The sequence below is a fragment of the Oryzias latipes genome, chromosome 17, assembly GCF_002234675.1.
Source record: "Oryzias latipes chromosome 17, ASM223467v1".
Lineage (NCBI taxonomy): Eukaryota > Metazoa > Chordata > Actinopteri > Beloniformes > Adrianichthyidae > Oryzias > Oryzias latipes.
The window spans coordinates 19,201,488-20,264,926 of NC_019875.2; the positions used below are offsets into that span (position 1 = coordinate 19,201,488).

The following is a 1,063,439-nucleotide window of genomic DNA, read 5'->3' on the forward strand; positions in this document are numbered from 1 at the left end:
TGTTTCCTTCCCCCAAAGGATGGTGAGGCTGTCAGGAAGGATTGAGAAACATTAAAGATAACAACAACACAACGCTTACTGTTGGCGGTTTTTGTGGCCTACTTCTGTCTCGGTGCTTAATGGTTATGCTGGCTCAGTGCCGGCGCTGCAGAGGCAGCTCTCTTGCTTGGCGTGTGGTGAAGGTGCTACATGAAGCAGCTTCAATCACCAGTGGTCATGCTTAGATTAGTTGTGATAGACTTGCATAATTACCACAGACAGTTTACTCCGTCCCACCATGGATCTCCTCCATGCATGTCACTTTCTTCTATGCTCGTTTTTTAAACTTCCTATTTCTTTTTGTCCATGTGATTCTGACACTCCTGTTTGGAGTTGCATACCTTGGAGGATCAACGGTAAAATAAATGTGATTTGTTTTTTAGCAAGTCATGTTCAATTGAGTAATTTCAAGGTATCAATGCATTTTTTTTGTGTTTGGTTTATTTGATCTGACTTTAAAAAATAAATAAAAATCAACTAGTTACTAGTTACTCCATTTTTAGCATTTCCAAGTACAACTAAGAAAATGAGATGAAAAGGCAAAAATTACCAGTGTCTTGGGTATTCTAGGTTATTCTAGGCAAAATAATTCAAACCATGAATATACCTATATTGCAGAAATGCATATAAATATAAATGTTTGTATAAATGTTTATATACATATATTAATTCCCATTTAACTCCATGGGTTAATCCAAAAAATGTAAAAGGGGTAGATAAACAATTTTTCTTCCTCCCGTTTCTGTCATGATCGGGGCAAGAGTTCAGAGTGACCCAAACGCTGGAACCCGGAAAGAGGCTCGGACTCAACGGTAAGTTTAATCGAGGAACAGAGGTTGACAGGTTTCTTCCTAGGCGAGGAGCGGCGGCTAGCTGGAGGGATCTTGAGGCGTATTTTCCAGAGGGAGGACTGCGACGTCTGTGGACTGCGACCAGGTGAGTATCCAACAGGTTTCTTTCCTGAAGCAGAGCGAGAGGTGCAAAGAGTAACGAGACAGGAGTCAAAAACATGAGCTGACCAGACTATGCACCATAGGAGGAACAACGAACTGGCACCGGCTGATGATCCAGGAGGAGCTTATGAAGGCAGGAGAAGGTGAGGTAAGTGGATCCAGCTGGTTGCGTCCAAAACAGGAAGGAGGGGGGAGGAGGGAGTAGCTGACAGGCCATGACAGTTTCCTTTCATTTCCCCCTGTATTTGATCTTGTGCAAGATCTTTTGTTTTTGTTGATTTGTGGAAGTGAAAAGAAATAAAGAAATGGAAATCAAACTTCGTAAGAAGAAGAAGATAGATATTTTCAAGTAAGATCAATTGTTGGTTTCACCACTAAAATTCAAGTCACATTCAGAAAACTGACTGTTCCCATATAAAAATATATTGCCATAACTGCTGCAAAGCAGTGCTGCACCAGCAACAACTGTCAGCATTTGGCTGATGGACAAGAATGCTCCTTTGGAAAATTATATCCTTGAAGTTTAAGTCTGTGATCCAGTATTTCCTGCTTTTTGGTGGCTTTAGAGAAAACGTCCATGCTTGCAGGGAGATTCACAGTCCTTTGGTCATGTAAAATGAAAGCACATTCCTTCAAGAGATGTTTTTTTTAAACTGGATTTCAGCTCAATGTCTTGGATAATCTTCGTTTGATGTGGTATAGCTTACCTGGACTCTCACAGGGGATCTGAAAACTGGACAACCTGTTGTGTAATGAAGATGATGCTCTATGTTAATTATAATGTTTTCCATCCATACAAACATCCCCTTTTGGACAGGCAGCTCCAGAGCAGAACCCAGAACAGTGGCAGCCTTCTTTATCCGTTTCTTCAGCCTTTCAAGGTAACTTGATCTGATCCTGCCCCAACATGTGACTCCATACGAGATTGCACTCTTCACAACAAATTTATAAAAGATATGGAGCATTTTACTGCAAAAAATAAATGAATGAAGCTTTTTGTCAACATCTCTTTCTGCTTTTTGTCGTCAGCAAAACAAAATGACTGTTGAAATCCCCTGATGTGTCCAGATTGGCACGTATTGCAGTTTACTCATAGTATGAGCCAATGAAAATACAAGGAACAGATGAGATTTGTGGTCGTGTAACGTATTGGGCCAATTTGAAGCTCCATTTCCAGCCCATTAGTTTATGAGCTCATCACTAAACTCTGGCCTTTCCAAAAGGGGCCAAAGAGGCATGACAAACACGCTTAATAGCTGTTGGAACACGCCCATTAAGAAGAACCAATGATTCTGCTGTCTCCTATTATTCCTAAATCCATGACCTCATCTTTGTGCAATGTCAAGTATAAAATAAAATACAACGCACATAAAAATCACCCCCCAGTACAATTTTTTGTTTATAAATTGAGCCACAGAAGGGAAGAATGTTTAGAAGCAACCTTATGCTATGGTCACATGTACAACTGTGACCGTGTGATGGGTAGGCATCGGCAGAATCTTCAAGGTTATGCCGCCTGATTTTTTTTTTAATCAATGGCATGGTCGTTGATGTAGACAGCGGCCAACAGGTGTCAGTCAGTCAGGCACGCCAGTACCCAAAACAAAGGTCCAAGGGATCCAACTACAGCGGGATTCATATGCAGGACCCACAGTGGCTGGGTTCGCCAGATTGAAGTCCAGTCATCACCAGGCACCCTCGTTGAGTGCCTGCCCTGCTACCGTATAATTTCTAACAATCGGACGGTGGCAGTGGTATGGCAGCACGGGGCCAGGGGAGTAGCTGGAGGTTGGCAGTCTGAAAATGGCCAATCATCAGATGATTTTGGAGACCTTGGAGACCCTCCTATACCCCAATTATCGCAGCCTGTCTCTGGACTGCCTGGACATGAAACCTCAAAATATGTCACCCAGTGACCGATGTACATTTTTTACTTTTTCTTAAAAGTAAAAATAATTTATGTTTTTTGAAAGAGGTTCCTATAAGGTCCTTTCAAAATAAAAGACATCCTGTGTCACATAGAAATCATCTCAAGGCAACAAATGTTGTAGATAAAGTAATACTGGCAAGAAAAAAAAAACTGTTTATTTTACCATTTGTGGTTCAGCTTCACTAGAAATTCATAAATGTAACAAACCAAAATTAAATCCCCAAACCAATGACGCCACAGCCAGCAGTTTGCATGGCTGAATGAGATTACTGAAGCACTTTTTATTGAGCAAAGCGTTTGCTTAAATATTATCCAACTTTTTACAAGGGATTTACGTGTGTTTCAATCTTTAAAAGTCAGGACAGTTTGTAGGATCAGAGTCCACTTTGCCAGTCTTGAAGCAAAACTAAGACTTTAAAAGTCAATGGTGTGCCTCAATAATTGCTGGCTGGTGCATTGTGATCGGTTTGCAGACCTGATTATTTGATTGTGAAATAAATCAATAAACATTTTATTCATCCAATTCCTTTTAACCCTTGTGCTATCCTGGCACTTTGACATTGGGAGTGGGGTCATCTAGACCCACTAGACCAGGGGTCGGGAACCTTTTTGGCCAAGAGAGCAATAAAACGCCACATATTTTTAAATGTAATTTAAAAAGAGCCATACAATAATGTAGCGTCCCTTTCCCACACTGAGGCACGGAGACTTAACCTCTTTTAAGGTTCTTTATTCTGGTTACTGTAGACCACAACAAACGCCGTAAAATTAATTCAGCAACTCCTGAATCTCTCCTGTCGACACGAGACGAGAGCGCTTCTCCCAACTTTATATTCCCCTGCTCCCGCTCCAGCCCTCCCATTTCCCTTATTCGGCCCATAGCTGAACCCCATTGGTCCAAACTACCTAACAACAGGCTGAGCGACAGAACTGAGAGCCAATCAGATCTCTGCATGATGCGTTTCATGAACTCCAGAACTTATAACGCGGCCCAACAGCCACCCAGTCCAACTCAGACCGCAACGATATGTTTGAAACTAAATATACAAGTGAATGTGTGCATTTGATGTAATTTCAACACTTTTAAAGTACAATAAGTCTGTGGATTCTTTTTAATAACATTGTTATGCTGTTGCTAATAAATGATGAGTATTTCTCGTGGTAGTTTTGCTGATTGTCTAGTCTGGTTGATACGTGGTGAGTTTCTGCTTCACGCAGGCGTTGAGACTTTAAACATGATCTTATGTCTGACTGTTCTTTAGATGTGAGGCAGACGCTCACATGCAGACATGGAGCCAAACACACACTCACACGCTGCAGTGAGTGACGGGCAGCGGGTTTTACGTATTTACAATCCCTGCGCGGTTCACCTGCTGCCTGTTCCCACAACACCTCAGCCCCACCCTCTGCTTTCTCCCTCACACATCCCGTCCCCGCAACTGCGCGCTCTTTCTCAGAGACGGGAGCGCGCACTTTTAGGCACGGCAATTCACAGGTTTCCAGCTGGTACAAACTCTGTGAAATTATAGATAATAGTAAACTGATGGTGCTGGCGCAGATTTTTCTCTCCAAGCACCGCTACTACTGCGCGCCTCTGGCATCGCATCGCGCCCGAGAAGGACTGGACTAATGATAAAAAAAAGCATAATTAAAGATTTGTCTGCGAGCCACATGTGACCATCAAAAGAGCCATATATGGCTCGCGAGCCATAGGTTCCCGACCCCTGCACTAGACAGTGCGCTGAACTTTTTTCTTCAATGATTTGTGAACCTCACTGGTGTCCATGGATTACATGAAGTCCTCTCCACCTTTATCCACCTTTGTCATGGTAGGGAGAACACGTCAATGTAAGGGTGGGATCATCTAAGATAAAGGGTTAAAAGAATTTCGGAAATCCCACCTCAGCAAATCATTTTCTTCATCAGAACAAGAAATGTCTCACAAATAAATGAAAACAATCTGGAGTGAAAATCTATTGATTTTGTTATTTGTATTACAATCCTATACTGCCTGATGTGAAATGATGTGATGTTAGCTCTCTAGGAAGAGGCCTGTTGCGAACCGTCAAAGCGGTGCAAATCTTGTGAATCTTTCTCTAGTCTTTTTCTTTCACGGCTTTATTCAGACACACTTGGTGTCACTGGGCACAAATCGCAACTATTAATTCGTCCTCCATAATCAATTTTCAAACGGTTCGCAACTTACAGTTCTAAAAAGATCGTCATCTGTTTGTCACTACCAAGTCCAAGTCCCTGATTGGTCAAAGTTCAACTGGTTTAACCTTTAATGCACTTAAATAACTGTGTGTTTTGTACATAGAACCTGAAAACGAAATTTGAAACTTGTGTAGAAGCCTGACACACTCATAAGAGACTTTAAATTGGAATCGGCTTCTTGAACACGTTTCTCTGCCTGGGGTGAACATATAAGGATTACGCATCTGATCAAAAGAGGGAGTCAAGTTAGATTCATAAAGGTCACGAGTTTTGTCTTTCTGAAACGCCCAACACACTGTTTCATAAACACGCATTAAGCCCATGGTGTTCACACTGGACCAGAAACGGACAAGCTGGGACGCTACCCACACTCAACCAAATCTGATTGGTCAAGGTTCAGCATTTTCACAATTTAGCAGTCAGAAGTTCAACTGGTTGAACATGCAGCACGATCAATGTACTCCCGATTTAAAAACTTGCATAGAAATGTGAGAGTTCTGGATGCGGAAGCCCAAAACGAGGGTTTACGTGCGTTTACATTAACTTTTAAACGTGAATCGACAAGGCCAGTATAAAACTTTTACACCAAAGAATACCCTTTTTTTTTCTTTTCACCAGTCTTTGGCTCCTTTTTCTCTCTCCCTGACTATCATTCATCCTCTCTGACTGCTGCGCAGACAAGGTCAGATGTCTTTCACACTTTACCCTTCTATCTATGTGTAGTTTTTGTCACATTTACCTTCAAGACTTGACATTGCTAACTTCGCTTCACACAAACAAATACACATACACACTCTCATCCACTGCAGTTGCATCACTAGTGAATTACCATGCCGTTCAGCGTTATTAAACATGACACTCGGCCCAGATAATGGAGCCTTTCTTCATCTCAATTTGGAAGGCTAATCTCATTGCTTTGATTAGCAGCAGCTTCATTTGCATATCAAGGCCTCCCTTCTTTTAATTCCTCTGTCACAAATCCCTTCTCTAAAGCAGCAGATATAAGGAATCTATCTATATGTATCTCTCTTTAGGATCTCCCCCTCTTCTTTCTTTACTTGCTCCTCTTGTTTCAGACTCCTGTTTTTGTTTCTCACATTTTAGGTCCATCACCAACCATCAGCCATCTCGTTCCTCATTCGCAAGAGGGAGGATGTCTCTCATAAATGAAAGGACGGGCCTGAGCAAAGCATGACTTCATCTACACGTGACCCAACCCAAGGTTGGCCTGGTTACTTATTATCCAGCCTTATTCACACTTTAGAGTCGAGGGATAGGGTTTTTTTTAATGCCAATTCAACTCAACTATTAAAATGTAACCACTGAAGTTACAACACTGACCATAAACCCAATGGATGGTTGTACTTTGCTCACTATTCATGGTAAATTGAGATTAAACATGGCCTTGAGGCCATTAACATGTAGCTGGGGTTGGGAAGTTAGAGTAAAACCAAAAAAGCACGAGGAACAATAGCATGTTCTCTTAAAAGTATGATTACTGCTTGTTTTGTGACAACTCAATGGTCTGAGATAAGATAAGTCAGCTTTCAGAAGGAACATAGCCACACATTTAGAAAAAGTTCGAAATAAAACTGAACTGATTTTCTTAAAATCCATAAATATTTATAAGCTTTCAATACAATTTAACTTGTTGTAGTTAAAAAAAAAGCATAAATGGCAACCTAGGTTTCATAATTTTAACATTAAGGTCAATTAAACCAATGTACTTTGGTGATGTTTGATTGGAAAGTTTGGCTAGTTTCTTCTGGTTTCCCTTTAAGAACTTTTCCATACCTTGAAAAAACTTAGAATCCAAACAGAAAAGAATTAAAACCAGCTTTTTTTCAATATTCTTCTCTCACATGCTAAGATTTCACAAAACAGTTGTCACACAGTGATCTAAAATTAAAACATTTAATTTTAAATTATTAGGTCTGTCCTATTCATGCTCATTTAAAAAAACACATTTTTTTCAATGGTGTCCTTACATGACCCATGTACTTGTAAGATAAAACAGTGTCTGTGCATGGGGCTGGGCTCCTATGCCATTGTTGTGCACTGGTGCCGCCTACTGGTTCTTCAGGGGCTGGTGGGGCGACTAGTTACCTCTGGTCCCATCCCAAACCACTTGGTCAGACACCTGATGGCGGGGGTGGGAGTACACCAGTAGACAGATTCTGAGGTGTTTGGCTGGTTGGAGAACCCACGGAGTCCTTTTTGAAAGATTTTGATTGGTCATACACCTCAGACCTGAGCTCCTGCTGAAGGTTTGGTACACGGAGGAGGGTTTCGTGTCTGTCCCTGGGGAAGTGTCTCCTACATGGCTAGGGGTGGAGCAGTTGGGTCCATGTTTCTGCAATGTGTCATCCGCTGCAGCCTAGCTTGGGAGGCATGGTGCCTCACATTCTGCCCAGCAACTGTCCTTCTTTTGCCATTCCACGATCCATCCTGGTGTTTGGGGAAGGGGTTGGCCTGGAGTTGGGCTATTTGGCAGTGGAACCTCCCCCTTTTGGTTGCTTTATACTTACCATTCCTGTGTGGTGGGAGTACTTGGACAAACTGTCAACCTACAAGGAGTATCCATAGAGTCCCTACTCACCAAATCATCAACACTTTAAACACATGCACAACTTATTCTAACACACACTCATGGCATAAGAAAAATGGTTGTAACCCTTGCATGTTGGCACTGTTGACCTTTTCTTTATACAAAGAAGGAGATCCTTCAGATCTTTGGCCATCTGCGCTGGAAAGCTGTTTGATTCTGGTCCTTGCCTCCTTGTGCAGGCCCCTTTACATTTTTTGTCACTCCCTTGCCAGCTGGAGGCTGGTTGGTCCTGGCATACCATGTAATTTTTTTGCTGTTTAGGGACGGAGGCAGTCCTCACCTCTACCCTGTGCTGGACTTACTGCAGGCCCAACTGGTGTGATTGTGCCCATAAATTATAATTTGCTTATGATAGAGATAATACTAAATCTCAAGCAACTTTTGTTCCATTTTCTGACTTGTATCCCAGATATTTGTTTTTTTATATATTTTTGTCTGCCCCATTTAGCCCCTCCCCTCTCTCTTGCCCAATCAACCCACATCCCCCCACCCATTTTTCTTTAACAGCCCCTTTACCCATCTTCTTCCTTCTTTTTTCAGGTCCAAAACTCAAAATGAATAGACCACATAAATAAATAACTATGACATCAGCTGCTGGACAAGTTAGGATTAAGGTAAAAAGGATAAAACAAAAAACAAACATTTCCATTATATATTTAGTTTACCTTCTGCATGTTCACAATGTGATCCTATTGTTTAAACCTAAATGGAAGTAAATATTCCAATAAAGATTAAATGTTCTCCTCTGCCATTCTTCTCGGGTGGGTCGTTAAAATGTGCAGAGTAAAAGTTCAATAAAATAAAGCTTACATAACTGTGATGGGACTGTGCAAATAAACATTATGACCTTTTCCTGTATAAAAGTTTGTAAAAATGACTGTTGATAAAAATTTACCTGGTTCCATGTGGGTTTTATTTTTAGTCTTATCTTGATTAAACGTGCATGAAGGAAGTTTGAAGAAGAGAAATTGCTCATCAATAACTCACAAAAAAGGAATTTAACTGAGAGACTCTTTGATAAACAAATTTAAACAAAAGTTTTCATTATTTTCTACAGCTTTTAAAATTGTGTATTCAACTCGACATAGGTTTTAAACAGAAAAAAGTAAAGATGCTCCTACTTGCTTGATCGTTTGTGAACTTGAGCACAGTAAAGAAGGACAAGTTTCAAAGTAAAAAAAGGAGGCAGAAATAGTTATTGCCTTTTATAGGATGTTGGCCAATCTAATGCTTTTATGCACCTATTAAATAAATACTGCAACAGCTTTCCCCTTCACACTGTGTCATAAATGAAAGCTCCGGTCTTTTTGTTACCAAAACAATTGTTTACTTCCAACAAGTGTCACTATATTTTCATAAAAAATGTTTTTTTCCATTATTCTGGTTTATTTTGTAGTAAATTAGTTAGTATATAGACATTTTTGTGCCTGCAGTGATGTTAAAAAATATAGTAAATATATTATAATAATAAACTTTTGTTTAAATTTAACAAATAGGCATATGGCATATGGCTTGATGACTTGACGTCTGAATTTATTTTCCTTCCAGTGATGACAAAAATCACCTGTTTCTGCATTTAACAAAAATGCTACATTAATGTAAGTTTAGAGCAGAAGTGGTCTGATGCATATTTGCATAAACAGGCATCAATTGGTTAAGTTTAATAATAATAATTTAAGTAATAATTTAAGGCCTTGAATCAAAACTTTATTTAAATGGAAAGCTGTTTAAAGTATCCTTGCCCATTTTCTGTTCTTTTTATATTATTTTATAATTTAATTTAGCAATAAAAAGCAGCTTGTGATGACTATATAATCCTTTTTTAAATATAATTTCCAGTTCAACAAAAGGTCTTGCCATAAGTTTACAAAACTTGACTTTAATCCTTTTGCACATATTTTTTTAACTACTGTTAACTATCTTTGGATTTGAATATTTTGGTCAAGATAAATTAAAAATCTTCAGATGTATCTCTTTATTTTTCTGTTTTTGCTGGAAACTGAATGCTCTCCTTGATGTTTGGTAAGTTAACCTAAAATATATATCTGAGAGCTGCTTCCTCATTTTTTCCCTTTTCCCGTTAGCTGAAAAATAAAAAATGTATTTAAATAAAATCAATTCAAGCATGTCAGTTCAGGAGAAGGCTGTCTCACACAAATTTTACGTTTTGTAAGATTGTTTGTCCATAGGAAAGTTAGACCAGTGGACAAAAATAAACAAAGAGCTTCTTAAAAAAAAAAAAAAAAGAATTTTATTTTTTAAAATTGATGCTAATTTCTGCCTTAAAGGCAAAGAATTGGAAAAAAGAAATAGGTTGTAAAAATCTGAATCTCAATTGAGCTTTTATTTTGAAATTTGTGTGGATTAAATGCACCAACTTTCTTTTGGACCTTTAAAAAAGAAAAAAGTTACATTTATTTAGATTGACACCCACGTTATTCTTTATTAAATCACTACAGATTAAAGAGAAGGAGAGATGCAAGATGTGTCCTCTCAGACACAGATGAACACTAAAATAACCCTGTTTACAATCCCTTTTTCCACATCAACTTATGAATGAATACCTCAAATGAACATCTTATTACACGCTATTTTCTTTGAAAAGATAAAAAAAACCTTTTTATGCAAATAAATTGTTAAAAAAAAAACAAATCCTTTTATTTGACTGGATCAGCAGCTATAAAATCTGAGGTTAAAACCATAAAATCCATGCGAGGGAGTTCAATGCCCTGGAGGTTAAATGGTAGTTTCACCGCTTTGGAGAAGTCAATGTTTTATTCTCTGCATGTGAACTCCATAAACTCACATTTATGCCATTTATTGCCATCTTCCTCGTAGCCTGTTTTACTCATCATCCTCAGTTGTAATGAGTCTCTTGTGTCATCACATGCAGGTAAAGAGGCGGTCAGAGGTGTGCTGTATATAAACAGATCGCGCTAACTCTGCCGGCACCTTGCTTCCTCCCCTTTCAGCATATTTGCTCTCACTCTTCAAAACCATCAACTTCACCAACATGACCTTTGCTGGACGATGGGAAATCGAATCCCAGGAGGGTTACGACGAGTTCTGCAAGGTGGTTGGTAAGGAAATTTGAGCCTAAAAGATTTATTCCTTAAAGAAAAGATTAGTCTTTTTTTTTTTTTTAGCTCAATATGTCTTATTTTTGTTATCCCATAGGAATTCCCGCTGATGTCATTGAGAAGGGTCGTGACTACAAGGCGGTCACGGAAGTTACCCAGAATGGGGATGAGTTCACCTGGACCCAAGTCTACCCCACTATCAAGGTCACCAACAAGTTCACCATTGGGAAGGAAAGTGAAATGGAAAGCCTGGGAGGAAAGAAATTCAAGGTACGGGGGGAAGAAAAAAAAAAGCGGAAACCTAGTCTTTGAGACAGCTGATTGAATCGATGTTCCTCGCAGGCGACCGTAAACTTGGAAGGGGGGAAGATGACCGTGAACTTCCCCAACTACACGCAGACCAACGAGATCAGTGGAGGCAAGCTCATTGAGGTAAACCTGATGATGGAAAGTTTGAAAGATCTAAGTTACACCTTTATGGAGGATCATGAGAGTCACTTGCGGCTGAGGTTTGAGGTGGCTGCCCTGAATGACCCTCAACTAGCCGTACACTGCCAGAGCAAACCTTTTCAAACCAATAAATCTCCATACCACTAAGTTTTGACACAAAATGACTGTCTAGGAATTTTGTTTTCTTTGGATCAGTAATAATATATATAACACTGAGTGTAATCTTGACGATGTTTTTAACCAGATTATTATCTATAAAGTAAGTTTTTATTTTTTGGGACCATGAATGATTTCCCTTTCCTCTTATAGACCTGCAAAGCTGGCTCTGTGGTGCTGAGGAAGGTCAGCAAGAAGATCTAACCTGCCCTTTGACATCTACTGCAGCAACAGTATGCTCTCAATGAACGGCTCTCAATAAAGCTTCAAGAAAAATGTTCAGACACGTGGAAACTGGTCCTGTTTTATTCTTTAAGACTTGTGCAAAATGTGTTTTATTTACATGAACCCAATGAACCTAGAAAGAAAGAGACTTCAAACATTTTCACATTTCTCTATTAGAAAATTGTCCAATTTCTGTTGCATATCTCTTTGTTTGGGAGTTGGTTTTTCTTTTGGTTTTTTTGTTTTGAGCTTTAAGTTAGGTAAATTTAATCAGAAGCAAAATCCATTAGACCCAGAGAAATCCAAAACTTGCCTCCTTGAGGACCTGCTCAGCTAGAGTCCACTCACTGATGCCATTGCTGGATAAGTATTGGTGTTGTCAGTCAAACTCAAATACCTTGCAGAGACTAAACCCAGGGAAGCTTTGTGAATGCTACAAATTGTTGCCATTCCATTCTCCACTGCAACACCCACAAAAAAAAAAAACCTCACCTTAACCTGACACCAACATGGCAGTTGTGAACTTTATTGGCTAAAATGATTAACAACAATGAATTAGACAGTTTCTTGACCTGTAAAAATGTCCACCAGGTAAAAAAAGAAAGAAACAAAGATATTGACAAAGAGCATGAAAGTTGTATTGGTAGTCTTAAAGTCCCAGTCTGATCATCTCTTGATATATTATCTAAGAATTCCCAATGGTCTTTAATAAAAAGAAAATAAGAAGAAGAATCTGTAGGACATAGTTTCTGCAGAGCGGCAGTAGTTTATTACAAATGTGCCTGGGAGTTGTGGGTGGGACAGTCCGCACAGAGTTTCCTGCTTCCTTACAGCTGATTATAACCCCCCCAACCTGACATTGCCAGTAAAACAAAAACAGCGATCAATATCAGAGCTATCCAGCAGTACAATTTTGAGAAAGAGGCCAGCTCAGACGACGACAATGAAGACGTACATGGATCTAGTCGTCTGTAAGTGAATGCATCAAAATGGAGAGAGCAAGGAAGTTGTGGCCCGCCCAAATATGACCTTTTTTATCTGCATTTTTTGTCTGCTCCTGATTCCCAAGGATTTAAATAAAGCAATTCTCTAAACAAATACAAATTCACTTTTCAAGCATCATTTTCTGTATAAATGTCCTCCATCATCAGATGCTACCATAACATGTTAAAATCACCAAAAACACTATTTTTATTGGAGTGGGTCTTTAAAAAAAAACATTGTGAGATTTAAAAATAAAAAGTTTTTCATCCATTGTTGTGCTTCATCTGTTGAGCCTTTTAAGCCACTGGTCGGCATTGTTACTTTAAGTGGCAATGGTGCAGAGGTACAGTGGTAGGCCTCTGATCAGAAGATTGCAGGTTAGTTACTCACCTTGCCCCCATGTGGCTAAGATGGCAGCGCATATGGACGCAGCTCTTGGATTGTGGTGTTACTTTTGTGTTTCTTGTGCAGTATTTTTATTTTATTTTATTTTATCTTCACCACTTCACCACTCCAAGGCTGCTATAATTTCATTTTATCACCATGTACAATGACAATGAAGGATTCTGATTCTGATTCTGATGTGTCGAAGTGTCCTTGAGCAAGACACTGAACCCCATTTTGCTCCTGGTGGTTATAGGTTGGCGTGAATGCGGGTCTGGGTGAATGGGATGTGAGCGTAAAGCGCTTTGGGCTTTCTAGATGCCATGTACCACAAATTGAGATAGGTAAATAAGGTGACAGAACTTGTTTGACTAAATGCAGTAAATTTCCTTTAATGCAAGACTGAAGCACTTTCCCTGTCACACTGTTTTCCTCATTTGTTTCCTATTGCCGTCTTTTCCCTCATCCTCACTTTCAGCACCCTTCTTCCTTCTTGTTTCCCTCCGTACTGCTCTGCTCCCTTTCTGCTTGTTTATCTTCTTTCTGTATATCCACCATGTATCTCTGTGGCTCCCAGCCAAGCAAACAATCAGTTAATTAACCAGCTCCATCCCTGAACCACTGAAGCAGCTCTCAGAGGAATGCCGTGAAGGCCCTCGTGTCTCTAAATTTACAGCTTCATTAAGTGAACTGGAGTAAGGTAGAAATCTTTTTGGATAAAATCGCCCGACTAGAGCCAGAGTGAGGGTGAGCGCTGGCCTTCACCGCAGAGCTGGTGACTCATTTGCTCCCTAAGAAAACAAAACCTCTGTTTTTTTGCCTCTGAGGTGGCGATTGTTTTGGTGTAATAATGAGCCGTCCTCTCTTGTCGGCACAGATGCAATCAAGATCTCACACTCCTGTGAAATTAGGGTTGGAAGGCAAGAAGCAAGGTGTCAATTGAGCATGTTTGTCTTGCTCGGCGCTGGTGCAATCACTCTGCAATACAACTTTCTTTGTCCTCACAGACAAACAGGCCTAATTGGCTATTTCCAGAGCGGCTGTTTGTGATTGGCTATTCTCCCCCTTTCTCATTGGACTCCATCTCCCCCACCAGTAGAGGGGAGAAAATGGCTTGTTAACATCTCCATATTGTGTTTCTCTTGCTGTTATTGCTGATGTGAAGCATGCAGGACTCTTGGAGCTGAGCCATCATGTCAACAAAGAACAACCTCTTCCTTCTAGACATCCCAAATCAGCTTGGTATTTAGAATAAATGCTTGCACTATACATGTTTTGCCTGTTTTAGTTGCACTGATGCCCATAACAAATTAAAAAAACAATAATATAAAAAAAAATAAAAGAGACAAACGGGTAATAGAGAAATAAATTAAACGTTTTTGTATTAATCTCCTCTTTTATTACAGATATTAAAAAACTTTAAGACTTTAAAAACACGCTCCAATCATCTTTTGATCTATTTTAAAAACAACGTTTTTGTTTTATTTTAGCCAAAATAAAAAAAACTGTGTCATATTCTATGACATCGTTTCTGCAGAGCTGCTGTAGTTCATTAGACATTCACCTTTGAGTTGTAGGCAGGACCATTTGCATGGAGTAAGTCCGCCCACACATCCCGTCATCAGTCTGTTTAAACCTTGTGCTATCTTAGATGACCCCACCCTTACATTGACGTGTTCTCCCTACCATGACAAAGGTGGATAAAGGTGGAAAGATTTCATGTAATCCATGGACACCAGTGAAGATCACAAATCATTGAAGAAAAAAGGTTCAGTGCACTGTGTAGTGGATCTAGATGACCCAACTCCCAATGTTAAAGTGCCTAGAATAGCACAAGGGATGCACGCTCTCCAGCTAGCTCACAGCCCCTTACGACCAATATTGGAGATATCCAGTCATACAGTTTTGAGAAAGAGGCCAGCTCAAACGAGGAAAACGAAGACGTACCGGTACGTGGATCTAGTCCTCTACTAGTGGATGCATCAGAATGGAGCAGATTAGTAAGCCCACTAACTGTAGCACCTACGTCCCAGCTACAACTTTTCATCTGCTCCTGATTTGCAACGATTTAATTACCCAGAAATGCAAATTTAAGATAAATTTTCTTCATTGTTGTCCACCATCATGAGAAAAATGCCACATAAAGATGTTAAAACAATTACCAGTACTTTTTTATAAAATTACTAAGATTGCAGTCTAGTGACATGTTGGGCATCTCTACCATTCATATGAGCTAAATTGCCCTTGAGCAAGGCACCTAAAGCCTAAAGCTGCTCCCCAGGAGCTTTAAATGGTTCTTCTGGTCAAACCCAGAAAAATGTATACCATTTAAATAAAAAAGAGGCTTAAACATATCAAAACATCTTAGATAGCTGCAACAAAAACGACCTGTTTTTCCAAGTTCCAAGGAAAAAAATAAAAAGAAACAGGTGAGTTTAGTTATTTATTCCAAAGTGCATTTATACATGCAGCCTCAAATTTAGTTGCAAAATCACAGAAACAAGCAAATATAATTCTACTGTAAATAAAAGGAAAGCACAAAGCAAAGGTTCCTGATTTTAAAGGAAGATACTTTGAAAAGAAAACCATAAAAAAATGCATTTACAGGTGACCTGTCTGCTCCGTTAGTCTGTCATAGTTTAAACAAGCCCTAAAAAGGTATTTTACTGGTAAAGAGCATTTTTATTTTAGTTTCATCCTCTACCTTTTTTTGGTAGTTGGTCTAATGACTTAATGTTTTGAGACAATGGACCATTGTGTGATTTAGCTGCAATAACTAAAAGGACGAGACAATAAAGAAAAAAAAGTGACTGCAAAAGAAAGAAAGAAAGAAAGTGCTCATTCGGATAATGAAGGGGTGACATACCATTGTGTGATTGGCACCTCAAGCATTAATAACCTGGAATTACCTGAAATAACCATGGTAACACTGGCAATTTGCTTAAATCTCTCCTGTCTTGTTGCAAAGCAGCTGGTTTCTATAGAATGCGGAAAAAACCAAAATGGAACTATGGTATGTGAGCAAACGCGAAACCAAGAACATCTGCGTTTCCTGATTTGGCACTAAATGCAATCTTGTGCAAATACATCTGCGCAGCCCAGTTTGCTGCAGATTAACCATAACAAGTCCTTGAAAGAAAACAAGTGCATTAAAATTAGTGCATTAAAAATGTCAGTTACGGCGCCCCTAACTGGCAGTTTTGGACAGCTAATGGCATGACAGATAAAAATGTATTATGATTGAAGAGGATGAGACGCAGTTACATTTGTGTTTATATGCACAGTTATATGAAAATTTACAAACCCTGGACGCTGCAGTGGAAACACTTCATTTAAATTGTAGCAATTTTAAAGGGACAATAACATGCTTTACTTAAGCCTTTCAAAGTAAACTATGTCTAAGTATATGATCATATTGTCATGGTCTGGGTTTCTTTGTATTGGTTTTTGCTTTCCTTCTTGCTTCTGTCATGTTTGAGGTCTGTTTCCTGTTTTGTTTTGAAAAGTTTACTGTTATGTCATGGTTTCGAGTTTTGCTTCCCTAGTCCCAATCTCTCCTGATCACGTTCACCTGTGTCTTGTCAGTGCTGTTTGTATTTAAGTCTTGTCTCTGCCTTCCTTTTGTGCTGGTCCATACCGGCTCTTCCCTTCTGCCATGTGTTCATGTGTTCATGTGTTCATGTGTTCATGTGTTCATGTGTTCATGTGTTCATGTGTTCATGTGTTCATGTGTTCATGTGTTCATGTGTTCATGTGTTCATGTGTCCATGCTCTGCAGCGCTTTTTGTGAGTTGAATATATCCCTTGCCCTGGAACTGTGTGCCTCCCGTCTCTGCATTTTGGGTCTTTCACGCTCACCGGCCCCCCCTACCTGACAAATATATTACCTTTGGCACACTAAAGAGCTATTTCCTTATGAAATATGAGTTATTATTCGCAGCTTCTTTTTCCTACCCAGAAGTTGGACGACTCAATTTCTGAGGCACCGCCTTTCCCTCGTCGTGGGTGCCGTTCATTTCATGACTTCAACCTAGAGTCGGCCTGAGCAGCGTGTCCGTGTTTTGCCCACGACAACAAACACCGTCTGAACTTTAGCAAAGATGGATGTGCATATTGTGCATGTAAACGGGAAGTGTTTAGACGATCAACGCCAACTCAGTGGAGAAAGTGGGCGTGTGTGTTAGCCTGGGGGTGGTGCTGGCAGCGCAGACTCTTCCTGGAAGGGGCTGTTCTTCACTTTGTGACGTCACCATGTGAGAACCCACTGGTTTTCGTGGATTGAGAGGGGCTGGGGCTCAGAGAGCAGGTTTTTAGAGGAATACTCAGAGATGCGTGAACAGGTCAAAATACTTCATTGAGGTTGTGAGGAATTAACATTATAATACACTTGAATGCTCAAAAAGTTGAATTTGCATGATATAAGCCCTTTGAAAGGCTAAGGTAAGCAAAAACATTTTGGGTAATTACACTTGCTGCCAGCATGAAGTGACAACATTTTGTAATTATGGATGGTGCTGTGAAGTTGTCAATCCCAGCAACAGTCCTGGACAGCAAGGACATATATTTTTTTTGCAATTCTTCTTTCTTACTGGACCTTTGAGCAAAAAATTGACCAAAATCGGACAAAATCTCTTTTGCAGCTCAAAAAATATTTCAGACTCCACTAACGAAACCAAAACACATGTATCTGGAAAATCCAAAAGAACTTCAAATTATTGTGTATACTTTGTGGCCAAATGTGAAATGTGTCTTTTTTGCGATTTTCACTAAATGTCACATACACACCACCAGGTTAAGCCTACAGTTTTTTTTAGCTTTTTAGTTCTTCAAACTCGGTTCATCTGCCTGAAGAGTCGTCAAGTCAGTTTTTGTTTTGTCGTGATTGTAATCATATTCACGTTCGTTTAAAAAATGTTTAAGTTTCTGCCACCACCGGGTCTACTGCACATTGTGTGCCATCTATGCCACCACACCGCCTGGCGATTTCAATCAATAGCCCCCTAATTTATTTAAACGGCGGTAGAGTGGCGAGCTTAGAAAAAGTGGCGTTTTTACGTTGTTTGCACACTTTTTACTAGAATATTGTGAAACGAATCCCTGGCTCAAACTAAACAAAATGATATACATGTGGTACGAACATAATAGGAATGTGGGTGTGGTTAGCAAAAAAAAAATTAAGAGGAAATCCAAAAATTTACTTTTGGAGATTTTTTTAAAAATTACATAAATGGGTCTGTCACGCCCAGGAGACCAAAACAAACATGAAACTATAAGAAACTATAAGAAAGGCTTTCATTTTGAAAGAAAAAACTTTTTTAAATGAATTTTCATGTGCAGCTCTGACCAAGGCTGGAGAGAGAAGGTCCAGAAGCAGCCACTTACCCAGTAAGGGCCGGTCAAAGGGGGGTCCAGATGACCCCACCCTTACATTGACATGTTACTTCTACCATGACAAAGGTGGATAAAGGTGGAGAGGATTTCATGTAATCCATGGACACCAGTGAGGTTCACAAATCATTGAAGAAAAAAGGTTGAGCGCACTGTCTAGTGGGTCTAGATGACCCAACTCCCAACGTTAACATGCCTTGGAGGCATGTTAACGTTGGGAGTGGGGTCCCAATGCTAGCACAAGGGTTAAAAAAAAACAACTTGTACTACATAAAACTGCTTCAAATTAAAGCAAAGTCAGCTGTCACCCGTGCAAGTGTATGAACTCAAAACCCATCTGGGTGAATGCATCAGAGTTTCATTTTGGTCTTCCGGGTTGCCGACATTTTTAAGAGAAACTGAGAAACCTTTTGAGTAATTTTCTTCCCTCTTGGGTGAAAGGGTTAAAAATGACTGACAGAAAATCATTTTTGCCCCTCTCCCAACATGAAGACGTCACACTTTTTTCATAGTTTTAGGGGACTTTCACACAATTTTTTTTAATTCATTTCAACTGAGTTTATAAAACACAAATTCATGATACAAAATTGTACAACTGAAATTTAAGGCCAAATTATTTTTAACAACTGTCCTATAAGTAATCAACAGATTATCCTTAGGAATTTTGATGAGGCCCCCCCCCCCCCTCCCCCCCAATGCCGAGCTTGCAATTTGGAAAGGAATGTTATTTCTGTGAATGGCTGAGAAGAAAGAAACCTCCAGCAGAACTAAATTGATGGACGATCATGTGCTGATCGGTTCATGTTTTAGAGGTTAGAAAGGAAACAAAAGACAGGTTAATAACTGCAACAATGAAAAGCTCTCATGGATGAGAAAAAGAGTAGATGTTAGGTGTCCTCTTAAGTCCATAGAAATATTTCTAAAAGAACGAATAAATCACATATGCTACTGTTTTCCCTCTAGACTCTTAAATTCTTGTTTATCCAAACTCTAAGAACCCACCTTTTCTTTACTTATTTTGTTAAATTTCTAAACACCCCTGAGTAAAATGAGATTGTCAGTCTATGAAGGTCTTCACTGTTCACCCCAGCATCTCTATGCTTCTTTGTTGAAGCTGTGTAACAAACTGAATTCAGGACTGAAGCTGGAAACATGCGAGCAGAGATTAACTGTGCGGAGGAGAGAATATACAAGACTAAAAGGTCTCCAGCTCAGCGTATGATGGAATAATATGAAACTACACGCAGGACTCAATTGCACACTTGTTCCAGCAGCCTTCAGTCACATTGACAGTACCATTCTTTATTCCAGAGGCAACCACCGGCCTCACTCCTATTCCACTGCTATTTGCTGACTGATTAATGACCCAAAAAGCTTTTTCGGATGAAAGGTGACTAAATTATTATGCGTAATAAAATGGAATTAGGTATCCTGAGTGGAATAAATAAAAGACAATTTGAAGTAAGTTATGAAAATGGTTCGGAGGGGGGGGCGAAAATCACTTTGTATTTTTGGTTTTGTGAATTGCACTAAAAACCATCCTTAAAACAACTTGTAAACATAATTTTGCAACTATTTACATTTAAAATTTTTACATTTTAATGTTATTGTTTTTTGGGTTTTTTTTCAATAATCAGCATTGCATGAGTAAAGAAATTCAAACATATAAATGTTATGTCACTGTTGAGTCTATAGTACTTGTGTTTATAATGTGATGTGTTATTTGTTGAAACTTGTTTGTGTTATAACTGTGCAGATGGGGCTGAGCAAGTTGTTGAAAATGTATTATTTTGTTGACTTTTTCTTTTTACTGAAAGTTGTCAAAATGCAGTTGGAGAAATCCTGCATAGTTAGAAAGGGTAAATAATGGAAAGCTGAATTTACATCAAAGGTCTGCAGCATTGAGTCAACTAAACTAAGGTTCCCCTGAAAACACCCCTTGGTTGACAGAGTAGGAACCCTGATCCAGAAAAGGCAGATATGAAGATGGATGTCCCAACGGCCCCTCTTTCTACACGGGTCCCGCAGATCACATTAGAACAGGAGAAAGATTAAGCCCCTTGTAGTAGGTGGAGGCAAGAAACTGGCAAACCTGTACGAGGCACACAGGTGGCCCCCACGAAATAACAAGATTGTAGATCCTTCTGTGAACACAGGTAAACAGCTCAGTGCACTGGTTCTGTAATTTATGCAAAGGTAGCCAAAAAAGTGTCCAAAAATATTTTTTTGTTGGTCTAACTTTGTGAGACTTGGAAGCCTGGTCAATAAATAAATAAATAGCTGCCTTAAATTAATAAATTGTGCCGAAAAAACTGGCGTTTTCTCGCCAAAATTAAGTATTTTGTGCGCACAAAACTTAATGGCCACCTAAAATGTAAAAGCATTTTATTAGCATTTTCTAAACAGAATTAAGTATTTCTTGTGCACAAATCAGTAGTTTAAACTTAAATTCAAACTTCATTTATTTGTATAGCGCCTTTCATTTCAACTGAAACACACAAAGCGCTGTACATAGAAGCAAATGAAATAGCCAGAAAATATGAAAATTAGTTGAAACAAAAAATACAGGACGCACACAACATTGGCACCCCTCCCTCATCAGATTCCAGAGTGGAGGGAGTTTGTTATTAATTCTTACTGCTAATTTGTTCCTACACAGTACTAATTTATGTGTACAAAAAACGTATTTGTGTGCACAACATTTGTGTAGATGCAATGCAGATGCAATGCAATTTGTGCCCACAAAATGCTAATTGGTTTGCAGAAACTGCTTCTTTGCTACAAATTAACACAAAATGAGCACAAAATTCTAATTTGTGCTTACAAAATACTAATTTGACCACACAAAATGCTATCTAGTTTGCACAATATGCTACTGTATGCACACAATCTACAAATTTCTACACACAAAATGCTAATTTAAGTCCACCAAACAATAATTTGTGCACACAAAATGCCTATTTGTGCACAGAAATGACAAATTTGAGCCAAAAACTCAAAGAGCTCCGTATGAGACAACACCTTTAAGATTTTCTCATCTATAGGCTTTAATCATCAAAATGACAAGAACGTATTCCATTTTTTGTAATGATTTTGTACATTAATACAAAATAAGAGTCATTGGTTTTTGGGTATTTCATTTGCCTGGACAGATACATTTGTTTCAATCAAATATTAAGATTAGAGTTCACCAATAAATTTGCTTTTACATGCGTCTGAATATTGTTTTTTGATTAAATTAATATACTCAATTTTCCAGATATTGTATACAACATCCTTATTTGATCAAACTGCACGAAGATGCTTAATAAGAGTCTATGTTTGTGTGTAAAACATGCGGGAAAGAAAGCTTCCACTAGAGTTCATCCCTAGAAAGTTGTTTTTCAAGCCACTGTTGGTGGGAAAACACTGGTGGAACAACTTATTCATAAAAGGAGTGACTGGAATTTTACAAAGTATGAGTAGCTACTTAAAGAGACCCCTGTGTCCACATGCTATTCATATCAACCAGCAAAACGAGCCAGTCATCTATTCATCCATCTCTCCATCCACAAAGGCTGCCTCCTTGTGCCCTGTAGCCCAGGACTGGGCCTCTCGCCAGGGGACAGTAGTCGGCTTTGTTCCCATATCATGCCTCACATTCCCCAGACCTGCCCTGGTTCCCTGACATGCCTGCTCTGTGGGCACGCAGCCCAGCCGGCCTTCCAGCCTGGGACCCAGCTTCTATCCATACAGCTCCACGGTCATCCATTCATCCATTCACACACCAAGCCGCTGACTTCTTGTATCCCCCTCTGACCCAGAACAAGGCCTCTCTCTGGGGGACAGTAGTCTGCTTTGTCCACTTCTACCTCATGCCTTAAATTCCCCAGATCCGCCCCGAGTCCCCCCTCCAGGCACAGGCCACTGGGAGGGGCAAGGGTCTCTGCGGCCTCTTTTTCCTTTTCTCTCTCTGATATGATCACTCCTTCAGCAGCATCCTCACATCTCTTTCTGGCCTTAAGTCTTTTGTAATATCCTTTCTTTTCCAGCCGCTCACAAAACAGACTGTTAAACATCTTGTGCATTTCTCTCACTCCTATAAAGCTACGTACTCACCGGGTATGTGATGAGCGTTCAAGAATGTGCTATTCGGGGATTCTTGAATGCACTTTTGGCATATGGTGTTCACAATGGACTGTTGCTACCTGATACTAGTGCATATAAAAATGAAAGAGGCTTAGTGCAAAATGTCGAAGTGGTGTAAATGTCACCAATCTTGCTCCAGGCTTTTTCTTTTACAGCTCTAGTGTGATATATGAAAGACTTGGTGTCATATTATTCTGCCCCGGCAAAAACCACAATTATTAATTTCCTCTTCATGATCAATTTCCAAACATCCCTGAATGGTTAAAGCTCATCTGTGCATTTTGTACATAGAGCCTGAAAAAGGACTCAAAAACTTACTGACGAGTTTTGAGAGCAGAAGGCCAAAACACGCATATACATGCGTTTACATATACTTTTCAGCGGAAGTGGTTGAGCATGCACAAAACTCGTCATGGCGCTGAGAGCACCACAGCGACTCTGCGACCTGTGTCTTGACGAATTGCAGTTGATGCTGAGAAGAACAAAAAGAAGACATTGTGCTTGCTGCATCGCTCATTGAAGAAGACCAACCCGCACAAGAGGGGCGGAGAAGAAGAAATAGTTGGATGAGGCCGTGGTTGCAGCGCAGAGTGTGGCTCGGACAGTATATGAACAATTTATATACCCCCAGGCTACCGAGCGGCTGGTGGCTATTGATGTGGAAAACCGTCGTCTGGAGACATTTACACTTCCTCCAATCAGAGCTGCTACGGGCCGGCAATCTGACTGCCCGTTTTCATAGTGACGTCAGCCCCGCCTGACTGGGGTCGTCAACGTTTTTTCCAAAAAATCTGGCGGCGGCATAAAATCTTAAAGATTCTGCTGATGCCTTCACATCACACGGTGGCAGTTTTATGTGTGACTGTTGCATAAATATGTCATGGATTCATTTAAGGTCAGTGAATCCAATCAGATCATTCGCAATGAATCAGTATCGTCTATGAAGCGCGTCGGCAAACTATATTTTGTGGAATTTTTGGTAAAATGAATTGTCACACCCCTAAGTCCTTAACATCTATTCCCTCAAAAGTACCAGTTTCATCTATAAGAAATCTCTTTTTTCCCGTCCTCAGATCTCATCAATCAGATTGCCTTTTGTTGTTTTAACTCCCACTCAACCTCACCAAATATTCATCGAGTCTCCTTCCCAAAACCTAATTTTCCAATGACTTTCTGCAACCCAACCACAGCCAATCCACGATCCTCAATATCCACCAGCTCGCTTCTTTTCAGCCGCTGGCTCAACACAATACACAGATCCAGCGCCAGAGGCTGTCTGCACCTACAACCCACTCCTATTCAACATGGAGAAGGGTGAAGGCGTAGGCCATAATTAAAGATGGCGGCCTTGCTGTCGCACAATGGCTCTGCACAGAGTGGGCTTTTATTGCATGTATTTTTCTCCACATGAGAGTGGGCAGTCTACCCTCTGTGAGCATTTAATTGGTTTAACAGCTGGAGAGGCAAAGCAGGAGAGACGAGGAGAAGAGGAAACACAGGCATGGCAGGAAAGTGTGAGTCACCGGGATTTCAAATTTGATGTGTCTGAAGCCGACAAACGTTATCAGCAGAAAATTGACTTTAGATATTTGGTGTCAAAAGGGAAATCTGTAATTTACAGCCTTCTCCCTCCAACTGCACCCATCCGAATTCTGATTGGTGGAGTTCTGTAGGTGTTGGAGCGAAGCAAGCCAGGCGTGGGCTTGTTGGCAGGTAAATTCAACCCTGTGGCATCCATTATTATTTTCAAATGAGATTAAATAGGAAGCTTTTTATTTGATTTTATTTATTTTCTTGATTTTTTTAGAAACATAGTCCACACAATCTTCCACCCACCAGACCTGTCAGTGAGCTGTGTGTGTTTGCGTGTGCGCGGCTCCTTCCATGTGGACGCTGACAAGTGTCTTTGTCTGGCCTTTGCCAATAAATGAAAAGTGGAGCAGAGCCTTGAGGCAAGGTGAGGCCGCCATGTTCCTCTGAAGGTTTCAAATAATGGGGAGCCACAGTTGGGACCAACCCTCAGGGGCAAAGTTAGGGATTGAAAATTATGATAATCCACTGCTGACATTACTGTGCCAATGCTGGAAATTGTAATGTGCCCATTTTTCTAAAAATATGATCACTTTCATATGTCCTTTTTTAAAAAAGCATCATTAATAAAAACACATTTTTTTCTAATTCTCTGACAAATATTTTTAGATATCCACCATTCCAAGATTAATCGTGTTTAAACGCATTATTTAAACCTAAAACCTCTCATTTAGATCTCTTTTGAGGAACCGTTAATAGCCAAAACAAATTCACCTTTCAGATATTTTAAAAGCTTTGAATGTTTTATTTTAAAATGCATTAAATATCGCACAGTTGGTGTATTTTCGAACCTGCTTCTGTTCAATGAGATTATGAAAGGGGAACATGGTGTACATAGAAATTGGAGCTTTCTCTTTAACCATGAAAACTTTTGCTAAACTCAACATAATGTGAGTCTTGGTACACAACACAAGGTATTGTTTTTTTATATCAGACATGACAATAAAAAGACATATGTAATAAATAATCTATATGGTTCAGATTTTCTTATTAAAAGAAATTGGCTGCTCCTACTCATCAATGTTGAAAACCTCGTAGGTGTTTTTATTTTTTTCCAAACATTTTGGGATTGTGTTAATCAACACCTGTATTTTTTTCTTTAATTAGAACATAGAAACCAGCTGCCAATCCTCTCAAGACTCAACAGTTTTGACAAAAGACAAAGAAAATAAAGAACTTTGCCAGAAAAGATTTTACACTTTGAACATGTATATAAATTATCTTAAAGACTTTAGAAACTTAGAATTAGAATTGTACATATTTTAGTTCAACATTTTCTACAAAAGTTAAGTAAAAAAAAGAGCTCATGCAGAGAAAACAATGATTTAATGCTGTCACCCTAGGGCTAAGGCTTTAAGCTTCGTTCACATCGCCCTTGGCACAACGCAAACATCCGACCAATTTCAATGAAAAGTCAATGTAAATGTGTGTGAATGGACGTTTCAGGCTAACGTGTTCAAGCCTCTCGCATTCACGCGTAGCTCCACGTGTTTCCACAATCGTTTTCAGTCTTTACCTACAAAATACCTGCCCAATGTACGTGCAATGAAAGTTAAACCCAGTCAAACTTTGACCAATCAGCGACGTAGTGATGCATGAATGGCGTCCCTCTTAATTCACAGACGTGCCAACTGTTTGTTAATTGATCATTGAGGATTGATAAATTAATATTTGCGGTTCGGGCCTGGTCAGAATTATAAAACACCACATATCGGTATGGAGCTGTGAAAGAAAAAGCCTGGAGAAAGATTCGCAAGATTTGCACCGCTTCAACATTTTTGCACCAAGTCTCTTCTTGCTGTAGGTGAATAGACGAGCTAGTATCGAGTAGTCCAGGTAAACACGTATTCCTGGGTATGGGTGCTGCAGTTTTTTGGTTTGTCCAGTCCCGCTGAGGGTCGTAGACAGCAGCCACCTGCAACTTAAAGGGAGCACAGTTGTGTTTTGCAGTTCCCTTGTGCCTCGTGTGGCCACCTTAAGAGACGTCACGAAAAAGAAACGTACCATCGTCATGCGTGCAGTAAGTGTATCATTAAATACTTTTGAGGAGCATGTAAGTTACATGCACCTATGACACAGGATGATGCTGTCATACGCTGCCCTTACATATGGAGCCTTACTGATTGCACGCAAACGCTGCACTCTGCGCGACATGCTTGCTTCTCACCTACTTCACCCTTACTTACGCTTACTGCTGTAAAAGTGTTCACCAAGACCTATTCATGAATATTTTCACACTACAGTCTCATCGAGCGGCCTATGATCTTGTTTGATTGATTATACAACTCAGAATAAAAAAAGAACCATTAAAAAACCACCAGAAACACTGGGTGCACCTGAATCTCCCTTGGTAGCATTTGTAAATGTTATTATTATGCATCAATCAATGTAGTGATTGATGCAGAAAAATGATGACCACATTTTTATTACATTTTTTTTAAATACTTTTTACATGCCTCATCTGTTCGGTACTTTCATATTCAAAGGTTCAGATGACTACGGTGTCAAACTCACTCGGAGTCTTTAAATCTAAGATGGGGCCTTTTCTAATCTCATTGTTTCTGTCCTCAGGCGTTAACACTCTGCTCCCATCAAACCTCTGAGGAATCGAGCAGGAGACAGACAAAAGGGACGAGCGGCTGAGGAGCCATGCATTCCACTCAAGGGACAAAGAAAATGAACAATTAATTAAAGTTAACATTAGACTGACATTTGTCATAAAGCTGGTCCCTTTGAGATTTCAGACCTTGACAGACTTCACGCACTGTGAAAGTTGCAGCTGTAATTGATAATTCCTGTGAAGGTTTACTTTGACCTACATACAGTATATCACAATATAAAAGTAAAAATAAAAATTCAAAGAAGTGTTCATTTAAATACATTTCTTTTTAAATTGAGGAATGATTTACAGTAGTTATTGAACATTTTTTTATTATTATGACACACATTTCCTTTTTTAAGGGAAAATTTGTACAGATTCTTTCTATTGAATATGGTCATTAGATACAAAATGTAAGTCCAAAAAAAACAAAAACACAATTTAAAAAAATGTAACCAAAAATAAATAAAATAAATCGTAAAACAAAAGCAATTTCCACAAATCAAAACAAAATATTAAAAAATGAAACAAAATAAGAAACTGGAAAAGGTAAGTGCAATGGGACGACACTGATTTGATGATGACGTTTGTTGAAACTTTTCAACAGGGAGTATTTTTGGCATGGCAATATATTCTGACACAAGATTTTTCTGTAATCCTTGTGCTATCCTAGGCACTTTAACGTTGGGAGTTGGGTCATCTAGACCCACTAGACAGTGCTCTGAACCTTTTTTCTTCAATGATTTTTGATCTTCACTGGTGTCCATGGATTACATGAAATCTTTCCACCTTTATCCACCTTTGTCATGATAGGGAGAACACATCTATGTAAGGGTGGGGTCATAGGAAAGCACAAGGGTTAAGCTTCTGCAAAAATTACCAAAGTTTGGGCAAAACATCCTTCTGTTTTCCTTCTTGATAAAAACTCGAACATCCTTATCCAAATAGTGATGTCCCAGAATACCTACCTTTTCTTATTTTGTTTCAATGTTTACCCCTTTTGCTATATTAGATGACCCCACCCTTACATTGATTTGTTCTCCCTACCATGACAAAGGTGGATACAGGTGGAAAGAATTCATGTAATCCATGGACACCAGTGAAGATCACAAATCAATGAAGAAAAAAAGTTCAGCGCACTATCTAATGGGTCTAGATGACCCAACTCCCAACGTTTAAGTGCCTAGGATAGCACAAGGGTTACATAAGATCAGCACTTGATCAGGACTAAAGGAGTTTCTTGGTGTAAAAAAATATCCCTGCAAATGAATCTTCTGAAATAAAACATTTAAAATAAATTAAAATTGACATTTTAAGGGCAGCAAAAGTCATAAAAAATAAAAAATATAATAAAAAAAACAATTATATCATCACACAACAGGTTTTTAACACTATTAACCTAACTTCATAAAGTCAAGTGTCAGTTTAAATTTCCATTAGTGGGTGACTTTATTGAAATGCTGCATGAAAGGGACTAGCAGCTTTCAACTGGGGCTCCACATGATGAAAATTACCTGAAGAAGCGAACAATAAACACTCTTGAAGCTGCACACTCCTGCACTGGCTCTCATGCAAGCAGAGGCATACGCACACAATTTCACTGCTGTCAGGTTTCATTTGCCAGATGACCAAACAGAAAAGATAAATTTCACAGCTCAGATTAGTAAACGATTCTTCGTTTATGGGTCCTCAATTATTTGTCTTTAAATAGCTCTATTATTTTTTGTGGACACATCTGGCTTTGGATAAAAATGACTTTCAGAGAGGACTGTCTGCGAGTCATCACACAGTTTTACTATTCTGAGGAAAAACCCAATCTAAATAAAATAAAAGAGCTAAATCAGCCGTAAAGATGCTCTACAAAAATGTATCTCACTCCCACAAGACAGAAAAAAAAAGAAATTTTCAGTTGTTTTATACCTTAAATAATATTTTATTAGGACTGTTGAAAATGCTTTCTGCAAAGCTGGCCTATTTTATTTTTAGTCAATCACTTCCCAAGTTTACATATATTTATATATGTAAATACTGTTTTTGTTACTGCTGCTGTCACATAAACCAGGGGAAAAAAGGCTGATTTGAATAAAAACAAATCAAATGATAAACCTTTTTTTGTAACAACTCAGAAATGAAGGTCAAATTAAGAAAGAAAAAAAAAGACTTTACAAAGAAAAACATTACTTTTATATCAGGAGGAAAAAGTTTGAAGACCTCCTGAACACCAAGGGACCCACTCTGAAGAGGAATCATGTTCCATGCAAAAGGTAAATTACAACAGACAGAATATTATAAATGCATTCAGCTCCTTCTTTAAAGTCTTTGTCCCATGCCCCCCCCCCCCCCCCCCCCCCCTGAATTTTCGTCACAATCTTGTTTAAAGCCCCATACTATGAAAATTGTGTTTTTGGAGTTTTTTGCATGTTCTTGGGGCATACTCTGATGATGGAGGTCATATGTAAAGAAAAATACGTCTAAAAGTATTTATTGTTTGAAACGAATCAGGAGAAAACGAAAAAAAATTCTGTTGGAAAAGGTTTGTAGTTGCGGTTTGCAACTGCAATCGGCGGACCACAAGCTACCTGCTCTGCTCCATTCTGATGCATCCACTTGTAGATGGTGGATCCATGTACGTCTTCGATTTGCTTGCATCAAAACTATCCGGCTGGATAACTCCAATACCATTTACCATTTTTGTTGCACCGGGGGTTAGAGGGGCTGTAAGCCAGCTGGAGAGAGTGCAAACAGATGGATGGCAGGAAGTGTTGGCAGGCTTATTCCAAATCAACAGTCCCACCCACAACTCAGATGTGAATTTTTGATGATCTGCTGCCACTCTGCAAAAACTATGACCTAGAAAACAACACAGGTTTTTTGATTTAGGCTAAAACAGCATAAACATCATTTAAAAACCACTGGGAACCTTTTTACAATAAATCAAAAGATGATCAGAGGGAGATTTATTTTGCGAGTCACCAGTGACCGTTGCTGACTTCCCAGCAAGACAATCCCCATTCATTACAACATATTTGCAACAAAAAAAAATACTAATGAATCTTTGTCAGGTTTCAGTTGTTACTTCTGTCTCTTTTATCTGATTACATAACTTTGCACCAGCTGCCTTGTTGTGGATGGCCAAAATTGTGGTCAAACTAGAAGGTTTCTAGTACAAATCCCAGCTGGGTTCTTCAGAGTTTGCTGTTCTCCCAGACTTATGCCTGTGTATGGATTTGTCTGGGCGCTCCAGCATCCTCCCACCCTCCAAAGACATTTTTCTTAGGGTATTTGGTGACCAAATTGCCCCCGTGGGCTCACGTGACTGTATGTAGTTACAGACCCTGCAAGGAAATTATTTAACACACAAATGACTGCTTTGGATGAGACAGAGATTGATGATAAATGAAGAATTGCATTGTGGGGGATTTATTGTACACGTCAGCGTTTTATTTTATAATGTAAGTGATTTCAAAATTGCACAAAAAAGGGGACGTGATTAACCACGGTAATTGAGAGATCTACTGTCGCAAAAGCTGTTTCTCTTTTCCTACAAATCAGCTTCAGACATGTTTGGTTTCATCTGAGCAGTAATGGTAATAAAGCCTCTGCTTACAAGAACAAAAGTTTTGAATGACAATGGCTATGTCCAAATTCCATCCCTATTCTCTAACTCCTAAAAAAACTACATAGTGCAGGATTATCTAGTGCCCAGGATTTAATAAGTAATTCGAGCACCATGCTAACTACTTTTCTTTCCCCCTCAGAGCCTGGTTTCAGTGGTTGGGGTGGGGACTTCCAACAAGCACTCTGAGATTGGCAAGAGTGGCTGCAGTGGAAATGCTGACTCAAACCAATCACCACTGACGACGTCTGGGTCCAACATGGCATTGTGCATGTCATGAAAAAATGGAAACCGATTGACTTTATTTGGTTGGGGCTGGAAGTAATCCATTTCAATGGGTGATGTCAAACTTGCTCAGTCCAGTCTCATATACAGTCAATGGTTGGGGCCAATGAGCTCATAGAAATATATGAATGAACAGTTGGATTGGAGACAGAAACATAGAAATGCGGACAAGAGCAGGACCAGATAAGTTTCTGCAGTTTTAAATGTAAGGGTGTATTCCGCCTGAAAAAATCATTTGTTCCGGACCGAGTCCACTTAATTTGTTCCACATCGAGTGCAGAATCTTGCGTTTGGTCTGTATCCAGACTGATAAACAAATCCATGTGACAAAAGATCTTGTCAGTCATTGGCCAGGAGCTACGAGAGTGGGTCAAAACATGTGTTTTTCCGGATATTCCTGCCAAGTTAAAGTACAGTATGTTCAGTCAGTCACAATCTGGAATCGTCCAGTTCAGCTAATCAGCTGTGTATAGGTAGAAAAAAAAAACGGAAAATAACCAAGAAGGTTAACTAAACTTAACCAGGAGATCCAGACTCAGCAAGGGCAGCCATCTGCCTCAACTGTCTGTGTTCAGAGAGAAACAGGCGCCATGACATGACAGAAGCCACATTTAAAATGGTGACAAAAGGAAACAGAGGTTGCCAAGTCCAGCCTTCATGATAGGTTTTTTTCAAATATGAAGTTTAAAGTCTAGCTTTGAAACTATAAAAGATGTCTGCTACCTGAACCAACTGGTGTTCACCTTTCGGACTATCCCTTCACAGTGAAATCGACTTACACTGTTTCACTCAGAGGGTTTGGCGGAGACTTTTATGCTGGGCTGGGGAACCGACACAGGGAGACCCAGACTTGGGCCCCTTTATGGCTACATAGTGAGTCAGTAGCGTGAAGGGTCTTGCCAAGGATCCACACTGGGTGAGGCTCATTGTGCCCCCTGGGAATCGAACCTTCGTGCTCTTTATAGAAAATGCATAGCCATCGAACCCGCATAAAAATTAGACCAGTTGAACTTTGACCAATAGTGACAGTTGGATGACATCCTCTTTTAGTTCACTGAAGCGTAAACTGTTTGAAAATTGATCATGGAGGAGAAATTTCTGCCCAGACTGAATTCTAGTCTTTCATATTTCTGAAAAGAGCTGTGAGCAAAATTTACAAGATTTGCACCGCTTAGATATTTCACACCACGCCTCTTCCAACTGTGAGTACATGTGCTGGTATCAGGTAGCAACAGTCCAGTGTGAACATCGTAGGCTAAAAGCGCGTTTCGAGGATGCCTCTTTAGCACGTCCTTGAAACCTTATCAAATGTATGTAGCATAAACATGGTGTCTATCTAATATTTAAACTCCATGTTTAACTTGAAACCTGAAGGTATTGAATGCAGCTTTAAAGGGAACACAGGTAGAATGCTTTTTGTGGAAGTATAGTGTTCTCACAGTGTCATCACCTGTCATTCAATTCAAACTGGTTAATGGAGGTTTCGCCTTACTGAGGGTGATACCACCTGGATGTGCAGCCTTGTTCTTCTTCCGTTTTCTGGAGTCGTCTCTTCAGTTGACAGCTAGAGACAAAAAAAGACAAATGAGAAAGGTCAAGCATACCATTTTTGAGAAAAGATTACCATGAAGCTGTGCTTAATCCATTACTGAGACTCCACAGATTCTAGACTAAAAATAGACTGGGTTTTGTTATGCAGAGCCAGCTGATGGAATACTGAAAACATTATTTAGAGAAAACCTCAAGAAGGGGACAGTGGGGCTGTGAGCCATTTGTAGGCGTAAACACCTTCTCTTTACTGTATTGTGTACAAGTTAGCCATGCCTGCAAGTGACGGTACAATGAGTTTCATGAGTGGAGCCAAGGACGGTAAGCAATCAACCCCCTGTGGTGCTGTCAGCACGCCTCAGCCCAACTGGTGTGTTTTGAGAAGGCTCCAATCGCGGGATCCCATCTGCATCAAAAATTTTCGTCTTCCTCTGTGATTGTATCGACCTATTGGCGCGGATCACATCACTCCAATCTTCACTGCTTGATATATTAACACAAATTAGGATGTCCCAATCTTGTATGGACAGATTATCTTAGATTTTCATGTTCCCAGTTTTAACCTTTCCATTGAGTTTAAAACTGGCGTTTTCCCAGCAAAGATGCTATATGGGGTAAATGAGGTCCAGAAATGGTCTATAAGTTGGTTCCCAGTCTGGGGCCCACATGGATCCTGAAACACGGCCTCCATATGGACTTAAACTGACATTCTTTTTTGTATATAAGATAAAATGTGTATATTTTTTTGAATGTCTTAAATTACATTAAGTCAATTAGGGATTATATACCAGTAGCAATAAGAAATTTAAATGCAAGGAAAACAAGATAAATGTGTACCCTTAAAAACGCATTCAAAGCGCTCCTATTGGCGTCAATAGTTCATTCGAAATTCGTCTCTGACTTGTGGGCGTGACTGTTGCTGAAGGATAATCTTGCCTTCATTTCCTATAATCCCTTTGTTTACACTCTCTCCCAATAGTTTACAGACCCTCACAACCCCAACCCAAAATTGCTGGTGCAACAAAAATGGTGAGCAAAATCAAAGCTATCCATGTCATTGAAGTGGGTCTTTAACCAATGGTTTGTGGGACAGGTGCTGGGCTGCAGAGGGGGGAAAAAAACCCAACATACTTTTTTTCTGTTTTTTTTTATTCTAAAGAAAGTTTTATTTTGGAAAACTACTGGATTCTCCCCACCACATCTAACTCATTCTTGACACGTCAAGTCTTTTAGTCACGTGTCAAAAATACATCTGCTGCTTTCTTAAAGCGGCTGCACCCCAAGCTAGCAAAGTTAACAAAAAACAAACATAATAGGAAAAGACATTTTCGCAGAGAAGAGTTAATTTAAAAAAAAAACAGAAGAACTTCGACTTCGAAATAAAAGAAAAGCTCCACTTAACAGAAAAAATCAGGAGTCTTTAACTGAAATATGGACTTATTGCAACAGTTGTTCCCACACCCCATTATAATAATAATGCATAATAATCAACAACTGGCTGTCTAATGTTACAAAGATGCTGCTAATGAAGTTACTCTAACAGTGGATTCACATTCATGATTATAAGTAGAAAATATCAGTTTTTGTGATTTTTTTTTTCTTATTTGCATTTATCCATTTCACCTAAAAAGTTGAATGTGTCATGATCGGACTACTAGGGAGACCCAGATGCTGGAACCCGGAAGAAACTCAGGAAGGCGTTGTATTTAACAGGATGTTTTAATTATAGAAGTCAGGGGACGTCGTGGATGCAGGAAACTGCTGTGGCGAGGTGGAGCGCCGAGGACGGCGTTCACAGTCCGTGACGTGGTGGAGCGCCGAGGGCGGCGTGACCGGCTTGAGGCGAGACGTGGACGCTGAGGACAGCGTAATCAGCTTGAGGCGAGGCGTGAACGCTGAGGACAGCGTAACCAGCTTGAGGCAAGGCGAGGACGTCGAGGATGATGTAATCAGCGTGGAGCGAGGAACCAGCGTGACCAATGGAGTGAAGACCTGAAGACGTGAGACAGACGGTAAGTACAAGCTAGGATTACTAAAGCGAGGGTAACTTAACTTGAGGCCAGGCGTGATCACCGGAGTGAGTATAACGGACTGGCGTAGTATGCTGGGATGGATCTCCTTAAGAAGGTCTGCCAGGTGATGAGATGATGCAGGTCAGCTGGTTCCAATGAAGGAGCAGGGAGGGGAGGAGTAGCAGCCGGAGGAACCGTGACAGTACCCCCCCCTCAACGACCGCCCCCAGGCGGTCCCGGACGACGATCAGGGTGGTCCCGAAAGAAATCGTCAATGAGGGTACGGTCCAGAATGAGGGAGCGGGAGATCCATGAGCGCTCCTCCGGACCGTAACCCTCCCAGTCCACCAGAAACTGGAAACCGCGCCCCCGGCGGCGGACGTCCAACACCTTGCTGGCGGTGTAGGCAGGAGCGCCGTCGATGACCCGGGCGGGCGGTGGGGAAGCGGACGGCGGGCACAAAGGACTCTCCTGGACAGGCTTAAGCTGCGAGACATGAAACGTGGGGTGCACCTTAAGCGCCGCCGGGAGCCGCAGCCGCACACAGGAGGGGTTTATGACCCTCTCGACGGGGTAAGGTCCAATGTAGCGTGGAGCCAGTTTACGGGAGGTGGCCTGGAGCGGTATGTCCCGTGAAGACAGCCAAACCCTCTGTCCCGGTTGGTAGGCGGGGCTCTCCACCCTGTGGCGATTAGCGATCCTGCAGTTCCTCTCTCTAGTGCGCAGGAGAGCGGCCCTGGCCTGAGTCCATATACGCTGGGCGCGTCGCAGGTGATGCTGAACCGACGGGACCGCCAAGTCCAGCTCCTGGGAGGGGAACAAGGGTGGAGAGTATCCGAGGGACGCTTCAAACGGGGACATACCGGTAGCAGCAGACGGATGGCTGTTGTGGGCGTACTCGATCCATGCCAGGAATGAAGACCAGTTGGAGGGGTTTTGGGCGGCCACACAACGGAGGGCGGCCTCGAGCTCCTGGTTTGCACGCTCCGCTTGCCCATTTGACTGGGGATGATGACCGGATGTGAGGCTAACCGTGGCACCCAGAGCAGAACAGAAAGCCCGCCAGACCTGGGATATGAACTGGGGCCCGCGGTCGGAGACAATATCACTGGGGATGCCGTGATGCCTGAATACCTCTCGAACCAAGACGTCAGCCATCTCGGTGGCCGTGGGCAGCTTGGGAAGGGGAATGAAATGGGCAGCCTTGGAAAAACGGTCGACAACTGTAAGAATGACGGTGTTATCCTGAGAGGCCGGCAACCCAGTGATGAAGTCCATGGCGAGATGGGACCAGGGCCGCTGCGGAACAGGTAAAGGATGGAGGAGACCAGCAGGCGGCGAGTTGGAAGACTTAGAGCGGGCGCAGACGTCGCAAGCCGCAACGAATTCCCTCACGTCCCGAGCCATAGAAGGCCAGAAAAATCTACGTTGCACGAGCCTCAGGGTTCTATGAATGCCGCCATGGCAAGCAATACGCGACGTGTGCCCCCAAACCAGGACATCCGAGCGGAGGGAGGAGGGGACGTAAAGAGTTCCAGGGGGGGCCGGAGGATGGTCAGGTTCCTCTCCCTGAGCTTGGATGACCCTGCTCTCAATGTCCCATGTCAAATTACCCACAATACATGTGGGGGGAATAATGGGAGAGCTGTCCTGGTCATCCCCTGAACAAAATAAACGTGAGAGGGCGTCTGGTTTAATGTTCCTGCTACCCGGCCGGTAGGTGATAGTGAAATCAAACCTGTCAAAAAAAAGGCACCAACGGGCCTGACGTGAATTAAGGCGTTTAGCTGTACGTAGGTAGGCGAGATTTTTATGATCCGTCCAAACGATGAACGGATGTTCAGCCCCCTCGAGCCAGTGACGCCATTCCTCCAGAGCGAGTTTAATGGCGAGGAGTTCGCGGTTACCGACGTCATAATTTCTCTCCGCCGTAGAAAGCTTCCTAGAGAAGAACGCACATGGTTTCAGTTTCCCCGAGCCAACCTCCCGTTGGGAAAGAATCGCTCCCACACCAGAATCGGAAGCGTCGACCTCGACAACGAACTGTCGGAGAGGATCAGGCTGTGAAAGAATGGGAGCGGAAGTAAAGAGGTGCTTAAGTCTAGTGAATGCGGATTGAGCTTCGGGGGTCCAGAGAAACGGTTTAGTAACGGAGGTGAGTTGAGTCAACGGAGCGGCAATGCTGCTATAGTTCCTTATGAAGCGACGGTAGAAATTTGCGAAGCCGAGGAACCTCTGAAGTTGTTTACGGGAAGTGGGAGGTTCCCAGCTGGTGACGGCCGCGATCTTGGCCGGATCGGGGCGAATGTTACCAGAGTCAATGATGAAACCCAGAAATGAAATGGTGGGTACATGAAACTCGCACTTTTCGGCTTTAACATATAGTCGGTTCTCTAAAAGCCGTGAGAGAACCTGGCGGACATGGTGGGTGTGTTCATCCAGATCGCGTGAATAAATAAGGATGTCGTCAAGGTAAACAAAGACGAAGCGGTTCAAAAAATCACGAAGAACATCGTTAACGAGATTCTGGAAGGTAGCAGGAGCGTTGGTGAGCCCAAAAGGCATCACCAAATACTCGAAATGACCGAGTGGGGTGTTAAAGGCGGTCTTCCACTCGTCCCCCTCCCTCATGCGAACCAAATAATAAGCGTTACGGAGGTCCAACTTGGAAAAGACTCGAGCGTCCTGAACAGAATGTAGAGCAGAGTCAATAAGCGGAAGGGAATATTTATTTTTAACAGTAATTTGATTGAGGTCGCGGTAATCAATGCATGGGCGCAGAGTTCTGTCCTTCTTCTGGACGAAGAAGAACCCCGCACCGACCGGAGAAGATGAGGGGCGAATATGACCAGCCGAGAGGGCTTCCTGGATATATTTTTCCATTGACAGTTTCTCAGGGCCTGATAAATTAAATAGCCTCCTCTTAGGCAGCGTAGCGCCTTTAACTAGTTCGATGGAACAGTCGTACGGCCTGTGGGGAGGAAGGGAACCAGCCCTGGTCTTACTGAAAACAGCCCCAAGATCGTGGTAGCACGGAGGAACCCTAGAAAGATCGATCTCCTCAGGATCTGGATCACAACGAGGAGAAACCGAGGGTATGGCGGAACGAAGACAATTAGCCATGCAGGTAGTGCTCCAGTTGGTAACGTGGAGATTAACCCAATCGAACTGGGGGTTGTGAGCGCGAAGCCAGGGGAACCCTAGAATGATGGGAGACTGGGGGGTCTTGGTAATGTAAAACTGAATGAGTTCGTGATGATTACCAGACGTGATGAGACGAACGGCCTTAGTACGGTGGGTTATGTGAGTGAGGACCTGACCACCCAATCCGGCCGCCCTGACAGGGATATCCAAAGGTTCTGTGGGAATGTTAAGCTCAGAAACAAGACAGTCATCAATGAAACTCTGCTCAGCTCCAGAGTCGATAAGGGCTCTACCTTCAAAAACACTAGAAGAAAAACTTAACTTGACAGGTAAATAAAGAAAAGGTCTCTCGGTAGAGAGAGAAGATTGACCCGCCCGTGGCCTGCCTTCTAACGGGGGGTTCGGGAGTTTAAACGAAGCTTACATTGATGAACGAGGTGACCGGTCTGGCCGCAATAGAAACACGCCCCCTCATCTCTTCGTCTCTGCCGCTCCTCAGGGGTGAGCTTAGAATGTCCAATCTGCATCGGTTCCTCTGTGGAGAGTCCGACAGAATCGTGAGACATAACATGAACATAGTTAGCAGCAGGGAATGGAGGAGAAGCACTGGTAAGGAGTCTCTTGTCTTGACGGGGGCGCTCAGCATGACGTTCACGGAGACGCACGTCGGACCGCAAGGCCGCGGTGACGAGCTCTTCAAAAGAGCTAGCCTCGGGTTGCGAACATAAATGGTCTTTAATCGAGTCATTAAGGGATTGGTAGAACACCCCTTTAAGGGCTATATCCGGCCAACCCGCCTCCACAGCTAGAATCCGAAAGTCTATTAGATGGTCACTCACGGATCTGTGGCGTTGTTTGAGGGCTAGCAGTCGGCGGGTGGCCTCCTCCTCCTTGCGGGGTTGGTCGAAAACCAGCCGGAACTCGCCTAAAAAGCGTTCGAATGGAACTTGAGAGATGGGATTAGCGGTCAGGTAAGCCTGAGCCCATTGAAGCGCTTTACCCCGGAGAGAGTTCACTATAAGGGTGATTTTGCTGTGGTCTGCATGATAGTGCCGAGGTGCCTGCTGGAAGATCAAACGACATTGCAGGAGGAATCCCCCGCAGGCTCCTACGTCACCCAGGAAAGGCTCAGGAAGGAGCCGGATGTTTTCGTGAGCTGCTTTGTCTGCAGCGGGGCCCGGGCTTCCGGTGGCGGAACCCGTGTTGCTGGCTGAGGCGTTAGTAGGTCCTCGGGAGGTTAAATCCGTCAGAGCCAGAGAAATACCGTCCAAGCGACGGAAAAGATCCTGCTGGGCGGCGGCCATCTGGTTGAGGGATTCAGCTTGCCGTCCCAGAGCGATGCCTTGGTGAGTGACGGCCAAGCGGAGTCCCTCCGGGTCAGCTGGGTCTGGGTAATGGCCAGTCCGTTCTGTCATGATCGGACTACTAGGGAGACCCAGATGCTGGAACCCGGAAGAAACTCAGGAAGGCGTTGTATTTAACAGGATGTTTTAATTATAGAAGTCAGGGGACGTCGTGGATGCAGGAAACTGCTGTGGCGAGGTGGAGCGCCGAGGACGGCGTTCACAGTCCGTGACGTGGTGGAGCGCCGAGGGCGGCGTGACCGGCTTGAGGCGAGACGTGGACGCTGAGGACAGCGTAATCGGCTTGAGGCGAGGCGTGAACGCTGAGGACAGCGTAACCAGCTTGAGGCAAGGCGAGGACGTCGAGGATGATGTAATCAGCGTGGAGCGAGGAACCAGCGTGACCAATGGAGTGAAGACCTGAAGACGTGAGACAGACGGTAAGTACAAGCTAGGATTACTAAAGCGAGGGTAACTTAACTTGAGGCCAGGCGTGATCACCGGAGTGAGTATAACGGACTGGCGTAGTATGCTGGGATGGATCTCCTTAAGAAGGTCTGCCAGGTGATGAGATGATGCAGGTCAGCTGGTTCCAATGAAGGAGCAGGGAGGGGAGGAGTAGCAGCCGGAGGAACCGTGACAGAATGAGACTAAAGGGTGCAATATCACATTGTAGTGATTCCTTCCATGAAATTTAGCATAAAAATAAAGTTTAAACCAGGATTTTACAGAGGATTTTAATAAAAGAAAGTTAATCAGAGGCAAATAATAATAATAATAATATGATGTCTACTTCAGCTTCGTACAGGCTGGTACCTGTTCTGAAAAAGGTTGGAGACCACTGCCCTAAACGATTCCTTAAAACTCTCCTTTTGTTTTTTTAGTACTCTGCCCCACAGTCTGATTTCCGTCGTCCTCTCTCAGTGCTTTTCCCACTGAGTACTGAACCTCCACATATATCTGACACCCATAGAGTGAAAAATAAAAAAAAGGAGAGGACGATGAAGAGCAGATGGAGGGTGAGAGGTCACTGAGGAGAGGAGACGAAGAGTGCAGGCAGAGGGGAGCCCTGTTAAAAGAGCACAGACTAGGACTTAAGGAGAGCGAAGACATCGAGAAAAGGAGGCAAGTAGAGGGTGAGAGGAAGACGGTCAGTGGTTGAACAGGAGGATGAGAAAAAAAGGGGAGGAGGGAGAATAATGGAAAGAGGACAAAGATGTGGGGAAAAGGGAGAGGTAGAGGCAGGCAGGAAAGAAGGGATTTGACACAAAAGAGTCTCCAGCTGGGTGAAGGTGGAGATGAAAAAGAGAAGAGACAGACTTGATGAAAAGAAATCAAGCTCTGAATAAAGAGGGAAGGAGAGGGTCTGTTGCCTGGAGCCTGTGTGTGAGTGCGTATTAAAGGGAATGGAGGGTCATAAGTAGCTGCTAAAAGGCTCGCGCCACCTCTGCTGGAGGAAGAGCCCTTCAGAAAAACCATCTCATCAGCTGAAGGTGTGTGGATGCAGACTGTGCACGTGTGTGTGTGTGTGTTGCAGCCCCCTTTAAGTCCAATTGGAAGAGGAAGTGATTTTCTGGGCTTTCGCCAGTAGTATAGACAATTGCACACTTCCCCCCCCCATGACACACACATGCAAACACACTTTGTCTGGCCAGTCCATTGCCTCCTCACACCTCAAACTTTATCATCACCTCCTCTGGCAGAACTGACTCCTCCCACATGGCGGCATTTGCATAAAGTCAAGGAAATCTGATTAGCCTTGGCTGTGAGGAACGATCTGATTCCCAAATTGTTCTTGAATTTGGAGTGATGGGAATGATTTTTGAATTTGGCCACGTATACTCAAATGGTGACGAGTGACTGCATCAAACTAAAGAAAGAATGGAATAACAAAGTGTGAAATATTGTGGAATCAACAACAAAAAACATGCAAAGGCAGCATTGTGTGTTGAATTCACAGGTTTTCAGGGCTTCCAAACAAAAGAAGCCATCAGCAGAAATGTCTGTAACTCTTCAAGATTTCAGAAGAAGGTTTCAGAAACTAACTGGCAAACTGAATCGTTTTATACTTTCATTTTCATCAGCACACATTGTTTTTGTGGGCCAGTTTGATCATCAAAAGTGAAAGACTTCCAGATCAGCCTAATTAGAATAAAAGTTTTGATCATTCAATAAGTACCGTTAATTACGCACCATAGGACGTACCGAAATGTAAGGCACCCAGTCAATGAATTATCTATTTTTGAACCTATACAGGGCACAGAACTCACCAAAGGCTCATTAACCGAGACAAAAGAGTCAAAGAAAAGTCCATCAGTCAGTCAGACTTTATAAACTTCAGGCTAACGTTAGCCATGTTAGAAGCGTGAACAAAGTTAATATACTCAAATTCCTGTAACTCCCAACTTTGTTTGCAGCACATAAAACACAGACTGATACCGCCAAAACAAACGTCTACACTAACTCCAAACCTTGTTAGTAACATGTGAAAAAAAAAACATACCGCTACACGTTAGCCGCATCAATTTAGTTTTTTTATGGAAAAAAACAGCTTTACTCAGTCAGTCAATATTTTTTCTTATCTAGTCTTTCTTATCTAAAAATCTGACTTTTTCAACATTTGAAAAGACAATTATAACTGATCATAAAACAAAATGCCTCTTTTGATCCATATTGGAAACCTGTTTAACCCCTTTTGGGGTCAAAGGGTTGCTGGAGCCTATACCAGCCACTAATGGGTGAGGGTGGGGTAGATCCTGGACAGGATGCCAGTCTGATGCAGCATCACACAACCATGCACTCTCACATGCACACTTAAGGACATTTTAGAATTATGGATTAACCTTTGAAGCATGACTTTGGAGCTGTGGGAGGGAGCTGGAGAGCTGGAGAAAACCTTTGCATGAACGGGGAGAATGTGCAAGCTTTCTCACTTTCTCACCCAACAGTGAGAAGGTCCTGCACCACAGAGCTGCCCCATAAGTAAGTAAGTAAGTAAGTAAGTAAGTTTTATTTATATAGCGCCTTTCACAGATAAAATCACAAAGCGCTGAACAATAAACAATATACAACCCAGTAAAAGCAGAAAAACAATCAAGTAAATATAATGTAAGCAAAACTAAATTGAAGACAAATAAACAGAATAAAAGTAACAATAAAACCAGTCAGCTAAAAGCATTTTTGAATAAAAGTGTCTTCAGTTGACTTTTAAAAGAATCGACGGTGTCGGCCACACGAAGGGACAGAGGGAGGGCATTCCAGAGTCTGGGGGCTATGCGCTGGAATGACCAGTCACCTCTGGTTTTGTACTTGGTCTTAAAAATCTTTAAAGGATTTTGATCGGAGGATCGGAGGGCACGGCTGGAAGCGTAGGGACAGAGCAAGTCTGATAAGTATTTTGGGGTCTGTCCATTTAAAGCTCTATAGGTTAAAACTAGAATTTTAAAATCAATACACCACTTGATTGGGAGCCAGTGCAAGGAGGATAAAATGGGGGTAATGTGTGCCCTTTTGTCTGATCCTGTTAAAAGCCTTGCAGCAGTGTTTTGAACTAACTGAAGACGGTTAAGAACAGATTTATTAAAACAAGTAAAAAGAGAATTACAATAATCTAAACGAGAAGAAATAAAAGCATGGATAACCATCTATAAGACTGAGTTAGATAAGAACACCCGCAATTTTGCTATGTTACGTAAATGATAAAAACAGTTTCTAATTAAAAGGCTGGAATGATGGTCCAAAGACATTGACTGGTCAAACCATACACCAAGATTTCTGATAGAGGGCTGTACAGAGGAGCTCGAAGAACCAAGATGCCGGTAAATTATTGGGATTTTGTTTTCTGGGGCAACCATTAGTGTTTCCGTCTTTTCTGGGTTTAGCTGTAGACTGTTACTTGTGAGCCAAGATTTAACACAAGCAAGGCAATCTAGTAGTTCTGTAAGTTTGTGGAGTTCTGTGTCATTGAAAGAGCAGTACAGCTGAATATCATCGGCATAGAAATGGCATGACACATTTTTAAAGTTATTCAAAAGCTTTCCAAGAGGGCAGATGTACATTAAAAACAAAAGAGGTCCTAAAACAGATCCCTGGGGCACACCATGTAGGAGTGGAGCGGTATCAGAAAGCATGCCATTTATGTAGACAGAGAATGTTCTATTAGTCAGGTAGGAGGTAAACCACTTTAAAACAAACCCAGGAATACCAAACTCATTTTCTAATCTGCACAACAGTATTTTATGATCAACAGTGTCAAATGCAGAGGATAAGTCCAAAAGAACCAAAACTGTATACTTTCCAGAGTCAGCAGCCATCTGTATATCATTTGAAACTTTAAGTAAAGTGGTCTCAGTGGAACGCATCTTTCTAAAACCAGATTGATATTTATCGAAGAGTTCATAGTTGTTTAAAAAAGATGTTAACTGTTCTGCCACTATCTTCTCCAAGACTTTTGAGAGTACAGTAAACCCTTGTTTTTCGCGGGGGTTACGTTCCAAAAAGAACCCGTGATAGGCAAAATCCGTGAAGTAGAAACCTCTATTTTTTTTAACAAGTATCATATAATTAAAAACTCTTGAAAAAAAAAAAACCATTTAACAGGCTCAAGCATTTGTTTCACAAATAAAAGTACTTTAGAAATGTTTTTTCCCCCCACAAACAACTTCTGTACTGTCAAATAATAATTTTAATCGTCAATGTGAACAGAAGGCTTCAAATCGCGGAGGTTAGCCCCGCCCACCGCGACCCGAGAGTAATTGGATTAAACAGGAGAAAATTTAAAATGATTATGAAAAAAATACAAAGTATAGTCGGACTAATAGTGACTCAGGTGTATTTCACTGCTCTTCACTGAACCGCTGCATCCTGACTCCGCTTTGTAGTGTTTTGTTCTTCTGAAGCCCGCGGTGCAGCTGTGTTTGTTCAGGAGAAGAGCATAGTGATTGACAGTTGTTGTCGCTCTTTTTTCTATGGGTTTTAGAGAAACTCAAAATTGCAAGATGATTTGCACGTACGTAATGTAAATTTGTCAAGCTGTTTTACGTACATGAACATATTAAACTGCAGCGTTATTGACGCACAGGTAGAGAAGAAGCGGAGTGACTTTTTAGCTAATCAGAATGCAGAACACAATGCACGATGCAAATCCGTGAAGTAGCGAAACCGTGAAAAGTAAACCGTGTTATAGCGAGGGATTACTGTATAGGTAATTTTGAAATTGGCCTATAATTGGAGGGTTGTGATGGATCCGGGTTGGGCTTTTTTAAGATGAGACTTATCGCTGCCTGTTTAAGGAAGTTTGGGACAGTCCCAGTGGAGAGAGACAGATTAATCATTTTAACAAGAAATGGGGCAATAAGGTCGATAACTTTAAAAAACATAGATGATGGCAATATATCTAGGGGACATGAAGATGGCTTCATCTTTTTTGATACGACCATGATATTATCTATTGAGATGGCAGAAAAGTTAGTCCAGGAGTAGTTTAAAGAGGCTACAATAGTGGTATTCTCATTGGATGATTTTAGGTTTAATTTGAGCACATTCACCTTATTTACAAAATATTGTAAGAATCTGTTGCAATCGTCAGTAGTGTAAACAGGTACAAGTGGAGCTGAGGGTGAAACAATGTTTTGAATGGTATCAAAGACAACTTTGGGATTTCTCTTGTTCATATGTACTAGGTCAGAAAAATACTTAGATCTGGCGAGCTTAATCATATTATTTAATGTCCCAGTCATCTCCTTTAAATGCAGTCTATGTACTTCCAGGTTAGTGGACTTCCACAAGCGTTCTACCTGGCGACATGTTCTTCTGAAAGCAGCAATCTCTTCATTTAACCAGGGATGAGGAGAGTTAGAAGATGTTTTAGTTTTAAGCTTCATGGGTGTCACTATATCCAAAAGAGTCAGGCAATGACCATTAAAATGATTGATAAGAACTTCTACATTGTCAAAATAATTAATAAGATTAAGATGAAACAGTTTTGAAAACTGTTCAACAACATTTTGATTTATAATACGCCTTTGAGATACCACTTTATGGGAGTTATTGGGCACATGACTGGATATGTTAAAATAAACACAAAAATGGTCAGTCGCATGAACATCCACCACATTCAGAGACCGGATATCGAGGCCAATGGAAAAAACAAGATCCAAGGTGTGGCCTTTGTTGTGTGTGGGACTAGAAACATGTTGCTTTAGGCTAAAAGAATCAGTGAGTGTTAAATATTCAGAAGCTACTTTACAAGATGGGTCATCAACATGCAAATTAAAATCACCAAGAATTAAAACTTTTTCAAATTTGATAAGAATAGATAAAAATTCAGAAAATTCATTTAAAAATTCTCTAGCGGAACCAGGGGGGACGTTAGACTAAAATACAATAAAAGAAGTCTAAATTTCCAACCTTAGTCATTTGAAGCTCAAATGAGTTGAAATGATCCGGCTATTGTATATGTATACAATAACATATACAGCAAAAAAGAACACGAACTGCTGCTTGCCATTTTTCTGAATTTTTTGGAGTTGCAAATGAGCAAAGCTTTTCAATTTTCATTTGTGCAGTTCAGCTTCAGGCAGATGATGGTGTCCTGTAGGCTTCACTTTGTGAAGACCTATAAAAATACCTATCCGACTAAAAAACAGCTGAGGTGAGCATTTCAGTGCTTGTCACCCAACCTCACCTTTGGAAAGTGGAACAGCTTTATTCGATATGCTATTGACCTTCCAATATATTTGTGTGTCTGAGTTTATTCACAAGTACAGTTAGACCGAAATGTGGGCTTCATGGGTGGATCAGGGTTTTTAAACCATGATTAGTGCACTTCACTATTTTTTTTAATGGTAAAATATCATCCAAATCTGAGCTGTAATCGTAAATCCTGGGTAATGAATGAAATGATGAGACCATAAATAGTTACAGCTGAAATGATTTCCACTTAAGCACGAATAGAATCATCCTCAGGGGACGGCAGTTAAATAATCTGGGAGGATCTGGAAATGTCTGCATCTCTGCAATAAAAGAACCAAAGCTGAGATTATATAAGTATCTGGACAGGATTTATGGATCCTATTTGAAGTTCAGGGGATGGACCACACCAGACATAAGACCCACATTCAAGAACATGCTAAACATGTGGTCTAAATGCCTTTAGACCATGGTGTTCACACTCCACAAGCAGGAAGGGCCTTCTTCTCCTCTTCCTTTTTCTACTGTTTACCAGCCCTTGTCCATCACCTACAGCTGGAAGAGACTTGTTGCGCTTGTTGAAGCGGTGAAAATCTCACAAGTCTTGCTCCAGGCTTTTTCTTCAACAGCTCTATTCTGATAAATGAAAGAATTTGTTTTATATAATTCCAGCCGAGTATAAAGTGATAAAATTGATGCATTTTCAAATGGCTGGCTCTTCCGTGAATTAAAAGGGACGCCATCAATTTCTCACTGTCAAATCCAAGTCCTTGATTAGTCATAGTTTAACGCAGTTTAACCTTGAATGCGTGTTTTGTACATAGAGCCCAAAAACAGAGAATCTCGTGAAGCTACACCTGAGAGTTTTGAACACAGGTGTCTAAAACAAACATTTATGCACTTTTACAAAAACTTTACAAAAACGCAGTGGTTAGCGCTCTTGCCTCACAGCAAGTCCCGGTTGGGGGACCTGAAACAGAACATCAATGGGGGACCTTTCTGTGTAGAGTTTGCATGTTCTCTCCGTGCATGTGTGGGTTTTCTCCGAGGACTCCGGCTCCCTCCCACCGTCCAAAAACATGCTTCATAGGTTCATTGATTACTCTAAATTGCCCATAAGTGTGAATGTGAGTGTGAATGGGTGTGTGATATGTGACCCTGCGACAGACTGGCGACCTGTCCAGGATGTCCCAACTAAATAGGGAATAGTGGACGGGATAGGCTCTGGCAGCCCTGTGACCCCGAGAGGGGCAAAATGGTTAAGAAGATGAGTGAATGATACAAAAGCTTTTCCTTGGAGGTGGTTACTTGAACGTGCTTTGAGGAGGGCAAAGTGAATGTAGCTCAACAATCTGACTTGACAAAAACTTGATGTCCTCTTGGGATGATCTGGAAATATATTAGTTACCCCTGCTGCTTGCCTGTGCTTTTTGGACTTACAATTAGGCAAAGGTAGGCAATTGCGTGGGGTACCCAACACTTTGAGGCTCTGAGTTAAACACTTTCTAAAATAATTTCCAATCCCATTGTTATTTAACTCTGTCATAGAAAAACCCAAATCACTGATATGTCATAAGATTGTTTATGTGAAAGCGTTTCATCCTCCTCTGTCCCTGTGTCGCAATGGACTATTCCATCAAGAGCAAAGTTAGCAAATAGAGAGAGATGATTCAAATATAGTTTTTATAAAGTGATACTATGAAGCATAGTCATGGAGCGATTGTGAAACAAGGAAAAGGCAAAGAGAAAAAGCACAAGAAGACAAAACAAGAAAAGGAGTACAGAATCAGAGCAACTCAAAAAGAAGATAAACAAAGTCAAGAATGAGAAAAGGAACAGAAAAGGAGAGGAAAGGCAAAGTGTAATGTTGAGAATATTTCTTTGTTTTTTATACCCTTGTGCTATCTTAGATGACCCCACCCTTACATTGACGTGTTCTCCCTACCATGACAAAGGTGGATAAAGGTGGAAAGATTTCATGTAATCCATGGACACCAGTGAAGATCACAAATCATTGAAGAAAAAAGGTTCAGAGCACTGTCTAGTGCAGTGTTTTTCAACTTTTTTTGAGCCACGGCACACTTTAACCTTGACAAAAATCCCGCGGCACACCAGCATCCAAAAAAAAAAAAAAAAAAACAGAAATTCATGGTCTGTATTGATCGACAGCCCCCCCCCCCCCCCCCCCCCCGCAATCTCACGTGTATTTTTGTGATAGTTGTGGCCGGAAAAGCAGGAAGTTGCGGCTGTTTTTTCTAAGAGATGAAAAGAAAGTTAAATTAGAAAAATTTAGAAACTGTTTGTTTGTTGGGGTTTCAAGGCGTTTCGCAAGGACAACTCATTGTGCGCTGGGACACTGGCTCTTTAAGCCAATGCATCATGGGAGATGTAGTGTGAAAAGTGCCGAAAACTTGCAGAAAGACTGGCGTCTCTGAGATTTATTGTATTGTCCACTTGTTTCACGGTCTGACACCGGACTCTGTGGAAAGCTACACCGCTAAAGAAGAGCTTTAGCCGGTATTTTTGTTAGAACTGAGCGACTTTATCAGCAGAATTAAGAACAAGGAAGTGAAGACTTTAAGCACTTCTGATTGGTCAGACTGATGACATGTGATTAAGCCTTCAAGAATGATTGGTGGAGACAGTTAAAGGGACGGGACTTTTCCGCAAACTGTCATAGCTGCAGGTAAATCGCGGTACCGTGATTCTTATCAAAATGTCTTTAATAGAATTAAATAAACACAAAGAAAAAGTAATTTTAAGATCTTTTATATTCCTAACTACTCAGTGTTTTATCAGGGCCTGTTTGGATGAACAAAGAGCTGATATCCTGGAGATGGGACATGTTTTTAGATCAGTGAATGATTAATGAGGGCAATTTCTCCATGGCACACTTGACCATCTCCCACGGCACACTAGTGTGCCGCGGCACATTGGTTGAAAAACACTGGTCTAGTGGGTTTAGATGACCCTACTCCCAATGTTAAAGTGCCTAGGATAGCACAAGGGTTACTGATGCCACTCCATAGTGTACTGTTTTGTTCCATCAGTCAAGTATTTGTTTTTTTTTATGGTAATTGTTTTTAATTTATCTTAATGCACTCATTTGTTCCTACTAAAAAGACAGTGAGCAACAATTTCAATAAGTTCAGTGTTTTTTTCCAGTTAAAAATAACGCATATAAAATACATTTCTTTAACATTTAAATGTGGTTTCAGTTTTTAGATGCTTTTCCAAATATTTACAATCTGATCTTGTCTAAGAGTGTATCAGTGAAGAAGTAAATTATGATGTTAACCTATAGGTGTGGATTTAAAAAATAACAAAAATACATGGAGCCCCCAAAGAGGGCCACCAAAATGCTAAGTCAGCCACTGTACACGTCTCTTAAAAAACTTTGTTTTTAAATACATACACAAATATTAAACATTCATTAATTTCTGTTAAAAATGCATAAAAGCTGATAACTTAACTGAATTTGACTGAAAAAAGCAGCTAAAGATCACAGAAAGTAGCAAAAGGTTCTTTAAAAGACCCAAACAAAACATTTAAAGGCTACTTTTAGCATCTGTTTCTTCACAGGTAAATATGAAGAAACGATGTGTGGCAAAGGACTTTTTCACTGCATACAATCTGGCTCCCGCCTCTTAATTCACAGCCTTTATATCAGTGTGATGTGAAGCAATGGAGAAGGACACAACACCTCTGAAAAATAAATTGAAATGATTACAGTCGTCAGTAGAAAGAGAAACAGAAAAAAGAACGGATGGACAGATAAAAGAGGTGGATGTTTGAGCTCTTTTGTCCCGCCCTGACGAAACACTCCAGCGTAGTGTTTGCTGTAAAGGAAGCATGTTCCTGAACTGTCAGGCTCCTGGTAAGCAAGCCAAGGGAAACAAAAGGAGTGTGTGTCTGTGTCAAGGCCTCACCATTCACTGTCTGTGAAATGCTTCCACTCTGAATGAAAGTTATTTTTTTTTCTTTTTTTTTTCCCAGCAGTTGATCCATTTCTACTCCCTCTGTCTCTTCAGAAGGTTATTTGCAGTGTATGAAAACGAAACAAAAAACACATTTTGCTTGATAAAATGTTAGAAAAGGTGTTGACGTGATTTTATGAGAAGATTGTTGTGAGTTCACAAGTTTTTCTTTCCCAGAAACATGTTTTGTACATTTCCTAATGTAGAATAGGTTGTAGTTGTAGAAATGAATGGTTTCTGGTTTTTAAAATCAAATAAACACTTATGTACCCATTCTTGCTTATTTTTACAGACACACACATATATTGATTGACAAATAGACAGGAGGTCCTTGCTTGAAGCCTCACTGTGATATAAATGGTGTTTTCAACATGTTCTTGTGGCATTTTTCTCATGATGGAGGACGTATATTAAGAAAATTAAGCTTCAAATTACATTGGGGAGTATTTCTTTATTCAAAATGTTGTGAATCAGGAGCAGACAAAAAAATGATGTATTTGTAATGTAGGAAATACGCTGGGTGGGACACAGGCCCCCTGATTCTGATGCATCCACTTGTAGATAAGTGATCCGTTACGTCTTAGTTTTCCTGGTTTGAGCTGGAATCTGGCTGGATAGCTCCAATATATGCTCACCCTTTTTGAAGCACCTATAGTGTTAGGTTTGGGGTGTGAAGGGCTGTAAGTTAGCAGGAGAGAGCGTGTATACAGGCAGGGGATGGGAAGTGGGGCGGGCTTACTCCACACCAACAACCATGTCCGCAACTCAGAGGCTATTTTCAGAATTTATGTACTATTTTTTGAATTTGGCGAAAAACAGACAATCATAATTAAAATACCACTGGGAATACTTTTACAATAGTTTAAAACATGATTGAGAGTGAGGTTTCTTTTTTTTATTGAATCACAACACATAAAAATAGAAAAAAAACATGACCGTATTCACAGTTGCAGTGAAGAATAAATATGTCCGTTGAATATTTCCAGAATGGGATCAGTAAATGTGGACATACTTAGCTGTGCCAACCATCCTCCCGAGGACCAGGAGATAGAGCTTGGTCCAGTTTCATGATGTGACAGGATGATGTCGGTTGTGCAGGTGTGGAAGTTTGCAGGCATTTCACCAGGGCAATGTGAACTGATTATGCTGACAGGTTTAGTTCAAGCTGTCCGCTCTACCCAACTGTACCACAGCTTTTCTTTTGCCACTTTGCACAATCAGTTCTTTCATTTTCACATGGACATTGTCATTATCACATAGTTGCCACACCACAGTTGTGTTGTCATCCATTTTTAGGCTGTAATTTCTGGATTTTGCATTACTTTCAACAAAGGGCTGTGCACACAGCCATGGGAAACGCTAATGGAGAGGATAGTGGTTGTGGTACTTTTACCCACAAAGATCTGCTGTGGATTGTCAGTCAGAAAGTTGTGGACCTTCAGTCAGATGAAGGAGTTTACTTCTTGCTCTTTAATTTTCACGGTGGGGCTGTTGTGTCAAAGACAGATGGCTTCCCCTCCTACTGTATGTGCCATTATAAACACAACACATCTCTATTCCCTCCATCTGTGTGGAAGTTTTGAACTGGTATGTCTAACCATCTATAGCACATCCCCTGAACTCAAGTCATAATGAGAGGAATTTTCCTCTTCAGAATTAGAGGGGAGATGGTACAAAATGGTGATAGAAAAGGGGGAACATTGCGTGAAAAGTAAGGCTAATATCGGGGAATGGAAGAGAGAAAAGAGGACTGCAAAGGCAAGACAGAATGATTGCTTATCGACTTGATGAAAGAAGATGCATCATTAGGTAATTGTAAATCAAAGAAGCTGGTGCGTTAAAAGGACTTTTATCTCCTCCCACTGCTGCATTGGTAATTTATCGCTCTTTCTATCTGTCCATTTCCAACTCTCTTTCACCCTGTCACCCATCAATCTTTTTCCAATTACCTGCTCTGTCTAACCACAAATCCATCATAATCATTTCCATGGTAACAGCTTGCATCCTCCATTGACTTTGGCCTATTGTACAAAAAAATTGCACGTAAAAAAGAACTGCCTTTGGAAGAAAGAAAAAAATGCACAGAGAAAGCTCAGACCTGGATATTGTCTGAGCAGCTGATGTCATATCTATCTGTGTTTCTAAAGAGTCAACCTCAGAGCTTCATTTTAGCCATGGCATCTATTCATTAGACATTTTATGAACCATTATGTCTGGATTGGCTTTATGTCGAGATGATGAAACATCTTCATGGCCCCAGTGATTGTCAATTATTGCTTGAATGAAAGTGCTTAACTGCAAGGGCAATGGAGAACAAATTAAAAATGTGCAATATTTGTTAAGAATAAATAGGAGTCAGGATGACTCAAATGTCTATTATGATAGATTTATGTAAAAGTAATAATTGTTAGCTTAGTTTGAGATATTCCAAGTGGCTCTGATCTATCTATAAAACTACGTTCACACCCCCCTTGGCATTCCCCTTTCAAGCAGCAACTTCCAATGAAAAGTCTATGTCAACGTCTGTACGTACGTGTTTCGGGCTTCTGGGTTTAAAACTCTCACGTTCTTGTTTCTACAAATGTTTTCAGGTTCTACGTTAAAAAAAACGAGTCGCTATTGAACGTACGTAAAAAGTTAAAAAAAGGTTGAACTTCAACCAATCAGGGACTCAGATTTGGTAATGATGTATGGATAGCATCACCTTTAATTCAAAGAAGTGCCAACTGTTTGAAAATTGATCATGGAGGACAAATTATAGTAGCGGCTTGTGCCCGGACGGAATCATTTGACACAAAGTCTTTCGTAAACCAAAATGGAGCTGTGAAAGAAAAAGCCTGGAGAAAGATTTGCAAGATTTTCACCACTTCAGCATTTCAAACCAAGCCTCTTGCAACTGTAGGTGGGGGCATGCATTGGTAAATGGTGGAAAAATAAAAAGGAGAAGAAGCCCCTCCCTGCTGGTCCAGTGTGAACACCATGGTCTAAATGCGCTTCCAAGAACGCACAATCCTGAATGCACATTGCATGCTCATGGCATAAGGTTTCAAATTGAACCGTTTTTATTACAGATTACTTTAATGAATAATATTTTGTCTTAGAAAATATGCTGGGCAATGATTGCATATACAAATTCATGCTTATTTATTTTTTCTTATTAAAAAACATCAAAGAAACTCTACATTTTAGTGTGCATATACATTTAAATCAATATTTAAATCTTCTTTCATCAGATTTGCAACCTGCAAAAACACTCCTGACATGAATGGGATTCAAGAAAAATGTTTATGCCGTTTTTTTTATTATTTTTTTTACTACTTAAAATAAGGAACTTTTGCTTAGAATGTTTAATCAAACACAATTAGGGGTGTAATTTCATTTTTAACTACAATTTGATTTATATCATAATTTGTGATTGCTGATATGATTCCTAGTCGATTTTGGTTCATTTTGAACGATCCGATTTAATCCAATTCACTGACCTAAAATCTTTCCAGGACATCATTCAACCAGTGTGACTCAGAGATAACTGCATGTTTTTGCTAAATTCAAAGTTTTTCCACAAATTGGAATCTGATGATGGCTTGATCGATTTTGCTGCCATTACGTGTGTTGTCCACTGTGATGCACTTGGTTGTTTTAAGGTTATAGTAAAATAAACCTACTACGTCTCAATCAATCCATATGGCATTTTCCAAAATCAATAAAATTGATTTATTTTATTTTGAAACAATGTTATAATGGTATAGGTCGGTAGGATAAACAACTTGCCTCAGACAGATTGATCTGGTTGGATAGGAAAATAAATCGATTCATCGATTGTGTCAACTCATCGTTACACCCCTAAACATAGCAACAAGCCATTTACACATAAGTGACTCTGTGTTTATATTTTAAAAATGTAATGAAAGATGCCAAAATTGATGTGAAATTCATCAACATCAGACCTTAATGGTTCAAATGTCAACTAAAAAACGTACCTTTTTTGGATTGGTTTTCAGTACTCAAAAGTAGGTAGGTGGCATTTTATTTTGTTTTACTTATTTGATTGTATTCTTTTTTGTCGTCTATGTTTTTTTATTGCTTTTTGTAATTTTATGCAGTTTTTTTTTATTGTTTTTTATGTGCCTCATTTTTAAACTTTTTTTCGGCCTTGCTTTATTGTAAAGCTTGTTAGTACCCTGAAGGAGTTGTAAAGTGCTATAAGGTTTCAATTATTCAAATAAATTCTGAATATGAAGTCATTGTTGAGTTTTTAGCATTATAAAAGAACATTCTTAGATTCTGTGCATGTGCTGAAGCTCTGAAATGGAGATACAATTCAAAGTTTTATTCTTGTTCTTTTCTAGTTTATCACCTTTTCTCCTCGTTTTGATGGTTGACTTTTTCTTTTTTTCTTTCTTACTTTTCTTTGTATGGATTTACTCTCCATTCCATGGTTCTAAATTTATAGGTTTGGTCTTTGATGATTAGGTGGTGGTGACAAGTTTTGAACAAATTCAAAAAAACAAGGCTGTCCTGAAGACATTAAAACCATGCATCCTTTTTTACTGGTGCAGCACTAATCATGTATGCCTTTCAAATGTCTAATTTTAAAGAATTATTAAAAGTTGTGTTGTTTTTTTGACAAAAGTGTCAATAATTAACCAGATTTGTTTGATTACTTCTTCATTTATATATTTTTGCAAGAGAAGCTGAGTAATTTTGATTGCAAATATATATAAATGACATCACCTCAAATGTTTGACTCTGACAAATTCACTTTAGCATAATTTTATGTTTTTTTTTTACATTTTATAAATCTTATAGCAGAAAAGCACGCTTTAATTTATACTATCCCAAAAGATTTTATTCTGAGTTTTTTTTTTTCCTTTATTTCTTTTTAATTTTATGGGTTCATTTTCTTTTTGGAACTTTGTTCTGCAGACATCCTTAATAACATTAAGATAATCTAACATGAAGGTGTAGCCTCAGGTATATAAGCAGCAGTCTAAGTATTGTGGAGAGTTAAAGCCTCTGTGTCCTGCTGTGGAAAACAGGCTCAGAAAGGCATGCTGCAATCAAGTGAATGTGTATTTGCTGACCTGAGGTAATTGATATTTATAGCACGCGTAATGGTGAGAATTTAATTAGCAAAACAAAAGCTTTGTTATTCATTCAAAGTTGGGACTGTTTACCCATCCAGGGTAAAATGCATGTTGAGGGGCTTTGATGATTTTTCAAGATGTGCTTTTATTGGTTTATAATATGAGCTAATGATCCACTCATGCATTTTCACAGATTACAGGAAAAGCTGAAGACGAGACGCTGTGTATCTAATCAGTTTGATTTTTTCCCCCCCTAATATGACTTTCCCCTTTGTTTCATCTATGTGCCATTATCTTGCTTTCAGTGGCTGACAGACACGCGTATGTGAAGAGGATGTCTGAAAACAGGAGAGTCGGTGTCGGGAGTCGTGCCTGACGTGATACTGCACCACAGACAAAAGAAGTTTATTCCTGTGCTGGTTGGAGTCAAGGAGAATTCTCAACCTTTCCAGGGTCCTCTGACCTCCTCCTCTTGTTGTCTGCACTCTGCTCTGTTGCTCCCTGCCTGCTAAAGCTGAGTAAAGCCATGAAATCTTAACAGCAAAGAGGCAGGAAGTGAAGATGAGGAAGTTTTAAAATAAAACTCAAGCATGTTTATGCACATTTTACTCTATAACCCAGACATGTGAAATAGTTAAAAATAGTATATAATGAAGGGTAATCCTAAGAATTGAAGAACATTGGATGTAAAGCAGTGATGCAATTGCTGCAGTGATTGAAAATTATTGAAAGTTGGCCTTTCTCTTTGGAATGATAGAAAAAAAAAAGTAAAATAAGTGACTTTAGGATTAATGGAAAAATATTGTAATTGTGTGAAAGTGGAGGACTTCCAGAAAATGCATCAGAATATCATTGATTACATTTGTGAAATACCATCGATTTAAAAAAAATGGTCTACTAAGACATAAATATGGTAATCACTGTTAAAACAAATAGTATGCTTGGATACAAAAGTAAAATAAAAAAGTCTTTATTTATTCTTTTCTTTAATCTTCTCTACTAATTATATTTAAATTGTTTAAGTAATTGCATTTATTTAATTTTACTGTGGTCTGTTGTGTTAAACAAGAAATTTCCGTTTATTGAAAAGACAATAAAGTTTGTCAATTTAAAACAAATAGTGTTAATAAAAAGCCATTTTCATAAAGTTTATTTTTAAAATCCAAGGACGGCACAGAGTACATTGGGCTTTTTGGTGACACAGTTTATGTAAATGCACAAATAATGAAAATTATGCAGTATAAAACTTACTTCCAATTCAGACTTTTACATAAAGAAATGTTCCCTTGCATAGCTACACAATTATTATTATTTTTTATTTATCAACTGATTCGATCATGGACACAGTTTTAAATGGAATACAATGAGTTACAGCTGATGTAAAGTTTACTATTTTCATGAATTGTTCGAAACCGAACTGATGAGTACAACCTTTTTTTTCCCCAAGACTAACTTAATCGTTTTCTTCCTTTTTTATTGCAGCCCAAATTCTAAAAAAAATATGCTTAATGTAACTGTGCTTTCGTGGTTTTATTTTGAAAGTGATTGCCGGAAGTTGTTCTTGACATCCTGTGTGGTTGACGGAGATGCTTAGTGTGTATGTGTGCGTGTAGTGAGAGACTCCCGTGTGTGCGTGTGTGTCGTCGGCTTCCTGCTGTTGCTGCTGTCCGCACACCGTTAGTCTCGTCAGTGTTGAACGGCTCGCCATGGCGGAAGGACACAGAGAACAGCAATCTCATCCTGTCCTAGCCTTACCCCCGGCCAGCAAGCGACCCTGCCTTCGCCCTGCACCCCGAGGTCCCGGACCCGGGCCCGGTCACGGCAGCGGGTTGCCCAGCTCGCGGTATCGTTCCCCGGAGTCCCTTTTGGACTGCGCCGCTAAGGCAGTAGCGGAAAAGTGGGCCTTCGAGAGAGTAGAAGAGCGCTTCGAGCGGATCCCGGAGCCCGTCCAGCGCCGTATTGTCTACTGGTCTTTTCCCCGCAACGAGAAGGAGATATGCATGTACTCGTCGTTTCAGTGCCGAATCGCTGGCGAGGAGGGTCCGTCCGGAACTGCCAGTGGGGCCGGGGGGGCAGGGTCCGGAGCTACGACCGCTGCCGCCGGTGGCGGAGGATCTACCGCTGGTGCAACGGCTGCCGTGGGGGCAGCCGGAGCAGTGGGGACGGGGGACGGACTGCCTTTTCGCCGGGGTATCCGGCTATTAGAAACCGGCTGTGTGGAAAACGTTTTACAAGTCGGTAAGTGGACATTTAGCTCCCTTTAAACGCTTCTTCTTTCTTTTTCTTTTTCGAAACAAAAAAAAAAAAAAAAAAAAAACAATTTCCGAGTTCCTGCTGGTGCTGAACACGCGCGCGTGCACACACACACACACACGCATAAAACACACACACACACACACACACACAGTGGAGATGATTGATGGAAGTTTTTCCTGCTATCACGGAAAGTATGCAAAAATTCTACTTAAGGTGCATTTAAAGCCACACACTGTTATTAATGCTTTTTAGTTTAGTTTGGGGAACTTATTAAACGACGTTTGTGGGCAAATTCGGACTTTCTATCGACCTCTGTAGAAAAGGAAGCGAAGAAGATAAGGCTGTGTTCGCTAGCATAGCCGCCAGCTGCTGTTTAAAATTTAAAGGGCTTTCCTATTGTAGCTCTCCGTCGCTCCGTAGCCTTAATCTACCGCAGACTTCTACATATTGTTGTACGTTAAAGCTATTTGTTTATTCAGGAATACGTTCTTCCCCTCTTAGTAGCACTTCCATTTGCCTTTGGTCAGCGGGGGCTGGCTGGAACCGTAACACCGGACTTGGGGCAGGGGAAGGCGGAGCATAGGAGGGTTGATATCCGCGGATACATAAAAGAACCAATTTACGTGGGGGTGGTGCTTTATCATTATTATTATTATTACTCCTACTTGTAAAACACTTTTTTAAAATTTTCTTCTCAGCTCAGTATAGGTGTAGAATGGTTTAAGAAGAAACAAAGGCGGTTATTGGGTCTGTTATTATGATTAATCCAGCATTAATCCGAGGAGGAGGGGGGGGGGAATCCCCCGCAGTTTTTGTTTATGTACTGCTGCTCCAACTGGACAAAGAGCGCAGTCTTCCACAGCCTGGAAAACGCACGTTGGAACTTACCTATGTGTACACTGAACATCTATATGAAATTGTCGTTTTTAGGTGTTTTTATTTTTTTTGGAGGGGGCTTAGTTTTTCCGTTTGCTATACAAAAGATCTCCCATTTGAAATGATCGATAAGCGTCTCGCGTTTCCAGCGCTGCGGAGAGGTTGCTTTCAAACAAAGGGCCATTCCGCAAAGATTCATCTCCGCTCGCATTTCTGCTGAGTTCCCACCCCCAGCTCTGCAACGAGCACAGACATCAGGGTAACTGGTGGGATGAGACAGTCAAAAAAACAGTCCTTTTTACGGTTACCAGGAGGACTTTTTTTTTCTTTTTCCTTTTTTTCTTTTCTTTCTGGGGCCATATGGTATGAGAGCCACTGGAGCTTGTCCGGGGTTTCATGTTGCTCCAAGGTATCAAGGGGGGAAAGCTTAAAACTGTGCCGGCTGCTGTTCTCCGTGGCTGCTGGATCTAATTGCATCTTATAAGTGCTCATTGATCCCATTCCATAACTAGAGGACAACTGAGACCTAAGAGAATTCAAGCTTTTATTCTGGTAGAGATTTTTTGTCTGTGCAAGTTTTGAGAAGAACCAAGACTCAAGATTCTATTCAGATTTTTTGTTTGGGACAAATTTCAAGACCCACTCAAATGAAAATGGTGTTATTGGTGTTTTCAACATATTCTTGTGGCACTTTTTTAATAATGGAGGACATATAAATGATTCAAAAAAATAGGCCTAAAGTTGTGTTTCTAAGTATTTCTTTATTCAAATTATTTTTAATCATGAGTAAATGAATAAAATGCAGTTGGTAATATATAGTTGGGACTTAGTTGCAACAATCAGCAGACCAGAAGCACCTTGCCCTGCTCCATTCTGATGCATCCAATTGCAGACAAATAAAATCCATGTACGTCTTTTTTTCTCTTTACAAGATGGCAACTGGCTCAAAACTGTACAGCTGGATAGCTTTGATAGTGCTCTCCATTTTTTTTGCACTGGTAATATTAGGTTAGGGCTGTGACAGTAAGCCAGCTAGAAGAGAGTGTAAACAAAGATGTCAGGCAGCAGGGACGGCCTTACACTGCACCAGTAGTCCTGCCTACAACTTGGAAACAAATTTCAGATTATCTACTGCCGCTCTGCAGAAACTGTCCTAGAAAATGACAGATTATTTCTTTCATCTTCCCTAAAAACAGCATAATTAAAAGACCACTGGGAATGCTTTTACAACAGATCAAAATATGATTGGAGTGGGACTGTAAGCAGAATGTCAAAGCAACTAACTTGTAGCTGTTTAGCATTGTTTCTGCTATCAATCCATATTAAAATCAATGTTAAATTAACAACCTTATATCAAACAAACGCCTCAGAAAATTGAAGATCAAATCAAAACACACACCACTAAGTAAACACCTTCAATTTATCTTTCTGAAAAACGGTTCCCACTCTCCCTGAAGGTCAATCCCAGCAAGTGGTCCTAATGTTTTATTTGTTTATTTAATCAGCCAACATTTGTTTGACATCCAGGTAAAGCCTTAGTTAGATGGACCTGTACAGGAGGGTTGTCCCCTATGAGTTATTGGGTTTTTCGGACCCGTGGAAGATTGTAGAAAGAAAAGAACACAACTTAAGGGGAGCACAGGTGTGTCTTGCAGTTCCTTTGTGGCCCAAGCCTGCGTCTCAACTACTTCATCCTTACTTACAGTGTTGTTTAAGTGTTTGCTACAACCTGTCGTCCACAGGATAGCTATAGAAAAATGTGCATGAACATTTCCTCTCCACCAGCTCACCAAGCGGTCTACGACTTTGATATTTCCTGTTGGCCGCTTGCACATCCGATAAAGGTTTGCCCATTTTTCGGCCCTTTTGCCCCAAGACAGCCCATATCTACCCCGTAAGGGCAGTTGTGGAGCATGCAAACTAGTCAATGTAGAAGGCTTTGCTGAGTGATCCTGCTAAAGAACGTTCTTTTATTTGTTTGTTTACCTGGAACTTCAATTTTAGACGATTGGGGGAACCAACCATGCTACACACTCGGGTGTTACACAGTACTCAGTGATTGTATTAAGACTGTTTACACAGAACATTGCATAAGATAGGCCAAATAGAGAAGAGGCCAAACTTGTTTCCAGGGAATTCAACAATCGTGATGCTTTGCATACTCTGTAATGGCAAGTTGCAGTGAAATGGTCAGGAATCAGATTTAGTTGCATGTTTGCACATGTGGAGTTAGTGGCTCGTGGGTTGAAAAGATGGCTGCTGGAAATTGCTGTTAGGAAGCTGTCAGACTCCATGAATTTTGTGGATGTGACTAACCTGGATTGATCATAAAAATGAGATTCACCTATGGATTTCTTTTTATTCTGTACTTCCAGTTAAGGGCATCATGGTCTGATTTGTGTTGGTGTGAAACGGATGATGCATTTCTGTTATGAATCATGAGGAGTACAGTGTGTTTGATTGATTTAACTACACCCACACTTACAGAGAAAAAAAAAGATATTACAGTTCTGATGAGCCCATGAGGTCATGCAGTTTTTGTAGCCTTTGTTCTTTCTTAGAGCTATCATAACCAAATGATTAGCTACTGATTACAGTCATCTTCTGACTTACTTTTTGTCCTGTTTTTTCCTAGCTGACGTGTCTAAACAAATATGTCATTTTGACTTTCCAGTCTTTCCGAAAACACACTGGAGACAGTAAATATCAGTGAAACGCTGTGAGAAACCGTTTAATCAGCTGTATCGAATCCGATATGTAGGATTTTGCAAGATTGGTTGTTTGTGAAATTGAAACTAAGATGCTCTAACTATTTTTGTCAGAGGAATACACACATATGTGTCAGGCATGATAGAATAAGTTGACTGGCATGTTTTTTGGTAATCCTCTCCACCCCCTTCTCATTACGGGTGAAGGACTTTGTGTGTCAGGCTCTTTTAACAGTAATACTGACAGATTGAAAAGACGTGAGTTCATCAACAACTCATGAGCCCATGTGTTCATAATAATCTACTCCTCGCCCCGAGTCATAATTAGAATAATCAAAGCAAAGCATGGTTGTTTTTAGTCACCCCCCACCCTCTTCATACTTGCCTCCCACCACCATTGCGTTGGAAGTACACACATACAAGCTCAGTCAGAAGCCCCCCTTGCCAGAGCCTTTATGAAGTCCTCAGAGAGCAGGAGGAAGGAATAGAACTGGAGGAAGGGCGGGGCTGAGGGGCTTCTTTAGCTTTGAGTCAAGCGTTGGGATTATTGGTTCATGCTTTGTTACCCAGCTGTAGAAAAATCCCCTTTTTCACAGAGAGATCGGTAGGAGGGCACAGGGATGTGGGCTTAAACTGTTTCCTAGATATTGCATAAAGGTACTTTGGGTTGCAGAAGTCAGAATGTTGTAAAACCATTGGCCTGGCAACATTAGACAACAAACTTTTGATCATTGATTGTAGATGAGGTGGTATCACCCTCAGGATGTGGAAACCTGCACTAACCAGCTAGGTCTCATGAATGAAATGGGCAGATACTATGAGAACCATTGATTGTATATGATGCCTGGACTCAGTGAGCCCTCCCCATCACATTCCAAATAGGAAGTACCCACAGGCTCCAAGAAAAAATCCTATAGACGTCTATTGACAAATAAAAAAACATATTTGTCAGAATCACAATTCGTGCCCTACTACACGTTTTTACATGTTTTTGCTAATCCTAATTTTTTTCTGTAGTGCAAATTGTTCAAGTTACATACTGACCAGTCAGATGCCTCTGAAAAAGAACGTTGAACTTTAAAAACCTTGAACAGATTCTCCCTAGCCTGCTTTCAACAAACTCACTCCAAATTTACGAGAGTGGTTGCCATAGAAACGATGACCCTGCCCGATTCGAGCCAATTACTTTTTACTGACATCGTCTGGCTCCTACATGGCTGGGTCTGTACCGCAAAAGCGTGGCAAATGAATTCACGTTGTTTAGTTGGAGCTGGAAGTAAGCCATTTTCTACAGATAACATCACACTCACTCGGTCCAGTTCTCATATACTCATTACTTTGGGTGCAAAAGCTGAAACATTTCGGTATGTCTACACTTTGTCAAGGTGTTTGTCAAGCAATAGCATTTACTATCAATGCTGTTATAAAAAGCATAAGCTACACTCAAAAAAAGTCTATTACAGCAGTATAGAAGGTGGATATTTCTTTAAGATTTATCATTACTTTCTAACTGTTTTACTTTTTTATAGCATTAATTATTTTATTTTTAGATGGCAGACTGTGGGAGTGTCTAGAGCCCCCCCCCCCCCGCCAAACACAAAATCCCCCGGCGGCCGCGTCACAAATGAATACAATTACAACACCACACAGTATTCTTTATGAACAAATAATAATATTAAAAATAAATTTTAATTGTTAGGCGCCTTTTAGGGAACCCAAGGTCGCCGTACATAAAAGTACGAGTGGGTGTGGCGACATGAACAAGATCTGATTGATATAAGGGAGCAAGGTTGTGGATGGATTTAAAAGTCAGGAGAAGTATTTTGTTTGTAATTCAGTGTGTGATCGGTAGCCAATGGAGCTGCTGCAGAACAGGTGTGATGTGTTGGATGGGATAACAGTAACAGCTAACTACTACCTATCTAACCGATGAACTAACTATATAGGTGTTGTAGAATGACTTTGTGTGTCCGCGCACTACATGTGTAGGAGGAAAGAGCGCACACGTGTGTTGGGGGTGCGTGTTGATTCTTCTACAGCAGACCGCTCTCAAGCTGCATGTGAGCCTTCACCTGTGCTCTCTGGTACAGACATCTTCTAAAATAAAATGTTTCCCCCAGAAGCCCTTGAAGTCTGAACACAGGACTAGCAGAAAAAGTCAATTATCAGCAAAGATGAATGTGTTTAATGTGTTTATTATAGTTCCAATCACGCACCATATACAGAACTTAAAAAAAAAAAAAAAAAAAAGAACTTTCACACAACAAAAATAAAAACGTGCCGCGGTGATGCGGTTATCGTCACACCCCTAGGAGTGTCTAGAGGTTGGAAGGGATTGCCAGTATTTTCTCAGATGTCATTTCCAGGCAGGAGGGCTGTGGGGTTCATTGTTGTGGAGAATCTTGCAAGCCTCTGGTATGAATCGGCTTCTTTTCTGGTTTCTCCTGAGTGCGTTGCGATGAAAGGCAGAGGGCTTTGGTAAGCTCGTCCTCACTTGCCTCATCTCTCTTGCTTTTCTTTCTGACTGGAGTCTCAGGACTGGCGCTGCTCATGTGTTGTCTATCCGCCAAGCTCTTTTATATGCCTCCACTACTCTGTGATTTTTTTTCTTTTCTTTTATAGCTCAAATCGGTCAAAGTTGTCTTGGATGTAGATCAGAATGTCTTTGTGTCAAAGTTTTTAGGAACTTTTCTTCCTCCCATCTGTGTACTCTGTGTTTCAAGTGTGAGGCTGTTGCTGCTTGGTGAAGTGTTTGTGGTTTTTGACAAGGGAAGCTGAGAAGAATCGTGACTACATTGAGGTCAGACGTTTGCAGATGATACTCTGGGCATCCCGCTCGCAGTGATTCTACACTTTTGGAATGTTAACTCATGTTCTCCAGGTACCTATGAGAAACCTCCTAGAGGTCAGACGCAGCTTTGCTTCCCCTAAAGACCAGCACAGCTTCTATAATTTATTTATATTTTTCTATCTCTACTCTTTGAGTTTAAAACAATTCTGAGCAAATGTACTTTTTACTCACAAGCAGCATTAGATGCAGTTATTTACGAAGCCCTGGACATGACATTAAAAAAGAAAGTCATGTCCAGGTCTCCATAGTTATTGCTGGATTTTTTTCTTCAGAGACAAACTTAAAAGTGTGTTTAGACCTAAGTTTTATTGTTTAACTTCACTGTTTCTCCTCTCAGCAGCTTCATGCCTCCAAAAAACACTAACCAGGTTACATGTAGCAGCTTCAGATGTTTGTTTCTTTAAACTCAAAGAAGGTGGTCAGTAGGCCTGCACAATATACCGCAAATTTATCGTTTTCGCAATATCAAGCTGTGCAATATGCATATCGCAATAGACAGCGAAAATTGCAATAAATGATTACCTTGAATGTGTTAAAACAATCTTATGGTAACTTTAAAGCATTTAACGAATCAAATAAATCCTTTTATGCATTTGACCAATCGGATGGACCCCTTCACATTGTTGGCCAATCAGATGGAGCCTTTTTATGTTAGATGTTCGCCTCCTATGTTGATGAGGGTCATTTGGAGTATAATTTTTAAACTGTTGCAATGAGATGGGAATGATGTTATTGGTTGTTTTGCTCTTTGTTTATATACCGCAAATTATATTGTTATCGCAATATTAAACACCAATATCGCATATCGCGACTTTTCCTCGTATCGTGAAGCCCTAATGTTCAGGGTTAACTGCCTACATTAAGTGCCTGTCTGTATCCAAACTGAGCATTTGGAAATGAAAGTCAAGAGACTGGAGTGCTGAGTCAGTAGAACAAAAAAATGTTTACCTTTTAGTGAAATAGTTTTAAAAAACAAGGCTGCTTTTTGGCTTTAAAATGGGAGTGTCACGGATGAATTTGGGCATAATTTGGATTTTTTTTGGTGAAACTGGCCTCACAACAACTGTGTATGAGTGTTGCATGCTTTTTCGAAACATGTTGCTTTGCAGCTGTGATTGATGCAGGCATGCACATTTGTAATCATTCCTGAAGGCATTGCAACATTTAACAGCTTCAGGTTTGTGCCAGATGTGGCAACAACATAAAAGCGTCTAACCTGTACAAAATTAAAGAGATTCTTGACACATTACACTCACTCACACTTTGTGAAAACACATTTTTACTGCAGTTAAAGACACACAGCAATGACAATAGTGTGTGTGTGTGTGGGGGTTTAAAAACTTTACGTTTTAATGGCATTTTTCTTATGATGGAAGACCCATGTAAGTAAAATTAAGCTTGAATTTTCATTTCTAAATATTTCTTTATCAAAATCATTGGAAATCAGGAGCATACAAAAAGAAAATGCAGTTTGAATGTATGTTGTATGTGTGTAATGTGGAAAATATGCTGGGTAGGCCACATGCTCCCTGCTGTGCAATGGGGAGGGAAGATAGGCGGGAATGGCTTTATCTCCATGCTAGCGGTCCCGCCCACAACTCAGAGGCATATTTCTAAAGAATAAAATATTAAAATATAATAATAGTTTCGTTTATCTCGTGGTTACCTGCTGAAAATGTTTGCTGCATCTTTAAATGAACCAAAAATATACTTTAAACATCTGCAAACCTCCCAGCTAGCATCAGTGGATTGACTAAAACCTATGAAATAATATGTTTTTTTATATTTCATAGTATACTTTTGGAGAAATGCAACACAATGTTCGAAAGTTGCCTTAAGGTGTGTTTTAATTTTTAATAGTTTTTTCTTTTGTCACCCCATTATGCAAAACTCTTTAAAAGAAGTAATTTATGAAAAAGCTTTTAGTCTTTAAATGCTTATCATCTTCATCATATGAAGAAGTGGACCATTTTGAACTTTCAAGTGCTTTAACCTTCACTGCAGAGGTAATTGAAGCTCCACGCTGAAGCAATGAAGCACCGCTTAAGTGGATTTTGTTCTCGTATATTCAGTCGTTCGTGTATGCTCACAGCATGTTGTGCCTAAATTTGCCCACTTAGTATTCAGCAGACTCATGGTCTGTCTTCAGCCTTTCCCCCCCGATCACAAAACAAGACAGACAATATTTAATCACTGTTGGTAATTTTAGGCCCTCCACACTCATGCAGAAACAACCGGTAAAACAAATTGTCTTTGCGCTCTCAGTTGCTTTTGGAGAGGTCTATGAAAGATGAGGCAATTAGGGAGATGCTCTGTTGCTGCTCTCATCAGAGGAATTGTTGGTGCCCTTCTGTCAATGCCAGAAAAACCAAGAGCAGTTACCGAAAAGACACCAAACGGACAGACGTAAAAACAAAAACCACAGAAAATCAGTTACTGACTATCACACATTACTTTTCAATTTTATTTGTAAAATCCTAAAAAATATATTTCGTTGATTTTTCTTTGTTTTAATTTATATTGTTGATTTTATTCAGTCACCATTTAGATTTTGTTTTGTTTTTTCCTTTGGTTAGAAAGACCGTTCTCCCCTTATGAAAGTATGCTCCTTTGCAGCAAAATTTAGGATCAAAATAATAAAAGTTTTTGCATGAAGACTTCCATCAACATGTTGATGCACTTCATTGACTGTATATTAGAACCGGACTGATTGAGTGTGACGTCACATACAGAAAATGGCTTATTTCCTGCTCCAACGAAATGAGGTCAATTCAGTTTATATTGATATCACCATGTTGGAGTCAGAAATTAAGTAATCAGGAAGCAGACGACAGTCTGAGTTGATCTGAGTAAACGTTTCTACGGCAACCACTCTTGCCAATAAGGTGTGATCCTGTTGGCAGTCTGCTCCCGTACTATTTGAACACACATTTAGGAGAATCTGTCAATCAAAGGTTTTGAGACCACATACTTTTATTGAGGCACCTGATCCAGCACTTTAGAATTGAAATAACTTGTACTACGAAAATAAAATATGAAAAAAGAATAGCAAGAACATGTTAAAAACATAACAGAGCAAGAATGGTTACGTTGACAAATAGGATGACTGGGGAACAGCTGTTTATTTCTCAGAAGAAGACTATGGGTTTTTAGCTGCTTGGAAGCATCGGGGACTTCCTATTTGAAACCACTCAGTCCAGTCCTGATATACAGTCAATTAAAGCCGCAAGCGGCGTTGTATGGCCCGCAGTCGCAACCCGCCTTCCACGCCCAATTCTACCCAACACCGCGGCCCACTCCGCCCTCACCGCCCAAAAAATAAAAGCTAATCAAGGCTGGATTTGCTCATAATGCTAACTATGCTAATGTGACTAAAAGTCCTAGCATAGCGATCAGCATAATCAACTCTCTCAGAAAAACACATTTCCTAAAATGCTAATTATGCTAACTATGCTAGCTATGCTAATGTGGCTAAAAGTGCTAGCATAGCGATCAGCATCATCAACTGACTCAGAAAAACACATTACCTAAAATGCTAATTATGCTAACTATGCTAACTATGCTAATGTGGCTAAAAGTGCTAGCATAGCAATCAGCATCTTCAACTGACTCAGAAAAACACATTACCTAAAATGCTAATTATGCTAACTATGCTAGCTATGCTAACATAGCTAAAAGTGCTAGCATAGCGATCAGCATCATCAACTGACTCAGAAAAACACATTACCTAAAATGCTAATTATGCTAACTATGCTAACTATGCTAATGTGGCTAAAAGTGCTAGCATAGCAATCAGCATCTTCAACTGACTCAGAAAAACACATTACCTAAAATGCTAACTATGCTAATTATGCTAGCTATGCTAACATAGCTAAAAGTGCTAGCATAGCGATCAGCATCATCAACTGACTCAAAAAAACACATTTCCTAAAATGCTAATTATGCTAATTATGCTAACTATGCTAATGTGGCTAAAATTGCTATCATAGCGATCAGCATCATCAACTGACTCAGAAAAACACATTCCTCCATTGGTGAGAGTTATATGTCATAAGTTGCTAAAAAGCCCACTTTTTCCAAAATGGCGGCTTTTCTGTTGATTTTATCTCCATAGCAACCATTTTATGTTTTGGTCCCCTCGGGAGGACGAACAGATTGACGTCAGTTTCGGACAAATCGGTAAAAGTAAACTTTTTGTTGTCCTTAGCAACAGTGGTTTTATGCTAACCACGCCCACATTCCTTATATGTCCATATCCAGTGTTTTTCAATGTATTCTGTTTCAGGCATTAATGCATGCATTCAATTTTCATTGTATTGTATTGAAATGCATGGGAGTTATAACAGTGCGCCACTTTGCTAGCTTGCCACGCGCACGCCGTTCAAAATCTACAACTTCTAATTCCAACATTTTTTCCACAGTAGCTTGCCATTGATGCCCAAAAAGTTTCGAGACAATCGATGAAAATTCCAACGACAAGTTTACGTTTGAATTTGGTGGTAAAGGTGTTTTTAATAGAAAATTCAAGATGGCCGCCTTTTCCCGAGGTCAAAGGTCGATGAAACTCCAGAGGTGATTGTAGACTTACGCTAGGGACATGTGAATCAAATTTCGTGAAAATCGCTCGAAAAAAAGTTCCTTTTTCCATATTGTGTAAAAACGCGAAAAACTCAAAATGGCCGATTTTGGCACAAAATGGCCGCCAAACCGTAGGTTGTGTCGCCATCACGTAATGATTTAAAAACTTTGTTTGGATATACCCGACAAAGTTATCTGGGTTTCGTTAGCCGATTCTTAAAAATAAAATCCGAAAAAATTTTTTTTAGCCGAGTCAGCACTTTTTTTTGCGACGGTTTTTTGTTTACCACGGCCACATTCCTTTATTGATTTTGTCGTATGTGACATCGTTTTGTTCAGTGTGGGCCAGGGTATCGCATATTTCAGTTTCAGGCTATTCCGATAAAATATGTGCGAGCTAGCTAAAATGGCGACGGTTGCGAATTCGGCACGCGCACGCGTTTCAAATTCTACAACTTCTAATTCCAACATTTTGTCCACAGTAGCTTGCCATTGATGCCTGAGAAGTTTCAAAAAGATCGATAAAAATCCCTAGGACGAGTTTTCGTTTGTATACGTTACTAAAGGTGCTTTTTTATCAAAATTCAAGATGGCCGCCCCTTCCCAAGGTCAAAGGTCAACGAAACTTCTTTGGTTATTGTAGAATCAGGGTCTTGGCATGTGTGTGCAATTTTGTGACAATCGCATAAACAAAAGTGTCGTTTTCCCATATTGTCAAAAAACACGAAAATCGCCATTTCTCTGAGTTCGCCACAAAATGGCCGCCAAGCTGTAGGTCGTGTGGCCATCCCATAATGATTTCAAATCTTCTTTGGGATATCTCCAACACGCGTGTTTTGGGTTCGTAACTGTATTCCAAAATATTTTTTTTTGGCCCCATAAGCGATTTTCGGCCCATTCATTTTTTTTACGAGAACGCTCGCCGTGATGTCATCGTCGTGGGGGGGTTGACGTTTTCTTTGCCGAAAATTCATTTTCAATTTATCACAGATGTGTGCCAATTTTGGTGAGTTTTCGGGTATGTGGCGGGGGTCAAATTTGAGCTCAAAGACGCCGTTAGAAACGAGAAGAATAATAATAATTAAAGCCGCAAGCGGCGTTGTATGGCCCGCAGACGCAACCCACCTTCCACGCCCAACTCTACGCACCACCGCTGACCTCACCGCCCTCACAGCCCGCAAATTAAAAGCTAGTCAAGGCTGGATTTGCTAATTATGCTAACAATGCTAACTATGCAAATGTGGCTAAAAGTGCTAGCATTGCGATCAGCATCATCAACTGACTCAGAAAAACACATTCCTCCATTGGTGAGAGTTATATGTCATAAGTTGCTAAAAAGCCCACTTTTTCCAAAATGGCGGCTTTTCTGTTGATTTTATCTCCATAGCAACCATTTTATGTTTTGGTCCCCTCGGGAGGTCGAACAGATTGACGTCAGTTTCGGACAAATCGGTAAAAGTAAACTTTTTGTCATCCTTAGCAACAGTGGTTTTATGCTAACCACGCCCACATTCCTTATATGTCCATATCCAGTGTTTTTCAATGTATTCAGTTTCAGCCATTAATGCATGCATTCAATTTTCACTGTATTGTATTGAAATGCATGGGAGTTATAACAGTGCGCCACTTTGCTAGCTTGCCACGCGCACGCCGTTCAAAATCTACAACTTCTAATTCCAACATTTTTTACACAGTAGCTTGCCATTGATGCCCAAAAAGTTTCGAGACGATCGAAGAAAATTCCAACGACAAGTTTACGTTTGAATCTGGTGGTTAAGGTGTTTTTTATAGTAAATTCAAGATGGCCGCCTTTTCCCGAGGTCAAAGGTCGACGAAACTCCAAAGGTGATTGTAGACTTACGCTAGGGACACGCGAGTCAAATTTTGTGAAAATCGCTCCAAAAAAAGTTCATTTTTCCATATCGTGTAAAAACGCGAAAAACTCAAAATGGCAGATTTTGGCACAAAATGGCCGCCAAACCGTAGGTCGTGTGGCCATCTCGTAATGATTTCAAAACTTTCTTTGGATATACCCGACAAAGTTATCTGGGTTTCGTTAGCCGATTCTTAAAAATAAAATCCGAAAAAATTTTTTTTTGCCGAGTCAGCACTTTTTTTTGCGACGGTTTTTTGTTTACCACGGCCACTTTCCTTTATCGATTTTGTCGTATGTGACATCGTTTTGTTCAGTGTGGGCCACGGTATCGCATATTTCAGTTTCAGGCTATTCCGATTAAATATGTGCGAGCTAACTAAAATGGCGACGGTTGCGAATTCGCCACGCGCACGCGTTTCAAATTCTACAACTTCTAATTCCAACATTTTGTCCACAGTAGCTTGCCATTGATGCCTGAGAAGTTTCAAAAAGATCGATAAAAATCCCTAGGACGAGTTTTCGTTTGTATACGTTACTAAAGGTGCTTTTTTATGAAAATTCAAGATGGCCGCCCCTTCCCAAGGTCAAAGGTCAACGAAACTTCTTTGGTTATTGTAGAATCAGGGTCTTGGCATGTGTGTGCAATTTCGTGACAATCGCATAAACAAAAGTGTCGTTTTCCCTTATTGTCAAAAAACACGAAAATCGCCATTTCTCTGAGTTCGCCACAAAATGGCCGCCAAGCTGTAGGTCGTGTGGCCATCCCATAATGATTTCAAATCTTCTTTGGGATATCTCCAACACGCGTGTTTTGGGTTCGTAACTGTATTCCAAAATATTTTTTTTTGGCCCCATAAGCGATTTTCGGCCCATTCATTTTTTTTACGGGAACGCTCGCCATGATGTCATCAACTTCGGGGGGGTGACGTTCTCTTTGCCGAAAATTCATTTCACATTTATCCTAGGTGTGTGCCAATTTTGGTGAGTTTTCGGGTATGTGGCGGGGGTCAAATTTGAGCTCAAACTGTCCGTTAGAAACCAGAAGAATAATAATAATAATAATAAAAAAACTTTCGAAAAACAATATAGAAGTTTTTGCAGTCAGGTGGCCTATGTATTTCAATGCGGCCTGTCTTTTACTATAGGCTGGGCATGTCTTTTTGGCTTTAAACCCTTCTTTTGAGGGCTTTTTGGGGCTTTTTTGTGTTTTTGTCGTCATTTTTGCGACTACAATTTTAACGTTTGTGCGATGGTGTTGTGCGTGTGTGTGTGTATTTTTGTTGCGTTACACAATTGTCGAGTCGTTTTGTGCTTTGGGCGACTTTTGACCCCATTTTTTGGCGTTTTGACGCGTTTTTTTGACGTTTTGGACCTTTTTGAGTGTTCGACCCTCGTACCAGTTACAATATGGTCCTTGCAGTCTATGACTGCTGCGGGCCATAATAATGAAACGAAGCAGAAACAATATAGAAGTTTTTGCGGTTAGGATTTCCCATGTATTTCAATGCGGCCTGTCTTTTACTATAGGCTGGGCATGTCTTTTTGGCTTTAAACCCGTCTTTTGAGGGCTTTTTTGGGCATTTTTGTGTTTTTGTCGTCATTTTTGCGACTACAATTTTTACGTTTTTGCGTTGGTGTTGTGCGTGTGTGTGTGTATTTTTGTTGCGTTACACAATTGTCGTGTCGTTGTGTGCTTAGGGCGACTTTTGACCCCATTTTTTGGCGTTTTGACGCGTTTTTTTGACGTTTTGGACTTTTTGAGTGTTCGACCCTCGTAGCAGTTACAATATGGTCCTTGCAGTCTATGACTGCTGCGGGCCATAATTAGCAACAGTCTTGTCCAGTGATCATATATAGGTGCTTCTTCTAACTTCCAGTTTGGATCTGTGCGCAGTGAAAAGGTTCAGTGACTGACAGTTCTCTTCAACACAAAAAAAAATTCAAATTCAGAAGATGCTGCTTTTTATCATAATATAATGGAGATGACAAAATAGGCTTGTTTAAGTATTGTTGTGACTTTCAGTGCGTGTTGTTGGGTTTTGGAACAAAAATTGTCATCTTTTAACCACAAATACATTATTCAGCTAAAACCTTCAGCAATGCCTTTTTAGTTTCCAAACTATGATTATGAGAATCACAAACATCTGTTTGCATGTGTTGTTGCAGCAGTGTTCATGCTAAGACAGTGGGCACACGCATGTAGACCTCACACACAGGAAAGCTCCTCGTCAATGAAGGAAGTTGTACTTTCGTCATAAGGTTTATGTCAACATTGACGTTGTGTTGTGGTTTTCTTCTGCATATTTCCTCTCTTCACTTGTTTTTCAAGTTTTTCAAGTTCTGACTGATCATCCCATTTAGAAACAGCACTCTTACCAATAAAAAGAAAAATCAAGAATTTTGCATTTTGACATTAAAAAAAGCTTTTTTTCTTCAGGTTTTTGTAATCAGGTGGGTTTGTTTTTACTTTTTTGCTGCGGTTCCCTGCGTTGTCTCTTCAACTGCTGCTTTGTTTGCAGTAGCTAAATAAAAATGTCTTTTCAATATCAGCGGTGATGTTTGTTTGGCTCTGTCCCTAAACAACAGCTCCATTCCTGCAGTTGTGTAACAGTACAACACGCCTGCATGAAAGAAAAAGCAAACCCAGTTTTGTGTCCTCATAACCCCAATCTCATCTGTTTTCCCCCAAGCTATAGTGATGCCATAGGCGGTGTGCGGGTGTGCACCTATTACTTGACAGTTTTGTCTTGATGCTTTAGAAGCCTGCAGCCAGCTGTGTTTAGTTTTTTTTCTCTTTTCTTTTACACACCTGTCTTTTGTTAGCTTGCTAGCTCCATGTGTCAGAAGAAAAAACAGACTTAAAAGAGAACCTTAGCTCTTCTAACTGGACTGTTTTTATCATTGTTTGACAAAATTCAGGTAAAATTTAAGCAATTGCCAACCATTCCGTCTATGCTGTCATTTGAAATGCAAATCAGACCAAATTCAAACCCTAACACATGACCAGGAACCTCCCGAACTACAAAAGCTATGCTGCCATTTTATAATGTCATTTCACATTTCATTTCCCCATGACACTCTGTGACACATTTCAGCAAAAATAAAGGGCATGCCTGTAGCCAGGGAAAAATCCAGGATGACGTGAATAGAGGAGGACACCAGAAATGAGTCCCATTATTCAAAAAAACACGGATGCTAAAACGACAGGAAGAGAAAAACTGTTTCAACATCCAGATGAAAACAAGTGAATTTTTTTGCTTATCTTCTGTTTATTTAGGGAGTATTCAGACTGGACACATTTGGTTCACTTTAAGTTAACCGGATTCGTTTCCGTTGATAATCCGGAACTACTTTTCAGTCTTAATACACCAAAGCGGACCCGGGTCCAGGTCCAGGAACCGCTCTTGAATCCATCTATGGAAGGGGTTTCAGTTCATTTCCAATCAAACTGAGCTTCGGTTTATTCTGACATTCCTTAGTCTGAATACAATCTGTCCTAGAAGCGGAACAACTGAACCAAAACGGCCTCCGTAGCCAACATGAACAGAGTAGGAATGTAGCAACAGATGAGTCACGGCAAATGTAAAGCAATGATTGTTGTTTTATCAAAGAGGCAAAAGAATCAAACTTCTTACTTGTTAGAACGTTTATTTGAACACAGCTGAAAACACTTTTTAAATGCTTTCCTTTCTCATTACGCAGGACGCGCGGCGCTGCTGTGAAGTCATCCTAAAAGCTAGCTTGTAGTTTCCTTAACAGAATTCTTTTAAAACAATGCCATAACACCACTACGGTGAGACACAGCAGCTCATTGAAACGTGATCGGACGACTTCAGGCTATTTAAAACAATTGATAACGTGACACATATTGCTTCTCATTCTTTGCCCAACAATCTAGCTTATAAGCGCACCTTCATACCGATGTCTCCTCAGCACTGCAGTTGCTAGCGTCCTGTGAGGTAAAGCACACATGGCACGTCTCCCTGCCAGTAATAACCTTGCAGCATGCCTCCGCCGTACCAAAGCAACAAGTTAAAAGTGTTGTTCCCGACGTTAAAAACTGGCAATCAAAATATAAAGTTTTATTAAATCAACTGTCCAGATAAGGATTGTAAAGTGCAGCAAGTTTTGTTTTGAATTTCTTTGAAACAAACACAATTCCTAGTGTTGATGTAAATGGAATGGCTGTAATTTAGACTAAATGTGTTTGTGTGATTATTTAACAAAATGTGGTGTGAGTTCCAGAGAGGAGCTGCATCCTATGTCCTCTTCCCATCTCAACACCACTCACGGCCTTTTCCCAAAAATACTGCCATTACTGTTAAAAGCCCATCGTAACCTGTTGTGTGACGACTATCCATTATGGTTGGATAAGAAAGGTTCTCCAATCATTTGGCTAAAATTGGAAGCAGGAAATGAGTTTTAGTAACCAGACTGAACAAGTTCTATTTGGAATGTGTTCTTTTTTCATGACCCATAGATTTAAATCAGAGTTGTGTCATATTTGTCATGGACTTTGTCAATTTGGTCACTGGAAAAGATTTTCAGCTGTTAAAGGCAAGAGTTGCTCTACCTGGACAGATTGACAATCTTTCAGGGCCACACTTGGTTAAACTACACCAACCCTGGTGTATTTTTATTTTATTTTTTAGCTTAGTGCGTTAGTTTAAAGTATAGACATCTTTAAAACACTTCTGCTCTTATGAATATGTCAAAAATCTTACCAAATCAGAATCATTCAAACTAAATATATGATTTTACATTAAGTATTCCCAATATTGTAAAAAACAAACAAACACCTTTACATATTTAAATATGGCAGTGCAAAAAAGGCTTTGGGGCAACTGTAATTAGCAACATTCACAGTAGATGAGAACTGGACTAAGCCCATGTGACGTCACCCCAAGAAAATGTCTTACTTCCGACTTCAACAAAATGAAGTCGATTCAGTGGCCATTTTTTCATGAGCCTGATGTCGTCAGTAAGCAGAGATTGGTCTGACTCAGGGGACTCTAGAGGGCTTGATGGAAGTACAAACCACAATCAAACGTCAATCAAACATTTCGAAAATGTGACGTGGGGTGCCAGCAGGCACCAAATACATTTACTGAGGCATCTGATTGGTCGGTGTGTAACTTGAATAACTTGCACTACAGACAAAATATCTTGAAAAAAATTGGATTAGCAAGACCGTGTTATAAAAAAAAAGCAGTGCAAGAATGGTTATTCTGACAAATATAATAGTAGCTGTAAATTTCTCTATTGAAGTCTAAGGGAATTTAGCTTCTTGGCACCTGTGGGCACTTCCTGTTTGAAAAGTGAGGGGGGAGGTGCTTTCTCAGTCCAGTTCTTGGATACAATCAATGATGTACAACTCTTAATAATATCCAGTTTGTTTTAAATATCAGCATGTTTCTGTCCAGTGATGGCAGCATTCAATTCATCTGCTTAGAGATGACACACTGGTGACAAAGCTTTCATAAGACACACCTATTTATAATAACAATATGAAATGAATTTAGTCTTCATTCGAAGGCTTGTTTCAGGTTTTCTGTTTGCATTCATGGCTACTTCTGTTAATTGTTTTTTTTAGTTTTTTTTTTTAAAGCTTGGCACTTTGTTATTTGTTGGATGTTTAAGAGAAATGTAACCGAACCCCAACTGTTAACATACTACAGAGCTATCTGGAGATATTGTTCCATGTGTGTGTTCTGTTTTTACTTCTTCAGTCTACCTTTTTACTTCCCTGTTCCATAGTAACCTGTCGGGTCATGTTGCTCTATTGTTCCTCTGTAAAAAAAAAAGCCAGGCTTTAAACTTGTAAAGCAGACTGAAGTGCAATCATATCAGGTTGAAAAGTGGAACTTAAAAAGAAATCATTCCAGTTTTTTTTCTTCTTCTTTTGTTTCGTTGTCTTTTTCTACAATTCCTATCCCCACAGATGCAGATCGGTGGGGAGAAACCTTTTGCTTCTCTTCTCCCCTCCTTCCTTCTAACAACAGCACTCTGTCTGGTTCCTCGAGTGGAAGGCCTGCTATGGCCCATTAGGCCGCCATCTCACCGACAAATGAATGGTGAGATGACTGCAGAGAAAAGCGGAGGAGGAGATAAAAATAAATAAATTAAAGAAGGGGGCCTGGGTAAGAGATGGGATGGGTGAGAAAGGAGGCGCAGAGATGGTTGAAGGGGAAGAGGGAGAAGAGGGTGGTGGGAAGGGGAAAGAAATGGAAGGCAAGGGTGGGGGTGATGGGAGGTGTGAGGCAAGGAAGACATGACAGGAGGGAAGAAGAGGAGAGCTGAAAGGCAAATGTAAAAAGTACATAACCAACCTGTCACCTCTGGCTCTCCCTTCCCCCTACACACACACACACACACACACACACACACACTTCACAGTCACAAAAACCCAAAGGGGAGGGAGGGACCTCATTAGACTCTCAGCAGTCCATCACACACAGGAGAGAGCCTACAGAGCACTGGAAGGGAAGGGAGGGGGTTGCCTGCAGAAAAAAATGGGGGGGGGGCAGAGGAAGAAATGAAATTGAATTGATAGGAGCAGTCAAGTGCACACATGCACCCACCCACACACACACAGACATAAGGGACCAGCTCCCACCACACACTCGGACACACACACACTCCCTCCCTTGTGCAACATGATTAATGTGGTCAACAACCGTGAGGATCAGTCTGGTCGAGACCTCTCAACCTCTTCTATGCATGTGCACGCACGCACACACAAACACACACAAGCTCGCTTCAGTCTTCTCTCACACATCCTCTTCACCCCAGTCGGCTATCTTTAGTCTCCTCACACCCAAACAAAAAAAAAATAAAAAAATCCGACCTCTGTGTGGGTCTACTTGTCGCTGCTCATTTGTTGGAATGATACTACGCCTTCGCATAGTTAGGATTTTAATATTCTACTATTTATTAACATTAACTATTTCTAAGAATACTTTGAACCTGAAACTACGTACATACTGCCCTCGGCAAAACTCATTCAAGCAGCCACTTCCAATGAAAAGTCTATACAAACGCTTGTTTTGGGCTTTCGCGTTCTAAACCCGCGATCACGCAAGTTTTATGACAGTTTTCAGGCTCTACGTACAAAACGAGTGGCCGCTAAATGCATATTACCAACTAAGCTAGGTCAAACTTGAATCAATCAGGGACTCGGAAGCTCAAAGCATAACTGACTTTTTTGGTGAACCCAAACGCAGCAATGAGCCTGATGACGTCCGCGCGTGTTTTTCAAATAGATAACCCAAGACCACATAGTTGTAATCCACCCGCCATTACAAGAACACTATCAGTGAACTGAACAGTTTCCATTTCGTGCCCAATCCCATGGGTTCACACTGGAGAAGGAGGGAGGGGCTTCTTCTTTTTCTACTGTTTACTAGTGGTCGTCGTCTAACACCAACAATTGAAAAAAGGCTTGATGTAAAATGTTGAAGCGGTGCAGATCTCGCAGATCTTGCCCCAGGTTGTTTTTTTTTTCACAGCTCTATTCTGATATATGAAAGACTTGGTGTCATAATTCTGGCTGGGCACAAGCCACAATTATTAACACCTCCTCTATGGTCAATTTTCAAATGGTGTGCAGGGCTCGACATAGCCATTTGTCCACTGGCCCGGTCCTGTTTTTCGAGCAGTGCGGACCACAAGACTTTACTTTTCACTTGTCCGCTCGGGCCACTAAAATATCTAACGGTTTATATATTCTTCACCTTTTTCAATAAAGTAAATTTTGCGAAAACGTGTAGATTTACCTCGTCTTCATAATGTAGTTTTTCTGCTAGTCCTGTGATCAGACTTCAAGGGTTTCTATGGGAAACCTTTGATCACTTCTCCTTCTCTCCCGCCTGCGCGCGCTCGGCTTTCACTGCCGAGCACCACGCGGCACGCGCTCACTACTTTTTTTTTTCAAACTTTATTGAATGTCACAATTCAATACAAAACAATGTTAAACAGCAACAACGAAGGCATAAGCCAGTGGGTTATTATTACATTTGATTATAAATCCGACACCGTCACTGAAGAGAGACTGAAGCATGTCAGAGATGTGGAAGACATGGCAGGAATAGATAGGAATATGTTGGATGGAGTAGTGGGTATAATTAGTAGTATGGACAGCAAGATATTTAATGAATGCATTGAAGATGAAACTGTATCCACTAAGCTTTAAGCTGAATGTCAAAGAATCAAAGGCAACTCCAAATACCTGAATCTCAGACTCAAATGCAGTAGAATGTTAAACTACTTAATTTTGTTTTTCTTTACAACACTGTAAGCAGTAAGTATTTCTAGTTAGCTGAATGATCTCAGTTAGACCTGCACAATATGAGGAAAACTCGCGATATCAGAGATTAAAATTGCGATAACGATATAATTTGCGGTATATAAACAAACAGCAATATAACCAAATAACCATTCCCAGTTTAAAAATTATACTCCAAATGACCCACGTTGACATAGGTTACAAACATCTAACATAACAGGGCTCCATCTGATTGGCCAACAATGTGAAGGCGTCCATCCGATTGGTCAAATGCATTAAGGGATTTATTTGATTCGTTAAATGGTTCAAGCTGCCATTAGATTGTTTTAACACATTTAAGGTTTATGATTTATTGCGATATTTGCCGTTAGAAGCACCATGAAAACTTCTGAACTAGTGTTACCTACTACACTTCAAAACATCTGAAACAGACTAGAGCAGATTTAAGTTTGATATGGTCTATTTTCAGTCATTGAAAAGTGTAGAAATAAGTGATGTCACCAGAATGCACCAAATTGCACCATATTAAAAGTTTCCGGGGGGGCATGCCCCCGGACCCCCCTAAAGTTGCAAGCACCTGCGGAGCGGCGGGTCCCGCTATGCGCGGTGTCGGGCCAGTAACTTTCAGGCAGGGCCAGTAAGTTTCAAAAACTACTGGCCCTGTGGGCCAGTGCAAATTTCTGGGCTATGTCAACCCCTGGTGTGTACTTCTGTGATTTAAAAGGGATGCCATCTACACGTCACTACTAAGTCCCTATAGTTGGTCAAAGTTCGACTTGGTTTACCTTTTAATGCGGGTTCAATGGCTACACGTTTTGTACGTGGAGCCCGAAAACAGACTTAACAATGTGCGTAGCCACACGTGAATGCAAGAGTTTTAAATGAGAAAGCCTGAAACTTGTCAAATACCCGGTGTATATGAATCTTTACAGATTTTGAAGAAAACAATGTACTTTTTAGTGGATTTGGTATCACATTTAAAGAGCTTTTATAAACACTCTTTCTTATGTTCTTGATTTAAATCCCAAAGACTCAAACCACAAGTAAAGAAGACAGATGTAAAGTGTCCATTTAGTTAAACATTGTCCATTTTAAGGCTCCAAATAGTCTCCTGTTTCTTTCCTGCATATCTGTGTGTCCATTCAAACATGGGTATTTATCATTGAATTCAGGTTTTGTAGTAGTTGTCATGGTGTAACTGGATTAGACGTCTTCTCCGCTGCTTTACACCACTGCGCCATTGTTGTGCGTGGGCTTGTGTGTGCTGGGGTCCATCAGAGGAGGCCTGTCTCTAGGGGGGTTTGCTGTCCTAGGTACTCAGGGGGAGGGTGATGTATGTGTGTGTCCTTTGTGTGTGTGGTTAGTTCCTGCTCAGAGCTTCAAAACATTCACATATTACAAGAATTAGATATATCGCTGATCTGAAAGTAATGCAACAATTGCGTTTTTGTTGTCGTCTTTGTCCTTGGTTTGTTTTTGTGGTCTTTTTAAAACAGTATCAGTTTTATTTTGGGATACCATGATCTCTCTCTTTTTTTTGGCTGCTGAAATTTATAGGCGATTTGAACATTCTGTTGTATTTCAATGACAACCTCACAATCAACTTTGTGAGGTTGTCTTAGAAATCTCTGCTCTTCTTGGTTTAAAATGGCTATTTAGGGTCTAACTGTGGCCAAAGAGCTGGATTATTACTTGTAATTTGGCCAAATGTATAGTTTAATAGAATTTCAATAAAGTCTTAACAGCTACAGAGTCAAATGGTTTGCCATGAAAAGATCATGAGTGGTGTGAAAAAGGAAATCACTGAACTTTATGATGACATTACAGAATCTCATTTTAAGGTCAAGGTCATTCCGAGTTAAAAGCTCTTGAAATAAGCATATGACAGCTTAAACCTTTTTTTTTTGCCCCAGCAAGACAAAAAACCTGACATTTGGCTGTGTTTGTACAGCCCACTTTAGACTCGGTCTGCAAGTCAGTGTTCTAAGTGTAACATGCAATTAGGGAGATGAAACAAGCCAGTGTAACAAAAGGATTAAAGTTGTCCCAATCAAAGAAGCAATTAAATGGTGTCTTATCTCATCGTCTTCTAACAACCGAAAGGCCTTTCATGTTCAACTTTTTCCCTCTTTGTCCCCTCTTGAGGCATCTGCAGAATCTCCTGTGACACTTCCGATTGGTGGACAACACAACTGTCTCACCGTCTGATTGGCTGTTGGTTTCACACACTCCAATTTGTGTGTTTGGTCTCCTGCAAATGCAGAGAAATATAGACTGAAACACTGGAAGGAGTATTATAAAGCATAACAGATGTAACTATTATTTATCCTGATTTGACTGACTTTATTTCCTACTAAGAAATACCTTCTTTTTACTCATTGCAAATGTTTATACACAGTCTTATATATTTAGTAACAAGTTATCAATTTGTAATTGAAATATTTCAACTTTTTTTTACAGTAGTTTCCTCTTAGCTGTTACCAAAATTCGTCGTTCATGTTTTGGTTCAGATTAGCGTGAGGTAAAATACGACGGGTGACTGACGGGCAGAGATGCAGCACTGGGGTGTCCGTGTGATTAAGGAGGCTTTGTCAGGACAATTCTTTCTGATTGGAGGTTTGAGAGTCCTGGTGATGTGAGTGAATATCAGTGCTGCCACTTGGCCTTTTCTTGACCTCTTATCCTTTCCTGTTTTCTGTCTTCAGCTGCTTCTGTCTACTAATGCCTGACGGAAGAGGCCAGAGCGAGATGGTCTTTAGCTTTGATTAAATGATGAGAGTTTAAAACGCTGTACCTATTTTTAACAGAGGTTTTATGTAATAGTGTGTTTTCAGATGAACTGACCTGTGATAACTTTGATGTTTGCTATTCTTTTTTTTGTTTCCACCTCTGTGTGGTTATTTTTTAAAACAGTAGGAAAAGGAATGACAGATATTTTGTTATTAGTGTTCATTAACACTTTTCAGGCTTCCTGGTGAACGTATATCCCAAGATTTCACAGCTCGTTCCTTCCTTTATATTGTTCGCAAGAACCTTTTTTAAATATGTTTTTAACTTTTTGAAATGTTTTCTTTTAAACAAGATTAAGTAGTAACTTAGTCAAACAGTTGAATCACAGGAAACGTGAAGACCCACCCCAATGAAAATCGTGTTTATGGTGTAAACCGAGCTCTCAGCTTTGGGTGAGGGGAAGGGGGGCAGGGTTGCTCCGCACCAACGGTCCCACTCACAGCTCAGAAGCCAATTTCTAATGAACTACTACCGCTCTGCAGAAACTATGTCCTACAAAATGACACAGATTTATTGTTAGTTAATGGTTTAAAAAACTATTGGACTGGGTCTCTTAAACAAACTTTTTCTGAACGTTTAAAAATAGAGTTATGTAGATTTTCCCTGAGGAACGCTTAAGATTTGATGTTCTTTTACATCATTTTTAGTCATTTGATCCTTTGTTGGTTATGTAACGATATTTTGTACAACTTTAAAGGTGGTTTGTGACTTATTTTTGTCATCTTCCATCCTGTGTAAAAAAAAAAAAAAAAAAAAAAAAAGGTTCTTGGTTTTTTGAGGTCATGAGACAGATGAAACCTCTTCAAAATTCATGCTTCTTCCCAAACAAGAGTATTTAATGCTATTTATGTGGTATGCACGCAGTTCTGGCATGTGTGCCCCACATCCACACCTCAGTTTGCGTTATTTTGAACATGTGACTCACCCTCACATTTACACAGTAAACCAACAGTATTGACTGCAAACGTACTGCACATTGTATTTGCACCAAATGACCCCAGCATTTACCCCTAAAGGGTTCCCATGCTATTTAATCACTGCTTTTGTTGCAGGGGTCTATAGGCTAGCTTGGCACACCTTTTTAACTCACAAAGGCCATTTCACTGAAACCCAGTGGTTATGGAGGCCTGGGGGCTATGTTGAGTGTCTCTGTAAGAAAACAATATAGGAGCCTCAATCAGTTTATTCCTGCACCTTTTTTTTTTTTTTGGTTTACATGGATCCTTAGGTTATTGTTTGTTTTTCCTTCCAGCAACTTCCTTTGGGCACATTTCCTAAAATGTCTATTTTCAAAGCTTAGTTTCTACCTTGCCTCATCAGTTTAGGAACATAAAAACTGGTACTACAAGCAGTAACAACTCGGATAGTAACAGTGTAGAGAGATAACAAACAGAAAACATAAAGAGAAGAGACATACGATTACTAAAATGTAGTATCTTTTTTATATGTGATTGCAGAATATAACCCAAAATTAAATTTGCCTTTACACCAGTTGTTAACAAGATTTCTTGGCATGTTTTTTGGGCAATTGTTAGCACGTTAGGTTGGTATCTGGATCTTTTGATCTTAAGTCAGGCAGTAGTTTTTACTCTTTTTACGTTTCTTTATGCTCTGTGAACGACTAATCTAGTTCAATAGACAGAAAAGCCAGCAGTGAGCAGAAGGTTGACTAAAACCTTTGACAGAAAAGCCACAAAGCACGGCAATTGTCATTTCCAAATGCTAAGAACAACCATAGAGGGCCTCCCAGGGCCTGCATGACTTTTTCTGGCTCTTAGAGCAAAGCTGTTCCTTTATTCTTAAAGTGAGCTGTGCCCATTTTCCCATGGAAAAATATACCGGTATACAGGAATTTATCTCTTAGAGGATGTCTAATCTTTTGAAATGTGTATGAGCAACCCTTTAGGCATCTAGACTTAAATCCCAGCACTTTTTTAAGTGTGGGAAGTATGATCAACCTGAATTATGATACTTTTATTTTGACTGTTAAAAGTTTAGATGGCATGTATTCAAATTTATTATCCTGGCTAAGAAAACTTTCTGTCAAGTTCTGATGTCTTTAAGTGTAACGTATGTATGAATCAAATAAGTTCTTACAAAAACATTTTAATCTTAAAGAATATCAGCTCACATCTTGAAAAACTATTAAGGCTTTCTGCTCAAGGTGACAAAAAACCCCTGAAATACAAACTCCATCTTGTGTTTCTCCTTGGCTCATCTCTTTGAGCTACTTTGGTTTGTGTGTTTAGTTTTGGGTCAGAGCAGTTACAAACCTACTTTCCTAGCACAGCTGTGCGCAGACAAGTCAGTTGTGCTCCTATAGTTTTAAACCCAACTGAAAAGGCTACAAATTACTGTGTGGTTAACATTTAGCAGCGAAAGAAAGGTTAGAATCAAAGTCAAAGTAAGTTGCAGTAAGAGTGAGAAGTAAAGGTTTTAAACTCAGGAAAAGCAATAAATATAATATGAGCATTTTCCTTCATTGCCTACTAACCTAGAAACTTGTAACGGTAGCCGCGATTACATGCACATAATATCTTGATTGGATCAATGGTCGGATTAAAATCCAACCGTGTACATGGGATCAGAAAAACTTTTTCCGATTAGAACGAACGTTCACATGGTCACACTTTTGGTTGGAATAAATCATTTGGGCATCCGCAGTACTGTTGAAAATACCGGAAGAGGAAATAAGTACTGTAAACAAACAGTGTTGCCATATACATTCATGCAGCAGCTTAGTAATATACGAGATGATCTTTTAAACGTGCTTTTATTAATGTTATGAATATTATGAAGTGCCTTTTCGCTCATCATTTTTTTTTTTAATCAGTGTGGTCAGTGCTTTTTCTGTTGAAGAACGGAGCTGGAAGAAGCCAGGGTTAGGAGAAGGCTAACACGGGCTAACAACATTAGCCTTGTCTAACAACATTAGCCTTGTTTGATGAACACAAAATCCATGCAGGAAACGCCGTAATCTCCATCTTGGCTGCACGTAAATATGTGGGAATAAAATCAGCCTTTATTTAGTCTGGACACGACTGGAAACACAAATCCACGTGATTGTTTGAACAGTTTCTAAGGACTGAGCGACATTTCTGTTTTGAAGAGCTCACCCCAAAGCCGCTGTGTGGGCTGGAAGTCCGAGCTCTGATCGGACACACAATTCTCCTGAGTCCGGCAGCCGCAAACCCAGAGCGGCAGAACGGATCACAGTCCAAAGTCTCCCACACATAACAAAACAACAAAACGCATACGTAACAAGCATCCTCCCTTTCCCTCAAACACAAGTTATAAACCCGGCTGCTCTGCTCAGAGACACAGTTCGCTCGGTCCACCGGCACCCGAGCCCGGACTGCGCAGGGTACAGACGTCACGGGGCGCGAAGCGCTCCTCCCCGGCAGCCCCCTCTTGAGGGGTGTTAGAGAGGGGTGAGGCGAAGAGCCAGCGGGGCGAGGGCGGGGCGGGGCTTCGCACCGGGAGTCCGCATAGCCGGTCGGTCCTGTTTCAGCTCCAAAGCTTTCTCTGGAGCAAAATACCGTCTATGCATGACGTTAAACCAGAGCAGTAGTGACACACGATGGGAAAGAACCGTTTACATGAACAACGATCGGATCAACATTCAGCATAACCCACCTATCTCGATCGGAAAGAAATTTTGATCCGAACGAGTCTGATCGGGGCAGAGTATACGGCGTGTTTACATGACGCATTTTTCTTCCGATCAGGCGTTCTTTCCGATGACTTTTGTCCATGTAAAGGCGGCTTATGTTCGCTGCAACAATGACTGAACACATGGTAACAGGAATGTAAAAGGTGTTGAGTCACAAAATAGTGCGATCAGATTGAAGATTGGATCCATGGTGGGAAATGCACACATCTTATGTTGGGCTCCTCTGTGTCTTGGCGCTCCAATGTTGAGTCATGGCTGTGTGGTCACTTCCTTGTTTATTTCTTTCTTCAACTCAATGTCATTAAACTAAACCAATCTGTTCTTTGTCATAAAAGGTGTGTCGGTGCGTGGGAGGGGCAGTGAAGGCATCAATTGCTACTGTGATTTTTTTTCTTCCTTCCTTCTATTGGCTTCAAAGCAGACAAAGCAGTTTTTAGATCATATTAAAAAGGAAACTGCCTCGAGATACACACACACACACACACACACACACACACACACACACACACACACACACACACACACACACACACACACAATGTATGACTCCAAGTCACCCTGAAGCTTGAAAACTTAGATTTTTCCTTTGTGCCCTATTCCGTGAAACTACAATCTAAAGTATTTCCTTCTAGACTCATGATAATCTTCACCTTCCTATTATGGACATGTAGACAGATGATTTCTCTTTTTTTTGTTTTTTCAGAAACACAACAGAAGATATCTGAGATTTTAACAGGTTTAAGTTTACAATGACAAAGATCCAAACAACATTCTTAAGACACTGAACATTTGCTGTGCCTTTGTGTGGTTTAAAGACAGGAAAGGGTGCTTTTGTTTCAAACAAAAGCATCTTTTTGTTTACATAGGGGCTGGTTAAGGGTTTCATGTTCATAGAGCCAATTCACAACTCAAAGAAATCTTGTCAGTCGTTGCTTTTTTACTGCGTTACCATATCGATGACTGTACCAAAGAATATGTCCTGATCTTTTGATAGCATGGGAACGAAACTGTTTTAAGACTGGTGAAAAAATGAGAAGATGGTTTATGACCAAGTTTTTGTAGTCTTTGTACTATAGAACAAATGATTTTTATTGAAAAGTGAAACGATCTAATCAATGAAAAAAGTATAGAGGATCAGTTTTTACATTAATGATTTCACATGATGTTGATAGCAGTATTCATGCTGTGATTGCACAGCTGCTTTTTATGACCTACCAACTTTCAGTCTAGGCTGTTTGATTCGCACCAGTTTTGGTTCCCTTGGATTGTTTTCCTCTGCACTCTTGTATGAAACATATAGTCATACTTTGGTCTACTGAAATTAGGATCTCAATATCTCAATTCACTTGCAAATGAACCCTGGTGGGATTCAAAACAGTGCAACTACAAAGACACTGTTGCAACAAATTTTACAAATATAAAGAACAAAATCTACAAAAGGTTGGAAATGTCCTCAGTAAATATGGCGTCATAAAACAATAGTGCCTAACAATGTCAGAGGTCACGATGGACTAGCTGTTTTTTTTTTTTTGTATCATTTTCCTGGTTGGCGGTCGTTTTAAATATTTCATGCAAGTGATGAGCTGTTATTACCCAAGATCTTTCCAGTTAAGTTTATCTTCTTTAGTTTTTGTCTGATTTGAAAGTACATTGTATGAATGTAGAATGGAATTTATTTGTGCCCTTTGTTTCCACACAACTGAATTACCTCCACCGGAATACCACAATGGTTCAGAATCACCCAAATTAAAGTAACAACAAAAAAAACAAATTTAGATTACATGTAAGCAAACTATTGATAAGAAAAGTGCAATGAAGTACTTAATGAAGCCCTTTCACTTTTAAGTAGCTGGCTAGTAGTTGTCTGGCTTCAGCACAGAGAGCAATACACTCACTGGACTCCACATAGAGCCATCGCTGGCCCTCTCTACTGTTTCTCCAAGCTCCATTCTTCAATTCATTTCTTATTGGGACAGAGATAACAGGATTAGTGCTCCGAGCATCCAGAAGTCATCAGGGAGAGAAGGGGGCCCTTTAACCCTCGTTCCTTCCACAGACAATGGCTATGTAAGTGTGTGATTGTGTGAGTTTGTTAGTGAGTTTGCTTCTTTATCAGACAAAAGAAGTGCCTGCTCGAATCTTAGTAAAAGCTAGCAAGGAAAAAAAAACACACCATCTTTCTACTTGTCATTTTATGATAAATGTTTTCTGCATATTCTGTCTGTTCAAGCTACCATCAGGGCTTTCAACCTAGACAGTGTAAGGATAACAGTGATTCGGTTTAAATATTACTTTTTAAGGAGGCCATGATGGAACTATCTAAACTACTGTGGTCACTTGAGAAAGAGAGCAGAAAGCCTTGTAGTAATGGGTTAACGTCATTTAAATCAGGTGTTTGTTATAATTCAGAAGAATTTGTAGTGTATTGGAATCAGAAGTAGTTGATTTCCATGAGAATAAAAGATTTCACATCCTTGGGAATTTGGTGCCGTTTGTGGTACAGACATTAAAACACAATAAGTATAGAAGCGTTTATAAAATCAACAGAAACGAGCCACACTGTACAGATGAACAGGAACAGTAAATACATTTTTGACCAAAATGAGGTAGTTATGTAAGTATATACGCACCTCAGTGAATAAGAAACTGTTTAAAAAAGCTGTGGTTAACCTGAATTAATAGTACAACCACAACTGAACATCATACCTCATGCTAACAGCCTGTCATTCAGGTTGCTGATTAGGAGTGCCGTCTTCTCCAAACCAATGCATACAAGTGGAAAAGATCTAAAACAGACTAGAAAACTGGAGCTACACATTTTTCTGTAGCTTAACATAAGAGAATTTGATTATAACTCCTGTTATTCTACAATCTTTTTTGTGATTAATGTAAAATGTCTAACAGGATTAAAACGAAGCACATTTGTCCCCTTTACTATGCTTTACTTCTATAGAACTATTCTAGAAAATGGGTATGACCCACAAAGATTAACACTTTTTTAGCAGACCCCTGGAAAGTTGGATCACTCAATGATTGTAGAAGCAGCTTTGTGGCAAACTGTTTTTCATAGTAAGTTTTGTTCCTGTGGCTGTCCCTGGTTAGGGAGCACAACTAAAATCATTACTGCTACTTTCTACACATACAAAATCATACAAAATACATCTAGACAAGAGGTTATGGTATTATTACTTTTTACCCTTTTAACACAGGAACAGAACACACTGTGTTCCCTTCAATGGTAATAGAATTGTGCTATGTTAAAGAGTGTGTGTCATTTAAGTGTCACCAGTGACCTCTCCGGTTTTAACAGGTTAAGGAGCACTGCAGACGCATTTATGAATTGCACAAGCTGGATTCAAAGAACTCGAACATTGTGTCACACTGTAGTGTTTCCCCTTGTATACTACTTTTATCACAGTTGGAAATATTCTTGACTACAGGGATTCAAAACTTGCCCAGAGGAATAATGCTAAATTAAAACAAGGAAAGTTTAGGAGGGTGTGGGCAAGAGGAACTTTATCAAAGGCGTACCTAGAATCACAGGTAACACACATTTTAACCTTTAAAAAGAATGTCATGTTATATCAAGGAATTCTGATCCCACAACACTTCAAACTTGACATGTCGTCTCTAAAACATAAGTTTCAAGTTGTTATTTTGGTCTAACATTTCGCTGTTTCGTACCTCAGAGCACCCTGTCTTGCATAATTCCATATTTTCCTACTTTTTTATTTGAGATCCAAACACAGAAATTCACATGATCACACACAACATTCCTTTGAGCTCCACACATTCTCCCAACCACACCATGCCCTGCCAGCTTTGTGGGTCATTGTATCTGGCACGTGGCCACTATCTCCAGGGTTTCAGCTACACACACAGAGACACACACACACACACACACACACACACACAAAATATCCACTCGCCCCCTGCCTGACTCCTGCCTTGGCAGACATCTCCTGCTGAGTAAGGCAGCCCTTGCTTGCTCCCTTGCTTCTTTTCACATCCCTCCCTCTTCCCCTTTTTTGTCTGAGCTATTGGCTCATTTTTATGTCTCCAAAGAAGCACTCTATCCATAAAGAACGAGTAAACCCACTGCATTCCCATTTCCTTTTAAAGATATCATTAACCATCTTGTGGTATTGCTAAGCTATAGTGTGTGCCATTGAGTCAACACACTTTACCTGGATGTGAGATATAACTGTAGCCATTAGTCATGTATTTATTCCACTACCGACAGTAATTTCTGAACAAATAAGAATTACAGGTGGGGCTTCAGAAAGTCATGCGGCTGCATTTAACCGTAAGCTAAAGATGATGTTACACAATGGCACATAATGCATAGGCAGTAACCCAATCCCTTCTTTATGAGTCAGATAGGAATTATGAACTTATCTTGCTCCAAGAAAACCAAGTTGACAATGTTGACTGGTAAATAAGAAATATATATATATATATATATGTATATATATATATCTTTTTTTTTTAGCAAATGTCCTTAAGTCATACAAATATTGAAAGTGTCATGGACAAATTTAAGGGTACACGGTTTTTCTAAAAGAAATAGTCCAGTAACGGTGCCTCTGATTAGATTTGTTGCTAAGTAAGATGAATTACTAGTCTTAGGCCTGTTGTGTGATTTTTAAACAACAGGCTATAGAGTTGAGAGAATTGTAAATACCTTAATGATTTTTCCAAACATAAATCTGAAATGTTTAATGCAAAGCTGTCGGTCCTTGGTCCGTGAGATCTACCACCCCAGTTATTATCCAGCAATCTCTTCTGCTTGTGATTGGCTAATTCAATGGATTTTGACTGACTGCACCAACTTTACAAGCGTCACGCATGGGTTTTTGGCTTGTTAGAGCAGGTTAATTTGCATTTCTTTTGTCATCTATTTCCAATGGAAATCAAGTTGGACAATAATTTGTGGAGCAACCAATTCCAGTGACTTTATGTGAGAACGATTGTTAGGATTCAGCCAACATAGTAAATAGTTACGTGCAGTTATGCAGGACATATGTTTTGAAGAGTTTTTGACTAGATGGTGTATGCAAGTTATGTCACTGAAATAATTGTTTCGATCTAAAAAACACAAAATGTCCGAACTTTGATGCAGAGTAAAGTAGTAGGAATGTCTTTCCTGCACTTCTACAATTGCCAGAAGAGCCCTATCAGTATTTTGTGCCATTCTTGTTTCTATAATGAAAGGGGATCTGTTATGTTAACGTTTTTTAGTCTACGCCAGCCTCTTCCACGAGACTGATAATCACAACTTTTTGCAAGCTACACTTTTTTCCTTTGTTTCAATTTCTTTATACCCAACAAAAGAGACGCGCAATATGAGGGCATTTTATTGCCATGCCACTACAAATGAGATGTCTTTTGCCAAGAGGTGCCAAGCCAGATGGCTGTTGCCGTTATTTTGTTTTTGCTCTGATACACATTGTTGTTAAAAAGGCTTTTACCCCTCTTCCTCCTTATTGTTTTTGTGTATGGGGGGATGTCTTTTCTGGCAACAACCTTGATGTTACAAAACAAAGAAGAGCCAAGTGTCCAAATAGACAGAATTACAAATGTGTAGTATTTGTCTGTATGCTGTGACTCTTGATACACCGAGTCCAGCCTCGGTGCACTCCTTGATATTCTCCCCTAAAATTTTAAACAGATTTGACTTGACAATCCTTTCAAGTCTTCGGTTATCCCTGTTGCTGATGCACCCTTTACTGTGGCACTTTTTGTTCTTCTACCCAGTTATCTGTTAAAATGCTTGGATACAGCACTCTGTGAACAGGCAGCTTGTTAAGCTAAGATGTGTGGTTAGCCTTCCTTGTGAAGGGTGTCAATGACTGTCTTTTGGACTTCTGTCAACTTGGCAGTCTTCTGCATGATCGGGTAGCCTACTAACCCAGACTAAGAGACCCTTTAAAGGTCCAGAAAACCTTTGCTGGTGGCTTGAAGTAACTGACTGATTAGGGTGTTTCAAACATTACAATTTCAATTACAAAAGTCAAAATTTTTGGAGATGTATTTTACAAGCATAAAGGATTAAATAGCTGTAATCTATGTGTAAACGTTCTGAATGAGTTTTACTATTTTTAATGAGATTCTTTTAAGATGTGCTTCCAGTCAATTTCTCTTTATACTTGACTCGTGTGTGTCTGTGTGTTTAGTAGTCTTACAAAAAAAGGAAAAAAAGCTGAAAATGGAATTGAACAGGCTTGCCTGAAGGGGGATTGATATCAGTTTCTAAAATGTTTTAAGTCAGAACCCAAGTTACCTTTTTAGACAATTATTGTGGGAAAAGTGTATAAAGGAAAATTATTTGAAAGTGAGAAAAAAATGACCTTGAAACAGATCTATTCTAATCTTTATACCAGTCCTTTTTATTATTACACAGTGTTAAAACATTTGAAAGATAGTATGAAAGAATCAGACCCAGCAACGTATTTGTTAAAAACATTTCTACCTTTGTCAAATTTATAAGCTCTCTTAGTATTAGCTTGAATTTGGATCTTTCTGAACTCTTCTGGTTTTCTTCCAGACTAAAGTCTATTTCCTACAAGACTCTGCTTCTGCTGGTGGGTGTGTTAGCGTATTTGAACTTGGGTGATGATCAAAATGGCAGTTCCAAATTCTCGTAGTCCAAAAGCTGCTTTTTAGGCACACATTGTTCTCTGATTAAAACAAGCTATCTATAAGTTTTACCAAATCTGCCTGATATGAAAAAACAAAACAATGCTTGCCAAAGTAAAATATGATAAAAGTATATTTTTTGCACGATCAAACTACTACAAAATGTTGACTGCAAAACTTATTGTAGTGTGATTTCTTAATCCCTACCGAATATCAGAGTTAAGAAAATGTAAGAAATGTGGCGACATTGTTTCTCAAACTAGCTTATTATCTTGAATTTTCATCTCTAACAGAGTAATCAGTTATCTTGGCTTAACTCTGCTGACTCATACCTTGTAGAAGATTCCAGGTTCTTCCCTCTCAGTGAAAAAGTTTCAACAGTAACAAAAAAGTGTTGATAGTACAAGACAGGCGTTTTCCTTAGATGATATTTTGGTGTAACCTCTCAATGAACTATTAAACATTTGAATGTCCTTGTGTTTTTTTTAAAGAATTGCACAAGTTCTCATGGCTCATTGCCTCCTCCTTTAACAGATTATAAACCACCTGTTATTTTAACTTTATAATAGCAGAAGATTAATCATATTTGCCTTCAACATTGCAGTAACTTTTGACCTTTCGCACAACAGTTGTACCATAGTCAACGATACTGGAGATTGACTTAAAGAGTTAGCGCTCCATGCTTAGGACAGAAAATATAAAAAATGTGCAATAAAATGTTTTTTGTGAAGTAACAATCATGTGTGTATTTCTTGTATTGATTTTTAAAAAAATATTATTAGTTGGTCTTTTCAAAATTGTTTTTTTCTTTTTTCTTGGTAAATACACATGGATAATTACTCTCTCCTTTATGACTGAATTAGAATCAAACAAACCATGCAGTATGTTTTTGGGTATTCAAACACTTTCTCTGCTGAGTGAAGTTAGCTAATGTTTTCTGTCTGTTGAAGGTTTGGCTGCCAAATCTGGACTCCCCTTTTTTAAATTTTTTCCATTTAAATGTTCTGCAAGTTTATCTATCAACAGATGAGAAGACAGTCCAACCTGATCGGGCAGTGGTAGTAAAACTGTTTCTCAAAGAAGTTGATTGGCTGGTTCTCTCCATGTGGCAGTCCTTAAAGAGGATATGTTTGAAGTGTCCACTCATCAATATTCATGAGTTGAACACGACCTCACAGCCTCCTCCCATCTCCTGCTGCCTCCTGTGTCCAAAGCTGTTTTAAAATCTACATAATTTGGGTTTGAAGTGCCTTTCAGATGGCCTTCCCTGTCGTAACACTTTCTGGAAACAAGGGAGAGACGCACTTATTAATCAGGCTCTCCTTGTGTGTGGGATACTGTGAGACTTGAATGTAAGAGAGACCAACAGGGATGGAAAGCCCACTGTAGAGAGGAGACAGGTGATTGCATGAGGGGGAATTATTACAAGAAGGAATGGAAGTCAAATGGTGCCTGTGTTTGCAAAAAAAGGGAAATGGGTAATTTAAGATCGGAAGAGTCGTGCAGAATCCAGACTGGGGCGTCTTAAACAGCTTAACCAGCTGTCATGGTCAGATGTTGGTCAACCACAACAGCATGTTGCCACATTCCATTTTTAAATGCAATAGTGCTCATTTTCCATGTCTTAATTTAGTTTTTGCTAATCAACAAAAGTTGTTTACTTTGGTATCATTTTAAAATGGATGTTTATATGGACTGCATCTATCGTTTACATGTATTTAAAGATGAATGTATCATCTAGCTTTAAACATTTCCTTCATTTTCTATTCAGGGGTAGGTTTTTTTCTCTCCATTTTCAATGAAGCCATCACTGACAAAACCAGTCAAAGACCTTGGTGTTGGTGCTGCATTCCTCAAACTTGATCCCAAAGGTTAATTTGTATTCTTTTTTTGTATGACTTACTTGAATTTGCCTTTCCAATCAGCAAGAAAAAGGTTTAGATTGAAGTCATCCAGTAACTCCACTGGAAACCTTGAACGAGGAGATCTGAATAAATGCTCATTAGACTCTATTCTTCCAAGCACATTGGAGACAAAGTGATCTGTACAGAGGTCAAGACAGAAATCATGCGCAATAGTCTAGCACATATGGGGAACAAAATGACGAGGTCATTTTTTTCTAAATGTTGTGTATTTATCTTTCACACTATCGCAAGAGGAAAATTTCTTTTGAATCTGTTGAAAATATTGTTAGATAATTTTAGCTGCAAAAGAAATGCAGAAATGTATTTACACAATGTCTTAGCATTTCAACGTCACACAATTTTGACCGAAAAATGCATTTAAAGACCCACTCCAATGAAAATGGTGCTTTTTGATGTTTGTTTTTTTTTTTTTTACATGTTTTTGTGTCTCATGATGTAAGACACATTTTAAGGATATTAAACTTGAAATTGCATTTCTGAGTATTTCTGTCTTCAAATTGTTGTCAAGCTGTAGCAGATGAAAAAATGCTGTAGGAAAAAGCTTGTAGCAGTGACGTATGTGCTTCAAATCTAATAAAACTTTATTTTTGAGCACTTTTCCTACTCGTGGTACAGTCGGAGGGCCACAAGCTCCCTGCTCCGCTTCATCCCAATACATTCATCTGCCTCAAAACTGTACAGCTGGATAGCTCCATTTTTTGACACAGGTAATGTTTTGAGGGTGTGTAAACAGATGGATGATGGGAAATGGGGTGATTTCCCTTTGCGCCAATAGTTTTGGCCACAACTGCAATTTTTAATGAAGTACTTCCGCTCTGTAGAAACAACGTCCTGAAAAACGAGACAGGTTTATTTGATTTTGGCTAAAACCAGCATAATCATAATTAAAAGACCACTGGAATCATTTTAAAAAAAGATCCAACGATGATCGGAATGGGACTTTAATTGTTTAAACATAATCCGTGTATTGTCAGTTATTTAAGTTATAAATTTAAACCAACTGCTTAAAGAAGCTCAAATGTAATTTGGACTTTCCCGCTTAGCAAACCACAGGAACAATCTTGCTGGTCTTTGCCTTCTTTCAACGCGCTTTCTAAAAGAAATCACTGAGGTGTAAAAGAATGTAAGTCTAGGTTGCTTGTCTTTAAGGGGTTTCACAATAGCAGTTTCCAGTGCCAGAGGGAACATACCAGCAAGTTGAGAATGACTAACAAACACTCGTGCCTCATTTTCCTTAACACTGTTTTTGGAGGTCAGATTAGAGGGTGGAGGATTATAATTGAGGCTGTTCAATTAAACATTTTGCTTAAGGAACCATAGACCCCTTATCTGACCATGTGCTGAAGCAGTGTAAACGCTCGCCCACATCTACACACACTCGGTGCAGAAACTGACACAAGTTGCCTCGGGTTGTTGTTACTGGATCCTCATTGTCCACACAAAGGCCATTGAAGGCCAGTTAGTTCAATTTTAGGCCGGCCCTGAACTGTGTGAACCAGGCTATTGTGAAGGCCAATGCTTTGTGAGTTTGCGTACACGATTGTGTGCGTGTGTGTGTGTGTGTGTGTAGTGCCACTCTGAGCTGGGTCAACGAATCCAGCCCTCTATGTCCTCACTGCCATGCATTTTGATTATAATAGTCAAATATTTTTAAATATTCTCATAACGAAGCGTGGAAAGGACAGAAAGGGAAATGCATTCAGGAGAATGTTTAATTTTGTTGCCCACCAAAGACTCAATGTAAAGAAAATGAGCAATTGAATGACTGAATAGTTTGTGGGAGAATGGCTTTTGTGTGTTGCCTTGTGCATGTGGTAAAGGTCTCCCTCTCTCTCACTCTCACCCCTGCCGTGTTTCTGTGTGAGAGCCAGAGAGTGAATGAATGTCTTGCGATTGGAAACCTTTTTCTTTTGTAATCTCAAGTCTCTGCCAGAGAGCATTGTGGAGCATTGTTTACCAGCCTCTTCTTCTTTGTTCTGCCTCTGCGCGCGTGGACGTGTGTGTAAGCATGTGCACGCATGGTGTGTGACAGTTGACATTATTAGTTGATTGCTCCCAGGACTCGTCTTTGTGTGCGTTAATGCACACATACACACCCAGTTGTGCGGGTCATGTACATGACAGCTGACATTATTTGGATCACAACCATTGTGCGCCTGCATGTGTGTCCACGCACTGCCGTGTGCGACAGCTGACATTATTCAATTATTGCTTGTGTGTGTGCATGTGCTTGTTTTTCATTGAAACATGGCGTGTGGTTTGACAACACAATGATGTAAAGCCTGCAAGAGTTACCGCGTGCGTCACATCTTCATTCAGGGTGTTATGACTGAGTTAAACAAACTCTCGTTAGCAGGCCTTCTCGCTGCAGGTCAGTAGGTTTGAGGTTTATACGCTGCTGTTGAAACCTGAGTGTTAGCTTTTGTCCCACGTGTCATTCATCCTCCCAATTTGTGCTTTTGTTCAGTCGTACTACGATCATCATCAACTTTCACAACACCACTATTGATGAACCTGAATAGTAAACATAGAGAGTAGATTAGGTCTGCACAATAAATTAAAAATGTACCGTACTGACAGCACGCCATCAGCTTGTGCGATATGCCAATTGCAAAAGATGGCATAAACCACGATAAATGCTTACCTAAAAGGTTTACAAACATGCATAGACGGAGACACTGTGTTTTTTGTAACCCTTGTGCTATCCTAGGCACTTTAACATTGGGAGTTGGGTCATCTAGACCCACTAGACAGTGCTCTGAACCTTTTTTCTTCAATGATTTGTGATTTTCACTGGTGTCCATGGACTCCATGAAATCTTTCCACCTTTATCCACCTTTGTCATGGTAGGGAGAACACGTCAAAGTAAGGGTGGGGTCATCTAAGATAGCTCAAGGGTTAAAAAGCCCTAGTGCACACTACCTACAATGTTCTTAATTGCTGTCTTTAATAGTTTCGTCCAGTACTTCAAGAAAGAGAGATCGTTCTTTGGTGTGTTTCCCCGACATACAAGTTTTTACACATCTCCTATTGAGATAACTTGCAGGATAGTTTGTGTTGACTTTTATTCAAATAAAACTGGTGCAGTGAAATGAAAAGGAAATTATGTATTAGTTATTTTTCGTTTTGCTATTTGTTCAAGTATCGCAATTCATATCGTCATTGCAATACTGATCACTAAAATCGCACATCACAAGTTTTCCTCATATCATACAGCCCTACAGCATACCGTCTGTACTGAACCATGCCAAAAACACAACAGGGGGTTGCATGCTAGCTATCCTTGCTGCACTCAAACTTTTCCACTTTTGTTCAATTTAACACCTTTATATTAGAGCTTTAGCTCCAGTGTTGACATTCTTTGACTACCGTAACTCTCCAATCGCTGACACAATAATTCCAGTGGATTCTGTCGCAGGAAAAAGCAGCTTTGCTCTGTTATTCAAGACTTTGTGTTAGTAATATTTTGCATATTGGTTCAAACCTGATGCCAAAAGCCACTATTCTCCACATCCGAATCAGCGGATCACAGTGATTTTGTGAATGGTTGAGAAGTTACTGTATGTCGATAAGCATGTGTAATTTAGGTGTTGTCAGCGACATTGTCAGTGTTAAAAGGTTTACTAATTTGGTTTGAGAAAAGTGTACTTATAAAGTATATTATGGATGGAAACGTAGAAGAATTGTGGTAAATTGTACAACAACTCAAATATTAAACATCTGAATTGAAATTAATTTGATTTCATATTTTGGCAATAATGGGGGGGAGCCGGTTTAGCTCGTGCTGGTTTGCGGCGCCTGCCGTCCGTGAAACCAGGGTTCGACTCCAGGCTGCTCCCTGTTCCCTTCTCTACCTCTGCCGGTTCCAAGCCCGGTTTGAGAAGGTTGCGTCAGGAAGGGCATCCGGCGTAAAACATTGCCAAATCTACCATGCGACTCGTTCGCTGTGGCGACCCCTGATGGGAGAAGCCGAAAGTGGAAGAAGAAGATTTTGGCAATAATATTTAGCCCAGTTCATTGCCTGTTGGGTCTATATGAATTGGTCATAGGTCTAACACACGTCATGTCATAACATACTATATCACTCCTCTCACAGCGAAACTTTATCTTTCTGGAGAGCAGGGAACAGTGCTGTGGTGCAAGTAGCCCAAATGTTCTGTCTCTGAGACAGAATAGAGCAATTACAGCAATCAAACAAACTGTACTTTGGGGTCCATTGTACTCTAGCATAAAAATAATGGTCAAGTTGTTTTTTTCTGGATCAGCCAGATTTGTAGAAATTAATGTCTGTGTAATTGTTTTCATGAATAATTTTTAAGTAACATGAGCATCTGAAGTTTCAAAAGTTGAGTATGAGTAGTTCTGCACAATTTAAGATCTATAAAAAGAAAAAAGCCCACCTTGCTGAAGGTGATGGAACATACATGAAGAAGACGGACGAAAACAGGGAAACTGAAGCGTCTTTAAATTTCACGGAAGAAAAATTGACGACAGGTTCATATACTTCTATCTGCCAAGCATTTGAGCCCCCTCCTTTGAAACATTGGCTGTGCTCTCGTTGGGATGAAGAAGAGGGTATCTTTTCAATAAAGTGCCTGTGTGAGTCAGAACCCGGATTTACTGTAAAACCTCTGTGATGCAGCCCTGATTGCAGTGGCAGATGCTTCTATTTGAATTTTATAAAACGAAGCTCTGCTGGGGAATAAAGCTTGCTTTGTTAAGCCTGATCCTGCAGCTTTACATTCAATGGAGCAGACAGCCTGTGTCCAGCATAATGCTGTGCTGACTTTGTGAACAGGAGCTCCAAATTTTGGACAGTTTTATGGAGTTCAATGGATTCTAGTCAATTGTATTGTGTTTATGGTGTTAGTTCTATGTAGTTTCAAGCTTTTTCTAATTTATCTTCATTTGGATCAATTGATATTTTTATACACGACTGCTGGTGCAGAGATTCTGCATCTCTTCTGTAACATTTCCCTTCTCTACTCACTGGCCTTCTCCACAAGGCTTCCTGACTGCTGCCCCTCTGCCAGCCGCCTCTCACCCATTGTGGGCTAACAATGGCAGGCAAGGCCCCAGCTTTAAGGCCTGGAGCCTGGGCCGCAGAGGGGGTGACTGGGAAGGCACTGCTTGGGGTGAAGAGGTGTTTTTAGCTTTGAAAGGCTGACACTATGGGGGCAGCCGAAAGGGGAGGGAAGCCAAGAAAAAGCAGGTCACGCCCAGATTAAGATTCAGTGTATGTGACTCTGTCTGCGTCAGCAAGCAGCGTTTCGTACAAGGAGTTTGTGCAAAAGGGGTGCAAGATTTGTAGACTGCTATGTTGCATCATCATCTGACAGGAGAAGAAGAGGAAAAAATGGAGTGTAGACAAAAAAAAAAATGGGTTGGACTCAATTGTCTGCGCTCAACGCTTTGCCTCAGCTGCTTCAGCTCAACACACCTTCAGGGAGTGTTTGTTGCAGGGGTCCTGTTAATGGGGCAGCCACAGCTACCGCGTCATAATGCATGCAAGAACAAGCTGATTTGGAGATGCATGCTTCCTTTGTGCTAGTTTTTGCATTGGGGAATGGGGGTGCCCTCCGTAATACGCACACATGCACACATACAATCCAATTCCCCTCTGTTTTGGGCCCCATCCCCATATGGTGGCTTGGCTTGATGAGAGCTTTATGAAGTCAACCAGAAGTCCCTTACCTCTGTGGGAGTGTGTGCGCGTACATGCTGGCGTGTTTTTGTTGGTGCAAATCTGTGATTGCTTCTTCGCTAATGGATAAATGAGACGTTCCCAGCCTTTGTGTGCGCATGTGTGAGACTTGGAGAGATGGGCCATGTGTGAGTCGTCAGATTGTATATTGGCTTTCAAGCTGTCGTCATTAAATGTCATACTTTATGTTTCATGCTAGATCGTGCAAGAGGTTTGACGATCCACACTGCTTGGGTGGAGGCTTGAATTGTCCTGAAGTCAGCAATAGTCTCAAATGTGACCTTTCCAAGAAAAGCGAAAGAAACAGCCTTGCAAACAAAACATTAAAAATATCACCCTCCCAAAAAAAAAAGAAGCTGTTTGGTGCTTATTTTCCGATTTGCAGAGACCCACTGCGCCAGCACGGAATGAATTGAGTCCATGACTGAAATGGCTTTTGTTCGATATGAACCTCAGCACGACAAGCTGTTACTGTGGGAAGTGGGCAGCCAGATTAAGCAGTAAACCAGCAACACTTGCTTGCATTTTATTGAGCTTGCTGGGATCTCAAGTGATTTTTCCATCAGCACAATCTTAGCCTTTGCAATGTTCTTACTTTGCTTGTAAACAAGGGAAACCCCCCCCCCAAATTAAACTATTTTTCCAAGACCTATTTTACACCTTTCTTAATCAGAACTAAAGTTTGCGTTATCATAATCTTTCAGTCTTTAAACTATGCATTTGAGCAAAACCTAGTGTCATCTGGCGTAATAAAGGGTTCATGTTTGTATTTATCTTGTATTGAGATGCACATTTCTACTCACCCCGTGACCTGACATGGGTAAAATAATAAATATCTTGTTCCCACAAAATAATATTTCGTTACCAAACAATAATTAAGTAGTGCAAACGAAATAATATCTTGTTCTCACAAAATAATATTTCGTTCGCACGCATTAATTAATTTGTGGGAACGAAATAATTATTCATGTCATAAGTCATTCATAAACATGGATGTGAGCAGATTTTACCCAGTCACAACTTAATTATTGCGTGGGAATGAGATAGTAATTTGTAAGAACTAGATATTAATTTGTGGGAACGAGACATTTATTATTTTACCCATGTCAGGTCGCGGGCTCCGTACGGTTCAACAAATGTCCTGCAACTTTTGTCATTTTTAAGTATTGAGATTATCTACCCCCCCTGAATCTCACTTCACTCTGCCCTTGTCAACGCCCATTCAAGCGACCACTTCCAGTGAAAAATCCATGTCAACGTGTTTCGGGATTCTGCGTGAAAAACCCATGTGCACGTGTCGCTATGCAAGTTTCTGCAATCGTTTTGTAACTCTACGTACAAAATGTGTGTCCATTGAATGCGCGTTAAAGGTTAAATCAGGTCAAACTGAGACCAATCAGAGAGTTGGTAGTGACGTATGGATGGTCACGAAAGTGCCAACCGCTGAAAATCGATCATGGAGGTGAAACTAATAGTTTCGGTTTATGTTCGGCCGGAAATATACGACACCTAGCCTTTCATATATCAGAACAGAGCTGCGAAAGAAAAGGCCTGTAGCAAGATTTGCACCGCTTCGGCGTTTGGCACCAAGCCTCTTTCAACTGTAGGTGGCGGACATGCACTAGTAAATAGTAGAAAAAGAAAAAAGGAAATTCCTTCTCTTTCCCTGGTCGTCCAGTGTGAACGCTGTGGGCATAAAGCTCATTCAAAAATCTGTGTTTAGTGCATTCTTAAACATAGCATAGAAGTCGGTCCTGTTTATTTTTCACTGATTTGGTGACTTTCATCCCACTGGTTTTCATAAGTCAAGCAAACAAAGCACGGATTAATAAGGCAGGATTTGTATTTCAAATGTTGTGGTTTGTGCTCAATGGTGTTTGTGTATGAGATACAAGTGCTGAGCTTTTTGCCTTTGTGTGTACTCTAACGGCATCCCAGCAAGCATTTTATTTCCCCTTTTTTCTTTGTTTTTACCTCACCATGCCCCACGTTGTGTTCGCCAACCAAGAATTGGAGCCATTTTGTCTCCTTTGGTTCCTGAAATGAAATATAAGCCTCTTAAATGCATACTTATCTTGCCCTGCAGACTGCGCTTGAAGAACAAACACACACATGCTTGCTTGCACACAGACATCAATTAAAGAGGCATTGTGATGCCAGCCCTTGTTGTTCCTCGTAAGACGGCGGCTGTATGCATATGGCAGATGGTTGCGTCTTTGCATCGCATGCCCCCATATTAAACAAGGACCACGGCTGAGGGCTCGGCTGGTTTAGGAAAAGGGCAAAGTGCGAGAGAGACAGAGAAAAGGGAGACAAAAGAGCAACAAAGGCGGAGATGTGGACAATTGGCTTGGCCTACAAAACCCCAAAAAAGAATTCCAAGTGTGTGCATAACCACGTTTATGCTGCGAGGCAAAAACCGATGAACACAGATCATCCTTTAGTGCTCATGAAGGAACTCACAGTGATCTTATGCAGACACTCTCTGCATTATCATAGATAATATATATGTATGTGTTTTTTTCTTAATGTCATTAAAAAACTGCTATCAATGTTGATTTACCCTCTGAGGGGGTTCGAACCCTGCAAGATAAAAACGTTAAGCTCTCTATTTATGCATAGATATTAGGAGGGAAGAAGAGTCAGTGATGCACTTCCTCCTCACTGACTCAAGTGCCGTGCTGCGATCTAACTGTTGGAAGTTTTTGCTCATGACATCAAGGTTCATGACAATCACCTGCTTACCATGTCCGTTTACCTGTTTGCTCCTCTCCAAATGATTCCCGAGCAATATTTTTATTCCTTTTTCATAAATATTTGGAGCCATCTGTTGGTGTCTGTGCCTCTGAATATAATTATGGTTCAGTGCTCTTGAGTTCATTGAGTTCAGCAGCTTATTTCTCCCTTACATTTCTTGGTGGTTTGAGGTTATCTTGTGGTAAATCTTTGTTACTGTCATGCTTTCTATTAATGTCAAAGGTATGCATTATTATTTTCTATCATGCATTGAGGGCATAATTAGCCTTTATTATAACAAAGGGAAGCTACGTACATTTTGTCACATTTTAGTAACTTTGTTGTTGCAAATAGTAAATACCGTATTTTCTGCACTATATGGGGCGCACCGAATCTTAAGGCGCACCATCAATGAAGGCTTTTCTTATAAACTTATGTCATATATAAGCCACACTGAACTATAAGGTGCATTAAGCGAGACGAGAGTCAGAGATACAGTAAGTCAGTCAAACTTTATGAACTGCATTCATAGTATTCTAGAACTTGTTTGTAACACGCTAAACGATAGCCATGTAAGAAGCGTTAGCGTATAACAATACCTGTAACTTGTTTGCAGTAAATAAAAAACGGACAAATAAACAAACGTCACTGTGATTACGCTAACTCCTAACCTTGGTAATAACACATGTCTGACGTGCTGCATGTTAGCCACGTTGGCATATTCACAATTATGCACAAAACTTGTTTGCAACTCGTAAAAAAACAGACCATCATTTTGACCTCTCAAAATTGCATCGACATGAATAAGCACAACCACAACCTTCACATTACTTGCCTTTTTTTGGTGTGTGCTCAGAAAAAAAGCCAAACTGGAAGTCCAAAGTTTTCACTGAATGTTGGTTTTTCACTTGCACAGGAAGTGACATGAGATTTGCTCTGGAGTGTTTTCAGCATGGTAAATTGCTTTTGCTTATCTCTTTTGTTAAGTGGGACCATACAAGGCTGTGGCACAATAACACAAGTACGGTGAAAGTGCAGCAAGGAAGGCATGTAACAAAAGCATGGCCTTCTTATCTCTAATTTAGCTCCAAATGAACAGGGTTCATGCACATTCTGAAGGAGGACAGCTTCTGTGCACCAAGGCCTTTTTTTCAATCGGCTCATCTTTAACAGAGCTCCCGTTTTTTGTTTTGTTTTCCAGCATTATCTTTCTGTGTTAGTCGTCTGATTTTGCAGCTCTTCTGGTCCAGTGTTTTGGTGGAAGCCTGAAAGCAGAATTTAAAGCTTTTTTATGCTCACAGGAACCTTGATTGTTGCGGTGCCACTCTCACAAAGACACGGATCGACCAAAGGACTTTCCAAGAAGATAATAAATGAATGCTAATGTTAAATTGAGCCACTTCAGCTTGCTTTCAGCTTGAACATAAAGTATTTGAATGGTGAACAGCCAAAGCACAGAAAAGCATTCGTCATCCATCCTTTACTTGGACTAAAACATCTTTATATAAAAAACATACAGTTTGAAAGCAATGTCCTTTGTTTGCTCTTTCGTGCAATGATGATTATGACATTCTTTTTGTCTGCTTTTTTATTTCTTTTGAGTGTTCTTTCATGTCATCAATATTTTCCAGAAGTACTTCTCTTTCCTTGAATTACTTGCTCATTTCTCTATTTGTGTTGCGCTGCCCTTTGCTCGGTCGGGGCCGGGACTCGCCGCAGACGCGTCAGCTGATTTTCACCTGCATCAGCTCCGTCCGACCGGCAATATTTTCCCCCTCCCCATTTTCAGTTGTTTTTAGAGACACATCAGCTAAACAGGGACTTGATTAAACCTTTTTTTTTCCTCTCCCACCTCTTTCTTCTCCTCTGCATGTCCTCTCCTCCGTCTCTCCTTCCCGTTTTTGTAAAGAATGGAGCAAATCAGGGAATCAATTCAGTGTAATCATGACAAATGAGTCTCATGGTTAGAAAGGGTTTCTGTTTTTCTTTTTTGAGTGCACGCGGGGCTGATGGGAAATCACAAATGAATCAATCAAATGTTTTCGCATTATCCAACGGTGGAGGACAAATGATGGCAGAATGGATGGATAGGCAAATGGGAGGAGAAGATGCACTGCAGCGACTGCAAATGTGTGTGAGCTTGCATATGTATGTCTGCTACAGGGATGGATGGTTGAATGATTGAATGCAGGGCCAAGTGGGCGTCTGTATGTGTGGGTGAGCTGTGGGGTGGCAGAGAGAGGGCTGCGCTAACCTTGGAGCTGTCAGAACAGATGGGAGATGGGAAGGGCCACAGGCTGCGAGTGATGGGTTTGCTGCCAGAGAAGGATGAATCCTCAGCTACTTTTGGAAACAAGGAAGTGAGATTAGTGATGAGAAAAGGGGTGGCAGGAGGATCTTTTTTTTTTTTTTTTTTTTTGTGCCTGCCGGGTGCATTACCGCTGAAACACAGTTTTGATAAAAGAAGAAGTGCCAATGTGTCATCACAGACTCAATGAAGAAACTGTGTTAAAATCTCCAGATCACAAGAGACAGTTGGCCTGAAGTGACAAGTTGTCTGGTGGCAAAGCAGGGTGTCCATTGTCCCAGTATCATTTTGTCCAAAAACACACAAGTTTAAAAAGTTATTTGAATAAAAGAAAGTTGAGTTATTAAGAATGACTATATGTATCTGGTTATTTACCATGGTGTGGGTGAATACTCAATTCTGATTGGCTGCAGGAAATCCAGTAAAAGGGTGACAATGGGCACCTAGAACAAAGTTCTTTGTTATCGCCCTGGCCTAAATGCCAGTTGGTAACCGGGGCAACAGAAACCCGGTACATAGGTGGTCATGCATTAGTCCACGGCTTTTCACAGCTGAGCTGACAACACGTCACACTTCGTATCAAATAGTCTGTTTCTTGGAAAAACAATTCAAATGTAAGAAATATCAAGATAAAAGTATTAATATTTGATGTAAAATGTCTTTCTTACACCACTGACCATTGTATAAGTGAGGTGATGCCCTTTGCGGAAACACCAGTCTGACGTGAAGTGGAGGATGGTTCAAGCCACTGCCCCGTCCTTTCATTTCTGAAAATGGATACCTCCTCTGTCTTTATCCTTTACTTAAATGATTCCATTTTCTTTGTTACTTTTAGACGTTTTTATTACACAGTGACCTCCACAGTTCAGGTCTTGACCATAAGCACTTCTGTTGTTTGGGGTGAAATAGGTCAAGCATCTACCGTAAACTGGATGAAGAGCGAAGCAACGCAGAATACTTTACAGTTAATGGTGGTGAAGATCCAATATCGGCCTCTGGGTTGTCTTGTATTTCCAAACACCTTTGGGAACATTTACGTCACATTAGCATGTACACCCAAGCTGTCAACAAAACAAAGAATGTGAATAGAGGATAGTAGCTTAAACATTTCATGTGGGTTTTTTTTTCTCATAAAAAAAACAAAATATTCACCCATACGCACTGCTTTACTCGACGACGAGCACACTTAATCTCTGTGGGCGTCAAGAAAGGAGCAGCTTTTAGCGAAGTGATTGTAGAGTCGCTGCAGCGCTATGGGCAAAGAAGATGAATGGAATTAACGATGGCCTCCTCCATAACTTTAGGGTCTAGGGGGAGGAGTGGGCGGAGTTTCCCTGTCTGCCTGCGTTCAGTTGAATAAAGCTCCGGTTTGTTTGTGTGTGAGTGTGCATGCACATGTTGGCTCTCCGCCCAGCTCCTTCTCCCCAGCTGATTAGGCATTAATGACCTAGGAGTGTGGAGGAGTCTAAGCCCTCTGATTGGCTGAGGGACTTCTATGTGGGCGGGATTGCTGCCGAGTGACAGATGGCCAACAACAGAGAGGGAGGCTGTGTGAAGTGTGTGTTTATGTGCATGACAGCCAGGGGAGGAACTTTAATTACAATAGAGAGATCTACAACTGTTGTATTTCCAGCATGTACTAGCTGATCACCTGCTAGCACTGCAAAACTGTTAAAGCACATGCTTACTAGAATAAAAAGAATCCATATTTGAGGCACATTCTTGATGGTATTGCTTAATGTATGAGCTACCACGGTGAACCAGTGCTTCTTGCGTCGCTAAACACATCGGTGTATACTGTATTTGTTTTTTTAATGCTGTAAAAACATGGGAAAGTGTTAAGGACCACAAATACAAAAGCCCCATTTTAATGGTGAAAAAAAAGGTGTTATCAGCTGTCTGTGTGTTTGTGGTTGTTTTTCAGGGCTGCCTCCATCAGATCAGACTAAACACACACAATGTGCACACACAGCCACAGCACCGGGTCATGTGACTTTCCCCAAGGATTGGGCCAGATCATTCTTTGAGCTTGGCAATTCTCCCAGTTTGCAGCAATTCATCTTTGTTTGAAATTCATCTGTTTTACTGAACCAAAGCTGGAGTTTTTGAGTGTGGGTGTGTGTGTGTGTGTGTGTGTGGGTGTGTGTGTGTGTGTGTGTGTGTGGCAGAAAGATTAGTAATATCTGCTATGAACATCACAGATGAGTTTGCACTGTTTATTCTTCTGCAGTGGCATTAAGAACAAAAGCAGACAGGCTCTGAAAAGGTTGTTTTGTTTTTGTTCGCTGGATTTGCACGTTTTGGAGTGTGTTTGTGTGTTCATACAGGCCGTCTGATGAAGCGTCTTCTTATTATCAAGTGTCATCGCATTCCCATCTGCCCAAGACACAATGTCTGACACCGTCTTGATGCACACAAATCCATGAACACACACATAGCCAGGGTGGAAAAAATTACACTCATCTGCCAAATATTTCTTTACACAGATGACAAGAATTTATGTGGCAGAACCCAATTTCTTTTATAATAAAGAAAAGATTCATTCCTTTAAAAAATACAGTTTACAATATTTAGCTGAAAATCAGAGAAAACAAGATAAAAGCATTAGATTTGAATCTTTTTATTTGATCAGAAGCAAAAACCTTGTTTTTGTTTTTGTCCTGCTGCCTTTTATCTACCAATTAGCAACCAGCTTCGACCATTCATTTAATAGCTAATTACCCTTTAAATGTATGTAAATATCTATATCTATATATATATATATATCTATATATATATATATAGATATATAGATATATATATATCTATATATAGATATATAGATATATATATATCTATATATAGATATATCTAAATATATAGACTCTCCACTGTCCACAAGCCGTTGCAGTGGCCTGAGCATGTGTCAATGGGTCTGAAGCAAAGGAAGAACAGCATTCACACCTTTTGGAAACCTGTAGTGCCTAATATTATCTGTCATCAAAACTCCTACCAACCCTTTGATATGTTAGATTTTAGTACAGACGAGGCTGAAGACACACCGCGCATTACTTTTGACAGTCACGAGGAAAGACGGCTCTCGGATTTCTGCTGAAATGACTTCAGGCTCTCGAAGACCATATTAGACCTTTTTATTTTTTTTTGTCTTTCTTTCACGCTAAGATGTGATTGGTACAAATTGGCTCTACAGGTATATCTAACATGAAGAAGTGGGAGAGAAATGAAAACCCATCTCTGACATTTACAATATTACTGTGCTGGAAAATAGAGAGTGGCTGAGCAGGAGGACTTGGTGGGAGGGATAGTCTAATAAATCGGAGGATCCTCTCTGAATATCACAGGCAGCTGGATCAGCTTTTCTCTGCAGCCTGTTCCCGCCGTGTCTCTCTCATCCCTCCTGTCATAGTCAGATGGGTTTCTGACTCAGTGGACAGATCGTCTTGGTTAGCACTTGTTAAATTGTTATAACGGCTTGTAAAAACTTTATTAGTCCAAGTATCATGCTCAGAAAGTTAAAGATGCCCCTTTATCAGATAAGAAAGGGTCTATTTGCAGTAATTTTCAAGAAATGTGCGGCCACCCCTGAATTTTTTTCTTGACCGCACCGACCTAGAGGAAGGGTTGAGGTTAGGATTGTGGTTGGGGTTAAACAACGAAATAGTTCCTGAGCGCGGCTGTTTCTGCAAATCACCGCTCCTCCAGGGGGTGGATCAAATGCAGGGAACGCATTTGACACACCGAAGTGCGTGACAGATGATGGGACTTTAAGTTTAATCTTAAATATGTGCGCCAACCAACAAAATGCAACCTTGGACGCACTTAAAATACGTGCGGGCATCAAAGCAATGCGCATCTTAGCTTGCACGTACATGTGGCCAACATGACTTTCCATCACTTTTTGTGGCGGCCGCACATAAATATGTTCAGATATCATCAGCCATCAGATAATATAAGGGGGTGCAGATTGTTGTTGTCAGTTTGGTTTCTTAACACTAGGGATGCCAGAATTTAATTATTTTTTTAAACCAGACCATGTAACACCATTTATTCGAGTAATTGGAAAATTCATCTTTGCATCCTTACTGAATACGTTTGCATATGTTTACATTGAAAATGTGTTTTGCTAAATGTATTTTTTAATTACATTACTCCCGGCTGAGTATGAGCCAACTGAAAGGTTTTTTGGTTCGCTTTGTTCTTTTGTAATACACAAATCATATATCGAACAAAACAAAAAAAACTATGACCCAAAAGAATCTAGGTTTGTGGGAAAGTGAACAGTTGCCGACTTAGTTGTAACACAATACGATTTCTTTATTTTTTGGGTTATTGCTGTCTTAGTTTGCATCTTATTTGAGCGCAGTAAATTCATTTAAAGAGAAGTTAAGTGTTGCATGCTGTTGGAGCAAGATTTTTGTGTGTCAAGTTTTTTTAGTCAGTTAAAGCCTGATGTCAGTTGCACCTGCAAAACCTCTTGTGTCTAAGTGTTTTCATCTGTTTAAGTGTTGTCAATGGCTTCCTACAGGGTTATATCTGTGCTTTTTAACCCTAAAATGCCAAAATCGTTGCCCTCAAATTAGTTAGCCCTGTTGTACTTTGTTGGGACTACCTCTCTCTCCTCTGGTGATGGAACTGTAAAGACAGTATTGTGCTTACTATGGTTTAGTGGGATGCAGTTAACCAATGTGTGCAGACACAACTCGCCTCATAAAAAATTGACCTGTCACGGTGAGACGACATAACATCGCGGCCTTGTTCTCTCCTTTTCAGTTCTCTTTTACTATATGCGCTCACGTTTCTCTTTGTACATAATCCCTTTTATGTCCAGTTTCCTAATTCACTTGTCTTTTACTCCACTGGGGAGGGGTTTCTTTCACCTCTACGTAATGTAAACCACCAATGACCATACCTTAAGAATAAAGGTTGCAAAAAGAGGAGGCATCAGTTTTTAAAGCTCAGTGATTGACGTTAGGCTCTTATGCTCTTTGTAGAAAAATAAATCTAATATTATTGAATGAAAACAGAGACCTGAACTTGAAAATTATATAGCTTTTATAGGATTTTGGACGGGTGTTTCATGATATCCATTCGTAAAAAATTCAGACTTTTTTCAAACAACTCTAGTTTGATTACCGTATTTTCCGGACTATAAGTCGCACCGGAGTATAAGTCGCACCAGCCCAAAAATGCATTATAAAGTAGAAAAAACACAGATAAGTCGCACTGGACTATAAGTCGCATTTTAACTTTCACAACCTTATATGACACAATCATAGCAGACTGTTTATCTAATAATTTCACAGTAATTTTTTCTCAAACTTATTTATTTATTCCTTTCATGAAGCATCATTGGCTAACTAATACTCTGTTTTCATCCTGTATTTGTAGAAACAGTTTTCACTTTTATTGCATTTCTGAATCTATGAAATCATTGGAAAATAGAATATTATGTTGTTAGCCTTCAAGATCTTACTGTAAAAAAAAGTTTGCTGATTCTCTGAGTCACTTAACATCCTCTTAACACTTAACATACCTCATACATCAAATTGACCCAGAAACATCATCTTTGTTCCTCACAAATGAACATAACAGGAGGGTTAACAATGTATTTATTTCAATTTATTTCTAATATAAATCGCTGCGGAGTATAAGTCGCATCCCTTGCCAAACTATGAAAAAAAGTGCGACTTATAGTCCGGAAAATACGGTAGTCTTTCTATTAAGCCTGGGCGAAAAATCGATTGAATGAATTCATTCCAAATTTTTGTTACGGGCGATTTAAAAAAGAACTGAATCGAGTTTTTGTGTAATGGTGCATTTTTGGCTCCCCAGAGCTTCCGTAGTGTTGGTTTCACATGGCGGTATGGTAAGCAAAAAACAACAACATAGCACACACAAACAGCAAGCGACAGCATGGCTGCCGGTGAGAGTGGGAGGTTTGTTCCTAGGAAAGGAATAAACTCATCTGTTGTTTGGAACTGGTCTGGGTTTGCTGCCACAGACGTGGAGGAAGAGACCCCACGCTGCAACATTTGCCTAAAGCCCACCACAGTCAAAGGCAGCAGCACCACAAACCTATTCCAACACCTGGGGGAAACCTTTTATTACTGTTCACCTTCACTCCGTAACTGCAAACATGAACGCACGCCCCCGACATTTGTACACGCTCTCACTCACTCTCGTGTGGCACGCGCCCATTCCTCAGTCTTACACATGCAGCTGCTGACACACACACACACATAGTATGGTTTTTGAGTACAATGTAACTCATCTATTAAGTTAAATATGCAAAGGGAATAGCTGATCCTTTGTTTAATGGTAGAAAATGTAACTGACTTTTTAAAAATCCATCTTGCTAGTGTGAGACTGTGTCCCACTCATAGCTTGGAAGATGTTCTTTTTCCCAATTTGCTATATTAAGTTCTGGAGGTTATTTCCAACATCGGCCCAATAGACCAGTTGTGACTGCTCAGCACAGTTCAAACTTCTGGCTGAGCTTTTTATTTTTTATAAGCTATAAAAAAGCATTTGTGTGGACCACCTTATATTTATATTAACTGCACACACAAACTCAAATTCACTGAAGCAAAAGCAGGGCGTATCAGATGTCACATTGCCCTGTTGGGTGATGTGTGTTGTTTTTGTTCCTGAGGTTTCTCGGTCTGTTTGTAAAAGGCTCTGATTACCTTGCCCTCTTTCTTCTCCTTGAGTACTTCTTATCCTCTCAACGGTTCACACGCAAGAAGCTAAAATGAAGGAAATCTAGATTCATGTTTTAAAACATTCTACAGTTTTACGTAGCGCTAAATTGACTGTTTTTTTTTATGTCCTGATTTACTGTACGGTATGAATCTGACCTCTGACCTCCATGTGCAGGGTTCCATCTCAGCGGCACAGTAACGGAGCCAGCCACCTCTTCAGAGACTGAGGTCACCCATAAGGTAGCCATAAGCTTCGACCGATGCAAGATCACGTCTGTAACCTGTGGCTGCGGGAACAAAGATATTTTCTACTGCGCACACGTGGTGGCGCTCTCGCTTTACCGGATCCGCAAACCCGAACAGGTAACGTCCTACAGACGTGCATGAAACAGTCAAGGGTATAAAATTAAAAAAAAGGAAAAGGGAAAAAAACTTGCCACGCTGTCGTATTCCCGATGCAGGTGAAGCTACGGCTGCCCATATCGGAGACGTTGTTCCAGATGAACAGGGATCAGCTGCAGAAGTTGGTCCAGTATCTCATCACGGCCCACCACACCGAGGTGCTTCCCACTGCTCAGAAACTGGCGGATGAAATCCTCTCTTCCAACTCTGAGATCAACCAGGTTCATGGTGAGACGCTACTCTTTTTTTCTTTTCTTTTTTTAAACTTCAGGCTCCAATGATTCTTGAAAGCAGATGTGTTTTTCAAAGCAGTTTTTTCTTATTCACCAGATACCACTGTAATACATTTTTAATACTAAAACAGCATGATGGTGAACTGCAAAAAAGTTTTCCTTTCCAGTCTGGGGAGGTGTTATCCTCTGCTGTGAAATCTTCATAGCGCCACGCCTGACTTGAAAACTGTTGGAATGAAACCGTGCTGCGTGCTAGTTCACGGGCTGTCACGCCACGGAGTTTAGGATTATTCCGGAAAAGCAGCAGGACGGGATTCAGGTTCCCTTTTTGGTTTCTCAGATTTACTCTGCAGTGTCTGGTTAGAGGGAAATTAAGAAACCAGGGGTTGATAGATAAAATAGATGCATAGGAGGATGTGGAAGGAAAGACATCGGGGGGGGGGGAGAAACAGGAAGAAGATGAAACGGTTTTAGGAAAAAGTGGAGAACTGCAGCAGCTTGGCATCAGGGAAACGACAAACAAGAAAGACACTTTCACCAAACACAAGTCTTTATCTGTTTCATCCGCCTTGCCACATGCTGACATTCCATTCTTCAGCACTTGTGTCCAGGAAACCCCGTGCAGCGCTTCCTGTCCGCCTTTGACAAGGGGGATCATGGGGGTTGAAGTTCAGTCGACTCAGGAGCAAGAACGCCTTTGATGGCTGGAATGTTGCCTGTTTGCTGCGGCGCTCTCCTGGCTGGTTGGAAACACGTCTCCGGGCTTTTTTTTCAGCTTATTTCCTGCTACATGAAAGCCAATTTCTCCCTTCAGAGAACAGCCATGTTTCTCAGCAGGATGAAACACAGAACCAAAACACAGAAAAATGGAGTCGGAGTCGTGTTTCCTCTGTCCAGGATTAACTTTCTTCAATGTCACGATGGAAGGCAAATTGTAAAGCAAGGAGGTGTGAGAGCTGCAGCAGAGCGGACACTTAAATAGAGTTGAGATTCCCAACCGTCTGCCGGGAGAAAGGGATTATAGTTTGGATGAAATGTCTGACCTGACCCCAAGAAATAGACGTTTCTGTTTCTGCAGATTAGGCTGTCTAATACTTTACCACAGTGGAACCTGTGGGGTTTCTGTGCTCCTTTAGTTCTCCCTGCACGGATTTGTAGCACTTGACAAATGTATTTGTCATTTACTCTGGTTGTGTACCTCAGGTGCTCCTGATCCAACTGCAGGCGCCAGCATCAACGACGACAACTGCTGGCATCTGGACGAGGACCAAGTGAGGGAGCAGGTCAAGCAGTTTTTGTCGCAGGGAGGATACTACGGCTCGGGAAAGCAGCTCAACTCCATGTTTGCTAAGGTTCGCATGATCAGTTCCTGTCTTTGTATCGTCGTGCAATAAAAAAAAAAAAAGACAAAAGCTACACAAAAATAGTGTTTAGGACAATACACGTCCAGTTGAGGGGCACTTCTGCCACTGGCAACCTATTATTGGCACAGAGTAACTTGGCACCCACTTCCCATCTCCGTTTTTGCGCTCCCCTGCTAGCTTACAGCCCCTCACACCCAAAACCTGTGCAACAAAACATGGCGGGCAATACTGGAGCCATCCAGTCATACAGTTATGAGCCAGATGCCAGCTCAGTCGATTCCCAACAATTTGAATAAAGAAATATTCAGGAATGCAAGATACATTTTCTTAAAAATGCCACAACAACGTGTTAAAAAACACCCAAAACATAATTGCCTTCTGATAGGGTCTTGAAAACTAATATTATGATCCCTTTATAATAAAAACGTAAACTAAAAGCTTACTGGTAACTTTTTTCTTTGTACGTATAACAAACATTCTCTCACTCTTCTACTGTTTTCCGGCCCAATTTAAAAATGTCCAACTTCTCCAAAGGTCTCATGTGGATGAACAGGGTTACAAATATTTTTATTTTAGTATGTAGAGGTCATCTGTGCTATTGTGGACCTTTTGAAATTCACAATAAACCTAAGATCCTCACGTCAACATAAAACGCTTCAAATGGCATTTTAAGAGTTTAAAAGTTTGAACTGTTTTAGTGCTGCTGGAAAAACTTAATTTTTTAGGAAGATTATTCTGTCTAATTTCAATTACTAATTTAGATTTGACTTTTTCCTTAACTTCTTATCATGTGATGAAAAATTTCTACAACTTTCTTACCTTCTTATCTTCGACAAACTGTTATGTTCTGCTTTCTAGAAGGGACTAATTACAACTGTGGTCACATTGTGACGGCAAAGATTAAGCAAAGTCTGCTGATGCATGTAGAAACATCTGCTGTTGGTCACACAACAGGAAGGAAGTGTGTTTCAGCTGCAGTCGCACAAAAGGTTGAAGTTTCTAATTGGAGTTTCCCTCGAACCTAACCTAAAATGCTGTACACGTATCTACATTTAGTTCTTTGGTCAAGATTAAGTTTTTAAAATAATTTAGCAAAAAATGTTTTGCTTTTAAATATCAAATCAGGCACACAGTTTATGCAGACGAGCGCAGCAGTCATCAGTACCCCTTGGAAGCAGGTCAGACTGTCATTGATCCCACTTGCTGCTCTTTCCATCCAGGTGAGAGAGATGCTGCGGATGCGAGACTCCAACGGCGCCAGAATGCTCACCCTCATAACCGAGCAGTTCATGGCCGACCCCCGACTGTCCTTATGGAGACAGCAAGGGACGGGCATGACGGACAAGTGTCGGCAGCTCTGGGACGAGCTGGGTAAGAGCACTGAGGGAAAACGCCACAGCCTGATAGATGATCCATCCGTCCGTGCAGGTCAGACGGCACGGTGTCGGTCTCAGATAAAAATCTAGTCTCTGGGTCGTGTGAGCGTTCCGGTTATCCAGTCAGTCTGCTGCCCCTTCTGGCCCGGCTTCTATTCCTTGCCTCTCCGCACGTAGTGAATGATAAAGGCAGCCAATCAATACGGCTGCTCCACTTCTCCACGATCAATCTGGGCATTTAGGAGGTCAATAAGAACGCTTCCCGGGCGAGTGAGGGAGATCATGACACGGCCAGAAATAAGAGCCGAACCGTCAGATCATTCTGACCAGGAATCTAGAGGTTTGACAGTCGACATAGCTTGAGATCTGTCAACTTAGAAGAGGAAACTTTTCCTTTCCTACTTTTTTAACTTTTGGTTTAAATGCAGCATTATGAACACACAGGTAAAATTAAGAGAAGGCATCCCTTAATTCTACAAACTTTTTAGTTTAAAGGCCTCAATATTCCTAAAATAATTACATAAGTTCCAATGTAACTATTTTTCAAGCTGTTTTATTTTAATTCAGTCTAATATAATTCATTTTTTTTATTAAAATTTCACTTAGTTTATTTATTTCTATACAATTTCTAAATTTTAAATAAATTGACACATTTCATTCCCCTTTTTAAAAGTAAATTAAAGAAAAATAATTAGGATTTTTTTAAATGATTTTTTCCTCAGATGTTGTCATTTTCTACTGCATAAGACATTGTTTCAACTGACATTTTAAGCAGTTTTCTAACAATTCAGAGAAAAAGTGTAAATATGAAAAACAGCCAAATACAATTAAATGTTTCTCGCACATTTAGATGTTTTATGTGTAATGTTGAACCTGCTTTGCAAAAAAAAAGAAGAAAACCTTATGAGTTATCTCTGCATCCTCAGGTGCATTGTGGGTATGTGTGGTGCTAAACCCCCACTGTAAGAGTGAGGAAAAGAGCGGCTGGCTGAAGCAGCTAAAGAAGTGGGGCGACACGGACGTTTGTCCGCTGGAGGACGGAAACTACGGCAGCGAGCTTCCAAACATAACAAACGCTCTGCCGCAGAGTAACCACGCACAAGGTAAAAAAAGGAAGAACCCACAAACAAACAAGCGCACAAACCCGATGTAGGCATAAAGGGCGAACGAGCCTTCATCCTTGCTTTGTGTGTTTTTTAGACTCCCTGTCAAGGCCGCGCAGAACTGTGTTCAGTCGGTCAGTCGAGGCCTGTGACCTCCACTGGCAAGACAGCCACCTGCAGAGGATCATCAGCAGCGACCACTACATGTCTCCGTCCTATCAGAGGGAAGGAGAGAGTCTGCTGTTCAACCCACAGGGGCTGCCGCTTTGGCTAGGTGCAGTTTCACCACTCGTCATTAGGAAAACACATTTAGTTTGGAACATCAATGGTGCACATGTAGACATTGTGATGCATTAATCACATTATATCTTTAGTTAGACCGCTCTAAAAATCATACACTGGGTATAAGAATTGTAACCGTAATTGTAATTATATGTCAATCTGAACAAACAAACACCGTGTTGCCAGATCCGCCCTCATGTGTGTATAAATCTGTCCTATCCATCAAACAGACCACGTACCGACGGCGTGCGCTCGTGTCGACGCCCTGCGTTCCCACGGTTACTCCAGAGAAGCCCTACGGCTAGCCGTTGCAATCATCAACACGCTTCGCCTCCAACAGCAGCGACAAATGGACATTTACAAGCACCAAAAGAAAGGTGTGTGTGCGCGCTAACTGACAAATCATGGAGCCCTTGTATTTGTTGGAAAGTAACACATTTGCTTTGGTTTGGGTGAGCAGAGCTTCTCCAGAGAGGAGTGACTTCAACGACGAACCTGGAGGGCTGGGTGGGTCATCCTCTGGACCCCATCGGCTGCTTGTTCATCACGCTGACAGAGACCTGCCGCGTGGATGACGAAAACACCATGGACACTGGAGGTATGACAAGGAAAACACCGATGGCGTTGTAGATTAAAAGCCCTCCAATTAAAAAATTGAAAAAACAAATGTAGTGTCAGTTTAAGAAAAAACCCCAGCATCAAGATTGGATTTTAAAACTAATTACCAACCAAATATGGCGAAAATAACAATTTAAAGCAAACTGCAAGGGGAAAGTTAACCACTGAAGGCAGCCCATGTAAAAGTTTGCCAGAGAACATTTTAGTGGATCACATCTTACCTAGGATCTATGCAAATCTGGTGGCTGTTTGCAAGAAACGGGAGATGTCAGCTCAGACGAGGAAAACACATGGATCTAGACCAGAGGTGGGCAATTATTTTGACTGGCGGGCCACATAGGGTTCTAAAATTGCATAGAAGGGCCGGACCAGGAGCAATTTAGAGCCAATTGCACCAATGGCTTGATGTTCCCCATGTAAAACTTAGAGGAATGCTGCGTTCATGTGGTGTTTGAATGATAGGAAGAATGAAAAATCAACTAATCTTCCAACACCACATGGATGCTAGAGCAGAGTCCCCAAACTTTTTTCTTGTGAGGCCACAAGAACTCTTTTTCTTTAAACTTGTTTGATTTTTCTTGTAAAGCCCTACAATAAGGTTTTAATAATTCATGATTCTTTTAATAAAATAAATAACACTATTTAGGAAATAAAAACTACCAAATAACTGTGATTTTTCAAAGACAAAAAGTCAGGAAAAACATACTGATTTATTTAAAAGAATAAACAATAAATAGTGGATCCTCTCCTGTCATTTTCCCGCTGAGACTTTGAGGGCTGCAGCTCCTCACACTTCTCACAGTTTGCGCTCAAACTCAGCAGCTGTGTCCTGCACGTCTGTTTCTCATCCAGTAATAATGGAAAAAAAGCACATTTCTATGTCTCCTGCTAATCATGTATGTGCGTTACCTTTTCACCACAACAGAGTTCCTCGTTTATTGCAGGAGTTACGTTCTAAAAATAACCATGATCGGTGGAATCCATGGAGTCTGATTACGGACGTTTATGGCAGTAAAACTCCTCACTGTTCACTTTCTACACTGTTCTCAGACAGACATGAACATTTTAACCCTTTTCTCTTGTTTAAATTCTCAAACCTTCATAGAAATCAGGATCTTAGACTGAAAAAGATCTGATCGATCACAGATTTCTGTAGATCTGAAGAGCTCCGTGTTTCTGTACAGCAGACATGGCACAGAGGAGATTGATTGACAGGGTCTCCAGCCAATCAGGACACAGAACAGTGTGCGCTCTGTAAAAAAGCAGCAATAATCGCTCTGAAAGAACGAGCTAAACCGGGAAAGATGAACTGTGATGTAGAAAGGGAGACTGTCTTTTCTTCTATTTGACAGGGATTTTAGAGGGATTCAGGTTGGTTGATTCACAACAGTTTGAATTAATACAAATAACCTCGGAAATTCAATTTAAACCCAAATTTTCTCATATATATGTCCTCCATCATGAGAAAAATGCTACCCGAACATGTTAAAAACACCATGAATACCATTTTCATCAGAGTGGGTCTTTAAAGAACTCTGTTTCTGTCATTCTGTTGCATAAATAAACTTACTATTTCAACTACAAAGATCACTTGTTTTTCAGTAGGCAAATGTTCAAAATCACCGGGGATCAAATCCTTTTTCCTCTCACTGTTTGCATTCTGACTCTTTCCCTAGAGGTCTTTCTAGTGCTTTGAAACCAGTGACTGTTAGTTTTTTTGTTTTTTTGCTAAGCAGCTACTAGAAAAGGTTTTACAGTTTTCCCTTTGAGTGTGTGTGGATAAAAGCTGGAGCGAGTGATTTATGTTGTTTTCGTAATGCGAGGAAAGTGGTCTGAAGTTTGCCTCGGACCGGCCAGCGTGTCTCCACTCCCTGCGGAGAACAGCTGCAAACATCTGTGATGTGGGTGGGTGAAGGTATTGCCCCCCCCTCCAACCCAAATGCCCTCTTCCATCCATCAAATGAACCAATCAGCAGGCTTTTTTTTTTTTTTTTACTTTTCAGTGAGGAAAAGATTCATTTTGTTGTGGGTTTCGGTCTGTCAAACCGGTCTGTACTTGCCCCCGCCTTGACCCACACTCACACACTCACACACACACACTCACAGATGTCCCCAAAATAAAGAGGATTTAGGGGAATCTGTTGCTCCGATGGGGTTTAGGCAGAATGATAGTGCAGAGGACCAGGAGAGAATAAATGAGCTCCAATCAACAGCTGCGACTCCCCATGGCAGCTGTTCTCACTTAAACGTGTCAAGCGTTTGTGGATCCCAGAACCCAAAGCCAGCTAAGATGAATGTACATTTGTTACATGCTACTGCCATGCTGAGACTTCCAGTCCACGTGAACGTGTTTTCTAACAATATGGAGAGGAAAAAACGGATCTGGCTGATTGATTCAGGCACATTTACCTGAGCCTTCTTGTCACCCGCTCAGCAGAAATTGAATCGTCATTCTTAAGAAATTGAGTTTAAATTGAGGGAATTGAAATTTTAATTGTTTTTAGAAAACCTTACAACAAAGAAAAAAATTAATCAAAGAAATAGGAACTTTTTTTGAAAAAAAACAATAATGGAATTACTAAAGGGAAAAAAAATGTGCGAAACATTTATAGTCATATGAATGAAATAGATCAAAACTGAAACACAAAACATGTGTTATTACACATTTGTAAGAACAGTCAGTTAAAATAGTTATTTCAACTTTTTTACACGTATTCTTTACTGTAAATAATATGGAGATAATATGGAAATTTGAAAAACACATCTTCTCACAGAGGATTTAAAGACCCACTCTGATGGAAAAAAATGGTGGTTTGGGTGTTTTTAACATGTATTTGTGGCCTTTTTCTAATGATGGAGGACAAATAAAGAAAATAAAGCTCAAAATTGCATTTCTTTATGAAATGGATGGGAATATTTGTAATTTGCCTCTAAACTGAACGTCTGGATAGGTCTGGGGGTAATAATGTTAGGCTGGGGGGCGTGAGGGGAGGAGCTGCAAGATTTTAGTTGACGTGAGTTCAACAAATCCCATCATCCATCCGTCGAAGGATGGATGATGGGATTTGTTGAACTCACGTCAACTAAAATCCAAATGCCTTTTTTTTTCCTGATTGTTTTTTTGACAAATGCATTTTTTTCTTAGTTATGGAATTATTGCTATAGAACTTAGGAGTTTGTCTCCTTTCAGATGGAGAGCCGAGGCCTCCCGTCTACCATCACGTCTCAGTGTGGGGCAGTTCAGATGGGGGGGAGTCGTATCTCACCCTGGCCTTGGAGGTGGCACTTATGGGTATGGGGCAACAGAGGATAATGCCAGAAGGACTTTATGCCCAGGATAAGGTAAAGACATTTGCTTGTTTTGTTTCCCCCTGACTCACCACATCTTTTCAAAATAGTCTTGTGTTAATGAAAAACCAACCGAAAAATGTCGCACAGCAATTTTTCGTGCTTCTTGGAAAACAAGCAGAGAGCCACAGAGCTTAAGTTCAAAGTGAATTAAAATAAATCCAAGGAGTTAGCATTTCTTTGTGTAAATGCTAATCTGCTTTTGGGGGCTTAACACGGCTGCCACAGACCTTTCTTAATGTCACTAGAATTACTGGCAATATTGGTGTTAGGAGCAGGAATTGCATTTAAAGCCGGTCATGTGTGTGAAAAAACCTTGTTCTCGTTATTTGGTTGGAATGAAGTCATTTTTCGATCGTGTATTTGCACCAAGAGAGTTACAGGAATGAGGGGTATTAGCCCACCCTGCTGATCCTTCAATAACTCAAACACCAAGACTTTTCTTTGAAAAAAGTCGTTTAATCTTCAAAGAGTTGTGGTCTTTCCCCCGCCATCACGAGTCAAACTTGTCTTTTCCCTGAATGACAGTTTTAATGCCAAACGCAGCTTTAAGCAACGATTAGATCTCTGCAGCTGTGAAAGTTCTAGCTTTTTTGGAGAATAGAGAAAAGTCGTCAATCTTTGTGTTTTGTCCAGGTGTGCCGCAACGAAGAGCAGATTATTGCAAAGATGCAGGAATTGGAGCTGGACGATCTCCTGGTTCAGACACTTCGGAAACAAGCCATACATTTGCTGGAGGGTACTTTCCTCTTTTACATTTCAAAGCCCAGCTTTCTTCTCTTTTGAAAATATTTGTGGCAAATATACTTATTTTCTTTCCTTTTTTGCATCTAGCGGGTCCATTCAGCGGCCTCGGAGAGGTCATCCACCGAGAAAGCGTCCCCATGCACACGTTTGCAAAATACCTCTTTTCTGCGCTGCTGCCGCACGACGCGGACTTGGCCTACAAGTTGGCTCTGCGTGCCATGAGGTCAGATCCCACTTATGATTCTCTTAATCCAGATCCCTCATTCTGTTTTCAAGCTTTCCCTTAAATTTTACTGCCGTTTTCTGGTTTGTTGGGAATCAAATGATTTGTTCAAAGATTTAAAAGTAATCAGATCCTGTATCTAACCATCATTCTTCCACCGCCGTGCTTGATTAGAGTCTGTGTTCGGTTTTCTCCAAGAGGTTTTATGATAAAGTTGTCTGCAACTTTTGAATTTTCTGCTCTATTATTATGGTATGTGGGAACAACTGATTTACTTCTGGTGACTTAAACTTCCAAATTTCAGACCAGGAAAAAAACTTAAACAATGAGACTCTTCTTTTTTATTTTTAATTGTTTTTACAGACCAGTTCCGCATGGAACATGTTGTTCTTGTGTGATTGTGCTTATTTGATTGTTCAGTAACTGTACTTGGCCACTTTTGCATTCAATATTAATTAATTTTGTGTTAAAGATGGAATCATTTCTTCAGGAAACGTGTCGTCAGGGAGACGTGTTCAACTCTGATTGTTTTTTTTTAACAAAGGTTGCCGGTGCTGGAGTCGTCAGCGGGCTCCGGGGATGTCGGCCACCCTCACCACGGCATCTCCATCGTCCCGAGCCGATATCCCCGCTGGTTCACTCTGGGACACCTGGAGTCCCAGCAGTGTGAGCTGGCCTCAACTATGCTAACCGCGGCGAAAGGTACGGCCAGCGTCGACATCCACAGGGCGGCTGTTCTCCCAACGACCGGGCTTCAAATTCTTTGTTTCCTCTCCTCGCTCGCCTCTGCAGGGGACATGCTGAGACTGCGAACGGTGCTGGAGGCCATCCAGAAAAACATCCACTCCTCTTCCCTCATCTTCAAACTGGCCCAAGATGCCTTTAAGATCGCCACTCCCGCCGAGAGCCCGCCCGATATCACTCTGCTAAATGTGTCGCTGGAGCTGGGACTGCAGGTACCGTGTTTATGTCAGAACCAGACGCTGCAATTATTTCCACCGCAAGAAAAACTCCGCACTGGTCAACCCTTCAAAACCCACAACCCCGCCTTTCAACATGTCACCGACCCACTACAAATTAGCAGGAGCAAACATAACACACTAACAGCTTTGTTGACAAGAGGAAAACCACATAATTCAGAGTTCTGCTTTCGTTTTAGAAAAATCTTAATTTCAAACCCCAACAGAAATGTGGGCTTCAACACAGTGAGTGGGGAATTTAGATGGTGTTGTTGTGTGCAGGTGATGAGGATGACGCTGTCCACCCTGAACTGGAGGAGGAGGGAGATGGTCCGCTGGTTGGTAACATGCGCCACCGAAGTCGGTATGTGCCGCCTCGTCCCACAACTCACTAGGATCCAGGCAGCAAAGCAGAATTCAGCCGCTGATTCCAGCCTCTGTGGTGTGTGTGTGTGTGTGTGTGCGTGCGTGCGTGCGTGCGTGCGTGCGTGGAGTTTCTTCATTGACTCAGTAATTTATCTTTTTTCGCCTTTATGGCAGACCCTAAATTTACGACCACCAAAACAAATCAAATAAAAAAGGGAAAATATGGGAAAAAAGTTGTATAATTATCAGAAAAAAGTCATAATTTTACAAAAATTCTACTTTAAAAGTCATAATTTTAACAGGAAAACATGTTTTTTTGAGAATGAAGTTGTACATTTACACAAAAACATAGAGCAGATTCACTTAACCTCTTGAATAGTTAGATGTCTATCCAGTCTCTCTGAATAATCTGCCCTGACATGAGGCAATGTTTGATTGTCTCTGTTTAAACATTTTAAAAAGGTAATGTTACTTTTTTTTAATTACTTTTTCCCCATTAAATTACAACTTTTTGAAGCAGTAATTTATAACTTCATTCGCTAAAATAAGATAAAATTTAGTCACATTTTTCTCATATTATTATGACATTATTTTTGAATAAGTCTTTTGAATATTTACTCATCATTTCAGAACTTTATTCCTGTAAAACTTTGACTGTTTTTTCATAATTTTACCACTTTTTTCTCATACTTTTTGGATTTTGTTCTAATAAAGTTTGAACTTTTTTCATGAATGCATGACTTTAACTCAGAAAATTGTATTTTTTTCATATTTTCTTTTAACTTCTTTTGAAAAATTGCGACTGTTTTTCATGAAATGTTCACTTATTCTTATAATTTTATGATTTTATTCTCGTACAATTGTGAATTTTTAATCATTACAACTATTTGGTTTTTTTTTTTCTTCCTTTTTTGGTGATTCATACTCAGTCATATAAAACAGCTGGAAGCACACAAAAAATACATATTTTTACCCAAAGTCATTTATTATTTTAGCGGGGTAGTTATTACCTTTTAACTATAATAAGAGTTTATATTATGAAAGCTAAATACTTTCCTAAAAAAAAAAATCAGTTTTTCGAACTTTTAGCCATTGTTCCCCTACTGGTGACAAGCGTGTATTGCCAAAAATTCAGCAAATTTCAACCTTTTTTTCAAAACGGCCGAAGCGTTGGCGTGAGCCTGAAGTCTGTATTTATGGAAGCAGACGCGGCGTGTGGTCACCTGACTGACAAAGCCAGTTTTTCAGCTTCCTGGATGCTGCTGTCTTGATCAGAAAGAACATCTGCCTGTCAGGACTTTCCAACAAAGCGACAAATATTTGAAACAAACAATAGTGTTGTTTGTTTAAAGCGTTCTAGAGCCGAGAGTCGGCTCCGTTTGTTCACATTTTCCTTGTCAGGTTGAGAAAAAGTCGCCCCCAGAACGTAGTCATTTATAAGAAATCGAACTGCAACGATGAAACAGTCTTTTGGAGCTAAACTGTAAGTACTTTTTCTTCTGTGGTTCAGCTCAATACTTTTATTTGAGCCTGAGGTACAAGCCTCCCTTGTTTGTGTAATGCGCCACCTAGTGGTCTCCAGGCGAACTGACTCAGCTCCAGTTACTGTCAAAATGTAAACTGCATGTGTGTTTTTTTTTTTCTGCCGTGGCATTCTGACCACAGACGGCCCGAGCTCATTCTCATTCCTCTTTTTTTCTCCAGGTCTGCGGGCCTTGGTGAGCATCCTGCAGAGCTGGTACACCCTCTTCACGCCGACGGAGGCCACCAGCATCGTGGCGGCCACCGTCATGTCCCACAACACCATCCTGCGCCTCAGCCTGGACTACCCCCAGAGGGAGGAGCTGGCCAGTTGTGCGAGGACTCTGGCGTTGCAGTGCGCCATGAAGGACCCCCAGAACTGCGCCCTGTCAGCCCTGACGCTTTGCGAAAAGGACCACATCGCCTTTGAGACGGCCTATCAGATCGTGATCGATGCGGCGTCGACGGGTATGACGTACTCGCAGCTGTTCACCATCGCCAGGTACATGGAACACAGAGGATACCCTCTCCGCTCCTTCAAGCTGGCGTCTCTCGCCATGACACATCTTAACCTTGCCTATAACCAGGACACGCACCCTGCTATAAACGACGTGCTCTGGGCGTGCGCTCTGAGCCACTCCCTGGGGAAAAACGAGCTGGCCGCCATCATTCCCCTAGTGGTGAAGAGCGTGCACTGCGCCACAGTGCTTTCTGACATATTGCGCCGGTGCACCATGACGGCACCGGGGCTAGCCGGCATTCCCGGCAGAAGGAACTCTGGGAAGCTGATGTCAACGGACAAAGCGCCATTGCGGCAGCTGCTGGACGCCACGATCTCCGCATACATCAACACCACGCACTCTCGGCTGACGCACATCAGCCCGCGGCACTATGGGGAGTTCATAGAGTTCCTCAGCAAAGCGCGCGAGACTTTTCTGCTGGCACAGGACGGCCACATCCAGTTCGCTCAGTTCATAGACAACCTGAAACAGATCTATAAGGGCAAAAAGAAACTGATGATGTTGGTCAGGGAGCGCTTCGGCTGACCTTCCTCTCCCTCAGAGACCTTGTCCTTTTAGGAAATAGTAAAAAGAGTTTTAATTTAATCTTTTGATTTTTACGTTTATCCTTTTGTTTGCTTTTTTTACTTGTCACGTTGAGCCAATTTTGACCAAGTCTAACGGTTTTCTTTTGAATGTGTACAAAAACGTTCACAGAACATCGCTCTACGTCACTGTTACTGCAAAACGGGTGACAAAGAACCAACCAGAGAAAAACAAAGCATCCAGCCCTCCAACAAATGGGAAAAGTCAACAGTTTCTCACTCGACGATATGAAAACCAAATGATGTTGTTGGACGGGGACCGTTCTTTGAGCTAGGCAACGCTTTAAGCTGGGGTTGTGAAGAATATGGAAAAACCATGGCAGTGTTGCTGTCGTACCTCGACCATGTTCCGCGTCAGCTTTAACTTCTCTTCACGGAAACAGCCTCTTGTTTGATTCAGATACCTTTGACTGGTCAAAGACGTCACACAGTTAAAAAAAAAAACCCTTTACCTGCTGCTTTCCTCCAGTACCTTCGAAAGAAATGCTCTGCTTGAGTGCTCGATATTTTTGTTTAATCCAGAAGCCTGACAGAGACCTTCACTTAATCCTCCACCTGCATCCAGTTGTTAGCTTATGTCCTTCTGCTGTAACATCAGAGGGACCAGATTGCACATCACTGCACTGCTGTCTGTGACCAAACCCGTCAAATGTTCATTTACCGCATCAACATGGTCGCCAAGCAATATGAACAAGTCTCTACTCACTGAAATCACTTCAGCATCTTCAAGTTGTTTCTGGAGGCTTTGAGAGCAGTTCAGTCCAAATATATTTCTTTTTTTGTTTGTTTGGTTTGTTGCCTAAAATCTCTTTTCCATCACAAGAACAGTTTTTCTTTCTAGTTTTTATAAAGTAAAAACACAATAGAATCAGCGATAACCACAATAAATTGTATACATATATTTCTATTTTAAAAGGAAGTGATTCAAAACATGTTGAGGTATGTTAGAGCAGAATACAAATGTTCCCTGTTGTAACTACACCACATTTAAAATCTCTGGATATTTAAAAACTATGCATGTAACGTCTCAAACACTTTGTATTCTTCTTTTATTTTGAAAAGAAAGTGTTGCTTCCCTGCAAAATGTACGGAGCCTTAATGCCGTTCAGAAATTGGTTCTGATGCAATAAATGAATAAAAACATTTATTCAAACTTCTCTAAACGAACGTTAATGTTGCTCTTTGCAGACGCCATGTAAGGAAGCTTCCGTTTCTTTTGCAAAATTTTCAAATTTCAACCGATTTCTTAAAATAATTTGCTTTGTTTTAAACACGTTTTTTCAAATAAATTGGATGCCTGGTTTTCTTATGTGGCAGGAAAAACAGTTATTTTTTATCATTAAAATTCAAAACAGTGATGATGCAAATTATTAGGTAAAGCCGTGTTTTTCCGGCCAATAAAAACAATTGACTTTTCGGCTTTGCTGCCTTAGACTTTGTCACGGCTGATGCAGAAATTAGGATTTTTCTTGTGATGGAAAAGGGCCAGAAGGCGCCGTGAGGGGCACTGAACACGCCGAAACGCTGATTCTTTACAGGCTTAATGACTCTGTCTTAGGCCACACCCCCTCAGCACAGGAGGTTAGCTTCTCTCTGCGGATGACGTCCAACGCTTTTTTTATTTTTATTTTTTCCCCCTCAGACTCGGTGGCATACAGTAAAACTCCAAATTGTACCCATTTAGACGCATCATACTAGCACTTCACACGATTACCTCTTGAATACGTTCCTGCATCTGTTCATTTCTATTACTGACATCGGGAACAAAACAAACAAAAACGCGAAGGGGGAAATTTAGTTACATAAATCAAACGGAAGAGGCAAGAAAAGGGATTCTGAAAGGGGGAATGTTTTGTCTTTTCTTCTCTGCTTGTACATTCCACGAGCGCTACTACCCTCCCTCACTACCGGGGTAGAAATGCAGACAGACGGATGGAAAGAGAGAACAGAGAGGCTGAACCCAGTTCTCAGGGACATCACTTAAAAAAACGAAACAAAACGTAAAGTAGTAGCATTTAAACTATTGTAAATAGAAAAGTGTCAATTCAGAAAATTGTAAAGTTATAATTATTTATGATAAGTATGGTATGTGTGTTCAGTTTTTCCTGCTTTTGTTGTTTTGTTGTTTTTTTGGCAGGGTGTACTTGAATAGTTGCGGGCGGAGGACTTAAGACCGGGGGTTTTTTTCTGTTGTTTTTTTTTTTTTTCCCCCCTCAAAAGCAAAGACTTCAAGGCGTTTCTCAGGTGCTCCTATGTACATTTCCTTTACTTTGGTTTGAGCTAAAAATACGGTTTGTTTATTTTGCAAAAAAGAAAAGAGGAAAAAAAAAGGTTGTTTTTTTTCTTTTCATTCCTTCCAAAAGCATGCCATCAGAGATGAGGACCATGAGGGAAGCATTCATTCATGAACAGAATTGTACTAAACCCTGACTATGCAGAACCACTTTGGAAGTCTTGTCACCTTTTTGGGGAGGGGTGGGGGTGGGGGGTGGGGGGTCAGTGGGCTGAACCACTATTGAGGATGACAAGACTGAGCATGCTTCTATTTGGACAATGTGCAGTCACCGGTCTGCATCTGCTGCAACGTGTAGAGGACGTGGACATGGGGGGGGGGGGGGGGGGGGTGCCTTTTGTGACAGATTAATGTACAAAGTTTTGTTTTTGCCTCACTTCTGTGTCAGTCTTTTTCTGTTTTCTTTCCTCCTATCAGGACTAAAGCCTTTAGTGTCTTCTCAGACGTGTTGTTGCTGTGCAGTCACACCAGGCGTCAGAAAGCATGTGAACAGAAGAGATGCTCATTTCTCTCTTTTCCAATTTGATTTTCTTTTTTGTTTTTTCCTACTTTTAAAGTTCAGTGTTTAGATTTCATTGCCATAGATTCCGAGTCGGATGTTTCTCCCTCACAGGGACCGTTCTGGGTTTGAAGCGATGCGTTTTTTTGTGTGTGTGTGTGTGTGTGTGTTTTAGGGTCTAGCTGCATCCTTTGTTGTCTTACAGCACAGTGACATGAGTGCACATCAGCAGCCTTGTTACCACAAAGTCAACTTGTGCAAAAATAAAAAAGAATAAAAGTGTTAAAAAAATCAAAAGCTGCAGGGACTTTTTGCATCACCAGAGTGGAAACAAAGACGGTAGAATAACTCCTTATCCTAATACTCTGACACATCGTTTGATCATCTCCTTAACTCAGAAGCTACAGTCAGCTGCCTTTTTAATGTGATGCGTTCACTGACAGCATTAAAACACGCAATCTCCTTCCTGTGTGTTCACCCACAACCACAGTTGTTTTTCTTAGTTTTCCCTGTATTTCTTTCATTTTTAGGAGAGTACTGTTTGCTGGTAGAAATGTAGTTCACCTACTGTTCCTTTGTTTGTTTTTATTTGGTTTGCAATTTTACTTAACTTAAGGGAAACATTGAAAGTGTTTGTTGCCTCTTTGTGCTACTGATTATGACAAGGTATTTCCAGTATTTGTTGCCACAGAAGTATCATAGCTTATCATTAACACTTTTTGTTTCCTTTTCTTTTTTTTTCTGTAATTTTGTTTGTGGAACTTCTTGAGCTACTGTCTGTAAAGCGAGAATTTATTACTATTTATGTAACGCTACTACCATTTTATATTGATTTGTGTTGAAATCTCAGTGCTTTTCTATGAATAAAGTGTGAAGCACGTTAAAAAAGAAGCCATTTTTAAATGTGTTTGATGAGCTGCTGCTTATTTCTATTGAGGTTTGAACTTATCTGATCGTTTGACACATTTTTGGGATTTTTATGTTTCCTTTGTCGCAATCTGCAGTTTCACCACTAGGTGTCACTAAACTGCATTCTAATGAAATGTTTTCAAGTCATTCTTACAAAGGGCAGCAATGCATTAGGTTTTGACCTTTAAAATTAACTTCAGGCTGACCTTCAGGGGTCCCAATAATCTATAAATAAGAGAAAAGAAATCAAATAAAACCTGCAAGCAGTGCTGCCCCCTCCTGACCCGCCAATTTTCGTGTTGGTTTTATCTCCATAGCAACCATATTTTTCCTTGCCTGGGATTGACGAACAGGTCTGTCATCTTTATAAAAATCTGCAAAAGGGAACTTTTGAATTTCCTCGGCAACTGAGCTTTTTGTTAACCACAGGCCACTTTCCTAATGTGCTTGAATTTTTTTTTAGCTTTACATTGAAACTCGGATTCCTTGGAGTTTAAAATCGTAAAAGATACTTAAAGATGGCGGCCTGTCCTGGAGGTCAAAGGTCAACGAAATGTATTGAAAATCACTAAAACAAAGTTTTCTTACATTGTGGGAAAGAGTGACTTTTTATACTTTTTATACACAAAATTGCCCTTCAAGCTGTAAGTCCCGTGGCCATCCCATAATAATTTCAAACTTCCTTTGGGTATCCTGGAAACGCGTGTTTTGGGTCTGTTTGTGGATTTTAAGCTACCGTAATTTTTCGATGCCCCACAAGAGATTTTGGTCCTGTCACTTTTTTTTCTTAGTTTTGTCGTTGTGATGTCATCCTTTGTTTTTTGTGTGGTGGTGGTGGTGGTTAGCGGGCGTGTCGTTCACTATGCCCAAAATTCCTTTTCACCGGATAGTGGGTGCGTGCAAATTTTGGTGAGTTTTGGATGATGTGACGATGTGAAATGGTTGCTCAAAGTCTCAGAAAGAAAGAAGAAGAATCGTGAAAACAATCTGGTCCCTGCAGTCCAGGACTGCTGCAGGCCATGGTCACACCTGCAGCCACATGTATTCCAGTACTGTAGATGACATATGTGCAACTGGAACTTTCACAGATGTTTTATGCAAACCCTAAGAAGTTGGGCAGTCTGGACCGACTGGTTTGTATCCAGGAGTCAAGAAGGATGGGATCAGGGTGAAGAAACAAACCAAAAGTCCCTCAAAGCATCCCTCCAGACCTGCAGCTGCCAGCCTAAATGGGGTAAGTCATTCTTTGTGTTCAGCTTGAGTTCATCATCCACAGGTCTTTCTTTTTTTCAATCTTTTCACATGGAGCTTTATGATTGGTTCCTGCTCGGTTGTCAGGTAAGAGATCGACGCAGTCGCTGCATATGTTTGCTCTGAATCATGTAACAAAAACAATGCGAAATGACAAACATATCCATATCACATATCACATCGCAGTATCTTCATTAATAATTTTAAAATCGTTGATAGACAACTTTTAAAAATTTTATTTAAAAAGAAGTACATTGAGTCATGTATCCCATTTATATACTTAAAGTTACATGAAGCATGTGACCATTTTATGCTATGTTTATGCTACTCAAGAATGCACTAAGCACAGGTTCTTGAACATACATTTAGCCCACTCTAGACAAGCAGGGAGGGGCTTCTTCTTCTTTATCTACTGTTTTTTAGCCCATGTCTGCCCCCTACAGTTGGAAGAGGCTTGGTGCGAAATTGTGAAAGCGCATCAAATCTGGTGAATCTTGCTCCGGGCTTTTTCTTTCACAGCTCTATTAGTGTTGTATAATTCCATCAGGGCACAAACTGCGATTATTAATTTCTCCATCTTGATAATTTTTTTAAACAGCTGGCACTTTTGTGAAATAAAAGGAACGCCATCCATGCATCACCGTCAAATCCGAGTCCCTGACTGGTCAAAGCTCAACCGGGTTCAACTGTTATTTATATGTGGAGCCCAAAAACGGTCATAAAATTTGCGTAGCTACGCGTAGATGTAAGCGTTTTGAACGCAGAAGCACCTACGCCCGTTTACACTGACTTTTTATGGGAATGCGCATTTCCGATCGGGGTTTGAACGTAGCTTTTGAATTCAGGGTCTAACCTTAGCTAAATATTGAGTTTCTTTACCTGCACATGTGCAGAATTTCCACCCATTCAACCAATCAGGATTAGTGCTAAATGAACAAAATAGAGGGTGATGCAGTTCCATTAATCTTCCTCCCATTTGCCTCTAATCAGAATATTCTTCCTCCTTCCTTACTTTATTCTCATTCATCAGAGCTTTCTGCAGCACCGTATATAACTAGACAATCGCGCCATCAAGGATCGTGCCTGTGTGTGTTTGTGTGTGTGTTTGTGTGTGCAGATCGGAACTGATTGGCCGATGATAAACGAGCAGATTTGTTATAATTATCCGGATAGATGGACGGACGGATGGATGGAGTGATTGCTCCATGGTCTGTCTTTTTCCCCTTCAGTTTGTCTTTTGCGATCCTTCTTTCCACTCGCTCCTGCAAAGCCTCAAACTCTAGATGCTGCTGTGCACGAGAACATCTGTCCAAATATGTTCACATGTTGTGATCACAGGACCTCCTGCTAACACTGTCCCACTTCAGAATAATTCATCTGGTATGATATCTACATAATGATGCAGAAACTTAAGTTTTCATATTTAGCTTCCAGAAAACAGATGTTTTCAAATTATTTTACAAACTGACATTGAAACGGGCGTCTTATTAATTTTCAGACAACCTGTAATTATTCTAGCTTATTTTAATGTCTTTTTGGAGAGAGAGAACATGTTTGTTTTTTTTTTTGTTTTTTATTAATTGTGGAGTCAATTGATTCAGAGTTTTGTGTAAAACCCAGGTTCATTATAAAGTTTGCTTCACAAAAATGCTTTTTCTGACCTGGAAAAAAAAATCAACTGCATCCACTGCTGCTTGATATAAACAAACCTTTAGTGACAGCAATCAGCTTTTTCCTCTCAATCGCCAAAAGTCCCAGAAGAACTCTTGATATCTCTAAAACACACCAAACTAACCGTTGTTCATTTTTGAACGCAGAAGCCTAAAACGCACCCCTACGTAGACTTTCCATTGGAAGTGGCCGCTTGAGCACGCAATAAATGTAGAGTTTGGTACAGAGCCCGAAAATGTTGGTAGAAACCTGCACGCTGATGTGTGAATATGATGGTCTTGAATGCGGAAGACCCAAAAGCGCATTAACGTGTATTTACATAGACTTTTTATTAGAAGTTGGTTCCTTGAACGGGCGTTGCCGAGGGCGATGTGAACGCATCTTTAAAGTGAAAATTCCAAATCCGATTAACTTACCCATGCTATTCTTAAGCCTTTTATAGTAACCTACAACCATCCATATGTTAATATATAAGCACTAAAGGACTTATTTTTTATGAAATATTTGTTATTTTCCAACCTGGAAGTAAGACGACTCGATCTCTGAGGCTCCGCCTTTTGCACCGTGTGGGTGCAGCCCATTTCATGACGTTAAACTAGAGCCGGCCTCGGCAAACAAAACAACATCCGAACTTTTGCAAAGGTGTATGTGCTTGATGTGCACATAAAAGGAAATCATTTTTGCAGATCACTGCTAGCTCCATGGAGAAAGTGGGTGTGTATGTTAGCCAAGGGGGCGGGGCTGGCAGCGCAGACTCTTCCTGGAAGGGGCTGTTCTCACTTATCCACGGCAGCTTCATGAGAATCCACTCGTTTTCGTGAATTGGGAGGGGCTGGTACTCAGAATGCAGATTTTTTTTAGAGGAATACTCAGAGATGCAGATCAAAATACTGCTTTAGGGGTTTCTTTTCGTGAGAAATGAACATTAAAATACACTTAAAAGCTTTAAAAAATTTTGATTTTGTGCTGTACGGGCCCTTTAACGGCTGGTAAAAGCGTACACATTTTTGTCGTTTTTAGCTAATTGCAGAGCTGGAGAAAATCACAAACCCGCGGCGTTTGTTGTTGGCAACAACAAAGGCTGGAACAGGACGGTATTATCAGCAAAGGAGGGCGGTTACCGCTGTAAGCATCTGCATTAGTATGAAGCATCTCAAGGGCTCCAGACTCGAGACAGAGTTTCACTCCTCCCTGCGCCTCCCTTTACAGCCCCCACCATGATAATAACGCCTATCAGTCTCTGTCACAACGGGCCGCGTGCGTCCGCTCATGCATGCGGCCGCTGAAAGATACGGTGTGTACGTGCGAGAGGCGTTTGGATGGAAGGGTGGCGGGGTGGTGGTCACTGATAAAGCGCTGATAGTGTCCATCCATGACAGATGATGTACAGCTTGCTGTCTCTCCAGGCAGATTGGATTTTCAGGCTTGCTGATTTGCTGAGAGATGGAGCTTGGACCTCCTTCAAAGACACCCACACAAAGTCGCACGGCGAAACCCACAAGCATCCGCATCCACCTGTTCAGTCTCTGCACAGAATAAGCAAATACAAGCCCACACACACACACACACAATGCACCCAATTGTGCACACTTTCGTGCCCACAAACAGTTGCACAAAAGACACACACACACTTACATATTATTCTCCTGCCAAAGCCTTTAAAGGCAGCCATGTGGAAATTGATCTCCATTTCTAAAGAGCACATATTCATTGTTACAACCTTCACTCTCTTTCACACACACAGACTCACAAACGCACAGCTTGTCACTTTATTCCCAGATGGCGCAATGACACACAGTCCCAGTCTCTTCAGCCGTACCTGTCCCCCCCCCCATCATCAGTGATTTTTGTTCATTTGTCTTCTCTATTTATGGGGAAGCAACAAAAGCCTCTGTGTTTTTGTGTGTGAGTTTATGCCACAACGCCATCACAAAAGGACAGAGATGAACAAAAGCAGCTGATTTATTTCTCCCCCTTTGTCGGCGACTTTGAGCTGTTTTGAAAATATTAATAACGTTCGCTATTGAAGGGCTGGTGGTACTCGAAGTCTCCGTTTTCACATTTTAAGCTGAAGGGGAGACAATAAAAAAGGACAGACCATGTTGTGATGGTTTGGATCCAGGTTATTGGACACCATGATGCTGCCAGAAATGCAGAGAAAAGTCAGCCCTCAAACATACAACCGATTATCGTATTTTTTGGAGTACAAGTTGCAGGTTTTGGCATAGTTTGGTCAGGTGTGCCATTTAAAATATGCTGTTTGTTTGTTTGTTTTTAAATAAATAGCAGCAACCCCTAGAAGGCGCTGTAGGTGTGCCAGTTTTGCTACTCACTGCAACACAGAGTAAGAAGCGCCACTCAATCTTAGACCGGGCTTTGCTGTAATGTTCTAAAGCGACACAGAAGATGAAGAATTAAACGGGTTTATCGATATAAAGAGTTATAAAGAGTGGCGTGTTAGCATGTTCTTTTTGCTATGGTTATCATAATAATTGTTCATGTGTTGCACTAATATTCTAGATTCCTCCGATGTTTCATGACGCTAAATACAGGGAAAAAGTGTGAAAATATTCATTCCATTATTGTTATCTATTCTGTTGTGATTTGCCGTTTGTTCGTTTTCCCGTATTATTTTAAATCCATTTCTGTAAAAAGTGCGACTTATACTTCCGAGCAACTTAAGGTAAAAATTTGATCAAATGCAATAAATGAGTTGTAATTTATCACTGCAAACCGCAAATGTACCTATTTTTTATCTTTAAAGTGCTGCAAACAGTGAAACTGAGCAAATCTGTACACATAAACTTTTAAGTGGTGTTCCTCAGAGATCAACACTGGGAGCCCTGATGTTCTGGACAAGTCTCTTCACTTTTCAGCATAGCCTTTCGGGTTTCTCGAAAGCAGATGAGCTTTCTAAATTCTCACAGGTGGTTTGGGCAGAGATTTTTACCCTGGATGCCCTTCCTGACACAACCCTGTCTTTTATCCGGGCTAGGGACAGGGAGACCCAGACTTGAGCCCCCTCATAGCTACATAGTTGGGTAGTAGTGTGAAAGGTCTTGCCCAAGGACCCACCCTGGATGAAGCTCATCCTGCCCTGATTTTTTATGTGCCTAATGTAATTTTGAGTTTACAAGGCCTGTATAAAAATCAATTCAAAAATCCAAAAGTTTAGCCAATCTACAAAGGATTTTTTGGTGCAACTCTTTCAAGTCTCCAAACATGTTGTCCTGTGCCCTACTCTCACTCCGCCCGGTCACATGATGTTTGCAGGAGTTCAACACAACAACCACATCATCATCATCATCCTCACCATCAGCAGCAGCAGCAGCAACAACAAACGGATTTAGGGGAATCTGCTTATCTGATGTTCTTAGCCGCTTCCCAGACAGGGGAAAAAAACATGATTTTAGATTAACTGGTCTGTTCTTTGAGCCTCTGTTACGATTACAGTAATGACGCATGTGATTTGTGTGTAATAACATGTAGCTTCGTATTGACCCCACTTTTACTAATTTGTTGAAGCAGAACAAAAGAGGATTGTGATTGGACACACTGCCTCCAATCATACCCGTCCTTACATGCTGAAGGGATTTTAGACCCCACCTCTCTTCAAGTTGTGGTAAATGTCAATCAAAAAGGGGGAGTTTGAAACCAGATTGAGAAAATTGGAGTAATTGAGGACTTTCTTGTTTTTGTGAATGACACCTGGCGCATACTTAGTGTTTTTCTAACTTTCTTGAAGGCCTAAAGCGCTTTACAGTCACAGTCCCAATCTCCCATTCACACACTGATGTGACATGTAGTGGGAACTTGAGGATCTGACCAGGCCTCAACATTTTTCTATTTTTAACCCTTGTGCTATCTTAGGTGACCCCACCCTTACATTGACGTGTTCTCCCTACCATGACAAAGGTGGATAAAGGTGGAAAGATTTCATGTAATCCATGGACACCAGTGAAGATCATAAATTATTGAACAAAAAAGGTTCAGTGCACTGTCTAGTGGGTCTAGATGACCCAACTCCCAATGTTAAAGTGCCTAGGATAGCACAAGGGTTAATGCAACTCAATCCGGAAGTTGTGAACTTGCTTCCACCCTGAGATCACCCTAGAACTCTATAGTGAAGTCGTTTTTGTTTAAGAAAAGGGCAACATCTGAAATAAAATCTTTTTATTCATTCATCTTCTTCCAATTATTCCCTTTCGGGGTCACGGGGCTGCCGGAGCCTATCCTGGCCACTTATGGGTGAAGGCAGGGGGCACCCTGGACAGGTCGCCAGTCTGTCACAGGGTAGAATGTCCACAATCACCCACTCTCACATTCATACCTAGGGACAATTTAGATTAACCAATTAACCTATGAAGCATGTTTTTGGACGGTGGGAAGAAGCTGTAGTTCCTGCAGCCACAAATAAAATATTAAAGTGAAAAATAGATTTCTAAAATCAAAGCCCCAAAAAAGGGCTAAAATCTTCCAAATAACAACCCACAAGACTTCACCCTTGTGCTATCTTGTGGGGTCAAAATTACCCCACCCTTACATTGACATGTTCTCCCTACCATGACAAAGGTGGACATAGGTGGAAAGATTTCATGTAATCCATGGACACCAGTGAAGATCACAAATCATTGAAGAAAAAAGGTTCAGAGCACTGTCTAGTGGGTCTAGATGACCCAAGTTCCAATGTTAACCTGCCTTGGATAGCACAAGGGTTAAATAAGACTCACTCCAGGGAAAATTGTGTTTTTGGTGTTTTAACATGTCCATGTAGCGCTTTCCCAATGATGGAGGACATATATTAGACTTGAAATTGTATTTCGAGGTATCTCTTAGTTTGAATTATTGTGACCCAGATCCATGAACGTCTTTAGCTGGCATCTGGCTCAAAACTGTACGGTTGGAGAGCTCTGATACTGCTCAATAGTTTGGTGTAGTGTAATATGTGTCAACATGTGGGTGACGGGAAGTGGTGGCGGGGTTGCCCCGCGCCAACGGTCCCCACCTTCATCTCAAAGATAAATTTGTAATGAACCCCTGCTGCTCTAAAATCGTGGCTAAAAACTGCACAATTGTAATTAGAAGACCACTGGGAACCAAAAAAAGACTTAAAAAATAAAGATCTGAGTGGGTATTTAAATGAATAAATCTCTGAGTACTATGTGGGTCAGGCAGGGAAAAAATAATGATCGGTTCTATTTAAAAAAAAAGCTTCCTGCAGTGAAGTAGAGACTTTAGGAGAACTTTTGAAGAGTATGATGGGAGGTGAGGCCGCCAACTTGAAGAATTTTCCAAAGACCTCAACCAAAAAAAAAAAAAAAAAGAGATGGATACACCTTCAGGCAGGACTCTGCCGCACTTCTGCCCTAATTTTCCAGCCCAGTCCCTGTCCCCATTTCCAGACTCCAAATTAAGTCCAGAATCCCTCTCCCCACACAATCCATCAAAGAAAGGAGCCAGGAGACATGTAGAGAACAACAAATGCCACCCATAAAGCCGAACATCCGTGATGGTTAAGACCTGCAGGAGCTGCAACCTGAAATTTGATGGGGAAAAATATTTGTCGTTTTAAAATGTAACCAAAAATTCAAATCCATGACAAAATGTTTTTGAGAAAAAATACTATCTTAGGTTCTTCCACTTCCTAAATAATGTTTTTAAAGCAGATTATCCCCACTTTAAGAGACTAAATGGGGATTCTGTGAGAGTTAAGTGTTAAAATCGATTTGTTCAGTTATTTGGCGTCTGGTTGAGACTAAACCTTCCTAAAAGTGCGACTTTGTGACTTATTCCTAATTCAAACAGCCGTCAAGAAAGAAAAGTCACGAACAACAGTTTTTCCATCCTTTTTGTATTTGTAAATGTCAGAATAACATCATAGAGGTGAGGTATAAAAGCAAAGACGATTCCAATACTTCATACATACAAGCTGTTGAGCTTTTCCATCCACTGTCAACACAAAGTGATCCCACAAACATAAGCAGCATGCACTTCACACAACCGCCGCATCGCTTCTCAATCCACAAACATAATCCAGATAAACACATTACAGATGAGGAGGAAATCTCCCAGAGATCCCAACATGTTTATCCTGGAAAGCTGCACGGGATAGAAACGTGTGGAATTTTTTTTTTTTTTTGCTCTGGTCATGTTGATTTGGATGTTTTTCCATTAATGCTGGGATGTTTTTCCTTTTTTTTTTTTTCAGCGTACAGATAAACCCGCTGAAATCCTCAAAAACAGCAACGACACATTTTCTTGATCCATATTCAAAAACATTCCAATATTTCATGAACTCAACAGTCTTAAACATGGCTTCCTTCTTGTTTTCTGAAGACGTTTCCCACTTTTTTTTTTTTTTTTGCGTTACATTTGTTTGATCAGAAGTTTGGAGTGTTGGTGCACGGCTTCCACGAAGGCGCCGACGTTCTCTGGCTCCATGTCGGGATAGAGGCCGTGGCCCAGGTTTGCGATGTAGCCCTTGGTGCCGAAGCCCGCCACCATCTTCTTCACGATCTCTGAGATCCGCTCCTGGTGGAGAAGTAAACAAGCATGTTTCTGTTGGCAAATCTAAAAGATAAGCAAACACTTTCAGCCGTAAAATGGTGTTTTTTTTTACATGTTCTTGATGCTTTTTTTTCCTGATGATGGAGGACATATATTACGACGGAGTATTAGGGCCACCACAAAAAGAAAGAAAGAGAAAAAAAAAAAGTAAAATTATGAGATTTTATCTTGTAAATTTGAGAAAAAAACACGTAAATTTACGATTAAAGTGGAAGTGAGCACCGCGCAGCAGCAGATCAGACCGACTAAACTTAGTTGAACAGGTGAGCTGAATGTTTATTGATAACGTTCCAAATGTCTGGAGGCTCATTTGATAGATTTATGAGTTATTAAAGTTTTATTTATTGATGGTTGGTTTGCAGGATCTCTGCAGCCCGATCATGAAGTCATCGCTGTCCACTTGAATCCTTTCTTCCTCAAATAAAGACAAGATCTCTACTTTTGTGTGACGCTTCCGTCTGAGGAGGAGCAGTTTTTGCCTTTTTTTCCAACGTTGTAATGCTAACAGACTATTTTCATTCCTCTTTATTGTTGTATGTTGAAACAGAGGTTTCCTCTGGAGGAGGGGGCGTATGGAACACTGTTTACTTCCGCATTGGTGTTCGGATGACAGGTTCATGGCGTAAGGTGACAAATGAACTTCAGGTTATGTGAATGAAAAGGAGAATAAAGGCTGCAGCGGTTCTCTACACCCAGACGTGTCTCTGAGCTCCTTATTTTACATATGAAACTCTGCTTTACCGACACCGAAACCCCGGAAAGCCGCCAGACTGACAATAATCTGATTTTGAGTCGCCAAAAGGTTCAGAATCTCTTTGTTTTAAACCTATAATAATCCAGAAATAAAGCTTCCCAAATGCTCCACATATTTCATCTTCACGCTAGGCTCCGATAAACGGACAACTTCGGTGTTTTCTCCTTGTTAATCTATGAATTTTTTTCGCAAATCTACGAGATTTTATCTCCTAAATTTTACGAAATAAAATCTTTTTTTTGGTGGCCCTAAAACTCCGTCGTAATATATAAAAGGAAATTAAGTTTAAAATAGCATTTCTGAGTATTTCTTTATTCAAATCGTTGTGAATCAGGAGCAGAAGAAAAAATGCTGTTTGATAAAGATCGTATTTGTGACAGAAAATGCTCCACTGCATTCTTAAGCATCTACTTGCAGACGACTAGATCCACGTACGTCTGGAAAAAAACAAAGACTGGGTCGTTGTGAGGAGCTGTAAGATAGCAGGAGACCATGTAAACAGAGATCTCTCATTTTCATTAGAGGTTAACATTTGACCCGCAGGGAACATTTTTACAATAGATCTACCTTTTAATGGATGACTTTAATTACCTTAACTATCCACAAAAAGTTTCTAAGTTAAAAAATGAAATGTAACTGTTAAAGAACATAAAAGAGTCGCTTTTAGGGGCAAAAATGGACCCAGAGTTACCTTTGGAGCGTACAGAGCACAGGGGTCCATGTTTCCCTGCAGGCTGACCTTCCCACCTGTGCGCTCCCTGAAGAGCAACACAAATCACAGGACACACTAGTTAATCCTTCAACCTGCAGGTTAGGTATTGAGCCACCCGGGTGGGAAACGGGGCTGTTTGTTGACTCAAAATGGAAAGAGATCAGCAATGGTTAACCTGGAGCAGTATGCAGTGTTTTCACATGTCAGCTTTCGACCGAAAAAAAATAACAAAATGCGGACGATCCATTGTGTGACATGAAATGCAAAGCAGAAAGTGTGTGTGTGTGTGTGCTACCGAGCTGATTGTGGGTCGATGGTCCAATCCAGACCGACCACCTCGTAGTGAGACTCAGACAGATCCTCCAGACCATAGTGAGCATCTTTAGCAAACACAATCTGGAACACACAAGTTCACATGAAAAGGCTTCATCACTTTATGGCTCAATGCTGCCACCTAGTGGGAGTTAACACAAGCTGGATAGGTTCATGCATCTTTTTTTTTTTTTTTTTTAAATCAGGCTGGAATGAGCTTTTATTTTCTTGTCTCTCACCATGGGAACATCCTGTCCCGCCTCTTTGAGTCTGTCTTTGACCCGGCGAGCGATGTCCCGCAGGTACGGCAGGGAGAACTCTTTGAACTGCGCCGGGCCCAGAATTCCTGCGTGGGACTCGAACACCTGTAGAGCCTGATCCCAGAAGCAGAGGAATGAGGAAGCTTCTCCAGCCGCTTCCCAGCAGGAATTGCACCTGCAGCTAAATTCTCGAGTCTCTGGTGACAGTACCGGTCGGTCTACAGAAAAAATTCCTTCACCAGCCAATCATTAAAAAAACAAAACTTTAAGACAAAAATATGCAGTTTTGGATCAGCTAGACTCAAACTAATTATTACTTACCATTTGATGCAACAGGAAGGTAAGATTTTCCTGTTTTTTGATCATTTTTTAGAAATAAAAGCTGTTTTTTTCATGTTTTTTGTTTAGTTTGGCAATAAAAAAAACATTTCCCATAAAATATTAATAATGACTACAGGTATTTAAATTAATTAAGTTCTTAAATTGCTTTTTAAGTGCTTTAATTTTTAGAAAAAGTACATTTTAAGCTATGTAAGTTCACACCGCCTTTAGTAACAAAAAATTGAAAATATTTGCCGTTTGATAAGTAAAATAATATATTTAAAGGAGGATTTGTCCACTGACCTCTTAAAAAATGATCCAATTGATGATTGATTTTAAGGAACTCGGTTAAACTTTGTTGCTCAGAAACGGCTGCAACTATCAGCAAACCCTGTTTGACACTAATCAGTTTCTTTATCTAATTTTAGCGTCCTGTAGTTCTCATTATTAGCTGATATGACAAATATTCTCCTCACTGCCAGAGAAAAAAAATTGTTCCACAAAAACTACAAATCCCAGAGCCCCACCCCTTCACATCAGTGAAAAGCCTTGTATGTGGAAACCAAAAGGAGGGAATTCTGCAGGATTGAGTTTTTCTTCAAGTTTGGGAGGTGGAGCGTCTGACCTGAGCACCGGCGGTCACCTGTCCCAGCAGATACTCAACGATCACGTCTGCCAGCATCTTCAGGAGCATGTGGCTGGCTTCAGGATGCCGGTAGAGCCAGCGCTTGGCTTTGGACTGTGTAACTGAACCTCCACCTTCGATCATGTAGGACATGAGCGTCCACTGAAGGAGGAGAAGAGAAGTCCTAGTTTGAGCGAAAGCGTCTTGAACAGCAATGAGGAAGGGAATGGATCTCTTACCGGAGCTCCTGTGAATCCTATGAGGGGAACTTTGCCCTCCAGCTTGTGTCTGGTCAGTGTGATGGCCTTGAAGACGTAGCCCAGCTCCTTCTGAACGTCCACTTTGGCCTGCAGCCGTTCCAGGTCCTCAGGCTCCTTCAGAGGCTCTGTGAACGTTGGACCTTTACCCGTCAGCATCTGGACGTTCATGCCCATGGCCTGATGGGAAACGACCACAGGGGTTCATCAATCTCCACTGAAGCAGAGTCTTCATGCGCTTTGTGACCTTAAAGCTTGTCTCAATTCACATCAGCAGACTATTTATCATGATATCGGTTCAGCTAACAAATATTAGAGCGATTCATGACAACTAATAGTAAAAAGTAACAATTAGAAATAAAAGAAAAAATGTTACATCCGGATGCTTTTACCTGTGGAACAACCAGGATGTCAGAGAAGATGATGGCCGCATCCAAAGGAAAACGCCTCAGAGGCTGAAAAAAAAAAGAAAAAATATATGCAAAACTATATTTTGTACAGTTGCCTTCTTTTTGGGATACAGTAAGGCTGCTGTATTAAATCCCTCTACCCTCCTAATTTAACTGAATTTTTAAGTATAATCTGCAGCCTTGTACAGAGCCCTGCATATATTTGAAAAAGTTCATGCATTGTTCCCTTAAATTATGACATTGTGGCCACAAATTCAAATTTTTTAATATTCTCAATTCCTCCATTTCTGGACACAAAATCCTAATTTGTCCACTGAGGTACAAATTTGTGCCCAGAAAATGCTGATTTTTTTCCCATGAACTGCTAACTGGTACACACAAAATGCTCATTAGTTGGTACAAAATCCTAAATTGTGAGCACAAATTGCTCATTAGTGACCATGAACTGCTAACAGGCACACAAAATGCAAATTTGTTCACAAAAAAGGCAAGTTTGTTCGCCAACAAAGCTAAATTTGGGTCCACAAAATGTGAATTTGTTTGCACAAATTGCTAATTAGTGCCCATGAACTGCTAACTAGTACACAAAATGCTAATTTGATTGCACAAATTACTAACGTGTAGCCACAAAATATGAACTGAAGGAAACTTTTTGGTTGTTTTTTTTGAATGTCACGTTCAGAGCTCCTGCAGGTTTGGATGGATTTCCTTCTTCTACCTGCAGAGTGAGCTCACAGCAGATCTCTGGTGACCGACACGTCTCAAAAAAGTCCTTTCCTTCCCTCCATTCCCGAAACTCTGCAGACAAGATTTCCCAACAATTTGAAGCAAAGCATCAAAGTAGGAAAGTGCTGAAGGGAGACGCCGCCGCGTACCTGGCAGGTATCTCCCAGCCTGCCTCATGCACCAGACCGGGACATGCTCAGTGTCTTCTCCTCTTGCTGCTCGAAGAAATGTGTCGTTCTTTAACTTGGGGAAATCCTTTGGTCTAGAAGTCAAAATAAAGAAGGAAAATAATGTTTATTTGAATATATTTTATCTGATTACAGTTTTAGGTTTATCGTTATTTAAGTAAAGTGGTTTTTTTTTGCCATTTTCACCGTTTCTTTCAAAACTTTAATGAGTTTAAACAGTTTTTAATTTACAATCTTTAACTTCAAATCTGTTTTTTATGCACTTTAAGCTGATCCTGATTTGACCCCATACAGTTCCTTTAAAAGATGAAATCTTCTTGCATTCTTCCTATTTTTAATGTGTTTTATTGTTTTGTAATATGATTTAAAGTCCAGATGGAATAAATACTATACTTGGACCTTTTTCCTTTCACTCTATGGAATTATAATAATAATAAGCAGTTGAAGAACAAAAATTACATTTTTTTTGACAAACCATGTGATGTAGAGTATATGACATCAAAAATATTGATTTTGATATTTACTTTGAATTTTGAGAACACAAATTCTTCCTAAATTTCTTGGTGTAAATTCAATTGAATTATCATCTTATGTGGTTTGCAAAAAACACTCGACTGTTTCTTTCTTTTTTCCAAAGCCATGAAGACAAAAACTAGCTTTGGTTCAAATATATGAAAGTTTGTAACTTTTGACATAAGTTCCTTTCAAAATAAAAGACGCCCTGTGTCACATAGGACCATCTCAATGCAGCAAATGTAGTAGTAGCCAGTGTCATTCATGTCAGCAGTGATTTAAAAAAAAAACATGTTTGCCAAAAATGTGCAAATTTAAAAAACCCAAATTAAATCAGAGCTAATTACGTGACCCTTGCTTTATTGGTCTAACCATATGACACACTTCAATCCATGACTTTGTTCATAGAAAATCTGCTTTAGAATGTGGTGCACCTTCATTCTGGTTGTACTTACTGACCTCAAACGGATTTTCTGTGGTAACAGTGCACAAAAAAATCTGTTTTAGTTCAACTTGTGATGCATACTGTCATTCAACTGTTTGTGGATGAGTTGAATAAAGTTTAAGTTAGTTTACTTTTTTTTTTCCTTCAACCAGAGAGCCACAATGAAGGGGGTCAAAGAGCCACATGTGGCTCCGGGGCTGCAGGTCGCAGACCCCCTGCTATCCACGCAGACAATCCACAACTTATCTAAAACGCTGGCTGACCCTCCCTTATCATTGCATTCATGCTGGGCAGCCAAGCTGACCTGCAGTCGGTGATTACAGGAGACAAGTCTTCTTTTCTCTTATCATCTCATAGCAGCAGAAAACCGCTGAAGCAGGAAAAACTGTGAAGGCTCTATTAGTGCTTCTATAAGTCACACGTCTTAGTTAAATGTGTTTATATATATATATCTATATATATATGCCAGCTTGTGAGCTTTCACAATAAAGGTTCAACTAATGTCAATGCGTAAGAGGGGGGTTGTTTTCTGATAGCTTCCAAATAGAGTTCATTGACTTCGGAGCAAACACTCTAAACCGTTTTAACATGAATTATTTATCTAAAGACTGAAAGATAAATACTAGTGCTTTTAGAAATTAAAATCATTTTTTGTTGGTTTCCTTGCTGAAAAAGGTTGGACTAACCGGTGGTCTACTAAAAACTTGTGTAAATCCGACGCATGCGCAATTAAAACGTTAACTCCTGTCAACGCCATCTGGGAAAGGAAAACAACAGACAGCTCAGAAATACGTCAAAATGATCCAACTTACAGGATTAGGTCGTTTTTGCTCATGCTGGAAACGTGAGGAGGATGAAGGGTGTTTGTAGAAAAACTCCTCTGCTTGTCTCTAGGTTCGTCAAAAGCGGGCAGCGGCTCCAAAACTCATTTAAACTAACTGACAGGAAACTACGGCTGACACTCAGAGGGCGCGGCCATGTTGGAAGACCTCGTGACCAGACCAGGAAACCAGAGGCCTTTCAAAATAAAAGCTTTACTTAATTTAGCCAATTTTGTTGGAAAAATAAGTCCAAAGTGATAAACATGCGTCTAAAATATCTAAGAAATGACTGAACTTTAGTAAAATTATCACACAATTATAGATATTATGATAAAGACCAACATTACCCTATATTATCTTACTCCAAACATTTTGGTCAAATAAAGCAACTTATATTTTGATATATTGTGGACCAACTTCTTCTCGCATTTTTAAAATAAATGCAGAGAAAGCTGTATGTGTTTATACAAAAAAACATGTAGAACAGAGCAGCATAGAAACAGCTGGATGCTTTTTAGCTATTTTTCAGGTCATTTGCTTGTAGAGAAACATTTGTTAACAATGTGTCGCATATTATCAGAGATTGTCAAATTGTCTAATAAAAAGTTCAGATACTGATGCATTACAGTGAACACATCCACAGACTGTTTAACTTCAAAATAACATATTTTGTGAATAGAATTATACGATTTCACAGTTTAAACATTTCAGTGATCTATATACTTTTAATAATATCAAACCAGCACATGTGATTACAAAGTGTTTTTGTTTGCAAACAAATAACTTTGGTAAAATGTCCTAACTTTTCTTTAATTTAATTCTGCCAGCTTCAAAACACTTCAAACAATAAATCCACTAAATTGCAACTCCACAACTATGGAATTAATAGTATTTAAAAAAATAAAAATAAAAAATTTCAAAGATTTTTTTACTACATTGCTACTGCTCAAAATTTAATAAAAGAACCACTGTGAGAGAGAAAAAGGTCCCTACATCCAGGTATGTTACTGAAATAAAATTTGAAATAGGAGTCTGTTTTCATCTTTAGGAGTCCTTTTAAACCATTAAGCCCAACCCCCTGACTCAATTCTACACCATAAAAGTCACATACTACATTACAACCATTTACATGTTACAAAAATAATAAAACTAAGACGTTATTGTTATTCAGAAATACTTACTACATAAAAAAACATATTTCACTAATTAAATCATATTTTAATTTAAAGTTTTAATTTAATTCTTGTCAGCTTGTGATGACGTATTATTTCCGGTTGTAAGTGTATGTGATTGGATAATGGCTCTGTTTTGAAGGGTAATTCCGCGCGCTCCTCCCACATCAGTGAATGAATTGTGTGTTTTACTTTTTATCACGAGTGGATCCTTAGCAATCGTTAAAAAAAACATCGATGTGGTGTGGACGGCAAGTGAAGACAGCATGAATTCGTGTTTTGGAGTGGTCGGGTGAATGAGCGGCGCGCGCCCTTTGAGGAGGAGTGGGTGTGTCCGCGCGCCGACGCTGCAGAGCGGACGCGGGAGTTGGACTCATACAGGCAGGGTGAGCGGCTGGGAATGGATGAGGGCAAACTCGGTAGTTTCCTGCTAAACTGACGGCTACCATGTCTCACACACAAAGATTCTAAGAAGGTTCGACTGCTTTCACCAGTCTTCTCCACCTTACCATTTATTCGAGCTGACACTCGTTTATCTCACGCCTACAACTTTCCTCCACCCTTCCAACCTGCTTGCACACACTTTTCACCTCTCCCCCACCACACTTTAGCTATGTCCACATTCCCTCCCCACTCTCTAACTAACAAAAAATGACGTGGGACTATCAAGTGCCCTGGATTTTATGATGTTACAGATTCCACAAAGTAAGAACGAAATAAATATGAATATTTTACGAAGACTATGCAGCCGCTGTGTACTGACGGTAAAAATGGATAGTTTAAAATACAAAAACATTTATTTATTTTTACAAAATTTGTTCAAATGTAATGCATGGGGTCTATATTGGCCAATCTAGTGAGTTTTGAAGCATTTTGGTTTTTCGCAGAGACTTGGGAAATTTTGGATTTGTTGATTCAGACAGCTCTACAAACTGGCAAAGGGGCTATATAATTATGGACTATGTGGTGAGTAGTAAAGGAATTCGGACACAACCTCTGTATCTCTGGACTGTTGACCTGGAGTACTCAATGCCTTAGTCACATGCACCCATAAAGGGGTTGTCACGTATGGGTGCTATGAGCCCCTGGGTTGTCCGGGCCATGGAGTGTCGCAGAGAAGAACTGCCTCATCACAAGGGGAGCGCAGATGTATCCTGCAGCCACCGCGAGGTTCAAGAAGCACCACAAGGGACGTCATGAAAATGGAATGTACCATTGTTGTGCATGTGGTATATGTATTTGTATATGTTGTACGGTGACTTATGCCACACTCTAGTCGTTAGTGAGGTGCATGTACTGACTCCTTATTGACCCCACGTAAATGCCGCACGCACAGGGTGTGGAGGTGATACGTAAAGTGCTCATAGTACACCTGTAGGATGGTCAGACAAACTTTGCTGATCTGATTGTCTAATTTCCTTGTTTCTAACAATCAGGCGGAGTGCAAAGAGCACCTTCTTATCAGTTGAACAGCTTTAACAACCTCCTTGTGCCCGTTTGGGGGGTTGAAGAAATGAAAAATCCAAACAACACACCTGCGTCTCACCTACTTCACCTTTGAAGTAGGTGAGACGCCAGTTGTCCGATTTCCACATTTACCCCGCTGGCATTTGTTGTTAAACCCGGTCTACAGCCGATCAGGTAAGGAAGTTCTGTTGTCACATTCTGTCGGCCTTTGATTTTGTTGGATACCCGTTCTGACACAAGTACCTGCATTTACCCAATTTAGGATTGGCACGCAAAAGTACCGGATTGTGCCCTCATATGGCTGCATTTTTGTTTATGTATGAATCAAAAGAATTACATTTTCAAAATGCCCTTGATATATATATTAAAAACTTTTTTATATAATGAAAGTAAGTGTTACTATATATTCCATTCTGTTATTCCATTTATTTAGTCTGAATTTTTCACACTATAGATGTACCAGATTAAGGCGGACCTTCAATGAGTGGTCTATTTTTATTTATTTTTTTCTATTTTTTTATATCATATTTAAGCCGAATTTAACTATAAACTGCATTAAATGAATCGAAAGAGTCAGAAATAAGTCAGTCAGTCAGACTTTATTAACTGTGTTCATGGAAACTAGAACTTGTTTGTAACACGCTACACGTCAGCCGCATTAGCATTAGCCACGTTAGCATATTCACAACACCTGTTACCACCAACCTTATTTACTAAACGGAAAAAAACTCTGACTACCTTGTTAGTAACGTGTGGAGAAAAAAAAACAGTCGAACAGAACATTGCTACATGTTAGCTGTGTTAGCGTACTCAGAATAACATCCAACCAAACATTTTAACAGAGTGCAGTTTCAAAATTGCTTCGAGATCAGTGAGAACAACCAGAATGAATCCATGTATAAGGAGTTCTGGATTATAAGGCACCAAAAAAAAAAAAAAAGAAAAGGCATTTAAGCGTGCCTTATAGTGTGGAAATTCAGTTAATTGTTCAAAACAATACTCCAAAACCCTGTTCTATTCTAAAAAAAAAAAAAATGTACATGTACAAAGACAAATCTGTATAAATGAATATTTGATTCTTAGTTTATAATGACATTTCAAATTTTATTTTCGGATTTGTTTATTTATTTATGAATGCCTGTATGGCTCAAATGACAAGAAAACTATCCATTGAGTCAACTGTTGTGATTTTGGGCTATATAAAAAAAAAAAATTGAGATGAATTGAAATGTGTATATATATGTCACATCAGATTGTTTTGGATGACAATTTTCTTCCAATTCTTCAGTTATTTTAAATTAAGACACAAAGTTTATTGTTTCAGGTTAAAAAATATAAAGGATATGTTCTTTGATTTTCAGAAAATAGTAGCCTATAGATGTCTTTTTTATGACAAGTGTTCAGTCTCCTCTGGAAGAGGAGATGTTAGTTAATAGAAAAATCACATATTCAAAGGCTTTTTTTTTACAGCATGCTAGAATCAGAAAATTAAAAATACAAAGCCTGCTATTTATAATCTTAACCTTTCCTGTACATAATTCAAATCTCTGGGGCCTCAGATTATGCTTTAAGAGATTTATGTTCACAGATGACAGATTTAGACAGAGAATGAAGCCAGTATAAATACATACTATTTTGAAACTATGTACAAAAAAGTATTGTAGAATGTGTAAGTCTCTATGGTTGGTGCTGGTACTGGTCCTCCGTGGCTGTGTAAAAGTCATCCAGGACGCTCTGCATGTATTCAAAGGTGGGTCGGTCTTCGGGTCGGAACTTCCAGCAGGACGTCATGATTTCGTACAGCTGAGTGGGGCAGTTTTCGGGGCGGGGCATCCTGTAGCCTCGCTGAATCGACGACACCACCTCTCCTTTAGTCATTCCTGGAGACAACGAAGACGTGCAGACAGACATGGGACGTGTGAGACAAATGTATGGTTATCAAATTAGGATTATCTTAAAGTGATTGAAAAAAAAAAGAAAACAGATTGTAAATTTAAAAAACAAAATTGAAAACAAAACAAGACATTGACAATTTGAAAAGAAAAATTGAAAACAGTTTTGACCTCAAAAGGTTCTCATTAAAAATGAAAAAAAAAGTAAACTTAAAAGAAATATTGAAAATTGAAAAAAATGATTACAAATTATAAAAAGAAAATTTTATTTAAGACTGTTACAAGATGAAACAATAATGTTTAAATGCATTATAAACTTCATTTTCTTGTTTCTCCCTCCCGTTCTCAGTTTTCAGTTTCAATTCAGTTTTCAAGTTTTGGCTACTGAGCTGATCCTATTTTGACGTGGAGGCGGGGCCTTGAGCTCATTGGCTACCAGGTCAAGATTTCCTATCTGTTAACAGAGGAGACTCCTCATTACACATTTTCACACTTCTCCCTCTTGTTTAAACCCTCAAATTTCAAACCTTTACATGAACAGACATTGTTCCGGAGCAGAAAAGGCCTCACATTACCATAACCTCTTTGGTAATCATGGGAAATCATGTCCTGGTAGCTAATTAACTCAAAGCCACGCCTCCATGCAAAACTTGAAAACTGAATTGAAACAGAAACTGTGAACAGAAAACAAAGAGAGAGAGGGAAAAAAAGTAGAAAATACAAATAAACATTTTTTTGGTATCGGTTTTTGGTTAAAATTTGACTTCTTTACGTTTTAAATTTAATACTCATTCATTCATTCATTTTCTTTCGTTTATCCCTTTCGGGGTCACGGAGCCTATCCCGGCCACTTATGGGCAAAGGCATGGGAACACCCTGGACAGGTTGCCAGTCTGTCCCAGGGTCACACATATCACACACCCATGCACACTCACATTCACACCTATGGAGAATTTGGAGTGACCAATTAACCTATGAAGCATGTTTTTGGATGGTGGGAGGAAGCCCACGCATGCCCGGGGAGAACATGCAAACTCCACACAGAAAGGACCCGTTCTGTCTTCAGGTCCCCCATCCGGGACTTGAACCAGGGGCCTTCTTGCTGTGAGGCAAGAGCGCTAACCACTGTCCCACAGTGCAGCCCTACAATGCGTATTTTCAAGTTAAAACTATTTTAAATTCTCAATCTGTTTTTCCCCACATTCACTTTAATTTGATCCTACATTTACCCCATACAAATGGGCAAAGTGCAGGTGGGGTGGGATGAAAGTGACTGTGGGAGGGTGCATGAGGTGCAGGAAGCGATACTCAACAGAAGGGGGCAGCAAAGAGTCAAGTTATGCCAAACCACTTTATAGTCTGGTCAAAATGTTAAAATACATTTATGCTACTTTCAATGCGAGATAATGTTTTACAAAATGTTGACAAATTTTTATGTTATTTTGAGTTTTCCAATTATTGAAATACAGGCACAAATTCCTAATATTATTAAAATAAGTAAACACCGTGTATGTCTGAACATTTATGTGATAATTGTCGATTCTTTAAACTTAACAAATGTAATTATTCAGTCAAATAGATAATACCAAACTTTTAAAAGATAAATGTGGTTTTTAAACTAAAAAGCGCCACAATCAGGAGATCCCATGATATTTTTGGAAAGAGACACATCAAAGAGTAATAATATTTTTTAGATGATATTCTATAGGACTTCACATTTCTGTGACTTATGTTGGTGGAAATGTGCCTCGCTTGCTGTTTGATTTCAGTGTGAGTCAATTATTTTCCACAGGAATGAAGCCAAGGGTTTCTGACACTCTCTCCTGTAAACAATCTTAAATCCTAGTTTCAGCCTTTTTTGTCTGAGGTTTATCATTATCCAAGCTTACATTTCTGAATATTCTGTCCTTTAGTGTAGATTGAACGGTCCATCTGGAATATATTTTTCACGAGTCCCCACACTCTGCCGTCTTCAAGTTGCCTCCAAACGCAGCAATAACCTGCTGCCCTCGGCAACATGTGTTCAAGTGACAACTTCCGATAAAAAGTCAATGTAAATGTGCGTTTCGGGCTTCCAGAACTCTCGCGTTCCTGTGCAGAAACACGGTTTTCTACGACTGTCTTTGGGCTCTGCGAACAAAACTTGTATCCATTGAAAACATGTGAAAGTAAAACCAGGTTGAACTTTGATCAGTGAGGGAGTCGGATTTGGTAGTGACGCATGGGTGGCGTCCTTTTTCAAGTCATGGAAGTGCCAACAGTTTAAAAATTGATCATGAAGGAAAATAACTTCTGTTACTAAAGAGACTTCCAAAAAATGTACCAGGGGGCGGAGCTAAAACATTTTTACACGAGGGGGAGGGGGCCAGAAGACTGGGAGGATGGTAAAACACCAGAAATGCAACAAAAGGATCTTTTTTTTCTGTCTGTCACTGTTTTTTTTAAAAATTCATTTAACGTAAAAATATACCTTATGTTCTTTTTGAAACTTGTGTTGAGTATTTCTTCATTTTTGTCAAAAATGTGATAATATTGACTGAAAAATTGGGGGGCAAAGCTTTTTGTTGGGGGGAGGGGCGGGTGCAGCTGCCCCCTCTTGGCCCCATGTAGCTCTGCCCCTGAAATGTACATACTAATCTGGTGTCTTTAAAATAATTAGAATAAAATGAGCACATTTTGTACGGAAGCTTGTTGGTGACATATTTACCCGGGTACGGAATCTTCCCGAAGGTGATGATCTCATAGAGCAGGACTCCAAACGACCACATGTCTGATTTGATGGTGAAGCTTCCATAGTTGATGGCCTCGGGAGCCGTCCATTTGATGGGGAACTTGGCTCCTAAGGAGAGCATGGAGTAAAACATTTGTGAACTAGCTCGCTTGTGCAATTCTGGTATATGCGTCTGCTCTCGGGTTTATTCTTACGCCCTCCATTAGTACTGACTGTATCAGATTGGTGAACTGAATAGTTTCTTTTTATGACCATAAAAAACACCCACTTTAGTTTATTTGATATATTTTAGTGTTTCAAATTTTAAGCGTAAAATAACAAAACGAAAAAAGGGGGGGAAAAAATTATGTAATTTCATTTTTTTTTCTATTTATGGATAAAAACAGAGAACTAGAGTAACTTTTGTTATAACTCAAGTGTCTGGTAGATTCAGTGCTTCAGACACCTTTTCTGTCATCTATAAGCATTGAAAAATCTGTAGTAAACTTTTGCATTTTGGGAGCTTTTCTGATCAAAAACGCTGTCATCTAGCAGTTTAGCTTAGTGAATAATTCCAGAAAATCTTCTCTTACTTAAATCTCTTTTCTAAAATACTTCTTTCTTTTCTTCAGTTTTCCTAAAACACAACCAGACAAACGTGTGTCTTTCTGAATTCATTTGGTTTGTTTTTTTAATAGCACAGCTGGGACTAATATAAGATAAGATTATTAGTTTTTGAGTTTTTTGAAATTCTAAAAAATACTTTTTTTCCCCATTTTGTTTAAATTTTAAATTCAGATATTTCTGTTTGTTAAATGTCAGTTTTTGAAGTGACTGAAAAATGGAGCGTGTCTTTGGTTTTAAAATCATCAGCCGTTCTAATAATAATAGTTGTGAAACCAAAAATTCCGCCACCAGATTTAAAACTGAAACCATCTACTCAGACAGCACGACGGTCCGTTTCTATTTCACCTTCACCAAGTTTGAGAAGTGGCGTGTCATTATGTGATCACGCTGGATGGGAACATAGACTATTTCTGGTATGATTGTGGACAACTTACCCTCCCTGGCTGAGTACTCATCATCCTCTATGACTCTAGCCAAACCAAAATCTGCGATTTTGCACAGCAGACTCTCAGAGACCAGTACGTTCGCCGCCCTCAGGTCTCTGTGGATGTAGTTCCTCTTTTCAATAAACGACATCCCTTCTGCAATCTGAAACAACCAGCAGGAAAAGATTCTTTACTCTGTGCCTTCACTTATAGACCCACTCTTTTTTTACATGTTCTTGTGTCATTTTTCTCATGATGGAGGAAATATATAAAGAACATTAAGCTCAAGATTGCATTTCTGAGTATATCTTTATTCAATTTTTTGGGAATTAGGAGCAGACCAAAAAAGCCTGTAACTGAGACATAGACGCCCCAACGCCCAGCCCCATTCACTAGATCCATGTACGTCTTCATTTTCCACATCTTAGCTGGCATCTGGCTTAAAACTGTACGGCTGAATAACTCCAATTTGGATGACGGGAAATGGGGAGAGGCTTACTCTACGCTGGTGGTGATTCCCACAACTCAAAGGTGAATTTCTAATGAACTAGTGCCACTCTGCCGAAAACTATGTCCTAGAAAACAACACAGGTTTTTTTTGATTTTGGCTAAAAACGGCATAAAGCAGGTCAAAAGATGGTCGGAGTGGGTCTAAAGAAGGTAAAAACTTGATGGACAATTAGAAGAAAACATACCTGTGCTGAGAAATCGATAAGTTTCGGTAGTTGCAGTTTGCCGCCCACCTCGCTCTTTAAAAAGTCTAAAAGACTTCCTAAAGTCAAATAGAATTTGACAAACACATTAGTGACTTTGTTCCGACAGCTGTGCGATAGCAAAGAGGACAGTCACCGTTTGCCATGTATTCTGTGATGATGTAGATGGGCTCCGTCTTGGTGACCACAGCATAGAGGCGCACCAGCCGCTCGTGCTGGAGGGTCTTCATGATGTTGGCTTCCTCCAGGAAAGCTTCCACTGTCATGGTGCCCGGCTTCAGCGTCTTCACAGCGACTTTGGTTGTATTGTTGTAGTATGCTGGAGAAAAAAAACAAACAGAAAATGGTTGGGTCTATAAACGTTATAAATTTAGTCTTTAGGTTAGATTTGGACTCGTGACCGTTAATGCTAAGTTAGTAGCTGGAAGGGAGACAAAACGGGTTGTTTCAACTGCATTAATTGTGCAAAGATTCGTCAGTGTGTTTCAAACATAGAAAGGTCAACAGCAAGAGGATATTTTGGTGTCATTGTGTTTTTCTCTGTCTGCAAACAGAGATAAGAAAAAAGATGTTGCTGTTAGGTTTATTTTTATGCACCAACTGTATATGAGTGACCCCCCTTCCCCCCTCGCGTTCCAAACAGGAAGTACCTGTTGGTTCCAATAAGCTAAAATTGCATAGACTTCTGTTGACGAATTATTGTCATTCATAAAATGGCGACGGGATTGACTTCATTTCATGGGAGCAGGAAGTCGTTCCAGTTCTCTTATACAGTCACTGCTCTTCTGTAGTCTAAGAGTAATGAATTGTTAGTGTTGCACTACAATCATCTGATTTTGATCATTTGGTTTGTGTTGCATAAAGATATTTCAAACCCACACTGTGAACAACACACTATCACTATTTCCTTTTATCCTGTGTATTTAGATGTTTATTAGAAAATCTAAATGAAAAAAAAGTATTTTTCAAGTGTAGATAAATATAAGGAGTTTATGGAAGGGAAAGATCTTTAGCTTCTTAAGACCCGATCAAACATGTAGTCACATGGCCCCAATAAAGCAGGATTTCTTGGTGGTAATATAAGCCCAAATCCCCCCCCAAAAAAAAAGCTCGGCACCGCGGCGGCGCAGAAGCCACACAGGAAGTTGGAGTGAAGGTTTTTGGTGAGACGGCGACGGGCTTCCTGGGTCGTAGGATAGGAATGTCCGCGCATGTGGACGCCTGATCTTAAGAGATTAAAACCCAACTGTGAAGCAAAATATGGCGATTCCTTCCTCATGAACAAAAGCCATTTATGAAATAATGTAGTAATCAGCCATATGTCGAACTTACTAAAATATGTTTAGCTAATTATTGAAGTAAAACAGACAAAACAGATGTTTAAAACCAACTGAGTAATTCTAAATAATCAGCTATTGACTCTCAAAAAATGAAATAAAAACTTTTTTTTTTTATCATTTAACCCAGTCATGGTTAAAGACCCACTGCAATCCTCTTTTGATCTAATGTCAAAGCGGTCTTTTGATTATGACTATGCAGTTTTAGCCCAAATCAAAAGACCTGAGTTCTGCAGTAGTTCATTAGAAATTTGCCTCTGTGGGTGTGACTGTTGGTGTAGACAGAGCTACCCCGCACCCCTTCCCTTTCCCAGAACTCTCTGTTTGAGCGGAGCAGGACATTTTTTGCCTGCAAAGCATAATTTCTACATCTCAAATCAAGTCTTTATAAACAGCATTTCTCATCTACTCCTGATTCACAGTGATTTGAATAAAGAGAGACAAACAGACATGCTATTTTAAGCTTACATTTTCTTATATGTATCTTTCACCCCGAGAAAAAGAACATAAATAGAATACACACATACATTTACAAAAAAACTTGAATTAAAAAACATAATAATAAAAAGTAACTGTACAAAAAATTCTCTGTCTGGATGAGTCAAACCTCCACAGTACAGAACAGCTCCACACAAGAGCACCTGTGAGAAAAATAAACTCCCCGACTATCAGCTCTCCATCTTGGCACCTGGAGGCGGAAGCTGATAGCATCTATACGAACCTATACGCATCAACCTCTGCACACGATTTTACAGCGTCTGCAGCAAACATCCACACAAAGGACGTGACCAGGGTACAATACCTCTGTGGGTGTCATGAAGGAAAACTGAGCTGGATACGTTTCATTAAACTTGATCTTACACTCCATGCTATATCATGGGCACACCTTAAATATCTGTTGGGAGCCAGTGCCACAAAGGCTGAAGATAACAATATCATCTGCATACAGAATGACAAAGCGTGAGAACATTTAGTCCCCTAGAGGAATGTAACCCCCCTCCGTCTACATTTCACTGATGGCTGTACTAAAAAACCAAAACCCTGCATGTGTACTCAGTAGAGATGCAACAATACACTTTATTCACACACACACAAAAAAAAAACTTTATTCACGATCCAGTATAACCCTTGTGCTATCTTAGATGACCCCACCCTTACATTGACGTGTTCTCCCTACCATGACAAAGGTGGATAAAGGTGGAAAGATTTCATGTAATCCATGGACACCAGTGAAGATCACAAATCATTAAAGAAAAAAGGTTCAGAGCACTGTCTAGTGGGTCTAGATGACCCAACTCCCAATGTTAAAGTGCCTAGGATAGCACAAGGGTTAAATGTTAATTGTTGGGTCACGGTTTTGACTCTGTTCGATATATGATTTGTATATTGAAAATCATTTCTAATGAACTACTTCAGAAAAACCTTTTTTAAATGTGCTAATAGGCAAGTAACATAGAAAAGTACCTTTCAGTTGGCCTAAACTAAGCCTTGTGTAATGTAAAAAAAACCCCAAATAAATAAAAAATCCTTAAATTTAGCCCAATACGCATTTTACACTTTAAACCTAAACCTAATGGGATATGGTGGGTATACACTTTCTCCATGATTCCGTTTAATGGTGTAACATATGGCTCAGTTTTATTTTTTACTTTTTATTTTAAGTTCAATTGCACAAACAAAACTAAAGATCTGAAAACAAACAGAACCCATATGACGATGTTACAACACCCTGTAAACACAACATAAAACCCAGTTACACATCTATTGAACCACTTTTTTTAAGTTTAAATGTACAGACAAAGCGAAACCCTACAGTTTGGTTTTAAAACAAGAATTGTGGCATCCTTAGTATTCAGGGACTCACCTGTAAAGCACTTTTATAAACCAGTAAAGCTGTTTGCTGACCCTGTTCTCATATAGTGTACTTCCACCTGGTTTGTAGAAGTACAACAGTCACGTTCTTACGTCATCATTCGAGTATACAAGAAACACACGCTAAAGGAATTTAAAAGGCTAACTGACATAAGGTCACAGAAAAGCTATGGAAATTAGGAATCAATAAAACAACATATTGGAAGCTTTGCGGGCAGCATTGTTTTTCTAATGTTGTTTTTTTATTTTTTATGAATTACAGGGAAAAGGAACTTCTCTGAACTGTTGACTTCTGCAACCATGGCTTTAAAGCAAAGGAGGGGAAGGTTGAACCACAATAAATCACACATAATACCTTCATTTTGATTTAAAAGGGAAAAAATCTAGAGTTAAAAAAAATAAAAAATAGAAAATAGACGGATATTGTCAGCCTCGTAAATAAAAAAAATATGTTTGAATTTAATCAAAACAAAGTTGACTGAACAACCTACACTGATCCGCGTCACAGTTCAGAATCTCATACTGTAAAGTCATAAAGATAGTAATGATATGGTGGCCCTGAAGTGCAAATCACTCAATGAACAACAATTAAAAAAGAAAATCATTTAGAAATCTAAACTTAATTCCAAACACATGAACTGAAATAAAAAAAAGGAACGTTTCGGAAAACAAAACTAATTTCCAGGAATCAAAATGAAATGCTGATTGGATGATGACGTTTGTTTATCGGAAGTTATTTGGCAATATCCTTTCACAGATGATATTACTATAAGCTTCTGGCCACACCCACTGCAAAAGTTTGGTGATTGCTCAATCAACTTTTCGCACAGTTCAGGAAAAACACTCTACTTTCCCTCCTCTTTAAAAGTCAAACGCCATCATCCAAACAGTGATGTCACATAATACTTAATGCTTTTTCTGGTTTCTTATTTTGTTTCTTTTTTTTATATATATTTCATCTAGATTTCTGTAATCTTGTTTTGATTTCTAAAAAGGAAATTAAAAAAATACATATATATTTTGTCTTTTTAGTAGTTGTTGTTGTGATCTTTATGTTTTTGCGTAAAGTGATGAGTTGATGTGATTTGAACTTCAGGGCCACCGTATAAAGACGACCAGAAAACAGCTTTTTGTTTTTATCAAAGCCTGTTCCTGTGTGCAGAGGCCAAGTACAGTGGGGTGGTTTAGTAGCTTGAGGGTGTTTACGCCTGCATAATAGTGTCTAAGGAGTGAATATGGCAGCTTCTTAAAAATTACATCCAAGACCAAACCACAGTGATTCATGTATTACTTATGATTTCATGCTATGGGAATCTCATGTAAAAAGGTCCTAAAACAATATCAAATGTGCACCATTAGTGCAGTTACCACAATATGTCATTTAAAAGCCTAAAAATTAGATTATCATTCAGCTTTAAACATGAGTTTCATAAAAATCCTCACGCATTCACAAGGTGGACATGCAAACTATTTAACCCTTGTGCTATCCGTTGGGGTCCAGATGACCCGATCCTTGCATTGACGTGTTCTCCCTACCATGACAAAGGTGGATAAAGGTGGAAAGATTTCATGTAATCCATGGACACCAGTGTAGATCACGAATCATTGAAGAAAAGGTTCAGCGTCTAGTGGGTCTAGATGACCCAACTCCCCAATGTTAAAGTGCCTAGGATAGCACAAGGGTTACAAAAGGCATATAAACCACAGCCTTTTTTATTTTTTCTTACTTCTACACCACCATGCAGTGGTCATGAAAACAACAATCATTTAAATATTGGACACTATAAACCGTCTTTTTTCTTAGTTTTCTTGTCACAAACGTGTGTAAAATGTATCAGTTCCACAAATCAAGGTGTGAAATCCAGGAAGTCAAACTTTCTGAAATCTTTGGAGTAAATAATTAACCGATTAAGAAAAAACCCCTCATATATCAACTAGGACATTCTTTGTGGCACTATACTACAAACAACACTGACTCTCAAGAACATCTAACTTATAGTTTAGGTGACGTTTCTCAAACTAGAGGCTTAAGACATTGTATTGCATCAACAGGTTGTAATACTCCTTTTGGTCACTTTTAAGGTTGAGAAAGACTGAAAGCTAGATTATGGATAAGAAAAACTTTGTCAAAAATTAGCTAAGGAATTTTATGAATACAATCTGCAGATAAAAAGATCTACCCACCCATCCAGACTTCTCCAAACTGCCCGGCTCCCAGCTTCTTCACCATTTTTATTGAATCTTTGGAAATCTCCCAGGCATCTTTAGCCCATGGCTTCTGCGCTTTGGGTTTCACACAAGGGGATTCCAGCTTTCGGCACAGGCCATCCGCTTTGCCTAAAAGACATACAAATTCTTTGTGTCAGAGCTCCTTTTTTATCAGTTGGATTTTGTTTTTCTTTTCTTTTTTTTTAACAGTGAATCAGTCCTCGGGCTCTGTAATGCAAAGTAACGCAGGAAGCAATTATTCTTGTTTTGCATAAAAGCTGGAAGTAAATGTTAACGGCTAACTGATAATGAAAAAACCTTGTAGATGCCCTCCCAAAAAAACGATTGATAAAACAAAAAATGATCTGCGATCAATGTGTACATAACTGTCTACATATCTGTCTACAAAGAGTACCAAGTAAAGAGAAGAAAAGTCCTGCAACTTCTGCTGCAGGAATCAAGTTAGTTGGAGGGCGAGCCAGTGAAGCATGAGGTCATTGTCACAGTAGATGAACAGGTTTTCCTCTGCTACTGCAGAGCCATACTCACTGTGGTAGTGTTTGACCATGCTGCCAATGTCGTTGAAGGAGATTTTAGGAGAAATGAAGAAGCCCCCGTTATCTAGCTTCCGGATCTTGTAATGTTTTACTAAGTCCATGCCTTGGTTGTCCCTGTCTCTTATCGACAGCGAGTAACTCCCTGACGACAAGCAAATGATGAAGAAAAAAAAAAGGATGCCATAAGATATGAGCGGATGATTCTAGATGTGCAAACAGAGTATTTGTGAAAGAAAACGGTTGTAAGAACCTTTTGATGTTTCGCTCTCTCTGATGAGATAAGAACCCGGTTTGTTTGCTGGCGCCATCAGCTGTCTCTCAGCATCCTTCCGTGTGAGGTCTTTGAAAAACCACCTGAAAGGAGGACGGAACAGTCCAGTCACATCAAGATGAACGTTGTAGAAAAGCTTGAGAAGGATTACAGCAAGAAGACGCCAAATAGATGTCCACACAAGGGTGTGCGTGGTATTAGGAAAACTTGCGATGTGCGATATTAGTGGTCAGTATTGCGATGACGACATGACTTGCAATACAGAAAAATGAAAAACAACTAATATGTATTATTTCTATTTCACTGCAACAGTTTTATCTAAATAAAAGTCAACTATAATCCAAATGACCCACGTCGCGGAGAAGGCGGGTATCTAACCTAAAAGGGCTCCATTTGATTTGTCAATGTTGTGAAGAGGCCCATCCGATTGGTTACATGCATAACGACATATATTTGATTCGTTAAATACTTGAAGCTGCCATGATATTGCTTTAGCATGTATGTAAACATTTAAGGCAGACATGTCCAAAGTCCGGCCCACATTTAAATTTTCCACAGGTCTGCAGGTTCCTGTCATGAAATCATTATTGAAATATCATTAATATAGCTTTCTTTAAAAGCTGTGTGTACTATTTCTTGATTGTGATTGGCTAAATTCTGTCATTAGCTGTCGTAAACACGTGGCAACACTGTCGCAGGACCCTTCTGTGACACTTTCACGTAGCTCTATGCAGATGAAACTATAATCTATTCTTCCAAACCAAGCATCTTGGATATCTATGCTATTTCAGCAAAATTTATTTCCACAGTGTTTTGTACTTCTGAAAAAGGTTACTATATGTGTTATTTCCCTGTTCACATGATTTAAATGTAGAGCTTTAATTGTAATGTGTAACATTTCAAAACCCCATTTTAAGTCTTTAAATATGAAATTCACAGAAATTTAGGTAAAAATGTATTTAGATGTATTCCTGTTCTATGTGAAGAAATGAAAAGTTTCCCATTGCGCACAAAAAAAAAGTCAAAACAGTTTATTTGCATTTAATGTTATTATAAGAGATCAAAGAATACAAGTCTATTGGTTTGCCCTCACACATATTCACTAAACCAATATGCTACATAATTACACATATATATGTGTTATATATTTCCAAAACGTTTGTACACCCCTGATTTACGATAAACATTTTATTGCAATTTACGTGGTATTGGCGATTAATGTATCGCACAGGCGGCTATCACAATGACGAAGAATTTGTGATTTCTGGTGCAGGCCTAGTACTCACTCCTCTGTTTCCATGGTGTTAGCTTGGGCGACATAATTGCACGGGATGAATCCTTCTTTGTTGGTGGTCAGAGATCTTGCTTTCCACCATTCTCCGCGTCTGCGAATGAAGAATAAACCCATCAGATGATTTAGTGCAACTGGATTTTATTTTTGATTATTTGAACCAACAGAAAAGCCAAAAAAGGCTCTTTTTAAAGCATAGCAAACACATTCATCTTTAAAACCCATATTTATAGCTCTTCACTAATAGTAACAGTTGCTGTTTTTGATTTTGCAGATGATACGTTCTGAAAATGGACTTACTCCTCCAAGACCTTCATCTTCTCTCCTTTCTTGAAGCCCAGGTCATCAGAATGGACGGCTTCATACGGGTAAAGGCCAATCACTATTTTGTATGATTTGTTTTCCTCTAAGACAGGAAACAATGGTTGGATGAGAAGCTTTCACTTTGAAAAGGGTGACAATCGTGGTGACAATGGAGTGTAGCAATTTAGCAGAAGTGTGGAAAAAAGGAAGAAAACATGTCCTGGAAGGTATTTATGATGGCTAAATGTCACATTTAACGTTCCCTTAAAAATGAAGCCAGTTAAAAGATACATTTTATAGTTTTCTGTGTGTCTTTTTTTTCTTTTCGGCTTGACTTAAAGTAGGAAAAATGACTAACAAGTTTCAGTTAATGAGCTGCTTCACATTAGCCATGTCTCTCATTTTTTTAAAAACTTTTATGTAGTTTTACTTTGAAATGGGGTTTTTAGTGAGTAAAGTAATGCAAACTGTGATTAAAATAAAGGGGGGTACCTTCCAACTTCTGAAAGACTTGGCCAGGGAGGAGGGAGTTACTCTGCAAAGACGGTAAAAGCAGTCATGGGAATTTTGCCTCGTAAAGCTCATTTCCATTTTAGTAATGTCATCGTCGTCATTGTCATCATTTGAGATTGGGAAGTTGATTTAACTAAACTTTTTCTCACTTGCTTTGCAAAAATGTCACTAAAAATAAACTAAGATGCCCTCTTAAGAAATGAAGTCAACCCAGAACTCCATATGACCGTTCATGTTATATTTGACACATTTTTTACACCCCTATGTCATTAGCATGACAAATTAACTCATCTTTTGTTATTCATTTAAAAAAAAAATACATTTTGTAGTGAAAAAAGGATACATTTCTTGACATTTAATTCTTTATAAAACTGTAACACCTTATTAAATATGTGTGAATCAAATGTTACACAGTGGCTCTGTCCGAAGTCCCACCCTAACCTTTAACTACTCAAGAACTATATAGTACGGCACTATAGTGCCCTGGATTGTAGACACCATGCTCACTATTTTTTTATTTTTATTTTAAACGGCGGATATGACGTAATCGATTTCACAAAGTGAAAATCTAATTGATATGAGCATTTTGCAACGATCATTTATGAGTCCACTTTCTTTTGAAGTTAAAAATGTTAATGTTTAATCAAAAAAATACATTTAAATACATTTTTTTGGGAAAAAAATTGTTCCGACCCAATGCATTGTGGTCTTTATTTGCCAGTCTAGTGAGCATCGACCCACACTGTTCTTTTGCAGAGACTTCTGAGAAATTTCTAGGGCACTGGATTTTGGAATTGTAGATTCGGACAGCACTACAAAGTGGTGAACGCACTATATAGTGTTGTGAGTAGTGAAGGAATTCGAACATAGCCAGTGAGTAAATATTGTCCTGAATACTGATTTTTGCATTTTCAAATAAGATTATTGTGATTAAAAATCATCCAACTTTTGATAATTGATTCCATTTCACATTAATAAGGAAATTGCAATTTTTTAAATGTAGATTTTATCAAAAATCTAATTCAAAAACATTTAAATCGTCAGTCTAGTCTTTTATGTAGTAAACTGTACAGGGTTTTAATCCCTCCCGGGGTCCTCAGGTTGCTGGAGCCAATCCTAACTTCTGTTGAGCAAAGGGACTGTCTTTTGCCACACACCCTGGTGCTCTTTGAAGTAGAGGTTGGGTCCCTCACATAGTGCGCTTGGTCAGTCTGTGCAGCCTGCTGGCTGCCCTTCTCCTCCACCCCATTCGTCAGTTCTCCTATCAGTATGGATTTAATACAGCCCATTGTGTCGGCCTGCAGGAGGAAGTGGAAAAAAGGAAGACATTCACCACGACCCAAACGAAAAGTTCATTCCAAAGGATTGCTCACCCAGATTTATTCAATATGCTGTGAAGAAATGCCCTTTGATACGTAGATGACAGCCACATGCTTTCAAGCCGTGGTGCTTGCCGTACCCTGCCTGCTCCAGTACACCTTTATTTGATAAAGTAAACTTCCTTTTTTGTTCTCTTTTGTTTATTTTCTATTTAGGAGCAGGCAGAAAAAATGTAGAGAAGTTTGAGGTTTTAGTTCTGACACGTTAACAACAGAAAGTCTTTATGAAACCCCCAACACAAAACAGTTTTGACTGTGTTGGGCTTTGGTTTACCACATGCTAAAGAATAATTTACAGTTAAAATCTTTTTTATGACCGCTCCTTCTATGGCTTTAATGTAAATCTGTTCTTTATGAAAATTAATTGTGTTTCTAGTTCCTCAGATTTGATTTAAAATAAACCATAGCTTTGAAGAACATCTGTTGTAACATAGATTTTATTGGTATTTGGGATTTTTATTTTATTTTTAAGTTACAAAGTTCAGAAAATTCAACCACAGGATTAATTCCTCCCCATCAAAGCAAATTTGTATTATTTTATTTGGGAAGTACAAAGAAGTGACACTTTTTTTCACATTAACATTAAAAACTTTTATATTCAGATTAAAGAAAAATGGAAATCACTAAAAAACTATTAAAGCCAAGCAGTTTTATGTCAAAACATATGAGAACAGAAGAATAATGGCGTTCCATCACCTGAAATTCATGCCAGGCATTAAACTATGTTGGTATTTTTTAATAATTTGGATAAATACCTTTATCTAAAGTAAATAAACTTGAGTTAATCTTTTAAATTCAAACAAACAAGCAGTGATCTATAAATTACCAAATTACATCATACGTTTATACTAATCAAATATTCACTAATGGAAAGATATGTTAAAAGAAATTCCCAAAAAATCCCTTTACTTTTAGTTTAGTTTCCATCAAACTCTATAAGCATGATCACAAGTGACACTTTAACAGCCTTACACACATGTAAACAATGTATTTGATCTATAAACAATCTATAAAATAGCATTATGTAAAGGATAATCCCTGTCTGTCTGTCTCTGTGTGTGTGAGTGTATATTTGTGTGTATATACACACAAAGTTAGTCTTAAATTAGGGAATCAGAAGTGTCAGGAAATAAAGAACAACAAAAATGTAAAACAATCAATTATAGTAGCGTTAAAACTAGCAACACAGGACTTTTTTGTGTGTTTAACGTATTCAAAAGCTCAGGTTTACATCTGCAAGGCATCTGAATTTGAAATATAAATCTTGAAACTGTCTAAATATAGATTGAAAGGGTGATTTTATATTGTTATCTAACTTTTGGACATGTCTTTGTGTATCGATTAGTATAAAAGTGCGTCCAAAAATGGCTTTTTTTTCTGGATAGCGTAGAGGACCAGCGAATTGCTGTAAGTTCCTGGTGTTACGCTGGCTTTCATGCCACACGACCATGTGGTCTGAAAGTACCTGTTCATGTCCTGCGGGTGCATTGTGTGCTTGTGTCTGTCATAACTGCCCATTTTTAACTTTCTGTTTCTGTGTCATGTTTTATGTGGAAGGCTGAACTAAGCTTTGTTGAAGGGTTTGCTGTTGAAAAAAGTCTCCCAAATACCTGTAGGGTTTAAACAGTAGAAGACAGGAAGTTATTTTTCCATTCAGTGGTTAGAGCTGCCATATTTTCTGATATGTGCTGACACAATAAAAAAGACCTTTTTTGAGAGTTTTACATTGTTTTCTAAATCAGATTATTTGAGTCGCGTGGATCATTTATAACATTGTTCTTAATTTTGATTATTAATTCAGCCTCTAAAGATAAGAGGAGCTGCTGTTCTCCAACACAACCCCCCCAATTCAACCATAATGATGAGTATGTTAAGAAGGAAGACATCAGGTGTCATTTCAGGTGTGGTAAATGTTTTTGTTTAATACTCTATGATAATAAATCATAAAAAATAATACATTTTTATATATTAGATACATTTCTGAGGATTTCTTTATTCAAAATGTGGTGAATCAGGACCAGACGAAAAAAACGCAGTTTGAAAAATAGCCTATTTGGGTAGTGATCTACCCTGCGCCGAAGGGAAGGGGGGGCGGGGTTGCCTCACGCCAACAGTCCTGTCCACGACTCAGAGTTTCTAAAGAACTCCTGCTGCTCTGCAAAAACTATGTCCTAGAAAACGGCACAGATTTTGTTAGGATTTTGGCTAAAAACGGCATATTATGTTACGATCCGGGGCAAATTGTCCCGTTTTTGGGAAAAAAGAAACATTCAAAATATTTTTTTCACTTTGAATCTTTTCATGCTTCACTTGTTTAGTGTAATCAGCATACAAAATCAAAATAGTTCAATTACTCTGTGTGATTGAAATTGAACAAAGATCAACACTGTTCCTCAGAAATTAACAGACCTGCTTCCATCTTTTTAAGGTTATATTTCTTATTTTATATAATATCAAAGTCATATTGCAAATAAAGTAAAATTCTGAATTTGAGGCTTCTGATCCACTTTAGATTTTATGTCAAACCAAGTGAAATTTGGTTTGATTTTTTTTCTTGTCTTTTTAGATGGTCTGGATGTAGGTCTATAACCCCCCCACCCAGAGTCCCACTGAATGACACACTTCCCCTATCAGTAAACGAGGGAGAGATACTAGGAAGTAGAAAAAGCAGTGGACGTCAAGTGCCAATAAATGACAAATCTGAGAGAAAAGCCACTTAAAACTGTTCAAAGGTCAATCTTTTCCAGAGCAAACTGAAACTCATTTAACCAGTCACATATATGTGTCCTACCTCAGAAATGATGTAAAATGAGCATTTTGTTTAAAAAATGAACACATCTTACCTGCGAGTATCTGTATGGCTGTTTGATTAGCTTTCCCTGTATGTGGAAACCCTGTAGTCCTCAGAAACCTTCTTTGTGCTCCTCATCAGAGTAACCGCAGGCACGTTGGCTTGTCGAGTGGGTCAACAGCCTCATATGCTGCTGCTGTACCAGAATGAGGAACTTACGAGCAGCTGGCCGGGGCTTTTTTCTTTCTTTCTTTTTTTTTTTAACCAATACTTCCTGGTACAATTGTCTAATGATTATTTGCATAATCAGCAGCCACACTATTGCAGAACAGATTTTCTATTTTTTATGGGTTTGACCAAATTATTTTTTACAAAATATGTTTAGAACTGTTTATATTTTATAAAAGTCATTCCAAATAAAAAGGTAAATGCTTAAATAGAAATTCTTTAAAAGTTTACTTGAATAATTTGTTTTAATGAAAGTATGCAACAGTGACATCTTGTGGCGAAACCGTAAAAGTGCAATTATGGATTTATGTCTATGACGACTCTCATTCATCCAGGTAGATTCCATCATAGTAGCGGGTTTAAAGGTTGTCATCTAGACTTGGTTTTTAAGGTTGAAGATGTTTCACCTCTTATCCAAAAGGCTTTGTCAATTCTGATTATATGTACTCATGGGGGAGGAGTCAGAGAGAAAGGATGGTTTGAGCGAGGAGTGAAAGAAGCCATCTTTGTCAAGACAGATAAACCTTCTCTTAATAAGAATGGTGGTCTCAGGTTTATTCTTCCATCCATCTACAGCAGTGTTCTGAAACCCAAACCAGTTCCAACTGAGTCGTTAACAGCTGAGAGAGATGACCAGGCTGGGGAGGGTAGCCACTGTCTCCCCAACTCCAGCTGAGGACAAAGGACTCCTAACGACCCAAAACCTAGTATTCTAAGTAGACCATACTATCCAGTTTCAGGTCTGACTCCTCCCACCATGAGCACATATAACCCTTGTGCTATCCTAGGCCATTTAACATTGGGAGTTGGGTCATCTAGACCCACTAGACAGTGCACTGAACCTTTTTTCTTCAATGATTTGTGATCTTCACTGGTGTCCATGGATTACATGAAATCTTTCCACCTTTATCCACCTTTGTCATGGTAGGGAGAACACATCAATGTAAGGGTGGGGTCATCTAAGATAGCACAAGGGTTAAACCAGCTCTTTTACCAGCTATTTCAGAATTGACAAAGCTTTTTGGATGAAACATCTTCAACTATAAAAAACGAGTCCAGATGACAACCCTTTAAACCTACTACTATAATAATGGATTAAAAAAATGTTTTATGTGATTTTTATTTCTTTGTGCTGACACCAAATGTAGAAAATGTGTTTACAGTGAGCTGGACAAAGACTTTCAAACAGGATCGTGCTCCTTTGCATGCTTAAAGTGGGATCTGCCGGGTTTCCACAGCCCCACACACGTTTACAGTTTAACAGTACAAAAAGAAAAGCAATATTTCATCCCTCATTACATTATGATGACTCACAGTTCAGACAGGAATATTGGAGCAGAATCACAAAATGATTGCTGTGTCCGAATTCCTTCACTTTAGTTCACTATATAGTGCGTGGTCCAAATCTACAAAATCCAAACTCCAGTGTCCTAGAAATTTCACGAAAAACCGGTATGTGCTCATTAGATTGGCAAATATAGACCACAATGCATTGCATTTGAATGATTTTTCATGTTATTTCCTAAAAAACCATCCATGTTTTCATCATCAGAACAGTGGATTCATATTTTGTTCGCATTTATCAGGGTTTTACTTCGGGAAATTGCTGATGTCATATTTGCCGTTTAAAAACAAAAAAGTAGTGAGCATGGTGTCCAAATAGCTTCTAAAATCCAGAGCACTACATGGTCCCGCACTATATAGTTCTATATAGGGAGTTCGGACAAAGCTGATGATAAACAAAGACAACTAAACAAAGTGTGCGGCAGTTATTACATGGAGTTAGGAGGCGTGTCATCACCCTCAGTGCAAAAAAACAATCAATATTTTTTCCAACATATGTTGCTGTTTGTGGAAGCGTCACGGATTTTTGCATATCTATATAAAGGAATAATCCAGCATGTTTGGGATTGTGAACCTACGCTCACACCGCCCTCGACAACCCCGCGTCCAAGCAGCCACGTTTTACTGAAAAAGTGACGCGAACGCGCAGAAAGGCGCGTTTGGAGCTTCCAACGTTCAAAAGTCTGGCATTCATGCACAGCTATGCATGTTTCTACGACCATTTTCGGCCTCTATGTGCAAAACACGCGGCTGGCTCGTTGAACGCTTTTTAAGTTGAACCTTACATTAAACTTTGACCAATCAGGGACTTCCTAACTGGGGTCTTAGTCTGAAGGAAAAGGTAGATGAGAAGGAACAGATGAAAGGTTACAACTCATCATGAAGTAGAATTCTCTCTTTTTCCTTCCGCAAAATCCCTTTGAGTTCTTTTTATGGTTTTTTTTTTTAATATTCCATTTGTTTTAGGTCTTTACTCATAATTTCGTGTTTCAATAACTGCCAGCAGATCTTGTCATTTCTGTAACATAGTTATTGGAAATTGTATCTGTGATCTAACAATGAATCCCAGATTCCACAGTGGATGAGCGGCAGCCAAAGGAAAATATCCCCGCAGAGAGGAATTATCCAAGAGCACCAACGATTTGTTCTACAGGTCACTTTAGTTTCCTTACAGTGATTCATTTATTGAATTTTAGGATATTTATTTTCATCATAAAAACATATGATTCCCCCCCCCCCCCCCCCCCAAAAGATATACTCAATTCAAATACATGTATATTAAATAAATAAAGAGGCCAGAGGGACATTTGGACGGGATTCACATGTGTCCGGGTGACATTTATGGGTTTTGGGGGTTTCTCCTGAAGGGCGCGCTATGGCTTTAACAGCTCTGGGGGGTAAAAGCTGTTCCTGAGTCTGCTTGTTTTAGATTTAATGCACCTGTATCATTGTTCCCAAAACATGATCTAAAAATAACAGCTGTTTGTGTGAAAGCAGGTCAATTAGCTGTAAGTCAATTCACTTAGGGCTCTCTCTACTGTTGGATTCGATCACTACATCAATCAATTATACAATTAAACCTCTATTTTTTTAAACATCTGCAAAAACTAAAAGTAAGGAAACGTCAACTACATGACCTGGTGAATTTTTGTATTTTTATATTCAGACTACTGCAGTGCAAATCAGTTAGTTTAGTACATTAGATGACAAAAAACAAAATAATATCTTCTAAGGCGCATTACCTGCATTTATACCATGGTCCAGGTGAATCCTCGATTCTGATTGGCTGCTGGGTGTGCATTAAAAAGTGATGTACCACAGGATAACCGCACGGTGAAAAAAGAAGTTCCGGTCACCTAGCTTAAATGATTTGTATCAATGCGCCGGCTTCTATAAAAACAACCTTTAGCTTAATAATTTGGACAAAAACAAGCGATGAGAGGTGAACTTTCTCTCTGAACTGATGCTTTATTCAATCCATCGGGACGATCATCACATATATATCGCCGAATCTTGACTGCAGCGGTGGTGCGCCACGACGCGGACTATTTGTTACGTGGTGCGGCGTAACAAATAGTTCGCTTTTTGTGAGAAAAGCGATCCAAATTGGAAAAAAACAAGAATTAAGGACTAAAAACTGGTTACTACTTCTTTCTTTTGTTAGTGACCATGGTATAAGCGGGTTAATGGCCTTTGAAGTACGCATTATCAGTTTTTAACGCACTTCGCGGAAGCAACCAAGCTTCCACAGCCTGCGTTAAAAATTAATAATGCACACTTCGATTAACCCTTAACCCCATTAAACCTTACGTAACAATGCATAGGTTTTTAGGGTGGAGCTAAAATGATGAGCAGGAGGATAAGCATGGAGCGTATTTTCTAGTGGGTTTCAATTCAAGTCTATGTATTACAAAGTTTATCTGTTTTCATGTGAATCAGGGATGCAGAAATTAGAGAAAGAAAATCAAAACATTCAGGAATGTTTGGGTTTAATGAAGTTTATGTGTCTTTTTGTGACCAAATTGTGAACATTCTGTGGTTGTTTTTTTTTTTTTTTTAATCCCTTCAAACTTGTTATAACAGATCCTCAGGAGCAGAAGAAAAGATGCAGTTGAAAAAATAAAGAGGGTATTTGTGATATGCTGTGTGGTACACAAGCTCCATGCTAGGCTCCATTCTAAAACATAGATAGGAAGGGGGGGCGGGGTTTCCCACCCACTACTGAGAGACCATTTTTTAATGAACTACTGCCGCGCTGCAGAAACTATGTCCTAGGAAACAACAAATGTGGCAAAATAATGGGAAGACTTTTATAATAGATCAAAAGATGATCAGAGTGGGTTTTAAAGGTTAAAGTGTCAAAAACAAATCTATTTGATTTAATTTGGTCTCCAGTTTTTTTCCCCTTCTTTTTTTAGACCAGACAAAGCAAGTATCTGCTTTTTTTCTTAGCTGAAAAGCAAGTATAGTCATTTATTTAAAAAACCATGTGATCTTCATAGTAGCAATCTGCTCTTCTATGGTTATTATGTCAGAAGTTGTTTTTAAAAAAGCTTCTAAAAGATAATAAATCCCTTTATTTCCCCTCCAAGCGTTGGGTATAGTGTTGGTATCAGCAGCCTAGGGCTTCACTCAGTTTTTATACAAATCAGTGAATCTACGAAGCTTCCAGATTCTCCTTTTTTTCTTCTATTGCAGCATCTTCAGTTTAAGGAAGCACAAGCCAGAAAGTGGCAATCCAGTCCTTTTCAGTGTCACTATGTCTACAAAACACCCTCCTCCTACTGAGACCCACTCCTTCTACTTATCGGAACTACCAGGAGCCTCGTTTCCTCTTTTCTTTGCTCATTCTGTGTCTTTGGCGACAAAGACTGAACGCAGAATCTGCTTGGAAAAAAACGACCTTCTTGTCGTTCAGTGTTGCCGTGTAACCTCAGGGACACAGAAGTGAGCGGTCACACTATTCTAGAGACCTGGAAGAACAGATGGTTTTGCTCAAAGGCGTATGAGCAGTGTCGGCTCTATCCTTCAGCTGTGAGGTTTGAACGCAGGAATTCACCGCGGCACTTTTTGTCAGCCGTCCTGCCGCTCCGCCGGGCGAATGGCGGGGCAGGTTAGCTGTTCCTCTGCTCTGCCTCTCTCTGGGCCGAAAACGAGGAGCTCTGCTCGTCCTCCATACTGTCTGCATCTGCAGGAAAAAACGCAATCCTGTCACTTTATTTGAAGGTTTTTAACATTTATTTTCTAGCAGTCAATAGTCCCAAAGAGCATTAGGGCCACCACATAAAAACATGAAGACAATAAAGTCCAACAATTATGAGAAATAGTCGTAATTTTGGAAGAAAAAAGTCATAAAGTTATGGGAAAAAAGTCATAAATTTGGTAGAAAAAAGGTGGACATTTACGAGAATAAAGGTAAAAAATTTATGAGAGTAAAATCGAAAACTTACGAGGAAAAAGTTGCAATTTTTGGGAAAAACTTTTTCTTTTGAAAGTTAAAAGTGTATGAATACAAAGTCGTAAAAATCTCACCGTTTAGAAAAATACATTTTGCTTTTCTGACTCTTCAGCCATTCATTTTTTTAAATGCAGCTTTTATATATTTATAATAATTAAATATTTATCTTTTTTCCATAGACAACTACTACTTTTGTCAGCTGCGCATACAAGTTCTTTTCAAAATAAAATACCCCTGTCAAATAGGATCCTCCGGCTGCAGCAGTCATTTATTTACTTCTAAAAGTGTGCGTCTGAACAGCAACTACACACCGTCGAGCAACAGAAGATACAAATATTTGCTTAAAAGTTTTTGCTAATCATAAACAGCTTGAAAAATAGACCTGCAAGTAGGGCTGCACGATATGAGGAAAACTCGCGATATGCGATATTGGTGATTAATATTGCGATAACGATATAATTTGCGGTATATAAACAAATAGCAAAACAACCAAAAGCATAATTTCCACTCCAACTGACCCTTGTCGACGTAGGAGGCAAAGATAAAACATAAAAGGGCTCATCTGATTGATCAACAACATAAATGGGTCCTTCCGATTGGTTAAATGCATAAAGGGATTTGCTTCATTTGTTCAATATTTCAAGCTGCCATGAGATTGTTTTAGCACATTTAAGGTAACCATTTATTGCGATTTTCGCCGTCTTTTGCGGTATGCATATTGCACGGCTTAATGTCGCGATAACGATAAATTTGTGTTATATTGTGCAGGCCTACCTGCAAGCATTATTTTGCTGAGTTATCTGACATTTTGGAGGAGTGGTGAAGCACACCAGGACTCATTTAGTGTTATGCCAGCAATGATTTTTAAAAAAAGAACAGTTTATTTTACTAATATAAGATCATTTCAGTTTAAAAAACGAAATGAAAACAAACCCATTATTTATTCAATTTTTTAAAGTATTTTTCTCCAAGCTAAAGAGCAACAATGGAGGAATAAAAGAGGCTCCAGGGCTTCAGGTTGCAGACCCCGACTGAGAGGAAATGAAGATTTTGATTTAACTGAATACAAACAACTTTTAAATTATATTTCAATCCATAAATGTGACAGACTGTGACATTTTAGGGTAAAATGAATCCGTTTCTTTACAAATTCAACTCCGAGTTGTGGGCGGGGACTGTTGGCGTGGCGTAAGCCCGCCCCCACTTCCTGTCACCTATCTGTTCACACTCTCTCCCGCTAGCTTACAGCCCCTTACAACCCTGACCTAACATTACAGGTGCAACAAAATATGGCGAGCAAAATCAGAGCTATCCAGCCGTACAGTTTACAGTAGAGCCAAAGGTACATGGATCTATTTGTCTGCAAGTGAATGCATCAGAATGGAGCGGAGCAGGGAGCTTATGGCCCGCTATTTGTAGCTTCTACATCACTGCTAAAAGTTTTTTTTTAACTGTATTTTCTGTCTGCTGCTGATACAGAATGAAATTTTAAACCTAATTTTCTTAATGTTTGTTTAAAACCTGATTTTCACTGGAGTGGGTCTTTAAAGGACGCGGCAAAAAAAAAAGAAAGTCGGAGCAGCTAAAAAGAACTTGCCAAAAAGCAGGAAAATAAACGTAGTGTGGCCCTCCCCTCTGAGTGTAAACCACCACCTCCTACCTGCTCCTCCTGCATTGATGTGCAGGCGGGACAGGGACAGGCTGAGGGGCAGCTGGCCCCCCTCTGCGTCGGTGGGACTCTGCAGGATGTCGTGCAGCGCGTTCCTGCGGCCCGTCCTGCCCGAGGCGATGAAGTCTGCGTACGCGGCCTCCACATCAGACATCGCTTGTGCATCGTCTACACAGCAGCACCTGCAGAAAGAGCAGCTGATCGAGCCTCAGACTGCTGCTGTCGCAAAGAAAAGCCAATTCAAAGCTAACATGATGATGGAAATTATCATTATCCTTCAAATCATAGAAAAGTAGACAAACAGATCTGTGTGCAGACTTCCATAACCTGAAATAAGGCCCCTCAAAAGCAGGGATGGATTATTACAAAAATAAAAGATGCACACAATGAGGCTTGGTTATGGTTAACCCGCTTTGTTTATTCTTTTTATTTTATTTTAATAATAACTTACCTTAATTAACAATAAACACCAAACTACATTGTGTAAGGTGTGTCCTTAAAGACACGAATCGGGCCCACATACCGTCAGAAGATCCGAAAGCACAAAAACAAAAGCAAAAAAAATCAGTTCAATTAAAAGTCCAGCACAGACGTCATAAAATGCGCGGAAACGTCCGGATTTTCGGGTAATTGATCAAATCTCCGGGATCATTCGGAAGGTCCTTAGTCTGTTCACGGCGGACTTAGCATCTTCCTCCTTAACGAACCAATGAGCGTCGAGCAGTTCGCATCTGAGCGCTGATTGGACGGAGAACACAAAGGGATGAGAGGGGAGAGCTGCACCGAGGCGCGCGCGGCGTCCTCATCGCGGCTGCGCGGAAAACGACCCAACTACGCCGTGGCGATTTGCAGTGTTTCATCTATTAAAGGCAAACAAACAAAAAATAAAAGTAAAATAAGGGGAAAAACTGCTATATTTAAGAACAAAAGCTAAATTAAATCTATAAAAATAGAGATACCTATTTCAGAGACTTAGATAAATATCTAGATTGTAATTATTTGATATAAAAAAGTATTTATTTTTCAGTTTATAATGGTTCCACCATAATTTTCAGCTTAAAAAAAGAATTTAGACAGTCAAAGCTTAATATCTATATAATTAAAAGCTTAAATAAAATATTCATTTGGAGCCATTTGTTCTTAGGGAGTGTCTCTATGTCATACTACAGAAAAGAAAATTGATGGACAAAAAATATTTTTAATGATGATGATGATAATACACCAAAATATATTTAAAAAATTGTTTTTTTTTATTTGATTAAAAAAATATCACTGAATAATTTGTAGATGCGATTTGGTTTCACACCACATGATGTCGTTGTTGTCCTCTCAAAACACAGTCAAGTGGTGATTTAGCTGTGTATGACGTCATAGGAGCTCCAAGGAGACACTTCTGTTTGTATTTGAGTCCATCCTATTTTTAGTGGTCTTGGCCAAAAATGTTAGCGTTTTCAATAGACAGGTTGGTACGGGTTTTTTTCCTGCGTGGCTTTCCAAAAAAACCAATTTAATTCTTGTGGTGGGGGTCTCTAGTGGGGATTGATGTGTAAGTAGATATGTACAATGCCTTCTACAGGTAGTTTTTGAGGTACTAGCTGTCTGTCATACAGTAAAAGTCAAGGGACTAAGACATCTAAATGAGTCATTTAGAGGTATTTTATCAGGATAGTGTTCATGGAGAAAGACGATCCTGCACCCATTTGTGGTCACTCAAATGCTTAAAAACTCAACCAGAATGAACTGATTTGAATCTAAATTCAAATCTCTGGTCAAAACAAATCAAATGGCGTATAGGACAGTGCAGTGAAATGGGCTTTTCCTCTGACGTTTTATCATGCAGCAGTTGTGTAAACGGTCCGAATCTAGAATAAGGAGGTAAATCAGGATCAGCTTAAAATGAACGAAAAACTAAATTGTAAATATGAGAAAACATTGAAAATTTGAAAGCCGCTTAAAACTTAAAAGTAAGCATTGTAAACTTCAAGGAAATATTGAAAACAAATTTTAAATTTAAAACTTAGATTAGAAAAAAACTATAAACCTAAAACCGATACCAAATGTTAAAAAAAGGGCTGTTTTCTATTTGAAACGTTTGGTTTTTGGGTTCACTCAATTTTGAAGTTTTGCTTTGAGTGTTTAGCCTAATTTGATGAGGCAATGGGAGGGGGTTGTTGAGCCCATTGACTACAGGGACATGATTGACATCGGGTGATGGAGGTTATAGTGACTTCATCCCAGTGTCTGCAGGGATGAAAGGGGCGCCACCAACAGCAGACGCTGTTGTGGAGCAGGAATAACGTCACCATCACCTCTATCACCTCGTGTCAATCATCCTGGTGGCCGATGGATTCAAGCCCCCACCCCCGCATGAAATAAGGATCAACAGCAAATACACAAAATCTGAATAAAAACTGTAAATTTAAGACTGGAACCAAGGTGAAGGAAACAAAAATGCAAAAGTTGAAAAAACAACACAGCAGCTGTTACAAATAAACATTATTTTATCAGTTTTCAGTTTGTATTTTTTATTTATTTTTCAAATTTTGCAATTATATTTTTTTAAACTTCAATATTTCCTTTAAGTGTAAATTAACATATATTTTTGAGATTTAAAATTTTATATTTCTAAATTTCAAAAATTCTACTAAGTTAAAATTTATTCAAGTGTCCAATTTTATTTTTTCATTTTAATAATTCCTTCAAAATTACAAAAATATTTTTTATTCATTTTCAAATTTACAATTTAATTTTCTAATTTTTAAAAACTAAATCAATTCACAATTTTTTTATTATTTTTAATTCAATAATTCTTTCAAGTTTAGAATAATACTTTTATTCCAATCTAAAGTTTTTTTTCCTCTAATTTTCAGTTATTTCTTCAAGTTGAAATTATGTTTTTTTCTAATTTAATTTTCTTTTCAATATTTCCTTCCAGTTTACATTTTGTGCTCTTAAGTTAAAAACTGTGCTCACATCTTCACTTTTAATCTTGTCATTTTTTCAAATTTCTAATTCTATTTTTCATCCATATTTGGCTGACCCTTAATAGAAGCTTTTTTCAAAATAGCTGAATCCCACCATTGTGTGAGTCCTCGGTAAGAGTTTATGCTTTAAGTAAAATTGAATGCTCCGTGAATGTAGCTTCATGTCGAATTCCAAAGGAAACCAAATCAAATCAGCCGTTTATAAAAAGTAATATCGTTATGGTTTGTTTGAGGAGGAACGCGTATAGGTAGTTTAAATTGGTTCACATGAATGACGTTACCACAGGGCAAAGGCCGTTTTGATGCCAGGGATTCCTACACATCTTAGTATACTTTTACATTCCACAATAAAGAACACAACCTCCTGTCAGCTTGTATTACTGACACAGTTGGTATTTTTATTCTGCAGTGGGTTTACAGGGATGCAGCCGTCTGTCCAGAGCCGCAACAGGAAAGGAAATGAAAGGAGCCAGCTAGAAAGATCCTCGTAAAAGTTGACCCAATACTTCTAAAGTGTTGATTTAGGCTGGATGAGCCCCGGACCAAAATGTGCTGTAAGGCTTCGCTGCTTGGTTTCCAGGAGTTTTAAACCCATCAGTTTCCTCTTTCATGGCAGTTGGAAACAAACACTTGCTGTGAGTCATAATTTATCAGCAACAGGTCCAATTAACTAAATCTGGTTCAAAAACCTCATTAAATGTTGGGGATGGTGCTCCCAAGATTGATAGCTCCCTTTCTTTTTCCACCAACAAAATAATTCTTTGCGTTCAACCAAACCCAACTTCAAAATAAAATTAATCAACTCAAACATCAAGTATATTTTAAATCCTGGTTCTTTTAAATGTTACAAAAGAAGCATAAAAATAATAATACAATTTATTTTTACAAAAAGGATTTTTACACTTTTTGGTTAAAAAAAACAAAAAAGCTCTTATTTAATCTTGAGATGTAAAATCAAAATTAATAACTAGTTTTGTGCAAAATCATTCTGAAGGCGATTGTAGAAAACCACTAATTCCACTAGATGTCAGTGGAACCAACTGGGTTTGTTTCTTAGACACATATTGGACAGACACATTATAGTTGAATGAAACTCTTTGATGGGTGGTGTGTTTGTGTTTGAATCGTCATCAGCTGATGGCTGTCCCATTAGGGCAGTGTTTATCAATTATTTTTTGCCAGCCCCCCCCCTAGGAAAAAGAAAATGTTTCGCGCCCTCACTGTCACAAGAACACCCTGGACCTTGTTTTAACCCATGGTATAGAGATTGGCCAGCTCAGTGTCCTTACTCATAACCCCATCATTTTTGATCACTTTCTGTTTACCTTCCAGTTTACATTAGAACATGCTACTGCCCCAGTGAATAAGAAACAGCTTAGAAGAACCTTATCTGACCGTTCTGTGTCTGAGTTTAAACTCACAGTTCAGCCAGTACTTAGTAGCAGTCTGAGCAAATACTCTGAGTCCAGCTCCCATAGCATCAGTCCTAGTAGAAATGACCTGTTTGTTAATGATGCCTTACAAGCCTTCAAGAGTATACTCGATGTTGTTGCCCCCCTGAAACCTAAGTTCGTTAGACAAAACCGAGGAGCACCGTGGTTTAACGCTGAAACACGTTCTCTTAAACAAGTTGGAAAGAGAATGGCGCCGCTCCGGTTCAGAGCAGTCTGAATACCTGGAAACATAGCCTATTAAATTACAAAAAAGCTCTGCGTAGAGCTAGAACTCTGTACTATTCAACCTTAATAACGGAGAATGGAAATAATCCAAGATTTCTTTTTAGTACTATTGCTAAATTAACTCGCAGTCAGAGCTCAGTTCTGTTTGTATCAGCTCTGATGATTTTCTTACATTTTCTTACATTACCTTTCTTACATACACTGTCACCAATGCCCCCCCGTTAAATTTGCGCCCCGGACAATTGCCCGTATAACCTGTGCCTAAAACCGCCAATACCGCGCGCCCCCCCTGGCATCGCGTGCCCTACTATTTGAGAAGCACTGAGCTACTAGTAAATATGGATATAACTATTATATCCATATTTATGATTATATGTTACCTTTGGCATTCTTAAGAACATGTTTTAATGAAATATGAGTTCAAAGTTCATTTCCAACCCAGAAGTAAGACGACTGGATCTCTGAGGCTCCGCCTTTCCCTCCGTGTGGGTGCCGCCCATTTCATGACGTAAACCTAGAGTCGGCCTCAGCAGCGTCTCTGCATTTCTCCCACGACAACAAACAACATCCAAACTTTTTCTAAGGAGGATGTGCATAATATGAATGTAAAAGCAAAGTGTTTTCAGCCGATCACTGCTAGCTTAGTGGATAAATTGTCGATGTGTGTTTCTGTTAGCCTGGGGGGCGGTGCTGGCAGTGCAGACTCTTCCTGGAAGGGTCTGTTCTTCACTTTGTGACATCACAATGTGAGAACCACCTCATTTTTGTGGATTGGGAGGGGCTGGTGCTCAGAGCACAGGTTTTTAGAGGAATACTCAGCATGAACAGATCAAAATACCAATAATAGTGAAGAATTAACATTATAATACTACTTAAAAGCTCTAAAAACTGATATAGGCCCTTTAAGAGGTTACATATCATCTGCAGTAACCTAAATTACATAAACAACAGTGTTTGTGCTTCTCTGAATCCACAGCTGAGACTCATTTGAATCTCTTTTGTCCCTTTTTGTTTCACTAAAGCGATTCATATCTGGAATTACACCATAAATCAGAAAAAAGGATTTGCAACCAGCACCTCCCCGACTCAATTTTCTGTGTTGTTCCTGCATTCAGCAGATCATTTGGGCCTTTTTTACGGTTAAACCTGCCTGTGACTAATGACTGCCGCTTGAAGGCACCACCAACAAAGTAGGATCCACCCCACATCCAACATGCGTCTCTATTCCAGCTGTTGAGGCTGGGAGACACTAATCCCCCCGCCCCCCCGGCCCGCACATAACTGTACTTCTCATCGCCAATAGGTGTCGCTGCTGGCACTGGCACCCACGCCGTCTGTCAGTCTGTCTGGCAGGGATGGGGGGATGTTTTATTGTGAACTACAGAGGAAGGGAGGGAGTGAAAGCACCTCTGCCGCTCTCCTTGCGTCCTCTCCCGTGCGCAGTTGCGCAGTGCTCCGGCCCGGTCGCTCCATCCCTCCTCATCACAGCTGTTTCTCCCGCCTTGGATGCTGGCGGTTCCCCCTCCCGCAAAGAAAAATAAAAAATAAAAACGGAGGGGGAGCTGGAGCTGACACTTCATTGGAGCTGGTTACCTATTTCGCATGGTCTGAATTTCGGGAAATTCGCACGTCGGAAAGGCGGAAAGGAGGGGAGTCCAAAGGGGAAGAAAGGAGGCTCTCCAACCCCCCCCCAGAGGAATTTATTTTACAGTAAGGCAATGTCAGTTCACTTCTTTGCCTCACTGTCTGTGCACATAGATGCTGCTGTGAGAGACAACCTGCTGGGATTGCTGTTTTTTGGATCAAGGCTGGGCCATGCCAAATGTTCCATTCCAGTTTAGGTGTGGTGTGTGTTTGTGCTGATGCGCCGTGGTACGCATACATTGATCGTGAACTAATGATGGACTCCCCCCATGCATCCTTACTGCACCCCCCCCCCCCCATTTCGATCCATCCATCCGTCTATCCATCCATCCAACCATCCATCTATCCACGGCCGGGGTGTGAAAGTAAACGCTGCAGCTCTGACTGGGTGCTTTTTTTTCTTCTGATTGACCCAAATTGAAGCGATATTTGTAAGATCATCACGTGTGTGACAGCGGCTGAGCACGCGCCTCGCCGTGCGCCTTTGTGCCGCCTTTTGCAGAGCGACGCACGCACGGCGTCAAATGTGGTTCCCCCCCGGCCACCGCCAAGGTTTGCGCGCGGATGGAGAGCACCTTGCACAAACTCTGGCCTGTCTGCTTCCTCCTGATTTCTGCGTGTCTGATCAGTGTTTTCCCCCTGGACTAATTATTCCCCTTCATTCTTTTGGTAAAAATTCTATTTCAGCAGAGATGATAAAAAATAATTTATTCTATTAATTGTAAAATTAGGCTCCGGGTGGGGGGGCTTTATTTTGGCTGAAATGGCCCTGACCTATTCAACCATATGTCTGCAAAACATATTTTTCGAATTCAGCCTCCAACCGCTGTTCATCAGAGGTTAGAGTAAGAGCTTTAATGTGATGGACATTAGGGAGGTTGGTGGGATTGGTTGGGGGAGAAGATAATCAGTGGGGCAGATTATACCGGACAGTGAAAGGTCTTAATAAGTTGCCTCTTTTACACATGACTTAGATCTGGGTGGAAATTGTGGCAAATGTGCCGATCCATTAGTGTGATTTCCTGTACAGAAGCATCTGAGAGCATCACAGCTTAACCCTAAAACTCTCCATCACGCCTGTCACACAGTTCCAAGTCTTCCTTTAAGCAGGCAGTACTATGATAGTAGTTGTATATAATAATGTCCTATTTGATTTTATTTATTGGAGTATTATTCAAAAATAAACAGACATGCAGTTTTTCCTCAGACTGTGATGTAAATTTTAAGCAGTGTCTTTTTGCAACAAACAGTAGTGCTGCTTCTCATTGACTTAAGGCGGTATCAAGAATTGGTTTAATTGTTTCTCTTTTGTAACAAATGTTGAGAAAACACAAAGTGGGTTTATCTGTGTGTACTGTAAAGCCCTTAAAGTCCCACACCTATCCTCTTTTGATCTTTTGTAAAAGTGTTCCCTGTGGTCTTTTAATTATGATTATGCCATTTTTAGCCAAAACTCAATTAACCTGTTTGTTCTGTTCTTGGACATAGTTTCTGCAGAGTGGCAGAAGTTTTTTAGAAATTCACCTGATTTGTGGGATGGTCTGTTGTCGTGGAGATGCCGCGCCTCCACTTTCCATCATCCATTTGTTTACACACTCTCCCACTAGCTTACAGCCCCTCATAACCCCAACCCAACATTACAGGTGCAACAAAAATGGCGTGCAATATCAGCGCTGTCCAGGCATATGTACAGTTTTGAGTCAGGTGCCAGCTTAGATGAGGAAAATGAATACATGCATGGATCTAGTTGTTTATAGCAGAGCAGGGCACCTGTTTGCCCGGAAATAGTCGCACCCTCATCACAACTACAAGCTTTTTCGAATGGAATTTTTTCACCCCTACTCAACAATTTGGATGAAGAAATACTCAGAAATGCAATTTTACTTTTAAATTTCCTCATTTGTACTCTGTCATCAGAAAAATGCCACAAAAACATGTTAAAAACACCATTTTAATCAGAGTAGGCCTTTAAAACTTATAATATAATAAACTTATAAATAGGAGGAGACGGCATTGTTCGTTTAGAAAATAAGAAAAAAAAATGTATAAAATCTGAATTTATGACAGATATTAGTTACCTGTTATAACACTAAAACCAGAAACAAAGTCTGGAGAGAAATAACAAAGGACAAAAAGTAAAATTGGGATTCTTAGCTTTTGTAGCTTCATTGAAATATCAATGTGGAATATTATTTATTGTATATTATGCCACATTTTCTGTGTTCTTCCTTGTATTGTGGTCCCCCCATACAAATCAAGCTTATGTTATGATCTGTTTTATCTGCACTAGTTTTTAACATTTGCTTCATTATGTCATTGCATTAAATTTGTTTATAAATAAGCCTTCAAATAACAAATTTGAATGGAATTAAGCTAACCTACATGTAACTTGATGTAGCCTTTCCACGCAAGCTAAACTTTAGATTGTCTGTATTTGAGGGAAGAAATCTTCTGATAATCATCCACCAACATTCTCAGCACCTTAAAGTTTTGCTTGTGGGTCAGGATTGCAAAATTGGTGTCATTGCATCGTGTGACAGCTTCATTGCAGTAGCCATCACGCCACATTTTTGCAGCCTTTGTTTTCCTGCTTTTCTCATCTGGATGAATGTTTAAAGCTGTCACAATACTTCTATTTACCTCTGTGTCATCTTTAAAGCAGAGGTAAAACTAACCCTGTTATTTAATAAGTAAACTAATGGGAAACATTTACAAAAATGGTACATTCCTGGGAAAAATACTTTTTAAAAATTGTGTTTAAAACAAGTCTACTGTCTCATTTCTTTATATTAATAAACTACTGTTTTAGAATGCTGTGAAATGCACACAGTATAAAGTAAAACATATTACGAATTAAATTAAAAAGAACAATTACATTTTTAGTTTAAATTAAATGTAAAAATAGTTATTTAGCTTGAATTTTTTGGCCTCCAAACAAAAGCCGTTTTTTACCTCTGGTCTTAGGGACAACAATATATCTGATTCAAAAGCAGACAAAATGGGGCTTTGTCTATTGTTCTTTGTCATCAGGCTTATCTTCTGGTAATATGGAAAAATCTATTTTCCGTATCACTATCGTTCACATTGATGTCTCAAGTGTGTCTGTGTACACTCTACAAATAGTATCAATGACGACTCATGCTAGTGCTAGCACTCGTGCACATTTACCTTATTTACGCACTATAGCACGCCCCAACAATGAATGGTCTATCTTTAAACTTGTCATATTAAGGTGAACCGAACTATGAGGGGCATTATGCGTGACAAAAAGTCTGAGAGAAGTCTGTTAGTTAGTCAGACTTTATGAAATGCATTCACATTAACTCCAGAACTTTTTTGTAACATGCTACACATTAGCCATGGTAGAGGCGTTAGCGTATTCACAATTCTTGTATCTCCCAAACTTACTATGCTTATTTCTAATGTTTCTAGTAATTCGTAAAAAACTGTCTGACACCGCCAAAACAAATTTTACTTTAACTACGCTAATTTCCAGCGTTGCTAGTAACATATTAAAAGCTGTCTGACACTGGCAAAACAAACGTTACTTTAACTGCGCTAATTTCCAGGGTTGTTAGTAACACATAAAAAACTGTCTGACACCGCTAAAACAAACGTTACTTTAACTACGCTAATTTCCAGCGTTGCTAGTAACATATTAAAAACTGTCTGACACTGCCAAAACAAACGTTACTCTAACTACGCTAATTTTGTGGGCCCTCTTTTTTCCCCGGGGTTCCCCCCTCCTGGGCGGGGGCGGCGGGCCCCTGCCTTGCTCCTCCCTGGACCAACCGTGGGCCAGGCGGATGGCTGCCTGGAGTGCGGAGCGGGTCTCCCTTTGGGGGTCTTGGCTCGTATCTGGGGTTGGGGCGGGGGGATGCCTGGAACTCCTGGGTGGTGGTGGGGTGCTCGTTTGGGGCTGTGGGCGTCCTTATCCGGTGGGGCCCTGCGTTGGGTTCTCCCGGTGCGGCGGGGGGGCTGCTCTCCTGGTTGGGCTGGGGCGGCGCTCTCTTTTCCTCCGTGCCTCCCTGGCCTCTGGCTCTGGGGGCCTTGCGGCGGCCCTGCTGGCCCTGGCCTGGGTGGCGGGCTTGGTCGCCCGGGCGGCGGTTGTTCCCTGCCGGTTCCCGTGTGGCGTTGGGGGGATTCCGGCTGCCGCTGCTGCTGCGGTGGGGGACTTGGGGTGGGGATGGCTGGGCACTCTCCCTCCTTCTTTTCACGTTCCACCACCCATTTTAGAAGAACATAAACACTCACCTGAGCACTGGTGTTAGCTCACCTTTGCACTAACAGTTTGCATGACTGAATGACTGAAATATTTCACACTAGTTGGTTTTAAGGCATAAGTATGCGTGTGAACACTATCTGTTTTGTGTACATGTCGACAGGTGGACATTTTTGCAGCTAGTAAGTGTGTTTAATACATTTCAGTGTGTGTGTGGACAGGCTCCGCCCCTTTTTTGTTTTGTTTGTTTTTTTGGTTTTTACTACATTTGAACCTTACCATAATGATTAACAACCAGTAAACTTGTTGCTTTATGCTGCTTCATGGTCTTATCCCCCTTCCCCTCCTATTACCACCCCCTACCCCCCCTCTCTCTAATGTCCCTCTCTCTTCTTCCCCTCTTTCCTTTTCCGTCCGGTCCAACACCAAAGATTTTCAGACATGATTGAAATTAATAAAGTTTGGCCTCAATTACAAAAGGGGTTTATTCAGACATACCTTTGGTTTGTCTGAAGATTAATAACCCCTCTTGTTAAAGTAAAATATGTCCAACACAAGAGGCCCTCAGCTCTCATCTGTCTGCCCAGCTGTTGGACAGGACAAGTTAGAAAAAAAAAAAAATAACTACGCTAATTTCCAGTGTTGCTAGTAACACGTTAAAAACTGTCTGACACTGTTAAAACAAACGTTACTTTAACAACGCTAATTTCCAGCGTTGCTAGTAACACATAAAAAACTGTCGGACACTGCTAAAACAAACATTACTTTAACTGAGCTAATTTCCAATGTTGCTAGTAACACATAAAAAAACTGTCTGACACTGTTAAAACAAACGTTACTTTAACTACGCTAATTTCCAGCGTTGCTAGTAACACGTAAAAAACTGTCTGACACCGCTAAAACAAACATTGCTTTAACTACGCTAATTTCCAGCGTTGCTAGTAACGCATAAAAAACTGTCTAACACCGCTAAAACAAACATTACTTTAACTACGTTAATTTCCAACGTTGCTAGTAACACATTAAAAACTGTTGGACACCGCTAAAACAAACGTTACTTTAACTATGCTGACTTCCAATGCTTCTAGTAACATGTAAAAAATAAGCTGTCTGACACCGCTAAAAGAAACATTACTGTGACTATGCAAGCTCACCACATTGCTAGTAACACGCAAAAAAACTGTCTGACACCACTAAAACAAACGTTATTGAGACTGTGCTAGCTCCCAACCTTGTTAGTAACACATTAAAATAAAAATAAAAATGTCTTTCCTGTGGTCTGCAATCAATGACTTTCCATGACTGACTTAATAGTGCAGCATCTTTATCTTTATCCTTATGAGGCCCCTTATCCCACAAACACACTCACTTTACTCTATCTATTTTTTCAACCTGCCAAAAGCATGCATGGTAACAGTTAGTGTTTACTGACTGCTACAAGCTACATTTCAAAACGCTCAACACGCACACAGGTGAAGCTGCCAGATAGTGTTGTCACACAATATTTAACTGATCAAAGAGCTTCTTTTCCCTTAATGCTGCATTCCCTCTACATGTTCAGCAGCTTTACAGGAAGCCCGAAGTCTTCATAGCTCATTCAACTGCTGCTCTGGGAAATCGCATTCCACTCAACCCACCCTATCTCCCATCTCCCTAACTCCTTCTCTCCATTTCTTTGCCTAATTGCCAAAGATTTATAGTGGATGGTAGAATGACCCTCATAGCTGCCTCCCTGGAGGACGGCTGAAAATGATGCACTCTGCCACGGTTCAGAGAAGCGTTAGGACTGGGTTATCATCCTTTTTCAAAGACGTGCCCTAGCTCTTTTGCCTTGAACAGGCTTCATTAAGTTTTTATATTCAGAAGATGATACATGTGATGTGGACAAACTTCTAATAACCTCTCAGTGACTTATTACAGACATGTATTGGCCAGTAATGGGTCATTGATCAAATGAGAGGTTTTTCACTTTAGTGAATTGGTATGGTACATGGTGGATGTTTGGCATTTAAATTATGACATTTAGGTGGTGTTACATTCCCTTATTTTTGGTTCATAGATAAAAATTGCAAATTCTTAAATTCAGATCAGTCTCACCTTTGGTTAGCGTATGAGCCGTTTTTTCCTGACTTTAAAAAATGCTTCATTTGATGCTTTCCACATTATGTAAAAATTCTTCACAGTCGCTTCAACTGATTGACATATTTAGTTTTGCATATCTTATGCAAAATCTTCTTGACTGGGGTGAGATTTGGGTTTTGTCTCAGCTCTTTTATTACCTTCATTTGTCGTTTTTTTTCTTTTTCAGCTATTGTGTCTCAGATTTGTTGGTATGATGGGGCTGCACGATGTGAAGCTATGTTCACAACACCCTTGGCAAAGCGTGTTTAAGCAGCCACTTTCAATGAAAAGTCTATGTTAACACGTGTACATGAACTTGTCGGGCTTATGCAATCAAAACTCTGGTGGTCGCTCGTAGCAACGCAAGTTTTTAGAACCGTTTTCACGCTCTATGTACAAAACGCATTGGTCAAACTTTGACCAATCAGGGAATCAGATTTGTTAGTGATGTATGGATTTGATTCCTAGTGAACTCAGAACTAGTCTGACAACGCCTAATTTTGTTCTTTAAATTGAGATAAACCAAGGCCACTTTCCTGACATGATTGTAATCCGTATCCGCCATTGCAATGACTCTAGCAATGAACCCAACTGTTTCTGTTTCTTTCCCAAATTAAGAGATTTCCACCGCTTTAACATTTAGCATAAAGGCTCTTCCAACTGTAGGCAGGCATGTGCTAGTAAACTAGTGAGCTTATCTAGTGTGAACACCCTGGGCTAAATGGGTGTTCTTGAAGTCAAGTCAAGTATCTTGAGGAAAATTTGTGATTTTAGTGATCAGTATTGCCATGACTATATGACTTGCATTTAACTGCAAAGGTTTCATGTAAATAAAAGTCAACATAACTTCCATTATACCCCAATTAACACTTGTCTGCATAGGAGGCGTTTATCTAACATTAAAACGCTTCATTTGATTGGTCAAATACGTACAGGGCTGTGTTTTGTTAAATACTTTAAGCTGCCGTGAAATTGTTTTAACTTGTGTCAACATTAAAGGCAAGACTTTATTGCAGTTTTCTTTTCAATATACATATCACACAGGCTAACGCGATGATGATAAATTTGAGATTTATTATGCAGGCCTAATCATCACAATCTCTATCCTGTTGCAAGACCTTAAACTTTAGCATTAGCTTCCAGATAAGATGTGTTTTGGTTTGTTCAAATGTTTAAAAGCAAAGTTATACTTTGCAATTTTGACAGACTAAGCCTCACAAAGCAGCAATCCATTTGGCAGACATTCATGTACTAGATCTGATAAGAGCAAGATAACAGTTTAGTATTCAAATTCTTCATATTCATAATATTGCCAGCGGTTATTATTCTAAATACTGTTAGACAGTCATTTTAAAACACCTTTCGTCTTATGTAATGTAAAATGAAAATGAGAGGCAGCAGAAAACCTTTTTTTTATTGAAGTCATTCACAAAGCGAACCAGCCAACCATTGTCCTAACCTGATCGTCTCTGCTGATAACCTTGTTCTGAAAGAGAGATGCATGGAGAGAGTGTTGGCAGTTCATTGTATTCCAGTCACGGCGGCATCTGATTCATATCTCAGCAGGCAAACCCCTCCCTGCATCAGCGAGTAGATAGCATGGTGGGTTGCCTGGTCAACAGCACTTTAGTCTGAGAAACACTAAGAAAATATAAGTCATATACAAAAAACACGGCAAGCAGACCCCCCTTTAAACAGCTGAGTACAAGACGATCTTAGAAATAAATGAGATTAGTAAATTTTAGCATTTGAGGTGTTTTTTGTCTCACACTGCAACCATTTGTGGGAAACAAAACAGTTAAAAACACATGTTCTAGTATTTAGGGACTGATATGCACAAACAAGTTTGAAATTTGGAAGAGAAGCAGCGCTTTGGCAAAGAAAACAGGAAAATTTGGTGCAGATCCAAATTACTGTTTAAAATTGCAAGGTAGGGCAGATAGAACTGCACTCTCAGAGTACCCTCATAGTTTATTCATGAAATGAATATTTCATTTCTTGTTTTGCAAGCATGCAATAGTTTATTCCAATATTTGAAAAAAAGTTAGATGCTGAAATTGATCACGGCAAATGCTGATGGGAGATTTCATTTAACCTGCTGCAGAGTTTCAAAGGTAGAGGTTCCACCATTCTCTGTAAAGGTTAATGTTTACTTTATTAACCCTGAAATAAAATACGATGACTAGAAGTGGCCTATAGAGATAATTTCTGGTTTGAATTTGGGTTTTTACGAGTCACACAGTTTGTGATTCCATGAAAACCTATGTTTCTCTGCAGGTTGGGATTTGAGGTTGTGGATCAAACCAAGTAAAACACCTCAATTTGTCATATCAACTTCATTGCAAATTAACTTGCCAGTTAAATGTATTTGTTTGGTATGTTTCATACCACAACTGCACACCCACACGCCCCTACTCAAACTCAACACCCAATGAGCCAAAGACATGGCAGCATGCCAGCACATCCAGACACAGAGACACGACCTTAACACACCCCTTACACACAAACCAACACAACCACAGCAAGGAACTCTACAAACACTAGAATCACGCATAACAATAGGAGCTGAGTTGGAGTGGAGGAAATGCATTTCCATTGAAACATGATTTTAACGGGATCATGTTTTAAAGGAAATTTAAATACAGTTATGTTAAAGGGCCTCTACATCATGCTTTCCCTAAGTCTTTCAGAGTAAGCTATTTCTCTATATATGATACTATATTACCTTTGGCAACCAAAAGAGTGATTTAAAAAAAAGAGAAATATTTGTTATTTTTGCAGCTCTTTAGCTCCCCGGAAGTAAGGCTACTGGATCTCTTTCCGCCTACATCCAAACTTTTTCTAAGGGATGTGTATGTTATGAATGTAAAAGCAATGCGTTTTCAACCGATCACTGCTAGCTTAGTGGATAAATTGTGTGTGTGTGTTAGCCTGGGGGGGGGGGCCGGCAGCGCAGACTCTTCCTGGAAGGTGCTTTTCTTCACTTTGTGACATCACCACCTCATTTGTGTGGGTTGGGCGGGGCTGGTGCTCAAAGAGCAGGTTTTTTAGAGGAATTTTTAGAAATGTGTGATCAAAATACCAATTGGGTTTTTTTGTGAGGTATTAGCATTATGAGAAACTTAAAAGCTCAAAAAGGTGATTTTGCACGTTATAGGCCTTTTAAAACATAAATTTTATGAAAGTAAAAGTAAATAATAGACAAAACATATTAAAAAAAGGACAAGAAGGTGGTTTTGTTAGATAGAACATGAGATATTAGTGTAGAGTATGGTGTGTTACTTCTTTCATTCAATGCTTCTAACAGACTAAGAGCAGGGTGAGAGTATTACATTTTTTTTTTTACTATTTACAAGGTGCACCTGAAAACCTTATTATTTATTGATTTAAAAAAATACCATGTAATCTGGAGCACCTTATAAATGGATTAGTTCTGGCGATTTTGAGAGCTACACACTGTGTTTTTTTTTTACATTATCAACACGGTTAGGAGTTAGCGTAGTGGTCATAGTAACATTTGTTTTAGCGGTATTAGTCTATGCCAACAATGTTGGGAGTTACTGGTATTGGGAAGACGCTACTGTGGTTAATGCGTCTAACATGGCATTTGATGGCAACGTGTAGCATATTACAAGCAAGTTCTTATGAATCCAATGTGTTCCAACATTCATGGTTTATTAAAAAATATGCATATAAATACTTTTTCTTTTTGCAAAAATTGACCACAATGTATTCTGGTCTGTATTCACCAATGTAGTGAGCATTAATGCACACTGGTTTTTCAATGAGACTTCTGGGAAATTCGTAGGGCACTTGATTTTGGACTTGTAGATTCGGACAGCACTACAATTTGGCCAACGCACTATATAGTGCACTATGTAGTAAGTAGGGAAGGAATTCGGACATAGCTTTAATGTGTGTTGTAAATCGGTGCACTTTATATATGACAAGTTTGAAAATAAAGTAACTTTTTTTTTTAAAACCAATATAAATTGCAATAGTTTACTCATTTAGTTAAAATAAATCAACTAGTTAAAGGAGTGAACTCTTTATTCAATTGACTGCAAAATCTGTATCAGCTCTGGTGGGAGGGGCCGACTAACTTGCTGCCGCAGCAGTTGAATGGTGAAAAATATTAAACAGTCTTGATCATTTTCTAACAAACTCCTTAAAGCAGTTACAATTTCCTTTTTATATCCCAACAGTTCACTTGATTTACCTATTCAAGACCAGGGGCCTCATTTATAAAACTTTGCGTAGGATTTGCGTCAGAAGTGGCGTACGGATGAAACATAGGACGTGCGTACGCACAGAAATATTTGGATTTATAAAACCGTGCGCACGCACATCCTACGCATCTTTCCCTTAATAAATCACAACCAATTCTAAATGCAGCGCAGCTTTTGCGGCCTCATGACACGCCCATAGTTGCCCATAAATAGTCCGTGAAACGCCCACAAATGAATATTCATTGATTGCGAAACCATGGCAAACACCGAGAGGAAATCAAAAAACGGAACTTCACTCAATGTGAAGTAGAAGTTATCGTTGGCGAGGTGGAAAAGAGGAGAAGAATGTTGTTTGGAGGGCACAGTGTGGGCATTACTAATGCCAAAAAGGCACTTGAGTGGCAAACAGTGGCAGACGCCGAAAATGCTGTAGCCTCACAACCTCGGACCGTGGCCGAAATAAAAAAGAAATGGTCAGACATCGAAGTCGAGGCAAAAAAACGTCTAGCGCTGCATCGCCAGAGTGTGTCTGCCATGGGGGGGGGGGGGGGGCACTGGAGCTGACCCCTCTTGATGAGAGACTGGCGGCAATTATTGGGGAATCCCTTTTAAGTGGAGTAGTGACTGAGGCGGAGGGGGACACGACGCGCCAAATGCACCAGGTGACACCCCCCCAAAAGCTCCAACAGGACGGCTCGAGGAAGTCGGAACTGGCTCATAAGCCACTCGTCCTCGTTTGCCAGCAAGTCTTCTTGCTGTCTAAAGATGCGTTCACTCCGAATTCTTCCATTTGCCACATCTTCTAAGAGCGCAAAATCAGCCATTGTGCGTCATTATGCATTGTGATGGGGCGTTTTATTTCCCTCCATTTAATTACATCTGACAAGCTACAGATGTCGGTAATAATCGACGTGGAAATGGGAAATTGATCCTGCGCAAATGTAATTTCTTGTTGCTTTCTGAATGGTTGAGACATACGCCATACGTTGTTTTATCAAAAATAAAACAAACTAAAGGCAAATGCATGAATACCATAATTCCGTAGCTTATGAAGAAATGTTTTACTATGAAAACAACTTTCCCCAGTGGACAATTGGTGCATATCTCTCCATCTATCCATCTGTCTGTCTAATTGCACCTATATCTGCTCCGCCAGACGGACACAATGACGGGAATATCAGTTTTGTACATTATTTCGTTCTGTTAACTATATTATTTATGAGGATGAATTGCACAACATGCCAATATTGCAGAACATTTTTCACTTTTCTTTTTGCAAATAAGTGTTCATTTGAATTTCTGTTGTAATTTTCGTTTGATTTTTTTTTGTTTGTTTCACTGCTGATCGATCAAATGGGGGTTCGTGTAGCTGTTAATTGTAAGACTTGCTTTGTGAAGTCTTCATGTTATTTATGAGAGGCAGGATTGTCATTTTCACTTTCACGTGTTTCTTCCATCTGCCGACGGTGTCGCCGTTTCTCATTTCACCCGTTTTGTGCGTACGCCTGGGTCAGAGCTTGCGTGAAGGACCGCACATTTTCCCGTCAAGTTTGCTTTTTATAAATCTCAACCTATGCGTAGAGAGTGGCGTACGCCTTCTTTTGTGCGTACGCAACGTTTATAAATGAGGCCCCAGATCATTTGGGAAGGGTGTTAGCTGTTGTCTTTCTTTACTTCAGTTAAGCTATTTTTACTTTGTGGTTGACTTTTTTCTCTCAGTAGAAATCCCCCTGGGTCTATTGTCTTGCTTGCAAAAATATTGCTGGAAAGAAAATGCATGTTTGACTGAAAAGGGACCCTTTACTGTGTTCCATGAAACAGCATCCAATTCAGTCAAAGATTCCTTCTTAATCATTCTTTGACATTTTAGTCAATTCATTAAAAGCAGCAAAGTAAACAGAGTTTTGTTTTTTTTTTTCTTTTTTTTTTCACATCAGCGTTAAGCCCGGTTCAGGTCAGGTCAGTCATCAGTGTTTCGGTGAGTCCAGCATCCTCTCTGTGTGTCTGGCAAAGCTCATGTCCCTCTGCACCGAGGGAGACGACAATCCTCCTCCTAATCCACCTCTCACTGCATTGCTCACCCAATCAATCCCCCACGGAGCAAGGCAAGTCGGGGTTGCCAAATTGCCGTTGCCGTGGCAACATTGACTGTTGTGTTGCCGTGATGTCAGCCAGGTGCTGTCGGGTGGCGGCGGTTCCGACAAGCACTGACCCTTGTTATGGATAATGAGCCAAACTCTGCTGTGACGGGGAGTGACTGTTTTTTGTTCACGGGAGAGGGCAGTGAGGGGCCATCTCCCAATTATCTTGGAGTGTGTCAGGGAGACGGTGAGTGGGCAGGTGGGAAAGAAGAGTTTCCCCTTAAGAATAACTCTTTATTATTTGCCTTTTCTCTCCAAACACCCACTTGAAACTTCAGCTGTATATTTGAAATCATTTGTAAATTGAGATAAGCTGTATTTTCCGTGTAATCGCCTCATGTGGACCCCTTAGTTGTAATAGAGTAGTGCAACTCAAGCACCGAGGTGGCATTCATGAGCGTTGCGAGTCAGGAAAAACACGCCGCCGTCACGCTTGGTTTTCTGAAAAAGGGTCAAACGTTTTGCTAAAGTGTGATGAAGCTGGTCGAACTCCGATCATCTTTTGTGAAAGTCCTCCCAGTGGTCCTTTAATTTTGTCCAAACACTTGTGTCATTCTTTAGGACATACTTAAATCAGTTGAGTTAACGACATATTTACTTCTGAGTTGTGGGCGAGACCGTTGATGTGGACCAACCCCGCCCCCATTTCCCATCCCCCATATATTTACACGCTCTTCCACTAGCTTGTAGTCCTCCACACCCCCAACTTAACATTTACCAGTGCAACAAAAATTGCGAGAAATATTGGAGCTTATCAGCCGTAGTTTTGAGCCAGATGCCAACTCGGACAAATGCTTTTATGTACATTTAGTACCTTTTTTTTTCAGATTGGATTTTAACCTGAATACACATTCAATTCATTCTGATCATTTTTGACTGATTTCCCAGTTCTCTCTGTACCCCTGAAATAAAAAGTGTTTTTAAGAAAATAAAAGCATAGCTTCCTTCCTTTCTTTACCTGTATGGTCCTTTGGATGTTAAGGGATTTGGATTACTTCAACATAACTATTGTGTTAAAGGTCAAAACCACCTTTTTTATTAATACTTATAGCAATATTTATTTTTTAGAACTAATAAATCAAAGTTGAAACCGCTTGCAAATATTTACTTTACACTGAAGCCCTAAAGACTCCTTTTTAGGAACTTCTTTTTCTTTGTTCCAAGCAAAGAAAACTAAACCCTTGGTTAGTTTCTTTTATTGCTGACACACTGAGTTTTGTCTCTTTTTTTAACTCCATGCTCACATTGTAATCTTAAGCCGTAGGTTGTGTCCTTCTTATATTTTTCAATAACACCATGAGAAATAGCTTTAAGAAACTGCCAAACCCCAAAAAAAATGTTTATTTGATCAATTCAGAATATTATGCCACCATATTGGTTTTGTTCTTTTTACTCCTAAATAATTTTATATTTTGCTTTTTTTTAAACTTGAAAACACATTTTGCTTTGTGTAAGCTTCCATCATTTCCTAACTTGCTCATGCATTTGCGTGCTTGCAGGTTCTGGGTGCACGCTTGCAGTAAAAGGTAGTGGCGGCTGGCCAGTGTGGGTCAGCTTTGTCTGCTGTTAATGCCCCCCTCATTCACAGGACCCGCATCAATCCAGCACCCTGACAGCCGCTAATCTCCTCTTTGTTTTAAATGTTTGCTCAGCACTTTGCCCTCCATTCCATGCCACCGTTAGCTATAGATATTTTCTTCAGTGGAAACGCCTGCTTGACTCGACTCTACAACTGTTTTTTAATGCGACCAAATGCATGGATGAACACAATCGTCCTCCCCTCTTTACTTCTGATTCAATTGATCATTGGGGAAATGTTAATCAGAAATTGGTACAAAAAAATAGAGTAAATTAAAGAACCATAATCACAAAAACAGGTAATTGGTGTGAAGAACGAGGTATTTGTGTTTTCAGCCATTGATTTCCAGATCCAAGCAGTTCATCACAGAGCCAAAAAAAGACAAATGGTGACAAAATAATTCAGTTTTAAGTCATTAGTGGCAACAACAACAAAAAAGCACTGTGATTAAATTAAGGGGCTTCTTTAAGGACCCTCTCCAATAATCTTTTGATCTTTTGTAAAAGTGTTAGGCTCAACCATTGTGTTCTTTTTTAACTCGTTTCTCATTGAAATGAATTCAGCTTCTGTTGTCAGTAGGCCTGCACAATATAGTGCAAATGTATTGTTATCGCGGTATTAAGCTGTGCTGGACGCATATCGCAAAAGACGGTGAGAGTTGCACTTAATCGCCACCTTAAATGGGTTTGAACAATCTTATGGCAGCTTGAAGTATTTAGTGAATCAAAAGAAATCCATTTATGTATTTGACCATTGGGATGGACATCTTCACATCATTGACCAATCGGATGGAGCCCTTTAATGTTAGATGCTCGCCTCGGACGCCTCCTATGTAGCCAAGGGTCATTTCGAGAATAATTTAAGTTATGCCGACTCTTATTTAAATTCGACCTTTGCAGTGAAATGGAAATGATGTTCCAAAACCTGCGATGAAAGTTAAACCAGGTCAAACTTTGACCAATCAGGGACTTGGAAGTGACGTATGAATGGGGTCCTTTTTAATTCACAGAAGTGCCAACTGTTTGAAAATTGATCAGGGAGGAGAAATTAATTAATTATTGCAGTTTGTGTTCGGCCGGAATTCTATGACAGCAAATTTATATCATAAATCAGAATAGAGCTGTGAAAGAAAAAGCCTGGACTGTACTGTGCTAAAAAAAAATTCTCATTAAATGGGATTTTTATATGATTTTTTTGTCTTTATTGTGCATTTTTAAGGATCTGCAACTTATAGTCAGAAAAATATGATACTCTGAGTTTCTAGATGCCTGTGCAGCATCATGTAAAGACTTCTTTACCCAAAATGCTGGCTATTCTTCAAATGTTTGCATTATTAAAGCAAAGTTCTCTGTGCTGATGCTTGACACTATTTTTGTATCAAGGATAAAGACTTTCTTTCCCGCTGTTTAAATACGTGGGAAACATCGCCAGAGGTAATTAGCTCTTGTTATGAAAAGCCCCTGTTATGAAATGTTTGGACATAAAATAAGCAATGCAGTTAATGAGGATGTTGTTTCCAGTGGCTGCCTTTGAAACTACCCCCAGCTCACAAGGCCACGCCTGCACTTTGAATGCAGCGCTCTGCAATTAGAGCAGAATCAAATGGTTGTCATTGATCAGCCTATAAGGGTTCGTTTGGGGGTTATTTACCTTTACCCACTGCTTCGCTTGGATTTGCATATGCAAGGGGAAAAAGTCATCACTCCTGTCTGCTACAAGTGCTTTCCTTATTTTTTTTATATATTTTGCTAGCATCCTCAGTTAATCTCAAACACGAAGATGGTAAAATAATTATTGTTTTTTTTGTTGTTGTAAATTTTAATATTAAAACGTCGCTCACCTTTTGCCACCTGGATATGTCAACTATGACTGATTTGCACAGGTGGTTTGGCATACATTTTTACACCGGATGCCCTTGCTGACACAACCCTGTATTTTATCCGGGCTGGGGACCGGCACAGGGAGACTCAGACTCAGACCCTCTTGTGGCTACATAGGTAGACAGTAACATAATAGGTCTTGCCTAAGTACCCACACTGGATTAAGCTCATCGCAACCCCTGGGAAGTGAACCCTAGTTTCCCAATTACAAGACCTAAAAATGGCTTTTCTTTTAAGGATCTTGCTCATAGTTTGCTGGGATCTTTCTCTGAAGTCTCATGCAAAAAAAAAAGGCTAACTGCAAATGTCACCCCCTGACTGTATTAAATAAAGTATGTCCAAGACGCAGACTATCCCTCCAAATTAGGCTTCAAGGGAATTTTTTTTTTTTTAGTTTCACAGGTTTTGCTAAATATCTCCCTGATGACTAAGCGTTATGTGTGACAGAGAGAAGAAGAGCGTTTGCAGCTTGTCGGGGGTCAAATAGCTCTGACATTTTCTCCGTTTGCTAACATGCTGCACTGCATTCGTCTATGAGAGCAAATGAAAATTTGGGGCATCCTCCTTTTTTATTTCTTTATTTTTTATGCACACACTTCTTGTTTCTGCTGTGGTGAAACTGCAGTGTAGCTGTACTTAGCCGGAGGGAAACATTAATGAATGCCATTGATTTGTTTCAGTGATATAACACTGTTTCCCAGATAACTGTCTTTCCAGCCTAATTAATGGCGGCCATTGGTTGAAGCTTTGTAGGTCCATAAGGAACCAGACGCAATAGTCTAGGCTGCTACAAAATTGAAAAAGGGATTAAATGTAAAAGGAAAAAGAAAAGATGGAAATAAAAGCTTCAAGGAGGTAAAGTTTTCCGAAAACACCATTCAATAAATTCAAAAAAAAAAAAAAAGATGACTGACAGAGAGGGATAAAACATACACTCTAGACAACCTGACAACCAAAAATCCACTTTCAATATAATATTGACAATGTTAAAAAAATCCGACTAAACACCAAAAACAGGAGCTTAATGAAACAAATCAAGCAGAACAAAATCCTAAATCCTTCCTGAGTCCAACAAAGTGATTTCAGTTTCTGCTGTGCTGAATTTGTCAAATTTATAATCATTAAGCATATTATTACGCTTAATGATGATTATAATAGTATTTATTAATGATAATGATAAATTTGACATTTGAAAATTGATATAATTATTGTAAAAAGAAAAAAGACTCAAATATAAATATTTAAAACTAAAAAGAAATCAAACAAAATCAACATTAAATTAATATTTGATCAGTTTTGAGCATGTGTTTGTAGCATCTGTGGACTGGATGTTTAGAATAACTTTGACAAATATTTTTGATCATAAGTAGAAATGTTTTTTTTGCAAATCTGTTTTTTAATTTGTTTACCTTTTTTATTTATAGATGATGAAGAATGAGACTGAAAAATATTCTTAGAAATGTAAAACTGACTTTGTGAATGAAGTTCCACAAACCAACCCTGATTCCTGTCATTCCTGTTTTGTGTTTGCTTATCTTAGATGGGTTACTTAGTTCAGTGTTTTTCAACTAGTGTGCCGCGGCACACTAGTGCGCCATGGGAAATGGTCAGGTGTGCCGTAGGAAATTACCCATTTTCACTGATCTATAAAGATTTGCCATCGCCAGGACATCAGCTCTGTGTTCATCTAAACTGATAAAACACTGAGTAGTTTGGAACATGAAAGATCATAAAATACTTTTCCATTTGTGTTTATTTGATTCTATTAAAGACAGTTTGATAAGAATGACGTTACCGCGATTTAGCCACAGCTTCAGCGGTTTTCTGAAAAGTCCCGCCCCTTTAAATGTCTCCACCAATCATTCTTGGACCCCTAATCATATGTCATCAGTCTGACCAATCAGAAGTGGTTAAAGTCTTCACTTCCTTGTTCTGATTCTGCTCATAAAGTCTCTCAGTTCCAACAAAAATAACATCTAAAGATCGTCTTTAGTGGTGTAGCTTTCCACGGGATCCGGTATCAGACTGTGGAACAAGTGAACAATATTATAAAGCTTTCTGACATCACTACATCCCCCAAGATGCATTGTGTTAAAGTGACAGCGTCTCCGCGCACAATGAGTCTTCCATGTTAAACATCTTGAAACCACAACGAACACACATCAAACAGTTTTTAAATCTTCTTGATAAAATCAGAGGTCAACACTTAGTTCTCCTTCAAGGTTTGAGTTTATTAACAGCCAAACATCCCAGAGTTTTTGGTCCAAGTCATCTTTCTAACTGAAACACTTTTCTAATAATGTCTGGATTGAAGGATGAATTCGCTTTCAGACTTCAGTCACTTCTATAAAAAAATGAAAAGTTAAGCTTAAATAGAAGTTATAACGACATTAAAGAAATAGGATTAAGGTGAAGTGGCCGACAGACACAATTCAACTAAATTTAAAACAATTTAATCATCTAAAAAGAAATAAAACATTTTTGTTAAAATTTTTATAGACTTTATCTTTGATTAAGACAAAAGCAAAACTGATAAAACTTCAACGTGTTTACTTTTTTGTGTAGCTACAGTTTTTTTGTGCAAAATTTATAAAAAAAACATATAGTGATCATATAATTGTTCATACATTACAATTGCCTTTGCACCAACATAAAAAATAAAAACATAAATCACTATTTAGAAGGAAAATATTTGGGTTTTTGTGAGATTACATAAAATTGCATGTTCACAAATTGAAGGGAAAAACAACTACCAGGGTAAAATGTCAAATAATTTAGTTGAAAAATAATTACTGAAAACTAACTTGACTTTTATTACAACTTTTAGAAAAAACAGCTGCAACTTCCAGCTTTTTCTGCCACAATCATCACAAAATTGCATGTGAGATTGCAGAGGGGCTGTACATCAATACAGACTACAGAGTTTCTCCTTTTTTAATTTTTGGATGCTGGTGTGCCGCAGGATTTCTGTCAAGGATAAAGTGTGCCTTGGCTCTAAAAAGGTTGAAAAACACTGACTTAGTTGACAGATTCAAAAATATGTATTTCAGCCCACTTTCAGAAATTACATTTATCCCCAAATTGAATCTGTTTGTTTTAAAACGTAATCAATGTATGTTGTTTTTGTTAAAAAATGTAGAAGTAATACCAAAGGTTTGTTGAAACCAGGATGATTTGTTCAGCTGTCCAGAGAAACCAGAAAAACATTCATACAGTCTTTGCATTTGCTCTGCTCTCCTGTTATTTTTCCCAAGACAGGGCCAAGTTTGGCCAAAAATAAAACAAACAATGAAAGGTGTTTTTTTTGGGTAATTTTCTTTCTTCCCTGCTGTTCTTACTTTTGTCTAGGGCTGCACGATATGAGGAAAACTTGCGATATTAGTCACCAATATTGCGATGACGATATATCTTGCTACACATGAACAGAGGGCAAAACATCTAAATATATCCTTTTCCATTTCACTGCAACAGTTAAATAGTAAATAAAGTTAACATAACTTAAATTACTCTCCAAATGACCCTCGTCTATATAGGAGGCGGGCATCTAACATCAAAAGGATCCATCCGATTGGTCAAATGCATGTATGGATTTATTTGATTCATTATATACTTCAAGCTGCCATAAGATTGTCTAAGCATATTTAAGGATACCATTGATTTTGTGCATATTGCACAGCTTGATATCGCGATAACGATAAATTTGCACTTTATTGTGCAGGCCTACTTTTTTGCATCCAGTTTTTTTTTTAACCCGCCATCGCCCTTTCATGGTCACAGGGTTGCCAGAACCTGTCCCGGCTACTGTTGGGCGAAGGCAGGGTACCAGCCTGTCGCAGGCTCCATACTTTTGTCTCTCCCTTGATGTTTCTGGTTGACAAATAGTAGAAGCATCTGGATGAGTCTGCAGGCCTGCTTCCATCAGACCATCAAGCTGTACTGCTGTGACGACGCCATAAACTGTGTTTTCTTGCACCAACTTTATGCAGCATAGCTTTACTTTATTTTTTATTTTTTTATACTATCACAAGAAAAGGTCAACGTTTCTTACATGTTCCCTGCTGCCTAAACTGTCTTACATAAGGCCATCTTGTCCCTGCCCACCTAAAACCAGACGTGGTGGCGGTCTCTGGAGATGAGGCATGGAGAAGACGGGAAAGACGAAGAGACACTATTAGGCGGCGGAAGGAAGACCGAAGGAGTGCAAGCAAGCGCAGAAGAGGCTTTCTGCACTTTATACGTTCTTTACTAGCAACTCCGGGAGCCAGTGACACATGAAATATGAGAGGCAGCAGCACTCTTTACTATTTATAGCACTGCAGGAAAGATAAAAAAGATCGAGAAAGCACAAGCGGCCATGCCATTTACACTCTAGGGCAAAGCTGGCATCATTTTTTCATTAGTTAAAGACAAAGAGGAGTACGATTTTTTTTTAAATTGCTCGCAAGATAAATAATCTTATCAAGAAGGTTTGTCAATATCAAAATACATTGACCAAAAATATAAATGCAACACTTTTGTTATTGCTCCCATTTTTTATGGTATGAAGTCAAAGATGTGAAACATTTTCCACACACACAAAATAACCAGTTCTCTGAAATATTGTTCACAAATCTGTTTAAATCTGTGATAGTGAGCACTCCTTTGCCAAGACAATCCATCCCACATCACAGGTGTGCCATATCAAGATGCTGATTAGACAGCATGATTATTGCACAGGTGTGCCTTAGACTGGCCACAAGAAAAGTTTGAGAAAACATGTCTCAGTGATGAGAATCTTTTTTCTTAAAATAAAAAGTCTACAAGAAAACTTTTCTAACCCCGATGGCAATTTTTATTGTTTGCTTATTTTAAGAAAATTGTTCAGATTTTGCTGAATTTTCAAACAGCCTGCTGTCAAATTGATTTGAGCAATTTCTTTTAAAGGTTTAAGGTAAAAGAGCACCCTGGCAACCATACGTAAATATCATCCCACCTTTCACAAATATATATATATAAAATAAAGATGGTTTTGATATTGTATATGATGGAGTTTTAAGGCCAGTTTACTTTTTTTTTTTAAATTACAACTTTTAAGTCATTACTTTGCGAGAAAAAAAGCCGTAACTGTTAAACTACGCGTAAATTTACGAGAAAAAAGTAATAGATTGACGAGGAAAATACACCAAAGTTGTCTTTTTATCGGAGCCTAGCTTGAAGATGAAAGATATGGAGTATTTTGAGAAGCTTTATTTCAAAAACAAAGAAATTTGGAACCTTTTTGTGACTCAGAATCAGATTATTATTAGTGTAGCCGGTTTTCCGGGGTTCGGTGTCAGTAAAGCGGAGTTTCATCTGTAAAATAAGGAGCTCAGAGACACGTCTGGGTGTAGAGGACCGCTGCTTTATTTTCCTTTTCATTCCCATACCCAGAAGTGCATTTGTCTCATTACATCATCAACCTGTCATGCGCACAGCACCAAAGTGAAAGGAAAACTGTGTTATATACGTCCCCTCCTCCTGATGAAACGTCCTGTTTCGGCATTAAACAACAAACATGAAAATAGTGTGTTATATTAGCATAAGGACATTGAAAATGTCAAAAAGTGCGCCTCCGGAAAAAAGCGTCACACAGACTTAGAGATCTTGGTTTCATGGAGGAAGAAAGGATTGAAGTGGACAGCTGCCTGCTGGGATACCGATGGCTTCATCAAGGGGCTGCAGAGATCCTGCAAACCACCCATCAATAAATAAAACATTAATAAATCGTAAATCAAACAAATGAGTTTCCAAATATTTTTACGTTATCAATAAACATTCAGCTCACCCGTTTAACTAAGTTTAGTCGGCCTGCTTTGCTGCGTGGCGTTGCTGCATGGAGTATGCTCACTTACTGACCTTAAATCTCATAAATTTATGAGTTTTGTCTTTGTTCAACTTTCATTACATCACTTTAAAAAAAAAGATTTTCATAATAAGGTGCATATTGACACATGAACATTTTTTAAGACAGAGTGGACTATTTAATAAGGACGTCCTAATTTTTTTCATGTGACTATATAGATCTTCATTTGAAACAATTTGATTCTTTTGTAGTTCTTTATAATGTGGAGATAGGTGCAGATTTCACAACTGAATATTAGGATTGTCATAAAAAACAAAAAAAGTTTGACATTCATGAGAAAGAAATCGTAATTATACTTGAATTAAAATGTAAATGAATGAGAAAAAAGTTGTAATTTTATGAGGAAAAAAAGCCGTAATTAAACAATGTTGACTGTTCCATTTAAGAACAAATATGTCTTAATCTAGCAAAAGAATTTGTCCATCTGCCTGTCCGTCCAACCTTACGTTTTTTTTATCTGTCATTTAATTTTTCTTGTATGTTTGTGGCTTTTTAAACTTGTATTTATCTCGTTAATTGTGGATTTTTGCCCATGGCTGTGTCCGGCCTTGATGGCGGGGGCCTGTTTTTGCAGTGTGCTTTAAAAATGGATTCCCCATTCAGTGTGACCCTGTGTTCAATAAGCCTGTGTGAAAATGAGCTTGCAGTTTCGAGAATCGTTAAATGGATTTTTACATTAAAGACAGCCTTAAGTAAGAAACAGTTGAGACAGGAGTTTATTGTGTTTTGTTTGGCTGGTCTTAAGCGTTAAAAATATGGGGAGCTGTAAGCCTGAATGGATCGTTGAGACGATGTAAACTACTTCAGTCCATTTTTCAAAATAAAAGCATTGGGTTTCCTTGACCGCAAACTGTAAACCCAAAGAGAGCAAAGAGCCATCAAAACATCAGACAAATGAGCTAAAGTCAGATTAAGGCTTTTATTTGTGACGCACAACAGCTATAAAAACTATTAGGGGAAAGACAAGTTTTAACTTTGTGAAATAGCTGGTCACATTTAGATAACATTTGGTTTCATTTTTGGTTCATCCCGCAGCGCCAGTTCTGCTTACCAAAAGTGGCCCACTAGGCGGCTCGCCTTCGTAAAGTTTTTTCTTCTTCTTGTTTTCTTTGTGTTTTAACTTGCATTAGGCTGTCATCCCAGCAGCTTAATGTTGCAAATCTCACTCTTCAGCTCGAGCTTTGGCCGTTGCACAAAGCAGAAGCTGCTCTTCTTTGATGCTGCTTTCCATAAGTGATTTCTTTGGTGATGTCATTTTCTTTAGAGAAAAGCCCTTCAAAGCCAGACTCATGCATTATGCATGGGGTTATAGTAGATAGCCAGCGTACGAGTGCTCCGGGGTGGCAATGGTGATGTTCGCCGCGCTAAGAATAGCAATGGACGGCCTTGAATTTGGTGGTCAAACTTTTTAACTTAACGTATGCTTGCTTTAAAGTGTGCACTCAGAACCGCCGTTTCTCTGCTAGAAAGATGTCCGCTGGCTGTTCTGACATTGAACAAGACACCTTTGAACAGAGAACATACCAAAAGATTTTTCTCTGGCCTTTTTTCTATTTCTTTTCATAAATTAAATATGATAACTTAAAGAGTTAAAATTATTTTTGATTAAAATATATTTTAAATTACTGTGTTGTTTGGATTTCTTTTATATAGAAGATAATAAAATTGACCTGATTTTTAAACTCTGAGATATAAGTCTTGAACAAACAGAAAAAAAGCAGCACATAGGCCTTTCAAACACCTTATATGCATTTTATTTTACATTATATAGGGTCGTTTTATGTAAAATGTGAATAAAAATTCAAAGAAATAAACATGCAGAAGAGTCCGTAAACCAGGTGTTTTTTCTTTGGCCGTTTTCTCACGATCAAGACCTCTACTATCATGCAGTGGCGCCACCAGGGGCCACGGCCACCCCTCTCCGACACCTGGCCACCCCAGTGGCCACCCCACCCCACTAGCCACTATAAGCTGTGGTAGGATCAGTTGTGCATTTCATCCCAAATGCACAGCCAGCAAGCGGGCAAGTTGCTCTGATCACCTAAACAGGCCGACACCTCCTCCCCTCCCAGCTGCCTTTGAGTGCGCAGACATCTAAAGACGAGCCGCTGGACGCAGAACATGTATAAGACGTGGGGTTCACTTCCGCGTTCGAACCCCCAGAGCCTCCGGGCCGGTTAGACAAAAGAACCAGTATCAGTTACTAAAGGTGAACTTTCTTTATGACTGTTTCCTTAAGTCCATAACGGCGACTGACCGCGTGTGTATGCGCTCCACACACTCACACGCGCTCTCCCCCCTCTCTTCCTGGATCGCGCGAGCACCAGTTTCTGCACGCACGCACACACACATGCGCGCGCGCACGCCCGCACTCACACGCGCACACAATCACACATCCCAAAACACTACATTTATTTTCATGCCTGTTAAATATTTTCAGTGGTGTCTTTTAACAATCTCTTTACAGTACTTTAGGTCACCTGATCTGTATTTTGCGCAAATACTTTGTGCAAATACGCCACATCATCAGCGGTGGTGGATGTGCCATTACTTTTTATTAATATGTAAAAAAGAATGGCCCTGTCACACGCGCCTCTCATTTTTATGGCACTATTTAAGCACTGGTTGTTGTGTTACCCCAACATTTTGATGGGTTTTTGTCCTGTTTCCACATATAGTTACCTATAGTCATAGTTGATGCTTGTGTAAGTCAATTTTCAGAGAATGAAGAGAAATTCAACATATATTCTTATTTTAAGAATAAAAGTACAGCAGAAGGAGCGAAAGAGATGGTAGGGGAGCAACAGAGGTGTAGTGAGGAGGAGGAAGATGAGACAGAGCAGCATGATCCACAGCCAGCATGAATGACAGAAGAGAATGAGGGAGACGGCATCTGATGAGGGACAGTCAGCATCATTGCTCAGAGAAACAAGGCAGAACTCAGCAAAAAGTCTTCCACCTGTTCCTGGACCAACTGGTGAAGTTAGAATTAATAGAGTGTTTTTCAACCAGTGTGCCGCAGCGCACCAGTGTGCCGTGGGAAATTACCCTCATTAACTGATCTAAAACATTTTCCATCTCCAGGATATCAGCTCTGTGTTCATCCAAACAGCCCCTGATAAAACACTTTGAAATTAGGAATAGGAAAGATCGTAAATACTTTTTTCTTTGTGTTTATTTGATTCTATTAAAAACATTTTGATAAGAATGGCGGTACCCCGATTTAGCTGCAGTTTTAACTGTTTTCTGAAAGGTCCCGCCCCTTTTACTGTCTTCACCAATCATTCTAGGAGGCTTAATCACATGTCATCAGTCTGACCAATCAGAAGTGGTTAAAGTCTTCACTTCCTTGTTCTGATTCTGTTCATAAAGCCGCTCAGTTCCAAGAAAAGTACCAGCTAAAGCTCGTCTTTAGCGGTGTAGCTTTCCACAGAATCTGGTATCAGACCGTGAAAAGTGAACAAAACAATGAAGCTCAGAGACGCAAGTCTTTTTGCGTTTGGCGGCTGTTTACATCTCCCATGATGCATTGGGTTAAAGTGACAGCGTCTCAGCGCACAATGAGTCTATCCTCTTAACGTCTTGTAACAACAACGAACACACATCAAACAGTTTTTGAATCTTTTCACTTTACTTTTATTACATCAGCTTTTTCTGCCCCTATTATCACAAAAATGCATGTGAGATTGCAGAGGGACTGTAGATCAATACAGACTATGAGTTTCTCCTTTTTTTCTAAAAATTGTTTTACATTTTTTTTTGCTGGTTTGCCGCGGGATTTTTGTCAAGGTAAAAGTGTGCCGTGGCTCAAAAATGATGAAAAACACTGGCCTAATGATATCTACTAGAATTCATAGTAGTATCAACTATAAGTTAATGTTCTAGAAAAAAATCAGTAGGCATTTAACTTTCTGTTGGTTTTCTAAAGGTTGTTTTACTACGTTTAGTAGAATGAATTAAAAAAATTTAGCTCATGGTTTTTGTGTGCCACCCCAAGATTTAATGTGGCCCCCTACCGGCCACCCCCATGAAAACTTTCTGGAGGCGCCACTGCTATCATGTTATAACTAGAAAACTATTTTTTTGTTCTATGATAATGTCGCTATATAGCAGAGATTGTGCTGATAAAATCGGTCTTAAACAACGTCCAAATCGATCGTCGTCATGACGAGAAGGTTGGCCCGGCTGCAGCTGCGCAGGTCAGGGATCCTGCTGTTGTTAGTTTCATCAGTGACCAGTTGAGGGGATCAGGTTGTCCGCATGGTTGGTTGTTTTTTTCTGTGTCTACAAGCAGGTATGTGATGATAGGCAAAGAAAAACCTAAATAAAAAAAAAGTTGTATTTATATATTACAGTTTTAAATTTGCATTTGAATAAATGCATGATATATGTTGGAAATATTTGGTCAAAATTTCCTGCGGCATCAGAATTCTTGCAGGAGCCACCTGTTGAAACAACAAAAAGAAATCTTTTGTACTCATTATTTCTTTATTTAGTTTTTTTAATGGAATTTCTCATTTATTTGACATAATTTTATTTAAAAAAAGTAAAAGTCATCCCATCAGGTATTTACGCCGACACGCAAGCGGTTGCGTAGGTCGCATATCTTTCAAACATTCAGTGATGCCTTCAGGGCTCAAGACCAACTACATGCAAGTGTTATCAGATGTCTGGAAACCTAAACTAAAGTATGTTTTTGCATCCTTATACTGTGTTTCTCTGACTGTTACAGTTGTCTCCCATCCACACTGTCTACAATTTGTCCACAAAAAGTCAGTTCTTAATTTACACACTTAAAAGAGACACAACTTATGTGTTCATCATGTCTACACTTCACAACATGCAGCTAACCTGGTTCAGATGAAAGGGCATTTTGTCATTTCAAATTCTATGAATCGCTTTTATCTTGTATGCAGGTTCCAACACAGAATTGGAAATTACCAATTGTATACTTTTTACCTTTATTAAGATAAATTATTTTCTCAAGTGGGCCTAATTGCAAAGCAATAGCCTTAAAGCACTATAGTGTTAGCAGAGGCCACATGCAGCAGAGCTTTCAGTTAGTGTTACCATTTAGCATAATGTGCTTTTTAAATTGCATCAGCCTTTGCATGACTCAGCACAGACTGACCAATCTATGTCATTACACAATTCCAACGCTGAAAATCACCCCTGCGTTCAGACTGGGATCTAATCCCAGATTAGATGGGATTTAACGTGCATTCATGTTGGCAGGTTTGATTTGCACCAGGGTTTGTTTCCTCAGATGGTTCCCTTTGTTTTGGGAAACGTGGACGCTCACGGGAATTCTGGTGTGGACCAAACAAGTCTGCCTGGTCTGCTTGAGACCAGAGGTGTTGGTTCAACTTACTTGATTATGAGTCCAGAGAAATAGTCCAGAGGGTGAGGATGAGGAAGCGGGAATCTCAGAAAAATGAAACAATGTCTACTGGTGAATCCAGACTGGAAAGGTCAGTTGGTCAGGACCAAGTCCAATTAATTTGGTCCTGATGGAGTCCTGAACCTTGCATTTGGTCTGTATTCAGACTGCTGTCAAGGGGACTTTCCTGTTCCTGACCAAAGCTTGTAAACAAAACAAATTGACTAAAAATCTTTTCACTCACTAGCCAGGAAGTTCGAGGGAGGGGAAAGCAATGAGAGAAAGAATAATGGAAGTCCTGCGCTTTGTAATTGTTGGATAGTTCACATATAGACTTTTTACTTGTTGTTTAGGTACTGTGGAGGCATCCTGCAAAGCGGTAACTGAGGAAACGTTGGCTAAGAAGGTACACTAATACGTGTTTATGACGTATAGATTGCTCCACCTTTATCTGCAGCTCACATCCAGGTTTACATCCTGTAATGATCGGCTACAGTGGTCATTTTTAGTTCAGTTGTTTCGCTCCGAGCACAGACCTATTCAGAATGAGGAAACTCAGAGCGAACCGGAGCTCAGTCCAATTGGAAAGGAACCAAGACCACCTCCAAAGATGGGTCGGAAAGCATTTCCCGGTCCTGGACCAGGGCCTGCATGGGTGTATTCTCACTGAAAATTTGTTTGGGATTATCTAGGGGAAAGGAACTCTGGTTCACTTTAAAACAAACCAAGTGTGTCCAGTCTAAATACACCCTGAAGCTATGTTGACATTGTGCGTTCAAGTGGTCACTTTCAATGAAAAGTCTATGTAAACACACGTAAATGCGTATTTCGGGTTTTTCGCTTTCAAGTCTCTCGCAGTCACACATAGCTATGCGAGTTTAGACAACAAAACGCACAGCCATTGAACGTGTGTTGAAAGTTACACCAGGTCGATTGTTGACCCAGGGACTAGGATTTGGTAGTGAACTATGGATGGCGTCCCTTTTAGTTCAGAGAAGTGCCAACCGTTTAAAAATCGATAATGGAGGAGAAATCGATAATTCCGTTTTCTGTTTGGATAGAATCCTAAGACACCAAGGGCCTCATTTATAAACGTTGCGTACGCACAAAAGAATGCGTACGCCACTCTCTACGCAATAGTTGAGATTTATAAAAAGCAAACTTGACGGGAAAATGTGCGGTCCTTCACGCAAGCTCTGACCCAGGCGTACGCACAAAAACGGGTGAAATGAGAAACGGCGACACCGTCGGCAGATGGAAGAAACACGTGAAAGTCAAAATGACAATACTGCCTCTCAGAAATAACATGAAGACTTCACAAAGCAAGTCTTACAATTAACAGCCTACACAAACACCCGTTTGATCGATCAGCAGTGAAACAAATAAAAAAAATCAAACGAAAATTACAACAGAAATTCAAATGAACACTTATTTGCAAAAAGAAAAGTGAAAAATGTTCTGCAATATTGGTATTTTGTGCAATTCATCCTCATAAATAATATAGTTAACAGAACGAAATAATGTACAAAACTGATATTCTCGTCAATGTGTCCGTCTGGCGGAGCAGATATAGGTGCAATCAGACAGACTAATGGATAGATAGAGAGAGATGCATTAATTGTCCACTAGGGAAAGTTATTTTCATAGTAAAACATTTCTTCATAAGCTACGGGATTATGGTATTCATGCATGTGCCTTTTAGTTTGTTTTATTTTTGATAAAACAATGTATGGCGTATGTCTCAACCATTCAGAAAGCAACAAGAAATTACATTTGCGCTGATCAATTTCCTATTTCCACGTCGATTATTACCGATATCTGTAGCTTGTCAGATGTAATTAAATGGAGGGAAATAAAATGCCCCATCACAATGCGTAATGACGCACAATGGCTGATCTTGCACTCTTAGAAGATGTAGCAAATGGAAGAATTCGGAGTGAACGCATCTTTAGACAGCAAGAAGACTTGCTGGCAAACGAGGACGACTGGCTTGTGAGCCGGTTCCGACTTCCTCGAGCCGTCCTGTTGGACTTCTGCGGGCTTTTGGGGGTGTGTCACCCGGTGCATTTGGCGCGTCGGCGTCCCCCTGCGCCTCAGTCACCACTCCACTAAGGGATTCCCCTATTCTTGCCGCTTGCCCCTATTCTTGCCGCTTGTCTCTCATCAAGAGGGGTCAGCTCCGGTGTGCCCCCCCCCCCCCGTGGCAGACACACTCTGCTGGCGATGCAGCGCCAGACGTTTTTTTGCCTCGACTTTGATGTCCGACCTTTTCTTTTTTATTTCGGCCACGGTCCGAGGTTTTGAGGCTGCAGCATTTACGGCGTCTGCCACCGTTTGCCGCTCACGTGCCTTTTTGGCATTAGTAATGCCCACACTGTGCCCTCCAAACAACATTTTTCTCCTCTTTTCCACCTCGCCAACGATAAATTCTACTTCACATTGAGTGAAGTTACGTTTTTTTCATTTCCTCTCGGTGTGTGCCATGGTTTCGCAATCAATGAATATTCATTTGTGGGCGTTTCATGGACTATTTATGGGCAACTATGGGCGTGTCATAAAGCCGCAAAAGCTGCGCTGCATTTAGAATTGGTTGTGATTTATTAAGGGAAAGATGCGTAGGATGTGCGTGTGCACGGTTTAATAAATCCGAATATTTCTGTGCGTACGCACGTCCTATGTTTCATCCGTACGCCACTTCTGACGCAAATCACACGCAAAGTTTTATAAATGAGGCCCCTGGTCTTTCACAAATTGGAATAGAGCTGTGAAAGAAAAAGCCTGAGACAAGATTCATGAGATGTTGACTTTTTTGCATGAAGCTTCCTCTAACTCTAGGTGGCAGGCGTGTGCTGGCGTCGGGTAGTGAGAGTCCAGTGCAAACCCCAAATGCTAAAGCGTGTTCTTGAACACACATCTCATACTTGGTGTGAATGTAGCATTAAACTGCAGTGCATAATTCCCTCCTATATATTCGCAGGGCTTAGGGACCAGAGACCCCCTGTGAACACGCAGAATCCGGAGAACAACCCCCCACCGCTGCGGCAGAAAAATGTCCGTCACCAATCTTTACTCATCAAAAACCCTGCTAAAACATTTTTGATGCTTTGTGAAACATTTATTTACAGAGTTTTTTATTTTTATTTAGAGCAATAGACTGTACCGTAGTGTACTTCATAACGCACATTAGCAGTGTCAGTCTGTCTCCAAGGAGTCCGTAGGTCATCCTTCATCAGGGCTTTTTTCTTTCTGAAGAGGCCGGTTCCATCCATTATTCATTCATCTGATGGACAATTATCCACCGCGATTACCTTCTTCAGCTTTTCAGGATATTGATGCCTTTTCTCCATGCAGGGGCACAAATGTCAGTTGATAGCGATTCAGGAACCGCAAAATTGAAACGCGAATAAGCGGGGGAACACTGCATTCTTATTGTAAATGGACTTTACAAAAGCAAAACCTCCTCTATAGAACATTATGAAAGTATAATCGTTTTAAGCCTCAGTCCAATATGAATTTGGTTGTGTGTCAGCCTATATTCTAGGAGTCTTGTCATCCACAAACAGCTTTGTCAGGTTTCTTCTGCTCCTCATTCATCAGACAGTTGGAAATCCTTTGTGAATGGAAGAGGGTTTGGATTCGTCTTTCTGTGTTCATCACTGCAGTTATAACCTCCGAAATTAGACCCTGCGATGATACCTCTTACGTATGGAGCACACCCCAGAAGAACGGTAGAAAGTATGTATAATTCATGATGCAGATTGTATTTTTAGCTGCTCCGACTTGTTGTTTGGAAACAGAGATGGGGCGTTAAGGAATTGCCCCTCTTTGTAATGAAGATGAGGATCTGCTTATTCAGTGACCAGTTTCTTCCTAGTCAGATCCCGCTGGGAGGCTGCGGAGACAGACCCAAGCAAAGATATCTTTTCTTCGTTTTTGCTCATTTCCTGGTGGCTTTGATTTCATTACAGCAACATTTTGTCTTAAGTAATGCACTCAAGAGCTTCATTTCATGAATTATATGTTTTTTTATTTGAAACCAGAGAAGACTGATAACATGGTGTTTGAGTAAAGGAATGGGAAATCTCTCTGAGCTCCTGTCTTATGAATATTGTATTGGTGAGTCATTTAGATTTAGGATAGATCCTGTTGTCTATTGTTGTTTATTCATGTACTTTATTTATAGATGTTCTTGTGGTTTTGGGAAGAAAAACAAAGCTCAATGGGAATTCTTTTCAGCAAGTTGAGGTTGCAGGTATTTTAGTTTTTTTTAGTTTTTTTAGGAGTTAGCCTGTTCTGCTCATTATTTATTCTTAGCAGAGCTTTAAGAATCAGAAATATCTCATTTACTGCATCTCTACTCAGGCCATTCACACACATTTGTTGCCCAGATAGGAGTTTAATCAGGATACTTTTATGTATAAAAGTTTAAACCAGGAGTAGGGTAATCAAATGGAGCTTAAAGGCCCTTTGGGCTCTTTTAAAAGCATTCCTGGTATTTTTTTTTTTTTTTTTTAATGATGATTATGCCGTTTTCTTGCTAAAATTAAAAATCGGTGGCGTTTTCTAGAACATAGTTTTTCTGCAGAGCGGCAGTTCATTACATAAAATTGTGGCTGGGTCCGGTGGGGAGCCAGCCCGCCCCCACGTCCCTTCATCCATCCAACCAAATGTTTAACTTTACTAAATGACAATTAACGGATAATTTTTAAACACTCCCAATCCCATTCCATTAATATTCGAACTATATTGAATTATTTCCAGTGGTCTTTTAATTATGATTATGCTGGTTTTTGCCAAAATCAAATAAACCTGTCTCGTTTTCTGGGATATAGTATCTGCAGAGCGGCAGTAATTCATTAAACATTTGAGTTGTTGGTTAAACTGTTGCCGCAGGGTAAAAGCGCCCCATTTCCCATCATCCATCTGTTCACACACCCTCACCTTGGCTTACAACATCCGAACATTACCAGTGAAACAAAAATGGTGAGCAAAGTCAGAGCTATCAAGTACAGTTTTGAGCAAGATGTCAGCTCAGACGATGAAAATGTAGGCATACATGGATCTATTTTTCTGCAAGTGGATGCATAAGAATGGAGCGGAGCAGGGAGCTTCTGGCCAGCTACTACAATTTTTTTTTAAACGGCATTTTCTTCGTCTTTTCTTAGTCAAACGCGCATTTATATGTGGAAAAAGTAACAAAAGTTGTGATCTTTAAGTCAAATTTTCACAGATGTATCACAAACCCTTGACTTAGTCCTTTTTCTTATTTAGTTATGTTTTTTTATTCCTATATCTACCTTATTTTACTTTCTTTTTTATTATTTATCCTTTTTTTTTCTTACCCCTCACCCTTTTTATACCTTGCTAGCACAAGACACCGAAAACAAATTCCTTGTGCATGCACTGTACTTGGCCAATAAAGCTGATTCTGATTCTAATTCTGAAATGAACCACAATAAAACAACGGAAGAAGTAAAAAATAAACCAAGAACACATATATCTATGTAGAACCTGAGCAGTGGGTGATTATTTCCCTGTTAATATGCAACTCATTAGTGATTTGTGCATCATTTACATAATTTGAACGTGCTAACGCGACATAAAAGTTGTACATGCGGTGATACATGCGTGAAAAGTCCAGTTGACTTATGTGGAATGGTCCCGGAAAGCCACAAATATGTGTAAGCATCTCGCAAAAATCATCCACAAGTGCATGGGATTTATGTAATAATTGTCTGCTATTGTAAACTATGTAAAATACGGATAAACGAACAACGAACGCAAGAAAAATGTATAACTTACGTATATTACGCATGTATCACGAAAAGACTAAAATTTCATACATGGAAAATGTGCAAAACAAACGTAGTGGCTGTTTGACATGGCCTTAAATCAAAAATTCTTTCTTGCTTGTTAAAAAAAATAGTTTACGGAGAAAAGAACAAACCCTGACGATGTCCTAGAAGAACGATTATAGATCAAATACACCTACAGACTAATTCTTTGTGATTGTATAAGTCTTTGTTCCCCTGCTAAAGAGTGCAGACGCTTTTTCCCCTGCTCCTGCCGCTTCCTGCTTTATTTGCTTTTTAATCATTTAATTAATCATTTTTAATTATTTTACCTCATCCACAACTCCTGGAATATCAGACTGGTCATCCTTTTTTGTGACTTCCACCTATACAAATCAATATTTTTACGTCTGACAAGCCAGCGACATGTCCGGAAGAGGAAGAAAAACAAACTCCCACTGTGAACGCTGTTGGATCTACCAACAAGAAATAAAAGAGCTACAAACACGGATATTTACTTTGGAAACTGAAAATGGACTTCACAAGACCCTTCCAGTAACATCGGGTGGTAAGAAGCCTGCTCTTACTACAAATGAGAAGAATAACAGTGACATAGACCTGAGTGATGTTGTGTCCTTTCCGAAACTTTGTGCGGAGGAACTCTGTGTCAAGCCAAAGCGTAAAGATGACAGAACATCCGAAATAAAGCTCACAAACAGATTTTTACCCCTAACACAATGTGATGTTAAAGAACAAAGTGAAATTGGACCACAGAATAGGAGTCATAATGTTGGCAACAAAGCACAGGCAGAAAGAAAATCTGTGCCAAACGTCAAGGTCAGAGATACGCTGCTGCTTGGAGATGGCGCTATCAGTGGAGTCAGCCACAGAAGAATGCAAACTTTATGTTGCCCAAGTTCTACTGTTCCAGTAATTACAGGACTCTTATCTAAAGTCTTGTACCAAGGAGTCAAACGAATAATCATCCATGTAGGTGCTGTCGATATCAAAAAAGAACAATCTGAACGTTTGAAAAAAGACTTCATCAAGTTATTTGAAGAGATTGACAAGGTAGAGGTTGAAGCATTCATCAGTGGACCTCTTCCTAACATCGATGGGGTGTCACTCAAGTTCAGCCGTCTGTTTCAGCTGAACAATTGGCTCTCCAGAGAGTGTGCTTCCAGAGGATTCCATTACATTGAGAACTTCAATACATTCTGGAAACGAAAGGACCTATTCATGGGAAGAGGCCCACACCTGAACAGAGGTGGAGCAAGAGAGTTAGTGAAGAACCTCCTCCACGCTCTGGGGCATAGAGGCCAAAGCCCTGAAAAGGCAGTAAGGAAGGACCGAGCCAGTGTCCCAGGAACCACAGCACAACGGCAACAACAACAACAACTACCTCCACCACCACCATCGGTCAAAGACTTGGATCCGGCAGCACCAGCACCACAACCACCTCCATCTAAGGACTCAGCTGCACCAGCATCACAACAACCACCGCCAGCTAAGGACCCAACCGCAGAACCACAACAACAACCACCAGATTTGGCCCCAGAAATACCACCATCTGACCAGCTGTGGGCGCCCCCTGCTACATCTACTCCCAGTGAAGACTCACTTTCCTTTTCGTCCCCCCCACTTTCACCCATGGCCCTACCTAGCCATTTTGATAGCCTCATTAAGTCAGGAATTAAGATGGCTCCCCTAACACCTGTGAGCCTCACACCACACAGGAGCTCTCGTAACCCTCCAGCGCCCCCTCCTTATCCTTCACCCAAAGTCCCTCCAACACGTCCTTCATCCAAAGCCCCTCCAACACGCTCCCTCCGTCGTTCACCCAAATCCCGTCCAGCTCCCGCTCCTCCTGGTCCATCACCCAAACTACCCTCAACTCGACCTCCCCTGCGCGCCTCTAGACGTGCAATCCCCCAGAGCTAGGATGAAACGGGCCCCCAGTGTCCTAGGAAAGGTTATGTCAAACTGGGGCCCTGTGATGAACAGCTTCCTTCTGGTGCTATACCTGTAGTTGCACCACGTAGAATGCAAAAAAGGGCAGTTAGACTGTCCAATCAAAGAAATCTAGTTGATATCCCTTGCAAGAAGGTTTTGACCAGTCCCAAGGAAACTAATCTCAAACTTGCTGCACTCAATGTCAGATCTTTATGCAACAAATCATTTTTAATCAATAATCTTATCTCTTCTTTTAATCTTGATTTTATGTTTTTAACTGAAACATGGCTTGACAAAAACACAGGAAACATAGTTCTAGTCGAATCAACTCCCCCCAACTACAAACATGTATCGGAAATACGAGAAAATAAAAAGGGTGGAGGCATTTCTGCACTGTTTAGAGATAATATTGCAACCCGCAGACTATCATTTGGTGTGTTTTCATCATTTGAGTATGTGTCCTTTAAGATTGAGTTAAAACAAACTCCTCCCTTACTCTGCATAGTTATGTACAAACCTCCTCAGCACAGCCAAAGTTTTATTGATGATTTCACTGAAATGCTCTCAGTTGTGTGCACAGACTTTGATGGTCTAGTCATTACAGGTGATTTTAATGTTCATGTTGATAATGTCAATGACAGAAATGCAAAAGAGCTCAATGCTGTCCTTGAAACCTTTGATCTAATTCAGCATGTAAGTTGCCCCACCCACAGCAGAGGGCACACTCTGGACCTGCTCATCACAAAGGGGGTTAATATTTACAATGTCAGTGTGGTTGATGTCGCCCTCTCTGATCATTTCTGTGTATTCTTTGACCTGTCTGTTGCTCCCAAACCACCGCCTGGCCCTGCAGTTGTCCAAAGGAGACAAATAAATGAGAGCACTAGGGCACAGTTTGTAGAAATGATTAACCCTGAAAACGCCTCTGGTGCCAATGTTGATGAAATGCTGAATTCTGTTACTTCTAGCATCTTGAATGTTCTGGATGCCATTGCCCCTATGAAGGTTAAATTGAGAAAACATAGACAGAAAGCTCCCTGGAGGAACGATGATCTAGTCAGGGCACAGAAACAACAGTGCCGCAGAGCTGAGCGAAACTGGCGCAAGTCAAAACTCCAGGTTCATTATGAAATGTATAAGGGGGAGTTGTACGCTTACAACCAGATCTTATGCAGAACAAGGGAAAGGTACTTCTCTGAAATCATTGGAAGTTGCAGCACCAACTCTCGTGTCCTGTTCACAACAGTAAACAGATTAACTAACCCTCCAACCCAGCTACCAATAGAACTGGTTTCACACCTAAATGTAATGAGTTTGCTGTATTTTTTAATGACAAGGTTCAGGGCATTAAAAAAGCTATCAACTCCACAACACATATAACTATCGAACGGCCACCTACTCACTCTAAGCTGACTCACTTTGTACCTGTCACTGACCAAACTGTCCAAGAGACCATCACCCGTCTGAGCTCGTCTACATGCTGCCTTGATGTGTTACCCACTAGATTTCTAAAGTCTGTCCTGAACAGTGTGTTGCCATCAATTACTCAAATAGTTAACATGTCTCTTCAATCTGGAATATTTCCAGAGGCCTTAAAAACTGCAGTCATTAAACCTCTCCTGAAGAAAAGCGGTCTTGATCCCACTGTACTGAATAATTACAGACCTATCTCTAATCTGCCATTTTTAGGAAAAGTCCTTGAAAAAGTTGTCTACCAACAGCTCACTGATTTTCTCTTATTAAACAATTCATTTGATGTTTTCCAGTCAGGTTTTAGACCCCATCATAGCACAGAAACTGCTCTTATCAAGGTAACCAACGACATCCGCCTGAACACTGATGATGGCAAAGTCACTGTCTTAATCCTGCTAGACCTGAGTGCTGCCTTTGATACTGTTGATCATGGGATCCTTTTGCACAGACTCCAAGACTGGGTTGGCATCTCTGGATCTGCCCTAAGTTGGCTCAAGTCTTATCTGGAAGACAGGAAATATTTTGTTGAAATTGGGAGTTGTGTCTCAGACTACATGGCCTTGACTTGTGGTGTGCCCCAGGGATCGATCCTGGGACCCCTTCTGTTCAACCTCTACATGCTGCCACCAGGGCAGTTAATACGCAGTAATAACATATCTTATCACAACTATGCAGATGATACTCAGATCTATGTGTCACTGACAACAGGTGAATATGGGCCGGTGGATTCACTCAGCCACTGCCTCCAACAGATCAGTGCGTGGATGCAGAACAACTTTCTCCAGCTAAACTCAAACAAGACCGAAGTTATTATTTTTGGCCCACAGAAACAAAGAGAAAGTGTCAGCAGCTACCTTCATTCTCTGTCTCTAAAACCCTCAAATCAAGTCAGAAATCTAGGGGTAATCATGGACTCTGACCTGAACTTTAAAAGCCATATCAAGTTAGTAACATCAGCGGCATTTTACCATCTGAAAAACATTGCCAAAATCAAAAACATAGTGTCAAAGCCAGACCTGGAGATACTTATTCATGCATTTGTCTCCAGTAGGTTAGACTACTGTAACGGCCTGCTCACCGGCCTCTCCAAACGAGCTGTAAAACAGCTTCAGTACATCCAGAATGCTGCTGCTCGAGTCCTGACCAGAACCAGGAAGTATGATCACATTAGTCCTGTGCTCAGGTCTCTGCACTGGCTCCCTGTACCTCAAAGAATAGACTTCAAAGCAGCTCTGCTTGTGTACAAGTCTCTCCATGGCCGAGCACCAAAGTACATCTCTGACATGTTAGTGCCATATGAAACATCTCGTACTCTGAGGACCACAGGGGCCGGCCTCCTGTTGATTCCCAGAGTCAGAACTAAACAAGGGGAATCAGCGTTTCAATATTCTGCAGCTAAAATCTGGAACAGCCTCCCTGAAGTCGTAAGACAGGCGTCTTCTGTGTTCATGTTCAAATCTAGACTTAAAACATTTCTGTTTAGCCGTGTATATGACTGAAAGGTCCTATCTGCACTTTTCTTTCCTTTCCTTCCTTTATTTTTAAATCAATTTTCAATTATTATTTTTTTTTCTTTTCTTTTTTCTTTACTTTTAAAGTAAATTTTACGTTGATTATTTCTATGATGTATTGTGATTTTAATGCATTTTTCTGTTTTGTGAAGCGCCTTGAATTACTTTGTGTACGAATTGTGCTATACAAATAAACTTGCCTTGCCTTGCCTTGCCTTGCCTTGCCTTGCCTTGCCTTGCCTTGCCTTGCCTTGCCTTGCCTTGCCTTGCCTTGCCTTGCCTTTGTTTCATCACACTCCATTATTGGGGCGGCCGTGGTGCAGCGGTAGGGCGGTCGACCCATGATCGTAAGATTGCAGGTTCGATTCCCGCCTTGCACGCCCATGAGTCGAAGTGTCCTTGGGCAAGACACTGAACCCCACCTTGCCCCTGGTGGTAGGCGGGCGCCTGTGTTTGGCAGCGGAGCCACCAGTGTGTGAATGTGTTTGTGACTGGGTGAATGGGTCTGTGACTGTAAAGCGCTTTGTCCTTGTAGGAAGAAAGGCGCTATATAAGTATACGCCATTATCTATACATGCCACACAGATACAAAGACAAGATTGTTTCATATTTCACTGCAGTTCATCTTCATTTACCCATTTTATGCTGATGGTTGTAGTTCCATGTGAGATAGCACATTCACTTCTTAACATCCCTTTAGCTTCCTCCCTTTGACCTCTGTGGCGACAGTCTTCTGGTGAAACCAAGTCACACCGTGCTTTGGAGCCGTGTCTTTGTAGTGGTGCCACTGATGAACTGCTCTGCTTCAACTGGACGCACACAGATGGTTGGTTGTAATCACTTGGCATTGCTTCTGAGTGCACAGGACAGTCCTTTCAAATGATTGTACCAGTAAACTTTTATACAGACTTTTATTTGTTTCCATTTAAAGGGCTGTTTTTCTGTAATTGTGACCAGATGGGAAACGTGGCGTTAGAATCCTTTTAGGACTCAAGCACAGCTGGTTAAGAAACAGAAATTATGGAATATAGAGTTTCTCTATAATATTTTTTATTGTTATTTTAAAGGAAGTAAACGATTGTAGGAAACTCAACTCCTTTACAGACTCAGCTGAGGAGTCTCCAACCTTTAATGCTAAAAAACCCATTTAGTTGAGTTTCTTAATCACCAAAACCCAGCCAGAGTCGCAAAGTAACTGTTTGAGAAATATCTTTGTGAATATTCAACCAATTATTTGTAAAATGTACCTATTAAATATTTACGTTGATTGAATTATCATAATTTCCTTTGTATAAAATTTTGAGCTTCTTTTATTTTGGAGATAAGAGCTCCCTTTGAAATAAAAAAAGGATCGTCCTGCTGCAGCAGATTTACTTACGGTAAATTAAAAATGCAGAAAGCCATGAGGTCAAACATGTTTTTCTTTTTTCTGTCTTTATGACTTTGGTGCGGCATCATCATTTCTTTTTTGTTTTACTATCAAATAAAAACGTGACAACATTGCTATAGATTGCTTTTTTTAAAAAATAAATCTTTATGTGATTTGAGCTTATTTTAATAAGAAATTAGTCTTACCATAAAATTCTAAATATAAATGACAAGTTAATTAACTAAAAGAAATTCACTTATAGAATTTTTTTTTAAATTGTTGCATTCATAGCCAAAGGGCCACAATGAAGGGATGAAGGAGCCACATGTGCCTTCAGAGCCTCAGGTTGCAGACCCCTGGACTAAGCAGGGAAATGTTAAGCTGATACGTACTGACTGGTACTACTTAACTTACTGACTGATACTACTGAAGTTTCTGAACACACACAATTATGAGACCCTCTCATGCTCAAATCTAACACCCAATAGCCTGTTTTTCTTTTTCTTTTCTTTTTATGTAAATTTTAGTCCACTTTTGACCCTATATAACCATTCATATATTATTAAGCATAATCCAAATCTTCCTTAATTTGGTCCATATACAATTTGGTCCCTATTTTCTGTCCTGTAGTGCATCCTGATTCCACTAGGGGCAGTAGAAGGGCATTTCTTGGTCATTTCAAAAAGGCTGCTTCCAATAAACCTCAGAAAAAATTTTGGCGGGAAAAGCTAAGCTCATTTTTGAAACTTTTAGATCAAAATAACTCTTTTATTATTATTATTTTGCAATGACTACTTGCTGTATTAAAAGAATGTAAAATTTGTTGATAATCATTTCTTCATAATACATTTACACCATGTTAAAAATGTGTGGATCCGATTTGAGACAATGGGTCAATATTATTGACATTATCACATCAATATCTTTACATCTTCAACTAAAATTCTTGTGACCAAAACCTTCCAAAAGACATTGAACATTTTTTTGTGGTTTTTACCAAAGAGTAAAAAAAAAAAGACACCTTAATCCCCCCCCCAATTATTTTTTTTGTAAATTCTTTGATGTAGTGGGTTAACTTAATAAGAGGCAGTTAATCTAATGCTAAAATGGGTAGCATTAGTTATCATTATAAAGTCACAGAGTCAACACAGTATTCTAAGTAACTATTGAAAAATGTCAAAAGACAACACAAATCATAAAATAAATATATTGCCAATTTACTGCATTCTTTTTGTAATGCCTAATTCATTACGTGTTTCCTTTTATCTTTCTTTTACAAGAACAGTGGGTTCTAGTAACAATTTTTTTGGCAAATCTCTCCCTCAGTTACTCAACAGTGTTAGATTTTGAGTCATACTTCTTGTTCTTCTGACAAATGACCCAATTTGTGCTTAGTCATAGATGTTTATTACATTTACTGGTGGATGCGGAAGAGACGGAAGCACAGGAAAGGGATGGGATATAGAATGTGATACCCGCCGCTGCATCAGATTTGTGCTTTGGTGGTAGGATGTTATTTGTCCTCATCAGACTGAGTCAGTGTGCGGAGGTGAGGCGTTGGCTGTGATGACAGCCACTATCAAAGAGCAACATATGGCGTATTTGTTTCTGATATTTAGGCTTTCTGTCCAAAAAGCCCACATTGGGAGAGGTACAAACATGTTGGGTTATCTATGTGGATTCAAATGAATACTCATCCATGTGAACACGTGGATGAAAGGCCGCTCTAAAACTGGAATGTGTTCAGGAACGCCCAATTAGCATATGGTGTTCACACGGGGACTGTCGCTACCCAAAATTTGCACAGGTCGGTCACGTATGGAAGAGGCTTGGTGCAAAATGTTGAGGTGCAAATCTTGCTCCAGGCTTTTTCGTTCACAGCTCTGTTCCGATATATGAAAGACCCTGATTGGTTAGAGTTTGACCTGGTTTAACTTTCAGGGCGCGTTCAATGGCCGTGTGTTTCGTACGTAGAGCCTGAAAATGGCTGTAGAAACTTGTGTAGCGCTGTGTGAACGCGAGAGTTACGAACACGGAAGCCAAAAATGCACATTTACACAGACATTTCACAGGAAGTGGTTGCTTGAATGCATGTTGTCAAGGGTGGTATGAACATACTGTAGCTCTTTTCCCTTCTACTATGTTCTGGTCAAAATTGACACTCGATGGCTCAGTTGGCTGGGTGTAGGACTGGTGTGCAGGGTTCAATTCCAATAGGCTAAATAAGCTTCATCCTTCACACTACTCCCTAACTATGTAGCCACAAGTTGGCTCAAGTCTGGGTCTCCCTGTGTTGGTCCCCAGTCTGAATAAAATACAGGGTTGTATCAGGAAGGGGATCCTGCCAAAACCAAATCAATGAAAGCTGCGGTAGCAACCCCTTACAGGATGTGCCAAAAGATGAACAACATTTTAAATTTAAATATGGGTCAATTTTGACCCAAACACAATGTAAGGGTTAATTCTCCTGAATGGCAAAAAAAAAAAGAATCACTGAGACTATCTGCTCCAGGGTTTTAATTTTTTCAACCTTTTGATACTTTAAAGTGAGCCAATCAAAGCGACTTGGCTTTTTGAAATGTCACCCTAAATATCTGATTAATCTATGATAATTGCATAACAATGAAGCTTTGACTCATTCTAAGCTTTCTGCAGTCTTAAACCAATTGAATTGCTTAACCATTAGGATAAAGGTTGCACAGCTATTTGCAAACCCCAAATGAGTATCTCGGCTGCAGGATATGCTCTTATTTTGATGGAAGAGGATATATAAACCATAGAAAGCAGGCTCTCTTTCATCCTCTAGAGACAATTGCGACCCTGTCAAGTTATCCACATGTCCGAGTTGCAACGGTTACTTTTCTCATCAAAGGATTTCTATTTACATTTCACTGTTGGAGGTGTATTTTTAGCCTGTTTGATGTTTAATTTTAGCAGAAAAAGTATTTGGAGCCTCAAATGGCATTACTGTGGAAAAAAAAAGCTTTAAATAGTGATGCCTTTTGTGATGAAAATGATGTATATTTTGAAAAAAGTTAAGCAGTTCGAGGGGCTTTCATGGGACATGTGATCAAGGATGTAAAACTCTTCCATGCCACTAAAACAAATCTAAAGACCGGATATATTTTATTTATCTATTTATTCTGTTTTTTTTGTTGGTAGTTGGCAATGTCGTAATTATGACAATAGAAAGCGCCAAAAAAGCGGCTTTATTCTTCTTCGCCACCAGCAAAACTTCAAGTGAGGAAAAAATGAGCTTCATTCACCTGCATGAGCCATGACGGTCCAACTTTGAGCGGAAAAGCTTATCTGAATTGCTTGGACCATTCTAGACCGGACCGAACCGTACCTATCAGTGGAAATTAGACTATAGTCTTTCCAGCATGTCCTGCATTTTCCCCAGGGTCTCCGCTCAGTGCTCGAAACATCTCCCCAGGGGAGCGTCCAGGAGCATCCGGACCGGATGCCTCCTGGACGCTCAACTGCACTGATCGTTTTTAAATCTACCAAGTTGTTCAATAGTCCTCAGATCGATAGGTTGGATATATGGTTTAGGTCATTACCTTGTTGTAGGAGGAACCTCTGACCAACAAACAGTTGATGTAACACAATGTGGAGCCATGCTTTCATTTTTAGATGACACACAGTTATTTTGAGGGATGAACCAACAATTCAAGATTTTGATACATCTGTTTATCTCCTTCCCGTCCTCAGTAGTCCAGTGGTGCTGTTTCCTGTCCTAAGCTCTTTGTCTTATTCTGATGTCTTAAAAATGACTGTTTCGTCTTGTCAACCCAACAAAGACTGAGATTTGCTAACAAAGACCCCACTAAAGCTTTGTTTGAATCAGTTGTCCCATGATTCACCTCTAGTGCAGCTGTTAACTCTCAGAAACGTATCTTCTGATCAAAGCTTTCCTCAGTTTCTCAGCGTCTTTTGATATGAAGAAAACTCTTCTCACTGACACTTTGACACTAACAATTTTTCTGTAAGAAAATAAACACATATATATTCACTGAGCTTATAAAATGAATATATAAATTGAGTTACGATCATATATTTTCTGTAAGCTTGGCAGTGAAAATTTAATAATGGCAAGTCTTTGCATTTTCTTATATTTTAATGGGTTTTGTGCAGACATTCTTTAAAATTAAAGACAAACAAACAAACAAACAAACAAAAACTTTTCTTGTGGTTATTTGTGTGTTACTTCTACCTGATACTATTTGGACCGTATATCACAACAGTCCAGATGGCGCTGTGAAGGTTTATGTGGTCTTTTCATGTTGATGTCCAGTAGCTTTTCCACCTAGTCACACAAAGCTTCTGCTGACGAGTGATTAAATGTCCAAAAAAAACATCATCCATTTTCAGCATGTGACAGCTCAGCTGTGGAAAAAAAAAGCAGACATCTTAGTGCTGATTAAACCTGGGTGGGGGATTTTTCACTTTACCATACACATTGACAACCGTAGACTTTATTAAGAAGAGCAACCTGACATGCACCCCAAGCATGAAGACGAAATATCAAAGAATCTCCATACTTGTGATCTTGTTAACAGTTAGCATGTATTGTGTCATACCCAGTACCATCAAGATAGAGATAGAAGAGCTTCCAATGATGCCGAGCTAAAATGAAAGCCTTATATCTGGAGACAAGAAAGTTCAGATGTGCAGAAAAATGAAGCGAGTCACAGTTTTTGGTCATTTTTATCGAGCATGAGACAAGTAGAATCCAAGGTAACGATGGCCAGGGAGGCACGCCATCAAAGGTGTCTGTTTTTTGTTCATATTAGGGCTGGACAGAACCCCAAATGATAGAAGTATATTCCTCCTGTCAGTGCAGCTAACAGGTCTAGTACTGAGAGCCTAAGAGAGCTGTCAGTTTCTTTTTTGTGGTCCTTTCCGATTTGTGTATTGAATGAAAGTGGTAGTGTGTCTACTGCTTTTGCTCAGTACGATCACTTACAACTTTGTGTAGATTTTCAAACTCCAGCCATAGTCAAGATCTTAAGGATTAAATAGTTTGCACCATTTAATTTAGCAATACAGTTCATCCGTGATCCCGAGAGACATAACGGGTTAAGAAAATGGATGGATGGAATATACTTGATATAGGTGTTTCGATGTGAAACATTTTCCATTAAAGCCCTACTTCAACTATATTTCGATCTATTGTGAAATCTTTTTTTAATTATGATTGTGCTTTTTTTTTGCGAAAATCAAAAAACCGTGTTTCATTTTTGTTAAGACATAATTTCTGCAGAGTGGAAGAATTCATCAGAAATTGTTGGCGAGGAAGTAAGCCTCCACCATTCCGTCATCCCTTTGTCTACGCTCTCTGCTGACAGCTTACAGCCCTCAAACCCCAAGCTAACATTAGCGGTGAAACAAAAATGGTGAGCAATATCAGAGCTATCCAGCCATACAGTTTTTGAGCCAGATGCCAGTCCGGATGAAAAAAATGGTGTACATGGATTAATTTGTCTGGTGGGTGCAATAAAATGGAGTGGAGCAGGGAGCTTCAGGCCTCTTATGAACCTTTTGAAACTGCATTTTCTTCGTCTGGTCCTGATTCACAATGATTTGAAGAAAGAAATACTCAGAAATGCAGTTTTAGGCTTAAATGTTTTTATGTGTTCTCCATCATCAGAAAAATGCCACAAGAACATGTTAAAAACAACCAAGAACACAATTTTTATTGGAGTGGTATCTATCTATCTATCTATCTATCTATCTATCTATCTATCTATCTATCTATCTATCTATCTATCTATCTATCTATCTATCTATCTATCTATCTATCTATCTATCTATCTATCTATCTATCTATCTATCTATCTATCTATCTATCTATCTATCTATCTATCCATCTATCCATCTATCCATCCATCCATCCATCCATCCATCTTCTCAAAATCATAATCTTATGATAAGACAATGCACTAATCTTATCATAACACATGAGCAAACAGTTGAGCTGCTGTCAGATTAACAGCAAAGATGCATTCCTAAAGCTGCTTATCTCCATACTGTGTCCTGTGACATTAATGCAGAATCATGACTTCCTGCACATGCAGCGTCCTATTGAGCAACTTTGACTGCGGCATCCACAGTGTCGCTACACGGCATATAAAATGCCTTCTATATGAACTTTGTTCTCTTTACTACAAACTTAGCTGCGGGCCTATATTGTAGGGGATGGCAGGCCCAACATGACTTAATGAGATTAGCTAAAAAGCATTGTAATGCCTCACCAATTTTTTAGAAACATGCTGATTTGAATCTAGCAAGGTCTTTATTTAAAACTTGTTAAGTTAGTCTCAATTGGTCTTATTGGTGGATACGGGCTATCTGCAGGGAGAAAATGGGCAAACTTTATTGGGTATGTAGGTGGCCCACAGAAACTAGCAAGGTCGTACATCACTCGCTTTTTTTTTACTCTTCCTCCCAAATCCTGCAGAATGGAGTCCAATAGTGTTGATGTAATAAGCGTGAGCTCCTTGCGTGGAGCCTGACTGTTAGAAAATGGGACAATCAAAGCATAGTTTTGTTTTGGCATCCTACAGGTATTTGTGAATTCCGTTTCTAGCCTGTGGGTTCAACATTCATGCAGGGTCAATTAGGGGTCAGTACTTGCACCTTAATAACGAGTAGAGTGTGGTGTAGGGACACCATGACTCCATGCTACGTACAATAGTCTCACGGAAACCTAATGATACACAAGTGGTCGTACCTGTACTCCCCTTAAGATGCAGCCATTCCTCTCTATGACCCCCTGCAGACTGGGACGACCCAAAAACCTGCAGCATGTTTTTTACCTAGAGCAGAAAACAGACTAAAAACCTTGCATAGCAATGCCGAAACCCGAGAGTATTGAAAGGCAGAAGCCCAAAACATGGATGTGTGTTCACAACGACTTTTCATTGAAAGTGGTCGCTTGAATGCCCGTTTCTGAGCTCTAAGTGAACGTAGTATCACAGACACACATCAGCTTTTTTATGAGGTAAACAAACTGGCATAAATGAACCAGAGTTAGTATTAATTCCATCAAACAAGAACCTTTTGCAATAATTGAAAATACGTTGTTGCCCTTTTTTATTTACACTATAATATATATAATATAATAGTTGTAGAAATGCTCACAATATATTGGAAAGGACTGTGTATAAAGTATAGTGAATGAAGGCTCTTCTTGGACGGCAATGACTATTAACACGAATTTGGAAATATTAAGTCATAGACAATATTTTAGTTGTTTTTTATTAAGGACAGTTTTAGAAAAAAGGGAAGAATATTTCAATGACGGATGTAAAAATATTTTCAAATAAATATTCCTGGTGGCACATATCACTTATGTAAGTCTCAAACTAATAACGTGAAAGCAGATAGAGTCTAGAAAAAAAAGGAAAAATGTGTGCAAAGACAAAATAAAACAGACTTTTAATGAGACAACAGGGGACCATCCATCAAGCAATTGCTCAGAATAAGGACAGACAAATACTAACACACTCCGCCATGCTTTGGTGCTCTTTATACACATTGTCTTCCACAAAAAGGAGGAAAAACGAGCAGCACACAAGTGTAATATTGTATAAACTTGGGCTGAACTTTACAATTCTTTGTCTTTTTCACGTTTATTCAAACTCATTAAATCATAAAAGGGGAGTTGCTATAGGTGATAGACAAGACATATGCCAGTGTGAGTACACAATGTAGATTAAAAAAAAGAGCAATGTGAAGTTGCTCTGAAAATTTCCTCCTACATAATTTTTACTAAAACATAATATAGTGGGTCATTTTTTAAAAGAAAATGTCCTATACAATGCATTGCCTTAGTGGTAGAAAAAGCATTATCATAATATGCATCAGTATGTTTTTTTTTTAATCTGCTGTTGCCGATGAGTTCTGTCTTGATAAAAACATGTCTGTCTCAGACCTGATGGATGAGCTTAAAAGGTCAAAAGGTTAAGCTCAGTAACCTGCCATCCCCCATCCATGTCCGACATGTCTGTCATATCATGGCTAGCCGCGTTCACAATGCCACAGCAATGTCTGAGATTATGGCTTTTGAAACGCAGGGCTAAATACCATGCATTATGATGCTGAAATATAGACCCCCCAAAAAATCCAAGATTATACTTCAGTGAAATAAAGCCTTTTGGCTTAATCCAAATTCAAAGTCTTGTGTCAAGCTGGGCTGTGGGCCTATGTAACCTAGTTGTGATGGCTGTTAGTTGTGAAAGCTGCTTTGTACTGGTCAGTTATGTGATGAGTGTTTGGACACGGTCTGTTGAGTTGACCTATATTTGACTGGCTCCCCTATCTGCTCAGTAGAGAAAAACCAAAGCTTTGCTCTTGTTATGTTCTATTAGCCAACTGGGCCACTAGTCACCATGCTCTGCACTCATCAAACTGTTTATATACTAAGTTCAGGAAAATATTCTCTGGTGTGTAAAGAGGAATTTGCAACTTTGCAGTAGATTTGGCATGTGTTTCATTCAGTTCTATTGAATTACTGTATTTTCTGCACAAAAGGGCGCACCGTCAAAAATTGTGCTTTTCCAATTATTAATATTATTATTTATATAAGGTACACCAAACAATGCGGCACATTAGGAGAGACAAAAGAGTCAGAGAAAAGTCAGTCAGTCAGATTTTATTATCTGTGTTCACAGTAACTCTACAGCTTGTTGTAACACACCACAGAGCACCGTTACTGTGACTACGCTAACTCCCAACCTTGTTAGTAACACATAAAAAACAGTCTGATACCGCTACACGTTAGCGGTATTAGTGTATTTACCATCGTTTAACTCCCAACCTTTTTTGCAACATGTAATAAACCAGACTGATATTACTAAACCAAACGTTACTGGGACTACGCTAACTCCCAATCTTGTTAGTAACATGTAAAAAAAAAAAACAGTACGAGACGGCTTCACGTTAGCCAGGTTACCGTACACATGGTACCTTTTTTACATGTTTGCAACACGTAAAAAAGGGACTGATATTGCTAAAACAAACATTACTGTGGCTGTGTCCGAATTCCCACCCTAATCCCTAACTACTTAAAAACTTTAGAGTGCGGGACTATGTAGTGCCCTGGATTTTAAAAGCAATTCGGAAACTAAGCTCACTACTTTTTTTTTTTTTTCAATGTCACCGATTTTTTACGAAGTTAAAATCTAATTGGTATGAACGTTTTGCGACGATCATTTAAGAAGATTAAAGGTTAATTAAAAAACTAAATGTAAATGCATTTTTGACGCAATGCATTGTGGTCTACATTCGCCAATCTAGTGAGCATCGATGCACACTGATTTTTCGCAGAGACTTCTGGGAAATGTCTAAGGCACTCGATTTAGGAATTGTCGATTCGGACAGCACTACAAAATGGCGAACGTATATAGTGAATAGAGAAGGAATTCGGACACAGGCTGACATTTTGACTGAGCTACCTCTTAAAATCACTATGACATCATTAAGCCAAGCATATAGAAAGTGCTAAAGGTTATAAGACGCACTGTCATTTTTGAAAAAACTAAGGTTTTTAGTGCTAAAAAATACAGTAAATTCAACCTATTATATGATAAATAATTTTTCATAATTTTTAGCCATTTTTTTAAACAAGTTACTTTAACTCAACTCAACTCAACTTTATTTATATAGCACTTTCATACAACAGTAGTTGAGACAAAGTGCTGAACACAACAGTAAAAAACATTAAAACATGTTACGGGGGGGAAAACACAGAGGGAGATAAAACTATAGAAAAACAGTAAACAGTTAGAAAAACAGTGGTCTTCATATTGGGTTAAAAGCCAGAGCATAAAAATGGGTTTTTAAACGGGTTTTAAAAATGGACAGTGAAGGGGCTTCTCTAATGGCCAGCGGCAAAGTATTCCACAGCTTTGGAGCGGCTACAGCAAAAGCTCTGTCCCCTCTGAGCTTCCGTCTGGACCTCGGTACCTCTAAAAGCATCTGATCAGCTGATCTGAGGCACCGTGCCGGCGAATAGGGAGAGAGAAGCTCAGAGAGGTACAGCGGGGCAAGACCGTGTAAAGATTTAAAAACAAGCAGAAGAATCTTAAAATGAATTCTAAAATGCACAGGCAGCCAGTGAAGCGATGCTAAGATCGGTGTGATGTGGTCTCTTTTGCGTGCTCCAACCATAAGACGAGCAGCTGCATTTTGAACACGTTGGAGACGCAAGAGAGACGACTGGCTGAGTCCAAGATAAAGAGAGTTGCAGTAATCCAGCCGGGACGTGATGAAAGCATGGATTACTGTTTCAAAGTGTGCAGATGTTAAAAAAGGTTTTACCTTAGCAAGTTGGCAAAGGCTTAAAAAGCTTAACTTCACTACAGAGCTTATCTGTTGGTCCATCCTAAAATTACTGTCCAATTTAACACCCAAGTTAGAAACAGTTGATTTTAAGAAACCAGTCAGAGAGCCTAGATCAATCGGGGACGGTCCACTAAAATCATTCGGTCCAAAAATTACAACTTCTGTTTTCTTTTCATTCAAACTCAAGAAACTTAGGGCCAACCAGTCCTTAATGTCATGGAGACATGACAGGAGCCGCGTCACAGAGAGATTATCCTTTTTTAGCGGCAGATAGATCTGACTGTCGTCAGCGTATAAATGAAAGGAAATGCCATGTTTTCTTAGAATGGACCCTAAAGGTAACAGATATAAAGAAAACAGAAGAGGTCCCAAAACCGACCCTTGTGGGACCCCATAGGGAACTCGAGCTGTGGTGGATTCATAACCACCTAAACTGACACACATGGTTCTTTCCGCCAGGTAGGATTTGAACCAGTCCAGTGCAGTACCTTGAATCCCCACCAGGTTCTGGAGCCTAGAAATTAAAATGCTGTGGTCTACGGTGTCGAATGCTGCAGTTAGGTCCAGCAGAACTAGAACAACATAATCTCCAGCATCATTGGCCAAGAGAATGTCGTTGCTGACTCTTAGCAGTGCTGACTCCGTACTGTGAAGGGGTCTAAACCCAGACTGGAAGACTTCAGGAATTTTATGTTGGTTTAAGAAATCCTCCAGCTGTGAATAGACCACTTTCTCCAAGAGTTTAGAGATATAGGGCATCTTGGAGATGGGTCTAAAATTGGCCAGTACAGCACTGTCCAGGCTGGGTTTTTTAAGTATCACTTTAAGTAAATGTAACTTTTTACTCTTCATCTCTACCACATGTGACCAGAAGTACACATGGTAAAAGAAACATTAAAAAAATTTCAGAATATTTGTGGGGAAAAAAAGATATTTCGTTAAAGCTGCAACTGGCATGTTTGACCAGGTTCTACCCATTTTCTGTTTCCGGAAGGTTCTATGATGAGTGGGGGGCTGGATATTAGGTTTTAGATGAATTGACGGGTGAATGAGTAATGACAATGTGTTGTCACTGAAGGAACAGAGAGGGAAGCAGCTGACGCAGAAAGCGTGCATATGATCATCCTGCAGCTGAGACGGCTCCGCTGAGGGTTGAAGAACGCAGCAAAGAGAGCTGGTGTGATGAGTTTGAAGCATAGAGTGGTGTCACGGGGGCAAGTGAGAAGTGTGTTTATGAAGGACACAGAGCACGCTTGGGGCAGGGGAGGAGAGTGCGCTGAAAGGGCTTAGGTAGGCACTGTTGCGTTGCAAGTTCAAATCCGGCCTTTTGGGTCATCCTTTTTCTCCGTCACCGTCCTCCGGATGCAATAAAGCAGAAATGGGCTGAGAGGAGAAGAGACGCCGAAGCAGGTCAGGTGAAGAGAAGTGGGCAGGGAGGAAAGGGAGGACATCCATTTAGAGAGCAGAACGGCAACAAGGAGGAGGAGGATGCAACAGGAAGGACGACAAAGTGCAAGTTAAAAGGTGGATAGTTATAAAAAATTTAAGTCGTGATGGTTAGATTAATGGTGAGGAGGAGGTGCATTCTTCAGAATGGAAGAGAAGCAGAACCAGGTCAGGCGTATTAGCAGCCCTCAGTGACCAGAGATTGTTGCCTAGCAGCATGCAAAAAAAAAAGACTTGGTTGCTGTGCTCATCTCCTCATCGTTTCCCATCATCCTCCGCTGTTCCACCGTTCTCACTATCACCCCTACTTGTGCCTCCCTTCCTGTCTCCACGCACACTTTCCTAACCCTGACTACAAGCATGCGGCCGGCTTTTATGTGTGAGTGCCGATTCCTCGTGCCATGCCTTTCATGGGTAAAGCTGGCTGTTCCACCAGCTCTGGATTACACGTGGAGCCCGTCATCTTCTCCGCTTTGTCAAATGCACATAGCATCAAGCATGGAACTTCGGTGTGCACATATCCTCATCTCCTGTGAGGGTGGTCCTCGTGAAACTGAGAACAAATCGCTAAGTTTTTAACCCTGAGATGTTCATGTGACAGAACTCTGGGGGATTAAGGCTCCTAGCTAATTAACAAATGGTAAAATCCCTTAAACATGCCCCAGAGGGATTTTAATGAGCTTGCCCAGTGGGGATGGAAATCTTTAAGAAAAAAAAACCCATACAACATTCTTATCAAAGATATCAGTTCGTTTTCCAATCATACATGAAGATATATTACCAGCAAGAAATCTTCTAAATACATTTCATATTGGCAGAAATGCATCAGTGTTCACTTTATTCATAGGTGCAGCTAAAACATCCTATATATTTAGGCTGGAATTGTGTGTAGGAACATCTTTTACCATAAAAGGCAAGGCTTCCTAAACATGTGGGCATGCAGGAATTGCAGCCTCCATAAATCCCAAATGTTTGTCCTGAAAAGCCTGAAAAACCGTGGAAGCCTCGTGTATCCTCAGTGGTGAGCAGCTTTTTGGGATTTTTGGGATTTTTAATTCCAAAGACAGATAATACTTTGTTTTTTTAAATTGAGAAGTTAGTTTTTTTTTTTTTTTGCAAATGCTAGACTAACCGATATTTCAAGCACTTTAAAGTCCCATCATCTTTGATCTATTTTAAAAGCGTTCCCAGTGCTCTTTTTTTAAAACAATAACACAGTTTTTAGCCGTTTTCTAGGACATAGTTTCTGCAGAGCAGCGGTAGTTCATCAGAAATTTGTGGGTTGTGGGTGGGACTGTTGTCATGGAGCAACCCCCTAGTTCTTACATCACAAAATTGCCACTGGATGTTAAAAAAAAAAAAAAAAAACCACAATGTTTACGAGAGTGGGTCTATAAATTTAGAAGTGGCTAAATTATCTATCATATAGTGGAGCCAATTATTAAAGTAATTGTGCATTTTGTGGTACAAGTTGCAAATATGGAAGGATGTATCCTAGGATCCCTTCAGAAAAGCATGTTAGCCAGAAGAAAATCCCAGATTTTAAGATAGTACACATTATTCCATTCTGTAGCTACCCCCTCAAGTTCAAAGACTGCATTTTGTGCATGAACAGCCCATATTGTTAAGAATGGGGCAAAAAGGCAATGAATATTTTTTGTAACAATTGAGTGTATGGCCGCCATCTTCACAAATAGACACCATTTTGGATTTTTCTCGCAGCTAATGTACCTTTCTAAAAAAGGGTGCAGACGTCTGAAATTTGGAATGCTATCTACCTAACCATCTCCTTTAATATATGAGTGGTTGATGGCTGTGTGAAGGAAGCTACTCTAAAGATATAAATCTTCAGCTACTAGAATTGGTTGAATGCTCAAGTAGTAGATCTCTTTTTGGAAAGACAAAGTGTTTGGTGGGACGTTCACAGCACCCTGGACAATGAACGTTCAGGGGACCACTTTCAATGAAGAGTCTATGTAAATGTGCATACATGTGCATTTACATAGATGTGGACTTCCGTTGAACTCTCGCTTCACGCAGGTTTTTACAACCGCTTATGGGGCTTTATGTACGAAATGATGTTTCTCACCAAGCCTTTCCCAACTGTAGGTGGCGCTAGTAAACAGTAGAAAAAGAAGAAGCCCCTCCCTGCTTGTCCAGTGTGAACACCTTATGCTAAACGCATGTTCAAGAGCGCGGTGTGAACGTAGCTTCTTAATAAGTCACTGTGAATTATAGAAGGAAAATGTGCCAGGACAGACCAGTTTATGCTAGAAAACTAACCCTTTGCAGCAGGATTTTTTTTAACCTGAAACATTTTTTCAAGTGAAAATATGTAATATAAAAATGATGTTCCAAATAAAATAGTTTCAAATAATATTTTCTCCCACAAAAATGAATCTTGAAGCAAGACTTTTTTTCTTATACAACATATAAGGTAAAAGAAATGTTTGTCACTTGATTTCCAAATAGTTGATTGCATATATTTGTTTTTAATTCAAATCCAGACAGAACATTTGAGACTGAATACAGAAATGTCTTCGACTGTCACTTCCCTCAATTTCCTTTTTTTCTTAATTACTCACCCTGAGCAGGTTCTGATGGCTTCTTTTTTTTTTTAACTGTAATCTTTAAACAAGTCAAAATACCTTTGGAAAGAGAAGCTAAAAGGTATCTGATGTGGGAATGTGTCTCCAGCTCCAGCATGAACGTAGACTGAGTGAGAGTGTAGGTGTGAAGCCTTCCCGGCATCAGTGCGGCTATGTCAAAGTGACTTTAGGAGAAGTAAAGGAGCGTCGTCTTTGCTTGTTTTCCAGGAGGTATGCCAGTGCCTGAGGTGGCTTCTGACACTGCCAGCGCTGCCGCCATGTTGAGCCCCGTCCTCAATGCGTCCAACGGAGATGGCTCGGAGTCGGAAACCACCTCCGCCATCCTCGCCTCTGTCAAGGAACAGGTAGGAGTTCTTTGTTTGTGCGCGCAGAACAAACACAAGCTTGTCACGGCCAATGAGAGACGAATGCAGGAAAGTCGTGGGGATAACTCCTCCTGTCCTAACACAAGGGGGGGGGGGGGGGGGGGGGGGGTGATGGAACGCCTGTCTGAGCTGGGGTGTCACAAATATGTCAGAGCACCTTATTTTGTTAGTAGCTAGCCTAAGGCTTTGGCTGCACTGTGTGATTTTTTTTTTAAGGTGAGGTGATGGAATACAAAATATCCCCTCATTTTTTTTACAAAGTCCTCTGTTTGAGAGGCTGATTGAGACAAAGCAGCACCGACGAGCCTGAGTCACCGTGATTTTCTCTGTAAAGCTTAGAAAAGACTTCAGAGTAGGACTTTGTTTGATTTTCATTAAGTATTACTAAAGTTAAAAAATTATAATAAGGCCTAGACATTTATGAGTGTGGGATAAATGCAGTGCTCAGATCAAGAACTGAAATTAATTTGAGTGGGATCTTACAGCTGAAGTTTCAATCATCCTTGTGTTATATTCCATTCACACTTTTCTTTTTTACATTTTTCTTTATATGTGCTCATCAGCTAATGAGAGAGCAAACGGCTAAGCACCATTTATTTTTGTTTCTTCCATCACATCCACCATTTTTTCCAGAGTTGGGTTTTTTTGTTCACATTTTGGCCTGGGATGTGACTTATTTAAGATGATTAGGAAGCAGAAATTGATAAACATTTTATTTTGCATAGAAAAAAGAACTATAAAGTAGCTTTAGATAAGGTAACATTTGCACAAAAAAAACCCCAACTTTTTTGAGCTTCTTCAATCCCGAAGCGGTATTTCGATCCGTTCAAGTATTTCTCTAAAATCCTGCATGAGCACCAGCCCCTCCCAACCCACAAAAACTAGTTCACATTGTGATGTCACAAAGTGAGGAACAGCCCCTTTCAGGAAGAGTCTGCACTACCAGCACCGCCTCCCAGTGTAACACACTCATACACTTTTTCCACTGATCGGCAAAATCTCTGTCTTTTTACATGCACAATGTGCACAGAAACCTTTGCAGAAGTTCAAAGTTGTTTGTTTTCATGAGCGAAATGCAGACATGCTTCTCTAGGTGCTCTAAGACATCATGAAATGGGCGGGCGGCACCCACAAGGAGCGAAAGGCGGAACATCAGTGATCGAGACGTCTTACTTCTGGGTAGCAAAAGAGCTGCAAAATAGCCATTTCTTTCTTTTTTTTGTTGTAATTTTGTGCACCAAAGGTAATATATCATCATAAGAATGGATCTAGCTTACTCTGAAAGGCTTCAGAATAGCATGTTAAAGGTCCTTTAAGTCAATTGCTCCCCTCTGAAACCAGCCTCCATTGGCCATTTGAAGAACTGCGACTTTTGTTGCAGATTGTGCGTGTTTGGTGTTCAAGCGATACACAAACGGTATGAAAAAGTAAACCATATATGTAATTCTTAAAAAAAATAAATAGCAACAACAACTAGAGGGTGATGTAGGTATGTGTATCAGTATTGCACTGATATACTGGATTATTGTTATCTATTTTGTTAATATGATTTGCCATTCAAAATAAAATGATTGTTCTGGTTCCGATATGTTCTTCAATATATTTATCAGAAAAGTGCAACTTAAATACGATTAATTCAAAGTTCAAAATATTCGGTAGTTTTGTTGTTGAAAAATCTGTTCCAGTCACTCCAAATTCAAACACTTCAGTCTTTGTAAAGTAGTGATTCAAACTAAATCCAACAAAGTCTTGTTCACTGTATTGATATTGTACCTGATTTCTAGTTTTTGGCATTTTTCCTTTTTCTGAACCGAATTTGAATGTCAAAAAGAAATATTGCCCAGAGCTATTGCCTTAGTCGCAACTGCCCCATGGGGTGAATATGGGCTGTCTGTGGGCAAAAAAGGGGCAAACCTGTACAGGGCAGGCAGCAAAAAGCAAAGTCATAGTCAAAAGTGCGTCTAACTTCCATCATCCTTATAAATACTTCATGAAACATCCACCACACGTACAACAACGGTTTGCTCCATTTCCATGACGTCACCCGATGTGGCTATACGGGCTTGCGCTCCGTTTAAGGTGCAGCCGCTCCTCTGTACCCCCCTCCACGGGCCCGGACAGTCCTGCAGCTCCCGTACGGATCGACCCGCCTGTGACAGTGCATGTGACTGAGGCTTAAAGAAAACAACCAAAGCTGCTTCTATAGCCAACAAATTGAAATGGGTGTAGCAGTTGGGTGTTTTTTTTATTTATTTTTAATTTACGGATTAACAGCATCATAGATTGTAATAGTAGAAGAAATTGTAATGTTTCCTGATCAACATCAGCAGCAAAAGTTCAGTGTAAATAATCTCATTTTGTTCTATAAAATAGAATTTTTGGTTCTTTATTGCTTTCTATGGCGGCTTTCGACTGGATGCCATCCCCCGGCTGTATTTATATTTTTAATTTTATGGTGTCTTAAATTCCAAATGAATAGCGTACATCAGCTCTTCACTTTGACCACCAAAGAGCATTAATGTACCAGCAAACCATGTTAATCCATCCAGCAGTTGTCCGCATATTTTAATCTGTTACATACAATGTTGGACAGATGGGCAAACAGAGTTACCCCAAGAGGCACAACACTGCCGCATTTAGAGCTACTTTCAAGCTTACGCCGCAGTGGGGTAAGTACCAATCAGCATGCAGTAAAATCAGATTAAACATGTTGCCAAAGCTAGATCTCGTTAGGTGAAGTTGTTTTCATTAGATGGGAAGTTTTGCTGAACTGTAGAGTAAAAAGGATGGATCTTTCAAGACCTCACAGCTTGGGAGCAGAGGGTAAATGCTCCTCAAGCTGATGCAAGCATGAGCTGTCTGAATCAGCGGCCTAACTGAGAGCTGTTGGACGGCAGCGTCGGGAAATGGAGGTGGCAGGTTTTGACAGCGGTGAACAGCAGAGTCTGTAGTGTGAACCATGAGTAGAGTACTGGTCCTGAACGGCGGGGAGAGCAGGCCGAGCTGCTCACAAGCTAAAGATAGCAGGTGAAGACATCTGAAGGGGCATGAATAATAGATTCTGCACACTTTTGACACGTACAGTACCAACACTTTGAGTAACCATTAAAAGAAAGGAAGTCCACTTTAAGTAGGTCATGCATACTTCAGCGTGGGGACAAGTACAGGTCATAACAGATAATGGATGTCTAATAAAAGTGTTTTTAGATAAAAAGAAACAACAGAAGTGGTTGAGGCGTTCAATTTTTTTTAACGTTTTCCTCCATCTCTAGGCTCTGTGTTCAGTTTCATCTATATATCTATATATATAGATATATATCTATATATATAGATATATAGATATAGATATATAGATAGTATGCGGTCAGTGCATAGTATCAGAAGCAGGATCCAACATAAAACTCATAATGATCAAAGAATAGATGAACCAATATGACTTTTTCTGAGCATTTTAGGGGCTCAGAGAGATACGACACCCCAAACTCTCAGCAAAACTACATCATAGACTTCCCGCCTTCGATTTTCTACGTGCCCCCCCATAGTGGGGCTGGCTGAATCCGGGCCTGATGGACAAACGTCATCAGGTCATCAACGCCTACTTTTTTCCAGTTTTCTTTTTTTTTTTTTTGACATTTAATTTAAATTTCTGGAATTTCCTTTTGTTTTCTGAAATGTTTACTTTTTGTTTTTTACAGTAACTGGAAAAGGTTGGCATTATGACATCGCTAATTGGATGATGATGTTTGTTAATCTTTTTAACCAAAAGTTATTTGGCATGAAGCGATATTGGATATGTTTTGTTTTGATCATAAAACTGTTATTAATATGCTGACATTGCATTTGAAAAAAATCCAACGTCAAAAATCAAACGTTATCATCCAAAAGTATCTACTTTCTCAGGTTATTTTTTGTCTTTTGTTTTTTTACTTTTCAAATTAATTTCTGGAACTTACTTATTGTTTTCCTTAAAGTTTCATTTTTATTTATTTATTATTATGCTTTGATTTCTACATTTCCTTATTTCGTTTGCCTTTTTAATTGTGGCTTTAGATCTTTAATATGTTTTTGCATCGACTGATTGGTTGGTGTGTTTAGCACTTCAGGGCCACCGTACAAAAGTCCTGTGAGACCAAGAAGAAGTCTCGCAAATAGGGGTGTGTATTGGCAAGAGTCCGGCGATACGATACGTATTCCGATATGCACCCCACGATACGATACGTATCACGATATTGTACAGGAACACATTTTCTTTTTTTTTTTTTTTATTTGACTTAGCAAAAACTCTACCTCAATTTCAATACATCTTCCATCGTCAAATTCTATTGATTGAATGATCACAATGTTAAGCACTGCAACTGTTTCTCACATATAAGTTGCTTTTACCCAGGCAAATTCATAGTGCTTTTATTTTGGTAACTTAAAATATAGAAAGGTAAAAGTCAACATTGTCTGATTTACACCACAAAATATATTTCAGTATAAGAAAAAAATGAATGTGCTCTAACCAATAAGGTCCTAAAGTATGATTGAGGAAATAAAGTGCTGTTTATTTCCAATATTTCTAACTGTAGCTTCTGCAGTACTTTCAAACTGAGCGTGAGTGGTACTTCAAAGATAAAGTGGGGGAAAAAAAACACTAAATTTTTGCAGAAACAATAAAGTGTGATGATGATACAGCAGCATGACAGGATGAAAGAGATGCTTCAATGTGGCAAAGATGCTTTGTTTACATATCAGTCTGCACTGCACCGGTGCAGCCACGCTTTCTCACATGCGGAAGTCAACTAGTAGCGGTCATCGCCACGATATGGCCCTGTTTTCAGAGCGTTGTACACATCATTCTGATTGATCAGGTCACTAAACTAGAATCTATTGCTGGGAGGTTCTGCAGAACTTTGGCCCGCTTTCGCGACAGTATTGTAGACTATGCTAAGTGCATTAGCTGCTGCGAAGCTGCAGTGCTTCACGCATTCTTATCTGAGCCACTAAAAAGCACAGCAATCCACGTTTTTATATGTTACTGGCAACAACATGGCTCAGAGTTTCAGTTCAGTACCCATCCCTGGTAAAAACTAAGTACTTCCTGTTTCATAACAAAGAAAAAAGCTGCCTCTAGCTGAGGTCTTCCTGTTGTTTTGTGCAGAGTAGAGCTGCTCAAAGAGGCTCCGTGTTCTCTGCTGCCAACTAGCTGTCGGAGGGTAAAGTGGAAAACAAGAGTCAGACGCTGAAGGATGCTCTGAAATAAATAAATAAATATCGTCCTGACAGCATTTTGAATCGATACAAGTATCGCCAATATATCGCGATATATTGCAGAATGGATTTTTTCTAACACCCCTACTCGCAAACACTCAGCCATGTGGTTTTTAAGCGCATCTGCGATCAAACGCTACCAATCTGCTTCCTTTGCCTGTGCTGACTCACATCAGGGGCATCCCTGCTGTGAGTCTTCCTCTGCTTCTTTCAAACCCACATGAGATTGATTAGCCATTCGGCTTTGTATTTATCACATCTGTCGGCTTTTGTCGTCATATCGTTCATCATCTCTACTGTCACTGCGTCTGATTCTGTGGGAGGCTCAGTGTGAAGTCTGAGAGCTTCATTCTGGTGACACAAGAAAAATCTGACATATTGTCTTACAGCGTGACAGACACTGAATGTGGCTGTGGGGATTAGTTGGTCTTTTTTTTTTTTGTAGCTTTGTTTCATTTGACAATCCGGCTGTTTCAAAAAGTTGGGAGTTTCTGAGGAACTTTAGGCTTCAAAGGGGAAAAGAAAGTGTCAACCCCCCTCTGCACGCAATGAAAAGTTCAAAGATGCAGCAGTTTGAGTTGATGAAATTCATAATCTGCCACCAGCCAATAGGAGGAGAGCTCCATCTGAATCCTCCCCTCTGTCCAGGTGCTGCAGACAAGAACCTTTTTAAATTGACATGTAATAATCCCCAGATTAAAGCAAACTCTCAGAAAGGTCCTCTGACCTCCTGTGCAGATAATATTTGCTAAAAAGTACACTGCGTCATACTTTGAGATTGAATGATCAGATTCTCCTTTCAGTCCCTCCTTTTTTTTCCTCAGGAGGAGGATCTCTGACATTTAATGTTCCTTGACCTTCTCCTGAGCTCTTCCTGTTGTTCATAAGTGGTAATTATGTCATTAGGAGGTGGAGTTTGAAATAGCCTTTGTGTATTCTCACATAGTTTTAATATTATACTTTTCAACAAAAAGAATGCATTTTAAATGTTTCTTTTGATTTTATACTTTTTTTTTTAAATTAACATAAAAACTCAACACAACCTGATATTGTTTGTCACAGTAGGCACATTAGTTTCTATGTTAGAACGGTTTTTAAAGACCCACCCTGATAAAAAATATTGTATATTTTACCTGTCCTAATGGCCTTTTATTGATTTTATATAAGGAAAATATTATTAAAATTCTATTTCTGAGTATAACTTTATTCAAATCACTGTGAAACAGGAGCAGATGCAGAAATTACGTTTGAAAAAGAGCAAATTGGTGACATAGAAAATACAAAAATGGAAAAAAAGGGGGGGGGGGGTTGCTCTGCGCTAACGGTCAGTGCAAAATTACTAATGAACTCTTGCTGCTCTGCAGAAAATATGTCCCAGAAAATAGCAAAATAATATTATAATCAGATACAAAAGTCGACTGGGAATACTTTTAAAATACCTCAAAAGATGATTGGAGTGGGACTTTAAGACTTGAAAGTGCACGAAACTTTCACCTTCAAGTAAATGACACACTTACCATGCACAGACCCGTCCTCTCATCAATCAGAAAACCCAAGTCTAGGATAGGTTGCTCTGGAAAAAAATACAGATTTCCACGCAAAGACGCTTTTCTTCAGGGGTGTCCAAGCGTTTTGCAAAGAGGGCCAGATTTGGACTTTGGACGTGCCATCTTTTGGGATCTTTCAATCTGCTCAGGTGCTAAGTCTTTTTTTCCCTCTTCCCTGTGAGAGGATTGGTTTTCATTAAAGCGCCTGTTTTGAGTCTACAGAGAGGCCTAAAGCCACACAAATGTGATTAACAATTCGAACCTCCAATTCATGAGAAGAAATTGAATCTGGGAGCCTGTTGTGCTCTTCCGTTGGTGCAAGCAGGTACATGTTTTTGTTACGCTGATGCCCCAGAACTGGAAAACACATTACCTTACAGCAGTACCCTTCATGTTCTTCATTACATGCTCGCAGCATGACATCCCGCTGCGCGACAACAAGCTGCGACCGTGGTACTAGCAGAGGTTCATCAGTGAAGAACAAAACTGCATTATCATTTAAAAAAAAATCTACCAGGTGTAGCTTTCCATTAAAAAAATGTTTCAGCTTGCAGCTACATGAACAATACTCATTTCAACTGAAAGTGTAGCTGTGCAAAGCTATAAGCACTTAAATCTGATTTAAAACATTTTCTTTGTAACTGACTTTATTCTGAATTTTTTTCTTAACCTTTTGTTAAAAACATTTCTTTTTTAAATAAACATATGCACTCAAAGGTATTTGATAGTTTACACTTTTTCTGTTTAGGATTTGTTTAGTGGCACTAATTGACATTAAACTTCATGGTTATTTCTTTTTGCACCCTCAGATAGAGGATGATGACCAAAGCGCTTGTGCTGTGCTCAATGCATGTTCTAATATAAAAGCCAGAGTTCATGATATCTGGAGTCCGGCCCAGTGTCGTTAATTTCTGTAATATGGAAGCGACAAGACCTGTGGGCCTAAACTTTGACATATGTAAGTTCAATAAAAACATCAAGTTAAATTGGAAAAATATAAGAATCAAAGTTAGAGAAACATTAAATTGAGTTGGATAAATATATGATATTTAGTTTTCTGTGATGTGATAAAAGCTACCTTGTAGTTCCCTAATAACATTCTCTAAAAAACAATGCCATCAAAACCACAACAGCGAGACATCAACTCACTGAAATGTGATCGGATGAATGCAAACTCATTAAAACAATTTTTACCATGATTAATGTTGCAAACTTGAATGAATTATTGAAATGATAAATTAAAAACAATATTTTAAACTTTAAAGAAATATTGAAAATGTGAAAAGAAGTGCATTTGAAGCTTGAATGAAAAACAAAAAAACAACCTTTAAGCCTAAAACTGTCACAGCTGCTGTTCTCAGTTTCCAGTCAGACTTTTATAAATGGAATTTTTAAATCGTCTTTTAAATTTTAGATTTTTTTCCACTGGTACAGCAAAGGTAGATAAAATAGTTCCCTAAAAACAAATCCTAGACACTTAGAGTTTAAAGTGAAACTGGTGCATTATGGGAAACCCCAGAAATGGCTAAAGGGTGATGACATTTTTCCTCTGGGGTTTGCTTATGACACAAAAATGCTGGTGACTGGGAACTGACAGGCAAATATGTGTGTTCTTCTACATGTTGAGTCTAGCGCTCCACATTTGGCTGGTGGTGTGCTGTATTATGCAGAGGGACGAGCAGATGGCTGACTGTGAAAGATAAGATACCCAACTTGATATTTGATGGACGAAAATCTAGTGTTGATTATTTTATCACATGCAGATGAAGTCGGGTAGAGAAGCAGCGGTACTGCATGGCCTGAGCTGGGCTTTTAGCTCATTCAATAAGGAGAATAACATTTATTTTTATTTTTAAATAAGGCGCTTTTTTTTCCATCATTTGCAGCTCTATTGTCAAAGGCTGACTAGTTTTAAGAGGAGCAGTCTCACAATTTCTGAATAGCGTCTTACTTCAAGTTTCTTTAAGAACTGCAACGGCTCTTTTCAATGAAGGTTAAAACAGCTACGGGCTTTTGTTTTGAGAAACATCACAGAGTTCTTAAAAAAAATCATATTTAGTATTTAAGGTCCCAATGCAAAAGAGTAAATTTACATTAAAAATTGTTATAAACTTCTTGGACGTTAGTAAAACCTCCTTAAATTAAACTTTGACAAACTCACTTAACCTTTCAAACATTTAAAAACCATTTTATGTTAATTCCAGCTGAAATGTTTTGTTAATGACCACATTAACAAAAAGAAGTCAACCAATAAAAACACTTTTAGTCAAAGAAAATGAAAAACCACTAAATCAACAGGAATGTTGGCTAAGGCAGATTTTTCTTTTCTTTCTGTTACTGGTCACTGTTTGTTTTGCTCAATACTCCCCTGCAGGGGTTGTAGCTGCTTGATATTTGTAGGCAGTTTCGTTTACTGTTGTCCACTCTAAAAGTAGATAGTATTGGTAAAGGTTTGGCTTTCGCTGTTTTTCTGAATCACCCCTGAGGAAAGATGCCTTTTTAGAGGAGGAAAGTCCAGGAAGTCTGCCTCAAAAAGGTTAACAGAAACATTAATTTGATTTGCATTACAAGGGCTTTGTATCGTTCCCTTTCACATGATTCAATATGAATGACCATATCGTTTATGACCAACATAAACGATTTGACGAACTTTGTGACGATACAGTATAGATATAGCTTAATAGATACAATCTAGATACGTACTAATTATTTGGCGTTTTTAACCATCTCCCATGGCACACTAGTGCCCTCATTAACTGATCTAAAAACATTTCCCATCTCCAGGTTATCAACTCTTTGTTCATCCAAACAGGCCCTGACAAAACACTGAGTAGTTAGGAATATAAAAGATCATAAAATACTTTTTTCTTTGTGTTTATTTGATTCTATTAAAGACAGTTTGATAAGAATGACGGTACTGCGATTTAGCTGTAGCTTCAGCAGTTTGTGGAAAAGTCAAGGTTAACCCTTTAGATGTCTCCACCAATCATTCTTGGAGGCTTAATCACACGTCATCAGTCTGACCAATCAGAAGTGGGTAAAGTCCTCACTTCCTTGTTTCGATTTAGCTCATAAAGTCTCTCAGTTCCAACAAAAATAACAGCTAAATCTCGTATTTAACGATGTAGCTTTCCACAGAATCCGGTATCAGACCGTGCAACAAGTGAATAAAACAATGAAGCTCAGAGACGCAAGTCTTTCTGCCCTTCTGCGGCAGTTTTCACACTACATCTCCCATGATGCATTGGGTTAAAGTGACAGCGTCTCAGCGCACAATGAGTCTTTCTTGTTAAACGTCTTGAACACGCATCAAACAGTTTTTAAATCTTCTAACTTAACTTTTATTACATCTTTTAGAAAAAACAGATGCAGCTTCCAGCTTTTTCTGCCACAATAATTGCACGTGAGATTGCGGAGGGGCTGTAGATCAATGCAGACTATGAGTTACTCCTTTTTTTTTTTTTTTTTTTTTTTGGATGCTGGTGTGCCGCAGGATTTTTGTCAAGGTTAATGTGTGCCCTGGCTCAAAAAAGGTTGAAAAACACTGTTTTAAACTATTTTAAATATAAAAGTCCTTTTTTGTCCCTTCTTCTTCTTACTGGCAGTTTTTATTTTAAGCAAATTGTCAAACATTAAAACCCGCCATTTTGGGTCTTTTATTTTGAGCTTCACTTTCATTTGATGCGCGTCAGATTCGCTACACAACGCTTGTCTACAAATGTTTTCATAAACTTGACGCTCCAGACACACGTGGGAGGAGTTACTGTCAAATGTGATCCGCGAATCACGTTCAACGAAAAGTGGTTAGAAAGTGGGTCATGGTAGTTTATTCCGGCATTGTTTGAAGTGCTGTGAAAAAAAGGGTTATCATATGTTTAGAGCACACATCCCTCGTTGTGGTTCACTTAATTTGTAACACACATGTGATAGGACGTGTTTTTGCTACCATCACATGTACTTAAAAAGGCAGACAGTAGAGAACACAACGGGAAGAGAAATGGAGAAAGTTTGACAGAAACTGATTATTTACTTCCTGATTGATTTTAAACTTTTATTTTTTAACCAACATTATCTAGTTAGTATCTGTGTTTTCAGCCAATACCACTGTTACTCCCAGTGCCTGATACATTTTTTTGATTCCAATCAGACCAAACCGCCCTAAAGAAGTTTACAGCAGCTGCTTGTTTTGGAGGGACATTGAGCAAAGTGACGAGACGTTTTCCAACGTCTCCTTGAAAGTTCCCCCTCAGATGGTTTTTGTCTTTGTCTTTTGTCGTTAAACTTGAGGGATACATACAGAATACAAGTAAGTGTGTATTTTGTTATATATATTTAAAAATCTTGGATTTTCTTGTGGCTAATGTGGTTTTCTGAAAGAAGGGATCCTAGAAATGAGTTGCTTGCACCACAAAATGCATCATTATTTAATAACCGGCTCCAGATCTCTGCTGCTGCTGTAATTATCAGTTTTCTCTTCCAGTTTCAGAGCATCTTTCATGTTGTCTGGTACGTTTGTGATGTATGGATGAATCTAAGACCACTATTGTTGTAATATTGGGCAACATAAATAGAATAGAATTGAATTGAATCAATGACTATACTTTCTGATCAAGCTGATTGACCTGAAGTTTGGGAAAAACTGCCACAACTTTGCCTCCAAATGGCCAGTCAGTGCCCAGCAATTTTCCATCACGAACAATGGCCGCCGTAGCTTACACAGCCGCCGTGACATTTTCCCAGTGGACGGGAAACATCTAAATGCCAAGAGGACACTAAGGGGCCAAATCAGACGAGGAGTCTAGATGGAAATGGGAGGCAGCTCAAGCTACAGGACACACAGTCCCAATGCAGGGATCTACTAGCCTACAATAATTACTTTTGTAATATCTTTAATGGGGTTTTGTGGGGCCAGCTTGGTCCAGTAAGCTGTCACTCTCCTCCCTCTGTCTCCACTCAGAGACCGAGGCTGAACTAATCTTTCGTAATTTAATCAGCCAACAAGCATTTGTCTGAAGATCCCCTCTCATTAAGACATAGTTAATCGCTGCTCTTGTCTTTAAATTGCAAATCTAACTATCAATACCCTTAAACTGTAAAAAAACAAAAAAAAATTTCAGCTCATCAGTAAAAGCAGCAAAAAAGGGTTCCAGGTAATTTTTGTTGGTGCCTGATTGCTTAACATTTACGTTGGACAAATCCCTTGATATTAAACACAAAAAGATAGATTGATGACGTATTTGGATTGTTCATTTATTTATTGATTTTTATCACAAAATAACAAATAAAACCAGAAATAATTATTTTTCCTGACACCCACCAACTGTGGATGACAGGCACATACAGGTATCACCAGTGTAAACTGAGCCAGTTCCAATCATTTGAATAAAGAAATATTTGGATTCTCCTTCTTTGCATGGGCAGAATCCATTTGCCAGCTTGCAGTGATAGCTTTAGTTTGTTTAAAGCAGAGAGAAAGACGGTGAATAATTCATTCAAGGAGAAAGTAAAGATAAAGGCTGCTTCTCAGCATGCCAGGAGCTCACCAGTACCTGCTGGAAGACATGATTTCCTGTGATAAGCCAGACTGTATCTGGGTAAGAAATTCAGCTTTAGTCTTTGTTTTTGCATGCATTTGTTAGGATAGTAAAGTAGAAGAATTAACTTCCAAGTAAACATATTTTACAACAACTTAGTGAGTAAAAAACGTTTTCTTATGTATAGATAAGGAGAACTATGGTAAATAGGAAAATTAGGTCACATCCTGAATAAGATCATAAGATACACATGTGGTCTGTTGCCTTTATGTTGGCCCGCGAGAGCATAAAAGTTTTTAATTTCTTAAAATACATGTATTTTTTAGTCGATTACATATTATTTATGCGGAGCTGCTGTTTGCAGGTCTTATATGTGTGTGTGCAGATAAATTGTTGTCATCAAACCATCAGTTGGATGCAAGGCTGTGTACAGCCTTTTTTTTTGTAAAATGTTACATGTGTAATACAAGTTCTTTCTTACTGAGTTTTATGGTATTTTTTTTAATCACTTGGACACCTTGACCCTTCATTAATGGAGTTATGTGGGTTTTAATAAGCAGACACAATTTAAAAGGATTTATGCTAGAGTAACAAGCAAACATGTTTTCTATGCAACTGTAATTGTCACTTTAACGAGTTATAATAAATAAATAATGAGTTATTTAACATCAAGGAGTAGTTACATTTTTTTTCATTACATTAAGTTACATGTATAAGTTATTTCTGGCCCTTTGAGGACGGCCCCTATGCTGATACGGCCCTCGGAAAATGAGTTTGACACCCCTGTTCTAGCATGTAACCACCGTGTTTGTAAAAATGACAAGCACTGGCCGAGGAAAAGATCTACTCAAGGAACATTTGGGACTCCTTTGATCACCTTTTTGCAGAAATATCCTATATTAGTTTTATCCAAAGTTTGCTGGATGATGTAGATGTGAGAAATGACCTGTGGCTTCTATAAATGTTGGTCGATTTTTAATTTAATTCCATTTATCGTTAAACTTCTGATTGGAATTTTTATTTTTTATTTTATTAGTTCAAAATACATACAATTGGGGGGAAAAATGAAATCATATTTAAAAACAATGGGTGATTATTTTTTTGTTTTGAACAATGATATTGTCTCTTACAAGCTTATAAAACATGACCTTGTTATCCACTAATAGGGTAATGATTAAATATGTTAAATGTGAAGATGTAAACCACTTTATAAAGCGATGAACAAAGTTTAATGACTTTGGGGATTTTATTGGGGGGGGCTGATTTTCTCAAATTTGCCGCCATCTCAGCTGGCTATGACATCACTGTTTCTAGTCTTTACCAACTGTTCCCTTCCCTCTTGAGGGTTCCTCTGGTTCATAAAAACTCCATTATCTCATTGTCCCGTGCTGCTTCAGTGAGACGGACTCCAACAGTAAACATTAAAAGCAACAATTAAAGCTAAACATCTAAAATAAGACGGTAAACAAAAGGGGAAAACTGCAGCCGCTCAACCTTCGTTTGCATTCTGACTCGTAGCCTGTTGAGCTACGTTCACACCATTCTCTGCAGCGTGCATTCAAGCAGCCACTTTCAATGAAAAGCCTACATAAATGTAGGTGTCATGGGGTCACGCATAGCTACACGCATTTTTTAAACCGTTTGCGGCCATTGTGCATGCGTGGAAAGTAAAACCAGGTCAAACTTTGACCAATCAAGTACTTAGATTTGGTGGTGACGTATCTCTTCCCTTTAATTCAGGGAAGAGACAACTATTTAAAAGGTGATCATGGAGGAGAAAATAAAGGGTCAATAGCGTGCTTTTCAGAGTGAAGTATATGAAGTAGATGACTATATTTTACCTTTAGCACGGTAAGGAATGATTTATTTAATGAAATATGACTTATTTTCGCAGCTCATTTCAAACCCAATCTCTGAGGCACCGCCTTTCCCTCTTCGTGGGCGCCGCCCATTTCACGACGTTGACCTAGAGCTGGCCTCGGCAGCGTGTCTGCATCTCAGCCACGTATAAAAACACCATTCAAACTTTTGCATGGTTGGATGTGCATATTGTGCTTATAAACGGAAAGGTTTTTTGCCAATCGCCACTGGGAGCGGTGCTGGCAGTGCAGACTCTTCTGGGAGGGGCTGTTCCCCACATATATATGTCACAATATGAGGACCCACTCATTTTCATGGATTGGGAGGGGCTGGTATTCAGAGAGCAGCTTTTTAGAGATCAAAGATGGATCAAACTATTTTTCGTGAGGAATGAACGTTATAATACATTTGAAAGCTCAGAAAGGTGATTTTCCATGATATAGGCCCTTTAATAATTGCGGTTTGTGCTTGGCCGGAATTCTATGACACCAAGTCTTTTATTTATTGTAATAGAGCTGTGGAAGAAAACGCCTGAAGCAAGATATTTGCACCGCTTTGGCATTTTGCACCAAACCTCTTCCATAGTGTAAGTGGTAAACATGCACTAGTAAACGGTAGCAAAAGAAAAAGAAGAAGTGGCTTTAGCAGGCTAAATTGGCGCATTCCTTTAACACGCGTCTGTAGCTTCAGCAAAATGAAAACAAAACGAATAATAATCTTTGCTCACAGGTAGTCCAATGTGTCTAAACTTTTTAAGTTTTGAATTATTTTTGTCAATTTACAAACTGATTGTTAATGTTGTGCATATAAAGGGTGACTGTTTCATAGTTGCATTGTTCTAAAGTCATGTTGAGAATATGTTTGGATGTGTGTGTTTAAGAGTTTTGATTTTCTTCTTTTTTTTTTATAGCAGATTTGTCTGAACACGATTCTTTTTATTTATGCTCCTTACACTTCATCTCTCCTGTTTCAGGCCATAGAGTTTCACTGAAGCAGAACAATGTGTGTGTGAGCATGTGTGTGAGCATGTGTGTGTGTCGACACGTCTGTGTTTTGGGGATAAATGTGTGTACTTTCGCTCCATATCCATCTTCCTTTGCTCTCCCCTTCCCGTCTCTCTCTTTCAAACATCCCTCCTCGCTTTTAGTGATGGTGGGAGTGGAGCGAGAGGAGGAGGAGGAAGGAAGGGGATTGAGGAAGCTGAGAGGTAAGAAGGGGTGGGGGTAGGGGGGCAGATGGTGTGGTTGGAGAGAAAAAGAGAGCGAAGGAGAGCCATTGGCGAGCGGCGGGCCTTTTTGGCTAGATGGCCGGTGGGAGGGCCCATTGTGATGCAACGTTGCATAAATAATGCCACAGGGCTCCTAAATGCTCTGTTGCCATGGGGACCTTTGTGCCTCGGTGAACAGCGAGTGTATGTGTGTGTGCTTCATGGCCCCCGAGGAAGGAAAAAAGAGAAAGAGACACAGACATAGAGACAAAACAGGGAGTGGAGGGGAAAGCTGAGTTGCAGTCAGCTCAAGTGACACTTGTGGTCTCTCTGTCTCTCAGTGTCCTTCTGTGTCTTTCTTCTTGCATCTCCATTACTGGCTGTGTCTTGACCTAGGACGGATGAGTGCTTGGAAAGCAGAGCTTGTGCTTTCTCATCAGAAAAAATGCAGGACATCCTTTGAATCTTTTCTCTTTGTGAAGCATGGTCCATGTGAAGGTACGTGTCACCACTTTTCTACTTTGCCGACATTTGGAGTCCTTCCCTTCGCCTTCACTCCAGGAGCCCCATCTGAATTCCATCATTCTCCCCTCTGCAGCAACAGGTGTCTGCCCGTTAGCCATGAATCGGAGGGGGGGAAGCTCAGAGGGGAAGAGAGAGAGGGGGGGGGGGGGGGGGTAAAAAGAGGGGGGCTTTTGTTTTCCTGCATTGGAAAAGAAAAAAAAGAAAAACTTGCATTTGAATTCTCACGGCTCGGCATCAAGCTAGTTAGTCAGTATTTGCTCACAGCTAAACAAGCGCGCAGACAAACAAACAAACCCAATGCTGCTGCCTTCATCTCCTGCAGAGAAGCTGCCTTGAAGTAGGTTTCGTCTTTCTTGGTCTTTACACCAACTGATTGGGGAGTTTAGATAGATTCGTCTGTTTAAAAAGTCGACTGTCTCGCGGGAGAGCGTGCATGCAGCCGCTTTTTAGATGTAGATTTAAAATTAAAAAACAACTTTATTGTGCAGTACGTTGGTAAAATAATAAAGAACTTTGACAGGACTCGTCCATAAAAGTTTATTTTAGATGCTACGTGCAACTTTTCCTCTGAAATTCAAACTTACTTAATTTTGTTTATTAACCCCCTTGATCCCCATTGATGCAAATATGCATCAAACCAATCCGGCTCCAAAATTACTTTAATTTAGAATCTAGATGAAACCAAAAACATTTGTTATTTTTTTTTCTTCTCAAAGCTGGAAATAAATTCAGGCACCAAAGGTTTAAATCCACTCAACTTTACCTAAACTTAAGTACACAATGCCCTCGGCAACATGCGATCAAGTGAACCTTTTTCAAAATGAAAAGTCTATGTAAACGGCCATAAATGCACGTTTCAGGCTTCTGAGTTCAAAACCTTTGCGGTAGTGCGTATCTACACAAGTTTCTATGACAGCATGCCCATTAAACGGCCAATCAGGGACTCTGATTTGGTAGCAACATATGGATGGTGACCCTTTCATAGAAGTGCAAACCATTGGAATATTGATCAGGGAGGAGAAATTAATAATTGCGATTGCATTTTCAGTGATTGTCTATGTTAATTCCAACAAACTCGCTTGTGTTTTAGCGCATCTGAACTGCATGTTGGAAACATTTTTTGTGTTTTACTCAGCATCAAGGACACTTTGGAGTTTTTTCAAAGTTAATAACTGAAGACTTTTCTAAAACTTTGTGATTGTCGATGCTGATTAACAGCAGAGTTGTGCCCACACACATGCTCACTGCGGACGTACAAACACATTCATGCATTTCTAATTATCGATGTGTGTGCGTGTTTTCACAGCTCTGAGAGTCCTTGCGTGCTTGCCAGTTAAGGGTTTTGAGGTCAAAATGGTGCAAAATTCCGATGAAATTTGCTAATTAATTTAGAAGTTATTACATTAATAAGTCATTATAATCGCATAGTGTTATATTAGCAGGAGGCCTTAGGGAGTAGCAGCAATGAAACTTTCACAGACCAGTGAAAATCCCAAAATGCTTCATTTATTTGCTGGATTATAAACTGATTTGTTTATTGCAAAAACATGGTTTTGAGAATTGTATTTTAAAAATTCTGCTTTTCTATTACATGTGTGAACTATGAGAGTTTAAAAAAGCCTGATGCAGTTTCTCTGGCATGTCAAAAAGTTAAATAAATCCTTTTAGTTTGCCCCCCCCACCACCCCCACCACCACCACAAATGTGCTTATGGTGAAAAATGGAGGGGAAAAAAACCTGTGGTTGCATTGATCACAGAAGCATAAGAGTTTTCCTAGACAGAAGGGTTAAAGGTCATGTGCCTTTAGCTGTGTTTTCTAGGCTAAGCACACTCAGATGTTTAAGAAACACTAGAAGAAGCCCCTCCCTTGTTGTCCAGAGTGAAAATCATACGGTAAATGCGTGTTCTAGAACATGCGTCACAAGCCGAGTGTGAGGGTACCATTAGGCTGCCAACATCATTGTGTAAATTTGTGTGTGCATGGGTGAATGGGACTATGACTGCATACACCACGCTTTGGGCATTCATAAATGGTGGTAAAGTGCTATATAAGTATACGCCATTTGCTATTTAATTTATTTCTATTTGGTTTGGCTCATGCAAATGCAAATAAACATGTTTTATTCACGTCTTTATGACCGGCTGAATCTTCAGATCTCGTTTATTAAATGCGCTTAAGTCTTCGGTCTTTTCTGAAGCAGATTATAAATGTCATAGTTTTAAATCATTGTGTATAGTTGTGAGTTTTTTGGCATGGAATGAAAACACAATAAATTATGTTTAATCAGCCTTAATGATCATCAGTATCATGTGAAAATACTATAATCACTTGTTGGTTTGGTTTTGTGCTTCAGCTAATTAGTGGTTATACATCAAACACAATAATTAAGCATAACAAACAAAAGTTTTTTTCTGCTGTAGTCCAAGTGGGACAGGATTTGTTTTAAGTAGAACAAAAAGCAATTCAAAAGAACCATGAACAGGTTATGTTTATATGTATATATATATATTTATATATATATTTTTAGATATTTATATTTATGTATTGGTTGCAGGACTGGCATGCAGGAATACAGGGTTTGATATTCCCGGGGGGAATGAGCAATCAATTGTAATTGAATTGTAATTGTAACATGAGAGACAATGAACCACATATATTGTTTGGCTCAGACGTCGCCTGGCCAAACAAGGTCTGCGGACCACAGGGGACAAGAGCATCCTGATGGAAAGTGGGCTACTGCAACAAGACCGAAACAAGTTAGCATGCTACTACTCAAGCAATCCCACCTAGAGGGGTTACATGCAGAGAATGTGGAATGAATGCTTCGAAACCCACAATCCAGGCTAACTCCCAAACAAGTGGTAATGTTCTAATATCCAGCAGGTCATAGAGAAGGCTATACCACACTCCCACCCTTAGCTTGGGTACACAGCCCCAACAACCACAGATATGCTGAGAGAGGCAGCAACTGACCTGAAAGACAGGTTCATGTCTAGAATGGACACTAGGCAACCCCGACACCAGCTACAATGGTTAAGTGATGTACCGCCTGAAAGTTTCCTGGAAGCTGTGATTGAACCATTGAGTGCAATTCCTACCACAACAATCATAGAAAACAATGAACTGGTTTACACCTCAGCAACAGTGATCCTTGAGATGTTTGGCTATAAGAGCAACTACAGAAAACAATACCCACCATGGAAACAACGGTTAGATGCTAAAATCAAGGCAACTCAGGGGGATGTGAGTAAGCTGACAGAGGCTCAAAGAGGTACAATGAAGTAAGCAAGTACCTAAGAGATACAGTGAGATGCCCATACCTGAAGCACTGGAAACTGCCAAACAAAGGCTCCTCCTGGCGATGGAGAGCAGAGGATGCAGTGCTGGAGGACAGATCCTCATGGGAGGACAAACCCCTGCATGGGATGTACCACCGGACCATAACTGTAGTGGCTGATATCAAGAAGTCCTACCAATGGCTAGAGAGGGCTGGCCTACAGGACAGTACTGAAGCGCTCATCCTGGCAGCTCAGGAACAAGCCCTGAGCACCAGAGCCATAGAAGCTCAGATCTACCACACCAGACAAGACCCAAGGTGTAGACTGTGTAAAGAGGCACCTGAAACAATCCAGCACATAAGTGCAGAGTGTAAGATGCTGGCAGGGAAAGCATACATGGAGCACAATCAAGTGGCTGGAATAATATACAGGAACATGTGTGCAGAATATGGACTGGAAACCCCAAGGTCAAAATGGGAAACTCCTCCGAAGGTGGTAGAGAATGAGAGGGCAAAGATCCTGTGGGACTTCCAGACTGATAGGATGGTAATGGCCAACCAACCAGACATTGTAGTGGTGGACAAAGAACAGAAGAAAGCTGTTGTGGTGGATGTGGCAGTGCCAAGCGATGGGAACATCAGGTAGATGGAACATGAGAAACTGGAGAAATACCAGGGACTCAGATAAGAACTGGAGAAAGCATGGGAAGTAAAGGTGACAGTGGTGCCTGTGGTAATTGGAGCACTTGGGGCAGTAACTCCCAAGCTGGAGGAGTGGATAGAACAGATCCCTGGAAAGACCTCAGACCTCTCAGTCCAGAAAACCGCAGTGCTAAGAACAGCTAAGATACTGCGCAGGACCCTCAAGCTCCCAGGCCTCTGGTAAAGGACCCGAGCTTGTGTGAGAAACCTCCTGCGGAGGGTATGAGGGGCGTTTATACAGTATATATATTTATATATATATATATATATAAGTACATAATTTCTTCCAAAATTAGGTTGTAAATGTATGCCTCAATAAGTTGTAGATTTACAGGAACGAATTGTGCTTTTTTGATGATAAAATGTACAGTTAGCTTTTAAAATGTTTCAATAGACAATCAAACATTAATTGTTTAATTTATGTTGCAAACAATTCAAAGAAATCAAGCAGACGTCACACTACTGAAGAATCTCGCTAAATTTAACAGTCCATGTACTTTTAAAAAAATCATTGCTATTTCCTTATAAAATTCTGTCTTTTAAAGCACACATTTACAAATGTATTCTTATAAATTTGGGATTTTTTTTCATAATTTTACAAATTTATTCGCCTATGTTATCTATTTGTTGTTTTTATTGTGGCCCTAAATCATACAGACTTATTATAAAAAGCACATATAAAGTGAGTCAGACAGGTTTTTCAACTCAATTGATGAATTTAGATGAATATGAGAGATCACAACATGATAAGAACTTCCTGTCATTTTTTTTTTTTTTTTAACTTGTCCTGCCCAACAGCTAGGCAAACAGATGAGAGCTGAGGGCCTCTTGTGTTGGACATATTTTATTTTAACAAGAGGGGTTATTCATCTTCAGACAAACCAAAGGTATGTCTGAATAAACCCCTTTTGTAATTGAGGCCAAACTTTATTAATTTCAATCATGTTTGAAAATCTTTGGTGTTGGACCGGACGGAAAAGGAAAGAGGGGAAGAAGAGAGAGGGACGTTAGAGAGAGGGGGGGGGTAGGAGGGTGATAATAGGAGGGGAAGGGGGGTAAGACCATGAAGCAGCATAGAGCAGACAGGTTTACTGGTTGTTTATCGTTACGGTACGGTTCAAATGTAGTACAAAAAGGGCGGGGCCTGTTCACACACACTCAAATATTATCAACACACCTGCTAGCCGCAAAAATGTCCACATGTCAACATGCACACAAAACAGATAGTGTTCACGAACGCATACCTATGCCTTTAAACCAACTAGTGTGAAATCTTTCATTCATTCAATCATGCAAACTATTAGTGCAAAGGTGAGCTAACACCTGTGCTCAGGTGAGTGTTTATGTTCTTCTAAAATGGATGGTGGAATGTGAAAAGAAGGAGGAGGAGCGCCCAGCGCCCCCACACCCATACCCCCGCCGCAGCAGCAGCGGCAGCCGGAATTCCCCCAACGCCACACGGGAACAGGCAGGGAACAACCGCCCCCCGGGCGACCAAGACCGCCACCCAGGCCAGGGCCAGCAGGACCGCCGCGAGGCCCCCAGAGCCAGAGAGCAGGGAGGCGCAGAGGGAAAGAGAGCGCCGCCCCAGCCCAGCCAGGAAAGCAGCCCCCCGCCGCGCCGGAAGAGCCCAACGCAGGGCCCCACCGGAGAGGGACGCCCACAGCCCCAGACGAGCACCCCACCACCACCCAGGAGTTCCGGGCATCCCCCCGCCCCGACCCCAGGTACGAGCCAGGACCCCCCAAGGGAGACCCGCTCCGCACTCCAGGCAGCCACCCACCCGGCCCACGGTTGGTCCAGGTAGGAGCAAGGCAGGGGCCCGCCGCCCCCGCCCAGGAGGGGGGAACCCCGGGGAAAAATGGGCGGCCCACAAGGGATGTTATAAATATGGCCCGACCAGGCTCGGCCATGTTGGAAGTTTGGCGGGGCCCAGCGCCCAGGGGCAAGGACCAGGACCCACCCCCCAGGGACACGAACACCCCCGGCTCAGGTGTAATATGAACCCCCCCACCGTGCGGAGAGAGCACCGCCGGGCCCAGGGAGCCGGCACCCAAGGGACACGGCCGCCATCGCCAAGGGGCCCGCACCCCCCACCAGGGAAGGGGTAATGTGTGTGCGTGTATGGGTGTTTGAGAGGGTGTTTGTGTGCATGTGTGTGTGTTTATGTTTGAATGTATATATTGAAGGGGGAGGGGTGTGTGTACTAAGGGGGGTGCAGTTAAAATTGGCGAGTAGGGCACTAAGGGGACATCTCCTGATTACTCACAGTGATGTCCCCTCACCCTCCACACCAAGGGGCCCTAAATGTCTAAGGTGCGGTTAAAATTGGCGGGTAGGGTGCCAGGAGGACATCTGCTGCTTGCTTGCAGTGATGTCCAAGCACCCCCCCTACCAAGGACCCTACATGTCTAAGGTGCAAATAAAACCGAAAGAGGGGGGGCCCACTCCATACGGCAATCATAGGAGGGGGGCCACTCCCAAGTAGCCCCCCCCAAGGCGCATCGCAGGCTAGACCCCCCACCCCCTCACCCTAATATGAGGTTATATAAGGAAGGGGGTAAGTTGGGGACAGCTGGTAGACTGTCCCCCGGTGGTCAAACAGCCGTCCCCCAGCCCACCCCCAGCAAAGGGGCCAGGGCCACCCAGCCCAGGGGCCCACCCCCGGAGGCGCCGACACCCCAGGCCCTTGCACCACCCACCACACACAGAGAGAGAGGAGCCAGAAAGCGTCACCCCCCCCCCGGAGCAAGCCCAGGCCCCCACCCCCAGACGCCGGCCCTAGAAGAGCTCTGGTCAGGCCTCGACGGGACCGAGGAGGCTTCCTGTCATTTTTTCTGTTGAATTGAACCTGTGTGTTCATAGTTGTCATGTCAACAGTGCTGCAGCACACGCTGTGCGTTCTGTTCAAGGTTCTTTTTGAGTGACTAACCTCGAAACAGTCGACACATTAGCAGCTACATCAGCTAAACCTTTCTGAGGTTTAGGAGGAAGAAGAATGCTGTGTCCGAATTACCTTCCCACTCAATAAAAATCGATATAGTGTGGGACTATCAAGTACCCTGGATTTGAAAAGTAATTCTGACACAATGCTCAAATTCTTTTTTTTTTAAACAGCAAACATGACTTCTCCAATTTCCCAAAGTAAAAACCTAATAAATTTGAATATTTTTCAAAGACTATAAATGAATCCACTGTGTTCTAAAAATGTAAATGGTTTAGAAAAGAAAAATTAAAACATCTGTTTCCAGGATTAAAAAAAATTGTTGAAGGACAATGCATTGTGGTCTATATCGGCAAATTTAGGGAGCATAGATGGACACTGGTTTTTCGCAGAGACTCCTGGGAAATTTCCTGGACTCTCAGTTTTGGAATTGTACATTTGGACAGCGGAATGCTCTATGTAGTGCAATAAGTATTGAGTAGTGAACAAATTTTAACACATCCCCAAACTGCTGGCAAAGTGTAGCGCTCAGTTTAGTGGGAATACGCATGTGCAGTGACGTATGTATCAGAAGATATTCAGTTGGCTGTCTGCATGTCAATCAAGGGACATCCTATGAAGGTAATAATATTCCAAAATGGACGAGCTTGTAGATTTGATGTGAGAACTTGTATGACTTTGCGCAACAAAAATCTGCATCTGTGTTAAAATCGTGTGCTGTAAAGTAAACTAGTGTACACAAAAGATAAATGTCAAGTCAAAGAAGATGATAGTTTCACTTAAATGAGATTGAAACGTGGACACAAAACAATTTCTACAAGTGTGTAGATTTATGTTTCGACAAATAATATCCCATCCGACAAATTACTGTTTGCATGTGTTCATTTAGAGTTACAACCTCAAATCAGCGGATACAACTACGCAAATCTGCTGCTACAAATTATAGCACACCACAACTGCGCTCGGACGTTTGACATATTCCTTGCGAGATATTTGTGTCAAAATTGATCCTTGTCCGATGTCCGACACTGGAACGGGGGGGGGGGGGGGGGGGGGTCTTCAGTGCATAAATCTAATTTGTGTGAAACTATCTTCTTCTTTGACTTGACATTTATTTTACGTGTACACTCGTTTTTTTTTTATCACAAGATTTTTACACACAGATGCAGATTTTTAGTTCTCACATTCTATTTTACAAGTTCTCACTTAAGATCTACAAGCTTGTTCCTTTTGACACATTTTTACCTTCATACCATCCTTGGCTAACAGCATTTTTTATTTATTTTTTCTTTGCCATCAACTTGTTGGACATCACCTAAACCTTCATGCATTGCCATTAAAGTTTTAAATTGTCATTAAAGAGACTTCATTTGCACACAGATCTGCACATTTCAAACACAAAAGAGGATCATCAAGTTTGCCTAATATACATTTTTATAAATGAAATACAGGTAGTAAACTTGCTGTCTCCTAGACACTATTCTAACTAAAAATAGCTCTTTAGAAGGTTTTTCTGGCACTCTGAAACCACGTCCCCTCTGTTTGGCCTGTTCTCCCACTACAGATTGCAAAGTCTACATCCCATCAGTTCTAACCATGTCGGTGCCGGCAAAGCCAAATTGATGTTCACGACGACTGTAAATGTGACAGTAAATAAATTGACACATGTTGTGACACATTCTCTCCCTCTCTCTGCAGGAGCTGCAGTTTGAACGTCTGACCAGGGAGCTGGAAGCTGAACGACAGATTGTTGCCAGTCAGCTGGAGAGATGCAAGCTTGGCTCTGAGACTGGAAGCATGACCAGCATCAGGTGTGTGTGTGTGTGTGTTATTTCAACACCTGTCAGATCCTTTTTTTGTACATTTTTCCCGTGCTTGTCAGCTGCGGTCTTGCAGGTGACTGGCTTTACAACAGGTCGCATTAGAGTCAGGCTCCTTGATGTGCGCTAAAAAATCGCAGTTCAAAAACGGGCTTGTTTTGCTCTTGAACTCGGCAGGCAGGGTTCCAGCAGTCATGTGGTGCATCAGATTCCCTTCAGTCCTTTGCTGCTGTTTGCTCTTGTTTCTACCTAGTCTGTTGTGGTGGAGTTGTAGCCATTATTGATTCTTAGCTAAACAAAAACCAAACGTATCAAGGTTTTCTCACATGATGCTGCATTTCGGGAACCAGGATAGCATTACCCTCACCAGGTTTTTGTTTAGCGCTGGCTAACATTTAGTGAAAGGTGGTACACTCTGACTGATAAGTAAAAAAAGAGGTACGGAAGGCTGTTTGTAGGGGTATCAGGCTCCAAATGTATTTTTGCACACAATTTGTAGCTTTCATATAAAAGAAGTTCAGTAAAATCTGTTTAAATGTGAGCAGAATTGAAAAAAAAAATGCTGTCTCTGGAGTAGCCCAAGAATAAAAGTGGACAAAAATGAGTTCAGCTGCTTATTTGGAAGGGGTATTTACATGCTCTCACGCTAGCTTAAAGGATCTATCCAACCTTACGGTTTAGAGCCAGATGCCAAATGCTTGAATTAGAATGGGGTGGAGCAAGAAGCTTGTGGCCCGCCCAGCGTATTTTCTACACCACAAACACAATCTTTTTTAAACAGCATATTTCCGTCTGAAAAAAGAAATGCTCGGAAATGAAGTTTTAAGCCTAATTTTCTCAATATATGCCCTCCATCATGGGAAAAATGCTGCAAGAACATGTTGAAAACAACAAGAAACACATTTTTCATTGGAGTGGGTTTTTAAACTGTAGACTTTTAGATGCAATTGTAAATTTAGGCTCCATGAGGGTGTAGTGCTCACCAACCTTGCCATGAAAAGGCTGTGTTTCAAATCCCGACCTTTCTGTGTGGAGTTTGCATATTCTCCTCTTACATGTGTGGGTTTTCTCTGCCTACCACAGTCCATGCTTCATGGGTCAGGTAGTGACTCTACATTGTCCTTAGGTTTGTATATATTCTCTGTCCAGTCAAAGGCCTGTGACGATAGGCTCCAGCAACCCTATGACCCCCAAAAGAGATTAAGCAGGTTTAGAAAATGGTTAGATGGATGTTTTAGGTTCTATGATGCAAACACATCCCCATCTTGGTCATTTTAGTCTTTTTTTCCAGTTAAAGTAGTTCTATTATGTCAAAAGCAGCAGTCAAAAGAGCGTGTTGGGTGTTTAGAGACGTCTGATTTGTTGTACCAAGTAGAAGAAAACTTCATCTGTCATTATGAACTTCTGATTAGGTTTGGTCCTGAGCTTCATCTCAGCTGTTTGCCCAAAGACCACAATCTCCACATTCCACACCAGCCCAAATGTGAAAGCAGCACTCCTGACACTGTGCTGGTAATGTACTTAGCCGGTCCCTCAGGACATTGTAACGCGATTAAAGACCCAGTCACATTCTCTGTTTCACCCCCTCCACTAGTAACTCACATAAACAGATGCGCACAATCCATCATCTTTTCTCTTCTTTGATTCTGTTAAGCGAGCGGGGATTCTGTCTGTCTCAAACTAATTACTCATCTGCTTCTTTTCTAATTGTCATTTCAATTTGAGGGGTGGACCAACAAAGAGCAGGAAGACGGGCTAAAACGGATTCATTCAGCAGTCTAATTAACTGCTGCATGCATTTAGCTCTTCAGTGCTGCCACAGGGCCGCATTAAAGAGGGGGGGGGGATTTAAAATGGCAGCAAAACAGTATGGAAGGCGATGGGTTCCAAAAAAGCACTTCTTCCACATCATCAACCAGCTGCCCATGGACTGAGTTAAAGTGGCTAACTTGATTAGACCTGATTATTATATAGTTTGCCATTAAACATCCTGTGGCTTTGCACTATGCCTTTAGTTCTTTTCCATAGGCTGACCCCCTTAATTTTATTTCTTGCTGTATTTTTCACACCTAAACCCCCTTTTTTTCTCATAATCTGGAATGCCTTATACATGGATTATTTCTTGTGTTTACTGATGTCGAAGAGATTTTTCAGAGGAACACGGTGCTCTGTCAAAATGTCAGTCGTTTTTTTTTAAAGAGTTCAAGTGTAATTGTGAATATGCTAACCTGTTTATTATGTAACTGTGTCAGACTGAGGCTTTTTTTACGTATTGCTAACAAGGTTGGGAGTTAGCATAGTCACAGTAACGTTTGTTTGAGTGTATCTGTTTTTTATGTGCCGCAAACAAGGTTGTTTTTTCTTGTGAATACGCTAATGAAGCTAATGTGTAGCTGTGTTAATTGTTTCTATTTTTGCGTGTTACTAACAAGGTTGGGTACGACTGAGTTTTAGGGCCAGTTTACAAAGAGTTTTTCTTTTTTAAATTAAGACATTAAAGTCGTAAATTTACGAGAAAGAAGTCACAACTGTTAAATTACGACAAAATAGTTGCACATTTACGACTATAAATCTTGTAAATCTATGAAAAAAAGTTGCAAATTTACGTCTTTAAATCTCATAAATCTGCGAGAAAAAAGTTGCAAATTTACAACTTAAAATCTCGTAAATCTACGAGAACAAAAGCCATAAATTCACGAGAAAAAGGTCATAGTTGGTAAATTACAACAAAATAGTTGCACATTAACCACTATAAATCTTGTAAATCTATGAAAAAAAGTTGCAAATTTACGTCTTTAAATCTCATAAATCTGCGAGAAAAAAGTTGCAAATTTACAACTTTAAATCTCATAAATCTACGAGAAAAAAAGTTGCAAATTTACGACTTTAAATCTTGTAAATCTACGAGAGCAAAGTCATACATTTACGAGAAAAAAGTCATAACTGTTAAAATAAGCAAAAGAAGTCACAAATTTACAACTTTAAATCACGTAAATATACGAGAAAAAAGTTGAACATTTACAACTTAAATCTCGTAAATCTACGAGAAACAAAAGTCATAAATTTATGAGAAAAAAGTCATAGCTGTTAAATTACGAGAAACAAATTGCACATTAATGACTTTAAATCTCGTAAATCTAAGAGAGCAAAAGTCATAAATTTACGAGAAAAACGTCAAAGCTGTTAAATTACGAGAAAAAAGTCGCAAATTTACAACTTTTAATCTTGTAACTCTGCGAGAAAAAGTTGTAAATTTACAAGAAAAAAAGGTCTTGTATCCCCTATACTTCATGAGTCCACACTTATGACGTATGAGGGATACTGTTGCATGGTGGCTATGCGCCGGACTCTGCGAATACTAGCTCCTTACTGACCGGGTGCCCATGGAAATCCTGTAGGACACCCACACAAACTACACTCCTACAATTTCCTAATTTCTAACGGTCAGGCTGCAAGCACTGACCGCACAACGGGTGCGCAAGGAGTAGTAAAAGTAGGTTACATTTGTTTGCTGTACAAATTTTGTACAGTCACTGCTATGTTTAGAATTGAGAGTGCATCCTTTTTTGGAATGCAGGTCATTCATAAAGAAGTGACACAACAAATGTGTGAAGTGTTTCCCCGTCGTCTTTGACTAACACCAGATCATCCTTCTTGTGGTTTGTTTGGCTTTAGAATAATAGTGAAGGCTTTCTTTGCTGCTTTCTTTTCATAATACTGAAAATGACAGGGCAGACATTGTTGCTTAATTATAACTTGAGCGGTAAAAAAGGTTTGAGGCTTGAAAGTGATGGCTGGTCAACATGTAGTTTTATTGTCACCCTCACACACAAAACCCAATGATAACGAGTGGGAGAAAGGCAAATATATGAGATGTAATAACACCGTGCACTGTACAACCCAAAAATATTCACAGCAGTGCATTGTTTTTAGGCATGCCTGTTAACTTTCTGAGTCGTTTTTTATATTTTTGTGGGGGTGGGGGTGCAGTTTTGAACATGCATGTAGAAGCTGTGTTGGGTCAAATGCGGAGAACAAATTTTACACACCTAGGTAGGTGCGTGACAGCTTGTGGGACTTTTTAACTTTGATTTCTTTCTCTAGAAAAAGAAAAATCAGATGTTCTAATTAGATCCTCATAAGTCTCTGAGATTTTGGGTTTCTATGAATATAATAAAACATAACATGATATGGTATCACATAATATGAGAAGATGCTCAGTGGCATAGTTGTTACAGCAATAAGCCCTAGTTTGAATTCCGCGGAGTTTCCATGTTCTCCTTTGATCACGGACGGGATTTCTTTAGACACTAGCTTCTTTCAACAATCTAAAAAGATTACACATCGCAGATAAAGTGATGAATCGGAGTTGTCACTAGGTGTGAATGTGAGTGATTGTATGTCTCTGTGTTGCCATTTAGAGTGTACCCTCACCTTTGCCCTACGGCTCCAGCATACATGTGACCCCCAAAAGGGATAACAGAAGGATGGAAAATTATATTGGTTTCAAACTGATGTGAAGAGTTGTTAAAGGAGTCTTTTGGAACTGGTGTGACTAAGGGTTTCTCGAATTTCTCCACTTCTCCCAGAAAAATCCTTGGCAATTACTTTTAGTTTCTGTTATGAAGAGCATGAAAAAGTTATTTTTCTTGCATATGTTAAATTATTCAGATCCACCGTCATGTTTTCCAGAGTTCAAAAGTGATATGGAAAATCTTCCTGTCTGCTATTAGCAGCTTTAATGATAATATCATCATTGTTCTGCAACTGAAAGAGGTGGTTCTGACTTACATTTCTAGGACATTTTGAAAATAGAAACCAAATAACTCCCAGAATAGAGCCTTGTGAGACACCCGTAGGCCATGTAAGATAACATAGAGGCACACAAACTCATCCTGCTGATTAATAAGACTAATGGCTAAACTGTTTTCTGTTTTTACACTGTAAAAATCATTTTCCTTAAATATATGTATATATATTTTTTTCTTTTTATTGTCAATTAATAAAAGCCCCTTCTTTTTCATGAACTCGTTAAACCAAACAATAAAGACATAATTTTGAAAATAACTGAGAATTTAGAACAGACTCCACCAAGATTTGTGTATTTTTTGACCAATTTGTCGCAAAGTTCCATTTCTGAAGCAGCATCAGCTCCAGTTTCCAAACAAGAAGATCATAGAATGAACCACAGGTAACTCCACATAGTCGGATTGATTGATGCTTATGAAAGAAAAAGTCTACAAAGAAAACAATAGAGATGCTTTTTTAACTGAAAAGCTAAAAAACTGGATCTCATGTGTCTCAAAATATATTCGAACTTCAAACTTTAGTCCTTGATCTGTGACTTTTCTAACTACACCAGTCACAGTATTTCTCTACATGTGCCTTTTATCTTTAGTCTTGGTGTCTTACTTTAAACATTTTATCTCTGGATGTGCTTTTTTTAAGTGCTAAACAATCTTTTAAAGAGCTGCTTTCAAGGGCCTGACTTTTTAAAAGATGTTTGATCCACAAAGACATCAAGAGAATGTGAGTGTTATACCACCTCGATCTACAGAGGGGACATATATTTTAAACTGATTCATAAATTTCTTTTATATATTTCACATTAAAGTTTTCTCAGTTTTTTTCAGTCTTTTTTATAAAAATAACATGTGGTTGATGCAAGAATGCAAAATGCCTTTAATCCCTCCATTTATTTAAAAAATAAAATACAATATGCCAGACGGCAGGAGATAAATGATCATTTTTCTATTTTTTTTTCTATTTGCTGAAACTTAAATAGCATAAGACATAACATTTATTTATTCATAACCCTTGTGCTATCTTAGATGACCCCACCCTTGCATTGACGTGTTCTCCCTACCATGACAAAGGTGGATAAAGGTGGAAAGATTTCATGTAATGGACACCAGTGAAGATCACAAATCATTGAAGAAAAAAGGTGCAGAGCACTGTCTAGTGGGTCTAGATGACCCAACTCCCAACGTTAAAGTGCCTAGGATAGCACAAGGGTTAAAGAGTAAGAAACAACTTTGTTTACTAAAATACACTAAAACAGAGTGAGTTTCTGCTAAAGAAAAAAAAAACTTTAATAGAGAAGACAAAGTTAAAATTGAACATTATAAACCGAAAACAATCAACAATTTTACATAAAATATACTTGAAAATTAAACTGGTATTTAAAAGAAATTCCTCACTATAAACATGTTTAAATTTATCGTCATATCATGCTGCAAGACTTGGCTTGAAGCTAATCATTTTTTTTCATATTTCATATTAGTTTATTGTACTTTTTTCTTTTTGGGGGAGAAATATTGTAAGTAAACACACTTCAAATTAAAAATCTGTCTTAACCTCTTCAGTCACCTTTTCTTCCTAAATCTAACAGTCCCAAAATAAATGAGTACTTTTCTGTACTAGAGTATTCCTTAAGTGGATTTCTGAAATACTGCCCCTCATTACTTTTTTTTTTAATGTAAATAATAACTTAACCTACAAACTTTTTAGCATTTGCTTGCAATACCACTGACTTTTTTTTAACATGTCCAGTAAAATTGGGTGTGTAAAGTAATGTTATTTATGTACATGATCATTCTATTTATTACTGGTCTGAAAGTGTACATCACCTGCTCCCTGGCACCTGTTCTGTAATCTTTTAAGTGGACCTTTGAGAGTGTGCACATTCATCCCGAGCGGCCGCAGATATCGAGGCTTTAAAGGGAATTGCAATGGATAGCCATGGCTACTTGTCCGACTTGTCTGGCTATGCCCATTTACAGTCTTTGTCTGTTAATCGGATTTGCGCCCGCTTGCCTGTCTGGCTGCGGTGTGTATGTGTGTGCCTGCATGTATGAGCATTGGCTGCAAGTGTTGCACCCGGGGAGACCGACCAGCACTTGTCTGGCGCTTAAATGTGGCCCGTGTAGCGAGCCCAGCGAGGGTCTATTACCCAGATGCAGTCGGAGCTTTCTGATGCCAGCTCTCTCACAGATCTGTGATTCTTTTTTCTGTTTTTTTTTCTTCCTTCACAAATGTGAGAATATATGCAAAGAAGTTCAGCTTTCATAAGAAATGTTTGATGAGAATACAGACACTTTTTAAAAATGGTCCAAACGAGGGAAAAGTCTTGCTGTGTACCACTCAGACAGCTCATTGACGCTTTTTTAAACCCAGTTAAAACCAAACTGTTACATTGAGACGATAACATCAAGATAAAGAATTTCTGTAAGAATCGGGAAATGTAGAGCAGGATCCGAATGATGAAATGCGATCATTTGAACCGGATAAATTTTTCACTGTGTCAATAAAGAGTGTGCAATTAATGCAGCTAAACTGAGACAATGGTGAGTTTCTCTGTGCAATGCATTCTGAAGACAGATAATCAGATGGAGTGTCAAAGAAACAGTGGAGTCAGAGGGGAGATGGCAAACGCGTCAGTGTGATGACATTTTTGCAGCTTTGCAGTAAGAGGTGCTTCACTGCTATGAGACTCCGAACAAAATTATAAAAACATGCAGAGTTAATTGACTTTTCTTGATTTATTAGAGCTGTGTACACGACAGACTCACAATGCAGTATATCTGGAATGAGTAATAAACCTGCACATTTTATCATTGACATAATTGCAGTTGCTCGCTCACTATCTATTTTGGTAATGCACTCATAGATTAGCTTGTTAGTTGTTGCTGTTTGGGTTAGTCTGAAGCAGAAATTTTGCCAAAAACCTGGAATAAAGAGTTCATCTTTAAAGATATGCTTTGATGGAAATTAAGCTTTTGGTGTTTTTAACAAAGGCAATTAATCTTAAAATTGCAATTCTACGTGTTTTTTTTATACAAATCGTTGTGAATTAAGAGCAGATGACAATGTAGATGGATGATGGGAAGTGGAGACGGGCGTACCCCGCTCACAACTCAGGGGTGAATTCCTGCTGCTCTGCAGAAACTATGTCATAGAAAACGACACAGGTTTTTAGATTTAGGCTAAAACCAGCAAAATGATCAATAAAAGGAAACAGTTTCTTTAACAACAGATCAAAGGACGATCGGAATGGGACTGTAAAGGTTTGAGCAAACAGCTCACAAACCAGAAGAAATAAATTTTAAACACAAATCAACGTCTGGGAAAAGTTTTCCTTACTTGGGTTTGAGAGTCTTACAGTCTGTGGAACCATGTGTCTCCAAGCCTACAGCGCTGCTTATCCTCTCTGAGGTCTAACTTTGGTTAGCGGTCATACACATGTGTGTTAGTTCTTGTTTTCGGACACGAATGTTCACTGAAAGCTTTGCTGGTTTCTCCACTGAAGGTGTCAGTGAAAATATCCCAAATCAAATTTTTCCACTCTCATTTGCTTGTCTCTTAGTTTGCCTGCTGAAAAAAGCATTTTCAGGACTCTCACTGCACAGCGGAGGAACATTTCAAACTTGATTGCACTTTAAATACAATGTTTTCAGGATAGAAATAAAAAAAAAAATACAAGTGGTTAAACACACACGCTTACTTTAGGGTAGAATAGGAACTTCATGCATTAACAGCTTTTATTTAATGACTTATCCAACTGGAGTTCACATTTTTGTTTAAGTCCACTCTTTTTTTCTTCACTTGTCCTGTCCAATAGATGAGCAAATAGATAAGTACGAAAGGCCTCTTGTGCTTGACAGATTTTACTGTTACAATCGGTGGTTGAAAATCTTGTGACACAGGTTTATATTTGTATAAACCCCTTTTGTATTTGGTGCTTAACTTTATTTATATTAACTACCGGTATGTTAGCATATTTAATTGGTTAGGTAAATTTTGATGCGTGACCAAATGCGACCAATTCCACCTGCAATATATGAAATAATTTATTACAGGTGGAGTTGTGGACAAAATTGAGGACAAAACTTGCAGTTAACTTTGGTAAATGTTTTTTTTTAAAACATTTGGAATGACATTAACATCACAAAGGCAACATGAATCCTATCATTATGCTGTATAAAGACTCCAAAATTTTCCACTTACTTACTCTAAAAACTTGGACTTTGGAGAAGAAAATGAAATAACTTGGAAAAATAATTTGGCTAGAAATATTAAAATGTAAAAACACAGATGTTCTTAATACACGAGTTGTTTGTTTTACCCAGTCTTGGATGGACACTTTGTTTCTTCACACAGAACAGAAAACATCTAAATAAGCTTTTAACAAAATTACTGGGAATTTCATATTTAAAGAGCGGAGATAAATTAAGAAAAAGTCCATCTGGGGGTAAAAAAATTTTTTGTCAACCTAACATCTGGGTTCAAATTGTATTATTATTCATAATTAAATGCTCAGTGTAAACTACTAAATTTAAACAATTTGAATATTATAATAACACAAATAGTTATCTTATTAATGAATACAAACCATTGTGGTTTTGATCACAAAAACAAATTAATCTCTTCGTCTTGTTGGCCCTTAAGGCTCTGAAGGTCAAGTAGCCACAGGTTGCTGCCACAGGTTTACAATGGCTTATAATGTAATCACATTTAAGAAATTGTAATTCTTAAAAAGTTTTGAGGGCCTTATATGATTAATTTTATGATATGGACCAATAGAAATTTTGAGCTAGCTTTTAAATTACTTGGTCTGTGAAACACAACCCGGTTTCTTCTTAAGCACAGACACACGTTCTACTTTAAAGGAGAATCAGAGTTAGTAATAATATGTATGATGAGAACCATCATTTCTTTAAAACTTCATTGATCGGCTGCAGAGAGCCTACCTGCTAATTAAAGCGGTCAATCTTTTTATGTCGTCATGACACCAACCTGCATCTGCGGGGAAAACAAGAAAGTGGAATAACTTACATTTAGCAGTTCTGGTTGATTGATTTTTTTTAACTCACCGTATTGATCTATAATTGTGGCACTGGAATGTCAAAGGGAAATACTTGATTGATACATGAGTTTGTAATGAATGCATGAGGTTCTCTGTTAGGAGGACCAAAGGATACGAGCGTGGATAGTGAAACGAAAACCGACGGAAATCAAAAGAGCATTATTGTTTAACGATTGTTGTGAAACTAAAAAAAAAAAAGGGGCAACACTTTATATTAACTATCTGTTAAAGCTATTTAACAAATCATAGATAGCCAATAGATGACTATTCTGTTAGCTGGCAAGTTATTTGTGTAAATGCAATATAACTGTACAATTATGAATAGATCACGGACAATCTGTGAGTATCAGTTTATATATGTTGATGAGTCGTTATTTAAACGTTGCAACTATTTCTAAATCTCAACTGTTAGTAAACGATGAACAGTTCCAATTTTAGAGTAACGTCTAAACACATCAGCTAATAATGGATGCCTCTGTAGTACATTAATGTACACTTTACAGATCAGTTGTTAATAGTTTGTTACCCATCTACTAATATCAGTGAAGTTAAAACAGCAAATGAGTGGAGCAAGTTCAAGATACCCTATGTGACCATTTGTATCATATTTGATACAGACATTTCTGAGAGCCCCTATCTCATTAGCCTGATCCAAACCTTCCTTAATAACCCATTATTTAGAACTTTGCTTTCTGTCCTGTAGTTCGTCATCCTTCCACTGGGGGCAGTAGAGGGGCTTTTCTTGCTCATTTCAAAATGGCTACTTCCATTGAAATCTCTAAAACATTTCTGGTGAGAGAAAGTTTAGCTAATTGTCAAAACTTTATGGTAAAAATAACTTATTTATTGTTATTCCTTTTTTTTAAATGACTACTTTGCTGAATTGAAAAAAGGCAACACTTGTTCCCTAACAAATGCTCAACTGTTAGTTTACAAGTAATTTTTTGCTTATTTAATAATTTATCAATGATTTGTCAACTAGCTATTATGTATAGTTAGTAGCTTATATCTAACAAGATTTTAGCAGTGCCAAAAAAGGTGTGACCACGGGTCGACTGGTTAGACAAAACAACCACAAGTTTTAACATGACAGCAAAATGCATTGTGCCGTGACGCTTACGCACGTTTACAAAAAAAGTGCATTCTGCATGGCTTTTTCCATGTGTTCTCGTACACATTTCAACAGTGATGAACGCTGAGTGGAGCCTGCAGAGTTTCTGGGCTGTCACATGAGAAAATGCAAAATGACAAGCAGTGCGAAACACAAAAACGGGCATGAAATTTTAGGCAGGAAAATAAAGAGAGAGGAACCGAGCGTAGAACAAATAGACGGGTGGGTGTTGGTGGTGGGAAAGGGGGGGGGTATGTGCTCTCATGTTAAGCCCCTCTAACCTCCCACCTTGCAAGCACACACTGACTTGGGGATGAGTCACTTCAAATCCAGACACTCTTAATAGGACTAATATCCTGCACCGTCACAGACAGCCTGTGTCTGTCACAACTGTGTGTAAGTGTGTGTGTGTGTGTATGTGTTCTAACTGCCCCCCGGAGTTAGATCAGTTGTTTGTTACAATTGTATTGATCTGTAAACAGAACAGAGACGAGTCTGCCACAGTTAAGCTTCGATGAAAACCTCCTTAGTCTGCGAATGCACCCACAAACAAACACACTCATACATACACATTGCACGTTTTCCCGTAAGCTCAAAAACATGCCATCTCATATTATATGCAGGGCTTAATCTGTCATTAACATTCTTAACACAACTGAAAACAAATATTAAATCCACAACTGCAACATTGTTGAACAAAAACATCCACTTTATATGTAGATATAATCATTGAAAAGACTTTTCAAACCAGATTTTAGATGTGTTTATTTTTTGGTGTTACGTTAGACTTTTTAAATTATTGCTCCCTTTTGAAATTAGCCTCCAGTGGCCATTTGAGGAACTGCATGTGATACCTTACAGTTTGCTAGAGAGCGGGGGCTTTGTCAAACGTATTGACTGTATATAGGAACTGGACCGAGTGAGTGTGACGTAACTCATAGAACATGACTTACTTCTGCCGGCAACGGTACGAAGTCAATTCAATTCAATTCAATTCAATTCAATTTTCTTTATATGGTCCAATATTACAACAATAGTTGGCTCAATGGGCTTTCTAGTAAACATGAAATCATAAGGAACATAAAGTCATATAATTAAAAAAGTATTGGCTAAACTAAACTAAACAGACTTGGCTAAACTGGGCATCCCTGCCCTTAGACCCTCGTTCTCGGTAAGGAAAAACTCCTAAAAAAATGGAGGAAAAAAAAGAGGAAACCACATGAAGGCGGGATCCTCCCCCAAGCTGGACAGGTTCTGTACCAGAACTCTCACAGAGAATTAGCTTATCTAACTCTACAACTACATGTTTGACTAGTCCAGCTGATGAGCTTCATACGCTTCTTAGGGTCCACAACCAAGTGTAGGAGCAGGAGCAGAGACGAGCCAGAGATGAGGTAGACGAGAGACGGGCCAACAATCACGGCCATGTTTGAGCTAATCAACACCAAAAGGCAGTGATCGCTCCATTGGCTTGAGTCAACGTTTTTATGCTAACGACTCTCACCAATTAGGAGTGAGCATGTTGGAGAACCACACCCATTTGAAAGTGAACTCAATAGAATCTGTCAATGAAATCTGTTCACCGTGAGACCACACACTTTTACTGAGGGATCCGATTGGCCAGTTTGTAACTTGGATAACTTGGAAAAAAAATGGAAGAAACTGAAGCAAAAAAAATAAATAAAGAAAAAGGATTATCAAGTACATGTTAAAAAAAAGGTAGCAGAGCAAGAATAGTTATTCTGAGTAATATGACTGATACATTTTTTTTCTTGATATAAAAGTTTTTAGGATTTTGGCTTCTTGGAGCCAGCGGGTAATTCCTGGTCACTTAGACCAGTTGTTATATACAGTCAATGGTCAATCCACAAAAGTCATGCATTCATTTATTAGCTGTCTGAACCCACTTAAGTTGCTAATTCACAGCCAAGGGACAATTTAGTCATATACGTGTATAACTTTATGTAAACTCCACACAGAAAAGACCCAACCAGGACTTAAACCAGGGGCTAATATGTAGAACTATGCATTATATATTATAATTACGTTTCTAAACATGTTTAGATGATTTAAAATTACTTTTCCATGTAACCATCTCATATAGTTACATGCATCTAAGCTAAACTAATCTAAAGAGCCATTTAAAACACAAAACACAATCAAATGCATGATTGATGATCATGTTTAAAGTAAAAAATAAAGTTGTTAAAAGAAAATGATTAAAATTTACCAGTTAGAACAATTATAATTGAAAATAAAGCAAATTCAAGAATCTTGTGTCCAAACGGTCCATTTTGACTGCTAGAAGCTAAGAAGGAGCTGCAGTAAAAACCCCTGTGTCCCTTTCAGTTTTTTAAAGAGTTCCTTTAATAGCAGCTGATTAGTTGACCTCAAAGTTCTGGAAGAGATAAACAGGGGTCCTGCACCGTTTAAGCATTTAAAAAACGATCAATAAAAACTTAAAGGGAATCCTGTAGCTGGAAGGAAGCCAGTGCAGCGGAGACCAGCACAGGTGTAATGTGGACATGAACAAACACGCAGCTGCTTCCCCTCCATCCGTCTTTAATACAGAGTTCCAGTTGTCTCCGCAAAAAAAGAAGTCTCATAATTCTTAAAATTGAGTCTTAACAGACTTATTAAATCCTAAAGATAAAAGAACAAAGTTAGGTTAGTAACTTTGCCAAGTAAAAACAGTTTTTTCTGTAATTTTATTTTATTTTATTTTATGTATTTTCCACACCATAGGGGCACACCTTCAATGAATGGTCTATTTTCCAACTTCTGTCATAAATAATGCGCACAAAAAAACACCTGTAACTCTGAATCTTTTTTGCAACATGTAAAAAAACACAGTATAGGAAATGTGGATTGTACCAAGACAAGATTTTACTACACCGTCTGTGATCAAGCATGTGCCACAGAAAATACGGTTGACTGTGTTTACAATCATTTTAAACCTAATTTTGTAAACGTGGGCCTGATTGTTTTAAGGATGAACATATGTGGCATTCCGCAACAGAGTTTTGACAAAAATAAAAAAAATATATATAAAAAAAAAAGTGGCTGGACATTTTGGCAACAGATGTTTCCCTTAATTTCACTTTGGATGTTTGCCATCCAGCAGAATGGCTTTGCTGGAACGGATCGATCCGGACAAAGAGATGTGGCGCTTAGCTTTTTGAAGTGCAGCGAATGTGCAAAAGGTCCAGCCCAAAGACAGTCAGGGAGAGTCGAAGGCTCCAGATTTAACTTGTACATATTGAGGCTTAAAGACAGACAAAAAGCATTAATATCTGAGCGCAGTCCTTCTAAATCTCCAGCATTGAGGCTAAACACAGTATTTTAGCACAAGAGCTGCATTAAATGTTCATTTCTGAGAACTTGTCTGAAAGCAATTTAATAGGAAAGCCATAAAGACTCACTCTGATCTTCTTTTGAGCTATTTTAAAAGCGTCCCTAGTAGTCTTTTAATTAATAATTATGTATTTCTGCCATAAAGCCATGTTTTTTTCCCCAAATGACACCGTGTCTTCTGATTTTAGTGTCAAAAAAAAGTTTTTTTGTACGAGTTACAAACAAGGTTGCTGACTATGCTAACCTAGCTAACATGCAGCGGTGTCAAACTGTGTTTTTTTTAACATTTCACTAACAACAACAAGTGTCGCTAGCAATGTTGGGATTTACCACTGACTGTATAATATATAACTGGACAAATCGCGTGTTAAGTCACCCATAGAACATGCCTTGCTTCCGGTTCCAGTCAGTCAATCCAGTCGCCATTTTTCCGCGATATGTGTATTAGATTTTAGCTTTTTGGAGCCAGTGGGTACTTGGGAGGTGGGAGGATTTACTGTCAATGGGAGTTGCACTTTGTGCTAATGTGGCTAACAAAATACTCAGAAATGAACTTTAAGCTTAATTTTCTTTATACACGTCCTCCATCATCAGAAGAATGCCACAAAACCATGTTAAAAACCCCAACAATAATCATTTTTATCAGAGTGGGTTGTTAAATTTCCAGCAAAAATAAAAGGTGTTAAATCACAAAGCTCGTGTTCAGCTGTTTGGGAACTATATTCCTCGAATAGATTGCCCTTTATTTCTTCCTTTACCAGCAGATTAGAGCATGTCAGGATTTATTATATGAATAATCTGAAATGAAGCTAAATTGCTGAGCTTATTAAATGACAAAAATGTAATTCCTGTAAATGCAGCTCTGTTGTCTTTTTTAACAAATGGCCTTTTGGGTAGCTCTCCCAAAGGGAGCCTTTTTGTCTGACAGTCACACGTATTTATAGCTTCTGACAAGTTCAGTATTTCAGCTCGCGATAGCTGAAAAAACTTCATGAGGAACAAGAAAGACTCCCGGGAACTCTTAGTCCAGTCAGATGAAAGTTGGAGAGCTCACAGAGAGCTCTTATTTTCCTTTCTTATTTGAGAAAAACAATTGTATTAGGTGGTTAAAAGCCGTGTTCCTCGTCTTTAAGCGGTTCTGGAAAACTGGCCGGTCTCACACTGGGATCCAACATGTCTTCCTCCTCGCTTCTCATTAACTTTTTGGCCCCAAGTCAAAATGGCTGCCTCCTACACTGGCAAAACTGGGGAGTCAATTTGACCAATTTAGAGGGTCACAGGAGACTTCTGCTTCCCTCTCCTTCCACCTCCTCCATCTCCCATTCTGAAGCATTTGTTGGAAGCAGTGACGGTAAGCGGCGCCACTTCCTGCTGGGCTGTAATCATTTGCTTCAAAGGGTCTTCTGTTTCTCTGTGCAGCCGGTGGCCATGGGGAGGAAAATGAAGCTCTTTTCTTCCTTGCATCAGCAACTGCACATCAGAACCAGACGAGATGGATATCTCCCTTCACCTTGACTGCCCTAGCTCCGGTGTGGCAGCCCTCACTTTGTGGGGATGGTTCCTTAAAAATATGAGGACATGTTCACCATAAATCCCTATAGTAGACCTTGAGAGGGTGTAGTTGTCTGCTAACATGCAGCACTGCAAGAAAACACATGCTCTCAAACACAGCGTTGAAACTCTAACCCGACTCTTTTAATCCCTTTTGAAGTATTTGTAAAAATATATCTTTTTAAAAGCTGAGTTGTGGCGCTGAGGAAGCCCGTCCCAATGTCCCATCATCCCTTAGATTACAGTCCCTTGTAACCCCAACCTAACATTAGCTGTGCAACAAAAATGACGGGCAATATTGGATCTTGATTGACATACGAGCTCAGACGAAGAAATTGAAGACACAAATAGATCCATTTGTCTACAAGTGGATGCTTCGGAATGGAGTGGAGCAGGGAGCTTATGGTATGCCGATTCTAGCACCATCTCTGCTACAAGCTTTTTCCAACGCCCACAATGATTCACAATGATTTTAATAAAAATAAAGAAATTTAAGAAATGCCATTTAAAGTTAAAATGTGTTTACATATGTCCTCCATCATGAGAAAAAAGCCACAAGAAAATGTTAAAAGCACCAAAAACAAGATTTTCATTGGAGTGGGTCTTAAACACAACAATATTTACTTCAGAAAAGCTTCAGAAGCCCCACTTTAAACTATTGGTGGGACTTGAAGAATGAAGCATAAGAAAGCAGGGAAGAACCTTAATGAGGCTGAGATATTAGAATTAGGATTGGTTCATAATTCTTCCCAAACAATAAAACAGATTAAAAAGAGATTAAAAGAAAAAAGCTAATTCAAGTTATTGTTTCCAAAGATGGATCAATCACATTTCTTATTACTAAATGATTACATTTGTTTTTGCTTGTTTTTCCATTTTAAATGCCAAAGAAAAAAAAAAGAACAAGTAATTGTCTCAGTTTTGCCTGAATCAGATATTTATCAATAACTCAAAGAAATTCTGACTTCTGAGAGTAAAGACCAGAACTGTTCTCCCACAGAAAACTCATCCATTCATAAATCACAAAATCAGAACAATAAAGCAAACTGCAATTAATTTCCTCAACTTTCTAGTCACTTGTGCTTTAAAAATGGTAATTTTGAAGATAAAGAATATAACCTTGGTGCCAAAATCATGAATATTTTTATTTAAAAAGTTTCCACAATTAAATAAACTGTTTTTAAGGTAGAAAATGTTGACTAAACTCCAACCTACTATTGTTTCTTTCTATTTACAGATTTATCTTCAAATATTTCACACTTTTTCTTTATTATTTAATTTAAATGTCATTTAAAATAAAGGCTTCTTTAAAATTTTAATAAAAATGTCAGCCTTAAAGTATTTTTAGTAGTTGCATAAACCATATCTGTCATTATGAATGGAACTCTGCTAAATTGTTCAGTAAAGTCAAGACAAAACATGAAGCTCAGGTCCTGTGTGCCACTCAACCCCCCCCCCCCCGCCCCCTAAAAAAATACACATTTGGACATACAAAGAGGGCTAGACCTTGGGCTGAAGAATTTCCTGCCTTCTCATTCCTGCCATATTTATGCAGCACACAGCCACTCTGAGTCACAATGTTCTGCATTCTCCGGGGGCTTTTGACATTTCCAACCCCTTCATTTCTGCCCTCTCCAGAGATATGAGATCCAGTCAAGTTAGATAGCACCTGGACAAAGCGGCAATAGTCCGCTATTGTTTCATACATAATTCATAATTAGGTCAATTTGACCAGGAGAGATAAAGCGTGGGTGGGATCCTTCGTCTCCCAGCTCAGCCGGTAATTAAAGGGCCAGAATGGGTGTTCAGGGCTTTTGCCGGCGTTTCTCCTCGCCCCTGGCTGCTTGATTCAATGAGTCGCTAACTCTTCCAGCGACAATAAATATATGTTAAATGTGGCATGGATCCTTTTCTGCAGGAGGTTGTCATTTAGATGCTGATGGTTTGAAAACAAACATTTTTGGACGTTTTTTTTAAATGGACTCTGCATTATTTAAATATTGACATTTTTATGTCCCAATGTTAATAAATGCGATCAAACAAGCAGACTTCTTTTTTTAATCTGGTTTATGATTTATTCAGATTTTATTATGTTTTATATATTTTATAATTAAGGGCCAAGATTTAATTAAATTCTTTTTTTTTAAGTAAAGAAAAGACTGGACATAATAAATGGCTCTCATAAAAGGTCAGTTCTTTAACTGATAGAAATTTACATATGCAGGATTGCAACAACAGAATTAGGTCATTTATATCATGCAAACCCAGTTTTGAGATTCTTGGAGCTCCTTCTTAAGCATTGGCTGTAAATTGCTCACTTCCAGTTCCAATGAAATGAAGTCAATTCAGTCGTCATTTATTGGCGATATGACCATGTTGGAACCAGAAATCAGTCAGTCTGAGTCATCTTTTCTATGGCAACCACTCTGGCCAATAAGGAGTGAGCAAGTTAGAAGACCACACCCCTACCAATTGAAATCTGTCACTTTCACTTCAACAATAATGTCAGTAAAAACATGCAAAAAAAAAGAAAGGTAGCAGAGCAAGAATGGTTATTCTGACCATTACAATGACTGAATAATAGCCGTTTATTTTTCAATAGAAGTCAATGGGATTTCTTTTTGGGACCACTGGGTACTTCCTGTTTGGAACGTGAGAGGGGAGGGGTTGCTCAGTCCAATTATACAGTCATCTGTATTTCCTCTTATACGGTCCATGTTCTTAACACTCCATCTTTTCTTTCTTTTTTCTCTTTTCAATACATATTGTGATATTGGACACATTTATCTGGTAAAGTGATACTATATGATGCACCTGAATTTAAAGTAAACTTTGAAGTATTCAATATTGCAGCTCCTTAAACCGCCACCAAAGAGTGGTTTCCCATAGACTCCTATGTTAAAAAGTCTGTCTTTATACCAAATTTAAACTTTTAACACGGGAGATGGTGCCAGTGACACCTAAAAAACAGATGCCCTTTGACATACCATAGTTCCCTGACACATTATGAACGTAAGGTGTTGCATAACGGTGCAAGGCTGCTTTTCTTTGCGTCAGAATCAACTGATTTACAGTGATCACGTAAGCTTGTAAAGTGTTATGAGGACGCTTTTCTGCACTTCAGAACACGCAGGAAATACATTAACCCTTGTGCTATCTTGTGGGGTCCAGATGACCCCAACCCTACATTGACGTGTTATCCCTACCAGGACAACGGTTGATAAAGGTGGAGAGGATTTCATGTAATCCATGGACACCAGTGAAGATCAAAAATCATTGAAGAAAAAAGGATCAGAGCACTGTCTTGTGGGGTCCTGATGACCCCACTCCCAATGTTGCCTTGGAGGCATGTTAACGTTGGGAGTGGGGTCATCTTGCTATCTTGGACTTGGACCCTACAAGATAGCACAAGGGTTAACTGTATCAATGGTTGAGGAGTTATAGAAGTTGAAAGGTCAACAATGGAGCTAAAGCTCCTGTATGAAAGGGTTAAACTGCACCAAAAGGTGAATTCCCATTGATTTCCCATGTTCAAAAGCCTGGCTTTATACCAAATGTAACTGTTGTATTTTTGGTGTTGTGCTGTCAGGCTGCCTCATAGGGTCTTGGCACTTATTTCGCTTTAGCTTCCTATGACCTGAAGCAAACTTTGTTCTATACATTTTCTCAAAATAAATAAAAAAACTTTTGAACTTGTTGAGCAAGAATTACCATTGGGCTGTATTTATTTAAGCTGTAACTCTAGCCGTTAAAGATTTTTTGGGAATAGTTGTCAGCGGAGCAGACTGAAACCTGTATGAAAGAATAACATCAGCGTGGCATATAGAGTGAAAAAAATGTTTGAAGTTTATGGAAGGACGTGTGTGAATGTGACTTTTAATGTGAGAACTATGGAAAGCCAATGTCTGCTCTATGAATTATCACTTGGCACTGAATTTGGGGTTCCTTTGAAGTAGTTCCAGTTTTTGACATTTGCTCTTTATCGTTGTGTTACATGGCAGCTTTCCTGGGTTTCTGGCAGACGCTGTCTTCTTCATTTCTAGGAAGAAGGAAACGTAAATGTGTGACATTTACTCAACGATCGCTGTTGCAAAATGACTTTTAGCTAGCAGTGTAAAATTGCAACAAAGACAAGTCAGCCTAACTTCAGTTTCATCCTCCACAAAGGTCATATTTGAGATCAAACTCATGTCTGTTTCACATACCTTTACAGGATTCTGTGGCTGTTACCATAACGACAAGGCATACATGAGGGATGTTTGTCATGCTGCAGGAAGTGGGGCTGTTATCAGCCACTTGGATATCATGTTCAGCTTCCTCATAAACAGAATTGTAGGTCATCCGGGTGATTTTAAATATGATATTGTATGATAGCCTGCACATGAAGGTTCACCAAGAGAAACGCTGCCACCTGAATGGTGGGTTTAGTCAACCAGAAGGTAATGGGTGTTGGCAGAAGCCATGAAGGTGACTTACTCCTGGATGAGGCGGCATGGGTTTCCAGTGAGGTCATTTGTACTCAAACGTCTGATGTTTGAATGAATATTTCATGTCTAGTCACCCTGTAATAAAAAAGTTCATTTGATGATGTCAAGGATAAGTGGAGTGGGGTACACATTTCCTGCTTTAAATAGAGCTCTATTTTTGGTCACACGAATGATTATGAGGAGTCCATAAAACAGCAGATCTGCAAGTACGGTTTTACTGAAGACAGTTTGGGTTTTTTGATCGTAAACAGGCTAATTTGCAATCTTTTTAGTGAAGATTCTGTCGAATATTCATCTTGTGTTGGAAGGAAATCTGTCGCTCAAAGTTTACAAAATGTCATTTTTTTCGGAAAGCTTCTAGAAAAGCACTTAAATTCATTCATAAAAATGTTGTTTCTGATGTTTCAAATCAGGTTTATAAGAAGCTAAAACTGTCTTTGAACATCTAAAATTTGCAATGTTGTATCTTGGTTGGTTTATATGGTTTAACCTCAAATTTTCAAAAAGGCTTTCTTTCTTCTAATACTTTGTATGTTAGACTAGCATCACTTAAAAACAACAACAAATAAATAAAAAATAATAAAAAAACAAAAAGGGGTTTATACAAATTTACATCCTGGTTATCTGAAGATACATAACCTCTTTTTCTAATAGTAAAACCTGTCCAACACAAATGGCCTTCAACTCTCATCTGCTCACTCAGTTGTTGGACAGAACAATTTAGAAAAAAGAAAAAGAAAAATGGCATCACTTTACAACAGTGGTCTGCAACCCGTTGGCCACGGAGTGGTAATAATCCGAGGGACAGTGAGTACCAAGCCTTAGAGAGAGAAAAAAAAAAACATGACTTACATTTTTTTCAATTTCTTTTATAATCTCATTCTGAAGGAAGTTTTATTTTGAAAAATATTGGATTCACTAAATCCGACTCATTCTTGATGGAAGTCAAGAATGAGTCGGTCCCGTCTCAAAAACACATCCGCTACTTTCTTAAAGCGGCTGAGCCGATTTGTAACTCGAAAACCCCCAAGCTAGTATAGAAAACAAAGAAACAAACATATTTGGACAATTTATTTTAGCAGAAAAGATCCAATGAGGAAACAGAAGAAGAGCCTACAACTTAAAAATAAAAGAAAACTGCATTTAACAGACAAAAATCAGGAGTCTTGCCCAAACTGTGGATTTCTATTTATCAATATATTTAGAAAATTTCAGTTTAGGGACTGTTGTTTTTACTATATTTATTTGTCGCTCCTTAAAAGTTGGTGTCCGATTTTTTTGCTTCCTCTTAGACTCTTATGGGTTGAGAGAAAATTTATATCAAATTTCAATAGTTCCTAAATTTATGCTAGTGTTCAAATAAGGTTTAAAGCAGCTGCAGATATTGTACAGAGGATGAAGATAAACGTTACCCAAAAACAGTTAAGGGAAAGTGGAAGCTTAAAAAGAAAAATCAGGCCGATCCGTGTAAATATTATCTTACATTAAACCGATCCTTGGCCCAAAAAAGGTTGAAGTTCAACTCATTTACTGTCCAAATTTTTCCAGTTTAACCTCCACATCTATTGTTGTCCTATCTGACCACCTCACATGAAGGTACAAATATAGCATTTCTGTTCTGTGGCGGAGGAGAAGGAGGCATCATTGCCATGTGGCAGCTACTGTGTCATTATGGGTTCACTATAGTGACTAATGGCTGTAGAAATAAAGAAAATCAATATTGATCTGGCTTTTGGAGAGATAAATACTTTAATGTGTTTTATTAAGTCAGTAAGTCATAATCACTTTTTAGCCTGCAGTAAGGCACACGTGCAACAGCATTTTAATGATGCGACATAGAAACTGTCAGCTCATCAGCCTTTATTTAATATTTGCTTCATGTTGTTTATTTTTGTTTATCAGAGTAAGGTTCTTGTTGTTCTTTGGGGTTTAAAAAATACAGTTAATTATTTGTCAAAACTGTATACATCTAAATAGAAACTGCAAATGCTTTTAAAAGGTTTTTTCTTTAAATAATACTAAAAGTATGCATTAATAAGTTTTATTCCAAGTTTGGGTTTTCACAATAAAATTGTTTGTTTTGTAGGAGCTTATAAAAATCGTTTCTTTCTTTTCTGGACAGCTTTGACTATCTAATAGCTTGCCTGTACAAGAGGGCCAGCAGTTGTGGTCAGCAGAGATAACAGATAATATGCAAGGCAGTGAAATAGATTAATTGTATGGACAGGGTTGAGAGTGTTTCTTGGGTGGATAAAATGATGGGATCTCTGGCAATGGTTCTTTTAAGCCCTCTTCTCTGGATTCAGCAGAGCGCTTTTTGTTTTCTTCCTATGCGCTCAGCATTTTCTGACTCTATTCTGCACTTATCTCTCTGTTTTCTCCCCTCTCTCTTTGTATTGCATTATATTACCCCCTACCATTTCCTACCTCAGTGTGTCTCTTTGTTCTATCTCTGGCTGCGTCCGGATCGTATTCCATCACTCGCCTCTCATTCTCACTGCCACCACCCTTGCTTGTCTTTAGCACTGCAGTCCAGTCAGTTCATAGAGGTGTGGTTGTCAGCAATTGTTAGTTAATTATTATTATTTATTTTTACACTTTGGCGATAAATCCCTTCATTAATGCTGCTGGACGTTTCAGGATGTACAAAAGCACCTGATTATTATTTGGAATTTCAAAACATCACACTTGTGTCTGTGTATTAATCCGCCTAAAAATATCAATGGGTGCTTTGAACTAACATTACGCTCAAGTGCTGTAATGGAGAGCTTTTTCGCAGCATCACATGCTTGATTTAAGTTACAGCTCGGATTGTCCCTGTTTTTATTAAGCTTTGTCTCTTTTAAAAAAAAAGTGATTGAGTCATTCAAAGATGGAAATGAAACATAAACCTATATATATATATATATATATATATATATATATACATATATACATACACATTAAGTGTATACAACATTTAAATGTATATATAAAATTTATATATATATATATAAATATAATTTATATATATATATATATATATATATATATATATATATATATATATATATATATATATACCAAAACCTTCCATTCATGATTACAATAAAATATTTTGAGATGTTGCCCACGAGTCCTAAAATAACACACGTTCTGCCGTACCGTATCTGTGTTGCATAACGGCACAAAGCCGTTGTTTTCCGTGACAGAATCGGCTGATTTACGTTGATTACGTAAGCACTTCACTACTGTAAAGGGTTGCATCCGTTGACTGTTAGGGCTGGGCATTTAGGCCAAAAAAATAACAATTTCAGATTTCTTTCCCCCCCAAATTTTGATTTCCAAATTTAATCCACTTTATTCTTCCTCCCTTTACTTTTCTATATAAGTAAACTTTTCTAGATGGTTCTGTGTTTGTTACAAAAAGATGGCCCCACCTCTGGCTCAAAACAATGTTTCATTCTCTCTTGCAAAGACTTTGCCCCACCTCTTTTTTCAAAACTATGGCGCTGCCTCTCTTACAAAAGGTTGGGTTAACTTCCATCGGATTCAAGCACAACCCATCCAGACAGGAAACCCATGCAAACACAAATGTGTGTGTTTGCGTTTGTCAGTGTGCCAGAATGCACAGTTTAGAGTAACTTCCCCACTTGTAAACAGAGGTAACAATATGTTGTCATTACCAGGGACTTGTTAATTACTTCTTCTCAATTTGCTTATCATGTTTCCGACAGGCTTGCTGGGAATTAGAACAAGGCTTTCTCGGGGGGGTGTCCAAAATTATCATCCTTAATTTAAACAAGGTCAGTCATTCCAGTTTGTGAAAACAGCTGGAGGCATTTGGAGTTAATGCAGGATGTCTGACAAACATTTCTGCCGTATATTGTCCTTTTAACTTCAGATTACATCGCTTCGGATTATGTGCTGTAATGTATTGGGATTTATTTGTGTTTATTTGATGCTTTTACAACCACCTTTTGCCGCAAACACTGAAGCACTCTCACACCTGCACCCACGCAGCATTATATCATTAACAGTGATGAAGTAGCGCAATGTGGTGTGACCGGCGGCGCTGATCACACTGTCATTGAGTCCTTTCGGGCTCCACTAATTGTGCTGTCAGATTCCATCGACGCTCCAAAGAGATTCAGTGGGGAAAAAGCACTCCCTAACTCTGTTTCCTGGGCCAGCAGGTCAATGAGCTGCTTCACACGGTGAGCACTGATTAGTTCTACCTGCTGGCCAGGAGAAGAGCTGGTGCAGATAAGTCGTCGTTTCTTGAAAGCCTAAAGCCTTCCTGTTTTATCCTTAATTTAACTTTATCTTAATATAAAAATTAGTTTTTATAATCAGGGTTCGGACATTTTGTTTATTTATTTATTTATTTAATTACTTTAAACAAACTTTATTGAACACAACAATCCAATACACAGCAGTGCAAGAGAGCAACAGGAAAGGTATGGAGAGAAATTAGACTCAGTCGGATTTGTGCGTGCGTAATTCTTGATTTGTGTGTAAATTAGGATTTGTGTATGCATATTCTTGCTTTGTGCGTGCGTAAATTAGGATTTGTGCATAAATTTGGATTTGTGCGTGATTTGTTACTCACATAATACGTTTAGTGTATAAGTTAAAAAAATTTAAAATGAAAAAAATACAAAATGCAATTTACGTATGCACAAATTAAGATTACAACAGCTTGAAACTACTTACACACACACATCTTTAAAAAACACGCATGAATCCCTTGTTACGCACACACGAAGCCAAAGTTACGCACGGATCTACCGTGAGACTGTTTTCACGTCTCACAAATTCGTCCGTAAGTGCTGCGTTTAAATACCAGTGGAATGCTCGGTCATTAGACACAAAGCAAGAATATGCATACACGAATCCTAATTTACGCACAAATCAAGAATTACGCACGCACAAATCCGACTGAGTCTAATTTCTCTCCATAGAAAGGAACAAACCAGGGGGTTATTATTACAATTTACACAAAGACACTAAAACTGACTCACAGATCGAATGTTTTAACTGCTTTCTTATTGTCAGAGTTTCTTATTGTGTTCATGTATTGTTTGAACTCATTGATAAAGGTAGAAAAATGAGGGGTATGATTTGTAACTTTGGATTTATGAATGTGCCGTTTGCATAAAAGAAACAAGAGATTAATGATTGTTGTTTTTTATAAGACGGACAGTGGGTGAGGCCAAACATAACATGTTCTAAGTACAGGCTGAAGTCTGAGTCTATATGGGCAGAAATGAAATTACAAACTTTAGACCAGAGAGTAGTGGAAAAGGGGCGTGACCAAAATAAATGTACAGCATCTTAAGGGGGTTCTGGACAAAAAGAGCAGGTTACATCAATATCTTTTTGAACTTTTGCAGATATAGTTTGGATGGATAGAATTTATGGATTAGTTTAAATAAGATTTCTTTCACTTTATTGGGTAAAAAATATTTTGCTGGTAGATTCCAGATCTTTTTCCAGTTTAATTGGTAAACAAAATTATTCCAATTATTTCCACTACATAGGGACAGGGTTCGGACTTGTGTAAAAGATCTTTTAATTTGATATTCTCCTGCATTTTAGAGTAACTCATTAACTGATTTGGTGTCACATCACAAAGTGGCCCACAGAGTTTGTTTAAGCCGCAAAGCACAAAATAGAATGCAAACATTCCTGCCAGGATTGCATGATGCTAGTAAGTTTAGTAATAAATAACCAGTATATTTATGAGAATGCATGTTTATATGTGTAATGGGATTTTGGATGCTTTCTTTTTGAGAATTTTATCAAGTTGAATTCATCAATACAATAAAAATAAATAAATAAAAGAAAGAAAAGAAAAGAAAATTATCCTATTTTCAGCTCTGTAGGGTACACTGGATTATAAATTGCACCGCCAATGATTGGTCTATTTTGAACTTATGTCATGTATGTGATAATAATAATAATACATTTTTTTTGTATAGCGCTTTAAATGGCACACAAAGACGCTTTACAACATGTGAGCAACAAAACAGTTAATAAGAACAAGAGCTAATACAATAAAATAATAATAAAACATAAAAAGACAGATTAAAGATTAAAAGCTATTTTAAAAAGATGAGTTTTAAGTGATTTTTTAAAAATTGGGAGGTCAGCGCGGACTCTAAGATGTTGGGGAAGAGTGTTCCATAAAGTTGGAGCAGCAATGGAGAAGGTTCTGTCTCCCCAATTTCGATGCTTGGTCTCACAGGGGAGGGACAGAAGCTTAGCATCGGACGAGCGCAGAGAGCGAGTAGGGGCGTGACGCTGGAGGAGATCGGTGAGGTAGGGTGGGGCCAGGTTATGAAGGGCTTTGACAGTGATGAGGAGAACTTTGAATTTGATATGCTGAGCGATGGGGAGCCAGTAAAGGTTCTGAAGGACAGGGGTGATGTGTTCACGAAAGCATATTATGCATATTAACTCACTTTTACAATACGTTTTGTCACACTAGACTGTCACTACTCAATATTAGTGCATGTACTTACAAATGGAAAAGACTTGGTGGGAAATATGACACAACCTGGGTCTAGGCTTTTTCTATCAGTTATATTCCGTTATATGAAAAAACTTGGTGTCAGATAATTCATGCTAAGCACAAACTGCAATTGATAATTTCTCCGTCATCATAACTTTTCAAAAAGTTGGGACTTCTGTATTTTGCAACTGATGCCACCCATATGCCACAACCAAATCAGAGTCCCTGATTGGCCAAATTAAACAGATATATAGAACCTGAAAACTGACTTAAAAACTTGCAAAGAGATGCACAAACACAAGTATTGAATGCAGAAGCTCGAAACGTGCATTTACGCACATTTACAGAGCAAGTGGTCACCTGAACGCGTGTCTCTGAGCCCGGCGTGAACGGAACATTTGGTGCACCGAACTATAAGGCAGCCAGACTTTATTAACTAGCTTAACAGTAACTCTAGGAACTTGTTTGTAACACGCTACACGTTAGCCATGTTAGAAGTGTCAGCCACGTTAGCGCATTTACAATACCTGTAATTCCTGACTTTGTTTGCAACATGTAAGAAAACAGACTGATACCACTAAAACAGACATTACTGTGAGTGTGCTAGCTCCCAACCTTGTTAGTAACACCTGAAAAAAAAACACAGTCAGACACAGCTACACATTAGCTGCGTTAGCATCTTCACAATATCACTTAACCAAACATTTTTACGTGGCACTGTGAACCTCTCAAAAGCATTTTTGTGTTTTTGTATGCCTTATAGCACGTAAAATGCGGTGCTTTCACCTAAGTTGTGTTACACATAAATCAGATATGTCATAATCTAATAGTCATGTTCTTGACTGTCTTTGAGAACATGTGGGTTCTATTTTGAATCTTTATTTAGCGTGGATATAACCATGTTTTCCTCCAGCCTGAAATGGAGCATCCTCTGTACTCCTCTTTATTCCACCTTCAGCCCTCTGTAAACACTTGATGCTAACAACACTTGGCCTCTTCCCTCACAGCGAACACCGTTTTATGTGCGAGCGCTCGACTTGCATTTAGTTTCCGCTTGCTCACATGAGTAAACAACAAACACTCAGCTCCACTAAAGCCAGACTCAACAGCAATATTTTGACACTAGCAAAAGCAGAAAACCTGCCCCGCTTTCTTGAAGACAACTATCAGCTTTAGTGCCACGTCTTGCCCGACTGCACACTGACTGCTGATAACAATCCTCATCCACGAGGTCCATTCAAAGTGTTTATCTGATGGAAACACAAAGACGTTTGGGTCCATTCTCTGCCTCCGTTCCACCATCATGAGATCTGTTTTCATGTTCTTGGGCTGAGCACATGTTTGCGCACATGTGGGGAGAATAATAACATGCATATCACAAAAGGGTTGCGGTGTTGCGGCAAAGCTTCACTTGCAAGTGCTGCTGCGGATTCACACGGAAACAGCATTTTCCCGTGTTCTGCAGACGTGCATTTTGTCCATGAGAATACATTTACACCAAAAAGATAACATTCTTAAATGAACATTCAAATATGCATTTACTTGAAATAAAAACATTCCTTGCTGTCCGCTTCATTTAGCCAACATTTATATGACAAGTTGGGGATTTTTTTAACAAACAAGGTCACCTGACTTCATCAGGCCACAAGTGTGCTGGAGCTTTTTGAGTTCCCCCATCTTAAAAAGATGGGCTACTCCTTTGTTACCCGGGCAGGGATTTTGGGATCGTTGCCTTGCTGAAAGACCCAGCCACGTTTCATCTTCAATGCCCCAATCTGAGGATACGTGGTTCCATTCATTCCATTCCTTTACAGAGATCAGTCATCCTGCTCCTTTTGCTGAAAAACAGCCCCAAAGTGGGAGGTTTCCACTCCCATGCTTTACTATTCGTATTGTGTTCTTTGGACGCAACACAGCATTTTTTCTTCTTCAAACACGACGAGTAGAGTTCTTATCAAAAATCTCTATTTTGGTTTCATCTGACCATAGGACATTCTCTGAGTCCTCTTCTGGATCATGCAAATGCTCTCTAGCAAAATTTAGACGGGCTTGAGCATGTACTGGCTTAAGCAAGGGACGCGTCTAGCACTGCTGGATTTGAGTACCTAGTGACGCAGTGTGTTACTGATGGTAGGTTTGTTACTCTGGTCCCAGCTCTCTGCAGGTCATTCATGAGGTCCCCCCATGTGCATCTGGGATTTTTGTTCACCGTTCCTGTGATCATTTTGATCTCACAGGGTGCGATTTTGTGGGGAGCCCTGGAGGGAGATATCAGTGGTATTGCATGTCTTCCATTTCCTAATAATTACTCCCACGGTTGATTTCTTCACACCAAGCTGCTTACCTATTGCAGATTCAGTCTTCCAACAATTTTGTTTCTGGTGTCCTTAGACAGCTCTTTGGTCTTGGCCATGGTGGAGTTTAGAGTGTGACTGTACGAGGTTGTGGACAGGTGTCTTTTATAGAGATGAAGTTACAGGTCTGTGAGAGCCAGAAATATGGCTCATTTGTAGTTGACCAAATACTTATTTTCCACCATAATTTACAAATAAATTCTTTAAAAATCCAACAATGTAATTTTCTGGATTTTGTTTTCTAACTTTGTCTCTCATAGATGAAAATGATGAAAATTCATATTTTTAAGTGGGAGAACTTGCACAATTGGCGCCTGACTAAATACATTTTTGCCCCACTGTATAACATATGGAAATATCCGAAAATATGCAGCTCTGGCTTCTAATTTTGACATTTATGATTAGCAACAAATGTTTAATTGAGATAAAGAACGTAAACAAGCTACACATCTCTATACAATTGAGGATAATGAGACTCGTTTGCTGGAATTCTTACAGCCTATGTAAAGCCGTGCATTTATATAAATGAAATAGTAATCCCCTGAAAAATAATTAAGCTCTCTAGGTGACAATGACGCTAAATTACATATCTGTAAAGACACATCAAGTAAAAAAAAGTTTAATTTCTTTTGCAGTGAGGTGTCTTTTACTTACTCTTTAAGTTAATAGGGTACATATGGAAGTTACACTGATGAGGAAAAGGTGGGATTTGGCCTTACAGTGAAAGCCTTGCTTCAATATTGCAGTCCTGCTCATACATGTTATTGTGCTTTGTGTAGCCAGTTAACTAAAATCCACCAGACTCTAGTTAAAGCTAGTTATAAGGGCCAAAGTTCATCTCAGAGGAAGTGCTAATGATGACAAGCAACATTAAGATGCAGAAAGTGTATATATGTATTCATATTTGATTTACAACAGAAAATAAACAAGAAAAAAACATAAATCAGTTCACTTCAGTGCATCTGCTGTCCATCCTCCAATAATGTTCATAAATGCAGTCCAAGAAGTTCAGTGTAAGCAAAGTTCATCGCATAAATCCATCATATCCACATATGTGGGTGTAGGTATGCTTCCTACCGCCCAGTCCAATGTTTCCAGCTTGGAATGGCCTGAATTCAAGGCCGAACAGCCTCTATCTTCGGTGGAACCTGGCCTGCACAGAACCAGCAATAACTAACATCTTTTTAATGGAAGAGGACATTTAAAGTAAAACACAAATTCCAGCAAATAAATAACTAAAGTTCAAAAAGATCGCGAGAGCTTTAGGTCATAGCTGCGGATGGGGCGAAGCTGCAAAGCATGTCAGGGTTACGTTTGTCAGGAGTTAGTTTATTTTCATTTTACTGCATTAACGTGTGTACTGCTCCCCAACAAAGAACCGAAAAATAAAAGGACAAGTGAATAAAAATGATGTAGCACCAAACAAAATTAAAGCACCAGTATGTAGTAGGCCTATAGGGAAAAAATATTTATTTGGTGATTTTATTTTTAGTTACTCTTAAGCTACATTCACACCACTCTCAGCAATAAGCATTTAACCTATTACTTCCAATAAAAAGTCTATAAAACGTGCATACACTTATGAGAGTCTAGCATGAGTCATCTATTTGAGGTTCATAAATTGCCAAGGTCTTTAAATTAAATTTGCACCAAAGTGTTCAGCTTCTTAGAAACTCCAACTATTTGTGTTGCCTTCTTTTGTGCTCCTGAGATTTGTTTCCGTTACAAGTTAACAATGAGTTATGGAGACACAACCTTGGCCAGCCAAAAATCTTATTTGAACCAATATAACAATGTGTGTTAAAATGTTTCTTATTGGCTTTCTGGAAGGCTGCCTGTACCTGTTCTACTGCACGATGTTCCCATCTGTAGACCTGCTGAGAATTAAAATATCTGGAACTGGGGACAAAAAGTTTTCAGACTAGTCAAGGGCATCAACACTTAGAAAACAAATGCCTGTGGGGGGATTGTTCCAGTTTTGGTAAAATAAAATCTGGTAAATAAGGCGCTGAAAGAAATGCTATACTCATATTTTTGACATTGCCCTAACTCATATTTTTTTCTGTTTTCTCTTGCAGCTCAGCCGAAGAAAAGTTTCGCTGGAACAATCAAGGTAATTTTCATTCAAAACACTCTGTAACACTAATTTTGGGGTGTGTTCAGACTGGAATAGTCTGTTGGTCCGGACCCAATCCACTTAATTTGGTCTGGATCGAGTCCTGGACCTTGTGTTTGTTGTCATCTAGACTGTTCTGTTACGAACCAAAGTTTGTAAACAAAAGCATGTGACTAAAGATCTCTTCAGTCATTGGACAAGAAATACGAGGGCAGGCCAAAGCATGTCCCACGCTTTGCAATCTTTCTTGGGATAATTCACTCATTCAGACTTTAGATTTCACTGACCCATTTTGAACGTCTGTATAAGCATTAGGCACAAGTCTTTTTACTTGCTGTTTTGGTACGGCAGAGGCATGCTGCAAGGTGGTTACTGAGGAGACGACGGCTAAGAAGGTTCCCTTATATGTGTTTAGGACTTATAGATTGACGGTAAAACAGTAGGAATCAATGCATATCACCTTAAAAGTTGTTCTAAAGTGGCATTCATCCAACCGCATTTCAAAGAGTCGCTGTGTTTTACCGTCATGGTTTCTTCCATTCTATTCCTAAAACCAACTTGAAATACGTGTATTCCGACTGAAAAATTGTTCCGGATTATCGGGGGGAAAAGATGGAAAACCAAATGTCTCCAGCCTGAACACACTCTTGGATTTCTAACTAATTCAGCACGGTTTTGGGCGCAATACCGTCATTAGATAATGTGCTTGATCCACAACTCATAACCTGTATTTCATCCAGGATAAAAAGCAATATTTGCAATTATATGCATTAATAGCAACATTTAATTGCATGCAGATCAACTTTGCCCAGAATTACCTTCAGAAACTCCACTGCTGTTCCCATTGTGAAGGTCTTTCTCCATGCCTCAACATCAGTAATCGATGAATCTTTAGATGGTTTAAAAGTCAAATACAAACACCTCTTAACCACCGCTCAAAAATGAAGTGTGACAGCCTCTGAGTTAGAATAAAAGCAGCGGCCAAGAGGCTGCATTCACCCTTGCTTTGTCAGACAGACTAGGACCTATACGATGTTGACGGATGATTGATCATCTCAGTGCAGAGTTGGTGATCTAAGCCAACAAAGAGGTGGCTAACACAACAAAGTTTTAGTCAAGAATATCCCTTTTCAATGGCGATCTAGCAGGACTGCTCTGCTTAAGTCGCAACAGAGAAAGCCTTCATCGCTGCAATCAAACCTTTGGATCGCATCAATCACAAATCTCTAAAAACTCAATACGTATGACAATCAACGGATGACCTTTAGCCTTTTTTTGTCATAAAGTGGAGAGTAAATCCAAGTTAGCGCCAGTCAACCCCCTAGATTTGATTTTTTTTTATCATCATTAATTCATTTATTCATCTTCTAAATCTGTTTTGTCCCTTTCGTGGTCACGGGGCTGCCGGATCCTATCCCGGCCACTCATGGGCGAAGGCAGGGGACATCCTGGACAGGTCGCCAGTCTGTCGCAGGGCCCATCATCATCATCAGTCTGCAAATACATCAGTGAACGTAAATAAAATAGGCCTCCTAAATCCTCTCACTGAAGCTGCTACTACTACTGTTTCTGTCTCAATCTCTGTAAGAGATTAATGTTGCTCCTCAGAGTCATTTGTAAGCTTTTATCCATCTTGGCAGCTCTTTCTGACTGGAAGACACTGGCATGTTATCAGCATGTCTGACAGACAAATGACTGAGATCTCTAAATACAATGTGGAGCCCAATCCCGCAAGATTTGCTTGTTGGATTATTATGTTTTTTTCCCCTCCTTTGCCTGGAAGGTTTAGCTTTGCTTATGATGAGACATGCAAGGAACCACTTTTTTTGAAGCCAGTTAGTTTTTCATTTTTGTTTTTGTTTGTAAGATTGAGAGATTCATCCAAGGTGGGTTGCAGTATTAGGTATTTTTTGAAAAAAAAAAAAAACAACACATTGCTACATTCACACCAGGCATGTGACGCTCGTTCAAGAACCTTTAGCACATAGTGATGACAATGGACTGTCGCTACTCAATACTAGTGCATGTGTTTACACTCAAAAGAGGCTTGGCGCAAAAAATGGCGAAGCTGAGTAAATCTTGCAAATTTTGCTCCAGGCTTTTTTTTTTCTAAAATCGTTTTCAATCTTAGAAATTTATGTAGTGATGCATGAACGCGAGAGTTCTAAATCTGGAAGCCTGAAACGTGCATTAAAGCTAGTTTACATAGACTTTCATTGAAAGAGTTTATTTGACCGCGTATTGCCAAGGCCAGTGTAAACTAAGCTTGACTCTGCAGTTTCAATCTGTCATTCATGAAGTCATCCAAATTTTCTGGTTTAGATGTGTCATTTGGTTTGTGTTTAACTGACAGGGCAGAGCCAAGGAGGGCAGCTTAAAACGTGATCCCCTTAAATTACATGTTTTATGAATTTTTACATATTTTTTTACGTATGCATAAAAAGTTGTTTCTGCCCTTCTCATTTGCCACCCCTCCAAAGTCCCCCCCCCCCTGCCTTTATAAAATCCTCCAGTTCTGCCACTGTTGCCCGATCAGACATTAACCTACCAACAAAAAACTAACAGTAAAGTTCATAAATAATACCAAAAACACCAAAGCAAGTCATTTAAAATATTTCAAAACTTCTTGTTCCCACAAATGACATAGTGTCAACAGATGTGTTGCATTGTTACAGCGCCCTCTGTTGGCTGTAGTAAACATGATGGATGACCACTTTCTTTTTCTTTAAGCAGGGGTAAACTGGCTCTGGTTGTCCATCACAACACTCACAATGTCTCATGTCTCTAATGTCAACTTTAAGAGAAGGCATGAAGAATGAAAGTCATTGAAAACACATTTATGGGCTTTGTTTGTTGGCTGCAGTAAAGGCACGTGCAGGGATGGTTTGTATTCAGAAGATGAAACCTTATTCTTTGCGTTTTTTTGTGCATGTTCAGACGGCCAGAAAGACATAGAGGAGGAGTTGACGACTGGCTTGGAACTGGTGGACTCGTGCATCAGATCGCTCCAGGAATCTGGCATCTTGGACTCACAGGACACCTCTACAGGAGACAGTAAGCTTTTCTTAATACTTCTTGCCCCTTAAAGTTGAACTGTCACTGTATTGGAAATCTCATCAGTAACTCTCCAGCATTAAAACATGAGTTGCTTCATTTCTTGCCGGTAACCCCAGACACGGTGTCCTCCAGGCTAAGAAATTGACTCTTTACTCTAAGGTACCATTGTTGACTTCAAAAGCTACCTACCTACCTCTATGGGGAGGCACTTAACTCATTTTATACATGACTGTGAAGAGACAAAGAAGTAGCAACAAATGCTCTCGTCCAGGTCATTGCTGTCAAAATCATTGTATATTTCAGCAGGACAATATTAGACTTACACAGCGTTCACAACCAGATCCTTCAACTAAAAATGTCAAAGGACAAATTCTTCAACAGATGGAAACCTACATCAAAACTCCAGAAACGCATAACCTAAATGTCCAAATATCTTCAAGTTGTACTGAAAACAAGAGCAGATGCTACATCACCCATGTCATCTGTCCACCCCAACAATTTAGAGATTTGTATAGGCCTCATGAGTGTACATGTTCTAAAGTTAAGCCTTAGTCATATGCACCCTTGTTAGGGTATTGACCCGTGTGGGTGCTGCAGGTTTTGAGTTGTCCGGGACTGTGGGGGGTCGTAGAAAGGGGCAGACGCATCTTAAAGGGAACTCAGTTATGTCTTGCAGTTGCCTTGAGGCTTGTGTGGTCACATGATAAAAATTGTACGATTGTCGTACATGTGGTAAATGTATCGTGCAAAGATAATGTAAGTTACACACACAATGACCCATGGGTGACGCTGTCATACTCTAGCTGCTGTACTCCAGTCAGAAGTATGGTGCATGGACTACCTTATTGACCGCTACAGTACGGCCTGTCGCCTGCAGCATGCTCGTAGAAAAAATGTCCATGAACGATGACTTTGATATGCGGGCCTCCTGCATGGAAGTTTGCCCATTTTGCACCCTCAGAAAGTTCATTTCCACATGCAAAGGTAGTTGTGACTAAGGCTTTAACCATTTAGTATATTTATTTATTTTTCTGTTTCAAATAGAAGCCAAAAATCCTGGTTTTAAATTGTTATCTGGGTCAAAAATTCAGATTGTTTTTGTGTAATTTCAAATCAAAAATGTTTAGACTATCAACAGTCCTACTGAATAAAATGTTTTTGTATGTATTTGTACCTTATTATTTGTTCCATCCAGTTGTTTTTCCAACATTTTTTATCCATCTTGAAGTATTCCTGTTCCAGTTTTATTGCTCAGACAGTTAGGAAAGAATGCTTGGAAGAGGACCAATCAAATGCAACAAAAGTTGCCAAAATGAATGTTCCCACAGTGCTTTAATCTCAAGGTCTTGGATGACTGACTTGTTAAATTTTTGTGGATTCACACACAGCGACTCCCAATACCAGCTTCCATAGCAAGACTATCAAGCAGCTTGTTTAAGAATAAGCCCTCGAGACCACTTTGTGTGCTCAATGATTGTTTTTTTTCGCAAACCTATCAACACTTAGATGCCCACAAACGTTGTTTTTTTTCCCTTCAGATTTTAATCCAATCTGTGAAACTGTCGAACAGCAGCAACTTTAAGAACGACAACTCTCTGGATGGTCTTGAACTGCAGATGTATTTGGGTTCTTTTATTGAAAACATCTTTCTTTTCCATCGTTTCTCCCCGCTGCTACTTTACACGCAGCATTGTGACATGTTGCCACCCTAACCACATTAAGTGGAGCATCACGAAGTTGAATCGGAAAACATCAAAACCCCTTCAGAGGCGTCGTTTTTAAAAATCCAGAGTGCAAATTTGCTGCTAAAAAGAGCTCGTCGTCATCCTAAACTACTCCATGTGCCTCACTGCTCCACTCTGATCTTTCCACACACAGTTGCAGAGTTGATACCCGTGTCGTTGCGACACCCGACCCCATGGGAGAGCGGTTGCTGTCACACATGCACAGTAGTTTGATATGCTAATCCATCCTCGCTGAGATGTCAGCTGGCCTGCTGTTCACAGTGCAGAGAGAGGCTGCACACGAACATGCAACAATGCACGCTGCAAAATACGCTAAACTGGCCTGCCTACACTGGCAGGTATTTGTAATTAATGTATATGTCTATATATGTCTGAGCACATTCGCTGCATATGCATCAGTAACACCAACGTGCCTGTGAAGTGAGGAGCTGCAAATCTTTTTGATATTTATAATGTTGGTGCAACGGTTATATAACTAACCACCTGACAGATACCAGGAATGATGGAAAGGGGAAGCGAATTGAAAAAAAGAGATAAAGGATGAAAGGAGAGAAGACTGGTCAGTTTCAAGGAGTAAAAAATGAATCATTGTTTTCACTTGTTACTTGATTAGTAGGTTTGAAAAAAATGTTTTTTTTGCATGACTTTTTGCTAAATGACTGAGTACATAAATGTTTCAGAATTGTAAAAATTGTCTGATTTATAAGTCACTCTGGAGTATAAGTCATTTGCGTCTGAACGATGGCGCTTTCAGCTGTACTTCTGTATCTCTGAGACCCAGTTTGATGACCTTGTCCGAGGAGAAATACAAAATTATAATAATATAAAAATCCTGATGCAAATAAGGAAAATAACATGACATTCAGGAAAAGAACGACCAGATTCTCCTCCATGTTTGTTTTGAATGACGCTTCTTCACTGAGTAGCAAATACAGATACACACACCTACTAATGGTTGTTACTGAGAACCAACAGCTAAAGGACAACTGGTTTTTGGTAAGAAAATAATGAATATATGAGCCAATAGTTATTTTTGAAAAAAATCCTATTTAAATTGCTCCTTAGTATAAGTAAGCAAAACCGGTCAAACTATGCAAAAAACAGCGACTTATACTTCAAAAAATTCCGTAATCTGAAAACCTGCTAAAGTCAGTCACAATTATCCTCCTAATTTTCAATATATTTTTTTTTACTTGCATGCTAGCAAAAACCCTTTGCAAAAAAAATAAAAAATTGCAAAGGGATATATACTTTTTTTTTTCTTTCTAACTTGTCCTGTCCAACAACTGAGCAAACAGATGAGAGCCTCTTGTGTTGGACATGTTTTACTTTTACAACAGGGATAATTCACTTTACTCCACCATCCCAGATGCCAACTGGGTTGACAGACAACATCAGCTTTGTTGGTAGAATCAAAAAAAAAAAAAAAGATTCAGGTTAAACATTGTTGTTTGATATGTAAACATATGTCCAACACTGAATGTATGCAAGCATTAAACCTAAATTAAAGCTAAATCAGGATGCAAATGCACCCGCATTGTGCACAGAAATCAGCACCCAGGCGGTAATGCCGCTGAGAAGATTAGCGAGGCATAGCAGCGGAATATAGCGAGGGTCCCCGTGCCTCATGCTGCTTCATGCCAGCAATGCTTGCCAGCGTGCATGTTAATCTGTGCGCATCAGTCGATTCAGTATTCATGTGCGCAGTGTGTGCACTTCTATGTGCAGACTGGCAGCGCCTGTGGTAGCTATCTGGAAAAGACAGCTGATAAAATATTAAGACGTGTTGATCGACTTGTGAAGAGAAAGAAAGGAAAAAAAAACACTTAACTTTGAGAGTGTGACGGAGGAATGAACGGACGAGAGCGAGCCAGTATCTGGGTCAGAATGCGCACGACTGCATCAGATACAGGTATGTGCAGATGTGCGGTCTGCTAACGCATGAAATCACATTGCAGAGGTGAGCCAAGCACGAGTGAATTTGTGAGAATTCAGAGCTCTGCAGAAATAACAACACAAAGACTCGGGGCTTCTTATAGCAGCTGATCTCCTTTGCTTGCATTAGAAGGAATCGATTAAAGGCCCACTTCGATGAAAATTGTGTTTTTGGTGTTTTTAACAGGTTCTTGTGGCATTCTTTTTGATGATGGAGGACATTTGTTAAAAAAATTAAGCTCAAAATGGCATTTCTGAGTTTTTGTTTATCCAAATCATAATGTTGCAATAATTTGGCAACTTTATTCTGAAATTTTACAACCATTTCCTCACATATATAGTTTTTTTATGGTGACCCTTGTACAAGGGAACTTTAGGAGGAAACATGTAGTTAAAAGAAGGAAAAAATGGCAGAATACAATAGTTCCACTCCCGTTCCGCTCCATGTCTGTTGAGGCAATTTTTTAATGAACCACTGCCGCTCTGCAGAAACTATGAAATTTCTGCATTGAAACTAAAGAGGAAAAAATAACATAGTTTGTGGTTGACATAAAAATAATTCATCTTTTCACAAATTTTCGTTTGTTTAAATTTATAAATGTCCCTTCTCTTAATTTCTATGAACGGTTCTTGTAAACTGACACTCTAACTAGCCGTGTTCACCTTCACTCTTGCACCCACAAACACAAGAACCACATTGTGTAGCTCATTGAATGTAAACTGGGTTACAAAATGCCTTAAAGGCCACAAACAAAGTGAGTCTTTACACAAAGACACAAAGAGGGGAGTCTTAACTCTCTGATGTGCTACGTTTACACACCCGTTCTAACACACAATATGGCTTTAAAATGAGACCAATCAATTCCTGCTGAAATGTTTCTTTCTGGTTTCTTGCCTTTGAAACAGCTTTTTCTTTAATTATTTAATTGTATTGCTTTACCTTTTGGAGCTGCATCTCTGAAATGAGGGGGAAACCATTTTTGTAGAAACTAGGTATATTTCTTTCCAAAAAAAAAAACTAAAAAGAATAAATAAATAAACTTAACAAAGAAACCTATTTGAGACCAGAATGTGCGTCATTTTTTTTCTTTTTTGGTTACGTTTTTACCTTGGTAGTCTCTGAAATTGCATGGGAGCCGGTTTAGCTCGTGCCTTCCGTCCGTGAATCCCAGGTTCGAATCCAGGCTGCTCCCTGTTCCTTTCTCTGCTTCTGTGCCGGTCCCAAGCCCGGTTGCTTTGAGTGGGTTGCGTCAGGAAGGGCACCCGGCATAAAACATTGTCAAGTTTACCATGTGACACGTTCGCTGCGGCGACCCCTGATGGGAAAAGCCGATAGAGAAACAACAACTGACATTCACAGTATCTGAATTTGGATAAGTACATTTCATGTTACTGAAAGGTGTTTCCTAAAGAAGCTACTTTGTGTCTTTAACCAAACCAAGGAGTCTCATTTGACTATAAGCTTTAGGGCAGTTTTTGTTAAAGACCCACTCCAGTGAAGCTGGTGTTTTTAATATGTTCTTATGGGATTTTTTGGTGATGGAGGAAATATGTAAAGAAATTAAGCTTAGTTTTGCATTTCTATACATTTCTTTATTCAAATAGTTATTAACGAGGAGCAGACAAAAAAATACAATTTAAAAAACAGACAGAAAATACAATGGCTGTCCCTGTTCTGCTCCATTCTTATGCATCTGCTTGCAGACAAATAGATTCATGTCTGTCTTTTTCATTTTTCCTTTTCCGAGTTGATATCCAGCTCAAAACTCTACGGCTGGATAGCCATAACATTGCTCGCCATTTTTGTTTCACCAGTAATGTTAGAAAGGGTGTGTAAGGGGCTGTAAGCTAGTGGGAGAGCGTGAAAACAAATCAAAAGATGATCAGAGTGGGTCTGTAAAAGAAAAAACACAGACAGATGAATCTGAATCGATAAAAGCATGCTTTCAGAAACATGTTTCATGTTTCAGAATTGTTCATGTGTCAGAATTGTTACAGCTTTAGTACTTTTTTCATTCATCATTTCACAACATCAAAATCACCTTTAAAATTTGACCCTGGCAGCATGTGGTGGCAGTATCATGATGTGGCATTGTTTCAACTGGCAAAGCCTGAGAAAGATTCCACTTCAAATCTGATGTTTTTTTTTATTTTATTTTTTTAACAATAAACACTTTTTTTCCTGCTGTGCGATCACCTGTTATTCCTATTTTAAGTCCTGTTCTTTTTCTCCCACTAGGACAAGGCCTACTGTCCCAAAGTGCATTGCAGCTTAACAGCCAGGATGTCTATGCAGCAGCTGGTTACCATAGCAATCAAGGGTTGACTCTTGGGGAAACAGCAGCAGCTCGAAGCGGGCAGATCGGAGGGGCAATTCACAGCTATAACCAGGTGCACTACTTTTTCATCCACACTTCCTATTGTCATCTGTTTAACCTTTTGCCATAGTATGCGCTTTGTCCCCGGGAATTGGATGATATTCTGAAGTCCATCCTGTCACACTGTATCTTCATTTTTATTTTCCTTGTGCTCCTCACTTCCCCTTCTCTGTCTTGTTTTTTCTACACTCCACCGTCTCTAGGTGACATCCAGCCGTGCAGCTGCTCACTTCATGGGCACAGACTCACCTGCTCAGGCCCAGAGAGACTCAATTGCCCAGCAGGCTCTTGGCGGCCCCTTTCAGATGCCCATGGAAGCTGGATCTGGACCTTCTGGGCCATCCATGTATTATTCCTGTGCCACGTTGCCTGCACAGGTACAAACCCCTGTGGACGCTGATGTAATTCCTCTGCAAATGACCCTGCATTAGCTGTATGACAGAGCAGAAACCCAAAAACTCAGACAGAGAAACTCATCATTCCACCTTAAATGTTAATGAATAGAATAAAAAAAAGTTAAGTTTTTGATAGTTTTGTAGCTTGAAATTAAGGATTTTTAATACTATTTTCAACTTTTTGAAGCATAAAACCCAAAATATATGCTTAAAATCCCACGAGAACTTTATTTGGCGACCTTCAGTTGCATTTCATTTTCACTCGGTTTCTAAAAGTTATCGCCTCATGTTCCTTTTAATAACCCTCACTACTATATCAGGGCGCTATCAGAGATTAAAGTTTCTGCTCTCTGGTTTTTCACCCCCAGTGGGAGTTGTTCATATCACTCCAAATAATGAAATTAATCTGATGAGATGATGAATTTTTAAACTGGCCTTCATTCCCTTTTAATGGAGTACAAATTGCACTCTGTCTTATAGCGTGTGAGCTCCCCTCTGCAGGCGGTGGGCTCCCCCACAAAGCTGCAGCGCTTAGGCTCAGCTTCCGCCGACATGCCCAGCTATGCCACGCTACAGAGAGTGTCTTCACCCAAACAGTCCCCCAGCCGACTCGCCAAATCGTACAGGTTAGTACAGAGATGGTTCCGTCTTTATGTTACACTAATCATATTAAGGCCGTGTCACACAGCCACTACGTAAATTTTGAAATGTCGGTCTTTCATGATCCATGCATGATAAATGTAATTCCTGAGTGTTTCTTGTGTTTGATGATGTGCGCAGATTTAAACTGTGTCCACTGCTGCCTGAATATAATTTTATTTGGGAATGAGACAAATGACAATGTCTAGCCAAAAACACACAACTCTAAGAGCTACCAAGCAGCACAGCAGAAACATTTACAACTGCTGACGCAACCAACTCCACTACTGCTGTTAATCCTCCTGTGGCCTGCTTGTCTAATCATCTTCTGAGGTTTTTCTGACAACTGGATTTTTGAGTGTTCCTCACATGAAACAATGCAAAATGAAGTGAATTCATTTTTTAGAAGCGGGGGGGGGGGGGGGGGGGGGGGTAAACAGTTTCAAATTTATACTTGGAAATGTGTCAAATTCTGATTTCAATCTTAAGACCATGTCTATTGTAAACATATAAAGCAGCATGCTATAGCAGAGTTTCTTGAAGGTCTCCTTTTGAGAGCTAGATTGGTGTTATTATCATTTAAGGAGCACAATTACTGCTCTATTCTCAGTTCATCAACAGTACATGAAAAATGCACCAATATGAGACAAACTCCTTAATGAGAACAGCAGACTGTTGGTGGGCCAATCTTTACTAACTCATGCTGGGTAACCAAATGTGGTTCCAACCCACAGAATTCTGCTTTAGTTTTCAAGCTGAAACCCCAAGTTCCCTGCAATATCCAATAACTTGGTTAAAAAAAAAAAAAAAACACTTTTTAGTATCGTACAAAATTGGAGTTATTTCTTTTTTTTTCTACAAGAAATGGTCACCAAGATTTACTGCATCTTCTGCACTACATGGCAAGCCAAAATAGAAGGAAGAATAGTAGGATAAAAGACTCAGAGATAAAAGTCAGTCAGGCAGACTTTATTGTCTGCATTCATTGTAGAACTTGTTTGTGACCTGCTAAATATTAGCTACATCAGCATATTCATCTGTAACTACCAACCTTGTTTGCCACAAATAAAAAATAGACAGTACTGGTAAAACAAATAATACTGTGATTACGCTAACTTCCAACTTTTTTAGAGTCGTCAAAAAAAAAAAAAAACAGCCTGAGACGGCTAAATGTTAGCCGCATAATCGCATTTACAAAAACACCCAATCAAATATTTTAACAGAGCGCGTTGCTTTCAAAATTGCTTTGACATCAGTAAAAAAAAAAAGAAGAAGGCTTTTAAGTGCACCGTATAGTGAGTAAAATATTAGCCTAAATCTGGATTTTGTTGGTACTTCCTGTACCATCTACAAATATGGAAGATTTAAAACTAAACTAAGTGAAGGTTTACCTTCTGAACCAGGAACTCAAATTATTTTTTTTTACTGATATATGATTATTTCTTCAGTATTTCCCTAAAGCCAATCTTTTGTGAAGTTCCTACACAGGTTTAGCTCTCTTAATGAACTCTTCACCCACTCGCTTCTCCATTCCTTTTTATAGTTTGCAATTAAGTCTTCTCATTAGAGATTCTTACTCTTGAATCTTTCCTGTAGCACCTCATCGCCCATCAACATGGTCGCATCGGGTGCCGCGGGGTCGTCTTCACCCCTCCCCGTAGCCAGCTCCCCCGGGGCAAACCACAGCTCTTCACCTATCCACCAGCTCAGCTCAGCAGTGGGAAGCTATGCCACCCTGTCTCCCACAAAGCGTATGCTGCATCACATTGGAGCAGAGAGCTACAAGATTTCCCACGAGCTTTACGCCAACGCAACCCTGCAAAGGCCTGGTAGCCTGGCAGGTAGAGGTTAAGACACTTTAATTACTACTCTTATGTGTCCTTTTGTGAAAGTTTTCCTTTTTGGGGTTTCTTGTTTATGCTTTGTTATGTATTCGTGGCACATTTGCTTTCTACATCAAGTTTGAGGCTTAATTTTTTTTTTTTTTTTTTTGCAGAGCCAAATTGGCATTTTCTAAATGTATTTTTCCAGCAGCTTATTCCATTAACAAAAAGGTAATTTCTGTTCAATGGAAGTAGTATTATTAGTTAGGGCCCCAGGGGTTGTTCACTCCATGTATTTTAAAATAGCAAATTTAACATCCGTGGACCCACCCTCCTTAAATTATAAATACGTTACAGCTTTTAGTTCAAAGCTGTAAACAAACAACAACAATTTTTTCTAAAAAGGATGTAAGTAGATGGGCGTTTTCTTAAAAATGTATGAGACCCCAAATTTGTATTTGAACTATTCATGAATGTGATCAATTGATCTGAACAATTTTAAACAGTTTTTAAAAATTTGGCTTTGGAAAAGAAAGCTCTCATGAATAAATAGTTGATTTCCATAATGTCCTCCACTTTGTAAAAAAAAAAAAAGATTCATTATAATGAATAACTACCATATGTCTTATATTCCTAAGTGTTGTTTTTGATGTTTACGTACAACGTGTACCCACTGCTGATTTCCATTGTGTGCTCGTGTCGGCCAAACACGAAAGTTGTTAACATTTTATTTCTTTATTCGTTTATTCATGTATGTAACCCCCGGTCACTTCTGTTTTCAGGGTCTAGAGGCTCCTACAGTAGTCAGCACAGTCATCTGGGCTCAGAACTACGACCGCTCCAGTCTCCTGAACACCACATCGATCCCATTTATGAAGACAGAGTCTACACCAAACCCAACCTTAGAGGACAAGGTAAGCTGAGACAAGCCTATGCTTACAACATAGATGCCCTACATTGACATAGTAAGGATTTTAACTAAAGGGGAAAAGATAGGTTTACAATTCTTATCTATGCAGTTAAAACTTTTACCATGTTAGATATGTGTATTAGATACTAAAGGACCATTCCATGATCGTTATATGTTGCATAGTAAACTCGGTTTTTCTTTGCTTGCTTATTACTTGCTTGAATGCTTTTAAAGCCTGAGTCACAACTGCCCCTACAGGTGGATATGGGCCATTTGTGGGAAATAAATGGGCAAACTTGTACATGAAATATCAAAGTTGTAGACAATGAGCCGATATGAAGAATGTTCATGCACATTTTTTTGCATTTTTGATACCGGTGACAGGTCGTAGTGAACACCTATACTACTCATAAGTAAGTAAGATGCAGGCGTGTCTTACCGATTTTTCATTTTTTGGCACTGTGCAAGAGGCCCTTAGTGCTGATCAAGTGTTAACTGGGTGCTCCTTGCGTATAGCCTGACTGTTTGATGGTGTCCTACAGGAACCTGCATACTCTGTGCGTGCGGCAATCAGTAAGGAGCCAGTACGCATGGCTTACCGACGACTACAGTGCATAGTAAAAGCTCCGTATGTCATCAGAGCATGCAACTTATCCTTTTGAATACTGCAAGATACACTTACCACACACATTTTCACGATGTTGCTTAAGTTGGCCGTACAAGCCTCAAGAAAACTACAAGACACGCCTAAAACGCAGCTCCTCCTGTCCACGACCCTCCATAAAAAAACCACGAAAAATCCAAAACACCTTTACAGGCCAAGGCTTAATGTAAATGTTGGCACAGTTGAATAAACTTTGGTAATTGTTGGTAAACTTTTGAATAAAGTATTAAAAAATTAAGATTTAACACAGATGTGGAAAAGAAACAACCAATAACTTTATTATCCTTTGTCCCAAACTCATTTCACAGCACAATACAACAACTGACAATGAAACACCTTGTGAGAAACTATTATTATAGTGGTTCATTTGAAAAAATTTCATTCACTACAACACAAAAACTTACAAATTTAATATTCAACCTGGCATACATATTTACCAGGTCATATTTTTATAGCAACATGGTAGTTTCAACTCTAGAGTTCTTTTAAATTCTTTGTCTGATCATCCCCCAGAAGACTATTTGGAAGGAAGAAATGTAAGTGATGGCAGTTAAATTTTTTGTGGGAAAACAAATAAAAACACTTCAACCTTGAAAAGTGAAAACTTTTAGAGGTTTTCATTTAATAAACGTCCTCCATTGACCTAACTATTTTTAAAGGTGGCCGGACAGTTTTTATATTGAGCTTAATGATACTTCAGACAAACACCAAAAGGTCCAGACACACGAGCTATGTTTTCTTTTTTTGGACTTCACATCTCTCAGATGGGAAATTGCTTATTGATTCTAATATTGATGTTTATTTTGGAGGCTGAATGCTGGCTTTCTAACATGTGGAGAGTAAATGGCTTTTTATCAGCATTGCCTTCTTTCTCCCCCCTGGTTTTTTTTGGGCTGGAAACATGAGAGCTGTGACTTGACACCTCTTCATACTGGCTAATAGCTCATTACACCAATCAGTTGGTTCAATAAAACTACATTTTCTTGTGTGTGAAGGTGTTGAATAAGTTTATAAAATGTTGATGAGGTTTGCCTTGTTAGAGAGCTTCTTAAACCGTATTGTTCAGACTATAAGAATAATTCACCGAAGCCCAGAAAAAACGCATAATAAAATAGAAACACTTTTGAAACTTTAGATACTTCCATGAATGAAAAGGACGCTACCCATACGGCACTACCAAATCCGACTCCCTGATTTGTCAAAGTTAACTTTTAAAGCGCTTTCAATGGCCACCCAAGTTTAAGACAAACTTAAAAACTTGCGTTGCAACAGAGGAACACGAGTATGTTGAACCCAGAAGCCCAAAATGCGCATTTTATGCGCACTTATATAGACTTTTCATTGGACGTGATCACTGTGACAAGCTTATCTGAGCCCGGTGAGAACGTAGCATTAAATCTGCTATGTAAAGCAGACAATGTTATATTCAGACTGGTGTGGACCAAGCTGCCCAGTGTAAAAGTAACTTTACCTAAATAAAACTTCTACGCAAATCTACTGCTTGACTGCAATTTTGCTTCAATCCTACAAAAATGTATTGATTCCTAAGCAGTAGAGTTACTCACATAAAAGGAAAAAGACAGCTCACAAAGATCACTTGATAGAGATGGAGAATACTGAACAAAAGAACAGCCAAAAATAGCTCCATTTTATCTACATGAAATAACCCAGAAACAAAGTGATACATCAAACAAAGACTTCAGCAAGAAGAACAGAGCCAACAACAGCCTGATCTCACTTCTGTTTCTACTTTATGTTACGTTCTTGGACTAAATGCAACCCATAGGAAAGTAGAGGGGAGAATCTCTCATCCCATCTGATCTTGTACTTCTATTTAACAGATCAGGTAGGCAAATCCAATTGGGGTCTCAATGGCAATTTGTCTCCCTTTCACAGTCTGTTAACTAATTAGTTTCAAGGCTGAAAATTAATCTCAATTAAGCCCATGGGTGTTGGGTTTGATGCTTTGCAATCAACGTAAATCAACTGTGTCCAAGAATGTTGCTGTTGCATTTCCACCAGTTTATTTTCCACAGAAATTCTGTATAAAAAAATGCTCAACCAGATACATGTTACTTAACTTGACAAAGATTCATACAAAAATGTACATTCAAATCATGATTTTTTTTTCCATGTTGTGGAGCAGCGCTAAACCGGACTAATCCAAGAATCTTGAAAGGACCCTAACCCCAGGTTTCCTGTCAAAATGATTTATGTTTGATGAGTTCCAATTGTGCTTTGAGGTCAATTAGTGGCAAGATGATGAAGAGTTGCAAGCAACAAGGGAACACTATCAACTTGGTTCCACATTGGAATTTCTCCCAGTGTGCGTTCTTTAAGTTATCTAAGTAGATGCACAGGCTTGCCCTTCCAGCAACCCATAAACTCCTCTCTATCAAGGTGGCAATTCCTGTTCTTGACTAAACCTTGGCAAGTGGCCTTTGTGCACAACAGTGTCCTTAGGTCTTTATGTCTGGATAGAACTTGTAGCCCAAGCCTTATGGGGATTAATAAGGAGGTTAGGAGAAATTCTAAATGTATTCGGTTGGATCCTCACAGTATCAAATAAATAGCTTTAGATTTTTGAGTAAGCACTCAATTACTGTCTGGAAATCCACCAAAAAAAATCTGGCTATTAAAGCTTTAAATTGGTCAGTCTTGAGGGCTTTTCAGGGTTCAGTTCCACACATAAGTGATCAAAAGGGTAAACATTCATGGGCAGACGGGAACTTTAGCTGACAGCTATAATAAATACTCATTGTTGGGTTGTTGCTTATTTACTAAGCACTTAAAAACCTTCTATACATGATCTTACTCTTATCTGGATTTGGGTTGTAGGGGCAGTTCTTTAGCTGTTAGTCAGATGCATCCATACAGGGGGTTGAGCCACACTGGTGTGTTTTTGTGTTGTCCGGGCCTGTGGATAGGCGCGGCCAGAATTTAAAGGGAGCACAGGGAAACTTGAGGCTCATACAGCAACCTTAAGGGAAGTCATAAAGGCTCCTGCTGGTTTTCCAGAAATCCTGCCTAATCAAGCTGATTACCAGGATCAGGTGTGTTTAACCAATAACAAGGTTCAATGGCAGGTTGGTTTGACAAATTCTAGGACACCGGTCCCCGAGGCCTGGATTTGGGCACCCCTGTTATAGTATCTTACCTACTTTACCCTTACTTACCTTTCTTTTTGTGTTAAGTGTGAACTACGACCTGCCCATAGAAAAATCCATGCATGAACATTTTTGCTCTATGGATTCACCCAGCATTCTACAACTGATATTTCCAGCTTGCCCCATATAGGTTTGCCCATTTGTTCCCAACCCTTTTTCGCCCATAAGAACTTAGGTCTAAAGCATATAGGCACCCAAACCACCTTTTCTACAGCCACCTCTTCCACCTTCTCCTGCTGGGCACAATGGCTGCCCTTGGATGGTGGAGAGAAATAGGGTGGATCTGAATTGCTTCCCTTCCCCTATGGTCTCTTCCTACCCCTACATGAATCCCCCCCCTCAAGTGGAGAGGTATGGAAAAAATAGTGTTTTCAAATTCAGATGTTACAACTTGGTGAAGGAACTTGCACCTGGAGCTGTGACAGTGTGGGAATTTTGATCACCGCGGTGATAAACCAGCAGGGGGCGTGGTGTCGTGGTTAACCGCAGTATTCTTGATTAACAAATAACAGTAACAACTAACTACTACCTATCTAACTGATGAACTAACTATATAGGTGTTTTAGAATGACTATGTGTGTGTGTGTCAGCATGCTGCGTGTGTAGGAGGAAAGAACGCGCACACCTGTGTTGGGGGTGTGTGTTGATTATTCTGCAGCGGACCGCAGCTATTAAGCCTGACACCTGAAGAACGTGGGGCAGGAGGCTCCACATTTGTTTATACAGACACGTAACGTTGCACTGCACAAAATAGTTCCCAAACAAAACATGTAGTGATGTTCATCGCACTTTAACAGTGCGCATTCATGTTTGGTGTTATGGAGTGAAGGAGAACAGTAATAAACCCCCCCCAACACAAAATCCTCCAGCGGGCGGCTGTGTCGCACACTCAAGAACGCACGCAGCTTGTAATGGAAATTAATACAATGGAAATCAATAATTAGAACACAGTAAATTTTCCGTATTTCTTCGCGAGACGGAAACTTCTGTTGTAGAATCAGGATGTGTTTCTGAAACCGTTTCTGAAACCGTGAGTAGAGGAAGCGCGCCGCGTGCAGCGTAGAGGGAGTGACAGCCGCATGCCGGCAAGAGGGAGTGAGAGGCGCAGCGCAGGGAGGGAAGGAGGCCATCACCGTGGTGATGTGGTTATCGTCACACCCCTACTTGCACCCGACCCAAAAAGAACATTCCACCTTTTTATTGAAATGAAAACCATAGCCTCAGACTATAAGTTGCCAACTATTATCAGAGCTGCTTCACACTCCATGCAAACTGCTCTAGTGAAGGCAAGGGTTTTTATCAAGCTAAAAGAGTCACACCATCATTGTAACCCTCCCAAAACCCAACCTCTCCACCACTTTACTGACCTAGAAAGTTCGGCTTTTTAGAGGTTCTGAACCAAATCTGTAACAAAAGGCTCAACTGGCTAGCTGGTTATGCAGGCGGTCTGACCCTCCGTAATGATTTAATGAGATCCAACAATGCAGCATGTATCACCATGTGACCAAGGATGTGTCAAGATCATTTAAAGCATATATTCACATGCATGGATAGGTAAATGTGGGAAACCAAACAGTTATTGGACAATTAAAATTTCACTTTTGGGGGCAGAAATGTTGAAAAATACAATAAAACATAGGGTGACGTGAACTCTGTCTTTACCTTGCTTTTGGTTACAACATACTTTTAATGCAAACAATTCTTAACATATCATTCTGTTGGGATTACTCTGCTGCTCCTGAAAAGTTTTAATGGTTTTAACATTGAACTAGCCGGTTCTATCCATCTGATGCAATAGACACCTTCGGTCAGAATGTGGAAAAGTAATTTCATTGTTCTTGTTTGTTTTGTAGTTAAAGACCCACTCCAATTAACTTTTGATCTACTCTAAAATCATTGCAGTGTTTTTTTTTTATTTACTTTAATGCTGTTTTTAGCCAAAATAGCAGCTGGAGCTCTTTGTTTACGCGCTTCTGGTGCAACAAAAATGGCGAGCAATATCGGAGTTATGAGCCAGATTCCTGCTCAAACGAGGAAAGTGAAGATTTACATGGATCACAGTTGGTAGTTTCTACGTCACAACTACAAGCTTTTTTTAACAGCATTTTTTCGTCTGCTCCTGATGAACGATCTGATTAAAGATACACTCAGAAATACAATTTTAACCCACTTTTTCTCCATTTATATGTCTTCCATCGTCAGAAAAAAGTTAAAAACACTATTTTTATTGAAGTGGGTCTTTATATCAGCTCCGTTGATGTGTCTTTAATGTATTTTACATGTCGAATGTCAATTATTTTATATTCATTTTTCACATTCATCGACATGTCTGGTTGGCCCTACAACTTGCAATGTATTTACCATGCATTTGGATCTATAGTATAACTCATGTATGTTTATGCAGTATATTTTGATTTATTTTAATTGACTGGTCATTAATAATCACACCTGTTCAGTTGTAATTTTCTTTCTTTAATTTGCCTTACCTTTTTATTTGTCTATTTTTTCCCTCTACTCCATTGGTGCTTGTGTTTTTTCACTCTTCCTGCTTCTCTACATGCATTCTTGGGGTGCCGCTTGTGTTTTGCGGTGGTTTCTTCTTCCCGCATTCCTCACCCACTGAAACCTTCTGCTTAAATCCCAGTGGTGAACCATTTGTACCAAGAGGTCCTCAATTATCTGTTTTATCCCTACACTCCTGTCCCTCTAGCCCCGCCCTCCCCCGGTGTCGATCCAATCCCCCTGCAGCGAACGGGAAGCCAAAGCGCCGCCGCCACATTTCAGAGAGGCAGCTTTGCCGCAGGAGGCGTGGCGGCTGACTATGCCAATCCGTACCGGACCCTGCAGTTCTGTCCGTCCACTGAGTCGCCTTATAGCAAGTCAGGCCCCGCCCTTCCACCTGAAGCTGCCCTGGGCCGTTCTCCATCAGTGGATAGTATTCAGAAGGACCCAAGGTGAGGAAAAACTGAATATTTTTGATATGTATCAGCTGTGACTTGTTACCAAAGCCCTTTGCTGTGCTTCTTTTCCACTCTCAATGGTCTTACTGAGGGCCTGATTAGCCACGATGAAATTAACATACAAGAAAAGTGACATCATGGATTTTTTTTTTTTTTTTTTGGTCTATAGAAAATTTAAAAATGCAAATGAGTACAGAAGATGCTCCTACAGACATAATTGGTGCCATAAAGAACTGGCTGAATCTGGGCCTTAGTATGAGCCGCACATCACAGCACATCTTTGACTGTCGTCACACTGCTGTACGAATGCCTGCACACACCCCAAGGTCAATATTTCAAAGTTTTGCTGTCACTCGTAAGAATGGAGTACCTCTTTGTCAGTGGCAATCAGTCATGTTCTGCACATCTGGCTGACATGTTTACAGCAGAGAAGCCTGCACAAAGTCTGCTTTAGAAAGAGCAGAACTCCGCATGTCAGTGTAGGTGGCAGAGAGACAGTGGCAGCAAAGAAAAAACATTCGAAAGATCCATGCAAAGACAGCTTAATGTCATTTTTCCCGCCACATTCTTCGTTTTCACTTAATATCAAGCATAAAACACTTTTCCAAATGTCTTCAATTTCTTCCAGTCTTGGCTTCTTTTCCTAATTAATGACTGTACGGACCAGCTGTCAAAGATACAAACAGCCTCATTAAATTTAAAGTGTCTTTTAGTGCCATTTCTGCTCAGACGTCTGTACCTTTATTTATTTATTTTTTTAAGTATTCTTTCTAGTTAGGGCATTTCTTGCTGCTGAAATACTTTATTCCTGTGTATAATAGCAATTGGAAACTCAAACAAAATTCCACATCATTGCGTCAGGTGACATCTATTCAAGTTGTTGTCATGGCTTCTATCCTCACCCATCATCTAAGTGGTTCTCTCTCTGTGCACATCGCGCTGACATCATCTGTACGATCGCTCTTCAACGTGCTTGTGTTTGTAGCTTGAACAGCTGTGCTGCAGTGCATGGCGTTTTTGCTTTGTGTTCTTCACATGGTACTGAAATCACCAAAAGGCATTTTTGTCCTTTGCGCATTAAAGGGAGGGTCCTATACTCAGACCGAATAGACTTAGCATTAGTATTCGTTTGAGGACAGCACATTGTCATTTTTGAGTCAACAAATCTTGTCAAGTTTGCAAATGCACTTGATTTACTTAACCCTTTAACATCCAAACTGTCGACTACAAAAAACGCATGCTTTTTTAACTTACTCCTTTACCATTCGCACAATTAACGTAATTCCGATGGCTTTTCACGCGTGGAAAAGCCGCTCCCCTCCGCATTAGCTGGTTTATTTTGATTGCGTACACACTATACTATAAAGCGTTGCATATCACTGCAAAGCTACTTTTCCTCGATTTAAAATGTGTTTGAGCCACACACAAAAATCCCTACCAAAATCTTTTCTGAAAGAAATTTTCTTGCAGAATAAAACTCACGGAGGGCCATCATCTGCCTCAAATGGCGGAAAGGTGAGAGGGCGTGACAGGGGCAGCTGGCACTCAGATAGTACAGCATTCTGAAGTCGGACAGCCTTCTGCAAATCAGGAGGTCACTGATTTGAAACACAGCCTCCAACAGTCCACATGCTGCAGAGCCCATGGGCAAGATACTGACACCCAAAGCGCTCCCACTTGGTCTCAATGAAAAAGACAAAATATACAAAGACAATTCTTCAAAAACAGAGACAAAGCCTGAATGTGCAAGTTAATCTGTAAATGTGACTGGTAAAAGAATAATTCTTTAGAATTTTAGACAAACTGGAACAACGCACATGCTTTTTACCATATAAAATATATAAAAATAAAATTTAATCAAAGCTATCGACTTTTGAAGCCAAACATTTGTTTTATATGTATATATATGTGTGTGTGTATATATATATAGCTTTTATGTGTATTATAATGTTCATTGCTCACAAAAAGGCAGAATCTGGGTTGCCGTCATGAAATGGGCGGCACCCACACGGAGCGAAAGGCGGAGCCTCAGAAATCGATTTGTTTTACTTCTGGATAGGAAAATGGGCTGCCAAAAAAACTAATATTTAATATTTAAAAATCGTTCTTGTGCCAAAAGTAATATATGATAATATACATAGATAAAGTTTAAGCCGTAAGAAAATCACGTGATAGGCTCTTTAAGATCATAGACCACTCTGTGAATCTGTAGAGCAAAATTGTTCATGCTGCAGCCAACAGGTCATAGAAAACACTTAAACAACATGTTAGGGTAAGTAAAGGTGCAGTAGAAGAGACGCAGGCACCTGTGCACTATGCAAGGCGTCCAGAAGTGCTGCTCGAGTAATAAATGCTCGCCCATTGAGCGCAATTATCAATTCAACTGTTACAATTCAGAAGTGCTCGTACCTTAGTAATATCTAGAGAGTGGAATAATTGCAAATACTTCCTGATACACTTACGACACGCAGAACGTTGGTACATTCCATTCTCCCAATGTCACTTGAGGTCAACGTGAAAGTTTTAAGGAAACTGCAAGCCACACCTGCGTTCTTCTCAAGATCCAGCCAATCAATCGTCCACAGGTAGACCGGTTTTCCATTTATTGATGCATCTGATTGGCCAGTTTATAACTTGAATAACATGCGATAAAGACAAAATATCATTTAGAAAAAGAGGATTAGTAAGAACATGTTCAAATAAGGTGTCAGAACAAGAATTGTATTTTTTGCCAAATGAATTACTGAGTAAGGGCTGTTTTTTTTCTCAATAGAAGTATATGGGATTCTGGCTTCCTCGAGCCAGCGGGTACTTCCTGTTTGGAAGGTGAGGGGGAAGGGGTCACTATTCATATACAGTCAATGTTGCAAACACGCTCCAAAGTGGGGCTGAAACAAAGTGTCACTGCTTTAAAGCAACTTCTCATATAGAACCATTGTAATCAGTTTTTCTAAGGAGTTATACCTTCATTCTTCTTTTTTCAAAGCTGTGACACTTTAGCTGACACAGAAAGTCTGATCACACAAAACTATGAAGAAATATCAATATTGTGATCCAACAAAACCACTAAATGTTTAAATAAATGCTGATATTTGAGCAAATGTTCAAAGCATTGCATCTCTCCTGCTGTTCTGCTTGGAGGGACTCAGGCTAAGGATCACAGTGGCACAGAACATAGGGTCTAGTGTGAAGCCCTAGAAAGGAACGTTTTTTCTTAATATTTTGCACAATGTCCGGCATTCCAGGCCTATCACAGGAAGGTTAGTGGATCATGAGCTAAATATAAGCTTTTTCAAGCTTTCAAGCTTTATTTAAAAAAGAAAAAAAAAAAGACTTTTTGTTTCTTTAAATAATACTTGAAACTGATTTCATGGCAGAGGGATGTGACATCACAAGGCTATGATTTTCATTTGACCTTAAAAAACAGGTCCAGAATCACAGACAAATGTAACCATGAAAGAAATCTACAATTTTATAACGCAGATTTCGTCTCAAAACCGCATAGGTATAATGAAATTATATGAATTTAAATTTGTGTCATAAAAAAGGACCCTCTCTTTAATTGCCTCACTTGCCATCCTCACATCACCCACCCTGCGTGCATGTTCTCCCTCTTTACCACCTCCACCATTGCCTGATAACCAAACGTTGAGAGAAAGATGAGTCTAGTGGCTACGCATCAGTTCCATATATTTTTTAAATTCCTTATTCTTATGAAGATTACTCTTTTTTTTTTTTTTTGTCAGACAGCCAACACATACCTCTCTTTTGTTTCTCTCTGCCTGTCCCCCTTGATAGGTACGACCCCGAATTCCTTGTGTGGAATCAAAATCAAGCCGAGCAAAGAATGACAAAGTAATCCAACTATTTATTTATACATATGTACATTTTGTCTATTTTTCTAACCTTTGTCTCATTCACTGAATCCTTCCATTGTCTCCTACCTGGCACCAAATGCTGATGCAGACTTTAATGTTTAAGGCAGCATGGCAACATTTCATATTTGCATTGTCAACCCATTTCTTGGTTAATGTAAGTGAGAGTTTAGATGTTTTCATTTTGTTTTGTTTTTTTTGTACATGAAAAACCAAACAAGGACTCATTGCACGCATCATAAATACACCACCCGTATCATGAAAACAAAAGAGACACCTTTTAATTTAAGTGGCTAAATCTAGAATCACTTGTGACCTGCAGGAAGAGTGTCGTTAGTTCTCATTCTCTCCTTTGGCTTGTCATGTGCCCGTCCATCTTTCCATGCATTTCTCTAATCGTCTGCTCAGTGGGTCACCCATTGGTGTTCATTTTGTGTTCAGGTGATTTCTGAGCCAATGTTTTTGTCGGCTGTTTTCACGTGGCGTGCCCACTTTTGAGTTTTGGAATGATGGGGCTGACTGTTCCATCTATAACTCCACAACCTGTTGAACTTGTGCCTCAATGAAACATTTTCGATTGAAAATCAAACTTGGAATTGTGACACATTCTGACAGACCTTATCATGGCGACACATGCATGCAGTTGGACAAACACATTTTAAATGATGTAATTACTTGGATAGAATTTTAATCTTACATGTTTCCAAACCACAAGGTTACCCAAAATACTCACTCGTCAGAGGTAGAGCGGTCGACCTATGATGGGAAGATCACAGGTTAAGGTTCCTGCCCCATCTGCCCATGTGTCGAAGTGTCATTGGGTACATTCCTCCAGGTTGGCACCAGTGTTCAATAGCGGAGCCTGTGACTGTGTGTGAGTTTGTTAGAACAAGAAGGGAGTGTGAAGCAGTGTGAAAGCTCTTTAACAACCAATAGGTAGAGAAGCGCCACACAAGTCCAGAACCACGGCCGCGCCTAAACTTTCATTTAATAGTGAAAGTCCCACTCCGATCATCTTTTGCTGTATTCTAAAAGCTTTCCCAGTGGTCTTTTAGTAACAATTACAACATTCTTAGCCAAAAGCAAAAAACAACCTGTGTCGTCTTCAAGGACATAGTTTCTGCAGAGCAGCAAGAGTTTATTGGAAATTTGCCTCTGATTTGTTGCCAGAACTAATGGTGCAGAGCAACCCCGACCCCTCTTCCTGTTACCCATGACCAATGTGCCTAAGTGTTTTTGGGCTCATTGCTCCATCGATGTGTGAATGTATGTGCGAATGGGACTGCAAAACACTTTGGGCCTTTAAGAAAGGTGGTATAAAAAAGTGTACACTATTTTATAATATACTATTATATTGGGAGAAACAACAAGAGAAGGTGAAGCATAGTACACAGATTTTTGAGTCTTCAAATCAGATCATACACTTTCTCTTTACTTTAAACAAAGTAAAAAATAAAAGGCCACCCTTTTTTTTTCCTAATTGGCAAAAGCACAAATGACTACAGCATCAATAGATGGGGCTTGAGCCAAAACTCTTCCCAAATGGCCTTTTAGGTCTGAACATTTTCCATTATACCCAATAGTAATGGCGTTAGCCAACGAAAGATTCATAAAAGATGAATAAAGGTGCATGAATTAAGAGACAGAGAATCAATTTCATTGATTATGCACAGAGTACATCGAAATTATAGGAAAAATAGTGATGGAGATCACAATGTTTCATGGGCATCCACAGGACATTCTTTTCTTTTAAGAGATTCTATCTTTTAAAAAGTGTTCAGTGGAATTCTGTGCTCTATCCAAAACGATATCACTCATTCTGTTAGCCTCAACATAGTGATCCCTTTTTCAGTAACATATCTTTGAGATTAGCATCTAATCTTGGTTCATAACTCAAAGCTCCACAGCCCCTAAAGTGTGATTTAGCTAGAAAGAAGGCGATTCCTGATAACAGAAATTGAGATATAGACTTAAATGCAATCTGCTTTTTTTAGTATCCTCTTTATATGTCCTTTCAACCCTAAAATAAAATAACCATGATTCCCTTATAACCTAATAAAAATTACAACGGAAATGTGTTTGATGATAAGAATTTAACGAGATCGGTCCAGCATTTAAACGATTGCCTTAAAATTTGTTCTCATAACATCAGTTTTGGTAGTTTTTTTTTCTCAGGGATCAATTACTTCACTGTTAAAATGGTAAGCTCTGTTATTCAGCAGTCCTTTCCCCACAGGGGAGGTACCAACATAGTGCCCAAAGTCACCCAGGCTTCCTATTGAGTCACCTCTTCTTGTTTCCAGGCAGATTTTATCTGGATACCAGAGAGGGGATAAGAATTTATTTACATTATACATTCTTACAATGTATTGGCATTAAAAGTGGCATTTAGCATTGACCACTTAAAAAAAAAGATTTAGAAAGTTTTTTTTCTGTACACCATCAAACTACAATTTTATAGTTAGTCTTTCTGTATGACACGTGTTTGAATATTTAAAGCAGAAACTAAAGATGTAATAAGAAGCAAAATAAATAAAGGGGTTTGTGTTCATAATCTCACCCCATGTTAGACCATTTCACTTCTTCCTTGATGTTGCCCTGCAACGGTGCTGGAGGGGGTCACCAGTTACCTCTGGACTGTCAAAGTGTTTAGCTCCCTTGAATATCGATTTTCTACCTGACAGGTTCCTGTTGGCACTGGTTCTGTTGAAAAGCAATTGTCTACTAGCCAAAGGGTTGGTGGTTTGATTTTCCCCAGTCATGCTTTACAGTGTTCTTGGGCAAGACACTGAACCCTTAGTTGGTCTCTGTGGGTTGGGTGAAACAGCATGGCTGCTCCCGTTTCAATGTGTGAAAGTGTGGCCTTTTGTTAGAGCTAGAAGGAGTGTTAAGCAGTGTGAAAGCCCTTTGACTACCAATAGGTAGAAAAGCGCTACACTACAGTCCTGTGAGGATTCTTATTAGCCACGTAATGGTCATCTTTTGATCTAATCTAAAAAAAAAGAAGACTTCGGTCACTTTTTTTTGCAATAAGACGAGTGAAAGCATCAACTACCAGCTCGGTGTAAATACACAGCAGGAGATCCATACAGAGAGACGCTGGCTAGCACATGATTTAGTCCTAATCTCTGTGCTAAAGTGCCACATGACAGTTTAAGGTAAGTGCCTGAGGAGTCAGAGAAAAATATTAATCTAGGAAGAAATGTGAAAAGTCAATTCCAGGGAGTGGGTTAGGAAAGCTTCCAACCCAAAATGATTCTAGGAAATGCTGCATTTGACCTTCAAACAATCCTTGATGTCCTCTCAGAACAGCACAACTGAATATTTTAGCTCAGATGATACTATTTATATGTATTAGTTTGTTTTAATTCTCTACCTAGGGAGAAAAAATTCTCAAATTTACTTTTTTGCTCCTTTTATTCTGCAGATCTACTCCTGCTGTTTTGTCTCTTTTGGCTTTAAATCTCTTTTTTTTTGGAGTACTCATCTGATTTTTTTTTTCTAAGACTCTTTAATTGTTGCTTTGCTCAAATTCTGGCATCATTTTTTGTTGTGTAAACGTTTTGCCTGCAGTTCCACTTTCACCTTAATAGCCACATGCATTCATGCAGCCAAGCAAATGGGGATGGGAGAAATCCCACCTGGCTGCCCTGGAATAAAGACAGAACTGACAGTTAGTTTTGTTCAAACCCAGTGAGCCACCTAGATAAACACTCGAGTCTCTGAGGGCATTTTTGCTCGGGCATACACCCAAAACACAAATAAATGCACATTTTTCTGGAACACCAACCATAAATCCCACTCTACTCAATATATTTATTTAACTGTAACTCTTTTGCCTCATTTTCCCTATTTTCTTCCCTAATCCCTGATGATTTATTTTTTGTTTTATTTATTAGTTTGTTAAAAGTCATCATCAACTGTCCTTCATAAATGAATCAATGAGGACTCATTTTGAAAACTGTAGGAGGTTTGCTGGTCTGGGTTATTTAAACATAACGTAACCAGTAAATATACAACAGAAATAATTGAATAAATATTAACAACGTTGTTTTTTTCACTTTCCAAACAATTTTCGACACCTTTGTTACCAATCTTTTTTCTAAAAGAGATTTTTTACTCTCAACACTCAAAAATTACAGTTAAACAAAACAGGAAATTGTTTTAGACGGGTATTATTAAGTATATTAGGAGGCTTTTACACAATCCAGCTGACCCATCTTAAATGCACCATAATTATATTTGGCTACTACTGACTGGACTAAATAGGTTCATAAAATGTTTTTTAAGGAATAATTTCACAAAATTAGTGACTTTAAAATGTTTCTGTACACTTTATATAAATACATAGAAATATTCATCCGCTCATCCATTTTCTAAACCTGCAATATTCCTTTTGGGGTCATGGGGTTACTGGAGCCCATCCTATGTATGGAGGAATGTATGTTTTTACTGTCATTTTTGTGCCCCTGTGGCTGTGAATTTAACCCTTTAGCACTGGGGATGGCGCTGGAGACAACTAAATATACTCTTCGACACACCGTAACTCTTCAACCATTTGTGCGATCAACGTGAACCCGCTTATTGCGACACCGAGAAAAGCAGCCTTTCGCATCAGCTTTGCACCTATATGAATATAAGGATATAAATATAAAGCCGCTTTTCTCAGAATCAGCTGATTTACATTGATTTCATAAATACTTTAACAAAAATTGTGTTAATTGCGCCAGCAGTTAAAGAGTGACAGTAGTCGAAAGAATATCAACACTGGAGCTAAAACTCTGTATGAGAGGGTTAAGAAGGGAGGAATTCATTATGTTTGTTTTTAAAATACGCAAATACTCAAAAGAAGAAACTAACCTCCCAAATGATCATCACTGATATTTTGTTTTTTAGACCAGATCTTTATCCTTCTGGCACTTTATGAAAGTTAGAGACTAAGCTTGTAACCCTTGTGCTATCCTAGGCACTCTAACATTGGGAGTTGGGTCATCTAGACCCCCTAGACAGTGCTCTAAACCTTTTTTCCTCAATGATCTGTGATCTTTACTGGTGTCCATGGATTACATGAAATCTTTCCACCTTTATCCACCTTTGTCATGGTAGGGAGAACATGTCAATGTAAGGGTGGGGTCATCTAAGATAGCACAAGGGTTATTAATGTGAAGCCCTCAGTTCGGCCTTTGATTGCAGAGGGTGTGCGCCAATCAGTGAGTGCGTACATGTGAGCATTTGAGGAGAGGAGAACACTAGATGATGATGTCTGGTTGTGGACTGAGTGAATGTGACGTCCCCCATAGAAATTGACTTAATTCTGGTTCCATAAAGATGAAGTCAAAATAGCCGTCATTTTTTTCTGAATACGGACATGTTCGGGCCAGACATCGTCTGTAAGCAGTGATTGGTGAGCGTCAGTCTAAGTAACTTCTATGGCAACCTCTCTCGCTAATCAGGACCAATCTTGTTGGAAGTCCACACCGCCTACCACTTAAAAGCGGGCTACATGAAATCTGTCAATCAAATGTTTTGAATGTTAGACTTGAGACCAATAATTTTTATTGAGGCATCTGATTGGCCAGTTGGAACTTTGAAAAACGTGCATTACAGAAAAAAAAGGATTAATAAGAACATGAACTCTTATTCTGACAATAATGATGTAATGTAATAGCTGTTCATTTTTCAATAGACGTTTATGGGATTTTAGCATCTTGGAACTTCATGTTTGGAATGCTAAGGAGGAGACACTCAGTCCAGTTCTCATATACCAGTATATTCAATGGGTTTAGTTCAAGCTGCAAGCCTACCTACAGCCCTGTGTGTGCGCGCGAATGTGTGAAAGTGCAAGAGTTTTTGTTAAATTAAACCGAAGTGAAATCATTTCCACCGGGACACGGGGCCGTTGCTGCATCCAGAATAAGATACTTCAAAGAGAAGCCGGTTCCACGGCAGAGCGGAGCAAACGGGGCTTCTGTATGCAGCTCCGACTTCTCACCACTGTGAGAGACTGTCAAATCAGAGAGGGAGGTGTCTAAAGGAAAGGACAGACGCAGCAGAGCAGAGGGATACTGTTTTGCAGCAAAATCAGTAACCAGAAAGTATCTCAGTTGTTCTCTCCTCACTTAAAAAAACTTGACTGTGGGAATGAAACTCTCCAACAAATCCACTCCCACAGATGATCTCCACCGAAAAGCCCCGCCTCCCCCCTCTGATCCCTAGCCGTCAATCCATTCTCTCACATCTTTTTCACATCAATCTGTTTTGTACTTTCGCCTGCACTCGTTCTTACTCACACCTATTGAGTTGGTGAGATTGCATGCCTTAAGCAAGCCCTCAGGCGAAAAGCACTGGTAGACCCCTGCTTATGCTCCAATTCCACATCAGTGAGAAAACACGGCAGGAAGGACTAACCATGGCAGAAAACTTGAAGCTTCTACAGATGCTTTAAAAGTAAAAACAAAAACGTCTCTCTAAAATAGGAGAAGCACATTAAAGGTTGTAAATGGCTGTTAGGGAGGCTGTTAACAGGTCAAATTTCAGAATTTCAGGGGGGGGGTTGCTATCATATATGAGTATGAGTAAACCTAGTTGAAAGTCAAACTATTGCGCAATGGTCAGGAACATTCTTCACATTTCTTTATACTCACTCAAATGGCAATGTCAAGTGGCATTTTTTCTGATAACGAAGTAGAATTAGTACTAGGATAGGACTAGGCTGCACGGTGGCGGAGTGGTTAGCGCTCTTGCCTCACTGCAAGAAGGCCCCCGGTTCATGTCCCGGCTGGGGGACATGAAAAACAGAACATCAATGGGGGACCTTTCTGTGTGGAGTTTGCATGTTCTCCCCGTGCATGCGCGGGTTTTCTCCGGGATCTCCGGCTTCCTCCCACCGTCCAAAAACATGCTACATAGGTTAATTGGCAACTCTAAATTGACCATAGGTGTGAGAGTGAATGGATGTGTGATTGTGGACATTCTACCCTGCGACAGACTGGCGACCTGTCCAGGTTGTCCCCTTCCCTTCGCCCACAAGTGGCCGGGATAGGCTCCGGCAGCCCCGTGACCCCGAAAGGGAAAAACGGTATAGAAAATGAATGAATGAATGAATGAGAAAAACAATTAGGACTAGACAAAAAACTATCGTTTGAAGAAGGCTTGTAGCAGTGACTTACAGGATACAGTTGGCGGGCCACAAGCTCGCTGCTCCGCTCCATTCTGATGAATCCTGTAGGATGGAAAGAATACAAACTTGAAGGGAAACCTTTATAGATTCCGCTGTTTGTTGTGATCTTTTTTGGGGAAAAAAATGTATATCACCATTAAACCAACGTTGCCAAATTAGAGCGAGAAGTCAATCTGTTAAATAAAAAATGTTGGTACACATTATTAAAGAAATTGGGGTTTGATCATCAACTGCTTTATTGGCACCAGAAAGACGTCAAGATTCCCCATCAGGTAGTACAATCGGCTTGAAGTGATTGCACTTTTTTACACTATTGGACTTTTACAAAATTTTACAATTTGGAGATAAAAAATAAAAAGGTGGACAGTTTTCAGTGAACCAAGAGTGAGCTTGTTGTTCTGCTGACTCTTTTGTTAAGCAGCATTCTTCAATGTCCTTCATGACTTTTGCAGTTTCCTCTCAATGATTATGCATTGTCATCACTTGTTAACGCTTCCCCTCTTTCCTCTTTTTATCTGTAAATGTAGCCCCTAAAGGTAGATTCTAAATCTTCGCCATAGGCCAAAATGAGGATAAAAATTAGCACACTTGATAGTTTGCAACTTTGCTTGTATTGCTCAGAAATGCTTAGTTTATTCCAAAATACACTTAAGAATCCATTTAAACAACAAGAGTTTGCACACATGGGAGCAACTTGCAACAAAATTATGGGCACAGTTACCATTTTTATCCCTGATTTAAAACAAACAGTTCAGCATGGTGGCTTTTTACTCTGCCAGAAAATAATGGGAAACAACAAAAATCAACACAACACTTGAAAGATGCTTCAACTGCATACATCTGCTTCTACACAACTAGTGTTGGGTTCTATGGATGTGCCATAGTGACTAAACATGTCTTCCTCAGGGTTAAGTGTTGGAATCTTGGTAGGGATTGGCTGCATGTACTTTTTTTTTTTCAGGAAACAACTAGGGAAACTAGTATACTCAGGCATGGCAGCTACCAAAATGTAAAAAAATCTTGTGTGTTAATACTACATGAAGAATAAATGATCTTTCTCAAACACATTATAATAAAACATAGAAAGTAAATTGTAATTTTGCTTATGGTACTATATTGCATGCTTACTCTTGTTTTTGGCTCTGACCATTTAATTTTCAGATCTTTCCTTTTATATATGCTTTGTTTGTCGTCCCTTTAAGCCCAGATTAATGAGATGACTAGATTGTTGAACATATAGTACAGACCCAAAGTTTGGACACACCTTCTCATTCAAATGAATGGGAAGGTGTGTCAAAACTTTGGGTCTGTACTGTAGTTAAAAGCTTAATACTGAATTAGACTTTTCCAAAATAATATCTGCGACCCGCCTGAAGTGGTTCTTCTCATAAGTCTTCCGTGCATAAAATTTACACTACGTGGATACTTTGCTGAAGACCATCTAAAAATCAAAACAACATTTTTATTTTATTTATTTTTTTCCTATTTTGTGACTCAAGTTATCCTTCGTTTCATCTCTGAGAAATTAAATCTCAGCTTCATTATACAGCCAGATAATGGACGGCTGCTTTGGATGTCCAGAAAGGTTTCCAGTTGGCGGCAAAAGATTGTTCAGTACCTATTATTTTACAGACATTTCCAGACATTTGAAACACCAAACTGTTGTAAATGTTTCTCTGTATTATAACAGAAATTAGAATTTTATGAATCTTTTTATCTTTCATCTCATACATGAATGTTTGAAATCAGAATTGTCGCTGGAATGTCAACTGTCAAGTAATTGCTTGTGTGAATCACACAAACAAGACATGATTGCGTCTTTAATCCCATCACACCGTCCTATAGTCTGCTCTTTGTTTGTGTGTGTGCTTCTCTCTGCAGGGAGTTTGGCTGGAGGGATCCAGAGCTGCCAGAGGTCATCCAGATGCTGCAGCATCAGTTCCCGTCAGTCCAGTCCAACGCCGCTGCGTACCTCCAGCACCTCTGCTTTGGAGACAACAAAATCAAATCGGAGGTACTGTCTGTGACAGAAAAGGCTTTGAGGCAGACAAAGAGATGAAAAATGTCAGTTTTTACTACCTTTGATGCCCCGGTCTTTGGGGAAAAAAAAGTATTTCAATAAACTTTTTAGAACACAGACAAGGAGGAAATGGAGGATTTATTTAGCAAGGTGTTCCGCTCTGGTAACACTCATCTAGCGATTCTTACAGGCCTAAATGGATGCCTGGATTGATAAGATCCAAATTCCACAGAGTTTATTGGCAGCAGATGGAGTAAGGCTTCCTCAGCCACCAGTATCTGTCTGTTTGTCACTTTGACACTTGAATGGACCTGCGTAATCCTGACTCCTATCACCTTTGCTAGTGAGCCATAAAGGTGTGTTGCGAAAGAAAATTTTTTTTTGCTATTTAACCACTAAAAATATCCAAAAGAATCTGTTTGTATTCTTCCTTCTCATTTATCACTGCTCTTTTCCTGTGTGCCTGCTTGTTAATTGATTGAATTACTTGATAACTGCGCTCAGGATGACTGGGCTGCTCTAGTGTCCTGTTTTTGATCAATTCGACCTAATTACAAAATAGCTGCTGGGGTTTTTTAGTGGATGTATAGCTTCATTTTGAATCCAATTCAACATGAAGACTTGCAATAAATGTACGCTTTGGATAAAGAAATACAGATGGTTGATATTTATGGTGCATGCAGTTGGCCTAAGACGGTGGTCCCCCAGCATTTTCTGGCTGGTTTATTGTCAGACAATATTTTCACGGACCAGCCTGTACAAGGCTGAAGTGAGCGTTGGATTTTTTTTAATTGAGCTTCCAGTTTCCCTTGACTTTTGAAGGTAAAGTTTATCTTCATCCTCTGTAAAATATCTGCAGCTGCTTTAAACTTTATTTGTACACTAGATTTTGTGTGGAAACCATTAAAACGTAATCTATATTTTTTATTAACCTATAACTGTCTAAGTGGAAAATAAAAATCAGACGCCAACTTCAGCACCACCCGACTTTTAAGGTGCGACGGATAAATACAGAAAAAAAGTCACTAAAACTGGCATTTTATTTAATAAACCACCTTTTCAGCAACTTTATTAGCAGCATTAGAAGGCCAGTTTCTGAATATTGTGCTCTATTAATATGGAATGTGGGAAAAACTGTCACAATTAATCCATATTTGGAGTAAAGACTCCTAGTTTTTGTCTGTTAAATGTAGCTTTCTTTTATTTTGAAGGTGAATTCTCCTCTTTTGTTGGAACAGAAAGGTGCAAAATGAAATCAACAATTTCTTGTGCTCCTTGTTCTCCTTTAAGAAACACAAATTCTTTGTGCACTGAGTAACTAATAAGAGGCCCAAAACAAATGTAAGAAGAGAAAAGATGAAAGATAAGATTAAGGGTGGTGGTGTGTGGCCAAAGCTGAACTTTGCTTTGCCCTAGAAAAAGATACATCAGGGATAAAACAACACAGACTGAGGGACTCGTATGAGCCACTAATCAGAGATACAACCCGAGAGTCCTGTTGATCACAGAGATACACTCATGGGCATCTTTAATTGATTTTTTTCCACCATCTGACCTATTTTATCTGCAGTCTTGGAGAGCTTTGGTAGCATTTTAGGATTGGGGGGTTTGTTTTCCTTGTCAGTTTTGTGTTAACTACACAGACTAATACCCGATCTGCCGTCTGCAACGTCTCCGTTGCGTTTGTGTCTCCGTAGTGTTGCGTCGACACAAAAAATAGAAACATTCGTTCATCAATCAGTTATGTTTACATCGCCTCCATCATGTCTGCGTCTGGGGGGAAAAAAGTATTTTATTTCTCGTACGTCGACGCATCAATTTTGCGGGAAAAAGCCGGAGAAATGAAAAAAACGGTTCAGGGTTTCTGAATAAAAACTTCTGTTGTCCTTTCAAAATAAAAGTTTATAAAACTACACTTATATTTAAGGTGATAAAGATTTAACACCACGGATAGCATGGTTGTCCATTTTTGCCATGCATTTTAAAAAGGACTCTGTGAGGAAGGACAGGGCATGTGATCTAACTGCATGAGCAAAGAGTGCGGGACGAAGTACTCGACACGGGGGGGCAGGACAAACCACTTCCCTGGAAGCTGCCCTAACTACTAATAAACTGTATAGTGAAGGTCTATCTAGTAGTGCACCATGCTCACAACTTTTTTTTTTAACGTCATTATGACATCACCAAAGTAAAAAGCTAATAGATATCACCATTTTACAAAGATCATCTATGAATCCACAATGTTCTGGTGACTAAAATGTGGATGGTTTATAAAAAATAAAATACAAAGAAAATATAAAGGTTTTTTATAGCAAAAAATGCTTAAATGCAACACATTGTGGTCTATATTTGCCAATATAGTGAGCATTGATGCACACTGGTTTTCCGCAGAGACTTCTGGGAAATTTCTAGGGCATTGTAGATCTGGACAGCACTTAAAAAATGGCAGACCAGTGTAAATCAGGCCTAATTCCTTTGGTTTTCATTATTTTTTCATTTTTGTTTAAGCTTTGTTTTTTCACACTTTTTTTACATTTGTTTGGTGAGCTTTTGCATCCTACAAACTTATACGAAGCTGTACGGATTGTCAAGTGCAACGGGCACTCCGTCGGTGGAACCTTACTGGCCTCCCAGAGCAATGATCACACAGCATCTTGGTACTGTCAAAAATCAGCCACAGACCTTGACATGCTCCCAAAACCCAACCCTAAGATCCGAGAGCTGCATATGATGTATTTTTTATCACTGTTCATCATGCGCTCCTTAACCTCTGCTGTAATAATCCTGTAAATTATTATTATTTCTTTACATTTTCTCTCACATTAATGAAGACTCACATTTTGCTTCTGACTGAAATACTATTGCAGCTAGTATTTAAACTCCTTATAGTGAGACACAATCAAGATGGTTAAAAGCTGCACTTCTACATGCTTCTACCATGACTGCATTATTTAACAGTTAAACTTTCTGCTCAGAGGTGGGAGCACCTGTTGCATTAACACCTGGAAGTGCAGTCATTTGTAGATAGAGCCCAAAGGTTATAAATATAGCTGCAGCTCCATGTGGAACTAGTCCAGCTTTGGAAACGCAACAAGAAAATCTGTATCAGAAAGACTTTTCACACTACAGAAAGGAAGTAAGTAAATCTTTATTTATATAGCACTTTTCTCAGAACACACTCAGGTAACAAACAAAAGTGAACTCAAGTAAAAGTCAGCTAAAAGCTCTACTAAATAAAAACGTCTCAACTTGAGTTTTAAAACACTTGACTGAGTGGAGCAGAGACAGAGGGAGGACATTCCAAAGTCTGGGAGTAACTGCCTGAAAGGCGAAGTCTCCCCTAGATTTAGAGCGACTTTTTGGAACACATAAAAAATTCTAGGGGTACAAAACAAAAGAAACAAAATATCCAAAAAGGGGAATAAAAAAACCCACTTATTTTTAGAAACTTTTAATGATGAAAAAAGCACAATTATTGCCTAAATGATATTTTGTGTCCTTATTTGATGGAAGATTAAGATTATGGATGTCCCGGTCAGGTGTTTTTTGGCCCTGATATAATTCCGAGATTAATATTTTGATATTTAGAATCTCCCAATAGCGAGTTGTAGAGGCTTTTAAAACACATTTTTAAATTAAGAACAAATTTCATACACAGATCAAAGTTGTCCTGTATTTTATTTTGTCATTTACCTTATTTTATCATTTAACACTTTACCAGCTGTTTTTGTGTGCCTCCAGCTCAAACTGCTGCCGTATTTTTAAAATAAATATCAGATTCCTGAATGCAACGTCCAATTTAAATCGAGTCGGAAACTATGTGACCGGGCCCAATTTTCCATCCCGTAACTGAATCGGGAAATCCCTAACTAGGACTAAATGAATTGTAAAAATGTGCAAACTGTGGTTCCCCTTTGCACATTGTTTATCATTGTTCAAAAGCTACTTTAACTCTGTCGTTAACACAGGCAGATTCTGGTGTAACAATCCCAGACTCAGGAGGTAAATTCCTCTCTTTATATTAATTTTCTTTTTGTTTTTGACCAGCCTATTCTTCGTGAGGTAATGTAAGCATTTAAAACCTCCACTGCTGCATTTCTCTCATAAAAAAAAGGAATATTGAAAATAGGAAAAACAGCAACCATCTTTCAATATGCCTGCAGATTCGGCGGCAGGGTGGAATCCAGCTGCTGGTGGATCTGTTGGATCACCGGATGACAGATGTGCACCGCAGCGCCTGTGGAGCGCTGAGGAACCTGGTGTACGGCAAAGCAAACGACGACAACAAGATAGCCCTGAAGAACTGCGGAGGAATTCCTGCTCTGGTCCGGCTGCTCCGGAAGACCACGGATGTAGAGATCCGGGAGCTGCTGACAGGTAAGATGTGAACCACAAGGGCAGTTTTCCCCGAGCAGCATTAGCACCGTATTATCATTTATAAGCTGAAACTGCAATTGTTATTGTTATTCAGTTTAACACAGGATTTGTCAAATTTAGCAAAGAAAACGCTATGGATAGTCAAAGCAGCACATTTTTTCTGGCTCCTAATGTTTTGATTTTATTCTATTCTGTTACTAAAAAGTAAATGTTTTTTATTTGGATTTAAAGATGTTGGGTATTTTGACTGGAAACTAAAAGGAGAAGCAGGCGTCGTTTTTCTGGAGAAACTTTACCTTTTATTTCCTTAACTGTCTGATCGACATTTTTGGCTGCAGTTGAAAAATACATATAACTGGTTAACACCTAGAAAGTTCTGAGTAAGAGAGAGGGTGGGGATAGTTTAGCAGAATGGAGAGTTCCAATTCAGGAACTAAATGAGGAAAATGGGTTTCTCTTAGTGGCACCCACACCCTTGAAAACATCTCTGCTGAGGGCCCATAAAAAGGATATCTGTCATCATGTGTCAGCTTTGGAGAACAGCCGTCAGTTTGATGGGATATTTATTCCCTAAATCTGGACCAAGATCATCCAGACTGCACTTAGACGTGTGGAAAACGTGGACTGGAATGACGGAGGAAAAAAAATGCTCCAAGAAGAGCAAAAGAGTTTAAACTCAAATGGCCAGAAAACATTTAGTTTTGAAGAACACCTTTAATTAGGCCCTTATTAAAATAAAATAAAACTGGAATGTTATGTTATACATTGTTAAATGTTAGGGATTTAGCCCTTTTTTACACTATAAAAGATGAAAAAATAAACTAAATTTATTTCTGTCCCATTTAAATGCAAAACACCTGTGATATTCACTGACTTTCCTCCTCTGCAGTCTACAGTCATTCCCTGAGCTGATGTAAGATTCAAGCAAACTTTGTTTTTTTCTCAGCTTCTTCATATTGTTTAGAGTTGTAAATTCACTGCGGACAGAGACACCAATTAGGAAAACATGCATTTCATTACTCTGTAAAAAATATATATATATATCCAAAATAAAGGGGAAAAAAGTAGCCTTGCTTTGAAAGACTGTGCAGCAAGAACTTTTTGTTTTAGCTCATTTGGACACCGGCTGATGTGAAAAATGAAAAATGCCCTTAAATGCACACATACTAAGGGGTTTAACGATTCATTTTGATGATTCATATCATATTATGTGATTCCCGATACAATTAATAGTAGCTATTGGTTCATTATGAACCACCCGATTCACTGACTTCCAATCCAGGACATCTTTAGCCAAAATGTATCCAGTGTGACTCAGAGATAAATCCCTGGGTACTAAACAGTGCAGGTGAAGTTTTCGATTTAGTCGATTAATCTTAACACCCCTAGCAAATACAAATACACATGGTGCAGAAAACATCCTCCGTACACAGATGTGTGTAGAAGTTTTGGAAAACGTTTTTCTTTTTTATCTAGAGGAAATGAAAGTAGAGGTTGTGTGCTGTTAAAGTCTTAAAGAAGATTACCATATAAATTAGAGCAGCAATTCAAGGCACGAAGCACAGAAATCCCTCCTGTCACAAATTAATCAGCCGAACGACCGACCAGACGGAGCACGCTCTCCTTCCCTTCATACACCTTTAAGAAATAACCCTCTCTCTCTTTGTGTCGTTATCCAGTTCAGACTTTATAATTGGTCGTTCCTTCTTTCTCCTGTTTTTGCCGTCCTTTTTAACTCTTCTTCTGACTTGGTGCCTCTCTTTTACTGTTGAGCATTTTCAATGAGGATCTTAGCCAGTTTCTTCTCATCTGAGATTCAATAAAGGTTTTACACGTGCTTTAGTCGAAACAACTCCCTGTATCCAGTGTGTCTTCTTGGATGAAGTTTAGCGGTTCTCAAGTGACAGCATCTTTGCGTAGAGCGGGTAATTGTCCGGGAAATTCACTGTCAGCATCTTCTCACTGAGGACGTCTGCAAAAATAGTATACCAACACAAAAAGATTGTGATAGATCACCCACAGCAGTACGTTTCATCGCTGGGATGGCACCTCTCTGTCACTTCTAGAATGAAAAGTAGAAGCCTGAAGAAACAGATTTGAGTTGACTGAGGTCTATTAGATATTACAGGGTATCGGAGACTGTGTTTGAAATTTCGAAATTTAAAGTAATTATGACAAAACTGCTGTGAAATTTTGGCTACTGAGAAGTGCTATTGTACACAATTATTTTCTAATAAGAAGTCATTATTTTAGTTTTCGCTTATAACAAAATGTTTACCGGAAATGTAAAGGCTTAGTTACCATCATTCTATGATATTGAGAAGATTCATTAAAGCATTTCTTTGGGACTAAAAGAAATGGTAGAAGAGGAGAAGACTTCTGCCAACCCCCTCTTGACAGATAGTAAGAGGAGTGGCCCCTCTTTTAAGACAGGAAGAGGCGTGTCCCGATGACCCCACCTAACAGACAGGAAGAGGAGTGTGCTGCTGATCCCTTCTAAATAAGCAGGAAGAATATGAGCATGGTCAGAACTGAAAGTAGGAAAAATAACAAAATTAAAATTAAATCAAGAGACAGGACGCAGCACCATGCACGAGCTAAAAGCGTGAGCAACTGGCTCGGTATCTCATCCCTGGTTGTTAGGGCTCAAGTCTACCACAAAATAATATTTTCCCCCCCAACTTTTTTCTTTAAAGAACTCTTCCCCCCTGTCCTACTGAACCACTCAAAGGGCCAATAATGTATGCAGTGTTTGTCATGGGGGCGGGGGGTCTGACCTACCACAAAGGCACCCTGCCGCTTCTATTGTCAAACAACAGGTGAGCTTCTTTCAGGACGCCTACTCCACTGATTGCTGCGCAGAGTGTGTCCTGTGCGTTAAATAGTTTTTCTCTCCATCATTATGTGTTTCTAATGTACAATTCATGTTTTACTGGTTTTTAAGGTTTTTTGTTGTGAGGTAAGAAGTTTTATTTTTAATCACAGGGGTTATCAAAACTGCTATAGTCTTAAATTTCCTTCCTGCACAAATAAGAATTACAAAGGCCAAATAATAACTCTGAAAGAGGTCAGGAGAACAAAGAGGGATGCTGCAAAGCTCCAGAAGAGACAAAATATGATGGGGGCACGGTTCCAAGCATGCTGCAAATGAAAGATGGGAAATGGCATCAGAGACAAAGACAGATAGCCAACATATTCATTTCCCCTCCCTACTTATCACAGCGCACTCACAACCTCCTGCTGCCACTCATGATGTAAGGCTGAGGCAATTAACCTCCTTCATCTGTCTCGCACGCATGTCTGTGTATGTTGCACCTCTGAGAGCTGAGATGTGCACGCCGGCACGTCCATGTGCGCCCACAAAGCTGCGGTGTGAGCCGGTGCACACTTGGAGGTTATTAAGCGTGCGAGACAGTGTGAGAGTGTGTGTTTCAGATCAAAGATAAAATCTGCTGCCTTTCACCTCAGGGAGATGATGTCATACTCTGCACAATGAGACATGATGCTGGCAAACAGCTGAATTTACTCGAATTAGAAGATCATCTGTGTTTTGCAGCTGCAGCATGACGTCATGTAGTGCAATTGGACTTGTATGATGTGCTTTTTCCTACAAAAGTGTGGTCGCTGTGATTGAACTGCCACGTTTGACAGTGAATAATTGCAGGTATGGTGGAAACACCAGTTAATTCCGATTTGTCATAACTGTGGTTATATTTTAATAAAGTAAAATAAAGAGAGTGTTGTGCTTTGCTTAAAGTTAAACCATAGAAAAGACAAGCAAAACACAATTTTTTTTTTTTAGTTTCATTTTTTGGCAAGCTTTAAAATTGTTTTTCTTATGTTTTGTCTCAAATTTAAATAAAATGGGGAGTTGTTCCAAACAAACAGTCCGTCCACAACTTTCAAGCATATTTCTAATGAACTTTTGCCGCTCTGCTGTTACTATTTTCTTGAAAACAACACGTTTTTTTTTTTTTTGCACAAAACGGCATATTCCCATAAATATAACGCCACTGGGAAGACTACAAAAATACATCAAATGATGATGGGAGTGGGTCTTTAAAGTCCATTTGCTCTTAAGAACAGACTAAGAATCTTCACAGACATGTAAAGCTACAGACACACTGGGCATGTCAAGCTCAGTCAAGAACTTGCCACAAAAAGCTGAACGCACATTTATGTGTTCACTCTGGACAAGCAGGGAGGGGCTTCTTCTTCTTTGGTCTACTGTTTACTAGCGCATGTCTGCCACCCACAGTTGATAGAGGCTTGGTGCGAAATGTCATAATCTGTGGAATCTCACTCCAAGCTTTCTTCCTTCACAGCTCTAATCCAATATATGAAAGACTTGGTTGTATATATTTCTAGCCAGGCAACAACTGCAATTATTAATTTCTCCTACATGATCAATTTTCAAACAGTTTACACTACTGTGAATTGAAAGGGACGCCATCCATATGCCACTACCAAATCTGAGTCCGAGTTCAACCTGGTTTGATTTGCACATTTTGTACATATAGCTCAAAAGTTTGCGTACAAAATTGCGTAGCTATTTGTAGACATGAGAGTTTTGAAAGTCGAAATACGCGTTTACACACCTTTGCATAGACTTTTCATTGAAACTGGGGGGTGTGAACGTAGCTTTTCTCACTGTACTGAAGCGAATTGTTTCCTAGTTTTACTTTGGTCGGGTTCCCCACATTCTTGCACTTTCTACAATATTTGTTTGTTTTGTTCAAATTAGTCTTTTTCCACAGTTTTAAGTTTAATTTTCCGAGACCTCACCACTCTCCTACAGTAGAGTCCTACAAATAAAGTTCCCTATGATTAGAACAACAGATCCCAATTTTCCATTTAATAACTTATTTCTAAAGGTCACAAAGACTTTGTGAAATTGTTTTAAATTTCTCGCACATTCTGAGTCACAGCAGTTAGGCCAAAAGGGTTTTAGAAAATCTGCTTTGAATCTGTGAATATTTTGAAAAAGGTGCTTTGCATATTTTCTCTTTTTTGGACAGCGGCTTTGCAGCAGATACCTTGAAGTAACTACGGTAGCCGTGACAACACAGAGGAACTCCTTCATCAAATACTTTTGCAATAAAAAAACAGTCTCAAAAAAACATACAATAAATTGAAGAAACAGTTAATATACAGGTAGTTTATTGTAAAAGAAGTGCCGACTCTTTTACTAAAGATATCATGAAATTTACATGTATTTCATTTTATTTGTTATGGAGACAAAGAGCTTCTGCCTCAAACACTCACAGTCCAAATTGCTGGCAGGGTTCAGTGTCTAATATTCCAGAGATTAGTGAGGACACATGGAAACAGAAACACAGAAACATCCCCGAAAGCAAAAGCTGTAATCACACAGAGTGAACAACACATTTGTGAAAAACTGGAGTCCTTATTTAAGACACGGACCTGACGGCAGGATGCTTTAACCTTACAGACGCTATAATTGCTGCTCTTGAGATCCGCCACAGATAAGTGCAGATTTGACTGTGTGGACACTCGCATGTGCAAACATGCAATTACACACACATATATTAGGAAACAGACACTTTCAACCGAAAATACAATGTGTGGCTTTTCAAGGTTATCAGGGTTTATATATATATATATATGTACATGTTTGTGTGCGTGTGTGAGTGTGTGAGAGTGGAGGGAGGGGTGCATTTGTGCCACTCAAGAAGGCAACATGATTTGCCCTTTTCTTTAGCGGGTAAATGTGTAGGTATGTGTTTAAAGAACAGGGGCGCACTCTGGAGACGATGAGCTTGTGTCTATTCCAGGACGTGAGCTGGTGTTTGTGGGGGGGCAAAACGAGTGGACAGTAATTGGTGGGTGAGAGGACACTCACTCCATTTTCTTGGTTGGCTGGTCACAGTAAGCTGAAGTCTGGAGAGAATTCAGTTTTTAAACCAAAGAGACAATGAGAAAGTGGGATTTTCTAAAAGGAGATGGGATGGATGTGCCACTCTTTTTGTTAAAAGCAAAACCATTTCATAGTCAAATAAGTTTTGAATCACTATGTAAGTTAATCAGTTTTAATTATTTTTCTATTACTTTCAATCATCCTTCACTCGTAATTTTTTCTTTGTTACCGTTAAAAGCATGTCCAAAGCTGTGTTCACACCAGGCATGTCACACATTCAAGAAGGCGCTAAATGAACACACGTTTAGCCCATAGTTTTCACACTGGACAAGCAGGGAGGGACTCCTTCTTATTTTTCTACTGATGACTAGAGAATGTCCATCCCCTAGAGTTGGAAGGGGCTTGGTGAAGCGGTGCAAATCTTGCTCCAGGCTTTCTGTTTCACAGTTTATTCCGATATATGAAAGAAGTTATATCCATATTCCTTCACTACTCACTATTTAGTGCACTGTATGGTGCGTTTCGCCTTTTTGTAGGGCTGTCCCAGTCTACAATTTCCCAGAAGTCTCTGGGATAAACCAGTGTGCTCACTATATATGCTAACCGGATTTAGACCACAATACATTGCATATGAAATTTTTTTGCAATAAAACATTTTTTATTTTAATTGATTTTGTATAAACCATCCAAGATTTCATCTTCAGAACACATTGGATTCATAAATTGTCTTTGTAAAATGTTCATGTTTATTATATTTTTAATTTGGGAAAATGCTGATGTCAACAAAAAGTAGTGAGCATGGTGTTGTATTTCCTTTATAATCCAGGGCACTAGAAAGTCCCACACTATAGATTTTTTTTTGATATATGATTTATTTAAAGATTTTTTTAAATCAGGGAAAAAAACATTTAAATGCAGAATTCAAAAGCACAATTACAGAGACAGAAAAAAACACAACATAAACAAACAAAACGAAAAACATACACAAAACGCCCCCACGGAAAATAAATGTAAAGTTATCATACAAGCAATACTGACATAGCCTCAGTATCATATAATTCCAGCCGAGCATAAATTCCAATTATTAATTTCTCCTCCATGATCAATTTTGAAACAGTTAGCACTTTCGTGAACTCAATGCGAACCACTTCACTACCAAATCCGAGTCCCTGATTGGTCAGACTTCAACTGGTCTAACTTGCACTGTGCGTTCAATGGCCATGCGTTTTATACGTAGAGCCCGAAAACTGTAGTAGAAACTTGTGTAGCTCTGCGTGAACGCGGAAGCCAGAAATGCACGTTTATGCGCGTTCTCTTTGGCTTTTCATTGGAACTGTCTGAACGCTTATTGGGCGGTGTGAACATGGCTTCAGGCTTTTACCACATGCACTGCTGATCAAAGTCTAGTTTCTTTCTGAAACACAAGAAAAAATATTCTGATAGTTTCTTATCTGGGGTTGTCGTTGGCCCTCTATTGCTGTCATCGTCCTCCATGCTGAACTGTTACTTTATGCCCCCTCTGTCTTCAGGTGTTTTGTGGAACCTGTCGTCGTGCGATGCCCTGAAGATGCCCATCATCCAGGATGCCCTGGCAGTGTTGACCAACGCTGTGATCATCCCACACTCAGGCTGGGACACCTCCCCGCACACGCAAGAGGACCGCAAGCTGCACCTTCACTCCTCCCAGGTCCTCCGCAACGCCACAGGCTGTCTCCGGTTAGTGTTTTCATTACTTTAGTCATTTTTATCAAAAAAGCATAAAGCTGAAAAAGGTTGAGTACATCAGCATCTTACTTTGCTAAAAACCATTCTTAGTTTTTTTTTCTTGCCCCAGGGGCAAAAACCCCCACCCCGTCCCAGGTAGTGATCCCAACCTAGATGGCGGCGCTCCCAAAAAACATTCTTGCCTCCACATCAAAATATTTTATATGTCTGCAAGGTAGTTTGTGGCTTGTTAGCAACTTTATAATTTGTCTTTAGCAAGTTTCCAGACCCCCTAGTAAGTCTGTACTGCAAAACAGCCCCCCTAGAAAGGAGTACAATCCTAACATTTGAAAAATTTTCTTTCAAAATAACAAAAACATCTGCCATAGGGAAAAGAAAGTTCATCTTACAATGAATTCTTATTTTAGTCACTATAAACTAAACCAAGATTATTTTGCTATTAAAATAACGTTCTCGATAAGATTATTTTTTTGCGAGATAATAAATAAGACAAATTTTTTAAACAAGGGTATTTTGTTTCCTGAAGTTTTAGCTTTTGCAGTATAGCAGGGTTTTTTTGTGAGACTTTTGTATCACTTATGTGTATGTGAATGTTTTAATAAGCCACAGGTGCTGCAGTCAGGCCCTCCCACATCCCAAAGCAATTTGTGTGTCCTTGCAAATAGGCTATTCTAATTTAAACTGTATTTAACTATTTAATTCTCTTAAATGGCATCAATGTAAGACATTATGTTAATTCTGGTGTTTATAATTTTTGCCAAAAGTCTGTAATAAAATATCCAGAAAGCGGTGTTTTAACTTGCAAATGGCAGGATTTTGTTGTTTCTAAGGGAAAAAACAAAATAACTTTGTTATAAGTGTCAAATATTTTTAGTGTAAACCTAGTACTATTTGTACCACTCCTCAAATGAAAAAGGAAAAAATTTATACTGGAAGGGACACAGAAAGGTGATAAGAATGAGACGCCGTTGTTTTTTAGAAATACAGTATGTAGCTCTGTAGCCCTATACTTGGGATATTGTCAGTAGTTCAAAACAGTCTGAAAAGAAGGGGTCTGATGTTGTGACATCATTTCATTCACTTACCAGTTCAAATCTGCTGATGCATATTAAAATCAAATTGGGAAATCTTTAGGTTTGAGTGAAGCCTAACGATGCCCATTCATTTTTACATTCTAGCTTTTCAACAGAACATTTTGCACTCAACTTTGTTGTTGTTCCCCTTTCGGCATAGCCCTTCACGATACCAAATCCAAATCAGAATCTTCAGCTTTTACTCATTCGCTGAGATGCCTTTTCACACACCCCTGAATTTGATCCTGGCTGGGGACTGGCACAGGGAGACTTAGACTTGGGCCTCAAAAGGACTAGTTTTAATGAATTTTGATAGTGATAATAGCAGGTCCAACAGTTTAAAGAACAGCCTGTCACATGTGTCCGTTGATATGTCTTTGGTATGCTTCTTTGTGCTTGTTGCTATTGTTAATTGACTTTGAACTAATTAGTTATATGAAGGAGAAAAGGACAAGAAGTACAGATAATTAAGGCGTGTGTGATAATGGTGGTGTCAGAGTAACCCTATAAACTGATACATCATGTGGATACATAATTAAAGTGTTTGACTGTGTGTTTGTCTATTAACTAAGTCCTTTTCTGGTGTAAATGCCAACCAGTCTGGACTAGTTGTTCTAATGAGGGCCACCGGTTGCTGCTAATGAGGCTAAACATCCTTTCTTAGGATTCAGTGAAGGTTAGAGTGATAGTTAGGTCCGGTTACAGCCAGGATTTAGTTTAAGGTTCTGCTATTAATCGTTATAATCAAACATTGAGGACTCCAAACTTGCTTTGCTTGTTGAAGGGACTTTAATGACGTACTAAGCCGTGCAACAAAGATTTTTGCATCGCTGAATGTTTCAAAAACATGTGCAGATGCTTTCTAGATTCATACTTTTAAAGTTGTGAAAGAAATCAAATTATTTAAGATTCTCTTAGCTGTTGTGGTGCACACTGATAGAACCATCTTCCCACTGAGTTAAGACATGACCCTCTTTTTACAAGTTTTCTGGATGTTTATGTTTAGTAAAAGGTAAGAGTTTTGTCCACTATGAAAATGGTTTAAAGTGAAGTATTTTTTTAAAAATACTATGAAACTTTGAGTATATATAGGGGGGAAAAATCCAATCCAAAAAAGGTAAAGCATTTATTCTTAATCTATGCTCATCTCAAAATATCCAGAAATTCTGGAACGGATCAATATACCAATTTGGAGGTGTTTTTCGTGAAGAATAAACATTGTAATACACTTCAAAGCTCAAAAAGGTTGAGTTGGCATGATATAGGCCCTTTAATTGTGCTTTGATTGATTTACACCTCAGGGCCACCCTACATATATCCCTGGCTTTAGGATATTTCCAAATTGCCAAACGATGTGGAAATGCTTCATATGGATTTGGAAAGGCTTCCATGACAGCTCTAAAGTGGAGTCCTCTTTCTGCTCGCTGCACATAAATTTGCATGTCAAATTAGAATTGGGGAGAGGTCTGTGGAAGGCTTTTAGCATCGCTCTGCCTGCATGGTGGAAATTCTGTGATACGGCCCGTGCTCATCATTATTTCTTCACTTGTCAGCCAGACGTTTTAGATGTCTCACTCATCTCTGTCCATCAAGCAGTGGATTATGAAATCGCAGATAAAAGGACAGAAAAGACAACATAAGAATGAAATTCTCTGTCTATGAGGGGCAGCACATGGAAATGCTGCTCCCGGCACCTTCCTGTCAGTGTGTGTTTGTTCTTTGCTGGCTAAAGCTTTTAATGGGGAACATGCTATAAAATGAGCAAATGTGAAATCGGAATGTGTTTGTATTTGCGTCTCTGTTGGTGTATACAGGAGATAAATGCAAGTAGCTTAGCTCCCTGAACAACAAGGACTAATTCATCTTTCTCACGGCTTGTTACTGGAATGCTGGGAGTCTGATTAAAGATTGAATATTTCATGGTGGGTTTGGTATATGGCCGGCCACCTGCTCTCTCCTGCCCCATTATCTTCCCAGCTTTATGTCTCCCTCCTTTTTTCTTTTCCATCTCTCCCATCCTCTTTTCTCGTGCCGCCTTTATCCGTTTCCCCCCCTCCATCTCACACCTTGTCTCTTCTTTTGCAGTGGCACATTTGAACCCTTCTGCCAGATTATTACTTCTTACAATCTTTGCGTGCACAGATCCTATTGTATCAGCTGAAAAGAAATCCTGGATTTTTCTTCTCTTTTTTGCCTTGAATCATCAGAAGCAGCACCAGCTGTGAAACAATGAATAAAAAAAGCAGATTAGACTTATCTTATTTGTCCATATTGTTTATTTTGGTTGTGTTTTGAACCATAAAATAAAAAAGGTTATCTTGATTCCAGTTAATTGTAATTTAAAAAAATATATCATAAATTAAGCAACATACTGCATTTTGCAAATATTAGGACTATTTGGTAGTGTCCAAAAAAATTAATGTTTTTACAGGAGACTCCAAATAACAACCCCCCTAGAAATAAGTCAAAAATTCTTAAAATGTAAAATTATTTTCTTTAAATAAGCAAATAAAAAAGGCAAATGTGGTAAGAAAAATGGTCATCATTCTGATTTTAAAAAAAACACACATTTTCTTAAAACAATATTATTCTCTTATGGAGAAACTTTCTTGATAAGATTATCTTTTTTGCAAGACCAAAATAAGATTTTTTCGTAACCCTTGTGCTATCTTAGATGACCCCACCCTTGACGTGTTATTCCTACCATGACAAAGGTGGATAAAGGTGGATAAAGGTGGAAAGATTTCATGTACACCAGTGAAGATCACAAGTCATTGAAGAAAAAAGGTTTAGAGCACTGTTAGTGGGTCTAGATGACCCAACTCCCAATGTTAAAGTGCCTAGGATGGCACAAGGGTTAAAACAAGGTTGTTTTTTTTTTTACTATCTTAATATTCTGTTTTTGCAGTGAACAATGATACAACTTTTAGGTTAAGAAGCATTTAACCAACACTTGTCAAGAGCAGATCCATTTCCTCTTTGCTATTTCAACTGGTGTGATGTTGCCCCAGAGGAATGTTTATACACTTCACAAAAAGGTAGCCTAAAATTAGGAAAAGGAGCCAAATCTGAAGATGAAAATCACTAGAAAGTAGTCAAATGATTTGTCCATGCAGCAAGTCACTTTTACTTAACACAGCATTTTATAATAAAATATTAAAATCTAAGAGAACAACCATTCAAAAAGGGAAACCTAAAAGAATGAGCGAAACCGCGAAAGATGAACTGCTGAAAGGGAAAACTGTAGAAGGGCGGATTAAAATGTCACGTTCTATGTGGGTCTCAGCTGCGTGGTCAGATTGAAAAATATCGGATATTGTTCAGGAGGCTGGACCAAAGCATGGTGACAAACCGTAGTTTGCCCACCCCTGCACTAAGGCATGTTTTCTCAAACTAAGAAAATTTTGCTATTTTCCTGCTAGACAAAAAACAGGACAGTTGTTCTTGAAACAAGTGTCTTCTTACTTAGGAATTTGCCCTTTTTGTATAACCGTGTTGGGGAAGGTAAGCCTGGTTTCTGAAGATAAATTTCACCAAGAGGAATCAGATTTTTTCAAGAACACGTTCTCTCTACAACACCACTGCACTCACTCTGCTTTCAAAAGAGAAAAGCAGCTTGATGAAAGGAGGGATTTGCATATGAGACAGTGGACGTTTGGAAACCATGTACGCTCTGGACAGATCATTCCTGGCGTCACCCGCAGGACTCTGAATGATGAAAATGAAACCATAAATGAAACGGAAACATGGCTTTTTTGCTTTACCTACCCTGGCCGCTAATAAATAATTAAAAATATCACCACCTGACAGTATGTACGTTTATTTTTGGTGTGTAAAATCAGACTCTTGGATGAACAGGAAATTGCTCCCTTTTGCCACCCGCCTCTAGTGGTCATCTGAGGAACTGCAACATTTGGTATTTCCTAGTTGAATTGGGTAATGAAAGATCAGAAATTGGTGACATATGATGACATATTGGTGACAATTTGGTGCATATGAACCTTTAAGTTGGTTTCTTTTGGAAACCAGCTCACTAAATAGCATCTAAAAGCCCCCAAGTTCTAAAACACAGTTTGGAGGAAGGCTTCCATTGATTGCTTTTGACTAATCATTTTACCACTTTGAAGAAACATTTAGGAATAGTCTAGAGTCTATACTGAGTTGTCATTATATATATTTAATGATGGAACGGTCAGGGGAATTATCTGTGCTGGATGTGAAGTAAATCTAAAACAATTCCAATTCTGATAGGTGCAGATACCGCTCTGCAGGACATATTAGGGATTTAAATTGCAGTTGGACACAAGCACCCAGAAGAGGCTAATGAGTGATGATGTAACGCAAGCTCTTTTGGGTTTCCTGGAAATCAGACACCATGTTCCGGACCATCTGCAAAGGCTTCCCAGCATATGCTGTGAGACTGCCAGGAGCACGACAGCAGACGAGAAGGGAGATAAGCATGACCTCTACCAGGGTCTGTACATCATGTTATTGCAGAAGCAGAAAAACGGTCAAACTTTACATTTATCGCACTGACAGATGCATATATAGCATGATAGTGAAAAAAAAAAACATGCTGGAAAGCACAGTCCCTTCACATAGACTACTGTAGTTTAGAGTGCTTTTGACCACAAATGGTTACTTTTAGAAAAAAGGTTTCCTAAAAAGAGTTTGAAAAATTCCTGCCTGTGAGTAAATAAATCTGTTCATTTAGTCAGCAATGTATGTTTAGGTCAACCGAGAGTTAGCATTAGCCGTTCTATGGGAAATTCCATTATACGTTAGCATCAAGCTAGCGACTTTAGCTTTACTGCTGGTAAGCATTAGGTCACCGGAAAAAGAAAGGCATAAAATGTCGATCTGTACTTTTATGGATCAATTATTGATTTGTTAATTATCGATGCAGATCAAGTAATCGATTTTATCAACCCAGCCCTAATATGGCATTTTTAGAAATTAAATAAAAAATTGACTAATCGCCAAAGGGAATTTAAAAGAAAAAAGAAGAAAAAAAACAAACCAAAAAGTCATGTTAAGCCTTGTTGGCCATTTGACACTTGTTCAAGAATATGCATTTAGTGTATTCTTTGTATTCTGGTGTTGACACAGGACAAGCAGGGAGGGGCTTCCCCTTCTTTTTTCTTTTACTACTGTTTACTAACGCATGTCCGTCACCTTGGAAAAGGCTTGGTGTGAAATGTTGAAGCAGAGTATATCTCGTTAATCTATGTAAAGAAAAAAGAACGCACAAAAGACATGATTTGTACGGAGATTCCAAAAAACGAGTTTTGAACGTGGAAACCCTAAACATTTGATTACAAAGACTTTTTTTTATAGGAAGTGGCTCCTTGAAAGCTTGTTTCTGAGGGGGGTCATGAAAGATGTGCTGACATGTATTTAGACTATGTCAAATTTTAAAATAAAAAAAATTGTAGAGGTTGAAATCTAAAACATTTAATGTGTCATGCAGTGACTAAGGATGTCCTGTGTTTCCAAGATTAGAAGGTGTTCCTGTGTTGCAGTCAGCATGCTTGTTAGTATGTCCATTTGTGTCTTCATGTTTTCCAAACAGGAACGTGAGCTCTGCTGGTGAGGAAGCACGGAGGAGGATGAGGGAGTGTGAAGGGCTAACGGACGCTCTCCTGTATGTCATCCAAACCGCCTTGGGGAGCAGTGAGATTGACAGCAAGGTATCACATGAACACATCCTTCCATTTTCTATACCTTCTTCTTCCTCTTCAGGGTCACAAGGGCTACGTTCACACTGCAGGGCTCATTCAGATTTTTTGAAAAAATCCAATTTTTTTTGCAAGGCCGTTCACATTTTCAATTAAATGCAAACGTTTTTGATCTACTGTGTGAACGTGAAATGACCTAGAAGTGACCCGCATGCGCAGAAGAGTACTCAACGGGGAACGACGTCACTCGTTGTTTGCGGAAGTCGCTAACATTAACAATGGATGTCAACGACAGTGTTGTCAACAGCGAAGCTCTTTTTGCATTAATACATTTATTTTCACAAAGGAGCCAGCACTGTTGTGGAATGGGGATGTTTATGTGCTGGGGCCGCACGTGTATGTGTGTGTGTGTGTGTGTGTGTGTGTGTGTGTGTGTGGGTGTGTGCGTGTGTGTGTGTGTGTGCAAGAGAGAGGAGAGAGCGAGGTAGGGAATAAGGGGGCAGTGGGGGGCCCATTCATGTTGTGTTTTAAGGAGGAAGGAGAACGGTAATAAAAGAAGGTTTCTCCTAGAATAAATCCTATGATTGACTCTTTATTAACCTGCTCTCGAGAATCTGAGGGTCCGAACGGGGAGGTGAACCCCGAAGAAGGATCCGCCTTCGGTCCCCCGCGCTTCTGGCCATGGTCGGAAAGGGGAAAAAAAGTCATCGCGTTTCAACACCACGCTCGGCCATTTCGCTGGGATATTTTTTTAAAACCTCCCGGTTGCGATAAGAGCCCTTGAGTTTGGCCTGAATAGAGCTGTCACCCCAAATATGAATCAAACCGGTGACCTCGCTTCCCTTTCACTGACTGGTCTCAGCAGCATCGTCCACCATGGTTGATGATTATGTTCTCGTCCCGCCTATCAACTCAGAATGTTGACCTTTGTAGCATATCAATGACGCACAGGTCAGATACATGTGGCCTGGACGGTGAGACGGCGGTCACATTTGAAAAGATCGGATACGTATCGGATTCAGGACCACATACCCAAATGGCCTGGGTCACATTTGAAAAGATCAGATCTGTTTCGTTCAGACTGTCATGAAAAGATCAGAAACAAGTCGCATAGGGGCAAAAAAATCGGAATTGGGTCATTTCAGCCTGCCTCGGCCCTTGAATTGGGAAAATGACACAAGAGCTTTGCAGTCTGACGGGAAACAAAGCTCAAAGTTCAAATAGAAAAAATACATGAAGTAAATGCAAAACTACTGCATTTTCCACACTATAGGGCGTACCGGATTATGAGGTGCACCGTCAATGAAGGATCTGATTTTAAATTTTTATCATATGAAGATGCACCGAGCAAGAAGTGAGACAAAAGAGTTGGAGATAATTCCATCAATCAGTCAGACTTTTTCAGTTACTCTAGGTTGCAACACGTTACTTGTTAGTCACGTCAAAAGCGTTAGCCACATTAGCGAACTCACAAAACCACCTGTAACTTCCAACCTTGTTTGCGACGCGTAAAAAAACAAATGAAACCGCTAAAACAAATGTTACTGTGACGACGCTAACTCCCAAACTTGTTAGTAAAAAAGACACAGTCCGACATGCTACATGTTAGTCACGTTAGTGTCTTTACAATAACACTCAACCTTGTTTGCAACTTGTAAAAAAAAACAAAAAAAAAAACAGAAAGACATTTTGACACAGTGTTGTGTATCTCTCAAAATCGCACAACCAGAATTAATCCATAAATTGAAAAAACGTTAGGCTTTTGGGCTGTTTGGGTCTATAAAGATTACATTGGGTATGTTGCCTGTCTGTAGCTGACATTAAAAGTCTGGCTGCGAAAAAAAATACATTTTTAAATTGAAGGATTTTTGTCCCCAGAAAAATAAAGTTTTTCCCAGCAAATCCAAAGCCTGTAATAAATTCTAATCTATTTCAAATAAAATATATTATTCAAATGTATGATTTTAGGCACAATTCTGCTGCAGTAAAGTGTTTAAATTAAATGGTTTGTGAATATGTGTCTCTAGCTTGCCTTTTCTTTGGAACAACGTTTGTGTGTAAGGTTGTGTTTGTGTGACCACTCGCCCTGCTCGTGTTTTAGTCGTGCATGGAGGGTCTTCACTGGAACATGTGAAGCTTTTTAATCCCCAGAAATCCTCCACAAGATCAAAGTCTCTGGCTGTTGGCTGCACAGCCACTTACAACAACAGGATTAGGGTGCGTGTCTGTGTACATTATGCACACTGCAAGTGTTTATGTCTGGGAATTAGATCTACTGTCTGCACTTTAAAGTTTGTTTGCACTAACATGTAAGTGTCCGTATGCTCTCCTAGCTGCTATTTGTTCATTCTTCGCCTCTGCTTCATTATGCTCCTGCTTTCTCCTGCATATCTATCTGGGTTTCTTTTTTCCTCCAGACTGTGGAGAACTGTGTGTGCATCCTGAGGAACTTGTCCTACCGTCTGGCTGCAGAGACCGCCCACAGCCAGCAGGGGGGGTCAGAGGAGCTGGACGGTTTGTTTTGCGACACCGGCGGCAAGGACGCAGAAAGTTCGGGTTGTTGGGGCAAGAAGAAGAAGAAAAAGAAGGGTCATGACCAGGTAAGAAAAATTGTTGCTTTACAAGTTGAAAATATCCTACAAATGTTATAATGGAAAAAGCTTAGCATTTAGGGAGTACATTTTAATTTAGGTAAAGGAGGCGTTAGCTTTGGGCAGCAAAACTTCCCTAAAAAAAGTTGAATATATTTCTGTTTTAACAAAAAATGTCTATTTTCCCTCACAAAATTGATTTGACAAAGATTCCTATAGGGTAAAGACAGTTTCAAAATAAAACAAATGCTTATAGACAAAGTTATGCACAAAAAAGAAACAAAGTTGGGTATTTTGATTATTACCCTTTTTTTGTGTTTTTGTTACATTATTCTATGATCATCAACCTTTTTTTGACAAACATTGACTATTTTTTTACACCTAATAAGTATAATACTCTTTTTTGGACTATTTTCCACCACATCTTGATCTAAAACAGTCTTTGGGTGCATTGTTCACACAGTCAGCTGCTCAAGAAGTGACCGCAGATCGCCGTTATTATTATTATGTTATTATTATTATGTTATTATTTTCAACAGAACTATTGTAACAAGTTAATAATCCCATTATGGGATCACTAAAATATGTATTTTCTATTTTAGTTTAATAAATGAGCCTCAGTACACACATTTTTTTTTAATTAATGTTTTGTGACAAGATATGTGCCTGTAACGCCTCTATATGTTTTTAGTTTTCAACACTAAGTAAAATCAGATTCAAAACAAAGACTAATCAAAAGAGGCATGTTAGATGTAAAATGCTGTATTCTTATTTTTTTTGTGTGCACAACTTTGTCTAAGAGCCTTTTGCAGTTATCTCACCCCATAGAAAACTCAGAAAAGCTGTGTGCATTAAAATAACCTGATCTAGATGATGTTTTTTGTGCTTTGACATAATACCACAGTACAAGTACTTGTTTGAACAATACCAAAGGACTTCTAAAAACTTACCATGAGTTAAGCAGAAGTATTCTTTCAAGCTTGAAGAGACCTGTCTGTCAAGCATCATACATCATCATGAGGCTTAGAAAGGGCCAATGGGAGTGGTGGGCTGTGAAGGTCACCAAGGAGCGATGAACAGATTTACGAGTGCAGAACCACTCAGCCATTAATGCCCAATGCAACTGCATGCAAATCGCCATAGGGTTGAAAACAGCCAGATCCTATAGGTGTAGCTTATCTAATAAAATACATGGTAAATATCTGACAGACATTATTAGCTTTTAGTTTGAAGGTGACATTCCTGGATTACAAAACCAGCTCAGAATACAAGACCCTGGTCAGAGGAACACCAAGCCAGCAGTCTTAAACATCTATTGTACTTGTCTAGTGGAGAAAAGGACTTTTTGCACTTTTGGTTTAACTTGAATTAATCCAAACTACTTGAAATTCCGTTCCAACAATGGCTTGCTTGATAGTAGTAATGCTGGAAAAGATCTCTTATCAGAGAGACAACAAAACACCAAGAAGAACACTGGACGGTCCTGCTAGTCCTTTGACCATTTTACACTGATCCCTCGTTATACCACGGTCTCGCTGTTTCACAGATTTATTTTCAGTCCAATTTTGCAACCCTTATTTTTGTTTTATTTTTATTTTACGGCGCATTGTGTTTTGCATCCTGACTGTCAATCAATAGTGTCAAATTTACATAATTCTTCAATCGTGAGCAGATCTTTGCTTTTGTTCTGTAATACTGGAGTTATTTTTTCCACAAATTTTTAAACTATGAGAATTTAAAAGAGAGAGAAAAGTGTGTGTCGTTTTCTAGGACAGTTTCTGCAGAGCGGGAGTGGTTCATTAGAAATTTAGCCTCTAAGTTGTTGGGGTGGCCGTTGGTGCGGAGCAATCCCACCCAACTCTAACTAAGAGTTTACACACTCTCCCACTAGCTTACAGCCCCAACTTAAAATTACGGGTGCAACAAAAAATGCCGAGCAATATTGGAGTTGTCCAGGCGTACAGTTTTGAGGCAGATGCCAACTCAGACGAGACAAACGTAGACAGACACGGATCTGTTTGTCTACAAGTGAATCCATTAGATTGGGATTTCAGAGCTTGTGGTCTGCCAAATGTATTTTTTACGTAACAAATATGATATTTTTTTTAAACAGCTTTTGTCTTTTCCTGATTCACAACTATTTGAATAAAGAAATATAATTTTAAGCTTAATTTTCTGAATATATGTCCTCCATCATTAGAATAATACCACAGGAACATGTTAAAAAGACCAAAACACGGTTTTCAGGAGATGGAGCACTTGTTATGATAGTCAAAGGTCTAACACGTCCAGCCTGTTGTGTTCTATGTGATTTTCCTTTTTTTTAATATCCTGATCAAACCCTATTTTAGGTAATTGCGCCCCTACCCCAATGTTCAACTTTTGTAAATCATCCTTTTTTTCAAGCTGTTTGTTCCGCTTCGTTTTTTATTTAACTCTTTAAACCAAATTAAGTTTTAATGTTTTTTTTCCCTCCCCACACAATCGATCAAGTCAGCACAGGAGAACTAACCTAGTATGGAAGCAGAGGAAGTGGGGATACAGACCTGAGCATTCATTATCTGAGCATATGCAGGCAGGAGCAAACAAAGCATTCTAACCTTAATCTTATGAACAAATGGATCTTTCCGTTACGCCAGACCCAGGACTCTACATTTGGTCGTTAGGTAGATTCTTAGAAAGTGTTCTTCACCTTTCGGCACACGCAGACTTGCGCCTCCTTGTAACTAAAAAAAATAAAATAAAATATTTGAAGGCACATATTTATTTAAGCTTTTTTTGTATTTCAGTATTCAAAAATTGACCAGAAAGGGAATATTTTTGTTTGACATCAGCTTTAGTTTTTAGATTTGTATGTATTTACTTATTAAATGTCTCTACAGCACCAATAATTTGAAACTAGAAGTGAATCCGTGGTTTAAATTTTATCTTTAGATCATTAAGATACTGACTGTGTACTTATTACCTACACTCAATCAATAATATATCAGGTCAGTGTGGCAGTTTTCCTCCAGTTTCCTGAATCTCATCCCTTAAAAGCTGTAGCTAAAAAAGAAAAAAGATGGCAGAAAAAATAAAGGTCTTGGGGCCGATGAATTGGCAGAAATCAATCGTCTGCTCTGGAAAAAGGCTCCATCTTCTATTTATTCAAAAGAGCAATCAGCACCACATTCTGGTTAAGTGGTGGGTGCCTTTTCACCACATTTTAGTGAAGCTGCTCAGATTGAAAACCAACACTTCCGGTGGATCTGGGGGTGTGTGTGAATTACTCATTAGCCAAACATGCACTCCCTCATCAGCCCCTTAGTGGTCGCAATGGTCCAAATCTGTATTGAATTCTTCTTCTTTATGATGATCTTTTCAAAGGCAGATAATGTGAAATGAAAAATTCTAATAAAAACATCTTAAAAATAATGTTAAAACCAACGTTTGACACTCCGTCTGTGCCGCTCCACTCCTGAGCAGCTGTGGGCGATTACCATGAGGGAGCGATTATGGAGCACGTTGAAGAGGGTAAAACTCTGTCAGGTGGAGAGCACTCGGGACACAGACGAGGAGAATAGACAATAACTGGCATGTAACGTAGTACTTAGATATTTTGACATAAGATTATGTCACATGAGAGGAGAATAAAGCAATGATGTCCTAAGATGAACAGATTCTGTGTGACAACAACAAAAAACAGACAATCCTACATTTAAAAATGATGATTTTCATCATTTGTCAAGCTATATGGACTCGTGTTCCATCCACTGCTCCCATCTGTCTCTTTAACATTTCTGTGGTCTAGGATCGATCGGTTGACACTCTTTCTTAACCGCCTTCTGGTCATCACCATCATTTTGTCATCACAACTTCCTTTTGTCTTCTGAGAAGCTAAATAATACGTTTGTTTGAGCTAGAAAAATAAAAATGTGGGGGGGAAATTACATGGATAGACATGAGCCATGATTAACAGCACCTTCCTTAAAGAAGCTATAATGAAAATTGTGTTTTTGGTGTTTTAACTTTTTGGCATTGAGGACAAAATTTAAAGAAAATTAACATCAAACCTGCATTTTTGAGTATTTATTTGGTCAAAAATTGCTGTTTGAAGTAGAGCTTATTTTTTATGAAGAAAATGCACTGGATGGGCCACAAGCTTCCTGCTACAAGCTGCAAGCAACAGGGAGGGGGGGGGGGTTCTCTGCACCAATTGTCCCACCCACATTTCAAAGGTAAATTTCTAATGAACTACTGTCACTCTGCAGAAACTATGTCCTAGAAGACAATGCTGTTTTTTTTTATTTCGGCTAAATACGACAATCATATTTAGAAGACCACATGGAACACTTTGAAAATAACTCAAAATATGAACAGAGTGAGTCTTTAAACTGCCTTAAAGTATCTAAAATTAAGATAAGTTGAGAAAAATATGATGATTCTGTGCGGGGAATTTTAGCATGTCACAGTGCAGTTTGGCAGAAACATAAACCAGGAAATGAAAACAGTGAACACATAAAAATGTAAACGAATAATACTGTTATAAATTCTACAGATACACGAAAAAACAGCACACAGTAAAGATGATGTATAAGTGAGGAAAGGTAATTGTGAAAATTCAGTTAAAACTAATAGATTTGAAATGAATTTGAATGGATGAAGCTTTATTTATAAAGCACTTTACAACTCCTTTAGGAGCAAAATAAAATGAAAACCAAAATTTAAAACAGCATAAAATTACAAAAAGCATTCAGCAATAAAATAAACAAAATAAATAAAAATAATAAGAAAATTTTGATTTTTTTTTAGGCTCACAGTGGTTTAACCTGACTAAACTGAGTTGTTTAAATTGAATTACTGTATTTTCCGCACTACAGGACGCACCAGATTATTATGGCGCACAGTTAACAATTGGTCTAATTTCAAATTTATTTCATGTTTAAGGTGCACCGAACTATAAAGTTGCTCTGACTTAATTAGGGAAAAAAGACATAATTTCAGACTTAATTCATCAAATTATTTTTTTAGCACGCCTTTTAGTGAGGAAAACCTGGTAACCTAAACTGGACCGATGACTTCTAAAATTTTGTCTCCTTCTCTGCAGTGGGACGGCGTCGGCCCGTTTCCAGACTTGGCAGAACCTCCAAAAGGCATCCAGATGCTGTGGCACCCCTCCATTGTTAAGCCTTACCTTACACTGCTGTCTGAGTGCTCCAACCCCGACACCCTGGAGGGGGCAGCTGGGGCTCTGCAGAACCTAGCTGCTGGCAGCTGGAAGGTAAGAACTCAGTGCCGGGGCTTTGCCATTTTCACCCCTAGGAGCATATCTAAGAGGAACTGAAAGCTACAGTATGTGACAAAATATAGGCCAATTAAAATAAATGTGTTAGAGTTGCCTGTGTCACAGCTCGCCATGTAAGGTGAGAACATATTTACAATGTCAGTTTGCCTGGAAGTAATATTTCTCTTAATTCTAATTGTTAAGTAAGTATAATTCAACCTCAGAAACACTCCAATCTGGACTTTTATTGTGAAATTGCACAACAAGTTAAGCATCTATAAGCAACAACAAACAGTGCGAATAAACAGAAACCTACCTTCTTGTTCTTGTTGGTCTGTGTGAAGTGGTCCGTCTACATCCGAGCAGCGGTTCGCAAGGAGAAAGGTCTCCCCATCCTGGTGGAATTGCTGAGGATAGACAACGATCGGGTGGTTTGCGCCGTGGCCACGGCCCTGCGGAACATGGCGCTGGACATCAGAAACAAGGAGCTAATAGGTACGAGTGTAAATAGAGTATCGTTGTTTTCCTAACTAAAAGCTATCACTATTCACTAAACAACCTAAATAAAACAGTTATAACAGGTTACGATGCTTTAAGGGGACCTGGGATTATGTTTGTCATCAGTTCTTCTGTGACAGATTTTTTAAAAGCTTTTTCAGAAGCCAAGAAGTCTCTTCATGATGATTTATTCTTTTCTTTCTTTGGTCTCCATGGTAACCACCACATGCGTTCTCTTCTGTGCTCTTTGTGGTGATTTAGACTTTTCAGCTAATCCCTGTTATGCCTCTGTATGTGAAAGCTGCCATCCAGGTGTGTGGTGCACGGAGGCTGCAATGCCGTCGTGGAGCAGAAAAGCACAGATCCTATTTTCTCGTCCTCTGCCGTGTGGCGTTAACGCGACGAAATTGCATTTGAGCAACTTATTGGGTCGCCAACGCCTCCAGCCTTTATCAATGATGTCAGCGCTGACAGGTCCACTGTGAGCCAACGGCCGTTTTATGGCTTCAGTGTCACAAACTCTATTAGGGTTTTCATTGTTTTATGTGCATGTTCAAAATAAATCAAACATTTCTCACATTTCAGGACATTTTTTACTTTGAAACCAGAGCAACTGATAATCGATGATGTTTTATTTTTTTTATTAATAAAAGTTTAGCTTTACCTTCTTCCAGTTGCAGATAATTCCTTCCGTGCAAAAGCAGCAAAAAAAAAATGTAATAATAATAATAATAATAATAATTGTGTGTCCTTGCATTTTTCATATGGCAGAATCAGGGAGTTGTGGTGAACTCCCCAGGATGATGACCCAGTCAGAATGAGGTCCAGGGGGCAGAATAGACAAGATTTTTTTGACAGCAGCACACAGGTGTCTTGGGAATGAAGCCTCTCTGTGAGAGATGACTGAGCTTTGTTTCCATCAGTAGCTGACAGCTGCTCAGGACCAACTGCTGCTTTCCTAACTAAAACAAAGTTCCACTCCAATGAAAACCTTTGGTGCTTCTAACATGTTCTTCTAGCATTTTCCTGATGATGGAGGAGACATGAAGAAAATTACGTTTCAAATTGTATTTCTGAGTATTTTGTTTACTCAAAGCTTTGGGGGTAGAGGAAAAAAATGTAATTAAAAAAAAAGAGCTTATCTCTTACACAAAAGATGTGTTGGACAGGCCACAAGGTCATTTAAAAAAAAAATATTTACTTTCAAGTTTTAGAGATGTGTTTTCTCTTCCCCCTGACTTTCAGACTGACACGCTTTGGAGATGTGTGCATAGAACAACGGGTCCTCTAATGCCTGAAAACAGCATCACAAATGCTGACACTTTTTTTCTTTCTTACCACGCTATTCTCATTTTTACATCACCTTTCCATCTTTGTCACCCCCCCATCAAATTCAGGCAAATACGCCATGAGGGACCTGGTCCACCGCTTACCTGGAGGCAGCAACAACAACAACACCACCACCAGTGGAGGTTGTGGAGAAAGCACCAACAGTAGCACCTTGGTAGGGAAGACAATGTCTGATGACACTATCACGGCCATCTGCTGTGCACTACATGAGGTCATCACCAAGAACATGGAGAACACCAAAGCCCTGAGGGACGCCGGAGGCATCGAGAAGCTCATCAGCATTGCCCGCAGCAAGGGAGACAAGTAAGCTAAATAGCAAGATGTTGTTGGATGGAGGAGAGTATATAGAAAGTGAAAAGCTGTGTATCATGTTGCATTAATGTTTTTTAAGGTCCAGAAAAAAAACATCAGATTGCAGGTGTTTTTAATTTAAGCTTTTTTTTTTTCCACCTTGAGCAGAGGATATAACAAACGGGTTCAGAAGCAGTAATTAGGGTAGGGAGGCTAAGACATAGCTGTAGAATAAGAAAAATATGAGTTAGTCCATTTTTATTTTAAGCTTTGTTCCATCCAAAGACATATTTTATCAGTAAAAGTGTAACAATTAGGCAACTTAACTGATGAACAGATTTCTATTCCTACGATCCAACCAGATTGATCAGTCTGAGACAAGTTGGTAATCGAGTTGCCCACTACCAAAAATTGTTTTCAATTTACTTCAAAAGGTAAAATGATTATCAATATTGGAAAACACCATTTGGACTGAGGCTTGGTAGGTTTATTTTAATATAACATAAAACCTGCACTGTTCAGTACCCAGGTGTATATCTATTAGTCACAGTGGTTGACTTTTTGGCTAAAGATGTCCTGGGTGGGATTTTAGGTCAGTAAATCAAATCTTCAACTACAGATTATGATAAGAATCCAATTGTTGTTAAAATGAATGATTATACCTCTAATTCTAAATGAACGACCCTGCGAGTATTTCAGGCAGGGAACTACAGCAGTGCGTTTACCTGGTTCCTCCTCCCCGCGGGCGGTTTAGTCTAATCAACTCACCTGTTCAGCGTCCCACAAGTTCCAGGTGTGCGGTCCAATCCCTCTTCTTCCATTTCTGCGAGCTCTGCGTTCATCACCCCACCCTCCTCCCGGCTCCCATCTGTGAGCTCCGTTATCCCTTGTGCTATCCTAGGCACTTTAACGTTGGGAGTTGGGTCATCTAGACCCACTAGACAGTGCTCTGAACCTTTTTTCTTCAATGATTTGTGATCTTTACTGGTGTCCATGGATTACATGAAATCTTTCCACCTGTATCCACCTTTGTCATGGTAGGGAGAACACGTCAATCTAAGGGTGGGGTCACCTAAGATAGCACAAGGGTTAATACCCAAAGTTTTCTATGGAGATCTTTGTTTTATGTATCTTATCGGAGCCTTATGCCAAACTAAAAGGTATATGAAAATAAATCTTCTTTACTGTATGAGTTGTCTGACGGAAATAAAATTCCCTCACCTCGACCAACAACCATCCTAAAAAGAGTGTTTTGACGGGACAAATGGATTTTCCTTGAGTTACTCATTGCTCCATTCGCCTAAAAGTAAAACAAAATCCACTAAATAATTAAATCAAACACCTAATAAAGAAATAAATAAAAAGTCACTGCCTCACAATTCAGGAAATAGTCAGGAAATAGAAATAAGCCTGAAAACGTCAAACAAGTTTTAAAAACCAGGCTATCCATGTCTATACTTTTGATTTACATTTATAATTTTTTGCATCAGAGGAAAATCCTTTTGAAACCACCTTCTAATGGTTAAACAAGGAAATAAAGTACGTTAACGGAATGTGTGGGCTTCATCATTGCCACGGCAGATAGCTAGCTGATGGCTAAGACTGCTAATGGCTAGGCAATTAGTTTCTTTGTTGGTGTAGCTAAAGCTCTTCATTTTTGCACTAATGGTAGCTCGAGTTAAAGTCCCACCCGTGTAGGATGCCCCAGAGGGAAATTGGTGGATTTTTAGGCTGGTACATGGTGTTTTATTTTGAGCTTAAGTAACCTTTGCCAACCTCTGACAGACAGTCATTTTTAGCATTTTTATCCATTTCTTTTTTATTTAATGTGTTTAGTGCTACAGTACAACAAAATATACATTATACATTATACATATACATACAGTAGATACATCTAGCTATCTATCCATCCAGTCAAAATTTTCACTGATCTAAAAACACAAATGAGGCAAAATTAGATCAAATAATTGGTACAAGCTACTCAAAAGGTACTTTCTGTGTACCTACTGACTTCTTAGACATGGTACACGCACATAGACATGAAACACGTAATAGTCAACAACAAAGCTAGTACATAAATACCAACCACCAAGAGAGAGATATGAACTTATCACATACTGTAAGTACCTCATAAAAAAGTACTATTTAAGTAGCACATAGGTACAATGACAGTACCACATACATATCAAGGATGCATTACCAAAACTTCCCAACTGTGACACAAAAAGAACTTTAATAGATGCAAAATGGCTTTGAAGTGATAACAGGAAGAAATAATAATGTAATTCTGTGTGAAGGGAAACTAAAAACCCAACAGATGTGCAAATTTAGAAAAAAATAAACAGATAAACATGATTTTTTGACAAGTTAATGTCTTATTTCTTTTGCTCTGCATTGATCCGCTACACAAGAGCTCAATGCATCACTGTGGAGTGATAGAATTTCTCCTAGCATGTCTCACGGAAATAAAATTTCAGTTCCCGAACCCTCATAAGACCACATGAGCCAATTAAACCCACAGCCATCAGTCAAAGCCTGGAGGAGGCAGAATGAAATCCTTGGCAGTCAATCAATCAGCAAAACAATTTTGCAATTTGGCTCGGTTCGGTTTAATGCCTCGTGTGAGATAATGGGAACAAAATTGTCATTGTTGTTTTCTTTTGTCAGAGTCCAAACAATTTAACTTTTGTAGTTTTTTCCCCCCCTTGTTTTTCCATTGTGATATGTTTTATAAAACAGCAAAAAAGAAATAGATGGTCAAGCTTTACGACTTGTCTTTGTTTTCTCCTCTGCTGAATTCCCAGACATAGTCCTAAAGTGGTGAAAGCTGCATCCCAGGTCCTGAACAGCATGTGGCAATACAGAGATCTGCGTAGCCTTTACAAAAAGGTACGTCTGGTTTGTAGATCATCAAACGCCAGTAATCCTTTGACTGTTACGATCAATATTAAATGTCTGTGACCAGCAATAATGATAAGACTGCTCTTCTAATCTCATCTGGTATCCTCGTTATTGCAGGACGGCTACTCTCAGTACCATTTTGTTGGCTCCTCCTCCACGATAGAGCGAGACAGGCAGAGGCCTTATTCTTCCTCTCGCACTCCATCTATTTCTCCTGTTAGGACTTCGCCTAACAATCGATCCGGTGAGTCAAGCGTCTTCCCTTTTCAACCTCCCATCATTTTACCCCTCAGCAGAATCCAGTTAAGAACACACTGCTCAGTTAGAGCAGTGTGTTCTTCTAACCTTCACGCCGCAGCAACGCCTGACACATTAACTTCACGCCACGCCCGTTAACGAATTCCTGTCCTTGCGTTGTCAAAGTTTTGAGCAAGACAAGCCTTCCAAGGTCTTGTTTTCTGCAGAATCCATTTGTTAAAAAGTCCAAGGCATAAAAGGGAGTGCATTTCAGGAGCAGTAGCTGATAATGATGATGAGCGGCTTATGTTTCAACAGAGTGGAGATTCTTGAAGAGCAATCAATTCTAACTGCATTACAACACATGAACCAGATGCAAAGGGGCAGAAGTAACCACACAACCTCACTTGCCAGCGTTATAGTAGCTTCTTGAAGACCCACTCCAATAAAAATCATATTTTTGTTTTTTTTTAAACATTTTTTTTGTTGCATTTTTTCATAATGAAGGACAGATATAGTGAGGTAGCCCTCTGCTAGCCTCCCTGAGTTGGTTGATGAGGAAGTGAGTGACAAAAACGTATTTATTATAAAGTTATTAAAATGTTGAATTAAAGTTGCACGGAGCTCCGGATGCCCAGCAGCATGCATTGCTGAGCAAACCAATGAGCAGTAAAAATTAGGCAGATTATCTGGCGGCAGGGGCGTTCCCTGTCTGCACAAACACAAATAGATAAAAGAGTAAACATCTGGTTCCACACACAGCCATGGGTCTGGAAAGGAGGAGTAGGCTCTAACTTTATGGCTTCATATGGTCATTGAGGTGTGGCTTGTGCTCTAACTGGTTGTTTTAGTGCGTCCATCAATGACGTCTGCTCTCTCCTCCTGGCTCCTGTCATGCGGCCGAACGAGGTCATTCTGCTGCTCAGAAAGAGACTAAACTTCAAAAATCATAACAAGGCACTGATCTTTTATTCCTCAAAGTTGAATCACGTGAATTTAATATTTGTAGCTCAAGCAGTATGATAAGAAATAGGGGTCCCCACTAAGAAAATTAAGCTTAAAATTGCATTTCTGAATATTTCTTAATTTAAATCATTTTGAATCAGGAGCAGATGAAAAAAGGCTTCGGGATAAAGCTTGTAGTTGTGACATAGGAGCAACAATCAGCGGGACGCAGGCTCTCTGCTCCGCTCCATTCCGATGCATCCGCTTGTAGACGTCTTTGTTTTCCTCGTCTGAGCTGGCATCTGGCTCAAAACAGTACGGCTGGATAGCTCCGATATTGTTGTTGCACTGATAATGTAAGGTGGGGGTTGTGAGGAGCTGTAAGCTAGTACGAGAGAGAGTGTTAACAGAGGGATAGTGGGGGTAGGCTTACTGTCCCCGCCCACAATTCTGAAGGATATTTCTAAAGAACCACTGCCACTCTGCAGAAACTGTCCTAGAAAACGGCATCATCATCGTTAAAAGATCGCGATCAAAGATGATCAGAGTGGGACTTTTTGATCAGGGTTTTGCTGCGTATCTTACTACCAAACACAAGGTAATTTTGTTTGTAACAAAACAAGTGGATGACTCAATGTTGTCCACTTTGAAACCACACCGTTGTCAAAACAGAAATTGATGACATCTCCAATAGCTCAGTTTGAGCTCTTATTAGCACTTCCACAAAGCAGGAAATTATTTACAATAAATTGTAGGCATCAGAGTGCATGGTGTGACAGTCAGAAAATGCAGCAGCAATGACACACAGATATGTACCATTTTCCCTGTCCTCCACAATGAAGTCAGTGTTTGACCTTCCTTTTATTCGCCGTCTTCTTTTTGGCGCGCTGATAAAGTGTTGATGGACTAAAGCCATGTGCCTTTTGTTCCCGCAGCGAGCGCTCCCGCTTCCCCGAGGGAGATGATGGCGTTGAAGGAGAGGAAGGCAGACTATGAGGCGACGGGTAATGCCGGTTACCACGGAAACAAGGGAGAGCACACATCCCGGAAGGACGCCATGATGGGTAGGAATTCCTGCATGCATTTCTGCCACAAAGATATGATTAAAGATTAGATGACGAAATAAATTAAAGTGTATATAAAAATAACAGCAAAGTTCTGGTGTGTTTTTCGCATAAAACAGTAAGATCTCAAGGTTTTAGGAAGTAATAGGTTGCTCATTTCAATTAAATAGTAATTATGTATTAATGCAATAATGATTACTTTGAAGAATTAATGCCTCTGCATTATAAGCCTTTTGGTTAAGAGCTGTAATTTATTGCCAATGTTTCTGCAGGTCAAATCACCGGTGGCTCCTCAACGCTACACAGAGGAGCGTACGTGTCCCCCACAGATGATTTAAAGTATAATCAGGTAATATTTTTCTGACATTTAGAAAATTCTTTAATAATTACAGAACCCACAGTACAGTCCAAACGTTTGGTCTGTACTGTACATTTTTTTATTTTTAGACAACACTGTGGTCTGTTTTATGTGCAATACATATAAACTTAGACTGGATTATTATCCACAGCCGATACTGATAGTTAGGGGCGGAGCTAAAACGTTTTATATGGGGGGGGGGGCTGGGTGGCAAAATACTTTGGAAGAGTAGTGGAAGGCTGTGGATTAAAAATATGTATGTCTTACAGTTTTAATATTATTATTGTTTTTGTTTCATTTGAAAATGTTACTTTTGTTATTGTTGCGATGCTAAAGAAGCTTGTATTTATGATTTCTTAATCTTTCTGAATAATAATCAAATAATATTGGGGTTGCATGTTTGGGGGAAAGCTTTTTTGCTGGGGAGCAGCTGCCCCCCTCCCCCCCTTGACCCTTGTAGTTCCGCCCCCTGCTAATAGTACACTATCAGTTCATGCTGTCATTGTATAAATCCATAATTTGTTGATCCCTTCATGAGGAGCTCCAAATTTGATTAGGTAGAGAAGAATCAGCGCTTTCATTTCAAAGTAGAAAATCCTGATGCAGCGGGTTCTCCGAGGGTTCTGTCTGGTGATCAATTCACATGGCGTGCTTATGGGACAATGTCTTCACGGCTCTCATTTTGGGTTCTTCGCTCTCCACTGTGAGCTCTTTCAACTCATTCCTTTTTCCCAGAAACTACACAGTTTTAGGGAATTAACATCAGAAAGTCACAATATTGGAATTGTTTTACAGTCCATCTTTTAGAAGTTTTTTTTTTTTTGTAATCAACCAGGGGCTACTGTCCAAAGTTTACGCTACGTTGAAGCATTGACTGTAAATCGATGCGGCATGGAAGACACGGATGATGCTGAGAGATCGGTTTCATTTATGTTGAAAAGCTCCACAAAGGTGTCTGCAACGTCTACTGAATGACGCCGCTTTCAGTGGCACCACCGTCTCTCTGTGACCCAGTTTGACGACTTGCTGTCCCAAATTAGTCAGAGAAAAAATAGAATAAAATTATAGAACGCTTTTATTGCTTTCTCCATTCAAACAAGGAAAATAGCATAAAGCTCAGGAGGACAAGGATTACATTGTCCTCCATGTTGGTTTTGGACTCCATCCTCTCATCAACATGTCGTGGGCCAAAGCTGAGTCGGTTAGTGGTTGACGTGATGTGAATCCATCACCAAAGTTCAGGTTTCTGAACTTGTTCTGCATTGTTTGCATCATTGTTTGCTCAAATGACGGCTGTGTCATGGAAGAACCGAAAGTAGAAAGTCAAGTTTAGACTCTTAAAGTACGTGTAGATTTGATCCAAACGGTTAAAGTTTGCATGTGACCGTCAGCCGATCAAAATTGTTGTTGTTTTTTTAGCATTTGTGAAAAATTGTTGTCATTTCTTTTCAGGTGTCTTCTCAAGGCCTGCCATCAGAACCTTACCCCCCTTTTCAGAACCCTCCTCCCCCTGACAACGGTAACTACGAGGACCAGGCCTTCTACGAGAACCAGCTTCACGCGGGAGGCCGGCCCCCGCAAGGTGAACTGAACATGCACCTGCAGGGCCTCAAGTCCACAGGCAACTATGTGGACTTCTACTCAGCCTCAAGGCCCTACAGCGAGCTCAACTACGAGACCAGCCACTATCCCGCCTCACCAGATTCTTGGGTCTGAGAGGATGATGAGGGCGGAAGAGGAAGATGAGGATTGATGGAGACTGTACAGAGTTTGGGAGCAGGGTTAAGAGTGAACGGTCCCCCATCCTCCCTGTAGTTTTTGAGTAGCATTATAGATAGCAGGAGGACGGATGGATGGAAGGACGCATGAGGACGACACACTCCATTCAGAGATGTTTGACGAAAGCAAGAGAAAGCAGAGCTGAAGCAAAGTGGAGGAGCGGCCACGCATGTGCATGCACCACCAACCAAACCGACCAACACATTTTCCAGGCTCATGATCAACATGTAGCAGGCAGAAAAACCTGGAGCCACTGAGGGCCTTTGGATCAGGAACATAGAAGAGAGAGCCATGAGAGGAGCCAGAGCAGGAGGCGGGCGCGTGAAGGTTTTGAATGAACGACAGGATGGAACTCAAAGGTTAGGTCTTGCAGTGCAAAGTGAACGTGTCAAAGATTGACCTGTTATGGTAAACAATCATGGCGTAAAGTGACGTGAAGCACAAGCGGGAACGCTGTAGGACTTGGAGGACCTCAACGTTTGGTTTCTCTGCAGCATTTGGAAGATGGAAACCTTTTTTTTTTTTTTGGTTGTTGTTGGTGTTGTTACTTTATTTGTTGTTGTGTTTCTACTTTTTTAAAATTCCGGTTGTATAGTAATTGACGTACACTGTACATACATGAAGCTGCATTATGTACTGTACATTGCACTTTTTTTTTTTCTGTCGCCGCTGGATCATCACCACACCTCCTTCACGGAACATCCCCTCCAGGAACACAAATGCACAAAACAGCTGTACTTACAAAACTAAAATAGTAGATGTGGAGATGCTTCTGATGGTCGACACTGAATATGAATTCACGGTGCTCCTTTCACTGCCCATCACAGACGGTAAATCTGCCAGAATAGCTAAAGTCAGGCTTCCTGTGCTCGCCGCCTTCTTTTTTTTTTTTTGCCTTTTGTGTTTCTTCTAGGCTTTGGTGTTTTATCGCCTGTCTTTCCACATTAGCACCACCGATCCTTTGTTTCTGCTCTTGCCACCCTCCCCTGGAGTGACCTGTCCCTGTATATAACCGTGCCAAACAAGGTTACGTCCCCTCAGCTGCGGAGAGGGATGCTACACGCGCGTTAAAAGGGTCCAAGTTGAGCTGTTTTCAGCCAACGATGCCAGTTTGTTAATGCTTTGGTTTTTCTAAACGGTGTTTTACTAAGAGATAAGTCTGTCACCAACACTAGAGTAAAAAAAGACAAAAAAGAAAATCATACAGAGGGACAATAGTGCCAGGTGGTGCCTCACTTTCTTGAAAGTTGTACAAAATTAGTTGATTTTTTGTGTTGTAAAATAATCAATGTTTGAGGTACAAAAGATTTGAGAAAGGCAGATGGTAATTCCTAACTTCACAGTAGACAAATCTGTTAATAGAGTATGGATATATATTATATAAATATAAATAAATATATACTTTTTATGTGCTGATGTGGATGTCACTTATAGCAGCAACATTATGGGAAAAGACTTGGTTAAAAAAAAAAAGCTAATCAAAAAATTCATGAAAAAAACAAACAATACATGTAGAAAGTTTGTTCACATCTTATTTTCTGGTTGACACACCAAATTTGTCAGGTTTGTGTAGTAATGTTGTTGCTATGTGCAGTAGAGTAGACCAGGGCCCAGGGATTCCCGTTGTCACAGTCCAAAACGGTGCTACAACCATGAGAAGTATTTCTAACCCAAATGGTTTCCCCCTTCTGCTGCTTCGATCACAAAAGAACCATAAATCTGCTGGAAGCGGGAAACGCCGACCCATAACGGTGTGGGTCATGACGAAGTCTGCACACCCGAATGCTTGGGTCGTCTGGAAAGACTCGACGGTGACAACAGACCCTGACTCCCCCCTATCCACTGCTGTGTAGAAAGCCCTAGAGGTCATCATATGATGCTTGAAAACTCATAATGCAGCTGTTCCCCACAAAGATACACTCAATTTTTAAGAAAGAATTAAAAAAAAAAGAAACAGATGTGCTGTATTTGTTAGTAAGCATCTGGAAACTGACAACGTTCTGTATGTCTTTGTGATCCTTAGGCAGTAAACCTGACTATAACACCTGTATGAAGTTTAAAAAGTCAGTGACCATTCTGTTGCTAGACCAAATGTGTTTGCAAAAGAGAATTGTGAATCTTTCTATTGCCTCAAACAGATTGCATCTGCTCCAAAAAAATATAAACGGACCATCAAAGAACCTCTGCCTTCCATGAGTTGTTTGTTCCTGTTCAGAAGAGTCTAAGTAAAACTTTTTTTTTTTTTTTTCTTTCACAGAGACTATGTTGCATTCAAACATTGTAAAATAGAGATGGACAAAACAAGGGATCAGGTTAACTACGGGGTCTGCAACCTTCAACACTTAAAGAGCCAGGAGCCAGAGGCTCCGGACCCTTAAGTTGCAGACCTCTGGGTTTACTAATGGCCTCTTTGGGGCGAATTTTAAGACAGTTTTTGACATTCCTTGTAATTAAATAGGTTACTAATTTGATGGGATTGAGTTAATGAAAAAAAAAAAAAACTAATTTTACTATTATTTTTTTAAGTCTGCGTCATACAATGATGGGGTTCATGCCAATTAATAACTTAGGACATTTGTCGGAAATAAAAAAATCTACCAGGAGAGATAAAAAACAACAAAAATTAACTTTTTATTTTGCTGCAAATATTAAACAACAGTATTGTTCATCAGGTAACCCCTAGTGGTTACCTGATGAACTGCACTTGGTCCTCGTGTTTTGTTACTGATGAGCTTTAACTAGAAAGACAAGCTGTTGGTGTTTGTAACCATAACAGCTGTTTAACCTCTTGACACCTATTGATGCAAATATGCATCAAATCACTTCTGCTCCAAAATTATAATAATTTCTCATCAACTTCAATGCAAAAACATTAGTTATTTTTTCTCACAGCTGGAAAATAAATCAGGCATCATCACTAGGTTAATTACATAATCCGTGTGCTATTTTAGATGACCCCACCCTTGCATTGACGTGTTATTCCTACCATAATAAAGGTGGAATGATTTCATGTAATCCATGGATACAAGGGAAGATCACAAATCATTGAAGAAAAAAGGTTCAGAGCACTGTCTAGTGGGTCTAGATGACCCAACTCCCAAATTTAAAGTGCCTAGGATAGCACAAGGGCTAATTTGAGCTTGTGTGTGTGTGTGTGTGTTCCTGTCTTTACCTCAAAGCCTGCAGGCCTCTGAAACATCTTTACCTGTAAAGGTTTGTGGCTGCCCTCTGCTGGTTATTAGGGAAACTGCACCATAGGTCCAAAAAGGAGCCATTTTGACCCAACAGGCCGAAGTGGTTAAGTATAGTTGTGCCTCATTGACAAAGTAGAGGCCTAAATAATGAAACTAGGAGTTCAGAGCTGCAGCCCTAAATGTTTTGAAGTGATCTACAAAATGAATCCGTAAAAGAGCTCAGAATTACACAGTTCTGGCTCACATCTGCCACCAAAATTAAGTTTCCTACTTTTTCTTCTTCTTGGTTGACAAATATTATGTAGGCAACACGGGAGAAACACGATGATGTGCTGTGGCAGAGCTAGAACGTTTTATTTGGGGGGGGGCAGAGGACTTTGGAAGGGTGGCAAATGACAACATGTTATTTTAATTAAATGTTAATTTGATTTAATGTTATTGTTATTTGTATTACTTTGGGAAGGCTTGCAGAAGTGTGCATTGATGATTACCTAATCTTTTATAATGCTAATATTGGCCGCAAATCTCCACCCCTGATTATGTGACAGAGGAAAGGAAGAGGAGATGTCCTACAATCTTGACTGGGGAAGGATGCTTTCAAATAGCAGATTTAACGTTACTAAGGTGTGTTTTGAAGTGAAAGTGCCCAAAATTATACTAACCAGAGACAAAGACGGCAAGAAATAGAAAACCAGCTTGTCTTGTTAGTGCTCAGACACTCATAAAAGGATGTAAATCTTGACCTCATCAGCTATTCCCTTTTTTCAAACCTATTTTCCATCTTTTTTTTTTGTTTGTTTGTTGCTATTTTGGATTCTCTATGAGTTCATTTTTCCGCCCATTCTAACAAAGCAGCTATTGCAGCACTGCATAAACCATCTGCATGTATCCTTCACTAAATTCATTTAAATAGCACCAATATTACAACAATAGTCATCTCAATGGGCTTCACCGGTAATTGTATAGTAAACATGAAATCATAAAGAACATGAAGTCATAGAATTACATAGGTAATGGCTAAACTAAACTAAACAAACTAGGCTACACTGGGCATCCCTGTCCTTAGACCCTCCTTCTCGGCAAGGAGAAACTCCTAAAAAAAACAGATCCCGGAAAAAAGAAAAAGAAACCTCAATTTGATGTTCCTCCACATGAAGGAGGGATCCTCTCCCAGGAGGGACTGGCGATGTATCAGAACTCTTAGAGAGAATTAGCTTCTCTGTTTAAATAGTCCAGCAGATGGGCTGGCCTTCAGTTTTTTATGTTTTTAATTTTGCATTATTATTTTTTTTCTTCCTATTTTTTATTGAATGTTAGCTATGATTCTCCACTCTACCTCTGGATCAACCAGCCCTCAACAACACATTATGATAATTCAACTAATTACACTGATTGTACAAAACACAACATCAGTTATGAAAAACAATAACTGTTAAACTAAACAGGCTAAACTAAACTAGGCATCCCTGAGCTTAGACCCTCCTTCTCAGTCTCAAAACAGCTGCTCCACAGGTAAAGATATAATGTCAACAGCTGTAACCCTTGTGCTATCCTAGGCACTTTAACATTGGGAGTTGGGTCATCTAGACCCACTAGACAGTGCACTGAACCTTTTTTCTTCAATGATTTGTGATCTTCACTGGTGTCCACGGATTACGTGAAATCTTTCCACCTTTATCCACCTTTGTCATGGTAGGGAGAACACGTTAATGTAAGGGTGGGGTCATCTAAAACAGCACAAGGGTTATAATCTGCTGATGCAGCAATCTGTGTTTTCCCGATGGCAAAAGCTTTAAAATGTAGCAAAATAGATGTATAAGAAAGAGTCATTTACTTATGAAAGATTTTTATAACCCTTGTGCTATCCTAGGCACTTTAACATTAGGAGTTGGGTCATCTAGACCCACTAGACATTGCTCTGAACCTGTTTTCTTCAATGATTTGTGATTTTCACTGGTGTCTATGGATTACATGAAATCTTTCACCTTTATCCACCTTTGTCATGGTAGGGAGAACACGTCAATGGTCATCTTGACCCCATAGGATAGCATAAGGGTTAATCAGTCTTGTGTGGTTACCATTCAATTCAATTCAATTCAATTTTATTTGTATAGCCCCAAATCACAACAACAGTCGTCTCGACTCTTCCTTTAATTATATTTACTATGTACAGATATTTGTATCATTGCAGCATCATATACACACAAATCATGAATTAGAAACAAGGCAACAAGTTGTCCAGGGGTTTGAGCAGGTAAAATTGAATTTTTTTGGTTTAGATTCTAAAGACAAGCTTGGATCTTCAGTAGGACTTTTTGAAAAAAAAAGACACTTAAATATAAAACTGCTGGTTTTTATTCTTCCGTTTACTTTCGTCTTGTAAACAAAAACGTTCTTTGTCTGTCCTCCTCCTGCCTCTTCTGTATTTTCTTCATCTTGTAATCCCATTTGGGGATCTGCAGCTTACTCTGGTTGTCCCTGCGCTTGACCTTCTCCGGCATGAAGCTCGGGTCGGGGGCCTTGCAGAGTGTCACCTTTGGCACCACGATGCCTGGACGCACGCTGCTTCTTCTCAGCATGTTGAGCGGCAGGAGGCTGGCTCGTCTGATGACCACCGTGGAGGCTGCAGCCATTTCACTGAGCAGTTGCGGCTGCAGGCTTGCCCTGCGGTCCTTTGCTTTGGGAACGAGGAGAACCCGCGAGTTCTGGAAAAATCTCTTGTAGTTGTTGAGCCGGTCTGGGCCGAGGCGCTTCAGCTCCGCCAACCTTTGTCTCCTTAGAATCTCCTGCACAGCATAACGCCGCTTCCCGATACACGGTGGGCTGCTGGGGCACACTGTACGGCATGCCGTGGCAATGAAGGGGCTGGATAGACTCGTAGTAATCCGGACCATGTGGTCAAGAACACCGTTATCTATGGGATTTACCTTGTTGTTAATCAAGAACCTGAAAGAGCAACAGGGCAGGCGTCTGATGAGATTGCCCCAGCAGCTCTTCTTTTCTTGGGCCCTGCTCACCAATTCCTGCAAAATATGTGGGATTTACAAAAGCAATGTTTGATTTATTCTAATTAGAACTTGGGTGTAAAAGAATGACTTAACCTCTAACATGGGCCACTCCAGAGAAAATGAGTCACAAAACTGCTCGGCGCAGGGCTTTGACATCAGCTGATCCATCAGTTTGGCCGTCTCATATCGACCGGTGAAAAGAGCCCACTCCCTGGGTGTCATCCGACGGCCGTAGTCCCGGGCCCGGATGTCCCCTCCTGGAAGAAGACATGTGGAGGTGGCTTAATGCAAAAAGAAGGTGTTTTTTGATCTGCCACTTTCAAATGCAACACGTTATCCCTTGTGCTATCTTAGATGACCCCACCCTTACATTGATGTGTTATTCCTACCATGACAAAGGTGGACACATGTGGAAAGATTTCATGTAATCCATGGACACCAGTGAGGTTCACAAATCATTGAAGAAAAAAGGTTCAGAGCACTGTAGAGTGGGTCTAGATGACCCATCTCCCAATGTTAAAATGCCTAGGATAGCACAAGGGTTAAAGTGCTTTTAAAAAACAAATCAATCTTCTCAAACTTTCCCAAAAGCCAAACTCAGATTTAGAGAGAAACTTTGAATCTATTGGAACACTTTAACATTTTCTTAACGTAAAACTCTTTTAGAAAGGTTTACAATCTGTTAGGTTCTTCATACCTGCCAGCAGGAGCGCTCTAACACACTCAGGCCTGCCCTGCATGGCAGCCTTCATCAACGCAGTGAAGCCGTGACAGTTCCTCCTCTCAATGTCCAAACCAGGGAAGTAGTTCAGGAGGTAGCAGGAAATGAAGACGTGACCTAAACCCCGATGAGAAGGCATGATGAGATTTCCACAGTTTCCAGACACCCCGATTCATGGTCTTTAAAGACCCATTCCACTGCAAATTGTATTTTTGTGGCACTTTTCTGATGATGGAGGACACAAAGAAAGAAAATTAGGGTTAAAATTGCATAGTTATAATATTAACATCAAAATTGCATTTCTGAGTCTTCAGAATCAGAAGAAGCTACTACAGCAGGCCCCAAGTTTCCCGCTCTGCTTCTTTCTGATTCATCCACTTCTACACCAGTAGATCCATGTGCGTCTTTGTTTTCCTCGTCTGAAGTGGCATCTGGCTAAAAAATGTACAGTTAGATAGCTCTGATATTGGTCATTACATTTGTGTTGGAATTGTGAGGGGCTGTAAGCAAAGGCTGTGTTCACATCAAGCGGTGACTCTTATCAGGCGGGGATGGGGGTGAAACCAACCAGGAAGTGAAAAAGAGTTGCAGTACCGCAACTGACCATAGAGGCTGGTGCTAAGAGTGAGCATTTTTCCATTGTTTCCATGTTAAATCATCATTCTCACTCCTCAAATAAACAAACCCCTTTATTGACTGGTGCTGAAATATTTCATTTCATCAATGGTTGCATATTTGATTCATGACAACTCAGGGGGGGGGGGGGGGGGGGGGGGTGTTAGTTCATTTTTTCTAAGTTTGTAATTACAAAAACAAAACAAAAAACAGCGTTTATTTTCGCGATTGACAGATGATGACAGCGATGGATTCTGGGGACAGAACTCTAGGAGAGAGATTACCAATGTTTCTGTCAAGTTTTTCAAAATAAATAAACTTGATCTCTCAACATCACCCCTCCATGTGGCGCTCAGGCTAAAAATAGTAGCTGGTAGCTCCTTTCACATGTGGCAGTGAGCTTGGTCAGGCGGTGTGAACCGAACGCACTTGGCTCGGACAATTCGCGTCAGCCGCCTCTCTTTTGCTGAATTCTTAACACAGAATTCGCTGTGTGGAGAAAGAGAGGCGGCGGGAATCATAGCAAATTTGCTACAAAATGTTATGAGTCAAACAACAACTCCGGTCATCCCTGCCTTATCACGATCTTCTGATTACCCTGATTGAAGCACCTTTTGACTTTATTGTGACTTCATGAACAAAATGAGTCACACAGGCACAAAAGATCAACTCATGGCACAAGAATTCCTCCCAGATGTGATGAGGTGAATGGGGGAGAAGAATAAATGTAAAGGAAGCCTGGCTCTCTTGGTGTCGAGACATGGCTTCCTTTTTGTTTGTAATTACACGTACCGATTCAGGCTTGTAGGGTCTCACCGTCTGCCAACATCAGTATATTTTTTTAATGAAAGAGAATCAATGTTCTTTTCAATGAAGCAGAAAATGAAGTGCACGTCTGTGCTCATTGGCTACATACAGCACAGTGTACTATTTATCCTTGTTAGTTGATGTCTGTTATATGTGGTTGCACCACTATGAAATTACTTTAGTGTCACAAAATAACATTGATTTATCTATTTGGAACCACTAGGACTCTCAATTGCCATCAGCTTCTGTGATGAAATGATTGTCCTCCATTTGTTTTCTGAATTACATGTTTTTTCTCCAAAGACCTAACTGTGATTTTTGTTTATTTTTAAACTGGGTACCTTACTACAAAGATATGTATTATAAAGTATAGCTTGAATGACATTGCCAAACTGCCCCCTCCCAGACCACTCTCTCAGAAAGTCAGGCTCAAGCTACAACCACACCAACAGATGTTGTGTGTTTTTTTTTATTTGTATTTTAATTTTTTTTTCTCTATCTAACTTGTCCTGTCCAACAGCTAGACAGGCAGATGTGTCTTGTGTTGGACATATTTTACTTTAACAACAGGGGTTATTAATCTTGAGACAAACTAAAGGCATGACTGAATAAACCCCTTTTGTAATTGAGGCCTAACTTTATTAATTCAACCATGTTTGTAAATCTTTGGTGTTGGACCGGACGGAAAATGAAAGAAGGGAAGAAGAGAGAGGGATGTTAGAGAGAGGGGGGGGGGGGGGGGGGGGGGGGTTGTTTATCATTACGGTAAGGTTCAAATGTAGTACAAAAAGGGCGGGGCCTATCCACACACACACTCAAATGTTATCAACACACCTGCTAGCTGCAAAAATGTCCACATGTCAACATGTACACAAAACAGATAGTGTTCACACACGCATACCTATGCCTTTAAACCAACTAGTGTGAAATATTTCATTCATTCAATCATGCAAACTATTAGCGCAAAGGTGAGCTAACACCTGTGCTCAGGTGAGTGTTTATGTTCTTCTAAAATGGATGGTGGAATGTGAAAAGACCCCCGCCGCAGCAGCAGCGGCAGCCGGAATTCCCCCAACGCCACACGGGAACAGGCAGGGAACAATTTACTGTTTTCCTACACATATTTGACAGAAAACAAATTTAGAAACCAAACTTAGAATTTTGCTGTAACGAGATGTAAAACTTTTGTTGCTTTTTACCTATTTATATGTCACAGAGAAAAAAAACAGAAGACAGGATGACGGCAGCAAAGTGTTTTTCCTTTTATGGGAACAAGTAGATTCCATGTTTGCATAGAAAATGCTTTAACTAATGGTGCAGGAATCTTTACTAAAAACAGACGGGTGGAAGTTTTAACTTGCCTAATTTATTAAGACTTAATTTATCTATATAGACAAGTTTTTTTTTTATGATTGAAATGCGTGTCTTTCTTTTCTATTTTAAAAAAATGGCTAAACTTAACAAATGCAATATTACAAATACAGGCAGACTCAAACACAGTTAGAAATACTGTTACTTATTACTGTTTTACTGTAATTATTGTGCAAATATTAAGTTTGCAAATATCTGATTTTGCTTCAGTTATCCAATGTTTGGCTCAATTCTGATAAAAGACATGAAACTTCTGTTTACATGGTAACTTGTGAAAAATGGTAACTCAAAAAAATCTGATAATTATTAAATTATTGGTGAGAATGTTAGCTTAATGGTGAAATCTCTAAAGCACAGTTACATGTCAATGAGATTTGATCTGACTTATTACATTTTGTAGGTTTTCCTGTTTGTTTCTTTAGATTTACTGCTGTAATTGGCCTCAATGTACTTTTACTTTTAGGTAAAAACGTTACTAAACCATTATACCTCCACCACTATGCTCAACACCTAACTGGTGCTCAACATTCAGAAAGTTAATTCTTGTTATATTAAAAAGTTTTTAGAGACCTAAGCCTTGGTACCATTTTTCTTTTAGAAAGAACATAATTTTCCACACACTATAACCTTTTTTGTCAATGCAACAGTTTTATTACAAATCCGAAACATTTCTTTTTGACTTCATTAAAGAAAAATAATGATTCCAACTGTGTTTGAGTCTGTCTGTATTTATTTGTAATGTTACATTTGTTAAGTTTAGCCATTTCTTTAAAAGTAGAAATGAAAAAAACGTTGCTGTTATTTTTATTATTTTGTTTGTTCTGAAGAACCAGGCCTTTTTCTGCACAGTAGCTCCATCCAGAGTTAAAGCTTAAAAGTAAAAAAAAGAGCAAAAATGAACTGATTGTGCACATGTACCTTTTTAGAAGTATCTAAAATTAGCTGAAAATGACTTTAGAAAAGTGTTTTTGTCTTAAGTTTACTTTTGTTTTTACACCTTGAACTTTTTTTCATTGTAGTTTGCCAATTTTTGTCATTTTTCCCCCTTTGTAGAAAAAAGCTGATTTAAATAAGTATGTAAACACAGTAATGTAATGTTTCTGACACATTTATTTGTTACAAATAAGTCAATTTTTTTAAGTTAATATTTAATCTGTACCTGCTTGAGCTGCTGTAATCAGAGCAGTGTTGCCCTCATTGTCCTGCCAGTTTATATCCAGGTACGGGCACTGAGAGAGGGCCATGACCACATCCACGTATCCATGGTAACAGGCAACGATGAGACCCGACTGAAGGGAAAAACAAAAGGAAACAGCAAATGTACAGCTGATTGGGTTTTTTAAGCTCCAATGTTGTTGATGGACCTAACTGGACCTCAGGTAGTACTATCTTTTAGAGAAACAAAAAAAATAATAAAAAATCATCATTCCTTATAAGAAAAATGTGGATCATAAAAGTATAAAAGCGTGATGAGTCAGACTACACTGTGGATGGTTGACATTTTTGTCACAAGATGCTATAAAATAGCTTTAAAAACAGTGTTTTAAAATTCTTTTACTAAGGTTTTCTGGCTTTTCACCTTAAGTGTGAAGTGTTGTCTCAAAACGGCGTAAATAGATCGCTGCACGCCATGCATATATATTTACACATTTATTTTCTAAATTAATTATCCAAAGATGGGTTATTGAAATCAACAATGAGTCGGATTAGTGTAAATTGAGTTGTGGTTTAAAAAAGTCACATCTTTTTTTCCCCCCTCAAATAAATGTCTAAGTCCTTGAAAAAGACGTCAGCAAATGACCACAAAAACACAGAGATGAGTAAAGAAATTCTCAAGTTTTTCTTACAGTCATCTAAGTCCTTTTCGTAACCCTTGTGCTATTCTAGATGACCCAACTCCCAACGTTAAAGTGCCTAGGATAGCACAAGGGCTAGAAAAGGCTTGTTTGGCTCAGTGGGATATTCTATTCTGCCCCAGTCAAAACGTGCGTTTGCACAATGTTGCCACAGTCCAAACATGCTTCCTCTGCCTACTCAGCCCTGATTCAGTCTCTTTTGAAAGCTGAGCCCTCACGGCAATCTGCTTTTTTACACTGTGTCCAGTTCACACTCCCCATCTGTCAATGGAGGCTTAACCAGCTGCTCCAAAGCCTCCTTCAGACATATGCATCTGCTGTCTTGACTGTATTACCTGATGTGACTGCTACAGGCATTTGATGTGCTGAGCTCTATCATAAGAACACATCGACTTTCTCTGCAAAAGAATTGATTTCCTAAAATATCAAGCCTTTATCAAGCTGTAACCCTTGTGCTATCCTAGGCACTTTAACATTGGGAGTTGGGTCATCTAGACCCACTAGACAGTGCGCTGAACCTTTTTTCTTCAACGATTTGTGATCTTCACTGGTGTCCATGGATTACATGAAATCTTTCCCCCTTTATCCACCTTTGTCATGGTAGGGAGAACACGTCAATGTAAGGGTGGGGTCATAGGATAGCACAAAATTTAAGGGTTAAGGTAAATCATTTTTTAGGCCAGAGATTTGATTGGAAATTTGTAAAACAAAAAAAAAATCTCACCAAAACAAAGTTATTGTGAAATCTATTAACAGCAAAAGCTTTAAACAAGCCTTATGTGTTAAGATTTAATTAAAAAAACTGCTGTTACAGTAAACATGAAGGACTTGACAGTTAAATTAACTAACTTTAATGGGCTAAAATTGTTACTATTACAATAAAGCAATTAAAAAGCATTGTTTCAGAGTAAGCATAAACTATGTAAGGTTATTTTTAGTTCCTCAGGATGTTTTTTAAGCTTTGCATGACTTCCAGGCTTTGGGATCATTAGCAAATCACAGGTCGGTCAGGTCACTGGTGTGTTGCCGATCCACTTGGAGCATTATGTAGGTCATTTGGGTTGTTGAGATTAAATGGAGGCTCCTATCTGTTGGATCGGACTGAGGAAACCTTGCAGATCAAAGGTAAAGTATCTTTGATTGTGCTATACTAGGCACTTTAACATGGGGAGTTGGGTCATCTAGACCCACTAGACAGTGCGCTGAACCTTTTTTTCTTCAATGACTTGTGATCTTCACTGGTGTCCATGGATTACATGAAATCTTTCCACCTTTATCCACCTTTGTCATGGTAGGGAGAACACGTCAATGTAAGGGTGGGGTCATCTAAGATAGCACAAGGGTTAATGTCCCCAAAATACTCTGGCTCTGGTTGATTTAAAAGTTTAGCACATTATGGCTGACAAACACTCTGCAATCACAATGAGGTTTCAAGAAAACAAATTGGTCTTTTTTTTTTTTTAATGTAAGAAAAGTAAAGACTACCTGAACATTTTAGATCAAAAGAAAAAATCCTAAACCTAGACACCTACTCTTCTGTTTCTGTCTGTCTCCTTCACATCCTCTTCGGTCACCCCTTGTCTGATCATAATTTTGACTATGATGGCATTGTTGTTGCAGCAGGCTTTGAAAAAGGAGATTGGCTCTGGACTGTCAGGAGTCGGAGGGCGGTACATGTGAGAAATATAAGAATTGTCTGGTGGGTAAAAGGAATCGTCGGATATGATGCTCTGTGCATCTGAGCGGTCCGGCAAGGCCTCAAAGTCCAGTTCCTCGAACTCCTGATAGATATCGTCCTCATCTTCCCAGTAGTTTCGTGTGTAATCGGCTTCAGTCTCCTCATCCTCATCTTGTCCAGAGACCTCGCTCTCGTTTCCTGCTTCATCTGTGGTGTTGATACACACGACAGTGGTTTCCGTGGAAACTCTGTTGGCGTTGTGCATGGCCTCGTGATGTCCAACTCCTCCAGCCACTCCATTCTTTTTAACCTTTAATTCTTTCCTTTGCTCCTCTTCTATTAACACCATTTAAATCTTCCCCTGCCCCCACTTCCCTTTCAGAATATGTGGTGGGGTGTCAGTGCACCTCTAAAGAGTACAAGAGGTTTACGTCCACCAGTCAATCCTAATATGCTGTCTCATTCTAACCACCATTTTGAAACGAGTCTCCCAAGTATAATTACAGAAGCCATGAGGAGTGCAACCGATCACTGCAGACTATTCTGAATCCATAGTTGATAATGTTTTGATTGGAATCCCAGCAACTCCCCTTTGGACTGAGGAAGTGATCAATAATGGGAGAAGAGATAAGATCTGACCTTATCAAGTCCAACAGAATCGAGTTTTGAAAAAAGAAAAAGCAGAAAATCCTTTTCTTTGTCACTTAGTGTAATGGCACCAAAGGTCCAGTCAATCCCATTGAAGAATTATTGTTCCAGAAATCCGCGTTTTAAATTCCATAGTGTTGGACGTCTTGACCAAACATTACGCTACAGTTGTCTTGATGAAGAAAAGCAGAAGCTCAGGCTGTTGAATGGATTTGAATCTAATGACACTGAGCACCTAAGCCTGTGTGTACCTGCGAAGAAGCTCTTGACCATCCTTAAGCATGGCTGGCAATGGGATGAGGAGATTTCTGGTGAATTGCCTTAGGATAATCCGTTTAAAATCTCTCTTGTGCTCCAGCCCTTCTGTTAGACCACAGTAAACCTCAAAAATGAACTGGTGGAAATGCACAGGGACTGAAGAAATGGGGGTGATCATGGGGCAGTTCAAATGGTGAACTTCCAATCCTAAAGAATCTCTTATTAATGTTCCCATTGATGTTAAAGAAAAAAACAAAACATTTTCATTAAGGCCAAACATAGTTCAAAACACAGGATAACACAGGATAATGGAATTTAATACGAGCATTTTTTTAAATGTATTAAAGATTTTGAGTGTTTTGAGTAGAAAAAGGATATTTATATACCACTTTTTTTTATTATGGTGGTCATAACGTAGAAAAACATTTTTCACGATTGAGTTTCATATGTTAAGACTTCCCCGTAGCCACATCATTAACCCTTGTGCTATCCTAGGCACTTTAACATTGGGAGTGGGGTCATCTAGACCCACTAGACAGTGCGCTGAACCTTTTTTCTTCAATGATTTGTGATCTTCACTGGTGTCCATGGATTACATGAAATCTTTCCACCTTTATCCACCTTTGTCATGGTAGGGAGAACACATCAATGTAAGGGTGGGGTCATCTAAGATAGCACAAGGGTTAACACATTTATCATTTGGGTGAATTGCTGTAGTAACTTAACGGTCAAGCCAACTTCACCACAGTGCTTGATTTCCTGCTGGCCTTAAGACCGCCAGCTTAACCTGGATCTCCTGTCCTCGTGACCACATTTATATAAAATGTAGGTTACAGGAGAAGGACCCAAATATCTTTAAGCCAAGAGGATTCAGCCAAATATATTCACTATATCAAGTGGTTTTTGGAACTTATGAGATAAGTAGCAACAACAAAGTACATAGATGACAATATGATCATTAAAAATACAGAACTTTGGAGAGTGCATAAAAATAAGACACAAGTAGATGATTTTATCTCTTTACAACAAATAGCTCACCCTGAAAAACCATTTAATGATGGTATTATTATATATTAAAAACCCTGTTTGTTTAGACATTTTATCAAGAAAGAACAAGACAAAAAAGAAACAAGCAAAACTAAATTCTTTACTTTATTAATAAATATTTCGGTGTGATTGTTTCCTAAGGGGTTTAAACCTCTATTGAAAGAAGAAATAGTTGGTTTAAAAAACAAAAAGTTAAAAAAGCTAAGTTTATCATCACTATTGAGGCTCGGTGTGACAAAACTGTATTTCACTCTGGAGGAATATTTACAACAATTTATTCCTGTTTGGTGGCAGAACCAACAACCAATAGAAGTTTGACTTTACATTTCTATGTTACAGTACACGCCACTCGCTTCTCTTATTTGTACATGTAAAAAAATAGAAGTCATTTGCTTTTAGAAATTGAAGTTCAACACGATAATCTTTAAGCTGCGTTTCAAGGTACTAAAATGTCACTTTCATAGCATTTAATGTGAGCGTTCAACTAAACAACCTGCAGTTGTCAAAGTGAAAGACATTTACAATCAACAGGATTTGAACTGGAGTCACGGCTGTCTGTCAGACACTCTTTTCTTTTTAAAGTGGGACCCATGAAACTCTGCTATTATATTTGGGTTTTGACGGTTTGACACGATTGCACCTGTGAAATAAAGTGCAATAAAAAAATGAACTAAAGAGGGACATTAAACGGTTTAAATATTTCCTTTTGTAGGACTTAATAATACATCGAAAAAACATACTTTATACAACTGAAAGTCTATAATCCCTCCTTACATTTTCTGAGGTTTTCTCGAATGTTGAACTATTGTAAATGTTTAGGGGGCCATCCCTGAACTGGGTTGTAGTATAGCTGAGCAATGCACAGAATCTAGTCACGTTAGTTGCAGACTTTAACATGCTGATCATGCTTTTTAAAGAAGCTGACAGGTTGGTGGAAAAATGACGCAATCGTGAACAAGCATACATGGAGTTTGACGAGAAAACTTCCAGAAATCCCAAACTTTGTTAGCATACACAACTGTGAAATGTTTACCGTGAAGCTTTAGTGGAGCTGCTGACAGTATTTCTGCACATTTGACCAATTTGATTCCAAAAACAAAAACATTGATGGTTGCATTAACTGTCTCATCTGAAAGTCGGCACAACATTGTTCGATACAAGCGCATGCAATTATCATGCGAGCGGCAGAGGATATTAAACGTAGACAGCAAGGAATAAGCAACATAAACCGAGTTATGACAAACATTAGAAACTGATCAACAGGAAAAGCAACTAATGCTTCGGCAAAGGAAAACAAAACAAAAATCAGTTTCCTTCAAGACGTTTGTCTGATAACTAACAGATTGGTGTTTTCTAATATATATGATTCCTTCCACACAGACTGCACACAATGAGCCTGAAAAGCTACAGAGTCCGTGGATTTAAACATTTACACATCATTAGTGTTTGAAAGTTTCTGAGGTCGCATGGTTTTTACTTCAAGCTCACACAAAAAGCTTGAATCATTCTGAAAATGAGTTGGATTCCCATCTGGAATCCCAGGCAAATTCAGCAACGACACAAGCCAGAAAGATGAAAACCACACGTCAGTTGTGCTGATTTTTGTACTAGCGGTTAACTCAGACAGCTCGCTTCTGTCGCTGCAGACAGACAGGACGTCACCTGTCTTCGTCTAAAAATTGGGTTTCCTATTTTTCAGAAAGCATAAATATATCCTTGGATTGATGACCTGTTGGGAAAGATCCTGTTTTTTTAAAAACCAGGAACCAATCGTAGCCATTTTTTTTTTTACATTTTTTTTTTACAAATTGTAAAATTACGACATTCTGACTCACTCCAACAAAATAAAAAAATGACAAGAGATCTTTAAAAAAATGGTTTTTATGAAAGGACATAAATCTAACCACACTGCAACGTGAAGCATCTGCCCTCAACCCCCAAAAAACTCAACAATGACGACATGACTGGGGGGCATTTCTTTCAAACTCCTAAAATGAACGGCTGTAAAACCATAAAACAACACTTTTCACCCAAAAGTTCATCTGAGGTTCAAGCTAATTTAGCTTAGCTGACATTTACCAAAGCGTAATAAAACAAAAAGTGAAATATCAGCTGGGCTGGGAGGAAAAAGGCTTGCTAACCAGGAAGTGCACTCACTACGTTTGTTCTGCTGCCAGGTTTAAGTCACACAGGTCAAATCTTTCCAGTTAAAACTTCACTAAATGTTTTCTCTTTTCTCTTTCAGATGCTTTGATTCCAGAAGTAAAGGAAAAAATAAAAAGGTTGAATAAAATGAATGAGCTGGAATTAAAGATTCATCCATAAATGTCGTCGTAGTCTATGAGGGGGGGTTGAAAGCAGGCGTGGGTGTGCTCCGGCCCGCCTTCCTCTCGTAGTTGACCAGTCGCTGCCCGACCAGGTATCTGGAGGACGAGCAGCAATTCAAACACAACATTCAGAACGCTGACATGTCTTCACTTCAAACTGCAGCAGCCGCTACTGACTTATCGTTTTTGATGTGCTCATAGAGGCGTTTGAACTGGCGGATCTGAAAGGACAGGATGGCCAACAGGACGACCACCATCAGCAGGAACGGGTAGATTCTCCTCTCCACCAGTGTCTGCATCTCTGGCTGCACTCCTGAAGAAAGAGCAAACTGGGTTGGAGAGGCAGGTTGACTATAGAAGTCAACATAAGCTGCTGGTTTTACCTTCTTATGAATTCATATTAGTCACTAATTGACTCAAAGTCACTGGTGTCAATTACACCAGTGACTTTGTTTTAAAAAAAAATCAACCAAAAATCTATTGGTGCTTCTTTGACCTATAATAATATAGATAAGAAAGATCTGGCAGACTCACCCAGCAGTGGTGTAATGCCTTTAGAGATGGTGTACGGCACACAGAGGGATAGCAGAAGGACACAAATGACCGGGGCTGCCAACCTTCGCACGATGTAGTGCAGGTCGATGTTCCTGATGCCGTTGGCGTACACCTGCAAAACAGACAATGATGCTTCAAGGTCTCTTCAGTTTCTAAAGACCAATCCTTTGAGGATTAAACTCCCCCCCTCCATTCCACAGACCTGCTCAATGACAGTTTTGAGCCACCACTGAGGGCCCATCAGTGTTATGGCTGCAATGATTTTGGCATGAAGAACTCCCAAGGCCCAGTCCTGCGAACACAGAGAGAGGGGGATCAAACTGGGATCTGACCATTTAAACAGGAAAAACAACGTCTCTTAAAAAACGGTTAAGTAGGATTACAGATGTGTTAGGCTGGGAAACTCCTCACTACACACAAATGAACATTGTTTCCCTTAATATATGAAAGACCCACTCCAATGAAAATTGGGTTTTTAACGTGTTCTTACAGAGATTTCCTCAGGAAAGTTAAGAATAAAATGGCATTTCTGAGTGTTTCTTTATTCAAATTGTTGTGAATGAGGATCAGACGGGGGGAAAAAAATGCAGTTTCCCTCCATCTCCGCGTTTATTCCCACCTGCCAGGGGTAGAAAAGAGGCGTTTGGTCCAGAGGGACTCGGAGAGGAACGACAACAACCAACTCGAACAGCAGACCCAGGAGCAAAGGAATGACCCCAGCCAGCATCACAGCAATCACTACTGTCTTGATGATCTGCTCCCAACATCATATAAACACCACCCGAATTAGGATCAACCATGCAAACAACAGGAGTTTTCTTTTAATTCGATTACAGGAAATGTTCTACTTTACCATGAGCGTCCACTCATGCACTTTGAGCATGATGACGGTCCGGCCCTGAGGCATCCAGGACAGCAGCACCGTGGCCGCTCGAATGGACAGCCAGCAGACGTACAGGCCGCTGGCTGCTGTGTACAGCTCATGAACCAGCGCACTGCCCATCCAGAGAGACATCAACCAGCGGCCCACAAACACTGAGCAAACATGTGGGCAGGATGGAGGAACAAGAACAGCAGATTACTTTTCAGAAGATGAGGAAGATGAGATGCAAAGGGGGCTGGGATGGTGGCTTACCTGGCAGTGTGAGACAGATGAGACTTGCTAGTAACAGAGTCACACACATGAAGACAACAAGCAGAACAATCTAGAAAACCCAGACAAATTACATGTGAAATGAACATGTTGGATCAACAGCTTAAATCTTTTTAAACTGAGGTCTTTGAAGCACCTTAAGGGGAAAGTTGGGGGGCCGGTGGTACGGCTGGAACCCCACGGGCCCACCCTGCTGTAAGATGGCCTGGTGGGCAGCATGGAGCCCTTCTCCCAGACCGGGGAACCGATTGTTGTTCTGGCGATCGGGAATGTTGTTTGGTTGGTTCTCCTCCTCTTCGTGATCCCCCAGCAAATACGAGTGAAGGTCACTGTGGAGAGCAGGGCCATCGCTTTGATGTAGTGAGGCATTGGGTCTTTTGATTTATTTCTGGCGTTTGTGCATCTTACAGCGCGTATCCGGCCGTGTACGTCCAAGCGTGGACGAGGCGCTTGAGCCACTGGCGAGTGTGGCCCTGCTCCAGCAGCGCTGGCAGGACCACCTGCAGCAGCAGCAGCTCCAGGGACAGCTCGCTGACCGGGGCATCGCTGCGGAAACACAAAGCACTTCAGCGGCGTCGGAGCAGAGGGTCGCCGTTGACCGAGCTACCTGTGCAAGCGTACCTGTACAGCATTACGTTGTACGGAAGGAAGGTTGGGAAAAGCAGTTTGATGATCCTGATTGGAAGCCAAAGCATCAACAGGACGATGGATCCAAACACAACCTGCAAAAAGACAGAGGTGGTCATTCAACTGGACAATAAACCCCGCCGTTTCCCTTTGTTTTTAAACCGATTAACAGAGATGTGAGACATTAAATATTCACTCGCTTCACTCCCCAGTTTCTTTTTCCCCACAAGCTCTCTGGATTTAGCTGCTACTTAACTGCAGCTCAACATTCTGTGTTACTATCAGAACTAACAACTTCCCCTAACAGGGGTTTTGACAGCAGCGTTGACTCAACTCAAAGTTGTTTTCCTCCAAAAACACTCTCACTCATGAGGCAGGGATTTTATTTTTTTGTGCTGGAGCTGCAACAGTGTTTTGTCCTGATAAAATGTCAGACTTTTACAGAAAAACTGCACCACGCCAGGCTCTGTAAAAGTCACTATTGTTACCATCGCTACCAAAGGTCAAAAGTTTCATTTCTAATCCAGAATTTAGTGAAAAATGAAGCAACAATCAAAAGAACTGACATTTTATAAGCATCAAAAGCAGATACTATGACACAGAAATAGGTTCAATCCAAAAATCATTCATCTGTGTCTCTGCTGGATTTTTTGGAGTGGAGCTGAGCGTTCATTGTTGCTCTTGTTCACACATGTTATATATATATATATATATATATATATATATATACACGCTGCACCTTACCAACTGAGCTACTCATATATATATCAAATATATATATGTATATATGTATCAAATATATCAAATGTTTTTTTCTTAAGACTTTGGTACTTAGCATGGTCATACCTTCCTATATTACTGACCTAATCCCAGATTTATTATTAAAATATTTCAGCATTAAAAGCAGCATTGAAGGCCACATTTGGCTGTTTGAAGCGCCTCCTGAGACAAATTTAGCAATGAAATAAACTCTAAATGTAAATAAGGCATTTTTTACAGAAAAACATCTGTTTGATTCATGAAATAAGAAAAACTCAGTATGATCTATCTGATTATCAGATTAAAATGTGCTCAGATAAATTAGAGATCAAAATCTAAGAACTCCAAAAGTCATAAGGATAATCTGAACATCTGTAATTATTTTTTCCCCAATACACTATGCATATATTTGTGTCCAGTAAAATGCTAGATTTCTTCAACTAAAAATTCATTTTTTATTCATTCGATCCCCCTCATGTGTTTTGCATCTAAAAAAAGGACTTGTAGTAATCAAAGCAACGGACGGACCACAGAGAGCACGAATCTGCGTAGGTGGCGGTAGATGGGTAGGTGGATCATTTCCTGCACGGGATTGAAGTCTGGATCGTTTAGGTTTCTCAAAAACCACAGAACGCCAGGCCGGAGAACCTGCACGCACAATAGTTCTCAGTCATTCTAAAAGGTTTTTGGTAAACATTAAGATGTGACCTGAGGGTTTTATTTACCTCTCGGAGCAAAAGGATAAAGGAAGCAAAGTAGAAGACGTACACCATGCCAACCAGCCAGTGGAGGAACATGGTGGTGCCAGGAGCCGAGTCGAAGCTCTGCTCTCTGTCTTTAAGAGAGGCATCAAACATCTCCTGCCATACAATACAAATTTAAAATATGACAGAAACTGCTCTAAATGTGCTAATCAGATTTATTTTTATGCAAAGTGCAGTAAAAGAAGGGTGGAAAAAAAGAATATGCAGGAATCTTACCAGAGAACAAATGTCCAGCCACCAACCACAAATGAGTGGAAACAAGCCTATCTCCATGACAACCAGCAAGGAGACCTGGGATTTGGGGAAAGTAAGGGATTGTTTTGGGTTTCATGTCACCAAAATTTCCCTAACTGCAGTTTCAAATGTTAAGACGCGCTAAAATGTAAAAACCTTTGGACGTTTACCTTCACGACAATGTAGCAGACCCCCAGCAGGCGTCTGGACCGCTGGAACTTCACTAAAGATGCCAGAGCCTTCAAACGCCACAGTTAAGGACTCACACAAGAACCTCTAACGATACCTCGACATTTTCTTAAAACACAAAAATTCCAACATATATGTTGCAAAAACACACGTTACATGACAAGGATACGTGGCAGGCAATCAGGGCTCCGGCTAGAAGGATGTATCCCAGTATCGTAGTGATGAGGCCGTCGAAATGAGAAGCTTTGATCTGGGAGAAGAGTGGGTGAAATATATTCCATCAGTGCCGGAACACACAGACACCACCTTCAAAGTCTGTACGCTGTGGAGCACTTACATAGTCTTCAAAACCCAGTCCAACTACTGAGAAATGGCCAATGTGATATGGACAAAACGCTACAGGGGAATACAGAGCTGCTATCATTTACAAAAGAAGAAACCGAAAAGAAGCTGACAAAACGGTGGAAAACTGCCTCTGCTTCACTTGAAGCTTTGGAACGATTCTGTATATATATTGGGCTAGAATCCTAAAATGATTTAAAGGTAAGAACTGTTTACAGAGGCGGGTGGGACTTACCAAAAACCAAGATGAAGAGTGTGTTGAGAGATACCACCCAGAAGACATGCTCCTGGAGGAGGCAAAAGAAAGAAAAGAAAACGAGGTTCTTCTCTATTGAACGTATTTTTGAAAGAGTATCTTACTGATCATTTTAATGACAGAGCTATCAACACATCTGTGTGGTTTCAAGTTCATCCAGGACGGTTCAAGAGCAGAAGATGTTTTTTTAAGGGTCATCTGGACTTTGGAAGTTGAGAAGTCCAGATGATCCTTTTGTAAACTTTTTCTGCTATGCTCTCAATGTAGTGACTGATATTCTAACATACAGTAAATCACAGAGAACCAGCAAGAAGCCGTTTACGAGGCTGATTTGGGTTTTTTGGGGCTTTCTTCCCTCTTATTAATAGTTTTATAGTATTTTTTAAACAGAAGAAAGATCTCAACATCTTTCAGTGAAAAAACACGATGACTTGGAGAAAACAAACTATTAGAAATTATTTTTCCAGTTTTGTCAAAAAACTGGAAATTTTGGGGGGATTTATTTATTTTTTGTGCCAATATTCTTTTTAATGATCAAAAATCTGGGAAAACTTTGAAAGATAAAAAAGTAATCTTCCCTTTCAAAAGCTATACGCATTATGTTGACACACTGTGTGACTTTCCACTCACCAGGAAAACTAAAGAGCCATCCAGTCCCAGCATCTAAGACAAACATCAACAAAATGTTAGAATTTTTGCTCCCAGGTGTGACGACTCACAATTTCCACAAATATAAAATAAACCTTTTGATCCTTTTATCATGGTTTCCATACAAACGGTGAGAATTCTTTTATTTTTCTGTCTGACAACCTTTAGGTTCAAATTTGAAGTCGTCTTCCAGGTATGAACATTTTCCAAACGCGCTGTCATGGCTTTAATGTGACAGAGACACAAAAAGGAAAAAGTCTCACTCTTTCCCAGGTCAGTTCTTCTGCTGCTCGGTCCCACTCTAAAGCATTCCAGTTCAAATCTTCTGCAAAGAAGAATCCCACAGACACGATAATAATAAATATGAATGTCGATAGATATTTATTACTGCATGGCTAAGTACAGTTTTCAAGACAAAGGGTTCAGACCAGCTTCTTTTAAGAAGCAGAATAAGGGAACAATTTCATCAGAATCATTTGAAGTAGCATCCTAGTATGAGTCTTAAATGTTACCATAATCCAGTTTTTGCAAAAAAAAAAAAATTATTTTCAAATAAAAATTGCTTCAATTTTCTTTAAAACCTCTGGAAAGAGTTTTGGAAATCTTGTAATCAAGTAAAGTAATTCTGTTTTTGACCTTGCCCTCCATTGTTGGCATCAGCACCATCCTCCCTGCCGTCTTCCTCTTCTTCTTCGTCATCCTCATCTTCTCCATTATCGTCTCCGTCGTCATCGTCCAGCTCGGCTTCTTCTCTGTGGTTGCCAGCTGCGTGTGGGTCGCCGGGCCGTCCGTCTGGATCTGGGTCTGCAGGAGGCGGCTCGGCGGCTGCTGCCTGCCCGTCATCGGCCGCGTTAGCACCAGCATCCTGCAAAAACCAGACATGAACACTATATCAGTGGCGTGATTCTGTTTAAGATCAACAGGCCTCTTTCTTCACCATCAAATGTGGCGGAAGCTTCTCTACAGTCCACCAACAAGTGAAATACACCAGCAACTGAACCCCTGGATGCTGTTCAACTGCCTCCAGACAAACAAAGGCAAAGAAAAACGGGTCAGCCAGCAGGTCTTTGGAGCCCACCTCGTTAGCCGCCGCGGGGCCGTTCGGCTGGTTCGGAACGAGGGGGGGTGGGATCTGCTCTAACCACTGGGGGGCGCCACCATGGACAATCTGCTCTCTGAGCCACACAAGGCTGATGAAGGCACACAGTGTGCATGTGACCACAAAACAGCCCTGGAGGCAGTCAGCGAGCAGGTTCTGTCTGCAAGCAGAACATGTTCAAGGTCAACAACAGGTTTTGATTGATCCTTCAAACAACATCACTTGTTAAATGAGGGAAAAAGTTAAAATTAAAGAAGCGATTTTTAGCATTTATCCTAAAGACCCAATGTGATCATCTTTTGAGTTCTTTTAAAAGCGTTTGAAGTGGTCTTTTAATTATGATTTTGCTGTTTTTAGCCACAAAAAAGAAACATGTGTCGTTTTCTAGGACATAGTTTCTGGAGAGCGGCAGGAGTTCATTAGAATTGGACTGCCGGCCCTGAGCAACCTTCCTGTCACATGACATGCCCACCCGATATCTTACAGCCCCTCACACCCCCAAACTAACATTACCGGCCGGGCAATGTTGGAGCTATTCAGCTGTACCATTCTGAGTCAGTTGCCAGCCTGAGGAAACCAGAGACATTCACTCATCTACAAGTGGATGCGGACAAAGAGCTCATGGCCAGCTACGCATATTTTCTGTCACAAATAAGTTTTTTTTCAAACTGCATTTTAATTCCATGTGATTCACAACGATTTGAACAACGAATTGCTCAGAATTTTGCCCAGTGCCAGCTTGGCGACCGGTCCAGGCTGTGGCCCGCCATCAGGCCAAGCGAACAGTAGCCAGGTTAGGCTCTGGGAATCCTTTAGCGTTTATGTGCCACAACATTTTTGGTTTTAGGGTGTAATGGCTGGTATGAAAAACAATGAAATATTTAAAGTTGATAATTAAATAAAACAATTTACTGTTGAATGAATAATTTAGTTACCTCGGCTAAAATAGTACAAATAGCAATTATTGTAACATGTAATTGTATTGCCGTTTTTTTGCAGAAAGATTTTATGACAAAACATTTCATATAATGAGGAAATTTTTCCAAATTAGCAAAACCTGAGTTTAATTTCCTTCATGTATCTTTCTGACACTAGAATATCTTCCTGCCACATTAAAAACAAATCTTATAATAAACTGTTTAAAAAAAAAAGCTAAAACAAATATTAGAATAGAAAGATAATTTAATTAAAGTGGAATTTTTTAACAGATGAAAGAAAAGAAATCTGCTATTTATGTCAGAATATTAAGCAAAAAGCCCAAACTCTAGCATCCCTACATTAAGGCTTTATCATTTGAACAGACAGATCTAGTGTAATATGTCAGAGATAACTGAAGCACAACGGCGTTATAAAATGTTAGTGCAAAAGTAATAAGACGCACAGAAAGTAGTTTTAAGACAAGAAAAACAAAAGCAAATAAAAAGGGACTTACGTTGACAGCATGTCTAAAGGCAGGGTAAGAAGTGAGCTCACAGAGCCAGTAAATAAACATTTGTAGATACGACCTACAACAAAAGCAGAAATGAAAGAAAACATCAGGGTTATTTTTTTTATTAGCTGGTAATATAATCTCAAAACGTTAGTGAACAACACAGATTGAATCAAAATGACAGTAAACTAAATCAACCAATCATCACAGCAGGACTGGCAAAAATCCATTGACTTAAAGAGACATAAGGAGCCTGAAAGAAACTGGCTCTTACATGCTGTGAGAGGAACCACACCTAGCCAAGCAAAGGCAACCAGTGTGTAGTGAAACCAATATCTGATGGCAGTTCCGATACTGGTGACCAGCCCTGCAAAGATGTCCTGGACAGGCAAACGGGATGGCATGTCTGGAGAGTAGACTAGAGAGGAAAGTGGCATTAAAAGAAGGGAACGGATGGTTAAAAATGCTTATTTGACTGAGTTTTCAACGCCTTTATGGACTTTCAAAGAACTAAAAGGGAATTTCAAGCAAAGATGAGACTTACTTGGTGTAAATGCAAACCTGTGTTTGCATAATTCACAGTATTCTTTTCTGCTATGCTTTAGCCACTGCAGTAAACTGTGAAAATAAAAGGAAAAAGTTGGATGTTATCTTTATTGGTCAAAAATCTGACATTTATGAAAATATTAAGAGCTGCATTCTTTTTGTGTTGATTATTTATTTTTTGTCTGTGCTAAAACTACAAACATTTTTATCCACAAAAGCTATGGCTTCATATCAGCAAAGATCTATTTTTGTAGAATGTCACCGTACCACTCCTGATGGATAAATTTGATGCTGCCAGTGCAAACACAAGGATGGTAGAGAGGCTTGTCCTGGGTTCCCTCTGACCGACATACTCGACAAATGTCAGCTGTGCAACAAACAAAACAGTTTTCAGACCATCGTGCTTGACAAAATTAGCATTGCAAAACAAAACCAACGTTGCCAGTGTGTTTGTATTGGTTATTTATTTACCCACAAATTTATGTTCAATGAATCTGCTTGTAATTTAACACCCAAATCCAAATTTCTACTTTCTTGCAGGATATTAAATTAAATAAATAAAACTTTTATTTGTAAAGAAATTACCTATTTATTTAGTATAAATTAAGCTAATGTTTTTAAATAATTAAAAACAAAAATTGCTAATAAAGCACATTTTTTGTATTTATGTCTTAACCTTTTTTTCATGATTGCCAAAAAGATTTAAAGGAAGGTGAACGGGCATCTTTTTCTGGATGCAACCGGAAGTGATGCTGGTAATAAACACATCGCAGAAATCTGATTAGTTAAGCTAATTTTAAAAATTATATTAACATAAATGATATAAAATATAAAACAGACATTTTTACCGATGTTTTAATATTTTCTCCGTAAAATACGAGAAGGGAAAGGAACATCATTCTGCATAATTTTCTTGGTGCAACTCCACCCACCGGAAGTGATGCCGCTGATAAATAAATCGTAGAATTCGATTTGATCGATCGCGTGCGTGAGAATTCACAACCCACATCATTTCAAATTGTAATGTTGCCCGAATTGGGAAATCCGGTAGTGTTGACCTTTTAACACGTAAACACCACTGCTGCCATTCAGTTTTAACTTTTTGCTTTAGAGAGCACGCGGAAAGAGCACGCGGGCCGAACTATAATTATAATCCCTGGATTTCTGTCTCAAGATGTCCAAAATACATTTACTATAAATAACTGATGTACCAAAGTATTTATATTAACCAAATCACTGACCGACAGATATAATTTACTATTTTGGCGTCCAATTTATTAAATAAATCGCGAATAAAATACTTAATCGAACCATAAGGGAAAACAATTTGTAAAATTACATAATTTCGGTGACAAAACGTAGTCGAAATTTATCATCTTAAAATCGCATTGCTAAATATAAATGTCATGTAGTTTTTAGCAATGTGGGTTACTACTTGTCACAGTGCGGTAGTGATAACGGTTGCGTTCTTTCTTGTTACCTAATCGATGTTATTTAGGGCAATGTAATAATAATTGCCCACCAAAATGTGCATTTCTACCTCCCCCTAATACCCCCAACCTAACCACCCCAACTCGTACTATCTCGTTTTTAAATTTAAACACTACCTAATGATGCCAGGTATGTTTGCAGCTCATGTAACCGCTGTAAGCTAGTCTCCGTTAGCTGGCTAATGCTAAACTAGCTATCGGTTTTCGGGTTCACCCATCATGATATTCAGTGTGATGTATTTCCGAAAACGTCAACATTCACATTTGTCAGTAGCCATAATTGATAGCACGTTAGCCCAATATTTGCTCTGTGGCACAATGACCGAGAATTATAAATAAAGCCAGCAGTTATAATCAAGTTTCAACATTAGCTACCTTCTTCGGCGGTGTCCATCTTGACTAACTGCTCCAGAATAGCAGCACTAATTTTCGTTTACAGGCTTTTTTAAAATAAAATAAAAATGAAATAAAAGAGGGAACCGCTTACTATCTCAGCGCAAACATGTTAAAAAAATATATCGATGTATATACATACTAGGTCAACATATTAGTTCAAGCTGTCGCAAAACTGAGCGATTATTTTTTTAATTCTCACATCAGCTAGCGGTCAGGACAGTCAAAGCAACAACACGTGATGATGCGGGTTGTCTGCCACTAGATGGCGCTCAAACTTAAATCTTCTAATTCTCTCTTTGTGTGACTCTCATAAACACACACCTGTTAATTTAGGCATTTGATAAAATATATTGCATTTGTAAAATTTCACATTTATTTAAAAAGGTAAAGTCTTCACACAAGAATAGTTTATTTAAAATATGCAACTTCTCATTACAGTACCTAATAGCGTCTTTGTACGGACTTATCTTACGTTTGAGAGTTTTGCTCTTCCTGCTGTTTTGTCAGCTCATGAAACTGTTTAGTCTTAAATGTTTTGGCATCATAAACCCACACAGTGTCTATTCCCTCTCCTGCGGTACATTCAGGGACCCATGTGGGGAAGGGAAAGCGGCAGGCCACCACTTTAGCTGTTCTTGGCAGTTCGTGGGCCAGCTTCAGCTCCAGCTGGTCCATCTGGAAACAGCAAAAATGAGAAAATGAAACACTTGGCGCCGGCTTTTATGATGTTCCCATCAGTCAACTTACCATTTGAGGGACTCCGAAAATAACAACATTGGAGTATTGGGCAAAACTGACCTGGTAAAAGGGCCACAATGGGGTTCAGACAATAAAAACAACAATTTGTGCAGTTTTTGTTTGTTCTTGTCACACCGTGCAACACTCCGAAGGAGTTACTCACTTTCCATAAATCACAGATATGAAAAGAAGTGGAATAGCGGACTCCCTCCCTCCAGGCTTTATAGCGAGAATACCAAACCAGCCAAGGGTTCAACTCTAAACCTGATGCCTGGAATCCTTGTTTAGCAGCTGCAATCACCTGCAAGAATAAAAGAAAATCGGTCGGTTTTGTTCAAGACAAACATTTTAGGATTACAAATAAAAAGTGCTTCTAAACATTTACACATACCCTTTCCAAAAATATGAATGTCATGGAAAAGTGTTTTAATGTCCATAATTTCATTCAAAACAATCATAGTATATAGATTCAGAGCCCAATGTTTATTTGATATCAAGTATCTGTTTATTTTTACATAAATTGGAATTCCAGCTCATAAACCCACAAACACAGGATTTCAGAAAATTAGAATACTGAGGAGAAATCTGCCCAAATTTTGTAGGCCATGATTGTTTTTAACTGAGTTGCCATAAATTGTTTCAGTTCACTTCAATGTGGGGAAAACTTGACAGACCTGACAACTATCCAGAAGACCATCGTTGATCCCCTTCTTAGTCTGAGTTAGCCACAAAAGTTCATAGCTGAAGAGGCTGGCTCAGCTATGTATGGAAGGATTGGTGTAGCATAATAAAAAATAAAAGTCAAAACCAGGAAAATGCTTTTTCATTTTCAAAATGAAGCTGCATCAAATGACTCAAAATTAAAAAGAAAAAGCATTCCTTCAAAATGCTTTTTCCTTTTCTACTTCAACACAGCTTATTCTGTCACTTAATTAAAATGATAATGAAAATGGTATTTGACATTTCATTTTCAAAAAGTACTGTGGTAAATGTGTAGCAAAATTCATTTAGAAATGTCTACTTTGACAATTAAAATGGATTAACAGAAATGCTTTTTCATTTTCAAAATGTAACGGCATCAAATGACTCAAAATTAAAAAGCAATATTTTAAAATGCTTTTTCATTTTCTACTTAAAAACTGCTTATCCTGTGTCAGAATTAAAACGAAAATGCAAAGAGGGGATTGCATTTTCATTTTCACATCCACCCTGCGAAGATTGTTGCAATATTCCATTCGAATAAGCATTTCCAGCGGGGAGGCGGGGCGATGACGTCAGTGCTTTCTCAGTGTGTCCGGCTGCTACGTTGCAGAATTTCCGCCTTCCACCGTCCTCCTTCGGACGCACCGCGGTTCCTCGAAACTTTCCCCGGGACTAGTAGCGGGAAAAAGGCGGAAGTGCTGCTACTCAGATCTGAATGTGTGTTTCCAGTGGTGTCCAGACAAAAAAGAAAAAGGCTGATGTAAATCCCACATATTGATTGATTTTTCGTTTTCATTTGGAGTCTTTTGATGCAGTTACATTTTGAATATGAAAAAGCATTTCTGTTAATCAATTTTAATTGTCAAATTAGACATTTCTAAATGAATTTTGTGTTGCAGGAAAAAATTAAAAAGCATTTTGAAGGATTGATTTTTCATTTTAATTTTGAGTCAAAAGTGCAGCTTCATTTTGAAAATGAAAAAGCATTTCTGGTATTGGCTTTTATTTTTAATTATGCTACACAAATGCTTCCATAGCTATGAAGCCGTTTACAGAACGCTGTGTCCAAAGCAGATTGACGGAAAGTACAATGGAAGGGCAACATGTGTCAGGAGAAGATTTCCCCGAGCAACAGACATGACCGTGGGCTTCAGCGGATTATCAAAAGATTCAAGAAGCTGGCAGACGTCCAGAAAGACTGGAACGAGGTGGAGACGCATGTGGGAGATGGACTACAACTGTCCTGAGGTAAAGCCCCTTCTGAGCCTGGGCACACGGACGAAACGTCTCAACTGAGCCAAAGAGAAGAAGGAAGGTCTGGACTGTTGGCCAGTGGTCCACGGCGCCATTTTCTTGATGAAAATAAAGTGTGCCTTTTAGGAATTGAGGTCTAAGGGTTTGGAGGAAGACTGGTGACGCACAGAACCCAAACTACTTGAGAGGTCCAGTGTGAAATGTCCAGCACTGGTGTTGGCAAACTCAGCTTTCTTCAATCCAGAATCGGTGCAACAGTCTAGCAGAATGTTCACAGGAGGATTTGGTGATTCCCTCTGCTGAGGATCTGGATGGAGACGCAGATTTCATCTTCCAGCAGCTCCTGAAGTACTGAAGATGAACATCTACTTTTGAAAACACTGTTTTGATTGACCATAATGTATGTCCCCATCTTTTTTGCAAAACCTGAGAACCAAAATGGTAAATTCTTCACAGCACTCCATGCCGATTAATGTAAAAATAAACACTTGAAATCAATTTAACAGCGCATCTATGTTCTACGAAAGCTACTTGTTTTAAATGGAATTATTTTCCATGAATTCTATTTTTTTCCTGTGATTATGATTCAGACATGGAAAACGAATGAGAAGATCTCCGTGACGACACTCACTATCCGTCCATCTCCGCTTCCAATGTCCACCAGGGTCCCTGATCTTCTCCGCAGCACCTGGAGGACATTCTGGACTTGCGCCGTAGTGGCTGGGACGAAAGGGAGGCAGACTTTTCTCAACGCGGGGGCCACAAACGGAGCAGCCACTGCATACAAAGCGACCAAGGAGCCGCCAATCGCTCCTGTAATTACAAGTCCGATACGACTCCTTCTGCTCCTCTCACCGACTCCCTCGTTGAGTTGACTGGAGTCGACGAGTCGCTCGTCAAAGTCAAACGGCATTATTATGCTAGTTTATTGCTTTCCATACTGCATTGTTCGTTGCCAGCTAATTTCCACGAATGATAACTTCGTCAATTTAACGTGACATAAACCGAGATAAATATGGAAAACTAAGCAACAAAATGAAAAGGTACAACACAAAAAGAGCAAAACTACAGATTTGAGTCGCAAAAGTCCTCCAGCTGAGCTGTGCAACGGTATTATTCACTCGGGTCAACACAAAAGAAAATCTATCGATGGTTCCTTTTGGTCACGTGACGCGTGTCTCGGCGCAGTGGTGTGGGCGTGGCGAATATTTTATATTATTATTATTATTATTATTATTATTATTATTATTATTATTATTATTATTATTATTATTATTATTATTATGTTTTTGCCAAATATTTTAAAGACTAATTTGATGGGGGTGATCATATTTGAGTAATATCCAGACATTTAGAATTAACATTTAGGTTTGGCATTAACAATAATAATTATACAGCGGAGTATTTATGGAAGGGCCATTAAGGACAAAAAAGTAGAGATTTACAAAAGGAAAATAAACAACAATTAAAAATTACTCTCTCTCTCTCTCTAGTGAAAGAAAGAAAATAGTGGAAAAAAAAGTAAAAAACAAAACCTTTATATACTCCAGCCACAGAAAGGTCACAAATCTGTGTACTCTGTGTGATGGTTCCAAGTTCATATAAATGGAGAGGGTCTACTACTTTTTTCCCCCCTCATTTTTATTATTTATCCTTGCCCACTTGCATTTTCTTACACTTACATTTTTGGTCAACCCCCTCAATCTCAGAAAACTGGAAGTACACCTGCATGCAATGGTGGAGTGCTTTAGACTATTAAAGAAAACAAATTTCAAAGGGTGGCGGCAGGGGTTTGTCGCCACTTCTTGAAATTCCCGCTAAGGAAGGGCCCATCACTCCTAAATGACTGTCCAGGGGAGGACTCGGTTCTTTGTTTGAAAACTACATTTTGCACAGACTTTACATGTTTTAGCAAATGCTAAAAAAAAAAGAAGCATAAATGCTTCTTTTTTTTTTTTGGCTTTTACAAAACCCATTGTCTTCAGGAAGTTCTTGACTAGCATCTCCTGAGGGACACAGAGGCTGCACATTAATGTGAAAAGCAATTTATTTTAACAACCGAGTGTTTAGAAACCAAATAACTACATTCAATGTAAAAGGGTGAATATTTATTTGAATAAATAAACAGTGATTGGACACATGCTGGCATTCAGAGTGTGCATAAGAAACATGAATTTGGTTGCCAAATCATGCACAGATGTAGAAAATTAAATTACAATTATTTGTTCACAAACTAGCTCTGCATATATTGTGACAGTTGTTTTATTTAAAGTGTATCAAAGTTGAAATGCCAGGAACTAATAAATAAATAAATAAATAAATAAATAAATAAATAAATAAATAAATAAATAAATAAATAAATAAATAAATAAATAAATAAATAAAAATTAGGAAAATGTAGTAAATTGGGGTTGAGCTTGATGTCAGTATATTGAAATATTACAGAATATGTTCCTATTCTGGTTAAGTTGTGTTTCTATTGTACACTTAAAACTTGCCCAGTCTTTGGTTTGTAGGAGACAATTGTGTTTTTTTTTTTGTATGTGTGAGTGTGTTGTTGTTTTTTTTGTTATTTTCTGGCACAATTCAGTACACTAAACTTAAGATAAAGAAGCCAATTTAATTATTATTACTACTGAAGTTGCATGTCATTCCACAGTAAATCAGAAATCATTTGACAGTGTGCGATGCACAGTGTGGTCCAGGCCTGATATGCCATGATGGGTCTGATGGTGGTGCATGTGATGCTGACTGTTGGGGTGACCAATTTCTACCATCAAATCATCATCCTCTTCCTCCCCCCTGTACCCTTCTGGCCCGTCCTGTGAGTAGCTGTGCTTTATCACTAGAATGCTCCGCCGACCCGCTGGTGTATTCTGGTGGGACAGATGTGGAGACAGCTGTCCCACCATCACTGGTGATAGTGGAGGCACAAGAGAACCCCCATCAGGTGCAATCGTGGCATCCCGCAGGCTCAGATTGCTGCGGCTGCCGTGGATGCTGCCAGCCAGACTTCCATGGTGAGAACCGCAGTGGTGGTCCCGGATGCATTTGCTCTCGGAGCGTCGGAGTTTGTGGAACTTGTCAAAGTCCTCTGCCAGGCCGGCATCAGCCAGGTCGCCAGAAGGGGCACGGCGCAAAGTGCACAGCTCATAGTGTGGAGGTTCAAAACCAGGTTGGAGGAGGGCAGGGTCAAAGTCATCTCTGTTGGCATGATGGGAAAGAGAATTTACCCCATCACACAGATACAGCAAATGCTTTCTGAAGTCCCCAAACATCCATGAACATTTATATTTACAATCTAACATAACTTTTGCAAAATCTAAAATATTTGCTCAAGTTTTGTTACTTGTGGTTTTCATTTAGCAACTTCTAACCTTTCTTTATGTCATAGAAATGCAAGTTGTTTTTTTGTAATTGGGACTTTTGTTCAAACCACATTTAGTTATCTAGCACATCCTTTCATCCAAACCCTCAACCAGATTTCTTAAAAGAAACAAAATGTGGGGTTAAATGTCTTGCCCAGACTGTCAGATCTGGGATTTGAAACACCAACTAATAAATGAGCAAATGACTGCAACCCTAAAAAGTATGAGCTTTTCTTGGGCATCAATAAATAAAACATTTTTTAATGTAATTTGTTAAATTATGTTTTTTTTTTATTATTTGTAGGTTTTGTAAGACTGTTATGACAGAGGTTTGTCCTCAAATATAAATCCAATTAGAACAAAATAGAATAAAATACAACAGAACAAAAAAGAACAGAATAGAAAAGAATAAAGCAGAACATAATAGAGCAGAATAGAGTAGAATAGAATAGAATACATCAGAATAGAATAGATTAGAACAGAACATAATATAATAAAATGGAATAGAATGGAATACAACCGAACAAATCAGACTAGAACATGTTAAAATAGAATAGAATTGAATAGAATAGAAATACTTTATTGCCTTTATCCTTAATGAAATTCTGATTAATTAAATCTCTTACCTGCGAACAACATATTTTTTGCGGGGCTGTTTGATTTGGATGATAACTGATATGATCAACAGGATGACAACCAGACCACAGGTAACTCCGATAATAGTCAGGTTAGTGTTGTCCAATGTGTCGAGAATACTGGCTTTTCGTTTCTCTAGAGAAACAAGGCAAACGTTAGAAAGGAAAATCCTCCAGCAGCCTGTTGCCAAAAGTACAATAGTGATTCCTGATTTTCCTCCTTTGTTGTACCTTTGCAGCGGTTCTCGTCCCATGGGTAAACACAGTTCTGAACGCCGTTGCAGACTAGAGTGTGGTTGATGCACATGTTGCTGTGGCAAAAGAAAGTTTCTCTTTCACATGGAGCTAAAAAGAAATATAGAAAATGTACAGCTTCAAAAGAAAAATCTTGTATGAATTTACAGGTGGCATTATGGACATAGTCTTTAGATAAGCACAATGAAGGACCCACACCATTGAAAATTGTGTTTTGGGGGTTTTCAACATGTTTTGGTAGCATTTTTCTGATGACAGAGAACAAATATTATGTTTCTGAGAATTTCGTTTTTCAAATTGTGTTGAATCAGGAGCAGATGACAAAATGCCATTTGAAATTTGCACCACTAATGTTAGCTTGGGGTCCCTAGGGGCAATACAGTAGTACTTGAGATCAAAAGATGATAGAAGTGACACTTTGGGCATTTTTTTTTATAGATGTACATTATAGTTTTTGTACTTTTTTGTTTCTCCATAAAAAACACACACACAAAATCACTTTTAGGTTGTACTTTACCCAGATTGAAGAAAATGACATTTAAATGGAAAGATACAAACAAAAAATCATTATGTGAACAAAAATAACTAAAAGGTTTTGATAGTTTTAGTTCAAACAACAAATTAACACAACAAATTATTTTTGTTAATCAGATTTTTTTTGTACCATTAACACCTTTATATTATTTCCAATTATCTAAAAAAGGCTTTAATCGTTTTTTTTCCGCTCAGGGTAATGATACAGTGGGGTCCTTAGCGACATACGGCCTGAAGGGGCTAAATGGGGATGCATGCAAGCTTGCCGCTTACGTTCATGGAAAGTTGTGAACAGGATTTTGAATCTGCTCTTTCTGCTCCCTTCGTCCGCCCACAGCCTGACCACACCCAGCGAGGACACCAGCATGACATCATTGGCCACTGTGGAGCAGAACTTGTTCTTCAGATGCTCCACCGAACTGCTGCCGTCATAGATGGCAACAAAGTTACGTTTGCACTCATTTGAGTTGTGCATTTCGTACTCCAGAAAACGCATGTAGATCTGTGGATAGAGGATAAAATTAGTGGTTGCCTTGACTCAGTCCAGAACAACAATAAATGTTTGAGCACGTTCGGACAGCTTCCCAGAGAGATGAACGAGTTTAGTTATGGACATTTTTAACGGTTCATTTAATTATGTTAAATACAATGAAATATGTGAGGTTGATGGACCTTCTTTGTGTCTTATACAAATGAATTTTAATTAGGGCCCGAGCACGGAGTGCAAGGACCCTATTGTAATTCGAATGTTTATTATTATTATTATTATTATTATTCTACCGGAAGAGTCGCCTTTTTGAGGCCTTTAACATACCCCAAAACTCACCAAATTTGGCACACACATCAAGAGTCGCGAAAAATTTCGTATTTTATAGGAGATTGGCATGGGCGCACAAAAACGGCTCGATAGCGCCACCTACAGTGACTTTTGTCCCGACGCCCCGCATAGGCTTCAACGTACAAGCTTGATTTTTACAGGGCATGTTCTTCAGATGGAGACCTACAAAAAAGTCTGAAAGGACCCACCTGTCACTCGCACAGGAAGTCTGATATATTGAGGTCAATATGTCATTTTTGCTTCATTTTGGACATTTGCAGGCCTCGCTCTAGAACGAACTCCTCCTAGAGATTTTGGAGTAATGACTCCAAACTTTGGTTTTGTAAACTAGACACATGTCCGATGTTAAATTGCGAAGCTTTTAAGTTTTTACGGTTGTTTGTGACCGTGGCGGCGCGGAGAACTTGGAGGTCGTTTCGAAAACACGCCATGAAAAGGAAAATGGCCATTACTCAGCCATGCATAATCCAATCTGATCCAAAATTGATATGCATGATTGTAGTCTGAATCTGACCACATCAGAAGTGGAAAAATCCAGAACAGGTGTAGCGCCACCTGCTGGCAAAAGGAAATGACATGTTTTACTTGGAGCATCACTGCTCCAATTAGGATGAGCCGACACACCTCAAAATGATGTCCACCTGTTGAAAAGCCATTGAAGTTTACTCTGATAAAAAGCCATAACTTTCAATGCGGGGGTGTGGTCGTGACAGAGCGGCGAAGTTGGGCGTCTCGCCATGCACACAAAAGTTGCTCTCACGTGCACATTCGTTGTCCAATCTCACTGAAATTCAATGGATATGATGAGGTTTCCTTTCTGAACCCATGGATATGACAATTCTGGACGAGCTCCATAGCGCCACCTAGTTATTGAAAAAAACAGTTTTTGTCGCATTCTTCCCTATCTTTTCTCTGCGCTTCGTCCGACGTGCATGAAATTAAAACTGGAGATACTCAGAAAGGTCCTCTCTCATCATCTAAAATTTCATGGGTGTACATCTGACGGTGCCTTCATAAGGCCCCCCCAAACAGGAAGTGGTCAATTGCACTTACTCATAAAACAAAGCTTCATAGCAAATCAGCCGTTTGTCTCAGGAAGCTGAGATTTCAGAGTTAGATGCCTCTTACAAATCTCCAACTTTGATAGATAGCACTATAGGGTCTACGAGAAACTTCATACCGGTGTTTTTCCTATGCAATTTTGGACTGAACAAAGATTTTTAGCATAAATTCTGTTTAGGTTATCAGCACCAAGAATTCAACTTTCATAGGCATTTATGTGCTACTGCTTCCTAAAAAAATTCAGAATGATTGAAGTTACAGGTGACATCTTAGAGAGCATTACATCCAAAAAGGTCCGAAAACGTCTTTTTAGGCAAAACTGCAAACACCTATTTTTTTGCATAACTTATCTTTCAAATATCAGCACAAAAAAATTAAAAACGGTAGGGATCTGTGTTTGCTGCCTTCCATATTTTTTTCAGACTTAAAAGTGTAACAGATGATTTATAAAAAATCCTTTTCATCCAAAAACCTGTGTTAAATCTGTCTAGACTCCAAACAAACATTTTTTTATGGTAACTTATGTTTCAACAATCGACACCAATTTTCACAGACCTAAAGCTGAACATGTCCCATAGCTCCCTGAATATTTTCATAGATATAAAATGAACTGGTCATTCTAACATCTGGCATTCTAACATCTAACATCTTACATGTCAAAGCCTCTCTCAGCCTGGCTCTGCTGAAGGAGTCGTGTTACAACCCCGCCCCCTCCTGCTGGGACCCCTGCTATGTAAATTAGCAAGCAGTGAACAGAGAGATGAGGAGTAAGAATGGTCATTACTCAGGCATGCATAATCCAAAGACAGCCAGTTAAACACTGAAAGACATATTTTTTCGGTATGTCTTTCATACATCTTTAGTATTAAAAACTCTCCAAGATGAATGTGCCTGACTCCACCTGCAGGTGGATCACAGACTTCCTGACGGACAGACAGCAGTATGTGAGGCTGGGGAAGCTCGTCTCAGATACTCGGACCACAAGCACCGGATCCCCCCAGGGCTGTGTCCTTTCACCCCTGTTACTCTCCCTGTACACAAACAGCTGCACAGCTGGTCACCTGTCTGTCATACTCCTGAAGTTTGCTGACGACACCACACTCATCGGCCTCATCTCTGACGGAGATGAGTCGGCCTACAGGAGTGAAATAGCCAGGCTGGTGTCATAGTGCAGCGCTAACAACCTGGAGCTTAATGCTCTGAAGACAGTGGAGATGACAGTGGACTTCAGGAAGGCCCCAGCCCCCCTCCCCCCTGTCATCCTCTGTGACTCCCCGGTGACCTCTGTGGAGTCCTTCTGCTTCCTGGGAACCATCATCAGCCAGGACCTCAAGTGGGAGCAGAACATCAGCTCCATCACTAAGAAGGTCCAGCAGAGGATGTACTTCCTGAGGCAGCTGAAGAAGTTTCACCTCCCTGAAAAGATGCTGGTAGACTTCTACGATGCCATCATCGAATCCACCCTCACGTCCTCCATCACAGTCTGGTTCGCTGCGGCCACGGCCAGAGACAAGGCCAAGCTGCAACGCGTCATCCACTCAGGAGAGAAGGTGATCGGCTGCCACCTCCCGTCTCTCCAGGAGCTGGAGGCGGGCAGCCAGGATTGTAGCGGACCCATCTCATCCAGGACATAATCTCTTTCGGCCCCTCCCTTCTGGCAAGAGGCTCCGGTCCATCAGGACCTCGCGCCACAAGAACAGCTTCTTCCCCACTGCAGTCAGCCTGCTGAACAGTACCCCAACTCCCCCAGGTGACCCCCCCTCCCCCCCCGCCCACCAAAGGACTGTCGGTGCCACTTACAGGCCCCACCATCCCAGCCCATCTGTGCTCCCACTTTAATTCACCTTACTCTACTGTATATAGTGTGTTGTTGTTGTTAACTTAATTTTTAACTTATTCTTAATTGCACTATACACCAAGTCAAATTCCTCGTTTTGTAAAGTGCGCTCTACTGAACCTGGCAATAAAACTTTTTCTGATTTCTGATTCTGATTCTATTAATCATTGTATTTTATTCATTCAAAATGCAATTAAATCAATATTTTATCTTTTTTCTTTTCCTTTTTCTTTTTTTTTTATCTCTTATATCCTTTTTTATAATCAATGTTTGAACTTCTTTTCCTTTCTATTGTCATGGTTTCAGTTTGTTGTCTTTTTTTTCGCTTTAGTTCTTGTTCTGTCTTGTTTGGTTCTGTTTCCTGTTTTATTTTGAAAGGTTTCCTGTCTTGTCATGTTTCTTGAGTTTTACTTCCTTTGGTCCCCATCTGCCCTAATCGTGTTCACCTGTGTCTTGTCTGCCCTGTCTGTATATAAGTCTTGTCTCTGCCTTCCTCCTGTGCTGGTCCATTAACTTCTGCTCATGTTGATCACGTCTTCTTGTCTGGCGTCCATGTCCCTTGCCATGCCACAGTAAGTTTTTGTTTTTAGTTTTGTCATCCTGCTCTGCAGCGCTTTTTGTTAGTTAAATAAACCCACTTGCCCTGAACCCGTTTGCCTCCCGTTTCTGCGCCTGGGTCCTACCTGCTCTCGAGCCTCCCCCCCACACGACATCTATACATCCAATGAAATTAAACTACAAATCAACAAACACAACTGATAACAAATGTCTCTAAAAAATGATGTGTATATTTGCAGAACCTTAAAAACACCAAACAAATAACAAATGCTTCCCAATTAAAGCACAAAAAATGGAACACAAAATGTAAAACCCAAGTTAGAAATTGCAATTTGAAAAAGATACTTTTTTCAGCAGCTTTTCAAAATCAATCACCAATTCTACTCTTCTGTGGATGAAACAAAGAACTCCAGAACAATGAAGCCATTTCTCTAAGTCTCTCTCACCTTCAGTTTTAAACAAGGTCTGTGAAAATCCACCATACATTGGTCACATGAAATCAGAGACCTGCTAAAAGTGCACAATTGTAAAAGCTCTTTTATATAGACAACTGTTTGTTTGCTTAGAGCTCTAAATATAAAAAAAAATGCTTTTCTATCACCTAGACACAGATGGAGAACCATATCAACTGGATTAATAACAGGGTGGCATGTTTAGGTTTAAACTTACATCAATAGACAACATGAAGCTGTCCATCACATTTTTGACCTAAACATGTAAACACATCCTTGGCTCTGCGGTTAGGAAATGGTATTTGGGAATCTCTTTATACCAGGAGCCAGCCTGGCCATTGGAACATCGCCACAGTGCCCATCCAGACTGGGACAGCAACGGGGTCCACTTCAGAGCCGTGAGCTGCTGTGTTTAACTCCAGCTGTCCCAGCAAGGGAGACAACTGCAGCAACATCCACTGACCAAGCTGACAAGCCCTGGCAGAAAAGATCCCCACAAGAAAAACACTGGCTCAGGCAGGCTGGTCAAAAAAAAAATAGTTTTGCCATTGTCTTGCAGCTCGCAGATCAAGTGGTTTAGTTTTCCAGTAATGTCAGTCAAGAATGCAAGTTCAGATTCACAATGTTCATATTCACCATATTCAACAGACATCTCCTCCAATAGCACCTTAAAAATCCTGTGCTGTTTTGCTTTGCAGTTGAGGTTGTTTACGATTTTCAGAATAAGAGTCATTATATGTCCAGACCCAATCACTTCTGCACATAAGGCCTGCTGGTGAATGACGCAGCAGTAATGCAGACATTTTGGAAAGTCTTGGTCAGCTTTACAGTGAGTGATGAAACCTGTTTGTCGGTCAATCATAGCAGGAGCCCCGTCTGCAGGTATGGCTACCAGCTTTTCTAATGGTACCTTTTTCTGCACAAAAACTCCTTCACCGTGTTATACATTTCAACTCCTCTTGTAGTTGTCTGTTAGGGCAGATGTGTCAGGAGTTCTTCTCTTGTGGAAACCAAAAGCTATGCTGTACTGTTGCCGTCCACAGACTCATCACACTGGACGTTAACCACCTGCACTTTGCAAGATCCCGGTCCAGCTAATTGGCCAAGTTATCAGACATAGCTGACACTCATCTAGACATTGTAGTGGAAATTGAATGAGTTCTATTGTTCTCATCCTTAGGGACAGTGATAGCAATTATCATCATTGCTTGAATTTTTTTAATGCTATATGCAAAAGTCTTTGTCCCTTAAGGCAACAGATTACTGCCCCCCACCCCCCCCCCCCCCCCCCCCCCCCCCCCCCCCCCCCCCCCCCCCCCCCCCAGGCTGCTGTCGTATTAACATTATCTTGGAGCTCCAGAATGGACAAGAAAAAACGACGAGAATGGCTCGAGCAGGGCGTTGCTCACGGGGCGGTCGCTCGTGCCATGCGGTCGCACGTGCTCGGGCCCGCTAAATGCTACTTGTAGCTTTAATTTTTATGTTATATTTTTAGGTATGAAGAACTTGGATGTATTTTATTGTATGCGCTATTAAGTAAACATGTTGACTTTGACCTTAAGTGGGCATGTCCCGTGGTCAGTATGCTGAATAAATGCAAAAAATATCAGTTTTTTTAAATGCTTGTACACAAGCTTTGCAGGTCATAAAAATTACACATTAGACAGTCATAAAATGCTTGTATTGAGTGTTGAGCATGGTATCCGAATTGCTTTTAAAATCCAGGGCAGTAGATAGTCCTCCACTATATTTATTTTTTTAGTAATTAGGGAAGTAGGATGGGAATTTGGACATAGCCTAGAAGTAGTTTGTCTAAGTGTTGTTACCGTACTGGGACGCATTCTGTACCAACAATTCTACACCGGGTTAGCAGAATTGTTACTTCTTATGCTCTGGTTATTTAGTAATTGTTTATACGCGCCAATATACAGTGCATGTTATTTATGATATTTTTTTCTTTATTATGCATTTTTTGGCTGATGCATCCTATAGTCCAAAAACTACGGTATATAATATAACATTTTGAGAGAGCCTGTTAGTCGGCGAGCCAGTTTTTGAGTCGCCGCTAACAAGACTCGTTTATTGTTTAAGATTTCCGAAAGTTGCCAAAAGGAGATAAAAAACATGTCATGTACACACCCTGGATTTCGGCGGGGCTCTGATGTACCACCTGCAGTCAACAGCATCAGTGGTCCCAGCCCGACCATCTCTGGTTATTTGAGCCGATTCCACAAAGCCTTCTGGTCCACTCAGCTCAAAGTCACAAACTGTTGTGGGATCATTAAAGTAGTGTTGTCTCATTTTTCTGCTACTGTTACGTTTCACTGTTTTCTTGTTACTCACTTGGCAAAGTTGGCAGCACTCCAAGATCTTTAAACTCAGGATCTACAAACAGAACACAGATCATGCCAAAGCATATATTAATTTGGAAATTTTACATGCCACTTCCAAGTTTATGTCCAACTATCCATTTTGTATTATTATTCAAATATACGCAAAGGGAAATCACATGATTGCACAGGAAGAATTCATGGAAAATTCTAATGCTACGTTCACACCTGGCATGAGACTCACATTCAAGAGCAAGCCTTCTTGAACGCGTGTTTAGCATGTAGTGTTCACACTGGACCGATGCTGCCCGATACTGGCGCATATCGGCCACCTACAGTTGGAAGAGGCTTGGTGCAAAATGTCGAAGCGGTGCAAATCTCTTGAATCTTTTTCCAGGCTTTTTCTTTCATAGCTCTATTCCGACATATGAGCAAAAACCACAATTATGAATTTGTCCTCCATGATCAATTTTCAAACGGTTGACACTTCCATGAGTGAAAGAGTTCATACGTCACTGCAAAATCCAACTCTCGGATTCGTCCAAGTTTGACCCGATTTAATTTTCAATGGGCATTCATTGGTCACGCATTTTCTATGTAGAGCCTGAAAACGGTTGAAGAAACTTGCATAGCGACGACTGAACATGATAGATTAGGAATGCAGAAAGCCCAAAACGCGCATTTACATAGACTTTCCATGGGAAGTGGTTGCCTTGCCGAGGGTGGTGTAAACGTAGCTTCAGAACTGACGTTAACAGAAGCTTTTTGCATGAAATTAAAAACTGCCTAATCATTATTCTGTGTAATAATTGTACTTTTATGCTATTTATGACTACAGATTTTGTCTCTAAACTGCAACAAGTCGTCAAACCCTGAAGTTTATAGTGCAAAGAAATCAGTCTGTCTTTTCTTAAGTAAACCATAATGATGTATATGATAATATATTACATTAGTATCTTCTTTCTCTTTCGGCTTTTCCCATCAGGGGTCGCCACAGCGAATCATCCTTTTCCACCTCACTCTATCATGAACATCTTCTACCCCTAATATATTACATTAGTATAATATTAGTTATTTCGCTGAGCTTTTTTCCAACGTGGATGCTAGACGGCACCGCCTTTCGCTCCTTGTTGGTTTCATGATGACAACCTAGAGCCAGCGGCTGCATCGTGTCTGCATTTCACCCAGGAAAACAAACAACATCCAAACTTTAGCAAAGATGAATGTGCATATTATGCAAATCAAAGGAAAACTAGCTCTGTGGAGAAAGTCAAAATACCGCTTTGGGGTTTCTTTTTGTGAGAAATGAACATTGAACTTAAAAGCTAAAAGATTTATTTTGCTTGTTAAAGGACCTTTAAAAGAATTCAGCATCCACAAAAAAGTCTCACCATTTGATCTATCAAGTGTCTCAAGTATGCTTGCGCTTAAATGGTAAAATATAAAAACTTTTCTAGCGCTCTTCTATACTCCTGACATTTTTAGGCAGCTTAACCCAATAAAAGGGCTCAGTGTCTTTCACAAAAACACTGGAAAATCAAGTTGATGTTAAAGATGTGAGACAATATCTCCATGTTCTGGCCCACAACTGCTTAGTTTTTTCCTAAAAAGTTGGGCAACTTGGTTGTAACAAATAAATAAATAATAATTTACTCTTTCTGCATTCGCTTAGTGTGTCCAAATAAGCAATAAAGCTTCTTAGAAGTTTCAGTTTTTATTCTGTTATAGTTAAACAAATTAAATAAATAATGAGAAATCATTTTTTGTTTGTTTAAGATTATCTTTCTGCCAATTTTAATTCCTTGTACAAACCTTGTTTTACTGAGACATGAATTCCATTGATAGGAATTTGCATGGAACAGTAAGTATGACCAGCTGTTCTGTAGCATGCAAAAAGGATGCAGTGTTTACTGGAAGATATTTTTCAAAGGAAAAGGTTTAGACAAAATTGCTCAGCCTAGTATTTATGGATTAACTTTGAAAGATGAAAAAAACAGAAATAATAAAAACAGCAATTTCACAGGCATATTGAACAACAAAATAAACACATCTGTCCAAATCTTGCATAATCTATGTTCTAGTACTTTGCCTGTGATCTGATTTAAACAGTCCCCAAACCCTGATGCCCTTCATCAAGAAAAAAAAAGAAGAAAAATAAACATCAGAAGGGGAACAGATATTTTGTCCTAAACCTTTGTGCTGATGAATACACTTGCTAGGTGGATTAAAAATCCAGCTTAGTTGGGAACAGATTAAGCATCAGTGTCAACCTGATAATGAAAGTATTACCGTTTGCTTCTCTTGAAGGCACCTTGTTTGACACAATTCAGAAATAATACATTTTATTTGGGTCAGTTTTTAAATACAGAGTGGCAAACATAAAAATAGAAACATTTCGTGTTTTTATATAAAAAGGATAAACCAAATTCTCAAAAAATGTTTCCTACTGCAATTCATTACATGACTTTAAGCTTTTTTGGGGCTTGTCTGTCTGTTGAAATGCAAGATAGTGTGCAGAGATTGCAACGCAAGAGTGGAAAACAGGGAACTTGGCTGACCTGAACAAGGACTCTTATTAATCCTCTCATGTTTCTTATCTATTCTGCTTAAGACTTGGCCAGATTATTCACATTCATCCTAATACGTGTGAGTGAGTGGATCAGTGTAAGGCTAACATACACTTGCCAGGTGCTACAGGCCAAATCTGCATTATAAAAAAAAGCTTTCCACTTACTAATAAAAAAACATGCAACTTCTTCTCACAACAAGCTAAAAAAAGACAGCATGTGCAACAAAAAAGAGGAATTTATTTGCAAATAAATATTCAAAAACAATTAAAAGCATAGTTCACATTTTCTGAAGCAAAATTGATATTTTAGTTAAACCCTGCACCTGGTACTCCATAAAGAAAATGTATGTGAAGTTTATATCACATTTTGTCTTGTAAAATGAAAGGAACTAAAAAACATTTGCTTTTTTCCCAAAAATGACTAAATTCAACATTCTGCAGCAGGATTTACATTGTGGTAGCATCTCTTCATCACCTCCCTGCAAATACGACCTGCAGCTGAAAACAAAAATCTGATGCACAGCTAAACACCGGAACCTGGCAGCACTCCGCAGGAATCCTAACCCAGTCGTGGGCTGGAGTGCTGACCGGCCATATGTTGCAGCTGATCATGACAAAACATATGCTGGGGTAGGGAGGAAAATTAATTTAAAAAAAGGTCTGCTGAGTGAAATCAACTTTGCTCAGTCTTTAATATATAATCCTCATGTTTGGATGTCATTTTGTGAGGTTTCTAATCATTCTCTCTGACCCCGCTGCAGGTCATGGTAGCAGTCACATCAGGGTTCAAAATTTCCAGAAGTTGAACAGAAGTGAAGGTTCTGACCTAACTCAAACTGGAGATTTCAGAGTTATTGGCAAGTTTGTATTCGGATTGCTCTGGCAAATCAGGGTAAATCTGTGATTCTTTACCTGCAATAACATAAGTGACACTTTATTGTGTATAATCCATAATCTAGAGAATAGAAAGAGGTGACCTAAAGATTATCAGTGTCAGGACACCAGGAAGTTGAATCGTTTTGGGGGAATTTTAGCAGATTCGTGTTCTATACGGATCTAGTGGACACATGATGGGGAAATTCCAAATCTTGAGAATTAATAAAGTATTTTTGAATTCAATCAAATAGGCATGATGAAAAAGAATCAAAAAATACAGAGAAAAACAAGTTGTGCAATGCAATCTGCGTGCATGCTGCCACTCCTGATAGGGGGAATTAAAAAAAGAGATTAACTTTTGACTTTCAGACTCTTTCTTTTCTCAATATAAGCACACGGAAGGCAAAATCTGTCCTCATCTGCTAATAATAAAAAATATATATATTAAAATTGTTCAAATAAGCATAACAGTTTAAATAGGCTTTTCTTTTTCATTATTTAGTAATTTTTTATTTTTATTGATGCCCAAAAAAAGCTTAAGTCAAACATGCATGCTGGGAAAATACCTTAAAAATGTAAGGAACTTGGAATGAATGTATGAAAAAAGTCACCTCTTCTTCCAGTAAATCTCTTTCGGTAACCATGGCAACTACCAAACTAAATGTCAAAACTGAAAGATCTCATTTTCATATTTGGATTGTTTACTTATGTGTTTGGAACATTTTTATGAATATTTTGAGTGTAGTTAGAATATTTTAAGAATTTTGTATTTTCTTTTGGAGTAAGTATTTGTATTGTTCACTTAGTTTGTACTAAAGACTGAAAAAGAAAATAAAGAGAAAAGAATAACGGTAAAGTTTTCTATTCACATTCACTTTTCTCCACTGCAGAGATAAATGAGAAATTTGTAACATTTATTTTTACCTTCTATCCTCATTGATTTGGCATGTCTGAATATCAATTCTCTTTCAATATTTCCTTCAAAAAAACACCAACTTTTTGTGACTAAACGGTTTTATTGGGTGTTTATACAACTGATTGAGTGTGTTTGGTTAAGATCCTCAATATTTGCTGCAAAACACTACGTTTGATGAATGTGGATCTAAAGTTTAGGTGTACAGGCTGTGGTTTTCTTTTTTAGACCTCAGAAAACTGCTGCTACAAGTGCTACTTGAAGGGCAAAAATCACAAAAGCAATGACCGATGCTAAGACAGCCAGAAAAAAACATGCCAATGGGAAAATGGACAGAGGGATGAAGTGATAATCTCTCTTCTACGTCGGTGTAGGTGGCCTACAAAATCTGTGGTTAATAAAGCTCCTGCCTAGGACTCCCTTTAAGCTGCTGGCACAGCTCAGCCCTGACAAGCTGCATTCCCTGAAGACAAGCTTTCATTAACTCTCGTGTTTGAGACTGAGGGAACAAGCGGCTGTGTGTATGTATGTGTTCATGTGTGTTTGCACCCATCTCTCCTTTTTTCATCTGCAGCCACTGTGCCTGCAACACAGATGGCTAGGAGAAATGGATCATTATTAGATTTAAAAAACAAAAATGTTTGACCGAACTTGCATTATTGAAAACTGGCGTGCGCTGCTGACTTCCTCTCATATTTTGTTGTTTTAAAGTCGCACACTGATCATCTTTTGATCTATTTTCAACGCGTTCTCAGTGGACTTTTAATCATAATTATGGAGTTTAAGCCAAAACCAATTGTTTTCTTGGATATAGTTTCTGCAGAGCAGTGGAAGTTCATTAAAAATTCGCCTTTGAGTTGTGGGCCAGGCTGTTGGTGCTAAAGTAAGCCTCCAATGGTATCCCTTTGTCCCTTTGTTTACACTCTTTTCCGCTAGCTCACAGCCCCTTACAATTCCCACCAAGCATTTTTTGTTCGACAAAAATGGCGAGTAATGTTGGAGTAATCCTGCCGTACAGTGTTGAGCCAGATGCTAGCTAAAACGAGGAAAATAAAGACGTTCATGGATCTATTTGTTTCAAAACTGATGCATCAGAATGGAGCGGAGCAGGGAGGTTGTAGCCCGCCGACTGCAGCACCTATGTCACTGCTACAAGCTTTTTCCAACAGCATTTTATTGTCTGCTCCTGATTCACAATTTGAGTAAAGAAACACTCAGAAAACACCATTTTCATTGGAGTGGGTCTTTAACTTTTTGAGGGCAACAACGGTAATTTTACATCAGTGTAGAGGTCTGAAAAACAGTGCCAAGAGGCAGAGGCTTAGAGTCAGGCTGTCATCCTCTAAAATCCTTAGCCTAACAACAGTATCAGCAGACTAACTAAAACTTGACAGAAATATGTTCTAAATCTTAACAACCACAATTTCCCTTTTACGTCGCGACAAAGTCAGAAGTGTAAGGCTTTTGTAGAGAAAGCAGTCCTATAAATTTCTTTAAAGACCCATTCTGATAAAAGTTGTGTTGTTGGAGTTTTTAATAAGTTCTGGTGACATTTTTCTGATGATGGAGGACATAGATGAAGAAAATTAAGCTCAAAATTGCATTTCTGAGTATTTCTTTATTCAAATTGTTGTAAATCAGGAGCAGATGTAAAAATGCAGTTGTGAAAGATTGTATTTGTGATTAGTAAAACATGCTAGGCTCTCAGCAATGGAGAACGGTCCCGCCCACAACTCAGAGGCAAATTTCTAATGATTTCCTGCCGCTCTGCAGAAACTATGTCCTAGAAAAGATAGTTTTTTTTATTTCAGCTAAAAAAAGCTTAATCATATTTAAAAGACCACTGGGAAAACTAGATCAAAAGATGGTTGGAGTGGGACTTTGAACAAAATCAAAGTAAAAACAGGAACCTTAATAAATATAAACCAGAATTTGCCTGGTTACTTGAATGCTGATGCCATTTTCTTTCAGGAAACAGTTTGTAGTTTTGTTGATTTGTTAAAAGTCATTAATTGGACTACCACACAATTGCTTTCATTTTTGCCCCGTGTGAAGCCTCCTCCTTTAACAAGCCACTGTTGCTTAAAAAGGCTCCAATCCACACAAAGATTTTGATTTATTCGCCTCTGTTACCCACCTTGAGTGAAGTTGTACCTGGCAGAGAAACCCATGGCCTCCAGCTCTCCATCAGCCACAAACTTGATGTACAGGTACCTCCCGCTGGAGCGAACGTAAGTGGGGCTTTCCTGCCCGCAGTAGCGACCGATGATGGGCGAGAAGCCAAACGGGCCGTCCCGTACTTCAATGTGGTCAAACCTGCACTCCCAGGATGGCTCGATGGAGTATTTCTCATCAAAGAACAGGTCAATGCACTGTCGGGGTGAGGCTGTTCAAAGGGTTTAGAGGCGAAATGAGAGGCAGGGCGGGTGCAAAGCAAAGAACAGATCAAGAACAGATCTTAAGGCCATGTCACAGCCACTAACTACATTATGCCCATTTCCCACGTACGAAATGTCAGTGTTTCCTTATACATTCGAGATATACGTAATCCATATGTGTTTCTTGCGTTGATGTGCGCAGATGTCCGTCGAGGGTGTTTTTGAGGGCACAGTTTTTGAGCTGTTGTTCCTTTGTTCAAAATTTAGGCTCGTTTGAGAATTGTGCAGTTTATACGCATTTATTATGTAAATCTTACATAATTGTGCATGATTTTTGAGTGATGCAGACGCATATTTGTGGCTTTCCATGACCGTTTCACTCATATCCACGTATGTCTAATGGACTTCTCCCGCATGTACCACATATGCATTACATTTATGTTGCGTATACAGCGCACATATCACGTTAAAATTCCACATTTCGGGCCAGATTTGGCTTTTGTGTAGATTTACATGTTCTTTGCGTGATTTATTCATACTTCTTTTGTGGTTTTAACGTGGTTAATTTGTGATACATCTGTGAAAATTTCACGTATACCACAACTTTTCTCACTTTTTCTACGTGTAAGACCAATTTTTATCCGTGCAATACGCTCAAAAATGTCTGTAGTGGCTGTGTGCCTTTACCTTCTATGATGTAGATGCATTCCCTCTCAGGGGGGTATTTCTCTGGGTAGTTGGGAGAGGTGAAATACCCTCCATCAGGCTCCTTTATCCAGGTTCCACATTCTCCAGCTGGTGTCACACCCGAGTTGTTCTTCACTAGCAGAAGATGGTTAGAAGAAACTTCAAACTGTATCCAAAATCATATTTTTTTTATCTTTAGTTTTTGCTTATCCGTGGGGGATCTAAAGGCTTGTTTGAAAACCTGTTAAAAGACACATAGCGGTAATCATCAATAACATCTTCATTTGAAGATGAGATTTTCCCAGGAGTGCTAATTAAAAAGGCTGTCAGTGCTGGATCCATGACTTCACTTCAAATTCTTTGCTAAAGTGTACCCTAGAAGTCTACAACAGAACTGACACATCAAAAACAGCTGCCCAATTATCTCTAAAACCACTTGTTGTGCCTAATGGTCAGTGTTTGAGGATGATACCTTGAGACTTTTTTGTGGTTGCTGTGGAGCCAGGAAGCTCTAAAAGCAGGCTTGCTGCTAAAGCTGAGAAAACAAGGAAAAAAACAAATAAAAGATAAAAGAGGATGCATTTAGCAGCCTGTAGGAAAGTAGAGGAAGATTTGAATCGCAGGTTTAAGTTTAAAGACACAAACACAAGAGGAGATAGTTGATTTTGACCCAGCAGCCTCTCCGAGCAGTTCAACCCGTTCAACTCACCGATGCGCAGCACAAGTTTGCGCAGCATGTCTGTCCCCTGAGGATGAGAAAGCCTGTCTTTATAATTGCCATCAAACTGTCCTGGGACGCCCGGTCGTCACTTTTAACCAGGCGTTGTCAAATGCTACTTCTGAGGGCATCAGCTCCGCAGAAAATGCACTAAATCCGACAGTAAAGACCATCCCCTCTGCGTCTGACTCCCGCAAGCTCAAAGGATTAAACTCTAGTCCACAACGAAGAACCTGCACTTTTTTCCCCTCTTTCTTTTGCCCCACCTTTGGGCAGTTTAATCCGCAGCAAACAGGCCCGATGCGCGCACAAATTGGAAATGGGAATTTGTGCGCGCGCAAAGCGCACGGCCCACAATGAGCGCCATGAAGTCATTTTTGATTAAGCAAAGGGATTCCTCCTCTGGAACTGTTAACCACTGTTAACTCCCTTTCCTTTTACTTTTTCAACTTTTGCAGGTGTAAAAAATCAAATGCGCATTAATCTTTTTTTTTTTCTTTTCATTTGTGTGTTTTCATTTGGGTGGTTTTTTTTTTCTTCAAGAGGAAACCGAATATGATTATAAAGAGGGTCAGCCTGACCTTAAATGACAAAAGCTTTGGGTTTTTGAACTGTTTTACAAACAGATCAACTCAATATGATCATATCTTTTCTAAACCTGTCTTTTCACATCATGCTGTACTGCCTTTAAGTTACTCTTGACCATCCTTTAAAAGGGGCACATTAGGATAAACTGAAACATTTTTTAAAAAGTTACAACTTTTTTTTATTTTATTTTATTTTAACACTTAAGGCAACAATAAATTTGTAAGAAAAAGGTTGCTTTACATCTGTGTTAATCCTTTGTTCTGTTATAACTTCACATTTTATTATTATTATTTGTAAAAAACAGCTTGAATAAACTATGTGATGAGAAATATATTTGAATCTTTAATATTCAGTGGTGGTCTTGCAATATTTAGGATTAGAGAAGCTTACCAGCGTCAGAGAGAGTTTATCATGAAAAACTATAATTTTAGACTAGAAACCTTTCATTTGTTTCCATTCATGTTTCTATTATCTACATATAATCTTGGTACACTTGCATTTTAGGAGTTTTATCTGTATTGTCTTACACAGCAGCACTGTTGACTCTCTTGATTCAGAAAGCAGAAGCAAAACTATCGAGTTCAACAGTGAATTGCTTTGTTTCATCCAAAAGAGGGCAGTAGAAGCTAGAAGAAAATCACTGAAGTGCCCTCAGGCCACATACCCAGATGGAAGCTTTTTTAAACATTTTTTAAACAGCTGAACAAGGCCTGCTAGTACTTTGAAGTTGAAAAAAGACGGAAAGGAAAACTAACCTTGTTTATTTTGTTTTGCTTTACAGAATTCTAAAATGGTGCTGTTGTGTCAGGATCTGGATTCACAACACAAACAGAAAATAGATAAAAGATGTGCAAAAATGGAACAAAATTTGAAAAATAATATAATAAACATTACAAAACAGTTAAAAAGGTCAACCGTACTTAACTACAACATTTAAAATTGGTGACATGTGCCTTTCATTAGCTCCTCCCCTTCCTTCTTACAACTGCAGGAACAGGTGATTCTAATTAATCGATGATGAGAAAAATACAAAAGACAATCATTTATTCACAAAATTTAAATGAAAAGCTTTAATTCTTTATTCAACCGTATTGGGAACCATGAAGATTAACTAAAAAGATTTTGGTGAATTTTTTGTAGTTTTCCAAGAGACATGGAAATCTGTTCATTTATCTTAGATCTTAGAGTCTCACTCAGATTCAATCTATTGTAAAATTGTTTCCAGTGGTCTTTTAATTATGATTATACTGTTTTAGGGCAAAAAACAAAAAAAAAAAAAAAAATATTGTGTTGTTTTCTAGGAGTGTTTATGCAGAGCTGTGAACTGTTGGCGAGGAAGTAAGCATCCACCGATATCCCATCATTTAGGAGTTTTATCTGTATTGTCTTACAACTAAGTAGTTAGTTTGTGGTGAAAATGATTGTTACCATTATGCTGTTGATGCAATAAAAGAAAAGAAAACAGAAGAAAAGCATCTCACACAAAATTCTAAGTGTAAGTTTAACAACAAAACTATTTTGGAGGAGAAAGACAAAACAGGAAAAGAAGAACAGAATCAAAGGAGCTCAATTAGAGAAAGTCAGGAATGAGAAAAGGGACAGAAACGGGGAGGAAAGGCAAAGGGAGGGACAGATAATAAAACTGACTCCACTCCTTAGTGTACTGTTTTGTTCCATCATTCAAGTATTTTTGTTTCTTTTGACCCTCGTTCGTTCCTAAAAGAAAGTGAGTGATTAACAAAAAAGTGCAATGAATAAAGTTGTTTTTTTTTCCAACTAAAAATAGTTTATGTAAAATATTTAAAATGTTTAAAAATGTGGTTTCACTTTAAAAATACTCTCTTGACATTCTTGACATTGATGATGTCTAAAAGTGGACTTATTTTAATGGACAGACAAAAAAAAAAGATTAATACAACCGCTGCAGAGGGCCCCATGTTATTGTTTACTCGGGGCCGCCAAACTGTTAAGTCCGCCCCTGCACGCAGGTATATTGCGCCCTCACAGCATGGTATCTTTAATTCTGTTTTTTTTATTTCACTTCCTCCTGATTTTAACACGCATACTCGTCCCCCACGAGTATGCGTGGATCATCTACCCACTGTGTGTTCCTGTTAAATAAAAAGACTCGGAGTCAGCAAAATGCACAATGTTCGGTCATCCACAAGTTTACCTCCATTCCAGGTGCGTCCTTAAATAGATCAAGTCCTCGGGCCTTTACCGGTTATACGAGTGTGCGTGCCGGTTTGTGTGTGTTGGGTAAAAGGGGGGCGCAACCGGCTCCGTGGGGGCGTGGCGCGACGCGTTGCGCGTTACTAAGCGCAAATGTGGCATATAAGCGCCAAATGAGCTGCAGTGCCATGCAGCCTGCGGCACGGCGAGCAGGCTGAGGAATTCAACAGGTACCTCCCAAGCTCCTGGAAGAGCCCCAGCTGCCTGAGCTCATTTGGTCTGATTGATGGATTTAAATGATTTCTTACTGTGTAATAATCTTCCAAGAGGCTCCACATCTGGCATATTTCCGTATTTTGAATCCTTTAGGAGCTATTTAAGGTAAGCCTATTTTATGATTTATTCTTTTTTTGCATTTAAAGTTAACCTGCAAACCACCAATTCTTCATGAAACTGGTATAACACACGTGCAGACTTACTGTGCAACAAAGCGTGAAGGCTCAGTTTACACTGGTCTCTCTGAGTGTAGTGATGCACTGACCTTGACATGCACTCTGACATGAAAGCTGGTCTATTTGACCTGCTCCTGGAAGACCTCCATTATAAAAAAAGAAGGGATAACAGAATCTCTCAGGGTCTTTTGAGTTTGTTTTGTGTTTGTTCTGCAGACAAAAGCTGCATACAGGGATATTTCTTGGCCATGGAGAGGTCCCTGATTCTTTGCCCTGGCTGGGTCAAAGGTGCACTCCTGATCCCATGCTTTATCCAGACAGCCCTGGCTGTGGTCCTCACCAACTCCACAGGGCTGGAGTCCATTCTAGACAAGTACAGAAATAGAGACGAGGAGTGGTGGAAGGCAAGGTCGAGAGGGAGGAGGGCCATCAGCCAGGAGGACATGCATCTCATCGTGGACCTCCACAACAAGCTGCGGGGTCAGGTCTATCCTCCTGCCTCCAACATGGAGTACATGGTAAGAGGGATGTTCCTCCATGGCAGATGTAGATGCTAAAACATGAAACAAAAATGCCTGTAATTATTGAAATATTTGTCAGTTCTACACTTACAGCTGGAGAACAACGTGTAGAAAAGAAATTTGCAACTGAGACGTTTTTCTCTGAGCCAATGATCCAATCACAAACAAGCTATTGTATTATTTGAGTACATTTTAAAACTTTAAGGAATTATTTTTTTCTTTCCACAATGTTGTGTTTTCTAATTTTAGGCAGAAAACATTTGATTTACTCTAATTTTTTAACTTAGTTATTAATGTCCCACTCCAGTTATCTTTTGAATTATCTTAAAAGCGTTCCCAGTGGTCTTTTAGTTATGATTATGCAGTTTAAGCCACAAAAAAGTGGCATTTTCTAGGACATAGTTTCTGTAGAGTGGCAGTAGTTCTTTAGAAATTTGTCTCTGATTTATGGGCAGGATGTTGGTGTGGAACAACCCTGCCTCCCTCTCCCCTCCCTGTTGCTGAGAGCTCTCTGTTTACATGCTCTTCTGCTACCAGGGAGCTTGTGGCCTACCCTGCACATTTTCTACATCACAAATGAGCTCTTTTCCAAATTGCTCCTAAATCACAATGATTTTAATAAAGAAACAAGGTAAATTTTTTCATATATGTTCTCCATCATCAGAAAAAAGACCACGATAAAAACACGATTTTCATCAGAGTGGGTCTTTAACACTGTACCTCTAATGTCTTGAATGTTCTACTAGGTGCATAAAAGGTAAAAGATGTGGTTTGGTAATATGAGTATATGCATCTTACAACTAAATATTGAAGCAAACTGAAGCCGTGCATTTGGATTTACAGTTTGACGTGATTTCTGATTTCAGTTAGATTTAAAACAACAACTGTTCTTCATCTCTCCCCTGCTGGTTTGAAAAACACAGCCACAACTGGGAGCTGAAAAATGCCCACGTGTGGCAATTTGAGGGAAGTGGTTGAATCTGCAAGTGAAAACAGGCTGGACATGTAAAATACACGGCAAGAACACAGCAGCTGGACCACAATGAGGGACTCTTGGTGGCATGACTCACAGACAAACAAATAAAATGTTAACGGGAATTTCTGTTAGTTTCTCCCATTTTATCTTAAGTTACCATTAAAATGTAGCAAGTTTGATGATTTTTGTTGTGAAAAACTTGCACAGAGTAAAAAATTGGGGTAAATAGCAAAAGCCGGTGTTGAAAATGTATGAAAAAAATCGACATACTGTCTTTTCCCAATAGGTTAAAGTTTTGTAGAACCTCAGCGTTTGACATTTGTTCTTCATGGCATCTTTTAAACAAACCTCTGGTATGTTAAACCATCAGCTCCATTTAGATTTTCATTCATCTTTTGGCAGGACTTTTGTTTTGATAATAGGAAATCTGGACTGCGGTGTGAAGTTCTTCAAAGCACTGACAACATATGTTTTTGATCTTCAAAAGATGAACTCTGTTTGCCATTCTGAGTGAACATTATTCCTAAAATTTATTTGCTCAATCACTGTTTTTTCTTTTCCATTTTTGGGGCAGGTAGTGCCATAATGATCATTATCAATTAAGTAGACAGAAAAATGAGTATGTCCATTCATATATTTATTACTGAGAAATAAAACTTTTGTGGTCTAACATGAGAAAAATCGTGTTGTGGCTGCAAAGAAAAGGGTGCTTTCAAAATAAAAGCATCCTCCTCTGTAAAAGTTTCAAATCTTAATTTGGTGGTTAAACTATAGGTGTGTCCTTTGTAACCGGGCTTCCTCAGAGGTCCAGCGCTGAGTTGTTGTTTTTTTTTCTCAGAGAAAAGAAATCTCCTGCTAGGGCTGCTCCCTAAGCTAAAGAAAGCAGGATGGGGAAGGAAAGACAGATGAGATATGCGGGCCTACGCCACTGTTTGTCTAGCTCCGACTGCCAAATTTCTGCTTGCATGGGCTTGCTGTCTGGCCCAGACTCTGCCGCTATTGCTCCTACGCTGTTGTAATGCCCTCTATCTTAATTGCCCCGCCCATTTTTCTCCTCAACCTTCCTGTTTTGTGCCGACTCCATCACTTTTACTTCTTTGTTTCCTGTTTCAGCTCACCTAAAACCATGGCACCCCCTTGAATAAACAATTGTAGTGATAATTAGTTTCATGATGTGGTTAAAGGGTGTACCTTTTTTTTGTGAAGTTAAAACCGCGTTTTTATTTCTTCGAAGAAAAAAAAAAGGACAGGAAGTGACACCATAGGGTTCACTTTGCTGCGGTGACTTCTGATAATGTAGACAGCTGAGAATCACAACTATTTGTGTTAGATTGACCTCAGCACCATCTAAAATATGTAAGACCTTATAATAAGTCCATAGTAATCAAGATGCTTCTTTCAAATCAGATCCATGCTTTAGTTTTATCCCGGAGTGGTTCTGGCAGATGGTTTGAGGCAGCTCTGTGTTTTGTAAACTTCATTTTCTCTAGAATGTAATAAGGGATTTGAAGTAACCTCCACCTTTTTCTAAAAGCTTGGGGGAAGTCCACGCCCCCTTAAAAATCTGTCTAAATGTTTTTGTTCGACTTGTGTCCTTCAACTGTTTATGAATGAGCTGAATAAGGTTTGAGTTTCTTTACTGGTTTTAATTTGACTATTTACTTACTTTTTAATTCAATTTTTGTTTCAATTCAATTTTATTTGTATAGCCCAAAATCACAACAGTCGTCTCAATGGGCTTTGTGCAGATTTACTGTAGCTTTTTAAAATTAACATTTGTTTATTTTTCTTTAACCAGAGAGCCACAATGGAGAGCCACATGTGGCTCCGTTTAGCTGCAGGTTGCAGACCCCTGGCTTGGGGGCAGGTGAAGTCAAATTTGACAAGTTGTCATAGTTTTTCTTAGTGTGTAGTTCCAGTCCTGCCAAGTTTTGCCAAAGCGTTGCAGACTGCTCCTCAGCAACTGCATCATATGGTTCTGAAAAACGGGTTCTGTTTCATTCATCAGGGCTGCAGAGATTTAGAGAGAAAATAGGTGTTTTTCCTGATAAAATCTGAACAGAAAGGAGCAATGCGTTTGTCTTACATGTGAAACACATTATGGAGATCCAAATTTAAGCGGGACCCCACTGTTTTTGACGTGATATTTCATAGTAGTGCAGCTAAACAGTGTGCCAAGCCCAGAGCACACTGCAGCTATTCTTTTCCTTCCCAACAGAGTCAACAGTACATTAATTTTGCCGCAGCATTTAAATTGCCCATTCTCTTGGGCCAGTTTACCACTTGATTCAAATCATTGTGGGTGCCAATTGTTTAGAGATATTTTGGCTTAATTGCTGGTAGTTAAAACAAAGATGGCTTTGAGCCCTGAAAAAAACAGATATTTTATTTTTTTGTTGTTTTCTTTTTTTACCAGAGCTTACTGGAAACAAACTATGACAACACAAGTACACAGAATAGTTGCATAAAGCTGCAAGTTGCTACGGTAGCTTCTCATGTATGTGTTTGTGTAAGCAGAGACTGCACGTGTTTCAGTGGGGAGGCCCACTTCTGACTATACTGTGCCAAAATTTGCAAGACACATGCCTGAAAGTGCACTTAAAAGGTTCAGGGTTGAGGATTTTTTTTGCCGAAATGTGTGTAACGTGTGGGAAACTTGAGTGGTTGGTTACTCTTCACTAGTAGGATTTCGATTCATCAGACATTAACTACAATGTCATGTCACAAAATCCATTTCAATGCATGAGTTGACTTATCTTTCCAAAGATTGGATTTTTACCCAAAAGCTTGCAGAATTGTAAGGTTGTGCATGCTTTGTATGTTTTAATGCTGTGTCTTTGTTCTTCCCAGATGTGGGATTACGAGTTGGAACGAAGTGCGGAGTACTGGGCACACATGTGTCGCTGGGAGCATGGACCGAACCACATGCTAACACAGATAGGCCAAAACCTGGGAGTGCACTGGGGCAGGTGTGTTTGAACAATGGTCTCTCTAAGTTTCATTTTATTTCGTAGGTCACCATTTATTACCACACCAACACAACTTTAGAAAAAGCATCTTTACAACGATTCATGGAATCGATGCTGCATGGAAAAATGCTCATTCTAAGTCTCAGTCTCAAAATTCTCCTTGCAATCCCATCTATTTTGGTTGCCAAAGGAAAAAAAGGGGCTAGAAGGGTACTTGGCTCAGAGAGGGCTGCATTGACACCACACCACTCTGCCTCCATTTCTTAGGCTACGGTCACAAATACAACTGCTACCACGCAATGGGCATTATCACAATCTTCATGATCAGTCAGTTAGGCGGAGATGACATCAGCCAGCCAGGAGCAGCTCTGATTGGACAATGTGTAAATGTCTCCGGACTGAGTTTGTTTTTTCTTTTTACCTTATTGTTATTTTTTAGGGATCGCCCTCCAACCTATCATGTACAGGCCTGGTATGATGAAGTGAGACATTACAGCTATCCATACTCCCAGGAATGTAACCCACACTGCCCGCTCAGATGCTCGGGACCCGTCTGCACTCATTACACTCAGGTGAGAAAAATACAAAGTTACATTAAATAAAACACTTTTTGTTGAAAACTTATTTTACTAAGTGCTAAAAGGTTGTTATCTAAAGATTTATGGAATAGTTATCATGATTTTCAAGGCCTATATGGAAAAAAAGTCTTTCTTTTAAGATGCAGATGATTAATGGGGATGCAGAAATGCATCTTTTGATGCTTTTGATGATGATTCCTTTTGTTCTGTGAGTGTAGTTGGTGTGGGCAACCAGCAACCGCATCGGCTGTGCCATCAATGTGTGCTACAACATGAACGTGTGGGGAATGATCTGGGCTAAAGCTGTCTACCTGGTCTGCAACTACTCTCCTCCGTAAGTTATATACTGTACCAGTTTTTTTTTTTTTTTAAAGGGGGGAAAAAAAGTAACAGTGTAAAATGTGTCCTTTAACCTTTATTTTTTTATTTTTTTAGGGGTAACTGGTGGGGCCATGCTCCTTATAAATATGGAACTCCCTGCTCTGCCTGTCCAGCTAGTTATGCTGGTGGCTGTAGGGACAATCTATGTTATAAAGGTATTACATTTTTTTACTTTCCACCATGTTGTTTAACATTTTACACACTACAAAATCTCCCCAAATTGATTTATAAATCAATAGGATATCAAGTTCTCAGTCAGACATATGACATCTAGACATTTACCTAGATGGGGGGGTAAACAGGCGCCCACCTCCTGAAATTGAGAAGACAAACTTGATTGAACCTGAGCAAGAGCCGGTAAGGGACAGAGAACCTCAGCCAACACCCGATCCATCACCTAATGACAATGCTGAGAGAGACTGGACCGTCAGCACAGAGCAAATGTGTACGTTTTTTTAAATAACATTTCATATATAAATTGGATTTTTGGGGAAAAATCTAATAAAGACTGTGCTTGCTGTTGCTTTAGCCCAACAGGTTGAGTGTGAGACTAAGCTGAGGGACCAGTGCAAGGGCACGACCTGCAACAGGTAGATGTAGATTGAAGGGAACGACTAAAGACCGTCATAGAGCGGTGATGCTTTAATTTATTTAAAAAATGTGGCAAGCCTAACATGTGTGCAACAATTCTTTTTTTATCGTGTCCATAGATACGAGTGTCCACCTGGTTGCCTCGAGAAGCCTGGAAAAGTGGTTGGAACCGTCTACTATGACATGGTAAAAACTCTAACCTAACTCCCAGGTACCTGCTATGTATGTTAGTACTTAGGCTAGTAAATTCAACCTTTTTTTTGCTGGTTCGTTAACTCTTCAGCAATCCAGTGTGTGTGGAGCTGCACTACACTCTGGAGTCATTGACAATGATGGCGGATGGCTGGACGTGACGCGACTTGGCAGAAAGCAACATTTTACCAAATCATACAAGAATGGGATCCAATCCATTGGGTAGGAGACCATTAAAAACTACGAATCACATATATTTTTATTACTATTTAACTACCAGCTTCTAAGAAATTATTATTTTTATGTTTAAAAACAGGAAAAACAGAAGTGCAAACTCTTTCAAAGTAGACCCAGTACCTGGTAAGAGTCATTTTTAATCCTTTTTAAAATGTTCCGGTATTTTTGAATAATTTTCATGGCTCTTTTTTCCCCAGTAAAGGCTGTTACGTGTGATATGAACGTGGCAGTTTACTGTCCTTTCAAGAAACCTGTTCGCCACTGTCCCAGGTAACACGGTACTCTAACATCTGCTTCGCTGTAACTAATAATGTTGCAAACAAATTTTTCAGATAATTCAAGTAACCTTTTTGTCATAGAAATTTGAATATTTTACATGTTTGAGTTAGCATATAGTGGAGCAACAAAGTTTTTGGCAGTTATCAATTCTGCAAGTTATCCCACTTAAAAAGAGGCCAATGAGAGGTCTGTAGTGTTCATCATAGGTACACTTCAACTGTGAGAGACAGAATAATTAAAAAAAAGTTCAATTTATTTGTAAATTGTGCAGAAAGTAAAACCAACAAGGAAGAATTCTGTCCCTCACAGACAATTTCACTTCTTCTTTTAGCCCTTCTATCCTCCACTTGTAACATGTATTGGGGGACCTGTATAAAAGACACCTGTCCACACCGTTAAACAATCAGACTTCAATCGCTCTACCATGACTATGACCAAAGAGCTGTCTATAGTCTAAAAAGAACCATTAAACGAGCAGCTTGGTGAGAAGAGATCAATTCTATCTATCCATCTTCAGAACCTGCTGAATCCTTTTTGGGATCACAGGAGCCAATGCAGCTACCAGTGGGTGAACGCAGGGTACACCTCGAATAGGTGATCGGTTTGTCATAGGACCACACACTCACATGCACAATGCAATTTAGAGATACCCATGAAGCATGTTTTTGTATAGTGGGAAAAGGCTGGAGGGCCTAAAGAAAATCCAAGTATGAAAGAAAGGAAAGGATGAATTGAGTCATGTATGGTAAGATTTTGGGCAAAAACTTCCTATCAGTGAGGGCATTGAGGATGAAAGGTGGATTGATTTTCTAGCATGACAACAACCCCAAACACATCGTTCAGGCAACAAATGAAACGGTAACTTAAATATCTGTGACATCTCTTTAGCCCCACTGTGTATGAAAAATTAATGTTGCTTTTAGGACTAAATCATGAGTAGGATGTAAATCACGAGAGAGCTTGCTGTCACGGTGAGGAGGCTCGAAAGCCGGTAGGACCCAGAATGCAGAGGCGGAGGCACACGGTTCAAGGGCAAGGGGTTTAATAGAAACAAAAGCGCTGCAGAGCAGGATGACAAAACAAAACTAAAACTTACTGTGGCATGGCGAGGGACAAGGAACAAGGCATGAACACCATAACAGGGGTAATGGACCAACACAGGAGGAAGGCAGAGACGAGACTTAAATACAGACAGGGCAGACAAGACACAGGTGGACACGATCAGGGCTGATGGGGACCAAAGGAAGTAAAACTCAAGAAAACAGACAAGACAGGAGACTTTCAAAATAAAACAGGAAACAGAAACAAGACAGAACAAGGACCAAAAACAAGACAACAAATTCAAATCATGACACTTGCATTATTTTGAAAATCAATTGAATGTGCTTTTGTTTTGTTTTTTGACAGGTTGTATTGTCCAAGGAACTGCCTGCATAGCAGTCAAGCTCAAGTCATTGGAACAAAGTCTTACTCAGATGTGAGTGTTGCTGATAGATCCTTTACAGACCAGGATTGCAGATTTAAAGCCAGAAACCCCAGATTGTTGTTTGTGTTTGTTTGTTTATGGATTGGCAAAACCTTCACATTCCTGTTATTTTACTCTTCTTTTTTTATATACTCAATTTGACAGAAGATGAATTTCAGTTCAGTTGAGTGGTTTGTAAAAAAAGAAGAAAAAAAACTGTGAATTTAGGCTAAAGTTGCATTTCAAAAGCTGCAACAACTGTTTTCCTATTTCTTCTTACACCATGACTTATCTGAGAGCAAAAGGTGTGAAAACATTTCATTTTTTTGAAGTGATTTTTAAATGCATATTTCTATAACTCATCTATATGACGTCTTTTCTAGAAATCTAGTATTTGTAGGGCGGCCATTCATGCAGGAGTGATCCAGAATGAGTCAGGAGGGTATCTGGACGTGATGCCAGTGGACAAGAGGCAACATTACACTGGCTCCTATAGAAATGGCATCACATCTGCAAGGTAATTAGTTTGGAGTTTTTTCCAAATGCACTCACTACTCACTCCTCAGTGCAAAATATGGGCATTCCCCATTTTGGAGGGGGGTCTGAATCTAGAACTCCAGAATCCAGTGCCCTGAAATTTACCAGAAATCTAGTGTGTATAGATCCTGACTCAATTGGCAAAAAATAGAGCACCAAGCATTGCATTTTTACAATTTATATTTTGAAAAAAAATTCATGTAAATTATTATTTTTTAATAAATCATCCAAGTTTTCATCATCTGAACAATAGTCTTCATAAAATGTTTATATTTATTAGGTTTCTACTTATGCAGATGAGTGACGCCACAAATTACAGAGGCATTCATTTATGTATTTCTTTCTTACTGACAGTTATCTTACCCTATAGAATTCCGGCATAGCCTAATTTCTTTGAAATAAATGTATTTTAAACTTTGTGTATGTTTTCTGATATAACTGCATTAATTTGGCCTCACTGTTACTTATACTTATAAATCAGACACCTCATAAGACTATTAGGCTCATCCTTGATTTTTCTTTCTTTTTCAGTTTAATAAACCCCATCGGAGGAAAAGCCTTTAGAGTTTTTGCAGTCATTTAAAAAATAAATTCTTTTGATCCACTTTCTTAACCCGCTGAATCCCGTCATGGGTTTGCCGGAGCTTGTCCGGCTACTGTTGTGCGAAGGCGGGGCACACCCTGGACAGATCGCCAGCCCGTCGCAAGACAAAAAAGAAATACAAAAGAAAACATCAAAAAAGGCCACCTTACTTCCAACATGCTCATCCATGGTGACTGTTTGGTTCACTGCAAAAGTAAACAAGGTAGGAATCCCAAAACCTGTAGTCAAAGACTTCCTTGGAACCTCAAGGACTGTTTAATTGGGTTAAATTGCATCATGGGTAAATCACTGTCCAGTAAGTATGTAGCAAAGCAGATCTGGTAAAATGTAGACATATGTTTGTTGCCGCACACCGAGATTTATTGACATAAAACAAAATGGAATGTTGCGAAATGATGCATGGTACTGACTGCCGCACATTTTAAAAAAAAGCCATGCACTTTTCAAACTACAAAGGTAAACCTTTGGTTTAATCTGGTTACAGTTATATATGTGTAGTTCTATAGTAACTCATCAAACTTTCAGAAAACATTGTACATTTTGTATAAACATGTTGTAAATAATAGTATTAGCAATATTAACTTGCTTCTGTGGTCTCATTTGTTTACATTTCTAACTCACCATAGCAGCTGTACAAAGGAAATAAGCAACATGTAACTTCTGCATGCAAAATCTAATATATGCAATCCGAGCTTTTATTTTTTAAAAGGCAGAAAACAACATTATTGTAGTTTATCCGTATGATTGTAGATAATGGAAAACTTCTGTACCATGCTCCCTTTTTATTTACATGCAGAATTTCAAATGTGTTTTTATTAATGGAGCCTGGCTGGCCAGGTCTATATACAGTAGGCATGGCAGAATCATAATAAAGATTTTTTAAAATACATTTTATTGTCTCTTCTTACTAAATTCAATAACCCTATTGGTGTAAGATCTGTTCTTCCAATCCTTACCTTGTCGATACATTTTAATTGTTTTGCACACATTTGCAGACATGTGAGGTAAAGTAGCTATATGTTGTTGTCTGTCTCTCCAAAAATCAAAATAACCGTCAGACTCAAACCATTACATCTCAAATTCAGCTGGCAGAGAAACTTTAAAAGGAGCTTTCTAGGGAACAGTGGGTGTTTTCAGGAACTCTGGGTACCGCAGAGAGAGAAAAAACAGTTTCTGCTCCAGCTAGAAGATCTTATCGTGCTGTAGCCTTCGTACGATTCATAAAAAATCTGCAAGAAAAATGAAATATCATTACTTACAACTGCAATTATTAAGACTGTCAGATTAGAGAGATTATGGATTAACATTAGTTAATGTCAAGGACCAATAAAGAAAATATGTTGTGACATGTGGTCTTCATTACCTCTTTCACCTTTCAATGGCTTCCTGCATGGTTTCTTATCAGCTTCCTTTAAAGAGAGAGCAGCGTTTGATCTCAGCTCTGTGAGCATAGGGACTCAAAGGCACTCAGGCCCGCTCGCTGTGAGTGACCACATACACAAAGACCAACTTTGTGGTTTGTTGATCTCAGATTTTTCCCAGGATGCATTTCCCCTCTTTCCTTTGGACAAGGGCAGATTTGTTGAGGGGCGAAAATCCCTACTCAGCCGCCTCTTTTAACACCCAGGAAGAGCTGCACGTGCACATGGAGCGCATGCGGGATGATGCATGATAAAGTAAATGATTTGCACTTATTGAAAAATGGCTTCAAGTAAACAGAAAAAAAACATGAAACAGGTTCATGAGGGGTTGTGGCCAGGTTTCCTGGAGGCATCACGGCGATGTTAGAATTCACAGGACCTTGATGCAGAGGTGCACGCTTGGCATGAGACCCCTGTGAACCGCTGTGTTCACTTACCAGTTCATCTGTCAAAACAACAGTCAGCTGGAACGGTGGTCCAGCAGAGACATGTTGCATGGTCATCACTTTTCTTGCATACATAAAGCTGAATCAAGGAATAAGACCATGCAGAAGAGGAAACACAGTTTTAGAGTAGTAGATTTTTTTTCTAAACAAAAAATACCATCAGTCAACAGAAACAGCCTTTTGATCTTTTTAAAGTGTAGTCCTAATGCAGGGCTGGCCAACCGTGGTCCTCAACCCTTGTGCTATCTTAGATGACCCCACCCTTACTTTGACGTGTTACTCCTACCATGACAAAGGTGGATAAAGGTGGAAAGATTTCATGTAATCCATGGACACCAGTGAATATGACAAATCATTGAAGAAAAAAGGTTCAGAGCACTGTCTAGTGGGTCTAGATGACCCAACTCCCAACGTTAAAGTGCCTAGGATAGCACAAGGGTTACGAGCCTCAACCCTGCCTGATTTCCAATTCTCCCTGTACTGCCTGATGCTTACTACCTAAATCAGGTGTGTTCAGACAATCAGGTTTAGGAATCACTTGAGTCAGCCAATCAGAAGAAAGATGGTCAAGGAGAGCTGAAAACCAGGCAGGATTGTAACTCACTCTTGAGGATCAGAGGTTGGCAAGCCCCGCCCTAAGTTTTAGTAAAAGTGAACTGTTATGGTACGTTCAGGCATGTGACGAGCCGTCACATAAATGCACGTTTACATTGACTTTTTATTAGAAGTGGTTGCTTGAACGAGCGTTGCCGAGTGCAGTGTGAACGTAGCTTCACAAGAATAATCACATCAGAGTTGTTTGGCCCAAACCAGAAAGGATTTCTGGGGATTGTCCACAAACTATAGTTTCCACATGTATGGAAACTTAAGTGACTGTGGTGCAGAACAAACGAGCAACATTTATAACATCGTTGACTAGCTACACCAGGGACGACCCGGGGGCATATGCCGTGTGTTAATTCTAGAATAAATTATACTAATAATCCCTGTTAGTGTTTTATTTTTCTTTGTAATTCTGGTGTCTCCCCATAAATGGTACTATTCAAATAGATTGACTTTTAAGGTGGAGAAAGTTGTTCTCCATAAATGTGGAGATATTTTTTTTTCTGATGTCCATGCGTGTTTTCCGAGTCAGACATTCATTTTTCCGATCATTCTAACACCACATGAAAGCAACATTTCTCTAAATTTGAGTGCCCCTCCCCCCCAAGGGACGTCAACCCATTGGTTCAACTGGCATTAAAATGGGAACAAAAGCCACAATTTCTTAAATAAAAACTGCTGAAATGTTCTGATTTGTGTATGTAATATGTATGGATACATATTAATTTTCAATCAAAATTAAAGCATGTTTTTGTCCAGAGTCCATGTCTTTTTTTTAAACACAAAATTTCTTTCACCTACTGTAATAATTACATGGAAAAGAAGAGTTTACGATTACAAACTTGAAATAACTATTGCATTAACCCTTGTGCTATCCTAGGCACTTTGACATTGGGAGTTGGGTCATCTAGACCCACTAGACAGTGCGCTGAACCTTTTTTCTTCAATGATTTGTGATCTTCACTGGTGTCCATGGATTACATGAAATCCTCTCCACCTTTATCCACTTTTGTCATGGTAGGGAAACCACGTCAATGTAAGGGTGGGGTCATAGGATAGCGCAAGGGTTACGAAGCATTAGATTATAAGATAATATGAGGTTGGGTAAAAATGTCCCACCCTGGAACCTTGAACCACAATCAAACTCTGCATTGCACACTCATTTCATCCCTCCATCCTCAGAACCTGCTGAATCCCTTTTCGGGGTAACGGGGTTTGCCGGAGCCAACCCAGCTACTGTTGGGCGAACAGGTCGCCGGACTGTTGCAGAACCACGCACACTTTGGGGCAAATTAGAAACGCCAATTAACCTGTGAAGTATTTTTTTGCGGACTGTAGGAGGAAGCCAGAATGCCACACGCATGGGGAGAACACGCAAACTCCATACAGAAATGCCCCAGCCGGGATTAGAACCAGGGCCTTCTCGCGTTGAGGTGATAATATAACACTATAATAATTAGTGTGCACCCACAGCACACTAATTATTGTAGTTAATTTTTAACAGAGCCAAAGAAATTAAAATAAGCTTTCTTCCAAACCAAACTGAACTACATGATTCCACTTTGCGTTTATATTTTTATCCAAAACTGTCGTCTCAGGGCCTGGTTTAAGCCTAGGACCATTTTACTGTAAGACATATGTGAGCTTGAAGCGCAGAATAATAAATGCTGTGGTTGGTATTTATGTAAGTAAAACAAAATAACCCAGTGTTGCCAGTTAAAGCGATAAAACCTGTTTCGATTGTGTGTTTTGGCCATGAAAATACAGAAAAGTCAGAGGGATGTAGCAATTATGGGGGGGTTTGAGATAGGGGTGAAATTTGAACACAGCTGGTCCCGTCTGAAACACACCAGCCTGAGTGTGTGTGCACCCGTGAGTGTTTATGTGACCAAATGTGTAATTGTGCGGAAGTGAAGCACTTTCTAAATGTGACTCATGCAATCACTTGTGCTGCACAGCCGGCTGCGCTGGTGGTTAGCTTCTGGGTGGACACACACTATGCATGGTTAACAATCACTGTGGGACAGGGGGAGAAGCAGTAAGTGTGTGTGTGTGTGTGTGTGTGTGTGTGTAGCAGTGTGCGGTGGGGCTACCTTCTCCCTGTCCTCCACCGCTCATACATTTAGCTGATGTTATTATTTTAATATAGAAAGTAGCTGTGATTTGGCGGTGAAACGCGGTCATTATCTCATTGCCACAGCCTTTTCAGTCACTGAGGAATATTTATAACTGCGGACGGCTTTGCTTGAGTTTCTCATGACAAAACACAAGGCTGAAAACCTTTCTATGTCATATCTGGCTGGTTTCTGCTTAAGGTCATTTGATGCTGCCTGAACTTGTTTAAAACTACAATCCATCTATCATTTTGTAATTAAGATAAACATCACTAAAGATAGGTAAAAATAATTATTATAATAATGTTCAAGGCACCTAACGCCCAGGATTTAATGCTTGTTGGGAAATGAACTTTGCTTGCTGTTCACCTGTATGCTTCTGTTTTTAAGCAAGGTCACAATACTGCAATTAGGTTTAACCATAATGATCTGTTGCAACAAAAAGTCCCTCCTAATCTCCATTTGTGTCCTTCATCAAAGATCCACAAACACAATGATCATACTTTAGTTACAGTAAAAAAAGGGACATGTGGTACTATTTATTTTATGTCCATGATGTTTTTACTAAATGGTGATTTTCTGCACTTTTATAAGTTGCTAAATCTCTGCTCCATATTAAAACATTTTGGTTATTGCAAGTAAAAAACACTTTTTTGTGTTAATTTTGTGTGTGTGTGTTAACTAAATTTGATTAAATGTCACTGGTGGTGTGGGACCCAATTTGCACGAGACTGGGATTGGTGACAAAAATGTCCAATTTAATAAACTAACCAGGACATGACGAAAAGCAACTTAACCAAACTAAACCACAGAATCCTCTCAGTACCCCTCCCCAAAAGGGCACATTCCAGATTTCCAAAGCCAACGTAACACTTGGAAGGAGGGGACCTGGGGGAGCATCAAAAAGCTAACCCGGATAAATTTTCAGGTTCCTGCAACCTAGCAGAAGTGTGGGGTGACATGGCAAACCCCCTCCTCAGAAAAATGTACAAAGAGGAGACAACGATTGTCAGGAACAGGAAACATGAAGGGGAGCAGCCCCGGTGACCAAGGGGGATGAACAGCAACCAGCCTCAGGGACAGGGAACATGAAGCGTGGCCCCAACAACCCTGTTCAGGAGCAAACACATGAGGAGGAGTGATGTTGGCAACAGGACAGGGAACCTGAAGAAGTGGTCCCGGCGACCCTCCTTAAGAACACACATATGAAGGATGGCCCCGGAATTCCTTCTTTGGAACGGATGGGTGAATGTGGAATGGCATGAACTGCAGTGATGACAGAGTCACTGCAGCATGAATTCACCTGCTGGGTCCAAGATGATCAGGACCTGACAATATTGGACCTATTCAGCCGTACAGTTTTGAGTCAGATGCCAGCTTGGACAAGGAAAACAAAGACGTACATGGATGTATTTGCATCAGAATAGAGTGGAGCAGGGAGCTTGTGGGCTGCCGATTGCATATTTAACATCACAACTGCAAGCATTTTTTCAACTGCATTCACAACAATTTAAATAAAGAAATACTCAGCAATGCAAACATGTTAAAAATTACAATTTTTTAATTCTTCAATTAAATGTTTGTTAGAGTTGTGTAATTATCATTTGCTTACACGCTATAATCTCCATAATATGATTGTCTCATATCTATCTTTCAGTAAGAAAACAATGACTTGAAAAGTTCTGATTAAACAGGAATATGATGTTCCTGTTGTTTCTGATTAAATGACCCACATTCATGTCTGCAACCTTCTGTTTTCAATAAAAAGAGGCTCCATGCACTAGGAAGGCAGAACTCCTCTGTGACAGTTTGTGCTGTGACAGACCGATTCTCCTTCTGCAGAAGTCTAGCAAAAATTCTCATCTCCTATGTGATTCTTCTCTTTAGTAAGGAAAAAGTCATATCCCTGACAATGTTGTTTAATTTTTTATACTCTTAAAACTGCTTTAAAATTTTACCTTTATAAGCATTTCTGTGCTAGAATGGTTGTATTTGCTGAGAGTTTTCAGTAAATTGAGGCAAACTGGCCAAAAAAGTAACAAAAAAATTGGCTTTAAATCTCTTCAGTACTGATTAGTTAGTCACACAACTGTTTATTTCATCCACTTCTTTGCTGTCATTGGTTTCATTCCACTTTGTTAAAAATAAACTCAAAAAAAGTACAATTTTAATTTTTTACAATGAAATTTAAATGTAGCTTTTGTTTTTCTACAACTGATTTTAGTGGACGATCATTCCCTGCCTTACCAGACTTCCATACTGACCCTCCACACACGGGTATGCTGAACCGGCATCTCTCTTCTTTGTTTGTTGTCAGTAGTGTGGGGCAGACTCACTCTTCCTCATGAGTTTCACACAGTCACTTTTTATCCTTGTGGTCCTATACTTTTGGATCCTTTAAAAAAAAAAAAAAACTAGAACTTCCTCTCAAACAAAACCAAAAATACCTTTTAATTGCTGGCCATGGCCGCCTGGTTCCTCCTGCTGGTTTATGTGGGTTCCAAACAGGCATGGAATATTACTAGCTAAAAGAAAAATTCTCCTTTTTTTTTAAACAATGACTAAAAAATATATTTTAAAGAAAAATTAAGCATGAAAAGGATAGAGGAAAGTGGGTTGAAATAAACCAAAATGCTGCTGGGTGTTCTGGGAATTGCCACATGTAGCATGAGTGGGCACATCCCCAAAAAGAAGGATCAGAACTGTGTGAGCCCTTTATGGTCTGCAGTATTGCAATTGAAATTTGCTCAGTTTATTATTCAATGAAAAGCTAACAGTAAAAAAAAGAGCAGGAATGATAGTTTTCACAGCATTACTCAATACTTTATCCTTTAAAATCTTACAACTGTTTGAATGTCAAAAGTGTCAGTTTTTAGATACTCTGGGGGGAGTATTTTTGGAAGTTTTGTGCAAATTACATTTTTAAAGTGAGCTGCTGCTATAGAGGGTTTTATGTAGACTTTGTTTGTTATGGGTTTGAGAGGAATTCACCTTGTGTTGCTGGAAACTGCAACAAAGATCTGGCAATCCCTGCTATTAAGTCCATTACATGCAAGAACTAATGGCCCTTCAATAAAATCCACAAAAAAGAAAAGTAGGAGTGTCCTTTCTAATGACATACAGAAAGTTTTAATTATAAAATGTTTGATTTTCAAACAATGTTAGTTTAAAAATGTTGATGGGAGTTTTCAGGGGAAAAAAATCACATCTCAAATTTGTTTCATACAACTTTAACATGGTGTAACTGTATTATAAAGAATTTATAATCAACAAATTTTGTATTCTTTCAATACAGTGAGTAGTCTTTAGAAAAAATGAATACCAAAAGATGAGTTATTTTCACCAAAATTTAGCAGAACCTTTTCCACCCAAAGTGTTCTTGAGATTTCATGGAAGCAGCCCAAAACCTTGTACTGCCCCTAGTGGAATGATGATGTACTACAGGACAGGAACATTAACATTGGATCATGCTCATTAGATAAGGGTCTCAGAAATGCATGACAAACTCATTTTTACATCAGTAAAAAATGTGCCAATTATCTAATTAAAATGAAGTAATTGTAAATGAAATTACAACAAATAATCAGTAATTAATTACTTCCACAAAAACAACATTCATATTATAAAACATGGGCCACAAACAGTGTTAGCAGTAGCGCACTACAAAAATAATGCATGACACAATACTTTTTGTCATGCATTGGGGGGGGGGGGCAGACCTGAAGTTCTCTCTTTCTCTTTTTCCCAAAGTACATAGTCTGTATTTTTATTTTTTTGACTGAAATTTTTTTTTTTTTATTGAGATTTAAGTGCTTTCCCTTTGCTAAAAGTTTCCCATGCACATCCTTCGTATGAATGAGAAATACTTTTAGCCAATTTTGTTAATTTAAATGTTATGTTCTACTTCAGTGAAGAAATTGAATTAAAATTAAGAGTCATTTAAAACATTGCAATTTTGGGAGAGTATGTGAAAAGTGTCATCACTTTTGACTAAGTAATCAGGGAATTACAGTTATAAATACTTTACACAAAACTGCCCATAAAAATGACTAATTCTTTTATTTTATTTTATTTGAGATCAATGTTTTTTATGACAAAAAATACAATTTTACTGTTTATTACTCAGTAATATCATAATTCTAAGTGTAATTTTTCACCCCTGATCATGGCATCGTTGCGTTTTGGCAGAACAGCCAAGGCTGTCCAAAGCCTCTAGTATGTTTGTGCTGCTACCAGGTTTTGGAGTGGGAGTCTCAGTAAACAGGTAAAACGCTGCAAATAGAATCTACAGTCGCTCAAAAAATCGAGTTGTGAGTGAGGGCAGCCTGTTCCCGGGTCTGCGTCAGCACTGACCTTTTTACTGTTTGCTGAAGGGATTTGATTTCACTCCCACCGCTCTCACTTTTACTTTTCTCCCCCAAGGTTCCCTCTCAAGTCATCCAACAGGATATAAAGTGGCAGGACAGTCCAAGTTGGAAGGGTGGGGGGGATTAGTTATTAGCCAATAATAAAAATATAAAGAACATTTGACTTTTAAAGAGGTTGTTTTCGTCTATATTATCACATGTTTGAAAAGAATATTATTATGCACTATAAAACAATAACAGTCAATCAATGAATCACTTTATTCATGAAGCACTTATAAAAACAGGAGCAACCATTGTTCTGAGAAGTCATCTATAAATGAAATCACTAAACAATAACAATAAAACGATTAAAGCAGTTAAATTGCTGGATATTCATCCCTTTTCATTTTTTAATTTTAAGGACTGGAGCTTTGTAAAACCGTGTCTATAGCACCCCCTGCTGGAGTCTCAGGGAAAACATCACATGGAAATAAGGCGGTGCTAGGTCAAGACAATCCTTTAAAAAAACTTTAAAAAATATTAAATAAATTATTGGACATTGGTTTGTTTTTAGCACAATAATCAGACAGATTTTATACATGAATTGAGACCAAAATGAGTTGATTAGGACAGAAGACAATCGCCTTATTGCAAATGTTTTTCTAAACTTCAAAAATTAAACTGTATTTGTCTGAAATAATTAGCACAGAAAAAAACAAATTTCATTCATTTTTGGGGAATTTTTCTAAAACAGTATTGCAGACAATACTTTTTTTTCAAGGAAAGCTGTTTGGCTTAAACTTTTGGTTTGCAAAAACTTACAATCGCATGCTGGATTTTCTTTTGAATTATGTAAGCTAATGTTAGAATTGCACTGTTTCATTGGATAGACTTTAAAATGGTGGTGCATAAAGCTAACCAAAGTTACTGTTGAAAGGTGAAGCATGCTGGAATGAATCCAATTTTTCCACGTCCCTCAAGCAGCTGACATCTATTATGATCCTCCACACCCTCGGTTACCTGCAGAAATGTAACACAAGTTTGACATTTCACCGTGACTTAGCATGACAGTCTGGATGATCTTGGTTTCGCTGGAGGCGTTATTGTGAGCACATGTTGCCCGTGTCTGTGTTTTCAGATCAGGTTTTCCTTAGTTGCCTTTTTAAGGAGTTTTATGTTGCAATTATGAAACAAGTTCCTGTTTCCTGTTTTAAGTTCTTGTTTTAAGCTGAACCTTGCCTTCTGTGTTTCCAAAGGAGCTCTCTCAATTGGACAATGATCCTTGTCACTCTCCCCTTCTTTATTTAGCCTTGGCTGGAATAAAATCAGGGAATAAGTCAGATTCCCGCAAAAAGAGGGATTTTAAAGTAAAAAGACACTTGTTGCAACAAAAATTGTCTTATTTTCTGTCTTGCAAGAAAATAATCTCATCAAGAAAGTTTTTCAATAACAAAATAATCTTAGTTTGTTAAAACATGTTGCAGTTTAGAATTAGAGTTCTTGGTAAGACCATTATTACCCCATTGGCAGATTTCTTTGCTTATTTAAAGAAAATCTAAAGAATTAAAAGAATGTTTGACTTTTTTGCAGTGCAACGTGATTATTGTAAGAAATACTATAGGAGGCTGAAAGGGACAAATTACTCAAAGTAGAGACAAAATTTAAAAAATATTAACACTCTCTCAAAGTGAAAACCAATCATATTTTATATATTAAATAATTTATAGAATGGTTTATTTAAAGCCCTCCACAAAAGTCTAAAAACACACACAAAAAAGTTTTGTTTAATAAAATGACTTATTTCTAAAGGGGCTGCTTTTGCAGTTCAAAATGCAAGTCATTTTTGCTTAACAAGAAATTTAGGTATATCAAAATCTAGAAATATGGAGCTCCACACAAGCATTTATAAAGAGAAAAATAAAATAAAAAGTGAACTATTGGAAGGAATGACTTCCCTATTGAATGCTCTAAAGCCCAATAATGTGTATTTCTTTGCTATATCTAGGACATGGTTTGTACTTTTGAGTTTTTTTGTAACCAATTGTTGTTGGGTTCTTTTAAATAGAGCGACAAAAAACAAGTGTAATAAATGGAAAATAATCATTGTTGAACAAAATGTGAGCAAAATGAGAATACAGTCTAGAAACTAGAACTTATTCTTAGAACGTAAATATAATTGTTTGTTTCATATGAATGCCAGTCTAACTGGTCAACATTTTTTGAATTTTAAATAAAAATATCCTTTATATTGAACCAAAAATCTGAGTTTTTTGAGTCTTTTTAAGTCAAGTGTTTCTATCATCAAGAGGGTGGCGTAAAAGGATTTTGACTCATTTTAAGAATAATTTCCTTATGCTAGCTTTTAATGAGAGAAAAATTCTCACCTGTGCTGATTTTGAGAAAAACCTGGAAAGTTTTAGGGCAAAGAGAAGTTAAACCAGTTTAAAACCTGGTAAAATATCCTGAATGTCTAAAAACAAGTTCTGAAATCTTTAAACAGTTTGCGGTGTACTCAGTTGCATAATGCACATAAAGGTTGTTTACTGTGTATTAAAAAAAACACAGTGGGGAAAATGCCAATGAAACTGTCATTTCCACATCCAGAATGCCTATTGTTAGTCAAAGCACACTCCTTTTTCCATGTAATGTTCTGTTGTAAAACACACCGGTGCCCAGGAAAGTCATCGTTTACGACTTCCAAGGTGTTTCCTTTGCTGCTACAGTGTTTGCACTTGAGAAAGAGTCAGCGTTTTGTCTGAGATGAACACCACCACGTCACAGTTACCCAGAATGCCCTGTGGGAAAGGAAACTCCCATTTTGTTTACCTGGAGGAAACCTGAGACAGCTACTCGCCTTAGGGAGTGACGAGGAAACCAACTCCTAGAGACCGGAAAAAACAAAAACAAATGATTCTCATTTGGGGGTTAACTTGGTTCTGGCGTCACACCCCTCACTTTGGTTGAAAGGCATGAGAGGGAAAAGTGGGACCATCTGACAAAAGGGAGGAGCTTCAGGAATTTACCACGTCTGGGATCTGTTCAGATGGTAAACAGAGGGTCACATGGGGCAATAGCCTTGGAGCTATGTGAAAAAAAAGGGAGGGAAAAGAACAAGGAAGGAGAAGAGTGTCGGAATACACTGAGGAACTTTGGCCTGCCTCATGTGCAGGAGGCGGTCCTTTCACCCTCGGTTGAGAGGACGCCACAAAGACTGAGGAAACAAAGAGTGGAGTAAGTGCCATGTTGTGGTTGGACTTTAAAACACATTTTCCTTAACTTCCTAAAGCCTCTCTAGCTGGGGTGAAAGTTCGGCAGAAGACACATTCTCGGTACTCAGCATCCGGTGCGTCCTCTGAGCTGTTTTTGGGAGCAAAGATGCCCACAAACTTCACTGTTGTGCCCGTGGAGGATGACAGCAGCAACAATGGAGCTTCTGCTGCTGCTGCTTCTGCTGCTGCTTCTGCTGCTGCTGAGGAGAGTAAACCTGTCAGTTTTGACAACATCTTTCAGGAAGCGAAAAGCGTGGACAGCATTCAGGAACTTCATCCAGGTAAACTGAAGTACTAGAGCAGAAACACACTTTACTTTAATGTTTAGCTGTAAAGAGAGCCCTTGTGGAGCAATCTAATAGATCCCAGCATAATAAAAGACTGTGTAGGTGTGCTGGGATGATAAAATAAATGACTTTGAATGACTCATTATGTTAGACAGCGCATAAACGCTGACTTGAAGAAAAAACTGAAAACTCCTCATTTTTCAACCAGCTCGAACTTGCAGGGCAGCTTAAGTAATGTGGTAGGGGGGCAGGGCGTCACTCCCAATGTGTTTGCAGCCCTTATTGATGGTTCAAAACCTTTAGTCTTATCTTGGTTCTGGTGTACGACTGTGGGTCCATGATAAACGCCAGAGAAGTATTGCAGACTCCCAAAAAGACAAGTGAAATTGTAGAAAAAGGGGTAAACAATTGGTTTGTGTTTTTTTTTAAGGTAAAGCCCCAAAGAAAAGATGGTGTAAATGATTTTTTTTCCATAATCTTAGATACTGAAGCATTTTAATAATGCAGAAACACAGTACACTGGAAAAACTAGAGGACAAAGACAACAAATGACCTCCAACACAAGGGTGAATTCTTGTGTCCAGTTAAACTACTTTACCTTAGGAAATGGAATTTTACGATTTAAAGACATCATAAAACTAGATAAGTAGCATTGCCTGCGAGAATGCAAGTACGAATGCTGAAATAACAATAGCTGAGCATGGCCACTGAAGATGCTGAAGCTGACGGCTGAAAATGCTGTAGCTAATAGCTGTACATGCTGAGGCAGTTTTGTTAAAGATAGGAGTTGGATTGAATTTTGGAATAAATTTTTTCGTGGGAACGAATTTCTTTTTTTTTACTACCTATGTCAGATCACGGGTTCCATACTTTATAATTGAATTCTAAGAAAATCATTTTCATATGTGCAGGTTTAGGAGAAATCCCATATATCCTCTACAAATCCATCCTGCTGTAATCTGATACCTGCATGTAGAAAAAGATAAAGATAAAGATACTTTATTGATCCCAGGTTGGGAAATAGGGTTGTTGCAGCGTCCGCGTTAGGCTCAAAGATACAATCACACAAACAATGGGTGACAATAGAAAAACAGAACAAAACATCAGAAAAAGAACCATCAGTGAAAAACAATTGGTTTGCATGACAGCTCTGGAGAAAAACAGACAAACCTCAAATGAGTTTATCCATTGCAAATGGATGACAGGTTATTGAGTCCAATGGAGCGAGGTAGGAATGGTCTCCTGTAGCGGTTGGTGTGACAGCGAAGCTGCCTAAGCCTCTTGGACAAGGTGCTCCGCTGACCGTCAAGAACAGGATGGAGAGGATGCTCCGGATTATCCATGATGGATATGAACTTATTTAAAGTCCTCCTCTCCATTACAGCTTCAAACGTGTCCATTTTACATCCGATTACAGAGCCAGCTCTTCTAATCAGTTTCTTCAGTCTATTAGTTGTTATATATACTATATTATATATATTAGTTGTTCTATATGTTGTGTTGAATATAGTTCTTTTCATTGCCTTTAGGCGTAAGAAGTAGTTTTCCAAACATGGTCCAGCTAATAGCAGTTTTGTTCTCATTTTTGTAAGGATTAGACTCTTGAAGATCTTTGTGATCCTTTATAAATGGAGGCAGACAAAAACGGTTTCAGGTATTTCCTGCATGCCAACACTGAGGCCAGACCTACTTTGATAGGTAATTTGATCATGGCTGAGGCTCTAACTTCATGCTGAAAACATTTTTTCTGTGCAGAAACAGAGTCAGACAGACTGAAGAAGTGAATTGAACTTCAAGTGAAACTATTTTACAGTCACTCCTCTTACTTTTTACCATGTCTTTTTGTGTTAAGCTTCTTTATAAAGTAAAAGTAGAATAGTTTGAAAATGTAGTGCACTTGTCTTCCAGACTTTATCAAACACTTAATTACGCACAAACAGTTTTGTTTGTTGCAAGCCTTTTGCAAAAAAGAAAAAACTTTCTCGCAGCAAAAAAAAAAAAGAAAAGAAAAAAAAAACACTTCTTGTGCATTTCAATAATCCAAGAAAATATTGAGCATTTTCTTCCTAGTAGGGCAGTGGAGAACAAATGTCCCTAAATGCTGGAATATTACAATCCTGTTGTAGGTGTTTGTCACACTCCATTTTGTGACTTTCAGAAGTTCAAAACATCTTCTGGTAACAATTCCACTAAACTAAAATGAAGTCATCTTGGCTGGCAGAGGGAGAGAAACTGTTGCAAAGTCAAACTGGTTACCAAAACAAACTCAGATTTGATCCATGTTTACTGTAAATATATATTATTACAGCACAACATTTGGCTCGAAGAACCAGAAAAACATCCCAGCTCTCCTGTAACAATTCAGCTTCCTAAAAATCACACATTCAAAGCAGAAGTAGAATAAATACATGTCAGTTGGGGATATTTAGATTAAGTAATGCTGATCTTTTCATCAAGTGGATCAGTTCTTGCTTATTTTGGCTGTATCAGTTTAGTTTCAATTGAAAAAATCTTTTAGAGACGACTACTTTTTTCTGCACCATTTACACCATCTTTGTTCCTTCCCCCTGTGGCAGGTTTATTAGCTCAGCTAAAAGTCCACAGAGCTAAATCAGGGTCAGGCATGGGTCAATAACAGGCTTGAGAGTATCAGAGAAGAGACAGGGTAATCAGGATCCTGGCGAGAGTCGAGGCAGTCGGCAGGCAAACAGGGTCAGAAAACAGAAGACCAGCTCCAATCACAACACTCGGTAATAAAGGCAGAGTGGCACAATCAATACTTCACACTGAGCTTCACTCAGTGCAGTGTTTGAGCATGCTGTGGTTTATTAAGGGAATGAGAGTCAGGTGTTCAGCATCCAGGAAGTGTGTGCTGGGGTTGCTGGGAGATAAAGTGCATTCAGGACTCTGGCGATGGTTCACTCTGGTGACCAGACGGGAAGACAGAACTCTGATTTCTGACAGCAACATGCTGGCTTTTGCTCATTTGATGCTTTTTGCTCCTCCTGCTGTCAAATGTAAACCATGTTAGTTCAGGTAAATGCATCAGTATTGATTACAAGTACAAGGTACATTTACTGAAGGCTAAAATTAGGAAAAGAAGTAAGTAAGTATCAAGTGAGCATCTGTGCACTCTACGGCAAAACTGTGACCACGATGTGTTCAAAAGCTCTTCAGGTCAAAAAATGGCTCAAAAAATGAGCACTTTAAATGTATTTAAACGTTTTTACAGTAAGGCATAAAAATGCAAATAAGTACTATATATGTCACTAGACATTCAGAAATAATCGGAATGCTGATAAATGAAGATTTAAATAGAATAATCACATTTTCTTTAAATAGTTACAAGTTTTTTATAGTCTTACATGCAACGCAGTGCTTTGTTTTTACTTAAAATTTTATTATTTTTAAGTTAACATGATCAACATTTTGAGGTTGTCTAACCAAGAGAGCATTAATATCACATACTGAGAATTTATGGAAATCACTGCAACAGTGTGGAACAATTAAAAAAAAACCCTTTCATGGTCAGATAAAGAGAGGTGATGGTTGATATAAAACAAAATATTTATTAGAGAAGAACTGCTGGGAATCCAGGGGTGGGGGGTGGGGGGGCAGGCAGGTCAGTGGCTGTAGAGAGTCCAGTAGGAGCAAGGTCAGAACAGAAAAAAAAAGATCCGATTAGGATAATGATAAAAGGCCAGGGAGGCAAACTCAGATGTGGGCTCAATGCCACTTGAGGTAAGCAGCCAGACTGGCAGGAAAAAGCTGGAGGAACCGGTCTTAAATGCTGTTGGGGTGAGGAGTTGCAGGTATGGCAAGATGCCCTGCCTCATTCTAAACACCTGTGGAGGAGAGATAGGGAGAGGGCAAGCAAAGAACCAAAAGGGAAAATACACCAAACAGGAACAGTAGAGGGCAGCGAAGGGTCAAGAACTAACAAGGCCTGACAGTACTGTACCTCCCATTCCACCGTCGGAATTCCCGCAGGCCAGATCCAAAACGTTGGCATGAAAAGCCCAAGACTGCTTTTCATGTCTTGGAATATATATATATATATATATATATATATATATATATATATATAAAAAAAAAAAAAAAAAAACTTGCCCCTTTCACCCTTTCGTGGGTGGTTTCTCACTCAAGCTCGGGTCCTCTACCAGAGGCCTGGGAACTTGAGGGTTCTGCGCAGTATCTTAGCTGTTCCTAGCACTGCGCTTTTCTGGATTGAGATGTCTGAGATCTTTCCAGGTATCTGTTGTAGCCACTCCTCCAGCTTGGGGGTTACTGCCCCGAGTGCTCCAATTACCACAGGCACCACTGTCACCTTCATTTTCCAGGCTTTCTCCAGTTCTTCTCTGAGTCCCTGGTATTTCTCCAGTTTCTCATGTTCCTTCTTCCTGATGTTCCCATCGCTTGGCACTGCCACATCCACCACAACGGCTTTCCTCTGTTCTTTATCCACCACTACAATGTCTGGTTGGTTCGCCATTACCATCCTATCAGTCTGGATCTGGAAGTCCCACAGGATTTTTGCCCTTTCATTCTCTACCACCTTCGGGGGTGTTTCCCATTTTGACCTTGGGGTTTCCAGTCCATATTCTGCACACATGTTCCTGTATATTATTCCAGCCACTTGATTGTGGCGCTCCATGTATGCTTTACCTGCCAGCATCTTACACGCTGCAGTTATGTGCTGGATTGTTTCAGGTGCCTCTTTGCACAGCCTGCACAGCCTATATATATATATATATATATATATATATATATATATATATATATATATCAAGCTCCCAGGCCTCTGGTAGAGGTAGAGGACCTGAGCTTGTGTGACAAACCACCCGCGGAAGGGTGAGAGGGGCATATATAATAAATATATATTTATATATATATAGAATTAGAAAGCAAAGATCCTGGGATTTCCAGATACAGACTACAAGGGTTATATTGATAAAGAACATAGGAAAGCCGTTGTGGTGGATGTGGCAGTGCCAAGTGATGGAAACATCAAGAAAAAGGAACATGAGAAACTGGAGAAATACCAAGAAGTCAGAAAGAACTGGAGAAAGCCGGGAAAGTGAAGGTGACAGTGGTAATTGGAGCACTCGGGGCAGTAACCCCCAAGCTGGAGGAGTGGCTAAAGCAGTTGTCTGGTAAGACCTCTCAGTCCAGAAAAGCGCAGTCGTAGGGTACTGCGAAGGTACAGTGGAAGACCCTCAAGCTCCCAGGCCTCTGGTAGAGGACCCGAGCTTGTGTGAGAGGCCACCCTCCGTGGGTGAGAGGGGGTGAGGAATGACTTAATATAAACTTGATTAAAACTCCAAAATTTAAAGTTAGAAATGAATCAATTCCAGTAAAACCATTGATTTGAGTTATAAGGTTATATATGGGATATCAGAACACTTCCCATCTCCATCACTCCATGTCAGAAAACATAGGACTTAGCTTGGCAAATAAACTGTATTTTGTATTATTTTGATCCTGTTGTTGTTGTCATTATTTCACAAGGGGATGAAAGTCAGAGAGAGACAACTCCATTTCTCAACTCAGACGACGACGGACAAATCTCTTATGACGGCAAAAACATGGCTCTGTTTGAGGTACATCCATAAATAAAAATGAACAGTATAAATAATGATAAAATAAACATGTATCCATATGTACTGTATGTTTATTTAAACTAAGGGATCTAGAGGTATGAAAATAAAATCTTTATGGTTGGGTTTAAATGTCTGTGTATTTCTCCTTCTGTCTCCAGGAGGAAATGGACAGCACTCCTATGGTGTCGTCTCTTCTCAACAAACTGGCCAATTACACCAACTTGACACAAGGCGTCCGCGAGCACGAAGAGGCCGAGGATGGAAACAGAAGAGCCCCTGTCGTGGTACAGTCTTTAATCAGACTAGAGTTATATATTTCTCCGACATTGAACCCAGCTTACAAGCATAAACTTGAAGGGGATTGTAGGCCTTTGTTGCACACGGTTGTACATTAAAAACTAATGCTCCCCAGCTCTTTGACCATGATAATATATTATTATTCCTCTGGGTTATATTCTTTTTATCATCCTTCAGTTGTTTAGGTAATTTTAAATCAGGCCATAACCAAAAAAACGTAAACAAAAAAGGAATCAAATTAAAACTGTTCCGATGTTTAAAGTTTATGATAGATGTGACTACGTCGGCCTTGAAGTTCAAATCATACCTACTAGTATTTTAGAAACCAAGACATTATTCCAGAAACTAAAATGTAAATCCAAATATGAAACAAAACAAAAAAAGAAAAGAAAAAAAAACCTCTCGGAAAACAAAAGCAATTTCCAGAAATCAAAATCAAACAAGAAACCAGAAAATTATGACACGTCACTGATTGGATGATTACGTTTGTTCACTTTTTTGGTATATCTTCCAACAGGAGAGGTTTTTTTAAGCTTGTGGTCACATCCAATGCAAAAAACCAACACTTTACCACAGTTTGGGGAAAAACTTCTTTCTGCTGTCCCTCTTCTTTAAAACTCAAACCTTATTTTTCAGTCAGTGACATCACATAATACCTGCCTTTTCCAGTTTCTCATTATTTTTTAGTTTTTAACACTTTATTTTTATTTCTGGAAAATCGTTTAATTATCTGAAATGTTTTTTTCATTTTTTTTTTTATGTTGATGATTTCTAAAATATGTTGTTTTAGTTGTTTTTGATTGACGTGATCCTTAATATGTTTTTGCATTGCTGTGATTTATTGATGTCATTTGGACTTCAGGACCGCCGTAATACAACCCTTGCATTGACATTCTTTTAGTTCTCAGCAACTTTCCAAGTATTAAAATGGACTAAATGGAGGGTCCAGTTCATCTTCTAATAAATGTTTTGCTGGTTCTGAATCAGGTTTTATTCGCTGTTTCAGACCCTTTTTCTTTCACTGGTCTTGACCGTGCTGTTTTAAATCATATCAAATCAATCAAATCACATCAAATCCATTTTTATAGCATTTTTGCAACTAATGTTACCCAAATTGCTTAACATGAAAACATATTCCAATTTTAAAAACCAAAAGCAGAACAAGAGACTATTACCAAAAGATATATAGTTGTTATAACTATGAAAAGAAAGAATATGAAGAAATCCTTTTATTTTGTTCATATTTCTTATTTTCACCGGTTGGGGCCTTTTCTTGAAGTTGCACCACTTTAATACTAACTTTGTCAGTATTATGAGTTACAATGATCACCAGGGGCATGTCGTAAACCCTTCAACTTGAGATGAATAGATTTTCTTTTCTTTTTAGTTTTATGGCGCCCGTACAAGGCCTTAAGAAAAAAGGATTAAAGAAAAAAGTATCAAAGAGTCAGTGTGGTAGATGAGAATATCTTTGGCTTTTTACTGCGACTTCAGACAGAGGTGTTATAATGTGGAAAAGTAACAAGTCACTAAGGCCTTTTAAAATTTACTCACATGTAATCAGTTGAGATTCATGTGATATAACTGAGTTTCTTCCAGAATAAAGAACAAAAGCAGGTTTTAAACAATTTAAAAAAAAGATTTTTATTAAATCTGAAACAAGACATTTTTCTTAAGATGGTTTGAGATTGTGAAAATAGACTTGTGTGTATGTGTGTGTGTGTGTGTGTGTGTGTGTGTGTGTGTGTGTGTGTGTGTGTGTGTGTATCCTAGTGGTAAAAAGTGCAGGGTGTTCTTTAATCCTACATTTACTGTGTCAATACTATTTAAGGTTATAACAAGAGAAAAAATGTTTTTCCCCTCTTTTTCTTTTAAAATTGATATCAAATATAGTTAAAATACATGAGGGAAAGGATTTTATTGAAAAAAAATCCAAAAGTTAAAACACTATTAGAAACTTCCAAGATTGACACAGCAATCTATGTTTATAAAAAAAGACTTCTTGACCTTATCCTAACTTTGATTATCTTTTTATTTTTCTGCCTTGTCAAAATAATAGTTTTCTTGGTATTTAAGAGTACTTTTTTTCCCCAAAAATTTAGTGACGTTAATTGGTATAATTGAATAGTTCAAAGAGCGATTTGAATTTATTGTGTCACTGTGTTCTGTGATAGTTGATTTAGTTTAGTTTAGAATTCTCCCATTGAATTCTATGTATTGTTGATCCTTATAATTTTATGTTTACTTTACAATTATTGGTACGAACCCCATTGAGACGACTGTTGTTGCGATATTGGGGCTATATAAATAAAATTGAATTAAATTGAAATTGAATTGAAATGAAATTGAATATAATAACTACCAAAAAAAAGACCATGGACCACCTTAGTGTTCTAGTGTAAGAGTGTCTGGCCTGAGACTGGTCAGTCATGGGTTTAAAACCACAGTCGAGTTACGTCAAAGACACATAAAATGGGACCCAATGCCTCCCTGCTAAAAAACCATTAAGGGTTGGAGGTTAAACCACCAAATGGTTTCCAAGCGCAGTTGTGTCTGCAGCTCACCTTCCTCCCTGCAGAGAACAAATGTCACCATCCAGATGTGTGACAGCTAGCGTAATAAGAGTCAAAAAGAATCACCATTTCTGCTACAGACATTTATCAGTCCCACTTCGATCATCTTTTGATCTCTCTTAAAAAAGCTTTAAAAAGTTTTCATTATGATTATGCTGTTTTTTTGCCAAAATACAAAAACAAAAAACAAAAACGGTTGTTTTCTAGGACATAGTTTTGGCAATGCGGCAGGAGTTCATTAGAAATGTTAACGCAGAGTAAGCCTGCCCCTATTTCCCATCATCTATCAGTTTATATACCCGCTCTACTGCTAGCTTACGGCCCCTCACAACCCCAACCTAACATTACCAGTGCAACAAAAATGTCGAGCTATACTGGAGCTATCCAGCCGCACAGTTTAGAGCCAGATACCAGCTCAGATGAGAAAAACAAAGACAAACATGGATCTATTTGTCAACAAGTGGATGCATCAGGGTGCAGCGGGACAGGAGGCTTGTGGCATCTACGTAACTACGAGCTTTTTCCAACTGAATTTTTTCATCTGCCACTGATTCACAAGGATTTCAATAAAAAAAAAAACTCAGAAATTCAATTTTAAACTCAATTTTCTAAAAGGCATGAGTAAAGTGCCACAAGAACATATTAAAAACACCAATTGGAGTGAATCATTAAAATAGTTTTAACGCACTTCCACAGCAGACACAGCAACAAAATGAACTTCTATTGAGGCTTCCCACTCTGCCAACAACCTTTATGTTGCCTTGTTCCTCCAGCTCCATCCATAATCCTCTAATCATGTTCACCATTCATACAGTGCACCACTCTGAACCCAGAACAGTAGCAAAGAGCAGCAACATAGAACACAATAACATCTTAATGTTGCCGCCCTCCACATTATTTTTCTACTGTGCAAAATAAATCCTCTGGATGTGTAATCCATCCACTGATTTCCACTTTTTTCCAAGCAAACTGATTTGCAGTGAGCAAAAAGCTGTAAATTTGATTTGGGTATGCAGACAAACTATCATTGCTGTTTTATCCACATTCCTTGTGGCAAAAATCTGACACAAAGAAGCTGAATTCTGAAAACGCAATTAAAAAAAAAAAAAAAACAATACTTGCTTGTTGTGCAGTCATGAGAAGACAGAACATTGGGAGTCTTGATGTCAAAGACAGTAAAACACTCTTAAAACACACCCCCTGAATGATAGCTGAGGGCTTTTAATCTGAACCTTGAGACAGAATGAACCGGACAAACTGAAAGGGAGGAAAAAAGGAAGCATTAGAAACAGACTGGGATCTGTTAGGGAGATGTTGGACATTTGGATATGGACAATGGAGAATTTGAAGCATTTAGACAAACGGGACCAACCATTTTTACCTAAAAAAAGGGTAAGTGATCCTGAATACATTGGGAAGTAAGTAAATCTGCTCAGAGTGAATCCATTCTTCAATTGGGATGCAATGTTTGTGTCACTCCTGCCAGCAGACTTTTGCACTTTGAGCTTCTAAAAAGAGAATTTGTAAGTTCAGTATTTAATATTTAAAAATCTTATTCTGTAACCCCCCCCCCCCCCCCCCCATCTGCAGATCCCCCAAATGGGAACGTTCATCGGCGTTTACCTGCCCTGCCTGCAGAACATTCTGGGAGTGATCCTTTTCCTGCGCCTCACTTGGATTGTCGGGGCAGCGGGAATCCTGGGGTCTTTCGCCATTGTCTCTATGTGTTGCATTTGTGTAAGTGAGAGTTTGAAGAATTTTGGAACCACCTGTGATCACCTGAGAAACTGAGGTAGCATGTTTGAACAGCCCAATTAGAAAAAAATTAAGAAAGCAATGTATTTAGATTTTTTTTACTATAATATGACATGTCTGACCTTAACAATTAATCCTTGATGCAATGACCAGAAAAATGAGGTATCAAGAGGACAAACAGAGGACCAACTGTTTGAATTAAACTTGCCCTGCAGTCAAGTGATGAGAATAAAATGCACCCAAGTGCTTTTATACCCAAAGAGGTTATAAAAGTTTTTTTTTGTTATTAAATGTAATGATCTAAGTTCCTTTTATGTGTTGTGCCAAACTAAAAATAGCATCAATGAACAGTATTTGTTCTGTTTTTACTTACTAAGGTCAGACTTGACAATACACCTATTGCACACTTTTTTTTTTACAAATTCAGTAAATTTCAAAATGAACCTATAAGTCAAACTTTGTAGTTTATAGGATCTGACTTGTTAATATAAGAAAAGTTACATTTCCAAGTGTGAGTGCAGAATAAAATAAAGTATGCTTAGAATTATAAAATGGTAAAAAGACAACAAAAAAGTTATTTGCTTGAGATATAATTGGCCAGAGAGGAAAAAACAGCCAAAAAGTTGAAAGATCCACTCAAATTTATCCAAAAACATTACCACAAATGCAAATAAAACTGCCTGTTTGAAACACAAAACCTAGAAAAATACAGTTTGTTTCAATTAACACAAAATTATACAAATGTTGAAAATGAAAAGCAGAAAATAGGCTATAAATTATACAAATGTCTAGGAAATACTTAATTCTAAAATAATTAGCATAAGTGCAAATTACTTAAGAGTTATTAAAAAAATGTAAAAGCAGAGCACAAGTGAAAGACCTTAGTTTTTCTTGTAATTAAAAGAAGTGTGTGTGTGTTATCTATTTAGCTAAATTTATGTTTAAAGTTACTAGCACTCAAAATCCACAAAGCTTTCAAAGAATGTCTCACATATTTTTAGTATGCATAAGACAGGGTTAAGAACAAGGACGCAAAAGGAATAATACAAGCAGGGATTCCCTAATTGGGCTAAATATTTTGAAACTCATTGAAAATAATGTGATTCAAACAGTAATTAAAATAAATTATGCATTAGATGTATTTACTTTCCCAATCTGGCGATGCAACAGCAATAGTTTGTTATCCTTTTCCCATTGATGAAAAATATTGTCTGAATTTTAAACCTAAATAGTCTCTTAAAGTTATTTACAGTAAATATTTTGGGCATTTCCTCACATTTTAATATCAGCTTTTTCTTGATTTTGATGCAGACTTTTCTCACTGCAATTTCAATGAGCGCCATAGCAACCAACGGAGTTGTACCAGGTAAGCTAAAACCACTTAAAACTGTGCATGTCCAAAGTCTGGTAAGTGGGCAAATTGCAGCCTCCATTCAGAATGTTACCAGCCCACAGACTCCTGTTTTAAAATATGTGGCCCCCATCACCTTCTAAGAAGTACACTTTCTTGATTGTGATTGGTTGAATCACGTGATAAATGGTAAACCTGTGGCAACAATTTGTGGCTACTTGACCCTCAGAGCCTTAAGGCCCAACGAGAAGAACACGTTTATTTGTTTCTTTGATCAAAACTACAGTGGTTTCTACTTTTGAACTAGATAACTATTTGTGTTATTTTCCAGCTCACATAATTTTAATTTAAAAGTTTACAGCGAGCATTTAATTGTGAATATTATGTACCATTTCATGTGAATCCAGATTTAATGTTAATGAAAGGACTATTTTTAAATGTTATTTCTAGTCTTCAAATGTGAAATTCAGAGTAATATTAGTAAAAATGTATTTAGATTTATTTCTGTTCTATGCAAAGAAATGAAAAGTATCCCATTGCAAGAAAATGTTCATTCAACAGTTCAGATTACCAAGAATACAGGCTAAGTAGTTGGCCCTCACACATTTTCACCACACTGAATCTGGGCCTCTTTGGAAAAAGTTTGAACACCCCTGACTTAAGTCATCCTATTTGCAAATTTTCCAAATGCTATTAATTGCTGATTTTGAGGTCATTATTATTTTCAATTACCAAAGTAATAGAAAACTGATACTGATTTTAAGAACACCGTCAAGATTTGCTAAAAATATTGTATTAATTATAGGAACTTTCTAAACATTACAGAAGTTGCTTTTTGTTTCTCTCCACAGCTGGAGGATCATACTACATGATCTCCAGATCTTTGGGCCCAGAATTTGGGGGAGCAGTTGGTCTCTGTTTCTACCTGGGAACCACTTTTGCTGGATCTCTGTACATCCTGGGTACCATAGAGATTCTGCTGGTGTGTCAGCTTTACTTCAGCCAGCCCAATGCTAACTTGTACTGATCGGCCTACTCACAATGTGTTTTTTTTGCTCTTCCTCCTTGCCATCAGATCTACATTGTTCCAACAGCTACAGTGTTCAAAGACAACACTGAAGACGCCAAGCACAACAACATGCGTGTCTACGGCACTTGCTGTCTTCTCCTCATGGCGCTAGTTGTGTTTGTGGGAGTGAAGTGAGTACGCACACCTGGACGCCGGTGAACGCCGACACCGGCACACTGGCTCACGTTGTACTGGACCTCTTTTGTCCTCAGGTATGTGAACAAGCTGGCTCTTGTGTTTCTATCCTGTGTGATTCTATCCATCATGGCCACCTACGCAGGAGCTATAAAGACCCTGATTGAACCGCCGGAGTTTAGGTGAGTGACAAACAAAAGAAGAACCTTTCAAAACAAAACACACACAAAAATAGTCTTGAAATCATCATCAAACCAAGACAAAGAAACTAAAAAAAAACACCTTAAATAAAAAAATAAAAAAATAATACTAAGGATTAGGGATTAAATTAAATCTGGTTTCCCAATTGGAAATTGTAGGATTGGTAGGTTATTTCTGTGTATGTAATCTTGGGGTGTGTTAAATACCACTAAAAGGTAAATAAATATCTCAATATAAATACCAGGGTCTTTAAATGAGTTTAATGTCCTGGACTTGGTTAATGAAAGACCTAAATGTAGAAGATTTAATACAAATCAGAGGAAAATGTTATAAAAATCTAGTAACTACATTTAAATGTGCTTAAAGAACCCAACGGTGAACAGACAAAGAAATCAAACAGACTTTAATGCCGTGTCCCACAGCCACTTCGTACATTTAACTCATATCGCACTGATGAAAATTAGTCATACGTGAATATACGTAGAAAAAGTGAGAAAAGTTGAGGTCTTTAGGTGAAATCTTCACAGAGGTATCATGAGTGAACCACGTTAAAACCACAGAAGAAGTACGAATAAACCACACAAAGAACATGTAAATCATGTAAATCATGAACCGTGCGTGATTATTGCGCTGTTTATATGCAATTCATTCGGGATTTGTGCGTCAATTACGTAATTTTAAAGGGACAAATGCACCGTATACGCACAGTTATATGTCGTTGGTACATACATCAGAAGTCCGTTAGACACGTGTCGAAAGACACAAATTTGTGTATACATCCTGCAGAAATCACACACAACTGCACAAGATTTACGTAATAATTGCGTATAAACTATGTAAAATAAGCCCAAACTGTGTAATTCTCAACAGGCCAAAATTTCTGAACAGCTCAAAACCAAATACACGTAAAGACCCGTCGGCTGAAACCTTCAGCGGACATCTGCGCACATCGACACGGGACGAACTTTATGAATTGCATATATCACGCTTTATCACAAAAGACCGAAATTTCATACCTGGAAAATGCACAAAATGTGCGTACTGACTGACATGGCCTTAAGATTCAAACATGCATGTATGCGTGACGTGATGAAGTGCCATTAGGATCACAGACCTACTAAGTGGATAATCGACTGAAAAACAACAGATAGTCAGCAACACTTATCTGGCTCGCTTGTGGCACAGAGGAAGAGAAAGAACAAAAAAAACAAAGCAACACGATAGTAAACTGTAAACAAAAAATCTGAAAACCCAGCATGACTCTAAACAAGAGAACCAAATCTAAAACCCACAGCATTTTTGATTTAAAGTAATTTATTACAATATAATCCAATTTAGGAATATTTTAATCACTCTGTTTCCAGTAACTCTTTCTGGTTTTGCTCAAAATGTCAATTCTATCGTCACATTGTCAGTTTTAAACTATGATGGCAGAAGAGAAGCATGGAGAAAAGATATTTCTTAGATCTATTTAAACATTCGTGATAAGGTTAAGGCTTGAACAGCTGTTCCATCTTTGATAACTGTCTCCTAAAGAGTTCCTTCCTACAGTATGTCTGGTCCTTGGAACACATCAAAGTCATTATCCCTTGTGCTATCTTAGATGACCCCACCCTTACATTGACGTGTTCTCCCTACCATGACAAAGGTGGATAAAGGTGGAAAGATTTCATGTAATCCATGGACACCAGTGAAGATCACAAATCATTGAAGAAAAAGGTTCAGCGCACTGTCTAGTGGGTCTAGATGACCCAACTCCCAATGTTAAAGTGCCTAGGATAGCACAAGGGTTACGATGCACCAAATCTGGATGTAAACCTTTTGGTTTCTTAGAGGAATGTCAGGGCTCATTTCTGTAATAGTTTTGGTATAAATAAGCCACGATTCATGAAACTATAATATTTTTTAAAAGTGAAAAATTACATATAATAACATAAACAAAGGTTAGGGTTACTTGAACACCACTGGTATATGACTCGTTTTTTGTTGTTATTTACAAACCACTGAGAGCATTTAACGTTTTTTTCCATGGCAGGCAAAGTCCTAACTCTACTTCATTGAATTTAATTTTTTTATGTTGTCAAATAAATGCATCTAGACATTAAAGAAAAACACAATTATAAACAACAGACCACAACAAGAATCAAGTTTCTCATGCACGAGGGAGAGGAGCAAATGTGACGGAAAACGTCCACCACGCTTCTCTTCTCAAAGGATCTGCCTCTCCTTGTGCTGCTTTTATTAAGAACACAAGAAGGAGGTAACAATTTCAAGACAAAGAGAAAAGTTCACTAGGGGGTGTTGTATAATGACCCCTTTAGGTGGATTCTAACTTCAAACAGTATTTCTTATCAAGTCAGGACAGTGTGTTGTAAAACCCCCTCATCCTTGCTGGGATGAGAAGCAGATGAACAAACACACAACTGTTTTCTAAAAAGGTTCAAAAGTCAATCTGAGTTAACATTTAAACAAATACATTAAACCATATACATTGAAACAATGTTAATAATAAACAATTTCCTTCACATATGTTATATTGTATTTTTAGTTATTAGATTTTTATCTTTGAAAGTTTTTAATGGTTTTCTTTATATTTATTGGATGTGCCAGTGTTGTGAAATAAGCAGCTTGCCGCCATTGGTTTTCCATCCAAATAATTAAAGATTCCATTCTCCATTTTCTCATTTGCAGCGTCTGCCTGTTGGGGAACCGCTCTCTAAAGAATGAAATGTTTGAAAAGTGTGCCAAGGTGGAGATCATAAAAAACAGAACCGTCCCCACCAAGCTCTGGGACATCTTCTGCGACGGCCATTATCCCAACGCCACCTGTGACGAATACTTTACCTTAAATAATTTAACAGAGATACAAGCCATACCTGGGCTGCTGAGTGGGGTCATCAAAGGTGAACAGCAAATTCAGCTTAACCTTCCCATTTTTTCATCTTCAAGCCAAAAGCTGGTCTGGTTCCTCATAGCAATGGCCTTTAATTTCTTTTCTCAGAAAACCTATGGAGCAATTACGGTCCAGCTAGAGAGGTAATAGAGAAGCAAAACCAGCCCTCAGTACCAGCTCCAACCCCAAAGACTGACAAAGAGCAAAACTATGTCTTCAGTGACATCGCTACTTTCTTCACGCTGCTGGTGGGGATCTACTTCCCATCTGTAACAGGTAATTATTACTAACAAATTAAACAAGGAGAAATAAATAAGCCATTAAATAAAAGGAAATACATTTTGAAATGCACTTTGGAGAAGATTTTTGGTACTTTTTGTTCTGGTCATGTTTCAAAATCCTTGTTTGCACTGAATGGCACAGTCCAATCCAGTTTAGAATAGTCCAGGCAATTCAGGCAAGTGTTTCCACTCAAAGCTGGACTGTTACGGCGCATGCAGGGTCTCCAGGGATGCCCAAATCCAGGCCTCAGGGGGCCGGCCTCCTGCTGGTTTTCCAGAAACCCTGCCTTATCTGCTGCTGCTGATTACCTGGATCAGGTGTGTTTAGCCGAAAAGGAGCTTCAATGACAAGTTGGTTGGAAAACCTGTAGGACAATGACCCTCGAGGCCTGGATTTAGGCTCCCCTAGAACTCTTGACCAATTGAGTAGCGTTGCTTCATAGTGGGACGACCACAGCAAAATGAAGCTATCAAGAACAATGAAGGTCATCTAGCAGCACCTTTTTTTTCTGCTCTGCTTTTATATGCAAGTTATTTGATGTTGTTTGAGACAAAATTGCATGCGACGAAGAGAAAGAAGCTGGTGCTGGTTTGGCGCTTTGTTTTGTCATAATGACCTTCCGGCAATCAACAGGTTTGATTGTGTGATGACAGTAGCTCCGCCCTAACGGGTCTGTTCCATTAATCTATGGACCAACCAACAGGGGTCCAAAAATGGCATAGTTCTCTCTAGCTTAATGGGTTCATATTATAATAGAAACATTCAATACCAGACCGGACCTCTCAATGGTAAACAAGGCTAAACTGTGTGGGGTTTTTTTATTCAATGAAAATATCCCAAAACTTTATTTGTATATTTGTTTAAGTGTTTTCAATACATGAAATGTCTGCATGTGTGTGGATTTCTGCAGGTATAATGGCGGGTTCAAACAGATCAGGTGATCTCAGAGATGCTCAGAGGTCCATCCCAGTGGGAACCATCCTGGCCATTCTTACCTCTTCTTTCATCTGTATCCCTCATTTTAATGTGATAAAAGTGATGCTGAAAGTCATTTTTAGTTTGAAACAAAATGTCTGCATTTTTCCATTGTGGTGATCAACAGTTTTTTTGCCTCAACTCTGATCAGACATCTCTTTCGTGGTCTTGTTTGGAGCTTGCATTGAAGGAGTGGTCCTGAGAGACAAGTAAAACTGTTTCTTATTTTAGTTAGTGTCTTAAATTTTTGCTGATGCTCAATAGGAAATATTTAACCAAGTTAAAACAAAAACACTAAATTGACCTGTTTGCTATTGATAAGTATGCTTTTTTTTTTTAGGAATTCCAACATCAATATACCCAATATTGTTTGGATTTCTTTTTTTGGATGTTTTAGGTTTGGAGAGTCAATAAAGAGGACACCTGTGATAGGTGTTCTGGCATGGCCATCCCCCTGGGTGATTGTGATTGGATCATTTTTCTCCTGCTGTGGTGCAGGTCTGCAGAGCCTCACTGGCGCCCCCCGGCTCTTGCAGGCTATCGCTCGTGATGGGATTATCCCATTCTTACAGGTAAGTACTTAAAAAACTTTTTTTACTCTTTTTTTTCATTTATTTTTTTCCTGTTTAATTTTAGGGTCTGACATTGATCTTTGACCAAAAGCAAATTCTATTAAATATATTTCTTTTTTAGTTTGCAATTTGACTCAACTCAGAGGCAAATTTCTAAAGAACCACTGCCGTTCTACAGAAACGATGTCCTAGAAAATGACATTTTTCTGTTGTTGTTTTTTTGCCTACAAATGGCATCGTCATACTTTGAAAACAGATCGAAAGATGATCGGAGTGGGGCCTTAAGTAAAATATTTATAAAGTAGTTCATAACAGTGAATTCCCTGCTGCTCCCCAGGTTTTCGGTCATGGGAAGGCTAATGGAGAGCCCACTTGGGCCCTTCTGCTGACAGTTGGAATCTGTGAGATAGGAATCCTCATCGCCTCTCTGGATGATGTAGCACCCATCCTGTCTATGTATGCATTGTGGTGGTGGCTTTCATTTTCAACCTCTAAGTTTTTAATTTTTCCTTTTGAATAAATGTTTTCCTTTCTCTACTCAGGTTTTTCCTCATGTGTTATCTTTTTGTCAACTTGGCCTGTGCTGTTCAGACTCTACTCTGTACCCCAAACTGGAGACCTCGCTTTAAGTTCTATCACTGGTGAGGACAAATCCCATAGACTTGTCTTGATTTTAAATTCTTTTTAAAAATTCTGAACATTTTAAATATAAGCTCATTTTTGATGTTTGACATGTTTAAATGCTTTTTTTTTGAATGTCTAGAATTTTCTAAACAACATCTTTTTGTTCTGTAAAATTATTATCGATAAAGGTTATCTATCTATTAAAAACTTGTTTTTTTCTCCCCCACAGGACTCTGTCCTTTCTGGGAATGAGTCTCAGCCTTTCCCTCATGTTCATCTGCTCCTGGTACTATGCTCTGGTTGCCGTGGTGATAGCAGGATGCATCTACAAATACATTGAATACAGAGGGTGAGTTTGAAAATCCAGTTAAAATAGAAAATCTGAGAAAACATGTTTTCAATAAAGTTATGATTGTAAAGGGAACAATTGGAACAATATTTAATGATCTATTTTAATGTGATATTGCGTGTTTAGCAGCAGTTTAATAAAGTAATTACTCATTAAGAAGGCAAACTTTTGACTTTCTAAATAAACGGAAAACAAGTGACACTGTTTGTTTTCAGGGCAGTGAAAGAATGGGGCGACGGGATCAGGGGCTTGTCCTTGAATGCAGCGCGGTACGCTCTTATCCACCTTGAGGAAGCACCACTGCACACCAAAAACTGGAGGTGACAATGCTCTTCCACGTTCAGGAAATACTCTTTGAAAAACCTCTTACTTTGGAAACAATGTGAATTTAAATTTTGGGGTAAATAATATTTAATTTTATTAATCTTTTCACGCCTGGAAACATTTCAGGCAGCAAAGAATACCATTTAAAAGATTACATAAGAGCTAAAAATCCATTGTTTTTTCAATCTTAACCACTTGAAATCTTTTTGAATTGTACTTTTATTTTTAATTTATTTTTACATTTATTCATCATATTCGTCAAACTAAACACCGTTTCTTGTTTTTACTGTTGTGTTCAGACCACAGCTGCTAGTTTTGTGTAAGCTGGACTCAGACCTGGCGGTGAAGCATCATCGTCTGCTGTCCTTCACATCGCAGCTGAAAGCAGGGAAGGGGCTGACCATCGTCTGCTCGGTACTCGAGGGCACTTACATGACCCACAAGGAGGACGCCAAGACTGGCGAGCAGGTTAGTCTGATCAGTCCTCTGCTCTGCCTGCCAAAAATCCCTGGATGAAAACATTTTCATCTAAGATTGATTGAAATTATTGGCAAACAAAGCATTTATGACCTTTTATCATACCCGCCACTCTAAAACTTGAAAAAATTGGCACACACCTAGCAGCTGATGTAAACGAATTGTAGGCATAGCGACTGACCCCCGCCATAAAATGATGAAATAACAGCAGGCAAAACTGTCATTAAAAAGGAATGGGTCCAGAATTTCTTATGATGCTAAAAAAAAAATCAAAATCCCCAAGTGCCACTTTGGGACATGGAGAAAAGCTGCCATTTTGAAAAAAAAAAAGTTTTTTTTTCCCATGAATTTTGTCAAGTGCAGCAATGACCAGGCTGGCAGAGGCAGAGGGGAAAGGGTGAAAGGCCTGAAGCTGCTGCTCAGCCAGTGACATTCCAAAAGGCAGCTTAAACATAGATTGTATAAACTGCAGATGGTATACGCAGAAAGACATGACAAATGGCTTTGCAATATGTCTTGAAGTTAAGTCTTGGCATGTCACCTGGATAAATGAGAATCGTCACTGACATCCTGTCACCATATTTTCAAGGCTTTTTACCACTTTGCTCTGTTTCTCCACCTGCAGAACCTCAAAACAGCCATGGCAGCAGAGAAGATGAAAGGTTTCTCCCATGTCGTCGTGTCGTCCAGCCTGCGGGACGGGTTCTCCATAATGATCCAGTCTGCAGGACTGGGAGGAATGAAGCACAATGCAGTCCTCATGGCTTGGCCAGCAGGCTGGAAACAGGCCCAGGATTCCTCTGCAAGGAAGAACTTTATAGGTAACTTGCACAGAAACTTCCCACCAAAAGAATTTTCTACTTCCTTTTATAATGTTTCCTTTTAGTTCTTTAAGATTTGATTCAATCCCCACATGCATAGGCATTTTGCTTTTTGAAATGTGCAAATTTTTATGTTTTTCAAATTAAATATTTGAACAAATGTCTGCCCTATTTTTATGAAGAAAATAGCAGATGTCTTTGAACATCACCATTTTTTCTTTCTCCCCCCAGAGACAGTCAGAGAGACGACATCAGCGCATCAGGCTCTGCTGGTTGCTAAAAACATTGATCGTTTCCCTGACAACCAAGAGCGTCTGAAGGAGGGAACCATCGACGTGTGGTGGATCGTACATGATGGTGGACTGCTCATGTTGCTGCCTTTCTTGCTCATGCAGCACAAGGTGTGTCGAACTTTAGGGTTCACTTAAAACTTGTTTTCATCTCATTTTATTTTATCGCAGAGGATGAGGAAAAAAATGTTAATTAAAGAAACGATAATTGCATGCTCTGTTTTTTTTTACTAAGAAATTAAGTGCACACTCTGAAATGTCTTTAGGTGTGGAGGAAGTGCCGAATGCGTATCTTCACCGTGGCCCAGATGGATGACAACTCCATCCAGATGAAGAAGGACCTGGAGACATTCCTCTACCATCTTCGCCTGGATGCAGTGGTGGAGGTGGTGGAAATGGTGGGGCAGTTTGTCAGTTTTTAAAGGATTCTACTTTTTTTTTTTTTTACTGTGCTCTGATACTAACGTTCGGCTTGTCCTCCTAGCATGACAGCGATATCTCAGCTTTCACCTACGAGAAGACACTGATGATGGAGCAGAGATCCCAAATGCTCAAACAGATGCAGCTGTCCCGCACAGAGAGGGAAAGAGAGGTATGACACACTAAATGCTATCTATTTTCTTTACTTTTGTGCTCTTCTCATCATTTTAAAGATACATTTTTGTTGCAAAACATTTAGCTTTTACACTTTCCAGCAGAAAGTATAATGTACATAATCTAATGCAGCCCTCCAAAAGCATAACTGTATCGGGAATGCACAATGTGCTCAGATTCAGAGCATCACTGATGTATCACGTGGTTCCATAAAGAGGAGGAAGTGGACCGGTGTTGTTGGCGGCTCCCCTTTTCAGACCCAGAGCATTCCAGAGGACGAGGTAGCGAATGAGCTGCATCCATCGTGCCACGATCCTGCACATTTTTTATTTAACATCCATTTCAAGCTGCAATGCTTCAGCGCTGCCTTCTGCTGCAGCATCATCTTCATGAATCTGCTGACCATCCAGTTCATACTTTCCTGCTCATTTGGAGTTAAAGGCCATCTCTGTAAACCCCCACTCTGATCATCTTTTGAGCTAAAATCGTTCCCAGTGGTCCCAGCAGTTTTTTAGCTAAAATCCAAAAACCGGTGTCGTTTTCTTGGACATAGTTTCTGCAGAGCGGCAGGAGGTCATGAGAAATTTGCCTCCGAGTTGTGGGCTGGACTGTTAGCCTAGTTGTTGACTAGGTTTTCACATAAATGCGTATTCTCCATCATCAGAAAAATCTTACGAGAACACGTAAAAAACACCAAAAACCCTATCAGAGTGGATCTTTAAGATAAAAAACCCCAACTAGAACGGGACAGGTGTTTATTATCTTTGTCTCAGAACACGTTTTCTTGTGTTGCAACAGTTTATGTAAAGTTCATGATTAAACCGTGTCTTCCTGTTTGACTAGTTTTTGTTTTGTGTCCTTCTGCTCTCTGCAACTCCAGCAGAGTGAACGTAAAATGAGTAGATCCACATCATCTTCATGATTTATTCTCTTTAACCATTTCAAATGATAGAGTTGGATTTTTCGGGATAGAAAACAAATACTTTTATTGTTAAAAAATGAATTATGTTAAAGACCTTAAAGAACAATAAGTTCAGTCGCCTTCCATTGGAGGGTCTGCCCTGATTCTGGAAGTTCGTGAATTTAAATCCAGGCTGAGTCATACCAAAGACTCTAAAACTGGAATCCGATGTCTCCCTGCTTGACACTCAGCATGAAGGTGTTGGATTGGGGGGTTAAACCACAAAATGGTTCCTGAGCGCGGTATGTGTCTGCAGCTCACCGCTTCCCCAGAGGAAGGGTCAAATGCGGAGAACAAATTTCACACACTTAGGTGCGTGACAGATGTTGGAACTTTGACTTGGGACTTTAGGTTGTTGCACAGCGTGATGTGCAAACCTGGTTTTTCACATGTGACTCATCCTCTGAGAGGAGCAGTGAGTGGCACCTGAGAACAGTTGATGGTTCTATTCAAGTTCAAACCTAAAATCATATTAGGATAGTTGACAATTTGCCTAAAAAAGACAATATTTACTATTTGAAATGTCAGTGTCAACACCATGGGGACTAAAGGACTATTCATTGATGAAGTCAGAGCTTTGTGGCCAAGTTTTAGTCCAAGGTTCAATTTTCAAACCTTTTTTGCACGTTTGAAAGCCGTTTCTTGGTGTTGAATTATCTTAAAATGGAAAAACATTCCAGATAAGGGGGTTAAACTTTACTAACCTCAGTTTCTGCTTTGAGTTCATCTCCACACAAAAAAAAGCACTTGATTTTACTGCCACAGTAGGAGTATGCATTCAACTGTGTTCTTTAGTTTTATCTGCAAACTACAATTGATTTGAAGCATATTTTTAATTTCTTTTATAATTTATATTTATTAACCAATAAGAGTGGAGGGTTTGGGAATTTCTGATAGAATTAAATAAAATTATGCTAGAATAGAATAAACGATTCAATTTTTGAAAAGCAGTCAAATAGAAAAGCGGGAATGTATCATTTAAACTTAAAAATTATTTGATAGTTTTATTGATTCTTTTTTTTAAAAAGGTGAATAAAAAAAAGTGCATGGATTTCATTTGCTTGTTTTTTCACGTCGTTGAACTTGCTAATTGATCAGACAGAATTTTTCTCACCTCATACTTTGCATTCCACTAAAAAGATGACGCCTGAAGAACAGATGCCGCAACATTTGACCTGACTTATTTTTGTTTAGGCCCAGCTGATTCATGACAGAAACACAGCCTCTCATTCTGCAACGAACGACAAAGCTGCAGGTTCAGCGCCGGATCGCGTCCACATGACGTGGACCAAAGACAAGCTGCTAAACGAGAGGAACAAACAGAGAGAAGGCATGGCGGTTAAGGATATGTTTAACATGAAACCGTAAGTAAATCCATCCAACCGTTGACTTTTTTTCGTTAGTTGGGCATCAAAATAATGTTGATTCTGACTAGTGATTGTTGGTATGTTCCTTATGCAATAAGAGAAAATAATTCAATTATTTATGTAGCCCAATATCACAACACAGTTGTCTCAATGGGTTTAAGAGCCCCAACTCTTTTAGGGATTCAAATTTTCTGCTAGTTTTGAAGAAAATTAATGAAATACTGTTTAAGTAAAAATGTTTTTTTTAAGGTTTAAAATAGAGTTGAAATAAAGAAGAGAAACGTTTTCATTCATTCTGCAATGGGACAGTTGTGATGGGTAAAAATCTAAAACACAAAAGCATGCATGTCCCTTCCAACAATATTACACAACCCTAGAGGTTAATTTATTAATAAATGCATCATTATTTTAATTTTTTTGTTCTATCCTTTTGTTCCAAAACTTGTTAACATGAAAACTATCAAATGAAACAGATTCTTTTTAAAGTTTTCCTGACTTTTAAAGCATTTTACAGTGTTTTCCTTCTTTAATTAAATAAGTCTTGATGAAATCCCATTGTGTTTGCATAACAATTCCCGTTTTTGGTCAGTTCATCATGTATGTCTTCCAGTTGTGACAGAATGAAGTGCTTCATTTATCTGGTTGTAATTTTAAATGTATCTTTTCTCTTTCTTTCTTCAGTGAGTGGGAGAGCCTGTAAGTCATATTATTATTAACATTACATGTGCATGTGAATGTCTTTGAGAGTCATTGTTGAAAAAACTTACCGCATGGAGAGGCGCCAAATGTAATCCCAAGCAAGATAAAATACCTTTGTTTTAAGACGTTTTTCGACTTCAAAATAATCTTAAATTTAGAAAACACATCAAAGTGACTTGATTTTTTTTTCTTCTTAAAATAGGAATTCTTGACCAGTTATTTACTCTACTGGCAAATGTATTTGCTCATATAAAGAATATTTCTTATTTTAAGAATTTAGGATTTATTTCAAGGGGACCACATTGTGGATCTGATGCTTTTGCCTCAAAAACCTCTGGTTCACATCTGCATTGGTGTTTATCCAAATATGTAATCTAAGGTGTTCTTACTTCTGTTACTGACTGATATCGTCATAGTATAAAATATTGGGTTCATCACACATGTTTTTTTTTGTTGTTTTTTTTTTAATAAAATGCCCTTTTTTTCAAAGGAGCCAGTCCAATGTGCGGAGGATGCACACAGCTGTGAAGCTAAATGAAGTTGTGGTCAAGAACTCCCACAATTCAGAACTGGTCTTGCTCAACATGCCGGGCCCACCCAAGAATAAGAAAGGAGATGAAAACTGTATCCTTTGTCACCGAAGCTTCGCTGTGTCATATTCAGTAAAGTCATATTTATAAAATATGTGGAATCACCCCATCCCTTAAAGAACATTAAGCTAAAATAAAGCCACAGTGGCTTTACAGTGGCCATTTTGCTTCAGTTGTTATGCTCCAAGGACAGATTGTATGAAAAACTGAGGAATCTCAGGGCGAACCGAAGCTCAGTCCGATTGGAAACTAACCGAGACCATCTCCAAAGATGGGTCAGAGAGTGGTTCCTGGTCCCGGACCAGGGTAGAGGCTGAACATTTGTTCCAGATTATTTGGGGAAACGAACTCTGGTTCACTTAAAACGGACCAGATGTGTCCAGTCTGAATACACCCTTAATGCCAGCCGAGCAGAAAAAACGCAGTTGTTCATTTCTTATTCGTGATCATGTTAACAACAGTTGGCACTTCCGTGTTTTGAAAAGGACGCTACATACACGTCACTAGCCAATCAGAGTGCCTGATTGGTCACAGTTGAACGTTTTCCCAAATAAGCAGTCAAAAATTCAACTGGTTGAACTTCCAGTATGCAATCAATGAACAACAGTTTTGTAGGTAGAGCCCGAGACAGGACTTAAAAACTTGTGTATTCAATGCAAGAGTTCTGGATGCGGAAGCCCGACGCAGGTTTACGTGCGTTTACATCGACCTTTCATTGGAAGTGGCCACCTAAACAAGAGTCGATGCGTCCGGTGTGAATGTATCTTCAGAGTTTTGAACACAGTAGTCCGACTCTCACATATTTACATGCGTTTTCCGAGCCCCACATTTCTGAGCCCGGAGTAAACGTAGGTCAAGCTTGAGTATTCTCCGGTGTATTCACTTGTTTCACATACATAAAGAAAAATATCACAATGAGCTTTTAAGATTTAAAACGACTTATTTTCACTCAATCATGATCGACAATTTGTGCCAATGTATGCATCCACATTTGGATAGAATGACTGGTGTATGTTGTTAACATATTCACTGAATCCTTTACTAAGGTGCGTCTCTCAGATATGGAGTTCCTGGACGTTCTAACGGATGGCCTAGAACGCGTCTTATTGGTTCGTGGAGGAGGTCGAGAGGTCATTACCATCTACTCTTAGCGCCGAAAGAACATATTTTATTATTTTGATTTAAAGCTAGAAGAACACAGCTGGGCTGAAGAAAATCGAGGGGTTTGAAACCATGAGGAAAGACAGAGAACACAGATTCTCACTGCCAACGAACGAACAGACTGATAGAAGACAATTTGCCACTTAATATTTTGGAGCAAAGTGATCATTCAGGACGAAAAAACTGAGTTCACACACCCTGATTTCAGTGCTCTTTCATCAAAACCAGAGGGCTCAGTGGTGGTGGAAGAACCAACATCTGCACGGCTGCCTTCATTTCCTTGTTTTCCAAAACAATGTGTCAGTGTTCCTCACTGGAGTATGTCCTTCTGTCTTCGCTCCCTTGTTAAAAGTGTATTTTTGTGCAAAAGCTGCCATGGAAACAGTCGGTTTCACTGCCAACTGCAGACCAAATGTAAAGGAACATTGTTAAATTGCAATACTGCAAGTAACATTTGATCTGCATGCTGTAGAAAAATATTGTGCAATCTAATGATAGTGTGACCTACCCTAATTGTATAGATTATATATTTTATGTATATTTTTTGGAATAAGTTTTCATCATTTTTGACTTAAACACAACTGTATCAAGTATGCGTAAAAAGAGGTTTATTTTTACGGCATTTAAACTATTGAAATTGATTTTTTTATAACAGCAAATTTTTAACAAAAGTGTCAATTCGTTTCAAGAATTGCATTGAAACTGTTTATTATTGTTGTTTTTTTTATTCTTTTTTAATCTAGCAACAATACAAAAAATGAAAGCATATGACACATGTGTATATAATAAAAATGTGAAGGAAAGAAAAGTATTGTTGTTTTCCGTTTAATAAAGCCATAAGATGAGAACATCAAGTATTTTGAGACTCGTGTGACCGGCAGGATCATGTGGTTTTGCACTCAGGAATCCAAATGAAAAAAACAAAATTGTGCGTCTGCTCAACTTCATTGCACATGTTGTTTGTTTCGATTTTAAAGGTGACTGAATAAGAATAATTATGAACTTGTGCGTGTATGAACAGGATAAAACTGTGCTATTATAATGAAATGCAGTGTCTCTTGGCACTGGACTTCAGACTCAGACTTGAATCACACTCACATGCAGAGATGTCTCACTTGACTTGACCTCAATACTTGAGACCTGAATGTAGTGAGTTTTGAGACTTTTGAACTTGATATTTATTAAGTCTCTTCTAATTTTATCTTGCTACAGGACCTGGATGTCCTTTCTAAAATTAAAAGCTCTGTTTAAAATGCAGAAACCCAAACTAACTGCCTGTTATTGTTTCCACGAGCTGTTTAAATAAAGTAGATTGTGAAAAATTGTGACAGAAAATTGTTTGTTTTAAACATGATTTTTAATACTAAAATCTTGACTTGAAATTTCCATTCAAGACTTGGCTTAAATTTGCGAGGTTGCCATGGTGTAGAGGAAGAGTGGTCTACCTCTGATCAAAAGGTTGCAGGTTCGGTTCCTGCCCTGCCTGCCCTGTCGACATGTTCTTGGGCATAACACTGAACATTGGTCCCTCTGGTTATGGTTTGGCAGCAGAGGCGCCATCACTGTGTCAATGTGTGTTTGCTGAATGGGACTGTGACTGTAAAGCACTTTGTGCTGTCGAAGAAGGTGGTAAAACGCAATAAAAGTACACGAGATTCCCCATTTGTTGAACAAGACTTCATACTTGACTTAAACTTCAGTGCACAGACTTCTGTCTTGACTTGCAAAAAGGGACTTGTGCACCCTCAACCTAATGCCTGCCTTTCAAAATAAAAAAAACAAAGACTGTAGTCAAATTACATCACATGTGAAGAACTGATTGTTTAGATTTTTTCCTGTTTTTTTTTGTGTTATCATCAAAAACACCGGTATTTCATATCCACAAGTCTGCAAAATGAGCTGTGCTTATTGATTGGCTTATTATTCAGCCCATTTATAAACATAAATACAGCATGCTTTTGTGCGTCCCTTTGACTTTGCACAAATTTACCACAAACTTTTAGGAAATCAGATCTACGTGTGTTCTTGATTTGATGTTTTATGGTCTTTTATTTCCATTTTAAATAAAACTTTACTTCTATTTCAATACATTCTTTCTTTTTTACTTTAATTATATTTTTCCATTTACACCTTTCTTTTATGCTTGTGAGCTTGTACTTTTGCTTGCCTTCAATGATCACTTCAACCATTCTGTGAAAAATTGCTTTTTGGATGAAAATTGATTTGAGGTAAACACTTGTTTTAGATGTTTTCCTGACGTTTAAGTCAGAAGCATTTCGTTTTGAAAGTTCATAAAGTTTTGATCTTCCTCAAGTGTTAGTCCATAGTATCTTTTGCTTTCCAAATAGAAAGCACACCCAACTCAAGCACTGCATACATACTTCATCTCTATACCTGAGTATTTTTATGCTTAATAAGTTACTTATTTTGTCAATGTTATTACCTCGGCGATGAGCAATCATGGAATTGTTGCATTTGCATTTCACTTTCTAATTAGGCAAGCAAGAAATAAATCTCTGTCTCAGGGTCACCTGGAGCTAACTGATATAATTGGTTTATTCATTAATGAAGGCATTTCAGGAATTCCTTCATTTCTGGGTTTATGAATTGCCAATATTTTTAACAGATGACACAAAACCTGTTAAAGACTAAAAAGTTAGATGCAGAAAGCGGTTGCTTTAATTAGAACTAAACTGGCATTAGTTAATGTGAATTGAATGAGAAAAAGTTGTTTTTTTTCCTGAGGGGAGTCAAGTTTCCAGACTGCATCCAGGGAGCTGTTTGCTCCAGACTGAGGAAGTCTTTGTGCTCCAAGAGAGAGGGAGCAGCAGTGACTTCAGGTCTGGAGAGCTGAGGGAGGACAGAGGGACCACGGATTTAGCTGCAGCTTCATCATACACTGTTCCCTTTCAGAGCTGGATTTTTATTGACTTTCCTGCTGAAATGTTTCAAGGGTAAGAATTATTTTCATGAATTTAATGTCTTCTGGAATACAAAGTCAGTTTAACTTAAATGTTCCATATCATTGTCCAGTCTCACTTGGTTTTCCTTCTATGTCCGATTTGTTTCTCCAAATTGAAGCTTTGAGAACATTTTGATGCTTTTTTAGAACTTAACAAGACTGAACTTTTATTATGTGACTGATGTTTCTCTGCAGGTGGTCTCCTGCCCTGCATCTCGCCCTGTTGTTCTGTCTGGCAGCTGCTCTGAAGGACACAGGGGGTAGGAATTGTGTTCCTAAACATTTTGTGTGTGAAAAAAAAAACAGATTTACAAAACAGATTTAAAATTGTAGTCTTCTTGAAACTAATTGTGACAAAAAAGGAAGAACAAAAGTTTCATTACTTCTGCTTGGATGACCCTATGAGTGCAAAACAATAAATAAAAAACGCCAACATTTTGAAGGTTTAAATGAATAATAGATTGTTGCTGTTTCTTAGGGTGTAATTTGATTAAATCGAAGTTGCTTAAACTGTTGAGTAAAAGAAAGAAAAAATATATTTTAGGGGACACAAAGAGTTTCTTTAGGATTTAAGGAGGCAAAAGCTTGAAATGTGCTCATGTTAATTAAGGAAGTCAGAACCTTGCTTGAGAAAGTAAAAAAGTCCAACAAAAGAATTCCCAGAACAGATAAAAACCTGATAGATTACTTCTGAGTACATACATAAGAATCCTTATTAGACTCCCGGCCGAACCTCATATCCACACATTTTTAGATTTTGAGTTTTTACAATAAATGGTGAGCTTAGGTTCCACATTTTACGTAAATCTGCAACAAACTCGTGCCCTTTTTTATGACATAAAGGTCACAAGACAAACGTATCCCATCAACATTGACTTTAATACTTGAAACATTTTTCTTGTTTCCTGAAAAAGAAATAAAAAAAAATTTAAATAGGAGGCTTTGTATTTTAGACGTCAGTATGTGGTTTCAATAAGGTTTTGGAGTTTTAGAAAACTGCAAAAGTTTTGCATTGGAGACATCATATTGGATTTAATGGAATCACATCTGGAAACCGATTTGGTTCCCATTTTCACACCTGTATCTGCTGCTGTGGTTTTCACCGCCTCCCTGCTGTGTTGCTTTTGTGTGTGACTCTGCTGGAGATTGATGGTCTGTTTGTTAGGCAATCGGCCGATCTTACTCTAATCCTCTTCATCCTCTTTGTGTGTGTCTGCGGTGAGGAAGCTGGAAGTGGTAGACAAGTCAAACACCACACAGAGGTGGGAAATGCAGTGTTTAGCCGGTATGATAATGAGTTTCTGCCTGTGGGTTTGACTTTGCTGCATTGGAATGATGGTCGCTGAATTTTTAAGTTGGATATTAAAAACCTATTTTGATTCCAGGTCATTAATAAATAATAGAAATAACAACAGTCTTGAAAATGCATCTGCGTTCTTGCTTGAGCTTGACAAAAGAGTTTCTCGTGACAGTGTTTTCTCCTAAAGGCTAAAGGCCCTAAACCCTCGTGACTGAGAAATCATGTTTTCAATTCAGGCATAAAAAAACAAACGCAGTATATCTATCTACAAATTATCAATATTTTCTAAAAGAGATGATCTGAGTCACAAATAGTTGAGATCACTCAACATCTTACCAATGAGATATACTTTTTATTTGATGGATGTTTTATTCCCTTTGATCAAATTTCAATGTAAAGTTCTTTTTATGCACAGACAACTTTGCAAAAATGTTGTCAAACTAAAATGATAAAGTTGGATTAAACAATTAAGTTTTAGTTTTTATCTTCCTTTTTAAAAAAAATGAAAAAAACAGCTTGAAATGTTTTTTAAGAAAATACAAACTTGCTAGATATCTCCAAGCAAAATGTATTTCAGCCTTAAGGCCCGTACACACCGGGACGAATATCCGCCAGGCGTTATTCGCCAGCGTTTTTCGCCACGTCTTTTGTGTTCACACCCAGGCGATTTTCGCTGACGATGAGCCGAGCGAACATGCAATTTCATTCCCTGACATTAGATGGCGCTTAATGTAAACAGAAATACTCCTGTACACAAGGTGGCGCTGCGCAACTTTACGATTCTTAAAGTCGCTTTTCACTCAGAAGAAGAGAGCAAGTATTTACGCGCTTGTCAGAATCAAACAAAGAAAACATGAATATTTCAAGCATCAGTAGCTCCAACTGGTACTTGGTAAGGGGATATTTAAGAATGTCCGTCATTATTTCTTCGCGGGAGTGTAGACGCTACTTGGCGTCTAACTTCTTCGCTGGTATGTGTGCTCAGCAAGGCAGTTTTGTGTTTGAGCGCCCCCAAGTTGTCTTTTACTGTAACTTCAGAAGCTCCAGACACGTGTGCAAAAGCGCCATTCTCATTGGTCGAATAGATTTCGACGCGACGCGTCGGAAAAAAAAAACGAACCCGAGGCGTTTTTTTTTTTTGACGCTTTGGCGCTTGGCGTTTTTTCGCCTCTGTGTGCACACTCACATTGGTGCCCTTTGTTTAGTCACGAGGCGTTAAACGTCGGCGAAAATCGCTGGCGAAATTCGTCCCGGTGTGAACAGGCCTTTAGATTAAAGTCCCACTCTGATCTTCTTTTGATCTATTCTCAAAGCGTCCCCAGTGGTCCCTTAATTATGGTTATACCGCTTTTAGCCAAAATTGACAAACCTGTGTCATTTTCTAGATCGTAGTCTCTATAGAGTGGCAGTATTTAATTAAAAATTCACCTCTGAGTTGTGAGCGGGATTTCTGAAGCAGGACAACCCCGCCCCCTTTCCCTTCCTGTTGCTGAGAGCTCTCTGCTTACCCGTTAGCTTACATCCGCTTATAACCCCAACCTAACATTAGTAGTGTAATAAAAATGGCGAGCAGAAAAGACGAGGAAAACAAAGATGGACATCGAACTATTCATGTACAAGTGGAAGCATCAATATGGAGCGGAGCAGGAAGCTTGTGCCCCACCCGTCATAATTTCTACATCACAAATACGATCTTATTCAAACTGCCTTTTTCAACTGCTCTTGATTCATAACGATTTGGATAAAAAAAATACTCAGAAATACAACTTCAAGCTTAATTTTCTGTATAAATGTCACAAAAATGCCACAAGAACATGTTAAAAACACAAAAAAACAATTTTCCACTTTAACCTCAATACCACTGGACATATGGTAGAAAATGTATTTCTTTACCCTTGTGCTATCTTAAATGACCCCACCCTTGCATTGACGTGTTCTCCTTACCATGACAAAGGTGGATAAAGGTTGAAAGAGTTCATGTAATCCATGGACACCAGTGAAGATCACAAATCATTGAAGAGAAAAGGTTCAGTGCACTGTCTAGTGGGTCTAGATGACCCAACTCCCAATGGTAAAATGCCTAGGATAGCACAAGGGTTACAAAGTGAACTTTAGGAAGTTGTAAAGCAGCATCAAGGAACAAAAGAAACAAAATATATAAATATATACTGATAAGAACAAAGTAGCATATTTATCCTCGCCATATATTCTGCTGATTACCTAAATCAAGTTGATTCTATGCGACAGAACCTGGAATAAAAGTAAGAGCAACAGTAAGAAAGTTGTGGCTGGAAAACAAGCAGGAATAAATAAATTCCTACTATAATTAAAATATTAAAGAATATTTGTACTTTAGTGTTAATGATTAATAGTGTTAGCATCCTGCTGTTAGGCATTCTGCCTGCAATATTTCCTTAAATGTTAAAAACAGTCTTAGGGGAAATACATCCTCACCCGTGCCTTCAATATAAGCAGTGCAGTGGTAAGTGCTGAAGCATAAACAGCTGTGAGCGGACCACTAACGCCATTCAGGTCGCTTAACGCCCAGTACAGTTTGGTTTTTACTACAGTCCTAATAGCAATGAATGTAAAAAGGGATTCCACATTAATGGAACAAGATCACTTAAAGACAAAATCTAATGACATTTTTGCTTTTTAACACCTTGTAGCATTTTTCTCATGATGGAGGACAAATTTAACGAAATTTAGGATTAAAATGGCATTTCCGAGCTGTTCTTTATTTCAATGGCGGGAGGAGACACATAAAATTCCATTAGAAAAGGTAGCTGTTATGTAAAATCTTCAGGGCGGGCCGCAACCTTCCAGCACCGCTCCATACTGATGCGTCCACTTGCAAATAGACAAAATCTTTGCTGGCATCTGCCTCAAAACTGCACAACTGGAGATCTTCAGTATTCCTCGGCATTTCTGTTACACCACTACTGTTAGGTTGGGGGGGGGGGGGGGGGGCGTGAGGGACTGTAAGCTAGAGTGAGAGAGAGTGTAAACAAAGGGGGAAATGAGGATAGACTCCCTCCACGCTAACAGATGCGCCCGCAGCTCCGAGGTGAATTTCTAATAAAGTCCTGCTGCTCTACAGAAACTATGTCCAAGAAAACGACAGCATAATCATAAACAAAAGATCACTGGAAACACTTTGACAATGGAATGATTGGAGTGGGACTTAAAGATTCTTTGTAGGAGGAATTCCAACACAAGAACGTAGCACTTTGAAAAAATAGTTTATAATGTCAAACAACTTAACAGTCTGCATTTTTTTTGTTTGTTCAGTTTTAAAAAAAATTAAATTATTTCCATTCTGATCATCTGCTTTCACATTATGTAAAATAAAGCTGTCAGATGGGTGTTTTCCACATTTTTTTTATTTGTTTTCAGCTTTGTCTCGATTTAATGTTATATCTAGAAAATAAAACTCGTTCTGGCTTGGATTCAGGCTTGTGATTTGGTCTGCAAAAGTGGATTTCTGTTAATTCATCACGCCATTGGGTCAATGGGAAACGGGTTACCATCACAGTGAAAATGGAATAGTTAATTTCCAGAAAATAACTGCTTATGAACCAACGAGGACATAGTATTAAACCGCAGCATGTAGTTATATACACTTTTGTCTCTTAATTTTTGTTAAACGTGTTATTTATATCTACATAAGATCTCACATGAACCTTTGTGCAGTTTGACCTACAAGATTATTACCAGATCCCTTTATAAAAACTGTTTGGTAAAAGAATTGGACTTGAGAATGAAGAAAAAGGCTTCAGCCAGACCATTACCAGCCATTCAACTGATTTTCTAATTGTTTACTTCTAGTTTTTCAGTTCTCTGGTTGGCCTGTTTACGCTCACACAAAAATGGGAACTTCAGTTGTAAACAAACACAGACTATTGTTTGGTCATCAGACTATTAGACAAACATAATGTGGTTAAATTTACCATGAGAATTCCATAATGTATTCATAATCTCAATTTTGCTGTTGAAATTAAACTTTGAAAACAAGGTCGTTGAACCAAAAGAGTTAGAAATTAGACATATATATATATATATATATATATATATATTTTTTTTTTTTTTACTTAATTTTTTAAACATCTTTTAAAAGATATCCCCGAAATAAAAGTGGCTTTCCTCAATAAACACTATTCATTTATATGAATAAGTACACACGTGGGTTTGACAAAGAACAAAAATGTCTCACCTTCATAAAAAATGCTGAAGAAAAGTAATTTATGTCGGAAGGAAACTTCACTTTCTATTTACCGACGGTTGAGCTCCTCTGAAAGGATGGCATGTCTGGCCAATATCAATAATTACAGGGAAATCCCAGTAGGAGTCTGTTTTTGAGCTCCGTCTACACATTTCAGCACAAAAACTGCATAAATGGTCCCATTTTTATCCTTGGAATAAAATCATCCGATTGTGTTCCTTACCTAATTTTATCTCACTTAAATAATATTCTTCCTTTGTTGTTTTCTGATTGCAAACAGACAAGAACGCATGGGAGAGCCAGCACCATAAAAGCATTCAGTCCATTATATTACTGTAACAGTGTTCTGTCTGGAATGTTCTCCTTCAGCCACGGTAACTGTGGTTTGGTACAATGAAGCAACTGTAAAAGGTGTCATTGCTGTATATGAGTCACGCTTCGCTCCCATGACTCCTGGTGGGGAAAAAATCTCTCTCAGTGGAAACATGAAATGAAGAATGGGTGTTTCTCATGAGCGGTTTGGGATTTCTGTTCAAATTGGTCTTTCGTTCTTTGCCTTAATGTTCATAGAGGTGAAGTAGTTCGCTTAAGTTTGTGTGGCAACAGCAGAAGCATTTAATGGAATCAATTAGATTTAATGGAAGCTTTTTCTTCAGTTGAAGACAATGTGCAGCTCTCCGTTTTTTGTTTTTTTTTAAAACACTAAAATGCAGCCAGCTTTCTGTTGTTTGGGTACAAGGTTTCCATGGTTTCAGTTTGAGTAGCAGAGCATGAATTGTTAGTATTGTTTCTGCAACATGTGTACTTTTGGATATGACTCACATGAGCCCCTGAAACTCAGAACTAGGATGAGAAAAGGGTTTATTACACACCATCCTTCACATATATTATTCTAAAGTAAACAACACATGTAAAGACGAAAACCATTAAAAAAAAAAGAAAATTAGGACTACATCTAGTTTTACTCCTTGTTTAAAACCAGTGGTTCCTAAATGTTAATACATTTGACAAAAATGTATAAACATACATTCATGAAACAATGCAAGAAACAAAAAGACAACAAAGCAGCTGACCAGAAAACCAGACACTTAACTACATGGAGGTTAATTAACTGAAATGAAAACAGCTGTGGTTAATTATCATATGAAAACAGGTGAGGCTGACACATGCGAAACCTGAAAACATTACTAAAAAACAATCCCCACAGTTTTACAGTTATAATAAGCAGGGATTCTTGATCAATTGTGTGTTGATGTTTTTAATATGACTCAGTAATTTTTTTTCTTTGACTCTTTCACTCAAAGTTGTCTCTTGTCTGGCATTTCTAAAAAGGGGAGGAGTGGATTCAGAAACTTTTTCAAAGGAATACATTTGGCTGGGAAAGTTTTTCTTGTCTTGCTTCTTTCGGGACAGTTTTGTGACTCCAAAAATGAGTATGAGGTTAAATTTGGCAAAACCAACTTCCTATCAGGTTGTGTTCAAACCATGCAGTCTGGTTGTAAAACAATGATGAGCGTGTGTCTTGAATTATCTTTGTGTGTCATCAAGCCACCTTAGGCAATTTTTTTGTGTACAGTAGTCACTACATAGTGCACTATATACTCCATTCGCCATTTTGTAGAGGTGTCTGAATCTACAATTCCAAAATTGAGTGCCCTAGATTTTCCCAGAAGTCTCTGCGAAAAACATAGATGCTCACTAAATTGGCAAATACAGACCACAATGCATTGAGTTTGAACAATTTGCTAAAGAAAATGTACTGAAACATCTTTTTTTAGTAAACCAAAAATGTTTTTATCACCAAAACACATTGGATTCATAAATAGTTGCAGCAAAACGCTCAAATCATTTTGATTTTCACATTGTCAAAATGATAGAAAACACACACACACAAAAAAACACACACACAAAAGACGTAATGAGCATGGTCCTCTAATTACTTTTTAAAATCCAGGGCACCATATAGTAGTTAGGGATTAGAGAGGGAATTCGGACATAGATATAGGGGAATTATAAAATTGTAAAAGTCTCTAGAATTATAAAGACTAAAGAAGCCCAATTCACAAATAAGCTAAATTGACCAAACCAAGCCTTTCATATCAAATAAATATACAAATTAATGTTGTCCTATGACATATTTTCACAAAATAACCCTGAGTAAAATAAAAAAAGACTTGACTCTCAAATTCCTAGTAGCTGGGTTTGGCACATACAGGCTGCAGTAGCTGCTGACAGCCTGTTGATAACATTTGACCGAAACTTCCTGTTTAAGATATGATCTGCTCACAAACAGGGTGAGAAACTCTTAACTTTCAGAGGAAATTGAATCAAGGAAATTGGCAAAAACAATAACCAACCAACCAAGAAAATGCATGAATATTTTTTTTTAATTAAGAGGGAATGTTATAGTTAAAGACCCACTATGATGGAAATTGTGTTTTTTGGTGTTTTTAACATGTTGGGGGAAGCTACTAGGTATATTTCCAATGAACTCCTGCTGCTCTCCAGAAACTATGTCCTAGAAAACGACACTGTTTATTTGAATTTTGCCTGCGAATTAAAAGACCACTGAGAACACTTTTAAAATACATCAAATGATGATCAGAGTGGGATGTTAACAGGACATTATAGAGAAATCAGCAAAGCATTGAGTGTGCATGTGTCTAATCAAGTAGGTGACTCATAATTCACCCATGAAAGGAAGAAGTGCTGTCCCACATTTCACCTCTGCAGTTCAGAACAGTGGTGTGTTTTGTACTGCCAGCCTGGTGTGGGTGGTCAATGGACGGGCCTCTGCCAGTGAGGCCTCGGAACAAAAATGAGCTAATATTTTCCTGTTACATATGTTCCAAGCTCTGCCGTTTCAGAAAATATGTGGAGGTAAACATGATGCAAAAGCATTTTTTGACTCCACAGATCCAGAATTTCTCAGTTTGAATGACTCTTTTTGTAACTGATGGCAGAGACCTGTTCTAGTTTCCCCATTGTTTCTAATCAGGACAAAGTTTTTCCTTTGTTTTTATTTGTGCTAGAATTCAGAGGAAGGATGAGCCTCAAAAGCAAGACTGGAGAGCTGCATGAGCAGCTGAGCAAACACTGTAAAGCACACAAAAATACACAGTCCGACTATCACTTGCTCATATTAATAGTTTTTACAGGATTGTTGTATTATCTTTCAAGTATTTTGTCAACTTCTTTAAAGAAAAAAAAAAAAGAACATTTCTGTACAACCTTGCACAGAAGAGCCTTTGAATTGTATGCAAAAAGATTAGGGCCATGGAGGGGGAGAAAACTAGCCCCAAAAAGAATATGACTTTCCTCAAACTTCTGAGATTACAGTCAAAATTTGGACAAAAACAAAGTCAGAATTCTGAGACTAAAGGTCGGGATTCTGAGATCAAAGTGAGAGATTAAAATCAGAATTCTAAGATTAACCCCTTGTGCTATCTTAGGCACTTTGACATTGGGAGTTGGGTCATCTAGACTCACTAGACAGTGAGCCGAACCTTTTTTCTTCAATGATTTGTGAACCTCACTGGTGTCCATGGATTCCATGAAAACTTTCCACCTTTATCCACCTTTGTCATGGTAGGAATAACACGTCAAAGTAAGGGTGGGGGTCATCTAAGATAGCACGAGGGTTAAAGTCAAAATTCTGAGAAAACAGTCCCAATATTTAGATTGTTAAGTTTTGAATAAGATGGACCCAAAAGCAGACAGAGATTAGGTTAGAAGTAGTGCACTTTTTGAAAGTAGAAACTTGAATGGCAGATGCGGTGAAGAGGCAACTGGCAGATGGGCAGTAGGTCCAGAGTAGTTCTTTGATGGCGTAGAGGGGAATCCAGAAGGAATCAACGTGGCTCAGGCTCAAGCGGCTCGGCCTCAAGCGGCTTGGTTTGGCTTCAACCAGGAAAGATTGTGTAATCTCCCATAGAGAAGCAGACGAATCGACAATGGCTGGAGACGTTGATGGACTGATAAAAACTGTCTGATTAGATGTAGAACAGGTGCGTGTAACCCGATCCTCAGGCAAGTGTGCAAGGGCGAACCCGACACCTGACAGAGATTGCAGTAATATTCTGATATTAAAGTCAGAACTTTTTTTTGGCCTTTATTTTTTTCCTCCATGGCACTAATCCTCGTCCACAGAATTGTATTGTGCCAAAGAAATGCATGTTTTGTACAATCAAAAGGAGGGAAACTGAAACAATGTGTTCACATCTTTCATTAGCGAAGTGGTTTCTAACTAAGCAGCAAACAGATAAAGTGGGTTTTGTTGACTTTTTGAAAGGGGGCAAGGAGGTTAGAAACTGCAATGACTATCAGTGTCTCATGGAAAACGTCCCACTGCAGATGTCCACATTTGACCTTTGAGCTACTTTCAACAATGCAGTCATTTATCTGAAAGCCCTCTCTGTGATGTTTGGCGCCTGGGAAGACTGTTGTTATTATGACAGTTGGATTGATTGATTTATTGATTTATTTAATTGTTTTGTTTTGCTTTTTTGCATAAAACCTGATAAACTCTATAAAAAACAAAAAACATGTGGACAAATCATTTCACAAAAGCCTTTTTCCCAAATGCCCTGCAACATTCTACTGAATGAAATCGAATCATTTCCTGTGAGGGTGATAACAGCAGGGGTAAAGAAACTCCATTTGCAGAAGAAGCCACTTCAGTGAACCGGAACCATCTGCACTGACCCACAGGGTTATTGGTTCACTGAAAAATGTCTCCTACAGTGACACGACAATTATAATCCTTCAGCTCATTATTATGGTTTTACAGCTTTCAATCTGCCCTGTCATTTGCCATTAATACCAGGAATTTAAGGACATTCTTCTGCTTAGATGAGGATATCTGCATGCATTTCATTTTGAGTGTTTAGTTGTAGATCTACAATTCAGTACTAACATTTGCTCTGCAAATCATGAAGGAGAAATAGCGGCTTTGACACGAGTTTTAAAAAACCTGTGGCACAAAAGCTGATTGTAGAAATCTTATTTGGGCCCTGTAAACAGACTCACAGGATCACCCTATCGGAATTGTTGTTCTTTCATGCCTTTGTTGCACCTCAAGGCAATTCCCCTTTACTACCTTAAAGTATTTTCTTCTTCTTCTGTCACCCCCTTACTAGAATATTTGTATTAATCAATGTTATCAAAAAGATAAATGACCCATCTTTTGATTTCTGAATTAAAACTTTATTTTTCTTAAACCTCTTGACACCTGAATATATTTCCAGACTTTAAATTTTCTGTGTAGGTTTGAGTTGTTCTGCGGCGTGCTCGAAAGAGGTTGTGAATCCATTTTCTGTAAATCATCTACTGCTCATTTGATAATCACATAATAACTAATTGATGGTAGAATTACAGTTTTCTTTACTCATTTAAAAGTAAATCTCAAAGCTGTTTTCCTAAAATATGCAATCTGCCTGCAGTCTAACTGTTATTTCCTGACTGATTCTTCAAGAAAATCTAATGAAAACATAACTTTGAATAGACAAATTTCATTTGAGTCTTCAAATCCTATAATGGCTTATTTATTGTTGTCTGTTACAAAATTTTAAATGATTTGCTTGCACTTTGTTCCTCTAAATGTACAGTAATCCAGAAAATGTAGTAAATGGTAATCTTCTTCCGTCCACTTCGCTCTCACATGGTTTGTTTTGGCTGTGCCAGGTTGAACTCCCTGCAAAGAGGATTGATTGGGGCTGACTGCTTGTTAACCCCCCTATAGGTGGCACTGAACCTCTGCATGATGGTATTTTGGCTTATGTGGGTTTGAGTTTCAGTGTGTGCAAATTTTGCACATGTGTGTTGCAGTTGCATGTGTTCTGACATTTCAGGCATTTTTAGTAACGTTAAGCTTGTTGCAGGTCAGCCAAACAAATCCCTTGACATTCATGTAAGTATATGGGTATAAAACAGTAAAATAATGTCTTAGTGTTTTGTTCTTTGATCTTTTGATCTGTTTTCAAAGCGTTCCCAGTTGTCTTTTAATTATGTGTATGACGTTTTTGGAGAAAAATGTAAAAAAAAACTTGTGTCGTTTTCTAGGACAGTTTCTGCAGAGAGGCAGTTGTTTATTAGAGATTACCACTAAATTGTGTTTAGGACTGTTAAAGTAAATTGAATTTATCCATTGAATAAGAACAGATATAAAAACATAGACATACAACAAAAAGTCGTTGGATGCCAATATCATAATACTTTTAGCAGTAGTACTTTACAGCATTTGTCCTTAGCTGGGATTTTTATTTTATTTTATTTTATTTATGAAAATATGTAAAATGAGAATAAAACAGTTATTGTTGAAATTCCATAATCCAGTTTAAAAGATGCAGGGACACAGTAACCCTTGTGCTATCCTAGGCACTTTAACGTTGGGAGTTGGGTCATCTAGACCCACTAGACAGTGCTCTGAACCTTTTTTTCTTCAATGATTTGTGATCTTCACTGGTGTCCATGGATTACATGAAATCTTTCCTCCTTTATCCACCTTTGTCATGGTAAGGAGAACACGTCAATGGAAGGGGGGGTCATAGGATAGCACAAGGGCTAAAATGATAAGACACACATCAAAACAACATGCTAAATATCTGTTGCTGTGGAGCAGTGCCCGCCCCCACTTCCCGTTACCCATCTAGTTACTTATTCCACCCAACTAACATTAGTGGTGCAACAAAAATGGCAAGACGTACAAGGATCTATTTGTCTGCAAGTGGATGCATCAGAATGAAGCGGTGCAGGGAGCTTTTGCCCCGTCCAACAATTTTTTACGTCACAAAAAAAATTTCTGTTGCCTGCTCTTGATTAACAAAGATCTGAAAAAAGAAATACTCAGAAAATTAACAAATAAACAAAATTCTCTTTATATATGTCCTCCATCATCAGAGAAATTGCACAAAAACATGTTAAAAACACCAAAAAAGACCATTTTCATCAGAGTGGCTCTTTAAGGAACTGATTTCTCATGGCCTTGTCGCCTGTGGGTCCATAATGGCCTAAAATGGACTTGACAACAACAATATTTTATGTTGGTTATTTCCTGCTACGCGTTGGAGTTTTAAATGTTTTCAAAAATTGTGTGTAGGTGGTTGCATTTTTGCTCTAAAAATTTCCTGACTGAGAAGACTCAAGAAACAGGAAATGAAAACATAATGTGGGAAGAGAGGGGAAGAAGAGATGGATGTGGAGGAAGAGGAGATAAAGGAGAAAAACTAGTTTTGCAACAAAAGCTTGACTGTCTGGGGGCTGCTGTGAGTTCATGTTTGTGGTTTACTGTTGTCTGAGAGCAGGATTGTTTTGTTAAGCCTTCCTGTTCACCCAAGCATATATGTTAGTGTAATATATATAATACAAGACAGTGAAAAATTTAGATTGTTTCTCATATTTTACTATGTAAAAACCTAAATATGAGGACGCAAAAAAAAAAACAGACAGTGAACCAAATCTTCTTTCTCTCTAATCTAAATGACGCAACTGAAAAAGTTGGTCACACGGATACTAAAACATACAGAAACTGTTTTACACACAAAGATCTTGTGCAGCATTTTTTTTAAACCAGAACGTTTATAATCACCACTTGATGCAAATGTCATTTGCAAAAATTGGTTAAAAAAAAAAAAAAAAAAGGTTTCCAAACATTCTGGAAAACTAAGCAAATATGAGCAGAACATGTTCAAAAGTAGTGACAAAATTTTTTTTTAATTGTCTTTGCTTTTTTCAAATGATTTAAAAACTGTGTTGTGGGGGTCTGCAACTCACAACCCACTAGAAGCCACAACATCTCATTTTACCCAATGGAACAATAAAACATGGATTTGTATTTGTGTTGTTGCTTCTGTTAGGATAAATATGAATGAAATAAACAAAAAGAGAAAATGTACTTTTTTCAAAATATGACGTAACTTTAGAAAGAGGTTCCTATAACTTTAAAAGACACGCTGTGCCAAGAAAGAATCATCTCAATGCAGCAAATTAGTGTCATGTCAGCAGTGATAAAAAAGGAAAAAAAAAGAATTATTTTACCATTTGTGGTGCATCTCAGCCAGAATTTCATAAATCTAACTAATAAAAATGTAATCAGAGCTAATTAAGTGACCCTTACTGTATTTTCAAACCATCGGTTGCACTTAAATTTGCTCAAAAATAGAAAATCCGCCTTATAATCCGATAACACTCATGTATGAATTCGGGTTGGGCTTACTGACCTCAAACTGATGAGAATGATTTTGGTAAAGTACGAGGGATTGATTGTTGGAGAATTTTGGCTACCACAGTCTTGTGCCTGGCGGAGCGACACGTCCTGTCCTTCAACTGCTTGCGAATGGGATAAATAAAGTTAGTTTGCCTTTCTGTGTTTACTTTTGAAGTTACTTTTTCTTTAACCAGAGAGCCACAATGGAGAGGTAAAAGAGCCACATGTGGCTCTGTAACAACTTCTCTGATGTCTGCGGATTTCTTTTACAACCTCGGGTTGCGGGTTGAACTAGCTTATTATGTTTTGACGCGGATGTTTAACCTGCCTTTTAATCTGTTATTTATTTATGCACATATTTTGTTTTACAGATTTATCAGGAATGTAAGAAGTGGCACACAGAACCAGAATCCCTGCTTGTGGTCACAGCTTTCATCTTTGACAAGAAGATGGCGCCAGAGCTCAGATATACAACTGATGTTCTTGGGTTTTGACTATTGTGGGAACTTGTTCTGTTCCTTCAGTTTAGCATTATTGTAAATTAATATTGTGTCTTGACCTATGACAATGACCTAATTAACAAAAAATACATTGTGTGAGAAAAAAAACATCCAAGGTGCAGCACATAATTTAGTCATTTCCATGTCATCCCCTCCCTTGATCTTGTGATTTTTCCCACCTATAGTTTAATGATTGTTTATTGACTGTGACAGTAAACCCATTAGGGTTTCTTGTTTGGGAGTTTCAAGGTAAGGCAGGAAGAGAAGCAGAGGTGAAAGGTGAAGGGGTAACTCCTTCTGGAATCCAGAGGCTCTAATGGGGTCAGCAAGTGTGGGAAAAGAGGCTCTGAAGATACCTCCAAATATTGGAACGCATCTCTGAAATTTCGGCCAAGGAAAATCGCCACTTTCTGTTTTTTTGTTGATGACTTTACGACAATTAGAAGATGCATTAACTCTTGTTTTTCACTTCTGTTAAATGTGCACAGCTATGACGGCCAGGCATCTTTGTTTTATTCAAGTCCCTTTTTTTTAATTCATTTTTATACAAAATGAGACAAATACATAAAACGACAAGACAATAATTAAACAAACAGAACAAAACAGCAGCAATAAGAATAACAGATAACAGGTAAACATACAAAAGGAGAAAGAAGAGAAATAAAATAAAAAATACATATTATAAAACCCTTTTTTGCTGCATTATTTAATTCAATTTTTAATTATGGAAGACAAAATCTTGGGTACATTAAGGTATAGTACACCCACCTCTTTTTTTAATAAAAATTTAATATAATTTGTAATATTCCTTCACAGTCTCTGCCTAACTATGCAGCCACAAGGGGCCCAAGTCTGGGTCTCTGATCCTCTCAGTCCTGTTTTCTGACATTTATAGATGTGCATTGAACTTGCACAATCAAAATAGTAAAAATTGAAGCAACAAACAAAACCCAAGACAGCAGATTTTACACACACTTGCAGAGCAGGGAAGAAAAACAATTAAAGTTTTGATATTGCATTGATTTATTTGGGTTTTTGGTATTAAAAAGGTGACTTTTTTTTGCTGAGAACAATTTTTCATCAAAATATCCTTTTTTAATATTGCAAATAAGAAGAGCTTTCTTATTTTCTTATTTCTTTCTTATTTCTGGGATGTCGTAGCTTACCCAGAAACTGAAAGGCAAAGATAGGGTTACAACCAAGACAGTTCATAAATGTAAATAATCATGAAAATATCTAGATTTGGTTGACCGACCACTTGCAACAGAAACTGTTATTTATTCACCTCAAACTGAAAAGGCTGAAGGCACTATGGCACAGCCGAGCTATCCGGTCCAAACTCGATTGCACATTTCCAGCCACACTGCAGCCCTTTTCCTGGACCCCATCAAACATTCAGAGAAATACAATACAACACAACAGACATCTCTTTGTAATTAGCAACTTGGGGCCCCCTCTCCTCTCTCCTGCTAGCCATGATTAGTGAGGAGCAGCACAGAGACATTTTGCTCATCATAAATTCTACCATTCGGAATATAACAGAAAATACGTTGAGAAGGAAATAAATTCTTATTCTTAAGTAGAAGTAGTCAGCATCATCCAGTTCTTAACTTTGTATAGAATATTGATCAGAAAGTTTTAACTTTAAAGCCAGTTATATATGTTTTGTTTTAGTTTTAATCAGCCTTAGTTGCTTTGGTCTCATGACACTGATTCTGCAAAGGTAAAGATTTAATTGTTTCAGGGCCACAGTGGTCCTACTTACATGTTCTCCTTTTTCATTCTTTTTTTTTGTTTAATTTTTTTTTTTGGAAAAGAGTGGCACAGTACTCATAAGTTTAGACTTCCACCTCGAAAAAACACATTAACCCTTTACCTAAATACCCAACGGAAAGTTATTTCTGCTGCTTTTTGCCTTGGGGGAGTAATAAAACAATCAATGTTTTTAACAATACATTTTCTAAATGTGCTCAACCACTGTAACCCTTGTGCTATCCTAGGCACTTTAACGATGGGAGTTGGGTCATCTAGAGCCACTAGACAATGCGCTGAACCTTTTTTCTTCAATAGTTTGTGATCTTTACTGGTGTCCATGGATTACATGAAATCTTTCCACCTTTATCCACCTTTGTCATGGTAGGGAGAACACGTCAATGTAAGGGTGGGTTCATCTAAGATGGCACAAGGGTTAATATATATGTGGTTCTCAGCCAAACTCAGTTCCTCTACCAGAGGCCTGGGAGCTTAAAGGTCATAGCTGTTCCTAGCATTGCACTTTTCTGGACTGAGAGGTCTGAGGTCTTTCCAGGTATCTGTTGTAGCCACTCCTCCAGCTTGGGGGTTACTGCCCCGAGTGCTCCAATTACCACAGGCACCACTGTCACCTTCACTTTCCATGCTTTCTCCAGTTCTTCTCTGAGTCCCTGGTATTTCTCCAGTTTCTCATGTTCCTTCTTCCTGATGTTCCCATCGCTTGGCACTGCCACATCCACCACAACGGCTTTCGTCTGTTCTTTATTCACCACTACAATGTCTGGTTGGTTCGCCATTACCATCCTATCAGTCCTGGAAATCCCAGGATCTTTGCCTTCTCATTTTCTACCACCTTTGGATGTGTTTTCCATTTTGACCTTGGCGTTTCCAGTCCATATTCTGCATACATCTTTCTGTATTCCAGCCACTTGATTGTGGCGCTCCATGAATGCTTTACCTTTCCAGTATCTTACACCCCGCAGATATGTGCTGGATTGTTTCAGGTGCCTCTTTGCACAGCCTACACCTTGGATCTTGTCTGGTGTGGTAGATCTGAGCCTCTCTGGTGCTCAGGGCTTGATCCTGAGCTGCCAGTAATCAATCCAGGCTGTGCACAGGTTTAGCTCCTCTGAAGTCTCTACCAATGCCCTTCTGTGCGTTGCTGATGTATTGATTCATGTGCCTATTTATCTTGGCTGCAATGATGCCTGACATGAGCTTCCTCCATGTTGTGGAGGGACAAGGTTGTTGGCTGGTAGTTGGATGGGTCTGCACCCTTTGAGGGATCCTTCTGGATCATGATCGTTCACCCTTCCATTAGTCATTCGGGGTGAGTCCCATCTCTTAGCAGCAGGTTCATTTGTGCTGCCAGGCGCTAATGTCAGGGCCTGCTGCTGTCTAGTTCTTCATACCTGAGACTCTTCCTTGGGTGTCTGCCACTGTGATGGTTAATAGATTCTGTTCAGGAATTGCTACATTCAAATTTGTTTATACGTTTTTATACATAAGAGGACAACATTGGAGATTAAAGTGGGGTCACTTTTTGTCATAGCGTTGGTCGTTGGGTAAAATCCTTCACGGTACTGCCTAACTATGCAGCCACATAGGGGGCCCAAGTCTGGGTCTCCCTGCGCCTGCCCCGAGCCCGGATAAAATAACAGGTTGTGTCAGGAAGGGCATCCAGTGTAAAAATCTCTGCTAAACCACCTGTGTGAATCAGTGAAAGCTGATGGCGACCCCTGAAGGGATATACCGAAAAGAATAACATTTAGTCATAACGTTGTAGAGACAAAGTGAAAAATTACATTCTAGAGAAAAAACATTGCTCCAAGAAATAATTTTAAAATGTTTATTTGTGTGTTTATCTTGTTAATGTCTCTCTGAATGATATTTGTGGCTAAAGCCTGAATTTATTTACAGGTACGAAAATATATTTCATTTTTTGTTTTCAAGAAAAAGATGAAGAAAAGTCCCACTCCAATCACAAATTTTATCTATTTTAAGATAGTTTCCAGTGGTCTTTTAATTATGATTATGCTGTTTTTAGCTAAAATGAAAAAATCTGTCGTTTTCTCAGACATAGTTTCTACAGAGCAGCAGTAATTTATCTGAAATTTGCCTCGGAGCTGTGGGCTGAGCAACCCCTTCCTAACAACTACAAGCTTTTTTCAACTGCATTTTTTTCTTCTGCTCCTGATTCACAATTATATAAATACCGTAGTCAGAAAGGCAATTGTAATCTTAACTTTCTTTATATATGTCCTCCATCATAAGAAAAATGGTACAAAAACGTTGAAAACACCATAAAGCACTATTTTCATCAGAATGGGTCTTTAGGGTAAGTTGAGCTGAAGGGGTCGACAACATAAAATGCAGTCTTCTTTTGAAATATGCATACGACAGATCTGCAAAATGTTATATTACAGTTCAGACAAAATTTTCTTTTAGTGAATATTCATAATTTGCAACTTAAATATTGTGGAACGATGTCTAAAAATGGCAGAAACCCATTCCTGTTTGTTTCAGTGAATAAAGTGCAAACAAAGGGTCCTGTTCCTGCCGTTGAACCTCCAAATGACCTTTATGTTCCCTTATAATTATATATACATAATGGAATTCATTGTGTCCAATATGTGACGATATTTATTCTAAAGCGACTCCATAAAAAAAAGTAAAAAAAAAACAAAATGTAACTGTGTTCTAGTTAGAGTGCTGAGCAGTGGTTGAACTCCCTCTAGGAGGAGACAGAGCCAACTGGCAGATTCCACAGAGAAAGAGGTGGTTAAAGGTGATGGGGGTGGAGACCTGAGGGAATTACAGACTCAGTAGAAAACTGTAAAAAAAAAAAGGGGAGGTCATTATTACTGAGAGGGAAAGAAGAGGACAGAGAGGAGAAGAAGGAAGACAAAGATAGTGAAACACCTAATTGTTGCTTTTGGGACACTTTGGCAAGCCTCTGCATCTCTTGGACCACTTTTGCGATCAATAGGAGTCTGCATGTGCAAGTAAGCCACAGATGGACAGGAGCACCTGCTTTGGATATATGCTTGCACACTCCTTTTGCAGTAGTATATGAACAGCTTGCAGCCATCACAGGCAGAGGATGGGATTTCTTTACATCTTCCTGTCACTCGTTTTGCTCACACTCTCTCCTGTGGGAGCCCAGTGGTGGAATTTGCTCTGGGCGAACCCCAAAACAACCACAGTTTCTCCTGCTGTCCCCTATGAATCCATCACCCCTCCGGAGCTTTCCGGTACCCAGGCTGCAGCATCAGAGCAGCTGAGAAATGAGAACAAGGAGGCAGTGAGTGCAGACACTCAGGTGAAAGCTTCAGTGCTAAATCCTGTTGGGCACAGCTCAGAGACATTAGTCTCCGGCGACAAAAGTGCGCAGCTCCGGATGCTACCTGTGGACGATGTTCCAGGGGGAGGGAGCAAAAGCAGGTCCCACCACAAACCACTGAAATACTGGAAGCGTGGTGAGTGATGCAAACTGTTCAAAATCAAAAATTTCTCAGAATGTGTCACAGGGGTTGTATTAAATCATCAAAATCCATCATCTAAGCTTGTGAGAGTTAATTTCCTGATCATCCATAGAGAAATATGTATTGCATTGTTCAGATTTAACAATAATAAACTGCTGGCAACAGAAGCAACCAAACATTTCCTCAAAAACAGCAATTTCTATTCATTATATGAGTAATTCATGAATAATATAGAAATAATGGTCATTACTCAGTGGAAGGAATATAGTGTTATACTAGTTAACTAAAGAAATTCTAGCAAAAGAATGTTATGTTTAAAAAAGGTAGATTTATCCTTTTAAAACTTGTTCTGCAATGGTACCACGTTGGATGAATGAGTAGATATTGTTGTTTATTAGTTTGTTTTCTATCAAATGCTCCAAAAGAGCAGACAGTAAGTTCAGTCTTTCAAATTCAGCTGCTTTTTAGGGAGGAAATGACAGTAGTGATTGCAGATAATCAGGTTTATCTTTCTGATCCATGTTTTATCAGGTTTATCCTTGTGGAAGAGATTAAACCAGGGTTTGTTTCCTGATGAGCTTCATCCAGTGTGGGTCCTTGGGCAAGACCCTTTGCGATACTGCCTATATAACTACAAGGGGGTCCAAGTCTGGGTCCCCCTGTGCCGGTCCCTAGCCCGGATAAAATGCAGGGTTGTATCAGGAAGGTCATCAGGGGGGGACCCTAACCCTTACCCTAACGCAGGCGTAAAAATCTCTGCTTAGCCACCTGTGGTAACAGCTGAAGGTCGAAAGATGAACAACATTCTTCTGTAAACGATTATACGCCTTACTTCAAACAAGCTGATCTACCCTGCGCAAAAGTGAGAACAATCATTTCCCCTGAAAAGGGTTACAGCACACAAGTAGTGTTGTGGAGACCTGAGTGGGGAAACAAACACAAAATGAGATGAAATGTGGATGTTCTGGTGCTTGGCAACGAAAAATGGACTATGGTACAGTTATGACGCCACTATCATTTAGGCACAATTATTGTGAACAAGGGTTGGCACAATCACAGATGGCAACAAAAAAGTGAGTTGTTATCTAGAAAAAGATAGTCTAGTGGTGGATTAGGACCACGTGGTTTATTGTAAAGTGACCCAAGCAGAAGTTCATATTTATAACAGGGCATACAAAGTAAAAAAACTATAAGCTTAGGTGTGATGTGTGGCTGCTTCAGTGTATTTGCTGTAATCTTTCAAAAGCTCATGCTTGGTGCTGAGGTTTACCTCCACCCTAATGACAGCAGATAGAGCTTTAATGCAGAAGAAAACAAGCAAAAAGCTAATTGGTGGCCAGTTCTTCAAGAGTAGGGATGACCAAATCCAGGCCTCGAAGGCCAACCTCCTGCTGGTTTTCCAGAAATCCTGCTTATCTGCTGAAGTTTACCTGGATAACGTGTGTTTAGCCAATAAGGAGCTTCAATGGCAGGTTGGTTGAAAACATGTAGGACACCGGCCTACGATGCCTGGATATAGCTAAATCTGTTCTAGAGGGATTTAAGAAGCAGACAGAGAATTGTTGAAAATAGTTGTGCAAATATGCCAATATCAAACACACGTGGTTATGAACAGGAATGTGTCGTTTTGTGCTTTTCTACTTGCCTTTGCTGTGCTCAAACGAGTTTCTTTAGAAAACTGTGATTTTCCTGAGGGGCATTTGATTTTGGTTGTTTGCAATTTAAATCATGCTGAGAAGTTTTGTGTCCCATAATATCATCAATATATGGTGCACCGGATAATAAGGTGCGCCGTCAATGAACGGTCCAACTTTGAAATTAAATCCTGTTTAATGTGAATTGAACTATACAGCATCTTGCATTTTATCTTAAGTGATAAAAAGAGTCTGAGATAAATCCCTCATTTAGTCAGACTGTATCACCTGCATTCTCTAGAACTTATTTGTGATACGCGACGCGCAAGTCCCACTATAGAAGCGTGTTAGAAGTTAACCATATTAGAAGTGCTTGCCACATTTTTTTTTCTTTTTGGCAGGTTAGAAACTTTTTGAAACTTTTATTTTGACATTACTTTCCAACTTCCAACAGTGACCTCTATTAACAAGTTTAATCTGACAAGTTAATGTCAGACCAGTTTCTCATTGCTCACAAGGGAAGTGAGACTTAAAAGTGCAGCAATGAAGTTAAACTTCTGCAAATGCAATTTTCTACTTGTTGGGTTTGGTTCCTTTAAAAAACCAAGAGAACTGACCACCTTCTCCCAGTCATTACAGAAGACTGCACATCTGAGGTGGAGGTGTATGCACTTTGCTTTGTTTGTGTTTGTGCATGCTTCTTTCCTTGTACTTCCCAGCTGCCCCTTCTACTCGAAATATGTAAATCTGCAAAAAGTCCACCTTGTGGCCGAGGCGGCTCAGAGGAGCACACCCACACAAACACGCAACCCTGTAATCAAGAATGTTTCCAGTTGGACAACCTGATGAATTAGAGACCCCCAAATGTCAGCCTGTCTAAGCTGGTCTGGGTTTTGTGTGTTCAAGTGGGAGAGTCCGTTTGATGTCTGTGGATTTCTGAGTGAAGGCTTTTAGGTAAAAGAGGCCACCATGGTTGGAATGCTACAAGTTTGGCACAATGGCAGAAAGGCTCCATAGCTGAGAATCAAGACCACTTAAGCCATCCCTTCACACACCTATGTCCTTCATACCCTAATTGCCAGTAATTGTGTGAGCGTTTCTGTTTCGGAGGATTATGTCTTTGTGAGAAGAGCAGCGGGGTGAAGGTGGAGTCCACATCCAATCCAGTCAAATTAAAGCCCTGTCAGGATGAGTCGCACAAACCTCCATCTTTACTCTAATGGGCTGAATTAGTGTTATTGGTGTTTTTGTTCATGATTTCCTAAACTAAAACATGCTAAATGTTGTTATTGCCTGATCTGATATGGAAGAAACGCAAAAACATTTCCAAAATAAAGTGACTTTCTTTCATTCCACAGCATGTCTGTGGCGTGAATGTAGACGTGGACATCCTGCTGGCAATGTCATCAGCTGTGCTGGCATTCCAATCTGGAGGATGCAGACAGATTTACAAAAACATGATGGCTTCATAAAACCCGTTTAATGATGTTTTTTTAAAAACATAATGTAAAGAAAAGCACTTTGCTGTGTCTCAAGGGGGCACTGATGAGCCAAAAGCTGCTGTTTGGTGCTGTACCCTAAGCAATGAGTTAGCTTTAATGAACTATGTTTTATTATTTGAAAACAATCAGTTAGCATGTGACAGATTTGACTTTTTTTTTTGTTACTTTTCATCTCCGTAAGACTTTTAAAACCAAAAGAGAGAATAAGAAGTTAAAAAAAAGAGAAAAGGTCATAGAGCCCCTCAGCAAAAAGTAGTCTATTTAAGTGTACTGTAAGTACACAAAGTGAGGCAGTATACTTGAAGTTTAAGTTTGATATACTATCTTTATTTTGTAAAATATTTCCAATTTAGTCTGAAGAAGTATTCAGTCATTGGCGGAGCTAGAACATTTTAAATGTGGGGTTGCATGAGGGGTGGTAGAAGACTTTGGAAGGGTAACAAAAGAAGAACAGTAGAGTGGAAGGTCGTTTCAATAAGGAGAGATCTTAAAAGTGGGATTGAAAGATTTAATTGAGAAAAATGTAATTGTGACGCATTTACCTGTGAAGCATGGACAGTTCGAAGCCTTTGGGCTCTGGGCCGGAGACATCTTGCATGCTAGTGATGAACTTGGACCGAGTGAGGAGACCCCAGAGCCCAGACGCTGATGGTGGTTAAGCCGCTCCGTGCCCAACCGAAGGTCAGGAGGAGAACAGGGAGGAGGTGGAGCGGAGCAATGTCTGCCATGCGGATAAACAAACTTCATTGAATTTAAAGGCAGGAATTAGATTGTGAATGACTGTGAAGAGTGGAGACCAATTGATGACGTGAGGAGTGACGAATAAACACCCAGCATGCCTGAGATGAGGTCGATCTTCCTCATTGAAATCGCGCCAAAGCTTCACTAAATGAAAGGATCAAAAATACTTATTTCAAGCAATTTTATTTCTTAAATGCAGTGCTTTAAGCTTGATTTCTTAATTTTTGTCAATATTATACTAATATTGACTCAAAAATAGGGTGCAAGTGAGGTGGGGGGATAGCGTTCATGTACTTCTTACACTATACATGCATGATCTTTAGTACACTTGCTATGCTTAAAATTACTGCATAACCTATTCTAGTATACTTAATAAAATAAACTTCAAGTGTAATACTTTTCGCCAAGAAGCTTATTAAAAGAGAAAATACTTCAGCTACCAAAAAATATCACTTTCAATAAAAACAATCAGATAAGATTAGAAAAACCAAGAATTAAAAAAAAAGTTTCCAATTAAGTTACAGCCAAGACATTTATCCTACTGCCCAACAATGTCGCCACCTGTGTGAATTCTGTCAGTTACATACATTAGTGAGTGGCTCACCAGCTATCAGCTTCACTTTCATGTCACATGATTTGCTCAAGTAAAAAAAGCTTTCATGACACGCATCTTCATCACCCCTTCCTCCCTCTTTCTCCATTTCTTGTTCACTGTCACTTGGCATTGATCGTGTATCCTTTCCTTTGCATGTCAGAGCGAGGATCCCAGGGCCATCTAGACCTGATGGATATGGTTGGAGTCCCCCTCCCTCCCTCTGTTTCCTTCACCACAGGCCATGAGGGTTTTCCCGCGTACAACTTCGGACCTGAAGCCAACATCGGCCGACTGACTCAAACCTTTGTGCCTGGGCCCTTCTACAGAGACTTTGCTATCATAGTGACGGTGCGCAGCTGAACCCTGTAACCTCCTAAGCCTTTTTCACGCTGTTATGAAGCTCTTCAAAAGGGTCATCAAAGATTACCAGCACTTCCTGGCTTTAAGTCCTGAGCCATAGAGACTAAAGAAAATGTACAGTTGTTGCTGGATTTTGGCTTGTCTACAATTGTGTACAACAGTTTGCAAAGTTGTGAATTAGTCTATCCTAACCTCCAAGATGGTTGTTATGTTTAGCTAGAGGTAGGTTACAAATTACAGTTGTGACCTTTTATTTTTTGCTTTTGACCATTCCTGATGTCACTTAACTATTTTCACAAGTAACCCTTTAGAAAACAAAATCTTTCTATAACAATGAGAATCTGGGGTACCTAGCCTTTATTTTTCTCTTATTCTAGGTGCGTCCAGACAGCAGTAGAGGAGGTGTGCTGTTTGCGATCACGGATGCCAGTCAGAAAGTGGTGGAGCTGGGTTTAGAGCTCACTCCAGTTCATCGGGGCCACCAGAGTATCCTGCTGTACTACACTGACAAAAAGGGGTCCTCCCACAGTCACAAAGCTGCTGCATTTAGTGTCCCAGATATGACCGACCAGTGGACACGCTTCACAGTGGGACATCTTTCTTATATTTATCCATTGTAGTGACATGAGGTAGATTGATATAACCCTGACTCTTGTTTCCACAAAGTAAAACAAAATCTGTTTTTTTAAGTTGAGTGACTCCAGTAGGAAACAGGAAAAACTAGTTCAAAGATACTCAACTTAAATTGTTATTTATATATTTAAAAAAGTAGTACAACCTCACATACTGAGTGTGCATGAGGGGACAGTGGAGAGAAAGATGGCCAACTATAAAACATCTACCAGTAATTCTGTGTTTTTAAGCTTTGGTAGTTTAAATTGATTTAATTTTAGTGTAGCATCTTTCCAAGGACATAAAGCTGTGAAAAAAATGGTTCAAAAATATTTCCTCAGCTGGAAGTTAGTCAAAAAATTCCCCTTTTTTTATCTGGCAAGAATTGTGCATTAAAAAATTAAAACAAAACACAAAGTGTTGCTCCACATTCAGAAGAATGACACGATTTTTGTGGTTTTAACCAAAATTCAAACCTGCAATACCGATTGGAACGAGTCCACAGTGCAGAAAAAAACTGTAATATCCACACCACATTGTCTCAGAGTAAGTATGTATATTTGCTAAATCTATTTTTTTTTGTCAAGTTAGGTAAATTTACTAGGTAAATATGTTTTGGTTCATCTTGGAGAAGCTGCACGTAAAAAACAAGAACTTTTGGAAATTTTACAACCAAAAAAATCTGAAGAGAACCTGATAAATTCATACATTGATACTAATGAGCGACCCTTGACCTTATAAGGAGGGAAACAGCCAAAAATATCCTAAGAATATCATATAGGACAATGTAAAACATTTATATCATAATCAAATCATGTTGCAGAGGTTTTTGTTGAAGTGCAGGCTCTGAGGTCGATTTAACTGTCTGTCAGGTTGCGGTGGAGAACGATGAGGTGCATCTCTTCATGGACTGTGGGGAGGCTGAGAGGAAAACCTTCCACCGGAGTCCAGAAAAACTCACCTTCTCTCACAACTCTGGCATTTTTGTGGCGAATGCAGGAAGCACTGGACTTGAAAAGTTTGTGGTAAGCTGAAAGGTTTTTCAGTTTTCACACAAAACCTCTTAAGGAAAATAAAGTAAGTAAAATAGCACAGCTTGATTCTCTTTGTCGAGTCAGTCATTTAATTGATAAATGCGTCAAGTATTATATCCAATTAAAAACAAAATCAAAAGTCAACAGTTGACTGTTATTTTATTATATTACAATTATAAAATGCCATAGAACAACATCTACTAGCAATATCAGATGTTTATTAAATAATTTTTTAACATGAAATCTCTGCTTTTTGCAATTTATAAGGATTTCTTTTTTTAATTCAATAACATTTTTTTTGTTGTTTTTTTAAGTTATTTGAGTGAAATACGGCCAGTCACTGAACCCTGTGGTACAACAAAACTGACTGATTAGATAAATACGTAAATGGGACCTGGACCAGATTAATGTAGTTAAAATATCAATTACCATAAAAACAGAAGTTTTCCTGTGAGAAAAATCTAAATCAGCCAATTATACATTTGAATTTGTAATTTTAGCAAGTTATTTTTAATGCACCACAGTGATTCAGAAAAGATCATCTACATCAAATGTTGAAATCTCCTGACCTCTGAAACTGCATCTGGGTTTGGCTTTGAACTAAATGTTTAAGATCAGGGACAGACAGGAGGAAATAACACGAAGCCTAATTAAGGAAGGGAGATGGAGAAGTATGTTGACAAGATGAAGAGAGCAGAGGAAGAGAAGGATGGGGGAGTAAATGGATAGCAGATGTTGGCATAATACATTTCAGAAAAGGCTCAGCTGTGGTCAGACCAAAGGCTCCCGTTGCCGTGTTAGCCCCCATGAAAAGGTGGAGTTTAGGCTTTAACGATACCTCAGTTATACAACTAAAAGGACATTTTATGAAAAATGTGTGCAAAATGCTAGAGAAGGCTGAAATCTGTGATGTGTGTGCAGAGGAAGCTGAATAAACAATAATACAGCATTTTCTTGTGCATCACTGCAAATGACGGAAACGTACAAGTTGGCATTCAATCAGTGTTTCCATGGTGAGACAACACGGCCATCCTCTCCTCATTCAGCTTTGTACAATGTGGCCCGACTCTCTGAACGGGTTATTTGAAGCATGACAGCAGAATCGGTGCCTGATCTGCTCATTGCTTCTATCTGGGTCACCGTGTTTGTTGCTGTTGCAGTGTTTTCTGAGCATAAAGCCTTATTGACTGACTCTAAGGTTTTCTCCAAGTTTCATGTTGAAATCTGCCCGGTTTGCACCTGAAAGGCAAATCTGGAATCCAAGCAGTCGGCTCTTCCGAATTAAAGTGACTTTTAGACCATAGATGTTTTTTTTTAAACATATAGTGTCTGATAATACCTGATTATAACAAGTTTTGACAACCTACCCATCAAGCTTTCAGGTTAGTTCTGATCTTAAAGGAGTTGAGTAAACTAATTATTTAGTTTATCTAATTAGAAGAAACTAAGATCGAGCTCATATTTTAAGATTGAGTGCATTTTTTTTAGAAATATCTAGAAAAAGCCATAGAAATGTAGATTTCAGGTAAGTTAAGAGAAAAGTGTTCAAACTTGTTTTTATTTGTTCTTTAAGAGAAACTCATGTTTTTAGTGTGGAAACTGCAAAAAAAATATTAATAATACTAACAATATCTTATTTTTGCTCCAAATCATCACAAATATGGTTACTGCAATTAAAATATTGAAAAATAAACATGTTTATTATTTATTGTCCTCTTTATATTTTAATGATGAAGTCCAAGCTTAAAATGTAGAGACGTTTAAGTATACAATATTTTCGTAATTAAAAGTACTACATGCTTTCTTACTTCAATATTTTAATGTATTCCTACCAGAAAATGTAAAAATATCACAGAATAAATTATTCAAAATTCACAAAGTAACATCTGTGCAGAAAATTGTCCTACAATGTGTTATACTACAAGGCCAGTGCTGTTTACATAATAGTAAACTATGAAAAGTTAAATAAATTAGTACTTAAAATCAATTTGGCCATTTGTTTTAGTTTTAATTAACTGGATGAACAGATTAAAATATATACATTAAGATATAATATTGTTTAAAATCCTGTATTTGTTACCCGACTATCAAGGTTTCATGTCATACATGTATATAACCTGAAAAATCTGCTAAAAAAATAAACAACTATACTTCAAAGAAGACAAAATTAATTCACAAAACATTTAAATGCACAGTTTTTCAATGTATGCTTGTGTTGTGGCTCATCAATCATACGACTTAAACAGATTTCCTACATAATGTGTTTCTGTGCATATCTTTTTTACATTTTTGTTTCTTTCTCCCACAAGGGTTCTATTCAGCAGCTGGTGATAAAAGATGACCCTCGAGCAGCTGAGGAGCAGTGCGAGGACGATGATCCCTATGTGAGATGGGCTACTTTGATTTTAGCATTTTGATTTTAGTATCAGCTTCACAGCGATTTAGGCAAAAGAGTCTGAAGCTGAAGCACAATAGTGCAAGCAAAAGAAGTGTGCCCCCTAGTGGTTAAGACAATTTGGTCATCACTAAGCACATGAATGTTGCTTGAGGTGAGTTTAAGTGACCCTTTGATACAGGCATCAGGATATCCCAGTGGAGACGATACTTTGGATGACAGAGAAACAGAGGAAGACTCCATGAAGAAGGGAGCAGGAGGAAGACTTGAGACGACAAGGGTATGTGTTAAAAACAAGGTTCTGATTAGCTTTTACTGACATAAAATGATCAGTTTGACCACGCATAGTGTGCTTTACAAATAAAAACAGAGAAGTAAGTGCAGAATAAAGTTTCAATTGGTAAATATTTGTCCACTTTTAGCTTTCTAATTCTTCAAGTGACACATCTTTCATGCTGCGTCAATCTTGAAAAGTCTTTTTTTCTCCTCTCTTTAATCCTCCCTCGGGGTAAAAGTCATTCTGACCCAAAGCGTTTCAGACACAGCAAAGTCTTTGAAGCTTCAAAGGCAGCTTTGCTCAAGGGCCTGCAGGGTGATAAAGCAGCCTCTCTTCAACAAACACTCATGAGCTGATCTTTCATGCTCACAGTTGAAATCCTGTCTTTTTTCAATTATTATTATGCCACTATTATAAAAAAAAAAAAAAAGGAGATTGGTTTGGAGTTTCAAATGCCTATTTGCATTTTATTGCATGATTTACTGCAGAGGTCAAGTCAATTAATCAAAGACTGCAACCCAATAGAAGCCACAAAGTCTCATTTCACCCTGTAGAAAAGTACAAAACTGCTTTTTTTTACCTTACTTTTATTATTATGACAACATTAAATAAAATTTATATTTTTTGCATTAATAAAGATTTGTTTTCCAAATAGAAAACAGTTTTTAACTTTTGACACAGGTTCTCATGAGTTCCTTTCAAAATAAAAGACACCCTGTACCGTAGATCATCTTAATGCAGCAAATGTAGTAGTTCTGTCAGCAGTAATTAAAAAGAAAAGAAAAATATAAATATACTATTTTATTGTTGTTGGTGAATCTCAAGCCAGAAATTTGTAAATCTAGCAAAATAAAATTAATTGAAAAAATGTACTTTATTTTTTGGACCGTATGCTGCCTTGTATTTTATTCAATATTATTAAGTCTACCATGTAACTCGGTGCACCTTTAGTACGAATTCTGCTTATTGATCTCCCGTTGATTTTCTGTGATACACGGCACCCAGAAATTGATTGTTTCATGATATGGAAGGATCTAAAACAACCATTTAAAAAACACACAAATCACCTTCAAAAAACATGTTTAAAAAGAACAGATTCAAAAATGACAATAAATGAACCGTGTTGCTTTAATTCCAGGTACGATTTCAAACTTAAGAATAAGACAAAATTGTCGGTGTCTGGGTCATGCTAAACACAATACCTTAAATAAACCACACTTGAACCTTAACTGCATAGACATAAATATGTTTGTTCTTGTTTTTATTTTATCATGCCTTTTTCTTTCTTTCCGGCTTCATTTTCCTAACTTGCACAAGATCTTTTGATTTTGATGTTTTGTAGAAATGAAAAGAAATAAAGAAATGGAATTTAAAATATGTCAAAATGTTCAACTTCAAAGCCAAACTGCTACAGATTGTTGAAGCATTCTGGGTGCTGTAGTTAGTGGAGTAATACTGTGCTACAGCTGTTTGGGAATGAATTAAATAAAGTTGAACTGTTTTATTTTGCTCGATGCGCCTTACAGTCTGAAAAAAATGTAACATTTTTAAATTATATTCGTCTTATTTTTCTTCAACTACACAGCCACACAGGAGGGGTCAAAGAGCTTCATGGGGTTGCGGGGTTGTTGCAATTTTTTCAGCTTTCAGCATTCATCTCACTGCCATCACAATTTTCTTTTTGTTTTTTGGCAGCTGTATGTGTTAATTATTTACATGAGCATCTCAAATAAAACTTCACTTTTTTTTTAATCTCTCCAAGGTGGAAAATAGGAATCCCGTTCAAGCACCACCAACTGTGACTACCCATGTGGATGAGTACTTTGGTCACATGACTCCAGCATTAACCAATGAGGAGGCGCTGACAACAGGTCAGACTACAGCACGAATTTCTGTTGTTTTCTTTCCTAAGGCATCTTTCCATGATTTTATTTAATAAGGTCAGAGAAATTCTGTCATCAAATCAGAATTGAATCAAACTGTATGTATAAAATTAAAGTTCTGGTCATGGTTTGAGCAGCTTAAAAATAAACAACAGCAAAAAGTAAACTGAAAAACAAAACAAAAAACCTCTACTGACACATACACCCCATGACCCCTTACCTACACAATGAATGTGAGCACGAAAACATGACTGTAATTGTTTTTCTATGTTAATTTTAAAAAAAAGTTAAATGGACAGAGAAATAATTTTCTTTTTTTCTGTTCCCCTCTATTTCCCTTGTATTATACTTGAACTTGTGCAAGATCTTGTGTTTCTGTTATTTTGTGGAAATACAAAAGAAATACCACCTGACAGTCAAACCATGCTTACTTAATATCATTTGGGTTTGCGGAATTTAAAATAAAAACATGACATACCACAGAAACACTTATCATAAGTTGGAAATTATTTAATGTGTCACATACAAATCAACTTGAACATGTGTCACATGTATTTACTTCTGCATTAATAAAACTCAACAGAAGGCCAGTATTTCAGCAATAACGGTTTAAAACTTGCGTTGTAAGCTTAATTAATTTCACAGAAAGAAAATAAAGTAAAAGATTCTCTCACAAACCGCTGCCCTGTCCTGCATTTTTGCCCGTTTTTAGACTTTAAAACTTAAAGTTCGATTTGTAAAATAAGATGTAAATAATTGTTGCTCTTTCATTTTTTTATTTAAATTTTATTTGAAGACAATGAAACACATTTATTTTATGAAGATGGTGATCTGTACTGGGGAATACTTATGTGAATATATTGCAGTTATTTTTATTTTTAATATATTGCATTTATTTAGACTAAACTAACATCCTGTCACATCCTGTTTGTTCAGCTCGATCTCAGACGAGGGAAGCAGAAGAACGATCAAGAGATGTAAGTTAAGCATTGGATTTCTTTCCCTTTAACTAATCCGATCAACCAAATTTCAGGAAATTAGTATCTTGCTGCCAAAAAAAAAACCTGTCTTGATGACAAGTGTTCTTTTTGGTTAATATATCAGCTCTGCAAGTAGGGATGGGTATCGTTAAGCTTTTAAAGGTACTACTACCCTTATTGATACTGCTCATCGATCTGGTATTTTAACGATACTGTTATCAATACTTTTTGATGGGGGGGATAAATAAATAAATAACAAATCAGGAACATAGTGTTTTATTTCCTCATTATGCAGCAACATTGTTTTTTTAACAAAACATTTTACTTCATACGTGATAATGTTACAACACAAACCTGGAATGCACGTGGATGTGCCAGACCAGGGGTCGGCAACCTGTAACTCTCAAAAGAGCCATTTGGATCAGTTTCCCACTGAGAGGAAAGCACAGGGAGCCGCAACACTAGGTGTGTAAGAAAAACTGCCGATATGTTGCGTTAGTTCATTTGGGAGTACTTGTATTGATTCAAAATGCCTATTATATTATAACTATTATAAACTGCCTATTAATCAGGCAGTTTAAGTTTGTTTAATGTTTAATGGCCTTGTGGTAGAGTGGGTGGGTTGTGAGTCCAAATCCAGACCGAGTCATACCGAAGACTCTAAAAATTGCCTCACAGCTGGACTCTCAGCATAAGGGGTTTCATTTGGGGGTTAAATCACCAAACGGTTGCCGAGCATGGTTGTGTCTGCAACTGACCACTCCCCTGGGGGATGGGTCAAATGTGGTGAACGAATGTCCCACACCAAGGTGCAAATATTAGGTCACTATTTCTTTTCTAGATTATCTTAGATCATTATTTAGATTAGTCACATTGGATTGGATTCCAGAACATTTAAGAATAAGATCATGTTTTATGATCCAGACAAACTTTATTCAACTGGATATTTGAGTAACCACAATGCTGAAATCCACAGAGTCATGTCAGAGTGGGGTTAAAAGGCGATCGAGGTGATCCAGGACCACCGGGACCACCTGGCCCCCCAGGGCCTTTGCTTGAGCTCGACAAGAACCAGGTGGAAACACCTGGTCTGCAAGGTCCACCAGGAATCCCCGGAGCAAGAGGAAGAGATGGTCAAAAGGTAATCTTTTGTGTGTCTTGTTAACAAATACAGCATCGTCTCACTTTTGTGGAAACTTCTACATGAATTGACAATCAGTTTGGTTTCACCCACAATTTTAACCAAAAAATGTTTGCTTGTTTGTTTTTTCAGGGACGCAAAGGTGATAAAGGAGACATGGTTAGTAACTCAGAGACTTTTGTTTGCTTGTCCTTATGAGTTCAGTGGAGTCGTTCCATTTTTTTTTTACTTTGATACATTTTTTCCCATACATTTATGAAAAAAGTATCTATGATCACAATAAATGAAAACACTGCAAATGCACAGTTTCCTTGAGAAAATCGGCTTAGACGTTTGTATGCATGTACACTCACCGGCCACTTCATTGCTAGTACCGCGTTGGACCCCTTTTGCTTTCAGAGCTGCTTTAATCTTTGGTGTAATAGATTCAACACAGTACTTGAAACATTTCTCAGAGACTTTGGTCCATGTTGACATGACACCATCACACAGTTGCTGCAGATTTTTCTGCTGCACATCCATGATGCCAATCTCCCGTTTCACCACATCCGTTTGTTCAGAGATGCTCTTCTGCAGACCTCGGTTCTAACCAGTGGGTATTTGAGTTACTGTTGCCTTTTTATCAGCCGGAACCAGTCTGGCCATTTTCCTCTGACCTCTGATATCAACAAGACATTTCTGCCCACCTCATTGGGTATTTTCTCTTTTTCGGACCATTCTATGTAAACCCTAGATGTGATTGTGGGTGAAAATCCCAGTTGATCAGCATTTTCTGAAATACTCAGCCCGTCTGGGACCAACAACCATACCAGGTTCAAAGTCATTAAGTCACCCTTCTTCCCCATTCTGATGCTCGTTTCGAACTGCAGCAGATCTTCTTGACCATGTCTACGTGCCTAAATGCATTGATTTGCTGACATGTGATTGGCTGACAAAAAATTTGCGTTAAAGAGCAGTCAGATAGGTGTGTCTAATATAGTATCCAGTGAGTGTGTATTCAGAATAATGTCACTAGTGGCCTCCATTGACGTGACTACGGTTATATTTTTCCACCAGGGCCAGAAAGGATCTCAGGGCTTTCCAGGCCTGGGTGGAGAAGATGGAGCTAAAGGAGAAAAGGTGCATCAAATGCTTTTGTTTGAAATAAGCTGTTGAAAACAGCTTTAGAAAGCATTTATCCAAATGCAAAGAAAAATGGGAAAACCTTTTGGGATGTTATTGTTCTTTTCACTTTTACCTGCACAGGGTGATCCAGCAGTTGGTTTACCAGGCCCCCCTGGCCCACCAGGGCCCCCGGGACCTCCCAGATCCCGCAGTGTACCTGTAAGCTTGTATCTTTTTTTCTAATTTTGTTTGTCAAAAAAGTACTCCTCAAACACTCTTGAAAGACAAAACATAAAAACTGTGTCTCAGTTTAGACAAGATGCGCTGGGTTCTGGATTTGAAGACCTGGACACAGACAATGAATTCATCAGGGTAAAAAATAAAACCACAGATACAACAATCTCACCAAAAGTTTCAGTTTAAAATCAGTCTTCTCTTGCTCTCAGGGTCCTCCTGGTCCACCAGGGCCTCCAGGACCTCCTGGTCCCCCTGGACCCCACAAAGGAGCAGAACTGTCCCTTCACCATGCTGGACCACCTGGTCCACCTGGGAGAAATGGTCTAAACGGAGAGCCAGTGAGTGAACTTAATGAAACTAAACTTTAACTCCTTAAATATTTTAATTAATTTGGGTTTTTGTGTTTCAGGCTGCATTTATGTTCAATAATGGGTTTATGTCACCTGTAAATTGAGCCTCGTTTACCCCCTCCCTGTGTGTGGCCCTTTAACTTTATCTTCCCACCTGTGCTGTCTCCCCCTCTCCCATTCTGTTTCAGATTGTTGAGGATTTGTTTAGTGGTTCTGCTCCTGACAGCTCAGTTTTGAGCTCGGAGCAAACCTCTGTCCTCAGCTCCAAGCTCTATGCTGATTTAGTTTCTGGTGGGAGTTCTGACTCTGGTTGTGGTTCTGGCTCTGGCCATGAGTATGGGTCCACCTGGGGTTCAGATGAGGTACTTGGTTCTGGTTTGCTGCAAAAACCAGACAACAATGACAAGACAATACTTGATCAGTCAGAAGTCAGAGTACTGAGGTGGCCCAACTAAATTCTGCAAAGACATAAAAGCAACGATCAAAACTTTGTCACTGTGCAAAAAAGATGATGTTGTAAACAGTTAGTGCTTTTATTGGTCAAGCAACAATACTATTGATAAAAACCAAAAACGATGAACCTCATTACTCAAACATTACTGACTGAACGTTTGCTCTTAGCATGTTGTCCACCTGCTCACAGACAGCAGCCTGCTTTCAATGTACACGCTATCCATTGAAAAATGAAACATAGCAGCATGAAGTTTCATTTTATTTATGAGAAGTAAGTAAATGGAAAATAATTGTTTTCAAGTTGTTTCATGAGTGCATTTCATCTTTAGAAACAATACAGATTTGCACATTTGCTTTTCTAATTTGTTTTACTAAAGTCTTTGTGCTAAAGGGATCGACATTCCTTTAATGCATATTTTTGTTTATTTTTATTTTGCATTTGTATACATTTATTGAAAATATGTATGAAAAATTAATGTAATTGTTTTTTTTATTTTATATTTTTTTCCCTCCTGAACACAAACTGTATGGTTTCTTTTTAGGAAAAACAAGGACATCCTGGATGGGATAAAATGACTGAAGCAGAAGTTACCTTTGTTCTACATGTCAAAGGACATAAAAAGTTATAGTTTGACATCTTTGATAAACTTACATTAGAAAGGAATAGGAATCCACAGAGTTTGCTAGGGACTAAAAAGCTTGTTTAGGAAAAGTTCTTAAGTTTTAAATATGGTTACCGATTTATATCTAACTAAAAGGTGTTTATATGCTGGTCAAACCCGTAATTGGAAATACAGATAGAAGTTATATCTCAGTGTCCTGGATCTTTCATTAGCTGTTTTATTGTTGTTCATCAGCAGAGATTTATCTTGAGTTGATTTCCCGTTTTCCCCTCTTCCTCTTGTTATCACAGCCCTTTAATTGGTTTTGATTAAATGTTGGCACTTCTTAAAGGAATACAGAGCAATACAGATTCCATAAGAAGCTATTAAATCTTCCTTGCTGTCGTCACTGCTGCCACTGCTGCCACTGCTGCTTCATGTTACATTGTGCCAAAGCACAATAGATAGACATATTTTGCTTCACAATGTTGGCATGCATGACGTTCTCTGTTTGTGAAAATTGTTTGGGGGTATTCCTTTAAAGTGATCAGCTGTCGTCTTGACACATTGTTGGTTCCTTTTGAGAAGACATGACCTTTTCACCTTGTGTTCCTTTCTTTCTGACATTTCCTGTTTTTTTTTTGTTTTTGTTTTTTTTGCTCTGTTTCTGTGATTGGTTTTCCAGGGTCCTGCAGGAAGAAATGGGACTCCAGGTCTACCAGGAGCTGTTGGAGAGAAGGCAAGAACTCGATGCCATTCCTAATTCTGATTTAAAGAAGTCACATAGTGGAGATTGTTCTCCTTTTTCTAGCTGGGATGTTGGAAAAACACAAACTTTGAAACGATTGTGGGCTTTCTTTTAAGCGCCACAACCCTGAGAGCATCAATGCTCAGTGGGTCATTCACTCAAAGTACGTTTTAGTCTCAGTCTCACTGCATGAAAAGCTGAAAGGTTTTCACTAAATGTTTGGGTATTTCCATTGACTGTATATGAGAACTGGACTGAGTGACTTCTCCTCCTTGGCATTCCAAACAGGAAGTACCCGCTGGATTCAAGAAGCCAAAAATCCTATAGACTTTTATAGAGAAATAAACAGCTATTACTCAGTCACTCTATTTGTCAGAATAACCATAATTGCTTTGATCCCTTTTTTTAACATGTTCTTGCTAATCCTAATTATTTTTAATGACATTTTTTCTGTATTTATTAAAATTATTAACAAACTGATATAATGTGGTAATTAGAAGCCTCGATAAAAGTAAGGTATGTGGTCTCAAGTCAAACGTTCAAACTAATTAACTGACAAATTCTTCCAAGCCGGCTTTCAAGAGGTTTGGACTTCCAACTAGCTCACTCCTGACTGGTGAGAGTGGTTGCTATAGAAATGTACCGGTAGACTCAGACCGACTGGAACCAATTATTTGTTACTGACGATTTCTGTTTCCAACATGGCTGGGGTCGGATTGCGAAATAATTATGACTGAATCGATTTCATTGTATTGGAACTAGAAGTGAGTGGTTTTCTGTGGGTGACGTCACAGTTGCTCAGTTCAGTTCTCTTATACAGTCAATGGTTACTTCATAGTCCATTTAGCTACTGAAAATGTATTAATAATATGCCCGCAAATTGACACCTCCTCATTTTTACTTTTTTAATACTCACAGGGTGACCGAGGGTTGCCTGGAGTACCTGGACCAAAGGTCACCAATACATCAAAATTAAAATAAATCCCCTAAATAAATGCATTTTTGTCTAACCAGACTAGTTTTTTTGTTGAAATTTACAGGGGGAATGTGGATCTGTAGGTGAAATAGGAATTCCGGGGCCACAAGGACCAGCTGGTCCTCAAGGAAGGAGGGGTCCTCCAGGCCCACCAGGACCCCCTGGCCCATCTGGACCTCCGGGAACCAAATTCTTTGTAGAGGTGGCTGAATTGAATACTACACTTGCCTCACAGGTTTCGGCTGATGCAGCCAGTTAGGTTAAGATAAAACGGTCAAACTGGGGAATTAGAGCTTGGAGTGAGTCTTGAATTTGGGTTTTTCTTGTCAGGATATGGAAGGATCTGGGAAAAGTGAGACGCTTTTTGGAGCAAGAGACCTTCAGGTCTGTGCCACAGAAGTTAATGAGCTGTTATACACAGTTTCAGATGTAATATTTGTTTGTGTTTGGTTTTCCTTAGGGTCCTCCAGGCCCACCTGGACCACCGGTAATTTATTTAGCACACATAAACGCACAGTCCTGCAAAAAAGCCAGCATGTTCGGCTTCTTCATTTAAAGTGCGGTGACGTATCTCCTTGTTTTATGACTGTAGGGAGAGGATGGAGCCCCAGGAGTTCCAGGACACTCCACCAAAGTAAGTTCATTATTTCTGTGCAGTGGTATTGCTAGAACATTTTATATGAGGGGGTCAAAGGGGGGCAGAAGACTTTGAAAAGGTGGCGAATGAGAACAGCAGAGTGGAAAGCCATCACAATTGAAAAGATCAGAAATACATAGTTAACAGTTTTTTTATTGACATTATTGTTCATATTAAAACAGTAGTTCTTTTATCTGCAGTGCTAATGGTTAAGAAGCTTGTTCTGATGGTTACCTAATCTTTGACAATAGTGACAATAATATTGACTTAAAAATTGCGAAGCGTTTTGATGGGAGGGCAGCTGTTCCCTTTTGCCCCACTGTAGCTCCACCCCTGGTTTTGTGTCTTCTTAATGGACGTCTGTGATTTTGCTGTTTAACTCCAGGGTGAACCAGGCAATCCAGGACCGGAGGGCCGTCAGGGTCCTGCTGGACTGCCAGGCGCCAGAGTAAGTAGTTGGTTGTAGAAGTTGCAGCATCAATATTCTTTCTGATAAGATATTTAATATTTAAGTGAAATGTTCAGGGAACATTCTTTAAACTGAACTTTTAACTTAAATTTTGAGAAATGTTGCATAAGGTTTTTTTTTTAAATGGCTAAAGAAAAGAAAAGAAATTTGATTAAAATTTGCATGATGCAGATTTTAAAATCTGTATAGTTAAGGATTTGTATGACTCCAGCTTCCTTCGGCAGTCCAAATACAAACTTCATAGGTTGATTGGTTACTCTACCTTGTCCCTTAGGTGTGAGAAAGTGTGAGGCCTTTTGATGTCCAGGGTGTACCCTGCTTTTGACCTTCAGATGCTGGACTAAACTCCAGAATTTCTATGACCTTGCACTGGAAATAGCCAATACAGAAAAAAAATGGCTTATGGTTAGGAAGGATGTAGTCACTACTAAATTGCAAATTATCATCAAAGAGCCAACAAGCCAACTTTTTGCTCAGTTTTTCCAAATCTTTCTTTTAAAATGAGGCATTTTGTACCTGAGATGGACTCAAAGACGTGAAAAACCAAGACTAAAAGAAAAATATCAAACCGTGAAAAAACTACACTTTTTTAAATGTATTTTTATGATCAATTTAATTCATTCATTCATTCATTCATTCATTCATTCATCTTCTGCCGTCATATCCCTTTCGGGGTCACGGGGCTGCTGGAGCCTATCCTGGCCACTTGTGTGCGAAGGCAGGGGACACCCTGGACAGTTCGTAAGTCTGTCGCAGGGCTATGATAAAGTTATTTTTGATAATCAAAGACGGTTGATTTGTAATTCTGTCCAGATCAGTGCAATAAGGTAAGATTATTCTATTCTATTCATCTTTTAATGTTTACCCACAAAAGTGACCAGCAGATCACATGTAACTCCTTGCACCAAGCATTACATTCTCACTGTTTATCTAAAGTTATCTTTTTAAAAATGTGCAAATAACTTTTAACTATACAGCATTTAGCATGTTCAGTATTTGTGTTAAACCTCAAGTAGTCAACGTATTAAAGTCTTAAATTAAGCTGAGCCGGATAAACATAGTCAGGTAGGTTTTAGCAATTTCACTGATATTTTTGATTTGTTAGAGAAAGAAAGATCTGCAGGCTTACAAGATGTGTTAATGTAAAGCAAACTACTTTAGACAAGTATATAAATGAGGAACATATTTTGTGGTAAATTAAATTTTTAGCTTTTTTTTTTCTCTCATTGCAAACAGGGATCCAAGGGAGAGAAAGGAAGTCCAGGCACCAAGGTACTGTTGCTGACCTTGCACACTTTGTTCCACCTTCTATGTAGAAGCCAGAGCATACTTGGTGTCAGAACCCTTTTTAAAGCGTTCCCTGTGGTCTTTTTATTGCATTGATGCAGTCTCTAGGCAAAAACAAAAATACCTGTTGTTTTATGGGAAATAGTTGCTGCAGAGCGGCAGTAGTTAATCAGACATTTGCCTCCATCGTCCATCATGCATCTGTTTACACTCTCTCCTGCTAACTTACAGCCCTTTAAAGCCCTAACCTAAAGTACACAGATCTAGTCGTCTGCAAGTAGATGCATCAGAATGGAGCAGGGAACGTGTGGCCCGACCAGTAAAATCCTTTTTTTTTTCCATCTGCTCCTGATTCACAATGATTTGAATCAAGGAAAATCAAGACAATTCAGATTTAAATTAAATTTCATTAGAAAAATGCCACAAGAACATGTTACAAACCCCATTTTTATCAGTGTGTGTCTTTAAAGATTTCACAAACTTAAAGTGACCTAATCAACACGAACTGAAAAAGCAGACATATATATGAGTTGAGGACAATTAACCAAAGTGAAAACAGCTGTGGATGATTATGAACAAGATCCCGAAGTCACTTTGACGGAGGGAGAGCTCAAAACACAACATGACCACACAAGAAAAACACAAAAAAGACAAACTTAAAGTGCACAATCCTCACACATAGATGAAAATCTTAGTTTGATTCATGTCAGCTGCTAGTGTAGTATCCATAAAAACCAGTGATGCTTTTTTGTTTTAAACATTCCAGAAATTACTTTTTCAATCTTGTTCATCTGTAGTTTGTATTGAACAAGTTTTAAAATGTATTTAGTGACTCTTTTTCAAAAAGATAACACATTACATTTGACATTTTCTGTTTCTACTGAACGCGTTTCAGTGTGCAAATGTTCTGAATATTTCCAACTCAGTTTTATTCAAAATGTCATAAAACTCAACATGCTTAGCTATCCTGGAGTCTGTTTCGGAATTTGTGATGGTCCTGAGGTTTTGTCCATTGGTCACATGAGATAACAAACCAAATCCAAACCAGTATCTCACTGTGGGCCTTTTTATGCATCCTGCAGGGCGATCCAGGGGCCGATGGACTCAGTATACCAGGGCCTCCGGGGCCTCCCGGACCTCCTGGACCTCCTGTTAGTTTTCAGGATGTAAGAGGACACAAACCAACACCTGTAGAAAAACACACACTAATAGATTAAAAAAGAAAGATGTCAAGAATGACTTTGATGCTGTAAAAAATAAAATATTTAACCCTGTTTCTATAGCTTTGACCAGCACTTAATGTTAGGAATAGTAGATGGAAAATTTAGGTTTTTTTTGTAATTAAAAAAAAGACGAAAGAAATAACTCAAGCAAATACAAACAAACACACAAATGTATTTTTTTTGTTGCCAAATGATGTTTTTATTTTTTAACTGACCTCCTCCGTGTGCAGATACTGCTAAATACTACAGAAGCTATCTTCAACCTCTCAGAGTTTAGAGGACCTCCAGGGCCAAAGGTGCGTAGCTGTTTGGATGCAAAAATGACTGTGATGTCTAAAGGTTTTGCACTAATCAATAATGCACATGTAAAAAACGTTGGGGCTGCATGGTGGAGCAGTGGTCAGCACACTCACCTCACAGCAAAAAGGCCCTGGTTCAAATCCCAGCTAAGGCCCTTTCTGTGTGAAGTTTGCAAGTTCTTCCCATGCAGGCACTCCTCCTACAGTCCAAAGACATGTTTCACTGGCTAATTGGGTAACAGGGTAGCCAGGACACCCATTGACCCAAAAGAAGAAAGAAAATGGATGGAAGAAAAACAGCAAAGTAAAAATGCGAGAAAGAATGCATGTCATATTCAAGCTACAGAAGAACAAAAAGGGTCTTGCTTCTTTAAATATAATTTTTCTACATTGGGTAGATGAAATTAGAATATTTTAACTTTTAACTGTATTTACAAGATTGCAGTTGTTTTTTTTATGTGATTATAAGCTTTTTCCAGTCACATCAATGACAGGAATGCGTGTGTGTACATGTGTATCTGCAGGGCCATGAAGGTCTGCCTGGCAGAGCTGGATTTCCAGTAAGAACCATTTTCATCTTTAGAAGTGTGTGTTTGTTTACAGTTTCCACATAGAAAAATGGGTTACATTTTCATGTTTTTGGGGGGAAAGCCTCTTCAGAAATAACTAAAAACCTCCAATCTTTGCGTGATATTACTTTTTTTACTACTTCTCAGGGCCCTCGAGGACCAAAGGGAGACAAAGGTCCTGATGGTCTTCAGGGTCCTTCAGGTGTCAAGGTGAGAACTGCGGCAAAAAAAAGGGTCTCAAAAACACATTTTACAACATCTTAAAACTATTTGTTAAGCAGATCGTCTTTGTAATTGCTGTGTTTTCACTCTGACAGGGAGAAAAAGGAGAACCAGGAGTGACCATCGCTGCAGATGGATCTATTTTATCTGCACCCAGAGGCCCTCAGGGGCCAAAAGGCCCAAAGGTAGCAGACTTAATGTGGTGGCTTGAACTCAGTTAGAATGCTGATGTAGGCCTTATAAAAAGGAAATCCATTGTTGGATATTATAATTAAATAACTGTGGGGATAATTCTTGTATAGGATTCTTTTTCATATTTTTCTAAAATGTTTGGGATGTAACAGAATTTCTGCAAATGCAATTGATTCACCACAATTTAAGTTTCCCCCCCCCCCCCCCAGAAATGTTAATAAATTAAATATATAGTAACACATCTTTACAGACATTCTCTGGTCAATGTTTGTCTTTCAAAAAGCATCAAATATAAATGTATTGACCTAAATGTATGTAACTAAATGTGTTCAACACTAAATCACGCATGAAATCAACAGTTTTGACATATAAAATACCCCCAAAATGATGGATTTTAAATGTTGTAACTTTATTAAATAAAGGTGAATGTAAGATGCAACTTTCAGGAAATAAAAATAGCTTTTGTCAGAGAAGATAAAATGTCCCTGTGAGAAATGGCGCCATCAATCCAACACATTTGTTTCCTTCTACTGATGTGCTTTTCTATTAATTATCAGGGTGATCGTGGTTTCCCAGGATCAGCTGGACTTATGGTTGGTATATTCCAACATCGGATATTTCCTTCTTTACCTGCTTTAATATTTCGTAAACTGTCTAATTAGGAGGCTGCTGATGAGAGATACGTTTTTATTTTTTTACAATCCTTTTTATAGGGACCAACTGGTCCTCCTGGACAGAAGGGAGGAATTGGCCTTCCTGGACGTCCAGTGAGTGAATATTACACACCCTTCGAGCTTTGAAGACTTAACTTTGTTTTTTTTACCGAGTAAGATTTGTGGTGAATTGTAACCATATCCTGCAAACATTTACCTTATGTCAGTGTCACACAGCCATTTCATACACTCTGAGCGTTTCCCACGTATAACATGTCGGTCTTTTGTGATACCTGCGTGATACATGTGATTCATAAGTGTTTCTTGCAATCGTCAGAAACACATGCGCAGATGTCTGTTGAGGGTTTCGTCCGACGGGTCTTCACATACATTTAAGCTATTCCCAATTTTGGGTTGGTTGAGAATTAAGCAGTTTATGCTCATTTTACAGTAGTATTATGTAAATATTACGCAATTTTGCACAATTCTTGTGAGATACATACCCAAGTTTGTGGCTTTCCACGACGTACCACCAATGTATAACTTTTATATCGCATATACGGCGCACATATCACACTAAAATTATGTTTACTACAGTCCGGGTAAATACTCGATTCTGATTGGCTGCTAAGTGTTGATTAATAAGTGATAATCCACAGTGATAGTGATAGTGCACCTTAAAAAGAAGTTCCGGTCACATAGCGTAACCCTTGTGCTATCCTAGGCACTTTAACATTGGGAGTTGGGTCATCTAGACCCACTAGACAGTGCGCTGAACCTTTTTTCTTCAATGATTTGTGAACCTCACTGGTGTCCATGGATTACATGAAATCTTTCCACCTTTATCCACCTTTGTCATGGTAGGGAGAACACGTTAATGTAAGGATGGGGTCATCTAAGATAGCACAAGGGTTAAATGTTCTATATCACCTTGCTGGCTTCTTTACAACAAACTTTAGATTCATCATCTGGACAAAAAACAAGTAGTAAGAGGTGAACTTTCTCTCTGAACTGATGCTTTATTTAACTTATCAAGATGATCAGCAAGTATTTCGCTTTCCTTTGCAGCTGAAGTCCAGGGTAAGCTGCCCCCCCCCCCACCCATGTAACGAATGGTCCACTTTTTGTGGAAAAAAAAGCAATCTAAACCAAACAAATAAGAAGAATAAAGTAGCTAATTAAATATTGATTTCTTTTGTAAATGATCGTGGTATAAGTGGGATAATGGCCTTCGAAGTGTGCACTATCAGAAATTATTACACTTCATGGAAGGTTCAAGCTTCCACGGTGTGCTTTAATTTCTGATGATGCACACTTTGTCGCCATCATCCCTTACATAATAAACTCACGAAGCACTAATGAACTACATATAAACAGCGCAATAATCACGCAAAGTTCATGTTCTACGTAGATTCACATGTTCTTTGTGTGGTTTATTCGTACTTCTTCCGTGGGTTTAACGTGGTTCATTTGAAATGCATCTGTGAAAATTACACATAAAGACCACAACTTTTCGCACTTCTTCCACGTTTATTCACAAAAGACCAATTTCTTCAATGCAATATGCACAATATGTGCACAGTGGCTGTGTGACATTGCCTTAACAGAATACAGTTGTTTTGCCGTCTTTTATTTTCTTCTAGGGTCGACCCGGTATACTTGGAGACAAAGGGGAAAAAGGTGATTCTGTTGGACTTTTGGTGAGAACAGACTGACTCGATAACTGTTGATCTGTTGTTTCTATTATTGTTCTATGAAAACAGTTTCTCTTATTGCATTTTATTGTTTTGTGTTTTAAGCTTTTGTTTTAATTTTACTTGCACAGCACTTTGATTACTTTATAAATAAAGCCGACTGGCTGGCTGGCTGGTTGGCTGGCTGGCTGGTTGGTTGGTTGGCTGGCTGGTTGGTTGGTTGGTTGGTTGGTTAGTTGATTAAAAAAATAGTTTTGAATTGTTCTATTTTGATTTATCTATTAAGATCCACAATTATAATCTGTTTTTTTCAAAGTATGGATTAAGGTTATCAGCTTTTTCTGTTAAACTTGTGATTACTATTAGTAAGTGAAATAAACCTATGAGAACTGTCTGTGGGCTGAATTTCTTCAGGTAACAATCACACTTATATTTAAAAAAAAGGGGGGGGGGGTGTCCTATGAAATTTCATGATCAGAGGAAAACAGAAGATGTGGGGACAATACAATATAGTTTATTGGAGCTGAGATGTAAATTGGTAATTTATTTTCCAAGGTGCAGGGTCAGAGCAGACAGAGGGCTTTTTAGGATGGGTTAGGACAGTCAAGACCATAGAGCACAAAAAAAACCCACAAGGAATCAAATGTAAAGTAAACATTGTTTCGCAATGCCTACAGAGCTCAGGGGTGGGCTCAATACCATTAGAGATAAGCTGACAGACAGGCAGGGCGATGCTGCAGGAGCTGGGCTTAAGTACTGGAGGGTTGATGAGTTGCAGGTGTGTCCGAATGCCCTGCTGTCATCCTGAACACATGTGAAGACAAAAACAGGAAAACAGCAGCAGTATCCAGGAGGGGGAGACAAATGGACAAAGAACTGTCAAACCATGACACGTCAATGTTTGATGTAAATTACTATTTCAAAGAGTTTTCAGTCTTTTTAACATTGTTTCCAGAACTTTGTAAAATAAAAGGTCTCAAATAAATAAATTATTAGTACAAACTCCACTTTTGAGGGCATAAATGGATTAAAAAAAGTGAAAGTTGTTTGCGCTAATGTAAAATGTTACCCTCTAGTTCAAATAAACCTTTTTTCCTAAACAAAAAATTACACAAGAAATACAAATTGGTAAATTGACAATTTAAAATCATGAGGATACATTTTTCAAATGTTTTTTTTAGAACTTTATTGCCTTAAGGTGTAGCATCACATGAAATTAACATAAAAATAAGTAACGGCAAACAAAAAATAAACAGAAATGTAGAAAATTTGAATAAAATCATGAAAATCCAGGAATGAGTTGAGTAGTCAAATACTCCATCAAATAAGCCAGCCTTATCTTTTGTGTCCATTAAGAGATTGTTGGTGGGCAGGGTTGAACCCCCTTAACGCCTGAATTTATTTCCAGCAATGAACACAAAAAAAATTCAGAAATGTTTTTGCTTTTAAGTAGATGTTGAATTAAGGGAATTTTGGTGAAAAGGTGGTTTGTTGCATATTCGCTACAACAGACATGAAGGGATTAAACCCGTTTAGAGTGATCGCCTTTCTTGCAACCAACAATAAAACATGCAGAACATAACCTTAATCTTTGGTGAGTGAATAAGTCCATAAGAAATATTTAATATTAGGATGCATTTTTGAACATCAAATTAACACAGAGAAACTTTACATACATAAATTGAAACAAAACTACTAGATTAAACTTTTTGTGGCTTCTTTTCATTAAAAATTAAACATTAATTCTTCATCTTTTTAAGGGTCCTCCAGGCCCTCCTGGTCCACCCGGACCTCCTGGACTTCCGGGCAGAGTTTTTGGATTCAATGGGGTAAGTGTGCATTAATGGAAAGTGTGAATTCTCTGTTTTATTGCCTCTGTCTGTTTTTCTTTCTAACTGTCTTAGAAAAAAAAAGAGAAACCATCAAAAAGATATATTTGTTCTTCTAAGACCACAATAAAAACTTTCTACATGTTTTTAGGCAGTACCAATACACATTTAAATCAACCAGAATTCAAGTAGTCAATGATAAAAAGATAATTAAGTAAAATGTTAACATTTTAAATGAGTTTTAGAAAATCTTTGCCTAAGAAAACAGACATTTTGATTTTTTGAAGTATTTTTGATCAATTTTATGCTGGATAAATGTAAATATTTTCTGTTAAAATGCTTTACTAAAAGAAAATAATCTAATATTTATAAGAAGTCACACAAAATGAAACTCCCGCAGCCGTGCTTTAGTGTAGCACTTATATAATCGTGAGTATTTCAGGTTTTCTGTTTTTTATTCATTTACTTTGCTACAAATAGCTTCTGTTTCGGTCAGTTCATGAGGAATAAACCAATTTCACTTGCATTCCAAAATCCAATACATATGCTGTAGTTAAATGTATATTGAAGCTTTATTTATCTTTCTATTTATAGATTATAGTTGCCAGATCTCAAAGCTGAAGCAATGCCTGTCGATTGGAAAAAGATTCCCTTTAGTCTTAACTAATAAAAAAATGAAATGAAAAATGAAAAACAATGAGAAAAAAAGTAGATATCTAGAGATCCACTTACTGGGTAAAAACATTGAGACGTTTTAGTATTTGATGCCCTCTGGCCATGATTTGTGACAAAATTTTAGGATTTTCTTTTGGGATTTTGTTTTAACTTGTTGATGTTTCTTTTTTTTTTTTTTACTTGATTGTATGTGGGTTTTTATTTTTAAACTGCTCTTCTTTGAATGTTAAAGACAGTGTTCCCGGTGCGCCCCAGACCGCACTGCAAAAAAGGACTAGTAAGTCTGTGTCAGACCCCCTGACTGGTCCGTTTCATGTGAAACCGGGACCTCGTGGTGGTTCTGGTGGTGTGTGGGCTTCCCAGCATGACCTTTCTCTGGTCTCACCTAAGCAAATACCCAGTTCTCCCTAATCCTTTGATTTTTCTTTGGTTTCTCTTCCTGCTTTCCTGATGCTCTGCCTTCTATCTGTGAGCTTGGTGTGAATTTTCACGATATGCTGTCCAAAACATTTTTTTTTACAAGCCATCAATTTGTGTCATTAATAAAGAGAAGCTCATCTTAAATGAGATTAATATAAAAATCTATATTCTCTTCCAAACAGTCTCATTCCATAAAAATATAAAATTAATGGACAAACAACCAATAATGTTTCATCTCAAATGTTGTTTTCTTAACTTGTCTTTGTTGATCAGGAAAGAGTGAAACTGCACTGATCTTCATCCTACGGTGGCCCTGAAGTGCAAACCATTCAACAAATCACTCGATACAAAAACATTTTTAAGATCACAGCAACAATTTAAAAAGCGTATTACATTTTAGAAAACAAAACAAAATTTCAGAAACCAAAACATAAAAAAGAAAAAAAAGAAAAAAAGATTTCAGAAAACAAAATTAATTTCCAGGGAAAAAAAGAAATATTACAAAATGAAAACATTTCAGAAAAAAAATTAATTTCCAGAAAACAAAATGAAATAAAAAAAATGAAAACATTTCAGAAAAACAAAATGAAATATTAAAAAATGAAAAACATTTCAGAAAAAAATGAAATATTAAAAAAAGAAAATCATTTTAGAACACAGAATGAATTTCCAGAAAACAAAACGAAATCTTCAAAAATGAAAAACATTTCCAAACCGGAAGAAGCAGGTACTATGGGACAACGCTGATTGGATGATGATGTTTGTCAATCATTTGAACTGAAAAGTATTTTAAATGAAGCGATGACGGATTTTATCGTCCAAACAACAATGTACTATAATAATCCACGTATTTCCCATTTACATATTAAATCAAAAATGCAGCAAACAGATAATGAAGGTTTAAATTATTTTTTGAATATTTCGTCTGAAGCAGAACGGTCACCCGGAAGTAGTTTGTGTGGATGACGTCCGTTCTGCAGGTAAACAAAGAAAGGGACGGTAAAACGTTAACATAAACGTTAATCTTTGAATATTTAGCGGATGTGATGACAGAACGCACGCAGAAATATCAACACCAACCAGGTTTACAAATGTTTCAAAATGTCGTGAGAGGATTCTGTCTAAAGCAGCAGCTGCGAAGAAACGGGTGTTAAAGACGGCGCACATCAGGAAATGCAGTCCCGCCAGCCACAGATAAGGTATGGAGGCACATTTGTTTGATCTAACAAATGTAGCGTTAAACATGATTTCTAGGTGGGTGTTTACAGACAGATCCAAGATCTTTCAGTCATACGTTAATGACAGGTTACCTCATCAGCTGGAGAGGGGGGGGGGGGGGTCACGTGGGCAGGATTCTCAGACAGGTGTACCAGCAGCATAAATCAGCAAAGCTGTCAGGTAAACTGCAGCAGTTTGTGTCTCAGAATAACATTTATGAATGCTTCTTATTCACACTATTATGATCTGTGACTTTAGAGTGTGTCAGTGCACAGAAACATGACAGTAAATGACTGGATGTGCACATCATCAGACACGTCCAGGTGTGTAACTAAAGGTGGCAAAGTCTGTAGTGTAAAATAAATCTTTAAAAAAAACGTTTTAGTCTTTCAGGCAGAGGAGGAATACCAAATTGTTTTAGAATGTATTTTTTATAAGACTGAAATAATGTATTTTATTCTGAGTTTGGTGTTTTGACCCCTCCCTAATGAATTTCTGGTTTAACCCATTTTCTCCTCATTTTGATGAACTCAACTTTTTCCTGAATGAAAGATGAACGGCAGCTGATGTTTTTCTGTCAGGGATTTTTAATTTATTAATTTATCTCTGTCAGGGATTTCAATGGAGCTGGAGTCCAGGGCAGAGGAAGCTGCAAGCATGTACGAGCAGGAACTGGGGTCCCTTACCTGTGCATCTTCCTCTGGATGTGATGCTGAGCAGCAATGTGGACAAACCTTTCCTGACATGACTCTTTTTGATATAGTTGTTAAGCACAAACAGACTTTTCCCAGATGCATTTTTTCCTCTAATAAATGTGACTGACAGGTACGCTGAGTAAATGCTGATTGTAAGCGCAACATTTGATTGACTGCATGAAGAAGCCCATAAAGGAAAATCCACAACTGTTTCTTTGTTTCTGTTACTGAATAACGTATTCATGTTAAGTTTTCAATAAATATACTGCATTGCTATGAAACAAATTTGTTTATTTTCATATCCATTATTACAATCCTCACGTCAGCATTCAGTTTTGTCATTGACAAAAAAACATTTCTAAACAACAGCTTTGAAAATCAAACATCATCTTTGTTAATAAAGCTTTAAAACCTAAAATGGTAAACATGGAAAAACTCCTAAATGAAGCAAGTCTAATATGAACATTTTAAACTGGAGTTTTGCTTAAAGGAACATTAAGTTGTTTGGAGTTGTACAAGTGTTTGATGCGATTCCTCGTAGATGTGATTTCCAGATCATCAGCCCGACGCTAAAGCCAGGAATTGTGCTTCGTTTTTCACTCCCCACTGCATCATTTACAACTAATCAGGCTTATGCAGCAGGTTAAAGACTTTTTTTTAAAGGACCTGCAATTTTAAAAAAAAAATTAGATATTAAGGTTAAATAATATTTATTGATTACATTTCACATAAATCATGGTGACTTGCCTGTACACTGCACAATGATATGAATGACTTTAGTCTTCTTGTATTCCCATGTAGAGCTGCCATCTGTTCTGCAGCACAAACCTTTCTGGAACTTCGCTTTGAGAAACTTCACCTGCAGAAATATCACATGTTAATTCAATTAAGTATTTTATAAACTTTAAAGTTCATTTTTAAGTTTCAGTATATGTGTATATGCATGGTTCAAAAATATACAATGCACTTTAATATTATTTCCCATAAGAACTTGTTTACTGATTTCAGTCTTAAAGTCGATTTTTAGCAACACTGATGCCTTTAATTACTGTAATTACTGTATAAATCACAGAATCAGGCTGGCTCGGAGCTTTTTCTCTCATGTTGTCACCAAAAACGGGAACGGCTCTCATGTGAAGACGGTTCGTCTCCATCGGGTTCTTTTTGCGCATGCGCAAGATAAAAAGAAATTATCTTTTCAAAGCAGCACTTTAACATCCTAAAATTAACATCCTTAGAGACATGTGACTGACAAAAGAAAAGATCACAGAATTGATTCTTACCTAAAGATGATTGACAGCGTGAACCTCGCAGCCGTAGACATTAGCGCACAGCGTTCAAAGTAAAAGTGCTCACAAACTACTTCCGGGTGACCGTGTGTCAGGCGAAATGTTAAAAAAATAATTTTAAAGTTCATTAACAGTTTGCTGCATTTTTTATTTGATATATAAATGGGAAATACGTGGATTATTATAGTACATTGTTGTTTGGACGATAAAATCCGGCATCGCTTCATTTAAAATACTTTTCAGTTCAAATGATTGACAAAAATCATCATCCAATCAGCGTTGTCCCATAGTACCTGCTTCTTCCGGTTTGGAAATGTTTTTCATTTTTGAAGATTTCGTTTTGTTTTCTGGAAATTCATTCTGTGTTCTGAAATGTTTTTCATTTTTTAATATTTCATTTTTTTTCTGAAATGTTTTTCATTTTTTAATATTTCATTTTTTTTCTGGAATTTTTTTTTCTGAAATGTTTTTCATTTTTTAATATTTCATTTTTTTCTGGAATTTTTTTTTCTGAAATGTTTTCATTTTTTAATATTTCTTTTTTTTCCTGGAAATTAATTTTGTTTTCTGAAATGTTTTTTTTTTGTCATTTTTGTTTTTCAAGTTTTGGTTTCTGAAATTTTGTTTTGTTTTCTAAAATGTAATGCTGCTTTTTAAAAAATTTTTTTTTTTTTAATTGTTGTTGTGATCTTAAAAATGTTTTTGTATCGAGTGATTTGTTGAATGCTTTGCACTTCAGGGCCACCGTATCATCCCTTTGGTGCATGTAAATCAGAAATGGTTTTTGTTTGTTAAACTGGTAATTATGAAATTTATAAAAGTTAGAAAGATTTGATTGCAAAAGAAAAACATGTCTGATTTACATGTTGGATAAGGGGAGCAACTGATTTGCCTTTTCTTTTTATGGTGTTGGACCTTTGGATCTTTTTTCTTCTTCATAGTTTTTCCATATTTAAAGGTTATTTCATGATCTGTTGACATTTTCAATTTAAACTGATTAAAATATGATGACAAATATACATTTCATTTAAGGTGAGATTTATAGATTTATTTACTGACAATCTTGTCTCAAGTAAAATGCCAACCTTTTTCAGGTATCTGTCAATTTCTAATATGCATATATTGTATTCTCTTTTGCTTTAACCTTGATCCCTTCATTAAAACCTCGATAATGGAGTTTTAGTTTTATTTGCTGCTGCCTGAAGCATGTGTTACATGTATTTAACAAAGAGTCTGCAGTGCTGACCGCAATGTTTTGGTTACAATCAATAAGTATTTTACTAATTTCAACATTAACCCTAGAACACTTTCGCTTTAATAAGTTACTCCATCACTTTTGCAGAGTAATTTTTACACAATAAAATATACCCAACAAAAAGTAATTGTCTTAAAAAGAGATCAAAACATGACAACACAAGACAAATTAGAGTTACACAGTGTATACTGTGTTATGTGTAACAAAAAGAAAAACATAGGAATTTCCTAAAAACATGCTCAAAAATTACTGAAAATTTTTAAATTTGAGAACAAAAAATTCCTAAAAAATAAAAAAAATGATACTAGAAACTTGGTCTTTGGTCCACCCATTCCAAGGACATGTGAGACTTCCCTGTTGAAGGCACAGACTCCTTGACACGCAACATATTAAAATTGATGTAAATAGTTTTGCTTGGGTGAAAATCACCCGCGATAGTGCTCTAGGGTTAATACAAGGGTTTTTTCTTTTTCAAAAGTGCCAATCTAAATCCGCAGTTCTCCTGTAAATGCTTAAATGTGTTTTTAGGACTCGGAAATGGCGGGGGATTCACTGAGACTGAAAGGAGAAAAAGGAGATGAAGGTGCACCTGGTGAGCCGGGGACATCTGGTGAGATTAAATTACCAGTGAAGCTACTTTTTATTATTAAGCTAAGGAAGATTTGAATAATTATTTGCTTTTCTTAGCCCCCAGATTACCTGATGGAATGATGGTGAGTTTCTTTAAAACTGTGTCTAAAAAAAGATCTATCTAAGATACTACAGACTTATTTTATTTTAATCATACAATTTCAAAAATTAACAAAAAGAAAAAAATGTTTACCTTTTGAAAAATCTCTCAGGGAGATAAAGGGGATCAGGGGTACAAAGGTGAGAAGGGTGACCCAGGTCCTCCTGGTCCCCCAGGACAACCAGGAAGGTCTGGACTTGTGGTGAGTTTACGAGCACTTGAAGCTTTTTTGTACGAAAAAAAATAATAATAACAATTTTGAACTTTTCAAAAAGTAATGGCTAATCAAAAAAGTAAAGAGAAATGAATGACTTTAACCCTGTAAAGCCAACTACATTAAAGAATTGACAGGAAATGTATTTTTCTGGAATTAAGATAGTTTTTAACTCCTTTGATGAAATCCACCAAAAGATTGTAATATTTTTTTCATGACATATAGATAGTCTCCGCCATGACAGGTTTTTGGTTACGTTTTTGTTCACAACAGTGCTAGTTTAATACCCAAAAACATTGACATCAGGAAAAAGGCACCTTATCTAGCCATTGTATCCACACATTTTTAACTTGGTGTAGCTGTCTTTTAAATAATTTATCAACAAAACGTTATTTTGATACACATAGAAGTCATTTAAAAAACGAATTGCTGAATGGGAGCCATTCTCACTCTAAGGTTTTGAAAATTAGCAATAGTTTTCCCGCCAAGAGTGTTTCTGAGATTTTACAGGGACAGCCATTTCGAAGTGAGCAGTAAAAGCCCTTATACTGCCCCTAGTGGAATGACGATGAACTACAGGGCAGAAAGCATAAGGCATGTTGTAATGGGTTTTTAAGGAAAGGTTGGACCATCCTATAGAGAAAGGGGTCTCGGACATGTACAAATTATATATGATAGGTATATGGAACAGTTAAACTCAATTTAAATTTCCTTCTATTTTTGATGGTGGATTGTGAACTCCCTGAAATCAAAACTTCTCACTAAGCTGCTTAAAACTCACAGGAAGCCATTGTCGGTAAATAAATTTGTTTAATCTCGAAACGTATCCCTCTGTATTTTAGAATCGATTTTTTGTTCTACTTTTTTCAGAAAGTTGTGCAGATCTTCAGTTACTTTGACGAGATTGAAGCACAATTTTGAATGAAGATTCAATTAATTAAGATTTTATCTGCAGGGTCCAAAGGGTGAGTCTGTCGTTGGACCTCCAGGGCCAGCAGGTTCCCCTGGTTTGCCTGGAGCTCCTGGGATTGGACGACCTGGACCACGGGGTTCTCCTGGCCCTGCAGGGCCTCCAGGTCCAGTCGCCGCCTATAAATCAAGTAAGAGTGTTAAATGGAAAAGACTTGTTTTAGATGCAGTTTTATCTGGTGGAATTACCTATGTGTTGTTACCAGCTGCAATCAGTGTCCCGGGCCCTCCCGGTCCCCCCGGTCCACCAGGAACTCCGGGTCATGCCAGCCCGGTGAGATGCTCTACAAAGTGTAGAAAAATGCGATGAAAGCTGCAGTGCTGATGCTCTGATGGTGTGTGATCAGGTGGCCATCTATGAGACAGTCATTGCTCTCACCAGAGAGACACACAGCACTGCAGAGGGAACTTTGGCGTATGTGTCTGAGAAGAATGGCGAGCTGTACATCAGAGCGCGCAACGGTTGGCGCAAAATCCCGGTTTGTAATCCTTTTGCTGGAGCATCCATACACGTCTTCTTCAGTTGTATGTCATAAATTAGCCATAAGCTTGATTAAAAGTGTATTTTTTAAGCACCCCATTTTTAAAATTTTGCAAATTTAGGATCTGTGTCCTTTATATTTATATCTTTTGTTTACCTTTTAATTTTAAAAACATTTACGACTTTGATGTGAAAAAAATCACAACAGAAAAATTAAAAAGTTTTACATTTGTGAGATTTAAAATATTCATGGAATTGTGCTGATCAAGTACATTCTATTGTTCACCTCATACATGCGTTTTTTTGGGGGAATGAGAGATCAGAAATGACAGGAACAATTTCCCCCAAAAGTTTATTGACACAATCAAATTTAAGATTGGAATCATTAATTGGTGACAATCCTTTAACCCAAAGCACGGCATACAGTGTTTAGCATGCAGCAGTTGCTGTTTGCGTCTTTTATGCTACAATATTAGAAACAATCCTTCAGGCAAATCAAGAAAAGGTGCTTGTCTGGCCTTTCTTTCAGCTGGGAGAGCTGATCCACTATGGACCATCATCAGCATCAGCAGCAGCAGCATCAGAGTCGTCTCAGGCTCTCAGCAGATCTGGAGATTGGAGTGGAGCTATCAGTGTCCATAGCCAGGTCCCCCCCACACACACGCACACACATACTTAAGCTACGTTCCCACCGGGCACGTAACACGCGTACTTGAACGCAGATTTAGCCTATGGTCTTCAGCCTGGACTGGCATTACCCGATACTAGCGCATGTCTTCAACCTAGCGTTGAAAGAGGCTTGGTGAAGTTGTCGTCGGAGTAACCCTTGTGCCATCTTAGATGACCCCATCCTTACATTGACGTGTTCTCCCTACCATGACAAAGGTGGATAAAGTTGGAAAGATTTCAAGTAATTCATGGACACCAGTGAGGTTCACAAATCATTGAAGAAAAAAGGTTCAGCGCACTTGTCTAGTGGGTCTAGATGACCCAGTTCCCAATGTTAAAGTGCCTAGGATAGCACAAGGGTTAGGGCAAATCTTGCTCCAGGCTTTTTCTTTTAAAGCTCTATTCCGAAATATGAAAGACTTTGTGTTATAGAATTCTGGCCTGACAAAAACTAAAATTATTAATTTCTCCTCAATGATCAACGTTCAAATGGTTGGCACTTCTGTGAAATAAAAGATGCCATCTAGACGTCACTACAGTTGGTCAAAGTTTGACCTGGTTTAACTTACGACACATGTTCACTGGCCAAATGTTTTTGTACGTAGAGCCCAAAAACAGTCATTGAGTAGCTGTCTTAAACATGGAAGCCTAAAAGGCGCATTTACACACTTAGACACTGACTACGTAGACCCCAAAACTGGTAATTGAAACTTGAGGAGCTACTTGTGAACACAAGAATTTTAAATGTAGAAGCCCAAAACATGTATTTGCGCGTGTGTATGTTTGTGTAGAGCCCAAAGAGCCCAAAACTGGTCATTGAAACTTGAATAGATTGAATAGCTCGTGTAAAAGCAAGACATGGAAGCCCCAATCATGCATTTCCGCACATATATTTAGACTATTTAGTCCTGAAAATGATCATTGAAACTTGTAAAGCTATGCATGAACACGAGAGTTTTGAACGTGGAAGCCCCAAATGCACATTTACGCACTTATACAAAAACTACATAGAGCCTGAAAACGATCATTGAATCTTGAGAAGCTACACGTTAACTCGAGGGTTTTGAACGTGGAAGCCCAAAACGTGTATTTACATATGTACACATAGATTTTTAATTGGAAGTGGCTGTATGAACATGTGTTGCAGAGGCTGGTGTGAACGTAGCTTTACACAAGCAATGCACAAGGAAAGGGAAGCGAGCATAAAACAATTTGTTTGTTTGTAACAGGAGCTGCAGGATGGCACCAGAGGGTATCAGCCAAGCTACAATGTCTTTCCACAGACCATCAACTCTGTTCCTGGGGTGTGTGTGAGACACTGCACACACAGATCCAAAACCAAGACTCTGACCCAACAGTAAACTGTTTCATTATCATCAAACTCCATGTGTCCTACCCATTAACTTTATATGACAACTGGACTGAGTGAGTGCGACATCATCGATTGAAAATGACTGTCTTCGGGCTCCAAGAAAGTCAATCCGGTCGCCATTTTGTTATGATATGGACGCTCCCATGTTGAAGCTAGCTGTTCATTCGGCAGTGATTGGTTTCGAATCGGTCCAAGTCAATATTTGTATGGTAACCACTCTTGAGGAGTAAGCTTTCACAGCAGCCGTTTCACTTGAAAGCAGGCTAGGGAGAATCTATCAATCTGACGTTTCAAACACTCAATGCGTGATCACATACTTTTATGGAGGCACCCGATTAGTCATTGTCCATGGCTGTTTCCAAGTTTGAGGGTTGTATTGGATTAGATTAGATAACTTTACTTATCCCATGATGGGGAAATTCACTTATCTGCGGCAGCAAAAGTGACATTCACCAAAAGATAAAGTTCCTTCAATGTATTTACAGAACAACAACAATATTAGAAATAAAAAGAGAACAATATCTGCAAAAAAAACTGTTTTTTATACACTGTGGGTGTATCCTTTAATGGCTGCGGCCCACCCGCTCGACGAAGGACCCACCCAACATCGACCGGATGTTAACGGCTTTGAATTTGGACGAGTGTAGCCTTTAGATAATTCCAGCCATTACATCGGCAAATGTCCTGTCACCTCGCAACCATAAGTCCCGAACAGAGAGGAGTAGTGAACCAGGCATGGAGCTCAAAATATTTAACTTTTAATAACTTTTAACCTTGGAGGTGTAATTACAAAAAGGTGTAATTATTTCCAACTCTGGGTCCCGCTTCACAGTCCGCCATCGTTGTCAGAAAATCTCCGGCTTCGGCCGCAATGCATCTAGGGATATGGACACCAGGCCAATCATTGAAATCGGGAAAAAGAAGGCCGTATTTGTAGTAGTGGTTGAGTTTGGACAGCACTTGTTGCGGGGCTGTGACGTAAGCAGCTTACAAATGCAGCCCAGGAAGAACACAGCCCTCGAATTTGGTCACATCTACAAATTCGAATGACAGAAAAAACATTTTTCAAAAAAACTGAATGTGCAAGAACATGTTTAACACAGCTAGCAGAGCAAGAATGGTTGTTCTGAATTATAGCTGCTTATTTGTCTATTGAAGTCTATGGGATTTTGGCTTCTTGGAGCCAGCGGGTACTTCCTGTAGAATGTGAAGGGGGAGGGGTTGGTCTAGTTGTCTAATACAGTCAATGGTCCTACTCCTTCTTTTCCAGCTTCATCTGGTAGCCCTGAATGCTCCCCTAAAAGGAGACATGCGCGGCATTCGTGGGGCCGACCTCCAGTGCTATCAGCAGGCACGCTCCATGGGGCACACCTCCACCTACAGGGCCTTCCTGTCCTCTCACCTCCAGGATCTGGCAACCATTGTGAGGAAGGCAGACCGCCACAATCTGCCCGTGGTCAACCTGAAGGTGAGAAATTCTTCGCAATTTTACATTTTTGAGTTTGACTCCACAAGTGGTTTCTGTCAACGGTGTGCGCCTCTGCTGCTCTCAGGGCGAAGTGTTGTTCAGTAGCTGGATGTCGATCTTCTCCGGCAATGGAGGCGTCTTTGAGCCATCTGCATCCATCTACTCTTTCAATGGACGTGACGTGATGACGGACTCAGCGTGGTGAGTGAATGCAAAATGAACAATCATTTTTATTGTTTTTGGTACATTTTTAAATAGTTTTTGTTGATCTATTTGAGCTTGATGTCATCCGAGAAGAATGACATCACAGGAGACATCACTGGAGAAACTGTCAAAGAAAAATCAATGGGGCCAAAAAAAAAAAAGGTCAAAATCAACTAGGGAAACTAAAAGACACGTGTCCGGGATATCCAAAGGAAGCTTTAAAACTACTTTGGGATGGCCACAGGACTTTTAAATTGGTGGTCATTTTGTGGCAAAGTGTGAAATTTGGGGGATTTTCACAATTTCCCACAATATAGGAAATAAAGATTCTTTGAGCAATCTTCATTCATTTCCCACACATGTTGTAAGGTTAATTCAACAACCACAACCGAAGCTTCATTGACCTTCAACCTTGTGACTAGACAGTCATATTGAAAACTCTAAAAAAAATCTCCTTTAGTATTACCGGTAGCTAAAAATGTAAACTCCTCCTACCCATTTCCATCTATTGTCTCCTAACTTCTTGAGCATCATTTGGAAACTACAGTACTTTGGAAAAAAAATGTGGAATTAGAAGTTGTCGATTTTTGAAGGTGTTAGCATGGTGAGCTCAAGTGGAGTCCCTCTGTTCCTCGCCTATTTTTTTACAGAATATTGTGAAAATGCAGTACATTAAACCCCTGGCTCAAGCAGAAAGAAACAATATGACTTACCCCATGAACATATTAGAGATGTGGGCTTAGTTCACAAAACTCCTCTGTTGCCAAGGAAATTAATCACATAGACCAGTTCGTCACCCAGAGGAGACCAAAAAATTCAATGGTTGCTAACCAACAGGAAAGCCGCCATTTTGAAAAAGCTTTGATCAGGCTGACACAGGCAGAAGGGAGGGGCACCTGTGGCCATACAATGCCTCTCGTGGCTTTAATTTTTCAATTGTTTTGTCTCTTGTTCAGCTAAATTGTCTTTTCTCTTCTCTCAGGGTGACAAATTGGTTTCATGTTTCAAATACTAAACATGTATCTGAGAGGCTGCTGCAGTCAGAAGGTGAGTGTTGAGCCAAAAGCAGCTGTGTTTACTTGCGTCTCCCTCTCCCCCACAGGCCAGAGAAGATGGTGTGGCACGGCTCCAACGCCGTAGGCACTCGTCTGACCACCAACTACTGTGAGGCGTGGAGGACGGCCGACATGGCGGTGACGGGCCAGGCTGCTCTGCTGCAGACGGGACGACTGCTGGGGCAGCACGCCCGCTCCTGCTCCAACCACTACATCGTGCTGTGCATCGAGAACACATACGTGGAGAACACACATCGAAGGAGGACCTGATGACACAAAAGATGAAACCCACATGCCGGCATGTTGAAAGTGGAGCAGAGAACAGGCACATAAATAGATGGAAACACTCACCTTAAAATGTTGGAGAAAATACAAAAAAACAGTGCACACAATTTCTTTTTTCCCCCTTTTGTTGTGTTTAGTTGCTTTTGAACCCAGCTGGTATGCATCAACTCATACAGCAACCCCCTGTCCATGCATGCATGCATCCTGCAGCAGCTGTGGGGTTAATGCCAGCAGAGCTCGTTAATTTTTTATTTGTTTGTACAGGCAGCGCGTTTGGTTTCTAAAAACACAGTCAAAGTTCATTTGGATTATCCAATAATCAGGACGTCAATAAAACACGAGAGCACAAACTATTACAAGTACCAGTGTCAGGTTCTTATTCAGATGAAAAACATCGATTTCATTTGAATCTCAATAAACATCAGATCCAGCCTGATCACAGTCATATTTAGGGGTTACTGTTGCCTAAATATTAAGTGGAGATTCACATTTTCGATGAAAAACTTTATTAACACATGTGTCATAACAGTAGTTATAGGTTTAAAATCAAAGTGTACGTTCTTTAATTTATGTACCAGGATCTAGAGTAAAACATAGCGGATCCACACTTGAAGTCATAACATTTTTCTTTGTACGTCCTTGTTTTTGTGAACTTTTTTTTTTTGTTGGTTTTCAAACACGTTTAGAGAAAAAGGAGGCGTTGCTCTCTCTCGACACACTTTGATAGAACTGGTTTGCCTGTAAAGTTTGGTAGCTTTTATGATGTTTTTGTTTAAAAAAAAAAAGCTTGACTTTTAAGAGAAAAAGAAGTTCTGTACTGACTCAGTGGTGCTCACTAAATAAAGAGTCTCATTTTGTGTGTGTTTTTTAAGCGATGCCTCCTGTGTTTTCTACATTGTGGCAACGTTCACCACACTTGAGTGTTGGTGAATGTGAGTCTCTGCCGTGCAGCACAAATAAAGGAAACTCCCATAAAAGCCATTCAACAGAAATGTTCGAGGGGTGGGGGGTAAGGAGGATTAAGATGCATAGACGGAATTAGAACACCTCAGATATTTGGTATTTTTAATTAATGATTGAACAGGTCAGAACTACAGAGCAGTTTCAGTTGGTGTAATGGGAAATGGTGACTTGCCAGAAGTTAAAAAAACAAGATAAACTCTCCAGAAACCAAGTAAAAATTGACTGTAATCCATAGAAAAGAAATACATAAATGTCAAATATGAATTTTCTCAAGTCTAAGAATGTAATCTCTATCTTTTTTTATAATGTCCACAGTATTCTACAAAGAAATAAACTAAAAAAAAAAAACATTTCCATATTGTATCTTTACCGTGAACAATAACTTTACTCTTTTGTATCAAAATGCAATTCTAAGATGTGTTTGGTACTGTAATTAATTCATGGGCTGTCTTTGTTATAATTGAAAACAAGACAATAAAAACAATTATTTGAAATTTTCTAAAAAAAAAAAACATTTCCTAAAAAACACATTTTTGTCTTTTTTCCCTTTTTGCTGCCTTAAAACAACAGTAAAACATAAAGCATTTAAAATTGTTAAACTGGGAGACTATAAAAATATCTACATGTATTAAATCAAAACCCTAAATGACAGATTTGATAGGAAAAAAAACTACAATAAAGGCTAAGCTTAGCTTTGTTGTGTCACATGAGAGAAGTTTTGCAGATAAACTAATTCTTTTCGAATCAGTCATTACTTCTTTCATTTTTCTGAAAAATAATATTTGTTGAGCAGAAGGTTAAGGAAGACATGGATACAATCTTTATGCAGCAGTTGTTGCTCATCAGTTTGGGGAAAATTTATGAGAAAATCTTAAACTTATTTGAGTTTCTTCAGACAAATATTAAAGTTAAAGAGAACTTGGACAAAAACAAGTCAGCTGTTCAACACGGTGGCGAACGAATGGTAGTGTGGGCTTTTGCAGCCATCATAACTGAAGCTTAGTCAAAACTGGGTGAGAATAAAATTAAAGGACAATTTAAGGATAAATGTAAATGTATTGAATTTAATGTAAAAAGCTAAAAATTTAGAAAATGTTTTCCATTTTTCTACTTTTTTAGTACCGGTATGTTCTTTTTTCTTTTAGCTCAATCAGATGATTGGATGGTTCCGTTTTTCTTGTCTGAACTGGACTAACATCTAATCCTGCACAACACTTCCTTTAAACCATTGTGCTATCCTAGGCACTTTAACATTGGGAGTTGGGTCATCTAGACCCACTAGACAGTGCGCTGAACCTTTTTTCTTCAATGATTTGTGATCTTCACTGGTGTCCATGGATTACATGAAATCTTTCCACCTTTATCCACCTTTGTCATGGTAGGGAGAACACGTCATAGGTAAGGGTGGGGTCATCTAAGATAGCACAAGGGTTAAAAAAAGCAGTGGTGTCAACTTTTCAGCTGTTGGTGAAAGCAAAGGGAAAAAAATCCAGAAAAAGCAGCGGTGTTCTAACCAAAAAGTGTGTTTATTAAATGGAGAGGTACAATACATTCCTGAATCAAAGCAGCAGCAAAGTTCTTATCATTGTCCAGAGAATATTTACCATTTCTTTCATGTCTCAGAAAAAATAAGAATGTACAATAGGTGTGCTTCATTTTCCAAAAAGTTTTAAAATTTCCCCTTATTGCACCAGAGCCAAATAAACTTCATTCGCAGGGCTGCTAAAAGTAAGGTGTTGGCCTTTCAGGAAGGAATCGAACTCCTTTAAAACTAGCTACTGCAATTTAATTTGCACTTTTTCTGGACACATTACTCAAAGATCCCATAAATGTATAAAAAGAGTCGATAAAATCCAAAGTTTGGAAAAGAGGAAATAGAAAAACAGTTATGAAATCAAGTCCGAGTGTGTGGTGGGGAAAAAAAAGGTAGAGTTAAAATTGTATTACAAAAGGTGACACAAAAAAAGTGATGTAAAGTGTCTCAGGACATGAAAAAACACATAACGCTGTTTCCGTGGTAACAACAACATCAACAGCAGTTGTCCATGCTGCCAGACTCTGTCCACGCTTGGCAGTAATCTGCAGGCACTCGGGGACTTTTCCGTGACCCCGAGGCGCGCCTTTCTGTTGAGGTCACTCATTTATAATTGACCACGCGTCAGGGTCAAAGCAAAATCCCACCAAAACAACACCGTGTGGCCATGATTCCATAAAAGCCAAATTAGCATTAGACATTAAAATAATAATAAATGGCATCAGGAATTCAAGACATTTTCAAATTCACATAAAATATTACTTTTTTGGATGGAAACTGTTTCATTTGATGATTTCATAAAAATCAAGCCAAAAAAAGAAAGAAAAAAAAGACGCAGTTTCCATGTTTGTGTGTGTGACACGTCTGCCGGTATTCAGTGAACAACTGTACTGCTCTGCGATGGTAAAACGAAAGATTTCTGCTTTCAATCCAGAAATGCATGCGGTGACTCACATTATTTAAATTCCTGTTAGTTTCACACAAAGTTTATAGAAACGTGTTGCTTTTCAGGTTGCACAACACCCCCAGAACTGCACTGAGGGGACTCTGATGCGCTTCGATATTTCCCGTCTTTTTTATGTCATGGATTCAATGGAGGTTGGACTTCATTTTTGTTTGCCAATAAAAACAAAATAATGGGAGACGTTTGCAGCTTTGTGAGAAGCTCCTCTCTGCTCTGTCGCTTTCGCTGGATGAAAGCTGCAGTCGGGCTACAAAACATCGACTTCACACACAAACACACACACACACACACTTGGGCTCACTCTGACACTTTCGCTGCCTCAAAGTTGACAGCCAACTTCCTGTGCTTCCTTTTGGAGCCGGATCCAGGGGTGTGGCTTGCTCTGGGCCCGCTTTGTCGAGGAGGTGTACGTAGGGATGCTGTTGCCGTGGAAACGCTGGGACAAGATGAGGGGTCTGCGCAGGTTTCCTGCTGGCTGGACTGGGGTTCGCCGTGGGGCTGCAGCTGACCTGACTGTTGGTTCTGGGCCCTTTGCTGCTGGTTCTTGGCGACAGTGTGAGCTGCGCTGTAAAACTCTCTGGTTTCTTGGTTCTTCTTGTTGGCTGATGCTCGCTTTTTGGTCACCTGCCAGGATTGGATCCAAAAACATTTTTTTTTAGAGGTCCAACTATTAACTGTTCAGTTCAGTCCCACATATTATTGACTCACCTGCAACGGGATGAACTGGTTGTGAGAGCCGATCGGCACAGAGGGCGACGTTTGGGGACGAGCAGCACCTGGGAAGGTCCCTGCTGTTGCATAGAAGGGCTGGTTCGGGTGTTGATGGGGGGGCAGGGCCATTCCCCAAAGAGGGGTGTGGGGGTAACCCTGATGGGGCAAGAGCAAGCCACCTGGAAAAAACCCAAACCCTCACATTTGATCACCTAGATCGTTTGGAGACAAAACCTCTCTGACAATTCTAAAACGTTCTGACACGATGGAGACCCTGCAAACATATTTCTGAATCTGTGTTTCTATTCAAAAACACATTTTTGTATAAATGTTAACAAAAAATGTTTAGACTCCGTCATGGGGGGGGGGGGGGGGGGGGGGGGGATGAAAGAATAATACTAATAGACCTACAATAAATGGAGAGCTCATAAACAGCAAGAAACCACTGGTGAGAATAGAAAACTTTTTTGTGATAACAGAATTTATTTTTAAATTTCGTTTTCTATAATGACTATACAAGCCTACATTCTCATTGACGGGAATCATTTTATGTTTTTTTATTTTTTAACAATCACACTAACAATCGGTGCTGATTATGTGTTCAGATAGCATTTGTTGATTTTTGGCCCCATATAAACAAAAGGAATTGAAATAGAATACACAGGAATATGAAAGTTTTTTTTTTTTTTTTATAGCCTTCAATGAACACAGGGGAAACAGCTGCATGTTCATTGGAGGCTATAAAAAAACCTAAAAAAAAACCTTTCATATCCAGTTTCGTGCATTCCAGGTCTATACTAACCTTGCTGGTTAAAAACAGGCGGCATGGCTCCCATCGACATGGGTCGGATTTGCCCCAATCCTGGGTACAGAGGAGCTGGGATGGGAAAGCCGGAACCCACAGATTTCTACAAAGAAAACAGGAAATAGACAATAAAGAGTCAGCTGGAAACCTCATTTAAAGAATACTTAGCCATTTATTCTTTTCTTTTTTCCTTTCACTTTTGTGGCATCAAATTGGTTAAAATGGTGAAACAGGTCTAATTGGAGAGAACAAACCTAAGTCTGTGCAGAAACTCCAGGACTGATTTGATTTATTTTGATTCTTTATCCATTTAATTTCCATATTTCTATTTTAAAACACAATTTTGATGAGGATCCTTAACAATCCTCCGTTTATGGTGTTACGATGTTGACCGGGGTGACTGACAGAGCTGCATGAAGAAACACATTTGTGTAGAAGTCATCAAACTTGCTGATGACCAGTTGAGTTTGTGATCAGCAGTTTCTGTCTGCTTCATACGCCTAAGTTTGGAAGTGCTGAAATACCAGTCTCTGGAGGGCAAAGAAGGCGGCTTTCTCCTTGGCGTCGTTTTCTGACTGGCACTGTGGGCCGTGAACCATCAACCCGTTGGAGAGCTTGACCTGACACACTACAAAACCCTGTGAGGACAAATAGAGGTTTTAGGCTACAGAAACTGAGACCACTCGAGAGCCGACGTCATCTCCTTTACCTGTCTGTTGCGCAGGAAGCTGAAGTCAGGAGGCGTCATCCCCAACCCCATGCAGACACAGGCCAGCTCGGACACTTTACTGTTGGGCACGGCGTTGGGAGGGACGGCTGGTGTTGGTGAAGGCAGCACAGGCGAGCCCCCCTGAGGGGCATTCATTTTTGCAGCTGCAAGCATCAAACATGATGAACAGCACTGATCGAGTAGTTCCTTTTTTTTTTTTTTAAAGGTGGTTAGGTGGTTACCTAGTTTCTTAGATGACCTTCTCCTGTTCTGCGGTTGGTCGGCGGAGGCCGTCGTGTTTGCCGTTTCTTGGGATGACGGGCTTCCTTGACCGCCGCTGTCGATCTTAAGCATCTCCTTTAACACCAGGGTTCCTTTCTACAAAACAAAAGCCTCCATATGTTTAGGCTGAGGTGCGAATTGCGATTTGAAAAAATCTCATTGCTACAACACATCCGCTCAGCTGATTTGCATCGTCAAACTCACCATTGCGAATGACTGAGGGGACAGCGGGCCTTCTGATTGGCTGTTCTGCTCCTGCGTGGGGGCAGGAGGTGGGGCTTGCTGGCTGCTCTCTGTGACCTTTAGGCTGGAAATCAGGATTTCAAATTCACTCATACCCTAGAGGATTCAAAAACAAAACCGATCAGCTTCTTCACAAACACACATAAAAAAAGACACAGAGATTAAGATGGAGGTGTGAGAAGTTCGATGTTTCTTTCTTTTGTACTTTATTGGTTGAGTTCTCAGATGAAGAGAAAGAGCTGGCGTCTTCGTTCTTCTTTAACAGTCTGATGCTTCCAGCTGGACTCTGCAGGACAGCAGAGCAAAAACATTGAACGACTAGTATAAAATAAAAGGTTTTATTAAATCTAGATCATCTTCAAATATTAAACTAAAATAACGTTTTAGAAAAGCAGCTCAGATTAATTCAGTGCTTTTAATCTGGACTAAAGTTCTCAGCCACATCCTGCATTACAATCTGAAAACAATAGATTCTTTCAATGATTTGTAAATGTCTTGAATGAATTCCAAAGTATTTTCTCAGTTTTTGTATTCTATGGATTCTGTCCCACAGAAAATGTCTGTATTTTTTTGCTCAAAAACTATCTGTCCGTTTTGAAATGTGAAACTTTGAAATAAGTTTAACCTTTTGGTTTGTTCGGGTGAAAACACTAACTCTGTAAAAACAAATTCAGTCAAAGAAGAAAAATTACTATTTAAATGAAAGTGATTAAGTCATTAACAAGTTTTAGTAACTTTGGTCATAAATGCTCAGATTACTCTTTGAAAGTATTCTGGTTATTTTTAGACCCACTCCATTAAAAATTAAGTTTTTGGTGTTTTTAACAGATTCTTGTGGCGCTTTTCTGATGATGGAGGACATATATTAAGAAAATTAGTTGCATTTTTGGGGATTTCTTTATTCAAATCAGGAGCAGATGAAACATTGTTGTTTGAAAAAGATTGTATTTGTGATATAGAAAATAGGCAGTGCAGGCCACAAGCTCCATGCTCTGCTCCATTCTGATGCATCCACTTGTAGATGACTAGGTCCATGTACGTCCTTATTTTCCTCGTCTGAGCTGCCATCTGGCTCAAAACTAGCTCCAACATTGCTCCCCATTTTAGTTGCACCGGTAATGAGCGTGTGTGTGTGTGTGTGGGGGGGGGGGGGGTGTGTTACTTTGTGCAAACAGTCCCGCCCACAGAGGCGAATTTCTAATGAACTACTGCAAAACCATGTTCCACAAAACGACACAGATTTTTTTTTTTTGGCTAAAAAGGGCATAATCCTAATTAGAAAACCACTGGGAACACTTTTACAAAAGAACAAAAGATGATCGGAGTGGGACTTTAAATGATTTCAGCACATGATAGATTACAGCTTCTGAACCAATCTTAAATCTACTGGAAGTAGATCGATTGAACTTTGGGCTACAGGAACAGCCTTTCTGTACTCACAGCTTTGCTGGGGGGTTGACTCGTCCCCTGTTGTGAATGACCACCCTGTAAATTCAAAGGAGACATGATATTCCCTTTGTTCCTATGTTTGCTGGGACAGTCTGGATTTCAATGCTGCAGATGATTTATATAAAACCTTTCAAACTTTTGCAGCGGTTTAGGGTAATTTGAATTGAACCTATAATATCACACTTATTAATAATATTTAGTGAACATTATCTTTTTTTAATCTTAAAGGCCCACTCTGATCGTCTTTTGATCTATTTTAAAAGTGGTCTTTTAATTATGGTAATGTCTTTTTTTAGCCAGAATCAAAAAACCTGTCGTGTCGTTTTCTAGGACATAGTTTCTGCAGAGCGGCAGAAGTTCATTTGGAATTGGCCTCTGAGTTGTGGGTGGGACCCCTGGTGCAGGACAACCCTTCCCCTCCCTGATGCGGAACACAGGAAGTGCTTGTGACCCGCCCACCGTATTGTGTACATCACAAATAATTCAACCTTTTCATGCGTTTTCGTCTGCACTTGATTCACAAGAATCATCAGAAAAATGCCACAAGAACATGTCAAAAACACCAAAAACACAATTTGCATCGGAGTGAGTCTTTAAGACACCACTGCTCTCTGGTGATGGGATGAACATCTTTTTTTTCTTTTTTTGCTTGCTAGAAACCCTCCATCGTGTCCTTACATTATTTTGCCAGTGAGCAGGCGGCTTAGTGGGAGGCCCCGCCCTCTGCAGAGTCTGCCACACATTGTTGTACTCTTCTTTGCTCTGGGTAACAGAGACAGAACAAGTTAAGCACAAATACCTAAAACGCATATTGTAAAACTTGTGCACAACATTTAAGGAGACAGACCAGCCTGCATTTACCTTGACTTGTTTCTGGTTAGGACCTTTAGAGGGGGAGTTCCTGTTTCCCTGAGCTGCAGCTTTCACCACACCGGGCTTGTTGTTGTGCTGCAGGTTGGTAGTGATAGGGGAAAAAGGAGACAAATGAATATTTCGCTTGAAAGAAACCTTTTTTTTTTCTTTGTATCTGTGGTGGTGTTGTGAGCTTCTACCTGTGTTGGGACAAAGGGGGAGCGGGGCGAGTGGTTGAGGCCTCCCATTTGACGGTTTGAGTAAAAGTTGGCGGTGGAGGGCTGAGGTTTGACGATGGCAGTCAGTTTGTGGAAACCGTGATCAGTTCGGACTCCGTGGGAAAGGTTAATTAGGGCGAATGGGGGGAGGCGGTACGCACGCGGCGATGCGCATCTGAGGGAGCAGAGAGAGAGTTGAGAGTTTTTGTTTTTAAGATTAAAAGCGGACGCGTCTGGCTTGTTAAAAGTAGTACCTGATAATGAGACCTCCAGCAAACTCCTCATCAAACAGCACCTCATACAGAACCTCTGCCTCACGCTCAGCTGCAGATGAAAACACACGACATGCTCAGTTGTGTACTTTATTGCTGTCGGACAAAACCAATGAATCCAGAGCTCTCACCTCCTTTAATGCCAATGACGGTACCCCGCAGTCCCAGAGGGACTGTGAAGCCCTCCCTTATGTTCACCACTCTGTCAAAGAGGCGATACTCTGCGTCCGGGTCTGGAACCACACCCTGCAGCTGCTCTAGGGGCTGCACACAAACAGGGATATTTCAACTCAACAAAGATTCAAGATTCAAAGATTTTTATTGTCATTGTATTTCCACAGCGAAATTCTGTAGAACAACAGAGCATAGAAATACAGAAAATACGAGATGTTATGAGGGTTTTTAATGTTCCTTAAATGGTTCCAGAAGAATCAAAGCCTCAAACACAAAAGAAGACTGCTGCAGCATCATGACCACCGATGATGCATCTAAGATGTGCTCAGCGCAGGAGGTGTTTGTCAGCTTTAAATGTCGCAAAAAACATTACCAAACCGTCGTTTTTCCCAAGCTGAAGCCAGGGTTGTTTGCAAAAATTGTTAAACAAAATATTTCCACATAAACCTAACAAAAAGTTCCGCCTGACAGTGTCTGCGCTCAGAAGCCAGAAGACGTCTACTTACCCTGAAGAGGAGATGGGGCTTGACGGTCACCCGGACTTTCTTGGTGCTCTTCTTTATCTTCAGGAAGGAGAGTAAACAGAAACAATAAATAGGAGAACATTCAGAAAAACGCGTCACAGACTGAAAACGTGCACGTTACAGTCACCTTGGTTTTCTCGACAGCTTCCTCAATCTTCTCAACAATGGCAGCGTCCAACACTTGAAGGTCACATGACGCCCTGCTGATGGAGCTCACTGGATGACTTCTTAACCAAGATGTGATTTCTGCCACTCTCTCTGCCCTATAAAAGGACCAAAACAGGCCGATTTACTTCCTGTTTAATCCACTATGGAGGACAAATTATTTTCAAGAAAATACTTCAGTATGTCAAGCTGTTTTTAGAAGTAAATACAAGAAAAAGACAAAAGGTTTTTCACTTCCTTACAAGAATAAATTGACTCCAAATTATTCCCTACAAGAAAAATGCATCAATGTAAAAGTAGCAAACGAACCAAGCAAATGTGTTGACCCTGAAACTATTTCTCAAATGAGAAAATGGACAAAGGAGAATAAAAAACTGCTTCTGTTTACTATAAAATGTTTCTAGTGCTTCTCTATAAAATTTTAAGACCAAAATATCATATTTGCCCTCGTAAATAGTTATATAATTCAGTTTGAATTCTTTTAGGAGCAAAAATAACTCAATCATTTGCTGATTTACCACTTTGTGTTTCCTGAAACAAACTGCAAATATTAATGATAAAATGACAAATAAGTCATCTGGTTCACCTGGGAACTAGAGCAGTTCCTTCTTAAAGAAAACAGGGGTCTTAAAAGTAGTTTCCCTCATAAGTCTGCTTTATGAGATTAAATGACTCCTACTGAATTTTGTTAGCCTTTTTTTCCTTTTTGCTTGCATCTCTTACCCGTTTTGGTCCACTCCAGGCCAAATGTCATCTTCATAGAAAATGTCATCGTGGCTATTTCTGGACACTGCATCAAACACCTCCGAGAACCTTTGGAAACACAAAAAGAGTCAATACTTGGATGGAGAATTGCTTCTTTTTGCTCCATTTAACATCCCTGGTAAGACTATTTTACTACTCTTTTCTTTAGAAATGGCTGCAAAATAATACTGAAGTGGCTCTAAAGATTAGATAAGGATGTTTCACCTGTCTAGGTATTCAGCAAGCAGCTCTTCAACAGCAGCAGAGTACAGCCACTCCTTTTCGCTCCTTTTGGTGTAACCAGGAACCTCCTCGTTCTTCTTGTTGAACTTCAGGTTTAAGCCAACGTTGCTTTTTTGCTCCCCGCAAGGACTTAAACGGTTAAGGGAACAAAAAGAAAAGAAGAAGATTAGAAGACAAAAAAAAGCAGTTCGTCAAATTAAAAGTTGCAACAAGCTCACTTCCTCTTGGAGCCTCGGCCGATGAAGATGCTTCCGGAGAAGCGAGAGACAAGATAGCCGCTGATGCCGAGCCGGGATGCCAGCACATATCCTGGACTGTACCTCACAGAGTATTTCTTAAAGAAAAATACAAAACCATCAGTCTTTTAACTTAATATGAGTTTTTACGTTGACTTGATTTTGTAATTGTATGTTTTAATCTTGAATGCTTTTCTTGTTTCATCCTGTTTTTCAAGTGGTTTTAATTTGCATTCTTTCTGGAAACGGTGCTTTTTACAGAAACTTTACTTCATAATTAACTCACTTTTTTGTTTAGGTCTGTAAAATTGGGACTCTTTTGACTGACTATAGTTTTCAGCAAGTGCACACATTTATCTTTTGTTGTTTTTTGATAATATGTTTGAAATAAATAAACTAAAACTTAACTTTCGAGGCAACTGACTTACATGCTGGTTCTGGATTAAGTGATCCATCTGCGGCTCGTGAGGAACGCTGAACACCACTCGTATTCGACCATCTTTAAGGACATCTTGGGAATCTTGAACCTGTTGTGCAAATTTTAAACAGGAAACCTTTTCAAAATAAAACTAAAGTAGGTGACAAGGTAAAGTAAAAACCTTTAGACATAGGTTTTTGAAAAGTAGCTGAATTTGTGTAAAACTGTTAAATTATTTCCAAAAGATAGGTAAAAAGTGTTGACCATCCCAGTAAAATGTGTAACATCTTTGCAAACACATGCAAGCTAATTTCTAATCAACTAGCTCTAAAGATTTTTTACTTTTTAGATTCTGCCATGTTAAAAAACAAAATCCTAAAGTAAATTTGCATAAGTAGAAAAATAAATCCCAGCAAAAAACAATATTTTGGCTCCTCCCCTTATCAACTCTAAATAAGTTAACATTACACGACAGGCTAGCAAAAACCCATGAAAGGGAAATGTGAACAGGTCAACCAGAATCAAGTGATTAATAAATCATTGTTTGGAGTGAAAACAGAAAAGAATATACTGGTGATGTTTAGTTAGAAAACTGAGCATTTACCTCTCCCATTGCACCATAGTATGGCGCCCCCACCATGAAGACTGTGGTTGCAGGAGGAAAGAGCTCATCCAAGCTCTTGAAGGATGTCAAAGATGAATAAAAGGCCTCAATATCCTGTGGGGGAAAAGGCAGAAATGTCGGTTATGATCACTTTTTTTCTAAATTGCCACTTAAAATAAAAAAGCCACAGTCAGAGTTATAGAAATCCAAGCATTTGCTTTAATAATAAGCTATAATTTAGACAAATTCTTCTGAAACTGATGTAAACAGACACGAAACTGGGTAACGCTTTCCTTTACTGTACAGTACTTACAGTGTACTTAAGTGGTATTTACATGGTACTTATTGTGCAACTACTGGGTACTTTCAGGGTGTTTACATGGTACTTTTTATGTAATCTACTGGGTACATACAGTGTGTTTACATGGTACTTTTTATGGTACTTACTGTGTTTTTATGTGGTACTATTTGGTTCATACTTATGTGGTACATACTGGGTATCTTTAATATACTTACTGTATATTAAATAATCTATTATGTTTATAAATGAGGATAATTGATTGATTTCAAGCATTGCAGTCAAAACAATAAAGAATTCATAGAGATTTATCAAACTCATTACAGAAATTATTAAATAAGTAAAATATACTTTGTATTTCATCAAAGTCGTTATGCTTTTTACGTTCATTTGAGCTTGTATTGTGAGTTTTCTTGCAGTTACAAACCCTGAAGAAGTCCTCCACTGTTACCATATTCTGCTGAAGGAATTTTGACGGACAAAAGCCCGACCCCACAAGTCACCAGTGTAATATAGACAAAAACACAATAGATTTGACTACAACTATTACAGAAATGACTTTGGCTGGAAAAGGTGAGGATCTGGGGCCATATCCTGTTTTCACGGTGGGTGACAAACTTATGAGCCATGCAAAGGAGTGTGAATCATTCCTGGAACAACACAAAACTCTGAAAGAAAAGATAAATAATATGAAAAAATCTGTTCTTTGGAATGCTGATTTTTACCATTTTGTTGAGGACTTAAAACAAATGTCATTGTGATGACACTTTGTATGCTGCAGAAGTGTTTCATATTAAAGATTGTTGTTTTCACTGCTGTCTTGTTCCTCTTTAATTTGCCACATGTTACAAGAATCAGGCCAAAATATGTTTTTACAATGCAGTTACTTCACCCTTACCAACAAGTTAGCATGGTCTCCTTTGGTAAGGTCAGAAGACCAAGCGTGTATGTACACTGTTCGGGAAGGTAATACGTGAACATATCCAGCATTTACTACTAAAAGTACCATGTTATAGAGTGGAAATAGGGCTGATTTATTTTACAGTCCAGTTTCATTGTACTTAAGGGGTAGTTTCTGTGGTAAATTTATGGTAAATACCATTAAACATACGAGTGCAGACCTAAAGGTCAAGGTACTTTATTTGTACTTACCTCGTTCTTACATGTGGTAAGTACCACAAAAGACACCTTTGCACAACATGTAAATACCCAATAAGTATATTATAAATACCCAGTATGTACCACATAGGTATGAACCAAATAGTACCACACAAATACACTGTAAGTACCATGTAAGTACAGAGTAGACACAAAAAAGTACCATGTAAGTACTCAGTAAGTCCCATAAAAAGTACCGTGTAAATACCCTGAAAGTACCTGGTAGTTACACAATAAGTACCATGTAAATACCACTTAAGAACACTGTAAGTACTGTACTGTAAAAGAAAGCATTACCGGAAACTGAATGTTTTGAAGGCAGAGCTCAAAACATCAAAGTAATAACGTGCAGATGAATAAGAAGTATTATATCCAAAACATTTTTCTTCCTGTTTTATTGTTTTTGTGGTTGCGTTACCTTAACCACGGCCTGGTAAGCAAAAGGCAGGACCTGTTTGGCCCACTGCTTCTCCAGTTCTACCGCTCCTTTATCTTGTGGAACATATTTTCTTCCCGTCAGCAGTTGTCCGTACAAAACCACATCGGTGTCGTTAATTACGATTCCTTTTCTCTTTAAGTAGCTGCAGGAATAAGGAGAAAAAATTATTATGAGCCAGATTTGCAAAAAACTGAACAAGACAGATTCAATATGCAAATGGGCTTTTCTTATTCCTTATTTTGTTTTTTTGTTGTTATTTACAAGTCGTTCTTACAATTCAGTGATTCCCTGAACGTCCTTCACCCAGTCCTTCTGCTCTTTGTCAGACAGGTAGGTGACTTTGGTGGGAGGGGGACTCGACGGCTTATCGTACACTTTTTGGACTCCTGGGGGTTCCTCTAAAATGAACCTAAAACGTGAAAAGCAAATGTTAATTCATGAGAGCTGACTCAATTTATTTTTGACGTTAACAATTCAATCAGATAGTTCATTTGAAAATTCATCTAAGACCCACTCTGATCATATTTTGATCTATTTTAAAAGCGTTCCCAGTGGTCCTATAATTATGATTTTGCCGTGTTTAGCCAAAGTCCAAACAACCTGTTTTTTTTCTAGGACATAGTTTCTGCAGAGCGGCAGGAGTTGATTAGAAATTTGCCTCTGAGTTTTGGCTGGGACTGTGGGAATGGATCAACCCTTACCCCCTTCCTGTTGTTTGAGATCTCGTCTCAGGGAGCTAGTGGCCCGCCCGGCGCATTTTAAGCTTTTCCGAACAGTAGGTTTTTCTTTTTATGCTACTGATTCACAGCGATTTAAATTAAAAAACAAACAAACTCAGAGATACATTTTTAAGCTTAATTTTCTTAATACATGTCCTTTATAATCAGAAAAACTACCGGTACACACCAAAAACACAATTTTCAATAGAGATGGTCAAGAAAAGCAGATTATTTTTATGTAAAGTCTAAATTAAACACACAAAACTATTAATGGTTAGAAAGAAAGAAAGCATTTCATCAATGAAAATGATAAAATTGCCAAAGAATACAGATTTCAAACATCCAAATGAACATTTAGTTACTTACTTCGTTTCACCGTCTGAAACTGCAACGATGCGAGCTTCCTCTAGATGGGGCCAATTGACAAACACAGGCTTCCCCAGCACTTGAGCAGCAACATTATCGCATATCTAAACAAAAAATACAACTACATCAAGGATTCTGTAGACAGTTTGACAGCCGGTGTTAAAACAGCTGGATTTTTCTGAAATCATTGAAAAAATTCATTTTGTTTGATCACGGGGTGATTTTAAAGGATATCTGTAATAAAGTTCGAACTTTTTCGGTAAGCAAATCTCACCATTTCTCCTTCCTGGGTGGGGAGGATTTCGAGCATCATGTTTTCCCCTCTGCTGCTCTGCTGGAACACCACCACTCCACTCTTCTTCTTGTAAAACTACAAACAATGAAGCGGCAAATTAGAAAAAAAAAAAGGCAGATGTTTATAACAATCATTTGTATATTCAGGGTGGGTGTTTTCAAAAACCTGCTTGTTAGTGTGAGGGTTAAATTTCTTCCCTGAAGCTGAGCAAACATTACCTTGTGTTTAATGTGCTGCAAAGTGGGGAAGCCGCAGAAGTAGAGAGATGAGCGGTCAGCATGTTTGACCACATGGTCTGAAGACACGTGCCAGGCATCAACGGGGATGTTTGCTTTCCTGCAACAAGCGAGAAACTCTTCTGAGCAAGACGACTCTAGACGGGTTTGAAGAAGCAGTTCGGTGTTGGCGTGACGGAGTCTACCTGACGCGGCAGTGTACGATGTTAGGAAAGAGCTGAGGCAGAGTGGAGGTGTATGTGAAGTCTATCTCTGGGTCGTAGGAATAAACGGCACACTCTTTGTGACCATTCCTGTCCTTCTCCTCTTTTGTCAGCTTGTGATTGTAGGGCTCCATAGCTGCTAACAAGCGTTTCTATACAACAAATACAAAACACGCAAAACATTCAAATCCATCGGTGGGATTTTCGAAAGAGATTAAAAAAAGAAGAAGCTGGCTGTAAATGGGTGTACCTCATCAATGAAGGGAATGAGCACCACAGCCTCCCATTCCTGCTGCTTTCCGTTGAGGTCGGTTTTGAAGTCCACAGGATAATACTCAATAATTGGCGAGTTCTCACTGGTCATTAGGTGCTGGAATATCACAAATAAAAAGGCCAAACGTCTGCTAAATTTGCTAACAAAGAATATTCTTCCAAGCTTTTAATGCTAACTGAATCAAGCAATGGTTTGATAGATCGCTTTTGGACGGAGTGTTTGTCCCTTTTTACAAACACAATTTACTGTGAGTATTACTTAGGAGTACTGTCTCGATAAGATCTCAAATGATACAAATATTGTTTTTCTAGAACAGATCGCAAATATCCAAGTATCTGGGTACTTGTCACAGCCCTAGTTGTGAGCATGCTGGAGTGTGAAGTCGCTACCCTGTAGCATTCTGGGAGAAGTCCCATGCTGGCAGCGGGCAGGACTGCCAACAGTTGCTGGAAGGGCATGAAGGGTTCCCCGAGCTCAAAGGTCAGCTTCAAATCAGATATATTCCTGATGTCAGACAGGAACGGAGCGTAGTGGTAAGGGTAATACCTAAGGGATAAACACAAAAAACAAGAAATTAAAAAAACATCTCTGTTTCTGAAACAAACTTACTGGTAATTAACCCTCATTGGTGTCTGTGCTGCTTTGTTGCCGATTACAGCAGCTGTTCAAGGTATAGTTTTCATTCACACTTTAACCTGAAGGTTTCAAAAAGATTTCTAGCTTTGAAATTATTGGTTCAAGATAAACATAACAAGAGTTATGACACACAATTGTAATAATGCTTTAAATAAATCGTTGGAACATTGTCTATAGTTTTGTGGAGGTTTTCTTGTTTTTGTCTAAAATACATTTTTTGACATTATTTTGACCTCGTCTTTGCTTTTGAATTCATAAATTCATCCTATCTATATACTTTAGATATATGTTAACAGCAATTTTTTTTGTGATTTTATGCAGTAAAAAGTTGACATTTACTACTTGGAATTGATAATAAAAAATTATGTGTAAAAAAAAAAAAGTTAGGGTTGTACTTAAGAGAAGAATATAAAGCATTGCCACAAAAGCAAATTGTTAAGTAGTAAAAACGTTCAAAAAGAACCTGGACTGCCGAGGATTAAACCTTCTGTAGAGAAATGATTGTCAATAATCATCAAATATGATCAGATATCCATAATAAAAGATGACTGACTCACCAACTCCAGGACTGAACTCCGTGATAATAGTAGTGAAGAATCCATTGGATGCCTTCCACATAACATTTGGCTTGCTGAGCAAGGAACTCACTAAAAAAGGTGAAATAAAACAAAGAATAGTGTCAATAACTCCGACTTAAAACTTGCAACATGTACTGTTAAGAGTGCAGGGCGGATGCTACACGACTAAATGTTGCAGTTGGAAGTTTACTAAACTTAAGTTACTGCCATTTCTGTTTGCAGAAGTTGTATTTTCCTGGTGTGTCAGCATCTGGTATTATAAGAAAATACTGACACTAAGCCCACAGAAAAGACTTTACACATTTTCTATACGTTTTTCTTCTTCTTCTTGGTCCTATTATTTTTAATCTCTGATGAGAAAACTTTTTAAAAAGCAAAATCATCTTGATTAACCAACTAACTCAACTCAAGTTTATTTAGATGTCGCCTTCAAATGGCCGCAGTCAGACAAAGCGGCGTACACGAGTTACATGATCAATGATGCAATCTTCTGAGTTTGATAATAACTTTGATCTCTGATTGGTTTAGAATTTCAGTCACTCCACTGGCATGTTATGCTGCTGCGCTGACATCAAATATTGAAGCAAGTGTGAATGCAAACACACTTCTTAAATGTGCTTAAAGTTATCCATCCATTGCTTATATATTATCATTGTTTTTTTTATTTTATAGCACATCATTGCATTGTTTGGTGCCGGTATTTAATATTCTCCCCAAAAGAGCAGTTTGTTAATTTTGACATGTTAAATGTTACTTTTTTTTTTTTTTACGTTCACAGTAAATATAAAAAATATTCCTTATGGCAACTTTTTTCAAACAGGAAACATTGTGACTATTAAAATAAATGCTTTATTTGTTTTAGTTCCAGTTTATTTTCTCACTCATTTCTTGTTGATCAATAACCAGGCACAAGATTCAGAAAAAAAAAAACCTGATCATTTCTGCTGAGTCATACTTTCTTTCCCATGCGGCACAATCAGTAAATGACAACAGTGTCGGCAAAAGGGAATTATTTTATTTAAATCGTTTGCTATAGATTTTACACATTCACTCCTTTCTGTATTGCTTTGTACTCACTCAGACACTACATCTACGGCCATCTTGGTCATATAGTATGTGCGTTTGTACTGCCTGAACTCGGTTTCAAACAGATCATCCTCCTCCTCTTCATCGTCATCCTCAGCCACTTCTTTGTGTTCAGTATCTTTGTCAGGTGAAGTCAGGGCTGACAGTCCGAGGGACGCATCCTTTCCAGAAAACATAAGACATAAATTACAAAAAAAAAAGCTGCTCTCAGTCAAAAAAAAGATCTTTATTTGTCACTGTGTCTCCACCTTTTTCTTGTTGAACTTTTTCCCAGCAGATTCCTTCTCGGCTGCCAGACCAGCCGACTCGTTCAGATATTTGTTTCCCACTTTGCTCTCAAACCACTTTAAGTCCACAAACACTTCATTAAAATGTTCCCGGTCAAACTGGAGGGATGCAGGACGGAATCAAGGGAGAAAAAAGGTCATGTGCTAGTAAATACACAGTGTACCAATAATACAGTCTGAAGAAAGATGCTGCGATATACAAACATGTATAAAGAACATGTCCATAAAATTTGACTGGACTAAATTATAAAAAGGAAACAAAACTACAACACTAAAAGAAGTCAAGATAGGATTAGTTTTCAAATTAATACAAACACATCCATAGTTATATTTAGTTTGATTTATTTATTTACTGTTTTCTTAGTATAAAATGTACTTTTTTTTTTACATTTTAAAAATTTCTTTGGAAACATTCATACTATGTGTCTCACCTCAGAAAGTTTCTCCATGTATTTCTCAAAGTTTTTGAGGTTTAAGTGCCCATTTTCATTCAGATAACCTAAATCAGACAGAAAAAAATAGGTTTTAATTATGAAAATCCAGAAGAAAAAGTGGGTGTTAATATAAAACCTATAAGACATCGAATGATTATGACGTTGATTCATGCTTCTAAGTGGAAATAAACATTTAAAGTGTAAATGTAAAAGCACAGGAACTATGTACAAATGTGTGATGCCATTATGTTTTTGCTCCTTATATTTGTGTGTGTGTGTGTGTGTGTGTGCGTGGTTCTAACCCCCCAGGCTGGGTAGCACACTGATGTAAGTTTTGTACAGCATTGGCAAAGCATCATGATTAATATGAAGATTAGGCAGATGGGGGATGAAATCATTCCCCACGAGAAATCCCATTAAAATCCAGTCATCTATTATTCGCTCCAGATCATAGGCAGAGCCCAAATGATTCTGAAAGATAAACAAAGAAAATACATATCAGACATTGCTTTTATATCAGAAACACAAAAGTGTACATTCAACTCTCCTTAGATATTTTAAGAAGACACTAAGCCTGCACAAAAAAAAAAAAAAAAAAAGAAATCGCAAATTTGTCACAAAATCAAGCTGTGCAATACGCAAAAGTCGAAGAAAATTGCAATAAATGGCAACCTTAAATGTGCTAAAACAATCATATGGCAGCTTGAAGTATTTAACAGATCAAATAAATCTATTTACACATTTGACCAACGATGGAGCCTTTTATGTTAGATGCTTGCCTCCTACGTAGACGAGGGTCATTTGGAGAATAATTTAAGTGATGCTGACTCCTATATAAATTAAACTGTTGCAGTGAAATGGAAATTATGTATTTAGATATTTTGCTATTTGTTCATGTATCGCAAGTTATCGTCGTCGCAATATTGATCACTAATATGGCAAATTGCAGGTTCTCCTCATATCGTGCAGCTCTAAAAGACACATTTAAAATGCTTTAATGCTCTGTGTGCCAAGTTAGACCTTAAGCCATGAGAACTCATAATCGATGTATTCCCTCATCAAGGACAAGTGCAGCAAGTGAAAAGTCGTCTCTTCAGGAGCCGTTATCCTGGAGGCGAAGACAAAAAGGAGAGTTTAAAACAAAGATAAAGAAGAATCTGAAAGAGAAGCTAAAATGTAAAAACATAATTGTACTTTTTATACTAAAGAAAACTTGGACTTGTGAGAAAAACAATCGAGAGGAACACCAAACCTTTTCTGTGATTTCTTCCCTCCAAAGCGAACCTCCTCTCTGAGCAGAGAGAAGTGCGGCTCATGGCTGGTTAAACCCAACATAATCTGGAAAACAGGTTAAAAAGCAAAGCAAATTACTCTATTAGGGCTCCAAAAACATTGTTTAGAGATTTCCGAACCTTACCAGGTCAGCATCCAGGCCATACAGGCAGTGCCGGGTGTTAGGATCATGACTGGGTTTGGAGTTCTCAGAGCGAATAAACTCCATGATTTTGTGTTCTCCCTCTCCCGGTGTCTTAAAAAGAAGAAGATGCCCCCACAAAGTCAAAACAAGCAACCTTCACTGAAGCTATCAATCAGTCAGCAAGTTGGAAAGAATGTAAAGCACTTCACCTCGTGACCAGACAAGTAGACTTTGACATTGTGCCAGAGCTTGTCAGTGGAGAGCTTGTTGTGGACAAAGTACTTAAGCTGCTCTTGAAGTCTCGCCATGAAGTCAGTGCCTGAAAAAAGTACATAGCTAAATGTGTGAAATACACTATAATTCCATTTCTGCTGTTGTTATTACCTGGAGTGAGCGGCTTAACGCAAAATGGCAACATTGGTTACAAATTTGTATCAGACAACGAGGTTTCCCTTAAGATAATGGACACCTTAAAGAGCATAGTCACTCATGAAAGACGTAAATATATATATTTATACATATATATATTAGGCCTGCACAATTTACCGCAAATTTATCGTTATCGCAATATCAAGCAGTGCAATATCCATATTGCAAAAGTCAGCAAAAATCGCAATAAATGGTTACCTTAAATGTGCTAACACAATCCTATGGCAGCTTGAAGCATTTAACGAATCAAATAAATCCATTTATGCATTTGACCAATTGGATGGACCTTTTCCGATGTTGACCAATCAGATGAGCCCTTTTATGTTAGATGTTTGCATCCTACGTCAACAAGGGTCATTTGGAGTATCATTTTTTTAAACTGTTGAAATGACATGGTAATGATGTTTTTGGTTGTTTTGCTATTTGTTTATATACCGCAAATTATATCGTTATCGCAATATTGATCACTAATATCGCACATCGCAAGTTTTGCTCATATCGTGCAGCCCTAATATATATATACATCCATAAAGGATATGCTGGGAGATAAAATGTTCATAGTTTTAAAGTCATCATAGAAAATAAGGTTTGATCTTGATGCACAGAAGAATCTTCAAAGGTTCAAACTGGTTCATCGTTCCTAATTTGTTCTCTTCTAACATAAATGATTGGCAACTTCATATGGTGCCAGCTAAAGCAGCAGTTACAGACGGCTGTGTCAAAAAATGAAACTACTTCATATATTTTATAGATTTTGATCCAATGGGGTCGATGACCAAAGAGTGAAAAGCTTCAGATTAAACATACCGGGAGTGATACAGTTGGAGTCGAAGCGAGCTTCTGTAGGAAGCACCTCTCCTTTATCCAAAGCTTTTTTTATCTTATCCTCTGCTTCTTTGGCAGACCTGAATACCAGCACAATGAAAACAATGAAGAGATTTATATTTTTAAAAGGAGTCTTCCAGGCAGAGTAGCCAAAGCAAAGACAAAATATAACTTAATACATTTTTTTATTTGAGATGGTAGATTGAGGTTAAAATAACAGAAAGTGATTCAAGGTATGACTTGGTTTCTATAATAAAGGCATGTTTGAATTAAAAAAAAAATAGCTTCAACAAAAAAAGTACACATAATAGGGAAAGAAATGACAATAAAAAACAAAGATAAGTAATTCTAAATCTGATTTCTAAATTATTGGTGATAGAAAAAAGAAAGATGGATATCTGGGCTTCTGACTGTGTCTCTACCTGAATCTGCGTCCTCTCTGCTGGTTCATCTTGGCCCTGGGTGCCACACCATCCACTGCCATGAAGAAGACCTTGCGAGGCTTGATGATTCTGAAGAGCACCTCCAAGTAATGGAAAATGTCAGCGAAAATCTTTTCCTCAGAGATGCGGAAGTGAACGTCCTCATCATTTGGGTGGGAGCACTGGTGGATGATGCCATTCATATCCAGGTAGAGATTGTCGAACTCTGGAATCTGAGAGAAGAAAGCAAAAAAATAATAATAATAAAAATAATAATATTAATACAGTGTCATGCATGTATATGTTCTCAAATACTAATAATTTGTTTTTTTGATTTGTTTTATTTTTCTACTAAAAACATTTAACCGTCTCCAGAAATCCCCTGTCCCAAATTCCTGGGAGACAACACTAATAACAGATGCAAAAATAATCTTAGGTGTTAGTATTTAATAAATACCCAGTTATTAGGGGTGTAACCAATAAATCAACTTAATCAATTCATCAAAGGCAATTCAGGTCGGCCAATGATCGCAGGGTTGGCAGTTCAATCCCCGCTCCCCCCCAGTCAACTGTTGTTGTGTCCTTGGGCAATACACTTCACCCTCCTAGTCTCCAGTGTGGCTACACTGGTGCCATACTGTGCTCAAAGCGCTCCACTGTAAGCGCCTTGAATTTTAGAAAAGTGCAGAGAAAACCAATCCAATCTTATTATTATTTTTATTATTATTATACTCCAACAATCCAACCAGATGGATCTGTCTGAGGCAAGTTGGTAATCCAATCGACCTATAAAACTTATCAAATTGATTCAAAATTGTAAGGAAAACAAGAAATCTGGAAACATTTGCCAGCACCGTTCAGTGCCCAGGTATTTATCTCTGAGTGACAATGGTTGAAGTTTTGGCTAAAGATGTCTTGGATCCATTTTATGTCAGTGAATCGGATCGTTCAAAACAAAACATTATCGCTGTGAATCGCCACCCAATTACTGAAATTATAGTTTAAAAAAAACAACAACATAAAAATGGAGAGTAAAAACTTAGGGAAATAAGCTGACATGGATTTTAGTGCTTGCACAGCTGAAATTTTGGTGTTTGCTTACTGATTTTAATAAGCCTAGACAGTCACAAACCATTGTAGAGCAGGTTTTTTTTTTACTTTTGTAACACCAATTTGTCATTTAAAAAAATGATTATATTTACAGTTTTTATTTTGTGGAATAATAATTTTCATTATTATAGTATTGAGCAGCCCAAATCTGAAAGAAAAAAAGACCCAAAACGCTTTAAGGAACTGGGAGTAATGACGTCTTTTATGGATTTATTGAAATCGTTTATCTGAAGTCCTCCGGCCAGCTACAAGAAATTGCTCTAAAAATTTTAAAACGAAAAAGCAAAAATAAATAAACAAATAAATTAAAAAAATAAAGAAACAGAATACCCCACACTTTTGTCAGTTGGGCTTTGGTTAAGACTTCTCCTTCACCAAACAGTTACAAAATAGAAAACAACTGACAGCTTTCCAACACAAGGAGCGCCAGACTGAACAAGTCTGATGAAATGACTGTTTGGAGACTGAAATAGCAACTTCCGCTCAAAAATCTGAATCACTTACGTTAAATTGATATTTTTTTAAATGTTAAAAGAAAAAAATGTTCAAACTAGTGCAAGTCTTCACACCATTTGTTAACTATGGCTACTAAACAGCTATTAACATTATAACGCTCTACCTGTTTACAATTATTAGGCTTCATTATTATTAATATGTAGATTTTATTGAAATTACAAATAAAAAGCAATACATTCATAAAATTTGTATATTTAGAGTGTATGACTCACTAAAGTAACTCAAATAAAACATTAGGGCGCTAAACTTAGTGTAGGAATATAAACGACGTACGTCGTACTGAATGTCAGTCTGGTATGTCGTGCGTTTAGAATTATTTTATCACGTGTGGCATTATTTATTTATTTATTTTTTCAAAAATAATGCTCTTAAGAGTGAGCAAAGGCGGCTCAAAGTTTCGCCTCCAACTGTAGCAAACGGCTAGCTATGCTAAAGGTGTGAATTGTGAAACAATCGACCCTGACTGCTCGGTCCTACCTGATGTTCCTTGACAACTTCACTGAGACAGGGGTAGCGCTCCGAGATCCAACGGTAAAATTTGGGTACTCCCATCTTCGTCACAAAGCTCTAGACTGTAAAAATGTTAACACTGAAAGGTTATCTCTAAGTACTCTCAAATGTTTGACTCGGTAACATCAGAACTTGCTTTAGAGTCCGGCTTTGTTTCCGTTTGCTAGCTAGTTGTCCATCCGCTAAACTACTCCGCATGTATTTGGAAAACAACAGTAAAACATAAGTTCCGCTCACCAGTTTCCTTTGGCGTATTTTTCAGTTGACAAAAATCTTTTCGATTGAAGATTTACGAAAAAACACGTTTTATCTTTGTACGCGGTTTCTAAAAATAATACACAACACAGTGTACTTTGTAAGATAGTTAAGTTCCATATTTTTGTTTATTTTTGAACGGCTGCGTATAGTGTTACTAGCACATAAATTCGTTTGGCTTTCCATTTATTTGTGTTGAACTTTTGTTTGTGTTGTAGGCATTGCGACAACTTCAACAGATGAACCTAAGCGGAAAAACACCGTTTTTCCTTTTTACATTAATTTTCAGGCTATTATAATTTAAAGAATGTAATTTTTCTGGTAAATTGTACTGAAAAGTCAAAAGAGAAATGCAATTTTGTATTTTTTTCTTGAGTCGAGAGCTGAAAATATTATTTTAGTATAGCTCTGCATAAAGTACAGTTTATCCATCTGTATGTTGGTTTTTCAAAATGAGACTAAAAATTAAATATAGAAAAACATTACTATACTAAGGGTAAAAACAAAAAATATACAGTATTTGGTAATACAGCTCTGGCATTCTAATAGGCTTTCAATATCTTTTTAAATATAGTACTTGACATCTAGAAATAAAATCGGCCTTCTTCTTGCTTGCTTTTAGGAGCATAATTATATGTATTTATCATTTTGGGTAATACTTAGTCCCTAGTTTTAACAACAGTAGATTTTTTTTCCTTTTATGAATTGATAATGCATTTTACTGAAATTATTTTCAGCATTGTGGTAAAGGTTTCAATTAAACATTTTATTATTCGTGTTCTTAACGGTGAGTCAGGTCTGTTGGAAATTCTGTATATTCCCGTTTTAATTATTTGTTCTGTGTACTGTTAATATTCTCATTCAGGTAAGTAGCTCTGTGGCCAGGAACAAATTTCCTCTCTGAGGACAAAGTTTACCTCACCTTAGTACAATTACGTATGTGCTAACCTCAACTTTTTATCTTAGATTTCCTCATTTGTACTAAAAAAAAAAAGCTGGTTTGTCATATTTTCCAAGCAACCTATTGCATTGTAATTAAAGAGAATATCAAAGACTTTCAAAAAGCACACATACCAAAATGTTTTAAATAATTTATTGTTAGGCAAATACAAAACACCTCTCTTATTCATCAATCATAAAATTGGCAGATCCTGGTGGCTTCTTCAATCCTTCCATTATTCTTTTTTTACATGTCCTTGTGGAACTCCACAAAAACTGGTAGCGGCGCCCAAAATGCAATGATACTCAGTTCATGCCTGCAGTTGTGCATTAAAAACAAAATAAAAAGAAACATCCCAGTGCTACTTTGAAAGAACTTCATCTGAGGCTTTGTGGTTATCAGTTTACAACAGTCCTAATCCATCAAAAAGTCCAGTTCCACTAACTGCAGGTTGAATCAAGCAACAATAGCTGTGGTTATAGAAACAAACACGTGGAGTATCATTTTGTTCTGAGAAAAAGATACGCTGAGATGCTACGTTGCTTTTGCCAGAAAAACTGCTGTACACTTGACAAAATGAAATTCAAGTCACCTTTATTAAAAAAAAAAAAAAAAACCCTGCTGTCTCCCAATCTGGAAAAACAAACAAAATATACAACAAAAAGAACAACACAAATAGGGAATAAACTGGACAGCTGACAGAGGGGGAATTTAAGTTTGCATGTTTTGTTTTGTGCTTTGGCCTTTAAAAGACAAAATGCAGGAGGTTGCATTTATCTGAATTGCCTTTGACAGAAATGGTTAAAGAGTTAAAAAGTCAAAAGTAAAAAAATAATAAGATTTGGTATAAAACCAGAGAGAGGTGTTGTATTGTGGCTGACAAACTGTGACGGATTAGGAACAAAACCGCTTTCCTCTGTTTTGTGCCCCAGCTTGGTTCTTTAACGGTAAAGCTCAAACGCCGGCACATCTCCGCCTGCTGTACTGGTGCCACGGGCCGACATTTGTCTGATGTCACACGCACACAAAGCTCAGTGAAATAACAGATGGATTCCGTTTCTTTTTGCTCCTCCGTTGATCAGCAGGCGATCTCCCCATTCACGGCTGACCCCTGCCCCCCTAAAGATAGAGGTCATGATAGCCCAAGCCTGGCAGGAATTCAGACAAGTTCAAGAACCTGTCAGGGAGGAATAGATACAGACATTTAGATGTTTTAAAGACATTTTTTTCTTTATTAAGCAATTTTTTGACAAACCACTCCCCCTCCCCCCCCCCCCCCCCCCAAATAATTGCAATTGTATTTTTTTTCCTGGTAAATTCTCATTAAATGGGAGGAATTATGCACTGATACTGGAATAATAAAAAAAAACTCAAACAGATGTTTTTAAGAGCTGTAAACATTTAACGGTACTATTAAAAAGAAAACATCTTTTTTGTATATTTTTTAAAACACCAACCTTGATAGTTCCTTGACTGTTCGCAGCAATGAGAACATTTGACTCCTAAAAGCAAATCATTTTGAATAAATCAGAGGTATTTTATGTAAATGAAAGCCTTGTTTAAAATATTGACAAAAGCCTTAAAGTATTGCTTACAATGGCAGAATTGAAAAAAGTATAGTTGACCAGTGAAGTGACACTTACTCCATCAGGCAGGGCTCTCCAGCAGACGGCACTCACAAACTCATTGGTGTCATCTTCTTTCTTGTCTTTGTCCAAAACACTCTTCACCGTGTCGAACTTGAATGTTAACAGTGTTTTGGAAAGTCCTTTGTAATACAGGTACAGGGAGTTGTTCTCACTTCCTAAAATGGACATAAAAACACTTTATATTAATGGCTAGTCTTTAAACATCAGCGTCAACGTTTCAAATGAACGTATACCACAGGCAACATAGTCTCCATTTGACGCCAGTCCAACAAAGTTCTTCTCGTTGATGTGACCCTTAAAGGAGCGCAGGCAGTGAGGTTTGTTGACGTTCCAAAGCTTCAGCTGGCTGTCCGTCGAACTATGAACACAGAACATGTACTCTTTATATGTGTGTGCACAAATCCTTCTTTATCCTATTTTTTTAGTTTTGGTTATTAAGTAGTTTCTTTACAGTTTTAAAAGCATTGTTTGAGAAGTCTAAATATGCAAGAAAGCTGCTAAAAATATGAAAGCGTATTTTAATCAATTTAGCTTCTGTGAAAGAAATAAACTTAGCGGCTCTCGTTTAAAGCTTTAAAATGTGTTTTTCTCACCTCTGTTCATGTGTTATATAGGATTATATAGGAACCAGACTAAATGTTAAATATTTGTTGATCTGTTTTGCCACTAGCACAGGATGATCTCTATTAATTGTATTATTAACATAAAAGTTTTAAAATTAATAAAATTAAAGTCCTTAATAGAAAACGTTAAGCAGTAAGACGTTGTCTGTCATTGCATTTTTAAAATATACTAAAATATTTAACATTTAAAAACAAATACACGATTACTTAAAACATTAAAGATGGAAGCAAAGGTAAACAGACTTACGCAGAAACGATTTCTTCCCCATTTACAAACTTAGCGTAGGACACGGCCTTCCTGTGGCCTTTGAAAACCATGATTGGCTGCTTAGTGTTGCGGAGATCGTAGTAGTGGACACAGTGGTCTGCGGACAAAAGAGATAAATTTCACAAAATGTTCAAATTGGGCCAGAAAATGATGAAGCACAACTGTTGTTGCTTTCTGTCAATAAAAACATGATGGTATTAAACCACAAACATTACATTTTTTCCTGATCTGCAACTCTGTGGTTAGTTTTGGTACTAAAAAAAGAAAATTATTTTAGTCTTTTATTTTCCAATCTCCTAGCTGCACTCCGAACGTAAACCAAGAATGAAAACTTACAGCAAAGTACCACACAGTTTCTGCTCAGAGTTAGAATACTTACACGAATACCCCTATAATAAAATATCTATGATCATTCATAGATATTCTTCTGTCAGGACATAATAAAGTTCTTTTGGATTGTTCAGGATTAATTGTCTTTCAAACAAACAAAAAGAAAAACAGTTGAGATGTGATGCTGAATAAAATAAAAGAAATACAATATTATATAGCAATGACAGAAAACATTTTTAATGCTCCTTAACTGAGGAAAAACCTTGAATATGTTAGCGTGACACTACATTGTCCCTTTACTTTCTAAAAAGAATAAAACACTGTTTGTATCCAGTTCTGTTAAAAGGAGTTAGGCTCTCTCTCTCTTTGTTTAAAATCAATTTGTATTTTGTATCTAAATAGCCGAAATTGCAAAATCTTAAGCGAGAGCAACAGTTCTCTTTTCTTTCTAAAAGCTTGTCTGTTTTGACTTTTTTTATATATAAATTCCACCTACATTATGCAACATTTTCAGGGGTTAAAAAAAAGTGCTTTTTGTTGTGAAAAATTAGAAGTAAAAAAAAAAAACAACTTAAGAAATTACCTCTAGAATTTCTTTACAGAGCAAAAATCAAACTATGAAAAAGATCTGGTAGAAGAATGCACTAAAATTGACTTAAAAAGTCTCCAAAGACATTTTTAAAGAATTATTATAATTCCTGAATGACGAGAGTTTAGTGCCCATAGAATTCTGAAATGTAATATTTTATGGTTACCAACCAAAGAAATTCAGAAATGCAGCCGATGACAATCATACCTCCCTACCCAACTTTGACTGAAGAACATATGAAAATTATATCATTTTATTTTTAACAAAATCTTTAATTTTATAGAGTACAAGCATTTCAGAAGAGAAACTAGACCCCCAAAATACTTGTGATAAAAGTGAGTGGTTTATAATTTGAGTTGGGGTTGTTGAAGGTAATTTGAACGATTCCACTTTTACAGTTTTTTAATTAATTTAGTAATATTATATTGACGACAAAAGCTGTTAAGGATTTTGCCAAACGCTTTATTCAATAAGCACACAACATGAACCAAAATAAGAGCAGAGTTTAGTTCCTTCTTGCAGAATACAGAAACAGAATAACTAAAGTAGATGTGGGAAGATATTTCAATTAATATAACCTCTTAACAAATGCAGAAAAACACTAAACCAACTGAAAAATAAGCAGATAAAGTGAGGATTGAAGAAATTACCTGCACAGCCGAATGCCAGATGATACCTGGATGTTGGGCTAAATTTAACGCAGCATACGTTAGCTTTAGCCTCGATGCTCGCTACTGAGTTGTCCAGATTGGTTGACCACAGCTTTACTGAAAAAGAATGTTGGAAATCTCTAACACGATTGATGAGGATGACGTGTTCAGACGAGGGCCAAATCTTTACCTTTAGCATCATCAGAGCCGGAAGCTAAAAGTTTGGGGTCCATCAGATTAAAGTCGACACTCCAACACCTTTTTTCATGTTCCTGAAAAGAACAACAGTGGAGGGTGTCACTGCAGATTAGGCTAATCAGTCAGAAGATAAAAGGATATGAACAGTTTTATCACAACACTTTCAACTCTAGTCATCACACCTGGTAGACTTTGGACCGCTGGCCGGTGAATCCATCCCACAGAATGACGGTTCCCTCATAATCGCTGCTAGCCAGAAGGTTCTTATGATAACTACTCCAGCTGATGCAGCTGCAATGAAGAAACAGATCTTCAAATGTAGATTCTTGTCAACCAAAGCTGGCAGAAATTTTTTTTTTTCCTGTTCATATGTGCATATCTGAAATTCTTTTTTTTTTTTCATTCATGGAGCACAGTTTTAAGCAAAACCTAGTCTCTGTCGAGGAATGAATTCCTTTACCTGATTTTGGAATTGCAGGTCATTTCGTTCACAGGATAGTGGATGTCCACGGCATCCTGGATCACGGTGCCGTACTCAAACACCTTGATCTTCTTGGTCACACCAGCAATGGCAAAGTAGTCACAGTCACGGTCAAACTCGATACTGAAACACACGCGAAGATGGAGTCAGTGATCAGACTTCTCCCTCATTTTAGGTACGGTAATCGTTTCCTACGACAACAAAATCGGAATTTTGGCTTTAACCCTTCAACTCCAGCACGTTAGTGCCAGTGTTTCAATTCTTTCTATTACAGTAATATATAAATAATAATAATTAATCATTTTAATTTATTTATTCCACAATGGGGAAATTCTTTCTCCGCATTTGACCCATTCCCTGTGGTGGCGGTGGGCTGTGGGCTGGCCGCGCCCGGGGGGCGACAGCTGGCTGGGAGGAGCGGGGATCGATCCTCCAGCCCTTCGGTTGTTGGACGACCTGCTCTACCCCTTGAGCTAAACTGCCGTCCTATATTTTTTATATATATATATATATATATATATATATATATATATATATATATATATATATATATATATATATATATATATATATATATATATATATCTATAGATATATATATATATATATCTCTATAGATATATATATATATATCTCTATAGATATATATATATATATATATCTATAGATAGATATCGATAGATAGATAGATATCTATATATATATATATATCTATAGATAGATATCGATAGATAGATAGATATCTATATATCTATATATATCTATATATCTATATATATATATCTATATATCTATATATCTATATCTATATATCTATATATATATCTATATATATATATATATATATATATATATATATATATATATATAGATATATAGATATCTATCTATCTATCTATCGATATCTATCTATAGATATCTATCTATCTATCGATATCTATCTATCTATCTATCGATATCTATCTATCTATCTATCTATCTCTCTCTCTCTCTATATATATATATATATATATATATAGATATATATATATATAGATTTATATAGATATATATCTATATATATATAGATATATATCTATATAAATATATATATTGGAGAAGATAGCTTTGCTGTGTGTATTATTCTTTTTGTAGTAATACATAATTTGAACAGACAAAGCGTTTCATTATGGATACAGAAAGCATTGACAGTCACGTTTCATGCTCTGCTGTAAAAATGGGGGGACCATGACATTCCTAAAGCGCGGGTGGGTTAACCAAGGCTGAGCCAACGGCGGCCCCTGCTCCGTGCTTAAAGACACTGCTGCCTGAGTGGGCTTGAACCGCGGGCCCGGCAGCAGGCGCCGTGGCAGGACGGCTGGGTCAGACGGGGCTACGCTTCTAATCGAGGAGGCACGCAAACAGGGACAGGTTTAGAAACCCTCCTGCGGGCCGCGGGGGTCCTCCCCAGGAAACCAGGGCTTTGCCGGCCCCGCTGTGTGTCGGGTTTCTCAGAGAAAGAAGAAAAAAAGTAAAAAGAAGCTCAGTGTTTTTAAACACAGTGACATATGTTCAGAGGATGTTCAATTGGCCGTTCTGCATGCCAATCAAGGGGCGTATTTCACGCCGAGGATGATGATTTTCTGACAGATTTTTAAAAATACATTTATCTTTGATGGCTTACCATCACATCGCAATCGACTGTTCAATCGTGATCGATGTTACGAGCACCCCTGCTTTCACTCTTCAACTGTTTACAGAGTTAACGCAAGTTAAGTGGATTACAAGTGCAGCGGAGAAAAAGCAGCTTTGCGCCGACGTGCAACACTTCACAGTAATGAACTCCTTCAGCGATCAACAAAAATCAGCTGTTTCCCGTTGATCGCGTAAATAGTCCAAGAGTTACGGTATATCAAATAACGTGTTATTTAGGTGTCACCAGCAACATCTCTGGTGTTAAAGGGTCAATATTACAATTTTCCCCCAAATAAGATTCTATAAATCCTGAGAGTAAAGTACAAGCTTAGTATTTGGTCTTTTGTACCTGGAGACAATGCTGGAGCCATTATAGAGGTCGCTGGCATAGGACAGTGTGGCCAGTGGCCGCACAGTGTTGTAGCGTGTGAATTTGGACAAACACTCCATGAAGTCATCCAGTTGGTTTAAGGTCCTACCCTCATCTGAAGACAGGACAAAAAATGTCAGCGGAAAAAACCCAAACAGTGAGCAAAACAACAGAAACCTTGGCCGAATCAGAATTCTTCCTCTGCGGCTTCTCCCTACCCCTAAATTTAGCCCTCCAAACGGAGAGTTATGGAAAAATGGGGTTACTACATTACTACCACTCGATGACGTCATCAATAGTCGCCGGTCAGCTACGGCCAGCGCCCAGAAATTGACATGGTTTTGTTTTTTTACTTTAAAAAGGTCATGCTAAAACAAAAAGTCATTAATTACACTTAAATGTTAACGTCTAACACGGAACTACCTCAGATTGCGACAACCCTACGCCTCCAAGTGCCTCTACAATTGGAAGGGTAATGGAAGAATAGGGATTAAATCCTTATTTCAACCCTAAATCTTACTGATACTTTATGTGACATTAGAAACTACATGAAATTATCCCAAAATAATTTTGTTTTCTCTATTAAAAAATACAGTTTCCTTTGCTGCATAAATAAATGCACCTGTGATGCGTGACATTTTGCTTGAGAAGTAGCATTGCTCAAGATCATCAAAATGAGCCGTCAGTCTCTTCCTCCTCGACGCTAACGTGCTGTTGTACCACGTCTGTCGTTTTCCCTAGACAAACAATTAAAAGAATACAGCTCAGGAAATTTTTATTCTGCAATAAACAATCAACATTTTTAGGCAAAGTTCATACCTGGGTGCTTCCACCAAATCCTGGAGGCTGCGTGTAATCTGCAGGCTCAATGATGCTACTACAACTACACAGGAGAAAAAAAAACACACACAAAATGTTTTCATCACACGTCAACATCCAAAAATAGGAGGACACTTTTGTAAAGAATGATGCCAAAGGTTTTTTTCTGTATTGACTTCCTTTTGGATAGGATTTTTAGGTTTCGGTACCTTGGACCTGGAGAGGGCGTCTCGACGTTTGGCACCGTACACTCTGCTTCCATCACTGGGGAGTGAAGTCCGCTCATTTCCTGTACATGTTGAAATAAAAAATAAAAACGGTTAGACTGCTGTTTGTTTCTGTTGTTAGGAGAAACGGATTGGTTTATATTTGATATGGAGCCTAAGGACAACTTCAGTCGTATCAAAGAAAATGCCTGTGCTTGGCAAGTGTTTTCAAATTTGAAATAGTCCGAAATAAAATTGAGGTTTTTTTCTTAATATATGTCCTCCATCATTAGATAGATGCTACAAGAACATTTTAAAAGCGCCCAAATTTCATTTTTTAATCAAAATGGGTCTTTCTTCCTGGTACTGGTTTGACTCCAGGAAGCAGTGGGAATGGCAGGTTTGGAAAAAGGAACCTAGAGAACGTACCTCGACACGCTTAATGTCCTCTTCAAGGAAGTTGAGCTCTTTCTGAAGTTGGTCTAATTGCTGTTGTTTAAGACGAAAACACAAATAAAATGATTTCAGGTTAACTTTCATGAATAAACATCTAAAAAACTTTCTTCTTTTTTCTATTTTATCACCATAAATTGCTTCTGTAACAACATCTCTGTACCTCTTTTTTATTTTTCCGAGCTTCTTTAAGGAACTCCATGAGGATCTGTCGTTGGGCTGCTTGTGATTCCTAATGCAGATAAACACAACCACCAAAAATTAAAACAACAATAAAAGTACATTAACTAATCACAATTATTCTTCTTTGACATTGGAAAAGAATTGTCAACACCAAAAACATAGCAAAAATGGAACAAATTTAGCTTTGTTTTTTTTGTTTTTTATGTTTAGCAAGATTCAATGGGACATTTTAAAAGAAAAAAAAGAACTTCTGAGTTTAGATCATTAAAAAAAAGAGTGCAGCTTCAGTTTGAAGATATGCTACTCAGTGAGACATTCATTTTTTAAAGGCTTGTTTCAAAACGGAGAAGGATAACAGGGGAATTTACTGGAATTTGTTGTGCCCTGTAGGTGGGTGGCACACAGCTACAACAAAGTCCTTAATTCTTTGGATCCACAGGGGAGTGGATCCGGGGTGGTTCACAACCCGCATTGTCAAGTTACAAAAAGCATAAATATGGTGGAAACATTTACACGACATTACAGAGAACTGGAGAAATAATTTAAAGGTTATTAAACTAAATCCAATCAAACATTTAGGGAGTTGATTTTATTTCCTCGAAGAGACATTTTTAGGGAAAAAGGCACATTCAAGTACCAAAAAATAAATGTTTTTTTTAAAGTTTAAACAAAAGAAACAAATGCAATTTATTAGCAGCTTAAGATTTTGTAACTTGTTGCGGCTCTTAAGCAATGCTGATGCTGCAGATGAGAAGTCAACAAGATTAAGCTGCGGCTTCGACTTCCCCTTTTTACAAACTGACCAAATAAAAAGCGGATATGCCGGGTTTCCATTAATCGCTGATCCTTCACACGTCGTCTGTGTCTACAAACAGCCAGCGATAACAATCGTCTCAGCTTCATCTGCCGTTAGTTTCAAGACAACCCTTGGAAATGACATTTAAAATATTTCTATCTGCCGTTGTATACTTTCACTTCCTAGAAGTATTGTTAAGCTCACGGTGTACATATACTCTTACTGGAAGGAGAAAGCTCAAACTGAATCTCATTTAACAGGAATGCTTGAATAAAGAAATACATAAATAAACATTTTCAAGGGTAATATTCAAACATCACATCAGTTTTTGACTTTTTAATGCAAATTTCTTACTCCGCTACTGGACCAACGGGATCAATCTCCATCATACCTTAACCGTCTAAAAAAAGTTATTCCGAAGACAAACAATATTCAAAGATATTTTTTACTTACCTAAACTTGTACTTTTATTTTCTTTAACATATTGGGCTCAATAGTTTTAAGATGTGCAAACATACTTTTACTTTGGAATCACTTTATAGAAGATATTCATATGTAACCGCATTAATCTACTTGCATCATGTATGATGAACCCAATCCTTACGTGGCTGCTTTTCTTTGTAATTTCTTTTCTGAACTTTGCCTTTTACCAAAGTGTTACCATGAATGGAGAAGCAAAGAACCTTAAAACCACAGAAACAGAAACACTTACAGCTTCCAGCTGCTTTTTCTTCTGAACCAAAAGCTCCAACATCAGATTGACATTTGCCAGATCCAGGTTTTCCTGATCAGGACTCAAAACATCCTGGAAGACCTGCCACCGAGAACCGTTCTACCATGTGGACGACAACGCAGAAACACAGAGAAGTCACTGGCAGGTTGGAAAATACCAGAAAAACAAAAACAGAAATAAAGGCATTTATGAAATGTACTTACAGGATGGTCTAATTTTAGCCTCTTCTCCTCTGATCTTTGCTTGTGTTTAAGGATCAGCTCGTTTACTAGAGTAAAGGGTTGGGATAGGTAAGAACACAGCAAACACAGCAAAGTGTGTCAAGGATGTTCAAAGTGAACACTGTGAACTTCACCTATGAATCGGACATCATTTGATCTAATTAGATAACAACCAGGGATGTCACAATTCTCGATCAAAAACTATGTTACACCATTAAACCAAAGGAACGAGAATCGTTGCATCTCTACTGTAAACCAGTATGTTAAAGTTCAAAGTTGGGCTTAAATTTAAAGTCCCACTCCAGTGAAAATCATGCTTTTGGTGTTCATTTTCCTCATGAATGGAGGATATTCCTAACTAAAAATGAAGCATTTCCCAATATGTCTTTATTCTTTAAATCGTTGAGATTTAGGAGCAGAAAAAAACGTTCCCATTTGAAAAAGCTTGTAGTTATAATGTCAAAATCTTCAATCGATGGGCCCAAAGCTCCTTACTCTGCTCCTTTCTGATGAACGAACTGGTAAATGACTAAATCCATGTACAGATGTGTCTTTGCCTCTTCTGAGCTGGCATCTGGCTCAAAACTGTACGCTAGCTTACTGCTGTGAGCTAGCGGGAGAATTTGTAAAGAAAAGCCTGAAGGGAAGTGTTGCAGCTTACACCAGGCCAACGGTCCCGCCCACAACTAGGAGGCAGATTTCTGATGAACTACTGCAGTTCTGCAGAAACTATGTCCTAGAAAACGACAGTTTTTTGTGTGGCTAAAACGGCATAATCGTAATTAAAAGACGATTTTACACGGCATCAAAAGATGATTGAAGTGGGACTTTTGCATAATCATGGGGAGAGAGAATCATTGTATCCCTACTGTATACCAGTTTATTTATGTGATAAATTTAAGAAGAATTTTGAATGTAATGTTTTCTTAGATTAGCCTGGAGTTAGTTTGAGTTTGATAATTTTTTTTAGCAAATTAAAAAGACAGCTTTTTTTAGTATTATTAGTTTTTTGTTGTCAGTTTGTAATACACAAATTATACATTGAACCGAAACAAAACTGTGATCCAAAATTGCAGTTTGAGCCCAATCATTGGTTAAGTGAATCAACGCATTCCTAATAACCACCAATAATTGAGAGATCCATTAATCCACCCATCCTTTTTTTTAACCCACTGTATCCCTTTCGGGGTCACGGGGTGGCTGGAGCATGTCCTGGCTACTGTTGGGCCAAGTTTGCCATACAATCAGCCCAACACACATGCACACCAATGGACAATTAAGAGAGTAACCAATGTAGCCTAAAACCTATGACGCATGTTTATGGACTGTGGGAGGAAGCCGGAGAAAACCCACACGTGCACGGGGAGAACATGCAAACTCAACACAAAAAAGTTTCGAAAAACAAGTCTTCAAACAGACTTCAACAGGTGGTGAAGCGCAACACCAACTCACAATACCCACCTAAAAAGTTTGGGAACAGCTGATCCACATTATCAACAATATAGTTACACTTGGGACATCTGTTGCTGTCTTCCAAGCTCTGGCGGATACACTTGTAACTGCAAGAGGGGTAAAAAGCAAAAGAGGAATACTTGAAAACATTCCCCAACTGTGCAACAAACTTCAAGCAATAAAACTATCAAAGTAGTATTTTGGTTGCAGCTGACAAATTTAAATTTGTAGTGCTGTAAATATGTGAGGGGGAGTTGATTAATTTTTTTGTCTTCCAAAACATAAAACTAGAATGTTTAACATTTTGAAAATATTTCCTTTTTACACAGCTATCTTGATCAGCAAGTTCAACACACTGACTGACAAACTGTCCATTCATGTACAATGAACCCTTACCAGAAACTGTGTCCACACTTGGTCATGTGCGCCTCCTCTATCATTTCGAAGCAAATGGGACTGAAATTGTTTTGACAGAAAAACCATGTAAAACATTTGGACATCAACATTTCAAAATCCACCGTTTGGAGTGGGAATCTTAAAGCACAGTTTGAAATAATTCCTGGAAAAAAACTAACCAGACAAAATCGTTGCTTTTATCTTCATAAGAATTCAAGAGGCCGTTGTATAAGGGTGCCTGGTGAAGGGATTTCCTTCTGTTGCCTGAGGACGCAGAGGGTCTGTTGAGGGAAGCAAAGCCGCCCCGGGACGACGGTACAGTGGCCAGAGAGGGCACAGACGAGCCCCCCTCTCCGGCTGCGGGCAGAGTCCGGGAGGGCACAACATTTCCAGAATTGTTCCCATTGCTTGTTACGGCGTTGCTCGCATTGCCGCTGCTGCTATTGCTGGTGCTGGGTACTGAACTCGCGCCACCACCGCCGCCTTGTTGTTGCGTCCGACTGCTTGACATGATGCAACAAAAAACTCATCCAAAAACTCGCTGCACTTCAAAGCATCCAGAGCGCTGCTTATTCGCTCCTTCAGATTTGCAAGCTAGCTGGCTTGCTTATCATGCGCTAGCATCCTCGGTGGAAGGAACAGCGTCAAAAACATATAGTGTGATTAAACTTGTCCGTCGGTGGGTACCTAGCACTTATCACCGGCAACGTTTTATAAAGTCGCTTGATTATAAGGTGTGAAAAAAAAGAGGCAATAAAGAAAACTGGGATTAAAATAACTTCAAACTGCGTTGTCCAGGAGATTAGCCGGTTGGCGACTGTTAGCAGCAGAGAGTGATCCGCTGGGCTTCTTCTACCACCCAGATGCGTATTGTGCTCTGGTGTTTCGCACCTTCACTGCCCCCTAGCGGAGGGGCGGTTCATAGACATATATTACATCTGTTAAAAACCTTAAAACGCACATATTATTAATAATAATATTGTGTTAACCAAGAGTCAAAAACAATAAAAATAATAATAAATAAAAATACCAATTATCAGACTATTAATTTGTGCTTTTATTAGTGGGAATAAATGACAATTTCTAATAATATAGATGATTATTTTCATTAAAAGAATGATACATTGGTGGGAACCCATTTACTAATCAACACATTCAGTTAAAAATATAAAACTAATGAAAAGGGGGAAAAATGATAAAAAAAATCACTCCGAACTGATTTAAGCATTTTTACATTGGGCTTAAAAATGAAGTGGTACCTATTCTTATTTATTAAAGGAAACTCTTTAAATATCAGTGTACTACTACAAATTCCAGGTAAATACTGCCTATGTATTTTGCTTTGACTGTTGTTCAAAAATCTGATTTAAAGGGACCTTAATGTAATTAAATCATGTTTGTTTTCTTTGAAAGCGGGTGTTTTTTGTTTGGATTACATTTTTCATTCATCTCTTACAGATCCAGGGTATCCTTTATTGAATTACCTGCACAGAAACAAGCAGGTAGGTCACTTTAAAAAAAGGTGCTACTGGTGACAGAGCCAAGACATACAGGGTTGTGTCTGTCAACCATCCACCTGCAGCTCTGCAAATAAAACCCAAGCAGCACTAACATATTCCCACTCAAAGTTTATCCAGCCTGCTCCTTGCTTTTCCATCTTTACCTCCATGTGAACAAATAAGGGGGGGGGGGGGGGGGGTCCTCTGCTCAGGCACAGATTTTCCCATGTTTTTGTTTGTGGAAGAGGTCTACATGTATCCATAAGTGGCTCAGTTAGACCATGAAATAAGGTTTTCAGCTAGAGGAAAGTTACCAATTCGTTAAATAAATACATGAATTACACTGAAAAGAACCAGCGATAAAAAATATGTTTTCTGGGCCTCTAATAAATGCTTTTGAAAGTGCAGATCGGAGGCAAAAAACAGATCATTAAAGACGGGCTGCCCATGAAATCCGGGAGTTACTTATGAGGTGAGAGAAACCAAAAGTGTGTGCACCTTAAGTTCTTCACTCGTTGGGCAAAACACCTGCAGCATATATTGTGTTTGCATCCCCCCCAGCACAGCTCCTTCTCCCCTTTGTATCTAATACTGTTTTTTCTGAAAGGCTTGCCCTCTTTCTTTCTCCCTTTTTTTTCTTCTTTTTCTTCCCCCCACCTCGTTTGTGCTGCACATCAGCCTAGATTTTCTCCTTTTGGGTCCCCCCAATTTTTTTTGAACGAGGATTGTGCGTGTTCTGGGTGAATGTGTGTGGCTGTGTCAACGGGGTACAGCTGGATGTTACAGGGGAACAGAGAGGTAAGAGGGGAAACAGGGAGGGGGGTGATGCGTATGAAAGGAGAGGGAAAAACAGGGGGGCAGGCCGAGAGCGGGCCTCAGGGTTGTTGAGGTCAAGACGGACAAACTCAGATGAAGGATAATCTGTGGAGGTCCTTTGCAGTGGGGGGTGAGGCCCCGGAGGAGCCCGCCCATTCAGCCGCTCACACTCTTCCAGACACCACACACTCCTCTATCCTTCTCCACCTCTTTTTCACCTCGGTTTCTACACCCAAGCCCTCTCCCCCATCCTAGTTTCCCTTGTTTTGTTTTTCCACCAACATAGTTACAGCTGGATTTCAAAGTTGGCCAGCAGAGAATGCTTAGCAGGCAGACGCCACAGTCTGGCAGAGTGGAATTATGGAATTCCTGCCTTCCACCTTTTAGGAACCGTTTTTTGCCCCTTCAGGGGCCCCTACCATAACTGTCAGCGGCCTCCTCCTCCAGCCTGGGCCTTGTTTGCAAATTGAGGCTGACAAAAAAAAAAGAGAGCAAAAGATGAGGACAACTTTCTTATGCTGTGGAACATCTTCTCTCCTAATCCTCCTGTTTTTGTCGTCTTAAATGCGCTTTATTCCAATAATGATCAATTAGAAGATGAAGTGTCATTGATAAGCGAACACAAAGCCTTGTTTATGAGTTAAATGCAAAATGGAATGAAGCTAAACAACACTGTAGATGCCAAATAATGTCATTTTTTTGGATTATGAAGGTCAGAACTAACTTCGTCTGTATGGAAACATCACAAATACATCAATGTCTTTCCAATTCGACTTTTTGCCAAGTGCATTTTTTTTTCTATTTGCTAAACATTTGCCAATAAAATGCAGAGATAAGGAAGGAAAAAACCAGGCAGGGTCTTCAGACGGCTCTGCAGTCCTACAAAGGTGAAACAGAACAATGTGTAAGGTTCTAGGGAGGCATTGCTCTGCATTCACTTCCTGGCATGGGGAAAATTTCAGAAATGCCAGCTATATGACAATGGTAAAATCCTAACAAAACTTTAACACAGACCAAAAAGAGTCATTTTTCTTTCCTTCTCTTGACAGATGTGACAGATAGATAGTTATTTATTGCCGTAGCCACTTGTACAGAGAAATAAAAAGTGCTTTTTTGGTTTGTGCAACACTCATACACCAAAACAACAATTTGCTATGATAAAATTTACGATTAAAATAATAAAACATGCATAAAAATATCTTCAAGTGCACGAGTCAATAAAAACAGGATGCACAAAAAAACGAAAAAATACCACAATGATATATAAATATAAAAGAAAACACCACATGATGGTAACATTTCTGACAGTGATCATTAATTCTGTAAAGTCCAAAACATCAAAGAATAGTCAGATAATTTTGGGAATTACAATGGTAAAATCCACCAAACAAAAAAATCACTTTTTGTGTGAGATATAGAACAACAATGTTAGTTTAGAATGGAAAATAATTCAAATGAGAGTTCAGGGGGGAAAAAGGCCCTTTTTAAGCCACTGTCTCGAAGTTTAACCCACATGGTGACTGTATTATAAAGAATAAATTATCAGTAAATGTTGTATTATTTCAATACAACCAGTAGCCATTTTTAAAAATGAATACCAACAGATGAGGTTTTTTTCGCTATACAGTTTTAAAAATTAGCACCAAAAAGTTCCAAAAGTTTTTTTGAGATTTCATGGAGGCAACCATCTTAAAATGAGCTTGAAGGGCCCTTCTACTGCCCCTAGTGGATTGATGTTGAACTACAGGGCAGAAAGTGTTGACCTCCTAGTTATATCCCTCGTGCTATCTTAGATGACACCACCCTAACATAGACGTGTTCTCCCTACCATGACAAAGGTGGATAAAGGTGGAAAGATTTCATGTAATCCATGAAAACCAGTGAGGTTCACAAATCATTGAAGAAAACGGTTCAGCGCACTGTCTAGTGGGTCTAGATGACCCAACTCCCAACGTTAAAGTGCCTAGAATAGCACAAGGGTTAAACAATGGAATTTTTAAGGACCATTTTGATCATGCTAATGAGGTAGGGGACTCAGAAATGTGTGTATTAAACATGACATGGATGGTTATGTAGGGTTAATTATGCTAAGAGTTGCAATGTGCAGAATTGAATCCATTGAGACAACCTCACTGAACCTTTTAGATTACATTAAGTGTGAATCAATAAAACAGAACCCAAAAATGAATTTGGGGCATGCTCTCTTTCACTTTCCTGTTACCTGCTGCTTCCTCTCCCTGCCTGGCTCTTCTCTCAGCCTTGGCTTGGCTCAAGGAGGATCTCCGCACTAGACAGGTAACATATTTTGAGAGGTCCACTTTCATGTGCAAGGCAGATGTTGCGCCTGTCTGTGCCTCACCAGCATTTAGACCCAGAGATGAAGCGAGGCAGACAGATAGATTAAGTAAATAGCAGGCAAGAGGTAAAATATGAAAGGTAAACAGCAGGAGATGGGGTTATTCAAACTTTCTCTATATTACTTTGGAGCTGCACATGCATCCATACGCGTGTGAATGGGAGGAAGCCAGACGGAGGACTTGCGAAGGGGAGATCAAACACATTTCTCTTGCTGTCCTAGGTGCAAACCCTCCTCTTCCGACCTCCATCCCAGAGACCCCCCCCCCCCCCCCCCCAAGACATTCAGATTAGAATCAAAGCCTTTTATCCTAATTTGCACTCAAGAACACTACAGAGGATGTTTCTTTTTTTCCTTCTTCTTAATGGAAGCTTCACTAGTGTGAATTTTTAAGCACAAATAAAGAAAAGCAGCTCCACCTTTACCAAAGGACCCCAAAAAACCAACACTAGAATGGAAATACAATTTAAAAAAATTGATTTTTATGCTCATGTGTCTGGAAATTATTTCTATTTATTCATTTGAGTGTGATCGACAGATACCACTTTGTTTGAAAAGAACCTATTAGAAGTAAAATCTGGATATAAAAAGCATGAAGAATAGCAATCTGAGACCCCCCTCCCAAAAAAAACGGAAAAAAAAACAATACCGGGATGAGACTACATTTAAAAATGTAGATTTCTATGCTCACGTGGAGTCAGTTTGTTAGGAAATGATTTTTATTTATTCATTTGAGTGTGATCGACAGATACCACTTTGTTTGAAAAGAACCTATTAGAAGTAAAATCTGGATGTAAACTAGGAAAAGCATGAAGAACAGCAATCTGAGACCCCCCTCCCAAAAAAAACGGAAAAAAAAACAATACCGGGATGAGAATACATTTAAAAATGTAGATTTCTATGCTCACGTGGAGTCAGTTTGTTAGGAAATGATTTTTATTTATTCATTTACATATGATTGACTGTTGGCACTTTGTTTGAAAAGAAAATAATGCACCTAAAATCTTTTTATAAAAGCAAACAAAAAGCAAAATCTATCAAACAGACATTTATTAAAAAGAATGTATGGATGTAAACTGTGAAAAGCAAAAAGAAGACCAACCTTAGAACCCCCCCCCCCCAAAGAATGCTGGGATGGAAACGCATTTTAAAATGTAGATATCTATGCTCACATGTGGTCAGTTTGTCTGTAAATTGTTTTTAATTATTCATTTATTTAAGGTTCCCCATTGCCACTTTTTTTTTTATTAAAAGGTATCTAAAAGCTTCACATAGGGGCAAACGTAAATCAAAATTTGTAAAATAGACCCTATTTATTAGAAAGAATGATGTGAAGTATAAAAGGCAAAGAGAGGAGCAATCAAAGACCAAAACGTCTTCTGCACAAAATGTCCATTTGACGGAGCTTAAGAAGCTCTATGATGTTGTTTCCATGCAGTCTTCTGACAGGACACTGTTCTGCCTCTTTGACTTCAGTCAGTCAGGTAAGCTGGATGTTTCTTCCCCCTGGTGCTGACAGAGGGATGGGTGGATGGATGAGGTCAGGAGCGGCTGGAGAGCTGCGTAAATAAACTTTACAACCTTTTTCCTGTCTTCCTCACTGAATCACAGCGATGCACAGACGCTTGCAGGACTTGGGCAGTGAGGGGAGAGGAGAGAAGAGGATTTCCCTCAAACTCAAAAAGTGTGAAGCAAGGACAGGCAACCCCCCCCCCCCCCCCGTCCTCCTTTACACCCCCACCCCTTACCTCCACCACCACCACCACCACACTTCCTTTACTGGTGATGTCAGGGCGGGCAGGGGCTCCCTGATAAAAACCTTTGGACTTAGGGGGAAGGAGAGAAAAGGGAGGGAAGGAGAGATGGAGGACTGAATGGAGGAGGATTTTACTACTGCATGGGCCGGTGCAGAGCAGCAGCAGCAGCAAAGAGGAGACGCTCTCTGAACGCACACAGACGCAAAAAAGAGGAGCAGACCAGCAGATGTGACTTCATGGACTGAAAGCATTCCCCTTCTTTCAGAGATTTACCTTCTGTTCTTCAAGTTGGGCATCTGTTTTAGGGCTGGCACTTTGCACTACCTCTGGAGCTTGTTGATCTGAATCACCTTGCAGCCCTGTTGTGGAATAGGACGTTCTAAATGATGCCACAATGGTCAGGTAAAAACTTGTGCAAAGTTCCTTTAGAGTAAAATCAAATCAAATTGTCAAAATAATTGAAAAACTTCTTCCATAACTATCTAAAGCAGACCTCTATTTTATTTTGAAAGTTGAAAATCAATCAAAAACTTTGATTTTTACACTTGGAGTGAGTTCAAAGGACCACACAAGAAGTAAGATAATTTTTCCAAAGGAAATCCAAGTTAGACACTTTGGATTTTTTTTTTGTGCAAGAAGAAAAAGGAGGCAAAATACTATTGCTTCTTTTAAATCAGATGCAGATAATCCGAGATGTGCCAAAAAAGGACATGGGATTAAATTGATAATTTAAATGTTTTTCCCCTTACATTTCAAATATTTCCAGTCATACGTTTATTAGATAGGCGACAGGGTACTAAACCAACAGTTATTAAGTGTAAAAAGGCAAATTTTATTGTGTGAGGGGCTTTTATTTTATCAAATTATTTTGACCATATTCATTGCACTGAATTATATCTGATAGTTGTTTTAAAAAAAATCACAATTTTTAGTTTTTTGTCAAGTAAATGTGCACACACTCGTAGTTTTGATGTGAACACTTGCTGCTGATCTTTGAGTTTTAAATGTTTTAATCTGAGAACGATGTTGTTCATCAGACTACTGGCAGTATTCCTCATCCTCATCACAAACACGTGGCTGCTATTCCCGGTTCGCTCCAATGCCCTCTACCGATACAAGCGCTCTTTGGCCCGGCGGGCGGACTCTGAGCTCTCCCGGATAGCAGGTGAACCCTGCACCGTCTCCGGCGTCTCGCTGTCCCGACGCCAGCCAAGCTTGTCGGCTCAACACCGCCCTTCAGCGGCCAGCCCGAGAACTGCAACGAGTCGGAGAGCGCCGTACACTGTCGCGAGCGATCCGGCGGGTTGCGCCGGTGGTTGTCGGTTTGACGCGCCGGAGGAGAAGGGGAACCGGGGCAACGCCGGAAACGGGGTGGTCAAGGAGGGGGGCGAATATCTTTTCCCCGAGAAAGGCTCCAGAAACCACGCGAGACCCTCAAACCACATTTTTGAAAAGTACGCCGGGAGGCGCGAGCCCGAAGCAGCAGGACACGGGGCTCCTGGGGGACACGCGCGCTCCAGGTTTGCCCGCAGCCTCGCGGGGAGGCTCCGCTCCGACGAACAGGGCAACTCCAGCTCGAGGAAAGTTTTCCTCGAGCGCTCAGCGGACGCCGGTGGGGTCCTCCGCGGAGCCCAGCGGGGAGATGAAGACAAGCAGTCTTCGAATGACACCCAGCAGGAGGAGGAGGCGGCGGAGGACTACTCCGGGGAGGTGGAGCAGGCGGAAGGAGACAGCTGGGAAAACCCCGTGCCCAGGGTCCCCCCATCATGGATGACAGCTCTGTACTTCAACAGGCGGCAAGAGCATCTCCAGGTGAAGCTGCGCCCGGGAGCAGACCTCCCAAAAGCCCAGTTCAGCCTGGAGCTGTGGGTGAAGCCGGAGGGCGGCCAGAGTAACCCAGCAGTCATAGCAGGTGGGTGTAGTCTGCCTATTACCACAGTATAAACACAGCTGGAGAACACCTCTTCAGTCACAGAAGCATCTCTGCTAAACTGAAGGGCCTTTACGTCATCACCAGCCTCAGTCAGTTGTTTGTATGTCAGGTTGGAGGAGTTTCCTCTGCTTTATATTGGATTTGAGCAGGTTATTAAGCCCCAAATAAACCTCCGAGTTATGGCATAGCAATAGTTATGACCATGACCAATTTTGATGCAAATAGTGCTTGGATTATTTTACAAATGACTACGTCAAAAGGGTTAATGGAAGGTTTAAACATGTGATACAAGAAGAAAGTGCAGCTTTAGATGTGATTTGATCATATTTTTGGTTATGAAGCTCATCGTCTTCATCTATCTGATTTAGGAATGTAACGATTCATTTAAACAATGATTCGATTCATATCATAGTTTGCGGTTGACAATTCATTTTATAGTGATTTTGGTTCATTTTGAGTGATCCGATTTGATCCGATTCACTGACGTAAAATCGATCCAGGACATCTTTAGCTAAAAATTCAACCAGTGTGACTCAAAGACCTGGGTACCGAACAAGGCAGGTGAAGCTTCTAGATTTTTTGTACTTCTTGCAAGATAATCAAGTGTCAATTAAATATGCGTAAAAACACACAAGTAAACAAGAATTACATTTTAGTTTCCCTAGTACGCTGTTGTTTTTCCACATAGAAATAATACAATGTTAGAACATTCTACCACACTGTTTGGTCACACATCGTTGCTAAATTCAAAGTGTTTCCAAGCATTGGACTGTAATGATGGACTGACCTTTTTTGTGTGCCATCACACGTATGTTGTTCGCTGTTATACCATGGTCCGGGTGAATACTCGATTCTGATTGGCTGCTGGGTATGCGTTAAAACCTGATAACCTCACGGTGAAAAAAGAAGTTCCGGTCGGCTAGCTTAAATGATTTGTATCACTGCGCCGGCTTCTGTAAAACAACCTTTTGCTTCATCATCTGGGCAAAAACAAGCGGTAAGCGATTAACTTTCCCTCTGAATTGATGCTTTATTCAACCCATCGGGACGATCAGCATATATATATTGCCGAATCTTGACTGCAGCGGTGGTGCTGCGCGACGCGGACTATATGTTATATATATGTACTATATGTACGCAACATATAGTACGCTGTTTATGAGAAAAGTGATCCAAATCGAAAAAAAAAAAACAAGAATTAAGGAATAAAACCTGGTTAATATGTATTGCTTTTGTAAGTGACCATGGTATAAGCGGGTTAATGGCCTTCGAAGTGTGCAGTTACTACTTTTTAACGCACTTCGCGGAAGCAACCGTCCGACGCGGTTCAGGCTTCCACGGCGTGCGTTAAAAAGTAGTAACTGCACACTTTGTCGGCCATTAACCCTTACTTATATAGCGCTTGGTCATTTTTCGTTCGACTGGAATAAGCTTACTGTCCCCTCTGTCCAAATGGTGTTTTCTATTGATATATAATCAGTAAAATTGGTATAGGTCAATTAAGTTCGATTCGATGAACAACTTGCCTCAGACAGATCGATCTGGTTGGATTGTAGAAATATAAATCGATTAAGTTGATTAATCATTACAAATTTGATGCATGAATCATGTTGGGTGTATCTCATAGCTCTCTTTCAGTGTGTGTCAAATTTGATGCTGGACGCTTGTCCACAAAATGTGTTCATAAACTAGAAGCTACAGGTTAATTTGATTTAAAAAGCACTGCAAAGGCATCAGTAATTATGCCTCCATGTCTGGGTTCATGAGATCATTCAGAGACTCTCGGAGTGCGGCGAGCTTCACCATCTACTGCAGGAGCTGCGTCTGAATGACGGCCGCTTTCAACGGTACCTCCACCTCTCTTTGACCCAGTTTGCCGACTTGTTGTCCTGCAATAGTCCAAAGATGAAATTAGAGGAACTTTTTATGATTGTCTCGATGAAAAAAGAAAAACGACCAGTTTCTTCTTCTCCATGTTTAGTTTTGGACTCCTATCACATCAGCAGCAAGTGACGGGACAAAGCTGAGTCCCTAATTAGTTGACAGTACACGACTTTTTTGCTGAAGTTCAAATATTTGAGCCCTCAATGCACTGCGACATCCAAACGCACCTCGCCCGACAGTCCAATCACACTGCAGAACCTCTGATCGCATCTGTACAGTGACTTTACAGTGCGCGCATTGCGTTTAGTGTGAACGCAGTTTAACTTCATGAGATGCTTATTTAGCTTCATGGAGTATAAGAGGAATTTAGTATATTAGCGCAACATACTAACAATTATTCAGAAAACATAGCATTTGGAACGTGCAAATGAGTCAACTAAACTCTTAAATCCACTGAGCAACTCTTCTTCTGCATTGCTGTCATTAGCAAAAACTGAACACAAATCTGCAGTGCCCTCTAGTGGCTGTAGCTATTTAATTTTTTGAAACCATCTGTTACTTGAGAGTAAGTCTCACCTCCGGCCAAGCTATGCAAAAACTCTGTAAAATGTGGGTAATTACAAAAAAACCCCCTTTATTATTGCTTTATGTGCCCGCTCTACAACACAGCAATTCTTGACTTTTTCAAAGCTGCACACGTGTCAGAACAACACATACATCAAATAAATAGAAAAGGATCAAAGCGCCGTAGGGTGTATCGCAGCCACAACCGTTCAGATTGAGACAAAGAATTCAGACAGCTCACATTTACTTGAATCAAATATCGGCCTGTAACTTTAGCCCCCCCCTCAATTGCTTCCTTGTGTGAGGACAGCATTTCGTGGCACGGGCCCTTGTCTTTATAGTGTCCTACAGGGATTTGACAAGTCAGTAAAAAAACAAAAAAAAACACTCTTATTGTTTCTGCAAGACTCTGACATCTGTTTGAGTTCTAAAGATTTTTGGTTTGTTGATTTTTGTTGCATATCCACTTTAATGTGGTAAACAGTGCCGCATCGGTAGCCAAACAAACTATTTTACCAGAGATTGAATTTATTTAACCAAAGCTCCACTCTGAATTGTTTTAAATGAATGGAAAGGACACAGGCACACACAGGCATTCACATCACATACACATCATCTGTGTCCAATGATGTAAATATATGTTGCAGCTTGTTTGCGAGACTTTGACATATGCATCAGGTTCATCAAAATTGATTATAGAATGGAAAAAAAGAGACATTTAAAAAAAAAGATTCTCATGGGTTTCTGTTAAAAAAAGATCATGTTTTGAACTTATATGTGCTCTTAGAGACTACATACATGACAAAATTAAACCATATCATTATGTAATGGCATGACGAGACACTTTCCCTTCTTTCAAATATTATGTGTTGTGCAGAATGCGAAACATTTATATATATATACAGTACACACCTTCTCATTCAAAGTGTTTTCTTTATTTTCATGACTATAAAAATCGTAGATTCACACTGAAGGCATCAAAACTGTGAATTAACACATGTGGAATTATATACATAACATACAAGTGTGAAACATTAAAAAATATTTCATATTGTAGGTTCTTCATAGTAGCCACCTTTTGCTTTGATTACTGCTTTGCACACTCTTGACATTCTCTTGATGAGCTTCAAGAGGTGGTCACCTGAAATGGTCTTCCAACAGTCTCGAGGGAGTTCCCAGAGATGCTTAGCACTTGTTGGCCCTGTTTGCCTTCACTCTGCAGTCCAGCTCACCCCAAACCCATCTCAATTGGATTCAGTTTCGGTGACTGTGGAGGCCAGGTCATCTGGTGCAGCACCCCATCACTCTCCTTCTTGGTCAAATAGCCCTTACACAGCCTGGAGGTGTGTCTGGGGTCATTGTCCTGTTGAAAAATAAATGATGGTCCAACTAAACCCAAACCACATGGAATAGCATGCCGCTGCAAGATGCTGTGGTAGCCATAATGCTTCAGTATGCCTTCAATTTGTAATAAATCCCCAACAGTGTCACCAGCAAAGCACCCCCACACTACCACACCTCCTCCTCCATGCTTCACGGCGGGAACCAGGCATGTAGAGTCCATCCGTTCACCTTTTCTGCGTCGCACAAAGACACGGTGGTTGGAACCAAAAATCTCCAATTTGGATTCATCAGACCCAAGCACAGATTTCCACTGGTCTAATGTCCATTCCTTGTGTTCTTTAGTCCAAACAAGTCTCTTCTGCTTGTTGCCTTTCTTTAGCAGTGGTTTCCTAGCAGATATTCTACCATGAATCCCTGTTTCACACAGTCTCCTTTGAACAGATGTTGTAGAGATGTGTCTGCTGCTAGAACTCTGTGTGCCATTGACCTGCTCTCTAATCTGGGCTGCTGTTAACCTGCCATTTCTGAGGCTGGTGACTTGGATGGACTTATACTCAACAGCAGAGGTGACTCTTGGTCTTCCTCTCCTAGGGTGGTTCGCATGTGAGCCAGTTTCTTTGCAGCACTTGATGGTTTTTGTGACTGCACATGGGGACACTTTCAAAGTTTTCCCAGTTTTTCCGACTGACTGACCTTCATTTCTTAAAGTAATGATGGCCACTCGTTTTTCTGTACTTAGCTGCTTTCTTCTTGCCTTAATACAAATTCTAACAGTCTATTCAGTAGGAATATCAGCTGTGTTTCCACCTGACTTCTACACAACACAACTGATGGTCCCAACCCCATTTATAAGGCAAGAAATCACATTAATAAACCTGACAGGGCACACCTGTGAAGTGAAAAACATTTCAGGTGACTACCTCTGGAAGCTCATCAAGAGAATGCCAAGAGTGTGCTAAGCAGTAATCAAGGCAGAAGGTGGCTACTTTGAAGAACCTACAATATGACATTGTTTCAGTTGTTTCACACTTTTGTTATGTATGTAATTCCACATGTGTTGATTCACAGTTTTGATGCCTTCAGTGTGAATCTACAATTTGAATGAGAAGGTGTGTCCAAACTTTTGGTCTGTACTGTATATATATATATATATAATATATATTTATAACATATATAATCTGCAAATGTAAGCCCTTCTGTATATTCTTTTGTCTTCTGGATAGGACATTTTTGGGGGTCCAAGACTAAAACAAGCAGATAGCCCTTCAGTAAAAATATAAATTAATTCATTTATAGATGTTCTACTTCACCAATAACGATAATATTTAGATTTTTAAATCGTTACTTAACTCTTTTCCAAAATTGAAGTACACGCCTCTTGATGTTAATTTGAACGTGTAAAATATTTATCGTCATCAATGGTTTTTGTTTTCCAGCAGGACATTTGTTGGAAGCTGACGATGAGCGTATTAATTATATAAAAATTAAATTCTAAAGAATCTTATGTTATAACCAAAGGCAACAAAACATTTTTTTGCAAACAATATGAGCAATTTTCAGTTCCCATTTAGTGACTTTTAAAAATGACCAGACCATTATTGCATACACCAATTATTTACAAGATTGTTTATCACCTCCAAACCTAACTGGACAGGTTGCTCACAAAATACTAATCGATTGTTTTCATTGTGACCTCTTGATTATTTTTAGTTTTTATTCCTTTTTCCTTTTATTTTTAATCTTCTAAATTTCAATGTATTTGGGTCAAGTCAATAATTATTATGGTGGTAATTATTGAGGTCAATTTGGTTTCGTTGAAAGGAAAACATTTATCCTAGGCACAAATATTAGTCTTAGATTTTAAAAATAGTTATTTTAATTTGCTTAAGGTCATTTTGAAGGCCAAAATTCACAAGTGTCCCATTGTTGCAGTGTGTTTTTGTGGCAGTACTTTGCATTTTGCTGGTCTGAAATGATGATTGATGCACACATTCAGATTGACAATTACAAAGAAAAAAATGTAAAATTTAATTACTCATTTATTAAATTTTAAATTATTTATTATCATTATTGTAAGAAAAGCTTTGTTTGAGGAAAATTAAGACAATTCTGTTAGTAATTAAACTTTGATTTGACATTAACCCACTTTCAAAGCCCTGATTTTGAAAAATGATCCTTTATAACTGATATTTAGATTTGTTTTACTTCAATTAGCCTCAAACTTCTGTTTATTTTTGGTGTCAAAAACAATTTCACAATTTCAGGAATTGGAAAAACTCAGTACAGTTATTTTCTTGGGTGCTGGGGTTTGTTTTGAATTTGCTGTGCAGACTAATTTCTGCACATTTAGTTGACATTTAATAAAAACAATACACAATATAGTGTGTAAAAATTCTATCAACCAAAAACTATGATAATATCAGTAGAAAAAAACAACAGAAACAATCAGCATTTCTACAAACTATGATTTTGTGTGATAAAATGATTTAAACTAACAAACTTAAAGACTTTGAACCAATGGAAAAATATATTTTCTCAACAAGAAGGGATCCTCTTCAGTATATCTCTGATACAGATGCTAACAGTCCTACAACAGCTGACAGATTACATTAGAGCCAAGTTGAAGAACACACCATTCACAGATTTAAGAGCCAAATGTTCTCATCCAGAGTTGGAGCAGTTGAAATTCTGGGTAATGATGAAGCATTAGCCAAACCATGGGCTTTGCCAATGTTGTATGGCCCACGTTCAAAATAAATACAGCTTCAAAACATCAGCATCTAATTACACTCAGCACAATCCTCATGCTAATGTGCGGTAGTGCAAATGTCGGACAGAATTAGGACCACATTTACCATTAACTTTGTTGTTTGGCATTGCAAACAAAAATGTTCTCATCGGGTGTCGAAGGAACCACTAAAAACAACAATGGCTTCCTGTTATGTTCCGTTAAATAATGTATTCACCACACCAGTGGATTTTCCCACAAGATGACACACACGTCCAGCAATGTCATAAAAAAAGGCTTCTCATCTTCATGGTATGTCGTCTTTGAAATTCTGATTTAATAGTTTTCATGAGCACAAATAGATTATTGTCCTTTTTTTTTTACAACATGTGCAAACATTTTTTTTATTACAGTAGCACGCAAACAAAAGTTTTACATTTGAATTGTACTGTTATGGGGCTTCTATATTTCAGTTTTTTTCCCATGTAAAATCCTCTAAATATTTATATAAATGAACACATGCTTGGAAGTTTGATCCTATGCATGCAAGCATGCAGCTCTGAGGATGGTAAAGGGGTTCCCTGACCTTCAGCTGTCCTAGTGTTTCACATCTGCGGAGCAGATGTTGGTCTGTGTGTGTCTTTGCAGATGGAAACATCAGGGCCTTGCCTTGGCTTGGTGAAATACCTTTATCCTCTCTGTTCCTCTCCTGCTGTCTTTGGCTCTTTGTATTCCTAACTCTAGCCCCATTCACATTGCCTGTTCACTGCACCTCTCTAGCCCCCTTTTCCGCTGTGGACTGCTGTGGGAATCACAGCAGAATTCTGTGTAGCATTTTTTTTAAAAACACCATTTTAAGCCCTGTAATGTCGTGATTTTTTTTTTTCTAAAAGAGGATTGCTATTTTATCAAAAAATGGTAAAAAAAATGGCCCTTTTTTCTCGTTCGGTCATTCACACAGAGCACAGAGACATTACAGTACTCAACTGCTGTGTGTTTTACACACCGGAAGCACAGAATACAGGTTCAGTAAACTGACAGCACCCCAATTATGTATGTTTTTGCAAATGACCGAAGGTAATAGAAAACATTTATTAACTAATTAACTGCCGTGATGCAATCATTGACTGTTTAAGAGAACAGGACCGACGTTTCCCTTAGAAAATGGCTTTCAGGTAGTGGCTTAAACAAAATGAAGTCAATTCAGTCGCCATCTTTTCCCAATACGAACGTCTCCACGTTGGACCCAGAAAACGCCAGTTAGCAGTAACTGGTCCGTGTCGGTCTGAGTCAACATTTCACCAGTCATGAAAGAGCTTGTTGGAAGTCCACGCCTCTACCACTTTAGAGTGGGCTCAGGAGAATCTGTCAATCATACGTTTCTAATGTTTGATGTGAGACAACAAACTTTCATTGAGGCATCTGATTGGCCAGTTCATAACTTTGATAACTTGAACTACAGAAAATAATCTTTAAAAAAAGGTATCACAAGAATTGTTATTCTGAGAAATAGAATGACTGAGTAAAAGCTGTTTATTTCTTTATAGTAGTCTATGGGATTTTGGCTTCTTGGAGCCAGGACATATTTCCTACTTGGATTGCGGGGGAGGAGGGGCTGCTCAGTCCAGTTCTCATACAGTCAATGAATACAATGTACTCAACAGAAGTAACAAAAGCACCAGTGAACAGACAATTTAAATAAAGTATTTGATGTAGGTGATTGCTATAAAGGAACATCAGCACTTTAGAAAGTATTTTTAGCCAGTATTTGAACTCTATCTTGTTAGTAACCGGCAGGATAAGTCTGTTTGCTTTAACAATGTCCTCTTATTTCCATATGGAACTTTGTTTTGTCCCAGGTGTATTTGACAACTGTTCCCATTCACTCAATGAGAAGGGCTGGTCAGTTGGCATTCGGACCGTGGAACCCGACGGCAACAAAGACGCCCGCTTTTACTTTACCCTTCGAACAGACAGGGCTGTGAAGTCAACCACTGTCTATAGCCACCAGCGGTACAGGACAAATGACTGGACTCACTTAATGGCTACTTACAATGGACACAACATTACCCTGTATGTAGATGGAGCCAAGGTGTGTATCATCCATAATTGTTGGAAATTTCAAATTTTATGGTAGCATTTTAATGACAATCACAACACTTTACTAGAATATATATTGTTAAACGTCTGAGTTTTAAGCCTTTTGACCTATATAGCTTTTCTTAAGCTTCAAAATAACAAACTAGAAAAATCTGACAGTATTACCCATCACGCCATAAAAATGACTGTGCTTTCACAGTCTCTGTTAGATTGGAATGGAAATTGTGTGAAAAAAGAAAAGATGCAGATGAACTTTGAAACATCTAGCCATCCATTACATTTTTCTAAAGTGGTGTGCGGTCATGCAGTGGCGGCGCTACAACATTTTGTATTGGGGGCCGGCATGGGGGCAGAAGACATTGCAAGGGTGGAAAATAAAAACATCCAAATTGAAACCAATTACAAATGAAATAATCAAAAACATATATATGTAAAAAGAAAACACATGAAATACATAATTTGAAGGGCTTTGAAGGACTAAAAATATAGCTTTTGTTCTTTAAAGGAGCTTGTATGGATAATTTCTTTATCTTTGTCAATGATGACACTAATTACTGTCTGTACATACTTGTGCCAAACTCCATGCTACTGTGACAAGGAAATTTCCCATTCGTGGGATTAATAAACAAATCTATTGTCTATTGTCTAATATTGATTGAAACATCGAAAGGCAAATGGAGCATTTCTTTTTACTGGGTGGGGGGGGGGGGGGGGGTCAGTATGTGCAGTTAGTTATAAGTTATGTAGATTTATGCATTTAATTTTTCAAATGAAAAAAAATTAACATTTTGGCTGAAAAGAAACCTTTTATTGCGTGATGACAGCTGGTAAACAGCTGAGTGTTGTGAATGCTTTCTAGGCCTTGAAGATTCAGGTTTATTTGTAATTGGAGTTTCTTTCCTCATTATCTAGTCTTACAGTGCATCATTCCAGTCTTTTAGATTTAGATTTTCATCGGATTCGACAAAATATCAGTTTAGGCTGTTTGACTGTTAGCTAACAGAAAGTAATTTAATTGAAGGACTTGTGGATGCCTTGAAATACAAAAGTCTGCCTGTAGAGGGGATGCTAGTCCGCCATGTGTTTGTCTGATTTCCTTTTTCTTTGCCTTAGGTTGGAGAAAGTAGTCTTCAGTCAGGCGATCTCTACAGTGACTTCATGAAAACCTGCAGAACCCTGTTTCTTGGTAGCAAACCTTCAGATCAAGGACACAGCTTCAGGGGCTACATTGGAGGTGTGATCTTGTGGGGTTACGCCCGCTCCCATGAGGACCTCCTGAAAGGACCACTTCAGATTGACCTGAATGAGCCAGTGCTGGCCATGTGGGCGGATCTTACAAATGTAAATGTCTTTTTTTAAACTTTCATCTGTAAAAAGTCAAACCCTTCAAAATCACATTATTAGAGATTACGCCTGGCAATTCGTATATTTACTGTATTTTTCTGCACTATAAGGCACACTTAAAAGTATTATTTTTTTTCAATAATGCCTTACAATGCGGAGGATAATGCCTGGATAAAATATAGGGTTGTGTCAGGAAGGGCATCCGGTGTAAAATTCTCTGCCAAACCACCTGTGTGAACCAGTGAAAGCTGATTCGCTGTGGCGACCCCTGCAGGGATATGCCAAAAGGTGAACAACAACAACAACCGTTAATTGACGGTGTATATAATAATCTGGTGTGCCCTACAGTGCGAAAAGTAAGGCATTTGAAATTGTTTTAAACGTCATCTAAAATAATATTTGTTATCACCACCAAACTGTGATGTCAAACTTTATTTTGTTATCCAAATGACAATTTTTGCTTTTAAGGTAAAACGGCTTTGGACTCCATACAAAATGGGCCTTCATCCAAGTGTGGTCACCACTCCTGTCCCTGAACAAGAGCTTGTGTCTTCTTTCCTGCCTCCACCTTGTGGTATGACTCAGTGCGACAACACGGACATCATCTTCGGCTACAATAACCACTGGCAGCTCCGTGCCCCCAAGAGAGTTCGCTACCGAATTGTCAACCTGGCTAACGACGATGGTGGAAACCCAACAGTGAACCCCTTGCAGATTCTGGTCCAGCATCAAGCTCTGAATGACGCTTTCCGACCTTACAACATTTCCTTGGATCTGACCGTGCACACAGTGAAAAACACCAGCCTCCGACAGCGGTTTATCCTCAGCAACTGTCGAATTGGAAAGATCGGGAACCGCCAATGCGATCCTGAGTGCGACCATCCGAGGACAGGCCACGATGGAGGAGACTGCCATAGGGTGGGGCCCTGCTACAACTGGAGGAGGCAGGATGGAGTTTGTGACATGGAGTGCAACAGCATTTATTACGACTATGATGATGGCGACTGCTGCGATCCAGAGATCACAGATGTCCTTAAGACCTGCTTTGATCCTGAATCTCCTGACAGGTGAGATTTATCACCAGTTATATAGAACAACTTACTGTAAGTAAGCCAGATAGGAGTGTTTAGTGGATCTATGTCATTTCTATCATTTTATGGGGTGATAGGTCATGCTGCTGGGTGGAAATAAAAAAGAAAGGATCTTTGCCAAAAAGAACAGCACTTTTTCCACAAGAACATTTTTTGGAAGCCTGTAGGATGCAACTACTCGATATATGTTAGCTTGCTGCATTTTAGAAGAAGTTAAGTGAACTGCTTAACATGCTACGAATGCACATTGCTGCTTTTTTATGTTTTTTTGGGAAGGCTCTGTGAGGTGGGAACGATGGGCTGTGAAGCCAAAGCCACACTTATTCTATTCTAAATACCTCGATCAGCCACTTGCTGCTTTCCATTTTGTCTGACAGACAGGTTCACACTGAGCTCCAAACAACTTGCATAAAGTCTTGCCATGAGGTCACAGACCCAGCGTCTAAAGACTTCTTAAAGACCTCAGTCCAAGTTTTTTCTTTTAATCCGCTGTGTAAAAATGGACTAGTCCAATCTTATTTTATTGTTTCCATCTTAATGGAAAGCATTGCATAGATATGAGTGATTTCATGCAAAAGCACCAAAAATTGAATTCAGTAATTTGTATTTATTCACACTTTCTAAGTTAACTTCAAGTTTTAGGAACTAAACAAACACATTTTTTCTTAATTTCTTTCCTCAAAAATGTTGAAAATCATAATAAAAAGTAGTCACTGCACTGTTGTCAATGTTATAATGTCGCCATGCTAATAGGAACTTATTTATTTTACCTACTGACCCAACTTAAGGGGTTATTTTATCATCTAAAAGACTGGCAACGTAACATAGAGCTCAAGTATGAATAAATCACTCAAACACATGTTCCGAAACACTCTCAAAACTGTTAAAAAGCAAAACCCAAGGTTCAGCATACTAAAAAACATTTCTGGAGCCCTATTAACACTGTCATGAAAAGCAGTCATACAGACGTTCACTTTGGGAACACATCGCTTTTAGAAGAGCTCAGCAGGTTTGTGTAATCACCGACAGCGGGGTGAGTGCTGTTAAAAGCCGGTAGAACTTGGAATAACTGGATCAGACAGGCATGCTTTGGCAACCTCCTGGACTTTGCTCAAATATGTGCTATTGTTAACTTTAATGAAGAAAAAGCCACGACTTTATCCCAAAAAACTCAAATAACACAAAAAAAGTTCTCCCCACCAAGCTAGTGAAAATAGTGTCCTATTGTAGTCCTTAGTACAGTTATTTGGCTTTGAATCAGGCTTGGAGAAAACCGTCTGAACGTGTTACATCTCTTAAAGGACACAAGTGAACAGTTATTTAACCTTAATGTGTGAGGTTTCTTGTTGTTTGGCCATATTGCTGTGGGCCTACAAGTCAATGTTAAGTCGGGCTTTTCCGTTTTCAAGCTTGGTGAGAGAGACACTGCAAGAAAAAGAAGAAAAATATGTGGCTGGTAGTTGTTACGGTCAAATGCACAAGACTTCATCCTGAAACCTCCGTCTTGCAGAGAGGAGATTTGCACACACACACAAAAAAAAGTGCAAATAGCATTTTTCAGAATAAAGGCTCATCATTGAAGAGCTAAAATCTTCTAATCGGTAAATGTTTTATGCTGTAGTACTTTTTTTAAAATGAAAAATTAATCTTTATCCTCCCTTACATTGTCTGGTGTTAAGATACCAAAAAAAACCTCCAAACTGTGTGTGGACTTAAAATACAGCAATGGAACCCTTAAAAAGTCCAGCCCTTAACTAGAAGAAACTCACTTGGGCCTGGAAAGTTGTAAAAATTTGGCCCCAATGGGCCAACAGTAGTGTAGGTCTTCTTGAATGGTTTTGACCCAAACGTTGTGGAAAAGCTTGTGCGTGAGAGCATCCACATCCCGGCATGCATGTGTGCATCTGCGTTCCTGGATCGAGACCCAGGCGGAGAGAGAATTAATGTGAAGATGACATTTCACTGGCATTTGTGGAGCATTGGAGCAGTTTTATGTTTGGGATCTGGGTTTTTTGATATCTTCCCTCCCCTGAGCTCCTGGACAGCTATTCAGATCGCAGGACCCTATGTGAGTGCAGCTGCTTCTGGCGAGTGAAGGGGCCAGAGATTTTGTTTTTTTGGAGCATACTGCTTTCATGACACTAATTTGTTGTTTTGAGTGAGTTCAACAGCAATAGCCAGGTACGCTGCAAATCCTGGCAACACAATAAACCTAAAGGTGGGAAGGGAGAAGATGGAGGGGAAAAAGGGAATGCCAATCATGGAGTACATCATTTAAGATCATTACATGTCCAAGACTTGCACATACTGTTTTTGGTCAGTTTAACCTGGGCAGATCATTTGTGTATGATGACATTCTCTTAAAGTCCCACTCCAATCATCTTTTGATCTATTTTAAGTCTTCCCAGTGGTCTTTTAATTATGATTATGCAGGTTTTAGCCAAAATAAAGTGTCTGAAGAGCAGCAGGAGTTCATCAGAAATTCATCTCTTAGTTATGGGCGGGACTATTGGTGCAGAGCAACCCCGCCGCCTTCTCTTTATCCATAACTGAGTTATCTGTTTACACGCTCTCCTGCTAGCTTACAGGCCCTCACAACAATAACACTACCACTGCAACAAAAAGGGTGTGCCATATCAGAGTTACAGCCAGATGCCAGCTTGGACAAAAATGTTCATGGATCTAGTCGTAGCTTTTTCCAACTGCATTTCTTCATCTGCTCTTGATTCACCGCCATTTGAATAAAGAATTACTCAGAAATTCAATTTTAAGCTTCATTTTCTTAATATATGTCCTCCATCATGAGAAAAATGGCACAAGAACATGTTAAAAACACAAATGTTTGCTCATTAGATACAGCTCATAAAAGAATTTGACAGATTGCTACATTATGCCCAATCAGCAGTTTACCTTAAATACCGCTGTATGTAATTGGAAAGTAGGCAAAGAAATTGGAATATCCACAAAAAAGTTTAATAAACTCTTGTGGATCCATTTATTATTATTGTTATTATTTTCCCGTTTGGCAGCTTTTTCTTTAAAGGAATTCTCTCAGTCTCAGTACTTAAAATAGTCAACTCTGCTGCGGTCAACTTTCTGTCATCTGTAGTCGTGTTGCCTATGATGATGGACTCTGGAAACAGCCTCAGTTGAACCCTTGAGTTACTGTATGTAGTGAGAGCAGGGTTTCCCTGAAGCATCCTAAATCTTAAGCATTATTTATCCAGGCAAAGTGCCTTAGACAACATGTTCTTATTTACTGTGCAACACTTGCACTAGAAGACGGAAAGAACTGGATTGAGGAATACCCATAAGCAGGGATCTTAGGCTGCATTTAGAATATTGAATTTATTTAAAAGTGAAGGACCTTTGTCAAGTCCGGATTTTAAAATTGTAGAATTTGTATGGAGCAAAATCTAAAAAACCTGTTTGATGAATTCATATAGAAAGAAAGAAAGCATTTTTCAATTTTTAAAGGATATAGATCTCTCTTTTCTTGAATAAAAAAAAGTTAACTTTAAAAGCATTGTTTTTAAATAAAAAAACTAAACAAGGAAAGAATTAGTTATGGGGATTTTATTTTCTTAGAGTTAAAGCTCCTCTAAAACGCAACTAAAAGTTTTGCAAAAAAAGAGAAAAATTTCATTTGACATCATTCATCTGAAGAAGACCAAATTTGGCCTCTCACATCAAAGTGCATCTGGGTCATTTATCACTGACAGAGCTGGTAAGATGTGAGAATAGTGAGAATGAAAGGAGCTGCAGTGATGAGATGTATGAAGGCAGAGATGGATGATGACAGACTGCAGATTTGCCCCACATTAAGCATACAACACATGTTCCAATGTGCAACATGTTGGAGTGGAGTATATTTCTGCATTCTTGAGAGACCAAACATTTTTTTTAAATAGACTTAAATGGGGAAAAGAACTTTTTTTGTTATGGAATCTTAGTTTAAAGTCAAATATTTTAGCATTGTAATCAATTTACTCTTAAAAAAACAGAACTAACTTGTCTTTATTCAGGTCTAACTTAGTGTTGCTTACATGGAATTCCTTTTTATTCAGGGAAAGATTTTAAAATGTCAAAATGATGTCCCACTTTTTCCCCTTTTTCTTCTGTAGAGCTTACATGAGTGTGAAAGAGCTGAAAGAGGAATTGAACCTGAGTGGGACGGACATGCTCAATGTTTTCTTTGCCAGCAACTCGGTGCGAGAAGAGCTGGCAGGAGCTGCAACATGGCCTTGGGCAAAGGAGGCTTTAACTCATCAAGGTTAGATTATATCAATTTGTTAAGAAGTTTTTGTCTTAGCTGTGTGTTCTGGGGGTTTTTGTTCTCTTTCTCTTCCTTAGCTTTCATTGTAGAATAGAAGAAGAAAGTGTATGATTGGTTGGAGTAGTTTTTGTATTTTCTGTAAAAGATACCAAGGGTATAGGAATTTCAATAAACTTGACAGTATTGACCTTTCCTGCTTCCATTCCCTGTCACTTTTGAAATCTTTTGTTTCTTGACTTCTTTTGAATTTTGTAATGTTTTTGCAAGATATATATAGTGGCATTTTCATGTCACTATTGTTTTCAATTTCAAGTGCAAATTTACAAAAAGTGATCAATAAATTATTTTGACTATTGTCCCATCAGGGCTCAATCAAAAAATGCAAAACAAATGAATAATAATGCACCACCATCAATCATGTTTTTTTAGGTGGGATGGTCCTAAATCCATCCTATTTTGGCACAATGGGCCACCACAACACAATGATCCATGAGATGGGACACATTTTTGGCTTGTACCATGTTTTCAAAGGCGTGAGTGAGCGTGACTCTTGTGATGATCCGTGTCAGGTGGGACTGATTTAATCTGCTTTTTATTTTTATTATTTTTAGGAGTTTTGTACTTTCATTTCACCTTCAAATAAAATGCAAACATCACCTGAGATCTATAATATGCATTTATAGGAGACTACACCTTCTATGGAGACTGGAGATCTGTGTGCTGACACTGCTCCAACAACTAAATCTAAAGCCTGCCATGACCCTGGAGCTGTCAATGACACATGCGGATTCAACACCTACAAAGACACCCCATACAGCAATTACATGAGCTACACAGGTATTGATCCCTCATTTCATTTTGATCAAAATACTTTGTATTGCACTTTATTATTAACAATAAAAAGTTATTTGCATATCCTATTACTCTTTAGATATTGTTAGTCATTTTACATCATCCAAATCATTAAATAAAACAAACCAACAGTTCTACAATGACATCTGTTTGAATCCCACCAGATGACAACTGCACCAACCACTTCACCCCGAATCAAGTCGCCAGGATGCATTGTTACCTGGACTTGGTATACCAGAAGTGGCTGACAGACCGTCAGCCTTCCCCCATCCCTGTCGCCCCCATCGTGACAGACCAAAATGCCAATTCTGTCTCCATATACTGGCTTCCACCTGTAAGAGGGCCACTGTATCAAAGGTATGATTGCATGGGTACATACAAAAATGTGTGCTAATATTGGAAACAGGTATAAGTAAAAAATCCATATCAGGCTCTATTTATTTTGGTGAAGCCAATTCCAGTTGGACTTTCAATTGCCTAGTATACTGGTATAGTATTACTTTATTTTTTATCAAAAAGCAATAACCCAATGTAAAACACAGCTAGCAAAAAAGGCAGTTTAGTAGACACAAAGGATGGTGTTAAACATTTCTTGTGGGTGATGCTAAGGATGGCCGCTAAAGTTAAAAGTTACTAAATCACCATATCGAATGGACTGATCCTTCAATGGAGATGTTTTTAGAATATAGAAGTCTGGACCTTTTTCTGGTATTTTTAAAGAAGAGCCTTGAATTGTCAAGAGTAGGTCAGACTCATTCCTTGTTTCTGTTGGACTTACAAGGCTGCTCTTTGCCATTGATTCTATGGTAAAGCCAGAGAATCAAGGATTTGATGGTGTGCTCCTCCTTTCTTCATCAGGTGGCTTCCAACAGGCTATGAAAAGATTTATAGCAGCAAAGCTGCCATTGTAATCCATCTCTAAGTCCTTAGATGTGGTTTCAAATAATAAAAAATGTATTTTAGATGGGAACTATTTAATGTCTTAAATATTAGCTGAAGTTTTGATAGAAAGACTGAGTTGTTTAGGACTGTTATAGTCACCTGTGCATGTTGACATTTACCTTCACCATTTCAAAGTCATGTTAATATTGTCCTCACGTGTCTTCTTTTCTGAGAATGGATGTAACGAGCTGCCTTATCTTGGAAGGTTTTCATTTTATTTAGTTTTTAGGTAGCTGCAGTCTGTGAGAACTGTTTAAAACACAGACAGACATGCACATGTACTTCTTTTTCTCAAAAAACAAAACAAAAACAAAATAATCCTTAAAACCAAATGAAAAATGATTCTATCTTAGACACTGTAAAGTGAGAATGATTAGAAAACTGAGTCTACAGACCTTTTTTAGATGTTTTTACAGTTTATGCTTTTTGCTTTCAAAATGCTATTTGTGCCTAAACGGTTTGTGGAACCTTCCTTTTGTATGTCCTTCATTTGTGGCTTTTTCTGCAGAATTTCCAGTTGACTCATGATGTTTGGCTGGCGCAACTAACTTTTCTTCTGCGCCCATTTATTTTTCTCTTTTGTCTATTTCCCTTATTTTTTTGCCTAACCTTTTAAGAAACTAGCGCCTTTTTTGCCTTGACGGACAATTTCTGCTTTTTTCCATTTATTTGCTCCAACTTGGTGTTTGCCAGGTAACCCTTGTGCTATCCTAGGCACTTTAACATTGGGAGTTGGGTCATCTAGAACCACTAGACAGTGCGCTGAACCTTTTTTCTTCGATGATTTGTGATCTTCACTGGTGTCCATGGATTACATGAAATCTTTCCACATTTGTCCACCTTTGTCATGGTAGGAATAACATGTCAATGTAAGGGTGGGGTCATCTAAGATAGCACAAGAGATAAATAAATTGTGACACCTTTTCAGGCTTCATTAAAACCACCTATTGTAAAAATCTGTATTTGGTCACTATTGGTTTCTTCCTACTCATTCCTCTGCTCAACTGTGGACCAATTTAGTTTTGCTCCATTTAATCTGGTTCCCCATCTTTGTGGGTGTGCAGGCTTTTCTGTTTCCTTGCTTGTGCTGCCCCTCCCTCAGCATCACACTTGGGGAATGAACATTTAAAATGTGTGTACATTATTATTAAAACACCTTATTTAAGGTGAAAGAAAGCAAAGGGATCTGTTTTAACTTTAATGGAACACTATTTCTTATCTGTAAAGTGCTTTTTATATTAGCTATCTGTAAGTGAATCTTGTGTAAACTTTGTAGAATTTGATTTGACAGTTTTCTTTGGTTTAATGATCTTTTTTTTTGGTTCCAGCTCTTCGTTCCATGGGTCTGGCATCAGTTGTGGAGACTGTGAAAAAGATGGTGTCTTCCACCAGTATGCCTATGAGGCGTCCTCACCTCGCATCTGTGATACGTCAGGCTACTGGACCCCCGAGGAGGCAACTGGTCAGTCCAAACTTTGGTTTGAAAATTTGTGTCTGAAAGAGGGATTCATACAATTTCATTTTTAGTATTTGCAAGTGTTTTTTTTTTCAAATAAGACAATTTTAAATTAATATTTGGTTTTCAGAAAATTAAACTTAAAGTCAAATGTGTATATTATCTACATATTAAACAAAGTTGAGATTTTTTTAAAATAAAAAGATGGATATTGAAGATTTGAGTTTAATGAAACTTTGATCAACATTGAAGAAGAATAAAATAATCTAATTAATGTTTGTTTTATTAATCTCCCTTGTTAAAAAAAAGTTGCAAAATCTCCAGTTTACAAAGTTCCCCTATCACAATTTTCTGTCACTAAATTTTGGAGGGGGTAGAATGATGAAAATATATTTTCCATCCTATTTTTGTTTTTCGTCAACAGAAAATGTAAAATTCCCCAATCTCATTCATTTTAAGGTGTGTGCAAGGTTAACAGATTTTTTTCTTTTGAAATATGTTTTAATTCTATAATGGAGCACTTTGTCTTACATTTGTATGAAAAGTGCTTTATAAATAAAGTTTTATTTGATTGAATTTACAAACAGAAACTCATTAACTGATAATAAAGCTCTGTGACAAACCTTTGTCCAAAAGTGAGAAAAGAATCAATATTGTAAGCGTGTACTCTGGCTCATGCTTAGGTGCTGCTCATGCAACAGCTATCATAAACTAAAAAGCATATCCTGATACCCTTTCCCTTTGAACATTACACTTTATGTGCACCACATGGTCCTTGTTATTCCAGATCATTTCTGGGGAAGTGAAGTTTGTTTTGACATGACATATGGAGTGAGATGACAGAAACAAGAAAGACAAAAGTACACAATTCAGGAGGCACAATCATGAGGGGTACAAGAAAGGGATGGAGAGATGTAAAAAAAAAAAAATTAAAAATTGTGTAAACATCAGAACACTGTCTGAGTCTGTTGTGGAAAATCTACCAAAATATGTGGAAATCCTGCTCTGGAATTTAAGCTTTGAAAATAAGCGGCAAAGGAAAAGGAAGGATTACGGCTACTTCATTCGCTTTGGGATCATAATGATGATAAAGAGTCAATTACAGACTTACTCTAAACAGTGGTATGCACCTTAGAGGAGACAGCAAGTCTGCTGGCTTCCCTCTGCCCCTTCTCACTGTGTCCCCATTGTAAAGACCATGATGAGCAGGTTACTTCATCCACAAAAGAGTTGTGCAACATCATCTTCAGCAGTTCTGCTAAAGCTTGGCTTTCTGAAACCAACTTGCTCCTGAACGGATCAGAGTTCATTTTTCTTCAATGTCTCGCATACATTCAAATTTGCTTCAAATGTGCATGCTATAAAGCTAAAATGTCTTGCCAATAGATTTCTGAAAAATAGGGTCATGAGTCCGCCTTTCAAAAATAGATTTCCATTTTAGATGAGTTGAATCATTATTTTGGCATTGTTCCGTCTACAACATGTATCTTCATGCACACAGGTTTTTAAGATTCTATTACTTCCTCCAACGAGATAATCTCGTTTCTAGGTCTTTTCACCATTAAAAAAGGAGATTTATACTTGTCTTCACTGCTCATGCCTTGGTTTAGTGGTCCAACCACAGACCTTCACTACTAGACTAAGAGCCGTTGCAGTTGAAAGAGCATAATTTATGTGTGAGTGGTTTATGGTGAGGCCTGAAAGGCTAATTAGTCATCAGTTTATTTAGTAGTTTTCAGAACTTTGTTTCAGCGGTTTGTGAATTGAAACCGCTGCATTCCCTAACTTCTCTGTATTGTTTGTTTTGTTGGATCCATCCAGGTCCACCTGATGTGGAGCAGCCCTGTGAGCCCAGTCTGCAGGCATGGAGTCCTGAGCTTAGTCTTTATGATACTAACTTGACGTCGCCGTGCCCTGACACAGAGGGCTGCACGCTCACTCTGAGATTCCTGCATCACGTCGTTCCACATGCACTCACGCTCTGGGTCACCTACATCTCATCTAGTAAGTGTCAATCCAGGACGAATGTGTGCATCACTTATAGCAAACCTAAAAGCAAATTTAACAAATCAACAGATATGTTAATGCCATTTGAGTGTGTGTGTGGACAGGCCCCACCCCTTCTAGATTTGTATTACATCTGAACCCAACTGTAATGATTACAAACATCCAGCAACTTGGTGCTTTATGCTGTTTCATGGTCTTACCCCCCCCCCCCCCCCATTTTTTTTGATTTTACAATCCCCCTCCTATCCCCCCCTCTTCTTCCCTCCTTTCCTTTTCCATCCGGTCCAACACAAAAATGTTACAAATATTATTAAGATGAATAAAGTTTGGCCTAGATTACAAAAGGGGTTTATTCAGACATACCTCTATTGTAAAAGTAAAATATTTCCAACACAAGAGGCCTTCGGCTCTCATCTGTTTGCTCGGCTGTTGGACAGGACAAGTTAGAAAAAAAACTTTAAAAGGTTATGTTACTTTCTGCACATACAGGTTTAGACCTATTGACTGTAAATGAGGACTGGATGGGACTGAGTGAGTGTGACGTCAATCATAGACTTACTTCCTGCTCCAGTGAAAAGAAGTCAATTCAGTCACAATGTTTTTGCAATACAGACAACGCTGGGTTGGAACCAGAAATAGTCAGTAAGCAGTGATTGAATCAACGTTTCTATGGCAACCACTCCAGTAAATCAGAGTAAGGTTGTTGGAAGGCCACACCCCTACTGATTGAAATTAGGCTCAGGAGAATCAGTCAAACATTTTGAACGTTCCACTACGGAACAAAAAAAACCCTAAAAATAATTAGGATCAACTATAACATGTTAAAAAAAGACAAATAGAATGAGTAATTTGTATTTGTCAATAGAAGTCTATGGGATTTTGACTACTTGGAGCCAGCAGGTACTTCCTATTTAGAATGTGAGGGGGGGGAGAGGTCACACCGTCCAGTTTTCACATATAGTCAGTGTTTAGACCCCAGTATTGCTTATAAATCATTTTAAGGAGAATACATCTAACTGCAGTGACAAGAAGTCCTCGTCAGTAGGTTTATTTATTATATCTAGTGATGACTGTATCATATTTTCTATATTTGAATAAAATCTTTAAAAAAATTAAATAAACATAGAAATAAAGCTAGAATTCTAACATGCAATAAAAAAAACAGCTGATGGTATTTTCATGCTTCCTTCTTTGCTTTCTTTTAGAAAACCCAGCCATAGCCAACGTTGAGTTGATTACAGAGACTGGGGAAAGTATCAAGCTTGGACCGCAACATGTCTTCTGCGACGTGCCCCTTACCATGCGCCTTAACACCCATAATGCTGCCATAGAGGCCATTAAACTCAGCACCTTCGATGAGAAAATGGAGATTGATGCAGTCATGCTGTCTTCGGATCCCAGGAGCCCTCTTTGCTCTGGTTGCCAACCTCTGTTGTATCAGGTTCAGCGCCAGCCGCCTTTCACCAGTAAATTCCACTCACCTCAAACCAAGCAAACGTTCACAGACAGGTAAGATCTTATTTTAAAATCCAAGATTGTTCTTTTTTTTCAGGACTGATAAAGCCTGAACTGTTTTTGTCCTCAGTTTTTTATGCCAGTGAAGCAATAACTGATTAACCTTTTGATTAAATCTGTGCCTCTTAAGGTAAACTTAGAAAATGACCTGTGTGACCTAAAAAAATTATCTATACATTTATTTTAGTTGAGAATTCTTATGTAGGCGAAAACTACAGATGTGTTATTTTAATGCTCGAGTCACCCAAAAAAAACCTTGGATGACTCTTCACTCCAGTTCTCAAGCGTGTCTTGTTGAGCCAAGATGAGAACCTCTCTAAAGACCATGTGCTTGTCTGTGTGTTTGAGATCCAGCAAATCTGTTGTGTCTTTTAAAAAGTGTGGACCTATTCTCTTTGCAGTGGTCAGAACTTAAACTTGGGGGTTCAGGGAGTGTAGCTGATCCAAATCGGTTTCAACAGCCATATACTTAATCAGAGCTTTGCTGGAGTTTTCTTGGCTATCTAAAATCAGGTTTTTATCCTGTGTGGTGTTATGGAGTAACCAAATGATTACTGGAACGCAAAGCCACGAGCTGCCTTTTTATTCTCATTCTCAGCAAAAAACGGCCAAAGTTTGATGTCTTTATTCAAACTTTTTTTTTTTTAAAAGACCAAAAGATGACAACAACCTGGCAGGTTTATGACATGTCTATTACATGTTTGCAGATCATTTGGGACCACTTTCAGATGTCACTGTTTGGTGGACGCAGCTTCAAAAACAGCAAATTTTTCAAGGAACACGTCTTCTATGTTACACAAGCTGTGTCTAAGTGCAAAAAGATACATGAACCAGTGGGACTTAAGTTATGTGGGGACTAACGAGGGCAACGGTGGGGGAGGCCGATATGAGAGCAGAGAGGCTGGAAAAAAAAGCCTCTGGTTGTGAGATCGCAGCAGATAATAAAGAAGAGGGGAGAAGAAAACAGCAGTAATTGGAAAAGACATGACAGCAAGCACATGAAAAAAAGGTGCAGACAGAGAAGTGGCTTGAAAAGAAGAAATTTAAATGAATATGGATGATAGTAGTCGTGGAGGAGGGAAAAGACAAAGGTTTGGAAAAATAAGAGGTCCAGAGGTAAAGTGGGGTGAACAGAGAAAGTAATTCTTCTTTTTCTTTTATTTGAACTAAAAGATGAACATTTTCAAACTGTTCTCATTGTTTAAAGTTCAAATCCAGTATTATAGAATGAAAACAAAGATCTGCTAGCAGTTGGAGATTAATGTGGATTTGGCAAACTGAACGGATTCTGTACAAGAGACACAGCACAGAGGAGATTAACTGACAATGGTCTACAGCCAATCAGGATGCAGTACACAGTGCGCTGTCAAAAAAAACAAAAAAAAAAACAAACAGCAGGCAAGATAGAACCAAAAAAGTTTTTTGCGGTTCACTGCGAAAGGTCAACCGCAAAATACCACTGTATAGTTATCATACAGTAGGTCAAACATTACATGAGAAACATCATTTAAGACATAAAAAAGTAATTACATTTTTAAATTTGTCATCTCGTTTTTTGTGCCAACAATCAAAAGTTTTCCTCCAGGTCATGTGTCTGAGGGCTTCTCCTGAATTTCAGGTGGGTATTTGTGCCATCAAGAGCCCAAAGCTGTTGTACAAACTGATCATATTGAAGCAGATCGTTCTCATAACTAACAGGGATTGTTTGATATCAAGTGTCTGTTACAGAGCAGTAAAAGTTCCCATTCAAGCAAACGAAGCTGGTGTGTTTGACATTGTAATCTAAAAACTATATTAATTTGCATTATGTTTCTGTTTTCCTCTTTAGCTCAGTTATAGTGGGAGTCAAGTATAGGTATACAGTCCAGGTTGAAGCAGATGGTCTCCTCAGTGAACCCTCACCTCCTCTCATGTACACTCACAGGCAGCCCTACTGTGGAGACGGACGGGTTCAGGGGTGAGTACTAGCATTTCTGATGCTCATGTGTCACGCGCTTTAACACAGAGTTTGAAACGAAGTTGCTTTATGATGATGATGATCCTCTTTTCTGTAGGATGGAGGAATGTGACGACAGCAACCTCTTAGATGGTGATGGGTGCTCTAAGAAATGCCGACAGGAGCCAGGGTTTAACTGTAACGGTGAGTTGCAGGAGCTTGGAAACTGAACCAGTCTGCAAGCCAGACAATTGATTTAAAGTAAAAGCAATAAAAGAGAGTAAAAATTATATAAAAGTATAAACGTTTTTCAGAAATCATTTCAAATTATTGCGTTTTTTTCAGAGTGGCTAATATCACAAATACAAAGCCAAATGCACAAAATGGATGTGTGTGTTAGCCTGGGGGAATGCCCAGAGAAGCATGAATGGAGCAAAATACCACTTAGGGGTTGTTCTTTGTGAAGACTTAACATTATAATACACTTCAAAACTCAAAAATTTGATTTGGCACGCTATAGGTCCTTTAAGTGTGTTATACAATCTGATGCCTGCATAGAAAATAACGTGCATGAACATTTTCACTCAACTGCCTCACCAAGTGGCCCTGTTCAGGTATGCCCATTTTTTGCGCACAGACAGCCTGTATCCACCCGTAAGGTCAGTTGTGACTAAGGCATTTGATGTCCAAGCAGAAAAAGCATTATTATCCAAAGATTAAAAGCACTTATAGTGATGATAGCGACAAGATGAAAGCAGAAGCCCTGAGAGGAACTCTTTAGTAAGACTCAATGAAATTCTACTTTCATCCAAAAAAGAGTAGACATTGGTCTGAATGAAAAATCTCAGCAAGTCTATTGTTGTGGCTTGTTGTTTTACAACAACCCTAAAATTTCTCCTCTGCACAAAATATTCTCTCTTTTACTGCAGCTTTGCTGAAAAGCTGTGGCAGGTCAGCCCTAGTGAAACATTACATTGCTTTCTTCTCCGGCTGTGCATTGTTTCCACTGGCAGCTCCGTGGTTGTTATTCATGTGTGGTGGAAGGGCTTGGGTTACAAGGGCTTGTTACAAAACCGAAGTTTCCATCATCCAGCCAATTTATTATTTAGGGGGTCTTCACCAGGACTCACCATGCCGTGACGGAGGCTATTACGTCTCTTGTTTTACAATAAAACACATCAAGATGAGGAAAACATTTAGGCAAAAACAGCTTCTTACAAATTGCAATTCTTAAAACCAATTATTCCGTTTTCCTTTTGAGTCATAGATGGAACATTTGTTTAGCTTCTCGGGCCACATTTGCTCGACCCAGTTAGCCTTTGCGAACCCTGCTTTAGGAATTCAACATCCTCTGTGAATTCACACCAGCAGCTGCTTGAATCAAACACAGACAAAACACACTTTTAGAGTTTTCCTTTGCTATTCCTCAAAGTTCTGCTCACTTAGTTTGACAGATTTTATTGATGGCTTGATTAAATAAAGGTTAGGTTGCACAGTTTAGCACCACAGAGACACCAAACAAAACACAGGTGCCTAAGATTTTTAACGTTGAGTTCACTCACTGTAGTCTGGCCAAATGAACTCAGCAATACAATATGAAATTGAGTTGTCTCAGCCTGACTTGTGTTTGAAAACACATTTCTGTTGAGTAATTGGAGTCATTTGTGCAGTATTTGACTGACTGTCTTTTTAATCTCTCCAGCTGTTCGGATGTTAAGGTGGCCCAGTGTTTACAACACATGGTGGTTGCTGCTTTTTGTTCTCTGTTTTTCTAATACCGCCAATTTATATCAGGTTTCCTTTTGCTCCTTTTGTGGTGCATCTGTACTTTTACACAAAAAACTCAATTCAATATAGTCCGGGAGCAACTTTATGCTACCCTTTAATCAAACTCCTCCTGTATTATTTATTTGGCCACTTTATGGGAGTTAATAGCAGAAGCAGACATTTGATTTTCTCTCACTGCCCCCAGATAAGTTCATATGGGAGTTTTTATTATCTTGATGAAAATACTTCAACTTTGAATAAGCACAAAACAAAAACAAGTATTTTTATTCATAATTTAGATATCATGTTCAATTTAATACAATTTAAGCCCAGATGCAGTCATAATTGTTCATAAAATTTCATGGTGGGAGTGATTGCTGTGCTGGACCTGTTTGACTGGAACTAAAGCTTAGATCACAAGTCCTTTCAGTGAACATTGTGGACTTTCTTTAACTGAGGGGTACCAACAATTTTATATATATATATTCAATGAGAAACGAAATGGAGAGACGCAGTGAAATAGCTACCAAGTGACTTTCTATCTACAAAGTGCAAGCTCAGGGAAAAAGTGACCAAAAAAATAAAACAAATTGTTTCAAAAGCAAGCAAAAACAAAAAAGGTTCAATTGATATAAGCTAGTCATGAATACTCATCATCATATTTATGCAACGGCAACAATCTTAAAAGAAAATCATCATTAATGTAGATATAAATTACACATCAGCAGCCCCTCAAAATTAAATGACTGAATTGGATCAGGGCCAGCAAAATCTGATCGGGACGTCGGGACACACTGTTTGCGCTGCTGCTGGACAGTTTAAATAGGAAAACAAGAAAAAAATACAGGAGTTAATACCCTGGAATTTCTGAGGTTGCAGACATACAGTGGCCAGCTACCGCATTTCCATATGGATTGTTTAGACTTTGAAAAAAAAAGTGTTTTTTTGGCAAAAGAACCACATTTGCAGGCTAGTTGTGGAGAGTACCAAATGACTGGAAATACACCAACAAGAAAAAGAAAACACTTTCAGACTTGAAATGTCATATATCCATTTTTTAAATTGAATATGCAAAATGCAAGCTGTGACATCTATAGTATCAAAAGGCAATGATATCGAAAAATAACCATGTAGATTATACCCAATAAAAAAGGGACCATTTCAGTTACCGTACTTTTTAAATGATATTTTTTAGCATCAGTTTTTTTTAATAATCTTGAAATTAGGGGAAAAATGATTTTGACCGCCAAAAAACAGAATCTAAATTCATTTAGAAATGATTTGTTTCTTTCTATTTCCAAAGGTGAGCCCAGCCAGTGTTATGTTTTTGACGGCGATGGTGTTTGTGAGGAGTTTGAGCAGGGCTCCAGCATTCAGGACTGTGGCTTCTTCACACCATTGGGCTACTTAGACCAGTGGGCCACTGCTGCTAGCGCTTCTCACCAGGATCCCCACCACTGTCCTGCCAGTGCCGTCACAGGAGAGCCACCTCATACCAAGGTATGAACCCTGATGCATACTTTTTATTCATACATCTGAAAGGGTAAAATCATAAATTAAAGTAACATGTAAAACCAGAAATCAAGTAAATTGGTATCAGAAATTATGAAAATTAATGTTTTGCATTATAAAATGGCATGGCCCTGTAAGTGATGACAATTAAAACAAATGAAAACATGCAATCACAAGGTGTAAATGGGCCAATTAGTTGTAAATTAAATAATTGCATGCAACACATAAAAAAAGCCCTATTGGTCCTTTTTCTTATCCCTTTGTCTTAAAAATGCTCAAAAACACATGCAAATGGAAGAATTCCAATTTGGAAACCTTCTAAAGACTGCTTGAAGATTTTTGTGTTGTTGTATAATATTTTAGATTTTTGTCAACACACAGTTGACTCAGACTCTTTTGTTTCGTCACTCTGCATCGTCTGCAGCCTCATTTGATCCAAGCAATTGTTGAAATAGAACCAGAAGAGAATATTTTGGGCAAAATATTTCTTAAGTTTTTAAATCTTATTTCTTACCTTTTTTTTTTTTTAAAGCTCTGCAGATATCAACACCTGGAAGTGAGTGAGAGATTACCCCCGGATACCTGGTTCCCATGCACGGCTCAGTCTGACACAAATAATGGCCTGGAACATTCATTTTGGCTGAAGGTTTGAGTGTGTGTGTGTGTATATACGTCTGTGTGTGTGTGTACACATTGTATCTGTTTTTCCCTCTGCTGTGCGACTGTGGGTGGCGAGCGTCTTTAACAGATTCCAGCTCTTTCCAGTATTTCTTTAAGTACAGATGAAGGGCCTCCCAAACAGACTGCTGGCTCAAAGCTCCCCACACGCACACATCCCAGACTTTCTAAAAATTGCATGATTCATACAATAAATTAGTTACTGTAATTACTCATTTTCTAGATCAATAATAAATTGTGAGGTCCAATGATTACGAATCATGACTAACCCGGTACTTATCCTTTATTTACATTTTGTGCTTTTATTTTGTACCTAATAGGCATTAATCATCAGAATGCTTGAATAGCAATCACTGCCAGTGCATTAATAGTAGGAAACCAAATTTTATGTAATGAATTAATTCCTCATAGCTAAATACTTCAAAGGTTCATGTGTTGCTGAAATGCTGGCATCTGAAGGAATAATATTAGTGGAAAACAGAGTTTGAAGTAGATCTCTTAATCATAATTATTTCAGAACTCATAATTAAAATGACCGTTTTAAACACACAGCAATGATAAATGGATTACAAACAAGCATTGCATTATTTAAAAATTAAACTGTTTAGATTACTAAACAGTATTTAATATCTTTAGAACTGTTCTTCTTTTTTTTAGGAAGGATAAAGTTGTATTTGTTTTGCTAATGAACTGAGTTGCAGTCTTGATTTCAACCCAATTCAAGTGCCTTGTACAGATGATAAGATCTATGTATGAACCTGAGTTCTGACACCTTAGACCGATGTCTGGTTCTTATGTTTTGGGTATCTCTCCAGAGCCACAGTTCCCAAAATCAGATCAGCAGATCCAGACTAAAAGTAGTCCAGCTGTTGAACTGACAGATGTTTCCACAACTTTGCCTGTCATCTTTAAGATTATAAGCTCCTTCACAATTATGAGCGTTCTTCCTTCTATCTCATTGTTTCCACTTTGGCGTTAAGCTACTTATCCTTCCACCCCCTAATTTTTTTTTAGGCTCCCTCTGCAAAAACTTTCATAAAACTCCCACCATGTTTGTGAAACATCTCTTTCACTTCTCTTTGAATCCCCTCTCATAGTGGCAAACCTTGTCATTCTACAGTCTTTTTTTACGCCTGGACTGTGTGTGGACTGTGCACCGTCATTCTGCAATGTTATAAGCCTTGGTTGCTTCTCGGATCTTCCTCTAGATGTAGTCTGAGAGACGAATCAGAGAAGGGAAAGGGTGCATCATGACTGGGTTAAATAGCTGCAACACCCGAGTGAGGCTGCAGAAAGAGACAATGCTTTGATCACTGTCTGCTCAGAAATACTGTTTCATTTGCATTTAAGCTTTTTTCTGCGATTTTATGTTTGTTTTCTTTTCACAGTGTGCATACGATTGCAGAGGGATTTTTAGAAAAGAAAGCAAAAAACAAAAACAAAAAACAAGATCAACGCAACTTGATATAAAATAGAATTAAATTAATAATTTTCAAGAATACAAAACATCTGAGAGATCAACACAAACACACACATAATGATAATTTCCCATGATGCAGCACAAGGACAGTTGAAGTTAGTCTGATCCAGTTTTAGAGCTTTCAATTTTTTTTCTTCCCAACAACCTGACGTTCACGTCTCCACTCTCAGGTCTGCTCACATCCTCGTCCTTGCGCTCTTCTTGAAAATTATCAAGACTGATCGTAGACATCAGGATAACACCCCCTTGGTTTAGCATTAGGGTAGCGCACTATGAACGCACAAACAATGAATTGAGTTTTTTTGTTTTGTTTTTGGCCCCGGGGTTGTCAGTATAAATCAGCCAGAGAAGGAGCAAGGACAGATCTTAATTGCACGTTTATTACGCAACAGCACTATGAAATGGACTCACGTTTCAGAGACCTCGCTCCTAAATATTCTAGTTTCCAGCTCACTGAAAAGCAGCTGTTTTTATTATTTCCCCATTTTGTCCCGTGTCTTCCTTTTTCCAACTTTGAACGTGTTTAAAATTTCTTGTAATTGCTCAAAAAATATTTTCTCTGCCTTTTTGCTCATTTAGTAGACCACACAGGTGGCTGCAAAGACTTTAGGGTACCTCTCTGTGGTCTTGCAAACAATAATGAACTGGCCCATTGCCCATTAGAGCTCATGTACGTAAGTACTCGCCACAGAGACAGCTTCTTCCCCCAAGCTGTCACTCTAATGAACTCCTGACTCCAGACCACTCAAGAACACGGAACAAACCACAGAAACTGTCACACCTAAACTACTGCTACATTTTTTACTTTGACTGTTGCATTTTTATCTAGTTGTGTTTAAATATTCCTATATCCACCTCATAGGACTTCTTTTGTTATTTATCCTCTCTTGTCTTACTCTTTTAAACTTTTTTTCATATATTTTGAGTTTGCACGAGAGCACAAGACACTGAAGCCAAATTCCTTGTACATGCACTGTACTTGGCCAATAAAGCTGATTCTGATTCTGATTTTTTTCCATGGAAACAGGTGGGGTTTGCTCATCCTGGAGTAGCAGCCTCAGTGATGGTGCACCTGGCTTCAGAGGGTTTATTGCCAGGGGAGCAGTGTCGGCCCACAGTCACCGTCCTCCTGTCTGATGTTAATGGCAAGAATCACTCCCTAGGTAATTTGACCTCTTCTGCTGCTGTTTTTGAATATAACTGTGAATATAATTTTTTGTGAACTGCATACTAAGCACAAGACACTCAACACCAACTGTGACAGCTTAAAGTTTAAGAGCTGCCTTTCTCTCTTTCTTTGTTCAGGAACTCATGATGTCTCGTGCCTTCAAAACCCTCTCGTGGTGAACGTGACCCATGACCTCACTCAACCCTTCTTCCTCACGTCTTTTGTCATCCTCCTCTTTTCTTCCCCCTCGGTGGCAGTGAGAGGGGTGGCTCTGAGGACCTCCTGCCACTTCAGCACCTTCGCCCTGACCGGGTGCGCATCACAGGGTGGGCTCTCCCACAGCTAACTCATTTAATTTGTTTTTTAAAAAAAAAATTCAAAAATTGCAGACGAGTAGTTGTAAACAAAATGCACAACAAACATTTTGACTTTTTTAGAAAGAAAAAATAATACTAAAATTGTCATTTATTATTGGACTTACTCTCCATTAATTTATGTCATCGATGTTAACTACAAAACAATGACATTGTAAAATTTGGAAATGTTTTAAACAGGAGTAAACCACCTGTAGTTAAAAAACAAGACTCAAAAAGGATCTTTCTTTTAAACTTATACTCGTGTTTCCCTTTAAATCTGTCACATCTGCCATAGCTGTTTGCGGCAGCCATGTCAGCTGGATAGCTGCAGTCCTCCACAGATAAAGCACGCCTCTGTCAGGTAGGCTCTCCAGATCACAACACGAGAATACCAAAGCAGCAAACAAAAGAACTTTCTACACATCCGTGTGTTTTCGTAGGTGTACCGGAGGAGGGGAGACTTCTCACTGCTCTGTTCAGTGTCACCATGGTTACAGCATCTCTGTGCTCAATAGAAAGGCCAACTCATCCCACCAGGTAAACATCATGTCGTACTACACCTCCAAAGCAACAGCAACTATTGCTACCCTGGGAACTTACACGAGTAAAGGGGTTAAAAATAAACTATTAAAAAATAAATAAAGGACAAACAGGTCATCAAAAGGCTGGCAGACACGACAAATGCCTTTGGCCTGTTTATTCTATAACTTTTTTATTCATATAACAGTGAGGATCAAATGTGCTTTGTTACAGTCTGTAAAAAGTACAAAAATTTGGTTTTGGTAGATCTGTTTACCTTTGAAAATCCCAACTTTTATTATCTTTAACTAGTGCTACATTTGTGTTGGATAAGCATCAGACAAAGTGGGTTAGCTCCTCTGCCAATACCATAAGTCTTTTTTATTATTATTTTGTATTTGGATATTTAAATTTCGAAGAAAAAAGTCATATTGGTGATTAAACAATGTATTCAATTACAAAAAAGGAACCTCAGCAGCATGAAAAAAAAAACGATACCCAGCCACGACAGCCTGCCTCCTCTTTTGTTGCAAGTCAACATCATTTTAATGGTGACTTTGGACTGAGCAGCACGGCCCTTTTCCACAAATGTTCAATAGGTTTTAAAAAAGGACCATCATAAAAAAAGTAAATAAACACTCTCTGACAGTTTAGGACTTTTTGCCAAGTAACAATATTTAAACAAAGATGTAAATCAACCAAACTAACAAACAAACTCCCTTACTTATCTCTCTTTAATTGTATATTTATAGTGAGGCAAAAAACTATTTGGTATTTATGCATTCTGCAAGTTGTCCCACTCAAAAAATGAAAATGGTCTGTAGTATTCATCTTAGAACAACTTTAAATGTGTGAGACAGAATAGAAGAAGAATTAGCCAGGAAATCATGTGGTATAATTTCTGAAGACTGTATTTGTTAAATGGTGGAGACGATCAGTATTTGGTCCGTAACTTAATACTTTGTAGCAGTTATTTTGGATAACAAACACTTTTTTGCCCCATTTTATATACCCTTAAGCAAGTTTTGATATGCACAGCTACACATATGTTTTGGATAAAACAAATCTTTTCCGTCTCCTTATCCTGACAAAAATCACACTTTCCTAACTTGTGTTTTTCTATCAATCTACCAGAGAATGACAGAGCTCGAGTGTTTTCATGGATCGTGGGATCGTGTGGTGACCTGTCAACCTGTAGACTGTGGCTTCCCTGATCAGTCTCATGTCTACCACGCTATATTCAGCTGTCCCTGGGGAACAACTTTTGGCAAACAATGTTCCTTCACCTGTGGGCCGCCTGCCATTCTTCAAGGTAACTCATAGTTTTATCGCATCAACTCTGTTTTGGTGAACTGGAATCTTGTCTCCGAAAGTCTCTAGTGAATAATAAACAGTCTGAAGAGTTTTTTTATTTTATTTTTAATTTATCACTAGATGTCTCTGGAATACGGTTCATAAAAGGTCACAGTGAAAACCACATTTCCAGTGAGCTGTACATTTTAGTTTAAGTCAGAATGGGATGCTAGTGGAGTGTTGATTTGCCTCACGTCTCCACTGCCAGGTGTGCTGGCCAGTGGGAAGCTATGCAATGAGAGTGACATCATACTTGGATGGCATCTACTATTCATAATTTTAATTAAGAAAATAATATAGACAAGGCAAACAAAAGGTAGGACATGCTATAATCAATTTTGTTTATGCTCAACATTTGGATAACCACAGACATTAAGTTAAATGAATTTTGGATGTAATCACAATATATAAAATACTGTAGGTTATAAACCATAGCACACACTAGATCAGAGAGTGCATTAAAACAAAAACAGGCACATTTTGTGGGATGACTACACTTCCCAAAACTCCTAGAGAGGCTTAGAGCCGATTGGTCAGATGGGTTGATTGGAGGTTCTGTCCATTTTTAAGCTAACTGTACTGTCAGTCATGTGCTGTGATGCTCAAGCGGTGTGGCTTTGTAGGAAAAGATTTTTACAGATTATTTCTGTGCACCGTGTACCACATAAAATCTGTTTGGAGTTGGCAAGCATGACCAAAATTCTCACATAATTCACACTAGATTATAATTGTTGATGTTCATCGATTTTAGAAATGTAGGAGTGCACTGTGTGATCTGAATATCTTAGAATGCTAAAATGTTTTTGATGGGCCTCATTGCACAGAAGCAACATTTCTCACACAGAAACATTTCATGAGGTCTGGAATTTAAGCTTCAAACTAAAAAGATTCTTTTTTTTTTTTTAAACACTGGAAAGGGCAAAAGATTCAAGTTCCACTGTATGTGTTTTTCAAAAAAAATGTGTCCCCACTTATTCTTAATAGCCATTTGAGTTTCAAGTATGGGTTTTTGTCGCTGAGATTCCACCCGAATCCATAATTCCACAGACATGCGTGTAAATATTCCCTTCCCCTGCACATGTTCACAAAAAAACATGTTCCAGTTTCTCTCCACTCAGATGTCGACCGTGTTTTTAAAAGAACAAATATGGCCTGCTGCATGCGTAACTTGAGGGATCACAGTACGCACATAAGTGAAAAATCATTACTCTACTTTGGTGATCCTGGTTATGCACTGCCATAGATGTCTCCTGAGGCAGAACAGGCACAGGGTCCACAAACTTGTGTTAGCGGTTGGAAAGCCACAACGAAATGTCACAGCAGAGTCAGCAGTCAGAACCACATACTCCAATATTTAAAAGCACAAATATAATTCTATTTGTGGCTTTGATTCAGAGAACTATATTTTAAGGCCGTCATGCAACACTCAGCAGTGAAGGCACGCTCAGAGACGTGCTCGACACACATCGGCAGCTGCAACAGATTTTAATAAGCTCAACATCGCTCTGATTTTTAAGTATCACATAAAATATCCAGCGCCACGGTAAAAAGGATTTACTTTAAATAGACATTATAAAAATTGTAAAGGGGTTAAAAGTGTTAGGATTCAATCTATACTTAGATATGTAGTTTTAAGTTTAAATACTTTTATACGTGACCTCTATCATGAGAAAAATGCAACAAGAAAATGTTAAAAATCAACAAAAACACAATTTTTACTGGAGTGGGTCTTAACTTGCCTTAGACAGATGGATCTGAGTGAATTGCATGAATATAAAATGATGATCGATTAAGTTGATTAATCGTTGCACCCCTAAATTACTTTATAGAAAAGTTGCTAACATCCTCATTGTGTGAACGCTTTGAGGCATACACACACGAAGGGGGCGAGCGAGCGAGAAGAGGTTCGTTTTGCCACTTTTCACATGTTTTTAGGACATACTTAACTCTTCATGTCCTTCACCGATTTACCTCATTCAACTACCAAAACGTTCAGCTCTTTTGGGAGATTGGTGCTGAAAAGTTTCAATTTTGTAAATCTTAAATGTTGGAATTTATCCGAACAAAATGTTTTTTCAACTCCATTAAAAAGGAATGGCGGAACCTTCAAATCCCCCTAATTGGACTAAATGTTTTGAGCTCTGGAGACCATAAAACCCCAAGAAGTTGTTCAGCTAGAAATACCTGTCAACTTTTAAACAACTCAGACATTGGGTCCTTGAGGTTTTTTTAAGTTCCTACCATCTTTTTATTGGTTTTCTGATGGAAGTCAATGGAGTGAAACATCCAGGAGCTAGAATAGTGACATTAAAGCCATGTCACACAGCCACACAGTCACACAGCGCAGTTTCCTCGTATGAAATGTCGGCCTTTTGTGATACATGCGTGGCATGAGTAATTCACAACTGTTTCATGCATTTGTCGTTCGTTGATGTACACACATGCCTGTCGAGGGTTTCGGTGACCCGGCTGGTCATGAGCTGTTTTGATTGTTTGAGAATTACGCAGTTTACGTGCATTTTACGTAGTTTATATGCAACTTTTACATAAGTCTTACGCAATTTTGCAATTGTGACTGAAAGTCAAGATGCACACCCAAACTTATGGCTTTCCACGACAGTTCCACGTATGTCCAACTGGCTTTTCACGCATGTGGTTTCAATGTGGTTCATTCGTGATACATCTGAACATTTCACACAACTTTTCTCACCTTTTCCACGTATATATTAGTGTATAACCAATTTTCATCCTTTCAATATGTGTAAAATGTACATAGTGGCTGTTACCACGGCCTTTAGAGCTGAATGAGGGAATTTTTTAAAACAATTTTTTTCTAATAAACTGCCAACAAAACAATTCAGTCATACTCAAAAGAAAAAAATTACACACTTGCATTATCATAAATAAAGACTTGTATACACACACATGCAATATACAATTTTGATGCATCTTATTATTCTAAAATTGTGTCTCTTTCCCCTCCATATAGGTGACAATGACAGGTTGGTGTGTATGGAAGACGGGTTGTGGTCTTTCCCAGAGGCCTACTGCAAGATAGAGTGTCCAGAGGCTCCGAACGTACCTAACGCCAAACTACTTGGTACAAACTGTCTGGCTTCAGGGCACAATGTTGGCTCCCTTTGCCACTATAGATGCAAACCAGGGTTCTATGTACTAGGAAGCCTGAAAGAGGATACACCAAGGTAGGTGTCTGTGGGAACTCAGACAGTACTTTTCAGGTTGTGGGAATTCGCATTAGAAGTATTTTAGCTGGTCCTCTACCACTATTCTGTATGCACAGCATAGCAAAGTGTTTTATTATACTTACCTCCTTGCTTAATGGAGGAAATACCTTCTTTTCTTAATTTTACAAGGTTTGTACTACTTACTACCCAGTAGAATTTGGATCTTTGATTTAGATACTTTACTCAGAGGTGAAAAAATGCCTTATATGAACAGCCAACCCCCCTAAGGCCAAAGTTTTAAATATCAATAGGTAGAGTTTTAAGAGGTATTTCTCAGCCTGTCAGCCGCATAACTATATCCAGTTTCGGAACAAACTCCCATTAGGGTCCAATAAAATATGTACCTCTCCTAACACGGCCTTCCTCAACACTTTGCCAAATTGTATTCACCGAATAACTGCTCATTACTGAGCACATTTCCTATGTTAGTAAAGAGATGGAGGTTTCCCAATATTAGACACAGCCTCTGGGGCAGTTTATATTCTCCTTAATATGGAGTCAACAGCAAACAGTTTTACCTCAAACATTTGATTGAGTAGAAACTGTGGAGTCGTTTAGATCATGCTTAACATGTCATACATATGGACCATACCATTACATTGTGGATTAGCTAACACGTGCTGCCATGAGAAGCCAGTAAAAAAAGAGCATATTTTATGGCTTTACATTAAATTTCCATCCAACAAGGTGAAAAACAGCCAGGTATCTTTATGAGCTACACCTTCTCAAACATATATTGTGAAACACTGTAATAACCCCTGATGCTTTATTAGTACAGCATGTGCATGAGCATAACAGCAGCTATTAAAGAGCCTTAAACAGGCTATTTAGGCTCACCTTCGAACTATGCACCAGTTTGAATAATTATTATAAAAAGTCATTTCGCCTCGACACACTGTGTCTCACATGGAGATCCTTCAAATGTATACTTAGAATTCAGTGGTTTTCTTTTATTAAAATACTAAGCTAACAGTAGAGAAGTATCTTTGTTTTTACATTAACAACTACCAATTGTCCAAATCATGTCCATCATGAATACCCTGTAGTACTAGTATGCCATTTTATCAGAACTTCTTCTAGTGCAATGTGTCCAGTTCTTATGTTGGGGAAAAGAATATCTGTGGTAACTTCTCAAATGAGTCAACCATCCTCTCATGATCTGCATGTTTTTATTTAACCAGTCTCTTTGCCTTGTTATTTTAATTAACACAAATACAGTTAGATCTGAGCAGTTCGTGGAAATACATCTGCATTTTTGATTGAAGAGATTGTGGATACAACATTTTTTCTTTCTTGAAGCATTTTTGCCCATTCTTTTATCTTAAAGCCTTGGCTCAATTTATGACCCAACGTGCGTCAGACTGGGTTTAATGGCAGGAGCATTAAATATTTCATTAACACATTTAAACATGCAAACCCAAACACAAAGGAGAGCAACACAAGCAGAAGCCCTGAACATCAGACACTTAAATACACTGAAGATCATTAAGTCAAATGAAAACAGCCGTGGATAATTACCAACCTGAACCTGGTGTGACTGACAAAAGGGAAACCTGAAAACAGAGCACGATAAGAACCAAGTAAACAGACATGAAATGAAAATTAAAGGACACCATACTCACAAGTTCATGGAGATTTTGGAACATAGATAAACATACAACTTATCTCAGGCTCAATCAAAGAATTTAAAATGATTCTTTTGGGTATTTATTTTAGCCATCCTAATGTATGGCTGAATCAGAGCTGAATGACAATCTTCATTGTCAAGAGTCATCCTAATTGAAATTTGCTGTAGCTGCTTCATAGATTCTTGTTCTTTATGCATCTATCCAATTAAAATGCCCGAACTAATACTAAGACCTGATCCTTCTTTGAATATAATAAGGAATTTATGATTTATCCGTTGGCTTTTAAATCCAATATATATAGATGTATGTGTTCAGTAACTGAATGACAATTTTGTCTTCTGTAAATTGATGTGAGCACTGACAAATGTGTCAAAGTTTCAACTTTAGTCACAGACAGGACAGGACAGTTCCCATCCGTTTGGTAAATAAATGTGGAAAATATCAACAGTTACATAACAAAACTTTTTTGAAACTTTTCTACCTTGATTGAGGCCCGAAAGGTTTTACAGTCAAAGGTCCCACTCACCCATGCGCATTCACAGTGATGCTGCATTCACACTTAGCACAAGAGTGCGTCAAGAGCGGCCAGTTTCAATATTAAGTCAATGGGACAGACGCGATCTGGGGTCAGGTGGCATTTTGGTCCTGCAATAGCGGGATTTAGGAAGCTCCGTATGCATGGTTCAAATATCTCAACTTTGGACATAGGATGTGTTCAGTGACTTGATCAGCTCTTAGGATCAGCTATGCCGACCCCGGGAGGCTAGCTGGCGGGCAGGGACAGGGGAGCAGCTGGGGCATTGGGGAGGCAACCTGCTCGGGTCTCCTGAACTTTATTATATTTTTCCTCATTTTCATCAAGACAATGATAATTCTTTAAAAAGTTCTTTCTAATTTTATTCTTGTTTTTATTTTTTCCTCGGGTAATGCGAGACAGACAGTGAGTCTTCAAACTGGGTCACAGAGAGACATTGCGGAAGCAGCTGTCATTCAGATGCAGCTCCTGCAGCCGGAGTGTGCCGGGAGAATCACTGCATGATCCCATAAACCAAGACATGAGACATGATTACGATGTTTTTGTAGAGCTTTTTTCAATAACTAATCCTGATCTCACGACAATTATTTTTCTTCCATGAAATGGAAATTAAATATATACAGACACCACTCCATGCAGCGATCAAGCTGAAAACATTTGTTGTCATCTGTTATGATTAATTCTTTCTGGAGAAAAGATGTTTTCTTCTCCAAATTCCTTCAAATAAACCAGCCAATTTCTAAACCTGCCAAATCCCTTTTTGGGGTCACTGGGTTGCTGGAGCCTATCCCACCCATTTTTGAGACGGGGCACATCATGGACCGGTTGCCAGTCTGTTGCAGACTGTCATTTATTTTAACATTGAAACACAGATCCAGTGAACAAAAAAATAAAATAACTTCTGCTAGGTTTCTGTAAGAATTGAAACATCAAAAGCAATTTTATATAAAATGGGGATTAATGCACAGCAAAAGCTACTTTCCTTATGTCTCTTTGGTTGGCTAATTAAAATGTGGAATATGCTTGAATCTCTTGGTTTTTAACATTTTAATCAAGCACTGATGTTTATCAAGCTGCAGTTTCTTTAATAACATGACTTTTAAGTTGTCTGATTGTATTATTAAGAGCCTCTGGTGCCATACGACGATTTTTACAGCTTGTAGTCGTAGCAAATTATGTGAGATGCATGTGTTTATTTTTGTCGTCTCTAGGAAGTTTTTCCAACTGGAATGCTTGGAGGGAGGCCAGTGGGAGGAAAACGGCTGTGAGCCGATATCCTGCCCGGCCTTGCCTGACGTATTCCAGGGCATGTACAGTTGCACCAATGAGCTTTACTTTGACACCCTCTGCACCCTGCAGTGCCCGGACGTCACAGAAAATGTGAGATTTCCACACACTTAGTGACGTAAAACTAAATTCTGAAGAGAGGTTAAGTTTTTGTTTAGATAGATGGACAGAAAATACCTAAACAGACATAAATTATCGAAATACATTTTTAATTGATCAAATGTTTGAGATCTGGTATGATGGTGATTCAGTTTAGCGGGGATTGTATTGGGGCTGTAAAAGGAGGGCTTTAGAAATATATTATTTTAGGCACAAAAAGTTGAAATTCACTTTTACTTGTTATACATTTTCGTTTAGTTACCAGAGAAATACTGGAAAAGTTGATTTCTCCTTTTTATTTTACTATTTATTTTATGTGCTAAAATATGTAGAAGAGTCACATGAAGTCTCAGCTGTAAATAGATAAAACCATTAAGTTGTGGATAAACTGAGCAGGAAGAGTGTGGACAGAGCACAGAAAATGATAGACTCCCATTTCTTTTTCTCTCTAGACTGAAATTCGCTGCAGTAAGGATGGTGAATGGACGGCAGAGTTTACCATGTGTTCCGCGCTTCGGGGTTCTTGTTCTGCACCGTCAGATCTCAATTCTGTGGAGTACAGCTGTGACCAGGGAATGGATATCGGTGAGTGACATTATTATTCCTCTTCCTGTCTCTCAAACTAAAGAGATGGAAAAAAAAATCTTCAACCAGATCTGACAATATCTGATCTTTAAAATCAGATTTGTTTGGGTGTGTTCCAAATACCAGGAAGGTATTATTGTCTCATTTATCACAGTAACAAGTCCATGAAGCTACAGGAGTTTCTTCTCCCAAAAGGAAATTATGCTCCATACTAAACCAAAAGAAGAAATATGGAAAGATGTTTTCATAGAGAAATATAATTTAGCCTATTCTCTATTGCATGAATTTCTTTAATACTGGTTGGAACAAAGACTTTTTTTCTTTCAATTTAATATTTTGAATGCAACACAACCACAGAGTGAGGCGTAAGGTAAAACCAGGACCTCACCTTATTATTAATAGAATATTTGAAACTTTAAGGTGGTGGGAACTAAAACTAAAGCTGTAAAAGTCATTGCATGTCATTGTGGACAAACCTTTTTTGTTTTGTTTTAATTTTTGTTGCAGGTGCTATGTGCTACCCAACATGCATTTTCGCTCAGGATGTGGATTTGTATGACGCGGTAGTCCTGCCTAATGGCACCACAGCTGACACTTTAAAATATTGGACTCTGCCGACCACAGTCCAGGTAAGACGACCACGAAAACCAGCCGGGTGTGTCATTAAAGCCTGGACACCCGCACGGCGGGTCAACTCTTGCCATGTGGCGATGCAGCGGCAGATAGGACTCAATTAGGGCGATTACAGCAGATATGAACCATCCAAAAAATAGTATTGCGTGGAAGTCAGACATTGGGATTTGCGCTGCTGCAGCTGAGCAGCGTAGCAGAGACAGAACATCAGGAGAAAGTAGAGAACATCTTCATTATCTTAAAAAGAAATGTGTACATTTCTACGATTAACAGTTGAGCTGCTGATAGAGCAATTTGATTTGAGTCTTTGTGATCCAGACAGAACAAAAACCTTTGGTATTGGACAGTATAGCAGTAAAAAAAAAAACTTTTTCAAGTTTTTTGTGCCACATTTTTAGTAGTTGTTTCAAGTCCTTTCACCTCAACTCGTCATTCGGCTTGGTTTTGTTTATTTTTCATTCCACTTAAATGGCACTTCAATGTTGGTGGCCTCGTTGTAGCATAGCGGGCCAAACACTAACACCTACCGCTGTCTCACGCTGGTTTTTGGCATCATGGCAGAATTCGGACCACTGGTCCTCCCGTAACGACCATGAATGAACTTGAAACCACAGGTGAAGAGGCATTAAAAATTGTGGCTGCTTTGTGGTACGCCACCTAGTGATAAAACAGTCCAGGCATCATTCGGCTCCAAAAGAAATGAGCATATCATTGCAGTCTAATATGTGGAAATGCAAAGACATGTGACCATACAGTGTGGTCGAATTTTCTGATAATGTTCCCTTTGGATTATTTTGATGTGGAAAACCAATAATGGGCTGAACTTTAGGAAGCTAAAATGTGAATGGATTTGTCATTAATTCTTGTTTGTTTGTTTGTACACATATTTAATTTAGACTTGATTATCTTACAAGAAATACAAAGAATATATAAAACTTCAACTACACTGTTTAGTACCCATATATTTATTTCTGAGTCTCACTGGTTGAATTTTTGGCAAAAGATGTTCTGGATCAATTTTAGGTCAGTCAATCGGATCAAATCTGATCGTTCGAAATGAACCAAAAATGACTATGAATTGTATCAAATTAGGATATGAATAGAATTGTTCTGAAAATGAATTGTTAGACCCCTACTTTTTTACTAGGCAAACATTACAATTTGCTCTTCTTTTTTTTTTTTTTTTTTTTTTACTTTATCAAACTTAAACTTGAAATTGTTTCCATAAACATTATGTCTCTTCGGTTGGAATGATTTATGGTTGACATGAATAATCAGTTTGTATAAAAATCCGATTAAAATGGTCCAAATTCTACACTTTTATTTCTATCTTTTTATGGACTTTTAGTGCAGTTTTTATATAAAACTCAAAGCCTTAACCAACATCTCACATTTAAAATAATTTGCATTTATTTTTTGGGTTAATCTGGAATATGTTTTAGAGTATGGGGGGTGCATCTGATTAGCCTTTTGTAATAATGGGGAAATCCATATTTGGTATGAATGAACAAAACACTTAAATGACCTCAAAGACCTTATTGAACCTTATTTGCGATGATGGGTTTGAAACGGTTGCAGTGCTGCAGTTGTGCTCTTTAAAGGTCGCTATGGGTTTAGTATTTCACCAGATGTCCCCATCATTAAAGTCTTGAAGCTTTGAATCTTTTTCGACATAATTGCGAGGAAAGCCTCAGTGCTTCGTGAAGCCTCGCTTCTCCACGCACACCAGAGCAGAATCTGAACCCGCATTCTGTCAATCAGAGGTCAGCCATTCTACCTTTGTGCTACAGCAATTTTGCTCATTTTAGAAACTAAATAGGCAATCAAGAAAGTGAAACTGCAATGTTTCAGAGTGCATACCCTTTTAGATAGGACTTTTTCCATCTCATTAACTTTAAGGATTCACTTTTTGGCCACTAAAATGATCTGGTTGTTCTTACACAGAAACGATGATTAAACATAAGCAGGTTTTTAGACTTTAGTGAACTAGAAAGTGTTTCTGCTGAGGATATATTTTTTAAAGGTTACCAGAAAAATATGACATGCTTTCTAAGATGTTGGTAGATGCATTATTCAGGCACCTGGTGGAAGCGCTGCTTGAGCTGATGCCCCAGGGATGACCCAGGACTTCTTGGGCAATTTTATCGCCCGCCTTGAGTGGGTGCAGCTGGGGACCCCCCATGATTATGTGGAGGAAGCTGGAGAAAGCAGGGAGCCGTGAGCCTCCCGTGTGCTACCACGGCTCTAAAACCTGCTGATGCTTAAAGAATAGATGGCCAGATGAAAGCGCAAATGTTTCTCATATCGGATAATACCTGACCTCTACCAAGTTAGTGTTTTTTTAAGGTTATCTGGAATTTTTTTTCTTCTTATATGGGTCAACTAATAGTCCTACAAAATCAAATAGTGAGCGTGTGTTTGTTATCATTCGAGTGTTTTTACATTGCAAAGAATCACAGGGAGATAGCAGGACTAAAGGTTCAGATTGACGTCAAGCCTTCTAGGAACTGCTCTCATATCTCTCACACACTGTGTTTACACATCAGTAAAAAAGAAAAAAAACAGGAATGGCAGATCTTGGATCAGACTACCTGTGCTGTTGTTTTCCCTAAAAGATGGATAATGTTTCTCAATATCGTATCTTAGGAAATGCGCTTGCGTTAATGATGTGGCAAACAGCGCGTCAGTTTTGCCTTAACGTTGGGTGGTCAGTCAGTCTGCTCTTGCCAAAGTCAAATAGTTGGGCTGATCTCTTATTATTCACAACATATCTTTGACGATACTTTGTGAATTGTGTTATCTCAAATTCTTACAAATCCCTGGACCTAATCCACTTTCAACAATTTAACTTTTTTTCTGTAAATTCTAATCAAAATAATGTTGCTCAAGTAAAAAATGGTTTGCCTTAAAAGTACAGTTTTTGTCTGTAAATCATGATTTTCTTCAGCTGTTTTCCTTTTTCTTTGCGGTTTTTTCTCCTAAAAGATGTGCTCTTTTCTTTGCTTCTTAGAGCATAGTTTGCACCGGGAAGCTGAAGTGGTATCCCAACCCTCAGAACATCCACTGCATCCAGTCTTGTGAGGTAGGAAAAGCGAGGCATTTGCAGACATTTGAATGGTACCGTTTTGGTTTTCCCTTTATTCTATTCATCTTTCCAAGGAGGCTGACACAGGAGGATTATCCACAGAGATATCAGTCTCACCCGGATCTTGTCAGCTGTCAGTGAAGTGTTTTAGTGGTGAATGATACCGTTTTGGCCAGAAACTAGTAAATCCCTCACAGGTGTTGAGAGGCCATGAAATTTGAAGTTGAAGTTTTCCATGACCCAGATGGTTTTTTTTCTCTATAAATTTGGAAAAGACCATTTATTTCCTTTAATATTTGACCTAATTGCTACATTTAGAGTGGCCTCCAACTCATGAATGTCTTTTGGTTGTATGCAATTATAATTGTGTTCTTTCACACAACAAAGTGCATTAAGTTAGCTTTTATAATGCAAAATGACCATATCTGGTAAAAATCCATTTAGGATTTATTTTTGGAGAGCACTAGGCAAAAAATAAATCTTGTGGCATCTTTATTTTTATCTTTTCTTAAAAAATACCTGTCCGTCTGCATTTTTTTCATAAACACAAATCTCCGGCAGAAACGCATATTCCGTCAAAGGAGCTTCTGTTTCTTTCTTTTTTCTTGCTTTCCAGAAACGGTGCTGGAAATGTCAACCGATTCTAACGAAGTATCCAACAGACATTTGTGGTTACTTATTTTATTTGACAGAAAAGACAAACAAATGAAAGCTCACAAGGTAATGAAAGGTCTTACCCTGCTGTACGGTCATTTCAAATGATCATTATCTGTAAACGTCTTAGTGTGTTTCTCTCAAAACTAGAGTGATAATTTAGGTTCATAAAATGTCAGCATAAAACATAAACAAAAAAAACATGTTTTTGCTATGAAAAATCATTTAGTAAGTAGGCTTTATGCCCTAAATTTAGAGTAAGTTGTATGGGTCATCCTTACATCTCTTTACATAAACACAGCTTTAGACATTTTACTAGAGGCTTGTACTTGTTTGCTTGTTACTGGAGTGTTCACTTGTATCCAAAAAGTGTGTATTCATTTTTGGTGAATGAACACATTGAAGCTGTGGTTAGTATTGTTTATTTGTTTTAATGTACCCCATCGTAGTTCATTTTGAGTATGGTGACAACATACTAGTGCAATAAGTTGAAATGAATTTTAGAAAAAAAATTGGAATACGATCCTAGTTCTAATTGGCCCATCTTAATGAATCCTCACAAAAGAACTAGCACTTATTCTTAGAACATAAATCTAAATTTTGGTTTCCAAAATAAGGACAATACATTTATTGATAATAAACTAGTCAGTATTTATTGGACTTTAAAATAACATGCTTAAAATCAAACCAAAAATTACAGTGCAATTTGAGTTTAATTTGAGTCTTAAATTAGGATGTTCTTTCATCAAGAGTTTGGAGCAAAAGGATCTTGACTCATATTAAGAATAATTTCCTTAGCTTGGAAAAATGAGGAGCAAAGAAAATTTAAAAAATAATTTAAAACCTGCTGAAATTTCTTGAACGCCAAAAAACAAGGTTTTAAATGTTTGAAGTATCTTTTTGTATAGCTTTGACGTTTGCAGTGTTTCCCTTCTTGACTAAAAGCAACAAAAATCACAACTTGTCTGTTATTGGCCGTGCCAGAGAAGTGTTGACTGATCCTGAGGATTGTCCCTAAAGTCACCCGCTTTTAGGATGACCATTGACGTGTTCTCCCTACCATGACAAAGGGGGATAAAGGTGGAAAGATTTCACGTAATCCATGGACACCAGTGAAGATCACAAATCATTGAAGAAAAAAGGTTCAGCGCCCTGTCTAGTGGGTCTAGATGACCCAACTCCCAATGTTAAAGTGCCTAGGATAGCACAAGGGTTAAGGCAGACCCATGGAGGGCTTTGTTTTTTGGAGAAAGCGCTTGATAGATGTGGAACAGCATGACATACAGATCTCAGTTTATGCTTTTTGGGACTAAAAACGACACCTTTCATCAAATCTTACATTCATAGTTCACAGTTGAGCACTCAGTTTCATATTTTGATATGTTTATATAATATATGTAATCAATGGGAGTTCTAAGTTTTGAGATAAAAAGGCTCCAATATGAGAGAAACACATCTATTATTTCTCTAAATAAGTCTACAAATTCTATTCAGAAGCTATACAAGTGCGACTTTGCTCGTAATATTAAAGACAGTAACATAATCTGACATTAAACTTTTAATGGAGCCCTGCGATAGACCATCAGTCTTTTTAGGAGGAAGCCTTCTTCCTGGCCAGCGACACCTGCGATGAGCCTTGGAGATCCTGAAACAGATGTTGCGGGTATCAAAAAATCTGTATGCACATTTTAACGCCAACAGTAAATCATCTCAAACCGCAAACGCCGTTAGATTTGATATGACATTCACCCTCCGGGTTCAGAGAAAAAGGCTGGAACTGCCGATGGAACACATAAACTGTTGATGGCTCACAGTATTCAAATATTCGCTCCGACCTGCCAGCACTACATTTTCCCCCTCCACTTTGCCGTGGCTGCTGCTAGGCAAAACAGTTGCTTGTGACCCACTCCTCCACTACAACTCTGTAAATTATACTAGACCACATGTGTTGCTTGTGATCTGTGCCAGATTTCCTCCAGATGTCATTGCTTCCCTCTCCGTATCGAACCATGCATCCCTTTCCGGGTTGACAGTGTGAGTTGGCTAAAACATCTACCTTGGACTCCTGTCCAGCAAAGAATACTTTTTAAATGTTTTTATCTCACCTTTAGTGCTAGAAAGTAAATGCTTCCTACTAGAAGCTTCTTCATAGAAGTGTCAAGCTTAATTACTAGATATAAGACTGGACCACTAGCCAATTAAATGCATTAAATTATGCATCGTTTGATTTGAGGTATTTTGGCAGAAATGATTAAAACAAAAAAAAAAGTAAACTCTGCTGTTCTGATTTGCTCGATCCCACGGTGAAGCTTTTAGCCTGAATCAAATTAAAACTGAGCGAGTATTAATTGTACAAAAATGCAGAAGAAAAGCAAAACGTTTGATTACAATCTTTGTTCCACAAAACTGATACCGCTGTGACACACAGCCGACACCTCCGATCGGGACTCACGGAGGGTTGTTATGTCTGACAAACACCTGCTGCGACTTAAAGGTTGGAGCGTGAGAAAACGTTTCAAAAATGTTTGCTTTTGAAAAACAAAAATATGCAAATAAAAATGTGGGGGTTCAATTAAGGCCACTCATTTACCCAACCTGAGCCTTTTTTTGCACGACTGTAGACTAAACATAAGAGGCTGATTAAACGTCATTGCTCTGCTGATGATATCTTTCCTGGATTTTTATTTGATCAAGTTCTCCTCCATGTGTCCACCTTTTTTCGTTTGGAGCTCAGTGAAGATAACCTCCCGGCACGCATGCCTCTGGAAACACTTTCTCCACCACTTTGAAGGCGGAATGGCTCACTGTCTGCTGGTGAAGGTGTGCACATCCAGGGCTCTTGGCTCCTCACTGCAGGACACGCTCTCCCTTTTGGGCGTTTGATGCTGCAGGTTTTATGGGAACAGCGAGATCTGACTGCTTTACAGCTCATAACCACCCACTGCCGTAGTGACAGTTATAACAACAGAACATACAGTTCTTCTAAATAGGTGTTTAAATTGGATTCCGATTAGACCTGAATTGCGATAAACTGAACTGTATTTGATCGGCCTTGGACTTTCCGACATTTCCCCATAAAGTGCTTTTGTTGTGAGCTGCAAAAATACATACAGAAATAATTTGAAAAGTATTAAAAGTATGCCACCAAAAAGAGAAAATTTAGAAGGATGACACTGTTACATTTTGTAGTGAGGAGTTGAGGTGGTAGATAAGTGGTGGAAATAAAATAAAACTAAAAAAAGAAGAATTGGGTGTTAGTAGGAAAAAAGTGTATTTTCATGTTTAAACAAAAGAATTCAGTTTTCTTTAAAAGACTCATGACAGTACACCAGCTTAAAGTCCCATTCCGATCTTCTTTTGATCTATTTTAAAAGAGTTTATATAAATCTTTTATTTATGATTATTTCGTTTTTAGCCAAAGTAAAAAATAAAAACTTTTTGTAGGGGGATCCAAATCTACAATTCCAAAATTTAGTGCACTAGAAATTTTCTAGAAGTCTGCAAAAAACCAGTATACATTGATGCTCACTAGATTGGTGAATATAGACCATTGCGTTTGAACAAGTTAAAAAAAAAGTATTTTAAGGGGCCTATATCATGCCTTTCTTACCCCGTCAGGGTAAACTATATCCACATGTATGATAGTATTTTACCTTTGGCACACTAAAGAACAATTTTTTAAATATTTTTTAAATTATTTTCACAGCTCCTTTTTTCTACTTGGAAGTAAAATGACTACATCTCTGAGGCACTGCCTTTCATTACTCCAACCTAGATTAAACTGCATTTCTGCAATTCGCCCACGAAAAAAACAACATCATCCAAACTTTTGCAAAGACGGATTTTCTTATTGTGCAAATAAAATGAAAGGTTTTTGCCAATCACTGCTAGCTCGGTGGAGAAAGCGGGTGTGTGTGTTGGCCCTGGGGCGGTGCTGGCCACACAGACTCTTCCTGGAAGGGGCCGGTGACATCACAATGTGAGAATCTGCTCTTTTTTGTGGAATGGGTGGGGCTGGTGCTCAGAGCACAGGTTTTTAGAAGAATACTCAGAATACTTTGAATGGATCAAAATACCACTAATAGTGAGGAATTAATATAAAAAAGTAGACTTTGCATTATGTAGGCTCTTTAAAGTATTTTTGTGCATTTTGTATGAAGTTTTCATCTTCAGAACACAGTGGATTCATAAATAGTCTTTGTAAAATGCTAATATTTATTTGTTTTTTTTGAGTAGTGAGCATGGTTTGTAGACTTCTAAGTAGGGACCCATTGTATTTTCAATGTAACAAATACAATCTTTTTCAAACTGCTTTTTTTTTTAACTTGTCCTGTCCAACAGCTGGGCAAACAGATGAGAGCTGAAGGCCTCTTGTGTTGGACATATTTTACTTTAAAAACAGGGGTTATGTATCTTCTGACAAACCAGAGGTATGACTGAATAAACCCCTTTTGTAATCGAGGCCAAACTTTATTCATATTAATCATATTTGAAAATACACTCAAATATACTCATTACGGTGAGGTTTAGATGTAGTACTATAAGGGCGGGGCCTGTCCACACATACACTCAATTGTTATAAACACACCTGTTGGCTCAAAAAATGTTCACATGTCAACATGTACACTACACAAATAATGTTCACACATGCATACTTATGCCTTCAAACCAACTAGTGTGAAATATTTCATTCAGTCATGCTAACTAGGTGAGCTAACACCTGTACTCAAGTGAGTGTTTATGTTCTTCTAAAATGGATGATGGAATGCAAAAAGAAGGAGGGAGAGTTCCCAGCCATCCCCACACCAAGACCCCCGCCACAGCAGCAGCAGCAGCCAGAAACCCCCCCCCAACACCCGCATGTCAGCAGATAGAGAACAACCGCCCCCCGGGTGATCACATCCGCCACCCAGTCCAGGGCCAGCAGGACCGCCACGGGGGCCCCCAAACTGCATTTTTTGTTTGCTCCTGATTCCCCACGATTTGCATAAAGCAATAATACGCTTCACTTTCTTTATATATGTTCTCCATCATCAGGAAAATGCTAAAAAATAAGTTAAAAACAGCAAAAACACCCTTTTCATTGGAGTAGGTCTTTAAAGAGTCAGCACCAGAAGGGTGCCTGTCAGGAGCTGCAAGTGGATGACCCAAAATTCAGGAGACCAGGCTTGGTGACACAAAATAAAACATTTCATAAACAAATTGAAAAAGCCAAAACCCATGGAGCAACAAAAAGGTGACACAACAGAGCAAATGACCTCAAAAGCAGACACTAAATAGGCTGAGTGCAACTAACTAAAATGATGACAGCTGTGGATCATGATGGACCGGGAAACCGTGTGACTGAGGGAAACTCAGAACATGACCAAAAACCACAAAAACCAAACAAAACCACAGAACCCTTACAGTGCCTCGTTGGCCTGCGATTTGTTTCTCTGTGTTTTTCTTTGTTGTTGTTTTTTTATTTTTGCTCTGATTTAAGGGCAAGTCACCGCTCAAAGATAACAGACAAACCAGCTGAACTTTTAATTATCCGTTTGAGACTGAGGTGTGCAGCCAACTCTGGCTGCTCCAATCTTCTTGGTTGGATGCATGTCTCTGAAGAGTTATGTATATGCAGCCTGGAGGGGAATGAAAATGCTAATTAACCTCAACATGGACCTTAGCCTTTCAATTAACCTCAGAAAAGAGAGGGGGGCAAAAAATTTAAAAGGCTTATCCTAATTTGCAGAGATTTGACCAAGAGGCAAAATGCATGTATTGCTGGGATAAAGGCCATTTCTGGAAATGTTTCCAATCATTCAATGGGTTTTGAGGCTAGTGAAAGTTAGTGCTTTGTGCAGGTATTCATAAATGTACACACAAGAAGTGATTTGTTTGAAGCTTGTGTTGTAGTCGCTGGTAAAGTATTTACTCAGACACAGAGCGATTAAATGGATTTATCCATGCCACGGCCATTTAGTTGGGAAAGGTAGGGGGTTTCTTCAACCAGGGAGTTCTTTGAAGAGAGGAGAAAGCTGGAGAAATCTTCTCAGCAGCTGCTCTTTCCTTCTGCACAGGTTCAGGCCTTTGAAGTGTCTCCATCAGCCCATCGGATGAAGCCAAAACTAAAACTGACATTCTGCACTCATTTCAAATTGTTGGCACCTCGGGGAAAAACCTTTAGGGTTTTCCCCTTTAGTCTCAACATTCTGCGCGAGTTAAATTCCGCAAACGTGCGTGCCACTCCTGTCTTCCCCCAAAGGGAACCTGCTTTGGCCAAAGCATTACACAAAAGTCAGGGACCACCAATAACCCCCTACATAAAACACGTTTAAACAGTTATCAAGTGATAAGTGCATCTGCTCTTTTTCTTTTTGATCAAGTCATTTTTTTCGGGGGGGGGGGGTGTTAAGGCTTTCTTGTTAAATCACATTGAATTCATCGATTTCCTTCCTCAGTCAGGCTGGGTTTGCCAAAGCAAACAGTCATTACTCTAAATCCTCACAGACACACTCCAAAGGCAGAGGCAGATTTAACTTCTACACCAGGGCCCGGGTCGTTCATCAGTACACTGGATGTGATGTTTCCGTCCACTTCAGACTTTAAACACATACCTCTATCTGAATGACCACAGCAGGAAACATCAGGCTACGTAGCCATCATTCTTAAGTGCCAGAGCCGGTCACACTCACCTCTTACCGACTCCACGTCTGCATTTTTTTGCTCCTTTTTTTGGCTATTTATTCTCTGTCGGGCCACAGTTCAGAGGATTCTGTTACTGAGGTCATTAGCAGGTGCCGGGCAGAGCTGATACCTCATCAGTAGATCGGCTCCATCTCTGGATCTTCCTTAGAAAAGGAGGGAACTCTTATCTTTGGAGTGAAGACAGACAAAGCACTTGCTGTAACTCTTTCAAAGAGCAGCAAAACACTTCTCAGCATAATAGTTTTTGGACTTAGCTACCTCAAAACTGCAGGGTTTTTTGTGCAGGGAAGTTTACAATAGCTTTATGTAAAATAAATGAATTGTAAGTTAAAATGGAAAAAAAAGGTTGTAGCAGGTAGTATTAAAATATTTTAAGGATACCAACTATAAAAACAAAGATCCTTCAGGAATTAGAAGAAACAATTTAAATGTCTGCCTGAAAACCCTATAGCTTTAATACTCTGTATTTAGGTTTCTGTACTGTAAAATATTGTCAGCAGTACTTTCCCACAATAGAATTACAATAATTGAGAAAGCCATTGGTAGGATTCTAGTAAAGGGGTCTGCAACATGCGGCTTTAGAGCCACATATGGCCTTTTTGCCCTTTCTATGTGGCTTTCTGGTTAAAGAAAATGTATTTTAAAAAGTAACTGTAGAGTCAAATGTAAGCAAGGAGTGGAGTAAAAAAACCTCAAACTTTATTCAACAGTTGAAGGACAGTATAAATCAAAGTGGAACTAAAACATGTTGACAGATTTGTGTGCAGTGTAACACATAAAATCAATTGGAGGTCAGTAAGTACAACCAGAATTAAGGATTTTTAGAAGGATTTTCTATTATTGAACACATTCAAGGATTTCAAGTGCGTCTACAGTTAAAAAAATCCAGTATGGGTCACTTCATTTGCTCTGATTTGATTTTCGTTTGTTTGATCTATGAATTTTTCGCAGAAAAAAAAGTGAAATAAACGTTTTTTTTTTTAAATCACTGCTGCCATTACGGTTCCTACTACTACATTCCAGATAATCCTATGTGGTAAAGGGTGTCATTTATTGTGAAAGTAAGTCATGTGAACCTCTGTCAAGTTAGAAACATTCATATTTTGGGAAAAAAAGTTATTTTCTCTTTGTTAATGTTTTATTTTTGCCAATAAAAACAGTAGTTAATTTAAATTTATCATGATAGTGACGATAACATAGATACAAATGGGTGTCTTCTTTTTCTAAAGGGGGAAGTTGTTGTCAGTGAGAAATGGACCCAAATGGCTCTTTAAGCCTGAAAGGCTCCAGACCCCTGTTTTAGAAAAAGTAACTTTGAATTTAACAGCAGCATCTCTTGCAATTTAGCATTGATGTCTGTCATGAATGGTAATTCATAAAACCTAAATGTAAAAAGCTGACAGATTGACATCAAGTTAAGTAAATAGATGAACATTAAAAATGTTAAACACAAATTAAATTGAGAGAAAAAATGAAAAATCCCCATTCACAAAACAATAAAAGTATTGTATTGATTTTTAAATGTATATCTACTTTTCCATTTAGGATTGGAAGAATGCATTTTTTTTCAGAAGCAATAGCACTTCTCCTGTTACTGAAGCAAACTTGTCAGCGCTGATGAAAAGTTTCCCTCATAATTAACAGTTTTTCAGGCTGGCCCCGTGAAAAAAGAGAGAGCGAGGAACCCAGATGAAAGGAGCAGCGGTTAAGAGTGGAGTTTATGGAGCTGAAATGTGACGGAGAGCTTACAAAGTGCTGTTTTTTACTGCTGTTTTCCTTGCTGGCTGTTACGTCATTTCAACATTCCAGCGTTTTAACAACCTGGAGCAGTTCAGTGGCAACAACACGAGCTCTAGCAGGAGGATCAATAACAACAGTCTCAAATGACCTGCCTTCTTTAAAACTGTCTTAACTGCAGGAAGCTTTTTTTTTATCATCAGCATGTTGATGTTTTACAGACAATTATAGTGTGGCTTAATTTTACAACTGCTAATTACTTTTATCCTATATTAGGTCACAGATTGAATGCTTTTGAATCATTACAATTTGCCTTACCTTCTTTTTGGGCTCTGCAGACTAAATAAAAAGTGTTATATCTGCCACCATGACACGGTTTCTTGTTTACATCTTGCTCCTAGCCTTTTGGAGGGGACGGCTGGTGCGACACCAACAACAACAGGGCTTACTGCCAGTATGACGGAGGGGACTGCTGTCCGTCCACACTCTCCACCAAGGAGGTAAACACCCCAATGCAGATTTCACTCTACTTTGGATTTTAGAGTCTTTTCCGATCGTCTCATGGCCGACCGAGCTCCTACATTCAGATTCCTCGTGTTTGCAGCGGCAGAAAACGGTCCGTTTTGGCCCGAGCCCTGCACCACATTGCAGGAGACTTCTGCTACGTAAACAAACACTGATCCCTCTTAGCTTCCCCTCTCCGCTGTTAGCGGCCGTGCCTATTTAGTTTCCCTCATCTGTACTTAAAATAACATGGGAAACTTGTGCCTTCCAGAGTTTCCACTCAGGCTGTAAATAAGCAGCTTTTCATCACCCCAGACCACTCTACGGTTTCTCGCCTTTCCCGCTCAACTGTCGCATCTTGCAGAACTTGCAAACCTGTTGAGGTGGCGGCCGTGACGTTAAAAACAACCTTTTTTTTTTTGTTGTTGAAAAAAAAAAATCCAATCCATTTTAAGGATTAAGTGGGATATGTTGTGTTTTTCTACCCCGGCGTACTCGCCCATGATGACAGCCGGTTCGTGCTCGCTGCAAGTTGCAAACATATCACATTACGCTAATTGCCTAAATAATTGCTCCATATATCTGCTGGCTAAGAGGAATGGTATGAATAATAATGAGCGGGCCCAGGTCACGCCGCGGTGGAAAACAGGCCCTCAACTGCTTCTGGGTAAACACATCTTTTTTTTCCTATTTTTCCATGCTTTCATGAGAACCTCCATCCCGTGTAGACACTGGGGAAGGGCCCCCCTTCTCAGCCTCCAATATACCCTATTTGGCATCCGTACAGCCATTTATTCTTTACACCCATTCAAGAGGCCCTATGTCTTCATTTCTATGGCCCACATTTGGCTGGATCCTCGCTGTCTCCTGCATGTCCTGCGACACGCCATGAGTCACAGGCAGCTCCCGCCACAACAGAGAGAGAGTTCAGCAAGTCTACCACTGCCGTCATAATAAACGAGCTGCCAGACGGCCACCACTTCTCTTTTACAGGGGAAGGGGGAGCAGAGAGGTGTCTGACGGTCTGCGGTTTGCTCGGCCACCGTAAAAACCGGGAGCTGAGCGAGCCGGGCTTTGAGGAAGTGAAGTAAAGCGGAGTGAGAGTCAGCATCCTGACTGCCACCGTGGCTCCCGCTGGGATGAAGCTGGCGGGGGGCAGTAATGGAGCCTTGTTTGTAGACCGCTCAGTTTGGATGGGACTCTACTAATCCAGGTGGAGAAATTATTGCCAGTCCAGTTGTTTTGGAAAAGTAACACACTGATATTCCTTCTAGTTTGCCACAAATCCAGAATTGAAACAAAACGAGGTGATGTTTTCTGTTTAGTTTGACAGTTTTTCGGATATAATCCCAAATTAGGTTTTAGTCACATGCACCCGTACAGGGGATGGAACCGTATGGGTCCGGCAGATTTTTGGGCAGCCAGGAGCTGCTGCAATCTCATGCCTTAGTCCCAACTGCCCTTTCTGGTGGGTATGCGCTTTGGGCACGGACACCCCAAAAACCCGTTTGGGGTTTACCACTACGCATGCGGCTCTTTCATTCCTGTGCTGTGGCTCTCTGTGTTTTTGTAAAGTAACGATCATGTTCTAAAATTGCCGTGGTGCCTTTAACACCGTCAGGTAGTGAGAGCAGCGTAAACGCGCGGAGGGGCCGTGTCTGCAGCTGTGCACGCCGACCAGAGTCTGTTATGAGATGGAAAGTTCTTCTGAAAAGACAGTCAGCGGTGATCTCGTAGGGTCACATGAACGCCCAAAAAAAAGGCTTTTTTCCCCCCTAGACTTAACCCTTGTGCTATCTTATATGACCCCACCCTTACATTGACGGGTTCTCCCTACCATGACAAAGGTGGATAAAGGTGGAGAGGATTTCATGTAATCCATGGAGACCAGTGAAGATCACAAATCATTGAAGAAAAAAGGTTCAGCGCACTGTCTAGTGGGTCTAGATGACCCAACTCCCAATGTTAAAGTGCATAGGATAGCACAAGGGTTACACCACCCATTTCCGCGTAAAATTAATTAAATTTGCGTTAGGATGCTCCCACTATCCTGTCACCTGTCTGCTATGATGAACGCATGTTGCGCTATCTGTGTAGAACACGCTGGAGGGGGGGTTGCACGCGGGGGAAAACAATGAACAGGTAGAGAGGCGGGGGCGGGGCTTAGACTCACCGCTCATGATTCCAGACCCGCAACAAAACAGCTGCTTCCTAATAAAAAATAGTTGTCATCCATAAAAAAAGAATTAATATAATTTATTGGGTTTACTGAATTTAAAGAAAAGAAATAAATAGAAAGGAGTCTGCATCAAAGTGAATTTGTTTTGAAAGACCGAAAAGTCTATTCAAGGTTGTGGAAATTGGACAAAAGATCAAAGGAAACATGACGCTCATAAAGAATAAAAATAATTAAAATAAATAATTAAATAAATATCCTGACAGTATTTTGAATCAATACAAGTATTGCCAAATTAACTATTGCGATATGTTGGCAAAAGAATTTTTTCTAACACCTCTACTGTTGCGGCTTTAGTCTTTAAAATGGCTCTTTGAGAGGTCCAGGTTGCCGACCCCTGGACTAAGGCATTAAAAGGAGAGCAGGTGTGTCTTACAGTTTCCAGTGACGTCATGAAAATGGAACGTATGATTGTCGTGCGTGTGGTATGTGAATCACTTCACGATACGAATCACCCATACGAGTGATGCTTCCACGCTGTGTCCTTACGCCGCACACTAGCCTTTAGTCAGGTGCGCATACTGGCACCTCACTGATCACGTTCAAATGCTGCATTCATGTAGTGTGCCTACAGGGCGCCCGTAGGATGCCCACATAAACTATTCTCTCTAAAAGTCAGCATTCATGCCAGGTGCCTGCCCTTATGTGACACACTGGCGTCTCACCCACTTCACCCTTACTTTACCCTTGGGTGTTGTATAAATGTTCTGCAGACTGCCCATTGATAAAAATATGCATGCACATTTTTGCAACGGTCTACAACTCCAGGCTTTGAGGGCCAGCCTCCTGCTGGTTTTCCAGAAATCCTGTCTTATCTGCCTGGATCCGGTGTGTCCGGCCAGTAAGGAGCTTCAGTGAAAGGACACCGACCCTCGAAGTCTGGATTCTGACATCCCTGGTCTATAACCTTGCGTGGATCACTAGGGTGACCCATGCAGGTTTGCCCATTTTTGCCTGCTGACAGCCCGTATCCAGTCATGAGGGCAGTTGTGACTAAGGCTTTAAGGCATATTTGCATGTTTGGGTTGGTCTTTTCCTCACGGGGGGTTTGTTCCTAGCAGCCCCTCAATAATGATGGGATTCCCTCAATGACTAAAATGGAAAAGCAATAAAAGCAGCATTTGCAAAACTCGCTACTTTAATTATCAGCCAACCAGGGATGAGGAGATGATGCAGGAAAATCAGGGAAGCTGCTCTTCGCTGCTCCACAGATGGAGGAGGATTTTGTTGCTTTTCATTGCATGCATGGCTGAAAACATCATCTTAAAGTTTCCTCTTTCCGTGCATTCTGTTCTGCAGCGTGCTGCGTAAAACAGCAGGGAGTGAGCAGCCGGGAATCTTGGCTTTTGTTTTCAAAGGAATGTTTTGCAGTGGGTTGTGTGTAGCCTTTAAAGATGGAATATTCCATTGAAATGCCATCAGCGAATCAGGAATCAGCCTTTTAGGTAAAGGTTAAGCCATGGTGCCAGTTCTTCTGACTGTGGAGGCAGGCCTTCTGCTGCTTCTGCCGCCGCAGTCCCCTCTCGCTCCAAAAGCGAGTGCAATGGTCGTCAGGCCGCTGCTTCCCACTTGTCTTCTCGCTGCTCTCAACCTTTATTTTCCCTTCTCCTCTTCACACTCTCTGTTCTTTCTCCCGGCCTCGCTCTCACTCGGGGAGCGAATGTTTACATTTCTTGCAGCAGACTGCTTTGCGGGGCACCAGAGTTTATTTTGCAACCTGTGGTGATGGCTTGCTTCCTAGACAAGAGCTGGCAGCCTCTTGTTGTTGATTCTTAACATGTGTTCATCCGCTCACCTCCACGGTGGTGTGATCCTCCTCCTCCCTCCTCCTCCTCTTCCCTCTTACCCCAGAACACCAACAAGACTTTTTTTTTCAAATTTTGCCCTTTAAATGCCACGTTGAAGTGTTTGACGTGTGCTTTATTGCCGTACGGGGAACTCCCCAAAACTTGGAGTAGAGAACACGTACTAAGAAATGAATCGCTTTCCGCTCAAACACAACACGACTCATTCCGGTCAAACAAATGCGTTTTTATCGTCTGGTTTTGTCATTTAAGTTGATCCCAAAACGAGAAGTTCCACTCCATTTTTCCCAAACTCTATTTAATCTGTTTTCTCCACTTAAATGTCCGTCGTCTGACGTTTCTTTGAAATTTCCATCCTCAGGTGATTCCGTTTGGCGTGGACTGCAGCGAGGATGAGTGCGCGTGCCGTGATCCGGAAGCAAAGGAGAACAAGAGCAAACTCTCCGACGGGAGGGGCGGAGCTGCAGGAGGATCGCATTAAAGACGGAAAACATGTGTTAAACTACACAAAAATAGATCCTATTTTAACATTTTGTAATACAAAGTCAACTAAACCTAAACTCTGTACAATCAAAGGTCATTTCTATTCCACTGTTAGATCTTTTTATTGTTAGAATGCATCAAATTATCAGTCTTGATGGTGTGAAACTTTGATTTCTGCATTCAGCCGAGTTGCATAAGAACCTAAGATCGCAGACGGACAGAGCGTAGGCGCTGCTGAGGAGTCGGAAAACGTTACCAAGAAGAGAGCCTAACTGACTGCAGCTCCTTTTCCTGGGAAATCCCGTCAGAATAACTGGAATCACTAGTACGCACGTACTTTTCATGGACCAGATTTGTCGGGGGAGGGGCAGACAATCGGGGCAACTGTTCTCACTCTGAAGGCCACACGGGGCAGATATTATCACCATTATTATCGCCATTCTGAAGTTGGACGTACCAAAGACACCCCCCCCCCCCCCCCAAAACATTCGTTAGTTTCAAAGACTCGTCACTGTTAAGAATTCTAGGTCACATCTGTAAAAACTAACATATATAGATAATATATTTGGATTATCTAACATATCGTCTGCAGTATCCACAAGTTAAATGTGTTATTTTTTGTTAACAATGATCACATATTAGAGACGTTGAAAAGCAAGCGCTAGGTTTCTGAGATTAATTATTATTTGTGATTAAATCCAAGATTACATTGAAATTTGAATTGGGTTAAAGGTTAAGTCCTCTCTGAGACGAATGTTTATACCAAACTTGTGTGCAGCCAAAAAAAAAAAAGAAGAAGAAGAACCCCACCAGGCCTATCCGTGATTGTATAGAATTTAAAGATGGTATTATCCTGTTCTATGTGATACCTTTCTGTGCTTTATACTCTATGAAATAAATATGTACTTTATATTGATTGATTGTTTTTCTTTTTTTACAGAAAATACGTGAATTTCCTTGCATTATTGATTATGCTGATTTTGACCAAAATCCCCAAAATCGGTGTCGCATTCTAGGACATAGTTTCTGCAGAGTGGGGCCATTTGCAAGGAGCATACCCCACCCCCCTTCCCGTCTAAAACTAAACCATTCTAAATCGTTTAGTCATTTTGAAACTACACCATGTGATTCAGTCAGTACTTAAGAGCAGGAAAATAACAAAAATAATCTAAAGATGTGATGCTGAAATCTGACAGAGAACAGTTTTTATTTACAGACTAAATAATCTAAGGAAGCAGCTGTAATAATGAAACAAGATCCTAGCAAAATGAGACACCTAAGAAAAACTAAGAATTAAAGATAACTACAAACCTAAATCTAAAATGATAAAATTGGAACAAAGAAACCAAAAGATAGAAAACCTTACCATTTTTGAGGTGAAATGTTTCTGCTCGTATTGCCTTTTTTATACCAGGAAATCCTATTTAAAATGCATTAAGTTTAATCTCAGAAGGGATAATTTTCCATTCAAGGCAGCAAGAAAATAGGGTTTGTAAAACAACTTGTGCCGGTCATGACGACAGCCTTTCTTCCTTAAAGACTCACTCTGACAAAAATCCTATTTTTGGTGTTTTTAAGATGTTCTTGTAGCACTTTTCTCATGATAGAGGAGTGAGAATTTAAATATCATGAACTTCTCTCTAGACGGGTATTTTCCCGCCGGCTTTTAAAATGGCAGTGGTGAAACTCTTACTAAAGAAATCCAATTTAGACCCTTCAGTTTTTAATAACTACAGACCTGTGTCCAACATGGCATTTTTAAGTAAGATTTTATAAAAACTTCTTTTTATTCAGCTGAATGAGTTTCACTTACAAAACAACATTTTTGAGGTAAACCAGTCTGGCTTTGGAACGAATCACATTGAGACAGCCTTGTTAAAAATCGTTAATGATGTCAGGTGTGCCTTGGATTCAGGTCAGATCTCAGTACTAGTTCTACTAGATCTAAGCGCAGCTTTTGATACTATTGATCACCTGATCCTTGTAAACAGACATAAAAATCTTGGCCTTTCAGGAACTGTTCTCAAGTGGTTCGAATCGTATCCCGTGGAGGGAAACTTTATGGTTAGCATGGTCACACATTTTTCTGGGGTCCATGAAATTAAATGTGGTGTGCCTCAATGTTGGTTGATGATAGCGTACAAGTCACGGATCAGAGGAAGCGGCATCAAATATTCTCCAACTTCTTCAGTCAGTGTGATGGGCTGTACTTCTGCAACGATGTTGCCGGTCTATTCCAGGCTATAGGTATCGCATGTAATCCTATTGAATGGTGCCTATTCATAGACAGTTCATCCCGGAGCCTCAAAGCCATGTTGCTTCACAATGGAAACAACTACCCGTCTCTCCCGATGGCCCACTCTGTGCATCTCAAAGAGGACAACACCAGTGTCAAGATGTTGCTGAGTGCATTAAAGTATGACGACTACGGATGGGAGGTCATCTGTGACTTCAAAATGGTATCATCGCTCATGGGTTTTCAAGGAGGTTTCACGAAACGTCCTTGTTTCCTCTGTCTCTGGGACAGCCGTGAGACTAAGGCGCATTATCGCAAAAAGGACTGGCCACAACGGACTGAGTTTTCTGTTGGGAAGAGCAATGTGAAGTGGGAGCCGCTGATACAACCTCATAAAGTGCTTATGCCACCGCTGCACATCAAGTTAGGCCCCACTAACCCTTGTGCTATCCTAGGCATTTTACCATTGGGAGTTGGGTCATCTAGACCCACTAGACAGTGCGCTGAACCTTTTTTCTTTAATGATTTGTGATCTTCACTGGTGTCCATGATTAAATGAAATTTTTCCACCTTTATCCACCTTTGTCATGGTAGGGAGAACACGTCAATGTAAGGGTGGGGTCATCTAAGATAGCACAAGGGTTAAGCAATTTGTCACTGCTCTTGACAAGGAGTCAGCAGCATTTAAATACCTCCAAGATCTTTTTCCAAAGCTGTCCGAGGCTAAGGTCAGGGCTCAATAAGATCATAGAATGTGAAGATCATAGAATGTGAGGATTTCACAAAGCTATTGAACAGGATGGAGAGAGCAGCTTGGAGCAGTTTCGTTGCAGTTGTTCATGACTTCCTAGCTAATCACAAAGCTGAAAACTATGTGGAGTTGGTGCAGGCTCTCATAGAGAATTACGCCAAAATAGGATGCAGAATGTCTCTGAAAGTCCATTGATCCTGGATTCGCATCTCGACAAATTCAAGGAGAACACGGGAGCTTACTCTGAGGAGCTAGGCGAGCGCTTTCATCAAGATATATTGGACTTGAAACGTCGTTACCGAGGACAGTATGATGAAAACATGACTGGGACTACATTTGGGGGCTACTTCGAGAAAGTGATTCACAGTACAATCGTAAACCTAGAAAATCAGAAAATCTACACATTTCTGAACCTTGTTGAGTGGCTTCCGACTGTGTTTGTCTGCTCCTTGTGCAATTTTTGTTTTTACCTGATCATATGACGAAAATGAATAAAAATCGTTGAAAGCAAAGTTTGTGCTTAATGAAGTCATTTTTTCACATACTTTAGACATAAGCAATCGAAATATAACACTTAGAAGCCAGGAACAAAAATTGTGTTACATATCGTTTCCAACATCTTGTTTTCGTGCTCAGCCTATTTCTCATTGTCTTTCCCCATCAGTTAGGGGGTGGGATGTGTAAAAAGAGTAGGGGGCTGTGTGTAGGTACGGGGAGGGGGCAGTAGTTTTTTTATTTAAAATGTTGTGCTTGTTTTTATATTATTTGGTTTTGTTTTAATGTAAAGCACTTTGTGTTATGCTTTTATATGAAAAGTGCTTTATAAAATTTGTTTGATTAACTGATTGATTGATATATATAAACAAAATTAAGCTTAAAAGCGCATTTCTGAGTATTTCTTTATTCAAATCGTGAATCAAAACCACACTGCTGCTTTCCCCAAACAGTATGGAGATGTAATCCTTCCTTCCTTCCTTCCTTCCTTCCTTCCTTCCTTCCTTCCTTCCTTCCTTCCTTCCTTCCTTCCTTCCTTCCTTCCTTCCTTCCTTCCTTCCTTCCTTCCCTCCCTCCCTCCCTCCCTCCCTCCCTCCCTCCCTCCCTCCTTCCTTCCTTCCTTCCTTCCTTCCTTCCTTCCTTCCTTCCTTCCTTCCTTCCTTCCTCCCTCCCTCCCTCCCTCCCTCCCTCCTTCCTTCCTTCCTTCCTTCCTTCTTCCCTCCCTCCCTCCCTCCCTCACTCCCTCCCTCCCTCCTTCCTTCCTTCCTTTCCTTCCTTCCTTCCTTCCTTCCTTGCGTACAGACAGACAGACAGAGATAAACTTTAATGATCCCGAATGAAATTTCAAGTGGCCAGCTGCCCACACTTAAAAAACATAATCATTCGTAAAACAAATAAAAACACATAAATAGATCAAAAGATAAAAGGATAAGATAAAAAGCAAATATGAACAATCACCTAAAATCAAGTCAAGTATCCCAGAATTTCAGTCTAATCAAAAAATAAAGTAAAAGAGTAATAGTAAAAGTAAAACTAAAGTAAAAGTAAAAGAGTGTTGTGCAGTCTGATGGCTCGTGGGACCAAAAAATTGCAGGAACTTCTTCAGGCGATTCTGTTGTCGGACGTTTGTTCGTGGCTTTTGCTGCCTAAAGATTAAATCTACAGTCGGTTTGGTGGGGATTATAAACACACTCATTAAAATGTTGAGCAGCGAACTTACGTCAGAAGCTTTTTCATTTTCTGTCATCAGAGGACAAACATTATGACTATTATCATGATGTTAACAGGCGTGCTGTCAGTTAACCCAATTTTCAGTACTTTAGAGGCCCAGTTTCCATGACCTATCTCTACACAGCACTGTGATGATGCAATCGGGAAGTCGGTCAACTTTGAAGTTTAAGTACCTCTAACATCGAATAGTAAATGTAAACTTTCACAAGTTTTGGTGTGTGTGTGTTTTCCTCATTAGCATCAATCAGAAAAGATATTTTAACGGCAAGCACAAAGGAAACATTTCTACCAAAACTAAAACCATTTTGAAAAATAGTGGAACAGCAGACAGAATATTTACTTCTCATTTTTGCCAAAGTCAATGCTTTTTTAAATCTATATTTCTTTATGGCAGTTGTCACGTTTTGGCTGATGTACGGGGTTTCTTCTGATCCACCTGTGGATATTATAGTTTATTTTTAATGAACACTAAAAGAAGAATACATGTTTACATTTAATTTTCTTTTCTTCATATGGAATAAAAATCTTGGGTCAGGAAAGGGATTTTTCCTTAAGTTATGGAGGCGTTTTGATTCCACTGAATCTAAAGTGAAGATCGGACAGAAAAAAAAACAGGTCAAACGTGTCCATTAGTACACTTTTATTATGCATTTCTGAATGTGGACAGCAGTGCAGACCTTTCACAATGCTCAGTAACTTCACTCCTTGCATTTTCGTAGAGAAACAACACTAAGACAGCAGAAATGAAGTCATTCAAGAAGCAAATATTAAGAAACAAACAAGATCAAAACTTTCAGAGACTCAGAAATTGGTGGAAACCATCAAGTTCATATTATTTTAATTTTAGCAAAGTGAAAAAGTTTAGTAATGCCACAAATATTACACAATAAAGATCGTGCAGATTAAAGAAGCTTGCTTACAGTTTTTTCCCCCCAAAAGAGTCTGCTGTTTGTTGCTTTTACTAAACTTCAGTTGGAGTTGAAAGTTGATCTCCGTCCATTAAGCCCCCAAAGCGTACGACTTCAGCAGCAAGATTATTACAAATATTACAGTGTCTATCGTAGCACAAGCAGATATTGCAATATATAACAAGTTTTGTAATAATATACAGGATAATAAAAACACTAATATAATGTGTTTATGTTCTGCATCTACAAGCATTTATTATTCACATTAGGGATTGTTATTTCAAATCGAATCAAGAAAGAAAACAGGCGTGTATTTTTATTGACACTTACCATCGATGTGGCAGCTGCACAAATAAGTGAACGTAGTTGAGTTAAAGAAAGGCAAAGAAATCCTCATTATAGACAGTTTTTGGGGGGAAAAGTTAGACATTAAATAGTAAAAGATGCAGTTAGTTGCAGTTGTACAATAAATCCTTACTTTGTACTGCCTAAAAAAGACACAAGCTTTAGATAACATTCTCTCCAAAAGGTGAAACGCAACCACTGTAAACTGGAAATTTGTTATTTAGTACAAATGTTTACAACTACGTCAAGTCTAAACTATCCACACTACATTCAGCAGGTTATAGCGGTAAAATATTTTATTAATGCTATGTACAGGAATTTACAGAGCTCCTGACGGAAACATACAAGTAAAAAATATTAGAATTGGTTTCTCACGCACACAAGAAAATAACTGGTGCATACACAGGAAACTGAGTTGTGTGCTCGAGAAACGACCAGATACTTTCTCACGAGCACAACAAACCAGGACTAACTTTTCTTTACGTCTATGTTCCCTTTGGGGACTCCGTAATAATTCTTTCTAGTCTTTATAGTAAAATAAAATCCCGTAAACTGTATTTTTTGTGTGGAACATTGACGTTTGATCTGCTTACAAGTGTCGATCTGGAAAACGAGGACACTTTGTGACGATCTCTCTGTTTTTTTTTTTTTCCTGGACTGCTTTTATTTCTGCTTATAGAAGACAGCAGAACAGGAACTTTTGTGTTTTTTTACTCACTAAAGCGGCTGAAACAGAGCAGAGGTATCCACAGCAAAATGATGCATCTTGATGAGAAAACAAAGTGCACAGCTGATATAAATATTACCATGCTTGAAACGTCACACGGATCTGAGGCTGGCGGGCTGCAGCTAGCATCACTTTTGTGTATTTGGCCAGCTGTTTAACATCAGTAAAATATGACGGACGTTTTATTATTTGAATTTAAACAGGCAGGTTTGCTGGAGATGGCAAATCTGCTTTTTAATGTTTGGTGAAATGAAAGCATTTCTGAATATAAGTCATGCTGGATATTAAAAAAGAAAGATTTCACATCAAATTTTCCAAAACTATAATTTTTTTTTATTTTTTCCCATTTTTTTGGGTTGTGTTTTAATCAATTGCAGTATAATCCAAAGACAGCAGCTGTAATCCAGATTTTTTTTCATCTTTAATGCTTCTTGCCATGAGCTACTCTTGAAATGTGATCAAACTCGACAAATGCAGCGTCCCGGATTGGAGTTGTGCTCTGAAAGTGCTCAAATCTGTCCAGTTCCTGCTTGTTAGAAACCCAACAGGGTTGATCCATGCAGGATTCTCCTGACATTTGGGACAATGTGTTCCCGTCTAGCAATATTTCACACAAATCGTCAGATCTTGGACACACAGGCCTCGGCTGTGTGAAGCTGCTTCATAAATGATGACTCCCAGCAGTGCTGATGTGTATGAAGGGAAATATATCTCATTACATTATAGTCGAACACAAATCACCAAGCAGAGACAACTTTGACTTTCTGCCGTTCAAAGGCTGGGACGGATTTACGGCGGGAAAAAGACACTTTTGTGTTACGACGACTATTTTTTTTTTTTTTTTTACTTCTGGAACAACCAGACATACAACACAGAGATAAGACTGTAAATGTAAAGTCTAATAACAATAATACGTTAGCTCAGAAGTTAAGGTAAACAGAGTAACCAGCATTTCATAGCATTAAAGAGGGAATTCTTCCCAGACTTCCCCACAACTTCCTAAATCTATGAAAATGACATTTTTAAAAAATGTTTATGAAATCTCTTTGTGCAAATCCCCTCGAAAAAAACAAAAAACAAAAAAAACAAAGAAAAAAGCTCAAACCTTTAAAGCTCCCTGGCCTCGCCGTAGTCATTGTACATGACTGTCAGCGTCTGCTCGTCGCAGGCCTTGTGAATGTCCTGGCCCATGTCGGACCAATGGAGCCCGAAGGCTTTAGTGTCAGTGTAACGGCACGAGAGGAACTTCAGGGACATCCTGCGAAGGCCAATCTTTGGCTCCTGCAGGAGGCCTTTGCACCACGGCGACAGCTCATCCAGCTGGGAGAGAATCAGTCCAGCTTTCCTGCAGAGGAGAGAGGGCGGGGTTAAAGTATTGTCCTGCACGTCCACTTCAGTGACTTTGGTTCAAAACCAATGCATGTGGCGATCACTGACAGAGAACTGGACTGAGTGACCCCTCCCCCTTTGCGTTCCTAATAGGAAGTACCAGATAGTCCCAAAAAATCCCGAAGACTTTACTGAGAAATAAAACAGCTATTAGGACTGTGGATGATAACTTAGACGGTGATCCGATTCTATTCATGAATCAAGATAAAAAACATACAGATCGAACCGGGATTCTTACTATTTAATCCAACTACCGTATTTTCCGGATAAGTCGCTCTTTTTTTCATAGTTTGGCAAGGGGTGCGACTTATACTCTGCAGCGAATTATATTAGAAATAAATTGAAATAAATACATTGTTGACCCTCCTGTTATGTTCATTTGTGAGGAACAGAGATGATGGTCCTGGGTCAATTTGATGTATGAGGTATGTTAAGTGTTAAGAGTATTATGAGTGACTCAGAGAATCAGCAAACTTTTTTTTACAGTAAGATCTTGAAGGTTAAAAACATAATATTCTATTTTCCAATGATTTCATAGATTCAGAAATGCTATAAAAATGACAACTGTTTCTACAAATACAGCATGAAAACAGAGTATTAGTTGGCCAATGATGCTTCATGAAAGGAATAAATAAGTATGAGAAAGAATTACTGTGAAATTATGAGATAAACAGTCTGCTATGATTGTGTCATATGAGGTTTGTGAAAGTTATTAGTTCTTGGTTTCAGATTTTGTCAAATAAATTTCCCGTCAAAATGCGACTTATAGTCCAGTGCGACTTATCTGTGTTTTTTTCTACTTTATAATGCATTTTTGGGCTGGTGCGACTTATACTCCGGAGCGACTTATAGTCCGGAAAATATATAGGTCTTAAGAGCTTCCATAGGTGTGTCTTTTAAATGATGTAATTAATCCCCATCTTTATTTAGAACAGGAGATCAGAATCAATAAAATGTAACAGATGAAAACACAAAGATTGTGAAAGAAAAAAGTGATATTTATCATTTTTAACAATGTCGTCAAACTCAAACATTTTTTCTGGTTGACTTCAGCTGTAAACAAAACATAAACATCTCTGTTGCTTAGGATCATTTGACAACTAAGCCTGAAAAGGTTTTTCCATCCTCAAAGTTTTGCTGACTGCAGTTACAAGTGACAACTGACAAGAAGATCGTAAATGAAGACCCAGCAACGCCTGAATGAGTATGTAAAAACTAGAAAACACAACCTTTTCCTCTAAACTGACGACAGTGTTTCCAACAGACGTGCTTTACAAACTGATTTGTTTTCTCTTTTGAGGAAATTGTAAGATTTTTGCAATATTCTTAAATTCATATAGATTTTTTTTCTATTTGACTATTTCCTGTTTTTAAACTCAAAACTATTTCTTTTTTTCAATATAATTTAAATAAATACAATTTTACAGAACTTATCTGCAGTCTCTTTTTTTTTAATCTAGGAAAAATCACTCGATAGTTTTACTTTGAAAACAAGAAGCTTCGCCAATTCTTTAGTCGAGCATTTGGTTTGTTTGATTTATGACCTAGAATTCAACATTATTCAGCATTTTAGAGTGTTTAATGGCTGAAGTGTATTTTTACTGCACTCCATTAGACTTATAAAGGTTACGACTCAGCGATCTTAGACTGCGTGAATATTTGTTCACATAATTTTGGGAACAGATCACGAATGTTTTACGTATTCGGATACTCACTACAGCATACAGCCCTAGCTATTACGCAGTCGTATTTGTCAGAATGACCATTCTTGCTCTGCTACCTTTTTTCACGTGTTCTTGCTAATTCTAACTTTTTTCACAATATTTTTTTGTTTTCGGAGTTCAAATTAGAAACTGACCAATCTTGAAAAGCACCTGATCTCACATTCTTCACAGACGTTCAAACCATTTGATAGACAGATTCTCATAACTCTGCTTTCAGAGGTAGAGGTGTGGACTTTCAACAAGCTCAATCCTTATTGGGTAAGAGTGGTTGCCATAAAAATGGTGACTCTGACTAATCACTGCTTACTGATGATTTGTTGTTCCAACATGGCAATGTCCATATCCCCCCAAAAAATGGCGACTGAATTGACTTCCTTTGGTTAGAACAGTCGAGGGTGGTGATTTAATCTGGGATGAACCAAAACGAACATCTTTCCAAAAGGATGAGGTGGTCCAAAAAGTGGTTTCCACAGTAAGGCCATCATCTGACATCACATGACATTAAAGTAACTTCTTACTTCAGCTGACAGCTGAGATTGACCGCTCAGTGGCAACAAACCCAGATGAAGTGGCGAGTAAAATGGACATCAAGCTTTTTCACATTCTTTCTGACAAAGAATAAACAGACACAGGTGGTACTAATGACGCTAATGATGCTCTGGTCCTATTTGAGGTGCAAGCTGCAATTAACATGATTAATGCCACCTGTGTTGACCCACTAAATCATGAGAAAACGGCTGCTGGGAGAATGGACAGAAAACGCAGAGGTGGTGCATGCCGGTGGAGTTCAAATGGAAGCCTACGGTTTTTCCAACCGTTGCCCCTGGCTTCCTTTGGGCCAGCTTTGACTCAGAGTGCACCTCAATGAGACATGGGGACAAAACGGGTTTTTGTCAATGACGTGACAAATTCCCTGCACTGTTGCCAAAAGGTAGCGACTGGAGCTGCAAAAAAACATCATACATGCACAGACACAACAAAAGACGGGAAACTGTTGGATGAAGAGAACTACACAAATTAAAAGTCCACCCATGGAGTATTTTGTGGTTAAAAATTGATGTTCAAGTTTTCCATCTGCAAACAAAAATTACACATTTTTTAATGCATAATTATGCCCTTTACAATGATGTTTTATCCTTATGTGGCTGTGAGAAAAAATGTTTCGTGCTTTTAGAAATCCTTTATTTCAGGACACACACAGAACTACACAAATAAACACAAATTCAAAAAACGATTCCTTCTGTGCTGATCAACCTACTGGCCTTTTTTATGTCAGCAGCCAATTGGTGTGTTGCATCTCACAGGCCAATCAAATGGCAAAATGTTAAGGTGGACGCTTTTATAGTTCACTTGTGGTAGATCTTCTGATGGGTGGGAACTCCTAAACATTAAAAAACAAGCCCCTAAGATTTACATTTATCTATTCAGGGATTGTTGTTTAGTGATTGCACGGTGCCTAATTGGCACAAACAGCAGTATCTAAATGGGAATTCAGTGTAAACTGGAGTTTGTGCACATTAAATCAAGGCAATGGAGAGTAGAGAAGGAAAGCAATGTTTGGGCTGCTCCTTTAGCAGATGAAACAGTCTACAGTGCACAAAGTCTTTTGCAATGGGAGCACTAAGCCGTGGCAGTGCACACTCAGCAGCTGGTCGGGCTGAATCTATACTGATGATGGCCAATAATTTCACTGCTGGGATCTAAAATGGAGTGCAGGCCATAGTGCAGAGGGGCAGAGAGAGTGTGGCTGGGTCCAGTTCCCGCCTTGCCTGCCCATCTGTTGAAGTTACCCTGGGCAGGACACTTGAGGTTGAATGTGTCAAGTGTTTGGTTGAATGAGACTGTAAAGAACTTTTAGCCTTAACCCCTTTAACGCCACTTCAGCTCCAGTGTTGACATTCTTTCGACTAACACAACTCCTCAACCGTTTATGCGGTTAACGTAATTCCAGTGGATTCTGAAGCGGAAAAAAGCAACCCTGAGCTGATATGCAACACATTGCAATGGTACAAAGTTTACACAACCAATGTAAAGCTGATTCTGTTGAGGAGAAAAGCGTTGTGCAACATTTTGTTAGTTATAATGTGTTGTATATCGGTACAACTCTATGTTCTCTTCTAGTGTCTACCGTTCTTTCTCCCACCAATGACTGCAACCACTAGTGTAAAAATTGTGTTGTTCTTTTAGACCACATGTGTCAAACTCAAGGCCCGGGGGCCAAATGTGGCCCTCCATGTCATTTTATGTGGCCTTCGAGAGCATAAAAGTTTGTAATTTCTTAAAAGAAAAGAAAAAAAAATGGTGTGTATTTATTCATATCTAGGGGGAATCAGACTTGAAATATTTGATTGGGCTACTATACATTAGGACTTAAACATTGTCCATATAACCTACACTGACAGAATCAAATTTAAAGGGATTTATGCTAGAGTAACAAGCAAACATATGCTTCTATGCAACTGTAATTGTCACTTTAAAAAGTTATAATAAATAAATAAATGAGTTATTTAACATTAAGGAGTAGTTACATTTATTTTTCATTACATTTAGTTACATGTATAGGTTTTGTCTGGCCCTTTGAGGACAGCCGCTATGCTGATGTGGCCCTCGGTGAAAATGAGTTTGAGACCCCTTTTTTAGACATACCAAGTAAAGACGCAAAACAGGGGCTGCAATCTTGCTTCACATTTCTGAAACCCTATTTACTGCATCATGGTCCACTAATTTATTTGTATCCTCCCAATTTTTCATATATTCTGCCACAAATCCCCACATTGAATATTCATGAAAAGCAAATGCACATTTCAGATTTACCTCTCACAAACAAGCCAGTCGACGGCCTACATAAAACTTATTTTACACCCATGCAAGCCTTTAGTAAATGAGGCCTTAAATATTGTCACATTTTAGTTGTTGGAAAGGAAAATAAAGTTAGCAAGATGTGTTCATGCTGAGCTTCAACTGTTTGTTCTATAATGCCACCATTTTTTAAAGGTAACCAAAAACCAACACTGCTTTCTAACCAAATGAGCTCGCAGTGCAAAGGTGCAACAGTACTGACACGTTCTAACTTGGACCCAAAGTGTGCAGTAGCTATGGAAGGTCCCTGATGGGAGGAGTGACAGATAATGATTGGAAAATAAGTGAAAAGAGAAAGTTAACGGCTGTGGGAAACAAATAGCTGCTTCTATGAAAGAAAGCACATTTAAAGCCATAGAGAAACAAAAGAGAAGCTGCTGAATGCTTGAACTTAAGTCGTCAGCCAAACCAGGCCACCTGAAAAATCATTTTCACCAGTAACACAAGGCCCAGAGTCCAAATAAAGATGTCTCACAGGGACTTCGGGCGCAATAAATAACCATTAACCTTCATGTGGTCCATTTATCCTTTGCAGTGAGATCTTGTCAAGAATTTGTCTAAAGACTGACACTGGCAGTGGGGGATAATTATTCATTCTTTCCCATTTTTTAAAACTAAAATCTCTACACCAGCATGGCAACACTTTCTGTTAACTGGTTTATGTTACAGGAAAAAATCTGCTACTAAAAGGTGGGAATGTTAAATTATGATCCAAAATGCCTTAATATTTTAATTACTTCTTCTTTAGGGTCACTTCACAAACATAAATTTGCAGCAGAGTCTTTATATTCTCCTCTGTCCACTTTTTTTTTTTTCAAAAGAAGTAAACCAGCCCAACTGGATTATACTCCCACCACCATGTTCTCATGTAGTTTCAGGGCCTGAGGAATCCTCTCCCAAACCAGTTCTTTAAATGTAAAACCACAAGTTGGGTCTTAAAAGATAAAAAGGCAAAGAAAACAAGCTTCACGTAGCCTCGATACAAGCATGTGACATGCCCTCTAGAATATGGTGATCTTGGACGCTTCTTTTTCTACTCTTTACCAGCGCATGTCTACCACCTATAGTTGAAGGATTGGTGTGAAATGTCAAAGCGGTGTAAATCTTGTTTCTTCTTTCACAGCTCAATTCTGATATTTGAAGACTTGGTATCATACAATTCTGGTCTGGCACAGACCACAGTTATTCATTTCTCCTCTGTGATCAATTTCGGTTGGTTGGTTGGTCGTAAGTAGAGCGTAAAAATGGTCGTAGAAACTTGCGTAGCTACATGTGAAAGCGAGAGTTTATTAACGCAGATGCCCAAAACACGCTTTTACATAAACTTGAACTGGCTGCTTGAACTCGCGTTGCTAAGATTACATATGATTTTATTGATTTAATTGACTTTACTGATTGTATCGATTTTATTGATTTTTAACCACTATCACTGTTTCGTGTGTGTGCTGGGTTTTATTTCTACATACTGTAAACGGTTTTTAATCCTGATTTTGTCTCGTATTATTTGTACAGCACTTTGTAATCTCGATTTTGAAAAGTGCTATAAATAAAGTTTATTATTAATATTATTATAAGGGGAACATAGCTTGATAGTAAAGGTCACAATCACCCATGCACACACACATTCACACAATAATGCTCCGTCCACTACCAAACCCTAGACCAACCTGTAATCGCCAGGAGCAATGTGAGGGTTAGTGTCTTGCCTAAGGACACTTTGACACATAGATGGACAAGGGGGGAACCAAACCTTTTACCCTCCGATCGGATGTCGACCGCTCTACCTCAGCAGCACCTGTTCAAACAATATGATAAGATTCCAATGTTTCTTAAGGGATAATACATTTGTCCTTTTCTGTAGGTGAGCTCATTTTATAGAAATGATGATAAAAGCAATTCAATTGGAAAACAGATGCAGTTCAATCTGCAGGTAATGACAACACTTAGCACGTTGTTTGGACTCATACACAATGGGATGTAAATCTGAGCATTCTTCTCAGCCGTTCAGTGAAAACAAAAGCAGAATTTGTGGGTTCCGGTCAGCATGGCATGTTCTTTTTTATCTAATCACTTCTGATTTGTCTGATAAGCCCCAGTTTCTAGTCTGTTTTGAACCAACTGACACACTAGAAAAACACAGACACTGTGGCTGGTGGGTTCTCCAGTTTGTCATCTCCACATTAGTTCCGGGAACATATAGCAGACCACCCAACATTGAAAAATGCAATCATGTTATTCCTGCAGAAGGAGTGCACTCTTTACCCCTTTGGATGCTAAAAGTAGGTACAAAATAATAATAAACCATATTCGTGTCAATCATGTTTTGTTTTCAGAACGTACTCTGAGATGTTACCAAACTATTTTCAGATTAGGATTATTATCATTGAGAGCATATAGACAGATTTGAGCTTTAAAAAGAGAAATCGTGGCCAGAAAAGATCCCCCTGTCTGCTGTGACATGGGTTCTGTCATTTATATCATATTTCCCCCCAGAAAAAGCTTCATTATTTTGCCACAGTTTTTTGTGGTTTAAAAAAAGGGACATATTTTGTTTAAATAAATATATAAAAAAATGGGGTTGTTGGCCATACTTTCATAGCTTAGGAAAGCTGAGGAACATAACTAACTGGCAACCACTGTCACCATAAATCTCAGCGCTGGGGTAGCGATCAGATGTCCATTAGTTTGGATTCAGTTTGAGACGACTGAAACAAAAAAAAAACCAAACAAACAAAAGAAACCCATAACCACTGTAATGGTGTTACTGGCCTGTGTTCTGGCGTGTGGTGTTTACTGACTGTTTTATGGCGTGTTTGTGATGTTGAATCTGACAGATCATTTCCTAGACATCCAGCGGTACTTAAACTGAAGTTTCCAATTTCTGAGCAATGCTTCTAATTTATATCTGCATTTAAAGCACGATTTAGAGAAGTGGATCAAAGTTTGATCAAATGGAGGCCGGCAAACTGTTAGAAATGTGTTTTAGTGCGGTAGAAGTTCATTCTGACAGAATTACAGAAGACGCAGTCGTATTGGCACCCAGGATGTCCCTTGGTGACACAGAAGAAGCATTATTAGGTATATTAAAAGCTATGTGTCTTCGTGTTGACATGTTTTTAGTGGGGCTTTCTAACAAGTGTAAAAATATTTATATTGTGCTGTTCACACTCACAGAAATGAATAAATCAGTGCTGGACTAATAACCAAAAGGCACTTCTCCTTTAAGCTCTGTTGCCTTCTTGTCCTTCACTTAGCTACAGAAAGTCAGAGAGCAAAGTAAACACTCTTCTCTGATTATGATTATGACTTCCTGACAGAAATTCCAACCATAACAACACTTATTATCACAAGCACTTGCCTGATTACAGACTGTCAACTGAAAAGAGAGAGAGAGGGGGGGTCAGAAAATGATTCAGTATTTTTCATTTCATCAAAGGGCACAGAGTCAAACCAAGGCCACAGTCCAGCCAGAATCGACGATTTTCTTTTAGTCCAGCCAAAACATCTAGCATTTCAAAGTCAACAGTGGAGCAGTGTGACTGGAATGATGGGTACTCCCTTGGCGATGACAGGGTCTGGGCCTCGGGAGGAGACGTGTCGAGCCTCGAACAGAAACTATGGTTTGAGTTAAGACATCACGCGATGTTGCTTCAACTCAGGAACAGAAATGTCCTGAGTATCCAAAAGGCTTGTCAGGGAGATTTAATATGTTTGTAAAAAAACAAAAAAACAAAAACAAAAAAAAAATCACAAAAAGTAAGAGAGATAAAGCTTCATTTGCTGCTTCATTTGTATACTTGGCAGAAATATTTACACCAAACAAATATTAGCTTTTGTTATCTATATTTTCCTAATGAAAGTCCCAGTTTATTTGGCCCTTACTGTTCCATCGTAGAATCAGCCAAATCACAAAGATAGGCAAACACACGCAGTACAACATACTGGCACTAAAGGGATTCAGATGTGCAGGACATGTGTGAGATCTGTAAGACAGTGGTGAGATGTGCTGTTTAAGGTGGAGGTGGGACTACATCAAGGATCAGCTTTGAGATCCTTCTGGTCAGACTATTAGATGATGTCAGACAGGAATCTCTGTGGATTATGATGTTTGCAGATGACATTGTGATCGGAAGTGAGAGGAACATCTAGAGAGCTGGAGGTTTGTTCTGGGAAGGAGAAGAATGAAGGTCAGTCGCAGGGAGCCGAGGGGAAGACGGTGGAGGAGTTAAAAGACTAATGGTACCTTCAAACCGGGCTCAGAAACACGCGTTCAAGCAACCACTTTCAATGAAAAGCATTTTAGGCATCCACGGTCAAAACTGTGACTGAATACCTGGAGTTGTCTGCCATGTTGGATCGAATTGGGAGCTTTTTGTTTCTCCTTTCACATTATTATGTCATTTGACCTGGCCTGTTGGATATTTTCCTTTCTGGTCCCAAGATTTTTGGATTATCTGAATTCCTTTTTTGGATTTATGGGGTTGCTTCTTAAATCTTGTGTGAGCGAAGAGGATTGAGTTTGCCTGGAACTTTACCTGTTATTGGAGTTTCTTCTTTGACTTCTAACCCTCCCCCACTTCCCCAGAGGACGACTTCTGAGGCATCTCATTCCACGTTCTGCTCCTGCAACTCGTACAGTACGGAGCGGCCAGCGGTGGTTCCTAGTGTCTATTAGCCATTCTCATTCTTCTCATATTTACTTAACTTATGACATTTCTGTTATCACTTCCTCCTGTGTTTGGACTGTTTTGAATTTTCCTCACAAGAACCTTGCATGGATACAATCAGGAATGTTGATGTTTGGGTAGTAAAGTGAAAGAAGCCAGAAAACCCTTTTGGACACCTTCAGAGGAGGGACAGTGGACATGTTTGGTAAAAAGATGCTGAGATCGGAGCTACCAGGAAAGAAGCCTAAAGGAAGACCAAAGAGGAGGTTCATGTCAGGATGGCTGCTGTGAGAGGAGGATGGAGAGGATAGATGGAGGCAGATGATTCGCTGTGGCAAGAAGAAATAATCTTCCATTTTAAAACTATACATTTACTACAGGGAAGAAGCAGTTACTTTTTCTGTTTTGCTCTCTTTTAGCAACAAAAACTACAAAAAATAAAAACATTTAAATTTTTAGATTTAGATTCCTGGCTTTTTCTTTTTTTCAAATTAGTGCTCAGTACCTGGGATGAGTGAAGATCCTGGCAACAAAGAGACCAAACATGAAATGAGTCTGTCAAAAATGTTTGCAACAACTAGTGAAAGACAAAAAAGTTCTTTAAATTTAGTTAGAATAATGCTAAATAAAACTAAGAGAATAACAGCTCTTTCTTTGGGAGCTAGAGCTCTTTTTTGAAATATAAAATTGGAAAATTTATAGAAACCAGAAATGCACATTTTTCAAAAATGTAATGGTTTAGGGGCTGCACAGTGGTATAGTGGTTAGCACTTTTTCCTCCTGTTTTAAATCCCAGCTGAGACTCTTCTGTGTGGAGTCTGCATGCTTGGGTTTCTCTTAATGATTCCAATTTGTCCCTAGGTGTGAATATGTGTGTGGGTGTGTAATTGTGTGGCACTGCGACAGGCTGGCGACCTGTCTAGGGTGTACCCCGCCCTCACCCGACAGCAGCATAGCTAAAAGGGACCCAGCGGGTTCAGAAAATGGATGGAATTTGGATAAAAGGTTTTTAAACATGATCAATTAATGGCAGAAAAAACTTTTCTAGGAGAAGGAGCATCGACTTTAATGTTAAGATGACCAATAATGGCAGCCATTTCATTCTTAGAATAGAACAAATGCTTCTCAAAATTAAAGGAAAACTGGTCTGGTCTAGATGCAAACATAGTAGAAATCAGAGACTGATAACTAAGGTTGCATGAGAAGAACTTTTGCAAAGAAGAAGAAAAATAAAAAATTATGGAAGGAAGACGGTGACTTACAAAAAATCACAACGATTTAAAAAAACATGGCTAAGTATTCTGATTGGATTAAAAATAGAAACCGAGTCTTTATCCTGATATTTTCACAATGGGTCTGGGGTGGAGGAGGTTCATATTGTCCTGACTTTAGAGCCAGCTTTGGTTCAGCTGAATGACAATGATCCATGCTGATCTTCAGAGCAGAACCGGGCCAACGTCAATACTGGATGCCTGAGCAGCCAAAAACTTAGCATGGCCGTTATTTTTGCTTTGCTAAAAATGATATCAGGAGTATTTCTGTCCTGGCTGCAGAACTACCATTTGCTTCCTCTAGGTTCTTTACCCAGAGGTGGAATAGTGACATTTTCTCTGTGGGCTCGGAGCTGTGAGCCCGTTCACATCTCTGCGTGATCGTTACAGTAGACTATGCCAGAAAGTGCAACACTAACTTACTGACATAGCTTTAAACCAAACTGGTTTACACTTCCTTTTCCTGGTTGCTAGGCCTCACCTCGAATGCACTTTTCTGCTACGCTTCCAACTCAGAGGTGCTTTTATTAACAGTACCTCCCCCTCCCTTTAACTAAATTGGGGTGTTGTTAATCTAAGTGTATTTTAATGGAACACTTCAGAAGCAACTCCCCCAATTACATCAACTATTTTCAGCTTGGTCCCTATTAAAAAACAACCTTTTCATTCAGGGGGGGGGGGGCAGAGACAGGCAGGGTGGGGGTGGAAATAAAGGGAGCCTCGGCTAATTATTTTCACCTGTTGAAATGAAAGCCTGCACCAGTGGATGCTGTTTATGAGTATATTTTATATCCGACATGTGGCTCTGTTTAGGAAACATTAAACTACAGTCGTACAAAATCTGCATTTTAGATTGGGGGGTGGGGGTGGGACTCCACCATGGCACAGGAGGTGTGACTTACTGTTTTCCAATAGCTTGCACTAAAGCACATGATGTCCAGGGTATGTTTGGGAATTATTTTTAAATGCTCAACGCTTCAAAAAAGTGGAAACATTTCTGCAAAATCCAATTTTTACAGTAAATTAGGTTCAACTTTGCAACTGTTTCCCTAACAACAGTTTTAAAGGTCCTGTGATAGTTGAATCATCATGCTTTTCCTAAGAAGTTGGTTGTAATCTACAAATTATACTACTGAATGGAGTTAATTTCTACACACTGATGCTTAACACAAGTTTTCCAAAGTCAATAAGACTTACATTTAAAATAGCATTTTGGAAAAACGGGGAACAATTTAAGCACTAAGTGGGACTTTTTGAGGCCTTCCTAGTATTTCTAGTTATTTTGTAAAATAGAGCTTTTTAAATCAATACAATCATGTTTGAAAAAAATAGCAAAAATCTGCTTCATGAAATCTAAGTCTTCTTTTTATTAAAGTTTTTTTATCACATTGTTACAATTGGAATAAAATAAAAATGTTTCAAACAATCTGGGTTATAAGTTCGATGTATTACTATTGATAAAAGTGGAGCCTGTTTAAATCTAAAGGGACAAAATCTGCTACTTTAAACGTTTTGTTATCATAATCAAAAAAAGTAACCTGTAAAGAAATTGTATTTCATTTTTCTAGCTTTAATGTTTGTTCAATGCAATGCCTTCGAGGGAATAAAGTGAACAAAGTTAGAATTAATTAAAAAAACATTTTTTTATAGAACAAAATGCAGAACAGAAAAAGCGTTTTCTGTTCATTAAGTTATTGAAAAAAAAATTATTTTCTTTAATTGTCATAATTGAACATTGGAATCAAAGATGTCTATTTTTGAGTCATGTGACTTTCTTACAAGTTTGATCATAATTTGAAGACTGTATTTTTGGTTTTCCACTCTTAAAAAAAATTATTGAATGTCTCAAACTAAAGATAAAAGAAACGTTAAAAGAGCCCCATAAGGTTAAGTTTACCTTGGTCCCAGCTCATCCTCACACCTCCAGGTGAACTCCCCGAAGCTTTCGTAGCGCTGGTTGTAGTGGTAGAGCACGCGGTGCAGGGTGGGAGCCCCCAAATCCATCAGAGTGTTGTAAGCTGTCTGCTGCTCTTTCCCGCTGGTGTAGCCGTTGAACAAGTTATAAATCTTGTCTGCGATTTCTGAAAGACCAAAAGTTGAGAAGTCAGCGTTAAGCTGGTCTGCCAAAGCACACAAGTTCCCACAAGAGATCTACGTTTACAAGAAAATTTACCACACAAAACATCTATCTAGCTACTACTCATCAACTTAAAATGACCAGAGAAAAGGATTTAGCTTGTTCTCTAGACTCCATTATGGATTCCCTAGTCCAAAAAGACCAAACATTTGATCTTATTACCAATTTTGTAGGCAGCTGAGACCTAACTTTCTACTTTAAACTCAGCAGTACGCTTTAAATTTATTGAGCAATGTAGTCTAATCGTGTTTCAAACCCTTATTTTTCCTTAGATAGTTAAATGATTATTTATTTCCTTTTTTATGTTTTTCTAACTTGTCATATGCTTATATTTCAGGCTGTCAGGAAGAAATACAAAAAGAAAAGGGAGAAAATAAAAAACTAAAGTAGAATAAACTAGAAAAAAAACACGGTAACCTCCTGCCAAAGCCATTTCTGTATCAACATTTTTATCTTAGGGAGGATTTTTAACGTGTTGAGTGAAAGTTTGCAGGTCTGTGGGCGAAAGTCAGTGTTTATTTTCAATACTGTAAGAAACGTTCTGCTCAAGAGTTTTTAGGTCACATAACTTTCTTTGTTGATGACTGCTTTTTCTACAATTACCCAGACACACAACAAAGTGCAGTTTTCTTCTGCTATCAGCTCCACACATTTAGAGTGAGTGACGGGTATGAGGATGTCAGTCCTATCAACAGCCCATGAGCGCATATCTGCTGCTTTTTTTGCAACTACTAATTCTAAAAGCCCTTCAAGATAAACCACAGTTTCAAGTTTTTTTTTTAAACTGGGCAAATCAAAAGTAAAAAATCCTTCAATATGCATTTTTCCAGGATTTCTCAAGTTTCACTAAATTAACTATTAGAAAAAAAACAATTTCATTTATTTAATAAACAATTAAAAATCTCTTTTTTATTCAAGTAGGCCAACAATACCAACTGAAAGCTACTTTTGCTAACAGTGAACATTTTGCTGTTGGTTAGAGCAAATACAGACCTTTAACTTTGTGTTTGACATTAAAATGACATCACAAACATTAAAGTTAAGAGAATTTTAACCGTTCCATTATCCACTGAAAAGCTTATTTTCTTCAAATTGCAGTGGTGCTTCAGTAACAGCCTGCTTCTTGAAACCATCTAAATCCCATTCCTTCAGTAGAAAAATGTTAAAAGTCTAAGTTCTTTATGCTGCACCATAAAGAAAATATGTCAAATATGTCATATGACCGAATGTCAAAATAATGTTTCTTCAATGAATGTTTTAATTGCATTTTCTGTATAAAACAATTACTTCAAGAGTCTCTTTCAGAAAGTGGCTACCAAGAACAACTTGGCTTTATGTTCATTAAAAAAAAACTCTTTTGTGAGGGTTAAAATCTGCAACATTTAAATTTTATATCAACAATTTGGGTCAGGGTCAGCTGTCCGATCCCAGTCAACTGTCGTTGTGAGAATACAAGTTAAATAACAAAAACTAGATTTTCAATAATGTGAATACGTAAAAAGGACCGGAAAGAGTTTTTTTTCCGGTGATTCATTTATGAATGTCTGGCAATTATGCATTGCTAATTGAAGTTATTAAAAAAAATGGGTTCTTAGACATGAAAAAAATCGAGGAATGAACATTATTATACGCTTAAATCTCCAAAAAGTTGATTTTGCATGAAATTAAATCCTGAACCAACACCAAAAAAAAAAATCTTTTTTGTCTTTCTTACTTTTAAGGCTGATAGACTTAAAGCAAAACTCACAGGAATTTTACTTTGGTTCTGCAAATGGATTTTCCACCATTCAAGTCCTCATATTAGTGCTCTTTGCTTTTTTTTTATACTGTTTTCTCACTTTTAAATGACTAGCACAGATGCAATTTTTACGTGCATATCTTGGTATAAGTACTATTTTACAAAGAATAAATCATCCTCAAATAAGAGACGAGAGAATCTTTTAGACGGAAAATGTCAAAGAGCTTTTCATGGATCATCAGGTTAGGAACGTCTCTCTGTTTTTCTGGATAATAAAGTCAGTTCAGTACACTGGAAGTATTCTATTTAAAACCAGGCATTAGAAAGAACAACATAAACCCAGTCCACTTCACCGAATAGAGTGTTTTTGTGATAGTTGATTCAAATCAGTGGGGTACTTTGCACTGATGCTGAAGGTAACCAGAGATTTCAACTCCTAGACTTTTCTTTTCTAAATGATATCCTTTTAGGGTCAGTATCCTGGTGGAGTTGTATTGTATGGTGTCCATAAACAGTCCTGTTGCACAGAGGAAAACTATCTGCCTCTGATTTTATGACTCACTCCATGAACTCATCTGACATCTATTTTGTGAGGTTTGGAAACAGAACCAGCAAACTTCTGTCCTGTAAATGAATTCTTCACACAGTTTTAAGAACTCAATGACAGACTTTAACATCCCCCTTGATCCAACTATGCTCCTGCGATTCAAAACAACCATGATGTATGAACGTGGCCTAAAGTCAGGTCATTATTTTTTTTTCTTGTATTACATTTTGCCTGCAGGTCTAGTCAAAAAAAAAAAAAAAAAAAGAACCCAACCGCAGAGCAGACATTCTGTGTGTCTTTCCCCACCTTGTGCTTTGACATCATCCACAGTTGGACATGGAGTTTTGATTGTGACCTCACTTGGACTGGAGCGGCGTCCTGTATTGTCTACAGCCCACAGCCGGAACCTACACACAAACACACACAGACACGCACACACAAACTGCTTCAATGACAGAGCAACAAAACTCTTGAGGCACCAGTTGGAGCGATTGCATATCCCCACCTAGTGGTCAAAATGCAAGACACATTTTAACCAAAAATATGCACATTCTTTTGGTCATTAGCCAATGTCTTTATTTTTATATCCTTTTTTTTAACGTCGTTTATATCAATAATTTCATTCAAAAGTTAAATAAACATTTTGATTGAGAAACTTGACAGCACAAGGTCATACAGAGAGAGATGGTCTTATTAGAATAGCATGCAGTTGTATTTTCTTCCATATGCATACAGATATAGCGTTCTCCATCTTCCATTTTCCTCCTCCATCTTTTTTTCTTCAACATTTTTTTATTTGTTTCTCTATGTAGCACTTATCCCTCATTTTTTCCCTCCTCTCCACCATGATGTTCCACTAAAATGTGTGTGGCTTTCCCTCTGGCGAGCTTTCTGTGAGATAAGTGTGAGTTCGCTTATGAGAGCATTTAGGCATCCGGTCTTGATCACAACATCACATCTTTACTTTGCGGGCATTTTCATTAAACGGTAGTGAAAAGAGTGTTTAGACGTAACATAGGAAATAATGTTTTTATTGCTTTTTGATTTCCGTCTATTTCTTCCACGGATTTTTTTCTTCCCTCAATATAAAAGTCAATCTTTCACCTAAGCTGTAGCCCGGCTCTAACACGGTTTTTGTATTGTTTTGTGACTTAGAATAACTAAAGACTCATAGACTATAAGACAAATGCTTTCTTAAGTGATGATTTTAGCATTTATAGTGCTTTTTCTTAAAATGACATGGCAAAAAAGATGATTCTGAAGCTTCTATCAAGGCCAACTTTTAAGGTGTATGTAAGAAAAGAAATTATAAACCAATTAATCTCTTTATGAAACTTTTTCCATATGTAATTTGTCTCAAAATTGAAACATTAAATCAGTGATATCAAATGTAAATAACAAAAAAATGTTTAAAAAGCTGAAAATTGTGTCAGTTTATAAAAAAATTAGAACAGAAAAAAACCAGTTTTTCTAAAAACTAGGTTGTTTTTTTCTTTTATTTTGAAAAGCCATTAGAACAGGAACAAATTGAAACATCTAAAATCTTTTGAATTTCCCATTTTGCTTTTAATTATAAAATTCCAAAGCTATGTGTGTTGCTTGTTAGGGCCAACATCTGTAAGTATATCTGACTTTTTTTTCTTTCTATACAGTAAGAAGTAGTTTACTTTCAAGTAGAAAGTAAATCATTAATTTTAAATCTCCTGTAAATCAAACATTATAGCAATTAAAAAAAAGTACATATTTGTTTTTGTTTTGCCCTAACGCAGGGGTATTAAACTCAATTTACCTTGGGGCCACTGAATGCAGGGTCTAGCTAAGGCTGGGCTGCAACTTTAGCGCACACACATGCGCAACTTATGAGTGTCTGAGAGCCATAAATTTGTATGGAACATGTACTATACTATTAACTGTTTTCTGTCTCGCATTCAAATAAAATAAAATACTCAAATAAAAAAAATCATTAAGTAAATAAATCAATAATACATTTATGTTTATTAAGTCTTCTATATTTGCTGTTTTCTGATTTAAATGTCCTTATTAAATATAAAATATATAAATATAACTATTAAACACTAAAGAAAACTCAAATTTTACAGTTCCGTATCCTCTATCAATGGGTTTTTCTGAACGTGGCTTCTCTTGTCTACTTCTTACTGCTGGACACTGGCAGCACTTCCTCCCATACAGCTGTGACCCTCAGTATGGCTTGAAGATGATTGTCAGTAAATCTGGACTGGACTTGGACTTATTGATATTTAAGGGGAAGAAGTCAGAGAGTATGTGCTCCCAACTTTGAGTGTGTGTTGAATGTTTTTTTTTTTTAAGTTTGCTCTTTAAAACACAAATCAGTGAAAGAAAAAGAAACAAAAGAAGAAAGTAAATTCCATTTTGGGATTTTCTTTCTTAAAACTTTTTGCTCATTTAAACCCCGGTCACAAGTTATTGTAGAGCAGCCGGTCAGTCACTCCTATGTTTTCTAGTTGCATTCAAACTGTGGTTCGTAAAAGAACGGGCGTTGTTCACTGGAGATCAGAACAATCGATACAGATACCTGAGATCAAAGAGGCTCAAAAACGGATGGAAATTCATGTTGGCTACACCAAATAGGTGCAGCCAAGATGCACAATAAGCGTGTTTGAGATCACCCAGGTGGACGCAACACTGCGCAGATCACCTGGTGTGTGACGTATGTTTTTGTTTTTGCTCCAACATCACCTGTCAATCATCACAAAAATATCACGAGAAAGGGGTGGGAGCAAGGCGCCAACCTACGCAAATGCAGCTGGAATATGTTGTACTGCGCTGACTGCAAGCCGCCTGCATGACTACAAAACAATGCATTATGTGAAACGTATCCTGACGGTTTTTGTAGTTGCGAGATCAATTAAAATAATTAAAAATACCTATTGATAAAAAAAAAGGCTGCCGGTACATACATTACAAAACATTAAAATAATTATAAAAGATACAATAACACAGATCATACTAAGGGGGAGAGGCATATTAAAACTAAATAAAATGTTAAAGACAACTCCAAGTTCTCGTTCAGTCTTGCTGCAGCTTCGCCTTCATCTCAAACACGTCTATCGTTGCATTTTCTCCACGTGTTTTAAGTGTGTCTAAGACTAAATCTTGTTGTCGCTCGCATGTGTTTAATGTTAAAGCCCCGTTAGCTGTCACGCATGTAGGTGTGTGACATTTATTCTCCTCAGCTGGCGCACCTCCTGCTGGAGCGGTGAGCTGCAGTCACAGCCGTGCATGAGAACCGTTTGGTTGGGGTTAATACGCTGTCGCACGTAACCGTAATCATAACCTTAACCTTTCTCCAGGTCTGTGCATCCTAGAAAGAAGTTCACCACCTGCTGCATGTATTTAGAAAATGAATAGACGCTCTCTAAAAAGGAAAGTAAGGAATTCTTTAATGTGGTCTGGGGAGGGGGCTGTCAGGTTTCCTGACTTACATGTCCCCCTGCTTTCAAGCCCGGTCAATGTCACGCCCCCAAGAGTCAGATACCCCACTGTGAGTGGTTGGTTCGTCAGCTCCACGCACAACATTGAAAAAGTATCATTTATAAAAAACTGGCGAGACACATTAATATTAAACTTTTATATTAAGGCGGGGGCCGTAAATTATCATCTTGGGGGCTGCAAGTAGCCCGGGACTGTGAGTTTAAGACCCCTGCCCGAAAGGGAAGACCAAGACTTGCCACCTGATTTGTGGATTATACTGAGCAGCAAAATGTCTACTAGAACACAGATCTCCAACATGCACTTTACCTTATTTTTAAAACCGTTTCCAATTTTTGTTTGCTCTGCCAAATAAACATAAGAGGAATCGTAACAGTTTATTATCTTGAAAGGTTTGACATTGATCTAAAGCAGAATGAGCTCCTGCATCACTTTAAAAATGTACTAAATATAAACAGATTCATTGTAAAAAACCAACCCTCAGCATAAGAAACTGGCATTTTTATTTTTCGGTGGTTGGTTTATAAAGCTTAATATCCTAAGATCTTAAAAGATTGGGGATAAACTTACATGTATGTGGCGTCAGGCTCCAAACAGCGAATGATCATACTGATGGAAGAGGACAGCAGGTTAGGAACGTCCCCCAACATCACACATGGAGACCGGGCGCCAGACAGGATGTCATCCACAAAGCTCAGTAGGGTTTCTGCAACAAGACAAACAAGGTTTAATGGTTCGTACCAATATAAAAGGTGAGAAAAGGCTTTTTTGGGAGGTAAATACATGAGAGTTACTGTTGAAACCCGTTTTAGGGTTTCTTTAAAAAAATATATACATCAGAAAAGTGCAGTAGTTATAAGGTTTTTTACATATTTTTTTCTTTTTTACATCTTATATGTATATAAAAAGTTATTTTGCAACCTTAAAATTCTTTTAAGCACCTGAAGCATCACAATTTTCATTGAGCATAAAATGGCAATAATCTGATTCTTGTGCAGTTGATATTTTATTTTTATAGATATTTATCTGTTTTGTGACTACTATGAAAATTAATAATTGACAAACATTTTGTGTTTGATTTTTAATTTAAAAAAAACCTTAATAGGACTTAAATACATGCATTTTGACACAACAATCATTAATGTCATTTGACAATGAAAAATGTGTTGTCCGTTAAAAAAATAATCTAAAACAGCCTTTAAAAATGCACAGTCGTCAAAATTTGGATTAAGAAACAGATCTTTGTTGTTGTAGTTATAAAATACTGACTTTTGGTTTGAAACAATAAACAAAAAAAACTTAATTACCATATATATGTGTGGGCTGATATGTTCATAAGCTAGGAAAATATTAATACCGGTCAAATTACCTATCTAACCAACTCAAGCAATCAATCAACCACCTAACCAGCCACCAATGTATCAGGAAAATGGAAAGAAAAAAAAATCCAATCAGTTGATCAAAATAGGCACCCCGGCTCCCAATGTTTTGTCAGTAGGTGCTTTCATTTTCACATTTCTAGTCTACAGGCTTCATGGACGTCCTTTATCAAACACAGAATCCCCCCCCCCCTGGTTTTTTTTTTAAATTTACCTGTAACGTGTCTGTCAAACCAGTGAAATTTTAAAACAAATAAGAATAACTCTTTTTTTTCTTTTTTTTTTTTTTAACAGCGCACAGATAATGAAGGCTGTAATGTGTATCAGTGAAAGGTGATGTGTTATCTTAAAGAACTGCAGTGCAGATGATGAAAACCAAAGAGCAATAGAATGAACCATTACACTGGGCCCAAAGAAGGTCCTACCATCAGTGAGATAGATGGCAAACATGTGTGACAAGGAGGCTTTATTGACTCCATGATGCAACACATGCATTGTAAGGTACATCTGAGATGGATCACACCTGCTCACAGGCAGGGAAATGGGTTGAGATTATAGCAAATGTACTTAAATCGTTGTTTAAACTTTATTTCTTTGAATGCTTGAAGTTTGAGACACAGAATATTTTGGCAAAGTTAAAAAGGCCTAAACAAGCAATCTGGCAGTGCAAGCATGCAGTTTTAACACCATCTTCCTATGCAAGGCGTGTAACAAATAATCGACTTCTTCAATTTATATTCATACACTCCAACCAGATTACAACGGATTATATCAATATTAAAAAATACCATTTGGACTGAGGTACAATAAGTTTATTTGACGATAAAATAAAACGACCAAGTTACATCACAGTGGAAAACACACATGTGATGTCAGCAAAAAAGGATCAATCCATCATTACAGTCTAATATATGGAAACACTAATCCTAACCCTAACCATACAGTGTGGTAGAATGTTCTAACATTGCGTAATTTCTATGTGGAAAAACTACAGTGGACTAAGGAAACTAAAATGTGATTGGATTCGCCGTTAATTCTCGTTTGTTTGTACACATATTTAATTTACACTTGATTTTCTTGCAAGAAACACAATGAATCTGGAAAATTTCACCTGCAATCTTCAGTACCAAGGTGTTTACCTCTGAGTCTCACTGGTTGCATTTCTGGCTAAAGGTGAGCTGGACTGATTTTAGGTCAGTGAATCGGATCGAATCAGATCGTTCAAAAGGAACCAAAATCGACTATGAATTGCCTCATCAACCACAAATTATAATATGAATCAAATTGTTAAAATAAATTGTTACACCCCTTCTAGCCACTGACCTGATGCTATAGAATGGTATCCCATGCTTCAACTAATGTTGGTTGTAAGTCAACAAACATGGTTTGGGGTTTCTGGCACAAAACCCAAGTTTCATGTCAAGAAATGGGTACAACTATCAAGCCATACCATCATGGCCACTGTTGGCCCACAGCTGGCACTCTTGAAGAGTTTGGACTAAGACAGGGAGCCATGTGATCTCCTCAAAGGATGCTGATACTTTGTTTCTTGATAGGGAAATGCTGGCCCACACCATCACACTCCCACTTATCACACACCAGGATGTGTTCCTCAATTAGACAGTCCCTCCAGGAATTCACGATATTGTGATGGCAACTATTTGCACACATTCAAGGAAATCCTGCAAATTGTTGCTCACCCTGCAACCTTACATCCGCTTTGACCTATCACCTGTAACAACAGTCATGGGTGACGACGTAGCTTCGCGAACATTGCTCCTTCCTGGGAGCCGTGCTCTGAACAAAACACAAAAACGCCACATGTGAAAGGTCATTACATACGTATTTGCGCTGAGTGCGCACGCGGGGGGTTGAACTGAGCGCAAAGCTGGGCGGAGGGGTCTGTTACACGCCCAGCAGCAACAAAACATGAAATGAGTAGGAGGGAAAGACGGAGAGAGCGCCAGGTGCAACAACAAAAAACTACATCAACACAAAAACGTAAAGAAATTGAGGGACACTGGAAGAAGAAGCAAAATCTGGAACTATTTCCCTGTTATTGACAATACAAAGAAGAATGTAGAGTCTGCAGGAAAATAATTCCACAACAAACCTGTACAGACACCGGAGAGAACCTTCTCCAAAACAGGGCAGTAGTAACCAGAATAACTCACTTTAAAGTCTTGTTTTTCCTCTACCACCACCAGTGATTCACCAGTGGTGCTTTTGAAATGAATAAAGAGGAAGATTGTGTGGAGGACATGTAGATCTGAGGCTTCATCTGCTTTTTGTCCCTCAAGTATTTTTAAACCAATTCAAAACTATTTGGGTTATTGTAAGCAGGGAAGACCTAAAGTTCATTTTTTGTTTTTACAGTTCTAATAATGTTAAATGAAAGCACAGCAATGTTGTATATGGTGCGCACAATGCCAAACGTCAAAGCAAAAAGTTAGAATATGAAAATTAAATTTAGGATTTACATTTTTGAGGTGCTTTTTGAAAAAATTATTTAAAAATCATGGCAACTTTTCACAAAAGCCAAATCAGGCGTTTTGGGCCGCAACTATCATAAATAACTGCAGCAAAATCCTGGAGGGTCTGATAGTGTAGCTTCGAAGATAATGAATGGCATGTGGTTCATTCCAGAATTTAAATGTGGAACTGTTTAATAATGAGAATAATGAGCCTTCGACTTTTAACAGCTGCAGATAAATAATGTGTTTTTAGATTCAGGGGGACAAAAACACAGCTTTGTGACCTCCAGCTTCTTCGTCATCTCCTCTGTTTGGTGGTGAAATGCAGTGAATAGCTGTTTTCCCAGCTGGTAGAAGGCACATCAAAAGGGCAGTAGGCCAGCGGGATGTTTCTCTGTAAAGAGGAAAAACCCCTTCTACCTGGAAAAGGCGAGCCTGTGTGCGTGCAAAACTGTGTGAAGTGATGGGTGCTCTGGGGTGGTCATCTGTGACCCTCTTCTGCACAAGCAGAGCCTGTCTGTGTGTTTATCCAATATTTGTGAGTGTGTGTGAGATGAAGTGATGGACGGCCCGCGCTGGGCACGCATGCCTTTCCTAGGCAGCGGCTTATGTATGTTGGTGAGTGACGAGGGCTCGGAGGTGGTCACCCCATCAACCCCCACCCCCCAGCCCCCACCCCCGTGTCACCAGCTGGCAAACAAGTGCCATGGAATCAGTGTGAGAATTTAGAGATATAAAAAATGTGTGTGGCTGCTGAAAGAAATAAACATTTGGAAGGCAAGTAAATGAAAAGTGACATTGTGAAGCTTTCCACTTCTTAGCTTTTTAATTGGAGAAGTGGTTGGAAGATTTTCAGAATGTGTCAAACTTGTGTTTTAAGGGGTGCACTTGAGAGCTCCATTTGAAAAAAGTCTTAGGTAATTCTTGATAAGATAGAGAAATACACAATTTCCCCCATATATTTTCCAAAGTATTCTTTTTTTAACCTAAAAACAACAATCTGGAAAATAGCTTTATTTTCATTTTGGAATAGGTTCAAAATAACCAGTCACTATAACTAAAAAACTTCTAAAGAACACTTTTAAACATGAATTCTGCTTTCCAAAAATAATGTCCAGCATTTGTTTTTAATTATGTGCAGCCACAAGAGGGCCCCACGTCTGGGTGTCCCTGTGCCGGGCCCCAGCCCGGATAAAATACAGAATTGTGTCAGGAAGGGCATCCGGCGTAAAAATCTCGGCCAAACCATCTGTGCGGAACAGTGAAAGCTGATTCGCAGTGGCGACCCCTAAAGGGATATGCCGAAAGGTGAACAACTTTTTTTGATAATGTCAAGCAAACCCCCAAACCACACCACAGGTTCTGTGTTAAAATTAACAAAATGGTTTTAACCAGCTTGCCAAGTCATGGTCAGGTCTTTTGTGGGGAAAAATTACTCTGTTCAATTTTGAAGCACTCACACAAATATAGACAAACTCAAATGAATTGCAAGTTCGACTGCACCAAACTAAGTTGCGTTAAAGTGGAATTATCCCCAGCATTATCCTCCTCAGTCTGGGAAATCCATTATATTGCTCCCTTGAACCCCACTGCACACTTGGCCTTCCCTCAATCACTGATCTTTAGGTGTGTACTTTTCCTCTGGCAGTGTCAAATGCACTATGATTGGAAAATTGTTAGCAAAGTACAGATGGATAATCCATTCTCACAAACTGACATACCTTGCTGCTGGCTCTCCAGAACTGTCTTTCTTACATGCTGTAAATCTGTGCAGAGGAATGAGGAGATTGACTTCAGACTTGTTGTATTTGTGTCTTTCCATAAGGTTTTATTAGAATAAAAATAATAAAGAAACAGAGCAGTGGGGAAGATTTCAAAATATACTTGTAGACTGAGTTTACTATTTTCGTCTTTCAGGCATTGTTGTGACGATTTGTCGTTTTTACCTGTAGTTTTTCTGCTGTAAATCATAAATTTATGCTGTGATTCGCATGAAGTAGCAAGACAACAGAGCGGCTCTTAATAAAGTTTATCGATCTCAACAAGCTGCAGTAGTAATGAGTACAAAACCTTGATGTGGGTGGTCCACAAGCTAAAAGAACTGAGAGTTCACATAAATTGTTCTAAAAACATGTCTCATTTAAAGCTTAGAGATAGCCGAACACTGTGTACTGCCACAGCATTTATGTGCATGATTTAACTCAAAGGGATAATCATCAAAAAACCCAAAATGTTCTAATCAATATTAGATAACTAGAAATTATAATATTTGATTTGTTTTGGAACTTTCTTGAATTGTTTCAAGCTGGTACTCCATTATTAGGATTCCACATCCTTTGACCACCTTTATAAATCCTTCCAGCTTAAATAGAAGATAACTTTGATTTACTTCGGGCAACAGTACATGAAATAAATCCCATCTACATTATGCAACTGTTTCCAAGTCACTGTCACTCCTGATTTGGATTTCCAAAACTAACCCTTAGAAAATTCCCCTTAAAAACCTGGACCTTTTAAAAACATTTTAATGTTTTGTAATAATATCAAGAAACATGAAAATAAGCAAATTAATTTGAGTTGCCAGTCAAAGTGAAATCCTCTACTAGAAGTCTGTTTTATTATACAGAGGAAATGGCAGCTGACTCAAAAGGGGGAAGCATGATATAATAAAAAGATTATGCATTTGGCCAAACCGGCGTCGGACAATAATGTGAAATTGTAAATGATTGAAACAAATTTATGCCATCAGGGAAAAAGACAAGAAATTACGAGCAAATTTTGACTTACTTAAGCTTTTCAGAATGAAAGTGAATGTGTTTGAAATGTGTTTAGTAGCAAATTGGTGCATATTCTAATGATCATGAGCATATACTTATTATTATACCATCTCTGGCTCTGCTTATTCCTTATGCACAACTGCCCTTAAGGGTGAATACGGGCAAATCTGTACGCAGGTGGCCTGTACAAAATTTAAAGATCCTAGACCGCTTGGTAAGCCTGTAGAGCAACATTTTTAATGCACATTTTTTTCCACCGCCATTTTTTTTAAACCCCTCGAACCTTATGCATTGTGCAAGGGGCCCGTAAGTGCAGTTCAAGTGATAAGTGCATTTTCTTTGTGCGCCTGTTTGCTCGTTTCACACTTAGAATATCAGAATGAAGTTTGTGTGGGGATCCCAAAGGGAAAATCACCACATGTGCGCAGCATTGGGGCACAGTTAATAAGTGACCAGTAAGCGCTCCTTACTAAAGAAACAGAGTGCAGCCTTAGGGCATTGTACAACAGCATCATATCATAAGTGCATGTATCTTACTTTAGGATTACTTATTGATACGCGACAATGGTATGTTCCCTTTTTTTTTTTAAAGTTTTTTTTAACGTTTTTTTTTATTCAGGCCAAACTCCAGGGCTCTTATCGCAACCGGGAGGTTTTTGAAAAAAATTCCAGTGAAATGGCCGAGCGTGGTGTTGAACCTTCCCCGTGATGACTTTTCTTCCTGTCCTACCGTGGTCAGGAGCGGGGGGGAGACCTTCTCCAGGGCCGAAGGCGGATCCTCCTTCGGGGTTCACTTTCCGGTTCGGACCCTCAAATTCTCCAGAGTGGGTTAATAAAGAGTCAATAGTATTTATTCTGGGGGAAGCCTTCTTTTATTATCGTTCTCCTTCCTCCGTTACACACAGCATGAATGCGAGCCCCCAACACATTTCCGCTGCCCCTTCTTACTCTCTCCTGCGCTGCACACGCTCTCTCCTCTCTCTTATACACACATGCGCGACCCCAACACACACACATCCCCATTCCACAACAGTGGGTACAGACGATCCTGTCTCCAATGCCTTCTTAAAATGAGAAGATTGTTATTGTGCTGGCTCCTTTGTAAAAATAAAAGAGAGCTCTGCTGTTGATGACACTGTTGTTGACATCCATTGTTAACGTTGGCTAATTCCGCAAACAACGAGTGACGTCGTTCACCGTTGAGTAGTCTTCTGCGTATGCGGGTCACTTCTAGGTCATTTCACGTTCACACAGGAGATCACAAAAGTTAGCATTTAATTGGAAATTAGAACGGCCTTGCAAAAAGATTGAATTTTTTTAAAAGATCGGAATTGAGCATTAAGTCCTGCAGTGTGAACGTAGCCTAAGGTCTTAGTGACGGAGATTAGATGAGATCAAGCGTGTCTAGAGTGGCACATTAAAATAAGCATTTGAAATTTGAAGAGCAGAACGAATGTAGAGACAAACTGATGAAATAGTTTCAGTTCAACACAAAAAAGCTGTTCAAAACAAAAGGCTATAGAGCTTTGACCATTTTACCCATGATGCTGAGGCAGACAGAGAGCACAGCAAAGAGGATGGAGGATGAAGATCCAAAGGATTGGGTGAATGTTGCGATATGTTAGAGGTCAGACAAATATAGAGGAGAGATGAATGGCTATGAAAGGGCACAGGAGGATTTTGAATTGAAGTCTGAAGTGAAGAGGGAGCCAAAGGGTTCTTCCAGGATGGGAACAGAATGACAGAGTGCTGTCTGGGGTGACCCTCATGACCCAAAAATCATGGCGGTCCAGGTCTCCTTTGACTGAGATATATCTCTAGTGTTGGATTTTTTAACTAAGGTGCTCAGTTTAAGTCCTATAAAAAAGCCAGGGATAATAGTAAACACAGAAACATATTTGTTGGAGGTTATCTTAAGCCAAGACTTAAATCAAAAAGAAAATTGTTTTCTAAGTGGAGCGCACGCCACAGAGACTGTGGAGGTCAAGTTTTAGAAGGGATCAAGAACAAACTTGTCATTCAGCTGGAGATGTTTACTCTCTGCATTCTTAAAGTATGATTGGTTGGAAAAGTCACAATTGCCAAGAGAGTGATTTGAGTTATGGAACAACTTTTGAAGTCTTGCCTGCTGTTGTCAGTTCACTTAGCAAGGCCTCTGTGTGGGTGTGTCTGTTTTTGTGTAGCACTGTTGTTTTTCTCCACGTCTTAATGGAAAGGACAGGTGCTCCAAAGATGATAATGTTTTTGCTGTGAGATCTGAGTGTGTACCAGACATGGGATACTTTTAATGAGGGATAAAAAAGTCACAAGTAATTTCAGTCACTTTCATGTGTGTGTTGTTTCACAAGTGGTTCTCATATCTCACATTTTGCTTTTGTAGTCTGCAAGAGGTCACACCATTTAAAAAACATAAAACACCTTGTCAAGATTTTGAACCAAAGAGTTAGACTTGCTCTTCAAAACCCAGGCCAACAAAAAATAAACTTTCTTCTTCAGAAAAGGGCTGTTTTTGGACCATTTGATGTTATGCTCAACACTTTGGCAAATTCAGAAAGATTACCTTTGGTAGTGAAAAGACTGGGGTGTGAAAAGCTTTCCTTAGTAAAAGCTTAAGCAGCAGAGGGAAACAATTACAGCTGACAAACTATGTCCAAAGTCCATGAAGTCTTTAAGAAGAGATGTATCTTGAATGCAAACTCACTATTTTGTCGTATTCACGAGTAGGGGTATTAATGTCAATTCCAAACAGCAATCATTAATTTCTCCTACATGATCAAAGTTTAAGCAGTTGGCACTTAATAGGGGCGCCATCAATTGGTCATTGCCAAATCTAGTTCCTGATTGGTCAGTTTGACCTGGTTTAACTTTCAATGCGCACTCAATTGCCACGAGTTTTGTACGTAGAGCCCAAAAACGGTCTTGAAAATTTGCGTAGCTAAGCGTGAATTTTGAGTTTGAATGTGGAAGCCCAAAACGCGCAATTACAAATATTTACATTGACTTTTCATTGAAAGTTGTTGCTTAAACATGTGTTACTGAGGGTGATATGAACATAGATTTACTCTCACTAACTGTAGTTTTTAAGCAGAACATTTGTACTTACGGTACCTTAAACATTAACACGTTTATTTCATTGTAGAAATGTCTCAGACTTAAATACTTACAAAACATGACAATACAATAATGCAGAAACCAATTAAACTCTGTAGCAATAAACATCTCTACAGTGTTTTTTGTGTTTTCAGGAGGTAATAATTGAAAGGCCTCGGTTGACAGACTGCTTTTGTTTTGCTGGACGGCTGTCCTACTTTTACACACAATCACAGCTGGGATGGAAATGGTGGATGGTGGTGCGTGAGACGCTACTCATGTTGGACTTGTTGCAAAGCTGCCGAGAGCACACTTTTTTTTTTTAGCATTAGCTGGCAGCACTAGCACTAATTTCTGCTGCTTTGGAGGAGGGCAAGATAGTGATTGGATAGTTTCTTGAAGGGAGGGGAAATTCTCTGTATCCGACTGGTGTAGTTAATAGAGCGATAGCAAAAGGCAAACGATACACAGAGTAGCAAAAACGTCTTGTTCTGAAAATAATAAAAAGAACAAAATAGTTCTTTTAAAAAGCATGTTGCTCATGATGGCATATTGAACTGTGGAGGACTCCGTTGTAAGATTTGGTTTTATAACTAGTATTTTTCATCTCTAGCCCCTCATTAAACAAAAATTGTGACAAATAACTAATTTAAAAGTCACACCTTAGTTTTCTTATATTCACTTTTCCACAGTCTTCCACATGTTGAAATGCTACCAACCAATACGCTAAACTCCTAAGCTAACTTGTTTTTGCTAAGAGGTCTTTACAAAACAGCTTTATGATATGCTAATTGGGATTATTTTGGCCCGATAAGCATACAAATGTAACCATAAAAACAAGATTTGAACTTGTAAATGTGTTGGTAAATAAGCCAAGCTTGTTTTTTCTACTGCTATGTCTTTAAATCAAGCTCGGCTGACCACAACCCAATTTGGGCTTCTTAGCTAAGTACACTATAAACAGCAGCTATGGAAGTGATGTAAGTTTACTTATTACACTCATTTTACAATGAAACCAGTCAAGCATGTAAATGGAGGAAAATATATCCTGAACCTGTTGAACTGGGAGGTAACAGTGTGGTAATTAGTTGGGGTAGGAGGCAAAGACAAAGAGGTGGAAACGACCAAACGGGAAGTTTACTATCTTTCATTAATGCAGAGACACACATTTGTGCACACACATTCTTTCTATGAATGCTACAGCTTGTTTTTTTGTTGTTGTTTTTTTTGGCTGGTTTGTCTCCTCATTATACCAGGTCTACCCTTCCACTAAAAAGACATTCACAAATGTACTCGCAAGCACAACTTGTAACAAAGCTTTATTACCATCTGGTCCCAGTTTAGACCATTAACACAGTATCACAGCCAAAAAGCCAGTGCTAATCTTTACAGCTGTTTTTGGATTTGTACCACCCTTAACTGATGAAGGAGGAAGCATGGAATCCTGCGTTATAAAGTAGGCTATGGTACAGTCTATTGCTCTAAAAAAATAAAAATAAATAAATAATGAATGCTGATCAATAGTCAAATGTTTTTTGATAGATGTTTTACAAAGCATCAGAAATGTTTCAGAAGAGTTTTTGATGAGTAAAGATCGGTGACGGACATTCTTTGACCACTGGGGTGGAGGTGGTTCTCCATATTTGTGTACTCGGGGGTGTCTCTGGTCCCTAACCTCCGCGAATAAGGGGGGAATACTGTATATATTTAATCTGTGTGAAAAAAAATTGGGAACAGCCCTAAAGTTTCTTTGTACTTCCTTTCGAATTTGGTGTTTGGAACACATGTTTTGGAGATCCATTTACATCAGCGCAGTGCAATTTATGTCTTCAGAGGGCCGACAAATTATTTCATAACCAACTGATACCGTGAGAGACGCTGCACGCTAAGGATATATTCAGCCAAGTACGTCAATCAGCCAATGAAGCCCTTCAGACAAAACAACGCACAGAAACACATCTTGAATAAATGTTGCTCGCCTGTCAACCGAAAAATAGTTGTATCTCCGTGTTTGCCCAATTAGTTTCAATTATGAACAATTCCCATTTACGACATCCTTAAGTGCTTCTGGAGAGCTCAAGCAGCCTGTCAGGTGTTTATCTCATACAACACATATGCTTCCACATCTACCATTTAGCCAGTTAACCAACGTGGTCCAGATGTTCCACTTCCTTGCGTGCCTTTTAGTGCAAAATAGTTATAGCACATTATTCAGGTCACGAAAACGCCCCATTTTTGTGAGCTTGTGGAGAAAACACATCCATGGTTATAAACGTCGTATTGTCTACACCTATTCTCAACTACTCTTTTTGAGCATAAAGTCACTTAACAGATGTTTTAACCCTAAAGCAAAGTGTTCAAAATGTGAAGCTTCATAAAGCTCCACATGTTCCAAAAGTGATTGTTTTGGTTTCACATTTGAACTCGAGTGCTTTTAAAGCAGCAAATGTTTGGTATAGTCCCAAAACAAAATTAGTGTAGTGATGCATTTGCCATTGCAAAAAACATTTTAAACACATTTTTTTATTTATAGCAAAAGCTTCATATTCATAGTCTGAAAGTTACATAATTTTTAAGATGTAAAATAATAAACTTTTATTTACTTTTCAAGGTATTTTTGCTATGGTAAAACCACTTTTTCTTTAACTAATAAGTGGTAGTTTACCCGGAATTCTGGAAGATTTGCAGCTTAAAATTCAGGAAACAAAGTCGATACAGTAAATAGAATATAGTAACCATTTTGATGCAATTTTTTAAATAAATTGTGTTAATAATCCCACATTTTAACCACAAAACTAACAACTGCTCACAATTATAAAAAAATATTTAGCATTGTAACTTTCTTGTATACATGTAATAAATTTCTACTGCTCATGAAATCTGTCACTCCGCCTTATTTCTAAAGGATTGACAAAATATATGTGGATAAAAAAGGAAACAATCTAGTTTTGTCTTGTAATGAGCACTTCCATTCTTTCTCGGGAGTCGATTTAAAAGAATCCGCTCTTTCAACTTTCAACTCTAGACTCTTTACGAAGTATTTTTTGTGTATTTTTATTTTACCACATGTGTTCAAATATTATTGGTTTGTATGTAAAAAGCAAAGCTTTAATGTGTAGTGTATTAATGTGAATGTTTTTGCATTTATTCCATTATAAACCATCCTTTATATATATCAATAAAAAAATTGAATAAAATGTTTTTTTGCTAAGATTAATTTGCTAAGATTAATTTTGATTACTTAAGGTTTTTATTTTTTGTTTTAAAGACTTAAACGACAGGGGCAGATAAAAAAAAGCAGCCTCCTGCATGCTGTAGCTACATTCCCATGAGCCTTGCAGAACCTGTCCAGGATGTACCCCGCCTTTGCCCAACAGGAGCTGGGACATGCTTTGGCCCTGAAAGGGATATAGCCGGTTAAGATAATAGATGACAGTTCAGGATAAGACCGCTTGGATTGATCCTCCATCTACTCCACCCGCTGATCAAATCACTCAACGTGTCCCTGTTTAGTTTATGCGGTGCTGAGACCTCGACAACGTTCTGATATTAAACTCTGGCCGCACATTTCAAATCTTGCTGCTGCAGACTTGCTGCGCCCGGCACTCAAACTGTGCCACAGGATCTCAGATCGCGTCTTAACATTGAAACTCGACGCCCCTGACATGGAGATACTGTGTGAACAAGCAGACAGAGAGAATGCAGCAAAAAAAAAAGTAAAGAATCGGCTCCCATCTTTTGAAAGTTGACTCTTTCAACTCCCAACCAGGCAGCGATTCTTAAAATCGTTGCTTTTGAGCATGACGCATCACTAGTTTTCAATCTTACTAGGAACATTATCACAATAAAATGGTGATCATTTGCTGAATAAAACGTTTTATCACCTACAACAAGTGATGCACTGTGACCCAAAGAAACAGGATTCAAATGACAGCATAAACCTAAAACCACAATACAATGACACAGGTAAATATTGTACAAATTAAATTAAAGTTTGCACTTTATGAGGATTATTTGTTTTCTTCAGTTGTACTATCATAGTCTCAGTGTGTACTATTGTAAATGTAAATATAAATGAATCTGGGAAATCAGAGATGGATCCAAATCCTTCAAAAATCAAACTGCCTGCAGATAAAAAAGGAATAAAAAAGTTTTAAAGACCCACTTCAATGAAAAATTGTGTTTTCAACATGTTCTTGTGACATTTTTCTCATCAGAGGGACTTATATAAAGAAATTTTTTTAAATAATATAAATAATAATAATATAATAAAATAATTTTTATTCTTTTACTTGTCCTGTCCAATAGCTGGGCAAACAGATGAGAGCTGAAGGCCTCTTGTGTTGGACATATTTTACTTTAACTACAGGGGTTATGAATCTTCTGACAAACCAGAGGTTTGTCTGAATAAACCCCTTTTGTACTCTAGGCCAAACTTTATTCATTTTAATCATATTGGAAAATCTTTTGTGTTGGACCGGACACAGGAGGAAAAGAGGGAGGAAGAGAGAGGGATATTAGAGACGGGGGGATAGGAAGGTGATTATAGAGGGGGGGGTAAAATCATGAAGCAGCATAAAGCAACAAGTTTCTGGATGGTTATACTCATTACGGTGAGGTGAGATGTTATACATGTCTATGAGGGCGGGGCCTGTCCACACACACTCAAATGTTATAAACACACCTGTTGGCTCCAAAAATGTTCACATGTCAACATGTACACAACACAAATATTGTTCACACACGCATACTTATGCCTTCAAACCAACTAGTGTGAAATATTTCATTCAAACACGCAAAATATTAGTGCAAAGGTGAGCTAACACCTGTGCTCAAGTGAGTGTTTATGTTCTTCTAAAATGGATGATGGAATGTAAAAAGAAGGAGGGAGAGTGCCCAGTCATCCCCACACCAAGACCCCCGCTGCAGCAGCAGCAGCGGCAAGAACCCCCCAACACCCGCACGGGAGCATATCGAGATCAACCACCCCCCGGATGATCACATCCGCCACCCAGGCCAGGGCCAGCAGGACCGCCACGGGGGCCCCCAGAGCCAGAAAGCAGGGAGGCATGGGGGGACAGAGAGTGCAGTTCCGGCCCAACCAGGAGAGCAGCCTCCCCCGCCGCACCGGGAGGGCCCAAAGCAGGGCCCCCCAGAAGAGCGCCCACAGCCCCAGACGAGCACCCCACCACCACCCAGGAGTTCTGGGCATCCCCCCGCCCCAACCCTAGGCACGAGCCAGGACCCCCCAAGGGAGACCCGCCCCACGCTCCAGGTAGCCACCCACCCGGCCCACGGTTGGTCCAGGAGAGAGCATGGCAGGGGCCAGCCCTCCCCGCCCAGGAGGAGGACACCCAGGGGAAGAAGAAATTTTAACTTAAAAGAGCATTTTTGATTGTTTCTTTATCTAAATCGTGGTGAATCAGGAGGAAACAAAATATGCTGTTTAAAAAGCCTGTAGCTGTGACGTAGAGGCTACAGTTGGCGGGCCACAACTGAAAGGGCGAATTTCAAACCCCTACCACTCTGAAGAAACTATATCCTAGAAAACGTTTATAGATTTTGGCTAAAAACACATCAATCATACTTAAAAAAACACTGGGAGCACTTTAACAATAGATCAAAATGATCAGAGTGGGACTTAAATACTCTTTTGAATATAAAAATGCACTGATTTATTGTTATTCTGTGTGAAGTGATTGCTGAGGAACTGTCAGCCAACTGTGAGTTGGCCTCTGTTTAAATTGTAAAATTATTTGTTATGGCAACACTCATTAGCTCCTTGAAAGGTTTTGACATACTATAGTAGAAGATGAGCACCAGTTGTTATCTGTGCAAATCAAACGTAAGATGTGTGCAACCACAGAGAATTGAAAGGGGACTTTTATTTAGCATCTGAAGTTCTACGATCATCAAAGGAAAAAGTGAGCAGGTGGGAATGGTTAAGCAGTGGCAGATCAGAGGAAGTGTCTGGTTTTAAAATGAACTCAGGCTGCTGCAGGTTTAGACTCCACCACACATGTCCTGCCCGTTCACCCTGTTGTCTGTGTGCGCGCCATGTAAATAGGTGAGTAATGCGTGTGCTGATTGCATTCTGAGTTTTGCTGACCCCTGAGCAAACGTTGCCCTCGTCAGGTGATGAAAGCGGTTACATCACTGGGTGGCTTCCAGCTCAGGGGATGTTTGCTTTCACTGCGAGTCTGGTCCGGCTAAACGGTGCCCTGACTAAAAGCAGACTCTCTAACTGTGAAGCGTCCACACATCTGCTGGGGATCCAGCGCGTTCGTGAGTGAATGTCTGCACTTACACTATGATCTCACCTTGTGTGCATGAAACTTGTTAAGGGGGAGATGACTGAACAAACAAGCTGTTGTCAGCACCAGGATCCAGCTGAGTGCTGGATCCTTTGGGACTCAACTGTATCTTTGTAGATTTATCAGACCTTCCATTAAAAAAAAAAAGTAATTGTCAGTGCATTCATTGCCTTGTGTATCAACAACACAACTCTCAGAATGTTTTATCAGAAAAATGTGTTTTAAAATAACCCTCAGAGCCAGTTAATAATGTTGCTCTTTTGTTTTTTTTTCTCCTTTTTTTCATTTAATTAGCAGAGTCTGCATAAATTCTTTACTGTACATGGGCGCTCATGTTTCATGGTGCTACTGGCACTTGTTATTTATAATTTATATATCATCAAAGATCAAAAATGGATTCAATTGTAGAGCAAAATGTTTACAATTCTGTTTTGGAGGTGCAAACAGAATATAACAGGTTACAATCTAAAAAGAAAGAAGTCTAAAGGCTTAAGAAAATAGGGGAAAAAAACAATTGCTTATACAATTTGTTTATACAATTTGACACCTTGGACATTCACAAAATCCACCTAAAAAACCCCACATTGCCCTAAATTGAACAATTTATTTTTAAAGACCCACTCCACTCCAATCCTCTTTTGATCTGTTTTCTGTTTAGCAATCCAAAAACCTGTCTGGTTTAGAGTGGCAGGAGTTCTTAGAAACTTGCCTTTTGATTTGTGGATGGTTGACGTGGAGCAACCCCCCCCCCCCCCCCCCCCCCCTTCCTTTCCTGTTGCGGAGTGGAGTAGATCAGAGCTTTTGCCGTATTTTCTGTGTCACAAATACGTTCTTTTTCAAACATTTATTTGAAGAAATCTCTTAATTAGAGCTTATTTTTCTTTATATATTCTCTATTATGAGAAAATGCCACAAGAACATGTTAAAAACACTAAATGAAGATCCAAGAATGTCGATTTCACAGTCAATTACAAAATCTCTCCATGTATCTTTGCCATAAGAAGACTTGGAATAAAAATGCCTTTAAAAACCATACTTTACCAACAAAGTTTTCTAACTACAGCATCTGATGTCAAAAATAAAATAAGGCTACATGCAGTTAAAGCCTCCAACTAGCTGAACACAGGATTATTATTATTATTATTTTGTGGGGGAAGTAATACTTTCTTTGAGGTTGAGTTTAGACTTAAATCTTATTTTTAGTTCACCACACATTTATTCCTAACTAAAAAAGGTCAAATCAGTACAATGCAGGACATACTGTATGATAAATAAAGAAAACGTCCAAGGTGGAAGAAGGAAGAAAAATAAAACGTTTATTCTAAAAGTATTGTCTATTTAAAGACTTTTTAAGCATATTTTACTAAACGAAAAGCACATATACCCTATTAAATGTCCTTAAAATAAATTAGAACATGCATTTGATCTAATGTTACACAATTGGATCAATGCGTGTTGGAGTCAAAAAAGTTAGTTCAATGCACCCATCACAAGTCTTATCTTATTAGGTTGTAAAATGTCATAAATACTTCATCCACTCAGAGAGGTGAGGTTTATGCAGTATCATGCCTTTTTCGTAAGGGGTAACCTTAATTGCTCAAGCTCCTAATCGACTCCACATGATCTCAGAGGAACGCCAGGAAGTGCAGGGGCAACTTCTATAGCTGAGGAATTTACATCCAGCAATGACAGTGTGAACGGTGTCTTTTCACACCTTTAATGAAAGCAAAGAAATTTCCATAATTGGAACACAAAATAGAGAAAAATAGAACATGCATTAAAAAAAAAGGAGGCCAGATTGTGGAAGTTAATTTGATTTTGTCTATTCATAAAGTATATAAAGTAATAAAGAAAAAAAAGGACTAAAGATCATTAGCTAAGTCACATTCCATTTTAACAATGATTTATTAGGGCTACCATAAAAATAAAATAAATAAATATGTATATGAAAATAAAGTCATGAAACTATGAGAAAAAAGTTGTAAATATATAAAAACAAGTAAAAAAATGTACAACAATAAAGTTGTAAAATTATTTGAAAAGAATTCTTAAACCTTTCCAAGAATAATTTCATAAAATGAAGAGAGAGAAAAAATCTTACAGACTTATAAACTCTTAGAATTATAAGTAAAAGAGTCAATATTTTTTGATAATAAAGTATAAGAGATTGAAGTCTTTATGTAATTTATGAGGCAATAGTCTGTTTCCTAAGAAAATATAAACAACTGAAAAAAGAACCAATATTGTGTTTCAGTATTAGAGAGTTAGAGTGCATTCTCCTTCATTCATTGCTTTCACAAATAGGAAAATACTAAATATTTCAGGGAGTTTTAGACACAAGGGGGGGCCCTAAGTCTGGGTCCCCCTGTGCCTGTCCCCAGCCTAGAAAATTACAGGGTTGTGTCAGGAAGGGTATCTCTGCCAACAGAACACTGGAAATAATTTGCAGAACACTGGGCCTCTGCAGACGAAGATTCTTGACCCACAAGTAGTGGATTTCAGGGCGAGCCGTTTACGCCGTCGGCAGCATATTAGCAGGGGTTAAAGGATTTGTGACACATAGATTCCTATGAAAAATAAAACAGAACAGGCTGCCTTGTGCGTTTAGTCTGCATGAAATGTGGATGGAGGCTTACACAACCCACTGTATTTTCCCGTGTAAAATTATTTTCTCATAATTGTATGACTTTTTTTTTGTAAAATTACGACTTTAACGACTTTATTCTTGGAATTTTTTTAAAAAAAACGCTTTTTTGCTGAAAAAGCGCTACTGTAAATGGTATTGGACTTGCTGGCTGGGTGGTGTCCTTTTGTGGTGCTTTTTTATGTAACACTTTGCAAAAAAAAATCAAATAAATAAAAAAATACACCTAAACTCCTTAAAAAACAATTAAATGTCTAAACTGACAGTTGATTTATAACAAATTTCCCAAGCGCTTTAGGGATAATAAAAACAGTGTAATAGATGTGTAACAAACGAATACTCCCAAATGTAAATGGTGTTTTTTAAATTGAAGTAAAGATTTCCTTACAGGAATTCACAAAAGTGCCTTAAACAGATGAAAAATGAATAAGCAAAAGGAAGACAAGATTAAAAATAAGACTTGACAATAGAGAGCTGCAGAACTGTCCAAAAGGAGGTTTGATTATAAAAAGTAAAAGAAAAAGATGTGAGAAAAACCATCTCGTGCCAGAACACTTCTCTGAAATGACAGACTGTCAGCTGAAAGTGAAACCACCCTGCACAAGGGGGCTCTCCAGATCTTAAAATCCCCCCAACCTAATCCAGTTTCCCCCCACTTTCTCTTTATTTTTGACCCTGTTTTGTTTTTCTAGTTAATTTCACTGTTTCTTTTTTCATCCCCCCTCTTTGTCATTGTGTTCTACCTTGTAAGTCCCACGCAACAAATGCGGTGCATAAATAGAAATTTGTAATGAAACCACTTTATCTGTGTTTGCCTGTCATTTTTTTAATACAACTCTGCACCAAGCAGAGCTGGATGGCTTTCACTCAGTGCAATTAGAGGTGCTCTGTGCAATCTCTGTGCAATTTCACACATGAGAGAGTCCAAATGGAAGCGAGGGGGGAGCTGCTGAAGGTTTTGACAACCTCAACACCCTTGAGATATGAAATGTTATTTTGGTAAACTGTGTAATTCTCTGACTAATACATTATCCTGGCAGTGTGAAGTTGCTGTGAATAGGGTCAAATGTTAAATGCGTTAGCAAGTTAAACTTTCTTTAAACAGGGAGACTCGGCATGTCGGTTTTTGAAGACGGCAATGTTCAGATACTTTGATCGGTTTTCTTGTATTGGAAAACTTCATGCAAACGTTTGCGTTTCAGTTTTGTTATTGTGGAAAAAGTGTGAAACGTACTTTGACATACACTGTTTTTTCTTTTTTTCTTTTTCCTTTCCATTTCTATTTTATGTAGCAAATAAAAGTTTTACCGTATTTCTTGATTAAAAGGTGCACCATTATGAAGCCTGTGTCCTGACATTAAAAAATTAAAATATATCTCGTTCGCACAGATTAATATCTTGTTCCCACGAAATACTACTATACTATTCCAGAGAGCATATCCGTGTTTATGAACGACTTATGACGTGAATAATTATTGCGTTGGAACAAATTAATTATTTTGTTCGCACGAGTTAATCATTTCGAGGGAACGAAATAGTATTTCGAGGGAACACAATATTATCTTGTGGGAACGCAATTTTATCTTGTGGGAATGGAATAGCATTTAGTGCGAACAAGATATTAATTTGTGGGAACCATATATATATTAATTTTTTAATGTCAGGACACGGGCTCCGTACACCATCAAGGAATGGTCTATTTTTATATTTTTAACTGCATTCACTCTAGAACTTATTTGTAACACGCTACACGTTAGCCACGTTAGACTATTCACAATACTAACTCTCAACTATGTTGGTAACATTACATGTTAGCCATGTTAGTGTATTCACCATACACTCAACCTTATTTGCGACACGTAATATAAACGGTCTGATACTTTGACTATGCTAACTCTCAACCTGGTTAGTCACTTTGAAAAAAAAAAGTCTGACATCACCAAACATTAGCCCTGGCATCGTATGTACAATAACACCCGTGTTTATTCTAAACACGCTTGATTTTGTATTTTGTTTTAGTATTTCTGAAAGCTGGTTGTTTTAGGTTTTCAAATAACTATATATTTTTTAAATGCTTGAAAATATAAAATAAGTTGAAAAGCTGCTTCAAAACATCTGATTGTATTTTCTTAGTTTGGAAAAGTTTAAAAACTTTAGTCAAAATATGTGCCTTACTGTAGATTTCGGTTTAGTACTGCAAAAACATTGCATTTTGAGAAAACCATAATTGTATTCACTCTGTAACCAGCAGCGCAACAATTAAGTCTTTGTGATCCTAAAGTCAAGGTTGAATCCACTTACAGAATAAAGCAGATGGGATTCAATGGAAACACCAGTTATACATCACAGTAGGCAAATGGTTATTTGCATGCTACATCTTTCCACAAAAAATAGTTTTGTTTAATAAAAAAAGCTTAGTGCCCTTCATCTATTGATTCCCAACTGCTTAGCATTTCCGCCTGACAGTCAATCTGTTACAGAAATGTATGCGAAGTGTAGTTAATTTGGCTAACATTTAACAAATGTTCTGACCAGAAATTGTTGCCTCATGTAACTCAAAGTGCGTTTGACTGTTTCCAGAGTGGCTAATTACCATAGAGGACTTTAAAAATTCTAATCTATTAAGATGTAGCAGAGGCAAAAGCTACGAAAAAGGACTTTATATAGTGCTGATAAATTCACTGTCTGATAAACTCTCACAGTGATGGATGATACCGGCAAGGCAAGGGCTTTATTTTGGAGTTTGTTCCTAAAAAGTTCGCAAAGGTAGAAAAAGGTTTAGTTTCAAGCAAAACACCCTGTCATCCCATCTTTAAGAGCCTTTGAGCCCTTCTATTGTCAACTTTGAGCCTCGCTTTGGACAACTGTCATGGTCGGTAGAAACTATTCTAAAGCTAAGGTGTGCTAGTGAATCTGCAAAATAAGCTCCAATGATCACCACTTCATCACGGCGGCCATCTGTACAAATCTGTTGTGTTTGGTCTTCACAAAGTATGAATAACAAGGATAAATATCACATTAAAAACAGTCTGACTTGCAGCCTAAGCTAAACCTAAAACCAATAAAGTGCTTCCTGAAAGTAGTCATGTACCAGGGGTATAAATACTTGCAGGGAGCTCAAATCTCGACACCGGTACAATGATAGCTTTAATGAGAAATAAAGGCATGGAAAGGAACTTAGAAGCAAAGAAAAAGGGACTTCTGTATTTTTTTTCATTATTTGCTGGGAAAATCAGTTTGGTTTGCATCAACACTGTCCTCCACATATCTGCATTAAGATCTGTACTCAGGAATAACAATAAGTTGTCAATTGGTATGATCTGTTTATCATCTCTTTATGTTTTGTCTGGAAATTGCAGCACCCGTATGGGTTGACCTGAACTGGTGCTGTGGGTTTTTGTGTTGTTCGGCCCAGTGAAAGGTTGTAGGCAGGAGCTGCTGCATCTTCCGGTATATAAACAACTCCCTCTGCAACATTCATTCAAGCCATCACTTTCAATAAAAAGTCTAAGAAAACGTGCGCATTTCGGGCTTCCATGATAAAAACTCTTGCGTTCATGCATGGCTACGCTAGTTTTAAGCCCATTTTCAGACTTAACGTACAAAACGCTTGGCCATTAAACACAGGTTGAAAGTTAAATCAGTTGAACTTTGACCAATCAGGGACTCAAGTTTGGCAGCTTCTTGAATGTACGACGCATGCCTGGTGTGAACGCACCATTAAGGGGAGTGCAGGTGCGTCTTGCACTCCCCTTTGACTCGAGCTGCCACCTTAAGGACGAATACACAAAGGAACGATTGTCGTGCATGTGATAAATGTATTGTCAAGTGATGTTATAAGTTGCATGCACTTATGACATACAAATGATGCCATTCAATGGTACACTTATGTTAAACTCTAGTCATTAGTAGGGTGAGCGGACTGACTCAATGCTGACAATGCGTCATGGTGTGCAGGGGATCCGTAGGTACCCGGAGGACGCCAATAGGATGTTCACACAAACTATGCTCTGATAGTCTCATTTTCACGTTTCTAGCAGCCAGGCTGTGCACAAGGAGTGTGCACTTATCATGTCAACTGCAACAATGGCAACAACAGCAACTACAGGCTCACCAAGAAGTCTACAACCTTAATATTTGGAGCAGACAACCTACTGTGTGTCCTGCAATTCCTCCAATTTTTGTCTGTAGACAGCTCGTACCAACCCATATAGGCCGTTTTGACTAAGGCTGTAAATCTAGAGCTGATGTATTTATTTCTGTTGTATTTACATTTAAATACAACAATTCAGATTTGCTTTTGAAAAAGGGAAAATACTCTGAAAAGTCCGTTTCTTTTCAACGTTTTTGTAGCTTTAGTAAATAAGACACTCCAAGCTCAATCCTTCCATTCACCCAAAATCCTGCATCTGGATTTTTTTGTCATTCCAAAGGATAAAAGCACATTTCTATCGGTAATAGGAAGCTGACAAAAAACAATTTATTTTAAAGAGTGCATAAAAAGAGATTTATTTTAATATTCAAGAAATAAAAGTAATGTTATATTTGTCCTTAAGCTTATAAAAGGACAAAGAGACAGTACTCAAAAGGCCTTAAAGTTTTTACTATCATTCTGAAGTTGCAGAGGCATAAATTTGTTTAACTGTAATTCTGAAACCGAGTCTGTATTTTCTATTCTCTTCTATTCATTTCAAAGGACAGGAACAAAAGTAAGATGGGGTTTCTGACTTAAAAAAAAAAAAAGTATATTTGCTGGCACTCCTAGCTGTGACAAACTCAAACGCATACAGTATGAGTGGACAAATAGTATTTGTGTTATCATTTATATTTTTTTTAAAGATTTAGGGACCTGGATTTGGTAGTGACGTATGGAGAAGTGATCGTTGGGGAAAAAGGAATGGTTGTGGTTCGTCCTCGGATGGAATCATGTGACACCAAGGTGTATTTTGGAATAGAGCTGAGAAAGGAAAAGCCTGGAGTGAGATTCATAAGATTTGCACCGCTTCAACATTTTGCACTAAAACTCTCTCAATCGTGGGCACTGTGCTAGTATCAGGTGACGTGATGCCATGTGAAAACCACCAATAGTCCTTTAAAGCAGGTTCCTGGGAAATAATTATCTTCTTTAGTCAATGCAGCATCTCTTTGCATAAAGAGCAGAAATGTGGATGACTCTTTAATAAAGTTTGTTTAGAAAGAAAGTTGGACTGTTAAGTGGGCTTTAGACTAACTGTGGACCAAATGCTATAATTATGATTCAGAGCGAACACTGAGTCTTCAGTCACACTCAGCATTTATATTACAGTAAAGAAAAAGAACAACAACTTCTCTGCTTTTCTAATTTGGTTTTCCCTCGTATCTAAATCTTTAGTATTGATTCATAATTCCAAGAGCTCAGACAAATAACACTTTACTTTCTCATTATGCTACAACAAACTTTGGAACTCACGGGGACCCGTAACTGTCTCCATTATAGATTGGGTCATTACTACAAAAATAAACTGGCTCTGTTTTGCCAGCTTGTACTCATATGGAGCCAGCTGAATAATCAGACCCCTCTGTCATGGGTATTTACACACACGGCTGCTGCTCATGCGGCGTGCTATATGACTTGCTCAATGTAGTGCAAACATGAGCAAAAAAATACCTTAATGGCAAAATCCATACAGAATAAGAGGGAATAAAACACAGGAGTCCGTTTAATGAACAGGTGCAAGCTGCTCTAACATCAAGGACCAAATGTTACCTGTAAAAGTTTTAAGAGGGTCTTTGATCAGGTGTGTTTTTAGTAAAAGGAAAAATGCTCATTAAAGGGGAAGATTCATGTTTGTCTTTAGTCATTCTTAACAAGACATATAAAGATTTCTCTGCTATTAAGATCATTAAAAAATAGAGTTTTTTTATGATTTTAATGTTTTGTAAAATGTGCCACAATATTTCTATTATTATAAGCCTTATTGGTCTACACCATCTTGTGGCAGCCTTAAAAACTGCATTTAAATCAAGTTGAAGCTGTATGGTTTTAACTAAATGATGAATAAAAAACAAATAAAATTAGTTCAATTTTAGTTTGTCAATAAATAAAGAATAAACAATGATGATGATGATGGAATGCTATGGGCATCAAAGGGGATGGAGAAATGTATTTATTATCACTATTAATGTAAAATGTTTCTCTTTCCTGAAGTCTAGCCTTTCAGAAAACAGTTCTTAATTGACCCCGACCCATATTTATACCTTAATCAGCAAACAAAACTTTAACAGTAAAAGAATAATAATTGTGCTTGTAAAAATTTGTAAAAATTTTGACTCAATGTCTCTCCCAATTATTATAATTAAGTAGTTACTTAAATATGGGTTGCTTGGCAACTGTCACACAGCTGGGAGACTTTACAGTCCAAAAGTTAACAGTGATACCTGTCTCAACTTTGGAGTGGTCGCTCCTCTCTGTCACCTTCTCCTGGCTGATGAGGTAATCGACTATCCGCACTCCGATTGGTGGCTCGGTGTGATTCCACTCCATGATGACCAATGAGCTGCTGGGCTCGTAGGTGTAAGACAGCTTCAGGCTGGCAACAAGGTGATAGAATTGCAATGTAAAGCACAATGAAAAACACCACTATGATGTTGTTATGAGCAGCTAAATGCAGAAATACATTAAATAGAAATTAATATAACATCTAAAAAGTGACATTAGAGAATTGATTTGTGCACACATGACTGGGATCTTCATTCCAGCCAATCAACATGCAGCTGCCCATTCAACTGCTTCGCATCAAGCACAAAAGCAACCTATTGATCCCTGGAGGATTTGATCAACATTGAATGTCGCATTCTTACGGAGCCTGATGGCACAGCGCCGGAGATGCCAGAAGCACAGGATGGATTAAAAAAAATGTAAACATTGTTTTTTTGTATTCATCACTGAACAAAACACTTGTGTTATTTTACTGACACAGGCTGAGGAAGTGGGGCGCAAGTGGGCAGCCCGTCCGTGCCGAAGGCGCTGGAATCACATCGACACCAGTCGTCAATAACATCGCCTTTGCCTGAGCACCACAGCATGCTCATCATTGCCTCCTGGAGAGCCTACGAAGAAAATTAGAGGGAATTATAACAGCGGACAACCATTGGAAAAAAACAAAAAAAACTTCTCAGTTTATTAATGAATCATGCAGAACTCATGTTTTCTCTAAACATAATTTTACATTTCTTTTTGACTGGTTATAATACAAAAACAAAAGAGGCATCCACCAACTGTTTTTGGCAAGTAATATGAATGTGTAGTGCAGTTACAGCAGTGTATTGCAGTATTATCACTGCATTGCACAGAAAGTGAGCAATTATTTGCAGCTCTAAATGCACTGATGTGATGATAAAAACACTGCAACCCCAAGCGACTGTTGGTAAGTCTCAGAATCGCACACAATTGTGGGATAGATGCAGTAATGACAGGCTGAAAAACCAAATTGCTCCAACACAACGCAACACCCTGATCAGCCTTAAAATTTAGATTTATAAATGGCCATTTAGAATTGACATCCTCGTATAAATCTTCTATTAAAATAAGAGGTTACAAGAGTTTAATCGGAGGAGGAAAAAAGTTTAAAAACATATTTATTCATGGTGTTGCCTTTACATCGTGTCTACATGCTTATCTATCTGCACAGTGGAGAAACAGCCGCAGCCTTAGAGCAGCTTCTGTCAATACCAGCAGCTGCTTCTGTTTGACCAAGCTTAAGGATGAAAGGCCCGGGAGGGTGGACAGCTGTGTATCGACCCTGTCTTTTTTTTTTTTCTGCTGCAGGACCAGAAGCTTTATCGATGTCGAGTATTGATGGAGTCAAATAAGCCGCAGCACAGTGCAGCAATTTATGGCAAAGCGCGTTTCCTGCAGAGACAGGCGTGACACTCTGAGGGAGCAAAGACTTTGCTCTTCTGCTGCTTGCGTCTGCCTTCGCAATGGGATTTGGAATCGCTCGCATTCTCCGTAATCCTCACGTTCAACGCTTCACAGCAGGATGTCCGCTCGCACAGAGCGACCACATAAACAAACATATGTTTGCAGCATTATCTGCCGTCTGCACATGAGATTACAGCGTTGACAGAAAAGAAAAAACAAGATGACCAATTCAAACAATGTAATGGAAAAGTCGCATCAATGTGAGATGAGTAAAATACACACACACAAAAGAAAAGCTCACCTGATAGGTCTCATTGTTGGACACCAGCTCGTAGATGGGAGCAGCCTTGGTGATTTTCAGGAGGACGGGTTCGGACTGCTGCCGGCCCTGCGCCGCTCTTGGGCTCATGTGGCAGAGGTGGCAGGAGCGGGGGCACTGACCCTGGCTGCTGCAGTCCATTCGGACGCCGGCGGTCATACGTTTAGCGCCTGTATCCAGCAGGCTGGCTATGTAGGCAGGATAGGTGAGAGTCCTGGGCTCTTTGTCTCGCTCTTCTGACTCCTCTGAAGGCGAGTTACCTGCATTTGAGAAAGTAAAATAGTTTGCAAGGCTCAGAAAAGCATCGTGAAAATCACGTTTTTAATATGTTCTTGTTGCATTTTTACCATGATGGAGGACATATACAAAGAGAATCAATCCTAAAATACCATTTTTGAGTACTTTTCTTTATAGAAATCATTGTGAATCATGAGTTGAGGAAAAATGCAGTTTGAAATAGATTGTATTTGTAGCTGAAAATACACTGGGAAGAATACAAGCTTATTCTGACCCATCCAATGGTAGAAAACTAGATTTATGCATCTTTGTTGTCCTCGTCTGAGCTGGCATCTGGGTCAACATCGTACGCCTGGATAACTCCAATATTGCTCACTATTTTGTTGCATATGTAATGTTAGGTTGGGGTGTGAGGGGCTGTCAGTTAGCAGGAAAGCCTGCAAACAGATAACTCAGCTATGGGTGGCGGAAAAGGGGGTGGGGTTGCTCCGCACCAACAGTCCCATCCACAACTTCGAATGAAGTCTGCCTCTTTGCAGAAAAAGTTTTTGGATTTAGGCTAAAAAACGGCATAATCGTAATTATGATCACTAGGATTGCTGTCAAAATAATGTAAAAGGTGATCAGAGTGGGACATTAAACTAAAGGATTAAAATGGTGTAAGTAAGGAAAAACATTGTTTCTGCAGATTTTTCTCTTCTTTCCCTTTTCTCATTACAAGAGAATAGTGGGGGATGAAAAAAAGCTGAGCAGAAGCAATATTATTCTTCCACAGGAGCACAGCATACCATCAAACTCCCATATCTTACTCTTGGAGACATTTCAGCTACTGCAGCGAATTGTAAAGTGTAAATATTTGAGCCTTTGTGATGAAAGCTCCGTTATGCTTGTGCCAAACAATAAAACTTTTACATTGCATTGATGTTTCAGTTGCTTTAATAGGTTTTATTGATCCGCTTTTTTATTTTTTGCTCTAGACAATGGATTATGACAAAAAAGAAAACATAAGACCAAGCATTGCTCAAAACTGATGAAACTTTTGCTCTGAGAAAATGTTGAGGCACCCTTGAAAACACTAATGATCTTAGCGTATGTTTAGGAGGCCTAATCATATCAAATTTGTATCCTGCTAAAATCTTTACGCCTGACGTCTGGCTGCAAACCTGCAAGGAGTTCAGAGAAATACAATGCTATACAAAAAGTACGAAGTTTAGGTTGAAAATGTAGTAGTAGGAACCTCCTTTTAAACTCAATTCATATTTATTTGGGCTTTTCCATGCCACAACAGAATACATTTCACATTAAATCTACCTTAAAAATAATATACACAGGTTCAAGAGAACTCACATAAGCAAGAATGCTGTAATTTCTTTTTATTGATTTAGTACTATAGTACTAAACCTTAATATATATATACTATATCATATAGCACTAAAGCTTAATAGCCAATGTTATTAAATATAGTATTTCTTTGACACAAATTGCATTTTTTATGAGCTTTGATTATATCGTTAGTCTTAATTAAATGCTTCTTTTCTTGCTGACTAAGTAGGGAATCCATTTGTAATGGAAGCCAGACTGCAGTGGGATAGGGAGCCGTGCTTAAGGCAGAACATTGTTATTTTTCTTTTTTTTGTTTTTTTATATTGAAAGCCAGAATTTTCTAGTTAAGCCTTCAGGGATTGTGCCTGCATGCGAGCAAACACAAGCAATTTAAAAGCTCAAGCACCAATTAGGGAATAGACTTGTTGTGTAAGGTAACTGTGATGAAATACAGCTCATTTCTTTAGCTATGGGACAAAAGGAGCAAAATTTGTTCAAACAAACTCAGGGTCCACATGTATAGGTATGAAAGCAAAGGGTAAACAATTAATTTCATGAATGTAAAATGTAAGTAAAGTTTGAGTTTTGCAGTTGTTTGGACATTTAAAAAATAAGACTTCTTTTTCAAAAAATTGACTTATTTCTTTGACTAATGACAATACATGCAATGCTACCGGGCATATGACGCTGGTTATTGAACGTGCATTCTTAAACGCATCCAATATTTGTATCTTCTTAATTTCCAGTATTCAAACAGGTGGCACTTCCGTGAATTAAAAGGGATGCCTTCCATACGTCCCTACCAAATCAGAGACCCTGACTGGTCAAAGTTCAACTCTGTCTAACTCTCAACGTGTTGTGTTTGTATAAACTTGGCCGTAGAAACTGGCCGTAGAAACTGGTCGTGGAAACTTGCGTAGTAACGCGTGAACGTGAGAGTTCTGCACTCAATACAAACAGAAACCTAATCTTTCTCTGTGCTGCCGAAAACGCACATTCACGCACGTTTGTCGACTTTTCATTGGAACTGGTCGCTATAACGTGCTTTGCCGAGGGAAATGTGAATGTAGCTAAATGCACGATTATAAGTCATCCAAGTTGCTCCAATTTTATGCCTTTACAGTGGTTTTTACATTTTCTTTTCTAGATTAATAAATAAAAGCAGTCCAGTGAGAAAATGACAGTTTTGTTTGTAAAATATATCTCTGTATTGTCAAAAATTCTGTTTCTGTCACAAATGGAATCTTGATAGTCTCATGATTTATGGGTGAGACTATGGGAGCTTTCTTAACCCTTATGCTATCCTATGGGGTCAAGATGACCATTGACGTGTTATCCCTACCATGACAAAGGTGGATAAAGGGGAAGAGGATTTCATGTAATCCATAAACACCAGTAAAGATCACATAACATTAGAGAAAAAAGCTTTAGCGCACTGTCTAGTGGGGTCTAGATGACCCAACTCCCAATGTTAAAGTGCCTAGGATAGACGATTTTGAAATAAATCCCTCTCTAATAGAAAATTTTATTTTTTGAGAAACAAAACACAGATTAAACAACTGGTATATCAAAATTTGTTTCAGAACCGCAGACTTACATTCAGGCAGATCATTTTGCTCTCTACCTTTGTTAGCTACAAAAGAGAATGGCATTTCCCTCAGGAGTTGATCCGAACACAAAGCTAGGGTAGAAAAAGTGTTGGGTCAACCTTGCCAGGTGGCCAGGAACAGATGCCACCCGTGTTCATAATGTTGCTCCATTAATTCTTTATGTGCTTTTACAGCCAGCGAGTGCCAGCATGTCCACTATACTCAATTATAAGATGTGACTCTAACTTGTTTTTGCTGTCAGTAAAGAATATTTAAGAGTTGTTGGATTTAAAGTGGTTACACCCTGAAAATAAAAGAACATGAATTTAGAAGAAACATTCTATTCTCTTATTCTTGTATTAATTATTGTACAAAAGGTACAAACAGGAATCCCTGGAAAGTAACATACTGACTCAGAAGAGGTAAAGGGGTAGACAGAAAAGCACAATACCCTTTTAAGGCAGAAAGTTACACCTAATTGCAAACAGATTGGTGAGTTCAATTCCATCTTAAAAGAAAATCAGCAGATGTTCAAATAAATTGACCCGTATCAGCATTGAGCGATCCACTTTAGCAATGATATCACCTGACTAATCAAAGGCAACACAAAGAAGGATTAGGTTTCTGTTTGTATTGAGTGCAACAGACTGCAGAGATTGATCACTGAGCAATATAACAAAAAAGATAGACGGCAGCATTCAGAAGAAATATCCCTAACCCCTGCCTGGAGAGCCTCATCAAAACTTTGAATTCATTGTTTTCCACGTGGCGGCGGTGGCGGCGGCGGCTGCCAAGGATGAATCCCGTGTCCTTGCATTCCTGATCAGCCAAACTTTAATTTATCCTTTCAAGCTGGCTCACTTCCTGCTAATCAGCTCTCATCACTCCGTCTTCACTTGCCACCTTTTGGCAGATGGAAATTAAATGTGGCAGTTATATTAGGCCAGGCGGCTGCCTTTTAGGGCAAAGAAAATTGGCAATAATGAGTTCACTTTAGTTGGGCTTTGGCTCAGCAGTGTTCACTGTCAACTGAGACGACTCAGGGACATTCAAACGGACGACTGGTCCAGCCTCAAGACACTCACTAGTCAATACACACAATCATGTCATAACTCAAGTTTGAGTATAGTAGGACAAGATTTAGCAATATTATTATAGATGACACATTAACATAAACATAATAAGGGTGGGATTATAAATACGCTTGCTTTCTCCTACAAGCAATTAATTAAACTCTATTTGACAAAGTTAATAATCAATAAATTCAATGTGTTATGTAATATATTATAAGTGCAAATGTGTCTGTTATGATTTTTGTAGTGATTATAATGACATAATTTACATGTGTGTGTGGAGGTGTATAGGGAGATGTTAATACATGCATGTATACATTTATCAGATTTATATATGGATATACTTATACGTGTATATTTCTATATCTTCTTTTACTTTATTATTTGTTTTTCTCATATTCCATTTGATTCATGATTGTCCTAAGTTTGATATTTATATGTACAGATATATATTTATTTGTTTTTTTCTTCTTTAGATTTTGTTTGATTCTTTGAAATAAAATAATTAGAATTCTTCTTGAGATATATATGGAAATATATATATATATATAGATATATACAGCTTTTAAGCTGAAGTTTTTTTTTTTTTTACTTTAAGTAGCTTTAATTGAAGATTTTCAAACTACAGAATTTTTTGATTGATTGACAAGAATAAATACATTTAATTTGTAGACCACAAGTGATATTTCAAATCTCCAAACACACATGACATATCATAAAACACAAAGATACAGACTAGTAAAAAAAAAAAAAAAGTACCATATACGTAAAAGGGCCATGGTCCAGGTCAGTCCGTGATTCTGATTGGCAGCCGGGTTGTGGATCAAAAATGATTATGGACACTTAAAAAGGAGTTCCGGTAATGTTTCTGCCTCATCGTCTGGACAAAAACAAGCTGTAAACAAGCTCTGAAATGATGTTTTGCATAACTTTTCATGATGCTCAGCACATACCACTTTGACGCTGCAGAGCAAAGTCAGTGCAGATTCTGTAGCTGTTGCCATGACAACGTGCCGCATCACGTATCTATTTGTCAGTTTTTTGTAAATAACGATTTTAACCTAAAAGATAACAAAATTACAGTAATAATACATAATTATTATTATTTTTTTTAATAAGTGACCATTTTATAAGTGACATAACACCCTCCACTTTGTGTCAGACGGTTCAGGCTTACGCATCATCCATTAATTTCTAATAGTGCACACCTCGTCCGGCATTATCCATCACAAAAACAAAACATACTTATGTTAAAAACACACACGGGGACATCGTCAAAACAAGACTGGCAGTAAAAGGACAAATGGAAATGTTGTAGTAATGTGAATTTTAGGACATCTGTCCTAAATATTATTTGTACTGAAAGCAAAGGTGACTCGACTAGTTTATTATTATTATTCCTGCTGTTCAATTAATTTTCCAAAATTGAATTTGATTGAATAAATAACATTGAATTTAGATGAAACACGTTCCCACCCTTGACTTTCTTGTCAGAACGCTTTGAGCCTTGTTACCAAATGCTTGGTGCTCCACTTGAATGCATATGAAAAATGGCTGCATTTCCATGAGAAGGGAAACTTTCCACACGCCGGGAAGTGAACCAAGTCCCCTATCGCTGAACATTTAGTCAGAAAGGTTGGTATTCAGGGATACCAGGTGCATCTGCTGGCATTTTGCACTATTGTTTAGGTAGCTGTGACGGTGTGGCACCGTCAGATGACGAGGGGGGGCCACACCGTGTTTTATTGTTTGTGCATTTATGTATTTTATGTTTAAAATTATTACCTGTGGTGCCACCTGGGTGAGGATTAAGAGCCACGCCCCATGGGAGGGGCTCCTCATTTAAAAGGAGCATCACAGGTTAGAGAGAAGGGGAGTGACAGAGAGTGCTGCATGCTGCATGGCCCTGCGTGGTGCTCACCGGGTCTTTAATAAAAACAGATCCTCCTCACCTTGGCTCCTCTGCATCCTTTCTCGGCGGGACCCCGCCACATATGGTGTCAGAAGTGGGATCGCAGAGGGGCCACAAAAAGGTGAGGACGCAGCGGCGTGGTGGGGACAACGATTCCCCGGCAGCTCAGCGCCTCCTCAGAGCAGTCCATCCTCTGAGGAAGAGGGGGTGGATCCGGGTCGCCTCGCCGGAGCGTCAGGCCTGGCCAGGGGCCCGGAAAGAACTACGGCATCCAGATCGGCGTCCATGACGAGCGGAGGACCTCGCGGGCAGCAGGGGCGGACCGCCGGAGCGCGGGGACAGCCGGAGGCGGGACGGCACACCGCCTGGTTCCACTGCCGCGGATGCGGGCGTTGGAGGCCTGCGCGGAGCGGGACAAGGGGCGGACCGACGTCTACCGGGCCGTCAGGGGAGTGCTCCGGGAGAGGCGCATCATCTCGCCTGTAACCTGCTGTCGGCGGCTCCGATCAGCGGAGGTGCCATCCGGAAGGGGACCAGCGGGGGCGTGTTGCCGTTTGAAGGGCCTTTGCCGGGGCTGGGACCGACCGGAGCGGCACCGAGGAGCAGATCGGAGGGGTCGCCGTCGTGGAGCAGCAGTCCATGCAACCATCCGACGCGACGCAAGGACGTGTTTCTGGCGGATCGGCGTGGGGAATGCACGGCGGCGGACTGCGGAGGGGATTGCCGCACATCGTCAATCCCTCAGAGGAGGGGGATGGTGTGACGGTGTGGCACCGTCAGATGACGAGGGGGGGCCACACCGTGTTTTATTGTTTGTGCATTTATGTATTTTATGTTTAAAATTATTACCTGTGGTGCCACCTGGGTGAGGATTAAGAGCCACGCCCCATGGGAGGGGCTCCTCATTTAAAAGGAGCATCACAGGTTAGAGAGAAGGGGAGTGACAGAGAGTGCTGCATGCTGCATGGCCCTGCGTGGTGCTCACCGGGTCTTTAATAAAAACAGATCCTCCTCACCTTGGCTCCTCTGCATCCTTTCTCGGCGGGACCCCGCCACAGTAGCACAATATTTTTTGGGGGGAAAACCTTTTTGTCAAAATTTAGGTCACTTTGGGGCACAGAGAGGAGCAGCAAGAGAACCAAAGCTTCGGCGACAAGCTGACACTCACTTATTAACAGCAATTTGTGCGATAGAAAGTGGAGCATTTCATAGATGCATTACCTGAGTAAATGAAATAAATTTGGCAAACTGTTAATAGCCACAAAAAATACAAAGACAATGACATGAATTAATAAGAGAAAGCTAAGCTCTGACCTTTATCTGCACAAATAAAATTTCTCGTCTTCAGGGATACAATTCTTTTGGGGAACTATCGTTTATAAATCTAAAAATGTTCTTTTTTTTTTCTTTGTTAGGCACACCTGCCTAACAAAAAGCCTTAAACAAGCACATTGACTCCTCTCACTGACAGCATGTTTACCATCAGTGCTGAGGGCGGAATTCACAAAGCTACCCTGTGTGGGACAAACCTGTCAGCTATGACAAATCTAATGTTACGACTTAAATGATATTATGCTGTACCCTGCAGGCGGTGTTGGCAAACATTTTCATAATATGCCTCTTTTCTTTTTTTTTTCTCCTGACAAAGCAAAACTGAGAAGAAAGGATGTTTTTTTGTGAGATGTCAGATTAAAAACATCCATGTTTTCATCAGAAAAGTTATCTTCTATGTTCTAAGCAAAGGGGAGACTTTCACCGGTGATGCTGTCCAGGCGTTTGGCTTCCAGCAATCTCATTGTGGTTATTGCAGACTAAATGCAAACAAGATAGAAAGCAAATTAAGCAGTTTTTATATCAAACTGCTGTGTGAAAGGCAGCTTTAAAATGTAAAAAAACAACAACATTCATGCGTAAACAGCAAAACTGCTCAAAGCTCATAAAATGTATGTGTCAGATAAATGTGCGTCTCAAAGGACAGTGATGACAAGGCAAAATAGAGATAAAGGACCTTCATATCTTCTCCCTCTGCCTCCGTCTCTCCAAAACATAATTTTGGATCCAATTTGTGCAGAGCTGCTGCTAATTTGATCAGTTTCTGACCACAAGGGCTAAGTGTGTGCACTATCCTGTGTGTAGCTGTGTGCTGCTTTTCCAAAGACAGTTCAGGAGTCGTGCAAAGGTGATTGAAGAAGAGGAAAGGTTGAGCAGAGCGGACAGAACGTTGTTAGCAGAGGCAAAGCTTTGCAAAAAATGTACTTCTGAGTAGACAAGCTGTTTTTTTTTTTTATTATGCTTAGTAAACACCGTGTTCACAGAGGCAGTGCCGTCGTCTGATAACAATGTGAGAGTTTGTTTACTCTTTCTATGCAGCGACAAAGACGGAATACATTATTTAAAGATATTTATTCAGACCAAAAGTCTGAGAAAAATACCCCCCCCCCAAAAAAAAAAAATCACTGATATGTTTGTTTCGACAAGTAGTCGCGCAGGAACTAATCAAAACCACAAACAAGCGAATGTTTGGATCTGTTTCTGCGACTGTGTGGATACGGAGCTGGGGGATTTTCGGGTTTCTTTGACCCACGCTATATCAGGCCAAATGACTCATCCTCTCTGCAGCACACCGCAGATGGAGCTCTGAGCGATTCAGATTCATATCCAGCAATACCACTCCAACCAGGCGCCCCTTCCTCCCACAGTCTCCAGTGAAACGTATCTCTTGTTCAGACGCCACCGACTGACTCCGCTCCGTCCTTCTGTTTACAAAAATATGCCTTCATGTCTGCTGAAAATGTTTGCAGAACAGAAAAAGAATGGGACAGAAGGATAAAAAAGATAATAAGAAAATTCATATTTGAGCGTGTATTCATACTGTGTTGTTTGGCGTTAATGCATATTTGGAGGGAAAGTCTTCATTTCCTGCCTCCTGCAGATCTTCATTATATCCCACTGTCTAATCTAGTCATCATTAATCTTTGCTGTCAAAGTACCCCGAAGTCTGACTTTAGACTATTTAAACTGCCTTTCCGATCCCAAAAGTCTTTATTCCTGCATGTGCACACAAATGACTCCATTTCCATTTCTGCTTTCACCCACTAGATGACGCTAGTGACCCATTTACTCTAAACCATGCTGTGGAGGGGGAAACCAAACCACATACCCCACTGTTCGGTAGACTAAAGTAGAGCAAATCATACCTAACCTTTCAAATGTGCTTGGCCCAGACGAACATTACATGGATATGGGACGTAATCATGAGCTCGCGCTGATCTGAAAATGTGGGAAATTAGAGAAGGCAGTGGCTTAGCAAATGAAAAAGCAGCGAAATGGAAAACCACATTAGAAAGGGAGTTTTGGACAGATCTCAGCTCGTGGTAAATATTAAGAGAAGCCATGACTTCTTAGAGGAAACAGTAAAGAGAAAAATGCACAAACAATGCTGCGGGGAGGCTGCATGTCAGCCGCCGAACAACACGCTTAACTCCGCAAAACCTGCAAAACGGAAAGCATCTGAGCGCTTGAAGAAATCTGGATGACTGGCACATCTTGTCAGATGTGCGGTGAAGTTTTTATGCTCAGGCTGTGTGCAGAAATGTGTGGGCAGGCAAAGACACTTTCCCCGGGCTTACCACGAGCTGCCTGCAATGGATATTACACAGCAAAGGGGCAGGGCTATGCAGCTAAAGCTGAGGGGGACAACAAAGTGTGTACGTTTCCATGGCTAAGGTACGATGAAGAATTATTGTCTCTGCTAAGAAATCATGAGAAAGAGGTGTCGGGGGGGTACAGTCCTTTGAACAAAAGGAAGAAAGCGTAAGAGCAGGGCTGTTGGGCATATTTTCTGAATATCAGTTTGACTCTCAGGTATGTGTTTGAGCTGTTGGAGAGCATTTGGATGGTCTGATAGTCCAACAACACTAAAAGTTGACTTTAGATCCAGCTGGCACAATCAGGCAGCTCAACACAACAATCAGCCACAGAAAAACGAAACCAAATTTAAGTTCTGACACAAAGGCAATCACCGGATTTTCCCTAAACTCTCAAACAATGTGATCAACTGAAATTCAGGCAGAAATTTAGGCACCATTTATAAACTGAATTTTTTTTTTCCCCACCAAAATACATCAACCTTTCAATATATATTATATTTCCAACTTACAATTAATCCTTTTAAACTCGAGCTAAATGTGTTACTTTTCTTGGTGAAGTGCAAAAAACAGTACCAACCAAGCAAACACAAAGATTGTTTGGCAGATTGTAGGTGAGAAAAAAGAAAAATTATTTCAGGAATGAGTGGAAAATAGATATATTTAATATGATTTTGAATGAAAAGATATAGGAGAGAAGTGTTCACACAGGGGAAAAGGATTCTTCCTTCCAAAATGCTGCAGTCTTACATTCGCCTTTATAGCTGTAGAGCATCTTCAATAGGTTCCCTCAGGGTTGCTCAAAAGATGCAGTGCAGTTGGCAGAGGCTTTATGTGTGGACGCTGCTGACTGATGTGTTGCACACCAACGGGAGGTCCAGTGTGTTTGCTGCAGGCCAGATATACAAAGTGCTCCTCTCAGCTCGATGCAGAGCCGTGTGAACAGACGCAACTCTTAAAGTAAGCCTCTCTTTATTTGTGAAGGCGTCTCATTTAGGCAGAAAAAGAGACATACCTGAATGTTTGTTATGAAACCATATGTCTCTTGTATCTTATCTCATTGATGACTAAGTCTCTCTTCAAAAAAAGTAAAAAATGACGTTGCGCAAAAGCCACACCCGCAAGGAGCATGCACTTATCACTTGAATAGCACTAACTTACCTGTACATGTTGTGTAAGTGTTCGCTCCGAGCTGTCGCTTGCAGGATAACTTTAGCAATAAATGTGCATCAACATTTTCGCTCAATGGGCTCACCAAGTGATCTTAACATTTTGTGTGGGCCATCTGCACAGGTTTGCCCATTTTTCACCTGCAGACAGTGTGTATCCACCTGTAAGGACAGTTGTGACTATGGCTTCAGTAGGTGGAAAATTGATGCCATGGGTAATCACCACACAGCTTGGCAAGCTTTTAGGATCTTTCAATCGGCTAAAACTGTTCTAGAGTCCAAAAAAAAAGAAGAAAAAAGAGTTTATCTGTATTTTAATAAAAGCTTTAAAGTCAGAAGTCTTAAAAGTTGACCCTCCGTCTACTCAGTAGCATCTGACAGTTGCAGTAGGTCTCCAATCGACACTCTGGATGTGGTGAAATCAAGTGAATCGGCGAAGGTCATCGGGCGAGTGCAAAAGCGGCACCTCAATTCATTCCCCATCCCCATCTAAACTGTATAAATTTGACTGCTCCGCTCCGTATCAGGCCCATTGTCAAAGAGCTTCATATAGAGCTGATATCAGAAGCTGCAAATGCATTTGTAAAGATTGCTCTGGGGATGGGTATGAATGAATGGGTAATTCCCTTTTAGATGTTAGCTTTTTATTCAGACCAGATGAAGAAATGCTATGATTTTTGCCATTACAGTAAATGACATTGACTTAAGAATGTTTCTCTGATCCCTGCAACAGACTGGCAACCTGCTCAGGGTGTACCCCCTTCACCCAACAGTAGTTGGATTGGCCTCAGCAAAGGATAAAGAGGGTTTATTTTTTTATTAGAAAAATAAATACAAAATAAGACACATAAAAATGAACAACTATAAGCTATTTGGATGAAAATGATTTCTCATTTTTTAAACCACTAACAACATGTGATTCACCACAACATGTGGTGAATGACCTCGCCACTTTTCCAGAGCGATTTGGCAAACAAGAGCCATCAGTCTGCTCATCCAACGAGCCAACATGATCAGTTATTCACACTCACACAAAAGTCATCCAAACCAGCTTCTGAGACTTTTTCTGGATAGAAACTTTGTCCAAATCAGCATATGTGGCACAAAGTGAAGCATTAGCAAGAGCTGTTTGTCCAAGTGCTGATTAGGGCTGCTGACCGCAGCCTGACAAGCCCATTAGTGACATTGGCTTCATGGGAGCTGAGGGGCCCATTGACACTGTCTGTTTCTCTGCCTACTCTCTGTGCGTGTTCAGCCGCCTGCCTCTTATTCTGCCTCCTTCTTCACACATTCTGACACTGAGACTTCCTTGAAATGAGCCTCAAGTCCACTCTGAGAATGGAAATTCAGTGGCTGGATCTGCCCGGGATGGAATGGTAAGAAAGCGGTTGGAAACATCGAAAATGGGGAGAAATGTGCCAGTGAGCTCCAGTTGGTGTCAACCCCTACTGCTGCTCACCGGGTGCAAACCTCACATTTCCAAATTCTAAACAGTAATTTAGTTGGGAAAAAAAAATCAAACAAAACATGTTTACCACACAAGGTGTTGCAACTCATGAGTGTAAATTGAGAGCAACAAACTTTCTGAGATTCTTTTGTAACGTTGCTGTGTTTGTATTAAACTTCAACTTATCCTCGTTTTTGCTTATTTTATTTTGAAATTCTGGCAAAAACGTAAATAGCCTTGAAAATGGTTTAAAATGCATCTCGGAACTGTATAACACCTTAAGGCCCGTTCACACCGGGACGAATTTCGCCGGCGATTTTCGCCGACGTTTAACGCCTCGTGACTAAACAAAGGGCACCAATGAGAGTGTGCACACCGACGCGAAAAAACGCCACGCGTCAAAGCGTCAAAAAAAAAAAAACGCCTCGGGTTTTTTTTTTTTTATATCTATTCAACCAATGAGAATGGCGCGTTTGCACACGTGTCTGGAGCTTCTGAAGTTACAGCAAAACACAACTTGGGGGCGCTCAAACACAAAACTGCCTTGCTGAGCACACATACCAGCGAAGAAGATAGACGCCGAGTAGCGTCTACACTGCCGCGAAGAAATAATGACGGACATTCTAAAATATCCCCGAACCAAGCACCAGTTGGAGCTACTGGTGCTTGAAATAGTCATTTTTTCTTCGTATTATTCTGACAAGCGCGTAAATACTTGCTCTCTTCTTCTGAGTGAAAAGCGACTTTAAGAAGCGCAGCGCCACCTTGTGTACAGGAGTATTTCTGTTTACATTATGCGCCATCTAATGTCAGGGAAGGAAATTGCATGTTCGCTCGGCTCATCGTCAGCGAAAATCGCCTGGGTTTGAACACAAAAAACGTGGCGAAAAACGCTGGCGAATAACGCCTGGTGAATATTCGTCCCGGTGTGTACGGGCCTTTACAGTGTGATTCCTCTGAATGGCATTATCTAGATTTTTAGCTCCTCTTTGAGTGAGAATAGAGGTATGTCCATAACACTCCCTTTACCTCTGACATAAATCGCGTAAGATGTGGAGCTTTTTTTAATCAATGTTCTCTTTAATGTCTATCACTGCTGCAAAAGTTAGACAAACTTCTATGCCGAATGTCTGCACAAACAGTGTTAAGTGAAACTGTGAGGCTACACTCTGCTGTTGTCCATGCAATTGTAACATAAATATTTGATATTGTGAGCAGCATCAATTGTTAAATGTGTGCTATAATCAGATCCACGCCGTGGGTGCGTCCTCAACGCGCAGCTTCACTTCTGCAGGAGAATTTTTTTTTCTCTGTCTTTCCTGCATTCTGACTATGTCCTGTAGCTTTTGTCTTCTGCATTCTCTCCTCATCTGCTCTATTTGTTGTTCAGCCCAAACCCATTGAGGGTTTACAGAGACGTTAAGAGCCAACAGCCATTTATTAAGTTTCCTCCTGCATGATTCCCCATCAAACATCACAGCATTTGCTCATTTTTCTCACAGATTTCTGAATCATAGGGAGGTATAATTCAGAGCAATGTGCTCGCCCGCTACCAAAGACGACTAGTGTAATGTAGTGTAGCAAAAAGCCTGTTAGCTGCTTGCTCTCTTGTCTGTTTCTGTTGCATCTCTGTGTGAAAGAATACCTGGTGGGCTTTAATGACTCTGAGATCCAGGAGGAAGACAACTAAAAAGGTGTAACTGCTGGTGGTTGAGCAATAATCTGAAGCACGAGTGGAAAAAGCCAGCTTCACATTAGCGGAGCGCTGCTGCTTTGAAACCCATAAGCCTGATTCATCTCACTGGCAAAAAAAAAAGTTTTGGTGGTGCTTTCTTTTACAGTGCAGTGGTACAAGTGGTAACTACATGGTACTTACAGGGTATTTAAGTTGTAATTAAATGGTACTTTTGTTGTTCCTACTGGTTACTAACAAGGTACTTGCTGTGCATATAGGTGGTACTATTTGGATCATACTTACGTGGTACCTACTAGATATTTATGCAGTACTAACAGGCAAACTATGTTGTACCCACTGGGTACTTAAGTTTTGAGTTAATGCGTCTCTTGTGGTACTTACCACATGTTAGGACAGGGTAAGAACAAATAAAGTACCTTGAATTGTAGGGGTGGAATTATCCCTTGTGCTGTCTTAGATGACCCCACTTTTACATTGACGTGTTATTTCTACCATGACAAAGGTGGATAAAGGTGGAAAGATTTCATGTAATCCATGGACACCAGTGAAGATCACAAATCATTGAAGAAAAAGGTTCAGAGCACTGCCTAGTGGGTCTAGATGACCCAACACCCAACGTTAAAGTGCCTAGGATAGCACAAGGGTTAAATAAGTGTGTTTCTTCCCACTCCTTTTCACACAATAAATGTAGTTCATGCATAAATGCAAAAATCTCTATATATGATTATTGGACAAAATCATTTATTTCGTACATTTACGTTGTCCTTTGCAATGGTTTTTCTTATTTATGTATTGAGTTAGATATCTCTGTGTGGTTGTGTTATATTGCGTACAATCAAATCAAATCAAATAAATCAAATTCACTTGTTAATTTTTGTATGTTTCATGATATTTCCTTGGTGTGACAAGATAGTAAGTAAACAGAAACTAACAAGAGCCCAGAGTTTAGTACGTAGTAAATTTACGTAAATGTTCCTTTTACATAGGTATTTGTAAAGAGTGTAGTCACACAGAAAGTACTTTTTAATTGCAACAAAAGTACCACGTAATTACCTGTAAGTACTTTACATTAAAATAAAAGTGTTACCACAGTTTTTCATTAGGCAGAAAACTCTTCGCTGGGGTTACTTACAGAAGAGCTCCAGATGTTTATGATAAGACACAGAAAACATGCACTAAACCTCTTTATAGAAAAATCTGGGTAAAGTTCATGACCTTCATGATTTATTTTTGTTAGCAAATTCTCTCCTTCAATTTTCATATAGAATGGCAACATATTTATACTAAAAGAAAGCAATACGTGCAAATTAATTATGCTAGAAAATGTACAACTTCTCTGTAAAAAGACTCATTGCTTCATCAATAAACACACTTTTACAACACTACAACAAAGCTTATTTCAGATAAAATGGTGCGATTGTCTCCCCCCCCACACAGATTTTTCTTTAATTTCTTTTGCAACGTTCATTTTCTAATGCAAGCAGCCTCTTTACTTTTAAAATGGGAAGATGACATTGTTCCGTCTGTTTTTATCATCATACCTAAAGCAAGTAGCTGGCAGCCAAAGACTGTAATTTGTATTAATTAATGTTCATTATCATAAATGCATGGCGCAGATTGTAGCCAGCTGGACGTCTTCAGATCTTGCAACACTTGTGAAAATCCAGCTGCCTAGCTCGCAGGGTAATAATAGAGCTGCTGACAAACTAAAAAAGTGAGTTTTTGAGTGCTGCTTCACTTAAAGCTCCTTTGCTTTGAAGTTATGTGTGCCTGGGATTTGCTCGTCATCCCATTTGCTTGTTATTTTAGTTTTTTTTTTAGAATACAAAGAATTCAAAATCCCTCTGAAAGTTCTTCAACAACAAAAGTAGGGACCGTTTTGGCCAATTATTTCTCCATCCAAATTTGTACTTATAGTAATACATTTTGAATTTTCATTCTAAATATATAAATAAAAGGAAAAAAATACTCTTAATAAGAACTGTAAAATAAAAGATTAACAACTTAGAAAAACTCTAAAAAGTGAAAAAAGATTGAAAAAAAGTTGAAAAAGTGACTAAAGAGAAACATAAGCTGTTCCTCAAAGGCCTTTTACTCGATAATAGAAGTACATCAGAAGTTTAACACCTGCAAGTCTATATATTTTTTTATTCTTCATTTCTGTTTGAACTGCAATGGAAAAAAACAAAAAAAAATGTATTTTATGTTTGTTAGCACTTGCAGCTCTTTTCCCCCTGGACTGAACCAACATGTAGCATTTTCAGATTACACAAGCACACTACCCTAACAAGGTGCCATGTTCCAGACGGTTATATAACTCTGTTGGCAGGGATGAGATAAAAAAAGAAAAACTAAAGAGAAGATGAAAAGAGGACAACTCTTCATCTTGCATTTGCCGTGAGTGGAAAATCTGAACGCGTAGAGCTAAGAGTCAGACGTTTAAAGAGCATAATTGCCACATTTATAATATTTACCGTGGCCACTTAGTAGTGGTAAAGGACCTTTGACAACTCAGCTAAAGCATTTCGATGCTTTTTCAGATTAAGAGACGGAGATAAAAAATTAACATTCAAGTAAATGAAAAAACTAATAAAAGTAATTTTTTACATTTATATAAAGTTGCACTTCTTAAAGATAATGTAGAAAAACACCTACTCCACCTGACTTAAAAGAAAAATCCAACAGACAGCAGCTCATTAAAAAGGGATTTGTTTTTTATAGAAACAGATGAGAAAGCACTTCTCATTATCCGTGAGATACGTTTTTGGTTAATAAGTTCTTAGTGCCAAGTCTTGAAGCTTTGGTCCATGTCCTGTTTGGTAATCAGATAATGAATTATTATCCCACATGAGCTAAAAGAGACAAGTAAGATTACATGAGAAGACTGGGCTGATTTGGACACTTATTTCCTGAAGGGAGAAGTATTTTTATGAGAAAGTCAAAAGAAGGGTTTTAAAGAGAAAACCTGGACATGCGAGTCAAATGTGTTTCTCTGTTTGCATCAGTTATTGATAAAAACATGAATTCGAATAAAAAGGTATTTTAGACTATCTCTTTGCCTGTACATAGAGGCAGAGGGGATTTTTGTTTATGTTTTTCTTGTTTCTTAACATTACGTTTCAGACCTGACAGACCTAACAGCCAGATGGCTTGTTTGGCCCGTTGTGTCTACCATAAACTAGACAGCGTGATCTTTTATTTGTGCTTCTGCCTTGTGCTGACTGAACGGGGTTTCTTTTCTTGTGCTTATGTTGCATGAATGGGCACAAGTAAGTGTTTTCATCTGAGCGAATGATTACACTTTTTAAATTCTGAAGCTTATTTCTTTATTTAAACCTAAAAAATGTTGCATTATTAACTTTAACTTTTTTTTTTTACTGAGATACAATCTGCATAAATATGTTTTCCTTTGACACAAAACAAGATTGTTTGTTAAGCTTAGCACCATCCATGCATCCACATCCACCCACCCACCCATCATCTTAGCATCCATCCAGTTATTAATTCATCCACATTCATACTTCCCTTCATCATCCCATTCAAGCATCCATCTATCCATACATCCATCATTCAGTTCACGCGCCCATCCATTCAAGCATCCATCCATCATTTCATTCAAAGCATCCATCCATCTATCAAAACAACCAACCATTCATTATTCCAGACCAGCTTCCATCTATCTTTCATTCCATTCAGGCATGCATCCATGAAATCATTCATATCCATCCATCCATCCATCCATCCATCCATCCATCCACCCATCCATCCATCCATCCATCCATCCATCCATCATTCAGTCCACGCGCCCATCCATTCAAGCATACATCCATCATTTCATTCAAGCATCCATCCATCTATCAAAACAACCATCCATTCATTATTCCAGACAAGCTTCAATCTATCTTTCATTCCATTCAGGCAACCATCCATGAAATCATTCTTTTCCATCCATCCATCCAAGCATCCATCTAAACATCCATCCATCCATCCATCCATAAAATCATTCATATCCATCCATCCATCCATCCATCCATCCATCCATCCATCCATCCAAGCATCCATCTAAACATCCATCCAACATTCTTTTCAATTATCCATTAATCTATCAATTATTTCAATCATCCATTCATCCATGTATTCATTCGTATCCATTCATCCTATCATTATTTCTTCAAGCACAACCATCCATCCATTGTTCCATTCAACCATCCATCTATCAGCTTCTAATCCATTCATTCATTCATTCATTCATTCATTCATTCATTCATTCATTCATTCATTCATTCATTCATTCATTCATTCATTCATTCATTCATTCATTCATTCATTCTCTAAACCTGTTTTTGATCCTTTATGGGTCACAGGGCTGCTGGAGCCTATCCCAGTCACTCGTGGATAAAGGCAAGGTACACCCTGGAGAGGTTGCCAGTGTGATGCAGGGCCACAGTCACACTCACACACCCATACACACTCGCATTCACACCTAGGGACAATTTAGAGTAGCCAGTTAACCTATGAAGCATGTTTTTGGACGGTGGGAGAAAACCCACACATGCATGGGGAGCACATGCAAACTGATTCTGTTTCAGGACTTAAACTGGGGCCTTCTTGCTGTGACGTAAGAGCGCTAACCACTGCGCCACCGCGCAGCCCAGCTTCTAATCCAAGTGTCCAGAAATCAGTTCAAGTTTGATATTTTCAAGTGCTGTAAAGGCCTTTCTGTATTTGTTTTATATTTCAGATTTTTATAACCAATGTTTGAAGTACATTTCTACACTTGGACCTTTAAGGTTTCTGCATTCCTGTGACATTCCACGTGGAAGAAAGAAAAATATAAATAAAAAGAAAGCATCACTATTTGATGCCCAGTAAATTTAGTATTATGAAACATCCGGCTTTTCAAAAAACTGACAACATTCTGAGAGCTTGTAGAGGGGATCTGTCAACACTGAATAGCTATGAGCTTCAACCTGTGAAAGAAGTATCCCTCCCACTCATCACCATTCCCCCAAAATAAACTCTCTACCAGGAGAAGCACTATTTATCCTCTTGAGTGATTAAGAGCCTGCAGCAGTGACATTATATGTATCTTTATAGAAGATTCTTGCAGGCAACACACTTTAGCCAGACGCAGCAGCAGAGGATCATACTTTATTTATTATTTTTGATGGAAAAAAATCATTTTCAGATATCCACCAAATAGTTGGAGTGCTTCTTGGGGAGTTTTGCTTTGCTACTCACTGGGTTGACCAGCCCCCCCTGACAATGGACTGGTCAGGGATTTAAACACAAAGGTATGACACCCATTGTACCTTGAGCAAGAAAACTTCAACAAAAGTGTCTTGCTGGTTATAGGCATTGGATAAATACAATGTAATGTTATGTATAAAACACTGTGTCAGCCTCCACATGGGAAAATATTCCCCAATGAAAAGTGAAGACCATAAATGTCGATTTTGTCTTTTTTTCTTCTTCACACAATAAAGATCAAAAGGAGCATCCGAGGCTGTTGGTGATTAGATGTAAGATGGTATAAGGAATACGAAAGGGCTTTCTAGAAATCAATTAAAAAAGCCATCTTTTTTCAACTGGGAGTTAGACGGATTACCAGATATTATGTTTTTGCAGACAATGTCATTGGGGTATTGTAGTGACACCTATTGAATCTAGACCTTAACGAGTTTATGTCTAACCCTAACCTTAATCTAACCCCCTCTACATTTTGCACTTCCAATAAGGTTTTACGGTCATTATGGGGTCAATGTCTGCCATGAATGGTCTTTATAAAATGTGAACATGAGAGAAGTCCCATGTAAGTGTTAAAACATTGTCAGTTATGGTTCTGCCTGTGAACAACCTGGTTTGATTTCCTACACATTTATTTCCCCCTACAAATGTGATGCTGCAGCCCTTATCTGTCCAAATGAGATGGGCAGCTGGTGTTTTCTGCGCTCTGTGATTTCACAGGAAGCCATGCAGAAAGAAAAAGAAAAAAAAAGTTTCCTTCACACTACTTTTATCGGGTACTATGCCGACCTTCACAGCAGAGCCCTCGGTCTGCTCCGAGCTCTCATTCACAGGTCATGGAGGAAATTGAAAATGGCCGGCAAAAGCCAAGCGAAAGGTAATGAAACCTTTTGCTCCTTGGTGCCATCATCAGTGTTTCCCACCCTATTGTTCTTGGACAGAGCAAATGTCAAACTACTGCCACTGTGTACTGTGAGGAACGTTCTATCTGGAAATGTCAGATAATCTTACAGCTTGAGTATAAGTGTTGGACAGGCCACGCCATATCTGGTCGCACTTACACCTGTACGTTTTTGCACAGAAGCCACAAAAGAGAAACTGATTTGCAAGAAGAAAAAACATTTAATAAGTAGTTCAGGTTTATACTTATCTCAATAGATTTAGTTGTGCTTTTCTTTTCTACCACTATCAGTTAGAATAACACTGTAAAAATACAAGATTAAAGGCATTTTACAAGAATGAGCTCTGGGCTGAGACCCAGTTTTACAACAAACAGTAAGAAAATGGAACAAAAAGTTAGATGGCAGTGTGTAAAAGACGCAGGCTATAAAAAAAGGGGGGAAGAGTAGAAAATATTAAATTATTGAGTGGGTAATCTTACAGCTCATATAGAGTAATACTTGTGTAAAGTTCATGGAAGATAAAGCGAGAGGCGCAGCATTTATAACGAGAATATGTTTCAATCGCTTTTCATTACAGAGACCCTGAAGAGGAGGCTTGTTGAAGGCTGTTGACTAGCTATGGGGCTTAACATAAAATCTCTGGCTGTGGAGGTAGAATCAAAGCGATGAGAAAACACACCTCCCAGAGGAGGCTGCTTCTCCAGCAATTATCCTCCAACAGCTCCCGTCACCTCAGATATTGTACAACCTGAGAAAAATGGATTCAGTGTCCATACTGTTACTATCACAAAAACTGAACCACGGTGAGTCGAAATCAATTACTCGCACTTGATGCCACCTTTAATTTGTGTGTTTGAATGGATTCGCAAATAAAGAATTCAGCAGTGTCTCATTTTGCTTTCAGTCAGCATTCTATAGTGATTCACCCCCCCCCCCTTTTTACTCTAGTTTGGCCTAATCTATCTTTGTCATTCTTTTAATTCTACTTTGATTACCCGTCTCGTCAGAGACCTCGTATGAGGAGGCCCGGGTCAAGTGTGGGAGTCAACTTGAGGTGCCATTCATCATGATTCCCAGCAGTATTTTGCCTATCGATCCAGTGCATTAGCACAGTTTGACCATTCTGGCACTTTGACTAGAAAGTTGTTAAAATGCAAGTCATTAAATATTTACAGAAAAATTATGTGCAAAAAAGGTTTTTCAAAGCTTTCCCAATGATGTTTTTTAGTTTTTCTTTTAGAAGTGTTTTGAATCAAAGTAGAAATCCCCCAAAAATAAGTCAAAGTTGTTTCAAGTTTGTGCAGTTGTCCCTGTATGTTAAAAAATTTGGTATTTAGCATCTGATGGTAAACACCGGGTATGTGAGGCGCATTTAAAAACATGTCTTTAATGTGTTCACACTGCCGTTCCTAGCTTATGTACTCAAAGTTGGAAGAGACTTGGTGTGAAATGTTGAATGGGTACACATCGTGAATCTTTCTCCAGTCTTTGTCTTTCACAGCACTTTTCTGACATATGAAAGACTTGGTGTCAAAGAATTTCGTCCGGCTACAAACCCAGTTTGTCCATTTTTTCCTTTGTGATCAATGTTTAAACTGTTGGCTCTTCCATGCATTGGAAAGGTTGCCATCTATACGTCAGTATACGTTCAACTGGTTTCATTTCAATGTGCGTTCAATGGAGGCACGTTTTGCACATAGAGCTTGAAAACTGACATAAAGACACAAGAGTTTTGAACGCAGAAGCCCGAAACCCACATTTACACAAGTTTACATAGATACCTTTCATTGAAAGCGGCCGCTGGAACATACGTTTCCGAGCCTGGTGTGAACGTAGCATTAAACGCTCTCAGCCGAGACACTGGTTGGTCATTTTACAGTCATTCCGCACTTCATAATCTCACACTTTGGCTCTGCTCTTTCAGTTTCTCCTCCACTGTCTCTCCCTTCAACAAATTTCCTTTGTCTCTCTCCCCGCTCTCTATCTCTGCCGCTCTCTGCCATTTCCTAGTCATTATAAATAACCTATGAGAGGCATTTTAGAGAGTGCAGCTCTGCCGCAGGAGTTGTCTCAGCAAATGGAAAATAATAGCCTACGCACCCCCCCCCCCCCCCCAACACACACACACACACCTAACCTCCATATGCTGCCGGTCCAATCGGTGCGGCAGGAAATATCAGTAATTAGGCCGAGAGCACAGTATCCCTGCAATTACTCCCTGATATCTGAGACATTTGTTAAGCTTGTTAGCAGGGATTGGTGGCTTTATTAGGAGAGATGCAAGTGGTGGGAACAAGAGTGAAGTTGTTTTATATCTACAGTGTCTGTAACTTTCTCTTACACCTCCGTTTCTAGAGGAAACATTGGTTCTTTGGTGAAAAGTCCAAACATGCTTTATCAAATACAACTGATGTTTTTTTTTATGGAAAAATGAAATGAACAATAACAAATACCAACCAGTTGTAGACACAAAATGGTCAACATTACAATTTGTAATGGTTGCTAAACCAATAAGACTCAATTCTTCAATAAAAAATCTTAGACTTTGGTTTTTACAAGTTTTTAATTAAAATATCCCCTAAAAATTAAAATGTGGATTTGTAACGTAGATCATTTTGTCAAAAAGTCAGAAGTTTGCAAACTAATTAACAAAGAGCCTTCTACCATATAATTTCCTAGCCTTTTGTACAACTCATTTAATGACATCTAGCATAGAAATTCTTCCATGTATCTTTAAAAATCTTAAAAAGATTTCCCAAAAATAATGCAAATCTGGTCAAATCAGCCAACAGAATACAAATGAGTCTAGAAAATGATCTTAAAACTTTATAAATTTTGATAAATGTGCCCTGCAAAAGTGCAGATCAGTTGGAAAAAAAAAGTATTTTCCTTTTGTTTTGTGGCTTGTTGAAACAAAGACCTGTTCATTAAATTAAAAAAAAGTGGATTTTCTTAATTTTTTTATTATCAGTTTAACTTCTTATCAAAAAATCTTGATGATGAAATTTATACAAAAAAGCGACAAATTCTCAGGTGATAAGATTTAAAGAAATGTAAAAAAAAAAGTTTATTTAGTTCTAAACGTGTACAAAGGGGATTATGCTTGGAGCTTGATGGGACTGAGAGCTGAGTCAGAGGTAAATCTATCAAATACATGCGTAACTGAATGAATCGTGAGACCTAAATCTCAGGAGATATACGTGAAACATTAGCTGGAGAAGTTTTGGAAGCTTCCTGCATCCATCAGGCCTCATATTTTCTGTCCAGAGTTGACAGATCATATGAATGTTTTCTACATGGTTGATAAAGCCTGCAGTTTCTCCAAGACTGCCGCAGAGCCCGTCACTGTCAGTCAAGCTCCAGAGTGCTAAAAAAGGGAAGCCAGCAGTTTTCCTATTTCAACTATGATTTCTATTGACTTCTTCAGTGCATAATTTTAACATTTGGTATGCCTACTTATCAGAAAAAGGCAATGCTTAAATTGATAAAAATATAATTTAAAAGAATTACTTATATTTGCTTATAAATTATTTGTGCTTAGTGTTTATCCTATGAAGATCGACACTTTGAGGCAGTAATGTTTTTTTTTCTTCTTTTAACCTTTTGATGAAATCCACAAATAAATGAATAAAAGCAGTAGAATATTTTATGAGATATAGATAGCAACAATGATGTTACATTGGGGGATTTGGTCAGTTTTTGCTCACGACATTGTTAGTTTAAGTTGCAAAAATATTGACATGAGTGTTCAGGACAATATTTATCGTGTCAGATTGGATCCACACATTTTTAACATGGTGTAACTGAATTATGTAAGGGATAATTCCCAAAGAGGTGCATGTTATCAGAAATTAACAGACGACGCAGAAGCCTGAACCATTCGGCACAAAGCGAAAGACTGTTGCTTCCATGAAGCCCATTAATACCTGGTAATGGACACTTCCAAGGCATTATACCCCTTATACTTTTTAGTAATCTTGTTATTTTTTTAGCTTTTAGCTTTAACTCGCTTTTTTTCTACAAAAAGTTGATTATTCTATGTGTGGTGCAACGCATTGTCATGGTAACAGGTACAGAGCCTGCACAAACCTTGACTGCAGTACCAAATTAACCAAAGAAGTTAAAAGAAACTATAAAATCACTTATCTTTTCTACTGACTTGCTGTTGTGAATAAATAACAACAGATGAGTTATTCTTACCACAAAGTTTTGAGATGTCGAGGAAGCACCCATTTTTAATGATAATTTTTAATGCCCCCCAGTGGAATGATGATGAACTACAGGGCAGGAAACGGACCAAGTTAATTACAATTATAAAATTCTGTTTATAATAATGAGTCAGGGGTCTCAACAATATGTGTATCAAATACGAAACGAATGGCTGTATCTGTTTATGTTTTTTTAATTCGAATTTGAAATGAATTAAACTTTTTTGCAAATTTACACCTACTTAGTTGTTCTGGTTGATGGTAGATATATAAGATGAATGGCTAGATTATATTTAACCTCATAGTTTTACAGGGGAAAAAATGATTATCTCAAGACTCTCTCTATTTCATATACTTTTTTTCAATCAGTCTTCCGATGTATCCGTCTCTGCCGGGCCTAGTATTGGAACTCCGCCGGCTGAAAACAGGTTGGACAGAGTCTCAGAGAGGGAATCCCTTATGGCTGTATTTGTGTTTCGAGGTCAACTCAACACAATATTTCTGTCTCCATTAAACCCAGCTTTTATGGGATTGACTACAGCTGAAAATCCCTACCTGGTATACTAATCCTGACATGAAGACATAAGTCATTTGTCTTCACGTTTATCATCACATCAGGTTGCCATCAGATTACTAAAAAGAGCAGCCCAAGGGCAAAACCGGCCATATTAATGCATTATTCTGCACTGTGTCTTCCAAAGCGCCGAACATTTTTTATGACAGAACATTGTCGTTCAGTGGAGCTGCTCTGCGGCCATGATCAGAATGCTCGAGCTGTGCACTGCAGGTCATGAATTTTAAAAGAGGGCTTTGGGGCCTGTCTGAGGTTTACAGAGCACACACACTCTGAAAAAACAGGATTTCACTTGAGGACTTAAAGAGCAGCGACATTCATCATATTCCTTGTAAATACAGATGGCGGTGAGAAGGGTGCACTAAGTCCTTGTGGCTCAAAAAAGACAAACTGGTGGAGAGATCGGGGTGCTTTACTTTGGCTCTTAAATATTTTCATTGCTGTTTCAAACGCAGTGATGAGGCCTGTGAGTGATTCCGTGAGAAGGTCGATTCGTGGAGAATATCCATGGGATGAGATGCTGAAGGGGTACACTAAGACGCTGTACAAGCAATGTTTTCCTGGGAAAAAGAAGAAACATGGACTTGCATTCATGTGGAAAACTCTCAAACTCCCCTGTGCTCAAACTCACAAAACTGTTTGTGGAGAACCAACATGCATTCATATTTCATCCCATCCTCCAACCTGTATTCGTTTTCTATATTTCCCAAGACTTAACTGTCAGAGTTTTATCAATGTCCATGTTTACCCCTCTGCTGTGTAACTGTTTTATAAGGTCTTCACTTTTTTGATGCGTGAAAATTCGTCATTGTTGCTATCAGCTGTAATCCACTGTTGGCTGGGACAGGAGCAACAGCCTCAAGGGTTATCTCCTGCGTGCACACACACGTTTACACACACATGGTTGGAAGCCAAACTAGGAATGAGTGACTATAGCTGTTATCTCAGACATATCTCCAGACAGTGGTTATCCAAATCTGTACACTCGGCTTGGCACAGCATCCCCAAGCCTTTTAGACACACTAGTCTGGACAGATGGATAGGAGTGAGGAGGGCGGGGAGAGCGACACAGAGGAAGAGTCAATTTTAATGCATTATCAATGAGAGATGGATGGAGCAAAGGTGGAGGGCAGGAAATTGTAAAAGAGTGGGGTGAGATGGCGGGATAGATGCCGAGACTCTGACCATTTAGATGTGCCAGGATGGCGAAAGAACGAGGGAGAGAGCTGGGACAAATGAAAGAAAATAGACTGATGTTGTTGCTTGATGGAGGAGTAGGCAGAGAGCAAAGAGGACCAGAGAGATGATGGCCTGTCTGTATTAAGCTACTCTGTGTCAGGAAATTGCTGTCGCTCACACAACTTGAGATCGTCTGCCCTATTATCCAACATACAGCAACACAGTGGAGTTTGAAGCCGGTATAAACTGCTGGTGTGTGAATGGGAGTGTTCCTCGTGATTGGCTGAAAGAACACGCAGACCGAACAATCGCCTAAATGAGTTTTTTTGCAGGGATATGGTGTCTAGAGACCAATGAGTTTTAGTTGAGAATCTTTGTTTTTTATGAGACAAAACTTTTACTTAATTTAATAAAGTTGTCTCACATGATACGATACGCATTTCAATATACAGTCCACCAATAGATAAAATAAACATTCAACTACTTTGTGACATTACATTAAAGTCCAATTTCTTTACCTTAATAGAAATAATCTAGATATCTAATATTCATTTGGTATTTATTAGTATAAATATCTTTCCCCTCATCAGAGCGCTGCATCTTTAATCTGTCAATGGCAAAAACCCAAAACATTATCATGTTTTTAGGCTGTTTTTGTTATGATATTATGTAAAAATCAATCAACTGGAGGCAGAATTCAGAAAAAAGTGCTTTTTCTGTCAAGCTGCTCCCTTTTAGTAAGTCTGTCCTTGTTTTCTCAGCAGGTCTGAATTTGACTTTCCAGTTAGTTCAGACCGAAACCCCTCTTCTCATGGGGGTGTTTCTCAGCAGGAAAACAGAAAAAAACTCATTTGTGATTGAAAATAAAACATTTCACAGACGCCAAAAGCAGAAAGCAAAGATTAATTAGAAATCAATACAGGAGTTACTTAAAAAGAAAAAAAAAGTTGTTTTTATCTGATGTTTTCATTATGTTGTGACTTCTCTGTTTGCATTTAACATAATATCATATTTGATAACACCTTTAGTTTTCTTTAGTAAAACAAAAGAATCTTTCCGGTTAGTAACATTTTTTTTCTCTACCAGCCATCTTGTCTGGTGAGTCAAAAAGGAGATTTTGGTCTCTGGTTTGTGACTTCAAACTTGCAGCATCAAACCAAACGCAGAAATATCCGTTTCAAGGCTGTTGCTACCAAAAATGCTCTGCTGAGGGCGTTCCAGTATTTCTCTTTATGAGATGCTCAAGCTAGCGGTAGCTCACGAAACATGTGTTGCTTTGTTCTGCAAACGTTTTTACAGCTTGTATTTCGTTAAACTTTATGTTAAAGCAATTTCCAAAGAAGATGTTAAAAATAAAATAGTTTTTGTTAAATATATTTCATCATTTCTCATTTTTGTTAAAGAAAGTAAAAGCAAGGAGAAAAAAAACAAATTAATTAAAATCAAAAATCAAATTTGCCATGTAAAAATCGGAGATTTAAATTTTTGATGTCGCCGAGTTCTAGCTACCATTTTGGCCTCTGCAGCTATGATTTATTTTGAATATATTGGATAGTTATATAACAAAATATGTACAAAATCTTCTGTCTCTTGGCAGAAAGTTTTTCATGAATATAAAACACATAAATTCACTGAAAGTGTTGCTTCAGGTCTGAATACATGGGAGTCATGAGAAATTAATGAGCGTCTGGCCTGATCCAGCAAACAGGTGGTGTGGAAAAGGTGTGATGCTGGGGAGGAAGGATGCTGGCTGACAGCAGACTTGCTTCAGCAGCAGTTCCCTTTTTTAGAAAGTTTTTCTGACTCTCAGAACACAGACAAATGTCATTTGCATATTTGACAGAACATGGTGAGTCCTATTTGTGTTCAAGCTTCGAGCTATTAGACAAAAAAACGGTTTAACAACTCGCATTTTTTAAAGTTTGTTTTATTCATTTTTTTCTCTGATTGAATTAATGCAAAACAATCTGGCAATGTTTCATTCAGATTCCCCCCCCCAAAAAAAAAAAAAAAAAATAATATATGTTTTTTTTCTTTACTGCCACAGGTCTCCAAATAGAATCGTTTCACTTTTTCAAAATAGTTTAAAGTCATCTGGACATCAAGACTTCCTTACTGCAAGTTTTAATCTTCTAATGGAACTGTGAATTACTGTTTTCTGACAGACTTTGAAAATTTAATTCTGGGCTTTGTTTTATTAATTGTAGTTGATATAATCTTACTGATATAGTGTCACCTGGGTGCCTGGATTCCAAAGATATTCAAAGAAAAATGTTTTTGACCCTGCACACAGAGAGTTTTTCACTTTTGTCTATTTATTTTAACAAATTCCTGCACTGCGAATGGCAGAAGTTTAAAGTCTTTGTAAATTGATGTTAAAAAATACAGAGTAAGCACGCATAGTCCCTCTGCTAGTTTTTAAGTCTGTTTTCGGGCTGCACGTACAAAACACACGGCCATTGAGCACACATTGAAAGTTAAACCGGTTAAACTTTCACCAATCACAGACTAACATTTGGTGGTGACTTACCGATAGCATCCCCTTTTCATGGAAGTGCCTACTGTGTTAAAATTGATCATGAATGAGAAATTAAAAATTGGGGTTTGTTACCGACCGGAACACCAAGTCTTTTCATTTATCGGAATAGAAAGAAAAAGCCCAGAGCAAGATTTGTGCGATCTGCACCGCTTTGACATTTCACACCCAACCTCTTCTAACTGTGATTGCATGTGCTAGTATCAGTTAGTGGCAGACCAGTGTGAACAGCATATGCTAAAAGCTGAATGCAGGTTCTTGAATCTGCAGGTTTTTGCTTGTCAAACGCCTGGTGTGTAAGTAGAATCAAAAGGAGCTGCAGTCCAGTTGTTAGTAAGGTGCCCATACTAGCCCCTTAGTGAGTGTGCGTGATGCCCACACAAACTATGTTCTGATTGTTTCATTTCCTCATTTCTCAGTCAGGCTGGCCACAAGAAGTGCACTCTTATCACTTGAAAAGCCCGAATGGGTCCCTTGCGCAGTGCGCAGGGTTTGAGGAGTGATGGAAAAAAGGAGAATCCGTACAACATGACCACGTCTCCCCTACTACACCCTTACTTATCCTTGCGTGTTTTATAGGTGTTCTCCACCACCTAACACCCAAACACAAAGCACGTCCATAAAAAAACATTGAACATTTTTGCTCTGCAGGCTCACAGAGCGATCTAAGATCTTAACATTTCAAACAGTTATGCTCATTTTTTGCTCGCAGAAGGCCATATCCACCTGTAAGGCCAGTTGTGACTAAGGTATTCATAACCAATTGTAGTGTATTAGACAAACAGCAGAACCTTCACAGATCTTTTTCCTCATCTATGCTAAATATTGAACTAAACCCTAGTATCAGTAAGGCAGACTACTTCTGCACAATATAACTACATCTCATCTGTACGACGAAGTTTTAATGCCACCAAGAAAAATAATAATCATAAATTTACGAGATAAAAACTCGTAAATTAAAAAAAAAAAATTTAATCTCGTAATTTAACAGTTCTGACTTTCTTTCTTGTAAATTTACGATTTAAAAGTCTAAATTAAAAAAACATTTTTTGTAAACTGGCCCTAAAACTTCATCGTCCTTCTGTGCTGATGGACAACCTTTTTTTTTTGTCAATTTCAAGCAACCCATTAACCTGACTGTCCTCTCAAGAGTCAAACATTTGTCAATCTGTCCTCTTCAGAACAAAGTCCCCGCTTTAATGATTTTTCTTGTCTTTCAGAACCATTCAGACCCCATCCTTTCAACTTCCTAATTTGTTTGAAAGTGTTTTAACTCTTTATTTCCTTCCTTTACATATTGTCATTTGTCTCCACCTCGACATTATTACCTATGACTCTTTGACCTCTTCATCATTCACATCTCATCTTTCACCGTGATTTCACCGCACTGGGCCAGACACAGTAATGTATTTCAGTCATGGAATACAGAGATCCATAATGCATCTAAGGCTGGCTGGAAACTTTCCTCTTGTCAAAGCGAGGCAGACACTGGAATGGTAATGGGTTCACACAAACAACTGAACGGGACTCGGACGCGCACGTACCTGCTGCACCAGTAATGATACAGCTGTCTCTCTGGTTCAGTGTGGAGGCAGATGAGCTGACATGTTTCAGAGCACCGTTACAGATGGATGGACTTTTTGACACTTGCAGCTTGTGCACGTGTGTGTTTCTACACTTTTGTTTGTGTATGAGTCAGAGACTTGGCAGAAAAGGGAAAAGTAAAAAAAAATTAAAAGGTCTTTAGCAAATTAATAATTCACTGTTTTAAGTATGCCTCAAATATTACGCACTGCATTCCTTAAAGAAACACATTTGCATATTTTGGAACATTATGAACGCTTTATTGCATCTTTTGTGATAACAGCTCAACTACAAATTGTCAGAAAATACTGACAAGTGAGATCTGATTTACTCTCACATGCACAACACACACACACACACATAGAAACAGACAAGGTGAAAATCAGAGGGTAGTGTACATGCCTGGACTTCTGAAATCCATTTTCAGTTTTCATCTTCTTTTCCTTCCCGTCATCTATCTGTCCTGTCTGTCCTGTCACCATCACTCCCCACAAATCCACTCACTGATTCCCTCCCGTCCCAGGGGGAGCCGGGCATATGTGTGCACCTGTGAGTACATCTGAAGATGAGAAATGGACGCTGGTGAATGCATGAGGGGGGATGTTGTATGGGTGACACATAAATACGCCCCCCTAAATACAGATAAGAACGACTTTGACGTCAACATGCCTTTCCTTGTATGTCGGCGGTCACAGGCCAGCAAAGTTTCATGATCACACATATTTGCATCTAATCTATTTTTATCCAGGAATTCAGATGAAAGACGGACGACAAACCTGCAGGTAATGTGGTCATTTCTTTTGGTTAGAGAAGTGGATGGGATGGAGCACTGAAATAAACTTAACAGTTGCTTATTTGCAAAGATAAAGATGGTAATAATAGAAGTCACAATATACCAATATACATATAGTATATATTTTAAAAAAATAAATACTGTATCACTATATTTACTATATTTTAACAAGTATATATATATATATATATATATATATATATATATATATATATATATATATATATATATATATATATATATATATATATATATATATATATATATATGTGTGTGTGTGGCAAGAGTACTTTAACCTTAGTCTCTGAACTCACTGGTGAGTTTCCCGATCACATCAACTGTTTCAAAACCATTGAACGCACGTTGAAAGTTAAACCAGTTAAACGTTGGCCAATCAGGATATTGGATTTGGTTGTGGAGCATGAATGGTGTCCTTTTCAAAACATGGAAGTACTAACTAATTCAAATTTGATCATAAAGGAGAAATTAATAATTGCTTGCAACTAGATTTGCACCACTTCAACTTTTCACACCAAGCCTCTTTCAACTGGGAGAACACGCACTAGCATTGGGTAGCTTATTTTAGTTTGAGTCACACATAAAAAAATAAACAAACTTTCATCTTTAAAAGATGAAAATGTCAAAAATAAAGCTTTTTTTTTTACAGAACAAACCTTTGGTTTCTATTTTTAATAACATTCTGAACTTTAGCATCTATCACTGTATTATAACTTTACAAGCATTGTGCAAAACCTATGATTACCTAATGCATAATTTTATGTAATAGTACCAGTTACAGTTTTTTGTTGTATTGGATTTTTGCGAGTAAAAAAACGGAAAATTCAATGATTTTTTTTTTTTTTTTTTAAGAGCAGCATTCAGTAATCCTGGACTGCTGAACTGGAAAGTTAGGCATAGGAGTTCAGATCTGTTCAAACCTCATTAAGGCCTCATTAATTATCAGCAAAGGCCACAACGCTTCAGTAATGACAGAAAGCAGAATAAGCAGAAAAATATTGTATTCATTTCTGAAAAAAAAGGGAAAAAAAGACAAAAAAGCTTTTGATGGCTGCTGTGGAGTCACTTAAAAAAAAGTCAACAGTTATTTTGTGAGTTGTTGATTCAAACTTTATAACTTAGCCTTGGATTGGTTGGGCTACACACACTGTATGTGTTATTTATAATTTTCCCCTCGGAATAATGACATCTCAGTGGCAGCCTAGAACAGCTTGTACCTCTGAGGCTCACAGATAAGCTTCTTGGTGTATGAGAGATCATCATCCTCAAAGGTTAACCACAAGGGTGATAAAAGCTTTGTTATTTGGGTCATGCAGCAGGGTGGGGGCAGCCACCCAAGAGCTGTCAGTCAGGAAGCTGCAGAAGGTTAAGAACTGGCTGAAAGGGTGAGAAGTGTTTAATGCAGTGCTGGGACAAAAAACTCCCATGATTTCATCTTGAAATTTTTAGGAATTATTAGCAGTCTAAGTGCTCCAGATATGATGTAAAAATAAGCAAAAAATAGAACTTCAAAATGATCATTTATACAAATGGAATTATCAAAAAGTGGATTCATAAGCTAATACATAAAGTAGTTCATAAATAACGCATAAGGTTTGCACCATGATGTATTAAAGCAGATGTCTTTAAAAAAAAGCAATAAGTAAAAAAAAGGAACAAACAAGCGTGACATCAGATATGGAGGTTTAGGCTTGTTTAGCAGCAACATGATCTCCACACCTCAAAGTAGCAAAGAAGGCCGTGACTGTAAATTATTTTCAGGTGTCTGAAGACAAACGAGAAACTTTCAAACAGTTAAACCTCTGGTAAAGTTCAAAACCCATTAGCAAATCTCTTTCAGAAAGGATTAAAAGCTTAAAAGACTCACTCCGATGAAAATTGGTGTTTTTGGAGTTTTTAACATATTCTTGTGTCATTTTTATCCTGATGGAAGATATAAATGCACTATATTTGCATTTCTAAGTATTTCTTGGTTTAAATTGTTGTGAGTCAGGAGCACACGAAAATAATTCAGTTAGAAAAAGATTGTTGGTATCTGTGGAAAATATGATGGGTCAGATCCAAGCTCCCTAATCCGCTCCGTTCTGATACATCCACTTCTAGATGACTAGATCCATGTATGTCTTAGTTTTCCTCGTCTGACCTGGTATCTGGCTCAACATTGTCTGTATAGCTCCAATTTTTTTAAACCATTTTTGTTGCATCGGTAGTATTAGGGTGGTGGTGTGCGGGACACAGATTTCTCAGTTCTGGGTGATGGTAAGGTGCCAATGTTCAATGTGCTGCAGAAACTTTGTCCTAGAAAATGACACAGGTTTTGGATTTTAGCCTAAAACGTCGTGATCCTAATTAAAAGCTTGATATTTTCAAAAAGATCAAACAATGATCAGATTGGGACTTTAAAACGCCTTATTTAAAGTTCAGGCTGCAGCCTGACAGTGAATCTACAAGCTACGGAATTTTTTTTTTTTCTAAAATAAACACACTTGTGAAGAATGAATTTGCAAAAAAATATAATAATTATTCATGACATAGAGGTAAAGGAGTTTTTTTCTAAACTATTTTTCAATTGGTAAAGTCTATGACGGGATGTTGACTTGTAAGCACAGTTGAAGAGTCTTACAGTTGAAGATTAGCAGTAATCTCCGACAGGTATCGCTATAAAAGCAAAGCTGAGTGAATCTGCTGTCAGTCACAGATTGGATTTTGTTCGTGATGGACACCAGCCATTTGCTGAGTGACCTCTGGTGCTTCAGCAGCTCCTACTCCAAAGCTCTATCTAATGATAACGCACACAGTGCATATGTTATCTGTCGTCAGCGTTTGCCAAGACGTTCTGCACTGCTGTACTGTAATGGAAATAGTGATTGGCTCGCTTAAATGGCACAAGAGACCTGCAGTGCCTTCGGGTGAATTGTTCCACCATAATTTCTTTGTTAATTGCTTCTCTGGGGAGGTTTGGGGTAACTAAATCTGCCACACTTACACACTGGCCTGCTTTAGGGTAACATTCACTGCCCCTCCTTTTATTCCGTAATGTCTTTATTCTATTGGATTTCTTTCACCTGCTCCTCTGTGCTCCTCATATCTCCATTGCAGTTTCTTTGTTTGCATCTATACGACTCTATAATGCTGTCTAGATACAGAGGAAGGGGGAAGCTGAAATACCAAGAGCACCTTTTTCTTTTATCTGATCTTGTCTTGATGTATATGCATTCATGCTTTACTGCTCTTTTATCAAAGTGCAGCAAACTGACAGGTACTCAATCTCAAAACACTCTAAAACTTGTAACAATAATTTATCTATCTGAACATACAAACAAGTCTTTGAACCAAAACTGATCAGTCACTAGGATTAGCATTGCAAATGCTGCTGTTTCCAGATGTTATGAATGTTCCAGCCATTTTCATTGTAAAATGGATTTTTATTCAGAAAACATTTTACAATAAATCTTAAAGTTAAACTATAGTTCATTTTTACTTTTTTTTTTTTTACTTTATTATGTAAAAGTCCATCTGTTTTAAGTAAATTAAGTTAATTTCAAATAATTATTTAAAAAAAATACTGAAGTATTTATAGGTGTAATTTTGTGGTGGGTTAATTTATTTTTTACTTCTACTCGACCTTCATAAGTGACCATCCAACTATATCAACAAAATCATTAATTGGAAATAGTAGTTTTTTATTTTATATATTTATATAAATATATCATTTTGTTTAATTTGGATTTCTTTTTGTTTATTTCATTGTTGTATTGTTGTTTTAATAAATATATTTGTATAGATATATGAGGGTAAATGTCCTGCGTTTTTTAAAGCATTTCTTCTGTCAATTATTGTACAACTGTTGTTATTGTTGTTATTCTATTAGTTTTAGTATAGGCTATTTTAGTATTTAATTTCATTTTATGCATCTTATTCTCAATTTTATGTTTTTATATACATCTTCTGTCTTTAATTTTAGTATCTTATCATGATTTTAGCCCCGGTGTTTCTTGTGGGGATCTTTTCTTCCAGGGCTTGGCCGGCTTGGTCGGTGGTTGTTGCTGCAATTCTTGCCCTTGCTGGGGCGGCTGGAGTCTAACTTTGCAGCTTCGCGGCTGTGAAGTGGACCCCGTTGCTGTCCCAGTCTGGGTGGGCGCTGTGGCGATGCTCCCATGGCCAGGCTGGCTCCTGGTATAGAGATTCCCAAATACTGTTCCCTCACAGCAGAGCCAAGCCGTACTAGTTTGTTTGTTTGCTTATTTATTCATTTCTTTTTATTTAAAGTTCCATAGTCATTATTCTTTATACGTTGGGGCCATGGGTCATGTGTTTTAACAGAGGTGAGTGGGAAGGGTGAAGGGTGGGTTGGGTTTTTACTGTAATATTGTGTGTTTTCTGTTTTTAATGTTAAAGCGCTTCGAGCTGCGCAAATGCATGAGAGGCGCTATTTTATAAATAAAGTTTGATTTGATTTGAACTGTTGTGTTGAATGAAAAACAGAGAAGAGGTTTTACATGCGAGCTCCTAACTACAGTGTGAGGTGTTAAAAAAATGTCTGAAAACCAGCAAGTGTGCTTGATCAAACTATCCCATGCAGAAACAAACAAACCAAAAGGGGTTGGTCCCATGTCCTCGACCAATTTGTTTGGCCTTTAGCGCCTGAGTAGGTGGTATGGGAATTCCTCTCTGACACCGTTGGTAAATTTTTCACACTCCAAAAGGTCTGGAACAAAAAGTGTGAACCGAAAGGGCTAATAAAGACCAGCTCATCTGCCCTGATGTTAATGCCCCAGAAGAAGTTGTCAGAACTGTTACCTCTGGCATTTTCCAAGAAAGGATGAATGCTATGTGACATGGTTGCTGTGGCGATAACCTTCTGTGGTTCCCTCTACCCAATAGTAAATTTCTAATACATTTAAATCAGGGACCTTTTAATTATGCAGTTATGTACACAGCACTAAGTGACCTTTGGTAAGAGTAGCTGCTGTTGAGTTAGATAGCACTGACCTTTACTGGTTACAGAGGAAGAAGAACTGTGTGCAGTGAAGAAATGCTGAGGGGAAGACAGAGCATTTACACATGTTTAATGTTAAACACTGAGATTTATGAGATGTCAAAGTTTTTGTGCTCAGGATCTGCAGGAAAGGCTGGCGCTAGCCGCTTGCTTAATGTACGTGCCATTTATTATTATTCCATACTTGTAGAAACACATTTCAAGCTCACACAATGATTGTGATTTGCTAGCTTCGATGGTCGTTTCCGATAAACACCGGGTTTGAAGACATGTCACAGACAGGTCTCCTTTAATCATTGGTCCATAGTAAATGCCAATGTTTGATGACCTGCAACTTTTTCCATTTTGTCATTGGTATTACCATGCACTGCTTTAGCAATTCTGTACAGCTGTACTGATTAATTCATTAAAGCCTGAACTGTTCTTCAGGTGTTGTTGTCTACAAAGGAATCCCGTTGACGCATCACCATACTGTCTGCGTGGTAAAAAGTAAATGGTCTTTATTAATGTCTGTATCATTTTTTTAACTAAATCCTGAGGCTACTTTTGGTAGGTAAACAATATCAAGAGTGTGTAATTTTGTGTTTTCTTCTTTTTTGATTTTTTTGTTCCTGGTGTTGTTCCTCATACCTGGTTTAATATTTTGATCATTGTGGCTGCGTTTTTGTTTGATATATATCCCTCATAGTATCCAATTCATGGCAGATCATGCCTCATCAGGCCTCTCTGGGTCTCTTTACTTGTGGTTCAGCTCCAATATGTAATTTTTTAAATTGTTATTGTGTTTACGGTGATACATTAAGCCTTAGTCACATGCACCTACACGGGGGTTGCTGGTTTTTGAGTTGTCCTGGCCCATGGAGGGTCATAGATAGGAGTGTAGGTGTGTCTATCAGTTTCCTTGAGGCTCTTACAGCTTTGGGTTGCCATAGAAATGGAACGTATCAAACATGTGGTAAATGTATCGTGAAGGATTTGTAAGTTGATCGCACGTACAGGTGATCATGTCGTATAGTGCCTTAGAGCCGCACTCTAATCATTAATAGGGTGTGCGTACTGGCTCCTTGCTGACCACGCGCAAATGCTCCATGCACGGGTGTGCGGATGATATGTAAGTGCCTGCAGGATCCCCACACAAACAATGCTCTTCAAACTTTAAACTTTCTTTATTTACTTCTATAGCGCCTTTCATTCAGGTTGAAAACACAAAGCGCTTTACATAAAAGCAAATAAAACAGTCAGGCTGTGCGTAAAGAGCGTGCTTTTTTGATGGGGTTTCTCAGCAGTCTGCAGGTTTTTTTACCCATGCGTTTTGTGTACATGTTTGACACAACCTGTCGCTAGCAGCATGGCCATAGAAAAAAAAAAACGCTAAATTTTTGCTTTAAGAGCTCACTGACCTCTCCACAACCTTGCTACCTTGTGTGGTGCACCTGGTTAGCCTATTTTTCGATCGCACCTAGAAGTAAGGGCAGTTGTGACTAAGGCATTATGCATCTATCATTTCTGCCATCCTTCCCCTGGTCTTCCACATCTAAATCCACCACAATCTGCACTTTATAACACAAAACTGTTCAATGTTATCAAAAAATTGCAAAGGCAACATAGAACATGAACAGAAACAGAGTAAGGTAAAGCTAGCGTTCAATGAATCCAGCCATCTGATACTTGACAAATGCACCGTTGTCAATATCACCTTAAGACCTTTCCACCTACTTGACCTTTTTAAGTCAGATTATCAGTCACGTGTGGCTGTTATGCACATGATAATTCTATTTTAGGCTACAATGGTGTTATGAAATAAGACCTGAGGTGGTCATAGATGAGACTCTAATTAAGAAATAATGAACAGGACACAAAAGTTGGATCTCATCATGCAGAGTTGTGTCAATACAGTTGACATACTCTTTAGCCTCCTCTTTTGTCTGGCTTGCACTATTTTGCAAACACAAATTGTATTCCGTAATTCTGTAATAGTTTTTTCTAAAAATAAGAAAAAAATAAAAATGGAAAATTACTGATCTGTGCTTCAATGAGCAAATGTATCTCTGAAAGCAAAGAGCAGAATTGATTTGGATAAACAGATAAAAAGAGCATGCAGAGTTTAATTAAGGTGTTCAGCTCATGCTTTTCTGTCTGTGTCCATTTATCTTTGTATTCTGGCAATGTCTGCTGCCAGAGTTATTGCTTTTTTCCCAGTCTGCAAATGAACTTTCATGATGCTTTAATATAGTCATACAAAGAAATCCACTTATCAAACCTGTATATGCCTCCGAACAACAGCTCTGCCAGAAAGAAGGTAAAAGCGGAGACACCCCCCCCCCCCCCCCCCCATAGCTGCCGCTTCCGATTTTTCCATCATTGTACAAGCTGAAGAAGCAGCTCTCAGCCCTCCTGACATCCTCCTCCAGAACAAATATCTGCATTCTAATTAAACCCAATCAAACCAATTACTTCTATCATTTACACTAAGCAAGGCTCTATAAATAAAATGGAAATCTTCTAATTTAGGAACCCGGGAAAGCATGAAAGGCTTGGCAGCCGCACCTGAACTCTTTTCCACCTTCGTGGAAGAAACAAACAAATTAGTCAACTCGTATTAAATTAGACCTGCTGTGCGCGACAGGAAGCTATTTTCAGGTTGAAGTTTTGTCTCTGATCTAAGGGCTTCAGATGGCATCTATCAAAGAAGTTGTGCAGGTATTATTTGGCTGTTGAGCCTGGTCGGTTTCTCTTTAACTCACATAATATTTTTTGGCACGACTTTAAGCCCAGTTGTAATTTTTTGCTTTATTTAAGCAAACCTTGATCCACTGTCAAATATGAAAGACTGCATATGAATCTTAAACTAAAGGGTCTTATAAAATGGCTTTAAAAGGGCAGCCTAATTGGAACAAATCTACATATTTGTGCTTTCTGCACTCCAAATACAGTTTTCTCCAATAAAAGTTTAAAACAATAAAAGTACAACAGATATCCGACAGAATGACCGATACAATACGTATTTAGCAAATCCTAGTTTATCAGCATGTTTGTGATCACACCTCAGTTTTTACATAGTATGTGCGGCATCCTGAAGACTTGTGGTGTGAAACGGCAGACTCAGTTTGGCAGTTTCCCTTCCTGAGAGGCACACATGAAAATGGGGGAAAAAAACACACCAGACTCCTGCTAATAAAAGCTTTTTTTTTTAAACTAGTGAAAAAAGTTTTTGTACAAAAGCGTAAAAGGTGTTTAGTTTATTTGCACAAAAATTACTAAGTTTTCTGAAACTTTTGCACTAAAATATATATCTCAGGCAATATGTCTTCAAAATTCGTTCTTACTCACTCCTTAATTTGAAACAGAACAGTCTTTTTGTGTGCTGATGATGACGGCCTTTTAAACATCCACAATGGTCAAAAGTCAATTAATAAGCTGCCTTTACACAACCCTCGGAAAAACAGTTCAAGCGGTTACTTTCAATCAAAAGCTTATGTAAACAAATGTTAATGCTCATTTGGGGCTTCCACAGTTAGAACGTTCACACGTCGCACATTTTTAAGACTGTTTTTGGGCTATATGTACAAAACGTGTGGCCATTTAATGTGCGTTGAAAGTTAAACCAAGTTGAACTTTGTCCAATCAGGGACTCGCATTTGGTAATGACGTACAGTGTGAATGGCTTTCCTTTTAATTCACAGAAGTACCAACCTTTACATGGAGAGGAAATAAATGATTGCGGTTTTGGGCCTGGCTGGAGTTATATGACATAAGGTTATTCATATATAGGAATAGAGCTGTGAAAGAGAAAACCTGGGGCAAGATTTGTGGATTTGCACCGCTACAACAGTTCACACCAAGCTTCTTGCAACTGCAGCTACAACATGCGCTACTAAAGAGTAGAAAAAAGAAGAAAAAGGAGAGGAATCCACTCCTTGCTACTTTAGTATGAACACCGTTGGATAAACCCACATTCAAGAATGCGCGTTGAACGTGTTCTTGAACGCACTTGACATGCCTGATGTGAGCGTTGCACAATAAGGCTTCAACAGTTGAACCGCTTTTTCACCAGAGTTGTTAAAGCCATAGGGTCCCCTGCAGGATAAGGCCCGAAACGCATAAATGTCATGGACAACCCCAACACCTGAATCCCCTTCAACTGCTTTTTTCCTTTAGTCTGTTTTTTTAATACGTTTATTTATTTCTTTTAAATGTAGTTAAACCGAAGATCTTTTGATGACATTAAAGCCTTTTGAATCTTTAACAAGAATAAGATCAAGCTGAACACATTACGTTTCTGTAGCTGCGTTCGGAAGTGATCAGATGTCGCATTGTTTTGTGCGAGATCATGAAATCCTCATGCTTCAGCGTTGCAGGATGCGAATCACAAATTTGCACATCATGATGCCATTCTTGCTTTAACAGCAGCTTCATAAATACAAAGCATTTCAATTAATCTAACTGAATTCAGAAAGATTAAAGGATGCTTTCAGGCTGATGGACTACAAGAGCTTCCTCTTGTGCTTTTAGCAGACTTCAAAATGGTAGCAGCTGCTATGAATATATGTGTTATTCAATCACAGCATATTTAACTTCCAGTCATTTAATTCATCCGTCTTGATCTTCATGCACATTTACAAATTAGTCTCTTCTAAGGCTTATACTTCATCTTACTTTGTCTCTAAAAGAGGGCACTACTTTAGATTTGCTTTTACCTTCTCTAAGTCCAAGATTGGAAAACTATTTGGCTCTCTCAAGGGCACAATCCTCTTGAAACCCGAAACAACAGTTTCATTGTAAATGTATAAAACTTTTTAAACCTTATTTCTCATCTTGACTAGGGATTGAATAGTTGAATCACAAGTCTGTAAACCGTGGCGTCTTCTGATTGAAGCGGGTTGTTTCCAAATGAAAGCAGAGACCGGTTTTCCCTCCATCCATCTTCTTCATCCATCCTTGTTACAAAAACCCCCACTAGCCTCCGAGGCGCCCCGCACCTCAACATTACTCCAGCCTTGTAACCAGCTGGTATTAAGACTGACTCTTCAATCCCAGACGATCGATGCCGTCACTTACCGACAGAGTCACACTGCTGATTACAGCGTCTATCAATTTACAGTGCTGTTGGTGGAAGTAAGGGAGGAGAGGGAGGAAGGGAAGAAGGACGGGGGGGGCTGGATGGGGTGGACTCCCCACTGGGCTGATGTGCGGGTACGATTACCTTCTGCAGTCTCCTAGTGCAGATGGGTTGTCATTGCCCTTTTATTTTTAGATTATTTATTTCGAGAACACAGAGGCTGGTATACTATATATACCATAACATGTTGGTTAATGTTTTTTTTTTTTTTTTTGCTATTAATCACAAACAGATGTGCATTTCTGCCTTCTAAATAATGATGTAAAGTGGACAGCTGGTTACATAAGCACAAAATAACTTTTTTTAAATTATTTCTTTAATTAAAAAAAGGTGTACCAGTGAATAAAAAGAATATCTCAAAATAATTTTTGGGTCAGTTCCTTTTTTGAAGTACATTTTTATTCTACCTGAGCTTTAGGAGGGCTGCTAAAAAAAGATTCGTGCATTTTGACCCATCAGTTTCTATCATAAACATAAATATACTGCTCCAATTATCTCTAATGACACTCGTACGATTCTGAATAACAACAATAAAGCTGAAATGGGACGTTCACTTTTACCAAGGTTTACTCCCCCCACCTTAACTGCAGAAAGTGGCAGAGTCATTTGAGTCCAACCATCGATTTGTCTACCGATCTGTCAAAAACAACTCTAATGAGGCACAAATTTGACCTCTAATCAAATCAAAACAATGTATTTATAAAATAAAATAAATAGGCCCCATCTGTTGTCATCCATAGAAAAAAGAAAACTACATATAAAAAAGGCTTTGTTGCACCAATTGGAAGTGTTCTAGCTGATCACTAATCTTTAAAAAGCCTGACCAGTTGTTTTTTGTTTTTTTTTGGCCTTTAGGCCATGAACTCATTGCAGCTCTGGTCTTTTCTCTGCTCATGAGGGCCAGCTGCTGGCCTCCGATTTTCCCTTTTGTTTGGCTTTAGCTTTGGGTTTTTGGCTGGCTCCAAATGCTGCATTTTCACCTTTCTGGTGGTTTTTTAAACGCTGAATAAGGTTTATAGTACTTTATGTTTATCCATACCTTTCAAAAATCATCCGAGCAATTTTGTTGTACCTGTATTTGTAGTTGTAGCAATCATTTGTTCATTCAGTTGCCAAAATTGCAATTCATTGCTTATTCTCTTTGTAATGATGACATCACAGATTGAACTCTGGCTATCCCAGATTATCCCAGATCGATTTCACCCAGCCGATCACAGACTCAACAAAATTATGGAAAACAATGCTAATTAATAAGTGAACCAGGAGTCATGACGGTTTATACTGTTTTTTTTTTTTTATGCAAAATTTTGATTTTTGAACTGCCTTCACAGCCTCCAGTGGTAATTTGAGTAATTGCAACATTTGATAAAGGTTTCTAAAATGTAAGGCCTGTTTCTCAGCTCCACGGTTTTTGCCATCTGGTCTATCCACAGTACCAAGAGTATTCTGTAAAGTGGAAAACAGTCAGAAAAAGTATCAGACAGTTCCTTGACATTGGTTTGTTGATATAAATTTGCCTTAGAAAATACCCCATCTTGTACAATTTCTAAATTATAAAACAGAGATTTACATGAATTGACCTTCAAACACATTGTCATTCAATCTAGTCACAAAGGCGAAAAAAGCTTATTAAATGAGATGCAATGAGAGCACTTACCATTGAAATGAATTGCTTTTGTAGAAAAGAATTAGAAAAGGTTAGGTCATTCTTTAGCATGCTGATGAGCTTGCTGTTTCACAATGTCAATTTCCACTCAAAAAGGAGAAAAACACTCAGAAAAACTGACTAAACCTAGCCTTTAACTAAAATGCCAAAGTCTGATTTCATACTGACTTGTTTGGTCCAGAAGTTTGCTTTCTCAGAAAGGCAGCATAGTTTCACAGCTACGTAAGCTCAAGTCAATTCTGAGCAAACAAGAAACAACGAAACCAGCTCACTTGAACGTTAACCCTGATAGAGCAGCGAAGAGAAAGTAAACCACTGAGAATGAGGCACATAAGTGGTTGGGATTTTTAGCTTTAATGGTCACAGCATAAGGCCAGAATGGATAAATTACAACAAGTTCAGACCATATTCTATAGGTGAACATGGTAGAATTGGTTGTTTTTTATTCCTTTTCTAGCTTTTTTTTTTCTTCCTTCTACATTATCAGACGATTTGGTATGTTCAACCAAGCCAAATGACGTGAAAAATTGCCAGCATTCCCACTCCTGTTGGAAAACAGTCCGCCGGGGACTCCTGGAGTAAAGAAATGCCCCATAATAATAGAAAGACTTTTGACTGTAGGAATGGATTTTCCTCCATTTGACAATTTTAACCAACAGAAAAGCCTCCTCTGTGAAATCGTTTCTTCGAAACATTGACAAGAATTGACAGAAGGTTCATTTTCTTTTTTTCATGTGGCAGAACATATTTGTCTTGTTACTCTACTTTTGGCTTTGATTGCACATTAAAAGCAGAAACCTGTCAAAGTTTAAAGACAAAAGGCAGCCAATTTATGACAGTTTTTATTTTTACCTGACTCAAGAGAAGACAGCAGAACCTTAACAGAGAAATAGAACAAGTGATTGGTTTTTGTGCACATGGTAAACCAAACAAGTAAATAAATACAATCAGTAGAAGCCCTCAAACTAAATAAGAAAATAAAAAAAATAAAAAAGTTTTCACATCTAATTTCTGAAACATCCATCCATCAAACCCCCTCCCCTAATTCTATGTTGTTGTCTGGGCCCATCTTCATTAGCCATCATAACGAGTTCCATTTTGAGCTCAATTGAAGCTGTGATTAGATTTGTGCTAATAAATTATGTGTTCACAGCAGGCTGCAGGATTAGAATGGGCCACAGGCCTCTACATGAAGGCACAGCAGAAATGTGAGCGAGAGCAGCGAATAGTTTTTGGCTTTGTGTAAACTAAAAATTGTCCAATTAATGAGAAAATTCTTTTAAGCTACCCTCTGAAAGATACTACAGGCATTTTTTTTGATAATTATACCCAGTCATTAAGAGCACTTGGTAAAGCTTCAGAGAAAAAAATATAATAGTTTTATTATTATTTTATTCACCACATACCTATACAAGTTGTTTTACTAAATAAATTCTCACAACTTGATTTGGATCATAAGCCAGGAGTGAAAGACATTTTCCATATCCAGATCCAAGGCTCACTCAAAAGTGTTAAAAAAACAAAAAGAAAACATTAAATCAGAAAAAAAAACCATTCTCTAGGCATATAAGTACAACAAGGTTTCTAGGGTGTTTTTATTTTTTCAAATGATTTTTTTCTTTTTATGTTTGTGGGGATGTAATATATGGGTTAACGAATGGGGCGGGATTCAAAATTGATTCGTCTTAGGCACGCTCCAAGAAGATGGGTAGCAAGAATACTTTTCATAGGGACATAACTGTACAAATACATTTATAATCAAAACAATGTATACATAAATATAAAAAAACAAATCTAAGAAAAATAAACAAAATTATTAATTTCATATAAGAACTTCATTGTACGTGTGACAATGACTATCTATCTATCTATCTATCTATCTATCTATCTATCTATCTATCTATCTATCTATCTATCTATCTATCTATCTATCTATCTATCTATCTATCTATCTATCTATCTATCTATCTATCTATCTATCTATCTATCTATCTATCTATCTATCTATCTATCTATCCCTCCATCCCTCCCTCCCTCCCTCCATCCATCAAATAATACAATCAAATCAAATAATAATGTATTTGACTGGAAATGTTTAATTTAAAAAACTATCAGAATACAATCACAACCTAACAGGCATCTTCTGAGCAACAAGATGTTATCATTTAATATTCACTTTTGTTTATTCAACAATATAGGACCTACAATTTTTTTTTCTTGTATCAGGGAAAAGCAGAAACAGCTCACAATCAATGATTTAGTGTCCCTGTTAGTGGTAAAAAAAAAACCCACAGAAATTCATCTTCACTAAATTTAAAAACATTAATAAATAAAATTACAGCTAAAATTTTATTTACATGAAAATTGTAATCTGTCCATGTGTTACATATGGTAGACGACTCACCATATATGCAGATGCAAGAGATATAGCCAAACAATTGATTTTGAATACAAAGTTGACATCTCCCAATTTCTGTACATCCTAAGTTTAAAGAACAGCATTACCCAGTTTGAAACTTTAAAAGGTCAACTGCAGCAGTATGTTACATAGGATAGGATATAGGATAGACAACTTTATTTCTCCCTTTGGGAGGTTCCCGCATGGAAATGACATCTCCATGGCATACAGCACTATTAGAAAATATATGCTGAAATATATGCTAAATTATATGCTGAAAAGTGAAAGTTTAGTTGATACAAAACACTGTGTTTGAGACAAATTTAGGTGAACAAATATAATTTAGATGGAGCTTAAATTTGAGCCTTAATGGCTTTACTAATGCTTACGACAGGGAACATTAGTTTGACAAAACTTGGGAAAAACAACAAAATAGGAAGAGATCATTTTTCTTTTTCACATTTTTTTTTCTTTTGTCCTCACAACCACCAACCGAACAATACCAGTGCAACAAAAATGTTGAGCAAAATTGGAGCTATCCGGCCATAAAGTTTTAAGGCCAGACTCCAGCTCGGACAAGGAAAATAAAAACATACATGGATCTATTTGTCTGCGGGGGCTTGTGGCCCACAGATTGCGCTCTATTTCAAACTGGATTTTATTTGTCCGCTCCTGATTCACAGTGATTTGAGTAAAGAAATACCCAGAAATGCAATTTTGAGCTTATTTTCTCCATCATAAGAAAAATTGCACTAAAACATGTTAAAAGCACTATATTAATTGTAGTGGGTGTTTAACTGAAACAAAGTCATAGTACTTAAAAAAGTACATGCTTCAATCAGAATTAGCATCCCTTAAATAACCTCCAAAAAGGTCAACTCTTCAGACTACCACCCAGAGAGCAAAAGAACATGGTCTGTCTGCAATGTGGATACAGCTCACACTGTAACATTTTCTAAAGGAAAATAGGAGATGGGGTTGAAGAGTAGGATGTTAAGACAGAAGCCCAATTAATTTGATTGAGATTAAACTGCTGGCATCTTTCAAATGGTCCATATGCTCCTTTTTCCTGTTCTCAAACATTTGTGAAGCCACGCAGAAACAAGCCAGCATCCCTCAGAAAAGCTTCAAAGACGTTCCTAACGTCATCCTAATGAATGAGTGTATATAAATACAGTTCTACAACAGCAACGCTCAAGGCTTGACCTTATCACGATTCTTTATTCTAACATCAAACACAGATTAAAGAGGGACTTGAATCCTCTCACACTGTCTTACTGAGATGCGGTAATATAAAAGAAAAGAAAAAAATGACAAGACATGACAACTCTGCATGTTTGCATGACCGGATGTCTAATGATCACAGGCTGTGAAAGCATAAATGGAAACGACAGAACCACTTTTTTTTGTGCCTGTGGACACAAAGACGGACAATAGCAAAACTCATGAGTTGGTGGCATGTCAGCGCTGTCTGTGACAGGCAGGCAAATGAGCAACAGTCTGATATGAAGGCTATGGGACCCAAGGATGCAGCCTGGCAATTTGTACTCTTTTGAGGGAGGATGATGTGTGTGTGGCAGAAGTGGAATTGTGTTGCTATGTTTTCAGTCATGTACACATTTCAGCACTGCATTTCTGAATAACATGGCAGCAACAAAAGAGCTGGGACCATTTCTTCTTAGCAAAGTAACTAAACCAAAGCCTCATGAGACACATGCCACGTGTATTAAAGTCTATTGGAGTCTCAATCATTGTAGGATATTTGCACTGGATCTCCAGTCAACATTACATCCTTAAATAATATAATAGATGTCCAGTATTAGGCATTTTTTTTATTGTTGTTGGTTAGATAAACAAAAATTCAAGCTAAGTTGCCATAGACTGTGATTACTTATCTGCTTTCAAGCAATTGAATATTGCAGACAAGTGATTGTAGACACAACATTTCACTGATGATGCTCTTATACCCAACAAAACTTTAAGGCCATGTCACACAGCTACTACATTTTCAACTTGTGAAATGTCTTTCTTTTGTTAGACATGCATAATAGATTATTTAGTTTCCCGGTACCTAAGTGATGTTCTTGAATCCTATTCTATTCATCTGTTGCTTACTAATGTTTCCCAGGAAAAATGTACTGATGATAAACTGAAAGGGATCACGATTTAAACCATCAGGAATCTAGTCCCTCTACAACATTTTCCCAGTTTTTTTGTCTGAAATAATGGAAACAAACCTGTCCATCAGTGTCAACTTCAATATAAATGTGTTTGGCTGTCAATCACTAACCTCAAAGGTTTTGGTTTCTTTCCCATAAGCAAAGACAAAAACTTGGTTTCCATTCTCCCTTCTTCATTTTTCTCAAGAGGCTGTTTAAATTTGTAATATAATCATTTTCTGCCTGTCTTCTGCTCACTCGCACCACTCCCCTCTCTTCACCCCCCTGATGAGAATATCGAATGCTGCCGTGCTGGGTGCGTTAGGAAAACCTCAATAAAAAGAAAAAGAAAAACACTGAAGAACAATCCACCTCCAACTGCAAATGGACCAATTATAATTTTTCGGAAGGTTGTATTGACTGATCACGCAGTAAAAGAACCTGCTGCATCTTTACAAATCCTGCTTTGAAAGTTAAATCATAAAAAAAGAAGATAAAAAGCTTTTCCAGATTCATCTCTCTTGCTCCCAACATCTCCAAGCAACCCTTGTGGTGATAAGCACGCCGCATTCATGCACACATCAGTGTTATCAATATTTAATAGAGACAGAGCCCAGTGCACAGCTGGTTAGGAAGACCCTAATGTGGCTCAGCGGGGTTTGAGACGGAATGAAACAGAGTTCATCAGAGTTTTTTTACTTATTCATTTCAATAAAGCCAGAATTTTTTATTTGTTTTGAATGTCTTGCATTAGTTTCCCCGTCCCCCACACATGTGACATCAGGAATGAGATGGGGCCACATGCAATATGAATGCGAGCTCTGTTCATATCAGTGGGCACAAAGAGACACATTCCCGGGAGCCACAGTGAGATTCCAGATACAATTTTCAAGCTACAATAGCAATCAGGAGACGAGCTACAGCGAGCTGGTAGACAGGAGGCTTTTCTTCAATAAAAGGCTTTGGCAACATGATTATCAGTGCTGTCCTGGGTTTATACGCAGTGTTGAACTAACACTTCTTTTGTAGGTTTATTGTTAATTCTATCAAAGTACAACTGAATCAATGTTATAAACAGAATTACTGTATATTTCGCCTTCAAAATGAATATATGAGATAAAATGTCCAGCTGTGCAACAACAGTATGGAGGAACATTACTGTCCAAAAGGAAATGTAGTTGTCTAATTTGAATATGAGACTTAATTGTTTTACATTTTCCCGTGGTGGAGCTAGAACATTCTATATGGAGGCGTGGTAGGGGGGCAGAAGACTTTGGAAAGGTGGCAAATGGACAGCAAAGTAGACGGCTATTACAATTAAAAGAATCAAAAATATGCATTTCAAATGCATTTATTTTAGGCATTGCAAATGCTTGCATCAATGATTTCTTCAGCTTTTTCAATAGTGAAACTAATATTGACTCAAAAATTGGGGGAAAGTTGGTCTGCAACCCCCCCCCCCCGGCTCCGCCCCTGGACTTCCTTTTCATTTGGATACAAAATGTCCCCTGTTAAATTACGGTCATCATTGTGTCACAGGCCTTTTTTATTAAGTTATTAAACATGTATTCATTAAAGTATTAGTTCGTGCACTACTTCGTTTACATGCAAACATTTCCTTTATCTTACTGTTATCTTACCCCATCCAACACCTTTTGACTTATTGCTCACACAAAAGAAAATCCAAATTCTTCCCCTACCCTTCTGGCTTTAGCCAACCATTTAGTTCTCCATAGTCCTATAGAGAGTTATGGAAAAATAGTGTCTTCGAATTTGGAAGTCACTCCCACTATATGGCGTCATCAATAGTCGTGGGACAGCTACGTTTCATAACTTTAAACAGGTCGTGTTAAAACAAGAAGTCATACTTACATTTAAATGTAAACTTCTGTGCTGCAGAGCACACCCACGAGAAGAAAAGGGCTTCTCCTCCGCGAAACAGTGGGACGCGAAACACCCTTCTAGAGGAAGGCTGGGCATCCCTCCACCGAGGGGGTTTGTTACCCCCCAAAAAAACTATTTCGGACAACCCTACCCCTCCAAATGCCCCTGCAATAGGAGGAGGAGGGAGGAGCCGGAGGGGTAGGGGAAGATTTCAGATTGACCCAAACAATACAGAGAGTTTGCGTCTCCAAAACCAATAAATGATTTAGAGTGTACAGTACATTTCCACTCGAGAACACTTTTTTTTTTGCTTATCTTTTAGAAGAAAGGATTTAAAATTATTTATCAAGATGTTCCCATAAAGTCTGGCGTTTCTTTGTGTTTCATGCTCTTTGTAACAAATGCATCCCCCACAGTGCATTTGAGTCTTGATTAACCAACTGATCCGTCTTGCAAGCTGTTGCATGACTCCGACTCTCCTTCTGAAGTTTGAAAATATGCCAATATTTTTTCTGATTGCCTATATAAAAGAAAAACAAACATTGCTCTGCTCATCTTAGCAATTTTTCAGATTTCATATCTCTAAAGTTTTGTTCTTTTCCCTCAAGAAAAGTCAAGAAAAGATACTTTTTTAACCACTTTTCTGATTTTTTCTGAGGTTTCTCCGCTGTAACTACAGTCGCTCAATTTTTAAACAATGACCCACAGCCATTTATCAAAGACCCACTCTGATCCTCCTTTGAGCCATTTTAAAAGCGTTCCCAGTGGTCTTTTATTTATGATTTTGTTATTTTTAGGCAAATTCCAAAAACCTGTGTCGTTTTCTGGGACGTAGTTTCTGCAGAGCGACAGTAGTTTGTTAGAAATTCCCCTCTGAGTTGTGGGAGGGTCTGTTGGTGCAAAGCAACTCCGACCCCCTTCCCGAGACTGATCTGTTTACACGCTCTCCTGCTAACTTACAGCCCCTTACACCCTAACGTTAAACACAAAAATGGCAAAAATGTTTTTTTCTGATTATTCCACGCCTATTTAAGTGTTAAAGTGACAAATCCGAGGGGTAAAAAATTGCTGCCAGTGAGTTTCTGCAGTATTCTAGGTTTGATGTGTTTTTAGGTTTATGTTATTTATCCCTTTCTTTTGTACATGCAGATATATTTTAGTAAGTACAATTCTGCAGGAAATCCTGAAAAAGTACACTTTTAATGTTTTGGTTAGGATCGGGTCCAAACCATATTTGTCATTTGTATTCTCAACACTTTTTACAAGAGCACTGAATATTGTGAACAGAGGCATGGGTGGGACAACTGATACACCTATTGGCCAAATGAGGGTGGGGCTGGTGTACTGCTCATAGTGTTGAGATAGGAATTCTTTTGTTACTTTGCAAATGTGTGTAAAAGGTCAAGTGCAGCTGTTACCAAATCATTTTCTTCAAGTTCTTCACGTTGTTTTGCACCTTAACAATGTCACACAATGAAGTTTTTCAAGTTTGTCCACCACAGGCATTTGTCTTTGTCGTCAGCAGAACTTCAACTCTTGCTTTCTGCATTTTGTACCTTTATGTCAGTGTGTGCAAAGAGTTTTATTTGAACACAGCATTGTTCTGGAGTTCTTTTTGCCAAACATGAAAAATACAAAAGCGTTACTGTGCGTTTTGTAGCAGCTGTGTTGTGTGTGTGTGTGTGTGCTTCTGCCCAAATATCAAGAAGGCGCAGTGTCTCCTTGTTGCTCCGGGTTTGTAAACTAAAAAATCAAACAAGATAAACAAAAAACATGTTTTATTTCAGTAAAACTGTATTAATCTGGCAGTATTTTTTTGAAGAATTTCATCTTGTTTTTCTAAAATTTGTCCCCAATTACCTGACACAGCAGAGTCTGGCATCACTTCATGGTCACAACAGTGACTCACAGAAGGTTGGTAGAATCTGGACACTAAAATTAAATAAATGTGTGGCTTTTCAGAGATTTTTTGTAAAGAATAAATATCTTCAGAGGAAGTGCACCAGCTCTTAGAAATGTATTTATGCTTGTCTTAAGGATGGAGGTATAATACAGGAGCACAGGCATCAGGCAGCCCTGAAGCTGATTTAGCAGCAAAGAATACAAAAAAATAAATAAATAATAATAAATCAGAGCAACTCTAATCATTTTTTTAAATTACACAGACAAGCCTGTGTCCAGCTCAAAACAAATGGTAATTGTTCATGTTTCTCATAAACTAAAAAGGAATGTGTGAAAAGAATAGATACATATTATTTGAGGGCCCCCAAATTTTATTTAAAAATATGTGGTAAGAATAACATTTAGCAACATTAAAAAATAATTACATAAAAATAAAAGATGTATAGAATTCTTTTTTAAGCCGTTATGTTTTTGTATTTAGTGTACTTCATGTGTCACACCTGGTTTCTGCTTGCAATCACCACAGCTGCTTCCCGTTTCTTTGATTATCCCTCATGCGTTGCTTTGTGGGTCTTTTTTTTTCTTCATCCTCTTGTTGCTTTTTTGCTTCCATCTGTCATATTACAATATTTTCACGTCATTTTCCAGTTTTAGTTTTTTTTTTCTGTTTCTGTTCATGCATTCCAAAAATCAACAGCTGGTTTTGGAACAAATGCTTTGCTGCTAACAAGGCTCCATTTTATCACCTTCTGGCTTAAAAGATGACATCGCAAAAAACAAAAAGAAGCAGATAAAGAGCCAGACTTAGTTCCTTACTACTAAACGATGCATTTAACACTTGACAATGAGTTGAATCATATATTGTGCCACGTTAAAACTGATGCACAAAGGGCTAAAAACATCCTTTTTGTCATTGCATTGGGTCACATATTATATCATTCCCTTTCAGTTAAGGGTACTTGTGCATTAGCAGTACTTTGCGAGTCTTTTATTGTTTACACGTCCATGCATACTAAGTTCCACACAATTTAAAAACAATAAGCAAAAGAAATGCAATGGCAAACATTTCTGCATAACTTTGTGAGACTCTAACACCTTTTGCAGAACAATAACGCACAACGACCAAATTCAGAAGATGACTAGAGAACATAGTACTGCACAAATGTTTAGACCATTTGATCTGATTTAGGTTTGGAGCTTCAACGTGGGGCTGCTGGCAGCAGCTGGCAGCAGGTGTGCACTCTCATATTGCAGAAAAATGAGAGTGGGACAAAAGCAGCTGGTTTCAGGTGAAGCCAACCTCCTTCATCAAACCATTTGTGGTCTGTGGTGGTAAACGGGGATTTCCTCCTGAAGGCATGTTAAATTCGTATAAAAAAAGCACACTTTTTCTTACTTTATCTTTCTTACTTTTTATTTTTCCAAATTTCATTTTTTTCTCACAATTATTTGATCTTTTCACCCTATACCCTACACTCTCCCAAACATTCTTAGCTCACTAAATTGAAAAATTCACACGGATGTTTTTGAAATCCTTTAATGAAATCCACAGTAAAAAAAAATTGTAATATTCTGTTTGTATGAGATATAAATAGTATCAATAACTATACGTTGGGTGGTAAAAAAATAACTTAAACAAATAGCGGAGCCGGTTTGAAAACATTTAAAAAAAGGCCATTTTTATGGTAAAGGCACCAATTTTGATATGGATCTACCTTAGGATTCCCTCTTTAAGAAAACGACATTTGCCACACACACAAAAAAAAAAATTATATATTGAAAAATATAAAATATGCATGTAATAGTACTCTGTAAGTACCCCTACAGTTTAAAGACTACATTTTGTGCACAAACAGCCCATATCGTTGAGATTGGGGCAAATGGACTTTCAATATTTTTACAACATTTGAGTCTATGGCCACTCTCTTTGCAAATGGACGCCATTTTGGATTTTTCTCCGGCTCCACTTAAAGTATATGTGAGGTACAATCTTTGCCAATGATCAATATATAATGGATATATGAATCTTTTCCATTCGTAACTCTTGGTGAAAATCTAAGAAAGTTAAGGTTCATAAAAGGGATTTTGAATTCCTTATATAGTTTTTTGTCTGCTTCAATTACGTTACTTGAAGCAACATGGAATTTCATGCCTTCTTAAGATCAAAGAAGATAGAAAAAGACGAAAGGAGGCCAAAGACAACGACTGGCTGCAGATTCAATCACTGACCCCATCAGGGGCGGACAAGCTGCCCTGCCACCTACAACACAACCAGAGGTAGGATAAATTAGAGAGGATGGTTTGACTGGCAGTCCTCGTTGTAGAGTGACATTTTTAGAGATCGCAGAGTTCATGGTTGAAAAAGATGGTGACATGGATGAAAAGTCAGGGGATTAGTAGAATGATTGGGATTTAGGCTCCAGGGAAACTTGTATCCCTGAAGCCAAGCTCACAGACTCAAGACGCTTTCAATTTGAAAGCACCGTATTTTTCAGAGTATAAGTTGTAGTTTTTTTTTTTGTGTCCATAGTTTGGCCGAAGGCTGTGATTTGTCAGTGTTGTAAAAAAAAAAAAAAGCACCAACCGCTAGAGGGCACTGTAGGTGTGTGCATTGTTTACAAAGTGACACAGAGGGTAAAGAATTCAAGATATTTAGTGATTTAAAGCGATATTCAGAGTTTAGTTTTCTTGCTAACACGTTTTTTATGCTCTGGTTATCTTAATAATATGTTGCGTTAATATGCTCGTATGCTGTTCCAGTAATGAAGTGTGCAAATATTCACTATATTATTGTTATCTATTCTGTTTTTATGATTTGTCCAGAAATGTCTGTTCTTGGTCCCGTATTTTGCTAAATGCATTTCTACCAAAACTGCGACTTATATATGATCTTTTCTTCTTTATTACGCATTTATTTTGTTGACTTGAGAAAAAGGAGGATATGTTTTTCAATGTTCTCTGCTTGTAGAATCCAGTTGGGTATGTTCATGCCATTCGAAACAACCAGTTGCTTACAATACTCCAGAAAAAAGAACCAGTTGGTACGAGTTATGTAAATGTGTTTACAAGAATGATTTTTCAGGGAGCTGTGGACCAGTACTTTCTGAAAATTGGTCTTTGGTGAAGATGTTTAGGGATTGGTAACATACAAAAACTGCAGAGCACCCTGATGAAAATTATTAAACACCCAAACAATATGACTTACATGTGCCACAATTAATCTTCGCTCATTAATCTTTGTTATTGGGGGTTAAATGAGGCATTCAAGGTCGGGGCAAAAGCTAATTTTTGACATCTGTTTGTATTATCCAGTGGGAGATCGACAGTTCACGAGAATTCACTGGATGTTTAATGGCTGAATTCAGAGTTTGCCCTTCTGAGACAGAACACTCAGAAGTCAGGGATAATTAGGGAACACTGACAGGGTCTATGGAGTAATTAAGCAGAATATACTGATATTATTTTCCCAGGTGGGAGTACAAAAAAAAAAAAAGTGGCAAGAAGTGCTTTCTATTACAGCATTAAAAATCCTTATTGAGGGGCGGATGTGTGAGCGCAGAGTGAGACAGAGGTGACACAGACGGCAGCAGAGCACGACGCGAGCCCTTTGGGCTCCTCGCTGTCTTATTTGTCATGCCTATTTGCTCCCATGTTAGAGCTGCTTCTTGCAACCTCCAAGCAGCGCTGCCCTCTTCAGCTCCGATACTTTATGATGCTATAATAGTTAGCCATGACAATATGCATCCAATTAACAGGCTTTATGCGATTAGTAAGCCTATCCATTCATCTAATGTGATTCACATCATTACCAGATGACTTCATGGGGAAGATGATCTGACTGCAGACACTCAGAAAAGAGAGGTGTGTGAGGGCGATGATGAAAGCTCATTTAATCAAAGGGCCAATTCCATGTGATGAGGGAACTAAATGTTTCCTCCTCTCCATGATAATGATTTGAAAGGGTAAAGCCATCCAGACAGATTAGACGGAATGCAAAAAGCTCCTTATAGTGTATGGAATACATAAAATTGTCAGTTCAAGTAGGGATGGACAGGAAAGATCGGGAACAGAGAGCCTTTAGGCAGTAAAACGCATGACAGTTAGTGTTTATTTCAGCTCGTAAATGACAAGTACAGTCAACAACAATCTTTTTTAGTTTTATGAAAGGAGCATTTCTAAGAAAAGACAAAAGTCTCAAAAAATAAAGTTTTGGGATTTGGTACACTTATACTAAAAATGTGTTTAGAAATTGATATAGTGTTATCACCCCCCCCCCCCCCCCTTCTTCTGTGCCCTTACCCCACCTTCTATCTCTTCTTCTTTTCCGTCTGGTCCAACAAAAAAAGGATACATATATGGTACCTGGCAGGTTCGGAACACAGAAGGATAACCAGTCTCTACTACAAATTTAGCTCAGCAAACTAGCTAACTAAGATTTCTAGTAAAGTTACCAGAAAGGTTTCTACTGAGGTAACAAACCGAAGTACAGACCCACATGCAGAAACCCGAGAATCAACACTCTTTCTAGTTCCAGCCTTTCCGTTCACTCTGTGGTGTTTTTGCCCGCACGTTAAAGCTTGTGGTCGTGTTAAACGAGTCCAGTCCAGCTCTGCCCTTCACCATGTGTCACTCGCACTCCTGTTCCTTTTGTCTGTCTCTAACAACTGTCTTTTCTTCTGTGTCATCTGTCTCTCTGTGGAAGCTGAAGCTCAGTCCTGCTGTTGTAGTTTTACTTTATATTTTTTTCCCTTTCCTATCCCTCCACAGCCTTCAGGCGTGTCTATGTGCCAGCTATTGGAAGACATTTACAGATAAATATTCATTCACACCCCCACTCTCCTCTCAAGCCCCCAAACCTCACTGTATCTGTTTGAATGCTAATCAATTTCTCTGAAATTTTTACTGGCCTACTTATGATTTTAAAAGCTGCTCCTCTCTCCCAAAACTCCTCCTCTGGCTCTTTTTTTTTAATCTGCTTATCAGTGTTTACACCTCATTCCCTCCTAATTTTTCTTTCTTTTGTTTTTGCTTTCTCAACTTTCCCTACCTTCATTGTTTTCCTTTTTTCCTTTGTTTTGGGCAACACCTCCTTCTTTTTTGCCCACTTTTCATTGCTCTTTTACCACATTTTCCCCCATTCCCTTTCCTAATCTTCCGTCTTCTTTTCCACACCAGTACACCCATTTCCTACTTTTCCCGCACCGCTTTTTTTCCTCTCCAATCACCTCAGCCACACACAGGTGAAGGAAGACATAACCCTCTACCTTTCTCACCTTACTCACTTTCTGTCCCACCCTTGGCATTCAGATGTAATCACTCCGCGGACGGGAGCGGATGGGAATAGCGAGGAATATGAGGAAGGTTAGAGCATCTCAGAAAGCATCTGTAGGAGTACAGGTAGAATGACAAACAGCCCAAAGGGGAGGGGGTGTAGTAGTAACACTTGATTCAAATCAGCCGTGTGAGAGAATATTCTAGCCAGCTGTTGAAACAGCACATTGCTAGTCGCATGTCATCTCTCTCAGGCTCCTAATGCCTAGAATACAGCAATGTCGGAAAATAGCAGCATGTGGGAGGAATGGCATTAGAATGGGGGGGGGGGAGGCCAAGGGAAATCATGGCGGTTACAATACAAATGTTTAAAAAGGAATTCTAAACGAAGAGGGGGAAAGAGGGTAAAAGCAATCTGAAGAGCCAACATACCTGTGATCCACAAAGAGGTGAGAGGTTGAACAGTATGAGACAAAAAAACGATTCCTTCAGAAAAAAAGCAAAAATGGAAATAATCCCTCAGAGGACAACGGCTTCACTCGGTGAAAAGGTGAGAAAAGGCAAAAGCTTTGGGTGTACTCAGATGGAATCTGTTTGGATGGAAGTTATCGACAAGAGGATAGAGTTATTGCGAAGATCGGAGCCTCTTTTGTTTAGTTTTCATGCTGTTAGATAAAGCTTTTGAGTTCACGTTGTGCTCTGTTAGCTTTTGTGTTTTCCCTTTCCAGTCACAGTCACACCAGGTTGCTGCTATAATCATCCACAGATGCTTCTATTTCACTTAATTAGTCCCTGAGTCTATTAAGGTCATGGTTTTTGGTTTGTCTGTGCCAGATCACCTGGTTTTCCGCCCTTTTATTCTCCCTTGCTGTTTAGCATTTACATTTGTTTGTCATGATTAAGTCTGGTTGTTTTTATTGTGTTTTACTTCATTAAATAGAGTTTTTAAGGTACATCCACAAGCTGATCCTCCATATCAATCAAATTATTCAACAAACAAAGTTATTTTAAAAATATTTTCAAGAATATACCGTTAGCCCATGGTGTTCACACTGGAAAAGCAGGTCTTTCTCAATGTTTTCTAGCACATGTCCCCATCTGCAGATGGAAGAGTCTTGGTGCAAAATGTCAAAACGTTGCAAATCTCAGTATTTAGACAGTTAATGGAAATGGATTGGTTCATTGCATCCTTGCAATGGCAGATATGAATTACCATGATGTAGATAGAATGGCCTTAGTTGAACATTTGAAAAAAAACGCTTTCTAAAGACCCCAAATTGGTCAAAGTTTGACCTAGTTTACCTGGTAAAGTCTGTTCAGTGGCCAAGCGGTTTGCACGTTGAGCCCAAAAACGTTCATAAATCACGAGAGTTTGAATGTGGAAATGCACCTTTACGTAGACTTTTCATTGGAACTGGCTGCTTGAACACCTGTTGCAGACGCCATTGTGCAAGCTAGCAGGGGGAGCATTTAAACAGAGAGCTCTCAGCAATGTGGAGGGTAAGGCAAAATGGGCCCGCCCACAACTCTCAGGGGGAATTTCTAATGAACTACAGCACTCTGCAGAAACTCCAATGGGATAAACTTGTCGTCATCTATAGACAAGTTTATCAATTTTAGCTAAAAACTGCATCACTATAATTAAAAAACCACTGGAATGCTTTAACAGTAAATCAAAAGAGGATCAGATTACGTCTTTAAAAAAAAAAAAAATATATATATATATATATATATATATATATATATATATAGGAATTGCTACTTACATTTAAAAATATACTAATTTCTTTTAATTCTTTTAAGTTAAAACAATTGATTAAAAAGTTTTTAGATGATAAATATGTATTTCTACAAATATGTGAAACTTCTGGAGGTGTTTATGTATTACGACCTCATTGACATGCATTATAAATTAGCATGATTATTCAAATTTTGCAGCCCTGTCATCTAAAAATCTCCCGCCACCTTTTCAGAGGTCATTAAACGCCAATTTTACCCCTCTTTTCCGGGAACTCCTACAAACCGTATCAAGATGCACACATCATAATGCAAAAGTGGGCTTGCTGAGAACAAAGGAGAAAGCAAAGGTTAATAGAAGAGTTTGTGCTATAATCTGAAGACATGAGATTGTGATTGTGCATTTTAATGAAAGTCTGGAAATGTGGAACTCGAGGAGGCAGCGCCAAAGACGCTCAGACAGAATATAAGGACAGAGCCCCAGATTTCCTGAATATAAGTGGAAAGTAAGAGGTAAAGGCGAGGAGTTTTGCTTCTGATGCTCAGAGGAAATAGCTGCTCAGGCCCTGAACGAGACATGAGCTTGTCATCATGCAGTCCTCAGCCAAGCACATGTTTTTGAATCCGCACGGAGTGTGCATATCACTGCCTGGGTGATGTTGTCTTTATTCTCCATCTCATTTTCATTCCCCTCATAAGTAGGCAGGTATCAAGGCTGGCAGCTGCTTTGCTCATTAACATTCCCATCTATCCTCCTCCAGCTTTGTCCAATCTGTGGCCCTGTAGCTGTGATCAGATTCAGGAGCTGGCACACTGGTGTGAGAACGCAATTAATCACACTGCTTAATAAGCGAGATGTGGTAGATGAGCTCAAGGTGTAAGTTTCCATGTTACACCAACTGATGATTAGATAATTTAAGAAACTGATGTACTTCCTTGTGAAGCCAAGATGCTCAAATAAAAAAAAAAATACTGACTTTTCACTGAGGGAATGTATCATTACTGGTCCTTGTTTTTATCAAATATTTAGTCTTTTCAAATATTTATTTGAAACCTTATACATGTTCATAAATGGTGAAATCCACAGGATGTGCACTTATGTCCTTTTCTAGCTTTGTTATTGAGCTTAATATTTTAAGGCAGTTTCTTTTAAACAACACATTTTGTGTGGTCAACACTGAGTCAGAGGTTGCGTTTAAGTTTGTACTATGAAAAATACTGACGGTGCAAAAATGCAGAAAAATGTCAAAGACCATGAAAACTCGTTAGAAAGTGCAAAACTTCTAGAATTTCTCCTCAACAGTGAATAATTGGAGGAAAAAATGGGAGAAAACACAAATACTCACAAAAATAAATGGAAAAACAACAAGATCCCTTTTATACTGTAATTAAGTTACTTTATCTAAGGGGTTAGATGGTCCCAGAACATCTTCATGTTTTTTCTACTGCCATAAGCTGTGTTTACTTAATACTTTACTTTGCTTTTCAGGTAGGGTTATTTAACTTATTTAACCCAGTAAAGCCCACAACATCAAAGAATTGACATAATATTTTTTCTTAAATTAAGATGTTTTTTAACCCTTTGATGAAATTCAGACAACAATATTTTGTTATTATTATTTTTTAATGAGACATAGATAGTATCAGCAATGATATGTTGGGTGATTTGCTAAGTTTTTGCTCAAAGTGATGTTTGTTTACGATGCTAAAGCAATGATGTGAGTGTTCTTATTTTTACCCATTGTCTCAAATTTGATCCACACATTTAAAACATGGTGTTACTGTTCTAAAAAAATTAATTATTAAAAAAAGTTGCATTCTTTCACTACACATAAAATAAATGAAAACCAATAGATGAGTTATTCTCATCCTGGAGTTTAAAAATTAGCAAAACCTTTCCCACCAAAAGTATTTTGGGGATTTCATGGAAGTGGCCATTTTGAAATGAGCAAGAAAAGCCCTTCTACTGCCCCTAGTGGAAGGATGATGCACAACGGGGTTCTTGGAAATGGATGTATCACAAATGATGTAAGAGGTTATGAAGGGTTAATACCCTCTCTGATGTTTCTTCAGTAACTCTATTCTCATTAATTCTGTAGTTTTTTCAAACTTATACATGAAACTTCATGTGTGGATCTTTTTCTTTCTGGGTTAACAATAAAATACTAAGCATCATAAATTATAACTTAATAAAAGGAAACAAATTTATCACTTTGCATTTGGCTCAGACTTTATGTTGCTGTAGACCCGCTAACTCATTTTATTTTTAGAGATTGTAAAAAGAACACAAAATTTGAACTATGATTAATTATATGGGTTGCCTAAAGTAATGCACAAAAATGAGCATTTCCACTTTATTTGCATTTAAACTTTACAAGGAAGTCTTTAAAAAATAAAAAATAATTTGGAAAAGAAAGAATGGCTTTAAGTATTTACTTTGTTTCACACAAACACAAAATTATGTCTTAAAAACCTGAAAAAATTGATTCAATTTGCAAAAATAATTGCAAAACCTACAATTAATACAAGAAATGAAGATCCTTTTTATAAATTAATCAAATTAAAAGCTATATATTTTAGCTACTGATACAATTGATTCTGATTTATTTTCTAAACTGTCTATTGTTAAGAAGCTTTTTTATTACATGAAATGTTTCTAAAATGAGGCCAAAACAGCGATGAATAATTTAAACTTGGCTTACCGTTATGTAAACAAAGAAAATTACAATAAATAGAAAATACATTTTTCAAATGAAGCATATTTTTTTGATAATGGATGAATATTTTCTCACAGTATTAGGTACTATTAAGAATTCAAAAAAATCATGGATTAAAGTTAAATATAAATGTATCAATAACTACTTTTTTTGTACATTTGTATTTAAAAGACATACAGAATTTCAGTGACTTTTCTTCTGTGCGTTTGATTAAATCCAGTCTAAAATAAGCCCTTATAGAATAATAATTGAAAAATGTCTATATGAAAAAAAAGCTTATGCAAACAGAAAGCTGAACACAATGATGTAAATGTACATCTTGGCTGCCATCTCTGTGATTATGGTTAGAGTCTTCTGTTCAAGGCCAGACAGCTTTTATAAATTCAGTACGAATCCAAAACAGATAAAGAATACAAAATTTGGCTTCTAGGTTGAACAGAATTGAAGACACTGCAAGATGCAGATACATTTATTTTTATGTGATATCCAAAGCCCTCGTAGAATAAAATACTGATGATTCACAAAGAGGTAGGATACAATAATATGAGACCATTTGGAGAGCTCATGTTTCCTGCAGTTCTACGTGCGCATTCATTTTTTCAGACATGTATAAAGTAATAAGAGGGGACAACATGCAGACAGACCATCACTGTCAAACTGAAGAAATTTCCTCTTTAGAGGAAGTTCTATAAAGATTTGTCATTTTAAACATGCTAATAGAGGAAGAAGATGAAGATTGGCTATTATAAAAGTAAAATCTTAGGCTAAAAAAAAAAGACTGAAAAAACACTGCTAAGAACTAAAAAAATAGGTTTTAAGAGTGATCCACAACCTTTTTAGGGCCACAGACAGTTTAATGTCAGACAACATTTTCATTGAATGGCCTGTATGAGGTGGGGGGATCATCTGTTTCCTCACTGGCTCTTTTTTGCATATATATAAAAAAAAAACTTTCCTAAAACGTTTGTTTTTGCTTACTTTACTAGCTTGGGGGTTTCAATTAATGGTCGGCACAACCATTTTAAGAAAGTAGTGGATTTTTGACAAGCGACTTGACATGCCTCAAGAATAAGTTAGATATGGTGGAGAGAATCCAGTAGTTTTTCTCTAAAAATATATTAAAATATAAATATTTATATTAAGAATCAAATTAAAAATAAAACAGAAAAAATAGTGATGGTGTTTTTTTTTTCCTCTTCAGCCTGGTACTTTTAAGAAAATAGCTAAAGGATAAAATACTCATCTGTAAAGACATATTTTCTGCAGAGCGGCAGACATTTATTAAAAATTTGCCTCTGAGTTGTAGGCGGGATTGTTGGCACGGAAGTAACCCTTCCATCATCTTGTTTACACTCTCTCCTGCTAGCTTACAACCTCTCACAACCCCAAGATAACATTAGCGGTGCAACTAAAACGGTAAGCAATGTCAAAGCTATCCAGCCATAAATGCCACAGATGCCAGCTCAGACGAGCAAAATGAAGCTATTAATGGATCTATTTGTCTGCAAGTGGATGCATCAGAATGGGGCGGAGCAGGGAGACTTTAGCCCGGCCACTTCAGCCATTTCAGTTGCGTCACAACTATGAGTTTTGCAAACAGCAAGATATGAAATAAGAACAAAGAAATACTCAGAAGCACAGTTTTAATTTTCTTTATATTTGTCCTCCATTATGAGAAAAATGCCACAAGAAAATGTTAAAACCCCCCCAAACAGGATTTTCATTGGAGTGGGTCTTTGAGATTAATTTTGTCTGTAGGGTTGTTTTACATTTCCAAAAGATGGAGAATCTGATTTAAGTATAAGTAGGACTACTTTGTGACATATTAAAATTCAATATTAATTTGAGAGAATTGTGAAGGTTTTATGAAAGGCTAAATACGCGGTACGGTGAATTTTAGTAAAGGAATTTAAAATATAAGTTCCTGTACCTAAAATATTGTTTTGTTAAGTAGCTTTTTTGATCCCATAACATTGTCAAATAACGGTAAGATTTCAAAAAAGATCTTTTTGTTTTTAAATTAACTGTCATGTATTACATATTTATTATTTTATTAGTAAGTATAGTCCAGTGGGACTGCTCATTCTGAATAGCATTCAGTTATTTTGATTGGACAATGTTTAGCCACAAATTCTGCAGGTTCTGATTCTGATGACAGAAAACATCCCTTGGTTGTCTGATTAGCAGCATTCTCTTTTTTGTAGTATCTGTGAAGCTACACTAATGAAATGTCCGCCCAATGACCACCATGCATCCCAAGACACCTTATAGGATACATGTTGTTTGATCAATCTGTCAGAGGAATTCTTCTGTAGGATTTGAAAGGAGCCTAAAACCTGTCAGACCTCATTTTTAAGTCTTTGTCTCCCGTCTTTGACTTTTCTCTTTTCTTTGAAACTTAAATCTCAATTATGTTTTGTTTTTGGGTTTCATTGTCTTTCCGTCAATGATAATTGGTGTCAGAAACCCAAACGTTTGTGTAAATGTCAAGACAGTCATAAAAAGTCAAAAACCTTTGTCTTTATATAAGAGTAAAACTACATAGACCGATGGTTCGCATGGCAAGTAACAGAAGAAAAAAAACAAAGGATTAATATTCATAACCCCACTGAAGGGGATTCATGAATATATACCCCTTCGGGCAATTTGGGGATACAGACAAACTGCACAGATTCCAGCTCTTCCTTTACTAGAGCTGCTTTTGAGCTCTCTGCCTCTAGGGGGCAATTTAGCTGCACGACACCTCTCGGGGTAAAAGGATCCGCTTTTCCTCTGCATCTGTGTGCGTAAGACAACATAGGTGTCTGTGATCTTGGGAGCTCTTCTTTTCAATCTAAAATCCTTTGATTTCAAGTATATTTCCTCCAAAATGCAGGTGCTGAGCAGCTTTTGACAAGAGGGGGGTTGATGTATCCAGCCTAACAGGAAATAATTACAGACGAACGGATTTTCATCAACAAATTAATTGCTGCCTCAATTAACATTTGAAAGTGTCTGTTAATTTACTACTTTGGTAGTGGGTGTGTGCGTGCATGAGGAAACCTTTTTTTTCTCCTTCATTGCCAACTCATGGTGAGTACCAGCAGTGGTAGTCTTATTGAGTGTTTTAATCAAAAGGATGGGCTGGATGTATCAATCACACATTTAACCCCCATGAAAGGGATTGCTGGGCTCACATGGATACATGCTCCCTTTGATGCAAAAAGAAAAAGAAGAATTACGGACAACTTTAAGGCAATGCTGCATCTCCCGTGGTAACGACAGAGCAGCTGCAGGAACAAAGAGGTTATGATGGAATGCAGCCCTTCAAAGAGATTCTACCACCAAGCGTCCTGCTGGGAGATTTTTTGGGAATTCTTCTCCTTGCATGTTTTCATGCCATTAAAATGAACTAACAGAATTATGCATACCCTTTACCTTGAAAATACACCCTCAGCTCAGGACTTTTGAGTTTGCCCCCTCATGTTGGTGGAATTAGCTACCCTCCACAGAGCGTGGATAAGTAGAGAAGGAGATAAATAATTTTCAGCGGTTTGTCGGCTTAAGCAAAACTATTTGGTGGTACTATCTTCTTGCATCAGACTTTGCCCCGAAGCAGTTAGGTATTTATTTTGATTTAAGTTATTTATTTCAGGTATCTATCAAACCTTAGATAACGCCAGTTTTTTATTGCATTGATCAGTATTGCCTTAGTCACAACTGCCCAAAAATTGGCAAACCTGTATGGGACACGATGAAATCTCAGCATTGCATAGATCATTCAGTGAACCAGTAGGGTGAAAATGCACAATCTCTTTTACGTGCATGTTGCGAGTGACAGGTTGTAGCAAACACTTAGACCTAATCCGAATTGCTTCACTATCCAATAGCTTCTCCCTATCTCTACTTTTATCCCTCCAAGTGCAAGGATATGGAAAAAATGTGTCTTCCGATTCAAATGTTACTACCACTTGATGGCGTCATCAAAAGTCGCTGGTCATCTACAGGTAGCCCGAAGCTGCCAGTGCTAGGAAAATACAGAATTTTTTTATAAAAAGTCATGAAAAAACAAAAAATAGTTACTTATATTTAACTCTAAACGTCTGTGCTTCAGAAATGCATTTCTCCTCTCCACCGAACCATCCACCTCCTTGAAAAAAAGCCTTCTGACACCATTGCAGCTTCAAATGCCCGTACAATTGGAGCAATAGGGAGGAGCCAGAGAAGCCATTTGGATTTGGTCTTAAAAACACGTAAGGCTAAGTATGGGGTAAGTAGGTGAGACACAGGTGTATTGTACACATTTCTTTATCCATTCCTTTGATTCTACACACAGCCCAAGGAGCTCATTGGTGCTGTTCAAGTTAAAGTGTGCGCTTCTTCAGAACACACTTTTGTGCACTCCGTGCTTGCAGCCTGACTGTTAGACATGAGGAAATTAGACAATCAGAGTGTAGTTTGTGTGGGTCTCCCAGCCATCCTACCAGAAAGCAACATTTGCGATCTGCATTTAACCCATAAGAACCCAGATCCATTTTTCCCGAAAAAGGAAATAATGTAGAATACACCACCATCCAAATGGACCACTAAACACATTTCTGATATTTTTCTTTTACACTGATGTCACCATGCCCTTGCCAGTGTGCGCCCCTTAATATCAACTGGAGTGCTGCATATACAACACCATCTCCCATATGTCACAAGTGCAATAAACTTACATTATCCTTACAGATACCTCGCGATACATTTACCACACGCACAATTCATTTTTGTACGTATATAAAATCGTATTGTACATTTCATTTTCATGAGATGGCCGTATGAGCCTCAGGGGGACTGCAAGTCATACCTACGTATTAGGCTTAAGATCCCTCCTCTCCACGAGCCTTCACGGGCCCGGACAAGCCAAAAACCCTGTACGGGTGCATGTGACCAAGGGAGAATAAAGAGAGGAAAAGACTGGCAAGGTGTTCAGCCCATATAATGAAAAATAATTGATTATAATTTATCCTTTGAAAATGAAATAACTGTATTTGCAAATGATCAAACAAGGATTTAAACTGCATACACAGTCCTATTCTAACATGTTTACGACATGTGACACTAGCTGCAGCTCATATCAAGGGTGTGTGCAAGACAGACCACTTGTTAAAAAGAGTTGAAACTGCTTTGATTTTATTTTCTTTTGTATTAAGAGTGCCTCAGGCTTTTCTGTTGTTCTTCCCACATTTGTTAGTTTTATATTACTAAACATACTTGACAAGACAAAGAGCATTTTTTTATTAGCTTTCAAAAAAGTTGGGCATGGTTAAACAAAGTTCTTAGACTCACAAACGAAATAGTAGGATCCCTTTGACTTCTGGATTTAAACAAGTACTTGAGTCCTGTTAGTTTATGGAGTTGTCAATTTCACACACATCTTCTACAATGAAAAGAAGTCTGACTTTATAACACAAACATACTTCAATCCTCGTCTAAAAAAGGTGATTTTTTTTTCATATTTGTGGCCAAATTTAATTAGGCTAATAAGTTTACTTAGGGTAATAGGCCTTCTTTAATTTTGCATTTGACTTGGACATTACGCATAGACATTTGACGGAAAGGGTCAACTCCTCTGAAGTAGAACAACTTTACTGGACATGTCTAAACTGTTGCCAAGCTTGTTATTTCCCCTAAGATTCTTCATTTTCAGAAAAGGCAGGGTTTGTTGATGTATTATCCTGTCTAGAAAAATACATCATTACAGTCAGTAGATGCATTACCATACACTAGCAGAATGACATGTTGTTTACAATGATTAGCTAACACCCACGGTAATGTAATGCCTTTTTTTTGTCATTAAGTATGAAAAGATTTAGGTCTTTTGTTCCCCTAGTTTATGTTAAACTTACCAAACTCAACTCTGTGTTAGCATAAACCTGTGCTGGACCATAGGTTGTCAAACTGGAAATGTATCAGCCTTAACAGGTTTAATTGTGAGTATGAAAAGATCATTTCAGGTTATCTCTGCTCTGCTAGCATTTTTGGAATTGTCTGCTACGCAAACTAAAGATGAAAATATAAAAAGAGAATGATGAAACATGAAAAAAAAATATCGAAAGAGGAATCAAAGACAAAGGCTAAAAAACATGATTGAAGAAGTGACAGACCATTTTTCAGAACTGCATTGTATCTCTTTTCTTTTGAAGTTTAGTTTGCTTTGGTCTGTTCAAGTGATAAATGTGTACACCCTGCATGCTCCTTGCGTGCAGCTTGACTGTTAGAATTTAGAATATAGGACAATGAGAGAGTAGTTTGTGTTGGCATCGTACAGGTGTCCTATGGGTGACTTGTGTATCACTTGTGTACAGCTGTTGTGCGCGTTTAATAAGGAGCCAGTACCCACACCTTACGAAGAGCTATGGTGTGGTGTAAGTGCACCATACAACAGCAAGTACTTCAAAGTACATTTACCACATGCAGAACAATCCTAGGTTCCATTTTTATGGCTTCCATCTAGGTGGCCATAAGTGAACCGCAAGACACACATGCGCTCAACCTCAGGGAGACTGTTCCAGATTTTAGCTGCATAAGATTGAAACGCTGATTCCTCTTGTTTGGTCCTCACTCTGGACATCTGCAGGAGGCCGGTCCCTGAGGTCCTCAGAGTCCGTCAGAGATGTACTTTGGTGCGCGGCCATGGAGAGACTTGTAAACAAGCAGAGCTGCTTTAAAGTCTATTCTTAGAGCCACAGGGAGCCAGTGCAGAGACTGGAGCACAGGACTGATGTGATAGTACTTCCTGGTTCTAGTCAGGACTCGAGAAGCAGCACTATGGAAGTACTGAAGCAGTTTTACAGCTCGTTTGGGGAGGCCAGTGAGCAGGCCGTTACAGTAATTTAACCTACTGGAGACAAATGCATGAATAAGTATCTCCAGGTCTGGCTTTGATACTATGTTTTTGATTTTGGTAAAATGCTGCTGATGTCACTGACTTGAAATAGCGGTTAAAGTTCAGGTCCGAGTCCGTCCGTCCGTCCGCCCATCCATCCATCCATCCAATTTACATATATACATAATAGCCAGCTGTTGCGTGATGGCACCTCGTGTTCAAATTCTGATAAAGACTTGTTTAACTGCAAGTTGAGTAAACTTTTGCCAAAGCATGCTTGAATAATTACTAAATTTTGTGAAGTCACATTACAATAACTGTATATCACTTTGACTGGAAGGAATTCACTATGTTCTTGTTCAACTGAAAAAAGGTTTTCTTATTATTCCCCAAGTAAAACCATCACAGGTGTGAAATTTCCTAAACAGATTAAAGATGGAGCTAACAAAGCAGCCAGATGTCAGGCATTCCTCCTAAATGGATGAAACCTCCACATCTGCAAAGAGGCCTGGATCCACTAAGCCTTCACATTGAAACAGATTCTTTCTGAGTGTGTGTTAAGCATCACGGTCCACTTCCATGTGGTGCAGAAGCTCCTACCTGATGCCGTCACGCTCAGCTTACTTCACAACACAGCATGGGATGAAATAAACTCTGGCTGTGTGTGAGCGTGCTGCGAAACATGCGAAACCACCCAGATGTCACAGACGTGCCCGCACACATGCAGACACACGTGCTAAGCTAAAGCGAGCCTGTCACTTTAAAGCTCTGAGGTTCTCTCCCTCTGTAATACAAAGTCAGTCAGTCAGTCTCCAGGGCAGAATGCTAATTCACACATTTTATTCAAAAGCGTAACAGGAAACATAATTTGTCCCTTCTTAAAGGTAAAAGTGATTTACTTAAACAGGGCTAAACCTAAAAGTCCAATTAGACAAGTATACATATTTATGTTAAACACTTTAAAGATATGAAAAGACATTACAGAGAACGGTAACACAAGAGGAAAAAGTATATAAAGGACTTGCAATGGCCTGAATGAGCTAACACACACACACGCTGTCACTCCTCATTTAGTCTGAGCGGCTGCTAATGCTGCCGCACACATCCACACAAAAGCTGCAAACACACACATCATCATGATCTGCAATCTCGTCCTCATTCCATGCAATTCATCCATTATACTGCATTTCAGAGCTTCAGCAATTTTTCATCCATGACCATCTCAATCTTCGGCAACAAAAACACCCCTGAAGCGTGAAGCTGGTGCCATATGAGCTGTAATTAAAAAACATAAAGCGCCGATCTGCTTCTCTGAATTTTACTTACAATTTGAGGAGAAAGAAAGGTAAAGAAAAAATAAAAAGGTAGCAAAACACGTTTAATTAGCAGGTCGCCTAGATGGAGAACGTTTTTGGCGTGTTTAAAATATCTACGCTCATTGTCACAAAATCGGTTGATGTCAGCAGGAATTGAAATAAATTAGTGCAGAGGGAGGAAGTGTGAATAAAAGAAATGAGCTCGTGTGTGAGTAAGACGGAGTAAGACTTTGAAGCTGTTAAGGAAAAGATCCACAACAGCTAAATATAGAGCTAAGGAAGGACAAACCCTGCACATCCCAGCTCATTATAAAAATATATGATTCATAGAAAGCTGAACTATTCTTTCAGCACCTGGAAGTTTTGTTTACGGAAATGGAGCTTGGTGACAGACAGACAAAAAGAAAGGAAGTTAGACAGCATAGTGGGCCTATAAGGCAGCTACTTAACAAGAAAAGGAGCAGATGGATTTGTTGATGAAAGAGAAATGTCTTGTTTCAAGTGATAAACATGTACATCTGAATGATCAAGTCAACATGGAATATGCTACACAGATGTTCAAACAGACTGCAACTCAAAGAGCAGACATAAAGTCTATATATATATATATATATATATATATATATATATATATATATATATATATATACACAGTTCAGATCAAAAGTTTGGACACACCTTCTCATTCAAATGAATGGTAAGATGTGTCCAAACTTTTGGTCTGTACTATATATATATATACATATATATCTATACATATATATAGTCAAAAACATTGATCGAAATGTGTTTGCAGCCCTTTAACTTACTACTTCTATGTTAATACTTAAAAAAAGTGCTTTTACAAGCTTTTTTCTCTTCTCTTTTTTTTTTTATTTTTAATAAACTTTATCATCATTGTTGTTCACTTTTTGACCCATCCCTGAAGGGGTCGCCACACTTTTTTCTCTGTTTAGCACTGGTGGTTTTGGCAGAGATTTTTACACCTGATGCCCTTCCTGACACAACTCTGTGTTGTATTCAGGCTGGGGACCGGCACAGGGGGGCCCCTTGTGGCTGTAAAGGAAATACTGATGATAAACAACTTCATCATTGTTTTCTTTTCATCTATTTTCTATTTTTTAGAAGAGCAGACTATGCAAAATTAAAGTATTGACAAAGAAGTATTAAAAATGATGAAACACAAGTTTCGTCAGTGAAAAAAAATGAATTTCTTTTGAACAACTCCGCCGAGGCCAGTGCAAGACTGATTAGCGCTTTTTCTGTGTTGCTGTCAGTAGCAAATACTGATTCATACAACTACAGTGCCCTCTAGTGGTTGTTAGTGGGAAAATAACAAACACATTTGCCTAAGTATTAAAAAAATAAAAATAAATAATATAAGTTACATCTAAGAACAAGCTGCACCCTCTGGGCAAATTATGCAAAAAATTGCAACTACTATGAAACAACCGTAACTGCGTTTTCGAGGTCTTTTTAAATTATTTTATTAACAATACAGATAAAGTGTGTGTGTGGTTTTTTTAATATTTGTTTTCATTTACGTTCTAATGGTTTATATATTAAAAAATACTGAAATAGTTGGCTACAATTAGAACATCATTTCAAGAAGCTCTTGGTGTGATCATGGCTTAAGATGCAAAAAGCTATAAGAGTCACGGCCATTTATTGCTACTGTAATCAGCAACAAAAAAAAACAAAGCGTAATAAATAACCATCATGGATGAAAATACCCAATTTGCAATCACTGTCTTCCACAAAACAATAACAGTATAATGGCAAATGAATGTAGCAAAATTTGGGCTTGATCAAGCAAGTCTATTTTTTACTCAGGTTTTCCATACAAGTGGGACAATTTAAAGTTGAGGTCCATACAGCAGCCAGAGTGACAATCGGTGTGAACTTTTGGTGTGTTACTGTGTGTTTCACAAACAATATCGTCAACAAAATCCTATCTAACACCAACTCCTCACAGGCAATAGCATTTAACAAAAACATCAATGAAGTCAATGTAAATTCAGATTTAAAAAAAATATCAAATTGGTAAAGGAATTTGAGTAATTTTATGATTCTAAAAGGCTATTTTTCTGTTTACCAGAATTATACGTTGACTATATGTTGACTCAAAACTCTGACTAGTTGGTTACTATAGCAACCAAGATGCCGTCAAGGCCTTGTTAGTAACATTTACCAGGGCTACAAGCTCACACATAATTAGGTACTAATGAGTGACTCTGTCAGTCCTATTCTCATAACAACACAGGAAAGCTACGTTATTTATAAAATGCAGTATAAGATTTACCTCCAGTAGGCTGTTTCCATGGCATAAAAATGGCAAATTATAGCAATTCTTTGTTAAACTAAATTGTGTTGAGATGAAAACTCCATTGGAATGAACTGTCAACAAGTCATGCAAAGCACATACTCTTGTTTTGTTCAAATTTCAAAGGTTGGAGTGATAGTTTCCAAACGTGTATGCATAATCCAGAATCTTTTAGAAAAATCCGGATGTACTTCTAATGTCTTATAAATCAATAACTGACTGCTATTGTTTCATTCCTTTCTGCCAATGGATGCACCTCAAGTGAGGTCTACATTGACTCCACCTGTGAGAGCGCCTGCAGGTGTACGCCGAAAAACCTGAAGAGTCCAGCCAACCTCACTTTTCAAGTGTTGAAAGAAAATGACAGATGGGAGATAAAACATAATTCACCTGATATGCATAAAACCTTGGCCTGCCAAGCGCATTCACTGAACACACAGAATATGCTGATAACGGAAAAAAATAAATAAAAAATCGAAAAAAAAAGAAGATAAAACCAGATTTTAAAAAAAAACAAAAAACAGAGAAATGTTTATTTAGATTCTCCCTTTGTGTGGGGCATATTTCGTCTAAGAAGGGTGTCCGAGAGATTCTTCCAGCTCCATTTGTTTGGGATCTCCTTCCAAACCATTTCCACTGTCGTGTTTGCACACACAACCAAAATGGAGAGCTACTCCAGATCTGCCAAGCAGTGGCTCTGATTCATACGCAGTGCATGGAACACAGGCGAATTAATCTGAGTCGCCCAACTGTTTGCATTTCAGAGTCCTCTGTCTGATCACACATACTGAGAGCTGCTAAAACTCTAAAAACATTTGACCATACATCCACAAATAACCAATCAGTTGCAATCAAAAAATGAAATATTAAAATTAATAATATTAAGTCATGTATAGCTGGATGAACAAAGTCATAAATAAAATAGTCAAAAGGAGGTTTGGGTGCCCTAAACATCTACTTATTATACATATAAAGGTTACGGTTACTGTTCAAGTTTAAGGAATTGGAACATTACTATAACATGAGATGAATAGGATTCTCATCTTTGCATTAAGCTGCAAAAGCCAAAATGCTCAGTGGCATGGGTTGATGTTGCATGTAATTCCCAACAGACATGCTGAGTCATGCACAGATGTGATTTCATTCAGGAACAGTATGAAAGCAAAATGGATTTGGTTGAGACAAGCAAATAAATAAATGAAACTCTGGGTTGCTTGAAAGCGATAAACCTGTCTTGTCTGGGGTTGTATTAAAAAAAACATGTCTGAAAATGCAACATTTAGCAGTAGTTTTGTTACTTGTCCAAAACTTCCTTTTTGGTGCACCAAAAAAATAAAACCACTTACTGCTGAGATTTTTTTTTTCCATATTTAGGTGTAAAATCTATTAGGTTCACTGATATGGTAGATATGCACAAATTAAATCAGTGAGATCTAACCCTACTTACTGATTGGACAGCTACATGATACACCCAGATATGTCTGTTTTAATGAGGAGATCAAAGGCAGGCATTTTGATATTCATGCAGGTATTTCTCGCCATCAAAGCAGGAAGTGACCGTGGCTGCAAATGGCACAAGACATTTTAGAGACCCACTCTGATGAAAATGGTGTTCTTAGTGTTTTAATATTTTCAAATTGCTGTAGCATTTTTGAGATAATGGAGAACATTAATACAAACAAATTTAAGCTCAAAATGACATTTCCGAATTTGTTTTTCTTCAAATCACTGGGAATCAGGACCAGACAATATGAAATTGAGCTCATGTGGCTCAAAACTGTACGGCCGGATAGTTCCAATATCACTCGGCATTTATGTTGGGGGTTTGAGGGAAAATAAGCGGGTGGGAGAACTGGCAAACAGATGGGTGACGGGAAGTGGGGCGAGCATTCACTGTGTCAACAGTCCCTGCAACAACTCAGAGGACAAATTCTTATGAACGGCTAACGCTGTGTAGAAATGATGTCCTAGAAAACAACACAGGCTTTTTTGATTTAGGACAAAAACAGCATAATCATATGTAAAACACCACTGGGAAGACTTTACAATAGATCAAAAGATGATCGGAGTGGGATTTTAAACAATGGGGCACCGCTAACTAAGCGGTGTCTAACCAATAATCTTTTCTGCTGATAATTACTCTGTAAAATATACATTGACAACTTTTAATTTCTTACCTGGAAAATGTTTGTCAGTCCTAATGATTTCATATGTCTATAAAAGCTAAAAGGTCTTTGAGGTTTGTGACTATAATTTTTTTATTCTTCAATTTTTTTCTTCCTACTATTGTCCTATTTTTCTTTATATGTCTAAAAATATAAAGTGATATTAAACCTTAAGTCTATGGGAAGGCCTCATGTACTGACAACAATGTTGCTGTTTGCTTGATGTGGGGGCTTTTTTTGATATGAGATTATCATTACAAGGAGAAACTAAAGGAAGCAATCATACGCCAAGGTTTATTTAGACGCAAACACACAAATCTCTTTCAAAAACACACAACTCATTATAGTTCCTTGATTGGAATTAGAAAAAAGGGACTCTGCAAATGCAGCCGATTTCAAAGCTAAGAGCTGCTGCTTTCAAACATTTGTGAAGATGCTGGGAAATGGTCCTGGATGTGTCGCAAAAATCATCCCACATGACTTCCCAGATACTTTTCCAAGCATCCTTGATACCCCCCCACACACATACACACACACTTTCCTTCTCGCTTCCTGTCTCTCTGTGGAAAAGATATTTCTGTCACATGTCCTCATTAAATCACAGAGCAGATAGTTGAGGAAATGCCTTCAAAGCACACACACATATTTACACAGACACTATTGTAAGTGAACAAGCAGTGTGGACACAATGGGGAGGAATGCTTAATCCCTTGTTAATGAAAAGAAGATGAGACTGAGTCCAGCAAACTTACAGTTCGCCAGCCGGTAAAAGTCCCATGAGAAATTAATATTTGTAGAGAATGCCAAATGCACAACGAGACTGCTTTTTATCAACAGGCCTTCTGATAATGGCAACAACATAATGACAAAATATGATGTGTGAAAGAGCTGAACTTGATGAAGTGGTACTGACAACAAAAAAAAGAATTCTGTTTATGGCTGTCAAAAGACCAACAGCAAGAAAGAACCAGATGAATTTCTTTGAGTTTCTTAACTAGATCAAGTGAAGGGCAGCTGACTGTAAATATACACCAATTGAGCACTGCCAGCCACACAAACATGGCGGTAATAAGAGGTGAAAGAGGGGTTAGACGCTTTCTGTCAGGACAAATGGTCCACTGGCTCATCAATAACAAATAACAGAAAGAAGCAACTGGTTTCAAGAACTGGACTAATGGGATGGCTTTAGTGTGATAATGGACCAGAACTCCAGATTAAAGACCCACATCGATCATCTTTTGATCTATTTTCAAAGTGTTCCCAGTGGTCTTTTATTATGATTATGCAGTTACCCCCCCCCAAAAAAACCCCAAAAAACCTGTTTTTTTTTCTAGGACATAATTTCTGCAGAGCGGCAGTAGTTCAATAGAAATTCGCCTCTGGGTTATGGGTGGAACTCTTGGTGTGAAGCAACCTCGCCCCCCTTCCCTCTCCCTGTTGCTAATGTATGTCCTCCATCGTCACAAGAATATGTAAAAAACATCAAAATCCATATTTTCCTTAAAGTGGGTCTTGAAAGTTTTTTTCATCACTAGAATATATATATATAAAAAAGTTTCTTTTTATTTTTGTTTCTTAAAAAAAGGAACTGCGTGGCATTTTAAAATGGCTAAATAAATCTACTTTTAGCAGTGCAGACCTCCAGAATAAGCAGAGTCCTCCAATAATTCTGTGTTTTGTGTCACTGAACTGTAAAGCAACATAAGGAGAGAGGCTGAGACTGCAATTTGAACCTTTGCACAATATTGAATTTGTGTCGACACAGAAGGAGCACAAGCGTGGCTGAAAAGAAGTAAAGGCATCTGAGGCACTGAGAGGCATCAAGCTCTACTTTGGCTGAAATCGGCCGATCCAGGTTAGATGTATACATGCAGAATTATACTCTGACTTACTAAAAAAAAAAATGGCAGCATGGACAAAATATTTACTTAAAAACTTAGCAGTCTTAGCAACTTCTTTGAATTTAATGCTATTTAAAAGATTTTTTTTTTTGCATTTTGCAATCTTTTCAGAATTTATTTTATTTTATAAAACAAGATTTCACTCAAAAAAATTTTCACTACTTGTTAAAAAAAGAACAACACATCCAGCTTGTTGGTCAAACACTGCAAATTTTTACTTTATAAGATTTTAAGAAAATATGTAAGCTATTTTAATTAAATAAATATGCACTCTTGCATATTTTTAGGTTTTCTAAATGCAATTTACAATTAATAAATAGACAAAAGTATGGAAATTTGACCTATCAAATGGGAGTACATAGTTTAGTTCTTCAAATATTTTTAATTACAAATTTGTGGCATATCTTGCTTACATTTTTTAAATATGTGCGGAGTCTAAGCACAGTATTCAGGAAAGCAATATTTTCATTTTTCAATTTTGGAATAAATATTAAAGGTGACAGAGAGACAGACTGTGCATGACAGTAAAAGTGGTAAACAATAAAGGCTAAGAGGAAAATCAACAACAAAACAAAAAATTGATTGCTTGAAAATGAACAGTCAATGAAAAAAATACTTATTAGAATTTTAATAGTTGTAATTAAGCAACACTTTAATGTGAAAACATAAGAAAAAAAGTTTATAGAAAATGACTGATACTCTGAAAGTTTCATCACAAAAACTGATCTGAGAAAAGAAAAAGGCTTTTGCTGCTAATCTAATTTGGAAACTGGCTTGACAACAGAGAAACAAATGAATAAATAAAAACACATACACGGGTACATTTTTTACAAATGCTGGAAAATGCAGGTATGTATGAAAAAGTGGACCTAATATAAAATTCCCTGAGGAAAAAAGGGTGAAAAGATGTAAGGATTCCATGAAAAAAAAAGTAAATTATGGGTTAGTTCTTGGAAAAAGAAAAATTGCATATAGGTTGGAAACATTTTCTTTCTAACAAGTAAAAAAAAAACGGCGTAGGAGGAAAGAGAGGGGGAGTGATAAAAAGAGGAAGAATGATGATGATAGCCGGGTGACTAACCCTGTGCCCCCCCCCTTCAACTGTTCCCACCGAGGAGAATAAAATGTTTAAATTTCATCTGCAGGATGACCTCGACTCGCTGCAAGCGGGATTACATTTCTGTGGAGAAGAGTTGCTGTTCGAACTGAGCAGTCCGTGAAGACCTGATGTCAAAATACGGAAAAACAGTAAGAGGCTGAAACACACGACTTATCAAGACTGAGGCTCCACCCATACATCAGTCAGGTATGAGTGTTATTGTAAAAATGTAAAAAAAAACAAAAAACTTCGAGTCAAAGGTTCAAATAAAAGTACAATAATAAAGATAACATCTTGTTTCAAATAATGACACATTTTTAAATATTTTGATCAAATGTTTCTTTTTTCTCGTCTCCACACACATTTTCACGCTGACGGTAGAAACTATTCAACCTAAATTCCAACCTGTTTGCTGAAAGGTGTTGCAGTTTTGTGTTTTACACTTTGAGGGCACAACAACTGCAGCTTTAGGCAGAGTTGGGTGGAAATGAATGCCTTGGTGATCACATCCTGTAGCTCAACATCTCACTGATTAATGAATTTAAAAACAAGGCCGATCCATAAAGAAAAGAAAAAAAGTGTTACCATAACGATAACATTTAGACTTGATCACTTTCAAATAGTTGCTCCCAAGGATAAAAAAAAGTATTTTCACAACTTGAAAGTCTGAGATATGTGTGTTATCTTTCCACATCTTTCCACAGATTGTCACCAGATAGGCTTTACTCTGATGTAGCTTATGCTTAACAAGATACGACATATAATGGAAAAAGTATGGAGCCCAGGATTCAAAGGTTCCTGTTTTTCTTATTTTATTTTTTTTTTCTTGTTTGTGAGTGTATGGTTTTTGTATGTTTGTTTGTAACATGACAATCCATTTTATTCTGTCTATCTTAAAAAAGTTTTGCTTTAGAAATGGGAAATACAAGGACCCTGGCTGCACTGTAACAACATGGAGATAAATGAAACTTGCTGTTGCAATTAACGGTTATGTGAGCTGTACATTGAATAAATACCAAAATTACCAATTCATTTCTGAAAAAACAAAAAAAACATGTGAGTTGAAGACCAAGAAAGACAAATTTTGGGTTGATTCCATGTCTAATTTTACACCCTAAAACATGTCTTAGCATTCAGGCACTTTTTTCACCCACTTATGCATTAAGATAGAATAAACAGTAAATATTCATATATTTCTATTTTATTGTGCTGTTTAACTAAATCTCCATATTCCTGTCTTGTCAAACTCTTTCTGTCAAACTGCTATGAAAGGTTTTTTAAACACCTTACCTACCTTATGGCAACTTAAGGTTGCGTGTGGTTCACGATCCACTGTTTCAAAAAAGGACAGGAACCCAACCGACTGCTCAGTAAATCTGGCGTATCATAATCAAGATCTGTTGGTTCTCAACTCTATAGTGCGAGGAGCAATCATTGTAAAACATTAATGTACACAAAAGAGAGAAGATTTGACAACGCATGAGGAACCATTCAGAATTACACGAAGAAAAAAAAAAAAAAATATATATATATATATATATATATATATATATATATATATATATATATATATATATATATATATCATTCAGCATCATTCAGCATCACCTACAATCAGCCACAACACAATGCAAATGTGATTGGCCCGGGTGATTTCTCCACCATTGACACTGTGATTTATTTGATCACAAAACCTCACAATCCTAACAACCCCCGCACAAGAGTCCTGCAGCGTTCAGAGGGAAACTTTTTTTTCTTAGATTTTCTGCCAGATATTCAAAGAATTTTTTTAAGGGATGAGAAGTTTGTGCCAATATTAATATTCACAGATTATATACATATAAACTGCATATACTCCGTATCAAGTAGTATGAAAGTCGAGGGAAGGGTTCAATTTTAGTTTAAGGATTTTTGAATTTCAGAAAAGCTCAATGTGAATTTTGGGCACGGTCGTAAGAATTACTAATTAATACTTAACAAATTAAAACTATACTATTCTCAGCGTCATATAGCCATAAAGTGATCATGTATGACTAAAAGAATATATCACAGTTAGGCAGGGGATTATAGAAGTGGAAACACTTTGGCGGCTGTGGTGCAGCGTGATGGTTGACTTCCCCAACTTGCCTCTGGTGGAAGGTTGGCGCCAGTGTTCGGCAGTGGAGCCGCCATCAGTGTGTGAACGTGTTTGTGAATGGGTGAATGGGACAGGGACTGTAAATGTAATTGAGGCCAAACTTTATTATTTTCAATCATATTTGAAAATCTTTGGTGTTGGACCGGACGGAAAAGGAAAGGAGGGAAGAAGAGAGAGGGATGTTAGAGAGAAGGGGGGGATAGGAGGGTGATAATAGGAGGGGGTGGGGGGGGGTAAAACCATGAAGCAGCATAAAGCAACATGTTTACTGGATGTTTATCATAACGGTAAGGTTCAAATGTAGAACAAATCTCTATGGGCGGGGCCTGTCCACACACACACTCAACTGTTATCAACACGCCTAGGAAACTGCAAAAATGTCCACATCTCAACATGTACACAAAACAGATAGTGTTCACACATGCATACTTTTGCCTTCAAACCAACTAGTGTGAAATATTTCATTCAATGACACAAACTATTAGTGCAAAGGTGAGCTAACACCTGTGCTCAATTGAGTGTTTATGTTCTTCTAAAATGGATGATGGAATGTGAAAAGAACGAGGGAGAGTGCCCAGCCATCCCCAAACCAAAACCCCCACCGCAGCAGCTGCGGCAGCCAGAACCCCCCAACGTCACACGGCAGCAGGCAGAGAACAACCACCCCCCGGGCGATCACATACGCCACCCAGGCCAGGGCTAGCAGGACCGCTGCGAGGCCCCCAGAGCCAGAGAGCAGGGAGGCACGGGGGGAAAGAGAGTGCCGCCCCAGCCCAACCAGGAAAGCAGCCCCCCCGCCGCGCCGGGAGGGCCCAACGCAGGGCCCCACCCGAGAGGGGTGCCCACAGCCCCAGACGAGCACCCCATCACCACCCAGGAGTTCTGGGCATCCCCCTGCCCCAGGACCCCCCAAGGGAGACCCGCTCCACACTCCAGGCAGCCACCCACCCGGCCTACGGTTGGTCTAGGAAGGAGCAAGGCAGGGGCCAGCCATCCCCACCCAGGAGGGGGGCACCCCGGGGAAAAGGGGGGCCCACGAGGGGTGTTGTAAACATGGCCCGACCAGGCTCGGCCACAGTTGGAAATTTGGCGGGGCCCAGCACTCAGGGACAAGGGCCAGAACCCACCCCACAGGGATACGGACACCCCCAGCTCAGGTGTAATGTGAACCCTCTCCCTGCGCAGAGAGAGCACCGCCGGGCCCAGGAAACCGGCACCCAGGGGACACAGCCGACATTGCCAAGGGTCCCGTACCCCCACCAGGGATGGGGTAGGGGACAGATGGTCCTAGGTCCCACCTTCGTTGCAAAATGCGTGTGCGTGTGTGTTTGTGAGGGTGTGTGGGTGCATGTGTGTGTGTGTTTATGTTTGAATGTATATTTTGAGGAGTAAAGGGTGTGTGTACTAAGGGGGCGCAGTTAAAATTAGCAGGTAGGGCACTGAAGGGACATCTCCTGATTACTCACAGTGATGTCCCCTCACCCTCCCCACCAAGGGGCCCTAAATGTCTAAGGTGCGGTTAAAATTGGCGGGTAGGGTGCTGGGAGGACATCTGCTGCTTGCTGGCAGTGATGTCCAAGCACCCCCCCCTACAAAGGGCCCTACATGTCTAAGGTGCAAATAAAACCGAGAGAGGGGGGCCCATTCCATACGGCAACCATGGGAGGGGGACCACTGCCAAGTAGCCCCCCCCCCCCCCCCCCCCCCCCCCCCCCCAGGTGCATCGAAGGCTAAACCCCCCACCCCCTCACCCTAATATGAGATTATATGAGGAAGGGGGTAAGTTGCACACTGTCTAATAGGGTGGTGTCAGGCCAAAAACTGGTTTAATATCAGACAATATTTTCTAGGATTGACCAATATGAGTCTGAAGTGGGTATACACTTCTTTTCTTTTTGCCTCCTATTTTCCTCAACTTTTGAGGGTGAAGTTTATCTATATCCTCTAAAATATCTGCAGCTGGTTTAAACTGTATTTGTACACTGGATTTCTTGTAGGAACCAATAAAATGTGATTTAGATTTTCCCATAACCCAGGGCTGTCAAAGTGGAAGATAAAAAATTGGACACCAACTTCAACCTTGTAAAACTCTTAGTGGGTGCGATATGTCACTTTTTTCTAAGTATAATAACAAACATGAATCCACAGTTTGAGCAAATTTATTAGAAGCATCCTTATTAGACAGTCGGTTGCTGAATATTCTGCATTATTATTATAGTGTGGGAACTGTCGCAGTAAATCTATATTTTGAGTAAAAATTCCAGATATTTGTCTGTTAAATGCAACTTTCTTTTACTTTGAAGTCTAAGGCTCTACTTTTGTTTCCTCACAGACTACACACAAAAAGAAACTTTGCAAATATGTTCGTTTTTTGTTTTACTAGCTTGGAGGTTTCAGTTTTGCGGTCGTTGAGCTGCTTTAAGAAAGTAGAGGATGGATTTTCGATACGTAACCGAGTAAGTCGGATGTGGTGAGAAGAATCCGGTAGTTTTCCAAAATAAAACTTCTCTGAGAATCAGATTATGAAAAAAAACTGAAAAAATGTAGGTAGTTTTGGTCTTTTCCTCTGCGGCGCGGTACCAACTGTCCTATGGACCGCTTGGGGACCACTGTAATAGGGTAAGTGTCTCCTGATCTCAAGATCTTACACGTGTTTAAAATAAACTATGAGCAAAACACAACTTTGATGTGAGAACAATGTTTCATGTCAAAGAGCGTTTGTGTTTTTATCTGCAAGAGAGCTCCAATCATCGACATCTTTGTTCAGCACGAACTATACATGTGTGGTTGTGTCTGCTCAACAAATCAGCTCTCTGAATCAATAAACATCAGGTCTCTGGCTGGCCTGTTGTTACACGTGCAAAACCATCTTTAAGGAAGACAAAATAAGAAATGAAGCTGTGTGTTTGCATGTTGTATCAACCCACCTCAACCTCATTCCTTGACTAAAAGTATATGCAATTTAAAATGATATTTTTTTTAAGCAAAGTGCAATCTTTGCTAAAGCAATTTGCTATCCTGTTGCATGTAAAGTGATCTGCTCTTGGCTTGCTTTATTCTCATGAGGCAATATGTCTGGGGTTGTGCTGACAAGGCTCTATATCAGTATTTTCATGACAAAGCAAATCACCAACCTTTTTTTTAGAGCCAGGAAGTTAAATGAGTTTTCAGGCCTCAGCCGTCAACCTGAGTAAACAAGCGGTACAATGTGTTCAGTAAAAGACGTTGGAGACGTTGCAGCATGTAGGCAGACTTAGACTTGAAAAATGGACATTATTAAGTTCACAAACACCTGCTTCATGTCTTCATGTAATTGTGTGACGTGGGACCAAGCACTAGGCATTCATCCCCTTGCTTTCTCTTCAGAGACATCCTCAACACCTCCACCCACACCTCCTGAGATCGTCCAGGCTCCCTCCATATGACAGCTTCTCCAGTGTTCACCTTCTAGCACCCTCAGTGTTTAGTCTTCTTGTCATGCCCATTCTCTGCTTTTTATAATTTGCTCCTCTCACCTTTTTTCCACAGTCACACCAATTTTCCATTTCAGAAAGTGTGCTCCTGTACCATGCTTCTGTTTTTTTTTTGTTTTTTTGTTATAATGACTCTTCCAACAACAGACACCAGACTTTTTTCACCTCCTCCTCTTTCAACCATCCTCTTTTCCCCTCTTTTGTATTTAGTAAATCACTGGATCCCTCAGTTTTTCTTCATGCGTGATGGGACTGTTAACAAAAATCCAGTTTTTAACAATTTCCATGAAATTGTTTGTCTATCACCAATTGTACAAATGACACTTATCTTTTAATCATATGCACTCTGTTATATTATTAGGGTCTAACATTAACACTGGGGTCCCCAACCCCCCTGCAACAGTTGCTACCAGGCCACAAAGAAAAAAAAAGATTTTGGAAAACTACTGGATTTTCCCGACAACATTCAACTCATTGTTTCTGCGTATCAAGTTGCTCAGTAAAATGCTGTAAATAAATTCCCTACTTTCTTACAGTGGCTGTCCCGCTAGCGAAGTAAAAAAAAAGAAAACTTGTTTGGAAAGTTTATTATCCCAGAAAAGAGACAGTGAGGAAACAGAAGAAGAGCTTTTGACTTTCAGTTTCATATAGACCCCAGGATGTCGAAAGTTTAAATAAAAGAACAAAATTGTATATTTTTTTTGTTTAAAAAAATAGGCAATTCCAGATTTTTTTTTAGATTAAAATCTCAGGGTATTAAAGGTGATAGAAAAACATAAAACCATTTTCTTCCAGGTTTGTAAGATAGTGGATTTATACTATAAAAAAAAGAGGTGTCATTGTTATTTTTGGATGTAAATCTCATTATAATTTTATTATTTGAATATATTTTTTGTAAATTCAATTTAAGGGACACCTTAATGCAGATGCAACACAGACCGTTTAATTCAAAATGTGCTCTGTTTTGACAAAATAAGGCATCATAAATAACTAAAGTAGTTCAAAAGGTACCTTTTACAATCCAAACTGCAACCATAATAAAAATGTATTGCATAATAAATATAGTTTTCTTTCTGCTCAAAATGAAACTGAACAAAACAAAACAACAAAAAGTATGAATAAAAAGTAAACCAATGTATTTAAATAAAGAGTTACATAGTAAATTATATTAATAGTTAATAAAGAAGTACTAAACTTGACGATGTTTTAAAAGCTTCCCTGTATCAATCAAAATTCAGCTTTTTTTTTTAATAGAAGTAAAGGACAGTTCCCTTCTTAAGAAATAGAATTACTGGCAACAAAGTTTATGCTGCATGAAAGGAAAATGATTTTGAAATATCTGCTGAAGCTGCAATCAGGATGAGCCAAAGTATTATATCTTGAACCATATAATATACATTAATTTTGAACTATATTCTGTTTTCTGCAGGATGCAGGGCATTTAATAAGTTCAAATTATTCAAGTTTTTAAAAGTTTTCTACCCAATGCTTGTTTTTATTTATTTTTTTTAATGTCAGTTTGGGAAAATAGAAAACTTTCTCTCAATAGATGTTTTCTATAAAAAACAGCTGTTGGCAGAGAAAGAAATATTTGCAAATGTATTTAAATAGAAAAGAAAAAACAATTGTGGCGTGATTTAAATATAACAGTACTATAATATTTAAACAATATAAACGACAAAGACTATTGCCAAATATTCATGTACTTGAGCACACATACATTGAATATTTACAGGAACTGTAAATAGCCAAGGGCTGAAGGCTGAATGGATGACATTTTCGAAGAAAACATTCCACATTCTGTTAGAGTTGTGTCTAGGTTAGCTTGAGGGAAAACACAATAAACAAAATATATATTGCAGCACTCGAACAGTCAGGACTTGTGGCACCTATACTGCTCACAATATACCGCATTTCTTTAACGCTAAAAAAAGATTTTAATTGTTTTTTCGTAATGCCTCCAGCTTAATTTAAGCTATGTAAAAACACATTCCTCTGTTTATCCAAAAGGCAACTAAAAAAAAACTGTATTTGATTGATTTAATAAAATATATAAATATATATGCTTTATTTTTATTCATTTTTTGTTGTGCTTAACAGTGACTTTGTCAGTGATGTATTATCTTGTTGTGTCAGGGATTTATTGCGAGTTCCCTCAATTTGTCATGTCTACTGCTGCATGCAGCCCAGTATACAAGCAGAGATTTTAACAATAAAAAACCTCAGTTTGATCACTTAAAAAAATAGAAGGTTTGACGTTGCTCCTCATCAACAGAACCAAAGAAAAAAAAAAAAAGATGAACGCCTTTGCTGTTGAGCAGGAAATTATCTTATTGAAAACCAATGCAGTATTTATGAACCAAATCTAATCAAAGAGACCTACATGTTCCTTTGTGGATTTGCTTCTGACCGATTCTGCAATCAATGAGACTTGAACCCGAAACAACCATATAGTAGTAGCCCTGCGGCTACAGCTTATAGACGTGGAAGTCCAAAGCAGTGAAAAGCCAACAAGCGGCTTAAATAAATTTTAAAGAATTTCGACTGTCAGATTAAAGGACCAACTTTGATTAAAGTTGTGTTTCTACTGAGTCCTTGTGGCATTTTTTTTTCATGATGCGCATTTAATGAAAAAAAAATGTAAGCTCAAAGTTGCATATTAAAGTATTTCTTTATTCAAATAGTTGTGAATCAGGATCCGACAAAAGAAATGCAGTTGAATAAGAGCTTACTTGTGATGTAGAAAATCCAGAAACATTTGCAACGGGGAGGGGAAGAGGGGTGGGGTTATTCTGCACTAAAGGTCTCACCCACAACTCAGAGGCAAATCTTTAATGAACAACTGCCGCTCTGCAGAAAAGGTTTTTTTTTATATTGTCTAAACAAAATAATCAAAAGACGAGTAGGCATGCTTTTATAATAGATGAAAGGATAATCGGAGTGGAACTTAAAATCACAGTGTTTGAAGGAATAGTATAATTTGAATATAAAATCCCCAATATTATTTAACACAAATTATACTACACAACAAACTAAATCTGAATAAAAATGACACCATATAAACATTTAGATAAAAAACATAAAAACAGTTGATGCTGATACAAGAAAAGACATTTTTCTTCTACGCCATTTTTACAATATTTTTCTAATTTGTAAAAACATCTTAGAGCGTAGGTGGGATAAAAAATGTAGCAGTTAACTTCCTTATTCTTTCAAAAGTGTAAAAAAGGTGAGTGAGAAGTGAGTTGTTGGTTTTTCCCATTTAATCTTTTATATAATTTTAGTCTTGCATTTAAAAGAAAAAAGAGCCAACTACTTAGAAGACAAACATTCTTCCTGCCTTTTCTGTTTTGCAGCATTCAAAAATATCTTGAATGTATCCTATCTGGACAATTAGCACAACCATATCAAGCAGTTGTATATTTAGAGAGAGAAAAAAACAAAAAAGAAAGATAATGAAGTACATTTAGAGAGGCATGCTGTCAAAGAACAGCAGTGGGTGTTGAGTAATTCCCAGCCAGTAACCCAGCAGGGCAGTTGCTGCTAATCTGCGGTGTGCATGTTGTGTGTGCTGGTGGAAGGGGTCACGCAGGTCAGGGCTGGTCCTAAATAATTCCTTGCATGCCTTCCCTGCTGTTCTTCACCATCTCTTCCTGCTCTCCTTCTCTTTCCTTTAAGCAAGATTTCTCCAACCGGCACTTTGCTAAAATGACAGACTCTTAGCACAATAAATAAGCCGCCTATTTTTACCTGCAGTTTCTGGCAGGGGGATCGGACTTAACAGCACGTATGGGAACACAAAGCTGTACTGGAGAATGGTTAAGAGCTGACACCTCAGTAGGGGGGCTAGCTAAGGTTAACTAAGAGGTCACAGTGACTTAAAACAAAAAGTAGGAAGTCTAAAGTTAAAAACAAAAGGAAGAAATTACATTTGATCACAATTATAAAATTTGCTGCAGATATATTTTTGTTTGTTTTGATTTTTAATTTTTCTTACATGCATAGCAAAGCAAATTCATTTTTAGCATTTTGGATATAGAGTTTTGTAATTGTTATTGATAAACATTTTTCAAGCCATTTATTTCAAAACTATTGTAAAGTAAAGATGGACCTCAGCTGCTCAATAAATAAGATAAGAAATAAATTTAAACAAGAAACCTCATGTTATTTACTAAACAAGCAAACCTGTACTGTATTTTCCGCACTTTAGGGAACACTGTATTAACATTAAACTTTGAAGTGACGTCAATAAAGTTATCATAGTAAAGTTTTTATTTTAAGGTTTATTATCTTTCATTCTATTCAACATTTGCAAACTTTCCCCCTCAGTTACATGTTGTTTTACCTAACTATGCTATAGTTAAAAAATGAAGAAAAAACTGACTGTTTATTTTGAATTGTTGTTTTACTCCACAGGGAATTAAGGTTCAACAATTAGCAGTGGAATGCAGAATTTCTAAGCTGTTATTGTTTATTTGAAACTCTGTAGAGTATATGATTCAAGGATCATTAGGTCTTTACATATCCATGCTAATTAGAGACATAAATAGTAACATTTCAAGCCCACAAATGGGCTATTTTTCCTGCACAGCGGACTTATTGCTTGAGTAGCGAAAAGTTCATCAAAGCAAACCGGGATTACTTTTTGATAGCTTATTTCAAGAAAAATTAGAAGTATAATAAAGAAAAAGTGAAAGTGTTTTCAAAGAGGAGTTCAACCATTCTGTATCTGTCTGTAACAGTAAGTCGGTCAAAATCCGGCGGCTCCTCTGCCTCTCTGATGCAATGGATGTTGGAGCTCACTCCAACAGGAGATGAAGAGCTGCAGCCAGGAGCTCCTGACACACCTTTGTTTGATTGCAAAATCAATCGTGGTGGATAAACTCTCCAAGTCAGCTCGCCATCTCTCCTCTCTGCTCGTCTGCTTTTTGTCACTGGTAGAGTAAGTGAACCATAAAAGAGGCTGTATTTTTTAGTTCAGATGGTTCCCCTCGCTGCTTTCATGTAGACAATCTTATTCCTAAATTCTTGTAACAAATAAACATAACTGAAGTGTATATGGAGTCCTGCAATATGCCCTTAAAGAGAATACCGTGTGTCTCAATGTACAATAACACTTCCATCACAGAGGAAGGTGTCAAAACAACCTGGCTCGGTGAACTCCAACATACTAACGGCTTCAAGAAAAAAAATCACTTTCAAATCAAACCCATTTTTCTTGATGGAATAAATGGTCACGGCATGACTTGAACATCAGTGGCTTTCATGCTGTTCGTGTCTGATCTCTGCAGTGGTAATTGAGGTCATGAGTCTGACAATAGAAAACTCACATCAAAAGCTAGTACTAGGAAGAAAGTGCTATTAATCAGCCTGACAAGGCATTATGACCACACAGGCACACGCCGACTGACCGTGGTTAATGAGCTTTGTCTGTGTCTATACAAGCCTAACCCGTTCAGCACCAGAGCTCTGGCAATGCGTCCGTGGACATATGCATTGAGTGTGTTGTTTTCAGCTTCCTGGATCATTAGGAAACAAGCGATGTAAGTTTTAGGTGAACTCCACTAACCGTGATGCTCGGTGAGTCGCTCGGCAATTGATGTTTGTTCAGTTCTAGGTCACAGAGCTGTAGAGTTGCAACTAAATATTAGCTGAAAAATGATGTGATATTTCATTGTTTTGTTCATTGTTAAAAATATTCAACTGAAATAATATTATTTTTGAAATTTTTAAAGTAGGTTTCTGCAGGTTGTTCCAACAGCCCAAATTGCATCCACATATAGACATTTTAAAGCTATCCAAAGGCAAAATAATTTTAAATTAGGCCTTAAAGAAGCTAACACCATCCAAGGGGCGATCAACAAAAAAAGCAGCTACCTGGCTGCAGAGAGGCTCATCGTGAATTTGGAGCTGAGGGTGAACACATGGATCATCGGACTCTCTTGTGAGCTCATTACTTCCTTCGAAAGGGCAAAATGTGTAGCTAAGAAGCCAGAAGGAGATTAAGAAAAATGACTCTGATTTTAAGTTTTTGCCAGTGGAGTCAATATCTTTTTTCTGCAAATAGAGGAACTGGGACTAAACTGAAACAGTTACCCACTATCAACTCAATCGCTTCAGATCTGCAGCCTACGGCTGTCACTGTGCAGACGATCAGATTTTTAAATCTTCAGCTTCATTTGAACAGTAGGATGGATATTACTACATCCAGTGGAAAGAAAATACTAGAAATTGGTAAACTAGATTTATGATTTGTTGCACTTTCTGATTTAGATAGCAAAAATGAAATAACTGAAAAAGTAAAAATTAAAAGTTTTGAATTATTACCTTTAATAGTTGAGACATCAAGTAGTCATAATATGTCAAAACTTTTGCTTTAAATTCATGTCTTTTTTGTGCCTAAATTAAGAGTACTAGTGACTCCAGCTGCAGTGACGATGATCTTGCTTTTATGTAATACTTTTGCAACAAGTTTCAAGTGGTGGTAACCTAATTGTCACGTATATGCCGCACATGTGATGCATGTTCATGGCAGATTCTTGAATGCGCCTTTAGCATACGGGGTTGACTGCCACTACCCGATTTGTATGCGGAACTCATTTGGTTTCACCGCTCATCCTGCAAGCGCAAATCATGCATCACTTCCACTAAAGCATTTACGGTAGCTATGATTCAAAAATGTTTGATACATGGTATAGTGAGAATTATGTTAAAAATAATAGGTTTCTCTTGAAATTTGGACAGCTCATGTGCAAATTATTTCTGCTTCTTTTGTGTCGTTTAACTGCGGTTTACACGCCGATGTATGAGGATCCCATCAAGGCGGCCGTGGTGCAGTGGTAGGCCGGTCGACCAGTAAAGCCTGACGGTAAAGTGCTATGGGTGTGCATGTTTGTTTTTAGTTTAGTGATATTCAAATTGGCAAAGAAAGGCAGAGGCATAGGGTTCGTGAATGCAGGGTGAGCGGTGAAACTGATAAGAGTTCAGAATAAAGATCAGGTAGTGACAGTCTCTACCTGATACTAGCATGCACTCACAGTTGGAAGACGCTTTGAGCAAAATGTCAAAGTGATGCAAATCTTGCTTCACAGCTCTATTCCGACATATGAAGTCCCTGATTAGTCAACTTTCAACTGGTTAAACTTTCAACGCGCGTTTAATGGTCACACATCTTGTCTTTAGAACCTGAAAACGGACTTAAAAACTTGCATAGCAACACATGAACGCAGGAGTTTTGAACGCAGAAGCTCGAAATGTGCATATACTCATATTTACATTGACTTTACATTGAAAGTAGTCACTTAAACACGCGTTGCAAATTGCTGTATGAACATAGCAAAAAAGGCATCCCTTTCCCTTGCGGTTTGAGCCCAATTACCGGAAAAACTACATAACTACTGATAAAAAGCAAGGTTTGTCTCAATTTTTTAACATGACATGATATTTAAACCTCCATAATGGTATCTCAACACTGTTGATAAAAGATTGTCTTTAAAATAGAAATAGTTCTTAGATGAACCTTAAAAAGAAGCAACAAAGCATTTCTTTTTATTGTGTTGAATTGTGTAACAATTTCCAACCAGCATGTCAGTGGTTGTAAAATGAAGAGCAATGAACCCCTTTAAAAGAGTATGGGAACTCGGTCATTTCATCTTATCTATCAGCACAGAGATAACGCAGAGTGAAAAGTCAAGTGCAGCAGAAGTACTCTTGGACAACTAAAAGAAAAAAAAACTAAAAGAAAAAAACAAATCTGGAAGAAAAAGTGGACATTTTAAAGCTACTGGTGTGCAACGATGTGGTAAGTGGGGACATTTTTTATTTCTGCTGTGGTTTGCTGAAATTACTTGTATGAGAAAGAAAGAGATAGATGACCGACATATTCATAAATTTGAGGCAAAAAAAGCAAAATATTAGGGTTTGGTATCTTTGTTTGACACAAAAATGCGGAATAATACAATATCATACAAGTATTATAATATCCTTACTCAGTGTAAGTTACATAAAATCGTACAGAAGACATATTAATAAGAATATAATTTTGACCACAAAAATTGTGAGTTCCAACCTTTTTTTCATTTGTATAAGAGGTACAAAATTTTGATCTTATCTCCCCAAAAAGTGAAAATTAATACTCAGAAAGGGAGCTTTTAAAAAATGAACCACTTATTTTATTATTTCATATTATTTGTATGACAAATTGTGTGGTTTAAACAATTGAAACTGTTAAAAATCCCTTTGATACATATATAAGAAAACAGGACAGAAAAACGTGTTAAGCCACCTTACATAAATCACCAAAATCCCATGGAATTTTGTTTAGATACAGGAAGGAATTTGTAGATTGGAAGATGTCCCTTACCTTTGCTAATGTCCTGGTACTCCAGCCAAAGCTGCCTCTGGACCTGTTTGTTGGGGTACCAGATGGTACAGGACTCCTGGAAGCCATAGACTGCCTCCTGCACATAATGGTTCCCAAACTCCTTGAGTATAGCGACAAAGTCGCTCCGCTGCGTTGCCCCGTCTAGAGAATGGATGGCTGAGCTAAAAGCTGAAAAGATGAATTTGAGAAAGTTACTTTAAGTGGTAGTAACCATTCTTCCAATTTTACTTTTGCATTTAGTAGATTAAAACAGACGACTAAGTCACATTATTAACTGATACCGGAACTGTGAATGAAAATTAAAGGCATTAAAAGTACAGCATGACTGATTTCAATAGTGAGAAGAATTCTAGAGCAAAGTTTAATATAATGTATGAAACTAGTGTGAAAACATTAAACTAAAAGAAATTTTTTTATTTATGGCAGTGAAGTAGAACTCTAACTGTCATTTTACTTCTGGTAAAACCTGGGCAAAAACACAAAATGCCAGCAGACCGATGTGTTTTACACACATAAGCATATAAAAGGTCTATTACTTTTCATTTTCTTCTTAGCTGCCCATTAAATTCTATGATCCCTTCCTCTGTCTTCAAAAGTTGTCACTAATCCTTCCCAGCATTTCACCTCATTACACTTCAGTCCATCTGCTCTGTATCCTCATGAGACAGGTCTAGATCAATGTGAGGCAATGTCTCACTACATCATGTAACTAAGTTTAGTGTCATCAGCGTAGAAATGATCATTTTAGTTGGAAAATGTGGCTTTCTCTGCTAAAGTACTTGCACAAGTAATCTATTGCCCTATTAAGCTCTTGACAAGAGCTTTAATATGCACCCTGTTGATGTAGAGTTCAAAGTATGACCAAATTACAAAATTATTTGTCTGAAATTGCAGACTTCAATGACTTCATGTTTGGTAGCCTACATGTATCTATCTATGATCGTGTTTTGCAGCAGGAATATCAACATTTAGCTCATCACTGTAGTGCATCAGATGTGAAGGTCTTGTTGCATTTCTCTGTAAGTTATTTTTTAATTGCGCCTTTTTTCTTTCTGTTAAATTTGCCTGGATTTTTGCTTTCGGCATATTAACCGCTGTCCGCTGGTCTAAAATAAGAGTATGGCAACTAATGGCCCACAATATGTTTTTCAGTTCCGGCCCTGAGACAATTCAGATTGTGACAAACAACTAAACAAAAGGACAAAAATGTCAGAGAGTTCTGAATCTGGAGCAAAAACTGAGTCATTGTTGGACATTGTTGAAAAAAGCCCACAAACATAATTGGTCATACATGAGTGATGTAAGGAAGCAAATACACGAGTCCCATAACTGACAAATGGAGTATATACTGCTATCTACTCAATGCAGTATGTAGTAGCAGCAGCCAACAAATGAATGGTAAAGGAGTGTATCCCATAGCAGTGACCATCATGTTTCTGTCTACACTAAATACTGCGCTTAATCCCCTTAAAGACTGCAACATATTGTTGGAATATGCACTCATGCAAGATAGATACTTTCTAACTGAAATTGCTGATTTTTTTTTTCAATACTTAACTTAATCAAGACACAAGCAGAGATTATTTCTTCTTTAAAGTAAAAATGCTGGAGTAAAAAACCTGATGTCTATTTTTCATCAATTTAGACTGCTCATCTCACATGGTAACTTCACTTTACCAAAATACCAGGGTTTTATGCATCACCTTTCAAAGAATGGAGAGTATATTGAGGAATATGGTAATGCCACATTTCATGAAAGTAATAAAGTTTCTAAATGTAATTTTAGGAAGTTTTGTGAGTTAGCAGAACAAGGACCTAAAATGTCACAAGGATATACTGTATGTTTGATATGACTCACTGATCTGGCTGTAAAGTAACATCCAAATGCTCGGTGAGATTCTCACTCAGCAAGTATTGAAAAGTAAAACTGTGATAGTAGTTTATCATTATGATTTCCAGAACAAGTGGTATTAATATCTCAGCTTTCATGGTTCACTGGTTCTTACATCTTCGCCTAAATTAAATTAGGTGGCCGCTGAAGTGTGAGAGAGAAAGAATATAGCGAGGATGAGAAATGGCGGCTTTGCTATCAGATGTAGAAATCAGTCCCTTTACCCCTTCAGTGGTCGCTGAAATATGATGAGCCAATATAGGAAAGATATTAAAAAAGGTGACTGTTGAAACGCTTCAGAGGAAAGAAAAAACAGAAAGCACACCCTTAGTTGAGGTGGTAGCCTTATAACCATGCCAACTTCAGTGGGAATGCAATAAGCTATGTACACACCGAGTATTTGACGCATGCCAGTGAGCTAAACGTGCGTAAAAGCCCATTGGTCCTTTATCTACTGTTTACTAGCCCGTGTATGTCACCTATTGTTGAAATGGGCTTGGTACGAAATGTTGAAGCGGTGCAAATCTTGTGACTTGGGCAGGAAAAGGAAACAGTTCAATTCATTGCTAGCATCCTTCCAATGGCAGGAGTGTGGTTTGGTTCTGGTGTTGGTTTATCTTTATTTGAAAAACAAGTGCAGACGTTATCAGCCCCTTCTTCTTCATGATTAGACTATTTTTAAATGATTGGCCTCTATTTAGGGAATTAATAGAGACATTATCCATACGTACCAAATATCCACTACCAAATCCATGTCCAAATTGGCCCAAGTTTGACCTGGTTTAGCTGGCAACTTTTGTTCAAAAGCCATGCATTTTGTGCGCAAAGCCCAAAAATGGTTGTAAAAACTTGTGTAGCAACATCTGGACGCAGGAGTTTGAAATGCCTATGCTTGAAATGCAGATTTACATAGACTTGTCATTAAAAAGTGCGTTACCAAAGGCAGTGTGTACGCAGTATTGGAATTGTTACGTCTGTGTTTACAGAGGGGTACTTGTACTTAACATTATAATGCATTCATTTCCAACATGACAGCATGACAAAAAATAAGAAATATTTAATTATAATCACAGCCGCCAGAATGACGGAACACCATATTTCAAGAGACTTTACCACTTTAAAGACTTACAATCGAAATAGCTTTTCCTTTACTTATATCATGAAAGGATACCTCAGTAGGAAGAAACCTGTCAGTGAGTATTAAATATAATCTTTGATGCGCTGACAGCTGTGAGGAGTCCTCAGTGGATGTAGCGATTTGCTAAATACCTATCCAGTAATCTCACTCTGTGAAGTTTCCAAGGTGTGCGCTGACAGGAGGCTTTTGTCTCAACGTGGATTAAAAACTTTTGTGATATGTGACAAGCAGTTGCAGGGAAAGTGAACAAAACAAGAAAAGTTAAAGAAAATGCATTTTCTTTTTAAATAAATTCCTTTATACACGTGGGTGTGTGTGTGTGGGTGGTGTGTGCTGCATAATTTACCTTGAGACAAGACCCACTGATTGAGCTTGACATGGTATAGGACGGAACGGATATTCCAGTGCTGAACGAGGGGATAGCCAGACACCTCGCTGTAGTTCACCATGCCTGTGAAAAGGTAAAAAGAAACACAAAAAAACTTGCTTTGTTGTGGATGAAGATATCCCAAGACACAGTTCACAATTAGCCCCCTTTTTTTCAATCCATACCGGATTAACTAAAGCATTTATGTGCTTTTTACACGTCTGTCAAGGGGAAATATTTCTGTGTTAGATCAAAGCCTGGCACTATATTTAAATCCTGTTTACTTTTACCAAGGACTAGGGAAAGGAAAAAAAAAACAACCTAAAAGACATTAATAGTATATTAGATGACATGAGAGAGGCACACATAATGTTTCTGCTGTTAGATCAAAGGGGAGCTCAATCTGAAGTCCGTCTGCCACCAGCGAGTATAAACACAGGAGAAGGCAGTGGTAATATCAAATCTATTCAGAGATAGCAATAGAGCAGAGTAAAGGGCAGCTTGCAAGACTGAGATTTAAGATGAAACACCAACATTTACTTTGAATACCAAATGCATTTCTATAAATTATAGGTGTCTTGCTTAAAGTGACACAACTCGACAGTTTGGAAAGATTAACATTTATTTCATTTATTGACTAACACAACAAATATTAAACATATCTAAAAAGCATTTGGCGATGTACCATGTAATTAATAACGAATTCAGGAAACATGCAAAAATAAATCAAACACAAAAATGTATTATTATTTATATTTATGTAATTGTATTATAATAAAAAAACCTCCTTTTTAGAAATAAAATATCTAAAAAAACACATTATAGTCCTATAATCCTGCGTTCCGTAAAAATATATGTTCAAATTTTTTCAAAAGCTATATATTTAGTGGCATGTTCTTAGGTTAGGTGAATTGCATTGCTGTGATAACAGCCGCCAACAAGTGTTTAACAAGAAAACAGAAAGAAAATTGTTTTTGTTTTTCTTTGTTTTACAAGATATGTCAGATTTTGTCAACCGACCCCTCTTTTTTTATTTATTTTTTTAGAAGGTTACTTACTACACACTAGATCAGATTACCACACCAGAGAGGCAAACCAGATTTTAATCCACTAGAAACACAGCCGACCCCAAAGCATCACCACACACTCAGTGAACATCGTTCAGGCTGTGTTGTGTTTGAAGTGTGTTCATAAATATAACGTAATGTGTACAGGCTTCTAAACATTTTTGACTTACATAAATAGTCCTACACAACTGATGGATTACTAGTCTGACAATGGAATTAAATTAATGGAGTAAATTATTTATTGTTTTAATATTTTTGAAACTACTTCAAAAGCAGAAACTGTCAAAGGCTTCTCATCCATGCCTATTTTCCCCAGCATTTTCTAATTGTTTTTAGTAAGTAAAACTACTTAAAAAAGAAAGAAAGAAAAAAACAAATATCTTTCTAAAAGTAATTTAATTGGAAAGCAAAAAATAAACTACTTCTATGTAAAAAAGGATGCCTAACATGCTTAAAAATATGTTAAAGAAATCGCTAAACCCCCACTACATTGCTTTTTAGAGTCTCATCCCTATTATGTCTCAGACCGGGATATTTCTGGGTCATTTCACTCAGTTTGGGCTCTTTTAAATCCAAAAAGCACTTTTTTTTTAAAGCTCTCACACTACATAATCCTCTAGGTTTCTTTTGTGCATCACTTAATCCTAATATTTCCTCGCCTTTAGCTCTTTTACGACTACTCTTTTTTGCCATTGTCCCTGATCCTTGTTTTTTATGTTAGAATTCCATATCTTAGAATGACAAAGTATTTTGGGCCACCATAAAAATAAAAAAATAAAAAATAACGGGAGAAAAAGTTATAAAATTAAGAGAACATGTAATTTTAAAAGAATAAAGTCATAATAATATTAGAAAAAAAGTAAAAAAAAAAAAGTAAGAACAAAGTAAAACTATGAGACAAAAAGTCAAAATTTCTATAAATTGAAATAGTAAAATTTAGAATAAAAGTCGTTATTTTACGAGAATAAAGTTAGAATTTTACATGCTATAAATTGACAATTTACGAGAATAAAGTCATAAGTTTAAGAGGCAAAAGTCTGTTGACTAAGAAAAATATAAACAACAACAAAAAGAAAGAACCAATTTTGAACTTCAGTTAGAGATGTAAAGAGCTTTGTAAGTGGTCACTCAGCATTGGTTTGTTTCATTAGTCTTTTAGCAAGCCAACGTTGACTTATTATAAGTATAAGGACATAGAAAATAATAAGCAGAAAACTGGGTCTCTTCTGAAGAAGATTCTTGACCCACAAGGAGTGGATTTCTGGCAGATGGGCTATTTATGCCTTGACTACCGTACTCATTGATGGATTTCGTCGGCACGTAAGATGTAGGCTTATACAACAACTATAATTTTATTTATTTATTTTTTATCTCAGTATAGGAAAACTTATGACATCTTTTTAAGAACATTCAAAAAACAAACACATATCGTATTGACCTTTTTTATTGCCCAACAGGAAGTATGCCATTTGAAAGAGGAAAATGACACACAGATGTTTTAGTAAGCATTCAATAAAGAATTTGCAGGTCAGATATCAACTGTCTTCAACAAAGGCATATTTCACATTTTCCTTCTGGGCTGACGTTCAAAAAAATGTAACACTCCACTCGTCTGTATGGATACACAATGGTGTGGTAATAGTTTCCCTTTGCTTTTAACACAGCGTTCCTTTCAAGCCCAATATTTTATAGGCATTGATTTTCTCTTGTTTGACAGACGTTTCACTGCTGAAATCAATAATGCCCTTCTCTGCTGTCTCAAGTAGTTACGCATATGCAAAAGGTTTCTTTTTTCATTTCTGCTGTGCACTTCTCAGTATGTTAAACTTTACACAGGCTTTGTGCCGCACTAACAATCTTGCTTTGTATTTAGACGATCAAAGTCTGCGACAGATAAGGTGCGACACGCGGCAGCGTACATTGAGGGGAGGTAACATTCATCACTTGCGAGAATAGCTGAGACCCAGCTGTGTTGAGAGGTTGTTAAAAGGACCAATCTGCCTCCTTTTTTTAACAGATCAATTATAGATACAGCAAGTGACGGAACGCAGATTCTCGCTGCATACCGTGCGCATCGAATCCATAAACTCAGCCTCTTCTCCTTTGGGGAAAGCTGTGGATATTAAATGCTTTTTATACAATATTTTTCCTTGTGAATAAAGTCTCTGTCAAATCAGTGACACAACCTCGTCAATTTTGCATAATATTGCAAAGTCAGGCCTTTGACATTACTTATATCAAGCTATGTGAAGAGCAACGGAATATAAATCATGCAGTCTCCCATGGCAACTGACAGGCGTGTCATGCTGCAGCAGTGGGATTACAGCCATATATCACTGTTACTACCCCCACCGTCTTAACGGGTACATCTGGTACATCTGGAAATGGCATTTGGATAGCACGAGTGAAAAGGTAAGAGCAAAAAATAAAAATAAAAACTCAGTTAGGGGGATGGCTTTTGTGAGACCAATATGAACATTTGTCACTATTTAGCATTTTTAGGAATAAATGTTTGTTTTGGATTGGAGTTTAAAGAAAATATTCAAGTCAAAGATTTTTAAATTTCTGATCAAATTAAACCAACTGTAATTGCATCTGACAGACAGCCACTTTCAGCTGTACTTCAGTTTCTCTGTGAACTATTTTGATGACTTCTTGTCCCACAATTAGAGGACCCTTTTATTATTTTCTCTATACAAATGAGAAAAAATAGCAAAAGGTCAGAAGGAGAATGATCAGATTGTCCTCCAAAGTGGTTTCAATTTTATTTATACAGCCCAATATTGCAACAATAGTCATCTCAATGGGCTTCACACCGGTAGTTGTAAAATAAACATGAAATCATAAAGAGTATTAAGTCATAGAATTAAATAGGTAATGGCTAAACCAAACTAAACAAAACAGACTAGGCTAAACTGGGCATCCCTGCCCTTAGACCCTCCTTCTCAATAAGGCAAAACTCCTAAAAAAATGGATGAATAAACAATGAAAAAACATTTTTTTTGTCTCTTTGCAAAACTACATGCAATTTTACAGTTTTAATCAAGATATCAAAATAACAATTTTATTAAAAAAAAACTTTGATACAGATGCATAAGAAAATGTATCACATGTTCATCAAGATCAGAGATGCTTTCACAAAAGAATAGCCCTTCACAAGGCAATGAATGCCCTTAATTTTTACACATTTTTTTAGGTTTGCATTGATTTAACAAGGAGCTGACCAAACAACCTGTAGATGACAAATAAAAGAGTAAATAAACTCATGAATCAACCCGCACATATTAACTGGACTGATGGTGTCTGAGGATAAGGGACCCTATAGTGGATTTGTTATGTTGACCAAAATTTACTCAAAAACAGTCCAAAACTCGTCAATTGGGTAGGACAACTGATAGAGGATTCACATCCTGAACTGTGATCATGAATCAAAAATAAACAACCGTTATCGTCTATACAGACATTTTTTGGGGGGTTCTTAGTTGAACATTTTAACGAAGGGACTAATGGGGAATCGTTTCACCCTCCAGTGGTCATTTTTGGAAGTGCAACATTTGATTCTTCGAGCGGCTAGATTAGTTGGCTGTGTGTAGGCCTGGCGGATGGTAAACTCAGGTTTGTTTCCTAAGGAGTTGCAATGAGCCTAATCCAGTTGGGGTCTTTAAGGAAGACTTATTACGCTACTGCCTAACTATGTAGTCACAAGAGGGACCAAGCCTGAGTATACAGCCCTGAGGAAATACGGGTTGTGTCAGGAAAGGCATCACGCATAAAAATCCCTCCCAAACCAAATGTTCAGATCAGTAAAAAGGAAATTTGCTGTAGCGACCCCAGACGGGATATGCCGAAAGATGAACAATAACATCCACATTTGGTCCTTTGGGGCTTTAAATGAAACGTGATGGCTTGAATCAAACCAGCTACACTAACTAGTTCTCTAATAATCACTTATTGATAGATGCCTTTGACTCCTCAATAAATCGTGCACGTCTACCCTCAAAAGATTGTTCAACCATCAGGGTTGACATGTGGTACTTACACTACTCAGTCGCTTTGGCTTATTTTGACTGTTTGGTCTGCTGAATGTATTTCTTCTTATTCACCGTATCATTTATTAGTGTTACCTTCGGAAGGAGTTTGTAAAAAACATGAACACTGAAATTAAAGTTTTGGAGTCTCAGTTCAAACTACAGAGGAATTGTCATTGTGTCTCTGGCAGTCTCTCAGACTCCCCCCTCCCTTCTCTCCTCTGCCTTCCTGATTGGAGCCAGCTGTGGATACTCACCTTATCACCTGCCAGCTCTATTTAAGAGGATTCTTCACCAGCATTCATAACCAGTTCGTTGCCCCTCTATGGTGCATTACCTGGTCTCATGCCAAGTTTCTTGTTCTGTTTTTTTTTTGGCTTCTACTAACGGCTTCTTCTCCACCTCGTCTCCACAGGACACATTGCTACGAGTATCTACCTGGGTCCTACTTACTCACGAGCAGATGGTTCCCTCATCAAAGATCCAAAGCCTCCAGCCACACCACAACCCAAGCCACGCCACGTCTCAACTCAAGTCTCGGTCCCTCTCCACGCCTCGACCACGAATCCAGGCCACGTCACCCACAGCCACTTCGCCAGAATCATCACCCAATCGTATATTCACCAACTATACTCACTCACTGGTCCTCGACCGTAATAATAAACCCGTTAATTCTTCATCTCATTCTCCTGTGGTCCTTTGGGTTCCAGCATCTGGGTCTGCTCAGCCTAGCTGATCATGACAGGAATAACACAAAGCTAAAGCAGCAAATGCAACTGTGCTTGTTCTCTTATAGCCTTTAAAACGTGGGTGCAAATGGCAAGTGGCGTTCAAGTATTAAGGGAACAACAAGGGCTGTAACAGCATGTTTACAATGGTGCTGTGAAGATGCAGCATTTGGCCGAGGCCTGACATCGTCTCTGAACTTGATGAATAATCCTCTAAATGTGATGTTCCTGCTTTGTCCTCACCTTCAGCTTCATCCATTTATCCCCTCTTATGGGAAATGGCTTCTCTACACTCTAGCCATATTCAGTGGCATCAAGAGAGTGAGAGCACTACACTACACAAGTTCCCCATTCCCATCTCTGTCTCCTTTAGTGAAAATGAACAACAACCCCGAAAACATATACTGTAGCGCAGCATATTCTTCTTCCAGCTGAAAGGCCTTGTCTCCCTTTTAGCCCTGGGGTGCTCTGCTCTCATTGTCTGACAAAGTGATTAATTTGAGAGAACTTCACTTTGCAAACATCCTAAGTTTAGGCCTGTTCCCCGTGCAGCTGGTGCCAGAGTTTTCCCGAGAAAAGGCTCTGGTCGGAGCTGAGCTGATATCCTTTGTGAAAATACAAGGAAATTCCTTGTCAGAACCACACAGCAAAAAAGAAAGAGAAAAAAAAGAAGCTAAAAAACAGTAAAAACATAAAGCTTTATTTGCTTTAAGGTGCCTGAAGGCCTACAGCAAAATATGGCTGCCATATAACATTGCCATGCTTCTTATTGTACTTTGGCAAAGCTCTTGACAGAACAAGCAATGGGGAGATGCAGATCTGTGCAGGAAGTTATTTGAGTACTTTCAGAGTCAGGGTTTAGAAACATTATGGCTATGGCTTATGAAAGCCTTTGACCCTTCCATTGCATGTTTGTATAATTTATTGTGTATTTAACTGTTAAAATCTCAGCATGCCCCACCCATTTTTACTCATACGTGGCTCATTCAGAGTGTTACTTCATTCTAGATACCATAATAATAATCAAATTAAATCTTATTCTGATTTTAAGCTTGGTCAAAGGTAAGGTTGGAATATTGGCCTAAATGTGAACATCACTGTCAAAGCTGAGTAGATCTAACGCTTTTTTTATTAATAAAAAATATACAACTGGCACACATTTGTTTCCATTCTTTTCTTTTATACTGAGTAAAAAGATCTATAATTTGCAAAATGTCCAACTCAAAGAGGAAGAATAATTACCCCGTAATATGTGTTTTTCTAATTGGTCTTTGCCAGCTTCTTTTGGTTCATCCTTTTCTGAAAACAGAACATTCTTTTCTCCATCTACTACAAGAAAAGACTCATTAGCAAGTTGATAATTTTATAATAAAAAATGGGACCTTGCAGTTTTCGTTTTATACTCTTACAATTCCTTTTGTGGAAAAACCCCTGTGCTCCAATTAGTCAATTATAGTCAATTATTACTACACTAATAAAAATAACATGTTTCTAGAAAAACTGGTAATAATACACCACCTTTATTTTCATGACTGACATATCTTTGTAGATATATTTAGGACAGTAAATAGTGCCTTTTTTCATTAGGTAAGTTTCCACAGACTACAGAGATACAGGTAATACATGCATGGGGAAGAAGATGAAAAATATTTTGCAGGTAAAGAGATAAAAAAAAAAGAAACTGATTCATCTAAGAAGGGAAATAGGACAACAAAAATGGCAGATTAGATGTTGCAAAACCAAAACTAGGAGCTAGGACTTTGAAGAGAGCTGCAAAATGGACCACAGAATGTAAAATTAGACATCATGGTCCCCATTTTGTTTAAAAAACATAAAAATATGTTGGGTTTTTTTGTGGAGTGCTTTAATGCAATAAAGTGGTTAGTGCTCTATTATGAAAATTTGAGTCTTACATTACTCTATTCACTTATTTTTGCTTTGCTACATAGAGAATCAAACCAAGTATTTGTTTCTTGAGAAATTTCCCAAGACAAAAATAAATCATTACAAGAAGGAAATACAAGAGTCAACAGTAAGAAAGGAGGTTTTTGTGTATAAACTTCACTTTTTCTTTAACTCAAAGCTCTGGGACAGTTTAGCTCTGGGTTGAACCGGCAGTTACATAAATCAAAATAAAGACAAATCAATATTTCCAAAGTCTGAAATTCAGTAGAGAATCTATTGGGAAGTAAATCAGGAAATGTGGATCAGTTCCTTTCCCCCACTAGTGTAGTTTTTGAAGTGTGATTAATCTTTGTACACATATCTGGCATATACATATTACATCCTGACCCATACTCCTACTATTATAGGTCAATGCCTAAACCTGTTTATAACGTATTTTTCAGTCTTACCTTAGCCCTAAACCCTTATCAGGAGTCTTGGAATTCATTGCTTTTCCCATTAGGACTGAAGACCAACTCCTTACCATGAGCTGTGGCCTCCATCAACCCCCCTACAATACCACTTTCCTATTTCAATCACCCACCTACTGCAATGACCCAGAATGATAATGCACCATGTGAAAACTGTTCATATAAAGTTTTTTTTTTTTATTTTGTACTGCCCCTCGACTCTACCTGGAAGTTAACTCTATTTATCTTAAATATACAATATATATATATATTGTTTATCAGATTTGTAGTCAGACCAGTCTTGGGTCACAAGTTGTTGGGCTTTTAGAATCAAATTAAATGTGCCCTTAATTCCCTTTTTTGCATGTTTCTTACAAAAAAATAAAGATTTTAACTTGCCATTTTTATTCTAGGCACATTCGGCCACAAAAAAAGGCTACATAAATGAAATCCCTATATTGTGGTATGAACGCTCAATTTAAAAACATTGAGTCCTCTTGTTAACGTTTGTAACTCTGTCCCACTGGGCCCAAGAGTGTGAGACAGAGGCAGAGCTTGTTGATTTCTGACAATAAAACTGCAGCTTACCTAAACAGTTCAGGTTTGTTGGAAAGTAGTTTGTTATTTTAAGCGCTTCTTCTAAAGAAGATTCATAGGAAAGAACTGGGGTAGGAAAGTAATCTTACGGCTCACAGAACCCCATTAACTAGTCCCACCTGTGGTCCATTTTGCTCTTGAATCGGTCCGGGCGCTAATGATTTAGTGGGAAACTCAGCGGAAAAGAAAAAGAACAGAAATCTAAATGGAAAACACCAAAAGCTTTCAGACGACAAAATGTTAGACTTCAAAAGAAGGTAATTAGGCACCACGTGTGATCGTTCCATTAAGTAAGGCCAAAACGTTTTATGCTTTACCACAGATTAAAATTACTTATAAAAATAATAATAATAATGGAGATTTCTTATCCTCAAGGCAATCATGTAATAAGGTTTAGTGCTTAGCTGCCACTGGAGTTATGTTTCAGTATAATTTAAAAAGGCACAAGGCTCTATTATTCGTCAAATGCCCACATAGGCCTTAATATTGTGCATTCTCTCTGATAAAAAAACACTAGTGGAGGAATCTTGCAGCTGGTAAGACGATGTGTTGCTGACACAATCAATATTTTTGATAAAAGTTCTATTTCTCAAAGTTAGATATCTCAAGGTTTAGTAAAGAAAAAGTTGGAATCTGATATGGAAAGTTACATTAAAATCTCAATCTTTGACATGGCGTAAAGTTGAACAAACATAACAGTATAGTTACTATATTTTTCACACTTTAAGGCACACTTAAAAGCCTTAATTTTTCAATTGAGCGCCTTTTAATTCAAAGCGCCTTCTTTATGAATTAATTCTGGCTGTGGTTTTTGCTGTCGAAGCATTTTTAAAGGTTCACGGTGTCTGTCAAAATAACGTATTACAAACGAGACTAGTAACTGTGACTGCAGTTTTGCTTAATCCACCTAACAGTTCGGTGTACACTATATTTGATATAAATTTGAAAATTAACCAGTTATTTATGTGCAGGTTATAATCTGGTGCGCCCCACAGTCCGTTAATACGCTACACTGAAAAGCAAGGAGACCCACAAATGTGGAGGCCAATTCTTAACAGTAAACAAGCTCATTTACAGGCAAACACAGGAAATGTTCAGAAAAATTCCTATTAACTAAAAGGCAAACCTTAAAGGCAACTATGTCAAATAAGATATCAAAAAAGTTCATCAGATAGCTCAGTGCTTATGTGGTCAGAACGCCATATGCTTCAACCTTAATTATGAGGGACTTTGGGAGACGGGGACTTTGGGCTGAACTATGAATCACTGCCACTCTGCCTGACCCAAGAGGCCTTTTTTTGTTGGATTTCAGGGGGAGTGATACTTTTGTCTATAAATACACCACAGGTCTTAAAAAAAACACATCACAACCCGTTCTCATTATAGACTTTTATCTAAGCAAATAACACAATATAGTGTTTTTGCTGTGAGTGACTAAAGGTGATTTTTGGCCGATTGTTCACAAAAAGCCATATTAAAACTTTATTTAAAATATTCATCACACATGAGCCTTTTCAGACATATTCGGGTTAAATTCACACTTGACACGACTTACTTGTAAAATGAAAAATAAAAGGTCAAAATAGCCCAGAGATAAACTTAAACCTTACATTACTTATATTTTATGCCTATATCTCAATGATAAATTTGATATTTTTTAGTAAATGATCGTTTTAATTTTTTGATGCAATGACTTAAAGACCCGGAGTATATACAGCTTAAATAAGGTAAGGTATAGTTTTTAAATATGGCATAAAAATAAAAGAAAACAAATCAGAAGACAAAGCTTGAAAAAATGGATATGACAAAAAAATTAGGCTCATACACATGTGTGCCACAGTATGAAATAAAGCTTTAATTGTAAGAGACAGAACAGTGTGTGAGCCTCTGTTGGTGTATGGAGGGGAATAAATGTCAGGGTACAGTAAGTGATGAGCAGCAGATGCCCTTCAACTCCCTCTAAAGACAGACAACTCAAACTCCACAGCTTCTGACAGAGACGTTTTATCCGCAATAGATCACATGTGTTGTGATTTATCCACTCAGCGCTGCCCTTTACAGTCACATGAGCGATCGCTTTGTTCTAATTCTTTTTCAAATATCAATAAAACTTGGCCTTAGATGGAACAACACGACTTTGTCCTTGAAGTCTAGTTTTAAAGCAATCCTGTTGCTGGTACGAAACCGAACGAAGCAAGTTACATTTGGCTGGTCCCAACTCTGTGCTTCCCCCTGTGGTACCATGTCATTACCCACAGCTTTATTGATTGTTCCATCCAATGTTCTCAGCTAATTAACTGACGTTTAACACAGGAAGTGGCTGGAGCAATTCCATGCACTTAATCAGTGTAGATGAATAAATTAAAACCTTTCCTTAAATGTGATTACCATAGCAAACCTGTTTTAAAAATGGTACGTTAATTGAGCTTCAAATGTTATATTTGACTCATGGCTACAAAAAAGTGGCTGTTGGAAAAAAAAAAGTATTTTGTTTACACTGCCAGCATTTTTAATAGAATTCCTGCAAATGAAAGCAGATAAGAGACTGGATTCAGACCTGCCAGCAGAAAATGTAATTAATTTGTAAAGGGCAAATGTTATAAAGGGCATCACGGGCATCTTCAATGAACATGAATAAAGAAATCAGTCTTTTAAATTAGAATCTGCCATTAATGAAAAGAAATGTCTATCTGGCATTAAAAGGCAACATGATTGGATTCATACTTTTTTTTTCTTATTGCTGGAGGGTCCACAAAGTTAAAAAGTTAAAAGTACAAAACAATTAGATTTTTACTAATGTATTTTCCACACTATAGGGCAGACAGGATTATAAGAAGCGCCGTATAGTTTTGAACATTTGTCATATATAAGCTGCACCGAACTATGAGGAGCATTAAGTCAGACAAAATAGTCAGAGATGAAAGTCAGACTTTAATAACTGTGTTCACAGTAATTTTAATGCTACACGTTAGCCATGTTAGAAGGGTTAGAAGCGTTTGCATGTTCACAATACCTGTAGCTCATAATCTTGTTTGTAATACTTAAAAACACAGACCGACACTGCTGAGTCAAAAGTTACTGTGACAAAGCCAACTCCCAACCTTGTTAGTAACACGTAAAAAAATACAGTTCAACACAGAAACACCATTTTTGACCTTGTACCTCCCACAATCACTTTGACATCAGTAAACACAACTAGAGTTAAGGCACCTCAGACTACAAGGCGCGCTGTTTTTTTTTTGTCTAGAATAATAATAATAAAAAAAAAATCTGCACACAATTGTAAATTTATGAAGATTCAGCAAACTGAACGCATTCTGTACAGGAGACTTGGCACGAAAGAGAATTGTTTGACAAGGTCAACAGCCAATCAGGACGCAGAGCACAGTGCGCTAGCTGTAACAAAAAAAAAAAAGAAATCCATGCAAAATTGCAGTGAAAACAACCTGTGAAAACAGCGAGGTTGTGACAGGCGAATCGCAATCTAGAGAGGGAACATTGTAATTGTGTTATTTTACTCCTGGAAGAAATCTAAAATAATAAATACATACATAATATTTGTCAGTCCGCATTTTAACAAATGACCATCTAGTTTCTGTGTCTTATTACCTATTTAAGACTAAATGCTAAACAGAAAAGAAAATTGAATTCATTTAGTGAATCTAAGCAAACCCTTGCAGTATATTATGGGACTTAAAGCAGGCGCGAAAAATAAAACTGCACACTTCCATGTAGAACATCAAAGCTCCATGTACTCCATGTATTTAAAAGCATCAATTCCTGTTGAACATCATTGTCGACATGCAGAGGAACTCCAAGAGAAACTGACGGATGGAGGGAAGAGGAAGACAGAGCAGCACTTAGGGAAAAGAGACCCACTCAGAATGACAGGGCTGAAACTGAGTTCTATGTAGAAGATGAAGTGACAGTGGAAGTCACAAGGTTGCAACCCTCTTAGAGGGAGAAGAGTAGTTAAAGTGCAGGAACATCATTGGGTCAAAGCCGGGTGCAGTCAGAGTCTGATGGTTACAGCTTGTTGGATATTTTCTTTTTTTTTTTAACTCCAGAGTGAAACGCGTGGAAGAGGAGCGTGCACCGCAGTGCGTGCAAGTGGGGCTGATTGATAACACTGAAAAAAGGACAAAGGTATAGAAGCTTCCATGTCAGCATTAACTGGTCCTCCTCCCAGGAGACAAAGAAGAGAGGAGGGAGAGGAGGTGATGACAAAACTGGTGAAATGATGGTCTGTAGATGTCCTTCACCAACCTCTAAGTGATGAAAAACTCAGTCTAAAATTGCTGATAGTCACAGGGTGCAGAAGATCATAAAGGTATTTCATTCTTTATTCTCCATCCACCCTGAATAAGTAATGCATGAGGACTGATGTGGTCATCATAAAGACTTAAGCACACTTGTCTTAATGCTACAATTCATTTGTAAAAGATTTTCTAACGAAACACAAAATTGATCTGCAAATGTTTATATTATTAATTTTTCTATGATTTTATCAGAGACTTATGGGAATTGAATTTCATGCACTGAAAGGTATCCGATAATTATGAGTTTTTAATTATTTTCTACTGATAATAATTAATTATATTATACTAACTTAATTTGATCATGCTGACAATAAAACAATAAAATAAAAGGTATGCTGGGATTAATGCCATAAAAAAAATCAATGAAAGATAGAGAAAATAGCTTGATCTTTTAATCTAACTTGCATTTAGGCAGATAAACAAATTTGCTTCTGTTTTAAATTATACAATTTTATTATAACCCAAGGCTTTCATCATTTGATTTTGCAAGATTGATGTCAATAAAAACTCATTGAAGCTGCTGTGAATTGGGGCATAGAATTGGGACAAAAAAAATTCCTGGAGCAGGAGTCACCATTTCTACAAGACAGAAATGAATGGAAGTGGTTCTGAAAAATGAAAATGAAAAAACAGACAATATCATGCACACTTAATTGAAAAACCGCAAAATAAAATATCAAAATCCCAAACTTTGAAGAATAGTCGTTCAAAGAATTAACTCACTGAAAGCTTGTCCGTTTACAAGAGTAACAGTACTTCACTATTGTGACACTGCCTATAACTCCTGTCTGTGCTTACAAATTCCCAAGCTTTATTCACTCCGCCCTTGTTCAAGCAGCCACTTCCAATGAAAAGTCTATGTAAACATACGTAGATGCGGGTTTTGGGCATCTGCATTAAAAAAAACTCTTGCGTTCATGCGTAGCTATGCAAGTTTCTGCGACTTTTTTTCTTCTCTACGTACAAAACGCATGGCCATTAAACGCACATTGAAAGTTAAACCAGTTGAACTTTGACCAATCAGAGACTCGTATTTGGTTGTTACGTTTGGGTGCTGCCTAGGGTTGTGCCGATGGACGATATCATCGTCCATCGTGATGGGTGACTGACATCCCGATGGAGAGACCACCATAGTGATGCCACGCCCCCGCCACGTTGCGAGTCAACACCATAAGCCGCGGTTACATGTACAAAATATCTTGATGGGATCAATGGTCGGATTAGAATCCAACCGTGTACATGGGCCCAGAAAAATGTTTTCAGAATATAAAAACGTTCACTAAGGTCACACTTTCCGTCGGAATAAATCATTCGCACATGCGCAGTAGGGTTTGAAAACCGGAAGTATATAAATTCCGCCAGCGGCTTTTTTTTTTCAAACTTTATTGAATGTAACAATTCAATACAAAACCATGTTAAACAGCGCCGAGCGGCTATATACATTGACATGTCAGCTCGGTAAAATACGAGATGATCTTCTAAACGTGCTTTTAATAATGTTACGGTTATTATGAAACACCTGTTCGCTCATCATTTGAATTTTAATACGTATGGTCAGTGCTTTTTCTGAACGAAGCCAGGATTAGCAGTATGCTAACTCGGGCTAACAACATTAGCTTTGGGTGGTGCTGCTTGCTGTGAATAACATCAGCCTTTATTTAGTCGGGACACGACTGGAAACACAAATCCACGTGATTGTTTGAATGTTTTCTAAGGACTGAGCGACATTTCTGCTTTGATGCTCAAACCGCTGTGTGTCTGCTGACGATCCGAGCTGTGCTCAGCTCAGACACACACTTTTAGACCCGGTTCTGATTTCGGTTGCTTGTACCCCTAGAGCTGCAGGACGGATCGCAGTCTTAAATCTCCCACATATACCGCTCATGTAACCCCCCCCTCCCCCCTCCCATCAAACAAAAACCTGTAAATCCGCACTCCGCCGGTCCACTTCGCTAGTTAAGTGCGGGAGCAGACTACACTTCTTTTCTATTTTGTTTGTTACTTTTTTTGTTAAAGTCACTTCCCTCAGTTTATACTGGATCATCGCGGATTAGTCATTAGTTGGGAAATAAAATGAAAAAAGCAAAATAACGAATAGCAGTTATATAAGAACGAAAAATGTAAAAATACCCCCCCCCCCCCCAACCCACCCCCCAGGCGATGTCATCGTCCATCCCGATGGTTGACAGCAAACATCGTCAACGGCCAATTTACGGGACATCGCCCAACCTTAGTGCTGCCCTATTCATTCACAGAAGTGTCAATTGTTTGAAAATTGATCATGGAGGAGAAATAAATAAATGAGGTTTGTGTCCGGCCAAAATTCTATGACACAATATCCTTTATATATCGGAATAGAGCAGGGAAAGATAAAGCCTGGATCAAGATTCCTGAGATCTGCACCGTTTGACATTTCACACCAATGCTCTGCAGGTAGCAGACATGTGCCAGTAAACATTAATAAAACAAAAGAGAATAAGAAGCCTATCCCTGCTTATCCAGAGTGGACACCGTGTGCTAAATGCACGTTCAAGAAACCACGTTTACCGTACTCTCAAAAAAACAAAACAAGCGTCACATGTCCAGGGTGTCCGTAGCTTGAGTCTCTGGCCGAATATGAATTGCTTCCCTCTGACTCCCCCTCACTGCTCCAATATGTAGGGGCAATTGCAGCTGTAGTGGTGTTTGAAAGGGATCTTCTTGTGGAGGAGCCATAGTGACTTTGGGCTGGCTATCCCTCTGCCAGTAGGATGTGGCGCGTAGGAGAAAAGCATTTTCTCACATGGGTGTCCTCTGAAGCGCAAAAGTTTACACTTAAATGAGCTTTTGTTTTTACATGACTTTTTAAAATGATAAAAAAACGATGTTTCCGAGCGCTGGCAGCTACCCGCTAATGTAAATGACCGGCAACTATCGATAAAGTCATCAAGCGGTAGTCATGTCCGAATTTAAAAACAATAATTTTTCCATATCTCTCCGAATGGAGGGATAACTGTAGGGATAGGGAGAATCCTGAAGGGGGGGGGACGGAAATTCCGATTCAGCCTCTGTGTTGCATAAATCAAAGCTTTCCACATAAATACATACTCAATGATTGCGCGACTTCAGCGAACTCTGCTCCACTTTAAATAGTGACCCTGTTACAGACCACCAAAGCTCCATCATCACCCTCATCCGCATTCCTGACGAGACGAGTGTCTGAGGATTTCAGCTTGGAAAACATTGGGGAAAAGAGCAAAAGTCCCTGAAGGCATGACCTTCTCACACTGCCACCAATTATATCAAGGCCTAATAAAATATAGATTATGTGCAATCTTGGTGCTGACATATCTAAGGCTGGTAGCATGGGGGATGGGTGAAGAGGACACAGCAGGAACCTAAGGGGACGGCAAGTTGATAAATACAAGATGAGGACTACAGTTAAACAAAGGATGACCTTAATGCTTAACACCTTCCTCTGGCTAAGGCAAGCTGGATAAATACACAGGATTCATTGCAAGGGACTTTGTGATCAATTTCAATCAAGGTTGTAAATATTAAAATACACTAATGACAGAGCTATTCATTAGCCTAAATTGCAATATGGACATCCATGTTTTATTAATGGATAGGAGCTGAGTTTTGAACAATTGGCATTTAAACTTGTTTCTTAACCTTTCAGTATAAATGTCAAGTCAAATTCTAATAGAAAAAGTTTGAAGTTCACCCAACAGTGATTTCATACATTTCAAGTCAAGTTTGGGTCCTGCAAACATATCTTGAAAGCCTGAAATGCAGTGTGAAAGACGATCAGAAATTAGATTTACAAACATCGGTTGCAAGATTTCATATTTCACGGTGGTGGATGACGGAGCGAGCCAAGGCTTTGAACCTCTCTCCTTTACTTTTCTTCACTTACACACACTCAAGGGCATACCAAGCACTGAGTAATCTGAGGGAGGAAAAAAATACCAGAGGCTGGATGCTTAAGCGATGGAATCAGTTGGAAGATAAAATTTACTGACAAAGGGGGAGCCTTACTTCAAGGAATTGGATTTTACCTGTGGGTTTCTGTCTAGTGCAAGGTGTTGCGATCAGCATTTAATCTTGTGTGGGGTTGCACATCACTCCTGCAAAGCACCTGTGGTATGTGGGACTGCTTCTCACGTTAAATCAATTACCATATGCATCAACACAGTACAAAACAAACACCATTAGGTCTTGAAACAGCCAAGTCACAGTTGGAGTGAGCAGGTACTACCTTGTTCACCAAAAAGCTTGTAGTCCTAGCTTTTTTAATTGTATTTGAACTTTATTTGAAACCCACTAAAATTTAAATATAAGCAATTTTGCAAACATAAATAGTTATGAATGTACCATTAAAAGCCAAATTTGTTTTGATTTGTTAGGGCAATTTTTTAAAATTATTGTAGACGTGAAAAATTGGCTACTGTTAGAGGCTATCGAGAACATATGATACTATAATTTGATACAGTATCAAATTGGTAGAGTTGCCAGTACTGGGACAATACGCCGAATAAGCGAATACCACCCCCTGTGGCCAAAGAATTACTGTCACAGAGCCTTACTCATTATAAACGCTTCGGAAATATTTCTGATGCTGAAGCACGTCAGTCCGGAGGGGAAACAAATTCTGGCAGGGAAACATATCTTGGCGCAACACTGGTTTCATCCATCATCATCTATCAACCCATAATTTTTCTCCGCGATTACCTTCTTCAGCGAATCAGGATATTTCTGAGTCAGCTAATGCCGTTTCTCCATCCAGGAGTACAAACTTCGGTCGTAGCAGTTCAGGAAACTGGTGGAATTAGCTAGTGCAGGTTCTGTAGCCTTTACCGTGGGAACACGCAACACTATTTTAAAAAAGTTTACTTTTTGGGAAACACAATTCAAATCTAAAAAACAACATTATCAAAATACTGATTAGTGATTTAATATACAGTTTTTTCAAACGTTTTTTTTTTTCAAAATTAATACATTTCGCTGAAGCGAATTGGGCCTCTGCGTCATCCATTCATTTATGATAACGGCAACCTTCTTGAGCATTGTCCATTACATAATAATTAATAGTTATAGATTAAAAAGGAGAATAATGCCATAAAAAATGCCAATCTGTCTGTCTGTCTCTAATATTTATACCTATATAGGACGTGTGGTGTTTGTGTTGTTAAAGTTGTAGAAATTTCTCAAACTTAAACAAAAAAACAAGGCGTCAACTTAAGGAGGTTATGAAAGCGATGAAAATTGAGTCAACCGAGCTCTAAAGCCTCTGTGGGTTTGAGAGTAAAAGGCAACCCTCCTTGATTAACAAAGCAGAATTCAGTGAAGTCATGGATATTTAGCCCTATATGACTTTTAACATTTAAATAAAACTCGTTGAAATGTAAATGCCTCTTCTGATAAAAAAAAGTTCCCAGCAGCACTTTCCAGCCCTGTCTTTTCATTTCAGAGCTTCTCCTTTGAGCTCGACTCTCTTGTGTCAGCCGTTCCTCTAAACCTATCTGCATAAATCCATGCCTTTGTGGACAACTGACGGAAAAATCCGCTGCAGAGGCATCATGACTGATTGAGGCTACAATTTCACCTTTAGCACTCTGTTGCTTTACATCTTTCCGAATGTACACAGGGATGAATAGATGTTCATTCAGAGACAAGGCAATGTTATGCAAGCTTCGCATTGTGAAGGCAGTGTCATAATATATAGCTGCTAAGAGTGTGAGGCCCTTTTGCTACTCTTTTAACCTCTATCAACAGATTCCTTTGTTGGGACTCTGCTTTTCTCCTGCCTGGAGACTCTATGGGAAATAAGTGTCATTCACTTCTTTGCTTTGTTTTTTATACACTGAAATGTTGTCCTTCTTCCCTTCTGTATTTCTTGTTGTTGTCTTTTCCTTTCCCTCCGTTTTCTTTGTTTATCATCTCTCTCGTTCAATTATTGCTCCAGCTCCATCTTTGGGGAAATCTGCATCAAAGTCTTGGAAGTCAAACAGTATTTGCCTTTCAAAAGCTTTTTTTTTTCCTCCCGTCTTTTCCCCATTGAAATAAATGATGGAGGTCTCTGGCCCTTAGGATGAATGGTTTCCAAGTCTCGAGATGAATAGGACGATCAATGATTTTACCCCTTTGGGGGCTGGAGAGGGGTAAAATAAAGTGTGCTGACAATGTGACAAATATCCTTACTGCGGCGGCCAGACCTGGATGAATCAGCAAGGGATTCAGGTGTGGCAGGTGCAAATCCGAACCCAACAGACGTTCCTCTCGCCAAGGCCGTCTCTGCATGTCTGTCTACCCCGCGGACAATTACTTCAGCCTTGCAATTAACTGCAGGCGCTCTGATAATGCTGGTGCCCAGCCATTGAGAGGAGGTGGGGTGGCATCGATCCAGCTAATGGGGTGGAGAGCACTGCGTCGCACACTTATGTTTGTTCACTCTGTTGAAAGTGAAGGCCAAGAGAACAGGTGGAGTAAGGTGAGAAGATTCCCCAAGTGGCTTCGTACGCGCTGCCTTTTACATGCCCAGCCAGCGTTTCCAAGCTGAATCAGATTTTTTCTGCAGCTTTAATGAAATTTATCAGCATTTATCTGCCGATGATTCATCAAGGAAATGATCTGCTTTACGATTCCAGCCATGAGGTAGACATCTACAGCACCGAGCAATGTCTTAAAGCATCCTGACCGGTATGACTGTGATTCAACATCACTAGTTCATTGAGGCAACGCAGAAACACTCTTATAAATGTAGTAGGGTAGTTTAGGGTAGTCATGAAATCACTGCTGTTATGTCTCAAACAGCTGCATCACACCAGCTATTGTTATTCACTTAAGTGAACTGGTGATGTCCAAAGTCTTCCAGATGTGCCCCGTATGTCCAAAATATAGTAACTGCTTCTGTTTAATATAAGGCATGAACAAGACAGTATTAGAAAGATTTTTTTTTTTTTTAAAAGCAGGAAAAACAAATTAAAAATTCAACAAAAACAAGGAGAGGAAACCTGCTCAAGCATTGGTCTGAGAACCTCAGTTGAGATTTTACTGATTGATGAGGAGAGACTCGTTTTGGAATCTGGTCAGAGCTTAAAGGGGAAAAAAAGTTGAATGGTTCTAATTAAGAATGCAGATTAACAGAGAAGTTTGCTCGGTCTTCAAATCTCTGGGCAAATTTAGAACCTCTTAAATGCACCTAAAGAGGAAGCACTCGCGAACTTATGCTTATGTTATCGGCAAAACCTGCAGCCCGGCTGAAAACCACAGGTAACTAGACTGCAACATTTGTTGAATTATACCTAGTTTCACCATGGCGTTACTATTATCTACATAGGTCAATGTGTATGCCAATCTGTTTTTAACCTAAAAAGTTAGATTCGGTTTAATGTTTTCTATTCATACTAAGCAGTTTTGCTTCTGTAGTTAGATTTGTCTTTTACACAACGTGAGTTTCATGTAGTTAACAGCAGCTTACTGCCAATTTAAAATCACCTCTCAATTATGTTCCTTATCCTCCTGCTACACCTCATTTTCCATTTTTTTTTTCATGCAGGTTTCCTATTTACTACATCATGCAATTAGTTGATTTAGGGAAATCAAATGAAATAGACTGTCGATAGACACGACAAATAGAATATTTAGTGAAAGGAGTTTGACTGTGTGGTTGTCTGGATTCCGTTCTAAGTTTCAGAGTTCTTGAACGCATCAGGCAGGGACACTGATTGGCCCTCAGTTCTGTTGTTCAGTCTGTCGTTGTGGGTTTGGGCTAACGGGGTTCAGCTATTGGCTGAATAGGGTAAAAGGGAGGGCTGGTGCAGGAGCAAGGGAATTAAAGATGGGAGCGTTTTCTCTGTTTTTGAGAGATATGACTTTTGGGGGAAGCTGTATGACGTTAGTTAAGGCCTACGGTAACCAAAATGAAGAACCTTCAAAGGAATTTAAGTCTACGTGTCTCAGGATGGAAAGGGAAAAGCACTAATGTAGTAAAATAAATAAAATTGGAAAGCAACAAACACAGCTAATATTGTAATATTTCTATCAAAGATTTTTCCCAGCCAAATATAATAATTTATCTTGTTGCTTGTATTTTAAAATCTATTTTTATGGGTTTTGTTTTTATTTATTTTGTTTTTCTCTAGGTGGGAACCTTTTTTATATAAAAAATATCAATGATTACTTACTGTAAATCCTTTTTTAAATGTAATAGCATTTTTTTAGTTTCATTTTAACATATGCTTCAATTGCATGACAAATCACATAAAACTTGCATAATCTGGTTAAGGTTAAGAAAAAGCAGTTCAAGTTCTGTAACATGTGATAGTAAAAATGACCTGCAAATTAAGTTTTTCTTAAGTTATTCATAAATCATAAAGGTGCAAGGAAAAATTGCATAATTTGTTAGTCTAATAAAATCAGATTTAAGTAAGTAAACAGTCTAAATATGAACTATGCAGGTTTTTGCTTTGCCTGGAGTAGTTGCTTGTCATCTTCCATGAGACATTCCAGTGACTTTTTTTATTCTTACTGACAAGGTGACGGTGCAGTGCCAGTTTATTGAGAAAAATCTTCAATGAAAGGACCTCAAGGGTTATGCCTTCTTTTCCCAGCGACTTATGACACTACTGTCACAATACAGTTAATGCACCAGTGTTACAATTATTTGTGGAATTACTTATTTTTTTCCCCATTTAGATCAATTTTGATCTATAATTTGATCAATAAATAGTATTTCAAGCAATAGCTGAATTTTAGAAGTACTTATTTTCAACATAAAGTCAGTACACCATGACAATAAATGATTAATTTTTTTAAGAAGTAGTAGCTTTAAACAGTGACTTATATTTAAAATGTACATTTATCAATAGTTCTTTCCCCGGATCATGGGAACAAAAAATAAAATAAAATGCAATACTGATTTAAGATCCCTTTTTAAAACTTCTGGTCAAACAGACTGGTTTAAAAACCCACATTAAATTGATGCATTGAAGAGAAGAGAAAGCTAAACTTTGCACAAAAGGAAAAGATGACAATAGAAAATAAGGTTACATCTAAAGTTATAATTAGTGTCAGCTTTAATTATCATGATCAGTTCCATTTCAGCCTTAAACCTAACCAGGAGCTCAAAGACTGCATTGTTGGATATATATAGCCAATGTCCCAACAATATTTGCTACCGGCATTCCAAAGTATCTCCATGAGCAGAAAAAATTCACTCTATTTGTCACCTTTCATTGTATCGATGTTTTCTCTTATAAATAACGAATGCAGGGATTTTTTTTTAAAAAGGCTTGCCAGTTGCCACCTGCCTTTCAAGCTACGCACACACTGGTCTGTCACTACCAGATAACAGTGGATGTCCATCACATGTAGTTGAATAAGGCTTGGTGCAAAAGGTCCAAGTAGGGCAAATCTTCCTCCAGGCGCTTTCTTTCACAGTATTTCCAAATCTGAGTTTGGTAGTGAAATTTGACCTGGTTAAATTTCCACGCGTGTTCAGTGGCTACGCATCTCATATGTAGAGGCCAAAAACAGTTGTTGAAAGTTCAATAGCCATGCGTGAACAGGAGAGTTTTGAACGTGGGGGCCCAAAACATCCATTTCTGTATATATACAGGTACATCGACTTTTCACATTGAGCGTGCGTTACTGAGGGCAGTGTGAAAGTAGCTTTAGACGTACACCATTTCCTTCATAAATAATTTTGAAAATGCAGTGTTCTACACATTGGTCAGAAACACTTGCATTGCATAGTCATCTATGACATACTTGTAAAATAGATTTATGTGTACAATTAAAATTTCATCTTCCTAAATAATGATGGTCATTTTATGTAATTTCTTCTTCTTTGAACCTCGGTATCAGACTTTCTATGTCACATCCAGCATCAGTCTGATTCTATCATCACTGGAGAAAAAAAAATAAATAAAAGAAAAACCACTGTGCCCAAAAATGTTCTGAGTGCCCTACTGGAAGCTTTGAAAGGGTATTTCTATTCAGGCTATCACTCCTGAGTGAGGAAAAGAGAGGTCCAAAGAGAGAAGTGTGTCTGTACTGTTCTCTGTTCTGGGTCATGTTCACGGCAATCCCAGGGGCGATATGGGGATGGCAAAAAAGGTTTGTGTACAGAAAGCAAAAAGGGTGCACATAGGACACATATTTGGAATGATGAGGACAAAGGCTTAAGGAGGTGACAGCAAGACGTCCATTGAAATTATCCTTTTTTCACATTTTCTCTAATTTTCCCCAAAATATGCTTAAAATTGTTGCTGTGCTGTGTTTCCGCCTGCATTTAAGTCTAAGTTTGGAGCTGTTGCCAAGGTGATATCATATTGTACATCAATAGCAGGCTATGAAAGCCCTCCCAACAGTCATGTGCTCTAAGGTACAGCCAAACTGACCAACGAAAAGCCTTGGAAGCTTTCCCAACAGGCCATAAGACGTTTGGACCAACCAGTGTTCTAGTTTGGAAAGAAAACAAAAACATAAGGCAAAGGAAAAAACAAATGCAAATCACCTTCTCATCTGCTCACACTAAGCTACTGCTCCCTCTATAATTGTCTAGAGAGCCTTTATCACAGCACACATTTGAAATAAAACGTATATTTTTTCAAGCGACGGACACACCGGGTATATGATGGATCAAGAAGGCGGCAAACGTGGGTCCTTGAATACGAGTTTAGCCTATAGATGTCACACTGGACAAGCAGGGAGGGGCTTTCTCGTCTTTTTCTTCTGCTGCTGTTTACTAGACTTGGTGCGAAATGTCAAAGCGATGAAAATCTTGTAAATCTTCCTGCAGACTTTTTCTTCCGCCGCTCTGTTCTGATATATGAACGTAGAACCAAAAATAAGTCATAGAATTTTGCGTAGCTATGCATGAACATGACAGTGTTGAATGCAGAAGCCTGAAACGTGCGTTTATGTGCATTTAAATAGACTCTTCTATGAAAGTATTCCCTTGAACACACGTTGAGGGTAGTGTGAACATACAGTAGCTTCAGAAGTTAAAAATTTACTTTAAAACTGAGGAAAAAAAGCAGAAGAGCAATTGTTAACTAGACTAAACAAAACAACAGAGTATAACTACGTGAAACATAAGTATCTAAACAAAAGTTTTGTTTCAAGGCAATGAAAACTATGAATGTCTTTTTTCCTTACAATATTAATCTGATTATATTTGGAAAGTATACTATAATAGACCTTAGTTTTGAAATTCCAGTTCACTTGCTATTCTTCTGAAAACTTTGGGATCTAGACTAGTCCAGATGGTCAACTGTGTCAACATAAAAGTCATTTGTTTTTGTGCTGTGTAGTAGTGTGTTCTTTAAATTTGCCCCCATGTGCTGTATTATTAAAGGGGGAGAATGGTGAGAGTGTAAGAAAAAACAAACTGAAAATTGTTTTTCTAGATGATTTGTGCTCTCATTCCATCCATCTCTTTGGGGTGCTTAGGTTTTTTTAATTTTTATTTTTTAGGAGCATTTTTTTCTTCAAAGTTTTGATTTTGTAAAGGTTTAAAACTCGCTTGGAAATGTAGATAACCCCTGAAGGCATCAGCATTTCAAATAATTTAATAGTATGTTTTTCTAGCCTCATATCTATCATCATATTAATGGTTTGACCCATTGTTTCTTGGTTTTCGTTTAAAGTAACAATGTAAAATAAAACCCAGTATTTCCGAGCATTCAGATGTCATATTCCTGTTATGATGTTTGATTTTTGCTATCTGTTTTCTTAGAATTAAACTGAAAAAAAGTCATAGCTCCTAAATGTCTTTCAAAAAGAGATAATCTATTCATCCTTGTCGGACTTGACCTTTCTGAAAACAAGTTTGACAGCAACACAGTAATTATTAGCAAAGGCTTTTACAGATCATCAGCTGAAGTGCATAAATCATTTTTAAAAAGCATTTTAAAATTGTGAGGAAAAGTTTACTTCTAGTTATATAACTAAGGTAAAGGTAAAATGTCAGCTCTTTCAAAACAAATTGTGCCTTGTCCAAGAGTGAAGATCAGGACAAAATAAAATCAACAAATGTTTTATTTGCAACTATTTTCTCTCTGTTAGTTCTGCAAGTTAACACTGTTTAACATTGCTGCCTTGTAACAAAAACGATCATGGTACAAATATCTTCGCCCTTCCTTTTTGAGGAACATTAATGTTGTCTGTAAGTTTTCTGGGTTAACTAAAATCTTCATAATCCAAAAAAGAATTCCTTTTGACAACTTATCGCACATGCATTGATTCTTGAAGACATTTCAACAAAGTATTTTCAGAATATTCAATTATTGGCGTCACCGGGGCCCGACTCTGGAGCCAGGCCCGGGGTTGGGGCTCGCAGGCGAGCGCCTGGTGACCGGGGCTCTTCTACAGGCCCCGGTCGGGCACAGCTCGAAGGAGCGACGTGGGACCACTTTCCCATGGGCCCACCACCTTTAGAAGACCTCAAAAGGGGCCGGTGCATTGTGGTTTGGGCGGCAGTCGAGGGTGGATGCCTCGGCGACCCAAACCCTGGTCATGGAACTTGGCTTTTGGGACATGGAACATCACCTCTCTGGGAGGGAAGGAGCCTGAGCTAGTGCAAGAGGTTGAGAGATACCGTCTAGATATAGTCGGGCTCACTTCCACACATAGCCTGGGCTCTGAAACTTAGTCCTTAGAGAGGGGTTGGACTCTCTACCAATTTGGAGTTGCTCAAGGTGAGAGGCGGCGGGCTGGTGTGGGCTTACTCGTGAGCCCCCAGCTCAGCCGCCAAGTGTTAAAGTTCACCCCGGTGGACGAGAGGGTCATGTCCCTCAGCCTCCAGGTGGGGGACAGGTCTCTAACTGTGGTTTCGGCTTATGGGCCGAACAGCAGTTTGGAGTACCAGGCCTTCTTGGTGTCCCTCGAAGGGGTACTGGAAAGTGCCCACTCTATTGTCCTCCTGGGGGACTTCAATGCCCACGTGTAGATTTTGTAGTTGTTTCAGGCGACCTTCGGCCTTGGGTCTTGGACACTCGGGTGAAGAGAGGGGCGGAGCTGTCCACCGATTACTACCTGGTGGTGAGTTGGATTCGCTGGCGGGGAAGGAGGCCGGAAAGACTTGGAAGACCAAAACGTACTGTGAGGGTCTGCTGGTAACGTCTGGCTGAGTCCTCCGTTAGGGAAGTCTTTAACTCTCACATCCGGGAGAACTTCAAACAGGTACCGAGGGAGGTTGGGGACATTCAGTCCGAGTGGACCATGTTTTCCACTTCCATTGTCTCTGCTGCTGCTCGGAGCTGTGGTCTCAAGATCTCTGGTGCCTGTCGTGGCGGTAACCCCAGAACCCAGTGGTGGACACTGGAAGTAAGGGATGCCGTCAAGCTGAAGAAGGAGTCCTACCAGGCCTGGCTGGCTTGTGGGACTCCAGAGGCAGCTGACGGGTATCGGCAGTCTAAGCGAGCTGCGGCCCGGGTTGTTGCGAAGGCAAAAACTCGGGCCTGGGAGGAGTTAGGTGAGGCCATGGAGAAGGACTATCGGTTGGCCTCGAAGAAATTCTGGCAAACCATCCGGCGCCTCAGGAGGGGAAAGCAATTCTCCACAGGAACCGTCTTCAGTGCAGGTGGGGGGCTGTTGACTTCGACTGGGGACATTGTCGGGCGCTGGAAGGCACAGGATAAAGTCACTGAGGTCAATGAGCTCCTCAGTGGCAAGGCCCCAGGAGTGGATGAAGTCCGCCCTGAGTACCTCAAGTCTCTGGATGCTGTGGGAGTGTCTTGGCTGACACGTCTCTGCAGCGTCGAGTGGCAGTCGGGAACTGTACCACTGGACTGGCAGACAGGGGTGGTGGTTCCCCTCTTTAGGAAGGGGGACCGGAGGGTGTGTTCCAACTACAGGGGAATTACACTCCTCAGCCTCCCTGGGAAAGTCTATGCCAGGGTACTGGAGAGGAGAGTCCTTCCGATAGTTGAACCTCGGATTCAGGAACAACAGTGCGGTTTCCGTCCTGGTCGTGGAACAGTGGACCAGCTTTATACCCTATCTAGGGTGCTGGAGGGATTGTGGGAGTTCGCTTACCCAGTCCATATGTGTTTTGTGGATTTGGAGAAGGCGTTCGACCGTGTCCCCCGTGGTATCCTGTGGAGGGTGCTCTGGGAGTATGGAGTCCGAGGAGCCTTACTGAGGGCTGTCCGGTCTCTGTATGACCGGAGTAGGAGCTTGGTTCGCATAGCCGGCAGAAAGTCACACCTGTTCCTGGTCCAGGTTGGACTCCGGCAGGTCTGCCCTTTATCACTGGTTCTGTTCATAGTTTTTATAGACAGAATTTCTAGGCGCAGCCAGGGGCTGGAGGGGATCTGGTTTGGGGACCACAGGATGATCCAATCATTTGTGTCAAAATGATATCATAAATCAGGGATGTCTTACATGTGTGTTCTGTAATAGCTTAAATATATAACATATGATAAAGAAATGACCTTTTAAAAAACAACAAATGTTAGTCAAAAGGACTTCAAGGTTTTTGAGAAGCAGGGAACTTTCTCATTGCCTACTAAGAACAGTGCTCAGGTATTACAACGCAAAAGAACAGTTTAAATGGCAGAATGACTAAACATAAATCTTGGTTCACCATACACTGCACCTCTTTCGTGGCTTCCATGCTTAGGGAATTACAGACAGGAACATAATAAAGCACTGTTGTGCCTTCCTGGCTCTCATACGTGACTAAATATGAAATATGGTTTCATACCTGTGAGGTATTCAGGGTCAGGCACGGGGTCTGACAGCTCCTCGTGGCACTGAACCTCTGTTGGCACTGATGCTACCACCATACCATCTGGGAGCTGCTGCTCAATGCCTCTGGCAAAGTTCTTCTGCCTGGCAAGAAGAAAAATGAAGGGAGGGCCCAATTTAATTTCAGCTCACTAACACAGTGCTAGAAAGAAAACAGGGCAATACCATAATAAAGATGGAGGAGAGTGATGGGAGTGAAGAGAGAAAATCACAAGTTTACAGGTAACATGGTTTTTCCCATTCTAACCATTTTGTAAGGATGAGTAAATTGTTACATCCTTAACCTCAAGGTATTTTTTTATATGAAAAAAAGATAATGTTTAATTAAGTCCACCATTCATATATATATTTGTACAAAGATGTCTAAGACCATAAAAGTTTGAAAAAACACTAAAAGGGACATATTTTTAGAGTGACAAAATAAACGTGTGCATGGAAAGCCCAGAACATAAAATTCATTGGTCATATAGGTTAATATTCAATAATTATCATGCAAAGGTAAAGTAGTCAACTGCAGCAATCAAGAGCAACCGGTGTGAGGAGAAAAAAAAGACAAAGAAATGAAAACGGACTGTAAGATACATAAATTTCAATTTCATGTGACTAATCAATACAAACAAATCAATAGAAGAAAAAAATTAAGTAATTATCAGAGAAAACTGGGTAAACTGAGATTGGAGTTGCAATAAACACATTTGTTTTCATTTAATTGATTTTTCTACAGCACATTGACTTTTTGATACAAGAGTTTACAGAATTTTTGTATTATTATCATTAATATTCAGGCACATATTCTGCTTTAACATTTTTCCCACTTTATTACAACTCATTGTTATTTCGGGATATTGTCAACTTCTAATTATTTCCATTTTTAGGGGAACTTAAATTAGGAGCTGAGGAGCTGTAATAATTAATTGATTTAAATACTTGTTTATGCATATGTGTAGAAAGCAAATGCATTTTATGAGTAAAACAAAACACCAGCTCTAAATATATTGAACTGTTGGAGACTTTGTTTGAAAAAAAAAAAAAAAAGTATTATGGGTATATTAGGGTGTCTATTTCAAATAACAACCCAGGAGAGTGTGCAGAAAAGATGGAAGGAGTATTTTGAGGAGCTGATGAACGAGGAAAATGACAGGGAAAGAAGGGAGGAAGATGTGGTTGTTGTGGAGCAGGAAGTAGCAGAGATTGGAAAGGATGAGGTTAGGAAGGCTCTGAAAAGGATGAAGAGCGGAAAGGCCGTTGGTCCTGATGACGTACCTGTGGAGGTATGGAAGTGCTTAGGAGAGACAGCAGTGGAATTTCTAACGAGTTTGTTCAATAGGATTCTAGAGAGTGAGAAGATGCCTGAGGAATGGAGGAGAAGCGTTCTGGTCCCGATCTTTAAGAACAAGGGTGACACGCAGAACTGCAGCAACTATAGAGGAATAAAGTTGATGAGCCACACAATGAAGCTGTGGGAAAGAGTAATGGAAGCCAGGCTTAGGAAGAAGGTGGAGATTTGTGAGCAGCAGTATGGTTTCATGCCCCGTAAGAGCACCACTGATGCCATTTTTGCTTTGAGAATGTTGATGGAAAAGTACAGAGATGGTCAGAAGGAGCTGCATTGTGTGTTCGTAGATTTAGAGAAGGCGTATGACAGGGTGCCGAGGGAGGAGCTGTGGTACTGTATGAGGTCGTCTGGAGTGGCAGAGAAGTATGTCAGAGTAGTTCAGGACATGTATGAGAGAAGTATGACGATGGTGAGATGTGCTGTAGGTCAGACAGAGGAGTTCAAGGTGGAGGTGGGACTACACCAAGGATCAGCTTTGAGTCCCTTTTTGTTTGCTATGTTGATGGACAGGCTGACAGACGGGGTAAGACAGGAATCTCCCTGGACAATGATGTTTGCGGATGACATCGTAATTTGCAGTGAGAGTAGAGAGCAGGTGGAGGAACAGCTAGAGAGGTGGAGGTTTGCTCTGGAAAGAAGAGGCATGAAGGTCAGTCGTAGTAAGACAGAATACATGTGTCTGAACGAGAGGGACCAAGGTAGAAGCGTTAGGTTACAGGGGGCTGAGGTGAAGAAGGTGCAGGAGTTTAAGTACTTGGGGTCAACAGTTCAGTGTGATGGAGAGTGTGGAAAAGAGGTGAAGAGGCGAGTGCAGGCAGGTTGGAGCGGTTGGAGGAAAGTGTCAGGAGTGTTGTGTGACAGAAGAGTGCCAGCAAGACTCAAAGGAAAGGTGTACAAGACAGTGGTGAGACCAGCTCTGCTCTATGGGTTAGAGACGGTAGCAGTGAGACAGAGACAAGAGGCTGAGATGGAGGTAGCGGAGATGAAGATGTTGAGGTTCTCCTTGGGAGTGACCAGGTTAGACAGGATAAGGAACGAGTACATCAGAGGGACGGCTCATGTTGCCTGTGTTAGCGACAAAGTCAGAGAAGCCAGACTGAGATGGTTTGGACATGTTCAGAGGAGGGATAGTGGATATATTGGTAGAAGGATGTTGGAGATGGAGCTGCCTGGCAGGAGGGCAAGAGGACGGCCAAAGAGGAGATATATGGATGTCTTAACAGAGGACATGAAGTTGGCTAATGTTAGGGTAGAAGATGTCCATGACAGAGTGAGGTGGAAAACGATGATTCGCTGTGGCGACCCCTGATGGGAAAAGCCGAAAGACAAAGAAGAAGGGTGTCTATTTCAAATAGGACATGTTGCTACTTGGAAAAACTGAACCGGAAACTAAATATAAAGATTTACAGCAATTAAAGACATAATATTTTCTTAAAAGAGCCTATATTTATCAACTTTAATGATCATATACCTAAAGAATACCCACCTTCCCACTAATAAAATACTAATTAAACTCGATTATCCATGTCAGAGATAAAACTAAATGTGTATGGATAAATATAATACATGTAAAGTTAACTAAAAAGAAAGGTTGAGGCTTTCTTCCTGCGAAGTTTGGATTTGTGTGCGCTGACTCTTACAACACTGTCAGCGCACACAAATGCTGACTGTGATGAGCTCCAATAACCTTTGTGGCCAGGAAAAAAAAAATCAAGTAACATGAGCCTGTATGTCCTTCAAAGAGTCTCATTGGGATAGCTTATTTGAAACCCAATGCAACCTATTTGGTTAAAAAATGTATTAAAAGCTGGCTAATAGTTTTTTACATTTTAAACATGTGTTTGAATGACTACAATCCCTCATGAGAGTTTCTCGAGAAATCTCTGCTGCCGGTTTTCCTGTTGATATGCAAGATAGGGAATCCACTGTTTGATCCGTGCGGGTTTGGGGTTGGGCCATGGCGATAAAGAGGATGCACAAATATTTACAAATCACCAACTGCCGCCTTTGGGAAAGTCACAGCTTCAGAACAACAGACGCCAATGGCAGGAGAAGAGCCGCTGCTGATGTGGTTGTGTCAAACCCAGCATTACAAAGACATTTCCTTTGCTTTGACATGGCCAAAGGAAATAGTTTTACAGCAGCAACATTTTAAAATGCCCAACACTTCTCTATTTAACCCAAAGGAATGGAGTAAAAACAGAGAAAGTGAAAATATGTGAAATTGAATGTAGGACTAATCAGGGCATTTTGAATTTCTCAAACTTCAGACTTCTTCTCACTCAAACTGAGTTGAGGTTCAAAAGAAAGCTCGGGGGAAAGAAGCTTTTTTTCTCTTTTTGCACCAAAGCTGTGGACCATTTCTCCACTGAGTGTTTGTCAAACACCCACACTGTCCAAACAAAAACACATTTTACAACCTATTTTCAACAAAAAAGCTCTTGACCCAGGACAGGAACTCCACTTTGCTGTTTTCTTTTGTTGCATTACCTATACTTTTAAACCATTTCAAAGGTATTTTTATCAGAAAGTTTTAATAGCTTTAAATAAAAATACATTGTGTATAGCATATTCTTTCCCATTTGAATTTATGTTTAAACCATATTGAGCCTGTTTAATGAGCTTTCTGATCAACTTGATTGCCTCGTCAAGCTTATTTCTGGTAACAGAAAAAGCTGGTTGGTGTCATTCATGTATTTGCAAACGCTTTTGGATTCTATAAAGATCTAGTGATTTTACTTTTGAAAATATGACTAGTAACTAGGGATGCACGATATGAGGAAAACTTGTGATATGCGATATTAGAGATTAATATTGCGATAACGATATAATTTGCGGTATATAAAAAAAATAGAAAAATGCCAAAACCATCATTCCCATTTCATTGCAACAGTTTAAAATTATACTCCAAATGACCCTCATCGACATAGGTGACAAACATCTAACATAATAGGCCTCCATCTGATTGGTAAACAATGGGAAGGCGTCCATCTGATTGGTCAAAGCATAAAGGGATTTATTTGATTCGTTAAAAGCGTCAAGCTGCCATAAGATTGTTTCAACACATTTTGGGTTTACGATTTATTGCGATATTCGCAGTCTTTTGCGATATGCCTATTGCAGAGCTGGATATTGCGATAACGATAAATTTGCGGTATATTGTGCAGGCCTACTAGTATCATTGTTTTTTTAATTTATTTAACAATTCTTACAACAAATGTCAAAAGCTAAATAAACTCAAGGCAGTTAAAATAAGGGACTCGGGTCTTGAGTATGCTTATAGAAAGACTGTTTGAATTTTATTGCAAAATATGTGTTTGGTTTCAATTTCAAAGTCCATTGCAGTTGCATTTAAAGACCCACTCCAATACAAATAGTATTTTGGTGTTTTTAACATGCTCTCCATACATTCTTCTGATTATTGTTGGGTTAATTCAACCTGCAACATCAGAAGAATTAAGTGAGGAAAGAAAGACAACAGACCAAAGGTACCTTTATGAGGAGAACAGACAGAGATGATACCCAACAATCTCTCTCCGCTCAGGCGCATTTTCTGTCGCCTCTTCTTTTATTAAGTTTGTTAGGTTTTCCCTAAATTACACATGCGCTGTGCTCTAAAGGGAGGGGGAAACAGAAAAAGCACAGCTGCAGCGCGATCAGAAAACATTAATTGCAACATGTCTGTCTTATCACATCCTTCCCACATCATCTTTGGACATGCAAAGCCTTTTCTCACGGATAACTAACACAGAGCGTCCTTCGATTCAGGTCTAGACACAAATAACACAAATAATAAAATTCTCATGCTGATGCTGGGAAGACGCAGAGATAGTTGGTTTCCCCCCAAGAGTTTCACCTCCACCTTCCTGTGAAACAGAGTTGGACACACCCTTCTGCAAACATGACTATATCACCTATATAGCTAGGTAATGCATAAAAGCAAATATGAGTCAACTTATATACATTATTCCAACAATTATGGAGGACATGTTTAAGGCAAACTAAGTTTAAAATTGAATTTCTTAGTATTTTCTTTATTCAAATCATTGTGAAAAGGAGCAGAAGAAAAAAATGCCTTTATGAAAAAGAGCTTAGCATATTTTTCGGACTACACGTTGCTTTGGAGTATAAGACGCAGACAGTCGCCAAAAAATGCTTATTAAAGAAGAAAAAAAATGTTTAAAAGTAGCGCTGGAGTATAAGTTGAACTTTTGTGAGAAATGTATTCAACAAAATATGGAAAACTGACATTTCATCCTGAAAGGCAAATCACATTAATGGAGTTGTTGACAATAATAGTGAAAGTGATTCAATTCAATTCAATTTTATTTGTATAGCCCAAAATCACAACAACAGTCGTCTCGATGGGCTTCGAAGTAAAACATGAAATCAAAAGGATCATGAATACAAAGAGTTCAATAAGAAAATACTAAAATAAACTAACAAACTGACTAAGCTACACTGGACATCCCTGCCCTTAGACCCCCCTTCACGGTAAGGAAAAACTCCTAAAAAAAACGGATTCCGGAAAAAACGAAGAAAGCTCAGGGGTGCCCACATGAAGGAGGGATCCTCCCCCAGGACGGACAGGCGATTTAACAGAACTCTTAGAGAAGAATTAACTACTCTAAATCTACAACTACATATATAAAGTCCAGCAGACGAGCTTCATCCAGCCGTGGTTGGGGGGGCAGTCATGGACAGGAGTCGAGCCGGAGACAGGAACCACAGCCAGGTGTAGGAGCGGTAGCAGAGACGACAAAAAAAACAACTTATACTCCAAAAAATACAGTTTATGACATAGAAAATACACTAAGCTCCCTGCTGTGCTTAAACAGAGAGCTTTCGGTACTGGGGAGAGGGAGGGGTGGTGGGGTTGCTCTGTGCTAATGGTCCTGCCCACAAATCACAGGCAAATTTTTAATGAACTACTGCAACTCTGCAGAAACTATGTCCTCAAAAACGACAGATTTATTTATTTTGGCTAAACATTGCACAATCGCAATTAAAAGACAACTGGTAACACTTAAAAGAGTTTGAAAAAAGGATTTGAGTGGAACTTTAAAGACTTCTGTTATCACTGACCGTTTTGCACTGGAGTTTTGAAATGCTATAGCTTTCATTGGAACACAACTCATGTGCTGCCACATAAAAAAACAAAAAACTTCTGGGACTTCTGACGGCACAAGCATCTGTCATTTCCAACTGAAAGTAATTATGCATGATTTCAGCTGTCAGTTTAACAAAGCACACAAATGTAATGACTGACTCTCGGATGCTTTCCTGAAGACGGGGCTCTCTCTTTTTGAAGCTTGCAAAGTGGGACATGAGCCCGGTTCTCTTTGTACGCATAAATGTCTGACAATCTTCAAAGTTAAAATTGTTAGACGATGACATGTAACATTTAACAGCCATCTGGCTCTGGAAGGATGTCATTTTTCATCTTAAAGTCCAAGAACTTTTTTGTTAAACTTCCAGAACTTGGTGACTTTCTTTGGGGAAAAAAGGTGAGTTGAGGCGCTGCAGTCACCTGTTTGATGAATTATTGAAGAGCGAAATGTGACAAAACATTTGGACGCTTCTGCTTCGCTTTCGCAGGACTCCTTCATTTTCGTCCTCCCCTCTCACAGGGATCCTCTTGACTGTGACACTCGGTAAACTCACGGCTATGAATAAAAGACAACAACAGCCCACTCCCACTCTGCCGCCTCTCTGTCAGTCTGAAGGGAACACGTTTCATCTTTTAATTAACCAAGTCATTAAACGTATTCCTCTTGAGGGCATTGTATTGAGGGGTGTGGTGTAGGAAGGTGAACTGAGCCAAAAATATGAGATAATGAAAAAAGAAAAGAAAAAAATAGAAAGATGCTTGAACAAAGTATCAGGGAAGGAGGAGGGGGGGTTGTTAGGTAGAAGTGTGGTCTTAATCATTGATCCCAAGCAGCAAGCAGGATGAGAACAAAGGCCACTAAAATATTCATTAAAACCTGCACTGAGCTTGTTGAGTGAAATAGGAAGAAAAGTGGGGTGGGGGTGGGGGGTGGTAAAGAGTAATGAGTGGCGGTTAGCTTTTTAACATCTCATTGCTGGAGTCCACTGTCTCCCACAGAGACAGGGAGATAGAGACCCTGTTACAGAGCTCTGTAATTCGAAGCCAGATCACATTGAGCCCGTTCCTCCTGAGATGCCGCTCTGATTAGGACTTCCTCCCCAGGCATGAGTGCATCATGTCTCCAATTGCTTTGTAACAAGAATCATCCTGTGTCCCGCCAGCCTGCTGCCAATGGCAGGAAACTGAATAAATAAATCCTATTTGTGTTTTGTTTTTGTTTTTTTTTTCAAATGAAAGCAGCTTTCCTGGACGGGGCGGCTGGGCTGTTTCCCTTTTCCAAAAAAAAATAAAAAATAAAATAAACAGTAGAAGCATTCCATGGCTGCTGAGCTTAAAGGGAAGACCACGAGGGAGCCGTGCTGGGCAGCGCAGATTGAACCAGATCTGAGAGTGTGAGCCGTGGCTCTCCGGAGACGGAAAGGACGGAATGTGCGAGGATTGATGTGCATACCTAAAGATTGCCTATTTTAGTTCTTGTTTGTGTGTTATGATGTTGACCACCTGCACACACCACTTGCTGCTTATGTCTCTTATTCGTTATCTTGATTGCTGCCCAAAGCAGTAAGAAAAAAAAAATAAATAAATAAAAAACCCTGCAGGGGCAACAGCGCCCCCCTCACACACACACACACACACACTTGCAACCTGGATCAATCAAACATAAGCTGCACAAAAAATTGCATTTGTGCAATGCTTTGGATTTATTTTTAGCTCTGACTCAAAAAGTTTTTTTTATTTCATTTTATCTGGTAAAAACATGATTTTGTAGATAAATGGAACAAAAATTTAATTCTAATCATAATGGGAGAACCTAATTTGTGCAAAAAACATGAAACTCTGCTGGTGGCTAAACTATTTTAAATGCTGACTTCTTCTTTGACTGAATGATGAAAACAGATGCTTGGTGCCGGTCCAGCACGGAGGGTTTTTGATGAGGTGCCAGTGAACATCACATAGAGCCTTTCTTTCCTCCCTCCCTCAGTCTCCACTGCTCTTCTCAAAGGCAAACAGGACTTCTAATCAGGATGTTTCAGCATGTGGGTCACAGTTATGTTTCAGCTGTAATGACTGACTTGATATCTTTTTCTTACAAGAGCATTTTTATAACTACAGGTGGCGGCTGGTTAGGTTGAAAAAGTTAGGACAAAAAAGAAATTACGAGCTATTTAGCTGCAGTGAGCAAATTTTGCACTTGCACTAGTTTGCATTAGGGCTTCGGGTTAATATTGGCTGTTCATCGGGTGCTGAGGAACTCAGAGGAGTCAAATAATTTATGAACTTGCCTTGAACTTTGCCAGGACACGATTGTTTACCCCTTCCAACTCCTTCCAGGCCTGCAGGAATGTATTGGAGCAAGGCAACATTTGAGACATTTGGCCTTTGAAGGACAACTAACGATCTATCACCAGTTCAATGTAGAGGTTTTCCAGGAGCATGGGTGTTTGTGTGTGTGTGTCCCATTCTGTACATGGTCTGTACAGTATATATTCATTCATCTTTCGTTTATTCCTTTTCGGGGTCACGGGGCTGCCGGAGCCTATCCCGCTCACTTGTGGGCAAAGGCAGAGGGCACCCTGGACAGGTCGCATGTCTGTTGCAGGGTAGAATGTCCACAATCACACACCCACGCACATTCACACCTAGGGACAATTTAGACTAACCAATTAACCTATAAAGCATGTTTTTGCACAGTGGGAGGAAGCCGGAGTAGGAGTTGTAAGATTGTTGAAAAATTAGGATGTACTGATCTGACTCTCCTGAATGAACACACATGAAGTCGCATAAAACCACAGTGGTCATTTTGTATCTAGTAAATGTTTAAGTTCTGTAATTGACATCTTAATTTGTCCAAACATAAGATGGCTTCAGGCAAATGTGTAGGAGGCCTTTATATGTGAATATATTTCAGAACACTATTGGCAGACCTCTAATGGCGTAATAAAATTGAGTTGTCAAAATTGTGCAGTGGACATCTACAGTAGATGTTTATTAGTTATGAAATAGAAATCTCGTGCCCTGTGGATTCAGAGGCAATAAGTTAAAGTGAATCAATGCAATATTCAGATACTTTTTAAACAAAAATTAAAGTCTGCAAAAATGTAACCTGTTTTTAAAGTGTTAGCAATGACTGATTTATTCTTAGACATAACTGCTTGAATCTAAACTGTAATTGGTGCACTACATATGGAAGTTCTTAATCTCACTCTTCCCAAATATTGTTTCTTACATCCAATCCCTTATATCAACCAATCAAAATGAACTCCTACAGACACCCTACCTCCATATGTCTCTGTATCTGCATAATCAAGCCGTGCATTAAGCCCCCCCGTGCAGTCATCCTCCTTCTCTATCCACTTTATCTGCACAGGAAGCATTTGGTGTTTGTCAAAGTCAGGCTCATACGACACTCTCCATTCATAAGCACACTCAAATGAGATCAGAGCATTTGAGATTTCGACTCTTGATGTTATTAACTTTCCTGCCACGCCCATCCCTTCCTCTTTTAGACTCTAACGGTGAATCCCTAAGTGGGTGTGTTGCCTCGGGCAGAGTCCATGCTCTGCCCAAATTCAATTCCTGAGCCACAGAAGCCTTTGCTGACCTTCTGACTTCCTGATTCCGGTCTAGATGATTGCAGCATGCATAAAGAAATAATTAAGTACACTGAAAAACATGAGAAATTTTCATCAATGCACCTTGTAAATTCACAAAAAGGTCATGCCTCAACATGTCCACAAATACATACCTGGAGTCAAATGGCTCAACGTTGACAGATTTTGCAACCGTTCTTTACAAAATGTGGACATAAAATTGATTTCAGAATCCCTGATCCATGTTGGGAAACTGATCTATAATTAAACTGACATACATGAACAGCTTGTGTAATGCATTGCCAATTTCTGACATTATTTTCTACAGCAAGCTCATGCGTGAGGTTGATCCGGAGCACTTTGGAAACCTATGTAATCAACAGTCTATCAACAAATGTGCTGTTATTTCCCTATGATATCTACCTTTATTACTGTATTTTTTCTTTGAGTTTTTCATGTTTTTTTCTTGCATTTTTGCACATAAACCATGTGTAATTATCTTGGATGTTTTAACCACTAACATTTTCAGTCTTGATTTGAAAATGTTACATTTATTGAAATGTGTCTTGAAATGTTTACTGAAATGTCTAAGTGAGCTCATGAAAGGAAATGTGTTTCTTTTGTACTTTGTGCTTAAGAAGAATTATTGTAGGATTTATGATGCTACCACCAATCCCTTGCTGGATACAGTGTGACAGTTGGTAACAGAGTCTGAATTTTAACTGACACATTTACTGCTCAGGCAAGACCACTGAAAAATACAGATTGAGGAACTCAGTCTAATTACTGATCTTGGATTTAAATTCTAGGCATAAATGAAATGAAATCACAGCAACATAAGATCATATGTCATATTATAAAAAGCTTAGTTATTTTAAACTTCTTGATGTTAGCAGTACTGATAATAAAGCTTAATTTTTTCTAATGTATGGAAGTGTCACAAGCAAAAGTATTGTAGATTAGATTAGATTAGATAGAGATTGTGGGATAATGTCTGAAGGATTGTTTTCAAGGGGAACATGTAACCTGCTGAGTTATCCAAGATGTGGGACCATTGAGGCAGTAGTCAAACTGTGGGGCCAGCCCCCATTCAGGGAGGAGCATCTAAATTCCGTGTTTCCACCTTTCAGGACAAAATCCTACTTTTGAAAGACAATTTTTTTTGCAGCAAGACCATGTTGTTACCACGGTGATTCAATGTTTCTTGATTAATGGTGCTAATAGAAAGCGAAGCACGCCTTCTTAAATTAAACGCTAAAATCTAAAGACAGAAAACATGATAGCTAGCGCCTTAGATTTAAATCCATCAATTTACCAATAGTCTGCAGCTGATCCTAAACACTACCTGCAGATTGTAATGTAACCTGGAGGTAGATGTCATGTTTCTTTAAATGGACTCTCTTTGAAACCAGAATAGATTTTAAAAGTCTTTCCGTCTAATATAAATCTTTCAATAGACCAGGCTCCATCATATCTTAAGAATCTCATGTCTCGTATTTTCTCAATAAAAGACACAATTTAAAATGCAGAGTTACTTTTGTTTCTTTAAGGTTTCGACAGCAGAATGAAAGATGGTCCCTTCAGTTATCAGGCTCCTTTCCTGTGGAATTAGATTCTTGTTTGGATTTATAAAGCAGCCGTCCTTTCCAACTTTACAAGAAGTCTATCCTTTCAGATAAGCACCTGCAGTCAAGCTGTTATTAACTTACCGTACTACTTTCCGCACTGTGAGGCATACTTAAAAGCCTTAATTTTTCTGAAATTACAGTATGCCTTATAGTCCAAAGCACTTTTTATATAAATTCCTTCTGGATGTGCTTATTCTGATGTTGAAGTGATTTTGAGAGGTAAAAATGTCAGTTTATTCTGTTTACGAGTTGCTGATGTCAGGGTTGGATGTCATTGTAAATACCCTAACATGGCCGGTGTGTAGCAGTGTCGGACTGTTTTTAGATGGAGTTATGTTAGGAGTTAGCGTGAAATTATAAAACATTTGTTTAAGCGTTATAAGTCTGTTTTTTTACAACAAGTTTGGGAGTTAAAGGTATAGTGAATAAGCTAACATGGCTAACATTTCATTCACTTACGTGATGAAATGCGTTTCTCCGCAACACAGCGCCACGTATAACACCCTCGCGGCGGAGGGATACAGAGCCCTCCGCCAAGAGGGATTCCCATTCAAAAATAACAAACAACAAACAAACGACAATACACCGGAAAAACAGTTCTGACAAAAAAAGACAACTACCAATACTAACACACAAAAACAGGAGGTAAGTAAATAAAAAAATAAATTAAAGGAACAGTGTGTGTGTGTTTGATGTAAGGTTAACTAGAGTGAATTCCATCCACTAGCTTGAACTAACCATCATGCATTCTGCTAATTATAGATACAGTATTTAGGGATACATTATCAGAGATTCATATAGATAGATAGGAAAGGCTAGAGACATATATTAACTATGCATTCATTATAATATTGATACTAGAAAAGTCAATAGCAGTAACCATCATGAAACTCACACTAGAAATAATCATCTTGTCATTATTACAAAAAAAAATTATAATAAATAAAAATAAAATTATTGAGAGTAATAACTCATAACTATGAAACACCTGCAAATGAGATGAATAGGGTTTGTAGAGAGAAAAAAGGCGGGGAGACAACACCCCATAGAGGCCAAGACAGTCACGTATTTGGTTCTCAGATGAAACTAGATTCCGTCTAACAAACGTACAGTTATTTCGTATTCATTTGTTTCGCCTAATACGCCTTATAGCTCGGTCTGCCTTATACATGACATCAATTTAAAAATAGACCATTTATTGGCGATGTGCCCCTTTTACTGAATCACTATGTTCTCATAATTTTTTTTTTAATGTATGTATGTATCATTGCAGCCATTGACTCTTCTTCTTTTTAACTTGGCATCAGCTCTGTCATTTTTGTCGATCTTACTGCTCATGTTGTGACCGGTAACTAGAACCGATTTAGTGCAATGATGTCAAAACTGTGGGAGCCAGATGCCGTAACACTCCGTCACAGTTCCCCTGCTGGGACACAAATGGCACAGCAATATTCCACGAGGCCCTGCATCACCAACAGCCTGTGTGTTTACCTGAAAGTGGCCTTTAGGATCTGTCCAGGGGTGCTCTCTCTGGTGTGGTTGTTGTATCCGTAGAAAAGGTCTCCGAAGACAGTCTGGTTAGCTGGGATGTCTGCTGCTTCGCCACAGTCTATCCCCTCAGTGCAGGCTTCAGACAGCGGCAGGCAGGACCTCCCATCAGGGCCGCGCTTGTAGTCCTCAATGCACCTAGGGTGACAAGGATTTTACTCATTGAACGTGATTTATCATTTTCCTTCATTCTTAAATATTTGTAGGGACTTAGCATTGCTTAACTGCTACTTATCTTCATTTGTTGCCTTGATCTGACTGCTGAAACCCATATACAGAATAAAACCAGAAAAGGGCTTCATCTGTTTTTGTCACGTGGCCATTTAAAGACTGTAGATTCATGCAACCATTGAGGTTTAAAAAATGGCTTAAAGTAAAACTCTTGGCTAAACCAGTTAGGTCTAATTACACTGCACATGTACTAATGTGAACCCAAACATTAAATCTTTAATGGCAAATCTATAAGCACTTACCACAAAGCAGCTTTGCGCCACACACTACATTTTTAATCAACTTATCCTGACATCATTACAGTTACTACAGTTCACATTATGTCAACTACTAAACACAACTTAACTTAAAACGACTAGAGGGCTCCAAACTCTTGTTGACACAAAAATACTCGACCAAATGATGCAACAAGGCCCCAAAATGATAAAAAGGGGGCATCTGTTCCACCACCATTTAAAATGGAGAATGTGTCTTATCCGTTTAGCCATTTATGTCTGCAGCTTTCCCTGTCACGACAAAGCATACGCGTGGAATTTATTTTTTCCCTCTTTCCCTGGAATAACAAACGAAGGGATCTATTCTGTTCTGTGACATTGTGCTCTAGAGGTAATGCTTCAGAATGCAGAAATCCTTTACATGCTCTACTTCTATTGTGCAGGATGACAAATTGTGCATGCCAGTCTTTTAATGTGATATGTGCAGCTAGAGCAAATAACTATCCAGTTCCTACCTACTGCCATTTTTTTCCCAGTTTTTCAACAAAACCTTTTTCTCTATCCTTTATACATTTTTCAGCTGAAAAACAGGTTTCTACTCACTGGAATTATTACTATTATTACTTAAATGGAGCAGCAACTCATTTAAAGATTATTCTGGGAACAATCATTTCTGTTGCATCAATTTTTGGCTGCTTTTATTGGAGCTCAACAAAAGTCAAGATGTCTTTGTGTGTTGATCTAAATATTATTTTTTTAAGGCATTAAGAAGATAAATTCTTTGCAGTGTCATTTTAACCCAATCATAACTTCTTATTTTCTTCTCTTAAGAGAAAAAGTAATTGTGTTTGCATAACAGGATTTTTAAACAGTGGCATATTTCTCCAAACAAATATCTATGGTAGCCTACAGGTTCTAATACAAAACAATATATTAATGCAATATTGAAACCACATAGTATAATTGAACTAGAACATCATTGGATATTGTTTTGCTTTTATTTATGAAAATGGTGTTCCAGTCAGGTTCTTGAAGAGTTACTCTTATTCATTTATGCATCTGAAAATTGTCAAATTGATTGACTTTTAATTATATTACTTCACTTGTTTAAAAAAAAAATGATAGGCTGATTCATGAATTTTTCCTAATGATACATAATTTTGTACATATTTTTAAGTTTTGATACTTGACCAATCTTTTTATGGAAATTCCTGAAACAGTGTTTTGTCTATTTTACTGATACAGTATTATTATAATTTTTTTTTATCATATCAATGACTTTTAAAAGTAACATAATCTGCATATATTTTGGATACTTTATTGCCATGTTGTTTTCTAAAATTTATTTTTTACAAAATAATTTAAGTAATTCATCTTTGTCATGTGCTTTCTATGAACCGGATATTGATAAATCATGTAATAAAATGGTTACAGTAGAACAGGGGTGGGATTATGTAAGTTCGATTCCTTCCACTCCCTTTCAAGCAATACTTAATTATATGTCTAATTATACTAAATAGGATTAGTTATTGTATGAATGTATAACTGATGATTGTGTTCTTTTTGTGTACTATTCCTATTTGATTGCTTGAAATAAACCATTTCAAACCAAAAATCCAACCAAATCTGATTTTTTAGTTGAGATCTGATTTCTACATGAGAAATAAATGTAACCCAGATGGGACTCATTCTACTCATCACTAATTTTGGTTTCCTGTAAAATATGTCAGTTAGGGTCTCTATTTTTTGGTTTTCTTATCTAACCCTCAGTTGAATTTTCTTCTGCACTTTGCTTCTTAATACTGACAGTGCATTTCCTACTGACTGGATGCTAACTGTTAGCTAACAGGATTTCCATCCATCCATCCATCCATCCATCCATCCATCCATCCATCCATCCATCCATCCATCCATCCATCCATCCTCCATATCCGCTGAATCCCTTTCAGGTTCTATCCCAGCTACGCAAGCACTTGGGGAAGGCAGGGAACACCCTGGACAGGTAGCTAACATTACCTGAATATCTATTAATGAGTTTCGACCTGTTGGTAAATATGTATAAATACATTTATTGATAATGTTAAGCTACGTTCATACCACCCTCAGCAACACTTGTTCAAGCAGCCACTTTTAATTAAAAGTCTATGCAAATCCACGTTAATGCCCATTTCGGGCTTCCGTTTTCTGGCTCTGTGTAGAAAATGCGCGGCCACTGAACGCACGTTGAAAGTGAAACCAGATCGAACTGTGTCCAATCAGGGATTTACATTTGGGGTGATGTGTGACGTTCCTATAAATTTACGGAAGTGCCACACGTTTGAAAACTGAGGTCAAGGAGGACAAATTAATAATTGAGGTTTGCGTCCAGCCGGATTATATGACACCAAGTCGTTTATATATCAGAACAGAACAGTGAAAGAAAAAGCCTGGAGAAATGTATTCAAGAGATTTGCACCGCTTTGACATTTTGCACCAAACCTCTTCCAACTGTAGGTGGCGGACATGCGCTAGACCAGAGGTGGGCACTGAGGGCCGCATTCCTGCATGTTTTCCAGCATACCCTGCTCTGGCATGTTCTAATTGGCTGGACACACCTGAACCAGGTAATCAGCCATGAGTAGGGCAAGATTATTGGCTGGACACACCTGAACCAGGTAATCAATCATGAGTAGGGCAAGACTATCTGGAAATCATGCAGACACACCGGCCCTCGAGGCCTGGAATTGCCCACCCCTGCGCTAGACAGTAGTTAAAGAAGAAGCCCATCCCTGCTTGTCCAGCGTAAACACCATGCGCTATATGCGTTACTGCTACAATTTTGTTTGGTTAAAATGCACCGTAGAAATAAACTGAAGTACTTGAACAAACTCATATTACACATTTACATTTTCTTACTTAAGCTCAAGCTTTGTCCCCTGGGTTCCATTCTCCTGTTTAGGAGTAAAACAAACCTAAGGCCAAAGAAGCACAGATGTGAACTGAAAGCAGGCAAAATAAGGGAGAGGAACTTGGGTATTGAGTGGGCTGATAAGAAGATAATTATTCAAGGTTTTTCAATCCAGAGACATTTTCCCATGAATGCCAAAATATCACAGGGCTAATGCCAATTTCTGATGGGAAGGATTAGCCACATTTGCATTATAAGAAGGGGTAACAATACAATGCTGTTGTTGGCATTAAATAAAGCGGCATTTTTATCACACTCTTGTAAATCTAGCATGAATTATGGCGCTGGAAAACAGGAGTGATGAAAAGATAACTATTAGAAAAAGGCTTTTAAAGAGAGAGGCTCTTGTTTCACATTCAAAAGTAATCGGATTGGCTTCGAAACCCACAAATCTCAACACGTCTTTAGTTTACTTTTTTGCTCTCTTTAACCTTCTGCAACTCGGCTTCTCGGCATGTCCCCTTAACCAAACGTAACAGAAAGAGCCGGTTACACTACACACCATGTTTGCTGACAACTCCAAGGTAACTCACTGAATTTTTCTCCATGAAGAAACTGTCAAATATAAAGAAAAAGAGTTTGAACTTGCCCTTCACACTCACGCATCTGTTCCATTTCTCTTCAACACATCATGATGACGAATGAATTTCTCACTCAACCCATATATTTTTCCCCGACAGAATTCCTAGGGGTATTTTCTATCCAATAATGACTTTCCTGTGCAGTGCTACCAAGACACTGATGCAATGTTTATGTGGCTTCTTAGTTTGAGGCTTGATTTGATTTTTTTTCCCTTTTTTTGTTCTCAACAAAGAAAGTATTTTGTTGATTTCTAGAGGGCTTTTGTTACTAATCGTTTTACAGACTGCTATCATTGTTTGTTAGTTTGTTTTTAATAATTCGTATCACATAGGTCAAAGGCTAAATATAAATGGGAACGCTTTAAAAATAGTTCAAAAAATGATTAAAGTGGGTCTTTTTAGAGCCTTTGTACCATAACGGACATAGATCATTAATCATAAACAATAATGTGACTAGAGATAGCAAAACAAGATGTTTTTCCCTTCTGGAACTCCAAAACTGTGAGGGAGAGCTCGACAATCGTCCACGGAGAGAGTTTCAATTATGGACTCAAAGATGAACTAACGTTAAGACTTGAATAATTCAGAATTGACACAGAGATGTCAATATGTTCTAAAGCGAAAACCTGGAGTGAAAAATATGTCAGATAAATGCTAGAGGCAGTTGTTCAAAAACTTTTGCAATTAAAATCGCAACAGTTATCTTATTTTTTAGAAAAGCAGCATTCTGTGAAAAAGGCTTTAGACCCCACCTACTTCATCTGTATTCTGCTTCAAAGGAGCCAGACATTCTCAATAATTCCTATTAATCTTTTTAAAAGTAGACTGGAGTACTGGCTATGCCTTCTGAAAGCTTTACAAAGTTTTTTTTATTGGATTTTTGTTTTTTGTTTTTTTCCATTTTAAGTCCAACAACCATCTACTATTTATTGGACTCCATTCACATTTATGCACAGGAACATGTGAATCACTCCTAAATAGAGAGTACGTCATTCACAAAAGGTAAATGAAACGTTTTGGAAGACTTTCTCAACCGTTTTTTAAAATGTGTTTTGTCTGCATTTTTTTCTGAAGATACCCTGATAATATTTGAAAAATTAAGATGTGATCTAAGCTTTGTATATAAATTAAACATTTGGGTAAAGACTGGCTTGGTGCCCAGATTTAATGTCTGCAATCGCAGATGAATGCTGAGCTGCAGAAGTGCATTTTAACCCAGGTTTACGGAAGCTAATGCCTCATTTTTCTTATTGTGCTACTCTGACACACATGTTACAAATGACTACCAGGCCTGAATGTGGTCTATGGGAGACTGGTGACAAGAAAATATAGATTCTGAGGACAGAGACACATAAAAAAATTATTAGTTAAAGCAGACATGTCCAAAGTCTGGCCCTTGTGGCATGCATTCGCACTTCCACCAGCACACAGGCTCTCTAAATTTCGAAATTGGCTAATTTCCTAACAAGGTGTTGTAATCCATCCATTGTGAAATACAAAAGAAGTGTCTGTGGTTTGTACTTTTGAATAAGATAACCACTTATTTCTTGTTCACATGATTTAAATCTGGAAGCTTACAGAGAGCATTTAATAAGGAATTATATGATTTATTATGTATGAACCCACATTTAATATTGCTGAAAGTTTTTTTTTTTTTTTCCAGACTCTTCATTTTTTTTCTGGTCTACAAATGAGAAATTTACAGTAAATTTGAGAAAAATGTATTTAGATGTATTTTTGTTTCGTGTGAAAAAACAAAAAGTATCCCATTGCAATAGAATTTCCATAAAATAGTAAATTGGCATTACATTTAATTTTTATGCTACGTTCACTCCGGGTTCAGCAAAGTGCGTTCAAGCAGCCACTTCCAACGACATTTGCGCGTTTCAGGCTTTCATTTTTCTAAATCTTTCATGTTCAACCATCACTTGGCAAGATTTTAGGTCCGTTTTTGGGCTCGACGTACAAAACGTGCGACTGTTGACCGCAAATCAAAAGTTTGAATCAGTTGACCAATCAGGGACTGGGATTTGGTAGTACGTATGGGTAACATCCTTTTCAAAACACGAAAGTGCTAACCGTTTGGTTGATCATGGAGGAGAAATATATAATCATTTTTTTGCCAAACCAGAATTATATGACTCCAAGTCTTTCATATATCAAATAAAGAAAGAAAAAGTCGCGGCAAGACTTGCAAGATTTGCACCACTTTGACATTTTGCACTCACTAACTCTGAGTACATGCGCTATAGTGTTGTGTAGCGACAGTCCAGTGTGGACACCGTTTTCTAAAAGCGCGTTCAAGAAATCATGTTTAGGGCATTTTTGAACTCCCATCACATTTCCGATGTGTACGTGGCATTAGGGTGTAACCCTTGTGCTATCCTTGGCAATTTAACATTGGGAGTTGGGTCATCTAGACCCACTAGACAGTGCACTGAACCTTTTTTCTTCAATGATTTGTGATCTTCACTGGTGTCCATGGATTACATGAAATCTTTCCACCTTTATCCACCTTTGTCATGGTAGGGATAACACGTCAATGCAAGGGTGGGGTCATCTAAGATTGCACAAGGGTTAAAGAATGCAGGCCGACTGGTTAACGCTCACACAGTTTCACCTCACAAAAACTTACCCTCTTACCAAAAAATTTAAAGGTTAAAGTAATATTACTTAAACACGTCTCGGTCTCTTATACCAAAGAGAGAATTAAAGACTATGATGTAGTTTTGAAAAACATTCTATGTTACTGAAGAGATGTAAAGTTACAGAACAGATGTTTTAAAAGACCTGAAGAAGTACGTAAACCCATTAGTCCACACTTTATGTTGACAGCAGCTATGGGAATTATTTCCCCAACTAATGAACGCGTTGCTTTAAACCGCTTGTTAATTAGCAAAATCCCCAGGTTATCTGACGAGGGCTGACAGGTTGCTAGGAAGACTTCTATATCTTTATCTTATCGTGTCTGACAGACTGTCAAGTTAATTATGACAGGACTGCATGTGCTAGTGCTATTAGATATAATGATTACATTAATTATGGATTAAACTGCTGAATGTGTGCTTTCTTACCCGCAGAACATCTGGATGTTGTAGAGCGTCGGGTCATCCTCTAGAGGGGCCAGCTGTTGGAGACACAGCTGCTCACATCCGCCATTAAAGCCATCCGAGCAGTCGATGCCAATGTGGTGGTCATAGCACCCGGTCCCATCCTTCATTGGACTCAGCCCTGGAGGGCACTGAGGGAGGAACAAGTGTTTTGAAATGACTGATGTTAGCAATTACAGGTTCTTCTTTCACTAAAGTCCACTTTCTGAAAGCTCTCTAAGCTGAAGGGAGGCAGCCACGTTAATATTAAGTCCTTCTGGGACGAGTAAACAGAGCCCAAAACATCTGTGCCTCAGTGTGCAAACAGCAAGTTTTCATTAGAGAAGCCTTTTTGGGTAATCAGTTCCCACCTTTTGAAGTCAGACAAGGGGACAGTTCTGTAATAAAACGATCATGTTATCAGCATGAAAAACAATTTAAGGTAGTGACCATAAGAAAAAAGTGTGCCAATAAAAAAGGTCAGAGAATAAAGAAGAAAAGAAAAAAACCAGAAGGCTTCATGTTAGTGTTTCACAGTGTTAGAGATTGATTCCTGATATCATTTAAACTGCTCCTGTGGTTTCTGAGTGTTTCGTCTCTGTCTGCACTGTGTTTAAACCTGTTTCGCACAGGTCTATCGAGTTTTAGATTAAAAAAAAATGTGAACGGCAGCCTGGCCGTGTAGACAGAACTCAACTCCTGGAGCAGAAATCAAATCTAAGACATGACCTTAAAAAGCCAGATCTCATGTGTCCACATGAAGGAGAAGACCTGGCTGTAGAAAACAAGATGGGGCCAAACATAATCGATCAAAAGCGGAAATTACACAACTTTAAAATGAAGCAGGAGTTTGAATATTTGATTTTTTATTCTGAATTAATAATAAGAAAGTCCAAAGATGATCTGGTTAAATAAACTCTTTTGTATTTTTTTTTTTTATTATTACAATCTTGAAACAGCAAATGTACAAAATCTACAAATCATAACAAAAACATACAGGAATAGGAAATAAAACACCAACAAAAAAGGATTTATGGAACCAGATGTCGCAAACTTTAATGATGAAATGCTACTTTATTCTCTAGAGGACTCATCGAGCTTGCAGTGGGATTTCTTGTCGCTTTACCCTTTGCCCCTAAATACAGCACATTTTAAAATTAATTTTCAAACCAAAATTATTCAGAAATGTAACACTTAAATAAAAGGAAAATGGAAACCCTTTCCAATTTGACATTTAAAAAGTTTTCAGAATTCTTAAGGCTTATAAATGTGAACAACCGTGGCAAATATGATCTCCAGTTTAAAAGAAAGTTTCAGTGAGGAAGATGGGCTTAAAATGGCGGCAAAGACAGTAATTGCTTTTATTGTCTGCTCAGAAGTGTAAAAAACATTTATTTAGGCTTAAAATGAAAAAAACTGTAACCGTTGGAGTTGCAAGTTAAAAAAACAGTTATTTTCGAGCGAAATGGGGGGCCTTCGAGTTCCGGTCAACAATGTCTGCTGCCAGGTCCTCTTGACATTAAGGCTTAATTCATTTTTTTAAATAAATTACAATGTTAAGTTTACACATGCTTTGTTATTTATTTGTGATACACCAGTGACATTCTGATCAGGTTAAAGTCTCTTCTAGATCAGTCGTTCCCAAAGATTTTTGCTTTGTGTGACATTGCATTGGATGTACTATGAGTGAAGTGTCTTCATCAGTCCCTTACCACTGATGAGGCCACTCGGATGAGCGTAAAAATATTTCCAGGAAGAAGATTTTAGGTCCAGTTGCCAAGACTCAACTTCAAGACATTGCTGTCTATGTGAAACACAAAGAAATGGCTCCTTCATGTATAATCTATGAGTGGCACGAGATGGAAAAGATGCCCGGATGCCAGATAAATGTTACTCCAGCAAATGTGGAAAAAAGTCATTTTTATTTTATGATATGAAAAACAAAACCCACATTGGTTCGTTCTGTAATAGTTGCCAAGTCCTTTAGGTCTTCCGGTACTGGCCTCTTAGTTGTTCCCAAGGTGAGGACCAAAACTTATGGTGAGGCTTCGTTCTGCCATTATGGTCCTCGCCTGTGGAACGGCCTTCCGGAGAGACTCAGGGCCACAGAGACAGTAGAGGTTTTTAAGAAGAGGCTCAAGACCCACCTTTTTAATTTAGCTTTTAGTTGATTTTAACTGCTAATTTATTCTATTAGTTTTAGTATAGGCTATTTTATTTATGTATTTATTTTAATTTTATGCATCTTATTTTCAATTTTATGTTTTTTTCTTTTTTATGTTTTTAATTTTAGCATCTTATGATTTTAGCCCCAGTGTTTCTTGAGGGGATCTTTTCCTCCAGGGATTGCCGGCTTGGTCAGCGGTTGTTGCTGCAGTTGTTGCCCTTGCTGGGGCGGCTGGGGTCTAATTTTACAGCTTTTGGCTGTGAGGGGGACCCCGGTGTTGTTCCGGTCTGGGTGGGCACTGTGGCGATGTTCCGGTGGCCGGGCTGGCTCCTGGTATGAAAGGATTCCCAGATACTGTTTCCTCACAGCAGAGCTAAGCCATACTTGTTTATTTATTTATTTATTTATTTATTTATTTATTCTTTTACAGTTACATAGTCATATTTCATTGTACGTGGGAGCCATGGGTCATGTGGTTTAATGGAGGGGAGTGGGAAGGGTGAAGGGTGGGTTGGGGTTTTCATTGTAATGTTGTGTGTTTACTGTTTTTAGTGTTAAAGCGCTTCGAGCTGCACAAAGTGCATGAGAAGCGCTATTTTATAAATAAAATAAAGTTTGATTTAGACAGTAGATGAAAAGATGGAGAAGGTCTCTGCTGATTTCTTGCCCGGATAACTACATGTTGGCACCTAAACCTGTGTTGCCCTTGATGTGCGTGTAGCTGTCAGTCTTGAAAAGCCCCAAAAATGCAGAAAAGAAAGATAAACTGTATTTTTAGCAAAATACTATTTTTGAAGGATTTTTAATTTTTTTTTAAGTTTTTGTTTTGCTTTTTTATTTTATTTGACCCAATTGTGTTTAGTTTTTGTATTTTTTAAGACCTATTTCTTCATTGTTTAGTGAATGCATTAATATATTTATTGCTGAGATTTTGCTACATTAAAAATATTTAAAATGTATAATTCTAGTCTTATTTTATTAGTCTAGAATTAAGAATAGTTGGACTGTTGTACCAATTAAAATAGGATATTTTTGGGGGCGCAGGGGTGTGTAAACTAGATTTGCATAAAACACGCTTTTTTTAGGACATAATTATCAGAGCAGTTTATATAAATATGAGTGTTTATTGGGGATGCAACATATCACTTTCTCCATGGTTTTGGGTTATGGTTTTGTTTCAGTTTGTTATATGACTTGTGTGTGATAAAACAACAAAGAAGTAAAAATGTAGAAATAGCTTCTTTTTTTAATTTGCTAATAAGCGAGTAACCTTTTAGTTAGCTTTTACTAAGCCTGGTTTAATGAAATAAAAAATTGAATAATACATCTTTCTTAATTTTAGCACAACACGGGAAATACTTACTTTCAACGCCAATTCAATTCAGTGGTGAAAAATATGGTTTTAAACTGAGAACTGAGGCAACCATTCTGTTTTTAGCTAAGTTCAAGATTGCATTTTGTCTTTAAAAAGCAGGACATCACAACTTATTTTAAGAAATCTTCCCAAGACAAATTCTTTAGTGCAGATGGACGATTTTTCCACCTGTCACAAGATAAAAACATCTTGTATTGTTCTTTTTTTTTAACTCGGACATATTTTTTAGTGTGGAGACTAAAGCGAAAGCAGAAGGATGGCTTCGTTAGCTACCTCAATACCTGATAATGTTTTGCAAATATGTGCAAAATAAGATTAGCCAGAGAAAAAAAATACAATTGCTTTGCACAACGCTACTTTGTGTGATTAAAACAAATGTTATTGCTAATTCCCTTTTACAGACTGTTGGCATTTCATGCCAACTCACTTGAAAGTGGAAGCAGTAAATGCTTTTGCAGTCAGAAACAGCAGGCCACTCTGCATGAGCAGCCGCTGACTTGTTGTCATGTAAATTCTGGCTCCTGTTGGGTTACTTGGGTTTCGGCACTTCACCACAACTATCCATTTGTAAAAAGTCGCTGTACAGAATGGGGCCACATGGTGAATGAGTGATGTCTGGTCCTGCTTCCTTGATAAACTGTTATTGATTTTGTCACCCTCAAAGAGAACATGGTGATAAATGATTTATTACTGGTAACGCAAAGAGCACATGAGAAATTGAATTCTCGAACACATCTGTGGCACAGTCTTTAAATCACTGGAACTTACTGAAGTCAGAGTGAATATGTGGTTCAGGCAGAAGCGAATGCGTATTGATGAGTCGCTGCAGAGCAGCTTGATAACCACAGATTGCTTTGGTTATTGACCGCCATAATAGGCTTCCGACAAGCCGGAAAAGTGATAACTCTGGGCTATTGTCCAGTTATTTCTAGGACAATAATCATTAGGAATATGTGGCAGCTGAAGTCTTTGCTGTGCATTGTTATCACTTTAGAGTTTCACAGGGTCGGTCGATAATCCTGGGTGAATCATACGTAATCCTCTGCATAAAACCACTCCTCTTCCAAACAGTCCCCGGAGCCCATAAACTTTGATCAGAACAGCTCATTCACTTCTTTGTTGTGTTTGGAAAAGGTCTTTGGTTATTTTAGATGGAAATCATTTAATGATGCAACATGATTCATAAGAGAATAAGAGGAGGGAGATTTTACCAAAAGACTGAAATAGAACAGAGGAAAAAGGAGCTTTTAGGCAAATCAATTCCTCGTACAACAGAAATGCAGTGTCTCTGTGTTTTCTTTTATTACATCTGTTATTACATTCTTAGCTTCAAGCAAATTTTGTTTGTAAAAATATTCTAAAATAGTCTAGACAAGGCACAGACCTTGCCTACTAACATGACAAAACTTCATTTATCTTTGATATATTTACTTTAGCAACGTCTTTGTTGTTTCGTGTAAGTGCTGTGGCGGTAGAATTGTAAAGAACTTAAATGATGTAAGAAAAGAGTTGTTTTTTTTTAAAAATATATTTGGAACTTCTCTCTTAACTTTTTTTTTTACAGCCTTTAACACCGGAGTGGTCACTGGCCACACCTAAAAACCTCACGCCTTTTTGACGGTTAACACGATCAACGAGAATCAGCCAATTCTGACGAAAAGAAAAGTAGCTTATCATACTGGCTTTGCACCGATTTGGAACACATTACTAACGTAAAGTGTTGCATAATGGGGCAATCTCTGTTTCTCTATGACAAAATCAGCTCACTTTTGATAGACGTTGATAGAAAAAAAATGTCTTCAGAAATTGTTTGTAGCTGTGAGGTAGATGCCACAATCAACCTGCTTCGCTCCATTATGATGCATGGACTTGCTGACAGTTAGATCCATGCATGTCTTCGTTTTCCAAGCTGGCATTTTAGCTGGTGTAAAGGATGACGGGGTGTGAAGGTGGGCTGACTGTGCAGTGATAAGCCCACCCACAATTTAGAGATGATCTTCCAATGAACTACTGCCACCCTGCAGAAATTATGTCCTAAAAGATAAGTTTGTTTGTTTGAGCTAAAAATAGGATAATCATAGCTAAAAGACCACCGGAAACGCTTTGTCAAGACATCAAAAGCCGATCGGGGTGGGACTGTAAAGGGTTAAAGCCCTACTTTTCTAAAGTTTAACTGTATTCTGACTTAAAAAACGTGGAATTTTTGCCATTATAAAAGGTCAACTGGGTGGCTTATAATTCATCAGCAATTATACATTTTTCATATCACCTAATTGTGATTGAAACACGCAGCTATTCAAGTAAAAGAACCCCATCTAATTGTTTGGCATTTGTAGTTTATGGCTGAATCTAAGTGGAGCGAGCGGGTTTCCTCACAAAGTAATGTGCAGGTCACTGGATAATGATCATCCACTGACACTAACAAGAGTCTTAGAAGGGAAAGTAAATCAACCATTGATCTTGTATCATTTAATAATAGGACAGTGAGTGAAAGTCCTGTCTTCTCCACTGTGGAAGAAGCTAGCTCTACATAGTTTTTTTTGTTGTTTTTTTTTTTTTTTTTCAGAAGGGCCCCTTGAACCTCCATGGCATTTAATCCTGTTTCCTAATGGAGATAAATTCCTGCTGTGCTTTGTGGGCTTAAGGGAATCAGGCCTGTGGTGTTGTGTAACGGCAACAAATCCCTGTGAGATGAGTTGGATAAGCCATTCACTTCAAATTTGTCTGACAGGTAGATCAATAGGGAGGAACAATTAAAGAGAATTTACAAGATAAGGTCAAGCATTTCAAAGAAATACTAATTCTTGAAGAGTTTCACATAAAAAATGATTGTTTTTTTTGGCAAATGTTTCTACGAAATACCTAATTAAACTTAGATCAGTTAATCCAACTAGTGGACTGCAGCCCCCACATTTTACTTTTTAGCATACACCGGTGTGAGGATCGGTGTTTTAGGTTTATCGACTAGTTTTTCACTTCAATTATTGCTTCTCCTTTGTTAATTGTCATTTAAAGGAATGGTTTCCTTTTGTCTCATTTCATGTTTGTTGCCTTGGTCTTTGTTCTGTTTGCGTTGAGTAAAGACTGAAGGTTTGAAATCTTGGAGGTAAAAGCCACTTTTTAGTGTATTTAAAAGTGTCAGGTTGGGAGGGCTGGTGGGCATGAAGGACCCAAAATGCAGAGACACACAGTTCCAGGGAAAGTGGTTTTTTAAACTAAAAAAAAGTGCTGCAGAGCAAGGAAACAAAACTAAGTGGGTAAAACAGGAAAACATGGCAGAAGACAGTCAGGGAAGAGGCGGTAATGGACCAGCACAAGAGGAAGGCAGAGACAAAGACAGACACACAGACAGCACTGACAAGAAACAGGTGACAACGATCAAGAGAGATTGGAACCAGGAAACTCAAAACCCTGACATAACAGTAAACCTTTCAAAATAAAACAGGAGACAGAACCCAAACCATGACAAAAAGTCTGGTGTCTCCCATGTTTAGGTCCTACAAAGGACTTTTTCTGTTTTCCCATCATGGACTTGGCAGGAGAGTCTTTCTTATGACCTGCCATTTTTGTCCAAACTTAAGTTCAGGGCAAACAGCCAATTACCCATCTACCTGTTGCAAGCAGGATGAAGGAATGCTTATCTTCCTTCCAGAAGAATCAAATGAGAATCTTTGGACACCACTTATCCTGTCTGTCCATCTTAAATTGGGACAGTTACACAATATTTAGAATAAAAACTATACCATGAGATAATTTTAAATAGATCACAACAATGATTTATCTCTTTTTTTACTGTTCTGCATAAAGTCTTTTATTTCTGTGTGTGTAAATGTTGAACTGACAAAAAAGTAAAAAACTAAACCATAGGTTCACCTTCAAAAGGAAAATTATTTATATTTATAAAAGATTTGCACTGTTTTCAGCCATCTTGTCTGTGTTTATTTTTAGTGTACAAAGCGGTTATTTTAGCTGGTTTATATTATTTTTTATTAAGTTTAATTAAAGGACACATTCTAATCAAACTTTTAGAATTTTTCAACCTTCTAATCTCTTTGTATTTCATCTTTTTTGATCCAATGATAATTCATTTTATTTTATAACAAGCACGTTTTGCAAAAATGTTCTGTATTCTTTTCCAACCTGCACTAATGCTTATAGTCCAGTTTACCTTCTTTTTAACAACAATGGCTTCCATCTCTTATATAATTATTTATTTTTAACATTTTTTTTTTTTAACTTTTCTTACTTAAACACACTGTTTACACTCCAACCTACATGTTTATATTATGAATGCCGGTCTACTGTTTTACTGCGAGGACTATGGTGACGGCTTTTAATCTCATTGTACACGTGGACAGTGACAATAAAGGCCTTCTTTCTATCCATCTGGTAACTTGATAAAATTACATTCATAGGTTTATGTATTGGTGAACATAAAGTAAAAAAAAGCAGAATAATAATCTGTTTAGTGGGATATAAGTACGAAAATATAGATTTTATAGAGGTTATTGTTTCACTCTGCAGTTAAAAGAGGTTTTATATAAAAACATTTTTTTATTTAAAATATCTATCCTTTTTGACAAGATAAGCGCTATGTGGCATGGGTCATTTCTCAGTTTTTCTCATGGGGTTTCAAACTCACAGAAAAGTATGTAGATAAATAAAAATAAAGTATATGTTATGAGACCTACCTTCTCTCTCAGACAGATCACTTTTTCTGGTTAAAGATTTTAACACAAAAAAGTTAAAGTCGATTCATTACAACAAGCTTAAACTCATATTTCAAATTAAAAATAAGAACTGTCGTCTTTAAAGAAATAATAGTCTTCAATGTGCAGCAAAAACAATTTGCAGCAAACATCCACCACAAACATTTCTTTTAAAAAGAAGCCATTATTTTTACTCTTCTTGAAGAAGTCTACTGAAGTCACATTTAAAACTAATGAGATAAGTGTTGATTTTCTCAGCTTTTCTGAAGTCTTTCTCTTTCTTCTGAGAAGTCGGTCTGACAAAACTGTTCGAGGATGCTAAACTATAGTTAAAAGCAGCTCATTAACTGCAATTGGATGTCGAAAAAATATTAATTGATGTTCTTTTTTTAACGCATTTCTATAAGTTGTACCAACAGGATGAACCTTTACATCCAGTTACGTTTCGGTGAACTGGCATCATTTTATATTTTAAAATCAACGCTTTGAGCTCATAAATTCACCATATTTTCCACATTATAAGGGGCATTTGAAAGCTTGTTGGTGTATTATTAAAATATTTTAGGAAGTTCAATTCCAGAAACCGCCATGGTTAAGGGTCTAAACACCCAGAGTACCGGGTAGATTTTTTTTTCTTAAGGAGAGACTTTACTGCAGTGACTTTACCAAATGTAATCATTTATTACCTCTATTGTCCAAAGGCAAAATTTTTAAGACAATTATTAAGACAAATTATTATCTCTACTTGGCTTTTTTTTTTCCAAAGTTGAATATAAAACAAAAAAAAGAAAAGCATTAACTTCTGTGTTTTTGATGCAAGACGCAGAAATGTGCTATTAAGTTAAACAAGACAGACTTTATTTATGTGAAATATGTGCCCTTACCCTTGCTCTAGTAGCTAGGAATTTAATATATACATTTAAAAAAAGATCTTGATATCAGGAAGAAGGGTTTTATGTAAAGTATTTTGTTTTTACTATTTCATTTTATTTTTTGAAGGCTGGAGGCAAATTTTGGAGGGGAGTCTTCACCTTGTACCCATAAGTGACGAGGCTATTTCAAAGAATTTATTTTAATAATCTGTTGAGTCTATAATCCTTCCAATGATCGCAGGAATTAGGCTTTAAAAAATCTTGTAGATTGTTTTGTATGTATGTGTACTTTGTTAGTCTATACTTTTAGTGATTTTGTCAGTAAGTTTTGGCAAAATTATTTATTTTTAGCCCTCACATAAGTAATTTATTTAGATAAAAATGTTTAAAAACCACAGGAACAAAATATCCTTGAAATACCAAATATTTAATCTTAACAACTATATTAAAAATGATGCATAAATGCTTAAAGTTAAAAAATTTGAGCATAGTGTTACGACGGGGGATGAGGGAGTACCCAGGCGCAGAGAGTAGGAGGAGGCAGAAGGTTCCAGGAACAGGCTTTAATAACCTAAACAAAAAACTACAAACCAAAACCACTGCTGAACAGGCTAGAAAACCTCGAAGCTTGAGACACTTGAAAAGGAGGGACATCAAGCTATGGAGCAGCACAAGAGGAAGGGAAAGACAGGACTGAAATACATACAGAACAGACAAAACACAGGTGGAAACAATCGGGACAGATGGGGACCAAAAGTAAAACTCAAAACAACAACATAACAGGAAACCTTTCAAAATAAAACAGGAAACTGAATTTAAAACCAGACAGAACAAAAAGGGAAGCCAAACACAAAAGCAAAGAAACTAAAACCATAACACAAAGGGACCCAAAAACAATTAGATAACATTATTTTACTTTTTTTTTTTATTCATATTAAATGCTCAACAACAATACTTTTTAAAGTGAAAAAAAAGATAGTTGCATTACAATTATGACAATAAATTGAACGATTTTTTTGTTCTGAGGTCAGATGTTCAGCAGTTCCTGGTGAACTTCCATCACAGAGGAGTGTCACGCTTTGTGTGTTTTTTTGTTTTTGTTGCTGTTTATGCCCTTATTCACATATATTCAATCCTTTCCCTAAAGATGTTTTTATCACAAAATCAACAGCATAAAATTTCTATTCAAAAGTACACTTATGAGATGTTTTTAGTATATATGTCTTCTCAAGAGCCAGAAAATTCAGAATATTCCTGAATTCTCTTTAAAATAAATTTTCCTAACCTTTTAAGTCTAAACATGCATTCCTAGGAAGCAGATAAAGTAGTGACGATATATAGATTTTCATTGCCATCCTTATTGGAACTATATTTTCGTTATATCTCTGGCAGGTATTGACTACAGTCAACACTGCTTACTGTCCTGATATGTCATCCACTTTAAGATTGCTTTCTGCTGCCTCAGGGAGAAGACTGGCAATAAACCGCTTCAGCCAGCAGCAAAGAGTTCCATATGGTCTTCTCAGGCCAGGGATTAACTTCACAATATCTCAGTACTTCCTGGTAGAGCAATGATTTGGACAGACGAGTGAGGACTCCTTCAGTCTGGAGCTTACAGCCTCAAGTGCACCAGTTTGTAACAGGAAGTTCGTTTTTGATCTTTCTCATTATTCCTATGTCTTCTTTCTGAAGTTCAGGGTTGTAAAGCCATCACTACAACCTTTCTTTTCTTGTTTTACATCACAACCACCTCTGCTCAGTTAAACCCCTTAGTTTGCGTTTACTAGTTTCAGAAAACCTCAAGGTTAATATTTGCCTCATTTCATTTGAATATCTCGCCTTAACCATGGAATTTAAACTCATACTGGACTGCTCCTGCAAACCAGTTAGTCACCTGATTTTGACACTACATGCAAGCTTTTTCCGCTAGCATCTTACCCCCAACTTTTAGGTGCGCAACTAGATCCAGGATCTTAGACCTCAGAACTGCCCTTCTAGGTGAAAACGGGCTGTCTGTGGGTGCAAAATGGGCAAACTTGTAAGGGGGATGACATATTAAAGCAGTAGACCACTGGGTGAGACTGTAGGGAGAAAATGTTCATGCACAGTTTTTTTCTGCGAGCATGCTGCAGGCGTCAGGGCGTAACAAACTATAACAAGTGTAAGTAAGGATAAAGAAGGTGAGACGCAGGCACATCGGGGAGATTTTTTCAATCCTGCACACTGTGCAAGGAGCCTGTTAGTGCTAGTCAAGTGAAAAGTGGCCGCTCCTTGCACCCATGTGCAGTTTTTGGACACGGCCAGTAAGGAGCCAGTACGCGCAGCTAACTAATAGAGTGCTGCGTAAAGGCCATCATTTGACGCCGTTACCCACACTTCATAAGTGTGTGTAACTTCCATTATCCTTACAAATACTTCACAATACATTTACCACAACAGTCGTACGTTCCATTTTTATGGTGTCCTGTAAGGTGGCAATACGAGGCTCAAGGGTATACTGCAAGAAACACCTGTGCTTCTGATAGATGTACCCGCTGCTCTCTATGACCCCCCTAAGGGCCTAGACAACTGAAAAACCTGCAGCACCCGTACGGATCAACTCCCGTATGGAGGTGCTTATGTGTGGCCATGATCAACGTTTTCGGGATTTCCCAAAACTTCAGCAAAAGCTCTCAAGGTTCTTTTACAAAGAACTTTCTGGTCTTAAAATAGCTTACATTTCCTATATTGGTCAGTTTTCATCACAGCTGAAGGTATTTAATAATGATTATAGCTGATGATAGCCTAGATTGCTACTTTCCTTTGGGCTGATTTTCTCAAAACCTACCTCAGTCTCTGAAGCCATGGAAAAAGGTTGCCTTTTTCCATGGCTTCTTGATGGTTGCTATTTGCTTGTGGAACATTGAGGTCCTTGTGAGTGTCCTCCACATCAGACATGTTGCCTTCTGGTAGTTCAATTCCCTCACTTCTCCAAGTTTGTCTCTCCTTGTAACCATCCCTTCACACATTTCAAGTCTGAATGTCATCCCAGTGTCATTGCTGTCCATCCCATCAGTGTGAGTTACAGAATCAATGTCTCTCGCTGAAGGAAAATAGAGGGCATTGATACATGTATCAACACATTCAAACAGTAACAACCTCCACTGTTTTTTTCTGGGATTACATATTAAGTGCTCAGCTAAACTCATCACTCCATCTCGGTTGCAATCTGTTCCTGTAACTTTTTTTTTTCAACGTTTTGTTGTGGAGACAAGTGACAAGATGGAACTAATTAATCTCAGCCCCATCCTGTGATTATTACACTTTTGCCGCCGTGCGTGTCACATGCTGCTTCCCCCCAGGAGTCCAATACATCACTGAGCCAGAGCGAGTCGGTCAGTATGCACAATTCGCCGTCAACTGACGTTCTCATACGTGAAGATATTAAACGCAGACAAGACAGCAACTGGCAGCACGGAGTCGGACAAGGTGTTAATTGATTAGGGTAAAATGACGTCGCTGGGGCCCAGCCAGTTTAGCAACCTGATTAGACGGATGAAAGGCTCATTTATAAGCTCGACAGTCACAAGATAATTACTAAAACCCACATTAATATATGGAGCGGTGGCGGAAAGCAGCTCTGTGCTATGATGGACAGTGGTATGATGCATGTTAGTGTGGGAGAGAATCTATAATTTTGTTAACAAAAGTAGATTTTTTTTTTTTCGTTCAAAAAATGTACATGGAACATGCATAAACACCTATCAATAAACAAAAAATATATAATTGTTTCATTGAACTATGGAAGACAGACTACAAACAGTTTTAAGCTAATATGATTTATTTTATCATTAACTGTGGGATACATTTTAAGACAGCTTTAAATAAACAAAAGTCCAGGGCAAATTCACGCCGCCTCTTTAATTCAATTTGTGCTAGCAACCTCTGTGTAATTAGCATCGTAATTAAACAAGGCAGCAACTGTATGGCATGCGACTGACTTCCAAACATGAAAGCAAGCTCTAGAATACAAATTAGAGGCGGGCTTAAGTTAGATGTTAAAAAGCTGTCCATGTAAAGTAATGAAGCAATGAGATAAAAAAGTTAAGCCTAAGATATTAAACCAACTCTAAGATACTTGTGTGTTGGAATAATGCTCCATGTTGTGTCCATTATCAGAAATAATTGGACGACATGAAAGAGTGAACCGTCCAACGTGAGGCAAAGGATGGTTGCTTCTGCAAAGTCCATTAATTTATGATAATGGACATCCCGCTTATACCAAGGCGAAAGAAATATCAAATCAAATATTAGTACTTTATCTTTGTTATTTCTTAGGTTTTTCATAAGAAGTGGACAATTAGATATGCAATTGTCAAAGTAACGGCTACCGAGTTTGCCCCAACCATGCTCTGGATTCAGGCGATGTGACCGGAACTTCTTTCTTGGTTGTCCAATATTGGTTTTTAAAAGGCAAACCTGTGGCCAATCAGAATCAATCACTGAAATAATGGGTCTCTTTTAAAAAAAAAGTTTTATCATTTATTGAAGTTGTTAGTGGGAGTAGAGGTTCAGCAGAGGTGGTGGATATCTGCAATTTTTGTTCATTGTTACTGATCACTTAATTATAGTATAATCTAGTAAACTCATGATATTGGAGTCAAATTTAAGTTGATTTGAAATTCAGAACAACGTGAAAACCATTTATCACCATTTAACCTTTTTTTTTATTGTTCTAAATTGTGTTTACTTGGATTTTTAAAATGTGTTTGAACTTTGATTTGAACACTTTTCAAATACTCAACATGAATGATGATTATATTAATTATAATACCCTTGAACCATTTTGAAGATTTTAATCTGCTACGGTTTTAATCTGTCATTGTTCATTTTTGTGCCAATGTTTGTTTAAAAACTACAACTGTTGCCAAATATTCTCAGCTAATTACACAGAACTGTCACTTGATATCCACATGCAATAGAAATGTTTCAACTTTATCTTTTGCCATATTGCCAAACCACTCATTTCTGTATTCAAAGCATGCGGTAGTCGTCTTAACTCCAGAAAGGGTACTATTTTTCCATTCAGCTTTCTGAGATGTCAGATGATCTCACGAGGGTTTAATTGTGCTGTAGTGACAGCATGGCTGCTATCAACTCAAAAAACACAATCTGTGACTTCACCTGAGGAGAGACACTCTCCTGCATACTGTTTCTCAGATGAGAAGCTCTACCATCACGCCAAGCTGTGCCGGTCCTTCAAGAGCTTCAGCATGAAACCAAGGGAAAACCTATTTATGCACAAAGTGAAACTTTTTTCGCGCAATCTCCCCAGCCAGAAAATCAGAACTTTAGCGCTTTGAAGTGGCACTGCTAACCACCACAGCACCATGCAGTTCCATCACAATTCATATCCGGATAATAAGCACAATGAATTAGGTCCAACAGTGGAGGTGGAAGAAAGGTCGTTCAGAGGGTAAAAGCTTCAACTGAAAGAAAACACTTTCAAAAGTGCAAGTCACAAGCTGTTCTGTCCTCAAATTACATCATATCTGGGGTGTTCAATGTAGAAGTTCAAATGGTTCAAATTAATTCACAGTTTTGTCAGATTTAGCCAACTTTTCTCACATTTACTGAATTTTTATCACACTAAAAAAGTACTGCAATGAACAGAGTAATGTGTTAGTAAAAGCATGCAGATTGAATGGTAAACATGAATTAAGACATGAAGATTAAACATGAATACTTAGCATGCATATATACCTTAATGTAAAAATTAAAGAGTAAAAATTGGATTTAAAATGATAAATACACAACTGTATGTAAATCTTAATGAACTACAGTGTTCCCTGCTCAATCGCAGGAATTGTGTTCTAAAAACAATCTGCAATGGCAAAACAATGGTAAGTAGTTGGCTTTATTTTTAGGTAAAGGACAATGGCAGATGAGGTGTCCATTATCCAAAATTAACAGGCAACGCGGAAGCCAAGGACGGTTGCTTTTGTGAAGTCTGTTAGTCCATGGTCACTTACAAAATAAATAAATCTCCAATCAATTTTGTGTACTTTCTTTGTGGTTTTTTTTTTTTTTTTTTGGTTCAAATAGATTTTTGAAAAAGCTGACTATTTGATACACGGTGTGGTGTGCTGCAATGACAAACCACTTACACAAGTGTCCATCAAATGTGGGATATATCAAGGGGATGCTCTGTCCCCACTGCTGTTCTGCATAGGTCTGAACCCCCTCAGCCAAATAATCAACAAGACTGGCTATGGATACCGACTCAGAAATGAGGCCACCATCAGTCACCTCCTCTACATGGATGGCATCATGCTATATTCTAAGAATGACATTGACTCCCTGATCCACATCACCAGGATCTACAGTACTGACATTGGGATGTCATTCGGGCTCGAGAAATGCAACCGGATGGTGACAAAGAGAGGCAAGATAGTCCACACAGGAGGAACAATAGCAGACATTGAGGACAGTTACAAGTACCTTGGAATTCCGCAGGCAAATGGCAACCTGGAGCAGGCAACAAGGAAAGCTGCAACAGCTAAATACCTCCAACGAGTAAGGCAAGTCCTGAGAAGCCAGCTCAATGACAAGAACCAGACCCGGAAAATAAACAGCTACGCACTGCCAGTTATCAGATACCCTGCAGGAATAATAAGATGGCCAAAGGAAGAGATACAGACCATGGATGTTTTGGCACAATAAAACATCCAAGATCCAATGGAGAATAGAGGATGCGGTGCTGGAAGACCCTCATGGGAGAACAAACCCCTGCATGGGATGTACCACCGGACCATAACTGAAGTGGCTGATACACTGTCAGAAAAAAGGGTACGGTTGGGGTACGTTTGTGAACACTTAGGGTACAAATGGTGAATTTGTACCCTAAGTGAGTCATAATTACACCTTAAGGGAACTCATATGTACCATTTAAGGATAAAAAAGGTACAAATATGTTTCAAACCATCAGAGGGCCCATATTTGGACCCTTTATTCCACAAACAAAGGTACAATCACTTGTGTGACAAAAGTAATAATTCAAAGTGTATGAAACGTCACCCAAAATCATTTAATACGTTGTTGGTTATTTATTTAAATAACCAAATATATTTAAGAGACCACACATCTTTTATGACTAGTTCTGAACAGTACACAAGCAAATTATATTTTATTGATTGTGCAGAGCATCAAGATAATAACTTTTAAACATGTATTAGTGTGAGCCTGTTTTTTTTTTACTTATATATAAGTAAAAATATACTTATAGTTAATTTAGAGCAAAAGCACAATGTAGACAAAATTATTTGATGTTTTTCACCTTATATGGTGTACTTTAACTTGGCCTAAGTTCAATTTAAATTTCTAGTTTTTGAGCTGTTAATTTAAGTTATTTTTTTTCTAATCATGCATTCTCATAAAAAAGTAAATTTCTCTGTTACTACGATACATTAAGTGTACATATTAGTACCTTTTAGCTTTTGTACCTACACAGGAAAAATGAGAGAGTACTTTTTTCGGAGTTACCATCAGTAATTTTTATTTAAGTAGGTGTAAAAACGTAGAGGAAATATGTTGGAGTAAACCAGCGAGACCACGCCCACTCTACTTTCTCAAGTTTCGTTTCTTCCGCCATTTTGTTATCCCGCAGCGGCCGGAGGAAGATAGAGGCTGTGACTGAGGTAAGTCTGCTAATTGCTCAAGAATAAGTTGGAAACTTGTTTTAAGCGGGTTCGGTTATTTTATCTGTAAGGAATAACTTTTGTGTAGAGGAATGCTGCTATTCCACCGTGTATGTGCCTGTGAGGAGATTGCAAACTACGAGCAGGAGTTTGCTAACGGTTAGCCTCAGCCGTTTGAAGTTCAGCTAAATGCAGCCATTAAATAAATTAAGCTGTTGTTTTTATTGGTGTTGTACCGCATTCCGTTAAATACATTGAAATATATACATTTTTTCACAAGATAATTCTGTCGCCGTTTTACCGATGTATGTACGCTGTCGTTGATGCACCGGTTGTTGTTGCCTACCCCCCCCCCCCCCCTTTTTTTTCTTTCTGTCTTTCTTAGTAAGGAAGCCAGCTACTTTTGAAACGACCAGCTCCATAATTCCTACTGATATTTATCAGGTCCGTCGAATTCAATGCGTTAATCATTTTAATCTGTAATGTGTAGGAGTCCAATAACGTGTTGTTGTTTTTTTTGCACCGCAGTATGGCGGTCCTTCCCATTTATATGTCAGCCTGCCTTAACTGCTGTGCGCGCGCAGCCACCATTTCTCGAATGCAAGACAGTGACAGAGACTGTTTAGGTTGTCATGATCGCTCATTGTTGGTCAAGCGAAGTTTACACTGTGTTGTTGATTTTGAACATTCTCCTGCAGAGATTATTTTTTTTAAATGGAGGTCCGTGATTCTAGATACTCGTCACGATTTCCCATACCAAAAACTCATCTATAAACCAGGAAAAAATAAAAAATTTTAAATGAACTTCCAAGAAATAAATCTGTAGGTCCTTAGAAGCCAGTGCATTGTCGTCAGTGTTTTTTTTAGCAGTTCTGCAAATTCTGCAACATTGCTGTGGCAGCTAGTGTGAACTGTATATTTGCCATTACTATTTTAAAATGTATACATTTATTTGGAACAGGGCTTAGATCTGAATAAATGCTGTGTTGGTACCTTTTGGTGTTGTAATGTTTTTTCTTTTTTGTAATATATTATTTTTTTTCCCACCAGGAAAGATGCAAGCTGTGCGTGAACATGTCGAACGCCAAAAAAAAAAATGTTTTTAAGTTCAGCTGACCTTCAAATCCTTTTGGGAATGCGGTGAGTGGAAACATCACAATTTCCAGCATTTTCTTTACAGGAATCAGTCAACTTTGTGGATAAACTGTCAGCTGTGATGCAAACAGATTTTTTTAATTGCTTTTTAATTTAAAGATAATTTCTGTGCTGTATTCTAAACATAATTTTGCTGTGTTCACAGCTGTCCAAAAGTTCAACATCACAACCTTGGACTTGAAAGTGTTTGATGACTCAAAGACAGAAGTTGATGATGAGGTTTTTGATCTCCTGTTGAAAACCCAAACCTTGATGTGTTGGAAATTTGTCTGGCCGAAGATACAAATCCAGAAGGTGAAGTTTTTCTTTTAAATTGTAATTTATCTATTTTGTTTTGAATGGTTTTGGGTAAATTCCCCTTTGATGCCTGAATTTATTTCCAAGGGAAATAATCTGTGTTTTTGCTTTCAAGTACATGCTAAATTAAGAACATTTTTGAGCTGAAGAGTTTTGATTGTATATTTGCATCAATAGGAGTCTGAGGGTTAATGATTTATTTGACAGGATAGTGTGGGGAACAAAACACGGGCAAATAAGTATGAGTTTTATATCCTATTGCTGTCTTAGACAAGATAATAAATCGGCTAAACTGTTAAGTCGGTCAGTATTTAAAAATCTTTGTTTTTACTTTTTTTGTTTTTGCTATCATACTAATTAAAATATTACAGTAACTGAAAGCTTTAATACTTTGACAGATCAGCCGAGTTGTCTTGCATAGAGCTGCAATACCAGTTCAAGTGGAGATACTGAAGTAGACTCAGATGACACAATAATATTACAACACAGTCCTACAACAAGACGAAGAGTTGAAGACACCTCTCTTGCCAAAGTAAGTAAATAATCTTTTCACAAAGTCATTTCAAGCATTCAAAGTCAGGCTGTCTTTCCAATTCAGTTTAGTTGTCAAACAGTGCAGTGAGGCAGATCATCCAAACTAGTTTAAAGTTTTCTAGGGAAACAGCAGATTGCACCGAGTAAGTCACAACACATTGAATACATTCTGGAATACTGTCCTCATCATACAAACATATAATTCTTCTGTATTTCCTTCAACAAAGCTCTGCATAATTAACAAGATATTGACTATACGGGCGACAGTGGCTCAGGTGGTTGAGCGGGTCGTCCAATGACCGAAGGGTTGGCGGTTCGATCCCCGCTCCCACCAGCCAAAAAATGTTGTTGTGTCCTTGGGGAAGACACTTCACCCTCCTTCACTTCACATTCCTTGTGTGAATGTGCATGAATGATCCCGGTGATGGTCAGAGGGGCCGTAGGCGCGAACTGGCAGCCACGCCTCTGTCAGTCTGCCCCAGGGCAGCTGTGGCTACAACCATAGCTTACCATCACCATGTATGAATGAGGAGTGAATGAATAATGGACACACTGTAAGCGCTTTGAGTGTCTTGAAAAGCGCAGATAAATCCAATCCATTATTATTATACAAAGACAGACATTGATTATGCAGTTTTTTGAGGGGGAAAAATGTTTTCTGGGACATGGTTTCTGCAGTTCAATTGGAATTCACCTTCAAGTTCTCGACAGGACTGTTTTGCAGAGTTAACCGGCCTTAACTTCCCATCATGCCATTGTTTACGCTCCCGATACCTTACAGTCCCTCACAACCCCCAAGCAACAGAATTGGCGTGCAATATTGGAGCTATCCAGCCTTATAGATGTGAGCCAGATGCCAACTCAGACGAGGAGAATGAAGACAAGCGGAGCAGGGAGCTTGTGGCCTGCCAAATGTAGCTTGTACGTAACAACTACAAGCTTTCTCAAATTACATCTTTTCATCTGCTCCTGATTCATCCCAATTTGAGAAAATAAATATTCAGAAACACAGTTTTATTCTTAAATCTTATAACAATATGTCATCATAAAAATGCTACATTTTAAAAAATAACTTTCATTGGAGTGGGTCCCCCATTTTTAACATGTCGCAGTATTTTTCTCATGATGGGCACGTTTAAAAGAACACGTTTGAAACTGCACATCTGAGTATTCACTCAAATTGGGATGAATCAGGAACAGACAAAATAAATGCAGTTTGAGGAAGCTCTCTATTGTGACGCACCACATGAAATGAGGTGGGTCCGAGTCCCTCTGCTCTGCTCTATTCTGATGCGTCCACTTGCAGACAAACAGATCCATTAACATCTTCATCATACTTGTCTGAGCTTGATCTAAACTATGGCCGGAAAGCTTCAATATTGGTCACCATTTTGCTTTCACCACTAATGTTAGTTTTAGGTTGGAAGGACTGTAAGCTAGAGGGAGAGGGCGTAAACAAAGGGATGTTCGGACATCAGCAGAGGGTGACTACTGTGTCAATAGCCCCGCCTACAACTCAGAAGTTAATTTCTTATCAACTCCAAACCACTCTGCACAAACTGTCTTTAAACATCATCTCAAAGTGCTTCAACCCCAGTAAACTTTGCTTGCAGTTGTATTTTTTATTATTAGTATGGACTTTTAAATTTGATCCAATAGGTGGTTGCTGTCATTGGTGAGGATGCATCATCCGTTGAAGGTCATGTGAATGTCCTGCATATCCAGTACAGCAAGGTGCGAGAGGATATACTAAAGAAGTACCCTTTCTTGAAGACAACCTCAGGGGTCAGTGACATTTTAAATCAGTTCTCAGCTTAAAATACATTTTGAATGTTAATATAAGCTGAGACATCTGCTAAAATGATCATTAACAGCTTTAACTCAATTGTAAAAACATTGTAATTTTCTAAACCCATATATAAATATATAGTCATTCAAGCCAAGTAATATTTATACAATGAGATCACTAAAGGGAAATGGTAACAAAGAATATTAGAATGTTTTATGTCTTTTGTTTGTTTTAGTTAAAGTGAATGATTAATTTTCTAATTTTTTTCAATTTTCAGTTGTTTGATGTTGACCGAATGCATCCATCACCTGTCAGTTTAAGCCAGCGCTTCAAGGACGGCGTTTACCAGTATTGTGCCAAAGGTGCTTGAGCTTGTTCAAAGAAAAGCTCCATTAGCCAAAGTCTCCAAAGAAGCAAGAGAAGAGATGCTTGCAGAGGATCTACTAGGTATTGACATAAACGTAATCCTTGGTAATCTTTAGTGTGTTTTATAGTTCTTCTTTTTAGAATTCGTATCAATATTATCTTATCACATTTATGCATTTTATTATTTAAATTATGCATTTAAACTTGGTTCTGAGTTTACTTTTTTATTATCTATTTTTAGAAAATGTAGAATGCAGTAGAAAGATGTACTTAAAATGAGGTCTAGTGCTTCTTTTGTTAATGTCACAAGTTTTATTTCATGGTTTAAAAATGGTAACTGAAGTGCTATGTGCTGTTTACAATTGATCAAATGTTAAGGTTATAGTTACAATGAATGCAATGTGAACTGAAGGAAAAATATAGATTTTTCATTATTGTAAAATTGCTAATAATTGTAAATATATGCATCCTGTTGTGACACTGTACATACTGTGAAATGTCAGATTTGTAATTGTTTTGAATGTTTAATAAATGATATAAACAGTATACTGGTCTTTTAATGTGCTGTATCTGGTACAAATTTGCCATCAAAGGGTACAAAAGGCTTGTCACTGGGGCAGTACCCTTAAAAGAACAAATTTGTACCTTTTTTAAAGGTACATTATGGTACCATAGCACTATAAGGTACAATTTAGTCCACAGAGGTACATATTTGCCTTTGAAAGGTACACACTGAAAGGGTACAGATACGCACCTATATAAAAGGGTACAACATTTGTACCCTTGAGGGTACTGCCCCAGTGACAAGCCATTGTACCTCTAAAGGTACAAATTTTGCACATTTTTTCTGACAGTGTATCAAGAAGCCCTACCAACTTCTACATTTTGTTTAAGATTTGATATTTAGGTTGAGAAATGAATCTGATTTATTTTATACCTACAACATTTACACGGCTCCATACTGCAACCATGGTCGCATTTTGCGTCCAAAATTTGAGAGTGTGCGACTGAATTTTACATTCAGTCGCACATGTGCTACCAGTAAATTTGCCTCCCCCACCCTCCATATTTTTTGATACATTAAACGTGGAAGGGGCACGTCAATGACCAATGAAATGAGCAATGAAATAAACAATGAGAAGCGAGCGCACACGCACACAAACATTCGCACAAATACTCATGAGACGCGAGCACACACTCGCGTTTCACTAGGTGATGCCTGTCTAGGAGGCAGCCAATGCGTGTGAGAAGAATAGGAAATGGCCACTGTAAGTGGCTAAAATGCGTGGAGGAGGAGGGGCCTAGAGATAATCGAGCGCGCGTAAACATCTGTGGGAAGGAAACGGAGACAAATATCATCACAACCTGATATGGGTGCGTCTGAGCTATGAGCAAGCGAACTATTGATTCGTTCTTCCGACCTGCGGCTACTGTACCAGTGCCAGAGTCTACAGCAGGGGTCTCAAACTCGCGGCCAGCGGGCTATATGAAGCCCCCAAGATGATATTTTGCGGCCCCCGCCTTAATATGAAAATTTTATGTTAATGCGGCCCGCCAGTTTGTATGAATGACACTTTTTCTGTGTCGTGCGCGGAGCTGTCAAAGCAACCAATCACAGTGGGGTAAATGACTCTTGGGGGCGTGGCAATGACCAGGCTTGAAAGCAGGAGAACATTTAAGGCAGGAGACCTGACAGCCCCCTCCTCAGACCACATTAAGGAGTTCCTTACTTTCCTTTTTAGAACGTATTTATTCGCTCGTAATTTTCTAAATACATGCAGTCCGTGCTGAACTTTTCTCTGGGCCGCACAGACCCGGACTGCAGCACACCGCCCCTGCGGGAGATGAGCCAGCTGAGGAGAATAACTGTCCCACACCTACATGCATGACAGCTAATGGGGCTTTAACATTAAACACATGCGAGCGACAACAAGATTTAGTCTTAGACACACTTAAAACACGTGCAGAAAATGCAACGACAGATGTGTTTGAGATGAACCAGTGCCTCGCATGGATCGTTGGGGAGATGGGGGGGGGGGGGGGGGAATCTGCAGCGAGACTGAACGAGAAAAGGTAGTTGGAGATGTCCTTAACATTCAATTTAGTTTTAGTATGCCGCTCCCCCTTAGTATGATCTGTGTTATTATATCTTTTATATTTATTTGAATGTTTTGTAATGTATGTAGCCTTTATGTTAATCAAATGGTATTTTAAATTTTTTTAATTGTTCACTCAACTACAAAAACCCATCAGGATACATGTCCCATAATGCATTGTTTTGTAGTCATCTGGGCGGCTTGCAGTCAGCGCAGTACTAAATTTCCAGCTGTGTTCGCTAGGTTGGCGCCTTGCTCCCGCCCCTTTCTCGTGATATTTTTGTGATGATTGACAGGTGATGTTGGAGCAAAAACAAAAATATAGGTCACACACCAGGTGATCTGTGCAGCGTTGCGTCCACCTGGGTGATCTCAAACATGCTTATTGTGCATCTTGGCTGCACCTATTTGGTGTCGCCAACATGAATTTCCATCCGTTTTTGGAGCCTTTCTCTGATCTCAGTTATCTGTATCGATTGTTCTGATCTCCAGTGAACAACGCCCGTTCTTTTACAAACCACAGTTTGAATTCCGCTATGAAAATATAGGAGTGGGTGACTGGCTGCTCTACAATAACTTGTGACCGGGGTTTAAATGTGCAAAAAGTCATAAGAAAGAAAATCCAAAAATGGTAACTGAATTTTGTTTCTCCTGTACTGATTTGTGGTTTAAAGAGTAAACAAAAAAAACAAAATTCAACACAGAATCAAAATTGGGAGCACATACTCCCTGAATTCTCCACCTTAAATATCAATAAGTCCAAGTCCAGTCCAGATTTAATGACAATCATCTTCAAGCCATACTGAGGGTCTCAGCTGTTTGGGAGGAAATGCTGCCAAGTGTCCAGCAGTAAATGGTAGACAAGAGAAGCCGTGTTCAGAAAGGCGCCTTATAAATAAAATGTATTATTTATTTTTATTATTATTCAGGAGATCCCATTGATGGAGGTTACAGAACTGTAGAATTTGAGTCTTCTTTTGTGTTTACTAGTTATAACTCAACAGTGTTAACCGAACCTTATTAATAAGGATGTTTAAATGAGAAAACAGCAGATATAGAAGACTGAATAAAACAAGAGTTGATGCCAAGGAAGCTGTGCAAACATGGTTCAGTCAGGATAAAAGGTCTAGGGGGCCAAATTACAAGGGCTGGCCTTCTGAGCCTCCTAGTGGAACACAGGAGGATCTGCTCTAAGGGGGAGTGAGTAAAGGCTCAAGTTGTTTAGACCTACATGTTCTAGTGGAATGTCATTGGCCAGTGCCCCTACTGTTTACATACATTTAAGTATTGTTTGTAACTGTGAAATGACCGAAAGGTTATTACTGTAATCACTTTGTTAGTAAGCACTTTTTTAAATTCTGAATGTATGGTATTTTGTTTACTATTTGTACTGTCATGACAGCGATGGTGCTGTCAGTTTATCTTGTTGCATCTTCAAAAGTGCAGAATAAAATGTGACACTGAATTGTAAACAGCACATTGTAATTTCTGCATCTATTATTTAAGTATTTATTAGTAATACAGTGGAAATTAGTAGATCTGTTTAGCATGTTGATTTACGGTATGCGCCCCTAAATTTTCTGGTTGTGCCCCTTACATTTTCAGTTGGGGGCCAAAGTGCTCCTAGTGAAAAAAGATTCAAATTTAACATTTAGATTTCCAATAAACTTTTAAAGTTGAATATGAAGACATTTTATGTATAATTATCTTTTGGTTTAAAACAATTATAAATGTAATTTTTGTAACTGACACAAAAATGCTTTGAATTATAACCAGATTGAATAAAATATGATTACAATTGCAGGGAATATTAGAGAAGTTGACAAAATCTGATAAATCAGAGAGCTAATTTGAAAAAGATCAACCTTATATTTGGGCATTGTGTGCTTCAAAGTAAAACTAATCACTATGTTAAAAAAATAAAACATTTGCATAGTTTCACAGCTTAAATAAAAAAAATACATTAAAGTGCAAAAAATAGAAGAGTAGCTCTGATTCAAAGCTATGTTAATCACCGAGAGGAGTAAGGTAACTGAATTCATGTAACTGCAACAGTCGAGAACAGAATTCTGAAGATGTGATTATTTAAGTGTATTTGGCTTTTGCTTTAAAAAAAAGCAACAATTAAATACTAAAGCAATTTAAAAAAAATCACATCATGCTAAAATCAAATTAAAAAGCCATTCAATAGTTAAAAAAAATGCCAAAGTGACTTCAAAAGCCCGGCTGAACATTATGCAGTAAGTCATCTCCCTGTGCAAGATTGAAAGTGGTGAAAATGTCACTCCTGATATTTCTGTGCAATGTTGCTGCAACTTACAGAAATCCTCACTATCCTTTCCAATTGAATTAAGCCCCAGGTCAAACTATACACACGTGTGCCCACACACAATATGTTGCATCAGGTCTAAAAAAAGTTTCAAGGTAGCTCCAAGCAAAAGTACACCAAAATCACAAACCTCAATTGTTTGGCAACTAAGGAAAAATCTGTTTTAGGCTCTGATGGCTTCAGTTTGGTGATTGGAGGAACATTCAGGTTTTTAAAAGAATCTCTAGTAAGGCCTTTCTGATCAAATTTAAAAATGGACATAAATGACTTTTCCCCACAAACACCCTTATCATATTTCAAACTTAAAAGGAAATGGGTTTAACGTTTTCTTTTTTTTATAAAAAAAATGTAGTTTGACATTTGGTAAGGTGTAGGTGCGTAAATCTTTAAAAATAACACAAGACACAAGTAAAATACCATAACGTGCCAAAACATCAAAGAAAAAAACATGATGTAATGGAGATTTTCAGGTCAAAATTATTGTGATTGCAGCAATATTACTACCCATAATAATAGTTTGTATGCTTCTCCTTTTGATGGTTTATCTGGGTTTTCTATTAAAAACATTTAAATAAAAACTGTCATAATTCTAAAGTTAAAATTCTGATGTCCTATTATAGAAGGAAGATTTCTGTCTTCTTTTTTAAATACCGTATTTTCCGGACTATAAGTCGCTGCGGAGTATAAGTCGCACCAGCCCAAAAATTATAATATCATTATAATACGTTGCATTATAAAGTAGAAAAAAACACAGATAAGTCGCATTTTGACGGGAAATTTATTTGACAAAATCTGAGACCAAGAACTAATAACTTTTACAAACCTCATATGACACAATAATAGCAGACTGTTTATCTCATAATTTCACAGTAATTCTTTCTCATAGTTATTTATTTATTCCTTTCATGAAGCATCATTGGCCAACTAATACTCTGTTTTCATCCTGTATTTGTAGAAACAGTTGTCATTTTGCATTTCTGAATCTATGAAATCATTGGAAAATAGAATATTATGTTGTTAGCCTTCAAGATCTTACTGTAAAAAAAAAGGTTTGCTGATTCTCTGAGTCACTTAACATACTCTTAACACTTAACATACCTCATACATCAAATTGACCCAGGAACATCATCTCTGTTCCTCACAAATGAACATAACAGGAGGGTCAACAATGTATTTATTTCAATTTATTTCTAATATAAGTCGCTGCAGAGTATAAGTCGCATCCCTTGCCAAACTATGAAAAAAAGGGCAACTTATAGTCCAGAAAATACGGTAAATAAAATGTGAAGATTTTGGATCACAGCTAAGAACATAGCAATGGTTATGAGGATCTTCAAGCTGTTCTTCTGAAGACTCATGGATTTGTGAAGTTACAGATATTTTAATCACTGCCAAAGAGCAGCATCTTTGATGATCTCCTATAAAACAATGCCAAAGCTGGAAAGCTACATAGTCTGGCTATTTGGGTCTGAGCCCCCCTGCTACTGCCCTTTAACATCAAATTCAGTGGCATCATATTAGAGTCAGAGGAAAAGAGTAAGAAGTTACACATACTTTAAATTGTTGTCAATAGAATTGCTTTACTGCTCTGCACTTTTTACTTTTACTAAGTTGTGTTTTTGAAATTGGATTCATATTCACTTTTATTTTGCTGAACTGAAATTTAATTTTTTTTTTTACTTTTTATTTTTAAGTTTCACAACAATTGGTATATAACAAAACAAAATACACATACCAAACTAAATTGTACTGAAATAACTTGTAATGATTTATTCTGAGCATTGTTAAAACTTTTCCTCGCCAAAGTGACTACGATATTTACCGTGGTACAAGTCGTTTTTTTTTTCTTTTTTTCCCCTTTTTAACTGAAATGTTATTGTACTAATTTAATTTACTGTTATTTTACTTATTTTACTACAACTAATGTGTACTAATGCAGAGGAACCCATAGGAGACACTGTGTGCTTCTACTTTATTATGGCAACAACTGTAATAAATAATTTAGATTCTGACTGATGCTGTCTGATGAATAGGATGAGATTCATGTCCGCCATTCAGATAAAGATGGACGATTGGGGTAAAAGAAATGCCAGTAAACAAACTCCAGCATGGTATGAAAGTTGTTTTTGTGTCACGTATTCTTACTCTAATCTATATACCTGATTCAAATCATCCCACAAGCTGCTTCTCTGTGCTTGAGATGCATCAAAAATAAGATAAGCGCAGCGGATTGCATAAACATCATCTTCCTAGATCACCTGAAAAGCTCTACTCAAGTACATCAAAGCTCCTGAAAAGAAATTAAATTGCTTGGTGGATGGAGCGGCCATTGAGGGGGGTTGGGGGGGGATCAGGGGATGTAAAGAGAAGGAAAACACTGGCAGACAGCTTTAAAATTCTGCAAATAACAAGAATGGTATTGCGGGAGTCTTGGACAGATGGAGAAGACAACAAAGTTTGTTGCTACATTTTGTGGTTGCTAAGCAGCACCTGAAGGCGATGAATATGTTGTCGGACTAAAAGGAATGAAGCGTTGTTAGAAACCTTAGAAATTGTATTTGCTGTGTGTCCTTGATGTGGGTCACTGTGCCCCGGAGAAATGTGCATGAATATTTATGGAGGCACACAGATTGAAGAACTGTTGACCACAACAGGATATCTATGAAACATTACAGTTTTATAACCTCCTCTGAAGTCAGTTTGTATCTGGGCATGAGTTCAAAACTTCCCGAAGGTTTAGATCCCCCGGTCCACAGTGTCATGAACAGGCATCAGAAGATAGAGTGTGCATACTGCTATAATGTTCAGGGATGCTTTGAATTAGATTTTTCTTTCTTTGAAGTCAGGGAAGGTCATATTCTGAAAGGTGAAGTTGACATATAGTGGCTTGCAGGGGGATTTGCAAGTGGCGACTGACTCACCACACATCCAGTGGAATCCAGCTTTCGGTCGGAAATGCAGCGGAAGTTGCGGCTGCAGCCTCCGTTGTCTTTGGAGCAGTCTCTGACAGGTCCAAAAGAGTCCAGGAGGACTTCCAAAGAGTCAAAGGAGGAACTGATCATCAACTCTTCTCTGCAAATATGTTAAAGTGACAGCGAGGAGGAAATGTTAGTTCTTACACACAAAAAAAGAATCACTCCAATCCCCTCTTAATCTATTGCTAAAGCCTTCCTAGTGGCCTTTTAATCATGATTATACCTTTTTGAGCCAACAAAAAAAAAAACTGTGTCATTTTCTATGACATAGTTTCTGCAGGGCGGCAGTAGTTCATTAGAAATTTGCCTCGGAGTTGTGGGAAGGACCTTTGACGCAGTCAACTATACATGATCTGTTTATTTGCTCTCCAGCAAGTTTGCAGCCCCTCATACACCCAATCCAACATTACAGGTGCAACAAAAATGGCAAGCATTATTGGCGCTATCCAGCCGTACAGTTCTGAGCCAGATGTCAGCTCAAACGAGAAAAACAAAGACGTACATGGATCTATTTGTCTGCAAGTGAATGACTCAGAATGGAACGGAGAGGAATGTGGCCACTCAGCATACTGTATAATGTACGTCAAATGTACAAGCTTTTTCAAACTGCATTTTTTCGTCTGCTACTGATTCCCATATTTAAATAAATAAAACTAAAAAAAAAAACGATTTTAAGCGGAATTTTCAAGTGTCCTCTAATCATCATCTTCATCTACCAGCATATATTAAATGCTCCAAGAACATCGTAAGAAATTAAAAACACTAATTAACATTAAATGGTCTTTAACCAATTATCCCAGTAAAGTTTAACACGCAGAACGTTAACTTTTAGGTCTTTTTAGCAATTGCCTTTGAAAAAATGCAGTCAGTTAGAATTATCTGTCATGTACTTCCTGTCATGAACCCTGATGTGTATAAAATATTTCTTAGATCGTGTTTCAGTGAGTCAGTGTTTCCGCCTCCTGCTCTGGAAGATGAGTCACCTCGCTTTCAGAGGGCTGTTTTGTTAAAATGACATTTTTATAAATTAGCTCAGCCTGCGTGTTTGAATTCTTTAGGTGTAATCATCACCAATAAAGCTACGATTCAAGGCGAAACCACTTTGCGCAATTAAGAAGTAAACTTTTGAGATAAAATGCAGAAGTTCGTCACTCGAGTCTTGCAGTGAGCAGTCGCTTCGCCCGGCATCTGCTTATTTATTTATTTATTTGTCTTCATCTCTACACCTCTTGAAATCTCACTAAGTGATCATCATACAGAGAGACGGTACTATAAATACATTAAATTGGTGTCAAAGGAAAAATGTATTTTCTGCACAAGTCTAAACCCCATTATTGTCAAGGAATTACTGGGTCTTATAAGCTAGAGGGGATACAATGACATTGCTGCAAACTCGGCCCTGAAACATGGCCTCTTTGTCAGAATCACAAAAGAAAATGAAGCCGCAAAAAAGTTTTTTTCCCCTTCCCTTTTATAAAAAGACTTGATGTTATCCTTTAAACCAGTTTTTCTTAAATAATTCGGTATTGTTTTGTAGCCGTTTATTCTGAAGGGAACTATTAAAAAATGAGTATCAGCAAATGATGAAATGTAAAGCAAGTGTGAATATTAAATCACTGAGACAGTGTAATTAAATCCAAAGTGTCATTAACCAAAAGAAGAACAAGTGTTGTTAAGTTCTTTATTAAATACCAAAATACACAAGACAAAGCTGTTGAACACAAATAATAAGAACTGTATTTTTTATAATATTTACAGAAACATTGCTATTCAAAATAAAAAACTTAGGTTGTAGCACAACTTTATTTTACCTGTTAAAAAGACCTAGCAGTTAGACAAACAAAGGAAAATCAACAAAAGTTAATATTTCTATAAATGTATAAGATATTTTGCTACTAGTGTTCAAGAAATCAGCAGGAAAAAGTGTATATATCTATATAGCAGCAATTGAAGTCTTTGAATTGCATCAAATTTTAAAATATGGTACAACAAAATCCTTAAAACCCTGCATGACTCCTCTTTTAGCTGATTAGAGACCCACTCTGATCATCTGATCTATTGTAAAAGCTCTCCAAATTGTAATTATGATTATGCCGTTTTTAACCAGAATCCAAAAACCGGTGTCGTTTTTTTAGGGCATAATTTCAGCAGAGTGGCCGGGGTTAACCTCAGAGTTGCAGGTGGGGTGCCTCCCTCCCTTTCCTGTTGTTGAGAGCTCTCTGTTTACACGCTTTTCTGGTAGGTTACAGCCCCTCATGCCCCCCTAAAGTAGTGCGCAATATTGGGGAGCTATTCAGCCGTGGCGTTTTGAGCCAGATATCAGCTCAGACGAGGAAAACTAAGACGTACATGGATCTAGTCATCCATGGCAGCAGGGAGCTTGTGTCCCACTCAGCGTGTTTTCTATGTAACAAATAGAATCTTGTTCAAATGGCATGTTTTCATCTCCTCCCGATTCACAAAAATTTGAGTAAAGAAATACTCAGAAATGCAATGTGGATCAATAATTTCCCTCCATCATCAGAAAAAATGCCACAAGCACATGTTAAAAATACCCTAAAACATCAGAGTTAGTCTTTCTTCTCGATATACTGAATTATTACCAGAAAACAAAGCTACCAAAAGTGACGAGAAGGGAAGGCAGCTCGACTCACGGGGAACTCAACATACATCCAGAAAGTGGGAACACTGTTTTCTCATGGCCCCGGGGGGAAAACTGAGGAGAATGTTCATAGGATCATATATCAGAGGGAAATTAGATGTTTACACAACATTTTAAGATTGTGAGAGCTGCCAAATGGAAAAACCAAAAGAGAAAAAAAACTGACACTGCAATAAATACAGAGACAGGGAGGAGTCAATTTCATAAATAGGGTTTAAAAAATAAAAAGATTCATGTAACTGTAATGTGTAAAAGGATGAACCTTACTGCAGTAAAATAAAAAGAAACACCAAAACACTAAAATTGTTTTCATTATATTGTAACAATTTGAAAGTTTTAATAATGTTCTGACATTTCATTCCAAAAATCCATCAAAATATTAGATACACAGTGTTCCCTCATTTGCTGCAGGGGATACAGCGGCCAATCAAGTGTGTGTGTAAAAAAAAAGCAAATGCATGCGAAATTCCACTGAAAAAAATCAAGGAAACAGCGAGAAGGCAAAAAGTGAACTGGGATCTAACGGGAAAGCACCGTAACGGCAAAATACATAGGAAAGTTTGTAATCTTTTTATTTTTTTCTTCTCCCATCAGGGCTACTTAATTTTTAGCAAGTTTGCCAAGTTGCAAGTTTGCAAGTTATTGCACATAATCTTTACAATTTTAGTGTTATCTTTGAGAGACAAACTAGTTTAAAACACACAGTTTGTACATGGAAATCTTGCAAAAAACACATTGTCATCAGTATTTTCAACATTAAACTTCTATAATATATTTTAATTGAACAGTTTAAAACTTATAATATAATATAAATATAAATATATATTTTTTTACATTTCTGATCTTTTTGTCCAACACTCATGACTACACATAAATTTGATATTCACTTGTCCCCTTCGTGCAAATTTGAAAAGAAACAAAAGGTAGAATGCAATCGAAAATATTTCAGACACACTTAAAGTGTTTATATTTAAAGCATCAGAAAGAATGTTGCCTTGTGGTTTCTCTTTTTTACATAGGCTAAAAATACAAAAACTATTACTGCACTGAGAGTCAGAGGTTTGTAGTATCTGTGGCCCAAACTGCTGCTTTTATAAGTATGAGGATCAGCTGGAGCCTCAAATGTGCATGCATCTCTTACTCAAAAGTCATTAAAGTCAAACGGATGCACCGCCATCAACATGCACACGGCAGTCTGATTGGATCGTGAAGCCTTTTTACACGTTTGGATTTCTGTGTGATGCCCGCTCAGAGAAAGGCTGATGAATAACAGTCACTCTGAATATCTTGCAGCATCATGACGTAAGTAAAAAAGTTTAAAGAGAAATAATTCCATCTGAAAATAACTCAGTGAGCAACACACATATACATAGATAGATAGATAGATGTATAGATGTATAGATAGATGTATAGATGTATAGATAGATGTATAGATGTATAGATGTATAGATAGATGTATAGATGTATAGATGTATAGATAGATGTATAGATGTATAGATAGATGTATAGATGTATAGATGTATAGATGTATAGATGTATAGATAGATGTATAGATGTATAGATGTATAGATAGATAGATAGATAGATAGATGTATAGATAGATAGATAGATAGATAGATAGATAGATAGATAGATAGATAGATAGATAGATAGATAGATAGATAGATAGATAGATAGATAGATAGATAGATAGATAGATAGATAGATAGATAGATAGATAGATAGATAGATAGATAGATAGATAGATAGATAGATAGATAGATAGATAGATCAAACAAGAGTTATGACCTTCCCTCAGTGGGATTCAAGCTCTTCAGGCACTCGTTCTCATCTCTCAACGGAGGAACTCCTAATACGAAGCGCTCCGTCAAAAGTTCAAAACGGGTCATTGTTTTGTCTTTTATTTGTCAGACATTCCACTCACTTCTGTTCACATCCAACGTTGGTATGACAGACTATAGGGAGCTTCGAGGGATGTTCATGAGTTCAGGCGGTGCAATTCACAAACTGTCAATTAAAGTCAGTCCACAGCTTCAAGCACAAAGTCCCAAGATCATGTTTATCACATTTGTATTGCATCAGCCTAAAAAAAGAAAAAAGGAAAAAAAAAAATACAGTGGTGTTCATTGATGCTATCCATATGCCTTGCAAAGTTGCATAGTATAAATAACCCGGCTAACCTTAAAGACCCTTCCGTTCATGTCACAAAAATCAATATGTTGTATTGATCGGTTTGTTCAATCTGTGCACACGAATGAAGGAACCCCGAAAATGACCAGAGGCTAATCGAATAAACAATTTTAAAACTCTAAAAGCTCCCAAAACAAATATAGATTACTTTTCCTGGAGCGTGTATTTTTCAGAAAACATTTACGGCTGTGGCAAAATGCAGCAAAAATGTAATATTTTTAAGGTTTACACATCAGTCATTGAGACCATTGTTTCAAACAAACTCCTTCAGGATCCAACCTTGTTAGAAATGTTGTTTTATTTATTTATTTATTTTTGAAATATAAAAAAATAAAAACATAATGTAGTACTGAAACTCATAAATGAAAACTTTCAGGGGCAAATGTTTTTATTTTAATTTGTAAAAACTTACATTTATTTTTCCAAATTAAAAGTACATGTAACTATGAAAATAAAGTTTACAGATTTTTTTTTTTTGAAGAGCAAAACGTTAATTATTTCTCATCTAATAATGCCAATGAAGTAGCACATTTAACTTAAAGGGGTTTTATTTAATAAAAAGGACTATTTTATTTTGAAATCCTTCAAGGTATTTTGGAGCACAAATAGTTGTTTATTTGTCACTTTTGGACATCAGAATGTTTTTTTTTTTAAATTCACCAGAATATAAAATAATATAACTTGTAAACATGTGAGTATTTCTTTTAGCACCACCACCACATTCCAAAGCATCACTCTCTACTTGTCATTTGATTCCTCTGGCACATTGTTTCAAAGTGAAAATGAAACACAGCTGTTCCTGGACTGCACCTGAATTGTGAACATCCATTGGGGGGCCCACATCGAAAAAAAGTCTGATTTTTTCCAAGGTGCCTCTTTTGATGCATCACTCTTTTTCTGTGGTTTCAAAAAAATAAAAACACAAACTACTAGATGTTGAATGGGTTGTACGTGACAGTGAAGCCTTTGCTTGTTTTTGTCAAAATGACTATGTTGGGGCACAAAAAGGTGCATATGCTGTTTCTGCACCATAACGTAACACAAAAACACGAAAAAAACAGAAAACAGAAATTGTTAGCTCGATCTGACATCTTTATTTTAAAGTAAAAAAAAAAAAAAGGTTAATTCAAGTTTCAAGTCTTTTTGTGTGGTTCTGAAGTATGACCCATGGAACCATCTCTGGTAGAGGGACCATCGAATTAATAGCCACCTTCATTCAAGTAAATCAAACATGCAGGTTATATAAGTGTGAAATGCTGCTCACATTACCAGACTGTAGTGATTGGTTTCAGCCTACTTGATTTACTTCAGACGGCATCAGTAAGAAGTGATTGGTCCAAGTCAGGCTGAGTCATGACTTCTAAGGCAACTACTCTTGTCAATCAGGAGTGAGCTTGTTGGAACCCCAAACCCCTACCACTTAAATCTGGGCTCGGGATCAAACGTTTCTAATGTTTGATGTAAGACCACCTACTTTTATTAAAGCATCTAATTGGTCAGTTTATAAGTTGCGATAATAAATGTTGTTGTTTATCTTACGGCTTTTCCCATCAGGGGTCGCCACAGCGAATGAGTCGCATGGTAAACTTGGCAAAGTTTCACGCCGGATGCCCTTCGTGACGCAACCCTCTCAAAGCAACCGGGCTTGGGACCGGCACAGAAGTAGAGAAGGGAACAGGGAGCAGCCCGGAGTCGAACCCTGGTTTCATGGACGGAAGGCGCCGCAAACCAGCACGAGCTGAACTCCCAAGTTGCGATAATAAATATATCCTAAAAATTTGATTCGCGAGAACAAGTTAAAAACAGGTAGCAGAGGAAGAATGGGTATTCTGACAAATATAATTACTGAGTACCAGCTGTTACTAGTCTACGGGTACTTCTTCTTTATAACAAGGGGGGAGGGGATATACTGTATTGTGAAAAGTCTATAAATTCAATTTAAATCCATTGCTTTTAAATTCTAGGAGGACCTTTCTTTGCACAAAACAACCAAAGCTAGTTTATAAATGAATGAATGACTGATTGTTTGCTAAGTAAACTCATTCTGTAGGTTCTGTTACGTTTTTTTTGTATACTGGTGGGCCGGGGGTGCGTCTTATATTCAGGTGCAACTTATATGCGATTTAAAAGAAAAAACAACAACCACAAGAGGGCACTGTGAGTGTGTGTATCAGAATTCGAAGAGTCGCTCAGTCTTATGCTGGGCTTGGTGGAGTTGTTCCAAACTGACACAGAAGATGAAGAATTTAACAGATTTAGTGAATTGAAATGATATAAAGAGTTTAGCTGACCTGCTAGAATGTTTTTTTATGCTGTGGTTATCTGAATAATTGTAAGTATGTTGCACTGATATACTAGATTCCTTCAGTATTCCATGAAGCTAAATAAGCATCAATGTGTGCCAGTAGTGAAGGGTGCAGAAATTCCGTTCTAATTCCCGTATTTTAATTCTTTATTTTGTATCTTTTTTGGAATCTGCACCTTATACTCCGGAACGACTAAATGTCTGAAAAATACCATTTTTATTTATTGCATTAGATTTGTTTTCATGCAGTTCGAGGGGTTTCAGGAAGACGGAGCTTCTTGCGAAACTGTTTTTTTTTTTTAACCATCGAAATAAAATCCTAAAATGAACAATCGTATTGTGAAATATTTCAAATAAGATTTCCAACTGTAAGTAAACATGAATTAATTCCAAAGATTGTGTTGTCTGTTAGATACATAATTGCTCATCAAAAGCGAAATGCTTCCCAGCAGATATGTTAAAACCAAGTTAAATTATAATAATACTAGTAATAAAATTAGCTTTTAAAATCATAATTTTAATAATGTGGCCTTGTTTTGGGTGAGCAACTCAAACTCAAATAAAACCCAAATGCAAAAGAACATAAAAAGGCTTTTTTTTATCAGCTTGTTGTTCCGACTCTCAGTTTTTTGATGTGCTTCTGGCCTTCTGCTAATTTGCCTGATCTGTTTGTTTCTAATTACCGTTTTACTTTAAACTTTAAGTCTTAATTTTCTCACATTCTTCACCGCAAAGAACGCTCCATCTACTTTCCATCAAATATCAATGGACTTTAGAGAAAATAGTCTGCAACAATAGTAAATAAAAGGCAAAAACAAATGAAGCTTAAAAATAGAAGATCATTCTGAAGGGAAATTGATTAAAAAGTGTCTCTCTTCAAAAAATTATTTCCATTCCATCATATAAAATTCAGCTATGGCCCAGCTGCAGCTTTGAGCATTTTCATTTTGTGCCTTATCTGGTGCTTTATCTCTATAATTGCAGCCTCTTGTTACATGTCTACAAACCATGAGAGGTGTCACCATCACATGTCTCTCACCTTACATCTACCGCGTCCTCCATCACTGTCATATCCGTTTTGCATTTGGCTGATGGGTTGATGGCGAGCTCAGCTGGGGGGATGACAAAGCTTTTACTCAATGGGAGCCACATTCCTTCCCCGAGAGTGTACGTGAATCTGCAGGGAGATGAGGAAATGTCATGGTTGGGGAAGGGAAAAGAGATGGCAAGTTAACAACAGCCACCCTTAGATGGAATATAGATTAAACGTAACAACAGATGAAATAAAAAAACATTTCTTTCTCTTGTAATGGCCAAACAATTTTTTGAGGCATAATCCCAAAGAAGTATGAACCGGATGTTGCATCTTTCAAAAAAAATATATATATATATCTATATTACAGCCAGTGCTTCATTTTGTTTTAGATTTGTATGTAGTTAAATATTTATAAGGAGTATTTGGAGCATTAATAAGATGAAATGTTTAATGATTTAAAAAAGTGTCAAGATTCCAACTAGGTTATATGCCCATTCCAAAAAATATATATATATCGTGTTTTTGGTGTTTTTAAGTATACATTTTTTTTCTATTTTAAAAGTGTTCCCTTCCCAGTGGTCCTTTAACTTTGAGTATGTAGTTTTTATTAAGACATATTTTCTGTTCATTAGAAATTCACCTCTGGGTTGTGGGCCGGTCAGTTGGTGCAGAGCAACCCCACCCCTTTCCCCTCCCCATCCATGAGAACCCTATCTGCACGCTCCTGCGCCCCAAGCTGACATTAGTGTTCCACAAAAAACATGGCGGGCAATATTGCTTGCAGGCCGTACAATTTTTTTTCATCCGCTCCTGATCTGTATCAATTTGAAAAAAGACATATGTAGAAATGCAGGTTTAATCCTCAATCATTTTATATATGTCTTCCACCATGTTGAAAATGACCATTGGTGTTTTTACCATGTCCACCATATTCTCGTGGTATTTTTCTCATGATGAAAGACATGAATGAAGAAAATTATGCCTAAACTGCATTTTTGAGTATTGAGGATTATTGTCAGGAAAAGTGCAGAGCATATTTGTGACACAGAAAATACACTGGGTGGGCCACAAGCTCTCTGCTACGGTCTATTTTGATGCATCCACTTGTAGACGACTGGAACCATGTTCGTCTACGTTTTTCTTGTCCGAACTAGCACCTGCTCAAAACTGTACGTCTGGATAGCTCCTATATTGCACTTTAGTTTTTTTGCACCGGTAATGTTAAGTTGGGGTTGTGCCACTCTGCAGAAACTAGAAGACAACATTTTTTATTTAGACTAAAAATGGCATAATCCTAATTAAAACGTTTTCTATCTTAGATGACCCCAACCTTACTTTGACGTGTTCTCCCTACCATGACAAAGGTGGATAAAGGTGGAAAGATTTCATGTAATCCACGGACACCAGTGAAGATCACAAATCATTGAAGAAAAAAGGTTCAGAGCACTGTCTAGTGGGTCTAGATGACCCAACTCCTAACGTTAAAGTGCCTAGGATAGCATAAGGGTTAAAATCGCTCAAAAGTTCATTGGAGTGGATCTTCAAGGCTTTTCTTTATATTTCATATTTTGCTAAATTTAGAGATCCATCTTTTTACCAATGTTTAAAGTTAAAAAATGAAGTCAAATTATTGTCAGTTGACTCTTTTACAAAGGTTTGATTTGAGGTTCTAGAGATATGCACTCTAACCCAAAGGAAAATAAATCTTTCACTGCACAGGGAATTAAAGATTTTTTTAAACTTTTGTTTAATATTGTGTTGTTTTCCTGGCCAAAGAGGCGTGTGTTAACGGAAGTAATAGACACCAAATGAGTAGAATTGGATTAAAAATAAAAACAAAAATGGCTGGTGAGAGATTCCTTGGAGACTGAGCATGGCGATGAAACTGTAAACAGCAGATGTCTGGAACAAAGGCTTTTAAGCACTTTATATTTGCAATACAATGAGTAGCATTAATCTTTAAACGCTCTGAAGATGAAATATAATTCTTCAAGCTGTAAGTGAGGCAGTGCATGCTGATTAGCATCAAACGCATTATTAGCACTGATGAATAATACATATTTGACTTGGAATAAAGCAAAAAAAGAGAGGAAATCGTTGAGTATTTCGTTAACGACCACTTTTATTGGAGACTAAACATATTTCTTCATTTTCACTTGTTCCATTACCAGTTAATGAACTTAGCATATGAAAGGGCAGTGAATTTTGAGCAGGGTTCATGCACTTACAGACACTTTGAGAAATAGGTGATTAAACCACGGCAGATATTAAACATTCGGATACATCAAGCTAATTAGAGCTTTTGTGTCAAAGTCAAAATACTCATTGCCGCTCCTCTTCACTTAAAAAACTCAGGGTTCCAGCAAGTTGCTAATAAATGGAAATACCATTAAATAGTACATTTTTTTCTGTCAATCCTTGGGAAACTGTTGCTGCAGCTCCCTTCAGCAGGTCTTGTGGGAGCATGTTTAACAGCAGTGATGATAATCCCAGTGATGCTGTGTGACGTACATTGGTGACCACAAGACACATTAGCATCCATTTAACAAGGGTTTTTTTGTAATCGACAACTGGAGACTTGAATCCAGCCAGATGACTTATTTGGTTCATAGGAGAAATATGGGTAGAAAACACAACGAGGCGTCCCACGAGAGACCGACTTCTCAGAGAAAAACATTTCCCGGGTCCTCAGAGGAAGCCTCTGTGGCGGTTATTGTGTGAACGCCAAGCCGCTCCTAAATTTTACATGCAACCACCTGTGTTTCGCATGACACTATCTGCTTAAGCAAACAAAAGGTTGGCTGTGTTGTTTGTTGTGCATTTGTCTTATTTAGCAGAAGGGTGTCCTCTGAAGTTGAGTACAGATGGAAATACTTGGACAGATATCTGAGAAAGATCTTGCATCTTAGAAACCTTCAGCTGTGCAGAGAAAAGGCTTCTCCTTTAGTACCAGAGGATACAGTTTTCTTTGGAGATCAAAATGCAGCCTCCTGTCTGCTCCCCAAAGTCTGATCTGTGGACTAAATTCAGAGTAATCCAAAATGCTCACAGTAGCACATTTACTGCAGTTTGTAGGGGAGTAACGGTTTACTTGAATTTGATTCATATCATTATTTGTGGCTTGACGACACAATTCCTAGTCGATACTGGTTTATTTTTAATTGATCTGATTCGATCCAATTCACTGACCTAAGATCGAACCAGGACATCTTTAGCAAACAATTAAAACCAGTGATATTAATTTTTGATATTGCGCTTTTACCAGGGGTATGGGAAAGCTCGATAAATCCCTGTGAACAGAAAAGTGACAGAGCTTAGGCATATGGAGAAGAATTCAAGAGACTCCTTATGTCATGTCACCAACTGCATTCTGCTTCATCTTATTGGCTGAGCATGTTGGTGATAATGGGCGGGAAGAAAGATTGATAAAAAGAGACTGTTGTGTACCACGGATCTTAATTGAAAAAAACAACAACATTCTGTTGTCGTTCTTCTGAGCCAGTCAGGGGATTTTCTTTGCAATATCTAAGCACTATTTTATATTTAAATCTCTATTTGATGGAGAATAAAATTCATACTAACAAACTACAAGCAAATCTTTGCAGTTTTACAGCTTGTTTTCTAACAAAGAATAGATCAACATGAATAAATTATAGACATCCCCATGCTTTGCTTTAAAAAAAATAAATCTTGAGAAACCGTTTCCTTGACTATACTAAAAGTAGTAGCCTTTCTTTTCACTAAATCTAAGATTGTCATTAATCAATCTAACCGTAGGTTAAACTGAGGTTAGAATGAAGGGTAAATTCACATCTTACAGGCACCTTCTATTACCAATATTTAGCACAAACTGATGGAATAAGTATGATCTTCAATAGGAAAATTTAGAAAGTTAGTAGGCTTTCTCACCATATGTCACTAATTTCATAAGATACACTTAAATCCAGGGCTCCAGTTAATTTTGCCTTACCTTGAACAGAAAAAATAATAATTAAGAGTATATATTTTTTTTTATCATTGGATATAAATTCAGGCATGAAGGGTTTAAAATGAGTAGGTCAAGGGCTCCATTCAGACTTTTTTTGAGGTGTTGTGAATGGAATAAGTACGGGTCACATTGACAAATCTTTAAATGTTTTGATTTTAGAGATTAATTTTACCTTTTAGAAGTAAAATGAAAGAAAAAGAGAAGAGCATCAATGAATTCTAATATTAAAAATTATTGTTATATTTCATGTTTAAACAGAATTTTTTTATGGTCCCACTCCAATCATAATTTGATCTATTGTAAAAGCGTTCATTTATGATTTTGCCTTTTTTAGCCAAAATCCAGAAACCTGTGTTGTTTTCTAGAACATAGTTTCTGCAGAGAGACAGTAGTTTATAAGAAATTTACCTCTGAATTGTGGGCAGAACCTTTGGTGTTGAGTAAGCTCTGCACAACCTCCCATCATCCATTTGTTTACACACACTCCTGCTAGCTTACAGGCTCTCACAACCCCAACCTAATACTTCCCATACAACAAATGTAGATGGATCTATTCGTCTACAAGGGCATGCATCAGAATGGAGTGAAACAGCATGCTGTTGTAGGTTCTACGCCACGCCTACTTGCATTTTTTTCATCTGTTCCTGATTCACATCAATTTGAATGAAGAAACACCAAGAGATTTTCTTTATACATGTCCTCCATCATGTAAAAGACAAAATGCCTGAGGAATATGTTATAAACACCAAAAACACAATTTCTATCACAGTGGGTCTTTAAAGATTTAAGGTTTTTTATTTTTGCATCAATCTACTTTAAAAGTGTGGAATCTTTGTGGAAAAAGACCTTGTTTGAGCTAATTTTTGAAAAAATATCTCATAGGTGGAATTAAAAAAGGCGAAATCCTGTACGTGTCCTATTAAATTCTACTTTTGAGGTTTCACCACAGCAAGTTATCTGCCTCCATCTAATCATATCCTTACTCACACCAACCAACCTTATGACCTCCTTCACTACAACCACAAACATTCACTTTGGTCTTCCTCTAGGCCTAAAAGCCCAAAGAGAACCTCATTATCTTAGAAAAATGAAAACCCAGTGTGTCTTCTTACATTTTTGGAAGTAAAAGAGTTAATCATCTGCATAAATAATTCCACATATTGAATGCTGGCTCACATTCCTCTAAAAATAAAGACAATCAAAGGTGTTTATTGCAGTTCTAACAAGTCGTTTGACTGCGGGGTTGGGGAAAAAAAGCATTATACTTGAATGAAATGAAGTTTTATGAAGTTTTCCTTACCTGAAAATGCGATCAGACGGTTGCTCTCCCATTACAAGATCAAAACCACGTTGGAAGATGGTGTAAGGCCAAGGCCTTGCATGAAAAAAAAACAAGAGATCAGAGTAGAAGACAAAAAAAGAGGAGAGAATAAAACTGAGCATTAGAATCAAAGCCAGAGAAGTGTTCAATTTTTTAGAGCACCCATCCTCCTAAACAAAACAATCCGAAACCAAAAAGCATGTCTCAAAATCTACCTTTGTCTTTCTTTCAAAGCTTCACAAATCACAAGAAACATTACAATGTGTGCTGTGTCTAAACATGCTGATTGAAAAATGTGTTTTGCTCCACTTGACATCCAATTTGACTTTGGCTCACATCTCATATTTTGCGGAGGCGGGGATAAGAGAGGATAACAGGATGAGCCCGAGTGGAAAGAAAAAGAGATGCGGAAAAAGTCTGAATAACAGATACTGATGAGACGTGCCGACGCTTGGTGAGGGGGACAAAAGGAGGAGCAAGAAAAACATCAGGGAACGATTTCGGTGAAAAGCGGCACAAGTAAGCGGGAGAATGATAGAGATTAATGGAAAGTGGCAGCTGTGGGACTAAACAGTCTGCAGAGTGAAAGTGTAAAGAGGAGAAGTGACAGGGGCCCGATGTCAGTCTAAATAACTGCGGCTCTACTGTAAGCACAAAGAACATCCAGAAGAGGAGAGACACATTCACGCCGTGCATTGAAGTCATTAAACTTTTAGGTCATTCGAGGATGTTCCCTCTGGTATACAGCAACAGAGTGGGTCAGGAAAAACACTACATACAAAGGTGTGTGTTTGAAAACGCATGGAAATACACCATTAGATGCTGAAAGCCTATCTTTAACAAAGGTACTGATTTTTCAATCGTCCATTTCTCTGATTGGATTTAGCTTACTTAATGTGCTGTTAGTGGTTCCACTAAGCTGATAGTGCTTGTCTTTTACACTTGAATTGATAGAATAAAAAAGGGCTAATTCCATTAGAGCTTTATTCAATTTAATGCCCCATAAGACCTTATTTTAGGTCTGTTAGTTTAAGAAATGTTAAAACTTTTTGGAACTTTTTCGAACCAGTTCACCCCCAAATAGAAACAGTTCCTCAGACTGATCCAGACCACTATTTATTGAAGACGTGTGGTTCCAACACGTTGTTGTCCATATTGCAAAAAATTGGCGATGGAATTGACTCCATTTGGAGCCGGACGTAACTCATTTTCTATGGGGGATGTCAACCTCACTCAGTCAAGTTCTCATCTACTGTCGGTGGCGTTAACCCAGGATTGTCACTTCTATCCTGAAGGGTTTTCCTTTATCAACAGTGTTACTTTTTCTTTTTGTGTTGCTATAGCAGCCCTTCCACACTTCGTGCATTTGTGGTGCATGAGGTTTGAAAATGCCTGACTGAGCTGGCTTGAGCTTTTTCAACCACTTCAATCCGCAACTTATCCCAAAGTGACATTTGGTCAAAAAGCCTTCGTGCCAGTTTTGATTAAACAGTGAAGGCCTTTACCATGACTTTTCAAGGTACAAAAGGCTGCTGTGATTGTTACATTTGGGAAAATAGTAAAGAGAGAATTGTGCAATATTTATAACTTTCAGTTCTAAGAGACGATAGAGCATAAGCAACATGAACATTCAGGGCACATTTTCCTTTCATAACATGTACTTTATGAAAAAGAGCTTGGCCATTTTCAAGACTTTACAACATGGCTTCTGACCAAGTGCACAAGCTGACTTTTGAAATAAAGCATAGCTCCCTCAATAAAATAAATGATTTCCATTAGCTATTATACTATCTATTATTCTTTTTATGCTCTCTAAGTACTTGATGCTATCTATCCAAAGAAACTTGATCTTAATGCTTTTGAAAACTAAAATCAGTTAAAATTTTCAGGTTTACGAGGATTGCTATTGTTCAAGGAGTGTAATATCAAAGCTATGTTGGAGGGGATAATGACATTTACATAAAGCAATTATGAATTATCTTTTGTCAAAAAATAGTTTGTATTTGGTGGAGTAGAACACGTAGAGGTGACACAATGTGAAAATTTCAGCAAAAAAGCCAAACATACGTACGTTACGTATAGGGTTGGGCGATGTCCCTTAAATTGGCCGTTGACGATGTTTGCTGTCAACCATCGGGATGGACGATGACATCGTGGGGGGGGGGGGGGGGGGGGGGGTATTTCTACATTTTTCCTTCTTATATAACTGCTATTCGTTTTTTTGCTTTTTTCATTTTATTTCCCAACTAATGACTAATCCGCGATGATCCAGTATAAACTGAGGGAAGTGACTTTAACAAAAAAAGTAACAAACAAAATAGAAAAGAAGTGGTCCACTCCCGCACTTTACTAGTGAAGTGGACCGGCGGAGCGCGGACTTACAGCTTTGTGTTTGAGGGGAAGGGGGGGGGTGCTTTGTTACATGAGCGCTATGTGTGGGAGATTTAAGACTGCGATCCGTCCCGCAGCTCTAGGGGAACGGGCTACAGAACTCAGAACCGGGTCTAAAAGTGTGTGTCTGAGCACAGCTCGGATCGTCAGCACACACAGCGGTTTGAGCTTCAAAGCAGAAATGTCGCTCAGTCCTTAGAAAACATTCAAACAATCACGCGGATTTGTGTTTCCAGTCGTGTCCCAACTAAATAAAGGCTGATGTTATTCTTACATGTTTACGTGCAGCCAGCAAGCAGCACCACCCAAAGCTAATGTTGTTAGCCGTGTTAGCATACTGCTAATCCTGGCTTCGTTCAGAAAAAGCACTGACCACACGGATTAAAATTCAAATGATGAGCGAACAGGTGTTTCATAATAACCGTAACATTATTAAAAGCATGTTTAGAAGATCATCTCGTATTTTACCGAGCTGACATGTCAATGTATATAGCCGCTCGGCGCTGTTTAACATTGTTTTGTATTGAATTATTACATTCAATAAAGTTTGAAAAAAAAAAAGCCGCTCGGCGGAATTTATATCCTTCCGGTTTTCAAACCCTACTGCACATGTGCGAATGATTTATTCCGACGGAAAGTGTGACCTTAGTGAACGTTTTTATATTCTGAAAACATTTTTCTGGGCCCATCTACACGGTTGGATTCTAATCCGACCATTGATCCCATCAAGATATTTTGTACATGTAACCGCGGCTTATGGTGTCGACGCGCAACGTGGCGGGGGCGTGGCATCACGATGGTGGTCTCTCCATCGGGATGTCAGTCACCCATCACGATGGACGATGATATCGTCCATCGGCACAACCCTAGTTACGTACTTTACGTAGCAAAATCATTATTTTTTTAACGAATATGACCAAACTAAATATCACCACTTTTTTTCGTCCTGTCCAGCAAAGGAACACTTGCAGCTAAGTGCAAAAACAACATAACCACATGTCATATTATTATAATCAAATATAGGTTTTCTACCAAATCCTTTGAGTATTTCTAAAAAAATTAAAAGTCAAGCGATGTAAAATGTCTTTGTGATAAAATAACGGGCCAGAACATTCAGGTTAGTGCTTTATTAATTGAATTTTATATTGGGTATAAGAACTAGATAGCAAATAATAAAACAAAACAAAAAAAATAGCAATCCTCAGGCCATCTGTTTCTTTTTTGACTTTAGGCACTGAGGTCAAATATTTGTGAAATCCTACTTTTCACATCATAATCATAGTGAGATAAAACAAGTATTTTTCAGAAAGTGCTTACTGAATGTGAATGAAGGTTAAACAGAAAATAACAGTAACTGTAATAACGTTACAATCTGACCTAGGGTAAAGCATTTTTTATTAAGTTACATTGCGATGTGGAGTTTAGTTAAGTTAAAAAGCTGTACTCTTTTTTTTCTTTTTTAATAAAGAAGGGTAAAACTTTTATTTTAGAAAGTAAATTGAACCATGATTGTAACTAAAGTCAAAGGTCAAGGCCTTTTGAGGCGAGTCAAGTCAAAAGAAAACTTCAGATCACCATAATCAAATTGCACTTTATTTTTTTTTACACAAGGAAATCAAGTTAGGCATCAGACTCAATCCCATTAAAGCAACTTTCATTCAGTTTTGAAATATAAAGTGCTCTTCAAATCAACTTTTTATATTTACCACAGATCAAAAAAGCTATTGGCTAGCAGCTGCTTTTTTGGGTGATTTTTTATTTTTAGTTTAGTTGAATCCAAATGACTATTGTGTGGCGAAAAAAAGTTAATTTAAATTATGAAAAACATTTTTCAAAGAAAAATTATACTAGTTAGAAAAACAAAATGAGTATCTGGTAAAACATGTCCAATTTTTTAATTTATTTTATGTTTTTTTTCCAATCTAAAGTTTTAATAGCAAATGAAGCTCTTAAGTTAGATGTGTTGTCAGTCTTGGTTGAAGACACATTAGTGGTTTTAGAGCCAGAGGTAAATGTTTAATGAGTGAAGCCATTGAGTGACCATTAAACCTAAAGCATTCTGATGTTCTACGTTGTAAAATTATTGTGTAAAGCACAACTTTGCGAAAAACTGATACATATTTATTTAATGACCCATTGCGATCACTGAACAAATATGAAATTAGATTTCAAGGAGTTTACCAATTTGAATTATCCCAACTAATCCTTTAATTTGTGATTTCATATTTCAACAACAATAAAAAAAAATGTATTTTGACACTGCTGTGGCACAATAAATTATTGCACAACATCATGAGGTAGTTATAACTTACCCTTGATTAGGTCCCCACTCACTGCGGATGCAGAGATGCTTGTGGACTGGATCCTTCATGTAACCGTCTAGACACAGGCATTCCCCTGCAAGCAGAAATGACAACTCATTGTTGGTAAACTGCTTCTGCTTTGAGCACCATTCTTGGACTTTTTTCTGAAGAATTTCTGACATTCTGTCCCTGTTTTTGTATGTCCAAAAGCCAACAAAGATAAAACACTTCCAAACTATTTAAAGCTCTAAAAACTCAAATATTTAACCACACAGTTGTGAGTTTTCTCACAAAAGCCTAATACACATGCTTTGCAGCAGAAGGTGTATTTTCCTTAAATCTTACTGAAAAAATCCTAAATGACCCACCACTGATTGTCAACTTGGACAACTGAAAAGTAGGGAAGATGTAATAATTTGGCACAATGTGTCAGCCGATGGGTAGTCATCAGAAAATACTTCTGTGCTTCTTCAGATGCAGTCTTTATTTCCCACCTTTCTAATGATAATACAGCTTTTCTGCATCAACTTCCATTGGAGAAAGTATTAAAACAAATGTGTTTATATGGTAGCATTGCAGTCAGAATATGATTTTATTTAGGATAACATTGAAATAGTAGTATTAAAGCAAAGTCCTCTCAAGTATAGAAACTACTAGCTTCATGGAAAAATCTGCCAAAAAAGAGTAGTAATAAGATCAACCATAATTTAAGTATCTTATGCTACGATGAGTAAAGATATCTAAAAATTGACAAATCCAAATAGACGGCAGCATTGGCTTAAACCGAAGCATGCAGTCACGAAAACACCTGTTTGTCCCTTCATTTAGAACTCCATGTGGGATTGTCAGATTGTACATGCAGATACAAAGAACACTCAACTCTCCAAGGTCCAAAACCTCACCAGCATTACAAAAGCAACACTCGTGGTCCTGTGTTTGCCTCGTGCCGATAAGTGTAGCCTGTTATTAACAAACACTAGCATCAGCTCATTGTTCTGCTGTCAGCTCCCAGGAGAAATGTCAGGCCTGACTTTGCTCAAAATGATTGATGGGGTTGTACCTTTGGTTCAGAGGGTTACTCTGCGGTAACATGTATAACATGTTCGCCTAATGCTTCATGGGAGACAAGTGAAGAGCACAGGCCCGAGGCTTTATGCCCACTTGTTAATGGAAAAGGTCAACTGTCACTATCTGCCAGGTTAGGAGATATCACATTCAATAGTCTTCTTGTGAATGATGTACAATTTGCTTGCACCATTTCTTCCTTTATAGCTCATTACTTGCTATTATAGTAAGGTTAAGAATCTCTCAGCTTCCAAATAGGGGTTGGAGAGGGGCAAAAAGTATTTGGCAGTCACCAATTCTGCAAGTCGTCTTACTTAAAAAGATGAAGACTGTAGTGATTATCATGGGTACACTTCAAAAAAAGAATCCAGGATATCACACTTTTTGATAACAGTACAGTAATCCCCCGCCCATTCGCGGTTTAATATTTGCGCCCCGCCCATTCGCGGGTGGGCGCAGATGACGTGACGTCACAAGCGTGAGACGCAGAACGGCGCTCATTCCGCGAATTTTTAAAAATGATTTACTCTGTACTTTACTGTAAAGTATTGTTTAGGCGTTTAAGATGCCATCCAAACGCCCTGCATCATCTTCAGCTTCTGGAAATGAACCCAAACGGCAGAAAAAGGTTCTGACTCTGTGTGAAAACTTTTTTTTCGTTATTCGCGGGGGGGTGAGGAACGTAACCCCCGCGAATACGGGGGGATTACTGTACACCTTAATTATTTTGTAATGTAACCCTGGTTGGCAAAATAGCAGTCACATTTTTCCTGCATGTTTTTCACCAGGTTTGGTATGTGGAGCCATGTTGGTGCATTCTTTCATGAACTGTGATGTTTTAGTGCTATCGTTGGGCAACATGGGCTTTCAGTTTCCTCCACAGATTCTTGTTGGGATCAAAATCCAGTGACTGGTTAGGCCACTTCAAAACTTTAAAAATATTTTTAGTCCGTTCTCAAGATCATTTGTACCACTTGAGGCAAGATTTTTGCATATGCATTCCATCTATTTTCAAAACAAAAAAAGCTTTTATAACACATTCTTACCTCTTATGGCCAACTCTTTAAAGAGAATTTTATATTATTGATTTGATAAAATCACATTAACTGCATTCCAAAAAAAGGAGGGGAAAAAAGGCTTCCTGGGCAGCAAATGAGATTTGCTATGCAGCTGCAGAGCAATACTAAATGACTCGTCTTGCTTTAATTGCTTTCTCACTGCACTCTCAGGTCATTGCACTCAGCTCAAACTTGTTTTACACTTTCAAGGTGTTACCTTTTCTAATTGCTCAATATCCAGGCACGGAGCCAGACACTAAACTTCACACTTTATTGTCCTGGCATTTCGGCTACATTTTCGCCACTTTACAAGCCTCGTAGTTTATTTAGGTCTACTAGGCTGCGGCTAAATGCACAGATTAGTTTTAAAAGCTTGCAACCCATAACATTTTGTGTAGACAGCTTTTTTTCCCCATGTAAAAGTCTGGATTTCTTTTTGTATTTGCCGTCTTGTGTCATTCTGCACAAAATTATTCAGCTCATCAAGCAGACATCCTTACATTGATCTATTATGCAGTCACATTAATCAAACCAACATGTTTTGATGTGGGAACATGCATCTCCAGAGGGACAACATGTCTGTCTTTCTGCATCTTATTAAAGTCCCACACAACCTCCATAGCAGACACATGGCAGTGAGAGAAGGTGGTGAACACAGCCTGCAAACATCAGCGCTCGCCCAGTCCACCTTTAGAGCTGGGAAGGAAGGGAAGTACTGTGTGCAATGGCATCTGCTGCCCCTCTTTAATGTCTCGCACGAGCACCACTGATACTGTCACAGCCCATCTCAGTTTTCATCAGTATCTGCCTTTAGCTGGGAAAAAAAAGGCCGATTGGATTTAAGCTATCTATAGCCCCTTCGCAATATCCTCCAACCCACATACTCATTTTCCGTCGCCCCCATGTGTGTGCTACACCCTTGACAAAACTGAACATTATTATCACGCAAATAATTTATGGCTATCGAATAACAAGATCCCTATATTTTAACTGTGATGAATGAAGTTTATATTTTTTTTGTTTCTTCTTGTGTACTGTGTCTTCTGTTGAAAGGGATAAAATCACATGATGAAACCAGAATTATATATATATATATATATATATATATATATATATATATATATATATATATATATATATATATATATATATATATATGTATACCAGTGCACGCTATACTGCGGAATATGCTTTCCTACTTTTTTTTTGTTTTGTTGTTGTCATAGTTGAATGGGCCTGCAGGAGTAAGTAGGCTTAATTTATAACTCCAGAGCTGTCGCCAGTGACACCTAAATAACAGTCTCTTTGTCTCTTTGCCATATCTCAATCTTTGTTTAGGGGATCTATGTTGAAACATTTTGCATCTGTAAAGTGTTCCATTACAGCGCAAAGCGGCTTTTCTCTGCAACAAAATCAGCTGAGTTATGTCTCCAAGTAGTTCAATGTGTTTACTGTAAAACCAGAATCTTCAACAACCTGTAAGCATTGTGTGCTCACCACGGGTTGAGAGACAAGATGACCTCTTAGTTTAGAAGAAGCTGAACACTCTGAAAGTTTTTGTTCAAAGGTTTCTAAGAATTTTATTTTGGTTTCTTCTTAAGTTGAAAATTTTTTCATATTTTAAATGTTTTCTTTTTGTAATGACAGTCCAATTCTAACAGAGCTTTGAACCTCTTTGGTGAAGAGAACTTGACCTGATCTGCCCTATCTGATAGTGGCAGTAATGAGATAATGAACTATCAGAGTAACTAGCCTTTTTTTTTCCTCAGAAAAGCAGAGAGTTCTTAACATTTTTTATTCATTTAGTTGATATATTTTTGTAGTTTTACATAAGTTCATATGAAAACCAAATGCAGGAGACAGAAGTTACTTGGAACACCAGAATAGTGTTGGTCATGCAACAAAACTGCAGTTTCTTCCACACAAATGACAGAGACCAGCAGCAACATGTCGATTTTGCATTCACTTTAGTTTCCCCTTTAGTAAAGCTAAGGCTGTAATTGTTGGGGTCGTGATGTTTACCAAGACCAGACAAATAAAAGCTCTGAAAGTACCAGGAGGCTTTTCAGGAAATGTTATTATGTACGAATGTGGATCTCTAAAATAAATCAGGTTAGAAAACCATGTTGACCATGATTTTCTGATTATTTCAATCATTTTCAATCTTTATTTATGTTGCCTTTTTTATAACAGGTAATACAAAGTGCTGTATACCAGAATAAATAATAGACAATATGCAAATATCCAACTAGTCTCAGTTATCTGACTGTTGTTGGCATGTAAACAGGCTCAGAGAGGCAGTTCGAGAAATGAATCAGAGTTCTTATTCGTTCTCTTTTCAGGAAAGCGTGCAACGGCAATTTTTTTTCTCCTTTTAATTAAAACTTTAACAGATATGTTTGCTTTCAACAACTTTAGCAGTATGACTAATACATAATGAGGAATTAGCAGACAACAAAGTCTCAAATGTGGCAAGACATTCCAGTATAAACACACAGCTTTTTTCCAAAAACATCCCGATCCAGAGGAGAAAAAAAGTAGTTTGTGGACATAAATCTATTGGAGAAGCAGGATTAACTGCTTGTTAATTACGACATATTTGCTAGTTTTGTGGCCTCGCAGGAAATAGGTTGTTCTCATTGGAACCCAATGAAATGACAGAGGATCCAAAAAAGTTACCATCTCTTCACGAACTTTAAAAACGAGTGAAATTATGCAATCCACTAGAAACACCGGGTTTTCCAACGGGTGTTGCGGCCCTCTGTGTTTTACTTTCTGTGGGAAACTGATCCAAATGGCTTTTTGGGTGGTAAAGATTGACAACCCCTGGTTTTTCAAGCTTTCATGGGATTGTTTTGGGGTTTTTGCTGGGAAAAATGCATGGCCAATAAGCACCACAGGCTGCTTGTTTAAAAAGTACACAGATAGTCATCAATATATTGGATGTATGCTACACAACTCATTCAAGTGTGGTAGATGTTTTCTCATTAAAATTAAATTACAATATAAGTAACATCAGTGGGAGCATAAAAAAAATAACAACATTTACTTTGATTGCATCTGAATATTTTTTGAAAAACACGGCTTTCTGATGCTGCAGCTCCACATAAATCATTCGAAGGAGTGGGCAGAGTGAAGGCTTGGTTGTGTGTGGGAGAAAGAATTCCAGCAAGAGCTGGCATTAGACACACTTGTCCAACTTTTGAAACATATAAAGGTCTTAGAAGTTTCTGTGCATGGCCCAGGGGAGAGCCGAGCTTCTAAATAATGGATTGAAAACAAGGGAAGCTTTTCCACTGCTGTGAATGTAAGGTTTTTCTTCCTGCACTAATTATCTTTTTGACATACTAGAAGAGACTTTTTAATTAAAATGAGGTAAAATTACAGTTTTTCATGTCAACCTTTTTGCTATCTGTATTTTTAGATAAAAGAATATTTACCTGAAAAAAGCAGTTTCTGATAAAATGACTTACTTTTCCTTGAAACAGCCCTAGATCCTATTATAGGAACTGAAGTAAGTTTGTAGTTTCCGAAAAAACACAGCCACAATGTTATCTTTTAAGAAATCTGTGAGGTATGGTGCGCAAACGATTGAAAAACATAGATTTACTTTGTAAAATAACTTCCAAACAGTCCCACTTATTAAAGATGTACATCCATATAGGGTTAGAAAACAAAACTCAAAACAAATCCTCAAAAGTGCGCTGCACTTTTATTATTTCACAAACCATACATCCATTTTTTCTCCTAGTTTGTGCTGTGCAGGATCACAAGGGGATGCTGGAGCTTGTCCCAACTACTTCAGGGCGAAGGCCTATATTGTGAAAGCATAATTTATAGTTCTCAAATGTATCTAGTTAAACACAAATGTTTAATGAACACCAGATTTTAAAATGAATCAGACACATATTCTGAAGATTACAACATGCTAGAAGTTCCTCTGTCATTGTTCCTTTAACAGTTTGTTGTATTGGACCTGTGTGGTCGTAGTTGTCATGACGATGGCAGGCGCAGCATACGGTGTGCCGACAATAGTGAAGCGATCTGTTCTAGGTTCTTTTCTTGTGACTGACCATGTGACGGTCGAGAAAAAATAGGACATATTAGCAGCTACATCCACAGTTAGAAGTCTGACGTTCATATCTCTCTGATGTTTACGAGGAAGAAAAAGTCCATATCTGCTCGCTCAGTTTAGTGGTGGTTCTGCATGTCAATCAAGTGATGTACTTGATGACGAGGATCGGCTGTTGGTATTAAAAAAAAGAAAGAATCCCATAAATGATTTTTTTTTTTTTTTGACGGCCTGCAATCAACCTTAACCTTGTTGGACCGGTCCATTCCAATTAACATGTAGGGCACCTCTAGCCAAAAGGCATTACAAGTTTCATAAACATTTTCTTCTCTTCTTTGTGAATTTGTGGATTATTTAAAAAAGTCAACGTTTAAACAACAGGATTTGAACACACACATGGGGCCGGTTTTGGTGTTTACCTCATAATGTGCCTTTTCTCCTGTGTGCTCTTCCACTTTAATTAAAAAAAGGTAATGATTATGAATGGGTGCACAAAATGTAATTCTCAACCATTTTTGCGTCAAGGTAGGCTGGAGTCTATCCTAACTGTCATTTCATGACATGACTGGATCCAGTGTGAGCCCAGGGTAATAAAATGATCATACCACGTCAAAAAAAGACCTCAGACTACAATTTCCTCGACTACCTGCAAAACGTAACTTATAAACACAATATAGAGCTGAAAAGGTAAAATAAATGTCTGTCAATAGGAAATATCATCAGCAGAATTCTCTGGTTATGAAGGAGCAAGAAAGCATGTGGGAAACTAAAATTAAAGTCCATACTCTGATTGGTTGTAAAACTAGAAAGATGATTGGCATTCTAGGGCCTTCTTTGTTCATGTTAATATTAGGAAATCAACAATTTCCATGTATTTTTGCAGGTATACCATTATAACTAATCCCCAATGCAATATGTGTCTTGTTATTTTAGAATAAGTTATTTTTTTAGAAACTAATTTTGCAAAATATTTAAACAAATCAGATGCCAACAGCCTGAAATCCATAACCTGTTGTTAAATCTATTTTAATAAAAAAACAGCAATCTGAATTATTTTACATCTTCTACAGACTAGTTTTTAATCCTCTTTTTATTGGGAAACTAGAGAAAAGCAGTTTTGATTTCACTGAAAAGAATTTTAAATAAAACCAACCTCTGAGACAGAGATCAGACATGCTTCACAGCGCTGTGCCTGCACCTGTTATCAAAGGTGCGAAGCAATCTGAAGGTAACCTTTGATAACATCATAACATCATTTTGTAAAGTAAATGAAGTGGTCAGGTTCAGTCCACAGTTGGATCAGATCTAATCTTAAAGGTTTAGGTTAGGTGTTCCTATAACAGCCTGTGTTACACGGAGTACCCCAGGGTTTACATCTTGGACCTTTTCTTTTCAGTTTGTTGAACATAAACCCACATTATAAATCCATAAATCCCAACTTAAAACATAGCCTTTTCTGATGTTTCTAAGGATTTACTCTAGTGTTGTGCTGAACTAGTATGCATAATGTGCTTACCTGTCTCTGGCTCACACTGGTGCTCACAGGGATCAAGCAGGCGACGTCCACACAACTCGTTAACCCAAGGTCCGCTAGCATTCTGCTGGTAATACAACAAGATCTGGGCCGGGTTGAGCCAGTCTGAGGCATCCAACTGACTGCCTTGCAGCAAAATGAACCTGGATCCTGAGGAGAACAAAAAAAAGGATTATTGTTGCCGTAAATGCCTGTCCGGCATATTGGATATGGTTCCTCCACTGGTTGTTTAAATATTAACAAACTATAAGCTAATTTTAATAGCCGTTTCTTGTTTTTCATCTAATCATCTGAATGGTGTTTCTGTGGATTGATGTCCCCATGCCTCTATAAATGCAAGTGTTATTGGCTCTTGGCTTGTCTAAACCTGTCAATATGAAGGTGACACATCGCAGTATAGAAGCTGGAGTGAGGTGGAGATGACCATTGCATCTTTAACAATCATTCATTCATGCATTCATTCATGCATTCATTCATTCATTCATTCATTCATTCATTCATTCATTCATTCATTCATTCATTCATTCATTCATTCATTCATTCATTCATTCATTCATCTTCTAATCCGTTAGTTCAATTTCAGAGTCACAGGGCTGCCGGAGTGTATCCCGGCCACTTGCGGGCGAAGGCTGGGGACACCCTATACAGGTCGCCAGTTTATTGCAGGGCCACATCTTTAACATATTGGACGCAGACTTTTTCATTATATCATCAAAAAAATATTTAAGTGAACCCCTAGGCCTGCAGCACTAAGCATACCTTTAAAACCCACACCGATGAATAGTGTGGTTTTGGTGTTTTTGCATGTTCTTGTGGCTTTTTTGTGATGATGGAGAACATATAAAAAAAGATTAAAATCAAATTTGCATTTCTGAGTATTTTTTATTCAAAACATGGTGATTCAGGAGCAGGCGAAACATTTTCGTTGAAGAAAGAGCTTATTTGTGACGTAGAAAATACACTTGGTGGGCCACAACCTCCTTTGTTTTGCTCTGTAGTAGGGAGGAGAAGGGGTGGTGGCTTCCAGTTCTGTCAAAAACTGCATAATGATAATTAAAAGACCACTGAGATAACTTTTAAAAAAGATGATCGGAGTGTGTTTTATATGGAATGTTAACTGTCATGACATTTACTGATCATCGCCACTTGTCTTTTTATTCCACTGGTACTGGAACCCTGTGCTTTGCTTTTATGGCAACATTATTGGCATTAAAGAAGCAAAAGATGATGCAACCTTTGTGACTTTTTTCTGCTTTGAGTCCAAGATTGCACATTTTTGCTATATTTGAACATAAAAGTGATAGTTTTATAATAGTAGGCTAAAACACGGTCCTTGCTTCATCAGGTCAGCTATGTGTGTGCCAAATAATTTATCACTTTGGCTGTTGTTGTTGCTTTTTTTGCCAAATAATTTATCACTTTGGCTGTTGTTGTTTTTCTTGCAATTTGCTGGTTCTTACTTTTTTTCTGTATTCTTTTTGTATGTATTTATTGTTAATATATTTGGTGTTTTGTAAACCAAGGCTTTAGTGCTCACCTTGATATAAATAAATTAAAAAAAAAGAAAATTTAACCTTGAAAGAAAAATATAGACACCAAAAAGGTTTTGTTAACCTGTGGGTTAAATACAAAACAGAAAAAGAAAAAAGAGCAAATATCTAGAGAACTGCAATAATATTACGCTATATTGATGTAATAGCCTTAAATCTAGGGAATTTGACAGAAAAAAACTAAATATGTCATTAATTAAATTGGAAAAATAACAATAATAATACTTTAATCGTGTCATCATTGCCTTCAAAATTTCAAAGAGCTTTTTATTTCAAAAATTGTGTTTGTCGTGGTATTTTTTGATAAAGCATCTTAAATAAAACACTTGAAAGAATCTTAATCTTAAAATTGCATTTCTAAGGATTTCTTTAATTCAAATTGTTGTTTGAAAAAGCCCTTATTTGTCTTTTTTTATTATTTTACACAGGATTATTAATAATTCAATTTAATATTCCTCATTTCACATTTTTTGTTAATTGTCTATTTATTTAGCTAATTAGGTTTCGTTTTATGTTCACTTTTATTTTAAATTTTATTTCCAGAACTTCCTCAGTTGGATCCTCTCCCTCTGGGTCGACTCTAGAAGGGGACCTGCATCGCCACCTTGCTGTGGTGTCGCTGGGTCCCCGTATGTGATGCTGCATCTGGCTGTCTATGCAGTTATCCGCAGAAAGGGAGGTCCCAACGATTAACATTTGCACCAACAAACTTTTTCCGTGCTCAGCTTCTTTGCCAAATGTTTACATCCATCATTTAAGGGGGTGGGAGGCGTGAATGGCATCAGGGGCTCTGTGTAGGGGTTGGGTTCGGGGGGGGTATTTTTGTATTGTTGTGCTTGTTTTATATTATGTGTTTGATTGATTTGACTTGGTTTGATGTTTTTGTTTTCCTAATTTGAGCTTGTATCTGGTTTAAAACTGACTTGCTGGATAGCCCTTTTATTGCTCACAGTAAGCTATTAAGCTAGTGGAAGACAGTGTAAACAGATAGCTCTCAGTTATGGGTGAAAGGAAAGAGGGGCGGGGGTTCCTCTGCAGCAACAGTTCGCCCACAACCACCCACAACTCATCAGAGGTAAATTTCTAATGGACTACTGCTGCTCTGCAGAAACTGTCATAGAAAATGACACATGTTTTTTTTTATTATTATTTTGGCCAAAAATCATATTTAAAAGTCCACAGGGAACTTTTTAAAATAGATTTAAAAAATGATCAGAGCAAATAACACATTACAAGAACAATGTTGTCTATATTATAGTCAAATTTATGAGCAGGTACTTCCTAATTTCATAAGCACAAATTGGTGTAGATTGGTGGAGGAAAGCACTAAATCCTGTGGTGCAATACTATAAATCCTTAAAAATGGTATCCTATCAACACAACAGAGTGTGCTTTTCAAATGCTTCATGTGTGATACCGTTATAGAAATGAAAGCTGCAGATCAATGTTTTTTTCACAGCTAATAAATGTTCTTGAACTACGGTGGAAGCATACTGGCATAATAAACCTCAGCGTAAAGCAATCTAACAAGATCACCACCACAAGTAAGTTAGACAGTATTAATTCATGCCACTCCAACTCTGTTTGCTTTCCCGTGTACGTTTCAGCTGTTGGTGATTAGCGCAGGAAAGTCGTTGAGCCTCAGGGTAACATTCTGTTGCTGTGATTGTGGATAATCAAGGCGGATTGCCATCGTTGAAATGTTTCATTCTAATTTGAAACTAATCTCATAGTGCTTTAGTTGAGTTGATGCTGAAAAGGAGCAAGCAACAGGGTTTTTGCTTCTTTCTTTTAAAGACACAGTCAAATAGTTTTGTCAACCTATCCAAAAACTCAACGATTGACGGTAGAAATGGTGATATTTAGGAAGAAATGAAAGTGGTTTTGTTGTTTAACTTCTTTAATATAACAGCAAAGTTCACAACCCAGTCATTGTGAAAGTCGTGATTCACTGTTTCTTTGCTAATGACTTCTCACAGGCTTTCCATTTGCTTGTGCTAGCCCTTTTTGATGATCGCTTTAATGCAGCACAGAACTCCATTATCATGGCTTCTATAAATACATCTGTAAGCCAGTATATATTACATAAGTCTAAAAATCCTCTTTTTAGTTTAAAAAGAGGATTTTAAAAACGAATAGTTTTATGAAATAAACTCAAATGTGCTAATGTGCAGACAGATATGGTCTGTAATCAATGCAGAAATGCATCAGAAATGTTGTCTCCCAAAACTAACTTTGTTCATAGATTACAGTTAACTGGAAAAGCCGACAGAATGGACAGTGAATTTCTATTAAAACGTATGTTATATTTAATCATGAACACAGCAGTACCTTCAGAGCATCTTTGCTCTCATGCAGTGTGTGCTCTGTGCTCTATTCTTCAAGCATCTTCAGCTCCAAGGGAGCATTGGTCTATCTGTAGTTGCTGGCACACCATGCTTGCTGTTCATTGTTTGTTGTCTTTCTTAGTCATGCTGTTCTTCCCTCTCTACAGCTGACCCCAAAGCCAGACCAGTCTTCTAGATGTGTTTTTTTTTCTTTTTTTATCTATCTGTCTTGTGAATCATGGTGTGTCTTTACAGGCAAAACTACAGAAGCTGCAAATGGCCGATCTTTTTTCTTTTTTTCTTTGCCCGTTTCCAAGTGACATTTACTATCACAAGAAAACACGTTATTTTTCTCTGGATAACAAGAAAGTAGATTTTGTTATGAAAAGTTTCATTCTGCTATGTTGTGATAATGAAACGAAGCAGTTTGTCAGAGAAATTGACAAACACTAAAAGAACTGATCAATTTATTATTGATTACTTTATTCATAGTCTAACTTGGGCAGAGGATGTGCTGATGTTGTCGGTCATGAACAACGTCCAAATCAGTGGTCGTCATTGGAGGAGAAGGTTGGCTCGGCTGCAGCTGCGCAGGCAGCTACTGTTCAGGGATCCTTAACTTGTTATCAAGTTCATCAGTGACCAGACCGACACAGGGGACCAGACCGTCCACATTAGGGGGTCTACCGTCTCTTATTTTCTGTGGAAACTATGATTCTTTAACATACTAATCAATAGGAAATAGCTACTTTCTGCAACCTGCCTCCACTGGTTTTTGGAGAAACTGCAACATTCAAAATGTGGGGGGTTGGTTCTAATTTGTATTTGTTGCAAAATGACTCAATGGTCTCTATCTGCAGTCACTCTAAGTCTATTCTGAGATTTTTTTGTATTGTCTTTAAAACCCATTCTAATGAAAAGCATGTTTTAGGTGTTTGTAACAGCTTCTTGTGGCAATTTTTCTCATGATGGAGGACATATACTGTATAAAGGCCGTGTACAATTTGCACATTGTCCACATCAGAAATTTCGATCTTTCATGCTATTTGTGTGATATACATCATTTATAAGTGCTTCTTGCGGTCGTCATTTGTTGATGTGTGCAGATCGAGGGTTTCAGCCGACGGGTCTTTATGTTAATTTGGTTTTGAGCTGTTCAAATTTTGGTCGGTTGAGACTGGAGTTCATGCTTAATGAACTGCATGAACAGGTCTCCCCAGCTGCAGCTCCCGTCAAGGGTCCCACATCACGGCGGGTTTCCCCTACGGGCTGCCTTGGCTGGCACCTTGCAGCTGACTTAGAGCTGGTGCGGACAGGGGATTCTTACTGTCTAAATAAAATGAAGCAACGGCAGGTGCTGACATGGTCCTAGCGCAATGTGATTTCTGTTCAGTGCTCTTCAAGTGAAGACATTTAATGAAGAGCAGGTTCACCTGCTCTTTGTGTGGTTTATTCATACTTCTTCCATGGTTTTAATATGGTTAATTCGTGAAACATCTGTAAAAATCTCACATAAAAAACCACAACCTTTCTCACTTTTCATATGCATATTCTTTTAGATATAGTTTTCATCTATGCAATATGCCCAACATGTACATAGTGACTATGGTGACATGGCCTTTAGGAACATTAAACAAAAAATTGCATTTCTGAGTATTTCTTTATTCAAATTGTTGTGAATCAGGAGCGGACAAAAAAATGCTGTTGGAAAAAGCTTGTAGGTGTGACGTAGAAGCAACAATTGGCAGGTCACATGCTCCCTGTTCCGCTCCATTCTGATGTATCTAGTTGTAGACAAATATATCCATGTAAGTCTTTGCTTTCCTTGTCAGAGCTGGAATCTTACTCAAAACTGTACGGCTGGATAGCTCCAATATTCCTCGCCGTTTTTTTTTGCACTGGTAATGTTAGGTTACGGTTGTGAGAGCCTGTAAGCTAGCGGTAGTGCATGAAATGGATGGATGACGGCTTAAAAACAGCATAATCATAATTGAAAGACAACTGGATATATTTTTACAATAGATCAAAAGATGATCAGAGTAGGACAAACTTTAAGGTTATTACCTTGTTTTTGGTATTGGTATTTTCATCTTCATGTTTTTCTTTTAAAATGTCATAGTCTCATAAAAGGCCATTAGTGCTGCCAAAAAAGTAAACATTTAGTATGCACACTGTTTACAAATGCAGTACTGTTGTTCTGCCTTACGCAAACCTCAACCAAATTAGCCTTCCTAATTTGACAACAGTGTAAACGTACACAAGCAGGACTTACGTCTCCACAAGAATCTGAATGCAGATGCACAGCTGTTGGCATCTTTCAACAATAGACAAATCTAAATTTTAATTTTTCTCAGCGTGACAAGAAATCAAGTCTGATGAGACTGTGAAGATATTTAAGCAAATGGTGTAGATCAAACAGTTTCCTAGTTTAGAAAAAAATATCGCAATCTTTACTATGCCTATCCAAACCCCTCCCCCATAATCAGTGGGAAAGACTGCAATGTTCGGAACTGAATTATGAAAGATCAGTGAACCTTATCACACTGCAACATTTCTACAAGGCCGGTTAGTTACTGCGACGCCTCAAAATATCACATCACTAGCCTGATGCATTGAAATTCTGGTTCAACATAAACAAGTATGGTGAAAAATGTAACAGAGTGGTGTCTCTCTAGCAGAGCGGAAATATGCTTTGATGCCTTGAGGGCACATCTGTGTGGTAGGGGGAAAAAAAAGCCTAACGAAATGGTGGTCAACCTGGCATTTACCCTTGACTTTAAAAGAAAACTAAATCAAAAGCTCAGCTACAAAGAGAGCTCACTTAACAAAATGGAAGTATGGTGACCTGAAACACCCTGGGGAGCAGCAGGAGAACACCAGCTTAGCACCCCGGGGGTCTGAGAATGCAAGCAGTACAGATAGGAAAGGCCTTATCCACAGCTGGAGATTGTTGGTGGAGGAGTACCGTCAGCGATGAGGTGCTCCGGCACATGGAGAATTACTCGAACCGAGAGGTTGCAGGACAGGTGGGATGAGTACACCAGGCCGGTCACGCAGCTAATGACGCTGATCAGAGTCAAGGTGGTCTTATTGATGGGACTCCGTGGAGATCCTGCTGCTGGGGACAAACACAAAAGAGGGAAGGGGCGCATGGGAAGGAAAAAAAAAGGCAGAAATCTGTCATGTAGAAATCTTGCATTTGTCCCCACTCAACCCCAGCATACAATACTGCACAACATTCCACAAAACAATAAAATCAAATGAAAAAGCTTTGGACAAACATCAATACTTTAGAATTTATAGCAATCATGACTCAGTTGTGGTCACATAAAATTTAACTTTAAAGACCCACTTCGATGAAAATCATGTTTTCAAATGTTCTTGTGCCCTTATTCTCATGACAGAGGACATATGGGAAGAAAATTAAACCTAAAATTGCACTTTTTAGTGTTTTCTTATGCGTCGCTCAGACAACTAGATCCATTTTCATCTTTGTTTTCCACGTCTGAGCTGACAGCTGGCTAAAAACCATACAGCTGAATATTGCTCGCCATTTTTGTTGCACCAGTAATGTTAGGTTGGGGGCGTGGGAAGCTTTGGGCTTTCAGGAGAGAGTGTAAATGCATGGATGTTGGGAAGTAGGGGTAGACCTACTCCGTGCCAACAGCCTCGCCCACAACTCAAAGGAAAATTTCTAACCAACTACTGCTTCTCTGCAGAAACTATGTTCAAGAAAACAACACAGTTTCTTTTACTTGGGCCAAAACTGCACAATCATAATTAAAAGATCACTGGAAACACTTTAAAATAACTCAAAAGATAATCGTAGTGGGACTTTAAACAGGGTCTTAATATCCTTACTAAGGTGTGTATGAAAAATAAAGACATGGACAAACATTAAAGTTACAGCATTCCTTCTTTTCTTCACTCCTCTCTTTGCTTGACTAAAAATTGTTCACTTATCTCTTTTACTCCAGAGGAAGTCTTATATGTGACCTCATACCTGGAGGGGCATGCATACATGCGCACACGCGTGCATGCTCATAGAAACACACTGACCTTGACTGCAGACACACATGATTGTGCTCACTTTTACATTAGAGAAAGGAAAATACATAAAAAGTTTGCTTTAGAGTTATACTCAAAGAAATTTCCTAAAAAAATACCCCAAGGTTATTTTACAGACAAGAGTCATGAAGAAAGCTGACTTTTTGTGTTACTTTAAAAGTATGTTTGTCTAATCGAGCAAATAAGCCCTCTATGTGGACTATTGACCTTTTTGTTCTCAATTTTTCACATTTTTAACCATTAATTTTTGCTTTTTTTTTTCTACTTCACAAAATATCCCAACAAAATTTTTCATCTCGCTCATTTCCTTTAGAGATAAATGACAAGAAATAACTTTGCCAGGCGGCATGAATCATTCTTTCCTCCGGATCTAAACAACACGGTTAAGGTTTTGTTGCAACTGCCGTATTCTATTCTTCAACGCGGTTCCAATTAAAGGTGTTGGCTACACTTCTGGAGGCTTTGCCATGTTTGTGACACCTGTGCACATGACGGAGGGATAATTGGCTTGGAGGCTTTGTAGAGGCCTGTAACGCTTTATGACAGCAGCTATTATTTTGAAGGCTTTTTTTCTTTCTTTAAAATTGTTGTGTTTTTGCTGTATCTCCCTTTCACATTACTGCATATCAAAGCTGCGAAGATGTGGTATGATGACAGATAAAACGTGCAACACAGTTTTTTCTTTGACAGCAATAGCATAGCGGCCATCCATCCATCAATCTTCTATTCCCGCTTTATCCATAGCAGGATCACAGAGGTTGCTGGAAGGTATCCCAGCCATTTTAGGGCAAAGGTTGGGTGCCCTCGTGGATGGACCATTGCCCACAACCACATACAGACATCAACACACTCCTAAGAAACAATTTAGAGTTACCAATTACCCAGTAAAGTGTGTTCCTGCACTGTGAGAGGAAGCCGGAGTGCCCGGAGAAAAAAACTCATGCACAAGGAAAACATGCAAACTCCACAGAGAAAGGACCCAAGCGGGACTCGATCCAGGGCCTTCTCGCTGTGAAGCAACTGTACTAACCACCAGACCACCATACAGCCCTCTTTAGAAATAATATTTTTATATTATTTCCAGATCTTCATAGCACAAGATGCAACAAATATTGTGTTTCCAACCTCTGATCTCCGATCTTGTTTGATGTCACTCAACAAGATTGTATGCAGATGTGCTGAGATCAGTTAACATGCTCACCAGCAGTCTGCACACACCTTTACACTTTGCCATAGAATATATAGTCTATGTGTTTCCATATTAAGCCAAAAACATGAGCCCACAATCACCACCAAATGGTTGTACGAGCTTGTCATTGGTGGAAATGACAGAGCCATCGGCGGGATAAATTCTCCGTAGGTGTAGAGTCCTCCTTACCCCCAGAGCCCCAAGCGCTGTTGGCGTTACCATTTCTCATACCTCGACTCCGGCGCCGACTGCGGTTTGGATCGGTGTAAAAGGCCAGCTGAGGCTCGCTGTCTGCCTCCGTCCCAGAGTCCCCATCTGGGTTCAAGAAAGTTGAACCCGCTGTTGGATTCACACAAAAATACACCTCCAGTGAAGACAAAAGGTATGGGCACTTTGCCCTCTAATTAGTAAGGACAGTGCTGGGGGGGGAGAAATGAGGACAAAACTGGCTTCGCGATTCAATGCAACCAGACTGGAGTACCAAAGCTCATGGCAACTTGAGGGAATTATTGGTTTTCTTTCTTTAAATCTGAGGCTAAAGTTCTCCTAACTTGGACTCAAACTGATGGACATCCTGCTAGTATTACCAAACACTCTTAAAATGTATCGCCCACTCACTATACTGAACTGTGGATTCAGAAGACAAGCAGTTAAAATCTCAAAAAAATTATCTCTAGTCAATAATTTCCCAAAATCCTGAATTCCATTTTATTTAGGTTTTGCTTTGGAACATGGTAGTGCAGTTAGATTAAGCATTCAATAGGTTAAAGACCAATATCCACAGCTTTTTTCAACCTTTAATACTGAATTAATACTGAAAATGCTTCACGAATGTAGCTATTTTGCTTGTGGACTAAGCATTAATTTGGAGTGAATTCATAAACTTTGAAGCGATATATAAATAACATCAATTTAAGTATGACTGTCAGAACCAAATTAGCTTTTTGTCTTTTTTTTAAAGCTTTTATTGCATAACTTTAAAGTTCTTCATAAAGTCTGTGTTAAATGTTAGTTCTAATTGCCAATTGGCATCGATGTAGTTGTATGCAATTAAGTGACCTAGAACATGATGCATGCTGAGACTTCTGATCATATTACAGTTCGCATGGCTCAAACAAAAATAAAAGATAGTAGTACTAAAAGTTTAACAAACACAATCCCTTACAGAAGAGTTCAAAATCAAAATATTACAGAGTTCTAGAATGATATATGAAAGAGGCATGAACCAAATGCAGTGGGCTAATAAAATCAAGCTGTTTCCACTAATGAAGCATACTTAAAAGTAAAAACCTTTTAACTAAACATTAATAATAATTGCATTTAAGCACAGCTTACGGCCAGATCCCTGAAACACCCCATGAAGTTTTCAAAAGAACAGATCAGCTGATCTTGGTTAAAAAAAAAGACAGTAAGATGATAAGTGAAGATCCATCTCACTCGCAGGTACTCTGTAACATTACAATTGTTACATTACAATTCATTGCAATACCTTGTCACATTTTAATACACACTACCATCAATTACGCCTTTGCTTTAAACAACACCTAAATGGCCCTTGGCCACCATACACAACTGGGTCTGGGGTTAATTTACCTATGGCTACGGAAGACACCATTGGCCCAGGGCCTAACTACCAAAGGTTATGGACCCTTTTTTATGGTCATCTTTTTGTAAACAGATCTTTACATGCCAAAGATCATTTCCTATTGAAATTCAATAAGATAGAACAGCCAATCTTGAAACACACCTGTGTCACAGCAACAATGCAGCAGATGTTTATTCAAAAGAGCTTGTATATGAGTGTGGAAAAATACTGTTAAAGAAAAGAAAGAAAAAGTTTGGAAAATCAATGGAAACAGACTTCAGAGGAAGGCACTCGTCTACTAATATTCTAAAATCGCATATATCTTTTTTACTCTTACTTTTTCCTAATTTAGGATTTCAAATTAAAATGTAAAAAAAAAAATAATAAAGTGAGAAGGAAAATTACCTCATCCTCATCACTCCTAAATAAGAATAAGATGTGTGTTATACCATGCATGAAAGTGCTATCACTTATCTCTCTGGTATCTAAATGGCTTATAAATATAGTACAGGGAGTAATATGATGACGACAGTATAAACTCTGATAAACAAACACCCGCTACCGTCCCGATAATGGATCTCAGTTGACTGTGATTTAGCTTTGGCTTTTGCCATTTTTAGAGGGCATGTATCGAAGCCAATCTTACAAGTGTTAGCGGATTGAGCATCACCAACTAAATGGGACGGCGGGGTCTGCTGCCTCAGCTGGATACATGCAAGTTGTAATAAAGCACTGTTGTGAGAAGAGAGCTTCAAAAATCCCCAACCAAGAGGCTGTGAGTGATTAAACTGGAGACAATCCCTTAGAAACAAAGGGGGGATGGAAATAGTTGGCAGGAAAGTCGCTGAGACAGACTGAGAGTTTTTTTTTTCTAACACAGCAGCTTCATCCGCTTTTCATGTTGATGGCTTCACAACAACATGAACTAAAGATATAAATATGTTGTGTAAATATAATTGGCAGCCATGACTATCTGTCAGCGCAGATGTTAGCATCGCTTTACTTCACAAGTGGGAGGCCCTTTCTATTTTTTGGTTGACACCATTGTTTCAAATGCATTTTGTACGTCTGATTTAATAACTAAGCACAATTCAATTCACAGGTTCAGGTTGTGTTTCTTGGCAGGGAACAAAGTCTTTTAAAACATGGCTATCTCCCATTTATGTGTCAATGAGGAAAAGAGAGAAAAAAAAGGACAAATACTTTAATCAAACAAGAGGAACAAATTAAACAGATCCAATAATAATAAAATAAAATAATAATTTTTCACATGCATTCAATTCTGAGAGTTGTCCAAGATTACTCACCAATAAAGAGGAGTGTTTATCAAACATTGAAGTATAGATTCACTCATTCAGCATTTCCAATTGCCATATTTTTCAGAGTATAAGTTGCGGTGTTCACATAGTTTGGCCAGGGGTGGGACTTATGCTATGTTCACACCCGGCTTGGCAAAGCGTGTTCAAGCTTCCACTTCCAAAGAAAAGACTATGCAAACATGTGTATATGTTATATGCCGGCAAAGACGATAATCCACCCATAAAAAGGATCCCACACTCAATCTTTCTCTCTGATGTGAACGAAAAGGAGCTGATATCAATTGTAAATAAATTCAAGAGTAAAAACTAAAAAGACTGTGAGGACGTAGATATGACAGTGGTGAAAAAGGTCATTAATAGTATCTCCAAGTATCTAACGTACATATGTAACTTATAACGAACTGGAAGATTCCCAAACCAAATGAAAATCGCAAAATTGATTCATATCTATAAAAGCGGAGACAAACACCAATTTACAAACTATAGACCTGTTTCTTTTCTTCCACAATTGTCAAAAATTCTAGAAAAAATATTCAATGACAAATTAGTTACATTTATTGATAAATATAACATTATAAATGAAAACCAATATGGTTTTAGAGAAAACAGATCAACGTCATTGGCTATCATTGATGCTGTGGAGGAAATCACAAATGCTCTGGAGGAAAAGAAAAATGCAGCTGAAATTTTCATTGACTTAAAAAAAGCATTTGACACTCTCAATCATGACATCCTACTTGACAAACTGGAAGTGTATGGGATAAGAGGACTAGCGCTAACTTGGGTCAAAAGCTATTTAACGGGAAGAAAACAATTTGTCAAGATTAATCAATTTACATCAGAAACCATAGATACTTTGTGGTATCCCACAAGGATCAATTCTGGGCCCGCTGCTATTCAATATATACAATATATACATAAATGATATATTCAAGGAAACTTATCAATGTTGTAAACATAGAGTTAAACAAAATAAAATCGTGGATAAATTATAACAAATTATCTTTGAAACTAGATAAAACCAAAGTGATGTTTTTTGGCAACTACAACGCCAATACCGAGCTCTCAATTGAAATAAATAATGTCCTAAATGAAAGTGTTACAGAAATCCGATTCTTAGGGGTTGTTGTCAATGACAAACTAAGTTGGAAGCCACACATCAGACACATACAAACTAAAGTCTCAAAAAGTATTTCAATCATAAATAAATCTAAACATATATTAGAATACAACAGTAGATGTTTACTGAACTGCTCCTTAATATTACCATATTTGACCTACTGTACAAAAATTTGGGGGAATAATTATAAGAGCTCACTACATCCTCTCTTTTTACTTCAAAAATGAGCCGTCAGAATTGTACATAAAGCCGGATATCTTGATCATACAAACAATTTATTTTATCAAGCTAGACCTTTAAAACTGTATGACCTTGTGGATTTTGACACGGTGCAACTTTTATACAGAGTCAGTGGGAAATCGTTACCATTCAATATACTAAAACAATTCTTGGAAAATGAAGGAGGCTACAAACTGAGGGGGTGTAGGAACTTTGGAACGGGTTAAGTAATGAGCTCAAAAAATGTTCAAATATCCAAATATTCAAAAATAGGTATAAAGAAACTCTGATTTCACAATATAAAGATAAAAGGGAGTTAAGGATCAACAGGTGTTTGAATAATTCCAAATGATTTCCAAAAATGTGTAAACTTGATTGTGGTGAAATAATCAAAGCTCTTTTAATTACAATCAATGAATATTACATTGTAATGTGTAATAATGATTACTGAAATGTTTAAATTACAATCAATAAGCTATTGTTATTTTTTACTTGATCTGCAATGTGTAGCAATAATTACAGGTTTATTGTGATAATGTGTTCTAATAATAATCAATGATTATTACATATGGGTTAACCGTTACCGTTTACTGAAATCATAAATGAATGTTTTCCAAAGATAATCAATCATTTTGTTACTTGAAAAGAATCTATCGGATCAGAACCGAATTACAAAAACTGTGAAACTATAAAATAAATTAGTTCAGTAGGGGTGGGACTATATAAATTCGCTTCTTCCCACTCCTTTTTAAGCAATACATCAAGCTCTATTTGACTTTAGTTCATGATCACTGTATTATATCTTAGATGACGCCACCCTTCCATTGACGTGTTCTCCCTACCATGACAAAGGTGGATAAAGGTGGAAAGATTTCATGTAATCCATGGACATCAGTGAAGATCACAAATCATTGAAGAAAAAAGGTTCAGAGCACTGTCTAGTGGGTCTAGATCAGTGTTTTTCAACCTTTTTTGAGCCACGGCACACTTTAACCTTGACAAAAATCCCGCGGCACACCAGCATCCAAAAAAAAAAAAAAAACAGAAATTCATGGTCTGTATTGATCGATCCCATGTTCACGAGTTGCTACGCAGCTGTAGATTGCTCTTCCAACTGTAGGTACATGTGATAGTATCAGGTAGCAACATTCCAGTGTGAACACCATATGCTAAAAGCTCGTTCACATTCAGCGTGTTCTTGAACCTGTGACACGTCCAGTTGGTACGTAGTATTATACTGAGGTGCAACTTACATGAGGTTAAATTTTAAAAAAAAATTGACAAATATGTAAGTAATAGATAACAAATAGTGTTTGTTGTTTTCCCACTGACAACCACTAGAGGGCCCTGTAGCTGTGTGTCAGTATTTGCAGAAGAAAACCACCGGCCTCGGTGCAGTTGTTCAAAACTTGACACAAACAATGAGGAATTTAACAGATTTAGGGAAATAAAGTATTATATAGAGTTTAGTTGACTTGTAAGATTGTTCTGCGTGCCATGGTTACCTGAATAATTGTTCATATATTGTGCTATTATATTAGACAGTAATTCAATTCCCACTACGATTCAAGCTAAATATAGTTTCAGCCTATTATGTATTCAGTTCATGTGATTTGCCTTTCAAGATGAAATGTTTGTTCTTGGTCCCATATATTGTTAAATACATTTTTCCCAAAAGTGCGAGTTATAATCCAGAGCACTGATATGTCATTATTCTTCTTTTTTATGCATTTTCTTGGCATCTGCGACTTATACTCCACAGCGACTTATAGTCCAAAATATACTGTACATACACTGCTTTTCACATGGACCAGTTTGGATGAGTTCTGTTGAAATATTTCATCTGTTTTCTATCTTTTCATGTGGAGTAATTAAAAGATTGTTCCTTCTAAGCTCACAGTACAAGTCAACAGAAAGTTTTTAAATGTGGAATATGAACAGATCAAAAGTCTAACAATCTAAAATTAAAACCAACAAGAAAATCTAAAAATGGATTTTGGTTTTCCAAACAAGATGCTCAGAAGGTCAGAAAGTGTGGTGGTGTTGTGGAGAACAAGAGAAAAAGGTCATGCCCACACTAGTTTGTTTGAGTTCTAAAAGACGAGAATCAACACTATGCCAGAAATACCAAAGTGAACTTTCGAACTCAGGCCTGCAGATTCTTCAGCAGCGCTAAGAAAGAACGACAAACTTAGAAAACAGATTTCAAAGTTTTTGTGTTTGTCTTTGCTGCAATTACTCACCTTCTCCTATTATCTACAAGATACGTGAAATCAGAGAGGGATACGTGCAGATCAGAGGAAGCAATCAAGGAGTGAATGTGAATCACTTGAAAAGTCTCCTTTTCAAAAAATTTGAATTTGGGTTCCATTTTGTTGCTATGTAGTGTAAAAGTGGTATTAACACATAAACATTAAGAAAATTGCACAGATGTGTATATAAGTCTAGTGAGGGTAAAATGCCATCAAAACATGTCAAGGTGAGTGCCCTATTTTTATTTAACAAGTAAATAAGCACCTTTATTCTTTAATCCCAAAATAGAAAGGTTACATATGAAATATTCTTAATTTATATCAGCTGATTTTTCCAAAATAATGTTTATTTTGTTAAACTTTACCCTTCCCTTTGGTTCCAGAGAAGACATGATTAATTTTAATAACAGTTTAGTTGACTGCTAAATTATACATTATGATAACAACTGGGTATGCAGAGTTTCATTATGGTCACCTTCAGCACTAACAATCAGCAGTTTTCTGGCTTTGTTACTCTGATTTCTTCGACAACAAACTCCCGACACAATTAAATTTGCCAGCATGTAGAGTAAAAACAAGCAGTGAAAAGAAAAGGTGGCACTTGTTTCCATGTTTGCTGCAGACAATGATCTCGCTGTGGGAGGATTTTCTGACAAATTCTAAAAGTGTGGATCGGAAAAACCCAACAGAAACTCCACAAAACAGCGTAAAGATAACTTAATTGCCCGCTCTGCCACCTCTTTCCTGTAAAGCTTGCTATGTAGAATGCAGATTTGTAGCAGAAAGGTCGTTAAGTTAAAAGGTGTGAATGTGTGTGTGGGTGTTTGTGTTTAGCACCAGCGGAAGAAAAACCTACAGTTTTTGTCAGATAAGATATTAGATAAGATAAGAAATAAGATTTCCCAACATGGAGGATATGCTATATTAATACAGTGAACATGAAAAATAAAAGACTAAATGTTAATAATTTAATGAGATAATTTTTGGGGGGGATTTTGAAAGTTGTAAACAAACTAACTCACAAAGCTACAAACAACAAACCAAAAAAGATTTATAGTTAGTTTCTATACACATTTCTCTAACACTATGAGTGTATTTATAAGCTGAATTCCTAAAAAAAATACAAATAAAGATAAAGAAACAAAAAATTGCTTGTGTAGTTTAATCCCAGGTTTTCTTTTTACTTGTCACTCGGTCAATTGTAATGTGTTTGGAACCTAAACTTCTGTTGATAGCATTGAACGTATATGAGAACTGGACTGAGATACCCTTCCCATAGACTCCTACTGGGAAATAACAGCTAAGACTCAGTCATTGTATTTGTCTGAATAATCATTCTTGCTCTACTACCATTTTTTTTTAAACATCTTCTAATCCTAAAACATAAAAAGCCAAAAATACATTCCTGTCTTTTAAGTTCCTATTGCAAAGAAAGACGCTTTGCTTTTTGGCCCATTCTTTGATTTCCCGATCCAAATTTTGGTTAAACTTCAACAATATCAAAGCAGCTTGGTTAAACAGTTAATTTCTTAAAAAGCCATAGCAATAAAAGCAATTTTGGTGTTTTTCACTAGTTCTTGTGGCCTTTTTCTGATGATGGAGGACGTATATTAAGGAAGTTAAGCTTAGAATTGCATGTCTTTATTTAAATCACTGTGATTCAGGAGCAGACAAAAAATACCTTTTAATTTTTTTTTTATTAGTTATGTATAAAATTTGCCACAAGCTTGTTGCTCCACATGAATTCATTTGTAGATGACTAGATCCATGTACGTCTTTATTTTCCTCGTCCTAGTTGGCATCTGGCTCAAAACTGTATGGCTGGATGGCTCCATTATTGCTCGCCATTTTTGTTTTGGCAATGTTAGGCTGTTATGTGAGAGGCTGTAAGCTTGAGGGAGAGCATGTTAACAGAGAGCAATGGGGAGGAGAAGGGGAGGCGGACTGGCTCTACGCCAAAAGTCCCTCCCACAACTCAGAGTCAAGCGTTTTATGAATTCCTGCAAAAACTAAAAAGCGGCAGGTTTTTGATTTGGCTAAAAATGGCATAATCATAATTAAAAGACCACTGGAAACACTTTTACCATAGATTAAAAGATGATTTAAATAGGTCTTTAAGTAAATGTCGTGATTAAGAAGGATATTTCACCCAGATAGTCCAAAAAACATGGGTACCGGTTATATTTCCTTAAAAGAATCACCCACAGTGAAGTTTGTCGCAATTAACTGAAGTGAGATTTAACAATAACACTCATGGGAACCAGACAGACAAAAACACATGTCTTTAAGCTCTTCCAAGATACAATTTATTCAGAGGAAATACAATAAAAAAGATTCCACATCTTTTTGGAAAAGATTTAGTTAATGATCCAAATGTTAAGACTCCATTCTGTTGACACAATGAATTCTGTTAACTATGTTAAAAATAGCTTATAATGCATGATATTGTTACTTTCTTTTCTGTGCTTCACTGATAACAACTAACTTTTGTTCTTTGAGAAATATACTGGTAAATCCACCCCAACTTTTTCTATTCTTTTTGCTATAGAATTGCTTTAATTGGGCTGAAACCAAAAGCATCTGTGCAACCGAGTGTGAACCAAAGTGAATTACGATCAGAGGTCAAAAGAAAATTTCCAAGATGACATTTTCAAAATGTCGCTGCCTTCTTTTTTTCTGTTTATCATCATGGGCTAATATCTCTTTCTGATTTAGAGGCTGCCTACTCCTCCTTTATTTCCCATGTTTCTCTGTTATCGGTGTTTGAGTTTCAAACTTCAACAGAGGTACACACAAGAACAACACACAGGTTAATGACGATGATGACAGAAAATATGGATTCATAACAGTCAACCTGGGAAAAACTATATTTAATGACAGTTTCAACCAAAATTATGAAGTTATATAAGGAAAAGTAACATTGAAATTCATTAGTTATTTGAAATTCATAATTGAATGAATTTTAATTTACTGTAGCAATAGTATTATTTCTACAGAAATGATGCAAAGCACTGCACTTAATGGAAAATGATGAAAAGACAACACTGACCGATGGAACTAAAATCTAATACTATTCATTCTTTATTGCTCTAAATATTGAGATAGAAGTACCAAAAATAAAACATCTTTGATTTATTTAGGCAAAATTAGGAAAACAAACTAAACTATTCATCAATTATACATCTACCTTTCATTTATTTAATATTCCCTTTACTAATAAAAGCCTACTATCTGCATGTATTGAGCTATATATTTGTACTTTGGCATTTATTACCTGACATCATGGCTGCCATTGCCATTAATGCCAACAGGAGTAAAATAACATTTTTACTAGTTCTTTAGTACTTTGAGTCTAAAGCCTTGATGGTGCTGCTAAACTACTGCAAAGACAACTGCACATTCTAAATTCCTCCCCTCTTCCTTTTACTTTGGCAAGCTGCAAAATGACTTTTTGTAAAATATGCATGTGCAATAACAATATATTTTAATCTAATCCCATATAATCTTATCTAATCCAACTGAATAAAAGATGATAAAAACTGAAAAAAAATGTTTTTTGTACTTGTGCTTTGGCTGAATTTAACATAGTGTTTTATTAAGAAAATGTGTATTAATGGCTTTTTTTGGAGTAAACAAGTGCCAAAAACTCCTTACAGTTGAATGTAAAGGTTAAAAAAATAATATGTACAATATTTTTACCAGTGTTTATAGATTTGGTAACAAATGTCCTTGTCGTTTTCTTCAACACATCTGTCAATGAATGCCGTGTTCCCTTTCAAGAAAGAAAATAAAAACACCTCTTTAGTCATTTACATTTCTTAAAATCGCTGAATGATTGAAGTTCCTAAAACAAACGTTGTCATCCTGCAAACAAATTATGGTAGTGAGAGTGTTTTGTTTTTGTGTGTGTTCTGCGCCGCTTACCACGGGTGTTGCTGGAGAGGCGTTTCCGCTGGCTGGTGGAGGTGTTGTGGGGAAGCAGTGTGTTCTGCTGGTGGTTGCTGTCGATGGGGCTCATGGCGATGATGTTGTCCTTGTATTTGTTCATCAGGGCCAGTTTGGTGTTGTCAGTCACTGTACAGTATTAGGAGATAAACATTGTAAATGGCGTGTACTTGTATAGCGCTTTACTAGCTTCTTAGAAGACCCAAGGCGCTCTGCAGTCACAGTCCCATTCACCCACGCATACACGCATTCACACACTGATGGTGGCTCGACTGCCAAACACTGGCACCAAATGATAACCGTGAGGAGAAATGTGGGGTTCAGTGTCTTGCCCAAGGACATTTTGACACAGGGCAGAAACTGAACCTGCAATATCCCGACTAGAGGTCGATCACTCCACCTCTGCACCATGGCCAAGGAAGTGGAAGTCAGAAAACAAAGTGAATGTTGTGAAGTGACCAGGTTAAACAAAAATGGGGAAAATTTTTTTTTAAACCCAATGGCACAAATGTTTGTACTACTAAAAAAAAAGAATGACCGTAATTTACGCACTAAAAGGCACACTTAAAAGCCTTCATGTTTTTCAAAAAATGATATTGCACCTTATAAAGCGATCCGTGGATTTTTCCCGATCCCCCCCCCACTTAAGGAAAGCAATAGGTACAAACGGCAGACAACTTAAAGCAAATTTTACTTTTATTTAATCAAACGCAGGACAAATGTAACCCCCATTTCTATAGAATAATAAATAAATGAACACACTCTTGGAATCAAAGTCCCAGCTGTGTTTTAAGTTACACTTTGTAGTCTAGACTAAAAGGAGACAAACATTCACCTTGAGAGTCGCACCATTTTCTAAAGGATTAACAATACAGCTCATATCTGGGGTCTAAGTTTTTAATCAAATGAATAAACCCCGTCTTTTCCACGGTATATAAGGGTACCATGTCTCTGGCTATATGCAAAGCGACCGCTTCAGTGATTGTTCTCCACCGTGCCCCTTTTCTAGGGATGGGTACAGAGCCCCAGTATTGAACGAGCCCCGGGCCAATACTCTATCAACATGCTATCGGTACTGGAGAAGACACTTGAGGTGTGGGATTTTTGATCACCGGTCCGCGCTGATGAAGCAGCAGGAGTCGCGGTCAACCGCACCCCCCGCCGAACACAAAATCTATTGGTGGCCGCGTCGCAAATGAATACAATTTCATAATTGCAACGCAGTATTCTTTATTAACAAATAACAGTAACAACTAACTACTAACTAACTATATAGGTGTTGTAGAATGACTATGTGTCAGCGCTCCTTGTGTAAGAGGAAAGAGCGCGTGCCGGAATAAGTTTGTGGTGCTGCTGCCTTTGACTGCGATGGGCTTTAGGCAAATGTTGCAGCGTGGGGTCCTTTTTGGGGAACAAACCTCCCACTCTCACCGGTAGCTATGCTGTCGCTTGCTGATTCCTGCGTGCTATGATGTTGTTAGTCGCTTGCCATACTGCCGTGTGAAACTGACGCTACTGAAGCTCTGGGGAGCCAAAAATGTGCCATTACACAAAAACTCGTAAAAAAAACAGTTGAATTAATTCATTAAATTGATTTTTCGCCCAAGCCTATTTAAAAGGTTTCCTGTTTTGTTGTTGTAACGAGTTTTACTTTGGTCCCCCTTCGGTATGTTTTAAGTCCTGTCTTTCCCTTCCTCTTGTGCTAATCCATAGTCTGATTTAGTCTGTTGTGGTCTGATGTTAGTCTCATGTCTCCCTAGTTTCCATTGCATTTGGAATTTCGAGTTTCAAATTTGCCTTCCTGCTGGCTTGATGTTTATTTTGGTTTTTGTACTTTAAGTTATTAAAGAAATTGGCTACTCCCTCAACTTCCTTCGTGACAATTAACGATGAGTTTACAATGCTGTGCGAGCTATAGTGTGGAAAATACAGTCATCATTAGCTGTTTTGTTCACTGAAAAAAGGGTTTCTAAATTAAAAAGAAAAAAAGCTTTTGAAAATGAAAACTAATTAAGGAAATAAGAAGTGTACTTGTAGGACAGAGAAGTCCTTAATCTATGAAATGTCAAGTGTAAACATTAAAAACTAAAACGGGGACATGCTGATAAAGTAAGAAAGATACTAAACTGCTTGTTTTTCCTTCATTTTTTCTAATTTCTTTGTGATTCAAAGACATTCGTGGTAATTTTAGAAGTACTTTAAAAGTGAGAGCAAAGTCAACCCAACCTCCACTGTCAGCACATCCTCCTCTGTTCAAACTGAAATGCAAATACATTCAGAATTTTCATCAGATTTCATTCCTGGTGCCTTTAGATGGAATCTTTTTTCTGTTCTTGTACAGAATTAATCCCTGCACACGTTTGTACGTCACTGCTGAAGAACTGGGATGTGTGAACATAAACAGCATGCTATATTCTTAGTGCCTTCAGGCATTATAATGAGAGTATTATCATTTAGCTTACAGCAACATTTGGCCTAAATTAGAACTCCTGTTTTGTTTTTGGTGCGTCTTCATTTTTAAAAGATATAGGTGGAAAAGCCAAACTAAAACGTTCTACTGACTGATAATAGTTACTTTGTGTCTTCAGAAAACAAATAAATTTGGAATTTAATAAGTATTCATGATTCTGTTGTCTTTTTATGCCTTTTAAAAAAATCAAAGCTAAAAAAATGTCTTGCAATGATAAAATAACAATTATGTCAATTAAAAAAAGCTTTTTTTAAAGATCGTTTTAATCTGATCACTGAATCTGCTGTTTTAAAAAAAAGAATACCAACATTAAAACATCTCTTCATACAACCTTATTCTATAAAAAAATAAAAAATACATAACTCTGAGACATTTGTATTTGCAGAAAGACATTTTGTACTATCTAGGTTGTTCCAGCCTTCATGTGATTGCAGGCCAGTTATCCTTTCATTTCTGTCCCTTAAAAAAATGTTTTGCCTATAGAAAAATATTACACAAGATATTTCATTATAGGGACAAAAAGCACCTGTAGCTTTATTTTATTTAGTTTATTTACCCTCCTATTTTGGCTATTTTCCCTTTGTAATAACAATTTTAAAATTGGAACAAATTCAACCTATTTGGAAAGCTCTCTTCTAACTCTGTAAATTTTCAAATCTCATGGCAAAACAATCCTTTTTTAATGAGATTAACAAGACACTGGGCCATTAAACTGATACAATTTATGAATGAACACAAATTTAATAGTGCTATTAGAATAATATGCATCTTTGACGGACTAAATTTGAAAAAGGTTTGTTAGATTTAAGGTAAACCACATTTTGCAATGATGGAAATTAGGGAGTTCGGCCATGTTGGATATCAATGGATCAAAGTAAGTGGTAATTATTTAGATAAACTGCAAATGAAAAATCAGATGGATATAACCAAAGTGTCAGTGTCAAAGTGTTTTTCATACTGACGTCCAGATTCCACTGTTCCTTATGAATAATTTCATTCCTGTTGGTTCTTCTCCTGTCTCCAACTCAGCAAAGAAGAAAAGGGATTCAGCACCCCCCACCCCCATCTCACCCCCTGAGATTGCTGCCCAGAACACTAAAAGAAGAAGACAGGAGAACCCAAATGCACAACTGTTGCCAAGCAAAGGGAGGAGTGATGAAAAGCCTGTATTCTTTCTCCACAGAGATTTCCGGGGTGGGTCGCAGTGTGTCCTTGGGCAGTTTGCCCTCCCGCCAAGACACAAAAAAGCAAACCTGCCAAAACCCCAAACAGTTTACTGTTTGTATTTGGGGTTGTTTTTCTGCAATTTTTCTTTTGTTTTTCCAACAAAAATAGTTTTAAACTAAAAAGTTTCAAATCCAAAAGATTCATAAAGTAAAAGTGAAAAAAATATGACTTTTTTCTCAACTTGGAAACCTATAGAAGTGCAACTTGTCGAGCATGGGACACGCATTTACCCCATGACGTTCACACTGAACAAGCAGGGAGGGGCTTATTCTTATCCCTTATGCTATCCTATGGGGTCAAGATGACCATTGACGTGTTCTCCCTACCATGACAAAGGTGGATAAAGGTGGAGAGGAAACCAGTGAACATTACAAATCATTGAAGAAAAAAGTTCAGCGCACTGTCTAGTGGGTCTAGATGACCCCACTCCCAATGTCAAAGTGCCTAAGATAGAACAAGGGTCACTACTGTATTTTCTTTTGCTATTGTTTGCTAGCACATGTCAGCTAGCTGAAGTTGGAAGAGACTTGGTGCGAAATGTCAAAGCAGTGCAGATATCTCAAATCTTGCTCCAGGCTTTTTCTTTCACGGTTCTGTTCTGATTTATGAAAGACTTGGTGTCAGGTAATTTAAGCCGGGCAAACCGTTATAGTTAATTTATCCTTAGTGATCAATTTTCAAACAGTTGGCACTTCAGTGTATTAAAAAGGGGCTCCTTTCATACGTCACTACCAAATCCGGGTCCCTGATTGGTCAAAGTTCAACCTGGTTTAACGTTCAGTGGATACACGTTTTTTTTTTCCTAGAGCCTAAACACAGTCGTAGAAAGTTCTGTAGCGACGCATTAATGCAAGAGTTCTGAATGTGGAAGCCCAAAATGCACATATATTCAAATTTACATAACTTTTTCTTGATGTGGTGGCTTAAACGGGTGTTGCAGAGGGTGATGTGAACATAGTTGAACACCGACAATCTCTCCTAATAATCCTCTACTCAGTAGGTAGTTCCAGTTTTAAGGCTTTCCAGTCTTATTCAATACATGTTTTTTCTTTCATCCTTTGCCCATCTGAACCGCAGGCTTACCTGGAGTAAGGTCCATATTATTCTTGTCGTTACAGCCCTGCAGGGAGTCCAGGGTGCGGGTGACCTGGCTGGAAAACTCCTCTCCACCATTCATACACTCCCGCTGAAGATGGTGGCGCAGGTCAGTAATGTCATATTCATACCTGCAAAGGCAGTGGAAAGAAATTGGCTTCACGTAATGGTGACTTGTCTTAATTACAGTAAATGTCAGAGTGGTTAATGAAGGAAATACAGATTCCACGTGTGATAGGAGTTTATGGTAAGTTGATAAGTTTAAGCCTTAAAATTCATGTCAGACAGGAACAAAAACACTAAAGGATAATAGTACAAAAACTGAAAAAAGGTTTGTTTAGTTGGTTGCTTGGAATCATCATTGCCAGGTTTCAGGGGATTTACATAACATTTAAAATCTTACTGCTACCCCAAAAACCCAACCATTCATCTCTTACCCGTCCAGAATTGGTGTCTCTCGAATGCTGAGGGTGCCACTGGAGTTCGGCCCTTGACCCCGAGAATTCCTTAAGCTTTCGCGGGCCTGACCTCCCATCAGCACCGATGGGATATAGTGAATCTCATTGGCTGCCTCAGCGCTGGCACTCTTCTGAGGCTGAGGGATGCGGCGGCGTTTACACCACCGCCTGCGAGTATACAGGATCAGGACAAGGCACAGGACTGACAGCAGAAGGGCGATCATTCCACCCTGAAGCGGGGGGGGACGACAGCGTTTGGAGCAGAGACAGAAAACAGGGTGACAGGAGAAAAGGGAGGGAGAGAGGGAGCACAGTGTCAAAGACAGAAACAGAGTCATAGTCTTTGCCAAGTAGAGTTTAGATCAAAGTCCAAGTCTTGATGCCAAAAGCGGGATTTCAAAACAGTTGCTAGTAGAATTTGGCAAATAATGTCACGGGTGCTTGGAGGGACAGTATCTACTATGCCATTTCATCTTCAAACTACCTATAGGAAGGTTTAGAATATGGATTTGAATGTGTTTTTTGTCACTGTCAGCCATATAAAAATGGAAAGCAAATGTAAGTAATACTAAAGGCTCAAGTGAAAAGGAGAACTCTAAAGGTTATGACCATTTTTCTAGGTTAAGTAGTTGACAAACAGATAATTAATATTCAATACATACAGGTTTTTATATCAAAGATTTTTAATAAACAGCATTTGGTGTCTATTAGGCAGTTTGACCAATTTGAAAACCTTAAAGATGTAACAAAGAGAACAAATTATTGGATCGTCGATCTTTTATTTGTCTATTAAACTGTTCAACAAAAATCCAAAGCTCGGAAGGTCACGCTTCCAGAACTCACAAATGTTCAATTTTAATCCTCTAAAAGAATGTTTCAAAGTTTTTAAGAAGGTTTGTTTTATTATTTGCGGGCAAACTAAATAAACCAAAATATTTTCTAATTAAATGGAGATTAAAAAAAATACTTAAAAGCCAAATGGGTTTACACTTTAGTCTATTTTATCAGAGCAATAAGAAGCAAAAACAAATATATTTTTTGTATTGTTTTATGAATTATAATAGTTTATCGAATATTTTTCAAATGAGCATTAATCATCTGATTAATTCCCATCAACCAATATTAAATATCTATTTAATATAGATATTCGGTCGATGCCAGAAAAAACAGCTGTAAGGAGTGTCTGAAACTATTTATTTAGAGGTTGCGCAGGGGTAGAGTGGTCGACCTGTATTGACTGTATGCCTTGGCCACCCGAAGTGGCGAAGTGAAGACACTGAACTCCCCATTGTTTCTGGTGGTTTTGGATGGCGCCAGTGTTCGGCAGCAGAGCAGCCATCAGCGGGTGAATGTGTGTGTGCATGAGTGAATGGGACTGTGACAGTAAAGCATTAGAAAAGAACAATATAAGTATACCTTTGTATATATGTATGATGCGATGAGCACTAAACAGTCTTATCAGGTTGGGTGTGCAGAATTTGTATTTAAACTTCAGCAGGACAAAAGCAAAAGAGATGAAGCCAACTTGTACAATGCCAGTTCTGAGATACAGAATTTTGTTCTGACAACAAAAGCTACAGAAAAAATTTGAAAAGCATAAAAAAAATTCCCAGAACAAAATGACAGCATGACAAGCCAGCTTTTGTCATTAGCAATGTCACAATTTATAGACTCATGGGGCACATGGAGCTGAGGTACATGTCACCAAACCGCTATTTTACTTTACATCTTTAAAATGCACCAAAAAAATGCATATCTTTTTTTCAACCTGTTTGAAAAGATTCCCATTGTTGTTTTTTTAAAAGACATTCTGTGTTCAAATGTGCATTTGATGTCCTGAGTCTGACGGCACAGAAGATTGATTCAGTTCAAGCAAGGCTGGAAGGAAAACAAGTTTCCCAGATTCTATACTGGAGAGGCTTTTGCTACTGAACTGATGCTGAATGCTGAACTGACTCATGCTGAAGTCCTGGAAAATTTATAAGAACAAACTACTTACAATTCTAAACATTGGTGCCAGCAATGTCATCAAAACAATAGATCACCTTGGACGTCCTAGTTTCGGATGCTTTGCACTTTGTCTTCCCCTTAATGAAGTACAGCTAACTCAGGGTCGCAGGAGTGACGCTGTGTCCATTGGACATTTCAAACATTCCAGGCACTATCATGCTTGGAGGACATTCAAAAGGAACCAAACATGCAACCCAAATGTCATCAGCAAGAAGTGGTTCTGTGGTAAAAAAGCACTTTTTTCCTCATCCAGTGCACAGCGTGCCTTGTACAGTATGTATAAGTGATGTGTTACACCATTCATTCCATCAAAACTAAAGCTTTTCTTCAGAAAGTAGCACTGAAAATCAGACACAAAATCAAGTAAGAATCAACTAGGCTTGCAATCAATTGAAATGAAACAGAAGGTATTTGCCTTGTTTCTTCAGTTCATGTGTTCCAGGAGACAGAAATACCCCTTGACTGGGTCAGCTAGCATGAACTCCTTCATTCTGCTTTTTTTCTTCTCTGATTTTTAATGACTTATGAAATGTTCCATGGGGTAAAGAGATACGGCAGCGTCTACTCCCACAGAGAGCTGGGGGATTGGCACAAGATTGACAGATGAAGGGCGATGAGGCTGCCCCGAGGACAGGTTAGTAGGGGACAGAGCAGCGACAAAATCAGACAGAAACTGGAGAGCGCGAAAGCCAGCGTGATGGGAGAGTCAAAGAGGGAGCAGAAAAAGGCAAAAGTGGAGTCAGATGATCCTGCCAAGAAGCTGGACATGGATCAAAATGAAGGCAAGTCAAAAGTACACAGCCTGCAGAAACATAAAAGACTACAAGACTACAGAGTTGAATATCTTTTCTGCATTTTTAGGCAATTAAACTGTAAAAGGTGCCTTATTTGACCTATTCCAAAGATAATGATGAAAAGTTGAAATTGCCATGTTTTCCGCACTCTAGGGCACACTGGATTATAAACCACATTGCCAATAAATGGTCTATTTTTTAACTTATATCATATATAAGGTACACCAAATTTGAAGGTAGACATGTTAGACATGTTAGGACCGCTAGAAGCGTTAGGCACTTCACATAGCATATTCACAATACCTGTAACTCCCAACATTGTTTGCAACACATAAAAAAAAGCAGACTAATACTGCTAAAACAAATGTTGCTGTGACTTTGGTTAACTCCCAACCTCGTTTGTGAAACGTAAAATCTAAACACAGTCCAACAACACCACACCTTAGCGTACTCACAATAACACCTAATGTCATGCATGTCCATATACAAGTCTCAGTGGATTACTGTCAGTTGAAAAAAAAGAATTCAGGCTTTTAAGTGTGCCCGATAGTGCGAAAAATGCAGTATGAGAAAACTGTTTTAAAATAGACTAGAAAGTGACTAGAAATCCTGTCTGGATTTTAGGGCCAACAGACTAATTTTTAACTTCCATACTCTGTGATATTACTACTGCACACGTGTGCGGTTGTGTTTGTGTGTGTGTGTGTGTGGGGGGGGGGGGGGGGGGGGTTGCGTGCATGTGTGTGTGTAGAGCCACAAAAAAGACAGAGAAATTTATATTTTATTGTTGAAGAGTTGTTTTTAAAATAACTTGCAACTTTATTTTATTTTAAACAGATTGTAGTGGTGGATTTGTTTTTATGAAAACACATCTGATTCATTAAAAAATTCACACACACAAAAAAGTCGTGACGTAAAAAGCAAAACTGACAGTTTGAGTAATTTGCCTGAAACATCTCTTGCCTAAAATGTTCTGAAATTAGAACAAAATGGATCTCAGTTGCTCGTGTTACTTTAACTTGTGAGAAAAACAAAGGAAGTAAAAGCTTATTTGCATGAATTGTTTGCTTAATTTACAAAGTCAAGGACATTAACCAAGGGCACAGTGACATAAGCCACTTGTGCAGTCATTCAGCATTCAAAGTGGTCACAAAGAAAACCTGAATTACTTAGTTTGCCATGATTAGGTTTTTAGCATTTGAAAGTCAGCAATCATGAGCTCTATTCACACACAAAACAGTAATAAAAACCCTGAACACAACAGTTGCTTGTCAAAACTAAAAGGCCATTTCTATCCATGATGAGTTTGAACTTTAATGTGTTCTTAGTCGATAAAAATAACGACCTATGAAGTTTCCTGTGATTGATCGATTGTGTTATTTAGGGTAATAAAAGCGCTACAGTTGCTCAATCAACATCTTTACTTTGGGAAATATCCTAGTTAGCTTCCGTTTTGCAAAAGCTGAACAAAAAAACACAACCAGCCAACACATAATCTGCAGCAGACAGTCTGGGAAATGACTATTTTTTTAAACCAAAATCTAAAACATGCAATTCTAGTAGTGGGTATACCACATTTCATTACATTTCCAAACCCCCCATGTTTGTTATTGTGCAGTTGAGAAAAGTTGTTGCCTTTTTTTTGCACTGTGGCATATGTGTTCATCATCAACCCTTTGACATCAGAGATTTAGCTCCAGGGTTTCCATTCTTTTGACATACTGTAACTCTTCAACCTTTGATGCAAATAATGTAAATCAGCAAAGCAAAAATGCACGGCCGCTTCTCTGCGTCAGAATCAGCAGATTTGCGTAAATGATCGAAGACTAACGGTATATCAAAGAGGGTCGGTTATTTAGGCATCGTCTGCGACATCTCCTGTGTTTAAAGGCTTAACCACAGGACACCCAAATAGGCATAACTCTATAACATTTTTAGCACAGCAAAATATTGCCTATGTGACAGCACCTTAATACAGAAAGAAGTTAAAATCTGTGTAGTACAAGAGGTTTGATATACAGTACCTCTTGAGCTACTTAATATAACCAAACATTTAGAAGGAAAAAATGCAGCTTTTTAATGTAATAATCTAATGTTAAGCATTTGCATGATAATTATGGTTAGATTTACTGTGAAATTATTTGAGAAGTAAGTTGAATGTAGAGTGAAGCTTTGATGTACCATTAGGATCCCTCACTGTTTCATTCATCCTCCACTAAACTACAGTGAGACGCCAAATGTCAAGTACTTCAAGAGGTTTTCAATCAAATAAGCTTGAGTGACAAATGTAATTTAAGCCCATCAACCAACATTAGCGACCACATGCAGAGGGAGCTAATAAAGGCTATTCAGAAAGGAAAAAAAACGGCTTTATGCCAACATTACTTTGAATCAAAGTGGGGACTAAGTGGACTGTGTTCCTTCATATTGGCAATAAAATCGAACCACACATCAAAGCATGCCAGCGATCTAGCAGCGTAATCCAATTGCTAATGGATGGGGGTTGGTGTTATAATGGTAGCAGGGCTACATATGACTTCCACTCCTTTCATGACAACGGAGGACAGAAGACATGGTCTTTTGTCAGACTGGCGGTGCGAGCACGCCTCTAAAAACTAAACTATCAATCTGTCACTTAATCTATGGACATTAAGAATCAAGAAGGCGGAAAGATCTGTAAAATCTGACAGCTACAAGATAGCAGGAGGAAGTTTCTGGTTGAGAATATAATAAAGTTTATCTGTGCGGCGGGGCCACTGATTGAATTTGATGTGAGGTCACCACGCTAACAGGAAACTGACAGTGTTCACATACTGAATCTATGCTTTCACGGATTTCTTATCTCAACAGGGTCTGAATCCAGGACAGAAGTATACGAGTGAATAAAAGGGGGGGACGACATGAAGCTGTAGGGAATTTTGAGAGCTAGCTTTTAAAAATGGAACTGTTCAATGACATTGGACAACTGTGAAAGTCAAAAGCTCACCAGTCACACAAGATTTCCTCCCCTGGAAATGCTGGAAATGAGAATTAATAGTAGAGCTGAAATATCTGATTTAATTCACCAGGTCTTATAAGGACTAACACTGAAAAAAGGACACAATGCTAAAATTCTGGAAGTGAAATTGAATAAAAAACTGTTACTATATTTTTTATTCTTTTGGAACCAAAACTGCAGACAGAAATACTTAACAATCAGGGTAAAAAAAAATGCAGGGAAACATCAAAGTAATTAATTTCCTTCAACTCCAATCCAGTATCTTTAATAACCCAGACATATACAGTTAATTTTAAGAGAAATTATAATTTCCAAATCTCCATTGGTCATGTAACAAGAGGCTTTAAATACCTGTACCAAGTGTGGAGATGCCATTTAGCTTACATAGCTGTTATAGTATTTTTGGACAACAAATAACATAACTAATTACTGTTGTGGTGCAGAGATTAACCGGTTAACCTCTGATAGTCACAGGTTTGGTTCCCACCTTGCCCACCATGTGTTAAAAGTGTTCTTGCGCAAGACACTAAACCCATATTGCTCTTGGTTGTTAAAGGGTTGGCACCAGTGTAAGGTAGCAGTGCCACCATCGGTGTGTGAAAGCGTGTGTGCATGGTATTGTAACTTTTATGCTATGTTCACTTCAGGCATGTGACATGCATTCAAGAATGTGTTAAAAGCACAATCTTTATTTAGCATATAGTATTTACAATGGACAATCGCTACCCAATACTACTGAATGCCCGCAACCTACAGTTGGAAGAGGTACGATGCGAAATGTCCAAGTCAATTTTCCATGGTTGATACTTCCGTGAATTGAAAGAGACACTGTCCATACGTCACTACCAAATCAAAGTCCCTGAGTGGTCAAGGTTCAGTCGGGTTTAACTTGCAGTGCACATTCAGTGAACACACTGAGGCAAGGTGGGGTTCAGCGTGTCAAAACTGAATGCTGAAAAAACAGTTTAGCTGTCCTCTAAAATCTCAGGTTTAACATTTTAATAAAGACAATAGCAAATATGTTGTTGTTGTTTTTCTTTATTGATATATCAGATCCAGTTTTGTTGGTATTTCTAAAGCATAACTGTTATTTTAAGTTGTCAATAAACAGTCCTGTGCTGATGGTAGTCTGCACTTACATTATGGCATATTCATAGTTTGTTAGCGTGTTATAAGCTTGTTTTACTCAATTCATCCTCTTCAAAAAACTTGTTTTCAATAGGACACAGTTTCACACTGCAGATTATCCAGGTTTCTGCATTCATCTTTTGTTTTTAGTTTGTGCAGTTACTCATGCATCTCTTTGGCACAAATGCTTAACTGCTTCAAAAATGAATCCTAAAGGTTTATTGAATCAAATCCAAAACTCATTTTTATACTTGCTCATCTGTGACTAGTTCTATTTGGTATCAGAGAATAAGAAGTAGTGACTCACTGTGTTTGGCCAAATATCCCACAAGTAAAACTTTATGCTAGAATCCAAAATATCCAACTGCGTAGGTGTTCTCCATAAAACCTGTAGGATTAAGTCAACATAGGAACGGTGATGATTGCTCGGCTCACATTAGATCAACCGCTTCGTTTTATGGAATATGAAGGCAGGAGATTGCTATACCTGTCATACATTTTTCCACAGAACCAAAAAGGATTTTTTTCCCATATATGAGACCACTTCTATCAGTTTAGCCTTTTCAAATAAGCAAATGTGAATATGGTAAATGGTATTTATATGCGCTTTAGAATTTCCTTAGAAGGCCCAAAACACTTTGAAGTCACAGCCCCAATCACACATTCACACACTGATGGTGGCTCTGTTGCCATACAGTGGCACCAACCTATAACCATCAGTGGCAATGTGGGGCTCAGTGTCTTGCCCAAGGACACCCCAACGCATGGACAGGCTAGGTAGAAATCAAACCTGCAATCCTTTACCACTGCAGCACGACCACCCCAATATTGCATATGCAATATGTGAAATGGTAAATTGTCTGTTCTCCTTTACTCTGTAACACCAAACATGAACGCGCACTGTTAGAGTGGGATGAATATCACTACATGTTTTGTTTTGGAACTATTTTGTGCAGCACAAAGTTACGTGTCTGTATAAACAAAGACGGAGCCTCCTGCCCCACGTTCCTCATGGGTGTCAGGCTTCACGGCTACCAGAAAGGTGACAAAGTGTCTGCAGTCTCGATTATTACTGGGCAATATATAATATTCTGAGAAGATGTCTGTACCAGAGAGCACAGGTGAAGGCTCAAATGCAGCTCGAGAGCAGTCCGCTGCAGAAGAATCAACACGCACCCCCAACACACTTGTGTGCGCTCCTTCCTCGTACACATGTAGCGCGCTGACACACACACACATAGTCATTCTACAACACCTATATTGCTAGTTCATTAGTTAGATAGTTAGTTGTTACTGTAATTATTATTATTTTTTTACTTGTCCTGTCCAACAGCTGGGCAAACAGATGATAGCTGAAGGGTCTCTTGTGTTGGACATCTTTTACTTTAACAACAGGGGTTATTAATTTTTTCTCACACACCAGAGGTATGTCTGAATAAACCCCTTTTGTAATCAAGGCTGGTTAATCACCGCAGTGATCAAAAATCCCAGACTGTCACAGCTCTAGCTGCGGTAGATGTATAAGTTTTAATAAATCAAACTGTGGTTTAAAAGAGACAGAAATATCTACTGAGTGTGAAAATGGTTCAAGTCTGGCTCATTATTCTTGTGCACTAATCTAGATGTACATTCAACACACAGGAGCTGAGAAAAGGTGCACATTTAAAAACAAATAAACTACATGAGTAGTTTTAATGCTTTCATTGGTTTGGCCTTGTGTTTCTCCAAATGATACAAATTGGCAGCTGGATGCGCTGTGACTATAAAGAGATTTACTAATGAGCAAAAAGATGAGAAGCTATAGAACAAAAGACACAAGGTCAGAGGGCTGACATTCAAACGTATTTGTTTAAGTCTGAAGCTATATTATCTCACTATCCAAAATAATTAAAGTACACATGTCAGCCTGATTGTATTAAATGCTTTTAATTTAGCAATTCAGTTTGAACAAAATCTACAAAAACATTAAAATATGCCAATTTTTAATGCTTTAAAGATATAAATTTCAACAGCTGGGATAAAAATTCCTGCCTTTCTAATAACTGGATTCTTTGTGTTTGTTGGAAAGCTCGCAACAGAGATTGAGAAGTACTACAAAGAAGCCCAGTATTGGACTGTTTGCTGTTCTTCATCCCATAGGGAAACCATGGATTAGCTTGGCTCATTCAACTGGCTTTTCAAAAACTCGCCATGCTGTGATGATGCGATGCTGTGGGTGCAGTTTTGAAGGTTGGGAGCTGCTGCCATTATTACCATGATTGTTGGAGAAAGTACACAATGTTCACATGCCACATGCTAAGTAGTGTCACTGCTCTAACACCACATAATGGAAGAAGAACTCCAGGGATGTTTTACATATTTTTCCTTTTCATCATGTGGATTTTATCTTTCTTCAAATTAGGTTTCTGCAGTTGAAATTAACATATAGAATATAGAATGAGCTGATCCTTTAAATGCATATTTGTGCAGAGAAATGGTGAATGACCAAAAAAAAAAAGGAGGCACTGTGTGGTGACCTCCAGGCTATTGAAGCACCTGAGAGACAGCAAAGCAAAATCATCAGAAATATGAAAATAAAGACCGTCAGGATATTATGTACTCTTGTGTTTCCTGTTCCTGTCATGTCGATGGATTAATTTATTTTTTTTCCTTCTCAAATAACCTATCTGATTTGAAAGTCCTTCTCCATCTGTCATCACAGCTTTAGTAGGATTACTATCTTAGGCTGGGCTGCTCGTCATCACGTGTATTTCCAGATAAGCGTTCTTCTTTGTTTGCTCTTACTTCAGCCAACATAAAGCAGACAAAAACACAAGTGAAGCCCGGCATCTGCTGTCATTAACATCAAACACCATACGTGTCTGACAGGCTAGACTGCTTCTCACGCTCGGGGTTGATTGGGCACAGCAAGGGTTTGTTTTTTTTTGTTTTTTTCCCTGTCACACTTTGGAATTTAAAGACAGGGAGAACCTTAAGGGCTTTGGCACAGATGAGGCCAAATATGTCCATCCTGCCAGCTGTACACCATAAAGGGAAAAAAAAGATGCCAGCATGTAGAAAGCTGCAAACTGAAACCTTTTTTATAAAGCATAATACTTTATCCTAATATTTGGAAACTTTTATGATAAATCAGCATTTTATTTTCATAACTTGTATTATTATATTGCATACTAACGTTTATTGTCTGCTGGGGAAAAAAACAATTGATTCAAAAAAGACTCACAAGGGAAAAAAGCTAAAGATCTAACCCGTGAGCGTGAAAATATTAGGCAATCAAGTCATGAAATTGGATCGGTTTGGTTTGGACGCTTTCATACTAAATCTGCTGATTGGATTGATCCATTGAGGCCCTGTAGCAATACAACAACTGATTAAAAATAAGGAAATTAAAAAAGTAGTGAGTACAGCAATGATACAACTGAGCTCAAGAGCTTTCCACAAATAAACGGATGAAGACTGAGGGTGTGATCCTGTTTAAAATGTAGTGTTTATTTATTTTTACTTTTTGTAATTCTGCCTGAGTTTGGGGACTTATCTGGTCTCTGCCTGGGTCTGTTGGGTTAAAGCTGAAAGTTTGAGATGCCAGTGTCTCACCTGGTGTTGCTACACCCATAGACAAGGTTAGTCATCTATTATGGATGACCAGCTGCAGCCAGTGGAGGACACCATGGTCACCTTGTTTGTCTGACTCCGAGGGGACAAGCTTTGAACCCTCTATGAGGGAAGCAACAACTTTAGAAAACCAAACTTCAAAAACAGACTGGCTGAGCAAGAGGGAATTGGGAGTTCTTTGCTTTTCCCTCCTTTTTTGACCCAAAAATTACATTGTTCAAAAATACCTCAGAAAAACATGTCAATTAATTTTCAAAAAAACAAACAAACAGGGACCATCACGTGAAAAAGATCATGGTCGCACACACAGAGCAGTGAGAATAGACACAAATGTTTTCTGGTAGGTTTGGTCACACTTCTCAATAAGTGAGCACAAATATATCCATGCAGCTCTGTAAAAAAGAGAAACATCCTATTTGTTCCACAAGATCTCCCATTTGTTAAGTAAAAACCAGCTTACAGTCTCAAACAAACACTTCCTGCTTGAATCTGATTCTAACTGTAGTTTGGTCAGTTCAACAGGTAAGTAAGCCATTTAAAAAAGGGACATCACTACTTTTTTAATTTCCTTATTTTTAATCAGTTGTTGTGTTGCTACAGGGCCTCAATATTTCTTTATCTTTCTATTCCTTTCATTGTATAAATGACAATAAAACTGTTAAAGCTCATAATGGAACAGTCTTTAGATAGACAGGTGAACGGTTATTTATCAAGTTTAAAACAGCCTTACTGACAACTGCCAGGTTATTTCCCACTTTTAAGAAAGCTTGACCGAGAGAGTGACACTAGGTAGTAGCAAAATAGTGGATTACAAATCAGCCCAAAGATTAAAATTAAAAAGACATCCAAGCCCCGTTGTCCATCTCATTTTAAATGTCTGTTCAAAAGTAGTTTGAGTTCTATTTAATAAAAGGAGGTTCTAAGGGCAGGGATGCCCAGTTTAGTTTAGTCTGTTTAGTTAAAGTTTAGTATCTCCTGTTGAATTCTATGCATCTATGATTCTTTTGATGGTATGTTCACTTTACAATTACCGGTACGAAACCCATTGAGACAACTGTTGTTGTGAATTTGGGCTATACAAATAAAATTGAATTGAAATTGAATTGAATAAAAATGTAATGAAGTAGATGGGATGCTGGCGCGTTGTACAGATTATTCATATTTTTAACCCTTATTGAACCAAGCAGACTGTGAAATGAGTGTGCACCCGTTGTACAAGCTTAGAAAAAAAGAAATCGTACAATTACAGAGTAGTTTGTTTCGGCATCCTATAGGCTTTCATGCAGCACTTGCACATGTTCAGTAAGGAGCTAACGCATGCACCTTACTAAGCGCAAGGGAACTGTACGACAGCACTGTACATGCAACTTACATTAGCCTTACAAATACTTAGCAATACATGCACGCATGACAATCGAACCTTCCATTTTCATGACGACCCTAAAAGTGGCTGGACGAGCCTCAAGGGAATTGCAAGACAACCTTTGAAGATGCAGACGCTCCTGTCTACGTCCTTCCATGGGCCCAGACAACCCAAAAATCAAAGGTGTAATGCACCAAAAGGGACCATTACTGAATGTTTTTTGATGAGACATAGACATTGTTTAAACTATTTTACTTGATCTCTTGCCTTGAGTTTTCACAGCTTCACTTGCCTGTTTGCTTCCTTATGTTTGTTAGTATATGACCTTTTGCTTCCTCATGTCCAGTAGTATTTACTGCCACAAAGGAAAAAAACCGCTCCAGTGACATTTGTGCGCTTGAGCTAAAAGCCCATAATGCGTACTTCACAGGACCATTTCTGTATCCACAAGGTGCTGAGCAAGTAACATGGCTTTGGATTTATAGGTCAAGGCCTCCAACTGGGTGGCAATCTGCAGTGGGGCCTGGGTGGCCCAGTGGCGAGACCACTTCCATCTGCTGTGGGGTCTGCTTGTGTTGGCATGCTCACCTTCTATCTTTATGAAAGCCCCATTTGTGGAGGCGCTTTCTCAGAAGCACCAATGGGGTGAAAAATGAGAAACAAGGACTTTCACCTAAACTGGAGGGTGAGTGTAATGCAGCCAGTACTGGGAGTAAACTGTATGATCTGTGCAAAAACAATGAGATCATGATAAGGAGCTCCTTCTTGTCATTTAAAAAAATGTCTACTCCATAATATAAGCTTGCTGAAATTACCCGATGTTTGCTAATAAATCCAGAGGACAGGGCAAGGCAAAGTGTTTATTACCAAGTTCTGAAAATGCCAAAGCATGTCTCCTGTGTTCAGTACAATGCATTTGCTCGTTTAAGTGGTCTCAAGCTGACTAATCATTAGTGTTTGCAGCTCTAATATCCTTTCAAAGTCTGAAAATACATATCATCCATCAAAGCCTGCTTGCAATATCTTTGGGCAGAAAGAAAGGGCATGAGGAGAGTGTGCGGTGTGTTCACAGCCTGCCAGTAGTCCGACTGAAAAAGATGAGGAGGTTCTTGGGGTAACCTGGCCAGTCCCCTGGGCAGTAAAGGTGCTGCAGATCTTTGGTCCAGTGGACACAAGGGGTGCCAGAGGGCACTAAGGAGGGTCAAAATAGCCCTCCATGAGGAACTGCCTCCTTACACTCCAAGCTTATTTTTTTTCCTGTCATATTCCAAACTGATGCTTTAGACAAAGTGCTGTTGTCTCAGGCGTTTTGTGTAAAAAAAATCAAATTGTGGTCAGCACAGTACAAGTGCCCTGCACACTGCAGTTAAAAGCAGTTTAACTCTGTGAAATTCAACCATTCTTTTTCGATACCCACTATAAATGATAAGTGATAATGGGTTACACTGCCCAACACTAGCACCATCGTCAACCACCAGGAGCAATGTGGGGTTCATTGTCTTGCCCAAGGACACTTCGACACACACTATTGTGTTCTGTGTCCTGATTGGCTGTAGACTTGTTATCTCCTCCCTGTATAGAATGCTCTTAGCTGTCAAATTTCCATAAATCTTGGATGTGAGCTAATTTTTGTTTTCATTTAAATTGTTCTACAAAAGTTTTAACTCTGAGAGTTGAAACAAGAAAGAAAACTGTTAACATGTTCATACCTGTCTAAGTAAAGTGTATAAAGTGTGTAGTCAGGGGTTTTACAGCCTTAAAACATGTAAAATGTTACTTTGCAGATGTCCTCTATTGCAAGTTTTTTTTTTGACAAACCGCTCACGCAATAAATGAGGGAACGCTTTATATTTAAAATACAAAAAAAATAAAAAAATCGTTTGTTTTGTTTGATAGTCCGCACGTCAAAAAAGAATTAAAAAATTGTCAAGGTCAGTGTTTTTCAACCAGTGTGAGGCAGCACAGTAACCACGGGAAATGATTCATTTTCACTGATCTAAAGACATTTATCATCACCACATCACGCTGCGGAAGTGTCAGATTTGTAGACACACTTTTGGACATGCGTGGAGCAGCGACTTTGAAGCATGTTAAAATAAAGGCGGAGAACGCGAATTTAATGCGTGAATAGCTTTCGATGTGAATGGACAAATGATAGGAGGGGAGGGAGGAAGGGGGAGGGGTCCGCGGCAAACGTCTGTGCAGAATCTGGGCTACCGGGGCTAGTGATCTGTTTAAAATATGAATAAAATAATGAAGGTCATAGATGTGAGTCTGTCCGGCATAAGCACCACTGCTTTCACTACAACTCCCATGATGCATTTGGGTTAAATGTGAATACTATCACAGCTTTTGTTGCCACTTTTAGGAAAAAGAGTTGCAACTTCCTATTTTTTGTGCCTCAATTATCACAAAAACTAAACGCGAGATCTATAGTTTCACTTTTTGGTTTGGTCTAAGTCCACTTTTATATCTCCTCCATATTTTTACAGGTAAATCAGGCCATTATTGTTTAGTAAACAGCAAGTAAGATTAGATGTAAAACATTTGAAATGTGCTGGAATAAATCTGTAAGTTGAGACAAAAAGAAATGACAAAAACTTAAATTAAAATATCATATACTTTTACAATCTTTTTTGTTGTTTTTGTTGACGCACTGCAGCTTTAATTTGAAAAGCTTCAAATAAATTGCTATGCTTTGTAATTGATTTTTTTTTTCCTCTCCAAAGCATCCATTGTACTCTGACAGACATTTGCAAGATTTATCTGCTCGCTAAAACCTTTAGTCAGGAAAAAAAAGAAAACGTGTTCTGTCAGCTGTTTCGTTTGAAAAGCACATGGAAACAAAAAACAAGAACATGAAATGAAGATGTGCCAGCCTAAGGCAGGACAACTCAACCGTATGAAAAAAGAAAAAAAAAAAACTCCAGCAATTTAAACTGCCGTGGGTTTTTTGCAAAGAATGGGAAGATTTTGTCTAATTAAAAGTCCTTGTGAGTAAATGTCAAAAAAATACAAACAGCAATTGGAGACGGAGTTCTTGCTCTGTGAACATTCAGAGCAGATAAGAATGCCTACCATCACAGAGATGTGCAGAATGCGCAGCTCTTCTTTTGTAGAGTCATTTGCCGGGTCTTCAGTGGGCTCTGGCAGGCTCAGGCTGCCATCCTGATGGTGGATGTGGAAGAGCAGAGTGCCGTTCTCCAGCCACTGCTGACGCCAGCGCACGAGAGGGATGTCTTCTGAGTTCCCAGAGATCTCTGTCATAAAGGCAAGACAATATGGGAAAAAAATGTTTTGGTTATAGTGAAAGAATAGCAGAAAAAAACAGCAAACATACTTAGAAATATCCAGTGAAGGTCCAAGAAAATGTTTTACTGTTTATTGCTTTAAAGTCTCACTCTGATCATATTTTGTTTGTTTTTTTACACTTGCTCTTCAATAATTATGATTATACTATTTTTAGCCAAAATTAAAAAAAAACTGTGTTGATTTACAACTGCAAACAATCACAGCGCATATTTTTGGCTCTGCTTCAGTCAGTGAGAAACTCAAAAAAACCCGCGCACTACTTTTTGCACGCAAAAAAACCCCAAACATTTTGGCTCAGTAACTCAGTATAGGCTTTCAAGCACATGGTTTCAGCTGCATGACTTTTCTCTAACGTATTAAATATTTGTGTGTTCTCCAAAAGAAAAAAAAGGTAGCAACTGTTTTCTTTTTTTTTCTTTTTTTCATTTTGACAGTCATTCAACCAAGAAGCTTCTTTTTCTTTCTTTTGTTCGTCTTGTCCTTTTGTTTTTAAATGTGATTATATTTTTTGAGTGACCTGAGTTGTAAAAGTGCTATATAAATAAAGCTTGATTTGATTTATCGTTCATCAGAAACTTGCCTTAAACTTATGGGGGGGACTGTTGGCAGAGAGCAACCCACCCCCATTTCCCATTATCCATCTGTTTACACTTTCTCCCACTAGCTTACAGCCCCTCACAACCCCAACATAACATTACGGGTGCAACAAAAATGGTGAGCAATATTGGAGTCATCCAGCTACAGTTTTTAGCCAGATACCAACTGGAACAAGGAAAATGAAGACGTACGGATCTTACTGGATTATCAAAAAATGACACAAGAACATGTTAAAAGCACCCAAAATGCAATTTTCATCAGAGTGGGTTTTTAAATGCTAAAAGTTCTCATTTTCGTAAAAATAAATGGTAAAACAATTCCAATGTCCTGAAACATACAGTACATTGTGGGAAAAACACAATAAAAGTGGACAAATAACCTGAACACTCCAGAGAAATACAAACTAGTGAATTCAAGAAAAGCATTTCCAGTTCATTGTGGATCACATAAAATAATAAAAGCTACGTCCAGTCACCTTTACATTGGAACATGAAAATCTATCATCTCCACTTTTAAAAAAGGATACAAAGCAGTGCCATAATTTACCATTCTGACAGCAAGAACAACGGAGAGCTCCAACTGCAGAGATAACTGTGAGTAAACATTGAGTTTATGAAAGCAACTGAGCGTGAGAAACGTTGTGCCCTCGTCTTACCTCGGCTCCCAAGACAATCACTCCCAATCTGCCCGAATATAACTGATGTTAGCCGAAACGTAGTGCAGAGATGCAAGAGATGAATGCATGAGAAAAGCTTTATGGGTGAGTTTCTCTTTTGTAAATATGACCTGCAGCAAAAGATGCATCAGACTCAAGTCAGAAAAGGTACACAGAGAATCTAGGAGGAAGACATTTCAATTCCTATTTTTCAACTGCCTTTTTCCATAAATGTACACTCACACATAAAATTCAGCTGTTTTTAGTGAGTTTGGGATGAATCACAGAGATAGTTTGAACTGATATAGATTAAAAGTGAAATAAATTAGTCCTACATTTAAGTGTTTACCTAATACTCCTTAGCTATTTGCCAATGCAGTGTTTCTCTGAATAAATAAATAAATAAATATATATATATATATGTATTTTTTCTTTCTTTCTTTTTTTAACCCAGATTAGAATCATCTAGATTATTTTCAGGGATGCTAATCTGGCGTTCTTTCGCCAAAATTAAAATATTTTAAGTCTTTAAAAACGTCGCAAAGAGCTGCTGCCAGACGGCCACGCTCAACATTTAAAACGCTCCAGACGACCTCTGATCGCATCTGTACATTGACTTAGCATTGAAACTGGACGCCCCTGGCGCTTGAATTGTGTTTGACATAAAGTTGTTTGAGTGACCACTATCAGTATGGTCAGCCTTCATGGAGTTCCTAGAGGAACATTAAGTTTCATCTGAGAATCAAATATGTGACTGTCTTGTGTCCTCACCTTTTTCTCTCTATAATGTCCTATTCGCTTCATTTGCAGTCGTCTGTCTGATGGGTATGTGTAATTACTCTCAACTTTGTTTGTTTGTTTGTTTGTTTTATCTATTTATTTATTTTTGAAACAATGACAAGATGATTATTTACAGAGTGGGCTTCAGGAGGGATACCGCTACTGTTTTTCCAGTATCAAGAATCCAATGAATGCATAATTATAGGTGTCTCCAGCTTTTCCTGTCTATCTATATGATTCTATAATAATGTACCCATAAATATATATAGTTAACACAATGTGTGACGGTTAGTTCAAGCTTGGGGATGGAATTGTCTCTCGTTGTCCTTACATCACACATACACTCACACTTTATGTGTTAGTCTTGGTAGTTGTCTGTGTTTGTCAGATCTGTTTTTTCAAGTGTTAGTTGTTTTGTTTCGTTTTGTTGTTCTGTTGTCTCACTTAAAAAAAAAAAGTTATTTGAGTGTTTGCAATGGCAAACACCATCTAATGCCCTTGTTTAGAAATGCTAACATACATTTAAGTACAGGTTGCGTTTTATGTAAAGAATGATTCAAAAGTGTGCATCCTAACTCTGTTGGTGGATCATTTTACCTCACCAAATAAAAAAAAACAATGACACAAATCAGGAGCTGATCTACTGCAGCTCACTAAACTGTTGCTCAAATATACTCTGTTAGCTGTACTGGTATGTGGTGCAAACTAACAGATATTTGGTCGATTTAAACACAGAAACCACAAAAAACAGAGCAGAAATAATCACAACGCGAAGCAGAGATAAATGGTTTCAGGCACAATGATAAGACCCAGTCCATTAGAAAATAGTCCATATAAGATCAAAGTCCGTACCATGTGATGTTTTATGTGTGCGGCTGAGCAGCGATGGCTGCAGGGAGAAACCGCTGTCTGTTAATAAAAATGAGGATGGGGTCTGATCAAACGGGGAAAAAAAGCCCAGAAATGAGTGATTAAAGCAGTATGTTGCAGCACTTGCACATTGATAGGGTGATTTAAGAAGCAAAAAAAAAGAAAAAAAACGGGGTCTGGAAAAGAAGATGGAAAGCCACAAACCAGAGCAGATGTAAGGCATGAAAGCGCCACAGAACCTCCTTGTTGGTGTAAACATCTTCTTGGGATCTATATATAAAGGCGCGCTAACCCCACACCACACAACAGCATTACTCAGATTGCTCTGGATCAAAAACTTTTACACACAGTCTAAAATTTTTTTGAAAAACTGATTACGTTTTAGGCACAGCCTCTGCACCTTCATTTTGTGACTATCGAGTAATTCAGAGCTGTAATTTTTTTCAACGTTTAATCTTTTTCCTGCAGCACAAAGATACACCCAGGACCTGAGTATAAATACAAAGCCTCTTTTTTTTTCTTTTATAAGAACAGACTCCTTGAGTTAATTGAACTAGAATTTGCAAGTGCTCCAAGCCGAAAGGAAAAGAGTTTTTTGCAGAATAAGATTTTTTCAGCAACACAGACAGTACGGTAATTCTTTTAGTGTCATATTGCTAAAAAATGTTTTAAACTTGTTATTATGATGGTTGGATTGCATTTTGAATATTTTTGAGTTTGACCTCAGTAACATAAAATGCATAGTCATCAATGAACTGCACTGTGAATGCCAGTGTTCTACGGTCAAATGACTGATTCTAACCTTTTTTTTTACAGCACTGAAATGCAATGCTTAATGAAGACATTAGTTTTTTTTTATCTACTTAGTGTTGTACCTACCCAAGAGCTAAACGTACCAAAATATTTTCTTCCTTTTGTTATTAGATATTGTAAAAAAAAATAAAATAGTGCAGAAACAATAGCTGCAATATTACACTTTGTTTCTAAGTGACAGATTAATATTTTCTTTGTCCATGAAACCAAATCAAATGATAAATGCTATTCCTAAATGAATTATTCTTGTTTTTTTAGTTTGTTTAATCACAAATATTATACCTTAGCATTAGCATAAAAAAATTATTTTTCGACATATTTTACAATTAGGTTGTGTGTAATATATATGGATTAATTCTTGTGCATACTGATGTCAAAGTGATTTTAAGACATACGCCGCCCTCTGTCAATGTTTTACTGTGAATACACAAATGCAGCTAACGTGTACTGGTATTGAATTATTTTTTTAAAAACATATTTTAGTTGTACAAGTCTATTTCTTGTTGCAAATAAGGTTTGGAGTTACAGGTATTGTGAAGATGCTAATGTGGGTAACGCCTCTAATGTGTAGCTGACGTTAAGATATTATCAGCTGATGTTGTATAACAAACAAGTTCCATAGTTACTATATACGCTAGGGGTGTACGATAAGAGGAAAACTCGCCATTTTCAATATTAGTAATAAATAATGCAATGACAATTTAACTTGGGATATATGAACAAATAGAAAAACATCTAAATACATAATTTCCATTTCATTGCAACAGTGTAATTTAAGTAAAAGTCAACATAACTCAACATACACTCCAAATGACCCTCGTCTATATAGGAGGCCGGCATCCAACATCACCCATCCGATTGGTCAACATGCAGCGGTCCACCCGATTTGTCAAATGCATAAATAGATTTATTTGATTCATTAAATAATTCAAACTGCCATAATATTGTTATTGCAATTTACGCTGACTTTGCGATTTGCGCATTCCACAGCTTGATATAGCGATAGCGCTAAGTTTGTTAAGTTTATTATGCAAGCCTAGTATGCGCAGCTAATAAAGTCTGACTGATGGACTTATCTCTGACTCTTTTGTCTCACCTAAAATGCCATATAGTTTATTGGGCCTCATATATGGTATAATTTTGAAAATAGACAATGTCTCTTGGTGCGCCTTATAATCCAGTGCACCCTATAGTGCAATACATTCGGTCCTCTGGGGTTGTTGTCATCGATGTTGAACATGACCCTTTACTTTTATCTTTTTCAATTATTTAACTAGGCAAAGCCAAAGGGTCATAGGTTTTGGTTTGAAATGAAACACAAAAAATATTTCTAGTTTAAAAAAAAAAAAAGTTTATAAAACACCTGACTTCAGAAGCGCACAGAAGTTTTTGGTCACTTCAGCAAATTTTCGATATCCTTTATGTTGGTCAGAAGGTGTGACATGTGGTCTTTCACACATTATGACATATATCTAAGCAAAGCAATGCTCAAGTTCAAATAGTTTTATTGTTCTCCTCAACACGTTGAAGTGTATGAACCGGTAATTCAAAAATTTCTAAAAACGCCTTACCCATTTAAGGTAAATGAAGTTAAAGTTCAGACTTTGAATGTTCTCTGACAATTTAGCTGCTGGAAAATTTAAACACTTTTAAAATAATTCTGTTATGTACATGATGGCAAACTTAATTTATCTAATAGGAAAAATCCCTCCAAAACAAAGAGATGTAATGATTTAGAACTAACTACTCCCCATTCTAAATCTATATAAGCACCTAAACTATTTATGATAAGAGCTTTTAGTGTTAACATTGAGTTCTAATGTTGTGTATGTAAAAAAAGAATATAATGTAGTTTTTAATGCACGCCTGAATGAGGGTCCATCCTCTTTGTCAGACAGCCCATTACACTGATTACTAGCTAAAGTAGCACTTGCATACCAGATAATAGCCACAAGCCTTGTATGGATTATAACTTGTATACGAATCAGAAACGCTTGATGCTTTTACTGCAAAAACAGCAGTGTGCAGTTCTGTGTAATTGAGGGAGTAAAGTAAGGCTGGCGCAACAGAAACCAAAGCTGCACTGCTGCAACAAAGAGGGAGCTCCCTTTTGTCCATAAACAAGATTTAAGGGTCTTGTCTGGTTTTAACCTAAATGCAAATCACCAGTCACTGTGTGACAGGGCACTTTTTAAAAAGTGCGCTCCACCTCCCCGAGGAGTAGTTTGCCATGAGAGCTTGAGTAATGAGGCCACTGCTCTGTGGGACCATATCCAGTACCACCCAGCGAAGAAGAAGAGGAAGGCGAAGATGAGGAAAAAAAGAAAGAGAGGAGGGCTGACAGAAAATGACAGGGGGGCGTGGCAACAAAAGTGCCTACTTATTAGCATTTAAAGAAATCACTGTAATCTGATTGTGCTGCATTACTAGTTTACATCCCCTGATTGCGTATTTGCTGAAGCATTTAGCTTCAGTGTGTAGCGTTGGCATTTCAAAAGCTCAACCTTTAATCAAAGCAGAGCAAATGGACAGTACCACCAAAGAGCACTGCAGCGCAGGCATCTTAAAACACCCGACATGATTGATTGGACATTTGGAAAGTTAGAAAATGATTACTTAAGAGTTACAAATGAGCTTTTTTGAGATGGCTATCAAGGACGAATTCATCAGAGGCTTTTTGGAACATTGGAAATGTTTGCAGAAAGTCAAAGTGGTCGATAATTGGTGAAAAACTGAAAGTGCTGCTGTATATCCTGTACCAGCTTATTCTGACAGAAATTCACAAGAGATAGAACTTGCTTCTTTAGAATTACTTAATGTCTTTAATACAAACATTATCTATACTTTCAATGTACTCTGTGCATTGACAATGAAGGATTCTGGTTTTAGCCTGATATTGATTTCATACTACCCTCAGCAAACAGTAGTACACATGAAGTTTATTTTATTAAGTACCCTTGAGTATTAGCACAGCAAATATATAGACCATGTACATACTTTTCCAGACTAAATTGGAATATTTTAAATGAAATATACTGCTACTTAAGTTTACTGCCTCATTTTTAGTATAGACTAGGTACACTTGGGGTGTAGCAAATAATTTTAACAATTTGATTTATATCGTAATTTGTGGTTCCCAATCTAATTCAAAATCCGTATTGGTTCATTTTGAACGAGCCGATTGGCTGACCTAAAATTGATCCAGGACCTCTTTAGCCAAAAATTCATGCAGTGTGACTCAAATACCTGGGTACTGAACAGTGCAGGTGAAGTTTTCTAGATTCCTTGTACTTCTTGCAAGATAATCAAGTGTAAATTAAATATGGGTACAAACAAAATCCATTCACATTTTAGATCAGCCCACTGTTTTTTTTCTACATCAAAATAATACAAAAGGAACATTATTAAAACATTCTACCACAATGTATGGTCACATGTCTATAGAATTCAAAGTGTTTCCACACATTGGACTGTAATGATTTTTCTGCTATGATGGTCATTTTTTCGATATAGTATACGCCTCAATTCAATGGTATTTCCAATAGAAAGTATAATCACTTTATTTCATTTTTAAATTTTAAATTTTTTTATTGGTATGGGTCATATTGATGATCTGCTTGGATTACATAGGAAAATAAATCAATTAATCAATTAACTTAATTTATTAATTGATTCGACAGTAATTGTTATACCCTTAATAAATAGACTACTTTTTGCTAAGGGGCCGATATTGCAAATTGTTTATTTCCTTCCTGTAGTCACCACATGTATGGAACTTGAGCTTCACAGTTTTTTCAGAGTGTCTTGACTTTTCAATTTAGTGTGCAGTCTGCCTTGGCTCTGGTCTTTTATCTTGTCAACTGCCTTCCAACATTAAACATGGCAAACTACAGCAGTGGCCCAGTTACACGTGACTCAATCCCCAACAGCAAACAACAAAGAAACAGACATACTCTCTGCCTTTCAGATGATATGAGACACAATCAAAAAAGTCCTGTGGAAGGATGATGAAAATAAAACTGGAAACATGGTTGATAAGAAACATGCTGTCTATACCAAACCCTCAAAGTTGAACTTAAATTAAAGAAAAAAAGTCCTCTTGCTTTCTGTTGATCACATGGGTCTCCTAAATCCTTTACATTCCACACACACCTCACAATCTAAGAGCTCCTCCCTTTTGTGGGTGTGCGCCATAGCCAGATTATGTTGCTGACTCTGGCAATAGAACATTGCTTCTCACTTTTAATATTGTCAGGAACTTCCATGATCTAACCTTTTCTAAAAGTCCGATAAAATAAATAAATAAACTGTTTAATGTGTGTTTTGCTTTAAGTGTGCCTGCAGCTAAAACAGTGTGTTACAATATCTTTTTAATACTTTCAAAGATGCTTTTACCGTGCTAGGTATTTGATTTTGAAAAGTCCAATGGAGGCCACTTAACGCTAAAAGAAATTGGAGTGATAGTGGGGCTGTAGTAAATGAAAAGTGATGGAGAGATGGTGTTTATTCAACTCATTTTGCATAAGCAGCAGGAAATTAAGATATTTTTTAGTCAGCACGGGCTAACTTGGGATGCGACACTTGCAGAAGAGTTTAACGATTTTAAAAAAGGAGAATAGGGTGGATTTCATGAAGAGTGCAAAAGTGGCCAACGTCTTTATCAGTTTGAATGCACAAACCATTTCCACTTAAATGGCATGTCAAATCTGTCTCTGCTGATTTGTCCTGAGCACCAGAGAAGTCATCATGACACAGAAGTGACCCAAAATCCTCAGGGTTCTCAGGAAGAAGATTCTGGGTCAAAGGCTGCTGGTGAGCTTGTGTGACACCACCAAGCGTGAGTGTTGACAGACTGTACCACAAGGTGACAAAAGAACAAGCAGACGAGAGGATGCTTGAGTAAATCATCAATGCAGCTCAGAAGATCATCGGCTCATCTCTGCCCTCTATACAGAACTAGTACACCTCCCAATAACCCAGCAGGGTAAAGAACGGTCTGGAAAACCCTTAACTTTCCGGCTTAGACTTGTTTGACCTCCGCTGGACATGACAGTTCCACTAAATTAAGGGCAAAGATTTTGGATTAGCTTCTGGTGCAGAATGATGACAACACTGTTAGTCTCTTTCTCTCCATCTCTTTCTCACTTTCCCTCCTGTTTTTCTTTGCCTGATTCATCTGTTCAGCTCTGAGAAAACAATGTACTGACTGCACTATTTGGAGATGCATCCAAGGTTTTAAAAAAAATACGAAAAATACAACTAATTAAATATAACATTAAATATGCTGAGCAAAGAATAGGACTTAAACTCTGTCTTCCAATGCTTTAATACATTAGATAACAGCCGCCTGAAAAAGCCTACTTTTCATCAAGCATTTGTCCTCTGCTCAGGGGGCATGCATTACTCTCATTTTCAAAGTGAGGTAGCTGCATGGAAATCAGTTTCCATTATATTTACTCATGTCAGGTATCCATGGAGTAGAAATGGGGAATAAGTCGATGGATTCAGGCATCTGCACGTGCAGAGAAAATTCAAAACACAGTTTAAAAAACAATTATTCACTCAGAAATTCTACTAAATAAATTGTTTTAAACTAAAAATACTGTACTTTTGGGGCACCAGATTACAAGGCGCACCATCAATGAATAGTTCATTTGAAAAATTATGTCATATAAGGCACAGTAAGCGAGACAAAAGAATCAGAGATAAGTCCTTCAGTCAGTGAGACTTTATTAACTGTGTTCACAGTAAATCTGGAACGTTTGTAACACACTACACATTAGCCACGCTAGATATGTTAGCCATGTTAGCATATTATTAATACCTGTAATTCCCAACCTTGTTAGTGTGGTCCAGTCTCTAAGGCGCACTGTCGTTTTTTGAAAAATGTAAGACTCCTAGGAGCGCCTCATAGTGCAGAAAATACAAAATAATGTACTTGTAAAGCAAGAGTTATAACTCATGAAGCCCAGGCATCATGAATATACATTTAATTTGTAGTTTGATGTGATAGAAACTTTTATAAAGCACAAGACTGTCATGAAAAAGCATAATGCACATATCCAAATGTAACTCACATCTGGCGTGAACATGTCAAGCCAAACGTGTGCTCTATGTTTGTGCTCTGTGCTTCAGAGACTATGATAACAATTGTCACAGTTGCACGGTCACCGGAGGGCATGGCGATAAGCAGAAACCGCTCCGGTGACTGTTGATTCTGAATTCTCAATAACTTAGCTGTAATAAAGCCCTGTTCAAAAGAACATGACTTTCTCATGCTGATGGACTGATAGAGTTTTGAAGAAAAGAGACTTGCAACTAATTTCTACTTCATTTTCCAGAGTTAATCCATGGGAGCTGTTAATCAAGCTTGTCCACAAACTACAGAAAAGAAAAGAGATTTCTGGTAAAGTTATGAAGGACACACTTAAGCTATTGAGTTAGGGGACATGTTTGGAGCAAAAAAAAGCCTTCAAGTTTAATGTCTGTAACCTCACTTGCAACGCTGTCTTTATAGCCTCTCTGTCTTTCAAGCGGTGTGTGCGGCATTGATGGAATGATGCTGGAAACCATGGAGGCAAAGATTATGGATCATGAAAACCATCACATTAAAAAAACTCCAAAACGTGATATCACTTCATCTTTTATTTTTATTTTTTGTCCTCTGAACTGGAAATGAGATTGTTCACTTTATGGAAATGTGGTAAGTGATAGAGAACCGGCGCCAATTTTCATCCAACTAAAGAGTTTACTGTGAGTACGATGATTCTGTTGAGAGAGAAAAATTGAAACAAAAAAGCAAAAAGTTTTAATTAATTACCAAACCATTTATGAAAGTAGAACATATAAAAATTAGGTGTATTATAATTTTAAGGAATATCCTCAGATTTTAATGTCACGCAGTAGACGCAACTAGATAAAAGCATATCTAGCATAACAGGCTTGACGCATGTTTGTGTTACATTAATGTGTTTTAGTCCAATCCCAGTAAGTAACAGTGTGTCTAAATGTTATTTTGCAGTTAACATAGAGCACATCAATTATGCCAATAGGAAATTGGATGAAAGATTTGTTCAGCTTTTCATACTATTAAACATTTTGATCTAATGCTAATTCATAAATGTGTTTCTTAGTCTGTGTTTATGCAACCAACCACCATTTACTGGGCTGTGACTTCCAGTAAGAATCTTGACATCTGAAATAAGCATACATTAAACAGTTATTCCTCAGGTATTATATTTGACAGAATAACCAATCTTGCTCTACTACCTGTTTTCACATGTTCTTGTTAATCCTAACTATTTTTCAACACTTTTTCTTTGTTAGAAGTTACTCAAGTTATAAACTGACCAACCAGATGCCTGTATCCAAGTATGTGGTGGTCGCTGGCCCCATGTCGAACATTTGAAATGTTTGAGTGACAGATTTTAAAAAGTCAGGTAGTAGGTGTGGAGTTCCAACAAGCTCACTCCTGATTAGTGATAGTGGTTGCCGCAGAAATGTTGACCTGGACCAATCACTACTTACTGACATCGTTTGACTCCAACATGGTGTCTGAATTAACCTCATTTCGTTGGAAAGGGAAGTAAGTGATTTTCTATCAGTCAATGCTCTGACCAAAATGATAATCAATTATTATTGACCTATTTTCAGAGAAACCTTTAACATATGTTAATATGTTATTTGGACAAATATTTTCTTCTCAAATATGTGTTTAGTTAGAAGGATTATCTATTAGGTGTTACTATGTTTATGTAAGTTTTAGTTTCAATTAAGATAGACCAAATTTTTTAAACCATTTAATTTAAGAAAAAAGACAATTTTATTATCAGTTTTTTTTCAAAATAAGTTTATAAAACTTTATGGTTTATAAAACTTTTTATAAAAATAGAACTTATATCCACCCTTTCCATTTTAGATATATTTTTTTAATAAATAAATTCAATGGTTACAGATTGCCTTAGTGTTTTTTTTTAAACAGAAAATTACAATATTAGATCGTGTTTTGTTTTAAATTTGCTTGAACAAGTGCAGCTAAGACTTTAATGTGAAAATATTGATCCAGGAATTTAGAACTAATAAGACAGGCAAGAAGCTGTGTTTAGAGGAGATCAGGAGCTTAACAGGCATCTGAGAGGACTGCTGTTATCTCAGGCCTGTTTACCCAGTGGGACGGAGGAGATGTGGGGAGGGGACCATATGGCCCCACAGCTCTGTGCTTGTACTGGGATTTGACAGCACAGCAGAGGTGTGAGTGTGTATGTTTTAGAGGGGGAAAAAGTAGAGATGGCTCAAGAAATTCTGCTCACATCCTCCTGCAGTGTCAGGGCGAGATGCCCTGTCTTACTTATCCTTTCAGAATCATAGTGGGAATCTATGATACTGGGTAGGAGAGGGGGAGTAAAAAGTTGGCGCAGAGTGGCGCAATAGCAGAGGAGCAGAGGCTGCATGAAATTGAGAGTCAGATTAGGAAAAATATGTAAAAGAGGGCGGGAAAAAACTCTTTTTGAAAGAAGGTCAACTCAAAATTCAGGTTTCAGGGCACAGAGTCACCACTTCTGCTATTAACCCTGTAGTGTCTCTTCACACTTGTACCTGTGAACCCCCCTGGAACTTATAAGTAGAATCTTAAATAGATCTCATTTCTGTATGTTCTTACAAATACCTCTGAAATTATAGCTGAGGCTGCTTGCATGTTTGCAAAGAAATACCACTGTTCTCCCTACCACGGGGTGGCTGTGGTGCAGTGGTAAGGTGGTCGACCCCTGATATATTGCAGGTTCTATTCCCACCTTGCCCGCCCACGTGTTGAAGTGTCCTTGGGCAAGGCACTGAACCCCACCTTGCCTCTGGTGGAAGGTTGGACCAGTGTTCTGCAGCAGAGCATCAGTGTGTGGATGTGTGTGTAAATGGGTGAATGGGACTGTAAAGCGTTTTGGGCCTTCAAAGAAGGTTGAAAAGCGCAATATAAGTACCGTATACGGCATTTAGCAGTTACACAAGTTATACAAGTTTTTACTTGAACTTTACAGAATAAAAGGAGTAAAAACAAGCAGTTCTCGTATTTTTTAAACAAAGTACGAAGTAAAAAGACTGTGAAAGTCATTTACAGAATAATAAAAAAAAAAAAATTGAAAACCAAATTTTTACTTGTCCTCTGTGCTGAAGAGATTTGCCAAAGCTCAAGATTTACTGGTTATTTAACCTCCACAAGAGCTATGAGCTATTGGTTTGAACCATTGAGTGTATAGAAAGAACATGGTTTACTTCCAGCTCCAACAAAATAAAGTTATGTTATTCGCCATTTTTTCGCAATGCATTCCTTCACCATGTTAGAGCAGATGATGTCGGTAAGCAGTAATCAGTCTGAATCGGTCTGAGTCATTATTTCTATGGCAACCACTCTCGCCAATCAGGAGTGAGCTTGTTGGAAGTCCACACCCCAACCAATTGAAGGCAGGCTCGGAAGAATCTGTCATCGAAACATTTCAAACGTTTGATGTCAGAGCACATGGTTTTACTGAGCCATCTAATAGGGGGCTGCACAGTGGCGCAGTGGTTAGCGCGCTTGCCTCACAGCAAGAAGGCCCCCGGTTCAAGTCCCGGCTGGGGGACATGAAAAACACAACATTAATGGGGAACCTTTCTGTGTGGAGTTTGCATGTTCTCCCCGTGCATGCATGGGTTTTCTCCAGGATCTCCGGCTTCCTCCCACCGTCCAAAAGCATGCTGCATAGGTTGATTGGCAACTCTAAATTGTCCATAGGTGTGAGTGTGAGAGTGAATGGATGTGTGATTGAGGATATTCTACCCTGCGACAGACTGGCAACCAGTCCAGGGCATCCCTTGCCTACGCCCAAGTGGCCGGAATAGGCTCCGGCAACCCCGTGACCCCGAAAGGGAATAAACGGTAAAGAAGATGAATGAATGAATGAATCTAATAGGCTAGAATATAACTTGAATAACTTTCACTACAGAGAAAATATCATAAAAAAGTTGTATTAACAAGAACATGTAAAAAAAGATAGAAGACCAGGAATGGTTATTCTGACAAATATAATAACTGAGTAACAGCTGTTTATTTCTCAATAAAATTCTATTAGACTTTAGCTTCTTGGGGCTAGCGGTTACTTCCCGTTTGGAATGCAAGGGGTGATGGGTCACTCAGTCCAGTTCTTGTATACACCCAATGGTTTAAACAAGGTTGAGATCTCAGTAACAAGTCCCGGAAATTAACTCCCTTACCAAAGTGGCTGGACTTTTCATTAAGACAGTGTCCAAAGATTAGCTCTCAGGGAATGATGAAGACAAGTCAGTTGTGGTGTTTGGAAATCTTCCTGGAAAAACTTCCTCTTCCAACCAGCAAAACCTGAGATTACATTACTTGGCTAGCGTGGAATCACCTTACATATCCTCCTTGAGGAGCAGGAGGACAAAGCCAGGGATAGAGGTATCTAAAACATAAACCCCAGTTATGAGGATGAATGGATGGACTGGTGGATGGATGGGGGGAATGAATGGGCAAACCCTTATTTTGTTCTTTTGAAACATTGCTAGCTTTATTTTAATGGAAAGTCACCCTTGCAATTTTCAGCATTATTATATTTGCATTGAAAAACACAGTAATCATTTAAGAGGAGCGACCCAACATGGGACCTGTAACACTTTGAAAGGTTCTCCTTTAAAACTTTTATGTGAAAGAGAATGTATGGGACACAGCTAAGAGGAAAGAGGGAAAGGTGCACTTCAAGGTGAGGCCAGATCACAGGAGTTTCTGACAGAAGCTTCTGTCAAAAACATGGCGAGCTGTTTGATGGGATTCAAGAATACTGACCCAGCTTGGCTGCATTAGAAAATTCCAGTCCAGGAACGTCACAAATCGCACAGAATTTCTTCAATTGTGATCAAACAGATAAATCCCATCAAAAGTGAGGCACATCAGATGGAACGTATTATTGCCAATATTGAAGGCTTCAAAACAGTTACTTATGTCTTTAATGAAAAGCACTGAGGCTTTTTGCATTTAAAATAGTTGTTGGTGTTTTGGGTTAACATACTGCAAAAACTGACTCGTAAAAGAGTAAAAATACTTTATTTCAAGAGAAAAATGTCAAAAAAAAATCTTGCTAGAAAAATTATCTAATCGAGAAGGCGTTTCCGTTGAAAAATAATTTTAGTTTGAGAAAACGTCTTTTTTCTTAAAACAGGAATTTTGGCTAGACCATTTTTCTTACCCCATTGGCAAATTAGTTATTTATTTTTTTAGTTATTTGAAGCTAATCTACCAATGAGGTAAGAATTTTTGACTTATATTAATAGGCTTGTTGTTGCAGTGCACTTAATTGAAAAAAAGAACACCTTGTTCCACAAAATGGACTCGATAAATATACGAATGAGCCTCAATGTTGAGCCAAAAAGAACAATAGAAAATTTAGCTTTTTAATGCTTAAATGTTATTGTCAAATCCTTGAATTCAAATAAAACATTTCACCATCTTGTTCCCGCATCAAATATCCGCGTTCTGACCTATCTTAATCATAGAATATTCCTAAGAAAACAATTCATTTGTAGGATGATCCCACTGTATTATTTGAAAGGGGACGACAAATTTATAAATGACGAGTAAGTTCTTTCATTTTGCAGAGAACTGGTGTAGCACAAAATCCAATCGTTGCCTGCATGTAAAATAAGATTACGAGGACTGCCACTCTCCTGTTTCACCGTCCCTGGTCTCGGTACTGACTTAATTCAACATGCACGTCAGCCCTCGCGTAGCAGCCACTTGCTGTGCAATGAACCAAACAAACAGCAGTCATTTGCCTTCCTGAGATGAATAGCAATTACGATTTCTGTTATGTCTTTTTGGCTAACCCATTTGTTCTTTTGTGGAGCAACAGACATGGAAAATCATCTTAATCGCGATGTGCTGCAGTTATGTTGATGGTGGAAAATATCCAAGTCCAACATTTCACTTTAAAACTACACACAATTGTTCAAAGTTTTGGTAAGCAAATGTGGCAGTTTTTTATTACATTGGCTTCCAACTGTTTATGTCTTTAATATCTTTTTCTTTAAAAGATCCCTTCAAGGTCTTAGTCTGTCAGTTTACCGGTTCTTTTCCCGTCAGGTCAACTGACAAAAGGCCCCTGCAGTAAGGGGGAAAAGAGAAAAAGTTTAATGACAAAAAGAAAATGTTTAAAGTGACCCTGCTGCTGAAGTCACCTTGAATACTTCTACATGATGTGGGGATTGCTTGGCTCTCCCCATAGGCAATTTAGCATGCCTGCCAAGTAGCCCAGGTACCTTTGCACCACATGAATAACAAATTGTTCATCTGCATGTCGAAAAGTAGATCCATTTGGAAAAAGAGATTGATGCCTTACTAGTCTTTTTTAGTTCGCCAACAATCAGCTCAATGGGCAGGTCAATATAACTTAGAGATCAACACAAACATAAGGTTTTCGGTATTCTGAAGTGAGTCAACAAACAGCAATAGGAAAAATACCTTGCAAACATTGACCCAATAGACTCAGTGTTGCTGAATGAAAGCTGATGGGACCAGATAAAGCAAGTCCTGCCAGTCAGACTCAGCTTCATTTGGTTTGCGATTTATACAGAGATTTTTTCCTTCTTTCACATAAGCTAGGATGCGAGCTGTGAATGGAAACAGCCCCAGTACTGAAAAGGAGTAAGGTGCTTTTCTATTTTCTTGCAAAAGCCCCCGAACCTCATGAATGTAAATCGTCCCCTAATTTTGCTTGAACACAGTCTCAAAAACATTCCTGGCTGTATGCACATGTTTGATGGAGGGTGGAAAGATAAAGCTCCGGCTGATAAGAAAAAGGAATGGTCTAACCTTGAACAAAGAGGCAAACAGAACATACATAAAACATAGATGTTTATTTATTTAATTTTATGTAAGGTATAGTATTAGGAAAATAAACAGATATATGGACAAAAGCTTATGTAGACAGAGAGTCAAAGAACTTCACTTTCAACACATGGTTGTAAATTCACTCAGCACCATTTGGTTTAGAGAATGATTGGGTGAATTTTGTCATCATGTGATAGACCTGTAGGAAATGTGAGGTGTTATACCCTCTTATTAAACCCTGAATAGATTGGTCAACTCCAGGGGTGTAACGATTTTTATTGACAATGATTCGATTCATATTTTAACTTGTGGTTGACGATAATAATCATAGTCAAAATTAGTTCTTTTTGAACGATCCAATTCGATCCGATTGACTGACCTAAAATCGATCCAGGACATCTTTAGCCATAAATTCAACCAGCGAGACTCAGAGATAAATATCTGGGTACTGAACAGTGCAAGTGAGGTTTTCCAGATTTAATAGCAAATCCATTCACATTTTAGATTCCTAAAGTTCAGCCCACTGTTGATTTTCCTCATCAAGATAATACAAAAGAAATATTATTAGAACGTTCTACCACACTGTATGGTCACGTCTTTGCTGAATTCAAAATGTTTCATCACATTGTACTGTAATGATGGCTTGATCATTTTTTTGTCTGCCATCAAGTGTGATGTCCCCTGTGATGGTACTTCGTCGTTTCCACATTATAGCAAAATAAACCAACCGTCCCTCAATCCGAATGGTATTTTCCAATAGCTATTTATAATCGATTTCTTTCATTTTGAAATGATTTTATATTGGTGTGGGTCCATTTGATTACCAACTTGGCTCAGACAGATTGATCTGCTTAGATCGTAGGAATAGAAATCAATTCAACGATTAAGCTAATTATTCGTTACACCCCTAGTCCAATGAGATGGCTTTTTACATCTGTTTATAATTCTATGGATCAATTTATTTGCTGTCTTACTTTAGAGTTTATTTACCGTTTTCATTTTATTAGAGCTTAACCTTGTGCTTAATAGTGTGAGGGGTTCTTTTACTGGAAGGTTGGTGCATCCATTGGTTGACTCATTGTTCTTAAAGTCCTCTAATAATTGTTTAATAGCTCCTGTACAGTACAGCTGCTGTAAATGTAACTAGAAGACCCTTTGTAAGCATAGAGGAATTTATATTACTTTAGGATGATAGCAAAGGAGATCTGACCTTTACCATGGCTGAATGAGGAAAAGATGTAAAAGCATGGAATTGGCTCCTAAAACTTTACATACATTTTATAGAAGGTTCACATGGTGCATCATGGCTGAAGTCAGTAACAAAATATAGTCCAAACAGCAATATTTAAAGCGCAAATGGCTGTAAGGGAATCCAACCCAAGATTCAAACACCAGATTTCCTTTCAAATTATTAGTATTGATTTATTACCAACGTTTAGCATCTCAATGAGATGTAACCCTTGTGCTATCCTAGGCACTTTAACATTGGGAGTGGGGTCATCTAGACCCACTAGACAGTGTGCTGAACCTTTTTTCTTCAATGATTTGTGATCTTCGCTGGTGTCCATGGATTACATGAAATCTTTCCACCTTTATCCACCTTTGTCATGGTAGGGAGAACACGTCAATGTAAGGGTGGAGTCATTTAAGACAGCACAAGGGTTAAAAATGGATGTGACATTTCCCCACAAAGTCCTAAGCTTCCACAGAAGATGTGCAATAAACCGGGTGTAAAAATGTATCACTAATTCTAGTGAGACGAGAGATGGGTATCAAACTTTTCGGAAGATAAGACAATGCGCTGCCTACAAGGAGAACAGAATATAGGACCCTTGTTCCAAAGTGCTTTTCCATCGTTTGCACCACAGTTTCTGTATTCTGTTTTATCCCAGTAAAGAGCAAAGACATTAAAAAGCATTGAGATTTCTGTAATCCAGGACTTTGCATTCAGCTGAGACCTTACAAAGAAGTTAGGCATGGCCATCCACTGGAAGGCTGGCTTTAAACAAAACATCAATGCTGTATGGATCGAACAGCAATGTGAGATGCTGGGTGTTGAAAGCTTTACACTCAAATATTAAGGCCGACCATTGCTAGCACTACTATAAGAGAAATGTAGGTTTTAGCATTTATCGATTGTGATTCAAAATTTAAAGATGTAGACAGATTATTATTTCTCTCAAAAGTGCGATCATTATTTTCAAGATTTAATTTTTGATCTGATGTTCTTTCACATACATTTATTTTTTGTATGAAGCACCAACTTGGAAAAGTGAATACAGAAATAGAGGATATATATGTTCCCATTGAATCACAATAGTTCTAATGCTCAATAATGAAATAAGGAATAAAAGCGGATACAAGAAGTGGATTCAAAATAACAGTTGTTAAAACACCTCTTTGTGATTTATTCAAAGTTTTTTATCCTTTAGTTAAAATGTTTGTGTTTGTGTATGTAACTATAAAGTTTTTTTCAGTTATTTAAACAATGATTTTTTTATTTGAAAATAAAAAAAATATAAAAACTGCAGTTTAAATTATCAATTTGACTTACTCTCGATCTTGCATCAACTTTAAGTTTGGGGTTTAGGCTTTTTAGGTTTTACTGAGTGATACAACTAAACAGGCACAACATAAAAAAGATTTTAAAATTAGAAAAAAGAAAAAAAAAGTATATTGACATGTTTATCCAGACTTGTCCCGTGTTGGCACTATGGTTTTTCACAATCCCAAAAAATTTGGAAAATTATGCTTCACATGTTACTCTGCATTAATAAGGAAACATGTTCTTATACCAGTGACTTGGGCCAAACACCCACAACCCTAGTCTGTCAGTCCACTTCAGTGATTGCTGCCTCTGTTTAAGGTTCCAAATGAACTCTGAACACTCTATAAACAAGGTTCTTGCTAAGTACAACACATCGGTGCTCTGCGCTTTGAAGATTTGGTGTAGATCTGGGAAATCCACCTTAAATAGGAATGTTGGCTTTTGGAGCACATCATTGGTCTCAGAACAGTGTGATTAACAGTATGTATTATACTATTTATGGAATAGCCAGAACCATCTCAGAGGATTTCTTTGTTGGGCTAATATAAAGCTTGGAAAGAGGGAACGTAAGATTGTTGTATTGTAACAGTAGTCACAACCAACATTGTTACCACTGGATGTCTAGAAAATCAAGAACCCGGCCCTTCTCAGGGTAAGATCAATGATCAGATCCTCTATTTTTCTTACTACGACTGTTCCACAGGCTTATGGTTCTTTGTCCAAAAGGACAAATGGCAGCAAAGCCTGTCAAACTTTTCAAGTAGTGTATGCTAAATGTAGCCAAATCTTTAGTGGAAAAAAACCTTTAAGAGTGAAATATGTTGATGAAGATTCTCATCCAAGTGACAATCTCTTGAAGTTGAGCCATGGCATATGTACTAAAGTTCTTTTTTCTTAAATTGTTTCACCACTCATCCGAGTGGCTTCATCAGCCTCTCACACTTTCACCTCATGTTTGATTTAACTACTGTGGTAATTCATCCCACAATCTGCTTTTTACCCATGTGGACGCCAGGTCTTAAGAGGTTAAGGTTAAATTTTGGCAGTTTGTCACCAGTACCCCAAGAGCTACAGGTGACACTGGTTTCGTCATTCCATCACCAACAGATGCATGCAGGGTGTAGCTCCAACCCTGCAATGAAGGGCCAAACATGCACCAGCCTCACTTCCCTGGTATCATGCACACAAGCAGAAGCTGATAAAGGGACATAGAGCATTTCAAACAGCAGACTATAACTTAAAACAGAAGGCAGAAGGGGGGAAAAATGTTTTGCCAGGTAATCTAAAAAAAAGTTGAAGGTTCAATAACTTTGTAGGGACCTTAACGCCTGGCATGTCAACTAGCAACCACAGTTTTTATTTATATCTATATTTCCCCCTTTTTTTCTCTTTGCAGCTGAATCAGTAGCAGTGCCACAAGAATACATAAAATTTTTACGAGGGTGGTTGAGGGGTCAAAGCAGAAAACCAACTCTGCAGCACAAAACTATGCTCCCAACACAGATGAGCCTCAGCCCGACTGTAAAAGCAGACAAGGTGCAAGAGTGAAAATGAAGAAGCAATACCTCATGGCAGCGTGTAAACTCATTCCAGGTGCAGGCTAACAAAACAAGAGGGTCGCATTAATATTCTGACAGATGCATTACACTCTGTCTCAGACACTGTTATTGATATTATTATCATTTCACGCTCAGTGCTGAGAAAATGGCACGATCATTTGGGCTCCATTGTATGAGACACATCAAAGCCATTTAAAATCCTTATATGGGCCAATTCTTTGTTTTATTCTTTCAATCTTATGTCCATTTATAAAATCAATGGTTAATAAAATTGTGTCAATTTTTTTTGCACACCAGCGTACATAGTAATGTTCCTTTCAGAAAGACAGCCATGGTATCTGACCTCCGCTATTTTACTATTTTAGCCATTCACTTTTTTCTCAAATACTTGAGGGTTTCTGTCTTGTGGAGAGGAAATACGGCAACTTTACATCAAACAAAGCGCAGGGACTTGCGACTGCACAATCTCAATATCTGAAGCAAATTGAAGGTGATTTTTTAGTTCCTGTGCAGACTATCAATGATGGAAGGATCACAGTAATTCTGTCCATCTGACAAGCTTTGATAAAAGAGAAGATCTGATGCTTTTCATGTTTCACATTGATCATAGTTTCATTTACACCGTTTCCTTCAAGAGCTTTTAACAGGCGAGACAATGGAGGTGTGATGTGTGTTCTGATACCAACTGTCTGTCAGATTGACCCTTTTTTTCACGTAATATTTCTTGAGTCAACAGCAAAAAATGTTTTAATATTTATTAGCTACAAAAACTTATCTATTATGTATCATTTGATGGTTTATATTTCCCTTTATTTTATATAAGCAATCAAGCAGAAACGTTTTTGTTCTACTTTTTTGTAAAATTAACATAATATAATTGATTCAGATATTATTCAAAGGCCCGTTTGGTTGTATAGTTGTTCTTGTTGGATGTGTCCTAAAAAGATGATACAAAATTCAAACACTGCCCAGATATAATTCTTTTTAAATGATTGTTTGTAGTACTTTATGGGAAAGGTTAATTTTGTTCTTTTGGGAAAAAAATAAAATTAAAGTTTGTTGGTTTAAGTTAAACAGTGTTAACAAGTACTAGTTTAAAAGAGTGGTCTGATTGGTGGACGTCCATTTTTTCCTCAACATTTGGGTGCCCCAACTCAACAATATCTATAAAATCTGACTTACCTTGGAATGAACAAGATGTTGTTTTGGTCAAACATTATATGGTAGATATAATGTTTAAAGTTATAGCATTTGACTAACCTTTTGGTGTTGAGACCATATGTGTCCAGGGAAGGTATGACTCGTACTGTGAAATTTATATTACGAAATACCAGAAAATCTGCAATAGCAACAATGTTTTTAATAAAACTCTATTTTGCTGAAAGCCATTAATAACTTTAACACAAAATTGTGTTAAAGTTAAAGTTCTGCTATAATTTTCTACAATGTTTCACAGTCAGTTTGGACCAAACATGTCCAAACAAAAAAATTAAAATATAAAATAATGAAGGCACAGGCTGCTCTATGCTATGACAAATTGCCAAGCAGCTTGTATCTGATGTTTGCCTTCTGTTTGCCAAACTAGTTTTGGCCAGGAACATGGCAGTAACAAAGGCTGCCTGGTGGGATACTGCTGCTGTAAGGGCTTGCTCACAAAAACCACACGCTGCGTCAAAGTCATACACGCAACATGCTTAACCATATTTAGACAGCAACAAAAACAAGTTTAATTTCGCTATTGCAATAACATTTTTATTATATAGTTCATTTGCATTTAATATTGTTATAAGAGTTCAAATAATTCAGTGTGACTGGTCGGCCCTTGTACATTTTTTATACCTCACCAAGCCTGGCCCTGTTAGCAAAAGGTTTGGACAACCCTGCTTGAAAGCCGATTGTCAATAAAATGCTGCCCATCAGTTCAAAATCAAAATGTATAAAAATAACACAAATGAATTTATAGTGTGTAACAGTTTTCAGTTTCTTTGCCTTTGTGTTTGGTTCCTTGATTTTCTGTATAGGTTTGAGTTACTTCCAGTTTTATTTTGGATGGAGCCTTTTTATGTTAGATGTTTGTCCCCTATGCAGACGAGGGTGTTTTGGAGTTTTGGTGTTTGGAGTATAATTTTTAAACTGCTGCAGTGAAATGGAAATGATGTTTTTGGTTGTTTTGCTATTTGTTCATGTACCGCAAGTTATATCGTCACTGCAATACTGATCACTAATATCGCATTTTGCAAGTTTTTCTCATATTGTGCAGCCCTAATTCTGACTTAAATCGTTCAAAGCTTTATTTTGGTAAAGCTTTTCGTCAATATATAAAAGTCTGGTCAGCAATATTTAGACAAGGTCAGTAATGCCTTGTTGGACTGACTGCACGCACATATTTTGCTATTAACAGTCTTTTAAAGTGAAGGCCACATTTGTCTGTGTGAATGTTAATAGGATGGAACAAAACTGACTTGAAGGATGTCTTAATTGAGGAAAGAAAAGTTGGTGTAGGGCAATCCACTCATTAACTGCTTAAAATGTTCCCCTCCAGTCTGCTGAAAGTGTTTAGTCTTTATCAGCATGTTCTTGAGAGTTTTTCAGCTTTTCATTACCTTAAGCCTTAGTCTTAAGTTGTACAGTTAGCCAGTGGCATTTTTGAAAACTAAGTATGTTAAAAAAAAGAAAGAAAAATTGTTTTGCCATCAGCCTTTGTTGTGCTTTGTGCCAAAAAAATCCATCAAGCTAAAATTAAATTAAATTAATTTTAAAACTTAATTTAGTGATTCCAAATAAAAAGCCCAAGAACTCTCATAAATTATAACATTATCCATTTGCTGTGTAAACTTACTGCATTAAGTTTTTCATGTTGTCAGAAATTACCCACTATGTCGGTTTTTGTCAGTTGAGTATTTTATCAAATGAGCTCAAAGTAAAGCCAACATCTTTAGAAAGTTACACTTCAGAGCTTAGTGAACCACCAAGTCTTATGACAATTTAACAGTGTCTTTGTTGACATCTGTGTGTAATGCTCCGGTCGGCTGAGTTGGCCTGGTTTTATTTATATATTCATTTTTCTATCTTTCATTTTAACAAAATAAATCATTTTATGGCCTAGGCTGACCTCAGACTCAGGGGAAGAATGCTGTTTGAGGTTCTGTTTTCTGGTCATGGAAAGCTGATTTTAGAGGATGAATGGAAGTTTGGCTTAGTGGTCTTTGTGCATTTTGTGGCCTTGATGAAAGCCCACAACACATTTCTTTGAGGCAGCTCAAGAGTGGTGCTTTAAATGTTGTATTGGGACTTTTAGTGCATCTTCTTCAGCTTTCTAAAATTAGATTTATTTTTCATTTTTGTGGTTTTTAAACTACAACCAGGTTTCCTTTAAAAGCCCTTCCAGTTTAGTCAGAACATGCATGTTTTTTCTTTGTTTTTTTTTTTGCAAACAGTTTTGCTTTAAAAATTGTCTTGAAAATTGTCTTTTTGGTGTTTTTAGCATGTTATTGTGGCATTCTTCTCATGGATGATGACGGACATATAAAAAGAAAACAAGGCTTAAAATTGCATTTCTGATTGTCTTTATTCAACGAAAAATGCTATTGGAAAAAGCTTGCAAGTTTGACATAGAAGCTACTAAGACAAGCCGCAATCCACCTGTAGACAAGTTGATCCATGTACAGCTTTTATAATGCTCGCCATTTTTGTTGCACCAGTAATGTTAGGTTGGGGTTGTGAGCGGCTGTGAGCTAGTGGGAGAGCACGTAAACAGGCGGATGATGGGAAGGGGGTGGGCTTACTCCCAACCAACAGTCCCACCCAAAAATCTGAGGCAAAAAATCCAATGAGAATGCTTTTACAATAGATCAACATATGATTGGAGTGGGACTTTAAATAACTAATGTCTTTCTAGTTGACTCCAGCAGAAAACTAAAACATTTCAACTAATTACCAAACCAACATTGTTCCTTAAGAAACATCAAACAGCAGCAATCTTCAGGAAGTTTTATTATGTTAAATTTAGATCCCCATTTTGTTTACACACTTACAGGGATTGCATGCTTTAGGTATCAACGTCTTTTATTACGAATTGCATTGAAAGCTTTGCGAGACCTTGAATGTTGTTTTCTAGCTGCCTCAAGTTCACACTTTCCTGCTTTTGTGGACTGACACGAAGCCAGACGTGTTTCCTCTCAGCAAACAGAGCAGTCTCCCCTCATTGTGTTGAATTAAAGGAAAGCTAATCTTAATTGATGCTAATGAAAGTCAATGACAACCGTGAGATACAAGTGCAAATGTGCTTGAGCAATTAACCTAATATTTACTGGCTGTGACTCTCAGGAGCAGGCCCATATCCGTCATGTCACTCCTTCTGCTCTGCTATGATGTGCAACTCAGTTGCAAAGAGAGAGGATAAAAAATCTGATTATTTGTGAACAATAACAATCAGAATATACATGGAGATCAATATGGAAGGTGAAATCACAAAAGCATTTCATCGTCAATTTCATTCAGTCAGACAATGAATGAACGCCGGGACTACTTTCGGAAGATATGCACCGTCTTATTTATCTGAGAGGATTTACATAGGCAGTGATACGATTATCAAAGTTTGTGATACTTTTACAATCCTCATTGGTCTGTTCCTCATCAAAATAATGAAGGCTTGACGACGTAGTTTTAGACTTGTTAATTTGCGAACTAATACACAGAGGTAAATATGTCGCTACAGGGTTTACATTTTTGTGTGTTTTGTGACACACATGAAGTGTGAAACTGTGACTTCATTTTAAAGTCACAAAAACTGAATAGTCACACATGGGATTTTTGTGTCAAAATGGCAGATGCTGAGTCACGTAATCAGAAACTCACAGGCATTTCACAATCATGAAGAAAGCAGCTTAAAAATATCTTCACAAATGCTGCATATTTTTGTTACAGCCACATGAATACCTTTAATCAGATGCACAAGTCTGCAACAGGAGGTAGGGGAATGGGAGGACACTACATGCACCAAAGCAGGACATTAAAAACACACTGATCCAATCATGAAGCCAAGAGGCTTTGACCTGCAGGAAACAAATGTCAACCAGCTAATCACATAGTAAAAAAATAGCTTTAATTGAGAAAAGGCAATATTAAAAAAAGAATGTACTATTTTATTAACAAACAAAAGAATGAATTTTTTTAATTTTGACCAACATACCAGAATTGCATTACTATGTTATTTCATTCAAACATTTACTTTTTACTTTTAAAATTTTTAAATAGGAAGTGGAGTAATAATTTGCAAACTGTAGAAGGATCTGTGGGCCATATAAAAGTGTTTCCATATGTCCACCATTGTTCCATCATCTCTCACTCCCACAAAATGCTTCTTTTTACAGAATCACTGCTCACTGGGAGTCTTTTCTAGTCAACTTAGGTCCAGAGCTGTTATGCTAAAAGTCAAGGAGGTCAGCAATACTAAAATGCTCAAATTAGAGGATATGCCACCAAGGGTTATGCAGCGATCAAAGCCCTTGGAGATTTATGAGGACAAAAAGTAAAAAACAAAAAAAAAACAACAATGACACTTGAATCGCAAAGTCAAGAGAAAAAGTGAGGTTGCATTTAATTATTAATACTTCAGCATGGAAAGGCAAAAGAGACAAAAAGGAAAAAAACTTTGATCTCAGTCAGGAGTACCTGTAATTAGACAGATGTACCATATTTCTTTTAGTATAAGTCGAATCTTTTTTGTACAGTTTGGTGAAATGGGGTGCGACTTGTATGTGATTTTCTTTTTAAATAAATGACAACAACCAATAGAGGGCACTGTAGGTGTGTTGATCAGTATTAGCTACTGACAGCAAACTGTAAAAACTGCATCAATCTTGATCAGAAAATATAAATAAATTACTGATTTTAGGCATTTAAAACAGTCTATTCTTCTGAAACAAAAGCCAACGACATAAATTTAGACAGCATTAAACAAAAAATTGCTTTTGATGCTGTTCGTTAATAAAGCAAATGCACAATTTAACAGACAACTATACAGTCATTCTATTAAATTCAAATGGCTCTATTATACTGGCATCACAGTTTGCTAACTGAAGAAGGATCCGTTGTTATTCTGTCACTTTCGGCTATATGTTCGCGGATGTCCACTATTCCTTTAATTACTGTGTGGGAGTCTTTTCTAGTCAACTTAGGTCCAGAGCTGTTATGCTAAAAGTTAAGGAGGTCAGCAATTTTGAAATGCTCAAAGTAGAGCATATGCCACCAACGGTTATGCAGCGATCAAAGTCCCTAATGATTTATGAGGACGACAATAACAAAAACAAAGACGACACTTAAATCGCAAAGTCAAGAGAAACAGCGAGTTTGGATTGAAAAATTAATACTGCAGGATAGAAAGCAAGAAAAAGACAAAAAGTCCTACCCGTCTTTAATCTCAGTTGTGAGCACAAACATACTTGTATTCACCGAGCACTGCAGCACTGACATGAGTTCAGAGACAATGGGAGTTTAAAATTGAAGCTACTAAAGATAACCTTGAATGATCCTGCTTTTAATGAATAGCTAAACCTGGATGAAACACAAACAAATGAAATGAAAAGAAAAAAAACACTGAAAGCACATTTTCAATGAGACAAGTCTTTGTTCGGTTAAGTTCTACTTTGCTGGAGGAGATCAGATAAGGAGCAGGAAGTTAAAGTTTGAAGAAAAACTAAGAATTGTTTCAGAGTTATGTGCCACATTATCAAACAGGTAATTTCCTCCAATTATGTCTCATGTCAAGAAAATGGGATTAAAGTGATAAAAAAGCAATAAAGAAAGATCTTTCTGTAAAATGTTTTCTTGAAAATCTATCATTTTAAAAACGTCTGAGACCCAAGACATTTTTGTACTAATTTAATTTTTTTGAGGTTCTTACTGATCTCTGGGATCAAACAAAGAACTACTGAAGGCTTTCAAACTATCAACCATGTCTAATTTAGAGCTATATGAGGAAAAGGGGAAAAATCCAAGAAACTCAAACATTATTTCTATTTTAAGCAAATAGAAAGGATTTATAAACCATTGCTATTCATGTTTTTTTTTTCTTTTTTGGTGCACTTATTTTCACAATGTAACTTTTTTTTCTAAGAAAGAATTACAAGGAAAATAATCTATAGGTTAACTATAGGTTAACAGGAACAGGAAATAAATAATAGATTAAAAATTCCTGTTTAAAAGTTAACTATTGATGCAAAGAAAAATCCCATCCAAATATTGACAAAAGTTATTTTTAATAGTTTTTAATAATGAGTATCTGCTGATATTGAGTCCCAATCTTATACTTTTGTAACATATTTAAGTAAATAACATATTTAATGAACCTATACATCTTATCCACAAATTGTCCTATTATTTTATCATTTAACACTTAAACAGCGTACTTATATAAAGTAGCTTAAACAAGAACTAAAAATAGCACAACTAATTAACAAGATAAAGTAGCTAACTATAACTAGAAAAACAGGTGATAATTAGTCAACTAAGACAGTTTGGTGGCTGTATAGCTTTAGTATCTTCAAAACTATTTAACATTTTTGATCAGGTGTGATTCATATCTCCATTAAAACTTCTTCAAAATTAAAAAGGAATTTCTTTCAGAATCATTGTTGTAGCATAAATATGATGATGATTATTCACGACCAGCTTATGCCAATGGAACTATTTCTTTGTGTTGTCCATTTTTATAAGATAATGGATTATTGTATTGGTCACTTCTTCCAGTATGCACTTTGTAGCCAATCATTTGTGAGCTGTCTCTGTTTAAGAGAAAACAAAAGACAAAAAAAAACCATGACTAATATTTTTTAAATTACTTTAATAGTTGGTATCTTTGTTCAGAAAAAAACAATAAATACACTTGCTGTCAGTTTGAGATATGTTTAAAAGAGTTATTGAGCCCAGAAGTCTAAATCTGTGAATATTTTGTTAACTTTAGCTACCTTTTTTGTCCGACTGCTGTTTAAAGTAGTGCCGTATTCTGCTGCCTTCTACGACAGTAAAATGCTGTGGTCTGTTCATGAAATGCAGACTTCTAACAGAGTATTTATCTGTAGCAATATTTAGCACTGATCATAATGATAAAGTTAAAAAATATCTAGATGCTCATCAGGATGCAACATCCGATTTTACAGAGACAGAAACTATGTAATCGGGCCTGATTTCCAATTACGTGATTGGATCGAGACATCCCTGTTAATAACATACAAGTATTTGTGTAAACTGGTCAAAAAGTATTAGAAACTAAATGTTAGTTTTCCTTTTATTTAAAAACATTAAAATAAAAATGGATAAATATTTTGAACATATTTAGTTAATCTATATATCTATTTGCACTACCCATTGAATAATTTGTTGAAAATAATCAGTTTTTGTATTCATCTTTTCATATTTGTTAGAATGAATACTTCTCATTTTTTTCACAGAAAAAATACCAATAATTCAAAAAGCTACAGATGATGTCCAATCAAAATATAAATTAAAAAAAGAATTGGTTAAAAGCTGAAAAGCAATCTTATAACTTGCATATCCGCAAATCTCCCACCCAGGACCTAATACAAAGAAATAATAACATAGCATTTTTTTTAGTCAAAGAAGAAAACAGTATGGAAAATAATATTTACGTGAAATTTGATTAGCCTGGTAACTTGTGGACTAAACTGCCTTTTTTGTTTTGAAATTATGATCTTCTAATCTTAATAACTTCCAGAAAAAATACTTACCCCCATATGAAAATCCCGGTGAAGTTGTAGCAGCCCTAACTTGTGGGAACTCTCATTCATATTATGTCCTACAATCATATGTTTGTTTGCGTTTGGACTGTCCAATGTTTATTCCTAGAACTCTAAAGTACTGCCACAGCAGGAGCTTTTTAGTCATTTTGATCAAGCTGCATGATGCAAGTCATAATAGAGTTTTTTCTTTGTTGCTTGGCTACTATATGTTCCATTTGGAAAACAGCGAGAAAGGAAAAGCAAAAAAGTAATGATGCTGTCAAAGATGCAACAAAAATATTAACTATGATCACATTGTTGTCATGCTTTGTTAGAGAATCTATGACTGTAAATAACAGACCTGAAGAAAAATAAAATCATATTTCTCGTGTTTGAACTTTGTTTCGGCAATTCAGCTTCATTTTAAAAGAAATAATTCGGTTTGGTGCCTGTTCATTACATTCAAGTCGTGTCATTGTCACTTGTCGTTGTTGCTCTTCACATTTGTTAGTTGATTTTTCATCCACAGATGTTTTTTTTTTTTTACTTTACTCTGGTCCTGTAGGATTACCTTAATCTACTTAATGGCTTCCTGATTGCATGTCGAGTTCCTCTGTTAATTTATTTAAAATTTCATTTCTGCAGTAATTAGGCAAAGCAGCACATCCTTACATGAAGGGTGCTTGGGATGTTGAATTGTTGGCATATTAATTAAATGTGATGGTCTTGTAAATAACGCAAGCTGTGGTTTAATTGCAATGTTGGCATAGTGTCCAGAAAGAACGTAGGGAGATGATGGTGTGTTAACACATCTCTGCAGAGACCTGATGAACTGTTTCTTATGTCTAATCATTTGATCTATAAAAATAGCAACTATAAAGGTCCCCTTTGAGTTTCACTTTTAATGCATTGACTACAGGGATTAGAACTTTTGTGTTTGTTGCTGTGGGGTTTCTATAGTTTTTTTTTTTTCCCTTTTTTCCTTTTAGAGCTCAAATTTATGCTCAATAGTGGCATGTTTTTTTTTTTTTTAATTTAATTAAATGTAATATGTTGTTCATATTGGAAAGTGTTTAGACCTATGCACTCAAGATAACTTGTCTTGCCCAATCGGCCATGTTTGGCAGGTTGAATTTCATACCAACATGAGCCTCCAAGTTCTTCAGAATGCTGTGAGTGACATCAGAAGTGGTCCATCCATTCAACATATGTCTATGATTTTTTTTCTCACTGCTGGTAGCTGTTGTGGGGTCATTCCTTACTTTGCAGGGTCCTTTGTTTTTTGTCATTGTTTTCTAAGGTTCTGTCTGACACCTTCAGTGGGAGTACATACAGATAAAGTAAACCCAGGCAAAGGGTTTAAAGAAAACTCAGAAACAACCATAGACTTTCAAAAGTCCAAAATTGCCCAAAACTGGGGCTTAATTTAACTGTCCAATAGAATAGAGTAGATTACCAGGAAGTAAAAAGCTGTAAAAAAGAAAAACAAAAAAAAGGTGTAGTGTTGATTGTTCATAATGACATTTTCTCCTTTTATGTCTTGACTGAAGTTCACTATAAGCCTATTTGTAGATTAAATACAATTATTTGAAACAGATGTGTTTGTTTTGCTTAGTGCTGATTAATTTTTGAGAGGTCCCAAACTAAAATTTTGAGATCTTTCTTGACTTGGACAAATATTTTGAGCAAATGTTGCAAATGAGATGGAACGACAATGTGGTTATATGAACTTATTTTGACAGTTGCCCTGTCTGGCAGCTGAGCAAACAGAATCTGAAAGTTTGTTTCAAATCTTTTATTATTTAGATGTATCTGAAATAGGATTCTGGCTAGTTTTATTAGAATAAATAAGAATCATGGCTGCATTTTAAAAAGAAACTAGCTGTGTGCGTATTATTGTGTGCATGTTGTTATGCAGATCCCTCCATACTTTCCTTTGAGGTAAAAATCTTCCCAAAAATCTTCCTCTAGAGTAATATTGAAAGTCCCTGGATATAAAAATATGTTTTTCTTGTCTGATGCAGTTGTAGGTTTTTGTTTTTGTTTTGCTCTGTCACCAACATCAGGTTCAATTTTCTTTAATTAGTATTGCTGTCGTGATTTAAGTTAATCATGTATTTAAGTGTCTCTGTATTCTTACTTTTTTGTTTCTGCCTTTGTTTCAGGATTTTGTCACGCTTAAAGTCTTATTTTAAAAGTCTTAGCCCGTGCCATCAAGCCTGGTCTTCTGCATTTTGGGTCCTTCAGCAGTTCTGACACATCCATGTGAAGCTATATTTAGCTAAGAATCAGAAGTTGTGTCCAGGTGCATGAAAAACATCTGCATATTTTGTTACTGAAAAGTCCTTTTAATCAGGATTCCTGGCTTCCACTCTCCGCAATAAATTCTGCAGACAGGTTATATAATGAGGACCTGTTAGATAAATAGTTTTTGGCCTACACTGGCCACTTTGCGATGGCTCTCAAACAGCCTAATAGCCATATGTTCAGAGACCAACAGATGCTGACCTAACCGTCATCTGATAAGCCACAGATTCCCAAGTCCATCAAAGCCAAATAACTCATGATAAGGGATGTTCCTCTTAACCACCCAAATATTCAGCCTGATGTGACGTCCAAAAGAAAAGAACACCTCATTTGCACGGTATTGAGGGTAGGACACTGATGTATAAAAAAAAAAAAAGTTGGAAGCAGGGTTCGTGTAACCTCAGATAAACAACACAACATTATTTTTTTTTCTTTATCAATTTCCAAAAATTAAGCTAAACTTCTGTCAAAATGTTGTTTCAATATAGAAATATTCTTGCAGTTTCCATTTAAACCTAAATTTTTGTCGATGTTTGTATCAGTGATTCAGTGTCAGCCAGATATTTTAAACAGACTTGGTTTATGTTGGGAATATGGTAAATGCTGTATACTTGTATCGCGCTTTACTACTTTCTTTAGAAAGCGCTTTATAGTCACAGTCCCATTTACACACACACATTCACACACACACACACACACACAATGATGGCAGATGGCGGTTATATATTGGGGCCAAACACTGGCCCTAGCCTATAACCACCAAAACCAATGTGGGGTTCGGTGTTTTGCACAAGATATGTTGATAATGTGTTTTAAAAAATAACTGTAAGTTAACTTGTGGAGAATTCAAGAGAACTGCAAATTGATTCAGTTTGTGCAAAATATATTCCTATAGTGCAAACCAACTGGGATGTCAATTGGATGGAATTCCTCAGTAAAATACAATAGAAAAACATAAATACTCTCACATTAAAAACAAATGCAAAATCTTGGGAATCAATAATACATTTTTTTTAGTCTAATTTGCAGCAGTGCTTTCCTGGTTTGTTTAATTCAGTTGGCTATAAATAAAAGGACCCTATTATTGGTTATTTGAGATTATGGCTCTACCTCCTTGAAACCAAATTTTTTTTTATTTGGTGCTAAGGTATGTTAAAATTTAGGACCCAAAGATGCCGTGCTTTTTGTCTTTAAATAAAGAAAGATGCTGTTTCAAAGTGCTGACCTAAACAAACATGAGCCAGTCGGAAGACTGCTAATTCTCTGGTTTAATGCTTCAGGCTCATTGACACAGAAGAAATAAATAAAAGTACTTGGATATTGAGGATATCCCCATTGTTAAGCTAATGAAATTTCCAAACACTAAACAAAGCCAAGCTTCCTCAGCAACAACGCTCAACTTTAATTTATGGCCACTGAACGAATTAAATGTTTCCTCCTGAAAAGAGACATGTGCAACCTATCACAAAAGTTTAGAAAAATTGTTCATTTTAATAACTTTGACTATTTAAAAGTAATAATTTATTGCATATTTGTTATTTACTCACTACAACCCTCCACGGGTCAGAACATCACAAAAAACCAACAGCATCCATTTGGGTTAACCCCCTAATGGCTAGATGTGACGATACCTTTAATTACAATTTGCAAAACAAAAAAATGAGCTTGATCTTTTTGTCTATTTTTTACTGCCTTTTTAATTGTTATAAAAATAGTGTTGTTGCTTTTTTTCTTAATTTGAGACATCTACATTAATTTCCAAAACGGAACAAGAAATAGATCTATGCTCATATTATAATATTATGGTTAGTAAAAGACATAAATAGGTTTACCAAACTTTATTTCTAAAAATTGATCATTGCATTGGGATAATTTCACCTTTTCTATGTTTTACTCATAAAAACAATGTTTTAAGTCCTGCTTGCTGTAATTTTTCATTGATAATTGTGTTTCCTTTTTTTCTATTTATAACTAAATAAGACGTCAAATTTTCCCTCAACTGCTTAATTACTAACTGCTGCTTTCTTGGCTAACACAAGACAGCTGCTTCCTTCTTTGGTTGGGCGCTTTACTGTCTGTTGACACAGTCAGTCGCAATAAACAAGAAATGTTTTAGCACTTGGCTATTGGGGATGACTATGAAGCTTAAAACTAATTAAATTTCCACACATCAGACAAAGTCAAGCTTCATCAGCAGCAGCCCTCACACTTACAGAGAATTATGGCCACTCAGATAATAATATTAACTGGCTCTTCTCTTGCTTTTGTTCAAAGCAAACATGTCTCTTCTAGGAAGTTTTGCTATTTTAATCTCTGTGACCTCTCTTTTCCTTTGTAAAGTTTTCTCACCTTTCTTATTTTATCCCCTTTGTTAATTGCCACTGACGTTACAAGAGAACAAGACCGAGTGAGTATGATGTTACCTATTGAAAATCATTTGCTTCCAGTTGCAACAAAATGATTTCAGTCGCCATTTTTTCACGATTTGTCGCCATGTTGGAACCAGAAATACTCCGTAAGCCGTGACTCAGTCTGAGTCTACTTTTCTATGGCAACCACTCTCCAGTCAGGAGTGAGCAGTACATTACAGTAGAAAACCACACCTCTACCACTTAAAAGGAGGTTTTATTTCTCTAAAGAAGTCTATGGGACTTTGGCTTCTTGGGACCAGCAGATACTTCCTATTTGGAACACGAGGGGGAAGGGGGCCACTCAGTCCAGGTCTTTTATACAGTTAATGCCTTTTACTAAAAAATGTTCAGGCTTACCTCAACTGTCACCCTCAAGCGTTTTCATGATCCCACACCTTATATGTATATATATATATATATATATATATGTATATATATACATATATATATATATATATATATATATATATATATATATATATATATATATATATATATATATATATATATATATATATATATATATACATATATACATATATATATATTAATCCCATAGCTGCTGTCAACTTTCATTTTTGAGACAATGGTAAGCTGTGTATAACAAACTGAAATACTATTAAGCCCTCAAAAACATACAATTATTAGACTGATGTATAAACTGTGCCCCTCTGTTGCTATGATCGCTTGTGTATAGATGAGTGACAGATAAGCGTAAAGCTGACACTTGTGCTGTATTTTGAGACAACACTGGCATGGAGGTCAGGGAGTAGTTAGAATAAAGACTGATGGATGGAAAATGTGACAATGACAATTGTGCTCAGGGACAAAGAGAGAACATGGAGTCAAACATTCATATTTCAGAGGCAGAGGTGCCTCGAGAATAAAAACGAAGTTGGCAGATATCAGCAGTGGGAAACATAGAGATACAAGCACTAAGACACAGAGCATTATGGTCAAAACTAAACATAATTGTTATTGTAGCACTGGGATAGCACAAGCGAGCAATTTAAGCAGTCTGAAGAAAATCAACATGCTTGAGTGCTGCTAGTGAGGCAGTTGGCAACTATGTAATACTCCTATTAATAGGAACAGCCCTCAACATCTTTGGGCCTATTTTTCCACAAGTTGGTTCTTGGTAGAGTAAATGTGTTCTTTTCTACCACTGCATCACACTGCCTTTTAACAATGGCCTTCAGCTTTAGTGACAGGAGTGTCAGGTGGAAAATAGTGCATTTCCAGGAAAATCATGGGAACAAAGTGACTGGGCTATTGGCAATCAAAAATCTGTGGTCAATAGTCAAATAATCCCTGCAGGTCAGAGGACAGTTTTGACTGGGTTCTAATGTCAGGGAAAGCTGGAGAACTGAAGTACCTTGAAATAAAATAAAAGACATGGCATAAAGACCTTAGAACTGAACTTAAATGTAAAAAAAAGAAGAAAAAAAAACTAAAACTAAACAGGACACAAAAACAAACAAAAGCCACTAGGATGTGACTGATAAAAACTAAAACAAAGGATTTTTACAAACCCTGAAGCTACGTTCACGCCATCCTGTGCCACGTGTATTCATTCGGCCACTACCGATGAAGTTTATGTGAACCCGTGTTCAAAACTCTCGCGTTCACACATAGATACACCAGTTTCTACGACCGTTTTTGGGGTCTACGTACAAAACCTGTGGCCAACAAATGTGTGTTAAAGTTAAACCAGGTTGAACTTTGACCAATAAGAGACTCATATTTGGTAGTGATGTATGGATGGCATCTCTTTTATTTCGCTGAAACTGTTTGAAAATTGATCATGGAGGAGAAATTCATAATTCCGGTTTGTGCTCGGATGGAATTATAAGACACCAAGATTTCACATTACTGAATAAAGCTGTGAAAGAAAAAGCCTGGAGCAAGATTTGTGAGATTTGCACCACTTTGACATTTCGCACCAAGCCTCTTCCAACTGTAGACATGCCTTGGTAAACAGTAGAAAAAGAAATAGAAGCCCCTCCCTATTTGTCCAGTGTGAACACAAATGGCTAAGTGTGCATTAAAGAACCTTCATTTAGTGCATTTTTGGATGCACGTTACAAAGCCGGAGTGTCCGTAGCTTAAGACTCCAATAAAGGAAGCTGTGGTGATTACAAAAAATGTCAGATGTGGTTATGATCAAGAGACTGAGTGGAAAATGAACCCAAACAACGACTTGAATAAAGAACTGCAAACGGAACTAAAATTAATGAATCAAATAATTTAAAGTTCTTCTAGTTGACCGCTGTTAATTTAAACAGTAAACATTTTATAGCATTTTTATCTTTTCAAGGTGCTTTTACACTGCTTTGCATCTAGCTAACATGTCGCAAAGGCACTCCCTCACCAATGGCTGTGCCACTTAACCTAACTTATCAGAAGCAACTAAAAGTTATTTTACCAATCTTCAAAGGTGACATATTTCATACCTGACATTTTTGAAAAAGGTCTGCCATTATGATAAAACTCTGCCGAACACTTAAAATCAAAGGTTACACACTGAATATAGTTCAATCTTAAAAGCCCTGGTTTAATGGGGTGATTGAAGACTATCTTCTAGCAGCTTGGGACAGGTGAATGAACTAATTCCCCACTTAAAAAACGTGCTCAAATCCTACTTGCGCTGATACAAATCCTCGAAACACCTTTAAGGTGTTAACTAAAGAAAAAACTATTAAACTACATGTCAAAAATAATGGTTGAATCATAATATATATATAGGTCTCATACAGGACAATTTTTAAGAGACACTTTTCTTTTTCTGAATAAAGATTAAAAAAAATGTATTTTTTGGGTAAATAACCAAGAAATACCCTGTTTTACTGGACATACCCACACGCTGCCATACCTAACACACATACACAAAAGCAGGAAGTCAACTCTAACCTAAAACATTGAAAATTCATGACCACATACATATTTCACCAGCCAAACTCATGTAGCATGCACCCCACATTCTGACCTATCTATGGCAGTTAAAGTCTTGGCCCCCTGGCTAAATTTGAGATCATGTTTCAACTGGAAAAAAAAAAGTTTCCTCCTTAATCGACCAGACTGAATAATCCAGATGCCATATATGCCTCTTGACATGGCCTGCAAGAGGATTTGAAAAGATATCTTACTAGAATATTACTGTGAAAGAACAAAAAGAAAAAGCATTCTAGATATACTGCCTGATTATTTTTATTATATGTAAATAACACAAGTACATGAAATAGAATAGAAAAAAATTGCTATATAGAGCAATGCAAAAATGAGAGCCAGACTCTGCAAATTGAGGCTAGAAACTAATACCCGACTCCAGTATCATATAATCATATATATATATATATATATATATATATATATATATATATATATATATTTTTTTTTTTTTTTATCAAATGTGAGATACAGGTGGAAGAATGCTGTTGTACTAATTTAGGGTCTGGTTGATAAAATAAATGTGCATACATTCCTTTAGTTCATACAGAGAAACTGACATAACAAGGTCAGGAAGGGCCAAAAGAAGAAGACAACCTGTCGGTAGGTAGCCACGAACACAATGTATGTAAATACACAGAGAAGAAAAAAAGCATATATTTACTTATACAAGTACAAACTTTGTATGAACCAAGAGAAGAAAGGAAGATATTTATTCAGAGTTCCTTTCATTTTTGGGAGAGTATACATCCCTATTAATGTTAGGAAAAATCTTTCAACACGTTAGTAATGCTGGAGAACATCCTAGAAGCCACTTAAACCTCTAAGTGACCAGTTCACCAAACAAACGATAGCTAGAATGTCATATTGCCTTTGAACCTGCGTCCTTCCTGAGTGTTACACCTCTCCCTTTGGTTAAGAAACTGACAGATTGGGGCCAGCCGGTGGTGACAGCAGCAAATTAAGATGTATTGCTTTTAGAGAGATGATGAAACCAGGACATCATGAAGGGAAACCAGTGAGCTACTCTGATCTTTTTTACCTTAAGAACATGGACCGATCATGAAATCTTTGAAGACCTCAGATTTTTTTATAATGTAGTTAATGTGCACACAGGGTTCTTGAATCCTGTTGTGCATCCATGGGAACTTATAAAGATAGTGAGCCAAGGTGTCATTTTTGATGACTGTATTGCCAAGCTATAGCAAAGCTGAAAAAATATCTTTGTCTCATTTGAGAGAATATTAAATATATTCTGTGCTATCAAATTAAAATGAATAACAGCACAAACAGAAACCGTTGCTGTAAAAGTCAATGATTTAATAAGAGGGGTATTTTATACAGATGTTGGTGTCAGTTATTGGTTCACAGTACTAGTTCTTGATGGGTATCCTGGGAATTTTCTCAGGAGGCCAACTGCAGTTAGCTTTTGAATAGAGACAGCTCTTCATGGGGGCCTATAGGGTTTTCTTAAATGACAACATAAAACCAATTATCAGAGGTGTCACAACAAAGAAGGTGAGCAATTAATGCAATTGGCAAGGTCATGAAAATAGAGAGTTGTGTGGATGACAAATTAAACTGATTTAAAACTACAAGACAGATTCTAAATGAAGGGCAGAAAACACCTATTATATTATACGGTTCACTGCAACAAGGGCGACAATTGAGATCCAGTTTTCTAATTAAAGCAAAATTTGTTTTTAAACTAAAACGTATAGTTTAATATATACTCACTCCGATAAACTTAAAAAAGCATTAGTGTTCTTTATATGTTCTAATTCTTCTGCATGTTCTACATTAGACAAGGCCCAATTTAAACAAATGTTGGATTTCTCATTGGCTATGACTCTATAACTATTAGGGGCTTTTTGGCTTTTAAAGCCTAAGTATCTCGCCTGCGTGTTTCATAGATGATGTGTTTTTTTTTTTCTTTTTTCTTTTTGGTCACCTCAAATCATGACCTTTTACAGGTAAGGTTAAGGCAGGAAATGAAGCTTATGGTGTATGATGGACCACGAAATTGATGCAGTAACCAGTCTTTGTATCAGTCCATTAATATAGGAGAGTTGACTCAATAGGCATACCTCAATTCCCTCTATGTTCCTACTATCCAGTATGACCATGGGCTGAGGGCTGTAAACAAACGGATAAGATCACAAATACAAGTGGTTGAAATAAGCCTTCGCAGGGTGGCTCGATTCTCAGCAAGATAGTATTTGAAGCTCGGTCATTCAAAAAGACCTCGGAGTAGAGCTGCTACTTCCCACACTGAGGGGAGCCAGTTGAGTTGGTTTGGGAACACTGAGGCAAGAATCACACCTGGATGTCTTTCTTGTGAGGCAATATTATCTGTGGAGAGATAATGGGATTCGGCTTGGCTAGAAACAGTGTCTTCCTCGAACAGTATAAGGTCACGTCAGTGATACAAAAAGTCTGGACATACTGGCTTAGACTGCTGCCACCAAATTCTAATTAGTATGAAAAGGAAGAATGAACAAGAGTGTAACGATTTATTGACTTAATCAAATTATCTTACTACGATCCAAGCAAATCAATCTGTCTGAGGCAAGTTGGTAATCAAATTAAACTAAACTATTATAAATCCTTTTAAAATTAAACAAATTGAGTATATTGACATTGAAAAAAAACATTTGGATTAAATCGGGGAATCAGATTGAATCAGATCGATAAAAAAGATCCAATATTGACTATGAATAGTATCGTCAACCACAGGTTATGATATGAATCAAATCATTGATAAAATGAATCATTACAACCCTACGGATGGATGAATGGATGGAAAGGTGGAGTAATGCAAACATTAGAAAAAGCTAAACCAAACATTCACGCTACTGTCTATGTACAAAGAAGCTCAAAAGACTGCTTTGAGAGTATTCTAAAGCTCACACCAGGTTTGAACTATACTTATGCTTCTTTGTTTAATACATTTCTTTGCAAGATGTAACAAAAAAACCCATTCCAGTTTAAGCTGTGATTTTTAGTTATGTTGTGTATAAACTGCCAGTCGGGCGGCCTAAAAGGTGCAGATATGCTCTCTTTTATCTTTGCTTCTTCAGCTTTGAAGAATCCTTGACTTGATTCTTGCATCACACAGACAGAACAAAACAGGAAAAACTGTGAAAAGCGGAAAAAAAGAGAAAATGTTTTCAAACTCAGCTGTGTCTTAAAGCTTGCTTTTGTTCATGAGAGTTAGGACCTTTATTTTTTAGGTTTTAGTGAGTAAAGAAAAGGTAAAGGTGCCACCTCTACTGCTTTTTTTTTTGTTTGTTTTGTTGCGGTGGTGATAAAAAATGCCAGCACTCTTAAAACTCCTGCCTAAGTGCGCACTCTCATGTCACCATGGCAACCGATCACCCAGCAATTATGTTATCGTAATCTGTTTCCTACTCGTTTTATCCTTATCTCCAGCTCTTTCTAATACCTCCTTGAATGCTCTCTTCCACCATTTTCAGTCCGTGTCTTGTGCAATCCCTTCCACAATTCTTGATCTGTTCCTGGTATTAGAAGCAGATTTAGCCTTTTTAATGTCGACATGGTAAAACGTGTCTGATAAATCTTTCTAAAAACCTAAGAGCTCTGGATAATATGAGCAAAAAGGATCTAAACTTTTAGACAAAATATTTAGGAAGAATGTATGTCATAAATATCAATAAACAAATTGTTAACAGTTTCTGTTTTTAAAATATTTGTGGACGATTCCTAAAATTTGAAAGCAAGAAAATGTGTCAATATTACTTTATATGGACATATAGTGACTGCAATATTTTTTAGAGGTCCTAAATCTTAAATTATATCATAAACATATTAAATTACAGGCAACACCGGATTATCAATGAATGGTCTATTTTCGAAATTATGTCATATAATGTACAGCAATCTATAAGGCACATTAAGTGAGGCAAGAGTCAGAGTTTAATCCGTCAGTAAGACTTTATTGACTTCACAGTGACTCTAGAACTTGTTTGCTACACCTTAGCCATGTTAGAAGTTTGCCTTATAGTGTGGAAAATAAGATATATTAATGTTTTCAGTACAACAGGACAAGACAAACTAAGGACATTTAAATCGTCTTTTCACAAGTACATTGTGTCAACACTAGAGCCACATGTTCCTACAAAGTGTCAACCCTGTGTTACAGGATTCAAAGTCCACCAGAATTTACCAAATATTGCAGTTTCTATAGGGGCCACAATAGGCAGGTTTCACACCGTTAAATGGTAAAAATTCATATTTTACACTAGTGTTGTGCCGATAGACGGTGATGGCTGACTGATAATATGATGGAGAGACACCATCGTGATGCCAAGCCCCCGCCACGCTGCGAGTCGACACCATAAGCCGTGTTTGCATGTGCAAACTATCTTGATCGGATCAATGGTCGGATTAGAATTCAACCGTGTTCATGAGCCCAGAAAACCTTTTTCCGATTATAACAAACGTTCAAATGGGGCACACTTTCAGTCGGAATAAATCATTCGCACATGCGCAGTAGTGTTTGAAATACCGGAAGAAGAAATGAGTTCCAATGAGAGGCTACATACATAGCCATAGCAGCTCCGTAATATACTAGATGATCTTCTAAACTTGCTTTTATTAATGTTACGGTTATTATGAAGCGCCTGTTTGCTCATCATTTTAATTTTGATCCGTGTGGTCAGTGCTTTTTCTGTTGAAGAACGGAGATGGAATAAGCCAGGACTAAGAGAGGCTAACATGCTATGACAACATTTAGCCTTTGATGAACATAAAATCCATGCAGGAAATGCTGCAATCTGCATCCTGGCTGCACGTTAATATGTGGGAATAACATCAGCCTTTATTTTGTCGGGACACACACAAACACAAATCAACATGATTGTTTGAACGGTTTTTAAGGACTCGGTGGCATTTCTGCTTTGAAAAGCTTACACACCGCCCCAAAGCCGCTGAGAGCTGGCGGCCCGAGCTCTGCCCGGACACACACTTTTACCGGAAGACCCGGTTCTCCTGAGTTCGTTAGCTCGTTCACCTAGAGCTGCGGGACGGATCGCAGTCCGAAGTCTCCATTACATAGCGCACACGTAACAAAGCATCCTCCCTTCCCTTTCATCGATCCACTTGACTAATCAAGTGCAGGAGTGGACACTTCTTTTCTATTTTGTTTGTCATTTTTTTTTTTTTTTTTTGCTAAAGTCACTTCCCTCAGTTTATACTGGATCATCGCGTATGAGTCATTAGTTGGAAAATAAAATAAATGAAGTAATAAAGTCAAATAACGAATGACAATTATATAATAACGAAAAATTAAAAATACCCCCCCCCCCCCCTCCCGACAATATCATCGTCCATCCCGATGGTTTACTGCAAACATCGTTCAGCTGCCAATTTAAGGGACATTGCCCAAGCCTATTTTACACAGTCTGGTTCACAAATCTATTTTATGTTTATTGATGTTTTTTCCTAATCACGACAAAGGTTTGAGGAAGGTGTCGTTGTTTTTCAGATTGTAATTTTTTTTATTAGATCTCAAATTTGAGCAATATAAAGGGACATTTAAGGGACATCGTTTTGGTTGGCAGATGGGTCTCAACAAAACTCTCACCATGCTTTGTCTTGTTCAATCATTCTTTCTTGTTATGTTGTTGAGGTGGGTGTAGTCAATTTTGTTCAAGTTGTTCCACTAGATTTCAATACAATTTGTATGAGATTACTTCTCTAATGTATTTATGTCTATGGTTCTAACTGTGAAACTACTTAACAGAACTTCCAATAAAAGGGGAATATAAAACTTTCATTTTAAAAGACTAAACTCGTACTTTTGCAGCCCTGAAAGTTACAAATTTGGCAATCTACCTACCATTTAAAATGTTGTATTTTTATATTTACAAATTTTATTTTTTTTGTTAGCATCTCCAATATTATGGCCCCAAAATAATTTGTTTTTAAAGCAAAAAACAATACAGTACTGCAACGTTGGGTTTTATTGTAATACAAAAGTTATCCTTGTGCTAACCACTTTCATCTATGGAAAGCTCATTATTCACTCCAAAACCCCAATTAGTTATGTGCTCATTAAAATCAGCAATGTGTCTCATTTGCAGCATTTTGATTAAAGCAGAAATTTAAATTGTGCAGAAACATTTTCATTCTACGAGCTCACCAAGTTGTGTACAACCTTGCTTTTTTGTGCAGGCCACCTCCATGCCCCTCAAAGGTTTGCCCATTTTTCACCCACAGACAGCCCATTTCCACCCGCAAGGGCAGTTGTGATTAAAGGTTTACTGTTAGCTAAAAAACACAACTACGTTGAATCATCATACAAGCCAAAGAGACACTTCCAAGACATTCAAGATAGAAAAGATAGAAGCCTTTCACATACATTTTTAATACTATTAATCACTCTTTTTTTGTCTTTTCATTAGTATTATATGAGTGTCGATGTTTAAACTATGTCTATCTCAGCTGGATATTGACAATAACGATTTATCTCATCCTAGTTATTACAGACCCACTCCGATCATCTTTTAATCTATTTTAAAAACGTTCCCAGTGGTCATTTAATCATAATTATTATGTTTTTAGCCCTAATCAAAAAACCTGCGTCATTTTCTAGGACATATTTTCTGGCGAGCAGTAGTGGTTCATTAGAAATTTGCCTCTGGATTGTGAGTGCTACTGTTGGAGTACAGTAAGCCTGCCAACACTTCCCATTATCCCTCCCGTTACACTGTATCCAGCACCCTCACTACCCCAACCTAACATAAGCGCTGCAACAAAAATGTCGAGCAATATCGGAGCTTTCCAGTTGTACAGTTTAGAGCCAGCTCTGACGAGGAAAACAAAGGCGTTCGTGGATCTATTTGTCTGCAAGTAGATGGCCCAGAATGGAGCAGAGGAGGAAGCTTTTGACCTGCCGACTGTGGTAAATAAGCCACAGCTACAAGCTGCTTTAAACAGTATTTTTTTTGTCTGCTCCTGATTCACCACAATTTGAATAAAGAAATACTCAGAAATGCTGTTTTAAGCTTCATTTTCTTTATATAATGTCCTCCGTCATTACCAAAAAGCAATAAAAACATGTTAAAAACATCCAATCATATTAAGTTTTGTGTGATTATAGTTTTTTTTGTAATTTTGCTTCATGGTAACTAGTCAAGCAATTGGAACTGAATAATGATAACTCAATCATTGATACATAATAAAAAAAATAGATGACCTTGTTTTTAGACAATGCTTTTTAGTGAAAAGTTATGATAAAATAATGTGGTAGAAATACATAGCATATTATTTTTGCAATCAAGACAAAAATAAACTTGACAAAAAATGCTTAGAGCATTTTTCTATTTATTTCAGTAGCACAAGTATTGGCATGAAAAGAATTGTCCAAAAGACTGTTCCCAAAAGGAGCAGGTCTGAATGAGAATCTGTGTAAAGTGGTTTCTAGTCCTTATGTGCAGCTCACTGTCAGAGAAAATAAAGCTCCTCCAGACTCTCCAAGAGGGCAACTTTATTACCTCCCTCCCATACAATTTATGACACAACACCAAAAGGGTAAACTTCTAATAACACTGCCAGGCATCTCTGACACTAACGAGTGGCTGCAGGCTTGCTGCTGGAATTATCTGTCAGTAGTTGAAATCCCTTCTCTTCAGAAAGCTTCTCACAAACTTAACAGAGGCAATTTGGCAAGAAAAATGCGAGAGACAGTAACACAACCCTTATTGTACTGACAAACAACAGTATCGTTTTCAAATGTTCCTACCAGGGTAATCCAACTTTAAAACAGCATGAATGACTTAAAACACCTTCCCAATACTTAATTTCAAAAGATTTTTACAGTCGTACTGCCTCGGGATCTTTAACTAGTGGCAGACATTACCTCAGCAAACAGGCAGCACAAGATGGAGAACCACAAATGCAAGCAGGCCTTTTCTTTGCTGCTATGAAAGTCAGTGTGTAATCATGTCAAATTGTATCTTAAACAAACCAAAGAGGTTAGGGGTCTTCATTTCTTCTACTATACTGCTTGGCCTAAATAAGAAAAAACAAAAGAGTTTGTCCGCACAAAACTCCAGCTCGGAACCATTCTTTACATTTGAATTACTTACAAACCCACAGAGGTTCTAAAATTTCCATACACTGGCCCTTGAGGCCTGGATTAAGGGAGCCCTGATCTAGAAGGACCTGCTGTGTGACCTAAATGATAAAGGACGAAAGATTAGTAGTAGTTTTGATTTGATTTGATTTGAAATGGTTTATTTCAAGCAATCACAGAATAATGCACATAACAATACAATAAGCATTCATTCATTCAAAGACGTATCAAACTTAGGATAATTAGATAATAAATCAAAGATTGCTTGAGAAGGAGTGGAAGGAAGCAAATTTTTCCCACCTCTGTTCTACCGTAACCATTTTATTAAATGATTTATCATTATCCGGTTCATAACTTTTCTTCTGTTATCAATGTCTTACCAACACAGTTTCAGGTCATTACGTATGCTTAAGTATCAATAAATCACATGACAATGATGAATTACTTCCTACTTATGTAAAGTAGTTATAACTATTTTGTATAATAACATACCATATACAGATCAGTTATCTAAAATATTATATATATTCAGATTATTTTCATTAGAAAAATCATGTTCATGATTGATCATGTTTATGATTTTTTTTAAATAGTAAGGTAATGCTGTGAAATAAAAAAGGGTCCATATTCTGTCGAACGTCATAGGTTGGTAGTCCTTCTGCTGATTAACAGCCGTTCTTTTGGGTTAAAACATAGTTTATAGTTCTCTTCGCTGCTATGTCTGCAGACATTAGATTAAAGTACTTTTCCTTATGCGGCTGTTATCAGCGGCGCTGAAAGTTAAGGTCAAATTGTCTGCAGGTCAGAACTCTCTGCTGAAAATCAGGGTCACTTCAGACTTTTCAAGTAAGCGATGAATCCAGGCGCCATATTTCGTGAAATTATATTTGACTCTTTGATTTATTACTGCATGTTGGTTCAGACGTCTGTGATCAAACACTTCTCAAAATCCTTAATGGTGTTAAAAACCAGAACCTTTGGACCAGTCCGATGTACAGAGTGGTTTGACGTAAATCCTGCAGCTTTTAACCCAAGTGTTTTCAATCTGTATACGCTTCCTGTGAAGCCTGGCATGTTTGGCGATTTCAGCATTCCTTCTGGTCAGATGGTCGTTCAGATAAGCAGCAGATTTTTTCAGAGTCTTCCTTTGATTCATCAGAGCTAGCTTGTGTTTTTGATTCACAAACCTGATGAGGATTGCTGGTTTATCTGTCTCCTTTCTCCTGGGGAGTGGGTGGCAGGTCGCGATGGTGTTGAGATCCAGGGAAATCCCTTTAGACGTGAGAAATGATTCCACTTGGTGTTCCAGAGACACTCCATTGCTCCCCGTTTCAGAAGAACTGCTAGGAATGCTAGCATTGCGTTTAGCATTAGCAATGATAGCTCCAGCTGCATTTAGCTTTGCCGGAGGTTTGATCTGTAATTTAGTGAGAATGACATTATTCATCCTTGCTTGTTGTTCCATGTCGTCCACTCGTCTCGAACCGATTATCTCGTTGCTTGTTTTGAGCTCAGAGTCTTCGAAAATCTTCAACTAACTCCATGAGAGGAGCTAGCTTAGCATGGAGAGTCGAGTGCAGCTTTAATGTCATCACCATTAATTGTTGCTTGGTTTTTCTTCAGGGCCATGGTCGGCTGTCTTTCTCAGAGATGATCAGCTCTTAAGTCGATTGGCAATCGTTGAAACAACTTTTAAGTTGCTTGAAAATCTTTTGAGAGAGCAGCCACCATGCCACGCGTGTCCGTTCGTTTATCCGATACCGGAAAGCTACATAGTTCTTGATGTAGACGTCTTAGTTTTCCTCATCTAAACTGACATCTTATGGTCAAGTAACCACAGGTTTTTGCTATGCGTTTACAACGGCTCATACTGTAATTTAGTCCATTACAATTAGGGTACTGTAAGCACAGTACCCTAAGGATAATATTGATTATTTCTGACTGGAGCTTGCACACGATCCCAATTTGGCTCACGGGCAGGACTTTGGTCATGCCAGATCTAGAAGAAGCTGCTGTGCGACTTAAATGATGGAGCAAAAATTGTTGGTACTTCTTGATGTGGTCGCCCACAGAAGTACTTTTACATGGCTTCATACTTGTGCAAACTCCTATAGTGCCTCAAAAGTACAATATAAGTAAAGTAACTTTAGTTACTCAGCATATGAAAGATTCTGCTTCCTTTATCAAGAAGTAGAAAGCCAAATGACGGGCTGGTGCAGTTTACACAAAGGTCAGAGCACACTCCAAAATTTCAGGCTTGTTAAACCACAAAGAAGTGAATGTCAAGTCATTAAGGCTCCACTGACAGAATGCAACTGTTGCAATTTCACCTTCAAAATGAAGACTTTTGTGGGATAATGGGCCTGTAGTTGGTTATCTCAATTCAGTTTAACTACAGTCACTTATGTGCTCAAGATAACAATTGAAAAACAATTATATCTCTGGCTAATATTTTAAGCCATCATATTTCACAAACGCTACATTGTGATAGGAGTACCAGCATGAATTCAACTGAATATTCAGAAAAAACAAAAATTCAGAAAAAACAATTACATTACATTGTATCAATTGAGAGTATGAATGCACATCAGCAGTCATTAGCAATCGTTTTAGCTCACATTGAATTAACTGTTGTCTAAATTAGGGCTTTAAATTGACTATTTAAACTGGACACTTGCAGTGCTTGATACCTCTGCTGTGGGGATCAATGAACGCCTTTGTATGTTCTAAAATTATTAGCTCCCGGTTTGTAACGTTAAATTATGTGTAGGGTAGAAATGCTCATATTTATTGGAAGAACAAGTATTTGTTTGTCAGTGCATTTTTTCCGCTGTACTTTTTCTGCATTTAGTTCAGCTGTTTTACTTTCTGTTATAAGAATTAGAGATTTATTTTATTTTATTTTATTCTTAACAGTATTTTTTTTTTTAGATAGAATCTTTCTCTGGGTTTTTCTTGTTCCCTTTGTCTGATTACTTGGTTGCCATCGCATTTCCAACGTTAGTGTATGTTTAAGCTATTCACCTTTTCTTCATAGGAAAGAAGAAAAAAGAACATTACATTTTATAGACACTCAAATATGCCCCATAAGGCCTGTGACTATACTGTCTCTTTTTTAGGTCTGAATCACAACTGTCCTTATGGCAAGATAAGGACTGTGTCCACGACCTAAAACGACCCAAAAACCCGCAGCATAGGGTTGTGCCGATGGACGATACCATCGTCCATCGTGATGGGTGACTGACATCCCGATGGAGAGACACCATCGTGATGCCACGCCCCCGCCACGCTGCGAGTCGACACCATAAGCCGCGGTTACATTTGAAAAATATCTTGACCGGATCAATGGTCGGATTAGAATCCAACCGTGTACATGGTTCCAGAAAAATGTTTTCAGAATATAAAAAACGTTCACATGGGTCACACTTTCGGTCGGAATAAATCATTCGCACATGCGCAGTAGGGTTTGAAAAAGCGGAAGCGGATATCAGTTCCGCCGAGCGGCTATTTTTTTCTCAAACTTTATTGAATGTAACAATTCCATACAAAATGTTGCCGAGCAGCTTTATTCATTGATATGTCAGCTCGGTAATACACGAGACGATCTTCTAAACGCGCTTTTAATAATGTTACGATTATTATGAAACGCCTGTTCGCTCATCGGTTTATTTTTAATCCGTGTGGTCATTGCTTTTTCTGTTGAAAAACGGAGCCGGAAAGAAGCCAGAATTAGCAGATTGCTAACACGGGCTAACAGCATTAGCTTTGGGTGGTGCTGCAAACTGCATCTTGGCTGCATTTAAACATTTGGGAATAACATCAGCCTTTATTTAGTCGGGACACGACTGGAAACACAAATCCACGTGATTGTTTGAACGATTTCTAAGGACTGAGCGGCCTTTCTGCTTTGAAGCTCACACCGCCCCAAAGCGCTGTGTGTGTGCTCACGATCCTCTGCTCAGACACACACTTTTAGACCCGGTTCTGAGTTCGGTAACCCGTTCCCCTAGAGCTGCGGAACGGATCGCAGTTCTAAATCTCCATACCGCTCATGTAACAAAGCACCCCCCTTCCACTCAAACACAAAGCTGTCAGTCCGGGCTCCGCCGGTCCACTTGACTGATTAAGTGCGGGAGCGGACTACTTCTTTTCTAGTTTGTTTGTTACTTTTTTTGTTAAAGTCACTTCCCTCAGTTTATACTGCGGATGAGTCATTAGTTGGGAGATAAAATACATAAAGTAATAAAGTAAAATAACGAATAGCAATTATATAAGACCGAAATATTAAAAATAGCCCCCCCCCACGACGATATCATCGTCCATCCCGATGGTTGACAGCAAACATCGTCAACGGCCAATTTAAGGGACATCGCCCAACCCTACCGCAGCACCTATTCAAGTCAAACCCCCCATCCAGGTGTATGTGACTAAGGCTATAGCGAGACTCCATACAATGGTTCCATACTATAGGTATCAAATAATGGCTCTTTAAGACTTGTTTTGCATTGCGTGGTGTAAAGTTGTAAATGGGCTACTCTGCGGTATAGTAAACTGCTGAGACGGCAGCTCACTGCTCCCGGGTCAAAGTTTTGGCAAAGATGTGTGACAACTGACGGTACTTTAACTTTCAACATACTCAGAAAAGTTTTTTAAAAAGATAGACATCTTAGAAGGTGAGTCAGTTCAGAAGAGAAGTCTAATTCAACTTTGGAAACTTTATAGATTCATTAACTTCCCGAAAGGTGTGATCAAACAAAGGCTCCCAAACAAAAGAGCACGAGTTACAGAGATTTGTGAAAGCTGGTCAAAGTGCCTGGTTCTATGAATACATAAAAAAAGCCAACTGTTTTAGAGAAAGTAATAAGCCTGGAAAAGAAAATAACTTAAATTAAGCTATTTAATCTATATACAACAGGGCGTTCTCAGGTGGCATCACAGATCACAGATGACTTCTCAGCTAAGAACATTATAAATAATTTGGGCTGCAGGAATGACAATGTTCTGTCCCCAGACTTTTTGCCATCAGTCGTCTCCCATTTAACTTTCCCTTGAACAAAAAACATTGAAAAAAACAACCATGAGAATGTTTAAGCTTTCTTCTGCAATTTATAGCAAAGGGAAAATCAACTGGAACCAAAACATGATCCAGACTTCTTGTAAGTCTTCAGGTCCTGAAACCTACAGGATATTGATTCATGTCATCATAATCTGCATTGGATTTCAGATTGTTTCAGCAGTAAATATGGGTCACTGGGTCCAACTCAATTAACCTTTAACATCATCTTTTTTTTTTTTTTTTTTTTTTTTTTTAACTTGTCCTGTCCAACAGCTAGGCAAACAGATGAGAGCTGAGGGCCTCTTGTGTTGGACATATTTTATTTTAACAAGAGGGGTTATTCATCTTCAGACAAACCAAAGGTATGTCTGAATAAACCCCTTTTGTAATTGAGGCCAAAATTTATTAATTTCAATCATGTTTGAAAATCTTTGGTGTTGGACCGGACGGAAAAGGAAAGAGGGGAAGAAGAGAGAGGGACGTTAGAGAGAGGGGGGGGTAGGAGGGTGATAATAGGAGGGGAAGGGGGGTAAGACCATGAAGCAGCATAGAGCAGACAGGTTTACTGGTTGTTTATCGTTACGGTACGGTTCAAATGTAGTACAAAAAGGGCGGGGCCTGTTCACACACACTCAAATATTATCAACACACCTGCTAGCCGCAAAAATGTCCACATGTCAACATGCACACAAAACAGATAGTGTTCACGAACGCATACCTATGCCTTTAAACCAACTAGTGTGAAATCTTTCATTCATTCAATCATGCAAACTATTAGTGCAAAGGTGAGCTAACACCTGTGCTCAGGTGAGTGTTTATGTTCTTCTAAAATGGATGGTGGAATGTGAAAAGAAGGAGGAGGAGCGCCCAGCCACCCCCACACCCATACCCCCGCCGCAGCAGCAGCGGCAGCCGGAATTCCCCCAACGCCACACGGGAACAGGCAGGGAACAACCGCCCCCCGGGCGACCAAGACCGCCACCCAGGCCAGGGCCAGCCGGACCGCCGCGAGGCCCCCAGAGCCAGAGAGCAGGGAGGCGCAGAGGGAAAGAGAGCGCCGCCCCAGCCCAGCCAGGAAAGCAGCCCCCCGCCGCGCCGGAAGAGCCCAACGCAGGGCCCCACCGGAGAGGGACGCCCACAGCCCCAGACGAGCACCCCACCACCACCCAGGAGTTCCGGGCATCCCCCCGCCCCGACCCCAGGTACGAGCCAGGACCCCCCAAGGGAGACCCGCTCCGCACTCCAGGCAGCCACCCACCTGGCCCACGGTTGGTCCAGGTAGGAGCAAGGCAGGGGCCCGCCGCCCCCGCCCAGGAGGGGGGAACCCCGGGGAAAAAAGGGCGGCCCACAAGGGATGTTATAAATATGGCCCGACCAGGCTCGGCCATGTTGGAAGTTTGGCGGGGCCCAGCGCCCAGGGGCAAGGACCAGGACCCACCCCCCAGGGACACGAACACCCCCGGCTCAGGTGTAATATGAACATCATCTTTTACAATGGCAGCTTATTGAAATTGGTGTAAATCACTAAGTTTACAGACATCTTGATCAGTTTTCCACTCAGCCAATAAGTGAAGGTATACAAAAATAACTTGAGTCTGATTATGTCAGTTAAAATGCCCCTGAGTTGGACATTGTAGTCATTTTGTCACAAAATTTGATATAATGTGTGATATTAGATAAGAATGGGGTGGAGTTAACTTGGTATGATAACAATGACATTCCTTACTTCTTCTAAAAAGTCTTCCTTTAAATAATTCCTTTTTTTGCCATTTTCCATCTCCTTCCATCGCTTGTGCCACAAAAATTTCAATTAAAACAAACATTTATGAACTGTTTCATTGTAGTAATTGTAATACTAATTGTAGTAATTGTAATACTAATTGTAGTATTTCATCTCAAACTCCATTTCCTCAAACTGCATTCTCAGCAGCTTCATTCTCTTCTCTTTTTATTTTTAACATCCTCTCTTTGTGCTGTCTAACACAGAAATGTCACCAAATGTAGTATAGCCGCACAATACACTGGGTGTTCTATTATTAAAAGTTGTCTGTTTCTCACCTGAAGCCATTTCTGTTTTTGTTAAAAGCAATAGAATATTCATTCAAGTAAGGACAAATGGTTTTTTTCTGAAAATATTTTAATCCACTCGCCAAACATGTGGTTCAATGTTACTGCCCAGAAAAATGTTCAGTGGGACCAAATCTTTATCATTTTCATGCACATCCGGGCTGAATATTCGTAACAAAAAAGTTGTCGAAGACCCACTCTGATAAATATGGTGTTTTTAACATGTTCTTATCTTTCTCATGATGGTGGACATATATAACGAAAATTAAGCACAAAATTGAGTATTTCATTAATATTGTTTTTAAAATAGGAGTGGTAACTGTACGGTGGTGCAGTGGTTAGAGTTATTGCTTCACGGCAAGAAAGCCCTTGGTTCAAGTCCCAGCTGGGGACCTAAGATTGTGTGGAGTTTGTATGTTCTCCCCATCCATCCAGCGACTCTGGCTTCATAGGTTAAATGGTCTAACTTGTCCCTATGTGTGTGGGATAAGTTACTAGTTTTGAACTACGTGTATATGGATTTGATTTGAGGCCCTGCGACAGACTGGCGACCTGTCCAGGATGTCCCCTGCCTTTGAATCAAACAAACAATTGCCAAAACAGGTTTAGAAGATGACTGTTTGTATATCAGACTTTTAGCAAAAACCAAGTAATGTCACAATTCTGTTACAGTCCCACTCCAATCATCCAATCATGTTTTGAGCTTTTTTACTAGTGATCTTTTCTGATTGTGCAGCTTTTAGCCCAAAAAAAAACAAAAAACAAAAAATCAGTGTGTTTATACCCTTTCCCGCGCTTTACCACTAGCTTCCAGCCACTTACACCCAACACTGGAGCTTTCTATCCGTATAGTTTTGAAGCAGATGCCAGCTTGGACAAGGAAAACGAAGACGTACATGGATCTAGTTGTGGATGCATCCGAATGGAGCGGAGCAGGGAGATGGCTGCTTGCCGATTGTAGCTTCCATCACTGCTACAAGATTTTTCCAGTAGCATTTTAAATTTGTCTGCTTCTGATTCACAACAATTTGAATAAAGAAATACTTAATCTCAATTTTACGCTTAATTTTCTTTACATATTTCCTCCATCATGAGAAAAATGCTACAAAAACATGGTAAAAAAAAAACAATTTTCATCAGAGGGTTTTATGGGATTGTGCACAAATGACACTATCCTCTTTAGAGAAAAAAAAACAAAAATACCTAAACAACTCCACTTTTGATCTGAGTCAAAAGTTAAGACAAAATCAAACAAAAATGTAAAAATACTGACTATATGAATGCAGCTGTTCAAGCTAATAGCACTGAAGAGGGAACTGCAAGCCCCAGCTGCAACTTGAAATGTTCAGCAGAGATTCAGCACCATGGACAGGGACAGGTCCATTTTTTGGCTTCACTTCAAATAACCTTTCCAGACAAATAACTTTATCTAATTTAATAATTCAAAAAAAGGACATGACAAAAGTATAAAAAGTTTTCCTTAGTATCCTAATTGGTTAACAACCATCTTATTTTTTATTTTATCTGTTTACTGGTTGAACCTAAAACTAGAGCAACAATATCAACTATTATTTGTTTAGCTAAATTTGACTTGTTTAAATGAAAGGACAGTAAACAGTTGATGAATGTGTCCTAACGTTTGAAGGCTATGTGGTCTATTGTTGTGGTTCCAAATACCATACAATTGCTTCATTAGAAAATGTGTTGGGGTAATTTTTTAGCCACCTTTGGCTCTTTAAAAGCGGGTTTTACTCGTTCTTGGTGATGTTACTGTCTGTATTGTATCAAAACACAACAATCCCGCCTTGTAGCCCGGCTCAAGCTAATCTACAGCTGTTCAGTGTCATCATAGCAAGCACGCTGGGAAGGCTTCATTAGCGCTAATTGAACACCACCGACATCAAAGGACCAAACTTACCCAGGACAAAAAATGGCAGCTCGGTGTTTTCCAGGTCGTCCACAACCACCACGTCCCCGGGAAAGTCGTTCCTGACCGAGAACAGCAGCTTGGGCTCGGAGGCCGACGGACTGTGCATGATGCTCAGGTCGTTTTCCCTCAGAAACGGCAGCGCCGACACGGTGACGCTCTTCATCTTGCAGTCGGTGTCCTGGGTCTGGTCCTCGTCGCCGTTGAGGCTCCGGACAGGAGCCGCGTGGAAAGCCACCAGAGCCCACGCGAGCCACAGCAGCGTCGGGTCCATGTTGGTGCTCCGTTCCTTCTCGTCGTCTCGCTGCTCCTCTTTCAGGCTTCTCTCAGCCCGGCGGAGGAGAGAACACCGAGTGAGAAGCAGCGCCGCGCGATGCCGGGCTGTCTCCGTGTCGAAAACAAACGCCTCTTTTTCCTTCCTTTCTCTGATCAGTCATGTGGTGTTTTGCAGATGTGCAGTGTGGATATTTTAATGTCATTGACCCCTTTTTTTCGGTGAATGATCGATAAACTGTCTAAATAGCTCTGTAATGGCTAAGAATTGATTTCTCACAACCAAACTGGCCTCAGGGTCCCTAATCTGTTTTTGTTTAACTTAGTCTTTGCTTTTTTCACACATTTGCACATAATTTCTAAGAGACAGCTTTGCCCATCTTTAATAGCTTGTCACTTTGATTTAAAGACACACTACTATGAAGCATTTTTATTTTATTTTTTTCCACATCCTTGTCGTTTTTCTGATGAGGGAGGACTTAAAGAAAATTGAAATTGCATTTCTGATATATTTATTTTTTTCAAATCGTGAATCGAGAGCAGATGATAACGTGCTGTTGGAAAAAGTTTGTAGGTGGGATGCAGAAGCTACTACAGCAAGCCACAAGCTCCCTGCTCTGCTCCATTCCAATGCATCTAATTATAGACAAATAGATCCATTTACGTCTTTGTTTTCCTCGTCTGATGGGATTTAAAACTGTAGAGCTAGATAGCTCCACCATTATTGTTGCACTGATGTTCGGTTGGGGTTGTGAGGGGCTATAAGCTAGCAAAAGTGGAAAATGAGCTTCAGATCACAACGTCCTGACTCTTAAACTACATGCAAGCACACACATTACCCTTAAACTAAAAAACGTACAAGATAGCAGAGCATCCACCAGGTTCAAAAGAAAAATATGTCAAAAATTAATCCAAATCAAATTGTTTTTTAATACAATATCTTGAACTAATATCAGGTAAACAAAAAGGTGACATTTGGATGTTTAATTTTTAAACTGTTAAATAGTAAGTTGCCTTTTTTTGTGTGTAACTCTCTTATGTATAGCTAGTAACTTTATAACAGTCTTTTATAACTTAGCAAAATGTATTTTCAAATAGAAAGTTGACAAAATATCAATATTGAATTGAGTTTGTTTGATTCTAAGGCTGAATATAGAGAACGTGTGAAATGAATTTGCATCAGTTCCATTTTTTAGCAGTAATGCTTTCAGACCTGCTGGCATAGCTAACCCCCCAGGGTACTGTGATGGACAAAAAAACTAGATATAGTTATTCAAAGCTACCACAGCAGCCAGAAGCACAAAAACAAGCCTGAAAAAAAACAGAGACTCAAAGAAGATGTAGAAAAAGTAGATGCTAAAGACAAAACAGGGTTTTTAAGAACAATCTTAGAACGTGCAGCCCCAGAAGAAAACATCTAAGATCTTGTGTAGAACCCTTAGGCTCTCTGACTGCTGCTAAATTTGTCTGTGTATCAAAGTCTTGATGGTTTTAATTTTCAGTTTGCTGCATTCCAACTTTCTCTGTGACTTCTTGGAGGAGTGAAGGCACTCATTTGTTGATTAAACACATTTACAAATCATGTTTCATAAAACTGCTAACCCTTTTAAATATTTCTGTTTCTTAGCAGTAGGGGTAGTCAATCTGCAGTTTTACAGCAAACGACAAAGACAACAAGCACAGAGACAAACTCACTTTAAATTGCTCTGGGACTTATGTTTGCAGCAGACTTTCTGACGCTAAATCCCTGGACTGCTTTGTTGATCACACAATTGCAATTTGGATTTGGATGCAAAGCCATAAGAAAAGAAGATTGCGTTTTTCTGTGCCACTACCGTCCATCCATTTAATATTTAAGCAGCTCTTTGGCCTCCGATTAGCTGCCACATCTTCCAGAATCTCTAGAATAGGACAACACTCTGGCTTAGAGTATTCCATAATATAAAGGGAAATGACTGGCCCTAAGTGTTTTTCAATGAAATATTTAAGACTTGATTACATACTATAAAAGAGGTAAGTTGTGGGTGTTCATTATTCATTAAGGGTTGATTGTTCTTTTAAACATACAGTAGATGTAAGAAGAATATATAAGTACCTAAATGTCATAGAGCTTTGACTTAAAGGTTATGCTGCTCGATTTATTTGTCCTTTTAAAATATGACTGTTCCAATTATATGTAGGAACCGCTTTTAGCAATGGGCGACCCTTAAGTTAAAGATTTGAATTCTCAGCTCGTCAAAATTAATTAGAAAATGCTTGTTTTATAGGAAATAAGACAGAAAGAGAAACATATTTTGTCGTTTATGTGATTACACTGTCATTCTAATACCCCATGTTATATTAAAAAACAACAACAATATGACTCACATGGTTCTTATCAATCACCAACAATCAAATAAAATATCTAAGTCTGCTTCTTTGGGTGCTCTTTATAAAGGTGGCAACTGAAAACAACAACATTTCTGTTTTTTTAGGTCACTAGTTTTCCGGGACATGTTAGCCACGTTAGAAGCATTAGCTACGTTAAGGTATTCACAATCAAGGCTCTAAATGACCTGTTTTGGTCACTAGCCAAGGTGGCCGGTAACTTCCAAAGTCTACCAGCCAAATTGGATTTCTACAAGCCAAACATTTCTCTTGAAAAATAATCGATTTTCTTTTTCCCCACATTCTTTTTATTGCATATTGCCTATTCATAGTCTTATTTTAACCCCCACCCCACCCAAGGAACAAGAGTGCCTTTCCTTAGACCTTGACAAAACTATGATTCTAAACTGGGCAAACGTCAGAGTAAAAACAGAGGTCTGTTATACCATCCAAAAAATGATCAACACTCTATTCTAAAGGGTCAATATTCTTTACATGTATAAAATGTTACCATATATGTTTAAATTCTTCTTCTTTGCCTTTTAAAATATATGTAATTCTTTCTAAAGGGACACTTGATGACATTTGTTGTAACCATTGGATTATGCTTGGACGTGTGGCGTATTCACAATATCCAACCTTGTTTACAACTCATACAAAAAAACAAACTGTCATTTTGACAGAGTGCTGTGTACCTCACAACATCATTGTAACATCAATAAGCCCAGCCAGAAATAATCCATATATACATTGCTCCAGATTATGAGGTGCAGTGTGCTTTTTTTTATCAAGACTTTTAAGAGTGGGAAAAAAGAGGTACCAAAAAGAGGTACATCTTGATTTCTTGTATAATTGTTGGTAATTTGATGTTTCATCTTTGTAATTTTCATCAACTTTATTAAAAATGCTGGTACACATATATACACCTATAGGAACTGATGCTAATCAGCCAGCTAGCATTATACAACACAAACCTAAACTGCCTACGAAAGAGACTTCTAATGGATTGTATGTTTGTTCTTCTCAATTCTCTTGTGGATTATCGATCTCGTTCAAGTGGAATGAGCCTTTCAGATAACCAGAGACCTTCTTCAGGAACATTTTTCCCTGTGGGCACTTTATCATTGATCAGAAAACCTGTGGAAGTTAAACACAAAACCCCGGCTAACAGGTCAGAAAGCCATCAGGACAAAGAGAATGTGACATAACGGGGAAGACGGACAAAGAAAGGTGGCACTGAAGAAAAGGGGAAGGGCAAACAACAAACATTTCCCTCTGAGACTCTTGCAAATGTTTGCTTACGTACAATAAAACTGACTGATAATTTTTTTTAATTCTTGCTTTTATGAAGACATGCTCAATAGGAATGATAAAAGTGAAATCTGACTGTAGATGGCTTTAGACTTCAGCTGACAGAAAAACAACATGGCAGAGGTGTTTGCCACTACGTCAGTCCTTGCAGGTGTAAGAGAGTCGTCAGGTAGTTTCTGACATCAACTAGCTGCAGCCTCCCTACCTTTCCAGAAAATGTCTTTTCCTGGCTTACATCCATTCTAAGGCAAAGATTTTTACAGAGCATATCAAAGACATTCTGGATAAATAGGAATTGTTATCTTCTGATGCCCCTCTATTTATCACGGGTGATTTCAAGAATTCCATCATCAGTCGGTTGGTTGCTCCTTCTATCAGGAAAGAAGATTGAACAACGGTGGTCTCAGATGTGCACAGAGCTGTGTCCCTCTTGGCTCTTTGGGCCACAACGGCATTCTTTTAACTCCTACATACTCATCAGTTGTTAAGAGAGTGAGAAAAAAAAACGGCTCATTGCACACCAGACGGTTTAAAAACAGCAATAGCGTTTTGAAATCACCCACGGAAGTAGCCTCATATTTTTCTTCCTCCAACAGCAAAGAGAAGGTGTAGGATAAACTTGTTTAATTTTTTTGCGGAGTCCATGGTACCCAGAGGATTACTATTTTCACTAATAAAGATAGAGGTTACTAAAAAATTCAACATTCTTTAAAAAAAAGTAATAGGAAGCCTACCATATTTTTCGGAATGTAAGTCACTTGAAAGTATAAGTAGCAGATGCCAAAAACAAGGGAAAAAACATAGTAAATAGGAAAAATCATAAATGAGTCGCACCTTTGTGAGAAATTTATTTAATAAGAACAGATATTTGATCTTGACAGGCAAATCCTAATAGAATTGGTGACAATAATAGACAGAATACATGCACGCTTTAGCGGTTGTTGCTGTTTTTAAATTTTTTTAAAATCACATATAAGTTGCACCTCTCGCCAAACAAAATGCGACATGTGCACGAAAAAATATGGTAGGGAAACAGCGAGGGAAATCAAGAGGAAGGTAAAAAGAGACAAAGAGACGCAAGAGCAGCAAAACACAACAATTAGTAGAACAGATGTTTGCAAAGGGTAATGTGTGTGCTTGCATGGCAGGGTTCAAAAAATGTACTCTATCATCAGGAAACTGTCTTAACAGACTGAAATCCATCCAGGTTTGGATCACAAAGTTGTTAAATTTGCTGATGACACAGTTATTTTATCCTTTCACTTCGACAGCTCAGCTCTGTAAGACTTCTTGGAGTGGTTTGTGAAATCGTGTCCTGAACTCAACAACACACACGGTTGTGACCTTTTCCTGGCAGGCAGAGACAAAATTCTGTGTTAGTCAGCAGCATTGCACGGTACTTTTACAGGAGTAAAAGTACCTGGGGACTACATTTTTACAACCCGTTAAAGTTCTCCTCTAACACAGAGGAAATCTTAAAGAAATGCAGCCATAGACAGTTCTTCTTCCAAAATATTGAAATCACTTAGAACGAAGATGGACATTCACTCCAATTTTCTAATATGCTTTTATTGAAAATGTAATAACGTTCTTTTTCACTTGCTCTCTCCCCACACAGAACCATGAATCTCTCCTGAGAATTTAAAACATCTGCACTATAATTATTGGGCTGCTTCTTTGATCTCTGACCACTTTGTGTCATCAGCAGACTCTCAGAACAGCACAGAGATATTTAGGTTTTCTCCCACAAGTCCCACAACTCGCGTTTTGGGCTTCTGTATTCAAAACTCTCTCCTTCACATGATGCTATGCAAGCCTCTACGCCTGTATTTACGCTTTACGTGTCACAAGAACAGGCAGATGCCTGGGTTCAATTGCAGCAGGTTTATTAGCTCAGCTAAAAGTCCACAAAGCTAAACCAGGGTCAGGCAGGCAGGGGTCAATAACAGGCATGAGATCATCAGAGGAGAGAAGGGGTAGTCAAGATCCAGGCAGGGCGGCAGGCAAACTGAGTCAGACACAGGGTCAGGAAAGAGAAGAACAGGTCCAAATACAACACTGTAATGAAGGCAGAGTGACACAAACAATACTTCACACTTAGTTTCACTCAGTTAAGCACAGAATACACATCAACCACAACTTAAGAAAGTTGTGGTTGATGAATGAATGCGGGTCAGGTGTGCAGCATCCAGGAAGTGTGCACTGGGGTTGCTGGGAGCTCTGGTGTGGCTAGAACTCTAGGGACGGCTCCCGCCGGTGACCAGAGGGGGAGACAGAGCTCTTATTTCTGACATTACATATAAAATGTGCGGCCAATCAGAGAGTAAGATGTGGTAGCGGTTTGTGGACGTATGATGTCTTTCAAATCACAGAAGTGCCAACTGTTTGAAAATTCATCATGGAGAAGAAATTAATAATCGCAATTTGTGACCGAGCGGAATTTTTTGACACCAAGACTTTCATATATTGAAATATAGCTTTGAAAGGAGCAAGTTTTGCAAGATTTAAACCGATTCGACTTTTCTTCCTACTGTAGGTAGTAAACAATAGAAAAAGAGGTAGAAGCCCCTCCCTGCTTGTCCAGTGTGAACAGCATGGACTAAATGCACCTTCACACTAAACTTGCATTCCCATTGTGGCCAAAGCTTAACACATAGCATGTAAAATTATATTTAGCAATCTCTATTATAATTTTTTTTTATAATTTCTAATATATTTTTTTTTTTATCAAACATAATTACTTCAGACGGAAAGCAATGGGAACCATAACAAATGTGATCATTTTATCTTCTTTAATTCCCTAAATGTAATATATAAAGTAATGTAATACCATGCTCTATGCTCTATTATAATCATGACACTACATTTAATTTAAAAGGCAGTTTGATAAATGATGGATGGCCATTTTTAAATTTTACGAACCCCCCCCCGTTTTTGTTTCAAAAATAGTTCACGTCCAGCACATTATGTCCATATACTTGATCATGACACAGTCAACATCTCTTTTGCATAACAGGGACTTGGCAAAAACCTGCTTTCTGCTGGTTAAGGATGCAGTCCTTTTTTTGCCATCTTGCATCAGCAGAGTGTCTGTTATTTACCTGAACAGCAGAGTGTCTGTTATTTACCTAAACAGACTCACCTGCTGGGGCAAAATCAACGGAATGCTGCACACTAATGAGACACCAAGATAAATGGGCATGGAGATAGAATCATATGTGATATGTGTTTTTCATGAGAATTTACTGAAGGATTGATTGGATAAAATTTACCACACAGGTAGATGACCATTAAAAAAACCAAGTAAGGTCAATAAATTATATATTTAGAATTAGGCTAAAGTAAACAAAACTGAAAATACTTTGAGTCTTTGAGTTATATTTTCCTCTCAAATAGTAGAAACAAAAATGTTTCAAAAACCCCTAGAGGCTGAAATATCCTCGGCCCCAACTTTTAGTTCTTCCAACTAGCTGCTGGGATGTTTTTAAGGTGGAAGTATATAAAAGAAAAACACCTCATCTTATGAAATTGACAGCACAGCCCTGACTTCAGAGGGGAGTTCATTCTGCCAAAAGCCTTGGCCAGAATGAACTAAGTGGGGTCCTCAGAGTGATGGCACAGACGTTATCTAGAAAAAAAGAAGTGTAATGATCTTACCGTGGCACTGGGCTTCACAGGTGAGGTTGAGAATTACCTTAATGTGGTTTCAACGTTAGATACACTTATTTACAGTAAGTACTGGCAAATTTTGCTTTTCTGACAACCGTTAAAGTTCTTTCACTCAAGTTTAAAAAAATAATTCTAGCAATAAGGAGGAAATGTCATTACATTTGGCTGCAAGGACGAAATATTTGTGTTTCTGTACTTTATCCTTTTGTACTTCATTATTCATTAAGAGAAGAGACTGGCCTTCTGAAATACAGTCAGCCTTTTTTGTTTAACTTATCTATATTCTGAAAGTAATATGAAGTAGCCCAATACAGTAATGATAAAACTGCCTCTCAAGATCTCCCTGTCCTAAAAACCTGCACTTTTACACTCTTTAAGTTAATTTTGTGCACTTCGACAATTAGTTCATTTATCTACAGAGGCTAAAACCGGCCTAATCTTCTTATTTTTTTAACAGTTTTTTCCGTGATAATGACGTCTACAGCACTATCTCGTTATCATAAGAAAACCAATTTGTCCTGATAATGAAAACAAATAATTCTTACAGTTATCAGTGCAACTGAATAAGTTGAGATCAAGTTGTCTACAGGTCTGTTCTTTGCTAAAAGTTAGGGTCACTGTTGACTTTCAGAGATCCCAGGCACCATGATATTCTTGAAATTATTTGACGGTTCTATTTATTACTGCATTTGCTTTACTCAGACGTCTGTGATCAAGCACTTCTCAAAGACTTTAATGTAATTGACAACCAGAACCTTGGACCGGTTCTGTGGACCGAGTGGTTTAACGAAGATTCTGCAGGCTTTTCCCAAGTGTTTTGAATTTGATTTTGATGCTTGAGAATACCTTCATGTATGGAAAGAAATTAGACTCAGTCGGATTTGTGCGTGCGTAATTCTTTATTTGTGCGTAAATTAGGATTTGTGTTTGCATATTCTTGCTTTGTGCGTGCGTAAATTAGGATTTGTGCATACATTTGGATTTGTGCGTGATTTGTTACTCACATAATACGTTTTGTGTATAAGTAAAAAAAATATATATGAAGAAAATACAAAATGCAACTTACATATGCACAAAGTAAGATTACAACAGCTTGAAACTACTTACACACACACATCTTTAAAAAACACGCACGAATCCGTTGTACGCACACACGAAGCCAAAGTTATGCACGGATCGACCGTGAGACTGTTTTCACATCTCACAAATTCGTCCATAAGTGCTGCGTTTAAATAATAATAAATGTATCCAGACAATGACTCAATCAATACATGAAGACAGTAGATGTTAGTGTTGAACATAGAGGCTACTTACTTCGGGGCGCTGAACACCGAGATGGGCCGCCATTCTTCCCGTGACTCTCTCAGTCTGACTGCCTTTGATTTTTCCGGAAGAAAAAAAACAGTACCCCCTACTGGTCGCTCCTGTTACGCGTTTTGTATCAATTGGGTGTCTCAGAGAATAATATACTTTTAATATATATATTAGCGTTTAAAAGTGAACGTCATATTCTCAAATAATAATTTTTATTTTCCTTTACAGTTTTTTTAAGCCCTGCTACACCCACTGAAGGAAATACGTTTAGAAGGGAAGGCTGATAGGAAAATTCTAATGACCGAGCATTCCACTGGTATTTAAACGCAGCACTTACGGACGAATTTGTGAGACGTGAAAACAGTGTCACGGTAGATCCGTGCGTAACTTTGGCTTCGTGTGTGCGTAACAAGGGATTCGTGCGTGTTTTTTAAAGATGTGTGTGTGTGTAAGTAGTTTCAAGCTGTTGTAAACTTAATTTGTGGATACGTTAATTGCATTTTTTATTTTTTATTTTTATATTTTTTTTTGAACTTATACACAAAACGTATTATGTGAGTAACAAATCACGCACAAATCCAAATGTATGCACAAATCCTAATTTACACACGCACAAAGCAAGAATATGCATACACAAATCCTAATTTGTGTATGCGTAATCAAGAATTACGCACGCACAAATCCGACTGAGTCTAATTTCTCTCCATATTCATGTTTGGTAGTTTCAACATTCCTTCAGGTAAGACGGTCATTCATTTTTCCTTTGCTTCATCAGAGCTGGTTTGTGTTTTTTTAAATCACAAACCTGATGATGACCTCTGGTCTATCCATCTGCTTTCTCCTGGGAAGCAGGTGGCAGATCACGATGGTATTCAAATCCAGGAAAATCCCTGTATGCTTGAAAAACTGGAAGCGCGTGTCGGCTGACGTGCGCTGTGTGAGCATGATCACACCAAAACTTTAGCACCAACAGCCCCTCCAAACATCTCTGCAAGTCCCCGTTTACCAACATGATGAGCCTCACAAATGTAGGGTATTGGACTGTGGTCTAGGTTACAGCGATCTGTGTATTTTACAGAGCTCACAAGAGATTGTATTTTCTTAGTAAAACAATGAAAAGAAAAAAGAAAACTATTCGCTTGCTAACTTAGTGCAAAATCTCTTTTCACCCCGCCAACCCAGGTGTTAAAAGAAATAGCCTAAAGCAGGTGATAAAATAAAATGGAAGCTCTACAGCAGGTAGGTGTTATGAGTTCCCATGGAAACAGAGTAAGTGGGTTTGGGATAGTGTTGGGTGAAAGGCATAGACATGTCCTTCATATGGGTACTGGTTAGGGATGCGTACCGAGCCTGGTATTGAATGAGCTCCGGGGCAACATTCTTCAAGACCGCAGTATCGTTAAGATCTGACCTCAAGGGTTCTGCTATCGGTACTGGAACAGTCGCATTTTTTTAGTGTCCCTCAAGATTTAATCTACCATATTTAACTCACCAAGTTAGTCAATTTTCCGTTAATTAATGATTATATTAATTTCACAATTCTCGCTGAAGAGGATGAGGTCTGTCTGGCTATTTGTGTGTACAGGGCTGTTGTTCAGACAGAGCGTAAAATTAGTTAAATCTGCGCCAGAGCGCCCCGACTATCGTGTCAACCTGCTGCTATGATGACCGTATTTTGCGCTCTCTGTATAAAATATACTGAGGAGCGCGGGGAAACAACTCTCAACTGTCAGAGAGATGGAAACACAGGCGTCAGATTTAGACTCAGCTTTAACTGCAGGAGTTGAAGCAGAGACTCTCTCTGGGATGATCTCATGAACTCTACCATTTATTTAATTTGTTTTATATTTACATCATGACAGCAATATGTCAAAACATTGCTGTTTATTTTTCTTTAAATAAATAATTTTTTCATGTATATTACTTTTCAAGTTGGAAAAATGTATAAAGTAAAAGGTTTTGTTAAAGAAAAAAAAAGTTGCATAATGAGGAAATAAAATACTTTATGTTCTTAATTTGTTATTTATTTATTTATTTATTTTTCATCCTCAAAAAGTATCGATAAGAGTATTGTTAAAATACCGGATCGATATGCAGAATCAATAAGAGTAGTAATACTGTTAAAACCTAAACGATACCCATCCCTAGTACTGGTATTGAAGAGCTTGTAAAAAACAACAACAGCAACAACAACAAAAACCAGGCAGGATTACTAGCTTTGTGGCTAACCCCAATTTTGTTACGATTTTTAATCTGATAATAACCTTTTCTGGTATGTATTGGTGCATTTTGGGGTGGGGCTTGGGTAATGGTAGTGATTTATTTCTTTAACACCTCAAATGTTGATGAGCAGTTCAAGAAAAACCAATAACCAGCAAACTTGCATCATGACACTTCTTCCCGGGCAAGCCTGTCATTTTTCTGACTTTACTATAATTTATTTCTATTAATACATTTAGCAATTTGGTCTACATTAAGGGTCTGCCACCTTAAGCTCCATAGCAACATGTGGCTCTTTTTACACCTCCATTGTGGCTCCCTGATTAAAAATTTTTTTTTTAAGTAACTTTAAAGTGAGAAACTAAGTAAGTAGTAAAGTAACAAAAAAACTAAACAAACTCAGAAGTTTCTATTTTTTAACAAATTCAAAAAACTATAAGTTTGACTTATGATAAGAGTCATTCAGCTCAGCTCAGATTTAATTTTGTTAGGTTTATCTCACTAGCTTCTACTTCATCTGAGATATGTGACACAGGGTGTCTTATTTTTAAAAGGAATTCATATGAAACTCTTTCAAAAGTTATAAATGTTTTCATATTTTGGAAAAAAAAGCAGTTTTCTTTGTGTTTATGTTTTTTTTGCCCCTCAAAACAAAAAATCAGTCATGTTTATCAGGAACAATAAATGCAAAGCAGTGTCCTGTTTTTCCAAAATGTGAAGTGATACTTCGTGGCTCCTGCTGGGCTGTGGTTAGCGTGAAATCAAAATAGTTCTTTAAGTGTTGAAGGTTGCAGACCCCTGGTCAACATGAAGGCACCACAACCCTGATCCTCAAGATCTATCACCCTGCCTTAATTCAGCTCTCTCTGTACATTTTTTCTGCTGATTATTATCAGGTGTGTTCCGTCAGACACCTGAGTCAGCCAATCAACACAAAGCAGTGCAGAGAGAACTGAAAAAGAAGCAGGGTTTGCGATAGATTCAGCTGGATTGGTGTTGCTTAGGTTCCCAAATCCTCACAGATTTCTGACTCATCACAGCCTGATCTCTTTCACTGAGCCCCATCAAAAGGTCAGAATGTTTTTAAGAAATAACATTAAGCTCAGAATTGCATTAGTGAGTATTTTGTTTATTCAAATTGTTGTGAATCAGGAGCAGACAAAAAAATTGTATTCTGAAAAAAAAAATATATATATTAGAAAATACGGTGGGCGAGCCTAAAACTCCCTGCTCAGGGATGCTTTGTGCCAAAGGGTCTGCCACCTTAGGCCCACAATTGTGAAGCTCTAATGAACTAATGCCACTCTGCTGAAACTATGTCCCGTTTTCGACATTTTAACGACTATTAAAGACCACTGGGAATATTTTGAAAATAGCTCCAAAAAAAAATGCTCAAAAGGTGATCAGATTGGGACTTTAATGGTGCTATGTCCCTATACAGAAGCTAGTCATTATATTCTGCTTTAAAGAGTAAGATGAGGAAAATTCCCCTGGAATAGTGTAGTGTTGGTTCTTTCTTTTCAAGGTTCTATCTATGTTGTATGTCAGATTGCTTTTAGCCAGTGATCCAGTCCTCACTTTTATGATCAATTACTCTACCTTGTTGCATTCCAAGTTGTAAATCAAGCTGTGAAAAAGAGAAAAAGGAGACAGATTTCATGTAGACTATACTCAGAATAACATAATGGCCCACTGGGAATATTAGTGGAGAGTTGTGAGAGATGGACACTGGAAAATGAATGAAAGAGGAGGGATTACAAGGGTGTGCACGTCTGGAAAAAGACAGCAAGCCATGCAGACATGAAATTGTGACAGATTTGTGCATTCAAGTTCTGAGTCGCAGACGACAATCAAAAGCAGAGGAAAGGGTGGGGGTGGCGGACTGAGGAAGTGGAAGAAAAATAGTCAGCAGCAGTTGAGATGCAGTAAGGGTGGGGAGAAAATAACACATGCATCAGGGGGCTGTGAGGAGCAGGTGCAGAGATGGTGGGGAGGGCAGGCCGGGAGACTGATCAAGAGAAAGATCTCATTGTTTAATCTTTAGACCCCTGCTCCTGCCAAACGAGCAAGAGTTTGGCCTGCTGTATGGCTTGTTCTGTGATCAGGAGCAAACAGATTCATCTTTTCAGTTTCCTCTCCCCTCACCCTCTGCGTGGGCAGCAAAGTTGATTACAGCCAAGAAAAAGGTCTTTGTCGTCATGCTGCTGAGCTCCAGCAACTGGTTCAAATCATCCTGCAGCAGATCACTTATAACCTCTTCACATGCACTGTGGAAGATAGAAACATGCCACTTCAGACAAACGGGGAGATTACACAGAGCCTTTTTAACCTGCTTTGTGAGGGATTGTTAAGCTGGAAAATGGATGGTTACACCATCCTGTCCGTAAATGTGTATGTGCAGTTGTTGCTGATTCAACCTAATCCCCTGCTGTCATCTTTGCTTTTGTACCTCTGTGGTCAAAAACATTTGCATATGTATCAAGACGCTGTTGTGTTTTAACTTCAGATGTGGGAAGAGAATGATCTTGGCTGCAGACAATGCTGTGGGTGACTCCAGCCTGTTAACTGTGCTTACGCAGGGCAGTTAAAAGCCATTCAGAGAACTGCAGGCTTTATCACAAATCAAAGATGGCGGTGTGGTTGTTGATAAATTCACAGCTGCATCACTGATCAGTTTTCTCTTAACAGCTGTTCAAAGAAGTGTGTCAAGAAAAAACCAAGGGAATGAAGTACGGAAAAAGCTTTGGCCTTCAACACATACATCACCGTACAGTTGTTGCTGTTTTTTTTTTGGGTTGTCCGGGTCTTTGGAGGGTTGTAGACAGGAGGGGCTGTGTCTAAAGGGGAGCGCAGGTGTGTTACAGTTCCACTGAGGCCCGTGCAGCTATCTTGAGGGACATCACCAAAGTAGAACGTACAACTGTGGTACGTGCAGTTGGGTTGCTTTTGAGAATTCTCTATCTATGCTTTATGACAGTCAGCATTTTATTATAACTTCAACTTAATATGATGTCAGTAGTGGTTCAAAGTTCCTGATAGGTTCTTGGTGATTCTTTGTGGTCATTGACTGAAAGTTTTCTTTTTGCATTAATACCTTCTAGCCATAAATAGGAAACAAAACTTAAATGAGCTACGGTAAATAGGTTCACTGATAGCTGCATCTTGATTGAACCTTGGTACCCCCATCTTCAGGTGTATTCTTCATGATTAAAATCACAGTATGCTGCTCCAAAAAAAAAAAAAAAAGAACTCACACATAGAAAATGAGAATAGTAACTACCAGCTCTTTTAATGTTGTGAAATTGGCTTTTGACAGTGTAGATCTTTAATAATGAGTTCCCAGCGTGGTCCTACAGATAAGTAATATTTGCTACAGTGTCTCCGTTTTCACTTTGATTAAGGTACTGATTCAGAGCAACTAGTTACCGCTAAGACAGACGTGAACCTGATAGCAGAGAAGTCAGTGTGGATGACCTGAATGATGGTGCGAAGAAAAGACGCAAACTTTGGCCACAAGGACATAAATTCCTTTTTATGCATCATATTTTCATTTTATTTATTGAATAATTTAATGTTTTATTGAGTTAAGTATCTTGCTATGACATTAGCTGACATTAAACATGGTCTGGTGTTGAAAATTTGAATGTGGCTTAGCAACAGTTGCTTTACCCGCACCCTTTTAAAAGTAATCTTAGCAGGAAATAGTACCTTTCTTCCAAGGGATGTCCTGTACCCTGATGTCATGAAAATGTCTGCCAACTGGTTTATTCAAATAGGAAGAGAGATCATAGTTAAGAGTTATCCTTTTCAACTATTTACAAGCTGAGCCAGAAACCTATAAATAAAACCCTAAATATTATCATAAGTATCAGACACTAGTTAGCAGCTTGAATGGCAGCAGAGTCGCCAGTATAAGAATATGCTATTTAAGTGTGCGTCACATTATCTTAATACCTTGCAAAGGAAATGTAAGGACACACAGTGAGAAACTAAAGCATTTTTTTGGGGGGGCAGCTGCAACCTCAGCACATTGTTGATGTAAATCCAGCCTCTTTATCAAGGTAAAGTCTCTTTCATCATGTTTCATTTAATCAAAGCATCATTTCTAAGTATGTGTCTGCTTTCACATTGACGCTGAGCTCACAGGCCATTGTGATTTGTATTTTACCATAATCATCTTTGATATTTAGCTCCAACTTGTTGAATTTATTTAAAATTTAAATTGAAAGCTCATTTTGTTTTAGGGTTTTACTGATTTGTAGCATGACAGTTATTACAGTGTGGAATAACTGACTTCTTGTTGCTAGGTGACCAGATGTCAAACAGCACATTTTCAAAAGCGAGGCATTGTTAAGTGTGTTGTTTGTGTCTGAATTGCTAATCTTCTTTTTTGTTATAGTGAGCTCTTTATTGTGCTTTAGAGTCATTATTCCAAAGGTTTAGTGGGTTTATGTAATGTCGTTTTCTTTTATCCTGAGACCGTCGGGTCAAAATGCCACAAAATCTTTTGTACCGCGAAAATGCTTATTAAAAAAACAAAAGAAATCCAACATCAGCTCTTACAAAAAAGTGACAAAGAAATTTTTTCAGGCATTGCAGGAATAAAAAATGAAAGTCATAATGTTTATGGCTTCATCTTTTGTTTTAGCACCAACTTTCAGAGGGGAACTTTGTCTCTCTAACATTTAGTTACCATATTTTCAGCGCTAAAGAGCGCACAGGATTATATGTCGCACTGTCAATGTGACGGGGTTCTTTTTGGGGTGAATGAATCACTCCGGAAGAAGATGACCAAGGCAGCAGACTTCAAACAATGAGGTTTTATTGTTCCCAAAACCAAAGAATACAACCTATTCTTTGAGAGCCAAGACTGCTCTCTGTCTCTCTCCCTCATGAACCAACATTCACATGCCCCTCCCTTGGGCCAGCTGGTTCCACTTCAGCCTAATTGTCTGAATTTTGGTCATGCGCTACTAAAGCCTACCAAACCCAGAGTTCGGGTCCTTGTGTGGAGTTTCAGTTAGGGGAAACTCCCACAGTCAATGATTGTTTTTTTTTTTTTTTGCACATATGTCATATATAAGGTACACTGAACTATAAGGCACATTACGTGACACAAGAGTGAGAGATAAGTCTGTCAGGCAGACTTTAAATGTGTTTACAGTATCTCTACAATTTGCTTGTGACTCACAAGGCCTACATGTTAGCAATGTTAGAAGCATTAGTCCTGTCAGTGTAGTCACAAGACATCCAACTCCCAACCTTGTTTGTAATATGTACAAAAAAAAAAAAAAAAAAAAGACTACCTCTAAAACAAGTGTTACTGTGACTATCATAGCAACCAATCTTGTTGGTAACGTGTAAAAAAAAAAAAACACAGTCCGGCAGCAATACACATTAACCGCAATAGCCGCATAAACGTAATTACAATAACACCCAACCTAGTTTGCAACATGTAAAAACAGACTGATACGTTAAAAACAAACGTTACTGTGAGTATACGAACTCCGAAACTTTTTAGTAACATGTAAAAAAAAAAAAAAAAAAAAACAGTCCAACACTGCCGCTTGTTAGCTGTTTTGGCGTACAGTATACCCAACAACACACAACCAAAAATTTTCTGTACCTACCAAAATCTCCTCTATATTAGTAAGCACAACCAGAATAATCTATAGATGTAGCGCACTGTTGTTTTTTGAAAAAAAAAAAAAAGATTGTGAGTGCCCAAAGACAGCAGAAAATAAGGTAAACTCACACAATCAATGTCAGTATAGTAAACAGCTTTGCCTAATAAGGGTAATGCTTTTGCCATACTCTTTTCATCCTTCAGATTTTGTAAATGTTTAAATTATTCATTGCGATAATCAAATAATAAACACATTGCTGAACAATGTAGCAAATATTATTTAATATTAGCAATCTAATGAGCTATGTGATTTATTTATGATCCCTGTTGATGAGGCCGTTTTACCCCACTTACATCTTTAGCAGCCACACAAATGATGTGCCCAGAATAAATAATTTAAGAATTTGTACAATGTTGAACCAATACTTGTATTTTAAAGTACTGGAGGAATTGTGTTTTTGAGAATGGATATGTCCATATTTAATATTTAAAGACGTCCTGATGTAAGAGTTCCACAGATGCAATGCATTGAGAATTTGCAGATTTAGAGAAAATTGCTGTGACTTTTCACAAAAAAAAAGTCAGGAGTGGCACAGGATTATGTTCAACATGTGCAGGGCATGTGAGAGAGCTGTAAGACAAAGGCGAGGTGTGTTGTAGATGTGACAGAAGAGTTCAAGGTGGAGGTGGGACTGCACCCAGGATTGGCTCTAAGCCCGTTCTTCTTAGATGTGGTGATGGACAGACTGACAGGGGAAGTCAGGCAGAAAGTGGAATGGTGAGTTCACAGGGAGCAAAGAGAGAAGGTGGAGGATTTTAACCACTCTGGGTCGTCCAGAGCTGCTGAGAGCTGCTGAGAGTGTGGAAGGAGGTGAAGAGGCGTGTGCAAACAGGTTGGAGTTTCAGGTGCGATGTGTGACGAAGATGTTGAAGACTGTGGTGAGAGCAGCTTGTTGTTGAGTTAGAGAAAGTGGTTCTGAGAAAGAGAAAGGAAGCAGAGATGAAGATGATGTGGTTCTCTTAGGGAATAGAGAGAATGGTATGATCAGGTATGAAGACATCAGAGCAACAGCTCATGTTCAACGTTTTACAGATACAGTAAATTCTAGGAAACCAGATTGTAATAGTTTGAACAACTATTGTTGTGTAAGTGTATATGTTTTCTTTCTGCATTGTGGGTGTTTTGTATTTTTCTTTTTCTTTAGGTTGTCATGGAGTGAGATTTCTGTCCATTGACTGTATAGAAGAACTGGATTAAGTGACCCCTCACCCTTTGCCTTCGCAAGAAGAATTACCCTCCCTTTTCCAAGAAGCCAAAATCCCAATAAAAAGCTATTACTAAGTCATTGTGTTTGCCAGAAAAAAACATTTTTGGTCTACTACCATTTATGGAACTTATTCCCGCTAATCCTAATTTTTTTAATGATATGTTGTCTTTATTGCAAGTTATTCAAGTTATCAATAACTTGCAAAAGTAGGTTGTGCCTGCTGGCTCCCACTTCCAATGTTTGACGCCTTTTGGTAGGGTGATATTTTGTGAGAATGGTTGCCATAGAGATGTTGACTCAGACCGACTTGGACCAATCACTTCTTAATGATGTTGTCTGGCTCCAACACGGTGGCGTCCGTATTGCAAAGAAATGGTGACTGAATTGACTTCATTTCGCTAGAGCTGGTCATTTTCTATGGATGTCTTCAGACTTAGACAGTCCGGTTCTACTCAATGGTTCTGTCTGTTGTGTAGGTTCTTTTGGTTGACCCAAGTGACCAGGTTTAGAGGATGAATTTGCTCTGGATTGGAGGATGAGGACTTTAAATACCATTTGTTTTCTGACAGAGAATGTGTTGGTAAAAGGATGCTGAGTTTGGAGCTACAAGGAAAGAGGTCTAGCGGAAGATCAAAGAGGGAGGTTCATGGATGCTGGGCAGGACAACATAAGGGTGGTTGCTGTGAGAAGAGGATGAAGATACTCAAGTTGCAGAGGCTGATGATCTGCTGCAGCAACCCGGAAAAGGCAGCAGCTGTAAGGCGAATATTTACTAAAATAAGAATATTGGGTGAGACATGAATTTGTCTTCCTCCTTCCAGGTGCTCCTTTGATTCACAACATCTTATTTACTTTTTTACTTTGTAGTATCATAATCTGATTATATTTTAAGTGATAAAGACATTCAATGAAGAAAATATTTGTTAAAAATGCTAGAAGAATTGTGCATATGTAGCACAAAAACCTACAATCCTTTTCATGAAGAAAATCATATGATTGAGACAAGAAAATATTGACATGAGGAATAGGAATCCACACCTAAATATGTGCCTTTTAATGCAAAGATCATATAATTAAAGTTAGATTGTTTAAAGAATCCATGATGTGCTTCTGAAAATGAGGAGCAGACTCAGTCAGAGGCCCTGCAGTGCAGTCAAGAACAAAAAAATGTTGTGTATGGCAGAATCCTGAACCCCAGAAATAATATGTATTACAGCAAAGCTACAAACCATGGTTGCTATCTGCCAGGCCCTATAAACTGTCAAATGTCCAGGTTTCCTCTCATGGCTAAAATTAGACCCGCGGCTCCTCTGTCAAGCAGTGTGAATCCCCTCCAGGGTTCCCCTGTCAACCTAAAGCATGCATCTATGCTGCAGGCACTTACAGCGATGCTAACAGCCCCTCTATCTGTGTTTATCCCAGTGGATCCTGACTTTGATGGACAGGAGCAGGAAACATGTCCTCTGTGTTTGTGGTCAGTCGGCACAAAAATACTCAGTACAGAAAAAAACATGAGAAAAATCAAGTGTAGTACAACAACCTCTTATACCCGGGTTTAATTTGGACCCAAATCCAAAACAAGCTTCCAAGACAGAAACGTTTGAGGACAAAAAAAGCAAATCAAAAGAATCCATCAAAGGGCCAAAAGCAAAAGGAAACTGCACCTCATAATAAAAAAAATAAAAAAACTGCACTGCCAGACAGCAAACACATTAAAATAAATTTAGATTTATGTGCTACTCAATCAACAACTGCTTTCAGTCTTCAAGCAAGCCAACCCAGCATTGTCTGGAAATCAGCATGACGAGCGTGTTACATGACAAGAATGAGTCCGGTCTTTTTCAGGTAAACTTATTGTTGATGATGGAACCATTCAAACCGACAGCTTCTTCCTGTGAGGCGAAGGTGCTAACCACTGTACCACCATGTGGCCTTAAACCAAATTCAATCACATTTGGCTTTTAAGATGCCTTTTTTACATTTGAATTCAAGTTTAGAGTGCTGCTAAAGAATAAAAGCCCTTGTGTCCCTTTGTGAATATGTATTTTTTTAATTTTCCCATTTGGTTAACTTAGATCTCAACTCAAAGAATGTCACAAAGTTGAAAACAGAGGTAGCTTTGACATGGGTACATTATTGTCATTTGAAATGCAATAAAAATCATGTTGGGTTGTAATTTGAAACAAGCACAGCTAACTCAAAATTTAAGTCTTTGCATTTTTTGCTCATGCCTGCACTAAATACAAAACAGGCTCTTGGATGTTTTTTTTTGTTTGTTTTTGGTGCAGCTGGATGAAAAAAAGAATAGCAGAATGAGGTTTGGACACACCTCCTTACTCCTGAGAGCCTGTGCAGTGATGCAGTGATGAGATCATAATTAGTTTCTTGGCTCATCTGATTCGTAAAGAATCAAGTTTCTGATAATTGAACACAACACATAGCAAGGTAACTACAAAGTTTAAAATCATCATGGTACATATAGGTAACTAAAAAAAAAAGTCGCACCTAAGTGGGGAAAAACATCGAAAATCAAGTTAAACATATATGACGTTAAAAGGCAAAACTAATTAGTAAAACGCCCTGCATGGACGAAGTGTTTGAGCTTTACATTTCCTGATATGGGTTTATTCATTGGTTTTGTGATCATTATATTCATCGTGCTACAATGAACTGTCTTCCTAATTGTCATCTGACAATTGTGTGACTCTGTGGTGGCCTGGCAAACTGTCAAATGTGTACCCTGCCTTTACCCACTGGAGTTGGGTCCAGAAAACCTCTGCAGTCCTGCAATGGATAAATTGGAATAAACGGGACTGGAATTAAAGATGACGTTTTATACATTTATGTCTAGCATCTACCTAATGCTGTCCAGCCACAGTCATATATTTGCAAACAAATCATAGTCTTTTCAAGCTAAACTTGGATGCATGTTTATCATTGAACATGATTAAACAGCAGGACCTCTTTAATGTGAAACTGGAAAATACTTCCCCACATCTAACAATCTCTTTCCAAACGCTCTTTGCATCAAGTATCAGCTTCATTAAAGTCTCAAAAGTGATCAGTTAGGACAATTTGCAAAATGCTCACACACACAAAGCACAGACAGACAAAAACATAGGATTAGGGGATAAATTGTAACAATTTGTACTCAATGTACACACATATTTGATTTAAAGGTTTATCAGAGTGCTGCATTGGAAGATTTAGTTTACTCTGTAATCTCCACTAAAGATGCACTTTGGAGAAGAGTGAAGTGAAGGCCATTCCCAAGGACACATCAACATGCAGATTCCCAAAGCCAGTCCCTGACCCACTTCCTTTCATTTTGACAGCATCCCTCTTAGTCCTTTTAGCCAAAGTGGCTCTCAACTTAACAGTAAACCTCCTACTTTTGACGATGTCACAGTTTGAGCATTTTTGCTTTAAAACCTTTTTTAAGTACTTGTATTTTAATTTGTCTTAAGTTGTATTTTTACAATATGAATGATTTTCTATCATTTTTAAGCTTCATTGCCTCCCATTAGTTTCTTGTGACTTTTACGAGTGAGACTACACTATCCAGTACGCTCATTTACATTTATCCCCATCTGCTTCATGCTCGTTGCCACACTGCTCCAACCTTCAGCTCACTCACAAACACTCTTCACCTTCAGCCATCTTCTGTCCTCACCTCTTGCCCACCAACCCAATAACATCCTCACTCCATCTCAATAATTCTGCAATAAGCCCGGATCAACCCTTCACCCTGGAGTGTGTCTTCGCATCCATCTAACTCATTGGAATTGTTGCTACGTATTAACTGCTTCTCAAAGATGCTCCGCTGTTAAAAGATGTTCAGAGTTTCACTGGTTAACCTTTGCAATTGATGCAAGTTTTAAACACTGATGGATCCCTTATTTGATGACAGATTTTACAGAACAGAAACATTTGTGATCTTGTGACATGCGTGGTATTTTTTTAAAAGAGATTCTTTTTGTTATATTTGTGACGTTGGGTGTAACGTTCAATCAACTTAATTGATGAATCGATTTCTATTCCTATTATCCAACCAGTTCAGTCGGTCTGAGGCAAGTTGTTAAAAGAATCGACCTATACTATTATAAAATAATTTCAAATCAATTGTGACGATATGGATGACCATGTGGATTTAGGCTCGATAGGATTATTTTTCTAAAACAAAAATGGCCATCACAGTGAACAAAACATGGCAAAAAATGGTCAAGCCATCTTTACAGTCAGATGTGTGGAAACCCTCTGAATTTGGCAAAGTCATGTGACCATAAAGTGTGGTAGAATGCTCTAATAATATTAATTTTGTATAATGTTTTTGTGGAAAAAACAGCAGTTGGATGAACTACAGGAAACTAGAGCCACACAATATTATTGGGTTTCACTGGTCAGGTTTTTGGCTGAAGATCTCCTGGATCAAGTGGATCGGATTGCTCAAAGTAAACCAACAGCTACTATCAAGCATATCGTCAACCACAAATTATGATATGAATCAAATTGTAGCTAAAATGAATCATTACACCCCTATATTTGACATGTTTATTTTTGCTCAGTGGTTATTGTAACTCTTACAAATCAAAGTAGGCCAGAACAGTTTTTAGAAAGTGTTTCATGCTGTTCTGCCCTTTCCACAAACTTGCTTACTCCCAACAGAAGCATTTACCAGAGAACGCAAGAACAAATAGCTAGGTTGAACTAATTACTGTCGGAAACCAGCCAAAAAGCTTCACTTAGTTTGGACTCTTTCTCTTTGTTTTGCATTCACTTTCTCTGCTAACAGCGTCCTTTCCTTGAATTGAGCCAGTCCCTTGAGATGCGCCTTCAGAGCATTCTTCTGTATCAGCTATTGGAAGACGGATGGTCGACATCTGCCACGAGCCTCTCTGGACATATTACCTGAGACACCAAATGATAACCTTTACACAAACACATAAAAACACTATAAAGTATAGCCTTGTCTGACCTAAATGGCCAGCCAAGACCTGACCTTTTACTTACAACCATGATCACCCCCCCGGGTAAAGGTGACATCTGGCTAGGTAATAACTATGTGTGTATGTGCGCGCGGCGTGTGTTCTGCATCATGCCTGCTTGTATGCCTGCTTCCCTGCATGATAGCCTGAGTTCCGTGTGTTTTTCTCCGTATATCCTTGCCTGACTGTGTTGGCGTGAAGTAAGGTGCCATAAGGAGCCCAGGCGGCATCAGAAGAGTTTGTGTGCCCCCAATGTTTGACCATCTGTACATTATTGGTTGTCATTAAGGTTTCTAATTTGGAGGTGTCTTGGGGATTAGCCAAACGAGGGCACAAAATGTCATTACGCTCTTCTTCCTGCAGAGCTGCCGTGACCATATTTACATATTTATACACCTTAATTGTCTTTGCCTCACTGCCGTGACATTGAGACAGTGGAGGCTTACTGTGAGGGGCAGAATAAGACAGTTAAGAGGACAGAGTAGAAGAGAGCAATGGAAACTGTCAAATCACATTTTCTTCTGAGTCAGATATGGATTAGTAAAACTTAAAAAAAAAGAAACAACAAAAGAACAATAAAAGACAAAAACAGAGGAAAACCGAAGAAACTATGAGCCTTTTTTTGCAATGCAGTTTGTCTTCTGTAGCTCATGAACCTTCTTAGAAGATTATACATCCTTTTATTTTGGTAAAAACTGGTTCCTTTTATATATTTGAGACATTTTGAAAATAGTAAGCTGCTGTGTTGCTTCCTGAGAGCGCATTATCTTCAAGCGAAGAGCTATGGCTGCCGACAAAAACACTATTTTTTTTGTAATGAGGACAATTTTGCAAGAAAAAAATAGTTAATAGCTGTTATGATTTCTAATATCTAACAGTATTTATTTAGCTATGAGGTATGTAAACGTTCAGCAAATGCAGCCAAATTTTTTTTAATATTTGTTGTATTTTTAATTATTTTTATATTAAAATCTACAAACAAATTAGGCATGTGTGAGATTCAAAAACATGCTGATTAAAAACTAAATATAAAACACCTCATTTTAAAAGTCTGTTAAATATAAACCTCAATAATAAGCACTCCTTCAATAAAACTCAAGGTCACAAAGATATTTATTGATGGCTTTATTTTACTGTGATCTGAAAGAAAAGCTATTATGAAAGAGTTAACGAAAACATAGACCCTCTGATGACAGTTGTGTTTTTAGTGTGTTCTTGATGGAGGGCAATTGTTAAGAAAATTTTATTTTTGATTATTTTTTTATTTGAATTGGATCATATAAAAAACTGTTTTAAAAAGATTGTTTTTGTTATGTCGGAAATACACTGGGCGAGCCACAAGCCCCCCTTCTCCACATTAACAAATAGCTCTCAGCTCTGGGTAGGGGGAAAGGGGGCGGGGTTCTACACACCAAGGGTACCGCCCACAACTCGGAGGCAATTTCGAATGAACCGCTGCTGCCTTAAAGGACATATTTCAACATGCAATATTGGGAATGGATACTGATTTTCTTTTTTTGTTGTTGAATAAAATACGTTAAGACATGTTATAAACACCTGATTGGATAAGTCATGCTTCAGGCTTATGTTGCTGCCGGCAACGCAATCAGCTGGAGGAAAGAAAGAAGGAATTAAATTAACTGTGGGGAAAAAAATCAGTTTTTCAAAAAACCCACCTGTATGAAAGTGATATAAACCAAGAATAGATGTGAAAACATGAAAGACATTAAAAATAAGACACACATATATAGTTGAGTGGATCAAAAGGTGAAAGCTTTATGGCACTCAAATCACCTGTGTACGTATATATGTGCATACTTTAGGTTTATTTTGATCTTTTTTCTTCTTTTGTGTATTTTTTTTGGTTCTTAAACATTTTCCATTATCAAGCCAGATGTTTATTACTATTTTTATTCATGTATTTATTGCATGTTTTATAATGTGGATGTCATGGGGGTCAGGGGGTTGATGGTATCATCAGTGTTTTTTTTTTTTAAAGTCTTTGTTCTTGAAGTTAGAAAGTTATTTTTTACTCTACAAAACTTCTGAGAAGTGCTTTATAAATAAAGTTTGATTTTTACAGTATCTGGGAAGTCGGGTAAAGCATTTTCTCTGCTATAACAGCAAGATAGTTGTTCTTAGTTTTAGAGTTACACAATATAGGCTACCATAATTCATGGTACAGATGCATCAACAATGCACCAGAAACTTGAACTTGAATAACTTGCAGTGAAGAAGAAATATAAAAAAAGGATTTACAAGAACATGTTAGAAAAAACAGTATTGGAGCAAGAATGGTTATTCTGACGAATCTAATAACTGAGTAACAGCTGTTTATTTCTCAGTAAAAGTCGGCTATGTTCACATTGCAGGCTGAAACAACCTGTATCTGACCTTTTCATGACAGTCTGAACGACACAGATCCGATCTTTTCAAATGCGACCCAGGCCACTTGGGTATGTGGTCCTGAATCCGATACGTTTCCGATCTTTTGAAATGCGACCTCCGTCTGAACGGCCAGGCCACATTTTTCCGACCAGTACGTCATCGATACGCTACAAACGTCATAATTCTGCGTTGAAGTAGGCGGGAAAGAGAACATAAACATGTACCGAAGTCGTCTTTTATTATCGTTCTCCTTCCTCCATAACACACAACATGAATGCACGGACCCAACACACTTCCGCTGCCTCCTCTCACTCCCTCCTGGGCTGCACGTGCTCTCTCCTCTCTCTTACACACATACGTGCGGCCCCAACACACACATATCCCCATTCCACAACAGTGGGTACAGACCATCCTGGCTCTAATGCCTTCTTAAAATGAGAAGATTGCAATTGTGCTGGCTCCTTTGCGAAAATAAATGTAATAATGCAAAAAGAGCTCCGCTGTTGACAACACTGTTGTTGACATTCATTATTAACGTTAGCTACTTCCGCGAACAACGAGTGACGTTGTTCACCATTGAGTACTCTTCTGCGCATGCGGGTCACATCTAGGTCATTTCACGGTTACACAGGAGATCACAAAAGTTTACATTTAATGTGAACGGCCTTGCCAAAAAAAAAGCAATTTAAAAAAAAAAATCAGAATTGAGCATTAAGCCCTGCAGTACGAACGCAGCCTAAGACTTTGGCTTTTTAGCCCCTTCCTGTTTGGAACACCAGCGGGAAGGGGCCACTCGGTCCAGAAATGTTATCTTCTCAGACATGACCCAAAGCTCATGAGGATAGGCTCATTGACTGACCGGAAAACCAGGAACGTAGTTTTTTGGGTCAGATCCTTCCTCGTGAATGCATGTAGTAGATCCAAGGAAATTGACTCTAACCATCAGGACAGAACAAATCCATGTTTAATAAATATTTAAGTACCTCAAATGTACTGAAATGTACCTTAAATCCCCCAAAATCTGATCAATAAATATCCTGAGCCGCCTTTTCATCAAAAGGCGGCTTTAAAATAAACTTCCACTATTTTGGATCGACAGTGGTGATGTAATGTGCATCTCCCTTAACATTGCCTTATCTAGTCTGCCCAAAGATTGTATGAATGGCTCTGATTTGTAATCAGATCCACACACTTCCATTAGGCAGACTGGCAGAGTAGACTTGTGCCTTTTGAATTATATATTCCACTGTTAGAGAGATGCCGCATAAGTATGAAGACAAATATATCAAGAGAAAGTGAATCCAGGCCAAATGAGCACCCAGATTTTCCCCTACAGCATTACCTTCTTACGATGAGTTACCATCAAGAATAACTAATTTGTGTCGGCCTAATGAAACAGGACTGGAAACATATTTACTCACTTGGCACAATAAATCTACCAAAGTACTGGACATTATTATCTTTTTTCTTCCCACTTCCCCCACTGCTGTCAACTATTAATCCTCGCCTGAGTGGGTGTACCTGAGTGCAAACCATGCAATAACTGATTATTGTTGCCCCTGCCTGCTACCCCTCTACAGAAATAACATTTTTAACAGAACCAAAGGTCAGAAAAAAAGTTGTAAAGTTTTTTTTTCCAACTTATCTAAGCTTTTGCTTCAAAGACAACTTAAAAAAAGGAGTTTGCTGGTTTTGACACTTCAATATTTCAAGCTCTATAAGTTTCTTAAAGGTAACATTAAGTTAACATTTTTGTACTGTAATAACTATAAGATTGTAGTTTATGTATGGGTGAGTCTTATGTAATGCAGAGCAGGAAGTGCTGAAAAACTGTTTTAAACTGAGTCACGACCAACCAACCAACCAACCAACCAACCAACCAACCAACCAACCAAGATTCATCAACTCAACTATTTCTAATTCGTCTTAAGATATTTCGGTTCAAATAAAATTCTCAATGTTGCATGTTGGAATATATCCCTTCAGATATTTTTCTGATAATGGAGGACATATAATAGAAAATTCAGATTAAAACTGCATTTCTGAGTATTTATTCCAATCGTTGTAAATCAGGATTAGAAGAAAAAATGCCATTCAATCAGCGAGCCACAAGCTGCCTGCTTTGATGCATCATTTGCAGGCAAATAGATCCATACTTGTTTTCCTCGCCTGTGGCTCAAGTATGTATGTCTGGATACATGGCTCCAATATTGCTCGCCATTTTGTTTCAAAGCTAATGTTAGGTAAGAGGCTGTAAGATCGTCAAAAACCACAATTTTCATAGGAGTGGGTGTTTGGTTTTTGAAAGACCCCCTTCAGACACACAAGTTGAATATTTGCATAAGCCCATTTTGTATTTGAGGCAAAACTTTATTAAAAGCTCAGGTTTGTGTCGCAGCAACTGCCATAGGCGAGCGAAAGTCTCCCTGCTCTGCTCCAATTCCAAATCTTCAACTTGAAGACAAATAGATACACTGATGTCTTTATTTTTCTCGTCTAAGCTCTCTATTAGCCGATGTTAGCTTGAGGTTGTGAGGATCTGTAAGCCCAGCGGGAGAGAGTGTAAAGAAAGGCATGCTGGGACATCAACATAGGGAACTTCGGCATCAAGTTTACCGTCCACAACCCAGAGCCGAATTTCTGATAAATTGCCGTTGCTCAGCAAAAAGTATTTCTTAGAAAATAACAAACGTTGTTTTGATTTTAGCTAAAAACTGCATTATCATAAAGAAAGACCACTGGGACCACTTTTCAAAAATATATAAAAATATAGTTAGAGCCAAAACTCAAACTGTTTCAAAGCTGAAAAACTGTGTTGTTGCAATAACAGTTGAAGAAAAGAATGGCAATGATAACTCAGTTTGAAGTAATTATAACGAAAGTCAATGTCTGTTTACAGGGAAGGTTGTCAGTGAACACATCGTTATGCCCCCTTTTGAGTCTAGGGGTACCTAGGGGGGCATAACATAAAAAATAATTGTTTTTGGTACCAAGTTTAAATAAACAAAAACACCAAACAAATGTATCCATACAAAATTTAACAGATTTATTTACAAATAAATAAACAACAACCAAAAATAACTAAAAGTGAAGCAAAAAGGCTTCAGGGTGAACCAAGGCCAAAATAAAAAACAAAACCCCAACTAACTGAAACATGTAATCTTACCTGTAAGTGAAAGAAGAGGGAAATCAATGACAAAACACTAACCTCCCTAGACTAGCAGAAACAGGAGAAAACAAGTACTAAAGAAAATGGCAGTTCACCCCTACAGCTTCACTTAACACAACTACAAACCAGAAGTCAAAACAGAGTGGGCACAAAACCACAAAAACTACAAAATACTAGAAAACACTAAGTGCAACACACAACAAAACAGGTGGAGAACTACAAAAACAAAATGGAGAAGAGATCCAAGCTGCAGTGGAGACCAGTTGCAGCGAAGCTCCCTTCTCGCAGGCTGGAGGTTTCTATTGGTGCTTTTGAAGGCTGCCTCCACCAGCTTGGGTCCAATGGGAGCCACGCCTTCATGCACCACACCTGAAAATAATCAGACATACAAACACACACAAAGATCCACAAAAATATTGAGGTCCCCCTCTGATGCAAAAATACCATACACAAAATACAGAACAAAAAGAAATCCAAAATCAAATACAGCCACAGCCGTAACACACATTCCCTTTCTTTGAAGTGAGAATATCTGCAGAATTGTGCAGCTTTGACGTCAACTCTGTAAAAGTCTGGACTGAGATATGTAACCGATAGGCTGTACACACACCTTCACCAACGGCCTTGGCTGTTACCTCGAGCAAAGCTCTTCGTATAAAGAGAAGCCGAGACCTTGTCTGGAGAAGCTTTCTTTTAATTCACTCTGTCAGCCCCTTGACATACAAGTATAAGGGAAGCGAGAATGAATTTTATAGTTTGGCAAATAATAGGCTACCTTACATAGAAAGTTGATTACATATTAGGAAGTGTTTGACTGCCTTTCACGATGGAGACGGAGTGAAACGGCTGGGCTCCTGGAGGCCCAGACTGAAGAGGTGACTTCAGGGGGCTTTGCGATCACAGCCTCGGGGTGAAACCATGCTCTGCCTGAGGCTCAAGGACTCAAAGACTCAATGAACTTTATAAATTACTACAAGACCTGTGCAGGCAAACACCACGTTTCACTCTTTTCCCTAGTTTTCTCATAAATGTTTGTTAAAGTCCCCATCCAATGAAAATCATGTTTTAACTCAGTGTCAATCAAACAAAGACGTTTGAATTAATGTTATGATGTCACAACAGCCTAGTAGCGCATGCGTAAGCTCCCTGATCTGCCCTGTTCAGCGTGCAGAAGCTCAGGTGCAGGTGAAGAGAAGATGGTACATTGACCGAGTTTGAAAGCTTGCTGTCCCGCATTAACCAGAAAGGGTAAAAATATTATTGCCGGGTCCTCATCCCGCAGCAGGTCTGCCCGCCAGCTTGCCTCCCAGGAGCCGGTGTTCTAATGATCTGTCCTATCTCCTGAGATTTTCCTACCCGTAGCACAAAATGATAGACATAGACATCCATTTGTCCTACCTTATCAGGTAATACAATCTACTGTGTGTGCACAAATGCACAGTTTTCATGTTAGTTGTTAACACTGTAGGGTACAGCACAGATTCATGGGGGGGGAGACTCTCGGGGTAGGGGAGGTAGGAAACATAGTTGTTGTATGCAGGAAGAGTGGAAGAACGTGTGCTGCTGTTATTAATGAGCTGAATGGAGATGATCCAGAAATTCTGCGGCAGATCCGTGTCTATAGTGCCTCTCTGTCCGCCCAGTAAATGACTTTCGAACCGAAGGCTGCGGGTGCAGCGCAGAGTATGAATTTACACTGGAATTTATGCTCACGTCGTTCGGTTCAAAAGACGTCAGTGCAGATTTTGAAACGTTCAATGCGGACAGAGAGGTACCATACACGCGGATCTGCCGCAGAATAGCGGTGCGGTGTTAAAACAATGAAGGAATCTCAGAAGTTAAACAGTGAGCTAAGTTGACAAGTGTAACATTGCATTAGTTGCATTTTGTATACAATTAAATGGAACCTAAAGTCACAAAAAAGGCAAAAAACTGTAGAGAAACTACAAGATTAAAGAGATAGCCCAGAGTTGTGCGCAGTTCGCTAAAAAAAAGAATTATGAGGTCATTTCAGACTACACATGTGCTACACAAGACTTCTACAAGTAAGAAGGATTAATAGTTCAGCGGCGCAGTGATCAAGATCGCTGCAGCTCCATGTGTCCAGTGTTCCCGCCTTCGCCCAACATCTGCCGGGACAGGTACGATTGGGCAATTTGGTTCAGATGGTTCAGACGGGTCCCAAATTTGCATCACACCTCTTGCTGAAATGGCAAAGCAGAGAAAAGCAGCCTTGCGCTGATATGCAACACTTTTCGTGAATAATGTGTTGGATATCGGTGAAAAGCCGCTTTTCTCCTTGTCAGAATCAGCTTATTCCCGTTATGTCAAAGAGCTTGTGTTATTTAGTCGTCAGTGACATCTCTGGTGTTAAAATGTTAAAGATTTCATGGATCATTTAACTAAGCTGTATGAAGCTCATTATGGATTACTTTGAATAATAAATGTACTGCAGTACTGGCTGATCAAAGGCTTACAAGCCAGCTAAAGTGTTAAGAGGAATTTGAAAATTTTCAACATGTGGTTTTGAATGAAAATCAATTATTTATCCCCCAAAACAACATTTGTGTCATTAAAGATGAATTAAGGGGATTCTGTGAGGAAAAGTTTGAAAATTCAATGTTCAGCTGATACGATTTCCCATCCCAGTGGTGACAGTGGTGCTGAAGTAGAGCGGTCAACCTCTGATCAATCAATCAATCACAGGTTTGGTTCCCGCCTTTCCTGTCCATGTTTGAAAGTGTCCTGGTGGTTAAAGGTTGGCACCAGTGTTAGGTAGTGGAGCTGCCATCAGTGTGTGAATGTGTGTGTGAATGGGACTGGGACTGTAAACTGCTTTGGTTCCTCTAAGACCCCAAGGTTAGAAAACATAAAACGTTGTCTTTTAACACTCAATTTCTTCTTAGGTTATTTGAACTAAGATGAATTAATCGGAAATGAATCAGTTTTCATTATAGAATTCAAGCTTTTTTTAAATTCCATTTTTTAGGAATGTTGTCACTTTCATTTTTATTTTGTTTATTTTTTAATGCCTTTTCTAGTTGCATTGTAATATTTCTTGTTTATTGTGTGTTAGGTTCAGTTAGTTTTATGTTTGTTTGTTTTCCTTTTACAAGAATTGAAACAGTTGAATCCTTAACTGTATTTCTAACGTTAATAGAATTGTAAGCATTTTACGGTAAAGAATATAACTCACTGAAATTATTCTCCACTGTTTGAAGCTTTTTTTCAATGTTATCCAGACATTTTATTTTTATTTTTAAATGGTTTCTTGAAAAAAGCTCTGCTGTGTATTTGAAGTTTTTATTTTTTATTCTTGTCTTCTTTTGTCATTTTATTTTCTTTGTTTTTTTTTTTCACCAAACATGTATTCTTGTGTTCTTGCAGCTGGATATACATAAAAGAAACATGTTCAGGCTTTTGTAGATACGAGTAGAACACACAGTCCTGTCCACTAGACGCCCCATAAAAGCGGCGGTACAAAAAAAAGGAAGGATTAAACGCAGCTACACGGTGGGTGTTTTCATTTCCGTCTTTAGACAAAAGGGAGACTTATTCAGTTGTTTACATCGGGCCAATTTCAGGGTTGTCCTACTCAATTCCCAGTACTGCCGCTGTTTTAATCCCCTATTTATTTCATGTGTGCAGTGGTAAAGTTACGACAAGAGCAGGAATGAATAATCCCACAACCACTTCACTGATAAGGAGACACACAAAGGCACACTTGGCTTTCACTGCGACACCAAATGCGACTCCTTTTGTGCTTATGATGCTCGTTCTGCAAACAAATGCTCTTGTGGAGTGTAACTGTCAGCAGATGTTTCTAAAAATCCCGTTTTGCTGCAATATCAGTGGCTTTCTTATTCACCATTCACTATTTATATATGCTTTTTTTTCTTTCTTTTTTAACTTGAACTAATATTGTTGTCAGACATGAACTGTTCCAAAACAGCAGAAAATGAATTCATCCAATTCTGTTTGCTGTCCAATGTGCTTCTGCTGACCTTTTTTGTCTTGACAGCCTTGCAGAGGAGAGGCACAGATGTAATTAATCACATCAGCAATGACAGGCTTCCATTTAGCTGTCCCACTTCCAACACTCAGACATTATTCTTTCTGCTTTACAGAAAATGCATTCTGGGTCACCAAACAAGGGACAGAACAGAAGCGTTTGCCTTCTCATTGGAACACAAGTAAACTTTTAGGATCACTTATGTGTGGTTATTGGTTTGTAACTCCAAGAAAATTATACAGGTTTGTCAAAACGTGTCAGGAAACATGGCTGAAGAAGCTTTAGAGTAGTATGACATCCAGGCCAGACACAAGAAGAGGATTGCTTAAAGACCCACTCTGATCCTCTTTTGATCTACTTTAAAAGCCCAATTTAAAAAAAAAAAAATCTGTTTTCTAGGACATAGTTTCTGCATAGCGGCAGTGCTTCTTTAGAAATTTAACATTGACTTGTGGGGAGAGGCATTAGTGAGGAGCAACACCCTTCCCTCCATGTTGCTTAGGTGGAGCAGGGAGTTTGTGGACCAGCCCAACATATTTTCAACGTCACAAATACGATCTTTTTCAAACAAAATTTTTCCGACAGCTAATGATTCATTATGATTTGAATACAAAAAATAGTCATACATGCTATTTTAATTTCATACAACTTTATAAATATCCTCTATCATGAGAAAAATGCCAAAGAACATGTTAAAAAAATTGTTTTTTTTTTTGTATCTTTAATGAAAAGTTGACTAAAGCCAACTACTTAACTAACTTTTTTCCAAGTCTAGTTCATTCAATTTTTTATACAAGAATCATGTGAAAAACAAAGCAGGTTAAAAGAGAACATTTGTAAAAAGAAAAAAAGTAGAGATGTGTTTTAAAATGCCAGTGAGGCAGGACCACTTCCCTTCTTTACTTTAAAATCTTTTCCCTTTAAAAAAAATCTGTCTGGCATAGCTTTTGGTGATGACTTGTTTTTCTCTTGTCTTTTTAAGTTCTTGCACTAAGCTCCGTCTTCTCTTGGACTTGTAGGGACTGTTTGCAGTTTACTTGTTTTAGCAAGAATTTTTATTTCAAGAAAATCATTCTAGTCACAAAAAAGTGTTTTCTCAAACTAACATTATTATACTTTTGAAAAACTTTCTAGGTGAGATCATTTTTTCTTGCAAGGCAGAGGATAAGGTTTTTTAAACAAGGGTCTTTTTACTTTCTTAAGATTCAGTTTTTGCAGTGATTTTACTGGCTAACCAACTTATTTTAAATATTTAGACTTGGTCAAAACAATGTGAGCCTTTAAATATCTGTTCACTCTTAACTGGGTAAAGATTTTAATTATTTCCTAATAAAAAAATATTACTGACTCAGTAAAACACAGTGATTAACAACCAAACCGTAATCAGTGGAATGTCTGGAAAAAGTAATTCTATCTATAGTTTAATTGTCATTTACAGTCAAAGTGTCATTTAACTCACAAAACTAGCAACACCTCCCTCTTTAACCATAAGAGTCCAATTTAACAAAAACGTCACTTTTTCTTTTACTGAATATGTAAATCTAAACTTCTCAACTTTTTAGAAGTTTTTCTTTTACATCAACTTCAGACCCTCTTCAATTTTCTTCTACTGAATCATTAAGACGACTTTTTCTTTTCTAAAAGAAAGAAAGATGTTTTTAAATTTCTATATTCACTCTTAAAATTTCAAACATAATCCCCAAAATGGCAAAGAAAAAGCAGTTTCGACAGTTGATTCTTTCTGATGACTTCCATCTCTGATAAATGGGCAAGAATTGATCAATTATTTTGCCCTAAAAAAACACACAGATTGAGTTCAAATTCCTTCACTACTCACTGCTTAGTGCACTTCCCATTACTTTTGCCATTTTTTTGTGCTGTTAATATAAAATTCCAAAATCCAGTGCCTTAAAATCTTCCCAGAAGTCTGTTTGAAAAAATAAATAAAAAAATAAGTAGGGAGTACGGTGTCAGAATTTCTTTTTAAAATCCGGGCACTAGATAGACCCGCACTGTGTAATTTTTTAGTGGTTAGGGTACAAGGGAGTAAGCCTCGAGGAAAAATTTTGCAACGAGTCCCTAAGGCAGTTCGACGCTGCTTGCAGCCTCGCTCTGGCAACTCCTGCAACGGCGCCGATGCCAAAATGTAGCAGTCTTGCTGTTCCTTTGGATCCATTGACGATGTGGAGAGGGGGGACCCGCTACGTGGGCAATAGCCTGTCCTCGCTACTATATCGCACAGGACACTCCAGCCTCGCTAGTACCACTTTTGCGGCTAACACGAACCAAGACTAGATTAGAGCTAGGATACGTCATCCATGGTCCAACATGACTGAAAAAGGGTGGAGGGAGGGACTTTGGACACAACAAACTCCACAAACTTAAGATATGCTCCAAAATCGTCTAAATATTATTGTCCTAAAAAATTATTTCAAGCAAAATTACTATTTAAATGTTGGTCACATCCAAAAATCCCTATTTTCCTTATTGACAAGAACTTTTTTAATGAAGCTGTAAACTGTGAATATTTGGCTCTTTTTTTAATCATCTTTCAGATCAAGTCAAGATAATTTGTGTTTATTTTTAAAATATGCATTATACTGCATTTGGAGTACTGTAATGTACGCTGTGTGCTCATTCTTGAGCATCGTTTATCCCAAAATGCCACTTTACTATCTTGTTGCTGAGGCTACAATTTGAACAAGTTGCAGATTTGTTCACCTTAAAATAGCTGCAGAAACCTGCCACACCTGTGAAGATGCTCCCTAAGTGCTTTTTCTTCCTAAATAAAATGCTACCTGGCTGGCACTGAGCATCTCTCTCTAGTATGGCAGCCAGTGATGAATGCTTCGCGTAGCTCCAAGTTAACCAAGTTCATATTGAAAGACTCCCTGGAGCGTTACCATCAATCAAAAGCTCTCCCAGGAGCTGTCAGGCGATGTTACCTGCCGTCTTCTGCTTCTGTGTGCGGTTGTGCCACAACAATATCGGGCTCACCTTATTTGCTCCTATCACAAAGGTGGTTTTGAAGTTCTTTTTACCCAAGACCCCTTTGGGCAGTACCATTCACTCCAGTTTCCCCTCTACCAACGCTCGTATTCATCATAGACCCACCAAGGATTCTGCTTCTCTGACAGACGGCACATTTTCCAAAACGAATGATTCCGAGTGTGTGAGTGGGGGGACAGTGTCAGCAGGAATTCACTTTTGCCGGGAGTCAAAGCAGATTTGCAGCAAATGGAGTTGGCTGCAGAACTGAGTGAGAGGATTTAAAAAGAAAAGCTTTTTCTCTGTCATTAGCCAATGCGTTCCTTCAGGCTCAAACACATGTGAATACTCCACCCAGCGTGCTCAAAAAACACCCTCCTCTATTGGTCAACACTCCCTCTGCCTTCACTTTTCTGCAACCCACATCTTTCATCCCCCTCTCCTCTCATCTGACTTCCACTCTCAGCTCACAGTCCCATCTCCCTGCTCTCTATTTCCCCCCTCCTCTGTGTGCATCATTGCTGCCCTCAACTCCATCCCTCTCTGGTTTTTTAGCCAATAGCTGCCGAGAGAGGTGTGGTTCCCCGAGACCAGGACGACCGACTCTTGGTGAGAAGAGGAGACAAGGAGAGGAGAGGAAGAGAGAGCGCATGTGGAAAGAGACGCGTTTTTCCCCCACCCCCCCTTAGCTTCACGGAGCAGCAACGATCAGCTTGACAGTGAGTGATGGACGTGGCGCAAGCAGTCTGGGATTAAAAAATAAATTAAAAATAGAGAAAACGCTAAATAGAAGAGGAGGAGGAGGAGGGTGTTCGGGTAGTGGATACCTGCGCGTTTTCGCTGTGGACTCAGTTGCGCACAGCTTCTCCAGAAGGGATTTGTTTGGCGTGAGAGGAAAAGTGACAGAAGAAGAGTTCCTTTGGGATTATTCCACATTAAAGGCCCTTTTAATATTTTTTTTTTTTATCAGATTCATCGCCTCATTGTTAGCCTTATCCCGTCAGAACTCAAAAGCTTCGAAATTCACCCACTCCTCCATCATCTTTAGCGCGCGGGCTGCGCCGGACCACATCCCCAACCAAACGGAAAAATTCCTCTGAACTTCCAACTTGTGTACTAAAGCGCCACCTCCTCTAGACCACTTTTTCTTTTTTTTTTCTTTTTTTTTTGGACGTGCTAATGAAAGGAACAATGCCTGGAATAACGTATCTGCTTTTTAACCCGCCCCGGGAACGCAACGGAGAGTGAGAAGCACAGATATAGAAAAAAGTCAAGAGCAGGAAGAGGTGAAGAGCTGAGCCAGTAAAGTCGGGGGCTTTGGCTGATGTCCACTCGTTCTATTGCGCATTTGCTGCTCAACTATCTTTTTTTTTGTATTATCGGATACACGGACAGGCATCGAGAGGCGCACGGGGAGGGCTGTGTTCACACCCTGGGTGAGTTATCATGTTTTGAGGATGCAAAGAAAACGAAATAAATAAATAAATAAATAAATAAATAAGAGTTTTGATCGTTGCGCTGGGTTTCTGTGCCATGCGCGTTTTTACGCGCAGCGCAGTGCCGGTGTGGAGGAGACGTGGCGAGCTTATAGGACCAGTGACGCATCATCAATCATTCATCAATCAGGCAGAATGACAGCAGGGACAGACGACACAAACTCCCATTTCTCACAGATGAGGATTGGAGGCACGTTTTCACACCGGATGTTTGGGTGGGAAGAATTTGGCAAACGGCCGCACGTGGGACTCTGAGCTCACATGCAGGTGTTGCTTTATTGCAAACATTTTTCATAGGAAGCTTACACTTGATAAAATGTGTGATTTTGGGCGTGGGTGCCTGGAATTGTCAGCCGAACTTCAGATTGTGTGTGTTCACATCCATCACCCCCTCTTTTCACCACTCACCAAATTTCAGACTGACTTGTCCTTCAACGTCTGCTTTAGCGGCGTGTGCTCCTTCTGCCTCCCCTAACTGATGAGTGCCTTCCTGCCCGCCTGCTTCCTGCTTGAATGTCTCTCTCTGCCTTTGTGTGGGAGTAATGATGTTGCTCCATCAGTCACCCTGAATGCCTCTGCAAAATTTCTCACAAATTCTCTGGACCATGTAAGCACAGCGTTTACTTGTCAGCCACTTTGTCGACTTCCACAAAGCCCAGGGAGAAGACCAGGATATGCTTCAGATACTCATCACTCACTGACACAGACCTCTTACCCTCTAAAGAGGACACTTTAGAAAGAGTTACTCAGTAGAAAAAAAGGTGTTATCTAACACTCCAAATGCATAATTATTATTAAAGCTACGAATGGCAATCAAATCCGAGCACATGCCCACCTCCCAGGGTCCTTCACATTCACCAGGAGAGCTCTTTGCATCCTCATTCCATGCACTTTAGAGTCTAGAGATGTGCTGACGATGGACATTTCTGTAACATACTGTGGTTTGGAGAGCATGTAAATGAAGAGTGCATGGCACCCAGGGCTCTACTGACACATTGTTTAATGGTGTACATTCATACCAACACCAGAACTGTATTGAAAGGTGGAGCGAGGGGTGAATGCAGAGGAAGTATCCATTAGAGGAGGTGGGGAAGGTTGATAAACACAGTAAAGCCCATACATTGGCAGCTATTTGTTGTAAAAATGATTTTTTTTTAAAGCGTGTGTATTCACAGCACACTGTAGGATTTTATGAGACAAGGGCCTTGTGACTTCTTAGCTAATGCTTTAAAATTATTCTCATTGCAATTCGGCTAATAGCAGCTGTCTGGCAAATGCTTTTAATGTGAAAAACCTCAAGCTCTAGGTCTGCTAAATCTGTGTCATCTGCAAACATAAAGTAAACTATCCTGATTATGTCACTTGATAGCTCTTTACCTCAGACACCTTGCAAGAGCCACCGAAGACTTCCCATCTTTCATTTAAATCTTCCTGGTGACCCACACAGTGAATGTTTCAAAACATAGTGCTACTTAATGTTAAACCAAACGTGTGCTTTTAAAAGCACAGAGTGATGCAGGAAGCAAACAGTGAGTGCTTGTTGAAGGATTTGCTTTTAATAAAGGATAGAGTATCACATTTCCATGACATCACTGCAAGTGGAGGCTGTTCTAATCATATTGGAGGCACTGAAAAGGATTCGTAATAAATAGTTAATGTTGTATCATCTCAGTTTTAACTAAGTAAAAACATTTCTCTGCTTCCTGTTTGCACCAAACCTGCTAAGTAGCATATTTTCCTATACTATTTAAGGAAAATGGTGCACTTACCTTAGCACTAAAGCTCAGTTTTGATCTGCTGAGCTACAGTGTAATAAAATACTCAGACCCAATACCATTTTGCTGGTTTGAGCTTGTTATGGAATATTTTAGTTAGTGCAAGACCATTCTCTAAAAGGGTCATTCCAAAATTGAAGCATATTTTACGTCCCACCCACCATATTTCAAATAGTCCACATACAAAATAATAAAATGTGTAGTTTCTGACTAAATGTATTTGTCCTGAAAGCAAATCTACATAAACTAAGATAAAATACACTTAAAAGCAGTTTTAAAAATGCCAAATAAATCTGGAGTAACCCCTAAAATGTCATTTTTTTTCCCCTTATCAAACTCTCCTAATCTCGAAACTAAATCTTAAATAAAACAGTTAAAATTAAATTTAAAACAATTTTTCTTTTTTTATTTGTGTCTTCTGTCACTTTAGGAACATAAAAAAATCTAACATATTAATTAAAAAAATATTTTCCATGTCTGGCAATATGCACACAACCTGGTTATCGAAATGTTTTTAGCTGAGCTGATTAAGCATTTGACTGTTTATAACCTATTATTGATGTATATGTAGCATAGAATCAGAAAAGTGAAGGTTTACTTTTCATGAGTTGTGAAACCCAAATATCTTCCAATTCTGGCTGGAATGAGCCACAAACCAAATACTACAGAGGATTTAATGATCTGTACGAATGAGGAATGATGCTAGAGTGAACAGCTAAAGCCAGGCCTGCACAAAAAGAGGGCAAATTTACCATGCAATGCGTGCATCGCAGAAGATGGCGTAAAATAATATAAATGGTTACCTTAAATGATTCATATGATAAAACAATCTTATGGCAGTTTGAATTATTGACAAATCAAATAGAGCCCTTTATGCATTTGACCAATTGGACGGCCCCTCCCCCCTCCAATGTAGACCTTGGAGTATAATTTGAGATATGTTGACTTTAATTTAAATAAAACTGTTGCAGGGAAATGTAAATGATGTATTAGTCGCTTTTTGTTCATGTATTGGAAGTCGTATATATCGATCGCTGATAATCCAGAAAACTCGTCTTGTGGAATATTAGCGATCAATATTGCGATGACAAATGGACTTCTGATACATGAACAAAAAGCTCCTAATACATCATTTTTATTTGGCTGCAACAGTTTAATTTAAATAAAAGTCAACATATCTTGAATTATACTCTAATGTCTACAAAGCTAGCATGTCATAAAAAACTTAGTGGAACAAAACTTAGAACTTAAAAAAACAAAAAAAAACAAAGAGAAGCTTTCAAAGAACAAAAGTAGACAGTTTCACCCAGAATAATGAGTGCTTTGTAAATTTCATTTTCGGCCTCCCGTGTTTCTCAGTTTAAATCTATCCCAGAGCTCTTATATAACACCCAGCCTGCATACTGAATCACAGCCTACAGCCATGCATTAGACCACACATTACACTGGGCTTTAAGTGTAGACGTGAAAAGGCTTGTTTTTCTGATTGAATTATCTTGTTTTTTTTAGTGGAGAATCATAACTCTTACAGTGGGTAGGATCGAACCTGTTATTTGCTACAGAGATATGTATTCTCTCAGCATAGAAACATTCGGCTAGCCATTCAAATGAGAGCAGGAATCCATGAGCTGTGGGATCCATTTAAAAGCCTTTGATGGCCCCCCCCTTCCCTCGTCTGCACCCTTAGAACTGATCCAGGCATGCAAAACTATGTTCCTCTGTACTGAAATGACTTTATATACTTATGGTAATGCAAGAGTGAATTAGAAAGGTCTCGGCAGACCTGTTTGATGGCTAACGGCTTCATATTAGACTCTTCGAAGTTGCCCGTTTTACATTATTCATTCTGTTGGTGCATTGTTGCAAATTGCCACTCGAAGCACATTCTGTGAAAAAGAAAATGGTCCAACTTTTGAATAAAATAGTAATTTAATCAATCTATTAGCCAAGTTCCTTTTGCTTGGCTCCATCTTTTAGTACTTCCTAAAATGACATCATTCAAGTAAACCACATTCTTTATTTGTTCTACTGAGTGATCGGAAAATTGGAGTTCTGTCTACCGTTTATGTTAGGACTGCAATAATGTGCATCGGTTGAATCCCTGCATATAAATGTAAATACGTGTACAAAGTTCTCCTGCTCTTTACTGATTGGCTGCACCATATAATACAGCTCTGTCCTTCCAAGGACATTAAGAATTACTATCAGAAAAAAAAAAAAACCTTTTCAAGGATCCATCCTGTTTTGTTCTCTCAGATTGGCCAGCGATCTTCACTGAAAGCATTGCTAGCTTTGTATTTCAAGAGAAGAAAAGCAGCTGTAGGCACATGAAGAATCATAAATGTACAAATACCCCTCTTTCTTTGGGCTGCATCACAGCCTGCCTTCACTGTGACAATACAATCTGTTGAGGGTGAGCTCAAAGAAAATCAATTTCCTTGATGCGGTCACCTCTGAACCTCAACACATTGCGTATTTGAAAAAGGTATTTTTATAATTGTTGCAAAATACATAGTTTTTCATGAACTATACAGTAAGCTGATGATCTTGCTTACAACTATGATAGATAACCCAACTGTTTTGCAGCAAAAGTTGAGTAGATTAGAACTAGATCTGAGGCATGATATTGCAATAAACAAATCTCTCATTTCCCCCTCAAGATATCTGATAAGAGCGAGTGGGAGGAATTGGTCTCAAAAACAGCTCTGCCCTGAGTCATTGCATTAAGATATGCTAGATATTCAGTAACTGCATCATTTTTTTATTTAAGGAAGATACTATATCCTTATATTATTTTTTTTGTAGACAGCCATCATTTGAAGTCCACATGAACACAATTCAATATAGATTTGTAAATTATCTGGCACTTTGTAATAAGGAACGTAGTTTGACAATGGAAAGCTACATTCACACCAGGCTTGGCAACCCAGATTCAAGCGGCCACTTCCAATGAAGCGCCAACCATTTGAAAATTCATCCTTGACAAAAATTTAACATTTGTAGTTTGTGCCCCGGCCAGAATTATGACACCAAGGCCTTCATATAAATATTAATATAAACATAGCCGTAAAAGAAAAATCCTCGAGTAAGGTTCACGAGATTTGCACTGTCAACATTTTGCACCAAGCCTCTTCCAACTATGGATGGTGGATGTGCGCTAGTAAACAATGGAAAAAGAAAAAGCCTCTCCTAACTTGTCCAGTGTGAACAGCATGTGTGAACAGCATGGGTGAAACAACATGCGTTTCAAATGCCCAGTGTGAACGTAGCTGAAAATCAGCTGTCACATTCAATAAGTTCATTTTCAAAATAATAAAATCGAGTGGCAATTGTTTTTTGTTTTTAAAATGATGGTGAAGATGATAACATTTCATTTCGAACGTATACTTTAAAAACAAAAGCTTGGATCAGAAAGGAAGTGAGAAGAAGTCAAAGCCTTCTCACCCCCATACCCTAGACCAATTTTAATACTTGTCCACCTTTCGGCATAGCTCATCAGGGGTCGCCACAGTGAATCAGCTTTCAGTGATTCGCACAGGTGGTTTTGGAGTTTTTATGCCGGATGTCCTTCCTGACACAACCCTGTGTTTTCAAGGCACAGTAGGTAGATAGGCAGTAGTACGAGTGGTCTTGCCTAAGGACCCACTTTGAAATTTTTAGCCCATTAGACGCCCTGGAAAGCAAACGCTAGGTTTCCCCCGCGCCAGTCGATACTATCTATTATATCCCTATTACCTCTCTAACATGTGCACGTTCAGTTTCTGATACCAATAACCACACATATAACAACACATATAGATAAATATACACACACATATGTCCAAAAATAAAAAAAAGTTTAAAAACTCGGTGCCTACCTATAATAAAACACTCATGACTTAGAAAAAAATGTTAAATGGTCTGTTTATTACTTTAAGGCAGATGTCAGTTACATTGTTGCAGGAAATTTATGTATAAATCTCTTTCTATATATATACACATACATATAGTGTCAAATATATATCAAATTGATTTGAAAGAAAATCTTTAGGTAATGTTTTCAGGCAGAACAGGCAGGAGCTCTTCTTCAGTGTAGGTCCTCAGTAACTGCTTATTGATTGTTGGAGGTACAACGCTTCTATATCAACTCTGCACAAATACCGTTTGCTGAGGATTTCTACGAGACAACATTTTCAAGTGTGCATTGCTGGAGGGCTACGACCTGCAGCGTTTCACACGCTGAGATGTATCCTACAAATAAACACTCCAACAGTCCTTTCCTACAGGCGGAAATTTGGCTCTCAAGCACAACTTTAATACAGATGCAATTGTGATAGAATAGAAAACATCAATGAAAATATCGCAGAACACTACATTTCAGGAAAATTGCATCTTTTTCATTTTGGAAACTAACTATTCAAACCATATCAAAAATGTGGTATAGTGGTATCATTCGTAGGTCGAGTTTATTTCTATTTTTTTTTAAATGTTTAAGTTATCAGACTAATGCTATCACAATGACTTTGATTAGAGCACTAGATGTATGAATGATAACTCAGATTTTGACATAGAATATGTCACCAACAACACCTTAGTAACACAGGCTCTTTGATATACCATAACTCTTTCACCACTAAAGTCATTAAAGCAGCTTTTCATTTCAGCTTTGCATCGAGATTGAGGGGTGTAACGATTAATCAACTTAATCAATAAATCGATTTATATTCCTACAATCCAACCAGATTGATCAATCTGAGACAAGCTATCAATCGAATCGACCTACACCATTATAAAACGATCAAAATTGAAGAAATCGATTATATCAATTGTGGACATTACTAACGTTATTTACTTACATTACTTAATGTTGTAAAACAATACAGGACTTAGTTATTACGACATTACTAATCTAAAGTGTTGCATAATGATGCAAAGCCGCTTTTCACTGTGACAGAATCAGCTACGTTGATAAGCGCTTCACTACTGTAAAGTGTTGCATATCAGTTTGAGGTTGCTTTCGTCCGCTTCAGAATCTGCTGGAATTACATTACTTGCATCAAAGGTTGAAGGGTTATAAAAAAAAGCTTAAAGCTCAAGTGTTAAAGAGTTAAAAATAGTGATTGAGCCAGTCTGACTTGCAACATTTATAATTGGGACGCTCACTGCCTTTTCACGGCCACATTTATTTAGCATGCAGCACTCAGTTCTGCCAAGGCCAAACTTTGAGGACATTCCTGGCTTTATTGGCTTTTTCTAAGCAAAACTGCTTTGGAGTGAAAGCATGGACAGACACGGTAGACTCGTTCTCTGTCCCATCTCCTCTTTTGACATCAAAGTTGTTTCTCATCTAAAGGATGAACCTCACGCAGCCCACTCCAGTTATAGGAGGAGTGGATGTGAACAATCGGCCTGAGTGAACAGCATGAACGCTCAATTGTTCTCCATATGTACATTAATTCTGAGCTGGACTCCTTTGTGAACTGCAGCATTCCAAAGCCTTGCTGACATTTCAATCTGCACAGGGGGTAGGGACAGTCACGGGGCATTTGTGTGTAATGTTTGTGGGTGGGTTGTCTTTAACACCCTTTTTAACGTGGAACAGTGAAAAGGAAACATCCCGTTTTATTTATTCCAGCAGGGATTTGCTTCCTATAAGCATCTTTGAAATGTTTTAAGTAGTTTAGCAGGATGTCAACTTTCCTTTCCTTTTTAAAACCATCTGAAGCACATCTTCAAGCCAATAAACCTTAAAAAAATAACAACAAATATCTTTCTTAAAAAAAGCAAAAATGCCCATGAGATGCTTTTCGTCGTTAATGTAATGTAATTTATGCGAATATTTTATTTAATACTTTACCTAAGAATAGCTGTTTCCTTTAAAAAATGCCTTTTTTTTAATTTCCCCCTTTGTATTCGAATGGATAAACTCCAGAATTTAATTATTGCATTTTTTATACTTTCCTGCCCAAGCATGGATAATGTGATCTAATAGAAACTGTTGTCTGCTTAAACAGATTTTTCTCTGTCAGTTGTGGGAATGCTGCAGATAAGTGGGCAGGGATGATTTATGGCGTTGTCTGATCAAAAAGATCATTTTCATCGTTGTGTAAATTTTTTATGGATTTTCATGTCTTTGGTCTAAAAATGACTATCCAATAAAGTTGCATTGATGGCATTTCTAAAAAGTATGATATCATTAAAATCCTTTAACGGTACGCCCCCTAATTATTGATTATGACCTAGAATGTTTGTGGCACTAATGACCTTCAGATAAAAACGTCCACCATGTTAAAATAATACTTTTTAGGACTTTTATTAGTTAACATTTCGATGATGGTTTTTTTTTATAACTTTTGTTTGTTCTAAATTTGACTTTGCAGGGTCTTTCCGCTCCAGGTTGACGTTTTGATGATTTTAACGTTTGGAATTTGGATTTTCACTTACTGAAATGGAATCGTTTAGACCTGTGGTCCCCAACCTTTCTCAGGCCGTCTAATGTTGGACAATATTTTCATGGACCGGCCTGCATACGCAGCTGAAGTGGGGTTTTTTTTTTGGTAACCCTGGGGATTGGAACCCAAATTTTAGATCACTATTTGTCTTTCAACTCTCTCATTGTCTTTGTAAATTCAATTTGCATTTGAGCACTGTAGCCAAAACACATTGTTACTCTTGTCAGATAAAATAACTACACATTCTATCCATGTGGAGGAAACGGCCTCACATTTCACAATGATTTCTGCTTTTGTGCTGCTAACACAACCTTTCATGGATTGCTATTTAAGTCCGTTTAAGTATGCTATGGATCAGTGGTATCTAACCGCCCGGGCCGCGGACCAGTACCAGTCCATGTTGGTACCGGGTCACAGGGTAAAAAAATACACAATCTTTTGTTGTTTAATCTGTATCTAAATGCAGTTTATTTTGGAAAACTACTGGACTCTCCAAACCACATATGACTCATTCCTGCTGCATATTAATTTGCAAAGTCCTACGTATCCACTACTTTCTTGCTACTCTGACCGCTAAATTAAAAAGCCTTAAGCTAGCAAAGTTACCCAAAAAAAGTGTATTTGGAAAGTATCTTTTTGCAGACACCAACCAGTAAGGAAACAAAAGAAGAACCTTCAACTTCAAAGTAAAGGAAATCTGCATCTAACAGAGAAAAACCAGGAGTCTTAACTCAAAATATGGATTTAATGCGACAATTGTTCCCTCACACCATTACAAAAACACATAATGTTCATCAACTGGCTGTCTAACGTTACAAAGATGCTGCTTATAAAGTTGCTCAAATGGTGGATTGATTCATTACATTTATGAAATCCCAGTTTTACTGTTGTTTTTCTTTTTGTATTTATACATCACACCTTTACAATTTAAAGTTTTAAGGTATTAATGCCCTGGACTGCAATTTACAGTTGGAAGTTTAAAATATATGTGTATGTTCATAAATATATATATATTTTAGCTTCCACTTTGACAGTCATGGGTTATAAAGGAAAATCTAGATAACATTTTGATGGTTCCATCAGGAAATCTAAAGTACAAATAAAGCTTAAAATGCTGGAAAAATTTCACAACTGGAAACTGGAAAACATACAAAAAAAAGAAATGGACGCCCTATTCAGCCTCATACAGGCCGGTCCGTGAAAATATTATCTGACAATAAAGCAGTTCATGGGCCTAAATACAACTGCTGTAGATGGGTGAACTTCACAAAAGAGCCACACCCTACATCAAAATATCAGATAAGTGAGCAAAACATATGTTGTAACTTTATATGGACTGTTAAAAAAAAGTCTTTAAACCCCTTTTGGTGAGTTATTATTGTTCAGGAGGAAGCCCTGAAGGTTCAGAGGTGCCTAGTTGGTCCGTATGTTATGATTGAGCTCAGAGTGCTGCGCTGTTTTTCACTTCCTGGTAACTCCGATCTGGTGATTACAAGGGCCTGCCTGCTCAGACAGTGACATTCACCTTTCTCTTTCCCACCATAATTAATTTGATTCCCTTAAATACTCGTGGTCTTGGTGATCTAACCCAAGGATGATTGTTCTTCTTTTACACTTGACCCCAATGAATGGCTCAATTCTTGGTCGGGCTCTGTGGAGGGCGGATAATGACCCATTCATTTGAAGCAGGTGTGCCAGAGCCGGGAGTCGCGCAAACATGCAGGGGGGGGGAGTGTTTGGAAATGCTGATCTGAAGCAGTTTTAAAAATAAGTGTTTCTGCTGCAAAGCTAGAAAAAAAAAGCAGAAAAAAATGTCATTACTTAGTTTCACAAACACGCAGCCGCGTTTTTATCTAATCACCACGTTCTTCTTTTCTAGTAAAAAAAGCAAACAAACCCACAGGATGTATACATTTGCATAAAAATATTGCGCCCTGTGCTGCTGTGTTAAAGTGCATCTCTCTGGTCCCTGCCAAAAGGTGGAGCTAACACCTCTAAAAGCAACACTTGACACCCTCGATTCTAAATTATCATATATTTTTAAGGAATACTCCCACAGCATCACACTTCTACCGCTTTTGCTTTCAGCCTCTTCTCAGCTTTCCGCAATGATTAGGAAAGACATTTAGTAGCGAGAAATACAATGATTATATGTTGCGGCATTGATCCCCGTATTGAGCTATATCATTTGGATTCATTGGCTCTGACATCCTCACTCCCCACATTGATTTTTACTGTTGCCGTTAAAGGAGATTCAACACCTCGCTCGCCCTCCACCACCGCCTCCCGCTCCGTCTTACACACTTACATCCTGCTGTAGGCCAAACAGATTATGCTGCAGAAAATTGTACTATAGTGACCCACATCTTCTGAATTGATGTGTTCGGTGCTACTTTTGATAATAGAAAAAAAAAAGGAGCTGCAGGAAGTCAGGGAGTATGGTCACTTTGACATTGTAAAAAAAATCTGGCAAAGGAGGAGGCCATATCTAACCATAGAGTTTCACCTTGTCTTTGGCATCAAAACAATGTTCCTGTCCACACTGTCGTGCCTTCAGACTGGCAGTTTTTCTTGAAGAATTCAATGTCCACATTAAGTACGGATTTCCTTTGTCCTGTAAAGCACAGAATCAGCGAGGATGTGGTAATAGCTTTTTTGGCCATTTCAACTTGCGTCCTCATCCTTTTTGTAAGTTTGTGTCACCATGGTTACACACTGTATTTTGCAACAAGCAGGTTAAAACTGGAAAAAAAAAAATATTGACAATATTTATCGTCCAGCATTAGGTCTCCAGAAGCCTATTTCCGTCGGGCGACCGCTTGAATGTGCATAGCTGAGGGCGGTGTGAACTCAGCTGAACAATTAGGGCTTTAGGCAGAATCTATATCACATTTTAATGGTTCCTGCAAAAAAATCTAGTTTACAAGGAAATCTTAAAGCAGCAGCTGTTATTTGACAAAGGATGAAGAAAAACGTCATATTCGAAAATTAGGGGAAACTGGAAGCTAAAATAAAAAAATTTAAAAAAGAGTTGAATTTGAGCTTGGCACAGGCCGATCCATGAAAATATTGTCTGACACTGAATTGATCCATGGCCTTAAAAAGGTTCGGGACCACTAGTTTAAAGGAAACTTTATTATAACTATAAAATATACAAGACAAGGATTGGGAATTTCGGACAGATACAAGGTATTGAATTTAAGGGCAACTTGGTATTGAATGTAAACTGTTTTGTCTTCTTTGACTTCTGTTGAGGATTTTACTTGCCTAATTGATCAAATTCCTAAAGCTAAACCACATTGTGACTCCCTCCGCTGTATGCTTTTTTTCAAATTCACTCCAGTTGATCATTTTATGATAAATATATGAGTATAAATGTATAAATAGTGCTGGGCTTGAAAAAACATCACAGTGTCACAAAGTGTAGCTGCTACATAACATTGTATGAACAGCCAGGATGAGTTTGAGCAGAAAAACAACAAAGGTTTTCTGTTCATTAAAATCTCTACTGAACACTGAATGCCAGCAATAGTTCATCAGCCTTTTTGTCTTGCTGTTATGGTGAAATGTGATACTTAACTAGCTGAAACTCCTCCAAGTGAAGGGAAGGAAATGAGTTCCAAATTGCCATGCCTCTAATAATGCTAATTTATGCTGTGAAGAGGCATTTTTCTTCTTTTATTGGCTTGGTTTCAGAGAAGTTAAAACTCCAAATTTGTCTGGCTCAGTTTGCATGCCTGATTGCATATTAAATTCATAAAAAGGCGTTCCAAAATGCTATTACTAACCCCCACCAGGCCAACGCTCACTCGCCGAGTTTTGGCTGTGTAACCCAACGCGGGCTTTGAACTTACTCGTGTATGAGGTGTTAAGAAATGGCTTACATGGATACGCCTTTGCATTTTACAACCCCAAAGGCACCCAGATGTATTTTCATTCAGCATGGGGGATGAATAAAATGCAACGGGGTGCATGTGTGCACGCTTGTTCATACATAAGCTGTAGTTTTCATAAATAATATAGAAGCTAAGGGCATAAATACAAGCTAATACTGGAGATAAGTATAGTTAAAAGCAGCAGAAAGAAGTCAAAGAAGGAAAATTACAGACAGGATGTTTATCATAAAGGGAGAAAAACAGCTTAAGTCATAAGTGATGTGTTCTAGAAATACACAGGTTTATATTAGTTTTTATGATAGAGTAATTCAATTCATGAGCTGTATATGACCTTATTGAAAAGATGCAATGGATCAAGTACAGCGTTTGAATGAAGATGGGAATCCTCCTTGTGTTGATTGCAGTGCAGCGCTTTCAATATCCAGGTGTCCCTAGGTGTCCCTTAGTGAAGAACTCCTGAACTGCCATCATGGCAGTTCAGGAGTTTTGTCTGTCATACCAAGACAAAAGATTTTAAATGTTTTCTGTCATCACACTGCTACAATTGAAAAGGTTATACATTTATATTGAAAAAACAAAATACAACTGTAATTGGATTAACAGCAAAAATAAAAATAAAATAAAAATGTATAAAACAATTGTTATTATCATTAGTTTTTTAGTAGTTTGGGCGGGGGTGTGGCTTATACTCAGGTGCGACTTTTATGTGGTTTAAATACAGCAACAACCACTAGAGGACACTGTAGGACACTTCTAACAGCAACGCAGAAGAAAAAGAGCCGTTCAGTCTTACACCGGGCTCCGCAGCTTGTTAGCATGTTCTTTATGCTATGGTTATTGTAATAATTGTTCACATGGTTATGTAATCGACTGGATTCCTTCATTGTGTCATGAAGCTAAATAAGCATTGATTTACACCCAATGTTTATGTTGAGCCCATGGTGTTCACACTGGATGAGCAGGGAAAGGCTTCTTTTCTTTTTCTACTGTTTACTAGTGCATGACCGCCACCTACAGTTGGAGGAGGGCTTTGTGCGACTTGTGGAAGTGGTGCAAATCTCTCAAAACTTACTCCAGGCTTTTTTTCCCCAGCTCTTTTCCAATATATGAAAGAATTGGTGTGATAGAAATCTGTCCAGGCACAAACCCCAATTATTATTTTTTCCTCTATGATCAATGTTCAAACCGATGGTACTTCGGTGAATTTAAAAGGGACGTTCTACATCACTACCAAAGCTAGTCATAGTTCGACGCATCCAGTGGCTGTGTGTTTTGTACATAAAGCTCAAAAACGGTTGTAGGTACTTGCTTAGCTACAGATGAGTTTTAAATGCAGAAATACGCATTTTCACATCTTAACATCGACTTTTCATTGGAAGTGGTTGCTTGAACACGCGTTGCCAAGGGCAATGTGAATGTAGCTTTATGGTAGTAAGGAATTCATATATTTAGTCTTCTATTGTTATCTATTCTGTTATTATGGTTTACAGGTGTTCCATTATTTGGTTTAATACATTTCTCCCCAAAGTGCGACTTATAATCCAAAGAATACAGTACTTGTTTTTTTAAGATACTCCAGTACTGTTCTGAGACCAATACCTTTTATACATAGATGTGTTGTAATTGTCATTTGTGTTTCAGTTGACTGTAAATTTGGGTAAGGTAAGCTAGGATAGGATGTTAAAAAACTGCTTGCATTGTGCAAGAATAAGCGAACAACGTGCTAAATACTGCAGTTCCTCAAGTGACTACAGAAGGGAGGTTTCAGAAGAGTTTCTAATAGACTTCATTTCAAAATCAAACTTGACAACTGATCTTTACCTTCGATTTTATTTTAGCTAAGATTTTTGTATTGTCCTGATAATTGCTATTCTGATGTTTTGATTGGGTGGTGGTTAGACCCATGTGTGGGCTCAACAATACTCTGACTTCACATTTACCCTAATCTCCCATTTTTGTTACATCGCTGAGAGGGACAGAGTAAACTCCTGTCACAATGTCAACACTGAAGACTTTACTTTTGCTTCTCTGAGTTCCATGGGTGAAACTGGAGATCATCCAACCAGTGTATATTTTTCTATGGGTCAAACCTAAATTTAGATAAAACAGAGAGTTGGGCCATAGTTGTGTAAAGTCTGTAAAAACAGACAAAACAAAAAAAACAGATTAACAACAAATTGACCTTAACTCTAGATAAGGCCGTATCAAAATAAAGGGTCTTGGTGTTCTTCACTCTGTTGTCGCTTATTTCCCTGTATTGCTATAGTGTGTATGGCAGCAGTTCTTGACACTGAGCATGGAGTGACATTGTCAATTATCGTTTACAACTTTATTTATAAGCTGCATTTGCAAACACTTTTTCGAATGGATGTCAGATGTTTTCATATCACCAGCTGGCGTTTATAGATCCCTCTCAAAGAAGCCCGTAAAAATGCCAGTGGCAGCATAGTTCATAAATACTGATCAGCGGTTTCAAATGCCAGCAGACATTGCATAGAGCTGAGGTTCTAAACAGACTAGGAAGAGGAGGGAATTAAGACTGTGGAAAGTAGAAGGAGCATCTTGGCATGACTGGTTTAGCTAAAAAAAAGACTTTAAAAAAATATTTTTATGATATTCCCAGCAGTTTGGCTGGGCTTTACATAAAAGAGAGAAAATGTAATAAAAAAAAGGAAATATTTTGTCTTGGCCCAAAGTGGGTTTTCTGGTGTTATTTGGTTTGGGGAAATGTCTTAAAAATGTCTGTCTAATGTTTTGGTGACCTGGGCAATTTCAAGACTTTTCCCTCAGTTAGGGTTGGAGCAAACATTCTACCTTTTATAGCAATAGAAAAAAAATCTTCAGAGGCGATGATCTCCTTTGAATACACTTCAAGCACAGATTTTCTTCCTATGAATATGGAAATTCTGTGTGTGTGCAATGTTAATGAAATCTTTAAAATAGTTGAATGCCTATAGGGTTATGCATCTTATATGGGAGTCTGGAGGTTCAGCTCCAACTCTTGTCAAATAATCATGTGAGCGCTCGCAGTGGGACTGAATCCACACCGGTGGGAGTTTCTGTGCAATCTTGGCAGTTTACACCCATTCCCCCCTAGACGATGGCATCATCCACCTCATGGCAGCAGTCCTGCAGTATATCTTAGAAAAGGCTGGAAGCTCTTTGTGCTCTTTGTTCATTTTTCTGTTTTAGTGTTTATCTGTGTTTGTTTTAGACTTAATATTTACACAAATAAAACGTACAAAAATATATAACTTTATAATCATGAAACAGAACCATATATATTCTATATCTATATCTATATATCTATATCTATATCTATATCTATATCTATATCTATATACACACACACACACAATGTATTTGTATTTAAATGCAAGAACTGAACCAAAAAGTAAATCAATAGAAAAACAACTGAGCTCTCCTTTTACTTGAAATGAGTGATGCTGCACCACAAAAATTACACTTTTATGGGGTTTAATTTTAATTATCTAGTCATTTTTTAATAAAACAAGTTTTCATCATAAAATATTTTTGCTATTTTTCTACACCACTAACAAAATTTCACTTGGGAGTTTGATTTCTCACATTAAATTTGCCTCTAGTGCTCTGAAAATCCTCAAGTATAAACACAGCAAACACTTTCAGTAAGAATTGGTTTTAGAATCCTACAAATTTGAGAGTAAAAAAAGATCGGAAAAAAAAAGCTCAGCTAATAATCATTGCAGAAATGATTTTAGTATTGGCCATGCTTTTCCTAAAAGCCGTTTTTCTTCACAGGGCAGCAGATTCTTTCCTTCAGGCTCAGCAGGTGTTGGGTGATTCAAATCTTGGCAAATGCACTTTAAAGTGAAATGTCCTTGAGAAAGTCCCTGAATTCAAATTGCTTTGGATAAAAGCATTTGTCAGATGAATATAAAGTCAAACAAGCTAATAAACATTATACAAAGGCGTTTCAGTCGGATTTAATTGTAGCATAGCAAGGTTAATGGTGTCTTAAGGCAGATGTAAGTTAATCACACTATTTCCAATATGTTACTGTAGTACTAATCTGACATTACCTTGGACCCACTATTCAAGGAAATCTTTGCTCTATTTTAGAAAGTCTTTGATTTTGGACCATCGCTTCCACCCACGTTCTGCAGAGCAGATTTGACATGATTTGAGCTGCAACTTGACAAGGCCAAGTCAGTCGTGGTCTCAACAGATCGAGACCTCTGTCTTAATGAAGTCCTAAATCACATTCAGCATATGGTTCAATTAAACGTTTGACTGAGATTATTTAGATTATATTATTCCAGTGCATTCATTAGCTAAGGTTGAATAGTCTCCTATCTGATTAAAAAGCTATGAGAGGATTAGCTCCTATTGACTGGGAGTTAGTTGTGCATGGGGGGAGTCGGCAGCACAGGAATGGGGAGGAAGTATCTTGGATTTTGGATAGGTGCGACCTTAATTGTGTAAATACATTATAAATATAAAGAACTGAAACTGAACTAATTTGTTAGTGAGAATAAAAGTAGAAATATTGAGATTACTGTATTTTCTGTACAATAGGGCGCACCGCATGTTAAGGCGCACTGTTAATGACTGGTCTGTTTTCAACTTAATGTCTTATTCGAGGTTCATCGAGCTATAAAGGGCATAAAGCAAGGCAAAATATTTAAAATCAGTCTGATTTGATTGACTGCTTTCACTGAAACTCAAAGTTTTTTTTGACACGCTACACATTGGCCATATTAGAAGCTCTAGCTGCGGTAGCGTATTCACAAAACCTGTAAGTCCCAACCGTGTTTGCAACATATAAAAAAACAGACGGATACCACTAAGACAAACTTTACTTTGACTACGCTAACTCCTAACCTTGTTAGTAACACATAAAAAACTCCAGACTATCATTTAAAGAAACATTACTGCACCTATGCTGCTTTCTGACCTTGTTAGTAACACGTAAGAAAAAAAAACACTGACTGATAAAGCTAATTAAATGTTACAGAGACTACGCTAATTCCCAACGTTGTCAGTAACATAAAAAAAAAAAAAAAAACAGTTGGACACCGCTACATGTCGGCATGGATTGCCTTTTCACAATAACACCCGGTCAAACATTTTGACAGAACGTCTCAAAATCGCTTCAACATCAGTTAGCAGTACCAGAAATAATCCACATATAAGGCGTACTTTCATTTTTGGAAAAAGAACTAGGACTTTTAAGTACGCCTTATAGTGCGGAAAGTTTGGTAATGTGGATTTGGTCCATCAAATCCATGTCAAAAAGTATTAACTGTGATTTGATGACATAGTAAGTGATTGCTTATGAATATTTCTGTCTTTTTAATTTAGTTTTGCCTCATTTGAATGCTGAATCTTTAACACAAATCAATGCAAACATTTGACTTATTTTTCCGTCTAACCTCAGAAAAAAAAAAGCAGAGATTTGTGCATAAATGGCATAAATGTTGAGAAGTGATAATAGAGACAGATCAACACAAAGCCTGCACAAGTAAAAAAAATATTTTATTGCATGTTAACTCAGTGCAATTCTTCATATGCAAAGATTTGGTCAAGTTGGTGTTGTGTTTAAATGCCGTGATGGTTATATAATACCTAAAGCAATACCATGAGAGCTAACATTAAAAATGGACCTACAGCTAAAGTTAAAGAAGTAAAACAATACATGTCAATTAAAACAAATATCCTACTTATTCTCTGAGCAAAGCTTCTAACAACATTTCCCACAAGTCTGTGTAGCGTACTTTAAGCAGGATTCGGGTCATGACTGAAAAGTTTAAAATGTTTTCATGCTTTTTCAACGACATAAAAAAATTAAGGCCAGTATAGTGGTTAGCATTCTCACCTTAAAAAGGCCTTGGTTCAAATCCCAGCTGGGTCCTTCCTGCAGTTTTCCTGTTCTTCATGTGCATTTGCTGGTTCTTTCAGGCACTTTGGCTTCCTACCACAATCCAGACCCATTTTTTCTTGATTAGTTTGTGGCTTAAGTTCCCCTTATCAGTGTGTCTTTCTGTGTATCCGTTAATGATTGGTGATTGGTCCATGGTGTACTCAACCAACAACTTGAAGTAGATAGGCTCCAGCAGCCCCCATTACCCTGAATATGACAAAGGAGAAATATAAGATGTAATGAAAAACACTAAGACATGACATGTTGTTTTGGTGTTTTTAATATGTTCTTGGGATATTTTTCTGAGGACATTCACAAATTGTGAATTAGGAACAGATGAAAAAGCGTGATTTCATTCTGCAAAAACTGTCCAAGGAAACAAAAGTTTTTTTGATTTCTCTTAAAAACGGCATAATCATAATAGGATGATGATGGAAACGCTTTTACAGTAAATCAAAAGACGATTGAAGAAATTTTTTCTATTTGAGTTCCACTGTAAGCCTATTTTTAGGAGATGAAGTTTCTACAGTTACCTTAAGTTTTCTTGTAGATGTTTTTTTTTCCTGTAATTTACTGTGTAAGAGTCTCATGGTTATGTGTCAAAAGTTAAACATACTGTATAGAGTCGGAGCTCAGTCTTCACCCAATCTCTAAAGAAAAAAGGGAGCAGCTCTCTTGGTTGGATTCAATCTCTTTCACAGTCGTGCTGCTCGCCTATCAGGCATGCAAATCAGAGAAATCTGGAAATCTTTGAAAGCGCTGTAAAATCCTAGCTAATCTTTGTGTCACAGGTGTGCCTGCATGTGGAAGTCTGTTTTCTTCCCTGTGATTGCACCCCACCCTGGGTCTCTTCCTTCCCCTTGCACGCGCATGAATAAATCACATCCGCCTCGGCTCACCAGGCGAGCCGTCTTATCGCCGGGTCATCTCACAATTGCCGTTTAATGTTTAACGGTGAGGTTGGCTTTGATATCAGCGGCAGATAAAGCTGAATTTCTTGATTGCTGTAGTCAAAGAGGATCCTGACGCGGCAGGGGTGGGGGGTGATTTATTGGACACGGGGAAGTCGATGGAGATCAAAGGAGACGGACTAGCCTCCGACTCGCACAGTAGGCCAGGAACGGGCCGAGGCTCGTCCAATCACTCGCACCGGTGGGGCCCTTGTCACTGCTGTCACTGCTTTTTAATTGGCAGTAAAGAGAAAGACAGAGTAGTGGAATGAGATAGAGAGGAAAGAGAGGACATCAGGCTTCTGTAGGTCACCAGAAAGCTCCGATCGGAGCCCATTACTCAGGGAGAAAATGAGAAGAGTTTGGTGGAGTGGAGGGTCAACAGGACGCTGATTGCACTTGCAGGAGAAAGTTCTGTTGGAGTGCATGAAGATTACCCCTCTGTTTTCTCCTCTTGATCACAAGGAGGCCGACATGATTCAGTAGAGGCAACTGCAGAGGCAACAAAGGACAATTTGAATCCCGTTAAAGGGAAAAGAAGTATTGATTTTAAACATGAGAGGATTTGCTTCCTAGTCTGAGCAATATCATTGTAAACACTGCTGCCGGCCAAGAGTGAGAAAATAAAGCTTGTAAATCTCTCCTTCCGTTCTTTTTTTTTTTTTATTTGATTTTTTCCAGCTTTTTTCTAATAACTTGCATCCTAAACTCTAGCACTGGAGAATTACAGCTTGTGAAATAATTGGAAAACCATCAGAATGTGAGTGCTTGGTTAGCAGCGGCGTTCACATTATTCATAAGCTGTTGCCCAAGTATTATTACAAGCAGGGTTGATGCTGTTAAAATAAAAGCTGACCTCGTGGTAAATGGTCAACATAATGCAAAAATCAATGCCGGGTTGATAAATACTCATCAAAGGATTTCTGGGCTCCCAGTTTTAAAACACTTAGAATGATGGATTCACTGTGGGAGGGGTGTTTTGCAGGAAACAAACTGTTACTGTTTAAATATGGACAATTCAGCAGTGAGCTAAGGATGGCGCCTGTCTTGCGGCTGGAAAATCCAGCACATTAAGATGCATTAGTCATGTTGGAAATGAGGAAAAAACTTGGGACATAACCTTAGTTTTTATTGTAATTTCATGTAATTTACTGAATGCTGTACAAATAAAGAAATCTTTATACTTTTATCCCAATAAAAAAGCAAGAACCTTAGAAATGAACTTCCTTTGTTTAGATTCTCGTATATTAAAGGGCACCTCATCGATGACTTTTCAAACTGATGTTACATATAAGGCGAGAACAAAAGAGTCAGAGATAAATCCATCAGTCAGTCAGACTTTATTAACTACATTCACAGTAAATCCAAAACTTGTTTGTGACACGCTACATGTCAGGATAAAAGCATTTTGCTTTACACAATACCTGTAAAGCTACGTTCACACCGGGCTTGGAAAAGTCTGCTTGAGCAGACTTTCAATAAAAAGTCCATGTAAATGTGAGCATAAGCGTTTCTGGCTTCCTCGATCAAAACTCTGGCATTCATTTGTCGCTATGCTGGTTTTTAAGTCATTTTGCGGGCTCTACGTACAAAACGCACAACAATTGAATGCGTTGAACTTTGACCAATTGGGGACTAGGCTTTGGTAGTGAATTATGGGTAGCGTCACTTGCAGTTCACAGAAGTACCAACCGTTTGAGGATCAATCAGGAATTATTAATCCCAGTTTGTTCCCGGACGAAATTATATGACACCAAGTCTTTCAAAAAGATGTGAAAGACAAAGCCTGGAGAGAGATTCACAATATTTGTACCGCTTCAGAATTTCGCACCAATTTACTTCCAACTGTGCCTATATACGCCAGTATCTGGTTGCAGCAGACCTGTGTGAACTGAAAGGGCGCTCAAGAACCCGCACACAGCTCGTTTTTAACACTTCACACATGGGTCATGTGTACGTAGCTTCACTTTAACCTTGTTTGCAGCTCGTAAAAAAATAGAAACTCACACATGACCCAAGAGAACAATAAAAAGTCACCAATCCACCTATTTTGGATGCTATATAGTTTATAAGAGTTGAAAAGAAAAAAAAAGCTAAACAGATAAAAATAATCCCTCTATTCAACAAAGCTAAAGACTTTTTGGTATATAGAATATTCAATAGGACAATATTGCTGATTTATTTACTGATACCTTAAGGAAGATGAATGACTTATGATTGCAAAATTAAAAAAAAGCTTTGCACTGATGCCAGGCAACTCATATATACTTAAATAAATCCCATTACTGCTGCACATCTGTTCCGCTTTTATGCACAGCATAAGCCGTCTGCATCTCTTTAAATTTGCATGAAGTTGGTACATTGAAAAGTTAGCTCGCTATTCACTCCAGCATTTTGATTTATTTTACTTTTGCATGTCTGATTAAGCCCTTGATATAGAAAACTTGCACGGCCAGTTAGAAAGGCTGTACGTACATATGAGGTGATTTATAATTAATTCATTTGCTCCTTCAACAGTGCTGTTTTGCATCATTTTAATCTGTCTTGTTACAGCGCACAACGTATTGGAAAGGCCTTTTGGGTAGACATTAGCAGCTCAGAATGTGGCGGAATAGTGATTGCGTTGGAAGAACATCACAGAGGTAATATGATATCACAGCTGTGTGCTGAAACTAATGCAGCAAAAGATTTTGTTTGCATCGCCTCTGGATTTTTCGTTTTTTCTGCAATCTCACTGATTAAGCTTGTGGAGTGTAAAGCAGGACAGCAAAGAAACGAGGGGGAAAATGAAGATTTATAGCATAAGCTTAATTGAAATTTCTCGAAATTAATGGTAGGAAAATTGAAATGTTCCTCAGAGATTACATTTCTTACTGGTGCCGTGGTTTTACAAAACTGGGAAGCAGACTGTGACCAAGACTATGATCTCCTGTATAATAGTTTCTTCCATGTAATTGGAAAGTTGAAGCAGTCTGAAAGTTGACAGCTTTTTATGACACTGAGAGCTCTGTAACCTTGATGTTCTACTTCAATTGTCGCGTCAAATTCTTTAAAAAGATGGAGCAAAAGAGCTTTAATGCATTTGAACACTAAAAATAAGGACTTATTTGTTTTTTTTCCAATATATAGAAAACGATTAACAAAAGGTTTTAATGAGAATGTCTTTTTACTAATTAAAAAGGACTGCAAATATAGCTTCTTCCAGGTTCTTATGATAGAAAATGTATACATACACGCTCTTGTTAATAGAAAATGCTCTATTTTGTATATAAAACAACAATGACCATCCATTAAGCCGGCGAGCGACACACTTTCCCAACATAAATAATGTATTCATTATGATTAGCTCATTTCTGTTGCAGGAGAGGTGAGTTCTATGGACGAAAGCATGAAAGAAAATTAACAGAAAGAAGAAGAATTAATAGAAGTTGCTTCACTTAATGACTTGTTTTCCATGCACATTTTATCTTAAAGAACATGTAAAACTGTTCCCGGTAGTCTTGTTGTTGTGATCATATCAGATTAAGGCAAATTACAAAAAAACTGTGTTTCTGCAGAGTTCCTTCGAAATTCACCTCTGAGGTGTGGGAGGGGTTACTACGTTACTAGTCTGTATCTCTACATTGTTTTTTCTATCCTGCATGCGGGGGATTAGCTGTAGAATGTGAAGGCGTAGAGAGCAAATAACTCAAAATCATGAAAATGAATAAAGGACCAGAAAAGAAAAAATTGTGAGGCCAAATAATTGAAAAAAAAAAAAGTCAAAGACTATTTAATTTTCCATGTCACATAACATTATAAAGTAGGCATTTGCTGAAAAGCATTAGGATACAAAGGTTTGGAATTTCAAATTCAATGCCATTTGACTTAATTTAACAAGAGGGTTTAGGCTTTCACCTAATAAAAGCAGTAATATCTAAGTGGCACTAAGTCAAACTGGTTTAAGCGGAGAAATGATACTAAATTTAAAAACAGCGGAATGGGCCATAATAGAAGATGTCATTTTTCTTTTTACTTCACTAAACCTTCTTCACTTTCTACTGTGTATTAAAAGAGATAATTGAAACAGTCCTAACCTGACCCTAGGCTCCTTTAAAAGTGGTATTGTTACAGCTGAACTTTAAGTTCTAAGTTTTAAAATATTCTTTAATTACTCATTAAAGATTTCTACATAAATGTAAATATCTTCAAATATTAAAGCCGCAAGTGGCGTTGTGCAGCCTGCAGGCACTGCCCGTCTCGCCACCTCCCGCTGACCCGCTGTCATTGGCTGAGCATCTGCTACTAGTGTCTTACTGTCCCCCTTTGCCCTCTGGCAACATGGTCAGAGCTGAAAAATGCTCACAATGTCCACAATTTCTTTTTTCCTGGGTAATAGGTGCGTGCAAATTTCGGTGAGTTTTTGAGTACACAGGGGCAATATTTCTAGTCAAACACGCATTAAGAAAACATTGCAAAAACAATACGGTCCTTGCTGTCTAGGACTGCTGTGGGCCATGAAGATTTGCTACTGAAAAACACCCCAACAGCACTGTGAGATCACACCATTACAGATTGGGAACTCGTAAGGAATCTGACATAGCGACCACGAGCAGCTGCGAAGCTACGTTCACAATTTCCTCGGCAACAATGTTCAAGTGGCCACGTTCAATGATAAGTCTGTGTAAACGCTCTTAAAATGCATAATTCGGGCTTCTGCGTTCAAAACTCTTGTGTTCACCCATAGATACGCAAGTTTCTAAAACAGTACAAAACGTGCGGCCAATTGAACTTGCATGGAAAGTTAGACCAGGTTGAGTTTTGATCAATCATCCATACTCAACTACCATGTTATTGGAAGTTGAGTATGGATGGCAAATCTTTTAATTCTCGGAAGTGCCAACTGTTTGAAAATTGATCATGGAAGAGAAATTAATTATTGTGGTTTGTGCCCGGCCGGAATTTTATGATACCAAGTCTTTCATATATCAGAATAGAGCTGTGAAAGAAAAAGCCTGGAGCAAGATTTATGAGATTTACATTGCTTCAATATTTCGCACCAAGCCTCCTCCAGCTGTAGGTGGTGGTCATGCGCTAGTAAACAGTAGAAAAGGAGAAGCCCCTTCCTGCTTGTCCAGTGTGAACACCATACGCTGAAAGCAAGTACAAGAATGCGAGTCACCCTCAGTGTGCACGAAGCTTAAAAACGCCCTCAAAAAAACAAACATAATTTTAGTGTTTTTAACATATTCTTGTACCATTTTTCTTTATCCAGATCAATGTGAATCATGAGCAGAAAAATAATTTTCATTGGAAAAAGCTCTGAGCTATGACACAGCAACTGAAATGGGTGGGCCAATAACTCCCTGCTCTATTCCGTTTTGATGCATCCACTTGCAAACAAATTGATCCATTATTGTCGTCCTTTTCCTCGTTTGTGATGGCATCTGACTATAAAACTGTACGGCTGGATTGCTCCAGTATTGCTCTCCATTATTGTTGTTCTGCTAGTGTTAGAGTGGGCTTGTGAGGGGCTGTTAGCTAGTGGGAGAGAGTGTAAACAAAGCAGAGGTTTACTTCTGGTCCTGCCCACATCTCAGAGGCACATTTCTGATGATCTCCTAATGACCTCTGATGACAACAGTTTTTTTGCCTAAAATTTTGGCTAAAAATGGCGTAATCATTATAAAAGACCACTGGAATGGGAGTTTCAGAGTAAGAGCAGCAGTTTAAGAAATTGAGATCTCAATATATATCCACTTCAGCTTCTCCATACGTACTCCATGTCCAGATGGATGTTTGTTATTATCTGTGACTGACTGAGAGGTCAGTGACCTTTTGTGTCTGTAGCCATCACGGACTACCTATTGATCAAACACTCAATGTGTGCAAACTACGTATACCCCCTATACAGACAAGGGCAGCGTGAGGGTGTGAAAGTTATCGGGTGCACAGTGGAGGGGTCCTCATCTTCTCGACTGAGGTAATGAGCATATTAAACATCAATATGTGTGTGTGTGTGTGTGTGTGTAAGTGTCACCTTGACCAGGTTAAATGGTGCACATGCTCACAGAGGATATTAAGGCTGATGAGGTGATTTAAAATGAGCAAAACGAGCAATGGGCTGAAGAATAGGCTTCAAATTAGACCAAAAACTCCCACTTTGTCAGCCTGATACAAACAAGTTAGAGTTTTAATGAAGAGACTGTGCTGAGATTGATTGGAAATATGTGTCTTATCTCTTATTTATGAAGCCATTTCTTCATTATTGAGCTGCTAATTCTAACTTGCGAGGTCACTCTTGGGTTGCTCTCCAGCCGAGGATCTAAATATGTCTGAAGATGGATGATGTGATCATGCTGCTGTTTGTCAGTGAGTTAAGCAGCAGTGTTTGGAGACTGTCTTCTGGAATTGCCCTTATTGATGCATAAATCTTCCTTTCACATTCCCGAAATTAAGTACGGCCTGAAGTATCTGGTGTAATGATTTACAGCACGAGGTCATCTGTGTCACGCTGGGATTGGCTGCCACGTGTTCAGAGACGCCACAGTTTTCCGCACCTGAGAGTTACTGCACTGTTGATTGATGAAACCCAGTAGCAAGTCAAATTCCATCTTGTCATGGATTTCAATTGCACTGCTGCACTGGAGGCTCTGACTGTAGAGGGTGGCAGTGAAAGCTAACACCAGTGTTGAATAAGCACATCTGGCACAAAATAAACTCAATTTTTTACATTTTATAGTCAAATTGAAAGGGAATCGAGTAATATTTGACGATAAAAGTAATTCAGGACTACGCTTCACCCAAAAAGATGGGATCAACGAGGCTTTTAGTCTCCATCATTGCCTAGTGGATGGACTTTGTCTCTTTAGTTTCTGTTGTCTCTGAATCCATGGCAACACATTCCTTTCTAGAGCTTGAACTTCTCCGTTCAGACATCAACCTTTTTTCCCCCAAACAAGTGATTTGTGCTGCTTTTCTTCAGAGTGGAGACCCATTCACGCCAGCCTGTTTGGCCCACATCCGTTTGTTTTCTTTGCTCGTCCATCTTGTCTGGCTAGTGTGAAATCTCATCTGAACTCTGGCACGGAGCAGCCAATAGAACGCCTGGAAACAAGGGTTCAGTTCACTGACTGAGGTGAACCCTTGTACAAGTAAGACAGACTCTTCTGTGAGCAAAGAGCAAAGAAAGGTTGATTTATGTAAGTGCATTGGGAGAAAATAGAAAGAAAAAAAACCCTGCCTTTTAACTTTGTTCTAAAACTCAAATAAAAAGAAAGTTTGCTCAATGTTTCTATGGTAAATGTGGTGTAGAAATGAAAAAGTGCTCATCAGTAATCTACAGGACAGTCAAAGGACAAAATGTCTTTCTTCTTTGGGCTTTTTTATTCCTGTTTTTTTTTTGTCAAACCGCACAAAAAAACAGCCATGTTTTGAATGAATGAATAGCTTTTATTGTCACATGTACAGCTTTTACACTGACATACGAGATGAGTTTTAGATAGTTTTGAGTTTTTAAAAAGATCTGAGTTTGTTTTTAGAAACTTTCTGTGTAAATTATAAAGAAAATGGCAGTTGTTTTTCCTAATACAGGGGTCCTTCACTACATCGTGGTTTGGCTGATGTTTTTCCATGCAATTTTATATAGATTTTTCGTGTTCTGAATCTTGATTGGCTGTAGATTATTGTCAATCCTTTACCTCTATGCTGTGTCTCCTGTTCAGTTCAGTTGGCAAATCTACATGAATCTTTGTTTGCAAGCAGATCTTTGGTTTTATTCCACAATACTAAATTAATTTTTCCATAAAAGTTTGAACTTTGAGAGTTTAAACAAGAGAAAAAAGTGTGAAAATGTTCATGTCTTTCTGAGAAACGTGTATAAGTTTGTAGTGAGGGGGTTAACAGCCTTAAAACATCTATAACAGGGGTGTCCAAACGTTTGGAATATGGTATACTTTACTTTTTCTTCACAAAAAAGAGAAATACATTTTACTACAGTTTTACCATGTTTACTGTGACTTTCTGATTTGAAGATGGCATTGTTGCAGAGAGTTTACAACGGCTTATAACATAATTCAGCCAGTTAGAATGAAGAAATAAGACACGCAGGAGGCAAATCTACAGGGGCAGGTTTTGCCTCCCACTTGTCCCCCCAATTTGTGAGTCAATATTAGTATCAGTATTGACAGAGAAATCATTAATACAAGCTTAATTAAGCATTGCAAAAATTACAAAAGCGAAATTTCAAAATGAAACTATGATCTTAATCTTAATAACAAGGACCAGAATAAAACTGTTTGAAAAAGCCTTTTATGTGTAATGGCCTTCCACTCCACATCTCCCATATAAAATTTCTAGCCCCCCCACAGAGATTTAATGACACGAGCCTGCAGGCGGTTAGAAATTTAAATGCAGGTCTCATTTGGCTCACGGGCCGGACTTTGGACATGCCCAGTCTATAGTAATACTCAAAGATGACTGCTTAGTGGATTTGCCTTATTTCAGGTTATGTTTAGAGTGCAACTACTGCAAAAACATATTTACCCCTGTTTCTCTCTCTTGTATTTTTCAAGTGAGCTACTGAATATCTGACAGTCCTACCAACTTTTTTCTATGTGCCAAAAACACAATTTTTTACATTATAAAAAATGAGCAGAAAAGGTCAGTGTGGTGGACATCAGACTGGCTATGTGTGTCAAATGTCAGCTGAATTTGATCTACTGTGTGCTGACCTTTTGAATATTGCAACATCTGCTTGAATTAAATGTGTTCCCTTAAGCCAAGTCAGATATTTTTTTGCACGTCTGCATTAGTTTGAGACAGTTCATGAATCAATGGACTAATAATTGAGATTTACAAAACGTTACAAAATAAGTTGTTCTGCATTTTTACTCTACTTCTAGTTTAAACACTTGATAAGAATAAATTCTTGGCTTCCTGCGTGTGTCTCCCGCTTTTAGTCGCCTGGATGCTTTCCACCACTCCTCCTCGGTCTCCTCGCCTTTCTCCTGCCATTTCTGTCTGTCTATCCACATGGGATGTGTCACACAGACGCCGGGTCTGTTTTGACGGCTTCGCGTTCAGCCACAGGGACGTCAACTTTAGTGTTTCCCCCCGTCTATCACCGCCTGCAGCAGTACCTATATGCATTAAATATTATGCTTTGTGGAACGGAGAAGTCACAGAATGTCTTGGGCTCGGTGGGTCTAAAGGGAGTCTGCTCCCATCTGGTGATTAAGCTCACTTCTCACTCTTTGTACGCTGGAACAGTGGTGCATAGAGGAATCTTAATATCTTTCTCTGGTGAACGCGCCATGGGAATATTGCGTTTAAGCGTGGTGGCTTCAAGCTGCCAATGCAGATACAAGCGCTCTTCCGTACACTAGTTCCTTTAAGTTGTGTTAATTTTGTGCATCCAGTGTCTAACATTAACCTTACCTCCACTCATACCTTAACCCTAATCATTATTAGAACATAAGAAATTACGTTCTGCCTAATTAGGTCTTTTAAATACTCGTCAGGAAGTGAGACGATCATTATACCAGGAAGGGTCCTAACAATAACCCCACTTACTCGTTTTAATCACATCCACATTTGCACATAGTACATCCCCAAAACACACACCTAGAAGGCAAAATGATTAGCATTTTCTGTTCCTGGAAAACTTATATTATACAGAATGGAATGAAATTATAAAAAAATATAAAATTCCCGTTGGAACATGGATGAAACACTTTTTAGATTGCAGTTAGATGGCTTCAAATAAAAGGTTATTTAATAATCAGGGAGGGTGTAGAAATGTAGGCCTTTTATTTTGAAACATGGCATCAGTTGTTCTTCGATGGTGTTACCAGTTCTGCTGGAAGTCAGCCGGACTTGACATTTGAGCTATCGGGTTGCGTATACATCCAGGCTGATGCAACAGGGCGACAAACTGTTGACACCTTTTGCAAATCCCCCGTCTCCCATGAATACCACGGTGACATCCTGTCGATTTTAAAATAGTCCGAACTTCCTGTGCTTGCCTAGAAATACTGTTGTTGTTGTTGGGTTTGTTTTTTCCCTGACAGTTTCATGATAAATATTTAGAGACCTGGCAGAGTCCCAGGGTCATAAAGTAATTCTACGAGGACAATCTCAACTGTCAAGTGGTGCAAAAAAAAAAAAAAAACGTAAAACTGACAGTTGTGGAGAAATTGCCCCTCTGCAGATTATGAACAGGTGTCTTTTACAACCACAACAGATGTAGCAACTGCATTGAGTTGATGTTCACCACCTACGTTGACATAGTTACTGCTACGTCTTAAAAAACAATAACAATGTATTGTGCATCCCGTTCTTTAGGCAATTATGAGTTGCATAGGAGATGACACGTGCAATAGAAGCTGCTGCAGGATAGATGCTAAATCCACGCATGATGGCTACATCAACCCCATCTGATTCTCAATCACTGTGACACGACCCATTCAATCCTGATTAAAACATGAGCTCCTGCATATTTGGTGGCACTTTAGTGTTGGAACGTCATAAATAATTGCTGTATTGATGGCTTCATTATACAAGTAACAAGCATCGAGCCCTTTAAGCCATAAAGCCTCCTTGCAGGTTTTCCTCTTGATTCCTTTTTAACGTTGCACCTTGAGGTTTGTACGAGTTTGACATGCATTGATTTAAGTTACACCATAGTTTACTTAATATAAGGGCAGGAGTAAAAAGCAGTCATGGTAAAAATGGTAAATGGTAAATGGCGTATACTTATATAGCGCTTTCTACCTCCTTAAGAAAGCCCAAAGCGCTTTACAGTCACAGTCTCATTCACCCATGCACACACACATTCACATACACTGATGGCGGCTCCGCTGCCAAACACTGGCGCCAACCTCCCACCAGAGGCAAGTTGGGGTTCAGTCTCTTGCCCAAGGACACTTCGACACATGGGCTTGCAAGGCGGGAATCGAACCTGCAATCTTACGATCATGGGTCGACCGCCCTACCGCTGCACCACGGCCTCCCCAGCTAATTCTTTTCCTTAAAAACAAAAATGTGGTACTATTGCATTAGTATCGGGTTCAACTCTGTGGGTTTTTGGGTTTTCTACCACACCTTAAATAAAGCACGGGTTGGTTTTTCGCTGTTCCCTTGTGGCTTGTACGGTTGAAAATCACGTATTTGGAACGTACAGATTTTCCCATTTCTGACCCCCCCCCCCAAAAAGGGCAGTTGTGACTATGGCCTAAATTATGGCATGGTTCTCTCTGGTGTCATCATCAAACGCCAAGCACAGCATGATAATGTGGATACGTGGCATTTTGACGGAGAAGCTGATTTGAGCTGAAAATGTCAGATGGCAAAGAAAGAATGACCTGATGTCTTTAGCAGTTGCATGTGACATTACATTTTGTTTGAGCAGCTGTTGACTGAAGGTCAGAAGTGGAAGTTGGTCCACCTTTCGATTTTGCCCTATACAAAAAAAAAAAAAGATATTTTCCACAATTCCAACTATGGAACCCTGGACATGACAAAGAAAAAGATTGTTTCCTGAAAGTAATAATTTGTGGCCTCAAAATAGTGGTAATTGCAGTGTGGTGCAATTATTACTACAGGCCACTAATTGGTGCCTGCATGATTCAAACCACAAAAGACTAATTTGTACACCTTAAGTACTCATTTTTGACCAGAAAGTACTCATTTGTGCTCGGAAAATACAAAGTTTTGCATAAAATGTAAATGTATTTGCACAAGCTTTTAATTTGTGCCTGTATGATACTAATTTTGTGCACACAAAATGCAAAGTTGTGCACACTAAATGCAGATTTTTGCACATAAAATGGTCATTTGTGTGCACAAAATGCAAAATTATGTGCACAAGCTTCTAATTTGTGCCTGCATGATTCTATTTTATGCCCACAACATACTAACCTGTGACCAGAATATAGGCAAGGCAAGGCAAGGCAAGGCAAGTTTATTTGTATAGCACAATTCGTACACAAAGTAATTCAAGGTGCTTCACAAAACAGAAAAATGCATTAAAATCACAATACATCATTGAAATCAACGTAAAATTTACTTTAAAAGAAAAGAAAAAATTTGAAAAATGATTTAAAAATAAAGGAAGGAAAGGAAAGAAAAGTGCAGATAGGACCTTTCAGTCATATACACGGCTAAACAGAAATGTTTTAAGTCTAGATTTGAACATGAACACAGAAGAGGCCTGTCTTACGCCTTCAGGGAGGCTGTTCCAGATTTTAGCTGCAGAATATTGAAACGCTGATTCCCCTTGTTTAGTTCTGACTCTGGGAATCAACAGGAGGCCGGCCCCTGAGGTCCTCAGAGTACGAGATGGTTCATATGGCACTAACATGTCAGAGATGTACTTTGGTGCTCGGCCATGGAGAGACTTGTACACAAGCAGAGCTGCTTTGAAGTCTATTCTTTGAGGTACAGGGAGCCAGTGCAAAGACCTGAGCACAGGACTAATGTGATCATACTTCCTGGTTCTGGTCAGGACTCGAGCAGCAGCATTCTGGATGTACTGAAGCTGTTTTACAGCTCGTTTGGAGAGGCCGGTGAGCAGGCCGTTACAGTAGTCTAACCTGCTGGAGACAAATGCATGAATAAGTATCTCCAGGTCTGGTTTTGACACTATGTTTTTGATTTTGACAATGTTTTTCAGATGGTAAAATGCCGCTGATGTTACTGACTTGATATGGCTGTTAAAGTTCAGGTCAGAGTCCATGATTACCCCTAGGTTTCTGACTTGATTTGAGGGTTTAAGAGACAGAGAATGAAGGTAGCTACTGACTCTTTCTCTTTGTTTCTGTGGGCCAAAAATAATAACTTCGGTCTTGTTTGAGTTTAGCTGTAGAAAGTTGCTCTGCATCCACGCACTGATCTGTTGGAGGCAGTGGCTGAGTGAATCCACCGGCCCATATTCACCTGTTGTCAGTGACACATAGATCTGAGTATCATCTGCATAGTTGTGATAAGATATGTTATTACTGCGTATTAACTGCCCTAGTGGTAGCATGTAGAGGTTGAACAGAAGGGGTCCCAGGATCGATCCCTGGGGCACACCACTAGTCAAGGCCATGTAGTCTGAGACACAACTCCCAATTTCAACAAAATATTTCCTGTCTTCTAGATAAGACTTGAGCCAACTTAGGGCAGATCCAGAGATGCCAACCCAGTCTTGGAGTCTGTGCAAAAGGATCCCATGATCAACAGTATCAAAGGCAGCACTCAGGTCTAGCAGGATTAAGACAGAGACTTTGCCATCATCAGTGTTCAGGCGGATGTCGTTGGTTACCTTGATAAGAGCAGTTTCTGTGCTATGATGGGGTCTAAAACCTGACTGGAAAACATCAAATGAATTGTTTAATAAGAGAAAATCAGTGAGCTGTTGGTAGACAACTTTTTCAAGGACTTTTCCTAAAAATGGCAGATTAGAGATAGGTCTGTAATTATTCAGTACAGTGGGATCAAGACCGCTCTTCTTCAAGAGAGGTTTAATGACTGCAGTTTTTAAGGCCTCTGGAAATATTCCAGATTGAAGAGACATGTTAACTATTTGAGTAATTGATGGCAACACACTGTTCAGGACAGACTTTAGAAATCTAGTGGGTAACACATCAAGGCAGCATGTAGACGAGCTCAGACGGGTGATGGTCTCTTGGACAGTTTGGTCAGTGACAGGTACAAAGTGAGTCAGCTTAGAGTGAGTAGGTGGCCGTTCGATAGTTATATGTGTTGTGGAGTTGATGGCTTTTTTAATGCCCTGAACCTTGTCATTAAAAAATACAGCAAACTCATTACATTTAGGTGTGCAAACTAGTTCTATTGGTAGCTGGGTTGGAGGGTTAGTTAATCTGTTAACTGTTGTGAACAGGACACGAGAGTTGCTGCTGCAACTTCCAATGATTTCAGAGAAGTACCTTTCCCTTGTTCTGCATAAGATCTGGTTGTAAGCGTACAACTCCCCCTTATACATTTCATAATGAACCTGGAGTTTTGACTTGCGCCACTGTCGTTCAGCTCCGCGGCACTGTTGTTTCTGTGCCCTGACTAGATCATCGTTCCTCCAGGGAGCTTTCTGTCTATGTTTTCTCAATTTAACCTTCATAGGGGCAATGGTATCCAGAACATTCAAGATGCTAGAAGTAACAGAATTCAGCATTTCATCAACATTGGCACCAGAGGCGTTTTCAAGGTCTACCATTTCTACAAACTGTGCCCTAGTGCTCTCATTTATTTGTCTCCTTTGGACAACTGCAGGGCCAGGCGGTGGTTTGGGAGAAATAGACAGGTCAAAGAATACACAGAAATGATCAGAGAGGGCGACATCAACCACACTGACATTGTGAATATTAACCCCCTTTGTGATGAGCAGGTCCAGAGTGTGCCCTCTGCTGTGGGTGGGGCAACTCACATGCTGAATTAGATCAAAGGTTTCAAGGACACCATTGAGCTCTTTTGCATTTTTGTCATTGACATTGTCAACATGAACATTAAAATCACCTGTAATGACTAGACCATCAAAGTCTGTGCACACAACTGAGAGCATTTCAGTGAAATCATCAATGAAACTTTGGCTGTGCTGAGGAGGTTTGTACATAACTATGCAGAGTAAGGGAGGAGTTTGTTTTAACTCAATCTTAAAGGACACATACTCAAATGATGAAAACACACCAAATGATAGTCTGCGGGTTGCAATATTATCTCTAAACAGTGCAGAAACGCCTCCACCCTTTTTATTTTCTCGTATTTCCGATTCATGTTTGTAGTTTGGGGGAGTTGATTCAACTAGAACTATGTTTCCTGTGTTTTTGTCAAGCCATGTTTCAGTTAAAAACATAAAATCAAGATTAAAAGAAGAGATAAGATTATTGATTAAAAATGATTTGTTGCATAAAGATCTGACATTGAGTGCAGCAAGTTTAAGATTAGTTTCCTTGGGACTGGTCAAAACCTTGCAAGGGATATCAACTAGATTTCTGTGATTGGACAGTCTAACTGCCCTTTTTTGCATTCTACGTGGTGCAACTACAGGTATAGCACCAGAAGGAAGCTGTTCATCACAGGGCCCCAGTTTGACATAACCTTTCCTAGGACACTGGGGGCCCGTTTCATCCTAGCTCTGGGGGATAGCACGTCTAGAGGCGCGCAGGGGAGGTCGAGTTGAGGGTAGTTTGGGTGATGGACCAGGAGGAGCGGGAGCTGGACGGGATTTGGGTGAACGACGGAGGGGGCGTGTTGGAGGGGCTTTGGATGAAGGACGTGTTGGAGGGACTTTGGGTGAAGGATGTGGAGGGGGCGCTGGAGGGGTAGGAGAGCTCCTGTGTGGTGTGAGGCTCACAGGTGTTAGGGGAGCCATCTTAATTCCTGACTTAATCAGGCTATCAAAATGGCTAGGTAGGGCCATGGGTGAAAGTGGGGGGGATGAAAAGGAAAGTGAGTCTTCACTGGGAGTAGATGTAGCAGGGGGCGCCCAGAGCTGGTCAGATGGTGGTATTTCTGGGGCCAAATCTGGTGGTTGTTGTTGTGGTTCTGCGATTGGGTCCTTAGCTGGCGGTGGTTGTTGTGATGCTGGTGCAGCTGAGTCCTTAGATGGAGGTGGTTGTGGTGCTGGTGCTGCCGGATCCAAGTCTTTGACCGGTGGTGGTAGTGGAGGTAGTTGTTGTTGCCGTTGTGCTGTGGTTCCTGGGACACTGGCTCGGTCCTTCCTTACTGCCTTTTCAGGGCCTTGGCCTCTATGCCCCAGAGCGTGGAGGAGGTTCTTTACTAACTCTCTTGCTCCACCTCTGTTCAGGTGTGGGCCTCTTCCCATGAATAGGTCCTTTCGTTTCCAGAATGTATTGAAGTTCTCAATGTAATGGAATCCTCTGGAAGCACACTCTCTGGAGAGCCAATTGTTCAGCTGAAACAGACGGCTGAACTTGAGTGACACCCCATCGATGTTAGGAAGAGGTCCACTGATGAATGCTTCAACCTCTACTTTGTCGATCTCTTCAAATAACTTGATGAAGTCTTTTTTCAGACGTTCAGATTGTTCTTTTTTGATATCGACAGCACCTACATGGATGATTATTCGTTTAACTCCTTGGTACAAGACTTTAGATAAGAGTCCTGTAATCACTGGAACAGTAGAACTTGGGCAACTTAAAGTTTGCATTCTTCTGTGGCTGACTCCACTGATAGCGCCATCTCCAAGCAGCAGCGTATCTCTGACCTTGACGTTTGGCACAGATTTTCTTTCTGCGTGTTCTTTGTTTCCAACATTATGACTCCTATTCTGTGGTCCAATTTCACTGTGTTCTTCAATATCACATTGTGTTAGGGGTAAAAATCTGTTTGTGAGCTTTATTTCGGATGTTTTGTCATCTTTTCGCTTTGGCTTAACACAGAGTTCCTCCGCACAAAGTTTCGGAAAAGACACAACATCACTCAGGTCTATGTCACTGTTATTCTTCTCGTTTGTAGTAAGAGTGGGCTTCTTACCACCCGATGTCACTGGAAGGGTCTTGTGAAGTCCATTTTCAGTTTCCAAAGTAAATATCCGTGTTTGTAGCTCTTTTATTTCTTGTTGGTAGATCCGACAGCGTTCACAGTGGGAGTTTGTTTTTCTTCCTCCTCCGGACATGTCGCTGGCTTGTCAGACGTAAAAATATTGATTTGTATAGGTGGAAGTCACAAAAAAGGATGACCAGTCTGATATTCCAGGAGTTGTGGATGAGGTAAAATAATTAAAAATGATTAATTAAATGATTAAAAAGCAAATAAAGCAGGAAGCGGCAGGAGCAGGGGAAAAAGCGTCTGCACTCTTTTGCAGGGGGAGGAGCAAAAAGATTTGTGCTTGGATAATGCACATTTTTGCACATAAAATGGTAATTTGTGTGCACAAAATGCAGATTTGTGTGCACAAGTTACTAATTTGTGCCTGCGTGATACTAATTTGTGCACACAATATTCTTTTTTGTGCCCAGAAAATACACATTTTTGCACAGATAATGGGGATTTTTAAGCCCGAATTGCAAATTTTTGTGCACAAGCTTGTGATTCTAATTTGTGGCCAAGAAATACTAAATTGTAGCCAACATTTGTTTAATTTGAGGACATTTTATTTTAACGTCGTGTCCATGACTCCGTAGTAAACAGAAAATGTGAAACAGCAAAAACCTTTGTCAACACAAAAACAAAGAATAGTATATTTTCAAGTTTGAGGAAGTTGCACCAAGGATTTCGCAGCAGGAGTAGAGAAGGCAATATGCTGGTAAACAAACTGCAGCAATCTCAATCAACTTCCATCAACTAAAAAAAAGGCTCCCTTTTATGTTAAGTGGAAGGGTTTTGAAAGCACATTTGGAGAGTTGTTTTACAACCACACCTTCCTTTGCACTGTTTAGCTAATCAGCCCCTTGCTGTCCCCTCTAAGATCGTTCCCAACTGTTAAGGCATCAATCTGTACAAATAAAATTAGGAGTCCTCAGATGAGCCCGCCCCATCTTTTAGCTCTCTGCAATTAACTTATTCAAAGTAAACAGTTTTCTCATAACAGCACATAAACTTTAAACTCGTTGCTGCAAAAACAATAACACTTTAATTTCTCAACCTAATTAGATCTTATTCCCCACACTACATCTTTTATTTAGACTTTTTTTTTTAAATCAAGTATTCAATGCCAGTATTCAGATTGATAAAAGGTTGTTGCCATTGTTATAGTTAATGAAATTTGTGCCATTAACTGCCTAGCTGACAAAACAACTGTCATGTTAGGAGAGTACACTCAAATGACTTTGTGCATCCCAGCTTGAATAACATTAAAGATGATAATTGTGATAAAATTATCCTTTATCCATACAACATTGTTTTTTTGTATTTAATCTTTGAGAACTTTGGGTTTACACATAAAGCCTAAATGTGTTTTCATCAAGCTCCCCCGCCTATTCCTTAAACCTTGAAGAATCAAATATTGTAGTTCTTCTAAAGACCACTAGAGGCTGGTGTCAGAGGGGAGCATTAAAAAAAAACATGTTGGTATATAGATATATATATATGTCTATATACTGTATATAGGGGCTATGTGTGTGTGTGATATCAAAGGCTTTCTTGATGTTTGGTGCAATTTTCTCTTATTATTTGAAAAGCAAAAAGGTAAGACAAAGAAATGACAGGGAAGAAACAGAAAATAGGGAAAAACATGAAAGTTTAAAAAAAAGATTTAAAAAAGTAGTGAGAAATGAGGGAAAGAAAAAAGAGGAAAAAAGAAAGTAGAAAAGAAAAAGAAAAAAAGAGAACATGAGAGAAAAAAAAAAGGAAAAAAAGCAAAAAGCTTTTGACGCATTAGATATGTTAGTGTATTTATAATTAGTTCCAAATTTGTTTGTAAAAAACAAACAGACTGATAACACAACAAAACAAACGTTACTGTAACTGTGCTAACTTTAAACCTAACATGTCAAAAAACAAGTTTGATTATACTCAATGTTTGCCTCAATAGGATAATATTGTGGCAGTCGTTTTTCTTTTTCTTTTTAATGTAAAGTCCGTCCTATTGTGCGGAAAATGTGCTTGTCATATTTCAGCCTTTTTTCTTAGCAATAATATTAACATTTATGGTTTCAATGCTTATTTTAGTTTAGTCTTTTGTTTCCCGTTTACCCCAAAGTTCCAAAGTCTATTAGTTAAAGATAACGTGTCCATACTCACACAGGCTGAGCTGTAATAACTCAATTAACTGTTTTTGACCCAGAAAGAAAAGCAAAGGATGTAATTGATTTTTTAAGCTTTACTGGCATAGGTATTGATAACCCCGTTTTCAAGTTGCTTGTATGGGCCTTTTTTCCAGTTGACCTGTTACTAACTTAACAAAATAATTAACAAACACTTTGGCTGGAGGCAAATGGGTTAAGCATCCAACTGGAAAATCTTGCTTTGGGTTTAATATAAGCTTAAAGCTGTAGTGTTTGCAGCTAAAATGACTATGTCTGACATTTTTGTTATTAATTTTCGCTGTTAACAACCTGTTTAAAAATGTGCTTAGTCACTGACATTATTGTCCTGTTTTTCGACAAAATGCTAGCTACAGAGTTATTTAAATGTTTGAATTTGGCTGAGTTTTTAGGCTAAAAATGTTGTACACAACCTAAACTCAACTTCCACGTCAAGACGATGTTAAAGAAATATATTACTTTTGGGAAGTGTGGCCTCCATTTTTCTAGTTTTTAGTTATGTGATTTTCATAAAAAACATGTTTAAAAGTACTTTAACGTACTTTAAAATGCGGCAGCAGTAAACTTCAAAACATCTTTTATCCTCCATCAGGGTGACACTTTTTTTAGGAGTCGCATGTTTCATTTGGGTCTGTCACACTGTTGCACTTCACTGATGCACTTAATATCTTTGCAGGGGAGAATTTGGCTTTAATAGAGTCTACTATTGAGTTGTTGTTTCATATAATTTTCCAGCTCCCCTTTGGAAAACCAGCTCATTACAATTCATTGTTATCTATGATGTTCTTGTAATTGGAAACTAAATTGTTCTCACCTACTGTAAAAATTGTATTAAAGTCTGACTGGATTTTATTATCGTGGGATGCTTGGCAGTGATATTGAAACTTAATAGGGTTAAAATTAAAAAGAAAAAACAACAACAACAACAACAAAAAAGTTGGCTATTAGCAGAAAGGTTCTGCTCGCAGACATTAATATACTTTATTTTCTATAAAGCTGTGCAGTAATATCTTATTTAGGAGTTGAAAAATGTTAATTTGGAACATTTCTGGGTAAATATCACATACATTGTTGCTTGTCAAAAAACAATGAACATAGTTTTTGCTAAAATTAAACCGTATTTTGTTTTTGATGCTAATAGGACTTTGTGAATCAACTCAATAACCTAGTGGTGGAGTGTCTGCCCTAAAATTGGATGGTGGTGGGTTCAAATCCATGACAGAGTCATGCCAAAGACTCTTCAAAATGGTATACTGCTTGTCACTCAGCTTTACGGGTTTGGATTTAGGGGGTTAAACCACCAAATGGTTCCTGGATGTTTTGTCTGCAGCTCACCGCTCCCCCTGCAAGGGATGGAGCTGAACGAAAGTTCAACTTTAAAACTTAAAAGTCACACATCCAAAAACACTTGTGACTTCACAAGGTATTTTCTTCTTGGCTACTTATAAGTTTTTATATTTCTGTAGTATGGAGTCCTATACTGTTCATAACCAAATAAATAAATATGACCTTGTGCAAATACACAATCAACCAATAAATCTCTCATAAATACATAAAAAGATCATGAAATTGTGAAAAACCTGCACACAAATTTTAAATTAGCCATTATATTGTTAAATATATTTCATTTTGCTTTAAAAACCTGTTCATTATTTTAAAACAGCATTTTAAAATATTCCTTTTTAATCAAGTTGAATATTATTAGAATTCTATGGCTTTTTTCAGAACCTCGGATTTCAAAATCCAAAATTTCCAAAGTAGCTTTGTTTTTATTTCACATTGCTGTTTTTCAGAATGACTTATTTATTTCATAATGAGCTTTTTCAGCAGAATGACAATCAGTGAAAGTGGGTGATCCCTGGAAATCGACTCGTATTCCTAGATACCTGCTCTGCGGTGGGCCAGTCAGAGACATATTTCTGCGACATCTGCACGGCTTTGCTGACATAAGAGGATCAAATGGAGACAAACAATCTGTATGCTGCAGAAGATGCAAACACGACTATGCGACTGTTTTTGCTAGTTTGAGGGTTCGTGTGGACCACAGAGGAGCTTTCTTTAAGCGCCGGTCATCCACATCTTGAAGTTCCTGTTGAAATACTCCCGACTCTCGTTCTCTGTGCAGGATTGCCAGATAGTGTCCCAGTTTTCAAGCCCAAAAGTCACCTGAAAACCATCAGACCCAACAAAAAACCGCCCGATCCTTCTATGACCCCGGACAATGGGGGTTCTTAAATGAAAATGCAAAATTGTGCATGGAAAAATGCATTGGTTTTATCCGAAAATCCTCACGGCAGATTTCTTCTCTGCTCTGTACCTGACAGAGCTCCACTATCTGTGCTCACAGATCCAGTCGTCACATCAAGCTTTCCCTTACACGTGATCACAGGCGGCCAGGCAGAGACCTGAAAGCGGAACCAGCCTGCTCGGGTCTCCTGAAACTTATGATATTTTTTTTTATTTTTATGGAGACAATAATTATAAATCAGGTCCTCTGGTTGTATTTTCCCCTCTCGGGTAAACACGGGACAGCAAGCTTTCAAACTCAGTCAGAGAGAGAGATGGAAAAAACGCTGAAGCGGCCGTCATCAAAGGAGCTGAAGCTTGAATGATCTCATGAATTCAGACATGGAAACAGGATTACCATGTAGAACTCTTCAACATTAAAACCTGATCTCTGAACATTCTCAGTGCATTCTTCCATACATGTAAATGAGATAAACACAGACACCGCTCCATGTAGCCATCAGGCTAAAAACATTGGCTGGTAGCACCTCCCACACGTGGCCTGGTGCGTTCACGGAACTTCAGTACATAGAAGATTAGCCGTAATCCAACAGCCACCCAGCCTAACTCAGTCCGCTACTATATTTTCATGAGAAAATAAAAAACGCAGAACCGACCCTAAAACTGCCCAAAGCCATTGTTACCCGCAAATTTAGAATCAAAACAGCCAGATCTGGCAACACTGTGGATGTGTTGAGGTGCATACTCCCCCCTAGTGTTGAGGGGTGTGCATTGCGCCGTCGTGTTTGCTTAGGCATCTTCGATCGATGTAGTTAGGGTGCTGCTGCTTATGTTTGAGGAAAGGAGTAGCCAATCACAAAAGTCTCTCCGCCTTGTCTGATTTGATTGACAGACAGACTCATTCTGCTGAAAAAGCTCATTATGAGATACATAATCCATTCTGAAAAACAGCAATGTGAAATAAAAACAAAGCTACTTCGTAAAATACTGCTTTTGAAATCCGAAGGTTCAGAGAAAATTTTAATAACATTCAACATGATTAAAAATGAATATTTTAAAATGCTGTTTTAAAATAATGAACAGGTTTTTAAAGCAAAATGAAATATAATTAATAATATAATGGCTAATTTAAAATCTTTGTGCAGGTTTTTCCCAATTTCATGATCTTTTTATATATTTATGAGAGATTTATTTGTTGACTGTGTATTTGCACGAGGTCATATTTATTTATTTAATTATGAACAGTTTAGGACTCCATACTGCAGGTCTCTTTTCCATTTAAATTATGTCCTTCTTAAGAAACACCTTTTTCTAACGAAGGTGCTATTTGTTTAAGATAATCGAGTTGACCTCATTTACCTCATAACAACCTAGTCCCATCTTTCCTTAAAATTAAAAATGATGTAGGATGCACCACAGACCAAGTGGACCACATTTCTGATGTTTTTCTGTTACACTGATGTCACCATGGGGTCTTATGGGTTAAAAATTAAATCTGCTCCTTCATACCTTCGTCGCTCGCAACCATACGGGTGCCGTAGGTTTTTGGGTCATCCCAGGCCATGGAGGGACATGAAGGTGCGGCTGCATCTTAAGGGGAGTGCAGGTGTGTCTTGAGGTTCCCTTTAGGCTCGTAGGGCCACCTTAAGGGACGTCGTGAGAATTGAATGTACCATTGTTGTGCATGTGGTAAATGTATGCCCATATGCCACACTCCAGTCCAAAGGTGCCCAAATTCTGGCCTTGGGGGGCCGGCCTCCTATGGGTTTTCCAGAAATCCTATCTTATCTGCTGCTGATTACCTGGATCAGGTGTGTTTAGCCATTAGAAAGAGCTTCAATGGCAGGTTGGTTGGAAACCTTGTAGGTAACCGGGTCTCGTGGCCTAGGACTTGGCACCCCTGCTCTAGTCAACAGAAAGGTGGCTCCTTGCTGATGTCGTGCAAAGGCTGTGCAGCTGCTATGTACCATTCCGTAGGATGCTGTAATGTCCACAAGTTGTGCAAAGGCAACAAGAGCTTGGTAGAGAGAAAAAGTCCAGATAGCAGGAGAAAAAAAATAAAAATAAAACTCACAAATTCACAGATTCTGGGGCTCCAACAATGTTTTTCCATGTATTGATACTGACCATCAGCCCTATAAAACCCTGTTGGACGCTGTTGGATGGCTCAATAAAGCAGAAGCTGTACAACCCAAGTGTCACAATCACAAAAAAAGGAAGCAAACTTAGGGTGCGCTTCAGTCACGTGAGGCAAACCTTTAATGCACTGCTCCACCACTTTGACTGTCACAACGGCAACACAAACCACCCTCCTGTCTAATTTGTCATAGTCAGAGTTTAAGCAAGGAGCACGCAACAGGCACGCTCTAACCAGGTTTGGAGGTGTTGAAAAAATAAAAAGTTCATCTGCATCTTACCTACTTCACCCCTACTTACCACTAGGTGTTGTGTAAGTGTTCGTTGTGACCAGTCGGCCGCAGCATGCCCAAAGAAAATGTTTATGCTCTATGGCAGGGGTGGCGAACAAGTTTGACACCAAGAGCCGAATTTTTTCACTGTGAGAGTCAAAGAGCCAACCCAACACACTGACCTGCCAAGACATACACACACAAACACGCAATTAAAGCTGTATTATTTTCCATAGCACATTAAATACATTACATTTCAGTTTTGTGTAACTTAAATACATTTTTACCTTCATATCTTGCTTTCATATGTTTTTTTATTTAAAATTGAAATGACTGACTTTTTGCATCAAAAGCAAATAATTTATTAGATGTTAATACATTGCAATGATTCAGTTCATTCTTCAATGTAGTAAGCAAACAAGTGCTAAGTTACCATTAAACTGGCTACGTTATTCGCGACTAATATGTCCACATTTAAAACCCAGTAACTTACACACAAACACATACAGCCAAACGGCATGCAAGTCACTTCTGCTCATTGCTCCCTGGCTCATGGTTTTACACTGAAGATTTCCCACTTCCCATGAGCCTTAGGGGCTGAAGGCGGGGCTAATCCCCAGCCCAGTTGTAGCCTCTCTGATCTGTTCCTATACGTGAGTGTCAGTCAGAACGGACCAATGCCTTGATTTCACGTGTTTCAAGCTAATAAACAGGCACTCGCAGACATATGTTGAGGAGACCATCGACAGCAGATTGAGAGCAGCTCTTTCACACACGGGTATTTCTCCGTTCTCCAAAACGTAACAGGGCCTTCTTTCAAAGAGATTTCAGCTCATTTATCTCCGGTTCCCTCGCTGTCTCATCAGTGACAAGCGGGGATCAGTCAGTCTCTGCATTAAAGGATCGATGAGAAAAGTGATCTGCGGTCGTTTCCGTCCAGTTGCACAAGCAGCGTCAAGTTCTGTGCTTTATTCATTCATTGCAGCTTCTGCTGTGAGCTCCGCAAAGAAGGAGAGTGGAATGATGGCCGTTTTGAATGTGCACTATGAAAAGCTTCAACTTGTTCATAAAGGAGAAAATTTGTGTCAGATCAGGAAGAGTTTTTGATATTCTCTGGGATATGTTTTGTTATTTTCTGCCATGAACCATTTTACTGCTTCCAAAAGCTCATAATAATAATCATAGTGACGCCATTCTGTTCAGTGAAAAAGTAAGAATCTTCCAGAAACGTCCTGTGTTTTTCTTTATACTCTGAATTTCACCATTTTGACCATGAGGATAACAGTCTGCACGCACATCAAATCTTCATTTGTGTGTTCCGGTGTGGGTACCGGATGTTCTCGGGTTGCCGGATGTTCTCGGGGTCCTTCGGGGTCCTTCGACCAATGATGACGTCACACTATTTGATTGGCTGTAAGTTGCCACGACCAATGAGTTAACGTCGCTAAGTTTTTTTAAAAAACTTTATTGACAATTGCGGTATCGTACATTAACAATGACATAAACGTTAACAACGAACAATAACGATGTAATCAATATTGCCTCGAAGATCAGTCACCATTGCAGAATATAACATATTGACATAGAAAATATAGAAAAAAAAGAATAGAGGGGAAAAAAAGAAACAATGAACATAACACACAAATAAATAAGAACATAAGTAAAATAAAATAAAGGAACATAGAAAAAATCTAAGTAGTCTAATACTAGTTAAGTTAGGGGTACTCGTGAAGTTTTTATTTCTGAACAAAACTAAGCAATTTCAAGCCATTCTTCTTTTTCAGATAATTAAGTGATTGAAAGCAAAAACAGAGCTCTTTATTAAATGTTATAAAAGTGGTTTGGTCTTCAAAACTTGACCTCACCAAGATGGCGGTGCTCTCCTCCCATGAGGAACCACGTGATGTCTCCTCTAGTGATATAACTCATTGGAAGGACCCTGAAGGACCCCGAGAACATCCAGCAACCCGAGAACATCCGGTACCTACACCGGCATTGGGCGTAACCTGCGCAAATGAGAGAGCCGCATGTTCGCCACCCCTGCTCTATGGCCTCTCGAGTGGCCTACAATCATAAAATGACATCGGGGCCACTTGCCCTGGCAGATCTGTCTATGTTTTGACCTGCAGACAAAACCAATAAGGGCAGCTTCCATTTTCTCCTTTTGATCTGAATTGTAAAAACATTTCATCGCTGACATGTTTTCCAGAGGTAGATGGTAAAATTGGAATCACTTTAAGTTTGTGCAGTCCAACCTGGCAGTGCAGGATATTATATGTCTGTAATAACGCAGCTGAAAACCCTGCAGCAGACCTGCCTGCAGTGCTGCATTTTTCTCTTATTTATTATGTGCGACTCATTTCCCATTCTGTTTCTTGCTCCTTACGTCTATTTATCCCCCTCTTGTTCTCTCGTTATGCTTCATCATCTCTCATTTATTCCTTCCCTTCTATCAACCCCTTTTTTTTAATCTTTTTGCCCATCCCTTTTGCTTAATACCCCTGCCCTCTATTTCAGCATGTCTTAACGGTGGCCCCTGGGCCTTCATTATCCTGTTGTGCAGTAGCCACTCCTTTCAACCTGCCGCCACTTTGGGATTAACGCTATCTCCATCTCTGTCACTTGCTTATCTATTTTCTAGACTCTTGAAATAAAGCTCGGCCAGACGTGTGATGTACTTCAGATTACTGGAAGCGGGAGGCAGGTATGAAAATCTCTCGCCGATTAGACGCCCTTCCTCAGACTGTGTGGTGCTGGTGGTGGTGGTTGGGGGGGGGGGGGGGGGTGCTGTGTGTGTGTGTGTGCACAGACTGCTGCCAAGCTTCTTAGAGATCCACTGATACACTTCAAATCTTAAATCCCAAAAAGGTGAGGGAAAGTTTACCTTTGTGTTTTGCCTCTTCGCCATAGACCATTCTTCTTGAAAAACGCCACTAATCCTTCATAGTGTGGACTATCTTGACAGAAATAAAGTCCCAAAAAAATGTATTCTGAGCCTTAACCTTGCAAATAAATTTTCACCATAACCCCTTATAATTCCTCAGACATTAACCATAGCAATAGGACCAATGAAAAAAGGAAAGAATCATAGAACAATGCGAAATACATGCTTCACTTTAAAACTAGGGCTGTAATGTCAATAATTTTTTGTAATTAATTCATCGTGACCTGTGATTAATTAACCTATTTTAATCAAACCTTGTAATTGCTTTTAAAAAGCCTCATTTTGAGATATTTTTATTTAAATTCATGAAATTCTAGCCTCAGTAAAAGATCAAATTACAACCACAAAAGTGTTTTTTTGACTTTTTTAAAAATTTTATTATAACAGACATCCAACCTTTAACTTTTACGACAACATGGGGGATTTTTGTCAAACGTATGACACAAAAGCAAAACATCGGGTCCAGAGTGTTCTAATATAACACATTATTAATAATAATAATTAATTGATACTTTATTTATCCTACAATAGGGAAATTTTTCTCCGCAATTGACCCCTCCCCTGGGTGAGCTACCCAGCCTAAAACAGTAGGAACACTTTTCTAAATAATCAAAAACATATTGACCGCATACTTCTTATTAAAACCATAATATACAGTATGTTGACATACCTTATTTCCCAGTTAACTGTCCCATGTATCCTCCATTGATTTACGGTGAGGAACACCTTGTTGGGCTTTATTCATTACATCACAGATACAGTAATAGCTGTGGCGTTGTGGCTTTGCGTTAGTTCTGTTAAGAACTACAAAGTCACACATCAACAACGTCACAGCAGTGGACAACAAGTTGGAGTTCCAATAAAATGTTCAAGCAAATAAATGGTCGGACCTTTGTTTTTTATATTTGAGACAATGACAATAGTTGAAAAACCAAAATGTGATTATTCATTTGTTTGTAAATAATTATTCGCAATTAATGCAGCAATTTGACACCCCTATTTAAAACGTTGAGTATAGTTTGTCCCAATCCCACAGTGTTGACAGAAGGTGTCAACTTTTTTTTCACTCTATATACTATATACTGTCGAGTTGGCTTGGTGACTCTCGTGATGCTTTTTAAAGTAAGTTAAACTGTATTGAATGGATGTGGTTTACTTGTAATGAGTCAAATGGTTCATTATAAAATAGTTTTATTACCAATATGACATCAACTATTTTCCAAATGCCTTTAGTAACATTGGAAAACAATAAATCAGCAAATTAGTTTTAAAAACACTTTTCTAAGTCCTATTTTCTTGCCTTTGAAAATTCATTTTAATAATTTCTGATACATTTTTGATCAATTTTCAAACTGTTGGCACTTCTGTGAATTGAAATGGACGCCATCCATACGTCACTATCAAATCTGAGTCTCTGATTGGTCAAAGTTTATACCAGCCGTAGTTTACTTTCAAAATACATTCAATGGCCTTACAAAAAGTTGTAGAAATGCCTGAAAGCGAGTTTTAAACACCGAAGTCTGAAATTCGCTACCTTTTATTGAAAGTACGGTAGTTGCATGAACACACGAGTTTCCCATTCGTAGAGTCTTTGGTGAGAATTACTCATGGATTTCAACTCACGGTCAGGCCGCACACTCTCCCACAAAACCACTCCAAACTTTCACTGTGTGTGGACAATCTTACAGATCATCTTATGTACTTGTCGGATACATTTTGTGATTTTGTATCAAAAAACATTATTTTAAGTTAGTTAAGTAAAAATGTGGGGAAGAAATGAGCACTGAAGAGATAAAGAAGAGTAAAAACAACATGGTTTCTTTTTTTTATTTGAAATTTTTAAAAATAAGACAGTAACAAATATTAATTTTGACATTGCCAACTAACAAATTAATTTAAGTTGAGTAAATGTAGTTCTCTGCAGCAGCATTTATGCTACAGTTTTGCAGAGCAAATTCATTGTTTTTTCTCTCTTAACAACAATTATCCCATCAATAATTCTTCCCCTGCAGGTAGTTAGCCTCTTAGAGAAGCATAGGCACCTGTATGTGACAAATGAGGAGTCTCTGAGGTAATGAACGCTTGCATGCTTGGCTTAGAAGTTCCTGAAGATATAATTTACTGCAGATCAAAGTGATATTTCACAAACAGTGGTATAAAATGCTATCAGGATCTGTGAGGAGAAAGTGCAAATTATGGCACGGAAACATCTGTTGGGCATATTGGAATCATTTCCTGGGTGTTCTTCATCAAAATTTAAAGCACATTTCAGGAACTTTATCCACAGGTGTTCTGCCTCTGCCGTGCTCCGTTTCTGCCTCGTAGATCATGCAAATTTATGGTTACGGCGGTTGCCTCCCCTAAAGGTCTTTGGCAAGATTTATGCATGCTGTTTTGTCCTGGCTATGATTACCCAAAAAAAGAAAAGAAAAGACAAACATGCCTGTGGAATCAAAGAGACAGCAGGACGTAAGTGAGAGGTGACAGAAAGGTTTTGTATCTAAATTTAGGGCCCAAGTTAGCAATGTTTCCTCATGCAAATGTCTGTTCACATATTTCAGACTGACAACAGAGTGATTGTCACTTTTTTGTGTTATTTACTTTTTTAACCCCCTATTTCTACTTGTTGATGGCTTTCTGAACCATCTGCTTGCCATGCATCACCTGACATGTATGTTATTTGAATGTGTGCGCCACACACGCAATATGAAAGTTATACATCGGTGGTACACGCTTGAAAAGTCTGCTAGACATACGTAGAAAGGTCGTGGAAAGCAACAATTATGCGTATGATCTTGCAAAAATCACGCACAGCTGCATAAGATTTATGTAATAATTTTGTACAAACTACGTGAAATATGCGCAAACTGTGTAGTTCTCAACTGACCAAATATTTTGAATATCTGCACACATCAAGAAACACTTATGAGTTACGTATATCACACACGTCACGAAATTTCATACGTGGAAAATGCGCAAAATGTAGGCCAAAACAATTTGACTGTTTCCTGTGCCGTGTCACGGGAAACAGTCAAATTGCTTTGGCAACCACCTCCCAACCCAATGTTTACATCTAATTTACAAAGTTGTTGTTAAGCTTCTGAAACATAAAGCCAAAAATACAGAGATCTAGCCAAAAACAATTATTTTCAAGATGACATTTGCATATTTACCGGTTGTTTACAAAGAGTTTTATTTCAGGAGTCCCTTGCAACACTTGTCTTTCTTATGAAGAAAAAAGTAGTTTTTTTTCTTTCTCCTAGTAATGAAAGTGTTTGTTTGCAAATTTCTGCATTGTTTTACAGTTTTTTTTATGTTTTTAACTTATTTACACCACACACCATATATTTTTTTAGGTTTTTACACTCCTGGAAAATATTCGTAGGAACTACTAATTTATGCACTTATTTTTAAACTAACCCTTTTTAGGATGCTTAGGATAAACTTTTTTTAAATATGATGTCATAAGATCCATATTTTATTGAGATACAAAGATAACAAATAATATTAATCTTTTAAAGCTTTTTTCAGAAAAACCTTGTGTTTAGGTCATCTCAAAATACACACGTACATCTAATGCATAAAAAATTGTCTCTCTCTCCCTCTCTCTCCATATATATATATATATATATATATATATATATATATATATATATATATATATATATATATATATATATATATATATATATGAAAGGTTTGTCTAAATTGACAAGTGGGTTACTGCACTTATGGCTACAGCAGAGCAGATAATACAGTCGAGTGAGGACAAGCAAAAAATGGCTCCGCTTTATGCTAATCCTTAAGCTTCTACTCTGGTCCTCTCAAAGAAACTGCTGAGGGAAGTCAATTGAGCAGATTGCTGTAATCATTTCAGCACACAGACATTCGCCTTTAAAGTCACAAAAGGGTAAAAAATGTCAAAGTTTTATGAAAAACTAAAAGACTAAAAACATGATCTTTGTCTAAGCAAATAGAAAAACAAACACACCAATCATTTCTCATTCATGGCTAAATTCAAACTGAGATCTGATTATGTGTGCTTTGTGTCATCTGTCATGCACGAGGTGCCCCTTTTGCCTACATGGATTGACAGCAACACTCATAACCGTTTCACAGTGTCAATTATTGCGCTGCACAGTCATTGATGGAATGGCTACACCGAAACTCTTAAAGACGGCTAACCCCCAACACAACAATCAAAAGACTTCAGGAGCAGGCCAAAGGCAGTGAGTCACTGCATGAACAATTTCAAACTTAGAAAAAAAAACACAACAATTACTCTCTGGAATAAAGAAACGGGTTTGATTGTGGAATGCAGTGGTCTCCATTTCCACAGAGGGTACACACTGGCACCCTCTTGATTTTCAGCCTTACGTGTTGTTGCCAAATTCAGTCAGTGTGAGTTTGTGAGTTTGCTGTGTGACACTAAGCCCAAATGAAAATAATTGAGTTGAAAAACGCCAATCTTCCTAAAATGTTGCCAAATCTTTTCAAAACTAATAATTATATATATATTTTTGTGATTGACACAGGGGTTGCTCACTAAATGAATAAATGTACATTTAAAAAGTATTTTTTCAGATTAAACATAGTAATGGGTCACTTTTTACCCACAAGACACCAGTAGGAAAAGAAAGAGCAGATATTCTGCTAATGGTTCAAAGTCAAAGTGTGTAGTATTTTGCAATTCAAGTTTGAAAACCTAATTCATGTAGAAAATTATTCTCACTTAAGAAATGTTTAAAAAACAAAGGGTCAATGCATTTTTTCTGCATAACCTTGGCAATAAGTATTGCATTCACAGTGTATCGAAAAGATGAAAAAAGGTTTTTTTAATGTATTAGTTGGAGTCAGGGTGCAGAATGTGAGTGGAGATGGGATCAGTTGTCCCAGAGACTTACAGGAGCAGTTGGTCTGATTATGAAGGGCAGTTGGCGGACTAATTCCGAGGACTCACTGCTTCAGGGATAAAAGGCATTTCTCAGTTGGAAGCATGGATATTTGAAAGCCTTGTTCTGGGTGCCAGGTGGACAGAATTCAAACAAATGATGGCTTGGGTGTGTGAAGTCCATGCAGATGCTACAGATTTTCTGAGGCGGCCTGGTCTGAAGATAGGTTTCAGGAAAGTGGACTGAATCCCAGTGACTCTCGGGTTGCTGGCGTGACCGGAGCGGTGAGCCAAAAGGTTCTAGAGGAGTTCTTTTATGTCTACTGACATTTAAACAAATGTTAGGAAATAGAACTTTGATTATTATTGAAACTAATCAGATGCTGCGCATGAAAATGTGTAATTTAAGACTGTTCAGCCATGGAGAAATATCAGTAACAGTTCTAAAGCTTGAAGAAATCTCCCCTTCAATTTACCACTGCAGCCTACAAAGTCCTGTAGAGGCTCAGCACAGCCCATTCACATGTTTAAAATTGGGTGAAGAAGAAAAAAATAGGATTAAAAAATAATTTAAAAAATACATTTAAAAGAGGAAAAAAGGGAACAGGATGACATAGTTAATGTGTGAAATTATCTGATAACTACTGAAAAAGGAAAAAAGCTGCTGGGGTCTTTTGTGTTATGGAACAAGTGTGTTCTTGTGCTCGTTTGAACTTTTTTTTTTAACATATTCTTAAAGCGATTTGTCCATATTCTAGTCTATTCTCACACTATAGGGCTCACCAGATTATAAGGCTCTCCGTCAATAAATGGTCAATTTTCGAACGTATGTCTTATATAAGTCGTACCCAACTTTAATCCTTGCGCTATCTTGTGGGGCCAAAATGACCCCACCCTTTGACGTGTTATCCCTACCATGACAAAGGTGGATAGGATTTCATGTAATCCATGGACACCAATGAAGATCACATATTGAAGAAGAAAGGTTCAGGACACTGTCTGGTGGGGGCCAGATGACCCCACTCCCTCGTTAAAGTGCCTTCGATAGCACAAGGGATAAGGTGCATTAAGCGAGACAAAACAGTCAGATATAAGTCTGTCAGTCAGACTTTATTGACTACGTTCACAGTAACTCTACAACTTATTTGTAACACGCTACACATTAGCCACGCTAGCACGAGCCTTGTTTGCGTATGTATAATGCCTGTAACTCCAAACCTTGTTGGCAACATGTAAAAAAACAGACTAGTATCGTTAAAACAAATGTTACTGCGACTACAATAACTCCCTGCTTTGTAAGTACCATGTAAAAAACACAGTCTGACACTGCTACACGTTAGCCTTATTAGCGTATTCCCAATATTACCTGAACTATTTTGCAACATGTAAAAAGACAGACTAATAGCCTATTGCTAAAACAAGTGTTACTGTGACTATGCTAACTCCAAACCTTGTTAGTAACTTGTAGAAAATTCCAACTTCAAAACACTGCGTAGGTGTGTACAAATTTGAGGGCTGCATCAGTGGCGGTTCTACACCAACTTACTCCCTGGGCGAGTAACCCCACAGCCCCCCCCCCCCCTGCACATATACAAAATTTGACAACATCCTGTTGTTTCCCCTATCAATTTTCTATATTCGTATTACAGGGGGGTTATACTCAGTCACACAGGGGGCCTAAATTAAAAACACGCTTAAGGTTTTGGGCCGAAGAAGATAAACATTAACTGAACTACACACTAAAGCTAAACTTTTAAAACTTTTAAACTGAACTTTTTAACATAAATATGAATAAAAACAGGAACACAAGTTAACTTAAACCCTAAATAATTTTTAATATTTTGCTCTCCATAGAAATATATTCTATCAAAATTATACAAATATGAACATGCTGCAGAACAAAACAAAGAAAGCCTGGAAATATTAATAAGAAATTACAAATCAAATATTTCCGTTTTTTTTTTTTTTTTGCTCTTTTATCATTTTTTAGAGCATTTCTTTTAGAGCTGGACTCCTGCTACATTTTTAGCAATAATTTCTTAATGTGTGATGTCCTGTGTGTGTCTTTGTGAAACATATCAGAGGGATTAGATCTAATAAAAAACTTATTGTGATTAATATTTTTATGTCTTATAAAACATTAAAGACTAAATCATAGAATTCATCAGTGGGATTACTCCAAAAATATTTGGCATTTCCCTAAATTTGTGCAACACCAACAGTAGAAATCCTCCCAAAAAACTCAATCCATAAAAAATGGTGTGCACCCACCACCCCTGTTACGGTTTCTGTTTCTTTGCCCTTGTGGTTTGTTTCCTTTTTGTTCTGGCATGTTTTGACTTTAACTTCCTGTTTTATTTTGTAGGGTTTCCTGTTTTGTTTTTGTTGTGAGTTTTACTTTGGTTCCCCATCCTTCCTGATTGTGTTCACCTGTGTCTCGGTTGTCTGTATGTATTTAAGTCTTGTCATTCCCTTCTAGTCCCTTGTTAGTCTGCTCTCCCCGTTTCGAGTGTTTCGAGTTTCTAGCCTGCCGTCTGCAGTGGTTTTGGTTTTGTGTCCTTAGTTTTGTTTATTAAAGCCCCCGTTCCCCTGCAACCTCCTGCCTCCTCTCGCTCTCTGCGCCTGGGTGCTTCCTCCCTTCTCCTCCCGTAACAACCCCTCCCCCTCCCCTTCCCTCTGACACACGCGGCTCCGTCTCTATGACGGGAGGCACAGCAGCGGGTCAGAGTTGATTGTCAGATAGAAAAAGACTCCCAATCACCTGTTAGTGTGATTCAGCCACCGGCGAGTTGCGCTCCCCTCTCGAGTTTTTTGACTTGTGTTCCAAAGACTACCGCAAAGAGGTGTGGCCGCAAGCGTCTTGCAGCAGAGGGCGGTGCTCACGTGCGCGTCGGGTCTGCTGTGTCGGAGCAAGTAATTGTGGGAAATAATCCCCATTGCCTGCTTTTGTCAAAATTGGGTTGAGCACGGGTGTTTGTTCTGCCTAATTCCTTTTCATGTGCCTGTTTTACGTTGTTTCACTCTGAGTTATTTCATTTTTTTTTCTTTTTTTTTTGCACCATAAGTGTGAAGAGGAAACAGGATGAAGACATTCTTAAGAGTCTGATGTGTAAATCTCAAAGTGTTAAGTGTCGGCAGCTGAAGCAATTTCAAATTAAAAGCGCAAAGCGTCCTCCTTGAATATTGTAGCACATTATATGTAACGCAGGGCACGGCAAATGCCGCCCCCTACGAAGTGCCGCCCTGGGCGACCGCCCACATCGCCCATATCAAAAACCGCCACTGGGCTGCATCACTGGGCTGCATCATTCAAAGGCGGTGGCGTTCCTGATTTATTAGCAGGGTCCTTCATCAAATGGATAGGCTGGACGTTAATAGCTGTGAATTCGGATGAGTCTAGCCTTTATATCCAGCCGTTCAAATATTCCTGGCTGATTTGATCCAACTTTTAATTTTGGAGGTGCAATTATAAAAAAAGGTGTAATTATTTTTAACTCCGGGTCCCGCTTCACAGCCCGCCATTGTTATCAGAAAATGTCTGGGTTCGGCTGTAGTGCATCTTGGGATTTGTACAGCATAGAAGAATAAACCAGTACAATCCTCGAAATCTGGAAAAAGACGGCGGCATTCGTTGGTCGCATTCAAAGGAGTCATTGAATTAGGACAACGCTTGTCGCAGCGTTGTAATGTAAGCAGCCAACCAAAGCAACCCAGGGAGAACACAGCCCACGAATTTGGACACACCCCATTATAGCCACATTAGCATTAGCCATGTTAGCGTATTCACAATGCCTGTAACTCCAAACCTTGTCTGCAACATGTAAAAAACAGAACGATTTAGCTAAAACAAAAGTTACTGTGGCTATGCTAACTCCCAACTTTGTTAGTAACAGCTTAAAAAAAAAAAACGCATTCCGACACTGTTACATGTTAGCCATGTTAGTGTATATACAATAACACCCAAGATTGTTCTCGTAAACAAAAACAGACAGTATTTTTTACAGAGGGCTGTGTACGATGTAAATTTTTCAACATCAATAAGCACAACCAGAATTAATTCAAAAATAAGACACTTCAGATTATAAGTGCATTGTTGTTTTTTGATGAAAATTTATAATTTTAAGTGTCCCTTGTAGTGCGAAAAATACAGTACTTTTGATTGATTTTTAGTTTCAGAGGCGTATTTAGGGTGGGTCTTTTGGAGTCTTAAGAAGAATCTAAGGCTAATGAGCTCTTACCATTTTCTTATTCTTACTGCAATGAAGAGAGATGTCAACCCTCAAAAAGAATCTTCAGAAAGGCAAAAGAAACCTTAGAGCCACTACATCTGCAGAGCGACAGTAGTTCATTACAAATTAAGTGAGTTGTGGCACGGAGCAACCCCGCCCCACTTCCCCTCTCCGTTGTGGAGTGGAGTGGGGATTTTGTGGCAACCCAGCATATAAGCTTTTTTTAAGTCTGTTCCTGATTCACAACAATTTGAATAAAAATATAGTCAGAAAGGCAATTTTAAGCTTTATGTTCTTTACACGTCTTCCATCAAAAACATGTTAAGAACAACAAAAACCTGTTTTTCATCAGAATTGGTTCTTTAAAAATGAAAATGATTTTTTTCTGTTCTTTTAATATTGGATGTAAAAAAAAAATCTGTTCAGAAATCAGAATTTCAAAGCAGGTGCGCCAAATTAAAAGCAGAAATTATTTATTAAAAAAAATATTATATGTAAAATAACTTTTCAAATGCTAAACAATTGGGTGGGTTGGGGAGGAAGTAATAATAGAGAATATAATTGCAGTCCTCTCTGTCATCTGCTGGCAGGATAAAGCAGCATTGTTGCACCAAAGATCTTTAACTAGCTGCATGTCTGCGTCAGACTTGCTTAAAGGTCAGGCTATTGTGTGAAATTAGCAAAGACAGAAAGGTCATTGAGATTGTTTCTGGCTAATAGATAAGACCTGGGGCCTTAATGGGTTCATGTTTCATTCTTTTTTTTTTCTTTTTCCATCAGCAGAGGATAATGCACCAGAGCTCTGCTTTGACTGAACTTCTTCTCTCTCTCACACACATACTCACACACACTGAGGCACAAAGAATGGCATTCACACATGAATGTAAATTCAAAAAACACGGATGATGAGGTTTAAAATGGGAGGTTGAGAAAAGTCAACGAACAAGATATGAGACGCAAATGGCTGCATAAGAGTTTGTGTCAGTTCTTCTGCCAGGGTTTGTACACTTCTCTTTGTAATCTCACAGTTTAAGCAGAAACTGATAAAAGAGGTGCGTTCAGGAAGTCCTGTTAAATCCTAAAAAAGCTGAGGTGCGTGTCTGAATAATAAATAAGAGTAAAAAGAGCGTACCAAGTGACAAGAGTATAAGGAAAGATCAAATATGAATTTTATCTGCCTGCAAATGAAAACAATCCCACATAAAGAAAAATGCTCTTGTCAAATTATCTTTTCTTTAAGTATTAGCAGATACTCTTTTTTTACTTTTACTCTCCTGCCAGCTCAGTCTCTAGTTTATCTATTAAATAAAAACTTGTTCCAAGACTTAAAAAACGGATATTTTTCACTTCATATTTTTTTTCTTTTCGCTTTAGTGCATCTGTGACTTTCCTTAACCTAGATAAATCAGTAAAGGCTGATATCACAAATATTAAATTCAAGAAACAGTTTGGACCCATTATGTTTAAAGTAAAACACCTTTAAATCAAAATGTATTTCCAGCATAGTTAAATGCAAAGAAGATAAAACCAGTAAGTGCTAAAAGTTTGGGCAGCTGGCTCAAAAGCACATAAAGTGGACAGTGTATAGAGCAAAAATGAGAGTAGTGCAAGAATATGAGCCAAACTGTGGGTTTCAGTGCTGAATACACAGGATTTTTATGACACTTTCATTTTTGGACAAAAAATAATCAGTATTAGCCATGAGATGTCCCTTTAAGCTGCCCAAAAACAATTAAATGCGGTAAACTAATAGGTAGAACTGATCAGGGTATCTGCACAACTTTAACAAAAAACACAACTTTATGTTAATGTATCCACTGCACAGGCAATATAACATTAAGAATGGATATGTTAATCTAACTCATAAGGAAAATTGCTAAAATAATTCAGTACTATCACTTTAGGCTTAAAAAGTGGAGACATTAGCCATATTTAATTCTTTCCTGTTTGTGACCTTTTGAATAAAATCAGCAAAAAGTAAAACTAAACTGTTTTTTTTATTTTTTTTATTAGATAATAAAACATTTGGCTTGGATTGCTTCACTTTAGGGCACTACAACACAAGGAAACTTGAAATAAAATGACAACTGCTTCTTGTTTAGTAGTAGAATGGCCCACAACACTACTTTACCTTTACCTGCTAATGTTCAATTATTTTGTCCACAGCAGAAAAAAAATAATAAAATAAATTAAATAATAATAATTAAAGTCTGACTCATAATTTGTTGAAAAAGAAGTTAGCAAGTGGGCGATCATTTACTGTCATTTACTTTTTAAAAGCATTTTGTTTTTTGTTAGAAAGATAAGGCATAAAGTGTGAAATGATCGTGCATTGCATTTTATGCATTTTCCTGTTTTGTGAAGCACTTTGAATA

The 1,063,439-nt window shown here is 38.6% G+C and overlaps 17 protein-coding genes and 2 long non-coding RNA genes across 47 annotated transcripts; 8 read left to right on the top strand and 11 right to left on the bottom strand.

The window, feature by feature from the left end:
* The first annotated feature begins 10,675 nt into the window (after positions 1-10,675).
* LOC101169065 (gastrotropin) lies at positions 10,676-11,723 on the top strand. The gene is made up of 4 exons (XM_023965490.1): positions 10,676-10,827; positions 10,925-11,097; positions 11,170-11,259; positions 11,587-11,723. The coding sequence occupies exons 1-4, from the start codon at positions 10,761-10,763 to the stop codon at positions 11,635-11,637; spliced, it is 381 nt and encodes a 126-aa protein (XP_023821258.1). The 5' UTR covers positions 10,676-10,760; the 3' UTR covers positions 11,638-11,723.
* Positions 11,724-55,927: 44,204 nt separating this feature from the next.
* zswim5 (zinc finger SWIM-type containing 5) lies at positions 55,928-127,680 on the top strand. The gene is made up of 16 exons (XM_023964772.1): positions 55,928-56,671; positions 110,514-110,701; positions 110,800-110,968; positions 112,177-112,325; positions 113,558-113,708; positions 114,640-114,816; positions 114,914-115,090; positions 115,329-115,475; positions 115,559-115,696; positions 118,907-119,058; positions 119,701-119,803; positions 119,899-120,034; positions 120,579-120,736; positions 120,827-120,990; positions 121,276-121,357; positions 123,064-127,680. The coding sequence occupies exons 1-16, from the start codon at positions 56,140-56,142 to the stop codon at positions 123,924-123,926; spliced, it is 3,486 nt and encodes a 1,161-aa protein (XP_023820540.1). The 5' UTR covers positions 55,928-56,139; the 3' UTR covers positions 123,927-127,680.
* An 8,769-nt stretch (positions 127,681-136,449) lies between these two features.
* On the bottom strand, positions 136,450-143,696 carry urod (uroporphyrinogen decarboxylase). Its single transcript, XM_004079051.3, has 10 exons — positions 143,511-143,696; positions 141,702-141,814; positions 141,545-141,624; positions 140,809-140,871; positions 140,399-140,596; positions 140,160-140,321; positions 139,193-139,327; positions 138,937-139,037; positions 138,621-138,687; positions 136,450-137,139 (listed from the first exon to the last, which is right to left on the bottom strand). Exons 1-10 carry the CDS (start codon positions 143,531-143,533, stop codon positions 136,975-136,977), a joined length of 1,107 nt encoding a protein of 368 aa, XP_004079099.1. The 5' UTR covers positions 143,534-143,696; the 3' UTR covers positions 136,450-136,974.
* Positions 143,697-146,959: 3,263 nt separating this feature from the next.
* On the bottom strand, positions 146,960-165,743 carry LOC101167902 (tyrosine-protein kinase Lyn). Its single transcript, XM_023965386.1, has 13 exons — positions 165,100-165,743; positions 162,035-162,175; positions 160,857-160,899; positions 160,362-160,467; positions 160,057-160,155; positions 158,750-158,853; positions 158,492-158,641; positions 157,919-158,071; positions 152,662-152,844; positions 152,508-152,584; positions 151,822-151,975; positions 150,758-150,889; positions 146,960-148,038 (listed from the first exon to the last, which is right to left on the bottom strand). The coding sequence occupies exons 2-13, from the start codon at positions 162,164-162,166 to the stop codon at positions 147,836-147,838; spliced, it is 1,536 nt and encodes a 511-aa protein (XP_023821154.1). The 5' UTR covers positions 162,167-162,175; positions 165,100-165,743; the 3' UTR covers positions 146,960-147,835.
* Positions 165,744-169,146: 3,403 nt separating this feature from the next.
* pkia (cAMP-dependent protein kinase inhibitor alpha) lies at positions 169,147-172,989 on the bottom strand. 5 transcript variants are annotated; one of them, XM_020710956.2, is made up of 3 exons: positions 172,770-172,989; positions 172,238-172,428; positions 169,147-170,307 (listed from the first exon to the last, which is right to left on the bottom strand). In XM_020710956.2, exons 2-3 carry the CDS (start codon positions 172,398-172,400, stop codon positions 170,234-170,236), a joined length of 237 nt encoding a protein of 78 aa, XP_020566615.1. In that variant the 5' UTR covers positions 172,401-172,428; positions 172,770-172,989; the 3' UTR covers positions 169,147-170,233. The 5 variants fall into 5 exon arrangements, with proteins under 5 accessions (XP_020566615.1, XP_020566614.1, XP_020566613.1 ...); XM_020710955.2 differs by having other exon boundaries at positions 172,238-172,462; positions 172,770-172,988; XM_020710954.2 differs by having other exon boundaries at positions 172,238-172,462; positions 172,698-172,988.
* Positions 172,990-178,296: 5,307 nt separating this feature from the next.
* On the top strand, positions 178,297-359,795 carry LOC101168153 (catenin delta-2). Of its 11 annotated transcripts, none has more exons than XM_023964880.1 (25): positions 178,297-178,619; positions 232,697-232,833; positions 257,404-257,516; positions 288,822-288,856; positions 291,797-291,913; positions 297,836-297,987; positions 298,178-298,351; positions 298,850-298,995; positions 300,605-300,849; positions 301,614-301,745; positions 308,283-308,526; positions 312,331-312,387; positions 321,469-321,601; positions 325,771-325,984; positions 333,392-333,578; positions 340,233-340,350; positions 342,756-342,938; positions 348,016-348,189; positions 348,525-348,687; positions 350,088-350,343; positions 353,127-353,220; positions 353,350-353,476; positions 355,350-355,478; positions 355,751-355,827; positions 357,289-359,795. In XM_023964880.1, the coding sequence occupies exons 2-25, from the start codon at positions 232,702-232,704 to the stop codon at positions 357,550-357,552; spliced, it is 3,666 nt and encodes a 1,221-aa protein (XP_023820648.1). In that variant the 5' UTR covers positions 178,297-178,619; positions 232,697-232,701; the 3' UTR covers positions 357,553-359,795. The 11 variants fall into 11 exon arrangements, with proteins under 11 accessions (XP_023820648.1, XP_023820647.1, XP_023820646.1 ...); XM_023964879.1 differs by having other exon boundaries at positions 178,298-178,629; positions 300,605-300,855; XM_023964878.1 differs by having other exon boundaries at positions 178,298-178,619; positions 300,605-300,855.
* A 3,150-nt stretch (positions 359,796-362,945) lies between these two features.
* LOC101168402 (ankyrin repeat domain-containing protein 33B-like) lies at positions 362,946-372,338 on the bottom strand. Its single transcript, XM_004079132.3, has 5 exons — positions 370,720-372,338; positions 368,491-368,620; positions 364,515-364,655; positions 363,911-364,074; positions 362,946-363,832 (listed from the first exon to the last, which is right to left on the bottom strand). The coding sequence occupies exons 1-5, from the start codon at positions 371,212-371,214 to the stop codon at positions 363,176-363,178; spliced, it is 1,587 nt and encodes a 528-aa protein (XP_004079180.1). The 5' UTR covers positions 371,215-372,338; the 3' UTR covers positions 362,946-363,175.
* Positions 372,339-372,910: 572 nt separating this feature from the next.
* LOC101168653 (E3 ubiquitin-protein ligase MARCH6-like) lies at positions 372,911-385,873 on the bottom strand. Of its 2 annotated transcripts, none has more exons than XM_011486580.3 (26): positions 385,612-385,873; positions 384,014-384,113; positions 383,745-383,818; positions 383,475-383,618; positions 383,204-383,276; positions 381,751-381,931; positions 381,309-381,537; positions 380,936-380,994; positions 380,655-380,687; positions 380,004-380,055; positions 379,764-379,822; positions 379,596-379,676; positions 379,408-379,476; positions 379,220-379,294; positions 378,965-379,099; positions 378,768-378,887; positions 377,475-377,575; positions 377,262-377,399; positions 376,990-377,182; positions 376,836-376,905; positions 376,554-376,735; positions 376,320-376,454; positions 375,903-375,992; positions 375,680-375,812; positions 375,323-375,458; positions 372,911-375,241 (listed from the first exon to the last, which is right to left on the bottom strand). In XM_011486580.3, the coding sequence occupies exons 1-26, from the start codon at positions 385,628-385,630 to the stop codon at positions 375,157-375,159; spliced, it is 2,766 nt and encodes a 921-aa protein (XP_011484882.1). In that variant the 5' UTR covers positions 385,631-385,873; the 3' UTR covers positions 372,911-375,156. The 2 variants fall into 2 exon arrangements, with proteins under 2 accessions (XP_011484882.1, XP_011484881.1); XM_011486579.3 differs by having other exon boundaries at positions 380,936-380,997.
* A 144-nt stretch (positions 385,874-386,017) lies between these two features.
* Positions 386,018-389,471, bottom strand: LOC101169975 (protein FAM173B). The gene is made up of 4 exons (XM_004079054.3): positions 388,958-389,471; positions 386,534-386,671; positions 386,380-386,430; positions 386,018-386,307 (listed from the first exon to the last, which is right to left on the bottom strand). Exons 1-4 carry the CDS (start codon positions 389,237-389,239, stop codon positions 386,101-386,103), a joined length of 678 nt encoding a protein of 225 aa, XP_004079102.1. The 5' UTR covers positions 389,240-389,471; the 3' UTR covers positions 386,018-386,100.
* Positions 389,472-390,854: 1,383 nt separating this feature from the next.
* Positions 390,855-408,823, bottom strand: LOC101168898 (neuropilin and tolloid-like protein 1). Its single transcript, XM_023964797.1, has 10 exons — positions 408,328-408,823; positions 408,091-408,153; positions 407,619-407,753; positions 406,691-406,939; positions 400,209-400,250; positions 400,005-400,132; positions 393,392-393,620; positions 392,561-392,674; positions 392,321-392,465; positions 390,855-391,530 (listed from the first exon to the last, which is right to left on the bottom strand). The coding sequence occupies exons 1-10, from the start codon at positions 408,353-408,355 to the stop codon at positions 390,990-390,992; spliced, it is 1,674 nt and encodes a 557-aa protein (XP_023820565.1). The 5' UTR covers positions 408,356-408,823; the 3' UTR covers positions 390,855-390,989.
* A 2,401-nt stretch (positions 408,824-411,224) lies between these two features.
* Positions 411,225-421,767, top strand: LOC101169145 (cysteine-rich secretory protein LCCL domain-containing 1). Its single transcript, XM_004079135.4, has 15 exons — positions 411,225-411,477; positions 411,765-412,066; positions 415,896-416,014; positions 416,454-416,586; positions 416,811-416,926; positions 417,028-417,128; positions 417,260-417,418; positions 417,503-417,563; positions 417,684-417,750; positions 417,848-417,978; positions 418,073-418,116; positions 418,191-418,263; positions 419,680-419,749; positions 420,121-420,254; positions 420,806-421,767. Exons 2-15 carry the CDS (start codon positions 411,797-411,799, stop codon positions 420,855-420,857), a joined length of 1,530 nt encoding a protein of 509 aa, XP_004079183.1. The 5' UTR covers positions 411,225-411,477; positions 411,765-411,796; the 3' UTR covers positions 420,858-421,767.
* Positions 421,768-432,623: 10,856 nt separating this feature from the next.
* LOC101169392 (solute carrier family 12 member 7) lies at positions 432,624-460,986 on the top strand. Of its 2 annotated transcripts, XM_020710962.2 has the most exons (27): positions 432,624-433,358; positions 438,873-438,964; positions 439,123-439,248; positions 443,425-443,571; positions 444,901-444,955; positions 445,792-445,922; positions 446,016-446,140; positions 446,222-446,326; positions 449,037-449,248; positions 449,347-449,514; positions 450,431-450,529; positions 450,647-450,704; positions 450,893-451,067; positions 451,405-451,523; positions 451,610-451,708; positions 451,921-452,040; positions 452,256-452,360; positions 452,664-452,832; positions 453,467-453,662; positions 453,894-454,063; positions 454,219-454,350; positions 454,437-454,544; positions 454,723-454,827; positions 456,702-456,871; positions 457,556-457,570; positions 458,064-458,197; positions 459,223-460,986. In XM_020710962.2, exons 1-27 carry the CDS (start codon positions 433,184-433,186, stop codon positions 459,312-459,314), a joined length of 3,402 nt encoding a protein of 1,133 aa, XP_020566621.1. In that variant the 5' UTR covers positions 432,624-433,183; the 3' UTR covers positions 459,315-460,986. The 2 variants fall into 2 exon arrangements, with proteins under 2 accessions (XP_020566621.1, XP_011484883.1); XM_011486581.3 differs by lacking the exon at positions 454,723-454,827 and having other exon boundaries at positions 432,625-433,358.
* A 927-nt stretch (positions 460,987-461,913) lies between these two features.
* LOC101169641 (collagen alpha-1(XV) chain) lies at positions 461,914-522,906 on the top strand. Of its 4 annotated transcripts, XM_023964779.1 has the most exons (44): positions 461,914-462,278; positions 462,482-462,546; positions 486,381-486,568; positions 486,958-487,167; positions 488,065-488,217; positions 490,536-490,610; positions 490,803-490,901; positions 492,661-492,769; positions 493,718-493,758; positions 494,738-494,902; positions 495,035-495,061; positions 495,959-496,021; positions 496,148-496,225; positions 496,316-496,378; positions 496,453-496,581; positions 498,334-498,387; positions 499,315-499,350; positions 499,437-499,574; positions 499,703-499,756; positions 499,833-499,859; positions 499,965-500,006; positions 500,395-500,457; positions 501,715-501,750; positions 502,848-502,931; positions 503,219-503,284; positions 503,812-503,847; positions 504,004-504,066; positions 504,174-504,263; positions 504,828-504,863; positions 504,984-505,037; positions 506,567-506,623; positions 508,378-508,446; positions 509,354-509,398; positions 514,527-514,608; positions 514,686-514,711; positions 514,841-514,930; positions 515,898-516,042; positions 516,118-516,185; positions 516,259-516,390; positions 516,922-517,038; positions 518,291-518,365; positions 519,704-519,901; positions 519,987-520,102; positions 521,208-522,906. In XM_023964779.1, the coding sequence occupies exons 1-44, from the start codon at positions 462,268-462,270 to the stop codon at positions 521,428-521,430; spliced, it is 3,798 nt and encodes a 1,265-aa protein (XP_023820547.1). In that variant the 5' UTR covers positions 461,914-462,267; the 3' UTR covers positions 521,431-522,906. The 4 variants fall into 4 exon arrangements, with proteins under 4 accessions (XP_023820547.1, XP_011484884.1, XP_023820545.1 ...); XM_011486582.3 differs by lacking the exons at positions 461,914-462,278; positions 462,482-462,546 and adding an exon at positions 480,365-481,742; XM_023964777.1 differs by lacking the exons at positions 461,914-462,278; positions 462,482-462,546; positions 509,354-509,398 and adding an exon at positions 480,365-481,742.
* LOC110016884 lies at positions 515,917-521,298 on the bottom strand. 2 transcript variants are annotated; one of them, XR_002875044.1, is made up of 5 exons: positions 521,185-521,287; positions 519,207-519,467; positions 516,291-517,000; positions 516,101-516,195; positions 515,917-516,031 (listed from the first exon to the last, which is right to left on the bottom strand). It is a non-coding gene; the product is annotated as an uncharacterized LOC110016884 (long non-coding RNA). The 2 variants fall into 2 exon arrangements; XR_002292182.1 differs by lacking the exon at positions 519,207-519,467 and having other exon boundaries at positions 521,185-521,298.
* A 1,007-nt stretch (positions 522,907-523,913) lies between the features above and the next one.
* xrn1 (5'-3' exoribonuclease 1) lies at positions 523,914-545,983 on the bottom strand. 2 transcript variants are annotated; one of them, XM_011486585.3, is made up of 41 exons: positions 545,761-545,983; positions 543,658-543,890; positions 543,218-543,315; positions 542,191-542,300; positions 541,982-542,092; positions 541,817-541,902; positions 541,585-541,672; positions 540,867-541,035; positions 540,562-540,629; positions 540,092-540,229; positions 539,835-540,004; positions 538,737-538,826; positions 537,933-538,089; positions 537,520-537,639; positions 537,252-537,421; positions 537,049-537,166; positions 536,810-536,905; positions 536,536-536,639; positions 535,725-535,859; positions 535,430-535,592; positions 533,556-533,669; positions 532,962-533,060; positions 532,516-532,631; positions 532,280-532,426; positions 532,034-532,123; positions 531,273-531,408; positions 531,128-531,184; positions 530,579-530,711; positions 530,430-530,499; positions 530,158-530,350; positions 529,967-530,053; positions 529,784-529,867; positions 529,097-529,141; positions 527,862-527,942; positions 527,618-527,752; positions 527,374-527,509; positions 527,132-527,295; positions 526,947-527,060; positions 526,420-526,525; positions 525,615-525,796; positions 523,914-525,530 (listed from the first exon to the last, which is right to left on the bottom strand). In XM_011486585.3, exons 1-41 carry the CDS (start codon positions 545,833-545,835, stop codon positions 525,204-525,206), a joined length of 5,115 nt encoding a protein of 1,704 aa, XP_011484887.2. In that variant the 5' UTR covers positions 545,836-545,983; the 3' UTR covers positions 523,914-525,203. The 2 variants fall into 2 exon arrangements, with proteins under 2 accessions (XP_011484887.2, XP_023820771.1); XM_023965003.1 differs by lacking the exon at positions 529,097-529,141.
* Positions 545,984-547,125: 1,142 nt separating this feature from the next.
* On the bottom strand, positions 547,126-559,944 carry cop1 (COP1, E3 ubiquitin ligase). The gene is made up of 20 exons (XM_011486586.3): positions 559,259-559,944; positions 559,080-559,139; positions 558,693-558,790; positions 557,214-557,278; positions 556,990-557,109; positions 555,462-555,530; positions 555,275-555,334; positions 554,849-554,928; positions 554,640-554,703; positions 554,443-554,557; positions 553,800-553,935; positions 551,756-551,899; positions 551,478-551,586; positions 551,288-551,369; positions 551,098-551,214; positions 549,508-549,625; positions 548,871-548,995; positions 548,632-548,792; positions 548,446-548,490; positions 547,126-548,165 (listed from the first exon to the last, which is right to left on the bottom strand). Exons 1-20 carry the CDS (start codon positions 559,588-559,590, stop codon positions 548,148-548,150), a joined length of 2,118 nt encoding a protein of 705 aa, XP_011484888.1. The 5' UTR covers positions 559,591-559,944; the 3' UTR covers positions 547,126-548,147.
* Positions 559,945-565,595: 5,651 nt separating this feature from the next.
* Positions 565,596-626,431, top strand: pappa2 (pappalysin 2). 3 transcript variants are annotated; one of them, XM_023965190.1, is made up of 28 exons: positions 565,596-565,909; positions 566,545-567,419; positions 575,820-576,052; positions 577,174-577,401; positions 577,873-578,471; positions 582,620-582,768; positions 583,201-583,340; positions 583,455-583,608; positions 583,788-583,980; positions 585,894-586,027; positions 587,843-588,025; positions 589,234-589,537; positions 591,372-591,500; positions 591,598-591,683; positions 594,550-594,746; positions 595,291-595,404; positions 597,944-598,079; positions 598,222-598,396; positions 598,736-598,801; positions 598,881-598,977; positions 600,094-600,271; positions 603,302-603,515; positions 606,932-607,100; positions 607,559-607,691; positions 608,199-608,320; positions 611,335-611,406; positions 620,889-620,987; positions 625,394-626,431. In XM_023965190.1, exons 1-28 carry the CDS (start codon positions 565,902-565,904, stop codon positions 625,511-625,513), a joined length of 5,307 nt encoding a protein of 1,768 aa, XP_023820958.1. In that variant the 5' UTR covers positions 565,596-565,901; the 3' UTR covers positions 625,514-626,431. The 3 variants fall into 3 exon arrangements, with proteins under 3 accessions (XP_023820958.1, XP_023820959.1, XP_023820957.1); XM_023965189.1 differs by having other exon boundaries at positions 565,601-567,419; XM_023965191.1 differs by lacking the exons at positions 620,889-620,987; positions 625,394-626,431 and adding an exon at positions 611,484-614,304 and having other exon boundaries at positions 565,599-567,419.
* Positions 626,432-630,852: 4,421 nt separating this feature from the next.
* On the bottom strand, positions 630,853-970,046 carry astn1 (astrotactin 1). Of its 6 annotated transcripts, none has more exons than XM_011486590.3 (24): positions 969,593-970,046; positions 915,122-915,303; positions 900,118-900,368; positions 899,669-899,811; positions 894,868-895,017; positions 884,680-884,787; positions 882,157-882,309; positions 875,297-875,464; positions 867,595-867,679; positions 862,871-862,945; positions 857,586-857,723; positions 849,336-849,486; positions 821,035-821,201; positions 813,930-814,124; positions 800,728-800,855; positions 772,919-773,023; positions 769,523-769,711; positions 678,893-679,170; positions 677,644-677,777; positions 677,106-677,257; positions 652,581-652,716; positions 648,846-648,946; positions 646,015-646,198; positions 630,853-633,552 (listed from the first exon to the last, which is right to left on the bottom strand). In XM_011486590.3, exons 1-24 carry the CDS (start codon positions 969,873-969,875, stop codon positions 633,315-633,317), a joined length of 3,894 nt encoding a protein of 1,297 aa, XP_011484892.1. In that variant the 5' UTR covers positions 969,876-970,046; the 3' UTR covers positions 630,853-633,314. The 6 variants fall into 6 exon arrangements, with proteins under 6 accessions (XP_011484892.1, XP_011484891.1, XP_020566623.1 ...); XM_011486589.3 differs by having other exon boundaries at positions 882,157-882,306; positions 884,638-884,787; XM_020710964.2 differs by having other exon boundaries at positions 884,638-884,787.
* LOC110016885 lies at positions 754,150-779,416 on the top strand. Its single transcript, XR_002875132.1, has 3 exons — positions 754,150-754,405; positions 755,597-755,757; positions 778,450-779,416. It is a non-coding gene; the product is annotated as an uncharacterized LOC110016885 (long non-coding RNA).
* Positions 970,047-1,063,439: the final 93,393 nt, after the last annotated feature.

Bases quoted from the DNA above. Each gene is read 5' to 3' on its own strand.
- LOC101168153 (XM_023964879.1), top strand. From the start codon at position 232,702: ATGCCAGTGCCTGAGGTGGCTTCTGACACTGCCAGCGCTGCCGCCATG. The intron at 325,985-333,391 runs GTAAGATGTGAA...CTCTGTCTTCAG, and splicing joins GATCCGGGAGCTGCTGACAG to GTGTTTTGTGGAACCTGTCG. The intron at 340,351-342,755 runs GTATCACATGAA...TTTTTCCTCCAG, and splicing joins GCAGTGAGATTGACAGCAAG to ACTGTGGAGAACTGTGTGTG.
- LOC101168653 (XM_011486579.3), bottom strand. The intron at 381,932-383,203 runs GTAAGTCCCTTT...TTCTGCTTGCAG, and splicing joins CCTTTAGACATGCTGTCAAC to ACAGAACCTGCTCGCTGACT. The intron at 379,100-379,219 runs GTAAGATTCCTG...ATTGTATGGCAG, and splicing joins GGCTGGACATTTGTTCTCTG to GAGATGTTTGATGCCTCTCT.
- astn1 (XM_020710964.2), bottom strand. From the start codon at position 969,875: ATGGACCCGACGCTGCTGTGGCTCGCGTGGGCTCTGGTGGCTTTCCAC. The intron at 895,018-899,668 runs GTAAGCCTGCGG...AATACTGTACAG, and splicing joins TAATATGGACCTTACTCCAG to TGACTGACAACACCAAACTG. The intron at 652,717-677,105 runs GTATCACTGTTA...GTCTTGTTGCAG, and splicing joins CCACTCCAAAGTTGAGACAG to AAACCCTACTGAGCTTTGTG.
- LOC101169065 (XM_023965490.1), top strand. From the start codon at position 10,761: ATGACCTTTGCTGGACGATGGGAAATCGAATCCCAGGAGGGTTACGAC. The intron at 11,098-11,169 runs GTACGGGGGGAA...TGTTCCTCGCAG, and splicing joins TGGGAGGAAAGAAATTCAAG to GCGACCGTAAACTTGGAAGG. The intron at 11,260-11,586 runs GTAAACCTGATG...TTCCTCTTATAG, and splicing joins GTGGAGGCAAGCTCATTGAG to ACCTGCAAAGCTGGCTCTGT.
- pappa2 (XM_023965189.1), top strand. From the start codon at position 566,531: ATGTTGTTCATCAGACTACTGGCAGTATTCCTCATCCTCATCACAAAC. The intron at 591,684-594,549 runs GTGAGTTGCAGG...CTATTTCCAAAG, and splicing joins GCCAGGGTTTAACTGTAACG to GTGAGCCCAGCCAGTGTTAT. The intron at 598,802-598,880 runs GTAGGCTCTCCA...GTGTTTTCGTAG, and splicing joins ATAAAGCACGCCTCTGTCAG to GTGTACCGGAGGAGGGGAGA.
- LOC101168402 (XM_004079132.3), bottom strand. From the start codon at position 371,214: ATGGTGTTAATAGAAGAGGAGCAAAGGAAAGAATTAAAGGTTAAAAAG. The intron at 368,621-370,719 runs GTAGGTGTCTAG...TTTTCCCTTCAG, and splicing joins AGACAGACAGAAACAGAAGA to TCGGGTCTCATCGTTGCCTG. The intron at 364,656-368,490 runs GTACAGATTAAA...ATCGGGGTTTAG, and splicing joins GATTACAGCAGCTCAAGCAG to GTCACGTCTTCATTTCCTGC.
- LOC101169975 (XM_004079054.3), bottom strand. From the start codon at position 389,239: ATGCCGTTTGACTTTGACGAGCGACTCGTCGACTCCAGTCAACTCAAC. The intron at 386,672-388,957 runs GTGAGTGTCGTC...TTATTCTTGCAG, and splicing joins GAAGCGGAGATGGACGGATA to GTGATTGCAGCTGCTAAACA. The intron at 386,308-386,379 runs GTAAGTTGACTG...TGCTGTTTCCAG, and splicing joins TTTTCGGAGTCCCTCAAATG to ATGGACCAGCTGGAGCTGAA.
- urod (XM_004079051.3), bottom strand. From the start codon at position 143,533: ATGAGCAAAAACGACCTAATCCT. The intron at 141,625-141,701 runs GTACGCGGCGGC...TCTTGTCTGCAG, and splicing joins GGCTGGGAGATACCTGCCAG to AGTTTCGGGAATGGAGGGAA. The intron at 140,872-141,544 runs GTAGAAGAAGGA...TTTTTTTTTCAG, and splicing joins GCTGTGAGCTCACTCTGCAG to CCTCTGAGGCGTTTTCCTTT.
- LOC101169145 (XM_004079135.4), top strand. From the start codon at position 411,797: ATGGAGAGGTCCCTGATTCTTTGCCCTGGCTGGGTCAAAGGTGCACTC. The intron at 416,587-416,810 runs GTGAGAAAAATA...CTGTGAGTGTAG, and splicing joins TCTGCACTCATTACACTCAG to TTGGTGTGGGCAACCAGCAA. The intron at 418,264-419,679 runs GTAACACGGTAC...GTTTTTTGACAG, and splicing joins CCTGTTCGCCACTGTCCCAG to GTTGTATTGTCCAAGGAACT.
- LOC101167902 (XM_023965386.1), bottom strand. From the start codon at position 162,166: ATGGGCTGTATTAAATCCATACTGATAGGAGAACTGACGAATGGGGTG. The intron at 160,900-162,034 runs GTGTGTGGCAAA...CCGTCTTTGCAG, and splicing joins CTACTTCAAAGAGCACCAGG to AGTAACTCCCTCCTCCCTGG. The intron at 151,976-152,507 runs GTATGTTTTCTT...TGGTTGTTTCAG, and splicing joins TTATCGATTTCTCAGCACAG to ATTGCAGAAGGGATGTCGTT.
- LOC101169392 (XM_020710962.2), top strand. From the start codon at position 433,184: ATGCCCACAAACTTCACTGTTGTGCCCGTGGAGGATGACAGCAGCAAC. The intron at 451,709-451,920 runs GTGAGGACAAAT...TCTCCCCCACAG, and splicing joins CGCTTTAAGTTCTATCACTG to GACTCTGTCCTTTCTGGGAA. The intron at 452,361-452,663 runs GTGACAATGCTC...TGTTGTGTTCAG, and splicing joins CTGCACACCAAAAACTGGAG to ACCACAGCTGCTAGTTTTGT.
- cop1 (XM_011486586.3), bottom strand. From the start codon at position 559,590: ATGTCAAGCAGTCGGACGCAACAACAAGGCGGCGGTGGTGGCGCGAGT. The intron at 555,335-555,461 runs GTACAGAGATGT...CTTAAACAACAG, and splicing joins CTCGGAAAAATAAAAAAGAG to CAATTAGACCAACTTCAGAA. The intron at 554,929-555,274 runs GTACGTTCTCTA...CAACATGTACAG, and splicing joins AGGACATTAAGCGTGTCGAG to GAAATGAGCGGACTTCACTC.
- LOC101168898 (XM_023964797.1), bottom strand. From the start codon at position 408,355: ATGCTGCGCAAACTTGTGCTGCGCATCG. The intron at 408,154-408,327 runs GTGAGTTGAACG...TTGTTTTCTCAG, and splicing joins CAAACTTGTGCTGCGCATCG to CTTTAGCAGCAAGCCTGCTT. The intron at 400,251-406,690 runs GTGGGTAACAGA...TTCTGTTTGTAG, and splicing joins CAGGTACAACTTCACTCAAG to ATCCTGAGTTTAAAGATCTT.
- pkia (XM_020710956.2), bottom strand. From the start codon at position 172,400: ATGTCTGATGTGGAGGCCGCGTACGCAGACTTCATCGCCTCGGGCAGG. The intron at 170,308-172,237 runs GTAGGAGGTGGT...TTTTTCCTGCAG, and splicing joins CATCAATGCAGGAGGAGCAG to ATGCAGACAGTATGGAGGAC.
- LOC101169641 (XM_011486582.3), top strand. From the start codon at position 481,367: ATGGGATTTCTTTACATCTTCCTGTCACTCGTTTTGCTCACACTCTCT. The intron at 500,007-500,394 runs GTAAGTTCATTA...GTTTAACTCCAG, and splicing joins TTCCAGGACACTCCACCAAA to GGTGAACCAGGCAATCCAGG. The intron at 508,447-509,353 runs GTAAGTGTGCAT...TGAATGTTAAAG, and splicing joins GAGTTTTTGGATTCAATGGG to ACAGTGTTCCCGGTGCGCCC.
- xrn1 (XM_011486585.3), bottom strand. From the start codon at position 545,835: ATGGGAGTACCCAAATTTTACCGTTGGATCTCGGAGCGCTACCCCTGT. The intron at 540,630-540,866 runs GTTAGAACCACG...TGTCTGATTTAG, and splicing joins TGTGCTACCCAGCCTGGGGG to GTTATCTGAATGAAAATGGG. The intron at 532,124-532,279 runs GTGAAACATCCT...GTGTTTCCAAAG, and splicing joins CTTGCTGAATACCTAGACAG to GTTCTCGGAGGTGTTTGATG.
- zswim5 (XM_023964772.1), top strand. From the start codon at position 56,140: ATGGCGGAAGGACACAGAGAACAGCAATCTCATCCTGTCCTAGCCTTA. The intron at 119,804-119,898 runs GTACTTTCCTCT...TTTTGCATCTAG, and splicing joins AGCCATACATTTGCTGGAGG to CGGGTCCATTCAGCGGCCTC. The intron at 120,991-121,275 runs GTACCGTGTTTA...TGTTGTGTGCAG, and splicing joins CGCTGGAGCTGGGACTGCAG to GTGATGAGGATGACGCTGTC.